This window comes from Lissotriton vulgaris, chromosome 8, assembly GCF_964263255.1.
Source record: "Lissotriton vulgaris chromosome 8, aLisVul1.2, whole genome shotgun sequence".
NCBI lineage: Eukaryota > Metazoa > Chordata > Amphibia > Caudata > Salamandridae > Lissotriton > Lissotriton vulgaris.
Window position 1 is genome coordinate 1,144,402,457 of NC_141696.1, and position 1,153,433 is coordinate 1,145,555,889.

The 1,153,433-nt window shown below is 46.7% G+C and overlaps 2 protein-coding genes across 5 annotated transcripts; both read left to right on the plus strand.

Moving 5' to 3' along the window:
- The first annotated feature begins 110,794 nt into the window (after positions 1–110,794).
- Positions 110,795–257,398, plus strand: CPB2 (carboxypeptidase B2). 2 transcript variants are annotated; one of them, XM_086935006.1, is made up of 11 exons: positions 110,795–110,921; positions 185,946–186,021; positions 194,964–195,088; positions 195,177–195,285; positions 197,978–198,079; positions 199,611–199,715; positions 210,106–210,216; positions 215,114–215,204; positions 223,663–223,865; positions 227,440–227,524; positions 255,592–257,398. In XM_086935006.1, the coding sequence occupies exons 1-11, from the start codon at positions 110,854–110,856 to the stop codon at positions 255,774–255,776; spliced, it is 1,260 nt and encodes a 419-aa protein (XP_086791132.1). In that variant the 5' UTR covers positions 110,795–110,853; the 3' UTR covers positions 255,777–257,398. The 2 variants fall into 2 exon arrangements, with proteins under 2 accessions (XP_086791132.1, XP_086791133.1); XM_086935007.1 differs by lacking the exon at positions 210,106–210,216.
- A 122,909-nt stretch (positions 257,399–380,307) lies between these two features.
- Positions 380,308–900,255, plus strand: ZC3H13 (zinc finger CCCH-type containing 13). 3 transcript variants are annotated; one of them, XM_086935008.1, is made up of 20 exons: positions 380,308–380,772; positions 405,192–405,325; positions 424,771–424,880; positions 477,821–477,932; positions 492,792–492,900; positions 502,219–502,358; positions 556,478–556,632; positions 564,584–564,781; positions 566,116–566,289; positions 566,719–567,035; positions 606,562–607,209; positions 632,999–633,154; positions 634,588–635,203; positions 664,264–664,367; positions 664,787–665,854; positions 681,065–681,550; positions 722,751–722,900; positions 778,880–779,080; positions 827,044–827,207; positions 899,803–900,255. In XM_086935008.1, the coding sequence occupies exons 1-20, from the start codon at positions 380,370–380,372 to the stop codon at positions 899,971–899,973; spliced, it is 5,616 nt and encodes a 1,871-aa protein (XP_086791134.1). In that variant the 5' UTR covers positions 380,308–380,369; the 3' UTR covers positions 899,974–900,255. The 3 variants fall into 3 exon arrangements, with proteins under 3 accessions (XP_086791134.1, XP_086791135.1, XP_086791136.1); XM_086935009.1 differs by having other exon boundaries at positions 722,754–722,900; XM_086935010.1 differs by having other exon boundaries at positions 566,722–567,035.
- Positions 900,256–1,153,433: the final 253,178 nt, after the last annotated feature.

A 1,153,433-nucleotide genomic window follows, 5' to 3' on the forward strand; every position in this document is an offset into this window, starting at 1 on the left:
GATCGACTGAAATCATTCCACTCACTTTAGACTTTTTCTATCAGTGTAGTGGGAGGGTCTCTAATAAAACAATGCTAAAAACTAAGTGGAACGTTGTCCCAACAAAAGGGCGGAGGGAAGTGAAGCAACCAGAGAGGAGTCTAAATCTAGAGAATAGATTTTCAGCACTTTCCAATCTTGATGCCTGTGATTGACTCTCTATAAATCTAAGTCAAGTACCACTAGCAAATGGGGATCAAAATTCGGATAGCTTATCTACCCAGAATGTTAATTGCCTTACCAATGATTTGTCGAATAACTTGGTTGTCCAACCAGAGGGTGAGGCCTGTGTACTAAATTCTTTTCCTGGCTTACGCCAGGGTCGTTTGTCTGGAGTTGCTAACCTACTCTGCTGGAATATAGCTGGTCTGACATCCAAGCTCGATTGTGGGGACTGGCTTGGCTTTGTTACCCAATTTGATATTTGTATATTCCAGGAAACTTGGGCCTGCGACCCTGTCTTTGTATTAAGCTATCTGAATTTTTATGTGTCAGCTGTCAAGGGTCCGAAAGGTAGACCTATGGGGGGGCATACTATCTGGATTCGACAAGCAATACATTTCTCAGTTAAAAATATAGCTACTGGACACAATGATATCCAGCTTATTAGGATTTCAAATGACAGTACAGGGTCACTTGATATTTACAATATTTATATTAGGAGTTCCAAAGGTCGGTCTGAAACATTACTAACCTTGGCCGACCTCATCGAGGAGCACTCCGTTAAAAATAACATTGTTATAGCAGGAGACCTTCATAGGACGTTTGAGCCATTGGTTGTGGGTGATGCTTTCACTGGTGCTGATGAGGATTCCTTCTGGGGCATCCCTGAATTACAACTGAAACCAGTCTCCCGTTGGACAGAGGACATTATAGCTATTAATGCACTGTGTCTTGAAAAAGGCTTGAGAGCTATGAACGGGAGAACAGCTGGGGATAGAATTGGCTCACCAACATTCGACAATGGGAGGCACAAAAGTCGAATTGACTATGTGATCTGCAGTTTGCATTTGTGGCCTGCCCTTTGTGATATGGAAGTCATCATAAGATCTGAGAGTGACCATAACCCCCTAAGTGTGACTCACAAATGGTGGCCTGCTGAATCAAACTCTAGCTGTATGAATGAATTCGTCCCTCCGCCCATTGTCCCCGAGAACAATATGCGTAGGCTACGTTGGGACACTGTAGCGAGAAATCAGCAGGATATTGATATTATTAATAGTGAAACTGATCAAGCCATTCTAGCTATGGAACTGGCTAATGCCTCTCCTAAGGATCTGGGTGAAGTGGTCAAAATACACGATACCCTCTTTGGTAAGATCAAGGCGCATTTTCTAAGACCTGATAAACATAAGGGGGTTACTACCAGAAAAGATGCTAGATGGTATAACTCTGATTGTAGGAAGGCAAGACTAGACCTTGGCCGGGCAATCAAGAAGCGAGACTGTGCGTCTGTTTCTCTAGCCAGGAAAGAATATAAAGTATGCATTGCTAAAGCTAAGAAGGATTGGGACGAGCAACACTGGTGCAAACTGAAAATGGCCAGTGACAGGAAGGATTCCAGAGTATTCTGGAATATTGTAAAATGGGGTTCTGAGAGAGCTGAAGAGTCACCAAGTAATAACGTCTCACAGGAGGCATGGGTTGAATTCTTTAGTTTGCAATACACTCTTAATACCCGGGTCTCAGTTGATGACAGTATAGCTATGAAGTTTTTTGAAGATGACAATTTTACTTTTAAAGAGATTATGTCTGCAATCTCTACAGTAAAGCGCGGGCGAGCTCCAGGACAAGACGGAGTACCCGCTGATATATTCTTAAATGATAGTGAACGCTGGAGCAAATATATACATTTGCTTATAAACTCAATTGCCCAAGGAGCAGATGTCCCTGATTCATGGAGGGGTGCAGTTATTATCCCCGTGTATAAGAAGGGGGACCGAGCTCAGCCCTGTAACTATAGGCCTATTAGCCTTATTGACACTGTGCAAAAAATTGTGGGTCGCGTGGTGGTCAATAGGCTTCTCGACTGGGCTGAGGATTTTAATATTCTATCTCCATTCCAAGCAGGTTTTAGAAGGGCAACAAGCACGATCGATCAAGTGTTCCGTTTCCAATTATTGCAGTGGAAAACCGTGGTTCTGGGAGGGTGTAGCCTGTTTGCGGCATTTGTCGACTTGCGGGCTGCATTCGACCTGGTCCCACGTGCAAAACTGTGGCAGGTCTTGCATAGCTTGGGGGTTTCGGATGAGTTGCTAACCCTGATACTGCGCCTCCACGAGTCTAACTATGCAAAAATTCAGTGGGGCGGTCACGGGATGGTCACTCCTGATTTCCGTGTTGAAAAAGGGGTCAGACAAGAGTGCTCAATGGCTCCTACTCTATTTACATTGTTTATAAACTGGGTAGTTTCTCGATTGGTAACTGCGAATGTTGATGCTCCTCTTGCTGGACTAAAAATCCCCATACTAATGTTTGCGGATGACACGCTAATTTTATCAAAAACCCCTAGTGGACTACAGCGTGCTCTGACAATTTTTGAGAACTTTTGTGGGGAACATGGACTGGAGGTGAATACTATGAAAACTAAACTAATGAGCTTCAAGCCGCAGCGTAGCTTTAAGTCCAAAATTATGATGAGTGGAGGGCCTTTAGAGTTAGTTAAATCATTCACATACCTAGGTATCCAAATAACTGATGACCATAGGTGGAGCCAGCATATAAATATTGCTATTTTGCGACACAAACAAATAGCTGGCACAATTAATTCTGAACACAGGAAATCGCTAACCAAACCTGTTAAACCAGCCTTATTGGTATATGAAGCAAAGGCTATTGGGTCTGCACTTTACGGCGCTGAAATGTGGGGCTTTGAAAATCTTACTTCTCTGCAAGCCTCTGAAAATAAATTCTTAAGAACTCTTACCGGTACACCTAAAAGTACTCCGTTGTTGCCTCTCCGATACGATCTAGGAAGAAAACAAATCAAGGACTTGGCCAGATTACGCCCGATCTTGTATTGGCGCAGACTCTGGACCACTCCTGAGCTCTCACATTATGCCGCGGGTTTTGTGGATGTGATCAAAGCTGATGGCTTTCACAAAATAAGCTGGCTTAAATCATTGAAATCTATATTGTTTGAGCTGGGGTTGAGTTCTTTATGGCAGGACCCTGCTGGGACATCTTTCCCTTCTAAGCGTGTCTTAAAAGATATTTTTTGGGAATGGATTGTTACTAAAACTTTAAATGCTTCAAGCTCTGGGTCCATGTCTTCGCATTTTCTTGAAGCTAAAATGTATCCAGTCTTGGAACCATATTGGGATACCATCTCCAAACCAGGTGACTGGAAGCTCCTATTCCAACTGAGAGCTGGTGCACTTCCTATAAAAATATTGACAGCTAAATGGGGTTCAGGTGGAAGTAGCACCTGCCCAGCTTGTGGGTTGGGGGATGAGTCTCTGGGTCACTTTCTGTTTTCATGCGGATCATATGCTATTCCAAGACGAGTATGGTTAGCTCCTATGTGCAGGAACCTTGGGACATCAAGTAGTTCAGTAGCTATGCGAATTATTTGTACGACTCAAGTTTCTTGGATCCTGATAGCTACAGCAAAATACCTGGGTTGGGCATGGATGCTCAGGCAGAGACTGCTAGTTAAATAACTATTCTCTGTGTGACAAATTAGCCCTCATGAATTTGACATTACTGCTTTTTATCTATCATGGACCATGTATCAAGATAGAGACTGCTAGTTAATCAACTATTCTCTGTCTTGATAATTGTTTTTTTGCATTTGTATAATTGCTTTTAGACTCCAGCGTTTCTCATCTTGGAAAGTATTTTTATCAAATGTTTTAATTCTTCTTTTAACTGAATGAATTTTTATATGTAATCTATAGTGTTGCGTCATTGTGCTGGATTGTAAATTTAATTTGTTTTTAAATTCTTGTGTATAATATGCTTTTATGAGTAACAACTCGAATAAAGCACTTTTTGACTTGATAACAATCTGGGCAGCGATACGTACAGTTGGTACATCATACAGTGCTGTTATTGTGGGCACAGCTGAACTTGGTTCAGGTTTAAGATGCAATTAAAAAAAAAAGCGCATCGACACATCAACACTTCATCATTCCATTACAGCCAGAGTCTTCTAGTCTGAGTCAACCTCCTCCCCCTCAACGCGTGGTGGCTCGCAGATATAACCCCAAAACTTGTTCCAGGCCCCCCTGATATTCCCCATTTCCCTGGGCACCCACCCACGATGGATGAAGACGGCTTTCTCCGCCACCATCGCCTCATCCATGTCTCTACACCATTTTTTGTGTTGGCAGTACTGCTGAACCCCATAACATGGCGATATTGCGCTTCGCCATCATCATGCCCAACATTACCCAGTCCTGTTGCCGGTGGTTTAGATCATTGGGTTCCCACACATTTAGTAAACCGCGACGAGGCTCTGGCAACAAGGAGATATCTATAGTTTGGAAAATCGTGCGCATTACCGCCGTCCAGTATGTTGCCATGTGTCTACAGTCCCAAATAGTGTGGAAGAATGTTCCCTCCTCCCCGCAGTTTGTAGGCAGAATTTATGTGTAGCTTTCCCTATCTTGTGTAATGTTGTTCTAGTATAATATGTACAATGTAGTATTTTAAGTTGGACCAGTTAAACCTAGAGGGAATTGCTGTTTCCCAGGGGGAGGAGAGGGCCTCCTGCCATTCGGAGTCCTCGAAGGTGCCCACTTCCCTGGCTCAGTTCTGTTGTAATGTGGACGTCGTATCTGGGAGGTTGTTAATGAATTTCCTGTAAGTCAAAGAAGTGGCCCTTTCCGGCATATGTTCTGTCAGAAGTCTATCTTTGAGAGGAGATTATTCCGGTAGGACAGTACCTGTCGGTATAGCCGACTGGAGTGCATGCTTAATTTGTAAGTATCTGAACTTCTCAGTCTGTGACATCTCGTATTGCGTTTGCAGATGGAAAAAATCTACCACCTTACCCTCCTTCCAGAGATCACCCACCACTGAGATGCCAATGGTGTCCCAAGCCTGGAATCCCTTACTGTTACGCAGAAAGCCTAACTTGCATGAGTCCCACAGCGGTGTCATTTGCGTGATAGTCCCCGAACAGTGAAGATGCCTGTTAGCCTTGTACCAAAGCTGTACAGAGTGTTGCGTCGGGCCAATCAAATCTGGAGGCAGGCGACGGCAGTAAAGATTACCTAACAGCTCCTTACCTTCCAAAGACTGTCTGTCAGCAAGGTATGCCGGCTCGGTCTGTGGGGCGTGTAGCCAGAAGTTTATCTGTTTAAGGTGTGCTGCCCAGTAATATAACTCGACATTTGGAAGTGCTATCCCCCATCGTACCAGCTTCTAGTCAGCTTATCTTGTGCGATTCGGTCTGGCCTCCCACCCCACAATAGGTGAGAGACTGTCGCAGTTATAGCTTTGAAGTATGTTACAGGGACCCGAGACGGGGTGTTTTCAAGCACGTATAGAAAGCGCGGGAGCGCCATCATTTTATATAATGCTGCCTTGCCTAAAAGCGTGAGAGGGAGAGCCTGCCATACTTTGATGTCGCGTTTAAACAGCTCCAGAAGGGGGCAGAGATTTAAAGCGTAAAATTTGTTCGGGTCCGGCGTAATGTATATACCTAAGTATTTGAACGCCATCGCCGTGGTTCTAAGGGGGCAGCTCACGGGTAAGACAGGTGGGGGGCCCGCGAGTACATAAAGGATGGACTTGGTCCGTTTAATCCTATAACCTGACACCCTACCGAACTTCTCACAGACGTTCAGTAGTTCAAGAATAGATTTCTTGGGGGAGGTGAGATATAAACGGATATCATCCGCGTAAAGCAGGGGTCTTCAATCTGTGGGGCGCGACCCCCAGGGGGGTCGTGGAGTCCTGGGAAGGGGGTCGCAGATTGTCAGTTTGCCTTAGTGACGTCGGGCTGATTGAGGGTGCTCACAGCGGAGGCCTAATTCACACCGAGGGGTGAAAAACCACAAAGCCTCATTAACAAGTAAAAGGTCTAATTAAGACCTGTGAAGTACTGGGGTGCGGCTTTGTGTGTGTCCCTGAAGGTGTTTAAGCCCGGCTCACATAGACAAGGAGGGGAAGGGATGGGGGGCAGGGGAGGGTGGCTGGGGGAGGAGGCTTTAGCCCTTTGAGTTCAATGGACATTGCGCGCCTGGAGCTGTGGGTCCTGACTGTAAAGCACAAAGCACGAACCCTCATACCTGGCGCCTGTGCAGCAGAAATGTGCCTGAGAGTCTGTTCTTCAGGTGAGATGTTGTTACAGCCTGTCCGCCCCCGCCCCCAGCAGGGAGGCACAGAGATGCCCTCCCATGAGAGAGGAAGAAGAAGGAAGAAGACGCAGAGAGATACTGACCCCCCACTCCGCTCCCCCCATGAGAGAGGCACAGAAAAGGTGGGTGGATGAATGGATGAAAGGGTGGATGGATGAAGGATGGATGGGTGGATGATGGATGGATGGAAGGAAGGATGGATGAAACGGTAGATGGGTGAAGGATGGATGTATAGATGGTAGGATGAAAGGGTGGATGGATGAAGGATGGATGTATGGATGGAAGGATGAAAGGGTGGATGGATGAAGGATGGATGGATGGATGTGTGAAAGTGTGGGTGGATGAATGATGGATGGATGGATTTGATGAGGTCTATCAGAGTCATGTATGGTTGTCGATAGTGGTTGATGATGAGGAGTACCAGTTTCTAGAAACTTTTGTTGGGAGGGGGTCCTTAAGCCTAAAAAGGTTTTTCAAGGGGTCTCGGCATCAAAAAGTTTGAAGACCTCTGGCGTAAAGGGATATGCGATCCTCCCATACATCGGTCGTCCTTTGATAGAGGGTTCCCATCTGATCCAGATCGCAAGTGGTTCTAAGATCAGCGCAAAAAGCAACGGAGACAGTGGGCATCCCTGCCTCGTGCCTCGGCCAAGAGGGAAGTCTCGTGAGATGTGCCCATTGGTGGCAACATGCGCCAGGGGCTTAGTGTATAGCAGACGAATCCAGGCGCAGAATTTGGGACCAAATCCCATATGTTGGAGCACTGCGAACAAGTAGGGCCATTCCACTGTATCAAAAGCCATAGTAGCGTCAAGTGGGAGAATGACTGCAGGCTCCTTGATATATGCTGTGCGCGCCAGGACCTCAGGGAGCCGACGGAGGTTGAGGGCTGTGCTCCGATGTGGCATGAATCCCGACTGGTCCGGACTTACTAAAGACGAAAGGTGTGTAGTCAGCCGCAGCGCCAGCAGTTTGGCAAGATTCTTAGGCTCCGCATTTATGAGAGAGATCGGACGGTAGGAAGCGCAGTCCGTCTCCGGTCTGCCAGGCTTGTGGATTGCGATAATTGTGGCCAGCCGTTGATCTGTCGGCAGCTCCCCTGCCTCAAAGCTGTCAGATAACATGTTTAGGAAGAAGGGGGCTGTTGTTTGCACTGTCCTTTTATGCAATTCAACTGGGAGCCCATTTGGCCCTAGCACCTTGCCAGACGCCAGTGAGTAGGTAGCTGCCTGTATTTCATCAATGGTAATGTCCGCCTCCAACAGAAGCGCTGCTTCAGGGGAGAGCTTTGGGATCGTTAGATCCTTAATATATTCATATGCTTCCGCAATCGTATAAGATGCCCGGGGAGCATATATTTGTTCATAATGGTCGGCCAAGATGTCGACTATACCATTAGGATCAGAGACCATGGAACCCGTGGGTGATGTCAGTTGTGCAATGACTTTATTTGCTCTCTTTTCTGTCTATCCAGGCTAGCATTTTCCCTGCTTTATCCCCCATCTCGTATATCCTATGATGAGTGGCTTTGATTTTACTTTGCGCCACTTCCCTTTGGTAAGCCACAACTTCAGTTTGTTTAAGACAAACCGCACGGGCGGTTCCCGGAGAAGGGTGGGCCTCCTGTTCTGTTATTGCTGCGGCTGGTTCTGCTTCAAGGCTGTCTAACTCCGCCCGCTGTCCCCGCTTGTGAACTGTGATTGAAGCCATTGCTTGCCCTCGAAGGACTACTTTATAGGCCTCCCAGAGCGTGCTGGGTGAGTCCACCGAGCCAAGGTTTTCTTGGAAAAATTGTTTGGTAGTGTTTGTGAGGGTTTATTGAGATGTGCCACCTGGAGGAAGCCGGCATGTACCGGGAACATGCGTCTCCTGTAAGTCTGGTGATGGGTATATGTTAACATTATTGGAGAGTGGTCCGATATGCCTCTGGGGCGACTAACTACTTCTTCTATGCCCTGCAAGCCATCCGCGGATATCAGGAAATAATCAATGCGTGTGAGGCAGTTATGGACCCCGGAATAGAAAGTGTAGTGTTTCTCGGTAGGGTGCTGGTACCTCCAGCTATATGTGAGTCCTAGGGCATCTATCAGACCAAGAAGACGTCGCCCACCCTGCATCTCTGACCTGACGGGGAATCTGTCCAGTGTGCCATCAAGTATATCATTAAATTCTTCCCCCTATCGGAAGTGTCGCTGTCGGTAGTGTCAGTAAGAACGCCGTGAGAGCTGAATGGGCTTGTGTGTGGAGGGCAGGTGGAATGTAAACCGAAACAAAATTAAACAACCGCCCTTCCTATTGACACGTTAGTGCCGCAAAGCGGCCCTGATCGTCAACTCGCGTCTGCTGTATCACCAGCGGGAAATTTTTCCGAATAAGAATCCCGTGCCTCTGGAGCCTGAGGAGAATTCCGCATGCGCTAGCATTTTATACCCCCATCTATCCATAGCCTTAACCGTTGATCCCACTAGGTGCGTTTCTTGCAAGAAGACCACTGCAGGGCCACAGCGTTTCAAGTATTGCAATACCAGACCTCTCTTCACTTGGTCCCCTAACCCACGGACATTCCAGGTAAGTACAGTTAGGGCTGTCTGGGGGGATTGTAGCTTTTGTGAAGCGTTCTCAGCCATCCGCGAAAATGAGGTGTATCAAACATCTAGAGTTGTACCTGCCCTGCAAAGCTCCAACAACAAAACACATTGCTGCCCCACTAAACTTGCATTCAACCAAGCCCAAAAAAGAAAGCATACATATAACGGAATCAGCAGAATTGAGGAAATCAGTTACTTTCCTATCCCGGATCCCACCCACCCTCCCTGCCTCCCTGCTTAGAGAACCTACAACTGCCCGCCACCCCAACTTAGCAGAGTGCTTCTTCCCTCCCTTAGCTACAATACTTGCTTGTCGGGGAAAGAGTCCTACGAGGCACCAGCCCTTTGGAGTCTCTCAGGCCCGCCCCAGTCCAAAACTTCAAGACAGCTCGAACACAGATGTCCATGTTGCCGCATCAGGTACCAATGAATATCCTCGTCGTGGCCGGACTTATTCCTCTTCCAGGGGTAGATCGCGGTGGGGCTCTTGGCTGCCGGAGCCCAGGTCGTCTGGAATGTCTTCTCTTTCTCGGCGGCGGTGGGGTCTCGGTTTTCGGTCCGTTCGGTTCACAGGGCGCCATCCCTCCAGCCATTCGTGTGCCGCCTCTGTCGATTCAAAGAACCAGGTCCGTCCTTCAGCTTCCACCCTAAGTTTTGCAGGGAAGAGCATGGAGTATGGCAGTTCCTGCGCTCGGAGTAATTTCTTTGACATCAAAGAAGCTGCGACATCTTCTGGATACGGCTGCAGTGTAATCAGGGAAACAGGATATAGATGAATTCAGTATCCGGATAGGGGGAGAGATCATCGCCGCTTGTAGAATTGCGTCTCTATCCCTGAAGTTAAATAAGAGGGCAAGTACTGGTCTCGGGGGTGCTCCCGGCTTTGGCCTACCGCCGGGCACTCTATGAGCGCACTCGACCGAGAAGAAATGCGTAAGTCCCTTAGGCTGTAACCTGGTTTTAATCAACTCTTCCACATATAGATCCATTGCTTGGGCTCCCTCTGTCTCCGGAATACCTATAATTCTCACGTTGTTCCGCCTTGCGCGCCCTTCTTGGTCGTCAAGCTTCTCCGCTAGCAACTTATTTTCCTTTTCCAGGCGGGTCACCGATATCTGCAGTTCTGAAGTGTCCTGAACCAGGGATTTTGCAACTATCTCTACTTCCTTCACTCTATCCGCCATTTTGTGGAGGTCCGCCCGCAACAGGGTTATGTCCATAGAGATTGCTCCGACTGTCATCTGGACATTCGCTAGAGCTTTCATGATGTCGTCCAGTGTGACCTTTTTTCCTCCATCTCTCTCCTGCGCTTTACCGTGAGGTGGCGTTGGGGTTAGTCCTTATTCATAAGCAAACTTGTCCAGCTTAGCCTGGACAGCCTGGTTTTGTGGCCCTCTGCCCGCCATAGGCACGTGGGTCGCACAAATGGTGACTCGGCCACCAGCCCAATTACTAGCTGTCTCCCAGACTGTTCCACCGTCTGCGTCTCTTCGTGGCAGCACCTCGGGGTGTATGGCCGGTGTGGTAAAGTACTTGGCGGTGTTGGGTAACTGAAGGGGTGGGGAGGGTGGAGTGCCGGAGCGTGTATCTTCTTGGAGACTGACCGGTCGTCACGTCTCAGACACAGAAAGTCTACAAGTTCTTCTCACCCTGGGCCGGCATTCATCCCCCCAGTTTCTCGGAGGGAAAGTAGTTCCAGCAATACTGATAATTCAAGGTAAGTGCACCCCCCGTCCCCAGCGCTCTTGTCAGTCCAACAAAGGTCTCACTTCACCCCAGATGGCTGTATCTTAAGGGCCACACCTCAATGCTCAATTTGACGATAGAGGGAAACCACCGGAACCAGCATGTATCATCACAGGGGCACTGGCGCAGTCCTGAGCAGCAGCAACGTATCGAGAGCAGCCCCACCCGCAATTGCAAATCGTGTATTGATGGTATAAGGAGGTTGCGGTGGCTCTGCAGGTATTGCCGTCACTCGTGCTGGCCCAACTCCTTCGCAGCCGGTGGGCTCGTGCCAGGCGTGCAAGGCGAGGCAGGTCTCCGCATTAGCACCGGGGGGTCTGTCGCACACGTGGGGGGCCCATGCTGGTAGGATTGATGCGAGTATCTCAGGGTGCAGTAAATGAGGTGAAATCGCCGTCAGTGTATCCTCGGTTTCCGGTAGTGTAAATACCGCGCCTCCTCACGCCTACCTCCGGCCACATTAGGTGGCGTTGGGGTTAGTCCTTATTCATAAGCAAACTTGTCCAGCTTAGCCTGGACAGCCTGGTTTCGTGGCCCTCTGCCCGCCATAGGCACGTGGGTCGCACAAATGGTGACTCGGCCACCAGCCCAATTACTAGCGGTCTCCCAGACTGTTCCACCGTCGGCGTCTCTTCGTGGCAGCACCTCGGGTGTATGGCCGGTGTGGTAAAGTTCTTGGCGGTGTTGGGTAACTGAAGGGGGGGGGAGGGTGGAGTGCCGGAGCGTGTATCTTCTTGGAGACTGACCGGTCGTCACGTCTCAGACACAGAGAGTCTACAAGTTCTTCTCACCCTGGGCCGGCATTCATCCCCCCAGTTTCTCGGAGGGAAAGTAGTTCCAGCAATACTGATAATTCAAGGTAAGTGCACCCCCCGTCCCCAGCGCTCTTGTCAGTCCAACAAAGGTCTCACTTCACCCCAGATGGCTGTATCTTAAGGGCCACACCTCAATGCTCAATTTGACGATAGAGGGAAACCACCGGAACCAGCGTGTATCATCACAGGGGCACTGGCGCAGTCCTGAGCAGCAGCAACGTATCGAGAGCAGCCCCACCCGCAATTGCAAATCGTGTATTGATGGTATAAGGAGGTTGCGGTGGCTCTGCAGGTATTGCCGTCACTCGTGCTGGGCCAACTCCTTCGCAGCCGGTGGGCTCGTGCCAGACGTGCAGGGCGAGGCAGGTCTCCGCATTAGCACCGGGGGGTCTGTCGCACACGTTGGGGGCCCATGCTGGTAGGATTGATGCGAGTATCTCAGGGTGCAGTAAATGAGGTGAAATCGCCGTCAGTGTATCCTCGGTTTCCGGTAGTGTAAATACCGCGCCTCCTCACGCCTGCCTTCGGCCACATTAGCAACTGTAGTCTCTCGGTCTGCTGGGCTCTCATAGGCCGCACACACTCGGGCAACGGTATCTTGTGATGGCGGCCTCGGATTTACATCGAAGTTTGTTCGATGTGCACCGCTTGAGTTCCGACGTCAGGCGGAGCCCTAAATGGACTCTGGTTGCACGGATTTATTAGCCGATTTATTCAAAGGGCTGGAACGTCCCCGGAGCTCCGGGACTACGCGGCCATTTTGCTCGGCTGGTAGCCACGCCCCCATAAGGCCTTGCTGAAGGGCCAAATAACTAGTAGGGTCACCTATAGGAGGAGGATATATAGAGAGGAGGTATCGTCTAGTGAGGCTGCAATTGTTAAGCTACAAGGGGAAATTGATTTGCACTCAGCCGTCTTGCTCAACTCCTTACAGGAATTACAAAACAAGTTAGTGCAGGTAAAAGGGCACTTGGATTCAGTGTTGAATTCACATGTTCAACAAAGGTGGGAAGCCAGTAAAATTGCCCACTTTCAATATGGTGAGGGTGCAGGTAGACTCTTATCCTGGAAATCCAAGACTGACCAGGTTCGGAATAACATTGGTTCAATTACCCACGATAACGTGGTTTATTCTTCAGATGAAGACATTAGAAGAATTTTTCGGTTATTTTTCCAAGATATCTATAATGAGGATAAGTGTATCAATGTGGACTCTATTGAAGAATGTCTGAATGAGATACCATTGCCATCGCTGACCTCGGTACAATCTGCCTCCTTAGATCGAGAGATCACACAGGACGAGATCAAAAAGGCTATTCTGAGTAGTAAGTTGGGGAAGGCAGCGGGCCTGGATGGCCTTCCCGCTGAGATTTATTGGGCCTTGGAGCAGGCAATTTTTCCCTTCTTAACTACCCTACTCAACCAGATTCTCAAGGAAGGGATGTCACCCCCAGTTTCCTGAGATAATGCGTCCATAACTTTGATTTTAAAACTGGGTAAACCAGCATCAGCTTGCGGGTCTTATAGACCAATCTCCATTTTAAATGTTGACTATAAAATCTTTGCCTCTATTATGGCCAATAGATGTGGGTCGGTTGTAGGTGGCATCTTGCACCAAGACCAGAAACGTTTTGTTAAGGGCCGACAGCTCTTTGAACTGACCTATGATCTTATAGGGGCTATCGATATTGCATCCACTGACTCTTTACCTTTGGCTGTCCTCACGCTCAATGCTACTAAGGCCTTCGACAGGGTGAATTGGTCATACCTGTCGGGGGTCTTAGGTAAATTCAACATCGGAGATAGATTTTGTCGAGCGGTGAGATTGCTATACCAGAATCCCTCATCCTGTCTTTTGGTGAATGGAACACTGTCTGACCCATTTAACATCACTAGGGGAACACGTCAGGGCTGCCCTCTCTCCCCTCTCCTGTTTGACCTATATATTGAACCCTTCGCCCAACGGCTGAGGGATGACCTTAACATCAATCCGTTTAGGTATGGTGGATGGGAGAAGAGGGTGGCCTTGTACGCGGATGACATCTTGATTTTCTCTTCAGAACTATCTTCAGCCCTTCGATCGGCCATCAAATTGGCTCAGGATTTCGGAGAAATCTCTGGCTAAGAGGTTAATGCCTCAAAAACGGAGATCATGATCTGGAATTATAAGGATTTAGTTGTAGGGGTGCAGCCCAGTTTAAAAAAGCGGTATCTGGGAATAAACGTTGTCCAAGATGTCAACAAACTTGGTGAGACTAATTTTGCTGTTGTAGCGAAAGATTGTCGTAAACTCATGAGATCATGGTCGTCGCTACCTCTGTCCATCTTGGGAAGGGCTAATCTCATAAAAATGTCCATTTTACCAAAAATCACTTTTTTGTTTAATATCATTCCTCTTTACTTTGAACCTTCACTTTTAGCTAAGTTACAGAGTGACATTAAGTCCTTCATTTGGGCTCAGTGTATACCTAGGATTGCCTGGAAAAAATGTAGGCGCCGAAGAGAAAAGGAAGGGCTAGCAGCCCCGGATCTTCAATTGTATGCATGGGCGTTCCAACTTACCCATTCTCGCATGCTATTGAAGATACCTACCAACATCGGGATCGGCGGTATGTTTAGGGAATGCTTAGTGGGGCAAGTTTAGCACAGGTGGGCTTTTTGTTTAAATTTGGGGACCCCAAATAAAAAATAAAATGAAAAACTAAAGGTCCTGCAGGGCATGGCTAGAACATGGGCTAAGGTCAGTAGCTCTGTAAGATTAGGGTACTTCTCAAGTAAGGCACCTCTGTGGGATTTACCTAGGGGTCCGAGCTAGCTTAAGGATAGCCTTGCCCTTAAGAGAGGCAGGGTTGGAAGTTTTTTATTCCATCCTTTTGGCCAGGAGAGAAATTTTCAAAAAATGGAAGGATTCAATAACACCCTCTTTCTCTGATTTACGGGCATCAATATTGCAGGTGTCAACGCTTGACTTAATGAGATCAGGCAACCAAAATAAAAAAGCTTTTTGGTACCTTTTGAAGTGGGATTAATCGTGAACTACAGTTGGGTTTTTTTTCTCCCCTCCTTGGTCCAATGATTATGCTACCTTTCGTTTTTTCTTTTCTCTGCTGGCATATCCAGACTTATCAGACTTTGTCCAGGCTGTTGGTATACCTGTGCAGCAAAATGGTTCCCCTATGGTCTTTGTACGAGGGTCTTGGAGGTTGTGACATCACTGATTGGCGAGGCTGGTTGAATAATTAAGCCTTGCTATCCAGATTTCTGAGGCAGTATGTCGCTCTCTTTGGACTTTAACGGCACGGCCAGGGTAGAAAATGAGGACCAAAAAAAAAATGTAATTTCCTGATATCTGGTGGGAGTTTTATAATCTTTGGGCACTTCCAGAGAAAGATTGCTTTCATGGTCTGTATTTTTTCAAAGCTGGAATCTTGAACAGAAAGTGATCTGTGATTCTCAGTTGTTGTCATTCACCCGAGATTCATTTTGCTAGAGAGATAGTTTGGTGTGCTCTCATGTATTGCCATATAGGTGTAGCAGGCTTATTTCAAATAAATGATTGCTTTGGTGGGGAGCCAGGTAATTGAGATAAGGACTGGAGGCATATGTTCCTTTGCTGGAGAGCAGTCTGGCAGCAGTATGGCTGATTGCTTTAAGCGGTGCTTAGGTGTAGGTTAAGAGTTCTTCAAGTAGAGTGCGTAGTTTAGTCTTGACAAGACAAGTGGCTGAAACACCTGTCTGAGGTCTGGTTCTAATAAAACTGGTGCCTCTTTAATAGTCCTAATTGGGATTGAGCTCCTTTCGTGATATTGATGTGTTCTTGGATGGTTAAGTGCTTATCAAGAGTGAATCCTAGTGAGTTCAGACTCAACAATAGTGGGGTTATTAAGATCTGGATTTTGTTTAGGACAGTTATGATGGGTATATTACAGTTTGAATAGTGATGAGGAATTCTGTCTTAGAGTTGAGTTTTAGATGATGTAATGACATTCAAGTTTAACTTTCACTGAGGATTTTGGCCACCTTATATGTGTCTTCTGGAAAGGTGATTTTTAAGTAAAGTTGTATGTCGTCCAGCCAGAATAGATGTTCTTGTTTTTTTTTTTTCAGGATAGGGTCTTCCATGTAGATGTTAAAGAGAGAATTGGTGAGACTGTTTACCATTGAGGGATCCTTTAATGACATATTACTGTGCTTGAGTTAAAATTACTGAGTTTGTTTTATTGCCTTTTGTCATCTAGGAAAGATGAGAACAACTAGGTCATTGATTCCAAACCTGCCCCTTAGTGTTCTCAAGAGTGTGTTATGCTTAGCAGTGTCAAGCGGTGCTGGTAGGTTAAGTCATATGAGGTGGCAGGAGTTTTTCATCTAAGAAATGTAGGGCACCCTCAGCTATTTTTAGGGTTGCAACTTTTTTTGAAGCCAGATTGAAGGTCATCCAGGGCTATTCCCAGAAAAGTAAGTTGGTTTTCCACTCCACTTTCTAAGATTTGTTGAGGAACAATAGATTATAAACTGGAAGATAGTTATTGAGATAGTTTGTGTTGTAAATGGTCTTTTATGCAGGGTCACTCCCAAACTTTTTGCCTTCCTCCTCCTCATTTTTGCCGAATTTTGTTTTTGTTGCCTTTAAGACTCCGGGCAATTTACCACTGCTAACCAGTGCTACAGTGCAAATGTTCCCAACTCTAAACATAACAAGATTGACATAACGTAACATAACAAGATTGACTTATCCACAATTGGCATCATTAATTTACATAAGCCCCTAGCAGTGCATTAAAAGTCCCCAGGACCTGTAAATTGAATGCTACTAGTGGGCCTGCAGCACGGATTGTGCCATCCACTTCGGTAGCCCTTTAAACATGTCTCAGGCCTTTCATTGCAGAGCTTGTGTGTGCAGGTTTGAACTGCCATGTTGACCTTGCAAGCTAGCCTTCTTGCCAGTTTCAAACCGTCCTTTTTAAAACATGGAAGTCACCCCTAACATAGGCCCTGGAAAGCCCAAAGGGCAGGGTGCACTCAATTTTAAAAAAGTTGGACATGTACTATTAAGTTTCACGTGTCCTAGTAGTTAAAAACTCTTAAATTAGTTTTTCAATACTGCAATGCCTATCTCTCTAATAGGTTAACATTTGAATTACCTTATTACATTTTTTAAGTGTAATTTTCAATTGGAAAAATATGGATATTTCAAGTTTGGTGTCTCTGGACTCACAATCTCAACTTATGGTAAAGTTGTATTTTAAGCTGCAAGTCTGAAAATGCTGCTTTTAGAAAGCAGACATTTTCTTACTTTAACCATTCTGTGTCTCTGCCTGTCTCTGAGTACACGTCTGGGTGGGTGACAGCTGGGCTTTGTACATTCCCTCTAGACAGCCACACACAAGGAGCGCTTAAATGTGCCTGATGGGCCATCCACATCCTGATGGGCCATTAACATTCTGATGGGCCAAACTGGGCAGGAAGGGAGGGAAGAGCTGAAACTTGCACCTGAATGGGTTGTGCCTCTCCCCGAACAAAGAATTACATACACCCCTGTAGTGAGTTTGGAGCCAGGGTTGGAAGGGCAGGGACTTTGTGCACTTCAAAAGACCTTTCTTTGAAGCCTCCCCCACTTCAAAGGCATAACTGGGTATAAATACTGGACCTCAGACACCACCATTTCAGTACACTTCTGGACCTGTGGATACTCTGTCAGGAAGAAGGACTGCTGTGCTGCTGAAAGGTCTGTCACTCTGCTGGACTGCCATTCTGAAGGAGCTGCTGCCTTGCTGTGCTGACCTGCTGCTCTCTTTCCAGGGGAAGAATTTGACCTGGAACCCACCTTGAACACAAGACCCCCAGAGTGACTCAAAGCTCCAGTCTGCTGGACTCCTAATCTGAGCCTCAGGGACATAACAGGCTCCTCACAGCTCTTGGCACCGTTTTCTAAGAGTTCTGACCCCCAAGAGGCACCTCTCGGGTCCATGGGTGGATCTGCAGCTCTTTAAATCAAGCTTTTGGGCTCTTTGCCAACGGGATCGTTCGGTCTGCAACTGAGTCGCTCGCACCAAGGGACGACAGGCAAGCTGATGCAAAATCGTCTCTTCGCATAGCAGCATCGCCACTTGCAACTGTAATGCTCCAGGCCGTCTGTCCATGACGCCCAGCAGCTGTTCACACCCTGCTGTCCCGCTCCATCAACACTCACCTTGCTCCAGGCGAACTTCTCTCCTGTGAACAGCACTCTTGGCACACATTTTGAAAAGGTAAAACTTCAGTGGAACTTACTTTAAACTGTATCCGACCCACACTCCATTGCGGTCATTCTGAACTTTTTTTATTTCACCCTGTCTAGCACAACCAGATATCATCAGTTGGTGCTTTATGCTTTTAGGCTCTATATTTAAGGTTAATTTGTATAACTCCGATTCTATTTATTTTATTTCTGTAAGTTTGGTCATTTTGTTCATTAAATGAAGCTCTGTTTTTCTAACCAGGTGTGGTGTGGTATCTTTTTGTGTGATATTTTCACTGTTTTAATTATTTTAATGCTGCACAAATAGTTTACACATTGCCTCTTAAGTTACGCCTGCACGCTCTGTGCCAAGCTACCAGAAGATGTGCACAGGTTAAATTATGGTGTGTATCTGACTTATCCTGACTAGAACTGTGGTACTTGCTTGGACAGGATGCATACCTCAGTCAATCAGAAACCCAATTTCTATCAGGTTGGGTCTGCTTAATTTTAAAAGAGCTATTTGACTTGCTCTACATTAAAACGTTCAGGAACTCCCCTTGGGTCCAAGTATTGTAGGCGAAGTTTAACCAAGATGAGATGAATGCCTGGCTGATGTCTTTTAGGATGATAGAAGGGATGAAATCTGTGTCATGGGAAGTAGTATGGTCTTGGTGAGTGTTTTAGTTGTTACCTCACATGAAACTTCTCTGAAGGTAGACCAGCTTAATCGAGTATCCTGGTGTTAGACGGACCGGGAGGGTCGGCTGAGAATAAGGGGAGAGGTCTCCGGGGAGAGCCGTCTCCAGCGATCGTACAGACGAGTAACTTCCCCCCACAGATGTACACCACACAAGGATAAGGTTTAACGTTCTTTATAAGCAATTCTTTAAGTACGGTGAAATGGTACAAGGAGGTCTGGACTCAGGGGTCCCCTCGGTTCTAGTCTCTTGGTTGGGAAAGGGGGTAGCGGGACAGTCTTGTTACCAATCTGGTGGATATGGTGATAGATGGATAGCTCACAATTCTCGAGCTCGGCGTTCTAGATGATCGGGCCGCGGCGGAGCCAGCAGGTCCCGGGATGGTTGAAGGTAGCGACGGTCCGCGGCGGAGCCAGCAGGTCCCGATAAAGGTGGTGGTCACAAACGGTCCGTGGCCACGCCAGCAGGTACCGACGACGATGAAGGTTTCAGAAGGTTGCGGCAGCGCCAGCAGGCAGGTCGATAGTTCGCAAGGCAGGGCTACGGCAGCGCCAGTAGTCCGTCAAGGATGAGTTCTTCACTGCGTCTCTCGACTCCAGGATACAACTGCCTTCCTGCTCTGGAGCTGCCCCAGTTATAGGTCTGGCGCCCTTTGATGTCCGGACCCTCGCACTTGGAGGTCGGGAGGTCCGGGATGAGGGAGTCCAGACACCCAGCAGGGGGGTGGAGCCAGCGCCTGGGGGAGCTGAGGGCGATCGGCACCTGGCGGGGGAGAACCATCGACACCTCTTTCTCCCATTGACCTGCCAAGTAGTCCGCTCACCTCCTGGGTGGATGGTGGTGCCGGGATGTCGGGGCCTGGCCAGGCCCAGGGTTAGGGTCGATCGGAGGCCACGCGGCCTCGTGGTGCTGTGTCCAAGATGTCGCCCAGGCCGGGCGAGGGGGCCGGTAGGGAATCGGGCCCATGATGTGGAGATGTTCAGGGGCAGGGGTCCCATATGAGACGGGAAACGGGTGGTTGTTGCGTGTAACACCTGGAGAGCCGGGCTCGGGCCTGGTCGTGCGGGAGGGAGCAAGCCTTTCAGGTGGCCTGTCCAACATGCGTCCCCCCCCAGCTGAAGGCAGGGAGAGTCACCCATCCTCTTGGGGACTCTCTTCGTCGAGGCGGAAAAAGCGTGACAGGCCATCTGCGTTGGCGTGGTCTTGCCCGGGTCGATGTTCCACAGTGAAGTCCATCCCCTGCAGGGAGATGGACCAACGCAATAGTTTCGGGTTTTCCCCCCGCATCTGCATTAGCCACTGCAGGGGCCGATGATCGGTCTGTACCCGGAAGTGGGTACCGAAGAGATAAGGCCGGAGCTTTTTGAGGGCCCACACCACGGCGAAGGCCTCCCTCTCGATGGTGCTCCAGCGTTGTTCTCGGGCCAGGAGCCGTCTGCTGATGAAAGCCACTGGCTGGTCAAGTCCTTCGGGGTTCAGCTGGGAAAGGACTGCCCCAATGCCATGGTCGGAGGCATCCGTTTGGACGATAAATTCCCGACTGTAGTCGGGGGCCTGGAGCACAGGGGCGAAGCACATGGCGGCCTTCAGCTTCTCGAAGGCCGCTTGACAGTCTGGGGTCCAGTTGACCTTCTTTGGTTGGTTTTTGGATGTGAGTTCCGTGAGGGGCCCCACAATGCTGCCATAGTCCCTCACGAACCGCCGGTAGTAGCCTGTGAGTCCCAAGAAGGCGCGGACCTCGGTCTGGGTGATGGGGGGCTGCCAAGATTGGATGGCAGCGATCTTGAGTTGCAGCGGAGCCACTAGACCGCTTCCCACCTGGTGCCCGAGATAGGTCACGGACCCCTGGCCAATTTGGCATTTGCTGGCCTTGATCGTGAGGCCGGCTCGCTGGAGGGCCTGTAGCACCTCTCGGAGGTGGTGGAGGTGGTCGGACCAGTGGCGGCTGTACACAGCGATATCGTCCAGGTAGGCGGTGCTGAATTCTTCGAGTCCCGCCAGGACCTGGTTTACTAGCCGCTGAAATGTTGCTGGGGCATTCTTCATGCCGAATGGCATGACCTTGAAGTGGTAGTGGCCATCAGGGGTGGAGAAGGCAGATCGTTCTTGGGCCCGGGGTGTGAGACCGATCTGCCAGTAGCCCGCTGTCAGGTCGAAGATGCTGAGGTAGCGGGCAGCTCCCATGCTGTCGATTAGTTCATCTGCTCGGGGAATGGGGTGTGCGTCGGTTCTGGTGACCGCATTCAAGCCCCGGTAGTGGACGCAGAACCGGAGCTCAGGAGTGGTGCCGGGGGCGGCCGCTTTGGGGACCAGTACCACTGGGCTGGCCCAGGGGCTGTCTGAGGGCTCGATGACCCCGAGCGTGAGCATCTTGGTCACCTCCTCTTGGATGCAGGCCCGTACCCGATCTGGTACGCGGTAGGCCCGATGTCGGATAGGGGGACTGTCTCCAGTGTCCACGTCGTGTAAGCACCAGGGGGTGACCCCTGGGGTGAGGGAGAACAGGGTGGCGAACTGCAGTAGGAGGTCTCGGCAGCCTTGGCGCTGTTCCAGGGTGAGGGCCTCCGAGAGTCGGACCCCGTCCACGGAACGGTCCTTCTCCCGAGCCCGTAGGAGGTCAGGGAGTGGTTCGGAGTCCTCCTCGGCTCCGTTGTCTGTTGCCATCAGGAGGCTGAGCTCTGAGTGCACAAAGTGGGGTTTTAGTCTATTGGCGTGGAGGACCCGGAGGGGGTTCCGTGAGGATTCCATATCGATGAGATAGGTGACAGGGCTCTTGCGCTCGACCACTTTGAAGGGCCCTGTCCACTTGTCTTGCAAGGCGCATGGTTCGGTGGGAGACATCACCCACACTTGTTGGCCGGGTTCAAATTCGATGGAGGAGGCATTTTGATCGTACCACCTTTTCATGTCTTCCTGACTGGCCTCCAAGTTTGCTTTTGCCATTTCTCTGAACCGTCTGGTCTGGTTGCGGAGGGTCAGGCGGTACTTGAAAACATCTGGAGGGTTCTTCAGAGGGGACATTTCCCAACCTTCTTTGACTAGGCTGAGCGGCCCTCGCACAGGGTGTCCATATAAGAGCTCGAACGGGCTGAAGCCGAGGGACTTCTGGGGGACTTCTCGATAGGCAAAGAGGAGGCACGGCAGTAGCACATCCCACTGGCGACGGAGGGGCTCTTCCAACCCCCCAATCATCCCTTAGAGCGTGCGGTTGAACCGCTCAACTAGTCCGTTTCCTTGAGGGTGATAGGGGGTCGTGAAGCGGTAGGTGACCCCACACTGTTGCCAGAGGGACTTCATGTATTTTGAAATAAAGTTTGTGCACCGGTCGCTGACGACTTCTCGGGGGAAGCCCACCCGGGAGAAGATCCCCATCAAGGCCCGGCCGACTACCGGGGCTGTCACAGTTCGCAGGGGAACAGCCTCGGGGTAGCGGGTGGCGTGGTCCACCAGTACCAGGATGAACCGATGTCCTTGTGCTGTACGGGGGTCCAGGGGCCCCACAATGTCTATCCCCACCCTCTCGAACGGGGTGGTGACCACTGGGAAAGGTTGCAGAGGTGCTTTAAGCTTGCGGCCGCTCTTCCCGCTGGCCTGGCATGTGGGGCAAGACCGGCAGTGCTGGAGTACGTCGTTCCTCATCTTGGGCCGGAAAAAGTGGGTCACTAGGCGACTGTAGGTTTTGTCCTGACCCAGGTGACCAGCCAGGGGGACATCTTGGGCCAGGTTTAGCAAGAAGTCTCTAAAGCGGAGGGGCACCACTAGCACTCGACTGGCCCCTAACTCCGCGATCCTCTGTTCGCTGTACAACAGGTCGTTGTCCCAATAGACCCAATGGGTTCCGGAGGTATCCCCTGCGCTCTGGGTGAGGGCTTGTTGGCGGAGTCCCTCGAGGGAGGGACAGGTCTTCTGCTCGTGGCGAAACTGTTCCTGGGTGGGTCCCCCCTCCTGACGCCACTGAGCCAGGCCGGGAAGGTCCTGAGGCTGAGCGAGCCCCTCGGGAGTCTGCTCTGGGGGGACGGCACGGTCGGTGTCTTCTACTGGAGCGACCGGGGGAGGAGGGGCCGGCCATTCTGGTTCTTCGGGTCGGGGGATGGCACGGGCAGCCATGGACCGGGTGGTTACGCACGCCCAGTCCGGGATGCCCAACATCCCCAGGTGCTCTCTTCTCTCTACGGCGGCCCACGGGGAACCCTCAAGATCATTTCCCAGGAGACAGTCCACGGGGGCATCATCTCGGACCGTCACTTTCAACATGCCGGAGACTCCTCCCCACTCGAAGGGGACGCAGGCCATCCGACATAGACTCTCCGAATTGTCGGCTGAACGGACAGAGCAGAGAACGTTCGGCAGGATCTGTTCTGGGGTCACCAGGTGACAGCGGACGGCTGTTACACTGGCCCCGGTGTCACGTAGGGCTTCGGCCCTGCGTCCATTAATGTTCACCCACTGACTGTACTTCCGGGTGTTGGCGGGTAGGGGGACCCGCGGGACCCTGTCTTTTCCCCCTAGGCACGCTAGAACCATGGCGGCTGGTTCCCATTCTTGGTGTTCTTGCTCACATTCCTCGTGTTCTTCGGAGATTTGTTCTTCCCCCAGGGCGGCGGCAGCCATCTGGCGGGGTCTTGGAGTCTGGCTCTGTGGACAATTCGGGTCGTTTGCGTAGTGGCCGACTCGCTGGCATCGGTGACACGTGACATTGGCTCTGTACCCCGGGCGCGCCGGGGTGTTGCCCCGGTTGGCCGGGGGTGGGGTGCTGGTAGTGGGAGTGGCCGGGGCGTTGTCTCTTCCTCGTCCCTGGCCCCCTCCTCCTCCTCGGGGACGGTGCTGACCATGGTTGTTCCGGTTCTGTTCATGTGCCCCATTTCGGCCCACTCGGGTAATTTCCCACCGGTCAGCCTCGGCGGCGAGCTGCCGTGGATCAGTCAATTTGCTGTCGAGGAGGTGCTGCCTGAGCTCGACGAAGCAGTTGTTTGATAGATGCTCCCATACCATGAGATTGAAGAGTTGTTCGTAGGTCGTTACATTGCTTCCTTTGATCCAACCCTCGAAGGCTCGGCTGAAATAGTTCACGTACTCCACCCAAGTTGTACCCGGGATCCGGGTGCAGTCTCGGAACCTCTGGCGGTACATTTCGGGTGTGAGCCCATAGCGGGTGAGGAGGGTAGCTTTCATGTGGTCATAGGAGGTCATCAGATGGTCTGGGAGCTGTAACAGGGCATCGCGGCCCTCATTGACGAACCTCCCCCATAGACCGGCTCCCCAGTCGCTTCGATCGATCCGGTGGGAGGTCATAGCGATCTCGTAGGCCTTGAACCATTGCTGCATGTCGTCATCTCGGAAATATTCTCGAACGACATCCTTGGGGATGTGTACCTTCTTTTCTGTTGTTCCCGGGGTGCGCGGTTGCTCGGGCACCCCTAATTCTTTGTTCTGCTTGCGTAAGTCTATCTCAGCTAGTTTGCGCTCGTGTTCATACGCCAGTCTCTTCTCTTCGAGCTCTCTTTGTCTCTGTTTCTCTTCCCGTTCTTCTCGGAGCCGCAGATGTTCCAGGTTCAGTTTATGTTCGGCTAATTTGAGTTCGCCATCCATTTTGAGCCGGGCCATTTCTAGTTCATGTAGTCGGCTTCTTTCTCGTTCTTGGATCTCCTCTTGCGAGAGACCCGTTCTTCGCTCCTCGGGAGCCGTGGTGTTTTTCTCTGCTGCTGCGACATTTTGGTCCGGGGGTCTGACGGCCCCGGTTTCTGCCCATGACTCAATGGCGTGCTTGAAATCGTCTTTAGTACTCAGACCGGTGGTAGCGATACCTAGTTCAATGCAGAATTGTTTCAACTCACGATGGCTGTATTCTTCCAATTTCTCCATCTGGAATTTCTCGGTGGATCCGCTCTCTTTGGTTGACATTGTGGTTTTGTCGTGGGGTGAGCTACTCTCTGTACGATTACGCGTTGATTCGGATCGCGCCGTTGGCCACCAATGTTAGACGGACCGGGAGGGTCGGCCGAGAATAAGGGGAGAGGTCTCCGGGGAGAGCCGTCTCCAGCGATCGTACAGACGAGTAACTTCCCCCCCACAGATGTACACCACACAAGGATAAGGTTTAACGTTCTTTATAAGCAATTCTTTAAGTACGGTGAAATGGTACAAGGAGGTCTGGACTCAGGGGTCCCCTCGGTTCTAGTCTCTTGGTTGGGAAAGGGGGTAGCGGGACAGTCTTGTTACCAATCTGGTGGATATGGTGATAGATGGATAGCTCACAATCCTCGAGCTCGGCGTTCTAGATGATCGGGCCGCGGCGGAGCCAGCAGGTCCTGGGATGGTTGAAGGTAGCGACGGTCCGCGGCGGAGCCAGCAGGTCCTGATGAAGGTGGTGGTCACAAACGGTCCGCGGCCACGCCAGCAGGTCCCGACGACGATGAAGGTTTCAGAAGGTTGCGGCAGCGCCAGCAGGCAGGTCGATAGTTTGCAAGGCAGGGCTACGGCAGCGCCAGTAGTCCGTCAAGGATGAGTTCTTCACTGCCTCTCTCGACTCCAGGATACAACTGCCTTCCTGCTCTGGAGCTGCCCCAGTTATAGGTCTGGCGCCCTTTGATGTCCGGACCCTCGCACTTGGAGGTCGGGAGGTCCGGGATGAGGGAGTCCAGACACCCAGCAGGGGGGTGGAGCCAGCGCCTGGGGGAGCTGGGGGCGATCGGCACCTGGCGGGGGAGAACCATCGACACCTCTTTCTCCCATTGACCTGCCAAGTAGTCCGCTCACCTCCTGGGTGGATGGTGGTGCCGGGATGTCGGGGCCTGGCCAGGCCCAGGGTTAGGGTCGATCGGAGGCCACGCGGCCTCGTGGTGCTGTGTCCAAGATGGCGCCCAGGCCGGGCGAGGGGGCCGGTAGGGAATCGGGCCCATGATGTGGAGATGTTCAGGGGCAGGGGTCCCATACGAGACGGGAAACGGGTGGTTGTTGCGTGTAACACCTGGAGAGCCGGGCTCGGGCCTGGTCGTGCGGGGAGGGAGCAAGCCTTTCACGTGGCCTGTCCAACACCTGGCTTACAGTTTAATGTGTTTGATCACTTGTCTTAACTGTTTTGGACCGTTCAATGTTTATGTAGCTCCCCATGGTAGTAGGTCAGCACTGGAATCGAGCTCCGGGAACAACAGCAATTAAGGATTAACCCCTTCTTCCTTCCCTCCTTCCCCTGAAACGAAGAGCGAGTACTCACCGGAGCAACCCCCGACCTGGATAAGCCTGAATCGAGGTGGAGTAGACGAGGCTCGCCATCGCAACACCTTCCGGGTGATATTCTGTTGCCTCAACTGGTAACAACAGATTCCAGTCCTCACTCGACCCCAGGACACCCCTCTTCGGAACCACAGGAGTACCGACTACACCCGCAGAAGCACCAACATGAATACAGTTCCTCGCTCCTAGCCATCTGATGGATCGGCTGTGAAGTGGTAGCCCAAGCTGGTCTGTCGCTCCACACCGCCTGACCTTAAAATGGAGGCGCTGCAAGAATCGCTCACAAGATAACCCGCGTCCACATCCTCTCCGGGAACATCCTGAAGCAGGCTCAGGTGAGTCTCGCCCCGCTGTGAGCTCCGGAATTCCTCTCCTAGCCCCAGACCGCTCAACGAATCCAACAGGCCAAATCGGAGCGCCATATCCCTCGTTGCTGCAATATCCTGTCCCCAAAATGGCTGCCTAATCAGACCCAAAGTATTCTGTGGCAATCGCATTACTTGTCTGCCCCACAGCAGCCACTCTATTGCTCCCCCCTGTTGTCCGTGGACCGCCGCCCTCTCCCGCTCCCCCACCGGGACATCTGGTATCCAGGCTGGAAATAGGAGCTTGAGCTTCCATCTCGCTCCGTAATCGCCTGACCCCCAAAATGGAGGTCTAGCCAGAACACTTCACAGTAATTCCATCGATAACCTTGCGGAGACACCAGAAGTGGGCACAAGTAACTCCCGACCCCCCCCCCCCACCCCCCCCCCCCCAGACTCCTGCACTCGCTCATCGCAAAATTCCTCCTACCTCAACAGAGCACAAACTGTCCTTCTCTACTCTACTCACCTGCCTCCCTAATATGGCCGCTCTCCCAGATCGAGCCAGAGGATGAAATGAAATATTTATTTATTTATTTATTTATTTTTAAAACCTTTATTATGTAAAGAAAAAGACAGTTACAGACCCACAACCACGGAGGCTGGTCAGTCAAACACAATAAATTCAATATCAAAATACCCAGCTCATCAGCCGACAACCCGGGGGTACGGCAGCGATGTTTCATGATTATGTACAAGCAGGTGGTATAGCTAGGATCCGTGAAAGGTTTCACATTTTATCTTTTATTTAAATAAAACCACAAACAAAAATACGAAAAAGAGAAAGATCGAGGCATTACTATGCATAAACTGGCTGTCCCTTATGGCAGTGGGAGATGGGTGAAAAAAGTATTTCGATAGAAATGAGGAGAAATATCGGGGAGGGTAGGGGGGGGAAACCTGGTAGCAAACCAATACAGTGTAGTCAACAAAAACGGAGTATAGGGAACGCACGATCAAGGAAGAAGAAGCGGATCCGGAAGGTCGGTGAATTGGGGGGTACTAATCTCACCACGGTATGCGTTCCATTGACCCCAGATCCGACCCCATTTCTTGGGTCTGCCGCGGGAAACATACACAACTTTCTCTCTGAACATGGACCAGTCCATATTTTCTTTCCACTGCAGGAGCGTCGGCGGCCTTGGGGAACCCCATAACTGGGCAATGTCCCGCTTAGCAACCATATTACCCAATGTGACCCATTGAGTTTGAGCAACAGTACAGTCATTCGGTTCCCAGACATTCAACAGACAACGCCTGGCCTCAGGCAACAACACAACACCCGTCACTTCACCCATAACCGCATGCACTCGGCGCCAAAACGCAGCCGCCTCCGGACATTCCCAGAGGATATGCAAAAAAGTAGCCAGCATACCACATCCGCGCCTACACAATCCATCCACAGAAAAACCCATATGTATCAGTCGTGGGCCCGTGACATATACCCGATGCAGTATTTTAAGTTGCACCAGCCTAAGACGCGCCGGAATCGCAACCTCCTTAGGGGAGGATATCGCCGCCTGCCAGTCTTCATCGTCCAGTTCTAATCCGTCACTGGTCCAAACAGTCCGCAGTTGCAGAAGGAGATCCGAGCGATCGTTGATAAGTTTCTTGTAAATGAGATAAATAGTGCTATCAGGGACGTATCCATCAAGCACTCTATCCTCAACAGGGGAGGCCTCCGGGATAGAAGTGCCACCCGGGAAAACCGAGTTAATCGCATGGCGGACTTGGAGGTACCGGAAATATTCCCTGTCACTCAATTTATATTCTCGCTGAAGTGCCTCGAAGGTCTTGACTGTACCCTTGGCCCAGAGGTCGCCCACCCTACTCATACCAATGAGATCCCATCTGTCAAAACCCTTCGACGTCCACAGGCCACCTAGCGCTTCTGCAGCATACAATGGGGTAGATTTCGTCAATCTATCCGTCCAGTCCGTGGCGGCGGTCGCGCTTCCCCAAACTCGCACTGCCACTGCGGTAGGGCCCGTGAGGCGCTTCCGGTCGGCTCTGGAATAGAGCGCTCGATTGTAATCTCCCCCAGGGAGTTGCCATCTGTCCATCTCAAACGCAGGGTTTGGGACAGGGCCGTACATAGCGTGGTTCACAGCACTCAACTGGGAAGCCCAATAGTAGCGCTTGATGTCTGGCAACGCGATACCTCCATCGTACCAAGGCAGAGTCAATTTCGCTAGTGCGATACGTGGTCGCCCACCCCATACCAACCGCCTCTGCAAGCCCTCGATCTCTCAGAAGTAGCCGGCAGGTACCAAATCAAGCGTGTTTTGAATGGCATATAAAAAGCGGGGGAGAGACCTCATTTTGAACAGGGCCGCCCTTCCCAAAGGGGATAGTGGCAGGCCGCACCACGCCACAACATCCGAACGAAGCCGGGAAAGCGGAGGCAACAAATTCCGCTCGTAGCGGGCTTTGGGGTCCAGTGAAATGTAGATCCCCAAGTATTTGAAACCATCTCTAGAAACCGGTATCGGACAATGGCGGGGAAGAATGAGCTCATCGTCCGTGAGTGGATAAATACAGGATTTGGCCCAATTAATGACCAGACCGGAATTCCTCCCAAAGGAGCGTAGCACATCAAACAGGACGCCCAACGACTTACGAGGAGAGGTAAGGTACAACAATATATCATCGGCATAGAGTGATATACGGTCCTCGAAATCAGGCGACCAACGGATGCCCTTAAGCGATGGTTCCCACCGCAACCATGCAGCCAGGGGCTCAAGGGCAAGCGCGAAGAGGAGCGGCGACAAGGGGCACCCCTGTCTCGTTCCCCGCCCAAGGGTAAAGGGCTCCGAAGCCCTACCGTTAACCACCACCTGTGCCAGCGGCTGCTCATACAAGAGTCTGATCCACCCAATGAATTTGGGGCCGAACCCAAACTTAGCGAGAACAGCCCACAAATACGGCCACTCAACTGCGTCGAAGGCCATCGAGGCATCAAGGAATACCAAAATGGCCGGTTCTCGAAGAGACCCCGCCCTCACTAAGACGCCGTGGAGGCGACTCAGGTTGAGCGCGGTGTTTCGGTGGGGTATAAATCCAGATTGGTCCGGATGGATCAAGTCCGCTATCACCGTAACCAGCCGATTCGCCAGAAGTTTAGCAAGAATTTTGGGCTCAACATTCAAAAGCGAAATCGGCCGATATGATGAGCACTGATCACGCGGCTTGCCATCTTTATGAATGACGACAATGGACGCCAGTCTCTGATCCCGAGGAAGAGAGCCGAGATCTTGCGATGACCGAAACATCTTACGGAGATATGGTGCCATTTTGTCTGGGCAGAGTTTATACAATTCCACCGGTATACCGTTGGGGCCCGAGGCCTTCCCGGACCGTAGTGAATGGATGGCGAGCGCTACTTCATCGGTGGAGAAATCCGCCTCCATACGCTCCTTGTCAGAATCCGACAGGCCAGGCAGGGCGATATCTCGAAGCAAAAGATGCGAATCCTCTTCCGGCCTATCAGAGACCGGCGCATAAACCGCCTGAAAGTGACGGGCAAATGTTTGGACTATGTCAATCGGGTCCACGACTCGAACACCATCAACATGCTCAACAACAGGCACCACTCAGTTCAATCTATCCCTTTTGTCCAGCCATGCAATCAACTTTCCTGCCTTATCACCAACATCATACAAACGCCCCTGTTGCTCATGGTGCATCGCCTTGGCGGCATCAGTGACCAGCGTCTTATAATCAAATTGTTTCAGGGCCAGAGAATGCAGAACCTCCGGAGTGACCCCAGATCCCACCTGTCCCTCCAAGTCAGTGATCTCATTTTCCAGTTCCACCACCGCGGCATTCTTATGCCTCCTTTCGCTGGCAATGAGGGACAAGGCTTGACCACGAATCACCGGTTTATAGGCCTCCCACAATGTAACCGGGGAGGGAACCGATCCCTCATTCTCAGCGAAATAATAGTCCATACATTTCACTATCTCCGACCTGATCTTAGGATTACGAAGGTGCCAGGGGTTGATCGGGGCGACCCGGCCCTCGGCACCCAATTGCACATCAATTGTAAGCCAGAGCGGAGAGTGATCAGAAATCCCCCTGGCCAAATGTCTGACCTCCCGCACCGAGACCATCTGTGCTGCTGGCATAAGAATATAATATAATCTCGATAGACTCCTGTGTGCACCTGAGTAGAAAGTATATTGGAGCTGACCAGGGTGTAGCTGCCTCCAACAGTCAGCCAATCCCAGCGTGTCCAGTAGCTTCCTGAGCCAGAGCTGTGCTGCAGGCAGAGTCCTGGGGGGACTACGATCTTCATCCCCACTAACTACAGAGTTAAAATCGCCGCCCACCACCAACATGCCTCCAGGAAGCCCCAGGATCACCTCACCCAGATCAGCAAACGTGGTAGACTGCAGGTCAGGGGGAACATACACAGACAAGGAGACCGTTTTCCCTTACCACCACCCCGTAATAGCCGCATAACGGCCCCTGTCGTCCAACACTACATCATCTATCTCCAAGGGGAGGGAAGTACGTACCATGACCCCCACCCCTCTCGAGCCAGAAGTGAACCCCGATTGCGCCACCATACGATAGCCACGTCTGTTCAGTGCACGGCATGCATTGCCCACCAAGTGCGTCTCTTGAAGCAAAATCACATCTGGGGTACAACGTTTCAAATATTGCAATACAATACCCCGCTTTATTCTATCTCCAAGACCGTTAACGTTCCAACTCAGTATCCTGAACTCCCCCCCCCCCCCCCCCCCCCCCATCCCGGCAATGAGCACCCAGCCCCCCTTCGCCTGGGAAGAAGCACACAGAATCGACAACAGGATATGAAGCAGCCTCAAACAAAACAAAAAGGAAAAGACCCCACCGCCACCCCCAAGGAACCCTGAAAAACACACCCCCCACCCTGCACCCCTGCATTAGACTGGAAAGCCACCCCAACTTGCAGTGTGCCTGTCGCCCCATGAAACTAACCTACAAGAAGAGAGAGAAAGCCCCCGGAGGAGGAAGAGGAGGCCCAATTCCCCCCACCCCCGGGTACCCACAGTAGTAGCAAGTCTATTAAAAAAGCCACTGCTAGAAGTCCAAAGTAACCAGTTCGCCACTGCGGACTCACTACTCCTGTTCAGCCGGGCCACCCTCGGCACCTTCCGAGCTCTCGCCGCCCATACGATGCGATGGCAAAGTGTCCAACCAGTCACTGGCCACGTCGGGGCGATTGAAGAAAAACGCCCGCTCCTCATACTCGATCCTCAGTCGGGCAGGAAAAAGCATGGCATATTTCAGACCAATATCCCTGAGTCGTCTCTTCACCCCGGTGAAGCCCATGCGCTGTTTCTGCACCGCCTGGGTGAAGTATGGGTAGAAACTGACCGAGGCATTGTCAAATTTAGTGGGACCTGTGGTTCATGAAGCTTGCAGGATAGCGTCCCGGTCCCGGAAATTAAAAATCCTGGCGATGATGGGTCTCGGTGCGGCCCCCAGCTTCGGCTTCCCGCCAGGAACTCTATGTGCTCGTTCCACAGTAAAAAAGTTACTGAGGCCCTTAGGCGCAGGATGTTTAAGAACCAGATCCTCCACCAGAAGGTCTGTGGAGACGTCCGATGAGTTCTCCGGAACACCCACGATGGGAACGTTGTTGCGCCTGGCCCGGCTCTCGAAATCCTCCAGCCGGCAGGCATACTGGTCGTTGGAGGTACGGAGAGTGCGAACCTCAGCCTGAAGGTCCGAGACATCAGTGGTCAAGTTCGCAGTTTTAATATCCAGAGACTTGACCCGTTCATTCGTCTTCCCCAGGTCAGCCCTGATAAGATTAACCTCGATCGCCACCGTATCGATCTTGGCAGCAAGAGTCTCGTATTGTTGGCCCATGTCCGTCCGAACACTAGTAATGGCGCCCATGATGTCCTTTAGTGTCGGCTCCTCCGATGATGGAGTATCATCTACGGTCCCTTCAAGAGCCTTGCTCGCTCCACCTGGGGACCCTTTCGGGCGAGTGTAGCGCTCTATAGTCTGGGTTTGGATGAAACCCCCACGATGCGTGCCCTTGGTGTTCCGCTTCTCGGCATCCGCCTTGCCCGCCATAGTGGGCTTGGAACTCCCACGGAGTCGTTGTGATCTGGTCAAAATGGTCACGCTCTCGATGGACCTCAAGGGCAGGAGGGCTAAGAACTAGAGCAGATGCAGGATCCGTAGCTGGGACGAGAAGACGGACGGGGCAGCCGTAGAGCGTCGTCAACAATGGCCCAAATCGAAACCGAAAGTACCACAGGGGCTGTGGGCGTGCCCAACTGGCCGTTGTTGTTGATTTGCCACCTGGGTACCTCGGGGACTCAAGGCCGGGGACGGTCTCGATGTAGGCCACAAACTTCAGGATGTAGCAAGTCCGGTTCGCGGCGTCCGATTTAAGTTCCGAAAAATTCCTCAGAATCAGCAGGGCATAGTCAACATGTACCCGTCGATCAAATCAGGATTTGTGGCAAGATAGATGCGGGAGGCGAAGAGGGTCTCAGGAGCCCTGTGCTCACGCGTCCATCTTGGATCCGCGCGAAGCTCCTCCCCCATGAAATGAAATTTGAACTCTGGACCTCAGGCAAATTGCTGCCGCCGTGTAACGATCACACAAGAGCACCCCCCGCCCCCATCCTCGGACCACCTCCCTTGCCCGGCACTCGGCAAGCTGCTCACAGGCTCCTCTCTGCCTGTCCTGAAAATGGCTGCCTACTCAGGACAGCCTCGTTAGGAGAATCTCACACTGCTAGGGCTGCAGCCAATTTGATGCCATCCCTCTCTGACCTCACGTTTCCCACATTCCACCTCGACCTGCCTCTGCCGAATTTGAACCAACAAACATTTTGACTGAATTGAGAGCAATGCTCTGCAGTGCCTGACCTAAAAATGGCCGCCAAATTCCCATCGGGGACCCATTGGATCTTGGCTTAAGAGAGCCCAGACCCCTAAACCACCAAAGACTCACAAGTTCAACCAAAGATAGCCTGCAAAATTCACCTTTACCCTCCTGGATTTGTGCATCCTCCACTCCTTCCTTATAGATCTCGTAGCCCCACTACTCCCTCCTACCCTACTGACGACCCACCATCCAGAGGCCACGTTCATTAATTTCCTATGGTATGGCATTACTGCTGCGACGCTAGTCCGCCACTTCCCCAGCCTGCAACCCATTCTATCCACTAAGTCCAACCACCTGCAAACTCACCCCTCTGACTCTGGCCTGCTCCCAATCTCCCCCGGCCCCCTGACTGTGTTTCAGCGCCTACTCCTCCCTTCACATATAGAGCAATCGGACATTGCTACTGACCTGTCTGTAGCCACTATCCTCCACGTCCGTTGTTACTAGAACAAACCTAGCCCACAAGGAACTAGCCCAACCGTCACCTTATTTAGAATGCCGGCCACCTCGACAACCTCCCCCAATCCCCTCTCCTCACCCTACATAAAGCGGCACGTCCCGAACTCCTTTGCAATCACCCTCCCCACTAATCTCTCTCCCAAAGCAAAAAAAACCCCTCAAACTCATTGACCAGGCAATTCCCTGAATCCCTTTTCGCTGACATGTATCACTGTTCCGCCAAAGGGCAAGTAAAAATGGACCTCCTCTTCCACACAGAAAGGCCCGGCAATTGGAACTCCACCCTGAGAACACAACTACACATCACCAAAACCACTAAGACTACAAGCTATTATTCTCTACCCACAACTGCCTGCCCCACCTTGGGAACACCTCTGTGACCATCTACTCCAACGGAACAGTCCTGATCCAAGCCAACAATGCCAACCTTGAGACATTTGATTGCCTTTTCCTCACTGACTAACAGCAGCCATGCACAGCCCTCCCTCCAATGCTCCCCCACCCAGGAATCCAGTCCCCCCAACTGAACATCCTCCCCATCCCACCTCCCGCCATAACAAGCACCTACGCTTCAACTATAACCCTCTCCAATCCCTCCACCTCCAAGTATACAGCACCTACTCCTGCACTAGTCCATCCTCTGAAAGAATTCCTGTGCAGTTCCACCCCCAAACACCACCGGGCGACCTCAATACCCAACCCATATCTCCCAATCACCAGCCTACACCCACCGTCCCCCCTCATCCCACGCCTTTTCCCATAACCCTAACCGATAACACTACTACCAGCAAAAGAGAACACAACACTTCCAATTCCTTTCCGTGCCTTGGAGACTCTACCCAGAACCAACCCACCTCCCCTCAAGAAGAGATGGGCTGCCGTCTCTCCCGTATTGAAAGTCAAGTCGCTATCATAATTCAGGGCCTGAATCTTATACTAACCAACCTCGCGACACTCCTTAGCCCCCCCCTAAACTCTCACTTTACTCCTATCTCCCCCCTTCCCACACACCCCAGCCTTCCCAAAACCCGCTCCCCAACCAGTCCTCCTGCCCTCTCCCAATCCCTGCCCCGAGACCAAATCGAGCCGGCCTCATCATATGCCGCCCCCTCCACTCACTACCTGCAATCCACGATTCAGGTGATCACCTGATTCAGAAGTGAGCTCTCATTCCCGAAACCTCCCAGGCCCTCAGCTTCCCTCATCAACATCCTGACTGCTTCCCTAACAACGGAACCTAAAAAAGAGACCCCTGCAATAACTGCATGCTCATAAACTGCAGATCTGCCTCGAAACATGCCACTGAGCTAGCAGAATCCATTCTGAACCACAACATGGATATAGCCTTCATTGTCGAGACCTGACTCAACGACTCCTCTCCTCCTATCATGGACATGCTCTTACCCCCGGTTTCTCTATCATCAGCAAAGATAGAAAAGACCAAAAAGGCGGAGGCCTGGCAATCATTCTCAATAACACCCTGTCAGTGTCCGAAGTTGACACCTTCAACGACAACTCCTTCGAAAGCCTAACCGCCAACATCAAAACATCTAACAACAATCTGTTACACTGCCACCTCCTGTACCACCCTCCAGGCAATACCACCTCGTTCACAGAACACTTATCAGACCTGATCGCCCACTCCTCTCTCCGAGACAGCAACAACCTAATTTTGGGAGATTTCAACCTCCACTGGAATGATCAAAACAGCCTTCAGCACAAACCCTGAACGAGCTATTACACTCTGACAACCTTATCCAGCACTGCTCAAAAGAAACTCATAACAAAGGGGCAATCCTAGATGCCATCATCTCCCAACTTGACGCAATTACCATAGAACACATCCTTCCGGTCGACTGGTCAAATCTAATCCTATTCCATATCCCACAACAGATCATGTGTCAACCTCCCATCAAAGATTCCCCCGACATGGTCTAGAAACCTAACGCACATCAACACAGCTGACTTAGAAGAAAAAATGAACACCCTCCTGCCCATCTCCCTGGATGGCCTCTCAACTACAGAACTCACATCCCACTATAACATAACCATGTCCTCCTCCTTAGACCATGTAGCTCCAATGAAACTGAAAAAACCCAGGAACAACCTCTCCAGATCCTGGTTCAACAAGGACATCAACAATGAAAGTAGACAACTCAGAGCCACAGAACGTCTCTGGAGAAAAAAACCCTCCTCCACTCTCTGCGAAGAACTCAAAACGGCAATAAGACAGTACAAGAAACATATCAATAATGAAAAAACTAGCTTTTTCTCCAATGCGCTGGATAGGGCAAAAAACAGGCCAAGAGAGCTCTTTAACATCATCAAAAAGCAAACATCCAAGCATTCCACTACTCATGTCCAGGCCGGCCTCCAAAGGCTCATGTGACAGCTTTGCCAACTTCTTTAACGAAAAAATCACCAAGATCGAACTCTCTCTTGACATCAACCTCCATCCTTCCGGCAAAAACTGATCCCCAGCAATCGAAACCATCTTGAGCGAATGACCCAAAAGTACCTGGAGTTACTTCGACCCTATACCGAAAGTCGAGATTCTTAATTTAATCTCCTCCTCCAAGCCCTCATCCCACACCCTCGATCCTTTACCCTTGCATATGGCCAAAAAACGGAAACTCTCCCTAACACCACTCTGGTGCGAAATCATAAACAGCTCCCTAAAAACAGGCATCATACCAGACTGCGTCAAAGTTAGCCAAGTCACACCTCTCCTGAAGAAACCAGGCCTAGACACTAATGACTTGAACAACTTCAGACCTATCTCCAATCTTCCCTTCCTAGCCAAAATCCTCGAAAAATGCGTTCTCCAACAACTGAACCAACATATCGACAATATTAATCTGCTAGACCAACACCAATCAGGCTTTAGGAAGGCTGTAGCACTGAAACTGCAATCCTTAAATCCCTTGACTCAGATCATTGCTGCCTCCTCATCCTCCTGGATCGATCAGCGGCCTTTGACATGGTGGATCACAGTCTTCTCATCAAGGATCTCAAGGACCGTGTAGGTGCAGATGAGGTGGTCCTTCAATGGTTCTCCTCCTTCTTTCAAAATCGCTCCCAAAGGGTAAAAATCGAATCCTTTTCATCTGACCTTCTACCCGTCAACAGAGGTGTCCCCCAAAGATTCGTTCTCTCCCCTCAATTGTTCAACATTTATATGGAACCCCTCACCACCATTCTAAAAAAAGCCAACATCCCCTTCCCTCTATATCCAGATGACACTCAGATCTACTTGGAAACCTCCTCCTTCAATGACATTCTAAGACTCAACAATACTCTCAGGGAGGTTCAAGAATGGTTATCTGCCAACCACCTTAAACTCAATCAGGGGAAAACCAAATTCCTCCTCATCTCCAACAAGGAAGAAAATCCGCAAATTCTTGAATGGCTGAAAGCAATCAATGCTCTCAACGGTAACCTCACCTTGGCAAGCTCTGTAAAATCACTTGGAATCACCCTTGATCACAAGCTAACCATGACCAACCACATCAAGAACTCCGCAAAAAGTGCCTTCCTCAACCTAAAGCTTCTCAACAAAATAAAACCTCACATTCCACCCTTGGACCTCCAACACGCAACCCAATCACTTGTATTGTCCAGACTCGACTATGGGAACGCAGTCCTCTCCGAGACAGCTCTCTCCCACCTAACGCCCTCAAAACAACCCTCAATGCAGCTGCCAGAATGGTCACCGGAGTAAAAAAATACGACCACATTTCTCCCGCTCTCAGAGAACTAAAATGTCTCCCAGCGGAATTGCGTGCCAGCTTCAGAACTGCATGCCTCACGCACAAAGCCCTGCACACAGGGAAAACAGAATACCTAGCCTCTAAACTTAAGAAAGCCGGACAGTCTAGAAGTCTCAGGAGTTCCAACTCCCTCCTACTCATCCCTCTGAATACGCGCATACAAAAAAACGCAGCCCGCTCTTTTGCTCCATCCCTGTGCCCATAAGAACTCATCCCTCCTTTGCAAAATTCAAAAGCCTCCTAAAAGTCCTCTACCTCAACCGTGCCTTCCCGAACTGAAATCCGTGACTCTCAAGCCTCCAGTCATCAGTCATCTGTTAATGCGCATCCACTGACTACCTCACCCCCTCTCCCCAAACTATTCGCCTTGCTCCATCGCAGCTCAGAGAAATCGCTCAGTCTTATTCTTTGTCCATGTATCGAGATTACCTTGAACCATCTCTACCTCAACGGCACACCTTGGACCCCCAGACCTCTCGACTTCAATGGCGCGCCTCGGACGCTCATCACAATTGTAAATGTTTGAACACTAATGAACACGTTTTATCCTCCTCTCAAAACTGTCCATTCATCGAGATTACCTCTAACCCTGTCTACCTCAATGGCGCACCTTGGACCCCTAGACCTCTCTACCTCAATGGCGCACCTCGGACGCTCATCACAATGGTAATCTTTGGAATACTTATGAACAAGTTTTTCCTTCTCTCAAACTGAATATGGTTATGATTTATTTCCCTCCTCTTGTAAAGCGCTCCGATACCCCCTGGTCTGGTCAGCGCTATAGAAAACTTCTTAAATAAAAAAATTAAATCTTTGGTTTAAAAAAAAAAAAGTTGGAGACTTCCTCACATTTTTTATTTATTGTTTCTGTGTATTCTCTGTGTGTGGTTTGTTTGGATTTTTTAACTATTTAGTTACTTGCTCAGTTCATTTCCTTTTTGATAAAAGAGAATTGTGCTTTTGAACAGTTTTTTTTTTCCACTGTTGACAACCGTCAGGTTCTTGAATCAGAAATTTCTGTATCTGTTTTTCTCAAGGTATGCAAGAGTTTTCACTGTTTATGTAGATCATTTAAGTACCATAAGGTTGAGTTTATTGTGTTTTGTATCGCTAAGAATGTTAGTGCTAATTTGTCATGAGCTACTCATACTGTTTCGGCTTAGTAGTTTGTGAGATCAATCACCTCAGTAGGAATTGATAGGGCTTGAGGAGAAAGTGCACATTTTCAGATGGTGTTGTTTTGTCCGTGTCTCTTAGGTTTCTCATTCATTTTGGGGGTATAATGATTTGTCCAGTGGTGGAAGGAGTGATTTTACCAGTCAGCTTCCCCCATCTTATCGATCACTAGCTTTTCCTCTTTGGCAGTTAGGTCTAGAGAGCCCCCTTTGCAATGTGTGTAGGTGAGGTGCAATGTTGTGTACGATTGTTGGTGGTTCGGTGTATGGCTATGGGAAACGCCATGGCACCATATTTGTTTTGTAAGTTGAAGTCACCCCAAAAAATCTTGTTCATACATTTTTTAACACTTTCTTTGATTTCAATTATCTGATAGGTGAAGAGCATGTTTCCTGGTAGGAGGTAAATAAGGTGAAAGATTAGGGGATTTTGTTCCATTGTCTTTAGTTCAGTATTCTATGCAAGGGCAGTAAATTGCGGTGTGAATCATTGCAACTCCACCTCCAGTTGTGCCTTTTCTATTTAGGTGGGTAATCTCAAAACCTTGATAGACTAGCAGATCTAGTGATGGTTGCAATGCTTCTGTCAGCTAAGTTTCTCTCAGGAAGATCATGTCGAGATCCTGAGTTATGTCTTTTTGCAAGTTTAATCTTGCTGGAGATCTGTAGCAAAACACACAAGATGATAGACAGAATGTTGCACAATGGCAAAACATGCACCCCCCAGTCACAGATCTGGGTTTAATCCATTGTTATTTTGCTCACCAACCCACCCCAGTTCAGACATGGCCATATGCAAATCAGTCTTGACCCTGTGCCTCATGGGAACAGTCGAGACCGATCTGCCAAGCCATGTCTTCCCTGGACCGGAATCAAGCATCCTAGGACTGGTTTCTGGCTATCAGCCTTCATCAGCCAGGATAGCTTGACTCCAGTGGCGTAGTGAGCACGGGACCCACGTCTGGGCATACCCTTCCCACATAGGGTGAACAGCAAAACACACAAGATGATGGACGGAATGTTGCACAATGGCAAAACATTCACCCCCAGTCACAGATCTGGGTTTAATCCATCGTTACTTTTCTCACCAAGCCACCCCAGTTCAGTATCCTGGCTGATGAGGGCTGAAAGCCCGAAACCGGTCCTAGGATGCTTGTTTCCAGTCCAGGAAGGACCTTGGTTGGCAGTTCGGGCTGGACTGTTCCCATGGGGCACAGGGTCAAGACTGATTTGCATATGGCTAGGTTCAAACTGGAATGGCATGGTGAGCAAAAAAACGATGGCTTTAGGCTCAGATCTCTGTACTGGGGTGAATGTATGACATTGTTCTGCATTCTGTCCATCAACTGTTGCTTTTGCGTAGATCTGTAGCATGCACGGTTCTCCAGCAGGATACAAGGCTTATGTAAGGCATCTTAAGGAGTGAAATTGCGTGCGTCTTGCTTGTAACAGCCAATTGGTTATATTTCTCCTGGGTTGTTTAGGTTACACCTTTTTATGTGCAAGCTTCATAGTGATATTTCTCTGGATTTTATGCTCTTGATGGGGGAGCTTTCGTGGTCGATGGTGGGGGCCTTACAGGGTTATCTTTCAGTAGGCCCCACCAGCTCCTTTCCTGATATTGGGGAGGATGCTCTCCTAATGCATCGATCTGTAAATTCAAGGTATATTCTGCTAGTCAACAAGGTTGAAGGGTTAATGTGTTAGTGCATTATTAGGAAATGTATCTTTTCAAGTGTAGTTGAGGGTTTGAAAAAGGATTTTGAAATGTCTGAGGTCAGTGAGGATTTCAATTTAGTGAGGGTATCTACTTTAGATTCAATAAAGTTGCTGGACGAGGAGGACACTATACAATTTGCGATGGAGGCCATCTAAGGGTGGTGAGGCAGTGAAATTGGAGGTGTTGAAATGCCTGTTTGTCAAGGCATAGGGCTGTGATTGAGTTTCATTAGGTTCTATGTCTGAGTTCTGGGCAGGCATCAGTGGGGGACATTGTGTATGGCTCAAAGTCTGAGTATAGGCCATATGTTTGCTCTAATGCATTGATGGTTATGGTGGGTATGAAGTCTTGGGAGGATTGAAAATCTAGTGACGGAGGAAGGTTTCAGTCCTGAGGCATATTTTTAATGTTTAAGAGCATCTTGAAGTGAGAGTTAGAGTTGAAAGTTGGTCTCAGAAGACCAAATCATAAATTTGCTGATATTGAAGTTTTAGATTCATGCCAGTTGTGTTTGTGTGTGTGTTGGTCGGATGCGTTTTGAGTTTTTTGCTATAAGAGAATTTGATATTTTTTTAATTTTTAGGGATTTGATGAATTCTTTAAGCTGTAGAGAGGTATCTGGTGCATGAGATATGAGGTCAGTTATAGTTGGCTCTGTCTTTGGGTTGCTAGAGTAGTCCTAGAAGAGTCATTCCGGCGGCTCTCTGATTGTGTGATGTTTAAGTTTTTTCTACCACTCTTGGAGAGGTTAACAGGATACATGATTTTGAAAGAGGAGTTTAGGCCTTCTCTAACTAGGGTCTTTTAAAGGAGCATGTTATATCGGTAGGGGTGGACTTAGGGTGCTTCTCTATGGTCCTGTAGACTAGCTAGTTAATCATCATGCGAAATATGGGTTATAGAATGAGGGTTTGAATTTTGTCAAGCTATCCGTTACATGCAGTATGTATATATGTCTACATATATGTGTGTATATATATATTACCTACTGGTGGTCGCTGGCAGGTAGGTATAGGAAGGACCTAGTTTCCATACGAAAAGCATTTAAAAAAAAAATGTATTAGCATTTTCTCAATTGCAATACGAAAGCATTCTTCAGTAGCAAAACTTATTGACATATTCAATTCAACATCTGTATCATATTCAAATAGCATGGGGACATTCAAATGATTGCATTATACACCAGTACATCTCCGGGAGGCCCCTCCACTCCCTCCATCTGTATACCCACCCTAGGAGATTATTGTGAATCAGAGAGTGAGAGTCCATAATGTTCCAGCCATGGTTTCCATATTTTCCAAAACTTTTTGGGGCAGCCCGTGCTTTATAGGTCGTCTTTTCCCCCAACATATACATGTCCATACTCCTTTTCCATTCAACCAGGGATGGAATCGTCACCGCCCCCCATGCCTTAGCCAAGTGACGTTTCACCACCTCTAATCCCAATTGGCTTAAGATTAACTTGGCTTGGGGAGGTCAATTTAAGTGGATATTCCAAGCAGAACAAACTGAGGATTAAGCGGAATCGTCCCTCCCAGAATATTTCCTAGTTCCTCCAACAGGTTAGCCCAGTATAGCTGGATCTTTGAACAGTCCCATACTGTATGGAAAAAAGTACCCTCTGACGCTCTACAGCCCAAACTATCAGGTGTCTCCACCCTCCCTGTACAATGCAGTTGTGCTCTGTCACAGTATACATTATGTAGGAATTTGAATTGAATCAGTCTAAGCCGTGATTTAAGGGCCGCCTCTCGAGGATGCATCAACGCCATTTCCCAATATAGGTCCTCCATCTCTCCCAATTCAGACTCCCATTTCGCCAGCAGCTTCTGCAACTTGTCTGGCTTATTATTAATTATCGGTCTGTATGTCCATGAGACCGCCTTTTCCTCTAACTTCCCCCCCCCCCTCCCCCCTCATGAGTCGTCCCTCTAAGGGTTCATATTCAGGGATGTCGGTGGAGTCTGTGTGCTGCGCCCGCCATGCATGGGCCAGTTTCAGGTACTTGTAGTGTTGGGTTGTGTTCATTTCATATTCAACCTGAAGGTGTGGGAAAGTGACCAGCTCTTTACGGTGCAGTATGTCCTTAAGTTGTGAAATGCCTAGCAGGTCCCATTGTCGGAAACTTCACCATTTCGTGATTTCCTGAAGCCGATTCCCCACCCAAAGTGGGGTTTCTCTGGTGCCCCGGCCATCCCATTTCATTTGTCGTTCGGCCTGTTTCCATGCTATTACAACAATCCTTGTCGCAGTCAAGAGCTGTGCGTTGCCCTTCCCTCCGTATATGTAGTGTGTATATGGGCGTTGAATGAATTGTGTGTGTTCAAGTCCGTATGTGGGATGATCTCTATCCATGTACTGCCCTTCATTTATCACTACTAAATGGGCCGCCCAATAATATGCCCGAAGATCTGGCAGAGAGATTCCTTCATTATATTGGTTGCGTTGTAACGTCACCAGCGCAACCCTTGGTGGTCTCCCATTCCAGAGAAATGTCCGTAATGTGTCATCAATTTTCTTAAACACCTTAGCTGATATTTGCTGATAGGTATTTTGCAATACATAAGGGAATTCAGGGAGCACTATTATTTTAAATAGTGCTGCCTTGCCTAGCAGTGTCGGCGGTAAGGTCCTCCATCGCTCCACGTCTGCGCGAAACTCCCTAAGCACCCTATAGAGGTTATGATCCAGCGCCATTGCCACATTTGTTGTAACGTAAATCCCTAGGTATTTTATGCCCTCCCACGACAATTGGAGTTGGCTTGGGCTGACTGTGTAACCGCTGCTCCTATCTCCTGAATATAAGTATGACTTTCCCCAATTGATTTTATACCCAGCATGTGTGCCATAGGTTTCACAACTAACTATGATTGCGTGGAGTGAGATTTCTGAGTTTGTGACATACATTAATATGTCATCCGCATAAAGTGAAATGCGTTCGTCAGTCCCATCATTCTCTCCTCTTCGAAACCCCGTTCTGGCTGGGAGCATTCTGATCACACAGGCAACTGGTTCCAGCACCAACGCGAAAAGTAATGGGGATTGTGGACATCCCTGCCGAGTGCCCCTACCTATTTGGAAGTGCTGTGACACCACCCCATTGACTGTAACCCTAGCTATGGGTTTTTCGTAGAGTACAGCAATCCATCGCCTAAACACCGGACCAAATCCAATCTCCTCTAGTGCAGACATAAGAAAGGGCCAGTGTACAGTGTTGAATGCTTTTTCGGCATCTAGTGACAAGATGATCTTTGGATCTTCACTTTTGTTAACCGCCTCCAACCAGTTATGCAACTTCCTCAAGTTGACAAACACTGTAAAGTAACTCCATTGTGACCTATCTATTATATCATAGGATTCAGACTATGAATTCAAACATGGGCTCTAAGGAAAACCAGAATTCAAAAACGTATACATTTTACTTTTTGACTTTATTTTATTTTACTATTTTTCATTGATACTCTTTTTTTTTATCATCATTGTTTTCAACATATAACTTTATCAAAAATACGTATTTATAATGTCCTCAACAATCTACAATACAAAATTAGTTTTCCACATTACAATCTATTTTCTCCCAGGTAGAGAACTAACACAACCATACCACTCATTCGTGCATACATATCTTTTATACTACATACATATCCCATTCACAGCTCAATATATCTGTACAAGTTAACATGTTTAATTGGTTTTAGTCTCTGTGACCCTGTTCAGGGCTTCTGCTTTTAGTAGGATTTTAAAAGGACTCGGTCAACGCGTTTCGGTGGCATACAGCAACAATAGGAGCCACCTTCATTAGGACCCCCCAGATATAAAACAACTGGTTCTCTACAACCTGGGATTTCTAACAGAGAATCACCAATACTTAGGTAAAATCTTCACCACCTAAATCTGGGGAAAACACCCAAAGCAATATCCTTTACAGGAGAGGACCTGCTTCCAAAGGGCACTGTCTTCTATCCTGCTGATTTGAGCGGAGGCGAGTTGCTAAAAACCTACTTTCAGTTGAATGCACCTATACTGTATACTTTCACAGTTCTCCGTATATCGTATTTCCTTGTTTGGTGCAGGTGGCCATCACCATTTCAAAACGTCAGATCAACACATGGTCATTTAGTGTATGCACAACATAACGTATCCACTCGGCGTGTACGTCCCTCAATTTTACACCAACACCAATCCGGTCTCCTCAGCTGAGGGTCGCTCCTCAAGTTGAGCCTCATCAACCTTTTAGGCATGAAGGCAGATTGGTCTATGTAAATGAGCCCAGTAATTACTGCTGCATGCCTGTTTGCTGGAATTCTGGCTAATATCTTGGTCTCCATGTTTATGAGTGAGATAGGGTGATAGGAGCTGCACACCTGTGGTGGTCTGTCCTTTTAAGGGATTACCGCGATCGTGGCTGTCCGCAAGTCTCTGGGGAGGCTTCCTATCTCGTGGGCCTCCAAGTATAGTTGGAGGAGGTGCGGCCCAAAGAGCGTTGCGTGTTACTGGGGTTAGTCCATTAGGCCCTGGGACCTTCCCAGTCTTCAATTGACCAATGGCTGCTGTTATTTCTTCGTTTGCAATCTTATTGTCTAGTGTCTTTGATTCGCTATCTGTTCATTTGGGGAGCCATAATGTTAGGAGATATACCTGTATCTGGGACGGCTCTGCTAACTCGTGTTCAGTGTAGAAGGCCTTGTAGTAGTCTGCAAAAGCGTTGGCTATTGCGACCTGGGTCAGATGAGTTAGTCTGTCCTCTGTCTGAATCTGCGACACCCACCTGCTATCAAGCTCTTTTTTGCTAAGCCACGCTAGCAATCTAACCGTCTTGTCTCCCAGACGCTTGTGCATGGCTTGAATCGCTTGTTGCGCATCTTTTCTGGCCAGTGCAAAATATTCCTGCCTAAGGTGTTGTAGGCTGTGGAGCAATGAGGGATCATCGCCCGTACTTGCCTGTGATTCAAGCTGCAATAGTCGAGATGCCAAGCCGGAGATTTCCACCTCCTCTTTCCGCTTTTTATGGGCTATAATGTTTTGTGCATGATCACGTAATACGGGTTTGTATGCCTCCCACAATTTAATGGCCGAGTCCACCGACCCCACGTTATCTCTAAAATACAGCTCAGTGTCAACCCTGAGTTCCCTAGCAACCTGAGTATCTTTGAGTTCCCAAGGGTTCAGTTTCCTTTCCCCGTTCGGTCATTTTACACTGGCACCCACCATGAGCCATAAAGGGGAGTGGTCTGAGAGACCCCTTGCCAAATATTCTACCTTATTTATCTCTCCTAGCTCTCCCACTGGGGAAAATATGTAGTCATTCCTTGAAAAGGCTTTATGGGCTCCTGAGTAAAAGGAGTAGGCTCTACTCCGGGGATGTTGCCTTCGCCATATGTCCATGAGTGTTAGTATATCTACAAACCGTTTAAGTGGCGTCTCCTTGGGATCTCCCGTTGGGACACTCGTGCGGGCACTTGTGGGGTCCATAACGTCATTAAAGTCGCCCCCAATAATATGTGTGTCTGAGCCCGCCTCTAATAAAATTGCTGCAAGTTTCTCCACCGTTTGCCTCTTTAGCTTGGTTGGTGCGCATACACTCATAAAGGTTATGTCTTCTGTTCCACACTCCTTTGACTGCTACATATGTGCCGTAGGGGTCAGCCCAGGTGCATTCTAGTCTGGAAAAGCTTTTTTTGACTTGTCTATATCTTTGGCGCTGTTTGACAAATCTTAATGAAAATTCTCCAAAAACATGTGCCGGTGAGTCTTATTGTGCATGGAAAGTTTACAGGCACTTTGTCAAGCGGGTGCCGAGAAAAGGGAGGGAGGAGGGGGCCTCAGAAAAAGTGTTTGCCATGTTTATTCCCATTGGGATTTGAGACATGATAGGAGCCTGTACCGCTAGATGGAATTACACCAAATTTGGCAGATAGGTAGCTCTTGGTCTAGAATGCACCTTTTTTGTTATTTGGTCTAAATCCATTTAGAAGTTTTTGAGATATTAAAGAAAAAACAAATTTAAATATCTAGGGTCGCAACACCTCCGCAAATATTGACAATCTTGTGTGAAGATCTGATTGGCTACCAACACTCTAACCAGCTCCAACCAGGAAGTGTTGGGAGCAATTTTGGGATTGATTTCAGCGGAGTCACAAAAAAAAAGAAAGAAAAGTGTGTAGGTAAGAAATAAATACCGTGACTCCCTGGTGCTGGCGACCCCCAGGCCCCAAAAAAACATGTATTTAAAAAAAAATGTTGCTGCAAAATGATGTATCCTTGCGAATTTGCGGCAAACAAAGCATGGTCTCTCGACCTTGTTCAAAGATTAGCTCCTGGGTGATCAGGGATGCTGCACGACAGACTGAGATACACGCCAGTGAATGGAGCTCAGGGCAGTGGGCATGGCTTGGAACAATTTGTTATAAAGAACAAGGGAACCCAAAGTAGCAATAGGTATGGGACCTTTGGGAAGGTATACTGTTTCTAAAGACAATGGTCCCAAACATTAACAGGAATGAAGGCAGCAAAAGAATGAATATAGACCAAGATTGAAATCTATATTTACTGTCCAGCCGGACAGTTTTTAATAACAAATATAATTATATGTAACCAAGTTGTAAGACAATTTCCAAGCGGAACACAGCCTGTGTCCAACTATCGAATATGTGAAACATATGACATACATATAAGTAAGAGGCAAGAAAGGGCAGTCTGCAAATTATTCAAAGTTCCAACAGACAGTTAATATAAAAAATACACTTTGTGTGATTTTTCAAGTAAGCCATTTAAATCATCCAGTGTATACTGTCGACGGCGTTTCGATCTCTGATTAATACGAGATCATCATCAGGACATATTAATACATGCCTCGATGTTGAACCAAGAGACAGTGTCGTCTATTGGTACAGGGCACAATTGCCTTTACATAAGGTGACCGCTGGAAGGTTCCGACGGTAGAGAAAAAGCATGGGGTGGTAATACTCCTGCATTCCGGTCTGGAGCCGGTCGGGGGACTGATAGTTCTGATAATAAAGCGCTGAGCCTCCGCTATGGGAGTCTGCGATGGCGGGCGAGTCAGTGCTCGTTCCGTAAATGGCAGAGAAAGTCTTGCTCAATAAAAACAATGTAAGCGGTGCACATTGTTTTTATTGAGCAAGCCTTTGGTGGAGGGCTCTTTGGTGGAGATCTTTTATTCCAAATTGCCGCAAGGTGCAATGGGGCTGAGGGGCCTAGTTAGTGTAGATGAAGTGAGTGTAAGTAAGTGACTCAAAGGAAAATTAAAACAGGAAATGGAAGTGTCACCGATAATTTTTTTTAATCAATAGGCCTTCCATACTGCGGGAACTGCATACTTTTTGTATTTCTATAGTTTGAGTTTGGGCTTGTATGCTGGCCCTATGAAAAGCCCCCAGTCCCTCTTTGGTACATATATCAATGTACACACTGCCTCACCAGCTAAGGTGGGGATGCTAATGAGTTCAGGTGGTTGTGGTGCCTTTGGAAAGCACCTCTGCATGCCCTGGTGATGCTGGAGTTAGCAGACCCTCTCCTGTCTGCACAACGGCCTCACAATAGAGCACCAGCTCCATAAACACAGGTGCAGCTAGCTGTTATCCTAAGACTGGAGACCAACAGTGCTTTCCCTCCCTGCCCCCTACAGCTCCTCATCACAGTATGCCCTGTGATAACGCAGGTCATTAACGCGTCACTGGCCTCCGGTGTAGTGCCCCCCAAATGGAAGAAGGCCAAGGTCAGAGCTTTGCTTAAGAAACCTAGCTTAGACCCTGAAGACCTGGCCAACTATAGGCCTATTTCACTATTACCAACTATCAGCAAAATAGCTGAAAAATATGTGAATCGGGTCCTTTCTTCCTTCATTGAATCCACGGAAGGATTGCACCCTACCCAGACCGGGTTTAGAGCAAAACAGGGAACGGAGACAGCCCTGGTGGCAGTAGTGGAGGCAGTTAGAGGTATAGTGGATGCAGGAGGCTGTGCTGCGGTGGTCCTGTTGGACCTCAGCGCAGCCTTCGATACAGTAAACCACTCTCTTCTGCTGCATCGGCTGCATCTTACAGGAGTCTCTGGATTGGCCATTAAATGGCTCCATTCTTTCTTATCCGACAGAAGCTTCTCTGTCTTTGAGGGAGAGGTGTCATCCAGCCAGCTGCAACTGAATCACGGCGTCCCCCAGGGTTCCTCCCTCAGCCCAACTCTGTTTAATATCTATATGAGACCTTTGGCTGAGGTGGTTCTTCCCTGGGGAATCCAACTTGTTACCTACGCCGATGACACGCAGCTGGTGGTTTCCTTGGTGAGGAACGATGTTTCAAATCCGGGGATCAACAATCTGACCCCATGTCTCACCAAGGTTCTGGAATGGATGACTTCCTCCTTTTTAAAGTTAAATGGGGCCAAAACAGACATCATGCTCCTAGGTTACAAGGCCCCAATTAATCTTGATCCTTGGTGGCCTCATTGCCTAGGACCTCCCCCAGCACCCAAGACTCATATAAAGAGCTTAGGGATCTGGCTAGACTCCTCTTTAGGATTTCAATACCAAGCAAAAAAGGTAGCCGGAACCTGCTATGGGCTGCTGAGAGTCTTAAAAAAAGTGCTAGACCTTCTGCCCTTCGAAGCCAGAAGATTGCTAGTCCAGTCATTGATTATGTCACGGCTGGATTATGCAAATGCCGTCTACATGGGGGCCCCGGTCGGCACCATAAAAATTCTGCAATCGGTACAGAATTGTGCTGCTCGACTACTCATGAAAGTCCCTAAAAGATGTTCAGCAAAAGCCGCACTTCAATCCCTGCACTGGCTATCCATCAAGGGAAGGATAACTTTTAAGACCATGTGCATGGCGCATAAATCCATCCATGGGGCTGGTCAGCCTATCCTGGATCCCCTTTTTCGTCGCCACCAATCAGTGAGATCTCTGAGATCCAACCAGCGGAATTTGCTGGTAGTTCCCAGGATGAAGCTGGCCCGGATGGGTGGCCGTCGACTCTCGGTGCATGCAGCTAAAGAATGGAACGCACTCCCAGATGCCATTAGGCATGAGTCAAACCACCTTGCTTTCAGGAAGCGCTTAAAGACGCACCTTTTCCAATAGTGTCTTTACTTTCCTTTGTCTTACAGCGCTGGGATGCTCAAGAGTAGCCATGCGCTATAAAAGAAAGTATTCATTCAGTATTCATTCTGTTTCACTGCCCACCTGAGGTCTTGGAGTCGCTGCTGTCGGATGTTCCTCTTTAGTGTCTCCACATTGCCACTGCCCATCGTGGGTTCCCCTTCCCTGCCCATCGCTGGTTCCCCCTCCCTGCCCATCGTGGGTTCCCCCTCCCTGCCCATCACAGGCCTCTCATTGCCTGCCTCAGGTCCCCTCCAGAGAGCCACATGAGACCCACTCATTGCCCATCTCTGGTCTCCCCTCAATGACCACCATAGGTTACAGTGACGGTACACACTTCTAAGCACAGCCTCCCTCTTGTAGAGCAGGCCCTCACTGTCTACCACTGGACTCTTCATTACCCACTCATGTGCTACATCTTACTGGCCTTCAGAGAATCACCCCCACTGCACCCTCATTACTTCAATCACGAATTTCACAAAAGGTATTTTATCCCTCTGCAATATTCCAGTCTATTGAGTCGCTGATAACACGCTGCCTCCTCTCCACCCACCAGAAACTAACTTCAAAGCACACTTCACATCTATCTGCCTGCCCAGTGGTTTTTATTTCGCTGCCCATCATAGAGCTCTTCCTCACTGCTCACCTCTGTCCTTTCCCACCACTGGCGAGCAGTAGAGTAACACGCCTGAGTATTTAAGAGCGTGGCTCACAATTCAGGAAAATAACCCACTTACATTGAGGAGTCATTTGTGCATCTTGTGTTCTACAGACCCTTCCGTGTAGTTGTAGCGAACGCGTCCGGCAGAGGGACTGAGGGACTCGTGAGCGTGCACAACGGACCTGGATGTGTGGACGCTCACTGCACTGCACTGCATGACCTGCAGCGAGCTGTGAACAGAAGGGCATATCATCTTGTGAATATTGCTGTGTAGTTATAAATATTGTGAAAATGTAGATATTGTACAGTTAAGGATGGATTTAGATCAGAGCAGGAGATTTTATGTTTGTGCCCTTCGTTGCTATTTTCTCAAACATAAGGCAATGTTTTTCTTTTTTTTCCATGCAAATAAACTGTACCATCTTTTATCCCTTTGCATGTTAAGTGCTATCCAAAGATTATGATGTATGCGTTTGTCCGTAGGCGTGGCAGTGTAAACATGTCAGTGCAAAACAAAACATTTATGTAAATAGCTATGCACGGGTGAAACATAGCACCCTGTATTATTTCAATGTCATAAATTCAGGTCACAAACTGTATGGTGTAGTAATTTCACATGTTGGTCCATTTCATGCCTTCCTCCCCACCCCCCACATGAATATCCTGTTTCTCCACATGGTGCCCCCCACCTCTGTCTCTCAAAACCTGTGACATGAATAGCAAATTGTAATTATTTTTTTGTGGCCTATATTTCACTGCAATGTTTCTTACACTGCATGCTGTGATATCTTGTGGCATTGTTTATTTCAGCTCTACAGTGCGCACCTTGCTTGGTAATAATGTCATGACTTGCACCCATACTCTCACCTCTCCTCCTCAGCAGGTGCTGAAATCAGGCTTCCAACTGGTTGGGGTTAACATACAGATGCTTCTTGGTGAACACGTGCTTAGCAACAAGTTCAGACTCTATCATTGGAGTTTGTCCAAGAATGGTCTTAAGGTTGGGTGACCAGATTCTGAGAAGTAAAAACTGGGACAGGCCAGACATAGGACTAAAGGTTGAACGAGAACAAGGTATGTAACTGACCTGTCCCGGTTTTTGCGTAGCCTTGTAAAAAAAAGAAATAAATAAAAATATATAAATTCACCGAAAAGCTTATAGGGACTTTATAGTTAGGAAAAAGCAACCCTTAGAAATGCACTGAAAAAAAACAACGTTTACATGGACGTTATAGTTTGGAATTTCACTCGTACAAAACCTGTGAAATTCAGCTGTTCTAGTTACCAGAGCTAAGTATGACTTAACATCCCTGTAATGCCCTGCTTATGGCCTCACATATTACTTCACTCATGGCATGGTCGGTGACATCACTCGTGACATCACACATGACGTTATCCACAGAACCACTCACACACCCACACAACCTCATACACCCAACCACTCACATACCCATTCTAGTACTCAAACACCCACACTCACTTATATAGCCAGTCACACAACCACTCGCCCATACAGTCACTCACACATATATTCACTCATTCATACAACCACTTACATACCCATTCAAACATCAAAAGAAGCGCTCACATGCCCACTCACTCATTTATACAGCGACTAATACAGACACTGACTCCAATACAGCTACTCACTCGCCCACTAAAACAGCCACTTACTCACCCGTACACCCACTTACACACCCAGTCACTCACCCATTGAACCACTCACTCACTGGTACAGCCACTCACACCCACCCGTACAGCCACTCACACCCACCCATACAGCCAATCACACACTCACTTATTCAGACATACTGCCACTAATTTAGCCACTCACCCATTCACTCACCAATACAACCACTCAGTCGACCATAGAGCTACTCTCACCCACTTATTCACCCACATGACCACTCACAGCCATTCTGACACCAACTCACACACTGATAGTCATACAGCCACTCAGATTATGTTTGTAAGAAATAGTATCACACAGTATTACAGATAGAATAATAATTTAGCTTAACCAGAAGGTGCTAGATATCAAAAATCAAATTTCAAAGCTTTATTCGACAGCAAGTCATAAAAGCAATTTTTACATCCTACACTACACAATAAATACTACAACAATATTAAAATCATTATTTTTAAAAACTCATTAAACAAAGTGCTGTCATATTACAGTTTTAAAAACAATTTGTACGTAATGATTAAAATGGTTCAATAAAACCTGTATTATTAAAACTAATCTATAGTAAGCGCTGTCAATTAAATCATCGAGCAATATCTAGCTGTTGTAAAGTGCGGGTGCCTATAGTCCATGACCAACCTTTGCAATGGGGACATTTATCCTCCTGAATTACTGACCAGTTGCAGGTAAACGCCTTTGTAGGAAGCGTCCCGATTCTGATTTGGAAATACAATTTTCTATCAAATGGTCTTTCAATAATGTCCCAGTATGGCTCACAAAATGGTACGGGTTTAATATCCAGAAAACGTCCTGTTAGATTTATGTTAGAACCAGTGCTATAAGCGGACGACCATACCATTTCCCAATACATATTTTTTAGTGTTGCCTTTGGTGGAAAGCTTTCTGCATTGGGAGAGTTCCATAGGTGGTCTACTTCCAGCTTAGTGAGCAACCCTCTTATTTCCTTTAACCACGGGATCGAATGAAAGCGATCTGCCCTAATGATGTCCTTTAGGGCAGTGGCATAATGCTCAAGTTCAAGAGTAGTCATGATGCATCTCCAGTATAATAAGGGTCGCAGCCGTGCCAAGTCCTCAATGTCTTTCCTGCCAAGGTCATATGCCAGTGCTATGGTTGGAGTACTTTGGGGAACCCCAATTAGACGGCGAAAAAACCTGTTTTCCGCCAATGTTAGTTGTTTCAAGTTGGAGAAACCCCAAAGTTCTGAACCGTATAGAGAGGCACTGATCACCTTCATATTATAGATTTCTAGGGCAGGGGTGATATGCTTAGTCAATGAGGCTTTATGTTTATGGGCCACTACACCCGCCAACTGGTGGAATTTTAAGACAGCCATGTCAATGTGGTTTTTCCAGCTCATATTACACTGAAGGGATATTCCTAGATACGTGAAAGCCTCAACCTGTTCTAGGGGAATACCGTTAAAATTAATTGAGCCCTTAAAAGTATTCCGCTGGTTCAGGCACATAAACTTGTTTTTGGATGTATTTATCTCAAGTCCACGTGCCTGACCGAACTCACCGAAAGCATTAACTGCCTTTTGGAGCCCACTTGGTGTGCGAGAAACTATGAGCGTGTCATCCGCAAACATGAGAACAGGCACGCGAGCCCCAGCTACAACAGGTGCATCGGTGGGAGAACGGCTTAGATGGTCTACAATGCCATTGATGTAAATAGAAAACAGTGCTGGTGCCAGAACACACCCCTGCCGAACCCCGCGTTCAATGGGGAATGTGACTGTCACCTCACCCTGGGCCCCCCACCTGATTCTAGCATAATTGTTCTCATGTAAGCGGACGAGTAGCGTCAGTAGTTCCGGGGCCATCCCAGCTTCGGCAAGCCCCCTCCAGAGCTTAGAACGAGGAACTAAATCAAAAGCTGATTTTAAATCTACAAAAACAGCGTAGAGAGTCCCATTGGTTAGCATTATGTTCCTCCAGTAGAGAGCTATGAAAAAAAAGACCTGGTCAACTGAACTTGTGCAAGGACATAACCCAGCTTGATAAGGGGAGAGAATATCTTTTTCTTCAATCCAAGTTTGCAGTTTGTTTTGCACTAATCGACCTATTAACTTTTGAGCAGAGTCTATAAGACTGATAGGTCTGTAATTACTGGGTAATGATTTATTTCCCTTTTTAAAAACTGGAATTATTTCTGCACCCTTCCATGAGGTCGGTATTGGTGCACCCCTGGCCACAGAATTAGCTAGCCACTCAAAGTACTGACACCAAGATGGACGATCGCTTAAGAACACATCAGCAGGTATAGCATCCATTCCTGGGGCTCGGCCCCCTATCACACAATCTAGTGCTATACTGACATCTTTTATGGTGAATAACTGACATTGATAAAAAACTGTGGGAGGTAAAGTACACTCTCCTTCAGCTGGATCACAAGCGTATTGTGGTTTAAAGAAGGCAACCCATTGATATTTAGCTACGTTATTTTGCGGGGGTTGTGCCACCCCTCCTCTATCCCACTTGACCAAGGCCCAGAATTGGCTTTGACGCTTTGCATCACAGGCAGATTTAAGATTACGCCAGTGAGCCTCGTCGCACTTTTTCCTGCCCTCATTTTGTACCTTCCTGTATATGTCCCTCGCTTTTCTCACACCTGAAATGTTCTTATTTCTAAGTTCAGTGCTGAGATTCTGGCGGGCTACTCTACAGGACTTATCATACCATCCCATTTTGGGTAATTTTTTTGGGACGTTTTCTAGTTTCGTCGGCTTCTTAAAAAACTCCTGGAGCTTGGTAAAAAAATTCATATGAGCATCAAGCATAATTTCAGGGAAATTTTGATTTGTAACTTATGAAATGATCTTACCCACTTCATCAACCACCACTTTTTTAAGCTCCTCCAACCTCTTTGTGTTCTCAATTAATCTACCCCATTTTATATGGCGCTGGTTGTTCGAGGCTACAATATCTAAGGTGATTTTGCCACCCCGTGATTTAATTCTCTTAACCCCATGTTCGCTTTAAAAACCATACAAAGAGGGTTATGGTCACTCTCCATCCGGTTTTTAACAGCCATATCAATCAGCCTATGCCATTCTCTGAAATCCACAAAGAAGTAGTCTATTCGACTGGAGAACCTACCATTATCAAATGTTTTGTTCCCCTGCCGATCTGAAGGGGTCCGTCCATTAGCTGCTCTGAGACCTCTTGCTAGACATAAGGCCTTCAGTTGGATGGCCACCGCAGACCACCTTCTAACTATGGGTAGTTCTAGCTGGGGGACACCCCACTTACTGTCCTCCTCTTCTGTTAGGGTTTGATCTTCTTGGCCAAGCGGTTCGAATGTGGTATTGACATCACCCCCAACAATAAAAGACAGCTGTGTTGGGAGAGCTTCAAGCTCAAAGTCAAGAGCGGTTATTACTTCTGATGTTTGACCACCCGCTACTCCCCTGGCATAGATGTTAAATATGGCCACCCCCTGTCCATTAGCCCAAGTGAGGTTAACTGACAAGATGTCAACTAGTGGAGAACTCCTTTGCTGTATTCTACAGCATAATGTTTGGCGGACCCAAATTATCAGGCCTCCTGATGGACTACCCTTAGGATTTTTTGTAGCTGGGATTTGGAAATTAAGGTACCCTAGATGATGTATTGGGGTCACTGACCATGTTTCCTGGAACAGTAGAATATCAAATTGGTCTATAAATTTACACCAGTCTGGTGATAACAGCTTATTAGTAATTCCAGCGATATTCCAGGAAAGAAAAGACAACCCTGTCTCAACTGCTTCATCTACTACTGAACCTAGCGAAGCCTGGGATATAAATATACCTTGGGTTTCATCCTCCAACCCTGTTTCTTAATTAGTATGATGATAACCTAAAAGTTCGGGTGAAGATGCAACTGGGCCAGGAGCAAGACGTGGTATTAACATAGAAGAAACCGACTTTGGCTCGGAGTGTTTATTCTCAATTCTATTACTTAGAATAGTTACATCATCTACCCTTTTCTATGGGATCAAGAAAATATCATTTGTGGGACCAATCCCCTTCTCTGTAGGAATGTCTATACTTTTTAGCTCAACTGGTTCATTAAACACTACGATGTCTGCCGTCTCAAGTCAATCACATTCGTTTAAGTCTGACAGAGCCCCAAATCTTTTTTCAAGACTGATTCCCCATTCACTAGGTTGGGGACCCCAGCCCCACTTATGTGACACCGGGTTCCACTTTGTTTTTAGTATACTCGGATTCCCAGTTTTACATCTATGATAGAAAAAATCCAAAGTTAACGGGATGATGTCTGTACTCCTGCGTTGTGGGGGAAATAGATTTCTCAAAACATCAGGGAGTACTTCTGGACTTAGAAAATGCAAAACTACACAATCACCTTTAAATTTTTTCTCACCATTCCCTATCCAGTCCATCCTTCTTGCCATAGTAATTTCCTCAGCTAGCTTCTGTTTGCCCCATGGGGATATCATCATGTTATTGGATAACCAGTGAAATGCTTTACTGATCAGGGAAGATGTAGATTCCACTTGGCCCGGCTTTAAGGGAGGCACATTGGCCAGGACCAAGACTAGGGGGGAGGGCTCTACAATGAGTTGAACCGGGCCTTTCTCAATGCCCATCCCAATGGATTTTAGTGGGGGGGACTTCATTGACTATTATCTGATTGTCGTTACGTACTGGGTGCTGGGTCGGTGGAGGATTTGGTGCCACTTTATCCCTACCCTCAATCCCAGCCCCTGGGACATTCACTGAAGGTTCAGCTCTATTTGAAACTGGGATTGGTGTATTGCCCACCTCCACCACGGGCTTATTTATGAGTCCCCCTAGCCTATTTACCTCTGCTGTTAGCTGGTCAATTTTGGCTACCAACGGTTTAATAATGCATTTGATCTTTGAATCAATCATGCTCACTAGTTTTTTAATTTGATCGTCCTCCAATACCACCTTCCCACCATACTCCCCTATTGCCTCTTTTGTGGCCATAATTTTAGGTGGAGAGGCAGTCCTTTTCCTACTAGAGCTTAGCCCACCACGTTTACTCTGGCCCTTTCTACATGCTATGACTGCTCTAGTTACTGGCATGGACACAGGGGAGGGGGAATTATCTACAATCATGTTTGCCTGATCTAAGAAGTCATTATCTAAATTATCGACAGTAGGAATGGTTTGGTCGGGGTTGTCATCAGGGGGAAACACAATATCTGAAGTATCACTACAATTAACCTGTATCGGGACTTCTACCAGGTTAGGTTCTGGCGGAGAGCTCTGTGTGGGGATAATGGGTGTAGAACTCAAGCCCAATGATATCCTTCTCATGCTGGTTATTTTACTCACTACCTGCACTAGGTAATTGTCCATAGTGTTAGAAACAGAAGATGACTTTTGTTTGGACATGTTGCACACAGTGAGATAGTAGCACACTTACACTGGGAACTCAAGGGCAATCAAAGATTAGCAGTTGACGATAGAAAGCAGCACAAACAATCCGCAAATGTATTGGCAACAGTAAATCCTACGATGAGGGTGCCACAGATGGACCACGACGACCACAGATAAGAATCCTGGCCCAGTCCAGTCACGGTCAGTCTCGGACTGTCTCAGACTGTCCACCCTTTGTCTGGGCTTCGTCCGGCTCGTCCCGCGCGCGTCCCGCGCTGCGGGATTACAAGGCAGATTAAGTACACCTGTGGGGACGTGTCGGGAGGCTGAATCTGTGTCCCGATGTCTGATGGACACTGTAGTTCACCCTCCGATGGTACGAGCAGAAACCCCCAGCTGCGAGCGTTTCCCACGAAGAGGGAAATGCGAGAGGTGGCGAAAGTATTCCTGGGCAGAATCCAGATGAAATGACAGGCGTGCTTCTCTGCCAAACGTGGCCCCCAGTCAAAACTCCAAGCAAGCAAAGTCCGCAGCTTAGTGAAACAGTCAGCCGCACTGCCGAAGTACAAGGCAGATTAAGTACACCTGTGGGGGCGTGTCGGGAGGCTGAATCTGTGTCCCGATGTCTGATGGACACTGTAGTTCACCCTCCGATGGTACGAGCAGAAACCCCCAGCTGCGAGCGTTTCCCGCGAAGAGGGAAACGCGAGAGGTGGCGAAAGTATTCCTGGGCAGAATCCAGATGAAAGGACAGGCGTGCTTCTCTGCCAAACGTGGCCCCCAGTCAAAACTCCAAGCAAGCAAAGTCCGCAGCTTAGTGTAACAGTCAGCCTACTAGATATCTTTAACTCTCAAACATTTTTGAAACACATTCAGTGTGTGATGTAATCAGTGATATAATTAGTGATCTCACTGACCATGTCATGAGTGGGGTAATAGTTATTGAGGTCCTAAGCAGTGCATTGCGGGGGTGTAAGTTAAAGTTAGCTCAGGTAACTATAACTGCTGAATGTCACTGGTTTTGTACTAGTGAAATCAATCAATCAATCAATCAATCAATCAATCAATCATGGCATTTATATCGCACACAACTCACCCGGAAGGGTCTCAAGGCGCGTGGGGAGGGGGGTCTGCTACTGCTCGAACAGCCAGGTCTTGAGCTGTTTCCTGAAGGCGAGGTGGTCCTGGGTCAGTCGCAGTTCCATGTCTTAGCCGCTAGGTAGGAGAAGGATCTTCCTCCAGCGGTGGCTCTCTGGATGCGGGCACGACGGGGAGGGCGGGGTTCGCCGATCGCAGCTGGCGGGTGGGCGTGTAGAAGGTCAGGCGGTCGTTGAGGTACCTAGGGCCCAGGTCGTGGAGGGATTTGTGTGCGTGAGTGAGGAGTCTGAACGTGATCCTCTTGTTGACAGGGAGCCAGTGTAGGTCTCTCAGGTGGCTCGAGATGTGGCTGCGTCTGGGGACGTCCAGGATGAGTCGGGCGGAGGCATTCTGGATGCGCTGGAGTCTCTTCTGAAGCTTGGCTGTTGTTCCGGCGTAGAGGGTGCTTCCATAGTCCAGTCTGCTGGTGATGAGGGCCTGGGTGACCGTCTTCCTTGTCTCGGTGGGAATCCATTGGAAGATCTTGTGGAGCATGCGGAGTGTGTGGAAGCAAGATGAGGAGACGGCGTTGACTTGCCTGGTCATCGATAGGGAGGAGTCCAGGATGATGCCCAAGTTGCCTGCGTGGTCTGTTGGCTTGGGTGCGGTGCCTAGGGCTGGGGGCCACCAGGAGTCGTCCCATGCGGAGGGGGATGTTCCCAGGATGAGGACTTCTGTCTTGTCCGTGTTCAACTTTAGGCGGCTGCTGTTCATCCATTCGGCGACGTCTTTCATCCCTTCGTGAAGGTTCGCTTTGGCGGTGTCGGGGTCTTTGGTGAGGGAGAGGATCAGCTGGGTGTCATCGGCGTAGGAAATGATGTTCAGGTTGTGGTTGCAAGCGATGGCAGCTAGTGGTTTCATGTTGAAGAGAGTGGGGCTGAGCGAAGATCCTTGCGGGACGCCGCAGATGACTTCGGTGGCCTCCGAGCGGAACGGCGGGAGGCGTACTCTCTGTGTTCTTCCGGAGAGGAATGAGGTGATCCAGTCCAGGGCCTTCCCCTGGATGCCGGTGTCGTTGAGTCGTTGGACTAGGGTGCGGTGGCAAACAGTATCGAATGCAGCGGAGAGGTCAAGGAGGATGAGTGCCGCTGTTTCACCGTTGTCGAGCAGGGCTCGGATGTCGTCAGTGGCTGCGATGAGGGCGGTCTCGGTGCTGTGATTGGCACTGAATCCGGACTGCGATGGGTCGAGAGATCTGTTCGTCTCGAGGAAGGCGGCCAGTTGCTTGTTGACGACCTTTTGGATGACTTTGGCCGGGAAGGGAGGAGCGAGATGGGGCGGAATTTCTTGAGGTCGGTCGGGTCCGCTGTTGGTTTCTTCAGTAGTGCGCTGAGCTCGGCGTGCTTCCAGCTCTCAGGGAAGGTGGCTGTGTTGAAGGAGGTGTTGATGATGTCTCGGAGATGGGGTGCGATGGTGGGGGCCGCTTTGTTGAAGATGTGGTGGGGGCACGGGTCAGTCGGCGATCCGGAGTGGATGGTGTTCATCATGCTTGTCGTGTCTTCGGGGGTCACCTCGGTCCATGTCTGGAGGATGGCGGCTGGGTGCGTAGGTTCGACCGGTGGGTGCGGGGGTTGAGCGCTGAAACTGTTGTGGATGTCGGAGATCTTGGGGTGAAATCTGAACCTAACTATAATGTCTCTGTAACCTTTGAGGTTTTCAGTTCGATGTGGCAAGGTATATAGGAGAAATCAGTGATTGCGTCCACTGTGTGTTAGAAAGGCAGGAGAAACGAGAAAACGCGTTGTGCTGTAACTTAATAAACGGAGAGGAACTAATATCCCAGTCGTGTCCGGACCCTTTTTATTTTCGGACTGGTGTTGGAGATGATATGGTGCATATATTTGCTGGATTCGGTAGAGCTGACACGTCCTCGTTCTGCTGCATCGCGAATTCCAGCTGTGATCTGGAGTGGATGCAGCAGGTACTGCAAAGCCCCACCAAGACGATAGAAATTAGCTTTTTAGTGCAGAGGAGCATGGTGAATCGCTACTGGAGTGTCCGAGGATGGCTGGAGAGCTGGTAAGCGACTCTGAGAGCATTGTTGAAATATTTTGGTTCATGGGAGAGGTTGCTGTGTATTTTGACAGCGAAACAGGGTTATCGCAGTCAAGAGCGGGAACAAACAAGTTGTCACGCCATTATGGCATCTAACTGGTTGAATGAGAAAGTAGGGAGGCTGCCACAGAACGCATGCACGGCCAAAAGGCAGGAATGGGCTACAAACAGTGCAGAGTCATCTAAGAACCTAATGATGATTCCTATGAAATATGCCAATAAGGATAGAGATCAAATAATGGAGGAAATAGGAGCATTGCAGCAAGAGCTAAGTGAATATTCTAATCAAGAAGTCATCGAAAAATTTGAGAAGGAATTGGAGAGCAAATTGAAAAAATATGAACAAACAATCAAGGACGGTAAAACAACAAAATTCACAAGACACAGAAATGATTTTTAAAAGGGGCAGATCTACACTGTTCCATGCAGATTCGTTAATGTACGCAGACAGAAACTTTCGGATCAAATCATAGGGGGCAGGCACCAACGGAGACAAGCTCTGAGTTTAGTTCGTAGGTTAAACAGACCCAGAGGAAGGAACAGGCATGTCTGCTGGTAGGGAAAACAAAGGAGAATGGCTTACAGTCATAGAAGAGCTTTTTTTACAGTTAGACCACACATGGAATGCAAGACCGTGCCCCCAACGAAGAGGAAAACCTACCAGAAGAGGCGCCAGAGGAGGCTCCAGAGAAGAAGGAGGAGGTATAGAGCTCAGATCAGGAACAAAAGGGTGGCAAATAGCTTAACTGTCGTCAACGTATCTGACTTGGAGCTTTCCAGTGAAGAAGAGGGCAGACTCTCATTAGGATTGTCGTTCTGTACTCGAACTCATTTCAACTATAAACAGATTCGCATTGATTTTTTCCTTTTCATGCGCAAACTAAAACGTAAGAAATTCTTTCAGAATGAAGCAAAACGAATCTGGCAGTTCCAGATTTGGAGCTGCTATTTGATCTGTAACAGCTTGAAAGGGACAATGAAGGAAGGCATTTATTGTCGTCTGCCTGGAAGATGGCTGACAATCTTGGAATTGACATTTATGGCTGTGTTTAGACTTCATTTAAACCTAAGTCAGTTTTTCTTCCAATCCTACCTAGGGACTCTTGGGACATATAGTCAGAACTGGTTATTGGTGAACTGAAAACAGTATCAGTAATGATGAGTGAGCAATTTTTGTCTGGGAGTGAAACACAGAGTGCGAGATACCAACATGCCACAAACAAAATCAAAAATAGACCGAACATAGTAATCTGTCAATCAGGTAAGGGAGGAAACATTGTGCTATGGCCTCTAGATAAGTACACGACAGATGCAAAGCATCTATTAAGAAAGGCTGCATGTTACCAAAAGGTGAGACAATCGAACCTGGTTGAAATAAAAGACAAATATTTTGTTGAATTCTCGAAGTAGAGAGGGGTAGGTTTGATTAAACAAGAAGAATATCTTTATTTGAAAGTAGATGCACCGATAACTCTCATTCTATATGATCCCAAAAATACATAAGAACTACCAGAACCCTCTGGGCAGACCAATTATCTAAGTGCTTGGAAGTCGGTTTAATACTACATCTCGATATATTGATTACTCTACAAGAACACCTATACAATCTACCGTCCTATATTCAAGATACTGGAGACTTTCTCGGAAGAATTTCACATTGCTTGGGAGGAGTCATATGTTCTCATCAAATTAGATGTCACCTCTCTGTGTACTAGAATCTCATACAGATGGACTGAGGGCCAGGGAACACTTTTTAGGCTCTAGGCCAATACATCTTTATCGACATTCACACATGTTATTGAAAATAACTGAACTGTATCTTGAGAACAATGTTTTTCTTATGTAGAAGAAATACTTACAGACAGTGCAGAGGTACTGCCATGGGCACCTGCTTCACCCCGTGCTATGCCAAACTTCATATGGGGTGGCACGAGGAGCAGGTGCTCATGGCTAAATGTGCAAAGGAATGGTGAGGGAACGTTGTCCTATGGACAAGGTTAATTGACAATTTATTTATTCTCTGGAATGGTACCCCTGAGTTCGCACAGGTTTTCATATTGGAATTGAATGCAAATTATTTGAATATAAATTTTACTTCAAACAACCGTACCACTGAGGTACATTTCCTTGATTTGGTGTTTCACGGCAGGGAACTCCATTCCACAGTCAGAGTTTCCATCCATGTAAACTCAAACAAAGTATCCTGTATACAGAACATCTTCGGATGAAGAGAAACTACAGCAAGGCAACTACCCTAAAAGAAGCACAAACAGAACTACAGAATAGATTTGTAGAAAGAGGATATAGTCATCAAGTATTAGACCAAGCTAAAAATAAAGCAAAGAGGATATCTAGAGACACACTACTGTTCTCACAAAAGAAATCAGAGAAGGAGGCAAGAGCAGAAAAAGAACTGAGAATGATTACTACGTTCTATATTTACCATCAGAGAGTAAGAGGGGATCCTAAAGAAACATTGGAACGTCATAAAAAGTGAGCCAGTAATAAGCCAAGAGTTACCCAGAAAACCCTTACTCAACTTGAGACTCACTAAGTCCATGCGTCAGAAACTACTGGTCAGTAGTCCAGAGGTACTACACCCTGAAATTTGGTTAAGAGGCAACCCAGGGTTCCTCAAATGCCACAAATGTAAGAATACAAATCACCTCCATTGAAAACTCCATTAAAGATAGGCAATTCATACAAATGCAGGAGTGACCATTTGTGTATGTACTTTCACTTAATGAAGACATTTTAACAAAAAGCACAATTATAATTATACAATAATAACAAAAAATACTTGTGATTAAATCCAACAATATGTATTGTAGAGTATGATAGAATAATGTGACATCGATTGAACCAATGACATTTTATGATGCTCATAGAAAAAATGAAGTATGACAATGAGATGGATAAGTTAACGGTATTTAACCAAACACTATGTCTTGCATTTATTATGTGGTGTGTTTTGAGGAGAAAAAATTGCACTTTACAAAATTGAATGGTTTTAAACAACAATGTATTTAAAAAAAGGTTTTTTTTATAATTGGTAAACAATGTTAGCTATAGGCGTTAATGACTGTAAAATGTAATGCCCGTTTTTTTGCCCTTTATTTTGCACATGAATATGCACTATATTAACCAGAATCCTAATAGTGCATCAAACAGGAAATTATGTCAGCACTGTTGCACTTTAAACAAACATCTTGGATGGTTACAGATTAACCTGTGATCAAGGTCTAAGTTAGACCGAAATGCGTAGGGACTCTGGTCACTGTAAAGAGAAAATAAAAATGTCCTTTATTTACCCACTCATGAGTGTGTTCCTACATCCTTCCTTGTGAAGAAATCATGAGATATATATATATGATGTGGCACTCTCCTTGTCAGGTTTTGTTACAGAAGCGAGCAGCTTGTTGAAAGGGTGCCCGCCGGCTGCAAAAGGCACTGAAACTAAGTCTGTGATGGAAGGGCTACCACGCTAGGCGGCCCGCCCCAAACGAGGTGAATGGAGTTTAGCAGCAGCCAGGGTATGCAGAGGGATTTCCCGAAGCACGGCATACTGAAGGCTATGCCTCGAAGGAATTGAAGCTGCAACTGTGGTCGTGAAACTATTACCTGCGCATCATGTCTGTGATATGGAACTACTCCTGTAAAACTTCAATGGCACGCAGTACACGATGTAAAAGTAAAGTTTTACTGCCATCTACATTGGAAACCAGTTGGAAATGAAACGGGACAGTTGTGGAGCACTATGGGACATGAAGTCCAAAAAGTGAAAGAAGCAAACAAAACGGAGAACTGAGCAAAGCAAACCTACATTGTTTCACCATTTGGGGGTTACTAAAGAACTCAAAGTAAGAAATGGTACTCTCCTTTGCTTTCAAATTGCATAAAACAGCGCAATATTCACAAAAGACTAAACAAATAACTGTCCCTTTAAATCTGGATGTAATGGACTTGGTCCTTTTTCAATGTCTAAAAGTCCCGTTATTTAAACCTAACGAACCCACAGTTGTACAGCATATGGCATTTGAGAAAGGGTTTTTACTCGAAACGCGTCATGCCTACCTTTTTAATAAAGATGAACTTTGAAGTACTGCCGGTGTGGTCTGGATTGCGTGACGGATTGTGCACGTATCTTTGCAGCATTTAATGGGGGTGTCTGACACACCTCGAGACCAGACCCCGACCCGCTGGATGTGGCACTCTCCTTGTCAGGTTTTGTTACAGAAGCGAGCAGCTTGTTGAAAGGGTGCCCGCCGGCTGCGAAAGGCACTGAAACTTAGTCTGTGATGGAAGGGCTACCACGCTAGGCGGCCCGCCCCAAACGAGGTGAATGGAGTTTAGCAGCAGCCAGGGTATGCAGGGGGATTTCCCGAAGCACGGCATACTGAAGGCTATGCCTCGAAGAAATTGAAGCTGCAACTGTGGTCGTGAAACTATTACCTGCGCATCATGTCTGTGATATGGAACTACTCCTGTAAAACTTCAATGGCACGCAGTACACGATGTAAAAGTAAAGTTTTACTGCCATCTACATTGGAAACCAGTTGGAAATGAAACGGGACAGTTGTGGAGCACCAAGGGACATGAAGTCCAAAAAGTGAAAGAAGCAAACAAAACGGAGAACTGAGCAAAGCAAACCTACATTGTTTCACCATTTGGGGGTTACTAAAGAACTCAAAGTAAGAAATGGTACTCTCCTTTGCTTTCAAATTGCATAAAACAGCGCAATATTCACAAAAGACTAAACAAATAACTGTGCCTTTAAATCTGGATGTAATGGACTTGGTCCTTTTTCAATGTCTTAAAGTCCCGTTATTTAAACCTAACGAACCCACAGTTGTACAGCATATGGCATTTGAGAAAGGGTTTTTACTCGAAACGCGTCATGCCTACCTTTTTAATAAAGATGAACTTTGAAGTACTGCCGGTGTGGTCTGGATTGCGTGACGGATTGTGCACGTATCTTTGCAGCATATATATATATATATATATATCTATCCAAAGACGTAAAACACGCACTCTCGGAGCCAGGCAAGTTAGATGCACAAATCCATTTCATTTTTACATTATGAGTTCCGGCAGCCGCAGGAACATGTCTGCGCAGGCCCCCCGTATCAGTAAAATAAATAAAAATGAAGGCTGTGGCCATACCCCGGGGGATGGGGTCCCTGGGGCTTTATCAGCCTTAGGAGGAGGGCCGTGCGGCCCCCTTCAAAATTAAAATAAATTAATAAATAGAGGGCAGGCACCGGAGGATGGGGTTCCAGGGCCAAAACTGGCCCAGCGAAGGGGAGACACGTGGCCCCCCTTCCTTAATACTAACCCCGTCCCAGGGGCTGAAATCAGCCTGGGGAGGAGGCCGCATGGCCCCCTCCCCTTTAAAAAAAAGAAATAGAAAGGGCCAACCTCTGGGTTTGGGGTCCCCAGGGCAGAATCTGCCTTGGGAGGAGAACTGTGCGGCCTCCCTACCGTTTTATCACTAAAATTAGCTTTTAAAATGGATCAGGCCCCAGGGATGGGGTCCCCAGGGCCCAAAAGCATCAAGGGAAGGGGGGAGGGTCTTGAGACGTAGTCTTTGAAGAAATGAAATTAACACCATGTTTTTATGACTTACATATTTATATGTATATATTCATGAATTTATATGTATATATTTATTTATTTGCTAGATATTGCACAAATGTATATACTTCATTTTATTCACCCACTTGGGCTGTATTTAAGACCAGGAAAGACTATGTATTATTTGTATAGTCCCCTGTTTGTTTCTTTGTACCCTTGAAAACATTATTTGTTTGAGTTGGTGGTTAACTTTAGTCCACCTTTTGTGTCACTGATGCTGTAAATAAATTCCCTGGTGGCTTTGCGATCACATCATGTGATCAAGACAGTGGATACTGTCGAAACGCGTAATGGCGGGCATGCTGAGCAAAATTGAGCTTAAATAAATACGCACTTTGTTTGGCACCACTCTTGGGTTCCTCTCTTCGTCTTTTCGAGACTGCGTGCTATCTGGCAGTGTTGGAGCTTTAGGGACGAGCTTTGCTTCTATGTGTTGCACCTGGAGGCTTCCGTTGGTGCGAGAGGAACCCCTCCCCCTTGGTTGTGGTTTGGCGGCAGGAAGCAGAGAGTTTCGTTTTTCGGAGCTGCCATTACAAAACTTCGGCAGGAAGTTAGCCGCCTAGAACCCCCGGACACTGAAGAATCTTGCCTCGGCTTTTGGAATTGCAGCCGTCGGTTTCGAGAGAGCTGACTGCACAGCGGTAATCCTACGAGGTAGGCGTAACGAGACTGTCCGGTGGGGAGTGTGCCGGGGACTGTGTTCACAATCCAGCAAGATCGTAATTTGCCTTTTGTGACCGCGGTTTCCAATTAGACAAAGTGCAGCTCTAATTTGACAAGTTACAGCATAAGCATGTCCGCGGATGTATTGCGGAGCAGAGAGGAGGCTGCTGGCCTCGTATTTGTACAACCCCCGGCTGGGGGATCTGACTCAACACGGCCAACAACCACTGGAAATGCAAACCCAACAAACAAATTAGAAATCAAAGAACAATCCAAATGGTGGGAAAATAAATCGCTGACTATGTATCTACAGGAGGGACGGGTGCCCAGAGGGTTACGAATTAGCCTCGCCCCTAGCTATGAAACACCCGATCCGGACATGCTCACCGAGTGGGCAGAAGCTAATTTGGAGTCATCAGCCAAACTGATGAAAATATTGGTTAAATATGCGGAATCTGATCGCTGCAAATTACAAACACAGATTGAAGAACTGGAAGAGGAAATAGGAAGTATGGGCACGAGTGAGGCAACGGACAAAATGCGAGCAGAAATGACCACTAGGCTACATAAGGAGGAAGAAATAATAAAAAAACGCAAGGCCTTCAAATTCGAGCGGGATCGCTTGGACTATCTACATGGCCAAATCTTCACTTATGCGAAGCGCTATGAAAACATAAAAGCGAGAGCCAGGAAGACTCGTGTTATTGCATCAAACAGTGTTCCCAATATCCCTTCCTCTTCAGATGCAAGTTCAATAGGCAGTGAATCAGAGAATGAGGGGGCGAGAAGTATGCCGTTGGGGTTTACCGCACTCTCCAAGGCCCAGGAAATGAGCTGTATGTGTCAGGACCGTCGAGACACATTGAGATCCAGAGGACAGACTGGCGGTCAAAACGCCAAAGGGCCAACAGGAAACGAGGCGAAAGGAGAAAGTGCAACAAAAACAAAACCAAACAACAGCCAAAAGAAAACCTGTTGGAACAAAAAAGCAGCAAAAACACAGGCGGCAGCCCCGGCTCAATAATGAATTTGACTTCAACAATACTAACTGAGAAAGAATCCAATATTCTAAGTTTGGGCCTTTCCTACTGCCCTCCATGTAACTTTAACTATGCAGACACAAGAATGGATGCTTTCCGTTTTGTGAGGAAACTCAAGCTCAAAAAATATTTCAAAATGCAACCCTTGAGGAAGAAAACATTGGGAGCAATTGAAACTGATTCGCTCTCCTTGGAAGCTGGAGACCGAGCTGACTTTGACGAGATATGGGGGTTACATGAAGAAACGAACCCTTCGACAACGGTACCTTTGGTGAAGTCAAGAGTTGATCAGGCATCTGGTGTCACTCCTTTTAAGCCAAAATCTGTGTTTCTCCCTATAATGCCTCACGATAACATTGACGTTTATCAAGATCTGATTACCAAGGATTTAAAGCAGCTCTATATCACCAATAACAAAAAACATAGGGTGATCAATAATTTAAACCAGAGTTATAACACCCTTGTAAAAAAACGTGAATCAGACAACAACATTTTGATCCGCCAAGCGGATAAGGGTGGGAATATAGTACTATGGCCTCGTCAAATGTATATACAAGAAGCGGAAAAACAACTACTAGACCATTCCTGTTATAGAAAGAGCAATTTGGGAGCAGTAAGGTTGGCATGGGAAGATCAAAATGCCAAGCTGGTTGCATGGAAGTGCGGGAATTTAATCACAAAGGAGGAATTGGGATTTCTGAAAAAAGAATTCCCGGTCATACCTTCATTTTATTTGCTTCCGAAGGTCCATAAGAACACACAAACCCCTCCTGGGAGACCCATAATTTCAGCGATTAACAGTTCCACTGAAAATATGTCAACATACATTGACTATTTTTTGCAGGACATTGTAAAAAACTTGGATTCCTATGTGAAGGACTCATCTGACTTTGTCAGAAAATTGGGTGACTTTAATTGGAATGCAGACTGTATACTTATGAGTTTGGATGTTACGTCTTTATACACGTCTACGCGACATATGGACGGTATTAGAGCAGTTAACTATTTTTTTTTTTTTTTTAATTTTATTTTTGTTGTTGCTATCACATGGTATAAAATGACAGTTATCCGTTCTGCAGAGCAGCGTCAACATTCAGCTGCCTACAATCAATAGAGCAACTTTTTATGTTTTACCCCCCCAACTTAAAACTTGCTACTTCAAGGGTCAAAGTTCACGATCCTAAACAGTAGTCTATTGCAACATTGGTGTTTATATAGGCATTCAGCAGCCCTGAAAACAGTCTATGGTAATAACACTCTTGTCTTCATTTACAATTCCCAGGTCCTTGTGGCTTGCGCTGCAACTGGGTCTCACTCCTCCCTCCCTCCCACTACTCCAGATCCTCATCATCCCCTGAGCTGTCTCCATCCTCCTCCTCAGGCAGAGGCTCACAAATGTCCCCCCTATAGGTATTCCAGGGTGTCCAAATTCTGTTCCATTTTCGTGGATTATGTCTCTGTTGATACACTGCCCTCTCTGTCACCATGAGCACGTCCATATTCCTGCACCATTGCGCCAGTGTCGGAGTCTCCAGTGCCCCCCAATTTTTCGCGATATCACGCTTTGCCATCATTACTCCAATGACCACCCACCCTTTCGCATGCAGTGACACATCTGTTGGGCCCCACACATTTAAGAGACAGACTCTGGGGTCAGGCGTGAACGGGTTCTGGAGGGTCTGGCTGATCGTGCGTGTGACGCGCCTCCAGTAATCCTGTATATTTGGACAGGCCCATATAGTGTGGAACAGTGTACCCTCCTCCCCACAATTTCTCAGGCAATACGGGTGTTCTGCTCTGTGTATTTTATATAGTGTCGTGCGGGTGTAGTAGACCCTATGTAGTACTTTGAATTGGACCAACCTGAATCGGGTGGAAATACCTGCCTCCCTGGGCGATGCCAGGGCGGCGTTCCAGTCTGCCTCATCCAGGTCTCCTATCTCGTCCTCCCAATATTCCTTCAGCTTTCCAAGGGGATCCGGTAGGTTGTTCATTAGTTTGCGGTAAGTGAGGGAGGTTGCACTGGACTCCATGTAGTCCGTAAGCAATCGGTCCTCTAACGGAGCCGATTCCGGAAGCGGCACACCTGGTTCCAACACTGACAAGAGTGCGTGCCTAATTTGTATGTATCTGTATGTTTCGGTCACCTCAAGGTTGTATTGCTCCCTCAGGGTCGCAAAGGAGAGCACGCCTTCCCTTGTCCATAGGTCGCCCACCGTGGAGATCCCAATGGTATCCCACTGATCAAACCCTTTTGAACTGCGCAGGTTACCGAGGGCTTTGGTATCCCATAGTGGCGTGAGTTTGGTGATCACTCCTTCCCATGCCAGCCGTCTTTGCGCTTTGTGCCAGATGGCCACTGTGTGTTTGGTAGGTCCCTCCAAGTTTCTTACCATTCCTTTGTTGTAGAGTGGGGCCAGAAGGGTGGACGTGCCCAGTTGGTGCCTATCCGCCTCATATGCCGGGTCGTCATGTGCCGCGTGGACCCACTGGTTGATCACCTTGAGGTGTGCGGCCCAGTAGTACAGTTCGAGGTTGGGGAGGGCTATCCCCCCACTATACCAGTCCCTAGTTAACTTCAACTGTGCAACCCTGGCCGGTTTGTTTCCCCACAGAAGGCCGGACAATTGTGCCGACACGTGGCGGAAGAATGATACGGGGACTATCGCTGGCGTGTTTTCCAGGACATATAGGAAGCGAGGCAGCGCCATCATCTTAAAGAGCGCTGCTCTACCTAGAAGTGTTAAGGGGAGATTTTTCCAGAGGCGCACGTCCGCCTTCAGCCTGTCCAGCTGGGGCTTAAGATTCAGATCAAAGAAGGTTGAGTGGTCCCTCGTGATCCGTATCCCTAGGTACTTAAAGGAGATGTGTTCTACGAGCAAGTGGCAATCCTCAGGCAAAGCTGGAAGGTCACCCTGCACCATATAGATTATGGATTTAGACCAGTTAAGTTTATAGCCTGAAGCTGTACCGTGGCTTTCGCACAGTGCCAGTAGGACCGGGATGCTGTTCGTGAGATCCATGAGGTAGACGAGCATGTCGTCGGCGTACAGGGATACCCTATCTTCCCATCCACCTCCCCACTGTATGCCTTTCAGCAGCCGGGTGGTTCTGATAATCGTGGCCAGGGGTTCTAGCACTAGGGCGAACAGTAGTGGCGAGAGCGGGCATCCCTGTCTCGTGCCCCTTGCCAGCTGAAACTCCCTTGATATGTGTCCGTTTGCGGTTACCCGCGCCACGGGTTCGGTGTACAGTAGTCTGACCCATGATATAAACGTCGTGCCAATACCCATGTGTTCCAGGACCGCAAAGAGATAGCGCCACTCCACCATGTCAAACGCCATTTTGGCATCTAGTGACAGTACCACCGCTGGTTCCTCCAACTGCGGGGCTCGGGCCAGCACCCCGTGCAGCCGTCTCAAGTTCAGCGCCGTACTCCGGTGTGGCATGAAGCCCGACTGGTCCGGGTGTATCAGATGCGTCAGGTGGGGCAGTAGCCTGGTGGCCAACAGTTTCGCCAGAATTTTACTCTCGGCGTTAAGGAGGGAGATCGGGCGGTACGATCCGCACTCCTCAGGGGGTTTGCCGGGCTTAGGTATCGCGACAATTGCGGCCGTGCGCTGGTCAGGGGGCAGTCGCCCCTGTCCCCGACACTCCTGGAACATATCAAGCAATGGTGTGGATAGCGTTTCGGACATGAGTTTGTACCACTCTATCGGCACACCATTGGGGCCTAGCGCTTTCCCCGGGTGTAGTGCTGTTATGGCTATCTGTATTTCTTCCGCCGTCAGATCGGAGTCAAGCTCATCCCGTTGGTCTGGGGTGAGAGTGCGGGTCGGCACTCCGATGAGAGAGCTCTCTGCCATCTCCCGTGTGACCTCATACTCAGGGGAGTATACGGAGTGAAAGTGGTCTGCCAGGAGTTCCACTATTCGTGCCGGACTGGTTTGTATCTCATCACTAGGGTCCTTCAGTTGGAGTATGGCCCTCTGACCTCCCCGTGCCTTCTCCAACCACGCCAGGAGCTTCCCTGCTTTGTCGCCTATGTCATATACCCTACTCGTAGTTGCTGACATATGTTCCCTCACTCTGCGGCGCAGAAAGTCGGTATGACGTTGCTGGGCCATCCGGAGTGCGTGCTGGGTGTCCCCAGTTGGGTTCCCCTCGTGGTCCTGTGTTGCCTTGTCAAGCTGTTCCTCTAGACCTATTAGTTCCTGACGCTGTGTGTGCTTGTGCTGTGCGATCACTGAAATCGCCTGTCCGCGGAGTACCGTTTTATAGGCCTCCCACAGGATCGTAGGCGACGCCACTGACAGTTAACTATTTTTTGAATAGGAGGGCAATCAATTTCTCTGCTCATAACTCCATGCTTACTGCCATGATCAAGATCTGTTTAGAACAAAACTATTTTTTGTTCAACAACCAAGTTTATCAGCAGATCAGAGGGGTAGCCATGGGGGCCTGCTTCTCTCCCAGCCTAGCGTGCTTGCACATGGGCTGGTGGGAGGAGCAGGTCCTCATGGTGCAACATCAGGCCATTATGAGGAGTCACGTCCCTGTCTATTTTAGATATATAGACGACCTCTTTCTTATTTGGCAGGGTACTATGCAGGAGGCTCATGAATTTGTAGAGAAACTTAATTGTAATGACCTCAACTTGGAATTTACATCCACCATAAGCAAATCACAGTTATGCTTCCTAGACATAGAGGTATACATCGAAGCAGGAAATCTGGCCACTAGGTTGTATAGAAAGCCGACTGCGGGCAACACTATCCTGCAAGCGGCTAGCCAACATCCCCATCACTTGATACAGAGCATCCCCTTTGGGGAGATGCTTCGTATCAAAAGAATCTGTAGTGATAAAAGAGAGTGTGCTAAAGCTATGGAAGAAAGTAAATTGCGCTTCCTGGCACGCAGATATTCTGCGAAAACCATCTCCAGGGCCATTCAGCGCACGAATAACATGTCGAGAGCACAGATTTTGGCACCTAAACCGAAATCTGAAGCCATTAACTCTGAAACTTCCATAGAATGCTCTAGGGTAGTGGTGACATACAACCAACAGCACAAGGAGATCCGGCGGATCTTCAGCCGCAATTGGAACCTGGTGACAGGGGACCCTGTCATCGGCGTTCAGTGAGTAAAAGGCCGGAATTTTCCTTTAGAAAATTAACCTCCATGTCAGACAGGCTGGTTAAAAACCATTTGGAACCCCCTATATCTAAAACTTTTATGAATTTGAGAAAAGGTTTTTTGAAGTGTTCCATTTGCAAGGCCTGTAAGAATGGGTGTAATAAAACACGATACAACACGCCATTAAAGGATGATCCTGTACTTATAACAAAACAGCTGTCCTGCAAGACAGAATTTGCTGTTTATGTGCTGCAGTGTCCCTGTGACCTCCGGTATGTAGGGAGCACCCGGCTTCCGGTTCACAGGAAAATACTGCAGCACATAAGAGCAATCTCCAACAATGAACAATCCTATCCGGTGGCGCGCCACTTTCAGGCTGTTCATGAGAGTGATCCTAAACATCTCACTTATTATGTCATTGATTGTGTTCTACCCCTCAAAAGAGGGGGGAATAGGGATGGATTATTAAGGGTCCTTGAGACTCGATATATTCTGGAACTAAACAGCCGTACTCCTGGAGGTCTTAACGCCATTGAGGATCTGTACACCTGTTTATGATTCTTGTTTTCTTATCTTTTTTTGATTCGTCCTATTATGAATGCATGACATATTCCATAGTAGGGGTGAGCCACTGTATGTTAAACAAAGGGATTCTCATAAAATTCTTGGCATTTCAGGTTAGAGCTGTGTATTAACATCAGTCAGTAAATTAAATTTCAAAGGGAGGGGCTCCTCCCTTTTCAAAATTTTGTTACAATTTACTTGCACCTAGCACTTTTATTATCCTTATTTGCACTTTGCGAAGATGGCTGCTCTTTGCCACATAAAGGGAATTAACAGCAAAATTTTTGTATGTTTACAATAGATCTTGTTTACATTAAGCACTTGACACTTTAGTAGAAATTCCCACTTGGGATAAATTTTCACAATGTTTATTGAGGGTCTTGAGACGTAGTCTTTGAAGAAATGAAATTAACACCATGTTTTTATGACTTACATATTTATATGTATATATTCATGAATTTATATGTATATATTTATTTATTTGCTAGATTTTGCACAAATGTATATACTTCATTTTATTCACCCACTTAGGCTGTATTTAAGACCAGGAAAGACTATGTATTATTTGTATAGTCCCCTGTTTGTTTCTTTGTACCCTTGAAAACATTATGTGTTTGAGTTGGTGGTTAACTTTAGTCCACCTTTTGTGTCACTGATGCTGTAAATAAATTCCCTGGTGGCTTCGCGATCACATCATGTGATCAAGATAGTGGATACTGTCGAAACGCGCAATGGCGGGCATGCTGAGCAAAATTGAGCTTAAATAAATACGCACTTTGTTTGGCACCACTCTTGGGTTCCTCTCTTCGTCTTTTCGAGACTTCGTGCTATCTGGCAATGTTGGAGCTTTAGGGACGAGCTTTGTTTATATATATACATATATATATATATCCAAAGACGTAAAACACGCACTCTCGGAGCCAGGCAAGTTAGATGCACAAATCCATTTCATTTTTACATTATGAGTTCCGGCAGCCGCAGGAACATGTCTGCGCAGGCCCCCCGTATCAGTAAAATAAATAAAAATGTAGGCTGTGGCCATACCCTGGGGGATGGGGTCCCTGGGGCTATATCAGCCTTAGGAGGAGGGCCGTGCGGCCCCCTTCAAAATTAAAATAAATTAATAAATAGAGGGCAGGCACCGGAGGATGGGGTTTCAGGGCCAATACTGGCCCAGCGAAGGGGAGACACGTGGCCCCCCTTCCTTAAAACTAACCCCGTCCCAGGGGCTGAAATCAGCCTGGGGAGGAGGCCACATGGCCCCCTCCCCTTTAAAAAAAAGAAATAGAAAGGGCCAACCTCTGGGTTTGGGGTCCCCAGGGCAGAATCTGCCTTGGGAGGAGAACTGTGCGGCCTCCCTACCGTTTTATCACTAAAATTAGCTTTTAAAATGGATCAGGCCCCAGGGATGGGGTCCCCAGGGCCCAAAAGCATCAAGGGAAGGGGGGGGGGGGGCTCACTGCCACCTTTTCCTAGAATTACATTTTTTTTTTCCGAAGTTGGCAACTAAGGCCTTGCCCCCTTTCTTTACTGACCTGCAAACACGCCTCATGGCACATTCTTGGTTTGAGGATAAAGTGCCCATCATTGCTGAGGGTCCCTAGGGGCCAACTAGCTCACTTGTTACCTCCAGTAAGCCCCACACAGCTGGATTGGGGAAAGATGGAGCTCACACCCCCTTTTCCATCACTCTGTAAACGCGCCTCTCTGCACACTGCTGGTGAGGTGATGAGGTCCATTGCATCTTGAGGGTCTCAGGAGTAAAGAAGACTTCATCCCCCAAGCAGCAGTGTGCCAGGGTGTGTGTTTTCAGAGTGGTGGAGAAAGGGGGCATGGCCTCTGACCACCTCTCAGCAATCCAGCGGTGTGGGGCTTACTGGAGGTAAACTCTGCAAAAGCGACTGTTAGTTTAAAAAAACATAGAAATTCATTGAAAAAAACAAGTTTCAAGAACGTTATAGTTAGAAATTAGTATATAAAAAAACCTTAGAAATTTATTGAAAAAAACACAGATTTCAGGGACGTTATAGTTAGAAATTAGCATTTAAAAAACCTTAGAATATCACAGAAAAACCAAAGGTTAGCTCAACGGCTGAAGTTCTCTGGTTTTGTACGAGTGAAATGTCAGACTAACTATACTGTCCCTCTAAGCTAACCACAACTCCCCCAAAGCACTGCTTAAGGCCTCACATATTACATCACTGACATGGTCAGTGACATCACTGATGACATCTTAATTGACATCAGTGATTACATTATCTCTGACGCACCCATTCACACCCCTACAGTATCTTTTATACACCCACTGCCGCACCCACAATACCCTTCATAAACTCATTCACAGAGCCATACCAGTACTTACATACGCACTCACTGATTCATTGATCTATACACACATCCACTCGCTCACCCATTCTGCCACTCATAGACCCACTCACTCACTAATACAGCCATTGACATACCTGCTTATACAGCCATACAGGCGTTCACACACTGAGTGAGTCACCCAAAGAACTACTCACACACCTAGGCACTCTCCCATACAGTCAGTCATACAGCCACTTACTCGCCCACATTTACTTACTCATACAAATAGTAACACATACTCACTCAGCTATAAAGTCACCGACAGTAGCATGCACTCATCTATATAGCCACTCTCACATTCACTCACTCTCGCATGCAGTCAATCATATAACCAGTCACTCATGCATACTGCCTTTCACATACTCAGTTACTCACCCATACTGGCATGTGCACTTAATCGCTGACACAGCCATACAGACACTCATTCACACATGCAACAGTACCCCATACAGCCAATGACTCACCCACTCACTGCTCGATACAGGCAGTCACACACCTCCTCACCCACCAACACAGACACCTAGATAACCAAAGACATAGTCAGACAACCAAGCAATCACCCATATAGCCATTCACTTAGCCACTAACATACTCATACACCCACTTAGACATCAACTTACAAATACACACATTCACATAACCAGTCACTCACCCAACATTCACTGAGACACCTAATCACTCACTTATACGCTCACTCATGCACCCACTGAGTCATCCATACAGCCACTCGTACACCCACTGAATCACCAATACACTTTGGTATATATATTTATGACTCATAAACTTTTTTAAAACACCCAGTCACTGGATGATGTCATCCCTGATGGTAATTTGAGATGTCATCAGTGATGTCACTGACCATGTCATGAGTGATGTAATATGTGAGGTCATAAGCAGTGAAGTGCTGGGGCGTGAGTTACAGTTAGCCCTGGTTCCATAGGAGTGAAATATCAGACTAACTATAACATCCATCTAACCTTTGTTTGTTTTCCATAAAGTTCTATGGTTTTTTAAATGCTAATTCCTAACAATATTGTCCCTGAAACCTGTGTTTTTCAGTATATATATATATATATATATATATATATATATATATATATATATATATATATATATATATATATATATATATATATACATATATACATATATATATATATATTTATATTTATACAAATACATATACATATATATTGCTGCTCCTGCTTGACCGTTGAATTCGGAAGCACTCAAACACCACCAAGGCTCCAAACAAAAGCCCTTTATTGCAGGTATGGAAACGGTTCACTGCTGAATCCTTTAACAGTCATTGCGCCACTGCCGACGCATTTCGATTTTTCTTCTTCAAAGGCGTGTGGATTCAGCAGTGAACCGTTTCCATAACCTGCAATAAAGGGCTTTTGCTTGGAGCCTTGGTGGTGTTTGAGTGCTTCCCAATTCAACGGTCAAGCAGGAGCAGCAATACTTAGGCGGTGTCCGTGCCACCGGAACTGCTCCACCCCGGGAACCTGGGGGCCACAGGGGTTGTCATCTGTCAGCTGCACGGTGGGGCACCACCCTATAGGATTTAGGGCACGTGAACTGCGGAGACCCATCCAGGGTCTTTTTTGTCCGGCAGAACATTTTTGCATGTAATGTATGCATCGGCACTACCACTCCCAGAATCCTCAGCACATCTCATACCGAGTAGCCCATCAAGGGGCGTGCCATTAAAGGGAAGAATTGGGAAAGGCTGTGACCGGGCTGTGCATTTCATTCGACCACACGCCTTTGAAGAAGAAAAATCGAAACGCGTCAGCACTGGCACAATGACTGCTAAAGGATTTAGCAGTGAACCGTTTCCATACCTGCAATGAAGGGCTTTTGCTTGGAGCCTTGGTGGTGTTTGAGTGCTTCCCAATTCAACGGTCAAGCAGGAGCATCAATACTTAGGCGGTGTCCGTGCCGCCGGGACTGCACCACCCCGGGAACCTGGGGGCCACAGGGGTTGTCATCTGTCAGCTGCACGGTGGGGCACCGCCCTATAGGATTTAGGACACGTGAACTGCGGAGACCCATCCAGGGTCTTTTTTTGTCCGGCAGAACATTTTTACACGTAATGTATGCATCGGCACTACCACTCCCAGAATCCTCAGCACATCTCATACCGAGTAGCCCATCAAGGGGCGTGCCATTAAAGGGAAGAATTGGGAAAGGCTGTGACCGGGCTGTGCATTTCATTCGACCACATGCCTTTGAAGAAGAAAAGTCGAAACGCGTCAGCAGTGGCGCAATGACTGGTAAAGGATTCAGCAGTGAACCGTTTCCATACCTGCAATAAAAGCCTTTGTCTTGGAGCCTTGGTGGTGTTTAAACGCTTCCCAATTCAACGGTAAAGCAGGAGCAGAAATACTTAGGCGGTGTCCGTGCCGCCGGGACTGCATCACCCCGGGAACCTGGGGGCCACAGGGGTTGTCATCTGTCAGCTGCACGGTGGGGCGCCACCCTATAGGATTTAGGACACGTGAACTGCGGAGACCCATCCAGGGTCTTTTTTGTCTGGCAGAACATTTTTGCACGTAATGTATGCATCGGCACTACCACTCCCAGAATCCTCAGCACATCTCATACCGAGTAGCCCATCAAGGGGCGTGCCATTAAAGGGAAGAATTGGGAAAGGCTGTGACCGGGCTGTGCATTTCATTCGACCACACGCCTTTGAAGAAGAAAAATCGAAACCCGTCGGCAGTGGCGCAATGACTGTTAAAGGATTCAGCAGTGAACCGTTTCCATACCTGCAATAAAGGGCTTTTGCTTGGAGCCTTGGTGGTGTTTGAGTGTTTCCCAATTCAACGGTCAAGCAGGAGCAGCAATACTTAGGCGGTGTCTGTACCGCCGGGACTGCACCACCCCGGGAACCTGGGAGCCACAGGGGTTGTCATCTGTCAGCTGCACGGTGGGGCATCACCCTATAGGATTTAGGACACGTGAACTGCGGAGACCCATCCAGGGTCTTTTTTGTCCTGCAGAACATTTTTGCACGTAATGTATGCATCGGCACTACCACTCCCAGAATCCTCAGCACATCTCATACTGAGTAGCCCATTAAGGGGCGTGCCATTAAAGGGAAGAATTGGGAAAGGCTGTGACCGGGCTGTGCATTTCATTCGACCACACGCCTTTGAAGAAGAAAAATCGAAACCCGTCGGCAGTGGCGCAATGACTGTTAAAGGATTCAGCAGTGAACCGTTTCCATACCTGCAATAAAGGGCTTTTGCTTGGAGCCTTGGTGGTGTTTGAGTGTTTCCCAATTCAACGGTCAAGCAGGAGCAGCAATACTTAGGCGGTGTCTGTACCGCCGGGACTGCACCACCCCGGGAACCTGGGAGCCACAGGGGTTGTCATCTGTCAGCTGCACGGTGGGGCATCACCCTATAGGATTTAGGACACGTGAACTGCGGAGACCCATCCAGGGTCTTTTTTGTCCTGCAGAACATTTTTGCACGTAATGTATGCATCGGCACTACCACTCCCAGAATCCTCAGCACATCTCATACTGAGTAGCCCATCAAGGGGCGTGCCATTAAAGGGAAGAATTGGGAAAGGCTGTGACCGGGCTGTGCATTTCATTCGACCACACGCCTATGAAGAAGAAAAATCAAAACCCGTTGGCAGTGGCGCAATGACTGTTAAAGGATTCAGCAGTGAACCGTTTCCATACCTGCATTAAAGGGCTTTTGCTTGGAGCCTTGGTAGTGTTTGAGTGCTTCCCAATTCAACGGTCAAGCAGGAGCAGCAATACTTAGGTGGTATCCGGACCGCCGGGACTGCACCACCCCGGGAACCTGGGAGCCACAGGGGTTGTCATCTGTCAGCTGCACGGTGGGGCACCACCCTATAGGATTTAGGACACGTGAACTGCGGAGACCCATCCAGGGTCTTTTTTGTCCGGCAGAACATTTTTGCACGTAATGTATGCATCAGCACTACCACTCCCAGAATCCTCAGCACATCTCATACCGAGTAGCCCATCAAGGGGCGTGCCATTAAAGGGAAGAATTGGGAAAGGCTGTGACCGGGCTGTGCATTTCATTCGACCACACGCCTTTGAAGAAGAAAAATCGAAACGCGTCGGCAGTGGCGCAATGACTGTTAAAGGATTCAGCAGTGAACCGTTTCCATACCTGCAATAAAGGGCTTTTGCTTGGAGCCTTGGTGGTGTTTGAGTGCTTCCCAATTCAACGGTCGAGCAGGAGCAGCAATATATATATGGTCCAGTGGAAGGCTTGTAGTAGCCGAAACGCGTAGGCCATCCTAATCGTTGCACGTTCTTTTGCACATGGTGTGTACATAAATACTTTAGTTTGAAAACGTATCTGTTGCTGTGCCGGGACTTCTATCGCAAGTAGCGAGGTGAGAAGATTCCAAGGAATATATATATATATATATATATATATATATATATATATATTCACTGAAAAAACCACAGGTTTCACACCAGTTATAGTTAGGAATTAGCATTTAAAAAAAACCTATAAAATTCACTGAAAAAACCATAGGTTTCACACCAGTTATAGTTACCTGGAAATTTTACTGACATAAAACCATTGAAATTCCCACGTTATAGTTAGTTGGACTCACTATAACTTGCGCGTGTAATGCACTGTTGATGACATCACATATTACATCACTCATGACATGGTCAGTGACATCACTCATGACATCACTGATGACACCATCCAGTGAATGTTTGCCTTTCTCAAAAATAAATATGTTTTATATATGTATATGTAAAGGTCGATGGAAGAATGAATGTTTAAATAAGTGTCTTAATGGATGTTTAAAAAAAAATGATTGGTTAACTGGCTTATTAAGTGTATCATAGTGAATACATATATTAGCGAGTATTGTTTCAATATTTAAATGTTTGTATCAGTGTTTCACTTTGTATATAAGTGGGTGCATGGGTTGGTGAGTAGCTACATGTGTGTTTTTATGGCTTATTAGATGTTTTTTTTAGTATCAGTATAAATGTCTGTATGATTTGGTGGGGGTGTTACTTAGCACACTGATGCATCAATGACTGACTCACTGTTAGTATGTGTTTTGAAGACAGCATATGTGCCAGACTGTATGGGTGAGTGAGTGTGTATATGTATGTGTTAGTAAGTGAATGACTGTCTCACTACTGTCTTTATCAGTAACTATATATGTTTTAATCTAGTATATGTGAGTATTGGTATATATAAGTGAGTATATGTGAGAGTGAGAGATTGAAAGAGTTCTTGTTTTAATAAGTATGTGTTTCTATAAGTGATTGTTTAAGAGAGTAAGTATGTGTAAGTTTCTTTAGAAGTAAGGTGGTAGTGTATGTATAGCTGTATATGCAAATAAATGGATGTTCAATAGTTTATTTGCATGTGTGAGTATGTGTGTGAGCAACTTTTGGAAGACTGTCGGTGTGTTAACGGATGTATAGGTGTCTCACTACATATGATGAGTGAGTATATGTATGAGGGACTATATAGAAGTGTTGGTGAATGAGTGGATGTGTATATAAAAGGTGGAATTACTGAATTGGTTGTTGTAACTGGTATAGGTATGTCCACTTTTTTAAAAATGTTAGTTTTTATTTTTCAATATGTGTTTCAAGGGTTACTTTATAGTGAAAAGAGGTCAGTCTCTCTGTCACAAAGATGGTGTCATCAGTGATGTCATGAGTGATGTCACTGACCATGTTATGAGTGATGTAATATGTGATGTCATCAGCAGTGCATTACACGCGCAAGTTATAGTGAGTCCAACTAACTATAACGTGGGAATTTCAATGGTTTTATGTCAGTAAAATTTCCAGGTAACTATAACTGGTGTGAAACCTATGGTTTTTTCAGTGAATTTTATAGGTTTTTTAAATGCTAATTCCTAACTATAACTGGTGTGAAACCTATGGTTTTTTCAGTGAATTTCATAGGTTTTTTAAATGCTAATTCCTAACTATAACTGGTGTGAAACCTATGGTTTTTTCAGTGAATTTCAAAGGTTTTTTAAATACTAATTCCTAACTATATATTGGGCCTCAACCCTATCTTTTTTTCAGTGAATTTCAAATTTCAAATCTCTATAGGTATGAAATGTAATATTTTTTATTTTTTATTTTTATTTGTTTGCCCCGGTGCGCTCCCGGGGTGCGTACTGATGCACTCACCGGTAAGCGCAGTGCTATGGCGTGACCCGGGGCGCATACCGGTGAGCGTCCTGTTAGCACTATTGCCGCGAACGAAAACAACATTGTGACGTATCGCGTAGCCGCGTGATGCGTCATATGACGCACAGCGTAAGCGCACCCGGAAGCACGCATGCGCATACGATCGCAAAACGTTCTGATGCGCTTACGCTACGCTCCCCGGGGCACGCCCCGGGACGCGTAGCGTAAGCGCGTCGGGTCATGTGACCTGAAAATAACACTTTTCATTGGTTCACAACACTTTTGGTTTCAAAATGATGAAAGCCCTGCTCATGTGACTTGAAAATAACACTTTACATTGGTTCACAACACTTTTGGTTTCAAAATGATGAAAGCCCTGTTCATGTGACTTGAAAATAACACTTTTCATTGGTTCGCAACACTTTTGGTTTCCAAATGATGAAAGCCCTGGCCATGTGACTTGAAAATAACACTTCTTGTAGGAAGGGGGAGGCTCTAGTTGGCGCAGTGCAACACTAGCGACAAGCAGGGACTCTCTCTTCCTCGTCAGGGCTGAGGGTTACCTTCCAGACAACCTCTGCTTACCCTCTAGGTAGTGTGGCTTAAGCAGTCGTAGGCTAATCTTTGGGGCACATAGGGTTAAACACTTGCAATAGTACACCTTTACAACCAACCCACCACACAACGAGACCAGACTGTATTCTGTAAAAATATATATCTTTATATAGATTTTAAGCAGGCTTGTGAATACAGTCAACCTACTTTATGATAACGGTTGCAAGTTTACTTAGTTCAGGTTACCACAGTTCTTATGCAGTTCTCTTGAGGCCCGTAGGCCGGTGTTAACCAAAGTTCTTGTGGAGCCAGCGGCTTCCAGGGGATCTGTCCCACGTCGCGTTGCCTTCCCGGGGTCGCTGATCGTTGCGGCTCTTCAGCCGAGCAGGTCACTGGTCATCCGGGGCAGCGGTGTTCTGTGGCGGCAGGGTCCTCTCCTTGTCGTTCGCTCCGACCCTGGAGGCGGCGGCTGTGCGGTGGCGGCAAGTGGCAGTACGGTCCCCAAGTGCAGGACGTACCCAGCCAAGTGCCGGGGCAGCTGTGGGCTCACAGCTGGGCTGTCGGGCAGGCTACCGACCTTGCGGATTCTCCCAGGGCAACTGTCCGTCTTTGCAGGTGAGTGGCTGCTCGTTATGCAGTCACCTCGAGAGCTCGGACCGGACGGGTCCTCCTTCGCTGTGCTCTCGGGCTCCCGGTGCAGCTGCGGTCACGGTGTTCGGGCCAGCGGCAGCTGGTCCTTACTTTGCTCTCGCTGTTGCTTTGGGCCCCGGTCACGGTGGTCAGGTGGATGTCGTTGCCTTGGAGGAGATTCCTCCGTCGGTGCTGCGGCGATGGTCAGCACCCGCAGTCACTTTCTTCCAAGGGGGTAGCGTCCACTGGTCCTGGGACGCTGGTCAGGGGGCAAGTTCAGTTGCAAGCCCTTGGAGATCTCTTTAGCAGAGTTTGGCACAAAGTAAAGCAAAAGTCTTTTCGTAGTCTTTTTCTTCTTCCTCTCCTTCAGCAGCAAGGCACCAGACACAGGCAAGAGTCAGCACCCTTCCTTGTCTCTCACGGTCCTCCTCGTAGGGCAGAGTCCTTCTGTGGCCCAAACCGGATCTAATTTTCAAGGAGCAGGGCTCCTTCTTTTATAGGCCAATTCTTTTGTTCTCGCAGGCCAGGGGGGCCTTTGCATAGCCACTCTCAGTCTTTGAGTACCCCAGTGGGTGTACTCCGGCTTCTGCTTTCAGTGTGAGGGGCAGGCGCATCAGACGCCCCACAGGAGGTGGAGCCAGCATTGTCCGGACAGGGGTGGCCAGAGTACCTTGTTGATGGGGGCTGCGCCCTTCCTGGGCCAGGCGTCGGCAGAGTCATCCGCCGCTCCCCAGGAGGGTGGAGCCAGCATTGTGGTGGTCGAGCACAGCTACAGTTCGAGTCAAGAGGCACTCCTACCTCCCACTAAGGTGTAATCTGCGCATTCACCACCTGTCATCCCTCCAGCCCTGTCACTCACACATCCCAGACAGTCAGATACACAGACCAGCAGAGGCGGGCTGAAATGGCTAAGCAAGCAAATGCTAACTTTCTAAAAGTAGCATTTGCAAACCCAGGATACTAAAATAAACTTGACTACAAGAAATATTTTATCATCCTGAGTTCAGGCATACTAAACATGACTCGCTACCATGCTCCTTGAGCCTGCGGGGATTATAGGGTGTAATAATTCCAGCAGCTCAGTCTGGCCTAATGGAGCAGGTAGCCTTCAATAGTGAAATACGGTCTTGGTTGTAAGTCACTACTAGGACATGCCACGCACATCAGGGCTTGTCCTACCTTACACCTACAACGCACCCTGCCCGCAGGCCTACCATAGGGGTGACTAACATGTAGTCAAGGGAAGGGTCGGTGCTGGCAAGTGGGGACACTTGCCCAGCTAGCGTGACAGTACGAGACCGCACGCGGGTTCTGCGGTCGCAGTTCCCAGACACATCGTTACGGCTGCTTCGGTGGGTGGCGCAACCAGCGCTGCAGGCCCACCAGCAGTATTGGCATCTACAAGCCCCGGCACTCTCTCGTGCACTTTACTAGGGACTAACAGTAAATCCAAAGAACCAATCATGGAGACCAATCGCATGTACAATTTACAGTAGGGAGCACTTGCACTGCGGCACGGATCAGCCGTGGCGCAGTGCCCTGAGTATCGGAAAACCAGCAAAACATCGGAGGCACATCAGCAAAAAGTGGGAGGGAGACTCACGCCAAGGTGCCAGGTCTAACATGTGTCCCCTCCAGCTGAAATGTGGGGGGAACTACCCTTCCCCAGGGAGTTCCACATCACTAAGGCGGAAAAATCTGGACAGACCGTCAGCGTTGGCGTGATCGGTGCCAGGGCGGTGTTCCACCGTAAAGTCCATACTCTGTAGAGAAATGGACCACCTCAACAGTTTCGGGTTCTCACCCCTCATTTGCATCAACCATCTGAGGGGCCTGTGGTCCGTCTGAACTCGGAAGTGAGACCCAAACAAGTAGGGTCTTAGCTTCTTCAGTGCCCAGACCACAGCAAATGCTTCACGCTCTATTGCACTCCACCTACTTTCCCGTGGAAGTAGCCTCCTACTTATGAAGGCTACGGGTTGGTCAAAGCCCTCCTCAGTCATCTGTGAAAGAACAGCCCCTACACCATGCTCTGAAGCGTCTGTTTGCACTATGAATTCCTTGGAGAAATCAGGAGCCAGGAGCACGGGCGCCGTGCACATGGCAGTCTTCAGGGTGTCAAAAGCCTTCTGACAGGTGTCAGTCCAAATCACATTCCTGGGCTGCTTCTTCGAAGTCAGCTCTGTCAAGGGGGTCACGATCGTGCCATAGCCCTTGACAAACCTCCTGTAATACCCAGTGAGCCCCAGGAAGGCTCTCACTGCAGTCTGGGTCTTGGGGGGTTCCCAAGCCAGGATGGTTTCGATCTTGGGCTGCAAGGGTGCTACCTTGCCACTCCCAACTTGGTGTCCCAAGTACACCACTGAACCCTGCCCAATCTGGCACTTGCTTGCCTTGATTGTGAGGCATGCTCTGCGCAGGGCCATCAACACTTCCCAGAGGTGTCGCAGGTGTTCGGGCCAGGTGCCGCTGAACACCGCGATGTCATCCAGGTAGGCGGCACTGAACTCGTCCAGTCCAGCCAACACCTGGTTGACCAATCTCTGAAAGGTGGCAGGGGCATTCTTCATTCCAAATGGCATAACCCGGAACTGGAAATGCCCATCTGGTGTAGAGAATGCCGACCTCTCCTTTGCCCCATCGGTCAAGGCAATCTGCCAGTACCCAGACGTTAAATCAAACGTGCTGAGGAACCGGGCAGCCCCTAGCCGATCAATGAGCTCGTCAGCTCTGGGGATGGGGTGCGCGTCAGTCTTCGTGACTGAATTGAGTCCTCTGTAGTCCACACAGAACCGGAGTTCGGGTGTGGCTCCCGGCGCAGCAGCCTTCGGAACCAAGACCACGGGGCTGGACCAAGGACTGCTGGAAGACTCAACCACCCCGAGGGCAAGCATCTTGGAGACCTCCTCCTTGATGCAGGCCCGGACCCTGTCAGTCACCCTGTAAGCCTTGTGCTTCACAGGTAAGCTGTCTCCAGTGTCCACATCATGGACGCACCAATCTGTGACACTCGGAACCAGGGAAAACAGGTCTGGAAACTGCCCCAGCAACTGGCGGCAGTCCTCCTGTTGTTCGGCGGTCAGGGTGGGTGAGAGGTTAACTCCATCCACTGACCCATCCTTCTCACAGGCCACCAAGAGGTCAGGGAGAGGCTCCGACTCCTCCTCCATTCCGTCATCGGTTGCCAACAACATGCCCACTTCGGACCTTCGCAAGTGGGGCTTGAGGCGGTTGACATGTAGGACCCGCAAAGGGTTCCTGGGCGTCTTCATGTCCACCAAGTATGTCACGGGGCTCTTGCGCTCCACAACCTTAAATGGGCCTGTCCACTTATCTTGAAGGGCACAGGGCTCCACTGGGGCCAGGACATACACCTCTTGTCCAGGCTGAAGCTCGACCAGAGTGGCATTCTGATCGTACCACTGCTTCATTTCCTCCTGGCTCGCTTCCAGATTTGCCTCGGCAAGTTGTCTGAAGCGTCTGGTCTGGTTTCTGAAGGCCAGCATGTAGCTATATACATTCTGGGGAGGTTTCCTGGGAGATTGCTCCCAGCCTTCCTTTACCAAACTCAGTGGTCCTCTCACGGGGTGACCGTACAGCAGTTCAAAGGGGCTGAACCCTAGGGACTTCTGTGGCACCTCGCGATAGGCAAAGAGTAGGCATGGTAAGAGGACGTCCCACTTACGCCTCATCGGACCTTCCAGGCCCATGATCATGCCTTTTAGGGTTCGGTTGAATCTTTCAACCAACCCGTTACCTTGGGGATGGTAGGGTGTGGTGAACTTATACGTTACGCCACACTCCTGCCAAAGGGACTTCATATACTTCGATATGAAATTGGTCCCCCTGTCGCTCACCACCTCTAGAGGGAATCCTACTCGAGAGAAAATTCCCATCAGTGCACGCCCCACCACGGGAGCCGTCACGGTCCTCAGAGGGATGGCTTCAGGGTACCGGGTGGCATGGTCCACCAAGACCAGGATGAACCTGTTGCCCATGGCTGTCTTGGGGTCCAGAGGCAAAACGATGTCAATACCCACTCGCTGGAATGGCGTACCGACCACAGGGAAGGGTTGGAGGGGAGCCTTGTTCTTCCCTCCCGTCTTCCCGCTTGCCTGGCAAGTCGGACAGGTTCTGCAATACGCATCTGAACTCTTATGCATTTGGGGCCAGTAAAAGTGGGTGACAAGCCTGTCATAGGTCTTGTCCATCCCCAAATGTCCTGCTAAAGGCACATCATGAGCCAGACCCAGTAGGAAGGCTCTGAACTTCTGGGGTACCACCAGCACACGGGCTGACCCAGGTTCAGCAGCCTTAGGCTCCGAATACAGGAGGTCGTTCTCCCAGTACACGTAATGTGTTTTGGCCTGAACACCATTGGCCTGGTCTGCAGCCTGCTGCCGCATCCCCACGAGAGAAGGGCATTCTTTCTGCTCCTTGCAGAATTCCTCCCTGGAGGGTCCTCCTTCTTGCTGCCAATGGGTCAGCTCAGGCAGGTCCCCCAGTTCGGCGATCTGTTCCCCTGTAGGTTCCAGGGCATCCCCCTCAAGGTCTGCTTCCTCCTGGACCGTGGGAACTTCAGGAGCCGGTTTCCCGCGCCCCCTGCGCCTTCTCCCTAAGGCCGGTTCCTGGGCCTCTCCTTCAGGCCCCAGGACCTCTCGATCACCCCTACTGGCTGCCATTGACCGGGTGGTCACGCACGCCCAGTCAGGCAGACCCACCATCCGCAGGTGAGTCGTCTTCTCCACCTTTTCCCAAGGGGAGTGCTCCAAGTCATTCCCTAGCAAACAGTCAACAGGCATGGTTTTTCTTACACAGACCTGCAGAGTACCAGAGACCCCCCCCCCCCCACTCGAAGGGAACTTGAGCCATCGGACACTGACTCTCTGAATTATCAGCGTTGATAACCCTACAGTAGGCATGGGGTACAACCTGCTCTTGAGACACCAGGTGCTGCCTCACTGCAGTCACACTGGCTCCTGTGTCTCTAAGAGCCTCAGCTTCCTTACCATTGATGATCACCACCTGCCCATATTTCTTAGTGTTAGAGGGCAGGTAGTTCGTAGGGATCATCTCACTGTCTCCTAGCGAGACTAGGGTCATGTGAACGGGATCTCCACCCCCGGGACCATCATTTCTTCTCCCAGGTGAACGCTAGTCACTTGTCGGGGCGGAGCACCAGTGGGTGCGGGTTTTCCAAACAGGCGACACTTGGGGTCACTGGATATGTGCCCAGGCTCGCCACATTTGAAACAATTGAAGGGCCCCTTTGGAACAGGTTTACCTGTCGGGGCCCCATTCTGCTTCGGAGGTGGGGGAGGCTGAGAACCCTGCTGCGGGCTCCCTTGGGAACTACTTTGGGGGCCTTTTTGGAACCCTTTCTGTTTTCCCCCTTTGTCCCCCCCACTCTTCTGCTGGGGACCCTGCCCACTCTTGGCGGAGTCTCCCACGGGACCCTTGTGGACCCTGGTGCTGAGCCAGCGGTCCGCCTCCTCAGCAAGCTTCCTCGGGTTGGACAGCTTGCTATCGATCAGGTGTTGGCGTAACTCAGGAAAACAGTGATCAGACAAGTGCTCCCATGCAATTAAATCAAAGAGACCTTGAAAATCATTAACTTTGTTACCTTTCACCCAACCATCCAGTGCTCTGCAAAAGTAAGTCACATACTCCACATACGTATTCCCAGGCCGCTTAGTACATCCCCTAAACTTCTGTCTATACATTTCAGGGGTAAGCCCGTACCTGTTCATTAAAGCTTCTTTCATGTGGGCATAGGATCTCTGATTTTCAACGGACAAATCTAGCAAGGTATCTCTCCCTTCGCTAAGGAACCTTCCCCACAACCCCGCTCCCCAATCCTTGTCAGGGACCCGGTGGGAGGACATGGCTACCTCGTATGCCCTAAACCACTGTCCTATGTCATCCCCCTTAAAGAACTCCTTAACTACGTCCTTCGGGATGTGCACTCTTGACTCTACCTGCACTGGCGATGCGCTGCCACCAGAGGGAGGACGATCCAAGTCTCTCTCCTTGAGACTTATCTCCCTCATTTTTACTTCATAATCCATCTGGTGCTTTCGCTCTTCCAGCGCCATTCTTTTCGTTTCAAGCTCCAGCTGGATTTTCAATTCTGCCAGCTTTCTTTCGTGATTCCTCGTTTCCTTCCTGTCCGCCAGCTCCTCTGGTGACAGGCCTTTACCAAAGCTGTGCACGCTGTCTTGCCTCTCGAGGTCGATCAGATCCCCAAGTGCATTCTGCTCCTCCGTCGCATTCTGCTCGGCGAGGGCGTCTTGATCCTCCGGGGTCTTTCTGGACTCTACCCAGGCTTTCAGGGCCTTGTAGAATTCTGGCTTATTCTTGCAACCAGCGTGCGGAACCTTGAGTTTCTTACAAAAAAACTTCAGCTCGTTCTTTGAGTATTTATCCAGCTTCGCGGCGTCCCATTCGATCTCAAACACTTCCGAGGTCGTGGACCCCGCTCCATCCAGGCTCTTCGTGCCCGGCATGGTTTTCGCACTCGGAATCTTCTTTCGGCAAAATTCAAAAAACAAAGTCTGTGGCTAAGTAACTGGACCGTAATCCTTGTGTAGTGGTCAGAAGCTCAGGTATAGATATCGCAAGTGTAAATTCGAAATCGTCACCGCTGCGTCCAATGTAGGAAGGGGGAGGCTCTAGTTGACGCAGTGCAACACTAGCGACAAGGAGGGACTCTCTCTTCCTCGTCAGGGCTGAGGGTTACCTTCCAGACAACCTCTGCTTACCCTCTAGGTAGTGTGGCTTAAGCAGTCGTAGGCTAATCTTTGGGGCACATAGGGTTAAACACTTGCAATAGTACACCTTTACAACCAACCCACCACACAACGAGACCAGACTGTATTCTGTAAAAATATATATCTTTATATAGATTTTAAGCAGGCTTGTGAATACAGTCAACATACTTTATGATAACGGTTGCAAGTTTACTTAGTTCAGGTTACCACAGTTCTTATGCAGTTCTCTTGAGGCCCGTAGGCCGGTGTTCACCAAAGTTCTTGTGGAGCCAGCGGCTTCCAGGGGATCTGTCCCACGTCGCGTTGCCTTCCCGGGGTCGCTGATCGTTGCGGCTCTTCAGCCGAGCAGGTCACTGGTCATCCGGGGCAGCGGTGTTCTGTGGCGGCAGGGTCCTCTCCTTGTCGTTCGCTCCGACCCTGGAGGCGGCGGCTGTGCGGTGGCGGCAAGTGGCAGTACGGTCCCCAAGTGCAGGACGTACCCAGCCAAGTGCCGGGGCAGCTGTGGGCTCACAGCTGGGCTGTCGGGCAGGCTACCGACCTTGCGGATTCTCCCAGGGCAACTGTCCGTCTTTGCAGGTGAGTGGCTGCTCATCTGAAAGAGACACGTTAGTGATAGATTCCTTACCTTAGAATATCCCCAGGCGTCAGACTGGATCCGGAAATTTTTGCGTAGCAATACCCCTGCGCGCTGTTAGGCGTCGTCTGCGGCTCCGCGTCCGTCGTCGGCGTCGTGAGCGCCGGGATGACGTCATCGGAGTATATAGACGGCGCCCATGCGCGCTGACGTCAGTTCTTCTTTTTTCCGCGCCAGCTAGCGCAGATCCGGAAGAAGCTCTACCCCCAGTCACTTTTTGACTGAAAACTTTTTGATCTTTTTGATCCTCTACTTAGTCGATTCTCGACTATCGGTGCCAGGGATGCCCGGGTTCAAGCCTTGCTCGAAGTGCGGCCGACTCATGTCGGTCACGGACCCCCATCGCCGGTGCCTGAAGTGCTTAGGCCTCGACCACGACGATCGAACCTGTGACGACTGCCGGGCCCTGACGTCGAAGGCTAGGCGGGAGCGGTCCCGCAAGCGTCTCGAGCTGAGGCAGTCGGCCCCGCGCCGCTCCAGGTCCCGGTCCCGGTCCCACGGGAGGTCGAGGGACAGGTCGCGAGGTCGGAGTCATCGACGCTCCGGGAGTGGTCACCGATCGTCTGGATCCAAGTCCTCAGGTAAGAGGCATGAGAGGTCGGAGCGCCACCATCGGTCCTCCGACCCGCCCCGACGCTCGCTCGATGCGGCCGGGGGTTCGGGCGACACCGCCCACGCGGCTCCGCGGGAGTCGCAAGCGTCGCCGCCTGCCCCACACCTTCGGGTCCCTGGGCACGGCGCGTCGCAGGAGGAGGTCGAGAGGTACCTCATGGCCATGAGGGCCCTCCCTCCTCAGTCGGTTCCCGTGGCGCCTTCGGGCCGATCGGCTCCGTCTGGAGGTCCTTCCGGGTCGGGCGCTTCGGCCCCGACGACGTCGGGTGCTTCGGGCCCGGCGCCGCTGGCGACTTCGGTCCCGGCGCCGCGCGACCTCGCTGGATCCGGCTCCGGATCCGGGACCTCGCCGGTCGACCTTACGACCTCACCGGCGCCGTCCCTTCAGGTGTCGTCCCCGGCAGCCGTAGTGGTTGCCGACCCCAATGCTTCCTACGGTCCGCCTCAGGCGTCGGAGGGGCGCCGCTGGGCGCCGATTCCGTCGGCCGTCGGAGAATTCTATCTCCACGAGGAGGCCCTGGCTGTTCATCCTGGTCTCCAGGAGCTGGGTGACGAGGAGCAATGGGAGGGGTCCGAGGACCCTCTGGCACGTGATTGCCAGTCACATCAGGACTGGACATATGAGCTTGGGGAGGCCAGTGGTATTGACACCTCGCCAGACACTGGATTTACATCGCCCCCGACTGTGGCTTCGGAGGCGGGTTCTGCTTACAGCGTAGTGTTGACGAAGGCAGCTAAGGCCCTAAACCTTGAGCTCCCCGTCGCGGCCGTGAGGACTAATCTCCTCACTGAGGTGCTCAAACAGCAGTCCGGCTCCGCGGAGCCCCTTCTGCCGTTCAATGAGGCCTTGTGTGACGTTCTGCTGGGCACTTGGTCCAAGCCCGCCACAGGTCCCCCTGTGGATAGGAACGTGGCCAGACGCTACCGCCCGGCACCGGGCGACCCTTGCTTTTTGTCCACCCACCCCACCCCCGAGAGCCTGGTCATCCAGGCCTCCACTTCCCAGACCGCATTCCCGACGGCCCCGCCCGATCGGGAATCCAAGAGATATGAGCAGTTCGGGAAGAAGGTCTTCTCGTCTGTGAGCCTAGGGCTCCGGTCAGTCAACACCAACTGTCTCTTGGGCCGCTACACCCACACTCTGTGGGACACGGTTGCGGAGGTGCTGCCACAATGCTCTGAGGAGGTCAGGGCTAAACTCAGCCAAACCCTTGCGGACGGCCGAGATGCGGCACGATTTTCCATCCGGTGTGGGCTGGATACCACGGACTCACTGGGCAGGGCGATGGCAACGACGGTGGCGGTTCGACGCCACGCCTGGTTGAGGTCCGCCAATTTCTCGGCCGATGTCCAGGCCACTCTCCTGGACATGCCGTTTGATGGCCGTCGCCTCTTCGGCGACAAGGCAGACCATGCGCTGGAACGTTTTAAGGACTCCAGGGCCACGGCCAAGTCCTTGGGCCTTGCGGCCCCACGCCAGCAATCGGGTGCTTTTCGCTCCTTTCGTGGCCACGGAAGGGGCGCCCCACCACGGACCGTCAGCCACGCGCCGCAGAATGTTCAGCAACGCGGTGGCGGCCGTGGGAACCGCCGTGGCGGTGGTCGGGGCCAGCGGCGAGGCCAGTCCACACCTCCCTCAGCAGCCCCCGCCTCAAAACCTTCCTAGTCCGAGTTTTCAGGCCCATGTGACGCCTGTGGGAGGCAGGGTTCGCCATCACCTCTCCCACTGGCATACAGTCACTTCGGACAGGTGGGTGCTGCAAATTGTCCGAAGGGGTTTCTCCCTCCCCTTCGAGTCTTCCCCTCCATCCATGCCACCTCAATGCCACCGTGTGTCGGGGGATCACTTGCGACTTCTGCAAGGGGAAGTTTCGGCCCTCTTGGCCAAGAGGGCCATCGAGCGCGTTCCTGGGCCAGAAGTAGGACGTGGCTGTTACTCCCACTACTTTCTGGTACCCAAGAAGGGCAAAGGGGGCCTACGCCCTATCTTGGATCTGCGGAACGTGAACGGCTTCCTCCGTACGGAGAAGTTCAAGATGCTCACTTTGGCTCAGGTCCTGGCTGCCCTGGACCCAGGAGACTGGATGGTAGCGTTGGACTTGCAGGACGCCTATTTCCACATCCCCGTCCTGCCGGCCCACCGGCGTTACCTGCGGTTCACGGTAGGCCACGAGCACTTTCAGTTTACCGTGCTCCCCTTCGGCCTTACCAGCGCCCCACGGGTGTTCACGAAGGTGATGGCGGTGGTCGCAGCCCATCTGCGCAGGCAAGGGGTGTCAGTCTTCCCCTACCTCGACGACTGGTTGTTGAAGGCGGGCTCGCCCCAGACAGTCGTCAGCCACCTCCAGACTACGGCCGACCTCCTGCACTTGCTCCATCAATGTGCCGAAGTCACACCTGTGTCCCTCTCAGAAGCTCCTTTTCATCGGAGCGGTTCTCGACTCGGCGCAGTTTCGGGTTTACCCACCCGAGCAGCGGGTTCGGGATATTCAGGCTCTGATTCCTGTCTTCGGGCCGTTATCCCGGGTCTCGGTCAGGTTGACGCTGCGGCTTCTGGGACTGATGGCCTCCTGCATCCTTCTGGTGCGTCACGCCAGGTGGCGGATGCGGGCTCTGCAGTGGGACCTGAAGTTTCAGTGGGCCCAGCATCAGGGCAACCTGTCCGATCATGTCCTGATCTCGGAGGGCACTGCGAGACAACTGCAGTGGTGGCTCACGGACCGCGACTGGGTCAGTGGCAGACCCCTCTCTCTACCCCAGCCGGAGCACGTAGTTGTGACGGACGCGTCCCTCCAGGGCTGGGGAGGCCACATGGGAGAGGCGGAGATCAGAGGCCTCTGGTCTCCGGCGGAGTCCCGGCTCCACATCAACCTTCTGGAGCTGCGGGCGATTCGTCTTGCACTGAAGGCATTCCTCCCCTCTGTCAGGGGGAGCGTGGTGCAAGTGTTCACCGACAACACCACCGCCATGTGGTACTGCAACAAACAGGGCGGTGTGGGGTCGTGGACCCTTTGCCAGGAGGCTCTGCGCCTCTGGCAGTGGCTGGAACATCAGGGCGTGACTCTGGTGGTTCAACACCTGGCAGGTTCTCTGAATGCCAGGGCGGACGAACTCAGCCGCCGGTGCATGATGGATCACGAATGGCGTCTGAACTCGGACGTGGCGCAAGGTCTCTTTCGACAGTGGGGAGAGCCTTGGTTAGATCTATTCGCCACAGAAGAGAACGCGCAATGTCAGCAGTTCTGCGCGTTGGAGTTTCCAAGGCGGCACTCGCTCGGAGACGCTTTTCGTCGCGAGTGGAGCTGCGGCCTGTTGTACGCCTTTCCGCCTATACCACTTCTGCCCAGAGTGCTGAAGAAGATCAAGCGCGACCGGGCCCAGGTTATCCTTGTGGCTCCGGACTGGGCTCGAAGATACTGGTATCCCGAGCTACTCAGCATGTCAGTCGATCCCCCGATTCGTCTGCCTCTTCGGGAGGACCTTCTGTCGCAGCAGCAGGGGACGGTCCTGCACCCGAACCTGTCCAGTCTCCACCTACAAGCTTGGAGATTGAGCGGCGGCAGTTGAGGCCATTTGACTTGCCTCCCGAAGTCTGTGACATCATTCTGGCAGCCAGGCGTCCCTCCACTAAGTCGGTATACGCCTGCCGGTGGAATAGATTTGTGGCATGGTGCGCAGCAAAGGCTGTGGATCCCCTCTCTGCACCCCTTTCGGAAGTGCTGCTCTTTCTTCTTTCCCTTGCCCAGCAGGGCTCTGCTCTGGGCACTCTTAAAGGGTATCTCTCTGCTCTTTCAGCCTTCTTGAGGCTACCTGATCAGCCTTCTTTGTTCAAGTCCCCTATAGTGAGTAGATTTCTGAAGGGCATCACACACATGTTCCCTCCTGTTCCCTTCGTGATGCCCCAGTGGGACTTGAACCTTGTTCTCACCTATCTGATGTGTGCTCCCTTTGAGCCACTTCATAACTGTCCTCTTCGCCTCCTTACGCTGAAGACGGCCTTCCTGGTTGCCATCACCTCTGCCAGGAGAGTGAGTGAGCTCCAGGCTCTTTCTTCTTCTCCGCCTTTCCTGTCTGTTCACCCTGATAAGGTGGTGTTGCGTACACGACCTTCCTTTCTGCCCAAGGTTGTCACGGCCTTCCACATCGGGCAGTCCATCACCTTGCCCACCTTCTTTCCGCCTCCGCATCCCTCGAAAGAGGAGGAGAGGCTCCACCGTCTGGATCCAAAACGTGCGCTCTCCTACTACTTGGACCGCACTCGCCAATTCCGGGTGGATGACCAACTCTTCGTTGGTTACGTGGGCGCGAAGAAGGGAAAGGCTGTACACAAGAGGACCATCTCCAGGTGGATCATCTTGTGCATCCAAGCATGCTACTCCATGGCGAGGAAGGAGCCCCCGGCTGGATTGCGGGCTCACTCCACTCGGGCCACGGCAACGACAACTGCCCTGGGCCGCGGTGTCCCCCTGCAGGACATCTGTCAGGCAGCCACGTGGGCCTCGCTGCACACGTTCGCAAGACACTACTGCCTGGACAGTCAAGTCCGGAGGGATGGCTTCTTTGGCCGTTCCGTCCTCCAGGACTTTCTGGTGTGATATTGGTTCGCAGACCCACCACCGCGGGGTTGGTATTGCTGGGGTATCTATTCTAAGGTAAGGAATCTATCACTAACGTGTCTCTTTCAGATGCACAAGTTACTACTTGTGTAACGATATATCTGTAAGAGACATTAGTTAGTGATAGATTCCTTACCGCCCTCCCATCCTCCCCGTTCTGCGAACCGATATTTAGGGTTAAGGTCATCCCCTTTCAGGGCCCTAGTTTCATGGCACCAGTGTTAGTTCTATCATGGCTCTGCGTATCTGGCGCGGAAAAGCTGTGTTATCAGAACTGACGTCAGCGCGCATGGGCGCCGTCTATATACTCCGATGACGTCATCCCGGCGCTCACGACGCCGACGACGGACGCGGAGCCGCAGACGACGCCTAACAGCGCGCAGGGGTATTGCTACGCAAAAATTTCCGGATCCAGTCTGACGCCTGGGGATATTCTAAGGTAAGGAATCTATCACTAACTAATGTCTCTTACAGATATATCGTTACACAAGTAGTAACTTGTGCGTTATGCAGTCACCTCGAGAGCTCGGACCGGACGGGTCCTCCTTCGCTGTGCTCTCGGGCTCCCGGTGCAGCTGCGGTCACGGTGTTCGGGCCAGCGGCAGCTGGTCCTTACTTTGCTCTCGCTGTTGCTTTGGGCCCCGGTCACGGTGGTCAGGTGGATGTTGTTGCCTTGGAGGAGATTCCTCCGTCGGTGCTGCGGCGATGGTCAGCACCCGCAGTCGCTTTCTTCCAAGGGGGTAGCGTCCACTGGTCCTGGGACGCTGGTCAGGGGGCAAGTTCAGTTGCAAGCCCTTGGAGATCTCTTTAGCAGAGTTTGGCACAAAGTAAAGCAAAAGTCTTTTCGTAGTCTTTTTCTTCTTCCTCTCCTTCAGCAGCAAGGCACCAGACACAGGCAAGAGTCAGCACCCTTCCTTGTCTCTCACGGTCCTCCTCGTAGGGCAGAGTCCTTCTGTGGCCCAAACCGGATCTAATTTTCAAGGAGCAGGGCTCCTTCTTTTATAGGCCAATTCTTTTGTTCTCGCAGGCCAGGGGGGCCTTTGCATAGCCACTCTCAGTCTTTGAGTACCCCAGTGGGTGTACTCCGGCTTCTGATTTCAGTGTGAGGGGCAGGCGCATCAGATGCCCCACAGGAGGTGGAGCCAGCATTGTCCGGACAGGGGTGGCCAGAGTACCTTGTTGATGGGGGCTGCGCCCTTCCTGGGCCAGGCGTCGGCAGAGTCATCCGCCGCTCCCCAGGAGGGTGGAGCCAGCATTGTGGTGGTCGAGCACAGCTACAGTTCGAGTCAAGAGGCACTCCTACCTCCCACTAAGGTGTAATCTGCGCATTCACCACCTGTCATCCCTCCAGCCCTGTCACTCACACATCCCAGACAGTCAGATACACATACCAGCAGAGGCGGGCTGAAATGGCTAAGCAAGTAAATGCTAACTTTCTAAAAGTAGCATTTGCAAACCCAGGATACTAAAATAAACTTGACTACAAGAAATATTTTATCATCCTGAGTTCAGGCATACTAAACATGACTCGCTACCATGCTCCTTGAGCCTGCGGGGATTATAGGGTGTAATAATTCCAGCAGCTCAGTCTGGCCTAATGGAGCAGGTAGCCTTCAATAGTGAAATACGGTCTTGGTTGTAAGTCACTACTAGGACATGCCACGCACATCAGGGCTTGTCCTACCTTACACCTACAACGCACCCTGCCCGCAGGCCTACCATAGGGGTGACTAACATGTAGTCAAGGGAAGGGTCGGTGCTGGCAAGTGGGGACACTTGCCCAGCTAGCGTGACAGTACGAGACCGCACGCGGGTTCTGCGGTCGCAGTTCCCAGACACATCGTTACGGCTGCTTCGGTGGGTGGCGCAACCAGCGCTGCAGGCCCACCAGCAGTATTGGCATCTACAAGCCCCGGCACTCTCTCGTGCACTTTACTAGGGACTAACAGTAAATCCAAAGAACCAATCATGGAGACCAATCGCATGTACAATTTACAGTAGGGAGCACTTGCACTGCGGCACGGATCAGCCGTAGCGCAGTGCCCTGAGTATCGGAAAACCAGCAAAACATCGGAGGCACATCAGCAAAAAGTGGGAGGGAGACTCACGCCAAGGTGCCAGGTCTAACACTTCTCATTGGTCCAGAACAGTTTTTTTTTCCAAATGATGAAAGCCCCCTCCTTTTTTCTTTATTCTGACTTTGTCCTTTGACTGAGGAAGACCTGTTTGGAGATCTGTCTCTAATATATTCTAATTAAAAATGGCTACAGTACCAGCAGCAGCTGGAGCATCTGCCCCACCACCACCACCACCACCACCACCACCATCAAAAAGACCACCAGAAGATCACATTGGTGGTCAAGAAGAAGAGGAGGAGGAGGAGGAAGAGGAGGGAAGCTCAAGGCAGTTCCTGCAAGAAGTTCATCAACCCTACAAACCAAAAGAGAACTTCGTATGGCAGTTCTACAAAATCCCAAGGGGTTTCAAAAAATTCAACGCAGCGAAGGTGACTTGTTTGATTTGTGATGCTGAGCTGTCCAGGGGTAACCCTAACAAAAAATATTCCTTCGGGAATCATACCATGATTCGGCACATGACCTGTTGGCACCCAATCAACTAATCTGCTGCAGAGGTAAGGGACCTCTGCAGTAAGCTACCCCCATCATCATCTAGACCCTCAACATCAAAAGAACCAACTCCATCGGGTTCAGAGGCAACAGAGACAATGCCTATCATACAAACCAAATTTAATGATTTTAAAATCATGTGCAAATATTGTGGTAAGTTAATTTGCTATGGTGAGCAAAGTGTTAAACTTATCATCTGTGCTGGGGATAACCATAAGTGCCCGAAAAAACCCTAATTTTTTGCAGAATTTTTTTTGCTCCAGTTGAGCCATTTGCAATTCCCTGTTTTTTGTTTCTCCCCCAAGAAAATACAAAAAAATATAAAACTGTTCAGAAAAGCCATTAAAAGTAAAAAATGTTCAAAAAAACAACAAAAAAAATATAAAACAACAAAAAGAAAAAAAACAGTTCTTTTCAGAACTACCTCCCATTTATATAAAATGACTTACATTTTTAAACTCTGCCATTCTCTTTTCTCCCGGGTGCGCTCCCCGGTGCACTCCCCGGTGCGCGTACCGGGCGCTCCCCCCGCGCAAATCGAAAAAAAAAATATTTTTTTTTTGCCCCGCGGGGCCCTTTTATAGCCTCCACATGAAACCTAGGGGGCCAGGGGGGCCTACTCTGCCCCCTAATGGTCTTTTCCCCCTTTGTTTTGGCCACCTCTTGTGTCTCGATCCTACCGAGACACAAGATGGCGGCCGCTCCACCGTTTGGAATGTTTACCGACACCCGAGAGCCAATCAGCTTTCTGTGCGCAAGTTGCGTGGTGCGCCCGGAGCGCTCCCCTAGATATATATATTTTTTTGAACCTAAATTACTCAAAATCCACCGAAACACATATCTTGAGACATAGCAAAGGCACATCGGGCTACCAGTCCCTACAATTTTGCCAAGTTTGGTGGAAATCCATTCAGCCGTTCGAGCTAAAAGTGAGGTCGACCGCCCTATTGAAATTAACATGGGGAAAACGCGTTTTGGGACCCCCCTTTTATCTCGGCCCCACGCTTGACGCATCCCCCCCAAACTTTTTAGGGAAGGACAGGAGCTCGACGAGGCCATTTTGAGGACATTTTCAGGCAGATTCGTTAACCGGCGCCAAAGTTATTCCAAATAGAATTTTGAGATTTAACATTGAAAAAAATCCTAACTATAACTACCTACTGGCGACAGCCAGTAGGATATATATATATATATATATATATATATATATATATATATATATATATATATATATACACTCACTGAAAAGTCCAAAGGTTACAGGGGCGTTATAGTTAGGCTCAGATTTTACACGTTCAATAGAAATTCAGCAGTTATATTTACTTGAGCTATTATTACTTATGCCCCGCAATGCTCTACTTATGACCCTGCATATTATATCACTCATGACATGGTCAGTGACATCACTGATGACATCATCCACATAATCTCTCACACACCGACTCTACCCCATATAACCTCTCATACACTCACTGACAACCATTGAAATGCCCATTCACAGACCCATACAATACACCCACTCACTCAGCCATAGAGAAGCTCACACAACCAGTCACTCCTACAGCAACTCGAACAGCCACTTACATACCCATACACCCACTTACACAACCATACACCCACTTACACACCCAGTCACTCACCCATAGAGCCATTCACACAGCCACTCAATCACCAATACAGACACTCACATACCCACACATAGAGCCACTCACTTAGCCACTCAGCCACTGATACAACCACTCACACACTCACCCACCCATCCATACAGCCACTCACCCATCCATAAAGCCACTCACACACCCATACAGCCACTCACAAACCCATACAGCCACTCACACACCCATACAGCCACTCACACACCCATACAGCCACTCACACACACATACAGCCACTTAGACACCCACTCATACACTGATAGAGGGAGACACAGCCACTCATGTGATATATTAGAAATAGTATTACTAATTTCTAGCACAGAAACAATAATAATTTAACTTATGCAATAGCTTAGCATATATCTTTAAGTCACAAAAACGATTATGATAATTTAACATTCACTGGATGATGTAATCAGTGTTGCCCCTGTTTCTGTGAAAAAACAGTGCCATGACTGTTGGAAATATGTTGGCTATGTACCCACATGGGGTGTGCCTCTGGCGTTTGACGACTCCAGGTCGTAAGGAGAATGTGGGCTCATGCACACAAAGGCAATCAGGGACCGGAAACAAAGTTGTAAGTTGCTGAAGACCAGAAGAATCCATGGCCCTTGCGTACAACCTGCTCCAAGTTGAGGGTAAAATTTCATTCTTGCTCATGTAACTGCTCCTGCAAGTGGTCCTCTTCATGGTTGAAGTCATCCAGTGAGCTGAAGCCTAAATTTAAGAAGTATAAGAAGTCAAAGCGGAACTCATCCCCATCCCACCCATCTATTAAAGGGAAGCTGGGATGGTATCAAGGTGGCAATCGATCTTGCTCTTGATCCTCCAATCGCAGAGTCGACTCCTTAGCTGCACCCAGAATTTCCCAGGGCATCCGTAATGCTTCAGCATGTCAAGGCCTTTAGGTAGGAATGCTGTTTATTTATGGCACTCTTCATTTCCCTCTGGTAAATCGTTGAGCCTCAAGGACCACTGGTGGACCCATCATCAGCGCAGTCTGTGCCCCCAGCGTTCACCGCAGGTACCGCACCAACTCTATTGCTGACCTCCACTCTGGCTCTATGATCTGTGCCAGTCCCTTATCCACAGACACTTGTCTCAGTGTTGCCTAAGCCAGAGGGCAAGTCTGTGCTGACTCTGGTGTCCAATCTCAAGCAGAATCTGCTTCAACACAGACTAAGTCATGCCTTGATTTTACTCCAGAGCATCTAGTCGTATGCTCTGAATCAGACAAATCCTTTCCTCTTCCATAAGGCCTTCCTCAGAGGCGTCATCACCTGTTAGACTTGGATTTTGGTCAACCTGACTATGATAGAGGGGAAAACTTAGCCTCACACTGTGATGATGATATTTACATGGACTTGCAGGAGCCCAGTGGTGTTGATACCTCCCCTGACTGGGATGGTTTAGCCTCTTGGACCCTCAACACAGGCGAGTACATCATTTGCGTTGTGATTAGATGTGCAGCTGAGATCCTGGTCCTGCAGCTGACATCAGTTGAAGTCAAGTAAAAGTTCTTACTGAAGTTTGACTCCCTGAGCTAGCCTCATCTGACCCCTTCTGTTTAAAGCATTGACTGGTACCCTTTTGGGCACTTAGGTTAAGCTTTGCTCTTTCCCACCAGTGAACCGACAGGTGGTCATGTGTCATAGCCTGGCACCGGGCAAGCTGGGCTTTCTTTTGCAGCAAATGTGTGTATACACATACCCTGTGGGACATGACCAGCTAGACCTTGATGGATGTTGCAGAGGAATTTCGAGACTCTTTAGTTTAAACCATTCAGTGCATTAAGGATGCTGCAAAATATGTCTTTCAATCTTTCAACCCCTGCCCAACAGTTTCCTCAGCAGCCCTGAAACATTCAAGGTTACTTCACAGGCTGAAATATAAGCACCCCAGGCCTCGCCACCACTGCAGCAATCATCCCTCACCATTTGTGGCCAAGACAGAAATCAAGAAGACATTGTGCTTGCCACTTTTTCACACAGTCTCCTTTGTCTTGCAGCATTAGCTTGCAAGCTGCTTCAATTTGCTTTTAGTGGCGCACAGCCACACTGGTAGGCAGGATCAGACGTTGTCTTATAGGATGACAGGCCATCCCATCCGATAGATGGGTTCCCCAGATTGTCCAGCAGGGTTGTGCCATTTCTTTTCTTTCTGACCCACCTCAGCTTCTTCCCTCATTAGATCGGCTTTCTTAAGAACAACTATCCACCTTTCCACTAAGAGGTGCATAGTATACTGCCATAGGGCCCATCGAGAGGTTGCTGGGCTCGGAAGCAGAGACAAGTTATTATTTCCTTGTCCAGTAGGACAGAGACTTGCGACCTATTTTGGGTGGGTTGACGCTACTCTGCTCCAACGGAGGAGCTGCAACTGTTCACTAGGTGGCATATGCAAACTTTTCAGTGGGAACTAAAGTCTCAGTGGAGTGAGCCCAGCACCAAGAAAACCCCATAATGTCATCCAGGTTTCAGAGGAGATGTGCAGTAGTTGCCAGCTTGTGTACTGCAACCTGACCAGCAGCAGATCCCTCTCCCTTCCCCACCAAAAGCTTATAGTGATGATGGATGTATCCCTTCTGGGCTGGGGAGGAATTCTTGGAGAGATGGTGATTAGTGGACTCTAGTCTCCGACAGAAACTTGTCTTCATATCTCTTGGAGCTGTGGAACATACGCCTTGACAGTGAAGGCTTTCCTGCTGTTCATCAAAGGAAGGTCGGGGCAGGTTCTCATGCTCCACTGCGGTGTGGTACTAAAAGAAGCAATTTGGTGTTTAGTCCTTTGTCAAAAATAGCTGCGCCTCTGGAGTTTACTGAAGCAGTACACTATGTCCTGGATCATGTACCACCTGATACAGGTTGTCCCCCCCCCCTCCCCGTCCTGAGGAAGACCCGCCTGCAGAGGATGCACACCACCCTCTATGCGCCAGGGTCAAAACGTCAACATTTCCCCCTAGTGGGCCTGTACCCTACTTCACCCCATCCCTACCTCTTTACAGAAGATTATACTCTGTACAACATCAAGAACCAGAAAAGTACTTTCGAATCCATGAGAGACAGGCCCCATTGTAAAACTGGTGCTACTGTAAACCACGACCAGTTTACTAAGGATATTACTATGTCTAATTAATTGTTTTAACTACTCTCTGATTTCCCTTCCTATACATCTGTTCTATTCTCACGAGCACAATCCTTTTTCCACACTCCCCCTGGAGCAACCTTCTTTTCTGTTTTGAAACGTTCCCTACAGTGTTCTGTTATAATAACTGTGAGATTAAACAGTCAATATTGAAGCTATTTACAGTGCTTTTGTGTCTCGTTGAGGACATACTTAATTGAATTGAGAAACTACTGGTGTACACTTATGATGTAACTTGAGTTCTATGTGTATCATGTTCATAGATTTTGACTTAACGTATACCTTCCTAAGGCAATTAGTCTAGGACCATTGTTTTCTATACCGAGCCATACCCAGGTTCTTGGACTAGTATGGGTCACCCCCTCATTTTGTAATGGCTCACCAGCATGAGAGCAGCCCCAGGACTGGAGGGAGTGGCCTCACTCAGCGCTCTCAAGAACACTAGAGTCCTGCGCTTTCTCTACCCCAGCTGTATAAGACAGCTAGGCTAGAGGAGTTAAAAATGCGCATGTCTGGCCAGTGGCTTAGCAAGGGAGGCAGTGCGCCCCAGGCAGCATGAGTTTTGGGGGCAACGGCCTTCCACCACTCTCACCTGTAGTCTTGGGGCGTGTACATTCCCCCTCACTTCAGTCAGCCGCTGCAGTGCGGCAAACGAACCGGAAATCTCGCAAGCACTCCAACCCCCCCTCCACCCCCCCCCGCCCCCACCTGCATGGGCAGCCATAGGGCTAGCTATGCCACTGTGTCAGGCTGACTGTTGCAAGACGGCTTGCTAAACAGACATGCATTTCATACTTTGGTGCACAGTTCCCCACTGCCACTTGGCAGCACTGACCCCACCCTGTCCTGTCACTCAATTTAGGACATGTTGGTTGCTGAAAAATAAAATGGTAATAAATAAACTTTATTACCATTTTATTTTTCCGCTCTGGCCTGGGGCTTTTCTTTGTGGGGCGAAAACACTCCTCCATTCAAATGGAGGACACGCCCCTGCTGAATATCTCCTTTCCTCTTTCTTTAACTGCCAAAGGACAATATTTTGTGTTTAATTCGTTCATGCCCTAAATTTTTGCACAGTGTTCAGTAAAAAAACATCTCCATGTTATCACAGTCTTGCATGAAACATTGTAAAAAAAAAAATCTTTCTTGGCAAAAGCACAAAGGAAAGTGTAATGTAAGGCGAAGCAAGAGACTACTTTTAGGATACTGTCACTGCCTTACCCAGACTTAACAACCAGTAAAGAGGGACTTCCATTAAATTTGTTGCAAAAGAAGGAGGACTCTGTGTGGGGTTGATGGGGGCACTCTTTAATGGAGAAGTTCTAATGGATTATGGCAATTTCGTACGAGAGACGAGGGCACCAAACACTCTATACATGAGACACGCTGCATTACTACAATATGTTAAGAAACACTCGTCTCCTCACCTGTAAGAACCCAAGACGCATGAATTGGTTAAATCATTATACTATATGGGGCAAGGAAGTCACCTCATCAAATGCCTATATAGGAGCATCCGGGCTCACGTCAAGCTGCCCCTTGACACCCTTTGGGCTCCATAGGTGGTAGATGTGGGGCGGGACCTCTCAGATAAGGAGTGGGCAGATATTCTGAAGTATCCGAAGAAGGTGTCCTGTAATGCTCAGTTTAAGTTCATCCAGTACATGGCCCTACACAGAGCTTCTCTTACGCCACATAGGATGTACCTCAAAAGGACACATCAATGTCCTAGATGCAAATTGGTGGAGGCAGACTTAATACATATGCTGTGGGCAGGCCTGTGTCCTGCAGAGTTCTGGGGTGGGGTTAAACGAATACTAGAGGTGACTACGCATCTCACCATAGATGGCTCGATGGCAGAGTACTTGTTGGGCCTTCGTAAGTGTAGGACTCCTGTTGTAATAAGTTAGTCCAATCCAGGTAGTATCTTTAGGTGTTTATTCCAAGTAAGATCTTAAGTAGGAGAGAGCCCCACCAGGAGCAGCCTCCCTGCTGCTCAGCCCTTACTCCAATTGACACTCTGTCTCATCCAACATTCCATAACCAGCTCTCTCACCAACATTCTACTCCACATACACACATGCTGAGCAGCAGGTATAACACATCTCCCTTTCTTAATACCAATAAAAACAACAGCAAAAGAATTACAATAAAATAGATGCATGTACAAGATGGCAATAATAAATACATGCAAGAGCGAGGCAACATCAATACATGTAGATGGAGAAATACATGTAAACCAAAATAGCAAAAAGATAAAAGTTACGCAATCCAGCAGCTCTATCACTCACCAGTCCAATAAGGTGGAACACGTAGGTTCTTCCTTCTTAAATCGTCGCCAAATTATGTTGTAATAAGTTAGTCCAATCAAGGTGGTGTCTTTAAGTATTTATTCCAAGTAAGATCTTCATTAAGAGAGAGCTTCACCAGGCGCAGCCTCCCTGTTGTTCAGCCCTTACTCCAACTGACACTCTCTCTCATCCAACATTCCGTAACCAGCTCTCACACCAACATTCCACTCCACAGACACACAGTCTGAGCAGCAGGTATAACCGCTCCGCTGAAGGTCCAGCTTTGCTTCCTGGATCTGGCGCTGATTGTGGCCAAGAGATCTATCACCATGCGCTGGAAGTCAGCTAAACCCCCTGCAATACGCACATGGCACAGCGAACTAACAAGATGGGATGGAGCCAAAAGCACTGCCCTGCGTAGAGAGGGAGTCTGCGGGTTAAGGAAAAACCCAATATCAATGGAATGGGACACAATGCTAGAAGCCATTAGAAGCACTAACCCAGACGACATTTCTGATACTCCAAACACACAGTAGGTGCTGGCGCAGAGGAGACATAAATAGTCCTCATATAGTAGACCAGGAGAGGGACGGCGCATAATCTTGTGCACCGGTATGAGAGCGAAATGGTTGGGCACAATAGGAATTCATATCGGGACAGAGAATGCCGGAGTCTGGGTAGGTAGGGGGTGGATAGCGAGAGGGTGTTACTGGTTAAAAGTTTCTGATTTTGTAAATACATTCTTGTGTCGCAGCACTAATTTATATTAGAGATGGCTACCTGTGAAATGGCTGCACGATAGAACATGTAAGAGATTTTGATTATGGTTCAGAAAAAGATAACTGAATAATAGAACTGTACAACGGTATAAGCAGGTAGAAATGTAACAGGAACAGGTGGAACATCAATAAAGTATGTTTTTTTTTTAAAAAGGAGGACTCTGACACCCTGAAGGGTTTGTTCACAGTTAAGTCTTCAATGAGATACATGGACTTTGCAGACCACCAACAGATACACACACAGTTGTGAAAAAGCTCCCCTCCCTTTTTAGGTCTCGCCTGTCGATGCGCATGCGCATCGAGCAAGGCGAGAGTATTGGGACTTATCTACTCTTTATCCACACTGCAAGGAATCGTGGCGATTCCTTGCAGTGCCCGTGACTTTTAAGCTCAATGCGCATGCGCATTCAGCTTAAAAGCGCGTGCACGTCCGTCTTTGTTTACCCGCTCCGCCCCCTCCCCTTCCCGCCGTGTCGCATTTCTCCTCCCCCCTCCCCTCTCTTCCCTCCGTCTTGTTATACACAGCACTCGCGCAACGCCATTTCCGGATCTAAACACGCCCCCTTGCATCACACGCTGATTCGACTCCCAACAGCAGACACGGAGTCGCAGGCCAGCAGCCACGAGTGCAGAACCACTAGTTTGCGAATAGGTAAGCGCATAAAATTACCCCTCCTTAAGTCGCAGCACATCACCGTAGTTGCATTTAACATTTGTGATTTCTTAGCTCAGAGGTTTCTACCAGAGGTGACAGCGGAACCATTATTTATTAGGTTAACAGGAAAGCCCCTGCAGAGCTGCTCTGTCGCAAGAAACGCCTTGGAAACTTAGCGCCACTCATCAGGATTCATCGAGTGCGTGTGATTGGTGTCTCTCTGCCTCGTGTGCCTTCTCTCTCACGTACATCTCTCTCCCCTCCCCCCAGATCTCATCCTCCTTAAGGGCCCGCCCCCTCAACGGTGACTCACCTAGCAGGCATCCAGCTAATGAAACTGCTGGACTTTAAAGGGCTCCTACCTGCTCCAGCAGACCCCGGTCATGTGACATGGGGGTGGGGGCGCAACGCCCCCCCACCCCCCATGTGGGGGAACACCCAATGTACTGTAACCCGACCGACCCACTCCATTCTTATCTGCACGAGCCCCCTCGTGCGCAGCCTGGTTCCCCGCCTTAACCTTGTAATTAGACGCTTTGCTGCCCTTCCTTAAGCCACCAAAACGAGGCCCCCCATACCCCTCCACTCTCGTCGCTCCAACTCCTGTGCTTTGTCTCCCTCTAACCTGCCTCCGAAATTGAAGCGTTTTTATGCCCCCCACCCTCCCCCCCGTTGCGTCTCTCCAGGCCAAATTCCTCTTCGTCAGTACTCTGGGAGACTACTTATCGGCCCAGGATCACAGGATGTTGAGCCACACCGAGTTTAAAATGTCATTCCCTCGCTTCAAAGTCAACAGCTCTGAGCCTAGAGCCCCCTCGCTTACCCCCTCATACCCCGCCATGTACTGCTATTGTCTTACCCAAAACCTTTCGCTCTTGCGTACAATCACTAAATATACAACTCCTAAGCTGAGGCTCCTGCAGCAGCCCCCCGCCACTCGCGCTCGCCCCTCGTGCGCCTTTGTCTACCCTTTAACCCGACTCCCCATTGAAACCTTCTTCCTGATACTCCGTGCGTCACCCCATGCCAAATACCTGGTTTGTTTTACTCCGAGAAGAGTAAATCATCTGCGCAGGATCACAGGATGTTGAGCCACTCCCAAGTCGGCAGCTCTGTGCATAGGCCACATCACTTCCCCTATGGTCCCCACTATAGCCTACGGTTGCCTAGCGGGCCCCATTGACTAACTTGCGCCTTCTGTGATCCTGTCCGCCCTCCGAGCTTAGCCTGCCACTCACGAATTGCAATTTTCTAACAACCATTGAGCCAGCCCCAGACAAAACACTTCAACCCTCCTATCCTCACACATCATTAACCTACCCTCCCGCATATTGCTCCACTCCTGCTGCCATATGAACCATCGCGCTGGGGGCAATGCAGTCCTCCATGCGCACTGCTGCTAGGCCCGCAAGGTGGTACCTGGGCTAAACATTGGGTGTGGCCACACCCTATTGTAATTGTATACCACTCTTTACCCCAAAACTCTGCCCCACATCCCTGCGTGCCCGTTAATACTGACAGCCCGGCCGCAAACCACCTGCGGGCTCAGGCTGCAGCACGCATCTCATCTACACTTTTCCTGTTTAACAGTACTTACATGCTGTTCCACCGTCCCAACCCACACCGCCCCTCACCTCACACCATCCGCTCAGAGGAACTGCCTCCACCCCGCCTCGTTCCATGCCCTGCTACTTTGGAAGGTGACCCGCGTAAACAACGCTTGGCCCTCCTCACACTTCTCACCGCAATAACACCCCTTCATCCCTCCCCAGACAGTGCTTCACCCCCGCCCAGGTCTCCCGAGCGCCCGTAGGCACCGTGGTTGACAAGGAACTGCAACCAATCTCACTGGCCCCAGAAGGATGAAAGGCAGAGGGCATGAAGACTGGACCTCGAACCCCCTACACAAGGACACCAGCCGCTCCCTGAATCTTCTCCCTATGGGTTTCGGTTGGAGCCAAACCAGCAATCACCTCGAGGGCAGCGGACTGACAACCCTCCCTCATGCCTGTGCAAGGCGACAAGACCCCCCGCCCATCCGATGGCACTGTGATCCGCGCTGCTCCCTCCTCCCTGTGTGCTGTGCCCCCAGTACCACCAGCCCCATCAGCCTAGCTGCCCCACACATCTCACCCACCCTCTCCCCCTGGGCAACAGCACCTCCTCCCTCCCAAGGTCTACTGCTCCCCGAAGCTATATCTGCAGGAATACTGATCTCACTGTAAGCTGTAACTGCAATCATAGTAACAATACATGGATGGGTATATGTATTATCCACTCAGAGCCCTTATTCCAAAATGCGTGGGTGTTAAAATTTTTCATGCATTAGATTAATGTGATAAAAAATAAATAAAGCCAGTACCATTTAGTGTGGCAGCGTGTCTTCGGCTCATTTTAAAACGCAGCTTATTAACGCGAATCAGTATTTCAATAACACCTCTATTTGATCCAACATAATGTGGTTTCATTTCAGCCCACTGTTAGGCCAAATCAGTGCAGCCTTGGAATAGACACCGTGGCACGTTAATTCTAATTCAGAGACTTCCAAAGGAAAATGTTTCATTCATTATTGCAGTGCTTTTGTGTCGAATGATATGAAATGAGTATTAGATACACACAAACAACGTTCTGACGATGCTTTGGTTAATTAAGTTCTTGACTCACCCTCAACCCCTCACCCTCACCCTCACCCACCCTCAACCCCTCACCCTAACTCACTCACCCTCACTCACCCTCACTCACCCTCACCCACCCTCACTCTCACTCACCCTCAACCCCTCACTCACCCTCAACCCCTCACTCACCCTCACTCTCACTCACCCTCACTCACCCTCACTCACCCTCACTCACCCTCAACCCCTCACTCACCCTCACTCATCCTCACTCACCCTCAACCCCTCACCCTCACCCTTACCCACCCTCAACCCCTCACCCTAACTCACTCACCCTCACCCTCACTCACCCTCACTCACCCTCACTCACCCTCACTCTCACTCACCCTCACTCACCCTCAACCCCTCACTCACCCTCAACCCCTCACTCACCCTCAACCCCTCACTCACCCTCACTCACCCTCACTCACCCTCACCCACCCTCACCCTCACTCACCCTCGACCCCTCACCCTCACACAGTGCAATAGGTCTCGGAGCATTTGAGTTAGAGCTTTTAGAATTGTTTATGGCTTTTTTTATTTGTAATTCTTTAGCATTGGCTACAGGAAACAAAAATGCTAAAGATTTACAAATAAAACCCATAAACAATTCTAAATGCACTAACTCTAATGCTGCGAGACCTATTGCATTTCCAATGCTTGTTTTATGTTACTCTCTCATCTGGCCTGTGCTTAGCAGTTTTCCTCTTTTAAGCCTGCATTAGGGAGTGAAGAGGGTGATGCCTGGGATGCTTGAATTAGCTCACAGATGTGTGCAAACTAGTGCTTAAATTGAGCAGGTGGTTGCTGGTAAGAGGCACACGGACACTCATTTTTGGGGACTGTCACTTCTGTCACTTATTTTTCCTCATCAGACTTTTGACCCAGAGTGAAAGGAAAAAAAACACGAAAGAGCCAAAGAAAGAGAAAGAGAAAGGGAGAAAAAAATTTGACAAAGGCAGAAATCGGGGATGAAAAAGATCCCGCAAGAGATGGATAAACAGGCACGGTGTGTCTGGTGGTGGACTAAAGAAACAAGAGTTGGAATCAAGACAATGCAAAATTGGTATTGATAACACAAGCCACAGGCTCCTGGGCAAAACTTTAGGCCCCAGCACGTATTCTTTCACAAATTAAGCACTCGTGCAAACAAGCACATCTGCTGCATATGTGCATATTTTAAAGAGTCATTTCCACTAGCTAAGCAAGTCAGACATTATGTAATTCTGAATTAACCAGCCCCGTTGAATAAATAAGCTGTATATCAAGCAGTTTATGAGCCCACAGTAGACAAAATCATGAGCAGGATCCTGAAAACAAATCACCAGAATAGCCCAACTAAACAGCATGTCACTAAAATTTTCAAAATTCGTGTGACTGAAAACTTCAACGATTTATTTACCAGTTTCAACACAGGGGTGTCCTCTCCAAGGCAGAGGGCAGGGGATATTAAATGTTAACCACTGTGTAAACAATCCTAAAAAAATCAATTCAGTGCAGAGATTGCGAGTCTCCTTTTCTGTTTTTCGCACAGTGGATTCTTCTTGTACCCGTGGAGGACTAGCATCTAAGAAATGAGGCTTTATCTTTCGTTCCTCTTGGCAGTTTATCTCCCGCAGAACCATGTCGATGCTTTTCAAAGGTAATGCTTTTGTCTTTCGTGTTACACTTCTGTCTAGAACAAAAAAGTAGTCGATTTCTTTATTTTATTTGTCCAGTTATCAATAGCGCCAACTTGGCCCTGGGCCATTAGAGCGCTTTACAATTGAATGGAAGATACTGGCGAGTAACAGTGGTACAATAAAACCAGTGAACACCAAAACAACACAATCAGATTGAGGCAATGGAGAGTAGATGATGGAGTTAGGAATACTAATAACCTGAAGTGTCTTTGGAATAGAAGAGTTCTGCCCTCCTTTTTAAAGGTAGCGACTCAAGGGGTCGCACACAGATCTAGGTGAGCGAGTTTCGGGTTCTTATTGCAGTGCCAGAGAATGACTGCTTCATGCACCACTATTACGTGAAGGTGGGGGGCTCTGTGAGCAGGATTTGTGCCTTCCTCGACTCCACATGGACGCCAGAGATTTTCAGTTTTTCCGCGAGGCAGCCTGGCGTGGAGTTTTGCAGGGTTTGTCCCCAATGCAGTCAGTCTTATTTTGTGCTGTTGCTTTAGTGGAGAGCCACTGAAGAGTTAAAAGAACTTGAGAGACTGTGTCCCATATCTTGTACCCAGAAAAAAAAGTGGTGGGCAAAGTGGAGCACATCTGAAAGGGGGTCTAGGTGAACCTTTGGAAGTCCAAAAAGTAGTGAGTTTCTATAATTCATGCCGGAGAGATCTAGTGCCTGGACTAAAGACTTTTTCAGGGATGCACTGCCTTATCCCTCAGCAGACCCTTACTTGGCAGCGCGCGTTCTTGGCCATAGTAGAGTTATAGTTTTAAGGTTACGCTTGTTGTCGAGGATGAATCGCAGGAACCTAATGTTGTTTACAATAGTAGGCTTGGAATCCAGGGGACAGCATGAATCAATCCATGCTTGATTTTGTTTTGGGCAGATTAGTAGGAATTCTGTTTTTGTTGAGTTTCATTTTAGATGTGATTTGACACCTCATTGCAGCATGCCATTCATACAAACTTTACTGAAATTACTTAATGAAATTACTGAAATTACTTAATGGTGTATTCATTGGTTGATTTTTATGGTCTTCATATGGCATTAGCGGTAGGCGGACCTTGTAGTCACACTCTGATAAACCTACTTGGCTTGTCTATGGCTGGTTCTGAGAACAGTTCTCACTCAGTACAGTATGTTTGAATGGAATGCTGCAACCAGTATGACTGAATGCGTTCAATGATGCAGGCTCGGAGTATGCAGCAATCTCAGTTATAGCAACCTAGAGTGGGGTTCAGTTTAGGGATCTTTAAATTTTGTCCTGATGAAAGCCGTTTGACCACTGAGGCAAGATTATATAACTCAAACATTTAGACCCCGTGATGTTCGAGTACATTGCATCCTCTATAACATCACCCCATGTTTTTTAACCTTGCTAGATGTTCTTCGGGATAAACTTTTGAGTCTTAAGGATACCTTTAGGCAATTTTATATGTAGATCCGTGAACCATAATGTACAGAGCGCTCCCTTTATTATCAAAGTTGTGCCCACCCATATACAGACTCTGTATGGATGAGGACTTGGTGATGAAGCATGTTGCTGGTAGCCCTAGTGGGTGAGAGTCTTTTTTACAAAACCAAGAAGGACCTCTTGTGATAGACAGTAAGAGAAGCCAACACAAATGCTGAAATGTGGGCACTCTCTTTGATGATGTGGATAGATATGGCATTTGCCTTTGGATGGTTAAAAGAAAATGGACAGATGTGCGGGAACTGTTTTTCATCCATGTTATGTTTGATAAATTGTAAGTGAGAAATGGCTATAAATGGTTACTACTACAAGTACTCCATGTAGACTGTGTCAATGGTGCTGTTTCTGAAAATGAATTTAAAAAAATGTTTACTTAGCAAAATAACTGTTCAAGAGTGCCTGGGCAGGATAGCTTGGCATTTATGTTCCTTTTTAGGTTAGACTTAATCATACTTGTGTTGTCCATGGCAAACTATGTCATACAGTATACAGCCAGAGGGGTTGGTATGTAGACTTGCGATGGGACTCTTTAGGGGTCAGAGCTTTGCAGGCTACATGGCCCATCAATTGAGTTTTCATCTTTTATATGACAATTCGTTATCTGTAGTTTCCACTAGTGCCCCACTGGCCTTGGTAGAAATAAAGGGGCCTAGTCACAAAAATAAATTCGTTTGTTAACATATGTTTATGCCTGAATTTACCTTATTTTATGTCGTTCAGGGAATCCCAAAGGTCTTTCTGGCAGGCGCACAGGAGGCAAGGGAGCGGGCGGTGGGGAACTAAAGTCCACTCAAAGAGTGTTAAGTGGAAAATCCAGAATGAGGCTTTGCCTTTGAAAGTTTTGAAATGCCCACACACTCATATATTTGTGGGAATTCCCAACGATCCCTTCCCTTGCCAAACAGTTGTTTTTACTCCAGCACAGGACTGGTGCAAATCCACTTCCCGCAAAGAAAGGGGAATGGATCTTGCTCGGATTTGCTGGGGCACTAGTTGGAGGCCTTGCACCACAATGAATAATATGTTCTCCACAGAGAAAAAACGTGCATTTGCACAGAGGATCCTATTCCAGCTGTGCAGGTCTCTGCACTATGGAAAACTCCTTCCAAAGGGAATAGGAGCTTACATGCAAAGTCACATGACTTTCCTAAAGTGCCCCTGGAGATTTGCACCATTTCTTTTGATTGCTGCAGCATCCGCATCAGAGTGTGGTGGCTGGTGGCAACATATTCTCCTTTTCAAAGAAGGGCTTTCCTAGTGTCATTGCGTTCTTTAATTGCATGGGAGTTATTGTCAGCAAACAAATAAAAAAATGCAGGTAGCTGCGGAAGATAAAAACATCTGTGGCAGCGGTTGATATGTTAAAAACATTTAAGAAGCGATAGCAAACAATGAAAATGGGAAATAAACACCACATGAATATTTAGCAGAATAAAATGCCTCGAATTACAGGGCAGTATTTTCTTGTGTTGTTTCACCTTATGAAGTGAATACATGGTTTTGCAATTGCATTCATTAAACACTTCATTCCAAGACTCATTTGTAATCAGAAAAACAAAATAAGCAAATGTATGCTGTCCTTCACATTCCTGGCCTTTCATTTATCACTTAATTGCACTTTGAATGTCGTTGTCTTCATTTGCTTTAATTGCCAGTGCATTCCATATTGATGATCCTTAACGAGTAATTATGTGGCTGGATGCTCAGTGTTTGATGTAGATCGAGCCATCGGTTATATCTCCATTGATCATATGTTTGTTATAAAGAAATGAAAGTATGCTGCATATGTACAAATATCACAGAGGCAAAGAATGGATGGGCAGGCAAAGAGCAATGTCTTGTTACTTGTAGGTGATTATTCCACAGAGGACAGTGATGCAATGTGTCGTCTGATCTTATCTGTGTAGTGTGGCATGTGTGCTCACCTTTATGTAGAGATTGTGAAGGAAGATGTCTCTGTGCAAAGCTTGCTAGTAAACAAACATTCCTTCTGCTGCCACACACAAGCTGATTAATCATTCGCATGATTGCCCAACTTGATACACAATTGCCTAATTCAGTACCTGCACAGCTCTCATCATCCAGCGAAAACAAGAGCGAGAAGTGACAAACTGATTGACATAACGAGAGAAACAGAGTAATGTTAAGTAATAAGAGAGAAAGAGAAAGGGAGAGGCAGGATAATTTGAATTTGGGAAACCTTGGGCCAGATATATCAATACTTTGCGCTGGTGTAGTTTCACAAAAAGTAGGGTAAACGGTGAAAAATCTTGAAATAGGATTTACTTTCCAGCACAAATCTTAGTTTGAGCAGGGAAGTAACTCTTTAAGCTACTTTGTATTACTTTGCATCAAGGGGTGTCCCTTTGGTGATACATGGACACCCCCCTGCAACCACTCATGTTTTTGATGCAAAGTCTTATCTATTGGAAAAGATAAACAGGGCTGAGTGCCAAACATGCATACCTCCTTGAGGCTACTTTAATGTTGGAGAAAAGTGTTCTCAAAACTTTTCTAACTTTGCATGTGCACTTTGTCCTCACGCACACACACACACACATTCAAGGCACGACAAACTCAGACCCCACCTACCTGAACAGTCGCATCTCATTCCACCAACCACCGAGACACCTCTGCTTCGCAGGAACTCCTACTTGAACACATCCCATGCATACACACAACTAGATCAGGAGGGGGGGGGGCGTTCTCTTATATCATTCCTAAAGTGTGGAACGACTTACCACTCCACATCAGAGCTGTCTCGTCTCCACAAGAAGCTGGGCACCTGTCTTATCAATTAACCAACCAACCATAGGCAGGGCTGGGCGCATACCTGCTCAGTGCCAGGATACCTTTGCAGGTGATAGTACACTTTACATAACATCATTTACAGCAGACAAGCAAAGTTCTAAAAGTTTTAAACTATGTCTAAGCATAGTATTTTGTTTAGGAAGGGTACTTTTTGAGTACAAAACTTAAGTTAGACTTCACACACTTGTTTTACAAGGCTGTGTGCATGACGCAAGGCAGCTTAAAGTGCAACAGTGCAGCAGGTGATAGCAGCAGTGCCATATTTTAGTAGATATTCCAATGTCCTGCTCTCTGCTTTCGTACAACACAGTGCAGCAACTTGGGTTGCTGTCCTACATGATTTTAAACCCCGGCTTCTATGCAACTGGAACTTAGTTTTCCAAGAACGTTATACCTTGGTGGTAGTCAGACGGGAAGCATGAAGTTCTGACTTCGCTTTATAGCTGATGTGACTTGCTAGGAAGCCATGTGGTCACACAGTGCCATGGGTCGATTGAGCGATTGACAGTTTGTGGGTTGGCAGCCCTGATACTAGAAAGTGTGCTTCAAAGTATGCCTGACCTATGAAGGTACTTGAGGTCCTAGTAGGCAGAGGAGCCCTGCTGCAGAGTAGAAGCACTCTTATTGAACAGTTCAAGATGTGAGTGAGAAAGTACCTTGCTTTTTGGATATTGGGATTCAATCTCTTTTGAGAGCTGGGAAGTGTGGGTGTTTTGCCTGGGTTCTTTTCCAGTTGATTATTTGGGTAGTTTGATGACTACTTTAATATATATGAGTTGCTCAGAATAGGGTTCTGGTCGAGCAAGCATTAATTTTCCAGTCAATGCCCTGTCATTGTAACTTGACTTCCACTCTTGTTGCAATACTGGGTTGTATAAAGTGCTGTTGCTCAGCCATCTGCTGAACATGCAGCGAGGATAGGCCGCAGCTCAAGGTGGGGGTACTCTCTCCCGAGTGAACAGCGAGCTCCATTTCATAAGCGGTGATGACGTGAAAGATGCCTGAGTGGACTGATTGTTGGCAGCGTAGCCCAAGACCATACTGTGATATTCACCTAGAGGTCCTGGTCATCTGGATAGGTGCCAGCACCAAACGGTAATGCTTTGTTTGTTAGTCACCCACGGATGTCCCAGGATGGAAGTAAGTCAAACAGAAATGACGGCGCACTGAACCTTGGACCTTTCCATGTTTGAGAAAAGGAGGTCACACTGAGTAAATACATTGGCTTTAAATACAGCTGCAGGGTTTGCAGGACTTGTTGTGCGTCCTCCTTGGTTCCCTCCTGCGATCATGGATATTAGCAGGGCAGGTCATAGGCACAGTATATATGCTTTCTTACACACATCGTGTGGCAGAAGACCAGAGGAGTAGTAAATCATTGCAACCATGCACACGTCACTAACAAGGGAACAACCTAAAAACTCAAGATATCCCTCCTTCATTACCTCCACCAACCATGTTAGGAAAAAGTAAGGAGACCATTACAGGCAGTCTGTATAGTACGAGCCTCTGTCTGCTGCCCTTCTATCCTCTTGCCGCCTTCTCTTCTCTTCTCCTTTTTTCTTCTCCTCCTCCTCCACATTCTCGCCACCTTCTCCCCTCTTCCACCTTCTCTCCTCTTCCCCCACATTCTTGCCACCTTCTCCCCTCCTCCACCTTCTCTCCTCTTCCTGCACATTCCCGACACGCTCTCCCCTCCTCCACCGTCTCTACTCTTCATTTATTTATTTTATTTTAAAGGTTTTATGGAGCGCAAACAAGATCCTTGCGGATATCAGAGCATTTTACAATGATAAAAGCTGATTATACATAATGAATAGCATGACACATTATACATGCAGTAATATGGGGAAAAGAACAAGCATGGGATAAATATACGAATAAACGTGAAAAAGTTGTAAAGTACAGAAGCATGGGATCGCAGGACAAAAACACAGAAAAGTTGTCAAAGAACATAACAGGCGAGTCTCGGTTTAAAAAGGTTCAGGGCAGGGTAGAGTGGTCAAGTACATTTTGCCATGAGAATCGCTTTTACTTCCTTTTTGAAAGATACAGTAGAAGAATTCAGTCTGGTTTCAGGGGGAAGAGTATTCTAAATCCTAGGCGCCATCTCAGAGAATAATTGTTTATATGTTTTCTTTTAAATGAATCTTTGAGGTTTCAGTCGTAGGTTATCTGCACCCCTAGAGGACCTTGAGCCCCCAGAGATAGTCAATTTCTGTGCAAGGTAAATGAGTGCCCTGTGGTGTAAGGCCTCACCTTGGGTGTGCCCAGGAGTGGACATTCCACAGGGAAAAACCAGGAAGGGCTCCTAAGCGGTATACGGACAGCGCTGGGACACCTCCGTTGGAGGTAGCTGTGCGCTTACAAATGGCATTTACATGTGTCATGCAAGCTATTTTTAGATGAATTCTTGCTTCAAACGGGAGCCAGTTTCACATTCTAGCCACCTTCTCTCCTCTTCCTCCACATTCTCGCCACCTTCTCCCCTCCTCCACCTTCTCTCCTCTTCCACATTCTCGCCACCTTCTCCCCTCCTCCACCTTCTCTACTCTTCCTCCACATTCTCGCCACCTTCTCCCCTCCTCCACCTTCTCTCCTCTTCCTCAATATTCTTGCCACCTTCTCCTCCTCCTCCACCTTCTCTCCTCTTCCTGCACATTCTCGCCACCTTCTGCCCTCCTCCACCTTCTCTCCTCTTCCTCCACATTCTCGCCAACTTCTCCCCTCCTCCACCTTCTCTCCTCTTCCTCCACATTCTCGCCACCTTCTTCCCTCCTCCACCTTCTCTCCTCCTCCTCCACATTCTCGCCACCTTCCCCCCTTCTCCACCTTCTCTCCTATTCCTCCACGTTCTCGCCACCTTCTCACCTCCTCCACCTTCTCTCCTATTCCCCGACATTCTCGCCACCTTCTCCCCTCCTCCACCTTCTCTCCCTCCACATTCTCGCCAACTTCTCCCCTCCTCCACCTTCTCTCCTCTTCCTCCACATTCTCGCCACCTTCTTCCCTCCTCCACCTTCTCTCCTCCTCCTCCACATTCTCGCCACCTTCCCCTCTTCTCCACCTTCTCTCCTATTCCTCCACATTCTCGCCACCTTCTCACCTCCTCCACCTTCTCTCCTATTCCCCGACATTCTCGCCACCTTCTCCCCTCCTCCACCTTCTCTCCTATTCCTCCACATTCTCGCCACCTTCTCCCATCCTCCACCTTCTCTTCTCTTCCTCCACATTCTTGCCAACTTCTCCCCTCCTACACCTTCTCTCCTCCTTCTCCTCCTCCACATTCTCGTTCTCTCAGTGACCTAACACTCCAATGAATTCCTTGGGTGTTCGGGTCCTATCCCCTGCACTCGGTTGTAGTACTTGAATGACAAAGGTAACGTCTCCACGCGCTATGCAGGGTGCACAAGCACAAAGATGCACAACACTGGCTGCACAGGGCCCACTCTGACACTCAAGGAAATATTTCAGCTGGACACATGAAGAATTTATTTTTTCTTCTGCCCCAATCTAATCAATGACCTCTTCACACCATGATTATGCTGCTACGTTGTCAGCCTAAAAATATGAAAATGCCGATGTTGAAACCCTTTGATGCCTAAACAAAATGTTACTGTTATATAAGCTTCATACTGGCTTGGTCTTTGACAATACTCAATGGGAGATATTCTCAAGAACGTGTGATTGCCATCGCAAAATTAACTTAACGCAACTTTCAACATCGCAATCTATCCCGGGAAAATAACGCAGTGTTAACTAAGTATTCACAACACTGAGGCACCATGCGATAGGCCCCCGAAAACGCGTCAAATGCCTGCGATAAAGTCAAAGCGATGCTGCAATAATGCGAAACACAAACGGAGAAAAAGTAGCAATGAGGCCAAACGCGATACAAAAAGTAGCGAAAACCAACGGCAGGCCTGCAAATCCCAAGCGTCTGGCGGGAAACTGCAGTATAAAAACACCAAATATATATAAAGTCACCGAAAGACTCTTAAACGCCCAGTTGACCGCCTTCATAGAAGAGAACTCCATCCTGGATGCCTCCCAGTCTGGATTCCGCAGCAACCACAGCACCAAGACTGCCCTCCTCGCCGCCACTGACGTCATCCGCATGCTACTCGACCATGGACACACCACGGCCCTCATCCTTCTAGACCTCTCTACAGCCTTCAACACCGTCTCTCATCACACGCTTGCAGCCAGACTTCATACCACGGGAATACAAGGAAAAACCAAAGGAAATGATGGACGAAGCGTTGGCAATACAAGCACTCACCCCCAGTCAACTGATCTGGGGTTAATCCATCACCGTTCTTTAGCCCACTCTGCCACTCCAGTTCAGTACTCGGAAGCTTGTTTCCGGTCCAGGGAAGACATGGCTTGGCAGTTCGGGCTGGACTGTTGCCATGAGGCACAGGGTCAGACTGATTTCCATATAGCCATGTCTGAACTGGGGTGGCAGAGTGGGCTAAAGAACGGTGATGGATTAAACCCAGATCTTTTGACTGGGTGTGAGTGTTTGATTGATTCAGATGCTCCGTCCATCACCACCCCCTTTTGTACCACAGGAATACAAGGAGCCACCATTGAATGGATCCAATCGTTCCTCTCCGGCAGAAACCAGAGGATCGGAATCCCTCCCTTCCTCTCCAAACACTCAGAAATCACCTGCTGAGTACCCCAGGAATCTTCACTCAGCCTCACGCTCTTCAACATCTACATGGCCCCCCTCGCCGCCATCATGAGGCAGCATGGGCTCAGCATCATATCCTACGCCGAGGACATCCATCTCATTCTCTCAATTACGAAGAATTCCGAAGACACCAGACTCTGTTTTCAGGAGGGTATGAAGAACGTGGCAGACTGGATGAAGGACAGCTGCCTGAAGCTAAACTCTGAGAAGACCAAGGTCCTTATCCTCGGTCCCTGCATCTCCGTCTGGAACAACACCTGGTAGCCCTCCGCCCTCGGGAGCTCACCCACTCCTACGGATCATGCTCGGAACCTCGGCATCATCCTCGACTCCTCCCTCTCCATGAGCGGCCAGATCAACGGTGTCGCTTCCACTAGTTTCAACTGCCTTCGCATCCTCCGTAAGACCCGCAAGTGGATCCCCCCAGACTGCAGAAGGCACTCATCACCAGCATACTGGACTACAACAACACCCTCTACGCCGGAATCAACAAGACTCTTCTGCATAGGCTCCAGATCATCCAGAACACCTCAGCTACACTCGTCCTCGGGACACTGAGCTAGGAGCACATGACCCCACACCTACGAGGCCTCCACTGGCTCCACGTCGAGTAGAGGGTCACCTTCAAATTCCTCAGCCACGCCTACAAATCCCTCCACAACACCAGACCCAAATACTTCAACGAGAGAGTATCCTTCTACGTACCCAAGAGGAACCTCCGCTTCGCCGACCTTGCCCTGGCAGAGGTCCCCCCATCCGCAGAAACAGAACCGGCAGAAGAGCTTTCTCCCACATCACAGCCAAAACCTGGAACGAGCTCCCTGTGAACATCCGACGCTCCCCAAACCTGCACACGGTCAGGAAGGACCTCAAGGCCTGGCTCTTCGACTGATCCGGAGCCGCTTCTCCCCCCCCCCCCCGCCCCCCAGCGCCTTGAGACCTTCATGGGTGAGTAGCACGCTATACAAACCCTGCATTGATTGATTGATTGAACGCGAACCCCACAAGCCCAACAGACCACCAGCAAGGCACAACAGTGTCGGGGAAGGCCAAGGAGAAGAGGGAGAGGAAGACGGCGTGCAGTCCACAGGAAAACCAGATCAACGTCATGGAGGTGACAGAACACTACCATCAACTGACTCACAATTGGACTACCATGAATGCAATTGGCGTGTCGAGGAGGTCAATGGAGGAGGGCAAGAGGTTCTGGCATGATGTAAAAACCAAACCAAGGACAAACCCGCAACCAACAGAAAGGCAGCAACGGTGGCAGGAGGTGGGACTCCTGAACCACAAGAGGAACTGGAGGAAACTGGGGCCACAGTCATCAGTGTGAAGATGGTGCAAGGAGCTGGGAGTCCGGGCACAGACCCAGAGGCCCTGACACAACATCAACAGGGCAAGTAACGACCAGGGACTGGGTGACGGGGGAGACGGGCACAATGGCGCACAAGCACAACGATGTGTAGCACACTGCACACCCGCAATGACCCTGGATCATGTCCCTGATCCCCGTGGCACACTGCAGCATACACACAAGCAATAACAGCACATCCACATTGACGACAATGTGGTACAATGTGCAACCCAACACTTCAGAACAGAGGACACAACTGGCTCTGTACATGCACAGAAACTGGCCAACTACATCTGAAAGAGCTGGAATCTGTGAGATGGAAATGTACGCGTCCAACTCCACATCAGTCATGTAGTTCAAATGTCCACTGTCCCGCATCAAAATCCAACACCTCTCAAACAGTCACAATGTACATTGTCATACAGTCTGCATGAAAACAAGAACAATGCTCCAACATACATGTCAACTAGGGGTGGGCGGCCAGCTACGCTCCGTGCACGGAGTGTGCGTAGTGCCGCCTACTCCGCATTTTGCGGAGCGGGCGGAGCCAGGCGGCACTACGCACGCTCCGCAGACGGAGAGTAGCTGGCCGCCACCCGCCTCCCTCCCGCCCTCCCTAAATACTTTCAATTAAAGGGGTCAAATAATGAAAACGCACTTACCTTGCCCGCCGCTGCCCGCCGCGTCCCCGGGGCTCGCTATCTTCCGTCTTCCGTCTTCTTTACTAATGCGCATGCGCGGACGGCCGCGCATGCGCATTTTCTCGTGCGAAATGCGCATGCGCGGCTGCCCGCGCATGCGCATTAGTAAAGTAGACGGAAGACGGAAGATAGCGAGCCCCGGGGATGCGGCGGGCAGCGGCGGGCAAGGTAAGTGCGTTTTCATTATTTGACCCCTTTAATTGAAAGTATTTAGGGAGGGCGGGAGGGAGGCGGGTGGCGGGGCTGGCGGCCAGTGGTGTTTGCGGAGTGGGGCTACGCGGAGTGCGGAGGTGGGCGTAGTTTCTCGCCCACTTCGCGTAGCTCCGCGAAGCCCCACTCCGCCCACTCCGCCCAGGGTTAATGTCAACACAATGTCAACATGCATCTCCCTTTCACATTGCAGAGGGACACACAACACCTCCAGCAGAGCAGAGCAGACAACTCATCAAAGATGCTGGAGAGGACCACCTTCATCACTGATGCCCTACAACAGCTCATGAACATCCTAGGCAACCCACTCCCAGGAGCAGGGCAGCCAAGCTACATAGAGGAGAACCCACCCCCTGCACACACCACACAGCAGAAAGCACCTGTCAGCACTGCTGGCTCCCAACACTTCAACGACCCACTCATGGCAATCCAATGCCAGGTGTCAGTATGCCAAAAGGAGGTGGCTGAACAGGTGCGGGTGGGGTCCGAACATATGGAAGACAAACTAGATCACATACATGTGTGTCTCATTCCCTTCAGGGACCACCAACACACCACAAAGGAGACCCACACTGCGACAGAGACACATGCATTTGCATATTTCCTGTACTAAACCACGCCCAGAGCTCCGCTATTATCAGTCACACACCCACGCTGGACCTGCGTACGATGGCCCAGCCCACTACTCCTACATTTTGCGTGGTTGACGACAAAGCTACATGTCCAAGCTCTACCCCGCTGCCTGCCCTGACATGGTTGCATCCACTGTACACAGCAAAATGTAATGTTGTAGGGCCCGTGCCCTTATGCATACATTATGAACACACGGACACACGCAGATAGTATAAGGAACTGGCTACGGGCACGTGCGCCTGGCCCCTTTATTTCCAGGGTCACATGTACAGTGACGCCTGTGCTGGATGGGTGTGGGGTGAGTGTAAGCCAGCCCACACGGAGTGGTTGGTGCTGGCAACAACTTGAACAGTGGTCACCATTAAAACGGAAACAGAAAACACCAGCATAACATAAACAACTTCGAAGCATCATGGTGGTAGCAAGTACAAAGGTCACCCAAAATGCAAAAATAGGTGTCCGTGAGTTGCAGTGCACTCAGGTTGAGGCACTAGAGCTGAGCATGCACATGTGAATGAATTGTCTAGGATTCTGTCCCTTCTGGATATACTTGATGCAGCTGCAGTGGGGTGTGTTACGCCTGCAGCCTCTTCCTCATCATCGTCCTAGGTCTCCCACTCTGCCTGTGGTGACATTGCTGCGTAACCACTCCACAGCACAACACGCAATCAGTAACGGTCCATGGCTTGCGGTACACTGAGTTAGTGGTACCTGGAGTGCTGAGCAGGGTATCAGGCAGATGATGGTATCCACTACAGGTGTGAGCAACTACGCTAGTCTGTCAGGACCACTGTTTTGACTCAGCAGTTGGAGGTGTTCCTGGCGGTGGTGGCGTGTGCCTCCTGCGGTGATGCGAAGTCCGGGCCGGTCAGGACTCGATTTGATGTGTGAGCCCTGGTGGACCACAGTGGCGGCCAGAGACAGCAGACAGCGCAGGGCCACGTACACATGGCGTCGATGACCCTGAGGCCGTTGTCTCAGAGGCCATCCACTATCTCAGAAGACAGGGTCCCTGACTTGAGCTGCACAGAGTTAGTGGCCCCGGATGCACTTCGGCCAGCACAGGTGTTGTGGCCATGTTGGGGCTCTGAGCTGCATGATCGTTCGTTCCATGGCATCTGTTGTTCTTCTGGTGTGGCTCTAGGCTGGGCTCCCTTTTGTGGTGCAGGCTGCCGTCCGACTTTGCACCAGGTCAGAGCAGGTGTTAATTTCCTTCTGCTAACGCGCCTTATTGCATTTATTGGAATCTTATCGCCTATCTGACTGGTCGTTGAGAATGTTGCGGAGTAGTGTTTTTGTTGGTTTTTGCACGGGAACGCCTACTCTGCATCTCATTAGCGTTAGCTGCCGGTGTCATCTGTGACTATGTTTTTTGCGGCTGCTATCGCATGTAAACTGGTGATAGGGCTGTTAGCACCAGCTTGTGAATGGGGCGATAAATTTATCGCCACTTTGGCTGCGATAAAGTCCTGTTAACTCTGCGATAACTCCTTGAGAATATGCCCCCATGTGTTAAATAATATATTTGCAAAGTTAATACTTAGCATGCTATCAGACAACTGTTCATTGCAGACATGACCAGTAACAGACATGCATGTATGCAGATTTATAAGTGTGGCCCAAGTTACAAACCAACGGAATGCTGTGGAGGCAAATATATTACAGTGGGTGATGTTGGTTGACTAATCTGCAGTCTGTGGTTCCATTGTGAACTGGGCGCGAGGATTCAGGAGGATAAACAGGTGGGACAAATGGCATTATGTTCAAGAAGTCACTATTTGATGAGATGCTGCTTGAAGAGCAGCGCCTTGGGATCATTTCTGAATGGAAGAAGCCGGGCAGACGTCAACCAGAATGGTAGTCCATAGTCTTGGGCCATAGCAGGATAAAGCTTAGTGCCTAATTTTTCCCTCTTGGACTAGTGTATTCTTCGGTGATGCTAACTACTTGAATGTGAAATAGTGTTGTCAGTAATTGGGTTTTTAGTGTGAAGGTAGTGAGTCCTTCACAAGTAATAAATCCACATACTTGGTTCCCAGTACTCCACTGTAGCACATGACTGTCTCAGGGTAGCCTACTCATTGGAGGTGGTGTGGGCTAGGAGCCACAGTTTGCTGGTATGCAATAACAACACTCAATAATTAATTATCCAATCTGTGCTTTTTTCTTATATGAATCCTGTAACCACAATATCCCTACCTATAAACAATACAGTGGGGGTGGCATTATCAAAAAGGCAGGCTTACTGGCTTTGTCAGGGTGTCAGCACATTGAAAATAGAAATATTGTATATTAAACCAATACAACACCACTGAAATCAATAGGAATGGAACCATCTTACAATCACATTCACTAAAGCTTGTTATGACTCACTGATAATCTTGGGGTTGTCAATAAAGCAATTCAAGTTAGGCCAATAACCATATTAAAACAGGTAATGCTTGATTATTAACTTATTGCCATGTTATTAGATTGATTAAAGTATATACCATTGCATTGACTATATTAGTCAATAAAGGATATTTAACACAATTTAATGTGTGCAAGACCATATCTTCTACTTTAAACCTGGCACAAAATCATCCGTAGGAACAACAAACAGTGTCCCCTACTCCAGAGCCCATGTGCAAAAGTGCAGACTCCAGGAGTATTTTAAAAAACAAAGCACCCTTGTCAAGGGAGACCTGAGGCAACTTTACTGCACTTTTGGTAGCCTCCAAACCCCCTGCACAACAGTTGCTGGGGACCCTGCCCCTGTGCTGGGTCTTATGGGGTGGCGCCTTGTCTTACGTCGTGCATACTAAATGAGCACCTTTGCTGCGCCACTCCAAATTACATTTCTTGGTGTTTTAATTTTTCCAATTTTTTTATAAAGAGTATGGCTTTGTGCCACAATTTCCAGTTTTTCAGAGGTCATGTACTCCTGCCCCTATAATGAAGTACCCAACAATTGGCAAAGCAGGGGCAAAATGGGAGGCCCACTCCGGGGCTGCCCCATCGCCAATATTCTGGTGCTAATGCGGAATGCCGGCAGAATCCTCTTCTCTCAACCACGTGGAGCACAGACAGGGGTCTGTCAGCTGCTGGCCATCCGCTCCCGCCAGACATGGGCATGGATGGGTGCCAAGAAGCCGCCTCACATTGCTCCTGAAGCTCTGGCCTCCCAATTAGCAGTGTTGTTGGAGCACGTTAGTGCTCAATACTTTGTCTTTCTGTCCAGATGAGATGGGGTCGCTCAGGACAGTATTCTTGTGCCAGGCCCCTGGAGATGGGAAAGGTGGTTCTGGGAGAGGAGCACCACACATGCCCCCTTACATCTAAACCACTTAAATGAAGGGTGGGCTGCCCCCTAAGGGCATCAGTGGGGTAATATTAGATTGTAATGTGGATATAGGGCTTAGTGTTCTGAAATGAAATGTTCCTCCAGTTAAGGCACTATGTTAGAAATTAAGGTTAACAAATTTTCTTTTTTTTTTTTTTTTAAATTTTAATTTTATTTTGCAGAAAGAACAGAAAAAAAAGAAAAGAAGACAAGCGACAGTCCCGCATTGTTCTCCACGCAGGGGGCATTTGAAGAGGCAAAAGAAAAACAAAGCATAAAGGAGGCAGTATAGAGAGCTACCACAGTTCAGTTTGAGGAATCAGTTCTTGAGGGCAGTAAAATGGGTATTCAAAGTCAAACCCCCCTCCAGGATCCCAGAGCGGTAGAAGTCCTGCGAAGAAGGGTGGTGGAACCAAGGCGAGGGACTCAGTGCAAAAAAAAAAGAAAATCTTGTGGCCTCCATATACCCTGAGGGCGTCGCAACAATTAACTTAACCAAATTACCCCCCCTGGTTAACGAATTTTTGAGCCTAAGCTCTTAGGCTTTAATTAAGTTGGTGATATAAACTTTCCGAAGAGGCTCTACTTTGCAATCTCATTTATATGACGAATTTAAAATATGAATTCATTAAAAATATGTATATATTTTAGTCCTTATTATTGTTGAAAATTAACACATATAAACAAGATACATCCAATCTGTATGTATGTATGTATGTATGTATTTATTTCTTATATAACGCAAACCTTTCACCCTACGGGTATCTTAGCACTCAGATTGTCGCACAAAGCACAAAGCTCCCATTACAGTAACATGGTCAGAAAGAAAGAAAGGAACTGGACTTAGCTGCCTCGAGGAAACAGCCAGGTTTTTAAGCTTTTCCTAAACGAGGTCAGTGTGTTAGACTGTCTAATCTGGAGTGGTAGCTCGTTAGAGAGTCGAACTGCTGACACACTAAAAGCCCGGCCTCCCATCCTTGATCGCTTAAATCTGGACGTCGCCGCTAGGTTTAGCGAAGAGGAGCGAAGCGTCCTCTTAGGCTGGTACCAGTTAAACCTGTTAGAAAGCGGCCTTGCGCCTGAATTGTGTAGTCATTAAACACTATACACATAGATTTAAAGCAAATTCTTTCACAAATTGGCAGCCAGTGTAGCTCTTTCAGAGCCAACGAAGTAGAAGAGCGACGCTCCCAGTTCAGGGCTAATTTAGCCGCTGTAGACTGGACTCTTTGTAAACTCTGAATGATATACTGCGGGGCTCCCAAATACAGAGCATTACAATAGTCCAGTCTACTAAGTATCAAACTTCTGACCACCAGGGGGCAAGTCTCTCTCAGGAGAAAAGGTAGCACCTGTCGCAGCATTCGTAGGAGGACCATACAGACACTGATTGTCTTGTTGGCTTGGGCTTCCATCTGAAGGTTATCCTCCATCATAACCCCTAGGTTCCGTGCGATTTGTTCACCTCTGTTAACTGATCTCCTCTTCTCAGCGGCGATTTGTTGTGTTGTGGTACTTGATCAGGCGCCAGGACGCCCCTTCGCTGGGGCAGCTGTGCGCTGAATAAAAGTTATTAACATAACATAACATAACATTAACCGGAGTCAGGGGTTCTTCTTCCGATGTGATTCTGAACTCCAGTGGTAGGTGGCAAGGTAGAGTGTTACCCGGGCAGAACATTACCTCCGTTTTACCACCATTAAATTGAAGGTAGTTTTTCCTAAGCCAAACGGAGTTATGATGCATACAGTCCTGAAGGGTACTCAGCGGCACCGCTTGCTCCCCCTCCAGGGAAAACACCAATTGGGTGTCGTCGGCATAGTTAACCAACTCAATCCAAAAAGATCTAATTGAGGGGGAGTAGAGGACGCAGATACATATTGAAAAGGATAGGGCTAATGGGCGAGCCCTGAGGCACTCCGTGGCGGACTGGTGACTTATTTGATGTAAATGGTGTTAAGGATACTGTCTGTTGTCTGCCCGACAGATAAGACTGTAACCATTGAAAAGCCATCCCGTTCACCCCAATCTCTGTTAGCCTCTCCAACAAGATACTGTGGTTCACCGTATCAAAAGCGGCTGACATATGCAATAATATCAATACAGTGGGCTCTCCATTGTCCGCACGCCTTCGAAGACTGTCCATGACCGTTAATAATGCTGACTCCATGCCATGTTTGGCACGGAAGCCAAACTGGTCCTCATCCAACAGGTAATTTTTCTCCAAGAAGTCTGAAAGATCCCTGCTTACTAATTTTTCCAAGACCTTTACTGGGAAGGGTAAAAGAGATATAGGTCTAAAGTTAGCAGGGACACTAGGGTCCAGCGAAGGCTTTTTGAGCAGGGGGGTGACCATTGCATGTTTCCAAGCATCCGGCACCACCCCTGCCTCCAATGATTGGTTGCATAACTGATGGAGCCAGGGTGATGTATGCGATCCAAGGGGTGCAAACAACATAGACATGAACATATTGTAAAAGGAGTAGTTAAAACCAACAGCTACCCATCTATCATATATTGCAATCACCTTCCTTCCCCTGTAAGTACAACACGAGGCATCCAATGGCATAAACATCCAGGCCATACATAGATCCCATGATACTAGCATGTTGCAGGTCCATACCATGTTCAGAAAAATGCTAGTAACTGCTGCCTTTAGTGGTGTCAGGCTGGTTGTGTTGGGTCCTGCAGGGTCACCACTACTACTACTGGTCATCCTCGCAAGTCTCTGTATCCCACCGAGCCAGGTAGGCAGGGAGGTGGGGGGCACAAATCTCCTCAGGCCGAAAGGTTGCTCGAATTATCAATGCGTAGGTTTCTGCGTAGTCGTAGGGCCTGCCCTGGCAATTAAGTTGGACTGCTGTTGGGCGGAGGGGGAGTGTCGGGGGGGAGTGATGCGCACTCGTGGAAAACACTGCAGCTGCTTTTGTTACAGGGAGCCTATATTGCAAAACCGGCATCGCGTAACAAAAACTGCCCCCCAGAGGTGCAAATCTGGCTCCCGCCCTGACGGACCACCGGGAAACACTCTGTGCCCGGTACGGCCAGTCCAGCCCACTCATTGCATACTGTTAGGTTATGGAGCCTGGCATAAGTCCTGGGTGTGTTTTGCTTTCCCCAACACAGGTCCACCCTGCGTTTGTCAAGGACCAGACCTGCAAAGTGTCTAACGTTCTTTGGTGAGTCACTTATTCTAGACCCGTAGGTTATAAGTGGATAAGCTTCAATGTGCCAATAGGTGAGAACAGAGGAGCATTCCCAGGCTGGATGTCAGAAGCCTGCATGTTCAGCTCCATGGTGTATGCATCTATGGGAGCGAGTAGGATGAATGTGATGTTGGCAGGCTGGTGTACTGTATGCTCTTTGTAGGTATTTATAATGGAGGAATCTGTATTGTTAGCTTAGAGATATACATCCAGTTTGTGTGCAACAGTACTTCCATTGTGTATCATTCAGGGGTGTATTGAGGTCTGCCTCCCATGCACTCTGCACAGGATCTGATGTGCCTCCTCAGTTATGTGACGGACATGCATACAACTGGGACACCCATTTCGTTTTGTCAAAGGATGTGATCATCTGGGTCAGTGGCGAGAATTCATTGGGTTCTGGGTGCCTGGGGAGTCTGCCATGTGTTGTGGTACGGAGCTTAGCATATATAAAAATATCCAAGATTATGAGGTTGCCTCGTGCCTGGAATTGCTGAAAGAAGGTTTAGGCCTGTATTCAGGTGGGCGAACTCAGACATGGCTATTTTGGTCTACTAGATCTGAACTGTCCATTCTAAAGTGAGCGGCAGCAAGGGGTTTTTGAGCCGGTGGAGTGCTGGTGTAAGGAGTCACCTGTCCAGTGGCACAATGTGTGCCATACTCAACCCGTTGTGGCTACTGTTTTTAGCTCTCTCTGTGGCCAGGGCAGTTCCTAGGGAAGTATCAACGATATCAGGATATTTCCTATCTGATCCCGCCTTGGTATGAGGTAATGGCGAGGTATACCTGCGGGGTGCCAATGTAATGTAATGTAATGTAATTTGACTTATATAGCACACAAATCACCCAAAGGTCTCAGGGCGCTTGCTTAAGGAACCCGTCCTGGTATTCCCTTGTGAGATACCCCCGGCAGGGTATCCACAAGGTGAAAGCCAGGCATCCCGCCGCGAGGGGCCGTAGTGGAGATTAAGCAAGCTATTGCCCAGAGTCGCAGAGTGTGACCCCGTGAGTTGAGTAGGCACCGGCGCGAGAATTAACGAGTCAGTGGAATTTTTGAGCCCGAGACCCTGCCGCGTCGGGAATCGAACCCTGGTCCACGGCCGCTCTCAGCCTCCGGGTCTGCCGCCTCTAACCACTGAGCCACACTTCTCCACTGCAAACTGTCATAGTTGTGCCAAGTAATAGTAAAGTTCAAAGTCGCGAACTTCAAAGACCCCTCAATCATAAGGAAGTGTCATTGTGTCCCAGCTTTATCCTACTGGTGCTGTTTGCCCAAATACGTTTGATTAGTAGGAAATTAAGGGTGTGAAAAAATCTCTTGTTGAGCAAATCAGGATGTTTAAGATTAGTTATAAAAAAGATTGTCAGACCATCATTTTAAGCAGTGCAACCCTGCCAGCTAGAGATAATGGTAGCTTAAGCCAAATGTCTATTTGCCATTGTAGCTGGTCGATAGCAGGACAGCAGTTAAGACATATGACTTCCACATATCTATGCAGATTTACCACCAGGTACTGGACAGAGTCCGAAAGCCATCTAACTGGGTACTACAGGGAACATGGTTCTGTGTTGTCAGTGAGGCAGAATACATCCGTTTTAGTCTAGTTTATGGAGATACCTCTGTATTTACCAAATTTGATGAGTTCCCTTATTAATGGGGATATATTATTATCAGGGTGTTTCCACAAATAGCAAAATATCATCACCATTCATGGATATCAATAGTTTGCCAAAGCGACAGCAAAGATCTCTGTTTATGTGGAATTCCTGCAGGTGTTGTGTCAAAGGGTCCATGGCTAGGATAAAAAGTAAGGGAGACCAGGGGCATTTTTGTTGCATGCCTCTATTCATTTCAAATGTATCTGAAAGTAGATAGTTAACAGTGACCCTCGCAACAGGCTTAGAATAGAGCACATGTATTAGGGCCGTAAACTCCTTTGGGATGCCGTTCCATTGAGAGTCTCCAGGTGAAAGGGACATTCCAAGCAGTTGATCACCTTTTCGGCATCGAGTAGGACCACCGCCGCTTTGAGCTCAGGGTTTAATTGGATCAAGACAACAAACACTGTACGCAATATTCAGCTATGGCGGACAAAACCAGCCTACACTGGTGAGGCTATTCTCTCCAGCACAAGAGATATCCTGTTGGCTACTACTTTAGCTAGGATTTTATCACAATTTAGTAGTGATATTAGCCTAATTGAGGCACATCTGATTGCATCTCACTCAGGGGACTGAGATGAATGATTCGTGTAGCTTTGTGGGAAGTACACCTTAGTGAGTGCCTCATGGTATAAATCCAGGAGGTGTGGGGCAGTCTTAGAGGCTTTGTAGAAGCCCATGGTCAGGACCGTTAGAGCATGGGGCCTTCCCACCAGTCAGGGAATCAGTAGCTGCCACTATCTCCTCTATGGAGATAGGATGGCTCAAAAATTGCTTGTTACAGCCCTCCACCCACAACAGACCCACTTCCTCCTGATGTTTTGAAATGGAGTCAGCTGACTCCGTCATTTGGGATTCGTATAGACGTGCATATTATGAGTGGAATTCAGACAATATATCCTCAATGTCTATTAGTCATACGCCTGGCTGGGTCATGATTGTGTATATGGTGCTCTGTCGTCAGTCTCCAAGTAGGACCAGGACAGTGTCTTACCCGGTCTGTCCCCTTCACCCTATTGCTGGGCATGCACATTATTACAAAGGTTATGTAGCTCTCTGTATGCCAGGTCTCTGTAATCTTACAATAACTGATTATATTCTCTGAGGAGTTGGAGATGTGGGGAGGGCATCATTTAGCTCTACAGAGTTTTGAGTGAGTGTTCTAGACGCGTGAGTTGGCCATGTATATTCCAGAGAATCCCTGCATGCTTAGCCATTGTCACCCTTCTGATATAAACCTTAAAGGCCTCCCATAGTGTGGCATATTTCTCTACCATGCCTTTGTTCAATTAAAAATATTCTAGAATCACCATGCACATGGATATTAACTAATTATCTGAAGTAAGTTATCTCATATTCTGTTATGAAGGAATGTTTTAAAACTCAATGATCTGTTTTTAAATGAGATTACATTTACACAGAACTTTATATCTCGTCACAAAAGTGCAATCATGGTTTAATAAAAGTATGCTGATTGGATACTCTTTAATACAAAATGTAACTTTAAGAAATATTGTGTGTTTCATAATTGTGAGCATATGATTAAATATTTGGTTTATTTTCTGGAACAATATATTAGAACTTTTTTTTACTCAGTTTAAATTTGGCCAAATTAAAATAGAACACTATCAGCCTGATTCATCAAGCTGAAATCGGCTCGCAAAGGGTCAGATTCTGAGAATCTGGCCCTTTGCGAGCGCTATTTTTGCATTTGGGATTCATCATCCCAAATGCAAAAATCGGTAATTGCTAATTCGCTAAATTGCGAGGAATTACATTTAAGGAATCTCTATTTGAGATTCCTTAAATGCAATTCATCAACCATTTTTAAATTGCTAATTCGCAATTTCGGGCCGCTATTTACCGAGAGGTCAGACCTCTCGGTAAATAGCTAAAACTTAGAAAAATGCTTTTAAAAGCATTTTTCTAAGTTGCATGTTGCGCACACACATGCCCTTTGGACATGTGTGTGTGCAACACCTGTGTGAAATTTCATTTGAGGGGTGCTACAGGGTGTCCTGTGGACACCCCTGGCACCCTTCAAATCGCAATCTTATTTGCGATTAGCTAATTGCTAATCGCAAATAAGGAATACTCCCCATTCATTCCTATGGGCCTTTTGGCCCATAGGAATGAATGGCGAGTTATTCCTTATTTGCGATTAGCAATTAGCTAATCGCAAATAAGGAATTGTAAGGAATCGCATTTTTATTGCATATTCCTACTTGAATCCCGTTTTGCGAGTCCTTAATAGCGATTCGCTATGAATCGCTATTAGGGCCTCGCAAAACGGGAGCATGATGAATCAGGCGGTATGAGATCAGATAATATGGAAGAAGTCTTTTCAGATGAGGGATGAAATGTCAAGAAATGAAATGAAATGTACAGAGTGCACAAATACCAAGGTGTCAAGAAACTGAAAGACACATAACCTAACCTGCTGAGGCATTTAAAGAACATAGATATCGGGAAAACCTAGAGACAGTCTTATTGGGGAGAAAAAATATGTTTTTAGATTCTTCCTGAAAGAAAGATAGTTATCTATTTCTGAAATATGACAAGGAAGAAAGTTCCAAAGTTTGGCAGGGCATAGACAAAGGGCCTGCCACCCCATCTAGCCCTGTAAAATCTGGGTATTATTAGCCGTCTACTTTCAGCCGAACACAACGGCCTAGTAGGGTGGGATCACTGAGACCTAAATAATTGAGGTCTCCGATTGTATAAAGCAAAGGGGTTTCAAACCTCAGAAGTTACATCAGCAACTTCTGCTTCACCTACTCTTGCCCAACTAATATTACCCAGATCGTAGATATTCAATGCATGAGGCATAAGCCCCTTCAAAGAGACTAGCTATACTACACTTCTGGCTAAACTGCAAACTCCCATAGAGCCCTGCTGGAAGAAACTCTATTCAATCTTTAAAAATGCCCAGAGCTGTGCGGTTACAATTTGCAGTGGACAAAAATTGGCAATCATCGATTCCACAGGGAATGACTGGAACTGGCTGCCCACTCTTTTATCTCACAGACGTTCTGATTGAACTGACCCCTGGGCATCTTCGTGCCTCAAGCCACCTCCTTTATCTCTGGGCTCTTGGAACATCAATAGCTTTCTTCAGAAACTTCAGTCTCTCGATCAAATTTCATTTTTAAATAGCCATCACATTTTAGCTCTGCAGGAAACACAGGCTGAGTTGAGTTGCCCGATAACCCGCTTTATTGAGCACTGGAAGCCAACCCTTACAGAGCATAAGCATGATAGATCAAAATGCGATTTATCCATATACACCTCAATTAGGCTAAAAGGGAATATTGACACAATAATGCAACAGGAGAGCTGGTTGTTAGGAATCAAAATTAGCAATTGGAGATCACAGCATCCCCACCTGCTGATTAATGTCTACATCATTCCCAGTGCAAGGAAGAAGAGGTCACAACTCAACCGTTTAATAATGATCCTGTGTGACTTAACCAGGGACTACCCTCAGGGAGATTATCTGATAACAGGGGACTTTAATACAAACCTCTTCTGAGATCTCCATGAGGACTATTCTGGGTCTCTTTCAGGGAGTTTTCAGAACATCACTGAACAATCCAGGCCAAGGGTTCGTCCACAAAGCTTGTTAGGCCAATTCTTGGTTTTGCAACTTAACAGTTTAGGATATAAAGTATTGAATGGTCAGTTTCCACTAAATATACCACAAACTTGGTCAAGAAACAATGGGAAAACCTGCTCCTACCTTGATTATACCATCTGTAACAGGGAAATGTTTCCTTTTGTACAAAACGATTAAATTGTCCCATGCAAAGAGAGCAATCATCGTCCTCAGATCATCATCATAAATTCCAATTTACCTCATCATTCCTCGGTTAGTGTCAAGTGCAGAGGAATATACAGTGAGAATCCTAAGCGTCTTAAATAAAGTGACATCATCAGTGACATCACCATGGCCTAGTTGAAGCTGGGGCTGTTAATGCATCCCCGATTATGGAATGGACAAGCTTTATCACTCGACCGCTTGCAAAATTCCATCAACGAGTCCATCGGCATGGTTCCTCTATGTCAACTGATGTCTCAACAGCGGTTCGGGATTCAAGAATGCCCATAACCAGGTCCTGAGGAGTGTTCGAAGCAAAGGAGTTGCTTCATGTATTCCAGGAGAGAGGATGTAGCCTTACGGCTAGAGCGGTTGACCTCGAAGTTGGGGAACCGGGTACAAGTTTCAGCAAAGACACTCAACATCCAGTGATTCTGGGCAAATCACTTAATCTCTCCTTGCCTAACAAAAAACATAAAAAGAATGTGTTCATCTGTAACGAAACTGGTGCTCATGTAAAGCGCTCTGATACCTGATATCATCGGGTCTAGTTTGCGCTATATTAAACTTTCTCTAAAAAAAAAGCAGGCACAGAAAATCTACAGGCAGACAATCTCTGCAGAAAAGCGAAAACGTTTAGAACACTTCTGGACAATCCTGTTCTGTGCAAGCAAGAATCCAAATTCCAGGAATTTCTGGCCTCTGGTGAAAAGGCAAATGAACAGATCCAGCGAGCTGGGTTGTGTGAATATCACAGAATCAGAAAGGGCATCCTCCCTTGCAAGTTATTTTTCGACAAGCAAGGATAAAGCCTGTCGGATAGGGGCATTCAAAGCCTAAATGTAACTTACAAATTTTGCCTCATCCCAAGATTTAGATCACTTGCATTCCCCAGCTATAGATATGCCCATTTTGACAAGCCGCCTTGAGCTTGTAATATCGAAGGCAAGAACGGGTGGGGCTCCTGGGTCCAATGGCCCTGCCCCAGGCACTTTTCAAACCGGATATTGCATTCTGGGCAGGACAGCGCACAACGCTCCTTGATTAGTGCCTGAGGAATGCAATTACACCTGAATCATGGCTTGGTGCTATAATTCACCCCATTCACAATATCAGCTGTAGATCAGACCTGAGTAACTATAGGTTAATTGCTCTCCTTGATAATGAAGCAAAATACTATGGCAGTTGATTGTGGAGGCTCTACGGCTGTGGGTGAAACTGAAGGGCTCAACCTATGGAATCAAACATGTTTTATGGCAAAATCTGGCACACTAACCAACCTACAAGCAATATCAATCTTGATGGATAAGGCAACAGCTTCACATTCCTTGTTGCACTGCTGCTTTGTTGACTCTAAGTTGGCGTTTGACCTAATAGCAAGGGGGGTCCTGTGGTTCAAACTAAAGAATTGGGGAATACCCTCAAAACTCCTGGAGGCAATAATCCAGCTACATTTTGACACTTGGAATCGCAGTTAATTAGGCGATGGTGCCTACCTATCCAGGAAAATCCCCATCTCATGGGGCGTGAAGTAGGGGGGCATGTTAGCCCCCCTGTTTTTCAACCTGGTCATTTCCCATTTATCATAATATTTATTTATTTAGTGTTTTATAAAGCGCAAACCAGAACCGTGAGGGTATCAGAGCGCTTTACAGTAGTATCGGGTGGGATAACAGGACAAAGGGGGAGGAGAGCAGAAGGGATAGGGAATAAATAGAAAGATACAGTACATGGCAAGACAAACAAACATAATATCCGACTGACAGTTGGAATAGGAACAAAATGCTACAGTAAGCTGGAAAAGCAGTCTCAGCACTCTGGAGGATTGTTCGGAAGAGCCGGGTGGGTAACATAAGGAGAGGGGTCCAAGGGATAATGCTGTAACGAATATGTAAAGTCAGGTTACGGAGGTCCCTTGATTTCATCAACAATCACCCCCTAGGATTGGTGGCATGTGAATCAGTAATTTGGTGTATGCTGATGACCTTTAGTTCTACAAGAGTAGGGTTACAATAGCTGCTTAACCAACTACACATCGACACAGGGTTAATAACCTGTAGGTGAATTTGAAGAAAACTAAGGTTGGAAGGAACACGTATCAAGCAGGTGGATGACTTTACAATGCTAACAATATTGTGTCGAAACAATCATACAAGTACCTAGGGACCTTTTTTACGAGGCAACAGAAAGAAAATCCTTACTGGGGCCAAGCCTCTCCCCCCCTGCTGGAAGTTATGAGGGCCAAAGTTTCCCATTCGTTGATCTACTGTAGGGAAATCTTACTGGGCAAGGACAGCAGTTTGCAGAACAAGCTCATATTAGAGTACAAAAATGTCCTTCGGCTGCCAAAGTCCTCATCTGCCCTCCAGATTAGGTTGGAACTGGGTCTTCCTGATCAGCGGGCAGTTGGTGCTGGCACTTACCTCAACCTGTTTCATAAGTTGCGGGGGTCTAGGGCTGGTTGTCTAGAAGCATGGCTGGCTATGGACCGAAATTAGGTCTAGTGAGCCAAGCCAAGCCCACTATTGGTTTCTTGAGGACTGTCAGCAACTACTGGATGTGAAAAAACTTTAGGCTATTAATTTGAGTCATGTAGGTTTAGTGTACAAGGGAACCCAAAATGATGGCCAAGGACCATGGGTTAAGCTACTAATTTTGTTTTACAAAGGTCCTAGGTTTGTAATGATATTTAGAGGATTAATTTGCACAGGCTAAAAATAAAGACTGTGTTTTTGCTTCAGTGTCCAGCCGGACCTAGAAGTATTTATTTTCAAAGTAGTGAAGATAATCAGCATAAAGCGAAAACATTTCGCACATTAATAACTGGGCACAAGCCTGTACCAAGTCAGGGGGAGACAATACAGAAGGAAAAGGACAAAGAATTCACAGGCAAACAAGGAGAACAGGGTGGCTTATAATACAATGCAAGAGGTTCTTGAATAAGCACAAACCCACAGTAACTGCCGGAAAAATTAAAGATCATATAACGAGCAGTACTGCAAAACAGTCGACGAATGTTTCGATCCCTATCTCCAATAATATAGTGGGATCATCTTCAGGACTAGAATTGATTTTGCCTGAGTTGTCAAGTGAGCCACGAGCCGGGCTGGGTGGGCCAGTCGTGGATGGACAAGCTTCCGATCAGTTCCGATTACTGGTAATGCCGGATTGACGATTCAATGGAATCGAAATGAAGACTAAGTCCGGCCAACAACGGTCGAATTATTCATAACCGATGGAGCCTAGCGTGTTGCCTGGGCTCGATAACGGACTTCAGTTTATAAGGGGGTGTAGTCGTAACCGGGGCCGGCCATCGCGCTGTTGTGACGGGACCCCATTGCGGCCCCTCTACGAGCAAGTTAAGGCTCGCACGGAAGAGGCCATTTTTATTGAGTGCCCTGCGTGGAACCGACCCCCGGTTACGACTACACCCCCTTATAAACTGAAGTCCGTTATCGAGCCCAGGCAACACGCTAGGCTCCATCGGTTATGAATAATTCGACCGTTGTTGGCCGGACTTAGTCTTCATTTCGATTCCATTGAATCGTCAATCCGGCATTACCAGTAATCGGAACTGATCGGAAGCTTGTCCATCCACGACTGGCCCACCCAGCCCGGCTCGTGGCTCACTTGACAACTCAGGCAAAATCAATTCTAGTCCTGAAGATGATCCCACTATATTATTGGAGATAGGGATCGAAACGTTCGTCGACTGTATTGCAGTACTGCTCGTTATATGATCTTTAATTTTTCCGGCAGTTACTGTGGGTTTGTGCTTATTCAAGAACCTCTTGCATTGTATTATAAGCCACCCTGTTCTCCTTGTTTGCCTGTGAATTCTTTGTCCTTTTCCTTCTGTATTGTCTCCCCCTGACTTGGTACAGGCTTGTGCCCAGTTATTAATGTGCGAAATGTTTTCGCTTTATGCTGATTATCTTCACTACTTTGAAAATAAATACTTCTAGGTCCGGCTGGACACTGAAGCAAAAACACAGTCTTTATTTTTAGCCTGTGCAAATTAATCCTCTAAATATCATTACAAACCTAGGACCTTTGTAAAACAAAATTAATTTGAGTCAATCAGCATTTCAATTGGACATTAAAAAACGGTGTCCGCCTCTGGTCATGCCATTCTGATAGAGCCATTTTTGCCAAAAGTAGGCACTCCTGGGTAGTCATAAGCATGTACCAGCCAGCTCCTTCGTGGCCATATCTCGTCTGTATGTATTCTAATCATCTGAAAGCAAGATTTATGCTGCTCAGGTAGGAGGAGTGGCCGCTCTTGAAGCACCTTGCCAGCTGGCTTCAGCATTAAACAGCTTAGCCATCCAGGGGCTTTACCAGGGTTCTGTATCCATCCCTCGTACGCCCCCAGTAGGCTCAGCCTAGCTTTTTTTGTCTCTAGGACACCCATTCAATTACTAATTTGCTGCTTTTCTTTGCACCAGCACATGAGAGGTTTTTTTACTTTACTTCTTGAAGTAATGCTAGTATTTATACAGTGTTTGTGTGCACCTGACACTTGTCAGTGACTTTAGAATTATGAATCTTTGATAATGACTTTTTTTTTCAAACAACCTGATGCTATATCTTTTGCGACAGCACTTGTGGAACTCATCTCGCGCACTAGCAGATCAGTGAGGGGTGCTCCTTTCACAGTGATTTAAATGGCCTTTATGGCTCTTTTCAAAGCAAAGCAAAGCAAAGCAAATGGCATATGCGCAAGGCTGATCTGACTGATTTCACTCCTTATATACTGTACTGATGCCCCTATTGCCTTCATTAGGTCCCTTTTTCCACTAGCACTTTGATCTTTTATGCTAAAGTGATGATAATGGATTTTAGTGTAGTGGAATTTTGATGGCGATTGTTTGAAGGAATAATTTGCAGCAATATTTTCTGCACTATCACTTGTGAGCCATCTTTATCCATCAGTAGATCAGTGTGTGTGTGTCCCTTACATATTTTTAAATACCCTCTGTGCTAAGTACATTTAATGGATCACTATTTTTTATTTAATGTACAGATGTCACCATTATTTTCTACCAGATTCATGCCTTTTATTAGTATTAGATTCTTAAAGTGAAGTGACATGACATCAGAATGATCATTTTAGCTGACTGAACTGTTTTATCATTATTATTATTTATAGGCTTTATGTAGTACTAGCTAGACAGAAGGTATCAGAGCGCTTTACATATGATGCAAGATCATTTGAATGAAGTACATGGATAAATACAGACAAAGAACATTGTTGGGCCGTAAAGGTAGTTACTGTATGCAGACATAAGAACAGCATTAGATATAGAGTTCAAGACATAGTAGACAGCTGAAACAATAAATCACCCGTCAAGTCAGATTGGGTGTGAGCTTTGGGAACATAGCTCAGTTTGAGTGCATTTTGAGCAGTAGGTTTTAATAAAGGTAAATGAGGGGTTGCAGCGCAGGTCTCTAGGGAGTGAGTTCAGATCCTGGGAACATTTCCAGAAAATTGAGTGTATCTGGGAGGATTTCTTTTTCAGTTTGCGAGGTATGAATAAATGAATTTGTACTTGTATAGCGCACTTATAGCCTGAGGTGTCTTGGCACTGTACACATACCGCTATTGAACCCTTCCTGGCTGTCCCTGTGAAATGCCTACTCCTGGACACCCTCAAGGTGAAGCCAGGCATCCCAGCTCTGTTGGGGCCGTTGTGGAGATTAAGCAAGCTATTGCCCAGCGTTGCAGAGTGGGACCCATGATTAGAATAGGCACTGAGGCTAGAATGATCAGGCTCGAGGAAATTGAGCCCAAGACCCACCGAAGCAGGAATTGAACCCTGGTCCCGGGCCAGACTTCTGCATCAGGGTCTGCCGCTCTAACCATTGAGCCACACTTCTCTGAGAAGATTTGAGTTGGAGCTTCTCAAAGACCTGGCTCTTCCAGCGTTGGAAAGTTTTGTATCTAGATAGTTGGGGTTATTTGTGTGAAGGGCTTTGCGGGTGATGCAAGCAGTCTTGTAGATACATTTTCCTTCAATGGGGAGCCAAATGAGGATCTTGAGGGCCGGTGTGATGTGCTCAAACCATTTAAAATCTGTTTAGAGCCGGGTCGCCATATTGACTGATCTTAAGGGGGCATGTTTTTAATCTGTGTGTTTAGCTTTCTTGTTTCTAAATAATTGTAATGGTTTTAATTAACCGCATACAATAAAATAAATTACAAAGCATGGTGTGCAACGCATAGAGACTTAAAAGAAATTCTATGCTTTACTTTGAGTCAATGTAATTTTTTAAACTTCTCCGATACCTATCGATATGAGGGGATTTCAAGAATAATATGAATAGCAGCATTCTGTACTGTTTGCAATGTACTTAAGGAGCACTAATTGGTGTCGACAGTTTTCTAGGTGAAGGAAAACATTTCTTCAGGGAATGATGCTGAAACAGAAAAAAAATCTGAAAAACCTAGATATCAAAGGCAAAATTTTCATCAAACATCATCCCCATGTTTTTAGCAGACTTAGACGGAAAAGGAGAACCTGAGGCAGAGGCCCACCATTTGTTGGACCAAGTATAGTGTTTGGAATCCAAAGAGAAGGACCTCAGTTTTGTCAGCATTGAACTTTAGAAAATTGTCCTTCATCTTGTTTTTAATGCCCATCATACAGTTCTTAAAGTTATGGCCACTGAGAGAATATAATCTGTCACCGTTACAATGATCTGGGTATCATCCACAAAGGATAATACGCTGAACCCAAAGGACATAATGAGCTTGGTCAAAGATGAGACATACAAGTTAAATAAGGTAGGGCTAGGGGTTAGGAGATGAGCCTGTGGCACCCCACAGCAGAAAAAAGGGTTTAGTAATAAACTGTCCTTTCTGATAGATAAAAACTAAGCAGACTGGTGGCTTTGTCCTTGATCCGAGAGTGAGATGAGATATCAGGAATAGAGAGACCAACATATCAAAGGCTGTGGACGGATCTAACATAATAAGAACCGCAGCTTCGGTCACATCTACAATTGTTCTGATTTTATCCACCACTGCCACTAGCGCAGATCAGTACTATGTCCACTTGTAAAGCTTGTTTGAGAAGAATGCAACAAATCAAGGCTATCAATCAGTTCCATCACTTTCTGTTTCATTGGTTGACTGTAGTCTAGATAGAATATTGCAGCAATGATTGGAGCATGCATCATTGCATCGTCGAGCATTAGATAAAATTAGGATAATTACCATTGAACCATTTTTAGAGGTCTGCAGGGTACTAGTTGAACAGATGTTTCAGAGCATTTGTGAGCTTTATGGAGGTGTTATTGAACTGGTAGTGAAGCTCCTAATTTTGTTTTATAAAAGACAACCAATTCTCTGTAGTTAAATTCATTAGCCTCTTGGATAGCTTGATCTTTTACTGCACATATTTCCCAAACAATACACATGCAGAGAAGTTGCCTCTTTTTTGTTTTATTAATCCTTAAAATGTCAAAGAGTATTGTTTGAGGTGAACGGTTCATAAGGTTCTAACATTAGATCCCATTGTACTGTTGTGGTGTTTCAGAGTCTTTAAATAAACGAATCCCATGATCATTATATTCCAGACTTAATGTTCTTGCAAAGTTTGTACCAATTATAGTGCGTGGGTCCCCTCATTTAGAAATGCACCAGTCTACAAATAGAAAAATATCCCAGAAGGTACTCAACCGGAGTCAAAAGTTCATTTTCAAAACTTATTTTTCATGGAATCAAATGCTTCAGAGTCCAAAATTATGGTAAGAGTCAAGGTTTCATGTCTCGATCCAGTTTTTTTATTAACAATATTCCATCCTTCTGTTCTGACTCCAACACAGAAATTTTCAGCGCTCAGAAATGGAAAACCTCTAGTTCCACGGCTCCACACCCACATGCTGTGTTTCAGGGAACAGCTTTCCTCTTGCTCCAGGATTCACTGGAGTGTTTATGTAGTGTTTCAAAATCCAAAGTCATAATTTTTAACATGGTTTCCTCATTACCACGGCTTTCGCTGGCACTGTCTTTACTTGGTTGACAAGGATTAAGGCAGCTAGACGTATGGGGTGTGCTGGGTATTGAACAAACAATTCTTTGTACCTATTATAACGTAAGCATATTATGTTAGTTTAATCTATTAGATTGTTTTATCTATTACTTATACATTATAACTAAACTATTTCCTTAAATAAATATAAAGTAAAAAAGGAATAGTGATAAGATTATGGATCAGAAGCCACACTTGGTCATGATTAACATGTAAGAACATCTGGCCAACTGCTTCCTTATGCAGCGGAAGCAATGTTTTTTTTTATCATCTTATGCCCCACACCAACCACTATAACACTAACGGAAACGTAACTCTAATGACGGGCCCATAGTTCATTATTCTTTTGTTAGCAGTATCAAAGGTCCTCTGATGGATCTTTGATAAAGCTAAGAGGGACTAAGTAATGAAAGTTGGCGAGCTATTCTCTCATGAGGACCTATAATGAAGGAAAAGCTATACATCATTAACAAAAATAACTCAAACTCAAGAATAAAGACATACACTATTTTTTTCTATATATTTTCTCTTTGTTATTCAAAATCTGGAGGCTCAATTACAAGTACAAAACAATATATCTTTGCTTACTTCTCAATTGTTACAGGGGAATTTCAACAACAAGTATAACAGATTGAAGGCTCAAAAATGAAAACATCAGGTACAGAGGAGCGAGAGAGAAGGGAAAACATCAGCATTACACAGTTCTATTACAGACCTCTCGAAATAGGAAAATTCTAATGCACAGTGTGCAATTAGTCAGGAAAAGCTACCCCCACGGCCGTTAGGGTAAAGCAAGCAGCATCACCAGCCGATGATATGCAAAGTCTTTAGGAAAGTCTCTTAGGATTTTGCAGGATACACCAGCCAGAGTGATCAGGAATCAGCACTTCATACAGCATACCACGAAAACAGGACAGGTCACCAATCTTGTGAACGAGCCGGGGAACACTTTTCCCACAGTCGATTCTTATAGTACAGTTCTTTTTTTATCTCTGATAAAATGTTTCTATTACAACTCACAGCAAGCCTCTCCATTGGTTAATGACTATAGGAAGACGATCTCCAGACAGTGACTTTACAAATATTCTCTAAGCATGCTTTGTCTAAGAATTGTATAACTTCCTAGAGAGGAAGAAAAATGAACTACAGCTACATTTGTACATAAATGTTGAAACAGCTGTATTTGAGTGTACCACATCCTTCGCCTAGGCAGGAATGAACCCTTTAATGTTTTATTAAGGAATAAACTAATATCTATATTGTTAAGAAAGCGTTTGAAATATTACAAGGATAGGAGCACAGAAGCACATACCGAAGCATTTCTAAGGCCTACAATATTTTAGCTAAAGAGAAAACTGATTTCTAAAGCCTCAATGAACTTTCATGAAGAATAAAACATTTCTTTGTGATTAAAGCTGGTTTCTGCAGTTCAGGAAACATAAAAACAGTTGATTAGACAGACAGGATAACTCTCATTTAATCACCCATCTCAGGTTATTATTTAGTTAATACTTTTTAATTTAACACAATTATGTCATTATTTTTCCCAGCTAAATGAGTCATTTACCAAGTCTAACTGCACATTTCGCGCTGTACACTCCAATAGTGCACGTACTAAGTAAAATCATGAAACTTAACTGCACATTTTGCAAACATTGTACACTTTGATAACGCATGTTTAGTATATTGTTTTCAAACATTAGTATTTCTTAAAACATACACACGGCAGATTTCATTGAGCAGATTTTATGTACAAAAATCATGCTCCATCATTCCAAAAGACTGGATCATTGGCGACCTGTCATGAAGATTTCTTTCGATTCCTCATTAAGTTAACATTTTTCGGCCACCAATTTCAAGCACTGAGGTGGCCTGAGGCGGTCTGAAATTGATGTTTTTGAGCCTACTCTTTACCGCACCTGTGAGAAGAGCCCTTCAGAAAGATCAGCACTCAGCAGGACGTTTCATTTGAAGTTATCTGTGTTTAAGAACATGGCTCTGTGTGTGCAGTAGTCTAACTGAACCCACTTCAGCTTCCAGCAATACTTTTAGGCCCATGAAAACCCGAGTGTTCAAATCAGATGTGTGCATTTTTGGTTTTGGTCCCCTGGCGATTTCACACCAGATATCTGTGTCTAGCTGAGTTTTCCAACTAGAAATCTGAGACCACACGAAAGCCATTTCTAATGTACAGTCGCCATTTCGGTCTTCAAAGACAGTTTCTACCTACATATTTTTAGGGTTAATTGTAAGGATATAATTCTTCACTGGGACAAACCCACCGTTCACCTTTAAACTCTATCCATTTGTGTTCATTTTTGCTTTATTTTTCGTACTAATTATATTAATTTACATAAACTTGAAGTGGACATTGATGTTCTTAATTTCTTACTGTATCCTTGTATTGGTTCTTTTGTTAAGCAGTACACCACCGTGCTTGATGGCTGAATTGTCGCTAAGACAATAAAATGTTAATAGTTTAAATTAACTGTACGCATTCAGGAGTTAGGCAAGCAATAATAAAGCTAATTTTTGGGGGGATTTTGTAGTGTGATGGAAAAACAGATTTTGATAGGATCAAAAAAAAAATCAAGACATTCGATCTTCCCACATTATCATTTGTGTGCTTTATAGTATTATCAGTAAAACTGTAAATCTGCGCAAATGTAGTGGTCACTTCAATGGAAAATGTGTGGTCTGTAAAGGACAGTGTGCTACCAGAAGATGGTTATATACATTTAAAAAATCACCTTCCTGATGTCCATTTAAGCTAGTAGGGTGTCTAACTTTTGTCATTCTCAAAACTGGTCCATGGTTCTAAAACGTTTGGGAAGCACTGGTTGGAGTATATAGCTGGAAAAATATTTGGCCTATGTTGGGGTTAGATTCACTCCTCTGCTCAAAGAATATTATCTCTTCTAAACATTGTTTGCATTGTGATGTATTGGATGGAATGTAAATTGTTTCCTGTTTTGGAAACCCAAGGATATTTGAACGTTTTTGATTATTCCATTAAACCAATGGGATTCTGTTGTGGAATGGAAGTGAACACAGTAATAGAGTGTTTCAAATTTTATTCAAGAAAGCTGGAGAGACAGTTGAAGAATATGTTGCTGTAACAAGATAATTGCAAGCAACGTGCGATTTCAAGAACATTTCCTATAAACAAGCCTTACAAAATCAAATAATAATGAAAAGCAATAACAAAAAAGCACAGGAATGATTGTGGGTGAGGTAAACTCTCACACTGAACGCCACAATTGACATTGGTAAAAGAAGATAGCAATCTGAATGTTTTGTACACGAAATTAGCGGGTAATATACTTCTAAAGGGAGTGTACTAAATAAGAAAGTTAATGATAGTAAACCAAAGAGAGGTTTAGAGGGTGACATCTATGAGGATAGTATATAGGTAAACAACAACCTAGGCAGACAAAATGCTTGTCAAATAGATATTACATGGGCAAGGGACCAATTTCAAAGTGAGGTTAAAAACAACATTTATCGGCAAATACATCAAAAATTCATAAAATGTTTCAAATTAGTTTCAGTGAGTCAAACATTTAATAAAAATAGTTCAAAGAACTATAAGTAAATAAACAACATGAAAGACAATCACTATATAAAAAGCACAATTAAAAAACAAAAATACAGAAGAAATGTTCATGGCACAAAAGAAATAAATCTCGACGCGCGTTTCGGCGACCAGCGCCTTCTTCAGGACAAGCCACACAGTAACCTAAGTAATAGGTATATATTAAAATCAAATAAATACATCACATAATGAATTTAGTAAGAAACAAAAAACATGTACTAACTTCCAAGTAACAAATACTATTATATTTTAGCCAACATTTGTTAAAACACCTCAAAGAAATGACATGGTAAATTTGATCCAAATCCTATCTATAGAAAAGTTCGTTATATTAATAGATACAACAAAACATAATGGATTTCTGTGCTAATTTCTCTCAAACCCATAGTGACCATCAATGTAGACACTGTGTTGAAATTTTCCAAAAAACTATACAAGAAAAATATAGTTACTGATGAAACCCATGTTGTCAAGAGTAGAATGCATGGAGGATATTCAGCAGATCGAGAAAGGGGTGATCATGATTGGAATTTAATCATTAATCAAAGAGCTATACATCGGTTCGTCTGTGTCTAAATAGCTTACTTACTTAAGTCTGTATACGTTAAAAGTTGCCAAATCTTATTATTTTTGAGTAGAAAGAAGAGGATATAGAAGAATTCTATTAATGGTGAGGATAATCCTGAATTCTTTGTTGCGCTGTGGTAAGAAAATTAATACATTTTAAATGTTTAGATTATTAAATAGGCATCACAAGCTCATGCGTAGCTCTTCAATATTTTAGGTTATTATATAGGTATGGAGATATCTGACCTAGTTATTCTACCTATTCAATAAACTTTCTTGAAATCGATATTCCACATAAATAGTAAGGTATCTAAAAGGACTATAGCACCATAACTTAGGATGGTCTTAGTAATAAAAGAGGGAGAAATAGTCGATATCAATCTTTAAAGGTGGAAATGTATTTACCAGTATTTTAGGTATGGATGGAGCCACCTACAACAGGATGTTGGTAATGTTCTTGTCCAAAAACACAATCTATAAATAATAATGCCCCAGGGTTATAAATAGAAATCCTACAGTAAAGACAGAGTTTTTAATCAACTAAGGCTGATGACATCATATTACATACCTAAAGGAAATTGATGTTCCTTTTAATACGGATACAGGCTGGGAATCATTATGATGACTGTATCAGATTAGTTTGCAGCAAATGATACTCTGATTTAGACGTGAGTATATTGGCGATCTGAAAAAAGAAGAATTAGCAAGAACTAATTGCCCATTTCATAAAATAGCAAAAGTCAAGTAGTTCATTAATTCTCAAGGACGTTCTAATCTGAGGTTTAGTACGCTAGTAATTTGTATCTTTTCGTAGAGTAACAATTACCTGATTGGAAGGATAGGTAGATAGTTCCACCGCACTGTTTCTTAAAGCGAAGCCTCACTGTGCTGTAGTGGAGATAGAAAACGGGCACACAGTTATCTACATTCCTCCGAAATGAAAGAGGAAGTAGAAACTAAACGGCTTCTCGATGATAGAGGCTATCTAATTAGCCAATATCAAGTTAGTAATAGCGATGTCTTAACGCGGTTGGGTGGCAATAATGTAGTATAATATTTTGATTCCACGTTATTCTCAAGTAGACAAAAAAATTATTTTATTAAAAAAGCGGCTTCGTGAAATCAGCCTGTCTACTGGCTCAACGATAAAGTGTTTACGGATATACTTATGCGCAAACCAAGAATAATAGCAAATCAATGATTGTAGGTTAAACATACCTAGAACAGGATAAACGGCTTCAATAGAGAAACCCATACTACTGACTCAGCGGAAAATTAATTATTTATTCGAAGCCCTTTGTGCAGTCAAAAGATAGCATGTCAGCGTTTTCAAGGTTCAACATACTTGAAATAACGATATGCATCATGTCAGCGCGGCGACCTCACGTCTGGTAGAGCGAAATAGTGGATTCGTTATCAATTTACGTAAGGTTGCGTTGAAGTTTAAATATATATCAGTGACGAATCACGTCTTCCGATTATAGCCACGTGTAGCTCTGTGTTTTTGGTAACGTACTGCAAAGCGTTGAAATAGAAATAGGGCTTGCCAAGGAAGGGACTCTATAGTCACATGGGGGCGAACAGGGCATAGAAATAGTGATAGGACTTGTTCAGTCACTTCGCATGATCTTATATATGAGCAGTTAATATGATCCTGAAGACTAAGGAAATATATATTCCAATGATTAGCGAATATTTATATTCTACCAAAAATGGTAGCATAAACATACATACACCAAAGGGGAAAACATCGCTTATGGTATATAAGTGGACCATTATCAAACTTAAATACAGAATAGAAGGGGGCACGAGTAGTATGCGGCATCGAATGAAGTCATCATATGATAGCATTCTCCCAAGGAATTTTGCTGTTTAAACCATTTCTAAACGTGTCCAGACTAAAAATCCAAAAGACTTCACGTGCCGGATTTGCTCCCTAGGGTTGGCGGTGTCTACTCTTATTGTCCTGAGACAACTGTTGTGGTCTGCAAGAGCTTGACTGTGGCGTATACCCACTCTACTGGTCCTCTACACAAGAGACACATGGTGGCCCACTGCACCATTGTTGTGACTGATGTGGCTGAGGTGGTGGCCCTCCATTTAAGTGTGAACTGACTGCAACCTTCGTACTGGCGGTGGCCTGGTGAGAAACTGTCCGAAGGGGACGACAAAAGTTCCAGCTTAGGCAATGGCGCCATGGTGACGGCCAAGGGATCTCAGCAGACGCACCAGACGAAGCTGGATAAGTTTGCGTTATCCAAGACAGAGAGCCTAGATGAACAGACAGTGGATTCAGGCGTAAGGAAGCAAGCTGGCGGGGGTGCCCTACCCTTCAGGATATCATGGAAGCCATACAGGGGGTCCTTACCGCTTTGGAGCTCAAAATAGACTCTGTTACCTCAGTGGTGACCCTAATGTATGCTGATTTGCCGACATTGGGAGAGAAGATGAAGGCAGCTGAAAGCTCTGTGTTGGATCTACAGGCCTCTACCCGAGCATTAGAAAAGGCGGTCAAGAAACTTCAGGTCGCGATGGAGGCCCTGTTGGAGGATTAAGAGGGGAGGGCACGCAGGAACAATATCTGCATCTTGGGTGTGCCGGAGTGGGTGGAGGGTCCGGCTGTGGACCTCTTTGTTGAAGACCTAATACAGAATCATCTGCAGCCCCGCTCACTCTACCGTTATTTCTTGGTGGAAAGGGCCTACAGGGGGCCTGGTACTCCCACCAAACCTGGCGCCCCTCCACGCCCTATCCTAGCCAGAATTATCAACTACAGGGATAGAGACATGATTTTGCAAGCTGCGCTCTCCTCTCCCCCTACACAATTTGAAAACTTTACGATAACCTTTTTCCCAGACTTGACAGTTAAGATCTAGAAAATGGGGAGGTCCTTCTTGGAAGTAAAGAGGGCACTTTGGGAAAAGAATGTTAAGTACACCATGCTTTTTCCGGCAAAACTTTGAGTAACAATGATGGGAAAGTCTGTTTTTTCTCATCCCCGGAGGACACATGGGACATGTTCGAACAATGGCAGGTGCAGGGCTCCTCGCAACATGACTCATGTTGGCGGGAGCAAAGACGCAATGATCGACATGAGCCCCACGACTCCAGGGAAGGTCACCGTTAGGCCTATTGTCAAGCACAGTTGTCTGTCTGCGCGAGGGAGTATACCTCGATTGCTGCTTCCTGTGGCTGTGAGCAGGAGCTGTTCAGACCTGACTGGCACTCTGTGATGCAGTGGCTCTTCACCAAGTAACTCTGAGCTGAGGAGGGGGTTACGCGGTTGATTGTTGGGCCCGCAATTATCGTTGTTGTTCTTATGCCCTAGTGTATCTTCCTCACCTCGTTATGTAGCCTGCTTCTCACCGGGTGGGTTGCAAGCCTTCCTATATGGGCTTTCTGATTTATGCTGGGTTCTCCTAAGATCTTGGGATGGGTTTGGAGGGGCCATGTTCCCTCTACAAAATGTTTTATGGGGTTGGGTGAACAGGCGCTCAGCACATTTGGGGGTTGGGCAGTTTGCAGTCCACGCTGCAGGGAAGGGGGAGGGGTTGAATTGTTTCCCAGGGGTTTGTTGTTTTGTTGTGAAATGTTTATTCTCCTTGGCAATATTGTTCTCTGCCAGTGCTAGAGAAGTACCCACTTGTGGGACACCCCCGCGCCGCACGGCCACCAGCTGCTGCGTGTGCCCCCAGTGCCTGCCTCTGACTCAGCGCCGGCCTCGCTGCCGCCTTGAGCGCTCCCCTTGGTTTTTGCCCGTTTTTGACTGTAATTTGTGCTTGTTTTCTTTCTGTGCCTTAGATCGTTTTCTCACTGCTTTTCCCCCGTTTTTGACCTAAATTGTTGCCTGTTTTGTTGCTGTGCCGTGTTCTCCTCGTGTTTTGACCTCCATTGTGCCTGTCTCCTTCCTGCTTGCCCGCCTACCTCGCCGATCTCCCTCCCCGCTTCCCGCCACCGCCATAAGCCCCGCCCCTTTCTCTTCTGTTCCCTCCCCGCTCCCGCCTCCCAGCTGCTCCGCCCACCCGCGCACTTCGCCTTAAATGGCGACCGTGCGAACGCGCAGCGGTCACGCGCAGCGGGCGCGCCGATTGTGCGCCGAAGGCGCGCCAAAGGTAAGCCCGTCTACGCCCGTCCGCGCCTGGACCGCGCCCAGTGCCAGGACCCCTGGCCCACGAGGAGCCCGACCGACCCGCCTGACGTACTCCGCCGCCACCCTCACCGCACTCAACACCGACCGACTCCCAGAATGCCATCAAGCCACCCCGCGACGTACCCACGGACCTTTCAGCTGCCACGCCTGCAAGTTCTCCTGCACCCGGACCAGCCTCGCACCAGCACCCGCCAAGCCGAACACCAGCAGCACCCACCTCAAGTGCATCCTGCTCAACACCCGCTCCGTCCACAGACACGCCATCGAACTCTGGAACCTCCTAGACGCCACAGCCCCTGACGTTGCCTTCCTCACGGAGACCTGGATGAACGCCTCTTCAGCTCCCGACATCGCCATCGCTATCCCAGAGGGCTACAAGATCGTCCGGAGGGACCGAAACGCCAACCAGATGGGAGGAGGCATCGCCATCATCCACAGGAACACCATCCGTCTCACGACCAGCACCGACAACACCCTGACCAGCGCCGAACACCTGCATTTCCAGATCCACACCAACCCGAACACCACCCTCAGAGGCACCCTGATCTACCGACCCCCTGGACCACGCACACAATTCAGCGAGGACATCGCCGACTTCGTCAGCCCGCATGCCCTCCCCTCCGCTGACTACATCCTCCTGGGAGACCTCAACTTCCATCTGGAGAACAACAACGACCGCAACACCAGCACCCTGCTCGACAACCTCGCCAACCTGGGACTCAAGCAACTGGTGTCCACCCCCACCCACCTCGCCGGACACACACTCGACGCAGTCTTCTCTTCCAGCACAGACATCGACTTCAGCCACGCCACAGAGCTTCAATGGACGGACCACAGCTGCGTCCACTTCACCTTCAAGAGAACGACGACCCACCACCACCAACAACAGGCCGCCCGCAGAAGCTGGAACAAGATCACAGCAGACCAGCTCACCACCTCCCTGAGCCAGCACCCTCCTGCTAGCTCAGCGGACCCCAGCCAGGCCGCCAACAACCTCACGAAGTGGATCAGCAACTGCGCGGACGAACTCGCCCCACTGAGGACCCCGCCTAGCAGACCCGGCAGCAAGAAGGCCCCTTGGTTCACCGACGTACTCAAGAGCTCCAAGAAGAACTGCCGAGCCCTCGAGAAAGTCTGGAGAAGGGATCGGACACCGGACAACAGGACCTCCTTCAAGCTTGCTACCCGGAAACACCACCAGCTGATCCGCGCCGCCAAGAAAACAGCATTCAAGGACAGGTTGGACAACAACGCACACAACTGCAAGGAACTCTTCAACATCGTGAAAGAGCTTTCCAACCCCAGCGCAGGAAACAACGACATCACCCCATCGCAAGACCTCTGCAACTCCCTCGCTTCATACTTCCACAACAAGATCGCGGACATACACAACAGCTTCAACAACCAACCAACGCACACCATGACCGAACAACCACCCCCCACCACCACCCTCCACGCCTGGACCCCGATCAGCACCGAAGACACCATCCGCACAATGAACTCCATCCACTCCGGATCACCGACCGACCCATGCCCTCACCACGTCTTCAACAAGGCCGACGCTGTCATCGCACCCCACCTGCGAGACATCATCAACACATCCTTCGACACCACCAGCTTCCCTGACAGCTGGAAACACGCCGAACTCAGCGCCCTACTCAAGAAACCAACAGCGGACCCCACCGACCTCAAGAACTACCGCCCCATCTCGCTCCTCCCGTTTCCAGCCAAAGTCATCGAGAAGACCGTCAACAAGCAGATGGCCGCCTTCCTCGAGACGAACGGATCCCTCGACCCCTCACAGTCCGGCTTCCGAGCCAATCACAGCACCGAGACCGCCCTCATCGCCGCCACCGACGACATCCGAGCCCTGATGGACAATGGAGAAACAGCGGCCCTCATCCTCCTAGACCTCTCCGCGGCTTTCGACATGGTCTGCCACCGCACCCTAGTACGGCGCCTCAGCAACATCGGAATCCAGGACAAGGCGCTGGAATGGATCATCTCCTTCCTCGACGGAAGAACACAGAGAGTCCGCCTACCACCGTACAAGTCAGAGGCCTCCGAAGTCATCTGCGGCGTCCCTCAAGGATCATCTCTGAGCCCCACCCTCTTCAACGTCTACATGAGCCCCCTCGCGGCCATCGTACGCAAACACAACCTCAGCATAATCTCCTACGCCGACGACACCCAGCTGATCCTCTCCCTGACCAACGACCCCACCGCCGCCAGAGCCAACCTGCACGAAGGGATGAAAGAGGTAGCCGAGTGGATGACGACCAGCCGCCTAAAACTGAACTCAGACAAGACGGAGGTCCTCATCCTGGGCCCCTCACCCTCCGCCTGGGACGACTCCTGGTGGCCTCCCGCCCTGGGCACCGCACCCAAACCGACAGACCATGCACGCAACCTGGGCTTCATCCTGGACTCCTCCCTTTCCATGACCAGGCAAGTCAACAACGTCTCCTCGACGTGCTTCAACATCCTACGCACGCTACGGAAGATCTTCTGGTGGATCCCCACCGAGACCAGGAAGACCGTCACCCAGGCCCTCGTCACCAGCCGACTGGACTACGGCAACGCCCTCTACGCCGGTACCACCGCCAAGCTCCAGAAGAGACTCCAGCGGATCCAGAACGCCTCAGCCAGACTCATCCTCGACATCCCACGAACCAGTCACATCTCCGGACACCTGAGAGACCTTCACTGGCTCCCCGTCAGCAAAAGAATCACCTTCCGCCTCCTCACCCACGCGCACAAAGCCCTACACGACCAAGGCCCGAGCTACCTCAACAGCAGAGTCAACTTCTACGCTCCCAAACGCCACCTCCGATCAGCCAACCACGCCCTCGCCGCCGTCCCCCGCATCCAAAGAGCGACTACAGGAGGAAGGTCCTTCTCCTACCTGGCTGCCAAGACCTGGAACTCCCTCCCGACCGACCTGCGCCTGACCCAAGACCACCTCTCCTTCAGGAAGAAGCTGAAGACCTGGCTGTTCGAGCAGTAGCGGCACCCCCCCCCCCCCCCCAGCGCCTTGAGACCCTACGGGTATGTAGCGCGCTTTACAAGTGTCATTGATTGATTGATTGACTTTGACCATAGAATGTCCGACACCAGATCACATTAATTACCTTAACATGTTGCTGTTCCTTTTGCTCGTAAGAAGGGCCATGACTTTTGGGTATAAGTTTTGGGTTTGGGGCCACAGCCCCCGCTACATCACATAGATGGCTGATGAACAGGGGCAGTCCTTGCACTTAGACTGGCTTAAATTGCTTTCATGGAATGAAAATGGGCTTGGGGATAGAATAAAGAGGGGGATTGTCCTACAATATTTAAAGACACAGGCCCCAGACGTGATCCTGTTGCAGGAAAATCATGTACAAGGTTCCACATACTGTGCTTTGAATATGTGGGGGTACAAGCTGGTAGCACATGCAGGCTATACTAAGGGCTCTATAGGGGTAGGGATACTTCTCTGTAAATCTTCCCCCTTTTAGGTCCGTGCCTTTTTGCGCGACCATTTGAGTCGATTTGTAACGTTGACCGGCACCTGGGAAGGTAGGCTGCTTAACATTACTTCATTGTATATTCCACCTCGACTTCACCTCCCGACTAACAGACTTGGGTGCACATCTGCTCAATTTGCCGGTGGGTGAGTTGTTGCTTTGGGGGATTGTAATGCGGCATTAAATGGCGAATGCGTTTAGCACCCAACGAGGCCGGAGGAGCCGGCTGGAAGAGCGCTTTGGGAATTCTTGACGGCAATGGGTCTGTTGGACCTTTGGAGAACGCAGAATCCATCCTTTCAACAATATACCTTTCACTTGGGTGTGCACGGTAGTTTGTCCCGTATAGATTATATTTTTTGTAGAACAGACCAGCTCTCCTTGTTTATTGAGGCGGGACATCTCCCTAGGAGAATGTGATGAAGACATGAGATGTATAATTAGACACTAATGTCAATGATATCAGCGTGTGCATAGGACAAGTGTTACAGTTCAATAGAGGATTGTACAGAGGGTTCAGGGTGTGTATTTCCCTCACCTATTGCACCGTATAGAGTGAATAGTTAATTACTCATACTCAGGAGGCGCCAGTTCCACACATAATGCAAAACCACCCCACCTTTTATTTTACTTATCTTCATAGGGGCATCTCAACCTGGTGGTAGCTACATATAGTGATAGTCCCTCTTGAGTCGCAGTGAAATGCGACTTAAACCCTAGTTCCTGAGGATCCCTAAGATTCGGGAGGGCCTCATTGATACGACAGAACACTATTTCAAAGAAAATGTGGGTTCGGTAGATTCGGCCTCCACGCTGTGGAAGGTGTATAAATCAGTTGTCAGGGGACAGGGTGTGTCCATGTTTGCTGGACACAAGAAAGAGAGGCAAAAACGGTTACTTGTCCTAGAAGACAAAATAGCCCAACTAGAGAAGGACCTGGTTCCGGTAATGTCCTCGAGCTTAAGTATAAGTTGCTCCTTTAGCAGAACGAGTATAGAGATATCGCTGAAGAGGCGTCTAAGACTTACTATTGAGCCACGCAATGTCAGGTCTATGAAATAGGAGATAAAGCAAACAAACTTCTGGCGTGGCTGGACTGGTGAGAACAGGCATCCAGATGGGTTTCGGTGATTGTCACAGAGGGTGAGGGACGCCTCAAGGACAGGGAGAGTATGGCAGGGGCCTTTGGGGAATATTTCCTAACGGTATATACCTCGGCGAGTATATACTCAGGGGAAGAGGCCGGAGAGTTATTGACCACCCTAAGACTCCTTGTGTTGGATACCTCAGAAGTGGAGGAGCTCAAGTCGGACTTGTCCAGAGAAGAGGTTGCCAAGGCAATTGGTGCCTTACAATCGGGAAAGGTGATGGGCCCGTGTGGTCTCCCAATCGAGTTGTTTAAACTTAATGCATCTACTATTGTCCCTTATCTAATAGATATGTATGAAGAGAGTGTGGCCGCCGGGTGCCTTCCTGAATCACAAACCATTAATTATAATGGGGTAACCCAGTGACCCTCAGAACCTGGGTCATAAAGCTAAACAAAAACAGTGGTTCTGTTGGGAATAAAGCAATTTCTTTGTTTTTGAAGTACATTCTGTGTGCACATTGGATGTACAGTACACAATGACACACAACTCCAATCTTGGGTTCAATTATATCTTTTATTGTAGATACCATGCAATGTATTAATCAATAAATTTGTCCATGACAAAAAATTACATAAAAATACACATAAATCGTGCAAGGTTTAGTGACTGGTAGTGAGTGGTGATGACCGTGCTGTACAATATTAATAAGAAAGGTGACATATATTCACTACAAATACAAAAAACATAAACTCTTATGTGTCCACTTCAGAGTTAAATAGTCTGTTGAGACTCCATATGGACGCATTGACATTAACAACGTCTAAATGTCATTTTTTGTCATGGATAGCCATTGGATTTATTGATTAATAAATTGCATGGTATCTGCAATAAGAGATATAATTGAACCCAAGATTGGAGTTGTGTCATTGTGTACTGTACATCCAATGTGCACACAGAATTTACTTCAAAAACAAAGAAATTGCTTCATTCCCAACAGAACCACTGTTTTTGTTTAGCTTCCTGAATCACAAAGGCTGGCGAATGTGGTGGTGATCCATAAACAGGGCAAACCTCCTGACCGGTGTGGGTCATATCGGCCAATACCACTATTGTTATGTTATGTTATGTTAAGACAAATTTGTAGAGCGCACATACACCAAGGAGGTCTCTTGGCACTACCATGTCTTCAGGACCCAAGTTCCAGAGCAAAATTAAAAAGCTTGGCGGAAAAGCCAGGTTTTATGACAGCTTCTAAATTTAGAAAGAGTATGACAGAAGCGTATGTCAGAGTAGAGAGAGTTCCATAGCATGGGCGCCAGGACAGCAAACCTGGCACCGCCAGTACGTTTCAGTCTGTAGGAAGGTGACGATAGCAAAAGTTTGTGGGCTGAGAAGTGGAAAAATAAGCGAAGATTCTGGCCACACATTTGTCACCTTTGCTCCATAAATTGATACATCCTGACCAGGCGGGATGCCGTGCAGGAATACGGCGCTCAATCTGCGAAGACTTCATATCTCTTTGCGGCGTTAGAACGGTACAGATTTGGCCCGAAATTTCTGTCTTGGGTTCGGCTGCAGAACTCAGAACCCTTGGCAAGAGTGACAGTGAATGGGGGTCGATCGGCGCCCTTTGCTTTGCATAGGGGAATGCGTCAGGGATGCCTGCTCTCACCTTTGACATTTGCCTTGGTCTTTGAGCCCTTGGCGGTCTGGATCAGGGGGGATCCTCTCATTAGAGGATTGAACTGGAAGCCGGACTGGAAAGATAGAATCTCCCTCTATGGAGATGATATCTTACTGTATTTGGCCCAGTCCTATCACGCCATCCATAGAATACCCAGAGTATTCTGGGTACACAATGAATTGGGATTAGTCCTCAATCTACATTCTTTCTGGGAGAAATGTTAGACTACCATTGAATTGTGGTGCTAAACAATCATGGAGGGCTTTCGCTATCTAGGTATTTAAGCGACGATGGACTCGGCGGTCTTCTATGAAAATAGTTTGGCCCGCCTTTACGCTGTCTATAAGCCGATGTACAACACTGGCAATCACTGACCCTCACAATGTTGGGCAGGGCGGCTCTCTACAAGATGATTTTTTCAAAAAGAATTACCTGGCCACCAGTTTTGGAACTGCTAGTTACTCATACAGATTTGGAAATACAACGCATCGAGTCATTGCATTTTACTTTCACAGTTGTATTAATTCAACTTAATTTTAAACATCCTTTCATTTTTTTGAAGCATGAAAAGAATACACATTTCATTCATTTATACATTCCTCATGAATAAATGTTAATAAACCCATAAAAAACTGGACAATTCAAAAACTTAAACATAACGACAATAAATTCAAATATAGAGATTAATTCAAACAATTACACCAGTCGGTGATTCAAACCATGCCTGTTGGCGCTATGACATTGAGTATTGTTCAGTTCGTTAAAAGATGATGGCACTGCCCCGTTTTGTCAACGCATTACAAAATACGCTCTTCCCCGTTCCGCCTAAATACTTTCAGGCCATAGAGGCAGAGTTTAGGACCCTCCTGTGGGACACTGGAATCCCCTGTATCTCCCTGATTAAACTCACGAAGAGCTGGTACAGTGGTGGGATTGCTCTTCCAGCGCTTCAGAGCTATTATTGGGCTTCACAACTAGCGGTCACCAACCCTTGGGTACATTGGTCGGCCGATGAACCCGCTTATAGGTTGGACAGGCATAATATGACTAATGGCTCTTACCAGCGGGCACTCTATGAGGGGGCGAAAGAATGCCCCAGTATACACCCCGACTGCAGCTACGGTGGCATTGTGGCACGCTGCGACCACCTCTCTGGGCTGGAAAAACTAAATTACCCTTGCCACCCCCTCTTCTATTCGGATCGTCTGGGGCTCCTAGCTCATAGACCTGGGTTTTGTAAGTGAGATCTCATCGGACTCCCCATAGTAGGTGATTTATGGGCAAAAGTCAGGGTGGTCCCTTTTAGCGAGCTCCACATCATCATGATCTTAATCCGCGGGAAACCTTTCGATATTTGCAGGTGCGCAGCACATTGTATAAGACCGTTCCCATGGAAACTGCCCTCACGGCAGCCTCGCTGTTAGAAGATAGGCTACTAGATGATTATTTACAAGAGAAAGTAATTTCATTGAGCTATAAAAAGATTTTGAATAACTCCCCAGATGCTTTAAGGAAGATCTGTTCAAAATGGATGGAGGATGTGGGAGACCTAGATGATGAAGAGTGGCAGGAAACACCTGCATCTCCTCGAGAGGTTGCAGTACCCTCCAGATTTAAATTGATCCAACTTAAGTTCCTCCACAGAGTTTACTATACAGGCATATCGTTGTCTAAAATGGGTGTGTTGGGATCCCTGCAGTGTCCCCGGGGATGTGGGCAAATAGGTACATACTTACACCAGTGGTGGGAATGTCCAGGTATACAGAGGTATTGGATGAAAGTGACCTCAAATATGTGGGAAGTTTGTGGCAAGAGGATGGAGGCCACCCCCCTTCTTTGCCTCTTGAATGTATGGGACGCAACTGACCTGACGGCTAAAGAACGAATCTGGGTCTCCCTTGGAAATGTAGTTGCGAAACGCAATATTGCCAGAACTTGGAAGACGTGACACCCACCCTCCGCGACTGGGAAATGGATATGGGCCGGTGTATGCAGACGGAGAGGGTGGTCTACAAAGGGAGAGGTTGCCCCCAGAAATGGACCAAGATTTGGGGTGACTGGAACAAAGCGAGGGGAATGTTATGTGAACCGTTTCCCAACCCCTCTGTACAAGACAATATGACTCCATAATAGTAATGGTAAAGAGATTGAAATTGCTGTTCTGTAATGTGCTGGAAATGTCCCACTCTAACAATAAATTAATGCTGGTTTGGTTCTTATGCACTAGGTCACCTTTATCAATGTTGTCAGATGTTTGTCTTTTCTGTTAGTAAAAATATTTTTTTTATTAAAAGAAGGTGCCAGCAATTCAATGTTACCTGCCCTGGGGTGTCCAGGTGCAGAGGCGCTGTACGTGGTGGAGGCCTCAAATGCTACATGCTGAACCAATGGGGAAAGTACCTGTAAGAAAAAGGCTGCAAGTGGGGACTGGCCGACCAGTCTGGCAGAATCCCAATGTGGGTTCGGCTCTTGTGGGTCTCAGAACCATGGAGACCCTATCGGTTTACTTCAGCCTGGGCTGCGGAGCTCAGGTGCAGAGGTGTTTTGTCCAGCAGGTCAGTGTGTTTGAGGCTCTCAAGGTTTATGGCGTACCTGCAGAAGAGGGAAAAGAAACATAGCAGGGCCACTCTTGGTGTGGAGCTGGCCTCTTTCGGAGTACCTGGACGTACAGGTAAGTTTTGAGGGTGGTAGTCTTCCGACTGAACACTAAAAAGCCTTGGTGCTTGCAACTGGTTTCAATACTCTGGGTATTGGTGCATGGGGGCTCTTGGAGGGTTTAGCTGGAGGGTCACTGGGTAGCTGGGGCTGACCACTGGGAGACTTGAAGTCCTTCTTCTGGGATGCTCCTCTCTCTGTGGGCCCCGGGTTGACAGAATACAGTACCAGGCAGATGCAGTAAGTGCCTGCTGGTGCAGGGAAGTGGCTCTTCCACTGTAAGGAAGATGATGCTGGGTTGATGAAGTGCTGGGCAGACCTCCAAGGTTTTGGGGAGGCTGTTTCACTTCTGGAAGGATCAGTCTTGGTGTACATCAGGAAGCCCACCTTACGGGTGTGACTAGCCTGGAGGTGCAATACGCTTACTTGCACGGCTAATTTCTGCATGTCCTATTGCTAGATGGGCCTCAGGGCAGGGGGTGGCATTATCCAGGTCTGGAGGGAGCCAGGGTCGTATATCAAAGGCAGAAGAGGCTTTGAAGCCTCTGGCCTTGGTATGCAGATTCACTAGCCATCCTGCTGGAGGAGGTGATAACACCTTCTCCGGAGCAAGCATTGTTTGCTGACCTCAGAGAGTGCTGGCTCTTACCCACAGGGGTGAACAAACTCATCTGTGGTGGCAGGCTGGGTGAGACGAGTCAGCAAGCAAACTAGAAGACTGGTAGGGTTCAAGTGCCCTCTGGGTGCCCGGCATAATAAATCCAATACTGGAATCAGTACAGATTTATTAAGACAATGTGTTTAATGCCAAACACCATAGGTTTCAGTGAAGCCATTATCTAGCTGGGTAACTCGTAATGACCAGTGCCCAGTACATACCTTAAGATGGCTTCCCTGTCCACTTGCAATGTCTTGTAATAGAAATAGACATCTCAGGGGCATCATGCTCATGAATATATGACTTCACATAAAATATAATGCACCCTGCCTTAGGGCACTAAGGCCTGCTGTGGGGATGACTTAACATGCATTATATGTAGTGACTTTCACATGACACACATTGAGTGCCATGTTGTGTTTTTCACACATGGTCTGCAACATGTTACGCAGCCTGCAATGGTAGTCTGCATGCAATTTGTATAGTGTCCCCTAGGGTGGCATAATACATGCTGCAGCCCTTAAGGCCCCTCTTAAGTACACATGCTCTAGGTACCAGGGGCACCATTTACTAGGGACTTCCAGGGGTGCTGTACTAAAGTGTGTGCCAATTGTAATACAGTTAGACCATTTTACCTTGTTTTTGGGGAAGGAGCACTGGCACTGGGGCCTGATTAGCAGGGACCCAGTGCACATCAGTCGAAAAACATCAGTACCAGCGTGGGAGTGACCATGACAAAAAGGTGCCATTTCCTACAGAGATCATTGTGGTAGAGTGTGTAAGCTGGCTACAAGATAAACTTAGTTGTTGCCGAAACAGAATCAGACACATCTGGTCTAAATCCTAATGTGGTCCATATTGTGGAAGCAGAGATATGGAAATGGATAGTTTTATCTAAATTCTGATTGATAGAGTGGAGATTTTACTAATAGCTCATATATTACTTTAGGAAAAAACATTTTAGTTCAACTGTGTGGAGAGAAAGAGCTACTTTGTACTGATAGAAGACCAGGGATCATCCAGTCATAAAATAAGGCATAACATTGATCTGGTGGAATGGTTAATGGCTGAAATGAACTTTGAAGGTATAACTACAGGGAAGGTTTACAGTATCGAAAAGCAAAATTCCATTTTGCGTTGGTCCCACAGGAAAAGATGAGAATTAGGTTAGATCTTTGGGCAAATCCACCAATGTATGTGATTGAGCGATGTTGAGACCATTCCACAGGAAATAGTGCAGAGCACAGAAGGGGATGATAAGGAAGTAGTCAGGGTGGAATATGTTTCTGATTTAAAGAAGAAGTTGCTGCTGTTTCAGTGATATGATGGTTAGCTTTGGAAGATTTTCACATCATATTATTCTGAAAGATGAAACAGTACCTCATTAGATAAGGTAAGAGAGGTAACCTTATCCATACAGAAAGAAGGTGAACAGAATTCTGAATTTTGAAGGACTTGTGTGATGAAGAAATTATTGAACCAAATGAGTTGTTGCCCTGATCTTTCCAATAATTAAAGCTCTTAAGAGCTTTGATGTAAGGCTTTGTATTGACCTACAAAGTTTCAACAGTGTAATCTAGGTTTCAGTAAATGATCTTCATGGTGACTGGGGCCATGGCGTTTTCTGTATAAGATTTAGCTTGTGCCTAACATCAGGCTGTTGTAGAAAAGAAGTCCAAACATCTAACGCTTTTATGACACTTGAGGAAATATAAGAATATATCAGAATGTTGTTCGGCTTGGACTATGCCACTTCAGTATTTTAGAGGAGAGATGAGGAGTTTGAAGAGGGTATTAAGTGTGCAACTGTATTCCAGGACAATATCCTGGTTTATGGGAAAGGCTCAAAATGAGTATGATGTAAATGTAGAAAGTGTGTTGAATGTCTTGGCAAGGTTTGATGTATGAAATATCACATAGGGAAAATCAAGTTACAACAATATTATGGCCAAAATATTGAGGACTAAAATATGGACAGGTAGTTAAGTATAGCATTACTATGCTTAGCTCCACAAATGTGTACCCCGACAATATTTATATCTTCAACATAACTATATGTAACGTTAAGAATTGTAAATTATACTTACCTCTATTCACATTCCTTCCCAACTAGACGACCACCCAGACAACCTGGCAAACTGCCTCACTGAAATCCACGGTTGGATGTGTGAATCATCATTAAAACTAAACGGTTCAAAAACAGAAGTGATGCTCATGGGTAAACAATGGGCGACGTGTTCGGGGAAATCCCCACCCCGAAACACGAAATTAAGACCCTCGGAGTCTGGCTAGAACCCGACCTCTCAATGAAGACGCAAGCGGCCAAAACTGGAGGTACTTGTTTTGGGCTTATGCGCACTACCCGCAGGATTCTTCCCCTACTTCCACCCGCGTCCAGGAAATTACTAGTCTAAGGGCTCATACTGTCACGGTTGGACTATAGTAATATGGTCTATTTGGGAGCGCCTGAGGCTACCCTGGCGAGACTGCAACGAACACAGAATGCAGCTGCCCGTCTACTCATGAACCTTCCATCCAGAGTGTCAGCCAAACCTGCCATCAAGGCCCTGCACTGGCTCCCTGTGCGCCAAAGGGGGGAATTCAAAGCCATGTGCACGGCATACAAACTGATCAACGGATCGGGCCTGCGATTCTCAGCGGCCTTGTTACTCCATACAAAGCACCCAGAGCTCTACGGTCCGAGAACGAGCACCTAGCCAATATCCCCAAATTCAAAAGGACACGTACCGGAGGCAGACGCTTCTCTGTAAAAGCGTCCACTGGATGGAACTCCCTCCCACGTTCCCTCAGACTGGAACCCAGTTATCTGATTTTCAGAAAAAAACTTAAAACCCTTCTATTTCCTAAATAAAGCCCTCTCTCCTTCTCCCTCCCATCTGGATAACAATTTTTCATAGCGCGGGGATGCCCTCGGGTCACCAGGCGCTTTACAAGTCGCTAAATAAATAAATAAATAAATAAATAAATATTTTGAACCTTGATATTTTTGCTACAACATTATGCTAACTCAATGTTCCATATTCGATATTCAGGATACAAAACTTGACAAGAAGAGCTATCATCTTGAAGCGGAGTGAGTGCAGATTCAAATGCTCCGAAACAGAATATTTCGGTCATAGAATTTCTAAGATGGCATTAAGCCATACCAAGATCATATAAAGGCTATTTTCTAGGTACCTAAATTAATTTCCTAGGACATTTTGTGTTTTTTCTTGGTCTTACAGAATTCTATTCAAAATTTGTTATGCAGTTAAATTGAAACCATTGCGCCAACTACTGAAGATAACACAAATGTTTGATGGGCTATTGCAAAGGGAGCGGCCTTTGAGGTTAATAAGCATGACATACTGTATAGTATAACCATGCACTTTAGAAACTCATTTATTATTATTATTTATTATTATTATTATGAACTTGTACAATGAACGCAGTCATTTAAAGCTGAGATGAGTGTGTGGTAGAAATTGACATAGTGGTGTGGGTGTTATAGTAGTAGGGAATGGGTAGCTGAGAGGACATTTAGAGGAACTGAAAGGTATTATTCAGTGATAGATAACTTGTGGTCTACACTTGGGTAGTGGAACATTATAGATGGTGTGTGTGAGTTACTAGATTTACCTTACATGCTGACTACAAGCTGTTACTCAATAGGATGTCACTAGAGTAGGGAGAACACATACTTGCTGCACAATTAGCAGCTAAACTGAATTCTTTGTAGTATAAAATGGAGCATGTGCTTGGAAGAAGTAAAGTTCACGCTGAACACCAATCTCAGTTACCTTTCATAGGAATTGTGCAGCAGTCGGAAAAGGTGGAGCATGATTTAGCTTGCACCATGCAGAATGTGAGTAAGAAAATGAATGCTTCCAAGAGTAGTGCAACGACAGAGGAAAAGTGACAGTGGAAAAAGAGGCTTATACTGTTCTAGGATTTGTGATGAAATAGAGGCTTATACTGTTCTAGGCTTGGTGAAGATATAGAGGCTTCATTTCACCATAACCATTACCACAAGGTAATGGTTATTGAGAAGAAAAACACAATATAAATATGTCCAACTCAATCTAAAGTGGAGGGGGTAAACCTAGACCAGGAAGACCAGGAAGGGACGTGCGAACTGTACCAATGAAAGGTAATTGTATGTGAACACAGCAGACGATGGCACATCACACTCTCTGTACTTCAACAATTCTTGTACCGATTTTCTCTCTTCAGGATTAACATATGCCCAAAAACTGTGGCGCATCTGGGGGCATTATACATACCCTCTAAATTAAAAATGTCATGGGCAGCATGTGCATACCTCAGTAATTGCCACCACTGCTTGCCACTTTAAGCTTTTTCTTGTAAATGCATCTTACCTCTTTCCCCTTTCTTGTATTTGGCTAGATGAATGCTTGTTAAATGTGTAGTTGGAAGTGCATTGACACGTTTATAAGGAGTTGGCTATGGAGAAAGGCTTGGTTGTGAGAGGATTCAAACTAGTCCTGCCATTTCTATTGAGCATGAACATACTTCACCAAAGGCATTAAATTAATATCTGGAACTAAAAGGAGAGAAATGGAGTATCATTGATTGCCTTGACTGACATTTCAGCAGGCAGGTGGGTTGTTACTGTTCCATGTGCACCAACCGTGACAAGTTGACTAAGCTGTTTGTATTGAGTTTACTGCATTTGCAGAAGCAATCGGTGTGTGGATAGAGTGACGGGGTGGGAGGGAAACGGTCAGATAAAACATGTAAAAATACAAATATACCACTTACCAGTATTGCCACATCATACCCCTCTCTTTTGCAGGCACAGGCTCCAAGAGTGCACTGTGGCTAATCCTGACGCTGCTTTCATGTTGCTAAAAGCAGCAAAAGGATTGGCCTCAGTGCCGAAGATTTGTGCTCCCAGTTAGACTGGGAACCTGTGCCTGCTCTCTCAAACCCAACAATGCAACTGGGGTTGGGGAGAGTCTCAGTGCGCATGACGGTTTGGCCGGCCTGATACTGCCGGCCAGACAGACAGTTATTCACACTGAATAGTAGTGCAAAACACTCCACCAGACCGTCATCCCCCGGGCCCCACCTCCAAGCCTCGGCTCCAGAGCAAAAATAAAATGATAATACACTGATGTTTATTATTGTTTTATTTTTATTTATTTTTGGCAGCTGGCAGGTTTGGGTGGCGCTCCTCCACCATAGTCGAGGAGCCGCTGCTGTGCATTTGTAAGTTCTAAAAAGACCCTGGAGGGAGTTAGGGATATGGATTATATTGCAGACGCAAATTTGGAGGACACTGAGGATAGATTATGGTGCAAACAAACATTTGCAGTGGTATTAACTGGCTTTTATTTGAAGTGACCAGATGTCAGGATGGATGAGATGGTGACATCTAATGAAATTACGATGTTTGTCAAGAATGTTGGTTGTCATGAGGCGTTACCTGAATGTTTGTTCCTGGACAATCATCTACAGTTTGTTAGTGCAAAGATGAAGGAGTATCTAGATAGGAATCGATTTAATGGGATGCTCAGTCCTCTAGGTATATGTTGTGCACAGTGGTATCTAATGACTGTACTAGCGTGTCATCATTGAATTATTTCTTTTTGGGGGAGATATACGAGTTGTGTAATGTTGCTTTGAATGGTACCTGTATTGGAAGGAGTTGTTTACACTTCATTGATTAGTGCATATATCCTATGAGCTTCGTTTTCCAAGAACTCAAATGTGCTTGCTCTGTGGTCTGTCAAATTTAAATGTCATCGTAAGACATACTTGTGCTTGGGTGCCGTATTCCTTTGATCAGAAGGGAAAATATTATCCTAGGGTGGTTCACACACTCCAGTTTATTCAATTGTTATATTGTGTAATGGGTTTATTTAGTTTGTATTTAATTTGAAGCATTCTGCAGGGTATCGCTTTCTGATTAGCAAGCGTATCCGATTAATAAACAGTATAGTGCTCCCCTCATGGAGAAACATCCCCTGGATGCACTGCAAAGTTTTCTCAAGGGAAGTTAATCCATTTAATCTCAATTAAAAAAAATCAATCAGACTTCTGTTGACTGTAGTTATCAGTTTATTGATTCTTTAATTTCTTCCTTTGTTTGACTGATCCATAATGAAATTATAGCATTCAATATTCAAATTTATCAGTGACTCCGTTCACTAAACATTTCTCATGTTTAGGATAATCCCAATGCATTTTGGTCTGGAGTTGCTCTTCATCAGGGAATATTGATTCTAAATGAAAGGGTGGCGAAGTGAAAACGAGTTTCCTATGATGGTAGTTCCCAAACTTTTTCGACTAACAGCTCCTCTACCCCATTGGCCATTGCCTGTAGCACCCCACTGTTACTTTTTTGGGAGGGTAGGTGTTGGACCCGGCCCTTTAGGCAGGTTCACCCCTAGACTTTTTGCTTTTTCCTAGCCTGTTTATGGAACCTGGTGGTGGTGATTTTAGGCCTCTGCGCACTTTTTCACTGTGGTACAGTGTACAGTGCTCTGTGTATGTGTGGTGAGTGACCTGCCCTCCCATAGGAATGAATGGGGAATATGTATGCCCATGGTAGTTCCTGATGTGTGGGGAGTGCAGGGTCGAGTTTGATATGTACGAACTCGTGAGAGTGAATGCTGCGTAATGGTATATGCGGCATGATTGTGTCTAGTCTAGAAGCGCCACTTTTAGAAGTTGGCATATTTGTGTAAGATGGTTCTGGCGTGTGATTGGCTGGTGAGCCTGGCCCAGGGTGCCTGGGCCTGCTGTGGATTAACTGTCTGGTTTGAGGGTGACAGGGGCTGCAGAGCCCCGGAGGTTGTCTGAGTCAGCCCGTGGATGAAAGGCAGCATCTGCTGCCAGGGAAGTGGGAGGAAATCAATCAATCAGTCGCATCTGATAGTGCAGGGCTGTGCCTGCCTGACCACCCTGCTGGCTCCCCTTCCTGCTGGCCAAATGTCACCTCTGACCCTGATACTGACAGGCTGAAGGAAACTAGAAACACCCCAGTGCTCCAGCAACCCCAGAACTGGTTTAGACCGGGCTCAGGGCCCCCTTGCACAAAGACTTCAAAGGACTTCAAAGACTTTTCTGTGTATAAGAAGGGGCTGTGTCCCCTTCCAAAATGTTCTTGTTTTTGGACTTGAAACACATCAGGGGCGTGCTGCTGCTTGGGTCCAGGGGAATCCCTGGGCCCTGCCCAGCCCCTGGACCTTTGATGGACTGCTGGGGGACTCTTCCTGGCTGTCCCCCTGCCCTGGACCCCTGGAGGACTTTGCTGGACTGCTGGTTTGCTCTAGCGCTTGGGAGCGCTTTGCCTTGTGCCCCTCTAGCGCTTGAGAGCGCTTCTTCGTGTCCCTAACACTGGGAGCGCTTTGTTCGTGCCTTTGGCGCTGAGAGCGCTTGATTCCTTCCCCAGCGCTGCGTAGTGCTGTGCTTTTCACCTAGCGCTTGTGATCGCTTTTGCGTGCTTGGCGAGTGCCCACCTCGCTTATTTGTGCCTTCATTGACCTTCGGCTGCCCACGCCGATATTTTTAATGCCTGGCCGCCTGCCTGCCTGAATCGGGCAGCCGCGCTGCCTGCGGCGACCCGGAAGTGCCCAGCCGGCCGGCCAATCCAATTGCGGCCGGCCGCGGGTCCCGCCCTGAGGGAGGAGGAGAAGAGGAAGGACGCGTGGTGGCCAGGAGAAGGCTGTTCCCGCTTCCCCCTGCCTGGGGGATGCTCTGGGTTGTCGTTGCCGGTCTCCCATGTGCAGAGGGAGACCGGAGATTCCCCCGCCGCCAGTGGAGGCCGCCACATCGAAGCCGGCGGGAGGAGCCGCCGTCTGGAGGAGCAGGCGGGGCTCCGGTGGCAGGAGCAGAGAGCCCCCACCGAGGAGACCGGTGAGTGGGGTTTGGGTGATTGACCGGTCCTGGGATGCTGGTGCATGAAGGGCGGCCCCAGATGGCAGTGGGCCGCCCCAACGTCGCGCACAGCCTGTGGAGGCTCCCACAACCCGGGGGCAGTATTTGTGTCAGAGTCCCCCGTGAGGGACTCCAACGGAGCGAGGATGCTTTGGGCGGCCCCGCTTGGCAGAGGGCCGCCCCGACGATCGCGGGGCAAATTACTTGAAGCCCTGTGAGAGGCTCATGCCCGCATGTTGTTTAGTGAGCCTGTTGAGGCTCAGAAGGGCGTTTTCTTGACTCGAGTCCCCTGTGAGGGACTCCAACGGCCCTAAGTTGTGTTCAGAGCCTGTGGAGGCTCTAGGGGGACCCATCGTTATTTAGAGCCATGAGAGGCTCCTGGGGGCCATGTTAGTTAAGCGGGGGCGTCGGGGCACATTGCCGGTGTCCGCCCCCTCCTGCCTGTGAGAAGCTTGTGTCCAGAGCCCCGATAGGCTCCCTGAGGGCATGTTTTGTGCCAGAGCCTGAGAGCTCCAACGTTGGGCATGTTTGGCGGCAGCAGTGGGCGCAGTTTGCTCCTGAGGGCTAGGGAGAGCCCTGCCGCAGTTATGATTCTCCAGATGCCCAGCAATTAGTGGGCAGCTGCACCGTTTAGGCGCAATTTCAGGAGAGAGTCCCTGTGTGGGACCGAGAGGCCACAGTGGTTCCAGGCCTTCACAGCTGCTCAGCACTTAGTGCCAGCTGCTACGTTTAGGCTTTCTTTTCTTGAGACTGGCGCTGCATGGCAGTGCACCCTGACTTTGAGACTCAGGGCGCCTGAGCCCCAACAAGGCCAGTTGGCCTAGGGACTGCCACAGGTAGTGGCTTATGTGACTTTTTGAGCAATTGTATGGTTTTTGCACCTCTGAATGTGTTCTCTTGCATCATGTGTTATTCCTGCACCTCTGAATGTTTTTAGACATCATGTGATTTTTGCGCTATTGTATTGCTCTGGCACCTCTGAATGTTTTTATGCATTATGTGTCTTTCTTTTCCTGCGCTGCACCTCTGAATGTTTTAGGCATCATGTGTCTTCTTGCGCTGCACCCCTGAATGTATTTTATTGCATCATGTGCTCTGTTCTTAAACACCGCTGAATGTGTAAGTTTATGCATCATGTGTTTCCCGTTATTACTCCTCTGAATGTGTTTCATGCATCATGGGTAATGTGTTCTTGTGTAGACCCCTAAATACTGTGTGATACTTAGGTGGTTGGTCTTTTTAGTCCAGGTGGTCCTAGTGATTCCTGGTTCCCTGCGTGACATGCTCCTAAGGTGTTTAGGGTTGCGTAGTGTGTACTTACCTGTTCCCAGTAATTACTGGATGTGATTCATAACTGTTACTTTGTGCTACAGTGATTTTATATTCTTTTATTCTAATTTCTGACAGTATTTCATTTCTACTAAGTGCTGATTATGACAGTGGCCCATGTGGCCATGTCTTGTGAATAATCCCTTGTAAATATTCCCCGTGCCAGTTGGCACAATGTACCTGTGTGATTCTATCTGATGTGTTTTTACAATACAAAAGTTATTCTTATAATAACCTTGTGTGGAGTCTCTTTTGTGGTGTGCCTAGTATGTTGTTGCTGTTGTGCGCTGACGCAAATGCTTTACACATTGCCTCCGAGTTTAGCCTTACTGCTTGTGCCAAGCTACCAAGGGGGTGAGCAGGGGTTATCTTGGCATGTGACTTCCTTGCCCTGACTAGAATGGTTGTTTCTGCTTGGCTTTGGCGTCAGCCTTAGCCTACCAGAAATAGCCAGTTCTAACAGAAGGGGAATGTAAGCCTGGCCTCCTGAGTACTTGCTGGAAATAGTCTCCCTGAAAATAATTGGGATGTAGCTGATGAAGGTATTATAATCATATACGTAGGGCGTTTCGTATTACTAAGGCGGCGCCTCTAATAGAATATTCCTAGTTACACTTTTTTGCCCATGCCTTTTTTAGAGTACCCTCTCAAACTTTTTTATCCCACTGACACAGTGCTAGATATCACCCCATATGCATGTAGGACTAATTGCCAAAGTGTTTCTGTGCTTCAAGAATATTTGCATGCACTTCCATTTCCACCCATGTCATACGTGACAACACACCTGTCTCAGCAGGGTGACTCGTGATTTTTTAAACCAAATACAGCTCTATTTTTGCTGTCTCCTCCCTAAAGTAACATAAATTCCCCAGATTTCATTTTTATAAACATCCATCTTACTTCTACATTTTGGCATCATGCCTTATATGGTGTTTTACTTCCCTGTGCTCAAGGAGTGAGCAGGCCTGTCTGGAAATGTGTGTGTTCTGAAAGCAATGTGTACTGGAAGTACCTATGATTCAAGTACAAATGTCAATATGTAATAATACTTTGTGCGCTTAATAGACAGGACAACTCTACTTTCCTGATAACTTGTACTGGTGTAAAATGCATTTGGAAAAAATGAAACTATTAATGAGTCTAACAAAACAAATCGGGCATCTTCCTCTTCTGGAGTGTTGGAACGTGGAGATCCAGTGAAATATGGAGGTTATCTCCTTCAACATGCCATCAATTAGGCAATTAGTTTACAGCTTTAGGCATGTCACTAACAAATAATTGATATCATGTGTTTAAGTCTAACTAGTTTAAGGGAAGTCAACAGACTATTCAACATTATATGTATTAAAGTGCTTGGTGTGCGGCTCCCCCTGGCTAGGATTGACGGCTCCCCAGGGTGCCACTGTGCACAGTTTGGGAACCACTGTCTTATGCAATCAGCAACTTAGTATCCACCACCTTGTGATTTTGACTATGTGACAATTTTCAATGCAGTAAAATGACATGAAAAGTGTGGTGAAAAAAGTATAAATGTTAAGAATCTCCGTTTAGTAGAGCATGCTTAACCATGTGTGAATGGACAATAATGACAACCCAATAAACAGTTTTCGCAAAAAACGTTTGTAACTAAAAGCCCCATACATCCTCATGCATGAGAGTATGAACGTATGGCAAGCATTATTGGATGAGTTTGTTAGTACGATAAAAATTACAAGGGTGTTACCTAAATTGTCGGATAGTGTAAACAATTCCGCTTGTTATTCTAAAGACAGAAGCATAAGATGCAAATCTACAAATGTGTGTTTGTCAAATGATGACTGTTAGACGGACCGGGAGGGTCGGCCGAGGATAAGGGGAGAGGTCTCCGGGGAGAGCCGTCTCCAGCGATCGTACAGACAAGTAACTTCCCCCCCACAGACGGACACCACACAAGGGTAAAGTTCAACGAGACTTTATAGGCAATTCTTTAAGGTTACGATGGAATGGTACAAGGAGGTCTGGACTCAGGGGTCCCCTCGGTTCTGGTCTCTGGCTTGGGAAAAGGGTAGCGGGACAGTCTTGTTACCAAAAGATGAAACTAGCTCTCAATCCTCGAGCTCGGCGTTCTAGATGATCGGGCCGCGGCGGAGCCAGCAGGTCCCGAGATGGACGAAGGAAACGACGGTCCGCGGCGGAGCCAGCAGGTCCCAATGAAGATGGTGAATGCAAACGGTCCGCGGCCACGCCAGCAGGTCCCGACGACGATGAAGGATATGAAGGTTACGAAGGTTGCGGCAGCGCCAGCAGGCAAGACGATGGTGCACGAGACAGAGCTATGGCAGCGCCAGTAGTCCGTCAAGGATGAGTTCTTCTCTGCGTCTCTCGACTCCAAGATACAACTGCCTTCCTGCTCTGGAGCTGCCCCAGTTATAGGGCTGGTGCCCTTTGATGTCCGGACCCTCGCACTTGGAGGTCGGGAGGTCCGGGATGAGGGAGTCCAGACACCCAGCAGGGGGGTGGAGCCAGCGCCCGGGGAGGCGATGGGCGAGCGGCACCTGGCGGGGGAGAGCCATCGACACCTCTTTCCCTCAGTGACTTGCCAAGTAGCCCGCTCACCTCCTGGGTGGATGGTGGTGCCGGGATGTCTGAGACCTGGCCAGGCCCAGGGTTGAGGTCGATCTGGGGCCAGGCGGCCTCGTGGTGGAGTGTCCAAGATGGCGCCCAGGAGGGGCGCGCAGGCCGGCAGTGGATCAGGCCCACGAGGTCGACATGTTCGAGGGTAGGGGTCCCGGAGGGGACGGAGGACGTGTAATGGTGGTGTGTGGTACCTGCGTGACCGGGCTCGGGCCTGGTCGGGCCGGGGGAGAGTGGCCCTTCATGTGGCCTGTCCAACATGCGTCCCCCCCAGCTGAAGGCGGGGAGAGTTACCCATCCTCTTGGGGACTCTCCTCGTCGAGGCGGAAGAACCGGGACAGGCCATCCGCGTTGGCGTGATCTGGCCCAGGCCGATGTTCAACTGTGAAGTCCATCCCTTGGAGGGAGATGGACCAACGTAGTAACTTCGGGTTTTCTCCCCGCATCTGCATCAGCCACTGCAGGGGTCGGTGGTCGGTCTGCACCCGAAAGTGTGTGCCAAAGAGATAGGGCCGGAGTTTCTTGAGGGCCCATACCACGGCGAAGGCCTCCCTCTCAATGGTGCTCCAGCGTTGTTCTCGTGGTAGGAGTCGCCTGCTGATGAAGGCCACTGGCTGATCAAGGCCTTCGGTGTTCACTTGAGACAGGACTGCCCCGATGCCATGGTCGGAGGCATCCGTCTGGACGACGAACTCCCGGCTGTAGTCGGGGGCCTGGAGCACAGGGGCGGAACACATGGCGGCTTTCAATTGTTCGAATGCTGTTTGACACTCTGGGGTCCAGTTGACTGCCTTGGGTTGATTTTTTGACGTGAGTTCCGTGAGGGGACCCACTATAGTACCATAGTCTTTCACGAACCTTCGGTAGTAGCCCGTGAGGCCCAGGAAGGCTCGTACCTCGGTCTGGGTGATGGGTGGCTGCCAGGACTGGATGGCGGCAATTTTGAGCTGCAGAGGGGCCACCAGGCCGCTTCCCACCTGGTGTCCGAGGTAGGTTACAGACCCTTGACCAATTTGACATTTGCTGGCCTTGATCGTGAGGCCAGCTCGCTGAAGGGCTTGTAGCACGGCTCGGAGGTGGCGGAGGTGCTCGGTCCAATGGTGGCTGTATACAGCGATGTCATCTAGGTAGGCGGCGCTGAACCCTTCGAGCCCCGCCAGGACTTGATTGACGAGTCGCTGAAAGGTTGCTGGGGCATTCTTCATGCCAAAGGGCATGACCTTGAAATGGTAATGGCCATCGGGGGTGGAAAAGGCAGAACGTTCTTGGGCCCGGGGTGTGAGGCCGATTTGCCAGTAGCCCGCCGTCAGGTCGAAAATACTGAGGTAGCGGGCAGCTCCCATGCGGTCGATTAGTTCATCTGCCCGGGGGATGGGATGTGCGTCTGTTCTGGTGACCGCATTTAAGCCCCGGTAGTCGACGCAGAACCGGAGTTCCGGCGTGGTGCCAGGGGCGGCTGCTTTGGGGACCAGTACTACAGGACTGGCCCAGGGGCTATCTGAGGGCTCGATGACCCCGAGCGTGAGCATTCTTGCTACCTCTTCCTGGATGCAGGCCCGTACCCGATCTGGCACGCGGTAGGCCCGGTGGCGGATAGGGGGGCTGTCCCCTGTGTCCACATCGTGCACACACCAGGAAGTGACACCTGGGGCGAGGGAGAACAGGCTGGCGAACTGTGACAGGAGGACTCGACACTCCTGGTGTTGCTCTCGGGTGAGGGCCTCCGAGAGTCGGACCCCATCCACGGAGCCGTCTTTCTCCTGAGTCCGTAGGAGGTCAGGGAGGGGCTCGGAGTCCTCTTCAGCCCCATTGTCTGTGGCCATCAGGAGGCTGAGTTCTGAACGCACAAAGTGGGGTTTCAGTCTGTTAGCGTGGAGGACCCGGAGGGGGTTCCGGGGAGATTCCATGTCGATGAGATAGGTGGCAGGACCCTTGCGCTCGACTACTTTGAAGGGCCCTGTCCACTTGTCTTGCAGGGCGCAGGGTTCGGTGGGGGACATCACCCATACCTGTTGCCCAGGTTCAAATTCGATGGAGGAGGCATTCCGGTCATACCACTTTTTCATGTCCTCTTGACTGGCCTCTAGGTTGGCTTTTGCCAGCTCTCGGAACTGCCGGGTCTGGTTGCGGAGGGTTTTTAGTTTGCGGCCGCTCTTTCCACTGGCTTGGCACGTGGGGCAAGATCGGCAATGCTGGTGTACATCGTTCCTCATTTTGGGCCAGAAGAAGTGGGTCACCAGACGACTATAGGTTTTATCTTGACCCAGGTGTCCCGCCAGGGGGACATCGTGGGCCAGGTTTAGCAGAAAGTCTCTAAAACGGAGGGGCACCACCAGTACTCGGCTAGCCCCCAGCTCCGCGATTCTTTGCTCACTGTACAGCAGTTCATTGTCCCAGTAGACCCAGTGCGTTCCGGAGGTATCCCCTGCACTTTGGGCGAGCGCTTGTTGGCGGAGTCCCTCGAGGGAGGGACAGGTCTTCTGTTCTTGGCGAAATTGTTCTTGCGTGGGCCCCCCCTCTTGAGGCCACTGGTCGATGTTAGCGAGGTCTGGAGGTTGAGCTGGTTCTGGGGGGACGTCATGGTCGGTGGTTTCGGCTGGGGCGACCGGAGGCGGTGGCGCCGGCCATTCGGGTTCCTCTGGGCGGGGGGTGGCACGGGCGGCCATGGACCGGGTGGTGACGCACGCCCAGTCCGGGACGCCTAACATCCCCAGGTGTTCTCTTCGTTCTACGGCTGCCCACGGAGAGCTTTCAAGGTCATTCCCCAGGAGGCAGTCTACGGGGGCATCGTCTCGGACCGTTACCTTTAACATGCCGGAGACCCCTCCCCATTCGAAGGGGACGCAGGCCATCCGACACAGACTTTCCGAGTTATCGGCTGAACGTACAGGGCAGAGAATGTTCGGTAGATATTGTTCTGGGGTCACCAGGTGACAGCGGACGGCTGTTACACTGGCCCCAGTGTCACGAAGGGCTTCGGCCCGGCGTCCATTGATGCTCACCCATTGGCTGTACTTCTGGGTGTTAGCGGGTAGGGGGACCCGCGGAACCATGTCTCTCCCCCCTAAGCAGGCTAGAGCCATGGCGGCTGGCTCCCATTCTTGGTGTTCCTGTTCATATTCCTCCTGTTCCTCTGAGATCTGTTCCTCCCCCAGAGCAGCAGCGGCTACTTGGCGGGGTCTTGGGCTCTGGTACTGGGGGCAGTTTGGGTCGTTTGCATAGTGTCCGATTCGTTGGCATCGATGGCACGTAACATTGGCTCGATATCCCGGTCGCGCCGGGGTGCTGCCCCGGTTGGCCGGGGGGGTGGTGCTGGTAGCGGGGGCGACCGGAACGTTGTCTCTTCCGCGCCCTTGGCCTCCTCCTCCTCCTCGGGGACGGTGTTGACCACTGTTGTTCCGGTTTTGTTCGTAGGACCCATTTCGACCCACTCTGGTGATTTCCCACCGGTCAGCTTCGGCTGCGAGCTGCCGGGGATCCGTTAACTTGCTGTCGAGGAGGTGCTGGCGGAGTTCAATGAAGCAATTGTTCGACAGATGCTCCCAGACCATAAGATTGAACAGTTGTTCGTAGGTTGTGACCTTGCTTCCTTTGATCCAGCCTTCGAAGGCTCGGCTAAAGTAGTTTACATAGTCCACCCAAGTTGTACCCGGGATGCGGGTGCAGTCTCGGAACCTCTGACGGTACATCTCGGGTGTGAGGCCATAGCGGGTGAGGAGTGCAGCTTTCATATGGTCATAGGAGGTCATCTGGTGGTCCAGGAGTTGCAGCAGGGCGTCGCGGCCCTCATTGAGGAATCTCCCCCATAGACCGGCTCCCCAATCGCTTCTATCGATCCGGTGTGCAGTCATAGCGATTTCATAGGCCTTAAACCATTGCTGGATGTCGTCCTCTCGGAAGTACTCTCGGACGACATCCTTGGGGATGTGTACCTTTTTCTCTGTTGCCCCTGGGGTGTGGGGTTGCTCGGACACCCCTACTTCTTTATTCTGCTTGCGTAGGTCGATCTCCGCTAATTTCCGCTCATGCTCATATGCCAGTTTCTTTTCCTCGAGCTCCCTTTGTCTCTGTTTCTCCTCTCTTTCTTCTCGGAGACGCAGGTGCTCTAAGTTGATTTTTTGTTCGGCCAATTTAAGTTCAATGTCCATTTTGAGCCGGGCCATTTCTAGCTCGTGTAGTCGGGTTTTCTCTCGTTCCTGGATCTCGTCTTGCGAGAGACCCTTTCTTTGCTCCTCGGGGGCCGTGGTGGTTTTTGCTGCGATGCTTTGATCCGAGGTTCCGGCAGCCCCGGTTTCTGCCCAAGATTCTAGGGCCTGCTTAAAATCGTCTTTGGTACTTAGTCCGGTGGTAGCGATACCTAGTTCGATGCAGAACTGTTTTAGTTCACGATGGCTGTACTCGTCCAATTTCTCCATCTGGAATTTCTCCGTTGATCCGCTTTCTTTAGTTGACATCGTGATTCGCCGTGGGGTGAGCTACTCTCTGTACGGTTATGCGGTGATTCGGATCGCGCCGCTGGCCACCAATGTTAGACGGACCGGGAGGGTCGGCCGAGGATAAGGGGAGAGGTCTCCGGGGAGAGCCGTCTCCAGCGATCGTACAGACAAGTAACTTCCCCCCCACAGACGGACACCACACAAGGGTAAAGTTCAACGAGACTTTATAGGCAATTCTTTAAGGTTACGATGGAATGGTACAAGGAGGTCTGGACTCAGGGGTCCCCTCGGTTCTGGTCTCTGGCTTGGGAAAAGGGTAGCGGGACAGTCTTGTTACCAAAAGATGAAACTAGCTCTCAATCCTCGAGCTCGGCGTTCTAGATGATCGGGCCGCGGCGGAGCCAGCAGGTCCCGAGATGGACGAAGGAAACGACGGTCCGCGGCGGAGCCAGCAGGTCCCGATGAAGATGGTGAATGCAAACGGTCCGCGGCCACGCCAGCAGGTCCCGACGACGATGAAGGATATGAAGGTTACGAAGGTTGCGGCAGCGCCAGCAGGCAAGACGATGGTGCACGAGACAGAGCTATGGCAGCGCCAGTAGTCCGTCAAGGATGAGTTCTTCTCTGCGTCTCTCGACTCCAAGATACAACTGCCTTCCTGCTCTGGAGCTGCCCCAGTTATAGGGCTGGTGCCCTTTGATGTCCGGACCCTCGCACTTGGAGGTCGGGAGGTCCGGGATGAGGGAGTCCAGACACACAGCAGGGGGGTGGAGCCAGCGCCCGGGGAGGCGATGGGCGAGCGGCACCTGGCGGGGGAGAGCCATCGACACCTCTTTCCCTCAGTGACTTGCCAAGTAGCCCGCTCACCTCCTGGGTGGATGGTGGTGCCGGGATGTCTGAGACCTGGCCAGGCCCAGGGTTGAGGTCGATCTGGGGCCAGGCGGCCTCGTGGTGGAGTGTCCAAGATGGCGCCCAGGAGGGGCGCGCAGGCCGGCAGTGGATCAGGCCCACGAGGTCGACATGTTCGAGGGTAGGGGTCCCGGAGGGGACGGAGGACGTGTAATGGTGGTGTGTGGTACCTGCGTGACCGGGCTCGGGCCTGGTCGGGCCGGGGGAGAGTGGCCCTTCATGTGGCCTGTCCAACAATGACTGGTTCTGTAAATTCCAAAATAAATGATATACTACCTCCACAAGGTAATGGTTATTGAGAAGAAAAACACAATGTAAATATGTCCAGCTCAATCTAAAGTGGAGGGGGTAAGACTAGACCAGGGAGGGAGGTGCGAACTGTACTAATGACAGGTCATTGTATGTAAAAACAGCAGACGATGGCACATCACAATCTCTGTACTCTGACACTTCTTGCACCGATTTTCTCTCTTAAAGATTTACATATGCCCAAATATTGTGGAGCATTTGGGGGCATTATACATGCACTCTGACTAAAAACTTCAAAGGTAGCACGTGGATACCTCAGTAATTGCCCCCACTACTTGCCACTTTAAACTTTTTCTTGTAAATGAATCTTACCTGTTTACATAGAAGTATCCAACATGTAAGCCTTTGTAGCCTATGTGCTCTTGTACATGCCTCTTAGCACTTGGAGATGTTGAGGCTTCTTGTTAATGCCACTTCCACGTAACAGAACTCTAAGCCCTGTGTCTTCATTTTACATACTGCTGATCACTGTCCAGCATTTTAAGTTGCTGTCGACTTTTTGTAAATATATACTACCACCGCCAACATCTGCTGTCTCTTGTACGTGCATCCTTAACACTTCCCAGCCTTTGTGGGATGTTGTGTTCCTGCCAAGGCCTAGCATGATGGATCAGTCTTCTTATGTGCAAATACGCTCCAGTTGTACTGTTCACAAGCCCATATTGCTGGTAATCAATGAGACATCCATCCTCTCCCATAGTAGACATAGATTTTATTTATGTCTTCGTTCTTCCATCCATCAACTGCCATTCCCGAGTTCATTCGTCACGGCATTCACTGGCCATCCAGCCAAATAGCTATATTCAATCACCTAATATTTTACCACCCTTCTTCAGTGCTTTAAATGGGCCGGTACTCAGCGGTACGGTGGTGTACCGGCACTTCTCCATGTTCTCCCATTGAGTACCGGGACTTTTCCTTGTGTTAAGAGAGTACCAGTACTCCTAGTGGCATGCTGCAGTCAGTCTCTGGGTTATGGGCGTGCGACAGTTAATGGGGAGTGTTCCGACGCGAAGTTGCGGCTGCAGCCCTACACTCAGAGCTGGCATTTGTTAAGATAGCGCCTTGGGCGAAGAGAAATGTGGCGCCCTTGCTGATGCTAGAGGATGAAATGAAGCAGCAGGGGGTCCTTTTGAGTTGACTGGTCAGTCCCTGGATGAACAGTGACTGCCCCCTGAACCCAGACCCCTCGGGACCTCCCCAGCTCACCTAAATCACCGATAGCTTAGCTGCCTCATGGTGATGGGTCTGTTGGTGTTTGTGTCAGCAGGGGTGAGACGGTGAAAGGAGCGCAACGAATGGGGCAAAGTGGTGTTAAAACATTGGCCAAAAGTCTGATCATGAAGGATTAAAACAACGCTAATCTTGCAAGATGACAGGGGTTCTACTGCTGGTATTGCCTTTATGCCCACAGCTCCGTGCACCCCTCGGATTACTGGCGCCCTGAGTCTGGGCCCAGCTCGCCCACGCTACAGGCCAGCCCTGCTCACACACTGACAGCGCGACAGGACAGGAAGACACCTTTGGGTCGACTTTGGAACTGTAGCGCTGTCAGTTATAGGGACAGGTTGCAGCGCTGGAATACACTCACCATTGTCTGTCAGAGCGCATAATGCCCTTCGGTCAAGTTTGGCTCGTGTGTGCAGGGCACATTGGTCAATTTTTGCAGTTAGATATAGCGCAAACTTGACAGGAGGGCCTTAAAGTGCTTTACATGAGAAGCACTAGTTCTACATGAACGCATACTTTTTGTTTTTATGGCACAGGTGAAATACCAGCGTGGGCTCAACATCCTGCGATCCAGGGCAAATCACTTAAATCTCCTTGTGCCATAAAAAAAAGAATCTACTTTCGTGTAAAAATACTGCTTCTCACAGTAATGCCCTCGTGCTAAGTTCATGCTGTATATAATTACAACAAACACCAATTAGACCCTGCAGCTATGAGCAGAACTTGGCCAAGGGCACTGGGGGCACTTTACATTGAATTAAAAGATGCTGATAGTGTACAAGGCTGCCTCAAAGTCACACCCCCCAGACATGTGCCTACCAGGCCCACCCCAATCAATTTGGTGAGTCCTGACACTTCTCTTTTCCCATTTAAAGCACTGCCTGTTGGTACCATCCATCCCTACACTTTTGCACTCTCATTCATTCATCTATTCTTCTGTACAAGAATCTGTTCTTTGGCACAGACTTTAAATATGGCTGTTTAGTTCACCTTAGATTATTGGGGTGAATCTCTGCTGTCAATAGTATTCTGCTGCAGCTTCTGTAACACGAGGAACACTGTATGGTGTAACCAGGCACTTTAGAAAACGTTTATTATTATTATTATTATTATTATTATTATTATTATTATTATTATTATTAGTACAACCATTTTTCATTCTATGTCCATTATTTCATAATCCTTTCATTCACATCCATCCATTAATATAGCCACCCTCATCGTTTTATTGTTATCCATCCTCACCATTTCATTCTTCCATAAATACAAGTATCCGTTCGCACACCATCATGCTTCTACAGATCTATTCATCCGGCCTCCCCCTCTGACACACACAGATACCCCGCCCACTCCCTCTCTGTTGCTTTTGTCAGTGCCCGCTTTGACATTGTAATGGATCTCTTCCTTGTTTATCCTTTCATGCGATTCGTTTCGTTTGAGCTTTCAAAGCTGCCATTAATGGAATGCTCTCTGTATAAAATTGTTCATAAATAAATCAAGACAGTGATGTTCTCTTTGTTGCAAGAGTTGCTTTGCAAGCTTGTTGAATTTAGTGCCAAGTCGTGTATCAGCCGTTAGCATGTGAGATGCACACAGTGGGGATCTATTCATCGCGTAGGTGAAAATGTTCCTTGGTTATGTGTTTTCCTGTGGACCCAGAAAAAGGAAAAAAAGCAAAGGTTCTTGCCAAGCGATTACCATCACGACTATTTGAAAACATGAGGGGCTGACCCTAATCTGGTCCTCTGTAGAAATAATCGCTATTATGTTCGAGAATATTTAAGAATCTCTAAAATCCTTTATGGGCATGTCTGCGTCCAGTCAAATAGACTCCTCAAATTCATGTTTCATAGCACAACATTTCATATCATCCCTTCAGTGTCATAATGATATATGTGAATTAATACCCAAGTGAAGTAAAATCCCACCTACTTTATAAATGACCTGGCAGTTATATGAACAATACCTTGATATGCAACATATATATCAGTACACAAGTTGTACAACTGGCAAAAATTGCCATCAGTATTAACTCATCTTCAATTGTTCTATAGGCCACAGTCCTTTTTCTCTTTAAATAATTGAAAGAATGTTAGGACGTCTTAAGGTGTCACGAGCAAGATGAAAAAGGTAAAAGGTGTCTTCTGCCAGCTCTTGCACCACCAGAGTCTTGCAGCACGACATTGCTCGTAAAGTTCAGCCAATAAATCTTACTGTGGCACAATGTACCTCATCCTCCTGACTTCTGTGTAAGAGTATAGACTGTTGTGAGGCAATTCTCAACTCACATGTAAGTTGCTCACCATAGCAAGGCTGGTTGCCTTTTAAAGTGGTGCTCCCCTAGTGACAGAGAAGGGGTATGGCTACAGTGGTACTGCAAGGTTAACTTGGAGTCTGCGGTTATTGAGAAGCAACACACCTACACTGAAACAGTAGCATGCTATTAGCTTGAATCAGAACATTTCTTTAGGAAGTGACTGGATATATAGTACTGCAGAGATGTCACTGTTCCTGACAGTGGAATGAAAACAGAGGTAACATAGCCCTTTTTAGGTCTCGCCTAGCGATGCAGCGCATGTGCTGCTTGCCTTGGCGACGCCTATTGTTGTCGGTTTGGTGGGCGAAGGGGGACAGGACATGTGCACTTGCCTGGATAGCCAATGTGCCCGTGCACGGCATCTCCTCTCTGGCATGTTACTTTTCATGCGCTCCCACAGCGCTCTCACTTTCACGTGCTTGATTTAGTTTTCACTTTCACTGCGGCACTGCGACTTCACACAAGGCAGACACATACATTTCAGAGCTCAAGCATATCAAGATATTTTTTTTCCAAGGGTATTCTTTTCACATTTCAGATTTTGCATCCTCTACACACATACAATCGACACCATATTACCTCCACATGAAAACATGTACCCTAGTTGGTAGTCTGTATCTCTAGACATGCTTTCTTTGCTTGTGTTCTTGACTCTCCATGCCTGTCCCTTTGCCCGTAATGTGTCCTGCCACCTATACTAATGTTCTTGCCTTGCCTTTCACTCTACCCTGCACTCTGTCCTGCCACTTATCTTGTTATTCCAGCTAATATGCTGCTCAAAACCCCCTCTGAGTGCCTCCTAATGAACCTATCTATAAAAGGTAGCATCCGCTGGTAGACTTTATAACTTAAGTTGATCTGTACATGATTATGTTTTTTTCTTGAGGGATAAAAACAAAAATGTTACATTTGGTTCATGTTGGCCACGCAAGACTGATTAGATCATTATCCCTTCGCTCTAAACGACTGATCTCTGCAGAACGGAATGAAGGTCGAGCCCTTCACTTTACGAGTGCGCCTTTTATACTGATACTCACTCCCTTTACTGTTCACAGATCCTCGTGTTACTATAACTTCGCCCCCTTGCCCTACTTGACAAGCAGCAGAAAGGGGATACCTGACTAGCTGATGCCATGTGAAAGTATTTTATGATCAGCGTGTTTTTGGAAAACCTGAAACTCTAAGTTACTATTTGGGATGTATTGTGCAGTCTATCAGGTCAGACTATGAGTTCTGATATTTTTTTGAGCTGCCACAGTGTTAAAAATTGAAAACTGATTTATTTGAAACCTATCAATAATCAAATGGAGAAACTGTTGCACCGAGCGCCGTTACAAGACTTACTAATATACTGTGTCAAGTACAGGTGCGTTGCTTTATAAAAAGTTTCATATAGCGGAACTCGACTCAAAGGCATCAGAGCGTTTTACATGAGCACCAGTTGCGTTACAGACACATTCATTGACTAGAGATGTGATGAAGATGAAGTGATTTGCGCAGAATCACAGGGTGTTGAGCGCCCCTTCCGAGACTCAAAGCCGGTTGCCCAGCTTCGAGGTCGATCACTCTTGCTGTTAGGCCACAGAGATATTGCTGCTACTGGGACAGCAAATGAGCACTTAAGTTTTCAGAGAGCTTTTGTAGGAACAAACTTGCCAAAACAGCCTATTTGTTAAAGCTTGTTGGACAGGCATTATGTAAGAAAATATCACTGTAATTACTGTGAACTTGAGTCGATGTTACTAATGTAAAAAAATGTTTATTCCGCTGAGCAGGTCTGCTTCTGTAATTAAATTGCAAACCACATTTATGAATTTACCATCAATAATTTGTTTTGTTCTGGGCTATATGTGCAAGAGCAAAGGGACATCCTCGGAACTTTACCTTAAGTGCATGTATAAGTTAGGTTTTATCTTTTATGCCTGCTGATAGCAGCTTTTGTAAAATACTGTAATGCCTTTTGTTGTGTGCTGCTTAATACTGTAGTAAAGCTGATGCTGTCTTTGCTGTGTAATCCAAGCATGTTGATTGGGACAAGATACGCTGCTTCACAGCTGTGAGACTAAGCCCTTCTGAGCCACAATTCTCTTTTCCCCGTGAGTCCAATATGGATATAAAGAAAAAAACATGTGAAGCTGATACTCTTAGAAGGCTACTTCATGTTCATGTTAGTGATAGGCCAATCATAAAATGCTAATTTTTAGACCTGGGTCTGTGTCTGGCAGAGAATAATGCTGATTGTCTAGTTTGCTTTCTGTTTGATTTTGTAGGTGCTTTTCTAGGACTTTATCTGTACCTGGTCCTCTGACCAGAGAAAGGCCTTTCCAACCATGTTCCAGTGCATGTGAGGCTCCAGTTGCTTCTCCCTTGTCCTGCGCTCTCTCTCTCGCCTTCTTCTCTTCAGGTTGTTTGGTATTGCTATTGTTTCCCTGCTTTTCCTCTCTGTTTGCCTTATTTTGCCACGTTTTTGCTCCGGTTATCTGTATGGTTTCTTTTAGCCATCTCTCTGCTTCTCTGCCCTGTTTACAAATTTTAGCTCACTCGTTTCTTCTCTTTTGCCTGGTGCTTTGCGCACCTTGTCACTCATTCTCTCTTCCCCTTTGATTCTTCCTCGATCTTGACTCTCTCTCCTTAACCCTTGTTTCTCGCATTATCTCTCAGATCTTTCTTAACCCTCAAGTCTTAGTTTGTTCCTTGCTCGTTAGCTCTCTCTTTTTTGCACTTATTGCTCGATTTCCATTTTTGTCATTTTGCTCTTGCACAGAAGGGATTGTTTATAGAATAAACACAGCAAAAAGCATTTACAATGCAATATGGCATTGTGAATGACAATGCCTTTTATGTATGTGTTAAGAAAACCTGAAAGTACAAAGTGTGTTTTTACACACCGCTTGCAGGTTTTCAAAACATATAAATAAAAGGCATTGTCATTTACAATGGCAATAGCTCAAACTCTCGCAAATGCGTGACCTATTGCATTGCAAATGCTTGTTACTATTCACCTTATGTCCACTTCTGGGATCCTACTGTGGACTGTACACGGTTGCAGATAAAAAGGGTACATACTGAGCCCAAATATTCAGGGGTCAGGGGAGATGTTTTTCCCCTCACTTCCTGAAAGCAAAATGAAGTAGTGTGTTGCTATAATGTTGGTTTCTTGACGTTTACCAGCATGCCCCGGTTACTTACCGGTAATCTTCATTACTCCGAGTATAGTCTTCCTCGCCACATGAGTTCCATCCCCCCCTCCCGGTCTGGCTATCGGCTTCATTGTTTGCTTGGTAGTTCAGGCTGTTGGTTGGGCCGGCCCGCCTCTTATAGAGGTCAGGTGTGACTGGTCGGCCATGTTGGGAGGGGGTGGGAGGCTTTTTTTACTTTGGAGGGTTCTGTCGTGGAGCTGAAGCTCACTTTGTAAGTCATGTGGCAAGGAAGACTAACGAGGAGGTAATAGGGCCTTACTTAGAGTGGGACAGACGGGATACTGCGTCACAAACTCCCGTCCTCCGTATTACAAGTGCATTATAGGCTATGACACTTTTAATACGCCTGACAGGATATTTTGACGTATTATCCCGTCTGTCTGCTAAACTCTAAGGCCCAGTCTTCCACAATACAGACGAGCATTGAGAAACAATGTTTTTTTTTTAATTCGAGGTATTTCGTAACTGTGTATATAAACAAAGTACATCCCTGTCCACAATAGGCGAGGGGTACTGAAAACAACATTGTGATGTGTGTGACTTTCATTAAAACTTGTGTAATGTATCTCATTCCTACGTACGATATATTTGAGTAAAACAAAAGTCACTTCAAACATTTCCAAATAATAAATACAAACATGAATATATATTCCTATAGTCATACAGCTAAAGGAAGGTACACACACAGTGCCCGCGAGTGCCATTAAAGTCATAGTTTTGCAGTTTAAACTGAATTAAATTATTATTGTATTGTTAGAGCCACACACATGATAGGCATATCGTGAGGAGTTTCGTTTCTCGCGTGTCTAGTGAAATGTACACACTCACACCAAGTTCTGCATTCTCATGGATTCTAAGAAAAGATTTCTTCACTCATTCACCTTTCCGAATATGTCATGTGTTTTCTTCCCAGTGGGCAGGTTCTGTCCGTCACCCCACGGAATGAAAGGCAAGCTGAGGTGATGAAGAATTTGACCGCCATGTTTGAGGTATAGTATATTACAAAGTATGAGTGAAATCATCCAGCTGCCTGTGAGCAAGTTAATCAAAGCACGTGCGACACGACTCCATTGCCGTGAATTACCCAAATTGTGATTGACATGCATGTTTTTTTCGGTTTACCCTTTCCAAATAACAGCAGCGAATTAATAGAACATTTGTATTCCAGAATCAATTTTTTGCATTTTAACTCCACACATTGTTCATTGCTCTCTCCGGTAAGTTTGTGGATGGTTTCATTTCGTGTCTCCTTTCATAACCGACATGCAAAATGTATTTCCTTTTAGAATGCCAAATGTGTCGAGCACCAGGCAATGTTGTGATTGGCTGCACTTGTCGAGTCCTTGCTTTGGTTTTAGGACCCACGAGCTGTATCCTCGGAGATGGCACAATATCTGGACGTGGTGACCTCTAGGTGACCTCTAGGTGTTAGCCTCCAACAGCCATTGCTGCAAATTTCTTTTTTTACTTTTCAACCACTTGCTCTTAACTCTGCTTGTCTCATGATGTTGATTTGGTTTTTGGAAATGTACCAAACATTTGTATATTGGACATGTTTCACAATTCTTTTAATTCACTGTGCTAAAATGCTAAAACTCTGCCAGCAACAGAAGCGCCTGGCATATCTGAAGATCCATCGTAGCAAGTAAGCAATTTATGCGTTGATTTGGAAGATTTAGAGAACAGAGAACTTGGCAGTGAGACAACTTGAGAATCTTAAGATCCAAATTCGCACTTCATCTGCCCTCAACACCACACTTCCTCGTCTGCCTGTCTCTAGATCACTGTCAAACAAATGTGTATAGTCCACTGTGCTTCCCAGGGTTCAGGCCTCTCTTCCATCAGCAAAAATTATATTATCTGTAACCATCAAAGCAGAGTTGCTCGATCTAGGCTGTTCTCTTTTGATACAAACAAGGCCTTGACTGCCTTGAATGGGTCTTTCTGAAAATGATTACTTGTTGGCCCATGCCCGCAATCTTATAAGTGGTTTACCCCCATGGTCAAGGTGTTGGTAAATGGAAATCTTTCAACTAAAATGCAATTGGAAAGGGGATTAAAGCAGGGGTGGCCACTGGTCCCGCTATTTTTCCAAACAGAGGCTGAGCCTCTTGTGGCAACTATCAGAGCAAATAGGGCCATAGAGCATCATGGTGAGGGCAGAGAGGCAAAAACAGGCTGTGCCAGTTTACCAACTAAATAATGCTCACCCTGCATACCTACAAATGTCCGTTCTAGCATTCCAAGTGGAGTCGGACTGAAATAAAAACAAGCACATCTGAGATGCTGGCTTTTAACATTGCACCTGTAGAAAGAGAGTTGAATAGTTGATAGGCACTCTAGTGGGTTTGCCATGGGCTTTGTGTGTATATAATAGGGGCTAGGAGAGTATCACTATTAAACATAGCCCTTCCCTGCCTACTGTGCAACTTTCAGACTATAACCATGGGGTTTCTGGGACCTCACCAGCTGTTCCGCGCCACCGGTAGGGGCGCCTCGCGTTGGGGGTAGGTTTTACACCCTCGGCTGTCCGTGATTGAAGGTACCTTACCTTTCCGAACAGCCCCACGGGAACAGACTGCGGGGCCCTTCAGCGTTACTTTTAGGGTCTCCTCTCTAGAGCAGGACCAGCTGGCCTGCTCCCTGATTGACCTAGTGAGGTTGTATCTCTATTTTAATATTTACCTTAATTTTTTTCACTGTGTAGTACCCAACACTCGAGGTCCTGAAGAATTGCCAGACAGGCAAGAAACATGCCGACCTTTTTAGAGGGTAGAGTTAGTTTACTGTAGATTTAGCAGTTCCTTTCTCCCCTCCCACCCTTTTAAATAAGGGAGTCAGCCACGTGAATAAAGTCCCCTGTGGATTGACTCACCTTCTTTTAATATTCACTACTCCCTCACGACTACACCTTCCCCAGACCCCTCACACGCACTCAAACTATTGGCTGGAACAAAAGATCTCCATCAAAGAGCGCCTACGGCGCCCGTCAGACATTGCAGCGCCAGTCTGACGAGGAGCAGGAGACCAATGATGAAGCATGACACCTAGGTTTCTGGGTGTGTGAGGTCTCTTAGTTCCACTAAGGGAACATCTTGTTCCCTGCTCTCTCTTTTTGTCTCCATATTCCTACACTTCTTCATATTCCATCCCCGGGGAACTTAGTATTCTTTTGCTTAATACTTGACTGGACACATACTCTCGACCCCGCTAAACATTGTCCACCACTGGTTCCTAATTTGTATTGAGTTTCTGGGACCTTATCTTAGATACCTACAGCCTATCTCTACTGTTAGCTAGGATGTAAAGACAGTAAGGGTAAATTGGAAAATTCTCATGGCGCTTAGCGAATAGGGGGAGTTAGCCTGCCCAGACATTAAGGGGTACTATAGAACAACCCAGATTTCATTACCTTCTCAACAGAAAATTGATGGGACTTCATTCAACGCTTTATCTGCCTGCAACCTTGGGGACTGTTATGGTGCCAGAAACAGCATAGGCCAAGATCCATAGACAATCATCTGAGTACCATGGGATTTTGACAAACATGGGGCTGGTTGTTCAGTAAGGGAGGTCTATCCCAGCTCTTGACAACTTTACAAAGTGTAAGCATGAGGGTTGTAGAATGTTAAAGGATATGTTTGGGAGGGTAAATTAAATCATTTCACAGCTGTGACTAAGATTTTCAACTGTAAGTAAGACGGTGCAATGCTTTATTACTTCTAAGTCAGATGTGGGGTCGGACTGGCATGAAGCACAACAGGGAGTACTGGATAGGCTGGTCTGAGAGGTCAGTTTTGTGGACCAGTTTTTTAGCTGTTTGTGGGTCTGCTTTATGGTCTAGTGGGCTGTTTTTTACTGTTGATTTTCATGATATTGAAACAAACATTGCCTGTAGCAAACCCAAATCCATGCAATCTTCAATATATTGCAAAACACATATACATAGTGTCTTTACAAGTTCAAAACTGCCCCAATTTGCAAATATTGGCCACATTTGTTAGGTATCTAATTCACTAACAGTTACAGGGGCTGACGTTATTTTGATGTTTGGGCCTATTTCCTGTCTCAGTCCAATCATGCTTAGATTTTAATCCATACAACTAAATAAAACTGCAGAAAAACTAATTTGGGAGATATTAGACTATTTACTGCTTTTGTGAAATGTATTTTACAGGTTATTAGGTCGAGAGAGCTTATGGAGTGGGGAGTCTCTGGAAAAGAGTGGCAGATATTACACAGCTGGATTTTTATTTTGAATGGTTTAACCCCTCCCATGCTCATGACGAGCTCAGCTCATCATGAGGCACAGTGGAGCTGAGCTCGTCATAACTGTCACAGCCCACCCACGCGCGGCTAATTGCCCGCCTGTGCGGCCGTTCTATTGGAGTGGGTGGAGTCATGATGAGTCCAGCTCGTCATTAGCACAGCTCCACTGTGCAGCATGACAAGCTGGACTTGTCATGAGTATTGTGGAGCCACGTGCGCCCCCCCCCCCCCGCACCGCGGGGGAATTAGCCCCGCGTGGAAGGGGTTAAATCTAAAACATACTCTGTTAAAGGTACTACACCCATGCCAGAATAAAGAATTTAGCAGTAAGCAATATGGATAGATTCTGGAAAGAACATGGGGGCAGACATGATCTCCTGCACAAGCGATGAGCCTGTTATTGGATGAGGTGAGGCCAATAGTGGGTGAGTAGTGGGGGCTATGGAAGGGAATGACAATCCAATTTATCCTTTTGCCCTTTGTATTTGGGACACATAACGATTGGGAAGATACAATAAACCTAGATCATAGCTAGTGGTGCAACCAAGTCCTAACAGCAATGAGATTAATTATAGCCTGTCTTTGGGGGAAAGCATTATTGAATTTTAGAATAAGTGACATTTAGAACAGATAATGAATTTGTCAGAAAATAAGTAAACGTGACTGAGTAAAAAGTCCTAAATCCTGCTAGGTCCAACACACAAGTTTAGTAAATAAACCTGGGCTCACACCCTGGTAACTATGACACAAAGCAGCTAGACTTAACTTAAGGAAATGTGTTTAAAGTATTTAACAGTACCAAAACAATTAAAAAGTGAAAACACAATCTAATAAAATCCCACAATTTCTAAAAATAAAGAAAAATTCAAAAAGAAAAACCCCCCACCAAAATGACTAAGGGGGACAAGAGAAATGACTTTTTAAAGTTTTAGGACACAAAGTGTCAATAATAAGTAAAGCACTAATCGGAAATCACTGTTGGCAGTTGACCGGGATTTCAGGCAGACCGTGATCAAGCCGAAATCAGATAACCTAAGCAGGTCACTCCGGTCAATGAGTTTACCTTGTGACTTAGTCCAAAAACAGAAGTCAAAATCCTCCAACAGAGAAATGCTGCAGGCTGTATCCAGCAAAGTCCTGTCAAACAAAAAACCCCAATGATCGCAAAATTTACCAAACCCTGCATACCGAATACATGAGGAAAATCAAAGCGGCAAAAAAAAACCCATATAGCTGAACGCATAAGTAAAGCTAAAAACTCGTCCAAAGAGCTCCATCACATACTAAAAGAACTTACGTCCGTTAAAAGTTCACAAGAGGCCCCCAAAACCCAAGAGTGGACGGAAGACCTCTCAATGTTCTTAGACGACAAAATCACAAAAATATGTCAACCATTCAATATAGAAAACACCTCTCTCCAACATCTTGAAAAAGAGCTACACATGAACCAAGTTGTTTCTTCCACAAATTGGTCCACTTTTGAATTGTTAAATGATGAAAAAATCTTACGTCTAGGACATAAAATCAAATCCGGATCTCCTTGCGACCATCTAACATCCAAACTATTTACAACCCTTGCTCCAGTGTTGGCCCATCCCCTCTCTTGCCTTCTAAACACATCCCTGATAGAAGCGGAATTCCCTCAAATCTGGAAAGCGGCTAGAGTTAAACCACTACTAAAAAAGCCCGGTGCGGATGCAAACACCTTTTCAAACTATCGCCCCATTTCCTTGCTACCCTTTCCAGGGAAAGTGCTGGAGGCATTCGTAAATGAGCAGCTGATAAGCTATCTCGAGAGGAACAATCTACTCGACACCTCACAGTCAGGTTTCCGTGCCGCACATAGCACGGAGACAGCCCTGATTGAGGTGACCGACAACATCAGAGGTGCCCTCGACAAACACCAGTCATGCATTCTGGTACTTTTAGACCTATCGACTGCCTTTGACACCATCTCCCATCACATCTTAGTCAGACGACTGTGGGAGTATGGTGTCAAGGGGCAGGTTTTAAGGTGGTTCATCAGTTATTTGTCCAATCGAACTACCACACTACAAACTGATGAAACTTTGGCCAGTACACGGCCAGTTACCAGGGGTGTGCCACAAGGCTCAATCCTCAGTCCTTCGCTTTTTAATGTTTATATGGCCCCTCTGGCCAAACTTATTAGGGCACATGGATTCGACGTGTTATCATATGCGGATGACACGCAAATACTTGTTACCCTCGGCCATGATATCAATGATACAAAAAAACGTTTCAAAAAGTGTCTGATCGAGGTTAAAGACTGGATGAGTCTGAACCACTTACAACTAAATGGTGCAAAATCCGAAATAATGACCTTTGGTCAAGCGAGTGCACATTGGACTCAGGACTGGTGGCCCTCGGAATTGGGGGAATGTCCGATCCCAAAAGAATCCGTCCGCAATCTCGGAATCCACATGGATAATAAATTATCCATGAAGGACCATGTGAACCACACTGTCGGGACCTGTTTTGGAATCATGCGAAGCCTCCGCAGAGCTTTCAAATGGATACCAAAAGAAGCTCGCAAAGTTCTAGTGCAGGGCCTCATAATAAATAGGTTAGACTACTGCAATTCCATCCTGCTTGCCATAAATGAGTGCCATACAAAGAGGCTACAAGTTGTTCAAAACACTGCTGCTCGTCTGATTTTTGGACTCCCAAAACGATCTCCTTCCTCTCCAAGCCTAAAGAATCTACACTGGCTCCCAATAAAAAAAAAGAGTCATTTTTAAAATCATGTGTCTAGTTCATAAACATATGCATGGCACTGGACCCAAATACTGGAACCAAAATTTGACCTGGTACCAGCCCGGACGAGAACTGAGATCCAGCTCCAAGTTCCTACTTACGCCATCTAGAGTACAAACAGTCAGAAATGGGGGACGTGCATTTTCCCATATGGCACCCCTCCTATGGAACAAACTTCCTCTGAACATCCGTGCAACGATCGAGCACATGAGGTTCCGAAAATTGCTGAAAACATGGCTTTTCAGCTAGGTCTTGCCTTTTATAGGATCGCTCCTCTTTTTCTCTGGGACTGTCCGCATGCGCCATGAGACTCCCTCACGGGATGTGATATGTTCTGCGCAATACAAATTTCCAGACTAGACTAGACTAGACAATGTTGGATAGCCATTTGAAGGGGTCCAGCTGAAGCCATTGGTTTTGGAGTTGAAGAAGCTTTTGTGCATTAATTAAATTTGTGCATTATGAATAATGTGCAGAATATTATCTACATTCAGATTCATATGTATACACTGACGTGATGGTATTGTTTTAAAACAATTTTACCATGGCCTATTAAAGTGCATTTTCTTGGCTTATGCTAATTAGACCTCTATTAGGCCTCAATGGCATCTTGTTTGACAATGGTTGTCTCATGTTTGTACTCTGTTTATTATTTCTGCTGTACGTAGTCATGTTTCTTTATTTCCTATTGACCCTGTTCTTGAAGAAGACTCTCTAGCATGGGCTCTGTACTGTGTCTTTTCTCCAAGGTTCTTCCTCCTGCAAGGGCTGTTGCATTCATTCACAATGGTTCAATATTGTTTATGTAACTAGTTTGTTCTTACAACTCCAGATGACATTAGGTCAGAGAGGGCTGGTTTAATATTTATACAGTGGGTTAGTGCTTATGTGCTAAGGCTGTATGATGATTCTAAAGTCTTATTTCTTAGTTGTTGAAAGTGTGTTTCTCGCCTTGATATTTCTGCCCTGTCCATGCTTGTCTATGGGGAAATTTCCTATATAAACCCTCAAATTTGGGGATGGGCAAGATGATTTGCTACTAGGGATACTGTTCGATTGCTTACTGATTTTGCTGCACATTTGGGACTTCAAAGATTTCTCTGGTTTAGTCATTTTTCTTTGCTCATGGCCTTCATGGCAGTGTATTTCTATGTCAATCACCAGTTTCTGCATTTACGTATCCTATGTAGTATCTTTTACATTTTTGTAATAATACATGTTTATAAGTTCTTAATTCCAACTTATAACTCATTTATAGAGTCATTCTTTTCTTAATTGACTGAATGTTTACATGCTGATTTGTACCTTATCTTTGGACACTGTAGCTACAGAGGTCAGCTAGCTGACCCTTTATGTTCACTTCTCAGTCGTGGGTATAAGTGAGAGCACATTCTGCCGCTCAAGTCTCCGCACAGGAGACAGCAGGTCCAGTCTTTGACTATTCTTCTACAGGTGCAGATGTGTTCTGAAGATCTTTGGCAGAGGTGGACCTTTTGTAGCATTCTCTAGCCAGTGGGTGAGTTGTGACCCCTGGACGATCCATAGCCAATGAAAAGAAGCTCCATGGGGCAACCCTTCCCACTTTTGCAGCACATCCTGTTCGTCCTAATTCAAACTATCCCACAGTGCAATGCTGTGAGTAAAATCCACCATGACAGCACCCTTTTGACCTTTGCTATTTCTGGTGTCCCAGCCTGTCCCCCCACCCCCACTGGGCCGGTGCCAAGCAAGCTACAGCTGTCCCAAGGAACAAAGGCTTCAATTCCCCATGAATCCTATTACTTATCAATGATTTGGCCTAACAATGATCCCAAGTCAATGAAGTTCCTGAAACCTCATTGACTGCTCTTCCTGAGCTGAGAAGAGTCACATAACTTGCACCCAGGTCTTCCCGCCAAAATACCCAAGCCATTGTTTCTGCTCTGGAAGCAGTTTTCACGCCTCATTATACAGAAGTACCGCTAGGGGCAAGCTGCTGCCAGGCTAATGGTAATCAGCCCACTAGAGGCTCAGAGACAGTCTAACTTTTTAAAAGTTAGTTTTCCTTAATTTTTAACAAAACTGCTATTAAATAAACATTCAACATAGTGGCTAAATCGCTCCGGTAGTTTATCCCAAACCAGAGTATAGTATTCTATCCTGCACTTTAGGTTTTCTCATTGGAGCAGTTATAGCAAAAATAGTTTTTAGTCATGGTAAGTATATGCCTTTTACCACTTTGAAATATTAGGCACCCTACCTTGTGGACTACAAGGCCTACTTAGGGGTGACATATTTAAGATTTAAACGTGTTTTTTTTCCCTTTGTAGTTTTTTTTACTGTTTTGCGTATGTGTTTGACAGGCTTGCCTGTGTGTTTAAAATCTGCAGCAGGCAGGCTAAACAGGTAGGCTTGACACCCTGTTTACTTTGTTATTCTAGTGAATGACACAGCATGTGCTACAGTCCAAAGGTGACATTTAACTTTCCATGTCATTGACATATTCTTCTGCACCAGCTACCATGTCCTTATTGAAAAGATAAATATGTCAATTAGGAGTTGGCTAATTATGTCATGTTGTAATGGTCAAATAACATACATGGGGCCTGGATAGCAGTGCCCCAGTGTGCAGAGTTAAACATACAGCATGGCCACCCCCCAGAAAATGGGGGTGACCATGCAAAAAGTACTTTGTTACAGTATTAACTAATTGGAAAATCAAAATATTATGGTAATTCAGTTTCTTCTTCTATTTGCTTGGTTGCTTAAAGATCAATTCTTTGTGTCTGTTTAGAAATGTGTGATTTCATTGCAATGTCCAATATAGTACAGAACTTGTACTTTTATTGCATATCGAAGTTAACAGAAATATGTTTTCAATTTCTTGAAAATCCTTACAAATTTTTAGGTTGTTCTATGGCAACCAGACGCCCCTGAAAATATTATGAAGGACAATGAGGTGCATTTCTACACAAATGAGTCTGACATAAACAATGTTAAGGAGATGCTGAATCAGTCCTTCATCAGATATCGGTATGAGTAAACGTATTGCCTAATTTAAATCTTTACAGTAAATAAGAAGCTACTTTACATGTATTGACATGGATTTCCTATTGTTTAGTGTTTTAGTAGATGATGTTAAGAATCTCATCGAAAAACAAACTTTCAATGATACTGCAAATACCCGAAGTAGCCCGACTTACTATGAACAATATCATCCTCTGGAAGAAGTAAGTACTATTGTGACATTTTGCAAAACCGGGTTAACTTCTACACAACAGTATATAATTTCTAGATATTCCTATTGTAGATAAACTGATCTTCCACTCTTAGATACGATGTACCTGAAAAATTCTATTGTTTATCGATTCCATGTAATGTTGGGATTTTGATTTCAGTTTATTTCTGTAGCACGTTTTTTCATTAGGCTATTCTATCTACTTTTAAGAGAATTTGTTAGCAAACATATGAAAGTGCAGTCTTAACAATGGAAGGACAATTGAGATTTTTAATGGATTTAGATAATGAAATTAGAAACTAAAAATACAATTATGAAGAATTGAGTTGTAGATTAGAATTGTGACTCATTGGTCACACACACGTGATTAAAAATGGCTTGCCACTCATTTTTGTCCTCTTGTGACATCAAATCAAAAGATTCATCCACTGCGGTAAGTCAGATGGTGCTCTATGTGAGACCATCTAAATGAACAATAGATTGTTAAATGACTCAATTTGTTATAATATATCACCTGGGAAGCCAACAGCAGGTCAGATTTATTCAAAAGATTGTTGCCTGCATGTAGTACGATTTTATGCATTGTGCTATCTTTTGGTATTTGTGAGCATTCCAGGTTACTGCAGGACCTCCAAGCAAGTAGCTCCATTGCTAGTGCAAATAATATGGGTGGCAGGAAACATACTCAGAGGGTCCTCTTCTGGACTGGCCAACTTTATGAGATTACTTACCCAGTTTTTGCTCTTGTGAGAAATCAAGTTCATGTGCGTTGCAGCACGCGCTATGTAAATTGTTTTATTTATTTATTTATTTACTTAAATCCATCCCGCCGTATGCCGGAGTTTACTACTCTCCCCCCTCCCCCCCGCCCCACTGCCCCGCAGCACTACCTCAGCGAGCCGCCACTGCCGACAACATAAGCCACTCAGCCCACTTGATTGAAAAAACTCATAAACGCTACATCCCAGCTCTAATCCTTTCCCTCGATGTGGAGAAAGCATTCAACCAGGTGAGCTGGACCTTGCTATCACAGGTACTTTACACGCTATAGATGGGACAGGGCACCAAGAAGAAAATCCTGGCAGCTTAAACTAACCCTAGTGCTCTGGTCAGAGTAAACAGGCAAAGCACTTAACCCATTACCCTGGCACGGGGAAGGAAACAGGGTTGACACGTGTCACCCCTTCTTTTCGCACTAGTGGTTGACCCTCTTGCCATAAGAATGTGACAGGAATTTGCGATAACGGGTATCCCTTTGAATGCCACTCACACAAGATTAACTTGTTTGAGGACAATGTTCTCTTCACATTCACCAACTCCACAGACTTTCATGCTTCCCTAATACCCATTCTTGAAGAGTTTGAAAGAGTATCCGGCTTCAGGGTCAAATCTCATATATTGAATATCACATTGCCACCTGCTAACATTCCTACCCTTATGGTGACAACTCCCTTCCAGTGGGTCAAACATTTGATTAGATATCAGGGACTTACTATTATGCAACACTTAGAGGGATGGTCGAGGACTAACTGGACACTTTTCCGCAAGACCAATAATATTATTCAGGACCCCAAACCTCTACTCTCCCCATGTTTACCAAACGAGATGGGCAATTGATTTGATAAAGGACATATCCCCAAAGGACTTAGACCTACTGTGGGCGGACAGAGATAAATCCCACCAAAGTATCCCTCAGAGGGAATTGGCACATAAAGCGATGTTCCTATGATAGCTCACCCCAGCTAGGTTGCATGGACCCCATGGCTTCCAATCTGTGCTGGGGGTGTAATCAAAAGCTGGGCATTCTCAACTGTGTGTGGTAGGACTGTGCGCAACCTGAGGCCACTCTGAGCTACCCTGTCCCAGCAGACCCTACTGCTGTGCTCTTTAGGATACGACTGACCAAGATGACGGGGAAGATAGTCAGGCTGGACTCTTGCAGGCCACATGACGGGGCTGGGCAAGCAACTGATTGTCCTCTACTGGAAGAGAACAGACCCACAACCTTATGGTTCCCTCAAGATGTGGCAGGTCCTGGCCATGGAGCGAATCACACACAGTTTAGCCAACACTGATCAGAAATTCACTTGTCTTTGACAACCCTTCATAGACTATAAGTCAAAGCTTTAATTTAGTAGTCTCACATCACAACGGCTCATGGCCCGGCAACTCTTTGGTCACATCCAGGACAAGGGCTTATATACAACACTGGTAAGGTGAATGCTACACTTCCCCCCATTCTTACTTCTTTTTTCCCTTCTATCTCCACCACCCCTAAAGCCTCCCGCCCTCGTTTGGTTTGCACTGCTCTCAATTATATACACACGATTACCGTCGCAGAGTGACTTTTAGGTTTGCTAATTGCACAAATGCTAAAATGGGGGGTCCGGTTACTTGTTGTACCCCGATTAAACAATCCCCAAATACAATTTGTATATGATATGTTTTATAATGGAAAACAAATAAAAAAGATTTGTTAAAAAAGTATATTTTTATCGGTTAACTGGTGAACTTGCAGTGTAATTTATCTACATTTATTATAACTGCAGGTTAGAGATGCACATTGTACATTGAAGTGTTACGCTATACAAGTCATTAAAAAAAGACTAATTTGAACAATGCTGACAGTATTTCATACTTTCAATAAAATGTATGTGAATCCCAGTTTTGGCATTTCTTTATAGATTTACTCTTGGATGGAGCAGATGGTGCAGAGGCATCCAGATCTCCTTGAGCAACTTTACATTGGGTCTTCATTCGAGAAACGTCCCCTCTATGTTCTCAAGGTATGCATTTTCAAGGAAGCACTACATGACAGTCAGACCTGAGAAGCTGGATTGGACCAGGTTAGGTGCAATACAATGCTCAGTGAAACTATATGACTGCATTTGGACAGAAAAGTCCAGAAAATAATGGTGTATGTATGCACTTAACATGGTCCATAGTGCTGCAGACCCACGTGACCATCCGTTTTTGGGCTTCCCCTTAACACATAATCAGTGTCAGGTACTTAGCCCATTTCATTCATCTGTCGAGAACCAAGAGTAGAACCACAAAGATGTGTTGTCCTCTTAAAATATATTCCAGAACTTGAACCTTAAGGGAATCTGCATTTATTTTACCCATTATAAGCAAGTGTCAATCACCCAGATGTCTGTAAAAACAGATGCATATTGTTTAATGGGAAGAAGTTTCGTTTTAGTGTTTTACACTGAACTGCTGGTAGGGAGCATGCTTAACTCTCCCTGGGATTTAAGTCTATAAATATCTAGTGCCCAAGTTTGACTCTGATTTGGCCAAGGGCTAAAGCTAATTAAAAAAAAACTACATTTCTTCCCTTTTAAGCCTGTGTGTTTTGTATCAGTGGTTGGGAAATGCTGTTCCGAGGCAGATGATACTGGTTAAGAAAACTCATAAGACAGAGGAGAAGCTGCCCATGAGGCAGCTGGTAAATGTGTGAGATAAATTAGTGAATGATGTAGAAAATGCATTTCAGGTGCCTACAGTAGGTAGGGGAAGACATGAGTTTCTGTGAACTTTAACATATTTCCAAAAATGTAAACCTTGCCACAGATTAAAGCCTATTGCAAGTTAATGGGGAATTACATTCACGTGTTTCTACACCGCTTCCTGCACTTTTTTGCATGCGGTCAATTCTGATACTCTGAAGTTCTTTCTGTACATGTCGCATTTGTGACGAAACATGTGCCGGCCATGCATTCGTACACTCAGTGGACTGGTCAAACATATAAAGCACTGCTTCCCCGGTATGCATGTTCACAAGCATGGATCCTAATCCTCAATGTTCTGCAAAGAAATCTGATGGGGAGATCTGGTGTTACCTGAGAAGGGTCTTAAGGGGGCACCCATTTACTGTGGAAGATATCCCCAAATATAATTAAATGACAGTACCCTGCTGAGCTGGCATTTTGGACTAACATTATAGATATAGGCCCAATGTGCTTGCACGACTCGATGGATAGACCTGTGGTGTGCACTGACCTAGAGCAACCAACATTGCAAAATGTGTAAATGCTGCTGTGCAGCACGTAGTATCTTGCTTGTCCCCTTTGCCAGTCATGGTGCGTCCAACATTTGTGTGGCACAGGCCTCTCAGTGCCTGTGGAAAATTTTGGCTTGAATGTGTGATTGTTGTGCTTTTGTTCAGTTTGCCTTTACACGCATGCACGCACGGCACATATACTCACTCGTACTTTATCACACATTTTGAATCCGAGGGGTACTGTTTATTTTTCATTGACCTTGCCATACAGTTTTCCTTCGTGCTAATATTGTATATAATTGGTTATTTTGTAGCTATCTGGTAAAGAGAAAAGTGCAAAAGGCGCCATTTGGATTGACTGTGGAATCCACGCCAGAGAGTGGGTGTCGCCTGCCTTTTGTATGTGGCTCATAGGACACGTGAGTATATCGTGACATGTCCTCCTCTAGTTGCGCATTTACAAATAATATAGTGAATTGTGATACATTTTGAACGATGCCATGTTAATGAGAGTAAAGAATGTACATGAAGCACCTTGGTGTCTAAACCACTTTCACAGAATTTGAAAATCAATATTTAACAACAAAAAAACAACTCCTATTGAACACTGAATGGGCCACGACAAATGCTGCATTTTTGGGTAATCCAGGGGACATCACTTCATTCGGAATGTGCTATAGTCTTCACTTCTAGAGGTAAAAGTACATATTATGCAGCACAAACCTATTCAAATATATTAAGGACTTTGCATACATTCTAGCATTATGACAATTAAAGCACATGAAAATAACGATTCTCAAAAACAGACGAACCAACACACAACGATATATGTAACACCGCTGCCAACATACACCAGTGCATACATCAAAGCAATAGACAGAATCTGCAAGTGCAAAGTACAAAACAATAAAAATGAATACAGTATCTCTTTGTTACCTCATATCCCACCTGTTGCATAGATTGTACTGTTCTTTGCAACTCACAGCAAGACCAGATTGTCAATTGTTAGGCAAGTGTGTACTCACTCAGTGGTCTATTCGCCTTCTCTTGTATAAAGCCGATTGGAATCTTAGATGTTAAAAGTGATTATTAAAAATCATTTTACACCTTATCTGTACTTGTCAGAATTGCCTGCTATTGCTGGATTCCATCGCAGGTATTTATAAAAAGCGTTTAGAATTCATATGAAGGGAGTATTTACTTCAAAAATATGAAAATTGCACTAAAATGGGAGTTAGGATTCGAATGGTAGAACTAGTTTCATCCTAGCAAAGGAGTCATTCCTGTACCTGCAATTTATAAAATAATACACTGTGCTAATGTCTTTGTAATATTGCAGTCCGCCCTACCACCTTGCTTCTTAATGGTACTTTCATTCAGGAACCTGGAGTATCTGCTAAAAGGATCATTGACTTATTAATTCCTGATCCACGAACCTCTCCACTTTCATCATTCACCATCCTGTGAACCAAAGTTAGGGCCAATTGAATGTGGCAGCGCAGACACGCTTGTCTCGTTGGTCATTAGAAGGGCTCTCCCACTGGATGGGCGTAGAGTAAGCAGGTACCTGTGATGCTGAGAGAGTGGGTATGTGTAATAGAGTGGCACATGGAGAATCAAGGTATCAGAATGGAGGAAAGTGCACCCTGGACCTCTGATTCTGGGAAGGAGGGTAGGTGAGAGGCTTCTCAAAGTAGGGTTAACAGGGTCTCCTAATATTATTAGACTGTGGACGAGTCCAGTTGAAGAGAATGAAAGACAGAGAGGAATCGCTGGGCAGAGTGGAGCTTTGATAGTCGAGGAGACATTGTTATAGTTGTCGCCTGCATAGTATCAGATGAAGCCTCATCATTGTCAATGTTAGAAATGGGGGGTCTCTAGTTGGCAAATGCTTGCACCTTTGTCCAAGTAGAGACCCTTATTCCTAGTCAGGTTAAGGGGGATACACTTCTAAAATAACCACTGCTCACCCACTCGGTAGCATGGGCCGAGCAGACAGGCTTATCTCAGAGGAAGTGTGTAAGCATTTGTGCACACATACAGTAATACAGTGAATACACTACAAATGGACACCACACCAGTTTAGAAAAATTAGTAATCTTTATCTAACCCAAACAAGACCAAAATGACAAAAATCCAATATACAATAATAAAAATATGATTTTTAGAAGGTAACAATAGTTCTGTCCATAGCAAACTACAGATGCGACACTTTCAACACATATGGCTCCATTAGGATATCGGGCGGATTGCCACCGCCAGGGTGGCGGTGGCCACCACCACCCAGGCGGAGGCAATCCGCCCGACAACCACTCTCGTTTTCCCCTCCGCCTGATTAGGATGGCGGAGGGGACAATGGCGGACGGAAAGACCATCCGCCGCTTTACCGCCACAGTCGCCTTGCGACCGCGGCGGTAATAGATTAATATGGTGGCGGTGTCCAATGGACACCGATAGCCATATTACGATGGCTTAATTTGGGGGCCTTTCCGCGGCGGTAATGCCGCCATGGAAAGGCAGGCGGTGATTGCTGCGGGGGCCCCCTGTAGGCCCCCAGAGTGACGGCTATAGGGGGGTGGCACACGGGGGGGTACCTGTGGTACCCCCTGCATTTGCATAATCGCAGCGGCAGGCACCGTGCGGTGCCTGCTGCTTCGATTATGCAAATGCGTGCATTTGTATGTCACATTGTGGTGGGCGGTGCAGTGAGCACTGCCCGCCACAATGTAAACTTGAGGAATGCGCCCGCCACTGTGGCGGGCGCATCCTAATGCCAATGTCGGGACCCCCGCCCTTTCGGCGTGCGGTCCCGATCTCCGTTAGGTTGGCGGGCGGACTGAGTCCGCCCGCCATCCTGATGGGGCCCATAGTATCTTGGGTGTGTCACAATGATAAACAAAAACAGCTGCAGGGAAGGTGATGCGTCGGTTCCTTACGCCCAGGGAATGTGATGCATCCGTTCTATACTTCAAGGGAGATGATGCGTCGGTTCCTAACTGCCACGCAGGGGAGGTGATGCATTGGTTCCTTACTGTTCAGGGAGGTGATGTGTCGGTTTCTTAATGCGGCCCGGCGTTCTTGTAGACTTGGCGCCCTGTTACATTAATTGGGGATCAGGGATGCGTTGGTTCTCGATGCAGCAGTCGCAACAGTGCTGTGTTGGTCTCTACAGCTGTGGGCCCACGATGCCTTGATTCTTGCAGCCACACAGCAGGCCTTGCATCAGAATCGGTGCGGTGATCTCGGATTTCAGAGATCGGTGCACAGGATTTTGTTTGCTGCGATTTCTCTAGCCGAGTGCAGGCGCTACGTTGGTTTCTTCAGCGGCAATGCGTTGGAAACAGGTGTGGATGCGTCATGCTTCTCTTAGTTGCATCTCTTGTCCAGCTCCCAACAGCAGGAAAACCTCCAGAGGCCCAACATAGCAACAGGAACTTCTTGGCAGGTCAGAACCCAGCAAGGAATTTCACGAGAGCTGGTGTTGAAGTCTTTGCATCCCTGTGACTTCAGAACAAGAAGCAAGCTCTACTTCAAGCCCTTGGAGATCATCTTCAAGCAGGATACACAGTGCACAGCAGTCTTTATCCTCTCCTTGGCAGAAACAGCCACTGCAGGCCAACCCCAGACAACACACAGCAAAGGGGCAATACTTCTCCTTCATATTTCCCAGCTCTTCTCCTTGGCAGAGTTACCTCTTGAGACCAGAAGTATTCTACAGTTTTGGGGTCTAGGCCCTAATATTTATACAGCGTTTCCCTTTGTTTACTGGAGGCAGAGATACTCTGCATTCAGCCCAAAACAGCTCTGTTCTCTCTGGTCCAGCTTCCCGACAGGAGGTGGAGACAGCTTGTGTAAGGCAGACCAGGCCCATTCAGGTGCAAGGAAATCTCCTCCGACTACTCAAAATGCATCCCAGCCCTGACTCATCCAGGAGAGGCAGGAAACACCCCAACACCCCCAGTGGCTGTCTACAGTGAATGCACACTCCCAGCCTCTGTCACTCCAAAGCCAGACAGTCAATCCACAAACCAGCAGAGGCACACAGGATGGCTAAGCAAGAAAATACCCACTTTCTAAAAGTGGTATTTTCAAACACAAAATATATAAAAATAATCTTTACTAAAAGATGCTTTTTTACATTCTGAGTTCATGCATACTAAACTACATCTTTCAATCTTGTGTTATATCCTATGGTACAGATAGCCTTTCAATAGTGAAAAACGAAATACACTGTATTTCATTATCAGGACATGTCACATACATCAGTACATGTCATACCTTTCAAAAACACTGCATCCTGCCTACAGGGACCTACCTTAGGGGTGACTCACATGTAATAAAAGGGAAGGTTAGGGCCTTGCAAGCGGGTGCACTTACCAGGTCGACATGACAGTAGAGACAGCACACAGACACTGCAGTAGCAGGTTTGAAACCCTTTTTGAGAGTCTGCTTGTGTGGGTGGCAGAATCAGTGCTGTAGGCTCACTAGCAGCATTTGACCTACAGGCTTTGAGCACACACAGTGCACTGTACTAGGGACTTAGTAGTAAGTCAAACAAGCCAATCATGGAAACACCAATCCATATTCACTATTTATAGAGGGAGCACTTGCACTTTGGCACTGATCAGCAGTGGCAAAGTGCCCAAAGCATCCAGACCAGCCAAAACGAGATTCAGCACACAGCAAAAATACAAGAGGCAGAGGAAAAAAGATAGGGTAAAACCACGCCAAAGATGCCAGGTCTAACAGTCAAGTAGCGCATTGACTTAGATAGGAATGACATTTCTACACTGTGGGGACAGCTCTGAAATTCTGCCACTCGTAGTCGGCACCAGCATCTTTTAGACCACTGTATGTGCATGCATGTGAGCACCATTAGCAGATCACTACACTGTTGTCCTAGAGGTGCACCCTAAGTTCACCCTAACTCACTGTAGAGGCTGGCTCCTGCCCCCTTTCCTGACTTGATATGCAAAGGCTGAGGCATTTTTACCGGTACACTTTTGGAGAGTGTGTGCTGCATGGTTTTTGGTTCGGTGAGATGTGTAGGGTGTCCATGTGCTGCATGCATGGCGTCCTTCAAGAAAGTATGCTTAAAATGGCTCAAAATTTCGCTTTATGTCCATTTGGCTTTCTTGTCTTTCGAGTATCCTTTGGGGACTGCCTCCTGGAGTCCACTTAGTAATTTCACTTATGTCTGGAGTCCAAGTTTAATAATACCCACTCAACTAATACATCTGTTCAGCAACACTAACAGGAACAAAACATATTGTGTGCATTGCAGGGAAAATGTCAATCTGCCCAGCAACAGCCTCCTTCCATATGTGGTATCTGACCAGTGACCTGCCAATCCACATCCTGGTGACCATGGGGCATATTACCAAGCAATAGCGATAATTATCGCTATTACTTGGTTAGAGACAAAAATTTACCGCAGCGCTGCGGCGATTTTTACCGCAAATAAACCTTGGTATTACCAAGGTTTAACGCAAATGCTGTAAAAATCGCCGCAAAGCATGAATATCGCTGAAAAGTCAGCGATATTCATGCATTAGCGAGCTAATGCTCTTAGCCATGTTATCCACCTCCCATTGGATAACATGGCTAAGAACTGCTCAGGGCAGGTGTTAGCTTTTGGAGATATTCCCGCTTAGCGCGAATTTCTCCAAAAGTTGGTAATAGGAGATAGCGATGTTAGCGACTGTTTTCAGTCTCTAACATCTTGGCACGCCCACTTTGCATCTCATTAGTGATAAATATCACTGACATGCAAAGTGGGGCCCAAGATGGTCGCTATCTCCTACTAGCTGTCGCTAACTGGTGTTAGCGGCAGCTAGGTAATAGGGAGATAATTTTATCTCCGCTTTCTTGGCTTTTAAAGCCAAAAAAGCGGAGATAAACCCCCTTGATAATTTGCCCCCATATTCTTCTCCTTCTCTCTCCATTGCAAAAGGCCTGGGTATGCTCCCTAAAAGAAACTCAGTGATCTGGTTGGCTGGAGAGTTGATATTTGAAGGTTGCACACCTGAGTGAGCACTTACTTTCTGACATAGCTCCTAGTTTCTCCTAAGTACTAGACCTCTGGAACCAGTGCCTTATATTAATTTGAACATCTGGTAGTAGCCATGCAGCGTCAGGTTAAAGATATTGTGTGCCAGGAATATGATACCCCTGTGGCGGTTCTTCTTGAAGCTAGAGCTAAGCATAAAAACAGATGTTAAGATGAAGCTGCTGCTCCTTGCTAAGACGGTAAATAGCTGGACTGTCTGATTTGGAAACTGGCTACCCTGATCGAGAAGGACAGAGCCAAAGCCAAGCTGACTGAGACTTGCAAGGAGGACCAACTCAAGGAAATAGAGTGCTCGACTGATCGGTGGAAGGACTTTAATATTTTGCTGAAAACGTGTTCTCGAATTTGATGTCCACTAACTGTTACTTGTTTGTGTGTATCACATTATCAATTAAGAGTGGGTGAAAAAAAGGAGCCTGTGCAGAAGCTAAGATTTGCAGCATGACCTAGACTGAGCCTAAAGAAATAGTATCAACCCATCACAAGCAAGTAGACTATGTTCAAGAGCAACTGAAGTACTGCGCCTGCCGGTGGGATTGCACTCCATTCTCAGTGTACCCTGTACAACTGCCTGACAGCTGAGTAGTGAGCACCTGGGCTAGGGCCCATTGTTTGACTAGGATTGTAGCCTTCCTGATATCTCATATTTTGAGCCTAAGAGGAACAACAGGGATGTTCTGCTGACTCAATTCCCTTACAGCCACTTTGTACATTGAACTGCTGGAACCTTCCTGCCTTGACTTATGGTTTCCATATCATCGTGGTTACAGGATTTGTGTCAACTAATCTTAAAATAGGGTGCTCTTGCTCCCAGTTACTTCCACCCTGACCTGTGGCTATCCCAGCTCTGTGGGTGCGATCCTACACCGAAAGCTGTGACCATGATGGCTATTTCTAAGATATAGGTGACTAAAGGTAGAGAAGGCTCTTGAGTGTCAGCCATTGATGTTATCCCATTTTTTAGCAACTCTTGGCACCCTGAAAACTAACCTCTGATATGTGTTGTCACTACTAGTCCCTTTATCTGTGTTTAGTTCCCTTATCGCTGGCGATCAGAACCAAGAGGTTCCAGTACACCAGACACTTGCAGTACCCAGACTTTTTGCTAGCTTTCTAAGGGAAAGTTCATTTGCTCGGTTCTACATTGCTCTCTTCCTGTCTAGCACCAAGAGACTTTAACCATGAGTTTTTGCATTTTATGAAAGGTCAGAAACATACCAAAACATAACAATGTTCCCTAGTATTCTCTACGTCTACCAGTAGCCCCTTCCGTGGTTTGCTTTGGCACCTCACTTAAAATAATTTTGGATGGTAGAATTTTGGGAGCAAACTCACCTGTTTCACTTAAATGCCCTCAGCTAATGGGGCATCCAGGTATTACATTCACACACATCTCAGACCCCTGGAGGCTATGGGGATTTTAATTCCCTGAAATAACATTCATACCCCAATACTGTGAACTAGAGAACCTTGTGAGTCATCCGAGGACAGAGCGCTGAACTGAAAACCACTGCAAAGCATGATCCGTGCAGTAGGTTAACATTTGCCAAAGTCCCAAGTGTTAAATCAATTACTGTACCTTTTAGAGACTGTCCAGTTGTAACATTAGTGGTCATATGTCAGCTATATAGGGAGCTAGGTTACCCTAGTTATCTCCATTGATCAATATTTAAAGGACTCTGGTCTTCCTACTCTAAATTGAAACCAATTCATTTTGCAAAGTATAGCTCAGATTTGACACTGATTCTTATTTTAATGATTTACTCTGTCATACAGTATCTGAGCTCCAAACTCACAACCACCTTCTGGAGTAAGAGTTGATTTATCACCTAAAGTACTGCTAAAAAGTCATGAGCACAAAGGTAGGATGTTTTCACTCTGGTTGGAATACATTAGAACTCAAGTTCCTCAGGCACCAGGGCTTGGATAAACTTCACAACATACAACAATCTCAATGAGGTAATAACATGCAAATCAATCTCAAATACAAATACATCATAATGGATGTAATTGTAAATATATAGTGCTTACTATTCTGATGATGCATGCATGAGAGGAATAAGGCATTAGAGAAAGTTCTTTCAAAGATGGATCTACGAAAACACATTGGGTATGAAATTATTCAGGACTTAGGATTTTCTTCCTGGCTATACTGACCTACCTGCCTTTGTTTTTAACTGGTTGCAATCCATCTGGTGCTCTCACCTGCTCAACCAGAAGATGCAATATATTGGGATGATTTTCAACTCTATTTTGTCCTTTTCATCACTTGCAAATACCCCTAGGAAGCATTCCCTGGCTGGCACTTCATCATTGGATTTGATTAATTTAACACCTTCGCCGCGGGGCTAATTACCCCGTGGCACTGGAGGGAGAGGGGGCCGCACAGCGCCACAGTGCTCACGACGAGCTTGGCTCATCACGCTGCACGGTGGTGCTGTGCTCATGACGAGCTGAGCTCGTCATGACCATGCCCGTTTCTTAGAACGCTTAGCACAGAGGGGGAATTAGTCCCGCGTGTGAGCGCCGCACGTGTCATGACGAGCTCGGCTCGTCATGAGCACACGGCCTCCGTGCCTCATGACGAGCTCAGCTCGTCATGAACACAGAAGGGGTTAAGCTGTAGGTACTTCACGGGTGGACCATTGCAACTCCATGTTACCAATGAAAACAACATGCAAGGTTAATGGGACCAGAGCCATGTAGCACAGACAATTCAAAGACTGTGATAGTTGGATCACATCAAGCTGGGATTAAAGGCCTAGAGTTGTTTGCTGATGTCAGAAAAATCCAAAGTCTTGGTCCTTTAAGCTGCACATGATTGGACCATATCTGCCTAATACATGAAGATGATTTGCTGAGATCTGAAAAAATCTTTTCAAAGTGGCTTACAGTTGGGGGTAACATGAAAGCGTCTTCCTTGCCCATCATTCATAAGCCTTACATCTGCATCACGGTTCAATTTATCAAGGCTCCTGACTGACCATACACACTTGTACCCCTTTACTCAATATCCATCAAATATTTTGAAAGTGATTATACAGTGGCATAGCCTCTCTGCAGACACCCAAATAAATGCATGATAAAAAATCATAGGTCTTTTGATTTCACTACCCAAAATGCCTCCATGTGCTTTCCTGTACTAAGGATGTTACAAGTTAATTCTCCATGCTTTAGAAAATGTGCATAAAGAACATAGAATGAACTAAATTTATTGTCCTTAAAATGTCAAATAAATAGTATTGTCCATTAAAGAAACCTGCAACGCATAATTTCCCATTAATAGTATGTTAGCGTGCTGCATTTTTGATGGACCTGTATAGATTAAACACTGGCGATTTCATTATAAAATTAATGGTAAAATGCTGAAAAACATTCTAACTCACTTTGAGCCAAAATGCACTTGAAACCTTTCTAATTTTTTAATATTCTGGTTCACGCTAACAAAGTGTAGCCCCTTTTTTGACCATTCTTCTCCGAAGCTCAACAGGAAGTGACGATCATGTCCCAAGAGTCCTTCTAGTCCTCATTCTTGACACTGTTTAATTGGGCACAAGGACTCTAGATGATAGAACTGCAGCAGGGTTGGTCAGTTCGTTCAGCTAGACTGATCACAAGGCACATCTGAGTCTAGATGACACCCAGATATACCTTATACTCGAGCAGGGCTTATGGTCATCAGGAAAATGTCATATTCCTAACACAAATGTAAAGCTGGAGCACCACAAATGGTGCAGATAAAGCGCGCTTAGCTCATCGTGCACATCCACTGTACTTTGTTTGCTTAGTATCGAATATATATTAAAAGCTGATAAAAAGCAAATCTTTCTCCTCGACACACAAGACCTTCCACTGTCACCTGCCAAGGTAGCAGGGCTATTCTCGCCAAATGACTGACCAAAATCAAACATTCTTCTTCCCAAATGCCTCCATCTATAAATTTAAATTATGAGTCTCCGGGGAAGCGTTTGTTACCCCAAATGGGCCCCTTTGTTTTCCTGGTCTCAGAGGTCATGAGGGGAGAAGTAGGAATAGAAAGTAAGCAGGTCCCAAGGTTCCTGTTTACTCTCCATAGTTTCCATTCATTCCCATTGCCCTGGCTCCTCGGCAGAAATGAGGAGGCTTTTAAGGATTTAGGATTAGGTCAAGGGTCAAACCTGGAACCTCATTGCTTAAAAGGAGCGGATGTCACTCCCTGTCATCTTGGTGAATCGACATCCGTTTTGTCCTTCCGACCTTATACTGTGTTACTCGAGAGAAGAAAAACGACACAAGGCTTCACCTTCTGGGACTTCCTCCTCCCATGTCTGCGAATGGAGATTTTATACTTTCAGCAGGGACTTAAGTTACCTGCAGCTAGTTACCGCACCATAGACTATGCATGCCCTACTTAAGGGTGAGTGAAAAGTACCCCTTGTGCCTGCCGTGTCCTGGAATAGACTGCATTGAACCTTCAATTGGCTCACAGTGCCAACACACAGTAGGTCCCCATGACTCGTTTCTCACCACAAAGGTGCCTGGAAGTCGCCCCACAGCAATCAATCAATCATTTGTGTTTTAAACGTTCGCCAATGCTTTGTAAAATAGCTGTGAGCTCCCCACGGCTCACACACCTAACTGACCTCCATATTTACCTCCACAATTTAATGCACGTTGTCTAATCTCTGTTAACGTGTCATTATTTGTGTTGCAGCAAACCAGTCACGTGTATGTCTGTATTGCATCTTCTTTTTATACAGGCAACAGAATTTTATAACATAGACACCCGCATGAATAACCTTCTGAAATACCTTGACTTCTACGTCATGCCTGTGATGAACGTGGATGGATACGAGTACACCTGGACCACGGTAAGGGCGTGGCCTACAGGCCGAGCAGTTCTCATAAAAAGTACAGCTGCGAGAAAGCAGGGGGAAAGCTATACTTTCTCTCTCTCTAAAGAGGTAGTTGTTCTTAAATGATTATAATGATCTTTTTGTCCTGCATGCTCTCTGATTTGCATTTGAACCAAAGTTGTCTAAAGGTACATCTGATACCAGTTGTTGTGTATAGCATTCTAGTGTTTGGCTCTTAAATTGGTCAAAACGTGGCCCGGTGATGTTGTTTCGTATGGTATATCCTTCTGTGTGTAGAGTTACTTTGTGTGTTTTCCTATGTTTGGAACACACCTTGTCTGACGAATGCGCATGCTTTCCTGGGGTGCCCCATACCATCCAATGTCTATGCCTCTGTCTGCTTTGAATGTTTTTCCCATGTTCAGGTCCAGGGAATGTAAGAGAGAGCAGATGCAGGGAAGGGTGTGCGAAGACTAACACTGATAAACTTAAAATGCCCCAAGTGTACTTTTAAAGGCTTCCAGTCATTTGCCAAATCTTTTCTTATCGCACAACCACAATGGCCACGTTTTGACCAATTTAAGAGCCAAACTTGAAAAAAAAGCAAGCATGTTCCCCAGCCAAAAAAAGAACAGAAGGGGCGCGGCCGCTAAAGTGAAATTAGAAATAACGTAGATAAAAAGGTGCAGGTTTGCCGCTGTTGGCAATATAAATGTAAACGCAGGCGCCATGCTGCTGAGCACCCTTGCTGGAAAGCACGTTTTGCCTGCAATAGGGGAAAATCATTAAAGAAAATAGTGCTCACAGACTGTAGATAACACAGACTGTGCAACACCATAACTAAAAAATCCAGTCCTCATGCAAGGTTACAAATGCAGACAAGGCGGTACTAAGGAGGGATATTAAGCCTATTCATAAATCAAAAGCAACCATTTTGAAAGGACAGTAACAGCAGCCAATTGAAAAAATGGGCGGAAAATGGGCAGATCTTCAAGTCCATACTGAATACAGCATGCCTCGCAGAGCAGCACATGTGCAGCCCAGGCTTGACCTAAAAATTATAAGGCTTTTATTCACTTTTGTTTGAACAGTATAGTATTAAAACAAAAAAAGAGATGACTTTATAAGTGGGGGCATTAGTGTGCCAATTTTAGTTTGCTCGATGCATGTCTAGAAAGCCGGGGCGCATTTAACGAAGATCTTACCGGAGAGGTACCTAGCACAAATGTTTGCGCATTTTTGCTGAGAGACCATTAGTAGGAGTTCCCAAAGGCCTACTGCTAGAAACTGAAACTAGTTGCCGGAAATCATTGCTTCCTATTGCAGAAAAGCTTGCGAGTGGCTGACTAGGCTGCCATGAATCTAAAACAAACAGTGATGTACTTGAGGCCTTCTTCTTTTAGTTGGGTTTGTCCATGATATTTAAAACTTTTTCGTCAAAGAGATCTGACACTTGTTTTCATTTCACAACTGAAGTTGGAAGTTTTTGACATGGGGGGAGGGGGGTCTCTCAATACTTTAATGGTTATAAAAAATTTGCTGAGGCTCTATTAGGGGCATGGAAAGCTTAATGAGTGTAAAACACATTATTTGCTATTTTGTAATTATGATTAAACATTTTTACATTTGGGACTGGCTAAGGAGGGGGGGCACAATCCAGTATACGGTACATCAATGGAAACGGAACCAACAAACGTATCTGCAATTCACATCAAAACCGTTTCACAGAACTTCACTGGCACGCATTGCTCCATGGTCCCTTACACTTGATGACTCTGTACCACATTCTGTTCCAGTCATGTTTTCCTATCTACTGACTCTCTCTCTCTCGCAAAGCCTACAGATCCGATTCCATCCATACATTGCTTGGCCCTCAACATATCAGCATCATCATAAAAGAATTACACTGACTCACCTTTATGTCTTCCGGCCCTCACCCTCGCCTACTTTTCATTTCCCCTACAGGCTACTCTTCCTTTATTCCATTCATGACAGTTTTCAACAGTACGTACCCCTTTGTACTCTTGCCACTTCCACAGGCTGGATGTAATGACCCTATCACTCTTTCTACCCAAATGAGCCTTCAAATTATCACCTACCAAAATCCCACCATCCTTTAACAACTTCCTGCTGCTTTTCCGGATTTCCTTTGTCCACATCCGCTTCTTTAATCCACTGCGGCAACAAGTACGTTTTGGGGTCCCTCCACCTCATGCTTACAAAGGGAGTTTTTCCCATTGTGCCATTCTGTCTGGCATTGTACTGCCAAGCGAATTCCTCCATAGCTTCTCTCACACTTTCTTCTACTACTCACTACCATTTAAACAGAAATCCTCGATAATATAGTTTGCCTGCTCAACAATAGAATTACCCTGTGGATTGTATGATGGCGTTCTGTCAAGTCTATTGCTGTGACTCTTCAAAAATTCCAGTATCAACACAGGCTTGAGCTGAGTCCCAATGTCCGTGCCAATAATCCCCTGACATCTCTCTCTCCTGAGTGCCTGCCAAAACACTATAATGGCAGTTCCCATTGTAATACTTACTTCAAACTCCACTTCCAGCCATATTGAAAACACATCAACAATGACAACAGTAAAATGTTCTGGCTCGCCCAAGTAATCCATGGAACCAATGAAGCCCACACCTGCTCCAAAGTGAAAATCAAAATGAACCCAGCCATATAGGCCACTCATTATGCGGTTACCTGGATGAGCCAAAGAGATTACAAATATCTTCATATAAGGCAGTGCATTGTTTTACCAAAGAGCGCCTGTGTCGGTGTAATCACATTGGTGGCAAACATATAAAGGAGATATGAAGTCAAATAAAGTTACACTGAAAAAGCAGTAGATTATGAAAGAGAGCACCAGCATGTACTTACTACTTCTAGGGCCAGTCTGGGCTCAATGCAGAGGACTGGGCAGTCAGCAAATGCGCATCAATGGCTCTAAAACGTATGCACCGGCCTCCGAGCGAATCACCTTTAACAGAGAACCATCAAAACAGGCTCAGCTGCACACTTTGAGTGGGATGTATGACGTTACAACGCTTACTTTTACCACGCATACCTTTACAACGCATTTTTTACAATGCAACATCCATTACAACGCATTCCATTACAATGCATGCCATTACAACGAATTTTTAAAAACTACCTTTACAACGCAATCCATTACATCCCATACTACCTTTACAACGCATACCATTACAACGCATAACATTACATTGCATGTAAGGTAAGTATTGGCTAGTGTAGGGGTAAAAATTACTATTCTAACTCCAGGGGGGGTGCAACAGTAGGGTAAGTGTTGGATAGTGTAGGGCAGCGACGGCTCGTGGAGGGAGTTACGGTGGGGCAGGAGGGCGGGGAGGGGGAGGGGCAGGGCGGAGGTTGCTACAAACCGGCATCTGGATAATTGCAGGTAAGTAAACAATTTAATTAATAAAACGAATTTCGTAGTGCGCCTTGCATCGCAAAATGCAATGCAGTGCGAGCTACGAAATTCGTTTTATTAATTAAATTGTTTACTTACCTGCAATTATCCATATGCCGGTTTTTAGCAACCTCCGCCCTGCCCCTCCCCCTCCCCGCCCTCCTGCCCCACCGTAACTCCCTCCACGAGCCGTCGCTGGTGTAGGGGTACTATGTGTTGTAATGCTATGCGTTGTAATGGTATGCGTTGCAATGACTGCGTTGTAATGACATGAGTTGTAGTGGTATGCGTTGTAGTGTCATGCATTGTAATGGTTGCGTTGTAATGGCATGCGTTGTAATAGATGTTGCATTGTAAAAGTTTCGTTGTAATGGTAGTGAGTTGTAAAAGTTGCGTTGTAAAGGTTGTTTCCCCTTTGAGTGAGGCTTATTCCAAAACAATAGTTAGAGGAAAGAGACTAACGACAAACAAATATACGACCCTCAGGCCAACTGAACCAGCAGGTTCTCCCCTCCTCATTCTTCTTACTGTTCTCTGTACACGCCATATCTATGCAGAGTGTATGATAGAGGCATGATTCTTTGGGACAGGTTTTGCTAAATCTCAGGACATACTCTCAGTCTGGTTAAACAATAAAATAGAGAGGGATGGGAAGGGACAAAAGAAAACCAGAGGTCAAGAAATATCCAGAAAGAGATTTATACATGAGCAATGAGAATTGAGGGCAGTGAACAGAAGAAACTCAGAGCAAGTGAACTGGGAGTCTTGGGGACAGTTGAAACCAGCAAGGTGGTATCACTTTCCTTTTCAGGATCAGCCACCTTTCTCTCGATCTCTATTACACCAGTACTTCCCTCGATAGTGAACTTCCGTAAACAATTCCAGACCCGTAAATTCCCAGCAAAAACTGGCTCTCCTCAATAACCTTTAAGGAACTAGCTCTCCTCAATAACCTAACTTTTTAATCTACCTTCCCCTTTCTTGCTGTGTTATATGTCTTCTCTATACACTAAAGGTCTCTATTTTATCAGCATTTCTTGAATACTTATTCCTGATTTTGCATACTCTTTGTAGAAAAAAACACGGTTTTATTTCTGTGTGTAAAGATCTCTGATGCCTGCTTAGGGCCTATGAAGCTCAAATAAAGAAATAAAGAAATAAAGCCAAGATGAGAATTGTTCGATTGTTTAAACTGGATTTTAGAGCTTGTGGTCCATCATTCAATGTACCTTCCCTCTCTCGTATTAATATACAAGTTAACTGCCAGATAGAAGTAGTTCAAATAAGCAGATATGGATAATTCTGATGAAACCCCCTGCATGCATGGGGAAACTGTTAATTGCTCATTGCCTGTCAGCACATTACAACATGCAAGGAAAGGTGTACCCTGTGACCTATAAAAAGTAGTGAGTGAGAATAATCAGGTTTTTGTTTTTCTTGTGTTGCTAACCAAATAATTGTCTTCATCCAAATAGAATCGAATGTGGAGAAAGAACCGGTCCAAGTACAGCAACAGTGCGTGTACAGGAACAGACCTGAACAGGAACTTTGATGCAGGATGGTGTGGTATGTTAACTTATGTTCTCCAAACAGTATGAATGTATTGCTATTCACTACTATTACTAGCATTGGCTTTGTGCTATGAGTCAGGTGCCAAGGCTTTTGGATACACTTCCTTGATATTTGTAATTCTCTTATTAAACGAAGTAATTGCAAAACTGTTCTGCTATGGTTTATAAGTCTTGTTAAAGACAATTTTTGCGCCTGCTGCCATCATAAAGCATGCACAACAAAGAAGGCAGTATACAAAAAGATATGTAAATGGCTAAGAATAGAGTTGTTCTGGGGGTCTAATTCGTATTCATTTATTTAGATTGCCAGGGTAATTCATGTACAACAAAAATCTTACAGGCACCATCCCAACTCAGCCTTAGAATCTGGTACATTGAAACATTTGTCTAATTTGTTGTAATCTTGTTTTACTTCTCTGAGGGCAAAAAAAGATCTTCAATTGATAAAACTATGGTCATACCTGACTTTGCTTCACTATAGCGTACTTCTTGGAACCCAGTGTTTTGTTAGTAGCGCTATGTAACTGAAATAGCAGTACTGCACCCTATGATTACTAAACCCCCACAATGCACTGCATCGAAAGATCACTAATCCACTGCCATGCACTGCATTCTAAGACAGATAATTTAGAACACATCATTACAACCTACCACACTACATTTCGAGTTACGGGCACAATCCTGCCAGACTAAACTTCACCTTAGGGACGGCAGCCTACAATATTGCCTTGCATCATAGGGACCTTAATACACCACATTTTAATGCATTCTGCACTCTGTACCCCCCTCCTCCTCCACACTGCATATTGGGAACACAAATTCACATCATTGCATGATAAGAAAACTAATACAACATACAAGCCTTCAAGGTACACTAACTAGCCAAACAGCACTGCAACCTAACAACACACACCGGTGACACTGCAATGCATTCTAGGTTCACTAATCCACCACATTACACTGCAGAGCGGGGCACCAACCCTCCTCACAGAACTGCACTGCATGCACACCAACCCATTAGGCTATTCTGCATTCTTGGAGCTGCAACCTAGAATACAGAACTGAACCCTGGGTACACCCACCTAGAACACTGCCCTGCATGCTAGATAGTCTATCCCACCACACTGAACATAACTTTTAAGCAACTGCAATCTAGGGACACAGCCTACCACAGAGTACCGTTTCCCTGAGTCCCAACATTCTAGAAGCATGAGCCAGACTACTGATTTTCCCCCTAATATACAGCACTTCACCCTGGATGATTACACTGCACCACAGCTAAAGTTCACTATCCTATGGTACACTTCACTGCACTCTGGGGGCATATCTTTACCAAACTGCACCACTTCCAAGGGAGCAGCACTGCACTTCAGCAAGAATACTAATTCACTAGAGTGCACTGCATCCAATGGATACTAATTATCCAGACCAGGGTCACTTAATTACCAAATTGTACTGTATTGTAAGGGTAGGATGACAATTTTACTGCAACATGGGGTCCCTAGCCCAACACACAACTCTGGGTCTCCAAAAGCTACTAGAAACCAATGCTGGAATGCATAAGAGCGAACCCATTTCACCACTCTGCATGGCCTACTTATCTATCACCCTACACTGCATCAAAAACACTTGCAAACTGCACCCATTTGTGGACATGGAAGACACTCAAACATCATTCTGCACTGCATGCTAATGATAATGATAATAACCAATTGCTGCAATGTATTGCATCTTTGGGGGCTGTAACCCACCACATTGCACTGGCTTCTAGGACCAGTAAGTTACCACACAGAACTTTACATTGCAAGTCCCAATTTGCCACAATCCACTGCATCCTGGGGACACTAACCAACCAGACTGTGCTGCATTCTAGAGGCCCTAACCAATTAAAGTAAATTGCTGTACTACATGCCAGTGCCACTTCTAGAGATACATTTCTAGAAAACTTCAAGGATCTGTGGATAAACTCCATTAGTAACAAGCATTGGAAATGCAATAGGTCTCGCAGCATTAGAGTTAGTGCTTTTAGAATTGTTTATGGGTTTTTTTTGTAAATCTTTAGCATTTTTGTTTCCTGTAGCCAATGCTAAAGAATTACAAAAAAAAAGCCATACACATTTCTAAAAGCTCTAACTCAAATGCTCCGAGACCTATTGCACTGTGTGAGGGTGAGGGGTTGAGGGTGAGTGAGGGTGAGGGTGGGTGAGGGTGAGTGAGGGTGAGTGAGGGGTTGAGGGTGAGTGAGGGTGAGGGGTTGAGGGTGAGTGAGAGTGAGGGTGAGTGAGGGTGAGGGTGAGTGAGGGTGAGGGTGAGTGAGGGTGAGGGTGAGTGAGGGTGAGGGGTTGATGTTGAGGGTGAGGGGTTGAGGGTGAGTGAGGGTGAGTGAGGGGTTGAGGGTGAGTGAGGGTGAGGGTGAGTTAGGGTGAGGGGTTGAGGGTGAGTTAGGGTGAGGGGTTGAGGGTGAGTGAGGGTGAGGGTGAGGGGTTGAGGGTGAGTGAGGATGAGTGAGAGTGAGGGTGAGTGAGGGGTTGAGGGTGAGTGAGGGTGAGTGAGGGTGAGTGATGGTGAGGGTGAGGGGTTGAGGGTGAGTGAGGGTGGGTGAGGGTGAGTGAGGGTGAGGGGTTGAGGGTGCGTGAGGGTGAGGGGTTGAGGGTGAGTGAGGGTGAGGGTGAGTGAGGGTGAGGGGTTGAGGGTGAGGGGTTGAGGGTGAGTGAGGGTGAGGGGTTGAGGGTGGGTGAGGGGTTGAGGGTGAGTGAGGGTGAGGGGTTGAGGGTGAGTGAGGGTGAGGGGGTGAGGGTGAGGGTGAGTGAGGAGTGAGAGTGAGGGTGAGTGAGGGGTTGAGGGTGAGGGGTTGAGGGTGAGTGAGGGTGAGGGTGAGGGGTTGAGGGTGAGTGAGGAGTTGAGGGTGAGTGAGGGTGAGTGAGGGTGAGGGTGAGTGAGGGTGAGGGGTTGAGGGTGAGTGAGGGTGAGTGAGGGTGAGTGAGGGTTCAAATCGGTTTTTGGGGTAGCTTTGAAATCAGTAGTCTTCGATCTGAACCGGGAGGGTTGGAATGTAAGGTGTCTGGCAGTGGATTAATGAGTCATGACCTGTATTTAAGACCATCCGCCTCGATATCAGGCGAGACGAGATTTACTCGTACAACCGTGGGCTTCTGAGCAGAGCTTCGGGCATAGACACTTTGTTTTTAAAATAAATTAAACACTGCTCTTAGTCCCAAGTCAGACACTCTATCACTGACGCTTTGGGAGCTTACGGGATTATTGCCCCAGCTACCATGTCAGCGAGGGAACGAGAGAAGCACCGGGAAGCCAGCAGCTCCCAGTGCACTACAGGAGGCCTCGCTGCGGTGAGTTAATCGACCTCTATACAAGAACGCCCAATGCCCTCCCGCATGCCAGAGTCCACAGGGCCATTCGTCAGGAAGTGGTGCGTGGCAGCGCAGACCTCAGCGTGCGCCGGCCCTGTGCGGCTGGGTCGTTCTTTCCTAATAATCAAGGGTCAGTTCCGGAACAGCTAGAGAGAGACCTCTTCCGCTGCAGAAAGGTTGGCTGGCCCACCTTTTTTGGGGCGGGTTATGTGTTTTCTAACCAATGGCAGGGTAAACTGGAAAATACAGCCACAAAGACTCTCCAAGCTCCGCCTATCATCCTGTCAATCTGTTTAACACCAGTTTTCCGATAATCTTCTCTTGTTTTGGAAATTGAAGTTTAATAGAAATGGACTTAAAGTAGAGACGCCCGGATGTTTGTGATCTTCATTTGGAAGTTTTCAGGTAAGGCTTACATGCAGGAACATTCCGCCTGGATCCTGAAAGTTAATGCGTAGGATGTTATCGCTAACCGATTGAGTAAACGGAGGGTAAGTGAGGTACAGGAGAGCTAGGGATTTAGAAATACCGAAGACATACGTCGGATAGAAAAATTTGCCAATTTGGAACAGGAGGCAGAGTTGCAGCAGAGGTTGGGGAGGCGTTGTAGAGAAGTCACGGCAGAGAGAGCAATACAGGGCACATGTATACTTAATGTGGCAGGGAGGAATGAGGCACTGATTCAGGTCTGTGATTCGGAAAGAGTGACTGACTGCAACAAGATCGTAAATGTTGATGTTAGGCAGGTGGCAAACATGGTAGCTTAGGGCAGGGGAGGGGGCAGAGCGGGGAGAGGGAACAGATGGAGCGAAGGCTGATAAGGGGAGGGGGGAGGAGAAATGCGACACGGCGGGCAGGGGAGGGGGCGGAGTGGGGAGAGGGAACAGACGGGGGGAAGGCAGATAAGGGGAGGGGGGAGGGGGGAGGAGAAATGCGACACGGCGGGCAGGGGAGGGGGCGGAGCGGGGGCCTAGTGCGGCTGAGGGAACTGATGTGCACGCGCTTTTAAGCTCAATGCGCATGCGCATTGAGCTTAAAAGTCACGGGCACTGCAAGGAATCGCCACGATTCCTTGCAAGTTGGATAAAGAGTGGATAAGCCCCCATAGTCTCGCTTGCTCGAGGCGCATGCGCATCGACAGGCGAGACCTAAAAAAAGAAGGAGTGAATTCCCATTTGTATAAACTTTATTGAAAAACAAAGGGGCATTTGTATTTGTGTGATGATTTATTACAGACAATTGATGTTTGTTGTTTGTTTTTGTATATTGTTGTTTGTCACAGATGCAAAGCAAAATTGTGTTATGTCTTTTGTAGAGCACAATTAATTTTTTTTCATATTTGTAATTTTTTTTTAATAGTTTTCAATATGGATACAATTTGACCATGTTTTCATTCTTCGTGTGAGAATACAAAATCAATTAAAAAAATTCAAAAAGAAAAAGGTAAAAAAAAATACTAGGATAAGCATAAAGGTGTTTGTCTTCAGAGCAGAAATTACTAATGCTTGATGAAAAATCGAGGTATAGGTGCATTCTCATTTGCTTGCAGTGTCACTATTCAAGCACACTGCACTGCACCCACAGGCAGAATGGGAACAGAAACCAGCCTTGATAAAGAGATAGAGGAATTTGATCCTTGGTATGATCGATGATCTGAAATACTGAGTCGGACATCACAACCATCATATTGCTGTTGCACTTATCACACATTCACTGATTTTATCTACTAGGCTTGCCAAGAAGCAACCTTCTGTTTGTAATTGCCACACTTTTTCATTGTGATCTTAGAGGAGAAGTAATCAAACAGTTGCACTAGTGTCTGGATCGATCCTTGTTTTGACACCAAATTGAATAAAATGAAGCACTGAGGGATTTCACCTCAGAAAAGGATCCTGTTTTTGAGCTGGAGGTTCCTGCCAAACTGGTTCATAAAAGAACCTAAAAACCACACAATATGTGGTTTTCAGAATGCCTAAACAACAGAGCAACTACTGGCCCACTGAGCAGTAGTGGCATAAGGTACCCTTCAAAAGATGCTCTACTTTACAAGATGTGACTGTAAACCTATAAAAACTCTCTAGGCAAACAGCTCGGCACAAGGCCTGTTCAAAGCATTCAAATCCTTCCATAAGTTGACTTTTGATAGTAGTAGAATACAGTCGTGACAAGATTTTGAGATAGCCTGGAATCCAGTTTTTCTAGCTGAAAGTCAGAATATTTATGCAAAAATAAAGTACACCCAGATCCCTTGACCAACTGGCAGGTGTGCCTTCGCAACACCAGGTGCTTGCTTGTTTCCACTTCTGTAGGTGAGATATCCATGCTTCTAATTATTATTCAATCGGTTTCTTCTGGTAATATCTGTCTGTCTTGGTTTTGCATATGGTGCTCCTGATATTACTCAGAGACTAATTCCAGACTCATCTTCAAAGAGTGGAAAGCAGGAGCCATAAGCCCTCTGTTGGAATAAGATCATCTAGACAACACTTTGACTGTCAGCTGTTGCTCTCTCACATTGTTGCCTGCCCTGAGCAAAGTAATTGAACAAATAACTTCAAAAAAGCAGTTAGTCTATGTGGAGGAAGTGACATCATGGGACCTTGCCAGTCCAGGCAGGGGTACTAAGACTGTTCTAGCTAAAGCAGTGGATGAATTAGAAAACATTGGCGATGGTGGGGACATGAAGGGCATTATCCTTCTTCATTTGTTCACTGTAGTTTATACCGTTCAAAACTTCGTGCTGTGGCTGAGGCTTAGAGAGATAGGGATCTATGAAATAATCACATCTTGGTTCACTTCCTTTCCAAAGGATCACTCATAAGCACCATCCTCCTTTCTAAGCTAGCAGCTTTTGTAGTCAGTGTGGAGCCCCTCATGGATCTTCCCTTGTTTTTTTTATTTTTAGCTAAGTTCCCTGGTCAAGCATAATAGGGCATATGGCTCCTGCACAGTAAAATATGCAGATAACACTCAATTAAGTTTGCTATTGGGCCATCTTGATCCTACATCGACTTGTAATTCATGCCCCTGTCTGATTGGGGTTTACCAATGGATAAGCATAAACATTTCGAAGTTAAATGGAAATAAAGCAGATCTTCTGTTGTTTGGTATCCAAAATCAGTGTTGGCACAAATCTCTCAGGCATCACTTGAAGGGGAACTCTACCTCACCTGATGCCAAGGTGAAAGACCCCAGGCAATCTCCTAGATGAAGATATTTCCTTCATTGCCTAGATCAACTCTGTTACCTCAGCCTATTTCATGCTCCTTATCTTCTCTGAAGAGGAAGTAGCCTACAAAAATGTAGGTAATTATTATTGTAACATCCTGAACTTAGGTCTCCCATAGTCTTCTGCTGAAATTTCTGAATTTTGCAATGTGGAAAGTTACATGGTTAATCAGATAGAATTATTTCTCTGAAGCCAGAAGAATACTGCACCGGGTGGAGGTGCACAGACGTTCTTTTACACAGTGCTCTCTTTGATGTTTGGGGCCTAATTATGAGTCAAGGTGTTATTTATCGCACATGATAAATAACGATAACACAGGGTACATTATTTATTGGGTGCGATAAATAACACCTATCATGAGTTTGTGGGGAATAACATGCCGATTTTGGTGTTTAACACACCAATCTCCACACAATATGGCAAATACAGTATGATTTTCCCCGTAAAATTTCGGTAGGTTTGACCAGTCGAAATTTAGCAACAGTTGAGGTATTTAACACGTTCAATAATTATTAAATGCGTTAAATAGAGTCACTTGTAATTCCGACCTGTGCGTAAGCAGGTGTTTATGCATGGGCCGGAATACAATGACCAGATCGTAATCAGGCCCATAGAGTCTATTAAAGATGTGAACCCTGTCTGCCTGAAAGAATACTTCACTCTCTACAAGCCCCTAAGTTCTTGACGTTCCAGCTTGTGTAGGGGATTGGGCTCACCGATTCTTGGAGAACCAGTTATGAACTGACCTTCAAAGCAGTCGCAGCCGGCACAGGTATGAGCGGTGGGGTGGGGTGGGGGTCAGAGAAGTCTTCATACGAGGGGATGAGTTAAATGCAATAAAACACAAACAAATCGCTTACCTTGCGCTCGCCGCATTGCCGACTGCTGACTTTGGGACCCGGGGGCCAAGGTTTGTATCTGGTCTTTGTGTGCTTGGCTCAATCTTGTGTGACTCTGAGCAAATCACGTAACCTCGCTATGTGCAAGATTGTCTCCCAACCCTCCCCCGTGTAATGTACAGCACTCCTTTGCCTCCTAGCTAGGCTTGTGCTATATAAAAACCAAATACAATGATATGCCCTGTATTCATGTGATAGATAGATAGATTTATTTAAGGAGTTGATGTTGCCTAGTGGCTAGAGCTGCCTACATTGCTCCTGGGAACCTGGCTTGCATTTCAGCCTCGGCTTAACATCTTGTTATTCTGGGAAAATCACTTAATCTCCAGGTGCCTAAACAACGTGTAACAAGTCGCTATATATGACTACAAAAAATAAATAAATAAATTGTGCGCTTTTTATATAGAACAAACTTGACTGAATGGCAGCAGAATGCTTCTATGCGAAGCTGTTAGAGTGTATATAAAATCAGAAGGCCAACTGCTGAGGAGATTGTTGTGCTCCTGTCTAATGGGTAATGGAATGCTGCATAGTGGAACCGAGGGATCACACCAGAATAAGCTACTTCATTCTATTTACAACTTACCTTTAATGACCACTGCTTCTTTCTAGATCCCTAAAAGACAATAACAGTCAAGCATATAAAAATATACATAAAATACAAATGATGGAGTGGGAGTTACTAGGCAGCCATTTTGTTTGAACCAGGTTCCTGTGCATTATGTTGCTAGTAATCCTGTTTTGCAAACAGGGTTTGTAGTGTTGCACATACGATTACAAATATTTCTCTCACATTGCCTCTTATATGGTTCATGATCACATAATTCCTAGTCAGTATATTCTCCATACACATCATTTAGTAGTAGTAAGGGCTCTGTTGATAGTTACACAATACTTGATATAGATGTGTATGTTACTACACATGCATTAATGATAATGTGTAATGTTTTGATTCAGGCACAGGGGCATCCAGCAATCCCTGCCATGATACTTACTGTGGACCGTATCCTGCATCTGAACCAGAAGTGGAAGCAGTCATTAAATTCCTCACTATGAAAAAAGAGGAAATTAAAGGATACATAACCATGCACTCTTATTCTCAGATGGTGTTGTTTCCATATTCGTACACCAAAGAAAAAAGCAAAGACCATGATGAGCTGGTATGTGTTCTTGGTTATAAATATTTTGTTTCCAATTCCTATTGAATGCTCATTTACTTAACTTGACAAATGCCTTACTACTCATGAAATACCAAAACTTGAAAGCTCTGCCAGGCCTTCTCAATGATATTGGTAGGCCAGTTTCAATGATCAGTGGCAATAGGCCAAGACGGAATCCTGTATGTGAGATCAGTCCTCCATTTACAGCTCCTTAAAAAGATATGATTTGGATCTAAGTTGCTGACCTTGGAGTCTGGCAACTGGTTTCTAGGCCTGCTCTAGCACTCACCTATGATTGCAGTGATTCTGGACAAATCACTTAGGGCCAGATGTAGGTAATCCCTGATTACCGATTCTTAAATACCGAATCATACCGATCCGGTATTTAAGAACTGGAAATCGGGATGTACGTATCTTTACTGAATCAATTACCGAATCGGTAAGATTCGGTAATTACCGAATCGGTATTTACCGATTCGGTAATTGCCATTGATTCCTATGGGCCTTGAGGCTCATGGGAATCAATGTCAATTACCGAATCGGTAAATACCGATTCGGTAAAATTGGTAAATTTACAGATTCGGTAAAAATCGGGCCCCCTACATCTCAGAAACCAATTACCGGTCGGTAACGGCAGAAATCGACCATTACCGACCGGTAATTGGCAACCTACATCTGTCCCTTAGGGCTTTATTTAGAGTTTGGCGGATGGAATCTCAAAATGCGATTTTGTTTTTGAACATAAACAAAGCACTGACCCCCTTGCCATGGGAATTATCCCATGGCATGGGGGGTCATTTGGCAGTTTTGGAGGAGTACCCCGTCTGTCAAACTCTAAATCGCACCCTTAGTTTCCCAGTGTTTTAACGTGTAAATGTATTGCACAGACGCGCCAGATCAATATTGAATTACCCTTTCTTAGTTAAACCGATTGAAAGAGTGGCCTTTTCACCTAGGTCTGCAGTTTTGCATGCAAGTTGTTTTTATCCAAGAGTCTGATTGTAAGAATACTGTATGGTGAAGCTTTGAAATTTCAATGAAGAGATAGAATATGAAAAGTACAATTGGAAATGGCTTCGTGTTTCCTGGAAAGGGAGAACACAGAAAAAAGAATGCAAAAAGCAATTGAAGAACCTAACAAAATGTAGAGGGGAGTGGTATTGGCTGGAAAGGGAAAATCCAAGAAGAAGGAAAAAGAAGTGTAGTTTAGATTATCACAAACTATAGCACATAAGAAGGAGCCATTAGAAAAATAATAAAGAAATGTTGAGATTTGGCAAGAAATTATCATGTATTAAGACTTTTGTTACCACGTAAACTAGGGATTACATTTATAATAGTGAGATCTATGTGTGATGAATTTGTAAGAAGTAATCCACTTAACACTTCAAAAGAAAATACGTTAAAGAGGAGCCAAGGTTTCTGAAAGTGCAGTAAATGAAAGGCATGTCAGTAAGGAGTTAATAAACCTCATTACAACATGTCATTTACCAAAGTCCCTCAAAAAATAGGAGGAGCATACACTTGCAGAACAGAGTATGCAGTCTATGTGCTAGTGTGTCCAAGCGGGCTACAGTATTCAGCAAGCATACTACATCCGATACATTAACAATTGATGCAGCTCGTTAGAGCAATTAAGACTAAGGATAAAACATATCCAATCATAAGACATTTTGCTAGAATGTACAACTATAAAGATAAAGAGCTGAAGTATTGTGTGATTGACTCCATACCTAGAAATACCTGGGGGACAACAGCGAGAAAGAGTTGAGAAGGTTATAAGCGACATACATTATCAGATTAGACAGTAAGACTGCAGCTGAATTAAACATGGAAGAGGAGTTATAAATGCATCTATAATATATTTCAGGTCCCATCAGGCTTAAGAATAGTAGTTGTACAAATGAGTTTCGTTCTATCTCTTTCGGCGTTAGGGAGTTCCAGCCAGGAAATAGCATCATGCACACAATGTTTTGTGGTGAGGGAAGTAATAACAAGGGTTAGAGACAATACATGTGCAAATAGCCCACTAGGGCAGGATTGACAATAATACATATGTTAAAGTGCTAGAGATACTAAAGACGAATTGGCCCACTTGGGCAAGAATGTTATTAGCAATACCACATCGACTACAAGTCTAGGAGTATTGGTAAAGAAAAGAACAAGCGCTATCGAAAAACGATACTAGTATATGTACACAAGGGAAACCCAAAGAACGTAAGGGACCAAGGGTACTTGAGTAATTCTAGAGACAATGGACCCTTAACAGAAAAGGAAATACAGTCGTTCTGGATACAAAAATCAGTTCCATAAACAGATTCAATTATCAGAGTTTTCAATTTTATTACTACAGTTCAAACTAAAAGTTGAGTTACCCCAGCTGGAATAATTTCAAAAACCAAAGATCAAGAGATCAAACAAGCAAAGAACTGAAACAAACAATGAGCAAAAAACAATAATGCACAGAAATCAGGTGTTAAAAGCTGACAACAAAAAAACATATAGACATATACAGGCAGGCAAACAGTGCTTGCCTGTAATTAAGGAAACAACATGCTTTTTCAACACAGCTAGTGCCTGTTCATGAGTATCATATGAAGATGAAGCACTAGCGCAGTAGCGCTGCTTCTGTTGACACGCGTTTTCAGTGCGATGCAAGAATAAACCACAAGTGGGAATCAATGCCTTAATAGAGAAGTGGTCCAGAATGAAAACGTATTCATGTCATGCTGACCCAACAGCAATGTGCAAAGCCTTGTATTGAAAACATGTATCAATAGAAGCAGCACTAGTAGTGCATCATCTTCGTATGATACTCATGAACAGGCACTAATTGTGTTGAACAAACCTGTTGTTTGCATCTCTCAGTACCTAGAACAGGGGTCTCCAAACCGGTCCTGGAGGGCCGGATCCATGCCAGATTTTTTGGATATCCCCATTGAGATACATGTAGTAATTTTAAACATCTGGCAAGGATCCGGCCATCCAGGACCGGTTTGGAGACCCCTGACCTAGAACATTGGCCAAACACATGCCCTTCCATAGGGGACTACATTCCCTACTCTGTTTTGGCTGCAGCATCATCTAACTTCCCAGTTTGAGTTATGCTTTCACGCTTTAAGATTACTGCAGGCACATAGACAACTGGGTTGGGATCCTAATATTAATGGGCGAATGTGGAATTCCAATCAATGCGGTAATAGGCTCCTGGTAATTCCACATGCATCACTGCCTAGAATGTTTCTAGAGACACATTCACTGAAGTAAAACGTGGTGAATTGTGAAATTACCGAGGGAAATAGATGCAGTAACATTGACATGCCTTGTAATTCTCCATTCCATTTGTGGAATACTTGTAATCCCGGGTCAATTCAGCATCAGACAAAAACCGATCAAATCTATATCACTAATGACAGGTGTAAATTTGCCGCAACAGAATAACTGATGCACATGTAATGAGGGACTGAGTAGAAAAGGGAGAATGGAGATCCATATAGCACTGAGAAAGGCAATGAAATGTCGACAAGAGCTTTATGACTGAAATTTATTTGCTTATCTCTCCATGTTTTTCTAGTTGCAAATCGCAAATAAAGTAGCAGATACCATCAAGGCATCCTATCGAAACAAATATGTATATGGTCCTGGCGCACAGACAATTTGTAAGTAGGACTTTAATTGCTCATTTCTGAAAAATAATTTAGACAAAAGAATGTGAGTATATGCCTGCAAACACAGAAACCTGAAAATAGACCGAGGAATATAAACCCAAACTGAGCATACTACAGCGATGGTTCTGGGCACCAGAACACCCTAGAATGTATTGGTACAAAAGCAGAGTTACTTGTTGGACAGCATTTCTTTTTGTTTTTTTAACTATTTTTCCAACCCAGAAGAAACAAAGCGATAGGAAATATTTACCTTTCCTTTATTGTTATATTACTGTGACCTTGTGTTATGCTGGTTGTAGTTAATTTCCTTACAAGTGGCTCCTCTCTCTCTCTTCCTATCTCCTTTCTGGATGCACGGCCATGAGTTGCACATGAATTAAATGATGGGGGACTACAGAATAAACACCACATTTATCATGACAGTGATTCTATCTATGGACCAGAAAGTTAGCTCAACTGAACTTATTGCCCAATGGCTCTATTCCGAACATAGTTTATTTTATATGTTTGTGCTTTGTGTTTGAGTCGAGAAGTGATGTTACTTCTGAGTAACAATCAATCATCAGACTCATAAAAATCTCCCAAGAGGAGAACTATATCAACGCTAGTATTTGTTGCTACTGGACAGGGGTGATTGAGAGACTTACCTGTGCCGGCTGCTGCCTCTCCTCCGTCCTCTTCCTTCTTCCAGTCTCCAGTCCCAGCCGCTAGCAGGAAGCACCTGGGCTCCCAGGCTCCCCGAGCCAATCCCAACACTGCAACGGAGAGTTGAGATTGGTTTAAGCACTGTGGTTCAGCGCTCAGATGGGGACTGGGAGGCTTTGCATGTTTCTTATCAGGCTGTGTAATGAAGCCTGATGGGGAAGATGCATATTCCGCATGACTGTTTGGCCAGCCCAAGAGGGCTGGCCGAAAAGTCATGTGCACTTAGGGAGAGAAAAATACTCCTCCCCTGCTCTTGCCAACCCACCTGGCTGCAATAGTAATAGCCACTGACTGCAATAGGAAAAAAAATGATAATAATGATACGTTATTATCATCATATTTTTCCTTTTAAGTAGTGGGGCGACTCTTCTCTGCCTTAGCGGATGAGCTGCTACTGACTAACACATTGCTTACAAAGCTTACCCGCCCGCTCAAGGGCAACTACTTTCGAGATATATTGCATACCTGGTCACGTGTCCAACTTGAAAGTCACGGTGCCCGCCAGAAGACAGGTACATGCATGGTTCACTGGCTTGCCACCTTGCGGACCTTTTTTTCGATTCGGAATTTAAGAAAACTCTTCCCTGTCCCGTTTTTCTTTTCACCTTTTTTTTGTTATCCTGATTTGATTTTCAGATTGCAAAAGACACCTGCTTCTTTGCGACTTTAAAGCTCAGCTAGTAAGAGGGCTCCTATAATGCACTGCATCAAATGATGCAAGCCTGTTAAGGTTTTAGGACTGTCTTTTGGAAATGCCACAAAGTAGCGTTAATTTATGCCAAAATTAAATCTTCAAATGAAGGCTATTGTATGGGAGGTGGAGTGACTGTCTTTGTATTTGCTTGAGCTTTCTGCATACTTTAGGAAGAAGTATAGTCTCTTTGCGATAATCGTTCCTCAACATCAGTTGTTTCCATTGGTTCAGCGCATGCAGAAAGTACATTTTGTTTTCACAGAAATGATGAGTCAGCAGTGATCAAGATTTAGCAAATCTGAAAAAAATGTGTTTAGTGCCTGAAGTATCAAATAGTTTTTCCCATTCTATCTCTATAGAAAATCATTTTATATACATATGGGCTTTAGTTCCCGAAGGCTCTGCCTGTCATATAGCAAGCACCAACCACACTGACCTCAGATCAGTAGCTGCAGCTACAAGAAGAAAGCAGGCAGGCAGCCACCGTGCAGGAAGGCAGGGTTGGACTCTTTCCAGCAGAATATGTTGAGTGATAAAAGGCAACATATGGAAGGGGAAACATCCATTACAGTGCAGTCATTACAACGTACTACATTTACAACGCAACTGCCTTTACATCGCATGACATTACAACGCATGCCATTACAACACATGTCACTACAACGCATGTCATTACAATGCATGCCATTACAACGCATGCCATTACAACGCATTATAAGGTAAGTCATGGAGATTTTTTAGTTTTAGGGTGGGTATGGGTTTTCGGGTACATGGGAATAGTCATTTTTACTCCTATACTATCCAAAACTTTCCCTACTGTTGCACTCACTGGAGTGGGAATAGTAATTTTTACCCCTACACTACTCACCACTTACCCTACTGTCGCACTCATTGAGTGGGAATAGTAATTTTTACCCCTAAACTATCCAACACTTACCCTACTGTTACCCTCAAAGTATTATGCATTGTAATGGTTTCGTTGTAATGGTATGCGTTGTAATGGCAGTTTTAAAAATGCGTTGTAATGGCATGTATTGTAAAAATCATGCGATGCAATGGTAGTTGCAATGTAACAACTGCGTTGTAAAAGCATGCATTGTAATTGTTTGCTTTGGAACATCATATTTTCCATATGGAAAAGAGTGGGTCGACAAATTTGAATACCCAATGGCTGGATAAACTAGACGCAGAGATAACATTAAGGAGCTGACTACAAAGACGCTAGTGCCTTGATCCAGGACATCAAAATCCCGAGCTAAAGCAGTATCATTCTCCAGCTGCCCCAAGTAGGAGCTCAACAGAGCTGGACCACAGGTAAGAGCAACAATGAGTGCTGAGAATCTGACTGAAAGCCAGTCAATGTAAATGTGTGTGTCTTGTAAAGCGCACTGCTACCCGGAGGCGTCCTGGCGCTATAGACCGCTGGGGAACCCGTCCTGGCTTTCCCTGTGAGATGTTCCCTCCTGGGTATCTCCAAGGTGAAACCAGGCATCCCCGGCGTTTGTGGGGGCCGTTGTGGAAATGAGGCAAGCTAATGCCCAGAGTTGTCGAGTGTGATCCCTGGTTAGAGTAGGCACCGAGGCGAGAATTATTGAGTCCGCTGACCCTGGTTCACGACCCTGCCGCGGATTGAACCCTGGACTCGGGCCGTCCTCTGCTTCCGGGTCTGCCGCCTCTAACCATTCAATCACCTGGCTTGATGGCCAGAACAAACCCCTAGACAGAACCTGAACCAAGATCGCCAACCCAGGACTGAATCCAGGTTCTGTGTATGGCCGTGAACCTAGGAAAAGCGTATAGTGGCCCAACTGCACAGTGCACCAGTTGGAGCAGAAGGCCACGGCAACCATGCAAGGGAAAGACCGGAGAACAAGGGACTGCAGTGTAAAGTCACAGACTGGCGGCACCAAGCCCTCTGGAAAAGCAGAGAGCGTAAAAAGAACCCGCACAGAAGGGGCCAACAAGGGAGGCAAGGTAGGGAGCTTAGGTCCTGATATTTGTTTTGGTGGATGGAGTAAATTACTCCGTCGCCTTGAGGAAGTAACCGCCTGCCAAAATTAGAAACGACTGCCAAGCCGGCAGTCATTTCTGAAGCATTGGCAGGAACTGCTGTCATGGCGGTTCCTGTCAATGCTTTTCCAAGTTTGATGCACGGATCCCTCAACATGAAAGGGCTTTCTGTGAAACTTATTTATTTTTTGTTTTCCAGAAACAGGATTTTCTTTTTGAAAACAAAACAAATTCCACCCTTGCCATGTGAGTTATTACGCATGATGAGGGGGGCATTAGATAACTTTCACTGACAGTAATGGGCAGTGAGAACTGACCTGTATGTTTGCCCATCTAAATTGGTTGGGTGAATACAGAGGTCAACCTCTGATGGCCCTTACTCCGTTGGGCCATCAGTGGGGTGTAACCACTGCGGAGACAGAGTAGCCTCTGCCATGGGTACACCTAAACTACAATGGTTCCGTAGGGTGCAAAAATTATTTCTTCATCTGAGCATAAAAAATGTAGATAGTATCAATCAATTTCGATACCAAAGGAACACAAACCAAAACAACAATTCAAAAGACAATTAATTCATCCATGTCAAAATTAATCAGAATATTTATTTTAGTATTCTTAAGCTTTCTAAGTAAACAGCAACATATAATACAGTGAAATAGATGCTCAGTGACTGGTGATGTGAATGCATTATATACAGGTTTGTGTGAAATATTTACAAACAAACAGATTTAATTCACAGTTAGAGAAAGGTAGTTGAAAGAAAAGAGGTCAGAACAAATTGAATCAATGTCTCCGGTAGAAGGCCAAATTGATATTCATTCTCAACCATGAGACTTGATGTGGCTGAGCCAATGTGTAACACCGATGTTTCGACCCTATCGACAGCCTTATTCATAGATGTCATAGTGGGTCTTCTTCAAGGCTATGGGGTGGTGGACAGCTCAACTTGAGGTGTGGAATCCCTCAGGGGAACCTCTTCCAATCGAGGACAGTGGGTGCTTGTTGAGAATCAGGGACCCAACATGTTCTTCAAGTCGTGGTTAGAACAAATGGATCCCACCGCTACCACCAATGTTAGAAATGGGGGTCTCTAGTTGGCACTGGCTGGCGCCACTGTGCAAATAGGGACTCTTCATCCTAAGTCAGGGCAAGTGGGTCACCCCTTTCGATAACCCCTGCTCAACCCTGTGGTAACGTAGCACGAGCAGTTAGGCCTATCTCAGAGGCAGTGTGTGAAGCGTTTATGACCAGGTACAATAAGGCAGTAATGACACCACAAAAGGACACAACTCAGGTAGGTATAGAAAAATAATATCTTTATCTAGCAGTTTAACTCAACTCTCAAAGCACGTCAACAATAACAATGCAGGTCAACCCGTAGGGACTCAAAGAAATGACAACGTATCAACCAAATCGTAACACTGACTGAGTTTAGGGAAGGGGCCTACACGACCCGTTGCGCACCAGGTACCTGTTGTTTCAAGGGGGGACGGTGCGCAGCTTCTCAAAGAACTGACTTGGGCACTCGGGGACAGGCAGGCTCTCCGCAGTAGCGACTCGCGGCTGTGGCGGCCCGGGTTGGGGGAGGCAAGGACTCTAGTAATGTTGCTCCGTGATGGGTGAACAGGGGCAACAGCTCTCCCTTGGTTGTGTAGTGTAGTTCCTATTTTCCCAATAGGCCCTGCGCATTGGAATAACATAAACAGTAGTATCGACGTAGAAGTGCGGATCTTCCAGGCCTCCACTGACTATGCTAAACTTAATTGGGTTTGTTACCAACTAGCTCAGAGGTCACTGGAAACTTTCTTGACTGAATAGGAAGTGATCAGCTTCCCTGGTACAGACAAGAAGGGATTCAGTTTTCCAACAACCGTGCAACATGACAACTTTGCTCCTCAGATCAAGAGTCAATCTCTAGGGTCGTGTGAAACAATAGACAGTTATTTTACTCAGTCAGTTGTTGTGCAGATTACTTTCACAATATGTAGAGAATAGAGAGACGGGCGTTTTCAATAAAAGGTATTATTTATTGAACAGTCTTTCTTCTCGTACAAGAGAAATGAACTGCCACAATTGCAATACTTGTTATTAGATAAAGTGCGTACAGTGAAAAGAGTATTGCGAAATAATACTGTAAAAGCATTGATATGGTTTCTTAGCCATACCATGGTTTAAAATGAATAAAACATATATACAGTCATATATACATTAAGCTAACATACTCAACTGGTGCTTCTAACTACGCCTACCCCAGTGTACCTGGCCTAAGCCTAATACTTGGGAGGGGAGTAAGTAAGTAGCTTTAAGTTAAGTTGGTTTTGCCAAGGTTTGTTTCAAGAATTCTCTCTAAGGGTTTAGTCAACACCATACCTCTGGAATAGAATGTTGGAGGTCTGGTATCTCCTCTCGGGAACTCGATATCCCAGTCACCCGCAAGGGTGGGCTGGAAACGCCGGAGCTGGATTTTCTCGGCAGGAGAAAAAGACAGCGTCTTTCTCAGCGCGTCTGTGAGGAAGAGGAGGAGGGGCAGCGTCCGCAGGCAGCTTGCATCTGCTGGGCTCTTGCAGGGGACGGCTGTTCAGCTCCTGTGTTCACCACACCATCGTTCGCTCGTTAGCAGCGATAGTAGCAGCGATAATGGTATCATCAGCTTCAGCGATGTAACCGCATCGATGGCATTGAGGCAGCATCAGCATTTGCTTAAGGCAACGTTGGTAATATTTATACCTGAAAGGTGCCTGGTTTGACGTAAGTTTTTGGACATAAGACGTCAATAAAGATGTCACTAGGAAGTGATCGTCTATCAGTGCTCATTAGAGTTCTATTACTAATCAAAACATAGCAAGCGGGGATTTCCCAGGTTGCTGAGTTTTTATCTTGTTGAAGAACTCGGAGTGTTAATCTAGGAATCTTAGATAGTAACTTCTGCTATGTCATTGCACTAATGAGCTGCAAAGGAAGTTGCAGAGAAAGCGATTCTGAAATGTGGCTCTGTTCGTGTGAGGCCAGAGACGAGTTTCTGAATATTGCATTTGATCGGTTATGCCAATATAGGGAATAAATGGATTTATAGCCGTATAGGGGCATAAGGTCACAGTATCGATCAGGGTCCTAGATTAGAACGCAACACCCACTCCACGAATTTATGTCCATCAAATTACTAAAACTAGAGCAATAAGATGCATGTGTAACATTGCCCACCCCAAAATACATATTTGCATTTGAAATAGGCGTATTTGAAATACGTGAAAATATAGGTACTGTACGTCTTTTAAGCATAGGAATCATTCAAAATTATAGCATATGCAATCAATGAACGATTTTGCAAAAAGAATTACACATGAAATATCTCTGAATACAGAAAAGAAGGGCGAGATAATTTCACCACATAATAATGCATTGCAGAAAAATGTGCTAGAGGCTGGTGTAAGTTATTATGTCTCTAGATTTATCAAAAATAGAAGTAGAAGCTTCTGTTCTCTATGAATAGGTCTACTTTAAGCAAAGAATTTTTTTGTGCCAGAAAAAGGGGAAAATAATATGAAAAATAGTTCAATCCAAAAATATTTTCTTGTGAACGGGGGAATAGAGTTCCAACGCTTTTTGGCAGTTTTTGTTGATCAAAACTGAAGGCCGAATTCAGAGTTCATAGGAACGCTGTGTGTCGGAATGCTTCTCTAAAGTTATTGTTTCTGTTCGGGTGAGAACATCATATCAGACAGGCTCTCAAAGAATTGGTCTACAAAATCAGGTGACAGTTCGACCAAATTCGATAGTGCTGTAACTTGGCAGGTGTGAGAATGATTGCGGTCGTCAAAGTCGGGATCAGCAATGCTCACAGAAGGTCGTACCTGGGTGATGTTGCTTTTGTCACTCGCTCCACTGTTACCACCTAGTCGTAGCACAGGAGTCTCAACGAATGCCGTCATCAGGATTGGTAGCCGCTGGGGACAACATAATGCGTGAGCCGTTATCGGACTGAGCAAAGTATCGATATCCATTGGTACTGCTGATGGAAGTGCAAGACAGGTGTCCAACACGCATTCATCTCCGCATAGCATACATCGAAGTACCAGTAAGATACAGTTCTGCCATATAGGTCTGAATGAAAGGAACCAGGTCATGTTTAGATCTCTCAGCCTGGCCAATCCAAGGACTCTAGTTATTCTGTCCCAGTAGCGGATCGCTAGGATTGTTTCTTCAATTCCTGTCGGAGTCATGTCTGAGCTGTGGCTTGCCATAACGAAGCAGGAAGGTCAAAAATAAAATACCTTCTACAAGTCCCAAAATAAGGGGTATGCCGCCAAAAACAGAGTGGACAAAATTTGGAATTAAGCCCAAGACTGCTTCGAAGGGTGTTAGCAGTCCCGTGAAAACGGTCTTAAATATGCCTGGGATGCCTATGGCACTAGACATGTTAAGGATTTGGCTCAGCATTTCTACGAAATGCACGGGGCAATTTGTTGATAAAAGTTCATGTATCTCCGAAGCCGTCCTTCCAACTTTGAGATCATACGTCTCTTTTGATGACGTGATGGGCACTGTTGTCTGCAAAAGCACAGACTTCATTCTGCTTAAAGTATCAATTCGTATAGAAGAGAAATTCAAACGAGGCCATAAGGGAGTCTCAGTGTCTCCAGGGCCGCTCGGGAACAATGCTTGCATACAGCATTTGACCATGGAAGTTACGTGGACGAGATAGGCTTTTCCTGGCAAAAGTACACAACATCTGTGATCCGTTATTAGAATGTAACTCCCATTTGCGAGTTGCATAAAGAAAGGCTCTATCTGCGTTGCAGGTGTGACAAGCTAGTGGCATGAAAGGTTGTTAGAATTACCTTCACAGGCTCCGTGTAAATTAATACCCTGGCACAAAAGTATACCGCTTAGTGAATGTTTACAATTTTCACCACTAAGAAATACATTTTTGTTGCTGTCACTATAGCATGTATGTGTGTATGGTAATTTCCATGTTGACTTAATGTACCCTTTACCCAATCGTTCATACTGGCCAGTAGGTATGTATTCAAGGCAATTTTTAAATCGGAAAGTTGTTATCGGAGTTGTGATAATCCCGTGTATTATCCATTCAATGACAGGACTTTCTGACATTGTCAATGGTAATCTCTCAAGTTTTTCGATGCTCAGGATTGTATAGTCTGCTCCTTTCTGTGCCAAGCTGATTTGTTTATCAGTAAGGTTAAAGATGGAAAACAATGACGTTGTGTTGATTAAACGCCAAGGCACATAGCCTGAACAAAGATTTTGCAGCGTCCCGCCTAATTGTACAATAGAACATAATTGCGACTGGCCATGCTGTAACATTAGCAAGTCTCTGTCTATTATATCAAAGGCAGAGGATACAATATTGTCCAACAAATATATTCTGGAGGACAGAGTCATTAACCTATTGTCCACTACAGAAAGTGATTTTTCCAAATTAATACGATCAATTTCTCGTATTTTTTCTGCTGTTTCAATTTGCGTGACTTTCCAAGCCTCGTTGTATACCGCATAGATACTGGTCGCTATGAAACGCTTTTGACGCTGTTTGCGTGGTCCCAGAATGAAATCTCGCAAATCAGCACCATCTTTTAGTAAAGACAAGTGTTGCTTAATTTCAGCCAGTGTGGATGATCCTAGCCATTTGAGGCAGTTTCCCTACACTGTATGTTGTTACTATCCCTGGATGTTGTCTCTGGGAGTATCTAGGGTCTCATCTGGTCATTTTTAACCCCTGTGTTTTATTCAGGAATCTATCTTGACAGTTGTTTGTGTCAGTAGGCCAGATTAACCACTTTTTCCAATCAGGATGTGTTCTGTTTAAATGTAACATTTTTGATACGTCTATCTCAATATCTGTTGTTGCATTCTCAGGTATTGGCTTTGGAATAGACGGTTTGTTAAGGTCTTTGATCTTAGCTAGGCCAAGACAGGATGTTTGATGAATTGTGTCATTTAAAAACATAATTTGTTCTGGGATCATGCAGGCTCGAAACAGTGCTTCTAGGCCTTGTACCTGCCACTCTTTTGTACCCCAGATGGTTTTTGTTTCAATGTTATTTTTCCAATAATCAAAACCAAATGTCATCATTTTTTCATAAAATGCTTCTGAATATATCAATTTAGTATTTGCCAGCATTGATTTCAACCCTGTTTTATCTAACAGTTTCTAATAAAACGTTTCTGCATCACTGGTGTTAAACCCTGAGAAGTACTTGAGTTTCTCATAGAATGTTTTAGAACTGCTTTTCGGTGGTGTTGCACAATGTTCCCATTGGTTATATTTTAAAACATTTCTAGGCTGTGCAGATTTATGCAAGTAATGATCACCATAATGTGTGAAGCAGAACATCTGCTCATAACTAGACGAACCTTGTAAATAATCATGATCTGTGAATCTAGCTGACATTACTAAATCAGACATCATATTGTTAATACTTTCAAAGTCCCAATCATCAGAGAATGTACTAGGTTTTACAAAGTCACTTAAGGAAACCTTGAATTGATGAGGATACTTCAGGATCTCGACCGGACCATAGATTTCATAGTCAGTTTTCTCCCATACTACCCCACCAGGTATTGGAATGGCTGTGACATTTACTGTTGACAGTTCTCTTTTCTTCACGTGGGATGATCTGTGTGGTTTGAGGACTAAGTTGATGTTCTGACTTGCTGTGTCCATTGTACTATATTTTCCCTCAATGAATTTTCCCAAACACAGTACCATGATGAGTCAAAGCAGGAGGAAAAATATACCTAGACCGAACCAAAACTCTAACCATGGAGAAATAAGATAAATTTCCTTTAGTTGATGAAAGAGTTCCGTTGCTTTTTCTTTAAAAGTCTTTTTTATTTCTGGCATCACTTCGGGGTTGCTTTGATCCTCGGAAAAGTTATCGAAGTTGATGAAATAACCAGAGGCAGTTCTGTCAATTGTTGGAATTGTTCTTTCAATTTGTCTTTCGGTAGCACATTCAGATGCCACATCATTGTAGACTGGTGTTTCTTGACGAACTGTTTCAATCTGTGTTTCAAGAGGCACGAGTTCCATGGCATTATTGCATAGTCCCTCTCTGTGCACTGCAGGCTGATCGAATGTGATAAGTCTTTCAGTTTGAACCTCTTGGATTGTTGCAAATTTGGGTATTCTGTTGTTTCTTGGGAGTCCACTGGGCCTACTGTTGATTATAGGCCACATGCTTGTGGTTTTACCAGGTCGATTGATACAACTCTGTTCTCCTTTTTACTAGCAAGGGGCGGTAGTACTACTGATCTTGTTCCGTTGATTGCTAAGACAGGTACTGCTTTTCTGTAAGAAGGCCCAAATTCCTTCTTCACCGCTATTTTTTCTCTGACTAGATCCCCAATCTTTGGAATCCAGACAGGCCTTGCTGGGACTGTTGCTGGTGGTGCCTCGTCAATGGTAGATGGCTGTTGCTTTAACTTTATGCTGCTTAGGGATTTTCTTGTTTCATTCAAGTCCTTTAAAACAGCCAAACGATCTTTGATATCAAAGTCTGTTTTCTTTTCTTGTACCACTGATACCTGACTATCGAGGTCCTGAATTCGCATTCTAGTTCCAAACAATAGTTCGTATGGGCTGAAACCTTTTAGAGAATTTCTTGGCAAATTATTAAGACTGATCTGGACACTTATTAAATGTTTGACCCACCCAGCACCTGAACCTAATACCTTCGCTGTTATAGATTGCTTTATGTCCCGGTTTTTTCTTTCTACCACACTGTTCCCTTCGGGGTGTGACGGACAAGAATACCGCAACCCAACTCCCATGCTGGCCATGGCCTCCTTATAAGCTCGAGAGCTGAAAGCAGGACCCTGGTCAGAATGGAACATGGCAATTGCGTATGTACCGATAAAGACTCGCAGATCTTTTATAACCGTTCTGGCATCAGCCGAGCGCTGGAAGCCACATTTTTTTTAAGTGGATTTAGCCTTCATGATGTACAATGGGACGCGCTTCTCTTCTTTGATTGCGCAGATAGACCGACTTATGCTGTCTATCAGGGTTCCTGACACTACACTGGCCAGTTCTCCACTGCGATCTCTGTTGCAGTCTTCACAATTTTTAGCAAAACATTGAATATCTATGCTCATTCCCGGCCACCAGTACTCTGATTGTAATTCTTTCAGAGAGTCCCTGATTGTTTGGTGTTTCAGACCCAACCCCATATGTGCTTCCTGTAATAGGAGACCTCTCCTGTTCGTGTTTGGAATCACTCTATCCCCCACTCCAGGGATTCGAGCAAAAGGAACGGAGTTTGCATCGATTACGTATGCATAATTGAGTGGATAGTTCATGGGTAGTGCTGCACAGTCGCCTTTTACGGACGTTTTGACTGCCAGCATGGTTTCCCCGTCTATGTATTTTTCTGCACGCTTTTTTGTGGCTACGGAAGCCGGTTTAGTTGCTTCCGCTGTGGCTGTATTAGCCAAGGAATTCCCTGCAACGTGAACGCCATCACGTTGAAGACTCTGTGCGTGTATCACGTGAGTCTTTTGTAGTTCTTTCTGTAAAAGAGCTACCTGGTTCCAGAGCAATTTATGCTTTATTGTGGCACCTGTGTCATCTTTGTAATCGTTTTCAATCAAACTCTGCAGCTTATTATTGTACGAGTTGACGCAAAAATGCGAATCACACACGATTAGTGTGGGAATTCACGTTCTGCATTTTCGAGCGCCATCTTTAAAGATCTGATTTCAGCTCTCTGAGCCGAACAGTACTTCACTGATTCAGTTTTTGTTATTTTCGGTCTGAATTTACCGCACAGCCAGCGACCTTTAACAATCGCGTAGGCTGCATCGTAGGATTTGCTCTCTACATTGAAATGCTGTACAAATCTATCTGTATAGATTATACAGGCGTACTGTGGGAGAGGCAGAAGTTCGATTGGCAGAGGATATTCTTCTTCATATTCTAAATCATTCAGTTTTTTGAATTGCGGGGCGAAATAGTATTTCACATCTTCCGCTCCAAGAGAATCTACACACTGTATCCATTTCGGATCCAGTGACACTGTAGGCAGGTTTATTGGGCTGAATAGCGCCTCGAATGCGGATTCCGCTGTGAGGATATTAATCCTTTTGCCGTGTGCTAGTTCTCGTTCATTCACTAATGCAATTTCTACTGCTTTCACAGTATTTTCTGTGAGACTGAATGTTTTTTCTGCTTGTGTGTACAAGTGAGATTTAATTGAAATTGGTACCTTTTCTCCCTCATTAGAGGTCAGGTACGTGAATCCGCATCTTCCTGGGATGACTCGGATTACAAGATTGCGTGTGTTGTCATGTGTATCTAATTTTGTTTTTGCTAACATGTCTGTTTGCAGTGATCTCAACATTTCTGTGTGTTTTTGAGTCCAGGTGATTTGTTTAAAATCAGGTTTTATTAGTTCGTAGAGAGGTTTAACCCTCTCTGCGTAATTTAGAATGTAAGTTCTACCGAAATTCAGAAAGCCTAGAATCGATTGTAAGTTCTTCAGCGTTTTTGGAGCTTGGAGTACAGCGCACTTCTCTAAGAAGTTGTCCGCTAGGCTTTTTCCTTCACTTGATAATTCGTATCCTAAAAATAATACTGTCAGATGGGCAATTCGAGACTTTTAAAGTTGAATTTGTAACCCTCTGCTGCGAACCCAAGTATAATGCTGTTCACTCTTTTCAAGTGAGTCTCCAAGTCGTCGTCTGTGAGATAGATATCATCTACGTAAGACAATGCCTCATCATCATATATTTGTAGTAACTCTGTTACTCTAGCTGAGAATAGTCCTGGGCTGTTCTTGAACCCCTGTAGGAGCCTACAGAAATTTTTCTGAGACCCCATTACTGAGAAAGCGGTCAAATATCTGCTTTGTGGTGCAATGTTTTGACAAAAGAAACCATTAGATATGTCTAATGTCGTTTTATATTTTTTCCTAACTATGTTATTCATTAGTGCAGCACTATGCGAATTTTGTACTGCAAAAGTTTTGCAACATGCATTAAGGTGTCTGTAGTCCAAAACTAGACGATATGAATTGTCTGGTTTGGAGACAGGAAACAAAGGATTGTTCATTTGAGAGGTGCATGTTTCAATCACCCCTTGGTATTCAAGTTGATCTAAGATCTCCCTGACTTGTTTTTTAGCTTCTTGCTTAATGGGATACTGCCTTTGTGCAGTTGGTTCACTTTTTAATTGGATTTTGTGAGGAGGAGAGTCCTCATCCCATCCTACATGATTTTTATATAATGCTGGTGCCTGGGCTACTGCCCATTTCCTTGCATAAGTATATTTTTTGTGAATCGGGATGTGATTCGAGAAGGCAGGCATAATCATTTCTTCGCCACGAGGGCACTCCCTGACAAACTCTGGGGGCCAATCTTTTTCAGCTAACAGAATATCATAGCCTTTTGAGAGCTTATCCCAAAATAGACCCCTTATTTTCCTAGTCTTATCACCCTCTATACGCAATGTAATTTCGTATATTTTATGGGGCTCGCTAAGTCTGGTGTCGGCAGTTTCAACCTGAATGTATTCATTCGTGTCCACTGTCTCCAGATGACTCATCAAGATCTTGCGGGCTATACTGATTTCTGCTGCACTGTCTAACATTGTCTGTGCCCACTCCCCGTTTTTCAACTGTGTCCTCAGTATTCTCGGTATGTTCGATTACTCTAATACTGGCTACCTTCTTTTTTGGAAATTGAGATTTTTTACTCTGAGCAGGTTCCTTGTCTTTGGACTTGGTGTGCTCTCCTGGGTCTGACCGTCCTCTTCTTTCCGATTTCTGCGAAAAATATCGAGAGGGACGTGTATCAATACTTAGATATCTATCAGGTTTTTTCAAATTATCCCTATTTCTAAGGTTATATCTTTTCTCAGAGGGCTCCCTCTGGGGAGACTGGTGTTCTCGAGTCGGAGTTCTTTCCCTCCGTCGAGGAGACCTTCCTCTGGACTGGAAAACTTTTTCTTTGGGAGTGGATTGTTTATTTCCATCCCAGCTCTTTTTAGGAGTGTTAGAATTATTTTTAATAAATAATTTTTTTTAGGATTTTTGAGCAGTTGGGGCTTTACTGGTTTTCCACCCAAGCTGTCTCTACCTACTTCTTCATAGCATTTCTCTATGATTCTGGCAAGTTCAATTGGTTGATCTGTTATATCTGTTTCCTTCAACTTCTGGCGGATCGCCACAGATGCCGCTTCTCCTTTAATGTTGGCTAGTAATATAGCCGAGACCTGCTTGAAATCTTTCAGTAATTTCATACCAAGAGTTAAAGCGGGTTCTGGACCGTATTCATTCTGAATCTGTTTTAGCACTTCTGGTATTACCGCCATAGACGGAACACCATGTGTTTTTGTGTAAATGGAAGCAAAGACTGTACCCCAAGTGTCACAGTCCTCCACGTGTGGTGCGACCCCCATAGGAAGGCAGATGGTCAGAATCCTGTGTTTCTCGAAAGGGGTAGTATTCGGAAATACTGCCTCTATTTGAGTAATTTTCTGTGCTAACCAGAAAGGAATTTGTTCCCGTTTTACGGGTGTTTTACCAAGACATGATTGTATGTTCTGTGGTGTAATTTTATTTGTGTTCCCCTGATGAGGGGTCAGCTGTGGTACATTAACAGCTGGTTGGACTGTTGCAGTCCGCATTACATATTGGACTAATTGCCTATGTATTTTAATTAATGTTTTTAGCTGTGCTAACAGCTCTTCTTTAGACATTTTTGCAATGTCCGGATGTGGTGTGTAGCTGGCTAGAACCGGCCACGTTGCTCCTGGTCTACCTAGTGGACCGAGCCTGGTAATATGATCATTATGTTTTAGGGCGCCTTTAAACCAAAGTAAATGTTCTTGGTATTTTAATGGGATTTCAATCTCCTCGAAAGGAGCGTACTCATCCGGTGGTTTCTCTATTTTGTAATAGTGAAACTCTTTTGTTCTAGCGTTTGCCGCTGGAAAGTTTATCCATGAATAGAATACCTCTGTCTGCCGATATTCGTGTGCCTCTATCACGAAAATCACTGTACCACCTTGTGGTGTCAGTCCGTTTTCTATAAGTTTTAACGTTATAGATTTTCTTAAATTGACCGGGATGATTATTGCATCCGGTTCAGTCTGTAGGAGACTCGTGTCTTCCTCTATTAGTAGGGTTGCCAATCTAGCTGCTTCCCTTTCTTCTTCACTGTCTGACATTTTATTGTCAGGAAGGTTTTTGCAGAGTAGGTCTCCAAGGAGACAAAGATTAGGTGCACAATATTTTGGAACACTGTATCCTTCAACGTTGAATAAACCAGAGCTTTACATAGGAATCTCTTCCTACTAAGGTCGGGCGGATTTTAACCTTTCACCCACTCCAGACGTCTATTGGAGTATTTACGGGAGAAAGGGGTCTGTGTGAAAAATGCACGACTGAGTTACTCTAACGTCTTGCGTTAGTTTATCGCCTTACCAAACGTTGGGCGCCATGTAGTGTAGTTCCTATTTTCCCAATAGGCCCTGCGCATTGGAATAACATAAACAGTAGTATCGACGTAGAAGTGCGGATCTTCCAGGCCTCCACTGACTATGCTAAACTTAATTGGGTTTGTTACCAACTAGCTCAGAGGTCACTGGAAACTTTCTTGACTGAATAGGAAGTGATCAGCTTCCCTGGTACAGACAAGAAGGGATTCAGTTTTCCAACAACCGTGCAACATGACAACTTTGCTCCTCAGATCAAGAGTCAATCTCTATGGTCGTGTGAAACAATAGACAGTTATTTTACTCAGTCAGTTGTTGTGCAGATTACTTTCACAATATGTAGAGAATAGAGAGACGGGCGTTTTCAATAAAAGGTATTATTTATTGAACAGTCTTTCTTCTCGTACAAGAGAAATGAATTGCCACAATTGCAATACTTGTTATTAGATGAAGTGCGTACAGTGAAAAGAGTATTGCGAAATAATACTGTAAAAGCATTGATATGGTTTCTGAGCCATACAATGGTTTAAAATGAATAAAACATATATACAGTCATATATACATTAGGCTAACATACTCAACTGGTGCTTCTAACTACGCCTACCCCAGTGTACCTGACCTAAGCCTAATACTTGGGAGGGGAGTAAGTAAGTAGCTTTAAGTTAAGTTGGTTTTGCCAAGGTTTGTTTCAAGAATTCTCTCTAAGGGTTTAGTCAACACCATACCTCTGGAATAGAATGTTGGAGGTCTGGTATCTCCTCTCGGGAACTCGATATCCCAGTCACCCGCAAGGGTGGGCTGGAAACGCCGGAGCTGGATTTTCTCGGCAGGAGAAAAAGACAGCGTCTTTCTCAGCCCGTCTGTGAGGAAGAGGAGGAGGGGCAGCGTCCGCGGGCAGCTTGCATCTGCTGGGCTCTTGCAGGGGACGGCTGTTCAGCTCCTGTGTTCACCACACCATTGTTCGCTCGTTAGCAGCGATAGTAGCAGCGATAATGGTATCATCAGCTTCAGCGATGTAACCGCATCGATGGCATTGAGGCAGCATCAGCATTTGCTTAAGGCAACATTGGTAATATTTATACCTGAAAGGTGCCTGGTTTGACGTAAGTTTTTGGACATGAGACGTCAATAAAGATGTCACTAGGAAGTGATCGTCTATCAGTACTCATTAGAGTTCTATTACTAATCAAAACATAGCAAGCGGGGATTTCCCAGGTTGCTGAGTTTTTATCTTGTTGAAGAACTCGGAGTGTTAATCTAGGAATCTTAGATAGTAACTTCTGCTATGTCATCGCACTAATGAGCTGCAAAGGAAGTTGCAGAGAAAGCGATTCTGAAATGTGGCTCTGTTCGTGTGAGGCCAGAGACGAGTTTCTGAATATTGCAGTTCATCGGTTATGCCAATATATGGAATAAATGGATTTCTAGCCGTATAGGGGCATAAGGTCACAGTATCGATCAGGGTCCTAGATTAGAACGCGACAGTTGCGGCGACCCACAGGACAATACCGGAGGGGATGCAAAGTTGTCAAGGGTGAGGGCGTTCAGCTGGTACAGCTCTCTCTCAGCTGTGGTGGCCCATGGTACAATTTCTAAGGGGGATGCAAAGTATTCAAAGGTGTCAAGGGTGCGGGCTTTCAGCGGCTGCCGCTCTCTCTCAGCTGCAGCAGCAGCCCGTGGGACAATTCCAAAGGGGGATGCAAGGTAGTCCAAGGTGTCAAGGGTGCAGGCGCTCAGCGGCTACAGCTCTCTCTCAGCTGCGGCGCCCCACTCAACAAAGCACGATGATGCACAGTAATACAGGGTGGTGGGGGCTCAGCGGCTATAGATCAACACTGGCTGCGGCAGCCCATGGGACAGCTCACGGGGGTGCACAGCTGACAGGGGTGTGGGCACTCAGTGGCTACAGCTCTCCTCTGGCTGCAGCGACCCACGGGACCAATCACGATGATGCACAGTAGCAGAAGGTGTGGCCACTCAGCGGCTACAGCTCTCTCTCACCTGAGGCGGCCTACGGGACAAATCACGATGGTGCACAGTTGCAAAAGGTGTGGGCACTCAGCGGCTACAGCTCTCTCTCAGCTGCGGCGGCCCACAGGACAAATCCCAATGGTGCACTGTAGCAAAAGGAGTGGGCACTCAGTGGCTACAGCTCTCTTTCTTGGCTGTCGCGGCCCACGGGACAAGTCACAATGATGCAGAATAGCAAAGGGTGTGGGCACTCAGCGGCGACAGCTCTCTCTCGACTGCGGCGGCCCACAGGACAAATCACAAGAGCACAGGTTCTGGCGGCTCTCAGTGCCGACAGCTCTCCCTCAGCTGTAGCGGCCGACACAGATCCTGCGGGAGGTTGGAGGGTGCAGATTTCGGAGGGCTCTCAGCGGCGCTGGCTCACTTGTTAGCTGGCGCGTCCCGCAGCAGTTTAGCAAAGAAAGGTTCAAAGGTTCAGAGTTAGGCGCGCGCTCAGTGACGGCAGTTCCCTCTGAGCTGCAGCTGCCTGCACAGGTTCAGCAAAAGTTTCAGAAGATGTCCAGTCTGCGGCCCTTACAGTAGAACTAGAGGCTCCGGATTACTCGATGGGGGCCTCACCTGCAAGAGGAACTCCCTGCACAGGAAGGCACAGGGTGAAGTCTAATGTCCCTGACACTTCGGCAGGAGGCTCCCTCGAACTGGTCCCTCGGGTAGTTTCTTCAGCAAAATGGGTTAAAGTTGCAAAGTACTTTTCTCTGTTCACTCGGACAGAGTCTCGTCTTGACATCCAGAAAGTTCCAGTGCAGCATTTTATACCTAACAAGTCTTTGTTCTCTAAGGTTGCAAATCACTGACTCCAGTCAGAACCAGATCGGTGGGGTCAAGAGGCACTTGGTTTACGAGGCAACATCCTGCCCTTTCAGAATGAGGGGTTCTGCTATCAGACACCCAGTGTCAGTCAGTCAGTCAAAATACTTTATTTTCGATAAATTAATATCATAAAAAGACATAGGCAAAAATACAATTTCATACAAACAACACATAATTATACATGATCAGATCTTAATTAATTTACATTCAATAATTATTTACAAAGAGAAAAAAATAAAAGACACATTATCATATAACAGACTCAGATTTTTAAAAAAGTATTAAAAAGAGGTCAGTAAGTAAAAACCATATGTACATATTGCATTTCAGGATATTAATTCATATAGTAAACATTTTCCTATAACCAGTATTTGATTTCATCTCTTATGGGGTCATATTTGTTATATTGTCGGGCAACATCCTTTTCTTTATCCTAACAGCCCCCACTAAAAAACTTGCAACATGGAACATAGTCCTAGGGGTCTGTAATAACTGTAGGAACAGGAGCGCTGGCTTGACCTGGATGAAACCTGCCTCCTTTAGGATGGGGATCAAATATTTCCTTCTTGGTGCCGTGTAATGGTCACAGAACATTAAAAAATGTAAAGTGTTCTGGATTGAAAAATTGTCACATGAACACGGCATAGCATTTTCGGGAGTACTCCATGTTGGAAAATTTCCAAGAGTTAAATGTTTCAAGTTAAGCCGAAAGCGCGTTAAGAGAAAGCGATGAAAGGGTTGATTTACGATAATCAGATATGGTTCTGGTCCAACATGAGTACTCAGAATAATACTAGTCCGCACTGTTGGTTTTTCGAGCTCTACTTGTTCCCTTTCCAGCCTTAACACTTCTCCCATCAAGCCTTTAATAAGCTCAATGTCTTTAATAGTTATAGAGGCTGGGGAAGAAAAGAGATCTGGTCTCCCCACTTTAACAAGACAGTTCTTAATGTAGGCCAGCCACTGGATTTTATTTACTCTGTCCAGCTGCAAGCAGTCTTTTAGAATAACATGATTAAGGGGAATTTCTTGGTTCAGCCATGTCTTTAACCAAGCCAGAACAGGAGCCACTTTAATCAGGTCTGAAATGTAACCTAGACCAAGTTCCGTGTGAACAATATAAGTTGAGGAGGACTGTGGTACAGAGAGAACAGCTCTTAAAAATGTGTTCTCAGTAATCTGTAGACTTTCCATGGGACAATATCCCATATAGCACTTCCATATGTAGCAACGGCAAGACATTTAGCTTTATAGATTTTTAAAAGAGTTGCTACTGGCCTTGCTCCCAATTTTTTTGAAAAGCCCTGCAATGCAGAAGAAGATCTGGCAAGGGAGATGTTCCTATTTTTTAGCTGGGGGCCCCAAGTGCCTCTCTCATCAAAAGTGATGCCTAGATAAGGGAAGGTGGCAACCCTGCAAAGTTCTTGTTTGCCACAAGTAAATGTTTTTGTAAGCTTATTTTTTGTACCCTTACCCAGTATCATTATTTGAGACTTTTTTACATTAATTTTTAGGTCCAATGACCCCATTGAGAGGTGGAGCCATCATTCACCTTGCCAGGCACGACCCTGCTTGGATCAAAGAGTCGGCCCTCCCCACGCTTGAAATACCAATCCCTCTCTCCAGCCAGGTCTGACCCAGCTGGCCCTGCTGCTCCAAAACCAGACGGCCAATACGCATACTCGCAGTAAAGCTTTAAACAAGAAACTACCGCATTTTTAGGAAAGGCATTTCACAACATATAATACCTAAATGGTCCTCACTAAAAGGTGACTCGTGCCGGCCTGATTATAAACATATTAAACTCATAGTTCCTATCGGGTTCCTAGGCCCAGATAGGGTGATCCAAAGTAACCCCTAACAAAACAGGCTATACTAATGTAAGCGTCAGAGTTATCCTAATTCACACATTCATTTATATACATGGAGCATTCGCGCTTTGGCACTGAGTAGCAGTGACACGGTGCCCAGAACATCTATATCTAGCCAACATACAGGACAGGAAGAGTAGCAGGGGAAGGGAGACATACGCCAATGATTGCAGGTCTAACAGTATATTATACATATAATTTTAGTAAAGTCAAAAGGTCTTGGCTAACGCTATACCTAAAAACAGACTTTCACTTTTTTGGGTGGGACAGTATCAGCAGGCCTACGCACAAACAGAAATTTGTGCAGGTTTCGAGATTCAAAGTTCAGCCCTTATTGTACCTGCTCAGTGATTTGTCTTCACTCTTATGATTCCGTGTGGCACCTGGAGGGATACCTATGGTGGAAATATAAAGGAAAGTAGGATACTGTGTGGTATCACCAGTTGGCTAAGCCTCTTGATCCCCATGCTTCCTGGTGGTATGACCATGATTGTGTGGTAATGACATTTCCCAAAGCCAATTTTTCTACCCCATTCACTTGAGGATTTCAGGGTGAGGGTGTGTCTATTCACACACCACGAAGTAATCACAGCATACCACTGCAGGGGATACCCAGCATTCTCAGTCAGAAGCCATGGATAAGGATGAGGGACCATCCAGCTATCTGCGCCTACTGCCACCCCTCCAAGTTACCATGTCAATGTTGCCATCACCATTGCCAAAGCCACCATCACCACCACTGCTGCTGGCACCACTATTGGAGTGCCAATTACATTTGCAACTTTGACATGACACACCTGCAGCCAACAAATGTCCTCCCTACCCCTCTGAGATGAGACTACAGGGAAGAACTCAATAGGTTCAGATGGTGTTAAGGGTCTGGTCACCACAGTGCCCCTACGTTACAACTGTTGTAAATGAAAATATGCCTCTGCCAGCAGCTTTACAGAATCCCCTCTAGGAACTTTCCCTGAGAATTACCACCCCTGAGAAAGGCCAGGTGTCGTTGTTGAGCAACATACTTCAGAGTGCTACCTCATTGCATTTCTGTTGCAGACATGGAGACCTAGATCATGGATATTCTCATGGAGGAATTCAGGTCTGTCGAGTGCCTTAGGGCACAACAAAGTCATCAATGAAGGGCCCTATGCTATGCCATGAATATACTCACAGCTTCTAGCAATTAACTGTCTGATTGTACAAGGGCTCTGTGGAGAGCCAGGCAAAGATTCTGGAAAGGCAAGAACTGACTCTGTTGCAAACATCAGGATCTGATCCACCTCACTCTCCTCTTAACTTTTTTTTCTCAGGTGCCCCCACTCTGGCCATATCACCCATACTCTCCTACTCCTGTGCACACCAGGTGAACCCCTGCAAATGACTAGCAATGAGTGTCCCGATAATCAGATGAGTCAATTGTTGTTATGGTGCGGGTAGGATGGAGCTGCCAATGCAAGGCTGTGCTGGGATTAGGGTAAGGGGACGATAGTACAGTCAAGCCTAGTGAGTTGGGCATAGAGAAGTAGAAGGGAGCTACCAGGGCATGCAGAGCACCTCATTTACTTTAGTCATTACAGTTTTAACTCACCATAAATCTGTGCTTTTTGTAAATTTTAAGTGAGAATTGTGTTATGCAGCTAAGTTCAGAAATGATTTATGACATGTCTGAGGACAATGACTTTGGTTTCCTGTGTAACTTCTGCTTCTTTTTCATCGGACATCACTGACACGATGTGCTGTAAGATCTATATGTCAACATAATAGGTTTGATGACCTGAGACTCAGCCAATTTCAATTGATTAAGTCTTGCTCTGTCTTCCTACAGCAGTATACCATACTGTTCCAGTCCTGGAATCTTTTTTCATGTAAGGAGGTGCCATGAGATAGCTATATCCTTGTTGATGCTGGTGTGTGTTTATGTGGACTAAGTATATGTACTTGTGGGGTCCATTCATCACACTTGTATGTGGGTTAGTGTCTGGATACCCTCACGAGTGATAAGCCGCACTTACAGATTGATTGATTAGGCCCATTATGGTGTTCAAGTTTGATAGTTGTAGAACCACCATAATGGAATAAGTTGATTGAGGCTTGCCAGTTACAAGCCACAGCTCAGGAATTGGATTAGGAAATGGAAATGGAAGTGGAGAATGACAACCCCCTGGTCGTGGCCGCAGAGGAGAGAGGAGGGCCCATGGATGGCTAAGCTACAAATGGAGGCAGCCAAGGACGAGGCAGAGAGAAAGGCTGTGTCAGAGAGAGCCTTGGCACGGAAAAAGGCTGAGGCTGATAGGGCCTTGGAAGAAAAAAAGATTTTGTTATTTATGAAGTGAGTTTTAAAGAGCTGGACATAAAAGCAATACAAGCCTCAGAGTCCAGTAATAATGGTGGCAGTGATACCTCAGTTGGGATAGGAGTGTCCAAATCCCTATTTACCTGGTGCCTTTGTTGTGGGAGATGGTATTTTCAAGTGGTGTGAGGCCTATTAGATTGCCCTGGAGATGCATAGGGGACCTGAGTGGTATTGGTAGACCAGTTTCTGAAGGCACATGAACAGTGAAGGGAGTCGTACACTGTTAGCCCTAGAGAAGAGAAACAGGATGAGGTATCCACTCATGGCTCACCGGTTAGAGGAGGCAGACCCTGATGCAGAGGTCAGACCCGGGACCAGGGTTCAATTCCCGACGCGGCAGGGTCTTGAGCTCATAATGTCCACGGACTCGATAATTCTCGACTCTCTGTGCCTACTCTAATCGTGGGTTCACACTCTGCAACTCTGGGCAATAGCTTGCTTAATCTGCACTACGGCCCCACCGCGATGGGATGCCTGGTCTTCACCTTGGGGATGCCCAGTAGGGGTAATTTCGCAGGGAAAGACCAGAACGGGTTCCCAAAGCAAGCGCCTTGAGACCTTATGGTGATAAGGTGCTATATAAGAGCGTATGATTTATGATTTACGATTTTACTCATGAACTACACCCTTGTCAGAAAGTATGGTCTCACCCCAGAGAGACATAGGCAGACAATTAGGGACAGCCATAAGCTTCTCCATTAGATCTGGGCGTTTTTTGTAGATCACTTTTGCAAGGTACTGGATGGTTGATTGAAGGCAGTGATGTAATTGATTACAAGTGGCTGTACAATTTGATTGGCAGAGAAAGCACATGTTCAGTGGTTGTTTTACAGAGCTTCTCTAACACCTAATGTATAGCAAACTTACTGACCCGGGGGAGCTTGCCAAGTAGGTGACTGCAGACTTTAGCACCAAGGTCCATAAGAAGGTACCCTGGGAGTGGCCCCAAGAAGGATGGTTCACTCTTCCGCTACTGATTTTATGAGAATTCCTATCTTTTTTTTATATCATGCTATTTTATTATGAGTGAATATCCATCCCTTTCCTTTAGCAAATCTAAAAGTACTCTTTCTATTGCTATGTCATGATTGAACATTTGGCATCAGTTTTTAAAGGAACATTATGTTACAAAATGAGAGGGAGATATACTATGGGCGTAGCCTAGTAGCATCAGCTCTCTCCTTTAAACAAGGTAAAATCAGCTTACCCCTGATTGGCAGAATCAATTTACTTGTAAGCCCCTAGTAATGTGGCACTATATGTCCCTAGGTCTTTCAAATTAAATGCTACATCACTTATTGCTCCACTAAATTACGTAGCCCTTTACAACATGTCTCAGACTGCATTTGCAGCCTGTGTGCAGTTTTATACTGACATTTCATCTTGGCAAAATAAACCTTTTGCCAGGTCTAAACCTTTTTTTTCAAACATATAGGTGACCCCTAATGTAGGCCCCAAACAGTAAATAGGACATGGTGTATTGTATTTAAAAGGTAGGGCACATGTTTTAAAGTTTTACACCTCCTGGTAGCGAAACACTCCCATATTTGTTTTTCACTACTGTGAGGCCTACATCTCTTATAGGATAACATGGGTTGCCCTTTAGAGTACTAGCAGGTAGAAATATATTTTGTTTCAAATTAACTGTAATTTGAAATCCTCTTTAACAATAAAGTTGGATTCACGTCACAATCCTGAAAATGCCACTTTTGGAAAGTTGGCATTTTATTGTACCAACCTTTTGGTACCAGCAGCATTTGTAATGGATCACAGAACTGTGAATAGATGGCAGTTGACTTTTGTGTATTCATCACAGGCAGTGAGACAGAGGGGGACTAGGTGTTGGTAGGATGGGGACATCCTGCCAGGGTGAGAGGTGCAGAGCTGTTACCTACCCCACTTTCATTTCAACGGGCTGCCTCCAGCACACTCACAAAAGAACGTGACACCAGTCTATTTTGACCCTAGACCACTTGGAGCCTGGGCAGGGGAAGGAAGGGAATTTCCAGAACCAGATATGGGTGTTGTCTAGAATTTTTCTCCACTTCAAAGGATGGCACTAGATAGAAATATTGAACCCTCTGAGCACAAAGCACGGAAGCCCGGTGTGGGGCTTCAGCCCAGTCTTTTCTTTGAGGGCAATCGCAATGGACCAAGCTACCAAGATAAAATCTTTTTTCAAGTTTTGAATACTCTCAGGTGACACCTTGACCTAAATTGAGCCAGTGCTCAAAAGGTCCATCCGGGGAATGTATATTATAAACTAGCCAGTGCACATGGCTTTACAGTGAGCACTGGACAGAGGGGAAATCTAAAAAAGAAGCATGTTAGCATGTTTCATGCAGAAAACAGGAAGACAGTTATCCGATTAATAGTAATCTTATGAAGCACCCTAAACCTGTAGGGGATTCATGCATACATGAATTATCCCAACCTATGCATCCAATCTCATATGTTTAAAACAACTCAAATGCACACTCATCATATACCCAGTTATGTACTACTAAAAAGACTGACCAGTGGGAGCCAATAAGCAAATCAACCCAGCAAAATTCAGGTAAAAATGGCTTCTTGGCCATCAGTAGAGTCAACTTCCACCAGTATTTGCATATAGGCACAAGAGGCACCAAAGCTTGAAAGAGTTCGATGCTGGAGTGGACCCCTAATCCTTATTTGTACAACACTTCTCTTCCACCACAAACGAGATGGTATTCTGCACAAAAATCATAAATACTATTCACTTCTCTCTGGAAAGCAGTCTCACAGCAAAAAATCTTTTATGAATACAATTACCACTTCACAAGATACATTCAGAGAAAAACAAAATGGCCACTATATGTGTATGGTTTGTGTTCAACATTCCGGGAAATTCATATTCTCTTCCCTGTACTGTTTAGAGTCATTTCAAAGGTTAGGTTTTTGATACTTGTAGCAATGTTCTTTGAACATATCATACTCTTTTAGCTGGGTATATTTGAAACCGTTGTCATTACATAATAATGGGACTCATTCAGATTTACCGTCATATTCTTACTATGCTTCCCTTTATTGAAATGGACATTCAAGATAAATGATAACTGTATAGCACTAACCTCCTTTCGTCTGAAGGGATGCCTTGAGCTAAGCCTGCTGTCAATATTCTGAGCTTTTGTGACTTTTTACTAAACCGTTTTCTCTTTTCCCTTCGGTTAATTGGAATCTGGTTTTGGGTAAAGACCTGGGCAAATGCCTAGACATGGCTTTCAATGTATTTTTGGTAGTTGAAGGGAAGGAACACTTATCACACTAGTGATTACATGGTGATGGTTGTCATCTTCTTTAACAAGCTACATTGGAAATGTTTAATATTCTTCAAGAATGTATTACAACTGTGAGGAGTGGCAGTGTAATTGATGCCAAGCAGTGTTGAGGTCTCCTTCCGACATACCCAATTTGAGAAGGAAACTCAAAGCGTGATTGTTCAATCTATACCTCTGACCTTCTATTGTGCATTCACTGACAAGCCTCAGTCTACTGTATCTGGTGCTCTGAAGCAATCTCAGCGAATGCTGCACATTAAAATTTTAATAAAATAAATGCCTAAAATAAATAAAGCCCCCCACCATTTTGAAGTCATTCGATACATGACTCTGCGCATGTGCTGGCTGCTGTATTGATTGACAATCTCTATGCCTGGCTATGTTGAAACCAACACTTACAATTTACATGATTGGGCCTTTTGCCTTCTTTTGATCCCTCTGCCTTGGTCCTTGCTGAGTAAGTGGTCCCATGAGGCTTCTGTGCTGTCGGCAATGCTACAGGGCTGACTTCAAGATCTTTGTGCTCTTCTGTGCTGCAGAGCATCTGGCCTGTTTCAAGGTCTCTGTGCTGCGCTGGTAACAATCAAGGTCAAAGCTGATAGTTTTCACTTCATGGGTGGCCATCTTGAAATGCCTTGTTTTTATATGTTGACCGTTCCAAAATGATAGTTGCTTTGCATGGAACATGATGTTCGTCTTGGAATGGTACAATTATAAAAAAATAATACCATGGATAGTTGGCTTCCTAGTGCTATTCCCTTTGCAACGGCTTTTGCAGTACAGGTGCTCGACATTTTGTGGAAAAACACAAAATCAAGTGGGGGTGACAAAAGTGGGTTCCTCAGAACAATGGGCATGAAGGAGATGCGAAGACAGCAAAGAGTGCTCCCACAAAGTGAGCAGGGCCTGCAGAGGGGTGGGAAAACAGAAAGAGCGGTATAAAGCATGAGATGGTGAGCAGAGGGCCAGAAGAGACCTCGAAAGCTGGTAAGAGGGAGTGTCAGAGGGAGAAGCTTTAGAAGAACACATAAAGCATGAGGTGAGAGGGCCACTCGCCTTTGCAGTATTCTCAAATGTAGTTGACCCATTTTGAAGTCAATATCTGAAACCGTAGGAACACAATACACTAGTAGTCGAAGAGGGTAGACCTAAAACCCACTCCAAGGGCCCGATTTACAGAACTAACTTAAGACAAAATCCTAAACTTACTACTTTTGGTATTCACAGAAGTTAGGATTTGGTCATAAGACAGACTTAAGACAGACTTAAGTTAGGATTCTGTCTTAAGTCTGTCTTAAGTCTGTCTTAAGACAGAATCCTAACTTCTGTGAATACCAAAAGTAGTAAGTTTAGGATTTTGTCCTAAGTTAGTTCTGTGAATCAGCCCCTAAGTACACAAATACAGAGGCCCGTTGGTGACAGGCAGCTACAGCTGGTGGGTAGGCAAGGCCTGAAAACATAATGTTACCAGACTTCACAAACCCTTTAGGTTAACACTAATGTTTGCTCTAAAGCACCGTTTAATTGTCTTCTTTCTATTTTCTCACTTTGAAAGCATATGACTTTCAATGATCATAACACTCTTCACTTAGATTAGTTAATGGTGCGTTTTGTTCAAATCAAATTCCCTCTTGTATTGAGTTGTCATCCCTCTTTTGATTTATGTGTATAGTAATGCAGAGAATAAAATGGTACTCTTTTGAATATGCCCTTGCATGGAGTCTTGTGTACTTTTAATGCATCTTTGTATGCTCTATTTATTGAAAATATTGATAAAGCGTGCCAAGTGACAAATTAGGTCATGACTGTCTATTGTTTTATCACACAGATTTGGCCCCCGGAGGTTCAGATGACTGGGCTTACGACTTTGGAATCAAATACTCTTTCACTATTGAACTTCGAGACAAGGGCACCTATGGTTTCCTCCTACCTCCAGCACTTATCAAGCCAACCTGTAGCGAAGGACTTACCGCTGTCAAAACAATCGCGACTCACATCGCCAGACAACTGTAGTGCACTGAAATGAGCATAAGATGTGTGAGAACAAATGTGGTAATTGTTCAACAATAATGTTGCGAGATAAATATTCCAAGGACGTGCCTGCTTATGTTTCAATTACGTTTTGATGAAAACTAGTCAAAGGGAGGTGGGTGTACCACCAACAAGAGATTTATTCGAGCAAATTGCTTAGTCTGCCTTCAATACACTAGTTAGTCACTCAAATTTTCATATTAGCACAGTTCAACAGAACAACTGCTGCAGAAAACTCAGGCGTGTAAGATGCTCTAAATTTCAAAGACCTTACGAGGAGAACTATTTCTGGAGAAGACACAAGGAAGAGGTACTGTAAGTAATTTTGGTTGCCCTGGTAATGCTACCCATGGTTATCCTCTAACATGTCAGAAGGACTACCAGGATACTGAAATTAAAAGTGAGAATGAATGTATTGACTGTATGGTTAATTAAAATCATTACAGTAAAAAAAGATAGAAAACATGATTAAAATTGATTCCCCTCTAACCCCTGCTCCCTCCCCTTCAATATCTTTGTCCTTGTCATCAGCCTTTGGCCCTTAGCTCATTTGTGCAGGTTCGCAAAGTTACTTGTAATTGCATTTTAAAGAAAACGAATAAATACTGGGACTTTAAAGTCTGGTTTTGAATAAAAAGATGGACCACCTTAGTGCCTGGCGGGGCCAATCCTACTGACTTCAACATTTTATGGAATATGGCATGCCAATAACGAGAAGTGGTCAATTAGTCTGTCACAGAAGTGGCATCGCCTTGCAGCGCCTCACTACCAGGATACTCATCGATAGCATGTGTCCGCGGCGCTTACACAAGCTCAGACACGACACACATGATGTTTTCCTATGCTGTTGGTGATGACGTGGAGGCAAGCGCGGTTTGACTGACAGGCAAACTGTTGTGGCATACATCGGTACAATACTCCATGTCCTGTTCTTTGTGCATCCTCAGGCGAGGGACAAAGGCACCTTGGTGCACTAAAGCGTGGTGATGTAGAGCATAGAAGCACAGGGCAACCCAAATCCACCCGCTTTAATTATTGAAGAGACACACAAATATACCATATATTATCCTCTACTGGGAAAACAAAAGGCAAAGTGACAAGTAACCATCGCGTTTTTCCGATTCCAATTTGCATTCTCTATGCATTTTTGGCGCTCTACTGCATAATGTATGTGTGCGACCTATGACCAATATATAATACACTCATGTTCTTTCTTCTCATACAGTACCTACAGTATTCAACTTTTATGTCACACGACTACAATGACTGCACATTTGCTTGAAGTCTCTACAACTGGGAAAAACATTCATGTTGAATTTATGATTATGTTAAAAAAACAATGTATGATAAAAGTGCTCCCGTATCTTTCTGTAAAAGACATACGTTCTGTATATCTTTAGTAACATCCCACAGTGCTAGTGCATGTTTAGTGCTTGCCCCAGAAGCACATTAGTAGTATGTAAAATCATGGCAGAGTCCTATGTTGAGAGTGAAATTCAATTGTCAGCCTTGACGCTGGTTATTGTAAACAGCAGCTAAAGCTGGTTTTAGCCAGACCTAAAATGTCCGTATTATAGTTCAATAAATGACTACGCCAACGTGAAGTATTTGTTGTTATTTTAATTTTGCTGCAGTTTTGTCGTGCAACATGGCTATGAATTTATATTGGGGACAAAGTCATATCTTCTATCACAACTGACATGAATTAAATGTAGTAACATGGATTTGAACAAACTATGCCCAGTTTATAATACTGGACGATAACTGTGTTCAGTTTTCTTAATACAAACGAGACAAAGGAAATAACATGTATGTACACCTTTTGCTGGCCAATAGGATGGCCATTGTTTACAAGGGATACAGTTAGAATGATGGCGTTCACCTGATGCTGAGTCGTTCTTCCAAAGTGGTGCTAATAGCAAAATCCAGTTTTACAGAAATTGATCAGCGAATGAATTAAAACTGAAAACCATCTTTGGGATCCATAGATCTAGCCTCTCAATTTTTGTCACTGTCCTTAATCTTCTGGGATCTTTTGGAGTCTGGTTTTATGATTCATTTGAACCTTTAACTCAAGGCACAGGCCACCTTCCAACAAGGTCAGAACAGGCTTCTGTATCTTCTGGATGTTGTGAAAAATCTCCCTGTCTGAAGGAAGTAGCCTTAGTTGTGAGATTACTGGAGAGTAGCAATATTTCATCAAGACGCCTCATCCCTTTTAGTGTTGTCATGTTCCTTCCTATATGTCAGAAAATTAATGGCTCAGTTATTGCATGGACAGAAATGGAGTGGAGGACAGCTGAAGACCGCCAACACAATGTTGGCCTCATTTAAAGGGATCTCTGGCAACCGACCTACCTATTGTCTGTATGTTGTACAAATAAACCATAGAATCTATACTCATAGACATCCACCTGATGCCGGCCTGAAACTTGAAACACAATCTTGACCCCCAAAACACTGGTTATAGCCACTGGAATTATGCAGCAAGGAAGGGCCAGAGTATGCAGTAGGGTGGACTAAATTAGTCCCAAAAAGGCAAATTATGCAGCGTAATACAGCACACTGTGTGACGGTTTTACGTAATTATTTTCTCTTTTTTTGTTTCCCTTGTTAACATTGTCTGAGCATAGGTTGCACCTTACTAGTACCAGTTTAACCCCCAAATATAGCAACAAACAATAGAAAGGTGACCAATCAACCTTTGCAAAGGTCCTTCAACTGCACAGCAACATGTGTTGCTGAATTTCAAGTAACTTTTGAACTTTGTGAGTTTGCAACGCATTTTTAATTGTTAAAATCTGCAGATTCTACAGCAGATGATGTGAGGTAATAGAAATTTTACATGGCCAATGTGTCCCCTGCGTGTACCCCACGTTTAGTGTATGTTCATGTCACCTATGCATCTTCCCTCCGATGCCTGTAATAATAATGCCTCTGTATTTCCGTCTCATATTAGAATGTCAGTTACCAAGCCTTCCATGAAAGAAACGTTAATTCTGTACTGAGGCCTATGTTGCCAATGTATTTGCATTGTGCACGTTTAAACGTCGAGATGAACCCGTTTGTGGCTCAGCTTGAGCCCGGACCCGAATTCAGGCTTCATGCCTCCAGACACTCTGAAAGCTGCAGCTCAGCTACGTATCCCTGACCTCTCGCATACTTCTGGCTCAGCCGAGAGGGGCCCGGCCCGGGGTGCCAAGACAGTATTTTGCTCACAGTTATCTATTTGCTCCACAGAAACACATTCCTGCTTAGTGAAGAAGGTAAACATGAACCCGTCTGCAGAGATACAGCCCAGCCTTCCTGTCTCCGTTTAAGTGATTTACAGTGCTCGCATCCATAGAAAGCCCATGGCCCCCACGCAATGAACGAAGAAATATATGAAATATATGCCCACACTGGCTCTTAGTGATGAGCAACCTTTGCTCGAGCGACCTTTATTTCAGATAATACATCCTCCGAACTTAAGATATCAGATAATACAGACGTGCAGGTCGTCCTGACACTGAAGGCTTCTCTACTAGACCGAAAGTCAGCTCCCTCTAGCTTCCCCCAGTTACACGTCAATTATACGTCATGACCAAGTTGCGCACACAAGTAGGGTAAAGGTTCCAGCTGGCCATGCAGACCCCCTCCATGTATCCACCTACCTGTGACTCACCTATGACTCCTCAAGTGAACGCCCACATATACGCCCCTTGCACGCCCATATGTTCTTATCTCTCTTTCTCTTGCTCCGCCTGGAGCGCTCCTCCTTCTTTATGCAATGTAATGTATGTTTTATGTATAAATAATGTACTCTGTGAATAAAGTTCAGAAGACCCTTCCTGAACCTTAGTGGTGATGGAACCCGATTCTCCCTTAACTCGAGTTACTGAAATAAAGCCCTTTTGAATCGGACACCACGGACTCTGCCTCTCATTATATGCATGACCCTTTGTTTAAGTATAGAAATTATGACAGGGTAATATTTTATTTACCACATTAATCTGGCGCCCGAACAGGGACTAGTCCCCTTCCCCACGCGCCGGTGATGTAGGTCCAGCCCTTGCCCCTTCTACAGCCTTGACGGACTTCAAAGTGTACACGCCAGCGGGACTTCCTGCTTACTCCCTCAGGCCCACGAGGAGGACGGACTGCGACCAGGCATCCACACGAGGCAGTGAGGATTGCGGATCATCCCAACCAGAGCCCAAGCCGTGAGAGAGCAAGGTCCGAGGTTTCCAGAGGTCCACCTGTCCCGTGGCGCATGCGCAGGCAGTATCAAGTTTCCGAGGCCTTCAAGTTCTGCTTCCCGGTGAGTACCACTAGTGGGAACGCATAAAGTTAAAGACGGGTTCATTTATTTGAGCTCGGTAAAGACGTGCCTCTGCATGGTAAAGACGGGTCCATTTCGGTGGGCACGGTAAAGACGTGTCTCTTTATGAGACCGGTATGGCTGTACTGTATTCCAGTGCATAGAGTAAACTGTTTTCAAGTTCATGTTTTTCCCCATGTATTAGTTAGAATGTATCTGTTTTAGTGTTTTAGTGTTGTAGCAGGAGCATGTTATCTAGGTGTTCCTTCATGTCTGGTAATGTGATCAAATAGTCAACGGCATGTCTTAATCTAAGTGAAAACACGAGCATTGTACCCTCTCCTGGTACTGGATCGTATATACAACGTGGGATCGTTACACCTACAGAATACTTATATGGCGTTGATGTCGTTTGTGGCGTTCGCGGTGGCCCTAGCCCGAGCGGTGTTCGTGTCGGTGTTCGTGGCGTTGGCGGTGAATTAAAGGACATTCTCCGTATAGGGGATTACACGTACGCTGACATTATAAAATTATTGAAAGTACTGTTGCCTGCTGGTATCTACGAAAAGCTTAAGGAAAAAGACTGGGAGGTGGGAGAGAAAAAGTTAAGTTGGGCAGTATTGGAAACAGAGGATAAAGGCCGGCACCCTGGTGTGGGTCTTGGGGAAAAAGCTAAAGAGCTACCTGAACTCCTGATACAGGTTTTGCCGAGACTATTGATTACTAAAAAGGAAGATTGGGATGCTATTTCAGCCTGTAAACAGAAACAAGACGAGGACACAAGTGATTTTTATTCTAGATTCGAGAAATGCTTTTCTATTAATAGTGGCCTTAAGCCCAGTAGCGAGTCCTATCCACATCTTTTCGTGAGTAAATTAGTGGAGAATTCCTTACCCCAGATCAAGAATAGAGTACTGAAGATTGAGAGTACTTGGCAAGCAAATAGCCCTTCCCAAATGTTACAAATGTTACAATATCACCAGAACAGAATTAGAGAGGAGCAGGATCATGAAAAGAGACGCCTGAAAGAGACAAAAAATGAAGGTACTGGTTGCCCAATCAGTACCAGCCAACACGAACAAAAATGGCAAAAATACCACGACACCTGTCAAAGGGAACTGTAATTATTGCAAACAACCAGGTCACTATGTAAATGAATGTGCTGTCCTGAAACACAATATAGCTACAGGCAAGACAAAAGAACAACCACACGTTCCAAGGCAGAATAGCACCCCACAGAACACAAACCAGACAGTAGCGAATTTTCAACCACCACCCCCAGCCACACAACAAATGTATCAGTACACACAGTCAGACTATCCAGAATACCAACAGTTCTCATGAAACTGCCTTGAGAGGGAAGTTGGCTTGCCCCTTATTGAGGTTCCTGTAGATCAAGAGGGTCCCTATGTACATAGTCGTGTATTGGGAAAGGACAGGATATTTCTGATTGACACAGGGGCGAGCAGAACTACCATCAGCCATGCCGAGGTTCCAGGGGCACCCCTTTCAGGCTCACAGAATGTTTCCCTGGGATTTTCAGGAAAGCCTATTGTTAATGAGGTATCGAAACCAGTCTCCCTAGGAGTTGGTCCATTGTCACGTACCACAGACTTGCTACTTACTAAGTCATGTCCAGAAAACTTGCTTGGTATAAAGACATTAAAAGAACTAGGAGCAGTTATCTGTTGTTCTCCGGAAGGAGTGCGACTGTTCTTACGTGATTTTAAGGGACATTATGTGTTGAAGGATTTTGACACCAGACTCCAGAATGTACCACAGCACCTATGGGCACAAGGTCCGACTGACGTAGGTTACATGCATATTACACCACACCGTGTCACTCTCAAAACAGGAGTAGTACTACCACGTATCCGGCAATACAAGTTACCACCTGATGCCGTAGTAGCCTTACTGAAAATTGTTGATGAACTCATTGCACATGGGGTGGTAGTAGAGACTGACTCGAACATATGTAATTCACCTGTGATCCCTATTCTTAAACGAACAGACCCTAATGCACCACCTGTTTACAGATTAGTTGTTGACCTTCGAGAATTGAACAAATGTATAGTCCCTCAATACCCAGTGGTCCCCGACATTTCTTCATTACTGACTGCTATTGATTCTGAGGCAACGTTCTTTACTGTAATTGACTTGAAGAATGCCTTCTTTAGTGTTCCCATTCATCCCGATAGTCAGTATCTTTTCGGATTCAGTTTAAATGGACGCAGCTTTAAATTTACGAGAGCTCCTCAAGGTTTTACAGAGAGCCCTAGCATTTACAGCCAAGCATTAAAAAGACAGCTGGACAGTATCCACATGCCTACCAACGCTGCGCTGCTCCAGTACGTAGACGACATCCTAATTACAGCACGATCAGAACCAGACTGCGAAAATGCATCACTGACAGTTTTACACTTTCTGGCAGACAAGGGGCACAAAGTTGACGTAAATAATTAATTTACTCTCTTAATTTCTATGCAGGTAAGTACTTAATCAATAATAACTCAGATCGGAAAGAAAAAACCAGAGTCCGTGGTGTTAGAGTTCTTAGGGGTTTTATTCCTCAGAAAGGAATGGTCATGACCAGGATATCGGATTCTGACCACCACAGGGGTGTCAGAAGGGATAGAGCGCTACATTTTATTGACAATACATAGCTTATATACTTAATTCATATCATAAGCAACAGTGCAGGAGGCGTAACAGTTGAGAGAAGACAAGATAACAGTATACACGTGGTACTAGTACGTAATCAAGAGGCGTGAACTAGAGGTGGGTGCTAGAAACGTCACTGATAGGTGACGCGAGTGGGTGGCACCAAGCAGAAATGTGGCAATGTCAGCAGAAATCGGAAGCTTGGATGCGCGCGCAGCTGCATGACGTGTAATTGACGGGGTGCAGGGGACTTGACATTTACACTGACGGAAAGAGACAGAAGTCTGGCATGTCAGATCAACTTGTACTTCTATCATATCTGATATCTGATGTTTAGGAACCATATTATCTGGACGGAAAGGTCTCTAGGGCAGAAACTATTCTATGCTAACTGGGGATGCGTGTATAAGCGCCTAAGTGTCTGCATGAGAAGCGTGGGGGCACGGGGCCTTCCATGGGAGCATGGTAACAGAGGCTATGAATTACTTGCACGGAGACAGGTCGGCCCTTGGGCTCTGCAGCTGAAGAGGATGTTTACTGAAACTAGTAAAAAGGAATGTATTTTCGAGGAGCAGAACAGATAACTCGAAGGTTATAGTCAGTCTTGGCAGAAAGCAGGCTGAGCTGAGCGCGAGGGGCCGCGCTGGAAGTAAGTCAGAGTTCACGGGTACAGAGGCAGCCTGGGCAGAGGCTGTCATAGTCAGAAGCCAAAAAAGAGGCTCAATGGCAGAAATTCAGGGCCTACTCTGCCAGAACAGGAAAACATGTAAAGTACACTACAAAAAGACGGTGGCATAGCATACTTAGGAACGGACTATTTAACCCATTCAGGGTGGGTCTGAAAGAGGACAAGTTAACGTTGGACGCAAATGTATTTGCGTCTTCATAGCTGGTACAGGAGGGAAGTTACATGCACTTTAAGCTGGTACATGGAGTCGGTGGGGTACGCGCTAGGGAACACAACTTGACCATAACATTTATATTTCCTCATTCCCTCCTTGTTCCCTACGGACCCTTCATGATATATCGATCCTCATGAATCGATCAGTTTGTTCTTGTAACATCATTTGTTCTTCTTTCTTTCTTTTACGTTTTGAAAAAAAGCTGGAATGTTCAATACAAGAGGTGGCACATAGTCCACAAATCGCTGGCCCACACTGCAGGCACAGGCAGCAACTGAATACTAGGACTAGGCCAATGCCTAGGAAGGATAGGATCTTCCATCCCCAAGCGGTTAACGTTGTCCAGAACCAACCGGACCAAGTCCAGGTGCCTGGATCCTGATGTATCTGATTTGCAATTTTATGTAGACGCGTAATAGCTTGATATACAGATGGTGCGTTTTGTGGTATGAAAACACAGCAACTTGACCCGATGACCTTACAAGCTCCGCCTCTATCTGCCAAGATGACGTCAATAACAAGACGGTTCTGAAGGACAACAACCCGCATGGCGGACTGTTCTTCTGTTAGGTTACCTAAGGCGGAGGCAGTTTCATTCACTACTGCTTCAAGCGTTCTAGTTAATCTGCGTATTAATTTACTATTCTGAACAGGTCCTAAAAAGAAAAAGAATCCTTTATTAAAATCGGTGTACTGTTCCCATGCCGTTTCTGTGTAGTCGACAAGTGGGATATCTCTTCTGGGTCTATTCTTCACTAGATTGGTATTTCTATGGTAATCAGGGGGAGCTAGGAAAACAGGTGGCAGAAGGAATGCAATGTAACAGGTACCGTCCCAATCTGGAGGTAGACGTATGTATGCGGTATGACCACAAACAAAGTAAGAATGACTAATAGCTTTAAAGGACGATTTTCCATGATCGCTGTATTCGACCACAGTAGTGCATTTACTACGACCTAAGTGTACTGAACCTTTCTTCCTGATACATAATTCGCCAGTAACTGGCAATACTGACATAGCGGGTATAACAGGTGCGTCTTCGGATTCAACAGTAAGAATCATAAGGCTAATTGTATAGTTACCTAGTCCATATACTTCATTTTCTAGATCAGTTCCTATTCTAGTGGGGAGTCCCTCCTTATCAGGGTAACAAACGTCGAGCAGGACTAAGTTCAGGTTTCCCCAAACCCAGCCCCCATCGAAAACAGCAATATCAGGATCTAAGGAATTAATTATTTTAAACCATGCACCGCAGGAACCATTGTGAGTGAACGGGTACGGAAAGAGGGGCAGAGCTCCCTTGTAATTCTGGTAGGGAGGGAGTCGGCCACATATCCAGCAGTCTGTAGCATTGTTAGTTTGATGGGAATGATGTAGCATACTGATGAACGTATTGTTGCGCAGCGCAAGTCTGTAGGATAGTTCATGTGGAGGCAACTTGCTAAAAGTGTGTTCAGCAGAGACATTGTAAACAGATTGTTCACGCTTGAAAATAGGGTAGTAGATAGGTAAAAGGATGCTAGCAACAATAATTAAAATACTTAGAATAAACATGATTAATAGTGTCACTATACAGTGACTACGCAGTGATTTACAGTATGTGCGTTTCTTAATTCGCCTCTCTCTCTCTCTATCTCGATCTAGGGGATACATGTCAGAAACTATTTAACCGATTCACCTAGGGGAGGACTTAAACAATTAAACTGTCTGACTTGCTAGATCGGAGTTTCATGCAATACTCCTCTTGGGGAGTTTTTTCTCGTTCAGATTCTGTAAAGTCTTTTGGCTCAACACAGTCTTTGGTGGGGGTGGACGAGTCTCGATCAGGTTTCAGTTCAAAGAATTTTTTCACATGACTCGTGTGAACCCACCCCTTTCTCCCTTCGATCTTCACGGCGGTCCTCGTGGTGAGAAGGACGGTCTTCGGCGATTTCCAGCGGGGCTCCAACGGACTCTTTCTATCAAAATTGCGCACTAAGACGAGGTCCCCGGGACGGACATCATGTGGCTTTACATCAGTGTTGTCAGGGAAGGCTGCGGCAACCTGTGAACGACATGATTGGAGTGCAGACATCAAGGAGGCAAGGTAATCTGTCAACATGTTACAATCAACATCAGTAATCTTTTTCGGAATGGGCGTCCCCCACATATTCGGTGGTCTGCCAAAGACCACCTCGTACGGAGATAGCCCTGATCTCGAATGGGCAACCATTCTCATGTAGAATAGTGCCACTGGCAGGGCGACTATCCAGTCGACCCCTTTTTCCTGACATATTTTGGCAAGGCGGATCTTTAGTGTCTGGTTATGCCTTTCTACAAGGCCTGCGGCTTCGGGATGTCGGACACAATGGAATTTCCACTGGTATCCCAGTAATAAAGAAACTTCCTTCATTAATGCAGATGAGAATGGCTGACCGTTATCTGAATACACGACACGAGGCAAGCCGTATCGTGGGAAGAATTCACGAACCAGCTGCTTGGCAGTGGTCGGAGCAGTGTAATCTGGGACTGGGTATGCTTCGGTCCAGCGGGACAGAGCACAGACAACTACGAGAACATATTTAAATCCTCGACAACGGTCCATCTGGATATAATCCATCTGGAGGACTTCAAAAGGGTGATCGGGAGGATGAAATCCACCTTGCTCTACAGGGACACTTTTACCTGGATTGAACTGACAACAGATCATGCAAGTACGCACTTTCTGTTTTGCTGCTGCTCGTAAGTGTTTATTGTTCCAAAGATTTTGTAAACTGTCTAGCATCGCTTTCTCTCCTAGGTGTGCTGGGCTATGTGCTGTATTTATCATGACTTGAACCATAGAGTCAGGGAGAAACCATGTAGATTTACCCTTCGTCATCCAACCTTGATCTGTCTGGATCCCTCCTAGTTCAATCCATTTCTTTATTTCTTCTGGAGTAGCGTGTGTCTGAATATCAATAACATCTAGTGCGGGATCCCTGACTGTCATGCAATTTGTCGGTCCTATTGTCTTTGTCATATCAGTTGTCTGAGTGTGAGTCGATGCTGTATGTTTTGCTGTCTGGTCTGCCAGGTCGTTACCCTGGGAAACAGAATCTGTGACTTTAGTATGTGCTTTACACTTCATGACGGATATGCCTGAAGGCAGATGTATTGCTTCTAACAGTGCTTGAATGAGGGGACCGTGTTGGATCTTGGCACCGTGAGAGGTCAGAAAACCTCGTTCTTGCCATAACATGCCGAAGTCGTGTACAACTCCGAACGCATAACGGGAATCAGTGTATATGTTGACATTTCTGTTCTTGGCTAGAATACAGGCTCGGGTCAGAGCGATGAGCTCTGCCGCTTGAGCAGACAGTGTATCAATACGATGTGTTTCTTTAACTTCAGTTTCAGTGGTCACTGCATACGCGGCCACTAACTCTCCTGTACTTGTTCTCATACATGAACCATCCACATAAAGTGTCAGGTCTGGATTTGTCAATGGAACATCTGTTAAGTCTCGTCGGGGCTTTGTTACTGCATTAATGATCTCTATGCAATCATGCGGAGCTGGATCTGTCATAATGGTAGGTAACAGTGTTGCTGGGTTCAGGATGCTGCAGCGTCTGATTTCTATGTGTGGCTGGAATAGTGTCAATTCGTAACCTGTCAGTCGTGCTATAATCAAGTGTTGAGTCTGAGTTCTGTTTAAAAGAACCTCTACAGAGTGTGGAACCTGTACTGTTAACTGATGGCCTAAAACAATTGAATCGCTCTGTCTTATTGCTAACGCTGTTGCTGCTACTGACTTTAAGCACGCAGGGAGTGCCTGGGCTACGGAATCCAATGTACTTGAAAAATAAGCGCAAGGCTTATGTGAATTTGCTTGATCTTGAGTGAGGACAGACAATGCTGTACCATCACGTTCTGTAACAAAAAGTGTAAACGGTTTGCTGTAACATGGTGTCGCTAAAACTGGTGCTTGGCATAATGCTTTCTTTAATTCCTCAAAGGCTTGTGTATGTTCCTGAGTCCAAGGGAGGGCAGTCGAAGTTGCTGCCTCCTGCGTCGTTAACTGGATGAGTGGTTTAGCTAGAAATGCATATTGAGGAATCCATTGTCTGCAGTACGAGGTGAGGCCTATGAAGGCCCGCACTTCCTTTTGTGTCTGGGGTCGTGGCATGTTTACAATTAACTGAATGCGATCGGGAGTGAGCTGTCTCCCCACTTTGGACAGCAAGTGACCCAAGTATACAACTTGCTGAACACAGAATTGTAGCTTCGAGGGAGACACCTTGTGTCCCTTATCGGCCAGGAAATGTAAAACTGTCAGTGATGCTTGTTCACATTCGGGCTCACTTCGTGCGGTGATCAGTAGATCATCGACGTATTGCAGTAAAGCGGTGTTAACTGGCATTTGAATACAATCTAGTTGTCTTTTCAGTGCTTGACTATAGATGCTGGGGCTTTCTGTGAATCCTTGAGGTGCGCGGGAAAATTTGAAACTTCGTCCATTTAAACTGAATCCGAAGAGATATTGGCTCTCCGGATCAATAGGTACACTGAAGAAAGCGTTCTTGAGATCAATTACAGTAAAGAACGTTGCTTCTGAATCAATAGCAGTCAATAGGGAAGAGATATCGGGGACCACAGGGTACTGTGGTACAATGCATTTGTTCAATTCTCGAAGATCAATCACCAGCCGATATACTGGCGGTGCATTGGGATCAGTACGTTTAAGAATTGGGATGATAGGTGAATTACAGATATTGGAGTCGGTCTCTACGACCACTCCCTGGGCAATAAGCTCTTCAACAATTTTCAGTAAAGCCACTACAGCATCGGGCGGTAACTTGTATTGTCTGATTCTGGGTAGAACAACTCCTGTCTTGAGTGAAACACGGTATGGAGTGATATGCATACAACCTACGTCAGCTGGGCCTTTTGCCCATAAGTGATCTGGTACATTTTTCAATCTGACATCAAATTCTCGTAAAACATAATGACCCTTGAAATCCCGTAGAAAGAGTCTAACTCCCTCCGGGGAACAGCATATTATAGCTCCTAGAGCCTTCAGTGTTTTAATTCCTAACAGATTTTCTGGGCATGAGTTTGTAAGTAGCAAATCTGTAACTCGTGATAATGGACCCACAGCCAATGGTACTGGTTCCGATACTTCATTTACAATAGGCTGTCCTGAAAATCCAAGGGAAACATTCTGTGAGCCTGAGAGGGGTGCCCCTGGGACTTCATTATGACTGATTGTGGTGCGGCTTGCCCCTGTGTCAATTTAAAAACTTTCTGTCTTTTCCCAATACGTGACTGTGTACATAAGGACCTTCTTGATCTACAGGAATTTCAATAAGAGGCAAACCACCTTCCCTCTCTAGGCTGTTTCATGTATATCGGGGGAAATCTGGATATGCAGTTTGGGCATACTGGTACATCTGTTGCGAAACTTGCTGAGTCGCGGCAATGGGCTGTGGTCCTGCTACTGTCTGTGCTGTATGAGATGGAGCATGCATAGGCTGTGTATTCTGCATTGGCTGTACATTTTGTGAGGTCTGTTGCTGGACCTGATCTTGTCTAGACGGATGCGGTCTTTCTTTAGTTTTACCTGTGGCTATGTTATGTTTCAGGACTGGGCATTCATGTACGTAATGACCTGGCTGTTTACAGTAATTACATGTCCCTTTAACGGGAGCTGTAGTGTGACTTGTCTGGGTCCCACCTTTTCTCTGACCGTCGGCTGGGACCGTCTGAGCTACTAACATTTTCATCTTGGTGTCTTTCATACGTTTCTGTTCCTGATCTTGTTCTTCTCTAATTCTGTTCTGATGATATTGTAACATTTGTAACATCTGGGATGGCGTATTTGCCTGCCAAGTACTTTCAACTTTATACACTCTATTTTTAACTAATGGTAGGGAGTTCTCGACTAGTTTTGATACAAAAAGGTGTGGATATGATTCGCTGCTTGGTTGTAGGCCACTATTTATAATGAAACATTTCTCGAATCTTGAATAGAAGTCACTAGTATCTTCATCATGTTTCTGTTTACAGGACGAGATGGCGTCCCAATCTTCCTTTCTAGTTGTCAATAATCTTGGCAAAACCTGTACTATTAATCCGGGTAATGCTTTAGTCTTGTCCCCAAGGCCTACCCCTGGGACCCGTTTGCTTTCTTCGTCTTCTATTTCTGCCCATACAATCTTTTTCTCTCCCACCTCCCATTCCTTTTCCTTTAGTTTCTCGTAGATGCCCGTGGGCAACAGTACCTTTAACATTTTCATAATATCATCATACGTGTAATCCCCCATTAGTAACATGTCTTTAAGCTCTCTGTGAAAACCTGCAGGGTCTTTATCATGACACAGAACTAGTTTCTTCATTTCTAACAGTTCTAACTTAGTCAGTGGCGTGTGCACATATACACGTTTCAAGGCATGATCCGCACCCATAACTGGGTGTACTTCTCGTAAGGGGTTCTGGCTTTCAATGCTATTTCCGCATTGCATGTGGTACATTTTCCTTTCTGGAGGCGGGGCGGGAACATATTCGGAGCTTATGAAGGTATTATATCTATGTCGTTGTTCTAGAATTATTTGTATTAACTTGGTACTGAAACCTCTCCATCTATCCATGAGTAGTGCTTCTAATGTTTCGTGTAAGGGACCTGGATCGGAATGTTTATTTCTGTATTTCGTGAGGAGGTGCTGAATCATGTATACACCTGCTAATTTCTGTTCGTCTGGGGAAAGGTTTAGAAACGTCTGTGCTAAGGTATCATCATTATATATGTCCAGATTTTCGGCCCATAAGATGGCTGACCGGGCTAGTTCTTGTTCATCCATCGAATTGAGTACATGGTACCCCATTCTTTCTCGTAGTCTTTTATCAGTCTCCTGGAACTGGTGTTCAGAAGAATTCGGGTTTGTTAAAGCAGAGAGAAAAACTCTCTTGTTTTCCGGACGGATGCCCTTCCTAAGGTAAGCTCCCTTACCTACATACGCTATAGTATCTGTAGTTCGTTCTGGTTCTTCAAGTTCTTCTTCCTCCTCGGAGGAAGCTTTTTCTTTCTGGTGTGCTGTTATCACTGCTCTTCTTCTACCTTCATGATGCACTCGGCATCCCATGTTCCGGTAACAGGCCATCTGTGTCTTTCGTCTAGGTGTTTAGTGTAGTCGGCCCATAAATCTAGATATAATATGGCATCTATGCCATGTTTATGATACATAAAGTTACCTGGAGTGTCCCTAGGGGGGATAGGAATTTCTTCCTCCAGTATCCCTTTCCTAGTTCCTATCTGCTTTAACTTGTTGAAAAACGGCATCTTGTTTACTTATTACTGAATACTCAATCCTTACTACTTAATACTGGTTACAGATAGTTGATACAAGAAACACAATAATGCACATTAAACGGTCACATTCATACCACGACATTAATCACATGAAAAGACATTTGAGACATAGATGACTACCCTCTATACTGGATGTACTGCTAAACAGTACAGATACACTGGTGTAACAGTGCAGAAATTCAGAATACTAGATATACTGCTAAACAGTACAGATACACTGCCTAAAAACAGTGCAGACCGGACTTGTGTACCCAAACCCGTCTAGATACGTCCCAGCAATGGTACTCACCGGGAAGCACGGAAACAGAAGGCCTCGGAAAACTCGACTGGACTCGACTCGACTCGGCTCGACTTCGGGAAACTTCGGAAAACCTCGGAAACCTGGTGGGCCTCTTGACACCTCGGACCTTGCTTCTTTCGGCTAGGCTCTGGTCGGGATCCTCCGCACTCCTCACCGCCTCGTCTGGGCACTGATCGCAGTCTTCGTCACCTCCGTGGGTCAGAGGGAGATGCAGGAAATCCTGCCGGTACGCGTTTGTTCCATCTAACTGATGGCAGGGGACAGAGCTTGCAATGCGCCAACCGGCGCGTGAGGTGGGGGAGGGGTCCCTATTCGGGCGCCAAAATGACGTAAATAATTAATTTACTCTCTTAATTTCTATGCAGGTAAGTACTTAATCAATAATAACTCAGATCGGAAAGAAAAAACCAGAGTCCGTGGTGTTAGAGTTCTTAGGGGTTTTATTCCTCAGAAAGGAATGGTCATGACCAGGATATCGGATTCTGACCACCACAGGGGTGTCAGAAGGGATAGAGCGCTACATTTTATTGACAATACATAGCTTATATACTTAATTCATATCATAAGCAACAGTGCAGGAGGCGTAACAGTTGAGAGAAGACAAGATAACAGTATACACGTGGTACTAGTACGTAATCAAGAGGCGTGAACTAGAGGTGGGTGCTAGAAACGTCACTGATAGGTGACGCGAGTGGGTGGCACCAAGCAGAAATGTGGCAATGTCAGCAGAAATCGGAAGCTTGGATGCGCGCGCAGCTGCATGACGTGTGATTGACGGGGTGCAGGGGACTTGACATTTACACTGACGGAAAGAGACAGAAGTCTGGCATGTCAGATCAACTTGTACTTCTATCATATCTGATATCTGATGTTTAGGAACCATATTATCTGGACGGAAAGGTCTCTAGGGCAGAAACTATTCTATGCTAACTGGGGATGCGTGTATAAGCGCCTAAGTGTCTGCATGAGAAGCGTGGGGGCACGGGGCCTTCCATGGGAGCATGGTAACAGAGGCTATGAATTACTTGCACGGAGACAGGTCGGCCCTTGGGCTCTGCAGCTGAAGAGGATGTTTACTGAAACTAGTAAAAAGGAATGTATTTTCGAGGAGCAGAACAGATAACTCGAAGGTTATAGTCAGTCTTGGCAGAAAGCAGGCTGAGCTGAGCGCGAGGGGCCGCGCTGGAAGTAAGTCAGAGTTCACGGGTACAGAGGCAGCCTGGGCAGAGGCTGTCATAGTCAGAAGCCAAAAAAGAGGCTCAATGGCAGAAATTCAGGGCCTACTCTGCCAGAACAGGAAAACATGTAAAGTACACTACAAAAAGACGGTGGCATAGCATACTTAGGAACGGACTATTTAACCCATTCAGGGTGGGTCTGAAAGAGGACAAGTTAACGTTGGACGCAAATGTATTTGCGTCTTCATAGCTGGTACAGGAGGGAAGTTACATGCACTTTAAGCTGGTACATGGAGTCGGTGGGGTACGCGCTAGGGAACACAACTTGACCATAAAATTTATATTTCCTCAAAGTGTCCCCTTCGAAGTTACAATTCTGTGCACAGCAAGTGGTATACCTTGGACACTTGCTGTCCAAGAGGGGTAGACAGCTGACACAAGAACGTATTCAGTTAATTGCTAACCTTTCACAACCCAAGACACAAAAGGAAGTACGGGCCTTCATTGGCCTCACTTCATACTGCAGACAATGGATTCCCCAATATGCCTATCTAGCCAAACCACTCATACAGTTGACAACACAGGAGGCAGCGTCTTCGACTGTCCTCCCTTGGACACAAGAACATACTTTGGCATTTGAAGAATTAAAAAGAGCCTTATGTCAAGCACCAGTTTTAGCGACTCCTTGTTACAGCAAACCTTTTATGCTTTTTGTTACTGAACGAGATGGAACAGCATTATCTGTCCTCACACAAGATCAAGCAGGAAAACACAAGCCTTGCGCTTATTTTTCTAGTACACTGGATCCATGGGCCCAGGCTCTGCCTGCGTGCCTGAAATCAGTTGCAGCAACAGCTCTAGCCATAAGACAAAGTGATTCCATAGTGCTGGGACACCACCTGATAGTCCAGGTACCACATGCAGTGGAAGTTCTCTTGAACAGAACACAGACACAGCACTTGACTGTAGCGAGACTGACAGGATATGAACTGACGTTATTTCAGCCACACATAGAGATCAGACGATGTAACATTCTGAACCCTGCTACACTTTTGCCCTCAAACACAGTAGACACTGCACCACATGACTGTGTGGAAATATTGAATACAGTGACGAAACCAAGACAAGACCTGACAGATATTGTACTTCCAGACCCTGACCTGACACTTTATGTTGATGGTTCATGCATGAATGAAAAATGAAAGGATGAAAATGCATTTATATACAGCGCGATTGCTGCCCTGGGGCGTCCAAGCGCTATGAGAACAAGCACAGGAGAGCTAGTGGCCGCATATGCCGTGACCACTGCTACTGATGTCATAGAGACACACAGAATAGATACACTGTCAGCACAAGCAGCAGAGCTTATCGCTCTGACACAAGCCTGCATAAGAGCCAAAAATGTGAAAGTGAACATTTATACAGATTCACAATACGCATTCGGTGTTGTTCATGATTTCGGAGTGTTATGGAGGGAGAGAGGTTTCTTGACCTCTCATGGGACTAAAATCCAGCACGGCCCGCTCATTCAGGCTCTGTTAGAAGCAATACATTTGCCTACAGCCATAGCTATCCTGAAATGCAAAGCACACACCAAAGTTACAGACACCATTTCCCAGGGTAATGACCTGGCAGATCGAACTGCTAAACTTACAGCTCAGACACCAACAGACACGACAAAGACAGAGGTACCATTACTGACAAAACATATGACAGTCAGGGATCCTTCACAAGATGTACTCGACATACAGACACATGCCACTCCAGACGAAATAAAGAAATGGACTGAACAAGGAGGGGTCCAGACTGACCAAGGTTGGATGACTAAAGGCAAAGCTACATGGTTTCTCCCAGACTCTATGGTACAAGTGATCATAAACACAGCACATAGTCCAGCCCACTTAGGAGAAAAGGCAATGCTAGACAGCTTACAGAATATCTGGTTTAACAAGCACCTGCGTGCAGCAGCGAAACAGAAAGTACGTACCTGTATGATCTGTTGCCAGTTCAATCCAGGCAAAGGTATTCCGGTGGAACAAGGCGGATTTCATCCTCCTGACCATCCTTTTGAAGTCCTCCAGATGGATTATATCCAAATGGACAGATGTAGAGACTACAAGTATGTCCTGGTAGTTGTGTGTGCACTATCTAGATGGACAGAAGCGTACCCAGTCCCAGATTATACTGCTGTGACCACCGCCAGGCAATTGGTGCGTGAGTTCTTTCCCAGATTCGGATTGCCCCGTGTCGTGTACTCAGATAATGGCCAACCCTTTTCTTCTGAATTAATGAAACAAGTATCCCTTCTGTTAGGATATCAATGGAAATTTCATTGTGTACGACACCCTGAAGCAGCTGGACTTGTCGAGCGCCATAATCATACACTTAAGACAAAATTAGCAAAAGTTTGTGCAGAAAAAGGCGTGGATTGGTTGGTAGCCTTGCCGGTTGCCCTCTTTTACATGCGTATGGTAGCTCATTCCAGAACAGGCCTATCTCCTTATGAAGTGGTTTTTGGTAGACCACCGAATATGTGGGGTACGCCTATGCCTAAGAAAATAACTGATGTTGACAGTAACATGCTGACAGATTACCTGGCTTCCTTGATGTCTGCACTACTCTCTTGTCGTTCACAGGTTGCCGCCGCTTTCCCTGACAACACTCAAGTCAAAGAGCACACCATCGTTCCTGGTGACCTCATGTACGTTCGGAATTTTGATCGTTCAAGCCCCCTTGAGCCACGCTGGAAAACGCCGAAATTAGTTTTGCTCACCACGAGGACTGCCATCAAGGTCGAGGGACGCAAGGGATGGCTGCACGCTCAACACTGCAAGAAATTCTTTGGAAATGCTGGAACTTTGATCAAGACAAAGGACTGTACGGAAAGCACTGATAGTACAGACTCTAAGCCCCCTTTGCTAGAAAAGACTCTGCAACAGGAATATAGGTCCAAATTACGATCTAGTAAGTCAGACAGCGTTTAATTGTTTAAGTCCACTAGGTGGTGAATCGGTTAGACAGGTTCCTGACATGTATAAGATTGTAGACCAGAAAAGTAGAAAGAGAGAAATAAAAGAAAAGTACTGCAAGATATTACGCAGTAGATGTATAGTAACTCTGATTTTTATGTCTCTTCTGTGCATCACTATAATATGTATCAGCTTGGCATTACATGTTTTCTTTCCTCCTATTTCTTCACGTATACACGTCTCCATTAATAACACTGCAGAGCATACATTTAGTGATCTGCCACCCCATGAATTGTCATATCGACTAGCACTGCGCAACAACACTTTTATTCGAATGTTGCACCATTCTCATCAGACCAGCAATGTAACAAATTGCTGGGTATGTGGCCGACTCCCACCTTATCAGAAGACAAAGGGAGTTCTGCCCCTTTTTCCTTTTCCGTTCTCGCACAATGGTTCGTGCGGAGCATGGTTTGCCTTAATGACATCACTAGACAGAAAGTCCACAGTTTCCCAGAGTGTCTGGATATGGGGAAACTTGAATACCGTTATGAACGAGGCATGTTTTCCCGACAAAGACGGTCTTCCCCAGAGGAAAGGGACCGATCTAGAAAATGAAGTGTACGAACAAGGAAATGCGTCCCTTAATTTTATGATTCTGAATGTTCAGTCCGACAAAAATACAGGTCCACCGTTTATATCAGTCCTACCAGTAAAAGGTGAATTGTGCGTTAGAAAGAAAGGATCAGTACATATGGGACACAGTGATTGTAATACTGTAGTCGAATTTAATGATAAAGGAAAGTCTACTTTCAAAGCTTCCCGCCATTCCTATTTCATTTGCGGTCAGACTGCCTATATACGTCTGCCCCTAGACTGGGGTGGGACTTGTTATATAGCGTTCCTGCTGCCACCCGTCTTTCTGGCCCCATCCAATTATCATCGAGATTCACGACTAGTACATATTAGACATAAGAGGGAGATCAATTCCCCAGTGGTTGATCAGACTGAGACAGTTTGGGAACAATATACAGATTTTATTAAAGGATACTTCTGGTTCATAGGTCCCGTTCAGAACAGTAAACTCATACGCAGGTTAACAAGAACTCTAGAAGCAGTAGTGAATGAGACTACATCTGCCCTGGCGAACTTGACCGAGGAGCAGTCTGCCATGCGACTTGTTGTTCTTCAGAATCTCCTTGTTCTTGACGTCATCCTCGCAGATAGGGGCGGGGCTTGTAGAGTGATTGGCTCCAGTGGTTGCGTGTTTATTCCAAATAACGCGCCCTCTGTGTACGCAGCAATAACAAGACTCCACAAGATAGTCCACGAGATGCATCAAGACCCATGGACTTGGTCCAGTTGGCTTTGGGATGTAATATCGGGATGGGGATGGACAGTGTTGTCGTTCCTAGGAATGTTACTGCTTATGATATTCGGTTTCTGTCTCTGTCTGCAATGTGGCCCGGCGATTTGCGGCCTGTGTGCCACTGCCTGTATTCCCCATCCACGTATACAAAAGAAAAAAGATGAACAGATGATGCTGTATGATCAGATATACGGTCTCATGAATATAGATGTGTCCTGAAGGGCACAGTAGGGGACAAGGAGGGAATGAGGTAATAGAAATTTTACATGGCCAATGTGTCCCCTGCGTGTACCCCACGTTTAGTGTATGTTCATGTCACCTATGCATCTTCCCTCCCATGCCTGTAATAATAATGCCTCTGTATTTCCGTCTCATATTAGAATGTCAGTTACCAAGCCTTCCATAAAAGAAACGTTAATTCTGTACTGAGGCCTATGTTGCCAATGTATTTGCATTGTGCACGTTTAAACGTCGAGATGAACCCGTTTGTGGCTCAGCTTGAGCCCGGACCCGAATTCAGGCTCCATGCCTCCAGACACTCTGAAAGCTGCAGCTCAGCTACGTATCCCTGACCTCTCGCATACTTCTGGCTCAGCCGAGAGGGGCCCGGCCCGGGGTGCCAAGACAGTATTTTGCTCACAGTTATCTATTTGCTCCACAGAAACACATTCCTGCTTAGTGAAGAAGGTAAACATGAACCCGTCTGCAGAGATACAGCCCAGCCTTCCTGTCTCCGTTTAAGTGATTTACAGTGCTCGCATCCATAGAAAGCCCATGGCCCCCACGCAATGAACGAAGAAATATATGAAATATATGCCCACACTGGCTCTTAGTGATGAGCAACCTTTGCTCGAGCGACCTTTATTTCAGATAATACATCCTCCGAACTTAAGATATCAGATAATACCAGACGTGCAGGTCGTCCTGACACTGAAGGCTTCTCTACTAGACCGAAAGTCAGCTCCCTCTAGCTTCCCCCAGTTACACGTCAATTATACGTCATGACCAAGTTGCGCACACAAGTAGGGTAAAGGTTCCAGCTGGCCATGCAGACCCCCTCCATGTATCCACCCACCTGTGACTCACCTATGACTCCTCAAGTGAACGCCCACATATACGCCCTTTGCACGCCCATATGTTCTTATCTCTCTTTCTCTTGCTCCGCCTGGAGCGCTCCTCCTTCTTTATGCAATGTAATGTATGTTTTATGTATAAATAATGTACTCTGTGAATAAAGTTCAGAAGACCCTTCCTGAACCTTAGTGGTGATGGAACCCGATTCTCCCTTAACTCGAGTTACTGAAATAAAGCCCTTTTGAATCGGACACCACGGACTCTGCCTCTCATTATATGCATGACCCTTTGTTTAAGTATAGAAATTATGACAGGGTAATATTTTATTTACCACAGATGGATTATGTGAAAAATGCGGTAAATACATAATTATGTGAAAAACACAGCAGCTGCAGAATCACATAATTCCAGTGGCCCTGGTTACAACCAGGGAGCCTTGAGGAGAAGAGAGAACAGGTGAGGATCTTATAGTCCAGTTGATGTGCTAAATCACACTTAGAAACTGTATGGTGACATGCAACAGACCTGTCAGAAACCCATCAGGGCGTTTGTAGAGGCCCTTCACACCATTTTACCCTAGTCAGTAAGTACACCCAGTCTTATATTTACTGTACTTTATTATACAATATTCTATACATAATATTTGGAGAAGTCTTATTGCAACAATCACTGGCACAGACAAATATTAAAAAGATGAATAATATGAAAATATCTAACATTTTATAGATAATCTATCAAAATCCTCCTTTATCGCCCATATTGAGAAATGTTCACATACCTTTACTCATCCCTACGAAGTTCAAACAATTGCAGTCACCAACGAATCAACGATCAGCAGTCTTTTATTAGGCAAATATGCTTCTAAGTAGCTCCATGAATAACAATGTTCCTCTGATCCTCTTTAGATAGCACACACATTTTGATAGCGGGTCACACAGAATTTAAAAGACAGAAAGTCGTGAAGCTTGGTTCCCATGAAGAACAGGATGTTAGAAATTGGGTCTCTAGTGGGCAGAGGTTTGTACCCTTTCCAAGTTGGGACCACAATCCTAGTCAGGGTAAGTCAGATATACAACCTAAATTAACCTGTGCTCACCCTCTGGTAGCTTGGGCCAGAGCAGTCAGGCTTAATTTAAGAGGCAATGTGTAAAGTATTTGTGCACACTTTAATTACAGTAACACAGTGCAAACACCACAAAAAGGCTAAACACTAGTTTAGACAAATAAAGAACATCTATCTGTATTAAACAAGACCAAAATGACAACAATCCAATTGGTAGAACTCAAGATATTAATTTTTAAAGAATAAACTGCAATATAGTGCTCAAAAGTCAATAGCACTTAAGGGTTACTTGAGGTTGCACTGAACCGGGATAGATCCAAAGTTTCAAGACAATTGTGATGGAGGGCATGCTGGCTACAGGACCCACGCAGGGCCCGCTGACAAATTACTTTGGATGGAGCAAACATCGGCGCCGAACACTCAATGAGTCGGTTCCGATTCACGCCATCGGGTAGATACGTCGAAGCCGAACTTAGCAATCTGGACTAAAAACGGATAGACACTGCATCGTCATCTAACTTTGCAGTTGGGGCCTGCATCATTGTCTAACCACACAGGGACGTCTTCAGATCGGCACTGTCAGTTCCGATCAGTGCAAAGTAGTCACTGTGTCAATATTTGCAGGAAAATAGCTGCAGAACTCACACTCAAGGCCCAGGACTGGATTGGCACCTCTTGGCAGGGCTGGACTCTCAGTTGCCAGAGCCTAGCAGATGAAGCAGAGTTGAAGGAAGTCTTTGATGGTCCTAATACTTCAATAATTCTATTTCCTAACTATTTAGTCCCTGTAACATTTTGTTTTTTCAGAGAATTTCTAGAATTATTTTTAATGTGTAAAGTATTATTTTATTACCATACGAAAAGCCAAACCCTGCTGCGCATTACCAGAGGGGGTGGCCACCGGGCCTGCAGCCAACCTCATACAGGTAAGCAACCGTGTGCAGCATGTGGCTGGCTGTTTGGCCTAAGCTGCGGCCAGGCCCTGCATCCTACATCCTATGTGCAGCCAAGCCCCACCGTGCACGTCCTCCGCCAGTGTGTGGCGTAGAGTTTGGCTGCAGGGCCTGGCCTGTGCACCCCTCTCCTTTTTTCTGGAACTCAGCCCTGGGGAATGGGGTCCCTGCAGTCCATGAAGGCTCCAGGAGAGGGACCAGATGACCCTCCTCCCCTTTATTCTTGAATCTGGCCCTGGGGGAGGTGGGCTCTCTGGGACCTATGAGGGCTGTAACCCGAACCCTAAAGTAACTATAAGTCGCACCCCCGCCATGCACAGTGCTGTTATCAATGAAGCCAGTGAAGTTATCAATGATGTCAGAGGACATGATGTGAGTGATGTAATATGTCAGGTAATAAACAGCACATGGTGAGGGCCTGAGCTGTCGTTACTTTAGGTTATGAGTTACAGTTACTTGAGATAACTATATGGTGAATTTCATTGGTTTAGTTGTTTGTTTAAACGGATACCCCTGACTATAACAACCCTTAAACTATGGCTTTTTCAGTAAAGAAAAAAATACAAAAATATATATATATAAACTAGACGTGAAAGTGATGTTACAGTTATGTTAGGCTCTAAACTAGTTGTAGTTTTGTGAACTAACTAGAACTTGCACCCCAGAAAAGCACTGCTTTTGACCTCACATATTATACCAGTGATAACACATTAAATGACATCACTGATGATATCACTCATGACATCTCATTCATAGCCTCTGGCCACATTCTGCATCTAATGTGCATCAGTCTTTGGACTCAGTGCCTAGGCTCTGGCAAGGCACTACATCCAACCCTCTGCAGGTATCAAAGCTGCATTGCACACAATCTCCAGCCATAGGTAAGACAAGTTTCTCACAGGGCTTAGCCTGTGACCAGTGTTTTCACCCACCCCTCCAGAAGTGACCAATCCCCACTTTGCACAGACTTAGCGGACCTTTTGCCAAGTGCAGCGGGGATTGGCCACAGGGCCTCGCCTGTAGCCAGGCCCTGCACCCATCCCTTCATGACCACTTGACACCCTACTTACTCAGCTTCAGCTTTTCGGCCGAGTATTGACGCCGAGGGCTGGGATCTGATTTTGGCCGCCATCTTGGGGGTAGGACTCTCCGCCCTCGCGCTCTAGTAGCGCTATAAAAGGGAATCGTGTCACTTCATCTGGGATTACCATCTGCTACCAACCTTTTCCCTCCTGAGGCGGAAGCCGGGAGGTCTCCTTTCTTTTCTTGGCACATTTTTATTGGTGTGTGTTTGACTTTCGTGTTTAGTCATTTTAAAAATGTGTGCAGTTTAGGATTGCGCTTGATTAATAAGCGTGTTGCTGCCCTGCTAGAGACTTCCTAGCGCTTGTAAGCGCTTCGCCTGCTCCCTTCCCCTTGCCTGGGTTTTCAGACCGCCCTCGGCCGAGTATTGACGCCGAGGGCTGGGATCTGATTTTGGCCGCCATCTTGGGGGTAGGACTCTCCGCCCTCGCGCTCTAGTAGCGCTATAAAAAACTCCTCCCTCCGCGCAGCGGACGCGTACTGCGGACGCGCCGGATCTGCGCCGGAGTCGTGCCAGAGTCCTGCCCGTCTACGCCCGTCAGCGTCCCGGAGGCGTACGGCGTGGCAGGTTCTCTTGGTCTTTACATCCTCCCTGCACTATAATGTTGTCGTACTCATCCCAGGAGCTCCATTCCCTGCGCATGGCTGAGGCGTCCTGTCACTCAGTCTTTCCTGGTCGCTATAGGGGTAAATATAAATGCCCAGGCTGTAATTGGCATCTTACTAGCGTACCTCCTCCCATGTGCCACGCGAAGGGGTGTAGCATTAAACATCTTTGCTTACTCCTCAACACCAGGTCGCTGCACAGACATACACAGGAGATATTTGATCTCCTCTCTACGAATAATCCTACCTGTCTTATGCTCACTGAGACTTGGCTCAATGAGTCCTCTCATCCGGACATCGCTGCAGCCATTCCCCCTGAGTATAACATCTATAGACAAGATAGAGTTAAGGGAAGAGGGGGAGGAGTTGCCCTCGTGGTGAAAAAATCTCTCACGTGTTCAGTCATTCACACGGAGACCATCACGGGCGCCGAATCCCTTGCCTTTACCCTATCCCTATCACCTCAACAAGCTGTGAAGGGTCTTGTAGTATATAGGCCTCCGAGACCTGTGGGGTCCTTCTTTGAGGAACTCCAGCAGGTCCTGTCTGTATTAGTTCTGAGATCTGAGCGGTGTTTATTGGCGGGAGATTTCAACTTCCATATGGAAGATCATCAGGATCAGGATGCTATTAAGTTGCTGGATATTACGTCTGCCTTGGGCTTGCTCCCTTATCTTTCCGGCCCGACCCATGACAAAGGCCACACTTTAGACCAGGTCTTCTCCACTTCACCAATTGTGGTTACTGCACTCTTGCCCACCGAGACCAGGAAGACCGTCACCCAGGCCCTCGTCACCAGTCGACTGGACTACGGCAACGCCCTCTACGCCGGTACCACCGCCAAGCTCCAGAAGAGACTCCAGCGGATCCAGAACGCCTCAGCCAGACTCATCCTCGACATCCCACGAACCAGCAACATCTCCGGACATCTGAGAGACCTGCATTGGCTCCCCGTCAACAAAAGAATCACCTTCCGCCTCCTCACCCACGCACACAAAGCCCTACACGACCAAGGCCCGAGCTACCTCAACAACCGAATCAACTTCTACGCTCCCAAACGCCACCTCCGATCAGCCAACCACGCCCTCGCCGCCGTCCCCCGCATCCGAAGAGCCACTACAGGAGGAAGGTCCTTCTCCTACCTGGCCGCCAAGACCTGGAACTCCCTCCCGACCGACCTGCGCCTGACCCAAGACCACCTCTCCTTCAGGAAGAAGCTGAAGACCTGGCTGTTCGAGCAGTAGCGGCACCCCCCTCCCCCCAACGCCTTGAGACCCTACGGGTAAGTAGTGCGCTCTATAAATGTCTTTGATTGATTGATTGATTGCCGGTATTATGGTCCGATCATCAACTTGCCTATTTCCAAATATCTGGCACTGAGAAACCAGCAACTAGCGCTATGAGACAGCAGGGAAGTAACTACAGGGCGTTTCATCGGGTGACTCCAGATCTGTTAGCCCAGGCCCCGGTGAACCATCCTCTGTCCTACACTGGTGATCTGGATAATGACCTTGAAATCCTGCAGACCTGGCTTTTAGCTAGATTGAATGAGCTTGCTCCTTTACAGCCCCCCCCGATCCGATACTAAACGGGTCTCGGCCCCCTGGTTTACGGCGGAGCTGGCCCACTCCCGTAGACAATGTAAAGTCGCCGAACGGACATGGAGAGCCCAATATGATGCCGAGGAAAAACGGATTTACAAATCCATGATGAAATCCTATCATGGATTAATCCTACAGGGAAAGAAGTGCTATTTTGCTATAAGAATTGAGGAAGCAGCTAACTCCTGTAAGGAGATTTTTTCGATCGTTAGGGAATTCACTACCCTGCGATCGAATTCAGCACAGGAAGTTCCGGCTGAGACCTGGGCCGATACCATTGCAAATTTTTTCACTATCAAAATCAGGCAGATACAGGACTCCTTCCCTCTGAGACCGATAGCCGTTCTTTCGACTCTGTCGAATGAGATAGCTCACCTGCCCACCCTTGGCCCTGTCCTGTTGGACTTCCCGCCCCTCACGATAGCCTCATCTTTAGCATTGATGAGGAATCTTAAATCTGGCTCACCACGTGATCCTTGCCCGGCGAAATTCTTAGCTAGAATGGCAGATGTTGTTAACCCTATAGCTAACCCTATTCCTAATCTTTCCCTGAGTCAGGGAGCCTTGCCACATTCCTGGAAACAGGCCATGGTTATTCCTCTCCTTAAAAATCCCAACCTTGCCCCGGAAGTCCCGGCCAATTATAGACCGATCTCGCTCCTCCCAGCACTCACTAAAATCCTGGAGAAACATGTTCACAGCGTGCTCTCCAACTTCCTGTTGTCTAATGAGCTTCTCCACGCGTCTCAATCGGGTTTTCGACCCAACTTAAGTACTGAGACTGCGCTCCTGGAAGTTTCAGAGATTGTGAAGGAGGTGCTGGATGCCGGAGGCAGGGTGATGTTAGTTATGTTAGACTTGTCGGCGGCTTTTGACACCGTCCCCCATGAGGATCTCCTCACAAGACTACATGACATCGGTCTAGGGGGGACGGTGCTCAACTGGTTTTGTTCTTTCTTAGCCAACCGCCGACAAACGGTCTGGGCCTCTCCTGGATCTGCCGAAATGCCGCCATTGGGAGTTGGAGTTCCTCAGGGCTCAGTATTGAGCCCTACTCTATTTAACATCTTTATGACCCCTCTGGCGACATTGGTGGAGTCCTACGGGGCCCAGATCGTCTCATATGCTGACGACACCCAGCTTCTCTTCACCTGCCGTAAGAGCGAAGAATTCGATGGGGAAAGTATCCGTGAGTGCCTTGGGGCTGTTTTTAACTGGTTCCAACTGAACAGCCTCAAGTGTAACTCGGATAAATCCGAGATACTTTTCTTTGGTTGCCCATCGGATCCGGATTGGCATGGTTGGTGGCCTGCCGACTTGTTCCCTCCAGCTCAGTCTTCTGAATGGGCTAAGAACCTGGGAATTAAAATTGACAACGGGCTTACGCTCAAATCCCAGGTGTCAACTCTCACAGGAACATGTTTCGGCATCCTCCGGATGCTTCGAAAGTTTTTTCCATTGCTTTCTGAGGAACATCGGAGAATAACTGTACAGGCCCTCATTGGATCCAGACTGGATTACACTAACATTCTGTATCTGGGTCTTCCGGAATATCTCTTACAGCGTTTGCAGGTGACCCAGAATGCTGCGGCACAAGCTATTTTTGGCCTGCATCGTCGAGCTAGTGCCTCAAACTTGCTGCAATCTCTCCATTGGCTCCCCATACGGAAGAGGGTAATGTTCAAGGCCTTGACACTAGCCCACAAAGCCCTGCACGCTACAGGTGCAAAATATCTACAGAAGAGGCTGGATTTTTACCGGCCGACACGATCCTTAAGATCGGAGTCACTGGCACTTGCTGTAGTTCCTCGCATAAAGAAGGCTCGTGTGGGTGGTCGGTCCTTTAGATTCCTGGCCCCTCAGTTGTGGAATTCTTTACCGCTGTCCTTACGGTCCACATCTAATCTGCTTTCCTTTTGGAAGGGTTTGAAGACTTGGTTATTTTCTGGTTAGAGTCTCTCTATCCTTGGGTTCTGTTTTCCTTTTATTGTTGTTATGTTTTTCAGTCTCCTTTCTGGGTCAGGAGCACAAAGCGCCGGGACACTCCTTTGGAGTAGCCGTTGCGCTATAGAAAACCCATAAATAACATAACATAACATAACATAACACAGCAGAGGTTGACTGTTAGACCTGGCATCTTTCATGTGGTTTCCCCTGTCTTTTTGGCCTCTGCCTCCTGTATTTTTGATGCTGTGCTGGATTTCGTTTTTGCTGGTTTAGATATTTTGGACACTCTGCCACTGCTGATCAGTGTCAGAGTGTAAGTGCTCCCTGTGTAAGTTGTTATTATGATTGGATATTCATGATTGGCATATTTGTATCACCAAGAATTCCCTAGTAAAGCGCACTGGGTATGCCAGGGCTGGTGATTACAAATGCTACTAGTGGGCCTGCAGCACTGATTGTGCCACCCACAGGAGGAGCCCCTAAATGGTGTCTCAGGCCTGCCACCGCAGTGCCTGTGTGCAGTCTGTGAACTGCCATGTCCTCCTGGTCAGTGTCCCCACTGACCAGGCCTAACCCTTCCCTTTTTGTGCACATTGGTCACCCCTATGGAAGGCCCAATGTACCCCTTGGGCAGGGTGCAGTGTATGTGAAAGGTAGAGCATGTACTTGTGCAGGTGACAAACTCTGGTAGTGAATTACAGCCATTTTCGTTTTTCACTGCTGCAAGGCTATCTTGCTCCATAGGCTATCATAGGGGATGCTGGCTACAGTGGCTACCAGCATATCTTCCCAGAGGAACAAGATAGGACATAAAAGTCTAGTATCCCTGAACTCAGAATTTAATAACACACCTTTTAGGAAAGGTTGTTTTTAAATCCTGTGTTTGAGAACAGCACTTTTAGAAAGTTGCTGTTCTCTTGTCTGCCCTTTCTGTGTGCCTTGTCCTGTTTGTGTATTGACTGTCTGGTTTGAGAGTGACAGGGGCTGGGGATTCCCCAGGAGGCTGGCTGAGTCAGCCCTAGGTTGAATGACTGCATTTGCAACTTGAGTGGTGGGAGGAGATAGCACCTGGGCCTGAATAGGGCTGTGCCTGCCTTCCACAATGCTGGCTCCACCTCCTGCTGGGCGGCTGACGACCCGGCCCCTCACTCTGAAAGGAAAGGAGAAACGAGGAAAATAAAGTGCTCAAGGAACACCCAGAATTGGATCAGACTGGGCTCAGAGCCCTCCTGCACAAAGGGAACAAAGACTTTTAGGGGTATAATTATAGGACTCCTGACTACAGAAAATTAGATCATCCTGGAATCAAGGAGGAACCTCTGCCAAGGAGAAAGCTGAAACTGAAGAAGGAAGATTGTCCTGCTGTTGCTATGCTGGATTTCCCTGCTCTTGCTTTGCTGCCAAGGAGAGGGGAAGGACTTTGCTTTGTGCTGTGTCCCCTTGCTTGAAGGAATCTCCAAGGGCCTGAGAAGAGCTTGCTCCCTGTTTTGAAGTCTCAATAACAAAAGGGCTTTACCCCCAGCTTCCCCTGAGCTCTACTGAGAAAATGCTGTCCTTCCTGGAGTGCGTGGCCCATGTGTGGTGCCTCTGGAAGTTGTACCTGTGCTGGGAAGCTGGAAACCAAGATTTAAAGACTTTGCTACAGAAAAGTTATTGCATCGCTCGCTGCGGAGCGCATCCCCGACAGTGCGAGGAAATTCCCGCCGATACGAAGGCCGAGATCGTCGTAGCGCCTGTTGCCACTGCCAGAGCCGTCGCATCCTTTGTTTGCGGGACGCACCAGACCGGTGCGGGAAGACTATCATTGTTGCGAGTGTCGTCGCAGAGCCTGTCGTCACTGGGTGAGATCGCCGCACTGCTTGCTTGCGGACCGCATCACGTTGCTGCATCGTTGCAGAGCCATCGCATTGAGGAGCTGCGAAAGAGAGATCGCCGCTGGATCACTCATCGCCCCCTGAGATCCCGCACCAGCTTCTGCTTTTGGAACTTTCTCGCATCTAAAGGTACTGTTGGCTAAACGTGACGCAACTGTGAACTTTTTTGGATCCCTAAAGTACACAAGTATGCAGTGAAATCTCCAGGGACACCTAATATTGTAGCCCAGGAAGTGCTATTTAAGAACACTTTTAAATATATAGACCTTTATTAAGGACCTATAGTTCAGAGTATACCCTCATATGTAAAAGATACCACAGATTTTTTTAAAGAATTTTTTACATTGACTGGGACAAGAATTAACTGCAATGGCTTTGGATGTTGCAACGCTGTATACAAGCATTCATCATGACCATGGATTGAAAGCTGTTAAACATGTTTTTATAGCCAGGCCTATTAAGTGTTATGAACATGCTTGCCTGCTTTTGAGAATAATGAAATGGTGTTTGGCCAAAAATATGTTCTTTTTTTATTGATGAAATATTTGAGCAACAACAAGGGTCAGCGATGGGTACCTGCTAGGCCCCCAGCTATGCTACTTTGCATATAGGCTGGTGGGAGAAGCACGTACTCCATGTACAGTCTTTGGAACAATGGGCTGATAATATTTTACTGTGGGTCAGGTTTACTGAAGATATCTTTGTAATATGGAGGGGAAGCTGTACTTCCACTAAGGAAGTTTTATCTGAGATCAATGTGAACAATTGAACTTGAGGTTTGCCAACAATACTAGTAAACCAGAAGTAGAATTCTTGGATAAGAAGGTGTCAGTCCAGAAATATAAACTTGTAATTACAGTATAAAAGAAACCTAATGCAGGGAACAGCACACTCCACACCCAGAGCTTTCATCTGCAGGTGTTAAAAGATAGTATCCTCAGTGAGGAATGTCTGAGGGCCAAAAGAATATGTAGTACAAGTGAGGAATATGAAAAAACTGAAACAGAAAAGCTTAGGAGATTTGAAGCAAGAGGATATAGTAAAGGGGTCTTGGAAATAACAAAAAACAAAGTGATGAAATGTAACAGAGAGGATATGTTATTTAAACCCAAAAAAGAAAACCTCCCAAACAAATAAAACTAGATTTATTTCTATGTTTCAAGCTGTACATTCCAAAGATAGAAGTATTTTGTGAGAACACTGGCATTTACTCTGAAGTGACCCTGTTATTGGGGAAAAAAATACTGAGGAAAGCCTTAATTACTTTTAGGAGGGCGAGATCAATGAGGGATCAATTGCTGAAGAGTGAAGCGAGAACACGTAAATGTTCATGGCTGAAACCTAAATAGGGTTTTGTGAAATGCAGCAAATGTAAAGCCTGTAAGAATGGAAAAGGGTAAATGAGATCAATATTCCAGGCAGAGGAAAGAATAAGATTAAAGGTAATTTGAATTGCAAGAGTGACTACATAGTATACATACTAAAATGCCCTTGCACAAAAATGTAAGTGGGGAGTACCATCTTACCTATTCATAAGAAAATGTGACAACATCTGATATCTATTAAGAATTTGACACCAGCTATCCAGTAGCAAGACATTTTCATACAGTAAACAAGGGTTATGGAATTAAACTTATTTACAGTGTTATGGATACTGTGTCTAAAAAACGGAAAATTAAGGAGGAGGAGACAGGGAGAAAGAACTTCAAAGACAGGAATCGAGATGTATACTTTACTTGGATAGCAAAGAACCTAATGGATTAATCTGTGATGAAGAATTACATATACACTTTCACACTTATACTAGGATTAATTATTCCCAAAGCCCCACTGTGCTAAGATAGGTATAAAGACAAATGTAATTGAATGATTCTCAAAGATGATTTTTTTCTCACTTTACTATTGTGATGTTTTTATTGTGTTTTTAACTTTATAATTATTATGTTTTTATTGGATTTACACATATTGATACTTCATAGAACATGCTGGAGCGGACTGAGAGTCTTCAGGCATGAGAAGAATGAAAGAGCTGATATACCTTGAGTAGTACCCACTTGGGGATTATTAATATATATTAGGAGAGTGTTATTATACCTTAAATGTGCTAGCTGGGTGATACATATATCATAAAACTGAAATTTCTATGAATTGCAGAGTGTGATGGATATAGAGATGTCAAAGAGAACGTTTTGTTGACAAATAATCTTGATTTTTTAGCCTAATATAGAGTGGCAAGACCTGAATGAGTTAGGAATGTTCATGAAACCATGTGCCCTTGCAATTAAATACTGCCAACTTGGGCTTGATTGTAATCATTTTAACAATTGTACAAAACCACGCTATGCTATTCTGAAGGAATGGGGATGAATGAAAGCCATATTAAGGAAAACAATTTACTGTACGATCATGCTCAAAATTAACTATGTATAATATTAATTGCAAAGTTCTGCATTTAATTTATTTTTTCATTATGTTGATGTGTGGAGAGTATATTCTTTCTATGTCTATGTTAGCACCCTTGTTCATGTGGTATTTAGGTACACACAAGATGGCGACATGCATCATGATCAAAGCTGTTTTCAGCTGAAACAGGTAGATGTTCATCTTATCACCAGATTGTCGAAATAAAATAAATCAATTTCACATCACAACTCGAGTGCTGATCCTTCTTGTAAGGAGATAATGACATTGTGTATGTATACCGTGTATGTGCCAATAGGTAGTTATAGTTAGATAGTTAGGGTTGTTTTCATACGAACAGCATTTTTTAGTTTGCCAATAACTTTGGTGTCATTTGATGAATCATCGTAAAAGTTTCAAAACTAATTTTCCACTCACTTCAGCTGATGAGTTGAAAAAGTCAGAGTGATTCGTCAAACGGGGGCCGAGAAAAAGGAGGGGGTCCCAAAACTCGTTTTCCCCATGTTAATTTCTAAAAAAAACTTGGACACAGCTACAGCCCAAACCGCTGGACAGAATTACATGAAATTTGGCAGAAAGATAGCTGTTGGTCCAGAAAGAGCCCTTTTTGTTAAATAGTGTAAATCAGTTCAAGAGTTATTTAAAAAAATTCTAGTTGTATATCTGGGGAAGCGGTGAATCTGCAACCCTTCCTGACCTCATGCTGGGATCTGATTGGCTGCCAACACTGTAAGCCAGGAAGTGTTAGCAGTCATATTTTGACTAGTTTAACCGAGTCACAGGAATTATTTTTTTTTAAAGAAAAGGGGGCAGGGTAGAAACACCCTACCCCCCTAGGCATCTTGGCCTCCCACAGGGACCCTCCCCAAGGCCAAAAAAGCTTTTTTTTAAAAGATTTTGGTGGGAGTTGACCTGGATCCGGAAATCCTGCCCACCTTTATTTAAAAATATAACCTGCTGTCTCCTGCTCGTGGTTAATTATAGGCCCCCTGATGGGCAAGGTCCCAGGGGCATTATACAGCTATAGGAGGGGGGCTCACTACTGCCCGGGAACCACCACTACCTCTCTGTGGCTTCATTACAATTAAATGTGTGGGAGGCCCGTGCAGCCTCCCCTGCTGCCCGAGGACCACCACCTACCGGGTCTCATGATTTTATGAATGGGAGGCCTCTTGGACCCCCCAGTCCCAGGGACCGCCACCTCCCCGGAGCTTTAATCACAAATAATACGGGGGCTGTGCGTCCTCCCCTGCAGAGCCAGGGACTGCCACCTTCCCGGGGCAGATATAAAGAAAGGAGGGGGCCACGCGGCCCCCACTCATGGAACCCTAAGTGGCCCTTTTCAAGTGAGTCTAAGTGTTTTAAGAACTTATGGGTGTTAAGCATATACAGTAACCTACTAAAAAAGTTAAATTAGAATATTAGGTGCACTACTACTGAATGATACTACTTCTAACATATATTATATGAGTGGCTGTGTGACTGTATCCTTGTTTGTATGGGTGTGTAAGTGGCTGTATGGGTGTATAAGTGGATGTGTGAGTAGCTGTGTGGGTGAGTGAGATGTTGTGTCATTAGCTGTATTGGGGATACAGTGGGTGTCCGAATGGTTGTATGAGTAACTGACTTGATGTGTAAGTCGCTGTGTGTGAGTGAGTGGGTGATGGGTTAAACAAGTTGGTATGTGAGTGGCTGTATTGGAGAGTAAGTGTCTGTGGGAATGGCTGTATGGGTGAGTGAGGGGATGTGTAAGTGCTTGCATCGATGTGTGAATAGGTATGTAAGAGGTTATGTAGTTGTGCGAGTGAGGGTGTGATTGAGTGCTTGTATGGGGGAGTGAGTGTCTGTGTTGAAAGACTGTATAGGTGATTGAGTGGCTGTGTGTAAACTGTATAGGTAATTGAGTGGGTGTGTGAGTGACTATGTATGTAAATAAGTCAGTGTGTGAGTAGCTGTATGGGTGAGTGTGTGGCTATGTGAGTGATTGTACTGTGAGTGACTGGTTGTATGAGTGGCTATATGGGTGATTGAATTGTTATGTGAGTGGTTATACGAGTGAATAAGTGAATGTGTGAGTGTGAGTGCCTCTATGGAAGAGTGAGTAGGTATGTGAGTACTGGTATGGGCCTGAGAATGGTAATTTGAGTGGTTGTATGGGTATGTGAGTGGACGTACGGGAGGTTGTATGGGGGTGTGAGTGGTTCTGCGGATGATGTCATCAGTGATGTCATTCGAGGTGTCATCAGTGATGTGATCAATGATGTCACTGACCATGTCAAAGTGATGTAATACGTGAGGTCATAAGCAGTACATTGCAGCGCATAAGTTATAGTTAGCTCAGGTAACTATAACTTCTGAATTTCACTGATTTTGTATGAGGGAAATCTGTGCCTAATTATACACCTCTGTAAACTTTGGTTTTTTCAGAGAATTTCTAAGTTTTTTTATTTTTATTTTACTTCTTAGCTATAACAACCCTGTAACCTTAGGTTTGTTTAACTAGTAGTCGAGTTTGCAGAGTGATGGAGAAAGGTGGCGGACTCCGACCAGTTCTCCGGAATAATGCTGTGTCAGACTTATTGGAGGTGACAGGAGGGCTTCTGGGCTCCCAAGAACTCTCAGCATCCAAGAAGACTTCATCCCCTAACCAGCCGTGCACCAGGAGGTGCATTTGCAGACTGGTGAATACAGGGGGCATGGCCTTCGAAGATATCTCAGCAATTCCACTGTGTGGGACTTACTGGAGTTAGCAGGATGGCTTGTTGGCCCACAAGGACCCTCAGCATCCAAGGGGGCGTCATACCTCTAACAGCAGTTTGCCCGGAGGTGTGTTTGCACAGTAGTGGAGAAAGGGGGTTTGGCTTTCAAAGACCTCTCAGCAATAAAGCTGTGTGAGACTTACTGGAGATAACAGGAGGGCTTGTTGGCCCCCAAGGACCCGCTGGAGTCAGAGCGACTTAATCCCCCACCAGCAGTGCACCAGGAGCCGCGTTTGCAGAGTGTTGGAAAAAGGGTGTGTGGCCTCCAAAGATCTCTCAGCAATCCAGCTGTCTGGGATTTACTGGAGGTAACAGAATGGGTTCCTGGCTGCCAAGAACCCACAGCATCCAAGGGGACGCCCCCCTCAACAAGCAGTGCACCAGGAGGCACGTTTGCTGGGTAGTGGAGAAAGGGGTGGGACCTGCGGTGACTTGCCGGTTCTGAATTTTTAAAAAACTTTTTACAGGAGGGGGGCCATGTGACTCCAGTTTCTTGCCAGATTTGGGCGCTAGGGACCCCATGCCCTAGGACCAGGACTTTTTCTAATAGGGGAGGGGGCCAAATTGACTCTATACCCGGCCCAACTTCAGCCCTAAAGGACTACGTGGTCGCCCTTCCGGGGCGATTTCAGCGGTGTCTAAAGTGGGTGCCTTAGTCCCACCCAGGGGTCTGCCTCCTGCGGAACCCGGCCTTGCTTTTACACATAGGGAGCTGCTAATATGCAGCTCCCTGTGTGTAAAAGTAATTGTGCTCTGCTTTGAGCAAGCGAGAGCAGAATGCTATTGCTTGCTCAAAGCGGAGCACAGTTTGCTATGGTCTGACGGGAGCGATAAAGATCCCGACAAGCCATAGCAAACAGCCGGGACATAGCAGGACCCAGCCCTGGAGGGTGGGGATCCCCAGGGCCATGTATAGCTGCATGAGGGGGGCTGAGCGCCCCTTCCTTTTTTTAGAATTTGCCCCAGGGAGTTGGTGGTCCCCGGGCCTGCGGGGGGGGCCTGTGTGTCCCCCCCCCACATTTAATTTGACAAAAGCTCCAGGGAGGTGGTGGTCCTAAGGCTTGCAGGAGTTTGCGTGGCCCACCGCTTAATTAAAGTGAAGCCCGGGGTGGTGGCGGTCCCCGGGGGGGGGGGTCAAAGAGGCACGTGCATGTTTAAATAAATAAGCCCTGAGGAGGTGGCAGTCCCTAGTGCAGCGGGGTAGTCCGTACAGGGCTCCCCCTCATTTATTTAAAAAGAAGTGTACAGGGCTCCCCTCATTTATTTAAAAAGAAGTGTCATGGTTGAGTGTTGCAGGAGGGGTCTTCAGCCAAGGGGTACACATAGGACATCACTCACCCCATTTACATATCACCATATGTCCGGGATGCGAGTGCAGATTCAGAACGCAACAGCAAAACAAGCATTTGCAATGCAATAGGTCTCGCAAGTTTAAGCTATTGCCATTGTAAATGACAATTCCTTTTATTTATGTTTTTAAAACGAAAACAAATATAAAAGGCATTGTTATTTGCAAAGTCAATAGCTCAAACTCGCGTACCTGCAAGACCTATTACATTGCAAATGCTTGTTTCTTTTGCTTTCAACATTCTGAGGGAGTGGATGTTTTTTCTTGCCCCCCCATATCATATCACCCCATGCTCTCTCGGTGTTGCTTTCCATTTTCTTCTTTTTTGCTGATGCTGTTCAGCATTGCCACAATGCATTGGTAAAGCCAAAAGGTTGGCTAGCGCCATTCAAAGTAGAGACTTATTGGCTTTGCCAATGGTTGCTTGTTTTTCAAAGGCGTTCATTAAACAATTCAGAAAAAAGTACAATATTCACAGCAAAACATCTAATATGTGGGTATCCCCAAGAGCTTTTAAAGAAACAATGAGAACAGGTGCTCGGAGGTGATGCCTTTGGACAGCACCATGTTTAATGAGACCAGGGGGTCGGTGGTCTGCTTCTCAGCAGGACAGCGCCCCCTCTCTTCGGCTTCTAATGAGTTAGTCTGTATATTTTAAATTCCACATGTGCCTCTGTCAGAGCAGCACTTACAGCCTCTTTTAAAGTAAAAAGCGCCATAGGATAGGATAGGATAAGAGTTTATAAAGCGCTCGATTGCCGTGGCGTCTTGGAGCTGGTGTGTGTAAGGAGTCCAGAGATTTTCAGCAGCAGCAGTTTAGTGACAAAAAGAAGCGTCTTCAGGTTCTTCCTGATCAGCTTGAAATCTCATATCCAGAGGTAGTCTATTCCATAAATGAGCTGCCCCATTGGATAATGTCCTGCCTCCCCATCTGGCCCGCTTGACCCTAGACGTCTTGAGCAGACCTAGATTAGTGGATCTTAGAGAGCGCGCAGGGGTGTAGGGCGTAAATAATTTAGAGATCTCCTCGGTGCCACCTCCATACAGCGCATTATGAACCAGACACAAGGCCTTAAACTCCACACGCTGCTGTACTGGAAGCCAATGCAGTGATTTAATGCCCGCCGATGTCGAGCAGCCCCTAGGTATGTCCAGAAGCAGCCTTGCTGCTGCATTCTGGAGAAATTGGAGCTTTCCCATCTGTGTTTTATCTATGCCCAAAAACAGGGCATTACAATAATCTAATTTGGATAGAAAAAGACTCACCATTACTGTCTTCTGAAGCTCGCGTGAGATAAATGGAAAAATCTTTCGTAGTTTTTTTAAAAGAAAGAAGCAAGAGGAGGTCAGGCTATAGACCTGGGCAGAGAGGTTTAGCTTGTCATCAAAGGTGACCCCCAGGTTCCTAACCTTAGAAACAGGAACTGGACACTTCCCGGCCTCGGTTGGCCACCATGAGTCATTCCATACAGGGGATCCCCTCCCAAATTCCATCACCTCCGTTTTATCTGTATTTATCTTCAGAAAATTGTGGTTCATCCAGGTAATGATCTCGGATAGGCAAGCATGAAACTTTGTGGCTGTGACCTCAGGCTGCTTGCAGATGGAAATAACAAGCTGTGAGTTGTCCGCGTAGGATACCAACGCGAAGCCATACCTTCTGATGAGCTTTGCTAACGGGGTGACATATATATTAAAGAGTGTGGGGGATAGAGCAGATCCCTGCGGAACCCCACATGGAAGATGAAAACTCTTAGATACCAGTCCATCCCAGACCAGTTTTTGTTACCTGTCCTCCAGAAAGGAGGAGAGCAGGGCAAGGGCGGTATCCTCAAACCCAGATCCTTCAGCCGCTGCACCAACACCGAGTGATTCACAGTGTCGAATGCTGCCGATAGGTCTAGGAGAATCAGGACCGCCCTGCCCCCCTCATCAACAACCCTCCGTATTTCCTCAGATGCAACGATCAAGGCCGATTCGGTAGAGTGACGCAGAGAATGGGAAATAATAACTGAAGGCACATGTGGAGACGCAAGAGTGAAACCGTAGGGATAGACGGCTCCGAGGACAGAGAGGAGGCCAGGGGCGGCACAGAAGATGAACCACGTTGAACTTGTCCTGTCAGTGAGTTTTCAGCTAATGCAGATAAAAACTGCCTTTATCAGTTTTGACTTTTCCTGCACTCAAACTCTGTGCCCAGCCGGGGCAGATAGAATCTAGGCTGAAGTTCAGTTTATCCCGAGCCCACGAGTGCCATGTCAGTTAAAAACACTCACAACTGATTCAAATTGGCCAGCCTCCTTTCACACTTCACCGTAAAACTAACGAACAAGAATGGGCAGTATATTGGGATGAAGTAGTTTTCACTAATAAAAGGTGCCTGTTTATTGATTGCTGGAGTGGTTGCCATTGGTGGGTGGTTATGACACGAATGGGAGAAGATGTGGCCAAAGTTGGCGAGTTTTTAACTGTGGAACCAAGTTCGAGTCAAGCCATCAGTGCAACATCCAGTGGGCACATTTATAACCCACTATGCCTAAAAATGAATGTGCTGCTCCCAGCGCCTAAAGAACATGCATGTGACCTTGCGCAATGCACCTGATGCTCATGTAAAGCGCTCCAGTACCTTCAGCTCAAGTTAGCTTTATATAAAAGTGCACACACAAAAAAACAAGAAAAAAAACAGAACCATTAGTTCAGAATTTTGTGTACTGAAAATGTTTTTTCTCTTTACATACAGCAGTAACAAGCTCACAAATCCCAAAATATGAACATACATTACAGGAGCAGCATCATTGTATTGCAATAGATGAAAATGTAAATAATATTACATTCTTAAAAGACCGGATGGTATGTGCGGACTAGAAACGTGAACTATGCTGTGGAGTTTACATTGCACAGCAGTGCCGTTGTTACCAGGAAGTTTCCTGGCCAACTGTGGGATGAGCCAATTATGTTAACCCCAGTCTGTTGATGTACAGCTCGTGATCGGAAACAGATATTCGGGCACTTTTGGAGAGGCTTCAAATGTCAGACAAGGGCTAATAAATCAAGCGCACGGTGGGAGCATGTAAAGGCTCCTATCACTACGAAGAAGATGCCAGAGAGGAGACGCCATGCGCGTGCACATCGCCTGTCCAGGCGCGCACATGGTTTGTCTCCCTTCGTGAATGAAAAGCCATAACAATAAAGTCTCGTCAAGCAAAGCAGCTGCACTGCATTCGCTAGGCGAGACCTAAACAGGAGAAGAAACCACAACTCCCAGAATCCATTGGAGTTGTAAGAAAGGCATTTCCTGAGTGCAGACATTTGATTGGCGACAGGATATAAACCCCTCCCATAGGACAGACCAATGCTTGACAATCCGTTCCGGTAACCAAGCTCCGTGCTCGGATTTTGATCTGTTACCCTGTTACGTCGAATCTGCCTTCCCTGTGAACGTACCCGTTTGTTATGTGCTGAGCTCCAGGAGGGCGTGTGATGCGTGTTCCTCATCTGCAGCATTTCCTGGTGAGCGGCAGTTTCTATGCCGCGTTCTGGCATCCTGTGCTTCAGCGAAAGCAGCCGGCCGCATTCTGCGAGCTGGAATCCTCCTCTTCATTTTCCCGCATTCCATCAGCTCGGACTCGTGCATCAGCTTCAAAGGGGACGCAGAGGCATGCGTATCCTGTGAACTCGAGCCTACCGAGTATGCCTTATCTGCCCGTGACCAGGAGATAGGCGAGTAGCATATGAACCGGGACAGTTTGCAAAAAGATACGCCCCCCCCCGCATTTCCAGCGCTCTTTGATTTGATAAATTTTTTTGTTTGAACTACTTACAGTACTTCTCTCGCAGAAGGCTTGTGTTCTGCTTTCTGGTACAAATTATATGCATTTCTTTTCTTTTCTACATCGCTATTATTGTTGTCATTTGGATTCCTTTCATCAGGACTTTGTACAATGCATTCGATATTGACTGTAATACAGCTCTATGGAGGTGAGTATCTGGGTATAGAGTGGAGTGGTATTTATGTGGTGTTCTTCATGAATTTATGTCATCACATTCCTGTTTCCTTTCTTGTATGCAGGGCTCTACACATAAGGTTGGTGTTTCCCATACACCGTAGAGGTCTTCACGATCCATGAGGGATTCAGTTCAATTCAATTCAAAAGACCTTTATTCGAATTTCATAAACTTCATAAAAGTACAATAAAAACCAATCTCATCTCTAAGCAAATCTATTTACAATAATCATGATACTTAAAATTTGTTACAGTTCTCATAGATCTAATTATTAGGGGTTTTCCATCGTTTTACGTACACGAGTTATCAGTCTCAAGAAAGTGCTAGTGCGGAAGGTGAATTCATCTGTTTCCAAGCAAAGCAACATTAAATAAGACTCCCCTAAAGAAAGGAGTTTTTGTTTTCTAAAATATGGAGTTAAAAACCAGTTCATATACTTTAAATAAAATTTCCCAAAAAATAGGAAATGCAGATCATTCTGTGTGCTTATTCCGTCACACGGACATGGGTTATCATGGGTTATAATATGCTGTATGGTGATAGCCCAAAGGAAAGCCCAACAGAAATTTTACAGAGCCTGCCCTTAGGCGAAATAACAGCGATCTTTCCCAATTAGTCATAGGGAGAGTGAGATAGGGTGGGAGAGGTTGCCTACATAATTCCTTTCCCATGTATGTCAAAAAAGTAGATTTGAGTGATTCTCTTTCCATTCTTTCTGAATTATAAAGTGCAAATTTAATCTTATTCTTATCGCTGGACTCAATCTTAGATGGATCCGGAAAGAGATCTCCCCTGCCCACAGCACATAGTGTCTTAGAAATTCCCGCAAGCCAAGGGATAGCTAAGCCCTTTTCGCATTTAAGGCAGTCATTTATAATATCCTGTGTTAGCCAGGCTAGGTTATTCCTCCAGATCCTGAGCCAGAATAAGGCTGGCCTTGTCCTAATAAAATCACATATATAGGGGAGATTTAGTTCATTATGACAGATAAACTCAGAGGATGAGATTGGGGCACCCAGTATTTTTCTGCAAAACCGATTTTCTTCTCGTTGGATACTGGGACTTGTCCCTGAGCCCCAAACCTCTGCCCCGTATGTGGCTACTGGTATGCATTGTAACTTAAAACATTTTTAAATGGCCCTTGTGGCACCTATTTTCTTTGGGCGTGGCAGGCTCAGGACGGAATTGGTGGCTTTCGAGAACTTGCTCGTGGCGTGGGCCAAGTGCCCACTCCACGAGCCGTTCGCAGCGAAAACCAACCCTAGGTATGGGAATGTATTCACAGACTCTAATGTGTCTGCCCCAACATGTGTAGTATTAAGCTTCCGTTTCCCTGGGCCACATGGAATGATAAAAGATTTTTTAAAATTCACGAGCAGATCTAAGGCCTCCATATGTTTGACAAAAGTTTTAACAAGTAGACTGAGAGCATTAGGTGTGCGACCCATAAGGACCGCATCATCTGCGTATAATAAAACCGGTAATGGTTGCCCCTGGATTATAGGTACATCTGAAGCCACTTGTTTTAGGGATTTAGCTAAACCATTGATATGAATAATAAAAAGCAGGGGTGCTAAAACGCACCCCTGTCTGACCCCCTGCCTATTTTAATAGGTCCAGACACTTCCCCACCCGTCCCAATCCTAACTTGTGCCTTAAGGTCGGTGTGGAGATAGGACAGAAAATTTACAAGAGCCTCATCCAGTCCATAATCCAACAGGATGGACCAAAGTTTGGATCTATTGACTAGATCGAACACAGATGAAAGATCCAAAAATGCAAGGTAAATAGGGGACGATCTAGCGATATTATACTTGTCAATTATCAACTTCAATTTCATACATTGCTCTACCGTGCCCACCTTGCTTCTAAATCCCAACTGGCAGGGGTCTAGTAAATCCCTATCTTCTGTCCACTCTAACACCTTATTGTAAAGGACTCGCCCCAAGATTTTTAGGGTGTAATCCAAAAGTGAGATTGGTCGATAATTGACCGGATCTGACCTATCGCCCTTTTTAAAAATTGGAACAATCATGCTAGTAGACCAGGTATTGGGCATGGGCACTGAGGGCAAGCTATTAAAAACGCTAAGGAGAATCGGTGCCCATAAGTCTGTGCTAGACTTGATGACATCTATAGGTAGTCCATCAGGGCCAGGAGCCTTGTTGCCAAGGCTCTGGCTAATGGCTACTTCAGCCTCATGCAGACCAATCTGCAGACAACACAGTTGACCAGAAACAAAGCTTGTTGTTTCCTCAATTGGTGTAGCATATATATTCGAGAAATGGGCCTCCCAGGCACTACTGGTTATATTACAACTAATCAGAGTTAGAGATTTGCCCATATCACGCATTTTCCTGACGGCCGTCCAGAAGGGGCCACTGCTCTTATAATTTGCATTTCCGACCAGTGACTCCCACTGTTCCGTCAGTAATGCCGCTTTCCGTTCGGCTATTTTAGATTTGTAATATTTCCTGGCTGCTTGCACCTCTATTTTGCATCTGGGTTTGGTGATTAATGCCCTACGCAATGCTTTATTTGCCGAAGAACAGGCGGAATCAAACCATCTTGGGTCTTTCTCTTTGTTTGGTAAAGGGACTGATAAACACGTTTTTATTACAAGACATAATTTACCAAAGTCCGCAATTATTCTGGTACAATTCCCATCAGAGGATAGACAGGAGTTGATCAGGTGGGAATGTTCCTTTTTTACATTTTCTAATAAGGCCCCACTATCAACTCCCCTCCATTTTAATTGGAGACCGTCTCCTGAGGGTGTAATATCTCTTGCACCATTTAGATTAGCATATACAGGGATTGACCCTAGTTGCAAGGTAAGAGGATTATGGTCTCCAAATGGTGTTTCCAACACTGTGGACTTAATTATGTTAGGTGGGGGGATATAAAAATAAAATCAATGGTTGAGGAACAGTCTCTGCCTCTAAATGTAGGGGCATAACATGTGCTAGAGGTGTGACCTATTTCCAGGGCATTACTAAGGACATGTTCAATTAGGATATTTTCTAATTCAATACCCCTTCATTCCGCTTGATCTAGTTGAATTTTTTCCTCAGACCGATAATTCTTTGCAATTTTTGCATTGAAATCCCCCCCAATGAGGATTCCTGTCTCCTCCTCTATAACTAAATTTAATTCCAGATTACGTAAAATCTTAGAGAGCGCTATAAAATTCTTATTAGGCACAGGATTAAAATCATTATTATAAAAATGTATTAAATAAATCCAAATCTGTCTCTTGAATTCCAGAGCCTGTATGTTCTGATTCTCAACTGGTAAGACTCTGATGGTACCACCTGCCAATATCCTAATCCCAATAAAAAGTCCACCCACTGCACGGCCAGAATTAGATTTGCGTGCTGTCACACTAAAACAATGGTAACCATCTATATGTACATTTTCTGTTGCCCATGTTTCCTGAAACATGATATTGTCTTTGCCATCCAATAACTGTACCCATTGCGGATCTGCCAATCTTGATTCTAATCCAGCAACATTCCAGCTAAGGATTGTCAAGTCAGAATACCTAGAGGGATTGGCTATCTTACTCCTAACGCCTTTATCTATACACGACTTAGCTTTAGTCAGTGTAGGGGTTACGTCCTTTTGTGTGACTGTGGGTTGGGGGATAAGATCATATACTACTGTTCCATTGGCTGTCTTAAATTTTGTAGATACCAAATATTCTCTTTTGTTGTTGGTATTATTTGCCTTCTCAGATTTGGTAATACTCTCCCGATACCCCTGTCAATCTTGGTCTTCAAAATTTGAGAAGGCTTGTTCAAACCTATTATACGTTGGGATATTATATGTATACCCCAACTCATTCCGGTACATGTTTTGATTTTGGTTGAACCTTAAATTAGGCCATTCTCTTGGTTTGTAGTGAGGGGCGATAGGAAAGCATGGGTGAGGCAATGAATACATTGGGAATGTAGCCTGGTGACACAGTGAGGGATTATTCCTAGAGTTAAAATTTTGGTCCTGGTAACACATCAAAGAATTATACCTAACATTTGAGTTTAAGTCTTGCTGACGCACTAAGGGGTCATTCCTAAAATTAAAATTTGGGTCCATTAGATGCCTATAGAAATAACCCAGGGGGAGCAGAGTTGTATTGAACTCCCAGGTTGAAGGCAATGGGGCATTAGCGCGTGTATTCTGGGCCCATTGTGGGGACCTAAAATTTATAATTATACACTCCCCCTCAAACTTTTTTCTCAACGGGCCAACCCATCTCACCCTTTGGGTTTGGATAATCTCATTTGAGAATTCCATTGGGAAATTACAGTTTCCGGATAGCCAATGGAGGATTCTATTTTGAAGGCTTCTGGGATTTTCCTCTTGGTCCTTCCTCAATTTGGGGACGTTAACTAGGACCGCAACATAGGCCCCACATTCTAGGGGTAAACTGATGCGAGCTGGAATCTGCCTCACATTAGTTGCTGTTGTTTGGTCAGACTTGGGTATTGGGGGGTTTTGAGCATCCTTACTAGTATGACCAGCAGTTACCTTTTTGCTTGTGTCAGTGGTTCGGACCATTCCGTTTGGGCTAATTGCCTTTGTTGCATTATGGTTAGGAGCCTGTTTTACTGGGGGTTGACTAACTATTGGGATTTTGTTTGTGCTTGGTGTTGAAAGAGGAGCTTTATTATGGGCAACTGTTTTTGTATTAGCTACATTGCTTTTGGCATTAGTACCGCTAATTGTCCCCGGGTTAGATTTATTTGTTTGGTTGTGTCCTGTACCCAACTTCGCTACATGACCGTCTATCACTCTCAGCCTTTTTTCAATGGCTGAGATTTGTAGAGTGATAGGCCCTAGTAAAGTGGAAAACAGGGTCTCCATCCTCCCCCAAAATTCTTCATTCTCAGACACTGCGCTAGCATGTATGGTTTGAGTGTCTGTATCATTAGATTGCTCCTTCCCCTTATCCCCTCTCTGCCCTTCAGAGCTGACGGCATGCCTCCGTTGTTTGCGCCCACCCTTGCTTCTTTGCTTCTTTATCGATGGCTCAATGGCTATATGTTTAAGTTTGCTCTTTGCCTTTTGTTCTCTTGTTTGTACCGGTATACTAAGACTTTTATCCTTATCCGTGAATGACATGTCAAGGTTCGGACACACTTCTAAGTCCTCTATGTGTGTCGAGTCATTCACTATTAGCGGAGAAGGATCTTGACTTATGTTCGTATTTGGTGTCCGCATAGTGGGAGTTGATGACAGCCTACTACCACCTATTGTAGCAGGGATTCCATTCTCTTACAGAACTTTGCATAGAGATCCGGAACCTCAGTGAATTAGGGTGACCCACAACTCACCTCAGTATCCAAAATCCCCCTACCGAGCTAGCTACAGTGTCTCATTGGTCATAACAAACTCCCAATGACTTAGACCGGCGGTACTCAAAGTACGGCCCGCGGGTCATTTGCGGCCCGCCAGACCTCTCCTTGCGGCCCCCCATGGAAATCAACAACAGTCATGGACTTGGCCCATTACTGCTGTTGCGATTCCTCGGGGCGCATTTGCCGAGAAAAGGGCATGAGCAGACAATCAGTGTCTTGCATGCTGACCTGCGGCCCCCCGCCATCACCTGCCACTGTGCGTCGCAGCAGGTGATGGTTTGAAAAGAAAGCACGCCTCGCCCACCTATTGTGGCAACAATTACCTGCCGCATCTCCTCGCCTCGGAAAGAAGTAAGTGTATGTCATTTCCATCAGTGTTATTGCTGCCCCCCATTTTTTTGGTTCTCTGTTTTAGACCTTGATAATGAATCATCCAAAATGTAAAGATATCCTGGGGTTTGAAACAAAATGTGCAGTTATCTTTCGGGATTTTCGAGGGGGCTATAATCTTTTATGCATGTTTATTGCAAAGTTTTGCATATTTATTTATGTGCATGCGACAGTAGATGGCGCTGTACTGCATTCTATGGACAATTCTGTGTTAGTCATCTGCTTAAATTCTTAATGCTCACAGCACCAAAAACCAGGGACTGTTGTGCCACTGCGTTACAACCCGCGATTCTCTAATAAGGAATACAAGGCAATATTTATATGTTGAAAAGTGACTTATTTTTCAAAGAGTTGCATATTATTTGCCAAGCTTAACATTTCAAACGAGCCTCTTTTAAATGTACTTCATTAAAAGGATGTAAATTGCACGCACGCTCTGGCGGTGTATGGAGACGGTGAAAGGAGAAACAATATTTGACACAAAAGAATGAGGGAGAGGAGGGAAAATGAAGACGGACAAATAAAAAACAGGGAAAGAGACAACAAGTAGTGGACGAAGTGCTAAGAGAGGTAGAAAGGGAGAGAGAAATTGGGGTATGAGAGTGAAAGAGCAGGTAACCCATGACGGGTGTATGGGCTGCCTGGCAACCCAAAATATTTTTAGAAAGTTTTATCGCTGCCCCTTCAAACCTCAAGCTATTAACCACATAAAACTGTGTTGTTAATGCATAATTTACCCATGTCGGTGTCCAAAATTCAGCCCCTACGTCACCACCACCCGTTCACCATCAAGAAAACCAGGAAAAGAAGCCTGAGTCATTCAGTTCTATTCAAGGCAGATTTTTGAGAAGCACAACGTTGAAAGTTCACCACTTGCCACTGGCTAATGGTTTAAATTCTGGTGGACACCAAACATCTATTATTCAGTACCAAGGTGCCCCAAAAACTTTTAGTCATTTGTATCAGTAACTTGGACTTGCACATGCAAATGGGCTTGCAAATTGACCCATACGGTTTTAAGACTTACAGATTCCTCAAAAAACACCTAAAAAATAATTAATCTAATAATTAACAATCAGAAGCCTTTTCTGCAAAATGTCATACTTTTTTGCGTCTGTGGTCATTTTCTGCTCAAAGGAAAGGTCTCCAAAGTTGTGTTTCACATTAGCCAACAGTGGGGCAACCAGCTTTTTATATTTTTATCAGGGGGAGACTGGCTTGTGCCGTGTTGCTTGATATCAGTGGTCTACTTGGTTGGCAATACCACATTCTTGATTGACTGCGTCTTGAAAGCACAGCGGTAGATAAAGGCTGACATAAAATGTATTCATCTTTCTACTTGTTTCAGATGTGGAATGGTGTGTTCTAGTGTCTGTGATTGGAAATTGACTTCAGTTGAATTTATGAGGCCTCTAATGAGAGTCTGCAAATAGCCAGCATATCCCACAGGCTATAAAAGGGAGGGAGGGAGAGCGAGGGAGGGAAAGGAAGGGAGGGAGGGAAAGGGAAACAGAGAGAGGAAGACAGAGGGAGGGAGACAGACGAGGGAGGGAGACAGACAGAGGGAGGGAGACAGACAGAGGGAGAGAGACAGACAGAGGGAGACAGACAGAGGGAGGGAACGGGTGACAGAGGGAGACAGACAGATGGAGACAGAGAGAGGGCGACAGACTGAGGGAGGATGGAGGCAGAGATAGGAGGGAGACAGAGGGAGGAGGGAGAGAGAGAGGGAGGAGGGAGACAGAGGGAGGAGGGAGACAGAGGGAGGAGGGAGACAGAGGAAGGAGTGAGACAGAGGAAGGGAGACAAAGAGAGGGAGACGAGACAAAGAGAGGGAGACAGACAGAGGGAGACAAAGAGAGGGAGATGGAGGGAGTCAGACAGAGGGAGACAAAGAGAGGGAGTGGGAGGGAGACAGAGAAAGGGAGAGGGAGACAGAGAAAGAGAGAGGGAGGGAGGGAGACAGAGAAAGGGAGGGAGGGAGGGAGGGAGACAGAGAAAGGGAGGGAGGGAGGGAGACAGAAAGGGAGGGAGGGAGACAGAGAAAGGGAGAAGGAGGGAGACAAAGGGTGACAGACAGAGGGAGGTAGGAGGGTGACAGACAGAGGGAGGGAGGAGGGTGACAGACAGAGGGAGGGAGGAGGGTGAGGGAGGGAGGAGGGTGACAGACAGAGGGAGGGAGGAGGGTGACAGACAGAGGGATGGAGGAGGGGGTGACAGAGGAAGGAGGGCGACACTGTGAGGAGGGCAACAGAGTGAGGGAGACAGAGAGGGAGAGGGAAGGAGAGAGAGAGAGGGGGGGAGACAGAGAGGGAGAAGGATGGAGAGAGATGGAGAGAGAGGGAGAGGGAGAGAGAGAGGGAGACGGAGGGAGAGGGAAGGAGAGAGAAAGAGAGAGGGAGATAGAGGGAGAGGGAAGGAGAGAGAGAGAGAGAGGGGGAGACAGAGGGAGAGGGAAGGAGAGAGAGAGAGGGAGACAGAGGGAGAGGAAAGGATAGGGAGACAGAGGGAAGGAGAGAGAGAGAGACAGAGAGAGGGAGTGAGACAGTCTGAGTGAGACAGAGTGAGAAATAGGGAGAGATGGAGGGAGAGGGAGAGAGAGAGATGTATGTATGCCGGGTCTGGTGGCTCAGTGGACGAAGGCGTCCGCTGCAGGAACCTGTGTTCAACCTCATGGTCACAGTTTTTTTGGTGCTCTAGCCCCGCCCCCTCCCCCACTACCACTGACCCCGCCCCCACCGATGCGGCCCTCGGACACAAACCACACTGTAAATTTGGCCCCCGAGAGAAAGTTTGTGCGTACCCATGACTTAGACAAACCAGAACATGAACTTAGGTTACCTCAGGTATCGTGGAACACATGAACACTCTTTCGCTCTATAATCATTTCAAACCAGAACGTGGAGTAAAAGAGGACACGTGCACGTTTGAAATATTTATTATTCAATGCAAGGTTCTCAAACACAGTATCTTATATAATACAAGAAGACATATTATAAGAATCAGAGTTATCAGCATAGTTACTAGTCCATAATAAGATAACGGTGATAGCATATTATAGTGCAAAAATCAATAGAAATTTATAACACCTATTTCTCGCACTCCCCATTTAGCATACTATATTATATCTAAGAAGGTCTCATTTGGGTTTTAGCAGGGTGGGCCCATACCTCTAAATGTCAGGAGGAGAGGATCACATCATCTGCCACCAGCTCTCTGCATGCGAAGCATCATCAAGTGTGTTTTTGCATTCTCAGTAACTCTATCTTAAACCCGCTTAGAGCCCAATGTTGGCAGCAACTGTATTTGTGTTATGTCTAGTGGTGCGAGGATCAGACCTCCCAGCAACCTTGTGTTAAGTTATTCTTAGAGGGTTCAGCACTCACTGTTCAGACAGTGTACCAAGCACGACTGATATCATAGTAATAACATATTATTCTCAAATAAATCACATCTTTCGTCTAGCTTGAAAGCTACAATAACCATTATGTGTCGTGTGCAAACTAAAGCCGAAGGAAAATATGTCGTTTAAACACTTAATAAACTCATGCTAACTTAACACAGTATATAGAAAAGCAGCATCTATATGACACTATGTGGCAATGTTCTGATGTCGTTGTGTCCTGGATTGTACAGTTATCCTTGGAATCAGCTCCAGGGAGCCCTACGTATGATGTAGCAAGCAAAGAGTCAGATGAATTATCTTGAAGCATAAATGGGGCCAAACTTGGTGGAAGTGAGTGGCGTCTTTCAGTGTTCTCAATGGCTGTTGCCACGACCACAATAGTCTTCTGGAGCATTTTATCAATGGCCGTTAGACTTGGCAATGGGGTAGTGGTAGTTGTTGCGGCCATGTTCTGCCTGGTCCTTGCCCCAGGCGCTGCCGGTATTTTTTCCCCATAATGTGTGTCAGTCCGTACAGACTCAATAAAAATACAGTTGGTGGCTCACAATAAACTATAACTCCCAAGCACTTTGGGGATATAAAGTAAGAAATTAACCAGTTGTTATCACTGACCTGGTGTGCTGGCAGATATAGAGTAAGTCCTTAGATTCTGACCTGCCAAGGGGAGTGGCCCAGCCCAGCCACGGTCTGCCCCGGACGGCCACAGACGGCGCGCCCTTTGCCCGGGCTTCGCCCGGCTTCCCGCGAAGCGGACCTCAGCGCGGATTTAAAGTGCCTCCAGGCGCTGGCGCATGGTCAGAAGAGTGTGCGATGAAAATGCAGGAAGTGACTCTTGGCCGGTGGCGGCGTTCGTGTCCCCTAGTATGGCGTCAGGTAGGTGCTTCCAAAATTATTCATGAGGGATTCTTGACTGAGGCTTTCAGAGATACTCAGCAGCTTTTTTTATTTTATTCATTCCCCTTTTCCCTGTGCCTTCTCACGCAAAGCTGTGATTGAAAAGCACTCTTTGGGTGGTAACGCGAGGGGAAATAGCAGGACATACTTCACACCATCACCCCCGCTGGATGACTGCAGAAGGTCAGTGGTATCTCAATCTGACAAACCTGACAGAAGCCCTGGGGAGGTGGTTATTCCCGGGGCAGTAGTAAACCCCATTAGGGGGGGCATGTGCCCACCCTCCTATAATATGCACTGCAATGCCCCCAGGACCTGGCCCACCTGGGGGCCGACTAGTAATGAGGTGCAGAAGCACCCGCTTCATTTTTTTTCAATTTTGCCACAGATTCACGGGTCCTCTTGCGAAGTTGTGGAAAAATTTAATTAAAGAAAATGGTTTTAATGTACACCTTATCTGGGGATCAGGGTATTCTTAGCCCGCCCCCTTTTCTTTATTTAATACATTTTTGGGGGGGACTCGGCTTCAAGCCAAGTCCCAAGATGGCTGTTGATGGAGCAAGGCTTTGTACGTAAGAAACTTGCTTGGATGCAATCCTCTCGAATAACCTGTAATAATGTAACCAACATGTTTCATGGATACTAATAATTGCATTAAACTTAATTTTTTACATCATCTAAGGGAAGCTTTTCAATGTGTTTTACTAACAAGTAATCCCAGTGGCATAAAATGGCTGCCAAAAACGCAGGAATCTTCTGTGCATACGTCTACTACATCCACATAGTATGACATATTTCGCTTTGGTGAGAAATCTTTGCAGCTGCACAGTAGAATTTAAGATGGCCACTTGAACAACATATGCTAATGCACCTGCTACGCTTAAACTAAATATTGCACCTCTTATTAAACTGCTAATGCAATAGTTAAAATAAATTAAAGGGATTAGAGTAGGAATAAATGGTATACAGTGCATTCATTTATTTTCGTATTCTAACATGTTTTTCTTTGACTTTGTTATTAGTTCGTATTTGGGCATGGAGGGTGACTGAAATCTCCATCTTGTCTGATTATGCGCAAGCACAATGGACTCTGTCAATCTCCATCCTGTGACATTGAAACCCAGCCAAGGACGTGTTACCCATAGAAGCGCCTGGGAACACCACCTCTTGACCCGGAGAGGGGAAGGAGAAGAAGTCAAAATTTGTATACATTGTAGATGAAATAACATAAAATGTGGTTGGGTGAATAAAGCATGGGAAAGGGAAATTAAGGGGAGGGAACATAGAACAATAACTCAAAAGAAATGCTCCTACATTAGTATGGTGTGATGACCTCTCCCCATTCCATTGTCCAATCAGAAATAGGGATTCACGAATATTGAAACATTGGGGGGGTGGTACATACACTCAGGTAGGCTCAGTCAGATAGTTTGTCAGACTTGTCACCGACCTGTCACAAACCCATCACTGAAGCAGAAGAAGGCGAATGCCGCGGGGGTCAGAGACACTGATTGAGCACTCTGAAAGATGAATCGAAAGAAGAGAGCAGGAGAGAAACAAGAGTCGGAGAAATCGCTAAAGGTGAAGAATTGTCCATCCAGAAGGGGGAAGATTCGAGGAGAGTAGTACCAGAGAGGGGTGCGACGTTGGCGTTGCACTTAGAAGAGGTCACCTGTCCTGTTCTGTATTGTTGGTTCTAACTACACTCGGGAGTCCCTTTTCCAGCTCCTTGGCCTGGGGTTGGTCCTCGCAGCAGTCTAGGTAAATATAATTCTGTATTGTATGTCCTTGTACTGTTTACTTTTTCCACCCTTCCCAGGTACCAATGTCATGAGATTTTACTAAGTCTTTATATTTTACTTTGATCATTTTTCTTAAAGAAGTTGGTGTATGACTAGTATAGGTATTTGACCCAAAAAATTAATGCATAGATAAAGGTTTTAAAACTCTCCCGAGTCTGTGGTCATTCAATGAAATAAAGGTAAATGTAATTTCTACCTATTATGCTAACAACCTGATCCATTGACCAGTGGAAATTGAGGACCAAGGTGATGTGGGTTGGTAAGAAATGGTGTAAAAGTAAATTCTATCACAAGGTAAATATAAAGTCCTGATAGCCAGCGGTGATTATCAGCTTATGTATGTGTGTTTATGGGCCCAGGTGAGTATGGTATTGTTAGAGTAACCCAAGCTGGTAATCTCGCTGCATCAACTTGGTAGCAGAGCTATGGCTAGGGTTTAGTTAAGATAGGTAGTAAATTGTGTATTGGAATATTGATTTATGTAATAACCAAAACCTGTATGTATTTTTTTTATATTGTCCAGAAATTCCCGGAAATGTTGAATAGCGGGTGGTAACTGGAAGCCACACTGCAGTGAGGTTACTTGCCTTGATGAAAATAGTGTGGAAAGTTAGGTAGAACTTGAAGTATTGGTTAGGGATTATTTTCTTGTATAAAAGTGAGAGTGATTGGTAGCAAAGTAATTTGCTGGTGAAACTTTGGTCTTATATCACCTAGAAAGGGTAAAACTGAAGGAGTAGCAGGTTCTTTGATGTTTGAATGAAGAGTAAGCGGAAGATGTTTTACTTGTAGTGTGTGATGGGTAAACAGAAAAGTTTTACTCGCAGAGTAAGAAATTGACTTTTCTTTGAATTTAGTAAATCAGGCATAGTAGCAAACGTTTTTACGTTGTTAATTAATGAAATGTGTAAGTAAAATTGAAAGAAATTGAGTTTCCCATTACCTTGCAAAGGAGGGGCAGTCGCGGGTGCTGCACTGACATCACTAAGAGCCGCACTAGGATTGGCTGAGACAGCGGGCATGTAGCTCAGGTAAAATTGTAAAGGAGGGGCAAGTACAGAGGAGCGAAACTGAAGTCACAGAAAAGACGTGCAAGCATTGGTTAAAGTAAATAATTAAACTAAATGTTGATTGGTCATCAGAATAAAAGACGTGCTGATATTGGAGAAGCATTAGGAAAGAAGTAAACAAATTGATTAGTCGCCAAAATACAAGTTTCAGTATTAATAGACAGTGGGGATTGTATGTGGAGACGCAATCCTACTATAAAAGGGACCCGTCCAGACAGGAGATTTATAGGTTTTGTCCACGAGCAATACCTTAGAGGGAATCCACACACAATGTATGGAGGGAAAAGGAAAATGTAATTTATGCAGAAAATTTAAAATTATTTTAAAAAGGATGAACCCAAAATTAGAGAAGGAATTATTATCCCTCCCCCGTAAACACCTGCATTATACATGATGATAGAAAGAGGCTACCACACTTGTGTATGGTTAGAAAATTGGAAATTGGATTGAATACACAAAAGACAATGGAGTATTAGCATTTCCTGAGTACGGAACATTTAATGGAAGAGTTTTACACAATTTACGAATTCGCATGAATAAGTTAGAACCAAGACGTGGTTTAACCCAGTACGAAGCTTTAGAAGAATGGGAGACTGAGGCCTTTGAACGAGACAGATCACGATGCAGTGGCCACTGGTAACATAAGTACATTCTATCCTAGGTTTCCTCGAGAAACTCGAGATAATCAGATGAAACAATGGAGACAGGCCATGGTAGTGGAAGGATTATATCCTGTACTGATCACAGAAGAAACAACAGGAAGTAAATGTACAGAGAAAAAAAACATTTCGTGACTGGTAGTGGGGATTCAGAAGATGATTATTTTGAAGATATTTTAATGAAACATCCTCCACCATCCCAAGAAGAATTAAATTAACTTACTCCTAGTGCCCCGCTTCTGAAAACACCTTTGATTCCGCAGATTGTGCATGAGACCACAATGGAAAGGGCACTTCAAGAAAAAGAAAGAGAAGCAATAAATACAAATAGAAGTGAGGTAATTCAGAAAATAACTCAGTTGAGTACAGATCCTGAGATATACAAACACGATAATGCCTTGGGATAAATAACCAAACCTACGTAGGTTGAATAGATACTTAAATTAACTCTCCCTACCGATACTAATCTTTAGACCAAATCTGATGATTTAGAAAGAATCACTAGCCAAAGGTATACTCAAAACAAGTTTCAAATATTTTAGATGACAAAGAGTATATATCAGAGGTCTTCAAACTTTTGTAGGTTGAGCCCCCCAAGCTCAATTGTTTTAAATGATGGGCCCCCCCACCACCCGACAGAAATTTCTCGAATCTGGTACACTACATAATCGACCGCCGCACGCATATCCCGGGCCATACCGAGCAAATAATGTTCAACACAATAAGAGTGTTTAGTAAAGTGCGGGTTTGTGAGTGGGTGTGCTGAAATGACAGAGACTTATTACACAGTTCAAACCACCATTTTCCTAGATACAATGTGTGCATATCGTTTTTACTAGGCTGCTTTGTTTACACATGACATTGATTGATAATAACACCACCAACATAAATGTGACGGGTGTCCTGTTTTTCGCCACAGACGGTCAATCTGTGGATGGATTTTGCTACTGCCATTCTCAGGTTGTGCTCCACATCCAGGGGCAGCTCTACAAGGAAGTGCCGCAGTGTGGCACCGCAAGCCCTTTGGTTGCACCACGCTGCAGCACTTCCGAAGCACAGGGATGAACATATTTACAAGAATATGACGCATCTCTGTGCTCTCCCCTGTGCTGGCGAACAAACTGCAGCCATGCGCTGGTGAAGGCATCCTTGCACCATTGTGCAAGGATGCCTGCGTCGTGGGGAAATTGTTTATGTGCAGGAAGGTGCCCCTTCCTGCACATAAACAATCACTACAGGCATTTCCCTCTTTCAATGCATGCTGTAGAATGCAGCACGCATTGAAAGAGCGAAGAACGAGGAGAAGTGAAAACATTCTCCTCGTTGAATGTAAATGTGTCCTTTTGTAATTTAGGACGACATGCCCATACTCGTGTACAGAGGCGCAACTGGACCTGAACTTTTCGGGAGGGGGCTAACACTCCCAGACAGGGCTGGCCCTAGCACTTATTGCACACAGTGCAACAGTCTTTTTTGGCGCCCCGACATTTCCTCCTTCTCCATGAATTCCCTCACTACCACTCACCAACGATGCACCTCATCTTTCATCATTTTTTCATAGCGCTACTCATTGTTTACTCACACTCAGTTCTGTACCTTCAATTTGAGGTGTAGGCAAGGGTGAAACTACGATCATAAGCAAGCAGTGAAAGGCACGTTTTGCTGATTACACGAGTGCTAGTACTGCGCTGAAAATATCAGTTGAAGTGGCTCATAAGGTGTAGTGTGCTCGCTGGGGGGCTTACAGACACCGCAACGCATCAGCTAGTTGTGTGGCCCAGTAGTGGTCATTTGTGTCTTTTATTCTGCGGCGAGGGCAGGTTAGTTCCTGCAGCAGTGCATCTTGGTACCGGTATCCCGTCGACTACCTACGTGCACGTACCGAGGCATTCAGTGGCGATGCCGGATTACATCCTGCAGCAGTGCAATATTGGTACCTGTGTCGCATCAGCTACCACCTGCATACATGCTCACAGGTCTTTGCGGGGTTCTGGGCATAATGTTGTGGGATAAGCGCACCCCTTGTAGGAATACGACATGTTTATATCAGACAAACAGTAGCAGCAGCACAATGACGATTGGGAACTTTCTCTGTGCGGAGAGTGAACTCTAGATTTGAACCCGGAGTTCCATATTATAAAAACATTAAATTAGGCACTTGTACGTCTACGAATGACAAAGAAACGCACCCTTTACCATCCAGGCGAAAAAAACAAATGAAAAAAAACCGGAATGAAATCGCACAGGCCTGTTAAAGTTGTTTGCTGTTATGACTAGGATGCCTTGATGAGGCCACAGTGGTACAGAAACGCATGCAGGGATGCGCTCTAGATGTGCTTTGAGGCGCTGTGCAATGTGTTCAGCTATCATCGAGGTCAGTGGTTTTCGCTGTTCTACTTAGAGCAGCGCACTTGTGAGCGGGGACTTTGGACATACTCTGTGTTTGCATTCTCTCCCATTTAGAGGAAACTGCAATGGAGTTTTAAGCGTTTGAATGCAATCTGTTTCCGATAAAACACAGACGTGTTAGCAGTTTAAACTTCTTTGGCAAAACACGTCAAGTCCTTGTTATACAATAGCTGTCACTTGTTTTTATTTTATTTTTATTTATAAAGTTTTATATACCGCAAACATGACCCAAGAGGGTATCAGAGCTCTTTACATGGATGTTGTGCAAATGAGGAGAGCTTGGGTGTTATACAAAATTGGAGTAAAAAGTGATGTGCGGTTCCAGGGCACACGGTGATGTACAGTTGGGGCATACCAATATGTGAAGAAGGGATGTATATTCTATGCACAATATTATAAAGGAAATCTGTATTCTAGGTTAAGCATTCATCTAGAAGACTGTGCTTCTAGTTTGATAAAACTTCGTCCTTTACTATCTTTGTGTTTATGTTATGTTATGTTATGTTATCTTGGTTTTGTATAGCGCACGGCTACTCAATGAGTGTCCCGGCGCTTTGAATGCACACCTATATCACAACATAACAGGAAAAAAACAGTGAAAAAGGAAAGATCCAGATAACACCATATTGCCTGCATCTTTAAAAACATCGACCTAAACTACGTTATGTATATGTCTTTCAATGTATTTTTTCTCTGTCTTTGTAATATTTATGTATGTTGATAAAGTAAAAAATCTTTTATGAAATAAGAAAAGAAAAAGAAAAAAATCAATGGACTAAATAATAATTTTTCTACTCTATAACAATTAACAAAAATAAATAATATATCAATTTCCCTTGTTATTCATTATGTGGTTTATTTTGAAAGTCAATTGCTTCAAGTGTAAATGATATGTAGATTATATTAGGGCAGTAAGTATTTAATTGTTTGCTAATTAAGTTCTTTTCATACCTGCACACCTATATCACAACATAACAGGAAAAAAACAGTAAAAAAGGAAAGATCCAGATAAACCACAGAGGTGACAACTAAGCAGTAAAAAGCCAGGTTTTAAGACCCTTCCTAAACGCCAGTAGATTTGAGGTGCCACGCAATGTCACTGGCAGCGTGTTCCATAGCTGCGGGGCCAGCAGTCTAAAAGATCGGCCTCCAATGCGTGCCCTTTTTATGCGAGGGACCGTGGCAAGAAACAAGGACCCGGACCTCAGGGACCTGGCAGGGTGGTAAAAGGCAAGCCTTTTTTGTAAGTATTTGGCTCCTGAGGCATAAAGAGCTTTATGAGCCAAAGTCAGGGCTTTAAAAATTATCTGCTTCCGGACGGGAAGCCAGTGCAGTTACTGCAGGAGGCCCGAGGCTCTAGCACGGCCAGATACTCCAAAGATGGCCCATGCTGCCGAGTTCTGGACCACCTGCAGCCGTTGTAACAGATACTCAGGCAAGCCGAGATAAAGAATGTTAGAGTAATCAATTCTCGAGCCAATTATAGCCTGCACTGTTATCTTTCTGTGCTCCTCCGATAGTAAGGGGAGAAACTTACGCAGCATCCGGAGCAAACCAAAACAGGCGCCAGTGAGACCGATTATCTAGGAGCGTAGTGTTAGGCCGTTGTCAATCTTAATCCCTAGGTTCTTGGCCACCTGGGAGGAACCTGCGGGAGGGAACATGTTCTCTGGCCACCACTCCTGCCAATCTGGATCCGAACTGCACCCGAAGAAGAGTACCTCCGATTTGTCCGAGTTGCACTTGAGGCTGTTATGTTGGAACCAGTTAAAAACAGCCCCAAGGCAACCCCGGATACTCTCTCCGTCGAAATCTGCACCTTTCTCGCACGTAAAGAGGAGTTGGGTGTCATCAGCGTAGGAAACGATCTGGGCCCCGAAAGATTCCGCCAGAGCCGCCAAAGGGGTCATAAAGATGTTAAAAAGAGTCGGGGGACTCCGACACCCAATGACGACATCTTGGCAGAACTAGCAGAGGCCCAGACCGTTTGTCGACGGCCCGCCAAGAAAGAACGAAACCAGCTGAGCGCCGTCCCCCTCAGACCGATCTCACAAAGTCTAGCGAGGAGACCCTCGTGGGGGACGGTGTCAAAGGCCGCCGACAGATCCAGCATCACCAACATCGCTTTGCCACCCGAATCCAGCCCCTCTTTGATCGCTTCCGAAACTTCCAGAAGTGCTGTTTCGGTGCTTAGATTGGTGCGGAAGCCGGATTGAGTGGGGTGCAGTAGATCATGTGACTCCAGATAATCGGTGAGCACCTTGTGCACATGCTTTTCAAGGATTTTGGCAGAGGCGGGAAGGAGCGAAATAGGCCTGTAGTTAGCCAAAACCTCAGCATCCAATCCGGGCTTTTTAAGCAGAGGAATAATCATCGCCTGCTTCCATATCTGAGGAACTACACCCTGACTCAGAGAGCAGTTCAACAGGAGGTTCACTAAGGGATTGATGACTTCGGCCATTTTCGCTAAAAATTTGGCGGGGCATGCATCCAGAGGTGAGCCCGATTTAAGACAAGCCATCAGATCAAAAGGTAAAGCAGCTGGAAGAGGGGGAAAATCTGTCAAAACCGGGTCCACACCAGCTATTGAAACTGGAGCATCCTCCACACAACAGGAAGCCTCCGGCCCCTGCAAGGGGAAGGAGTCCTGAATCAGCTTGATCTTAGAAGTAAAAAAATTGGCAAGGGCACTAACCCAAGACTCCGAAGGCGGAGCCTGATTCAGTGAGGCACGTGGGGCCGTAAATTCCCGAGCAATGGCAAATAGCTCCTTACAAGAATTGGAGGCAGTCTCAATTTTTCTTGCGAAATAGCCTCTCTTCTCAGAGAGGATATCGCGATGGTAGACTTTTACTGAGGATCTGTAGGCGAGTTTCGCCCCCGGGTCGTATTTCGCACGCCACGCTCTTTCAGCCACCTTGCATTGAGGTTGCATTATGAGGTTAACAGCTTCACTCATCTTAATTATTTTAAGTTATTCTGTTAAGCTCTGATTTTTTTCTGTTTTATATCCAGCGCCATTGAAAATATGCAATATTACAGCTGCAGCGTTTTCTGCATAATAATGTTTTTACTCCGTTTGCCACATAATCCATCATCAGCTGTTTATGCTGCAGACTTCAACAACAAATATTGTTTCCATCTCAAATGGATCGAAGGATACTATAAACACAGCAATCTGTTTCCAAACAGTGGAAGTCCCTTCGCAAAGGTTGACTCATCACCTTTGTGGTGCTTAGTTCTGTATTTGGATACTGCAAATTGGTACTAACGAGGAGCAGCCTCTGCCTACATGTGCAGGTTAAGGGAGTCAGCTGTGATTGCACACTGGTTAGTTGTATTTTAACCCTTCCACTTTTAAGCACGGGCTTACGCGTCCATCCAGCAAAATGTTGTGTAAAGAAGGACTGTCTCGGTGTCTCTTGTGACATTGCTCCATTGTTTAGATATGTCTTGCGTGGCAGGCTATAGTGCATGTTTTGCTTTCACCTCCTCACTGCAGCTGAAACATTTCAGCTCTCTTAATTAACCCCCTTCTGGGACGGTTAACACAACAAAAGCCTGGGCACTTCATGCCCCATCGATTTCCCCTCCCTCCTCCCTCCAACCGTACTGAGTTCTGCAAAACTTTTGACACAGGGAACAAAGGTTAAATTACAGTGGAGTGCGCGCCCCCCCCTAGGATGGTGTTGCGCCCCCCCAGGGGGGCGCGCCCCACAGATTGAATAACTCTGGTATATATATTATCACTTTCTTTCTTTCTTTTATATATTTTTTTAGTAAAGACGCACATACAAATAATATTCTGACTTACATATATTGATGTACAAACATTTACCTCACTTAGACATATATATACAAAATATTTATACAAACAACATAAACAAAAACACAAAATATATACAACTCAATTATTGTTTCTCGTAGCCCTACTATTTGAACAGGATGCTCTATAAACAAAATTCCCTACCGAGCATTCCTTGTACAAAAGATCACCCTATCAATCGAGCATTCAAGGCTGTAAACTTATGCCCTTATTTTTTCAACAGTGCTCATGAGCATATTTCTTATGTTTTTTTTCAAATTTTTTGGGTGTCTTCCATTATATTGTCGACCCGTTTCAACCCATCAACTTTCGGGCCTAATCAGGACTTGGGCTTCAGAGTGACCACTATTTCAAAAATCACCTACAATATCAAAAACACCTTATTTGTCTTCTATTATCTACAAATATACATCTCACAAATGACATATGCTAATTTAAACAAATAAAAGTATGCATAGGAACATACATACAAATATTTTGTTGAATACTGAAGTGGCGGCCGGACAGCCTGAACCATAATGTGTCTAGAGTTATACCCTTTGCGTAACACATTGGAGCATATGCAAAAAATGCGACATATCAAAAGTGACATGAACAACTGCACTGTGTAAAAGAAACGAAAAGTGAACCAAGTGAACAAAAGAATCGTGTAAAGAAAGATTTGTGTCAAGACACCTTCCCCTCAACACCTAAATCAGAATCAACATAAATAAATACCTATGGAGATCCATCTGGATTACAACCAATAACACACTTCAATCGAGTAGCCAATTTTCCAATGTCATATGTTCCAGTTTTCTTAATAACCAGGAAACTAGAGACAAAAAAAAATGTGTACTGACTTAATCTGACTGGCCATGTATTACTGAAAACTATCCATGTGGCACACACCCCACTGGCACTCTACTTACTGTTATAAGGGGAAAACAACGTGACTTGTTCTAGCAAGTGTCCTCCGCTCTCTGTCAGACCGATGTCAAATAAACATGCTGCTAAATACAGACAAAGTTCTCTGTTTTATCTAACGTCAAGACTGAGCGGGAGACCCCCTTATTTTTGCCAAGCCGCGTCCTACCTTAAAGCGCTAGTTTACGCTCGCGGGAATCAATCCTCTGCCATTGCCGCATCCATCACGCACATAAGGTCATGTGATGAGGAAGCGGCGATATATCTGTATATAGAAGAGACTGAAGAAATACTTCGGCGTGACCCATTGGACTCGTACTTCAGTCCTGAGGAAAGAATACTGTCAAGCTCCTCCCTAACAAAATAACTTACTCCATTGGAAAATAAAAAATAATTAAAATGAAATAGAATGGAATTGAGCCTGAAACAACCTGTGCTAGGATGCAAATTGAAACGCATCCATATATTCATTGTTTGCCACACCTCCTAATTTGCCAAAGATGCCATGATCAGCATTGCACTTTACTCGCCTGTCAGACGGGAAGAAAAGCCAGATTGCTTTATAATAAGTAAATGAAGGACCGAAAAAGAAAACTTCTGTTATATGATTAAAAACGGTCTCCTGTGGCTCACAACATACCATAAGCACCCAAGCGCCAAAACTAATTCCAATTATAAACTTCTAATTGTATTAAAATTCTAACTATAAAAATTAGTGTATCACAAATCTTATCACCCAGTGATAGACGCCACTCCTTACAATCTAGTTTTTTCAAAGTAACCCATATTCTATAGTGGGCAACAGCAATATATACATAGCAGCAGGTATTCAAACCTAGAAAAAAACTCACATTCGCAACTTCTCCACCCCTACGTTAGACTTCTACCAGCTTCAGTTCACGTTTGCAGTAAAGCCCAAATCTCATCTTTATCATAAAGGCCCTCTGTGGCCGTATGGTATTTCTCTATAAATCTGGCCTCTAGTCTATTTAGTTTGTTTTGAAGTTCATCTCCAAATGAATTCGCAATCACACTTAGTACTGACCATTTAATATCATTTTCTGAATGATTTAAAGCAACAAAATGTTGTACAAAGAAGCTCCTTGTACTTTACATTTTATCCTTGATTTATGTTGTAATACTCGCTTCTTTACAGGTTGAGTAGTTTGACCTATATAATATTTCTCACAAGGGCATTTTATGCAATATAATGCATTCTTGGAATTGCAATTGGAAAATATCTTTTGATGATGTATCTGTCCATTTATATCCAATTGTTTGGAATCATCTGTGAGTCTACAGGCCATACAATTTTGACAACGATAATGACCGACCACAGGAGGTAAACAAAGCAAATCTCTCAGATCTTTTTTGGGGGGACTCGGTCTGTCTACCTGCTCTCACCAACTGTTGCCGAATATTCTTTCCTTTTTTGAAGGCAAAGAGCGGCTTTTGGATTCCTAAAGGTTCTATCAGTTTCCAGTTTTTTTTAATGATTTTTTTGACGCGGTTCGCTATTGGATCAAACGTAAGAACACACGTCCAAGGGGTATTCTTGTCTGATTGTTTAGGAATAGAAATAGAAAGATGGACACGAGAAATGGAAAAGCCATAAACACAGCCAAAGGTATTGGATATATTTTTTAAGAGTAGAATTGGAAGAAACGATAGCTGGAAATGTAGGGGTAGAAAGATTAAATACTTTCAGTGAGGAAGAGTTGTTATTCATATCCAGAAGCATCACCCAAAAAACAAAAATATTTCATGAGAAATTAATTAATTTGGCTTCAGAAATGGTAATTGACATCAGTAAATCCAAAGTATTGCAGAAACCATATAGAGCTGAATTTTCTGACAAAGATTTAGAGAACATGAATGTGTCAGGAAGGAAATTACAGATAAAGGAATTGTTAACATTGTTGCAAAAATGGGGAGATTTGGATAGATGGAAAACTAGGTGGACAAAGAAAAAGGAAGAAGAACAGCCAAATTGAACGGCATCTGAATATTTAATGAAAGAAACAGAAAGGGTTGAAAGGTTATGCCCAATGAGAGAAGTTCTGGGAGGAGGTTATGTATAAGTCCCATGGACCCAATAGGATATTTTATCCTTTACTAATGATTTCCCAAAGCTAAGAGAAAAAACAGTAGAATGGTACAAGCAAGTTGAAAGGTTTGTGAAGGTTTCCAAAGTGTTGCTGAAATATTTAGATGGTTTATTTGACATAGTTGTTCCTGCTGATTTATGGGCAGAATGTAAAATTATGATAGATTGGCCTAATGATGAGTTCCCAAGAGATGAAAAGACAGGAGCCACGTTAGCTGAGGTGGCGAAAACGTATAATCAGGTAATTACATTCCTGAAAGGAAATATTTCCCCAAAGGAAACTGATTCGATAAAAATAGGCAGAACAACCCAAGAAAAAGATGAGTCAGTACATGCATATTATGAACGTCCAGGTGTTCAAGCAGTACAGCGGGTTTGAAAATATTGAAAACAAGGACATGACCCATTTTGTGTACCGTTTTGTGTCTGGGTTAAGGTTGGAAATATCACAAATGATTAAACAGCACATGAAACTGAATTCCGACAAAACAGAAGTCCTTATCTTAGGCACCTCCCCCTCTGCCTGGGACGACTCTTGGTGGCCAGAGTCCCTTGCAAAAGCACCCATCCCGACGGACCACGCACGGAACCTGGGCGTCATCCTGGACTCCTCACTCTCGATGACCAGACAAGTCAACGCCGTTTCATCATCTTGCTTCAACATTCTTCGTATGCTCAAAAAAACATTTCGCTGGATCCCCACCGAAACTAGAAAAACGGTCACTCACGCACTGGTCACTAGCCGCCTGGACTACGGAAACACCCTATACGCCGGTACCACCGCAAAACTTCAGAAAAAACTCCAACGCATCCAGAACGCATCAGCCAGACTCATTCTAGACATCCCGCGTAACGACCACATCTCTGGTCACCTGAAATCCCTCCACTGGCTCCCCGTCAATAAGAGGATAACATTCCGTCTCCTAACCCACGCACACAAAGCACTTTACGAACTTGGACCCGAATGCCTCAACACACGACTGTCCTTCTACACCGCCCCCCGCCAGCTCCGCTCCTCCAACAAAGCCCTTGCTGCTGTACCTCGCATCAACAAAACCAGCATGGGAGGAAGATCCTTCTCCTACCTGGCGGCTAAAACCTGGAACTCACTGCCCATTCACCTTCGCCTCACTCAGAACCACCTAGCATTCAGAAAGCAACTTAAAACCTGGATATTTGACAAGTAATCCCCCACCCTTTTCCAAGCGCCTTGAGACCCTCTGGGTATGTAGCGCGCTATATAAACTTTTGAATTGAATTGAATAGATGAAATCCTCAAGTACGCAAAGTACTGTGGGGTCGAAATCGACAACAGACGAAAGAATTTAGAAGAAAAGGTAATGTGGGCCCAAGTTAAATTAGCAGAGCAGCAAGAACTTCAGCTAAGTAATCAGGCAGAAAACCAAGGAAAAGGGCAAGACCAAGGTGAAAATAGTGGGGGTAAACCTAGAGGGTGAATGAGCAGAGAAGAGGCAAAGAAAAAGTTTCCCTGTCACAGGTCCGGAAAATTAGGGCATTGGAAAAATGAGGGTAAGTTTATACAGAATAATAATGTCCAAAATCAAAATTTAAATCCACAGACGCAGAATGAGGTGTTAATGAGGCAACCACAGCAGGTTGTACAGAGTCAATTGCTACCTGCACCTATGCCAAATTTTGTGAGTCAAGCCAAGTACAGCGTGGACACTGGATTCCAGGAGGGAAGTGGTAAGAAAAATTCAGTAACACCCCAGTTTCTTTTGCAGGATTTCATTTTTTGAGAATGAACTACAATGACGGTGCCTGAGAGGGGAGGAAGAGGAATGCGTACTTGGCGCATCCTTGCCGGTAGATCAGTCAGGTTCATATACAGATGGTAAGGTTGAAGGAAATGACATCACCTTCCTATTGGATACTGGTGTTACCCGTTCTACTGTGAGAACAGCAGACATCCCAAACCTACCCCTCTTGAGAGAAGCGACCCAAGTAGTGGGCGCTTGTTATAAACAAATTAGGACCCCAATTACCGAACCAATGGAGGTATGTATAGGCAACTTTAAAGAAATGCACAAATGTGTTGTGTGTGACTTAAGTCCCATGAATTTTTTAGGAAGGGATTTATTGTGCATAATAAACTGCACAATATTTTGCACATCGGATGGTGTTGCAATTCAGACTTCTAATGAAGACGGAGTATACAAGATCATGTTAGCAAAGCAGGGAACTAAAGTGAATGAACTATTTTCCATGATGACACCAAACGAGTTACCAGACGAAGTCCAAACTACTGTAAATCCTGATGTTTGGGATTTTACCGGAAAGGAAGTAGGAATTATGGCAAATGTAGACCCAGTAAAAGTAACCATAAAAGAAGGTGCAGTTTATCAAAAATACCCGTCAATACAAAATGAGCCCTGAAATTAAAGCTGGTGTTGCAGGAGAAATTGATCGATTCGTTGAGCAAGGCATTCTAAAAGAAATAATGAGTAGCCCTTGTAATTCGCCTATAATTGGTATAAAGAAACCTAAAGGAAAATATAGGGTGGTCCAAGATTTGAGGAAAGTTAACAAAATTGTCATACCATGTTGTCCGGTAGTACCAAATCCAGCAGTAATTTTATACCAGATACCGTGGACAGAAGGATGGTTGGTGCCAATTTTTATTTTCGTTTAAAGTTGATGAGCATATTTACTTTGGAATCGTGTCCCACAAGGGTATACTGAAAGTCCTTCCATTTTTAACCACATTTTGAAAAAATGTCTTGAATCTCTGGTATTGCCCAGACAATCAGTTTTGGTGCAATACATTGATGACCTATTAGTTGCATCAAAAACTCGAAGTGATTGTGTTACTGATTCAATTGCATTACTAAATCACCTGGCTGAAGGTGGACATAAAGTGTCACCAGAAAAATTACAATTGTGCAAAAATTCAGTAAAATATTTGGGACACCAAATAGAAAGAGGAGTCAGAAAAGTGACCTCAGAAAGAGTAAAAATAATAAGACATATGCAGTTACCACAGACCCAAAAACAAATAAGGATGTTTCTTGGAGATGTAGGTTATTGCAGGTAGTGGATTGTGGGATTTGCAGTACTGGCCAAACCTTTGATACAAATGGCCAAGAAACGGGCAAAAGATCCAATAGAATGGGATGATGAAAGCATGACAGCTTTTGTAAAATTACAAAACTGTCTGTGTGAAGCACCCGCTCTTGGTATGCCAGATTATTCAAAGGAATTTGCATTATTCTGTGATGAGAGAGATAATTGTGCACTTTCAGTCCTAACACAGAGACTTGGTCCTGTGGCATATTTTTCTGCTACATTGGACCCAGTGGTATCTGCATTGCCAGGGTGTCTAAAAGCTGTAGCTGCAACATGCATGAGTCTGGAACAAAGTGAATCCATTGTAATGGGACACCCTGTAAAGGTGTATGTTCCACATTCAGTTGTAATTCTGTTGACAAGAACACAAACTCAGTACCTTACTCCTAGTCGACTGACTAAATATGAGCGAGTCATATTAGGGGCTGAGAATTTAATGATAGTCCGATGTACTGTCCTAAACCCAGCAACTTTATTGCCAGATCCATATCATGAAGAGATAAAAGATGAAGTCGATCATGAATGTCTCGATGTCACTGAATTAAGTACTAAACCCGTCCAGACATACAGGAAGAACCCTTGAAGAACGCAGAACATGAGCTCTTTGTAGATGGCTCGTGCGCCATGAGGAAGGAGGATTGAGTGCTGCTTACGCTGTGTGCACATTGGCTGGAATAGTCAAAGCATCCTATTTTCCAGGAGTCAACTCTGCACAAGTAGCCGAATTGATAGCTTTAATTAAAGCTTGCAAAATTGGGAAAAATTGGAGAGTAACCATTTACACTGACAGTCAGTATGGTTACAGGGTTGTGCATGACTTTGGCCAGCTCTGGATGCAGAGGGATTTCATGACTTCTTCAGGAACCCCTATTAAAAATGGAAATTTTGTAAAAGAATTAATTGAAACAATTCAGTTGCCAAAAGAAGTGGCCGTGGTCAAGTGTGTTGCTCACGCGTCAGGAAATGATAAGGTGACAGCTGGTAATCGTTATGCTGACCAAGTGACCCAACATTGTGCTAAGTACAAAATAGCAGTAAACAAGAAAATTGAAGCATGTGGAATCAGCTGCCAACTTCCTGCTACTTGCGGGCGTAGGAACATGGGAAGAAGTGAAAGATTTACATGATGAAGCAGACATAAAAGAAAAGGAGGAATGGGAGAAAATAGGTTGGCAGAGAAGGGCTGATGATGGTGTCTGGATTTACCTAGATGGAAGACCAGTACTGCCAGACTGTATGCTTGCACCCATGGCTAGAATGTATCATGGAGACACTCACATAGGCAGAGATGCTATCATTAGCCTTTTCAGACATGATTGGTTCAATGCAAGGTTCAGGAATGTCGCAGAGAGTCTTTGCCAGAGGTGCTTAACTTGTCAACAAATTAACCCAGGCAAAAAAACTGTAGTTAGCACAGGAAGAATTGGGAAAGCAAAGGGGCCATTTGTAAGACTTCAAATTGATTTTATTCAGCTACCTGTTTGTCGAGGTCTGAAATATGTACTTGTCATAGTTTGTTTATTTTCAAAGTGGGTGGAAGCATACCCGACCAGAAGGAATGACAGCTTGACAGTGGCCAAACTCCTATTGAGGGAACTCATACCTCGATTTGGTTTTCCAGTAACTATTGAATCAGACAGAGGGTCTCATTTTAATAATGAAATAACTCGATTAATTTGTGAAGCATTTAAAATTGAACAAAAACTGCACTGTGCATACCGCCCAGAGGCTTCTGGAGTGGTCGAGCAAATGAATGGCACAATCAAGTCAAGACTGGGAAAAATGTGTGCATCCACCCCACGGGAATGCCCTGATGCTTTACCTCTTGTCCTGATGGGACTCAGAAGTATCCCAGATAAAAATACTGGCTTGAGTCCCCAAGAAATACTCATGGGAAGGGCAATGAGGCAAATATGTTTTGCAGGACACAAGCTGTTGAATAAATCTGATGATTTGGTACTGGAATATTGCAAAGAGTTGGCTGACCAAGTGTGTTCTATCTCTCACCAGGTTGGGGAAGATGCTGTTGCCAGGCAGCGGAACCAAGCGCATGATCTGAATCCCAGTGACTGGGTAGTGATGAAAAATCACACTCGAGAATCGTGCCTAGCACCAAGTTGGGAAAAGCCACATCAGGTTATATTGGTTACAACAACAGCTGGTAAATGTGCAGGCTTGCCTAATTAGATTCATGCAAGCCATAAAAAGAGAGTGCCAGTGTCTGACAAAGTAGATCCACAACAAACTCAAGCAGTTGAGGCGGCTGATGGTTGTACAGCTGAAGGATCACGAGCAACAGATCCTGATCCTGAAGTAGCTGAACAAGAACAACCTAGCACTAGTCAGGATGACTGAATCCCAGTAGTGGACATACCGGAAATTATTGTGAGAACAGAAATTCAAACTCGATTAGAAAGACAGGACGAGACAGGAATAGAAGAACGCACTCAAATTACAGAAAATAAAGCTAAAACCGAACCTGAGCAGGACCAGATAAGGGAAGAGCAATATACTCAGACAGAAGAAAATAAAAGTAACATCCACGAGTCTGAGGAGGGACAGATAGGCATTAGAGAAAACGCCCATGCAGAAGAAAATCAAGAAATTATAAGACCTGAGCAGGACCAGTTAGGAAAAGAAAAACAAGTTCAGGAAGAAGAAGAACAAAGCCAAATCAAACAAAATCCTGAACAGGGTCAGAATAGAGCAGAAGAACACTTCCAGGCAGAAAAGGCTAAGGTAATAAGCCCTGGACAAGGCCAGATAGAGAGGAATTCAGAAGACGGAGATAATCAAGTTGTGCCACAAATTAACGAAAAGAGCACTTGAAGAAACTGAAAGCACAGTGCAAGCTAAGAGACTCAGGAAAGGTGATACTTGGCATAGTATTATTGAGAGACTGAAATAACGCCTTAAGAAAATAAGTGAAGAACGTGACCAAGTAAATGAAGTAACCAGCCAATCACAGAAAAGCCAAGAAGGAGAAGTCCACAATTGCAAAGACTGAATAATAAATTTGAGGGTCCTGAATGAACATATGTAATTCTTGAAGATTTTGAGAATCTGGAAATAAGTGGAGATAGTGACGAAGAATTAAATGTTGATCAAATTGACGAAGAAGTGAGACCAACTTGAAAGAACTCCTCAGGTTTTATTTTGTACAAAAGTTAAAAAGAGGGGAAAATCTCCTTAGGCCAAAATGGCTGACAATGGAGCTGCTGGAAAACCGAAAAGAAACTGTGTAAAAAGAAACTGTAAAATGTGTATTTGTAAAAAACAGAACCGTTCCCTATGTTTCCAAAAGTGGAAGATATTATATGTATACCTCCATAACTCAAGAACCCCCTAGAGTTGCAACCACATTTCAAATGTAAAAATTAAACATATGATCGAGTCAATATTTTAAAAAATTGTCCAATTTATTCCATACAATACATTGTTTATTATACAAATACAGTGCCACACTATAAAGTTTAAAAATGTGTCAATTCACATAAAGAACATTAAAATACAGGTTGTCGACGAAGCGTTTCGGTTTTTGTAATAACACCTTCATCAGGCCAAAGTTCTATTTAATAAAAGAAACATCCAGTTAGATACATTAGTCACATAATTCTTTTTAACACTTTGTTTGTGTTCCTAACTTACATTTTTAAACTATACATTATCTAAACATTTTAAAAACAGTACTTCGAGGCACATTCACTGATATTAACTATGTGGTTTTTGGTTCTGAGTTATGTAGGACCATATTTACTAGCAACAAACTATATAGGATGGAGGGAGTTTGTTGCTCAACTCATAGACTTATGTACTTCTACTGTACATACCTTTTTTTAAAAACCTTGGAGTTATTTTCACCTCTATTACCAATTTTGAGGGTCTTCTCTTAATACTCCAAGTCACCTCCTTATATCTAAGTGCTTCTGTTGGTTTAATATGATTTGGGATTCATCTTCATACACAGATACCTTTTTGGGAGTAGATAATTACATTTCTCAGTATCTTTCATTTAACCATTGCTCTTACTATCCTTACTGTAGGGTTTCTCTATCTATTACATGAAGTCTAATTACCTTCAATTTTGCTGTAATCTGTGTTCTATTTGAGGTCAAGGGAGCCACCACATTATGTTGATTTGTAGCTATATCAAGAAATAAGTGACTATAACCTTAGTATTTTAATTGTAGTTATTTTCTTTTTTTTATAATAAATATTGGAACACACTTACCCTTGAAGTCAGGGTTTCGGCCTATAGGACTGCGCGTGACTGGATTTTTTTGATAATCGCGATGTCCTCCTGGTTTCTCTTGTTCAAGCGGTCTCTTTTAATTAGCCAGCTTTAGGATACAAGGCACACCTTATTCAGTATATGTATTGCCGCAAGTAGCATTTTTGTATCTTGATTGTTATTTAGCTCGAGGGCGTATTTTTCTGAGAGAAAACTTTTCTCTGTTTCTCTCAGTGGTCGCACCTTGCACCTTGTTCTCTCTGTGTTACTTACTCACAGTGCAATAATGTAAAGAAGCGGGCTCTTCCTTTTCTTATAAGATCTCCTTTTTTACAAGGATATCTGGTTTCGGCATATTATATTTGCAAGAAAACTCTTGCTGCTTTCTTTAGATTTTTAAGGGCATGAGAGCTTTACCGCATCGTATGCCTTATTATGTTCGTTAAATAAGCCCACCTAATATAGATTTTTAATAGTGGCAACACCAGACTTCACAAAAGTCTATTCATATTTATTTAAAGGGAGGCTTAAGCCTTGATGCTATTTCTATTCCTCAAATAGTCAATAGGCTGCCTGATCTTCTACCTTTACATTTAGACATAGATCCCATTGTAAAAATGCGTCCCTTTGATGCAATCACGCTAACTTTATATAAAAAACCTCTGGCTCAATCGGTAGTTAAGCTTTCAAGGCGGAAACATCCATAGTTTCGGCTTACCTTTCTGTCTGTAATCGGCCTCCCTGCTCCACTGATAATTGAGGCACCTACTGTTCATCTCATGGTTTTTACGATGGTGTCTGGAATGTCCCTGTCCTTTACTTTATTAAACATGGGTTTTTTTCTTTTTACCAACTTTATTGAGTTCTATTGCTACACTTCGTTCCCAATACTGTTTAAGTGTCTATGTTCAAGATGTAAGCCAAGTCTCAACACAGTAACAAAATGCAGATATGAATAACAGTATCAATACAGGACTGATGCCCACTATTTTCTGCTTTACAAGAAAAAACGAATGTTGATAGATCATTCTATTACTAGATATTAGTGTTATCCAAACTTTAGGAAAACTCATATTATTATTCAATTACTGAATGGATTAAATATATATTAATTCTATGAGGAATATAAGTGTCATCTAATTTGTTGTGGCCTATGGGGAAGCTGGTATTTTAGCATACAACAGAAGTTTTTACAAAATGCGTTCCCAGTCTTCTTTGTTATTAAGACCTTTTCTTACTGTATTGAATCGGGACATAAAGAATTGCTCCCGTTTCTTTCTTTTGATACCTCTAATTTTTGTGACCAACTATAGTGCAATTAGTAACAAAATCAAGAACATAGTTAATAGGAAATGGCACCTTGTTACCAACAAGAATAAGGAGAAACTCCCCAAACCTATTTTCGCTTTCAGGCGTAACCAAACAATAAGGAACAGTTTAGTACTTACATACAGAGAGGAATCTGGAATATCACAACTAAGCATAAATAATGCACCTCTCCCCACAGGGACCTTTCCTTCTGGTAACTGTTCCAATTGCGACAACCACCCTGAAAGGGAACTGTGTTGAGCATAACAATGCAAAACACAGAGTAAAATCCTTCATAAACTGTAGGTCAAAAAATATAATATATTTTATAAAATGCCCATGTAACTTAGCGTACATAGGCGAGATATCTCGCGAAATCCGCCTGAGGATTAACGAACATAAGTCAGCCATCCGTACTAAAAAAAAGAGGGGCACCACTAACAGACCATTGGCAGGAAGCATGCCACACAATTAATGATCTCTCATGGTACGGGCTAGAAATTATTCAGATGAACAAGAGAGGTGGGGATGTGGATCTCAGAAGAAAGAAACGGGAGCAATTATTTATGTCCCGATTCAATACAGTAAGAAAAAGGTCTTAATAACAAAGAAGACTTGGAATGCATTTTGTAAAAACTTCTGTTGTATGCTAAAATACCAGCTTCCCCATAGGCCACAACAAGTTAGATGACACTTATATTCCTCATAGAATTAATATATATTTAATCCATTCAGTAATTGAATAATAATATGAGTTTTCCTAAAGTTTGGATAACACTAATATCTAGTAATAGAATGATCTATCAACATTCGTTTTTTCTTGTAAAGCAGAAAATAGTGGGCATCAGCCCTGTATTGATACTGTTATTCATATCTGCATTTTGTTACTGTGTTGAGACTTGGCTAACATTTCGAACACAGACACATAAACAGTATTGGGAACGAAGTGTAGCAATAGAACTCAATAAAGTTGGTAAAAAGAAAAAAACCCATGTTTAATAAAGTAAAGGACGGGGACATTCCAGACACCATCGTAAAAACCATGAGATGAACAGTAGGTGCCTCGATTATCCTTGACATAATTAATCCGATATCATGTATCAATTACATTTTCCAAAATAACAAGGTTACGCCTATACTATTGACATAGACAGGCACGATCAAAGAACTACTAGTCTAGTTCGAGTTTCGCGCAAGATATCGCGAGATTTCGGACGATAACCATAGATAGAGTTAGTACCCCTGGGGTCAAGTAACCCATAGCTAGTTGATATAATGTCTAAATATTTATTCCATGTGGAAACTAAATAGTCCATAGAATGAAACTAAAACATGGACCACTTTACAAGTACATTTTGAACTGGCAAAATAGCGGACTTAAGAAACGACCCCAGTAGTTCTGCTAATACGTTGCACTCTACAGACGTCACAAGAAGAGAATTACATACTTGGTTAATCTCGCGAGAAGTGAGAACGGAGCCCGCGCAACTCGTATAGATAAAAACACATAGGATAGAGAGTGCATTCACTTATCACGATTATACGAGGCACCAGTGGAGCAGGGAGGCCGATTACAGACAGAAAGGTAAGCCGAAACTATGGATGTTTCCGCCTTGAAAGCTTAACTACCGATTGAGCCAGAGGTTTTTTATATAAAGTTAGCGTGATTGCAGCAATGGGATCTATGTCTAAATGTAAAGGTAGAAGATCAGGCGGCCTATTGACTATTTGAGGAATAGAAATAGCATCAAGGCTTAAGCCTCCCTTTAAATAAATATGAATAGACTTTCGTGAAGTCCGGTGTTGCCACTATTAAAAATCTATATTAGGTGGGCTTATTTAACGAACATAATGAGGCATACGATGCGGTAAAGCTCTCATGCCCTTAAAAATCTAAAGAAAGCAGCAAGAGTTTTCTTGCAAGTATATTATGCCGAAACCAGATATCCCTGTTCAAAAGGAGATCTTATAAGAAAAGGAAGAGCCCGCTTCTTTTCATTATTGCACTGTGAGTAAGTAACACAGAGAGAACAAGGTGCAAGGTGCGACCACTGAGAGAAACAGAGAAAAGTTTTCTCTCAGAAAAATACGCCCTCGAGCTAAATAACAATCAAGATACAAAAATGCTACCTGCCGCAATACATATACTGAATAAGGTGTGCCTTGTATCCTAGAGCTGGCTAATTAAAAGAGACCGCTTGAACAAGAGAAACCAGGAGGACATCGCGATTATCAAAAAAATCCAGTCACGCGCAGTCCTATAGGCCGAAACCCTGACTTTAAGGGTAAGTATGTTCCAATATTTATTATTAAAAAAAAGAAAATAACTACAATTAAAATACTAAGGTCATATTCACTTATTTTTTGATATAGCTACAAATCAACATAATACGGTGGCTCCCTTGACCGCAAATGGAACACAGATTACAGCAAAATTGAAGGTAATTAGACTTCATGTAATAGATAGAGAAACCCTACAGTAAGGATAGTAAGAGCAGTGGTTAAATGAAAGATACTGAGAAATTTAATTATCTACTCCCAAAAAGGTATCTGTGTATGAAGATTAAGCCCAACCCTTTTTAACATCTACGTGGCACCCCTGGCAAGAGTGATGCGTAGGTATGGTTTCATCCCCGTATCATACGCGGATGATACGCAGCTCCTCTTCCCTTTTAAGACTCTCTCCGCTGATGTTAGGAGCTCTTTTTCATCAGGCATGAAAGCAGTGGCAAACTGGATGTCCTCCAACTGCCTTCAGTGTAATGTCAACAAAACTGAGGTAATGTTGTTTGGAGAGGCTAAAATGCTATGGACTCCAGAGTGGTGGCCACAAGACCTAGGAACAGTTCCTGAGCCCAAACAGGTCGTAACGAATCTGGGGATTCGATTCGACCAAGATTTGTCACTTAAACAACACACCAACTATATTTCAGGAATTTGTTTCCACACCATCAGCTTGTTACGCACAGTCTTCCCACAGTTACCTGACTCTGTTAGGAAAACTCTTGTTCAGACATTGATTCTAAGTCGGATCGATTATTGCAATGGCCTACTGCTTTCTGCCAACGAAGGCGTGCTGGCCAAGCTTCAGGTCATTCAGAACACGGCAGCTCGCCTTGTTCTCAATCTTCCCCCGAGAACTGCTTCTAAACCTCTCCTTGAGCAGCTACATTGGCTCTCGATCCGACAAAGAGCCAAATTTAAAATATGCTGTCTCATCCATAAATGTCTAAATGGACAAGGGCCCGCCTACCTAGAAAGGAAATTTGTTCGATACATTCCGACTCGTTCTCTCAGGTCCAGCAATATTCTTCTTTTAGTAGTCCCCCGCGCCAAAAAAAACAGACACAGGTGTAAAGCTCTATCCATTACTGGACCTACTCTATGGAACAAACTCCCTCTGTCTTTGAGACAATGTAAAGAACATCTCATTTTTCGGAAACTCCTGAAAACCGCTTTGTTCAGAAATGATATCTAGACTTCACTCACTCATAACTTCCGTTACTTACTGGCTCCATAAGCGCAGAGATACTCCAGCTGGAGTCGATTCAAGCGCTATACAAACCAACAAATAAATAAATAAATAAATAAGATGAATCCTGAATCATAATAAACCAACAGAAGCACCTAGGTATAAGGAGGTGACTTGGAGTATTAAGAGAAGACCCTCAAAATTGATAATAGAGGTGAAAATAACTCCAAGGTTTTTAAAAAAAAGGTATGTACAGTAGAAGTACATAAGTCTATGAGTTGTAGCAACAAACTCCCTCCCTCCTATATAGTTTGTTGCAAGTAAATATGGTCCTACATAACTCAGAACCAAAAACCACATAGTTAATATCAGTGAATGTGCCGTGAAGTACTGTTTTTAAAATGTTTAGATAATGTATAGTTTAAAAATATAAGTTAGGAAAACAAACAAAGTGTTAAAAAGAATTATGTGACTAATGTATCTAACTGGATGTTTCTTTTATTAACCCCTTCCCTGCTCATGACGAGCTCAGCTCGTCATGAGGCACACTGGAGCTGTGCTTATGACGAGCTGAGCTTGTCATGAATAGAGAAGAATAGCAATTTCCAGCACAGGATGGGAATTGCCTTAGCAGCCAAGGTGTTAAATAGAACTTTGTCCTGATGAAGGTGTTATTACAAAAACCGAAACGCTGCGTCGATAACCTGTATTTTAATGTTCTTTATGTGAATTGACACATTTTTAAACTTTATAGTGTGGCACTGTATTTGTATATTAAACAATGTATTGTATGGAATAAATTGTACAATTTTTTTAAATATTGACTCGATCATATGTTTAATTTTTACATTTGTTTCATTTGAAATGTGGTTACAACTTGAGTTATGGAGGTATACATATAATATCTTCCACTTTTGGAAACATAGGGAACGGTTCTATTTTTTGCTTATGACTTCTTGTCCCTGATTGGACCTCCTTTCTTTTTTGATAATTGGAATGTGTATATGTGGCATATTTCTAGTACTTATAATATGGTTAGTACTGACAATAGCTATTCCCTAGCTAATGACTACAAACAAACAGAATGACACTAATGCACATGGAAAGGTAGCTAACATTAAGCAAGATAGAGTGAATGTAGATTTTTCACAGCCTACTGAAAAGAAAATCTGGTTTTATTAAAGACACGGAGGTTAAGATTATGCAATCTCCTTTTATTGCCAGCTCACACAGCAGCAACAATTATAAAGAATTTAGAAAATTAAAGAACATTGTGAACATTCTGCACATCTCTATGTAATCCAGCACCAGGCAGCCATCTTCCTTCTTTATTGGCGCTGCGAACGAAATAAACTTTAATCCACGAGAAATTCTGTTAGAAACATCCAGGATAGGAAAGAATCAATCCAAAGATAAACATTACTCTGAAAGAAAAAGTAGAAAGACATTAGTTTACCCGGGAGGTATAAGTGGTGGGATAATCTCCAGATTTTCTTTTCAGTAGGCTGTGGAAAATCTACATTTTATGGCATGACACGGAGGCCAATATTAAGCAGGTTTAAAGTGCATTCAATACATTATCAATCACATTAGACATAGGTTTAAAATAGCAACTCTTGAACAATGTCTCATTAGACCAGTCAGCTGCCCTTAAAATGTCTTGTAAGCTTCCACCCAAAGTGAAGGCTTTGGAGGCCAAGGCACCTCTAAGTGAATGAGCTCCAAAGACAGAGGTATCTACACCTCCCTCAGCCATAACATCTTTCACCCATCTAGCTAAAGTAGGAGAAGAAACAGCCTTGTAAGGACTCCTGTGAGAAATAATAAGTTGAACTACATTGTTCCTCAAATTAAGGGTCCTTTTTTCATATTCTTTCAGACATTTGACTACGCACAGTCTAGGATTACCATGAAAATAGGGGTAGAAAATGGTGGAAGAGAGTTTTAGTCCTTCTTTTAATATAGAATTAGACTCCTTCAGGTTGGTAAACTCTATTGTTTATGTCTAAAGCTCTAATGTCAGAGGAACGTCTAAAGGAAACAAGGCATAGAAGGGTTGTGAGTTTGTAAGAGAGTCTTTTGAGTGACAAAAGGGAATTATCGCCCCAGTTATCTAAAACTTGAAGAATAAGTTTGACATCCCAAAGGGAGGAGTACTTGGGAATCGGGAGTTTAAGGACCCTAATGCTTCTCATAATTTTCCTCGTAAGGGTGTTTTGACCTACTGGGAGACCGTCTACTAAGGAATGGCTAGAAGAGATAGCTGGCCTATAGATGTTAACTGTCCTATAGGATAAACCAGAATCAAATAATTCTGTTAGGTAATTAACTACATTGACTACATCAGTTGAAACGGGATTGATGTCCCGTTGAAGACACCAGCAAATCCATTTACCCCATGCCAGTCTATAAGCTTTTCTTGTGCCGTAAGCCCATGACTCAGATATGAGTCTGAAAGCGTTTTGTGAAAGGCCTGGGATTTCCCACTGTCTCTCAAGGCCAACTTTTTGGTGATAATTTCATAAAAGAAATGGCAAAATTTGTTGGAATCTTTAGTTCCATGCAAAAGTCTCAAAAAGATATCGGAAAAGTTTTTAACAATAGAGTTTTTGGAAGGGCCGGGCGAACAAGGGGTCGGTTCCCCGGCCGTGGTATACCTTCCTCCAGACCCTACCTCCCTCGAGGGAATTGATCCTTCCATTCCTATGGCTACTCCAATTTCTATCCACAAAGACAGAGAGGAGGTCGCTTCAGGAACAACCGAGGCGATAGAAGACAGAGAGGATTCTCAGCAGGTACGTAATCCCAAAGACCCTTTACCTTTCCCAATAAAGGTGGGTGGCAGACTGCCCAATTCTCTGGAAACTGGGACATGGTGACACAAGACCCCTGGGTCCTCTCTCTTCAACCAAAAGGTAATATATTTTGCGACGTGTTGGGAGGGGGTCCACTCGGGTGAGAGGGGGTGCTTTATCATCAGCGGATCGAACATATCAACCCCGAAAGGGTCGATAATTTTAGATCCAGAGGCTCAAAACGCCTCTTCAGATGTCCCTTTTTGTTCCATTGGATCACCTTCGTATTCAGAATCTAATTCTGAAGAGCAAGATATATCAATTTCGGGAATGTAGGAGTGATCCTCATCGGAATCACTGTCTATAGGGACAGTTGGGCCGTCATGCCCATCCGCAGCGTCAGGTACGCTGAGTCTATCACCGGCGTCGTCAGGTATCTTTTCATTGACCCCTTTTTAGATTTTTTTGAGGGTTGATCCGAAGGAGGTCTTTTTTTAGAGGTATTATCTTGCCAAGAGGAACAACCAGGTTTGTCAGAGGGTTGCTTGGAAAGTTTTTCTATCTTTTTATTGATGGCGTCATCCAACGACCCCATCAGCTTACCTAGAGCCCTATTTACGAGATCCTCTAATTTATGTTGTTCTAAGGAATCTAATTCTTGTTCTTGCTCTTACATCTTGGCTTTCTTTTTTTTTATAATCTGTATATATTAATTAAATTAACGGTAATGGCTAATTTGTCAGAATGGGTTTTGAGACCTATTAGGATTAACAATAAATAATGGGTCTATTTAGGAGAGAAAGTAAAAAATACTCGAGGTTTAATAAGAATGAAAGGCAATGGGGCGGTTAAAACGAGCAAGAGCGACATTGAGGCTCGTTGAAATGAAAAAAACATTAAAGGAAAGCTTAAAAGCGTTTCCAAAGCGTTTCCAAAGCACTCGTAAGGGTCTTTCCTCTAACGGACCCAAAACGAGGCTTGGAGGTTCATGGGTCGGGGAGGAGACATGAAAAATCCCCGGTGCGGTCGCGTTAGGGAGAGTGGCCGCACCGGGAGTGTGTCGGGTACATGGGAGTCCGGTGTGTGGAAGCGGAGGGTCTAATGTCCGCAGAGTGCCCGTTAATAATTGGCTAAGGGTGCATTGTTCGAGCACCGGATCCGCGAGGGGGGTCTTGAGGTCTTGGGCAAAAGGCGCGTTATTCAAACGCCGGGTCGCGAGGGAAGCCTCGGGAGCGTTGAGAAAGAGAGTGCGCATTATTTTAATATTGGGGCACGGAAGTGTTCAACATAGGTTGGATAGGAGAATGCCCGAAATAGAGAAAGATAGGAATCTTGTTGTAGGTATGAGGGGAATCTAGGTGCGGGGGTTACCAATAATGTGCCAGTAGGCAGGTACAGAGGTACAAGTTACTCACAAGAAATATGCTCCTCACGTATAAGGGGAGGAAAGGAACAAGTTAGATAACCAGTCTAAATGCATATCATAAGCCCCAATAAGTCTTACCAACAAAACATTCAAGAGAGAGAAAAGCAGTACTTATCTGGTGAGCAGCAGCAATAAAAGAAGGAAGATGGCTGCCTGGTGCTGGATTACATAGAGATGTTCAGAATGTTCTCAATGTTCTAAATTCTTTATAATTGTTGCTGCTGTGTGAGCTAGCAATAAAAGGAGATTGCATAATATTGGCCTCCGTGTCATTATCTCTCTCTTAAATATTTTCATAATTTGGATTTATAATTGCATTTCAACTTATATTGGCATTTATACTTATGACTTAGCTGTTTTTCATCTTCTCATATTGTAAGAATATTATTTATAACTTCAAAATTCGGTTTTTATTATCCTGTGCCTCTCTTTCTACCTTTTGGGTCATATCTCCCATCATTTAACTTATCAGGGCACCAAGGCTTCCCTCGCCTTCCCTGATATTTGATAAATGCCCCCTCTTCCGCTTATTACCTTTATTGCAGACTCAAGGGCTTAAAAAATGCACTCATAACGCTCGCGCTCTTAAGCGCTTAAACAATGCATAGGCTCGAGACCCTCGACCTTCCAAATACCGCTTCAAACTCTAAAACCAACTTCCGGGACCCCGAGACTGCTCTTGCGGCCCCGCACAACACATAACTTAAATTCAGCGTTATTTCGTTTTCAAAAGCAATTACGCCTTTGTGCACCCATCGCAATTGATTCCCCCTACCTTCCGGTCTATATTACTGCCTCCTTACACCCGGTGCGGCCGCTCTTCATAACGCGACCGCACCGGGGACTCTCCAAGCTTCTCCTTCGGACCGTCCCTTCACCGGCTCCCAAAACCAAGTCCCGTTTTCACACATTAGAGGAAAGCCCCCTCTGGAGCACTTGGAAACGTCTTTTTTCAAAGGACTTGCTTTCCTAACGACGCTCCGAGCTGAAATACATCTCCGCTTCATATATCAACTACTCCTAAACCGATTTCAGGGTTTATTTTCACTACCATTAACCCTTTCAATATAAAAATTGCTACAAAGCTAATTTCAGGCTTATTTTCCACCTTCAAATATAAAACCCTCTAGTATCTTAGATTCCTATATTTTATATATTTTAAAATAGGATTAAAGATTTTTTCTTTATTTACAATTAATATTATTCTATTTTAATTAATAATATATATATATTTTTTAAAAAGATGTCAGAACATGAACATCAATCAGAACATGAACAAGAATTAGATTCACTAGTACAAGATAAATTAGAGGATCTTGTAAATAGGGCTCTAGGTAAATTGATGGGGTCGTTGGATGACGCCATCAATAAGAAAATAGAAAGCCTCTCAAACCAATCCACTGATGAACCTAGCTGCTCCTCTTGGCAAGATAAATCCTGCAAGAAAAGACCATCATCTGATCAACCTCTTAAAAAATCTAAGAAATCAAAAGGGGTCATTGAAAAGATACCGGATGACGCCGGCAATAGACTCAGCATTCTTGACGCTGCAGATGGGCACGACGGCCCGAATGTCCCTATAACCAGTGACTCAGATGAGGATCACTCCTACATCCCCGAACTTGATATATCTTGCTCTTCAGATTTTGATTCAGACTATGAAGTTGATCAAAATATAAAAGGGACATCTGATGAGGCATCCTCGGCCTCTGGATCTAAGATTGTTGATCCATTTGGGGATGAGATGTTCGACCCACTGATGATAAAGCACCCTCTCTCACAGGAGTGGACCCCCTCCCAACACGTTGCAGAATATATCACCTTTTGGTTGAGGAGAGAGATTCCTAAAGAAGTCAGATCGCGCCTACGGTCTGAATGCCCCCGCCCTTCTCTCCCTGATATGATTACTAAAACACCGGAACTCGATCCAAAAGTGGTGTCTTTCATCAACAAGAGTGGTAAAGACCATAGAAGAGGTCTAGACAGAGGCCTGAAGTGATGGCAGGACAGACTTCTTGACATCATTGGCCCACTTACTAAAATATTCGAAATGGCTGAATATGCCTACCTAAGAGATGATAAGGTTGATCCAAAAGAGTTAAGAGAATGGACTCAGAGAGCCGTTTGCCTCCTCGGCAACGCGAATACAGCCCTGTCAAATGAAAGGAGAAAAAGTATCCTCTTAAAACTTGACCCCAATCTCAGAGAAGTGGAGAAGTGTGGCTCAATGGTTAGAGCGGTAGACCTTGATGCAGAGGTCTGGCCCGGACCAGGGTTCAATTCCCCAGCCTCGGCGGGTCCTGGGCTCAAAAATTCCACGGACCTGATAATTCTCGCCTCGGTGCATATTCCAATCATGGAGTCCCACTCTGCAACTCTGGGCAATAGCTTGCTTAATCTCCACAACGCTAAGGATGCCTGGTCTCCACCTTGGGGGTGCCCAGGAGTGGACGCCTCACAGGGAAAGCCAGGATGGGTTCCACAGCGGTATTCGTACAAGCGCCTTGAGACCCTTCCGGGTGAGTAGTGCGCTATACAAGTATCAATTTTACAATTTACATAGAACTCGCCAATAATGAAGGAGGAGCTTCATCACAAGGCCAACTCTTTGGTGAAAATTTCATAAAAGAAATGGCAAAATTAGTCGGAATATTTAGCTCCATTAAAAAATCCCCAAAAGACATCAGAAAGGTTTTTAACAATAGAATTTTTGGAAGGGCTGGGCGGACAAGGGGTCGGTTCCCCGGCCGTGGCATACCTTCCCCCAGACCCTACCTCCCTCGTGGGAAAAGATCCTTCAACTCATATGGCTACTCCAACTTCTATCCCCAAAGATACAGAGGAGGTCGCTTCAGAAACAACCGAGGTGATAGAAGACAAAAAGGTCCCTCAACAGGTATGTCATTCCAAAGACCCTTTACCTTTCCCTATAAAAGTGGGAGGCAGGTTAGCCCAATTCTCTGGAAACTGGGAGCTAGTAACTCAAGACCCGTGGGTCCGACAAACTGTCAAAGGGTACCAAATAGAATTCATAAACACTCCCTATCAGAACAAAATACCAAGGGAAATCACTTTCTCCCAAGAACACTCCAAACTCGTATCAAAAGAAGTACAAGACTTACTGGCCCAAGGTGCCATCAAAGAAGCAACTCACCTCCAAGGTGGATTTCTCAGCAACATCTTTTTAGTAGAGAAAAAGAACAAAGAGATGAGACCGGTCATAAATCTAAAAGATCTGAATGAATGGGTAGTTTACCGCCACTTCAAAATGGAGGGCATTTATCTTCTAAGAGACATCCTGAGAAAAGGGGATTGGCTAACAAGACTAGATCTCAAAGATGCCTATCTTACTATCCCCATTTGGCCCCCTCATCAAAAATACCTCTGTTTTACATGGCAAGGCAAGATGTGGGAATTTTCAAGTCTCCCCTTCGGTCTCTCTTCGGCACCCTGGTGCTTCACAAAAGTACTCAGACTGATAGCAGCTTGGCTAAGGGCAAGAGGGGTGAGATTAATTATCTATCTAGACGATATCCTCCTCATGGGTCAATCAAAAGAAATGGTATATTTTCATACTCAATGGGCAATAGAAATTTTGGAAAAACTGGGTTTTGTGATAAATCTGAAAAAGTCTTGCCTGATCCCAGCACAAGACACTCAATTCTTGGGTTTCGTGGTAGGCACTCTCCACACGGAACTTCGTCTTCCCAAAGACAAGTTAAAAAAATTAAGAAAACAAATAAAGAAAATCCTTCTAGTAGAGACTATCTCTCTGAAAGAATTAGCAAAAATCCTGGGTCTCCTATCTACCACCATCCAAGCTATATTTACCGGACCACTCTACTATTGTGCCCTTCAGAGACTAAAAAGAGAATGCCTTCGCTCCAATCATTCATACTCCCAAATATTGTCTTTAGATCAAGATTCAAGGGAAGAACTAGAATGGTGGCTCAAGAATGCACAAGCTTGCAACGGGAGAGCAATTTTCAGGGAAGAACCCGATCTATTGATAGATTCAGACGCAAGCTTGGAGGGTTGGGGAGCGAAATGCGGACAGGCTTCGACAGGGGGACGCTGGTCAGAGGAAGAGAGGAACCTACACATCAACTGCTTAGAACTCCTAGCGGGCTCATTCGCGGTTCGGAGCTTCACTCAAGAGAAGTTGAAGTGTTGTGTAATGCTCCGCATGGACAACATCTCAGCAGTCCAATATGTGTCCAAGATGGGGGGTCCTCACTCAAAAGACTTAGCAGACCTTGCGAAAGAATTCTGGGGTTATTGTCTAAACAGAGGAATTACAGTTGTAGCGCAACATATTCCTGGTTTGAGCAAGGGAGTAGCCGACTGGTTCTCCAGGAATTTCAGGGATTCAAGCAATTGGAAATTAAACAGGGAAATATTCCTCTTCATCAATCGCCTCTGGGGTCCATTCGACGCAGACCTTTTTGCAGACAGACTGAATACCCAACTGTCTCATTTCTTCAGCTGGAAGCCGGACCATCAAGCTGTTGGCGTGGACGCCTTCCTGCAAAATTGGAGAGGGCTATGCTTTCCCGCCATTTGTCATGCTTCCCAGATTCCTCTTACACACTCAGAGATTCAGGGAAACTGTAGTAGTGGTCACCCCACTTTGGAGATCCCAGGCATGGTTCCCTGTAATTTTAGAAATGTCAATAGACTTCCCGCTATTATTACCCCAATTCAAGACCCTGGTCTTGGGTAGAATTAGAAACACCAGATGAGACAGATTTACATCACAGCGTGTATAAGAATGATACAGATTTAAATGTTTTATCAGTAGCAGAAGGAGTAACATATCATCATTTACCATTGACATATGGTATTTCATGTAGTATTTTAGCTAGTTTATTTTATAGAACTGGAAAATTACAATATTATTATTCTATTGTAGATGTGATTTTTTCTGAAGTTCCTCTGCGGAATCACTGGAAGCAATTGTTGGACTTGGCCCTTTTAGCAGGGTCATCCCTGAACTTTTTGCCTTCCCCCTGTATTTTGTCTGACCTTTTTTTGTTGGTTTTATGACTCTGGGCACTTTACCACTGCTGATCAGTGCTAAAGTGCATATGCTCTCCCTATTATAAATTGATGTATGGATTAGTGATTCCATGATTGGCTGATTTGGTTTACTGGTCAGACCCTCATAGTGCACTGAGTGAGCCCAGGGCTTGTAAACCAAATGCTGCTAGTGGGCTTGCAGCACTGGTTGTGCCACCCACAGAAACAGCCTGTAAAAGTATGTCTCAGGTCTGCCATTGCAGAGCCTGTGTGCAGTCTGGTACTGCCATGTTGACTGGGCACGTGCACCCATTTGCCAGTTCCTAAACCTTCCCTTTCTTAATATCAGACACCCCTATGGTAGGCCCAAGGGCAGGGTGCATTGTAAGTATAAGGTATGACAAGCCCTGATGTGTGTGGCATTTCCTAATAGTGAATTACAGCCATTTCCGTTTTTCACTATTGCAAGGCTACCTGTTCCCCATAGGCCAGAATGGGCAGTGTGATTATTATATCTTATAATCCTAATTGACTCAGGGAACTAGGTAGAAAATCGTGTTTAGTATGCCTGAACCCAGAATGATAAAATACATATTTTAATGAAGTTGGTTTTAACATTCTGTGTTTGAAAATACCACTTTTAGAAAGTAGGTATTTTCTTGTCTAACCATCCAAGCCTGCCTCTGCTAGGTTGTGTATTCCTTGACTAAAGTTTGAGTGAGAGGGGCTGGGGGGATTCCAGGAGACAGGGTGAGTCAGCACAGTGCTGAATAGAGAGATCTGCATCTATATGGGTGGGAGGAGTTGCACCTGGGACCTGAATAGGGCTATGCCTTCCCTCCACAATGCTGGCTCCACCTCCTGTGGTGCGTCTGATGTCTCTGCCCTGCACTGTGAAAGGAAAGAAGGAGTCATGTAAATAGAGTGCTCCAGGACTGACCAGAACTGATTTGGACTAGGCAAAGGACTCTCTGCCTTCAGAGAACAAAGAGAGACTGTGTATAAAAGAGGGGGCCCAGACCCCAGAATTTTAGATCACTTTGGACAACAAGAAGAAACCTTTGCTGAGGAGTGGAACCAGAGAGACTGAGGAGAGACTATCCCCAAGCTGAAGTGGGGGATTGGCCTGCAGTGGTTGCCTGACTGCCAAAGAAAGGAGAGAGAAACTTTGTGTACTTTTCATCAACTTGTAAGGATCTCCAAGGGCTTGAGAAAAGAGCTTGCCTCCTGCGGAAGTCTCAGGGACTTGTGAAAACAACAGGAGTAAACCCTTCAACCACGTTGGGATTGGGGTAGAGAGTATACAAATAACATATGGTATCCCAACTGGTATAATTTGGAGGCAAATAGTTAAGATATGTATAAAACATTATCAAAAGGAGATAAGGAGCCTCTTTTGGTATTTCACTTATGTGCGTGTGGCATCATATTTATTGTAGGAGTAAAAAAGGGAAAGAAACACGAATCAAAAGAAATAATTTTGCAGTTATTACAGCACTGAAAAGGGCAATGTAACACAGTTGTGGATAACCCAAATTGTACTTGGTGCTCAGTGCGAGTGAGTGAGCGGCACGGTAGCAACACAAGTGACAATAATCAGCGACGGCGGCGCAGGTGACTGGTGATCAATATACACAGTGAGTGAAAGACACACAGTATGGTTCCACATTTGTTTGAAATTTACTTTGATATGATAATGCAGGTATTGTTTCAGGAACCATTTAGTCTGGAGCGCCTATGTTCGTGCTGGACGGTCAACGGCGTTTCGATCCTTTTAAAATCAGGATCATCCACAGGACTTGGGTAAGGTGCAGTGCAAGGGCAGGGTGAGTATAATGCCCGGTCCGTTGGTTCATCAGAATCCGATGTTAGGAAGCCAGAGCTGGTGGGGAATCCAGTCGGCAAAGACGGCCACCGGTCAAGTGATCCGGAGGTGGAACTGTGCAACCGATCCAGGAGGTGATCGGCAGGCGGGGAGTAAATCTCCGAGCGGCGAGGTCTCTGCGTGGAAATGAATCTGAGCTTGCGTTGCCTCAAAGTAGGTATTTTCTTGTCTAACCATCCAAGCCTGCCTCTGCTAGGTTGTGTATTCCTTGGCTAGAGTTTGAGTGAGAGGGGCTGGGGGATTCCAGGAGACAGGGTGAGTCAGCACAGTGCTGAATAGAGAGATCTGCATCTATATGGGTGGGAGGGGTTCCACCTGGGACCTGAATAGGGCTGTGCCTTCCCTCCACAATGCTGCCTCCACCTTCTGTAGTGCATCTGATGTCTCTGCCCTGCACTGTGAAAGGAAAGAAGGAGTCTTGTAAATAGATTGCTCCAGGACTGACCAGAACTGGTTTGGACTAGGCAAAGGCCTCTCTGCCTTCAGAGAACAAAGAGAAACTGTGTATAAAAGAGGGGCCCAGACCCCAGAATTTTAGATCACTTTGGACAACAAGAAGAAACCTTTGCTGAGGAGTGGAACCAGAGAGACTGAGGAGAGACTATCCCTAAGCTGAAGTGGGGGATTGGCCTGCAGTGGTTGCCTGACTGCCAAAGAAAGGAGAGAGGGACTTTGTGTACTTTTCATCAACTTGTAAGGATCTCCAAGGGCTTGAGAAAAGAGCTTGCCTCCTGCTGAAGTCTCAGAGACTTGTGAAAACAACAGGAGTAAACCCTTCAACCACGTTGGGATTGGGGTAGAGAGTATACAAATAACATATGGTATCCCAACTGGTATAATTTGGAGGTAATTAGGTAAGATATGCATAAAACATTATCAAAAGGAGATAAGGAGCCTCTTTTGGTATTTCACTTATGTGTGCGTGGCATCATATTTATTGTAGGAGTAAAAAAGGGAAAGAAACACGAATCAAAAGAAATAATTTTGCAGTTATCACAGCACTGCAAAGGGCAATGTAACACAGTTGTGGATAACCCAAATTGTACTTGGTGCTCAGTGCGAGTGAGTGAGCGGCACGGTAGCAACACAAGTGACAATAATCAGCGACGGCGGTGCAGGTGACTGGTGATCAATATATACAGTGAGTGAAAGACAAACAGTATGGTTCCACATTTGTTTGAAATTGACTTCGATATGATAATGCAGGTATTGTTTCAGGAACCATTTAGTCTGGAGCGCATATGTTCGCGCTGGACGGTTGACGGCGTTTCGATCCTTTTCAAATCAGGATCATCATCAGACTTGGGTAAGGTGCAGTGCAAGGGCAGGGTGAGTATAATGCCCGGTCCATTGGTTCATCAGAATCCAACGTTAGGAAGCCAGAGCTGGTGGGGAATCCAGTCGGCAAAGAAGGCCACCAGTCAAGTGATCCGGAGATGGAACTGTGCAACCGATCCAGGAGGTGATCGGCAGGCGGGGAAAGAATCTCCGAACGGCGAGGTCTCTGCGTGGAAATGAATCCAAGCTTGCGTTGCCTCAAAGTAGGTATTTTCTTGTCTAACCATCCAAGACTGCCTCTGCTAGGTTATGTATTCCTTGGCTAGAGTTTGAGTGAGAGGGGCTGGGGGATTCCAGGAGACAGGGTGAGTCAGCACAGTGCTGAATAGAGAGATCTGCATCTATATGGGTGGGAGGAGTTGCACCTGGGACCTGAATAGGGCTGTGCCTTCCCTCCACAATGCTGGCTCCACCTCCTGTGGTGCGTCTGATGTCTCTGCCCTGCACTGTGAAAGGAAAGAAGGAGTCTTGTAAATAGATTGCTCCAGGATTGACCAGAACTGGTTTGGACTAGGCAAAGGCCTCTCTGCCTTCAGAGGACAAAGAGAAACTGTGTATAAATGAGGGGGCCCAGACCCCAGAATTTTAGATCACTTTGGACAACAAAGAAGAAACCTTTGTAGAGGAGTGGAACCAGAGAGACTGAGGAGAGACTATCCCTAAGCTGAAGTGGGGGATTGGCCTGCAGTGGTTGCCTGACTGCCAAAGAAAGGAGAGAGGAACTTTGTGTACTTTTCATCAACTTGTAAGGATCTCCAAGGGCTTGAGAAAGGAGCTTGCCTCCTGCTGAAGTCTCAGGGACAACAGACTTCACCCACCAGCTCCCGAAGAGTTCTTTCGAAGTGCCTGCAGTTGTTTTGGACTTTTTGAGGAGCTGCGCATCGCAAGGAGCTGGAAGCGCGACTCACGAGCAAGAAGCGTGACGCCGAACTGCCGCTGCCGCTTTACAACACAAGAGCGCCTCGCATCGCCGTAGAAGAAGATCGATGTCGCAGCAGACGCCGCTGCATCACCGGGAAGCGTGTCGCAGGGACTGTCTCGGCCAGTGGTCGAAATGGGGAAAAAAAAGTAGGGGAACTGTGGGTGGAGAATCAGGGGGCGGGAACAACCGAAGATTGAATCAGTGGGCGGAGTCAGGGGTGTGGCTAGAAATAGCAAAACATACCAATTTTTAGTACGTTTAGCATTTCACTGACCAGTTACAGCTTATAACGTTATTTAATTAAAAGAATGGATATGTTTATTTGAGGTTTAATTCAGGAAAAAGCAAACACTCATAGGGAATACAGGTTTATGTAAAGCATATGATATATAAGCAGGAACAACATGTTACCTTAATGCTTTTACTCTCATTGTTCAGAAATCCATGATTATTTTTTGTCTCAAACATTGAGGTCATGAATGCAGGGCTCCTCCTATACACATGTGTTAAGCAGGGCTCAGAAGAGAAAGGGACTCTTCAGGAGAATCTAGACTCACAGAAACCCACAAAGGCTCCTTCATATTCATGTCAGCCAGCTGGCTGCTCAATCATAATATAGTAAAAAGAACAACTTATGGACAGAATGCAGAGCAATATCATACATTCACCCCAGTGCAGAGAGATGGGCCTAAATCCATTGTTTATTTGCTCACATGCGATTTCAGTTTGGACCCAGCCATATGCAAATCAGTCTTGATCCTGTGCCCAATGAGAACAGTGTAGCCCGAACTGCCAGGCCAGGTCCTCCCTGGACTGGAAACAAGCATCCTAGGACCGGTTTCGGGCTTTCAGCCCTCATCAGCCAGGATAGCTTGATTCCATTGGCATGGAGAGCACAGGACTCATGTCTGAGCATACCTGTCCCACTCGGGGTGACAAATGCAAAAAGAACAATTGATGGACAGAATGCAGAACAAGGTCATACATTCACCCCAGTTCAGAGATCGGGGCTTAAATCCATCGTTTTTTGCTCACCATGCCATTCCAGTTTGGACCCAGCCATATGCAAATCAGTCTTGATCCTGCGCCCAATGTGAACAGTCCAGCCCGAACTGCCAGGCCATATGTATTCAAGTGTCCTTTCATTCGGGAAGTGAACACAAAGCAGTACCCACTGAACTATACACATAACATATTGCTCTTTGATATGCATGGTACATGTTCTTTGCAGCAGGCATATTACCCCTCTGCACTACCTTAGATGAGTAAAATAGCCACTAGACAAAACATGCTCCCATCTCCCTCCAGCAGCTACATTGATCACCAAAGTTATCTTGGCACTTGTATTGTTGACCGAAACCTGCTGAATATACAAATAATTTTGCAGTGTTTTTAAAACTCCTGCACTTGTACGAAACCGGTCCCCCCAAACTAAACTGGCCCCCTACCCTTCCAGTCGCCCCAGAAACGCCTACTCCTGCCCTTTCACTGCTCCTGTCCAGTCAGTACTCCTGCTCATGCTCGATCAACACTCCTGCTTCGTCAATTCCCCCGACCTCTCCCTTCTCCTGGCCCGTCACTTCTACTGGCCCGTCACTTCTCCTGCCCGTCACTGCTCCTGCCCTGTTCACCGCTCCTGCCCTGTTCACCGCTCCTGCCCTGTTAACCACTCCTGCCCCGCTCACCGCTCCTGCCCTGTTCACCGCTGCTGCCCCGCTCACCGCTCCTGCCCCGTTCACTGCTCCTGCCCCGTTCACTGCTCCTGTCCTGTTCACTGCTCCTGTCCTGTTCACTGCCCCTGTCCTGTTCACTGCTCCTGCCCCGTCACCTCTCCTGCCCATCACCTCACCTGCCCGTCACATCCCCTGCCTGTCATGTCACCTGCCTGTCACTTCTTGTGCCCGGTCACCTCTCCTGCCCTGTAGCCTCTCCTTCCACGTCTCCTCTCCTGCCCTGTCGCCTCTCCTGCCCCATCACTGCTCCTGCCCCTGCCCCATCACTGCTCCTGCCCTGTTCACTGCTCCTGCCCCGTTCACTGCTCCTGCCCCGTTCACTGCTCCTGCCCCGTTCACTGCTCCTGCCCAGTTCACCGCTCCTGTCCTTTCACCGCTCCTGTCCTTTCACCGCTCACATCCGGTTACTGCTCTAGCTCATACCCCGTCACCTCTCCTGCCTCGTCACCTCTCCTGCCCCGTCACCTCTCCTGCCCCGTCACCTCTCCTGCCCCGTCACCTCTCCTGCCCTGTCACCTCTCCTGCCCCGTCACCTCACCTGCCCATCACCTCTCCTGCCCATCATGTCACCTGCCTGTCATGTCACCTGCCTATCATGTCACCTGCCTGTCATGTCACCTGCCTGTCATGTCACCTGCCCAGTCACCTCTCCTGCCCTGTTGCCTCTCCTTCCACGTCTCCTCTCCTGCCCTGTTGCTTCTCCTGCCCTGTCGCTGCTCATGCCCTATCACTGCTCCTGCCCCGTTCACTGCTCCTGCCCCGTTTACTGCTCCTGTCCCGTTCACTGCTCCTGCCCCGTTCATTTCTGCTGCCCCGTTCATTTCTGCTGCCCCGTTCACTGCTCCTGCCCCGTTCACTTCTCCTGTCCTTTCACCGCTGCTGTCCTTTCACCGCTCACACCCGGTTACTGCTCTAGCTCAAGCCCCTTCACCTCTCCTGCCCCGTCACCTCTCCTGCCCATCACCTCACCTGCCCGTCACATCACCTGCCTGTCATGTCACCTGCCCGTCACTTCTTGTGCCCGGTCACCTCTCCTGCCCTATTGCCTCTCCTTCCACGTCTCCTCTCCTGCCCTGTCGCCTCTCCTGCCCCATCACTGCTCCTGCCCCATCACTGCTCCTGCTCCATCACTGCTCCTGCCCCATCACTGCTCCTGCCCTTCATCATCCCCATAAGGTCACCAATCATAGACTTCAGAACATTGGAATATTTTCTTAAATCACTAACAGACTCCTAAATCCTGGGGTCAAACGCCCGGGCTGTCATTGCTTGAGTTGGAAAAGATTTGTCTGCACAGATGGCGTCATTATCAATGGGGCTTTGCAGGGGGGCGAATCTGTTAGTACATGCAATTATTAAATCTGCCAAATCATGTGCACATGGGTCAGGAGGTGGTGTAAATACTGCTTCCAAATATGAGCTTACTCGTTTGGTTATGGGTGCAAAACCACTCTTGCCCTTGGGTTTCTCAAACATCTTTGGAATGGTGTGTGTTACACCGGGGCCTGTATGGGGAGGACAACTGTCAACAGAACTAGAAGTGGCGTGAAAACGGCCCCGGTGCACCTCCGGGCCGAGATTGCCGGGAAACAGTCTGGTAGGCATAGATGAACGTTGCTTCAGCAGGTAAACACTGTGAATATCACTGCCACAAAACCCAACTAATAGCAGCTTTAAATTGGCATGTAAATTTGCTGGCAGCGTCCTCACAAATGAGGTGTGATCACTGGCTCACAGCAGCCGCAGGGCCATCAGAGTAGCCGTTTTCGCACTATGCTACACTGATGGCCCTTTCAGTCTCACTTTGCAGGCCCATTAGACCCAGCGGGGAAGGGGAGGAGGTCGGGCGCAGTGCAGAGGCCTTCTGAATATTCACGTTGCACCACTCATGCGTGAAAAAGAAAAATAGGTGTACTTTAAAGTATGGCAATTTTACAGTCCCCGGTACGCTCTTTCAAAACTAAGAAGTAGGGGAACGGACTAACATAATTTTAAGAAGTAAGGGCACGCCGTGCCCTTCCGTCCCCGCCCACTTCTAACGCTGGTCTCTGCCCCCAAGAACCGCTGTGTCATCGCAGGAACCTCAAAACACCTCGCATCGCCGGAGAAGAGGATCGGCGTCGCAGCAGACACCGCAGCATCACTGAGAAGTGTGTTGCAGAGGCAGTTGCGGCTCGCATAGTTGTCGAAGCACCGCGCATCACCGGAGAAGAGGATCGATGTTGCTGCAGATGCCGCTGCATCACCGGGAAGCGTGTCGCAGAGCCTGTCACGGCTTGCATCATTGTCAAAGCACCGCGCATCACCGGAGAAGACGATCAATGTCGCAGCAGATGCCGCCGTATCACCGGGAAGCGGGTCGCAGGGCCTGTCGCGGTCTGCATCAAGAAGAAGACAACATCTTTATTTCTTTGCACCAAAACTACATCGCATCACAGCGTTGCCTGCCGCATCGCCACGAAGCGCAGTAAGAAACCGACGCAGCACCGTCCCCCACGCAGCAGTAGGGAACTGACGCATCACCTTCCCTGCAACACTTTCGTTGTATTGCGTTACGCATTTTAAGGTACATTGACTCAAAGTGTCGCATTTTAAGATCTAAAGAGAATTAAGCTATTTCTACCATTTTAAGTACAGTATTGTGGATTTTTGTCGTTTGTGGTCTTGTGTTTAATCTATATAAAAGATACTTATTTTTAATATACAACTTGTGTGGTGTCCATCTGTAGTGTTGTCACTGGGTTACTGAATGTGTTCACAAATGCTTTACACACTGCCTCTGAGATAAGCCTGACTGCTCGTGCCAAGCTACCAAGGGGGTGCGCAGGGGTTATTGTAGGAGGGATGTATGACATTATAACGCATACCATTACAACTACCTACCATTACAACGCGACCATTACAACGCATACCATTACAACGCATAGCGCTTAGAGGTGCTGGATAGTGGTAAGTATAATTTACTATTCCAACTCCAGTCCCCGTGGACACTAGGGAAGGTGTTGGATAGTAAATTAAACTTATTCCCTATCCTAGAGCGCCCCCCAGCGCAATGCGTTGTAATGGTATGCGTTGTAAAAGTTGCGTTGTAATGGTAGGTAGTTGTAAAAGTTGCGTTGTAACAGGTGTATACCTTGTAGGAGTGTACCCCCTCACCCTGACTAGATGCAAGGGTCCCTATTTGTCACAGGTACCTACCTATGCCAACTGGAGACCCCCTAATCTAACAGTAATGAGAAAAATAACAGACTAACACGCAAGAAAAGGGCTAGTTTTTCAGAAATTGTAGGAGATATATTAAGTGCATTGATACCTTCATTGGGAGTAATTCTGAATACACAAAGAATTTGTAAGTTATCTACAGTGGTTGATCGCTTATCGACTGACACTGCAGGAGGATTTTTATTGATCAATACATAACTGGTTGCGATTATATCTATGGTTTTACAAAATCGACTTGCCCTTGATATATTATTGTCAAAAGAGGGCGGAGTCTGTAAAATGTTGAAGGTGCAACATTGTTGCACCTATATACCTGACAAAAGTGTTAAAATTGGGAGATATGTAAAAAATATCACGAATTTGGAAGAAGACTTAAAACCACTGGAAGTTGACTGTGTATGGAATAAACTAACAAATAGTATTTCTTCTATTAGTAGTTGGTTTTCTAATATAGGGAGAAGTATTATAGGTCAAATACTGATGCCAATAACTCTATTAGTTTTACCAATAATGGCTTGGTGCAAATGCAGCAGGAAAAGAAATTGGTATGGAGTGAATGAAAAAGGGAAGAAAAGAAAATATGAAGAAATTCAGCTTGAAGAGATAAAGGGATATATTTACAAAAGAATGAAGGGTTTTCAAAAGAGAAAAGAGAAGGGAAACTCCAAAAGAATTGAAGAAATTGAGATGGGAAATTACTAAAGTGGGCATCTGGTTTAGTAATTAGTGATGGCATAGAATGCCATCAAAGAGGGGATTAATGGAGCAAGGTTTCGAACGTAAGAAACTTGCTTGAATGCAATCCTCTAGAATAACCTGTAATAATGTAACCAACATGTTTCATGGATACTAATAATTGCATTACACTTCATTTTACATCATTGTCGGGGAAGCTTTTCAATGTGTTTAACCAACAAGTAATCCGAGTGGCATATAATGGCTGCCAAAAACACAGGAATCTTCTGCGCATGTCACTACTGCATCTACGTAGTATGACGTCTTTCGCTTTGGTGGGAAATCTTTGCAGCTGCGCAGTGGAATTTAAGATGGCCACTTGTACCTCACATGCTAATGTACCTGCTACTCTTAAACTAAACCTTGCACGTCTTATTAAACTACTAATGCAATAGTTAAAATACATTAAAGGGATTAGAGTAGGAATAAATGGTATACCGTGCATTCATTTATTTTCGTATTCTAACATGTTTTTCTGTGACTTTGTTATTAGTTTGTATTTGGGTCTGGAGGGTGACTTAAATCTCCATCTTGTCTGATTATGCGCAAATTCCGTGCTGTGACATTGAAACCCAGCCAAGAACGTGCTAACCAGAGAAGCGCCTGGGAACACCACCTCTTGACCCGGAGAGGGGAAGGAGAAGAAGTCAAACTATGTATACATTGTAGATGAAATAATATGAAATGTGGTTGGGTGAAAAAGCATGTGAAAGTGAAATTAAGGGGAGGGAACATAGAACAATAACTCAAAAGAAATGCTCTTACATTAGTATGGTGTGATGACCTCTCCCCATCCTATTGTCCAATCAGAAGTAGGGGATTCACGAATATTGAAACATTGGGGGTGGTACGTGCAGTCAGAATAGTATAACTAAGGTAGGCTCAGTCAGATAGTTTGTCAGACTTGTCACCGGCTTGTCACAGACCCACCCATGAAGCAGAAGAAGGCGGATGCTAAGGGGTCAAAGACGCTGTCCGAGCACTCTGAAAGATGAACCGAAAGAAGAGAGAAGGAGAGAAAGAAGAGTCAGAGAAATCATTGAAGGAGAAGAATTGTCCATCGAGAAGGGGGAAGATTCGAGGAGAGTAGTACCAGAGAGGGGTGCGATGTCCTGAACCTGTCCTGTACTGTTGGCTCCTGACTACTCGGGAATCCCTTTTCCAGCTTCTTGGCCGGGGGTTGGTCCTCACACCATTCTAGATGAATATAATTCTGTGTGGTATGTCCTTGTAATAAAACATGTGTAGTTGTAAAGCGCACATTCACCACTACGGGTATGTTGGCGATGAATAACAGATGTTTGTTGTTACCCAACTCAATGGTACTCATTTTATCGACCGCAGGTGGATGAAAGGCTGAGAGGACCCGCCGGGATTTGAACCTATGACCATGAAGTCGAACACAGGAACCTGCACTAGACGCATTAGTCCACTGAACCACCAGACCCGGCTTGTACCATTTTCTGTTTCCACCCTTACCAGGTACCAACGCCATGAGATTTTACTAAGTCTTTATATTTTACTTTGATCATTTTTCTTAAAGAAGTTAATGTATAACGTGTATTGGTATTTTACTCACAAAATGAATGCATGGATAAAGGTTTTAAAACTCTCCAGAGTCTGTGGTCATTCAAAGAAATAAAGGTAAATGTCATTTCTACCTATTATGCTAACAACCTGATCTATTGACCATAGGAAATTGAGAACTAAGGCGATAATGGTTGGTAAGAAATGGTGTAAAAATAAATTCTATCACAAGGTAAATATAAAGTCCTGATTGCCAGCGGTGATTATCAGCTTATGAATGTGTGTTTATGGGCCCAGGTGAGTATGGTATTGTTAGAGTAGCCCAAGCTGTAAATCTTGCTGCTTCACTGCCAACACTTCCTGGTTGAAGTGTTGGCAGCCAGTTAAATTTCAGTAGGATCCGCAAGTCCACTGCAAGAACTCACTTCCCCAGATATCTATATTTTTTACACTTAAATGTCCCTGAAATTACTGTACAGATTTACACCCAAACCACAAAAAACACGCCTTTTGGACCAACATCTAGCTTTCTGCCTAATTTGGTGTAATTCCATTCAGCGGTTCGGGTTGTAGTTGTGTTAAAAAAATAAAAATTCCCCATATCCATAACATGGGGACAGGGTGTTTTGGGACCCTCGATACTTTCAATGGATCACCTCGAAACTTTCAACAGAGCAACTGAACTAAAAAGGGGAACTTTTTGACAATTTCATGAAGATTTGTCATGCGCGCCAAAGTTATTGGTAAAACAATAAACGCTTTTCCTATGAAAACTTTAGTCATAACTTTAACTGCCTATTGGCTTTCGTCAATAGGTTATATATACATACTTCCTCCTCGCTCAACTTACGGATTCTACACCCATGATCCAGTAATCACGAGTAAAACACTAATCATGGATACAGATTTCTAATATATTTGTATTATGATTTCATACCATGGTATACCTTTGAAATGCTAATCAGAAGCATCTGTGATGTTAACAGTGATTATTTGCTTTGCATGTAAACTCACCAAACTATATTCTCTATGTTGTTTCACTGCACGCTACGCCGTGCACATCACTGTATTTTAAAATGTACGTGGAACTGGCAAAAGGTCATGTGACCAAGAACCCGCTAGAGATCAAAACGCGTCTGCTGTTGCCAAGAATAAACTTGTAATACTTTCACCTTTACACCGGAGTGGCTCGCTTTTTCCTGCTAGGATTGTAGGGATCCTCGTTTGCATATCCCTAGAGGACTAAGGATTTTTATTATACCCACGCTGAGTAGCCCAAAATTACAGTTACTAAAAGACTGGACTGACAATACTAATACCAGCAATTTCAAGCACTCATGGATGATCTAGAAAAGAACACAGACCAAAATGAAGTCAAGAGTGTTCTCAGCGCTGTCGATGAAAGAATTAAGGGCCAGATGTAGGTATCCAAATACCGGTCGGTAACGGCCGAAAATACCGATTTTCGGCCGTTACCGACCGGTATTTGGATACTGAGATGTAGGGAATGAAAAAATACAGAATCGGTAATTTAACCGAATCGGTAATTTTACCGATTTGGTAAAATTACTGATTCTGTATTTTGTAATGTAGGTAGCACTGTAAACAGTGCTACAGGGCTTTAAGGATTCGTTATTTACCACCAACTATTAGTTGGTTGGTAAATAACTTGTTCCTATGTAGATGCAAATATGTGCATTTACACCTGTGCCATGTGGCACACATACATGCCTAAGAGCATGTATGTGTGCCACATGGCACACAAGCACTAATCAGGGGTTCAACAGGGTGTCAAAATGACACCCTGCCACCCTTGACTTTTTCGGTATTTACAGAATCGGTAATTACCGATTCGGTAATTGACATTCATTCCTATGGACCTCCAGGCCCATAGGAATCAATGGCAAGTACTGAATCGGTAAATACCGATTTGGTAAATACCGAATCTTACCGATTCGGTATTTTTTACCAAATATTTATCTACATTGCAATTACCGATTCTAAAATATCGGTTATTTGCAATTACCTACATCTAGCCCTAAGTATTTTGAAAAAGGAGTGATTGAGACAAAGGAGAGGAAATTCCAGCATGACGAGAGGGATTGTCAAACCAGGCGGACACTGACTTTTACCAAAAAATTCGACAAGACAAGAGCTGATATGGCAAAAGATAGAGCACTGGGTTCAGCAGATAAAGGTACAGACGGCTCCATCACGGATCTGAGCTCAGATCAAGAATCTGTTGACAGCAGCGCATCAAATCAAGGCGAATTGTCTTCTTTTTCCGAGGAACTACGCCTCATACAAAGGAATCGGGAACAATCGTTCAGGGGAAAACCCGGAGGAAGAGACGACAACGTGAGAGCCAAAAAAGACACTGCAAGCAAAGAAAAGAACAGCAACACTGGTGTGGGAACAAGGAGCCAGAGCACAAAGAGGAAGTAATAGAGGACAACACACAGCAACTGACGGTAATAAACCTTTCATGCAGAGTCATAACTGAAATTGAAGAACAAACCCTCAAATTAGGCCTATCCTTTTGCCCTGATGCACCCATAGACTAGGCTCAAACATGCATCAACCTGTACCAATTTGTAGGTAAGGTAACATTGTTTAAAATGCCTACAATACGGGGGAATGTAAATACCAGGAGTATGATTTCACCTAGCCAAAGCAGCAATGTATTACCAACATTAGCTATCGCAGATATCCCCACATTAAATATCATGCAGAATTTACAAGAACAAACGTCAGTGCCCACCAGTTCTCAGAATCCCCTTGACCAGACACACAATGATACTGTCCTACACATATTGGGCATTGACACAGGGGCACCCAGCCTGACCAAATTCAGAGCACCATTGACGTATGTGCCACAAACACCCAAAGACAACATTGATTTGTTTCACGAGACAGTAGGCAAATATTTACTTAAACTCACAGGAACTAGCCCTAGAATGAAAAACATCAGCAAAGAGCAATGGGAGGCAGTCTCCAGTCTCCAAAAAGATGATAAAATTATCATCAAATCATCATATAAGGGAGGGAACATCCTGGTGATGGATAGGGACAAGTACATACAGGAAGCCCTAAGACAACTGAGCAACACAACATGATATGAATGGGTAGATAAAACATACCTGAACACCTTACAAATCAGATATCATGAGCTCCTTAAAGAGTGGTTTGACAACAAACTCCTAAGCTGGGACGAGAGACAGTTCCTATTGGATGAAACACCTACCACACCCACCTTTTACCTTATACCAAAGGTGCATTAAGATCCTGACAACCCTCCCGGCGTCCTATTGTGTCCTCCAAAAGTAGTCTATTGGAGAAAACATCTGTATTTGTAGACCATTTCCTTTTCCTATATGTATAAGACCTGAACTCCTACCTTAGGGACACTAATGATTTTCTACAGAAAATCCAATATCGGCACTAGGAGAGGGAATACTGCCAATGACGTCGCGCAGCAGATACGCTCAGCGGGATCGCCGGACTCACGCCGGAGTCCAGCCAGAGTCCTGCCCGTCTGCGCTCGTCCGCGCAAGGACAGGCGCAGGGGCCAGGACCCCTACATCTAGTTCCAGTATTAGCCCCTTCCCACCTGTACCTATTTCATATACTGGTGAGTTCCTTGTATCCTTACGTCCTAATTTACAGCTGAACTGTATTTCCTGCTTTCTACCGATCCACAATTTTCGCTGCACTGGCTGTAACTTTCACCTTGGCAACATGTCTAATTGTAAGGCAATATGTCAGACCCGTACACGAGGAAGTCGGAGGAGAACTAATAAAAATCCTCCAATCCGCCCTGTACTTCAGTTTTGGAGTATTAATTGTAGATCCCTCCCAAAGCACAAACTAAATATTTATGATTTTCTTGTTGACGAACAACCCAACGCATTGTTTCTCACTGAGACCTGGCTCCACGAAAGCTCTGGTCCCGATATTGCCATCGCTATCCCCTCCAATTATGTCATAGTGAGGCTGGACAGAGTCTCTGGAAAAGGGGGGGAACGAGATAATTTTCAAGTCATCCTACACTTGTAGGCTTGACTCTTTTTCCTTGCCCGGATGTGAATCTGCTTTATTTAAACTAGCAATTAATCTACAGTTTACCCTGTCCGGTCTCCTGGTTTACCGCCCCCCTGGTAATTCCTCCACTTGGATAACATCACTTGCCGAGATCATAGCTCCCCTTCTTCTTAGGGCAGCAAATTTCACTATTCTCGATGATCTCAACTTGCATTTAGAAGATCCCTCGTGTACTACCAGCAAGCGTCTTCTATCGGATCTGGAAACCCTCAATCTTTTGCTGTGTAATTCTGGACCCACTCACTCTGCTGGACATCAACTGGATCCTATCCTTTCCAATCTTCCGTTTGACTGTTCACTGAGTGCCCACCAGTTGGAATGGTCTGACCATTTTGCTGTTCACTTCTCCTTATGTTACACTAAGAACTCGGTTACGAGTGGCTTTGGTAAGGGCGGACTAATCCATCGGTGGGGCAAGCTTGATATTACTAAGTTTAACCAACACCTTGTGAATACCTGTCCTGAAGACAGTGATGCTTCAGTCACAGAATTGAATACAACCGTATCTCACTGGCTCACTAATGCCGTAACCACTCTCCTTCCTCCAACCCCGACACATTCCAGGACACATTGCCCCCCGGCACCTTGGTTTTCCCCTGACTTGAAAGTCCTACGAACTGAATGTAAGGCTCTAGAAAGGAAATGGAGGCACTCATATTCAGTCTTACAGAAGACTGTCTACAAAGAGGCCCTAAAGAGATATCATTCACAATGTAAAAATGCGAGAGCTGCCTACACTGTGAGCACTGTGTCGCAAGCTCAGAACTGCCCCCGCACTCTCTTCTCCGTTGTCAAAAAATTGACAGGAGCTGATACCATTCCGATACCCCCAACCCTGGATGAAGCTCAGTGCAATTCCATTGCGGAATTTTTCATCGCCAAGGTTGAGCGCATATACGACTCTATGAGCGCTCCCTTGGCTGCAAATGAGTCGGAAGAGGCTGAAGGGATGGGACAACCTCCCCCAACGGCGAAGGTCATCAACTGGCAATTATTTGATGACAACTCGTTCCTCTCCTGCTTGAGCAGTGTAAGATCGGGCTCACCCCGGGATCCTGTACCTGCTAAAATCTTAAAGTTACTGGATCTTGAACTCCGACGGGTTCTTATGACACTCCTTAATGCATCTCTAATAGAGTCTCATGTGTTACAGGATTGGAAGCATGCGATGGTTGTTCCTCTCCTAAAAAAGGCCGAAGCCGATACGTCTAACCTCGCAAACTTTAGGCCCATATCCTTGTTGCCTGTTCTCTCTAAAGTGCTGGAAAGGCACGTCAACATCCAGCTAAACCATCTTGTGGAAAGCTCGGGATTCTTACACTCTTCCCAGTCTGGTTTTTGTGCGCGTTTTTCCACTGAGACGGCCCTGCTGGGGGTGACGGAGAGGTTGCGGCACGGTATCGACAGCGGGGAGACATCTGCACTCATCCTTTTGGATTTGAGTGCGGCGTTCGATACCGTGTCCCATTCCACTCTTTTGAACTCTCTCCGGTCCCTGGGAGTGGACGGTCCGGCGCGAGCCTGGATTGCCTCCTTTTTAAGTGAGCGCACTTTCGAGGTTTTTTCTTCAAAAGCCACATCTGACATACGTTCATCGGCGTATGGTGTTCCGCAGGGGTCTATACTCAGCCCCCTGCTGTTTAACATCTATGTTAGAACCCTGGCTACCATCGCGGAGGATGCGGGGCTGACTATTTTTTCATACGCCGATGACACCCAAGTGGTTTTCTCCCTGTCCAGCAGTGAGAGTAACAGCGCATCGGTCCTGAAGTTCGGTCTGTCTCGTATGGCTGAGTGGATGCAGAGGCATTTCCTTAAGTTAAACGGTGACAAAACCGAGGTTGTCATCCTGGGAAAACATAAAGATCTTTGGGGCCCGCAACACTGGCCCACTGACATGGGACCCCTTCCCCATCCAACATCTGTGGTCCGCAACCTCGAATTTCTCATAGATGATAAACTCTCTATGAGGCAGCAGGCCACTAAGGTAGCCGCCATCTGCTTTGCCACCTTGCGATGGCTCCAGAAAATCCTATGGATGCTGCCCCATGCCACCAGGAGAACCGTAGTCCAGGCATTAGTAACCTCTCGCCTGGATTATGGTAATGTCCTCTACATCGGTGCCGACGCAGCAACCATTAACAAACTTCAGGTTGTACAAAATTCGTCGGCCCGACTCCTTCTTAACATCCCGAGGAGATCATCGGCCTCACAAGCTCTCCGAGATTGGCTCAGGGTCTCTAGCCGTATTAAATTTAAAGCCCTGTGTTACCTCTTCAAAATCAAGCAGGGCACGGCCCCAATATACTTGCAAAATCTTGTTCAACTTTACAAGCCTAGTCGCACCCTAAGATCGTCAGCCAACTGCGACTTCGTTGTCCCTAGATTTAAACTTGCAAGAATGGGGGGAAGAGCCTTCTCTCATCTAGGTCCCAAATATTGGAACACGCTTCCAATTGCCCTGAAATCCGAGACCAACTTACTCTGTTTCCGGAGAAAATTGAAAACTGTGCTCTTTTGAAAGATCTATTAGCTGCTGCTCCTCGTTCTATGGTACTTCTTTTTGTCCTTTCTTCTCCAGTCTATCCCTTGCGCCGGGAAACCCACTGTGGGTAGCTGTTGCGCATTACAAATTCAAATAAAATTAAAAAAATAAATAAATAAAATGATCTGCCTAGATGTCAAAAGTGTCTATACGAGCATAAGACATGCAGACGACCTTAGAGCATGCTAACACTTCCTAAAAGCAAGGAACATTGAATTTCTGGAATATACACACATGATCTTACAGATGATCGAAATATGCCTGACAGAAAATGTATTCATGTTTGATGGGAAATGGTACAAACAACTACAGGGCACTTCAATGGGAACCTGTTTCACCCCCAGCTATGCCAACCTTGTGGTAGGCTTGTGGGAGAAGCAGGTCCTATGGGGTGAAGAGATGGAACCCTGGTCCAATAGCATTGGACTGTGGCTAAGGTTTATTGACGATGTGCTCTTTGTGTGGGGAGGGGCAATGAATGTGATCTCCTTGAGTTTGTTGAACGTTTGAATTGTAATACCATGAATCTAAATTCACAATAAAGCACAGTCAGCAAAGTATTGATTTCCTTGACTTCACATTAATCATTAGTGAAGGCAAAATTACAACAGATCTATACAGGAAAAAGACCGCAGGGAACTCCAGCCTCCACTCAGCCAGCTGCCATCCCCCCAATTTCAGATGGAGTGCCCCTTACATTGAGTTTCTTAGAGTTAAGCGCAATTGCAGTACTGAAGCCTCCGATGAGAAAACCAAACAGGACATGGTTAAGAAGTTCAAGAACAGAGGGTACCCAACCAAAATGAAACGGAAGGGTATCACCAAAGAATGTGAGGCAGGTAACATTACAGAGACCTAAAAGAAAATGGAAAATAACTAGGCCCATCCCATGTGAGACAGATTTTGTGGTCTATGCCCTCACTTGTCCGTGTGGAAAATGGTATGTCGGTTCGACGACATTCCCCGTCAAGAAATGAATCTTGGAGCTTTGGAGAGCGGTGACAAACCGCAACTTCAGTTACAGTACATCCAGACATTTCATGAGGGCGATTGGACTAAAGGAAAATACTTTAGCCAAGCCACGATCCCTAAACATCCTGGAGTAGAGAAACAAGTAATATGCAGAATTGCGTCCAGACTGATCCTTCTGTCAGGTAGCATGTTCCCCACAGGTATGAACAATGATGAGGAATTATACGTACATCTGCAATAGAGTGACGCTTTCCGTCAACCAACCCGATCAGTTCCCATTCAGTAAGACTGTATAGTCTCCATTTTAAATTTCACTTATTATTTTTTATTAGTACCATTGAGTTCATACTTATCACTGTTGTCTGCTCTGTTGATAGCCACTGTTGCGGTGAAGTACCTTATGCAATATGACATGTATTACAAGACTGTCAATGCAAGTGTCAGATCCTGAGGTTATGGTGTCAAATGAAATGTAAAGTACTATACTATGATGCGAGTATTGGGTAGCTGATATAATGATAATAACAGCCTCTGTCTTTTAAATTTTTTAACAGATTGATCAAACAACATAGAAGGGGGATAGCCACCAAGACATTGCTAAGAGCACAAGAGATCCAAGCATGTTCCTAGGAACTGTCATCTCTACATTACTTTTGGTCACGTTAGAGATACCGGCGTACACAGCACCTCACATATATTGTGGCATAACTCTACATGTTTTATTATTTAGACAGGGCTGAAGGATTAATTTACTATGTAGTTGGGGGATGACTCAAAGCACTGGGTGCACCACATGTCAGTCACCACTATCCAAGAGAGCCGCCCTCAGGACTAGCTACTACACGCACCCTTCCCACTTCTCTCACTGTATAAACTACAGGGATTACGCTAGACTTGCAAGGAGGCCTTGTTACAAACTCACTGTTGGGAACACCTTTATGAGTGATAGGGTACTTCACCCTAGATAAGCGACTTCCTCCCTGCTCAACTTAGGGGTACTACACCCATGATCCAGTAATCACGAGTAAAACACTACTCATGGAGACAGATTTCTAATATATATGTATTATAATTTCATATCATGGTATACCTTTGAAATGCTAATCTGAAGCATCTGTGATGTTAACAGTGATTATTTGCTTGGCATGTGAACTCACCAAAGTATTTTTTCTATGTTGTTTCACTGCTTGCTGCGCCGTGCACATCACTGTATCTTTAAATATACGTGGAACTGGTAAAAGGTCATGTGACCAAGATTTCGCTAGAGATCGAAACGTGCCTGCTGTTGCCAAGAATAAACCTATAATACTTTCACCTTTAAAGCTGAGTGGCTCGTTTTTTCCTGCTAGGTTTGCAGGGATCCTCATTTGTATATATATATATATATATATATATATATATATATATAATATATATATATATATATATATATATATATATATATATATATATATATATATATATATATATATATATATATATATATATATATATATATATATATATATATATATGAGCAAGGCTCCAAGGAGCCGAAACGTCATGCGGCATACTCTGCTTGAATAAATAATTTGCACCGCACTGGTCCCGGTCCTGAGAATTTTTGGCATCCTACCTGACGTTGATGTGGGAATTCGGAATATATATATTTATAACTCCAGTTTTTGCTCCTTCCGGATCGTCGGCGACCCATGGAAAGTGGCGCACACGCCAGAAGAGCGTACCTGCAGTTAAATCCCTCAAATGTAAAATTAAGTGTGCTCTCAGGGCAATCAAACTCTGTTCAACAATGATTTTCTGCAGAGATGTTTATTACACTTTTTTTCTGCAGAGATGTTTACTACACAACTCGTTTTAAATGCGCCCGGAGCCTTGCTCAGGTGTAAAGTGCACAAAGGAAAGGTAACTGATAAAGCATTGTGGGTAGTACAAATACAAAAGAGGGACAACCGCCGCCCTATTAGAATTGGCTGACATCTTGTAGTGATTTAAACATGTGTGAGTGGTATATATTGCAAAGTCATGTACACGAGAGATGCAACAGGAATCTATATAGTGTGAGAGTAATAGGTTCAATGCACTGTGGGCGTAGTGTCAATGCATCGCAACGGTAGGCATGCAACGTTTGCGGTAAGGACTAATCCACACGGGAAGGGAGGGAGGTAAGGGCGGTATGTATGGTTGAGTATATGGGAAAGTATGCTCAAATTTACACAGCTGCCCGGGGGAGGGGGAAGGGATAACGTTTGTTCAGTTTTTGAGAGTTTTTTGGTTACATGTTGGGGAGTTTCTGGGGTCACACGGTGATCACATCGCGCAATACAGACAATGGGGATAAAAGGAGGTAGACCTTGGGTATGGGAGAGGGCATGTCTGATAGTGTCCTTACACAGCCATGACAGCACAGATACTGAAGTTTCTTAATTGGAACATCCGGGGGATGGTTGGTCAGGACAAACGATGTCGGATACATGCATTCCTGAAGAGATATGGCATAGCGATAGCAGGGCTATAGGAGACACACATTTGGGGGAATACTATAAAATGCCTTCGTAAAAGATGGAGGGGGCAAATCTATGCTACATCCTACTCTGGCTTTGCGAGGGGTACGTTGATATGGGTGGCCCCTAGGGTCCCGTTTTAGCACCTACATCATGTTCTCGAACCCGAAGGAAGATATGTTATTCTGTTGGATGGTGGGAAGAGAGGGAACTGTGCATTATTAACGTCTATGTGCCCAATCTAGACGGCTCTGATTTTTATCTTGCAGTTTTGAGGGCAGCAACACCTTATTTGGGTGCTGAAATTCTCTTATTTGGAGATTTTAATTGTATTTTTGATGGGGCTTTGGATCGGGAACCCCCTAGAGATAACACTAACCCGTATGAGGAGATCCCTTAAGGGCATTCTGCAGGGTATGCAGTTAAGGGATGAGTGGAGAGTGCGAAATCTGACTAAGAGGGAGTTCTCCTGTTTCACTCCGGCAGACAGCACTTTTTCACGGATTGATCATTGTTGCATTACTGCAGGTCTCTCTACTATGAATAGGGCTGTTGCTTATTTGCCGCGATACCTATCAGACCATGCGCCTTTGTTGTTGATGAGTGTCCTCTGGCCCAGGACGGCCATCCATCCTGCCGTGGAGGCTTCGGGCCAAGGCTCTCAAGGACCCTCCATATGTACACACCATTACGGAGGCTCTCAACTATTATTTTGGAGAGAACTGGGAGTCCACCACCACTAGGTCCACAGGATGGGAGGCCATGAAGGTGGTTATTTGAGCGGTTTGTATGACGATCACCTATGGGGTCCGGCATTAGCTTAGTGCTGATATCGATTCCCTGGAAAAACGTTTGCAGACCGCACTATAAAGGAACCCTACTGAGAGGGCTGCATGGACACAGGTGCAGGGTGAGTTGCTCGAGGCCTGGTCACGATTGGAGAAGCACAACTACACCACTTACAGACAGAGGCTTCATATGGAAGGTGACAGGTCAGGGGCGTTGTTGACTCAACTTATTAGGATGGAGGCTGAGCACACACCAGTGCTACAGCTTCGGGATGGTCAGGGGAACGTGATACACACCCAGGATGCGATTATTCGGGAATTTGAGCCGCAGTTGCACCAGACTTGCTTGGCTACTGCTCTGGCTGGTCCTAGTACAGTTCAAGAATTATTTGAGGGGATAACACTTCCCACCCTGGGGGAGGAGGAGGTGGGAGTCCTCTATGTGCTGCTCACTAGGGAGGAAATATTAACCTCCATTAAACAGCTGAAGTCTGGGTATGCCCCGGGACCGATGACCTTCAGCTGAATTTTATAAGACATTTGACCCCCAGTTATACCTTCTTGAGGTATACACGGAGGCTTTAACCAAAGGGAAGCTTCCTAATACTATGATGGAGGCATTAGTCTCCATGATTCCCAAGCCGGATAGAGATCCCCTTTCCCCAAGTTCCTATAGGCCTATATCTCTCCTGAATATTGACGAGAAAATACTCAGTAGTATCTTGGCGGCGCGTTTATTGCCATACATGGCTCAACTGGTCCATGTAGACCAGTCTGGGTTTATTCCAGGGCGAAATTCTACGCACAATCTTCGCAGACTAGCGCATGTGTGGCATGCACCAGATCTTGAAGAATCAGAGTGAGCTCTTTGTCTTTAGACATAAGTTGAGTGGGAATATATGTGGAAGGTACTTGCTCAGATGGGGTTGGGTGACAATTATATAAAATGTTTGAAATTGCTCTATTGTAAACCAAGGGCTCTCATCCGCCTCCAAAATCAAGTATCAGAAAGTCTAGAGCTCCAACGGGGAAGCCTACAGGGATGCCTTATGTTGCCATTACTTTTTGCCCTTATGATGGAGCCTCTGTCGATCACTCTCTGAACCCGGATGGAGGTTTGGGGTATCCAGATAGGGACAATGATACATGTGATGTCTATGTACGCCAACGACACAATGGTCTTTCTTCAGAGCCCCAGGTTGGCAGTCCCAGAGCTCCTTCGGGAGCTAAATAGTTGTGGTGTAGTATCTGGCCTCTGCCTCAACCCTGGGAAATCAAAGCTGTTCCCGACGGGCAGCCTGATTGGTGTGCCAGAGAGTGAGCTACCTGGAGTGGGGATGAGCTGGGTCACGGATATGGTTTGATATCTGGGAGTCCGGCTGGTACACACACAGGAGGCCTATCTAGAACACAATATCGGGAGATGTGTGGACGATGTTGCTAAGTAAATTGAGTTTTGGCTGGAGCTCCCTCTATCTTTGAAGGGACGGGTAGCCCTCATAAAAATGGTAATCCTTCCAAGATGCTTATATGCTCAACAGAATTCCCTCTATCGCGTTCCACCGGTATACTTCCGCAAATTGGACAGTCTGTTAGTCGACCTCCTATGGAGATCAAAAAGGAAAAGGGTGAAATTGGACACAGCCCAGCCTGTTGCCCCAGGTGCTGTCATTTAGATGCTCAGTTCCTGCATATGATATGGGAATGTTCAGAACTGAGATTGTTCTGGGGGTCGATCCTGATGCAGGTCTCGGGGTAGTCGTTGTCTCACTCCATCGGGGAAATACTTCTGCGACTTCATCCCAATCCCAAGGGTAAGAAGCTCACCCGTAGATTCATCCAGCTGGGGTTAGTCCTGGCCAAACAACGGATTGCGATCAGCTGGTTGAGCTCCCGACCACCTAGGTAACTGGGCAAAGGTTTTGAGAGAGTGGGCAACAGCAGAGCTAATTCGAATGCGGCGTGTTCGAAGAGATGAAAGATTGGAGGAAGAAGCAAGGTTGTGGTATCTCATGATCTCAGAAATTCCTGGTGATGGAACTCCCAGCTCAGAAGTGACTGTGAAAACCCAAGATGGCAGTGGTGGAACAGCTGAGGGGGAATAGGCAGGCTACCCTTGTTAGTTGCAGTACGTGTTAAAGCCTACGGTGCATCCAGTGCTATAGATACAGAATAAGCGGTGTTGTATAGAGCGTGTGACTCAAAGAAGGGAGGGGGTGGGGAGGGACAAGTTGAAGTTGTTGGGTTAAATGATAGAAGAGCAATTGGTACATCTGACTCATCTATGAGGTGAACTCATGTTGAATTGTCAATATCTATCCTTTGTAGATGTAGATGTACTGTATCTTCTCTCTGTACGCTATTTGTAACTCTAAGTTTGCACCTTAAGATGTCATAACTGTATTATTATCCTGGTCAGATGACATTCAATAAAATATATGTATTTTTTTAAAGGACTCATCCGCACACATATATACATATATATTATATATGTACACACACACACAGATATATATACATATATATATATATATATATATATATATATATATATATATATATATATACATATATATATATATATATATATCACAGCAGAAAACGGCGTACCAACGAGCACTTAGAGGAACAAAACACGGGAGTCAGGTCAAGGTTCCAGAGCAAAGGGTTTATTAATCCATAAACCTCGTGACGCGTTTCGCGCTTAGAAAGCGCTTGTTCACGCCGGATACGAGCCACTTCTTTAAGCGTTCGGTTTGCCAGCAGGAGCTTCTTGAAAGGATATATATATATATATATATATATATCTATATATATATATATATATATATATATGAAAGTAATGTTCCTGTTTCACCAATACTCGGCGAAAGCACGACCAGGTGCAGACCTTTCAAGTGACTTCAATTTCGTAGCTTGTGGTTCACGAAGAAAGTATACATCCACAAATGGATAGCAGAGTTTCAAGATTTTATTGAATTAAATCATAGGACCAGTGTCCACCCACGACGCGTTTCACTCCTCTAGGGAGCTTGATCACCTGACATATATATGTATATATATATAGCCAAAGAAAGCGCTGAAGCCCAATTTCTGTCATGCACCAAGAATTTATTCCACAATAATCAGTGCAGCATGTCATCTTTCTGTTTTCCTGGCGCGTTTCAGCTCAAGGAACCTTGATCACAGTTGAATTCAATTCAAACACATGCTGACCATGCACTAATATCCCCGGGCTGTCACATGACTTTCTACAGCTTCCAATTCCCATAATGCACTATGCACTATAATTGTTGTGCTTTCCTCCGAACCGCAGTGCTTATTCAATAATGCTTAACAGCATCTCAAACATTGCAGTACAGTTTTTAATAAAAGCGAAAAAGTGCATAGGGACTTTAGTTGAAAGACAGTCCGGTTAAATGTTCCATACTGCCTCCAATTTTAAAAGAAATTAATCATCTCTGCCACACAAAACAGAGACGCACTCTCCCTCAAAGCGCCTGTTATTACAATTCAATAGCAATCCAGGTGCAAATTCCAAATGTAGGCCCAATGCATTTCAAACTCATCACAGTCCTTAATCACGGGCCATTTTTAAGCACTAGTAACATGCAGCATTTTATAGTCCCTCATTTGCATAATTACAATTGTGCTCTTGTGAGCGTCATCGCGACTTCTTATATAATGCATTCTGGGACCATGATCGGCGGTGTGCTAATCATTTCATCATCCTTAAATAGGTAAGTATAGTGTTCAAACAATACGCATAATATCCAGATTGACTCCACTAATACAAATCGCACAAGGTTACGTCCAGAGGCTCCATTCCATGCCTCCATGGGCAAGTTGTGTCACCCGCTGCTGCAGGGATGCCGGGATGATGATCCGGGGTCCTCTGAGGAGAACGCCTCCTTGGGTGAGGCTGAGCTCATTCGTGACTTTCCACATGTGCAGTAGGCCGTCCTCTGGGCCCGACCACATGTTGGCTGACTGTAGGAATTGGCGCCACAGCCCTCTTTGGATAGTGTCCCAAACTTTGACCATGACTGGGTCCTACTCAGCTGCGGCACCTTAGCGCTGTGATCATGTCTAGGTGTGCCTCGGTGTCATCACAGCCAGCTCATTTTCTTCTCTGTTTGTGTCCGGATGCTGCCTGGATGGAAAGCCGGACGGATTCTTGGAGCTGGGCCGATGGACCATGTCCCTGTCTTAATGTTGGAGCCCGATGGCCCACCTTTCAATCCTTGGCGGTGGGTGAGGTGCTGTTCCTCTGAATAGTCGCACCAGAGGTTGGTGATCCGTGACAACGGTGAACGGGTGTCCCCAGATATATAAGTGGAAGTGCCTGCAGTCCCACCAGATGGCTAGGGCTTCTCTTTCAATTTGAGAGTATTGTTTCTCTATCAGAGAGAGAGCTTTGCTGGCATACGCAGGGGCAGCCCATCGACCGGGCTCCTGTTCTTGGGTGAGGACTGCCCCAAGGCCCATGGGGCTGGTGGCTACAAGGATCTTGTTCCTCTTTGTGGGGGTCAAAGGAGGTCGAGGAGGGCTCTCTTGGCGGCTTGAAACGCTGTCTCTTCGGCTAGGCCCCATTGCCACACGGCATCAGCCTGTGTGAGATTTCGGAGAGGTTCTGCGATTGTGGCTAGGTTTGGAATGAAGCAGCCACAGTATGGCCATTCCCAGGAAGCTGCGTACTTCCGCCACAGAAAGGGGGGCTTCCGGGGATCAACCTGTATGCCCTCTTGGGTGAACGTGTAGCCAAAGAACTCTATCTTTTGATTGGACAGCAGGCACTTTTCTTTGTGTAAGGTGACTCCATGGTCCAGGAGCCTCTTCAGGGTGTCTCTCCATGCCGGTAATGCTCTTCTGCCGTCTTCGAGTGGATGAGGATATCGTCACTCACGTTCAGGATGCCGGGTAGCCCAACCAGGATCTCTTTGACAGCCTTTTGGAAGATTTTGGCGGCCGAAGTTTAACCGCTTGTACCTCCAGAGGCCTAGGTGCGTGCAGAACGTAGGTATGTATTGACTGTCTTTGGCGAGGGCTAGTTGGTGATAGCCCGCATTCAGGTCCAGCTTTGAGAACCATCTGTATCCGTTCATGTCAGCCACAATGTCGTCCATAGTAGGCGTTATGTGGTGTTCCCACGGGATGGCCTTGTTTGAGAGGTGCATGTCAATGCAGAGTCTGAACTTCCCCGGCTGGGGAGGCTTCTCTGCAATTACCATGTATGACACCCATGGTGCAGGTCTAGACACTTTCTCTATGACCCCTTGGTCTTCAAGCTTTTGTAATTCTTCCTCTACTAGTAGTCGGAGATGAAAAGGGATCCGTCAGTGTCTTAGGGCTCTTGGTGGGACGGCTGGGTCGAAATATAGCCGGATGTGGGCTCTCTTTATCTTCCCTAGGCCCTTGAACAGATCTTTGAACTGGCTTAGCAATTCCTCTGTCTGGTCTGCCTGTACTCTCCTGGCAAACATCACCAGCCCTAGGTCTTCCGAAGCATGGCTGCTGAACAGCGTGTCCACTTCCTGGTTGATGACATGGATGTCGATGGTGATCATGACGCCCTCTGACCATACTGGCACAGTCATTTTGCCTCGGAGGGGCAGTGGTGAGTTGCTACCATATGCGAAGATCTGGGCTTTCGATGGTCTGAGTTCCGGTTTGGGTCTTAGCTTGTTGTATTGCTGGACCCCATCACTGTCACCGAGGCCCCTGTGTTGATTACCGCATTGACATCTGACCCTGCAATTTGTACTGTGCAGCAAGGTTGGGGTCGGCACCTGCTCTTCAGGGCTCGGGTGAAGGAGATTAAGTATGTTTCACCTTCGTCTTCCGAGGTGGAGTCGTCTCCTTGGGAGACTGTCTGTTCGCTCTTCTTCCCTCGTGGTTGAGAGGAGAGCGAGGCATGTGATAGTTGGCGGACCCTTCTCCTCATATGTCTGGGTCAGCCTCCTTCCTTACGTTGTGTCTTCTTTCTGCACACTGACGCAAAGTGGTTCGCGATGCCGCAGTTGGTACATGTCTTCCCTTGCGCTGGGCATGACTGTGCGGGGTGCTCCTCATACCTGCAGTATCCACAGTAATTCTTCGGGGCTTGTGACCGGTGATTGCGTGGCATGTATGACTTGTCTCTTTTTCTTACAGCGTCAGTCCTTTCTGTTTTGAAAACAACGCTCTTTTCTGCCCCACGCACTAGTGCCATGTCCATCGCTTCCACCCTTGCTGCCGAAAGGTCGTGTGACCGTGCCAGGACAAGGATGTCGTTCATTGGTATGTACATCTGCCTGAGTATGAGGCCTCGCAGGATCTTGCTGTGTATCCTAAGAATCAGCTGGGCTCTGATCTCTTCCGTTGCACGCTCCCCCATGAGGCGAGTATCGGCCAGCTCCCTGAGTCGCGCGTGGAAGGCGTCTACCGACTCACTCTCTCTTTGCTTTGCTTGCCTTAGCTTGAAGTGTTCGAAGTCTGGGTTCATTTGTGGGTTAAAGCGAGCATTTAAGGCGGTGACTGCCGCGGCTTAGTCTTTGGGAGGGCCTGTGTTCGGTAGGTGCTTAAATAGGAGATAGATCTCCTCCCCTGCATAGTGGAGCATCAGCGAGCATTTCACCACCCCATCTTTCTCCCTTGTGGCAATGAAATAGTTCTCCAGGCAGCCAAGCCAGGTCTGCCATCTCGGCGCCGCTGTGGTGGGGTCTGCAGACTCACTAAATGGGGGTAGGACACCTGAGGAGGGTGATGCGGATGCGCCGGGGCTGGGGCCTGGGCTGCGTTGTCCTGATCCCCCATGGCGGTGTGAGGCTGCAGAGTGTGGCATGGGCCCACGTGCATCTTTCTGTGTAGCACAAGGTTGAACTGACTGTGTTCAAAGCGATAGTGTGTCTTCACTGTGTTTTGCAGGACTCACCCAGCCTGCACCGTGATGGATTCCTTGCTCAATGGATGCTGGAGTACGAGGAAGAAGCTTTATGCTGTTGCCCTTTCGTCAACTGCTGGAACTGGAGTTGTGGGGTGGCAGGGTTTTCTGCAGTGGAGTCTGGCAGGTGCTTCAGTCAGTGGATACTGCCCCATGTAGGCGCAAGTTGCCGCTACTCCTTGTCGCCAATGTTGCATTTCAAGGAGGGGCCCACTCCCCCGCTGCTGGCTGTGCGTTGAGGCCTTAGCGCGTGCTGCAATAAACACAACCACTTGCGGTAATGGTGTTAGGCTTGGACTGCCATCGCAGCTCCGCCCATCTTTATTTATTGGCGTGCTCACACCGGCCAGCGAGAGCACAGGGGTGGGGAACTGCTGGCGCGCATCAGCGGGAAACTCTGGTGCCCTAACTATTACCATTTACATTTTAAACTACAAGAAAAACACTGAAATTCACCAGTTATAGTTGAAGTAACTTTAACCCGCACCCCTGCCATGTACAGTGTTGAGCTCGGTGATGTAATTGCAGATGTTGTGCTAATGTTATCAATAATGTGGTAGAATATACTATGATAAATTGATATGTGACATCATAAGCAGTGCATGATCTCTATATGTTGTTGGCAACAAGCATAAAAATCTCCTTAAGAGCTACAAAGCGGCGGTGTTAACCGAAAAGCAAACTTACTTGTCCATGCTAACTTCATCCCTCACCTCCCCTGGTGATCTCTTCAAGGTGGTAGATACCTTATCTCTTGTTCAGCACCCTGATCCCATAGTTCCTCTCAAGAACTCTGTGATCAGATCTCCACCTTCTTCCATACTAAAATCCTGGATATTTACACAGCTCTTCAGACTCATAACCTCACTCATGTTCCCCCTCCCAGCCCAGACTACACCTCAGCTCCCAATGACATCTACTCCAATTTTCATCTCCTCACGACTGAGACCCTGGATAAACTCCTAGATTCGACCAAGTCAGGATCTCCGCTTGATCCCTGTCCTCTCAAAATTCTAAAAAACTGCAGGGACACTTTACTTCCCCCTTTGTTGGAAGTTATGAATAGAGCCATCTCCAGTGGTGAGTTTCCAGCCTTCTGGAAGACTGCCATCATTAAGCCCCTCTTAAAAAAGGCCTCCTTGGATCCTGGGATTCTTAAGAACTTTTGTCCCATTTCCCTTCTTCCCACTCCAGCTAAGATGCTGGAGGCTCATCTGAATTTCCATCTTAGCGCCTTTCTGGATAAGACCTGCCTGCTTGATCCATCTCAGCATGGCTTCCGAAAGTCGCATAGCAATGAGTCAGCCCTTACAGTGGTGGTCAACAACATCCGCGCTAAGGTCGATAGTGGTCAGACAACTCTTCTGATCCTACTCGAACTTACAGCAGCATTTGACACCCTGTCCCCTACCATTCTGGCCTCCCGCCTCAGTGAGACGGGAGTGAAGGGTTTGGCTCTGAGCCTCCTCACCTCCTTCCTTAACCATCGGGAGCAAAGGGTCAAACTGGGTGACTTCCTTTCCAATGCCATGCCTCTGCAGTGTGGGGTCCCGCAGGGCTCTGCTTTGAGTCCTACACTCTTCAACGTTTATGTGGTCCCTCTTGCTAGGCTTGTTAGAACTTTTGGACTGGAAGTGCTCTCGTACGCCGATGACACCCAGATCATGGTCTCCCTGTCCCAATCCGTCGAGACCACGGCCCTAAACTTCCGAAATTGTATGGAAGCAGTGGCAGGCTGGATGGCCTCGAACTTCCTTAAATTAAACAGGGAAAAGACGGAGATCCTGGTCTTTGGTGGAAATAAGGAGATCTGGTCAGATGATTGGTGGCCCCAAACACTGGGAACTTGTCCCCAGCCTTCTTCCGTCGCCCGTAACCTGGGAGTCATATTTGACACCTCACTTGCTTTTGACAGGCAAGTAAACAGAACGGTCTCAACCTGCTGCGGGGTTTTAAGGGTATTAAGAAAATGTACCCACTACCTCTCTCCTGATGCCCGGAAACTGGTTGCAGTTGCCCTCCTATCCTCGCGACTGGACTACTGCAATGCCTTATATCTTGGCATGAGTAATAAACTACTCCATCGTTTTCAGGTCGTCCAGAACGCGGCAGCGAGATTTGTTGATAATGCCCCCAGACGCTCTTCAGGTACCAGGATTAGGAGAAATCTCCACTGGCTCCCGGTACATGCCAGGATAAAATTCAAAATTTTGACCATCACTCACAAGGCTCTTCATGGTGCGGGAGCTGAAGGCATCAGGACCTTAGTGTCGACCTATGTCCCCGGCAGAGCCTTGCGCTCTGCCAGCCAGAACTTGTTGACCGTCCCCCGAGTCGCTAAGGCGAGATGGGGAGGTAAGGCCTTCTCCTCTCTAGCCCCTAGACTCTGGAACGAGCTCCCTTCGAAGCTCAGGGGCCAGGAATCTCTTCTGCTCTTCCGAAAGGGCCTTAAAACTCTACTCTTTACTGAAGCCTACTCCTAGGCCTCTATACCCTGTGTCTTTATATCTGTACCTGGCTTTATTCCATCATTTGCGCCTTGACGCCTTCGGGCAAAGTAGCGCTTTACAAATCTCTATTCAATCAATCAATCAACATTCTATGTGCACATTATTGTGCTGTGTTCAATCAGTAAGTAGTGCAATTTACAGATGTTTTAAAGAAACAACACTGCCATCTACTGTTTTTTTAAATTATAAATACAATGGAATGGTATAGTTTTTTTATCCTGATCCAAAGCCAAAGAATATTCTTTTTAACAAAAATGTTATTTTAGAATTACATTTTAATTAATGTATTATACATTGCATTACCTGTTATTAAAGCGCTAGAAAAACAAATAATTATCAATGTAATTGTCATTCTAAATTAGAATGATTATCTATTAAATATTCAATTCATTTAGTAACTTTACCTAAGTTTTGAAATTAAATTTCTACCCACACTTTGCCCCATGTCACTTTAAGAATCCCATTATAAATGGAATCAAACTCATATAAATTAGAAATTGTTAATTAAATACATTATTCACCACCCTTTTCCCCATGTCATTTTTAGGTCGAGCTGGTGTTCGCAGTGCGAAGCACTGCGACCAGCAAAGCGTCTATTGTTACTCACTTCCTGGGAATGTGAGACAGGGGATGGGCACGTGCAGGGGATTCTCCCATGTGAGCGCGCACGTTCACCCACACGCCGTGCACATCTCTTGTCCCACATTGCCAGGAAGCGAATAACACATACACATACGTGCGCGCGCAAACACACACAAACAGGCACACACGCACACAGACACACACACGCGCGCGCACACCACACACACACACCACACACGTGCGCGCACACACACACACACACACGCACGCACACACACACACGCGCGCGCACACACACGCACACCCCCATCACGCTCGGTCCTTGCCCGTCTCACGTAGCAGTGTACAATCAACATGCAGCCCTACGGGGCATAATGAACGCTGGTGCTCACTATTTGGCAACCTAATTCTGCTACCCTCCTTCCGGAGTTGAAGTTTCCATCAACCACTAGCAATGATGGAAACGATCAAAGCCTCACAGGACAGCCTTGTGTGGCCTTCGTGAGTGAAATTGAAAGTAAGCGCGGTTGGGCTAAAAGGTGCATTGCAGCTCCGTGTGCTGTAGCTGGCCGTGGCTTGCCGACATCGTGCAGTGAAGAGGAGCGCGATAGGCAGCGAAGCCCCTGCTTGACGAGCTGACAGAGCTCCCCCCTCCGACAGGGACACTGAAAGTGAAGTTGGAGGCTGGAGATAGTAGAGAGCGCAGTGCAGACATCAGCGAGGCGGCCAGGGGTGAGTGCGAGCAGGCTGCGGGAGGCAGAGCGGACTAGCGAGAAGGCGCCAATCCAGTTTTGATCTGAGAAGGCTACTAATTTAGAGATGGCATTGCCCCCACCCTGAATGCTACTGGTGCCCCATCCACATCCTCATAGGGCATGAAGTGACAGAAGAGCTTTGGACGTCGCGCCTGTGTGCCTCTGCTCTGCTAGACCCAAGCAAAGCTTCTTTGTATTATGGGACCCACCCTGGTGGAGTCCCAAGGTTGCTTCTAGGCCACTTTCATCAATCACTGTGTGTCCCAAATTATGTCCAAGTGCGGAGCTAACACTCAACTCTATAAGTAAGCATCAGCCAGATGATCTCTGCAATAACCAGGAAACCTCCTGCTTGAAAGTTCAATACAGAAATGGGCAGCAGAGTTGGCCCCAACCGTCACCACTGTTCTGGAACGCAGCACAATGCTTCCTAGTCCATTGGAAAGGGCACTATGAGCTACACAAGAGGGCTAACCCTAGGGGAGAGCTATAGAGGCCCCAGGGCGAGTGGTGTCAGAGTGTGGGCTAGATCCTACTTAGAGCACGCCCTGCCAAGACTACAAAATTCAGCTAACGAGAACATAGCAATGTCGCTCTGAGCTTGTTGTATCTGCAATGAATGACCTTTGCCCTGTAGGTTCATCATCAGTGTCTCGGAGTGATGGGTAATCTGGGGGCCCAGGGGTTCATTTGTCTGGATCGTGTCAGAGAGCCTTTCACGAGCAGCTGCAACACCATCCCTAAATTGAAATGAATAACTGTCCGAAAGCCTCATGTGATTCAACTACAAGGTTTATGGCTTTTCAAAACCCCTTTATTGCTTTTATCTCGCCTAGTAAATATTTCAGACCGGCTCGCCATATGTTTTGTTACGTTTTCCTCCGAAAATGTGTTTTATTTCCGTCTTTCTTGTCGTTATCTCTCGCGGTCCCCCCACTGGACATCAAATCTGTTTTTAGAATGCCGCGGTAAATGCTCATATTTCGTACCCTTTCCCCGGTCAGATGTATAACTGCAGCCAGTCAGGTTAATTAAAGGTAGCGAGACAAGTGAGGTAGCACGCGCGTTATGCCACCGACTATGGGGCTCTGTTGATGCTGACGTGTAGGAGAAGGGTCGAATTCCTGATGGGACTGAACTGTTGCCCACTAAGAAAAGCAATTTCAACATATACGCTATTTCTTTTCAAAGATTGTTTTATAGAGCTGACAAGCGACCAAGGGCGTAGCTTGGTCAGTAAGATTTGAGGGCTGGCAGCGATTTTAGCTTCTGGTTTTCCAGTAGTCCCGCTCACTGGCATACAATGTTAATATGTATTATACGACCAGTATATACGACCAGTAGGGCACATGTGAGGGGTTTTAGGAAGGCCTATAAGTGGGATGAAAAAACTGGGGGGGGGTCTCTCCAATGGGCGTGGCCAGTGTAATTAGGGGTGTGGCTTTAACACACGGTAAAAATCTGTGTTTATCATAGTGTACCGCCCGACTTGTTCTGAAGTGTGACTAGCTTCTGTGAATGTACATGTTTCATACAAATTATTAATATTTTTTATGACTGGTTAGGATCTCTATTCTACCTCACCTATAAAATGTACAGTTTTATAGTTTCAGATAGCTTCTCAGTGTCTAATGGTATTAAATAAAACCTTGCATTTTCAAAGCCTTTCAGGGACAAAACATTTGGATTTTTGACAAGCTTTGTTTCGTTGCTACTCCTCAATTCTAGGCCCACTCATGTGGCAGCACACTCATTCCTGTGTAGAGCAACGGAAGACTTCGGGCAATACATGATCGCAGGTCTGAAACTGTCTCTTTCATAAAGTATCTATGTTGCAACGTTTGGGTTAGGTGCTCAGTTCCTGCTTTTAATTTACTTGTCATTTTGGCATATTGCTCTGGCAAGCTAAAGTAACTTTTTGTACTTCTTCCTAGAACCCTACAAGTTGGCAGTGCACAAGAAGGCCTGAAAGCGATTTGGGGTTGTGGGTGGCACATTTGACTAGATGGATCCATTAAGAAAAGCCTTTGCCTCTTTACTCGGCTACGCAGTCCTTTCAGCTGTACTTGGCTTCACTTCCTCATGGCCACGGAAAGCTACATTCTGCACAAGGGACCTGTGTTTGCAAGGCAGTTCATGGGGGGTGGTGCAGGTACCTATTCTACTCTTTATTGAGACTGAACCTGACCGAATAAAGAGGAATAAGGAGTCAGTATGACATTGTATGTTTGGCATACAGGTGTTGAGAGAAGCAACACTCTTAAAGGAGTGCCTTCTTTCAGCTGCACACCAGCTTTATTAAAACTCAAATAGTTAAACAAGGAAATCCACGGAAGACGCCATGTGTGGTCAGATTCCTACTGCTAGACATATCTTCACTCATATATGGAGTTGTTGCTGGTTAGATGCCTACGTCTGCTTGGGTAAAGCGGAGGGTGTCAACATTGGCTCGGTCTAGACCAGGTTAGTAAGAACACTGCCTCTCCACCCAGATTCCCGCTACATAACAACGTTTTCCACCTACATAGGCCTCCGACGCTACCGACGTCTCAACTTCGGCATTTCCAGTGCCGCCGAGGTTTTTCAGAACACAATCAGGGAGGTGCTCAGCGGGCTTCCGGGAGTCCTAAATGTAAGCGACAACCTGTTGATCTATGCCAAATCCGTTGAGGAACACCATCAAAGACTGAGGGGCGTACTGCAGAGGATCAAAGACGCAGGGCTAACATTGCACCGGGAGAAGTGCCAATTTCTACAGAACAAAATCAGCTTTTTCGGGTACACTTTCTCTGACCAAGGGATATCCCCTGACCCAGACAAGGTCCAGGATGTGAAAGACGCTCCACCCCCATCCAACATATCTGAAGTAAGAAGCTTCCTTGGCATGGTGAACTTTTGTGGGCGATTTATACCAGACTTATCCAATCTCACCAGGCCTCTCCGAGAGCTAACAAAATCCACCACCCCCTGGCAATGGGGCGAAGAACAGGAGAAGGCGTCCCGAGACACCAAAGAGGCCTTGTCGGCAGACCAGACACTGTCGTACTTTGACCCGGCCAAGCCCACGAATATAGCAGTCGACGCCAGCCCTTACGGCCTAGAAGCCGTGCTGACCCAGCAGCAAAACAATGAAGAATGGGCTCCCATAGCCTACGCTAGCCGCTCCCTGACTGACACGGAACAAAGAAATTTCCAGATTGAGCGAGAGGCGATCTCAATCCACTGGGCTTGCAGACACTTCCATGTCTATGTGTACGGACACCCCTTCACTGTGTCGACCGACCACAAGCCGTTGATACCTTTGTTCTGGGTGTCAGTGTTGAAGCCGCCCCTGAGGATCGAAAAATTGATTCTCCAATTGCAGGTGTACGACTATCAGGTAGAATACAGACCCAGGGCGACTAATCCAGCGGACTACCTGTTCAGGCACCCCCGCGCTGCCACCAAGTTGGAGAAGGATGATGCTGAGGAGACGGAAGAGTACGTGAGAGTCGTACTGGAGCGGTCAAGACCCCTCCCCATGAGCTTTGAGATGATCATCAAAGCCACTCAGAATGATGAAGTGCTGCAACTGGCGGCAGGTGCCCTGCTTGCCAATGACTGGCTTACGATCCAAACTTCCCTGAGCAGACGGACTAGCAAGCCAAAGCCTCCCTAGAAGCACTCCTGAGGGTGAAGGAAGAACTATCTCTCGACAACCGAGGTTGTCTACTGCCAGGCCCGCGGATAGTAATGCCGGCGAGCCTGACTCACCAGGCTGTGGAATTGGCACACAGAGGACACCAGGGCATGGTCAAGACCAAGAGCTGGTTCCCCGAAATGGACACACTGGTGGAACAGGTGGTCAGGACATGCACATGGTGCCAAGCAGCAGGACAACCCGAGCGCCCACCCCCGGTCATCACAGAAGACAACCCGCAGAAACCGTGGGAGTGTGTGAGCGCAGACTTCGGGCACCTACCAGACGGACGTTACGTCCTCGTTATCATTGACGACTTCACCAAGCACCCAGAAGTAGAGGTCGTCGAAACCCAAACTGCCAAAGAAGTCATTGCAAAGTTCGAGAAAACTATAGCCACTCATGGCATCTTTGAAGTGGTCAAAACGGACAATGGTCCCCCCTTTCAAGGACAAGAGTTTGCAGAATACCTCCAAAGCTGGGGAATTCATCATAGGAAGATAAACCCCCCACTGGCCTCAAGCCAACGGGGAGGTAGAGAGATTCATGCGTACCCTAAACAAGATCATTAGGATTGCCCATGCCGAAGAATTCCCGCCTGGAAAGGGCCATATATATTTTTCTGCGCGAGTACCGGCTAACCCCGCACCGGACTACGGAGGCTGAGCCCGATCCAACAACTACGCCAACTCGCGACGGAAGGCCAAGGAATCAGAGATCCGAGAAAGGGATCAAGTATATGTAAGAGACCGGTATCCAGGAAGCAAATTCCGGCTCCCCTTCGAACCTCAACCTTGGACAGTCATGCGTAGAAAGGGTACCATGGTGACGACAGCTCAAAGAGGCCCCGAAACAGTTACCCGCAACGTGCCCTTCTTTAAGAAGGCCCATCCGGACACCATCGACCCACAGGAACCGGAAAGGAGTCAGGAGGCCCCCAGTCAACTTGACGACCTCGAGGAGTCAGGGACAGCAAATCGAGACATCCACTGGGAAGACCATGCCGGGGGTCCAATGACACCTGAGACCCCGAAAGCGAACACCACACACTCTCCTACTAGGCGACCAGACGTGAACACCACACCCAGGGAAACCCAGCGGAGAGCCCCGGCAAGAGGAGAGCGGACCGGGTATGGTCTGAGGAAGAACTCGGCTCCCTCATCCCAACTGGCAGACTTCATGGTGGATTGATCCCCTGACTGGAAGCCACGGACTGGTAACCTGCATAACGACATTCATTTATTGTGGTACCTTAATTCTTGCTGTCCGCAATTTTGTTCAAATAAAGGTTAAAAGGAATGTAATGTCTAGGATCGCGAGGCAGCGGTCTAGTTGCCCGCGTCCTAGAGGGTGCGTGTGCGCGGCTGGTTACGTCAGGCGCAAGGGTATAAAATAAAGGAGGCGTGGTCGGCTAAGGCAGTCCGGACCACGCGGAAAGCAAATCTGGTGTCAAGTGTGTTCTGTATGCTGCTGTGCCGCGTAACACCCGCGCCTGCGGCCTGAGACCTCACATTGCCAATGTATTGTTTATCTGCAGCCCGGCTCATCAGCAGTTGTCCAGCTAGGTTGTGGGCTGTGCCATGCTACTACTAAGTGTCGGTGATAGTATACTGTTTGCGAAAACGTGTCACTCACAGTCGTTGAGTGCCACTCATTATTACAATGAAATTATGAAAATGTCACCTATTAGCAATATGAAACCTTGGCGGCTACGGAGTACGGACTGATGCCACTGTATTGTGTTAAATGGCAATGGGCTGGGGTGGAAACGCTAAGGTCGGTGAATGCTGCCTTTCATGCTGGCGATGGTAACCGCCTCCGATTAAGTCCGATTATTACGTTTTTAGATCTAGCTCGTCATAAAGGGAGATGGTAAGAAGTGGGAGGGACAGAGGGCGGTCCCTTGACTACCTCAGACCTGCTCGTTGCCGAAGCGCCTTCAGTTTAGGTATGGCGCTCGCGCCCCCTATTGGACCGCGGAGAGATGGCTTGTCCCCACCCCTTCGACTACGGCGCGCGAGTTTGAGGTCACTGTCGCAGAAGCCATGGCGGACCGAGCGCATGCGCAGTACAGAGCGTAGAGGAAGCTGCAACAGAAGCGGTGCGATAGGAGGACCCCCCGGGAGTCCTCCTTGGTGCAGTAGCAGCAGCGAGAGCCGCGGTTATCGCGGCAAGAGGAGGAGGAGGAGGAGGAGTAGGAGTAGGGTCCTATCAGGATTCCTCGTTGGTCCGCGGGCACTGGGAGGAGGCTCCGGGCTCCCAGTACCAGGCGGCGCTCAGGCATCTGTCACGGCCCGGGATTCTTCGCGCAGAGGCGGCGGCCGCCGCTGGCAGCCTTCGCGCAAACTGAAGGGTGAGCACGCGCTTCCTGTCTAACTCTGAGTGTCTGCCCTCGGTTATGGGTATTGTGCCTGTCTAGGGGACAGAAGCCCATTTCTTCCTAGAATATTTATTGGGTATGGTCCCTCAAATAGACAGTCCATTCTCTCTCAGGTAAACAGTCCTCACTCTGTGAAACACTGACAACAAAGGTGCAATGAGAGCAGAACAGATGGCAGTGCCTCTGTCTAGAGTACTGTCCAAGTTTAGCAGATCACCCCTTCTAATTTGCGCCGTTCAGAATTCGACTATTACGTTTTCTGTTGGTATTATCTGTCGTGTTTCTCTTTAACCTGCTACATCCTTGTTTGCAGGGCACAAGTCCTATATAAAGAAGTGGGGGGACTGACCAAGTAAGGCAATGTGCAAATAAGAGAAATAAAATAGCGCTATTTAAATTATTTGTGTACATACTGGAACAGACCAACCCATCTGACAGTCTTATATTGTCTGCATTAATATATAGGGACAGAACAAAGTAAAAGCATGCCTCTCAAGTATCTGTGAAGAGAAGGCAATTTGTGTGCCTTTGTTTCCCTTCTGTTTCATTTACATTTAAGTATGAGGTTCCAAGCGGCCCCATTCGGCATATACTAGCAAAGGGGGGCTGGATAGCCCCTTAACTTTGGCCCAGCAGGAGTTGGAAAAAAAAGGCTCCATCGCAGCCTGCACGTTGCTGCTGGAATGGAAAGCAGACAGCGTACAGGCGCTGTTGAACACACCGGAACAAGTTTAGCATATTTCTGTGGGGCCAAACATCTTGGCAGAGGGGACGGTGTCCACCCTGTGAAAATAGTGGGTGGACGCTGTGTACTTGCGTGTACCCCCTGTAGTATCCAGCTGGATACATTCTAGTGTTCCACTCACACTGAACACCCAACCATCACAGGCGTCACCAGTCAGGTGACCCTTTTAATAAAAGGGGCTGGTCGCATGTGCCCAGAGCCCAGTTCTATTGCTCTACTACCGTGTCTTTGTGGTTGCTTGTTCAGCATGTGGGCCTAGTGGCCCAAGATACCACACCCGACTCGTGCCCTGCTTGTCAGTCATGAGTGCTGCCCCTACACTTGGAGGCGTGCTCCTCCAAACCTGAGACTCTCAGTCTCAGAGACATCTTTTGGTTTTGAAGTGCTTTTTCAAAGTTTCCTGATCCGCCTGTTGGAAAGGAGATCCTTATGACTGACACGCTAACTTTGTAAAGCACTACTAGTCCAACTGGTTAATTGGATGTGGTGTCAGTAAAGTCGTCAGTGGCAGGTAAATGAAGCGTTTCGTTTTTAGGTCTCGCCTAGGCAGCGCTTGCGCTGTCTCTTCGAGACCTGTTGTATTCATAATAGGAGCCTTAAGCTCCGCCCAGCGCTTCTTGTTAGTTGGTCACCTGACCTGCCTTTTGGGAAATTACTTTACTGTGGTTGATCAGTGGGTGCTTGGTTCCCTCCCACAGGGACATCACTGAGTGTTTCTTTTGGTTGGCCATCTGTTCCCACAGACGCATCCCCTCCCTGCCATTATTGCTGCCGTCCTTCCTGGATTTTGCTGCACAATAATTTTTTCTTTCTTCCTATATATTGACTTTTGTAGCAATGATGGCATGCCACGCTTTAGCTTTCAACCGCAGCGTGCTGCCATTGCTACAAAAGTCAATAAATAAAGGCGGGCAGACACAGCATTTCTTTTGCATTTATTTACTTTAATAGCAGTAGCTTCATGCCATGCTTTAGCATAATGTTCAAAAGTAATGCGCAACGTGCCGCGATTGCTATAAAAGCAATGAAGGCACGCCACACTTTAGCTGTAGATGTTGAAAGCATAAGTGTGGCATGCCGCCATTGCTACAAAAGTCAATAATTAGAAAAGCAAAGGAGGGCGGACGCCGCATTTCTATTCCATTGTCTTTACATTCATAGCAATCGCCACACACTGCGCTTAACTTTTGCACATATTAAGCTAAAGTACAGCGTGCCGTGATTGCTACAACCGTAAATAAATGGGGAAAAAAAGACGCCGACAGCACACCTTTCTTTCTATTTATAGACCTTTTATATTTATTGACTTTTGGTGCAATGACGGCACACCGCACTTTAGCTTTATACATCTAAAGTGTGGCATGCCACAATTGCTACAAAAGTCAGTAAATAACAAAACCAATCCAGACAGACGCCAAATTTCTTTCCAATTTGCAAAGCCAAGAACTCTCCATCTAACTAATACGACCGAAACCTATTGTTTAGCAAATGCTTGTTTGTTTTTTGGTCGAAGCCAACAACATGTAGGTCTACCCCGCATGAAAACACTGAGCAACTGACCCGAAGAAATCAGAGCTCTAGAATTCAACTCGTAAGAAAACTTCATATTAACCATCACAGTGAACAACAGTATGAGTTACAGGAAAAAGTAAACAACAGTATAAGTAACCTAACCTTTTTGATGCGTCTGACGTCACGATGGGCGTGTGCGTCGGACGGCTGGGAATGTCTGCCGCGGCGAAGCGGTTAAGACCACTATACTGACATAAGTTTAATCGGAGTCTGATTGGGCCCAGAAATAGGCCTGAGCGCCTCAAAAAATCAGTGGCCCTCATTTGCTAATTGCAATTTTTTGGGAAGCATCGACTTTTTTAGTATAGGGGGGATAATTTTAGGAGAACATTATGATAAGGAAAGCTTTGTATTGCTAATGTGGCCAGTAACGTTGGTCATGACTGAAAATTCCATTATTCCACTGACACTCACTCTTCTCCTGACTTTAATCTCGAGTTGCATGAATCTCTTCATCTCATGCTCTTCTTCATATGTAAGTGTCCCCTCCTGTCTGTTAGGCCATAGTCCATATATATCCTGACAAAGGCAACAAGTGATGAGCCAAAACGTTGTGTACAAAGTTGATAATTGTTGAAAAAGTGTCTGGAACAGAGCGGGAACTACTGGATGAAATTCATGTTGCTTGGTAGTTTTGTCTCCCCTTATCAGGACTTATTCAATAGTACATTACTTTTAAAATTATTTTCATAGATATGCTGTGTACTGCTTAGTATTTGATAATAAAAGATGCTGACAATGTAAATAGTTGGTGACTGTTTTAAACTTGTATGGGTTGTATTTGCATATCAAGCTGTAAAGATGAGATGATATTGTCGATTCTCTTCCTTTAAATAATGGAGGGGATGTTAGATATGTATATAGCTGAAATTGTGGGAGTAAAATCATCAGTTAAGAAGTAATCATGAGAGCGGTATCCATATTGAAAATTAGATTTGAAGAAAGCTGACTAGATACTGTTGATGCATAGACTTGTCCAATTTTAATTTAAAAAAAAGAGGCAAGGAGACTTTCCATGGACAAAAGAGACAGAAAAACCTCGGAATATATATATATATATATATATATATATATATATATATATATATATATATATATATATATATATATATTCCGAATATCCAGTTCAACGCCAGGTAGGACGCCAAAAAATCACCAGAACACGGACCAATTAGGTGCATATCGTTTAATTACTGCAGAGTATGCCGCATGACGTTTCGGCTCCTTGGAGCCTTGCTCACGTATATATATGTATATATGTATATATATATATATACATACAAAAAATTATCTTCTTATGGTAAAGGAGACGCAGGGACACGGAGGGACTTTTCTGGAGCCGTTTATTCAAACACTTGGCATGACGCGTTTCGGCGAAGCCTTTATCAAATGCCACGGGTGCTCTCAATTCCCTGGTTTCTCTTCCGTTAGTTTTCAGCTTTCATTTCAGTTAGTTTCCTGCTCCTAAAGTAGGGTGGATCACACCTGTGCCGAATTTGTTACGAGTCCATTCAGTTCCTTAGTTGGGTTAAGACTGCAATTCCCAGCATGCAGCTTGTTCTTAGTCACACTGAATGTCCCGGTCAGCCTAGTCATTAATTGCTTGAAGTAAGCAGCTGAATGAATTGGGCTCAGGCTGAGAATCATAGCGCTGTGCAGGGTAACAAACAGCTCCTGTGCCCTCGCTCCCAACCACACAGTCTCTCGCAGGTTGCATGCTCCGAGATGCCGGTTAAACTAACTGCATCCATCCATCCATCAATAATGGACTGCCATTCGACAGCAAAGCCTCTGCTACGTCGAGAAGTGTGACGGTTCCGGGTAAATACCAATGAGCCCGTGAACCATTCTGGAAGGGTCCCCACTGCGTGTCATTGGCAACACTCCAATATGCAAAAAATTAACTTATGGTATGTGTGTGTGTGTGTGTGTATATATATATATATATATATATATATATATATATATATATATGAGAGAGAGAGTATCGACATCTTTGACGAAGTAATCACAGAAAAAATTAAGACATTGTATTATCAGGTCAAGCATAAAAAACGAACAAGAACTGATCATGAGAAACAATATAACAGCTTGATAAAGAAGTTGAGCAAGAATCAAGAAATTGTGATCTCTAAATCTGACAAAGGTGGTAATATTGTCATCTGGCCAAGACAGGACTACATCATTGAAGCTTTCAGGCACCTCCGTGATTTAACATGCTATGAGAAGGTGGATTATCGTCGCTACACCCAAGCTAAGACCTTTTGAATAATTTATTGTCCAAGTGGAAAAGAGAGGGGATGATATCCAATGAAGAATTCACATTTTTACAAGTTGAATTTCCAATAGTACCCAGGATATATTTTATCCCAAGGTCCATAAAAACTGTACCCCAATACCGGGCATGCCTATAATATCGGCCATTGGAAGTATGGGCGAACACATCACCGAATATGTGGACTACTTTTTACAGGGATTTGTAAAACCTTTACCCACATGTGTATAGAACACTGGTGATTTTCTAACCGAAGTAAATAATATTGTTTGGGGGAAAAGACCTTATGTTTATCACCTTGGACATAGAATCGCTGTATACCAGCATAGAACATCAAGCTGGCATCAATGCAGTTGAATTCTTTTTAAACACTAGACAGGCTGAATGCTATGGTCACAATAAGATGCTGATTCAAGCCATTACATGGTGCTTAAACAACAACTTTTTTTGTCTTTAAGGAGGAGATGTATCTCCAAAAAAGAGGTGTAGCAATGGGGGCCTGCTTCTCCCCCAGCTATGCGTGTTTACACGTAGGCTGGTGGGAGGAGCAGGTCCTGAAACGGGTGCATGCGCTGATGTACAATAGCCATGTACTTTACTGGCTAAGGTACTTAGATAAAAATAGTAAATGAGACTTGCACCGCTGGGTATTTTTCTGGTTATCCATAACCACTTGGCTGCTAAGGCATTATTTTACTCCTTATTTGTTTTCCATTGAAATCAATGGAAAGTCCATGACGAGTTACCCTTGTCATTAGCGGCGAAGAGGTTAAAGGGTTTGTTCATTTGCGTGCTCCAGTGGAATCTCTGTCTGAACCTCACAGCGTGGATGATCACAGACTAATACAAAGCTACCCCTGTCAGAAGGGAAGGCTCCTCCGTGCACCGCTTTAAAGACTGAAGAGTCTAATTCTCTTGTTCAGAATTTGATAAAGTTTTCACAACAAAAATACCTTCAAAGATTTTATTGTTCTTTTATGTTCTGTTTTCTTTTCTTATTTTCAATTATTGATGGGTATCCATTTTCTTTACTTGTAAAGTAATCCCCTGACTAAGGGCTGCCAGAAAGCCCTAAATGCATTGGGAATAATGAACATGTTTTGGCATCATTGATATCATGAGGATATATACGCTTTGGTTACAACCATGGAAAGAATGAGTTGAAATAAGAAAAGAAAACAGAACATAAAAGAACAATAAAATCTTTGAACTCTTGACAGGGGTAGCTTTGTATTAGTCTAAGGTACATAGATGACATTTTATAGTGTGGAGGAGTGAGGCAAAGAGTGCAGTAGAGTTCATCTCTGCAATTAACAACAACTCAGTCAATTTGAAATTTACTTCTCGTATGGACAAAAGCTGTGTTGAATTTTTGGACGTGAAGGTGTTTATACAGGGAGGAAAAATTGCTACAACCCTTTATAGAAAAGCCACTGCAGGTAATTCTATCCTGCACGCCAGCAGTGCACATCCTAAGCACCTTATAAGCAATATCCCCTTTTGTGAATTACTCGGGTTCTAAAGAATCTGTAGTGATCAAAGTGAGTTTGAGATCTGTGCGTATGAAGCACTTGACAGATTTCGGGAAAGAGGATACGATGAGAAATGTCTTCAAACAGCTTTAATCAAGGTTAACATCGGATCCATGGAAACTCTCTTGCCTAGTGTAGAGACAATCAAAGATGTAGCTACAACGGCAGAAGATACGCCTAGATTAATAACTACATACAGTAGGCAAGAAAGGAAAATTAGGTCAATTATTAAGCAAAATTGGCCGATAGTCTTGACTGATGGGGTACTGCCCCAAGACTCCCCCAAAAGCCTATGATCACATTCAGAAAGGTCCCATCTACGAGATCACAAGTGGTAAAAAATAGTCCCGAAAACACTACCAGTAACATGTGGTTGACTAGCAGAAAGGGGTTTTATAAATGCAGCTCTTGCAGAGCATGCAAGTTCGGTATTAATACCACCCATTACAAGACTCCCTTTAGTCCAACTGAGGTAGCCATAAATGGGAATTTCAATTACAGGACAGACTTTGCGGTCTATGTTCTGACGTGCACCTGCGGCCTAAGATATGTGGGTAGCACAAAGCTGCAGGTGCACGTCAGAATTCTCCAACATTTACGTGCAATTGTTAATAATGACCCTCAATATCCTGTCGCGAGGCACTTCAAAAGTGAACACAACAATGAGTTGAGGTGTCTCCGGTATTTTGTTATAAAGGCAGTTCCCAAGCAGAAAAAGGGAGGCGACAGAGAAAAGAAACTCCGCCAGTTTGAATCTAGAACCATATGTGAACTAGACAGTAAAAGTCTGAATGGATTAAATAACACAGAAGACTTACATTACTGCTTGTAAATAGATTAAGTGACCAGTTTTTACCTTAGGAAAGGATGCCGTGAATCGGCCTAGGAGATTTTTTGGATCAACTGTGATTACTTCTGTAAATATTGAGTAGGTTGGTTATGAAACTTTAGTATGTATTTTCCCCAACCACACACTTTTTTGACTTTCATGTTTCAGTTTTTTTTATGTCACTAAGGGGTAGAGTTTGCATGCTTTACGGTGACTTTTTCTTGGTTTTTAGTGTAACACATAATTAATTTTTAATACTATTGGTGTTTCTTTTAACAAAAAGTAGGAGAAAACATGAAAAAATAAGTAATAAACAGTGTTTGGTATGTGCACTTTTTTTGAGAATTGGATTTCCGGCAGGAAATGAGTTCCTTTCTCGCATTTTTTCTACATGCACTGCCTCTTTCCAGATGCAATGTTTGAACGTCTCTGTCGAGTAACCAAGTCGTTGATATACAATATTATGATGACGTTTTTTTGCACTACTGTTAATACCCCAAAAATGTTTTAGGTCGTGCCTAAATGTCAAAAATTGCACAGGAGGTTTAGCCTAGTAAGGACTATGTTTTGCATTTTTTGCACATTCCAACAGTTTACAAATATGCTTTAATTTGTACATACAAATAGACTAGTTGAAGGATGTGCGATTACGACTGTTAAAAGGCTTATAAATATGCGTTATTTTGCACATGTAAAAATGGATTGGACTTTGGATTTGAAACAGGTTTTATCCTGATAACATTGTTTGAAAATGTCCAATTAAGTTTTCATGAATATGATCAATTACGTTTTTAAGAACAACAATGAAAGAGTGTTACTTGATTAGAGAATACACAAGTATTAGAGCACAAAGGAGAAACAACACCTATTTGGTTTGTTTAGAAAGCCCTCACTCACCGACCTGGTCGGTGACATGCTTCATCATCGGGCCCCACTGGGAGTGTGCTTCAACGCCAGATTTACTGCGGAGCGGGTAATGTGAAGATGTGAGCGCTAAGTGACAGGTTACGTGAAAAAAGTGACGTGGTGGGTTTAAAAATGCCTTGATTGTATCAAAAATTGATTTAATGGCTGATCAACAAGGACATATTAAACAAGCATTTACAATGCAATGGTTTCGCCTTTGCAAAAGTTAGAGCTTTTGGCATTGTAAATGACAAAATTTTTATTTCTGTGTTGGTTTTGAAAACAGATAAATAAATGGCATTGTAATTTACATTGCCAACAGCTTAATCTCTCGCAAATGTAAGACCTATTGTACCCTAGTGGGCGAGCTCAGAAGACAGCAATTACTACCACACACACACACCCAGAGCCAGCCACACACACACACACCAGAGCCACACACACACACACACACCAGAGCCACACACACACACCCAGAGCCACACACACACACCCAGAGCCACACACACACACCCAGAGCCACACACACACACCCAGAGCCACACACACACCCAGAGCCACCCAGAGCCACACACACACACACACACACACACACCCAGAGCCACACACACACACACAAACACACCCAGAGCCACACACACACAAACACACCCAGAGCCACACACACACACACAAACACATCCAGAGCCACACACACACACACACACACACACACACACACACACACACACACACACACCCAGAGCCACACACAGAGCCACACACACACCCAGAGCCACACACACACACACACACACCCAGAGCCACACACACACACCCCAGAGCCACACACACACACACCTCCAGAGCCACACACACACACACCTCCAGAGCCACACACACACACACACACACACACCTAGGAGAGCAAGCACAGCGAGGGGGCAGGGAAGCAAGCACAGCGAGGGTGCAGGGAAGCAAGCACAGCAAGGGACGAATAGAAGTAAGAGGTTTCTAGAACTTTTTGGATGCTGGGCTAATTAACCTCTTCCATTACCTACAAATGGATGCCCCACGGAACATGGATAGTACACCAGGCCGCAGGGATTTGGTTTTTCTCCATGCCATCTTCAAAATACAACTGGCCCATGCGATTGCTTAGTTATTGTAAACTGTCTCTGCCATGTTTTGTGGCTCTGTTAATCAGAAGTTCCCGGCTCCGAGTAGAGATATGAAGCCCCCTTGGCACTCGAATTAAGCATTTTAAGCTTTTAGTTGTTGGGCCTAAACAATGTACCAATGTTGATATTTACTGATCGCCATCTGCATCCACCCCCATCTCTTCTTCATTTGCATCTCTGTGACACAGAGGTGCAAGCGTGTTTGAGTCTAGAAATATCAACACTGGGGTATAAACGTGCGCTTGCCTTGCCTCGGGGAGCTCGACTCCACTTCTGATTGAGGGGGCTCCACATGCCGTTTTGCTCTGAGACTCTCAACTTTCACCCTGAGACCAAAGGGGGAGACTGCCGCCCGCCAATATATTGTTTGTACTATGTGTGTCGAGGTGAACCTTCTCTGCACGCAGTTCATCGAGAACTACATTTATTTGGTATTGGTTACGTCGGCATTGACAAACGATTAATATGTCAGTACCTAGTTTTTTGTTTGTTGTTTCTTGCAGGGACCTTTAGTTTGTCACCCTGCACAGAATCATGTTAAATATCTTGTTGACGCGTTTGATCATGTGAATATTTAGGGGCCGTTCTACCAACCGAGCGTATTGTTTACATACACCTCAGACCCTCTTCCTTAAAGAGTCATTACCTCATGTCCACTCTTCTATAACAAAAAGCCTCGGACTGTGAGGCTGTGCTGCGAAATGCTTGATGTATGCAGTCGTGCCAATTGCATCCGGTCCGTGTATATTAAATGGAACAACCCTAAAAGACGGTTCTACTTCAAACCTACATGCACCGAGGAAAATGCTTAAAGATTACGGTCTACTTTATCTGAGGAAAGCCCAATCATTCAATCGAGCGATATTCACTAAAAGAAAGTCACACAATCGTATCATTAATCGCACCCGCATTCTTACAGGGTCCTGGAGGTAGTGCTTACCTATCCGTCGGTACCTCTGCGCGATGGCTCTCACTAGGCGGAGGTAACTTGGCGGGGTAGCCGGCTTGTTTAAAAGCCCTCAACTCCAGGTGTCGCTCATTAAGCTGAGAGTCTGCGCATCTCAATGGCGTCACCGAGTTTGAACTACCATTTACACTCAAGAATCATGGGAAATGTAGTGTGTCTTACGATGATGATCATTATCGTGTACATTCTGAATACTGTGCCCGTGTATACTCCATATGATGATTTTGTGGCAATTATAATATTGCCCAATATCCCTTTGCTGTTAGACTTTTGGGCTATAGAATTTGGAAAGCCACTGAGTTTAAACTACCCTTTCCCTCTAGCATCATGGGAAATGTAGTATGTCTCTTATGATGATAATCATTATCGAATGTATTCTGAATAGTGTGCCCGTGTATACTCCATATGGTGATTATATGGCAATCATAATATTACCCAATATCCCTTTGCTGTTGGACATTTGAGCTATAGAATTTGGAAAGCTGCCAAAGTCCCTTGGGGCATGCGGGGAAATGTAATTACTTGCTGATCTGATAAATGGCTGATTCTTAATCCAGATGTAACTCTTTAAGCTGAGAGTCGGCGCGTCCCACTGACGACACTGAGTTAGAACTACCATTTTAACTCGTGACTCATGGGAAATGTAGTGTGTCTCTTACGATGATAATCATCAAATACATTCTGAACAGTGTGCCTGTGTATATTGGCCATCTTAATATTACCCAGTTTCCCTTTGCTGTTAGACCTTTGTGCTAGAGAATTTGGAAAACTGCCAAAGTCCCTTAGGGCATGCTGGGATATGTGGTTACATGCCGATCTGGTAAACGGCTGAATCTTAAGATGTATGTTTTTTTACCTAACTCGGTGATGTTCACTGCTAATATTAAGGAGAGTTTTGTCTGTAGAGGCTGAAAAATTGGCCCTTTCATTCCTATTTAATATATCTTACTGTTTAAGGAGAGTATGTAAATCACATACAATCTTAACAAGCACCTACGAGGACACGGGGGGGGGGGGGCGGGAGAGGACACGGACGGCGGGAGGGGGCGGGAGAGGACACGGACGGCGGGAGGGGGGCGGGAGAGGACACGGACGGCGGGAGGGGGGCGGGCGAGGACACAGACGGCGGGAGGGGGGCGGGAATGTGCACAGGACAGTGAGGGGGGGCGGGAACTGCGCACGGATAGCGGGAGGGGAGGAAGGATCACGGTGCACGCATATTTCGAAACAAAATGCTCCTTACCTGATCGTCGGAACTCGAATCTTGCAGCCAACTCCAACAACAAACAGTTTAAAAAAGACGAAAACAGGCGGACTAAAAAAAAAACAAGTCAGGTCCCGGGCCGTGCTGTGATTGGCTGACGTCACGGGGTGTCCCGGGCTGGCAGCCAATCACAGCGCGGCCCGGGAAATGACGTCACGGGGGTGTCCCGGGCCGTCAGCCAATCACAGCGCGGCCCGGGACAAAGGGGCGGGGCTTAAAAAAAGAACGAGAAACGCCCCCGAATCGCGTTTTCGAAAGAAAGCGTGATTGACAGCCTCTGTCTCCCAATGGCTAGTCTCCATTTATGGAGCTAGCCAATTGGAAACAGAGGCGGTCCGAACATCCCTACTGAAGACAAAAGTTTTCGAACTGGGAGGGGCACTGCGTGCCCCTCGCCAGGTCGAAACCTAAAAATGTGTTGGTAAACAAGACCAACTAAATTGAATGGTCTGTTTCCAATATCATTAAGTGATGGTCAACATGTTTCTGCCAATGTCTGTATAATTAACCTGGCATTCGTCAGGACCTATGGTGAATTAAACCCCGGCGGTATGGACACGCTAAGGCCCATCCTACCAAGGGACGTGAAAGTTAAAAATCGTCTGAAAAAGTGCAATTAGGGAGGGGGCCACACGAATAAAAAAAACGGTGGCAAGACCCCTACTTGTCTCTGGATTAGAGACTCCAAAAATGAAAATGCACCTATGGAGGCAGACGACACGGACAAACATAAAGAGACAAACAAACAATAAATTATTGCTCTCGAGTTTGGGAGTCTCAAAACTGTGACTAGTGCTCGTGTGGACCGGCAAATACACAACACTAAACTAACTCTAAAGTTAAGTGACACCGCCTGCAGGTGTTTGTTGAGCTGCGTCCAAGACAGCAGGTCGGTGTTCTGCCGATCAATAGAAAAGTTCCTGTGCCAGTGGGCAATGGATAATTTCCACCGGAGCGCGTGTGTGGTACCATGCGCCAAGTGGGGCCAAAGAAATATGTGATACTACGGGAAAAAGGGGAGCTTTAGTAGTAAGCCCTTAGGCAACGCCGGGCGCGTTGGATGTGTGTCACAGGCGGATCAATGGGCCAAGGGCCAGTGACCCCTATCCCCCGCAATGACAAAATAACAATGCGAAGGTTCTCACTTGAAAGGTGAGAAAATATCACCACATAGACCGCGGGAGGGGGTGATGGCGTATTTGGCACATCCTGCAAAGAAATAAACAGACGGACAAACTGTCAAAAGAAGCCAAGAGAGGTACTCAGCTGGTACTGGTTATGCGGTGTGGGAAACACTCACGCCCATGATGCCAGGCACCTGTTAATGAACCTGCACAATCCCTCTAGACCGGGTCTCGACGATAGGGACCAGGTGAGCAGGGGCGGCATAAATAGCGTTAGCTGAGCGAGCAATGCTCGCATTTCCGGGTATGGGCGTGGCTTAGTCGCGCATGCGCGGAATGCTCCAATGGGCAAGACCGCTGATGTGAACAGTGCAGAGTCACTGATTGAGGACTAGAGCGCTGAAGCGCTCATTTAGATACACAGCCGGCAAAACTTTTACTCATCTGGTTACGATGGAACGAACACCACACGGGTGACGTGGCCGGCGGGTGATACAAAGTGGACACATGCTCGGTAGCCTTGTTGATATCCCGACCACGGCCAAGTATGAGGAAAATACCAGTTAGCTATCACCGTGGTGACGTGAAGTAATGTATCACATTGGTGATAGAAAGTAAGGCACTGCTAGTCAGGTGATTCCCCCCCCAGGTGTCAGCCTTGAGGCTGGAAGATTCACTGTGCATCATGGAAGTCGTAGTTCCTGATAATCTTGGTTCAGTAGTGGATGTTGCTTTTCACTCATACCCCCCACTGTGTCACTTCCTTCGGGAGCAATGCTGAGGTAGAACGCGGCCCTTGCTTCATTTACGCCACAAGAACAGGTACGTTGCTCCATTCATCGCGCCACATTGTCCAAGGCGCATGGATCCGTAGGCAGCAGAGGGGTAGACTCCGTGACCTGAGCACGGCCACATTATATCAAACATAAACTGCTCGCAGTTAGAGACACCCACGCATATATAATGTGTGTGTATGAGTTTAAAAAAAAAATCTTTTTGTCCATGGTAAGTCTCCTTGCCTCTTTTTTAATTAAAATTGGAACAGTCTATGCATCTAGATAGTATCTATTTTTAGATTTTTCGAGCCCTGAGTTAGATAGTGGGAGTGTGTGATAAGTTACCTGCAGCTCAATAATAAATATTTTCAACCTGTAGATGTCGGTGAACGTTGTTAATAATGAGGGTTATTGCCTAGATGTAGTAATAATTATTTCTCGCACTGGTGAGTGGTTTGAAGGCAGCAAGGAGGAATTTCTGGCCCTAGGCCCTTTCTAGGTCTCAACAACCCCAAACAAACAGCACCCTTAACCTGCCACCTTTTTACCTGGATGTCCTAACGTTCTGTTTTAAATTGTAGTTCTAGTGATCAGTAACCTGGACCACTAGGAGCCATAGGCATTGGGAATCATGGAAACTGTAAGCCCTGGAACCAATGAAATTCGTAAGCCTGGGACTAAAACGAGCCCGAATGCATGCCGTCAATGAGGCCCTATCTTTAATAGTCAGGTGACTTATGGACAGTGGAAAGCCTAAGCCTGATGGTCAGAAGGCTTTAACTAAAGCCCTGCTTCAGTGGGAGGGGAGGAGAAGGTCTGGTTGTGTGACTGTGTGCCCCAGGCACTTGGCCTGTAGATGGTGTGAAAGAGGGTAAACTGCTGTGGCCAGCCCGTTCCTTTGGGAAAAGACCCCAATAAACATTTAAGTCCTATGCTGCTCAGGTGGGTCAATTTGCAAACTTTTAATGTAATTCGCCCCCAAGTCCCTCCTATATGAGGTTAATCTGTTTCAGCATTAGTTGATTCGTTTTTGTTGTCTTTTTTTTCAGTGGGGTTAACAGTTTAACAGTACAAGGAATATAACCATTTTAATACAGAGAAACCTTGTCTATATTCTGGTGACAGGCATAATTTATTTTACAAAATTCTGGAAGTCTCCCTTGAAAGTCATGATCTAAGTGGCCTTACTGATGCACATTGTAAGAGTATCCCAGTTCTTTAGCACATTTCCGAAGAAGGCACTCTTGTGGGTGTTGGTCTTTCTTAATATGGGGTTGTCCAACTTGAGCAGGAGTTGGCTTCTTCACGCTTTGCATATGCTTGAGAACTATACTTTCCGCGATGGATATTCAGAAGTGTTCAGGTAGATTGACTTGTATGTTGTGCTTGCAGTTTTATGGGTAGAGGGATATACCTTCGAAAACCAACCTGTTGATATAAGAACAGGTGTGATGCATTCAAATCTTTTTTTGTGTTCGATATTAGATGGGCTGCCACTTAAAGGACCGATTTGAGTTTCAATATTCTGCACAAGGCCGCTTTGGCTTGGACAGCCGTCTCGACGTTTTGTTTTGCAATCAAGCGCTTGTGTACAGATTGTTGTGCTGTTTGGTTTTTAGTATCAAACAAGAGACAAACAAAGAAAGCACAGTTCTATTTAACTCGGCAAGTCTGTTTATTTATGTAGAACAAATATGATGTTTCAGTCGGAAACCTGTTATAGATGTTAGTGTGGTCATCATTATTCTTTAAAGGTCTTCAGAGAATAGTTTGACTATGCAAGTTGCTTGAATATCATAGGCTGTCAACGTTATTTGTAAAGGTCAATTACTGTTGAGCCTGCAGATGTGCACTACATATATTTAGGCTTACATTTGTTTTATTTAGGTTTTTCAAGAGTATCAACAATTCAAAGCAACTTTGACCTGCATCCACTGGCTAGTGAGGTATGGCGACCAAGGGACAATACACAACTAAGGGAGGTGGAGGAAAGAGGACCGAGAGAAGGACTTGTAGGGTGAAATCATTGGAGAATATAGGGGAAGTGCAGGCAACAGTTTTCATCTATAAGCGTGACAATGCAGTCCTGTCAGCAACAGTAATGTGACAATTTGGAATTCGCTAGAGCCCCTCCAGTTAAAACCTTCTCTCCTTGCATGAGTCAGAGCACTCTTAGGTAGGTTGGACAGGACAGCTCTCTAAATTCCTTGGAGACGAAGCATATGCAGGGTCCCCATGTCTTATTAAATTGGGACAGTCTGTGGTCAACCACAGCCATCAGCTGCTCCATACCTGGAAGGCCCCAAAGTTTGTGAAGCCAGTCCGCTTTGTTGGGACAGTGTCTGTTCTCCATCTAGCTAAGATCGTTTATTTTGCTGCACAAAGCGCCAGAGTGATAGCCTTGCCCCTCAGTGCCCTCGGGATAGGCAAGTGCATTAGGGAGTCCCTACAAGGTGTAGCCAGGGAAGCGTGAAAAGTCAGTGTTGTTCATTTCATAAATATCCACAAGGGCCCCTGACTAAAAGTGTTCCAGTTTTGGGCATTGTCTAAAGGATGTGTGTTGGTTAGTGTACCATGGTGACCACACTGCCGCCAACAACTGTTGTATCATCCCAGTTCCATTTAACTATCTATTCTTTCAGGTGCATATTACCAATAAAGCATTATTTTAATGGGTTTTTCTTCGCCATTGACACTGCAAGCGGAAGTGCGCGTGTGAAGCAGATTATCTATCCATTCCTTGGGGGGGTATAGTAGCATCCAGACTCCGCTCCTATCACCTTTGTAACGAGGATGGGACTGTGGGTGATGGAGTATCAAGAAATGAATAAGTGTCCTACAGACATTTCTAATCCATGGTGCGTGCAGTGAGAAGCCACTGGTTGAAGGATGTGAGTGGGCAGCTTGCATATGGTTTGATATGAGGTTGTGTGACCCAGTGTCTGATGGCTAAATATTGCCAGTATGCACTAGTCGATATGTTAAGTTCCAATTGGATTTTGGCAAAGTTGAAGAGGCCTTCTTAGACAAAGAGGTAACCTACCTGTTTAGAACTGGCAATCTGCCATTGCAAGAAAGATGTTCCTTGAAAGGTGGGGAGAAAGTCAGGGTTCCCAAGTATCGGTACTTGGGGTGAGCCGCAGGGGACAGTTTCTTAGATACCTGCACCTTATCCCAAGTGCCCACGACCACAGAGATGTGTACCCCCATTGGTCTGTGTGGTTTAGGGATCCCAACTGTCGCTTGATCTTCAAAGCACCAGTGTTTCTCAGACGCGTGCCGTGACCATTCAACCATATATCTATGTTGTGCTGCCTGATAGTAGTATGTCAAATGGGGAATTCTGAGGCACCACTCCTCCATGGCATGTTTCTTGGTCATGCTGACCTTTTTGCCATCACTGATTTAATGTTCAGTTAACTGATGCAACTTCCCTAGAATGTGTGGTGGGGGCTGGAGTGGCAGTGTCTTCTTCACATGTAGTATTTTGGGCAAAAGAGAACTTTTTACTGCTGCCTATGTTCTCATCCAGGAGGGGGAACCTCCCGTCCTAGACTGCAGTCCACCATGCCTTTGGTGAGTAGCAATCCATAGTTACAATCTGCCAATTTCTCCAAGGTGAAGTGGATTTGCAAACCCAGGCAAGGGACCCCTTGTGTAATCCAGTTAAAGGGAAAGAGGCAGCCAAGGTGTAGGCAGTCCACCTCCAGTACTGGGAGACCTAATATTTACGTTTTCTGAAGATGAACTTTAAAGCCCGAATCCTTGCCAACTCCCTCTAGTTCTGAGACCAAATGCTGAAGAGACCTAAAAGGGTGAGCGAGCGATATCATGAGGTCATCTGCATGCATTGCCAACGTATGTTCTCTACCATCCTGGTGATGCACATCATTTGTGGACTACTCCATATCCTATTCACCAGCGGCTCCATATACAGGGTGAAAAGAAGGGGAGACAGGACAGCCCTGTCCAGTGCTGCATGCAATACTAAGAGGTTGTGACAACACTCTGACCCCTTCCCTCAGAACGGCATAAATACTGCACACCCATTTCTGAAACCGTTGGCCAAGGCCAAACTTGGCCAATACCTCCCACAGGTACGGCGAGTGTACTAGGTCAAATGCTTTTTCAGCGTCCACCAATAGCATTATTGCTGGTATACGTGATCGATGAGACTTGTGTATGAGGTGACAGAGGCCCTTGGTGTTATTGCTTCAGTCCCTCTCGGGGATAAATCCTGCCTGATCAGGGTCGACCAAACCCCGCATGTATGGGGTCTGGCGGGTGGCTAATATGCTAGTAAATATTTTGGCATCCACATTCATCAAAGATATGGAGCGGTAAGAGACACAGTCTACTGTATTTTGGAATCACAGTGATAATGGCGTCTATCATGGTCTCTGTGAGGGTCCCTGAGATGCTGAAAGAGTTGTATAAGTGGGCCAAGACGTGTGCCAGTGTCGGTACCAATGTCTTATAGAAGTCTGTAGGGTAGCCATCCTGACCGTGTCTTACCCTGCTGTAGCCCGGCTATGGCAGCCAGAACCTCTGCCAGTAGGATATCCCTATCCATATGTGTGGAATCTTTATCAGGAGAATGCTCCACAGGGAGTAAAGCAACGTACCTGTTTGCTTCATTCAAATCAAGCGTCTCCACTGTGTACAATGTGGCATAAAGGCGCTCAGATTCTTGCACAATCTGCAAGTCCTGACAGACTGTGTCTCCCTGCTGTGTCTCAGATTCAGATATCCTTTGCCTAAACTTAGGCATACAACCTATGGGCTAGAAAACGTCCCTCCTGGTTACAGCCAGAGTAAAACTTTTGTTTAATGCGAATGAAGGCATATTTAGCTATATCTATATCCAAAGCGTTAAGCTCCTTGCGAGTTGATTTGAGTTGGCGCCTGAGTTGATGGGTGCCCGAGCGTTAATGCCCCTCCGAGATCCCTCACGTGACCTTCTAACATAAGTCTCTTCACTTTCCTGTCTTTGTTGTGTTGCACAGATACAGCGATTAACGTGCCCCTTATTACCCCTTTCAAGGTAATCAATAGCAAGGCAAAGGGAATTTCTGGGGTATCATTTAGGTCAAGGAATTTGCGCATCTCAGTGGTAGTTTCGGTGGTGACGCAGTCATAATGCAGAAGCTTGAAATTTAGACGCCAGTTGCCTGACTATGATAAGTTAGATGGAATGCGTATGTTTCCGATAACAGGAGAGCGTTCAGACAGGGCCCCTATTCCCAATTCCTCTCCCATGATGGCCAAAGTCATCAGAGGCAACGTTAGGAAAAGGTCTATGTGGCTGTGGCGTAAAATGTATATGCCCTGTCGGAGATGTGTGTAGCCACACATCTTCAAGTCCCATATCCCTCAACTGCTGAAGGCCTGCCATTATAAAGGTCCCAGTTTGACCTATTCTTTGAGCTGCTCTGTCCCTGAGGGTATGTGCTACCAAACTGAAGACTCCGCCTATCGGGATGCAATTGTCGCAGGATGTCCTTAACCTACCCATGGAAGCCAAGAGTAAGGATTTTAGATGGTCATTGGGGGCATACACTGTGGCTATTGTAAATGTATATGGGTATTTGGAGTGCAGTTATCTCAGCATGATTTGTATAATGCAATCGGGGAAGTGTGTGGCTGGAAGGACTGTCTACCCGGCACGTTTCTGAGAGCCAGAGGAGGAAAAACTGACGTTCAAAGCAGCGGGAACGCCAACAGTACCAATACTTCTGGAGGAGATGGGTCTCCTGGGTAAGACCTATATTTTCCATTTGACTTCTTTAAGTATAGCGATACAGGCCAGTCGCTTCACTGGGGCAGTGAGGCCTTGAACATTAAGGCTAAGGACTTTAATCATGGTAGGGAGTAAACCATCATGCCCAGACTACAAGTAGGAGTAATCTGGTTCAAATGTGTGTAATATCAGGGGTGCAGCAGTACCACCAGGGCTTACCGAAGATCAGTGGTCCGCTCCACCTCTGAATGTGAGTGTCAGTAAGTAGCAACTGAGTCACTGGTCAAAGGGTCAGTCATTTTCAGGCTCCGATGCACTCCTGTTGTTGCAGCTGCTGCAGAAAGCTGGTCGCGTCTCATGACTTTCATATGCAAAGGACTTTGCCGCCGATGACTTTGCAGCGCACAACTTACCTATGGATCGTGAGGAGGACCGGGCCTTAGGGTTTCAAATCTCGTACTTTGAGACGAGTTCAGGACCTAGGTCAGTGTGCGCCTCCTGGAGGGTGCAAATTGCATGCGTCCCCTTATGCCATACAAAAATAAGTCGGAAAGGGTTCGCCCATCGGTACTAATCCCTTTTTCTCGAAAGAAAGCTATGGCTCTTCGTGGTGTTCTGCATCACTGAAGGCTGAGTTGACAGAGATATGGGAAGATACAGATTTTCACGCTTTCACAATTGATGATAGACATATCCCGGACTGCTGCTATGATGATTTTTTTCTGCTTATAGGAGTGGAGGCATGTGAGGATGTCTTGAGGCGTGCCCAAGGTCTTTGCTGGTCTGCCTGCTCTGTCTATGTGCTCAAGTTGAATGTCCTTGTCCACCAGTTCCGTTGCCACTTGCCTGAAGAATCGCATCACTTACTCTTCCAGTCCCCCCCCAAACCGGCCTGCAATCCAGGCGGTAGTATAGGTTGCCGTTTGTCTCGCAGTTCCCATTGGCGCTCATTACTTTCTTTATCCTTTGAAGTCTGCTGCAATGTCCTGTCCGAGGGCCGCAGTATCTCTCAAGGCCCCAAAGAGCTGTTGCGGGTCAATGGTTCCTTAGACGACTGTTCTTAAGTTTCAGGTGTTGCGTCCTGAGAAGAGAGAGCGGGTGGGGTGACAGGGGATTGCTCTGATTTCTTTTTTTTGTTAAGCGGTGGTTTGTTCAACATTTCTTTGATATTGGTGTCCTTATTTTATTTTTTTGGAGGGGTTTGCAGGCATGAAATGGAGTAAGGCGTGCCGGCAGTGAAGTATGTAAGTCCATGCTGGTCGTACGGTGCCGAGAGGCCGAGCCGCCTGATTAGGTTATGATTTACGGGTGAAGGATCTGTGTGGAGTCCCTATCGGTGTTGCGTTGCCCTCTCTTACCTTGGTGGGCATGGACTGCCCTGTAATTGTGGTAGGGGGGTTTTGTGTTCCACAGCACGGGCAGCATCAACCCCAGAGCGCAAGGTATGGGTCTCAGGCCTCACCCCTCCAATTAGTACCAGGCGAGGTGGTGGCCTTTCTCAGGGATCTGTCATGGCCGCCTGATGAACGGTCGGCCATCAAAGCTCCCAGGCTCAAACTGCACTGTAAAAGGCCATCCAGGCCAGTCTGCCAGACAGGGCATCTCCCCTCACACTCCGCAGAAAGTTGCCGGCAGAAGAGGCTGACTGTGTCACCCCCTGGGCCTAGGTACACTGATCTTCTGCACCTGTGTGGGGGAGGCATGCAAAAGTGGTGGCAAGAGGGCTTCTTATTGCACAGTTTCCTCAATAAATCAATCGGAGTACTTGTAAAGCGCGCTACTTACCCGTGAGGGTCTCAAGGCGCTGAGAGGGGGGGGGGGGGGCGCTACTGCTCGAAGAGCCAGGTCTTGAGGAGTCTTCTGAAGGCGAGTAGGTCTTGGGTCTGCCGTAGGTGGGTAGGGAGGGTGTTCCAGGTCGTTAGGGGGCGAGGTAGGAGAAGGATCTGCCGCTGGAGGTTGTTTGTTGGATGCGCGGGACATCGGCGAGGCTGGCGGAGCGGAGCTGGCGGGTCGGGGTGTGGCAGTTGAGTCTGCTGTTCAGGTAGGCTGGTCCGGCGTTGTGGAGTGCTTTGTGTGCGTTGGTGAGGAGCTTGAAGGTGATCCTCTTGTCGACTGGGAGCCAGTGTAGGTCTCTCAGGTGGGGGGGGTGATGTGGCTGCTGCGGGGGACGTTGACGATCAGTCGGGCGGAGGTGTTTTGGATGCGTTTTAGTCATCGTAGGTGTTTGGCTGGGATTCCTGCGTAGAGTGTGTTGCCGTAGTCCAGTCTGCTGCTGACTAGGGCCTGTGTCACCGTTCTTCTTGATTTGGTCGGGATCCACTTGTAGATCCTGCGGAGCATGCAGAGAGGGTATTGTAGCAGGAGGAGACGGCGTTGACCTGTTTAGGCATGGAGATGGATGAGTCGAGGATGAATCCTAGGTTGCGGGCATGGTCGTGGGTGTTGGTGCTGCTCCCAGTGTGGTCGGCCACCAGGAGTCATCCCTGGCTGAGGGGGTGGGTCCGAGGATGAGTACCTGCGTCTTGTCGAGTTTAGCTCCAGACGGCTGTTCTGCATCCAGTCTGCAACGGCCTTCATTCCCTCGTGGAGGTTGCTTTTGGTGGTGTGCGGGTCCTTTGTGAGGGAGAGGATGAGCTAGGTGTCGTCGGCGTAGGAGATGATGTTGAGGTCATGTTGGCGGGCCACATATGCGAAGGGGGCCATGTAGATGTTGAACAGCGACGGGTCCACTATCCCGTCCAGGCACCAGTGCACGCATATCTGTGCTCACCTTTTCAACCCCACCGTGCTTTGTCACTGAACATCCCTGTTCTCACTGGCCTTCACCTGCTGGACCCCAGTGACTCTCGAGAGCTTGGGCGGGTCCTCCAGCTCTGCCAGGGTTGCTCCTGGTTAAATCATGGAGTCGCCACCATTTTTGGTCTTTAGCAGACTCACCTTCTGCGTTGTCTTAAGCTTTGTGACGATTCTGCAGTCATTAATCAGTGCTGCTGGTGCCTGCCATGATACATATATTTAGAGTGGTGTGATGGTAGTGCTCATTTTTCTCTTCCGGTTTGGAAATAATGACACAGAACTTTCTATTTGGAAACTTCGAAATGTCTAGTGGTAGAGTTCTAGTGAAGAGTGGATAGAAAGTAAAACGATAAGAACTTGGAAGCAGCACAAGACTGCTTAGATGCCTTTGGCAGATTAAGACTATCAAACTTTAGGCTGCAGGTTACAGTGTAGCAAGATATGTCCCATTCTGCCACTCACTGCTTTAAATACAAGCAACACTACCGTATAAACTAGTTTGTTCTTGGCAGAGAAACAGTCACCTTAGTGGCGATATGTATAGGTTGGAGTATACATTAGGGGATTGTACAGAGTTTTTGTGCAAGGTATAGGCTTTGTCTAGTGTGGCGAATGAGTACTGGGGTCCACCTACAAGTAGAGTATTGCATTAGTCTAGCCTAATGTGCTGCGTTAAAAAAAGAAAATCCATCCTCATAGATAGGCTCAACAGAACCCTAATGTTAGCAGAGGTCAAATTCAGTGTGCCAGGTAAACTTGGCAGATTCGTAGAGCTTTGTGCTGCCAATGATTGAAAGTACTCCATTTCAATTTTAAAATGTTATCATGAGTTAGCATATATCCATCTAGCCGCATATGGCTGTGAGACAGTTTGCATATTGTGCTTGAAGGACGAGAGCGTAGAAAAGAAGCATTACATATTTGAGTATCTTCAAATTAGAGAGGTGACTGAAATTCAAAACTGGTGTATAAACTGGTGTGTATCAAGGTTTCAGAATTCCAGGCAACCAAGAAGGAGCCACCTGAGACATTTGGGGGCCAGGCATGTGATTCAGTTATGTATACTCTAGTACGGTGATGTACCATGTCAAATGCAGTGAACGGGTCTAAAAGAATGTTAAGGAGAAGAGGTGACGATTTATGTTGGGCTTTGGTGATCATGTTGAACATTTGCAGAAGTCTGGTTTTCATGCAGTGAAGGAAACACTTGATTGAAAAGAGCTGAGAAGGTTATTTGAGAAGCAGTACAGTGTGATATGAATGCAGACAAACAGTTTTTATTTTAGAGAAAATAAAACATTGCAATTCTTTGGTTTATAATTTGGCAGAGTGGAAGGATCAACAGAAGTAGATTTTTTTATAATGAGGTATGCTGCACATACCACAGCTTACTTCACGCATTGGGGTATGTGCCAACAATAAGGGATTGGTTAAAGAGGTACTTGTGAAGAAGGGCAAAAGTCCTGATGGTAAGAGATCTTAATTGTTTGGAAGGTGCACGCAGTGGGTTGCAGCTTTGATAATTGCAATTCGTTCAGAAGGAGGTGTTATGATATCTATATTCTAGATCTTTAACAGAAAACACACCTCTGATTTGTTTGTTGATTCCATGAAACTCTTGAGTGTGAGGATATCCGGAGTGTACATACTCTTAATTGTATAGAGGTCCTCATAAGTGCTAAACTGGATGCAATGTATGTGGGTAGTTTTAGAAAGAAATGAAACTGATGTTCTGGTTTGTCGCTTGCCCCAGATTTTGTTTAATTTATTTATTTTTATTTTTCGTTCATGTGTTTATTCATGCAACCACATGAAACCATAGAGCGCTGATGGAGCAGAAGTGGGGGGAAGGGCTAGACTGCAGTATAGGTCAGTATTTAATTCGCAAACACTTGGCAGATGAGTTGGGTCTTCAGAAAATTGTGGAAGCTACTTAAGTTAGTTTCTTGATGGAGGTCTGGTTGAAGAGAGTTCCAGAGATAGGTACCTTGTTAGTGAAGTCTGCCTTTAAACAGTTTCCGCTTTGATGGAAGTAGCAGTCGATCATTTAGGGAGGCACGCCATCGTAGGCATTTGGTTGGGCTTGAAAGATATAACTGGTGTAACAGGGGTAAGCCAAGCAGGTTCTCGTGCATTAGACACATGGCTTCGAATTTGATCATTTGTTTGACAGGAAGCCATTGTAGATACTTAATGGCACGGGTGTTGCTCCATATCAAAATCGTTTATCTGCATGTGCAAGCAGATTCCCTTCACCCAGACGAGCTGACTGGGAGATTGCTCTGAAAGGGGATCAATGTTGATTCTTTTATCGCAATTTCTCCAAAAGATCACATTTCCCTTCAGGTGCATCTCTGTGGTAAAGGTCAACATATATGTTTTTTCCACCCTCCTATTTTGAGTGCGGAAGTACAAAACCAGGTATACATACGTTTTCACTGGGTTTTGGGTGGTAAAAAGGGCATGGTGCACATGAGCAATTTGAGATAGAAATAGTTAAAATCCCAGTTTTACGCTTCTGTCCTTCCATCAGCTTCAACCAGTGCTTTGCAATGAATCCTATCAAAACTCTTCCCACTGTGCATAGACTTTTGCTCTTTTCTAACTTGCCTGTCCCTCCTTTTTCCCTACCCCAGCAAATCTGAGAGCTGCTCCTTTTCGACGTGAACTACATAATCAATTTTATTGACCTTTTTTTATTTTCAGGGCGAAAGAAACCAAAAATGTCTAAAATAAGACGGAAAGTCACAGTGGAGAATACCAAGACCATTTCGGATAGCACTTCTCGCAGGCCCAGTGTGTTTGAAAGGCTTGGACCCAGTACTGGGATGAGTACAGAGGTGAGTTAAGAACACCTTAATGCTCCCTTTTCTCCTCCAATCCCAATGGATGTGTGTACAGGACAAGCAGTTTGAGAGGACATGCGTATAGATGCAATGGACACATTTTATAAATAGATGTGGAGCCTAACTCGTCTTCCAGGTACTGTGTATAGGTTAACACATTGTACACCCCTCACCTCACTATACCTCTTCCCTCTTTCTTGTATCTAAAGGTGTTGGAGTAAATATCTCTGAAATTAATTTGTATACACATATCTGTCTGAAGGAGCATTAGTTATAAGTAGTTTCTGAATTGTCCAGGGTCCATAGAAAATCCACTACTGAGATGCTAGAGCTTTAGAATTCATTCATTTGTATTAAAGCTTTGGGACACAGATTGAGTGCCATTATTGAACCCAACCCTGAAGTACAAACATTAGAAATCTATGGAAGTAAGTTTGTTTTTCCCCTTTAAAAAGATTTTATTATGTGTGGTCCTAATTCATAATCAGACCAATTTACCAAATTATTACTTCGCTAACTTTTAACTTAAAGTTCATTAGTTAATGGTATGTAGGCGATAGTGCATGATACTAATTAGAACATAAACCATTAAAGTTTTCTTCGAAATAATGAGGTAGAAAGTTCTGTTTAACCCCAAGTGAATCAGGTTGCAAGTTTGTCTGCACTATGAAAATTCCAAGCCCTCTTAAATGCTTGTCAGTACAGGAGTTGTAGCCAGGGGCTGTGTGTTTGCATGACAGCATGGTACTACCTTTCATAAGTAGACAATATCTCCTGTATGTTATTTAGAAAGCCAGAGAGAGAATCCTTAAGTAGATATTCCCCAGCATTGGTAAATAGTGTATGGATGATCCAGATTTGAAACCTGGCCCTGGATCCTCAAGGCTGGAAAAGCAGAGGAAATGTTTCTCTCCATGGACAAACCATAAATTCACTGCCACAAACACCACCAAGTCTCTATTGTTTGGGGTGAGCAATGGGAAACGATTTATTCATTTTTATAACTTAAAAAAACAGTTGATCTCTTCACATACTTGTTAAGTGAGGTTCATTCTAATGTTTCAATAAAGGGTATAAAAGAGGACAGTGACTCTGCCAACATTTTCAGGATAACAGTTGACAATATAATTGATTTTTATTTACAATCAGTGGCCTTATCATTGAGCACCTTGTTTTAAGTACATTGGTATGTTGCAGAAGTGTAGGAGGTGACGTCTTTTACTTCTAATGCACATTTGCTTTTAGGATCCAAAAAACCCTGAACGTTTGCGTGCTACAATTGACCTGCAATAAGTTGACTGCTGTCTAAGCTTGAACATCGCATCCTCCATTTTGGGGGTGAATATCCTTCTGGTTTAAGCACCAGAAGAATTTGTTTTGGTTTGAAAAACAAAAAAAACCTCCAGGTTGCTGTGAAAGAATTCCCCTCTCACCTTGTCCTTGCTTATTTATTACACTTTTCGAGTATTAATATGCTGACCTCACAGCGTGAAAGTGAAAGCAGTCAACTCCATTAGCGCTATGTACATTCACTTTGATTGGTACTCTGGGGTATATGCATTGATCAACGAGGAAGATTTACCGCCAGAAAGGACACAGACAGGGTCCTCTTCTGATTGAAGTGCTACCTTCCATGGGTGGGTGGACCTAAAGCGTGTTAGTGGAACATACCAAAGTTGTAATCATGTGAAGACATAATTGATTTCACGTGGGAGAAATGAGGGAAAACAAAATACTACATTTTTTATCAATTGAATTCCCACTATTTTCGGCCTCAAAATATAAAGAAGTGTGCAAGAAAGAACACATTCTGCGAATGTCTTCTAAATTGCATGATAGTTTTGATAACTGAAAATTAAGAGTTGTTCAAGTAACTAATATTCCTAAACTCAGAATCATAGGCACGTTTAAAAAAATGCATAGGTTTCTTTCCTATCTAATTTTCATTCATTCACATTTTGTCTTAATTGATGTATGGTCAGTACAGAATAAATTATTTTAAAAAGCAACTTTTAACTATTGCATGTTTTTGGACAACTAACAAACAGTATCTGTCCCTGCTACCAAAAGGGTCTGATGGACATAATAGTAGTGTTCGACACCGCACCATAACCTCAATGTGGACTAAAACAGTTGTCTTAAAACTAAAATCGAAGGGATTTCCAGACGCACCGCTTCTTGTTTGATAAATACCCCACTCGCTATCAGCAAATTAACTCCTCTTCATTAAACCCCTCAGCCTCACCCCTCTTGTTCGACCACAAGATCTGTATTGTAACTATGTCTATAACGCGCTTAAGTTTGTAAGTTGCAGATTTTGTCTCTGCCAAAAATGCTCATAATTGTACTTGTTGTGAAGCGCTCTGATACCCTGAGGTCCAGCTAGCGCTATACAAAACTTCTAAATAAATAAATAAAATGGTATATGATTTTTGAAAAATGGTCATCTGGGAATAAAATTATAGCTGAAAAACGTTGTCACCTATTCCTTTTTTCCTACCTACATTATATTTTCGTTTGTGTGTTGTTCCATTGGCATTGCAGCAAACAAAAATCCATGGCTGTAGTCTACAGCAGGGGCCTTTCCAACAGCACTCTCTTAGGGCATCAGTGACCCTAGAGGCAGAGAGAGGCCAGGTGAGCACAGCAGACCAGATTCTCGTGCTGGCGTCCTCCATTCATCCTGCCCTCCTCCTCTGACCACCTTCGCAGCAGTGCCATGCAAAGCCTGAAGCTGCAGTGCTCAGTGACCTTTGAGTAAGCTGCGCATGGCAAAGATACCACCAACCACAATGTCTCTCTTAAATCATTTATGAGCTTGAGCACAGGACCATGTTGACTGTGCATTTTTTATTCAGTTGTGGATCCTCATGTTTCCCTTTTCTACACCCTTTCTGCTGATTCCAGGTTCCCTTGTTTGCTTTCCCTGGCACTTACCCTAGGTCTGATTCTCTGAAACCTTCTTCTGTTATGTCTGGTGGTGGTAACATATGACAATCAAAATAGGCATGTCAAGCTGCACACATGCTTGTAAAACATAGTATGGGTATAAAAATACCCTGTATGTCCATTGGTGATGAGCAGCCCTACCTTGGTTGGTCCACTTTGCCTGGGGTTGTGGGGCGTTGGTGCAGTGATGTCTTTAGGGGTCCCAATTCCGGTGCAGGAGTTTCCTGAAGTTGTATGAAAGAGGCTGCAGGCGCGACTGGAAGTCAAGTCTGGGCAAACTCAAGCGTAGGTACCGTCACCTCCCTTGGGCTTTTCTTGAGCACAGGTGCATAGGTGATTTGAGGCGGTGGGTTGCATCGGTCACAGACTCACATCTTTGTTTCTGCATGAGGGTCAAACATGACAGCTGGGCCACTCATGAAGTGAGTCTCACTGGGGGAGCTTTTCAGTAGCTTTTGCCACCACCGCCCGGAGTCACCGGACGCCACTACCCACGCCGCCGCCCCGGAACTGCAATTCCCGGCAGCCTCAGCGGCGGCGCACTCTACCCACGCCTCAGCAGCGCCAGGAGGCGCATTTAACAAGCGCAGCGGGCGGCGAAGCTGGGGAGCTTTTCAGTAGGGATTGAGAGCCCTACCTTTTGCCACCACCGCCAGGAGTCACCGGACGCCAATACCCGCGCCGCCGCCCCGATACTGCAATTCCTGGTAGCCTCAGCGGCGGCGCGCTCTACCCATGCCGCAGCAGCGCCAGGAGGCGCATTTAACAAGCGCAGCGGCCGGCAAAGCTGTGTAGCTTTTCAGTAGGGAGTGAGAGCCCTACCTTTTGCCACCACCACCAGGAGTCACCGGACGCCACTACCCGCGCCGCCACCCCGATACTGCAATTCCTGGTAGCCTCAGCGGCAGCGCGCTCTACCCACGCCGCAGCAGCGACAGGAGGCGCATTTAACAAGCGCAGCGGCCGGCGAAGCTGGGGAGCTTTTCAGTAGGGAGTGAGAGCCCTACCTTTTGCCGCCACCGCCAGGAGTCACCGGACGCCACTACCCGCGCCGCCGCACCCGGGACTGCAATTCCCGGCAGCCTCAGCGGCGGCGCGCTCTACCCACGCCGCAGCAGCGCCAGGAGGCACATTTAAGAAGCGCAGCACCCCGCTTCGCGGGATGCACTCGGGACGAGCCGGGCGAAGCCCGGGCCCGGTGAAGGACGGGACGGGCTACCCCTCTAAAATCATTAATTATGGTCAGTGAGAGGCTGTGTTTCCTGGTATTGCTTGGTACTGTTTTGGATTTTTTTACCAACTGAGCTGTTTTCCGCCGTACCGTGTCTGCCTCACCTACCATGGGTGATGATAATAGGAAATCTACTGGAGGGTCACTAATGGGTACTCTGGACAATTTTCTGGTAAGAGTATCTACAGCTTTAGCCCGGGACATTGAGTTAACAGAAAAGAGATTATCTCTGGACATTGCTTTCGATAAGAGATCTTCAATGGGCAGTCTGGCTAAAGCCCAGTTCCCAGACCCCCAACAGCCTAACACCTATGACTTAACATCATCCCCGGGGGAGGGAGAGAGATGTCAAACACTATTACATCCTGAGGGGCCTTTAATATGCCAGACAGACTGTCCCACTATCTCAATGGACACGAGACCTGTGACTAACTCCCGTATTACTGCAGGGTCTTTGTATTCGCCCAATATTAAGACCCGGTCAGCTAGCAGTAACCTTAAAGCGGGCGGACCTCAACAGTCATTGGGACCGACAACTAAAAGGAAGCGCACTGGGGCTCAAGCACAAATTTCTGGGAGAAGAGCAAAAATAAGGAAATAAACTTTGCCTAATGAGGCTTTACCTAAAGAGACTCTGATATCAGCCTCTTCCCATAAATCTCCTACCACCGCCACAACACAACTAGCGACCGATGGGGATATTTTTCCATCATGCGATAGGGATGAAATACAAAGCCAGATGGGCCCATCATTCTGGACAAAATTAGAGTGTATCGTTAAGAGGGCCTGCCTCTCATTGTGTGACAGACTGGACTCCATTGAATCTAGACTTGTGTGTCTTGAACTTTCAATTGCATCAGTACAGGCGAGGGGGGTGAATCTTGTCATTGGGGTGAACAGTAAGCTGTCTGGTGTCCCAGGACTAAGTGCAGCAGTTATTTACCCTAAAGCACCCTGTAAAATGAGTGATAATGCTGGTTTGTCTGAATCTTTGGAGCCCTGTCCTGAATCCATTCCACTTAATCCGATAGTGGCAGAACAACCAGTACAAAAGGATAGAATACAGCTAACAGTTCCTAGTGGACCTGTGGCCCAGAAACAAGTTCCTGCCCATATTGTAGCTGGTCTACCAACTATAGAGCTCCCCCCAGAATCATCTCCTTATGTGGTCATTTTGGCAGGGGTCCCTCCACTGAATCAGGGGAAAAGGGAAACATATATGGACCTAAAGAATAAGTGTATTTTCTGGCTTAACAATAATCGTTCACTACCATCCCATATGAGTGCAGAAATCCTCTTCGCTAGAAGAGTTGGGTGGGTGGGGAAACAGCCAAAGTCCACTGTAGGGGATCGCATAATTATTAATTTTAGGGATAGAAATACTGTCAAATACATTTGTAACTGGCCACCAGGGGATACAGCATCCTCAATTTTATCGCTACCACTGTCTCATTTTTATGCACCAGCCTATTCCATGAACAGGGGAAAATTCCCAGGGAACATAATGTTATCTAATGTGTTTGATGTCCTATCAGGGCTGGTAGATTGTGATTGACAGCAAATTTATGATTGTGGGAGTATGGATCCACTGGTTGAGAATGACAGTCGGGCGTGTGATAGATTGAGTTTTAGGTCAATTAGAACTGGCCCAAATGAAAGGAGTGTAGCTCTCACAGAGAAGGCTGAAGATGACCTATGCCCCAGGTACGGTACCGAGAAGGGAAAACCCCTAACCAAATTCTGAATTGGATGTAATGCCATGTCAAGTTCCCTACACTAAGGGGACTGAGTATTCTAATAGCCCTCCCAGTGAAATATGTTTGACATCATTGATGTCATGGAATCTGGCTGGTATGGGGTCGAAGGTGGCCTCGCCAGACTGGGCAGATTTCATAGATTTTTTTTGTTTGAATATCTTTTATTAAGTTTTCAACATATGTTCACAATACATGTCAAAACAACGGGCAAATGGAACAAGTCATCCTTTCAATTTTCATTAATAGCTATTAGTATCAGTAATGTAATACAGGGCATTGTTCTCATATCACAACTGACTGGGTAAAAGGATAAAGGTAAGCAGAAGTAAAACAACAATTCCAAATAGTACTTTGTAACTGATAGTTGTTCCCATCTCCATAGAGCAGGTGATCCTCGCCGGGCAAGAAGAATACAGTTAAGAGCTGAGATAACGATGCTCTTCCCGGAACAAGGCCCTGTCTGGTATGGTGGTTGTATGCCTAGTGATTCCCCAGAGAGTGATCTGTCGTCTGGATCTACCATAAATGTGGCTTGTGTTACATGGGTATGTCCCTCAATGTCGCAGCCTCGTATGTGTGTGATATTCCTGCCCTTGTCTGATCATATGTAGGAGACGTGTCGTCCTAGGTGATCCACGAATTAGGAAATGGGTATTGCGAACCAATCAAAGGACAAGAGGAGTACGTCCAACAGGGTGTATTCCAAACAATTTAACCAATGTGCCCGTTAATAAAATTGTTGGGACACCACAAACTTGAACAACCGGGGGAAGGGGAAATATGCATAAATATGCAAAGTAAAAAGGAGGTCAATAAAAAGAAAAGGAGAAGGAAAAACAACCAATGAATGAGGAAAGAAAAAAAGCGGGGGGGGGGGGGAATAAACCAAGTAATCAAAACAACGGGGGTGAGCAAGCGAGCAATCTGTTCATGTGTATCTGTGGGTGTATTTTGCTGATCTCAATTGAGAGATTATTGGTGTGAGAGCAGGGATAGATGTGAAGTTTGGATTGGAACACAGTTCTTGAAGTCCGGGCCCTTTGCGCTGGGGAGGGTTTGGGGCTATCCGCTTGCAATGTGATAGCGGCGTCATGTGATACGGATATGGCACACTATTTGCAGTCAAGAGCTGAATCCTTTCTTATACTTGCACCACCCTCCCACCCGTTGTGGACAGATTTAATTGATAACTTTGATATCTGTCTCTTTCAAGAGACTTGGACTGTTGAGCCAGTACACAGGGTGGGATTCCTTAATTTCTATGTCCCGGCTGCGAAGAAGCAAAAGGGCCGTCCTGTAGGAGGACTGGTGATTTGGGTCAAACAAAACCTAAACTGTAAGATTCAGTCTTTTCCTGTCCAAAATTGTGACATTCTTGTGGTACGCCTTACCTTCTCTGCTACCCAAAACATTGCTATATTTAATGTTTATGCAAGGGGAAAGAAATCGGAAGTAGTAACAGCCTTAGAAGCCGTAATTGAGGCCTTAAGTGATGTATTGGCCCTGATAGCGGGTTATTTTAATACGACTTTTGAGCCACTAGGGCACGAGGTCTTGAGTCTAACGGAGGAGGAAGACTCCCGGTCGGGGTCCCTGAACTTGAGTTGGAGCCCATAAGTAGATGGTCAGAGGCCGCAATGCAACTAAAAGGGCTATGTCTTGGTAACCATCTAAGGGCAGCTAACGGCCGAACAACTTTGGACAGGAATGGAGCTAGAACTTATGATAACGATCTAAGGTCTAGCCGAATAGATTATTTGCTTGTCCATTTACAAATGTGGCACTCTCTTGTGGATATGGAGGTGAAAAACCGCATTGAGAGTGACCACAATCCCTTGACTTCACAATTTAGGTTGGGCCTAGAGGGAGGAGGAGTAGTAACCCGGGGCGCACAGGGTGCTGAAATCGCCCTGACGAATGATGAACGCCACCTTAAGTGGTAAAATGTCACCAAGAATGCAGATGCCCTGACTGCTATTAGGAGCGAAGTTGACGGGGCACTGGAAATACTGGAGACAGGTGCACTCAATGGGGTAATGAATTCCTCCCTTCTGGATACCCATAATAATCTATTTGCTAAGCTCCGGAAATATTTTTGTAAATCAGGCTCAGATAGGAACAAGCAAAGAAAGAAGCCTGAGAGCTGGTATAATGCTACCTGTAGGCAATTACATGTCGAGTTGAGCCTTGCATTAAAAGCAAGGGATTCTATTAAAGTAAGAGCAGCACGTGGTAACTACAGGAAAACTCAGGCCACTGCAAAAAAGGCATGGAAAGAGGGTAAATGGAGGGAACTTAAGGAAGCGTGTGCAGCTAAAGACTCTAAATCTTTCTGGGACATTTTTAAATGGGATCGGGGTGGGTGTCCGGATTGCCCGCAGAACAAGGTTGCCCAAGATTCATGGGTTAATTATTTTGGGCCGCAATACGCATGTAGTAGCGGTGACGATAGTGAAAGCATTCCCCCATTCATTTCCGATAAAGATGATGCTTTTAGTCTAGGGGACGTAGATAGGGCATTAGACTCAGTAACTGAGGGACAAGCCCCGGGGATGGATTGTATTCCTGCCGACGTGTTTTTAAACGATAGGCAACGTTGGCGGAAATACATTTTCTATTTAGTAAATGCTATAGCCCAAGGGATGGCTGTCCCCACTCCTGGAAGGGAGCAGAAATTAGGCCTGTGTATAAGAAAGGGGACAAGGCTCAGGCAGGCAACTATAGGCCTATCAGCCTTATAGACTCTATTCAGAAGATTATGGGCCGTCTTGTCTTGGGGAAAATTCAGGCCTGGATGGAGGACAATAACATCTTGAGCCCACTCCAGTCCGGTTTTTGCACCAAGACTAGTTCGTTTGACCAGGTATTTCGGTTTGTTATCCTCTATTGGAGGACGGTGGTATTGGGGAAAGGGACATTGTATGCAGTGTTCGTGGACTTGAGGGCGGCCTTCGACATGGTGCCGCGCCAAAATCTGTGGCGAGTCCTGGAGGGATTGGGGATGGCCCCGGAATTGCTGAATCTGGTTGTGTGTTTGCACGAGGACCATTTCGCCCGGGTCTGTTGGGGGCTAAGAGGAGAGGTGACGGAAACCTTTCCGGTTGAGCGGGGAGTGCAGCAGGGATGTGTCATAGCACCCACCCTGTTCTCACTCTTCGTGAACGGGGTGGCCGACTACCTCTCCTTGGAACCAACTGATGCCCCTGTGATGGCGGGCAATCGTGTCCCAATCCTCATGTTTGCGGACAACACCTTGATAGTCTCCAAGACACCGAGTGGCCTTCAGGAAGGGACTCTGTCGGTTTGGAGAATTTTGTCGTTCGCACGGACTGGAAATAAACACTGCAAAAACAAAGTTTATGGCCCTTAATGATCGTAAACCCTCCAAGACCTTTAAACCATACAGAGGAAGCATGGATATGGATAATTGCCCACTAGAGCAGGTTGATGCCTTTACTTATTTGGGGGTGACCCTGCAGAGGGACATGCGCTGGAATAGCCAACTTGATTTGGCTGTACTAAAGCACCAGTAGCAGTCAGGTCTCCTCCTGAAAATGTTTAAGAACTCTATACCGAAACCTATTAGTCCATTTCTAGAGATATATGGTACGAAGGTATTACGCTCGGTCCTCTATGGTTCTGAATTATGGGTATTCGAGAAGCTTAAAAGCCTGACATTGGCAGAAAATGAGTTCTTGAGAAAAGCCATAGGTGTCCTGCAAAGTACTCCATTAGTACCACTGATGTGGGATCTTGGGAGGAAAGTAGGTAAAGACCTAGCTACTCTGCGTCCATTATTGTATTGGCACAGAATATGGACCACTGAGGAATTTTTGCATCACCCTCGGGGTCTAAAAGATATTATTGAAATAAACTCCTTCCAAAAAATAACTTGGCTAAAGGAAATTAAATCCCTGTTACGAAGATTGGGAATGAGAGAACTTTGGGATGACCCCGCAAATGCAGTATTTCCCTCTAAGAATCTTTTGAAAGCCAGCTACTGGGAGATGACTATTACGACAACATTTGCAAAAGGTCTCTCCTCTCACCTTACAGGTAGATTTCTTGAATTCAAAGCTCGACCAATAATTGAAACCATACTGGAATGCTATAGAGAACCCGATTGATCGTAATCTTTATTTTCAATTTAGGATAGGCACTCTCCCGATAAAGGTGTTTACAGAACAATGGGCAGGAACAACTGACGACGATAAATGCCCGTGGTGCAGGGACCAGCAAGAATCTGAAAGTCATATCTTGTTTTTTTGTCCCAGCTATGCTGCACCTCGAAAAAAGTGGGTGAAACCTATATGCCGATTAATTAGAACACGCAGATATAGGGAGGCATTGAGAATCTTAGCCACAGACCCAAGTCCCCCTATTGCTATAGCCGTAGCCATGTTCTTGAAATGGGCTTTGGTAATTCGCTCCAAGCAGTAGTTCTGCATAGGTAATGATGCTTTTTGTTTACCGCCCTAGATTAGCGTAAACTGAATGGATTATCGAATAACAAAGGAGAAATTGTTCGATTTAAAAAAATTATAGACTTGTGTTTATGTAATGATGATACTCGGCAGTTGTCTTGTGGAAGTTTAATCATATTTTTAATCTATACTCTATACTACTATTATAAAGAGAGAACTTGCACCTTTTGGCCAGGTAAACTCGGGAACCACAGTGCTAATCTACACACCCGATACATCTATGAAAATATCAGGGTGTGTAGATGGACATAGGCTATATAAATTAAAAAAAAGTAAATTAAAAAAATTAAGTAGTCCCCTGAAAGTAGCGCCGTCCGGAACCTAGCGCTGGCCGCGACGCGACGTGCGTGATGACGACGAAGGAGGAGGGCGGTGCAGTGACGAGCGGCTGTGCAGTGAGGAGCGGCGGCACAGGTAAGGAAAGGGAAAGTGAGACTGTGTGATGCAGGGGGAGGCAAGAAGGAGGCAGCAGTAAATGAAAATGTCGGAGCGCGAGTGAGTCGGGGCGGGAGTGAGTCGGGGCAGGAGGGGGGCACGAGTGAGTCGGGCGGGAAGGGGGCACAAGTGAGTCAGGGCGGGAGGGAGTCGGGGCGGGAGGGGGTCGGGGCGGGAGCAGGTGTACTGCCCCCAGCCCCTTTCTGCCCCAGGCAACGCTGGGGCGGGCTGCTAGTATATTTATATAAATGTACTTTGGTATTTATCTTGCAGCTTTTATTTGTAAATATTGGATGTTTTATGAAATGCTTTTATGACTTAATTGTCGAATAAAGTTATGATTGATTGAGTCTCACTGTCCCTTTATTCCCTCGGCGCTGGTGTCCTGTCTGGGCACAGCAAGCCTTGGCTGCTGCAAGAGGTCCAGTACTCCAGGGATTGGCCCTTTACTGCTCTGGTCGGTCCTGGCGTCCACACACTGGGAGGGAGGACGGATCTGACCTGTGGCAGCACTGCTACCTCTTCAGGTGCTGCACCGGTAGACCCCGTGGGTGACGGGTTGGTGTACTAGGTCTTGCATCTATGGTCCCTGCGCCTGCAGTGGAGTAGCTCCTATACTCCAAGGTAGATTCTTTGGCAATTTGCAAAGGACTGGAAAACCTCTGGGTTTCTTGAGGTCTGCACAGCCGCAGGACTAATCAGTTGCTCCACAAGGGTCGGGTGCAGCAGACAGGCCGACAGGGGTGGAGTCAAATCAGTCCTACTCATCGGTTCTCGGGTCCGCAGTAGTCGTCGTCTTCCACTCCTTCTTTTGTGTCCAACGGAAATCTGAAGATCTGTTATCAGGGTTCCCTAAATACTTAATTTTGGGGTGTTAAGGGAAGTGAGTGGTAGTAGCCGAAGAGCTACCTGCCCCTGGGGTCACTACCTATGTTTCCTCTAGGTTGCGCACGTGAGCAGCGTTGCTTCTTACTGTGTCCAGACACACTGTGGTAGCACGCTCTCACCTCGAGGAACAAAATACATAACAAAAGGGACGCGTGAAAACTTCCTTTTCAAGGCAAACTGTGCACCAAGACGCCCCCAATAAATCAATGAAATGACAAAGGGGCTGCTTCTCTAGTATTTTGTGAGGCCCATAGCAGGAAGTGTGAAACAAAACACATGTGACTGTGTTTCACACTGCATTGAGAGGGTGTGGATGTGACATTACGGCCAGTGCTGCTGACATTCGTACTAGGGAAACAGGTTTTAGTCTTGGTTCTCAAGTAAAGAGCTGCAATACTTTCCTGTCGAAGTTGCTCCAAACATTGTAAAAAAAAATCAAACTTTCCCCTTAAAGATTAGGCAAATACTTTTAAACCAAGTCTCCTCTTTGTTCATCATCACAAATACATGAATTTAGGCTTTGCACTGTGCAAAACAACTCCTGTGTTTGATTTAATAGCTAATAAAGTTGTGCAATCTATCATTTTAACTTAGGCCACATATAGGTACACATGACCCCTACCTGACTTGTCTTTTAGTTCACTAATTGCATTGTCTTTTGGGCAGAAAACACCTTACTATAGTCTAACATAATATGTGCTGCATGATTGACATGCCACGTATTTTAAAGGCATGGGCTGTGTATGGGTTCTTAAGAGCCAGAGCAGACCCTTGGCTCAGCTGCCCCTGTTAATATGTTGGCTTGCCCACCTTTGTCTTGTACCATAGTCTGATCCACTGAAATTAAGTGTCAGGAGAGGACCAAATTATGCGGCAGGGTTGAATTATGCTGCGAGAAAAGGCAAGTTATGCAGCTTTATGCTGCACATTTTGTCATAGTATTATTTTGACATTTCACACTTGCTAACACTAACTGGGCAAAGGTTTCACCTCATTACTACCAATTTAACACCCACATTCAACAGTAACAGGCAGGCGACCAGTCAACCTTTGCGAAGGCTCTTCCACTTCGCAGCAATATGGGTAGACCCAGTTAAAGTAACTTTTATTCAATCAAGCTAGAAACTATTTTTGGGGATTAAAATCTCAAATTATACAGGAGATGGTGGGTTATGTGGCACATGTGGCTAATCCATACTTGTGCCGAAAATGCCAGAACCGCAAAATCTTATAATTTAAGTGCCTGACCTTACTACAAGGATGTGAGCATTCTGTCGAGCATAGGTTTTGTACTGGAATGGGATCCTTCCAGTACAAAACAATCCTTTAAGACTTTTCTTATTGTATGTGTGCTGTAAAGTGCATCATGCTTGCAAAGTTTGAAAAATATGGAGACTTTCAAAAGTTACCCCTGTTATGCCTGTTTGAAAACAAACTTTTTTGGCTCAAATGGTATTAGATGGGAATTTGCCTCACATCCTTTGGGTGGTATGCCCCCCCTTGATGCAAAGTAGCACAATTTGGTGCATAATGCTACTTTGCGTTACTGTGGACAACTTTCCTACACAAATCATGATTTGCGTTGAAAAGTAAATCCAACCACAACAATTTGTGCTGGATTTGTGTCACCTTTGTGATGCAAACTCAGCCAAAGAATTAATAAATCTGGTTCAGAATCTCTAGATGATTTGTGTTCTTACTGCAAAATAATACAAGGTTACCAAATGACCAATGCAGAGCAAATGTTGCTTTACTGTGCAAAATCAGAAGGCAATTAAGATGCCAAAGAGAAAAATTGTTTGCACCTGGCAATGAAATTTCTTTAGACCGATTCCGGATTTGGAAGAAGGTCTAAACTTGCTCCAACAGCTATCATTTAATTATGAGATTGCTAAGTCATAAAATTGACAAACACCTATGTTGCGGTTCAGATGGAGGGACACTGACAACAGTATGAGGTAAACATGGCTTTATTTTAATAAAGGTCTTTTTCTTGCATTGGGACCTCCTTTCCCTGGCTAGTGTGGCCGGATCCAAAGTTGCCGCTAGGTCACGGGCTCTGTGGAAACTTGACCTCTCGTCTTCCTCTTCTGAGTCTCTGTCCCGGGTCGGCCTCCAGCGCCACATGCAGGAAGAGAAAAGAGATAATAATAATAATAATAATAATACAGAAGCTTGTAAAGCGCGAACAGCTACCTCTGGGTGAGGTGTCCCGGCGCTAGCGAGTCCTTCAGCAACGAGCGAGTAGCCAGGAGGAAATTCAGTATTATTGCATAAAAAGGAGCTTCCTAAAGCTAGCTTCTGTCGTGGCAGATTGGATGGCAGGGGGCAAGGTATTCCAAAGTTTTGCCGTGCCTCCCGAGAAGGACCTGCCTCCAAGTCTAGCTTTCCTCACACGCGGGATAGTTAGCTTGAGCATAGAGTTCGATCGCAGCTCTCGCTTTTGGTGGTAACGGGGAAGTCGAAGTTTTAGATAGTTGAGGCAAGTGCCTTTTAGCGCTCTGAACGCCAAGGTTAGCACCTTGAACTTAATTCTGCTTACCACTGGGAGCCAATGTAACTCGTGCAGATGCGGAGAGATATGATGCCTAAAGGGAACGCGTTTTATCAATCTCGCAGCCGCATTCTGCACGATCTGTAAACGTTGCACCAAATATTTGGGCAGACCAAGGTAGAGGCCATTTGAGTAGTCTAGTCGAGATGTAATAGTTGCGTGAACAACCGTTTTTCGACACTCGACTGGTAGAAGAGGCAGGAATTTTCGAAGATTTCTGAGTTTATGCAGGCAACCAGTGGTAAGCTGTTGTATGTGCGGCAGGAAGGAAAGATTCTCATCCCATCTTACTCCCAGATTTTTTGCATGGGTTCCGGGAGATGGGGCTGGGCCCATTTCAGGCGGCCACCACAGGTCCGGGGGGGGATGTTTGTGTTTTCCAAAGAATAACACCTCCGTTTTGCTAGCATTCATTTTAAGTTTATTTGTGTTCATCCATTTAGCCACGTCTCAAGACAGCCCCTGATTTTACTAAAAGCTGCCTCTGACGTGTCTTTATAGGGGAAGACCAATTGTGTGTCATCAGCATATGATATTGCCTTGACCCCCCCCATTTAGCAATCAGAGTGAAAAGTGGGGCCAGATAAACATTAAACCGCAAGGGGCTCAGTGCCGACCCCTGCGGGACGCCACACCAGAGGCTTTTGGGTTTAGAAGAGAAGGTGCCCAGCGCCACTTTCTGGGACCGATCTGGGAGGTAGGAGTGTAGCCAACTAAGTGCCTTTTCTCCTAGGCCTATGTCCTTCAGCCGCATCAGCAGTCTGCTATGATCTACCGTATCAAAAGCAGCTGATAGATCCAGGAGCACCAGCATAGCTGATGCTCCTGAATCTAAGGACCACCTGATCGACTCGGCCTAAAACCGGCCCTAAAGCCAGACTGAGTTTCATGTAAGGCGCCCAGACTGAGTTTCATGTAAGGCGCCTATTTCTTCAATGAAGCTATTTAGCTGAATTTGGATCAGCTTTTCGAGCATTTTTCCAGGGGCTGCTAGAAGGGAAATGGGTCGGAGATTGCTCAGATCATCCGGCGCGCCATGAGGTTTTTTTTTTCAACGGGAGGAGCGTGGCCTGTTTCCAGCAATCCGGAAACGTGCCCGTTTCAATGGACGTGTTCCATATATGTAAAAGGGGAACTACGATTGCATCCGACATCAGTTTCCATAGTTTAGGTGGGAATGGATCATCAGGTGCCCCGGATTTACATTTTAGTATTTCTTTCAGTGCCTCGGAGAGGGTGATAGGATGAAATTGATTTAAGGAGGTAGCGGGTGGCTCAGTATCTCCTAACTCATCCATAAATGTAGGCTCGGAGTCCGTAAAAGTATCATACACTTTTATTATTTTAGTGTCAAAGAAATTTGAGATGGTTTCACAGAGTCTTGCGGATGGGATGATTTCAGTCTCAATGGCTCTAGGTTTAAAGAAAGATTGAACAATCTTAAAAACTTCTTTACTTGATTGTTCCGCCTGCTGGATGGAGGTCGCAAAGAAGATTTTTTTGGCTTTTTTTATGGATAAGTGGAGGGCATGAAGGGCTTTTTTATAGCTGGTTTTGGCTGAATCGCAGTAATTTGCTCGCCAAAGGCGCTCCAACTTTTTGCATTTACTTTTTTCGGCCATCAGCTCAGGGGAGAACCACGGTGCAGAGGGCAAATCTCTGCGCGACGTTGCGACTCTGGCCGGAGCGAGGGAATCCACTAAGTTGCCAATCCACGAGTTCATTGATACGGCATCGGAATTTACATCAGAGGTTAGAGGTAGGGGATTTTCTATAAGCGCCGGGCATAGGGTGTCCGCGGATAAATTTTCCCATTTTCTCCGCACATAGGAGCGTTTCCCTGTAATCTGAGATTGAGAGGAGAGTGAGATTGACATAGTAATTAAAAAATGATCCGTCCAAAGCAGTGGTATCGGAGATTTAGCTTTTGTATTCAGTATGTTGGAAAAGAAAAGGTCCAGCATGTGCCCCGCCCGATGCGTGGGGCCTGAGATAACTTGAGTTAGATTGGCCGCTTGCAGGGTTGTGATGAGGTGAGTAGCCTGTGGATAATCTGGATTGTCGGCGTGAATATTAAAATCACCGGCTACGATATAATGCGGGTGGGCTAGAGAGTTTAGGATTATAAAGTCCATAAGCTCACACAAGGATGATGCCGGGCAGTCCGGGGGTCTATAGATAATTAGGCCAGTTAGAGACAGTTTGGGGGTAATTTGGAGGCAGAAGTGTAACCCCTCTATACCTGGAAATGTAGTAGGAGTGGAGGATAACAGTGTGTATTTATCATTGTAGATGATAGCCACTGCGCCAGGATTCCGTTCTCTCAGGATTCCGTTCTCAGTGTAGGCTTTCCCGTGGGGTAACCTGGGGTAGTGAGGGCTTCGGTGATTGTGCAGAGACTATATACAGTGCAGGACTAGTGTGGGGACTGAGTGAAGGAACACAGGTTGAGGGAGGTAGGTCAAAAGTGGGTGGAAGGTTTCACTGGTATGGAAACTGTACACTAAATTACACGGCGGCTCCCCGCCTACCCCACCAGCCAGCCACCCGGTCACGCACCTGTGAGAGCCACACTCCTCCTCCTCCTGGAGTGTGCCTGGGCGCAGCGCGGTATCGCGAGCCTCCTGGCACCGCTCCTCCGGGATTCTTCGCCTCTTCTCCCTTCGTCAATGCTCCTCGTCCATCCACTTCGTTCCGTCCTCGCTCTCCTCTCTTCTCCGTTCCCGCGTGTCGGGGCACACCGGCTCTTCCTCTTCCACGTATTTGTTTCCTCCTCCTGTCCATGCGTCACGAGAAGGCGTGTCTGCCCGTTCCCTGCCGTATTCGTTGAGAGTGACGAGTACGTCACAGGGGGGTGTGTCTTCCCGTACTTCTTCGTCGCAGTTAAAGGCACAGTCCTCCTGTTTGTTCCACCATTCATCCGTCTCCGCTCCCCATGAGTTCTGTGGTAAAGAAGGGGCGTTATTACTGTCAGGGGTCCACCAGCCTGAATCGGTAGCGTTACCCTCCATCCCGTTACACTCCTCCCCCCTTGGATTCTCCCGATCAGGGAGTGGTTGTAGTCTAGACACGAAGTCAGCATTGCCATTGCCATGGCATTTCAATAAACCTATGTGCATATAAAATAGACATCAACTGATTTATAGACCAATGAATTCATGTGTGGTTTATTTTCAAAAATAAGTTTTGATTGTCTGCATTTATATGTGGTTTATTGAATTCGGTATTGAGTGTCACTTTGTCAAGTATAGATAAGGATCTGTGTATATGAAGTGAAAAAATTGTATATTGTGTGTATATATATATATATATATATATGTGTGAATAATGTTTTGTATTTATGTGTAAATGGTATAAATGTGTTCTTTTTCATACATAAAAAATCTTATTGAAAAATGAAAAAATAGAAATTAAAAAGGGTACGAAGAAGATATACCCAACAAACCTAAGAGTAATACTGGTTTGTTTTCTTCCTTAAATACAAGGATTGAAAAAAGTGTGTGGTTGGTATCTAAAACTTTTTCCTTGATTTAATGCTTGCCATCTGGGGCACATACTGTCAGCTAGCACTTTCTAAGCAAAGAGGCTTGCGAAATCCTGCAGCTCCCTGGTGTATATAAGCCTATTCAAGTATACAAGTACTCCGCCTGGCTGAACCAGAATTATTTGAAAGGTGTTCATACCAGGGAGACCAGTTCTCTTTGCACAGAGCTGATCAATTGGCTCTAGAGCACCAATCAAATCCTGCACGCACAGCGAGCTGATCAACAGGAGCCCTTCTTCAGCTAGCTCCAACTGGCTTGGTATGTGTGTGTATCGGACTCAGCCAGACAGGGCAAATTCTGTCAGGTAGATGCAGCAGAACAAAAATGGGAAGATAAACACTTTGGTAGGGAAACGGACTACAAACTCAAAGGGAAGGATCAGATACTGTCATCCCTTCCCAGCCGCCCACCACCACCAGAACACTAATACTTTCTAGTAAGAAAATAGGTGAAGGGAAGGAATGCAGAAATCCAGTCTTCAAAGTTTGCACTAATCTCCCTTCCTGCCCAATCCTGTGCTTCTTTGCACCCACACAGCGAAGCCCCAGTCACATTTATATTTTACTCCTAACCTACACGTATAGAAGTTAACATGAATATTCTATGCATCTGACCCTGAAGGAGGTGGGTAAAAAAAGTGTTTACATTTGTTATTGTTCATGCCAACACCACTACCAATCCAACTATGACAGGTAGAGGTGGCAGTAGTGCCATTTTCACTTTAGGTGCCCCCTCGACCACAGAGCAACACTCTTGTGTTTTTAATCCTTGTAACTGGGAGGCCTCACAGTGAACAAGAGAGATTGTTGCTCACTGTAAAAAAAAATAATCTACTGTGTCTATTGTGTCTACCTCCAGTGGATGAGTTTGTGAATTGAGGGCCTCCTTAGTTGACAAGCCTTTCATTATCTTTGTAGATAAACAGCAGAGATGATGACACAACCTTATTTTCTCCCTAAGGCACTGTCTGATGTCACTTTGGTGCAAAGTATGAATATGACTAAGTAGCTGTGAAGGGCAGCACATAGCTTATGATTGTTGTGAAGCTGTTTAGTGCAATCTTACCTAGGCAGGCAAAAGACCTTCAAATGATCAAGGCCCTTTCTAGTTTATATTCTTAAAAATAAAGAAACACTTTCAAATTGAACTGTTTTAAGATTTAGTGTATCCTGAATGTGTTTGTCTTATAGCATATCATGCCTGAGTGAACTAGGCAATGCAGCCACCATAACAGGTAACTTTGCAGAAATCTTAATGTCTGCTACACTGATATAAATAAGCTCACTCTTTTTAAATGTATTGCTTGCTAGAGACAGAAGTTAGAACACATGCTTTTCCATACATCATTTATCCTGTTTGGTGTGCAGCTGAGTGTTCTGTTCTGTGACTCAGAATAATCAGTTGTTGGACACGAAAAAGCTGCAACAGTCCCCTAGTGAGGGTATCTTCTCAAATGATTAATCCACCTTCCTTGTCTTCCTTAGGCGTGTGTAATTATTCTGTGCTGATAATTCAAGTTCTCTTTCAATTCCTGCTTCAATGTATTTGGGTTCTTGTTTGAAAAATGTGCCCAAAATAGTCTTGTTTGTTTTGCAGACACACTGTCGTAACTGGCAGAACACTGGTATCTGCAGTTTTGGAAAGACCTGTAGATACATACATGGACCTTCACCAAGGGGCAAAGGCTTTTCTGGCAGTTACCGAAGGTAAATTTAAAGTCTTCTCTTTATACGTTTGATGGATTGTGAAATTAATAATGGTATTTACAGTTTTTAATACGGACCAAAGACTATGTGAAATGTTAAGAGAAACTGCGACCCTCAAGATTGTCTTTTAACAGTCATGCTATAGACTGCTCCAGCTATCTGTCCAGAGAAAGTAATACTCCACCAATTTAGTCATTACTCAAGATTGGTTGGATTCGTGTCAGACTCAGTTTCCTTGCCCCTGTTGTTGCGTTCCTCCTTTTCCATGTTTGACTTGCCCACTGGAGCTTTTTAGCCCTCTTATTGTTTAGCATACATTGGCATCATTGTCTTTCTTCTTTGTTGCCTCCTAATTGGTTATTGCGTGCCAGGTGTTAATTTTTCTTTGTGTGGAGCATGGACCAAGAACCAATTGATTTCTTAGTCGGTGAACATCCACTGCTTGTGCTATTGTGTTTCACTGCAACAGTTTGTATATACATCTTTTTATATTTTCATATTACTTATCATAGTATGCCTTACAGGACACTACCCTGATTCCAGTTTTCATGCTGTTTTCTCCATTCTGTTTTCAAACGCATTTTTGGACATTGTTTATCTACACCTGCATCTTTCGGCTTACTCGTACAACTAAAATTTAGATTTTAAGCGGATTAGATAAAGCCATTATAATGTATAAAAGGCACACTATCGATACATTTACACTTTCATGATGCTTGCTGCCGCATGGCTATTTTTTTTGCCTTTTAGCCATTTATGCCTTTTACGCCTCATACTGTTGCATTGATTTTCGGTTCCATGTTTAAGTTACTTACAACAACAACTGTACCACTGTTCGCCACACCACTGTACGCCACACCAATGTACATCACGCCTCTCTGTGCCACTTTATGCTACTCCATTATACCTGGAAATATGTTTTCATTGTGATTCTGCAACCTATCCACTGTTGCGGGCTTATGAAGTCCCCAGGATGAAAACAGAATACTTAATTAACTAGGATTACAAGTAGGTAAACTTTTGAGGTAGACTTCTAGCCGCAGATTCCTCCTCTTTTTAATGTTTGCCTGACTGGATCCCGAAACCTTTTTTTGCAGTACCTATGCCCGCTGGAAGGTGGTGCCTAGTGGCCTCATACTGACATTGTTCCGCTCTGGAAATGATTTGTGGGGCCTATGTATGCGACACTCCTGCATCCTGACGTCACTTAATTTCTTTTTGCTCCTCAGGATGCGTATCTTAAGCTTCCTTTCGTCTGAGACACCTTAAGTAGATGTTCCAACATTCGAATACAGCGGGCCAGGAATGACACCCCCTAAAACAAAAGGTGTCAAAACGTGAAGTGACTGTTGCAAACCGATGTCTCTAATGGGTCTGGGGTCAAGCCATGACTCCAAGACCTGCAGAGAGTGTGTGTCAGTGAACCTGAAAGGCAGCAGGGAACGCAAGGCAAAACTTTACGTCACCAGGCATACGAAAACTTGGTGCTGGGACCACTACAAGTCCATTCTGCGTCAAAGGTTCCGTAATCAAAGGATCTGCCCCAAAGGCCGTTTTCATAATGTTCCAAGTCTTCCAGTAAGCACAAGAAGTCTAGTTCCACTCCTTCACACTACTGTTACTCCTCTGAGCAAGTGCGTGGGCTGCGTCAGCAGTCGCAATCAGGCTCTCGTAGTCAGCCGACTTTTGAGACGATTCATCAGCTGGTTCTGGCAGAAACCAAATTTCTTGAGCCTTCCTCCACGCTGTGTCAGATCGAAGAGTTTCGTACAGCTACGTCCCAGCTAGTCAGTTCTTAGTGATTCCTTCTGACATGCCTTCAGGCCTCAAGGAGCCAAGAAGCTTTCCACCAGGAATATTGCTGACGGTTCACCCTCTGCGCCAGCTGGTCCCACTGAGCTGCTCTTGCCTCCGAATCCTGTCCTGATGTCTAAAACCATGCTGGGCCCTGGCACGTTGGCGCCCATGCTGACCACGCCGCCCTAGGAGGCTGCGCAGATTGTCTACTCAGAGTTTACGCTGATCCAACTTCGACAGACATTGCACCTGAATGCAACTGAGGTACCCGTTTCAGCTATCGACAAGGCAGGCAATTTATTTTGCATTTCCTTTTTGGCACCGACTAATAAAGATTTTGACCAGTGTGATGAGTTTGCTCAGCTCCATCAGGATAACTGGTATGAAGGCTTGGGCGAAGCATCTCCCAGAGATGGCTCTTTTCACTCTTCGTGGGCCAGCAATGGAAGAATCTGCTTCCTACGCCATGATCATGCTCAGGGTGGCCAAAATCCTAGATCTCCAACTCTCCTCCCTATAGGTAAAAACTAATGTTCTGACTGAGGTCCTTCAGCTGTCCCAGACTTCATCTGAGCTCTTCCTGCCCTTCAAGATACTCCGACTGATGCTCGTGTCCTGCTGTTGTCCTCCAGTTAATCGACAAATAGCCAGGCGCCATTGTCCTCCAGGTGACCCTGTTTTCTGGTCTCCGCACCCTTCTCTGGAAAGCCTTGTGGTACAGGCTTCCACCAGCAGTTCCAATACAAACCATTTCCCTACCACTCCCCAAGCGCCAATTTTCCTCCACTAGTTTAGCCCTGCAAAATGGTAACGCTTCCTGTTTGTCGGAGGTTCGAAGACGATCAGATACCGTTGTAGTTCCGACCATAAATGATGCCGACTAGCGATCCGGCTGTGTTTTTCTCAAGACACGCCGAGCAGGTTCCGGGAAACCACAGTCTTTGGGTTCTGTGGGGAGTATGGTTGCAAAGCTGAAACTAGTTACGCCCTTTGGGATTTGGTGGAACTAGTGCTCCCTGTTGTGCCGGAAGATCATATCCCTGTGCTGTCACAGGCGGTTTAAGATGGTTGTGATGGTGTCAAATGGATGATTCATTGTGGCTTTGACACCACCGATTCCATTGGTTGTGTGATTGACATCAGCATTGCCATCTGCAGCAATGCATGACTGTGTTCTGTTGGGATCTCTGGCGATGTCCAGTGCTCATTGATGGACACGCCCTTTGATGGGACTTGCCTGTTGGGGACAACACTGACTCAATCTTTGAAACGTTTGAAAGAGAGTAGGGTCACCGCTTGCTGTCTGGACCTTTCTGTCTCGTCCCCCAACTGCACCAGTTGCATCGCTCTTTTCGTGGCTTTGGCAGAGGTGTCCCTTGCCCTAAGACTGTCAATCACCTTTAAAGGCTCCAGCAGTTTTGCGAGAGAGGCAGAGGTGCCCACTGCCCCCACAACCAAGGTCTGCATGCCGCTCAGCCCACTGCAGCCCCAATTGCCAAACTACTTTACTGTACCCTTAAAGGGACGCAGCCACCGGGTGCAATGCAGACTCCGATTCTATCTGGGTTGGCATGCGATCACATTGGACAGATGGTTCCTGCAAATTGTTTGCAAAGGCTATGCTTCCATTCATCCATGTCGCATCTTCCGTCATCCAACCAATGACTGACTGAGGACCTTCTCTCCACTTTAATTCAGGAATTGTAATCCGGTTTGACTAAAGGGCTGTCCAATAGATGCCAGTGTCAGAAATATGGCGTGGTTGTTATTCCTGCTACTTTCTGGTGCCTCAGAAGGACGGAGGCCTTCAGTGTATTCTTGATATTTTCCCTTTCACTGACTTCCTCCGGAAGACAATATTCAAGAAGCTCACCCTGGCCCAGGTCTTGTCTGTCCTCAACTCTGGAGACTGGATAGGTGCGTGCCTGTTTTCACATATCCGTCCTGCCGGCCCTTCGGAGCTACCTGCAGTTCGTTGTTGGAGGGGAGCATTTCCAGTTAGATGTGCTTCCTTTGGTCTCTCCAGCGCCCCTCGGGTGTTCATGAAAGTCATGGTTGTGGTGGCAGCACACCTTCAGAGCTTGGGGTGCCAGTCTTCCCCTTACCTTGATGACTGGCTGTTGAAGGCAGGTTCACCCCATGCAGAAGTTGGCCTCCCACAGACTACAGCAAACCTCTTGTCATCTTTGGGGTTCACTTGCAATGTTCTGAAGTCAATCAATCAGGTGTTCATCGTGACTACTCAGCCGTAAGGGTCTCAAGGCGCTGGTGGGGGGGGGGGTGTAGGGGGGGAGGGAGTGGTTGCAGGTTCTAGTCTATCAAGGAAGGCGTCTGTTGAAGAGCCAGGTTTTGAGGTTTCTTGCGAAGATGGGGAGCAATGTTATCTGTCTGAGGTGGAGCGGAAGGTCGTTCCAGGCTCTGGCTGCGCGGAAGCAGGGGAGGCCTCCCGATACGTTCTTTCTGGTGCAGGGTATCATGGCATAGGAGAGCTGGGCTGATCGTAGGGTACTTTGGGGTGCGTGGAATTTGAGTAGACTGTTCAGGTATGCTGGTCCAGTGTTGTGGAGGGCTTTGCGTGCGTGGGTGAGAATCTTGAAGGTGATTCTAGCCTCGAGGAGGAGCCAGTGGAGTGTGCGCAGGTGCTGGGAGATGTGGCAGGTTGAGGACCTGTCTTGCAGCGGCGTTTTGGATGTTATGTAGCTTGCGGGTGAGGTTTTAGTTTATTCCGGCATAGTGTGTTGCCGTGGACAAGCCTGCTGGTGACAAGGGCGTGAGTGATGGTCTTTCTGTGTTCTAGGGGGATCCATTTGAAGGTCTTGCGTAGGAGGCGGAGGTTGTGGAAGCAGGAGGACGAGACGGAGTTGATGTGGCAGTCCATTTTGGGCTCTGAGTCCAGGATGATTCACAGGTTGCGTGCGTGGTCCGTGGGGGTGGGCGGGATTCAGAGGGCGGCGGGGCCACCAGGTGTCGTTCCAGGCGTCTGGATTTGGGCTCATGATGAGTACTTCCGTTTTGTTGGTGTTTAGTTGTAGGCAGCGGTTTTTCATCCATTTGGCGACGGCTTCCATGCCTTCTCAAAAATTGTGTCTGGCGGTATTGGGTTCGTTTGATAGGGAGAGGATGAGTTGGGTTTCGTCTGCTTATGACACAATGTTGAGTCCGTAGGTTCTGACGATGGGGGCGAGCGGAGCCATATAGACGTTGAAGAGCATAGGGCTGAGGGAGGACCCCTGAGGTACTCGGTAGGTGTAGGGTCCGAGAGGAAAGGGGGTGTCTGATCCGCTGCGTTCTGCCGGAGAGGAAGGAGTGGATCCAGTTGCGGGCCTTGTCTTGGATCCCTGCGTCGTGGAGTCTGCGTCTTGGGGCGCGTTGAGAGACTGTGTTGAACGCCGCTGAGAGGTCGAGGAGGATGAGGGCTTCTGTTTCTCCTTTGTCCAGTAAGGTACGGTTGTCGTCTGTTGCGGCGAGGAGGGCGCTTTCCGTTGTGTGTTTTTTTGGGGGGGGAAGCAGGATTGGGAGGAGTCGAGGATGTTGTGTTCGATGAATGTGGCGAGTTGGCTGTTGATGGCTTTCGCTGGAAACGGGAGTAGGGAGATGGGTCTGTAGTTTTTGAGGTTGGTGGGGTCCGCCGAGGGTTTCTTCTGGAGGGGGTTGATCTCAGCGTGTTTCCAGTTGTCAGGGAACGAGGTGGTTGCCAGGGAGCGGTTGATGGTGTGGCAGAGCATGGGTCCGATGGTGTCGGTGGCTCTGTTGAAAATGTGGTGGGGGCAGGGGTCCATGTGTGCCCCTGAGTGGATTGACTTCATCGTCTTCAGTGTGTCTTCGGTGGTGAGGGCTGTCCAGTTGTCGATTGCTGACTTCAGGGTGTCGGGTGGTTGGTGAGGGTTCAGTGTGTTGGTTGTTTTCATCGAAGTTGTCGTAGATTCTCTTGATTTTGTGGTGGAAAAAGGTGCTGAGTTTGTCACAGAGGTCTTGTGAGGGAGGGATGTTGGTGAACTTGCTGGTGGGTTGGGCGAACTCCTTGATGATATTGAATAGTTATTTGCTGTTGGATGTGTGAGTGGAGAATCTGTCTTCAATCACCTTTTTTCCTCGTTTGTCTGATGAGTTGGTGGTGGGCGTTGGTGGCGGCTCTGAAGTTGTTGTGGGCTACTGTTGATTTGGTGTTTCTCCAGGTCTTTTCGAGGCGGCGGCAAGTGCGTCTGGACTCTCGAAGTTCGGTGGTGAGCCATCTAGCTTTCATGGCGTGGGTGAAGTTGTTTTTCTTGAGGGGGGCTATGGTGTAGGAGCTGTCGGAGATCCATCTTTGCAGGGTTCGGGCTGCGGTGTTGAGGTCTTTTTTTCCCAGATGGTTGGGGTGGAGTTGCTGAGTGATGAGGTTAGCTGGTAGTCTGTGATTCTGGTCTAGTTTCTTTTTGGGAGCAGGTGCTGGTGTTTTTGGATGGTGGGTCTTCTAAAGGTGAAGTGGACGCATCGATGGTCAGTCCATGGGAATTCGGTAGTGTGGCTGAAGGTGATGGAGTTTCCTGTTTTGAAGAAGAGGTCTAGGGTGTGTCCTGCTGAGTGCGTGGGTTCAATCACGATTTGGCAGAGTCCAATGTTGTGGAGGTTGTCCGGGGTGGTGCTGGGGTCCAGTTGGTTGTCGAGGTGGAAGTTGATGTCTCCCAGTAGGGTGTAGTTGGTGGACACAATGGCATGCAGGGAGATTATGTCTGTGATGGAGTTGGCGAAAAGTCAGGGGGGTCCAGGTGGTCGGTAGATGAGGGTTCCTCGGATGGTGGAGATAGGGCTGGCTAGTATCTTGAAGTGAAGGTGTTCCATCAGGTCTGTGGGCTTGTTGGTGTACTCAGGCGGAAGGTGGATTTGTGGACAATGGCAATTCCTCCTCCTGGGCGGGTGGGGCGGTCCTTCCTCTAGATCTGGGATCCTTGGGGAATGGCAATATCCGTTCCCAAGGTGGTGTTGGTCCAGGTTTCAGTAAAGAATGCTAAAAGAAAAGTGTAAATAAGGCAGCAAAAGTGCAAGAAAGAGTAGAGGAAAGATACAGACGACACAGAAGGAGAGGGAAAGGGGAAGATTAAGATGAGGTAAAACTAGTGAAAAACGGAGGAAAGACACAGAATGTGAGTGAAGGGGGAAGCTTGAAATGAGGGGAAAAAACGAGTAAAAAAGGAGAGAAAAAGAGGAGCGAGAGAATGGAGACAGGGATGAGGCACAGGTGAAACCTGCGGGTGGAGGATGGCCTCGAACACCAAAACTAGATAGTGCAGCGGCTCGGGGGAAGGCCTCACTTAATGGTGGAGTTGCGAGGGAGGGAGAGCAATTTTACTGACAATGAGTCAGTGGTCTCGCTCGCCTGTCCCTGCAGCCGCCGCCATTAAGTAGGGGTCGGGGAGGGCTGGACAGCTGGGAGGCGTGAGCGGGGGGAGCTGGATTGAGCCAGTCGCACTGGTCGTGCTTGGGGGGGTGGGTGGGGGGGGGGGGGGGGGGGAGGCAGCAGTGCAGGGAAAAACAGGCTGAAAAAGGCAATAGGAAAAAGGCAAAAAGAGAGAATTGCAAATAAGGCAGCAAAAGTTCAAGAAAGAATGGAGGAAAGACACAGAGGACACATAAGGAGAGTGCAAGGGGAGATTGAGATGAGGGTAAAAAACGAGTGAAAACGGACGAAAGACACAGAAGGAGAGTGAAGGGGGAGTTTGAAATGAGAGGAAAACGACAGAAAATGGAGGAAAGACCCAGAAGGAGAGTGAAGGGCGAGATAGAAGTGAGGGTAAAAAACGAGTGAAAAAGGAGAGAAAAAGCAGTTTCACACTGACTTCTCCTTAGATGCTTCCCTGAAGTCTATGGAGAAAACGTAACAGAAAAATGCTGCAAGTTTGGACAGGTCTGTCAGAACCCACAGTTGGGTTCGGTTTTTCAAGGTCTTTGGGGTCAGCTAGCACGTCTGTAGACTTGGGCCGTGGGGCTCGTTTGCAGAGTTGTTTTGTCCGGCAGACCGCTTGCTTTGGAGGCCCTCACTTGTTAGGTCAGCCCGGAGATGAGGATGATACAGGACTGCATGGCCACTCTCAATGATGACTTCTCTGGGGCTGACGTCTCTTATCGGAAGGCTGATCTTGGCGTCCGGTTTGGACACTGATCAAGTCTTTGCTGCTGCAAGGGGTCTGGTACCCCAGGTATTGTTGCAGGGCGGCTCCTGGAGGTCCTGGTGTTTTCAGATTTGGTAAGGCGATGGATATGACTTCCTGCAGCACAATTTCCTTCTCCAGGGTAGCTGCTGCGTCAGAGGTCCCGGTGGTCAGCAGATCGCTGAACGGAATATTGCGGTCAGTGGCTGCAGGGAAGTGGCTTCTTCACTTCAAAGGAGATGCTGGCTGATTTGTGAAGTGCTGGCAGACCCAAAGGCTTCTGGAGGATCCACAGCTGTGAGACGAGTTGGGTCTTTGCAATTGAGACAGGAGCAGGCAGGGGTTGGCGCCAAGGTCCAAGCTAGTCTTCTTTTCTTGCATTCTTGGTCTCTTCTTTGTCCTTCTTTTTCTTTAGGTGAATCTAAGTTTCTGGTGTTATGAAGCCACCTAAGTACTGAATTTAGGGGCTGTGAGAAAGTACCATCTTTCTTGCCTTGGTATTCCCCTACTTTTTTCTAAACTGCTTTGACTGAGTGTGCCCTGGGTTACTGCCAACCAAGTACCCAGGGCCTGTGTTCCTTCCCTAAAACTGTGCTGAAACTAAAAACCCAATTGGCATCTCTGGCCACCTGTCAGCCCCTAGTAAATGGTACCCTAGGTACCCAGGGCATGGTGACCAGAGAAGACCCCTGAGGGCTGCGGCACTTGATGTGCCACCATCAGGGGGCCCGTACCCTGGCACCTACACACTGCCTTTGCAGGCTGAGTGCCTAAGTACAGAACTAAACCAAGAGTCGACATGGCACACATCCCTGTGTGCCATGCCCACAGAACCCACTGCCCTAGCATACTTGTCACCCCTCTAGCTGGGTGCCCTATGCCAGAGGAGTGGGCACAGGTGCATGAGCCCTGTTCCCCCACAGTACCCAGGGCCATTCCTGGGCACTGTAAGTACAGTGATGCCATTAAAAGTATATGGTGCTGGGAGGTTGTCATTACGAACTTCACAGCACCATAATGGCTACACTGAAGACTGACAAGTTTGGTACCAAACTTCTCAGCACATTAAACCCACACTGATGCCATTGTGGGATTTAATGTAAAATGCACTAGAGGGCATCTTAGAGATGCCCTCTGAAATCCTAACCTACAATCCACGTCTGGGCTGAATGGCTGCAGAGGCTGCCACACAGCAGACATGTTGCTGGACCCCTGGGTGGAGAGCTCCCGCTCTCCTGGGCCTGCAACAATGCACGTCCTGGGCGAGGTGCAGGGGGAAGCCTCAAAGGCATGCCGCCTCTGTGAACTTCTCCAGACCATTTGCTGTACCCAGCAACTGTCCCCCACCAGTTCTAACCCCCACTCTGGCGGGAAGACTGGTGGAAAAAACTACGTCTGGAATGGGGGGTGTGCCAGCCTGTGCCAACCCCACGCCTCAGGTGGGGGAGACGAGGTGAGGCACGACCCCGGGCTCCGGCCTTCTTGTAGATGGGGAGCCCTGCTCAATTCCAGCTAGGCTCCTACCCCCTTCCCACAGGAGAGGAGCAGACTAGGGGGTGTACTTTCCCCAGGACAGGGACCCATTAGTCCCTGTCCTTACCCTACCTGTAACACCCTAAATTCAGTATTTAGGGGTTCCCTGAACCTTCCTTCCTCAGATCCTAATACGAAAAGAAGAAAGAAGATCAAGAAGAAGACCCGCTGTGCAGCTGCTAACAGGACGACAACTGACTTGGCCCCGGCCCTACCTGCCTGTCTTGTCGATCCTGGAACCTGCTCCTGCTTAATCGCGGCGACTCCTGCGGACAGCAACCTTGGGACACCCGGAGGGACCTGCCTGCCTTGACCCTCTTGAAGACTGGGACTCCCATCAGCAGAGGCTCTGCTGCAGCAACCCACCTGGTGCCAACCAGGAAGATCCGGACCAGCCCACTCTGCACCCGCCGAGCCCGGGCCGGGCCCAACCGAACCAAGACCACGAGGACGTCCCCCCGGCGACTGGGACCCGAAGTCCAGTGCCCAAAGACCCTCCTCGACGAACCAGCCGATGCCTGCAGACGCAGAACCAGGGACCACCCCAGCCGCGACCAGCCGAGGGTAAGCTTTTCCGACACCTAAAGACACCCCTGCCCCCTTCGCCCTACAGCCCCTGAGCCTCCCTTTGGGGAACCTACCTGTGCGCTAAGATCCCAACTTACCTCTCAAAATGCTGGTCGCCCCTGGAGAGTCTCCGTCCCCGAGCCTGCAGCCTTTGTTTCTTTTTGACCTTTCCCATTGGATAACATTGAGCACCCGACGGCTCAAGAGCACCCTGCACCCAGCCGCCCGAGTGCCGCTGGCTGTGCCACCTTTGTCCTATCCTACTGCCCCCCCCCCCCCCCCTCTGCCCTGAGCAAGTGACCAGAGCCTAGCTCCCACAGCCGCGTGGCCTGCTAGCCAGCCGCCACCAAACGAAGGCCCCCTTCCCCTCATTGGATATCATTGGGCCTACCTACCTCTGCACCCGGCTGCCCCTGTGCTACTGGGATTGAACTAACTGTACTTACCTGACCCTGGGGGACCCCTGAGTCTATGCCCAGAACCTTAACTTCACCAACCAAGTACTCACCTGGAAACCGGTAACTCACTTACCTGCCATTGGATAACATTGACCAATTTTGACTCGAAAATGTTCTAAGTGTGAAGTTTTGAAAACTGAAAATATTCATATAAAATCAGCTAAAGTCCGAATTCCGAAGTACTCACCTGTAATCAGGGGAGAAGCCAGTACTGTACCTTTCAGTCCAGTACTGAACCGCAAAAGTAATCCCAACCGGGTTTACTAGTAATCTGTATTTTCTCCATAGGAACCCATTGTCTGATTTTCTATGAAATTTCTCTGTCTACTTTTGAAAACTTGAGATATTCTTTAAAAATCCCAAGAAATACTGAAACACAATTACCAACCTGTTCTAAGTTAAGACCCCAATGCTGGCCCTAGGAGACCAGTGCTGGATTACAATCTAACGCGATCATACTTTACCTGCATTCTGAATTTTCTCCCATTGTATAATGTCAGATTTCCATTGAAAAGTTTCTGTGTGGACTTTTAAAACCTCTTTATATTCATGAAAATTCACTACAGTAACTAAAACGTTTTTGCTAATCTGGTTTCAGCTTAGACCCCAGGACTGAATCTATGATCTAGCCCTGGACCTACCAAAGTAATCTGCATAGTAATCAACTGTATTTAAATGTAGACAAAACATTGAGCTCAATGCTATAGTGTGTCCTAGGATTGTGCTTCTTACTACCAATACTGTATTCACTGTGTGCACAAACTTTAATGCTCCTTTGCAAAATAATTACATAAGAGTATTCATAACGAGAAAAGTATATTTTTATAACTGTTGGTTCTAAAAGTTAAACAACTATATCTGTGGATATAAAAACAATTGGCCTAGAGTTCAGTCCTTGAGTGTGTGAAACCTTTTGCTGATTGAGTGGGTACAACAAATGCTTTACACTGTCCTCTGGTACTGCCTTACTGTTCGACCAAGCTACCACTTTGGAGAGTAAGGTCAGTTCTGACTTTAGCCTTTGTTATACCTCTGGGGGTGGTGGACTCTATACACACTGTACTTCATTCTAGTCCAATGTATATAGAGCCACTTTCTCACAGGGGCATAAAGGCGAGTGAAGGGTGATAGCCAATGTGCTGTTTACCATTGGGGTCACTACACCCGGTACATGGCTACTTCCTTTCTCAGAGTTCCCAATCCCACAAAAAAACAAGATGGTGGAACCCTTCTTTAGTGAAGCACATCAGGTATCCCACCTTAGAGATGTGACTAGCCAGGTGGTAAGACACGCCTCCTTGCATAGCTAATTTCTCACCTGTTGCAGCTAAAATGGGCCTCTGGGCAGGGGGTGACATTTTCCAGGTCTGGAGGAAGCTGAAGTCTCCTATCCACGGCGGTAGTGGCTTTGAAGGCTCTGGCCTTGATATGCTAATCTCACTAGCCATCCTGCTGGAGGTGGTGTGAACACCTTCCTCTGGAGCAGGCATTGTTTCTGACCATAGAGTGTGGGCTCTACATGTATGTGGTGGCAGGCTGGAAGAGTCCAGTCACCAGTGCACTATGACACTGGTAAAGTTTCAGGGGGCATCTCTAAGGTGCCCTCTGGGTGCATGTCATAATAAATCTATTACTGGCATCCTTACAGATATAATAAGACCAGTTGTTTGATACCAAACACCAGCATTTTTAGTGAAGCCATCGTGTAGCTGGTTAACTTGTGATGGCAAGTGCCCAGTACAGGTCTTAAGGTGGCTTGTCTGAGCACTTGCAATATCTAGTAATATAACTAGAAATCACAGGGGCAAATCTGCGCATGCATATATGTCCTCACTATGCTATAATGCACCCTGCCGTAGGGCTCGAAGGCATGCTGTATGGGTGACTTACATATAGTACTTGCAGTGTAGTTTGGCATGGCACAGGTTGTGTGCGCCACACCATGTTTTCAGAATGGTTTGCACCATTTTACACAGCCTACAATGGCAGTCTGCTTGTAATTTGTCAGTGGGTCCCTTAGGGTAGCATACGACATGCTGCAGCCCTTAAGGATCCTCTTTAGTACCCAGAGCACCTTGTACTAGGGAATTATAGCGGTACTAAAGTTATTGCCAATTGGATACCAATTAGACTTGTTTTAGGGGAAAGAGTACTGGCACTGAGGTCTGGTTAGAAGACTTCAGTGCACTTGCCGAGTTGAAAACCAGCATCTAGTAGTACAATAATTAGGCATAAAGTGGGGTGACAACTGCAACAAAATTCGACTTTTCTACAGTTCAAAAAGAGACGCCAGGACATTCAGGCTATGATCCCGAATGTCAGCCTCAGTACTGGATTTCATTAAGGTAGACTGAGGCTGCTGGCTGAGCATGCCAAGTGGCATATTCGGGCTCTGCAGTGGGTTCTCAAGGTAAAATGGGCACAACATCAAGAGGACCGCTCTAAATCACATTTAGATTTCAGAGGAGACTGCGAAAGACCTCCAGTAGTGGTTACTGGTCCGCGATTGGGTCAGTTGCAGGACCCTTTCCCTTCCCGACCCAGAGCGGACAGTGGTAACCGATGCTGTGCCTGTCCTTTATTCGTATGCAGCGTGAGTTCGGGTGCACCCAACCCTGGCAGAGGCCTGCTCTCCCAACCCCATGCTGCTCACATTCTTTGGCCGTGTGCAATGTGGGGTTGGCTGCAGAGTCTGGCCCCGCCCAACCACCCAGGTGCAGCAAGGGGTTCTTTGCTAGCCTACCCCCATAGTCTTGCTCCCTTTTTTTCCGCTACCACGGTACGAACACAAAATTACACAGGGGCTACGATGAACCCTTTGGCAGTACCGCAGCACAGAGAAAAAAATATTATTTGATAGCGACTTCTAGCCGCACATTCCTTACCTTAGGATTTCCTAAGCGTCAGGCTGGATTTGGAAGACTTTTTAATGAGGTGTACCCCTGTGGGCGGTAGGTGGCGGCGTTCAGCTCCACGTGCGTTGCCTGCCCCGAAAGTGACATCCGCGACACCTATATAGGTGCTATCCAGGTGTGCTGATGTCAGTTCTTTTCTTTCTCTGCCAGCCAGCGCTGACTAGGGGAAGAGCTACCCTTCAACCACTTTTTGATTGGATTTTTCTGATGTTTTGTCGATTTTCATGTTTTTCCTCCTGGTGTGGCAGGGATGTCTTCTAAGAAGGCTGGCTTCAAGCCCTGTGGTGCCTGTCATCAACTGATGTCAGTAACGGACCCGCATCTTGTGTGCCTGCTGTGCCTCGACCACGGCCCAAAGTAGTGCGCTGACTGTTGTGCCATAAATCCAAAGCCTTGCAGGAGTGAACCCTCAAGCTCATGGTGGCTCAACATGCCATGCCGTGACGTGCGGGATCCCGGGTGCAGTCTTGAAGCCCGAGACCCTCGGGTAATTCCTGTCACAAGAAGAAGTAGTGGTCACGGAGGTCTTAGACTTAATTTCGTTCGTCGGCTGACAAAATTAGGGCGCATCGTCATTCAAGCCCTGGCCCTGCGGTAGAGCCTAAGCCGACACCGTGCCTCTCCAATTTAATGGGAGCCGGAGCGACTTGCGCCCAACTGATGAAGTTTCATGAGCCATACACCTCACATTTGGGGGGCCCGACCTCTCCGGTGTGCCTTCGTGCCCGAGGGGTTGGCAGGGGCCCCATCTGGTTCTACGCCGGCCACTCCGTTCCAGCTCCAGTCCGGCCTCATAATCTGTTTCTGGATCCTGACCGGAGTCCTTCATATCAACTTAACCACCCACCTATGCCGATCCCGATGGTGGTGCTCCCAGCGCCTCCATCCTCATTCTGATCCCCAACTTCGATACAGAGCAGGAAGGGTGCTTTTACCCGACGGAGTATCCTGCGCCGACTGGAGCCTTGCCTCCTAGATCGGAGGGGTCGCTGGACCCTGAAGAATACCAGCCATACGAAAAGAACCATAGCATGGACTGGTGTGAGGAACTGGGTGAAGCCAGTGGGCTGTTTAATGCTCCATATATAGCTTTTCTTTCTCCCCCCTTTTCATGATATGGAATAAAGGGCCTGATAATCAATGGTAGTGTGGAGGGTGTCTGAGGTCTTGAACCTTCAGTTGCCCTCCGTGGCAGTCAAGACTAACATCCTGACAGATGTGCTGCAGCCAGGAGTCTCCTCTCAGAACTGCTACTCCCATTCAACAAAGCCCACACAAAGCCCACACTGACTAACTTTGGGGAATTCGGTTCAAATGCAACACAGGTGCCTTTCTGAAAAGGACGATTGCCCGCCGCCATCACCCTGCTCCAGCGGACCCACATTTCCTCACACAACACCCTACTCCAGATACCCAGACCCGGTGCGTGCTCCCCAGCCTCTGCATGGATGCAGTACCCACAGACCTTGTAGGTCACCCAGCTAGTGGTCTGGTCAGTCCCCCCGACTCGTCCCCCCCACCTCCCTCCCCAGCCCTGGCAGCTGCAACCTCCAAGCCTTTCTAATATGCCTTCCTACCAACACGGGCACCCAGCTGACAGCAGGATTCACCAACACCTGTCCCACTGGCAGTCCATACCATCGGACAAGTGGGTTTTGCAAATTGTGTGAAGGGGCTATTCCCTTTGTGACAGCCCCTTCCTCCATTTCACCTTCTCAAGAATGGCTGACGGTGGATCATCTGACACTTCTCCACCAGTAAGTCATGACTCTCTTGGCCAAGGGTGCCATAGAGAGGGTGCAGACTCCTGAGGTGGGATGTGGTGGTTATTTTTCGCTACTTCCTGTTGCCCAAAAAAAAGGACAGAGGCCTTCGTCCTATCTTAGACCCACCACCCCTCAAATACCTACTCAAGAAGAAGTTGAAAATACTCATGTTGGCTCCAGTCCCGTCTGTTCTGCACACAGGAGACTGGATAATAGTGTTAGACCTGCAGGACCCATATTACCACATTCCCATCCTCTCTTGCCACAGGCGCTGTCTGCGGTTCATGGTAGTCCACAAACATTTTTAGTTTATTGTGCTACCTTTTGGCCTTACCAGCACCCCTTCGGTGTTCACCAAGGTGATGGCGGTGGTTGCAGCTCCTCTGTGGAGAACAGGGATGCCAGTCTTCCCCTATCTTGACGACTGGCTGTTAAAGGCAGGCTCGCCCCAGGCTGTCATCTCCCACCTCCAGACCTCCTCCACTTGCTGGCGTTCACTATTAACATGCCAAAGTCACACCTGCCTCCATCTCAGATGCTCACCTTCATCTGGGCTATTCTGGAGACAGTGCCATTTCGGGCTTATAGTCCTGCACATCGAGTCCAGAATATTCAGGCTATAATACCGATGTTTCAGCCTTTATACTGGATTTCGGTAAGACCGACCTTGAGGCTGTTGGGACTCATGGCCTCCTTCATCCTGTTAGTACATCATACCTGATGGCATATGCAGGTGCTACAGTAGGATCTGAAGTTCCAATGGGCACATCATCAGGGGAGTCTCTCTGACACGGTCCAGATCTTGGAGGGAACTAAGAAAAATCTGCAGTGGTGGCTCATGAACCGCAATTGGATCAGAGACAGACCCCTCTCTCTTTCCCAGCCAGATCTCACAACAGTGATGGATGCGTCACTCCTGGGATGCGGCAGCCTTCTGGAAGAGGTGGAGATCAGAGCACTCTGGTCTTTGGTGGAATCCAGACTCCATATCAACTTGCTGAAGCTCCATGCGATTTGACTAGCATTGTAAGCTTTTCTACCCTCCATCAAGGGAAGGCTAGTGCAGGTGTTCGCAGACAATACCAGCACCATGTGGGACTGCAGCAAACAGGACGGGTGTGGTTGTGGACCCTTTGTCTAGAGACCCTGGTGTTACCACACCTGGCAGGGTCTCTGAACCCCAGGGCAGACTAACTCAGCTGTCGATGCCCAGTGGATCACGAATGGCATCTCCACTCGGAGGTAGCGCAAGGTGTCTTTCAACAGTGGGGAGAGCCTTTGTTAGATCTGTTCACCTCCACTGAGAACGCGCAATGTCAGCAGTTTTTCCCATTGGCGTTTCCAAGGTAACTCTCGCTCCGAGATGCTTTTCACCTCTAGTGGAGCACCGGCCTCGTATATGCATTTCTGCCCATACCACTCCTGCCCAGAGTTCTCAAGAAGATCAAGAACAACAGGGCCCTGGAGAATGACCATCAATCCTCCAGTTAGGAGGCTGATTCAGTTGAGTGGGAGCGTCCTCCACCCGAATCTGTCCCGTCTCGGTTTTCTTATGTGGAGATTGAGCGGCAGTAGTAGACTACCTTTGACCTTCCTCCCTAATTCTGTAATGTCATCTTAGTTGCCAGGCTTCCCTCCACCAAGCTGGAAAACTCCTGCTTTTGGAAAATGTGTGTCATGGTGTGCAGAAAGACTTTGATCCCCTTTTTGCACCCTTTTCTGAAGTTCTACTTTTCATTTCTTCTCTTGCCCAGTAGGGCTGTGCTCTGGGCACCCTAAAGAGCTATCTTTCCGCGGTTACCTAACCAACCCTTCTTTTTCAAATCCCCTATTGTACATCTATTTCTGAAAGGTCTTGTTCATCTTTTCCGTCCTTCTCCATTTATAATGCCTCACTGGGACATTAATCTGGTCTTAACATTTTTGATGTGTGCTCCTTTCAGGACTCTCCATAATTGTCCCCTTAAAACAGCTTCCTTTGTAGCTATTACATCTGCCCAAAGAGTAAGTGAGCTGCAGGCCTTGTCATCCTTGCTGCCTTACTTCTTAGTCTATCCTGACAAACTGGTGCTCCTCACAAGAGCGTCCATTCTCCCGAAAGTGGTCACTCCCTTTCGTGTAGGCCAATACATCATACTGCCTACTTTTTAGGCTCCTCCACACCCCTCTAAAGTGGAGGAGCTACTCCATCATCTGGACTCAAAAAGAGCATTGTCATTTCACCTTGACCGCACACGAGAGTTCCGGGTGGATTACCAACTCTAAGTGGGATATGTTGGTGCAAAGAAAGGTTGGGCTCTGCAGTAGCGGACCATCTTCAGATGGGTCGTGCTCTGCATTCAATTCTGCTACGCACTGGCCAAGAAGCAACCTCCTGAAGGCTTGTAAGTTCATTCTACCAGAGCTAATGTTGTTACTGCTGCATTAGCCCATGGAGTTCCGGGCCTGGATATCTGCACGACAGCAACTTGGGCTTCCCTGCATACATTCATCAAACATTATTGCCTGGACACTTAGGTCATTAGGGATGGGCATTTTGCCCGTGAGGTCCTGCAGGACTTCCTTATTTGAAATTGGTCCGCAGACACCGCCGGGGATGGTCTTGCTTGGGAATCTTTTCTGAGGTAAGGAATCTGCAGCTGTAAGTCTCTATCTGATGAATAAGTTACTAATCTGGTAGAGACTATAGCTAGCTGCAGGTTTCTTCCCGCCTACCAATCCCCCCACTCTGCGAACGGGTTTCTAGGGACAGGGCATTCCCTTTTCAGGGCCCTAGTTTTCCGCACCAGTGGTCAGTTTTCTTTATGGCTCCGCTCTTCTGAAAATAAACAGACGTCAGTGCATCTGTGTGGTGCTTATTTAGGTGCCGCAGACATCGCTTCTGTCGTGGATGATGCCAATGACGCAAGCAGAGCCAAACGACGCCACCTACATCGGTACTACTCAAGGAAATCTTGTGGATCCAGTCTGTCTGGGAAATACTAAGGTAAGGGATCTGCGGCTAGATAGACTCTATCAGCTAAGGCATGTAGGAAGCTGGCTCTGTATATACTATACTACACCAAAATGAGGTATAGTGTGCACAGAGTCCAGTGGAAACCCAGAGGTAGGCAGACGTAAAAGTAGATAGCACCTTACTCTCTATTTGTGGTATGGTGGGGGCGAGAGCAGTAAGGCTTTATCAGAGGTTAGTGTTAAGTATTTGTTGTACACATTCAGGCAGCAAATGATGTCACACACTCAAGACTGAACTCAGACCAATTTGTTTGTATGAACAATATTATTTAGTTATATTTGTTTTCTAGAACCAAGCAAGCCTGGTGCAGGTACGTGTTGAGGGTACTTTACTAAGGCAGGTTGAACAATACAAGGAAAATGAATGAACATTTCTTTTTTACAGGTTTGTAAATCTTTTTAATACAGTGAAAGTTAGTTATATTACTTTTGATTACTTTACAGATTACTTTATGGATTACTTTTTCTACTCGGTGTGATACGCCTAGATATCACACTGGGACATTTCTTAGAGATAAGGTAAGTAAAGCAGTTTTTACAAAACCAACTCCACACTTGGAACAATTTTAAAGGAGAAACTGTCAATGTATTTTCTGGGGTTAGACCAGGGTTCCCTCAGGGTCCAGGATACACTCTCAAAGCTTCCTCAGCGGCAGTAGGGCGGCCGGGTGTAGAGTGTTGAGGCCCAATGTTATGTAATGGGGGATCGAGGGCCACCGGTTGGTGGCTGCTCACAAGCAGGTCACAGGTTGTGGGAGCAAAGCTCTTGGTGTTCCTCTCAGGGCAAAGGGGGATCCGAGTTAGCACCCAAAGGGGTGGCTGGGTGCAGGTCACTGTTTTGGCATCAGGTGCTCTATTGTTTTCAATGGGGATTCTCCGGTTGCAACAAAGACTGCAGGCTCGGAGACTAAGATCTTCTGGAGGTGAGCACCAGTTGGAGAGGTAAGTTGGGATGCATGGGGATGCGGGGACACCGTTGTTTGGGCCATCCAGTTCCGTGTGACTTGAGGTGCAGGGTAGTATTTAGGCGTCAGGTTTTCTTATCAGCTCTGGTCGCAGTTGTGGGGGACCTCCATAAAGAGACTGCAGGTGTCTTTTGTCGGATGGAGGCAGGTCGAAGATCACCAGATCTCAGGTTAGAATCACCGGAGAGACCTCCTCGTGGTGTTGGGCCACTCGAACTCGGGCTGTGGGTGTCTGGTACAGAGTGGTGCAGACTCACTGTTTTGGCTGGGACCAGAGTCTGTTGGTGAGGAAATCCGGTGCTCACGGGAAGCAAAGTCTTTGACTTGGAAGGCAGGGCAGGTCCTCGGGGTTCTTGAGGTTGCTGGCTGCAGATACACCGGGATTTCGCTGGAGCGGGTTCGAGATGGGGACAGGCCGGTAGGGCTGGGGCCAGGTCAGTGGGCATCCTCCTCTTCTTAGTTCAGCACTGGTTCTTTGGTCTTTCTTCTTCTCTTCTTGTCTGAGGAGACAAGGTTCAAGGTTGCCCCATAAATATTACATTTAGGGGTGTTACAGGTAGGTAAAGATTGGGACCAATGGGTTCCTTCCTTGGTGTGGGTATACCCCCTATTATGCCACCCTCCAGTGGGAAGGGGGCATATGCCTCACTCTGGTTGGCTGGGTCCCCCCAATTGCAAGATGGTGGGGACTGACTTGTGCTTCACCTCATCTCCCCCACCTGAAGGGTGGGGTTGGAAAAGGTTGGCACACCTCCCTTCCTTCCTTGGTTTTCCTGCTGATTATTCCTCCCAAAGTCTGGGTCAGAACCGGTGGGAGCCAGTTGCTGAAGCAGCAAAGGCCTGGGGTATCTCAAAGGCGGCAAGCATTTGAAGCTTCCCCTTCGTGGAACCTGCCCATGCTTGGGGAGGAGGCTTGGCACCTCATCCCAGGATGTGCATTGTTTCAGACCCCCAAGAGCAGCATGCTCTTGACCCAGGGGTCCAGAAACATGTCTGGTGGTGGCAGCTGGCGAGAAGCATGGACACTAGTGTTAGGTCGTTTTTCAGGGGGCATCTCTAAGATACCCTCCGAGTGCTTTTTGCATTAAATCCCACTCAGGCAGCAGTGTGGGTTTAATGTGCTGAGAGGTTTGATACCAAACGCCCCAGTTTTCAGTAAAGCCATTATGATGCTATTGAGTTTGTAATGACAAACTCCCAGAACCATATACTCTTAATGGCATTTCTGCATTTACAATGTCTAAGAATTGGCATAGACACTGTAGGGGTACAGGGCTCATGCACCTGTACCCTCACCACTGGTTTAGTGCACACAGCTAGAGGGGTGGCTGAACTATGCCAGGGCAGTGGGTTGTAGGCATGCACACAGGGATGTGTGCCATGTCGATTCTTCACTTTGGTCTGTACCAAAACATGCTGCTTGCAAAGGCAGTGTGTGTGTAAAGGTACAGGGCCTCTGAGGGTGGCACAAGGGCTGCAGCCCTTAGAGGCCTTCCCTGGCCACAGTGCCCTTGGTACCTGTGGAACCATTTACAAGGGACCGACCTGTGGCCAAAAAGTGGCAACTGGGTTTTGTTTTAAATGCAGTTTAAGGAAAGAACTTAGTCCTTGGGTACCTATTTGGCAGGAACTGAGGGCACACTCAAAGTGCATCAGCAGTTTAGGAAAAAGTGGGGGTAACCATGCAAAAAGAGGGCAGTTTCTTACAAGGAATGACAAAAGGTAAGTAACATGTTCTTTAATTTGACCACTGGTGTGTCCTTCTGGGACCACCCTCAAGGATCCAGGTGGTCTGAGTACCCCTACCTTTTCCCCTTATTTTTATTCATTTTCTATGACACTTGACCGAGTCCATGAGTCAATAGTCCATAGCCGCTGCAACTTTCTCTTCATTTTTCGTTCACCCAGTCAGATCGCATATTTTGAGCTTGCGATACCACAGTCCACAAAAGTAGTTCCTCTGTGATACCTGGCCACTATATATACACATACATTTTTAACCTAATTTCTTAATTACACCAAATCCAAAAAATCATGCTATTTAAGGCATATGTGTTATAGATACACATGCTTTGCATACTCCGGTCATCTAATGTTGTGTCTGGAAGTTTGAAAGATGTGTTTCTTATAAGAAGTCTTTCCTAGTCACAAGGTAAGGTGACTCCTCCTTTCGGTGATAGTGCATATGGGCATCGACTAAGTTTTTTTTTTTATAATTGTTTTATTGGTATTTCAAAAAGGAAAAAAGTAGTACAGTAATACATCAGATCTGTCAACATACAGAAATCGAAATGGACCATTCCACTACTGCATTCATCATCCAATCGAAAGTACATCATTTAGATACAGTTGGTGCCTATGTATACATGTCACTACAGTAAGCTTAAGAGTTGTATGGTATAACAGTGTCAAGGTGCCTTAGTCAGAGGCGTGTTAGTTCAGATAGCTTGTCAAAAACGTCCAACAGTTCTTAGACCTGCATCTAGTCGGCAGTTCTTCTTCGTATGTCCTTAACGTGTCTTGGCAATGAGACATATCACTTAGCCATAGTTTGATCGAAGGTACATTTTTACTTTCTGAACACATAGAGATTCTGCGTTTAGCCAGAAGCAAGGCCACCACACAAAATTTACGTTTCGCAGCTTTTACTCCCCCCACCAGTCCCAGTAGGCATCCATGTATAGTACATTCTATATCAGTGCCAACCATTTCAGACAGTGCTGTCATTATATCCACCCAGTAGGCTTGTATTTTCGTACAATACCACGCTAAATGAATAAAGTCGGCCTGGTTGAAGCCACATCTTGTGCACCGTGCCTCCGCATGCAGACCATATTTATATAACTGTACAGGAGTGTAGTATGCTTGGTGTAGATACTTAAAATGTATAATTCGCAAATTGCCATTAGGTGTAAGCATTTAGTCAGTGTGCAAGCAGTCTCCCAGTCTTTGTCGGTGATGGGAGACTCCAGCACCATGTTCCATCTGTCCTGTGCTTTGGTTGCTTTACAGCCAATTTCTGTCTGCGCCAACGTGTAGAGTCATGAGACCAAATGTGTGGTGTTTTGGTATGTCAGAATGAGTTGTAGTGTGCCTAAAGCTGGTGGCTCGTTAGGGAAATCAGGATAAAGTTGTTTGATAGCCTCTCTGTGCATAGTAAATTTGAATAGCAGAGTCCGGTTTTGTATGTATGCTAAGTCGTGCTCCGTTAGGAATACTCCATCTTTATATAGGTCTCCCATCGTCCCCAAGCCCACCTGATTCAGGACTCCCATGCCCACTTCACCCGTTACAGACAGATTGGGATGATGGTGTAGTGGTAAAGCTGGTGCGTAGAGTGGCAGTTTGTGTGCTAGTTGACTCAGTTGTCTCCATGCCGCATTAGTGGTGTCAATGGTATTGATGTCTTTGTTGTGGAGTGGTGGCCTGTTATGTGTGCTAATAGCGTCCAGAGGTACCGGCAAAGCATCTCCCTCCTCGATAGCCGCATGGGTCAAGTACGGAACTTTATGGTACCAGAAGGTCGCATACTGGGCTTGAGCACATAAATAGTATAGGAAGAAGTCTGGTACCACCCATCCTCCCTTGGAGTAAGGCAATGTCAGTGTCGCTAGGTTGATTTGAGCCTGTTTACCTGCCCATATCAGTTTCAAAACCATCGTTGTTATGCGCTTGGAGACTTCCCTTGGTGGTTGATCGGGAATGTTATTGAATAGGTATAGGAGTTTGGGAAGTATTACCATTTTTACAATCGCTATCCGATCAGCTAGGGATAGGGGGAGCTGTATCCATCTTTCAATTTTGTCCTCCAGTGCGTCTATGGCCCTGCCGTAATTCGTTCTTATGACTATTTCCCGGTCTCTGTGAAACCATATCCCTAAGTAGCGTATGGTGTCTGTCTGGCACTCCAAGGGGTATTCTATCGCGTGTGGCATAGTAGTGTCTGTTAAAGGGAAGATGGATGATTTTTCCCAATTTATCTGGAGCCCCGAGTGTCCTCAGAATTTAATGTATGTTCGCAATAGCGGATCTAGGTTACGTTCAGAATCACGAACATAGAGCAACATGTTGTCCGCATAAAGCGAAATGTGTAGGAGTCTACTCTGGAATTGAAGCGCCAGGTGATTATGATTCTGTCTTACCATGCACGCCAGGGGCTCCAGGGCCAGGGCAAATAATAGAGGGGATAGCGGACAACCCTGCCTAGTCCCGCGTTCTATGTTAAAGGCCTCAGATACATATCTGTTTATTTTCACTCTCGCTGTGGGTTATGTGTACAGTAGTTGTACCCATTGAATAAATATTAAGAGGAAGCCCATCCTATGAAGTATTGTGGTTAGGTATGGCCATTCTATTGAGTCAAATGCCTTGGCGGCATCCGACATGACCGCCACTGCCTTTGTGTTCGGGAGCAGGTAGTGGGAGACCGCAAATAGTGTCCTGGTGGTATGTGTTTTAGCTCTGGATGGTATAAAACCTGACTGATCCGGGAGGACCAGATTGGTCATGAGGGGTTGTAGCCGTGTAGCGAGTAGTTTAGCGAGGATCTCAGAGTCCACATTTAACAAGGACAGTGGCCGGTATGAATTGCAACTCTAAGGGTCTTTTTCAGGTTTAAGAAGTGCTACAATCATTGCTTCACGCAGCTTGGGCTGGAGTATTTGCTCATCATATGCTGCACCAAACAGTGCTACGATATGAGGCGCCAGTATGTCTTTATACGCCTTGTAGAACTCACAATGAACCCATCTGGGCCCGGAGGCTTGCCATTGGGCAACGATTGGATCACCTCCGTGACTTCTTCCACAGTGATTGGGAGTGATTTATATAAGTCACTATAGTTTTGAACAAAGCTCTGCAAGATACCCATTGGGTCCGTGTGTGTGGTTCCATCATCATCTCGAATCTGTGTTACAGTTTGGGTTCTAAGGCCTTCACATATTCTGGCCGCTAGTGTCCGTTCAGGGCGGCCCCCCTCTCCGTATGTTCTGGCTATATGACGTTTATTAAGGTATTTGATCTCGTCTAATGCGAAGGATTGATGTTCCGTTCGTGTTTTCCGGATTTCGCTAAGTACAGATGGGTGTTGTGTGCGCTCATATTGGTGTTCCAGTGTGCTAAGCTTAGATTAGCAACGTTTCAGCTGCATTCTAATGTCCCGCAGGATCCCTACTGTCGTGCTTATGCAGACTCCACGTATCGTGGCTTTGAACGCCTCCCATAATGGCTCGCGTTCTCTGTGGATTGCTCATTCAGCTGAAAGGATTCTATTATCGCCTTTTCTATGGTGTCCGCGTAGAGTGAGTCTGTAAGGGCAGTTGCATTGAAACTCCAGCTGTAGGGCGGTGGTGTGTAATTCGGGATTTGAAGGGATAATTGTATAGGGTTATGGTCCGAGAGAGTTTTGGGCATGTGTGTGATCTTTCGGGTCCACAATAGTAGATCATCCGATCCTAGCCAATAGTCAATGTGCGATCAACTTCCATGCGCCACTGATGCGTGTGTCGCTTCTCTAATGCCCGGGTTGCGCGCCCTCCATATATCTTGAAGTCTTAATTCCAGCATAATATCACGCAGTTTCGCTCGTGCTTGTTTATGCTGCTCAGTTGTGTTGCCCGATCTATCCAGGCTGTCGTCTAGTGGAACATTCAGGTCACCACCCCAAATCAAAATCTGATCAGCGTCTGTGCTTAAATGTTGCCAGATCTCATGGCAGAAATCCGGTGTATCTGTATTTGGGCCGTATGTGTTAACCATTGTCAGTCGCTGTCCCCTTAGTGTCCCTTTAAGTATAACATATCGGCCATTGGTGTCTAGCATCGTTGTGTCGATTCGAAAATTTGTCCCTTTTTTCACCAATATTGAGACCCCTCTGGAGTAGGAAGAGTATTTAGAACTATGGATAGATTCCGCCCATCGCCTTCCTACTTGTGTACGTGTGTGTGGGGCGTCGTGCATTTCCTGCAGTAGTACTATATCTGTGTGCCATCTGTCTAGGCATGCAAATATTTGCCATATTTTCTTCGGGTTAGTATACCCCCTAATGTTCCATGTGAGGAGATTCAATGTCTGTCTACTCAGTGGGGACGTCGCCATGTGGATCGATAGGCCTGACAGGTAGCGTCTATTGTTCACACTATCTGACAACTCCCTGCAATGTGTGAGTTACATTACATACAGGCAGTAAACATAATACAGTTATTATACTCGCTTTGGATTTCAGCAATGCATCTTAAGCAGTTTGGTCCAGTAACTAAAACAGTGTCCCTTTTTACCCACCCTCCTCCCACAACAGCAGCCCAATCCTGCTGATGCCACACCCCAGTTAACAACTTAACTTAATGGAACTTTCGTCGTGATTACCCAGGAGGGGTCCGCCCGGGCTGCACATCTCCATCCAATCTAATGGATGTGGACGGACTAAAGCATCACATCAACAACTCATGTAGTATGTTAAAGCATACATGTTCAATGAGACGTAGTGCATAACGTGTGCATCAACAGGCAACCTGAAGCTCATGGTGTTACAAGTCACAAAGCATTTTAAAGGGTCCTTGCAGTAGAGCAGGTATGCAGTAGTTTAACCATGTCGGCCGGAGAATTGGCCTCTCTCTAGGAACCGCTCTGATTACGCCCATAGCCTATGCATAACCGTGCAGGTTCAAAACAGTACCCATCCTTGTAGGGGCGGTGTTGTATGCTCTGATCGTACCCCACATCTGGGAGGGGGTGGGATGGGCCCTGCTAGTGGGTCAATCACCGTGTATCAATAAACATCAGAGGAGGTTCACATTTGCTCCCGCAGTGTCGTGCGCCAATCTCCCTAAATGATTTCCACACACCCGTTAGAGTTCAGCAGAAATAGAAACAGGACATCATTTCTTACCATTGTCTCGATTGGTACATGTGTGGGCTGTACCCTGTAAATTTCTAATGTGTAACCATAGCCTTCTGCCACAGCAGTGTAGAGGTGTCCAGGGTGGCCCGCCCAATAGGTCACAGTGCACCAGCTGCTCATCTAGACAGTGTAGGTGTATCAGTGTCAGTGAGGCCGCGTATGCGGGTGACTGGCAATAGTATACAAGGAAGACTTACCACCCTCAAGGTGACCATCTCCGGAGAGCACATCAAGTCGAGTTCACCCATACAAACCCCACCTGCTTTTGGGCTTCTTCACGCTGTTATCCGTTGTGATGCTTTCCTCAGATGTTAGTCAGTCTGTATCTTGGTCTTGATCTTGGCGCCTGCGTTCTTTCCGGTGATTGGCGATTTTTTTGATGAAGTAATTTGCAGCTTTTGGCGTAGAGAGCATCGTCGATTGTCCTTCCCAGGTAACTTTTAGGCGTGCCGGATACAGCATAACGTATTTCACCTGTAGGTCGCTAGCTTCGCTTTTGCATTGGTGAATTTTTTGCAGGCTTGTTGCACAGCCAGTGTGTAGTCTGGGTAGAATTCTAAACGGTTGTTTTGGTAGCTGAGAGTTCAATTCTCGTGCCATCCGCAATATGTCATCTCGATCACGATAGTTTAAGATGCAGCCCACTATTGGTCTGGGTGGAGTGCCAGGTGGAGGACGAGGCGCCAATGAACGATGAGCCCTTTCTACTATGAAGATTGGAGACAGTTTCTCTTTACCAAACAGCGTGAGACACATTTCCTCAACATGCGCTTCCATTTTGCCGGTATTTGTGGATTCTGGCACGCCTGCGATGCGTATGTTGTTACGGCGTGATCTAGCCTCCAAATCCTCCGCCTTGGACTTGATCACCTCTAAGATCTCTCAAATCCAGTGCACTTGGATGTGCTAGTATGCGCCTCCTCCTCCACTGCCGAGATTCGCGTTTCAGCCTCATCTAGTCGTTCCCCATGTCGGTCCACCTTTGCCGCCATTGTATCCATGCAGCTGGTGAGATGGTCTAGCTTGCCATTGATGTCTTGGAGGCTTGTCTGGATGGCCTTCAGTATGGAGTCCATTCCCTGTGCCGTAGTGCCGTCTGCATCAGTCTCCGTATCTGAGTGTGAAGCTTGGCCACGTGTCGGTCTACGTTGTTCGAACGTGATTTTTGTTTGTTGCTTTTCCGGTTTCCCCATTTCGAAGCGGTAGGGCTACGCCAGTAGTGTAAGATAATAATGCAGGTCAGTCATGCAGCACTCCACCGCACGTGTGCGCTTGTTGTTATGACCGCCCTGCCCTCAGGTAGGACTCCTAGATTCCGACTACAACTGAAGTGTACTGTTTCTAGAAAGGTCTATAATGGGAGCGCCATTGACACCGACCGGTGATCGCGGGAGGATGTGAATAGCAGATCTCCCTGATGGTAGCTTGCGTAGTGCCTCAGGACGCGTGGACAAAATGGCCGCTCGGCCTGAAATACATCTGTGCTGTAGCCAAAATGGGGTCACTGTGGCTGGCCCTGCCGTTGTCTCTGCCCATTATAATGTTCGTGGCGTTCCCAGCGTCAAAGGGTAACATGCTCCTCCTGTAGCAATGATATCACAAGTAGTGCTGACGGGTAACGGGCAAGATGGTTTGTGCACTACGGTGGTTGTAATTGCCGTGTACGGTATAAGCGCTGTATCCCGACCTTACTCAATCGTTCTTTGTTTCGCAGCGCTCAACACGTTCACCAGGCGGCACAGGAGACGTTATTTCTGCTTCGCTCATTAAAGGTCTACAGTTGACAATCCTGCATATGGCACCATTACATCCCCGGCACATTCTGCTATGGCGCCCGCACAGTGCATAGAAGCCGCTCACGCTGGATTAGTGACCTCGTGCCTGAAGTGCGGCATGGCATACTCAAAATACCGATGCAGCCGAGGGTAGTCGCTCTGCAATTGCGCTCCGCATGGAGGGTGCGTTTGGAAAGCAATGGTGCAATTCCCTCAGCTATCTTGAAGCACCCTGGGCGCCGCCATTTTGTTGGTGTACGGATATTGAATTATGCCGATTTTGTTGACAGGCGCTGATCTAGCGGGCTTGTGCCATATAGCTGCCATGCAGCAGTAGCTGAATTAGGTCTCGAAGCCTGGGATGCTTTATCAGTGAGTTTCATGCAGGCTATGGTCGTTTTCAAGCGGCATTCGGGCTGCAGGCGCCATCTTACCCGGACGGAGCTGGCTCCTTCATAAGAGTTCCGATGTACTGTACTCCTCGGGTGTTAGTGGGATCGCCATCAGGAAGGCATCGTTAGATTCTCTGTGCCCGCAGTATTACCATAAAGTAAACATGGTAACAGATTATGTCCATTGCTTTGAGCCTATATATGTGCCTGACTATAATGCGGACAGTGAACAATGAAATCAAACTGCACGCAGAAGTACCATAAAGCAAACATGGAAATAGATTATGTCCATTGCTTTTAACCTACAGATGTGAAGTTTGTCTAAACAAGGAATCTACTTGTAAGAAGGCTCCCGAACACCCCAAGTCGACCTAGATACAAAATAGGCGACGGAAGTAACGTTTAAATTCATGACACCGGCACACCATTTCCAAGTAAGCATTGGCGCATGTAAAATAATAAGACGTGTGCCACACACGAGAGCAGCATATAACATTAAGTATTGTTGTTACTTTAGACCCTCCAGATTGTCAGACAGAGGTGAATATACAGTTTAAAGGAACTTTACGCTCCAGGATCAAGACTGGCATAGCGAATTGAAAACGCTTTAAGTGTAAGACATTTTGACTACCAATAGCTAAGACCCTGTATGTAGTGATACAAATATTTTTCTATTTTTCTATGTGAAAAAGAAATCCTCCAATACCTTGTATTAATTTATGTCACATATGTTTCTTTTAGATCTATGAAGTTTTTAATCATTAGTCCTGAAGAAGGTGTCTTATCCGACTAAGCACCGAAACGCGTCGACAACAGTGTTTTTATCTTGTCTCCTTATGTTTTTATATTGTAATATTTGGAAGAAATGTATGTTTGTATGATACTGTATGAACTCTTTAGTATGAATACTTGTGTCTTCCTTTTTTAATAAATGTGACTTTTTGATACAACTTTTGGTTCTGTATATACATATGTCTTAGAGGATATTGTAAAATTGTTTAAAGCTAAAACTGTTTCACAACAGGCGTCTGATACTATTGGTTTGATCTACTATACAATAACCATAAAATAACCACAGAAAGGAAACCCCCCTCTTTTAGTTGTGCCATATAGCTGCCATGCAGCAGTAGCTGAATTAGATCTCGAAGCCTGGGATGCTTTATCAGTGAGTTTCATGCAGGCTATGGTCGTTTTCAAGCGGCATTCGGGCTGCAGGCGCCATCTTACCCGGACGGAGCTGGCTCCTTCATAAGAGTTCCGATGTACTGTACTCCTCGGGTGTTAGTGGGATCGCCATCAGGAAGGCATCGTTAGATTCTCTGTGCCTTCCATTTTCGATTCATGGCTGTTAGCAAAAGATTCGGTTGCTCAAAATGGAGTAAAGGACCTGAATTGATGTCCGTCCGGCGGAGCTGTCTTTTCAGCCAGCCATCCCGCAGTGCGCCCTCTGGCGCCCCCCGGCATCGACTCAATTGTTAATTGTTTTTTTCCGCCATCGGGTTGTGACGTGTATTGAGTCTCTCCAGTTTGAAACTGCCCTTCGGATTCCCCTTGGTACGCAATCCACTGTACCCTCGATGGCATTATTGTACGCGCTTTCCTCTCTTCGCGTATCCATTAGATCGTGAAAGTCTCATCTTCGATCAAAAACATCATGGACGTCCTGCAGGCCTGGCCGCATTGGTCCATTCTTCTGCCGATGATATGGACCCCATTTCAATTCTGTCCTCTGTGCCGCGCCAAATACCCTTGCACTGATCTACACCAAGTCTGCAACTTGTGCCTCTCTCCAGACCACAAGGAAGAAGATTGCTAGGCCTGTCTGTCATTCCGATCGAAAAAGACTCTTCGAGATCATCAGGCCCGACGACGACGAAATGCAGCGCCAAAGCACTCAACATACTCCAGATAGCTTCGGAGAAGGATCCAAACATGAAGCCACAGCCACGGAAGAAGAGGAGGCCTCCAGTCGCAGAATCTGATTCTGACCTAGTGATCGAATTGGAGTCCGAAGTCATTCCAGCGGTACAAGTGGTCGTGAGTACTAAAGTCGGTCGTAAGTACTAAAACCCCATAAGCTTTCTTCCACTAAACATAAGGCTTCTTCACCACCTCTGCCTTCGGGCCTTGCTCCGTCCAGTACCACCCCCTTTTGTACCGCTTTTGGCCGCCATAAGTGTGGCAGGGTATGCTCAGACGTGAGTCCCTTGCTCACTTTGCCACTGGATTCAAGCAAGCCGGGCTGAAGACGGCTGGAATGCCAGAAATCGGTCCTCGGAATCTTGTTTCCGGTCCAGGGAAGGCATGGCTTGGCAGTTCGGGCTGGACTGTTCCCATGAGGCACAGGGTCAGACTGATTTGCATATAGCCATGTCTGAACTGGGGTGGCAGAGTGGGCTAAAGAACGGTGATGGATTAAACCCAGATCTTTTGACTGGGTGTGAGTGTTTGATTGGTTCAGATGCTCCGTCCATTACCACCCCCTTTTGTACCGCTTCGGGCCTTGGCCGGCACTGAGACGACGTTTCTGATGCCCCACCCTCGGGCCCGGCACCGAAACAAGTAGTCAAGCCTTCCTGCTCGGGATCGAGTTGAGACAGATAGTCTTCGGACCCGAAACATTCCACTCTGAAAGACCAATCTAGTTTGGAGCCTAAATCCTCTGTTGCGAAACAAAAGTCCGCTTCGGAGCCGAAACCGTTCCCTTCCAAGGAAAAGGACAAGTCCTTTTCCGCACCGAAACTTTCGCCGCCTACATCCAAAGAAGATATTTCAGATCCCCTGTAACCAATTTGAGATATTATGAAAGACAAATTGGATCCAAAGCAGAAAAATCTTTACATCAATCCAGACACGCAACATATATTAGCCAAAACTCCTTCCAAAAGGAAAGTCAGTTCAGAGGACACTGGATACAAGATCCCCTTAAGAAAAAGAAAGACATTGCTGCAAGTCCTATCCATCCTACATTCTCATCCCCTCCACCACTTCCACCATCTTCAGCCTGCCAGGCTCAAATCCACTACACATAACACCACAAGGATCTCCTCACACATAGCCTGATTTAGGAGATGGGGATGATAATGATGACAATATTCCTTTACCTACAGATCCGTGGGATGATTATAAAATGTATCTACCTTTGGATAATGATCCAGACCTATACCCAGCAAAACCTTCACCTCCAGATGGTAATGTTCCTTATTTAGAGCTAATTTCCAAAGCAGCTACATATCATGGGGTTACTTCATAAAGCGGACTTGTGATGATTTTTTTTTTAGACTCTAGGGTCTTAACACAGAGTTAGCCAGAGTCTTCTTATGTTAAAAAGCATGATACATACAGATGACATTTTTAAGGACCCTGTTTGTGCCCTAATTTTAACAACTAGGGTTGATAAAAAAAATATATATAAACCGTCACCCTCTGATCAGGTTTACAGCTCCCTCTAGATTCACTTGTAGTTTCCAACGCTTGTAATAGAGTGAACTCACAGACATCTGGAGATGCACCTCCCCCAGATAAAGAATCTAAGCTTATTGACTCATCTGGTAAAAGGGTTGATGCTCAAGTTGCTAATCACTGGCGCACTGCCAACACGCAGGGCCTACTGGCTAGGTATGACAGGGCACACCGGGACGAGATGGAAGGCCTACTTCAATACCTCCCAGAAGAGCACAAGAAAAAGGCACAAGAGCTAGTCCAAGAAGGAAAATCTATATCTAATACTTTATTAGATGTTCGCTAGATGCTGCTGACACTGCAGCGAGAGAAGTTAACTCCAGCATTCTTTTCGTCTGCATGCCTGGCTTAGAATTTCAGGTTTTAAACCATTCTTACAACATTCTATTTTAAACACTCCTTTTAACAAGCAACATCTTTTCGTACCTCAGGTTGATGAGCCTTTAGACGTGGCGAATTCCATGGGAGCACTGCAATCTCCTTCAAGCAGAGGCTCCTTTCGACACTCATTCTATAGAGCAGGGTCTAAAACTACATCCTCCGACCCGAACACTTCCTCGTACAAATCCAACACGCTCCTCGTACAAATCCAACACGCAACCCTCTTCCGGTAGAGGTTTCTTTAGAGGAGGGTACAGAGGAAACCATTTTATAGGGAAGAGGTAAGGGCATATTAACACGTAGCTCCCCTTCTCCCAATAAGTAGTAACTTGCCTACGCTTCCCCGATCATCTAACACCTGTTGGGGGAAGACTTCACAATTTCTCCCCATTTGGCATTCCATAACATCAGACAAATGGGTGCTAGTTATTATCCGCCATAGTTATTGCCTGGAACTCACCAGCAATCCTCCCAACATTCCACCTTGCACTCACAAACTCTCATCAGAACTCCTGCAGATTTTCAAACAAGAGGTACAAGCTCTCTTAACAAAAAAAGCTGTAGAACCAGTTCCATTATAGTACCAAGTTTCAGGAGTTTACTCTCTGTACTTTCTAATTCCCAAGAAGGATGGCTCCTTAAGACCAATTTTGAATCTAAGAACATTTAATCTGTACATAGTTTCAGAACATTTCCACATGGTCACGCTTCAACAGATCCTTCCACTGCTATAGCAAGGCGATTTTATGCCCCCACTAGACTTAAAAGACGGAGACTTTCATATTCCGGTTCACACAGCTCATCGCAAATTTGTGATTGCAGGAAAAGACTATCAATTCACGGTATTCCCGTTAAGAGTAACTACTGCTCCCAGAGTATTCACAAAATGTCTGTCGATAGTGGCGGCACATCTCAGAAGACAACAAATTCATGTCTTCCCATACCTGGACGACTGGCTCATCAAGGCCTGCATACACCAAAAGTGCCTACACCACACTCAGACTACATTAGACCTACTCTACCACTTGGGTTTCACAGTCAATGCTCGAAAGTCTCACCTTCAGCCTTCACAAATGCAGTCTTATCTGGGAGCAATTATAAACACTTTCACAGTTCTAGCTTCTTCCAATGCAGCCAGAATTCAGAATTTTCAAGCTCTGCTAATGCAGTTTCATGCCAATTAATACTTAGCAGCCAGAACGATCATGCAACTGCTAGGGATGATGGCATCATGCATTGTGATATTCCCTCATGCAGGATTGCACATGCGTCTTTTACAGGAGTGCTTAGCATGTCAGTGGAATCAGTGTCCGGGCCAGTTAATCGATCTAGTGTTGGTAGACAGCCGTACCCATTGCTCTCTGCAGTGGGGGAACACAACAAACTTGTCAAAAGGTCGGCCTTTTATCAATACAGTTCTACAGATCATGCTAACAGAAGACGCATCCCTCACAGGTTGGGGTGCTCATGTTCACAACTTGACAATTCAAGGTCTATGGGACAACGGGTACAAAGCTCTGCACATCAATTATTTAGAGCTTCTAGCTGTATATCTATCACTGAAAGCTTTTCAGTCTCCCTGCATTGGGAAAGTTGTCCTAGTCCGCACTGACAACTTGACAGCAATGTTCTATGTATAAAAACAGGGGATGGACACATTCTATGCATCTGTCACGCCTCTCTCAGAAGACTTGGTGTTGGGAAATTCATTACAAAGTCCATCTTCTGGTAAAGCATCTCCCAGTAGTGGACAATCAGATTGCCGACCTCCTAAGCAGAAGGCGGCAACAAATTCACGAGTGGGAATTTCATCCTCCGGTTCTCCTTCCATACTTTTAACAATGAGGATTCCCACAAATAGATCTGTTCGCCTCAGTGGACAACTCGAAATGCCCAAACTTCGCCTCCAGGTTCCCACACCCTCTATCCAAAGGCAATGCCCTATGGATGAATTGGTCTAGGATATTTGCCTACGCTTTTCCGCCTCTCCTTCCATTTCTGGTTTGGAAGCTCAGGCAAACATCTCTCATACTGATTCTAGTAGCTCCCACTTGGGCTCGTGAGCCGTGGTTTCATTTCAAGAACCTTGCAGCTTTCCTTGCAATGCGCAACCCCTCCACCCCGCCAAGGGACAGACCTCACCGCCACAAGAGTGCGGGCTTCTTTTCCAGCATTCGCATTCATGACAATAAGATACTAACCAGGCGCTTCCCCCTGGCAAAGGGACATACCCCACCGCCACAAGAGTGCATGCTTCGTTTTCCAGCACTTGCATTTCATCTATGTCAGCACTCTCTTCCTGCACCATTATCTTTGTATTAGTTGTAGGAGAGGAGGATCTGCTTACTATGGTTTGCCCCACTTTTTGCTGGTGTTTCACTGTTTCTCGACTTTAGTCTGGCTAGGGCCCTGCTAACCAGGACCCCAGCCTCTCTGCTTCCTCTCAAAAATGATTGCATGTACTTTAGGTGCGCTCCAGATAGGTTACTGGGTTACCCTTGTGAGTCCCTAGTATATGGTACCTTAGGTACTAAGGGTATAGGTGCCCCAGAGGCCTACCAGGGGCTGAAGCATGTATTCTGCCACCCCAGGGAAGCCTTCCAAAATGGCACCACCGGTCTACTACTGCAGCCTTGGTAAGTTGGTGCATGCACCCCTTGCTAAGATATAGGTTGCCTATATCTACCTTTATTTACTGACACATATAAACCTATAAGTCACTCCTATGGCAGGCCTTATCAATCCTGAAGGCAGAGTACTTTGTTTTGTGTGAGAATGGGCCCATGCATGAGCAGGGACCCCTCTGCAGCTTTCGGAGCCTATTCTCTGAGGCTGTTCTGTGATGCAGCCAGACCATTACTCTTAAGTGCGCTATAACCTTGCGGTAAATTCTAACTTTGGAATGGCTGCATAGAAACATGTCTTTGGTGTCAAACGCTTTGGAATCCTACCCCCGCCAGTCCTGGTGGCGGGGGTAGAATTCCACCCTTCTAGTGGGAGAGACATGTACACACTGACCTAACCAGTAATAGTTTAAAAGAGCCCCAGCATCACAAAATAAATGCTGCAGCCACAGACATGGGTCTGACCTCCTGCTGCTGGACGAAACTCCGGCAGGGGAGGCCTGTAAATAGGTTTCCTGTCACAGGGAGGTGTTACCACCTCCCTTACAGGCTTTAGTGTATTGGAGCTGGGTGGGTGCATTCAGAGAATGCTTTTCAGACAGTGCTGGGGGCACACTTGGTGTCCCTGTACATATGCCAGTTCAAACCGGTTGTAGGGGCACTCAGCCCCTGCTCTGGCGCAAAACTGGACAAAGGGAATGGGTGTAACCACCCCTCTTCCTAGACCCTCCCATAGGTGGGTCCCCAGAGTATGTCCAACCCCCTTTCTTAGTATAAGTATGGGACCTCAGTCCTTAGGACTTCAGATTACACCTGGACGAAACTCTGCAACATACATCCTGGAACTTCGACATTCAACACGACTAGAAGACAGAAGAATGTCCCTTGGGGTCAAGGAGTGACTCCCCTGTTCAAACAGGCACCAAAGAAGCATCTTGCCGGTCTGCATTTTCAAGGCTCCCGCGGACCCCGAAGTATTTGCGATTCAGGACACAAACTTCCAGACTTCTCAGAGGCCGACATGAGATCCCAGCAAAGCTGAGACCCGCAGCCCTAACGAGTGACGTGGGACCGGAACTCCTGGACACCGTTCACATTTGCTAGTGCATCCACTTCCCGAGCTTTCCCGAAGTTGTTCATTGGGCTACTTGTAGTTCAAGCCCCAAGCACCATCTGCACCGAAGATTGTGGGCCTACACTCTACGAGTGTTCTGTGAGCCCGCTTCTAGGATTTCTGCTCAAGGCCCCTTCGCGATCCCTGGTCCGTTGACTGGTGGGCCCCCACAGAGGCAACTCTTCTTTTCCTTGGGCTTCCCTGGTTGCTCCAGACATGCCCTGACTCCCCTCCAAAGGGTGAGTTCCTCAGTCCTTGCTGGTCTGCACCGAAGCCAATCTCTGCTTTCTGCGTGGGTTGCTGTTGCCGAGACTTGTTGGGTCCAATCCGGAAACCGACGCCGCAGCACTCAACATCATTTGTGGGACAGCTCGAATCCAGCACCTGGTCGTCGTGGCTGAAGAGTCAAGCTTCAACTTCTTCGCCTGAAATCACCCGACATCGGTGGGCATCCGCTCATCGCCTTCCGGGTCACTGGCAAGTGACCCAGACTCTATCCCCTCTGCTTTCAGGGTCTTCACATCTCCGATCCACCCGGGCACTTTCCACTTGGTTGCCAGCAGCACTTTGCAGCAGCTCGCCTTTGAAATAGATGATGAAACCCGACACGAAAAGACACCAATGCACCCGGCTTCCCTGGGTGAGGTAACCTGAGTACTCCGGTGCTCCCGTGGGTGTTGACTCTAGAACCTCCTGTGAGAAGGTGGCCTGATATGCAGTGCTCACTATTCTAGTGAACACTATGTATCAGTCCAGCAACCCTTATTGATGATTGGTTGTAAGTCAACCTTATAGACCAGCTATCCTAGTAGCGTGGATACGAGCAGTCTAAGGCTAAAGACTCGAGAGGGCGCGTTAAGCCAGCTGTTTACCACACATATACCCCTTGAATACCAAGTGAAAGGACACCACACAAGTGTTATGAAAATAAACAGTTATTTATTTAAAGATCACAACAGCCCTGTACTCTTTATGAGGACAGGGTACTAAGCACAAACCAAAACTCTTACAAAAATACTTAAGTTAGCACAGTATATACAAATGCCCGAGGGGCACGGAAAACCATATACTCTGAAAGTGGAATGCGAAATTCCTAGCAGGTAAGTACAGTACTAATAGCTTTTGGAATCGCTAGGACTTGACTAGGGAATCGTTAGATTATGTCTAGGAGGCCTAGGGGACTCGGGTGCAGTGTGTGCACTCTCACGCGAGATGCGGGACAAAAGTCTATGGTAGCTAGGAATTAGAAAGTTAGTGTTCTCGGGCGAACCCGACCTGGTAGGGAGAAAACGAAAGTAGATTCTGACCCTTGGATAGTGAGGCTATGCTGGGGCACCGAAATGCCGAAGTTACCTAGCCCAGGGGCTGCAGCTGCATAGGTCTGAAAAGACGTCGGGAATCCTCGTAGACGGACCAGGAGCCGGAAGAAAAGATGCTGGCCGGTGACCAGTGAAGAAAGTTCAGTCGGATCCAAGCCTGGATCTTGAAGATAGATGACACCTGAAAGCAGAGGGGACCAAGTTCGAGACTACTAGCCAGTAGTCAGTGGGCACCAGGAGGGCACCGGATGGTAGCCACCTCGACTAGGTGAGTGGGTGACGCTTGACTCGAAGATCTCACGGACCAGGAGGCGTTGTCGGCGACCAGGATGGAGGATCGAGCTGTCCCACGAAGATAGAAGCTGTCGGCGTCGCTGGACCCAGGATTGGGCAACAAAGCCTTGGCAAATTCAAGCCCACGCGGTGGACCTAAAATGGCGTCTGGAGTGGACCAGGAGGGTCCGGGGTGCCTCTCTTGAAGAAGGAAGCAAAGGCCAGCCTGGAGCAACCAGACCAGCAGTCGTGAAGTCGTTGGGCGTCGTTCAGAGGGCCACAAGCCAGCCGGCTAGTAGCCAAACAACGCGGTGCACAGCAAACAGCAGAAGGGCCCCACGCAGATCGTGGAGATGCAGGGGGGCTGATCTTGGGTGCTGGAGCTGCGCAGGGTCGGGGCTTCTCGGACCCCAAAGCACTCACCAGTGGAGGACACGGTGGGCTTGCAGTAAAGATGTCGTGCAGTCTTGGCGATCGTCGGTCCCTTGAGGTCTCGTCGCACTCACGGTTCTCAGCTGGGCTGTAGAGGTGAGTAGAGGTCAGAGGGGCCAGGGAAGCCGGGTCTCGTCGAGCTGGGTCGTCGGATTCGTGATGAAGGACTTGCAGCAGACCGCAGTGTTCTTTAGGATGGTGCCTGCGGATGCAGGGTGACTACTCCTTAGCCACAAGGGAGAATCTTGAAGAAGAAATCGTGAAGTCCTTTCGAAGAAAGTGGTATCTTGATTCCAAAGATGATCTAATTTTAACAGGGGGCCCGCTCCCATCTTTATACTAAAAAAGGGGGCTGACCCGGTGACTAGGTCCTGCCTATGGGTGGGACTAGGTGGGGGGTGGTTACACCCCTCAGCCATGCCGGACTTCCCCAGGCCAGGGGCTGGTGTGCCCCTGGAACTGGTTCAGACCGGCCTATGCGTAGTGAGCACCGGGGTGCCACTCAGCAGTCACCTTCCTGTAAAGCCCTGCCTACCCAGGATACACAAAACCATGTCTGGGACGGTGCTAGCACCGCCCCTGACAGGAAACCCTTTGTCCAGGCTCCCCTCGCTGGAAGGACTCCCAGCTGCAGGGGGTCAGACTCGTGTCTGTGGTGGCAGCATCCATTTTGTGGAGCTGAGGCTTCAGTTAACTTTAACCGGGGTTCACAGTTACATACATGTCGTGTCCCTCTAGAAGGGTGGAATGCTAACCCCGTCGCCAGAATTGGCGAGGGGTTAGTATTCCAATTCGTATGACACCTTACTCGACATGTTTTGATAAAGCAATACCAAAGATAGCATTTAACCGCGAGGATTATAATGCACTTAAGAGTATATGGTATGCGATATCATGGAACAGCTATTAGGACTTGATTCCGCAAGCTGCAGACAGGCTCAGCTCATGCCAGAGCACCATCTCACACGATTCCAAGCACTCTGCCTTCAGGATTGTCAAGGCCTGCCATAGGAGTGACTGATAGGAATCTGTGTGTCCATTTTAGGGTTAGGTATAGGTATACTACACCTACAGCAAAGGGTGATTACACGACTTTGCCCCAGCTGTCATGCAGCCAGTTGTGTCAAATTTAGGAGGCCAGCCAGGGGTGGCACAATACGTGCTGCAGCCCCTGGCAGCCCTGGGTACACCTATGCCCTGAGTTACAGGGTCTGATAAGGTGGCCCAGTACCAATTGGTAGATGCACCTAGGGTACATGAGGTAATTTAGAAAGAGAACAGCCAGGCTGTGGGTCTGATTGGCAGGCCCACAGCCAGAGAAAGTCGTAAACCAGTGAAACAAAAGCAAAAAAATCTGGGTGATCATAGGATTGCAGACCCTACTCTCCTACATGACCCCCCCCCAAACTTTGGGACAATAAGCTAACCTTGACCAGGTGAGTCTTCTTGTTCTAAGTGGAAATATCTGGAGAGCCCATCGGCATTGCCATGATCAGTACCAGGTCTATGTTCCACTGTAAAGTCCATCCCCTGTAGGGAAATGGACCACCTAAGCAGTTTGGGGTTTTCACCCTTCATCTGATTTAGCCACAAGAGGGGCTTATGGTCGGTCTGAATCTTGAAGTGAGTGCCAAACAAGTATGGCCTCAGCTTCTTCAGGGCCCAAACCACAGCAAAGGCCTCCCTCTCAATAGCTGACCAATTCTTCTCTCTGGGGGTCAGCCTTCTGCTTATAAAAGCAATGGGCTGATCCTGACCATCAAAATTCAGTTGAGAAAGAACAGCTCCCACACCCAACTCAGAAGCATCTGTTTGGACAATGAATGGTTTGGAGTAGTCTGGACTCTTAAGGATAGGTGCTGTGCACATGGCCTGCTTTAGGTCATCGAATGCTTTTTGACAGCCTGCTGTCCACTGAACCTTTTTTGGCATTTTTTTACTTGTCAGTTCATTTAATGGTGTCACAATGGAACCATAGTTCCTGACAAATTTTCTGTAGTATCCAGTCAGGCCCAAGAAAGCTCGAACCTGAGTCTGGGTGGTTGGAGGAGCCCAGTCCCTGATTGACTGTATTTTGCTCTCCAGTGGCTGAACCTGGCCTCCACCTACAAGGTGGCCCAGGTATACAACCTGTGTCTGCCCTATCTGGCACTTGGTGGCCTTGATAGTGAGGCCTGCTGCTTGCAGAGCCTCTAACACTTTCCTCAGGTGGACCAGGTGATCCTCCCAGGTGGAGCTAAAGACAGCAATATCATCTAGATATGCTGCACAGAAGTCATCCAGCCCAGTAAGGACTTGATTCACCAACCTTTGGAAGGTGGCAGGTGCATTTTTCAGACCAAAGGGCATTACCACAAATTGATAATGCCCACCAGGGGTTGAAAATGCTGTTTTGGGCTTGGCATCCTCAGCTAACCTGATTTGCCAATACCCAGCTGTTAAGTCAAATGTACTTAAGTAGTTGGCAGAAGCCAATCTATCTATAAGTTCATCTGCCCTTGGTATTGGATGGGCATCAGTCTTAGTGACTGCATTGAGACCCCTGTAGTCTACGCAAAACCTCATCTCTCTCTTACCATCTTGGGTGTGAGGCTTTGGCACTAGAACTACTGGACTAGCCCAAGGGCTATCTGAGGGTTCAATGACTCCCAATTCCAACATTTTCTGCACTTCAGTTTTTATGCAGTCTCTAACATGATCAGGCTGCCTGTAGATTTTACTCTTGACTGGCAGGCTGTCACCAGTGTCAACCTCATGGGTGCACCAATTGGTCTGACTGGGTGTCAGAGAGAACATACGTCTGAAAGACTGAAGAACCTGTTTACAGTCTTTCTGCTGATGTTCAGAGAGGCTGCCACAAAAGACAACACCATCTACTGACCCATCATCAGGATTCTGAGTGAGCAGGTCTGGGAGAGGGTCACTCTCTTCCTCCTGTCCCTCATCTATGGCCATGAGCAAGCTCATGTCCTTCCTGTCGACATATGCTTTGAGCCTGTTGACATGGAGTACCCTATGGGGACTCCTGGGAGTTCCAAGGTCCACCAGGTAGGTGACCTCTCCCTTTTGCTCAAGGATTGTGTGGGGCCCAGACCATTTGTCTTTGAGTGCTGCTGGGGCCACTGGCTCCAGCACCCACACCTTCTGTCCAGGCTGATAAACAGTCAGGACAGCCTTTTGGTCATGCCAAGCTTTTTGAAGTTCTTGACTGGCCTTAAGGTTTTCTGATGCCTTCTCCATATACTCAGCCATCCTGGAGCGGAGACCAAGTACATAGTCCATTATGTTGGTTGCAGGCTTTTTGAGAGGTCTCTCCCATCCTTCCTTCACCAAACACAAGGGGCCTCTCACAGGATGCCCATACAAAAGTTCAAAAGGGCTGTAGCCAACCCCCTTTTGTGGGACCTCTCTGTAAGCAAACAGAAGGCAGGGCATCAGGACATCCCATCTACGCCTGAGTGTTTCAGGTAGTCCATGAATCATCCCTTTTAGGGTCCTGTTGAACCTTTCAACAAGCCCATTGCATTGTGGGTGATAGGGTGTAGTGAATTTGTAATTGACACCACACTCCTTCCACATAGCAGTTAAATAGCTTGACATGAAGTTTGCACCTCTGTCAGAGACAACCTCCTTAGGGAAGCCCACTCTGGAGAACACTCCAACTAGGGCCCTTGCCACCACAGGGGCTGTGGTGGTCCTAAGTGGAATAGCTTCAGGATACCTGGTGGCATGATCCACTACCACCAGTATAAACTTGTGCCCTGATGCTGTCTGGGGTTCCATTGGACCAACAATGTCAATCCCCACTCTTTCAAAGGGCACCCCCACCACAGGCATTGGTATAAGGGGGGCCTTTGTTGTGCCACCTGACTTACCACTGGCTTGGCAAGTGACACAGGAGCGACAAAACTCCTTGGTATCCTCATTCATGTGAGGCCAGTGAAAGTGTGAGACAAGCCTGTCCCAAGTCTTTGTCTGGCCTAAGTGTCCTGCTAAGGGAATCTCATGGGCCAAGGTAAGTAGGAAACCTCTCTGAGACAAGGGTACAACCAGCCTCCTGGTCATGCCAGGCTTGGGGTCTCTTGACTCAGTGTACAGGAGTCCATCTTCCCAGTATACCTTGTGGGTACCTGTGGCGTTCCCAGCAGCCTCAGCAGCAGCCTGCTGTCTGAGGGGTTCAAGAGAAGGGCAGCCTAACTGGTCCTTCCCCAGGTCTTCCCTTGAGGGTCCCCCTGAACCCAAGAATTCAACTTGATCAAGTTCAAACTCTCTAGGCTCAGTTTCCCTCAATTCCTGCAGGTCAGCCTCCTCTGAGACTTGATCCACAACCTGGGGCAAGGGGGAAGGCACAGCCTTAACCCTACTGCTCTTTTTCTTGGAAGGTGTCTGGTCCATTGTTCCAGGATCCAGCACCTGTTCAGTGGGGCATCTTCTGGCCTGTGACCTAGTCACAGCAAACACATGTGCTGGCAAACCTAACATTTCCAGATGAGTCCTCTGCTCCACTTCTGACCATTGTGATGACTCCAAATCATTGCCCAACAAACAATCCACTGGGAGGTCTGAACTAACTACAACCTTCTTTTGGCCAGTTACCCCTCCCCAGGAGAAAGCTACAATTGCCATACTATGATTGGTAGTGACATTGCTTGCATTGGTCACCAGGAATTCTGTACCTGGCATGATCTGTCCAGGGTCCACAAAGCTAGGTGTCACCATTGTGACACTGGCACAAGTGTCCCTATAGGCCTGAGCCATTTTTCCATTAATAAAAGGTGTCTGTCTGTATTTGCCCAAAGTATTGGGACTTATGTCAGGGGACATATCCATATCCCCTGTACTGACAAGGACAGCCTGAGTGAGGGTGCCAACTAAGTTGTCACTCCCCTCAGAACCCAGGGTTAACCCTACTAAACCCTTGGGAGGTGCACTACCACTGCTGGCTGTACTAGGGGGCACAGGTGCCTTAGGGGCTGCAGTGGCAGGAGTCTGCCCTCCTCCTTTCTTGGTGCACTCACTAAACCAGTGAGTTTTACTTTTGCAGTATTGGCACCACCTTTTAGATTGGCCTTCTTTCTTCTTTTGGGGAGCCTGACCCCCACCCTCTTTGGGTTGTTGGGGACCTGTCGAAGACTTCTGGTCATTTTGTTCCCCTTTCGAATCCTTACCCTTCTGGTCTGCTTTCTTCTGACCACCTTGATTCTGGCCCTGGTTCTGTTTAACTCTTGTTCTAACCCATCTGTCTGCCTTCTTTCCCAATTCTTGGGGAGAGGTCAGATCTGAGTCAACAAGATGCTGATGCAACAACTGGTTCTGACAATTGTTTAAAATTTGCTCTCTCATCATCAAATTGTACAATCCTTTATAATCAGTAACCTTACTGCCCAGCAACCAGCCCTCAAAAGCCTTAGTGGCACAATCTACAAAGTCAGCCCAATCTTGAGACTGAGTTTTCTGGGTATCCCTGAACAGCACCCTGTACTGCTCAGTGGTTAGGCCAAACCCATCAACCAGTGCATTTTTCAAGACTTGGTAATCATTAGCATCCTCCACCCTTGTGGTGAGGAGCTTGTCTCTTCCTTTACCCTCAAAGGAGAGCCACAAGATAGCTGCCCACTGACTTGGGGGAACACCTTGCACAGTGCAGGCCCTCTCCAAAGCAGTAATCCATTTGTGGATGTCATCCCCTTGTTTAAAGGGGGGCACTATCTTACCAAGGTGTTTTGTATCAAAACTCCTTTCCCTATTGCTAGGTACAATGCTGCCACCAGTGGGGACTGTCCCACTCAATTGTTGCTCTCTAGCAAAGGCAAGCCTCTCTTTGGCCAGGGCAAGTTCTTCCCTTTCAATCCTCAGATTGGCTGCCTTTTCCTTAGCTTCATACATTCTCCTCTGGGGAGATGTCATTCCCCTTTGAGAGGAACGTTGAGAGCCATTGGTATGAAGGGATCTGATAGAGCCTCTTGATAGAGATCTATCTCGTCCATTCCCAATGTTAAGCTGACCTGAGAGTGGCCCCAAGGGTCCCCTAGTGCCCATCTCATGTCTGCTTAAGTTGGACCTGGTTAGTCTGCTGACTTCTACCTGTTCCTTTTCTGCCTCATCCCCTGATACCAAATCATCATCCTCATCATCAGCATCATCTGCTTCCTGAAGAGGATGGTCCTGGGCATCAAAGGGACCCTGTAAGGAGGGCATGTTGCCATCTGAATTAGAAGGGTCTGGGTTACCAGCCCTCCTTGCATCATGAGTCTCTAAGAGACCAATCAGAAAGGCAGTTGTGGGGTTAGACCCCTGCTTAATCTTCCTAGAGGTACACACTTGTCGTAACTCATGGAAGCTAAGCGCAGTATATCTTGAAGGGATGACCTGTGGAGGGTCAACTGACACAAGGGGAACCTCAGTGTTTCCTCCTTTGTCCGACATACTGTTTCTAGTGTGGTGTAAGTGATGCACCTACCTACACTATGTGTTTACCTACTGATCCCTTGCTAAGAGTTGCAGCCAAGGTGTGCTAAGCCTTGAGGAGCTACAACAGCTGGTTCAGTAGAACTCAGAGTATTCTAAGCTTTAGTTATGTGTACCTAACAGTACTTATGTGATCTTTCAACAAGATATTCTTAGGATACGTGTGGTAAAACAACAGCAAGCTCAAATCCCAACCGCTGCTCACCAATGTGAGAAGGTGGCCTGATATGCAGTGCTCACTATTCTAGTGAACACTATGTATCAGTCCAGCAACCCTTATTGATGATTGGTTGTAAGTCAACCTTATAGACCAGCTATCCTAGTAGCGTGGATACGAGCAGTCTAAGGCTAAAGACTCGAGAGGGCGCGTTAAGCCAGCTGTTTACCACACATATACCCCTTGAATACCAAGTGAAAGGACACCACACAAGTGTTATGAAAATAAACAGTTATTTATTTAAAGATCACAACAGCCCTGTACTCTTTATGAGGACAGGGTACTAAGCACAAACCAAAACTCTTACAAAAATACTTAAGTTAGCACAGTATATACAAATGCCCGAGGGGCACGGAAAACCATATACTCTGAAAGTGGAATGCGAAATTCCTAGCAGGTAAGTACAGTACTAATAGCTTTTGGAATCGCTAGGACTTGACTAGGGAATCGTTAGATTATGTCTAGGAGGCCTAGGGGACTCGGGTGCAGTGTGTGCACTCTCACGCGAGATGCGGGACAAAAGTCTATGGTAGCTAGGAATTAGAAAGTTAGTGTTCTCGGGCGAACCCGACCTGGTAGGGAGAAAACGAAAGTAGATTCTGACCCTTGGATAGTGAGGCTATGCTGGGGCACCGAAATGCCGAAGTTACCTAGCCCAGGGGCTGCAGCTGCATAGGTCTGAAAAGACGTCGGGAATCCTCGTAGACGGACCAGGAGCCGGAAGAAAAGATGCTGGCCGGTGACCAGTGAAGAAAGTTCAGTCGGATCCAAGCCTGGATCTTGAAGATAGATGACACCTGAAAGCAGAGGGGACCAAGTTCGAGACTACTAGCCAGTAGTCAGTGGGCACCAGGAGGGCACCGGATGGTAGCCACCTCGACTAGGTGAGTGGGTGACGCTTGACTCGAAGATCTCACGGACCAGGAGGCGTTGTCGGCGACCAGGATGGAGGATCGAGCTGTCCCACGAAGATAGAAGCTGTCGGCGTCGCTGGACCCAGGATTGGGCAACAAAGCCTTGGCAAATTCAAGCCCACGCGGTGGACCTAAAATGGCGTCTGGAGTGGACCAGGAGGGTCCGGGGTGCCTCTCTTGAAGAAGGAAGCAAAGGCCAGCCTGGAGCAACCAGACCAGCAGTCGTGAAGTCGTTGGGCGTCGTTCAGAGGGCCACAAGCCAGCCGGCTAGTAGCCAAACAACGCGGTGCACAGCAAACAGCAGAAGGGCCCCACGCAGATCGTGGAGATGCAGGGGGGCTGATCTTGGGTGCTGGAGCTGCGCAGGGTCGGGGCTTCTCGGACCCCAAAGCACTCACCAGTGGAGGACACGGTGGGCTTGCAGTAAAGATGTCGTGCAGTCTTGGCGATCGTCGGTCCCTTGAGGTCTCGTCGCACTCACGGTTCTCAGCTGGGCTGTAGAGGTGAGTAGAGGTCAGAGGGGCCAGGGAAGCCGGGTCTCGTCGAGCTGGGTCGTCGGATTCGTGATGAAGGACTTGCAGCAGACCGCAGTGTTCTTTAGGATGGTGCCTGCGGATGCAGGGTGACTACTCCTTAGCCACAAGGGAGAATCTTGAAGAAGAAATCGTGAAGTCCTTTCGAAGAAAGTGGTATCTTGATTCCAAAGATGATCTAATTTTAACAGGGGGCCCGCTCCCATCTTTATACTAAAAAAGGGGGCTGACCCGGTGACTAGGTCCTGCCTATGGGTGGGACTAGGTGGGGGGTGGTTACACCCCTCAGCCATGCCGGACTTCCCCAGGCCAGGGGCTGGTGTGCCCCTGGAACTGGTTCAGACCGGCCTATGCGTAGTGAGCACCGGGGTGCCACTCAGCAGTCACCTTCCTGTAAAGCCCTGCCTACCCAGGATACACAAAACCATGTCTGGGACGGTGCTAGCACCGCCCCTGACAGGAAACCCTTTGTCCAGGCTCCCCTCGCTGGAAGGACTCCCAGCTGCAGGGGGTCAGACTCGTGTCTGTGGTGGCAGCATCCATTTTGTGGAGCTGAGGCTTCAGTTAACTTTAACCGGGGTTCACAGTTACATACATGTCGTGTCCCTCTAGAAGGGTGGAATGCTAACCCCGTCGCCAGAATTGGCGAGGGGTTAGTATTCCAATTCGTATGACACCTTACTCGACATGTTTTGATAAAGCAATACCAAAGATAGCATTTAACCGCGAGGATTATAATGCACTTAAGAGTATATGGTATGCGATATCATGGAACAGCTATTAGGACTTGATTCCGCAAGCTGCAGACAGGCTCAGCTCATGCCAGAGCACCATCTCACACGATTCCAAGCACTCTGCCTTCAGGATTGTCAAGGCCTGCCATAGGAGTGACTGATAGGAATCTGTGTGTCCATTTTAGGGTTAGGTATAGGTATACTACACCTACAGCAAAGGGTGATTACACGACTTTGCCCCAGCTGTCATGCAGCCAGTTGTGTCAAATTTAGGAGGCCAGCCAGGGGTGGCACAATACGTGCTGCAGCCCCTGGCAGCCCTGGGTACACCTATGCCCTGAGTTACAGGGTCTGATAAGGTGGCCCAGTACCAATTGGTAGATGCACCTAGGGTACATGAGGTAATTTAGAAAGAGAACAGCCAGGCTGTGGGTCTGATTGGCAGGCCCACAGCCAGAGAAAGTCGTAAACCAGTGAAACAAAAGCAAAAAAATCTGGGTGATCATAGGATTGCAGACCCTACTCTCCTACACCTCCTAGTTCTGAAAGGGATTTGCTCCAAGTCCTCTTCTAAGTGTCCTTAATCTTTAAATTTCCAACCTCCACTTTCCCCATAGAAGTTAATGGTGATTCGCGGCTGTGTTTAGACACTGCACGCGTCCCCCGTGGGTACCCTGTGTTACTACCTTGGGTGGTTCCTGGTGGCCTTAGCCGTTCTAAAGGTTCTAGGCCTTGCATCTATATCAGTCGTGGTTCTTATACCACTTTCTTAATATATGGTTTGGTACGCCCCTAGGTCTCAACATATATTGTGCTAATTTACTGTGTGCTAATTAAGTTTACCGAATGCACTTTTGCCTCTAGCCTCATAAAGAGACTAGTGGGATGTGTTTAGAATAAATATATATATATATATATATATATATATATATATATATATATATATATATATATATATATATATATATATATATATATATCCAATCTTGCCAAACTCATCCGATACGAAGAAGGCGCTGACACCATGAATCTCAATCCAAACTCGATTTATTCACTCACTGTCTGCTTAGACGCGTTTCGGCGTTGCCGCCTTGTTATATATATATATGCAAGCACACACACAGACCCTCCCCCCCCCCTCTGGCGTGGTTCTCCTTTTATTTGGTCATTCATGAGATTATAGACTGGTATAACAAGCTGCTTTACATTCTTTCAAGACTTAGCCTGAAGGCTGCTCTCCACAGCTACCACTAGGATAGCTTTCTATATAGGTTGTCTTTAAACCTACCATCAATAAGGGTCGTTTGGACTGGTGCAAGGTGCCCACTAGTATAGTGGACAGCATATGCCAGGCCAACTTCTCACATTAATATGTTCTTGTGAAGACATTTGAGGTACTCTGTAGTTGCCTCTTTTTTGGTACCATCTTCTAAATTTAACGCACCTTTTAACATGAGCATTTTTTTCATCACTGTGGTGCATTCTTCCTTTTACACCTCTGCGCAGCTGTGGTGCATGCTACCTTTGACATCTCTGCATAGTGCGCAGCTGTGGTTCATTTCCTTTCCCCATATTGCTTTTGGTGCTCGCTTGGTCCAGTGGCTTTAGTTGAGCCGGTGTCTGCACATGGGCACTTACTTATTACCACTTGCTTTTTGTCCGTGCTTGCACCGGCTGCTAAATAATGCCTTTGCTTAGATGTGGTGCGTGCTACCTTTCACATTTCTGCACAGTGTACAGCTGTGGTGCAGTCTTCCTTTCCCCCAGTACACAGCTTAAAAATTGACCGCACCTTTTAACACACACATTTTTTTCAGCACTGTGTTGCACGCATCCTTTCACACCTCTGTGCAGCTGTGGTGCGTGCTTCCTTTCCCCCCATTGCTCAGTACACAGCTTAAAAATGGACAGCACCTTTTAACATGCACGTGCTTCCATCACTGTGGTGCGTGCTTCCTTTCACATTTCAGCGCAGCTGTGGTGCGTGCTTCCTTTCCCCCTCATTGCCCAGTATACAGCTGTGGCAAGTGCTTCCTTTCACCCCACTGCACAGTAGTGATTTCACAACACTGCACAGTGCAGATATGTGATCTGTCTCCTTTCACCCCAGTGCACAGTCGTGGTGCATGCTTCCTTTCACCTTATTGCACATTGCACAGCTGTGGTGCGTCATTCCTTTCACCCCACTGCACAGTGCATAGCTTAAAAGGTAACATTTGTATATTTAAGCCTTCAGGCTACTTTAGCATGTAAACTAATTGTAAAGCTTTTCCACTTTTTTTGTTGTTTTTTTGTTTTTTTTAAGCAAGAAGGCTCCAACAAAACGTTTTGAGTGACGGACAATTCATACTTCGTAGTTGTGTTTAGAAACATAGCTATACTATATGAAAGCGGAAGTTGGCATATCTGTAAACATTGCCCTCCCCAACATTACTTGCATATGTGTGTTTTATTGGTATGTAAACATTAAGTGAACAGCTCTAAATTAATGGTTGTGAAGCTTCCCACTGGGACTAAAATCTACTTCCTAAGCTGCTAAGTTATTAGTTGGGGATATCAACTAGATAGAGAAAGAATTACTGGGTTATTGTTGCCAAGACGTAAAGGATCAAAACAAAACGTTGTATTTCAGAGCAAAAAACATAAAAAGTTTATTGTGAACACATCCAAAACAATATTTAAAATGGTATAGAAAGTTGTGGAAACGTTTACTGCGCCCCATGATGTGCTAGAACACTACTAAATAACATAATGATCAAAATGCCTATACTTTATGCATAAACCAAATGAAATCTGCATATATAAAATTACAGTTTTAGACGTACGTAATCACATCTCCCTTCTCTAACAAATATACTGCATCTGCCATTTGCTGGGTTTCACACTTTCCGTTTTCATAGTGCAAAGTAAGAGAGCAGCCTATCTGTGATGCCAAATAACGATAGAAGGGAGCAAATGCGTTTTTAAGTATGTGGGAAGTGCTCCTAAGGAAAAAAATATTTCAGACGTTCAAACTCTTTACATGGTGCATCCCAATTATGTGAAGTTTTTTTTTTAATTAAATTCACTTTTCTGTTAAGCTTATGAAAGTATACCATAAAAGAAAAGCACGTCTTTGCATAGGCACACAGTTTTTTATAATAAGAGTTACCTTAAAGCCAGTCATCTATGCAAAACCACTGCACGCCACTGCACTCCCACAACACCAACCTCAGCATCACTCAGTCCAAGTGCAGCACCACCTCAGACCTCCGCACCTGCGCAGACCACCACAGCACCAAAACACTATCTCAACACCACCTCTGCCCTACTGCAGCACCATCGCACTACCTCTGCATCAGTGCAGCACCACCACCTTAGCATCGGGACAGCACCAGCACAGCATCACTCAGTGCTACCACCGCATCACTCAGTGCTACCACCGCATCACTCGGCACCACCTAACCACGGCATTACCTATGCTTTAATTAACACCACCCTTCAACACAGCACTACCTCCGCATCAGTGCAGCACCAAATCAGCACCAGCACAGCCCCACCACAGCATCAACACAACACCACCTCATCAGCAACTCAGCACAAACGCATCACCAGTGCAGCACCACCCCAGCATCCCTCAGCACCACCCCAGCATCCCTCAGCACCACCTCAGCACCACCCCAGCATCACTCAGCACCACCCCAGCATCACTCGGCACCACCTCACCATCAATCGGCACCACCTCAATATCACTCAGCACCACATCAGTATTACTCCGCACCAACAAGCACCACCTTCCACAAGCACACCACCACCTCAGTATCAAACAGTACCAATTCAGCACCAGCCCAGCATCAGCATAGCAGCAATGCAGCACCAACTCACCCCACCACGGAATTAGCACAGCACCAACTCAGAACCAGCACAGCACCACCTCAGCAGAAAATAATCCCTAATGCAGCACCACTTCAGCATTAACACAGCACCACATCAACACCAGTGCAGCATCACCTCAGGACCACCGCAGCACCAGACTTACATTACTAAGCACCACTTAAACACAAAAACAGCACCAGCAAAGTATCACTCAGTACCACCTCAAGATCAGTCAGCATCACCTAAGTATCATTCACAACCACCTCAGCATCACTAAGCAGCACCTCTGCATTACTAAGCAGCACCTCAGCATCACTCAGCACCACCATAGCACCACCTAAGCACCTTATCACCACATAACAATATTAGCATCAACACAGCAACACCTCCTCATCAGTGCACCACCACCACCAGTGCAGCAACAAGTCACCATCAGCACAGCACTACCTCAGATGCACTACAGCAACACCTCATTATCAACTCTGCACTATCTCAGCATTAGCACAGCACCACCTCCACATCAGTGCACCACCACCAGTGCAACACCAGCTCAGCATCTGCACAGCCCCACACCAGCAGCAATTCAGGACCAACACAGCACCACTTCAGCATCAATACAGCAACACCTCAACACAGAACAAAAACAACATCACTTGGCACCACATAAGCACCAGTTCAACTACACAGCATCGGCATAACTCATCGCCACAGCATCACTCAGCATCACCTTACCATCACTTAGTACCACCTATGTATCATTCAGCCTCTCCATAAGCATCACCTCTGAACCAGCGCACCACCACTTCAGCATCACCTCAATATCATTCCGGATCACCTGAGCATCACCTCCGCCACTACTCACAACCACCTCAGCATCACTCCACATCACTTCAGTTAGGCATAAAAATTTGACATCTATTAATTCCCCACAAATAACTCTCCACTACTCCTATCTAATTAAAATACTATTTCACAACATCCACCCTCCCGTTGTTTATATCCCACCCCTAACAATAAAAACTATAACAAAAATTGATTACCACAAGCAAGGAAAAATTGACAGCATTGCATAAACACATAAACTAGAACACATTTTTTGTATTCATTGGGGTTTTTAGTACAATACTAGTTGTATATAATGTTTTTTAGGTTAGATATAAGGTGACAGAAATAGTTATAACATTTTCAACATGCTGCACAACATTCACAATGCTCTACAACACATATTAAAAAGGTTAACAAAGCCAATAGCTCTGTCGAAACACTTATAATGCCCCAAAGGTGAGACTTATTGGCTATGCCAATGCTTGTTTTCATATGTACTGGTGCACTTTTGCGGTTCCGAAGCACTTTCAGCTTTTCAAAGCCCTTCCCAAGCTTGGCCTGACATGGATATAATAAATCGCTCCTGCCCTAGTTAATTTCGTTCGCTGCTGCAGGTCCTGATCATATCTCACATTAAACAAAACCTGCCCTCCCATAATGATGCTCACACAGGGAAGAGTCTAATGCAGAGTCCTCCGCCTCAATCCCCCCCAAGGCCCCCCTCCCTCCTCTCCAGAACCACAACATGTACGTCTATTTTAGTGCACTTGTTATTTGTTTTGGGTATTTTCAATTACCGTGTGTGTCGTGCCATGTTTCCTCAGTGTTGGGCTGTAATGGGTGGGTAGCAGGCATCTTTCTATCGCAAACGTAATAGAAGCCTGCGCAGATTCAGGTTGTTGGCATATGTAAAGGCCGCAATCTACAACGTAGCCATCAGCTGATACCACCTGCCTTGCGTACAGTGCGCCTAACCTATTCTTGGGAGCGATGGGCTCAGTGGACCGAGAAAACAAGGTGTGCATGTTCAGTCCGCTGTGCATAGCCCGCCACCCAGGGACTCCATTATTTTGTGTTGTACTTCAACTCTAGGGGGAACTGGATGGTGGCATCCTGGTTTCACGTATATCATAAAGCCAGGGTTTGTGTGCCTTTGCCCTAGGGCTGATCTGCACTAAAAGATGTACTCCGTGGTTCGCCTTTGGACATCTCTGTAACGGGCTTGGTAGTTCCGTCTGTTTCTTTGGTTAGTTGTTTGTTCAGAGTGAGGTGAAGCTTGCTCGCCTTATACATCAGCTGTTGTGCTTTGCTGCTCTGGGAGCTCTGTCATCTTCGAAACCTCTGCGGGACCGAGCCGTGTACATCTGCATGTAAAATCAACAAAGGTGTGTGTGGAGGATGCAGAGGGTGGGGCGAGCACGGCATCCTCGGCTCCCTTACCTTCCTGCACCTCTGGGTTTAGCATACACCTGCGCGCACTGTTTTCTGCCAGACATTGCTGGGATAGAGCAGCGAAGAGCGCACCACATTTATTTACATAAAATGAGCTACATGAAGAGAGGTTCCTTTGTTTTGTACAGGTCACCAGAAAGACCTACTGGAGACCTGCGGGAAAGAATGAAGAACAAACGCCAGGAAATAGAAGCAGAGCCACCAAAGCGAAGTACGGAAGAGCCGACGTCTCCAGTCAGGGTAAGAGCGCGCTGCTGTGACGTTTTGTTGCACCATGTTTGCCGACCTTCGGGTAACATGTTTATTTTGTACTGTTTTCTACGGGTGTGTAGCAGGCTGATATGAAAATGTATGAGAACAGAGGAAGGAAACTGTGTGTAAAGGACAGATGCTATTGTAAGTAGGGCGGCAGCACCCCTGGCACCTCTGGTCCAAATCTTAAAGGATGCAAGCTTCGAAAAACCATCCTGAAAAATACAGTTTACCGATTATGCAGAAACTTTTTCTGTGGAATCGCTGCAGAATGTATAGTTTAGCTAATGCGAACGAGGCTGACAAAATGTGCATCTTTAATTTGTGTTTTGAATTTCTTGAGCAATTTAAAAGAATCGATCCACACCTCCGCATTTCCTGAAACGTCTCTGGTTACAGATGATGGCATGGCAACTATGGTTTGAAATTCGCCAAATCAGTTCACATCGTAGCTGTAGCTCATTCAACCATTTACATCTAAGTGCAGAGACTACAATTGTGATGGAACGCTTCGTGTCAGTTGTATGTTCCAGGTATTGGTGCAGTTCGAGCCTTGCACCAGAAGCATTGCATCATTTTCCCTCAGACCAGGTGTACAAAGCGCAGGCCTTGCCTTTCCCTGTCCTGTGTTGTAATTCGATTGTTGTCTTCAGTGAGAGACTATTTTAATAAGGACAAACATAAATTCAAAGTATGGCATGAATTCTGGCAGGCACAGAGGGCTCTGGGTCCAGTGGCAGTGAAAGCAAGGCATCTACTTTGAATGCTATTTTATCAAATGAGGCCTGTTTTCTTCCTTACGTTCCATAACCAATTATGCTCTTAGTCGCATTGTAATTAATATGTTTAGTCTAATAAGCTAGTCATTTGAATTATGTTAAGTGCTACAATTTGGAGAATCAGTCAAGTGGAAGAAATGCAACTCATTCAACTCTCAGGAACCCTGGTATTCGCACGTGGTCTTATGTTTCACATTGGTGCTCTATAACATGACAGTGCTAGTCTTCAAAAAGAGGTATACTACCTTTGAGTTTTACTTTTAACCTTTGTATTACTTCTCATTTTTTGGGACTTAAAAACTGAGTGTCTCAATCCCCGTCCTAGGCATCCGACTGAATTGAGATTTTGTTGCTGCAGTAACCAGTCCTACGCAGCACTGGGTTCCTTTCGATTTAGATTATGGAACCATATATTCACCTGAAAGCATGTCGGGGGAAGGGATACGGGACCTCTTGAGCCAGTAACGCTAGTTGCTGTTTTTTTACCACCCCTCGAGGTAGTGTATCGGGAGTCTGCAAGATCTTGTTTCTCACACTGTCTCATCCACCCTTGGACTAGCCAAAGATGTTCACTCTGGCTTTGCCCTGGACCCCTACCCGGTTCATAATGTTTTCCGAGGTCCTGGGCACCCTTTGTCCTGTGCTCAGAGACCTTAGCAACTCCCCCTTCTGGAATCTTCCTGGATAAATGGAAAAAACACATGGTCATCCCTCTTTTGAAAATATCTGAATGCTGAGTCCGCTTTACATAGCACGTCTGACGATTTCCTTACTTACTTTTAGAAAATGTTGTTCTGTGGTCAACCAATAGCGATCTCATTTTGTGGCGAGTAAGATTTTCGATCAAGCACAAATGGATTCTGCTCTGACAAGGCACTAGTCTGTTCTCCTTGTCATCGCGTCTCACCTAGATAGGGAATGGAAGGCCGTTCTAATTTTCCTTTACTTCAAATCAGCTTTCGATATGGTCTCCCTTGTATCCTTCTCAACTTGCCATTCAAGGCATAGCGCATGCCTTGCTCAAATCCTTCCTCATGTACAGCTCTCAGGCCATTCAGCGGCTTCCATTCTCTTCGTTTTCAGCCTGTTGATGCGTCATATGGCAACCCTGAAATGATTATTAGATTTCTCTTTTGTGGCCACCAAAATCTTCACTGACCACATTTTGAGTAATGCTTGAAAGATCTTCACTCAGATCGTGAAGAAAACCATGTTGTCAAATGCCAACAATAGGCATATAAGATGCATGTTCCAGAATGCATGTTTTTTTAACAGATTGCGATACCTTACAAATTCACAGACCCTCCTTTCTGAGCAATGATATCAGCGATGCCGATGGGTTATTCTCCTCTCCTTAAATTCATGTTATTCTCCTCTCCATAAATTCATGTTATCTTTTTGGAAGACATGATGCGTACCAGATGGCTGGATCCCACCCTAAGGTAGAGATTCCAACATATGACAGTCCAGTAGTCCAGTCTCCATGGCCCCAGCTTAATTTTCCAAGATTATCTTTCATACTCTGAAACGCTATGAATCCCAATACATGCAGGGTAGCTGCAATCACCTTCTTTTAAATATTTTCAGATGAGCATATTTCAGAGCCAATTTTACCTTCCTTTTTATTTTTTTAAATCTTTTTATTCGTTGTTTTAACATTTAAAAAGATCAGCACATAAACATACAGAAATCGTGAGGCGAGAGCCAAAGTCTTTAACAATCTTAATAATCAAAGCAATAATAAGGAAATAAGCCAAAAAAACCCTGATATCAATCGAAAGCGTAGCAAAAATTTAATTTAGACAATACTGAACAGGGGATATACAGAGAGATTTACATTAAGCTTTTAAACATTTTAAGCCATATGTTTCCTTCCACCTAGCTAAGGGGGCCCAAATGCGCCGCCCCATCACTCTTGGCCTTTTCCCCTTTCTCTCATAGACAGCTCTTTCCATGATAAACAATGACAATAACCCTGAAAACCACTGTTGAAGTGTAGGTTGTAATGGATCCAACCAGGCCGAAGCAATACTGATACGCACTACCGCCATTGCCATGAAAAGGAATTGATAAGCCGGGTTTTGCTGCACACTAACTCCAAGAAGTATCAGAGCAGGGCTAAATGTAACTTTCAGAACTAACAATGAATCTAAAAATGTTGTGATTGACTCTAGTAGTTTTACCAAGTGTGGGCAGGATGCAAACATATGTACCAGGTCAGCAACTGAGAAGACACACTGAGGACTCCCCCCCCCCCCCCAAAAACCCTCGGCCTTTCCCCCCCTCGGCCTTTCCCCCCCACCCCCTCGGCCTTTCCCCCCCACCGGGTGAGATTCTTGCCGGGATATGGTAGAGTGCACATATGGTCTTGTAGTGCTGCGCTTGTAGCCCAGCTGAGCAAAGAGCCACCTGACCTAATTTGAGAGATTCTATAAACCACTCTGGTTCAGCCCCCACCCGTTCCAACCATTTCCCCGAATGCTTATCCAGATCATCTAGTTTTAGTTCTGTTATTTCAGCATACAGTAATCCAATAACCCACTTCGTATTACTCCTAATATTATCTATAACTTACGTTTTTTTTGTCCTCATCTCCACCATGGTTGTAATCTGTCGAACCAATGGACAGGGAAAAATGGCATATGGGGAGTTGACAAGCTGTCTCAGTTGAAGACTGGTAGGGGTATAAATGATGTACGGATCCGCCAAGGCCCTACAGCTATGTCATTCTCCCAGCCAATCCTTACACCTTGTAACTTGTAAGACAGATATTTACCATTAGCCAGTTACCACCATTACTTGTATCATCAATTCGCAGAGAGAGAGGGCGAAGATATTTTAGCAGGGAGAGTATATCATGGCTTCGTAATCATCAGACCTGGGGGGGAAAAAACCAAGAAAAAAAAAACCCTAGCACAAACTAATGGGACCAATCGAGTATCTGCCAAAAAGCTCTTTTGTCTGGTTTCCCAGCCCTGGCAAGATCCATTTTTGATATTTGTAGCATGGAAGAACACCAGTCATGTAACGACGGAGGAGAAGCCTCTTTCCACCGCTTGCAGATTTCTCTTCGGGCCACCAATATAGAGTAGAACAAAAGGTTAATAGCAGAACTTCGCTTCTGGTCTACTACACCAAAGATTACTAGCCGGAGATCTATAACCACTGTGGAACCTATCGAAGATGTTAGTTTGTTGCCTATTGAATCCCAATAAGACTTCAAGTGTGGAAGTGTGGACAGTCCCAGAACATGTGTGCGTCCGAGGCCGCCACTAGGCCACACCGGGCACACGCCACCGGTTCCCCTGTTGAAAATTTAGACAGTCTCTGGGGGGAGTAGTAGGCCCTGTGAAGGGTATACAGGTGGTTCCCACGGAGCCAAGCTGGTTTGACTATGTCCCAGAGAACATTGCAGGAGGTTAGCCATAAATCATTCAAATTCAAAGAAGGCAACAAGGAGCCCCATAATAGGTCTGGAAGATGGAATTCCCCATCAATCTCTTCCAAGATTAGGTTATACCAAAAGGAAACCTCCTTGGGTGCCGGTGTTTTATCAAGTAAAGAGGATTCCAGTTGGCTACCCCCTCCTAGGGGCATGTTGAGACGACGGGGAGCTCCAGCTGACTGCACTTGTGCCCAGCTTGAAATTTGCAAAAACTTCAATCTAGAGAGGTTGGGGCCCACCTTGCTCGCTAGATGTTCCCAGGAAAGCATGACCCCTTCCACGAACAAGTCACCCCATGTTGAAATTCCGGTGTCTATTAGTGGAATTACCAGGATATTGTTTACCCAACCAGGGGGAGCAGGGAGATCTCATATAGGAGATCTGTTCGAACGGTAAAAATGTTGTGATGGACTCTAGTAGTTTTACCAAGTGTGGACAGGATGCACACATATGTACCAGGTTAGCAACTAAGAAGCCACACCGAGGACATTAAATCCCAGCTGTACGCCCCCCCCCCCCCCCGGTGAGATTCTTGCCGGGATATGGTAGAGTGCACATATGGTCTGGTAGTGCTGCGCTTGTAGCCCAGCTGAGCAAAGAGCCACCTGACCTAATTTTAGAGATTCCATAAACCACTCTGGTTCAGCCCCCACCCGTTCCAACCATTTCCCCGAATGCTTATCCAGATCTAGTTTTAGTTCTGTTATTTCAGCATACAGTAATCCAATAACCCACTTCGTATTACTCCTAATATTATCTATAACTTTAATTTTAGGGAACCCCTTGAGCCCCCCAACTTCTTTCTGAGAAAACTACCTATCTGTAAAAATTTTAAAAAATTGTTTCTATCTAATCCAAACTCCGCCTGAATATCCCTAAACAGACGGAAGCCATTATTCTGTATAAGATCCCTTTCTCTGACCATTCTGCCATGGTTGGATCTGAAAAAATTGCAGGAAGCATAGGGTTTTGGAATAATTGGGTATAATAATAAAATCTCCCTAATCTACTCTTTTTTTTTTTTTTCAGCGCTTCTCAGATTTTAAAAGCAGCCACCAAAGTCTTGAATTTAGTCCTTTTGTAGTAACTAGGCTCATTGTACTTCATGAAACAGTTCTCTGCATGGTCCCCCCTAACAGCAGCTTATATACATCAGGGAGCCCTGTTTCCCCTTCAATGTCCCCCGTAGGTGCCAAATAATATACTCCTATATTGGAGAGCAGCTGACCAATAATAAAATCTAAAATATGGGACTGCAAACCCCACCTCTCTCCTGTGGTAGTGACATGAATCTGAGGGCCCTCCTTGTTTTCCCATGCGCCCAGATGAATCGATTTACAATACTTTCTAATGTGATAAACCAATGTTTCTCAAACTCCATCGGAATTGCCCTAAATAGGTAAAGAACCTTTGGTAAAAACATCATCTTCACCACATTGCAGCGGCCAACTAAAGATAAATGCTGATTGTTAATTCTGTCAAAGTCGGCTCTCGCCTTCTTTATAACTGGGTAGATATTTCTCTCTATTCGTTTCTCCAGATCTGACGTTATAGTAATACCCAGATATACTGCTGATTCCGTAACTCTGGAATCATCTATAGTAGCGTGCTTATTCTTTATAACTTGAGTTTTGGATCTATTCAAAGCATACCCAGAGTATTTGCCAAACTCATGTGAAACTAGTTCAACCGCCCTCAATGCAGTAGAAGGGTTTGCTGCAACTATAGCCACATCATACGCCTAAGCGTGGACTTAAGATTCGAAGCCCTGGCAGACGATAGGGGAAATTTCATTATTAACTTCAAAGAGACGGATCAACGGGTCAATGTATATAGCAAAGAGCAGAGGTGAACAGGGGCACCCCTGCCGAGTCCCCTGTTCAATAATAAATGGAGCCGTATAGCCACCATTTACCCTTGAGCGGGCTGTGGGTGCCTTATGTAATACCTGTATGGCTTTGATCAAGCCGCACCCCAGGCCAAACCATTTCATTGTTTCCCTCAAATCCCAGGAGACCCTATCAAAGGCTTTCTCTGCATCCAATAGCAGAGCAGCCATAGGGTCACCTCAGAACTCTGTGGCGTCGAAAAGGGTAATAACTCTGCGAACATGCTGCGTTTTTCCGCGGCCAACTATAAACCCATGTTGGCAGGGGTGGATTGTTTTACTCAAAATGTTATTTAGCCTCGTGGCCAGAGCTTTAGAAAAAATCTTGACATCACTATTTAGGAGAGTTATGGGCCGATAGGAGCCTGGCTCCTTGGATGTCTTGCCCTTTTTTTAAAATACCACTATGTCCGCCCCGGCCCAAGACTCTGGAATTGAGCCCCCCCTTTGAGCTTGCCGGATAACCTCAATCATATCCGTACCTATTATATCTATGAAGATTTTATAAAACTCTAATGGAATCTGTTCGGGGCCGGCTGCCTTATTAGATGGTAAGTTTTGCGCCAATTTTACCTTCCAATGAAGGTATACTTCCATATATTCTATACTGTATCTTTGGACTTCTGTGTTTTTGTTTGCCAGACATGTCTGGATGATTAGCACAGGGCTCGGTCTCAGTTTGAGCAAGCTGTTCTTTAGAGCTTCTTGGTTTCAATTTGACTGGATCCTCAGCCACACTCCTTCTGCTTAGTTTTGATATTTTTTCACAAAAAGTAATCTGAAGTAACAAAGCTCTATTAATGCATGGTTCACCTCTGGTAATTTTCTTTCTGATAGATGACTACTCCTTCAGATCTCTTATCGCCATCCCACCTCTCATCATGGGGAATGCTGTGGAATTATTTTGTTACTTTGGCTATGTCCTCTGCATCCTTGGCCTGCCAATAGCCATGGAGCTAATATGGTCTTTTTTCCGGTTCCCGACATCCCTCCCTTTTATCATTCTTCTTTGAGAGTGATTGCAACACCTGGCTCCAGTTGCCTGTTACTGCAGCAGAATAATTGCAGATTCATTTCAATGCCTGAGTGGGGGGTCATATAAGCAGGAGTGATCATATCCATCAGAAAGAATGTTAAATGAGGTAAGCAACTTTTTCAAGATGATCTTTCCTAGAAAACTTCGGGACATCATTATATGTGAAGTAGAGAAGAGTAGTGTATGCAAAAAAAATACACCTATATAGCCTTTTTAATCTCTTTTTATTATTATTAATGATTTACATCATGCAGCACATATAATTTCATGTAACAGTGTAATTATATATTTGCATACTTAATTCGTGGTGGCATGAAAATTGCTTTCCCAATTCAACAAATGATATAAATAATCAAACTTCACGTTGAGCCAGTCAAAACTATTTTGTCCTTTTGTCCCATTAGTCCTCTGTGTGGTATAGGGTGGACACACAAGAAGTTAAATTTATTCTTGTACCATATGGCTCCCTACATAACATGCATACAATATGTATTACGAAGGCAAAGTTTAGTAGAAAAGGAGCGAGTCCGAATCAGTCCATTTTTCTTCCAATATTCCAAGAACAGTAATTGTTTTGCCATAACTTATTCCATCCAAATAATTACTTGTGAGTCTTACGTTTCCTTTTAATCCAAATGTTTATTCAATCAATTTTGTTCATCACAAGTTGTCCGTTCAGCAAGCGCGTTTCGTCCAAGCGGACAGCCTCATTCTCAAGTCGTTTAGGCTGGTTCGAAAATCATCCTCTTTTCTGCAATTTCTACATGTTCTTATTGCCCCACACGGGATGCCCTTGATAACTGCAGCCAGATGGTCACTTTCTGCTCTTAGAATATTATTCATGGCTGTTTCCTTATGAAACAATCTGCTCTGACTATGTATAACTGAGCATCTAAGAAGTTATCCTGTTTATGTCATTGGAACATCGTGCAGCTTACATTATGTCTGTTACGATTAGGATAGTTCACATATTCCAACAAATCATTCTTGGTTTCTCCCCAGATGACCAGGATGTCCTCTATAAAACGTCCCCAGAAGAGGATATAGTCCATCCATTTCCCTGCATTCCTGGACCAGGAATGCTCCCTCTCAAACATCCCCATAAAGAGGTTTGCGTAAGAGGGTGCAAACCTGGATCCCATGGCCATCCTTCTAATCTGATACCATTCCCCCTCAAAGAAGAAAAAGTTATTATTCAATATCAAATCACTCATCTACAGGATTGCTCTTGTAAAACTAGCACTCCTGCTTCTTAAAAAGTGCTTCAAAGCTTGCTGTCCTTGATAATTTTTTATACACGTATATATTCCTACCACATCTAATGTGACAAAACTCCTGTTGTGATCCCATGTCACATCTTGCAGTTTATTCAACACATCCAATGGTGTCTCGTATGTATGAAGGTAAATTCACCACCAATTAGGAATAAATCAACAAATTCTGAAAGATGTTCAGTTAAACTTCCTTTGCTGGAAACAATCGGCTTGCCTGGGAGGTTCTCTAATGATTTGTGAATGTTAGGCAATGTATAAATGAACGGGAATATTGGGCATGTGTTGTGCTTCTATTTACATTCCTTATCATCCAACAATCCCAATTCCTTCTCCGTGAAAAGTTTATCAGTAATCAATTTCCCCACTTCCCTCATGGTGTTAGTCTTAGGCTTCCTGTAACAACTATGGTCACTCAATTGCCTTTTGATCTCATGACTATAGTCTGTTCTGTGCATTACAACAATGTTGTCCCCTTTGTCCACTTCCCTTATCACTATAGTTTGATCACTCCCCAAATCCGAGGTTCCTTTCTTTCATCCCCTGAAATGTTTCCTCTCTTGCAAGTTTGTCAACAACCTCTGATTCTCTCATCTATGTAGCTCCTCTGTAGTTTTGTTTACAAAAAGGTCTATAGCTGCAAATTTGATTATCCTGAGGCACAAACTTGGAGGGACCGGCAGGACCACTTGTACAACCATAGTCAATTGAACATCCAACATATCAGACAATTCCTCCACCCCACATTATCGTCCTCTGACAATGACTGAAGCAACTGAACATCTTGCATGTGAGCAATCGTGAGCTCCAATCTTTTTATTACACTTTTTTGAGGTGCATCACATTTGTCAATAGTGTAAAAAAAAATTCAATTTCAATCATCTCGCAGACTTAAAAAAATCGATTTGGAGATCAGTGAAGTCACCTAATGTTTCTGGACAGAAAGAGAGCCCCCATTTCAGAACTTTCAATTTAACCTGACTGAGCACCCTATCTGATAAATGTATGACCTGTAAGTCGGTGTGGTTGTCATAATCTGGTTCTACCTCCCACTTTCCCTGCTTTATACTTTGTTCCTGTTCTGACTTTGGTTACCCATTCGGGTATTTTCGATGTTTGCGCTTCCCTCGCCTAGTCCTCCCAATCCTTTTTTCCTTCCTAACTTCATCTGTTGGATTTCCTCGGAAAAAGAAGAGCTAGTAGTGAGTTTAGGACCTGTCACATTGCTTGGTCCTGGATCGTCATTTATTTATTTATTTATCTATTTATTTATATCATTTATAAAGCGCGCTGTTACCGAGCGGTGTCCTGGCGCTGAAATGATAGCTCCCCAAAGTATCCGGCTCCTTTTTATATCTTTTCGGAAGGCCAAAAGGTTTGAACTTTGTTTCAGGGCCAGGGGCAGGGAATTCCACACGGTGGCCGCCCCTTTGACGAAGCTTCTGCCCCCCCCCCCCCCATCGTGCCTTCCTGATCCTGCTTATCTTGATCAGCCCTTTGTTTGCAGATCTCAGTTGTCTGCCTGGCATATACAGTTGGAAGTGCTGCTGGAGCAAAGATGGACCCAGTCCATGTACTGCTTTATAAACGATACATAGTGATTTAAACATTATGCGTTTGCGTACCGGGAGCCAGTGTAATTTCCTAAGTTCTTGTGTGACTGGTGCAAATTTAGGAAGGCCCTCAATTAGGCGCACGTCGGCATTTTGTAACACTTGAAGTTTATCAAGCAGCCCTTGTTGGGCCTCAAGAAGAAGACTGTTACAGTAGTAGAAACTAATGTCCGAGCTAAAGAGTAGAACCTCAGTTTTGGAGGAGTTCAGTCTGAGACAGTTAGCTGCCATCCAGCTACTGACTGCCGTCATGCAGACCTGGAATCTTGCAGCTACTCCTTCTTCTTTCCCCGGGAGCAGTGATACAACGATCTGAGTATCATCTGCATAAGATGTTAATTCAAATCCGAAAGATCAGATCACCGGGGCAAGAGATGAAACATATATGTTAAATAAGGTGGGGCTAAGGGAGGACCCCTGCGGGACCCCCCCCCCTGGGAGTTTGAAAGGTCTAGATTCAAAGTCTCCTAAGGCCACCACCTGAACCCTATCCTCAAGGAAGGCTTTCAAGATGTTAAGGGCCCTCCCCTGAACCCAGCAGTCCTCTAAGCGATCCACCAGAATCGTATGGTGGACCGTATCGAAGGCCGCAGAAAGGTCGAGGAGGACCAGAGCTGCTCGTCCCCCTACATCCAATGCTTTCCTGATCTCCTCAGTAGATTTAATCAGGGCGGTCTCGGTGCTGTGACCTTCCCTGAATCCATGTTGGGCTTTGTCGAGACCTTGAGAAGATCTGAGGAATGTGCAAAGCTGTAGGGTCATCACTTTTTCGATAAGCTTTGCTGGCAATGGTAACCGGGCTATAGGTCGGTAGCTATTTGGATCTGAGATGTCTAGCGTGGGTTTCTTGAGCAGCGGGATCATTGATGCTCGTTTCCAACATGATGGTAAGTCCCCAAGGTTAAACATCTGATTGAAAAGATCGGCCAGGATGTCCTCTATAGGAGTGGCTGCCAACTTTGCCACCGACGCCGGACAGGGATCTTGGGGCGACCCTGATTTAGTTGCATGTAGCAATTATTTTATTTCTTCAGGGCTCACAGAGGCAAACCCTGCGAATTTAGTTTTTTGAGGGTTGGTTAAGGGGTTTCTATGTGATCCCTCCAGAAGAGACTCTCTCACCTGAGGCTCTAATGCAGTGAAGATCAGTTCCACCTTGTTTGCGAAGAACTTGGCGAGAGTCTCGCATAATTCCTGGCTAGGTGGAATGATCACTGACTTGGGGGTGGTAAGACTAACAATAGTATCAAAGTTCCCTGGATGAATTTCTTGCTCCCTCGATCCTATTGATATAATATGTACCTTTTGACCTTCTTTATCATATCTTTATAAATCCTTTGGCTGGACTTGAGCTTAATTTTGTCCTCCTGATGATATTTTGTGCGCCATATTCGCTCCAATTTTTTACAGACTAGCTTATATTCTCGCAGCTCATTCGTAAACCAGGGAGCAGAAAGAGCAGTGCCAGTAGGGCAACATATTTTAGGCGGAGCTAGTGTCATGCACGCTCGATCGACCCAGTTGGTATACATGTCTGCTGCTTTATTAACCTCTGCCGGCATAGGAACCATAGAGGACGTCAGCAGGTGCTAAAGTGCCATACCATCAATTTCTTTCAAGGTTCTGCAGGACCTGGCTGTTTTTCTAGCTTGCAAGGCCCTGTTCAACGGGGGGGTCGAAACAATAAATAGCACGGCCAAATGGTCTGACCAGGCCACGGATTTGGTATTAATAAACTGCAGCTCCGGGTTGTTTGTAAAAGTACCATCTAACGTGTGCCCTGCTATGTGCGTGGCCCCCTTTACCACCCGATTGAGACTTCTGCTAGGGCTAACGTGTCGTAGTCAGAGTCATCTCCTAGGTAAAAATTAACATCACCGAGTACTGTGAAGGATTTAATACACAGCGCTTCCACCAGAATGTTACCTATGGTTTCCAGAAATTGGGACCTGGTCACGGGTGGTCTATATAAAAGGCAGCCCTGAAAAGAGTGATGATTGGATAGAGAGAGATTGAACTCCAGCGCTTCACACGTCTGTGAGGCCACCGACTGAAAGGAACCCACAATGGAGGCATGATAGATGATAGCAAGCCCCCCTCCTCTTTTTCCTCCTCTGTCCAGAACAAAGCACAGATATCCTGGGGGGCTAGCTTTCACTAAGTCCTGCCCGGATGCGGCACCCGTCCAGGTCTCGTGATGAAAGCGATTTTTACGTCTCTATCCTGGATAAAATCAGCACATTCCGTACTGTGCTTCACGAGGGATCTAGCATTAATTAGTAAACAGATTATGCTATTCCTTGGCCCTTCCCCTTTAACACCAAGGGATCTACTGCACGCTCCAATTGGTCTGCAGATGACAGCAGGAAGGCCAGATAGACAGGCTAGGCACTTAACAGGTCCTGTCTGCATGTTTTTATCAGGTATTATGCAGATACAGTTCTCCTTCCTCCCCCTGTCGTTGAGGTTCAGCAGTGAATCGCGATTGTAAGTCCTCCTGAGCTGCGTAAGAAGTTGCCCAGGGGACCTGGCGCTAGGCGCTGGTCTGGCGCGGACGGGCGCAGACTGGCTTTCCTTTGGCGTGCCGGCGGCGCGCCCACTGCGCCGGCGAAAGGCGCAGCGGGCCAATCGTTTGATGAGAGATCGGAACAAGTATAGTTCACTGAACTTAACTCAGCGATTTGCTCATAGTTTGGAGCAGTTTTGGGTTTGTTTACTTCATCATAACTTCTTGCAAAAGTGAAAACCCTCCCCAGGCTGATCTTTCTTATTTTTTTGTCTTTAATCTGAAGCTGATGTCTATTAATCACTTTGTTAAGAATAAAGTAATGTTTCTCTATCAAATCCCGTAGCTTGATTTCCTTTATCTCTTTTTCTAACTGAACTATTTTTAGTTTCTCAACTTTTCTGTCCACATTTTTGATTAAAATATGCATCACGCAAAAGATCGTCATCAAGGTTGTCAAATGTGGGAAAGATCAGGTTCTCCAACCCTCTCGAAATATGCTTATTATACAAGTATTTTTAAGTGTTATTCCATAACCCCACTTGGATAGCTCAGTTAAAAAAAAATCTTCTCTAAACATAGAAACTTATTTCTTAGACTATTACTAGGTAGATTCCTGTTCCCTTCAGTGGGTTTTGTTTTTCTTTGTTGAAATAGATCCGCTGCAAGTTTCTCTCTGTCATCCTCCATGGTTGCCAAATATACACAGTAATCCTTTTTAAATTCCTTCCTTCTCCATCCGTGAAAACAATCTAAAAATAAATACAATAGCAGTGAGGGCTCAAAACAAGGGCGCACTGGTGTTGAGCCCTCACTGCCATAGTATGTATTTTTGGATTGTGTTCACGGATATGAGAAATTTAACAAAAGACTTAAATATTGGGCTCTGACCAGTACAATTTGGCCTAATTGCTGTTCCTTTTTTGAAAATCTTAGTAAACTGTGCAACCACAAGTTATTGCTAAGGACGCGGACAACCTTCTTGCCCAGAGTTGTGACACTTATTCACATTTGCCAATCAATCACTCTACCAGTCCTTTTCACTACCCCCTATCCTTCGATGAGGTTAGGATCCATCGGCTTGACCCTAGAAGGGCATTGACCTTTAACATTGACTGTGCAAGGGTCCATTGTGTGGATGACCAGTTCTTTGTAGAGCATGAAAAAGGTAGTCTGTGCATGACTGCATTTTGTTTAGCTGAATAGTCCTCCGCATTAAAATCTGCTATGCTCTGACCAAGAAAGAACCATTTGTTGGCCTGCAGGCTTATTTCACCTGAGCAGAGACTACTATGACTGCATTTGCTAGGGGAGTTCCGGTCTTCGACATCTGTTAGGCTGCTACGTGGTTTGGCACACATTCATGAAACCTTAGTACCTTGACAACCAAATCTGATAGGAGTGCCATTTTGCTTCCTCTGTCCTGCAAAAACTACTGGTCAGAGTCCACTCTACTAACCCTCCAGCTTTGGAGGTACTGCTGTAGGATTAATCCTTAAGGTGAAGTATCTCTGGTTAGAAGCATCCGTCATCAGATCAAGTTACTTTCCTTTGATAATGGTCTTCTGGTATATTTTCTTATTAACAGATTTCTCGCTGTACTTCCACTTTCATGTTCTATGTGGTGCACTCTTGAACATCATAATGAGGTTCCATGTTAGATCGGGGTAGAGTCACCTGCAGTTTTTTTAAGCCCTTTCTGTCTGGTGGCATGGAAGGAGAAGATTAAGAATCTGACGTCCGTGCAGAATGGCGGAGCTTGCAAGCAGCTCTGTCAGTTATTAGATGAAGCGAGTTACTGTGGAGCTTTAAGACGTGACCTATCCGCACACAAGATCATTGCTGCAAAAATTCTCCTGACCCTGTATGGTCCTGGGGTTGTTGTTAAGGTGAGAAAGCTGTGGTTAGGTAGAGTTTAAACCAGAATGAGTATTACTGTAGGTATGTAACTTGTTCTGTTTACTTATTAGTGAATTCTTATGCTGTTATCACTAAGTAAAGTTTCCAGGAGCTTCATGTAGAGCTTGTAGATGACTGGTTGCAATATGGATCTCTTGGGGACTACAGGATGTCCCAGAATAACCCTGAATAGTGGTTCAAAGATTAGGAAAAACACTGTTCAGAACATTGTGGAGTATTTCACGTTTTTATTTTCAGTTAAGCATTGCTACTTGTGTCTGCTTATAAGTGATTGGTGATACAGGGATGGTGGGATTAGGTTGTTACGGAAACTCACTGACCTAATAACCTGGCCTTAAGATAGTGAACAGGAGCTCTAATAAGTACTTTTTAAAAATTATTATCTAAAGAAAGAGTCTTCGAGGGGCAGACACCGTGAAAAAGATGACATCAAAATTACTAAAGAGAGAACACCAGAAAGTGAAGAAGAAAATGCTGACTGGGAAACTCTTCGAGATGGTGAGTGTAAAGTATTTTGCTCTTATTTGTTTGGTGAATATTCTTCTATGGGCTTGGCCTGCCAATGGTTTGCTCTCTTTGTGCTATGTTTTTAAGGGTTTCTTCGCAGACCAGGTTATGGTGGATTTTGTAAGCTGTAGGTGGCATGAGGATATCTGATGTATTGCTGTCAATATTAAATGCCTTGAAAGTTTGACTGAATCATAACTGGTTGGTTGAAATCATCTACACATGTAGAGCACAAGCCTTTGGTACAGTGTTGCTAAACTCAACAATCCTCATGAAGGACAAAGTAAAAATACTATTTTAAAAGTTTCTATGTGCGAGCCTGTACCAAACAATCAGGGATTTATAGAGCGCGGCGACTCACCCGTGAGGGTCTGAAGGCGCTGAGGGAGTAAGCTGCTGAACCATCTGGGCACTGGGGTTCAGCTGAAGAGCCAGGTCTTGAGATCCTTCCGGAATTGGGGCAGCAACAGGGATTGCCTGAGATGGAGAGGCAGGGTGTTCAATGTAGAGGCGGCTCTGGTCTTGTGGATCAGTTGGACTGCATCCAGGGCCAATTGGGTGGAGCGAAGGTATCTGGCGGGTACGTGGAATCCGAGGCGGTGGTTCAGATATACTGGTCCTGCGTCGTGGAGGGCTTTGTAGGCATGTGTGAGGAGCTTGAAGGTGATTCGTTTGTTGATTGAGAGCCAGTGGAGTTTTCAAAGGTGTTCGGTGATGTGGCTGCGGCAGGGGATGGTGAGGATCAGTCTAGCTGTGGCATTTTGAACATTCTGTAGTTTTCTGAGGAGTTTCTGGGTGACCCCGACGTAGAGTGATTTGCTGTAGTAGAGTCTGCTAGTGATGAATGCATTGGTGACCATCTTTCTGGATTTGGTGGGGATCTATCTGAATGTCTTTCGAAACAAGCGGAGTGTTTGGTCCGTGGGTTTGTTGGTGAGGGAGAAGATCAGCTGGTTGTTGTCGCAGTAGCAGATGATGTGGAGTCGGTGGTTCCTGACGATGGCAGCGAGGGAGTCTGTGCAGACATTGAAGTGGGTGGGGCTCAGGGAGGAGACTGGGGAACTCCACAGCTGATCTCTGTGGGTTCTAAGAGGAACTGAGGTAGTCTGACTCGCTGTGCTCGGCCGGTGAGGAAGGGGTGGATCCAGTCCAGTGCCTTGTCGCGAATACCAGCGCCGCAAAGTCTTATGATGTGATGTGATGTGATGTGAAGGACATTTATAGAGCGCACTACCACTCCAGGGAGCATCTTGGCGCTTAGACTTAAATGCTAAAAAAGATGGGCGGAAATAGATATCTCAATCAGAATGGTTACATCAGTGATTTGCAGGCTGAGTCTGCCAAGCTATAAATCCATGTCTTGAGGGATTTCTTGAATTTTTTTTCAGATATGATGTTGCGCAAGTTTAGAGGTAGTGTATTCCATGCCTTGGCACTCACTACTGCTATGAACTTGCCTCCCTTTGTCTTGAGTTTAAATTTTGGAACACTCATTAAATTAGCTGTGGCAGATCTAAGATCCCGAGTAGGGTAGTATCTGTTGAAATATTTGGAGAGATATAGGGGGCCATGTTTATGATAAGCCCTGAAAGCAACCAACACCTTGAACAGGATGCGTTTCTGTATGGGAAGCCAGTGAAGCTCCTTCAGTGCCGCAGAGGTCGAAAATTTCCTTGGCCATCTAAGCACCAGTCTTGCTGTGGCATGCTGAACCATCTGTAATTTGTGTAGGGCTGATTTATTGATCCCTGCATACAGGCTGTTGCAGTAGTCCAGTCTAGATGTGATTAATGCCACTGCAACAGTTCGCCTGGCAGGTAGGGGTAGAAGATAGAAGAACTTCCTAAAGGCCTTTAATGATATTAAAGCATTATCCCACCACTACCTTGACCTACTGTTTAAACGAGAGTGACTCGTCAAATTTCATGCCCAGGTTTCGTGCTGCTAAGATGGTATTTGGGCGGGGCTTCTTCCTCTTTTGGCCAACAACTCTGGGGGAGAACAGATTATTGGAACCAAACGGCACAATTTCTGTTTTAGCCGAGTTGCATTTCAGATGGTTGTTTTTCATCCAGGCAAAAGTAGCCGTAAGACACTCTTATAGGGACTTTTCGGCCACTGCCGGGTCTTCATCGAGAGTGAGGACCAATTGCGTATCGTCGGCATACGCTACAGTACTAATTCCAAAAGTGGAGATGAGCTCGATCAGGGGGGCCATATATAGATTTAATAAGATAGGGCTCAAACTAGAGCCTTGTGGTACCCCTGATCGAACCACCATCTACTCGGAACAGAACTGGCCTAACATTGTAATCTGCCTTCTGTCCTCCAGGAAATTTGCAAACCATTTTGACACGGTGCCTCCTATGCCTACATTCCTAAGACGGTGTAATAAAATGGCAAGAGACACTGTGTCAAACGCTGCAGAGAGATCCATCCGGATCAGGATGGCCCTCTTTCCCTGGTCCAATGCAGCTTTGATGGTCTCTGTGGTGTACAATACTGCGGATTCAGTAGAGTGATGGGCTCTGAACCCGGCCTGGTTGGGGTGAAGGATATGATTCTCCTCAAGATAGGAAACCAACTGCTTATCAACACAGGTTTCTGCCATTTTACAGATAGCCGGGAGAAGCAAAATAGGCCATAGGTTGGACAGGACTGTCGGATCCCGTAATGCTTTCTTCTGTAGGGGTTTTACAGCGGCGACTTTCCAGCAATCTGGAATCTCCCCTGTTTGGAGTGAGGAATTGAGGATTGAGTTAATAAAGGGATTAACCTCCTCTGTTATCACTTTTAACAATGTTGGCGGACACAGATCAAATGGTGATCCTGATTTAATTTTGGATATAACTTTGGAGGATTCATCCAGGGTAAGCGGGGTAAAAGTATCCCACACTGCCAAGTGTGGTTTATCATCTTTCTCATTTAAGGCTTCTAAATTGACCTGGGAAAATCTTTGGTGAGGCTCATGACCTTCTGTTCAAAGAAGGTTGCTATCTCATTACAAAGGGCCTGGAATGGGGGGGGATTTCATGTAAGAGTATTTTGGGATTCCTAAAGTTATTGACAATTTGGAAAATTTCCTTCTGGTTATTTTTGGAAGCTTCAATCGCGTTCGTGTAGTAACTTGCTTTGGCTTCTTTAATATCTGCATGATAGGCTCTTCTAGCTGTTTTGTAGGCCTCTCGATCATTACGATTATAATGTCGGTGCCATATTCGCTCTAGGACTCTCACTTTTCCTGAAGTGTCTTTTAGTGTACAGGTAAACCAGGGAGCAGATATTTTCCTTTGTCTTGGTTTAGCACTGGTCCCTCGAGATTTAATCCTTTCCCCAATGTTCCTCATCTAGCCCTCATAGCTCTTATTGTCCATGGTTGCACTCCCCACTAAAAGCGGTCTACTTTCCTTTGCCCAGGTGTTAAGATCTGGGTGTTCACTAATTTTCCCCCAACACGAGATAGGCAAATTATTCTCAGGTATGACCAATCTCATTGCCTTCTTGCCATCGGTTTTAAGGCTGAAAGCAATACATTTAGGGTCCGTCCAAGTTTAAATCAAAGGGCATTCTACCTTCATTGTGTCTAAATTTGAGCTAATGCAATCTAGAATATGTCCCGCGTTATGTGTCGGTTCCACTGTTAACATCAGCAACCCCAGGACTTGAAGAATATCTCTAAAGGACTTCACATTTGGATCACTAATACTATCCAGGTGAAGATTTAAATCTCCCAATATGGTAAAATTTGCCTATTTAAGAGAAAGACTAGACAGGACTTCCCCTATGCTTCCTAAAAACTGGGTCGCTAGTCCCGGGGGGCGGTATATCAGAACTCCGGTGAAAGTAAGAGTCATGGACTTGAAGTCTAAACTCGAGACATTCTGCCCCTTTGAGCTCTGATAGTTCTGTAGTAGTACATTTCATAGAGTCTCGCTGAATAATCGCCAATCCCCCTCCCCGCTGAAGAGGTCTGTCCAACCTCTGGATTAAGAAGCCCAAAGGCAGAGCCTGAATTGTATCCGGATTGGACCAGTCTCTAAGCCATGTTACCCCAGTATTGGAACTTTCATAGATTCCCATGCTTTGTATCATTCCCCGTCGTCGGAATGGGAGTCGCGGTAACAAAAATACCATAGCTGTAGGTACAAAAGACAATGGAAAAAGGCCTAGGCCTCATTACCTTTTGTAGCATATCACCCTCTTTGTGCAAAAGAGACCAAACTTTGGCCTCAGCCAATCAGAAGTGCCTCACCACTTAGAACCTTCCTGAAGGAATCTCAGAGCCTCAGATTTTCTACCGCACGTTGTGCTAGGGAGTCTCCTTTGAGCTCTGCTCAACTTCTACTCTTCTAAAGGATAGTCTCTGCTGGGAGTAATATCTTCGTGTATTCCACTGATCCCCCATTGCAGACTGAGGATGCGTCCCTTGCAGGAACAACTGGACAATCAATGGCGGCAAGTCCACGGTTCCTTCGACGACAAAGTGGCTATCACTCCGGAGATGAAGAATGCGGCCCTATGGTGGACAGACCTAGACAACTTGTCCCAAGGCCTATCCTTCGCAAGCGACCCGTCTCCACAAGTGATAACGACGGACGCGTCGTTGGAAGGTTGGGGAGCAGTACTGCAGGACCTTCATGTCAGTGGTCATTGGTCACCCCAGGAAAAATGCCTCCACATCAACCTGTTAGAACTCAGGGCGATACGTCTGGCTCTGCAATCGTTTCTTCCTCGCCTGGAAGGTTCACAAGTGCTTATCGGGACGGACAACACCACGGCCATGCACTATGTGAACAAGGAAGGAGGGACCAGATCGCGCCCATTGTCACAAGAGGCCCAGCAGGTTTGGGAATGGGCGATCCGACACAACATGTCCCTGATGGCAGAACACTTGCCGGGCGTCCTCAACGAAAACGCCGACAAACTGAGCAGGTCATCCTCGGTCAGCCACGAATGGGAGTTGAATCAGGACGTCTTGGAACAAGTCTTCAGCCGGTGGGGAAGACCGGACATCGACCTGTTTGCCACCCCGACCAACAAAAAATGCCGGTCTTACGCAAGCAGGCTTCCCCATCCAAATTCTCTGGGAAATGCCATTTCGATACCCTGGTCGAAGACATTTGTCTACGCTTTTCCTCCCATTCCTCTGATACCACGACTAATCAGGAAATTCAAGATGGAACCGTGCAGGATGATCCTGATAGCCCCGGCTTGGCCGAGGCAGTTCTGGTTCACGGAGCTCCATCTGTTGTCGATTGCTCCTCCTTTACCTCTCCAAATTCTGCCGGACCTTCTCACGATGTCCGAAGGACAGATTTTACATCCAGACCCTCAGTCGTTACACCTGACTGCATGGCTCCTGAGCAGCGAGAATTTATGAACCTGCCATTATCTAAGGAAGTTAGGGAGGTTTTGTCCCAAGCAAGGGCCCCTTCAACTAACAAAACTTACCGCCTTAAGTGGAAAAGATTCTGTTGTTGGTGTCGACAGCAACACATTGATCCATTCACTTCCAAACCTCATCAGGTCCTCCCATACCTACTGTCCTTGGCCAAGTCTGGTCTGGCCCACTCATCACTTAAAGTCCATTTGGCTGCTTTGTCACGATTCAGAAGGACGGAATCTGGACCTTCATTATGGTCTTCAAGGATAATCAAACAATTTCTTAAAGGCCTGTTCAGGGTCTATCCACCGGTGAGACCGCCTCCTCCAACATGGCATTTGAATCTGGTCCTTTCTCAAGTCATGAAGGGCCCATTTGAACCAGTCCATCGTTCTGACATCAAATGCCTTTCGTGGAAATTGGCTCTTCTCCTCGCTCTCACGTCGGCTCGGCGTGTAGGGGAGTTGCAGGCCTTGACCGTTCAAGAACCTTTCCTTCAATTCAAGAGGAACACTGTCATCATGAGGACTAACCCTAGGTTCATGCCAAAGGTTCCCTCGGATTTCCATTTGAATGAACCGGTCATTCTGAAAACATTTTTTCCTCAGCCTTCCACACCAGCGGAGAAAGCATTGCATTCGTTGGATGTGCAGCGATGCTTGAAGTTTTACTTACAACGTACTAAGGATTTTCGAAAATCTACCCAACTGTTTGTGGCCTTCGGGGGACCGAGTAAAGGCCTTCCACTGTCCAAGCAGGGTGTTTCAAGGTGGATCACAAGCGCTATATTACATTGTCACAGGGCTGCTGGTAAACCTCTGACTGGAAAGATACGAGCGCATTCCACAAGATCTGTGGCTTCCACCACAGCACTCTTCGCAGGGGTGCAAATTAAGGACATCTTCAGGGCTGCAACCTGGAGCAGCGTCCACACTTTTACCAAGCACTACTGCTTGGAATCTCTGCAACAGGAGGATGCAGCAGTTGGACAGGCTGTCCTGAGGAACCTCTTCCACTAATGGTGAGCTTTCCTTTCTTCCCACCTTCCATTTTTTCACATTTTGTATCTAATGTCATGTTCTCTACTGCTATTATTTACAATGCAAAATGTGATTATCTTGCTAACTGCTTACTACTCTGATACAAAGCATGGGAATCTATGAAAGTTCCAATACTAGGGTAAGAAAACAAGTTACTTACCTGTAACTTTAGTTCCCCAGTATTGGTAACTTTCATAGATTCCCATGCGCCCACCCACCTCCCCGGGGAAAGCTCAGCCTACAGCACAGATGGTGTCTCAGTACACAACGGCTACGAAAATCTGAGGCTCTGAGGTTCCTTCAGGAAGGTTCTAAGTGGTGAGGCACCTCTGATTGGCTGAGGCCAAAGTTTGGTCTCTTTTGCACAAAGAGGGTGATATGCTACAAAAGGTAATGAGGCCTAGGCCTTTTTCCATTGTCTTTTGTACCTACAGCTATGGTATTTTTGTTACCGAGACTCCCATTCCGACGACGGGGAATGATACAAAGCATGGGAATCTATGAAAGTTACCAATACTGGGGAACTAAAGTTACAGGTAAGTAACTTGTTTTCTTTCTGTAATAAATAGGCAATCCAAGTCATTTTCTAGAATGAGGTCACAAATATGAAGTGCATTTTTGCACATAGATCGGGCATTTATAAGACCGCCCTTTATGACTCTGCATATCTTGTTATCAATCTCTGACTGTCTTTGATGCAGTTCTATTATTTGTTTACAATCAATGCAATTTAAGGGTCCTGCCAGTTTGTCCACATTAAGAGCCTGATGGCAGTGCATATGTTTTATATTTAGAGCAAATAGTCTATCTCTAGATATCTTACCGATGGTGCGGTGGGAGATGGTATCTAAGGTGGCCGAGAGGTCCAGCAGGACGAGGGCTGCGTTTTCGCCCTGGTCCTGGAGGCAGAAAAATTCGTGGTTGGCGGCTAGGAGTGTGGTGTCGATGCTTTGGAAGCCAGACTGGGAGATGTCCAGGACGTGGTTCACTTTGATGAGCTCTGAGAGTATTGCGTTGATGGCCTGATCGATTATCTTGGCTGGGAAGGGGAGCAGGGAGATCGGTCTAAAGATCTTGAGGTCTGTTGGGTCGGCGGATGGCTTCTTGAGCAGAGGGTTGATCTGGGCATATTTCCAGTCATCGGGTAAGGTGGCGGTCTCGATGGAGCAGTTGATGGTTCGGTGAAGCTCTGGGGTAATGGAGTGGGCTGGTCTATGGAAGATGTGGTGCAGGCAAGGGCCCAAGGGGGCTCCGGAGCGGATGCGCTTCATGGTCTTGAGTGTCGTCTGTGGTGAGCGGGGTCCAGTTAAGCAGGATCTGTTGAGTGCTGTGGTGTCGGGCATGGTGGGAGGGCCCTGTATGATGAAACTGTCCTAGATTTGCTTGAGCTTGTGGTGGAAGAAGTTGCTGAGTTTGTTGCAGAGGTATTGGGAGGGTGGGATCATTGGTGTAAACTTTTTGTTTTTAACAGTCTTTGTATGGTTTGGTTAAGTTCCGTTAGCCTTTGAAATATGTTGAGCTATGTTCTTGAGTGACCAAGTATACTATTCACATGTGGCACTTAATGAACCTGTGTTCTCTTTTGGGGTCTCAAGAGTCCTGAATGTTTGCTGCTGTCTGTGTGGACAGGAAGAGAGGAATTGAGTGGGAGTGCAACAGGTGCCCCATGTCACTAATGCAAAGTCCAGGACCTGCATTTTCTAGGTCAGTGTACAGGCCTAGGGCTCATACTCTCTCATGCACTCTCATACCAGCAAACCAGGGAATATGCTAGTGAAGTCATTTGAAGTGAATCTGAACCAACGTTTGAGAATTCTAAATGATTGTAAAAAGAGGGATCCAAATGACAAACCTTGATATGAATGACATGGGAATTGGAGTTTCATGCTGACTTCGTCTCATCCCGTGACAGGGAAATTCCAAGTACTTCATGACCTTGTAAATAAATGTATATCTTGTTAAATACACAAATTATTATTTATCCATATGTTTAACCTATCAATAAGGGTGTCATCGGTTTTGTTATTTAAAACGTTTCACTAATCTAAAAAATGTAAAACATTAGTTTATTTATGGTATATTGATGTGAATATAATTTCTTCATAATTACATAAACAATTGAAGTAGTAGTGCTATCAGTTTTACATTTTGTAGTGCTTTCTTTGTTGTGGGCTTCAACGTTATGCATTCAGTGTAAAAGGAGAGCACTGTATCTGCATCTGGTAAGGTCGGTCTCCTTTGCCCTTGCCCCCTCTCCTGTATTAAGGATTTCCGATCTATGTGGAGAAAGGATTTTGGGCTGGGTTTTTAAGATTGGAATATATAGCTCCCCGTTGTAGCTTTAGTTGTCTTGGGTCTTTTGCAACGTTTTATGATAACAGTCCTCTCCACTACCAATAGCTGCTTGGTTGAGGATGTTTATACACACTGATTAAGACACTATCAAGTTCAGCATGTGTGGGTGGTAATCTCTTCGGTGTGATTGTGCTTACCTTCATCTTTTTTGGAAGCTACTCTCTGCTCGAACCTCAGATGGAATGGGTATTGTGTGTTAAGGCAGGGGTCAATCTTAAGTTTGATAAATGTAATACACTAAGTAACTTGTTCAGTTTAGAGGCCACCTGTTTGACATTTTGTATTTTATGGATTTTCTTTGCAACTTTAAAAATAATATTGATTGTGGTTGGGCACCTTTTTTCTTTTAATGTCTGCATGGTAGGGTTTAGTTTGTTTGTGGTAGTTGAGGTTTCAGAAACCTAAATCACATCATGACAAGTTTTATAGCCCGTCTTCATAAAAAACTGAAATTCAGCTACGCCCCTTTTAGTTAATTTAATTCTCTTTCTTTAAAAATAAATTGGTGATATTTTATACTTTGAATTTAAGACTCTGACAATGGGGATATCAACTACGATTATGACCATGAATTGTCGTTGGAGCTGAAGCGTCAGAAGATCCAGAGAGAACTAATGAAGCTTGAGCAGGAGAATATGGAGAAGAGGGAGGAGATTATCATCAATAAAGAGGTTAGTGAATCAGATTAGTTGTCTGTGTTTGCTCTTCATTTGAAGAAAACATTGACCTTGCTTTAATGCCCATTGTTGATAACTGTACAAAATCTATGCACCTGCTGCCCATGTGAGGTTAATGAAGAGAGATTACCTTCCGAGTATCATCGACTCCCTGCTCTTGGAGGCAAGACTTCAAAAAAGTAGATCTCCTTTCTTTCCTGTTAGTGCTGGGATTGTTCACTATGGTTCCTATCCTTGTCAAGGAACCATCCACTTGACTACATTTTAGACCTAGTTTGGGTTCTCTCTTCCTATTTGTTAGATATTATTTTTGTAACAGTGTATTGATATTATTTTCGTAACAGTGTGTTAATCTTATTTTCCCCATAATTAAAAAGCATCTTTCTGTCAAATTAGGTCTGTTTGATTACAATTAGTCACACTTTTTTCAGTTGGTGAATGGATCAGTACATCAGTCATAGTAATTAAAGTGAAGGACATGTGCAGATGTGGCTACTCCTAGCCAAATGTTGCGCTTTTTCCAACATATTGGGTGCTTGACCTTCCCGTCTACTTCCCTTTCCTCAAGAGATCCAAAGCACTGACTTAGTTGTCCCTACATATGAGCATATATTTTATTTTGGTTTTGGCAGGTTCTTGGTTTCTTTTTGCTGGCTGCTTGTCTCAAATCTTTCACACCTTTTTCCAGCAATATTTTGGATCTCTCTCCTCCCCTTCCTGGTTAAAGTCAGCCAGATGATTGTCAACATCCAGCTCACGATCTTCCTGGAAGCCAACTCCACCCTTGACGCTTCCCAATCCGGATGCTGCAGCAACCACAGCACCGAGACCGCCCTCCTCGCCACCACAGATGACATCCACACTCTCCTCGACCAGGGCCGCACGGCAGCCCTCATCCTACTAGACCTCTCTGCAGCCTTCGACACTGTCTCCCACCGCACTCACTGCGAGACTCCACAATGCCGGCATACAGGGAACCACCCTCAACTGGATCTGCTCTTTTCTCACCTCCCAAACCCAAAGAATCAGACTCCACGCCATTCCTCCCCAAACCCACAGAGATCAACCGTGGAGTACCCCAAAGATCATCGCTCAGCCCCATGCTCTTCAACATCTACATGGCCCCCATCGTCGGACAGCATGGACTGAGCATAGTATCCTACGCCAACGACACCCTGCTCATCCTCTCCCTCACGAAAGAATCCGACACCACCAGACTCCGCTTCTAAGAAGGGATGAAAGACGTTGCATCCTGGATGAGTAGCAGCTGTCTGAAGCTCAACTCTGAGAAGACAGAAGTCCTCATCCTCCGACTCACCCCTCAGCGTGGGACAATACCTGGTGGCCCACTGCCCTCTGTAACCCCCCCACTCCCTCGGGCTATACCCGGAAGCTTCCCATTATACTCTACTCCTCATTCACCATGACCGGACAGATCAACGCCGTCTTCTCAATGTGCTTCAACACCCTATGCATCCTTTGCAAGACCTTCAAATGGAATCCCCGCCGAATCCAGAAAGACCGTCATCGACGTACTCCTAACAAGCAGACTGGACTATGGAAATGCCCTCTACGTCGAAATCAACAAATCCTTGCACCAAAAACTCAAGACCATCCAGAACAACACCGCTGCCAGACTCGTCCACAGCATACCATGACATGACCACATCACCCAGCACCTACGTGACCTCCACTGGCTCCCTGTCGAGAAGAGAGTAACCTTCAAGCTACTCACTCACGCCAACAATTCCCTTCAGAACACCGGGCCCCAGTACCTCAACAAGAGTCTCCTTCCACATACCCAAGAGAAACCTCCGCTACGCAGACCTCGCCGAAACACTGCGTATCCACAGAGGCAAAGTGGGTGGAGGAGCCTACTCCTGCATTGCAGCAAAGACCTGGAACAAGCTCCTGCTCAACATCAGACGTTCCCCCATTCTGCACACCTCAATACCTGGCTCTTCGGCTGAATCTGAGCTGCACCCCTCTCCCCCCAGCGCCTTGAGACCCTTGTGGGTGAGTAGCATGCTTCACAAATCCCTGATTGATTGATTGATTTAAATGATGCAGGTACTTCAATCCTGGCTGCCGCATTTTTACCCAAGTATGTTTTGTCATGCACTCCTCAGAGTGAGCCCGCACATTTCATTATATAATTTATTTTTGGAACCAAACTTGAGCACTCATGTCCAGCATACCTTTAATCCGGGAGTCTCCTGAGGCGGAAGCCGGGAGTGAATCTGCTCATTTTAAAAATTGTGTTGTGTGATACCTTGTACTTTTTATACCACCTCCCTGTGCACTAAAACAGCGCTCCTAGCGCTGCAACGAACGCTACCTTTCGCCATTACTGAGGGCGAGGCGCCACGGCGGACACGCCCACCTCAGCTGGCCACGCCCCCTCTTGACACTATAAAGTGCGCGCAGCTGGAAAGCGCGTCACTTTAATCCGGGAGTCTCCTGAGGCGGAAGCCGGGAGTGAATCTGCTCATTTTAAAAATTGTGTTGTGTGATACCTTGTACTTTTTATACCACCTCCCTGTGCACTAAAACAGCGCTCCTAGCGCTGCAACGAACGCTACCTTTCGCCATTACTGAGGGCGAGGCGCCACGGCGGACACGCCCACCTCAGCTGGCCACGCCCCCTCTTGACACTATAAAGTGCGCGCAGCTGGAAAGCGCGTCACTTTAATCCGGGAGTCTCCTGAGGCGGAAGCCGGGAGTGAATCTGCTCATTTTAAAAATTGTGTTGTGTGATACCTTGTACTTTTTATACCACCTCCCTGTGCACTAAAACAGCGCTCCTAGCGCTGCAACGAACGCTACCTTTCGCCATTACTGAGGGGGAGGCGCCACGGCGGACACGCCCACCTCAGCTGGCCACGCCCCCTCTTGACACTATAAAGTGCGCGCAGCTGGAAAGCGCGTCACTTTAATCCGGGAGTCTCCTGAGGCGGAAGCCGGGAGTGAATCTGCTCATTTTAAAAATTGTGTTGTGTGATACCTTGTACTTTTTATACCACCTCCCTGTGCACTAAAACAGCGCTCCTAGCGCTGCAACGAACGCTACCTTTCGCCATTACTGAGGGCGAGGCGCCACGGCGGACACGCCCACCCCAGCTGGCCACGCCCCCTCTTGACACTATAAAGTGCGCGCAGCTGGAAAGCGCGTCACTTTAATCCGGGAGTCTCCTGAGGCGGAAGCCGGGAGTGAATCTGCTCATTTTAAAAATTGTGTTGTGTGATACCTTGTACTTTTTATACCACCTCCCTGTGCACTAAAACAGCGCTCCTAGCGCTGCAACGAACGCTACCTTTCGCCATTACTGAGGGCGAGGCGCCACGGCGGACACGCCCACCTCAGCTGGCCACGCCCCCTCTTGACACTATAAAGTGCGCGCAGCTGGAAAGCGCGTCACTTTAATCCGGGAGTCTCCTGAGGCGGAAGCCGGGAGTGAATCTGCTCATTTTAAAAATTGTGTTGTGTGATACCTTGTACTTTTTATACCACCTCCCTGTGCACTAAAACAGCGCTCCTAGCGCTGCAACGAACGCTACCTTTCGCCATTACTGAGGGCGAGGCGCCACGGCGGACACGCCCACCTCAGCTGGCCACGCCCCCTCTTGACACTATAAAGTGCGCGCAGCTGGAAAGCGCGTCACTTTAATCCGGGAGTCTCCTGAGGCGGAAGCCGGGAGTGAATCTGCTCATTTTAAAAATTGTGTTGTGTGATACCTTGTACTTTTTATACCACCTCCCTGTGCACTAAAACAGCGCTCCTAGCGCTGCAACGAACGCTACCTTTCGCCATTACTGAGGGCGAGGCGCCACGGCGGACACGCCCACCTCAGCTGGCCACACCCCCATGACTCCTCTCACACGGACATAAAAAGATGTGTCTTGCTAGGAAGCGCAGCAAACGGGCGCAGCGGGCGCGCCGTCAGCGCGCCGAAGGCGCGCCAAAGGCAAGCCCGTCTGGGCCCGTCCGGGCCTGGACCGGGCCCAGGGCCAGTCCCCCTGCCTCCTCCACTAGCCCTGTCCGCACCTGCTGGACCCATGCCCAACTTCACCTACTTAATACGCGCCTTTGCTTGACCAGCTCTCGCTGCATCCCAAACCACCTGGAGACCGCTCATTACCATTGCTCGCAATGCAACTTCACTCTTCCGCCCTGCCAACCTTGTCTCTCCCCATGTCCCCCACTACAGCTATCCTCCTCTAATCAGCGCACCCTGAAAGCAGGTTTGATTAATTGCCGTTCTCTTCCCCGGCATGCCAATGACATCTGGATGTCCATCACGTCTGATGAATGGGATATTCTCTTTCTCACCGAGTCTTGGATCACAGACTCCTCCTCTCCGGATATCTATCTGGCTATCCCCCCAGGTTATGATATAAAATGCTTGAACCGGGCTGGTGGTAAGTCTGGAGGCGGTCTAGCCGTCATTTTTAAATCCCTTTTCCAGCTGACTTTTACCAAACTCGCTAACATTGGTACAATTGAAGCCATGTACTTCTCCATTTCCGACTCCGCGGCAGTTATCCTGGCTGGCACACTAGTCTATAATCCCCCCCCCGCCACCTCCCCCTCCCTCACTGCCCTCGTCCACCAACTGGCTGACTTATCTCTTAAACACCAATACTTCATTGTCCTGGGCGATTTTAACCTCCACATAGACAACCCGCTCTGTGTGAAGGCAACCAACCTGTTGGAAACTATGGATAGCCTCAATCTCAAGCAATTAGTTGTAGGTCCCACGCATGTGGCTGGCCACACTCTGGACCTCATATTCGCCAATTTTCCACTTATCACTGTCCTCCCGCCCCTCCCTCTTACCTGGACTGATCATTACCTCATTCCATTCTCTCTCACCCTGGGACGAAAATCTGCCCCTATGGCCCCAAGGAAGGAGCTGGGAAGAAAGTGGCACAAGGTTACATGCGCCACCTTGGACCCGTTATTCCATTTTCAGTCGGAGTACCTCTCCTCGGACATTGATGAAAATGTCTCTAGGTTGAATACTACCCTCGTTGAAGCGATTGATTCGATCGCCCCCCAGAAAATCATCACCTCCACTAGGTCGCGACCCTCTGCTCCCTGGTTTTCCACCTCCCTCCGGGAGGAGAAAAGCAGATGCAAGGCTCTCGAACGCAAGTGGAGACTTAACTACGACCCCGAAGCCAAACTTCTATATAGATCGGCCCTAAAAAAATTCCTTAAACAAAAAAAAAGCGCGATGAAAGACCACTTTGCCTCTCAAATTAATAAAGCTAAAAATTCATCTAAAACGCTCTTTAGCATTGTTTAAGACTTTATTAACCCTCCGGCCAGGGCTCCCCAGAACACAGCGAGTCAGGCTCTTTGCGAGGGACTCTCAGACTACTTTCTCGAAAAGATCAACAAACTCTGTGTCTCCTTCCCTACAGGGCCTGTCACCTTGCCTTTTCCCACTAGTCCCCCAGAGTCACCGTCCTTTCTTTCATTTAACAAACTTAACCAGGACGAGGCTATCAGACTACTTATCCACTGCAAATCCGGTGCCCCCTCTGATCCTGTCCCCGCAAAAATCATGGGAGAACTGGCGCCTTCACTCGCCTGCCCCTTCCTCTCCATCTGGAATGCCTCCCTTCACCATGGCTTCTTCCCTACCACCTGGAAGGAGGCCTTGGTGATCCCTATTCTAAAAAAAGCAGACGCAGATCCCACTGTTTTTGCTAATTATCGTCCCATTTCCCTTCTTCCTAAACCCGCCAAAGTTCTGGAAAAAGCCGTGCAGCTACAACTCACGGAATACTTAGAAAACCATTCTCTGCTGCATGGATCACAATCCGGATTCAGAGCCGGATTCAGCACTGAGACGGCCCTGCTGGAAGTATCCGAAACAATTCGAGAATGCGTGGACAGGGGCGAGGAGGCCATGCTGGTTCTCCTCGACCTGTCCGCAGCATTCGATACGGTCTCTCACCCCATCCTCCTTGACCGACTCAAGCAGATAGGCATTGGTGGCACTGCCTTCAGCTGGATCGAGTCCTTCCTCTCATCCAGAAGTCAAAGGGTACTGTTGCGTCCCTTCAAGTCTGAGAAAAAACCTCTGTCATGTGGGGTGCCGCAAGGCTCCGCCCTCAGCCCCCTGTTCTTCAACGTCTATCTTGCCCCCTTGGCCGACGTTGTGGAGTCCTACGGAGTCAGGGTGGTCTCTTACGCTGACGACACACAGTTGGTGTTCTCCTTCAGGGACCACTCGGACTCCGCATTCATCAATTTTCGCCAATGCCTTAACAACATCAGTGTCTGGATGACCGCGAACCACCTCCGATTGAATGCAGATAAAACGGAGGTTCTGTTTTTTAATCAGAAAACCTCCATCCCCTCCTCTTGGTGGTGGCCCACGGCGCTTGATCCCGCCCCGTCCCCCGTTCACTCGGCGCGGAATCTAGGTTTCCAATTTGACGACTCCCTGTCATGCAAAACCCAGGTTAATAAAGTCACCTCCGCCTGCTTTATGAAACTGCGCATGATCAGAAAAATCCTTCCCTATCTCCCCCTGGATTCCCGCCGTACAGTCACCCAAGCCCTCATCACGTCCCACTTGGACTATGCCAATAGCCTCTATGCTGGTGCCCCCCAGTACCTGATAGGCCGGCTGCAGATTGTCCAGAATGCTGCAGCCAGACTGATCGGTAATATCCCGTACCGTCAATCTGTTTCTGCTTATCGGAGGGAACTCCACTGGCTTCCAGTAGCTAGCCGCATTCAGTTTAAGGTCCTCACCCTCACCTATCGAGCCGTCAACGACTGCGGACCTACTTATCTGAAAAAACGGGTTTCGATATCCCGCTCCACCAGATCCCTGAGATCTAATGACCTCCGCCTCCTGATCTCGCCCCGTTTTAGATTATCTAGAACTGGTGGCAGAGGGTTCAGTGTCATTGCTGCCAAATTGTGGAACTCCCTTCCAATTGAGCTGAGATTCTGTCCCTCTGAATCCATCTTCCGAGCCAAACTTAAAACCTGGCTCTTTTCCGGACTTTAGTCTCTCCACTGCTCCTCCTGCTTCACTCCCCCTTTCCCTTGGTAAACTCTGGATTTTAGCGCCGGGACACCCCTTCGGGGGTAGCTGCGCGCTCTACAAACTACATAAAATAAAAATAAATAAAATAAATACCTTGATAACGTGCCAAGCAATGCGTTTTTATTACATGTGCATGCTAAAAAAAAGCTTGATTCTTAGCAGGCTAATAAGAATTGTGTTGCAGTGGGTGAACTTTTGGTTCTATTGTCAAAGATTTACTGAAATCCGTTAATGTTGGAAACCAAGGCTCACAACTCTGCTTGAGTACATTCTAAAGGAAAAAAGGCCAGCCTTTGGTCAAGGCATCTTTCTCCTTGAATAGCTACAAAGCATGTTTTAAAAAAATGTGAGTATACATTCATGGAAGACTCTAGCATCTCAGTCAAAGTGATCTATGTTAGAATGTAGAATGAAACCTTCCATGATTTGAGAACAGGATCCTGTTTCTACAGGGCTTGTCAGAAGGTTAGGACCACTTCCAGTGTAGTTTGGCAGGAATCTCACCCTCTCCACTCAATCCACATTAGCCTAACCTCGGACCTCATTCACAAAAATAATTGAAAATCTGCTCGCCATTGTTTCTGACGAGTAATTGCACATATTTTTTAGGATTAAGGTTTTCCAGGATATCGCTGGAAACCTGCAACAGCCTCGGTTTCAAGGCTTATTTTTGACAACATTTGTGCATGTATTTTACACATGGAAAGGTATACGTGGTACTCTGGGAAAATATTTTTGCGACCTTGAGGAACATCTTCCTCCAAATCTCCAACCAGTTGTTGGTGTTTAACTCCAACCCTAGAAATAAGTAGACCTCTCTCTCTTTTATAAGACTCACCAAGGTCAGAGAACAATTTGTGTATATCCAAATGTATACATTTGCATGTTTTCACAGACCCTTAGGGCATTCCAATTCCCTGCTTGTAGATTTACACATGCAAAAATCAATTACAAGTGGAGAAAACACTTTTATGATTTAGAAAATGGGTTCTGGTCTTGAAGGCTCCCTAACTACCGAAAAGAGCGTTCAAACTCTGCCACAGGTCCCAGCAATGCTTTTGTCTGTCAGTACTTGATTGAAGACTGGGTATGTGTACCTTATTCATCCAGATTTTAGAAATATAAATCACTGTGAGTGGGGTCTGGAGTGTTTTTTGTCTACCTACTACTTACAGCCTTTTTCTTAGAATGTCCTGTAGTTACCATTGTATTTTGGCACTCTTCACTGTTGATTTATATTGATCTTTTTAGTACTGCGTTCTGTGATTTACATCCCGACCCTAATTTGTTGAATGCATTTTTACTACAATATGTGTCTTCATCGTGGTGAATCTTGGTTTATTTATTTATTTTTATTGGGCAAGATTTGAAAAGTGCAAACCTAGTCTATAAGGTAAGTGAAGAACTGCTTGTTGCTTCAGGATACACAGCAACATTAGAGAATACAGACATATGCTGGGAACAATGTTTGCAGAATACAGAAAGTTTTTTTTAGACCCTGGCAGTTGGCCTGCTGGGTCAGTAGAGGCCTTTGCCTCTGGTACCGGGCAAAGGATTGACTGAAATATTTTAGTTATACCTGTCTGCCAGATAATATTATGGGTACAGTGCTTCCACTAGTCAGGTAGATGCAGGGTAGGGTATAACTCAATACCAAACTGTTGCCATTTGTACAGCTCTCTTGGCATTTTGTGTTTACTTTTTCAAGCAAACTGCTAAAACAGGAGCGTGAGTGTTTAAACCTAAAAATAAATGTGTTCCTGACATGCAGAATGTTTTCTTTGCATGGTTTGCCTGCCATGGTCATGTCGTATGCAGGCATGGAAATATCAACTGTGGTAGCCATGCTCTAAAGGGCACAAAATAAACATAACTTGGCTTCTCTGTTGTGTTAAAGTACCATGAGAAGCCAGTTTAATCTCTGACATCAGAACTCATCTGACCAGTTAATGAGGGGTGGGGGGACCGTGTGTTTAGCTGATTAATGGGGTAATCCTTCACCAAACTCTTTATTAGGCCCTAACGCTAAATTCTGAGCAAATTTTAATAAATTACTTGTGTGTTTTTTAAATTGCACCACCTCTCCTGGGCACCCTCCCCCCCCTCCTCACCGATCTCAGTAGTCCTGTGCAGCCGATCTGAACGCTGCCTCGGGGTGGAGATGTTACTACCGCCTTTGCGACGAGAGACCGCAGGCCACGCCTACAAACGTGAGGCCACGCCCCCTACTTCACATAAAAATGTGCTTTCCCAGGACGCGCAGCAGACACGCGCAGCGGGCGTGCCGCCAGCGCGCCGAAGGCGTGCCAAAGGTAAGCCCGTCTGCGCCCGTCCGCGGCCGACAGGGGCCAGTGGCCACCCCCCCTGGTTCCACCACTAGGATTCAATATAGCATTGATGCACTTTTTAAACTAAAACCCCCAAGGAAGCCTGCTGTCATTTTCGCCACCATCCCCTGGCCCTCCCCATTTCCTGCCCTCATTGTAAAACTACTCTTAAACAGCACCAGCATATCCCGGGACAGCAAAGCTTCACCATACTGCTCCTAAACTGCAGATCTCTGCCGAAACATAGCGCAGAAATCTTTCTGCTAATTGACGAACATAACCCTGACGCTGTCCTACTAACCGAGACATGGTTAACACCTGACTGCGATCCAGATGTAGTCCAAGCACTTCCCCCTGGCTATCAGATCATTCGCAAAGATCGCACCCAACGACAAGGAGGAGGCATTGCAGTTATATACAAATCTGGATATCAGTGTCACTGCTCGCCAGATTCGATTCCAGACTGTGAAAGTTTGTCCTTCTGTCTTAAATTCACCCCTAATGACAGCCTAACAGGGATACTCCTATATCGCCCTCCAGGACCTCTGAACAACTTTCACAGGTCATTACCCTCGCAAGCGGCGGCTCGTGCCATGTCCGCCTCCAATTTTACCATACTTGGCGACTTAAACATGCACTTTGACGACCGCTCTGATAACACTGCCAATGAACTAGTCTCCAGCCTAGCTGCCATCCAACTGGAGCATCTAATTAAAACTCCTACCCACAACAAAGGCCACTTACTTGACCCTGTCTTTAGTAACTGTCCCAACCTTTCGGTTGGCTCCATTACGCACCTCCCGTGGTCAGACCATTTTCTCATCCCCCTCACTTGGTTCACTCACAAAGTCACTCCTAACACTCCTTCCCCACGAATAAGGAGGAACTGGTCAAAACTCCCTCTAGAACAGTGGGATATACAACTAACTGCTACGAAACCCTCGCTCACCCAGGACCCTCTACTTGATAGTGGAATCTTTAATAAATGGATCGAGGATTCCCTCGACACCGTTCTTCCCACTAGGAAAACAGTATTAAAAAGAGAGCAAGTAACGGCCCCTTGGTACTCGGAAGAACTCAGGGAATTAAAACGTCAGTGTAGAAGGTTGGAAAGGAAATGGCGCCTTGAATACACTACCACTGACAAATCCAAATACAAGGAAGCCATAAAGGCATATAAACTTGGGATCACTATGGCCCAATCTACTTATTATAGAGGAAAAATCCTCTCTGCCAGATCTAAACCCAGAGAAATTTATCAAATCGTCAAAACCCTCTCCAAAATTTTCCCCACTGCAGTTTCAGCGAATAACCCTATCAGCCGCTGCAATGATTTAGCTGATTTTTTTCATCAAAAAATCAACAATATATATTCTTACTTCACCACTTCCGTCCACGAGTCAAATTTCAACGAACCTCAGCTCGCAACAGATACAATACTCTCATGTCAAGTAACCATGAACAAATTCCCACCATTAGACCTGGAATCACTTCAAACCTTTGCACAACAGATAACATCTGGCTCTCCCTCTGACCCAGCACCACCCCTTACGATGACCATGGCCAGCCAAATCATTTTTCCCACCCTCCTAGAGCTACTGAACTGTTCCTTAGAAAAGGGAGTCGTACCTCCCATATGGAAACAGGCGATGGTGAGAGCGCTTTTAAAACCCCCCAATCTTAACGTGAATGACTCCAACAACTATCGTCCAATTTCTTTGTTACCATGGGCAAGTAAGATACTGGAGAAACATGTTAATCTCCACCTAACAAAACATCTTGACGAAAACCTCGTACTGGATGTCACCCAAACAGGTTTTCGCCCAAAACATGGCACGGAAACAGCTCATCTAGCCGTGGTGGAAGAATATAGAAAGATCTTAGATCGAGGGGGGTCAGTGGCAGTGGTCCTCCTCGATCTCAGCGCCGCGTTTGACACGGTGTGCCACAAAACCCTGTTGCAACAAATGCTTGATCTTGGAGTCTCTGGAGATGCTGTGGCCTGGCTAAGATCCTTCTTGAGTGGAAGGCCCTTTCAGGTATTCGATGGTGACATCCGCTCTACCAGCAAACCTTTGAACTGCGGGGTGCCCCAGGGCTCTTCCCCAAGCCCCACGCTGTTCAATGTGTACATGAGACCGCTGGCTGGGATCGTTCGTCAATATGGTATTAAGATCATATCATATGCGGACGATACCCAGCTCGTGGTCTCTCTGGCACAAAAGAACAGCGGGCTCCCGCAGGTCAACATGGCCTCCTGCATGCAAGAGATAAAAAGCTGGATGACGGCATCTTCTCTGAAGCTGAACGGGGATAAAACCGAGATCCTGCTTGTCGGTCCCCCTTCCCCCACCACCATCCCCCAGCTATGGCCCTCCAGCCTGGGCTTGCCACCATCCCCGAAGGAGAACATCAAGAGTTTAGGAGTCTGGCTCGATAAATCCCTGACTCTTAATACTCAGGCAACTAAGACATCAGCAATCTGCTTCGGGTTAATCCGGATGCTAAAAAAAATTCTTCCTATCCTCCCCTTCGAAGCCAAACAAATTGTCATTCAAGGCCTTATTCAATCTCTGCTTGATTTTAACAATGCCCTCTATTTGGGAGCACCAGAATACGTACTAGAACAGCTTCAACGCACTCAGAACTGTGCAGCCCGGACCCTACTCCAGATACCCCGTAGAGAATCAGTTAAGGCAGGGATTCGATCTCTCCACTGGCTCCCGGTCAGGGAGAAAATAAAATTCAAAGCCCTCTGTGTCTCCTACCAAGCTTTCTACAGAGTTGGCCCACAGATCAACCACTCCCTTCTCACCCCATACTGCCCCGGTAAACAACTTCCTTCATCAAATGCCTGCCTGGCCGCAGTTCCCCGAATCAAGAGATCCAGGGCTGGAGGCAGGTCCTTTGAACTCAACGCCGCCAAACTTTGGAACTCCCTCCCCCTTTCCCTAAGATCTAACCAGATCCTTTCTTCCTTCTGCAAAGAATTAAAAACGTTCCTTTTTAAAAACTAGCCACCTCTCTCCCCCTCAGAGTACTACACCCTCTACTCAGCGCTTGGACGCCCTCGGGCAGCAGTTGCGCTATATAAATCCCCTTTTCATTTCATTAAGTGGTTAAACATGGAGGTGATTAGAAGTAAAGCAACATAGTAGTGTGAGGTGGGGGCAGGGAAGACTTACAGTCTGGGATGGAAAGATTATTGTGAAGAATTAGGTAGTGAGATGTTTTCTGAATTGCACCATTGAATCAGAAATTGCACTATTGGAGGAGCTTTTGAACATGCAATTAATATTGTCCTCACTCTTAGAAAGCAAATACTTGAAGTTTCTAGATCCTGCAGTTTTGGTCTTTGACAATAGGAAGCAATAGTTGTAGACAAGAGTCAGTCTGCCTCCTGAGAATAATCTGAATGTCCCAAAGATGTATCAACCGCAGCACCAATCCACAATTTCATAATACTCTGGAGGTTTCTGTCAGGGGTCACTAAACTTACACTTTGACACTCTGTCTCACTCCCAGACAGGGATGCTGACCCAGGAGATTTAAGAAGAAAAGAGGGAAGACTGGTAGACCCTTCCTCTTTCTTATGGACAAAACTGTAAGAGGAAACTTAAGATTACTACTTCTTACTAGAAACTTTACCTACCTTTTCCCCATTGTTAACACAAAACAGTAGCTATGTATGCTGTTAAGCATCATTCAAAATGCAGAGCGTAAATATCTCCCTGCTTCCCCCATTCTCCATATATACTTTCACAGGTTTCCTCATTGCAACTGCTCATAAGAGAGTAGTAATCTCGCCTCTAAGCAGGCCTGCTAACAGATAGTAAGAGAAAGTTATTGGGGGGTGGCGCGCAGGCAGGGCAGAGGGATGTAAAGTCGAAAATCGATTGAGACCACAGCACCAACTCTTTAGCATATTGGCAACTCCCCAAAACTACTCAATAAGATGCAGGCATTAACAATAAGGGGTCGACAAAGGTCTCATGTGTTTGCCAGGGAACACAACAAACTGACTACCGTCAAAAGGGAATAATTAACTTTTAACAAATGTTTAAATGTCCACGTTGATGTAATTGATACATGTTGTGAGTTGCTCACTACAGGGAACTCATGATTTCATTTACTAGCCTTGGGCCTCATGAGCAATATGTTTTTTCAGTGGAGAGCACCTTTTTGTCTGAACAGTGGCGAATGCTAAAAAAAAAACTCCTACGGCATGGGTGGCACTTAAGTAGTGTTAAAGTTTATACACAGGGTATCACCTCTAGACAGGCAAGAAGGCTGGCACTCACTCTTACACCATTTATCAGGCTACATACATAGATTTTGACAACATCTATCTACTGTATGGCAGACGCAAGTGGGTGAGGGCATGCCTTCTGTGACTAAGAGTTGCCACCCTGAAAGTGACTCTTCCTCTGTCATTTTTTACACACACATTCAGTACTATGTAGCTATACTAGGGTGATAGGAAAGCATAGTGGACTCTACAATTATGAAAAGCTGTCTGCAACTGCTCGTTCTTCGCCTGCACCACACCATAGCCTTCATTGTGAGTTCAGGGTTAAATTCCGATCCCTGTTCAAACATGTATTTGCATATGGATCGGAATTAAAAGTTGTGTGATCCGTCTCACACCCTCTATTTTTCTTGATCAGTTCTGGCAGGTCACACCTGCTGAAACCGGGAAGGCCCAGAAAAATTGCAAACCATGGGGAATCTGGTGTGTTAAAAACTGAATGTGCAGTTTATACCTCGTTTTCCTGCTCAAAACTCAGAATAGGAGGTTTTTACCACACATGTTAAATACCTCACACTGAGGTAGGGGTATTTACCTTGTGTGGTAAATACGCCACCCTAGTCCAACAAATGTATGAGGTACAAGCGCATTAACTTTAAAGTAGGACCCCACTTGTGTATATATATCTTGGTGAATTCTGGAAAGTTTTTTTTTTTTTTTTTTTTTAACTAAATGTTATTACATTTTGAAATCATCTAAATAGTCTGCAATTACGTCTGCACAGCACCTTCACAATAAAATTGCCCACTTGATAAATCACATCTCCAAACCATAATCCGTTTGCACACAGCCGCGTGCAGTATAGATGGACTTTTTCAATTGGGTGCAACAGTCCACTCTTCCCCTCCATTCCACTAGTGAAGGGATGTTTGTGGCGTTCGATCTTCAAGGGATGTCCCGCTTAGTGACTAATGTGAGAATACCCGCAAGTGTTAGATCAGCCCAGATGCCGCAAATATCGTTGCCTATGTGTGAGAAAGTGTCCTCTTTTTTGCATGGTATGCCCACACTTTTTGCTGAATTGCTGGTGTTCTTTGACTGAGTGTACCCGTGGATTCCTGCTAATCGGGTTCCCAGGGCCTATGTTCCTTCCCTAAAACAGCATTGAAGCCTAAAACCCAATTGGCATCTTTGGCCACATGTCAGCCCCTGGTAAATGGTACCACAGGCACCCAGGGCACTGTGACCATAGAATGCCTCTAAGGGCTGCAGTACTTATTGTGCCACCCTTAGAGGGCCTGTACCCTGACACTCACCCTTCCTTTGCAGGCTTGCGTGTCTTGGTGCAGAACAAAGTGAAGTCGACATGACACACATCGCTGTGTGCCATGCCCACAAACCACTGCCCTGGCATAAATCATGGTGAGAGAAATGGGCAACCCAAACTACCCTTGAGGGCTCGGGCAAAGTAAGAGGGATGGGTAAATGTGCCTTCAAGGGATTTATTCAATTGAATTATTAGTTTATTTTAAGCTAACATTTGGCAGCAAGATGGAAGATATGCTTGTTAATTGATTTCTTTCAACTCGTCAATTCTTTTAGGCAATTTCTTGTAAACTGGTACAACTCTGTTCAAGAGCGAATAATCATATGGAGTAAATCTCCATGAGGTGTATATATGAAAGTATTACATTTAATATTAGAATTTTTCAGGGTACTTGTATACAATACATACAATGAAACAAGAAGGTAATTATTATGCACTTGAAAACCTTCACTGTAACAATTGCAACACTTTTTCTTAAAATAAACCAGAAATCAATGTAAAAGAAAAAAGTGTATAAGTCGACGTTTGGGTCTCTAGTTATGCATTAGTGAGACCATCTTCAGAACTGTATAGTATTGAGGTTGTAGACCCCTAGAGACAATCAGACCAACTTGAAGAATTTGAGTCAATCTGACCCAAATTTTTGCAACGGTCTGGGGCTAGTGGGTGTTGATAAGGCGCCTCATGTACCTCTCTACTCCAGTGCGCTCAAGAACAGCCACGAGAAAAGACCAGTCCACTGAGTCAAATGTCTTTTCGAAATCTATTAGGAGTAGATCAGCTTGGGAATGAGAGGCATCCAGCCTGGAGAGTGCCATTTGGACTCTCATAATACAATGCCTCGTACTGAGGAATGCTGGAAAAATTTGAAGTTACATACCTGTAACAGTAGTTTATCACTTTGGCCTAGTCAAGCTTAACATGGCACCCTCCTGTGTGAAGAATAGCTTTATCTTACTGAAGGAAGCGGGCTCTCTTTAGTTTTTGCAGAATGATGTACGCTGTGCAGAGTCCAGGTATCCCTTATTAGTGTACAGGGGCTTTCTTTAAAAATCCCACATGCTGTATTTGTGGTAGGGTGGTGGAGCAGTGTAGGCTTATCAAAGGGTAGTGTTAGCCACCTGTTACAAGCACAATCAATAAATTTGACACACACTCAATTAGGAAGTCCTACACCAATGTAGAAAAATCACATTAGATTTTCATATTCATTTAGACACAAAGATCTACAAGATTAGTTAAGAACTTTTTGAGTTAGCGATTTTCAAAAAGTACAGCTGTCAGATTTGTTGCATGGGCCTCAAACACAGTACTGTTTTCCTATGGGAGAAACATACAATGCATAGGGGTACTTGTGATGGATATGTAGGGTTGTTCTGAACTGAAGTTAAGTAGGGGCCATGGTCCTTATAATCACCAGCAGTTTTAGTTTGCCTACCCTGGTGTTTCTGGGTGCAGAGGGGCTGGTCTCAAGGGTAGCCTCAAACACTACGGAGAAAACCTGTAAAAGAAGAATGCTGAAAGTGGGGACTTGGGGACAAGTCTGTCGGAACGCAAAGTGGGGCTCTGTTCTTGAAAGTCTCTGGGGCATGGATGCACCATTGGTACGCTCGGACTTGGGCTGTGGGGCTCTGGTTCAGAGATTTTTTTTGTCCCGACGGGACGCTTGCACTTTAAACGTCGACTTGGAGAGGGGGACAAAACAGGACAGCAGGGCCCTTCTCGAGGATGGCCTCTCTGGTGCTGACGTCCGACGACTTTAGATCAGTCTTGGCGGTGTTGGTGTACGAGCTGGACACTGAACAAGGCTTGGCTGCTGCAAGGGGTCTGGTACCCCCAGGTATTGGTGCAGGGTGGGCTCCTGGGGGCTCTGGCGTCTCCAGACTTGGTGGGCAGATGGATTTATCCTTCTGAAGCACAGTGATCTCCTCCTGGGTCACCTGCTTAATGAACTGAACGTTACAGTCGGTGGCTGCAGGGAAGTGGCTCCTCCACTTCAAGGGAGATGCTGGCAGGCTATTGAACTGTTAGCAACCCACCAAGGCTTTTAGAGGATGCACAACTGCAGGATAAGTCTGGTCTATGCAATTGTCAAAAGAGGAGCAGGCAGCGGTTGCTTGCCACATCGACAGCTGGTCCACAGTTCTTGCATTCTTCGGCTCTTCTTTGTCCTTCAGTCAGGTGAATTTGAGTTCCCTGTTAGGGGGCCACCTAAATACTGAATCTATGTGCATAAACGTGAGTCCAGGTTAGTAGCAAATAGGCTGCTTACCCTTGAGATCACTATACCCCCTATATGGCGACTTCTTTTGGAGAGTGGACATGACCCTGTCCCAGAGTTCCCAATTCCACCAGCAACAAAAAATGGTCGAACCATTCTCTTAGTGAAGCACATCAAACAGTCCACCTTAGGGATGTGACTGGCCTGGTGGTGATACACACCTACTTGCATAGCTAATTTACAACCGGTCCTGGTTCCAAATAGGCCTCAGGGCAGGGGGTGGCATCTCCCATGTCTGTGCAAAGCCGGGGCCGCATATCAAACGCAGTGGGTGCTTTGAAGCCCCTGGCCTTGGTATGCAGATTTACCTAAAAATTGCCTTCGACATCAGAGGGGCATATTTCCTCATGCAGATATGCTCACATTTCCTCAGGCAGATATGCCAACCCATGTTGTATAGTGCACCCTGTCTTAGGGCTGTAAGGCCTGCTGTAGGGGTGGCTTACCTATACTGCTTGCAGTGTCTGCATGCACGGCACACAATGATGTGTGGCATGTCTTGTTTTCCCTAGCCGTCCTGAGGAAGGAGGTGTGAACACCTTCCTCCAGAGTGGGCATTGTTTCTGACCACCGTGAGTGAGCTCGTACCTCTATGGTGTCGGAAACTAGTCTGTTGTATCAGGCTGGTCGATGCCAGTCAGCCAGCACACTAGAGGACTAGTAGATTTTCAGGGAGCACCTCTAAGGTGCCTTCTGGGTGCATGCCATAATAAATCTTGTATTGGCAACAGTACAGATTTAGTTAGACGAGGTGTTTGATATCATATGTGTGTGGGTCCAAACTGGGGTGGCATAGTGAGCAAAAGAACGATGGATTAAACCCAGAGCACTTGACTGGGGGTGAGTGATTGCCACATCTTGTTGTGTTTGCTCTGTTCTCCCTGAGTGGTCAAGGATATGCCCAGTTGTAAGTCCCTAGTTCGCTATGCCACTGAAATTAAGCTAGCCTAACCGGTCCCAAGATGCTTGTCTTCAGTCTAGGGAGGATCTGGCCTGGCAGATCGGGCTGGACTGTTCCAATGAGGAACAGGGTCAAGACTGATTTGCATATGGCTGGGTTCAAACTGGGGTGGCATAGTGAGCAAAAGCCCAATGGATTAAACCCATATCTCTTGACTGGGGGTGAGTGGTTGAAAAGTTTTATCACTCCGTCCATAATCTAGTTGTGTTTGCTATATTTGATACCAAACACCATAGGTTTCAGTAGAGCCATCATCCAGCAGGGAAACCGGTAATGACCAGTTTCCATATAGATACTTAAGATGGCTTCCATTTTCACTTGTACCATCTAGAAAGTGAACTAGTCAGCACAGATTATTTGCTCATGAAGATATGCTCTCAAATGTATTATACTGTTTTAGGGCTAACAAGGCCTGCTTTATGGGGAGATTTACATATATTGCGTGCAGTGAATTTGGCATGGTATACAGTGAGTGTGCCAGGTCGTATTTTCACTCATGGTTTGCACCATGACATGCAGTTTGCAATGTCAGGCTGCAGGCAGTTTGTTTGGGAACTCTTATGGTGGCATAATAAATGCTTCAGCCCTTAGCGACCCTCTTTGGTACCCATGCCCTAGATACCAGGGGAACCAGGTACTAGGGACTTACAGCGATGCCAAAGTGTGTGCCAATTGTGTTACAATGGGACCATTTTAACTTGTTTTAGGGAAGGAGCACTCGCACTGGGCCCTGGTTAGCAGGAACCCAGTGCACATCAGTCATAAAACATCAGTACGAGTGGCAAAAAAGTGGAGGTGACCATGACAAAATGGGGCACTTTCCTGCACTCACATTATTGGTACCTGTAATACAATGTGTGAGCTGGAAAAAAAAACCTGAAGATGTGTATGTCGTGAGTTTTATGTGGACGTCTACATACTGAATCCATCTTTTCTTGAATCCCAAGAATTCAAGTGAACAAGATGGTTCTCTGTAGGAAAGTGCCCCTTTTTGCCTGGTATCTGATGCAATACTGACAGGAGTTCATTGGGTTACTGCCATCCAGGACACCAGTACCAGGTTTCTTTCCATAAATTAACAATTATTACCTCTGTTGGCACTACATTTGACACTTTCTGTAAGGCCCTAGTAAATGATCCCCATGGTAAATGGGGCAATGAAGCTCAAAGAGGGTCTCTAAGGGCCTCAGCATGTATTTTGCCACCATAAGAGACCCCTCCGCACCTACATGCAAACTGCTGTTGCAGGCTGCGTGCCTTGATGCAGAGAAAAGTGAAAAAGCGAAATGGCACACATCCCTGTGTGCTATGCCTCCAGACACTGCATGTAGTATAGGTAAGCCACCCTTGCAGGCCTAAGGCAGGGTGCACTATACTACATGTGTGGGTATATCTGCATGAGCAAATATGCCCCTCTGATGTCGAAGTCAATTTTTAGGTTTCGCCTGGGGCACGGAGCTTTAGCTCCGCCCCCAGGAGAAATCTTTAGTTTTGCAGTATGGGGGACTTGAATCTGCCCCTTCTTCCATTGGCTAGCTCCATAAATGGAGGCTAGCCATTGGAAGATGGATCTGTCCGTCAAGGCCGGACCAGATTCTTGGGCGTTCCTGCATTTTTTTCCCTCTCCACCCACTTCTGTTCGTCATCACGGTGGTGGGTGTGTGTTATTTTTTTTTTCGAGTCGGCCTGTTTTGTTCCTTTTAAAAGTGTCTGTTGTTGGAGTTGGCTGCAAGATTCGAGTTCCCACGAGGCAATCAGGTAAGGAGCATTTTGTTTATAAATGTGTTTTCACTTTGTAAGTTTATGCATTTTGTCCGATGCCCGTTCCCGGCCCTCCCCCCTCCCGCTGTCCATGCGCCGTTCCCGCCCCCCCCCCCCCCTCCAGCTGTCCGTGCGCCGTTCCCGGCCCCCCTCCTGCTGTCCATGCGCCGTTACCACTCCCCCGGTCCTGTTCCGGTTCCCGCCCACCTCCCGCTGTCCGTGTGTCATATTTTACCCTGGATCTTGTTTTGCAAGGAATGCGTGCGTACTTGCACCAGTGAACTAAGAAACTGGTGCCTTAATTGGTAGCTTGCCCTCATGCGTTTCAAGCCTCGTTTTAGTTTGCAGTCGGCTTTTCAGCACAAGAAACAATATGTGTAAACTGGCGCAGTTAACCCCGATATGTTAGGTGGACTGCTAACTAACTTTGCATTAGCAGCACCCAAGTAAGTTAATCTGTGAAGAACCGCATGCCAAAACGGTCTTGCAATGAATATCGAGGCTTGGAACGCAAACCGAAGCCGGCAGAATAGTAATCGCAATGTACTGCAGACGAAGCCTGTAACAGGAGGTGAAGTGGTGGAAGCATGGTTTACGAATGCCAGAGTGACAGCTATGCGAAGGAGGTAATTAGGGCTCAAAGGGGTTTAGTAGGATGAGTGGTTGAGTTTGAGCAGGATATGGGTAATTAAGGGGAAGGAGAGAGGCTATCAGTGAAGACATTCTGATGGAGGGACGTTGGAGACACAGGGAGAGGTGACACATTGGGGGTGGGTGGAGGATTTTACAGGTTAGGAGCATGAACGAGGGGTCCAGGAAAAAGAGGACCCAGGTTTCCGCAGGCCCGTGGCTTGGGGGAGGGGGGGGGGGGAAGAGAGAGAGAGGAGGGAGAGACAGCCGCAAACAACAACAAAAAAAAGCCCTGAGATTTTTTTTATCTTCCCAATCTGCACTACACAAAAAAGGAGAAAAAAAGCCCAAAGAGGAGTAATGTACTTGGTGAGACTGCAAGGACAACCTGTGCTGCTTTTTGGTTTGATTTCGTTTTTACGTTCTGGGATTTTTTGAGGGTGCTGTTTTCTGCCGTTGCCTCAGTTTTTTCTCCCTCGTTCTCTGTTGTGTGTTTAATGGGAGCTAGAGGGGGAGGGAGCGAGCCAGGGAGGGGAGCCACTGGGCCAGGCATACCGGACTAGGAAAGGCTAGGGATTCTAAAGGCCTGAACACTGGGTTATTGTGGTTGGGAGAGGTTACAGGGAGGAGAGGAGGGTGGATTGGTTCAAGATTCAATTTTTGTGCTAGTTTTTTAAAAACGGGATGCACACGAGTCAGTTGGGACACTGCGGCTTCCCTTTTCTCCCTCTGCATGGGGGGTAGAGCGAAATAAAAAGGAAATGGTTTTGCCATTCTGGAGTTTGTAGATAGCAGCTGAAGGGCACCTAACGTTTCTAGATAGCCAAATGTATTCTTGCTTGCCTAAAAATATAAATAGAATTTTGGTTATATTGTCATCAGTAATTTGGAAGCTTGGTTATGAGCGGGTACTTTTGGAAGTAAAATAACGTTGTTTTTCAGGGATTTTAGCACGTATGTTTTTTTTATTGGACCCAGGCATTTTCGTGAGTTAAAGTTTTCAGAAGTACTTTAAGAATTCTGTCCCATTTTAGTGATTTAAGCGTAAATATTTTAGCTGCAGGGCTTGGATATGTACATATGTATGTTTTATTAATTTATTTACTTGTAAAACAGCTGTAGGCAACGAGTTTGGTATAAACCTGCATACATCTATATAAATGCATGTCTATTTCTTGTTCAGGGTAAAACTGAGCATTAAGGCGATGCCTAAAACCGATATTTATGTTTTACCTTTTCTTTTTACTAACCAGCAATAAAGACCACTCCTAAACAGTGCCGTAAAGGTTACGTTGGGTTTGTGGATTGTTGTTAAGAGTGTAATATTCAAGAGCACCACTATTTCATGCAGTTATTTTTTTAGTATGGGAGAGTAACTTTGAAATACACAGCACCCTCCCCTTTTTCGTACGGAGAAGGCAACTTATTTCTTTTTTATTTCTGAATCCGTCTCATTTTATGCGGGAAAGTAAGAAACGGACCATGTTAATCCTAAAAATGAGAATGACCCTGCAGCTGCCAGGTTCATGAAACCTCATCTGCCCCGGAGAGCAAATGATGTTTGCCACACTGTCTTATCCTTATACAGTACAATTGTGACAGTCAAACTGGATTTGGCATCAGAAGACGATCTTCAGGAATCATGTGTGAGACTGCCCCAGACTGTGTTAGACAGGTAATTACGAACTTACTTCACTATTAAACCAGCTGTATGATGATTCAGTTTTTTATATGGTGCATCGTGGTTATTTATTTTAAGTCAGCCAAAGATTAAAAATATATTTTGAGATGATTCGTCAAGCTCAAGGTACCATTTTCCAAAGACTAATAATATTGTATTAAATGCCAATATTGTGTTCTTTGCAGATCTTCATAACCTGTATTTTTATGCTTCAAGATAGCATGAATGCAAAATAGGAGGTGGTGTGCTATAAAAATGAAAATAATCGATTTTGTCACTCAGTCGCCATGCTCCGATTTTTGCGGGCGCTGCTCCTATTCATAGAACTTAACATTCTTTGAGTTCAGTCATTGTCAAATTGTAATCATTCTTTATCAAAATTGCCCATTGCTGACCAGGTGACTATCTTCTAAAGAGTAGTTCTCTGGTTCAAGGCCTTCCATTCAAACAGAATTGGAAAGAGAATTTTGGGCACGTTTGAGGACTCATAATTGGGTACATTTTTGTAGAATCATTCCATGGGTCATCAGAGCTGTGAGAGCTGTGAGGGCTGTGAGAGCTGTGAGGGCTGGGAGAGCTATGAGGGCTATGAGGGCTATGAGGGCTATGAGGGCTGTGAGAGCTGTGAGAGCTGTGAGAGCTGTGAGAGCTGTGAGAGCTGTGAGAGCTGTGAGAGCTGTGTGGGCTGTGTGGGCTGTGAGGGCTGTGAGGGCTGTGTGGGCTGAGAGAGCTGTGTGGGCTGAGAGAGCTGTTGGCAATGTAAATAACAATGCCATTTATTTATAAGTAAAAAAATAAAAGAAATATCATGAGCAATGCCAATAGCTCTAACTTTTCCAAAGGAGAAACCATTGCATTGTAAATGCTTGTTAGGTATGCCATGCATAGTTTCCTCTAACATGTGTGGGTGCGTGCGCACCAGGCTTTCCTCCAACGCGCGCGCACCCACTTGGAAAGCTTGCACAACACCAAAAGTCCGTTCCTCAACAACATATGTAAACCTACACGGGCAAAATACGAGGAGCAGAGGCAGCGCATTTGTGAGGTCAGATGAAAGAGAAGCTATTCTTCCACAGACACGCTGCAGATTAGAGAGCTCACATAATCTGCAATTGCTGCTTGCTCTGGTAAAAGTAGGAACCAATTGAGGCGTGTGAAAAGCTTCTGAAATGGCATCATAATATACACGGATTTCCATCCAGGATGTCTGTCTTTATCCTAATGACCCTGGGTGAGCGGCTGCGATCACGCTCCAATTTATGGGCATTCAGAAAAGTAGGCCAAGAGGCGGCTCTATCGAAAGACATGAATTATATAATTTAGCTAACCCAAACTGAGCTTTGAACTGTACAACTTTCCTTGCTCTCTCATTGAGATTGAGGGGAAAGAGACACAGTATTAACTCCCAAGGAAAAATGTTTCCACTGTAAGGCAAGAAATATGTGCTTACAGTGGACAGTTCTCTAATGTATGACATTAAAACTGGCCATGTCATTATTCCCCTGAGTGAACACTGATGCCAAAGACATGGATTGACTTGCAAAACATTTGTTAAAAATGTTAAGGGAATGCATTTCAGCTATTTAGTTCCTCTTATTTCACTTGCTTTACTTAATCTTACATTCCCCAATTTATAATTTTGTTTTTTATCTGGGTTTTTTTCTGTGCATACGTTGAGGCTTGAGCCATGCCAGGTGTTTGAGGGGCTTTGATTTAGCATGCAGGCGCTAAGGCCGAAGAAAAGCAAAGTGTCTGTCAATGGGTTGGCCTCTCTGCAGAGCATACAGAACAATGTTTATGAATTCCATTTGCAACTGAACTTCTGGTGCTGTCTGAGAAGGGGGTATATATACTATGTAAACATTATTTGCAAGGCAAAATTATGAGAAATTAAAGTGCTTGAATTTAAGGGAGTGCAGTGCATTATACGGGGGCAGTAAAGTGACAGATGCAAGGAAGTGCATTCGGGATAGTGAAAAGAGGATGATGAAGAGGAAAGAGGTGGTTTAAGATGTGCAGATCGACAAAGATGCAAAAAGAAAAGGATACATATCTAACATAAAGCACACATAGCTGAAGGCCAAAACTCATTCAACAGGCCTCAAAACTATTTAATTCAGACTTACTATATCAGAATTTAAACATTTCCAATGTTAATTTATTAATTATAAGAAATCATTGTTACTCATTTATCTTAAACATCTAACACCCAGTGACAAAGCCAGTCTTATTGACAGGCTTTAGGTGTATGTCAGTTGTTGTGTCAGTCATCTTGATAAAATTACATTGTGGAGAGAAACCAAAAATCTGAAAAACACGCTAGTGATAGATTCCTTACCTTAGAATTACCCCCAGGCATCCGACTGGATCAGGAAAGTTTTTGTCAGCAGTACCCCTGCGCGTCGGTAGGCATTGTCGTTTGGCTCTGCGTACGTCGTTGGCATCGTAGACGCCGAGATTACGTCGCTGGAGCTACTTAGACACGCCCACGCGTGCTGACAGCAGTTCTTTATTTTACCGCCCCAGCAACCGCAGATCCGGAGAGAGTGGTACCCCCAGTCACTTTTTGACTGAGTTATTTTTGGGACTTTTGTTATGTTATGTTATGTTATGTTATGTTAAAGGAATTTAGTACAGCGCACATACACCAATTGGTTTCTTGGCGCTCGGAGACTAGTGGGCGCAGGACACAGGGGAGTGGGGGCAGCTAGTCATGAGCAAGACGGAACAGATGAGTTTTCAGGGATTTGCGGAAAGTGGGATAGTCAGGAGTAAGCCGGATTGAGAGAGGAAAGGAGTTCCAAGTGGACGGAGCAAGAAAAGAAAAACCGGCACCACCGTGCTTCTTGCGTTTGAACCTAGGAGTGATCAAGAGATTGTGAGCGGAGGATCTGAGATGTCGAGGGGGGATGTGGGGGTGCAGGCGGAGAGAAATAAAGGCAGGGGCAGAGGCAGAAAGAGATTTGAAGATGGTGCATCCCATTTTAAAGATGCAGCGTTGCGCAACTGGGAGCCAGTGCAAGGTTTTCAGCATCGGCGTAACGGGTTGATGTTTGGGCTGCTGAAAAATTAATCTGGCTGCCTGGTTTTGCACCAATTGAAGTCTGTGGAGATGGTATGCGGGAATCCCCACGTATAGACAGTTGGCATAGTCTATACATGAGGTAACCAGGGCCATGATGACAAAAGTAAGAGCCTCTGATGATAGGAATCTACGAATCTTCCCGATTCTGCGGAGATGGTAAAAAGAAGCAGAGGTGACAGCATTGATGTGCGGCCACATCGAGAGGTCACTAGAGATGGTAACTTCTAGGCTCTTTACAGAGTTGACTGGACAGGGAGGGGGGCCAAGGGCAGGGGGCCATAAATTGGGAGTCCAGGGATGCGGAAGCCCTCCGATCAGAACCAGCTCTGTCTTGCTAGGGTTGAGCTTCAGCTGGCTGAAGTTCATCCACTCAAGGATGGTAAGCATAGTGGTTTGAAAATTGGAGCAAGAGAGAGGGGAGGGGTCGATGGGAAAGATGAGTTGCAGATCATCTACATAGTTAAAGGTGGTAACAGAGGAGTGACGGAGAGAAACTAAAAGGGGCTGCATATAAAGATTAAACAAAAGAGGGGACAGAGCAGAACCCTGGGGAACACCACAAGAGAGTGAGATTTGGGGGGCAGAGAAAGTGGACAGTTGTACAGATTGGGAGCGGTGTTGGAGGAAGGACACAATCCAAGACAGGGCCGGGCCCGAGATGCCCGCATTTCTGACACGGTCGACCAGAATGTCATGGTCGACCGTGTCAAAAGCGGCCGAGAGATCTAGTAACACTAGGGCCTGGGCCAAGTTCTTAACAGCCCCCTGTCTCAGTGTGTCCATAACCGCCTCCACCACTGCCTCCGTGGAATGGGCCGGTCTAAAGCCTGCCTGTTGATCGTCGAGGAAATGAGTTTCCTCGATGAAAGTGCTCAGGCAGTGGGTGACGTAAGTCTCCAAGACCTTCCCCAGGTAGGGGAGGAGGGAGATAGGTCGGTAGTTACCTAGGACCGCAGGGTCAGAACCAGGTTTTTTTAAAATAGGTACTACCACAGCGCTTTTGAAAGCATTGGGGACGGAGCCGGTGGAGAGTGAGCGATTTAGAAGGTCAAGAGGAGGGCCGGGACAGGCCATGAAGGCATCTCTAAGAATTTGGGGGGGCAGCAGTCGTTGGGGGGAGCCAGAACCGACAGCCTGGAGTAACGAAAGAAAAGTATCCAGGGAGATAGGGGGGAATTCATGCAGGGAATGAGGATTCGGGGAAGGGAGGGCACTGACCTGAGACGTGGTAGTAGGGGGGATATTGTCTTTAATTGTGGAGATTTTATCAATAAAAAAAGAGTTAAGGGAGTCACACACAACCTGCGAGGGTTGAGGCTGAGGTGTAACCCGATCAGGTAGGGAGAGTTCAGCCACAATGGAAAAAATTTCTTTTGTTTTAGATGCAGAGTTGAGAACTTTCTGGGAGTAATGGGAGGATTTGGCCAAAATAATAGATTTTTTGTAAGCTTTTAATAAATCCGTGTAGGTGGACTTTAATGAAGGATCATAGTTACGCCTCCAGCGGCGCTCAGCCTGTCTAAGAAGGAGTTTGTCGGCCTTCAATTGGGCAGTATACCAACGCTGAGCGTCGTGTGGGCGTTTAGATTTAATGATTTTAATAGGAGCGACCACGTCGCTGGCTTGGGACAACCATTGGTCCAGTGTGGCTGCTTGAGAATTCAGGTCAGAGAGGTCAGGGGAAAGGGTGGAAGCAAGAGTAGAATGAAAGAGGGAAGTGTCGGCGTGCTTCCAATTGCATGCCGAAAAGTTAGAAACAAGAGGGGGGCAGGAGGGGACTGAAAGTTTTAGGGAAAAGGAAATAAAGAAATGATCTGACCAGGTGCAGGGATAAACCAAAGGGGGGGAAATATCCAGGTTGGTGGTCCATACCTGGTCCAAGGTATGGCCCTTGTTGTGAGTAGCAACAGAGATATGTTGCGAAAAATTAAGGCCAAGTAACAGGCCGGAAAATTCAAGTGAAGGTGGGGATTCATGGGGGTCTAGTGGCCAATAGTTAAAATCGCCAATGATCAAGACTCTGGCGGAGTTGATGGCCATCTGCGAAATGAGATCGCCAAACAAGGATGGGAAGGAGGGCATGTTAGCGGGGGGACGGTACACTAAAACAAAGTGAAAGAGTGTTTGGGAGAAGTAAGTTTCAACGTAAGGATATCGGAGTTTGGTATAGGGGTGGTTGTAAGGGAAGTGAATTGTAAGTTAGATCGGTTGATGGCAGCAACTCCACCGCCAGGTCTACCAGAAGTCCTGTTGGAATGAAGGATATAGTAGCCCGTGGGTATAGCGACCAGGATGTCAGGATAGGAGTCCGCATGGAGCCAGGTTTCTGCGAGGAGCAAGATGTCAATGTTGCCACCCTCCAGAAGTTGAAATACATCAAGTTGATGTTTCGGGAGGGAGCGGGTGTTGAGATAAACAATTGAGATAGGACGAGAGCCAGAGGAGCTGGGCTTGGTAAATATGGGGGCGGCAGAGTTAAGGGAGGGGGTGACAGGGAAAGGAGCCTGGGGAATAGTGGAAGGGGGAGAGGATGAAATGCCGTATTTCTGAGCGGTAGCAACTATGTGAGGGGCGAGGGGGGCGCAGGGATGTAAGGAACGGGGTTCATGTGAGGAATAAGTGATGCGACGGCTAGCATGCATGGCCCTAGGCCTCGGTCGGCCGCGGACGGGCGCAGACGGGCTTGACTTATGCGCGACTTCGGCGCGAAGTCGGCGCTCCCGCTGCGCTTCCTCCAGGTCGCCATTTGTATACTGAGTGACGTGAACCACTAGACCGCTCACCTGCACGGTGGAGAGGCAGGGCGGAAGTGGTGCAGAACCGGAAGTGGCGCTCGTGCAGGGACCCTCTGCGCAAACGGCACACTGCCGGGGTGGACCGGGGTCGAGAGCGAAGAGGATGAGGTAAGTAAGTTAGTTACCTAGTCAATGTCTCTGTTTTTTGAGTCTTTGACACCTGGTGTATAGGGATACCTGGTTTTAAGTCTTGCACGGTTTCTCCCCGCACCATGTCGGTGACGGACCTGCACCGTGAGTGTCTCTACTGCCTGGGGCGTTACCACGACTCTGAGTCGTGCCCCGAATGCCCGACCATGGCTCGGAAAACTTTGCGGGAGCGGTCCCGAAAGTTGCTGTAGGTCCGGGAGTCTGCTCCGCACGGTTCATGTTTCCGTTCCCATTGGAGGTTGAGGGATTGATCGCGGAGCTGCCACCACCACCATCGTTAGTCAAAGTCTTCGCACTCGGAGTTAGGTGATACGAAGCACAAGAAGTCGAAGAAGCGTTGTCGCTCTTCGCCTTCCCCTAGCCTGTCGTGTGACATGGCTGAGGGTGCAGGTGGTGCCACCCCAGCCGCTGCGGCGGAGCCTGCGAAGTGGCCAACGGCCTACCCGCCTTTCCCGGGTCCGTCGGCGACTCCGGCCCAGCTACAGGACAGCCATGGCCCTTTGGCCCACTGGGCCCCACCGTAACGCATTCGGGCCCCGCGGGCCCGACTGGGGGTCCTCGCTCTTCTTTGTCACCGGCTCCGGCCCCGATGTCGTCGACTACTCCAGTCTTGATGCTTTGTACGACCTCCACCAACATCGTCGTCTACAGCACCGCCACGGGCATAGGCCGACTCCATGGCTGACGCCGTCCCGGGCTTCCACCCCGAATTGGAGACGCCGCCGGACCGGTGTCGATCGACGCCTATACGGACGCTGATGGGGGAATTTCTATCCCTTTCTCCATCTGCCTCCCTCTTTTCCACCTGCCCGGCAGGTTGTGGAGGACGGGGAGGGGTCTGAGGACCCTCTCGCAGCTCAGTGCGAGCTAGACCAGGACTGGGAAGAGGATTTGGAGGATGCAGGTGACATGAATTTTATTCCAGAACCTGGCACACTCCTTCTACCGTGGCTACGGAGGAGGGAGGCACATATTCTGTGGTGTTGCGTAGAGCAGCCAAGGCGCTCTACCTCGAGCTCTCTACGGTGGCCGTCAGTACTAACCTTGCCTTACCTCAGCAAAATGACCGAGAGACACGTGAACACTCATCTGTCCAAGTACATAGAGGCAGCGGAGGGCCTAGATTTGTCTCAATCTGGATTTAGGTCCAATCACAGCACAGAATCTGCCCTCCTCTCGGTGACCGATAACATCAGGATGTCACTGGATGGAGGAGGCTCCATGATTCTGGTGCTGTTAGATTTATCCCCTTCCTTCGACACATTGTCTCATGAGATACTCCTTGGTCGTTTGAGGGAGATGGGCATAGAAGGTGTGGCTCTGTCCTGGTTGGAAAGCTTTCTTTCGGATCGACAACAAGGGGTCAGACTGGGCTCCCATCATTCCATCTCAAGGGAGCTCACCAAAGGAGTACCACCGGGCTCATGCCTAAGCCCCACACTTTTCAACGTGTATGTGGCCCCCTTGGCAGACATTGTAAGAACTTATGGGTTCACCCCTGTCGTACGCTGACGACACTCAGCTTTTGTTCCCCTTTAAAAACCTAACGCCCGCAATACAAAAATCATTTGCGGACGGAATGAGGGCAATATCAGACTGGATGGCTACAAACTGCCTCCAGTGTAATGTAGGCAAGACAGAGGTCATGCTGTTCGGAGAGGCCACACTTTTGTGGTCCCCTGAATGGTGGCCCCCGGAATTGGGACCAACACCAAGTCCCAAACAGACTGTAAAAAACCTCGGTGTGCGGCTAGATAAAACACTTCTGCTCAAAGAGCACACGAATCAAGTAGCAGGATCTTGTTTCCGCGTCATTGGACTGCTACGGCGCATTTTCCATTTTCTATCATACTCCTACAGGAAAACTCTCGTCCAGGCCTTGGTAGTTAGTAGACTGGACTACTGTAATAGCTTGTTAATCTCGGCCAATGAGGAACAACTACAGAGATTACATGTGGTCCAGAACACCGCAGCGAGACTAGTTGTCAAAGCTCAGCCAAGGTCTGCTTCACTCCCCCTCTTGGTCAAACTTCACTGGTTGCCAATTAGACAGCGTGTAAAATTCAAAATTTGCTGTACAACTCACAAATGTCTTTTTGGTAATGGACCCAAATACTTAAAAGAAAAATTCACTCTCTATAAACCTACTCGCACTCTGCGCTCCAGCAGTCCGCAACTACTCCAGGTCCCAAGGATAAAAAAGGCCAGGCAGGGAGGGCGAGCCCTGTCCTACAAAGGCCCCATTCTTTGGAATTCATTGCCCCCAACTCTTAAAAATACCACCAACTTTCAATCTTTCAAGAAAATCTTAAAAACCTTTCTATTTATCGCCTGCTAAGAAATTCACTCAAGCCCTTTTACAGCTCAGAAGCAGGTCTTAGCTCCTTTGTTAAAGCGGAAGCGCAGAGATACCCCTCCAGGGGTCGAATTCTAGCGCTATATAAGAATATAAATAAATAAATAACCTCCTGACAGAAGTGCTCAGGCCAGCGTCTCCCTCTACAGAGCCACTGCTGCCCTTTAATGACGCACTTTCGGACGTTCTTTTGGCCACCTGGTCCAAGCTCAACACAGGGGCTCCTGTGGATCAGAATGTGGCCTAAAGCCATTGCCTGGCCTCGGGCGACCCCATTTTCCTCTCTCAACACCCAACCCATTAGAGCTTGCTTGTCCAAGCCCCTGCGTCCCCAAGCGCATTCCCTTCCGCACCTCCAGACAGAAAATCCAAGAAGCTAGAACAGTTTGGGAAGAAACTGTTTACTTCTGCCAGTTCAGGGCTGCGGTCTGTGAACACTGCATGCCTCTTGGGCCGTTATTCCCATTCTGTGTGGGACACGGTTGCTCAGATGCTGCCTCAGTTTGCGGAGGAGGCCCGGACGGTGATCTCCCAAGCTATTACTGAGGGGAGAGAGGCAGCCAAGTTCACAATTTGTTGTTGCCTTGACACATCCAACTCGCTGGACAGGGAGATTTCCACAACAGTGGCGCTACGCCTCCACGTCTAGCTGGGGACAATTGGCTTTTCCAGGGATGTCCAGAGCCCTCTGATGGACATGCCCTTTGATGGCACTCCCCTTTTTAGTGACTAGCCAGATAGTGCGTTGGAGCGTTTTAAGGACTCACGGGCTGCAGCCAAGTCCTTTGGCTTGTCGGCCATGTGCACTCCTTCTGCTTTTAGCTCCTTTTGTGTCCAAGGAAGGGGCGCCCAGACTCATTTGTTTCAGAGCCACATGCCTGCACAGCAACAGTCTCAGCGCAGCTGCAGACGTGGGACCCGCAGAGGTGGGTCACTGGGCCAGCGGGCGGGTCAGTCCACCACCTTCTCTGCCGCCACTGTCTCCCAAACCTTCCAAGTCCAGTGTTTCAGACCCACCGAACACCATTAGGTGACAGGATTCCATCACCTCCCCCACTGGTGCACCATTACTTCGTACAGGTGGATTCTGCAGATAGTCCGACTGGGCTACTCCCTCCCCTTCGAGACTACTCCTCCAGCCATGCCACCTCAGTCCCACCGCATGTCGGGCGATCACTTGGCACTTCTCCAGTAGGAAGTTATGGCAAGCTTGGCCAATGGGGCCATCGAGCGCGTTGCAACGCCCAGAAGTAGGTTGTGTTTGTTACTCCCTCTACTTCCTGGTTCCAAAGAAGGACAAGGGCGTGCGTCCTATCTTAGACTTATGGAACGTCAATCGCTTCCTCCGGAAGGAGAAGTCAAGATTCTCACACTTGCTCAGGTCTTGTCTGCCCTGGACCCGCAAGACTGGTTGGTAGCCTTGGACTTGCAGGACGCCTATTTTCATATCCCCGTCCTGCCGGCCCACCGGCATTACCTGTGATTCACGGTTGGCCATTAGCACTTTCAGTTCACCATGCTCCCTTTTGGCCTTACCAAAGCCCCATGGGTGTTCACGAAAGTGATGGAGGTGGTTGCAGCTCATCTGCGCAGATCAGGAGTTTCAGTCTTCACCTATCTCGGCGACTGCCTGTTAAAGGCGGGGTCGCCCCAGGCAGTCGTCTCCCACCACCATACTACGGCCGACCTCCTGCATTTGCTGGGTTCTCCATCAACGTACCAAAGTCGTGCGATCAGCTGTGGGTTTGGGGTACAGGACTGGGGCGCTCAAACAGTGCGTTTATAGTATGTGGTGATGGACAAGATTAAAAAGTGGTTAAACTGTGCTGCCAGTGTAGAGGAGAACCCTAAAACCTCTAAATGGTGTTTGGGCGTGGGATGCCTTGACACCATACAAATGTTCAACAGGTACTGGGCACACGTATATTTAACAATTCTGATAGTACAGTAGTTGGAGACAATTGCGATTGACACCAGTAGTCTGGTAAAGCCAGTATGTGATGCTTTATGTAGTTCTATTTGTCAGATTTTACAAACGCCAGCCGAGACGCGTTTCCTCAACAGGGCAATGCCTGTGACTCATCAGGGCTGTAAAACATATCCTAGTGTTACCATGACAAAAGCAACAAAAATAGTAAAATTGTACAATTTAAGGACTCCAACAGCAGTCCAAAGGAAGAATTTTTTTTATATATTATTCATGATTGTATATTAAACTAAAATAATCACTAGTTAGGCACATTGGTGAACATGTGCAGAACAGTACCGAAAGAACTGTGAGTGGAAAACGCATGACTCAGGAATTGTTAGTATCTGTGTAAAAAGAAAGTAAACAATGGTGCGGCGAAACAACACTGGGTGTGGTGGAACAGTACTGGTGCGTGCAACAATGGCATGTATAGTAGTGCACGGTAACATAGATGTGTACTACGTTTAGGCAGTGAACTAGTATGAATGTCATGGTGGTAACCGTGACAGTCCAGACGCGTCGGTACATTTGCGAAATGGGCATAGTGGTATTATTGTGAAAACAAGGTCGGAAGTGCAAAATTGTATACAGGAAATACGTGATGTTGCCCGTGGTGGCGGTAGTGATGGCAGCGGGAGGCTGAATTGTGTCAGTCATGCCCGGGCAGTAAGAGAATCCATATATAGTGGGTCGATAGCTTGTGCACGTGTATATTTGTGAAATCGAGAACACGAGTGACTTGAATTTAATTATGCGAAAATCACACATATACACAATATTGGAAACCGCAAGAACACGTATTTGCATTGGTAATAAAAGACAGTGGCGTACTTTGTCAATGGGAAGAAAATACTATAGGTAGAAGGCTGATACTGGGGATTATGAGTATACGATAGCCAATGGCTTTCCTAAAAGTCACGATAACAAGATTGCAAGAAAATTCGAGGTTGCTGCGATAAATCAATCATAACTATTCAAAAAATTATATACAGGGTAACAGTACGTAGACATGCATTGCCTATGACTAAAACATGATCCCACAGAAGAATATACATGGCACCTGTGTGTGATTGCCGGTGCACGGTGACGGATGACTCACAATGTGAGTGAACAAAACCGAAGTACGGGTTCAAAAGTGAGCCTGGGTGGATATTAAAAGGGAAGGGATTACCTGTGAGCCGCGCGATGCATAATCTGTAGGGAAATGGCAGGTCAGTATACCGGGGAGGAAAAAGAAACTACTCCACATAGTGCATTGGCCATGGGTGGGCTGTAACTCACCGGGAACCGGTGATGGTGCGAATCAATGGAGGGATAAAATATAAGTCAATGGTATGGAGACGATGTAATCAAGCACGCGAAGCAGTCGGGTACGACTGACAGGAGGTAACCTGCAGAAAAGAAAAAAAGAGAACGTGCAGGTTGTCACAGAGTAGTGACTATGAGGGTGTCCTCAAGACCATGGTCTGGGCGGGTGTCCCTGGGCTCATGGGTGGAACTCCTACCTAGGATGATGGGTTACTGCGGAGCTGTGAAGCGGGATGGGTCCAAGAGAGAAGTGCTTATGTAACTGTCGTTAGATGTACTTCCTGGTTAATAGCGCGCATGCGCGTCGTGCTAGACCAGGAAGTTGGGAAGCACGAAGAAGAGAACTAGAAAGCTGACCTTGGATGTGTGTGTGTGGTAAATGCGTAGAAAAGGGATCATGTTTTTACAAAGCTGTGTTCTAAGATATGAATTATTCGATACAAAAACTTATTAATATAACATGTTATAAGCACACATTATATAAAATTAACCATGGAAAACACAAATAGAAAAACATTGTGTGTAATACGGAGAATATGTGTTGGGTGCAAACACATCAATTGAAAATCATGGGTGTATGATGTGGGGGGACAAATTGTGTAAATGTCCAGGGTCACAAACTCATTACAAAAAGCGCTAGAAGAGAAAGATAGCAAGACACTAAGCGCAGTGGTGAGGGGTAGGTATCATTACTACTACACAGGTGACAAGTTTTAGGGGTCCAAGAAGTTTTGAAGTTCAGAATCCATGTTTTGGCCGTACTTGACCATGTGCAGACGCATGATCTAGGTTGCTCCCAGTCTACGTTGACGAAGTTCCCGGTTTCCTCCGCGTATGTTGGGTTTGGCAACGTCTATACCATAGAATTCAAATTTCTTGTGTGTAGACTGGCTTGCACACTTAGCTATGTGTAAAGCTATGGAATACCGAGGATCTTGCTAATGCATCGCTCTGGCATATTAACCAATGCGATCCTTGAGGGACCTGATTGTGCTGCCAACGTACTGACTGTGGCACGTGCATTCCACAATGTACACGACGAATCTGGTGTTGCAATTTATGTTGGTGTTGATTTCATATTTTTGTTTATGATCCCCCGGAAGTGTTTGATGTTATTTCTCGCCCATTTACATACGCCATAGCAGCCACATTTGTGGAATACTTTCATGTGTGGATTTAGCCAGATGATTGGATTGTACGTAGGAAGTACAGTAGGGCTTAGTCTGGTTCGTAGCGTTTTGCCACGCCTGTATGTGATCTGTGGTTTGGAGCTGATGCAAGGAGACAGAGTTTTGTGTCAGCCAAAAGTACATTCCAGCGTCTGTTGATGCTTTTCCTAACACCAGGGCTGATGTTATAGTCCATGATCATCCTCGTTTGGGAGGTGTTGAGAATAGGTTTGTTTTTTGGTAGTAGAGTGCTCTTGCGGTAAAGTAGTTTAGCTCTCTTAACTGCTTTGTTGACAACCTTTTGGTTGTAGCCACGTTTGTGAAAACAATTCCGCATGTCTTTTATGCAGTTTTTGAATTCGGCATCATCGCTGCAATTCCTCCGTGCTCAGACGAGTTCACCTTAGGGTATAGTGTCAATCTGATGTTTGAGGTGCGAGCTGTCAGTTCTGAGAATGGAATTACATGAGGTCTCCTTGCGGAAAAGTTTTGTATGAAGTGTGTTGAGTATTTAAATTTCCAAGTACAGAAAAGTGACTTTATTGGTACTGTAGTTGCATGTAAATTTCATATCCATGTCGTTTGTGTTGAGGTGGTCGAAGAAAGCTTCCAGCTTAGAGTGTGTGCCGGACCAGATCAGTAGACAGTCAACGATGTACCGCCCCCCAGTACACTATCGAGTCTACCCATGCGGCGCCCTTAGTGCTCCAAATCCAAGCGGTCTCCAATGTGCCCTTGTATAGATTCACAAACGAAGGGGAAAACCTAGAGCCCATGGCTACCCCCTTCGTTTGTTTGTACCATTTCTGGTTAAACATGAAGAAGTTGTTTCTGAGAATGATGCTCATCATAGTAGTGATCACATTATTATGTTGCCATAAGTTTGCTGGTCTTGTCTCCAGATATTAAGAGACGGCTACCAGTCCTTTGTCAGGATCTATGGAGGTGTACAGTGACACAATATCCAACGTTGCCAGTGTCATTCGGTTTGCCACTGTATGTCGTTGAGAATACTAAGGATATGTTTCGTATCCTGGATATACGATGGGAGGTTCCTAACCAGGGGGTTGAGAAAGATGTCCATGTACTCTGCCATTCTTTCGGTGGGTCCACCTATTCCAGATACTATCGGTCTCCCTGGGGGGGAAAGGGGCAGGTTTGTGGATCTTGGGCAGTGTGTAGAGCCAACGGGCCATGGGTTTGGTGATTTTTAGGTATAGTGTTTCTTCGTCATTTAACAGTCCTGCGCCGTGCCATTCTTTCGATTGGTCATTTATATGGGTGGTCACAGCCTCTGGGATTGTTCTTGATGGGCGTGTAGCTTGTTAAGTCATTGAGTTGAGAATTTATTTCTTGTTCGTAGTCCATCTTGTCCATGACAATGACGTTGCCGTCCTTGTCTGCTTCTTTTTTCACTATTTCCCTATCCAGGGAGAGTGCCTTTAAGGCTATCCGTTCGCTTCTGGTGAGATTGTCTCTGATGTTCTGTTTGCGTTGTTTATGGGGTTTGATTTCATCTTTCAACGTCCTCTCGGACCAGCGTGTGAAAGGTGTCTATAGGGTTACCTGCTGGTAGGTTGGACGTCCACTTCGATTTGCATTTTAAATTGCTGGCTAGCATATTTTCATCCTCTATACCCAAGTCATGTAGGTGTTCAGGTGTGAAGGGCTGGTCCGCTATCTCATTGAGGGTCAGGAGAAGATGTGTGTCTTTGATCTCTTGTATAGTTTGCATGCCTTCTATTGCGGTAGTACATGTCACACCCCTGATTGGCATCTCCTTGGGATTGTGGGCAAAGTGTTTCCTGAGTTTGAGCCGCTGGATGGATTTGAATAGGTCGATTTTAGTTTTACAGGGGTCACCTGTATCTTGAGGGTTGAAATTCAGTCCTTTGTTAAGCACGTTCGTCATTTCTTGAGAGAGAGTCTTGCTAGAGAAGTTCACCACTTGGACTTCTTGCGAATCTGTACTAATGTGCGTGAGTCTCCTGACCTCCATTTCCTTCTGTATTCTTCCTTTCCCTGATAGTTTGCCTCTTCGGGTCTTTTTGTGGTAGAATTGTGATGCTGTTGGGTCATTTTCTCGCGTCTGATGGTTAAGATTTCGCAAACAAAATTAGAGGCGCTTGTGTTCCTTACTGTTTCTGTTTCGTTCTCACTAGGGATGGTGTTAAGTGAGGATGAGCTTGATGCGTTTGAGGCTGCTCCCGCTCCCACTGATGGTTCCGATGTCTTGGGCTTTTTGACTAGTTGGTAGTATTCTCTTGCGAACGTGAAGACCCTGCCTTCCCTGTAGTATGCTTCGTCGCGTTTTAGTCGTCTGCTTTTCTGTTCTTTGATTTTTCTGGTGTGTGTTGACAACTTTGAGTATTGCGTAGTTCTTATCGGTTATTTCCTTGACATTGAAATCTTTAATTTATTCCTCTAATGTCAGGATTTCTGCTTGTAACTTGCACACTTTTCTTTCCGCGCTTTCAATGAGAATGTTGATTAATGTGTTTGAATTAATGGTTAGTGCTTCTTCCCATTTGCCAAGTAAGTAGTCGTCTAGGTCCTCGAATGGTCGAAAGATTTGTGATCGGAGTCCCCTGGGGACCCTGTTCAATCTGAGATATTGCTTGAGGGTGGCGCTGTCCCACCACCTCGAGTTTTAGCCTTTCAAGTTTTATGAATTTGTCTTTCAGTGTTTCTTTTCGTGATGGATTGCTGCTGGTTGAAGGACCTGTAGATTGTCTGCCTTTTTCTAAGTTGTCGAAAAGATCCGATGCCTCTTTGTCCCTATCCTTCACCTGAGACAAGAGTATACGTGAATGCTGCTGAGCTGCCAAACCTGTAAGCGATACTACTGTGCGATCAGCTGTGGGTTTATGGTACAGGACAGGGGCGCTCAAACAGTGCGTTTATAGTATGTGGTGATGGACAAGATTAAAAAGTGGTTAAACGGTGCTGCCAGTGTAGAGGAGAACCCTAAAACCTCTAAATGGTGTTTGGGCGTGGGATGCCTTGACACCATACAAATGTTCAACAGGTACTGGGCACACGTATAATTAACAATTCTGATAGTACAGTAGTTGGAGACAATTGCGATTGACACCGGTAGTCTGGTAAAGCCAGTATGTGACGCTTTATGTAGTTCTTTTTTCAGATTTTACAAACGCCAGCCGAGACGTGTTTCATCAACAGGGCAATGCCTGTGACTCATCAGGGCTGGTAACAGTACGTAGGCATGCATTGCCTATGACTAAAACATGATCCCACAGAAGAATATACATGGCACCTGTGTGTGATCGCCGGTGCATGGTGACGGATGACTCACAATGTGTGAGTGAACAAAACTGAAGTACGGGTTCAAAAGTGAGCCTGGTGGATAATGAAAGGGAAGGGATTACCTGTGAGCGGCGCGATGCGTAATCTGTAGGGAAAACGGGGGAAATGGCAGGTCAGAATACCGGGGAGGAAAAAAAGTACACCACATAGTGCATTGGCCATGGGTGGGCTGTAACTCACCGGGAACCGGTGATAGTACGAATCAATGGAGGGATAAAATATAAGTCAATGGTATGGAGACGATGTAATAAAGCACGCGAAGCAGTCGGGTATGACTGACAGGAGGTAACCTGCAGAAAAGAAAAAAAGAGAACGTGCAGGTTGTCACAGATCATGTTTTAGTCATAGGCAATGCATGCCTACGTACTGTTACCCTGTATATAATTTTTTGAATAGTAATGATGATTGATTTATCGCAGCAACCTCGAATTTTCTTGCAATATTGTTATCATGACTTTTAGGAAAGCCATTGCCTATCGTATAATCATAATCACCAGTATCAGCCTTCTATCTATAGTGTTTTCTTCCCGTTGACAAAGCACGCCACTGTCTTTTATTAGCAATGCAAATACGCGTTCTTGCGGTTTCCAATATTGTGTATATAATGTGATTTTCGCATAATTAAATTCAAGTCACTCGTGTTCTCGATTTCACAATTATACACGTGCACGAGCTATCGATCCACCATATATGGATTCTCTTACTGCCCAAACATGACTGACACAATTCAGCCTCCCGCTGCCATCACTACCTCCACCACGCCGTGACGGGCAAATCACGTATTTATCGTATATAATTTTGCACTTCCGACCTTGTTTTCACAATAATACCACTATATCCATTTCGCAAATGTACCGACGCGTCTGGACTGTCATGGTTACCACCATGACATTCATACCAGTGCACTGCCTAAACGTAGTACACATCTATCTAAGTTACTGTGCACTACTATACATGCCATTGTTGCATGCACCAGTAGTGTTCCACCACACCCAGTGTTTCGTTGCACCATTGTTTACTTTCTTTTTACACAGATACTCACAATTCCCGAGTCATGCGTTTTCCACTCACTTTTCACTCAGTTCTTTCGGCACCGTTCTGCACATGTTCACCGATGTGCCTAACTAGTTATTATTTTCGTTTAATATACAATCATGTATAATATATAAATTATTTCTTCCTATGGACTGCTGTTGGAGTCCTTAAGTTGTACAATTTTACTATTTTATTTGCTTTTGTCATGGTAACACAATGATAAGTTTTACCGCCCTGATGAGTTACAGGCATTGCCCTGTTGATGAAACACGTGTCGGCTGGCGTTTGTAAAATCTGAAAACAGAACTACATAAAGCATCACATACTTGCTTTGCCAGACTACCGGTGTCAATCGCAATTGTCTCCAACTACTGTACTATCAGAATTGTTAATTATACCTGTGCCCAGTACCCGTTGAACGTACCAAAGTCGCACCTGATTACCTCTCAGAAGCTCCTTTTCATTGGAGCGGTTCTGGACACTGCGCAGTTTCGGGTTTCTCCTCCTGAACAGCGAGCCCAGAACATTCGGGCTATGATTCTGATCTTTTGGCCCTTGTCTTGGGTTTCGGTCAGGATGACCTTGAGGCTGCTGGGCCTCATGGGCTCCTGCATCCTGATGACCAAGTATGCCAGATGGCATATGCGGGCTCTGCAGTGGGACCTGAAGTTCCAGTGGACGCAGCATCAAGGGAACCTGTCTGAGTACGTCCAGATCTCGAAGGGCACTGCGCAACAAATGCAGTGGTGGCTCATGAACCAGAGGCTCGGAGGTGGCGCAAGGTCTCTTTCAACAGTGGGAGAGCCTTGGTTAGATCTATTCGCCACCGAAGAGAACGCGCAATGTCATCACTTCTGAGTGTTGAAATTTCTAAGGCGGCACTCGTCAACTACGCTTTTCGTCACGAGTGGAGCTTCGGTGTATTGTCCTCCTTCCCGCCTATAGTGGAGTGCTGAAGTTCAGGCGCGACCTGGCCCAAGTCATTCTCGTGGCCCCGGACTGGGCTCGAAGAGTTTGTTATCCTGAGCTACTCAGTATGAGCATCGATCCCCCGATCCGACTGCCTCTTCGGGAGGATCTTCTGTCACAGCAGCAGGGGACGTTCCTCCATGCAAATCTGTCCAACCTCCACCTTCATGTGTGGAGATTGAGCGGCAGCAGTTGATTTCTTTTGACTTCTTCCTGAAGTCTGTATTATCATTCTAGCAGCCAGGCATCCCTCCACTAAATCGGTATACGCCTGCAGGTGGAACAAATTTGTAGCATGGTGCCCAGCAAAGGCTGTGGATCCCCTTTCTGCCCCTCTTTCAGAAGTCCTTTTGTTCCTTCTTTCTCTGGCCCAGCGGGGCTCTGCTCTGGGCACTATTAAGGGCTATCTTTCTGAAATTTCAGTCTTTCTCAGGTTCCCTGCTCAGCCCTCTCTTTTCAAGTCCCCTGTTGTAAATAGATTTGTCAAAGGCATTACTCACCTGTTCCCTCCTCTTCAGTTTGTGATGCGGCAGTGGGACTTGAATCTGTTACCTATTTGATGTGCGCTCCCATTGAGCCGCTTCACAACGGTCCTCTTTGTTTATAGACTTTGTAGACTGCTTTCCTGGTTGCCTTAACCTCCTCTAGGCGCGTGAATGAGCTCCAGGCTCTTTCCTGTAAGCCTCCTTTTATGCCGGGCCATCCACAAGGTTGTGCTTCGCACTCGTCCTTCCTTCTTGCCAAAGATTGTCACTGCCTTCCACATTGGGCAAACTATCACCTTGCCCACTTTCTTTCCGCCTCCGCACCCTTCCAGAGAGGGAGAGGCTCCACCGTCTGGACCCAAAACGTGCACTCTCATTTTACCTGAATAGCACACAACAGTTCAGTTTGGATGACCAGCTCTTGCAAATAGTCTGAATGAGCTACTCCATCCCTTTCGAGACTACCGCTCCCTCCATGTCACCCTCTTTCTATCGCATGTTGGAGGATCATTTGGCACTTTTCCGCCAGAAAGTCTCAGCTCTGTTGGCAAGGAAGCTATCTAGAGGGTTACTACACCAGAAGTAGGTTGTGGTTACTATTCCTGCTACTTTCTGGAGCCCAAGAAGTACTAAGGCCTGAGTCTTATTCTAGATCTCAGGGCTCTCAACCGCTTCCTCCGTAAGGATAAGTTCAAAATGCTAACCTTGGCTAAGGTCCTGTCTTCACTCAGCCTTGGAGACTGGATGGTGGTGCTGGACTTGCAGGACGCCTATTTTCACATCCCTGTCCTGGTAGCCCACAGACGCTACCTGCGGTTCACGGTAGGCCACTAACATTTTCAGTTTACCATGCTCCCTTTAGGCCTAAACAGTGCCCCTCGGGTTTTCACGAAAGTGATGGCCGTGGTCACAGCTCTCCTGCACAGATCAGGGGTTCCAGTCTTCCCAGTCTTCCCCTATATTGACGACTGGCTGCTGAAGGCGGACCCACCCCAGGCTGTCGTCTCCCATCTCCAGACTACGGCGGATGTGCTGCATTCACTGGGGTTCACTATCAACGTGCCAAAGTCACACCTGGCTCCCTCTCAGATGCTCCCTTTCATCGGGGTGGTTCTGGACACAGTGCAGTTTCGGGCCTATCCTCCGAGCAGCCAGTCCTGGATATTTGGGCTGTGTTACTGATGTTTCAGCCTCTATCCCGGATTTCAGTGAATATGATGAAATCGCATACCCACACGCATACCCACACGCACTTGAGGGACTTGCTTCCGTGTTGTTAGATCTGTGCCTGCCCGCCCTGTCCGACCCTTCAGCCAATCACGGGCGCGGAAGGCGGGGCAGAGCCAGGAACATCCGGGGAGGCGAGCGCTTCGCGCTCTAGCTCTCCCAGGCTCAAGACTATAAAGCAACTCGTCGGCATCAACACGCAGTGTTGACGCGCAGTGTGGCGCCTCTTCCTGCGCCGAAGACGAGCCTAAGACCAGCCCGTCTGCGCCCGTCCGCGACAGGACGGGGCTAGGGGCAAGGGGCCATGGCATCATGTACCCTCTTAACGGAGAAGAGTCATGTCGCAACTCAGGTTTATTCACGCCAGACTCTTATGGAAATAGGCAGGTATGTTACCACACTGTGCCCCTACTGGACTCGTTCCAGCGTGGGGGGACCTTTCTCTTGTTTGGGTTGTCACTTGCAATTTACCAGCACTGCGGTAATAACTGCTCATCACCTAAAGCCTGCCTGTTCAGTGCGGAGCCCTAATCCTGTTACTCAGCCTACTAGCGTACCTAAAGATCCGCCCCTAGCGTGTAAAAACCTTCTGTGCAATGTCCGCTCCCTTGTCTCTCATGCAACGCAGGTGTGGGACCTCATTACAACGGAGAGACCTCATCTGTGTTTCTTAACGGAGACCTGGTTGAAGCCTCATACAATCCCAGCCATAACGCTGGGGGGCCCGACTGGGTACAGAATAGTAAGGCTGGATCGCCCGATCAAAACGGGAGGAGGGTTGGCTATTGTGTTCAAACAAGAGTTGGAGGTTGCTGTCATTGAAACTGTGTGTACCCCGGAAATGGAACTTATGATTTTTACGATCAATCCCACTTCTAGGGAATCCAGGAAGGGTGCACTTGTGTATCGACCTCCTGGTCCATGTGGGACCTTTTCCATTAAATTAATGGAAATATTGGCAGCTCACATGCAAGCTAACTCTGAGTTCATTTTGGTGGGGGATTTCAATATCCACAGTGAGATCACCACATGCACTGACGCACAGACTGTGCTAACTGATTTGGCCACACTTGGACTTAATAAAATGAATCAGGGGCCAACTCACTCTGCGGGCCATACTCTTGATCTTGTGCTATGTAATTCAACAGCCATTAACTGTCTCAATCCCTACCAAGTTGATTGGACAGACCACTCGGTTATTACGTTTTACACTCGTACTAACTATAAAGTCAAAGCCTTTCACAGGCCGATGGCCAATGTCAGAAGGCCCTGGAACAAACTAGTCCCTGCAGACTTTAGGGAAAACTACTCTGAGCCCAATTGGGAAGATTGCGGAGAAAACGCTACCTTAGCCTTAAGCGCATTTAGTGAAGCTGCGTTAAGAACCATAAATCGTGTGGTCCCGCTGAAAACTTATAAACCCCGCCCGGCCCCAAAACAAGAAGTTTGGTATACTGGGGATCTCAGACAACCAAAACAGACCATGAGAAAGTTGGAGAGAAAATGGAGAGCTACACACAAGGCAGATGATAAGGAGGACTTTGAGGTCGTTTAAAAACTACCATAAAGCAATCCGCGCTGCTAGGAAACAACATATAGCAGTTCAATTATCAGCTGCGGGTTCTAACGCAAAAACCCTGTATAACATTCTACAGACGTTCACCAAACCCACTGCCTGTGACACTGAGGGGATCGAATCCCAAGAACTCTGTGACAACATTTCACAGTTTTTTGTCAGGAAAATCGACGCCATATATAATAAAATACTTGCGTCAAATTCCATCTCTAACAATCCAGTTGCAACTGACTGTGGAGTCCGGCTGCATACTATGACCCCAGATAATGAGGCTAAAAAGCTTGCCGCTTTCCCACCCATCTCCACTGAAGAGCTGATTGCTCTTGTCATGCAAACAAAGAGTGGGTGCCCGACAGATATCATCCCAGCACGTATTATGCCACTTCTGCTAGATGATCTGGGGGCTGGAATGCGACATATAGTCAATTTATCTTTGTGTACGGGGGAAGTCCCTTCAGCCTGGAAACAGGCTCAGGTGAGACCTCTTCGTAAAAACAATTCAATCCCCTGGTCGGATTTGTCAAATCTGAGACCGATCTCTCTTCTCCCTTTTATAGGGAAGCTTGCTGAGAGATATGTGAATCAGTATTTGTCAAAATTTATTGAACAAACGGGTGGACTCGACCCCTCTCAGTCGGGTTTCAGGCCCAGGCACAGTACGGAGACCGCCTTGCTGTCCGTCGCTGACAATCTTCAGAAGCTACAGGACAAGGGTTACTCCGTCGTCCTGGTGCTTCTGGATTTGTCAGCGGCGTTTGACACTGTGTCACATGAAATCATGACCTCCAGACTAGTTGACATCGGTCTGGAAGGCAAGGCTCTGGCCTGGCTAAGGAGTTTCTTCAGTGAACGCACCCAGAGAGTCATTTTGGGACCATACCAATCAGAGGTGGTGGCGATCTCAAAGGGGGTGCCACAGGGCTCGTGTTTGAGCCCTACGCTATTTAATATCTACGTGGCACCCCTAGCTAACATCATGAGATCCCACGGGTTCATTCCAGTATCATACGCAGATGATACCCAACTCCTCTTCCCTTTTAAAATCATGACTCCCGAGGTGCGTGACTCCTTTGCCCGGGGGATGAAGGAGGTGGCACGCTGGATGGCAGCCAACTTCCTGCAGTGCAACGTCTCCAAGACCGAGGTGATGCTCTTCGGAGAGGCCAAACGTTTATGGACTCCGGACTGGTGGCCCCAAGATCTTGGCCCCGTCCCTGAGCCCAAAACGGTGGTAAAAGATCTGGGAGTGAAACTGGATCATGAGCTCACCCTAACACAACAAACTAATCAAGTGGTGGGTTCATGTTTTCATGTTATTGGTCTTCTCAGGAGAGTATTCCCTCTGCTACCGGATTTCACCAGGAGAACGTTGGTCCAGTCACTAGTGTTAAGTAGGCTGGACTACTGCAATGGTCTGTTGCTGGGTGCCAATGAGGGTATCTTGGCTAGATTGCAAGTTGTGCAAAACACTGCTGCACGACTAGTTTTAAACATCCCGCCTCGTACTCCCTCAAAACCATTGTTGGCCAAACTGCACTGGCTCCCGGTAAGGCAGAGGGTGATGTTTAAGATCTGCTGTGTCATCCATAAATGCCTTATGGGTAAGGGTCCTGGCTACCTCACTGAAAAATTCATCCCTTATGTCCCATCTAGATCCTTGAGATCAGGAGATCAGGAACTGTTGTGTTCCTAGGGCCACGAAAGCTAGAAAGGGGGGTAGGGCCCTTTCTGTAGCCGGCCCTAAGTTGTGGAACCAACTCCCGAAGGAAATCAGAGTATGCAGGGAACATTTCCCTTTTAGGAAGAAACTCAAAACGTTCCTTTTTAATTATTAGCTGGTTTAGGGCTTTGAATTAAATCATGACGAGTTGCTGTTCTTTAGTTGCTGCCAAAGGCGCGGAGATACTCCTCCGGGAGTCGATTCGCAGCGCCATATAAACATGCAAATAAAAATAAATAAATAAATGATCCCGAGGCTGCTAGTCCTCATGGCCTCCTGCATCCTGCTGGTGGATCGTACCAGATAGCATATGCGGGCTCTGCAGTGGGACCTGAGGTTCCAGAGTGCACTGCATCAGGCGAATCTTTCCGACTACGTCCAGATCTCTGAAGGAACTGCACAACAACTGCCGTGGTGGTTAACTAACCAAGATTGGGTCAGAGGCTGATTCCTCTCCCTTCCCTAACCAGATCTTACAGTAGTGAGACACACTTCACTTCTGGAATGAAGCGGCCATCTTGGAGAGGCAGAGATCAGAGGCGTCTGATCTCCGACAGCATCCAGGCTTCATATCAACCTGCTGGAGCTCAGGGCAATCCGCCTGGCACTGAAGGCATTCCTTCCCCCTCTCAAGGGGAAAGTGGTGCAGGTGTTCACAGATAACACCACCGCCATGCGGTACTGCAGCAAACAGGGCGGGTGGTTTAGTGGACCCTATGTCAAGAGGCTCTTCTTCTCTGGACATGGCTGGAACATCAGGGCATGACTCTGGTGGTTCAACACCTGGCAGGTTCTCTGAACGCCAGGGCAGACTAACTCCGCAGCCCGTGCCTGGTCGATCACGAATGGCGTCTTCACTCGGAGGTGGTGCAAGGTCTCTTTCAGTGGTTGGGAGAGTCTTGGTTAGATATGTTCACCACCGAAGAGAATGTGCAATATCAGCAATTCTACGCATTGGAATTTCCAAGTCGTCACTTGCTCGACAACACTTTTCGTTGCGAGTGAAACTGCGGCCTCCTGTACGCGTTTCTACCTGTACCACTTCTGCCCAGAGTGCTGAGGAAGATCAGCATGACCGGGCCCAAGTTATTCTTGTGGCTCCGGACTGGGCTCGAAGAGCCTGGTACCCAGAGCTCCTGAGCATGGCCATCGATGCTCCACTCAGAATGTCTCTTTGGGAAGATATTCACAGCAGCAGGGGAGGGTTCTTCATCCAAACCTGTCCAGTCTCCACCTCCTTGCATGGAGATGGAGCAGCGACAGTTGACAGCTTATGACCTTCTGCCCTGAAGTCTGTAATGTCATCTTGGCAGCCAAGCTAAAACACTATACGCCTGCCGATTGAATAAGTTTGTGGCATGGTACACCTCAAAGGCTGTGGATCCCCTTTCTGTCCCTCTTTCAGGGGTCCTTTTGTACATACATTCTTTGGACCAGCAGGGATCTGCCCTGGACTCTGCACCCTTCCAAGGAGTAGGTGAGATTCCTCCGTCTAGACCCAAAATTTGCGCTGTCCTTCTACCTTGACCGCATTAAAGGTTTCTGGGTGGGTGATCAACTCTTCGTTGGCTATGTATGTGCCAAGAAAGGTCGGGCTGTTCAAAAAGTACCATCTCTAGTTGGGTTGTCCTTTGAATTAAAGTTTTTTACGCTTTGGCAAATAAAGAACCTCCAGTGGGGCTCCAAGCTCATTCCACTAGAGCTACGGCAGCCACCACTGCCCTTGGAGATCCACTCTTTGACATCTGTCAGGCAGCCAAGTGGGCATCCTTGCACATGTTCACCAGGCATTACTGCCAGGACAGCTAAGTCCGGAGGGACAGCTATTTTGCCCATTCTGTCCTCCAGGACTTTCTAGTGTGAACTTATTTTGCAGACCCTCCTCCGGGGTTGGTATAGCTGGGGTATCTATTCTAAGGTAAGGAATCTATAGCTAACTGTCTCTTTCAGATGAACAAGTTATTTACCTTCGGTAACAATGGATCTGTAAAAGACATAGGTTATTTATAGATTCCTTACCGCCCGCTCATCCTCCCCGTTCTGCGAACCTACTTCTAGGGACAGGGACTCCCTTGCAGGGCCCTAGTTTTAGCGCACTAGTGGTCAGTGTCTTGCATAGCTCTGCCCTTCTAGTTTGAAAAGTCGTGTCAGAACTGATGTCCGCGAGCAGGGGCGGCGTTTAAGTAGGCACCATGACTTCATGCCCGCGAACAGAATGCCGATGACTGACGCAGAGTCGACCATCGCCTCCTACCGACGTTCAGGGGTAATGCTAAGAAAAAATCCTCTGATCCAGTCTAATGCCTGGGTGTAATTCTAAGGTAAGGAATCTATAACTAACCTATGTCTTTTACAGATACATAGTTACCGAAGGCAAGTAACTTGTCCTTTTTGTAGTGGAACTGGCCTGCATTTCAGAAGTGTAGCTTATATGCTAGACTGTTTCTCAGTTCATGTTCAAAAACTCTCCCTTTTAATAAATACTTTACCAATATTTTGGATGTATTAAAGGGAAACACTTCCACATATTAAAGAAATAGACTTCTTGAATATTGAATGCAACCTTGCAAAATATTCAACAAACATTTTAGAGTATGATATTTCAAATCTTTTCAAGGGTCAGCTCGTACAAATAAGAATGCAGACCTTTACATATGCGATTAGAATTTAGGGAGTTAGGTGAATGAATGTCTCTGTTAGGCTTATTTCCAGTGGGTGCTGATCTTAGAATTAAAACCACATGCACTTTTTTACCAATTCACCAAGAACCCACTACAGAGACCTTATTGATGTGCAAACTCGTAAACGAATGGTCAAGGCATCACAATCGAAAGGGGGTGCAGTCACGAGGAACAGTCATGCAAACCAAAGTTTGTCTGTCCATTTTGCATATTAACTATTTTTTTATTCTGCAGCAAAGAAATGGCAACGAGGACAAATGTGACAGTCAATCGTTTCTGGTTTAAATTATTCAAAAGGCTGCATTAGAAAATATCTTATGGGGTTAAGACACCCTCTGCTGAGATGTGTGCCCACGAAATTTTAGGGGATAATAGTGAGGGTCAGATAACTCTGGGGTTAATGCAGTTGCTGGAGAAATCTGTCTTTTGTCTAGTTCCAGTTTTGACTCGTAATGCTGCATAGAGGGTTAATGCTTCTTTTGTAAAGCACATCATGTAACAAGCACATCACATTTTCTTTTTTGTAGAAAGGTAAGTGGGTTGCTACTTTTGACACTTATCCGGTAGTGCATGCAGTGTCCTGACCCCAGGACACCCCCCACGCCGCACGGCTTGCCAGCTGACCCGGTGACCCTCACTGCTGCTCATTCCCTCTCTCCCCGCTGTTGATTTTGTGCCTCGTTAGTATTGTATTGCTACCCTCTCTTAGTGCCTTCGTAACTGTATCCTCTTACTTTTCTGTTAATTGTTCTGTGCCGTTAGTACTGTTCCCCTGGTGTGCCCCCCCGCTTCCCGCCGCTGCTCCCTCGCGGCCCATCCCCCTTTCTTTTCGGTTAGCCCATTGGCCGCTCCGCTCCCGCCTTCCAGCTGCTCCTCCCTCCCACTTCGCCTCAGATGGAGCCCGTGCGTACGCGCAGCGTTCACGCCGATTGTGCGCCAAAGGCGCGCCAAAGGCAAGCACGTCTACGCCCGTCCGCGCCTGTAGCGCGCCCTGCGCCAGGACCCCTGGCCCCTGAAGATGCCAGCCCACGCGACGGACCTACGACGCCGCCACCCTCAAAGCACTCAAACCTGGCCGGAACCCCGCCTGCTGCCGAGCCACCCCGAAACGCACCCACGGACCCTTCACCTGCCAAGCCTGCAAGTTCACCTGCATCCAGACCTGCACCGCACCGACAGGCCGAGCACCAGCAGCAACCACCTCAAGTGCATCCTGCTCAACACCCGCTCTTCAGACACGCCGTCGAACTCTGGAACCTGCTCGACACAACATCACCAGACGTCGCCTTCCTTACAGAAACCTGAATAAACACCTCCTCAGCGCCTGACATCGCCATAGCCATCCCGGACGGATACAAGATCACCCGGAAGGACTGCATCAACCAGACTGGAGGGGGCATCGCCATCGTACACAAGAACACCATCCACATCACGACCAATCCCGACGACACCTTCACCGCCGCCGAATACCTCCACTTCCAGATACACACCGATCCCAAGACCACCCTCAGAGGCACCCTCATCTACAGACCCCCGGGACCACGCACACAATTCAGCGAAGACATCGCAGACTTCATCAGCCCGTATGCTCTCCCCTCCGCCGACTACATCCTCCTAGGGGACCTCAACTTCCACCTGGAGAACAACAAGGACAGCAACATCACCACCCTACTGGACAACCTCGCCAACCTCGGACTCAAGCAACTGGTGAACACCCCCACCCACTATGCCGGCCACACGCTTGACCCCGTCTTACCTCCAGCAAGCACATCTCCTTCAGCCACTCCACCAGACTAAACTGGACTGACCACAGCTGCATCCATTTCAGCTTCAGAAGAACAACGATCCACCACCACCCGCAACAGATTCCTCGCAGAAACTGGAGCAAGATCACCACCGAGCAGCTCACCATCTCCCTCCGCCAGAACCCTCCCGCCAGCACAACGGACCCAAACGAAGCAGCCAGCAACCTCACACAGTGGCTCACCAACTGCGCCAATGACCTCGCACCACTGAAGAACCCTCCCAGCAGACCCGGCAGCAAGAAAGCCTCCTGGTTCACCGACGAACTCAAGAACGCCAGAAGAACTGCCGCACCCTCGAGAAAGCCTGGCGCCACGACCAGACCACAGACAACATGACTGCCCTCAAGCATGCCACCCGCAAACACCACCAGCTGATCCGCACCACCAAGAAGACAGAATTCACAGAACGACTGGACAACAACGCCCACAACAGCAAGGAACTCTTCAGCATCGTCAAAGAGTTCTCCAACCCCAGCGCCGGAAACATCATCACCCCCTCGCAAGACCTCTGCAACTCACTGGCCTCGTTCTACCACCGCAAGTTCACCGATATACAAAACCGTTTCGGTGCATCTACCACTCACCCAACCACCCAACCAACGCCCTCCACCAACACCCTCTGCGCCTGGACCCCGATCCGCACCGAAGACACCACCCGCACGATGAACACCATCCACTCCGGATCACCAACCGACCCCTGCCCCCACCACTTCTTCAACAAGGCCGACTCCATCATCGCACCACAACTCCGGGACGTCATCAACACCTCCTTCAACACGCCACCTTCCCGGAGACCTGGAAGCACGCCGAGCTCAGCGCCCTCCTGAAGAAACGAACTGCAGACCTCACCGACCTCAAGAACTACCGCCCCATCTCGCTCCTCCCTTTTCCTGCCAAAGTCATCGAGAAGACAGTCAACAGACAGCTTGCAGCCTTCCTCGAGACGAACAGATCCCTCGACCCCTCGCAGTCCGGTTTTCGAGCCAACCACAGCACCGAGACCGCCCTCATCGCAGCCACTGACAACATCAGATCCCTGCTCGACAACGGGGAAACAGCGGCCCTCATCCTCCTAGACCTCTCTGCAGCATTCAACACTGTCTGCCACCGCACCCTAGTGCAGCGCCTCAGCAACATCGCAGTCCAAGAGAAAGCTCTAGAGTGGATCATCTCGTTCCTTGCCGGAAGAACCCAGAGAGTCCGCCTCCCCCCGTTCAGATCTAAGGCCACCGAAGTCATCTGCGGCGTACCACAAGGATCATCACTCAGCCCAACCCGCTTCAACGTCTACATGAGCCCTCTCGCAGCCATCGCACGCAAACACAACCTCAACATCATCTCCTATGCCGACGACACCCAGCTGATCGTATCCCTCACCAACGACCCCGCCACCACAGAACCAGCCTACACGAAGGGATGAAAGACGTCGCCGAGTGGATGAAGAACAGCTGCCTGAAACTGAAGTCAGACAAGACGGAAGTCCTCATCCTGGGATCACCGCCCTCCGGCTGGGACGACTCCTGGTGGCCCCCTGCCCTGGGCACCACTCCCAAGCCAACGGACCAGGCACGCAACCTGGGCTTCTTCTTGGACTCCTCCCTCTCGATGACCAGACAAGTCAACGCCGTTTCATCATCATGCTTCAACACCCTGCGCATGCTCCGTAAGATCTTCCGATGGATCCCCACCGAAACCAGGAAGACGGTTACCCAAGCACTCGTCACCAGCCGACTGGACTAAGGAAACACCCTCTACGCCGGAACCACAGCCAAACTTCAGAAAAGACTCCAGTGCATCCAGAATGCCTCCGCATGACTCGTCCTGGACGTCCCCCGACACAGCCACATCTCCGGCCACCTGAAAGACCTGCACTGGCTTCCCGTCAGCAAGAGGATCACGTTCAGGCTCCTAACTCACGCACACAAGGCCCTCCACGACCTGGGCCCCAAGTACCTCAACAACCGCCTGACCTTCTACGCACCCACCCGCCAGCTACGATCGACCAGCCTCGCCCTCGCCGCGTACCACGCATCCGCAAAGCCACCGCCGGGGTAACATCCTTCTCCTGCCTGGCGGCCAAGACATGGAACTCCCTCCTCATCCACCTTCGACTGACCCAGGATCACCTTTCATTCAGGAAGCTCCTCAAGACCTGGCTCTTCAAACAGTAGTGGACCCCTCCCCCCAGCGCCTTGAGACCCTTCCGGGTGAGTAGCGCACTATACAAATGTCCATGATTGATATTTTGCAGTCGTAAGGTAGCACAGTGAGCTATGGACCAGCATCAAGAAGCCTCTTGCAAATTGCAAGGCATGGGTTTATAACCTTATTGTTATCTTTCTCAATTTGTTGAATAGTGCTGCTGAAAAGGATTCCTTCACGTAGTAATACATTTATATGAATACAAACAGCCCCTGCACTGCTACATTCTAATTCCATACATTTTGTTATGCACTCCTAACATATGCCTACCTTCTTCGAGTACATGAATATAGCTTATATAGGAAGAGTAAACAAAGTAAAAAAAAACTGCCTCAATTGTTTCTTTAACCCCTTAAGTGCTGCGTCGGTGCGTTGGCCGACGGCAGCAGTACCTCCCCCCTTGCTGCGCACGACCATTGGACGTCCATTCAGCACTAGTTCCAATGGACAGCGCAGCACTGGGGAGGGATGTTTACTAGCATCTATGAGGTTAAAGTACTTGACCTGTGAAGTGATACTTGTGTGCCTTTGTTTACCCTCTATTGTGTTGGAATCTAGATATTAGGCTCCAGGTGGCTCCCAGTCAGGATCATTCTTGAATGAAAGTAGGGCTGTTGGCCCTTTATATGAGGCCTTTGTTATGTGCCTACTTAAATTATAAATAAGAAAGCATCTTCACTGCCTGCAGATTTTTACTCAGAACTGAAAGCAGGCATCCTATAGGCCCTGCTCAATATGTTCCGGTGTTGGCGAATTACACTGGGATTTATTTTGTGCACATTTAATTTGATCAAGCCCAGATCCTGGTTGGAATTCAATACTAACTCATTATTCTGACTGCTTGCATCAACCCTACTGTTCAGTTAATACATAGTAGCACCTTCTGTGTTCTGTCCTTTTCTAAATCTGAGGTGTAGATGCTTCCGGAGTTAACAATTCAAGTCACGAGGGTGTGTATCTACATTGGCTGGCTAATGACGTTATTCAATAGAACTATGTGTGTGTGTGTAATGCACCTGTTTCACACTCATTTTAAACAAAGGTTTTGAGTGGTGATTGTCACAGATTTATATTGCTGAGTGAAGAACTGAAATCCATGATCACTTGCTTGGTGCACACAGCCTTGTTTGCAGTGCACAGAGATCTTGATATGCGGCACAATTGAAAAAAATAGAGGACACATTTATCACATGTGAACATGGAAGCCATTTTAAGTACATGTGCTCGACACTGGTAATAATGGGTTCCCCAGCTACACGTGATAGCTTCACTGAAATCTATGGTGTTTGATATCAAGCACCTTGTATTAATAAACCCACACTTATTCCAGTGAACTTAACATCTGCAGGGTCCAGAATGACCTCAATTGGTAGTTGCAATGCAGCCACCTCAATATAGTTCACAGGTACAAGGCTCTTCTTTAGTCTGATTTAATATTCTGAAAGCAATTGTGTTATGGGCTCCTCCCGAAAAAGTTGGAAATATCCATCACAATTGTGGTAATAAAGTAGCTACTCATGCTGGAAAACTGTTTATGCTAACTAATCAAGGCTACTTTCAAAGGGCACCTGCTGGTTTAATGATTGGCAACACTTGCTTCATCTGGTGTTTGGAGTGCAATTAACAGATAAACTATCTGGTAGAATTCTGCCTAACATCTATATGGTTAATTGTTCAACAACATGCATGCATTTTTAAAGTATTATGTAGACTCTTTGTAACTTTGTTTGAACTTCTTTTTTGAAAAAGCAATTCTAGACCATCCTTTATGTGATTTTAATAATACGTTTTTAACCCCATTGTGCCTTTAAGACTTGGGCGACTTCAAGTAGCTCTACTAAGCTGTTTACTGGTCTAAATGGATAGCAACATAAGCTTGTAGGTTCAGTATGGATAATTTCTTAGACAAAAAGGCAGCCTTTTCTTAACATCTAAAAGTGTTTTCTTGAACTCTTTTATTTAGATATCCCCTGAGGTTTTAAGGTCGAAGAGAACACCGTCCCCTTCACCAAGAAAATCTAGCAAGTCTCCTAAAAGGAAACTGAGCCCTAAAGCATCCTCCAGCAAAAAAGAGAAGAAGGCGTCTTTAGTGTCTTCACCACTCTCTGATCACCAGAGGTCAGTCTGCACTACTGAAAATGTCAATGTGATATGCTCTCTTTGTTCATTGTTTTGTTTCTCAACAGTGATTCAATTTCACATTTTTATTTGAAATGATCTTTCTTCAGTTTCTTTTTGTAGTTTTCGAAATAGCATCCTCAATGGGTCCCCTGTAACTACTCCGCTCTCTCTGAGAAGGGGCGAAAGTGAATGATGGGCCTCAGCCTCCTGCAAAGAATAAACTAAGGGCTGTCAAATCACTGCCTTTTTTTTTTCTGAGACCACCCCAGCGCCTTGTTGTGTGCCTCTGAGGAGCGGTGAAGTACATTTCAGAGTTATCGGTAGTTATCAGTAGTGTATTCGGAATGGAAGCACTCCAACACCAAGGACACCATCTTCACTGATATGGGTTTCAAGGGCACCCTCAACATTCTTTAAGTGCTTGCTGTCAAGTTCCTTTCAGGCACCACAACAATTATTCTTGAGCCATTCGGTCCGACAGTCCTTGAGTTCAACCATCAGGATAAATCAAAATGCTTACCTTTTGAGAACCCAAGATCTGACATCTTGCCAACTTTTTCCACCAAAGTCTGACAACATCCTTGAACGAAATCCCTTATCAGAGGTGTGCGGGTAAAGCCAATTGGTCCAGACTACCCTGTGTCAGAGCAACTGATATTGAATCTGATAAAGGGCGCCTTCTAAGGCGGCGCTTCAGAAGCTACACTGGCTCCCTGTAAGGAGAAGAGTGGAGTTTAAAGCCCTCTGTACCTGTCATCGAATTTTGAATGGCAGGGCACCCGGCCCTCTGAATAAACTGATCGAAGTGTATCAACCAACACGTGCGCTTCGATCCGCAGGGGGCGGTCTCCTTAAGATCCCTAGAGTCAAGAAAGCCCGTATGGGAGGCAGGTCCTTCAGATGCTTGGCGGCCAATAACTGGAACAAACTTCCAGTGGACCTGCGCTTGGAGCCGGAGGAAGCCAGGTTCCGAGCGAGACTGAAAACATTCCTCTACACAAAATAATTGTCGGCTCTGTCTTTGTGATCCCTGCTTGCTGCCTCTTCCTCTTTCAGCGCGTGGACACGCCGGTGTGCGTAACGCAGCGCTCTACAAATGTCCCAATAATAATAATAATAATAAGCATGACCTAGTGTCTTGTCCCCTGCAAATGAAGAGCTATGACTATCCAAACGGCTTCTCTGTCAAATGTACCTTCATATGTCGATGTAACCAGAAAAGCTGCAAAAACATTATTCTGCTAAAACAGCATTTGATCCTTCATATATTCACATGCTTGAATCATTCCCCGTTGTCAAGTTGGGAGTGTCAGTGACTTCAAATAGCAGTAAACAGTGTTAAAATTGCCTTTAGCCTCAACAGCAGTGTTTGTTTAGTAGCACATCCACTTCATTTGAAGCAACCTGAATTTGCCAATGAAGTGGAGGAGCCAAGCTCTCGTGCTCCACCCTATAGGCCACCATAGCTTGGATTTCTAGTGCACGTTGTGTGTGAGGGAGACCCTGAGAAGATCTCTGTTCTGATGTGCCCTGGCGTTTAGCCTACCCCATCTTCAGTTTTTAGTGTGCTGTACGCTGTTTTTGGAGTAATCTTCCGCCACTTTCCCTTTTCTGGACCAAGGAGAACTTTTCTCTTTCACCAACTGTCCTCATGAATGACAGCGAAAACAATTCTTTAAATCCTTCTCTGCTTGTGACCACAAGAATATATTCATTGATAACCCATATGAGCAATGTATTTCCTAATTTTATGTAGCCCCCAATGCTTTACGCTTTAATATTTATAAAACTTTCCTTCAAAGACCCTGAAGGATAGAGAGCTGGGTTTGGCTCTCTTACGTAATGGAAAGGAAAAAGATGCCTCCTTCTAGTTTTTTTTACACCAGTTACTTATTCACCAATTTAAGTAACAGCAAGTCTTCCACCCAAATACTGGGTTCTGAATTGGAAGGGGATCTGGAGGACCAGGATTTCTCTGAGGCTACTTACATTACTATGCAGTTAAAATGTCCATTACGTACTGGAATTTGAGGGAGATGCCTTTGATAATGAGGAGGCTTACCAAGAGTATGACTATCGACCACAGACTTTCATAGCTGACCACCCACCACAGCCCTATACACCTCGTTGTGGCTTTACAGGCTGAGGTTTTGCTGGTGCCTGTTTCATTTTTGTCAACCTTATAACAGATAATGGACACCTTTCAAAGTCTGCTCTCTCAGCACTGCTGGATGGTTTGTCTGCTCCACCTCCACTACCAGCTCCACTACCATCACCGCCTATGCCACCTCCAAACCTTTCACCTCCAGCAGACATGCCTGTAAAAAAACAGTTGTGCCGAGACTGGTCCCTCCAACTCCTGAGGATATAGGAGCATAGGATTCACCTGTTTCAGTACATTTTGATTTTGAAGAAGTCGACAAATTATCAGGTGACTGAGAAATGAGGAGTGGGATTATCACATAGGAATGTGATAAATCCAACAAGATTCACATCATGACGACCTATGCCACGTGTTGTATAAGGCCCATACCTATACTATTTTTAGTCTGGTCATAAGGCCTAAAATTTAATCAAACACCAGCCACAGGATCAACAGTAGTCCCCCATTTAGAGAAGCAGTACATGGCCCCTGACTCTTCCCTGGCCTGCCTTACCTCCCATCCCAAATCAGACTCTGTTTTGTCTGCAGCCCAGTGCAGATCAAAGAAGCTGATCATGCCGCCTTCTGCTACCCCTGATAAGGATAGCAGAAGCATAGATAAGTTGGTCCGTAGAGTTGGTTCTATGGAAGCAACATCAGTCAAAGCTGCAAATGCCATGACCATTTTAGGGCGTTATGATCGGAAGATGTGGCATGACATCTTGCCTCTAATTGACCTGATACTGGAGGAGAAGAGGGAGGTTGATAAAGCTATTGTCAAAGAAGTTTCAACAACTTCAGTGGCTGTCATTGATGCTGCAATGTTGTTTCAAATGCAGGTGTTCGCCAGCTAGTAGGAACAGCAGCATTAAGAAGATAGAGATGGCTTTGATCTACATCTTTCTGTACAGAAGTCCATTAAAAATGCTGGATCTGCTGTTTGATGGAGTCACCCTGTAAGGGCCTTTCAATTTTTCTTGTAGGCTGCTTTTACTGACCTGTTTCTTCACCAGAATCCAATCACCCAGTTGCAAGGCAGGTCATTGAGTTCCTTTGATGGTGCTGTTGCAAGATTCGTCTGATGAGAAACTGATTTTACCACATGTAGGAAGCTGGCTCTGGATATGATACTACCACTAGGTGGTAATACTATGCACAGAGTCCAGAGGTTCCAAAAAAGTGTACAGAGCTCAATGTAAAACCCAAAGTGCTCTATTAGTGGTAATGTTGGTGAGCAGCCTTAGGCCTAACACAGTTGTGTAAGAGATTTATTGCACAACAGTGATCCCTAATGGATACACGACTCATGATGGAGATCCAGACCGACTTTAGAAAAATATTCTATGTTTGTATTTTATTTTAAGAGCAAGGTCTCTCTAATAAGGTAACTACGTTTTTAATTAAAAATACTTTTCACTTTGAAATGTCAACACTTTCTTTTCAACAGTCCAATGTTATCCTATGGGGAAAACAATATTGCTGTTAAACAAAGTACTGCACTTATAATGCCAGTCTTCAGAGCCAAAAGTCAGCAATGGGCAAGGGTCAGGTAAGTGCCAACACTGCACCACTAGCGGCACAGTGGCGTCAGATTGCAGATGTCAAAATCAAATTTCGGCCCAATCCATTTCAATGGAGACTGGGGGTCCGTGGAGCCACAATGCTTGCAAGTAAGAGGAAGAGTTGCATGGACCACGCTTTGGGTGTGACGGCCAGCACAGGGGGGACAAACATACACCACCAGCGGCACAGGGGCGGTGAGTGCAGGGTGCCAACCATGTCAGGGGCCTAGTTCAATCCTATGGAGTTTCTTCTTCTTGGAAACAGGCTGCAGAGGGTCCAGGCACCAGCGACAGCACAGCTAAGTTGAGGTGTTGAGGGTCACAGGGGCACAGCTGGTCGAGCTCACCAAAGCCTGGGGGGCTGTGGTTCAGTTGTTTATCCAGTATTGGGGTGTCATTCATGGATTCACATGCCTGAATCCTTCCCCGTCGCCGAGGCGGGAATCCCACGGTAAATTCAAAAGTAGTGCCAAAGGTAAATAATAATAGTAGGCCCAAAGAAAAGGCCTGAGGCCAAAATCGTAGCAGCCTATCAACCTCATTATGGTAAAAGAACCAAAAGTTAGCTACAACCAATCCGCTATCAGCACCCTCTAGAACACTCTCTGCAGAGCCAGTTCTCAGATTTTCACCGCACGCCGTGTGGAAGGGAGTGTCGCTGAGTGCCACTCGGTTTTCTTCATTTCAATCCATGATGTCTGGCAAGAAAGCTTTATTCACGCCCTGCATAACCTGCTGGAAGAAGAGTCCATGTTGATGATCAACATAAGGACTGCATCTACTGCCTCTACCCTAATCATGAGGCAAAAGATTGCACAATTTACAGTACCTTCCCTACTAAGACTCTTAGGGATAGGGAGGCAAGAGTGCTGTTGTGGCTCAAATCCTCTTCGGCTGAGGAGGATGAAGAGCCTCAACTTCTAGCAAGAGAGCTAGATCCCAGGACAGCTCTTCGAGTGAGGGGAGAAAACACCATAAATCTTCTCACTCTACTTCTGACCCTTCACAGAGTTCCCCTTTCATCTCCTCTGGGTCAGCGCTGTCTCCTCCATCCTCTGTTCTCAAGGAGTCTAAGAAGGCATCTACAAAAACTGTGAGTAAAAGCCTTTCAAAACCTCTGGTTTTGGCTCCTTTGTAGGCGATTTCTGTTACTTCTTCTGCTCCATCTTCGACGGAGACTGTCTCAAGGACGTCTATAACCTCTCCTATACTGTCGACGAGGATTACTATCCTTTCTAAGAAAACCGTTGTCAAAGAATCGTCTACTAAGACCTCATCGACGAAGTCCGCGTCGAAGTCCACGTCGACGACAGTACCGTCGACAAAGCCTCCACCGTCGACGAGGGTATTATCTTTGACGAAGCCTCAGTTGTCAACTGCCCCGCCGACGACTGTTCCGTCGACGACCGTCCAGTCGGCGAAGAGCCCATCTGCGACGACCCCGTCGATGACATTGACGAAAAGCCCGTGGACTATGAATTTACCTGTTCAGTCTACGGCACCAGCGTCGATTGTCGCTCCTACACGGTCAACGCCTGCCACATCTAGGTGTTTTCAGCTCAAAACGTTTAGAAAACAAGAGTATAGCAATATTTCACCGCTTACTCCTTTACATCTTCTTGAAACATATGGGCAGAAAGATGATGATGATGATTAGGAGGACGAAGAGAATGAAGGACCGTTTGGGATAGCTCACCATCCTTCTGAGCTCCACATCAAATGTCAAGATGATGATGATGATGAGGAAGATTACCATGAGCAATATTATCAGGAGGACATTGTCGTTCCACACCATAGAGTTTATCATAGACAGTCTCGCCAGAGTGAGATGAGCCATCAGCCTCCTACTCTTATACAGGATCTGCAAGCCATGCTAGCAGATTACCAACAGCGGTTTCCCCCACAGCAGGTTATTCTACGAATTTTACCTCTACCTGTGGCGGTTCTGGATCCTTTTCCTCAACCTGACGCTACTGCTTCAACGCCTCGGCTTCCAGACCCTCCTCAAGAACAACAGCTACAAGACCCTCATCAAGGACAAGACACTAAATCCTCTGAGGAGTAAGTTGAAGAGGGTGAGCTACCAGATGCCCATACTGCAGATCCTTGGGATTCATACATTATTCCAATGCCTTCACCACCGCTTCCTCTACCATCTGATTCACCCCCAGAGGATATAGGGGGATTTCTCAATCTAATACAGCCAGCGGCTGCTAGATTTCAATTGCCTGTCACGGTTGAACAGACATAATGCTTCTTACATGACTTTAAGGAGGAATCCAGAAAGATTACAAAAGCTGTCCGGATAATTGATTACATCTGGAACGAAGGGATCAAAATAATGAAGACTCCTGCATCTGTTCCAGCAGTGCTTCTATGTATAGAAAATAAATACCGTGCTCCTGCTAATAGTCCATCCTGTCTCATTGGCCACCCCAGGCCAGATTCGGTCATTTCTCAGGCTGCCCAACAAAGATCAAAAAACCCTGCAACACCCATTACTACACCGCCTGACAAAGAAGGGTGCCATCTTGATCTTATAGGCAAATAGTTCTCGACAATGGCAGCAGCCTCCATTAGAGCGGCTAACTCCCTAGCTATAATCGGGCGTTATGACCGCCAAATGTGATCGGATCTGGCTGGCCTTATTGAGCTTATTCCTGAAGACCATAGACAAGAAGCAAGAAAAATCCTGTTAGACGGAGAACGGGCTGCATCCGAAACCATAGATTGCGCACTTGACGTTGTTAATACTAATTTTCACCAGCTTGCAGGTGCGGCAGTACTCGGACGCCAGGGTTGGCTTAAGGCCAGCACTTTCAGAGCCGTCTGTCACTCGGCTCAACAGAGGAGACTTGACGTTCGCGGCCTCGTTCCGCGGGGCGTGTGCCGGGGTCACCCCAGTTTCACACGTACCGGGGTGTGTTTTCATGGGAGGTTACAAAATAAGACAAGGTAATACTAAGGAGGGACTACTATGCCTAATGACCAATTAAAAAACACAGTTTACAGTCGACAGTGGCCAAAGCCATTGAAAAATATGGGCGGAGTTTCAGTCCATACCTAAATACAGCATGCCTCGCAGAGCTGCGCAGGCGCTGCCCAGGCTCTACCTAAAAACACATTAGTACCCATAAATAGTCAAAAGCACAAAGTTCAAATAAAGGTTGCCTACAGGCAGGAGGCTCTTAGTTTAGGCAGCTGGAGCAGTGAAGAGAAAGGAGGCAGCAAGGGACTATAAAGAGTTTGTAGCCATGGATTAGTTGTTTTGCTCTACTTTTAATCAATGGATCATGGAAAATGAGGTCCTGTTTATATGTTTAATATGGCTGCTGTAAAATAAAGGTGACGAAAGTACAGCATAATTCTCGCCTCCGATCTGGTTATAGAATTTAGCTATATTGTTGCTTTGCCACGCCATGTGCAAAAATCCAGCGTCCTAGGTGCCACAACACAGGAATAGAGTATCCTTAGAGTGGCCCATTTTGTATAGACTGATAGGTTTACTGTAGAGATTATGGAGGAATTTCAGCAGTCAAAGTCTGTAGTTTGGGTATAGCGTACCTGTCTGGGAACAGCAGTCTCTCCGGAGTGACATTTACCCAAATGGGAAATGTACCTGCTTGTGATGTGCAGAACTGCAACATGGAATTCTGCAGCACATTATGATTGCATTATTGTGGTGACATCTACATAAAAAGAAAATTAGCAGTGCTTTGAAAGTTATTCAATATTACTTCAACCTCTAACCCAACTACACACTGCAACACTACTTGCTATATTACTTTCCTGTAATAAGTTTGACCGCCTGAGATGGTATAGATAAGATAGATCCTAACTAGCCTCACCAGAGCATGAAAGAATGAAAGATTAACATACACAACCAACAATGGCACATAAAAATGCTACAGAAAAATCTTAAGATGACACCGAGCATGAGGTTGCAAGGCTCGTCAATAAAAACAATCTTTATTTGTTATTTTTTAGATTCACCGGTCAACATACTATTTGACCATTAAACCACCTAAAGAATGGGGAACCCAGGTTCTAGATGGTTTGTGTATTGTGATTGCATACAACATGTGAATGTATATCATCCCATTGTTAAAGGCAGACAACCTCTCTTTTCACCGGCTATGTGTACTTTTCTTAGGTTGCTGCTCTTTAGTATTAAGAGATACCGTTTGTAATATATGAGCTCTCTATTCTGTCTTCATGTAAACCTCCTTCTTTACCATTTTAGAAGTTCAAAAGGATCCCATAGTAAAAAGAAAGGGCCTCGTACTCCAAGCCCACCTCCCCCAACTCTGGAAGAAATACTTGTGGTAAAGCGACACAAAGAAAAACATAAATCAAAAGATCGCGCTGAAGAGAAAATTAAGGAGGGAAAAGAAAAAATGCGTGATGTTGAAAAACACAAGGATAAAAAAGAAAAGCTAAGGTGGGTTATTTATTTGTGGTGATATTTATTACATTTGAAAAAATCTGTTTGTTTATTGCACTGAAAAATTGTTTGTTCATTAACTTGAATCAAATTGTGCTTGCACTCTTATTGTAACACTAAGCAGTCACCTGAGCACCATTTCCTCACAAGGGGATGCCCGTTGTTGGGCCAGTTTCCTGCCAACTGGGGGGCTAAGTGGCAACTGCGCTATCTTGGTCACAAGTTTTGCCAGACCCTGGAACCCATAGGAACCAGATGCTGAATTGTACATCCTCGTTAGGATTTGACTTTCAGACGCAGAAAGATTAAACAGTTTATTTTTACTCTTGAAGTCTGGTGTGGTGTAGCATGTTTGGTACAGTTTACACTTAATGTATTGTCCAGTCAGTGTTTTAGCTCTAAAGAAAAGAAAGTGGACTTTTATTTAAATTAAATCCAATTGCTTAGGAGAAAATATTTCTCCAGTTCTTTTTCTCTAAGGTAAGAGGTAGTAAATGCTCTGAAGACTTGCCTCTGCAAGGAATTGTTAATGTGCCCAAAAGGGATTAAGCTATGCGAAAGTTTGCTAAACATTTGCTGAGATGCTGTCTGATTTGTGCAGATAGGCCTTAAGGTCAGTCCTATAACTTTGTTGTTGTTGTACCCACCAACTTGTTGGTGACTTAGCTCACCAACATATACTCTTAACAAATACCCACACACCTCCCAGTAGGCCGTCAGGCAACCATTGGCAGGTATCACGTAGCCTGGGTTGAGAAGAAAGTAGCGACTCAAAAGAGGTTTAACTTCGGTGTTCCTGCTGACAGAGGATTAGAGTGTGGATGTTGATAGAAACAAAATAAATTGTAGCACCTCCATTGTGCTCACTTGATTTTCTGGACAGCTGGATGAAAAGCTCACAGTAATCCCGAAAACGTGAAGAGGCAGCACAGCTTTTTCAGTCATTGCTTTGGACTTTGACCCAAGCAATTGTAACACCTGAAAGGCTCTTTGAGGGGGTGTCTGTCCAGAGATTGGTACCTTCAAAGATTGGTTGACACAAGGGTATAGCCTAAGAGTAAACTTTTCATACTACATTTTTGAACACTGTTATAAAAATTGCAATAAAAACCTCTTTGGTTGTATAACAAAATACTTTATGCAGTTCAGCATATTTGGTCTTCTTAAGCGCTTACAGTCTTGCTGTTTATTATCCTTTCTAACAGTTGGTCATCTCTACTTTATAACAAAAGTTCTTAAACTGTTGTTCATCATAGGTATATCACTGTAAAGTTATTTTCTTGATCTGTCCCTGCAACATCATGCCTCTCTATGGTTGGTTTTATGAACAGAGACCATTCTGAAGGCTCCCGCCGGCAGAAGCGATCCCCCAGTCCTGCAGATCATTCTGGGAGCAATTCTTCTCATTCCAGGGAATACTCTCCCCCTTCTGCAAGGAGAAGACCAGTATCTCCAGCTCCAGCCAAGTCAACAGTTCAAAAACATTCTTTCTCTCAGTCACGCAGGTGTGATATTAATATGTTCTCTAATAGTCAACAGAAGAAATTCCGTGGAATTCTGTCATTGTCCCTATACTGTCCATAGTGAAATTTCTCCTGTTGATGTGTTGTTTCTAAAAGAAAGTGTGAATAGTTGGTTGTATTCTGCAAAAAAACAAACTGTCCAGTTAGTCTCTTTACTGATGAGCTTCCTTTCTCCGAATTAAATTGAGGTACCCATTTCTCCTAATCTGTTAATATATTTCAAACATCTATTCACTTCAGTGAATAATAATGTTCATAACATTTGCCAATTTTAAAAATTAAGGCATTAATACCTAAAGTAAGTTAAGTAATTTTACAAAAGCATGGTTACCAGACAATTCAGAAAGTAAAGGTTTACTAAAGTTTATGGAAATATTTTTAATCTTCCCCCACTTTTATGACCCTTTTCAGTAGGTCTGTATCTCCTTCAGGACCACATCATTCACCTGTATCCTCCAGACACCAGTCTCCCTCTTCACAGTCTGGGTCTTCTGAGCAACATCATTCTGTATCTCCTCGCCGTAAAAGAACTCCTTCACCATCATACCAGAGAGCTGCCTCCCCACTGGCCAGGCGCTCGGCATCTCCTTATTCTGTTCGCACTTCTGCATCTCCTCATAAAAAGCAGCAAAGCCCATCAAAAAATCGTTCACCTGTGAGGGAAAAAGCAAGAGCTGACCGAGAGAGGACCACTGTTTCCCGTGAGCGTCGCCATGAAAGGAGGGATGGTATGAACACATCCATATTACATTGCAGTACATGTCGGTTTCTTTCATAAGGTGGCTTGTCATATAAATTCATTGTTGTATATTTGTAACAATTTTTTAATCCAGCTCTCTTGAAATGCTTAATGTAGTAAGCTCGCTCCCTATATAGTGCACCAAAATGAGGTACACTGTGCTGAGAGTCCCGGCGACTTATACTGGTTAACAGGGGTAATATTAATCATCCCAAATGCTCGTTCGAGGCATGTGGACTGCTGAATTCATATCTGTGCATAGATCGCCGCCTAGTGTTCGGTCCGGATGATTGCACATTGTTGTCCTGGAAGAGTCTTATTTTTTTATTTTATTTATTTATTTCATTTATATAGCGCAAACAGCTACCCAACAAAGGGTTTCCCGGCGCTAGTGATCCAGTGCTTTGATTGGTTCAGGTTCTAGATGTTCGAAGTTTCACGAGATAGGTGGCTCCTCCCCTGGACTACAGTGCGCATGGGCATCGACTCCATCCCCAGATTGTTTTTTTCCGCCATTGGGTTCGGATGTCTTTGGTTCCCTCTTGTCGGTATCGATAAGAATTAACTTAACTTAACTTGCCTTGAGACCAAAAGGTCTTTAGACTTGCGTCGGTATTGTCTTGCGTTCGGCTTCGCAACTTTTCCTCGGCTCCGAGCCGAGCTCTGTACTTCCGCGTGCTTTCGGCACGGAGGGCCTAGTCGACGCTCCAGACTCTTCGACCATCATGGACCGAAGTCCATTCAAGCGATGTCCGGTGTGTTACTCCAAGTACCCACACATCGATGTCCATCCGGTGTGCAACAAGTGCCTGTCGCCGGACCACGACGAGGCTAAGTGTATGGCAATCTGCACCGGCGCCTACGGACATTTTCGATGCTGGGGAGGTCGAGGATGAAGATATCCAGGACATCTCGGAATCTAACCCCGCGTCGGAGGTCGAGGAAGACTACGACGCTGAGGCCGAAGATTTCGGTGAAGTCGTCGAGGAGGTAGGAGACGACGACGGGGCCCTTGGGGCCATGGGGGATAGCTCGGACGAGGAGCTTCCTCAAACTGCCTCTAGGGCCGTTCCGATCAATAAGGCCCAGGTCGAGGGATCGCCTTCGGGCCTTATCCAAGACCTTGATGTGAGTTCCTCGGCCCCGCCTGCTGGCCCGGCCACGGACATTGGTACCGATTCACTCCCGGTGAACCAGAAACCGAAAGTGCAATCTACGGTCTCGAAGCCACAGATATCGAAACCGAAAGTGCGCATCGCATTGGTCGGATCGAAGACTTCGGAGGCCTCGGCGCCGAAGAAACCTAAGATGGCCGTCGAGCCGAAGGGACACGTCAAAATGGCCGACCTGAAGGCTGCTACGTCGAAGCCGAAAGTAAAGGGGTCGGACACGGCCGCATCGGCACTTGAAGGCAGTCGACGCCGGCAAGGGTCGACTCGATCACAAGAAGACGGTCGACGACCCCAAGAGGTCTCTTACCGACCCGAAGAAGCGGCCCGACGACCCGAAAGCCCTCTCTGCCCCGCTTCCACACGACAGGGCCAAGGGGGCTGCGCCAAGTGTGTTGGCTCCGAAGGGGACATCGAAGGAAACCACTCCGAAACCGACCTCTAAGGAGTCAGTCGAACCGGCACGTCCATCTGCCGCGTTCACGAAAAAGGTCACAGAGTCCCTGCAGCGCATAAGGGACGGCGCCGCAGCAGTCGAGCCGAAGGACCCTCCGCCGGCCAAGCCTCTGGAGAAACCGGCGAAGGCGCCCACGCCGATCCTTTTTACCTTGCCGCCTAAGACGGCGCCGAAGGCTTTCGCTGCTAAGCCGGGGGCCGGCGTGCCCGAAAAAGTCTCTTCGACGCCGAAGGCATCGATGGTGGTCCATGGCCCGCGGCCTCGACGGCTTTCAGAAGAGGAGCGTCAAGAACATTTCATTGACGCCGACACCGGTAGGCTTTCCCTCCTGAAGAGGAAAACCACCCCGGAGCCCCCATTGGAGTCGTACAAGATCCCACTAAAGCGGAAGATGAACTCTGCTGGTACTCCAGCGTTGGTGGAGCCCATTTCACCACAAGCTCACAAAGTCTCGCCCACCCACTCCGATGCAGACGCTGGTGAGTGCGATGACGAAGATGAATATAGCTATCCAGTCTACACAGACTCAGAGGATGTGGCAGAGCCCTGGTCTGGTGCTGGTGAGCCTGGGGACCCACATTCTGGGTAGGACCCTCAGCTCTTCTCCGCTAAAACTTCGCCCACTGAAGACTCTGCGGCTTTCAATGCCCTCATTGAGCGGGCAGCAGCCAATCACACGTCCAGCTGCATGCTGACCCTGTGGACGTGGACTTCCTCTTTGACACCTTTTCTGTCTCTGAAAAGACTGTGAAAACTCTGCCGATGCTGAAGGGTGTTTTAAAGCACGCTGCTGAAGTCTTCAAAGAGCCCACCAGGGCGAGAGTCATCAACCCAAGAATCGACAAGAAGTATAAGGCAGCGCCTACAGATCCAACTTATATTAGGGGACAGTTGCCTCTGGACTCCCTGGTTGTCTCGAATGCCCGGAAGAGGGCCAACTCGCAGACTACGGGTGATGCTCCTCCCCCAGACAAAGAATCGAAAGTCTTTGAAGCTTCAGGGAAGAGAGTAGCAGCGCAGGCAGCCAACATATGGCGCATTTCAAACACACAGGCGCTCCTGGCGCGCTATGACAGGGCACACTACGATACCCTAGAGACCCTTTCGCAACACCTCCCCGATCAATATAAGGAAGGGGCTGAAATGCTAATACAGGAGGGGAAGCTGATCTCCAACGCTTCCATAAAGTGCGCTCTAGACGCGGCTGACACCGCCGCACGCGCCATTAACACTAGCGTTATGCTTCGCAGACATGCCTGGCTAAGAATATCTGGGTTCAAACCGGACATTCAAACCACCATCTTGAACCAAACGGTCAACCCAGATCACCTATTTGGCCCTGAGGTTGATACCACCCTTGAGAAAATGAAGGACACCGACACTGCAAAATCCATGGGTGCCTTACAGTCCCAGCAGTTTCGGAGTGGGTCCTTTCGTCGCTCCAACACCAGAGGCACCTCAAGGGGTCAACTTTTGCAGTCTGCGCAGTTCTACAAAGGCAACACCCAGACTACTTATGCCAACAAGAGTCGAGGTGGATACCGCGGCAACAGCGCCAAGGGCAGAGGACGTGGCAACAATAGCTCCAGGTCTTCTACCGCCAACAAACAGTGACGCACTGTCACTGCCCCACGACCACACAACACCGGTCGGGGGGAGACTCCAGCTGTTCCTGCCCGTGTGGAAGTCCATCACCACGGACAGGTGGGTCAGAAAGCTTATCCAATTTGGTTATTGTCTGGAGCTCACATCCACTCCACCCAACATACCCCCAAAAAACCGTCCTATGTCAGGCGAGCACTTGCACTTATTGCAGCAGGAGGTCACAGTCATGCTGCAAAAAGGGGCATTAGAGCTCGTGCCCATGCAGGAAAGAGGCACGGGAGTTTACTCCCTGTACTTCCTGATTCCAAAAAAGGACGGATCCCTCAGGCCCATCCTAGATCTCAGGCCCCTCAACTTTTACATCCTGTCCGAGCATTTCCACATGCTAACATTGCAGCAGGTTCTCCCACTGCTACAACAGGGGGACTTTCTTGCAACTTTAGACCTGAAGGATGCGTACTTACACATTCCGCTACATCCTTCACACAGAAAATACCTCAGGTCGGGCATACAACTCTCTGCATTGGTGGAATCCACAAAACCTTTGCAAGGGCCGACCGTTCCAGGAGCCTGTGCCACAGATTATCCTCACAACGGACGCTTCTCTCCAGGGATGGGGAGCGCATGTACTCCAATACACTGTGCAGGGACTATGGACGCAGCAACAGGGGAAGATGCACATCAATGTTCTAGAACTGATGGCGATCTTCATGGCATTGAAAACATTCAAAGTACATCTATGCAACAAGGTCGTGTTGATTCGGACGGACATGAGGCGATGTACTACATTCAAAAGCAGGGAGGCACACACTCTCCGCAGCTGTCTCATCTGGCTCAGAGCATGTGGAAGTGGGCCATTCAGAGGAACATCTTCCTCATGGCAGAGCATCTCCCGGGCAAAGACAATCAGATGGCGGACCTGCTCAGCAGGCACAGCCACCAGATGCACGAGTAGGAGATACATCCATCAGTACTCCAGCCGTACTTCCAAAGGTGGGGTCATCCAGAGATAGACCTGTTCGCCACAAAGGAGAACGCAAAATGCCAAAGCTTCGCCGCCAGGTTCCCACACCCACAGTCGCAGGGCAATGCGATATGGATGAACTGGTCAGGCAAATTTGCGTACGCTTTTCCCCCAGCACCTCTGATTCCGCTGGTGGCACGCAAACTCAGGCAGCACTCGATGACTCTCATCCTGGTTGCTCCAACGTGGGCTCTCCAACCATGGTACACCACGTTTCTAGAACTGTCCGTGGTACCGCATCAGAGGCTACATCTCACACCCAGCCTTCTGACGCAGAGCCATGGCGACATTCAGCACCCAGATCCGCAACAGCTCAACCTGGCGATCTGGCTCCTGAAGTCCTAGAGTTTGGCTACCTAAACTTACCTCCCGACTGCATGGACATCATTCGGGAGGCGAGGAAGCCCACTACTAGAGCCTGCTATGCGGCAAAATGGAAGCGGTTTTATTGTGCGGACCACAACATTAACCCGCTGGATGCTTCTATTCAGAACATCATCTGTTACCTTTTCCATCTGTACAAGTGTAATCTGGCCTATGCTTCCATTCGCATTCATCTGTCTGCAATGGCCGCTTATCTCCAAAATAGGCAGCACCTCTCACTCTTCAGGGTGCCTGCCATCAAGGCTTTTTTGGAAGGCCTCAAATGAGTCATTCCGCCACGGACTCCACCAGCTCCTGAGTGGAACCTCAATGTGGTCCTTACCAGGCTGATTGGTCCTCCCTTTGAACCACTGCATGCCTGCGAGATTCAGTTCTTGACATGGAAAGTGGCTTTCCTCATAGCAATTACATTGCTACGGAGGGTTAGTGAATTGCAGGCCCTCACAATACAAGAGCCATTTATCCAAATTCATTCAAACAGGGTGGTGCTCAGCACTAACCCTAAGTTTCTGCCCAAGGTTGTGTCTCAGTTCCACATCAACCAAACAATCGAATTACCTGTTTTCTTTCAAAATCCTGAGTCACTGGCGGAGCGCATGCTCCACACCCTTGACTTTAAACGGGCCCTAATGTATTATATTGATAGGACCAAGGATTTTAGAAAAACTAAGCAACTCTTTGTCGCCTTTGCGCCTCAACACAAAGGTAACCCTATTTCCAAGGCTGGTATTGCTAGGTGGATCGTTAAATATATCCAGATCTGCTATGTTAAAGCAAAGCGCACTCTTACCATTCCGCCAAGAGCCCACTCCACCAGAAAGTTGGGGGCCTCTATGGCATTCCTTGGAAACATTCCTTTGGAAGACATATGTAGAGCAGCCACATGGTCTGTCACACACACATTTACTAAGCATTACTGTGTTCATGTGCACTCCAAACAGCAGGCAGCTGTAGGGCAGGCTGTTCTCAAAACACTTTTTCAAACTGCTGCAGCTGGCACAGGCGGCCGCCGCTAATGGGACTGCTATGTATTCTATGCACAGATATGAATTCAGCAGCCCACATGCCTCGAACCGAATATGCTACTTACCAGTATGCATCTGTTCTTGGCATGTAGGGCTGCTGACATTCATATCGCCCGCCCTCCTCCCCGGCGCCTGTAGCAGCTGCAGTATTCACATATACTCATAGCATGGTCATCATTCACTAAGTTTCACTCCATCTTGGCCACAATGGCTAAAAACAATCTGGGGATGGAGTCGATGCCCATGCGCACTGTAGTCCAGGGGAGGAGCCACCTATCTCGTGATACTTCGAAGACTCTTCCAGGACAACAATGTGCAATCATCCGGACCCAACACTAGGCGGCGATCTATGCACAGATATGAATGTCAGCAGCCCTACATGCCAAGAACAGATGCAAACTGGAAGTAGCATATTCGTTTTGTTGTATTGTAGGCTTATCAGAGGATAGTTTTAAGCACTTATTGCAACATGCTGTGAGAAAGTGGCTCTATGTATACTGAACCAGAATAAGGTACAGTGTGTATAGAGTCCACAAACCCCAGAGGTATAACAGAGGTTAAAGCCAGGTGTGACCTTACTTTCTAAAGTGGTAGCTTGGTCGAGCAGTAAGGCAGTACCAGAGGACAGTGTAAAGCATTTGTTGTACACACTCAGCCAGCAAAAAGTTTCACACACTCAAAGACTGAACTCCAGGCCAATTGTTTTTATATCAAAGATATAGTAGTTCTATTTTTAGAACCAACAGGTATCAAAATATACTGTTCTCAATATGAGAGGTCTCAGATGAGTACTTTGCAGAAAGGTAATAAACTTTGTAACACAATAGGTACAGGGGCTGCAGTAGGCAACACAATTCTACACCCAATTTAGCATTGAGCTCAATGGGTTTTCCTATATTATCCAGTATTAGGGGTGTCTTTCATAGATTCACATGCCTGAATCATTCCCCGTCGTCGAGACGGGAGTCTCCGGTACATAAAAAAGTAATGTCCTATAGACATACATAGAGAAAATAGGCCTAAGGGCCTCACCTTAGTAGCCTTTCCTTGTCCTTATGTAAAAAGGACCAAACTCTCAGTCAGCCATTCAGCTATGACCTCCCTCTAGAACCATCCTGGGAGGAGCCTCAGTCCCTCAGATTTTCTACCGCACGTTGTGCTAGGGAGTCTCCAGCCTGAGCTCTCCTCAGGATTCCTTCAAAACCATCTATTTTAACTTTTGGAAGTGATTTCTTCACTCTACATCTCATCAAGGATTACTTCTGTCCACTTCTTCCTGCAGTAAGTGTTTTCTATCCACTGCTTTCTACAATGTCTGAATCCCAGAAGAAAGCCCTTTTCAGGGCCTGCTCTTCATGTGGGAAGAAAAGGCTACATGTGGAAGATAAGCATGCCTTGTGCTTATATTGCCTTTATCCAGACCACGTCCCTGCAGACTGCAGAATATGTAGGTCTTTCCCTAAAAAGACCGTAAGGGACAGGGAAGGTCGTCTTCTAATCTGGCTTGACAGACTTAAAGACAGAGACCACCTGAAATCTTCGGAGGGTAGTGTTTCTAAGACCTCAGAAGTCTCTCAGAAGCGGCCAAGGGTAGCTTCCCCTGGCCCCTCAGACACTCCTTTTAGGAAGGCACAAAAGAAGTCTTCAGAGGCTAAATCTACAACATCTTCAGTGTCTGCCAAAGATTCCCAGACCTTTAAGAAGCCTGCTCAATCATCTAGCAGACATACCCAGAGGACTACCTCAGTAACCACCACTGTGTCGACGACGACAGCGTCGTCACCTTCACCGTCGACGACGTCAACTCCATCATCATCGTCGTCAGCAGGTAAACCTATCTCATCTGTTCTACTGCTGAAATCGGCGTCGACGTCCAAAACCTTGTCGACGACGAAGATAACACTGCCGCCGACGACGTCGTCGTTGAAGAGCCCACTGTCGACGACGTCGATGAAGAGCCCACCGTCGACTATCCCGACGACGAAAACGTCAACGAGGGCATCGACGGCGAAGATGTCGACCACGAAGACGTCGACGACAAAGACGTCGACGACGGGCTCGCCGTCGACGAATGCACCGACGACAACACCGACGTCGAAGACATCGTCGACGACCAAAATGCCGTCTACGGAAATACCGTCGACGAAGACCTTACCGTCGACGAAAACACCGTCGACGGAGGACTCGTCGTCGACGATGGCCCTTGCTGAGCCGTGGAAGAAATCCAAGCTCGTAGAAGTGTCGTCTCTCACGCTACCACCGTCGACGACTCCAGTAACGACAACGGGAGCTTCCACATCAAGCTCTGCGTCTGGCAAAATTAACAAGCAGCAAATTACGCCGGAAACCACGTCTCCGAGTAAAGTGCAAACGCAGTTGCCTTCAGAAATCTTCCAGAGTGAAGACTCTGAGGTAGAGGACCTCCTGGATCCTACTACTTCCATTTCGGATCTTCATGTTAAATGCCAGAGCACAGACGAGGAACAAGAGGAGATGACTTACCAAGAACACTCCGTCCACACTAGTGTTCGCACGGAGGTCACACCAATGATGTGCCTGCCGGCCTCTCTTGTCAATGACCTAAAATACCTTGTACAAGATTACAGGCAACGCTTCCCAGAAACTCCAGCATCGGAAGGTGGTAATTAGACGCCTGCAGTAAATAACCCAGCATCCGCGTCAGTCCCAAAACAGTCTCAACCTCTCCCTCAAGCCCACCGTGAGAGAATCCAACCTCAGGTGGTAGTATCGTCAGACGAAGATGATGATGATGAGGAATTGGAAGAAGGAGAGGTCCAGGAAATTCACTCTGACCATGATGAAGAGGATGAATATGTAGCATCTTCCCCAGCTTCACCCCAGCCACGCCAGACAGACTCACCACCTGTGGATATTGGCGGCTTCCATAAAATTGTGGAAAGGGCGGCAAAGCGATTCCATATGGTTATGGAATCGACTGAAACTGAATGCTTCCTACACGATTTCAAGGAGCAGACGCAGAAGTCAACGAAATCTATTCCGATAATAGAATATAAAGCCCCACTTACAGCGGCAGCTTGTCTCAATGGACACCCGAAACCAGATTCTGTGGTTACACAGGCGGCCCAGAAGAACTCCCGCAACCCTTCCTCCCCTCTATCAACTCCTCCGGACAAAGAAGGCCGGAAGTTGGACACGATCGGAAAACGTTTCACGACAACCTCGGCCATGACCATCAAGGTGGCCAACTCCATAGCTCTGTTGGGGCGTTACAATCGCCAACTCTGGGAGGACATAGCCCCCTATTTGGCGGAACTGCCTGACGCAGTCCAAGGTGAAGTCAAGGCACTGCTTACGGAGGGTCAAGCCTCAGCAGCGGAAATAATTGACTGTGCCATTGATGCAGCCATGACCGGCTTTCGTCAACTTGCTGGAGCTGCAGTCCTACGCCGTCAAGGATGACTTAAAGCGACGTCGTTCCGACAGGAGGTGCAATCCAAAGTGCTAGACATGCCCTTTGACGGGCAGCACCTTTTTGGGGACAAGATCGATGAGGCACTACAAACCATAAAGAAGGACACCGATACTGCCAGAGCACTAGGTACCTTGAAGACGCGGAACCAGTCCTTTCGAGGCAACAGATCCAGAGGTCAATCCTCTTATCGAGGTTCCTATCAGAATAAGTCCTCGTATTCCTACAATACCAAAAATCAATACCAACACAAACAACAACAGAATCGTCAGTCTTCTTACGGAAGATCAAACTACAGGGGCAAAAATCAGAAAAGGGGCACTGGCGGCCGCCAGTGACCTATTACTCCAGCCAGTCCAGCCACCCTATCCCTCTTTACAAATTGGAGGAAAGTTGACCCATTTCCTCACCAATTGGCAACGCTTCACCACGGACCGGTGGGTTCTCCAAATTATAAGATTCGGTCATTCCCTGGAATTCACCTCCATCCCTCCTACCACACCTCCCCGCAGACGGGCACACAAACACCTACGCCTGCTTCTCCAAGAAATTTCTGTGATGCTGATGAAGGGAGCAATCGAGCGAGTTCCAACACCTCAGAAAGGAAAAGGCTTCTATTCCCACTTCTTTCTTGTACGCCAGAAAGAGAAAAAATGGAGGCCCATTCTGGACCACCGAACGCTCAACGCTTTCCTACGGAGCCAATCGTTCAGGATGGTGACGATTCAAGAAATACTAGGCATTCTGGAAAAAGAAGACTACATGACATCTTTGGATCTCCAAGATGCCTACTACCACATCCCCATCCTCAAGTGTCACCGAAAATTTCTGAGGTTCGAAGTTGCAGGACGGCATTTTCAATTCAAAGTCCTGCCGTTCGGCCTCAAGTCTGCGCCGCGGATTTTCACAAAGTGCCTTGCACCGGTGGCAGCTTTCCTGCGTCAAATGGGCCACCAGGTCTTCCCCTACCTAGACGACTGGCTGGTGAAGGCACCCTCAGCAACAGACACAACCGAATCCTCCAACGCCTGCACCAATCTTTTTCAGCGGCTAGGATTAACTCTCAATCTCAAGAAATCCTGCATTATCCCTACGACAAAAATGACCTTCCTCGGGGCGACCTTGGACACGGAGTGCGCGAAAGCCTTCCCCTCAAAGGAAAGGACAGACAAAATACTTTCTCTGGCCACGGCTGTGGCGTTGAAGGAGAACCTAAAAGTCCGGACCTACAAGTCTCTCCTGGGCATGATGTCTTCCTGTATACTCCTCATCCCTCACTGCAGACTCAGGATGCGCCCATTGCAGGAGGCTCTCACGAGCCAATGGACTCAGAGTCCTGGTTCCTTTGAGGACATCGTACGGATAACGCCAAAAATGACCAAAAGTCTGGACTGGTGGAGGCGCCGCAAAAATCTAACCTTAGGGCTGCCATTTCTCCTTCCGGCGACACCTCTGGTGATCACCACGGACGCCTCCCTGGAAGGATGGGGCGCTGTCCTCCAGGAGCTTCGGATCAGCGGCAAGTGGGACACTCAAGAAAAACAGCTCCATATAAACCTCTTGGAGCTGAGAGCTGTGTATCTGGCACTGCAGGCCTTCCTACCACGCGTCAAGAACTCCCAGGTGCTCGTCAAAACGGACAACACCACGACGATGCACTATCTCAACAAACAGGGAGGAACGCGTTCGCTCACTTTATCACGCGAATCGCAAAAGATCTGGAACTGGCTGGTACTACATGGAATCACGCTCAAAGCGGACTATGTACCAGGCAAGGACAATACCATCGCGGACGCCCTGAGCAGGCAAAGATCCCTCTCCCACGAGTGGGAACTAAGCGACAACGCACTGACTCACATATTCGCTCAATGGGGAGTCCCAAGAATCGACCTGTTTGCCACCAAGGGGAACGCCAAATGCCCAAACTACGCAAGCTGGCATCCCCAACGAGGGTCACTGGGAAATGCTTTTTCCATCGGTTGGTTCAGCGTGTTTGCGTACGCTTTTCCTCCATTCCCAATGATCCCAAGACTCCTCAGGAAGATGTAGGCGGAGCCTTGTACCCTGATCCTGATTGCCCCGTTCTGGCCGAGACAACACTGGTTCTCGGATCTGCTTCGACTCCATCAGGACACCGATTTGTCTGCGGCAGCACCCGAACATCCTAACGATGTCCAACGGGCAGGTACAGCACCCGAATCTGCAATCGCTCAAGTTATCGGCCTGGCTCCTGAGCACAGAGAGTTCTGCAGCCTAAATATTCCGCAGGAATGCAGAGATGTGTTGGCAAACGCGAGAGCAGACAGTACCAACAAAACCTACTCTCTCAAATGGAAAAGATTCTGCATTTGGTGTTCAGAACAAGACCTGCGACCACTGCACTTCACACCGAGCAGGTACTGCCATATCTCCTACATCTGGCACAGTCAGGTCTGGCGCACGCTTCCATAAAAGTTCACCTGGCGGCCATCTCACGGTTCACCAGAACCTTCACAGGGCCTTCTCTCTGGTCCAGCAGACTGGTAAAACAGTTCCTAAAGGGACTTTATAGATCCTTCCCAAGACCTCGGAAGGTCCCTCCTACGTGGCAGCTCAATCTAGTCCTCAACCAACTCATGAGGCATCCCTTTGAGCCCATTCATCGAGCATCCATCAAGTACATCTCATGGGAAACGGCGCTCTTACTCGCTTTGACATCTGCCAGGAGAGTAAGCGAACTACAGGCCCTGTCCATTCAGGAACCATTTATACAATTCAAACAGGACAGGGTGGTACTGAGACCGAACCCTAAATTCATACCGAAAGTGCCTTCGGACTTTCATCTCAATGAGCCGATAGTCCTTCGGTCTTTCTTTGCGAATCCTTTCACCGCAGCAGAAAGAACGCTATATTCTTTAGATCTCAAGAGGTGTCTCAAGTTCTATCTAGACAAAACCAAGGCTTTCAGAAAATCTTCGCAACTATTTGTGGCCTACAGCAGACCGAGAATGGGTCTGCCTCTCACGAAACAAAGCATCTCGAGGTGGATCTCCTCAGCCATTGCATTCTGCCATGACAAGGCCGGACGGCCTTTGAGTGATCATGTTACTGCACATTCCACCAGGGCGATGTCCACGTCAGCAGCACTGTTTGCTGGAGTGCCAATCTTGGACATCTGCAGAGCGGCGACCTGGAAGTCCCCGCACACTTTCTCCAGACACTACTTCCTAGATATCGAGCTTCAGAAGGATGCAGCAGTGGGCCAGGCGGTGCTTCGCCATCTCTTTCAGTGAGGTGAGCCTTCCTACATCCCGCCATCCGGGTATGCACATTCTTTGTTTTTATAATATTCTGCTTATGCTGTCATTACCATGTTATATGATAATATGTGTATTGTCTAACATACCTACAGAGCAACATTGCATTAGAAATGTGCATATCTTATTGCTAACTATTCTGATTCAGGCATGTGAATCTATGAAAGACACCCCTAATACTGGATAAGAAATGCGTTACTTACCTGTAATAGCAGTTATCCAGTATTGGTGTCTTTCATAGATTCACATGCAACCCTCCCGCCTCCCCTGGAAGGACTCACTTCCCTCTCTAACGGTATTACGCCTACCTACCTGGGTGTGTACGAAAATCTGAGGGACTGAGGCTCCTCCCAGGAAGGTTCTAGGGGGAGGTAATAGCTGATTGGCTGACTGTGAGAGTTTGGTCCTTTTTACATAAGGACAAGGAAAGGCTACTAAGGTGAGGCCCTTAGGCCTATTTTCTCTATGTATGTCTATAGGACATTACTTTTTTATGTACCGGAGGCTCCCGTCTCGACGACGGGGAATGATTCAGGCATGTGAATCTATGAAAGACACCAATACTGGATAACTGCTGTTACAGGTAAGTAACACATTTCTTAAAACAGTTGATTACTTTGTAGATTACTTTGGTAGTTCCAGGACTGGATCCTAGATTCAGTCCTGGGATCTAAGCTAAAGTTTTAGTTATTGAAGTGATTTTTCAGGAATATAAAACTATTTTAAAAGTTCACACTTTGAAACTTTTCAACAGAAATCTGGCAATGTTATCCAATGGGAGAAAATTCAGGTTGCAGGTAAAGTACGATCTCTTTACTTTTGTAATCCAGTACTGGGCTCTTAGGTCCAGCACTGGGGTCTCAACTTAAAACAGGTAAGTAAGTCGTTTCAGTATTTTGTATGATTTTTAAATATTATTTTGAGTTTTCAAAAGTAGACACTTAGAAGAAATTTCATAGAAAAGCAGACAATGGATTCATATGGAGAAAATACAGGTTACTAGTAAACCCGGTAAGGATTACTTTTGCGGTTCAGTACTGGGCTACAAGGTACAGTACTGGCTTCACTCCTGATCACTGGTGAGTACTTAGGGATTTGGTTGATTTTAAATGAATATTTTAAGTTTCCAAAACTTCACACTTTTTTACCTCAACCCAGTCAATGTTATCCAATGGCAGGTAAGTGAGTTACCGTTTTCCAGTTGAGTACTCAACAGGTGAAGTTAAGGTTCTGGGCATAGACTCAGAGGTCCCTCAGGGTCAGGTAGCAACAGTTGGTTCACCCTCAGCGGCACAGGGGCGGCTGTGTGCAGAGTTAGTTAGGCCTGATGTTATCCAATGAGGGGCAGGGGGCCTCCGGTTGGTGGCTGCTGGCTAGCAGGCCACGCAAATGTGGGAGCGGGGCTCCTGGTCACTTGCTCAGGGCACATGGGGAAGTAGGATAGGATAAAGGTGGCACTGCCAGCAGCACTTGGGCGACTGGGTGCAGGGTGCTTTTGAGCCGTCGGGCGCTCAATGTTATTCAATGGGAAAGGTCACAAACGAACAATGGCTCGGGGACGGAGACTCTTCAGGGGTGACCACCACTTCGAGAGGTAAGTTGGGATCTTGGAGCACAGGCAGGTAGCCCAAAGGAAGGCACAGGGGGCTGTAGGGCGCCGGGTGCAGGGGTGTCTTTAGGTGTCGGGAAAGCTTACCCTCAGCTGGTCGTGGTTGGAGGGGCCCCTAGTTCTGAGTCTGCAGGCGTCGTCTAGTTTGTCGAGGAGGTTCTTTGGGCACTGGACTTCGGGTCCCAGTTGCCGGGGAGACGTCCTCCTGATCTTGGATCACTTGGGCACGGGCCGGGCTCGGCGGGTGCAGAGTGGGCTGGTCCGGAGGTTTCTGGCTGGCACCAGGGGTTTTGTTGCAGCAGAGCCTCTGCTGATGGGAGTCCCAGTCTTTAAGACGGTCAAGGCAGGCCAGTCCACTGGGTGTCCCAAGGTTGCTGTCCGCTGGAGTTGCCTGAGTTTAGACAGGAGCAGGTTCCAGGATCAACAGGACGGTAGGGCTGGGGCCAAGTCAGTTGTCCTGTTAGCATCTACACGGCGGGTCTTCCTCCTCTTGATCTTCTTTCTTCTTTTCGTATTGGGATCTGAGGAAGGAAGATTCAGGGAGCCCCTAGATACTGAATTTAGGGGCTTTACAGGTAGGGCAAAGGCAGGGGCCAATAGGTCCCTGTCCTGGGGTGGGTACACCCGTAGCCTGCACCTCTCCTGTGGGAGGGGGGCAGGAGCCTAGCTCTGATTGGGCAGGTCACCCCGTCTTCAAGATGGACGGAGCCCGGGGTCTTGCTTCACCTCGTCCACCCCACTTGAGGGGTGGGGTTGGCACACCACCCCTTCCTGACGTAGTTTTTCCCGCCAATCTTCCTGCCAGAGTGGGGGTCAGGACTGGTGAGGGCCAGTTGCTGGGCACAGCAAATGGTCTGCAGAAGCTCACAGAGGCGGCATGCCTTTGAATCTTCCCCGTGCCCATCCTGGGGGAGGAGACCTAGCACCTCGCCCAGGATGTGCATTGTTGCAGGCCCAGGAGAGCGGGGGCTCTCCACCCAGGGGTCCAGCAACACGTCTGCTGTGTGGCAGCCTCTGCAGCCACTCAGCCCAGACGAGGATTTTAGGTTAGGTTTTCAGGGGCATCTCTAAGATGCCCACTGGTGCCTTTTACATTAAATCCAGTGCAGGTTTAATGTGCTGAGACGTTTGGTACCATACTTGTCAGTCTTCAGTGTAGCCATTATGGTGCTGTGGAGTTCGTAAGGACAACCTCCCAGCACATATACTCTTGATGGCATCACTGCACTTACAGTGCTCAGGAATGGCCCTAGGTACTGTAGGGGCACAGGGCTCATGCCCCTCTGGCATAGGGCACCAAGCTAGAGGGGTGACTAAAGTATGCCAGGGCAGTGGGTTCTGTGGACATAGCACACAGGGATGTGTGCCATGTCGACTCTTTGTTTAGTTCTGTACTTAGGCACTCAGCCTGCAAAGGCAGTGTGTGGGTGTCAGGGTACAGGCCCCCTGAGGGTGGCACAATAGGTGCTGCAGTCCTCAGGGGTCTTCTCTGGTCACCATGCCCTGGGTACCTAGGGTACCATTTACTAGGGGCTGACAGGTGGCCAGAGATGCCAATTGGGTTTTAGTTTCAACACAGTTTTAGGGAAAGAACACAGGCCCTGGGTACCTGGTTGGCTGGAACCCAGGGCACACTCAGTCAAAGCACATCAGCAGTTCAGAAAAAGTGGGGGCATACCAAGGCAAGAAAGATGGCACTTTATCACACAAAAGGGGGGTGGTGATGGACGGAGCATCTGAATCAATCAAACACTCACACCCAGTCAAAAGATCTGGGTTTAATCCATCACCGTTCTTTAGCCCACTCTGCCACCCCAGTTCAGACATGGCTATATGCAAATCAGTCTGACCCTGTGCCTCATGGGAACAGTCCAGTCCGAACTGCCAAGCAATGTCTTCCCTGGACCGGAAACAAGCTTCCGAGGACCGGTTTCTGGCATTCCAGCCCTCTTCAGCCCGGCTTGCTTGAATCCACTGGCAAAGTGAGCAAGGGACTCACATCTGAGCATACCCTGCCACACTTATGGCGGCCAAAAGCGGTACAAAAGGGGGCGGTGATGGACGGAGCATCTGAATCAATCAAACACTCACACCCAGTCAAAAGATCTGGGTTTGATCCATCACCGTTCTTTAGCCCACTCTGCCACCCCAGTTCAGACATGGCTATATGCAAATCAGTCTGACCCTGTGCCTCATGGGAACAGTCCAGCCCGAACTGCCAAGCCATGTCTTCCCTGGACCGGAAACAAGCTTCCGAGGACCGGTTTCTGGCATTCCAGCCGTCTTCAGCCCGGCTTGCTTGAATCCAGTGGCAATGTGAGCAAGGGACTCACGTCTGAGCATACCCTGCCACACTTATGGCGGCCAAAAGCGGTACAAAAGGGGGTGGTCCGTCCATCACCACCCCCTTTTGTACCACTTTATCACATAGGCAGTAAGTAAGTGAGAGAAACCAATTTATAACAAGCGTTTGCAATGAAATAAGTCTCACCTTTGTGAGCGTTAGAGCTTTTGGAATTGTAAATGACAATGACTTTTATCCATGTGTTCTGTTTTGGAGTGATGTGCATGTATGTGGTGTGGAGTAGAATTATATGGGTTGAATTGGTATTGTTAGTTGTTGAATTTTGTGGTGTGGAATTGTGTGGTGTTGAGTGGATTTTTGTAGTGAGTGGAATTATGTGGCGTTGTGTGCAGTGGAATTAAGTGGAGTGGGACTGTGCGTCATGGAGTGGAATTATGTGGAATGATATTTTGTGTTGAGTGGTATGTAGTGGAGTTTAATTATGTGGTGTGCTGTTGAATTTTGTGGAATGATGTGGCATTATCTGGAATGAATTGAATTTATGTGGTGTGTTACGTAATTGTGTTGAGTGGAATGATGCAGTTTGGTGTTGAATTATGTGGCGTGGAATCGAAATGTGTGGAGTTGAATTGTGTGGCGTGAAACTGGCGTTCGGTGGAATTATGCGGATTGAAATTATGTTGCATGGTCTGGAGTATCCGGATTATTTGTATGTGACAGTGGTATTATTCGTGGTGTATTTATGTGGTATGGTGTTGTGTAATTATGTGTAGTTGAATCATGTGTGTAATGGTATGGTGTTATTTTTACATGCTATAACCTCTTGTTAGGCCCGGTGACGTCACGCTGCGCTATTGAAGCCAGTTTTTGTTTTGGTTCAGAAAAACAAAATCATCGTACTTAACTCGCCACTTTATTGAAATTCGTCACCTACCACCAGATAATACCTTCAGCCTCCGAGTTTGCCAGGAATTTAAAGGATGTACTTGGTGGGAGGGGCTAAAATGGACTATTATCAAATAGCTAGGATGCCAACATACATTGCCATTAGCAGTGACCTTCAAATTTACTATATTTTCATATATGTGATTAGATATGAAACCATAACCAGTACAATGTTTAGCAACATCTGTCATATCTGAAAGTAGTCTATCCTTTAAAACAAATGCCTTCAACCAAACCTGTTACCTCAAATCCCTGTATAGATTCCATATATGCAACACACTGCTGTACTGTGCATTAGTAATAGCCTCTTCTAATAATAATAGATTCCTAAAAATAAAGATAAACATGCAGTACAGAATCGACATTTCCGACACCACAGTTAATGCCGGGACCGCTTCAGCGTGAAAGAATGTTTTGCAACATACACTTCCTCGCTGCCGCCCATTAACAAAGGTTCCCTTAATGTTCGTCTTCCGCAGATGGATCCAAGTAGATGCAACAGTTCCAGACTTTTCCAGGGAGTACATCTAATAACGTTCGAAAGTATGACAAAATGGGAATCCATACAGACCGCATGCCTCGCTTTGCAGATCACCAAAGTGTAGTGGCAGTCCACCTTTACTGTGCATAACGAACGCCTATTTTGATGGGCACAAAAAAAACTGGCTCCCCGATGCCTGCATCATCGTTTACCCAAAATGTTTAATCCAGGGTGAATGCTTGTTTATTTCACTGCAATCATAACCCCAAATAAATATACTAAAAGGGCACGTCTGAGAAACGCCGCTCTGCTTGGATATATGTGCCCTCCACTTTCCCCCAAGCACAATTACCAAAAATACTGGTAGCAAGCTGCAGACAGGGTCAGAGCTGATTTGCATATCGCCATTGTCTAACCCAGGGTGGTGTGGAGTGCAAAAAAACGATGGATTTGGGCCCAGATCTTTTGACTGGGGGAATGTGTGACATTGATCCACATTCGGTCCATCACTTGTTTTTGCAATTGCCGCCCTAAGTGCGCTGGGGATGCCCAGACGTGGGTCCCAGGCACTCCACACCACTTGGAGTCAAGCTAGCCGGGCTTTTGAGAGGTGTTACCTCGAAACCGGTCCAGTCCTCGGATGCTTGATTCCGTTCTGGGAAGGACATGGCTTTTGTAGTTCGGACTGGACTGTTCCCTTGGGGCAACAGGGTCAGAGCTGATTTGCATATCGCCATTGTCTAACCCAGGGTGGTGTGGAGTGCAAAAAAACGATGGATTTGGGCCCAGATCTTTTGACTGGGGGAATGTGTGACATTGATCCACATTCGGTCCATCACTTGTTGTTTTTGCAATTGCCGCCCTAAGTGCGCTGGGGATGCCCAGACGTGGGTCCCAGGCACTCCACACCACTTGGAGTCAAGCTAGCCGGGCTGATGAGAGGTGTTACCTCGAAACCGGTCCGGTCCTCGGATGCTTGATTCCGTTCTGGGAAGGACATGGCTTTTGTAGTTCGGACTGGACTGTTCCCATGGGGCAACAGGGTCAGAGCTGATTTGCATATCGCCATTGTCTAACCCAGGGTGGTGTGGAGTGCAAAAAAACGATGGATTTGGGCCCAGATCTTTTGACTGGGGGAATGTGTGACATTGATCCACATTCGGTCCATCACTTGTTGTTTTTGCAATTGCCGCCCTAAGTGCGCTGGGGATGCCCAGACGTGGGTCCCAGGCACTCCACACCACTTGGAGTCAAGCTAGCCGGGCTAATGAGAGGTGTTACCTCGAAACCGGTCCGGTCCTCGGATGCTTGATTCCGTTCTGGGAAGGACATGGCTTTTGTAGTTCGGACTGGACTGTTCCCATGGGGCAACAGTCAGAGCTGATTTGCATATCGCCATTGTCTAACCCAGGGTGGTGTGGAGTGCAAAAAAACTATGGATTTGGGCCCAGATCTTTTGACTGGGGGAATGTGTGACATTGATCCACATTCGGTCCATCACTTGTTGTTTTTGCAATTGCCACCCTAAGTGTGCTGGGGATGCCCAGACGTGGGTCCCAGGCACTCCACACCACTTGGAGTCAAGCTAGCCGGGCTGATGAGAGGTGTTACCTCGAAACCGGTCCGGTCCTCGGATGCTTGATTCCGTTCTGGGAAGGACATGGCTTTTGTAGTTCGGACTGGACTGTTCCCATGGGGCAACAGGGTCAGAGCTGATTTGCATATCGCCATTGTCTAACCCAGGGTGGTGTGGAGTGCAAAAAAACGATGGATTTGGGCCCAGATCTTTTGACTGGGGGAATGTGTGACATTGATCCACATTCGGTCCATCACTTGTTGTTTTTGCAATTGCTCCACTTTCCCCCAAGCACAATTACCAAAAATACTGGTAGCAAGCTGCAGACCTGGTCTGCAGAGTCCCCCGAACACAGGGGGTGGGCCGATCAATAAACACAAGGCACTGCTGGCCTGCACACCTCGTCTAGCGAGCCAGCCAGACCGCTGCTAAGCAAAAAAAAAGCACACGCCTCCATCAGCCACAGTGAAAAATGCAACTGTCTATTTGCACCTTCCACTCCCCAATTGAGTGAGAAAACCTAAATCAAGAGGTAAACTGGACAACATTTGTACTAATGTAGTAGCCACCTCCTCAAATAAACACGGCCGTGGAGGCAGTGACAATAAAGAGGCTTGCGCGTAATGAGCTGACAATTGACAATGTGGCAAGATTTACAGCCCTGTTTACAACTGAGCTCTGTAAACCACGAGCACTGGTCTCGAGAGCTCAAGCTTAAAGAAATAAATAGTGCTCACAAACTCGGAGTTTCAAGGCAGTCCTTGAAAGTGGGTGGAGCTTTTAAGGCCCATATGCTGAATACAGCATTTCTCCCAGCTACAGTGAAAGCGCTGTCTAGGCGAGACCCAAAAATAACACAGATTTTATATGATTTTAAGACCTCAAGATCATCTTAATCGGGTAAGTAGTTTTCGCTAGAGTGATTTTAAAAAAAATCAAATACAATATTTGTATCTTTACACTGGTAATGTTATCCTATGGAGAAAAACATATACTGCATACGTTCACTTGTCAACGACTCACAGGCTGTTCTTCTGGACTTAAGGTGAGTATGGGGCAAGGTCCAAGGCAGCACCAAAAGGTCACTTTGGTTGGCTCTGGGGGGGTCCGAGTGCAGTACTGCTCTTCTGCGTCGGGTTGCCCTTTAAAATCAATGGGACATAGTCCTGTTGAAAAGAGACTGTAAGCGGATACTGGGGTGCCAGTCCCGTTGAACCTATGGCGGGCTTAGGTCTTGAGAGTTTTGAGCCTGCTGGGACACTATCGACCCCCTCGAACACTGGCTGGCAAGCTCGTGTGCAGTGGTGCTTTGCCCCACTGGATCACACTGCTGGAGACTCTTGCTGTTCTCGGTCCCTGCAGAAAGAGGCTGCAGGTGGCGACTAGCTGACGAGTCTGGCAAAACCAAAGGATGGGGTCATCGGCTGAGGGTCTCAGGACCACATTTGCACAGTCGCCTCTCTGACTTGGGTTGTGGAGCAGGGGGTGCTTTGAGACCTCAGTTTGCAGTCTATCTGAGGCTCACTCTGGGTCTTCTTGACCCGGTGAAGGAGAAGCGGGGCAACATGCCACTCACATAGTAGGTTATGCTTTGTGCTGTTGGAGTCTGGGTAGGACCACCAACAAGCTTTGGTTATTGCAGCTGTTCTGGTACCCAGGGTGTTGGTGCCGGGTTGCTCCTGGGGGTCCTGGCGTCTCCAAACCTGGCAAGGAGACAGATCTATCCTCTTGGAGCACGAAGACCTTTCTCCTGTCGCACTGCTACTTCAGTGAGCCCAATGGCTATCAATACGTTGGACCAGCAGAAGCTTTGTGGTGCCTGCAGATGCAGGGCATCAGCTCCTGTACTCCAAGGGAGATCTTTCCCGTTGTTGAAGTGTTTGGCAGTCCTCCAAGGATTTGAGGAGAATGTCGAGCTCTTTGCGAAGTTGGTCCCATCGATAGTCAAAGTGCAAGTTTTGCACCAATCTTTGGTGCAGGGCTTCAGTTCTCGCTCTCTTCGGTCCTTATTTCATCCTCAGATCCAATAGTCTAATCTGATTTCCTGGTGCCACCTAAATACTCTATCTAGGGTCTTTAAGGGGAGTGAAGGGTGGTAGCCAAAGGGCAACTTACCCCTGGGTCACTACACCCCCTAGATGACCACTTCCTGTTGGGAATGGGCATCACACTGTCCCAGAGTTACTAATTCCGCCACACTCAAGATGACGGAATCCTTTCTCTTGTGTTAACTTTAGGCTGCCCATCCTAGAGGTGTGTCTAGCTTGGTAGTGTAACAGGCCTCGCTGCATAGCCAATTTCCCGTCTGTCCTGGTGCCAAAGTGGTCCCAGGGCAGGGGGTGGCATCCTCCGGGTCTGGGGGAAGCCAGGCTTGCGTATCAAATGTGGTGTGCTCTTTGAAGCTCCCTGCCTTCACATGCTAATTTACTAGCCATTCTGCTGAACACCTCCTGCCAGAGCATGCATTGTTTCTGACCTCAGTGTGGAGCTCTTGCCTCCTAGTGGGCCAAACTCATCTGTGGTGGCAGGCTGGACAGGACCAGTCAGACTAGTGGAGTCCAGGGGTACCTCTAAGGTACCCTCTGGGTGCATATAATAAATCCCTCAGTGTGGGTTTATTAATCTGAAGTGTTTGATACCAAACCTCGTGTTTCACGGAAGCCATTATGTAGCTGGGTGCCTCGTTGTGACCAGTGCCCAGTACATCCCTTAAAATTACTTCCCTTTTCACTTGCAATATCTAGTAATAAAACTAGACTTCACAGGAGCACATCTGCATATGCAAATATGTTCTCACATAAAATATAATGCACCCTGCCCTGGGGCTCAAAGGCCTGCTGAAGCGGGTGATGTACATACATTGAATGCAGTGACTTTGGCATTGCACACAGGAGTGTGCCATATCATGTTTTCCCACATGGTTTACAACCTGCAATGATTGTATGGAATTTGTGTGTGGGTCCCTTATGGTAGCATTAGTTATGTTGCAGCCCTTATTGACCCTCTTTAGGACCCATGCCCTAGGTACCATGGGGTACCATTCTCTAGGGACTTGCTTAAGTCCTTGGCCAATTGTTAACAATCTGACATGCATTGTTTTACGGAAAGAGCAATGCTCGAAGGTCTGGTTAGTAGGCCTCAGTGCACAGTTAGAGTTGAAAACCAGCATCCAGCTGCTAAAAAGGGGGCTAAAAGTGGGGGAACTACTGCAAGAAAAAGCCAGTTTCCTACACTTAAAAATCATATTTTAAAGGCAGCTTATGGTTACAGTGGGCCTATTTGTTAATATATCCAATTTTGTCTCATCCATTTGGCACCTTGAGGCTTTAGTGAGCTACACTTAAATCTGATTACGGACAGCAAAAACATTAAGAACAAAATTATATAAATGAGCTTCGTGCTAACAAAGTGAGCAGATGGACAATACAGTATCACTGTAAAACTGCACAGCCTCCTAGTGTTGGATTCACTTTTTAGGGTTCGTCTAGCATCGCAGCGCATGCGCTGCTTGCTCTGCGAGATCTCGGAAGGGAACTTGAAGCCCTGCCCATCATTCCCATTGGCTGTCGTCATAATTTATGCTAAAGGATGGCCTCTGATTAAAAACAAGGATTTTTGATACCGCCCTGTCTCCTTCTCGGCCAGCCCATCCGGGCTGGATTGTTTGTTTGCGGCGTTACATGGTGTGCTTTATCTGGTGGGTGAGCACTATTTTTAAAATACACACTCGTAGGGACAATGGCGGATGCAGCGCTATGGTACACTTGCTCTGTATTATTAATCTTTTTTTTAACTTTAACACTGAGCGCGGCGCTCGCTTCAGGGACACCGTGCTGGGTTTATTATTATTTTTTAACTGTAACACTGAGCGTGGCGCCCGCTTTTGGGGTGCAGCGCTCCGTTTTTTGTTAATGTTTTTTTTAATTTTTAGACTAAGCACAGCGTAAGTAGACTCCAGCCGCCAGGCAGGTGGACAACAAACTGACATCTGCAAGAGCGGCCCCGTCGCTATTGCAGCTCGGCGAAGTGTGGGACTTGCCTCCCTCATCATAAACTGAGATTAGCAACCATTGTGGGATTTCCTCATTATAGCCCGGGGTGCCGGCGGCGTTCAGTTGCAGCCTTGATACACATGCGGCAGCGCCGGGCTTCTTCAGTCCCACCACCCCTCCCAGTCTCTTTCCGAGTGAGACTGGCCTCACCCCAGCCCTACCCCGCCCATTTCCACTAGATTTGGTTGTTGGCATATGGGTGTTTGGATTTATGCTGATAAGCAGAGATAGAAGCTTCTGTGACTGGCCCGTTGGCCCGTTATTGCACGTGTGACATACTGCACCGGTTGTAGATAGAAGAGACATTAGGTGGAACTAAGACTCCACCATCTTGGTAGTCACCACCAGCCCCCCTCCCCCTCCCCCTCCCCCTCCTCTGATATTCGTAGCATTGACAGGCTACGGGTTTCTAAACAAAACTTTGGGCTCCAGCAACTATTGTTTAACAAATTAAGTACTGCTCTACTGCGCAACATCAAGCCCGTCCATACAAATAATGGGAAATGTGAAACTGGAAGACCCTGAATGTAAATCGATATTCGCTAAAAGGTCAAGGTAGGTGTTTTTCGAAGTAAAACATCCAAAAGGCCTACTGACGGCTGTGACGTGCTGCCTGTTCTACCTGGATCGTATCATGTCATTTTGAGGGGGCGAGAGATGTCTAGCGCCGCCTATTCTTGTCACACATTCTATTTTTTTAGCAACCATTAGCTACCGACCCACGTATTGTTTTCTGTCTGACACATATAGTGTATTGTCTATAGCCCATATGCTTCTCTACATCTGGATGAAATACATCATTGCAGCTAATCATATTGATTTCCCACAAAAGAACCCTCTACGGGTGCCCCCAGGCTTCGTATCCCAGAATCGGAATCCTGGCTGCCTCTGACTGTTCTGTTCCATGTTACCTCTCGGTACATTCTATAGCTATGGTGGGCGGGACAAATGGAGCTGGGTACGAGCCCTTCCAAATGCTTTCACTGGTTAGGACGGTTCAATACAAAACAAAAGCACCATAATGTGAAGGAACAATCATAACTGAACTGTCTCCTCCCACGGAGCCCATAACATCTCGAGTTCTCTAAATCTTCGTACAGGGTTGTTTTCAGTTCACCCACCACCCTCCTGTGTCCTCCTCAGAACGCTAACACTAATGTCTTGCGCTCCTCCCTCGACACTTCACCCACGTGTCTCTGGCTGAGGGTTCCAGCTGGCGTGACTCCTCCCCCGCCCCTTGCTCCACCACTTCAGCATACAGCGCTCTGTAGCCAGGATAGCGTCAAGTAAATCTCATCCATCTTCAGTGGGGTGCTCCTTCCCTACCTACACCCCATTCAAAGGCCTGGGTGTAAAGTCACTGCAGGGGGAGGTGGGGGTAGGCAGGCAGGCTAACCACAGCTCAAGTCTCAGACACCAGGATGAAGGGGGCGGGGGCAGCAGGAGCCACTCTGGAGGGGGTGGTCCAGCGGGGGAAGAGCTCACGTGGAGCACTCACAATAAGAGATTAAACTGGTTGGGGTCTCTTATAGGGCCTTGGCCACTGTAATTAAGGGCGTGGCTTAAAACAAAGCTAGAAATCTGTGCTTAGCATAGTATGCCACCCCACTGATATTTTGCTCTATCGGTCCATTGATCAATCAATCAATCAAATTTATAAAGCGCGCTACTCACCCGCTAGGGTCTCAAGGCGCTGGGAGGGGTGGGGTCCGCTACTGCTCGAATAGCCAGGTCTTGAGTTGTTTCCTGAAGGAGAGATGGTCCTGGGTCAGCAGTAGGTGGATGGGGAGGGAGTTCCATGTCTTGGCTGCCAGGTAGGAGAAGGATCTTCCTCCGGCGGAAGCTCTGCGAATGCGTGGGACGATGGCGAGGGCGAGGCTGGTCGAGCGGAGCTGGCGGGTAGGCGTATAGAATGTGAGGCGGTTGTTGAGGTACTTGGGGCCCAAGTCGTGGAGAGCCTTGTGTGCGTGGGTGAGGACTCTGAACGTGATCATCGTGCTGACTGGGAGCCAGAGCAGGTCTCTCAGGTGGGCAGAGATGTGGTTGTGGCGGGGGATGTCCAGGATGAGCCGTGCGGAGGCGTTCTGTATGCGCTGGAGTCTTTTCTGTAGTTTGGCTGTGGTTCCAGCGTAGAGGGTGTTCCCGTAGTCCAGTCGGCTGGTGACGAGGGCCTGGGTGACCGCCTTCCTGGTTTCGGTGGCAATCCACCTGAAGATCTTTTGGAGCATGCGCAGGGTGTTGAAACAGGATGACGAGACGGCGTTGACTTGTTTGGTCATCGTGAGGGAGGAGTCCAGGATCAAGCCTAGGTTGCGTGCGTGGTCCGTTGGCTTGGAGGCAGTGCCCAGGACAGGGGGCCACTAGAGTCGTCCCAGGCGGAGGGGGATGATCCCAGGATGAGGACTTCCATTTTGTCTGAGTTCAGTTTCAGGCGACTGGTCTTCATCCAATCTGCAACGTCTTTCATTCCTTCCAGGAGGCTGGCTCTGGCGGTAGCGGGTCGTTGGTGAGCCAAATCGCACAAGTAACATCACCCACAAGAAGCCGGGACTATTGGCTTTGTCAATGGTCGTAAGTTGATTAAGATAAATAAACAGCAACTATGACGTTGCTGTATATAATATTAAAAATGCAACTGGCTCTTCTGGGCGAGGTTGTGGTAAGATTAGAGGAGCCAACCCTCGAGCTGAGAAAACCGGTTCGAGCCTCACGGCTCAACATCCTGTGATTCAAAAATGAATATACCCCGCCTTGTGTAATGTAACTGGTGCTCATGTAAAGCACTCGAAGTTTGCACTATATAAAACTGAAAAATGAGTCTCTTTGAAGTTCTATCAAAGGCAGTGACGGGTTGTATTTTTGCAGAGTTGATTTTTTTTTTTTGTTTTCACCCCAAGTGTAACAAGCATTGGCAATACAATAGGTCTTGCATTTGCGAAATTTTAAGCTATTGGCATTATAAATGACAATTCCTTTTATTTATCTCTTTTTAAAACCCACTTAGATACAAGGTTTGTCATTTACAATGCTAGTAGCTCAACAGTCTCGCAAATGCGAGACCTACTGCAATGCAAATGCCTGTTCTTTTAAGTCAAACCTTCTGACATATCTCAGGAGAAACTGCTTCGGCAGTTTAGGGAAAGTTTATTTTTACACCCCAAAATTAGTTACCCTGAACATTTTGCTTTGCTAATTTTTCACAATTTATCATTAATTTTCACATTATTGTTGGTCTCCTTACTTCGAACACCATTTAGAATCCGTTGCTGTGAGCCACCTCACAAAACATTTTATGAGTGGAATATGTTTTTTAGAAGTCTTGTTCCTCTTTTCATTCATTGTTAGGTGATCATTGACTTTGACAATGCTTGTTGGTGATGAGCATCAGCAAAAAAATTAATGAGGCGATGCTTAACATTATTTTTAAAAAGAGACTGAACATAGCTGGCACAGTTTGATGATTTAGACACATGCATGAGTCCACATTAATGCGCTCAAATGGAGGATACAGCAGCAGTCAATTTAACCCTTTCGCTGCGGCGGCTATTCCGCCGCAGCGCTAACTGGGTGGGGCGGCCGCATGCTGGTGACAGAACCGCTCCGTCACCAGCCGCGGTTGAGCTGTGCTGGTGACGGAGCGGTACCGTCATGACCCGCCCCGCTCATTAGAACGGCCGCGCTGGCGCGAAATCAGCGCCGCGCAGGCATGGCGGCTGGGCCATGACGGAACCGCTCCGTCATCAGCACAGCCCAACCGTAGCTGATGACGGAGCGGTTCCGACATCAGCAGGGGAGGGGTTAAAAAAATGCTTTTAATTTACTGTTTTAAGATTGAAAACAAACCTTTTGGAGCAGTCAGAATAACAAAATGAAAAATGCAACTGAGGTGTCTGAAGGAACGGACCGGGACCATTTATTTGAAGAGGAAAGCAGCACGCGGTCAGATCAAATAAATACATGCATTCCCTTGGAGGGCTTTAACACCTTAGCTGCGTGTAAACATTTCTCCCCAGTGCTGCGCTGTCCATTAGAACTAGTGCTGAATGGACGTTCAATGGTCGTGCGCAGCACTGGGGAGGTAGCGCTGCTGACGACCATTGGCCGTCAGCAGCACTTAAGGGGTTAAGAAAAAGAGAAAACTTAGTTCTCTTAATGTAAACAGTAGAGCTATTTAGGTTATCCAATCGGAGGGAATGGAAAGAAGCTGTAAGTATTAGTATTTTACGCAATGTGTCTTTCCACAACCGTGTAATGACGCTTTTTCAAATTATTCACCTATACACTTAAAATGGATTTTGTTTGAAAATAAAAAAGAGATTGTCAAAATCAGTCCGCCTTTGTTTTAACATTTTGTGGTCATTCCAATTGAAAATCTCCTGATTGCTAATGAAAGTTTACCACTTCATACTTTAGTTAAGTATTCATTAAAAGCGATAGTTTTTAAACATGATTTGAGAAATGTTCCTGCCCCGGCCCTGACAACTTTGCCCTTAATTACTAAGAGGCAAGTCAGGGTTCATGTGTATCCTATATGTGGCTAGATCTTTATTTATGTAGCAAAAGTTTAGTCAGACAAGGTACGTTTTTGTACAGCAAACAGGCTGTACTAGTAAATTTGAAGGCGCTCTCATTATTGATAATGAAGAAAATGGTGGCTCATTGAATTTAAAATATTTTCCCAGGATCACATAATTTGATACCAGTTATTGGGTCAAGAGCATTGCTATTAGATAGAGTAGAATATTTAAGTCACTAGACCTGTCAGAAGCTCTACTGGGCGGATAATTCGCCCAGAGTGGCTTATGGGAAGTGCTGAGCCCCAGTATATGGAGGCGGACTTGGAGGCCATGAGTTTCAATTATACTACTGGGCAGACCAAATGGTTACCCTTAGGGAACAGCTTCTGCTAAACCTGCACTTCAGTATAAACATCTCTTCAGGCCACAGTTGGAATGATGCTGGAGAAGCTAAGAAAAAAGATACTGACATGGCCAAGGCAGTGGGTGCTATCCAGACACCCTCTCTCCAGGCACCTTTCACTGGATGCCTTCCGGTATGGGGGCGCAGGGCCAGTAAAACCACCTCCCCAGACCCCCTTGCCACTTACCAACACAAGCAGCAGACGAGTTATAGGAGTAACACTAGGGGCATGATCTATTGCACATGTCGCGAGAAGATCATATGGCTTTCTCCCACAGTGGGAAGGGATCCTCTGACCAATGGTTGTATTTTCCATCTTACAACAAGGTTACTGTCTGGGACTCACTACATCCCCACCAAACATCTAACCTCGCAGACACACCCTCTCCGCAGAACATCAGCACCTACTCCAAGAAGAGGTACAGATGCTCGTTCTCAATGGAGCACTAGAACCTGTGCTGATGCACCAGCTCATCTGAAAGAAACACGTTAGTGTTAGATTCCTTACCTTAGAATATCCCCAGGCGTCAGTCTGGATCCGGAAACTTTTGCGTAGCAGTACCCTTGCGCGTCGGTAGGCGTTGTCTGCAGGCGCCCCCTGCGGCTCCGCGTCCGTCGTCGGCGTCGTGCGCCGTGATGACGTCGCTGGAGTACATAGACGCCGCCTCCGCGCGCTGACGTCAGTTCTTCTTTTTTCCGCGCCAGTGGACGCAGATCTGAAGAGCGGTACCCGGTCTTTTGACCAAGTTATTACAACTTATATCTATCTTTTGTGCCTGGTAGGATGCCCGGTTTCAAACACTGTGACGGTTGTGACCGCACGATGTCGGTCACGGACCATCACCGACTCTGTCTCCGGTGCCTGGGCCCCGACCACGACGTCGACTCCTGTGTCGATTGCCGGGCTCTGACTAACAAAGCTAGGCGGGAGCGGTCCCGCAAGCTGCTCGAGCTCCGGGTGTCGGCCCCACGTCGAGAACGGTCTTGGTCCGGCCGGAGGTCCAGGGAGCGTTCGAGGGAGCGGTCGCGGAGCCGAGCCGGGCGCTCCGGAAGTCGACATCACTCGTCGAGTTTGTCAGGTAAGAAACACAAGAAGTCGGGGCGTCGTCATCGTACCCCCGACTCCCCCCGACGCTCGCGCGATGCGGCCGGGGGTTCGGGTGACCCCAACCCTACGACTCCGCGGGAGTTGCCGGCGCGGCCTGCTCCATACCCTCAGGTCCCTGGGCAAGGTGCGACGCCTGAGGAGATAGAGGCGTTCCTCATGGCCATGAGGGCCCTGTCTCCTCCGGCGGGTTCCACGGCGCCTACGGGCCCAGTGAACCCGTCCGGGGGCCCTAGCGGTTCAGCTGACCCTGCCTCGACGCCGTCGGATGCTCCGGCGCCGATCCCGGCGCCGCTAGGGCCTTCGGGGTCGACGCTGGATGGGCGTCCAACCACTCCGGCGCCGATTCCATCGGGGTTGCCCCCGACGCCGGTTCCTCTGTGCCGGCTTCGGGCGGCGCCGTCCCCATACCCTCACCGAATCCGGACGCGGAGTCGGACCGGCGTCGCTCGACGCCGATGGGGCCTGTCGACCCCGTGGAGCCGGTCTACATGGTTGACACTGACTATGGTGATGATGTGGAGTACGGTGAGGGCTGGGAGGGGTCTGAGGACCCTCTGTCACGTGAGTGCCAGTATGACATGGACTGGACAGGTGATTTGGGGGACGCCAGTGGTTTGGATGACTCTCCTAACCCTGGTTTTGTCTCTCCTCCTTCCGTGGCATCGGAGGAGGGAGCTGCTTATTCAGTGGTGTTGATGAGGGCTGCCAAGGCCTTAAACCTTGAGCTCCCCATCGCGGCCGTGAGGCCTAACATCCTCACTGAGGTCTTCAAACCGCGGTCATGCCCACAGGAGCCTCTGCTGCCGTTTAACGAAGTCTTATCAGACGTTCTGTTGGGCACGTGGTCCAGGCCCTCTTCAGGTGCGCCTGTTGATCGGAACGTGGCCAGACGCCACCGTCCTTGTCCGGACGACCCCAAGTTCCTGTCCACTCACCCCACCCCTGAGAGTCTGGTGATCCAGGCCTCTACCTCCCAGTCCGCATTCCCGTCGGCCCCGCCCGACCGGGAATCCAAGAGGTATGACCAGTATGGCAAGAAGGTCTTCTCGTCCCTGAGTTTAGGACTGCGGTCTTGCAACACCGCTTGCCTCTTGGGCCGCTACACCCACTCTGTGTGGGACACGGTCGCGGAACTGCTGCCAGAATGCCCCATGGAGGTGCGGGCAAAACTCGGCAAAGCTGTAGCTGAGGCCTGAGATGCAGCTAGATATTCTATTCGATGTGGTCTTGATACGACCGACTCGCTAGGCAGAGCGATGTCCACGACTGTGGCGATTCGTCGCCACGCCTGGTTGAGATCCGCCAACTTTTCGGCAGATGTCCAGAATACTTTGATGGACATGCCGTTCGATGGCTGTCACCTGTTTGGTGACAAGGCGGACCACGCGCTGGAACGCTTCAAGGACTCCAGGGTCACAGCAAAGTCCTTGGGTCTCTCGACCCAGCGCCAGCAAACGGGTTCATTTCGCTCCTTTCGTGGCCACGGAAGGGGCGTCCCCACACGTGCTGCCAGCCACGCACCGCAGCAATCATTTCAACGCGGTGGCGGCCGTGGAAACCGCCGTGGAGGCGGTCGGGGTCAACGGCGGGGTCAGGCCACACCCCCCTCCCCCGCAGCATCTGCCTCAAAATCCTCCTAGTCTGTGCTTTCAGGCCCACGTGACGCCAGTGGGTGGCAGGGTTCGCCATCACCACGCCCGCTGGCGCACGATCACATCGGACAGGTGGGTGCTGCAAATCGTCCGAAGGGGCTACTCCCTCCCATTCGAGACCACTCCTCCAGCCATGCCACCGCAGAACCACCGTGTGTCGGGGGACCACTTGCAACTTCTGCAGGAGGAAGTTACGGCCCTCTTGGCCAAGGGGGCCATCGAGCGCGTTCCTGGGCCAGAAGTAGGACGTGGTTGCTATTCCCACTACTTTCTGGTACCCAAGAAGGACAAAGGGGGCCTACGTCCTATCTTGGATCTCAGGAACGTCAACGGCTTCCTCCGGAAGGAGAAGTTCAAGATGTTGACTTTGGCTCAGGTCTTGGCTGCTCTAGATCCGCAAGACTGGATGGTAGCGTTGGACTTGCAGGATGCGTATTTTCACATCCCTGTCCTGCCGGCCCACCGGCGTTACCTGTGGTTCACGGTAGGCCAGGAGCACTTTCAGTTTATCGTGCTCCCCTTCGGCCTTACCAGCGCCCCACGGGTGTTCAAAAAGGTGTTGGCGGTGGTCGCAGCCCATCTGCGCAGGTTAGGGGTTTCAGTCTTCCCCTACCTAGACGACTGGTTGTTGAAGGCGGGCTCGCCCCAGACAGTCGTCCACCACCTCCAGATGACGGCAGACCTCTTGCACGGCCTGGGGTTCTCCATCAATGTGCCGAAATCACACCTGTGTCCCTTTCAAAAGCTCCTTTTCATCGGAGCGGTTCTGGACTCGGCCCAGTTTCGGGTTTATCCTCCGGAACGGCGGGTCCGGGATATTCAGGCTTTGATTCCCATCTTTCAGCCGCTATCCCGGGTTTCGGTCAGGTTGACGCTGCGGCTGCTGGGGCTGATGGCTTCCTGCATCCTTCTGGTGCATCACGCCCGGTGGCGGATGCGGGCTCTGCAGTGGGACCTGAAGTTTCAGTGGGCCCAGCATCAGGGCAACTTGTCCGACCACGTCTTGATCTCGGAGGGCACTGCGAGACAACTGCAGTGGTGGCTTACGGACCGCGATTGGGTCAGAGGCAGATCCCTCTCCCTTCCCCAACCGGAGCACGTTGTCGTGACGGACGCGCACCCTCCAGGGCTGGGGAGGCCGCTTGGGAGAGGCGGAGATCAGAGGCATCTGGTCTCCGGCGGAGTCCCGGCTCCATATCAACCTGTTGGAGCTGCGGGCGATTCGTCTAGCACTGAAGGCATTCCTCCCCTTTGTCAACGGGAGTGTAGTGCAGGTGTTCACAGACAACACCACCGCCATGTGGTACTGCAACAAACAAGGCGGGGTGGGGTCGTGGACCCTTTGCCAGGAGGCTCTGCGCCTCTGGCAGTGGATGGAACGTCAGGGCGTGACTCTGACGGTTCAACACCTGGCAGGTTCTCTGAACGCCAGGGCGGACGAACTCAGCCGTCGGTGCTCGATGGATCACGAATGGCGTCTGAACTCGGACGTGGCGCAAGGCCTCTTTCAGAAATGGGGAGAGCCTTGGTTAGATCTATTCGCCACAGAAGAGAACGCGCAATGTCATCAGTTCTGCGCGTTGGAGTTTCCAAGACGGCACTCGCACGGCGACGCCTTTCGGCGCGAGTGGAGTTGCGGTCTGTTATGCGCCTTTCCGCCTATACCACTTCTGCCCAGAGTGCTGAAGAAGATCAGGCGCGACCGGGCCCAAGTTATCCTTGTGGCTCCGGACTGGGCTCGAAGGTACTGGTATCCCGAGCTACTCAGCATGTCAGTCGGTCCCCCGATCCGCCTGCCCCTTCAGGAGGACCTTCTGTCGCAGCAGCAGGGGACGGTCCTCCACCCGAACCTGTCCAGTCTCCACCTCCATGCTTGGAGATTGAGCGGCGGCAGTTGAGGCCATTTGACTTGCCTCCTGAAGTCTGTGATGTAATTCTGGCAGCCAGGCGTCCCTCCACAAAGTCGGTATACGCCTGTCGGTGGAACAGATTTGTGGCATGGTGCACAGCAAAGGCTGTGGATCCTCTCTCTGCCCCTCTTTCCGAGGTTCTTCTGTTTCTTCTCTCTCTTGCCCAGCAGGGCTCTGCTCTGGGCACTATCAAGGGCTACCTTTCGGCCCTTTCAGCCTTTCTCAGGCTTCCTGATCAGCCTTCTTTGTTCAAGTCCCCTATTGTAACGAGATTCTTGAAGGGCATCACACACATGTATCCTCCTGTTCCGTTTGTGATGCCTCAGTGGGACTTGAACCTGGTTCTAACCTTTTTGATGTGTGCTCCCTTTGAGCCCCTTCATTCTTGCCCTCTCCGTCTTCTGACTTTAAAGACGGCTTTCCTGGTTGCCATCACCTCTGCCAGGAGAGTGAGTGAGCGAGCTCCAGGCTCTTTCTGTCCAACCTCCTTTCTTGTCCATCCATCCTGACAAGGTGGTTCTGAGGACTAGACCTTCTTTCCTGCCCAAAGTAGTTTCTGCTTTCCACATCGGGCAGTCCATCACCCTCCCTTCCTTCTTCCCGCCTCCGCATCCTTCAAAGGATGAAGAGCGGCTCCATTGTCTGGACCCAAAACGTGCGCTTTCATTTTACATGGATCGCACACGCCAGTTCCGGGTGGATGACCAACTGTTTGTTGGCTACGTGGGTGCGAAGAAGGGACGGTCGGTCTGTAAACGGACCATCTCTCGATGGGTCGTTCTCTGCATCAAAGCGTGCTACTCTTTGGCTCGGAAGGAGCCTCCTGTTGGGCTGAGGGCCCATTCCACTCGGGCCACGGCGGCTACTACTGCCCTGGGCCGGGGAGTCCCCTTGCAGGACATTTGCCAAGCGGCTACGTGGGCCTCACTGCACACCTTTGCGAGGCACTACTGCCTGGACAGTCAAGTCCGGAGGGATGGCTTCATTGGCCGTTCTGTCCTCCAGGACTTTCTGGTGTAGTATTGTATTGGTTCGCAGACCCACCACCGGGGTTGGTATTGCTGGGGTATCTATTCTAAGGTAAGGAATCTAACACTAACGTGTTTCTTTCAGATGAACAAGTTACTTACCTTCGGTAACGATATATCTGTAAGAAACATTAGTTAGGGTTAGATTCCTTACCGAACCCACCCATCCTCCCCGTTCTGCGAACTGATACCTAGGGTTAAGGACATCCCTTTCAGGGCCCTAGTTTCAAATGGCACCAGTGTTGGTTCTCTCATGGCTCTGCGTCTTCTGGCGCGGAAAAGCTGTGTACAAAGAACTGACGTCAGTGCGCGGAGGCGGCGTCTATGTACTCCAGCGACGTCATCACGGCGCACGACGCCGACGACGGACGCGGAGCCGCAGGGGACGCCTGCAGACGACGCCTACCGACGCGCAAGGGTACTGCTACGCAAAAGTTTCCGGATCCAGACTGACGCCTGGGGATATTCTAATGTAAGGAATCTAACACTAACTAATGTTTCTTACAGATATATCGTTACCGAAGGTAAGTAACTTGTTCATTAAGGGAGTGTACGCCCTACACTTACCAATACCCAAAAAAGACTGGAACCTAAGACCTATACTCGACCTCACTCATCAACGAGTACATCCTGTTAGAATATTTCCATATGCCACACTACAAGGCGTCCCCCCGCTGCTGCAAAAATGCGATTTCACGACAGCTCTCGATCTGAAGGATATATGCTTCCACATACCCATTTATCTTGCTCCCCTCCGCTACCTAAAGTTCATGGTAAGTGGTCAAATTTACCAGTTCAAAGTACTGCAGTTCAGGATCACTACGGCCCCCAAGGTATTACAAAGTGTCTTGCTGTAGTAGCCACACATCTCAAAAGGTGGGGGGATCCAGATGTTCTCTAACCTGGATGGTTGACTGATCAAGGGTGCAACCAAGCAGCAGTGTTTTCACAACTGAACTCTTGGCTACACGAACAAATCAGTCAAGTCTCACCTTCAACCCCTCTGTATCTACCCCTTTCTGGGTGCAGTCCTCAATACATTCATCTGCGAAGCCTTTCTTCACTCAAGCTTAGGTTCAAGATTTCCAATGGTTGCTTCCTCTTTTTCAACCAAATAGTCATCTAACTGTCAAATTAGTAATGTGCCTCCTAGTCATGACTGCTTCTTGCTTAGCCATACTTCTCCATGCAAGATTGCAAATGCGTCCTCTACAAGCGTGCCTAGTGGCGCAATGGTCAGAGGGTGAATGGGAGGATCTAGTGCTGATATGGTTCAGAACCCATTGCTGTGCCCCCTTTAAGATCTAGGTCTGAAAGTGAGCATCACTACGGATGCTTCCCTCTCAGGGTCGGGTGCTGGGGCCACATTTACAACAAACAACCCGCACAGCAACGAGGCTTTCACATCAACAACCTATTATTACTGGCTAGCCAGCTAGCACTCAAAGCCTTCTCCCACCACGTTCAACACAAAGTGGTCCTCATAAAACAGACAATATGACAGCCATATTAATCTTTAAAAGAAGGTAGACACACAGTCCCCTCAGTTCTCCACACTGGCACAGATTATACAACGCATGGCACTTCACCGCAGGTACACCTTGTAGCGGAGTACCTGCGGGGGTGGACCTCAAGGTTGCGGACCTGCTCAGCAGGATGCGGCAACAAGTCCTATTCCCATACTTCCACTGGTGGCCTTGGTTCACAACCCTGCTAGAACGGTCAGTGGTTCCCCATGAGAAACTCCCCAACAAGCAGGACCTACTGACGCAGAACTATGGCGCAATCATCCACCCGAACTCCAGGCAACTTGACCTAGCGATCTGACTTCTGAGATGCTAGAGTTTGGGTTTCTTAATCTGCTTCAAGTAAGTAGGTCTATCCTTAAGGAGCTACGTAGACCTGCCACAGGGGCCTGTTACTCTGCCAAGTGGAAACAGGTTGTTTACTGTTGCCTTCCAAAGCACATAGACACACTTAAACAAGTGGTTCAGGACATAGTTTGCTACCTGTTATATCTTCAGAAATCAGGTTCAGCCTTTACTTCTACACGCCTTCATCCAGATACATTTGCAGCTTATTTACAAAACCGAGACCACACTTCACTATTTAAGTCTCCATCATCAAGGCTTTCATGGAATAATGAGAGATATCCCGGCATGCGTACCTCCTGTCCCTGTCTGGAACATCAATATTGTACTTACTCACTCATGGACCCCTTCGGTTCCTGTCTTAGAAGGTTGCCTTCCTAGTGGCAATTGAGTCTTTAATGCGACGAAGTGAACTACAAGCTCTTACCCTAGAACTTCTCCCATATTCATAAGGACAGGATTGTCCTTGGGACAAATGGTCCTCCCCTAGGTGGTGTCCCTTTTCCATCTGAATCAAACCATTGAGCTCCCGGTTTTCTTTCTTCAGCCGAACTTGGGGGCTCTCCATACCCTGAAAGTCAAACATACCCTTATGTATTACTTTAATAAGATCAAGCCCTTCCGCATGACTCCACCAAACCACATTATTATTCTTATTTTTGGCACTTATATCGCTCACAGCTACTCTAAGGAGTGTCTAGCAGGTAGACTGAACAGCACTGGAGAACTTATCTAAGAAGAAATGGCTTCAGCTTTTTCTTAAATATGCTCAGAGCACGGATAGTGCGAATCTCCACTGGAAGTTGATTCCAGGCCACAGCTCTCAGACGTCACAGGGAGCTGCTGCCAGCTCTCTGTTGGAGTACTCGGGTAACATTAGCCAGTAGCTCGTTGGCAAAATGAAGCTGCCTGCACTACCAGTGCTTCAAACTTCACCCTCTCCACCATGGGCAGCCAGTGCAGATCACTGAGATGCAGCCTAACATTCGCCCTTTTAAGGACTTTTAGTAATAACCTGGCCTCTGCATTCTAGGTCACTTGTAATTAATTAAGCAGGTAGGCGGGCAGACCAACATATAGAGCGTTGGCATAGTGTATGCGGGAAGTAATCAATGCTTGGATGACCGTTTTCTGAGCATTAATAGGGAGCAGTGGAAGACATTTTTATGAGATTTCAGGATACTGAAATGTAAGGCCGATAGTCTTTTGATCTGAGAACCAAAACAGAGTTTTTCATCAAACCATATCCCCAGGTTTTTTAGCGAAGCACCATGGGGAGAAGGCAGGAGGACCTCATCTGGCAAAAAGGAACGCCAGAACTTAGAGGAACAGTTCGCAAAGAGAAGAATCTGTCTTGTCCTAATTGCATTTTAGTTGTGCCTCCACCAGCCAGTGAAAAATTGCAGCTAGGCAGTCCTTAGCATGAGTACTGTTAGCCTCGCTGTCTTTATACCAGGAGAAAAGCAGCTGTATGTCATCCGTATATAAGATTACTTTGTCCCCAAGATCTTCCGCTAACTGAATAAGGGGAGGCACGTAGATGTTAAACCGAAGAGGGCGCAGTACCGAGCCCTGGGAGACCCCGGTGTTTAGTTTCTGGGGGGTAGTTGCAAAAGGTCAGATCCAAATTTGTTGGGATCCGTCCTCCAGGTATTGTTTAAACCAATTCCAGGCTGAACTGTCCACTCCAAGGGCCCGAAGAAGAGTCAGTAACAGGGTGTGGGGGACTGTATTGAATGCTGCCGATGGGTCCAACAGCACCAGGGCTGCCCTGCCACCCATTTGTCTCCCGGATAGCTTTTGATATTTCGGCCAGCACAGTTTCTGTGCTATGCATAGCTCAGAAGCCTGATTGAGCCGGATGGAGAAGTTCAAATCTCTCAACAAAAACAGATAATTGAATGTTAACCTGCTTTTTGAGGATTTTGAGTACTGCAGGGAGAAACGAGATAGGTCGGTAATTGGAGGGCAGTGACGGATCCAGTGCCGTTTCTTTTAGCAAAGGAATGATCATGGCCTGCTTCCAAGCCAAGGGAACCCTGGCTGAGGATAAGGATAGATTAAGTAGCGTATTAACTGCCTGGTTGATGATCTCAGCTGCATCTGCAAGCAGCTTTGTCGGGCAAGGATCCTTAGGAGAGCCAGATTTGAGTGTTTTTAGTGCTGCAAGAGAATTTTGTAAGGAAATGCCTTTGAAGGTCACTAGTTTGTTGTCGAACAGGGTCCCTTGTGCAAGAGAGGATGGCCTCCGACTTCTGGTAGTTAGCGGCACCAAGGTTAACCTGAATATATCTGACCTTGCCAGTAAAATAACAGTCCGTTCCTCGCACCATTCCTGCGAGGCCGTTTTGGCGTGACTTTCAGCTTTGGGAGAGATACAACCTTAGACAATAGAACAGATTTCCTTGGCCTTGTAACTCGAACGGGCAATACATTCCTCATAATACAGGATTTTTGCTTTGAAAATAGCGGCATAATACTCCTAAAGGGTACGTCCTGTCTAAAGCAGGCACAGCCTGATGGTTTGTCAAGTTTATACAAACTTGATTAATTAATGCTAAAACACAGTTGCCCTTGCAAGCATGGTGTCCCTGTGGCTTTCCTTGGCAATATTTTCATAGCTGACACAGGTAAGGGCAGCTTTGTGGTCCACCCCTCACACGTTCATCAAACACTACTGAATAGAGGTCTTGACACACCAAAAGGCAAACATCAGCCAAGTTGGTCTGCCAACTTTTTTTCAGTCCTTCGCAGCATCCTGCGGGTAGCCACTGCTTAGGGAGGGGTACTGCTTTTCAGTCTTTGCAGAGGATGTGCATCTACAGCCACACAGGTCACAAACAGAATGCTACTTACCCAGCATTTGTTTGTGGTGTGTGGTACAGTAGATTCTCATGTGCCCAACCACCTCCCCGGAAGCCGTTGGTTGTTGCAGATGTTCTTTTCTCTTTATTACTATTTCTTTCCAATGCTCCATCTTCATCCTCACCCACTGTGTTGAAAACAGTCCAACAATGGAGCTGATGCACGTACGCATTACCAGTAATAGAAGGAGGCACTATACCTCGTGATTCGAAGAAAAATAAGTTGCAAACATCAACGCCCATCTCTAGATGGCAGGAGTATGTAGGACATGTTTATTTACAGCTCTACATAACACAAACTGATTGCTACAGGGTAAGTAACCTAAGTATTCCTTTCATCTCATCCAGGATTCTCTGGAGCACTGAACTTTTCACAATTCTATTTAACTGGCAATGTTTAATATGTATAGACTTATTTAAACTTTGTATTTAAGTTCTGTTACCGTAAACAATATTTAGAGTCGCTTTCCTTTTGACACCTTCTCCCAGGCAGAATTTAAATGACAAAAGGTGTTAGTAAAGGCCCATTACAGAGCTCTTATTGCTGCTCATTTTTGTTTTACTGAAAACTAAAGACTGTTATCAGCTTTTTTGGCCAAAGTCTGCTTCCCCTCCCCCCCCGGAATACTTGAGGCCCACCCCCCAGTTTGAAGACCCCTGCTCCAGAGGTTTAATGTTTAGACTATTTTCCTGGCTAATTTAATTTCTTGAAAGAATCTATTATTTTAAGATTACAAATTTTACAATAAAAATGTGAATAATGTATTGATTATATTTTATCAGACACCCGAGGAGAAAAGAAAAAAGAGAGAGATATTCGAGATGAAAGAGATGATGACTTGTCCCAAAGTACTTCTAAGGATCAAAGAGATGACAGAGAGTCAAGGGAAAGTCGAGATCTCCGAGATAATCGAGATGGTCGTGATCGCAGGGATATGAAGGATTCCAAAGAGACTCGAGACTCCAGAGATGCACGTGATTACAGAGATGTCCGAGATAGCCGTGATCGAGATTCTCGTTCCACACGAGATACTAGTGAGTACAGAGACCGGGAGAGTAGAGAGTCCCACAGAAAGGAAGAACCATATGATGAGGGCCGAAGCTATGGTAGGGGCCATGGCAGAGAAGAGCCTTCTCGTAGTGAACCGAGGACTGACGCAAGGACTGACGTAAGGACTGACGCAAGAAATGACTCCAGGACTGACGCAAGAAATGACTCCAGGACTGACACAAGAAATGACTCCAGGACTGACGCAAGAAATGACTCCAGGACTGACTCCAGAACGGACTCAAGAAATGACTCCAGGACGGACTCAAGAAATGACTCCAGGACGGACTCAAGAAATGAATCCAGGACTGACTCAAGAAATGACCAAAGGAATGAGCGTTCTGGCAGAAGCAGAGGCAGAGTTTCAGATATACAAGAGAAAGGTATTATTTTGTGCTTCTGAAAGAAAATATATTGTCATTGGTAATTGTTGATCTTGTTAATGAAAATTGAATTTTTAGAAAGCCACATATCCTAGTGTTTTAGAAACATATTAGTCTGAAAGAAAACTGTCTGCTGAGTCCACTTGAAGTCTTAAGGCATGTTTATTATGAAAAAGAACCAAAAAAAATATATTTCGCTACCCAGCTACTTAGAGCTTTGCTTCACCAAGCAACTGAGCTCCTAATGCTAAACTCTCTCATAAATTCTCGGATTCGTATACATTTTCTTTATATAGGTGGTAGTGTGGGCGAGCATCCTTAGGCCTAACACAGGGGAGTGCAAGACATTTATTGCACCAAATGACCAATAACTGACACACGTTTCAAAAAAGGAATCCACACCAATTTTATAAAAATGTTTAGTATTTTATTTTAAGATCAAGGTCTTCGCAATAAGGGAAGTACGTTTATAAGTGGAAATACTTTTCACTTTCAAAAGTCGACACTTTTTTGAAGCAATTCACTGTTATCCTATGGGGAAAACAATAATGCGATTTAACAGTTAGGCACCACACTTAAAAGTCCAGTCTTAGGCCCAAAGGTCACCAGGTAGAAAAGGTCAGGTGAGTACCAAAACTGCACCACAAGTGGCGCAAGGGCGGCAAGGTGCAGAGGTAAAAGTCGGAGTTCGGCCCAATGCTTTTCAATTGAGACGGGGGTGCCTGCAGCCACACTACTTGCAGGTAGTGGATCGATTGCAGGGGGGCAAGCTTTGGGGGTTAGGTCAAGCACAGGGGGGCAACAAACAGCACCAAACATACTCCACCAGCGGCACAGGGGCAGCCAGGTGCAGGGTACAAAATCAGCAGCGGGTGCCCAATGCTTTTCAGTGGAGTTTCTTCTTTTGGCTAACTGGTTGCAGGCATCGCACTGTAGGTTGCAAGGGGGAGACCAACGACAGCAGGGGTAAGTAGGGATGTAGGGGGTTGTAGGGGCACAGTTGGTTCAGCTCACCAAGGCTCAGGGGCTTTGGATGCAGGGGTGCCTTTCGACGGCAGAGTCTTCTACCGGAGCCGGTCGCACTCAGGAGGAGCCTCTGGAATCCGGTGTTGTGGAGGCCAGGTGCTGTCGCCCAATGCTGGACTTGAGGTGAGGGTCGCTGGGGAGACTTCACTGGGCAGGGGGGCCACGCAGCCTTGGGCCGTGGGTGTCTGGTGCAGAGTGGGCAGGGATCATGGTTCCAGCTGGATCTGTAGCCCTTGAGGTCGTTTTATTCTGGACAGGTCCACTGTTCACTGGAGATTGGAGTCTTTGTTAAAAGTAGCAGTCCTCCCAGGGGTTTCAGAGGTCGCTGGCTGCAAGACTGGTCGCAGGATCATCGAAGCTGGTGACCGGTCCGTAGAACTTGCGCCAAGGCAGTTGTCTTCAGCCTTCTCTGTAGGGGTGTCTTCTTTCTTTTTAGGTCTTCGCAGATCTGAGTTCCAGGTCCTGAGAAGCCACCTAAATACTAGATTTGGGCTTGTTTTAGGGGAGTAGCGGGTAGGGCCAATGGGCACCTTACCTGGGGTGACTACACCTTCTATTATGCCACCCTCCTGTGGAACGGGGCAGGCCTAGCACTGATTAGGAGTGTCCCCCGTCTTCAAGATGGCGGGAATGAAACATGTGCTTCGCCTCGCCTCATCCACCTTAGGGGTTGAGTTGGCAGAGGAAGGCACACCTTCTATTCTATGTTTTCCTGTTGGTTTTACCGCCTAACTTGGGGGTGTAAACCGGGGGCTGCCGTCTGCTGCTAGCAGCAGAGGCTAGTGGTCGCAATGCAAGGATGGCAAGCCTTTGTAGCTTCTCACTTCAAGTTCTGGCCCATCCTAGGGGAGGGGGTGTGACACCATTACCCAGGATGTGCATTGTTTGGTCCCAGATAGCTGGAGCTCTCCACCCAGGGGTCCAGAAACCTGTCTGGTGTTGGCTAGTTGTCTACAGCCGGTCAGAAACCATACCAAGCTTGGTAGGTTTTCAGGGGGCTCCTTTGAGGGCCCTCTGAGTACATGGTACAATAAATCTCACACTGGCATCAGTGTGGATTTATTGAGAGTAGTTATTTTGTACCAAACACTCTTGTGTTCAGTGAAGCCATCAAGGTGATGTGGAACTAGAGTTGTGTAGTTCACAGCCCATGCACTCTGTGGCTTCTCTGGCACTTAAAACATTAAGGAATAGGCCCTAATATCATAGGGGGCATACCTGCTCATTCAGATATGCTCTCACCTGTGGTATAGTGCACCCTGCCATAGGTCTGTAAGGCCTGCTTGAGGGGCGACTTACCTCTACTTCCAGCCAGTGCTGGCTGGCATGGCACCCAGGCAGGGTGTCATGTCGACTTTGTCATTTTTCACCTCACAGGCGCATGCAAGCTGAAAGGGCAGTGGCATGGTCCCAGTGAGGGGATATCCCAGGGGACCCTGTTTAGCTACCAGGCCCTAGGTACCCAGGGTAGCTCTTACTAGTGACTTACAGGGGGCAAAAGTACCAAATGTGGATATGTTTTTAGGGAAGAAGCACTGGCACAAGGGACCTGGATGACAAGGATCCTGGGCGCTACAATTGAAACCACATCAAAACCAGGCAAAAAGTGGTAGCTAACCATGCAGAAAGAGGCACTTTCTCACACCTAGTAATCTGGGTAACAATTTTGTGTGACCTGTCTAAACTCAATAGGGTCAGGTTAGAGAGCAACGCCTGGAGTAAGAATAGCAAAGTGGAAGAGACTAGCAAGCACCCTCCAGTGGGTCTTGTTTAAATTGTGGGCAATTAGTTCACTGAAAGTGTTTTCTTTGAGTGTTGTAATTGCCCACAATTTAAACATGACCCACCAGCGGGTGCTTACTAGTCTTGCCCCCTTTCATAATTCATACCCGCCCACTCTCCGACCTGGCCACCGTGCTCCATTCTAGAGATTGGGGTTGCCACCTACTCCCTTTTATAGTTTATTGAAAGAGTTTGGTCTGGCACTTCAAACTGCAGATTCATTACCTTGTTAATATTTCCAAGTTGTCAAACTTGATCTGTAAACTTTAAAGCAGTAAAAGGTAGGAAGAGCTGCGCTGCTCTGCACCAGTGTCTTTTTCTCTGGAAAGGACATGCGGAGCTGCATATAAGCACCATCCATGCAGGTTGACATCTGTTTTTTTTTGCGAATGTTGATGTCAATCTAAGCCCTCACCGATATCCACTTGGTCAAAAATATGTTCTACGACCACCATAGCAGATGGTTTGCTGTCATTGGCAAGCGCCAGGACACCCAGCCTTTCTTATGCAACATCCAACACCAGAGAGCTTAATGATGCAGGTGTCCTCTGTTAAGATACATCTCAATACCATCCCTACCACCCCACTTGATTTTGAGGCAAAACAAATAGACACATTTGGCAGGCAAATGTTCTCATCTGTTAGCCTTGATCTGAGGTCAGTGACCACCTGCTGTCTTTAGGATACTACTCCTGTTACCTTTGGAACACTATGGCACAAGTTTTACCAGTATCTCCGGATGACCTTCTTGTGTCCCTTACTGGAGCTTTCTAAGATGCTTGTGATGCACTGAGTTGGACATGACTGACTGCTTAGTTCGTGGATTGAACCTCAGTGTGGCACTTCAACACCACGCTTGGATGAGGTGTACAGGCTTCGCTGGGGATTTCCAGGTATCTGATGGGCATGAAATTTGATGGCTCTCGCATCTTTGAAAAAGTATATTTGGCGCAGGAACGATTTAAAGAAAGCTGGGGCACAGCATGTTCCTTTGGTCTTTCTGTCAGCCCCAGACAGCAATTTTGACCTCCCTGTGGCTAAGGTTTGGTTTTTCAGTTTTGCCAATTGCATACCCTTCCATCAGCCCAGCAAACCTTTCAGTCCTTTCGTGGCAGAGGTCACGGTCCACATAGAAAAGGCCCAGGGCAGCAAATACAACATGCAGCTCATTCCCCTGCCCCTCCTGCATCCGCATAAGTAAAACCGATGAAGTGTGATCTCCATTCTCGCTGTGAAGGAGCCTGCTGCGAAGTGATGGAAGGGGTCCTTCACCATCTCCCTGATCAGTATTGCAAAAGTTGGGACAGAGCTATTTGACAGAGGCAGCCTGTTTTCATTGAAACCATCAAGTGCGCACTGGATGTGGCAGACACAGCACCGACAAGGAGTGGATAATGGAGGGGGAGTTGGGAGGGGGTTATGAGTGTTATACACTGCAGTCTTCCTTCGATGCCCCCTTTTGGTGCTTCAAGCCATAGATGAAAGAGCACTTCTTCAACCTGTCATCATGTTTGGACCACAGAATGACACCATGCTTGAAAATATCAAGCAAGACGCAGAAAGGGCACGCAGTGCTGGGTGCCCTTTAGGTCCCTTTCTCAAACAGAAGTCAAGAGGCCCTCGAAAGCAAAATCCCCAGATCAAACACAGCGACAGGATTGTCACCCACAGAGTGACAGGGGTTTCACACAAGCTTCCTTTAGAAGGAAAGGTTCAGAGGCAGAGGCACCCCTAGGAAGGTAGGGGCTTAATCATAAATGGTAAACACTATCAGCTCAAGGTACTACCCTCTGACATCAGCATGGTCCCAAGGTTCTGTAGTAGGGGATCTCTGTGTATAGTCATAATCTAGTGAATAGTCCCGCCCATGTGCGTGGACCCCGGAGCAATCAAAAATAATCTCTTAAGTCGTCAAACATTGCAGACCTGCACAGACACTTAAGAGAGAATTTAAAGACAGATAATGCAGCCTATCCACAGGCTACACTGCCCAGTACTTCAACTAGAAATTCCACCAAAAACCCACAAACAGCACAGCCTGTCCAGTGTTTTCCACAGAGAAAATCCTTCCCCTACCAGCAGAAGCCTCTGAAATGATAAAGTGGTGGACAGACAAGCCCCATAGGCTGCCATTATGTGGCTCAGAACAGGATACTGTGCCTTTAAGAGAACCTTCCAGAACTCTCTCAGTATCCCAGAATGCACAGCAGGCTCCTTTTACTTTCAGTTCTTTTTTCCGGCTCCTGCAAGCAGGACCCTTGAGCATTGAGCTCTCCCTTTCTAGGGTTTATTTACAGATTTTTTCACTTTTCAAGTGTTTGAGTGCTTTCATTTGAAGTACTTTGGTGCTTTCTTCCCTGTGTGTCTTTTAGCACTTTTATTTGTCACAATGCCTGCTTTGTTTGACAAATGCCCAGAGTGTTCGAGGAAGAAGGCCAAGTCGGACCCATACTAGGTGTGCATCATCTGCCTTCCCTCTTCTCGTGTTCCAGAGGAGTGTGACATTTGCCAGTCCTCCTCCAGCAGGACCCTGAGAGACAGGACGAAGATCAGACTCCAGGGCCTGGAAGATAGAAGGCTGAAGGCACAAGGTGGGTCTGGGCATGCTTCATCTGCCCATGCTGAGGCCTCTGGAGGGCTCTCCAGGGGCAGGAAGACCAGCAAATGTCCATGTTCTCTGCCAGCGTCGATTGCACTGACGACGGCATCGAGAGGGATGACAGCAGTCTGTTCCACGTCTCCCTCTGGGTCGAGACGACGTCTACGCTTGGCGTCGAGGGACCTGACTTTAACGCCCATCAAGATTGCCGTTGACGATATCTTCATTGTCGATGTCGAGTCATCGACGTCGAGAGGTTCACCGTCGAGACTGAGTCGTTCGCCGTCGAGGCAAGGGCGTACGATGTCGAGGGAACGTCAGTCGCTGTCGAGGCGGCGTTCTTCGGCGCCAAAGAAGCGCAGAAGGATTTCTTGGGCCAGGAGTTCCTCTAGGTCCGCTGGGATGCACCAACGTGCGCCGATAGGCTCTGCCTCTCCATCGCCTCCGCCTAAGAAGAAAAGGGAGTCACAGGGCTCTGTGTACTCCAAGGTATATACACCTCCTAAGTCGAGGACACCTACCCCTCCTCCTCCGTTGCCCAAGGACCCTCCGCAGCGGAATCCCACTCCTCCTCCGCTGCCCCCACCCCCTCCTCATTTTCATCCTCTGCTGCCCCCTTCTGGACCGCCGGTGGTTCCGCTGAGGACGGCTTCACTACCATGGTATCCAACGCCGCCTAAGGGGACTCCTCAGCCGAGGCGCCGGTCAGGCGGCAGTCGCCTGCTCCTGTGAGGCCTGTGGAGCGTCCGCAGTCGCCTGCTCCTGTGAGGCCTGTGGAGCATCCGAAGCCAAGGAGATCGCGTTCTCGCTCCGACTGTAGGGGGAGATCGCGTAGTAATCACCGGTCGTCGACAAGATCAAGAGGACGCCACAGGAGGTGCCGATCCAGAACCCCCACGATTTTCGAGACGCTACATAAAAGGCACCTGTCTCGACCGTTGCTGCCTCTGGTACCAGGATTGCTGGACCCCGCCGAGGAGTTGTTTCTCACTCTGGCGGTGACGAAGGCGGCCCCCTCCAGGCTTCTCAAGAAGTACCGAGCTCCGGATTCTGACCCGGCCTTTCTTAGGATGGATCCGACACCGGACTCGGTCATAGTAACAGCAGCTAGGACACAGCATGCCACCCCCCTGTTGTCTACAGTGCCTCCTGATAAGGAAAGCCGCTGGATAGACTCGGCTGGCAGGAAGGTCTGTGGGACAGCATCTACCACAATGAAGGCAGCCAGTGCCGCGGCCTTGCTAGGGCGATACGATCGAGCCCTATGGGAGTCCCTCCAGTCATTCGCTGAGCTCCTTCCTTGTGAGAAGAAAGAATGAGGGGATGTTGGTGTCTAACCAACTCATCAGCGCGGTGGCTGATGTGTCCCTGCTGGCGGCGCATGGGTACTGCCATGGTGTCAACCAACGGCGCCACGCTTGGCTTCGACTTACATCTCTCAAACCAGAGGCTCAACAGGTGGCCAACCTGCCTTTCTCGGGGGGACACCCTGGTTTGTAAGCATCCAGACGGCTCGATGGGCCGCATGAAGGCGGAGGCCGAGACCCTGACGGCTGTCGGGTTGGAGAAGCCCAAGTAGAAGACCTACAGCCCGTTCCAGAGGCGGTACGGGGCGCAAGGCAGAGGGCAAGGACAGGCTTCGGGACAGCAGCAACAACCGCAGCAGCAGTTCCGGAGGCCCTTCCAGAAGTGCCAGAAGGGCAGAGAATGGGGTGGTGATGAACAGAGTGTCTGAATTAAGCAGACCACTCTTACCCAGTCCAAAGATCAGGGCTTGATCCATCACCGTTATTTATCTCACTGCCCCATCCCAGCTCCGAACCTGGCTATATGCAAATCAGTCTGTCCCTGGCCCAGTGCATCATGGGAACAGGGCAGACTAAACTACCAAGCCTGTTGGCTGTAATGCCAGAAACCGGTCCCCAGGAGCTTGTTTCCTTCCCAGTGTAAGAATTGGCTTTTGTAGTTTGGTTTGCCCTGTTCCCATCATGCACTGGGACAGGAACAGACTAATTTGCATACAGCCAGGTTCTGAAACTGGGATGGTGCAGTGAGCTAAAAAACGGTGTTGGATCTAGCCCTGATCTCTTGACTGGGTGAGAGCTTTCTGCTTAATTCAGAGACTCTGTCCCTCACCACCCCTTGTTGTAAATATTTTTGTCCACCCTAAGCGTGGAAGGGTATTCTCAGATGTGAGACCCTTGCTCATTGCACCATCAGGATTCAAGCAAACCGGGCCGAAGACGGCTGTAATGCCAGAAACCGGTCCCCGGGAGCTTGTTTCCTTCCCAGTGTAAGAATTGGCTTTTGTAGTTTGGTTTGCCCTGTTCCCATCATGCACTGGGACAGGAACAGACTAATTTGCATACAGCCAGGTTCTGAAACTGGGATGGTGCAGTGAGCTAAAAAACGGTGTTGGATCTAGCCCTGATCTCTTGACTGGGTGAGAGCTTTCTGCTTAATTCAGAGACTCTGTCCCTCACCACCCCTTGTTGTAAATATTTTTGTCCATCCTAAGCGTGGAAGGGTATTCTCAGATGTGAGACCCTTGCTCATTGCACCATCAGGATTCAAGCAAACCGGGCCGAAGGCGGCTGTAATGCCAGAAACCGGTCCCCGGGAGCTTGTTTCCTTCCCAGTGTAAGAATTGGCTTTTGTAGTTTGGTTTGCCCTGTTCCCATCATGCACTGGGACAGGAACAGACTAATTTGCATACAGCCAGGTTCTGAAACTGGGATGGTGCAGTGAGCTAAAAAACGGTGTTGGATCTAGCCCTGATCTCTTGACTGGGTGAGAGCTTTCTGCTTAATTCAGAGACTCTGTCCCTCACCACCCCTTGTTGTAAATATTTTTGTCCACCCTAAGCGTGGAAGGGTATTCTCAGATGTGAGACCCTTGCTCATTGCACCATCAGGATTCAAGCAAACCGGGCCGAAGACGGCTGTAATGCCAGAAACCGGTCCCCGGGAGCTTGTTTCCTTCCCAGTGTAAGAATTGGCTTTTGTAGTTTGGTTTGCCCTGTTCCCATCATGCACTGGGACAGGAACAGACTAATTTGCATACAGCCAGGTTCTGAAACTGGGATGGTGCAGTGAGCTAAAAAACGGTGTTGGATCTATCCCTGATCTCTTGACTGGGTGAGAGCTTTCTGCTTAATTCAGAGACTCTGTCCCTCACCACCCCTTGTTGTAAATATTTTTGTCCACCCTAAGCGTGGAAGGGTATTCTCAGATGTGAGACCCTTGCTCATTGCACCATCAGGATTCAAGCAAACCGGGCCGAAGACGGCTGTAATGCCAGAAACCGGTCCCCGGGAGCTTGTTTCCTTCCCAGTGTAAGAATTGGCTTTTGTAGTTTGGTTTGCCCTGTTCCCATCATGCACTGGGACAGGAACAGACTAATTTGCATACAGCCAGGTTCTGAAACTGGGATGGTGCAGTGAGCTAAAAAACGGTGTTGGATCTAGCCCTGATCTCTTGACTGGGTGAGAGCTTTCTGCTTAATTCAGAGACTCTGTCCCTCACCACCCCTTGTTGTAAATAGAAGGGCAGAGGCGGCCAGCAGTCCGCAGCAGCGAACAAAGGCCCGGTCGGGTCTAGGCCCTGAGCGGTTACTTCCCCTGCATCCGTTACCCACTCAGGTGGGGGCAAGCGTTCAATTTTTTCTGGCAGAGTGGAGAAACATTACTCCGGACAAGTGGGTGCTGAATATTGTTTGCAATGGATACAGTCTTCGGTCTACCAGCCCGCCTCCTGCAATTCCACCGGTCAGCTCGCAGTTTGAACTGCGCGAGCTCCAGGCGTAGGCAGATACCCTGTTAAGGGAAAGGGCGATAGAAGACGTACCTCCGTCTCAAAGGCGAAGAGGTCTGTACTCAAGGTTCTTTCTGGTTCACAAGAAGGATAAGAACGAGTTCAGGCCCATTCTGGATTTGCGACAGCAAACAAGTGGATTCACAGAGAGAAATATTGCATGCTGTCGTTGCATCAGATTTATCCTCAGCTGCAACAGGGAGACTGGCAATGTGCTATAGACCTACAGGATGCTTTCTTCCATGTGCCCATTGCACACAAACACAGGAAGTTCCAGCGCCAATCATTATCAGTACACAGTACTGCCATTAGGGCTGAAGTCTGCGCCCAGGACATTCTCGAAGTGCATGGCGGTGGTAGCTGCACACCTGAGGAAGAACAAAGTGTTCGTCTACCCGTACCTGGACGATTGGTTGATCAAGGCCTCCTTATTCGCGGAAGCTCAAGCACACTTCCGGAAGGCGTGCGTTCTCTTAACCAAGCTGGGGTTGCACATCAACATGTCCAAGTCTGTCTCGACTCCGGTCCAGTGCATATAGTACTTGGGAACCTCCATCAATATGCTGTCAGCAAGCATGTCTCCTTTGGAGGAGAGACGATTATCACTCCTTCGGAAGGCTCAGGCTCTTATGACCGCTCCATCTACAACAGTGAGGACGGTGTCTTCTCCACTGGGGTCGATGGCCTCTCGTATCTTCCTCACGCTACACGCACGGCTGCACATGAGACCATTGCAGGAGTGCTTGGTGTATCCGTGGGATCAGAGGAAAGGGTCTTGGGATGACAAGATACGACTGCCTCTCTGCATGCTCTTCAGTCTCTGAAGTGGTGGTGTTCAGCGGAGAATATCATCAGAGGTGTTCCCTGCCACAAGGACATTCCCACGCAGACTATCGTGACGGATGCGTCTCTCCACGGCTGGGGGGTGCACTCCGGAGACTTACAGATACAAGGAACGTGGTCCCCGACGGAGTCCACGTATCGCATCAATTTCCTGGAACTCAGAGCTGTTCACTTGGCAATGAAGGCCTTTCATCCGTCCTTCCAGACCAACTCTCTGCTTGTACAGACAGACAATACGACTATGATGTATTACCTCAACAAGCAGGGGGGCTCGAGATCACGCACTCTCTCAGGAGGCGCAGGTGATCTAGCGTTGGCTTCTGGCCAGAGGACTGACGATAACGGCTACCCTTCTACCAGGTGTGCAGAATGTTCAGGCGATCGCACTGAGCAGACTGATTCAGGAAAACCACGAGTGGGTCATAAACGACAAAGTACTAGGAGAAGTCTTCGCAAGGTGGGGGACTCCAGACGTAGATCTGTTCGCCACTGCCGAAAACAGCAAATGCCGAGACTTCGCCTCCAGGTAATAACAGCAGGGGATGCTGGGGAATGCGCTATGGATCAACTGGGTGAACAGCTTTCTGTTCGCTTTTCCACCCATTCTCCTGATTCCGGCGGTGCTCATCAAGCTGGATCACTCCAGGGCGCGGATGATCCTGATCGCCCCGGAATGGCCCAGGCAGTGGTGGTTCACGGACCTGCTTCACCGGTCTCTCCTTCCTCACATACGGCTGCCGTGCCGGCCGGACCTTCTTACGAAGTTCGGGGGCAGATGGTGCACCCCAACCTCTCGTCTTTGAGTTTGGCGGCATGGCTCCTGAGATAGTGCAATATGGTCATTTCAATCTACCAGAAGATTGTATGGACATATTGAAGGAGGCTAAGCGACCTTCCACTAGGACTTCCTATGCTTACAAGTGGAAGAGATTCTGCATCTGGTGCAAGTCCAAGAACTATGATCCAACGACATGTAAGGAATATGTCATCCTTCCGTATCTTCTACATTTGGCGCAGTCTGGCCTTAATTTCCATTCCATTAAGGTTCATCTCGCTGCGCTGACTGCCTACAGGAAAGGCCCTTCACAGACTTCCTTCTTCCAGATCCCTGTGATCAAGGATTTTTTGGAAGGCTTGAAGAAAGTGTTCCCTCCTATCCGGTTTCCTTCGCCTTCATGGGAATTGAATGTGGTGCTGTCCAGATTGATGAAGGAGCCTTTTGAACCTATTCATAAGACTTCGTTGCAGCACCTGACCTGGAAGGCGGCATTCCTCGTGGCCATCACATCGGCCCGTAGGGCGAGTGAAATTCAGGCGTTGTGTTGCCAAGAACCTTATACTGTATTTCAAGCTGCTAAGGTGGTTATGCGTACTCACCCTAAATTTCTTCCAAAGGTTATCTCTGATTTCCATGTTAACCAGACCATAACTTTACCTATATTTTTAGGTCTCGCGACCTATCAATGCGCGCAAGCGCATTGAGCGGAGCGAGAATTCATGTCCTCAAAATCCTCGTCAAACCAAGGGCTTTTTGCTGCGGTTTTCATTAAGTTCACGTGAATCACGTGACCAAACAAGCACGCGCATTCACGGCCGCACAGCACATCAAAGGGCTTCGCCCAGCGTGCCCTCTGCGGCTTCTCCTCCCCTAACACGCTTCTCCTCCCCTAATTAATCATGGCTGGCCGGCCGGTACTTTCAGCGGCCGCTCTGCATTATCTACTCTACTTAATTATCCCAGTCTCATCCGCTGTCCTTCCCCCGCACTTCATCTTGTACTCACCTTCCGCCACCCCTCCCACCCTTTTCCGTCGCCACCATTTCTTCCACTTCATTCATTTCCAGCTTTTTCCCCCGTATAATTTCGGTCAGCCGCTCTGCATTATCCCAGGCAATGTGCATTAAGGTAATGTCTTCATTCTCCCCCCCCCCCGTGCTACTCTAAGAAGTTACGTCAGCGATGTAAATGAGCACGAGATATTGCTATTGTTTCGAGTCATGCGAGATGCAAAACCGATTACTGTTTGCCATGCCGTGCACGGGCTCAGCCCCTCCCATGCACAAGGCAACCAGCAGCAGCCGGAGTCTCTCCCTACTTTGATTTTCTTTCCCTTCCGCTGTCTTTCTTTCCCTTCTCCTTCCTTCCTTCCTTCCTTCCGTTCTTTCTTTCTTTCTTTCTTTCTTTCTTTCTTTCTTTCTTTCTTTCTTTCTTTCTTTCTTTCTTTCTTTCTTTCTTTCTTTCTTTCTTTCTTTCTTTCTTTCTTTCTTTCTTTCTTTCTCTGACTCTCCCTCTCTCTATTTTTATACTGTCATGCCCCGTCTCATCTTCTTTCCACAATTAGAGGAATTAAGTTGCTATGGCAGCACTTACGTTTCCTCCCACGCTTTGCCACTTTCTGACCTACTGTTCATTCCTTCAGAGCAGTGGCCAATGGCTGTCTGCCCTGGAGAGCTGGGTACAGGCAGCGCAGACGATAATACACATCTGCGCAGCATTTCATGCATACGTGATCTTTAATCTGTGGGCGGAGCGAACAGTCATACAGAAGTTTGTTAGCTCAAAGCAGGCATAAACAGCCCCTGCAACAAGCACTGGCGTTGCCAATAGGTCTCGCAGTAGGAAAGTTGGAGCTATTGGTTTTGTAAATGACAAAGCCCTTTATGTTTTTAAAATGAAAACAAAAATAAAAGGCATTGTTATTTGCAATTGTAATAGCTCCAACTTTCCTACTGCGAGACCTATTGGCAACGCCAGTGCTTGTTTTCAGAATCCTTCATCTCCAGTGGAAAGGTCTCTGCATTCCCTGGATGTTAGGAGGGTGTTGAAATTTTATCTGGATAAAACCAAAGATATTTGTAGGTCAGACCAATTGTTTATCAATTATGGATCAGTCCGGACCGGTCTTGCTACCTCAAAACAGTCCATCTCTAGGTGGATTGTGTCCTGTATACAATTGTTACCAAAAGGCTAATAAGACCTTAGGGGGTAAACCTAAGGCTCATTCCACCAGGGGCAAAGCTGCCACGACTGCTTTGCTGTGTAATGTTCCAATTGCAGAAATCTGCAAGGTGGCCACTTGGAAGTCTGTCCATACCTTTGCTAAGCATTACTGTCTGGACACTGATGCCAGGACAGACGCTCAGGTTGGGCAGCCTTCGCTGCGAAATCTGTTCGCACAGTAGTGGTGTTATTTCTTTTCTCTCCACCGCCGCTTTGGTGTGGGGATGGGCTTGCCATTCTATTCACTAGATTATGACTATACACAGAGATCCCCTACTACAGAAGTAGTAGTTTCTGTCCTGTAACTCCAGTTCTGTAGTAGGGGTATCTGTTATAGTCATAAGCGCCCGCCCTCCTCCCCGGTGGAGAAAGATATTCATGTAAGGAATGCTACAGGTCTGGCGTGTTACGCCTTCAAAAAGAACTGAAAGTAAAAGGGACCTGCTGTGCATTCTGGGATACTGAGAGTTCTGGAAGGTTCTCTTAAAGGCACAGTATCCTGTTCTGAGCCACATAATGGCAGCCTATGGGGCTTGTCTGTCCACCACTTTATCATTTCAGAGGCTTCTGCTGGTAGGGGAAGGATTTTCTCTGTGGAAAACACTGGACAGGCTGTGCTGTTTGTGGGTTTTTGGTGGAATTTCTAGTTGAAGTACTGGACAGTGTAGCCTGTGGATAAGCTGCATTATCTGTCTTTAAATTCTCTCTTAAGTGTCTGTGCAGGTCTGCAATGTTTGACGATTTAAGAGATTATTTTTGATTGCTCCGGGGTCCACGCACATGGGCGGGACTATTCACTATGACTATAACAGAGATACCCCTACTACAGAACTGGAGTTACAGGACAGAAACTACTCCTTCTTTACCAAGTGTTTAGCAATGGTAGCCACTCACATAATGAAATGGCAGGCTGATTAAGAGCGCAAGCAGACGTGAATTCCTAACCCACATCAGTTGTGGGCAAAGCTTTCCACAGTCCGTAAAGTGTACAGGCATTCCAGTAGCTTCTCCCTCTTTTTCAGCCACACTGTCCACTACTAGTTTGCACAATGATGTGCGTTCTGTGAATGATGACCTCATGCATTGCTATTGGGTCTCACACCAGACTACTGGAGCCAATGGTCGTAAGTGGAGTATCGTTTGGAAGGTCTAATGTTGGTAAGGACCAGCACTTATCACTCTCTGCAGTGGTGGAACAGCAGCAATCTGTTTGCACGCCCTGCTCCTCAAGTGACCATTGCCACCATCTCTAGTCTGCTGGGAAGTACACCTCAAAGACATGACAGCCCCGGGTCTGTTGCTACCTCATGGATGTGGTCTCCACATCATCCACTTGGAACTGTCAGCTATTCATCCAGCTCTCGAGGCCTTTTTTCAACAGATGCAAGGCAAGGTAGTCCCTTTGCACACGAACAGCATGACCGCATGGTCTATCCACAAAAATGAGGCACTCACTCCCTTCAGCTCTTGGCCCTAACGCCGCAAATCTGCCGTTGATCATTCACCACCAAGTTCATCTTCTGGGAGAGTATCTTCTGGAAGTGGACAATGATTTTGCAGACCTGTTCCTTTGCTTCCAAAGGTAGGAGACCCCTAACATAGACCGTATTATCACACAAGAAAATGCTACATTTCTAGACTTTGCTGTCAGGTGTACAAACCCACTGTTTACGAGCAATGCTTATAGATAAATTGGTCATGGATATTTGCGTATGCTTTTCATCCTGTCCCAATGATTCCTTGCGCCGTCAGGAAGTACAGCCAAAGATCCCTCGCTCTCATCCTATTGGCTACAACTTGAGCCAGACAGCCATGGCTCAGGATCTTTATGAAATTGTCCATTGCACCATAACAAGCTAGACCTTCTCTTACAAAACCACTGCAAAGTCAGATACTCAGACCCCATTAGACCTACTTAGCCCGCCTTCCCTTGAACCAGTGCATTCATGCCCTTTGCAGTTTCTGTTCTGGAAGGTTGCCTCCTGCTAGCTAGAACATCTGTCGGGCATATAAGTAAACTATAGGCACTCAAATTACAGGAACCTTTTTTCCAGGTCCATCATGACAGAGCAGTAGTTGGAACTAATCCAAAATTCTTAACCTAGTCGTCTCTGAATTCCATCTTACTTGTTCCTTAGAGATCTTGTTTTTTTCCAGTTAGTTACTTGGTAGCAGAAAGGGCACTATACAGACTGTTGGACTTGGCCCTTTCTGCAGGGTCATCCCTGAATCTTTTACCTTCACCCTCCTCTTTTCTGAAACATTTTTTTTATTGTCTTTTAGGACTCTTTACACAATGCCATTGCTAAAGTGCTTGTGTTCTCTCCTTTAAACATGGTAGAATTGGCTTAAACCAGGTTGGCACATTTAATTTACTTGTAAGTCCTTAGTAAAGTAGTACTACACGTACTCAGGACCTGTAAATTAAATGCTATGAATGGACCTACAGCACTGATACCTATATACCTTCAAAATGATTACCTGCCACCCACACCATTCCAAGTCACCAGTGCTCCCAGAGTATTTACCAAATGTCTAGCAGTAGTAGCCTCTCATCTCTGAAGGCAATGTATACATGTCTTACCCTAACTAGACGACTGGCTCATCAAAACCAACACTGGTTGGAGGAGAAGTGTGGCTCACTGGTTAGAAGCGGCAGACCCTGAAGCAGAATTCTTCCCGGGACCAGGGTTCAATTCCCGACGCGGCAGGGTCTTAGGTCAATGTCCGCGGAATCGATAATTCTCGCCTAGGTGCCTAAGCCAACCATGGGTCCCACTCTGCAACTCTGGGCAATAGCTTGCTTAATCTCCACAACGGCCCCAGCAGCGCCGGGGATGCCTGGCTTCACCTTGGGGGTGCCCTCTCACAGGGAAAGCCAGGACGGGTTCCCCAGTGGTATACAGGGCCAGGACACCACGTAACGAGGTAACAGTGCGCTTTACAAGTATACATACATTACACACACATTACATTACATTACATTCTGCAGCACACTCAGACAACAATACTTCATCAGTTGGGCTTCACCATCAATGCACAGAAGTCTTACCTGTGAGCCGTACAGATGCAGCCTATCTAGGAGCTACTATCAACACTCCAAAAGCTCTAACCTCTCCTAATGCAGCCAGAATTCACATGATTCAGTCTTTGATACTACAGTTTCAGCCTAATAAAACATTACCAGCCAGGAATTGTTGGGAAAGATGGCAACTTGACTCCACATCAACTACCTAGAACTTCTGGCAGTGTTTCTAGCACTCAAAGCTTTTCAGACTCCCCTTATAAGCAAAGCTGTCCTAGACCGCACAGACAACATGACAGCAATGTACCATGTACAAAAACAAGGAGAGACACACACTCTAAAACTGTCACGCCTCTCACTGAACATTTGCCACTGGGCATATCATCACATCTATCTCCTAGCATAACATCTTGCAGGAGTAAATAATCAAAGTTCCGACCTGAGCAGACAGAGGCAGCAAGTTCTTCCTTTCTTCCAACACTGGCTGGCGATTTCTACAAATAGATCTGTTTGTCACAATAGACAACGCAAAATATCCAAACTTCGCATCCAGTTTTCCATACCCTCTATCCAAGGGCAATGCCCTATTGATGACGAGATCGCCGACGGCAGCGTCGACGAGGACAGTGTCGACGGTAACTATCGTCTACGACGATAATATGGTAGACCGCGACGGGGATGTCGTCGACGAGGGAAAAAAAACCCAGAAAAGAGGTTGTCATCCTGGAAAAGGACAATAACGCTAGAGGTTACATCTCCAAGCAAGGTGTCTCCATTAGTCCCTTCTCACCTTCTGGAAGAGGAGGAATCAGAGGATGAGGATAAAGGTGGTCCCTTTGGATATACGAGTAGTCCTTCGCAGTTAAAGGTAAAATACCAGGAGGAAGATTCAGAGGAAGAATATGGGGAATTTCGGGATCCTCCCCAATGACAGCAACAATGTCGCATCTTATTCACTGAAAGACCTCCAGAGCATGTTGGAGGATTATAAAAGAAGGTATCTGACGCCTCAAACCTCTCAGGAAATCCCGGAGGTTACACTTCGGCCTCGATCAGTACCGGGTACACCAGTGCGAAGAAGGGAGATCTTGCTGGAACCCATTCCTAGGTCTCCACCACCAAGATCTCAACATGACCCAGATACCTCGGCTGATGACTATGAGGATGGAGAGATTGCAGAACCTAGTAGAGAATGGGATTACTATCTCATTCCTTCACCTTCAACTCCTACACCAAAACCAGTAGATTCTCCACCAGAGGACATTGGTGGTTTTCATAACCTGATGGAAAGAGCCACTAAAAGATTTTAGGAGGATGGATAAGACGGAATGTTTTCTATATGACTTTTACGGAACCCTATTGAAGATCTGTTTGGTCCTTACCTATTGTAAGTCATATTTGGGTAGAAGGCCTGAAGGTTATGGAGACACCAGCTACAGTGACTCCAGTTCTCGCCAGACTGGACAAGAAGTATAAAGCGCCTGCAGATGCTCCAGCGTGTCTTTTGGGCCATCCCAAACCGGATTCAGTGATTACGCAGGCAGCGCAACAGAAATCAAGGAATCCGTCCGCTCCAATTACAACACCACCAGACAGATAGGGTAGGAGGCTGGACAACGCAGGAAAGATGTTTTCCTTAATGTCTGCTCTGCTGGTAAAAGCTGCTAATGCCCTCGTTATTCTAGGAAGATACGACAGGGAAATGTGGTGCGACCTGGCGCCGTATATTAACCAGGTGCCAGATCCAGAGACACAAGAAGCCAGAAAAATTCTTCTGGAGGGTGAAAGGACTTCGGCGGAAGTCATAGACTGCGATATGGATATAGCGACCACGGCGTTTAGGTCTCTAGGAGGAGCAGCAGTTCTGCGCAGACAAGCATGGCTAAGAGCGACGGCTTTTAGGCCTGAAGTTCAGAATAAGATCTTAGACCTCCCCTTCAATGGAGATGATTTATTCGGGAAAAATATTGATGACACTCTACAAAGTATCAAGAAAGATACGGATACTGCGAAAGCATTGGGAACTCTGCAGTACAGAAAGGTTCCTTTTCGATGCTCTAGAGGTAGAGGGCAATCATCTTATAGAGGAGGATATCAGCAAGGGAGATATTCCTCTTACTCCGCCTCATCTCAGCCATACCGCCAGCAGTACACTCAGCCACAGTCGGGAGGTTATACGAAATCAACTCCAAGATGCAGAGGTCGTCGGGGGAAGGACAACCGCCGATGACGATGACAACCTTCATCTTCCCGCTGCATCAACATTCCTAGGATCAAGTGCTCCCCTGGGTGGAAAGATTGCTCATTATTTTCAGAATTGGCGAAAAATAACAACGGACCAATGTGTCTTCAACATTACTCGTTTCGGCCACACCCTAGAATTTCTACAGATGCTTCCTTGTACACCACCCATGCATCAAAAAGTCAATCATCTGCATCAACTTCAGGAGATTCGGACAATCCACCGAAAGGGAGCAAAAGAACCGGTACCGAATTCCCAAAGGAACAAGGGGTTTTACTCCCGATTTTTTTCTGATCAAGAAAAACATACTCCAATGGCGTTCTATTCTGGATCTCAGATCCCTAAACACCTATCGCAAAAAAGCAATCTTTCAGGATGGTGCTCTTCAGAATATCCTTTTGCTATTGAACCCAGGAGATCATATGACCACTTTGGACTTACAGGATGCGTATTTTCATTTACCTATTCATCCCGCGCACAGACAGTACCTTCGGTTCTTGGTAGCCGGAAGACGACATCAATTCAAGGTACTGCCATTCAACCTAAAGACAGCACCACGAGTGTTCATAATATGCCTGGCTCCAGTGGCGGCTGTGTTAAGGAAGCAAAAACATCAAATATTTCCTTACCTCGACGACTGGTTAGTCAAAGCTCCATCGGAAGCACAAGCCAGGGTGTCAACAAAGGCCTGCATAGATTTGTTTGCCAAACTGGGTTTGACTCTACACAAAGGAAAATCAAACTTTCATCCAACAAAACTGATCACATTTCTGGGAGCAATACTAGATACGGACAGCAACAAGGCGTTTCCCTCCGAAGAAAGGCAACTGAGGATCGTATCTCTCTTTCAAGACTTTCTAAAAAGAAAGTATCTTTCAGTGCGCAAGTACAAGTCATTGCTGGGCATGATGTAATCTTGCATTCCCCTTGTGCCTCACTGCAGATTAAGGATGCACCCGTTGCAAGAACAGATCGATCTTCAATGGCATCAAGCGGAGGGATCCTTCGAAGACACAGTCCAAGTCACGCCAGTCATGGTTCAAGCAGCGACCTGGTGGACACAAAAAGAAAATGTCTCTCAGTGTCTGTCATTTCTTTCAAGACCAGCTCCATTGGTGGTAACTACCGATGCGTCCCTGGAAGGATGGGGAGCTTTCCTTCAGGACCTTCAAGTCATCGGTCGGTGGAAGGTGCACGAGCAGAGCAGCAATTACACATAAATCTGCTAGAACTCAGGGCGAGCCGCCTCTCATTGCAAGCTTTCCTGCCGAGAATAAATGGCTCGCCGGTGTTGATAAGAACGGGAAACACTGCGGCGATGCACTACTTAAACAAACAGGGAGGAACAAGATCACTCTCCCTGTCTCAAGAGGCCCACACAATATGGGAACTATGGCAGGGTATATCCTTGACAGCAGAGCATCTCCCGGGAGATCAGAACGTCAAGGCGGATACTCTCAGCAGGCTCAAATCGTCCTGCCACGAATGGGAGCTGGACCAGGGGATCCTGGACAACATTTTTCAAAGGTGGGGAACGCCAACAGTAGACCTTTTCGCCACAGGAAATGCCGGTTCTTCGCAAGCTGGCTTCCCCAGAGGGGATCTTGGGGGAATGCGTTATCGATGGCATGGTCCGGCGTCTTGCTTACGTTTTTCCTCCAATTTCTCTCCTGCCCCGTGTGCTTGTGAAGATCAGGAAAGAACCGTGCAGGGTAATCCTGATAGTCCCGTGGTGACCCAGACAACACTGGTTCACGGAATTCCTGCTGGTGTCGGAGGACCGTCCAGTTTGTCTCCAACCAATTCCATCACTTCTGACTATGTCCCAGGGGTAAGTGCTCCATCCGGACTCGAAATCCTTGCGATTAGCGGCCTTTCTCCTGAACACTGTGAATTTAAACATCTGAAAATCTTGGACGAATGTAAAAGAATCCTGTCCAAGGCTAGAGCGGATAGTACCAACAAAACCTACGAGATGAAGTGGAAGAGGTTTTGTCTATGGTGTCAGAGACATAACATTCACCCTCTAACTGCTGCAGCTCATCAGATTATCCCATACATCTTACTTTTAGCCAAGTCAGGATTTGCTCACGCTTCGATTAAGGTGCATGTGGCTGCATTATCCCGCTACAGGAAGTCTTCCTCAGGCCCGTCCTTATGGTCATCAAGGATCATCAAACAATTTATGAAGGGACTATTCAGAGTCTTTCCTCCAATAAAGCCTCCACCACCGCTCTGGAATCGCAACGTAGTGCTGTCACAATTGATGAATCGGCCTTTTGAGCCTATACACAGGGCGGACCTTAAGTTCCTGTCTTGGAAGGTGGCTCTGCTCATCGCACTAACTTCAGCGAGAAGAGTAGGAGAACTGCAAGCTCTCACAATTCAAGAGCCTTTCCTACAATTTCAGGAAGACAGAATGATTCTTACTACTAATCCAAAATTCATTCCTAAGGTACCATCTGACTCATCTGAATGAGCCATTGGTGTTAAAGCGTTTCTTTCCTCAACCAACAACAGCGGCGGAAAGAGTGTTACACTCAATAGACGTTCAAAGATGTCTCAAGTTCTATTTAAAAGAAACTAAGAACTTTCGGAAATCTTCACAGCTCTTCGTCGCTTTCAGCGCGCCCAGGAAAGGTTTCCCTTTATCAAAAAGGGGGATTGCCAGATGGATTTCCAGATGGATTTCCAGTGTCATCAAGCTGCTGGAAAGCCTCTAAATGCACAAGTTTATGCCCATTCCACGAGAGCAGTGGCCACTTCCACTTCATTGTTTGTAGGAGTGCCAATCCAGGATATCTGCAGGGCAGCGACCTGGGCATCTACACACACCTTCACCAGGCACTACTGCTTGGAAGCAGCCGCAGAATCGGATGCGGCGGTGGGAGAGGCGGCACTGCGAAACATCATCCAGTAACGGTGAGCCTTCTTTCCATCCCTCCATCCTTTTTTCTCTTGTTTTACAAAGTCACATGTCTTGTATTTTCCTATACTTGATTTTCATGCTGTATTTGAGGATGAAATGTATGAGATTAAGGTGCTTTGTAATATCACTGCTCCCTATTCTGATTCAGGCATGTGAATCTATGAAAGTTCCAATACTGGAGTAAGGAAACAAGTTACTGTAGTTCTCCAGTATTGGAAGCTTTCATAGATTCACATGCACCCACTCTCCTCCCCTGAGAGGCTCACCTTGGATTTAGCACAAAAGTGTTTTGTATGCACAAGTGCGCGAAAAACTGAGGGGCAGAAGGTTCTCTAAGGAGTGTTCTAGAGGGCGAGGAGTTCGGATTGGTTCAGGGAAACGTTTGGGTCTATTTTACATAACAAAGGCTATGGGTTGCAAAAGGGAAATGGGCCTAGACCTCTTTTCAGTTTGCTATACTGCTAAGCATTGCTTTTTTCATATACCGGAGACTCCCGTCTCGACGACGGGGAATGATTCAGGCATGTGAATCTATGAAAGCTTCCAATACTGGAGAACTTCAGTTACAGGTAAGTAACTTGTTTTCTTATTGTGAGCCAGCCAATGTACCAGAAGTGGTGGTTAGTGCAGAACCATCTAATGTGAATCATTCTACCCTCTGCCAGCTGTATCCATGGCGATTACCAATGCTGCTTTGCTAGGGAGTTAAAATGAGCGACAAAGGGATTGAGATATCTGGTTCCTGTGGAGCAGGGGGTATCATGTCAGTTGACTCGATTTATGGGCAATTCAAATGGCTCTCAAAGATTTCCTACCACAACCAACCATACAACCAGCATTTGTATTCCACCAAATAAGGGAGCCTCCACTTTCATTATCTAATGATGCTCAGGTTGTGAAATTGCTCACGATGTCTAGATGTCCATGAGTCATATGATGGGTACACACAAAATGAGGGCAGACAAGCAGAAAAGGTGTAATGTTGCAGTTAACAAGTGGTGTCTATCCAGAGGTAGCTCGGTTCATGTTCACCCCCTGAGGTAATTCTCCGTTAGAACTGTTTGCCACTTGAGGAAATGCATAGTGCTCGCTTTTCTTTGCTCTCCAGCAGTGGGAGGCCCTCAAAAATGTGTTCAGTCTAAGGTAGGATTTCGATCTGTATCATGCATTCCTTGTCATTTCCATGATTCCTTGTGCCCGTTAGAAGACTGGACTGGGTAAGGACGGTTTGGTGTTTGAAACTGCTCCACCTCACTGGGTGCCACCCATCCCTTTTCTTCTGTGGGGCAACTTCCTTTTATAGTGGGGAAGTGAGGTGTGCCACCCAACTCCTCTGTGCGTTCACCATCATGCTTAAAAGTTGAGTGGGGAAATATTAGTCCCTTCGGTTAACTCTGGAGGTTGTGGATATCATCTTACTAAATTAGTTTATTCTGAATGCTGGCCCTGCCTTCTGACATGGTGTGCTGAAGATAAAGTAGATTATCTTATGGCACGTTTTTTTTTTGATGTTTTGCGTTTTGTACTTTCTTTAGCCCAGCAAGGCTTGACTCTGGGCACAGTGAAAGGTTTCTGTTACACTTCTGTTATTTTCTTTGTTCTCCAGCTCAGCCACCTGTTGTGATGCGGTGTTTCAAGGGACTGAAACATGTTCACTTCTTATCCCTGGTGGGATCTGAATTAGTTTCCCCCATTTTTGATGGGGAATTCCTGTTGAGCCATGTACACCTGCTTTCTTCAGCTTCTTCCTTTCATGATGGTCTTCTATATTTCCATCACTTTGATTTGGCGAGTGGCTGGCCTGCAGCACCTTACAGTACATAATCCCTTGGCCTCGTTCTTCCTGGACAAAATGGTGCTTTAGATTTAATCATCCCTTCTGCCTAATATAGTTTCCCAATATCATGTCAGTATTTTGATCACTTAGCTGACATTTTTTCCACCTCTGTATGGTACAAAGGAGGAGGCAGTACATCACTTAGACCCATATCCAGTTCTGAACTTTTTTCATTGACAGAACTGGGAAATATGGGTTCATTACCAACTTGTTTTTGGTTTTCCAGGACAATAGAAGGGCAAAATAGTACACAAGAAACAGATCTTTCAAGATTGCCCTCTGCATTAAGTTTGGTATATGCCCCAGCCAAGCATGAGCTACCTGATAGCATCAGGGTGCATTCCACCAGGTTAAAGGCTGCTTCTTTGGTTTTGCCGTGGAGCGTTCCCACTTTAAACAACATATCTGCTGTCCGTACTTTCTCTGGTCATCTCTGCCTAATTTTCCCAGTCTGTAATATTTTTGGTATGATTTTGGTGTTGGTGTATTGATTTATAGGATGAGGCTCTGCGGGTAGAAGTATCCATCAGTAGAACAAGTTATCTTAAATTCAATGACTATCTCTTTGATGGATACTTTGCCCACCTATCTCCTACTTGGGCAGAAGGTCAAAGTCCCCATGGGCAGAAGGTCATCAGAATTTGGTGCAACCCAAATTATTAGATTTTTTTCTGGTGCATGAAATAGATTGTATTGCAATGACCATTTCCCCTGCAAGACCACATGTGCAAGGTCTCGAAAAACTTCTTACACAGACCAATCTTGAGGTCAGTGATACTACAGAAAGAAGGCAAAATGTTCTGCGCCACACAGTCTGCCCCAGCACACCTCTAAGCAGTTGCCAAGTTGATTCAGGTGGTACTGGCGCTAGTAGTCTTCCAGGGATCCTTGAATTTAAGTCCTTGACCTCACTGTGCTTCCGTAGAAGGAAAGCAGCAAACTAAAGGGCATTGGCAGGAGTGCAACTCACCAGATACTACAGGAACTATTGTGAAAGATTGATGAGCTACTCCCATTTCTTCCCATTGACAATCAAGGGAAAGTGAAGCAGGTCGTGGTGGAGGGTAGGTTGTTCAACCAACAGTTGCTAGGCATAGCAGACACTGGATTTCAACATATGTCAATAAAATAACATGTCCTCCATTGCCAGGGATAGTTGAGAAAGCTGAATTATATGTAAGCAATGGTTCCACATATGTCTTTAAATGACAAATACCTTTTCAGCAAGAAAATAGACAAAGCTCTCAATCAATTAGTGGATTTATATAGCACGACTAAGCACGCAAAAGGGTATCTAGGCACACTCTAGACAGCCACGGTAAAGAGACACAAGTCCAAGGAAATAAATCGGTCAGTTTCATTTTGAGGTCCATCCACAGAGGTTTTTGCCTCTGTATTTTCAAATACATTATTTGTTTTCAGTGCCTTAGGTTTGCCAACTCCCCAGACTGATCAGCAAAGCTTCAGGCCACTGTTTTACCTGACTACAGCAGGGTCCAAGAACCACGTTTATTTCCCCTAACTGGCATGGTCCTGGCTGCTGTAACCGAGCAAGGTGTTTTTATCACAAAGGTTCAAGGCAATAGTGGCTGCTGAGCAACTACTATATTTGTCCCTTTATAAAAAAAAGTAAAGCCAATTGGGACCTTAACTGGCGTTAACTATAACTGTGATTTCACCTCAAGCAAGATCTAATTAACCAAATCCCTTGCTACCATTGTCTTGGACCACAATAATCTGAAGGAGCACCGAACTGCACTATTAAATATCTTAGGTGGGTCCCTTATTGTAAGGAGTAGTGTGTTTTGGTTTCATGTACCTTAACCATTTTACCTGCCTGGTAACTCCATAAATGGAGCTTCCATCCCCTGATTTATCCAATTTTGCACTCAACCAATGAAACTGCCGCTTATAATAGCAAAGTGACTAGAATGTATTATTTCTGTCTAGTAATTTTGCCCCTTTGATTTGGACTTTAAAGACTGTTTGTAAATCCATAATACAAAAACCAAAAATACCTAATGTTCCGCCAAGTGCAGTCCTATTGTAAACAATCTGTTTTAGGACCAGTGTTGTTAACAATGCTACTTACTGTACCTGACAGTATCTGAGTTTCTCACTCCTGCCACCTCCTAAAGCGATCATTGATTGCCCTAATTTGCTAGCCCTAGTAGTATTGGTGGACCTGGTGCATAACTGGTATTTGACAACCCCCAAAGAACTTTTGGTCCAGTACGCCATTGGCTATGCCATTAGAAGACTGACATTTAGTGGTTTCCCCAACATGTGCTTTACCAGGGAGCTTTAATATTACATCTTACATTGACGCATTAGTTTGCTGATTGTCCGGTCCCACTGTCTGAATATCTTGCTACCCATAGTTTTAAAATTGAGAGTGAATACATTGTCTAACACTTCTATATTAAATGATTTGTTACATCTGCGTCCGATCATAAATTATCTAATTTTAAGGTGCTCTTTATAGTAAAGTTTAAATAGCATTTAGAAATGGAGTTCTGCTTGTAAATTACCTTAAAGTGTGTTGACTTTTTAATCATTGAAAAAAGTCAACCGGTTTTAATTTCTTTGCTAATCCTTACATATTGGTAAATGTTGAGAAATGTTACTGGCTGCATTTTTTATTTTTTTGCTAAGCCGAGATGATGATCTATTTAATGTTTTACTTGCATTAGGCAACAGAGGAAGAAGTCAAGCAGACTATCATGATAACTGGGAAACACGTAGTGGATATTCTGAAAGAGACCGCTATGACAGTCGAGAGCAAACCAGGGATGCATCATTTGATCGAAGACATGGCGAGAGGGATCGGCGAGACAACAGAGAACGAGGTATAATTACATGTATTGTAATTACATTACAATACATTTTTGTTAGGGCTGTCTAATGTTTGATTGTAAAATATTTTTCTAATGCTCTTGATCTACCTTGCCTAAAGTACAAACTCTAGACTCAATTGTTTGATCTTATGAGTTCTGAAGACGATCTGCCGAACAACTCATTTCTGCTTTACGGATAACACCATTAAGATGTCACTACATCATATGATGCGTTGGCATTTGCTCTAATACTTTGACTGCTCAGAAGCCTAACGGTTTGGAAGCCTTCCCACACCATTTATACTCTCCTTCTAGTCATTCTTCCTTCTCTCCCTTTATATTAAAGCTCTGATTTTACTGCTGAATTTTTTGTTGTTGTTGTAGATAGCTCGACTGACTGCTCTGAAGTATTAGGAGCCTCTTAGAAAGAGAAAGGGTGGGGGTTTGGTTTAGCTCTGGTTTAAGGCTGAAGTATTGAACAAAAAGAAAGCACTTTGAGGTCTAAAACTTGTGCTTGTGTATTCATGTTCACTTACAATCTGACACAGGACTCTGGTGCTAATTGCCAGTTAGCACCAGAACAAGGAAGTGATAGTAGCAGACTCCTGCTTGCCTTTCTCTCTGGGCATTGATGATGCTGATGACCAGCAATTAAAGAAAAAAACACAAGAGGTCAAGATCACTGTCTTCAAAACTTTTCTACTTATCTTTAAGCTCATCATATTATTATCTCCTGATGTTTCCAGTGTGTGATTTGCTCACTTATTCTGGTTCTGCTATCCAGTTCTTCATTTGAGTAGTGTCCTGTTGCATTATCTTTAAAGTATGCGGCGTTACCAGTACTGTCTATATTCCATGATTCCTTAAACCATTATGTTATTTCCACTATCTGGTGATTTTTCTGTTTTTTTTTATATTTCTGTGGAGCTTCATTCAGGTTTGTGTTGCATATTTTAGTGTTGATATGCCTGACCTGAATGAGAAGCATGTGCCCCAAAACGTGTATTTTATTTAATTGATCACTAGCAATAACTTATCTATCCATTCTTTCAATGAGGCCTCTCAGATTGAAGGTACCAACATTTATCCACCCTATTTTGCACTAACAAAATTTAATTCCTTGTATTTTTATGAAGGATTCCGAAATTTTTATGAGGAATGATGTACTTGTATTTGTTATTGCTTGTGTCTCCTAGAAAGTCTAAGGCGTGCCCAGAATAGAACTCATTTAAGATGCAACTCTCCTGAGTGACATACTGAATCATTTTGTTGATTCTATACCAAGTGCTTCCTTTGTAACTGCCCTAGAATTAAAGTATTGACAATGAATGGTATAAGAACCCATTTTCAATTGCATTTAAAATAGGGTAAATATACTGCTTCATCTTAGTTTGCACTGGAATTGAGCTGTAGTAATAATGATACTCTCTGACTACTTTCAACAGATCAAAGAACAACTTCGCCAGTTCGGCATCAAGGAAGAAATGATGACCTTGAGCGTGATGAACGGCGTGAGGAGCGTAGAGTAGACAGACCTGATGACAGGCGAGATGAGAGAACAAGAGAACGAGAACGAGAGAAAGAACGTGAGCGAGAAAGGGAAAAGGAGCGTGAATCTGAGCGGGAGAGGGCCCGTGAACGCGACCGAGAAAGGGATAAAGAACGAGACCGTGAAAGAGACCGTGAAAGAGAGCGAGAGCGGGAAAGGGAACGAGAAAGGGAGGAGCGTGAGCGAGAGAAGGAGCGGGAAAAGGAGCGTGAGCGAGAGAAGGAGCGGGAGAAAGAACGTGAAAGAGAAAAAGAGCGAGAGCGTGAGAAAGAGCGGGAAAAAGAGAGGGAGCGGGAGCGGGAAAAGGAGCGGGAAAGAGAGCGTGAGCGTGAAAGAGAGAAAGAGCGAGAGAGAGAGAAGGAGCGGGAAAAAGTAAGAGAGAGGGAAAAGGAAAGAGAACGTCAAAGAGAATGGGATGAGAGAGAAAAGACTAAAGAAGATCGCAGAGAGAAGAGGGAGGATATACGTGAAGAAAGAAATCCTAAGGATGTCCACGATGAGCGTAAATCTAAGTAAGAGCAATATTTATTCTTGCTGAATGTATATTATGAATGTGTTAATCAGATGCCACCTACTTAGAGGCTTTTCATTATGTTAATGAGAGTTTGTCAAAATGCATATTTTATCAGTCTAGAGTAGGATGAAGGTCTCTTTTCTTTTCCCCCTTTTTTTGGAGAAATTGTTTGGTGTTCATTAATTTTCTAAAATGTTCCTTTAGGTAGCTTATGTCCACTTTGGGGAGATCCTTGATGTTTGGCATGTGGTAACATTTGAGCAACTTAGTTGAGCAGCAGTTATAATAGTAACCATCAGTAAGGACTACTATTACAGTAATTACACCACGGCTTCTGCCAAGAGGACTGGTACAAGCCAAATAATGCAGAATCATTTAGCTTGTCTGGCCACCTGTTTGAATGCTTTCTACATCGCCTGTTTGAGGTAAAACCTCAGATGTCCAGTTTCCATTAAAAAAATAATCTCTAACCCAGTGACAAAGGTCTCACCCAAGAATAGTTTATCTTGTTTTTCAGTGTGCCAAAATGTCTCATTAGTTCAGGCGACTGGCCTATCTGGGAAAGAGCAGGTTTCCATTAACTGGAATTATTTACTACACAGTTTAGGGATTTAAGACCCAGCTCTCAGTTTTTGAATTTAGGAATATGAACAATTAAGTTAGTACACATTATAACATCCTCTATGAGATAACAAACATCAGAGGACTGAATCTCTAAAACTGTTTTTGCTGGAAATGTTTTTTGGTGGTGTGGGTCACACTGCAAGAACAGCACTTGCAGGAGTTAGAGGCCCAATATTCTGAGACCCATCCCCACCGTTAAAACCCGTTTCAGAGGAGTCGTCATGTGAAGACCAACATGGGTGCTGATGTGCTATATGAACAAAGGACAACCTGCAGAAACATTGCCTTCTGGTATATCCCTCTCATGGTGTCTCAAATTGGCACTTTCCAGGCATTCCATCTGAAAGAAACATGTTAGTGACTGGTTCCTTACCATGGAATTACCTCCAGACGTCAGACTGGATCCGGAAAGTTTGCGTCAGCAGTACCCCTGCGCGTCGTCGTGCGGCTCCGCGTACATCGCTGGCTTCGTAGTTGCCGAGATGACGTTGCTGAAGCTGCTTAGACACGCTGATGTCTTCTCTTTCTTTTTCCGCACCTGCAAGAGCAGATCCGGAGAGAGCGGTACCCCCAGTCAATTTTTGACTTGAGTTTTTTTGGGACTTTTGTCTCTGTTTTTTCTCAGTTTTTGAGTCTTTGACTCCTGGTGTATAGGGATGCCCGGTTTTAAGTGCCCGCATGATGTCGGTGACGGACCCGCACCGTGAGTGCCTCTACTGCCTTGGGCGCGACCACGACTCCCGAGTCGTGCTCCGAATACCGGGCCATGGCTCCGTAAACTTTGCGAGAACAGTCCCGAAAGTTGCTAGAGGCCCGGGAGTCGGCTCTGCGCCGTTAAAGGTCCCGGTCCTGTGGGAGGTCGATGGTCCGGTCACGGAGCCTCTACCACCATCGTTCGACAAAGCCTTCGCACTCAGTCAGGTCAGGCGAAGCACAAGAGGTTGAAGAAGTGTTGTCGCTCTTCGGCATCCCCTAGCCTGTCGCGTGACATGGCTGAGGGTGCGAGTGGTGCCACCCCGTGGCTCCGGCAGAGCCTGCGCTGTTGCCGATGGCCTACCCGCCCTTCCCGGGGCCGTCGACGACTCTGGCCCAGCTACAGGACTTTGTCAGACATGGCCTGCCTTTTTGGCCCATCGGCCCCCACCGGCACGCCTTCGGTCCCCAAGGGTCTGACTGGGGGTCCTCCCTACTCTTCGTTGCTGGCTCCGGCCCGATGTCATCGACTCCGGTCTCGACGTCGCGGGACCCCCATGGATCTTTGCATGGCTCATAGGCGATATCCGTTGGCCTCATATGACCTCCACCGACATCGACTTCTACGGCAACGCCACCGGCATCGGCCGGCCCCCTGGACAACGCCTTCCCCGCCTTCCACCCCAACGTGGAGACGGTGCCAGTCCGGTGTTAATCAACTCCGATTCCGACGCAGATGGTGAATTTCTATCCCTTTCTCCATCCACCTTCCTCTTTTCCGCCTGCCCGGCAGGTTGGGGAGGACAGGGAGGACTGGGAGGGTTCTCGCAGCCCAATGCGAGTTAGACCCGGACTGGGAAGAGGATTTGGAGGACGCAGGTGAGCTGGATTTTACTCCAGATCTGGCGCACTGGCTCCTTCTACCGTGGCCACGGAGGAGGGTGGTACATATTCTGTGGTGTTGCGTAAGGCAGCCGAGGCTCTCCACCTCGAGCTCCCTACAGTGGCCTTCAAAACTAACCTCCTGACAGAAGTGCTTCGGCCGGCGTCTTCCTCTACGGAGCCACTGTTGCCATTCAACAATGCACTTTAGGACTTCCTTTTGGGCACCTGGTCCAGAACCAACACAAGGGCTTCTGTGGATAGGAACGTAGCCCGACGGCATCGCCCGGCCCCAGGCGACCCCATTTTCCTCTCCCAAAACCCTACCCCTGGGAGCTTGGTTGTCCAAGCTTCTGCGTCCCAAGTGCATTCCCTTCGCACCACCGGACAGGGAATCCAATAAACTGGTGTAGTTTGGGAAGTACATTTTCACTTCTGCCAGTTCAGGGCTGCAGTCTGTGAGCACTGCATGCCTCTTGGGTAGTTATTCCCACTCTGTGTGGGATACGGTTGTGCAGATGCTGCCTCAATGTCCGGAGGAGGCCTGGACGGTGCTCTCACAAACTATTGCTGTGGGGAGAGAAGTAGCCAAGTTCACAATTCGTTGTGGCCTTGATACCATCGACTCGCTGGGCAGAGCGATTTCCACGACAGTGGCGCTACCTTGCCACGCCTGGCTGAGGACAACTGAATTTTCCAGGGATGTCAAGAACACTCTGATCCCCTCTGATGGCAGCCGCCTTTTTGGCAACAAGGCAGATACTGCGTTGGAGCGTTTTAAGGTCTTGCTGGCTATGGCTAAGTCCAGAGGCCTTTCGGCACGCACTGCTTCCGCTTTTCGCTCCTTTCGTGGCTAAGGAAGGGGCGCCTAAACATGTTCGTTTCAGAGCCACAGGCCTGTGCAGCAACAGTCTCAGCGCAGCCGCGGACGTTGGACCCGCAGAGATGGGTTACGGGGCCTGCGGGCGGGTCAGTCCACCGCCTCCCCTGCCGCCACTGCCTCCAAACCTTCCTAGTCCGGTGTTTCAGGCCCACCAAATGCCAGTGGGTGGCAGGATTCGCCATCCGCTTCCCCACTTGTGCAACATCACTTTGGACAGGTGGGTTTTACAGTTAGTCCGAAGGGGCTACTCCCTCCCCTTCGAGACTACCCCTCTAGCCATGCAACCTCAATACCACTGCATGTCGAGGATCACTTGGCACTTCTCCAGCAGGAAGTTGCAGCACTCTTGGCCAAAGGGGCCATCAAGCGCATTCCGACGCCAGAAGTAGGTTGTGGTTGTTACTCCCACTACTTCCTGGTTCCAAAGACGGACTAGGGCCTGCCTCCTATCTGAGACCTTCGGAACGTCAATCGCTTCCTCCGGAAGGAGAAGTTCAAGATGCTCACACTTGCTCAGATCTGGTCTCCCCTAGACCCGCAAGACTGGATGGTAGGGTTAGACTTGGAGGACGCTTACATTCATATTCCCGTCCTGCCGGCCCACAGGTGTTTCCTGCGGTTCACGGTAGACAGTGAGCACTTTCAGTTCACCATGCTCCCTTTTGGCCTTACCCGCGCCCGTCGGGTGTTTACGAAAGTGATGGCGGCGGTCGCAGCTCATTCGCGCATATTGGGGGTTTCAGTCTTCCCCTATCTCGACGACTCGCTGTTGAAGGCTGGCTTGCCCCAGGCAGTCACCTCCCACCTCCAGACTATGGCCTACCTCCTGCATTTGCTGGAGTTCTCCATCAACGTGCCAAAGTCACAACTGATCCCCTCTCAGAAGCTCCTCTTCATCGAAGCGGTTCTAGACGTGGCGCAGTTTCGCGTCTATCCTCATGAGCAGCGATTCCAGGACATTCGGGCTATGATTCCGATCTTTCAACACTTGTCCTGGGTTTCGGTCAGGATGACCTTGACGCTGCTGGGCCTCATGGCCTCCGGCATCCTGCTGACCAATCATGCCAGATGGTCTATGCGGACTCTGTAGTCGGACTTGAAGTTCCAGTGGGCACAGCATCAGGGGAACCTGTCCGACTACGTCCAGATCTCGGAGGGCACTGCACAACAATTGCAGTGGTGGCTCACAAACCAGCATTGGGTCAGCGGCAGATCCTTCTCCCTTCCCCAACCAGAGCACACAGGGGGAACGGATGCATCCCTCCTGGGATGGGGCGGCCACATGGGAGAGGCGGAGATCAGAGGTCTCTGGTCTCCGACGGAGTCCAGGCTCCATATCATCTTTCTGGAGCTCCGGGCGATCAGACTTGCACTGAAGGCTTTCCTTCCCTCTGTCAAGGGGAGTATTGTGCTGGTGTTCACAGACAACACCACCGCCATGTGGTATTGCAACAAGCAGGACGGGGTGGGGTCGTGGACCCTATGTCAGGAGGCTCTGCGTCTTTGGACATGGTGGCACAAGGTCTCTTTTAACAGTGGGGAGAGCCTTGGTTAGATCTATTCGCCCCTGAAGAGAATGCGCAATGTAATCAGTTCTGCGCGTTGGAATTTCCAAGGCGGCACTCGCTTGGCGATGCTTTTCGTCACCAGTGGAGTTGCAGTCTGTTATACGCCTTTCCGCCTATACCACTTCTACCCAGTGCTAAAGAACAGGTGCGACCAGGTCCAAGTCGTTCTTGTGGTCCCGGACTGGGCTCGAAGAGTTTTGTATCCCGAGCTACTCAGTATGAGTGTGAATCCCACGATCCCGTCTGCCTCTTCGGGAGGATCTTCTGTCGCAGCAGCAGGGGACGATCCTCCACTCGAACCTGTCCAGCCTCCACCTACATGCGTGGAGATTGAGCGGCGATAGCAGATTCCATTTGACTTGCCTCCTGAAGTCTGGATCTCATTCCGGCAGCTAGGCGTCCCTCCACTAAATCAATATACGCCTGCAGGTGGCACACATTTGTGGCATGGTGCACAGCAAAGTCTGTAGATCCCCTTTCTGCCCCTCTTTCAGAAGTTCTTTTGTTCCTTCTTTCTCTGGCCCAGCAGGGCTCTGCTCTGGGCACTAATAAGGGCTACCGTTCTGCGATTTCAGCCTTTCTCAGGCTTCCTGGTCAGCCCTCTCTTTTCATGTCCCCTGTTAATAGATTTCTTAATGGCATTACTTCCCTTTTTCCTCCTATTCTGTTTGTAATGCCGCAGTGGGACTTGAATCAGGTTCTTAGGTATCTGATGTGTGCTCCTTGTTAGCCGCTTCACAACTTTCCTCTTCTTTTATTGACTTCGAAGACTGCTTTCCTTGTTGCTGTCACCTCCGCTAGGCGTGTGTGTGAGCTCCAGGCTCTTTCCTTTAAGCCTCCTTTTCTGTCTGTTCATCCGGACAAGATTGTTCTTCGCACTCGTCTTCCTTCTTGCTAAAGGTTGTTACGGCCTTCCACATCGGGCAAACTATCACCTTGTACAATTTCTTTCCGCCTCCTTCCAGAGAGGAAGAGAGGCTCCAACGTCTGGACCCAAAAAGTGCGCTCTCATTTTACCTGAATCGCACACAACAGTTCCGGGTGAATGACCAGCTCTTTGTTGGCTACATAGGTGCCAAGAAAGGTCGGGCTGTACACCAGAGGACCGTCTCCTGCTGGGTCGTCTTGTGTATCAAAGCCTGTTGTTCTCTTGACAAATGGAACCTCCGGTGGGGTTGTGCGCCCATTCTACCAGGGCGACAGTAGCTACTACTGCATTGGGAAGTGGTGTCCCCCTGCAAGACATCTGTCAGGCAGCCACGTGGGCCTCTCTGCACACTTTTATCAAGCATTATTGCCTTGACAGTCAAATCCGAGAGACCGCTTCCTTGGCTGTTCTGTTCTCCATGACTTTCTGTGATCTTAGTTCGCAGAAATGAAATGGAAAAAAACATTTATATAGTGCAATGGCTACCCTGAGGCATTTCAGCGCTGCATACACATATTTAGAGGGCGTTGTTGAATAGCAGGATTTTTAGCAGTTTGCGGAAGAGTAGGAGATTGAGCTCTGCCCGCTTATGGAGGGGGAGGGCGTTCCATAGTTTGTCTGAGTTGTAGGAAAAGGAGCGAGCGCCACATCTAGCCCTTTTTATTTTGGGGACTAAGGCGAGGGAGGAAGATGCTGATCGGAGCGGTCTGTTGGGTTGGTAGGGGGTAATCAGCGATTGGCTGACAGCCGGGCCTTTCTTCCAGAGTGCACTGTGGGCAATGCACAGGGCCTTGAATTGGATTCTCTCTCTGACCGGTAGCCAGTGCAGACTCCTTAGTGCTGAGTGTCGACGGTGGGTCTGGAGGAGTGTGAGGGCTGCACAGTTTTGAATAATCTGAAGTTTCCGAGTGGTGGATTGGGGGACCCCTAGATATAGGGTATTCCCGTAGCACAGGCGTGACAGAATAAGGCCCTGGACCCATGATTTGTCTTGCCTGAAACGGGAGAAGGGGGAGGATTTTGCATAGCAGCCTGAGTAATCCATAGCAAGAGGCCAAGAGTTTTGCCGCTTGATTGTTAAAATTAAGGGAGTGGTCCAGCCAGATGCCAAGGTTTTTGATCTGGTTTTTGGGTACTGGGGCGGGCCAAGGCAATTTGGCCAAAGTAGTTCTGAGTTGAAGGAGGGAGTGTTTCCTAAGACCATGAGCTCGGTTTTGTACCCATTGAGTATTAAACAGGAGAGTGCCATCCAGTTGGCAACCTCCTCTAGGCAACTTCTTAGGTTGCTTGGTGTCTTGTCTGGCTGATTTAGGGCCACCACGAGCTGAGTGTCGTCGGCATAGGTGATGATATTTATGCCGAGAGGGCGAACAATCTCAGCTAGGTGGCTCAAGTAAATGTTGAACAGTGTGGGCCTCGGGAAGGAGCCCTGAGGTACACCACAACTGTACGGCATGCTGGTGGAAACATCGCCTTCAAAAACGTTGAAGGAGAAAAACCTTAAAGGAGCGGTCGGCTAGAAACGATTTTAAACAGGTGATGGAGTTTCCGGATACTCCCAAGTTCATACGTCTGTGGATCAGTATGGTATGATTTACAGTGTCTAATGCGGCACTTAGGTCGAGGAGGATAATTGCCGCCAAGCCTCCTTGATCGAGGATTTTCCTGGCCTCCTCAGTTACTGCGAGGAGGACTGTTACGGTTCCATGTTAAGGGAGGAAACCAGATTGTGAAAGATCAAGTAGGTTGTTAATTTCTAGGAACTCTACCAGCATTGAATTGACATGTTTTTCCAAGATCTTAGTTAGCCACGGAAGAAGGGAGATCGGCCGGTAGTTGCTAAGGTTGTCTTGGTCAAGGTTGGGCTTCTTTAAGAGTGACTTGACCATGGCACGTTTCCAGGCAGGGGGAACAATGCCAGAAGAGATGGAGGCTTTAAGCAGGTCGAGGGTGGTAGGACGGATGTTTCCTATGGCCGGCATCGGGGCTCGTGGAGGTGCTGGGTCTAGGGGGGAGCCAGATTTCTCCCGATGCAAAATAGGATCTAAAATGGTAAGGCCAAGAGGCGGAGGGTATCCAGGGTGTAAGAAAGTGCCATCTTTCTTGCATTGGTATGCCCTCACTTTTTTCTGAACTGCTGATGTGCTTTGACTGAGTGTGCCCTGGGCTCCTGCCAACCAGGTACCCAGGGCCTGTGTTTCTTCCCTAAAACTGTGTTGAAACTAAAACCTAATTTGCCTCTCTGGCCACCTGTGAGCCCCTAGTAAATGGTACCCTAGGTACCCAGGGCATGGTGACCAGAGAAGACCCCTAAGGGCTGCAGCACTTATTGGGCCACCTCAGGGGTGCCATGCCCACAAACCCACTGCCCTGGCATACATCAGGCACCCCTCTAGCTGGGTGCTCTATGCCAGTGGTGTGGGCACAGGTGCATGAGCCCTGTGCCCTACAGTACCCAGGGCCATTCCTGGGCACTGTGAGTGCAGTGATGCCATTAAGAGTATATGGCGCTGGGAGGTCGACATTACGAATTCCACAGCACCAGAATAGCTACACTGAAGACTGACAAGTTTGGTATCAAACTTCTCAGCACATTAAATCCACACTAATGCCAGTGTGGGATTTAATGAAAAATGCACCACAAAGGGCATCTTAGAGATGCTCCCTGAAACCTAACCACAATCCACGTCTGGACTGAGAGGCTGCCTAGGCCGCCACACAGCAGACATGTTGCTGGACCCCTGGGTGGAGAGTCCCCCGCTCTCATGGGCCTGCAACAATGCACATCCTGGGTGAGGTGCTAGGTTTCCTCCCCCAGGATGGGCAGGGGGAAGCTTCAAAGGTCTGCCGCCTCTGAGAGCTTCTCCAGACCATTTGCTGTACCCAGCAACTTGCCCCCACCAGTCCTGACCCCCACTCTGGCGGGAAAAACTATGTCAGGAAGGGGGGGGGTGCCAGCCTGTGCAAACCCCACCCCTCAGGTGGGGGAGACGAGGTGAAGCACAACCCCGGGCTCTGGCCATCTTGAAGATGGGGAGCCCTGCCCAATCACAGCTAGGCTCCTGCCCCCCTCCCACAGGAGAGAAGCAGGCTAGGGGGTGTACCCACCCCAGGACAGGGTCCTATTGGTCCCTCCCTTGCCCTACCTGTAACACCCCTAAATTCAGTATTTAGGGGCTCCCTGAACCTTCCTGAACCTTCCTTCCTCAGATCCCAGTACGAAAGAAGATCAAGAAGAAGACGACCCGCCGTGCAGCTGCGAACAACAGGACTTTGCCCCAGCCCTACCAGCCTGTCGATCCTGGAACCTGCTCCTGCCTAATCCCGGCGACTCCTGCAGACAGCAACCTTGGGACACTCAGAGGACCTTCCCTTCCTTGACCCGCTTAAAGACTGGGACTGCCATCAGCAGAGGCTCTGCTGCAACCTCACCACTGGTGCCAGCCAGGAAGCTCCGGACCAGCCCACTCTGCACCCGATGAGCCCGGCCCGTGCCCGAGTGATCCAAGACCACGAGGACGTCCCCCCTGCGACTGAGACCCGAAGTCCAGTGCCCAAAGACCCTCCTCGACGAACAAGACAACGCCTGCAGACTCAGAACCAGGGGCCCCTCCAACCGCGACCAGCTGAGGGTAAACTTTCCCGACACCAAAAGACACCCCTGCACCCGGCGCCCTACAGCCCCCTGTGCCTTCCTTTGGGATACCTACCTGTGCTCCAAGGTCCCAACTTACCTCTCGAAGTGGTGGTCGCCCCTGAAGAGTCTCCGTCCCCGAGCCTGCAGCTTTTGTTCATTTGTTACCTTTCCCATTGAATAACATTGAGCGCCCGACGGCTCAAAAGCACCCTGCACCCAGCTGCCAGAGTGCCTCTGGCTGTGCAGCCTTTGCCCTATCCTACTTCCCCCAATTGCCCTGAGCAAGTGAGCAGGAGCCCAGCTCCCACAGCCACGTGGCCTGCTAGCCAGCAGCCACCAACCGGAGGCCCCCTGCCCCTCATTGGATAACATTGGGCCTAACTACCTCTGCACCCAGCCACCCTGTGACGCTGAGGATGAACCAACTGTACCTACCTAACCCTGGGGACCCCTGAGTCTATGCCCAGAACCTTAACTTCACCAGTTGAGTACTCACCTGGAAACCGGTAACTCACTTACCTGCCTTTGGATACCATTGACTGGTTTGACTCGAAAAATCTTCTACGTGTGAAGTTTTGGAAACTTTAAATCTATACTACTATTATAAAGAGAGAACAGAAACCTTCAGGCAAGGTAAACTCTGGAACCACAGCGCCAATCCACACACCCAATACATTGTTGTAATCCTCAGGGTGTGTAGATGGACATAGGCTGCATAAAATAAAAAATACACGCAAATTAGAAAATTAAAGGTGTCCCCTAAAACAAGCGCCGGCCTCGACGTAGCGCTGACAGCGACCTACACCTGTGTGATGACGACAGGCGGGGAGGATCGGCGACGTGCGGCGAGGAGTGACGTGCGGCGAGGCGTGGCGCAGCGGCTCAGGTAAGGCGACGCGGGCGGGAGGCAGGCGGGCGGGCAGCGTTGTAGGCAATGTCGGGGCGGGAGGCCCGGCCGGGACTAAACAAATGCTCAAAATGCAGCCCCCAGCCCCCTTCTGCTCCTGGGCAACGCCGGGGCGGGCTGCTAGTATTCATATAAAATCAACCGAATTGAAGCCAGTACTGTAGATTGTAGCCCAGTACTAAACTGCAAAAGTAATCCTTACCGGGTTTACTAGTAACCTGTATTTTCTCCATAGGAATCCATTGTCTGCTTTTCTATGAAATTTCTTCTAAGTGTCTACTTTTGAAAACTTGAAATATTCTTTAAAAATCATACCATATACCGAACCGTAATTACCTACCTGTTTTAAGTTGAGACCCGAGTGCTGGACCTAGGAGCCCAGTACTGGATTACAAAAGTAATAAGATCGTAATTAACCTGCAACCTGATTTTTCTCCCATTGGATAACATCGCCAGATTTTCATTGAAAAGTTTCTAAGTGTGAACTTTTAAAATAGCTTTATATTCCTGAAAAATCACTGCAATAACCAAAACGTTTTTACTAAATTTTTTTCAGCTTAGACCCCAGGACTGAATCAAGGATTCAGTTCTGGGACTACCAAAGTAATCTACAAAGTAATCAACTGTACTCATATGAGGAAAACCCATTGAGCTCAATGCTACAGTGTTTAAAATTGTGTTGCCTGCTGCAACCCCTGTACTTACACTGTCCTCTGGTACTGCCTTACTGCTCGACCAAGCTACCACTTTAGAGAGTAAGGTCACACCTGGCTTTAACCTCTGATATACCTCTGGGGTTTGTGGACTCTATACACACTGTACCTTATTCTGGTCCAATATATATAGAGCCACTTTCTCACACAGGGTGGCTAGAGATCCAGATCTTGAGCTAGTGATGGCAACCGAGGGTTCGGGCTGGGTAGGGGAAAAGGTGGAGTATATTTTTTGTATTTTCTGGTGGAAGAATTCCACCATATTGTTGCAGTGGGATTGGGCATTGGTTGGGTTAGTTTGTTTCTGGGGCAGTTTGAGGAGAGTTTTGGCAATCAAATAGATTTCCTTAGGGGAGATAGTGGCTGCCTTAACGCTTGAGAGGCTTTGATTTTGTCTTTATAGTTTTTTATTGCCTCCCTGTAAACTGATGTTCGAGGCATGTGGGCTGCTGAATTCATATCTGTGCATAGATCGCCGCCTAGTGTTGGGTCCGGATGATTGCACATTGTTGTCCTGGAAGAGTCTTCGAAGTATCACGAGATAGGTGGCTCCTCCCCTGGACTACAGTGCGCATGGGCATCGACTCCATCCCCAGATTGTTTTTTTCCGCCATTGGGTTCGGATGTGTTTCGGTTCCCTCTGTCGGAATCAATAGTTGTTTAACTTACTTTGCTTGAGACCAAAAGGTCTTTAGGACTCGCGTCGGTATTGTCTATCGTTCGGGTTTTTTGTTTCATCGACTCCGAACCAGCTCTGCCCTTCCGCGTGCTTTTTGCGCGGACGGGCCTACACGACGCTCCAACTTACTTTCATCATGGAACGAAGTCCATTTAAGAGGTGCCCGGTGTGTGCCTCGAAGTACCCACATATCGACGTGCACCCGATGTGCAATAAGTGCTTATCGCCGGACCACGACGAGGCCAAGTGTATGGCCTGCTCCAAGTTCCGGTCAAAAAAGACCCTCAAGCTCCGCCGAGCTGCGAGACTGCAGGCCCAGCAATCGGCTCCCCCTCCGACGGACATCTTCGACACGGAGGATGTCGGCGACGACACTATCCAGGATATCTCAGAATCTAACCCGGCGTCGGAGGTCGAGGAAGACTACGACGCGGAAGACGAGGAGTTCGAGGAAGTCGTCGAGGAGGTAGGGGACGACGACGGGGCCATTGCCACCGTAGAGGATAGCTCGGAAGAGGAGCTTCCTCACACTGACTCCGGGGCCAGCCACCATTCTAAGGCCCAGGCCGAGGGATCGCCTTCGGGCCTTACCCAAAGCCTTGATTCCCGTCCCACGGCTCCGCCTTCCGGCCCGGCCACGGACATTGATACGGCACCACTCACGGTACAGAAACCGAAAGTGAAACCATCGGTCTCCACGCCAGACTTATCGAAACCGAAAGCGCAAGTCGTACTGGTCGGGTCGAAGACTTCGGAGGCCTCGGCGCCGAAGAAATCCAAGATGGCCGTCGAGCTCAAGGGCCACGCCAAAATGGCCAACCCGAAGACTACGGTTTCGAAGCCGAAGGTAAAAACGCCCGACGCGGCTGCATCGGTGCCGAAGTTGGTCGACGCACTTAAGAGTCGCATCGATACCAAGAAGGTCGACGACCATAAGAAGGCCACGAAAAAGCGGCAGGACGACCCCAAGTCTCTCACTGCCCCGCTTCCACTCGACAAGGCCAAGGGGGCAGCTGCGTCGGCTCCGAAGACTGCGTCATTGGTCGCCGGCCCAAAACCTGCTTCAGAAGACTCTCTCGAGCCGGTGCGTCCCTCCGCCTCGCTTACTAAAAAGGTCACAGAGTCCCTTCAGCGTATTAGGGAGGGGACCGCAGCAGTCGAGCCGAAGGACACTGTGCCTCCCAAGCCTCTCCAAAAACCGGCGAAGACGCCAACGCCGATTCTGTTCACGTTGCCGCCGAAGACGGCGCCGAAGGCTTTTACAGCGAAACCTGGGGCCGGAGTGCCCCTGAAGTTTCTTCAACGCCGAACGCATCGTTGGTGGTTCCAAGCCCGCGCCACCAACCACTGGCAGAAGAAGAGCGTCGAGAAGTGATCATCGACGCCAACACAGGCAAGCTCTCTCTCCTTAAGAGGAAGATCACCCCTGAACCAGCTTTGGAGCATTTCCAAATTCCACTTAAGAAAAAGATGGACTCTGCTGGTGCCTCTGCCCCTATGGAGCCTGTATCACCACAAGGCCATGACCTTTCACCCACTCATTCTAATGTAGAGGAGGGTGATGGGAACGACGAGGATGAGTATTCCTATCCAGTCTACTCAGACCCAGAAGATGTGACTGAGCCTTGGTCTGCTGGTGGCGAGCCTGGGGACCCGCATTCGGGGCAGGAGCCTCAGCTTTTTTCGGCAAAAACTTCCCCAACAGAGGACTCTGCAGCTTTCAATGCTCTAATTGAAAGGGCGGCAGCCAATCATGACGTCGATCTCCATGCTGACCCAGTAGACGTCGATTTTCTTTTTGACACCTTTTCAGTCGCTGAAAAAACTGTAAAAACTTTGCCAATGCTAAAAGGGGTGTTAAAACATGCGCCAGAAGTCTTCAAGGAGCCCACCCGAGCAAGGGTCATCAACCCACGTATTGACAAGAAGTACAAGGCAGCGCCCACTGATCCAACGTACATCAAAGGACAGTTGCCTCTGGATTCCCTGGTTGTCTCCAATGCACACAAAAAGAGCCAACTCACAAACTACGGGTGACGCTCCTCCCCCAGACAAGGAATCAAAAGTGTTTGAGGCTTCGGGGAAACGTGTTGCTGCGCAGGCAGCCAACATATGGCGCATATCCAACACACAGGCGCTACTTGCGCGTTATGACAGGGCACACTACGACACTCTAGAGACCCTTCTACAGCACTTACCAGATCAATATAAGGAAGCAGCAGAAATGTTGATACAGGAGGGGAAGCTTATCACCAATGCTTCAATTAAGTGCGCTCTGGATGTGGCTGACACCGCCTCAAGAGCAATAAACACTAGCGTTCTACTTCGTAGACATGCATGGCTCAGAATATCCGGTTTCAAACCAGACATTCAAACTACCATCTTGAACCAAACTGTCAACCCAGACCACCTGTTTGGCCCAGAAGTTGATACAACCCTCGAGAAAATGAAGGACACCGACACTGCGAAGTCTATCAGTGCCTTGCAGTCCCAGCAGTTTCGGGGTAGTTCCTTTCGTCGCTCCAATAATAGAGGCACCTCAAGGGGTCAACTGTCACAGTCGACGCAATTCTATAAGAGTAACACCCAACCGTCCTATACCAACAAAGGTCGGGGTGGATACCGTGGCAACAACGTCAAAGGCAGAGGACGTGGTAATAACAGCTCCAGGTCCTCCACCGCCAACAAACAGTGACGCCTTGTCACTGCCCCCCGACCACGCAACACCGGTCGGGGGGAGACTCCAGCAGTTCATGCCTGTGTGGAAGTCCATCACCACGGACAGGTGGGTCAGATCTCTTATCCAATATGGTTATTGTCTGGAGCTCACGTCCACTCCACCCAACATACCCCCAAAGATCCGTCCTATGTCCGGCGAGCACTTGCACTTGTTGCAGCAGGAAGTCAACGTCATGCTGCAAAAAGGAGCAATAGAGCTCGTGCCCCCGCAGGAAAGAGGTACAGGAGTTTACTCCCTGTACTTTCTTATTCCAAAAAAAGGCGGATCCCTCAGGCCCATCCTAGACCTCAGACTTCTCAACTTTTACATTCTGTCAGAACATTTCCATATGCTCACGCTGCAGCAGGTTCTTCCACTGCTTCGGCAAGGGGACTTCCTGGCGACTCTGGACCTCAAGGATGCGTACTTTCACATTCCACTGCATCCTTCACACAGAAAGTACCTCAGGTTCACCATTCAAAACCAGCACTACCAGTTCAAGGTTTTGCCTTTTTGGGGTCACCACAGCGCCAAGGGTCTTCACAAAGTGCCTAGCGACGGTGGCGGCGCATCTGAGACGTCAAAACATCCACGTCTACCCCTATCTGGACGACTGGCTCATTCAAGCAAAGTCGGCCCAGCAGTGCGGCGACCACGTGTCCCACACCATTCACCTTTTGCACAATCTGGGTTTCTCACTGAACTATCCAAAATCACATCTCCAGCCCGCCCACATACGGCAGTATCTGGGTGCGACCATAAACACTCTGGCGGCCACTGCGCAGTCAAATTCAGTGAGTCAACAGCATTCAGTCGCTGATCCAAAGATTCAGACCTCAACACTCGCTTCCAGCGAGAGTGTTCATGCAGTTGATAGGCATGATGGCCTCCTGCATCTCCATAGTCCCACACGCGAGACTACATATGCGTCCGCTTCAGGAGTGCTTAGCACGTCAGTGGACTCAGGCTCACGGGCAGTTAAAAGACCTAGTGTTGGTGAGCGGTCGGGCATACAACTCTCTGCATTGGTGGAATCCACGAAACCTTTGCAAGGGCCGACCGTTTCAAGAGCCTGTGCCGCAGATCATCCTGACAACGGACGCTTCTCTCCAGGGTTGGGGAGCGCATGTACTCCAATACACGGTGCAGGGACTATGGACACTACAGCAAAGGAAGATGCACATCAATGTACTAGAACTGATGGCGATCTTCATGGCCTTAAAGGCATTCAAAGTACATCTGTGCAACAAGGTCGTGTTGATCCGGACGGACAACATGACAACCATGTACTACATTCAGAAAGAGGGGGGCACACACTCTCCGCAGCTGTCTCATCTGGCTCAGAGCATGTGGAAGTGGGCCATTCAGAGGAACATTTTCCTCATGGCAGAACATCTCCCAGGCAAGGACAATCGGATGGTGGACCTGCTCAGCAGGCACAGCCACCAAATGCACGAGTGGGAGATACATCCATCAGTACTCCAACCGTACTTCCAAAGGTGGGGTCATCCAGAGATCGACCTGTTCGCCACAAGGGAGAACGCAAAATGCCAAAGCTTCGCCGCCAGGTTCCCACACCCGCAATCGCAGGGCAATGCGATGTGGATGAACTGGTCAGGCAGATTTGCGTACGCTTTTCCCCCAGCACCTCTGATACCGCTGGTGGCGCGCAAGCTCAGGCAGCACTCGATGGCTCTCATCCTAGTTGCTCCAACGTGGGCTCGCCAACCATGGTACACCACGTTTCTGGAACTTTCCGTGGTACCGCATCAAAGGCTTCATCTCACACCCAGCCTTCTGACGCAGAGCCATGGCGACATTCAGCACCCAGATCCGCAACAGCTCAACCTGGCGATCTGGCTCCTGAAGTCCTAGAGTTTGGCTACCTCAACCTTCCTCCCAATTGCATGGACATCATTCGGGAGGCTAGGAAGCCCACTACTAGAGCATGTTATGCGGCAAAATGGAAACGGTTTGTCATCTATTGCGCAAACCACAACATTGATCCACTGGATGCTTCTATTCAGAACATCATCTGTTACCTGTTCCATCTATACAAGTGTAATCTGGCATATACTTCCATTCGCATTCACCTGTCTGCGATGGCCGCATACCTCCAAAATAGACAGCACCTTTCACTTTTCAAAGTGCCTGCCATCAAAGCATTTCTGGAAGGCCTCAAAAGAGTCCGCCACGGACTCCACCAATTCCTGAATGGAACCTCAATGTTGTTCTTACAAGACTGATGGGTCCTCCCTTTGAGCCACTACATTCCTGCGAGATTCAGTTCTTGACATGGAAAGTGGCTTTCCTTGTAGCAATTACATCGCTACGGAGGGTTAGCGAACTGCAAGCCCTCACAATCCAAGAGCCTTTCTTCCAAGTTCATTCAAACAGGGTAGTGCTCCGCACTAACCCTAAATTTCTACCCAAGGTTGTGTCTCAGTTCCACATCATGGAAATGTGGCTGGTCAACACACTGTTAACACAGGCTTAGCTGCGCAGCTAAGCCTGTGTTAACAGTGTGTTGACCAGCCACATTTCCATGTTAGTTTTTAGAGTATTTGGGTAGGTTTAAAGTTTAAATAAGACTGGGAAACTTAGGAGTGCTCAGAACACAACAGTTCAGATCAGTTCCACATCAGCCAAACCATTGAGTTGCCGGTGTTCTTTCAAAATCCAGAGTCACTGGCGGAGCGGATGCTCCACACCCTTGACGTTAAACGGGCCCTGATGTATTACATTGATAGGACCAAGGATTTTAGAAAGACTAAGCAACTTTTTGTTGCCTTTGCGCCACATCACAAAGGTAACCCTATTTCCAAGGCTGGTATTGCTAGGTGGATCGTGAAATGTATTCAAATCTGCTATGCAAAGGCAAAACGCACTCTTACCATTCCACCAAGAGCCCACTCCACCAGAAAGTTGGGGGCCTCTATGGCTTTCCTTGGAAACATTCCCTTAGAGGACATATGTAGAGCAGCCACATGGTCTACCACACACACATTTACTAAGCATTACTGTGTAGACGTGCACTCCAAACAGCAGGCAGCTGTAGGGCAGGCTGTTCTCAAAACACTTTTCCAAACTGCTGCAGCTGGCGCGGGCGGCCGCCGCTAATGGAGGGACTGCTATGTATTCTATGCACAGATATGAATTCAGCAGCCCACATGCCTCGAACTGCAAATGCTACTTACCAGTATGCATCTGTTCTTGGCATGTAGGGCTGCTGACATTCATATCGCCCGCCCTCCTTCCCGGCGCCTGTAGCAGCTGCAGTGTTCACATATCATTTCATGGCATGGTCATCATTCACTGAGTTTCACTCCATCTTGGCCACAATGGGTAATAACAGTCTGGGGATGGAGTCGATGCCCATGTGCACTGTAGTCCAGGGGAGGAGCCACCTATCTCGTGATACTTCGAAGACTCTTCCAGGACAACAATGTGCAATCATCCGGACCCAACACTAGGCGGCGATCTATGCACAGATATCAATGTCAGCAGCCCTACATGCCAGGAACAGATGCATACTGGTAAGTAGCATTTGCATTACTGGTGGTGGAGTAATCCAGTCCCCATTTCCTCTCTAGCCTTTTACAATGTCGTTTCAGTTCCCGTAATTTAGAGGAATACCAGGGGGAGGTTATGGGACTACGTCTTGTTTGAGAGCACTTTATGAGGAGCACAGCATCGAGGGAACTCTGGATCCAGTGATTAAATTCCTCATTGGCTGAGGTAGGGTTAGGGTTGCTAGTCTGTCTTGTGGCTTCAAGGACAGACATCCAATGTTACAAGGGATGTTTGGACCAGTTACTTTCCCTACGTGAAACCGTGGTAATGGGGAGGGGTGAATCGGTGGTGACCCAGGACAGAGGGATCAGGGAAGTGTTCGGACCAGGGGACCTGGGATGGCACTCCTGTTGTAAGTACTTTGCAGTTGCTAAAAACAGGGTCAAGTAGATCGCCTTTAGTGTGAGTGGGTTCAAACAGTTTCTGTTTAAGTTGAAGTGCAGAAAGGCTCATAATCAATTCTTTGGTGGTGTGGTCAGAGGTATCATCTTGGTGGATATTGAGATCCCCTAATACTGTGAAATTGGATGGCAAGCAGGCCAGATTCACTATGGTTGGGGAAAGGGTATTGAGGAATTGGCCAAAGGCCCCGGTGGGCGGAAGATAAGTAGCCCAGAGAAGGTACTCGTGGAGGAGAAATCAATAGCTAAAAAGAGACTCTCGCAGTCTGGTACCTGGTCTGGGAGGATGCACCAGTTATAGTGGTCCTTAAAAATTATCGCTAGGCCTCCTCCTCTGTTCTTTTTGCGATCTACTCGTTGTATGAGGTATCCGTGGGGGAGGGCTTGAATGAGGTCAGGCTCTGACTCTGTACTAAGCCACGTTTCTGTCAGGAAGCGAGCATCAGGTTTGAGTTGTAGTTACTGGGCAATTTTGGTGTTGTGCTTAGGGAGTGATCTGCAATTCAGCAGGAACATGGTTAGGCGGACATGCTTGGCAGAGGGGCCACGTGTTTTGATGGTGGGTTGGAAATGAAACACAGTGTGGGCATGTGGGTGTGCTCAGCTGCAACATTCCATGAATGTCGGCAACTATCAAATGTTGTTCCTTTAAGGTCTAGGAGGGAGTGAGTGCTATAGGACCTGAGATGTGGCTGAAAACTGGCAGGGGTTGTGGCCCCTGGCCCCGTCCGGGCGCAGACGGGCTTGTCTTTGGCACTCGGCCGGTGCGCGCATCCGCTGCGTGAAGAGAATGGCATGTGGGCTCCGCCCCCTCCGGTCTCTAGCCTGGAAGTGAGGGAAGTAAGGTTTGCACCGAGTACTTCCTCCACTCAAGTGGGAAAACCTGTGGTGGACCGGGGAGCAGGGCGACTTGTAGCGAGACCAGGGAACAGAGGGTGAGTACAAATTTGAAAAGTCTGTTTTTCTGTGTTGTAAAATCAGGTAAAAAACGCGTAAAACCTTTGGAGTATATTCTATTCCCACTATGCTTGGTTTGTGTGAGCGCGCAGACCCGCCACCGGGATTGGTATTCCTGGGGTATCTATTCTAAGGTAAGGAATCTATCACTAACCTGTTTCTTTCAGATGAACAAGTAACTTGGCTTCTGTAACAATATATCTGTAAGAAACATTAGTTAGTAATAGATTCCTTACCGCCCCACCCATCCTCCCAGTTCTGCAAACTGATTTCTAGGGTTAGGGTCATCCCTTGTTTCAATATACCAGTGGTCAATATCTTGCATAGAGGTCTGTGTTCCTGGCGCGGAAAATGGTGTGCAGAACTGGCATCCTCACGCGAGGGCGTGTCTAAGTAGCTCCAGTGACGTAATCTCGGCGACTATGCACCAGCGACAAACGTGGAGCCGCACGATGACGCCTATCGACGTGCTGGGGTACTGCTGCCCAAAATTTTCCGGATCCAGTCTGACGCCTGGGGGTAATTCGAAGGTAAGGAATCTATCACCAACTAATGTTTCTTACAGATATATTGTTACCGAAAGTAAGTAACTTGTGCGTTACAGTGAATGCATAACAAAGACATGCCAGCTATGGATGTCCCACACATTGTAGGCAATAGATACCAGGTATCTGGTAATAAATACAGTATTCACAGTCCATATTTTCACTGGGTTGCTGATAAAAAAAATCTGTGTTCCAGGACTATAAATGAACTTTCTGATGGATATTTCTCAATGTAGATTCTTCACCTTTAGAATATCCCAGGTGCCAGACTGGACCCGGATGATTTTTCAGCATAGCTCCTGTGCACTGGTTAGTAGTGTTGTGGGGCTCCACATCTACCCTGCTCAGCCCCGAAAGTGACTACTGGAGCCGCATATAATCCCCGATGTCAGTTCTTTTCTTTCCATCCCTTGAACGTGGATATGGAACTAGCTCCTACTTTGTCGGTGAACAAGCTGACCGATATCCAAATTTCTTATTTCTTATAAAATTCAGGTTTTAAGCCTTGTAGAGGCTGTCACAAACAAATGTCTGTAGCAGATTCCCACAACATGTGTCTCTGGTGTTTGGGCTCCAGCCACTACTCCAGGTCAAGTGGGCATGACACCCTGATGAACCTGAAGGCAATCTGTGACCCGAAAGTCAAGCTGTATGTCGCCAAACACCACAGTACATCACATAAGGCCTGTTCCCAGGTCATCATCACGATTCAAGTCTTCTGGTAAGGCTAAGTCTAAGAAAAAGCACAAGAAGTCCAAGATTTGATCATCCCAGATTGGCACTCTGAGAAGTTGTGAAGTCTTCAAGGTGCCCCCAGTCTTGTTTCAGGCCCCTTCATGGGAAGCAGTGTCAGCAGCTGGTCCTCCTGCACCCCGAAGATCCGGGTTATTGGCAATGCCACCACAGATTGAGGTGTTCAATGATAATGTTGGCACATTACTTGCTCCCTGTTGAGTGTCTTCTTGATACTTGTATACAAAGAGGTCTCTATCCAGTTACTGCAAGGGGTTCCACCTTCTGCGCCTTCTGTCTCTTGAACCTTCTTTGAGTTCAAGTCTGGTTTCGGAGCAGACTCTTAAGTCCAGCAACACAATCTTGCCATTTCCTGCCACATTGACTTGAAAGGATATCAGTCCAATTGTCCTGTCTGACTTCAAACTAATTCTGTCTCCGCCTTGGCCAAAGCTATATTTTGGCCCAGTTCTAAAATGCCTGTCCCAGTACAGTCTGACTCCGAAGCTTACCCTTGTCAAGCAGAGTTTCTACTGTGCTCCACCAGCTTCTCAGATCGAATTTTGACCATAGCCAATAACCTTTTGAAGAAGATCATGATATTGGGGGGAGGTGGGGGTTGTTTGTCACAGCCTTTTCACAGAGGAATCTGCCTCATACACCATGGTAATATCACAGACCGTTTTGGATATCCAGTTAACGTCCATTGAGGTAAAAACCAACGTCCTCATGAGATGCTACAGCCTGGACTATCCTCCACTAAATCATTAGTGCCCTTCAACAAGACCCTGACTACCACCCTCATGGGCACTTAGAATAATCCCTGCCCTTGCCCACCAGTTAATAAACAAGTGACATATCGCCACAGACCTGCTCCGGGTGCTCATGCTTTTCTGACACGGTCTGGTAGTACAGGCCTCCAACGAGTTAACCCCAACTCTTTCCTGAAATGATCCCCTAAAAAGAGTCAGACATTTGGAAAACGGATGTTTTATTTTGTTGGCCTCATACTTTGTTCTGTCAATGCCAGTGGTATGCTAGGCAGATATTCCAATACCTTAAGGGATTCACTTGCTGAAATCCTACACGCTGTCCCGGAAGAATTATATGCAAATTTGGTGTAGACCATTCAGATGTCCAGAATGCAGCCAACTAGGTCATCCAGTCATACCTGGACACAACTGACTACTTAGGCAAAGTGATTGGTACAAACATGGTGCTCCAGTGCCATGCCTGGTGGAGTTCCACAGACTTTTTAGGCGTTATTCAGGCATCACTAAAGGATAAGCTTTTTGACTGGTCTCACCTCTTTGTCAAGAAGGTCGAATCTGTCCTCGAGTGCTTTAAAAAAATTAAGCTACTGTGTGCTTCCTCTGTTTTTCCACACATGTAAGAAAGTGCCCTCTTGTTGCATGGTTGCCCCACTTATTGCCAAACTGCTCATGTACTTTGACTGAGTGTGCCCTGGGTTCCTGCCAAACAGGTATCCAGGCCTATGTTCGTTCCCTAAAAACTGCATTAAGACAAAACCCAATAGGCACTCTTTGACCACATCTCAGTCCCTTGTAAATGGTACCATAGGTACTAAGGGCACTGTGGCCAGGGTAGGCCTCTAAGGGCTGTTGCACTTGTTGTGCCATTCTTCGAGGCCCTGTATCTTCACGCACATACTGTCATTGCAGGCTCCTTGTTTTGGTGCAGAACAAATTGAAGAGTCGACATGGCACATATCCCTGTGTGACATGCCTACAACCCACCGCCCTGGCAAAGGTCAGCCACCCCTCTAGCTGGGTGCACTATACCGGCGCTGAGGGTACAGGTGCCAGAGCCCTGTGCCCCTACAGTGTCTAAAACCAATTCTTAGACATTGTAAGTGCAGTACTTCCATTAAGAGTATATGGTGCTAGGAGTTTGTCATTACGAACTTCACAACACCATCATGGCTGTACTGAAAACTATGAAGTTTGGTATCAAACTTCTCAGCACATTAAACTCACACTGATGCTAGTGTGAGATTTAATGAAAAATTCACTCGGAGGGCATCTTAAAGATGCCCACTGTAAAACGACCTAAGTCTAGTGTACTGGCTGAATGACTGCTCGCCAGCTGCCACCACCAGACCTGTTTCTGGACCCCAGGGACCAGAGCCTGCTGTTCTCAGAGGCCTGAAACAATGCACATCCTGGGACGATGTGCCAAGCCTCCTCCACCAGGATGGGCAGGGTCCACGGAGGGGAAGCTTCAAAGGTTGCCGCCTATGTGAACTTCCACAGGCCACTTGCTGCTTTCAGCAACTGGTTCTGACCCCCACTTTGTGCCCACCTCTGCCAACTCCACCCCTCAGGTGGGGGAGGCAAGGTGAAGCACAACTCTCAGTCCCCGCCATCTTGCAGATGGGGTACTCAGCCAACCAGGGAAAGGCTTATGCCACCCTCCCACTGGAAGGTGGCATAATAGGGGGTGTACCCACCCCAGGGAGGGAACCCATTGGTCCCAATCTTCTACCTACCTGTAACACCCCTAAATCAAAAATTCTCAGACAAGAACCTACAAGAAGAAAAGAAGGACAAAACAGCTGTACCGAAGCTAACAAGAGGATGACGCCCACTGACTTGGCCCCAGTCCTTATCCGCCTGTCCCCACCTCGAACCTGCTCTAGTAGAATTCTGCGCGTCTTGCAGCCATCAACATTTAGAAACCCAGCAGACCTGCTTGCCTTCAATCCCACAGACTCGGTCTCCTGTGAACACCGGATTTGTTCAAACAGACTCCAGCTCCGCAAGTTGCACCACTCTACACCAGATGCCCACGGCCCAAGTTCGAGTGGCCCAACGCCAAGATGAGGACTCCCTGTTGATCCTAACCCGAGATCCAGCGACCCCTGACCTGCCTCAAGCCTCCAGCTGACGCCTGCAACTTCAAACGGGAAGGTCGCCCCCACCGCGAGCTGGTAAGAAGATCCAACTCTAAAAGGGCACCCATGCTCCCGACGCCCAACAGCCTTGGGTGGCCCAACCGACGGTGCCTAACCAACCCCCAAGATCCCAACTTACCTCTTGAAGTGGTGGTCGCACCCAGAAGACCTTCGTCCCGAGCCTGCAGTGCTTTTGCAAACCAGAGACTCCACATTTAAAGCTACAGGGCCCCAATGCCAAAACAGCGCTCTGAACCCAACCGCACCAGTGCTGCTTTGGGTGCACCTTTTGTGCTGGCTTGAGCTTAAGTTCAGGAACTTTGTTCCCACAACCCAATGGCCTGCTCGTCAGCAGCCACCAACTGAAGGCCCCTATTCCCCTTTAGATAACATTGGGCCTCAGCACTCTGCACCCTGCCGCCCTAGTACTGCTGAGGGTGTAACAAGAGTGCATCGTTGACCCTGGGGGACCCCTGAGTCTACCCCCAGAATACCAACTCCCACAACCGAATACTTAACTTTAAACCGATAGTCCTATTTTCCTCTATAGGATAAAATTGACTGTTTTTCTGTGAAATGTTTCTAAGTGTAGAGTTGGAAAATCTAAGAAACCCTTTAAAGCTGTAACTAAACAACAAAAAACGCCTTTACCTACCTGTTTACAGCACATGTCCCAGTGCAGGATCGAGGTATACTGCACTGTGTAAGAAAATAAATCTGTAAAGTAATCTACTTGACATTCTACAAAAAAGCCAATACAAAGTATATGTACAGTATATCAAAAGCAATGCATTACTAGTATCTACTGTAATCAAATCAAAGTGCATATGCAATTGCAATTCAAACTGTTTACAAACTGCATTACTGTATAGAAAAGCTTGCTTTGTTTTAGAAAATAAAATAACTAAAAATATTTTCATGCAAAACCAATTGGTCTGAAGTTTAGTCTGAGTGTGTGATATCATTTGCTGATTGATTGTGTGTTCAACAAATGCTTTACACTACCCTCTGATACAGCCTTACTGCTCGACCACCCTACTACAACTAGGGAGTAAGGTGCTATCTACTTTAACCTCTGCCTACCTTTGGGGTCAACCATGCAAAAAGGGGAACTTTCCTACAGCTGCAAATTGATGAACAGGCTTTGAGTGGTAAGAGGTGGGAGCAATGAGCACCTTAAATTGCTTACAGCACGGCTTCTTGTCTAACTTTATGTGGCAAAGGGGTGGCTCGGGGTACGACGTGTCTAATCCCACTTGGTCTTCTTGAGCTTGTGGCCACTTCAAATTTCATCTTACCGTATGACTTCAAGTGGAACAGAGATTTAGCAAGGAAGCAGCCTCTTGACCTGGAGTGAGATTGGCCGCACAACTTGGACAGGAGCAAGACCTTAAGTTCAAGCTAATCCTTGGCCGCACAACATGGACATGAGCAAGACCTTAAGTTCAAGCTAATCCTCTTATGTTCGGCGCTGGATAAGTTTGGCACTTGCTATCTGATAGCCTTCATGTGCATCGGAGTGCATGTCATGCACAGCTACGGGTAGTGACTGGAGCCCTGACACCAGAGAGACACTTTGTATGGGTCCATGACTGACATTTCCTTCCTGCAATCATGGTATGGAATGAACCTAGTCGTTTTTTAGGGAGACTTTTCTTCCCCAGTGCAGTCTGTAAAATACTCCGAGTTTTCAGAACACTGGCAAGTTAGAAGCAGCGCGCCAGATCTGCACCAGAATATGAAGCTGACCAGCGTGCAAGGGTGGTGCCTATGAACAGCTCTTCTTCTTTTCTTCAGGCGGTGGAAGGTCGCCACGTAGTCACAGGGTGCCATTTAGCGATTCACGGGAGCAACTGCTTGAAAATCTCTTGATTCAGTCTCACCTAGTGATGTTTTAAAGGTGAAGAATTTGTAGTTAGCGTATCCTTCGAAAAGACGGTTACCGAAGTAAAGTAACTTGTAAATGTCTTTAGCACCTTCTACTATTAGTATGGCATAGCAATGGCGTTCAAGTTTTAGTTGATGTTCATTTTTTATTCTTCATTCTTACAACATTCAATCTAACCCAAAGAGGGGGATGGGGAGCTGCTCAAAATTGAAAATAAACAAATGTATGTATTGTAAATTAAAATAGTCCCAAAATATAGAGGAGAATTGGAGTCCACAAAATACCTATATTATGAGGAAGTCAAATCCATAAAGAAGTCAAGTTGGAAAAGCTTGTTGAAAGAAACCAGTCTCACAATTTTTAAAAGAAAAAGTAGTTGGGAGCATGAAGACTTGACATGGAGCATTCAAGAATCTAAACCATTGTGAAACCAGTATTGGCAGAGCCAGTAGGTCTTGCTTATGAGTGCTATTGGCTTTGACAATGTGTTTAGCCATGCTTTATAGCAGCACAGGTGCTTTGCAGTATAACTAAAACTAGTTTTAAAAAGGGCTGTGACGCACTTTTTTAATGGATGTATCATAATCCTTTTGTTGTTGTTTTTCCTTTCAGCTATGCTGCTATGTAGCATGGTTACAAATTATTGCCTAAATCAGCAGTGTAGCATGAACAAAAGGCAATGACATAGCAGTTGTCTCAAAGGTAAGACCTATTGCCTTTGCCAGTGCCTTTCAGGTTTCTACACAATACCCCTGTCATTATTTCAGCTATGCTGCTATGTAGCATGGCTACAAATTATTGCCTAAATCGGCAGTGTAGCATGAACAAAAGGCAATGACATAGCAGTTGTCTCAAAAGTAAGACCTATTGCCTTTGCCTTTCAGGTTTCTACCCAATACCCCCGTCATTATGCACAAATCTGTTAATCTCCTCTTGAAAAAGAAAAAAACGGACATTTGTCAAAACAATCCATCTCATAAAGAAAGCCATTGCATCCATGGCTTCAGTGAAAATACATTTGGAAGCAGATAGTATCTGTTGTCGCTATCAAAGCACATAACATTTGTTGTGACAATAAACATCCTAAGGAGAAAATGGCTTCTTTGTAGTGTGTGTGGCTTAGTAAGCCGTAGCTGCAATAGGTTCAACAAGGATGAAAGAGAAGAAGAAAACCTGTAAGTAGTACCTCAATCACAGTGCGATCATCGGAAAGAGAGTAACCAAGGTAAAGCAATCAGTACTTGGTCATTACTCCAGCTGAAAGAGGCTGTAGCCAATTAAAAGGCAGCAAATAAGAGCGACAATAAGCCCATGAACACTAAGCAATGGGTGGGCTGCAAGACCCTTGCAGTCTACAATATCTCTTTCAAGTGAGAGCACATGCAATGCATGCGCTTTCACAGGCAAGACCTAAAAAGACACACCGAGTACCCTGCAGCAGTCAGGCTTGGCAACTGTGATTTGCCTTAGTGCAGATAAGTCCGATTGTCCACAGGTTATGTCCTCGAAAGTTCTACTGATGAGCCTAAAAAACTATGAATAAACTCTACAGAAGGTAGAGCAGAAGGGAGTCCCCTTCTGCTCGCCCAGTGGCTTCTTTCCAGGTTCATATCCAGATTGTGTTTTAATGGTGGGTAATTCTCACTCCTGCTGGTTAGTTGATGTATTTGAAGTTCTGCCCTCTTTGTGTATGTTTGATTTGTTTGCCTCCCTGGACTGTCTGCTTTCTCCATAAACGGTCTTTGCTCCTGGTTGGTCGGCTGCTTATTCCCACTTTGCACACCTGTGCCAAACTCCACTGCAGATAATTGCGTTTTTGTTACTTACTAAGGTAATGTGTTCCTGAGTACCTTCCCTAAAGTTAATAGTCTGGTATTGGAATTCCTTTATATAGTGTTGGGTTTCAGAGCGATCTAGTTAAACTGTAGAAACAATTTCCATTACTTTACTCTTTTACAGTTCCCTCACACCTTTGCCCTGAATACAGCTCTGTACCTTTCAAAAAAAGTGTAAATCAAGAATTGAATTGAATTAATGAAGCCATGTTCGCCTGCTAGGTTCAAGTTTGAATATTGCTCAAGTCCTGATAAACTAGCAGAGTGTAGCATTCTTGGCAGTATTCTGGTTATTTTAATTTTTATAACCGTTTAAGTAGAGCCTATAACGATGCTATAAAACCGGGAGAAATAAAACCTGCAGCTACCTCCACTCTCACCATAACACTGGGCATCCAAGAATAGAGTTCAAAGTTCCATTTACCAAGCACATTACTTGTTTGGGGAGATAAAGATAAATATAGAGGCGGACCACCCGCTATATGTTCCCCTTTAATCAATAGCTACAAACCTTTTCACTCAATGACTCTTGATTGAATGAACATAGTGGTTGTTCCCTGTGGCCCAGACTGTGGAGCTCTATAAAACCAGGCCATAGTGTCCTGCAGAAAATAAAACGTTGTACAAATCTCTTCAATGCAAAGGAATGCCTGTTGAATGCCGTAGGGAAATACTATTCTAATTTTCAAAAACGCTGGAATAAACTTTAGAATTGTGTTAAGTTAAATGGATGGTATGCAAATGATTATTTTTTTTCAAGAACTGAAATATACATTCAAATTAACCCCTTGCGTGCGGGGCGTATTTTCCGCCTGTGCTGACTCCGCCTTGCGCGGGCGGAGTCATGACGGAACGGTTCCGTCATCAGCACAGCTCAACCGATGCTGATGAAGGAACCGTTCTGTCATCAGCACGCAAGGGGTTAATACCGGTGTGAGACTTGTTTTCTATGGATTGTATCACTGATTTGCTTCAGAATAAAACTGTTTTGGAAACTTGGAAAATAAAGTACATATACAAGTAATTTAAAAGTAAAAATGTAAGGTGATTGGTTCAAGATTTGAGCAGACTTGTTGGGTTTGGAGAAACATATTCCTCCAGTCTACAGTTTCCACCCTTGTGCCAAGTCTTCTGCTTCAATCCTTACACAGTGTAGTATGAATTTGGAATTCACGCTTACAGCAGGAAAAGTATTATTGGCCGTTTAAAAAATACATTTTAACTGGTCCACAAATTGAAATCATCTGCTTGATAGTATGCCAGAGTTCTACTTTATTGCATATTAGATTGAGAGTATTTCTTCATTTATACTACAGAGTTCCCTGACCTTTATGATTTTGAGTCCTGCTGAAATTCATTCCTAGGAGTGTGGATAGCAGTGCATTCCATCTCTCCTCTAACTTGAGGGTCATCAACGCGTATAGGACTTGCGCAATGATGGCAACCATAGTTTTCATCCTCTGCACCTCCATCATCTGTTCAGGATGAAGCCAGGCGGACTTTTGAAAACCATGACTGGTGGCAGTTCTTGCAGTCTTATTGGGAGAGTGATAGCGGAGTGCTCTTCATTTCTGCATGCTAATCACTGCCTGCTGGCACCCTTTTACCCTCTTTTCAAGTGAACAGCTGTCTACGTTCAACACTTGCCACTGTTGTGGGCTTTATGTAGTCATTGAGCGGGGTAAGAAAAGATGTGGCAACAACCTGTAAGGGTGAGAGCAAGCGCTGCTGTCAAGAGTTAATCATACATTAATGTAATTTTGTGCACAAGAAATCGTCTCCTTTGTGTGGTATACAAGAATTCCAACAGGATTAATTGTTCTATATTCTTCACTTGATGGGATTATTTAGTTGGATGTCCTTATTGTTAATAAATGTATCATGAAAACCTTTCGTTATGTTATCCTCATTAAATAGATTGTCACAATGTATGCATTACATAGGTTTGTATATGAAAATAATGTTGTTTGTCCAATACAGGAAACGTCACAGGATTGAAAATAGCCTCAGTCCACGCCCGTCACCCAAACGGCGCCGTGAGCAATCACCTGATAGTGATGCATACAACAGTGGAGATGAGAAAAGTATGTATTTTCTGTAGCGAGTGGCGCATTGCTATTTTATAAAAAAAATAATTCTACTACAAAATTCTACTGCATCTTATCAAGAATTAAATATAGAAGTTGAGAGAAAATGGAAACTTTCCTTGGTTAACACTCATTTAAGCGGGTCCGAAAAAAGGTAGGCATCTTTTTATTGTGCTATCATCAGTATAAGAATAGAAATCTATCCAGGTGTGGCTGCATAAGGAGTGAAGGAGATTATCATAGTTGGAAATTACTATCTCCAAATTTTCTGCTGTAAATTTAGAACAAAATGAAAGAGAATACACGATCTCACAAGACCATGATCAATCCAGAACGGTAACTTTGCTTCATCATTCTCACAATGTTTGATTTTTGGAGTGCTTTGTGAAATTAAATGAATACTTTTTTCTCTATAGATGAAAAGCACAGACTGTTAAGTCAAGTTGTCCGGCCTCCAGAATGCCGGTCTCTCAGCCCCCCTCATCTTACTGAAGACAGACCAACACGGTGGAAAGAGGAAGAGAGAAAACCTGAGAAAAAGGATATTTTAAAGCGCCTTGAAGAACAAGAGATCAAAGATAGAGTTTGCAGTCAAGTAGAAAGACAGAAAGAACATGTTGTGGAAGCAGCTGAGATTTCTAAGATCAAGGAATCGGAGCCTGTAGTTCGTATCAAGTCTGAGGAGCTGGATTCTTCTGAGCGATTGCATGAAGAAAGCAAAAAAAGATCTAAAGGACAGAAAAAAGCAATGAAAAAGAAAAAGGAGGAAGAAGTGCCCTTAGAAAAGCGAAGTCCTGAGTTGGTTACAGAAGAAGTGGAAGTGTTTTCACCGAAAAGGGGTCAGAAAAAGAAAAGTGCAGATAGGAAGCGTAAAAGGTCTAGAGGGGATTCCGATGTTTCGGATGAAGAAGTGGCCCAGCACAGTAAGAAGAAGAAGGGCCCCCGGACACCACCTGTGACTGCAGCAGTTGTTGCAGCCCCAATACCTGCATTAGTAGTTGAACCAGCTGTAAGCATAATAAAAGAGGAGCCAGTTGAAGTTGTTCTTGAGAAAGCTGCAGTGGAAATTTCCCAAGAAAAGGAAACAAACTTCAGTGATTGGTCAGATGATGAGGTTCTCGAACGTGGAGAGATTATTGTTCCAGAACGAATACCTGAAGAATCTATTATGAAACCCACCCAAAATAAACTGGAAGTAGCAGAGCCGCCACCTACTGTTGTTGAGGAGTTGCCACCTCGGAAGCCTGCTGATCAGAAACGCAGCAGCAGCATTTGTAGCAATCAGAGTAGGACCTCAAGTCGCATGCGATCACCTTCAAATGAGTCTGCTCATCGCAGTGGCGATGATCAGACTGTCAGGAAAAAGACCATACATAGTAGCTCCAGGGACAGAGAACGAAATAGAAGCATGGAGAAAACAGGTGAACGCAAGTCCAGAATAGACCAGCTAAGAAGAGGGGAGCCAAGTCGTAGCACATCTTCAGGTAATTTCGATGAAATGATTTATCTTCATTTTGGCAAACAAATCGTAATACCTTTTCTTGTTGTTTAATGAAAAGACAAGCAGCCTATTGGAGTTGAAGATACATATTCTTTGAAAGTGTCTTATTGCAACACCAGCTGTCTACTTACTTGTGTTTTTGAACATTATTTGCAGAGATATTTATTGGCTGGGGACATCTGCATACTACTGCCTTGATCTTCTTGACCTCTGCAACATTTGATACGGTGTACTCTTCCATCCTTCTGAGCAGTTAACAATTTATTTCTGATACGTCACAATTTATTCATCTCTCACATTACCATTCCACCCCTTTGAAGCGAACATGTGTGGTTCCTGAGGTCTTCACAAAGACCCATGCTGTTCAGTGTGTGCATGGCCCCTTTAACTGAGAACGTTCAGTCATGGCTTCAGTATCCACTCCATCCAAATCATAGTATCTATCTCCAACAACCTGATGGAAACTGGTGTCAAGTTCCTCTCCTGTTTGTCGGACATTGCCAACTGGATGTTTAATATTAATTGGAAACCAAACAAAGGTGCACATATTTGGTAATACCAATCCTAATGGTAGCTGGCTCACTTCGGCAGTACTTCTGTACCTGCTGAAACACATACTTGAGTTGTTTCTTGAAAAGAGACCTTAATATGATTGCTCAAGTGAACAACACACCGCATCTTGATTTGCTTTTCTTTAAATCCTATGCAAAGTATTATCCTGTCTCTCTTTATCTGGCAGGGGAACAATGGTTCAAGCCCTGATCACCTTACGGATTGAATGCAGGAGCTCTTCTTAGCTGGCCATTCCCCAGTACTTGAGTCGTAGTCTGCAAGTGTTCCAGAAAATGACTGATCTTCTTGTCCTGAAACCTCTTCGTGCCTTCTCCTATGTCTAAACATCTTGCAGTACTGCACTTATTCCTGATTCATAAACCAGCTTTATTCATGACCATCTGCTTTGCTTATAAAGTGCTATACAATGTGGGACCAGTCTGTCTTCACAAGGAACGCCCTTTGTACCTTTCTGCTCAAGATTTATGCTCACCCAGCCTTTATCTGGTTGATGCCCTATGTATTGTTCACACCAAAACTGACGTGCGTGCTTACTCCTTGCTGCAAAATAGAGTAACTGGTCTACCTGCTTGCTGTAAACGCTTTAAAAACTATTTATTTAAATATTTTTTTAGACTTTGCTTCTGTGTCTGGGACCTTGGATTTTTTAAATTTACATGACACCCCTAGTGGCTAGTAGCTGTTGTCTTTCACATATCTCCATAACTATACTTTTTAGAAATATATGTTCGAGGTATATGGACTGCAGACCACACACTATTGCATAGATCACCATCTGGTAGTGTGCCCAAATGATTACACTTTGTTTTCGTCTTGGAAGAGTCTTTGTCTGTTGGATGACTCCTGCTGTAGATCTTAGTGCGCATGGACATCAACTCCATCTTCAGATTGTTTTTTTCCGCCATCGTGCTCGGATGTGTTTATTGTTCGGTCCCGTTAACGATCTCCTTTCGACTTCCAGAACTTCATCATCCCATCGGTATCGTCTTCGACAGTAATTCCGGTTACCCACGTCGAAGAAAGGCTTGTGCTTTTCCATTCCAGCGTTTGTCGGGGCTGTTGGACCCAACTGCGCCATTGGGCCTTTGGCTCATGGAAAGAACACCTTTCAAGAAGTGCCCGAGAAAGACCAAGTCTTCAGAACAGAAAACGAAATCTGCTCCAAAAACAATAGACACTGTAAAACCTTAACATTTTTGTCCCAAACAAGATAAATCTGAACCAAAAAAGGATTTTTCAGCAGAAGAGCTTTTCCAACCAGACCTAAAGCAAAATACTCTTCATATTAATCCAAAGACTGGACATGTTATTACAGTGCCTGAAAAGAGGAAAATGGACTATCCTAAACCACCTCCAGTTCCTCTCAAAAAGCATGCTCAAACTTCCCCCAAAAGAATTCCTTCACCATTAATAGAAATACCAGCAGATATTTCTCCAGTACACTAACCATCCAGCACACATAGCATTATACCACAGGATGATAATGATGAAGACAATTATTCATAGGGGGTAGAAAGTGAGCATCATCTAGACGACACAGATGACCCAGACAATATTCCTGGGCCATCAGATGATCCCTGGGAGGATTATAATGTGCCAGATGTACCAGATCTGCCACAAGACGACACATACCCTTCTAGACCTTCTCCCCCAGATGGCACTATTGGGTTTACACAGCTCATTCATAGAGCAGCCACATTTCATGGGGTAGACTTGCACACCGATCCAGTGAAAGAGGATTTCCTCATGGATACACTACTGTTGTCTCATAAAACCATGACCACATTGCCAATACTTAGTGGAGTGATGAGACATGCACCAGAGGTATTCAAAGACCCTGTTAGAGCCAGGGTAATCAACCCCAGACTGGAAAAGAAGTATAAAGCGGCTCCAATTGACCCAGCATACATTAAAGGGCAGCTGCCATTAGACTCATTGGTAGTATCGAATGCAAAAAAAAAGAGCTAACTCACAGACAACAGGAGATGCTCCACCCCCTGATAAATAGTCTAAGCTTTTAGATGCTTAAGAGAAACGCACAAGCAGCCAATGTCTGGAACTTTGTTAGCGAGATATGATCGAGCTCATTATGATGAGTTAGAATCACTCATGCAACATTTACCAAAGCAATATAAAACCAGGGCTTCTGATCTAAGGCAAGGTTATTACAAATACCTCAATCCGCTGTGCATTAGACACTGCAGACAGCCTCTAGAGCAATAAATACGGGAGTACTGTTGCGTAGACATGCATGGCTACGCATCTCTGGGTTTAAACCAGAAGTACAGGTCAGTATTTTAAATCAACCCTTTAACCAGCAACAGCTCTTTGGTCCAACAGTTGATGGCACACTAGAGAAGATGAAAAAATATACAGCAACATCTATGGGAGCTTTACAAACGCAGACCCATAGGGCGTCTTTTAGTCACTCCTCATATAGAGGCGCATCTAAGGGATTTCAAACTGACACCACCTCCTCTTCTTATAAAGCGCCCACCCAAACCTCACCCAGCAGAGGGTATTACAGAGGAGGATATAGAGGTAACAACAATAAGAGCAGAGGCAGAGGCAACAACAACCGCAATGCCTCCACTCCCAAACAGTGACTTCCCTTCCATCCCCCCAGACAATTCCACTCCTGTTGGGGGAGATTACAACAGTTACTACCTTTCTGGAACTCCATCACCACAGACAGGTGGGCGAGACAAATAATTCAGTCAAGTTATTGCCTGGAGCTCACTTCCACTCCTCCAACAATACCACCCAGACAACGTCCCATGTCACAAGAACATCTCATACTGCTAAGACAAGAGGTTGCATCTCTAGCACAAAAGAATGCAATAGAACCTGTCCCAAGACACCATCAAAACACAGGAGTTAATTCCCTATACTTTCTCATACCCAAAAAAGACGGGTCCCTCAGACCTATACTAGATCTAACGCCCCTAAACCTGTACATACAATCCGACCATTTCCATATGGTCACACTACAACAAGTTCTTCCGTTGTTAAAAGAAGGCGACTTCCTAGCAACATTAGATCTCAAGGACGATTTCTTTCACGTTCCTATCCATCAATCTCACAGAAAGTACCTTCGATTTGCACTAGAAGGTCAACACTACCAATTCAAAGTACTCCCTTTCGGAGTAACTACAGCACCTCAAGTGTTTACAATTTGTCTAGCAGTAGTAGCAGAACACTTGAGAAGGGACAACATTCATGTCTTCCCATACCTAGACGACTGGTTAATAAAATCCAAGTCATACCACCATTGTGTACAGCACACGCATCAGACCATCTGTCTGTTGCACAAGCTGGGATTCACAGTAAATCAGAAGAAGTCACACCTTCAACCCTCCCTATTTCAACAGTATCTAGGTGCCACAATAGATACCTCCAAAGCAATTGCATACCCCAATCTTTCAAGGATACAAAGTATGCAAACTCTTATACAAAAATTCCAGCCACAACACTCACTACCAGCTCGAGTGTTCATGCAATTAATAGGAATGATGGCATCTTGCATGTTCATAGTAACATACGCAAGACTACAAATGTACCCCATACAAGAGTGTTTGGCAAGTCCGTGGAATCAGGCTCAACAACAAATAACAGATCTGGTGGTGGTAGACAACCGGACATATCGCTCTCTGCAGTGGTGGAACACCAAAAACCTTTCCAAGGGCCAGCCGTTCATAGAGCCTGTTCCACAGGTGGTGCTTACCACAGACACATCTCTCACAGGATGGGGAGCGCATTTAGAGAAACACACAGTACAAGTTACATGGACACAGCAACAAAAGTTACTCCACATAAATCATCCGGAGTAGTTAGCTATCTTCCTAGCTCTAAAATAGTTTCAAAATTACCTATCAGGAAAGGCTGTACTGGTCGGTACAGACAATATAACGCCCATGTATTACATCCAAAAACAAGGAGGAACACACTCCGTACAGTTCTCCCGGCTGGCGCAGAGCATATGGAGGTGGGCCATTCCTCAGAAAATCTTTGTTAGCAGAACATCTACCAGGAGTTCACAATCAGGTTTCAGATCTGTTAAGTCATCAAAGACAACAGATGCACAAGTGGGAAATTTATCCTCAAGTTCTTCAACCATTTTTCACAAGTGGGGACAGCCAGAGATAGATCTGTTCGCCACACACCTCAACTCCAAATGCCCAAGCTTCGCCGCCAGATACCCACACCCATTGTCCAAAGGGAATGCGGTATGGATGAGTTGGTCGAACAAATTTGCGTATGCTTTTCCACCTCTCCCACTAATTCTGTTAGTGGTACGCAAGCTACAGCAACATTCCCTCGCATTGATTCTCATAGCACTAACGTGGGCAAGGCAACCGTAGTACACCACACTACTAGAGCTATCAGTAGTACCACATCAAAAATTGAAACTCTCTCCACATCTACTAACACAGAACTATGGAGAGATCATGCATCCAAACCCAATGCTGCTCAATCTAGCGATTTGGCTCCTGAGGTCTTAGAATTTAGATACCTCAATCTTCCGCCTGTTTGTATGAATGTCATAAAAGAAGCAAGGCGCCCCACCACTAGAGCATGCTATGCAGCCAAGTGGAAAAGGTTTCTTGTGTATCGCACAAATAACATTAACCCATTAGATGTTTCTATACAAAACATCATCTACTCCATCTACAAAGATGTAATTTAGCGTACTCCTCAATCAGGTTACATCTTGCTGCTATAGCAGCTTATCTTCAAAACAGACAACATTTGTCATTGTTTAGAATACCTGCCATCAAAGCGTTTATGGAAGGATTAAAAAGAATTCCTCCCAGAATACCACCCTCTCCTGTATAGAATTTAAAAATTGTTCTATCTAGACTTATTTTCCATTTGAACCATTAGATATGTGTGATTTACAGTTCCTTACATGGAAAGTTGCATTTCTAGTTGCTCTTACCTCACTCAGAAGAGTAAGTGAGATTCAGGCATTAGCAATTCAAGAACCATTTATACAACTACATCAAAACAAAGTGGTTCTTACGACAAACCCGAAATTTCTATCAAACGTCATTTCACCATTCCACCTCAACCAATCTATTGAGTTGCCAGTATTCTTTTCCCAACCACAAACCGTTGCAGAAAGCTCTACACACAATAGATATGAAAAGAGCACTCCTCTACCACATTGATAGGACACAACTGTTTCGTAAAACAAAACAACTGTTTGTGTCCTTTTCTCCTCCACACAAAGCCAATCCTATTTCAAAATCAGGCATTGCAAGGTGGATTGTTAAGTGCATTCAAATCTGTTACCAGAAAGCAAAACGCACTCTATCCATTCCCCCTAGGGCTCATTCTACCCATAAATTAGGGGCCTCTATGGCATTCCTGGGAAATATACTATTAGGTGATATATGTAAAGCAGCTACATGGTCTACACCGCACACATTTACAAAACGCTATGTGTAGATGTGCAGGCAAAACAACAAGCTACTGTGGGCCAGGCTGTACTTAAAACATTATTTCAAACTACTGCAACAGATACGGGTGGTCGCCGCTAAGGGAGAAAACTGCTGTGCAATCGATGCAATAGTGTGTGTTCTGCAGCCCATATGTCTCGAATGGAAAATGCTACTAACCAGTATGTATCTGTTCTTGGCATGTAGGGCTGCAGAATCAAACACGCCCATCCGCCTCCCCGGCTACCTATATCTGTTCCAGTAATATCTTAATTAGATTCACAATACATGGACATCCTTATCTATACTCGTACAACTCCATCATTTGCCCAATGGCGAATACAATCTGAAGATGGAGTCGATGCCCATGCGCATTACGATCTACAGGAGGAGTCATCCAACAGACCAAGTCTCTTCCAAAACAGTGTTATCATCCGGGCCCATCACCAGATGGTGATCTATGCAGCAGTGAGTGGTCCTGCAGCCCTACATGCCAAGAACAGATGCATACTGGTAAGTAGCATTTTCCTTTCTGATATACTATTGACTACAGATTCTTCACCTTGTGAATTTTCTCAGGCACCAGACTAGATTCAGAAACTTTTTAGCAATTCCCTTGCACTTCGACATGTGACTTTGTACATCCTGACCTGAACATGCAGTCAAATCCACTATGTAAGCACCCCCTATGTGTGCTGTCAGTTCCTTTCTTTCCAGATCTCATGAATCCTCCTACACCTGATAGATTTTTTCACTGCAATATCTTCTGTGTGCAGACGATGTCACCCCCTAAAACAACCGGGCTTAAGCTATGTCGTAACACTCACCAGCAGATGTCGGTGATGGACACCCACAATGTCTGTCTATCGGTGCCTCGGCTTTAAGCACAATTCTACGTTCTGTAGTGCTGTCCAGAAAGAACAGAAAGGCCATCTGCAACAAAGAAGCAAAACTAGCAGTCGCAAATTTCTGAGGTTGAAAAAGGGCTCACGGTCAAGGCAGCTCCCGTAACAGGTCATCTTCTAGGTCATGGGCCTCAGGTAAGGAAGGGCTTTGAGAAAGTAATACAAAGAACACCAGAAATCCGAGCATTGATATCTTTCACCCCATCGCTCAGAGACAAAATTATTCCCCTAGCACCTCTAGGCCGCAGCCGTTCTCCTCCCGAGGAGCCATTCCTGATGGTAGTCCCGCTTCAGCCCTATACCGAACAGACGGTGCCTCCAAAGCAGCTCCAGCAGCTAAAGGCGGTCATGGACCACATTTTTGGTGCTACACCAGATTCCTTTGGAGAGCCTTTGGGCCCCACATCCGAGGGAGCCTACAGGTAGGCTACCATTTGCCGATCCATTCATGACTTCGATAGCGCCCTCAACCTCGGCTTGAGGCTTACTTTGTTCCTGGGTTTGGCTCCACTGAACCCAGTCCCGATGCCATCTATGGCGACAAACACAACACCGCGGCTGGCAACATGACCAACACCACTGGCGTACCGATAGATGCCCATCTCAACATCTCTGGTGATGCCTGAAGGGGAACAGATTGTGCTGTTTTATTTAATTTTAAAAAAAAGTACTACCACTCAGGTAATATCCATTCTGAGCCAGATTATGCCCCACAATACCATTTAGGCAATCTTGATGATGACAATGAACATTATGGCAAAGGTGATATATTTGATGACCTCCACGGTGCCAGTTGCCTAGACACCCTCCCAGACATTGGCATATTGTCACCTAATCCTTCCATGGCTGCTGAAGAGTCTGCATCCTTCGCCAAAGTGAATTGAAGGGTGGCTGAGATACTTTGCTTCACACTGCCATCCCAGAGGTCAAGATTACAATCCTAACATAAGTCCTTAACCCTGCATAGTTTTCTCAGGAGCCTCTGCTCCCCTTTAACGAGGCCTCAACTGACGTGCTGGTGGGCTCCTGGTCTAAACCATGACCTTGCTATCCAATTATTAGGTAGGGGGCGAAGCAGCATAGACTGGCTTCCAGGGATCCAGACTTCCCCTTACAGCATCCCACCCTGGGTAGCCTTGTTGTCTAAACAAGCTGCTTGGACCCCAATTCATTCTCGAGCAACCTGCCTGACCGACAATCCAAAAGAATGTAGACATTCCCCAAACTGATGATCTCAGTACACAGCCTTGCTCAAGTTGGTAAACACTGCATGCCTCCTGAGCAGATATTTGTATGCTTTATGGTGCAGATTAACGGGTTTCTTGCCAATGGTCACATATGATGGCCATCAAACTTTTCAAAAACTGATGTTAGAAGGACAGGATGCAGCAAAATACTCTTATCAAGTTTATTCTGGACATTACGGACTGTTTAGGAAGAGCAGTTCAGCAATCTGCTTAGGTGCCACGCCTGGATCTGTTCCATGGGCCTTTCTACAGATGTTCAATAAAGTCTTATGGACATGCCATTTATTTATTTTTACTTTGAGAGTTTTATATAGCGCTGGCTAGACCTGGAGGTATCGGAGGGCTTTACAGAAGGTTCCACAGAAATTACAAAATGATATCCGTTACATGTTACATCAGTTACTAGAAAAACATTTCAAGAGAGTAGAAGACAAAATATATGGAGCTAAGAAGCCTAAGGAGGGTATCTATAAATATATGCGACACATTAAAGAGCGAGAAGGGGAGACAAATAGAGCGGATAGGGGGAGAGGGGGAGTGAGAAGGGAGAGGAGGAGAAGGTAGACGGTATGAGAGACGAAGGGAAAGTCTACCCAATGACCGACTGGGTAGGTGATGGCCGAGGAGGGAATCCACAGCCAGTCTCCCCTTTAGCTCTCAAGGTAGCTCCATCGGTCAGATAGCTAGGTCTCAACAGACGAGGGAGAATTCACAGAAGAATGTCCAGATGTGAAACAGGATGGGAACTCAGAACCAAGTGGGTGAGGGCAAAGGTCAGGAACTGGAAAGGAGATGAGTAGAGTGGATTGAGGTAGGGGGATAGTATGAAGGGGGAAGGAAGGAGATAAGGTCAGGAGAGACAAAGGAGAGTCTGCCCAAAGTCAGGCTGGGTAGGAGACTGCCGAGGAGGGAATCCACAGCCCATCTCTCCAATAGTTATCGGGGTAGCTCCACCGGGCATCTGTCAAAATATCTAGGTCTCAACAGTTGAGGGAGGGTTCCCAGAGTAAATGTCCTGATGTAAGGGCAGGAACAGGCTTGGGTGATAGCTGAGATAGAGCACCAAGGAGGGTCCCACTGAGGTGGCCATCATGAGGTCAGGCAAAGGGGGGGGTGAGTTCTTGAAGTTCAAATTCCAACAGTCCCCAAAAATCTCTATAACCCAGAGGGCAGGGGGTGTAAGCTAAGCAGTAGCTCAGCATGAGTATAGAGCCAAGGACCGCCAGTCTTTAATGGGGGCGTGTGATGTAAGAAATGACCACCAAGGAGGTTTTAGGAGTAAGGCCACTGCCCACTTTCTGAGCTTAGCTCCACCACCTCAGTAATTTCCCCAGCAGCAGTGACCCTCTCGAGGCTTCTGTAGTGCTACCTTCAGAGGCAGAGCCGATACCTGCCACAGCAGCAACATGCCTCATATGCCTTTTGAAGTAGGGTATCAAGCTATGCAAACCCAGCCCCTTCCTCTGCAGCCGCCACAAATCGGCTTTAACTTCTCAGCAGTGCATGATTGGCCAGGGGGCCACATCACTTTCTACCTCCTCTACTGGAGCAGCATCAAGTCTGATTAAAGGGTGCTCCAGATCGTGCAGATTAGATACTCCCTACCACTCCTGTCCTTTTCCAGACATGCCACCCGCACCGTAACTCCTCCCGGAGGATAACTTGTCCATATTCTGTGGAACAAGTTCAAGCTGTCTTGGCCAAGTGAGCCATGCAGAATGTGCCAGTATCAGAAATCTGGACTCCTGCTACTTTCTGTTGCTGAAAAAGGATGGTGGCCTCCACCCTATCACAGACCATCGCTCTCTGAACTTCTTGTTCTGAAGGAACAAGTACAAAATGCTCACACTAGCCCAGGTCCTGCCTGCCCTACATCCACGAGTCTTGATGGTGATATTGGGCTTGGAAGATACAACTTTTCCCATCCTCTACCTTCGCTCCCACAGACGCTACCTGCATTTTCAAGTAGGCCAAGAGAACTTTAAGTTTACCATGCTCCTTTTTGTCCATACCCAGTGCACCTCAGGTGTTCACAAAGTTGAATGTTGGTTGCATCTTGTCTCCGGAGGTTGGGAATGCCAGTGTTCTCATATCTTGATGACTGGCTGCTGAAAGTGGGATTGTCTCAAACAGTTGTAAACCACCTCCAGATGATGGCCAACCTTTTGTTATTGTTGGGGTTTTCCATCAATGTGCTGAAGACACACTACCTTCACAACATCTCCCATTCGGTCCTGGTACAGTGATTTTCTGAGCAACCCCTCTGTCTTCGTGAGTACAGGACACTCAGGCTATGAACCAGATGTTTCAGCCTGCAGCTTGGGTTTTAGTGATATTGGCTTTGAAGCTGCTTGACATCTTGGCCGCTCGATCCTACATATGGACCACAGCAGCTGACAAATGCAGACTTTGCAATGGGAAACTCAAGGCAATCTATGTGTCTATCCCAGTGTTGACGGAGACTGCGAAGGACTTGGACCATTGGAAGATCCCTACCCCACTCAGAACTAACAGTTGTGAAGGTTCCGCCATTATTGGATTGGAGAGGTCATCTGGTAGAGGTGGAGAGGAGAGGACTCTGATCTCTGACATAAGCTTGCCTCTACATCAATTTGTTGGAGTTGCAAGCTATTTGCTTGGCACTGAAGATGTTCTTTCCGACCATTTTGATGGAATTAGTACAGGTGCTCACAGACAACACCACCACCATGTGGTACTGTTACAAACAAGGCAGTGTGGTGTTGTGGGCCCTGTTCCAGGAGGCTCTACTTCTGTGGATGTGGCTGAACACTCAAGGCATATCCCTGACCGCACATACCTGGCAGGATCTTTGAACGGCAGGGCAGACAAACTGGGTGTCTCCCACTAGTGTGGAGAACCTTGGCTTGATCTAGAGACACCGTGCCCAAATCATCATAGTGGCTCTGGACTGGAAGAGGAGAGAGTGGTACCCGGAACTTCTGGCCATAATTATCTGTCCTCCAGTCTGGCTGCTCCTTCGAGAGAACCTGCTGTTGCAGTAGCAGGGCCCTCCATGTATGGAAATTGTGCTGCAAATGTTTATGGCTTTCTTTCTTCTGCCCAAAGTGGTTGCCATTGTCTTGGCAGAGGCGCCTGTCAATCAGACAGATTTATGCATGACACTGGCAGTAGTTTGTTGTCCGGTACCCTTGCCAAGACATTCAACCCCTGAAAAAACAAACCGTTATCAGATGTTCTCCTGTTCTTTTTGTCATTGGTCTAGAAAAGCGTTGCTGTGGCACATGTTAAAGGTTACCTCTCTGCACTTTCGGCCTTCTTACGTTTACCTGACTAGCTGTCCCTTTTGAAGTCATCTGTTGCAATGCATTTTTTGAAGGGGCTGGTCAATATCTTCCTTCAAACTCCATTTGTCATGTCGCACTGGGACCTTAATTTGGTATTCTCCTACTTGATGTGCACTCAATTCAAAACCATGTACAGTTGCTCTCTTCGTGTTCCTACCTTCTGCCTTCCTCATTGCCATAACATTGGCCATGTGAGTAAAGGAACTTAAGTCTTTGTCCCTGGTTTTCCCCATAATACTTATTTCTTTCTGGACAAATTAGTTCTCTGGACAAAAGCTCCATTCTTGCCCAAGGTAGTCCTGCCCTTCCATATAGGGCAATCCATCGCCTTTCTTGCCTTCCTTAATCTGCCTCACCCCTCCAAGGAGTAAACGTACCTCTTCACTGCCTGGATAGTAAACGCGCACTTAGCTTATAAGTGAACATACCCAGAGATTACCAGCAAGATGACCAATTTTTCATTGGTTTTTCTGTAGCTAGGAAAGGCAAAGCTGTGCAAAAGAGAACGATCTCAATTTGGATTGTACTACGCTCTATGGGCTAGCCAAGAAGCAGCCCCCAGAAGGCTTGCACACCCATTTCATCAGAGCAAAGGATTCTACCACTGAGCTGGTGCTCGGTGTACAGTCATGAACATTTGCCTGGGGGCTAAATGGGCATTCCTCCACACGTCACTGAAGCATTACCGCCTGGATAGCCAGGGGCGCGGGATATGGGCACTTTGCCCGATGTGACCTGCATGGTTTCTTGATCTGAGCCATTCCGCAGATCTACCACCTGGGAGGTATTGCTTTAGTGTCTATTCACAAAGTGAGGAATCTGCAGTTACAAATCTCTATCAAAAGAACTTACCTTGGTAACCGCTTTTCTGCTGGAGAAACCCTGTCTAGAAACCCTTTGTAACCCCAGATTCACCAAACCACCCTTCTCCCCCATTCTGTGCAATGGACTCGTACTTTCCATTAATAAGATTCTTACCTAAAGTCTGCACACTGCCATACACTAAAGTTAGCAGCTCTGTGTCCGTATGGGCAGACCAACATCCGAAAGAAACTGATGTCAACGTGAAGGGTTGGTGCATACGTAGTGGCCCCGAAACAGAATGCCACATGTCAATTCACGTTGGAATTGTACAAATGTTTCTGGATTTGGTCTGACGCCTGGGGAAATACACAAGTTAAGGAATGTGTGGTTAGATAGTCCCTACCAGAAAAGGTGTTATCAAAGGTAAGTTACTTGTTCTTTCGTCACGGTTTTCAGTGGTCTTTAAAATTATAAGTGACCAAAATGAAAATGTTATTCCCTTATCGGCTACATACACTACCTGAAGCCTTACTACGGGTTATTGGTTGATTCAGACTCATATTAACCATTTCACAACAATTTCACAACAAGTAAATGTAATAGGATCTGGCTTTTTCACAGACTTCTTTCTCAAAACTGTATATACATTGTTTTGTAATACTTGATTTTTGCTACACACCCGCTTCCATTAAATGGATGGATTTAAAACATGATTTTTATTAGTATATGGTTTTAAAAAGCAAGTTAATGGACCAGTTTTTTCCTTAAATGTATTATGTAGTTTGTAACAAACCCTGGTAGGGCAACTTGTAGATCCCTCCCACCTACAGAGTTATCTCACTTATTTATAATCTGCTGGAGAAACATAAAATCTTTTGCATACACTAGACCTTCGAAACAAGTTAAAATGTCATTTTTAACTTGAGTTTGCTGGTCAGTTTAAAGTTTATGTGCCAAAGGTATTACCATATTATATATATATATTAACCTTGTTAGTGAATCTGTCCTAGCCTTGTGCAAGTAGTATTTTCACTCCCAGGCCTATTTACTGTGTAATTGGTATTGGTTTTACGGTACTACTAATGTTGCTACCAATGTAGATACTTATTTCTCAGGGCTCGTATCTTTCTGTATTTTCTTTGTAAATGGATCCATATTCTGTACATGGACATAGTCATTAATGTTCATCCTATCCGACACCAGTATAGTCTCCCTTTTTGGCATCTGGTGAAGGTGCATATTCACACAGGGTAGGTACCATATTATGTAAAACGTATGCCTGCATGTTTGGTTAAGATAAGCAGAACTCTGTTTTAACAGCTTTTATAGCACTTTCCGGTTCTGCTGCTACATGGCATGGTACCCACACATTAATAATTAGAAAGTCTTTATGGAGTAGGAGTAATATTCGCCATTAGGTTAACTTTTTCCATATCCATTATAAGTATATTCAATTCATAAACAGCCCGCAAATTTCCTGGATAATTTAGGAAAAAAAATAATTGAATCTCGATTAAGGTCTCTCCTCTAACACTGCACTACATTATGGGGCTGTGGAGCAGTCTGTTCCGTTAAACTGACAGTTGAATTCCTCTTCATTGATTCTTTTTGTGTACCTCCCATGTTTTGCAGCGTGAATCTTTTCTGGTTTTACATGCTCTGCATTATTCCACCATCTAGTGGTTGGGTCTGAAATTCTCCAATATCGGTATTACAAGATGTATTTATCTTCAAGAGGAACACATTTTTAAAATGTATTTCAAAAGCGATTTCTTTTTAAACAAAGTGTTCCTGGATCCCACACACAGCGAGAGGTATTCGGATTTTTTTGACTTAATGAAAGTCCCCATGCTGGAAAAAGAGTGTTCCATTTGAGTAACTTTTCATTCTGGCTAGATCAGTGTCCTGCTTTTTAAACTTCCAGTGAGTCTGGAGAAATTGAAGACTGCAGTACAGGTAAACACAATGGAGATTAACTTTCATTTATAAAACGTAAGATTTTTTTGCAATGATAAAAGTGGAAAATTCCTGGTGGCTTGTGTCGTCCAATGTCCATCTCTGGTTGTAATATGGCATAATAGCGGCACATGGTCCGACTGCGATGGACCATTGATTGAGCTATAAAATTCTTTCTTTACTGCAGGGTTTCCTCCTTGTTATGTGTGACAATGCATGCCTTTTGTAATATTAACATATATGGGAATCCCCTGGTCTCTCCAAATCTTAATTGCACAAAATCCGCTTGAATCAAGGTGTGCAATGATTTGAACATGCAAGATCAGGGTAGCTTGTCTTGACAAAGTTTAGTATGGTTAAAACCATCTTACAACTAGATTAGTACTACCTTTCTTCAAGGCAGCATTTTAAGTCAAAAACAATAATCGTTTTTCTTCAGTATTTTAAATCTGTGGCTGTTGCTGGCCGAACAATTTCCTAATCCTGGTGATCAACTGCCACCCTTAGATGGGAATACTCTAAAGTATGTCTGAAATGTTGTAGAGATTACATGTCCTAAAATCAAATACTCGAGTCACAATGCACACAGGTAAACTTTCTGCTATCAGCCATTCTTGCGATGAAAAATAGTGTCTGCCAGAAGATTCACTCCTATGCAATACTTTGTTTTAAGTTATAGTGAAGAACTAATCATAAAGATGCTGGCAACTTTTTATTGCTATCAAACTCAACCAAAATATCTATCTTAACTGTAGGACTTTCTCTCTTTTTAGTGTCTTTAAACATGTTTTAGATTAATTCTTAAGTGGGACCAGTACATTATTTTCGACAGCAAAATAAACTTTTCTATGCCATCATCCAAAAGTAATGATGTTTGTAAAATGCTACAAACTCTAAATGAATGATCCAATAAGTGTATGTATTTTTTCATAAAATCTTAGATCGTCAAGATTCAAGAAGCCACAGCTCAAGAAGAAGTTCTCCAGAGTCTGACCGCCAGGGCCATTCCAGATCTGGTTCCTTCGACAGCCGAGAGAGGGTTCCAGAAAGAGATAGATATGACCATGACCGGGAAAGAGAACGTGACAGGAGAGATGGACGGCAGAGAGATTGGGACCGTGATACAGATAAAGACTGGCAGAGAAACAGGGATAGAGATCGAATGAGAGACAGAGAACGGGACCGAAGGAGAGATTTGGACAGGGATCGAGATAGAGATAGGGAACGACCTGCTCTTGAACTTGGCGATCGAGACCGAGAGAGAATTGCAGATGTCCCCGCTCTTATGGATCTGAAACCTAAAGTTGATAGAGACCCAGAGAAAGTGGTGGTGTCTCGGGATCCTGAAAATGTGGATAAAGACCGGACGAGTGTTGCAGTAGAGAATATCCAGGATTTGAATAGCTCCAAGAAAGAGACCTTGGAAGGTATGCTTATTTTAAACTTGTTTGTAGCATAGTTAGTTAGGAGTAAATGATATCAAAATATTGTAACCGAATTCTGATTTACTGTGTATCTTTTCCCAATATCGATGGTGACTCACATTACCACTGTAAAGAAAATATATATTATTCCTTGTGGAGATGAGATGACCGCAAACAGTCAGAGGACTGCATTGCAGAATTGCTGGTCATTGCGGTCTGGTGAGAACATTTCTGCCTCACCCTCTCTGCTGTAATGTATACTATTGCACCTTTTAACTATCTATTTCCTAAAGTGGCTGTGAAACATTTAACTGAAGCTTTGTACTACACAGTGTTTGTCGGTTTGTGCAGATTTTGTGTTCCCTGTTTCTGAGCACTTGGACACCTGGTAATACTAGTTCTAATGGCCATTTCCTCCAGAGGATTATTATTTTTTCAATAATGCCGCAGCAACAATGTATTCCATCCCTTTGCTTTGTGGAAAGGGCACAGTTCATTGTCCTCTTGTTGGCATAGTTGGCTTAAAGAGAGTCCGCAAAATATTTCGCTGCAATGATAGTGTATCTAGATGGCACAGCAAAACATCATCATCCCGTATCTGGGCCATTGTCTGGTAAAGGAAAAAATTGTTTTTTTAATGTCAGAATAATATAAACAGTGTTTTATTTGCCTTTTCATTTGGATTCACTGTTAATTTGAAGAATTCTCTCCCAACACCAGTCCATCAACAGTCTTTTATAGACAGTGTGAAAGCAACCTTAGTCCCCACTCCTTAGAGATGACTAGAATTCTAGCTCCGCATTCACTTTTTTTAAGCGTCTCGTTGTCCATCAGAATTGATGTTCTTGAATTGATAGCATTGCCTATTTCTCACATCCTTTGTTTTCCTACATAATATGCCGATTGAGACATGTTTATTGCTAACTACAAACGGGATACCAGCAAAACAACAGGGAGCTTACCCGTGGCTTTGGACGTTCTTTTTGGAAAATCGGCACAACTCCTGGCCGCACCCGCTCCGCGGGTGCCGCGCCGTCTATTGGGGTAACAGCGGCTGTTGGGAGCCTTTCCTAGCTCACAGCCTCGGCGTGAAAAAATCGGCGGGGGCACTTCCATTTCCCAGTCGGCGGCAGAGACCAGTGCTGTAGCAGGGACTCGCTCTCCCAGGAGTCCCTGCCTGCACAGCACACCTGGTCCGCGCTGACTCGGTGCCCCGCCCCCAGGACGCTCTGCAGGGAGTGAAAAGCTCTTCCCTGTCTAACTGCAAACGGGATACCAGCAAAGCAACAGGGAGCTTACCCGTGGCTTTGGACGTTCTTTTTGGAAAATCGGCACAACTCCTGGCCGCACCCGCTCCGCGGGTGCCGCGTCGTCTATTGGGGTAACAGCGGCTGTTGGGAGCCTTTCCTAGCTCACAGCCTCAGCGTGAAAAAATCGGCGGGGGCACTTCCATTTCCCAGTCGGCGGCAGAGACCGGTGCTGTAGCAGGGACTCGCTCTCCCAGGAGTCCCTGCCTGCACAGCACACCTGGTCCGCGCTGACTCGGTGCCCCGCCCCCAGGACGTTGTAGACCCTTTTTACCTACGCCCATCTTCCGCTGCGCGGGAGCGCCGGGAGAAGCCCGGGACAAGGGCGGGCCCTCTACGGCCCCTCTACGGCCCCTCTACGGCCCTCCAAGGCTAAACAAGGCTTGGCTTGGCATACTCTCTAACATGTACTTTCCTGTACCTGGTTGTCTTGACCCATTACGTACACCACCAACCTGCTTTTGAAATGTCTACACATGTTGCGGGCGACTCCTCGACCAGGGTAGGCGTTTCTATTTTGGGGCCTCTAGATAAATTCTTTTCTAGAGCGCTTACAGACGTTGATAGAGACATGGCTCTAGCAGAGCGGCGTGCTGCTCGGCGCCTTTCTATTGAGCTACTAAAAAACACTGTTATTGTCTCTTCTCCAAAGGTTTCCAGTGGTTCTCATTTGGACAATGCTTCCATGGAAAACACAGGCGCTGAACTGTTTAACACTGAGAGCATTCCCTTAATTTTTCAACCCAGCTAGTCTCCAAAAAATGCCTCATCTGCTGCTATGCAATTAGACTTTTCCCTACCTAGTAGCAACCCAATTATCGACCTCATTGATCTTGACACCCCTAAAACTCCAAAGGCTCCTGTACATCCTAGCCTAAGCTTCACTGGGGCTCAAATATGCTTGGGGGAAAACCAGCAAGCGCAAATATGCACTCTTTCTCCTGTGGTCCCAAAAACAGTGTCAGTAAAAAATCCATCTAAAAAGAAACAGGAAATTATTCGTTCACCTCCCAAAAAACGTAGAAAAAGAGGCTTGGGGAATACGGTTAATCCAGTCCACAATCTTTTGCCTTCTAAGGACTCACTTAGAAAAGAATTACTACAAATCGTAGAAGGGGTATCAAACGGCACCGTAAAAGCATATCCCTCTCATGTTCCACCTTCTATGAAATACTTTGTTGACGCCATGGAACACCTATTGAAAGCCCTACTATTACCAATAGTGGAGAGAGTCAAGAGAATAGGCGCTCAATTGGACACCCTTTTGGAAGTTCCTACGCAAAAAACCCCAATAAGTAAGGACACAGTTAAACCACCTATCACAAAGGAGGCAGTCAAATCATCAACTAAGGATAACCGCATACCTGTTGCAAACACCCCCATCGCACAATCTTCCTCTGCTAAACCAAAGCCACCCAGTAACAAGGTTCCCACTGTCTCAAAGAAGATGCCTATAAACTCACAGTCACAGCCTTCCCAAATAAATGTTATGTTATGTTATGTTATAATGCGTTTATGTAGCGCACGGCTACTCAAAAGAGTGTCCCGGCGCTTTCCACATGCAGCTCAGAGTAGAAAAACACAACAGAGCATAAACAAACACCAGAAAAGAAGAGGAAAACAGAAAAGGCCTAAAGGTTAAAAAGCCAGGTCTTCAGGCTCTTCCTGAACTGAAGCAGATTGGCGGTGCTGCGTAGCGTCAGCGGAAGCGAATTCCACAGCTGGGGAGCCTTACAGCTGAAAGAGCGCCCCCCAGCGCGGGCCTTCCTCACACGCGGAACCACAGCAGTAAAGAGGGATTCAGACCGCAGGGAGCGGGCTGGACGGTAGGCCAATCTCCGCTGCAGATATCCGGCACCTGAGCCAAACAATGCTTTGTGCATCAGCGTCAGGGATTTGAACATGATCCGCTTCCGGATAGGCAGCCAATGGAGCGTCTGTAGCAACCCGGAAGCTCGAGCTCGCCTGTGCAGGCCGAAAATTGTCCGGGCGGCAGAGTTCTGCGCCACCTGCAGGCGCTGGACCAGATAATCAGGAAGGCCAAGGAAGAGGGCATTGGCGTAATCCAGCCTGGATCCAATGAGAGCTTGCACAGTAATCCGCCTATGCTCCACAGACAGCAGTGGTAGGAACTTGCGCAGCATTTTCAAAATTCCATAGCAGGTGCCAGCCAGACCGAGAACATGCGTTCTCAATGAAAGCTGATTGTCCAGCTTGACTCCCAGGTTTTTGGCAACCAATGATGACTGTACAGGAGGACACATATCAGACGGCCACCATTCCCGCCACTCAGGATCGGTGGCACAGCCGAAGAATAAGACCTCCGACTTGCTCGAATGGGCCTTCAAACTGTTCCGCTGGAACCAGTCGAAGACCATTCCCAGGCAGCCCCGAATACTCTCTCCATCAAACACCTGGTCTTTACCGCATGTGAATCAGCCAGAATGGGGAACAAAAAGTCCATATCGGATACGAATAGGGACGGTTTGAAACCCCTAAGAGCTCCACGTGAAAGAAACGTAGATTTACCTCCAGCTGCCTCAAATAACGTGATCATACTAACGGGGGTTTCACCTCTACCATCAGGAACCCATGAAAACCACACTAGTCTTAAGAATAAAGTCATTTATTGGCTAAAAAACAACAGGCCACTGCCACCCCGCATAAATGGTGAAATCATCACTGTGCGACGAACTAATTGGGTTGGAGTGCGCCCTAAAGACATAGAGGCGACGTAGTAATTATCACCTTTAAAGATGCTAGAGTTATCCCCCACATTAGGAACTGGTTCACAGATTACCACAGGGGCTCGATTACACCTAAAGTTTTGTCTTACTTCTATCCTGAAGCCTTAATGCCCCGGAAGACGTTCCGTCCCAAACAGTACTATGATAACTACTCTTCCCACCGGCCCCAAAGATTACCATATAATCCCTACCCCTTTAGGCATAGAACCATGGAAAATATATTTCCTTTTCCCCCTCCACACGATTTTGCTGGATATGGCCAATACTTGCCACCTATAACCCCTCATTGGAACATTCCTTGCCATAACCACTATGCACCTTTATCTGGCTTAGACGACATTGTGACTCTCCCCTCCAGGGGCAGAAAGTCATGAGATGGGGAACGTTTCCGGCACAAATTCCAATCTATTAATTTCAAGCAGTGTTATATCGTGCACTAAGGTAGAAGATAAAGGGCTAGCAAGCCAGGTAGCCTCCCAGGATTTAATACCTACATCACCCTGTGTACACCTGATAAACAACACAGAAACATACTATAACCACTCTGAAAACCGTGCCACACCTCCGCAATTACAGATTCTTAGTTGAAATGTGGCTGGCATTTCCACAAAAATAGCATTACCATCATGGCTGGATGTGGTCAATTCATTCTCGGTCTTATGTTTCCAGGAGACCTGGGTGCAAACCCCGATACATCTTCTAGGCTTTCAGACCTTCCACTCACCAGCAATAGAGAGTAAGCAAGGTAGAAATAGGGGGGGCTTGAGTATATATGTTAATGTTGCCGAGCGTCTGAGGGCTTGGAAACATCTTCTTAGGGAGTCTTATCAAATTATTGTGGTCCAAATAAGCACATCACTGAGTCTACTAATAATCAATTTTTATAATAACTTGCCTCTACAGGGACTGGAGAAAGCGTTAAATGAATTGTCCCACACCGTTGCCTCTATTAAAGAGCTGTGTGGGGGCGAGTGGGCCATTGCCTTTATGGGCGATTTTAATTGTTAAACTTGTCAAAATGCTTTAAGGGGACTATGTGAGTTCTCTTCTACCCCAGAAAATGATATCGATGATACCCTAAATCATTTCTTGCACTCAAAAACAGGGGAGTTATTAAATAACTTTTTAGCTCTTTTTAATTTAGCTTTTGCAAACGATTTATGTTCTCCACCGAGACCTCTTAAACCTTCCTTCCACGGAAGAGCTTCAAATTCTACTATTGATTTTGTACTCTTCTCTAAGACGCGTGCCTCCCTGATATCCTCCTGGGACACCCTTGACTGCATATATGGGGATCATTACCCTCTGGCCCTTTCTATTCTGTTACCGCTTCCTAATATTTGTCACAACATTCCCCCTGTAAGATACGAGCAACCTATTAAAATAGGGGCGACAAACGGTTATACCCTAAAATGGGAAAAAATTGATCCCACTAGCCTCCTTAAAACCTCTTACAGCTGAGGTGGGATGAGGTACACACTTGTCTGTCCCCGACTGAACGTCCTCAAATAATTCTCAATGCCTTTTTAAAAATACAGGAAAGCCTTAAAAACGTACTTACCCGCCAGTTCAAACCAGGCCCTATTATATCCAAAGGGTGGTTTGACAAAGACTGCACTAAAGCCCTAAAATCTTTGAAGAAAGCTCTACACTCCACTCCAAAGGTACCCCTGGATATGCGTCAGGCAAGAACTCGATACCGCCTTGCTATAAAGAATAGGAAAAAATCACTGAAGGTGGAAGCTTGGCGAACTCTGCTGTTAACTTGTGAAAGCCGCGATTCCTCAGCTTTCTGGAAATTTGTAAATGCTCCACTTCCGTGGGTAACAATGCCTGAGAGGAGGTTAGATCTGGCTATCGACGGAGATACATGGGCTGCTCACTTCCAACAGCTGTATAGCAAACCAATTCCTTCCAACACATCTGTATCGGACCCTACTGCCACTTCAAACAGTATCAAAATGGGTTTGAGAAAGGTTTCCTCCAACATCGTATTTTCATGTGAGGAGGTTACGCTTGCCATAAGAGAGAGCCCTTCTGGGAAGGCCCCCGGCCCTGATTCCATCCCTGTGGATGTCTTCAAGGCCGAAATTGACTTCTGGGCCCCGTTATTAACCTCTGCCTTGAACTCGGCAAATGCTTATGGTCAAATCTCAACTTGGGCAGAGGCCATCGTGGTACCCATATACAAAAAAGGAGATAGGCACGTACCCTCTTCTTATCGGCCTATCTCCTTGCTTGATGCATTAATGAAGGTTGCGGGACGCATCATCCTAAAACGTATTCACAACTGGACAGAGGAGGCAGATGTACTTTCCAGACTTCAATATGGTTTTCGATCTGGTAGGGGTACAGTTGAACAGAGCCTGAACTTATACCTTTTAATGTCAAAATACGTGGAGGTAAAAAAGGGTAATCTTTTTGTAACCTTTATAGACTTGAGCTCGGCGTTCGACTGCGTGGACCATGACCAGCTATGGAGTATCCTTGAGCACTTAAGGATGAATTCATCCATACTCAACTTCATTATTAAATTGTATAGAGATGCGGGGGCCAGGGTGCGGTACGGACAGAAGGGGGAGTGCTTTCCAAGATTCACTATCGCCAGAGGGGTGAGGCAGGGGTGCATATTAGCCCCCCTGCTTTTCTCTCTCTACATAAACGCTGTAGGTGACCATCTGAACAGCATTGAATGTGACTATCCGAAGGTGGGGGTCACGCCGTCCCAATCTTGTTGTATGCCGACGATGCGGCTATACTGTCTCAAACAAGATTGGGGCTGCAAACGGCAGTCGCCAAATTTACGCACTTTATGCATGAAAGGGGCCTGAAAGTGAACATTGGAAAGACGTTCTCCTTGGCTTGTAGTAAGGGAACAAAGAAAATCCCATGTCCAATATTTATTGAAGGACAAAAAATAGACACAGTCGAACACTTTCCATACTTGGGCATCCATTTTCACAGGAAGGTGACCTGGCAGTCTGCTGTTAAAGCAAGGTCACTCGCCTTTACTAGAGCGATCGGGGCGCTCCGAGACTTTGCAAGTAAAATAGGGGGGAGAGCAGTCAAGCAGCTCATTACCATCTATAAAGCAAAATGTGTTTCAACGGCAATCTACGGGCTGGTCTTTGGGGGATTGATATCATATCTCCTATTCAAAAAGTTGGAAATCAGTTCCTACGGTATTTATTAGGAATGCCGAAGTCTACATCTACCTATATGATCCACATAGAGCTGGGGCTACCGTTTATCTCAGATGTTATTAAAACTGAGCCCCTACTCTTGTGGCATAAGTTCTGGACCACCACAGAGACAGCTTTTAATCGAGATATAATTATGGACAATCAAAAGTTGGAAGGGGCAAAACACACAAAATGGTTGTCATATGTTAAAAGTATTTGCTGTGAAATTGGCCGCTTGGAGTTTTTTACCGATCCTCCTACCCTGGAACACATTACAAGGAAAGCTTTGAGAAAGCTCCTAATGGATCATCTAGAAGCAAAGAGGTGGCTTACTCAAAATCTTAAGAAAACTACTCTGGACTTTCAAAGGATTACTATGATCCAGGGACTGCAACTATATCTTTCCATTGATATTACCTGTTTCTCAAGAATGCTCCTTACCAGACTTAGAATGGGCTCCTTTTTTCAGCTAATAACTTTTCCTTCCTGCAATGACTGGTCCCGAAATTTGCCCCCCTGTCCATGCGATGACATTTCCCCTCAATCCAATATCCATTTCATTCTGTTTTGTAAATACTATGTAACCCCTAGAAAATCCTTATTGAGACCATTACTGAAGAAATGGGGCCTGAGGTCTTGTAAAGATGCTTTTGACTGATTACAACAGCTGGAGGATAGGGAGGTGATATCCATTACGGAAAAGTTCCTGAAGTTGTTGCTAAAATTTAGAAACTCGATAGCATAGGACATACAAATTCGTGTTTTTAAGTACGTTTTTCTTAACCTTTTTATCTCGTTTTTATGAAATACGTTTTATCTCCTGTCTATTGAGTTTGTTTCTTTCTCTGGGTTTAGACTTGTCTTCTTGTTACAAATTAATTGATGTAATGTATGCTTTCATGATATCCATGTGATAATCGAATAAAGCTTATTTTGATTTGATTTGATTTGACATGTTTATTGAATTAATAGACTAGATGAGAGGATATAGTGGTTGTCACTTGGATGGTTGTAAAGTTAAGATAATGAACAGCCCAGGATATGTTCCTAGGCAGACCTTCCAGCTGTCATTATTAGAATGGATGCCTTGCACAAGGGAAATGCCATAACCTTTAGAGCCTAGGCCTCCTTCTCCACCTACAGTAGTCTGACTGGAATACTAAATGTTTGGCCGCCTATGAACCATGATTAACTCTAGTAAATACAGATGAACCACTGGGTGGCTGCGCTCCTTAGCTCTCCGAGCTACTATCCTGCATGAAATTGTTACATATGAGCCACGATTCTTAGGAAAACAGTTTAATGCCTTCAGACACCGGGTCCAAACTTGCTATCTGCAAGAAACAGGTTAGTATTAGATTCCTTACCTTATTAATATCCCCAGGCGTCAGACTAGATCTGGAAAATTTTGCGTAGCAGTACCCCTGCGCGTCGGTAGGCGTCGTCTGCGGCGCTGCATCAGTCATCGGCGTCGTTGGCGCCGGGATGACGTCGTCGGAGTACTTAGAAGCCGCCCTCGCGCGCTGACGTCAGTTCTTCTTTTTTCCGCGCCAGCAAGCGCTGGTCCGGAGAAAGTGGTACCCTTCAGTCAATTTTTGACTAAACTTTTTGGATCTTTTTGATCTGCTTTTCGAGTCGACCGACTGACGGTGCCGGTAGGGATACCCTGGTTCAAACCCACGTCGACTGCAGCCGACTGATGTCGGTTACCGACCCCCCATCGTCTGTGCCTTCATTACCTGGCAACGACAAGTTGTGCCCCGACTGCCGGTCCTTGACGTCGAAGGCTAGGCGGGAGCGGTCCTGCAACCGCCTCGAGCTCCGGCAGTCGACCCGCACCGTTCGAGGTCCCAGTCCGGAAGGAGGTCGAGGGACTGGTCGCTGGGCCAGAGTCGTCATAGCTCCGGGAGTCAACCTCATTCCTCGGGCTCCAAGTCCTCAGGTAAGAGGCCCAAGAAGTTGAAGAGGCGACATTGCTCTTCTGACTCCCCCCCCCCCCCCCTTGCCCCCCCCCTTCCCACCCCCGCCAACGCTCGCGCGACGCGGCTGGGGGTTCGGGCGATGCCGCCCAAGCGGATCCGCAGGCGTCGCGGCCTGCTCCATACCTGCTGGTCCCTGGGCAGAACGCGACGCCGGAGGAGATCGAGGCCTTCCTCATTCCCATGAGGTCGCACGCTCCTCCGTCGGGTTCCGTGGCGCCTTCGGGCCCAGCGGCCCCGACTGGGTCCCCAAGCGGGCCGGGTGCTTCCGCGCCGTCGGTTGCTTCGGCCCCGGCGCCGCAGTGCCCCGCCGTATCTGGCTCCGGATCCGGGTCGTTGCCGGTCGACCTTACGACCACGCCGGCGCCGACCCCCAGGGTGTCACCCCTGGTCCTACCCTCAATTCGGGTTCGGCGCCGCTTGGCGATGGGTGGCGGGGAGGATTGGGAGGGGACGGAGGACCCTCTGGCACGTGAGTGTCAGCCTTACCGGGACTGGGCAGGTGAGCTTGGGGATGCCAGTGGTCTGGACACTTCGCCAGACACTGGTCTGGTCTTCAACCATCCCCCCCCCCACACCCCTTACCGTAGCTTTGGAGGAGGGGTCTGCCTATAGTGTGGTGTTGACTCAGGCGGCAAAGGTCTTATCATTGAACTCCCAGTTGCGGCCGTGAGGACTAACCTCCTCACTGAGGTCCTTAAACCGCAGGCAAGCTCCTCGGAGCATCTGCTGCCGTTTAATGAGCCCTTATCTGACGTTCTTCTGGGCACCTGGTACAGGCCCGCTACAGGTCCGCCTGTAGCTACCCTGGACCCTGGACCCCTGCGACCCTTGCTTCCTGTCCACCCACCCCACCCCCGAGAGCCTGGTCATCCAGGCCTCTAACTCCCAGACCGCATTCCCGACCGCTCCCCCGATCGGAAATCCAAGAGGTACGAACAGTATGGAAAGAAAATGTTCTCCTCCCTAAGTCTGGGGTTGCGGTCAGTTAACTCCGCGTGCCTCGTGGGCCGTTATACCCACTCTCTGTGGGACACGGTCGCGGCCGTGATGCCACAATGTCCGGAGGAGGCCCGGACTAAACTCGCCCAAGCCCTTGCAGAGGGTCGAGATGCGGCACGGTATTCTATCCGATGTGGACTGGATACAACTAACTCGCTAGGTAGAGCGATGGCAACGACGGTGGCGATTCGACGCCACGCCTGGCTGAGGTCCGCCAATTTTTCAGCTGATGTCCAAAACACATGCCGTTTGATGGCCGTCGCCTCTTTGGCGACAAGGCAGACAGGGCGCTTGAGCGCTTTAAGGACTCCAGGGCTAAGGCCAAGTCCTTGGGCCTGTCATCTCGGCGGCAGCAACCTGCTGCCTTTCACTCCTTTCTTGGCCAAGGAAGGGGCGCCCCCACACGTCCTGCCAGCCACGGGCCGCAGACTAACATCCAGCGCGGTGGCGGATGTGGTAACGGCCGTGGCGGTGCCCGGGGACAACGGCGAGACCAGTCCACATCCACCCCGCAGCATCCGCCTCAAAGCCTTCCTTGTCCGAGCTTTCAGGCCCACACGACACCAGTGGGGGGCAGGGTTCGTCATCACCTCCTTCACTGGCGCAACATCACTTCGGACAGGTGGGTGCTGAAAATCGTCCGAAGGGGCTACTCCCTCCCCTTCGAGGCGCACCCTCCAGCCCTGCCACCGCAGTACCACAGCGTGTCGGTGGATCACTTGAATCAAGGGGGCCATGGAGCGCGTTCCTGGGCCAGAAGTAGGGTGTGGTTGTTAATCCCACGACTTTCTGGTTCCCAAGAAGGGCAAAGGGGGCCTACGCCCTACCTTGGACCTGCGGAATGTCAACGGCTTCCTCCGGAAGGAGAAGTTCAAGATGCTGACTTTGGCTCAGGTCTTAGCTGCCCTGGACCTGGGAGACTGGATGGTAGCGTTGGACTTGCAGGATGCTTATTTTCACATCCCCGTCCTGCCAGCACACCGGCGTTACCTGCGGTTCACGGTAGGCCACGAGCACTTTCAGTTTACCGTGCTCCCCTTCGGCCTTACCAGCTCCCCACGGGTGTTCACGAAAGTGATGGCGGTGGTCGCAGCTCATCTGCGCAGGTTAGGGGTTTCAGTCTTCCCCCTACCTCGACGACTGGTTGTTGAAGGCGGGTTCGCCCCAGACAGTCGTCAGCCACCTCCAGACTACAGCCGACCTCCTGCACCTGCTGGAGTTCTTCATCAATGTGCCAAAGTCACACCTGTGCCCCTCTCAGAAGCTCCTCTTCATCGAAGCGGTTCTAGACTTGGCGCTGTTTCGGGTTTCTTCTCCCGAACAGCGGGTTCAGGATATTCAGGTTCTGATTCCGATCTTTCAGCCGTTCTCCCGAGTCTCGGTCAGGTAGACGCTGCGGCTTCTGGTGCTGATGGCCTCTTGCATCCTTCTGGTGCATCATGCCAGGTGGCGGGTGCAGGCTTTGCAGTGGGACCTGAAGTTTCAGTGGGCCCAGCATCAGGGCAACTTGTCCGATCATGTCTTGATCTCCAAGGGCACTGCAAGACAATTGCAGTGGTGGCTCACGGACTGCGATTGGGACATTGGCAGATCCCTCTCCCAACCCCAACCGGAGCACGTAGTTGTGATGGACGCGTCCCTCCAGGGGTGGGGGGGGGGCACATGGGAGATGCGGAGATCAGAGGCCTCTGGTCTCCGGCGGAGTACCGGCTCCACATCAACCTTCTGGAGCTGCGGGCGATCCAGCTTGCACTGAAGGCATTCCTCCCCTCTGTCCGGGGGAGTGTAGTGCAGGTGTTCACGGACAACACCACCGCCATGTGGTACTGCAACAAACAGGGCGGGTGGAGTCGTGGACCCTATGCCTGGAGGCTCCGCGCCTGTGGCAGTGGCTGGAACATCAGGGCGTGACCCTGGTGGTTCAACACCTGGCAGGTTCCCTGAACGCCAGGGTGAACGAACTCAGCCGTCGGTGCATGTTGGATCACGAATGGCGTCTGAACTCAGACGTTGCACAAGGCCTCTTTCAGCAGTGGGGAGAGCCTTGGTTAGATCTATTCGCTACAGAAGAGAACATGCAATGCCATCAGTTTTGCGCATTGGAATTTCCAAGGCGGCACTCGCTCAGAGACTCTTTTCGTCGCGAGTGGAGCGGCGGTCTGTTATATGCCTTTCCGCCTATACCACTTCTGCCCAGAGTGCTGAAGAAGATCAGACTCGACTGGATCCAAGTTATCCTTGTTGCTCCGGACTGGGCGCGAAGATATTGGTATCTCGAGCTATTCAGCATGTCTGATCCCCTGATTCGCCTGCCTCTTCAGGAGGACCTTCTGTCGCAGCAGCAGGGGACGGTCCTTCACCCAAACCTGTCCAGTCTCCACTTACATGCGTGGAGATTGAGCGGCGGCAGTTGAGGCCATTTGACTTGCCTCCTGAAGTCTGCAATATGATTCTGGCAGCCAGGCTTCCCTCCATGAAATAGGTATACGCCTGCAGGTGGAACAAATTTGTGGCATGGTGCACAGCAAAGGCTGTGGATCCCCTTACTGCCCCTCATTCAGAGGTTCTCCTCTTTCTTCTCTCTCATGCCCAGCAGGGCTCTGCTCTGGGCACCATCAAGGGCTACCTCTCTGCCATTTCCGCCTTCTTAAGGCTCCCTGATCAGCCCTCTTTGTTCAAGTTCCCAGTTGTAAATAGGTTTTTGAAGGGTTCGAGGCATGTGGGCTGCTGAATTCATATCTGTGCATAGATCGGCGCCTAGTTTTGGGTCCGGATGATTGCACATTGTTGTCCTGGAAGAGTCTTCGAAGTATCACGAGATAGGTGACTCCTCCCCTGGACTACAGTGCGCATGGGCATCCCCTCCATCCTTTTTTTCCGCCATTGGGTTTGGATGTTACTATCTTAGCTCAAGTTAGGAAAACTTTCTACAAAGACAAAAGGCTTTCGACAGCGTCGGTATCGTTTTGTTCGGTGCCGATAACTTTGCTTCGAGAGGACATTGAGGAATCGGACTGTTTTTTTTCCACACTCGACCCGATCTTCGATCTACGATGGAAAGAAGCCCATTCAAGAGGTGTCCACTTTGCAATGCAAAATACCCGCACATCGATGTCCACCCGGTGTGCAACAAGTGCCTGTCCCCGGATCACAACAAAGCCAACTGTATGGCCTGTGCCCGGTTCAGGTCGAAGAAAACTCTTCGGATTCGACACGCAGCTCGATTAGTGTCGCAGAGATCAGCGCCTAATCCAGAAAACATCTTCGGGACCGAAGACGAAGAGGTCATTGATCTGGAGGATCGGGAAGAACACTCGGATCCTGTTTCGGAGCATGACTCTGAGTATGGCGCCGAAGATGAAGAGATATTGGAAGAAGAAGAAAACGTTGTTGATGAGGTAGGAGATGACGCAGAGGCCCTTGGGGCCGTAGAAGATAGCTCAGGCGAGGAGCTAGGCCCAACCGTCGATACGGGGGCCGACAATGAAGCACTCGATAAGGCTCAGGTCGAGGGATCGCCACAAGACCTTACCCAAGATCTATCGAATCGTTCTACAGCCCCGCATTAAGGCCCGGCAACGAACATATATAAAGAGCCATCGGTATCTAAAATGCCATTGGTCGATCCAAAGAAATCGAAACCGAAAGCATCACTACAAAAAACGAAACCAAAAGTGCAGCTGACTCTGGTCGGTTCCAAGGCCTCAAACCCCTCGGAGCCGAAGAAACAGAAGAAGGCCATCGATACCGAGAAGTTCAAAAAGGTCATCGAGCCGAAGGTTGGGGCACCAAAGACCAAGGTCAAGGCTGTCGAACCGACGAAGTTGGCACCAAACCGAATTGACACAGACAAGAGGCTCGAACCGACAGAGGGGGTCGATCCTCAGACAAGGCCTGAGACCAAGACAAAGACTGGCTCCAAGGACCCTGTCCAGTCGACACAGCCGATCCCATTCGTATCCAAACAGGTGTCGGCGTCACTCAAACGCATCAAAGAAAAGGCTAAGACGGTCGGACCGAAGAAGGCCCCAACCCCTGAAGTTGGTCAGAAAAATTCAGACCGCATCGACACCAATCAAATTCGGGTTGCCACTGATGGTGCGACCGAAGATGTTCGAACCGAAAAAGGGTATCGGAGTCATTAAAGGAGTGTCGATGGGACTAGGGGCTACAGAGGAGCCTGAAGAACAGGAGTCAAGGCAGTGCATCGACTCGGACACTGGTAGACTATCCATGTATAAGTGGAAAATAATACCAGAAACACCCATGGAGTCATATAAGATTCCATTAAAGAAGAGGGATTCAACTACATCACCAGTTCTTGTGGAACCTCTACAATCCTATGGACAAGATCCCTCAGTCTTTTTCACCCACATACTCAGATGTGGATGCAGGGGATGAAGATAATGAGCATGCCACTTATGTGGACACTGATCCCGACGATCAGAACCAACCATGGGCAGACCCAGCTGACACAGGGGATCCACTGAATGCCCCCGACACACATACATACAATGTAAAAACATCTCCTACTGAGGACACTACTGCCTTTAACGCCCTTATTGAAAGAGCGGCGAGTAACCATGATGTGCAACTACATGCTGACCCTGTTGAGGAATATTTTCTGGTCGACACCTTTTCCACTTCGGAAAGAACCGTCAAGACTCTGCCCATGCTAAGAGGGGTCCTTAAGCATGCTGATGACATTTTTAAGGAGACCACCAGAGCAAGGGTATTAAACCCTAGAATTGAAAAGAAATATAGACCGGCACCTGTGGACCCCACTTATATAAGAGGACGGTTGCCATTGGACTCATTAGTTGTTTCTAATCCACGTAAGAGAGCAAACTCCCGAACTACAGGTGATGCTTCTCCTCCTGACAAGGAGTCGAAAGTACTGAAAACTTCGGGAAAAAGGGTGGCAGCGCAGTCAGCTAACATCTGGCGCATTGCCAACACTCAGGCACTCTTAGCCAGATATGACAGGGCCCATTATGATACCCTAGAGACACTGTTGCAACACCTACCAGATCAGTATAAGGAGGGAGCGGAGCTGCTAATCCAAGAAGGAAAGCTTATAACCAATGCTTCCGTCAAGTGTGCGCTAGACGCAGCTGACACTGCAGCCAGAGCCATTAACACTAGCGTCATGTTAAGAAGACATGCCTGGTTAAGAATCTCGGGATTCAAACCAGAAATACAAACTACTATCCTCAATCAGCCAGTTAACCCGGACTACTTATTTGGACCTGAGGTTGACACCACCCTTGAAAAGATTAAAAAAGACACCGAGACTGCAAAGTCTATGGGGGCTTTGCAGTCACAGCAGTTTCGGGGTGGTTCCTTTCGTCGCTCCAATAATAGAGGACCTTCGAGGGGCCAAAACACACAGCAGACTCAGTATAATAAAGGAGGTACACAAACCACCTACAATAAACACAACAGGGGTGGATATCGTGGAAACAACATTAAGGGCAGAGGAAGAGGAAACAACAATCCCAGATCCTCTGCCAATAACACAGTGACGCCCTGTCACTGCCCCCCCGACCATATAACACCTGTCGGGGGGAGACTGCAACAGTTCCTGCCAGTCTGGAAATCCATCACCACAGACAGGTGGGTGAGAGACATTGTCCAGTACGGGTACTGTCTAGAGCTGACATCCACTCCACCCAACATACCACCAAGACACCGTCCTATGTCCGCAGAGTACTTACACTTATTGCAGCAGGAGGTCGTCAGCATGCTGCAAAAAAAAGCCATAGAGTTCGTGCCTGTAGAAGACCAAGGCTCAGGGGTGTACTCTCTGTATTTCTTAATCCCCAAAAAGGACGAGTCTCTCAGACCCATACTGGACCTAAGGCCTCTAAACGGATACATTCTGTCAGAGCATTTTCGTATGCTCACCTTACAGCAGGTTCTACCGTTACTCAGTCAGGGAGACTTCCTCGCAACACTAGATCTGAAAGCACCCATCACTCAGAAAGTATCTCAGGTTCACTATTCAAGATCAACATTATCAGTTCAAAGTTCTTCCTTTCGGAGTAACAACGGCACCCAGAGTGTTCACAAAGTGCCTGGCGACAGTAGCAGCACACCTAAGGAGACAGCACATACAGGTCTACCCTTATCTGGACGACTGGCTTATTCAAGCAAAGACGGCCCAGCAGTGTGCCAGCCACATGTCCCACACCATTCATCTTCTTCACAGTCTGGGATTTTCGCTGAATTATCCAAAGTCACATCTTCAGCCCGCCCACGTGCGACAGTACCTGGGCGCGACAATAGACACTCTGGCAGCCAAAGCTCAGCCAAATTCAGTGAGGATAAACAGCATGCAATTGCCGATACAAAAATTCAGACCCCAACACCCGCTTCCAGCAAGAGTGTTCATGCAGTTGATGGGCATGATGGGCTCCTGCATCTTCATAGTCCCGCACGCGAGACTACATATGCGCCCGCTTCAGGAGTGCTTAGCACGTCAGTGGAATCAGGCTCAAAGACAATGGAAAGACCTAGTGTTGGTGAGCGGTCGGGCATACAACTCTCTGCATTGGTGGAACCCACAAAACCTTTGCAAGGGCCGACCGTTCCAAGAGCCTGTACCACAGATAATACTGACGACGGACTCATCTCTCCAAGGATGGGGAGCTCATGTACTCCATTACACAGTGCAGGGACTATGGACGACACAGCAGAAGAAGATGCGCATCAACCTTCTGGAATTGATGGCAATCTTCATGGCAATGAAAGCTTTCAAAGTACACCTGTGCAACAAGGTCGTGTTGATCCGGACGGACAACATGACTGCCATGTACTACATACAGAAGCAGGGAGGAACACACTCTCCACAGTTTTCTCATCTGGCTCAGAGCATGTGGAAGTGGGCCATTCAGAGGAAGTGTGGCTCACTGGTTAGAGGAGGCAGACCTGGAATCAGAGGTCAACCCGGGACCAGGGTTCAATTTCCGGCTCGGCGGGGTCTTGAGTCCTAAAATGTACCTTGGACTCGACAATTCTCGCTCCGGTGCTACTCGATTCACGAGTTCACACTCTGCGACTCTGGGCAATAGCTTGCTTAATCTCCACAACGGCCCCTCGCGGTGGGATGCCTGGCTTTCACCTTGTGGATACCCTGCTGGGGTTATCTCACAGGGGAATACCAGGACGGGTTCCCTAAGCAAGCGCTTAGAGACCGGTTGGTGATTTGCCGCTATATAAATTCCTGTACATTTACATTTACATTTATAACATCTTCCTCATGGCGGAACACCTCCCGGGAAAGGACAACCAGATGGCGGATCTGCTCAGCAGACACAGCCACCAGATGCACGAGTGGGAGATACATCCATCAGTACTCCAACCGTACTTCCAGCAGTGGGGTCATCCAGAGATAGACCTATTCGCCACAAGGGAAAACGCAAAATGTCAAAGCTTCGCCGCCAGGTTCCCACATCCGCAGTCACAGGGCAATGCGATATGGATGAACTGGTCAGGCAGGTTTGCGTGTGCTTTTCCCCCAGCACCTCTAATACCGCTGGTGGCACGCAAGCTGAAGCAACACTCGATGACACTCATCCTGGTTGCTCCAACGTTGGGCACGCCAGCCATGGTACACCACGCTAGTAGAACTTTCTGTGGTACCGCATCAAAGACTGCGGCTAACACCCAGACTTTTAACGCAGAGGCATTGCGAAATTCACCACCCAGATCCGCAACAGCTCAACCTGGCGATCTGGCTCCTGAAGTCTTAGAATTTGGCTACCTCAACTTGCCGCCAGAATGCATGAATATCATCAAGGAGGCAAGAAGACCCACAACCAGAGCATGTTATGCGGCTAAATGGAAAAGGTTTGTCATATATTGTAACAATAATGACATTAACCCACTGGATGCATCAATTCAAAACATTATCTGTTATTTGTTGCACTTATACAGATGTAATCTAGCGTACAGTTCCATTCGTATACATTTATCCGCAATAGCAGCTTATCTTCAGAACAGGCAGCACCTCTCACTATTCAGAGTGCCTGCCATTAAAGCTTTTCTAGAGGGACTCAAGAGTGATCCCTCCCAGACACCCACCTTCACCAGTCTGGAACCTGAATGTGGTCCTCACCAGACTGATGGGACCACCTTTTGAACCTCTACACTCTTGTGAGATTCAATTTCTGACCTGGAAAGTTGCTTTCCTAGTAGCCATTACCTCACTGAGAAGAGTTGGTGAACTCCAGGCACTAACCATTCAAGAGCCATTCATACAGGTCCACGCAAATAGAGTTGTACTACGCACCAACCCTACATTCATGCCTAAGGTGATTTCGCAGTTCCACATGAACCAAACCATAGAGCTGCCGGTTTTCTATCCTAATCCAGAAAATGTTGCAGAGAGAACTCTACACACATTAGATGTCAAGAGGGCTCTTATGTACTATATAGACAGAACAAAGGATTTCGGGAAGACAAAAGAACTGTTTGTTGCCTTTTCTCCACAGCACAAAGGCAACCCCATTTCCAAAGCAGGAATAGCCAGATGGATCGTTAAGTGCTATGCAAAGGCTAAACGCACACTAACCATTCCTCCAAGAGCACACTCCACACGTAAGTTAGGAGCATCCATGGCTTTCCTGGGGAATATTCCTTTAGAAGAGATATGTAGAGCAGCCACATGGTCCACTATACATACATTTACGAAACACTACTGCGTAGATGTACATTCAAGACAGCAGGCAGCTGTAGGACAGGCTATTCTCAAAACTCTTTTTCAGACTGCTGCAGCTGGCACTGGCAGCCGCCGCTAACAAGAGGGACTGCTATGTAATCTATGCGCAGATATGAATACAGCAGCCCACATGCCTCAAACCGAATATGCTACTTACCAGTATTCATCTGTTCTTGGCATGTAGGGCTGCTGACATTCATATCGCCCACCCTCCTCCCCGGCGCCTGTAGCATTCAGAATTACTATGTAGTGTGGACATCACTCACTGTATTACACTCCATCTCTGCCACAATGGCGAAAAACAATCTGAGGATGGAGGGGATGCCCTTGTGCACTGTAGTCCAGGGGAGGAGTCGCCTATCTCGTGATACTTCGAAGACTCTTCCAGGACAACAATGTGCAATCATCCGGACCCAACACTAGGCGGCGATCTATGCACAGATATGAATGTCAGCAGCCGTACATGCCAAGAACAGATGCATACTGGTAAGTAGCATATTCAGCATCACTCATATGTTTCCTCCTGTTCCTTTTGTGATGCCTCAGTGGGACTTGAACCTTGTTCTGACTTACCTGATGTGCGCTCCTTTCAAGCCACTTCATAACTGTCCTCTTCGTCTCCTTACTCTCAAGACTGCATTCCTGGTTGCCATCACCTCTGCCAGGAGAGTGAGTGAGCTCCAGGCTCTTCCCTCTAAACCTCCTTTCCTTTCTGTCTATCCGGACAAAGTTTTGTTGCGGACGCGACCCTCTTTCCTGCCCAAGGTAGTTACAGCCTTCCACATCGAGCAGTCCTTCACCTTGCCCACCTTCTTTCTGCCTCCGCATCCCTTGAAAGAGGAAGAGAGGCTCCACCGTCTGGACCCAAAACGTGTGCTCTCATTCTATTTGGATCGCACACGCCAATTCCGGGTGGATGACCAACTCTTTGTTGGTTACGTGGGCGCTAAGAAGGGTCTTGCGGAGCACAAGCGGACCATCTCTCAGTGGGGCTTGTTGTGCATCAAGGTATGCTACTCTTTGGCTAAAAAGGAGCCTCCTGTTGGGCTAAGGGCCCATTCCACTCGGGCCACAGCGGCTACTACTGCCCTGGGTCAGGGAGTCCCCTTGTACAACATCTGTCGGGCAGCTACGGGGGCCTCGATGCACACATTTGCGAGGCACTACTGCCTGGACAGCCAAGTCCGGAGAGATGGCTTCTTTGGCCGCTTCATTCTCCAGGACTTTCTGGTGTGATCATTGGTTCGCAGACCCACCACCGTGGTTGGTATTGCTGGGGTATCTATTCTAAGGTAAGGAATCTAATACTAACCTGTTTCTTTCAGATGCACAAGTTACTTACCTTCGGTAACGATATATCTGTAAGAAACAGTACTTAGTATTAGATCCCTTACCGCCCCACCCATCCTCCCCGTTCTGCGAACCGATATCTAGGGCTAAGGTCATCCCCTTTCAGGGCCCTAGTTTCATGGCACCAGTGTTGGTTTTTATCATGGCTCTGCGTTTCTGGCGCGGAAAAGCTGTGTATAAGAACTGACGTCAGCGCGCAAGGGGGGGTGTTTAAGTACTCAGACGACGTCATCCCGGCAGCAGGGGACGGTCCTCCACCCGAATCTGTCCAGTCGCCACTTACATGCGTGGAGATTGAGCGGTGGCAGTTGAGGCCATTTGACTTGCCTCCTGAAGTCTGTAATGGATTCTGGCATCCAGGCGTCCCTCCACAAAATCTGTATACGCCTGCAGGTGGAACAAATTTGTGGCATGGTGCACAGCAAAGGCTGTGGATCCCCTTTCTGCCCCTCTTTTTGAGGTTCTCCTCTTTCTCTTGCCCAGCAGGGCTCTGCTCTGGGCACTCTAAAGGGCTACCTCTCCGCCATTTCCGCCTTCTTAAGGCTCTCTGATCAGCCCTCTTTGTTCAAGTACCCAGTTGTAAATAGGTTTTTGAAGGGCATCACTCATATGTTTCCTCCTGTTCCTTTCGTGATGCCTTAGTGGGACTTGAACCTTGTTCTGACTTATCTGATGTGTGCTCCTTTCGAGCCACTTCATAACTGTCCTCTTCGTCTCCTTACTCTCAAGACTGCATTCCTGGTTGCCATCAACTCTGCCAGGAGAGCTCTTTCTTCAAAACCTCCTTTCCTTTCTGTCCATCCGGACAAAGTTGTGTTGCGGATGCAACTCTCTTTCCTGCCCAAGGTAGTCACAGCCTTCCACATCGGGCAGTCCATCACCTTGCCCACCTTCTTTCCGCCTCTGCATCCCTCGAAAGAGGAAAAGAGGCTCCACCGTCTGGACCTACAATGTGCGCTCATACTATCGGATTGCACGCGCCAGTTCCGGGTGGATGACCAACTTTTTGTTGGGTATGTGGGCGCTAATAAAAGTCGGGCGGTACACAACGAACCATCTCTCGTTGGGTCGTCTTGTGCATCAAGGGGTGCTATTCTTTGGCTAAAAAGGAGCCTCCTGTTGGGCTGAGGGCCCATTCCACTCGGGCCACGGCGGCTACTACTGCCCTGGGTCGGGGAGTCTCCTTGCTGGACATCTGTCAGGCAGCTACATGGTCCTCGCTGCACACTGGGCAAGACACTGCTGCATGGACAGCCAAGTCCGGAGAGATGGCTTCTTTGGCTGTTCCGTTCTCCAGGACTTTCTGATGTGATCATTGGTTCGCAGACCCACCACCGGAGTTGGTATTGCTGGAGTATCTATTCTAAGGTAAGGAATCTAATACTAACCTGTGTCTTTCAGATGCACAAGTTACTTACCTTCGGTAACAATATATCTGTAAGAAACATTAGTTAGTATTAGATTCCATACCGCCCCACACATCCTCCCTGCTCTGCGAACTGATATCTAGGGTTAAGGTCATCCCCTTTCAGGGCCCTAGTTTCATGGCACCAGTGTTGGTTTTTATCATGGCTCTGCGTTTCTGACGCGGAAAAGCTATGTATAAGAACTGACAGCGCACGAGGCCGGCGTCTAAGTACTCCGGCAACGTCATTCCAGCTCCAACGACGACGTACGCAGAGCCGCAGATGGCGCCTACCGACGCGCAAGGGTAGTGCTATGCAAAAAATTCCGGATTCTGTCTGACGCCTGGGGATATTCTAAGGTAAGGAATCTAATACTAACTACTGTTTCTTACAGATGTATCATTACCGAAGGTAAGTAACTTGTGCTTATGGGTTGCAAAAGGAAAATGAGCCTAGGCCTCTTTTCAGTTTGCTATACTACTAAGCATTGCTTTTTTATATACCGGAGACTCCCATCTCGACAACGTGGAATGATTCAGGCATGTGAATCTATTAATGCTTCCAATACTGGAGAACTACAGTTACAGGTAAGTAACTTGTTTTCTTCCTACCCACCCAACGCATTGCAAATACCTCAGATTCTTGATAGCAGGAAATCACTATCAATTCAAAGTACTCCAATTCGGAGTGACTACTGCACCCAGATTATTCACAAAATATCTAGCAGTAGCAGCAGCTCATTTAAGTTGAGAACAGATTCATGTCTTCCCATATCTGGACGATTGGTTCATCAAAGACAACACACAACAAAAGTGCTTACAACACACTCAAAATACCGTAAACCTTCTCCCTCAACTGGGATTTCCGGTCAATGCACAAAAGTCCCATCTTCAACCCTCACAACTGCAAACATATCTGGGGGCAACGCTAAACACTCGCACAGCTCTAGCCTCTCCCAATGCAGTCCGAATTCATGAATTTCGAACTTTATTACTACACTTTCAAAACGGCCAATACCTAACAGTCAAAGCTTTCATGCAACTTTTGGGAATTGTGACATCATCCATTGCAATACTTCCTCAATCAAGATTACACATGCGTCCTCTACATGAATGCTTAGCACATCAGTGGAATCAATCACAGGGTCAGTTAACAGATCTAGCGTTGGTGGACAGCTGCGCTTATCAATCTTTGCAATGGTGGCACACACAAAAGGGCAGCTCTTCATCGACCCCATTCCACAAGTCTTACTAACAGCAGATGCATCTCACAGGGTGGGGTGCCGATCTCCCCCATCTCACAATGCAAGGTTTATAAGGCACCGAGCAAAAGAGTCTCTGCATCAGTTACTTGGAGCATCTAGCTGTACATCTAGCACTAAAAGCCTTTCAGCCTCACCTCATAGGGAAAGTTGTCCTAGTTTGCACTGACAATATGACAGCCACGTAAATGTAAAAAAACAGGGGGGACACATTCTCTACAACTGTCATGCCTCTCTCTGACCATTTGGTGTTGGGTAATACATCACGAAATTCATCTCCTGGCAGAGCACCTTTCAGGTATGTAAAACAGTTTGCCGACCTCCTCAGTAGGATGCGGCAACAAATCCACGAATGAGAACTTCATCCCTAAGTTCTCCTTCCATACTTCCAAAAATTGAGATTTCCCCACGAAGACCTCTTTGCCACAGCAGAGAGCTCAAAATGCCCAGATTTCGCCACCAGATTCCCACACCATCTATCCAAAGGCAATGCTCTATGGATAAATTGGTCAAGGATATTTGCTTATGCTTTTCCGCCTCTCCTTCCATTTCTGGTTCGGAAACTGAGGCAGACATCGCTCACACTAATCCTAGTAGTTTCACAGTTTGCGCCATTTTAGTAGTCCATCACAATTTCTGTCCTGTAAGGTTGCCATTCTAATTGCTATCACTTCATTGAAACGTGTTGGTGAGTTACAGGCATTAACCTTAGAAGAACTTTTCTTTCAACTTCTTAAAGACAGACTGGTTCTTTGTACAAACCCTATATTCCTTCTAAAAGTAGTGTTCGAGGCATATGAGCTGCAGATACTACACTGTGCATTAGATCGCCACCTGGTGTTGGGCTTGGATGATTGCATGTTGTCGTCTTGGAAGAAGTCTTTTGTAGTCACGAGATAGGTGACTCCTTCCTTGGACGATTGTGCGCATGGGCATCAGCTTCATCCTTAGATAGTTTTTTTCCGCCACTGGGCTCGGATTAACTTTTTCCGCTCCGGCTCGACATCTACTTTTCAGGTACTTCGAAGCGCAAAAACCTATTACAACTTCACCTTACTACATTCGATATCGACTAACATCGTTTCGACTCCATCAGCTCGATTCCGGTCATCGACACGGGCCGTTGGGCCTTTCCACGCCGTGAGGCCTACACTTCATGGAAAGGACGCCATTCAAAAAATGCCCCATGTGTGGAGTAAAGTTTCCACGCAGTGACCACCACTGACAACAGCTATTTCTCCCCTCCTGAGGCGGAAGCCGGGAGGTCTCCTACCTTTCCTTTTTATTTAGCTGCTTTTAACTTGTGTCAAAATCGTAACCTGCATACTTGATGGGATTTGTGCACACTTGATTTTAAGAGGTGTGTAAAGACTCCCCTGCGCTTCTTGGCGCTTTATGCTCCTTCTGCCCCCTCCCTTCACCTCCGGACCGGCTCTCGGCTGAGTGTAGACTCCGAGGACAGGGTTCCGGTTTCGGCGGCCATCTTGGGTTGGGTTGGGCTGGTGACGCGCTCTGGCAGCGCTACAAAAAGGGCTCAGATCAGTTGATCTAGTGATACTGACAACAGCTATTTCTCCCCTCCTGAGGCGGAAGCCGGGAGGTCTCCTACCTTTCCTTTTTATTTAGCTGCTTTTAACTTGTCATTTATTAGCACAAAAGAGATAGAAGTTACACTGCGTCACGCCAACAACCCGGAGGCAGGCCGCTATCAAAATCAAACATCTCACAGAGATTATTAAACTGTCAGGAGTGATACAAACAGTCAGGTGGCATGATAAGAAGAAAAGCACATTGCAATTGAATAAATCACATAGCAGCAGTGTGACATTAGCACGGTAATTGGCCTTACATTTTGGTCAGCGCCATAGACAACCAGGCGGATCTGTAGGTGACATTGCTGCCTCGTAACCCTGTAGATAGCAACAGGCCACAGCCTGCTGCACCAGCAGTATGGAAAAACACGTCCACAGCCACTTTTTCCGCCCGTCCCACCCCAACCAGAAACAAAACAGAAAGAACAACGAACATTGGTGCATGTCTAACGTCAAGTACACATCATTGCACGCATACAGAGGGTCGTGTGCGCCCGTGCCAAGCAACCATATGGCAGCATCAATCAGTGGTAGAGCCAGGAGTCGACCGCCCGGATAGGGAGGGGGGGGGAGAGGGGGGAATGGAGGAACAAGGTGAAACACCAACACCCGCTGTCGTAAAGGGGACGGAAAGGGTCATACAGGGCAGTATCATAACGCTTAGGAGGCGGGAGTCAGGAGGTGCAAAAACGCCCCAAATCAAGCATACACAGCCCGACCCCAGCAGACCAACATCAACATTCACACATTCATAAGGTCCTACCCCATGTCATCCGAGACTACCACAGCAGGTGACATTCCAGAAGCATCCGAGCCAGCGCGCTCTCTAGTCCATTGTAGGAAGGGCTCCCAGATGTCATTGGGTCTAGAGGCAGTAGGCATCGTTTCCCAATAATGCGAGAGCTGTGCATGACCATACGTCACATCCTTAATCCACGCTGTAAATGTTGGCAGGGCCATCCGACCCCAGTGCAAGGACACCTGTCGCTTAGCATAAAGGAGCAGCACAGCGTGTAATTTTCTGTCACAGGGTGCCGTGTCTTTGACGTAGCCTTGCAAGCCCAGCAGCGGAGAAGGTGCATCAGTCCTGTGCAATATTTGGTTGATGGCAGTGAATATGTCTGACCAGTACGCTCCTAATCTGGGGCAGCTCCATGCTACATGAAGGAAGGATGCATCCTCCCCTCCGCATTTCCAACAGGAGGCATCAGCGCGAATGCCCATACGGTGCAGCAGTATTGGCGTACGATAATAGCGATGGAGAAACTTAAAATGAATTAGCCGGAGACGGTAATTGCTTACAGCAGTTTTCCCACACCTCATCTGTCAGAGGGTCCATCAGCTCGGCAGCCCAAGCCTGCCTGGCCGTCGGGACCGTTGCCGGGGCCTGCTCCTGCATACAAATATAGAGCCTCGACACCAGTTTTTTGGGTGACGGTCTCGAGAGTAGATTCTGGAGGGCATCAAGTGCCGGTGGAGCCTCCGGGAAGTGTGGCCACATTTTCTTGCAGGATTCTCTAACAGAGTGGTACAGGAGCGTATCAGTAAATGAGCTAGGCTGGCCATCCTCACAAGCGCCCAGCTCACCAAATGTACCGTCAGGGTATATATCCGCAAAGGTGTGCAAACGCTTCCCACGTAGTGTGAGGGAGTCACCCCTGGCACACAGGCAGGGCAACATCGGGTTGCCCCGTAGGGGGATAGCTGGCGCGTAGAGTAAGGGGAGTCCCGCTCTGTCACGCAGTTCACGCCAGGACCAACGGATCATTTCCACGGTGTCCACGTCTCTCGAGGGGCGCGAGACTTTTCCATAAAGCGCCACACGTAGCGGCGAAGGGGCTACAGCTGCCAGCTCCACCGCCACATGCGGTTGGTAGGGGGTTGGAAAGACCCAAAAGTGCAAGAATTGTGCCTGAGCACAGAGGGAGTACAACTTCAAATCTGGCGCGCCAAGGCCACCCTGCCGCAGTGGAAGCGTGAGCAGGTTCCAGGAAGTTCTCGCCTGACCTCCTGCCCATACCAAATTCAGGAGCAGAGATCTGACACGCGCGTGAAAGTGTGCTGTCATTGGCAGCGGGATGTTGACAAACAAGTACAAAAATTTCGGGAGAACCACCATTTTGGCCAGAGCTATCCGCGCCACCAGGGAGAGGGGGAGCTTGTTCCAAACTTCTACCTTCCGCTCCAGCCAGTCCACCGCTCTGCCAAAGTTAAGAGACCATAATTCCTGCACATCTCTACTGACCCAGATACCCAGATACTTAACAGCATCGGTTTCCCAACGCAGGGGATAGTCGGGTGGTGGCCGACCGGTCCCGTCAGTCAGAGGGAACGCCACAGATTTCGACCAGTTTATTGAAACTCCCGCTAGGCCTTCAAAGCGTACGAATTCACGAAGGAGTGGGTTCATATTATCCGCGGGTTAGTGACATAAAGGGTGACATCATCTGCGTATAGGGAGATCAACAGGCTACGGGAACTAAATCCAATTCCCCTCGCCGTGTGATGTTGTCGAATCCTGGCCGCCAGCGGCTCCATTGCTATGGCAAAAAGAAGAGGAGACAGTGGACACCCCTGTCTGGTTCCTCTAGTAATGGCAAAGGGTGACGACACAAGGCCATTTACACTCACCCTGGCTCTGGGTGAGTCATACAGTAGTCTTATGAGGGTGATGAAGTTAGACTGAACCCCATCCTACTTAGGATTCTGAACAAGTAGGGCCATTCCAGAGAGTCGAACGCCTTAGTGGCGTCTAAAAACACCACAGCTGCTCGAACCGAGGGGTGTAGATAATGTAGGATAGAGAAAATGGTCCTGAGGTTGTGTGAAGTGGCTCGGCCAGGGATAAACCCAGACTGGCCGGGGAGCGCTATAATAGGTAACATGGGCTGCAGTTTGTCTGCGATAACCTTTGCATAGATTTTTGCATCCACATTAATTAGGGAGAGGGAACGATGGGAGTCCAGGAACAACTCATCCTTATCAGGCTTCAGCAGCGTAATTATTAAGGCCTCGCGCATGGAATCTGGGAGGGAGTTCAGCTCAAGGGCTTCCACAAACACCGAGTGCAGCTTCGGCGCTAATTCCTCCGCGTATGTTTTGTAAAAGGTCGTGGTCAAGCCATCAGGGCCCGGGGCTTTGTTGGCCGGCATGCTTTTGATGACTTGAACTATGTCCTGCACAGTTACCGGGAGGTCCATGTACTGCCTATGGTGATCATTAAACCAGACTAGGGCAATAGAGTCCAGGAAGCTTTCTAGGGATGCAGGGACTGCGGGCTGTCTGGAGGTGTATAGGGATGTGTAGAATTCGGTGAAGGCGTGCAAAACGGCTTCTTGCCCCATGACCAGGGAACCCTCGCTATTGTGTATGGTGTGAATGTAGTGCGACTGCGTGCGAGGAGCTATCAATCTAGCCAGGGTCCTACTGGGCCTATCCCCCTCCCCATATCTGCGCGCTTCAGCTTGTCTTCCCAGGAACTTAACCTCGCGCTGCGCCTCCTCATTGAATGTCAGTATCTTGGATTTTAAGCTGCCCGCCAGTTCCAAGGTCGGCTCCCTGCAAAAGGCCAGATCTAAATCCACCAACTCCCGCTCTAACTGGGCCAGTGTCCGACGGATAGTGCGCAACACCCCCGCCTGCCTCGCTATGCATTGGCCCCTGATTACCGCCTTGAAGCCGTCCCACACAATGGTCTCCGAAGAAGCAGAGCCTTAGTTTTCGGCAAAGTATTTTACAATATCAGTGCGGATCTCCTCAACGAACACCAGATCAGTTAGTGCATGAGGGGGCAGGCGCCATGTGAATGCTCTGGGTACAGTGTCAGGAATGCGCAACTCCAACATGCAGGGGGCGTGGTCCGAAAGTGACCTACCCTGGATTTCCACAGTCACCACCCACGTCGCCACTTCAGGCGACACCAGCCAGAAATCCAAACGGGACCAGGAAGATTGATGGCATGCATAGCAAGTCCCCACCTTGTCCCCGGGATGTCTAACCCTCCACACATCTGATAGCAAACCCTCTTCCATGACATCCAGAACTGCCTGACGCGCTTTAGCATGCGTGGGCCTGCTCGCCCCACTCCGGTCCATGTCATCATTCAACACAACATTAAAATCACCTCCCAGAACAATTGAGCGACAGTCCAACAGTTATATTTGTGCCCAGACGCTCCGGAAGAAGTCCGGGTCATCCACGTTCGGACCATAGATAGCAGACAGAACCACCGGCCTCCCCTGCAGAGAACCATGTACAATGACATAACGTCCCTCCTTGTCTAGCACACAAGTGTGTTCCCGCCAATCCAACCCCCTACGCACAATTATGGCCACCCCTCTTGCATAGTTCGAATATATAGCAGAATAGACATTTGACCATCTCAAATGTTTCAACCTGGGCGAAGGGGTTGTGTTAATATGAGTTTCCTGCAAAAAAACAGATGTCTACATTGTCTAGCCAGTGTGCTATGCAGCAATTGGGCTTTTTTGTAATCCCCAAGGCCTCGAATGTTCCAGGTCCACACTTTAACCCCCCCCCCCCCATGACAATTGTGTCGTGAAAGCGGCATGGTCAACCCTATGCTGCGCTCACCCTTCCCCATGAGTCCCGCACACAGTATACACAGCGACCCAGCGCACCAAACGGAAAGTATTGATCAGTTCACAGCGCACCATGTTGCAACTAGAAACAACAACATCCCAACACCCCCCACCACCCCCCACCCTCACAAACCCCCCAATCAGGTTGTGACATATCCCAAATGAAGATCTGTGGAATAAGGTGAAAAACTAACGACAAAAAAGGTGGGAGACACCCCATGAGGGCGTGGCGCTCCTGGCTTACACCCCTGTGTGAACAGGGTGGCTGCATGTAGGTGTGCAGCTCCCGCACCCGGAGGGCACCCACCTCCCAGGGTCTATCAGCAGTTCCCCAGCAATGTCAATGCATGCTGCAGGAGCAGCAAGGGCGTGGGGAGAGATCCCTCCAAGTCCACTCTCCCGCCATAGACAGCTTGCGTCATACAGTAGTGGGTGCTGGGGATATTCAAGCCCCGAAGTAGGGCGTGAGCAAAATGCATTCATCATACAGTACTTACAGTCATGGCACAATTAATCATTGTCACTGAGTTGAGTAGAGTCTTCTTCCAGCCTCGGCGATTTCCTTCTCGCCCCCGGACCATTTATATGTTTAGCAAATTTGAGGGCGGATTTCGCATCCGTAAAGAAGTACGTAGTGTTGTCATGAAGCACTTTCAATTTCGCCGGGAATAACAGGGAGTATTGCACCCCAGCTTGCACCAATAGTCTCTTTGCTGGGATGAATTCTTTACGGGCCGCCTGAACCAGGGGGGTAAAGTCCGGAAAAAAGGAGATGGTGTTCCCTTTGTGCGTAATTTTGCCCTTTTCTCTAGCCAGACGCAGGATGAGATCCCTATCTTGGAAATTTAGCAGTTTTGCAAGGATCGGACGAGGCGGTGCACCCAACGGAGGTTTCTTGCCAAGCGACCTATGTGCTCTCTCGACCGTGAAGACCGACGAGAGGGCCGGGTCGAAAAGTTCGTGCAGCAGGTCCGTCACAAATACCTCCATCTTGCCAATGTTCGTCGTCTCCGGAATTCCAGTGATCCGGATGTTGGATCTACGGTAACGCGCTTCCAAATCATCCGTTTTAGCTCGTAGGCTGTCCAGCTCCTTCTCTAGATTTGTTATATGTTGCTTGGCCTGCTGTTGAAATTCACAGCATTCGGTCTGCCTATTCTCCAAGCAATCCAGCCTGGTTTCATGGGCGTCCACCTTAGTTTTCACCTCCTCTAGTTGGGAGGACATTGCATCCAGTTTGGAGTCAATGCTTTTTAGGCTAGATCGCACCTCCATTATGGGCGCCCCAAAGTCGATGTCCGCTGGGGCAGACTGCGATGACGGTTCCCCTCCATCCGTTTCAGTCGCCAACTGTTTGGGCGGGCGCCTGTTCTCGAAGCTTATCTTGGGTTGTTTAGCTTCGTTCTTCCCCATTTCGGCAGCTGATGTAGGGCACACCGATAGTGTCTAAATCGCACCTCACAGAGTACCCTGTGCGTAGTGTCGAGTGGGGAGAAGCGCACTGAGCCTCCAAGTACCGACGGACACACCACCTGAGAGCTCGCCGTACACAAGATGGCGGGGTCACCAATTCCGCACTCCGTAGTAACAGCAGTGAGTATGCCCCACCTAACCAGATCTGTCTGAGCATCAGTTCATCTCAGGCGAGAGGAGAATAAATGTCTATATGGGTCGGGTGTTGAAGCCAGAGCAGCCGCGTGGCTATAGAGCGATGGATGATCGGCCCGGCAACAGAGCGTCAATGTCTCCAAGGTGGCCGACCTCGTTCGGAGTTTCAGCAAAATCACCGCCTAAAAGGGGTTTTCCAGGTCCCCTCTGCCCCTCTGCCCGCCGGCCTCACAGGTCGAGTCTTCAAGGCGGCGGGGGCCCACCGATGTGTTCCACAGCGTCAGCCCTCTCGAAAGCATGCGGCCGCGCCTCAGCTCGTCTAGCTGACAGCAGCCTTGCAAGCCGCGGTCTGTAGTAGGTCGCTGCGCCCCGCTCCCGGCTCCGCAGCCGCGGGGCCCAAAAGGCGCGCGCTCCGGGCTATCGTCTCACAGCGACTACTCCGCCACTCAGCAAGCTGTGCGTCTCAAACTTCGGTGGCAGGATCTCGAGAGTGTGTATCATCGACTCCCGGGTAGATCAGGGGCCCACAGGGTCTCGGGCAGGATTAATGCAGGATTAGATGATGCAGCCGGCGGAGCTCACTCACAGAGCGGCCATTTCGCTGCCCGGCTAGCCACGCCCCCCCGTAACCTGCATACTTGATGGGATTTGTGCACACTTGATTTTAAGAGGTGTGTAGAGACTCCCCTGCGCTTCTTGGCGCTTTATGCTCCTTCTCCCCCCTCCCTTCACCTCTGGACCGGCTCTCGGCTGAGTGTAGACGCCGAGGGCAGTGTTCCGGTTCCGGCGGCCATCTTGGGTTGGGTTGGGCTGGTGACGCGCTCTGGCAGCGCTACAAAAAGGGCTCAGATCAGTTGATCTAGTGATACTGACAACAGCTATTTCTCCCCTCCTGAGGCGGAAGCCGGGAGGTCTCCTACCTTTCCTTTTTATTTAGCTGCTTTTAACTTGTGTCAAAATCGTAACCTGCATACTTGATGGGATTTGTGCACACTTGATTTTAAGAGGTGTGTAGAGACTCCCCTGCGCTTCTTGGCGCTTTATGCTCCTTCTCCTCCCTCCCTTCACCTCCGGACCGGCTCTCGGCTGAGTGTAGACGCCGAGGGCAGGGTTCCGGTTTCGGCGGCCATCTTGGGTTGGGTTGGGCTGGTGACGCGCTCTGGCAGCGCTACATAAACAGATGGTGATGACTCCGCGCAGCGGACGCGCCGGACCTGCGCCGGAATCGTGCCAGAGTCCTGCCTGTCTGCGCTCGTCCGTGTCTCGGAAGCGGACGGCGCGGCGGGAGGTGCTGGCCTTAGGCTCACATACACCGCAGCTGATCTGCTGTCTCACAGGACAAGTATAGCCATATGTTGGCAGGTCTTTCCTGGGCGGTATAAAGGCAAATGCCGTTGTCCCGGCTGTGGGTTGCATCCGAATATACTTTCGGTGCCTGAAGCATCTTTCCCCATCCCCGCTGTCAACTATAAATGCCTGTTACTTAACACCCGTTCCTTGTGTAGACACGCTCTGGACATCTTCGAGCTGTTAACGACGGAAAAACCCTTATGTTTAATGCTCACGGAAACTTGGTTAGGTGAGTCCTCTAATCCGGATATTGCTACAGCTATCCCGCCGGACTATGTACTTTATAGACAGGATAGATCTATAGGTAGGGGTGGAGGGGTCGCAATAATGGTTCAAAGATCTGCCACTTGTGTGGTCGTGCCGTCGACGCCCATTTCAGGTTGTGAGTCCCTTGTTTTCTCTATTGTTTTGTCCCCCCACCCAACTTTCTCAGGGTTCTTGATATATAGACCTCCTGGCCTGCGGGGTCCCTTTTTTGATGAGTTACAGACAGTAATTACAACACTTTGTCTGAAGACAGAACACTGCATAGTGTTAGGGGATTTTAATATACATATGGACGCTGAGACGGACGGTGATGCAATTAAAATCAATGACATCACCGCCCCGCTGGGTCTTACTCCCTATCTGTCGGGTTCGACCCATGATAAGGGCCACACTCTTGATCAAGTGTTTTCCACCATCCCTCTCGTCATGGCCTGTCCCGTCCCTGTTCTTTGGTCGGACCATTTTTTTATATGTTTTCAAATTCAGGGAACGAGCAAATCACCCTGTGTAAAATCTAACCATCTTAGGCACCCCAGCCGGCCTTATCACCGGGTCACTCCTGAAAGTTTGGCTCAGGCCTGCCTGGAACATCCCTGTAATTTATCAGGTGACTTAGACAGTGACCTAGGCTCGCTACAGAAGTGGCTGGTTGAGCGGCTAGATGAACTTGCTCCACTTTCCACGCCCCGCTCATCTACTAAGCGGAGCTCGGCGCCATGGTTTTCGGAGTCTTTGGCTCTATCCCGACGCAACTGTAAGGTAGCCGAGAGGCTTTGGCGTAAGCAATATGATGCGGAAGACAAGGCTGCCTACAAGGCCTCTATTAAGATATATCATGCTGACATTCTGGCTGCAAAAAAAAGCTATTTTTCCACTAGAGTTGAGTCGGCGCCCAACTCTTGTAGGGAAATTTTTACCATTGTCAAGGAGTTTGTCTCCCCTAAAGCTAGTGCAGTTTCTCATGAGTTTTCTGAGCCATGGGTTATCTCGCTGGCAAACTTCTTTACAACAAAAATTAAACAGATTCAAGACTCCTTTCCCTCCTCTGGCTTGAGCGCAGTTTCCAACTCTAGTAACCCATCTACTCTATCAACCGAGTCAAGTCCTGTTCTCTTCGAGTTTCCAGCTATGTCTGTTTCCACCTCTCTTGACCTACTCCTCAAGATCAAGTCAGGCTCCCCTTTGGACCCTTGTCCTGCTACCTTCTTGGCCAGTTCCGCGAAGATTCTGAACCCTTTGATCAATCCAGTTCTCAATCTATCGCTGGCGAGTGGCATTGTCCCTCTGGCTTGGAAACAGGCAATGGTTGTCCCACTTCTTAAAAACCTGGCCTTGATCCTGAGAATCATGCTAACTATAGGCCAATTTCGCTTTTACCGGGTTTAGCAAAGATCGTGGAAAAGCACGTCCACTCTGTGCTCTCCACTTTTCTTGAAACTCATGGCCTACTTCATTCTACCCAGTCAGGCTTTCGCTCCAATCTGAGTACCGAGACTGCTCTCCTGGAGGTAAATGAAGCCATTAAGGAAGTACTTGACTCAGGTGGAAGAGCTATGCTGGTGATGTTAGATCTGTCGGCGGCCTTTGACACTGTCCCTCATGAGGGTCTCCTCAGCAGACTTTGAGATCGGTCTGAGAGGGACGGTGTTGAGCTGGCTTAGATCTTATCTAGCGGGTCGTCGACAGGTGGTCTGGGTCCCCCCGTACTCTGCCGAAGTGCCGCCTTTGGAGGTCGGAGTTCCTCAAGGGTCGGTGCTTAGCCCGACCCTTTTTAACATCTTTATGACTCCCTTGGCGGTACTGGCGGAGTCTTTTGGGGCCCAGATAATATCATACGCTGATGACACCCAGCTTCTCTTCACCTGTAGAAAGGGTGCCGAGTTCGACGGAGAGGGCATCCGCGGGTGCCTTGGGGCTGTTTTCGACTGGTTTCAGCGAAACAGCCTCAAGTGCAACCCTGACAAATCGGAGGTGCTTTTCTTCGGGTGTCAGGCTGACCCGCCATGGCAGGATTGGTGGCCTGTGAATGTTTCCTCCCTCATCTTCCTCCTCGGTTGCTAAAAACCTCGGGGTTAAAATTGATAATAGTCTATCATTGAAGTCTCAGATCATAGGCCTAACTGGTACCTGTTTTGGTCTTCTTAAAATGCTACGCAAGTTTCTCCCTTTGCTCCCTCTGGTCTCTAGGAAGGACGACGGTTCAGGCCTTAATCTGCTCCAGGCTTGATTACTCAAATGTTTTATATTTGGGTCTTCCGGACTACCTATTGCAAAAACTACAAGTGGTCCAAAACTCGGCGGCAAGGGCCATTTTTGGCCTCCCCCGCCATGCTAGAGCCTCGGATTTGTTACTCTCCCTTCACTGGCTTCCTGTCAGAAAGCGGATTGTTTTTAAGGCACTTACATTGGCACACAAGGCATTCCATGGTGTAGGTGCTAAGTACATCCAGAAACGTCTTACCTTTTACAAACCGACAAGATCCCTCAGATCAGAATCTCTTGGTCTGGCAACGGTCCCTACTATCAGGAGAGCTAGGGTAGGGGGGTGCTCCTTTAAACATCTTGCTCCCAAGTTGTGGAACACCCTCCCCCTGGCACTCCGTTGTACTTCGAACCTGCTGGCCTTTAGAAAAGGTTTGAAAACTTGGCTCTATAGTCAATGATAGGTCTGTTTCCTTTTTATTTTTCCCTTCTGTTTCAGCTATGGGTCAGAAAGCGCCGGGACACTCCTCGGAGTAGCCGAGCGCTATATTAGACACCCATAACATAACATAACATAACACCACGAGGTCTGTAACCTGTGCTTCTCTCCAGAACACGACGAATCCAGCTGTACAGCCTACGCGTCCTTTCGATCTAAGAAAAACATCAGAGATCGGAGGGCCCGTCGACACGACATGCAGAGATCAGCTCCGGAACCTGTGGATATCTTAGAGGAGGTTCCGCACGTTCCGGAGGAAAATTCAGATGATCGCCAAATCGTCGTATCGGAGGCAGACGACTCCGACGACTCCATACCATTGGGTCAGCGTGTGAGTAATACTGCCCCTGCACCACACACAGCACCCAAACCGAAGGCAAAGGTCAACACTCCGCCTCCTGGGCCCAGTCGCGACCGAAAAATCACTTCGAAAGCCCCGCCATCGAGCCCGGCACCGAAGAAAATAAGTGCGCTTTCCGGCATCTCCTTACCGAGCAAGCCGCACGTGCAGATTCCATCGGCACCGAAACCGGAAGAAGTCTCTGCTCCGAAACCGTCGACTTATAAAGACAAAGGTGCGAAGCCAGCGTCCGACGCCTCAAAGCCGACAAGACCAGCTTCCACTCCGAAACCATCGTCTTGGGTATCTAAACCGACAAGGCCTGATTTCGATGCGCCCAAGCCCTCGAAACAGCCTACCACACTGAAAACAACACCTTCGGTGCCGAAAACTACGCCAAAGGACACTGTAACACCTCCTAAGGCTAAAGACAAGCAGCAACCTCGTTCGGATCCGAAAAAATCGGCGTCGACAAAGGTTCCACAAGGAGAAGAACTTTTCAAACCTGATCCTCTGCAAAAGAAGATCTACATTGACCCAAAAACAGGTGCGGTATCCACTATACCACACAAGAAGAGGAAGGCAGATATAACACCCACTTGTAGTACCTGCCAAGAAGGACTCTGCCACATCTCCTATTCTCCTATACTTCCTTTTCCAGCCTACATTAAAGGACAACTACAATTAGATTCACTAGTTGTATCAAATGCTAAGAAAAGGGCAAATTAACAAACGTCAGGTGAGGCACCCCCACCTCACAAAGACTCCAAGGTAATAGACGCTTCAGGCAAAAGAATAGCTGTGCAATCTACCAACATATGGCGTATAGCCAACACATAAGCCCTCCTTTCAAGATATGATAGTGCTCACTATGAAAAGTTAGAGAAACTACTAGAACATCTACCAGACCAATATAAGGCGCAGGCAAACGGCCTCATACAAGAAGGCAAGCTAATTTCCAATGCCTCAATCAAGTGTGCACTTGATGTGGCAGATACTGCATCCAGAGCTGGCAACACTAGTGTCCTACTTAGAAGACGTGTGTGGCTATGCATTTCAGGATTTAAACAGGAAGTGCAAACTACCATTTTAAATCAACCATTTAATCAAAGACAATTGTTTGACCAGAGGTAGACACAGCACTTGAAAAGATGAAGATGGACATGGATACTCAAAATCTATGGGAGCTTTACAGTTCACAAAAGCTAAAAGTTCCTTTTGTTGCTCCTTCTACAGAGGAGGCTCCAAACAGACTGGAGCAGACAATACAACATCCTTCAAATCTAACACACAGACATCCTCTAACAAAGGATATTTTAGAGGAGGATATAGAGGAAACAACAACAAAGGAAGAGGTAGGGGTAACAACAATAATTGAACCTCTTCCACAACAAAACAGTGACTTTCCTCTGCTCCCCCAACAGCATTCCACTCCTATGAGGGGCAGATTAACACAGTTCCTACCTGTCTGGAATTCCATCACAACAGACAAGTGGGTAAGACAAATTATCCAGTATGGCTACTGCCTGGAACTTACAGCAACACCTCCAAACATACCACCCAGGCAGCGTCCAATGACTGCAGAACACCTTACTCTGCTCAAACAAGAAGTCCTGTCACTTCTTCAAAAGGACACAATAGAAATAGTTACTTTACAACACCAAGGAACAGGTGTTTACTCGCTGTACTTTCTAATACCCAAGAAGGATGGGACACTAAGACCAATTCTCAACCTCAGGCCCCTCAATCATTGCATACAATCAGATCATTTTCATATGATCACTTTACAACAAATGCTCCCACTGCTGCAACAAGGCGATTTCCTTACAACACTAGATCTAGATGCCTACTTTCACATTCCTATGCATCCTGCTCACAGGAAGTATCTAAGGTTTGTACTGGAAGGACAACATTATTAATTCAAAGTCCTTCCATTCGGAGTTACAACAGCACCAAGAGTATTTACAAAGTGCCTAGCAGAAGTAGCAGCACATCTCAGGAAAAAACAAATACATGTCTTCCCTTATCTAGACGATTGGCTCATAAAAGCCATGTCATTCAATCAGTGTGTTCAACATACACATCAAACAATTCAAACATTGCATGACTTAAGGTTCACAATCAACTACACCAAGTAAACCCCCTCATATACATCAGTATCTAGGAGCTACAAAAAAACACGTCTACAGCTCTAGCGTATCCCAGTCCAGCAAGGACACAGAGCATTCAGTCCTTAGTCATAGTCTTCCAACATCAACAATCTCTGCAAGCCAGAGTGTTCATGAGGCTGATAGGCGCATGATGGCATCTTGCATTTTCATAGTACTAAATGCAAGACTGCTGATGCGTCCGTTACAGGAATGTCTAGCATAACAATGGAGCCAGGCTCAAGGGCAACTAACAGATCTGGTGTTGGTGGACAGCCGCACACTTCGCACTCTGCAGTGGTGGAACACCAAAAACTTGACAAGGGAGCGGTCGTTCCTCGAACCGGTTCCACAAATAGTACTCACAGCAGACGCATCTCACAGGATGGGTAGCCCATCTCCTACATCATACAACTCAAGGGCAATGGAACATTCAACAAAGACTGCTCCATATCAACCATCTAGAGCTGCTAGCAATATTCTTAGCACTCAAAACATTCCAACTACAAGTACAAAACAAAGCTGTCTTAATCCGGACAGAAAACATGACAGCTATGTATTATATACAAAAACAGGGGGGACACACTCTCTACAACTGTCCCAGCTTGCACAGAACATTTGGAGATGGGCCATTTCACAAAACATATATCTGTTAGCAGAGCACCTTCCAGGAGTTCACAATCAGATAGCAGATCTGTTGAGTCGGCAGACACAACAAATTCACGAATGGGAACTACATCCGCAAGTTCTTCAACCATTTTTTCACAAGTATGTATGCATGTATAAACCATTTTATAGCGCGCTCTATTACTTGAGAGTATCCTGGCGCGATGGTGAAAGGCAGAAGAATACAAGGCAGAGACCAGCTTAAGTCACACTAGAAAATAGATGGGTTTTCAGATTCTTCTTAATCTGGGCTACGCACTGTATGGAGCGCAGATGGAGGGGGAGGGCATTCCAGGCCCGAGCAGCATCCACGGCTATGGACTGGCCCCTAGTCTAGTTTGCTTAAAGCGAGGAAGAGTCATCTTGAACAGGGAGGACGATCTAAGAGCTCGTGTGGGAGCGTAGAAGCTGAACCGTTTCTTCAAATAGGCAGGCCCTTGATAGTGGGTTGCTCTAAACGAGAGCACTAGGGATTTGAACAAGATGCGTTGTGACACTGGCAGCCAATGAAGGCTGCACATGTGAGAACAGACGCTCTTCCATCGCGGAACATTAAATAGGAGACGGACAGCGGCATTTTGGATAACCTGCATGCGTTTAACCAGGTAGGCAGGAATGCCGCTAAACAGAGCGTTCGCGTAGTCCAACCGTGCCAGGATGAGGGCACGCGCAACAGTCTCTTTTGCTTCTCTAGGAAGCAATTGAAAAAATCTTCGTAGCATCCTCAGAGTAGCAAAACATGTCCCCGATAGTTTCTTTATATGGTCCTCAAATCTGAGGTTTTCCCCAAACCATATACCAAGATTTTTTGCAGGGCCTCCCATCACCTTGGGGCTGGGAATATTCGAGGGCCACAGCGAGTTTTTAAAGTTAGAGGGGAAAGCACCGTAGAAGAGGACCTCAGATTTGTCCTCATTACATTTTAGCTGAGCCATAGTCAGCCAGCGAAAAACTGAGGATAAACAAAGCTGGACTGTTGAAGTATCCAGATGGTCATCTGGCCAGGTAAACAACAACTGTGTGTCGTCAGCGTATCCGATGATCTTAGCCACGTACAAGTGGGGGCATCCAGACATAGATCTGTTCGCCACACACAAAAACGCAAAATGCCCAAACTTCGCCGTCAGGTTTCCACACCCGCTGTCCAAGGGCAATGCGATATGGGTGAACTGGTCAGGCAGATTTGCGTACGCTTTTCCACCAATACCACTAGTACCACTAGTGGTTCGCTAGCTCAGGCAACAGTCTCTCAAATTAATCCTGGTAGCTCCCACATGGGCACGCCAACCATGGTTCACCACACTGCTAGAACTCTCTCTAGTTCCACACCAAAGGTTACACCTAACACCATCTCTGCTAACGCAGAACCATGGAGACCCAAATCAACTGAATCTGGTGATATGGCTCCTGAAGTCTTAGAGTTTGGTTATCTTAACCTACCTCCAGACTGTATGAAAATTATTATAGAGGCCAGGAGATCTACTACAAGAGCTTGTTATGCTGCTAAATGGAAGAGATTTGCCATTTATTACAACAATAACCAAATAGATCCCCTGGATGCTTATATCCAAAATACCATTTGCTACCTTTTACATTTATAAAGATGTAACTTGGCATATTCATCCATACGCCTGCACCTTGCAGCATATTTACAAAACAGACATCTGTCTCTTTTTAGAGTACCTGCTATTAAAGCATTTATGGAAGAATTAAAAAGAGTCATTCCCCCCAGGTTACCTCCTTCTCCAGTATGGAACCTAAATGTTGTTCTTACAAGACTCATGGGACCACCTTTTGTACCTTTACACAAATGTGAACTGCAATTCCTCACATGGAAAACAGCTTTCCTTATTGCTATTACCTTTCTTAGAAGGGTTAGTGAGATAAAAGCTTTTAAAATACAAGAACCATTTTTACAGCTACATCGTAACAAGGTGGTTCTAAGAACTAATCCTGAATTCTTCCAAAAGTCATTACTCCTTTTCATTTACACCAATCTGTAGAGTTACCGGTCTTTTTCCAAAACCCTGACTCTGTAGCAGAAAGAGCTCTTCATACACTAGATATTAAAAGAGCTCTTCTCTACTATATAGATAGGACTAAATCTTTTCGAAAAACAAAACAATTGTTTGCATCTTTCTCTCCACCCCATAAAGACAACCCCATCTCTAAGGGTGGGATTGCAAGGTGGATTGTCAAATGTATACAAATATGCTACCAAAAAGCCAAACGTACATTAACAGTTCCTCCTAGAGCGCACTCCACACGCAAAATAGGAGCTTCTATGGCTTTTTCAGGGAACATTCACCTACAAGACATCTGCAAGGCAGCAACATGGTCTACAACACACACATTCACTAAACATTACTGTGTTGATGTGCAAGCCAAGCAGCAAGCTGCAGTAGGCAAGCTGTCCTTCAAACTCTCTTTCAAACTACAGCAACAGATACAGGTGGCCATTGCTAGGGGAGACACTGCTGCACAATCGATGCAGTGTAGTATCTGCAGCTCATATGCCTCGAACAGAAAATGCTACTTACCAGTATGCATCTGTTCTTGGCATGTAGAGCTGCAGATTACTACACGCCCTCCCGCCTCCACGGAACATGTATCTGTTCCAGTTTTCATATTACTTAGATGCACACGCATGGACATCTTTCTCTTTACTTCTATTAACTCCATCATTTCCCATCATGGGGAAAAACAATCTAAGGATGGAGCCGATGCCCATGCGCACTATCGTCCAAGGGAGAAGTCTCCTATCTCGTGACTACAAAAGACTTCTTCCAAGACGACAACAGCATGCAATCATCCGAGCTCAACACCAGGTGGTGATCTAATGCACAGTGTAGTAATCTGCAGCTCTACATGCCAAGAACAGATGCATACTGGTAAGTAGCATTTTCCTTTTAATACTTTGATTATCTAGCTGTAGATTGTATTTTCCAATGATTATACATTGTTTTCTGTTACAGCAGAAGATGATTCTAAGCTGGATGATGTACAGTCCTTGGGTTCTGGTGGTGGAGGAGAGTATGAGCCAATTAGTGATGATGAATTGGATGAGATACTAGCTGATGATGCTGAAAAAAGAGATGACCAACAGGATGACGAGAAAACTTCTGGTAAGAAAGTTAATTGGACTTTTTGTTTGCTTTCACGGTTTAGATTTCTGTTTTTACGCTTGCCCTGGATACTCCACACACAGGTTCATGGTTGATCAAGCGAATGTGAAAATCTCATGCCACTTTAAAAACCTCATTATCAGCCGACCAGACTTGGCTGCTAGTATACCAGATGGTTGGAATTTGCAATTCTGGCTTGTAACACACACTTAAATTTAGCTACTCCAGGTTATCCAGCCCAGGATGGGAATTGACATGTTTACTCAGCTATACCAGGTTAAAAAACGCATGCAGATCCCTGTACTGGGCCCTGTTCCGATCCTATTTACCACCTGCGCTGTGCAGGTTGTAAATAAGTTTGGGAGATCCATTGCAGGGCACTTGGGAGCTTGAAATAGTGGTTTGAGAGGGCGTTCAGAGAAGATTGTGACTTGGCTGGGGTGGGGGACGTTGCTGGTTTCAGGTGGGTGCTGCATTGTGCAGATGCCCAGAGCCCCTGCCTATGGTGTACATTTGTTCCCAGTTTTCCTCAGGTAGGATTAGCAGCTGTGGTGAAATCACACCTTGTAGTGATGCATGAGGGAACCCCGGGCTCCTTTGTGAAAATACAAGGTTTTTCAGTATGTTTCTCGGATGTTAACTTAATGCTCTTTGTAGGGATAAAGTTTAAAGAGGACACCTCCTGGTGCCTAGTGTAGATTGAACTACTGCAGGTTAGGGGTCTCGAATTTCACTGCCTCGAATTTAGAAACATGCACTGATTCAGCATTGGTATGTTGTGCCTGAATGAGAATAAGTGCAAGTCTTTTGCATATATCTGCATTCGAATACACAGTGCACCGGTTTTAAAAAAAAAAGTATTTTTATTAGATCTTTTGTTAGCAATGTCACAGACAAGAGGATACACCAAAGATAGCCTAGATACAAGAGAGCAGTGACACTTGGGATCACAAAATACATCGACTCAATTTGGGGCCACAAACTTAACATTGATAGGCAGCATGTCCATAGTCCATTAGTGCATTAGTCATCACTCAACATGAGGCTGTATGTGTCTGAGCATTTCAACACCACTCCCTAAGTTGATTCCATGTAAATGTAGTGTATTTTGTAAAGCGCACAGCTGCCTCAACGGGGCGTCCCGGCGCTGTATAACGCTGTGGAACCCTTCCTGGCTCTCCCTGTGAGATGCCCCTCCTGGGCACCCCCAAGGTGAAGCCAGGCATCCCAGTGTTGTAGGGGCCGTAGTGGAGATTAAGCAAGCTATTGCCCAGAGTTGCAGCGTGGGACCCATGATTGAGTCCGCGGACATTGAGCCCAAGACCCTGCAGCGTCGGGACTTGAACCCTGCTCTAACCAGTGTGCCACACTTCTCCACTAGTGACATTGTTGGGCCCCATGTCTTGGTGAATTTCGTCGGGCACCCTCTGGCCTCATATGTGACTTTTTCAGTGGCCATGTGTAGATCCATCCCAACTTTCAATTATTGGAACTTGGGGGCACTCGATGCACCCCAGTGTCTAGCAATGGCTTGCCTAGCCTCCACTAGTCCTGAATTCATAAACCAGTTTTACGCCAGGAAGGTCTACTTCTGTGTGGATGCCCAGCAAAATGTATTTAGGATCCATCAGTATTGTTTCACTCATTTATCCCATTGATTTGTGTAGTCCTTTATTTATTTGTTTGCATAAGTTAATTAAAACCATTGCATTACAATAAAACGGTAAAAAAGGAGTATCCTTAGAGAACTTTGCTTGAGAGAAAAACTAACCACCTGCCAGGAAGCCTCTGCAGTATGCTTCATACAGAAAGAGCCTTCTATCCTGGCCCGCTGCGGATGATTTGTACAAACTTATAAGGTATGCTATGTACCATCGCAAGGCCTCCCGACCTAGCCCTCGATCTGTCCAAACGCTAATACTGGATTATTTTAAACAAAGGCCTGCGAAAGAACATTCTCCTACACAGTCTCAAACACAAGCACTTTATAAGAAAAAGAGTACCAGTGAAAAGAATGGAAACCAAAGTAGTCTAGGTGATTTGAAGGAGCTAGTAGGGTGGCATTCTCTTATGAGACCAGCCAAAGGGCAACACCCAATATCAAACATAAGAAGTCCCTAGTCAAACGCTGGCATTTAACTATTGCACTTTCCCAGATTTTTCTTTTACCTCTATGAATTGTGATGATCTTTTTTACTGTTTTACTGTTTTATTGTAATGCAATGGTTTTAATTAACTTATGAAAACAAATAAATAAATTACTACTACATTGAGTTCATCCACAATATCGGTCCAGTTCTGTTGGATGCTAGGGAATTCCCATTTTGTGTGCATGTATGACCCATGCTCCGCCCTACAGCGAAGGCAACTAGTTGAATCCGTTCTACCAAAGCCATGAAGACTGGCCCTATCAAAATAGATTGTATGAAGGAATTTAAATTCGATCAGTCGAAGTCTCGCTTTAATTGTGACTTCCCTAGGGTGCATCAGGGCAGTATCCCAGTCCAGGTCCTCAAATTCTCTCACTTCGCTTTCCCAGCATTGTCTTAGTTTCGTCAGAGATTTAGGACTATTATTAATAATCATTCTATTGATACATGACACTGCTTTTTCTGGGATCTCCCCCATAAGCAGTCTCTCTTCTAGAGGTGCGTACTCTATTTTTCATTGTCTAATTTCTCTGTCACCGAAGCATAGTATAGCTGTAGGTATTTGTAGTGCTGTCTTGCTAAGTTGATAAACTCCCTGAAGGGAGTTAAAAGGAATTGGGGCCCCACCTTCTATTATGCTATTATGTCTCCCAGTTTAGAGATCCACAGCGTATCCCAGGCTCTGAAACCCTGTTGACTTTTCTTCAGGCATTTTCCTTCCCAGAAGGGGGGGGGGAATCTGTTGTGTGATTTGTGTTACAATTCATCCATCTTTCTGCCCCCAGCCAAGCTTCTATCACTACCTGTGTTGCTGGTAAGATTCTTTACCCCATCCTGCTTTAGAGATAGTGTATGCAAGTGTGGGCTTGGAATTTAGTCCGTTCAAGGGCGTTTGTTGGGTGATCTCCCAGCATGTGTCCCCATTCATTTATCACTATTAAGTGTGTCACCCAGTGTGAGAAAGTGCCATCTTTCTTGCATTTGTGTGCCCCCACTTTTTGCTGAATTGCTGATGTGCTTTGACTGAGTGTGCCCTGGGCTCCTGCCAACCAGGTGCCCAGGGCCTGTGTTCCTTCCCTAAAACTGTGTTGAAACTAAAACCCAATTTGCATCTCTGGCCACCTGTCAGCCCCTAGTAAATGGTACCCTAGGTACCCAGGGCATGGTGACCAGAGAAGACCCCTAAGGGCTGCAGCACTTATTGTGCTACACGTAGCGGCCCTGTACCCTGACACCACACGCTGCCTTTGCAGGCTGAGTGTCTAAGTACAGAACTAACCAAAGAGTCGACATGGCACACATCCCTGTGTGCAATTCTCCCAAAACCCACTGCCCTGGCATACATCTGCCACCCCTGTAGCTGGGTGCCCTATGCCAGTGATGTGGGCACAAGTGCATGAGCCCTGTGCCCCTACAGTACCCAGCAAAACACATAAGGTGATGGACGGAATGTTGCACATTAGCAAAATATTCACCTCCAGTCACAGATCAGGGTTTAATCCATCGTTATTTTGTTCACCACGCCACCCCAGTTCAGACATGGCCATATGCAAATCAGTCTTGACCCTGTGCCTCATGGGAACAGTCCAGCCCGAACTGCCAAGCCATGTCTTCCCTTGACCGGAATCAAGCATCCTAGGAAAGGTTTCCGGCTATCAGTCGTCATCAGCCAGGATAGCTTGACTCCAGTTGCGTAGTGATCACGGGACCCACGTCTGGGCATACTCTTCCCAAATAGGGCGAATAGCAAAACACACAAGGTGATGGACGGAATGTTGCACATTGGCAAAACATTCACCCCCAGTCACAGATCTGGGTTTAACCCATTGTTATTTTGTTCACCACGCCACTCCTGGGCACTGTAAGTGCAGTGATGCCATTAAGAGTTTATGGTGCTGGGAGGTTGTCATTACAAACTCCACAGCACCATAATGGCTACACTGAAGACTGACAAGTTTGATATCAAACTTCTCAGCACTTTGAACCCTGCACTGATGCCAGTGTAGGATTCAATGTACAATGCACCAGAGGGCATCTTAAAGATGCCCTCTGAAACCTAACCTACAATCCACGTTTTGTCTGAGGCTGCCTAGGCTGCCACACAGCAGACATGTTGCTGGACCCCTGGGTGGAGAGCCCCTCGCTCTCCTGGGCCTGGAACAATGCACATCCTGGGGGAGGTGCTTGGTCTCCACCCCCAGGATGGGCTGGGGGAAGCTTCAAAGGCCTGCCGCCTTTTGTGAGCTTCTCCAGACCACTTGCTGTACTCAGCAACTGGCCCCCACCAGTTCTGACCCCCAGTCTGGCGGGAAGACTGGCGGGAAACCCTACGTCAGGATGTGGGGTGTGCCAGCCTGTGACAACCCCACCCCTCAGGTGGGAGAGGCGAGGTGAAGCATGACCCTGGGCTCCGGCCATCTTGAAGATGGGGAGCCCTACCCAATCACAGCTAGGCTCCTGCCCCCCTCCCAGAGGAGAGGAGCAGATTAGGGGGTGCACCCACCCCAGGACAGGGACCTATTGTTCCCTGTCCTTGCCCTACCTGTAACGCCCCATAACTTAGTATTTAGGGGCACCCTGAACCTTCCTTCCTCAGATCCCGTTTTGAAAAACAAGAAGAACAAGGACGACCTGCCGTGGAGCTGCTAACCAAAGGACGACGACTACTGACTTGGCCCCAGCCCTAACGGCCTATTGATCCATGAACCTGCTCCTGCTTAATCCTGGCGTCTCCTGCGGATAGCAACCTCCAGAACCCCAGAGGACCTGCCTGCCTTGACTCTCTTAGAGACTGGAACTCCCATGAGCAGAGGCTCTGCTCCAACAACAATACCCCTGTTGCCAGCCAGGAACCACGAACCCAGCTCACTCTGCACCTGCCGAGCCCGTCCTGTGCCTGAGGGAACCAAGACCACAAGGACATCCCCCCGGCGACTGGGACCCAATTTCAATGCCCCAAGACATTCCCAGACGACACCTGCAGCCTCAGAACCAGGGACCCCTCCAACCGCGGCCAGCTGAGGGTAAGATTTCCCAACGCCAAAAGACAACCCTGCACCTGGTGCCCCACGGTCCCCTGTGCCTTTCTTTGGGGTACCTACCTCTTCTCCAAGATCCCAACTTACCTCTCGAAGTGGTGGTCGTACCTGAAGAATCTCCGTCCACGAGCCTGCAGCCTTTGTTCACTTTTGAACTTTCCCATTGGATAATATTGAGCTCCCGACTGATCAAAAGCACCCTGCACCCAGCCGCCCGAGTGCCGCTGGAAGTGCAACTACTACTCTACTCTACTTCCCTACTTGCCCTGAGTAAGTGACAAGAAGCTCATCTCCCACAGCCGCGTGGCCTGCCTGCTTGCAGCCACCAACCAAAGGCCCCCTACCCTCCATTGGATTGCATTGGGCCTACTCTCCCGGCTGCCTGTGCCGCTGATGGTGTAACAACTGTAGCCAAACAACAAGAACTAGCTCTGTTAGTGTGCTATGTGTCTGTGTGGGAAACCATTTGGCTTTTTATGAAGGCCCTCACCCACCAACCTAGTTGGTGGCATGCTTCATCATCGGGCCCCACCCGAGGCACTGAGTGTGCCTCAGGTGTGCTACGACGCCAGATTACTGCGGAGCGAGTTTTATTGAGTTTGTGAGTGTGCTATACGTGTGTGTTGCGTGAGATTTTAAAATACTGTCCTTGGGGTCCCAAAGGTTGCTTTATTGGTGGGCCTCAGGCAGTAATTAAAAACAAAGGCTTGGGACGTGCATGGTAGACTTATGGTCTCCAACCTCCAGTGCGGTCGACTAGTTTCAGCCAGGCCTTTTCTTCTACTGGCTTTCTTCAGGACCTATTATGTGTAAGGTTGTTACAGGGATCTATATGTTTGTCAGTACCCTGTGTGTGAAGCACGCGTTAAGGTGCTTGTATATGTCCTCTCAGTTTGTACATGTTAGGGATTTAAAAGATAGACAGATAAAAAAACACATAATGTAAAGGCACATAATATTCTGCCATATACATGAAGTGAGTCAGCGCCAGGTGCCTAAACGTGTCAACAAATAAGGCGGTAGTGTTGGTGCTAGTGGCGGAACGTGGCATGTAGCCGATCTCATTGGAGGCCACATGGGAGAGGCGGAGTCCCGGCTCCATAGCAACCTTTTGGAGCTGCGGGCGATTCGTCTAGCACTGAAGGCATTCCTCCCCTCTGTCCGGGGGAATGTAGTGCAGGTGTTCACGGACAACACCACCGCCATGTGGTACTGCAACAAACAAGGCGGGGTGGTGTTGTGGACCCTTTGCCAGGAGGCTCTGTGCCTCTGGCAGTGGCTGGAACATCAGGGCGTGGCCCTGGTGGTTCAACACCTGGCAGGCTCTCTGAATGCCAGGGCCGACGAACTCAGCCGTCGGTGCATGATGGATCACGAATGGCGTCTGAACTCGGATGTGGCGCAAGGCCTCGTTCAGCAATGGGGAGAGCCTTGGTTAGATCTATTCGCCACAGAAGAGAACGCGCTATGTCATCAGTTCTACGCGTTGGAATTTCCAAGGCGGCACTCGCTCGGAGACGCTTTTCGTCGCGAGTGGAGTTGCGGTCTATTGTACGCCTTTACGCCTATACCACTTCTGCCCAGAGTGCTTACGAAGGTCCGGCGCGACCGGGCCCAGGTTATCCTTGTGGCTCCGGACTGGGCACGAAGATACTGGTATCCCGAGCTACTCAGCATGTCAGTCGATCCCCCGATTCGTCTGCCTCTTCGGGAGGACCTTCTGTCGCAGCAGCAGGGGACGGTTCTGCACCCGAACCAGTCCAGTCTCCACCTACAAGCTTGGAGATTGAGCGGCAGCAGTTGAGGCCATTTGACTTGCCTCCCGAAGTCTGTGATATCATTCTGGCAGCCAGGCGTCCCTCCAAAAAGTCAGTATACACCTGCAGGTGGAACAGATTTGTGTCATGGTGCACAGCAAAGGCTGTGGACCCTCTCTCTGCACCCCTTTCTGAAGTTTTACTCTTCCCTCTTTCTCTTGCCCAGCAGGGCTCTGCTCTGGGCACTTTTAAGGGGTACCTTTCTGCTCTTTCCGCCTTCTTACGACTACCTGATCAGCCTTCCTTATTCAAGTCCCCCATTGTAAATAGATTTCTGAAGGGCATCACACACATGTTCCCTCCTGTTCCCTTCGTGATGCCCCAGTGGGACTTAAATCTTGTACTCACGTATCTGATGTGTGCTCCCTTTGAGCTTCTCCATAACTGTCCTCTCCGTCTTCTTACCCTGAAGACTGCTTTCCTGGTTGCCATCACCTCTGCCAGGAGAGTGAGTGAGCTCCAGGCTCTTTCTTCTACTCCACCTTTCCTCACTGTTCATCCGGACATGGTGGTGTTGCGTACACGACCTTCCTTTCTGCCCAAGGTTGTCACGGCCTTCCACATCGAGCAGTCCATCACCATGCCCACATTCTTTCCGCCTCTGCATCTCTCGAAAGAGGAAGAGAGGCTCCACCGTCTGGACCCAAAACGTGCGCTCTCCTATTACCTAGATCGCACATGCCAGTTCCGGGTGGATGACCAACTCTTTGTTGGTTCCGTGGGTGCGAAGAAGGGAAAGGCTGTGCACAAGAGGACCATCTCTAGGTGGATCATCTTGTGTATTCAAGCATGTTACTCCATGGCGAGGAAGGAGCCCCCGGCTGGATTGCGGGCTCACTCCACTCGGGCCACGGCAACGACAACTGCCCTGGGCCGCGGTGTCCCCCTGCAGGACATCTGTCAGGCAGCCACGTGGGCCTCGCTGCACACGTTCGCGAGACACTACTGCCTGGACAGTCAAGTCCGGAGGGATGGCTTCTTTGGCCGTTCCGTCCTCCAGGACTTTCTGGTGTGATATTGGTTCGCAGACCCACCACCGGGGTTGGTATTGCTGGGGTATCTATTCTAAGGTAAGGAATCTATCACTAACGTGTCTCTTTCAGATGCACAAGTTACTACTTGTGTAACGATATATCTGTAAGAGACATTAGTTAGTGATAGATTCCTTACCGACCCACCCATCCTCCCCGTTCTGCGAACCGATATCTAGGGTTAAGGTCATCCCCTTTCAGGGCCCTAGTGTCATGGCACCAGTGTTGGTTCTATCGTGGCTCTGCGTATCTGGCGCAGAAAAGCTGTGTTTCAGAACGGCGTCCGCGCGCATGGGCGGCATCTAAGTACTCCGACGACGTCATTCCGGCGCTAACGACGCCGACGGACGCGGAGCCGCAGACGACGCCTACTGACGTGCAGGGGTATTGCTACGCAAAAATTTCCGGATCCAGTCTGACGCCTGGGGATATTCTAATATAAGGAATCTATTTCTAACTAATGTCTCTTACAGATATATCGTTACACAAGTAGTAACTTGCGCTATAGGTGCTAGTGCCTAAATGCGGTCAAACAATGCGGTGAAGGATTTATAAAGCACTGCTTACACCCATACTGAGGGGAGAAAGCTCCATGGACCTCTGCCGGGAGCCGGGACCTTTCTGCACTCTGGAAATGGTGGAGAGAAAAACGAAAATTCATTGTGTGGGGTAGGCTTCGGCCCTGTGCTACAAGCGGTAAATGAATGCACGCCCAGTCATGGCCGGAGGCAGTATGACTGGCGGCTGTACCGCGAGCGGGGCACGCCTCTGTTACTTACTTCGCATGGTCTCCAGAACCAAAAGGAACCTGTTGTCCGGTCGTGAGCTCCGATGGGAATGAGCTCCTGGAGTTGCAGCATTTAAATACCTTTGTTGTGTCACAGGTGTACCTCATTGCTGGCAATCAGACTGAGTGAGTAGTGTTCTCCCCGATCTCGCGCTGCTCGCAGGAGGCGTGTCAGGCAGGGTCTGTGTGAGTAGCGTTCTCCTGGTGCTCATGCTACTCGCAGGGACGCATTTTCCTGTAGGGATAGACAGAAAAAAGAGATGCACATGCTCATGCCCTGATCAATGATCCCGATATATACTATGGTAAATTGAATAGTATATAAAGGACTGCGGGATCCAATGTGGTAAGTGTTACTAATGTCTCTAGAACGATGTGGAGCGTGTTGGGTGTAACAACTGTACCTTTCCGACCCTGGGAGACCCCAGAGTCTATGCCCAGAACCTTAACCTCACCAGTCGAGTACTCCCCTGAAAGCTGATAACTCACTTTTCTTCCATAGGCTAATTGCTTTTCACAGAAATTTCTTCTAAGTGTGGCGTTTTGAAACTTTGAAATATTCCTCTAAAATCAGCCGAATAACGATTTCCGAAATACTCACCTGGGATCAGGAGAGAAGCCAGTGCTGTACTTTCTAGATCAGTACTGAACCGCAAAAGTAATCCTAACTGTACTTACCAGTTACCTGCATTTTCCTCCATAGGAAACCATTGACTGTTTTTCTCAGAAATTTCTTCTAAGTGTCGATTTTTGCAAATTACAAATATTCTTTAAAAAATCGTACCAACTACTGAAACGTAAATACTTACCTGTCTTAGGTAGAGGTCCCAGTGCTGAACCTAGGAGTCAAGTACTGGATTACAAAAGTAACAAGAACCTACTGTTCGAGGCATATGAGCTGCAGATTGCCACCTAGTGTTGGGCCCGGATGTTTGCAGTTTGTTTTGTAAAAAAGTCTTTGGAAGTCACAGGATAGGTGACTCCTCCTTTGGATGATATTGCCCATGGTCATCGGCTCCATCCCCAGATATGTTTTTTTCCGCCACCAGGCTCGGATGTGTTTCAAGCGCTCCGTATTGAAACCGAATTCCTTCGGCGTGCAATCCTCACCAACTTTCAGAAAATAAGTTTCGAACGCTTCTCCACTCAACGCTATTCTTCAACGTCGAATACTTCGATTCCGGTCGACGGCCTTCAGGCCTAACTAGGCCTCAACTCCAGCTCATGGAAAGGACGCCATTCAAAAAGTGTCCTCAATTTGGGTCGAAGTTTCCCCATACCGACCTTCACGAGGTGTGTAACCTCTGCCATTCTCCGGAGCACGAGGCAAGGGACAGTTCAGCTTGTGCCTGTTTCCGCTCCAAAAAGACTATCCGGGACCAAAGAGCGAAAAGAACAATGGCCCGATCTTCATCCTCCATTCCGGACGACATCTTTGAGGAAGGCGTCAACGTCCCAGAGCAACAGGACGTCGACAGCGGTTCCGAACATGAAAAAGATTTGGATGTCGAGGACGTCACTCCAGCGCAACGGGTCGTAAGTAAGACCGTCTACCCCGACCCTTCCTCGACCCATCCAAAGAAGGCCCAGGTTACACCCTCGGACACTCCGCTTCTACTGCCCCATCTTCGGGCCCGGCAAAGAAGCCAATTAAGCCTTCGGCCGACACGGGCTCAAGTCAGCCTTCCCATGGTGCCGGCACCAACTTACCGGCACCGAAAAAGACATCAACACCAGCTACGCCGACGCCCAAACCATCGACGCCCAAACCCACAACTCCTTCGGTACCGAAACCCAGGTGGAAACCAAGCAAAGCTCCGGATTCCAAAAAACCGCCGGAACCGAAAAAAGCATCGGATCCAAAGATACAACCGGATCCGATAACAACACGCGACCCGAAAAAACCTTCGGAACCGAAAGACTCCTGCTTCCCCGACAAAGGACATTGTCAAAAAACCAAAGCAAGCCGCTTCAGTGCCGAAACCTTCCACAGCACCAAAAGATCGGCCTCCGGCAGAGGACTTATATTTTCCGGACCCTGCCCAAAAGACTCTGGCTAAGGACCAAATAACTGGACAGTTGATTTTGGCCTCAAAGAAGCGACCACTGGACAAACCAGCTCCGCTTGCAAAGAAGGACATGGCTACCTCGCCTTTAAGACCGCCTTCCCCTTCTCCTCCACCTATGCCATTACCATACGACAGCATTCCCCTACACCCTCTCATACAGATGATAGTTCTGATGATATGGGGGGGTAACATGCCTGATCTAGACACACCTACAGGATCACCTGACCCATGGGTTGATTACACCACTCCAGATGTCCCAAATGTCCCTCAGGATGACTTATATCCCTCACGGCCTTCCCCACCTGAAGACACTATAGGGTTTAACGAACTAATACACGCTGCACAATATCACGGGGTAGACATGCATATAGACCCTGTAGACGAAGACTTCCTGATGGATACCTTTGATAACGCACAAAGGTCAGCATCCTTCATACCAATGCTCAAAGGAGTAATTAAACACGCTGCTGAAGTCTTTAAAGACCCAGTCAGAACTAGAATAATTAATCCTTGTATAGAGAAGAAATATAAAGCCTCCCCTTCAGACCCAGAATACATTAAGGGGCCAGTACCACTAGACTCACTTGTAGTTTTCAACGCACGCAAGAGAGCTAACTCGCAAACATCAGGTGATGCTGCCCCACCTGATAAGGAGTCTAAGTTATAGACGCATCAGGGAAGAGAACTGCGTCTCAAGCAGCAAACATCTGGTGTATCGCCAACACACAAGCATTGCTAGCCAGATATGATAGAGCACATTATGACGAATTAGAGTCAATAATGAGACACCTCCCTGAATAGTACAGGGATAGGGCACATGAACTCAGCCAAGAGGGTAAAAACATTACAAATACCTCCATCAGATGTGCCCTTGACGCAGCTGATACTGCGTCTAAAGCAATTAACACCAGCGTCTTGTTACGCAGACATGCCTGGCTACGTATATCAGGATTCAAACCTGAGGTACAAAATGCCATTCTAAATCAACCTATCGATAAGCAACACCTATTTGGACCCAACGTGGATGTATCTCTTCAAAAAATGAAAAAAAGATACAGACACTGCCAAATCTATGGGAGCCCTGCAGTCGCAGGCTCCCAGACGTTCATTTCGTCGCTCATCCTATAGAGGTGCTACCAGAGGATATTCCTCAGACACATCCTCTGCCTCATACAAAGCATCCACACAATCCACTTACGGCAAGGGCTACCAAAGAGGTGGGTACAGGGGTAACAATAACAAGGGCAGAGGTAAAAATAACAATTCCCGCTCTGCCTCCACCCCTGCCCAATGACTCCCTTCCCCCGCCCTACTCCACTCCGGTCGGGGGAAGACTCCAACAGTACCTGCCAGCCTGGGAAAACATTGCATCAGGCAGGTGGGTGTTACAAAATGTACAATCAGGTTACTGTCTGGAACTACAATTTACCCCCCAAACATACCACCCAGGCAGCGTCAAATGTCACAGGAACATTTAACATTGCTCAGACAAGAGGTAATATCCCACCTGCAGAAAAATGCAATAGAGATAGTTCCAAAGCACCAGGAAAACAAAGGAGTATACTCACTTTATTTCCTAATATCAAAAATGGACGGATCTCCAATACCCATCCTAGACCTCAGACATCTAAACATTTACATTGTCGGACCATTTCCATATGGTCACACTTCAACAGGTCCTTCCACTACTGGGACTAAACGACTTCCTTGCCACTCTAGATCTCAAGGACGCCTACTTCCATATTCCCATCAACGCAGTGCACAGAAAATATCTCAGATTTGTGGTAGACGGGCAGCACTACCAGTTCAAAGTGCTCCCATTCGGAGTCACAACAGCGCCAAGGGTGTTTACCAAATGCCTAGCAGTGGTAGCAGCACACTTAAGAAGACAACACATTCATGTCTTCCCATATCTGGATGACTGGCTCATGAAAGCAAGCTCATACAGCCAGTGTGTACAACACACTCACGCTACCATTCAACTGCTTCACGACTTAGGATTCACAGTAAATCACACCATGTCGCATCTACAACCCTCACATATACAACAGTATCTCGGCGCTACAATAAACACCCAGTTAACACTAGCATATCCCTCTCCCGCAACAAAAGCTACTCCACATCAACCACCTAGAGTTACTAGCTGTGTTTCTAGCCCTAAAAGCTTTTCAAACTCAAGTGTCAGGCAAAGCTATCCTAGTCCGCAAAGACAATATGACAGCTATGTACTACATAAACAAACAGGGAGTGACAAACTCTCTGCAGCTATCTCAGTTAGCACTTGTACGCTATAGAATGGACCCAGTAACTAAGGACAAACTAAGATTAAAATTGAAGAAACCTATAAGTGAACAGATGAATCTACAATGAGGGAATGTTATTTAATCACATTGCCACATCAAAGAACATTTGTCATATTCATGAAACCTTCAATCATCATAATTTAAACAAGAGGTGCCCAAAGGACAGAGAAAAGGAGGGGAAGGGGTGAATTTGGTGTGAGGATCTTGGTCATATAAGAAAAAATGGAAAAGGAAGTGAAATCAATAAATCATTTCGCTGGAGTTCAGTTAATATTTACAAGCCAAAGCTACATGGATTCGTATATACATTTCTACAACACTGTGCCCTATTCATGGAACACAGTATGAAATCTCTGTTGATACAAGGGCTAGTTGTCAGAAAAGGAATGTCGACGTTTCGACCCCGTAGAAACAACGTAGGTTTGTAGACATCTTACAATGGGGTCTTCATCAGAACAGAGGTATGTGTAGGTGGGCACCAAAAGTCCTTCTACTAGGACATCGTATGGAAGCAGGGCCGGGTAGCTCCTAGGGCGTAGAGAGCGACATCCACACTAAAGTATGTAGGGCCCTGTGATCCCTTCTTAGAAGGCGGCTTTGCTGGCGAGTAGCGATTGGCTACAAACCTACGTTGTTTCTACGGGGTCGAAACGTCACCCAGGTCCCAGTACAATTGGGTCTACCCCTCTTTATGTAAAACTCTCAGTTAGCACAGCAGATATGGAGATGGGCTATACCACTAAAGATCTTCCTATGAGCCCAACACGTCCCAGGAGTACAAAACACCATGGCAGATCTGCTAAGTCGACAAACTCAGCAAATTTACGAATCGGAACTTCATCCACAAGTTCATCCACAAGTTCTTCATCCGTTCTTTCAAATGTGGGGACAACCTCAAATAGACCTCTTTGCCACCCACAAACGCAAAATGCTCAAACTTCTAAACTAAACCTATCTCCACGCCTATTAACGCAGAACCGTGGAGAGATCAGGCACCCGGACTAAGCTCAGCTCAACCTAGCGATTTGGCTCCTGAGGTCATAGAGTTTAGTTACCTCAACCTTCCCCCAGACTGTATGAACGTTCTCAAAGAAGCTAGATGCCACCACTAGAGCATGTTACGATGCTAAGTGGAAAAGGTTTGTCATATACTGCAATAACAACCAAATTGATCCTTTAGATGTGTCTATTCAACACATCATTGGATATTTACTGCACCTTCCAAAGTGTAACTTAGCCTACACGTCTATCAGGTTACACCTTGCAGCTATTGCAGCATACTTGCAAAATAGACAACATGTATCTCTTTTTAGAGTGCCAGCTATTAAAGCTTTCATGGAAGGACTCAAAAGAATAATTCCTCCCAGAACACCACCCGCACCAGTGTGGACTCTAAATGTAGTCAGGGGTGTGGAATTTAATGAAAAATGTACTTGTCCATGGGACAAGTAGCTTCATAAATCTACTTGTCCTGTAACTAAATCCACTTGTCCCTTTGGTGCCATGTAGTGCGCTGTCAAATAATGGCTGCTATCTCTTTATAGAAGAGCTCTGATAATAGCCTCTCTGGTTATGTCAGGCTAATACTATAGAAGGATTTGAATTTTGGAGGTTTTCACCAGCTCTTCTCTAATCTTTTCCCATACTGAGAAAGGACGGAAATTTACCTCTGACAACGGCAGAAATAAAGTTTCTTCGAGGACTGGGAAAAATGTGGTTGGAGAAAAAGTGAACTTGTAAACACTCAACAGGTTTCCACTGGGGCATATTCATATTAGCTCATGCTAAAATGCAATTCACAAATATTTTCTAGGACTACGGTTTCCTGGCCTACTTAAGGAAATGCATGTGAATTCATGAAAAACGGAAATCTGCATTAATACAAAGACATATTTCATGGGTGCACTTTCGTGACTTTAACATTTGAGCCCCTAATTAAATTGGAGTTAAACAGGACCTTTTGTTTTTATTAAAATGCTATCTCTTCCTATCTGTAAACTGGCTTCATTGTGTGTGACCGCATTCTGCTCTTTTACAATGTAGTTTTTTTCAGTGCCAAGAATTTCTATGGCAATGTGGCCTTTGAGACCAAATACTAGCTGTCTAGTAAGAACGCGCTGGCAAACAGCACCACGCCTACCTGATAATCCCAAGGTACAGAAAGGAGCATAGAGTAGGCCAAGTGAGTAACCAGAACATTTAAATACCCCCCATGTTGATTCAAAGTTCTTATGACACCAAGCAAGCGAAAAAAAAGTCATTGGAATCCTCTCCAGATTATCTCACTTGTCTCTTCCATCTAAGCATCTATCCATTCATCCTTTCACCCACTGATATCTAACATTTCACCTTTACATTGGCAATCATTCATTCTTTTATTCATTAGCCTTTCACCAATCTGTTCGTCCATCTGTTCATCCATCAGTCCATCCACTCATCCATATCTAAACCTACCCATCCATCTTTAAACATATCCATTTCAACCATCCATCCTTTCGCTCATCCATACACCCTCCCTTTCACTCCATCTATACACCCTTCCATTCACTCCATCTACCCACCCCCCCTTTCACTAATCCTTCCACCCACCCTTTGACCCATCCATCAATCCATCCTTCCATTCATTCATCCATTTATCCTTTACACTCATCCATCCTTTCGCTCTCTAATCCTTACACCCTGTAACCCATCTACTCATTCACCCTTTCCTTCATTATAACATCCTTTGTCCATCCACCATCCCCGTCACTCAACCATCCCGGTCACTCATTTATCCATCCGTACATCTAGCCAGCCACACTTCTACTCACTCATCCTTTTACCCACACATCCATTCATCCTTTCAAATTAATTACAAGACTTTGTTTGCCGAGCTGCAGACAGAAGAGGCCCATCAAGAGCTTCACCTCTACTGTAGCTGCTGAAGCCTATCCTGCCATTTCCAAACCTATTGATCCAACTGATCCATCCTGCCTTCCTTTCACTCATCCATCCTTTTGCTCATCCATCCATCCACCCCACACATCCTCCTTTTCACTCCTATTCATCCACCCTTTCACTCATCCATCCATCCATTCTCCTTTTCACTCATCTATCCACCTACCCTTTCACTTCATCCATTTATGCTTTCGCTCATCCATGAACCCTTTCACCCATCCCTCTTCCATTTTGCTCATATATCCATCCACCCTTTCACTAATCCTTTCACTCAACTGTCCACCCACCCATCCATCCACCCATCCATCCACCCACCACCCAGTCAGCCATCTATTCATCTACTCTCTAACCCATTAATCCACCCTTTCAATAAGCTGTCCATCCTTTCAGTCATCAATCCACTTTCAACCTATACATCCACTCACCCATCTCTGCACTCACCCTTGCACTTATCCTCACATTCTTTCACACAGCCATCCTTACATCCATCCACTCATTCATCCATGCATCTAGCCATTCACCCTTTCACTCCACTCATTCATCCATCTATCCATCCAGCGTTTCACTCATTTATCCATGCATCCATCCATTCCCCCTTTCACTCATTAATGTATGCATCTAACATCCACTCTTGCACGTATTCATCCATGCATCTATTCATCCACCGTTTCACTTATTCATACATGCACCTAGCCATCCACTCATTCATCCATGCACCTATCCATCCACCCTTTCACTCATTTATTCATTTATGAATCTAAACATTCACCCTTACACTCCACTCATCCATCCATCCATCCTTTCACTCATTCATCCATGCATCTATCCATTCACCCTTTCACTCATTAATGTATGCGTCTATCATCCACTCTTGCACGTATTCATCCATGCATTTATACATCCACCCTTTCACTTATTCATACATGCATCTATCCAATCACCCTTTCACTCGTTAGTTTATGCATCTATCAGACACTGTTGCACGTATTCATCCATGCATCTATCCATCCACCCTTTCACTCATTCATCTATGCCTCTATTCATCCACCCACCCTTTCAAGTCCATTATTGGCATTTGTCTGCGGACCTGCAGACTGAAGAGGCCCATCAAAAACTCCACTGCTGCTGTAGTTTCTACAGCGATGTGTTCACAATGTCCCTGGTGCAGGCACAAAGTGAGATTAGAGGCCTAGTGCAAGGACAGAATTGGGGGTGGCCTCAGGTCTGCATGAAAGCCCATGGGGAAACTAATGAGCTTTAATCTAAGCCCTTGATGACCTAATATATGAGAGGCCAAGGGGAGCAGGTCAGGGATGTCAGAGAGGGCAGCGGAGGGTGGCAGGGTGGGGTTAGCAGGTTCAGGCACCGGGTGTAACATAAGGTGTACAGGAAAGGCTAGGTGCAAAGGACTGGGTGCATGAGAAGGGAAAGCAAAGTGAGTTGAAGAGGAGGCCCAGGAGTGGAGCAGAGAATACAAGGCAGGGTCATACAGTTAAAGTCAAAGCAAGAGGCAGATAAGGCAGCCTTTTACATGCCATTGCTTCGAGTGTACTAGAGCTGCAGAAACTCGATGTTTGTCTCATGCTTGAAGAAAATAAAAGGACGAGGGGAGGGCCTGTAAGCCACATGAGCTGATCGAGCTGGCTCCAACTTTGAGCTCTGTTTATCATTTTGTTGTTCTGTTCTGGGGAAATTAAAGTGCAGGCCCCAGCTTTTGCATTCACCCTTTCACTGCCAATAAACTGCTCGGAGCAAGTAATTAACTGGCTGTGACCTACAGGGTTGAACAGCTGTGTATCGAATTACCATAAAACTGTCTACTTGTCCTTTGGACAAAATACAAATTAAAACCTCTTGCCCTCCTAAGAAATCTAGATGTCTCGGGCGTCGGGAGATAGGAATTCCCCACCCCTGGTAGTTCTCACAAGGTTAATGGGACCTCCCTTCGAACCCTTACATAAATGCGAGTTGCAATTTCTAACCAGGAAAGTAGCTTTCCTAGTAGCCATTACGTCTCTCAGAAGGGTTAGTGAACTACAAGCATTTACCATTCAGGAACCCTTTCTGCAAATGCATCATAACAAAGTGGTTCTTCGTACTAATCCAAAATTACTTCCAAAAGTCATTTGTCCTTTTCATCTAAATCAATCTGTTGAGCTGCCCATGTTTTTCTCGCAGCCTCAAACAGTCGCAGAAAGAGCTCAACACACTTTAGATGTCAAGAGAGCATTACTGTACTACATTGAAAGAACACAAACCTTTCGTAAGACAAAACAACTTTTTGTGTCTTTCTCACCGCCACATAAAGGCAATCCCATTTCAAAGTCAGGGATCGCTAGGTGGATTGTTAAATGCATACAAATGTTATCCAAAAGCTAAACGCAAATTAACAATTCCACCAAAAGCCCATTCTACCAGGAAAATAGGGGATTCAATGGTATTCTTAGGGAACATTCCCCTAGATGACATATGTAAAGCAGCCACATGGGCTACACCGCACACATTCACAAAGCATTACTGTGTAGATGTGCAAACTAAACAACAAGCCACTGTGGGCCAGGCTGTACTAAAAACTCTGTTTCAAACCACTGCAACAGATACGGGTGGTCGCCGCTAAGTGTGGGAACTGCTATATAATCTATGCATAGTGTGCAATCTGCAGCTCATATGCCTCGAACGGAAAATGCTACTTACCAGTATGCATCTGTTCTTAGCATGTAGAGCTGCAGAGTTTCACACGCCCACCCGCCTCCCCGGGTACATTTATCTGTTCCAGTATTATCTTATTTAGATACATATCACATGGACATCACTATCGCTTATACAGCTCCATCACTTGCCTAATGGCGAAAAACAATCTGGGGATGGAGCCGATGACCATGCGCAGTATCATCCAAAGGAGGAGTCATCTATCCTGTGACTTCCAAAGACTTTTCTACAAAACAAACTGCAAACATCCTGGCCCAACACTAGGTGGAAATCTATGCATAGTGTGCAACTCTGCAGCTCTACATGCCAAGAACAGATGCATACTGGTAAGTAGCATTTTCCTTACCTGTGACTTGAATTTCCTTCCATAGGATAACATTGCTAGTTTTTCACTGAAAAGTTTCTGTCAGCTTTAAAAAATACAACTGTAACTAAAACGCTTTTACTTAACTGTGTACAGCTTAGGTCCCGGGACTGAATCCAGGATCCAGTCCTGTGGTTAGAAAAGTAATCCTGAAAGTAATCAACTGCATTTATGTAGAAAAACACATTGAGCTCAATGTTAAATTGTTTAGAATTGTGTTGCCTATTGCAACCCCAGTAACTGTTGTACTTACCAAGTCTATTGCCTTTCTGCAAAGTAATTACCAAAAGTTACTCTTATTGAGAAGTATATTTTGATACCTGTTGGTTCTAAAATAAAACAACTATATATTTTGATATAAAAACAATTGGCCTAGAGTTCAGTTCTTGAGTGTGAAACCTTTTTCTGACTGTGTACAACAAATTCTTTAAACTGTCCTCTGATACTGCCTTACTGCTCGACCAAACTACCAATTTAGAGAGTAAGGTCAGATCTGACTTTAACCTCTGTCATACCTCTGGGGATTGGGGACTCTATACACACTGTACCTTACTTTGGTCCAGTATATATACAGCCACTTTCTTACACCCAGTAATATGCCTTTGTCAGGTAATGCTATACCCCCATTATACTGGTTCTCTTCCAGGGGATACTCAATAGGCACTGAATAGTCCCACCCTCACGCTGGGACCCCGGAGCATATACAAAAAAAATATTTATATATTAATGTATGTTTAACCAGATCTAAAACCTAGACCTGTGAAGCATGCATCAATATATATACATATGTGTATATATACATATATATATATATACATATATATATATATTACCTACTGGCTATCGCCAGTAGGTATATATAGTTAGAATTTTCAAAAATCCCATAGGGAAAAAATCCTATGTCTAATAACTTTGGCGTTTGTGGACGGAATCGGCTGAAATTTTCAGGAAAATGGCACATTTTGTTTCTGAGCAGCCCCTGAAAATTTGGTGGGGTTTCGTCAAGGGGGGGCCGAGAAAAAAGGGGGGTCCCAAAACGCGTTTTTCCCATTCATTTTTCCATAGGGCGGTTGGACTCACTTTTAGCTCGAACGGCTGAATGGATTTGCACGAAACTTGGCAAAATTGTAGGGACTGTTAGCCCGATGTGCCTTTGCTAGGTCTCAATATATGTGCTCCAGTAGTTTTTGAGAAATTAACGTTCAAAACAAGATATATATCTGTAACAGCGCTCCGGGCAGCGATCCGGTCCGCTTACTTTTCGCGAAACGGAACTTTGCGCGCAGAAAGCTGATTGGCTCTCCGGTGTCTGTCAACATTCTAAACAGTCCGGAGCGGCCGCCATCTTATCTCTCGGTAGGATCGAGAGAGAAGAAGAGGTGAAAAACGAAGGGGGAATTTAATGAAAGGGGGCAAGGTATACCCCTCTTGACCCCCTAGGATTGTTGTTGGGGTTATTAAAGGGTCCCGTGGGGAAAATAAAAAAAAAATGATTTTTCACGGTAGAAGCGCTTCACGGGCCGCGAACTGGGCCGCAAACTGGTAGCGAAACGGGAATTCGCCATTTTGTGCTTCGTTTTAATTGTTTAGAGACAAAAATTATCGCCACACATCGGCCACAATGCATGAATATCGCTGAAAAGTCAGCGATATTCATGCATTATCCAGCAAATGCTCTTAGCCATGTTATCCACCTTCCATTGGATAACAGAAAGCTGATTGGCTCTCCGGTGTCTGTCAACATTCTAAACAGTCCGGAGCGGCCGCCATCTTATCTCTCGGTAGGATCGAGAGAGAAGAAGAGGTGAAAAACGAAGGGGGAATTTATTGAAAGGGGGCAAGGTATACCCCTCTTGACCCCCTAGGATTGTTGTTGGGGTTATTAAAGGGTCCCGTGGGGAAAATAAAAAAAAAATGATTTTTCACGGTAGAAGCGCTTCACGGGCCGCAAACTGGGCCGCAAACTGGTAGCGAAACGGGAATTCGCCATTTTGTGCTTCGTTTTAATTGTTTAGAGACAAAAATTATCGCCGCACATCGGCCACAATGCATGAATATCGCTGAAAAGTCAGCGATATTCATGCATTATCCAGCAAATGCTCTTAGCCATGTTATCCACCTTCCATTGGATAACATGGCTAAAAACTGCTCTGTGCGTGAGCTTTTTTTTTTTTTTTTTGCTGCGTGACGTTTGTTAACGTTCGATTCGATGGAAATCAGGAAGTGTTGACCACCATTTTGTCACTGCGAGTAAATATTTTGTTATAAATGAATCCTTATTGATAAACATTGTCTGCGCCATCTTGCGTTTTTGTCCAATGCCACAATTTTGTCGTGCACGGCAGCCATTTTAGATGCCTTGACCAGGGCCACTCTCTGCACGCCGCCGATCCTCAGCATGGCTCCCCACCCTCGCAAGCATCTCCCCCACGCACTGGTCACCCCCGCTGTTTCTCTCATGCATGGACCATATACTTCCCCCCATCTGCGCTGCTCTTCTCTGAGAATCACACCCTGTGCCCGCCCGACACCTCCCTTTCACCCTATTCACTACCGCACCCTCTGACACTCCTCTTCCTCTGTGTCCGATTGTCCAGGCCGGACCTAGGCTATCACCTAGCCCTGCTGATGTAGTTTATGGCCCCAGCTGTAGAGTATCCAGACATGCCAACCCTCCCGATTCAGGCGTGAGACTACTGATTTCAGTGCTAGTCTCCCGCCTCCCGATTCCTGCAAGCAAAAACCCGGGGGTATATTACCAACAACTAGCGATAATTTTTGTCTCTAACTTGTTTAGAGACAAAAATTATCGCCGCACATCGGCGAATTTTATTGCACATAAACCTTGCTATTAGCAAGGTTTATCGCAAATGCGATAAAAAACGGCCGCAATGCATGAATATCGTTGAAAAGTCAGCGATATTCATGCATTATCCAGCAAATGCTCTTAGCCATGTTATCCACTTCCCATTGGATAACATGGCTAAAACTGCTCAGGGCAGGTGTTAGGTTTTGGAGATATTCGCGCTTAGCGCGAATATCTCCAAAAGTTGGTAATAGGAGATAGCGATGGTTAGGGACTGTTTCCAGTCGCTAAAATCTTGGCACGCCCACTTTGCATGTCATTAGTGATAAATATCACTGATATGCAAAGCGGGGCCCAAGATGGTCGCTATCACCTTTTAGCTGTCACTAACTGGTGTTAGCGACAGCTTGGTAATAGGGAGATAATTTTATCTCTTTTTTTTTTTGGCTTTTAAAGCCCAAAAAGCGGAAATAAACCCCCTTGATAATATGCCCCATGATTTCTCGGGGGTTTCAGCTGACAGGGCTTGGTATTGTGTTACGTGCTAATTCTTCCAGGAAACGTCAGAGGGTCGATGCAGGGGTTCTAGAAGGGGTGATAAACCATTTAAGCCTCATGAACAAGCGCATGGTCTTTTAAAGATTTGTGAAGTACTCGGGGCGGCGGTGTGTGTGTGCCCTCTTTCAGGAGCGGGCGGGGGGGGCACTGCCAGCAACTTGCCAGGCCAGGCAGTGTTCAACACGTGCATCACCCTTTCTCTGCCTGCTATTGCGCTCCATGCTTCGGAAAGGTAAGAAAAAGAACGTGCATTTGAGTTTGAAATGTCCGATCTTGTAGCAGTACACTTGCAAAGCCCACACATGACAATAACCCGATTCAAGGCCCCATTCACCCGATTTTTTTAAACATATATAGCACCCCAACAAAGTTAGATTTTAAAACTTTATTAACATTTAACTATAATGAACGGAACAAAAACTGTAAAAACATTTAAACATTTTTCACCCAAAAAAGCAACAATGGTCAGAAGCTGTCTTTTGTGCGAATAGTCCCAAGGCAGCACAACGTGCAGAGTTCTGGACGGCACCCAGGTGATGTCGCCTGGGTGCCGCACTGGTTTTGGGATCCTACAATGCTGCTCCGAAAATTGGCGTGGGGCGTCCCGGGTGGGGCGGGGGGGGAGGCCTCGTCAGTAGCGGTCTGTTGTGCGAATAGTCCCAAGGCAGCAGAACGCGCTGAGATGTTGATGGCACCCAGGTGATGTCCAGTAAACTGCCGCACTGGTTTTGGTATCCTACAATGCTGCTCCGAAAATTTGCGTGCGGCGGCCCGGGGGGGGGGGGGGGGGGGGGGCGTGGGGGAGGCGGCGTGAACGGGCCTCCCCAGGTGGCGGCCATCCAGCTGAGTTGCGCCCGCTCTTGCGGCTACAGCGTCTCGCTCACCATGTTGTTGAGTTGCTCCCACTCTTGCTGTGCAGCGATAGGCGCCTGCCACATGACTCTTAAAATGGCGGACGGCTCTTCGGTTTTGGGCCTGGTGCACTGAAATGGCCCTGGGACACCTTGGAACTCGGACGCTTGCCTGCTAGGGCTTGGGCTCCATTCTCGAAAAGCGTCCGCTCAGCCGTGAAGATTCTACAAAAGTCTTGGGGGCCCCCGACTCCCGCAGGCTTCCGGTGGGGAGCGGCTGCCATGATTGTTCGCGGAATGACCACGACGGAGCCACGAGATGGTGGTGCTCTCATGCTGACGCCAGCTTCAGTCTGAATGATCCAGAAACAAGGTGGGGCTTTCATCGTTTGGGAAAAAAAAATGTTCTAAACCAATGAAAAGTGTTATTTTTAGGTCATATGACCAAGCCTTCCATATTTAGGAAACCAAAAGTAAAATGATCCAATGAAAAGTTTTATAAACAAGTCACATGACCTGTTATGCGGCATAGGGCTACAAAAAGCGTAGAAAATCCGTTGGCACGTGAGGCGGCGTCAGTAGCGGACCGATGTGCGAATAGGCCGAAGGCAGCACAACGCGTCGAGATCCGGATGGCACAGAGGTGGTGTCCAGCAAATTGCCGCACTGGTGTGGCCATCCTACAATGCTGCGCCGAAAGACGGCGTGTCCAGCTGAGTTGCGGTCACTCTTGCGGTATAGTGACTCGAACGCGCCGAGATCCGGATGGCACCGAGGTGGTGTCCAGCAAATTGCCGCACTGGTGTGGCCATCCTACAATGCTGCGCCGAAAGACGGCGTGTCCAGCTGAGTTCCGGTCACTCTTGCGGTACAGTGAGTCAAACGCGCCGAGATCCGGATGGCACCGAGGTTGTGTCCAGCAAGTTGCCGCACTGGTGTGGCCATCCTACAATGCTGTGCCGAAAGTCGGCGTGGGGTGCCCCGTTGGCTTATGAGGTGATGTCAGTAGTGGACCGATGTGTGAATAGGTCGGAACCAGCACAAGGCGCCAAGATCCGATTGGCAAGTCCTGGATGTTGAGTGCCATAGTTGAGAGTTCTGAGCAGTGCTTGTAAGACTATCTGAAGCTTATCTGCACCTGCTGCAGCTTCACTGTTGCCCAAGGTGGTGTCCAGCAAATTGCTGCACTGGTGTGGCCATCCTACAATGCTGCGCCGAAAGACGGCGTGTCCAGCTGAGTTCCGGTCACTCTTGCGGTACAGTGACTTGAACGCTCCGAGATCCGGATGGCACCGAGGTGGTGTCCAGCAAGTTGCCGCACTGGTGTGGCCATCCTACAATGCTGCGCCGAAAGTCAGTGTGGGGTGCCCCGTTGGCTTATGAGGTGATGTCAGTAGTGGACCGATGTGTGAATAGGTCGGAACCAGCACAAGGCGCCCTGCACTGTTGAGCTTTTTTCAATGCCTGTTTTTTGTTGTTTCCCCTCCATCAAAAACAAAAAAAAAATATAAAACTGTGCAAAAATACAAAAAAATGTTTAGATAAGCAGTGCTTGTAAGACTGTCTGAAGCTGTTTTGCACCTGCTGCAGCTTCACTATTGCCCTGGTGTGGAGAAAGATCGCCCATGACTTAGGCTGATTGAGAGTTTGTAGAAAAATGGCTTCAGATTTTCCACATATTACTCTTCAACATTCTTCCTAAATGTAACAATGTGAGACTCACTAGGAGAACGGCTGTTTATCTTTCCTTTCAAAATGCTGCCAACAATATTTTCTGAATGGAAGACACCATCTTGTAGCATAAAGGGCCGAAAGGGGTTCTGGTCTGGCCGATTGTTGGTGGAGACATTTTGACTATATCTTGGACCTGCCCGGCCTCGCCCAAAATGGCGCCGGTATAAATGGGACTCGTAACTCCTTGCCCGCAAATGTATATCTAGAAAATTTTATTGTTAGTGGCCCTGTCTTATTTTAATTACAAAATGTACGTCCACCGATTCCGCAACTGTTAGACACCTTAGTTCTTGCAACCTAATGGCCCGCTCGTTACGTTCCTCTACAGTGTAAATGTCTCCTCATCATATACGATTTCAGTTTGCTCCGTGGCCGGCCCAGGTGGTTATAGGCCCGTATTTGTATACTGACATTTTCACAATAAAGGTTTTTAAAACAAAACACGGTAGTAGTATTTACATTGGTAAAGTTTTTACTTTTAGTCACTGTTTTCGAATCAGTAAAAGGCAAGTGAAATAAAGCAGTCCAATTACATGACGGATAAAAGGTATAATATGTAGGAACGTAGTAAAGATAAATGGTCAAGGGCAGTTGTGTTTTCCACTCCTGCAACATAAAGTGATCGATAAGAATCTGATAATCAGGCGTATCGGCGGCTAAGACAGCAGGCCGAGTCTCTTTTACTCAACGGCTCCGTCATGGAACGAAGAAACGCCCTTTTTCTCGAAAAAGGAATATATTTTACTTGCAGGACAGTTGTAAATTTTCCGGGAAAGTACTAGCCTGGAATATTATAACATATATGTTTTAAAAAAAATAATGTTCGAAAACAATAAAAAGCGTAATTTTTAGGTCATATGACCAAGCTTTTCATCATTAAAATAACAAAAGTAAAATGAACCAATGAAAAGTTTTATTAACAAGTCACATGACCTGTTATGCTTACGTTACGCGCTGCGCGCCGCGCCCCGGATCACTTCCGGGTGCGCTAACGCGGCGTGTCATATAACGCATTACGCGACAACGTAGGTCAAGAATATAGTCAAAATGTCTCCACCAACCAGCGTTCGGAACACAACCCCTTTCAGCAGTCCAAAAAGTTCTGTTAAATGACAACAGAGGGGACAGGCAACAAGAACCATCAGTCAAAGAGGGGAGGGCAAGTTCTTCTCTTCCGGGTCATGTTGGGGCGCTACCGGAACTGATCGAATTGGTAGTCTACAGTGTTTCTGGATGTTTCAGACTAAAGCTGGCGTCAGCATGAGAGCACTACCATCTCGTAGCTCCGTCGTGGCCATTCCACGAGCAGACATGGCAGCCGCTCCCCACCAGAAGCCTGCGGGAGTCGGGGGCCCCCAAGAGTTTTGTAGAATCTTCACGGCTGAGGGGACGCTTTCGAGAATGGGACCCAAGCCCTATCAGGGAAGCGTCCGAGTTCCAAGGTGTCCCAGGGCCATTTTAGTGGACCAGGCCCAAAACCGAAGAGCCGGCCGCCATTTTGAGAGTCCTGTGGCAGCCGCCTATCGGTGCACCGCAAGAGCGGGAACAACTTAACTACATGGTGAGCGAGACGCTGTAGTCGCAAGAGCGGGCGGTAAACAGCTGAATGGCGGAAGAGGCACAGTGTAGCAAAAGCGGGCGGAATGGCAACTAAAACGGTAAAGGGGCGCCCCACTACAGCGTGTCTTCAGGTCAAACGGATTGTGGGACAAAGTCCAGAATAGAAGAGTCATCAAAATAGAAGAGTCATCAAAAGGCAAAAAGTTCCGCCGGACCCCGGGAGCCGGCCGCCTATGTCGGGGGCGATCTCAGGCTACACCAGTGCTATAAGACTTGGGGAGGGGGTCGGAGCCAAGCGTCTTCTCCGAGTCCGTGCCATCACACCGCCCCTCGGGGGCCTCCGTCAAGCGGTTTAGGGAGGTACCATATAACATTGTTTTCAAATGCAGTCAGGTCCACAAACGACCCTCACTTACTTTGAGAATAGTGAAGCTGCAGTAGGTGGAAATAAGCTTCAGACAGTCTTACAAGCACTGCTTTTGTAAACATTTTTTGATTTTTTTGTATTTTTGCACAGTTTTATATTTTTTTTTTGTTTTTGATGGAGGGGAAACAACAAAGCACAGGCATTGAAAAAGGCTCAAACTCAGAACTCTGAACTATGGCACCCAACATCCAGGACTTTCCATCCGGATCTTGGCGCCTCGTGCTGCTTCCGACCTATTCACACATCGGTCCACTACTGACATCATCTTATAAACCAACGTTATGTAAATAGTTATTTAATAAAATGTTTTACCCTATTTCTTTGCTGGTGTGTTGTCTATATTTTTAATATTTGCATAGGGTTTGTCGTTATTTTGGGCGGGGTGGGTGACGGAGCCGAGCTGTCTTGCAGCCCTCATGGTGTGGAGCTCAGTTCATCTCACTATTTTCGTATTTCTCATGAAGGGTTGTTTATAATATTTCTATTTTAGCGAGGTCAAAAAGAGATCCAATTAGTGGCCTACTGATTTTGCTCGATTACTTTTATTTTTTTACACGATTTTTCACGATCTGCAAAGACTAAACAGAGTATTGCGACTTTGTGCTTGTTTGTAAATAGAGAATGAACCAAAGAGAATCAATTGTAAAACAGTAAATGCTTGGATAATAATCAATCAAATGGAGAGACAAGCAGGCAGGACGGATTACAACGGGGGTAAAGGCCTGCGTTAACTACTCTTCACTATCTGCAAAGAGAGAGTACTACTAAGAGAAAAGAGGGGAGGGGGCAGCGTTCATAGCACATCAGCGTGCATAAATACGAAAATGTTTTTATCTATCACGTACTTGACATTTTAAAGCTTTTCATATTTGCTATTAAAAAACCAATGAAATTCACAGAAAAAACCATAGGTTATAGTGGATATATAGTTAGGAATTTGCATTTACAAAACCTTGAAAATTCAATGAAAAAACCATTGGTTTTAGGCCATATATAGTTAGGGATTTGCATTTACAAAACCTTATTTTACTCGCATAAAACCATTGAATTTCCATATATAGTTATAAGCGCTAACTATATATCGCGCACCCGCAATCCACTGCTGATGATGTCACATATTACATCATTCATGACATGGTTAGTGACATCACTGATGACATCACTGATGACATCTCAAATGACATCACTGATGACATCACTGAAAACATCTCATTTGACATGACTGATAACATCACTGATGATATCATTCATGTGATAATACCATGAACCTCTTCAGACTCTAATATAACCTTAGATACAATCAGTGTAAACAGACAGTCACAGACTGTCACTCATCCATGGAGTTACTCACACACCTAGTCAGTTATGCCAAAAATCAATCACACCTCCATTTTCTCAACTATACAGTTATACACACCTTACTTATTCAAACATATACTAACACATATTTACTTTACTCTCTTATACAATCTCTGATACATGTTCACAATGATCCATACAGCCACTCACACATTCACTGGCTCTTATGCACAGTTATTTATAGATGTCAACTCTCACATGTACTGTGTTTTACATATGTACTTAATTTGACATGTAGCACTGAGATATCCATTCACTCACTAATACACTCATGCACAGTCAACCGCCCATACAGCTGTTTGCACATGCACTTTTGAATCTATACATATAGTGAATCAACTACTCACACATCTATGTACAGAGTCACACACCTTCCAGCCACCCATACACACACACTCAGTTTCCCATACAAATACTTGGACAACCAATCAACCCATACAGTTACTCATATAGCTACTGATCAACATATGCAGCAGTTTGTAGAACAACAGATATAATGATGCACAAATTAAAACAGTTTAGTCACTAACCCATGCACTCAGTGAGACACATTTAATCACTCACTCAATCAGTCAGTCATGCACCTAGTAAATCCTTCATCCAGACACTTATATATCCACTCATTCTTCAATATGTAAGACATATTTTAACTTTACAGAAACATACAGTCACTGGATGTTGTAATCAGTGATGTCATCAGTGATGTCATTTGAGATGTCATCAGTGATGTCATCAGTGATGTCACTAACCATGTCATGAATGATGTAATATGTGACATCATCAGCAGTGGATTGCGGGTGCGCGATATATAGTTAGCGCTTATAACTATATATGGAATTTCAATGGTTTTATGCGAGTAAAATAAGGTTTTGTAAATGCAAATCCCTAACTATATATGGCCTAAAACCAATGGTTTTTTCATTGAATTTTCAAGGTTTTGTAAATGCAAATTCCTAACTATATATCCACTATAACCTATGGTTTTTTCTGTGAATATATATATATATATATATATATATATATATATATATATATATATATATATATGTATATATATATATATATATATATATATATATGTATATATATACATACATGCAAAGCCTAAACCACCACTTAGGCTAAAACTGCCAAAATTGCATTGTATTTTTCATGTATAGTAATACATATCCATTAAACATTTCTGTGACATAGAAACGTGTGCTCTTCACTTGTTCCAGCCTAGCCTTTATTTTCAAGGGGAAAAGGCTAGGTAATAGAAGGCAGTTAGCCCAGAGGCGCATATAGAGAAACAGATCAAAACTGGTGCTGTGCTTTTAAGACCTCCAGGCTCCTATCATGCCTCACAGGTAACAGACAGGTCAGTTATTTTTTCCGGCTCCTCCTGGAGCTCGTCAGTTATTGACTTTGTCATTAATTGGTATTTTGAAGTTATATTTTTTAGGCTTCACTCGACGTCTTTCAGCATCAGCTCTATTACTTTCACCTTTTTTCTTATTTCCTGACATTTCTTTATTCAGAAATGCCAGCCCTGTTTAACAAGTGTCCTTTGTGTGGGAAGGAAATGTTTAAATCCGACATACGCTCTGTCTGCATTGTGTCTGCCATCCTCACACAAACCAGACAAGTGTTTTTACCGCCAGCAGTTTTCCAGAAGGATTCTTCGGGACATGGAAAGGATAAAACTGCATGCCATGCAGGAGAGAGGAATAGGATCTACAAGTGTCCTGGAAGGTAACAAACAGCCTTTAAAGAGCCCTCCTCCCAAGTGCGGTCTGCGCATAGAAAAAGGGGTGAAAAAAAGAAGACACCCATCTGCTTCACTGCCGACGGAGAGAAGATCAGTGTTGAACATTCCTCTATGCGCACAGTCTGCTTTCAAATCGTCGTCAGGAAGAGTTTTGTCACGGTCGAAAGAACAGTCGCCGACGACACGGTCGACCCCAGGCCCTTCAACCAAGGCACCAAGTAAGTCTAAGTCTAGACTTTAAGCAGGGCCGACAACTCAATGGCCGACGTCAACTGTTCCGTGTCGATGGCCCAGGTCAGATTCCCTTCTGACGTTGTAGCACAGGTGCTCAACGTCAGTCATCCTCGTTGCACAGACAGACCGATGGGCGTTCGCCATCGATGTCTCCTCCACAGCCGGCGAAAAAGCCTCCACGGATGGCGAGTCATAGACATTCGACACCGAGAATCTCACCTCCATTAATACGCAGACGCTTGACGTCCCCATCTCCGACATTGCTGCGAAGACGATCGACATAGAGGAGATAGACGTTGAGGCCATTGTCCTCGAACATGCCTCCACCAGAGACAGACATTAGCTGATTTGGCTGTACTGATGTCGAGAGCTCCTTCGACATCGAGGGATATTCAAGTGGTGGAATCTCAGGGTCCGATGCCGAGACAGTGGACGTCAAAGAGCACGTCATCTTCTCCAGGACTTAGAATTGTGCAGATCACGCCGGAGAGATCTCCGGCTCAAGAACAGCAAACACCGCCGATTAATCTTTCACCGAGGTGGCTGAGAAGTGTGAAAGAGTGGAGAGTGCCAAGGCGCAGATCAGGTTCGGACTATTCCCAAATATATTCCCCCTCTCGAACATCCGCTAGAGGGGTGTATCCACTTATACCTGCTACAAGGTCCCCTCTGGGATCTCCACGACGACAATCTTTCTCCAAGGAGACATGGGTCTCGAAAACCTCATAGGTGGTCTCCTACCAGATCTCGCCACTCCCAGTCCTCAAGGCCTCGGTAGCGTAGACACAAATCTCCATCCTGATCAACCGACATCCAGAACCTCGGTGGAGGACTATTCCCCTTTGTCTTTCACTTCTCATGCCAGTGTGTCACCAGTGGACGATATCTATCATCACATTCAATGAGGTTTATGTTGGGGTGCTGTAAAGCTAAACATCAAGATGCCATCTACAAACACCTCTGCTTCAGTCATCATCACAGGTCGTCCACTAGACCTTTACTTCCCTTGGAACCGGGACTACTGGAACTGGCTTTTCATATAGTTCTTACTCCTGCTTCAATAGGATCAGTGCCAGGTCGCTTTATCAAGAGGTACGGAGCCCTAGACCAGGATCCCTTTTCCTGATGTCTGACCCTCCACCAGACTCATAGTGGTGGCAGCAAGAAAAGTGCACACAGAGGCGTCGTCCTCCACAGTCCCACCCAACAAAGACAGCAAGTAAATGGACTCCCTTAGGAAGAGGATGTGTAGCACCTTGCCCTTCTATATGAAGGTCGCTAGGGCCTCATCACTCCTGGGAAGATATGACCAATCACTATGGGACTCCCTCTAAAGATTCATGGACAAACTTCCAAAAGAAGATCGGCAGGATTTCCAGGAGATCCTACAGGAAGGAGGACTCTTAGCGAACCAGGTCACAAGTGCAGAAGCTGATGCATCAGATCTGGCGGCTCATAGCTATTCTCATGGGATTTGCGCTAGGCGCTCCTTACAGATCTAAAACCCGAGGCCCAACACAGGATTCTGAATCTGCCCTTCAACGCAACTTCGCTCTTCTTCACTCTTGCCGACGATGAGATGAAGTCCCCTTCACTGACCATCCTGCCTCAGAGATCATCAGTCCATCAGCAAAGGCTACTTTAGGTGGAGCTATCCATCCTGTTACAAAAATAGGCTATTAGAAAAAGTTCCCTTTTTCCAACATTGGCAGGGGATTTACTCCTGTTACTTCCTGGTTCTAAAGAAAGGCCCAACCAGGGAGTACAGGTCTATACTCTATCTCAGACTCATAAACAAGTGTATCCTCAAAGAAAGATTCAGGATGGTGGCACTATAACACATTTTTCCTCAAATCCATCAAGGAGACTGGATGTGCTCCACAGACCTTTAAGACGCTTACTTTCATGTCCTGATTTCCTGAAAACACTGGACATTTCTATGGTTCCAGGTAGCATCAGAGCATTTTCAGTACAAAATCCTTCCTTTCAGACTCAAGTCAGCCCCCTGGCACGTTATCAAAATTAATTTCAAAGGTAGCGGCTTATCTACTGAAGCAAAACATTTTCGTTAATCCATCTCCAGACTGCTCAAGAGTGCATCTTCCGGTCTTCTGCAAGAACACCTACAATCCTGCATTCGATGTTAAATCAGTTGGGTCTGTGCGTCAACTACAGGAAGTCCATTCTCAATCCAACTCAGAGAATTCACTACCTAGGCCGATTCTAAACTCCACAAGCACAAGAGTGTGTCCTTCGAAGGAAAGGATATCCTCAATAATTTGCAAATGTCTCATGCACTCTCCTCCACACACCTCGTCCCACGGCCAGACAAGTATCCTCTCTGCTGGGCTCTATTGCTTCCTGTATCTTCATTGTTCCCAATGCCAGACTGCAAATGAGACCATTGCAGGAGGCATTAGAGAATTTGCAGTCTCAGATCTCCAATTGCTTGAACGACACTATAATTCTTCCTCACAGTCATAGACTCCCTGAGATGGTGGATGCTGAGTCATCATTTGTTGAAAGGAGTGTCCTTCCACCAGGAACTTCCTAAACAAAGACTTTTCACAGACGTGTCTCCCCAAGGAAGGGGAACCCACATAAGTCTCTACAGGTTATGGAGATGTGGTCAGAAACAGAGAGAAGTTACCACATAAATATGTTGGAACTAAGAGCTGCACACCTGGCGCTTAAATTGTTCTTTCCCTCCATGAAAGCACGCTCCCTGTTGGTTCAGAAAGGACAATACCACAACTATGTACTACCTGACAAACAGTCAGGAACCTGACCAAGACCTCTGCCATATCAGCGATTCACCTCCTAGCTGCTCTCAACATGCGAGCGAATGCACTAAGTCGCAACTCCTTCAAAGCGCACGACTGGGTGCTAAACGACGAGGTAGCAGAAGACATTTATCAAAGATGGGCTTCTCCAGACATCGATCCCTTTGCGGATGCAACAAACTCAAAATGGCGCGCCTTCGCATCCAGGTACCCCCAACCAGGCTCCAGGGGAAATTCACTTTTGATAGACTGGTCAGAGACATTACTCTACCTCCTTTCCACAAATTCCACTCATACCACTGGTGATCAATATTCTCGACAGATCCAGGACCAAGATGATCCAGATACCATAAGAGTGGTCTCGCCACTGGTGGTATCCGGAGCTTCTTCACCTTTCCAAGACACCACACTGCCGTCCGGATCTGCTAACCAAGTTCGTAAGGAAGGTGTTACACCCCAACCTTCCATCTCTGAGATTAAAGAGCATGGCTTCTGCATTCCTCCAATACGGACATCTAGGTCTATCGCCAGATTGTATGGATTTTCTGAAAGAGGCGAAGAGACCATCTACGAGGAAGTCATATTCTTTCAAATAGAAGCTCTTCTATCTGTGGTGTACAGCCAATGGCCCTAGTCCCATTCTTGGACAGGAACAGGTTACTCTCACATACTTTTTGTACTTTGCTAAATCAGGACTGCAGTTTACTTCTATGAAAGTACACTTGATGGCAATTACAGCTTTTAGAAAGTCACCCACGCACGTTTCTGTCTTTCAGATGCCAGTAGTTAGGGACTTCCCTGAAGGGCTGTTAGAAGGTCTACACTCAGATTTAGGTTTCCTTCTCCTTCCTGGGAACTTAATGTAGACTTTTCTAAATTAATGGGTCCTCCCTTCGAGCCCATTCACTGAGTATCATTGAAGCATCTGACCTGGAAGGCCACTTTCTTAGTGGCAATTTCCTCTGCTCGCAGAGTGAGTGAGATCCAGGCGCTATGTGCCAAAGAGCCTTATCTCATTTTCAATGTTAACAGAGTGGTCCTGAGAACCCACCCTAGTTTTCTGCCTAAGGTTGTCTCGGATTGTTCATATTAAGCGGTCAAATACTCTCCCCACCTTTTTTTCAGAACCCTACCACCCCTCCTGAGAGGGTGTTGCATTCTCTTGACCTAAAAAGGGTTCTAAAGTACTATCTGAATAAAACGAAGAGCATAAGAAAGACAGCCTCTTTGTGAATTATGGCTTGATGTGCACTGGTCTCCCTTCTTCTAGTCTTCTCCAGATGGATAGTGTCCTTTATGACCTTATTTTATCAGTTGGCTAACAAGCAACTCCCTGGCAAACCAAAGGCTCATTCCACTAGAGGAAGGCCTCCACTATGGCCCTTCTCAGAAATGTGCCCATTGCAGAGATATGTAAGGCTGCTACATACCGATCTGTACATACTTTTGCTCGCCCCTAGTGCTGGATTCTGATACTCAGGCTGATGATCAGTTTGGACAAGCTTCCTTGAAGAATTTGTTTGGTTAACCTGTTGTTCAGTCTGCTAGCTATACTGGTGATCGTCTGCAGGATTCTGGGGCTGGGCTTGGTACTCTATTCAGTGCTTATGACTATTGATGAGTAAACCTTGGAAGAGAAGGATAAGTTACTTACCTGTAATCTTAGTTCTCTTCTAGGGGTGTACTCATCAAAGTCCTAAGCAACCCTCCCGCCTCCCCAGTCTAATACTATCTATAACAGCACTCTGTCTCCTTATTATCCCTACACAGTGTAACACACCGTAAAAAAGATTTGATTTAACAGTCTCCTGTGAGACATAATGGGAGCCATGGAGGGCTTGAAGGTCATAAAGGCGCCAGTTTTAATCTGTTTTGTTTCTATATGCAGCCTCTGGGCTATCTGGCTGCTATTACCTTGCCTTTTTCCTTAAAAAATAAAGACTATGTTGAAACGAGTGGAGAGTGCACGTTTCTATGTCACAAATGCTGAATAGATGTGTATTTTAAATGAAAAATGCAGTGCAATTTTGGTGGTTTAGGCTTGCATATATGTGTCTGTATATATACATATATGTATATATGTGGATGTGTGTTTCACAGGACTAGGTTTTAGGTCTGTTTAAATATATATATATATATATTTAAATATATATTCGTTCAACACTCCTACCGACCGGCTCTGGACGCCGATCCCACAACGCAGGTACAGACCACAACAACGCTTCAAAATCCTTTCTCAGGTAGTTTTATTGCTCCGTTGTCTTTGAATATATATATTCACTGAAAAAACAATGGCTTTTAGGGGTGTTATAGTTAGTTGGACATTTTACTCGTACAAAACCATTGAAATTCCCCCGTTATAGTTTGTCTTACTGACTATAACTCGCTCGCCCGCAATCCACTGCTGATGTCACATATTACATCATTCATGACATGGTCAGTAACATCATATATAGATATATATATTCAGTACGTTGTCGTCTATGCAGCAATTAGTACCTTAAAGAAGACGAGGCAAACCCAGTAGATGGTGCGTATTTTTTATTCTTTAACCCAACACCACTCCGCCTGACGAGGCTTTGATCACATATATATATATATATAGCAATCTGCATTGAAGACTGACTGGATGTAGAAGTGTCTGAAGGGAGGATTTAGTACTAAGTGACTATTTTAAAGTGTCTCACTAAATATATGGGATAGTGATTAAACTGTGTGAATACCTGTATCACTCTATCTCTTGTTGTGTAAACTACTACATAAGTTGGTTACTAGCTATGTGAAAGTCTATATTAGTTATTAATTAGTTAAGTGAGTATTTGTATGGGATAGTGAATGAATGTGTGTGTGGTTGTATGGGAGGTTTGTGACTGTCCAAAGATGTGTAAATAGTTGATTTAGTAGGTATATGAGGTTACGACTTTATGTGGAAACAGTTGTTTGGGTGAGTGAACCTCTTTATGGGTGTGGTGATGAGTAAATATATATCTGAAAGAGACACGTTAGTGATAGATTCCTTACCTTAGAATATCCCCAGGCGTCAGACTGGATCCGGAAACTTTTGCGTAGCAATACCCCTGCGCGCTGGCAGGCGTCGTCTGCGGCTCCGCGTCCGTCGTCGGCGTCGTGAGCGCCGGGATGACGTCGTCGGAGTACTTAGACGGCGCCCATGCGCGCTGACGTCAGTTCTTCTTTTTTCCGCGCCAGCTAGCGCAGATCCGGAAGAAGCTCTACCCCCAGTCACTTTTTGACTGAAAAGTTTTTGATCCTTTTTGATCTCTTTTAGTCGACTGTCTCGACTATCGGTGCCAGGGATGCCCGGGTTCAAGCCTTGTACGAAGTGCGGCCGACTCATGTCGGTCACGGACCCCCATCGCCGGTGCCTGAAGTGCTTAGGCCTCGACCACGACGATCGAACCTGCGTCGACTGCCGGGCCCTGACGTCGAAGGCTAGGCGGGAGAGGTCCCGCAAGCGTCTCGAGCTGAGGCACTCGGCCCCGCGCCGCTCCAGGTCCCGGTCCCGGTCCCACGGGAGGTCGAGGGACAGGTCGCGAGGTCGGAGTCATCGACGTTCCGGAAGTGGACACCGATCGTCTGGTTCCAAGTCCTCAGGTAAGAGGCATGAGAGGTCGGAGCGACACCATCGGTCCTCCGACCCGCCCCGACGCTCGCTCGATGCGGCCGGGGACTCGGGCGACACCGCCCACGCGGCTCCGTGGGAGTCGCAAGCGTCGCCGCCTGCCCCACACCTTAGGGTCCCTGGGCACGGCGCGTCGCAGGAGGAGGTCGAGAGGTACCTCATGGCCATGAGGGCCCTCCCTCCTCAGTCGGTTCCCGTGGCGCCTTCGGGCCGATCGGCTCCGTCTGGAGGTCCTTCCGGGTCGGGCGCTTCGGCCCCGACGACGTCGGGTGCTTCGGGCCCGGCGCCGCTGGCGACTTCGGTCCCGGCGCCGCGCGACCTCGCTGGATCCGGCTCTGGATCCGGGACCCCGCCGGTCGACCTTACGACCTCGCCGGCGCCGTCCCTTCAGGTGTCGTCCCCGGCAGCCGATGTGGTTGCCGACCCCAATGTTTCCTACGGTCCTACTCAGGAGTCGGAGGGGCGCCGCTGGGCGCCGATTCCGTCGGCCTTTGGAGACTTCTATCTCCACGAGGAGGCCCTGGCTGTTAATCCTGGTCTCCAGGAGCCAGGTGACGAGGAGCAATGGGAGGGGTCCGAGGACCCTCTGGCACGTGATTGCCAGTCACATCAGGACTGGACATATGAGCTTGGGGAGGCCAGTGGTATTGACACCTCGCCAGACACTGGATTTACGTCGCCCCCGACTGTGGCTTCGGAGGCGGGTTCTGCTTACAGCGTAGTGTTGACGAAGGCAGCTAAGGCCTTAAACCTTCAGCTCCCCGTCGCGGCCGTGAGGACTAATCTCCTCACTGAGGTCCTCAAACAGCAGTCCGGCTCCGCGGAGCCCCTCCTGCCGTTCAATGAGGCCTTGTGTGACGTTCTGCTGGGCACTTGGTCCAAGCCCGCCACAGGCCCCCCTGTGGACAGGAACGTGGCCAGACGCTACCGCCCGGCACCGGGCGACCCTTGCTTTTTGTCCACCCATCCCACCCCCGAGAGCCTGGTCATCCAGGCCTCTAACTCCCAAACCGCATTCCCGTCGGCCCCGCCCGACAGGGAATCCAAGAGATATGAGCAGTTCGGGAAGAAGGTCTTCTCGTCTGTGAGCCTAGGGCTACGGTCTGTGAACACCAACTGTCTCTTGGGCCGCTACACCCACACTCTGTGGGACACGGTTGCGGAGGTGCTGCCACAATGCCCTGAGGAGGTCAGGGCTAAACTCAGCCAAACCCTTGCGGACGGCCGAGATGCGGCACGCTTCTCTATCCGGTGTGGGCTGGATACCACGGACTCACTGGGCAGGGCGATGGCAACGACGGTGGCGGTTCGACGCCACGCCTGGTTGAGGTCCGCCAACTTCTCGGCCGATGTCCAGGCCACCCTTCTGGACATGCCGTTTGATGGCCGTCGCCTCTTCGGCGACAAGGCAGACCATGCGCTGGAACGTTTCAAGGACTCCAGGGCCACGGCCAAGTCCTTGGGCCTTACGGCCCCACGCCAGCAATCGGGTGCCTTTCGCTCCTTTCGTGGCCACGGAAGGGGCGCCCCACCACGGACCGTCAGCCACGCGCCGCAGAATGTTCAGCAACGCGGTGGCGGCCGTGGGAACCGCCGTGGCGGTGGTCGGGGCCAGCGGCGAGGCCAGTCCACACCTCCCTCAGCAGCCCCCGCCTCAAAACCTTCCTAGTCCGAGTTTTCAGGCCCATGTGACGCCTGTGGGAGGCAGGGTTCGCCATCACCTCTCCCACTGGCATTCAGTCACTTCGGACAGGTGGGTGCTGCAAATTGTCCGAAGGGGTTTCTCCCTCCCCTTCGAGTCTTCCCCTCCATCCATGCCACCTCAATACCACCGTGTGTCGGGGGATCACTTGCAACTTCTGCAAGAGGAGGTTTCGGCCCTCTTGGCCAAGAGGGCCATCGAGCGCGTTCCTGGGCCAGAAGTAGGACGTGGTTGTTACTCCCACTACTTTCTGGTACCCAAGAAGGGCAAAGGGGGCCTACGCCCTATCTTGGATCTGCGGAACGTCAACGGCTTCCTCCGGACGGAGAAGTTCAAGATGCTCACTTTGGCTCAGGTCCTGGCTGCCCTGGACCCGGGAGACTGGATGGTAGCGTTGGACTTGCAGGACGCCTATTTCCACATCCCCGTCCTGCCGGCCCACCGGCGTTACCTACGGTTCATGGTAGGCCAAGAGCACTTTCAGTTTACCGTGCTCCCCTTCGGCCTTGCCAGCGCCCCACGGGTGTTCACGAAGGTGATGGCGGTGGTCGCAGCCCATCTGCGCAGGCAGGGGATATCAGTCTTCCCCTACCTCGACGACTGGTTGTTGAAGGCGGGCTCGCCCCAGTCAGTCGTCAGCCACCTCCAGACTACGGCCGACCTCCTGCACTTGCTGGGGTTCTCCATCAATGTGCCGAAGTCACACCTGTGTCCCTCTCAAAAGCTCCTCTTCATCGGAGCGGTTCTCGACTCGGCGCAGTTTCGGGTTTACCCACCCGAACAGCGGGTTCGGGATATTCAGGCTCTGATTCCTGTCTTCAGGCCGTTATCCCGGGTCTCGGTCAGGTTGACGCTGCGGCTTCTGGGGCTGATGGCCTCCTGCATCCTTCTGGTGCGTCACGCCAGGTGGCGGATGCGGGCTCTGCAGTGGGACCTGAAGTTTCAGTGGGCCCAGCATCAGGGCAACCTGTCCGATCATGTCCTGATCTCAGAGGGCACTGCGGAGCAACTGCAGTGGTGGCTCACGGACCGCGACTGGGTCAGTGGCAGACCCCTCTCCCTACCCCAGCCGGAGCACTGTAGTTGTGACGGACGCGTCCCTCCAGGGCTGGGGAGGCCACATGGGAGAGGCGGAGATCAGAGGCCTCTGGTCTCCGGCGGAGTCCCGGCTCCACATCAACCTTCTGGAGCTGCGGGCGATTCGTCTTGCACTGAAGGCATTCCTCCCCTCTGTCAAGGGGAGCGTAGTGCAAGTGTTCACCGACAACACCACCGCCATGTGGTACTGCAACAAACAGGGCGGTGTGGGGTCGTGGACCCTCTGCCAGGAGGCTCTGCGTCTCTGGCAGTGGCTGGAACATCAGGGCGTGACCCTGGTGGTTCAACACCTGGCAGGCTCTCTGAATGCCAGGGCGGACGAACTCAGCCGCCGGTGCATGATGGATCACGAATGGCGTCTGAACTCGGACGTGGCGCAAGGTCTCTTTCGACAGTGGGGAGAGCCTTGGTTAGATCTATTCGCCACAGAAGAGAACGCGCAATGTCAGCAGTTCTGCGCATTGGAGTTTCCAAGGCGGCACTCGCTCGGAGACGCTTTTCGTCGCGAGTGGAGCTGCGGTCTGTTGTACGCCTTTCCGCCTATACCACTTCTGCCCAGAGTGCTGAAGAAGATCAGGCGCGACCGGGCCCAGGTCGTCCTTGTGGCTCCGGACTGGGCACGAAGATACTGGTATCCCGAGCTACTCAGCATGTCAGTCGATCCCCCGATTCGTCTGCCTCTTCGGGAGGACCTTCTGTCGCAGCAGCAGGGGACGGTCCTGCACCCGAACCTGTCCAGTCTCCACCTACAAGCTTGGAGATTGAGCGGCGGCAGTTGAGGCCATTTGACTTGCCTCCCGAAGTCTGTGATATCATTCTGGCAGCCAGGCGTCCCTCCACAAAGTCGGTATACGCCTGCCGGTGGAACAGATTTGTGGCATGGTGCACAGCAAAGGCTGTGGATCCTCTCTCTGCACCCCTTTCGGAAGTGCTGCTCTTTCTTCTTTCCCTTGCCCAGCAGGGCTCTGCTCTGGGCACTCTTAAAGGGTACCTTTCTGCTCTATCAGCCTTCTTGAGGCTACCAGATCAGCCTTCTTTATTCAAGTCCCCTATTGTGAGTAGATTTCTGAAGGGCATCACGCACATGTTCCCTCCCGTTCCCTTCGTGATGCCCCAGTGGGACTTGAATCTGGTTCTCACCTATCTGATGTGTGCTCCCTTTGAGCCGCTTCATAACTGCCCTCTTCGTCTCCTTACTCTAAAGACGGCCTTCCTGGTTGCCATCACCTCTGCCAGGAGGGTGAGTGAGCTCCAGGCTCTTTCTTCTTCTCCGCCTTTCCTGTCTGTTCATCCTGACAAGGTGGTGTTACGTACACGACCTTCTTTTCTGCCCAAGGTTGTCACGGCCTTCCACATCGGGCAGTCCATCACTTTGCCCACCTTCTTTCCGCCTCCGCACCCCTCGAAAGAGGAGGAGAGGCTCCACCGTCTGGATCCAAAACGTGCGCTCTCCTACTACCTAGATCGCACACGCCAATTCCGGGTGGATGACCAACTCTTCGTTGGTTACGTGGGCGCGAAGAAGGGAAAGGCTGTGCACAAGAGGACCATCTCTAGGTGGATCATCTTGTGTATTCAAGCATGTTACTCCATGGCGAGGAAGGAGCCCCCGGCTGGATTGCGGGCTCACTCCACTCGGGCCACGGCAACGACAACTGCCCTGGGCCGCGGTGTCCCCCTGCAGGACATCTGTCAGGCAGCCACGTGGGCCTCGCTGCACACGTTCGCGAGACACTACTGCCTGGACAGTCAAGTCCGGAGGGATGGCTTCTTTGGCCGTTCCGTCCTCCAGGACTTTCTGGTGTGATATTGGTTCGCAGACCCACCACCGGGGTTGGTATTGCTGGGGTATCTATTCTAAGGTAAGGAATCTATCACTAACGTGTCTCTTTCAGATGCACAAGTTACTACTTGTGTAACGATATATCTGTAAGAGACATTAGTTAGTGATAGATTCCTTACCGACCCACCCATCCTCCCCGTTCTGCGAACCGATATCTAGGGTTAAGGTCATCCCCTTTCAGGGCCCTAGTTTCATGGCACCAGTGTTAGTTCTATCATGGCTCTGCGTATCTGGCGCGGAAAAGCTGTGTTATCAGAACTGACGTCAGCGCGCATGGGCGCCGTCTAAGTACTCCGACGACGTCATCCCGGCGCTCACGACGCCGACGACGGACGCGGAGCCGCAGACGACGCCTGCCAGCGCGCAGGGGTATTGCTACGCAAAAGTTTCCGGATCCAGTCTGACGCCTGGGGATATTCTAAGGTAAGGAATCTATCACTAACTAATGTCTCTTACAGATATATCGTTACACAAGTAGTAACTTGTGCTTCTCAATGATACATGTCCATCAAACTAGAAATACAAAAGGCAGTGTATGTGACAGTTATTGTATGTAAATAAGTATACATAAGACTCAGTGATTGTATGAGTGCCGTATGGATAACTGTATACTTGTAATAGTGATTTTATAACACACTAAGTATGCGTTACTATCTACATGAATAAATAAAGTGGTGTTTGCATAAGTGAATAGGATGACGGCAGAAGTGAATAGGATGTGTGCTGGTCTGTAATGTTGATGTAGGTGTATAAGTATATTTAATACTGTTTTATTGATCTTTGTTAGCATGTATGAGTGAATCTATAGGTAAGTGTTTAGATTTGTGTGTAGATGTAGGAATCACTGAATGGGTTTTTAGAAACTTGTATTGGTGTGTCAATGGTTTCTAATATGGTACTTCATATTTTATCATGTGTTGAAAAGTTATACTAGTCTATGATAAGATGTATCAGATTGTCACGTGGATGATGTCATCAGTGATGTCATTTGAGATGTCATCAGTGATGTCACTGAGCAGGTCATTAATGATGTAATATGTGACATCATCAGCAGTGGATTGTGGGCGCGCAAGTTATAGTTAGTACGACTAACTATAACGGGGGGATTTCAATAGTTTTGTATGAGTGAAATGTCCAACTAACTATAAAACCCCTAAAACCTATGTTTTTTTCAGTGAATTTCTACGGTTTTTTAAATGCTAATTCAGAACTATAACATGTCGGAAACCTATGTTTTTTTTCAGTGAATTTCAAAGGTTTTGTAAATGACCATTTTAAAGATATTAATTCTTATTTTTTTGTTAATACTGATTTACAAAAATTGTTTAAACTATTTATTTTTAGATATTTTATTTTTTAAATTATATTATACATTACATTCCAAAATATACTTTCTCAAAATGAATTACTTTAGTTTAAATACTTTGCAAATAGGCAATAGACTTTTAATTACAGTAGTTGCAGTTGCTGCAATGGGCAAGACAATTTCAAACCAAATGCAACATTGAGCTGAATGGAAATTTTTAGTTAAATGCAATTAGTTACTTTATGGATTACTTTTCTAACCACAGGACTGGATCCTAGATTCAGTCCTGGGACATCTCATGTAAACAGTTAAGTAAAAGCGTTTTGGTTACAGTAATGATTTTTAAGGAATATTATTGCATTTTAAAAGTTTACACTTTTTCACATAGAATCACCAATGTTATCCTATGGGTGGAAATTCACTTAGCAAGTAAGTAGTGTTATCATTACTTTTTCTTACTCAGTGGTGGATCCTGGATCCAGCACTGGTGCATCCCCTGTAAACAGTTGAAAGAATGCGTTTGTCATACAGGCGATTTTTTAGGAATATTTGTAGTTTGTCAAAATAGACACTTAAAAACATTTCTGGTGAAAACCAGTCAATGTTAGCCTATGGAAGGAAATTTAAGTTACTGGTAAGTATGGTTAGAATTACTTTCTTTTCAGATCAGTACTGGACTCAAAGATGCTGCACTGAGGTCTCTCCTGATAACAGGTAAGTAAATCGGAATTCGTAGTACATCCAGTAAGCGCCACAGACCTGCGTAGCAGAAAGATGTAAAAAGGGGCACTGCCTGCACCACCTCTCTGCAACTCAGCGCAGTGGCGCTTCCTGGAAGCACCTGGTAGGTACTTGGCCCCCATGGTCCCTCAAGATTGAAATGGAATTTTTTCCCCAACTTAAAACGCGCCACAGGGCGTGTTTGCACACATCACGTCAGGCCCCTCCCCTCCCTTCACCACTGTGTAAATGCGCCCTGTCACTGTTCTAAGTTAAGAGATTAAGTCCCCTTCAATCCTATGGGTCCCTAGGGTCAAACTAGCCCACTAGTTACCTCCAGTAAGCACCAGAGAGCTGCGTTGCAATGAGGTGTAAAAAGGGGCGTGGCCTCTGAACACCTGTCTGCAATGCAGCTCCCTGACGCATACTGGACATACCTGTTGGGCTATTTGGCCCTCAGGGGCCCTCAGTATTGAAAGATCATTAATTCCCCAACTTAAAACGCCCAACAGGGTGCATTTGCACAGTGGTGAAGGAAGGAGGCGTGGCCTAAGGTGATATGTCTGCAAGCACACCCTGCGGCACGTTTTAACTTAGATAATTAATTCCACCTCAATCCTGTGGGTCCCTGTGGGCCAACTAGCCCATCAGGTCCCTCCAGTATGTGCTAGGAGGCTGCGTTGCAGAGAGGTTGTCAGAGGCCATGCCCTTTTTACAACACTCTGCAATGCAGCTCTGTGGCGCTTACTAGAGGTACCTGGTGGGCTAGTTGGCTACAAGGGACCCTCTGTATTGATAAGGAATTAATTCCCCAACTTAAACCGCGCCACAGGGCGTGTTTGCACACATGTGAACTCAGACCCTGCCCCCTCCCTTCACCACTGTGCAAACGTGCCCCGTGGCGCGTTTTAAGTTGGGGAATTAAGTCCCTTTGAATCCTGGGGTCCCTGGGGTCCAACTAGCCCACCAACTACCTCCAGTAAGTGGCACAGAGCTGCGTTGCAGAGAGGTGTAAAAAGTGGCGTGGCTTCAGAACACCTCTCAGCAACAGAGCTCACTGGGGCCTACTGAAGGTACCTGGTGGGCTAGTTGGCCCCCAGGCACCCCCAATATTCAAGGTGAATTTGTTCTCCCTCTGCAAACACCGCAGGGGGCGCATTCGCAGAGTCTTGAAATGAGGGGGCGTGGCCTCCGGCCGCGATCCCGTTTTTTAAAATTCATTTATTTTTTAAGTAGCGGGGCTGTGTAGCTCCCCTTCTTTTTCTAACTTTTTCCGACCTGGGGACCCCATCCCCCAGGGCCTGCCCCCAATTTTTAATTTACATTTTAAAAAAATCGGGAAGGGGGCCTCGTGGCCACCTCTCCCAAGGCCATAATTTGCCCCGGGCACCCCCTCCCCCGGGCAGGGCCCGTTTTTTTAAAAATTACTATTTTGGAGGGGGCCTACCTGGCCCCCCTCCTGTGGCAAGTAATCCCTAACCAGTGTTGTCTCTTATTCTCCATATGCCCTTGACCGCTACGAATGTGCCATTAGGATTTACCCAGGTCTTTTCCTCCCTAAATGTTGGGGTTTTCTTAATCAGTATCGCTACACTTCGGGAGCCTGACGTGAAGCCTGCATGTGCCAGTGTCTTGTAGGCTCCTCTGCCAAGGAACCCACAATTTGTGCCCCACAAATGTGTGTACTGCAGAAGGAGTATGTTGGGCTTCAACTGTTTGATATATGTGGCTGCCTCCACCAATACCCTTTTAATCCTATTTCCCTGCACATTAACGCTCCATGACAGTATTAAAGTATTCATCCAATTCCAGTGTGTCAGCTCTGTTCATTTGGATTGTATACAAGTGTTCGCCACCAGTGATCAGACTTCCCCATTACTGTGCTGATGTGCCTTTTTGCATTACTCTCCTTGTGCTATTGGTCTATCCCCTCTACCCAACTATTAAAATCAACCCCACTCTCACTTCTCCCTCACACACTGTTTTCCGTCAACATGACAACTGTGTCGCAGGTAGGTTGGAGAGGCCAGTCGCCTACCCCTTCCCTAGGTCTATAGGAACCCCTCCCTCCTATCTTTAAACTCCAACAATCTCCCACCTCGGTTAACTTGTGGGAAAAGAAAAACAAATAGTGAAGTTAAGGTAACTGTAACATGTCTTCATATCGGGAGAGTGGCATATCAGGGGCTAAAAGAGATGGTGACTTATCTGTCTTCTCTGGATTTCCAGGGACCAGTAATCCTGTTCCTTTTCCAAGTGGAATTCAAAGTATAAGCCTATTACTGACTCTTTTTCATGTGGGGGAGACTAGATTGCATGCCGTAGTTTTACAAACACTGATTGGTGCCTGTTGTCTGTATTTGTTTGGGCCCACAAGTGAGGCCGAAGGAGGAGTTAAACGTGTTTCCTGAAGTAGCAATGGATTCCAATTCTTGCAGAGCTTCTCATGATTAATTTAATTTAATTGCGGGTTTATATAGCGCTAGAATCGACTCCCGGGGGAGTATCTCCGCGCTTCGACCGCTGGGGAACCAGTCCTGGCTCACCCTGAGAGATGGTCCCTAATGGGTATCTCTAAGGTGCGACAAAGCATCCCCGGCAGTCTGGGGGGGCCGTTGTGAAGATGAGGCAAGCTAATGCCCAGAGTTGCAGAGTGTGGTCCCTGACTGGAGTAGGCACCGAGGCGAGAATTATCGAGCCCGCTGACCCTGGTCCACGACCCTGCCGCGTCGGCAATCGAACCCTGGTCCCGGGCCGTCCTCTGCTTACGGGTCTGCCGCCTCTAACCAGTGAGCCACACCACTCCACAGTCTTCAGTCTGAGTCTTCAGTGGTGAGCAATAAGTTGAAAAGATACTCTTTCCGATTGCTGAGCTGTCAGTCGCAGTTGTTCACAGATCCATCTGATTCATTGACCTTCTCATACATAGAATTTGTAGGAGTTTCAAATGGTCAGGCAGCGAATCCTTACTGCATATAAATCCTCTGAAGCTTTTGCCGTTCTGGCATTAGTGCCTGGTGTTGTGAGTTTCAGTAAACTTAACAAAAACTTAACGAAAGTGTGGCTTAATGCAATTGCTCTGGGATTTTTCATGATTTTGAGCCACATGACTTGTTACTCATTTGCGGCTCTAGATTGAGGCAACCTCTGTGCACATCTTCAGTAAGCTAAATGTGCTTGTTGTACAATCAGGGATGGCTTGACTCTTCACTGGGCTATATTCCTCCACCACAGTGGGTTGCTGAGCACTCCTCTACACTGGGTTGTTCAGCTCTCCTCCAATTGGGTTGTTCAGCTCTCCTCCACACTGGGTTAATCTTGACAATGGGTTGTTGAGGTCTCGTGATTATTCAGGACAAGTATTCCCCAGCGACAGTTTTTTTCCAGCCTAAAATGGGACAGCCACGAGCAGAAGTTCAGCATTTTATGAATACTTTGTATATGTTACTGTACAACTTCCTTGTTCTAGATCCCTTCCAGGTATGCCTCTGGTGCTTAAGGTCAGAGTACGACTCCAGGGGTCTGCAGTGACGGCTCCCAGATGAGCCCGAATGTCATATGGTATCATTAAGTTGTGCGCCATGAAACACCACTAAGCTCTGCACCATGACCAATCAATATCGAATGTAAGGTCCCGTTCCTGAAGTCGTTTCTGTAGTGGATTTTAATCCTGGTCAATGCCCTTGGGTAAGTCAAAGAAGAAACGCAAGAAATCCAGATGGCCAGCGGCTCCTCTCTTTCAATCTAAATCTCCAGAGAACGCTCAGGAACATCACTGTGCCACTTGTTCTTGATCCTACACTCCTGAGAAGCCAATTCCAAGTCTGGTGGTCCTGATGCAGCCTGACTCTCTGTTTCTATCTATAATGTTGCAGCAATTCGAGACCTTTAGAGCAGCAATGCTGCTCATTTTCAGCACACTTCTGGCTCCCTTTGGTGTCCCTGTGCGCCCCAAGATTTTGCAGGGGCCTCCAGTTAGACTTCTGTCAGCTGGTTTTCCCTTGGCGTCGCCTGTGGTTCGAGGCATGTGGGCTGCTGAATTCATATCTGTGCATAGATTGCCGCCTAGTGTTGGGTCCGGATGATTGCACATTGTTGTCTTGGAAGAGTCTTCGAAATATCACGAGATAGGTGGCTCCTCCCCTGGACTACAGTGCGCATGGGCATCGACTCCATCCTCAGATTGTTTTTTTCCGCCATTGGGTTTGGATGTCTTTAGTTCCCTCTTGTCGGAATCGATAGAAAAACTTTCTTGAGACCAAAAGGTCTTTAGTCTATACGTCGGTATTGTCTTGCGTTCGGCTTACTTCTTCTAGATCGGCTCCGAGCCGTTTTCTGTACTTCCGCGTGCTCTCGGCGCGGAAGGCCTTGTCAACGCTCCAGACTTATCGACCATCCATCATGGACCGAAGTCCATTCAAGAGATGTCCGGTCTGTAACTCGAAGTACCCACACATCGACGTCCACCCGGTGTGCAACAAGTGTCTGTCGCCGGACCACGATGAGGCCAAGTGTATGGCCTGTTCACGATTCAGGTCCAAGAAGACACTCAAGCTCCGACGAGCTGCGCGCCTGAAGGCCCAGCAATCTGCTCCGGCGCCTACGGACATTTTCGATGCTGGGGATGTCGAGGAATAATATATCCAGGACGTTTCGGAATCCAACACCGCGTCGGACGTCGAAGAAGACTACGACGCTGATGCCGAGGTGTTCGAAAGCGAAGAAGTCGTCGAGGAGGTAGGAGACGACGACGGGGCCCTCTGGGCCATGGAGAATAGCTCGGACGAGGAGCTCCCTCAAACTGACTTTGGGGCCGTGCCTATCTATAAGGCCCAGGTCGAGGGATCGCCTTCGGGCCTTACCTAAGACCTCGATATGGGTTCCACGGCCCCGCCTTCGGGCCCGGCCACGGACATTGCTACCGAGCCACTCCCGGTCAAAACGAAACCGAAAGTGAAACCTACGGTCTCAACTCCAGATACTGCGCAGGTGCGAGTATTGAAACCGAAAGTGCGCATCGCATTAGTCGGATCGAAGACTTCTGAGGCCTCGGCGCCGAAGATGGCTGTCGAGCCGAAAGGCCAAGTCAAGGGCGCCCAGCCAAAGGCTGCCGCGCCGAAGACTAAGGTGAAGGTGTTTGACGTCTGCGCCAAAGGCGGTCGACGCCGGCAAGGGCTCGGTCGACCCGAAGAAGGCTGTCGACGACCCGAAGAAAACTCTCGGCGACCCGAAGAAGTGACCCGATGACCCGAAGGTCCTCTCTGCCCCGCGTCCACACGACAAGGCCAAGGGTGCTGCGCCACGGGAGTCGACTCCGAAGATGGCCTCGAAGGACTCTGCTCCAAAGGTGGCCTCAAAGGACTCCGCTGAACCGGCGGTCCATCCGCGGGATTCACCAAAAAGGCCATGGACTCCCTGCAACGCATCAGGGACGGCACCGCAGCGGTCGAGCCGAAGGACCCTCCGCCTGCCAAGCCTGTGGAGAAACCGGTTAAGGCGTCCACGCCGATCCTCTTTACCTTGCCGCCTAAGACGGCGCCGAAGGCTTTCGCTCCTAGGCCGGGGGCAGGCGTGCCCGAGAAGGTCTCCTCGGCGCCGAAGGCGTCGTTGGTGGTCCACGGCCCGCGACCTTGACAACCTTCGGAGGAGGAGCGTCAAGAACACTTCATCGATGCCGAAACGGGCAGGCTTTCCCTTCTGAAGCGGAAAATCACCCCAGAACCCCAACTGGAGTTTTACAAAATCCCTCTCAAAAAGGACTCTGCTTGCTCTCCTGCCTTGGTGGAACCCCTTTCACCACAAGCTCATGAGGTCTCGCCCACTTACTCCGATGTGGACGCTGGTGAGGGTGATGAGGAGGATGAATACAGTTATCCGGTCTACACAGACCCTGAGGATACAAATGAGCCCTGGGCAGCTGGTGGTGACCCTGGGGATCCTCATTCAGGACAAGACCCTCAACTCTTTTCTGCTAAGACTTCACCTACTGAAGACTCTGCTGCTTTCAATGTCCTCATTGAACGGGCCGCTAACAATCACAATGTCCAGCTGCATGCTGACCCTGTGGATGTGGATTTCTTCTTTGACACTTTTTCTGTATCGGAAAAGACTGTGAAAACTCTGCCTATGCTGAAAGGTGTTTTAAAGCATGCTGCTGAGGTCTTCAAGGAACCTACCAGGGCGAGGGTGATAAACCCTAGGATTGACAAAAAATACAAAGCGGCACCTACTGATCCTACATACATTAAAGGACAGTTGCCTCTGGACTCCCTTGTCTCGAATGCCCGGAAGAGGGCCAATTCTCAGACTACGGGTGATGCTCCTCCCCCAGACAAAGAATCCAAGGTCTTTGAGGCTTCGGGGAAGAGGGTAGCAGCACAGGCAGCCAACATATGGCGCATCTCAAACACACAGGTGCTTTTAGCGCGCTATGACAGGGCGCACTACGATACACTAGAGACCCTTTTGCAACACCTGCCTGATCAATACAAAGAAGGGGCTGAGATGCTAATCCAAGAGGGAAAGCTAATCTCCAACGCTTCCATTAAGTGCGCTCTGGACGCAGCCGATACCGCTGCGTGAGCTATTAACACCAGTGTTATGCTTCGGAGACATGCCTGGCTGAGAATCTCTGGTTTTAAGCCAGACATCCAAACCACCATCCTGAACCAAACGGTAAACCCAGATCACCTGTTTGGCCCAGAGGTTGACACCACCCTAGAAAAGATGAAGAAGGACACTGACACTGCAAATCCATGGGTGCCTTGCAGTCCCAGCAGTTTTGGGGTGGGTCATTTCGTCGCTCCAATGCTAGAGGCTTCTCAAGGGGTCAGCTTTCCCTGTCCACGCAATTCTACAAGGGCAGCACCCAGACTACTTATGCCAACAAGAGTCGAGGTGGATATCGCGGCAACAGCGCCAAAGGCAGAGGACGTGGCAACAACAGCTCCAGGTCCTCTACCGCCAGCAAACAGTGACGCCTTGTCACTGCCCCCCCCGACCACACAACACCGGTCGGGGGGAGAGTCCAGCAGTTCCTGCCCGTCTGGAAGTCCATCACCACGGACAGGTGGGTCAGAAAGCTTATCCAATTCGGTTATTGTCTGGAGTTAACATCCACTCCAACCAACATGCCCCCAAGGCACCGTCCTATGTCGGACGAGCACTTGCACTTATTGCAGCAGGAGGTCACCGTCATGCTGAAAAAAGGGGCAATAGAGCTCGTGCCATGCAGGAAAGAGGCACAGGGGTCTACTCCCTGTACTTCCTGATTCCAAAGAAGGATGGGTCCCTCAGGCCCATCCTAGACCTCAGGCCCCTCAACTACTACATCCTATCGGAACACTTCCATATGCTGACCCAGCAGCAAGTGCTCCCGCTGCTCCGGCAGGGGGACTTTCTCGCAACTTTAGACCTAAAGGATGCGTACTTTCACATTCCACTACACCCTTCACACAGGAAATACCTCAGGTTCACCATCCAAAAACAGCACTACCAATTCAAGGCTTTGCCTTTCGGTGTCACCACGGCACCCAGGGTGTTCACAAAGTGCCTGGCGACGGTGGCGGCACATCTAAGGAGACAAAACATCCACGTCTACCCCTATCTGGACGACTGGCTCATCCAGGCGAAGTCAGCCCAGCAGTGTGCCGCCCACGTGTCCCACACCATTCACCTCCTGCTTGATCTGGGATTCTCACTGAATTACCCAAAATCCCACCTACAGCCCGCCCACATACGGCAGTATCTGGGTGCGACCATAGAAACTCTGGCGGCCACAGCACAGCCGAATTCAGTGAGTGTCGGCAGCATTCAATCGCTGATCCAAAAATTCAGCCCTCAACACTCGCTTCCAGCAAGAGTGTTCATGCAGTTGATAGGCATGATGGCCTCCTGCATCTCCATAGTCCCGCACGCGAGACTACATATGCGTCTGCTTCAGGAATGCTTAGCACGTCAGTGGACTCAGGCTCACGGGCAGTTGAAAGACCTAGTGTTGGTGAGCGGTCGGGCATACAACTCTCTGCATTGGTGGAATCCACGAAACCTTTGCAAGGGCCGACCGTTCCGTGCCACAGATCATCCTGACGACGGACGCTTCTCTCCAGGGATGGGGAGCGCATATACTCCAATACACTGTGCAGGGACTATGGACGCAACAGCAAAGGAAGATGCACATCAATGTTCTGGAACTGATGGCGATCTTCATGGCACTAAAAGCCTTCAAAGTACATCTGTGCAACAAGGTCGTGCTGATCTGGACGGACAACATGACGGCAATGTACTACATTCAAAAGCAGGGAGGAACACACTCTCCGCAGCTGTCTCATCTGGCTCAGAGCATGTGGAAGTGGGCCATTCAGAGGAACATCTTCCTCATAGCAGAGCACCTCCCGGGCAAGGACAATCAGATGGCGGACCTGCTCAGCAGGCACAGCCACCAAATGCACGAGTGGGAGATACATCCATCAGTTCTCCAACCGTACTTCCGAAAGTGAGGTCATCCAGAGATCGACCTCTTCGCCACAAGGGAGAACGCAAAATGCCAAAGCTTTGCCGCCAGGTTCCCACACCCACAGTCGCAGGGCAATGCGATATGGATGAACTGGTCAGGCAGATTTGCGTACGCTTTTCCCCCAGCACCTCTGAAACCGCTGGTGGCACGCAAGCTCAGGCAGCACTCGATGACTCTCATCCTGGTTGCTCCGACGTGGGCTCGCCAATCATGGTACATCACGTTTCTAGAACTGTCCGTGGTACCGCATCAGAGGCTACATCTCACACCCAGGCTTCTGACGCAGAGCCATGGCGACATTCAGCACCCAGATCCGCAACAGCTCAACCTGGCGATCTGGCTCCTGAAGTCCTAGAGTTTGGCTACGTGCACTTACCTGACTGTATGGACATCATTCGGGAGGCAAGGAAGCCCACCACCAGAGCATGCTATGCGGCAAAATGGAAACGGTTTGTCATTTATTGCGCGGACCACAACATTAACCCTCTGGATGCTTCTATTCAGAATATCATCTGTTACCTTTTTCATCTGTACAAATGTAATCTGGCCTATGCTTCCATTCGCATTCATCTGTCTGCAATGGCCGCTTATCTCCAGAATAGGCAGCACCTCTCCCTCTTCAGGGTGCCTGCCATTAAGGCTTTTCTGGAAGGACTCAAACAAGTCATTCCTCCACGGACTCCACCAGCTCCGAGTGGAACCTCAATGTGGCCCTTACCAGGCTGATGGGTCCTCCCTTTGAACCACTGCATTCCTGTGAGATTCAGTTCTTGATGTGGAAAGTGGCTTTCCTCATAGCAATTACATCGCTACGGAGGGTTAGTGAATTACAAGCCCTAACTATTCAAGAGCCATTTATCCAAATTCATTCCAACAGGGTAGTGCTTCGCACTAACCCTAAATTTCTTCCCAAGGTTGTGTCTCACTTCCATATCAACCAAACTATTGAATTACCTGTTTTCTTTCAAAATCCCGAGTCATTGGCGGAGCGGATGCTCCATACCCTTGACGTCAAGAGGGCCCTAATGTATTACATTGATAGGACCAAGGATTTTAGGAAAACTAAGCAACTCTTTGTCGCCTTTGCACCACACCACAAAGGTAACCCTATTTCCAAGGCTGGTATTGCTAGGTGGATCGTTAAATGTATCCAGATCTGCTATCTGAAAGCAAAACGCACTCTTACCATTCCACCAAGAGCCCACTCCACCAGAAAGTTGGGGGCCTCTATGGCATTCCTTGGAAACATTCCTTTGGAAGACATATGTAGAGCAGCCACATGGTCTACCACACACACATTTACTAAGCATTACTTTGTTGATGTGCACTCCAAACAGCAGGCAGCTGTAGGGCAGGCTGTTCTCAAAACACTTTTCCAAACTGCTGCAGCTGGCACGGGCGGCCGCCGATAATGGAGGGACTGCTATGTATTCTATGCACAGATATGAATTCAGCAGCCCACATGCCTCGAACCGAATATGCTACTTACCAGTATGCATCTGTTCTTGGCATGTATGGCTGCTGACATTCATATCGCCCGCCCTCCTCCCCGGCGCCTGTAGCAGCTGCAGTGTTCACATATACTCATAGCATGGTCATCATTCACTGAGTTTCACTCCATCTTGGGCACAATGGCTAAAAACAATCTGAGGATGGAGTCGATGCCCATGCGCACTGTAGTCCAGGGGAGGAGCCACATATCTCGTGATACTTCGAAGACTCTTCCAGGACAACAATGTGCAATCATCCGGACCCAACACTAGGCGGCGATCTATGCACAGATATGAATGTCAGCTTCCCTACATGCCAAGAACAGATGCATACTGGTAAGTAGCATATTCGCTTCTTGACGTATGTTGGGTTCAATACCAGCATCGGTGTGGACTTCGATCTCAGTGATACACTTTGCATTTGTTCCTTCGACATAGACGCTGGAGAAGGATCATCTCACAACAAATCCACATCTACATCCAACCCTAACACGTCTTGGACAGTGCTGCACTTAAAACCTCCCTGAACACATCCTATTAGTAATATAGACAAAGAGAACTGGTTTGCATTGATGGACAGGAAGATGTGGCGCTCATGCGTGTATGATTAGTGAGTAACCTGCAAATTCAATTGTATCACGGTGCAAACAGGTCAGGGGAAAACAAACCCTAAGTTAACAACCCCTGCACTGGTATAGGAGACCTATACCAAAATATGAGAATGGAGTCCCGTGCACACGTTATGTGGAAAATAGGTTCTGGTGTCAGAACCCCACTGTAAGGACAATGTTCATGTAAATGAATGAGGGTCAAACTCCAGGTTTTGCGTGTGATAAAGATTTATCATTCAATCTTGATCAGTACAATTGCAAGTCGCCAGCCGACGCGTGTTTCGTCACACCGTGTACTTGATATGACTCATCAGGGCTGTAAAACTCTTGTAATGGCAGGAAATCGCAACGGCGGAGTGGGGATCCAATGGTGATGGCCGTTCCCTGCTCGTGGTGGAAGGGTAGATCAGGACGGATACGTTCCGGATCAGAGGCAGGGACCTGTAGACACTATCTATTTCCTCAGAAGGCCCTCACTGAAGATGTTTTTCATCACTGGAAACACTTCGACATTTGCAGGCTGTTCCCAATGGTTAAATTCTACCTATTTCTGTTTCTACAGAAATTTTTATTCTCTTATCTACCTTCTTTTAGGAAAGCCACTCTTCCTCCAACTCTACTATAGAATGAGGAAGAGTGTCTGACAACGTAGGCAGCGTGTATAAGGTTAGACTGCGACCTGGAAATTAAGCTGTGTCTGGCTTGAATGGCCTGTGTCTGTTTGCCCACTCTTTTTTGTGTTTTATCTGTAGGAGTTACCGCCTCAAACCACAAATGACCCATTTTATTAAGACTTTTTGCCACATAAACTATACAGATGCTCTCAGAGTGAATATGCCGTCAGTAGTGGTGCTTTCACTTTACAAGAAGTACTCTTTCCCAAACTGAACACTTTGAAGTAATCTCAGCCTCTGGTCGTCAAAGAGGTTATCAAACTAGTGCCTTCCGCAGGAATGCAGCTTGGATTCTACACCATCTATTTTGTGGTCCCAGAAATGAGTTGTGCACTAGCTAGTACTTGAGTATTGTCATATAGTCCCTGAAAAATGTCAGGTTAGCTATGGTGGCCCATGTTTTACAGTTTTATGACTGGCTGGTATGTCTGGGCTTCTAGGTCACTTACTTCCTTGTACACAGACAATTCGATCATTAGTACTTTCTGTGTCTAAAGTTGGCAAGATGCACTATCAGTCTGCCTATCTAACGTTTAACATCTCTGTGCCATGGATCACTTAATAATAGGGCTGTTTCTACAACTGTTTGCTTGCTACATGACTTATCTTCCTTATTTAGATCCAAGTTCAGAAGTGTGATTAATGTGGGACAATGTTTACAAATGTTTCTGAATACAGACAGTCATCTCTTTGGTGGAGCTCACCTTATTTGCTCAGCCCGCTCCTGTGAGTCTCAAGTGATAAAATTCATTTTCCCCACGTCAGACTTGTGTCTGCGGATGTATGCACATATTTTCCTGACTTTCTACAATTGCAAGTGCAATATATTCAGAGATATTCATTTTGTGAATCAGAGTGGGGAATTGTGAGCGGATATTGCACTTTTGCCTAATTTCACGCGCACAAAATGGTACTTAAACGCTTGCCATTGATTCCATATAGCTACACATTTTCAAAGGATTAGTGGGCTGTTTCAGAAACCCTCATATATAGCTAGTCAGAGTAGCATTCTTATTCTGATTTTTTAACCACTTACTTTTATGAATGTTGTTTTAAGACTCCGTGCTATATTTAGCCCACGCTTTCCTTTATAACTTTTTTCTTTATTTGCAGATCCTCTGGATGTAATTGATGTTGACTGGTCTAGTCTCATGCCAAAACAACAAAAAGAACCCAGAGAACCAGGAGCTGCACTCTTAAAATTTACGCCAGGTGCAGTTTTGCTGAGAGTTGGTATTTCAAAACGACTTGCAGGTCCTGATCTTTTCAAAAAAGTTAAAGAAACCTGTCAGAAATCATTGGAAAAGCCTAAAGGTAAACACATTTTATTAAGCTGTCCATCGGGCACTCACTGTGATTTAGTCTAGTGTACTCACAGCTACAAACTGTTAGAGTGAGCAGTTTGTTTTCCAGTATGGGAGATTCTTGTGTCCTCAGTATCTGAGGATTCAGTGTTAGACGCATGCCGGACATGTTTGACGGGTGAGTGGGTATCAAGAGGCTGCAAGTGAGCTGCTTGCAGTCAGAAATTAGAAGAGAAGTGTGCACTTTTTTGCTTGAGTCCAGTTGACCAGACTGACTGCTTTTCTTCCCCAAGGCAAGTATGTTCTAGAGTTTGGCTGACAACACCAGGCTTGTCATTTGGCAAAGAATGTCCAAACAGTTGGTGTAGGCCTTTTCTTTGAGCAGGAAGTGGTGGTAGTTGTAGGGAGCTAGCTCTTTATGTGGTGGATCCAAATGTGGTACTTTATGTAAAGAGTTTAGCCAAACCCCTAGTGATTTACAGAGGCACAAATCGAAACCCAAATGCTTTCTTTTGTGGTAGTGTGGGCGAGCAGTTAGGCTTATGAGAGGGCAGTGCTTAGCATTTATTGTACTCAGAGGCACTAAATGAGTTACATGCTCAGGAATAAATCTGAGACCAATTTAGGAAAATAACTCATATTTTTATGTTAATTGTGATACCAAGAACTTTGTTATCAATGTATGAGTCAACAACGATGAGGGCACTACTTGGTATGCACTGGTAACTGTTGGCGGTAATTCAATAGAACTTTATCTTTAGTTGTGGCGCTCAACTTCTTATGGCCCACGGTTAAGACCAATAATGAAACAACAAGACAAATTGCAAAAGGAGCGTCTAAATTCCGAAATTATTAAGACAAAAGTTGAAGTTCATATAAATTCCTTTTATTCTTCTTATTCTTCTTTCTTTCTCTTCAATCTTTAATAGATCCAACACAAAGGAGTTTCGGGAGTTCCAAATTCAAATTTCAAAAAAGAGTGTTCCAAATCAATGTAGCAAATATTGCAATCAAATCAATAGTCCAAAGAAATGTACAGCTCTGAGTTATGCACATCCTCGCGTTTCGTCCTTCCCGGGACCTCATCAGGGCTGCAAAGTAGAAAAACAATAAGCAAAATCACTATCCATACTTGCATAAGAAATGAATAGTCTTCAGACTGTAAGTAACATTCTAGATTATGTTCAAAACAAGCCCTATTGGTCCTGCCTATTTGACAATCTACGCTTCCACAATTGCCACCCACCGCCAAAAAAACATTTGACATTTTTAGTACAATTTCCTCATTCTGACCTTGAATCAAAGATTGACGTGCCTCAAATAATTGAAATTTCTAAAGTGTTAGTGTTGTCTCCTGTTACGTTAATCCTATGTGTTTAAACGTCACCCTAGGACAATCAGAGCGGAACCAATATTTGAAAAAGGAAAGGATAATCCCTCTTATTAATTCATAAGAACATCAACATGCCCATTTGATTCCTACTACCATATCTATATAAACTAGGTCCATGTACAAACCCTTCAATTGTCCACACTATTCCCACTGAGTAAAGTTAAAATACTACCTGTAGCTATTATCTTTAGCCGAGTCTGTCTATAATGAATGCACTTCCCACTGTCTATATAAACCGTTATTATTATGAAAGCGTGTAGTGAAACTTACAATTGATTTCCGTCCTTGGACAGGAAATTCTTCTAACCCCAAAGTCTTTCTCCTTCCAAAGTCTGAACCTTTGATATCCTGTGTATAATCATCTCAAGTGGACATCTGTCAAAAGTAAAATGTATGTTGATTCCGCTCAAAGTGACTAATTTATATAACCTGAGATGAATTGCACCACCCCCAAATTTTTTTTAACTTTAAAGTATTTTATTCAGCACAACATAGTGGGACAAACACATATCTCAAAAAGCGATATAACAGGGCAGAAAAGCCCAGCTCTCAGTGACACCATTAGCAAATGTCGTTCTCATGGGCCACGCCCGTACAGTAACATATGTCTCGCGTTGTCCCAGCATGAAATGACATTTCCCTTGCAACCCCCCCCCCCCCCAAAACCCCAACATCCCAACTCCCCTTGCCCACCCCCCTCTACCCCCACCCCACGTCCAGTGCACAGTCCCTAACCAAGATATACATCAGAGCTATGTTCCACAAGGAGAATGAGTCCAGCAATAGATCACTGGGCAGACGCTACTGGGTTCGGAAGCCGCAGGAGGCGGAGATACTTGGGGCAGGTGAGTTCCCTAAATTCCGTAAGCAATAAGGAATGAAACGGTTGCCAGAGCTCCCGGAACTGCCCTATATCACCCGCCACCGAGAGAGACAATTTCTCCATACCCAACACATGCCACAACCTATGGAGCCAGCCGGTGATAGATGGTATCGTAGCGGTGTGCCAGTGTATTAAAATGTTCTGGACTGCGGAGCCTAGAGCTATCGCTATCTGCCTGCCCCTGCGGGATCTGAGGGGGTACATCCGACCATTCGGAAGCCCCAACAAGGTATAAGCAGGAAAGCGCGGCAGTTCAATGCCGAAATGAGTCAATTTCATCCAACACTTCCTTCCAGTAAGGCTCCAGGAGCGGGCAATCCCATAGAATATGCGTGAGTGTACCCCGGTGCCCGCACCCCCGCCAACATGTGTCTTCCTTACTATGATCAAACTCGTGAACTCGTTCAGGTGTATAATACCAATAGGTGGAGACCTTGGTCAATGTATCAGTGAGCCCCATGTGGTATGCCGAGTACCTCGCTCTATAAGATATGTGCTCCCATTCCTTAGGGCTCAGTGTCCTCCCCAACTCCCGTTCCCAGCGCTCCCTCCCGGGGTGATAAAGGTGTGTCGCAGGCGGCTGCAGCAGCTTGTATAGATCTGTAATCAGTTTGGAGTCCGATGTCCGCGACAAGAGCCACTTTTCGTAAGGAAGAAAAAGCCGATCGGCCGTGTCTCTCACTTGCGGCTGAAGGGCCCAATGGCGAGCTTGCATATAACGGTGTCGCTCTATCTCCGGGAGTGAGAACTCTTGACGGAGCTGTAGGAAGGGGATAACCCACTCAGGGCCATATAAGTGACATAAGGCTCTACACCCCGCCTGTCTCCATTGTGCGAACGCTCCCCTCTCCATCCCCGGAGTAAAGTCCGAATTGTCCACCAACGGGGTAAGCGGCGACGGGAACGTAGTAAGTCCATATAGAATGTTGGTAGCATCCCACACCCGTAGGGGCACCCTTGTAATAAAGGAGGCGTAGAGGTTCTTGGGCCGGTGAGGGCGACGCAGGAAAGGGATCTCCTGCAAGGGTCTCCCTGCCACCGCCTGGTCTTGGAAGAGCCAGTGCTTATCGGGCTCCCACCTACTCCATTCAACAAGATAACGCAACTGTGCTGCCTGAAAGTATTTGCGAAAATCGGGTATTCCTAAACCACCGGCTTCAGGGGCCAGCAGCGAGAGGGCTCTGCGCATTCTAGGCTTCTTTCCCTGCCAGACAAAACGAGAAACGTCTGCCTGCAGTTGCGAGATCCACCGGCGGTTGGAGCGGCAGGGCCCGAAAAAGATACAATACCTGGGGCAAGACCGTCATTTTGATAGCAGCTATCCTGCCCAACCAGGAAAAGGTGCCACGGTTCCACCGGCCCTGTTCCTCTCTAATTTTTGCACCCAGGGCTTGATATTTGGCCGACACCATAGCTGGCAAAGTAGGAGCAATCTGGATCCCCAGATAGGGCACCGCTCCCGATGACCAGAGCATGGGAAACCTCTGTTGCAGATAGGTTCTAGTAGCCGGCTCGAGGGAGATATCTAACGCCACCGACTTCCCCATATTCATCCTGAACCCGATACCGCGCCAAAGGAGTCCAGCTCCTCTATACATGCCGGTAGAGCCGTCCGGGGTCCATCAATGGACAGGATGACATCGTCAGCGTAAAGGCTGGTAGCGTGCGTAAAACCTCCCATCCGGATTCCGGTCACCGCCGGATTGACACGCACCCGCTGGGCAAACAGCTCCATGTAAAGAGCAAAAAGCAGGGGCGAGAGCGGGCAACCCTGCCTGGTGCCTCGTTCGATGCCAAAGGTCTCAGAGGCGACCCCGTCAATGCGGACCACTGCCGATGGCTGTTTGTAACAGTTAAGAATCATGGAGCGGAACTTTTCCCCTATACCCGCTCTCATGAGCACCCGCTCCAGATAAGGCCAATGCACCCGGTCAAATGCCTTCTCTGCGTCCACCGCCAGCATCATTCGTTCTCCCGGAATCCGGGAGGCCTTCTCCAGTAGGTGGACAATCCGTTTCGTGTTGTCGACTGTCTGTCTCCCTGGGACAAAACCCGCTTGGTCAGGATCGATGAGACCGGGCAAGTGGGGAGCCAATCTGGCGGCCAGAATCCCAGTATACAATTTCAAGTCAATATTCAAAAGAGAGATCGGCCTATAAGACCCACAGTGTTTCGGGTCCTTACCAGGCTTAGGGATAACCGTGATAGAGGCCTGGAAAAGATCAGGCGGAATGGCTCCGGGTTCAGCAAAGGAGTTGAAGAGGTGCGTAAGAATGGGGGCTAATGTCGTGCAGAACGTTTCATAATAGAGCGCGGTGTATCCATCCGGACCCGGCGCTTTGCCATGTTTAGGCCTGGCAATAGCAGAAACCACCTCCTCTATCCGAATGTCTCTATCTAAATGGTCCGCCTGCAAAGGCTCCAGAAAAGACAGTGCGACCGAGTCCAAGTAAGCGGCCATTGCCATCTCATCCGGGGGCTCTTCTGCATAAAGATACTTGTAGAAGCCGCGGAAGACGGCTGCTATATGAGCGTCCTCCGTCTCCACCATCCCCGCCTGGTTGGATATCTCCTTAACCAGTTGGTTCTGTCGCGTCACCCGGAGCCTGTTGGCCAACAATTTGCCACAACGGTCCCCTCCAGTGTAGAAGGTGTGACGCAGCCGCAGTGCAGCATACTCCGCCCGATCGAGGTCCAGGGCCGCCAGGAGATTCCTTGCTTCCTTGAGCTGCCGCCAAATTCTAGGAGCCCCTGTCCTGCTATGTATCTGCTCAAGTTCTTGAACCCGATCCACAAGTTAATCTCTCTTGACCTGCCGCTCCTTATTGTCAGCCGAGGAGATCGCTAAAAATTCCCCTCAAAGAACAGCCTTCAGTGCTGCCCACTGCGTGGCCCAGCTAGTGTCAGAATTATCATTATGGGACTGAAATTCCTGAATCGCCTTCTCGATGCGGTCCACCACCTCTGCCCTATGCAGCAGCGTATCACGGAGGCGCCACGTCCGAGGACGAGGAACCGCCGGAGGCACACACAACGTGGCCTCAACTGGGGCATGGTCCGAAAGGGAGATCACGCCTATCTCCGACCCTGAGGCCAGTGCCCTTACCGGTGAAGTAACTAAAAGCTGGTCCAACCTCGCATACGTTTTGTGTGCGTGGGAATAGTACGAGTAGTCCCTATCTGCGGGGTGCACGTGCCGCCACAGATCAAGGAGGTCCACCTCCTCCAACTGAGCCCTACGGTCAGCGGAGAATTCCCCGACCTGCGGGGAGCATTGCGCTGACCTATCCAGTGCGGAGTCAAAGACCATGTTGAAGTCGCCCCCAAGTATGATATGTCTGTCCTGGGAAGAGGTAACGTCCTCGATCGCCGCCTGCAAGAAACAGTCTTGCCGTTCATTGGGGCTATATAGGGACCCAATCGTAAATAGAAGACCCCCTATCTTGAACCGATATGCTAACAGCCTACCTTTCTGTTCGGTGAATTTGTGGAGGATTTCCCCCCTAAAGTGCCGGGCCATCAGTATCACCACCCCAGCTGTTTTAGTGGTACAAGAGGAGAAGAACTGTGACGGGAACTTATGAGATCGGAGCCTATCCGTGTCCTGCGGCAGTAAGTGCGTCTCCTGGAGGAGACAGATATCCGCCTGGGTGTTCTCTAGGAGTGAAAGCACAGCCCGTCTCTTAACTGGATTATTCAAACCCCGGACATTCAGAGTCACAACCTTACAAGTGGCGGGGGGCATATGAGAAAGTGTAGTAGAAAGCATCAAGGCCCCACACCAACAAGGCGGAGAGGGCAGGGGCGCTGCATTGTATGAGAAGCAACAGAGCAATGAATAAAGCGCAGTGGTATGTGTAGCAAACAAGTCTGAGCAAACCAAGGAGCATGCATTGTGTCTGGAAACCTACGAACCGCAATGTGTATTGGACAACCCCCCCCGATCCCCTCCCCAACTCTCAAGCAATTCAAAGAGATAGGCAGAGCTGTGTGTGCAGCAGTCATGTGTAAGCAAACCAAAAAGCACATATATTGCCTGAGTGACTAGGAACCCCCTTGTGCACTGGACGACCTTCCCCCCCCCCCCACCTCCAACTCCCGGTTCCCCCCCTCCTGCCCAACCCCCCCCCTCCTGGTCCCCCCCAACCGTCCTCCTTCCTCCCCAACATCCCAACTGACTCCAGTCCCCACCCACAACTGGGACTGGCTCAACGACCCTGACCCCACCCCCTTGGACCCCCAAAGAACTCCAAAAACCCATTGTCCCAGTCCGGTCCTCGACGGACAAGCCTGTGGAAAGTCACAAAAGTGGACGTCCAGCCACTACGCACTTCCCCGTTCCCCCCTCTCCCCCAGACCCTCAAAGCTGCATTTCAGTTATGGCGATTTCGATCTCCCCCGGAGTTCACTCAGGCTGTCGGCGCCACTTCACTCGCTGTTGTGACACCGGCTCCATCTCGCGCTGCAGTGTCCGACTCCGCATTGACAATAGGAGAGTCTGGCCGCATTGAGGAAGCAGATGACCGTCGGCCAGGGATTGTCTGCCACCCATCTCTTGTGACGCGGCGCTGGCGAGGCGTGTGTGTTCCGTCGTCTGTAGCAGTGATCCCCAGCACCCCACACGTATCCTGAAGGGAACGCAGCTGATGTAGAGTCCCATTCCACCGGAAAATAAGCCGGAAAGGGTGTCCCCAGGAGTATGGAGTGCCGTGCTCCCTAAGAAAGTCAGTCGCAATTTTAAAAGCCTTGCGTTTCTGCAGGGTGGTTGCTGCCAGATCCTGGTAAAGAGCCACTCGGTGACCCCGGAATTCCAAGGATGACCTCCTCCGTGCCTCACGAAGTATTCACTCTTTCAGGGGATAGTCCGGCAGGAAGGCCAGAATGTCGGGAGGAGGCGCGGAGGACCGGCGTTGCAAGCCCACCCTGTGCGCTCTATCGATCCGGATGGGAAAATCGGCCGATTCCCCAGTACCTCTCTGAACTGCCCTAGGTACGCCGCTACGTCTTCCCCCTTCTTCCCAGGAAGGAACTCCCCGGACTCGGATGTTGTTCCTCCGGGAGCGGTTTTCAAGGTCCCCGGTGTGCGACTGAAGATCAAGATGCTGGTCCCGCAGCCGGATAACCTCCTGCTGTAGTTGCGTGATCTCTTCGTCCCTGGCATGGCCAGCGTCCTCCACCGTGGTCACTCTATCTCCCAGGCCGTCAACCTCCCTCCGTATCTCTCGGACCTCACCCGTCACTTCCTGCTTGAGCGTTTGAAAGTCTTCCCGCAATGTACTGAAGAGGGATTCAAGGAAGGATCTCGTGACCGGCGGCTCCCCTCCACTCGCCCCCCTGGGAACCACCCGAGTGGCGTGGGGACGGCTGCCCCCTATGTTGTCTCGTATTGCTCCTACTCAGCATATCCGGCAATGTGCGTTCCCCCTTCTTGGACCCTATGTTCTGCGCCATTTTGTCCGCTGAGGTGCCTTGACAAACGATCTGTGGGGCGTCAGTCCAACCACTGGCGTGGCCCCAAACCGATCGGTCGGTCCCCCACACCGCTCCACCAATGACCTAGGGGGTCAGTCCGCACCACCGGTAGACCTTCGTCGAGGAACTATAAAGCTATCTGTGGTCTGCTCCCTCCGGGTACTGTTTGTGCACCAGGGTCTTCAGGTCCGGCCAGCCCGGCTCTGCTCCCACCTCCCTCACCGCCGTCACCGCAGACACGAGCTCCCGGTCTCTCACTCCATGGGGGGGCCCCGAACCGGTCCAATATAGGCTTCCTCGTAGGTTGAGCAGGGGGATCAGTGCCTATCGTCCAGCTTGCCACTGCACCTCCATCCAGTCTGTGTGGGAATAACCACACCGGGCTCCTCGGGTCCGGGCCGCTCCAAGGCGTCGTCAGCCCAGGGGTTGTACCGGAGGAAGGGCCAGCTCGAGGATCACACAGGTGGCCAGGCCCCCCGGCAGCCGGTAACTAGATATCCCAGCCTCCGCTCTTCCGTGGCTCCAGGGGATGTAGGCCGCAGCCTCGGCCTCGCGTGGGGGACCCTCCCTAGCGACGCCACCAGGCACCTCGATTCTCCGCAGGGCCCCTGCAGACCCGGGGGAGCAGCACCGCACCCAGTGAGCACAGCTGGCAGGTTGATGGGCTGCCGCCACTCCCAGTGTCCATCAGTGTGACCGAGGTCCGGAGTACAGGCCAAAGCCACGGCCTTGCGTAATGTCCGGCTCCGGGGTCCGTTCCCTTGTCGCTCTGCCTCCGGTGCAGGCGACTCAGGCCCCCGAGAAGTGCTGCAGGGCTGGGCGGGGACGTCGGGGACCGGGGGGCAGGATCGGCAGCTCCGCTGTACCCACCAGGGCAGACGTCTATTACAGGGCAGGGTCTGTCTCCTCCTCCGGGCCGCGCTCCAGGCCTCTCCCGCTCCCAGCAATGGTGCGGGGCCGAGACCGGTCAGGCGTAGTTAAAGGCGGTCGCGCCCCTGCCGCAGCTACACCGTCGCTTCGTCGAATACAGTGTCCCGGGGGGGGAGATCAGCGTAATTGCAGCAGGTTAAGGGCCCAGGGCCGGCGGAGCTCACAACGAGTGCGACCACTCAGCCCGCCATCTTGGCCACGCCTCCCCCCAATTTTTTTTTTAATGAACCAAAGAAATAACTTAAAATTATCTATGGGGCTAGCTTCCAAAATGAGACGTTGCTCTACTTCCATATGTTACAATCCTGTGTAGAAAAATTCGCTATCTGTCCAAGTGAAAAACTTATCGGAAAAAATATCGAGAAAAATGGCATAAGAATCTATATACCAATGTCTTATTCCCTATTCTAATACAAGTAAAAAAAAATAGCGTTGCTCTATCATCACCTCACCTTGTAGTCTGAGTCAGTCGGCTCACTCGGGCTCCAACCGTCTGTCAGTGGGTCGTGACAAATCAGCTGTGATTATCCGGCCACGCTGACTTCTCTTAACTTATTTGTGAACCAATCATCTATCTACCCTTCAAGCCTCAATTAGTCGACTGCGATTTCCTTTGCAGTCCGTAATAGTACGAGACAATCGTGGCTATATTCCAGAACCACTATGTTGTGGTTTTTAAAACCAGCCAATCAGGAGGCAGAGCTCCTTTTAGGCCTGTTCCCTCTCTGGTCCGCTCTCATTATAACTACACGGTGCACTGTACACCCCAGCGGAAACGGCAGCATGGGCCAATTACCATTAGTTGTTACTTTGCTTAATATATCCATTTGGTGCGCTACGTACAGAGACACCCGTGCGAGTGCTTACAACGTGACTTATTACCGATATTGCCTTTATAATTTCCATTTACTAAATCCCATTAAAAAGAAACCCGTTTCCTATACTGACTGTTGCTTTTCAATCATTTCCATTAGGTGCACTGCGTACGACACCCGTGCAAGTACTAACACTGTAACTTATTGTCAATATGCCTTTGTTGTTTGCCTTTACTGAGTCCCTTTAAAAAGAAACCCTTTCCCTATGCTGGCATCACAGCTGATAATACTATTACCCAACAATTTAAGATCGCAAAATATATTTATTAATATGTCTATTACATTTACTGATACTTATCCATGCTGTCCAAATTCTGCCAATCTGTATGTACCACTGCTTCTGCTTATATGAGCTGCACCGTTATCACTCGGTAATACCTTGGAGTTCAACGCTGCTAAGTGAACACATGCTGTCAACATGACTAATCATATCATTCTTGTATCCTGACTTCATCAGACAGTATCTACGCGATCCACACTATACCAATCTTTATAGGGTAATATTTCCGCTTATGTGAGCCACATCTAGATCTGTCAGAAAAAATCCTCTGATAATTCAAGAGAGATAGACATTAAATATTCAAAACCCAGTACTAATCCCTCTCTTACTTAATATATACCCAAAATATCTCATACTAGATTCTCCATAACACACTCCAAGTTCCAGGTAATGTCAGCTGAGTTTGTGCTATTCATCCAAAGTGATGTCAATTTCAAAAGTGAAAAAGTTCCTTAAGTCTGATTAAGTATTAAAGTATTAATTAAATCCAACTCATTCGTAACAACCATATAGACCAGTCCCCCCATGTGTACTCTTAATGTCCTAACCTTACTATAGGAAATAATGGAGTTCAGAATCGCTATTCAGACCCCTGGTCACAGTTCGACATCTGCTTATCCACCTAGCTTTTTGTTGTCTGATTCTCAGATCCCAATTTCTCCCTCTTTTTCTTGGCAAGATTCTTTCTTTGCCATGAAATCTAATGTTAGTCTGTGTGCTATGGGTTTCTTTTACATGTTGGTATAAAGGTGATCTTATATCATGATTAATGATAGGCCGCTTGTGTTCTTGAATTCTAAGCTTCAGCATTCGTTTAGTGCTACCAATGTATACTTTGTCACATTCACATATAATCGCATAAATCACCTCTGTGCTATTACAGTTGATGAAATCTTTGATAACAAACTTTCGATTAGTGTTATATGAAAAGTCCTTAATCTTGTTCAGTCCTGAACTACAAACACTACAAGCTCTACAGACATAAAATCCATTAGGGGGCTTAGGCAACCAGTTGGAGTCTCCCACCTTTATCGGCTCAATATAATTCCTAGTGACATCTTTAATGGCTGAGCTCTTCTTGAATGTTACTCCTGGTTTATCACTAATCACATCCGTTAAGCCTGGTACACCTCTGTTTATCCCAATTTTTGCCTAAGGCCTTAAAAATATCGTCTTCTCAGTACAGTAAGTGGTGACAAATGACACACGTTCTTTTGAGTCACCCTTATGTTTCTGTTGTAACGTAGACTCTCTAGTTACATGCATTGCTCGCTTTCTAGCTTTCAATAAGTCCTCCTTGCTGTGACTTCTCTGGTGCAGTCTATTTTGTAACATTTCCAGCTCTTTTATGAAATTCTCCTCCTTGCTGCAATTCCTACGTGCTCGAATCATCTCCCCAAAGGGGATTCCTCTATTCGTTTATTTAGGATGGGCACTTTCTGCTCTTAATATAGAATTGGTAGCAGTACTCTTTCTAAAAAGTTTACTATTGATCTTTTCTCAATCTATGAACAATTCGACATCCCAAAAAATCTATTTTCTGATGTTATGTTGATAGGAATTTGTCAAGCGCACGGTCACCAAAGGTTTCATGGCGCTAATAGTATGAATGCTAATGCGGGAGGCCAGGTCAACAGGACTGCCGAAGAGCCATGTTTTCAAGGCCCTTCTAAAGCCCAGTAAGTTGTCACAGTTCCTGATTGAAAGAGGAAATGAGTTCCAGAGCCTAGGTGCCAAGTCGGAGAACCTGCGACCACCCTGTCTTTTCAGTTTGATGATAGGGGTAGTCTGAAGATGGAGGTGGGCTGAACGGAGGTTGCGCCTAGGGACATGCTTGATGATCAGATTGTTAAGAAATTTAGGGCTATTACAATGCAGCGCCTTAAAGACTATGCATCCTGTCCTAACCCCTTGGCTGCTTAAGATATTCCCCTGCTGTGCTGGACCATAATAGAAATGTGTGTGGTCATTACGAGCTCAGCTCGTCATAAGCACACGAGCATTGTGCCTCATGACGAGCTGAGCTCGTCATGAGCACCGAAGGGGTTAAAGGCGGTGTTTTGCGCTATGGGCAACCAATGAAGTTTTGACAGTAGGTGCGTGGCCGATTGCCATCTTGGCTGTTTGTGAATCCGTCTCGCCGCCTTATTCTGAATCATTTGGAGGCGGTTAAGCAAGCCCTGGGTAAGGCCAGAGTAAATGGAGATAGAAAAATCCAGTCGTGACAGCACCAGCGCTATGACCACCTGGACCAAAGCTTCGTGGGACAGCAGATGCGCAATTTTCCTAATTTTACGCAGCTGGAAAAGACTGGTGGAGACCACAGCTCCCACGTGTCCTTTGAATGAGAGATCGGAGTCAATAGCCACCCCAAGACTTTTTACTGATGGAGAAGGGACAGGGGGTGGACCTAATTCACCTGGCCAGAAATGAGATCCCAAGCAAGTGGAGCTCTTCCCAGGCAGCACCAGTTCCGTCTTGCCTGGGTTGAGCTTCAGTTGATTAAGATCCATCCTGTGCTGAATATGGAGCATTGTGGATTGAAATACAGTGGCAGTATTGGGCGAGTCCAGAGAAAAAACAAGCTGGAGATCGTCAGCATAGTTGAAAAAAGTAGTTCTCATAGCTTTAAGTGAATGAATCAAAGGCCTAATGTAGAGATTGAACAACAGCGGGGAAAGGGTTGAACCCTGTGGGACTCCACAGGAAGTGGACAGATAGGGGGCAGTGTGAGTCCCAAGGCGAACTGCTTGGGGTTCTGCCAGTAAGGAAAGACTTTATCCACTTAAAGGCGGCGCCCTGGATACCTGCTTGTTCGACACGGTACAACAAGATGTTATGGTTGACCGTGTCGAACGCGGCAGATAGATCCAGAAGCACGAGTGCCTGTGGATTCCCCATGTCGGCATTAGCCCTGATGACTCCAATTCATAGTGAGCTTCACATTAAATTCATTAATCTTCAGAAAGTCATAATATTCCATCAGATCTAAGTGTGTGCCCTTCCAAATTAAAAAGAGGTCTTCAATAAAACGTTCCCAAAACAGTATATGGTCTGCCCATCTTGATGCTCCCCTGCTCCAGGCATGCTGCCTCTCAAACCAACCCATGTACAGGTTGGCGTAAGAGGGAGCAAACCTGGAGCCCATTGCAGTACCCCTGATCTAGTGGAACCATTCATCCTCATACAGAAAAAAAAATGTCTCCAAAATCAGTAAACTCATCTCCTCAATCATTTTGGAGTGGTCCTTTAGACTCTCACTTCGGCTACCCAAAAAATAATTCACGACCTCTATCCCTTTCTTTGAGTCAATGCATGTATATAGTCCTACTACATCCAGTGTTACCAAAATTAATCCTTGCTCCCATCTCACATCTTGCAATTTGTTTAATAAGTCCATTGTATCCCTTAAGTAAGACAGTAAGTTGACTACTAATGGTTTTAAAAATGAGTGCTCCGTTACACTGCCTATCCCGCCGGAATTCAAATATTTGAATGTGACCAATCCCACTTAACCTTTTATTTATATTCTGCCTAAGGTCCATAAATCAAGAACCAATCCTCCAGGGATACCCATTGTCTCGGGGATAGGTTCTACAATTATTTGCGATCGGTTTCTTGGGGTCTCCTTTGGGACAAAGTGTCGTAGCGGGCCAGGTCCACAGTACCAGCAGCAGTTACTTGTTACCCGCCCTGGGGCATCAGGTTGATAGCTGTGTGAGCTGCACCTGTGAACAGAAGGGGTCCACCTAGAAACAGACTGCAGAGTGGGACTTCGGGACAAGTTCAGCAGCTCCCAATGGGGGGCTTGAGTCACAAGAGTCTTGGGAACAATGGGGCACAGCCGTTTCGTCAGTACCCGGTATGGGGCGCTCGGAAGCAGAGTAGAACGGTCGGCTGGGCACTCCGTGTCCTAGGGCCATGCGGTTGTCTGTCTCACTGGTTGAGGATGCAAAGTCAGGACAGCTGTGCCACTCTGGAGGTGGGTCTCTGCGGTGTTGATGTCCCTCAATGACTGCTCGGTCTTGTTGCAGTGGGAGTCCGGACTGGACTCTTGCAGGCTCTGTTTGTTGGGATGGGGTCCAGTACCCCCGATATTTTTAATGTGTGGTTCTGGTCGGTCCTGGTCTCCTCTCTCTTGGTGGGGGGACAAACATGACCACCAGCAACATAGTATTCTCCTCCTGGAGGAGGAGGGCTGCTTGGTCGCGCTGGGAGCAGCAACTCAGTAGACAAGACTTTGCGTTTCGGTGCCTACGGACTGCAGGGGTGTAGCTCCTCTACCTCAAGGAAGATTGCTGCCAATTTGCAAAGGGCTGGAAGTCTACCAGGGTTCTTGGAAGCTAGTCCGCAGCAGTACGACACACTGGTCACGATTGTTGACACTTGGTGCCAGCAAGCAGGGTTTTGTGCCACATGTCCCGAACAGTCTTCAGTTCTCACCTTTCTCGCAGCACATCTATGTCCTCTCTTCGTGATCCGTCGAATCGTATTCCTGGTGACCGGCTTTGGCACCTAAATACTCAATTTAGGGGCATTACGAGCGTGACAGGTAGTAACCAAAAGGCTACTTATGTTTAGGGTGTCTGCACAGTCTATATAACCAATTCCTGTGGGAAGTGGGCATAACCCTGACCCAGAGAGCCTAATTCCGCCAAAACTAGGATGGTGGAATACTAACAGTGGTGATCACTTCAGGTAGCCTACCTTAGGGGTAGTACCACCCTGAGAAGGGGTCACTCCTCCTTGCTAGCTAATTTTCCTCCCTGCCCTGGTGCCAAATGGGCCCTGGGTGGCATTGTCCTTGTCTGGGGAAGCTTTGGTCACATATCCAAGGTGGCAGATGCCTTTAAAGCCTTCTGCCAGGAAATGCTGATTGCTTAGCCATCTTGCTTGGAGGAGGTGACAACACCTCTGGGCCAGAACAGGCATTGTTTCTGCCCTCAGAGGAAGCCGGCTCTCACCTGAAGTGGGTCAGAGGAAGCCGGCTCTCACCTGAAGTGGGTCAGAAACCTGTTTGTGGTAACAGGCCGGTCTGCACCAGTCAGTCAGTACACAGGGTAGTCTTACCCGCCTATTGCACACTCCGACTTTCCAGAAATATTTTAAGATTTTGACATCTTGGAAAAAAGGACCTGAGCCTCAAATGCCATAAACACATAAAATTGACCAGTAACAAGGACCTTCAGCTTAGATTGCTGAACTTATGAGGCTTGCGCCACCAACGGTTTTAATTCCTGAACCAGTCCTTGAAAAGTTTAATAAATGTCATGCTGCAGTTATGGATAGGTCTGAAAACACACTCATCTGCATATTGTCCGCCATAAGAAACATTTTTTTAAATTGCTGCAGTCAAAATTTGCTCTTCTATCCTGAGAAGTTGACGAAGATTGTACGCTGATATTTCATGTCCGTTCGCAGGACCCCGTGTGTCCTCATGATCATTAAATCAGCTGGAGAATCTGGTAGAATATACTTTGTAATCCGAATCAATCAGTTGGGATACATTATTCACAGCCTCTTGAGACTCACTCGCCTCTGAAATACCAGTGAACTGGAGATTTGAGCTCTTTGATTCTACATGTCTTCAAGCATATTTTCTTGGTAGCGAATCACCTTTTGCTCGGTCGAGACATCCTTGTTAATAGAAAGCAGTCTGTCCTCCAAGTCAGCGATTCTTTGTTCAGCTTCTTACAACCTCTGTAGCATTTGTGTAAGGCTCTGCTCAAACTTCAACAGTCTCTGGTTTAACATTTCACTCTCCTTGGCCTGCTGTTGCTTTAGCTCACGAATTTTTATCACAGTTGTTTCAAACAGAGCTTTAATGTTTCGGACTGTAACGAAGAAGCCAAATCATTACTTTCTTTGCTGCATTTGGCAGACCCTAGTAGAAGAGTCCCCTTCTTGGTCCTCACTACCCAAGGAGTTCTCCCCCAGACTTGTATTTTTAGCCTGAGCTGCCACTTCCATTGAGCAGGCTGGCATTTGGCTGGTAGTCTTCCACTTGTGGGTCTTCCTCTATTATCACACTTCTATCTTGCTGGCCAGCATTAATTGTGTTGATTTGTTCCCCTTTCCTATGTTGCTGGTTGAGTTTCTTCTCTCTGTTGAGCCGACTAGTTACCAAATTGTGGACCACAGGGTAGTCTTTGGTCTTCGCTGCTATGCTTGGACTAGAAACTAGATGGGGCCTAAATCGCCATCACTGTTCTAACATTTTCCTCAAAACTCTTTGTTGTGTCCTTCCGTCGGGACTGAATTGAACTGAGTTTCTAGCACTGGACTAGCAGCAGGGCATATTAGAGATAAATTAACCTTTGCCTGACCAAACTGGTCTTGGATTCCCTCGTGGCTAGTGGGTGGGCGTTCCTCTGTCAGTAAATCTACAGTGCCCTGCTTTTCTTCTCGCTGTTGTGGCCAAACGACCCTGTGCAGCCCGTCGCTTCAATTTCTGGGATGTTGGTGTATTATGGGCTGTGGCTGCGGATTTAGAATGAAGTTTCCTCATATTAGAGGCTGTTTGCGTGCCGGAGCCCAATCCCACTAAATCCCTTGGAAGCAACCCTCTGCCATGACTTCTCAAGCTAAGAGCAGCAGCTATCCTTGCACGCCAGCAGGTCCATTTTCCCTGTCACTCGAGTTGTTTTTAGGCTGTTTCTGTGGGTCAGGCTCAATCTCAGGTCCGCCGGCACTCAAAGATGCAGAAAACCCCCCAGATGTTGGCCTCCACACCACCATTGCACTGTCGCCTGCCTGATCTCAAGGAGGCAAGGGTGCACACGGATTGCATGAGGGGGAGAGGTTGCAAACAAACACTAGCAGCAGGCCATGTGGGCTATGCCTGCCACCCCCCCCCCCCACACTGGTGAATGTCCTAGATCTAATTCACACCCCACCACATGCCCAACAGAAAACTGTTTTCAGTACATTGGGTCAACCTTTGGGCTCCAGTGACTGACTATGCAGTGTTGTAAACCCTCATCTAAGAGCAAGCCTAAATACTTGCAATTCATAAAATTTTTGAAAACTGAACTGTTCTTTACTCCATACAATTGAACATATACCATACTAAAAGTTACAATTAAAGAATACTAGATTGGGGCGACCACTTCACTAATTTGATTTCCGCTCTTTAGCATGGTGTACAGTGCACTGTAAAAGCCCCCAATAATGTGAATGCAATCAGGATGACAAGATTGTTCACCGGCTCTGATCTTTTCATGTTCTGAGAGTGAAGGTGTCCTCTATTTGTAAGATGGTGATTGAATTTCATTTAAACAGGTCTATGGACAAGTGTGTTAGTTACCACCCTTCTTCCTGCAGCATCAGTCATCTAGTGGTGAAGAGGCTGCACTTACTCGATCCACCGAGGACAGTCTGTTACTACCTTTACATAACTGATGACTATAACATAAACAACCTTTGGTTGCCATGAAAGTACATCCAAAGGTTAGGCTGTAACCAGTGCTACAGAAGAGACCGAACATTTAGTGTTCGAGTCATGTGAGCTCTAGATCACATGCTTTGCATACTCCTGCCATCTCGTGTTGGGTCCGGATGGTTGCGAGTTGTTTTTGTTCGAAGAACTCTTTCCAGTCATGAGGTAAGGTGAGTCTTCCTTTCGGTGATGGTGCACATGGGCATCGACTCCATGTTTTCCCGCCATCTGGTTCGGACGTGTATTGCTGCGCTTCGTTTCAGAGTCGGTCCTCGTTACCCTCAGTGCGCAATCCACTCTATCCTCAACGGTATTGTTTTCAAATGTATTACTTTTTCTCAGCTGTTCGACTCCACATCAAGAAATCTCAAATTTCGATTGTGGTTTTCGCGGGCGGCCTTCCAGCCTATCCGTGTCAGTCCGGCACCTGGTTGGTGGAACGGACTCTGTTCAATTTCTGCCCCCTGTGCCACGCGATGTATCCGTGTACTGACCTACATCAGGTGTGTAACTTGTGCCTGTCCCCCCAGCACAATGAACAAGACTGTGATGCGTCTCGATCCTTCAGATCAAAGAAAACTATCCGTGACCGTCGGGCTTGACGCCAGGAGATGCAGCAGTTGGACGACACACAGGATCTCTTCAGCGAGGACTCCGAACAAGTGAAAGTCTGAGCCACCGAAGAAGAACACGCTTCAGCGGCATCATACTCAGAGTTAGAGTTGCAGATTGCCCTCAAAGACCACGATGTGCCGCAGGGACAAGGGGATGTCAGTACAGAAGACCTTCAATTCAACCCCCACCCCCTTCCACCATCCCTAGAAATTCTAAGGCTTTGGCACCACCTCTGCCTTCGGGCCATGGTTGGCATTGACAAGAGGTTTCTAGCGCACCGCCCTCCGGCTCGGCACTGAAACAGACTGACCAGCCTTCCAGCTCCAGACCGAGTCTACCAAAACCTACTTCCGACCCGAAACCTTCGGGTTCTAAACATAAAATGGGCTTGAAGCCGAAACCTTTGATACCGAAACCAAGAAAACATTCCTCAGAGCCGAAATCTTCAGCATCGAAAGGACAGTCCCGCTCGGTACTGAAAGCTTTGGTGCCGAAAATTACACAGCTGCCAGTACCACAATCGGAGCCAAGCATGGACATTGTACCACCCAAATCGGATGAGAAAATGAAAAAACTCTATATTAATCCAGATACTGGACATAGTCATGCTAAACCGCCATCCGAACACAAGCTTCTGGATGGCAAAAGCTCTACATTTCCATTGAAGAAGAAAAATATGGAGACTAGTCATTTCCATGCGATATCTTCTCCTCCCTCTCCGCCACAATTTCATCCATTACACATTACACCTAGGCTATCTCCTCTACCTCGCCCTGATCCAGATGGCACTGATTATGCTGACACACAAACACCAATAGATCCTTGGACGGATTATACCATTGATCCTCCACAGGATACAGACCCAGATCTTTACCCTACCAGACCATCTCCACCCGATGACAATCTGTCATATCAGGAGCTTGTTGCTAGAGCTGCACACTACCATGGAGTAGTGTTCCATAGAGAGTCCTTAGAGGAGGATTTCCACTTTATAACGCTAGCAACACATAAATCCAATCAGACCCTACCTATGCTTAGAGGTATGTTAAGGCATACAGACAACCTCTTTAAAGATCCCATATGTGCTAGGATCCTCAATCCTAGAGTGGATAAAAAATACAAACCTTCCCCAACAGTCCTCATTTTAATTAAGGGTTAGTTGCCACTGGACTCTGTGGTGGTATCCAATGCTCGAAAGCGAGCTAATGCTCAAGCATCTCCCCCAGAAAAGGAGTCGAAACTAATTGATGCCTCTGGCAAACGTGTAGCTGCACAAGCAGCTAATCGTTGGTGTATTGCTAACACCCAAGGTCTCCTTGCAAGATACAATAGAGCCCACTGCGACAAAATAGAACAACTTCTACAGTGTCTCGCAGATGAACATAAGGGCAAAGCACAAGACTTAGTTCAGGAAGGTAAACTAATTTCCAACACCTCCATTAGAAGCGCTCTAGATGCGGCTGATACTGCAGCTAGAGGAATAAATACAAGCATCCTGGCTACGTGTCTCAGGGTTTAAACCTGAAGTACAGTAATATATTCTAAACATACCCTTCAACAAAAAACATATTTTTGGCCCTGCAGTTGATCAAGCGCTCAAAGATGAAAAAAGATACAGATGTGGCAAAATCCATTGGAGCTCTTTTAACAGGGGAGGGTCCAAATCCACAGGGACAGACCAAAACCCTTCATCTTACAAAAACACTTGTCAATCATCGTTTACAAATGGTTTTTTCAGAGGAGGTTACAGTGAAAACAGTCCAAGGGGCAGAGGTAAAAACACCACACCCCGCAATTCCCCTTCCCCAAATAAGCAGTGACTTCCCCACACTTCTCTTTGACTGGCCCACACCGGTCAGAGGGAGACTTAAACACTTTCTCCTCATTTGGGAATCCGTACCAACCGACAAATGGGTGATTGGAATTAGCCAACATGGTTATTGCCTGGAGCTTACCAACACCCATCCAAACTATCCACCTCGCTATCACAAATTTTCAACAGAGCACCAGCACTTGCTTCCACAAGACTTGCAATCTCTATTACACAAAATGGCTATAGAACCAGTCCCACTTCAGTACCAAGGGTCAGGGATTTATTCCCTTTACTTTCTAACTCCACAAAAGGACGGCTCATTAAGATCTATTCTAGATCTCAGAGCGGGAAACAAATACATACTGTCAAGCACTTTTACATGGTGACTCTGCAACAGGTACTTCCTCTGTTACAGCAAGGCGACTTTGTCTACTTTGGATTTGAAAGACGCCTACTTTCACATTCCAATTCATCCAGCTCATCGCAAATACCTCAGATTTGTGATAGCAGGCAAACATTACCAGTTTAAAGTACTTCCATTTGGTGTCACCACAGCCCCCAGAGTGTTAACCAAATATCTTGCAGTAGTAGCTGCGCATCTCAGAAGGCAGTGTATCCATGTCTTTCCTTACCTAGACGACTGGCTTATCAAAGCGAGCACTTAGTAGAACTGTGTACTACACACTCAGGCAACAGTACACCTACTTCATCAGTTGGGTTTCACAATCAATGCACAAAAATCTCATCTGTGGCCTGCGCAAGTGCAATCTTATCTAGCTTCCCTCAACACTCAAAGCTCTAGCATCTCCCAATGTAGCCAGTATTCACAATATTCAGGCCACAATACTACAATTTTAACCCAATCAAACATTACAGCCGGAGTTTCTATTCAGCTGCTGGGAATGCGTCCTCTGCAGGAATGTCTAGCACGTCAGTGGAATCAGTCACAGGGTCAATTAACCAATCTAGTGTTGGTAGAAATTTGCACCCATTGCTCTCTGCAGTGGTGGAACTCTCAAAAAGTATCAGAAGGGCAGCCCTTCATAGACTCTATTCCACAGACTGTACTGAGAGCAGACGCATCTTTGACCGGCTGGGGTGCTCATCTCCAACATCACACAGTACAAGGGCTGTGGTCAGACAATCTCAAACGTCTCCACATCAACTACCTGGAACTTCTAGCGGTGTTTCTAGCACTCAAAGCTTTCCACACTCACCTTAAACACAAAACTGTCTTAGTCCGCACTGACAACATGAAAGCGATGTATTTTCTGCAGAAACAGGGAGGGACACACTCTCTCTAGCTGTCCCGCCTTGCACAAAGCATTTGGAATTGGGCAATTCATCACAGAATTTATCTCATAGAAGAACACCTTCCAGGAGTGGGCAATCAAATTGCCGACCTGCTCAGCAGACATAGACAGCAAGTTCACAAGTCTGAACTTCATCCCCAAGTTCTTCTTTCCTACTTTCAACAATAAGGATTTCCACACATAGATCTGTTTGCTACAGTTCACAATGCGAAATGCCCTAACTTCGCATCCAGGTTCCCACACCGTCTATCCAAGGGCAATGCTCTATGGATGAATTGGTCTGGAATATTTGCCTACACTTTTCCGCCTCTACCAATAATTCCATTACTGGTTTGGAAGCTCAAACAAACATCCCTCACATTGATATTAGTAGCACCCACATGGGTTTGTGAACCTTGGTACACCACCCTGTTAGATCGGTCAGTGGTGCAACATCAAAAGCTACATCTCAAAACCAGTCTCCTCATTAAAAGCCATGGAGAAATCAGACATCCAAATCCCAGGGAACTCAACCTAGCGATTTGGCTCCTAAAGTCATAATTTAGTTATTTACAGTTGTCACCAGACTGTATGAATATTCTCAAAGAGACTAGAAACCTACTACTAGAGCATGTTATGCAGCAAAATGGAAAAGGTTTGTTATCTATTGTAATAACAAAATACATCCACTTGATGCCTCTGTTTCAAACTTCATTTGTTACATGTTGCATTTACAGCAATCTAAATTGGCTTACACAGCCATCCGTTTACACCTAGCAGCGGTAGCTGCATACTTACAAAATAGAAAATACTTCTCTCTATTCAGAGTGCCAGTGATCAAAGCCTTCGTGGAAGGATTAAAAAGGTTGATAGCACCAAGACTTCCCCCTGCACCAGAGTGGAACCTAAACATAGTCCTTACAAGGCTAATGGGTCCAGATTTTGAAACCATGCACAAATGTCATTTACAATTCCTCTCATGAAACGTGGCTTTCCTCATAGCAATAACCTCACTAAGGAGAGTTTGTGATTTTCAGGCATAAACTATACAAGAGCCTTTCTTTCAACTTCACAGAGATAGTGTGGTTCTTCGAACCAATCATAAATGTATCCCTAACGTAGTTTCTGCCTTTCATATCAATCAATCAGTTGAGTTGCCTGTGTTCTTTCCTCAATTTGATTCTGTAGCAGAGCGAGCTCGACATACACTTGATGTTAGACGAGCTATACTATATTATGAAGAAAGAACGATAGAATTTCGAAAAACTAAGCAACTCTTAATAGCTTTTTCTCCACCACACAAAGGCAATCCAATATCTAAGTTGGGTATCCCAAGATGAATTGTAAAATGTATCCAAACATGTTATACCAAAGCAAAAAGGACTTTAAACATACCCCCTAGAACACATGCTACTCGTGAAATAGGGGCTACTATGGCCTTCTTAGGGAAAATTCCCCTAGCCGACATCTGTAAGGCAGCAGTTTGGTCTACACCACAAACTTTCACCAAACACTATTGTGTGGATGTGTTTGCCAGACAACAAGCAAATGTAACCCAAGCAGTCCTTAAACGTTTTAAACAACTACAACTACCACAGGTTAGCCACCGCTTTGGGAGTATACTGCTATATAGACTATGCGAAGCGTGTGATCCACAGCTCACAAGCCTCGAACGGAAAATGTTACTTACCCAGTAAGCATCTGTTCTTGGAATGTAGAGCTGTAGATTCACATGCGCCCACCTGCCTCCCCGTTCTCCTGTAATGGTTTTAGTTCTCAATTTACATTCATACACATGGACATCTCTATTCTACGCTCACTTACTCCATTCTCACCCTCTGTGGGAAAACAATCTAACAATGGAGTCGATGCCCATGCGCACTATCACCGAAGGGAGGAGTCACCTTACCTCGTAACTGGAAAAAAAAATTCGAAGAAAAACAACTGGCAAACATCTGGACCCAACACTAGATGGCAGGAGTATGCAAAGCATGTGAATCTATAGCTCTACATGCCATGAACAGAGGCTTACTGGGTAAGTAACATTTTCCTTTTCTAGTGTTCGGTTTGGTATGTTATGGTATGTTAGCGCATATTTATACAGCGCACTGCTACTCCCTGGAGTGTCCCGGCGCTAAAACCAAACATCAGCTACGTAACATAGAGCGCATCAGGCCACCTGCTAAAGAACTCATAACTGAAAGATCCACATTTTACGACTTTTGCTAAAGGTAAGTAGATCAGGACTCTGCCTAATAGAAAAATTAAGGCTATTTCATAACCGTGAGGCCGCAGCGTGGAAGGATCTACCCCCAATTCAGGACAGTTGCACCTTGGGAGTAATAATCAGAAGTTGGGATGAAGACCTCAGGGTATGCTGAGGAAGATAAGGTTGGAATCTGTCCCTGAGATAAGGAGCTCCAATCTTATAGAAGTCTTTAAAAACCAGGACCAAGGCTTTAAACTGGATTCTCTTCCGCACCGGAAGCCAGTGGAACGAAGACAGGAGCTTTATTAAATCCAAATTAATCCTTTAGGGTGAGGCCATTCCCCCATCCATTCGATTTACCTATTGACAGAATCCATCTAGTTCTGAACAAGAGTTGCCAAACCATCTACAAGTACAATAGACCTGTATTGCTATTTAATGCTGCCAAGGAGCCCCAGGTTCAATATATGAAATCAAGTCCTACAAGAATCATGTACAGTGGGACACCAAAGTCAGTGGGCCACTGACGCCAAAAGCTATAATTTCTTTTATGAATCCATTACATAAATATACATATCAGGAGAAGCAAAACTACGAATCCAAGAGCAAACATTTTGGTTATGGGACATGTATATATCCGTGGAGTTTTCCTATTTCTTCAGCTAATTCAGTTAATATTGTAGTCATTTTATAGCCGAAAGCCTTAAAGTATAATAATACAAGTACAAAAATGGGCAAAGTTGCTACAAATTGCTGATTGGCGATGTTTAAGAAAGCTTGCTGTTCAGCAAAAAGCAATAACTGGAGAACTACAGTTACATTTTAGTGCTGTATACATTTCAGGAATAATATATTTAAACACAATCTGAATCCAGTTCAAATTACTGGGTGGACGGGGGTATTGGAGGTAAAAGTGATTCTTCTCCAATAAGAGCACAACGTATATCTTTAATGTTACTGATACAAAGTTGGTATTCCATCAGTCAGTTTATAGCTATATTCCAAGAACTAGCCTAAATTCTAACTGTTACATTGAGCAGACACACAGTTTTAACAATTAAGAAAAATTCATTTGTACAAACGCACAAACATCAATGTGATATTTTGTACTTCATATTAAACACAAATGGGTCTGCTATTTTAATAAATATTCCAGATATTCCTTAGATATGAACTCGTAGATAATAATTACATGCCCATTATTTCATTGAGTGCAAATAGAGTACCACAGTCTTATTACAACAAACCCTTGGTTGCCTCATTATTGGTTAGTTATATTTACACTCATTTAATTCATTATATCCTGAATGTTTGAAGCAATCAACTTGTCTTAATAATGGGAATGAGTTATCAGTTCTCCTTAAGAAATAACAGACTGGGTCGCTATCACTGCACTGTATTTCTTTCTGCAGCATCTCCGTAAAATGTGTCCACAAAAATCTTCTTAATTAGATTAAAGTACTACCCAACTTCATTGATTCAAAATTGCATCACTCCAAAGCAAAAATAATGTTGACTTTCCTCTGTACTTCAGGCACCTTGCTTTGTATTAATAAGTAGAGAGCATGGAGTTGGATTTTCTTAATCCATCTCTACTCATTTTCATTGTTCAGTGAGTTGGACTTAAACAACAGAAGCAGTAACCTAGAAGGATGGTACTGGTAATGGAACGATGAATATGATTAAAGGAAAATGCAGTTATGAACTGAAGAATTAACGTTGAAAAATAAAATCCAACAGACCTAGCTTTGCAGAACATAAGTCATTTATTTTTTTCATGAACTTGTATTGTGGCAGGATCTCTGTTACAGTTCATGTTGAAAGTCAATCATGGCACATTAATTGATCATTCTCAAAGTCAAAGTATGGCCTTAGGAAATCACTTGTTTTACAAAAGAGATGTTTTAAAAAAGATTGTAAACTTACCTAGGAGAATTTAACCAAAAATATGATTTCCTAATCTGAATTCCTTTTTGTAGAACTGGATTTACAGTTAACTAACTTTTTCTTGATATTTTTAATAGCCAGTACATTAGAACTGTGAAAAATAAGGACGTGATTTAAACATCAGCAGACAAGGTACTCTGTCACAAATATGAGGAGTACCCTGCCTACTCGCCCTACTTAGAGCCCAAACATCAACTTTCCATCCGTGTTGGCCCCATTGGCTCTGTGGACGGAAAGCATATTTTAAAGGCCTAATGGAGTGCTGACTTTGATGTGAGGGCATCCCACCCTTCTCCTATTTACCTGCCAGTGCCAAACAGAAAACGAAATATGATGGCCTCCACACCCAAGGAAATAATCTCCTGAGCTGTGGGGTTCTTTTATATTTATTTTTCAAAAGCATACTCCCCTTTTTGGGGGGTGAAACAAAACGTTTGGTACACAGCTGTCAAAAAAGATTGCTGCTGTCAACTGAACTTTTGCTATCTTCAGAAAAACTGCCATGACGGCGGTTCCTCTGAAGTTGCAGAGATCACTTCTGGGCCAGCAGTGATCTCGATATATGACTGTCCTTAGTCTGAATGGCTAAATGTAGGAAAGTGCCCCTTATTAGGTTTTGCCTGCATAGCGCTCATGCTGTGCTTCTGAAATCTATTGTTTTTAATATAATTCTTAAAAGGGGCTAAGATCCTGCCCCCTCGCTTTCCTGGCTTTTCATTGACTCCTGTGCTTACCAGTTAGTTTTCCTTTATTTCTATTGGCTGTAGCAAATGTTCCTGCAATTACTAATGCTTGTTCCTCCTCCTCTTCTCTTATCAGTCTCCCGTAGCCAAAATAGTGTTAACATCCGCTTTGTTGCAACTATTTTTAGGTTTCGCCTGGCGTCCGCTGCGCAGCAGCGTTCGCACAGGCAAAATCTTTTGAGAAGCAGTCTGGGGCTTTGTCCCGCCTCTCTGTTTCATTGGCTAGCTCCATAAATGGAGGCTAGCAATTGGAACAGAGATGCGTCACTCATTGCCCGAGCAGATTCGTGGGCGTTCCGGCGATTTTTTTTCGCTCTCCACCCCTTTGTGATCGTCATTGCGGCGGTGGGCGGATTTTTTTTTTTTCTCTGCATGCTATTGTCATTTCCGACGTGTCTGTTGCCGGGGTGGGCTGCGCGATTTTAGTGGTCCTGCAAGGTCTCGCTGGGAGGGCCGGATACTCAACATGCACGGACGGCCTGGAAGCGAGTCGGAACTCGGATGAGACCTCACGCTGACCGGAGTTGAAGCAGGTACGGGGGTTGTTTGACTGGTGACTTTGGCCTGCTAGTGAGAGTTTGTGTGGTGTCGTGTATTGTTTACACCAACCACAGACCTCCAGATTATAGCGCAGTCACAGCTGACACCAGAAACACAAATCTGACTAGTTAAACATTTTCTTCCATTCTTGGCTCAAGTGTAGATTCCGTTTCCCACGCTTTCTGAAAAGTATGCATTGTCTCCTGTGCTTACCAGTTCACCTGTTACTCCCACGCAACCATAGCATTTAAGAATCCACGAAACCTTTGCAAGGGCCGACCGTTCCAAGAGCCTGTGCCAGAGATTTTCCTGACCACGGACGCCTCTCTCCAGGGATGGGGAGCGCATGTACTCCAATACACTGTGCAGGGACTGTGGGCGCAGCAACAGGGGAAGATGCAAATCAATGTTCTAGAACTGATGGCGATCTTCATGGCACTGAAAGCATTCAAAGTACATCTATGCAACAAGGTGGTTTTGATCGGACGGACAACATGACGGCAATGTACTACATTCAGAAGCAGGGAGGCACACACTCTCCGCAGCCGTCTCATCTGGCTCAGAGCATGTAGAAGTGGGCCATTCAGAGGAACATCTTCCTCATGGCAGAGCATCTCCCGGGCAAAAACAATCAGATGGCGGACCTGCTCAGCAGGCACAGCCACCAGATGCACGAGTGGGAGATACATTCATCAGTACTCCGGCCGTACTTCCTAAGGTGGGTCATCCAGAGATAGGCCTGTTCGCCACAAAGGTGAACGCAAAATGCCTAAGCTTCGCCGCCAGATTCCCACACCCACAGTCGCAGGGCAATGCGATATGGATGAACTGGTCAGGCAAATTTGCGTACGCTTTTCCCCCAGCACCTCTGATTCCGCTGGTGGCACGCAAACTCAGGCAGCACTCGATGACTCTCATCCTGGTTGCTCCAACGTGGGCTCGCCAACCATGGTACACCACGTTTCTAGGACAGTCCGCGGTACCGCATCAGAGGCTACACCTCACACCCAGCCTTCTGACGCAGAGCCATGGCGACATTCAGCACCCAGATCCGCAACAGCTCAACCTGGCGATCTGGCTCCTGAAGTCCTAGAGTTTGGCTACCTAAACTTACCTCCCGACTGTATGGACATCATTCGGGAGGCGAGGAAGCCCACTACTAGAGCCTGCTATGCGGCAAAATGGAAGCGGTTTGTCATTTATTGTGCGGACCACAACATTAACCCGCTGGATGCTTCTATTCAGAACATCATCTGTTACCTTTTCCATCTGTACAAGTGTAATCTGGCCTATGCTTCCATTCGCATTCATCTGTCTGCAATGGCCGCTTATCTCCAAAATAGACAGCACCCTTCACTCTTCAGGGTGCCTGCCATCAAGGCTTTTTTGGAAGGCCTCAAACGAGTCATTCCGCCACGGACTCCACCAGCTTCTGAGTGGAACCTCAATGTGGTCCTTACCAGGCTGATGGGTCCTCCCTTTGAACCACTGCATTCCTGCGAGATTCAGTTCTTGGCATGGAAAGTGGCTTTCCTCATAGCAATTACATCGCTACGGAGGGTTAGTGAATTGCAAGCCCTCACAATCCAAGAGCCATTTATCCAAATTCATTCCAACAGGGTGGTGCTCCGCACTAACCCTAAGTTTCTGCCCAAGGTTGTGTCTCAGTTCCACATCAACCAAACCATCGAATTGCCTGTTTTCTTTCAAAATCCTGAGTCACTGGCGGAGCGCATGCTCCACACCCTTGACGTTAAACGGGCCCTAATGTATTACATTGATAGTACCAAGGATTTTAGGAAACTAAGCAACTCTTTGTCGCCTTTGCGCCACACCACAAAGGTAACCCCATTTCCAAGGCTCGTATTGCTAGGTGGATCGTTAAATGTATTCAGATCTGCTATGTAAAGCAAAACGCACTCTTACCATTCCACCAAGAGCCCACTCCACCAGAAAGTTGGGGGCCTCTATGGCATTCCTTGGAAACATTCCGTTAGAGGACATATGTAGAGCAGCCACATGGTCTACCACACACACATTTACTAAGCATTACTGTGTTGATGTGCACTCCAAACAGCAGGCAGCTGTAGGGCAGGCTGTTCTCAAGACACTTTTCCAAACTGCTGCAGCTGGCACGGGCGGCCGCCGCTAATGGAGGGACTGCTATGTATTCTATGCACAGATATGAATTCAGCAGCCCACATGCCTTGAACCGAATATGCTACTTACCAGTATGCATCTGTTATTGGCATGTAGGGCTGCTGACATTCATATCGCCCGCCCTCCTCCCCGGCGCCTGTAGCAGCTGCAGTATTCACATATATACTCATAGCATGGTCATCATTCACTGAGTTTCACTCCATCTTGGCCACAATGGCTAAAAACAATCTGGGGATGGAGTCGATGCCCATGCGCACTGTAGTCCAGGGGAGGAGCCACCTATCTCGTGATACTTCGAAGACTCTTCCAGGACAACAATGTGCAATCATCCGGACCCAACACTAGGCGGCGATCTATGCACAGATATGAATGCCAGCAGCCCTACATGCCAAGAACAGATGCATACTGGTAAGTAGCATATTCGTTATTATGACATGCACTCAAATAGCACCTTAGAGGTGCCCACTGAGAAAACTCCCACTATTTAGTGTGCTGGCTGGTCTCATCTAGCCTGCCATCACAGACATGTTTCTGACCTCCTGCAGGTTAGAGCCCATGCTGTCTGATGCCAGAACAATGCATGTTCCAGAAGGTGTTCACACCTCCTCCAGCAGGATGACTAATGAGTTAGCATATCAAGGCATGGGGCTTCAAAGACCCTGGTGCCTTTGATACATGACCCTGGCTTCTCCGGGACTTTGGAGATGCCACCCCCTGCCCTGAGGCCCATTTGGCACCAGGACAGATGGGAAATTAGCTGTGCAAGTAGGCGTCTTTCACTAAAATCTAGTTACACACCTAAGGTGGACTGCCTGATGTACTCCACGATAGAAGGATTCCACCATCTTGTTTTGGGGGAATTAAGAACTCTGGGAGAGGGTTATGCCCATTCCCCATTGTAAGTGGTCATATAGGTGTTGTAGTGGCCCCAATGGTAAGTTACATATTGGCTACTACCCTACACTCCCATTAAAGCCCCTAAATTCAGTATTTAGGTGGCCCCCTGACACAAGGAACACAGATTCATCTGAATAAAGACGAGCCAAAGAACTCAAGATCTTTTGACATGGCGCCAAACAATGCCTGCCTTCTCCTTTCTCGATAATTGCAAACACCCGACTCGTCCTGCAGCTGATCATCCTCCAAAAGCCTTTGGAGGCTGCCAGCACTTTGTCAACTAGCCAACATCTCCCTTGAAGTGTAGGAGCCACTTACCTGCAGGCACCGACTGCAGTGTCCGGTTCACCGATCTGCTGACCATCAAGTCCACCAACGCAGCAGCGTCCAGGAGGAGGTGTCTGTGCTCCGGAAGGTAAGATCAGTCTCCGAACCAAGTTTGGAGATGGCTGGGCCCCCAGAAGCTGCCCTACACAAATTCCCAGGTACCAAACCCCTTGCAGCTACCAAGGTTTGTTCAGTGTCTAGCCAGGACACCAACACTAAAGAGACCAACCTACTGACATGGGGCATCAGCACCGAGGCCATCATCAAGAGTAGCCCTGCTCTCCTGTTACTCGCCATCTCCAAGTTGATGCCATAAGAGTCTCCAACGCAAGCGACCCTCTGCATTAAATACCTCTGCACCGAGCTCCACAGCTTGAGTCTGCGCTACCAACGGTGCACCCTTACCCCAGAGACCCTCAAGAACCGACCCCCCCCCCCCCCCCCCCCCCCCCTTGGGATAAGACGGACTTGTGTCCAATTGCAGCATTTTTCTGTTATAGATTTTCTCCAAAAACTACAGTGGTAGAGTTCAAGCTTACCCTTGCGACCAGCACCTCTGTAACCCAAAACTGCTGGTGGGTATAAGTACCTTGGCCCCTATGTGCCCTAAGTCCAGAAGAACAACCCTGTAACTCGATTGCAAGTACCACTATGCAGTGTATGTTTCTCCCATTAGATAACATTACAGCTTATGAGGCTCATGCCACAAATCTGACACAGTATTTACCGTGTTTCTGAAAATCACTAACTCAAAGTATTTTCCTAGTCTCGTAGATCTTGATGTCATGGGTCCCGAATTACAAAAGTAATCTGAAACAAAATCCTAACTTTACGGCTTTCAGTATTCACAAAAGGCATTTAGGAGTAGCAAAGTTAGGATTCCTAACTTTACCTCCTAAACTGAGAGAAATCATAACTTTACCACTTGCGGTATTCACAAAGGCATTTAGGAGTGAATCTTGCCCTAAATTAATATAAAAATCTGTTATTTTTCTAAATTGGTGTTGGATTTACTTATTGTGTGGCTCCTTTATTGACTGTGTGTAAAACAAGTGCCTAACACTCCCCTCTGATAAATCTAAGGCTGCTTGACCACACTGGATCCAGTGGATCCCTCCGAGGTATAACAGAGACTAAAGTAGTGTTGAGCATTTGTTGTGTACACTCAGGCAAGAAATGTCACACACTGAAAGACATATTCCAGACCAATTGTTTGTATAAAAAGTTGTTACTTTATTTGTATTACTAGAACCAAGATTTACTCAGCAGGTAAGTGATACTTTTTATACAATGTTACTTTTCAAAATAGTGTTCACTGGTTTTGTAGGAACATACAAATTACTTTTGCAGTCGAGAAAATGGGTTGTAAGCTATTCAGAACACTTACAATTACTTCAGATTACTTTTTATTTACTTTTATACGTTTGCACAAAACAAACTAATGACAGTGTAAGCATCACAGGACTCTAGTAAGCAGATTACTCATGTGAATGCACTAACTGTCACGGTTCTGGAAACCTCAGGATCAGGGTGATGCTGAAAGGGGTCCACCTCCTGATTTCCCCACACTCTGACTGTACAAATAACACAGAGCGTAGAGGTAATCAAGCGAGGGATAAATCAGGGAAGGTAAGGAAGGGGTCTGGAAGGGATGGGATAGCTGAAATGACAAGAAAAAAGGATTATCACATCAATTCTGACTACTCTCATTCAAGTCTCGCTAATGGAACGATACATACCAATTAAATCAGGAGGGGACCTCTTTCCTCTAAACCATGGATACTTCTCTATACCAGAGTGCTACCTGTAAGAAAACCATGTATTACTAATTGTTCAACAACCTTCAGCAAAGCATTCAAAAGGCCAATCCTTCACCACACATACCCTTATAATGCTTCCCTTGAGTATATAACAGTTCTCTCCAGTAACCCAGTGTTTATAGTTTGTGATATTGCCAAAACCTCAGTTCCAAACACTGAAGATCAGGAATTCGTGATAGTATTTTTGTATGCACTTCCAGTTCATCCAAGAACAAAAATAATAGTGTTCGAACTAGTATTCCTAGCGGGGCCCAACTAATAATGGAACACTAACAAAAATAGACATGAAAGAATACTTCCTCATCCGAGGCTTACCAGCTTCCCTTGCATAAGTTTTATGTAGTTCAAAAAATTGTGGTTGCGCGAGCTTTCTCATGTACCAGCAACCCAGATTTGCCACAGTATCAGCTGCTTCCTCCTCGCGGCAGCCGCTCGCGATAAAGACCAAGACACAGTCTTACTTCTTGTAGCTGACAAGCTTTCTGGCAACAACAAAGTTCGAAACAATGCGCCCCTCGCATTGGACACCAGAAACCGGGGATCTTCCCTCGCGGCAGCCGCTCGCGAACGGGAAATCTCCTAAGAACACAGGAACGCCTTCTCTTGGCAGTCGTTACACAAACACGGCTTCTTCCTCAATGACGCACATTTCTTTCCTCGCGGCAGCCGCTTGCGTTAGGAAATAACAAGTAGGGAAAGCCTTCCCCTAATCTGTTTGGCAAACGTGATGTTCTCGCCGCTCAGAAACTCCAGCAACCATTCAGGCTTCCAATCTTTGATCCTGGATAAGGCTCCCGAAACAGGGAACAGGACCACACTCTCCTCTCAGGTTCCAAAGAGTAATCAATTACAACGCCATCTAGTGGACAACATAAATATATAGACTCTGTTCCACACCTAGCTTTATGGGAGTTGTAGTCCAGTAGGCGCACTTACGCAAATCCTGACAGTATGCCCTCCTTAACGGCGCCTTCTAGCACCAGGTTTCCCTGGATTCTGAGCATGAAATCTTCGAACCGCAAGAGGGGCATGCACTTCAGTACAAGGTTCGCAGGAGTCATCCTCCGAATCGTATCCTTTCCATGATATTAAATACCACAACTTCCCCCGTTGGTATTTGGAGTCCAGGATACGACGCACCTCATACTCCAGCTGGCCGTCTCTCAGCACTGGAGGGACCGCTTGACGCCTCCCAGTTTTGGCGGGTTTCAATAGACTACAATGGAATACCGGATGTATACGTAAGGATGCTGGCAACTTCAGTTTATATGCCACCGGATTCACTACACGCAGCACTTCATATGGTCCGATGAAACGAGGATGGAAGATACTGCGGTAGCGAAAACGAATGTTTTTGGTCGACAGCCACACCTTATCCCCCACCTTGTAGTTTGGACCCTCCTGACGTCGATCTTCCCACTTCTTATACGAAGTTTTTGCCCTTTCCAAGTGCTGTTGTACTCGGCGATGGATCTTCAACAAAGCCTTCATCCTGGCAGCAACAGTAGGATGGTTATGCACATCGCTAGGGATAGAAACAGGCAAGATGTCAGCATGATAACCCGTGTTGGCCCGAAAAGGGGGTTCTCCCGTAGAACTATGCCATGCGTTGTTGTAGGACAATTCGGCTAGCCACAACAAAGAGACCCAGGAATCCTTGGCCTCTTCGGCGTAGCATCTCAGATATTTTTTAAGTGTTTGGTTAAGCCTCTCTGTTTGGCCATCAGACTGGGGATGGAAACTCGTAGACAAGGCATCCGTCACTTGTAGAGCCTTGCACCAAGTATGCCAGAACCTGGCGACAAACTGCGGTCCACGATCCGAAATGATGACCTTGGGGATTCCATGCAACCGTACCACTTCAGTCAACAACAACTGCGCTGTTTGAGCAGCTGTAGGGAGATTACAACATGGAATAAAATGTCCCATTTTGGTCAGGCTATCCACCACTACCAGAATGGCATCACAACCCTTATCCAGCGGTAGTCCCAGCACGAAATCCATGCTTATCACTTGCCAAGGTCTATAGGGGGTAGGAAGAGGCATCAACAACCCCTTACTCCTGGTTTGTTCACTCTTAGCTCTTGCACAGATCTCACACTGCCCAATCCAAGACTTTACATCGTTCATCATTCCTTCCCACCAGAATTGTCTTTGTAGCGCCTGTAGGGTTTTTGTATGTCCCGGATGACCGGCCACCATGGCGTTATGACACCAATTAAAGGCCATCAGACGCAATTCATGCGTGGGAAGAAACAAGGCATTATTCTGCATTGGTAGTCCATGTTTCAGAGTACGTTGTTTTTCTTTACCCGCCCAAATCTGCCATTGTGATGCGGAACGTTGTTTACGGACAGCTTCAAGAAACATCTCAACTGTAGTGGCGCACACCACTCTCTCCGGAGGCAGAATCGACAACTGTTCTCCCTTTGATGATGCTCCGGGATCCAATTGGCGGGACAAAGAGTCTGCCTTTCGATTGTCGGCCCCAGGACGAAAGGTAATAGTAAAATCATACTCTGCGAAGAATAACATCCAACGCATTTGACGTTGTGACAGGTGCCTAGCAGTCTTCATAAATTGCAGATTTCTGTGATCAGAGAACACAGTAACAGGATGTTGACCCCCCCATAAATAAGGCCTCCACTCCTGAAAGGCCCTCTTTACTGCCAACAGTTCTTTTTCTGCCACTGTATAGTTCACCTCTGCAGGATTCAGTTTTTTGGACAAAAAGGCAACAGGGTGCAACTGACCGGTGGATTTATCTCTTTGCGACAAGACTGCTCCAATGGCGATGTCCGAAGCATCAGCTTCTACTACGAATGGAACATCAGATTGTGGATGTCTCAAGATAGGGGCAGAACAGAAGGCCTTTTTCAGCTGCTCGAAGGCCTCTCCGGCTTCCGAGGTCCAGCAGAAGGTAACACCCTTTCTTAACAACCGGGTTACTGGAGAGACTAGCTGTGAAAAATGGGCAATAAATCTCCGATAATAATTGGAGAAACCTAGGAAGCATTGTACATCCTTCACACTCCTAGGAACAGGCCATTCTTGTACTGCCTTCACTTTTCTATCCGCCATCCTAAACCCCTGAGGATTCAAGATCACACCCAAGAACTCCACTTCAGTCACTCCAAACTCACACTTACTGAGTTTACAGTATAAGCAATGTTCCTGTAGTTTCTGGAGGATCAATATAACCTGACTGACATGCTGAGATGGATCATCTGAATAAATCAGGATGTCATCAATATAGATGACAACAAAACGGTCAATGTATTCTTTCATGATGTCATTAAGAAAGAACTGAAACGCCGCAGGGGCGTTGCAAAGCCCGAACGGCATCACCAAATATTCAAATAACCCAAAGCGCGTTTTGAACGCCGTCTTCCACTTATCTCCGGCCTGAATCCGCACCAGGTGGTACGCCCCTCGCAGGTCCAACCGGGTGTATATGTAGGCCTCCTTCACCTGGTCTAACAGGACGGGGATGAGTGGAAGAGGATAACGGTTTTTAATCGTGATCTTATTCAGCTGCCGAAAATCGATGCAAGCGCGCAGCTCACCGTTAGCTTTAGAGATAAAGAAAAGAGGCGATGCCGCTGGGGAACGTGATGGTCTTATGAACCCCAACGAGCACAGATGTTCTAAATACTCCTTTAAATATCTCGTCTCAGAATCAGACAACGCATAGACCCTACAAGTAGGAATCTTGGAACCTTCCACCAAATCTATTCGACAATCATAGTCGCGATGAGGTGGAAGCTTTTCTGCCTCCACCTTGCTGAACACTCCTCGATACTGATGGTATTCTACTGGCAAAACCACCTCTTTCTCGGCTGCAGTGGCCACCTGATAACCCTGGGCCAAGGATAGAGCTTGTGACCCCCCATTCTCCTGCAAACATTCGGATACACAAAACTCCGAAATGAACTGGATAGTTTTTAACTTCCAATCCATTAAAGGATTGTGTTTCCACAACCACGGCATCCCTAGAATGATTTCATATTGCGGTGCCTCAATCATATTCAGCACAATGTATTCTACATGATCCCAGGGCTGTCCACAAAGTGTCAGTTCTAACACTTCTGTATGTTCTACAATGGGGCCTGATTTAAGTGGGGTGCCATCCACCGCCAACACCAGCTCAGGTAGGTGAGTGGGAACTTTCTTTAAGCCTAGCTTCTGCACCAAACCATAATCTATAAAGTTCCCCGTAGCCCCAGAATCCACCATAGTGTTCACTGATACTTTTTGCTGTCCTACCCCCAGATACATGGGCAAAATTACATGAGACACTGCTTCCATTCTATCCACTACTCCCAAGGACGGTATTTTCCATTCCTTAGGGGGTGTAGGCATACTCTCAGCCCCCTCGTCTGCCTCCTGTAAAGCATAAGTGTTTTCCGCTACTACTGCCACCAGTTTTTTGGCAGGAAAAAACAACCCCCTTTTTTGGGGTTTTGCTGGACATTCTCGCACATAGTGCCCTTTTTTGCCGCAATACATGCACAAACCTAGGGCACGTCTGTTCTTTCTTTCGGCCTTGGTCAATGGTGGACGAACAGCCCCTATCTCCATAGCCTCAGGACCTTAATCTTTCTTATGGTTACCACTCTCCACCTCAAACCCACTCCATGATCGACCACCTCTTTTCCGCTCACCTCCCCTCTCAGAAAGACTGTGATCCAAACGCAATGTCAGATTGATCAATCCTAAACAACTCGTGGGCTGGGGATCAATCTGTGCCAGAACGTCTTTCATGTCTTCATTCAACCCCTGATAGTATAGTGCCATTCTTTTCTCTTCGGGCCATGCTGTTTCCCCCACCAATCTATTGAAGGTTGTCATATAAGTTATTAAATCCTTTCTCCCTTGACGCAACCCCAATAAATCGCGATCTGCACTAAGGGTGGTGGCCCGTCTATCAAATACCCTCTCAAACTCCCTTCGGAAAGCATTCCAATCCGTCAACAAAGGATCGTCTTTGCGCACTAAAGGAACAGCCCAGTCCGCGGCCTCTCCCGTCCTATAAGATATCGCAAAAGCCATCCTGGAATGATTGGTAGGGAAGGAAGCTGGCCTACATGAAAAATGCAAGGTGATCTGCGTCAAAAATGTCTGAATCTTAAGAGGATCCCCTGCATATCTCTCCGGACTAGCCAATGGTATCGGTGGGGGCACAGTAACCTGTATTTGGGGTACACCTGCAGAAGCATCAAAAGGGTTTCTAGCCTGTCTATCAAGCCTTTCTTTAAGAGCAGTAGTTTCTGCACGAGAATTCACCAACTCCTGCTGAACAAGAACTAATGCCTGCATCACTTCAAGTGTGGTCATCTTTCAGCACACCCTGACCGGGAGGTTCAATATATTCTTGGGTAATTGATTCTGTCACGGTTCTGGAAACCTCAGGATCAGGGTGATGCTGAAAGGGGTCCACCTCCTGATTTCCCCACACTCTGACTGTACAAATAACATAGAGCGTAGAGGTAATCAAGCGAGGGATAAATCAGGGAAGGTAAGGAAGGGGTCTGGAACGGATGGGATAGCTGAAATGACAAGAAAAAAGGATTATCACATCAATTCTGACTACTCTCATTCAAGTCTCGCTAATGGAACGATACATACCAATTAAATCAAGAGGGGACCTCTTTCCTCTAAACCATAGATACTTCTCTATACCAGAGTGCTACCTGTAAGAAAACCATGTATTACTAATTGTTCAACAACCTTCAGCAAAGCATTCAAAAGGCCAATCCTTCACCACACATACCCTTATAATGCTTCCCTTGAGTATATAACAGTTCTCTCCAGTAACCCAGTGTTTATAGTTTGTGATATTGCCAAAACCTCAGTTCCAAACACTGAAGATCAGGAATTTGTGATAGTATTTTTGTATGCACTTCCAGTTCATCCAAGAACAAAAATAATAGTGTTCGAACTAGTATTCCTAACTGGGCCCAACTAATAATGGAACACTAACAAAAATAGACATGAAAGAATACTTCCTCATCCGAGGCTTACCAGCTTCCCTTGCATAAGTTTTATGTAGTTCAAAAAATTGTGGTTGCGCGAGCTTTCTCGTGTACCAGCAACCCAGATTTGCCACAGTATCAGCTGCTTCCTCCTCGCGGCAGCCGCTCGCGATAAAGACCAAGACACAGTCTTACTTCTTGTAGCTGACAAGCTTTCTGGCAACAACAAAGTTCGAAACAATGCGCCCCTCGCATTGGACACCAGAAACCGGGGATCTTCCCTCGCGGCAGCCGCTCGCGAACGGGAAATCTCCTAAGAACACAGGAACGCCTTCTCTTGGCAGTCGTTACACAAACACGGCTTCTTCCTCAATGACGCGCATTTCTTTCCTCGCGGCAGCCGCTTGCGTTAGGAAATAACAAGTAGGGAAAGCCTTCCCCTAATCTGTTTGGCAAACGTGATGTTCGAGGCATGTGGGCTGCTGAATTCATATCTGTGCATAGTCCGCCACCTAGTGTTGGGTCCGGATGATTGCACATTGTTGTCCTGGAAGAGTCTTCGAAGTATCACGAGATAGGTGGCTCCTCCCCTGGACTACAGTGCGCATGGGCATCGCCTCCATCCCCAGATTGTTTTTTTCCGCCATTGGGTTCGGATGTGTTTCGGTTCCCTCTGTCGGAACCGATAGTTGTTCTACTTTTTACTTGAGACCAAAAGGTCTTTAGGCTGGGCGTCGGTATATTTGCGTTCGGGTTTCTTACTGACTCTCAGCTCCTATCTCTTGCTGCCCTTCCACGTGCTTTCGACGCGGACGGGCCTACACTACACCCTTTGCTATGGAGCGGACTCCATTCAAGAAGTGTCCGCTGTGTCATTCTAAATATTCGCACCTCGACGTGCACCCCGTGTGCAATACATGCTTGTCACCGGATCACCGTGAAGACACCTGCATGGCGTGTTCGAAATTTAGAAGTAAGAAGACTTTAAAGATTCGCCGGGCTAATCGGCTCCAGGCTCAATTGTCGGCTTCGGCACCCCCACCCGATGACATCTTCCAGGAATCGGTCGAGGGAGAAGACGACGTACAAGAGTCGGACCCTGGCCCCGCGTCCGAGGAAGAGACCTACGACGCGGATGAGGAGGCCTGCGACGAAGCCTCCGACGAGGTAGGGGACGACGATCTGGCTTGTGCCACGATGGGTGATAGCTCGGAGGAAGAGCATCCACAACCAGACTCTAGGGTTACTCCCCATCATACGGCCCAGGTCGAGGGATCGCCTTCGGGCCTTACCCAAGATCTAACTATGAGTCCTACGTCCCCGCCTCCGGGCCCGGTCACGGACATTTCTAAGAAGAAACCGAAAGTGAAGCCAACTGGTCTCGCACCCTCGGATGCGAAACCGAAACCGAAAGTGGCGTTGGTGAAGAAGGTTCTGGAGGCGTCAACTTCCACAAAACCCAAAATGGCCGACTCAAAGAGCCACGCCAAAATGGCCGACCACAAGAGCCGCGCCAAAATGGCCGACCCGAAGCCCTCTGGGTCGGCGCCGAAGGTGAAGGCATCCGACGCGGCTGCGTCGGCACCGAAAGGGGTCGCGGACCCGAAGACGGCTTCGAAAAAGCGTCACGCCGACGGTGCGCCAGGCCATGGGGCGTCGGCACCGAAGAAGAGGCCTACCGGCGACCGGGCTCTCGGAGACGAAGAGGCGCTCGAGACAGTTCAGCCCTCGGCATCCCTTACAAAGAAGGTGGCAGAATCCTTGAGACGGATCCAACAGTCCACTGTGGTTCCCAGCCAGGACACTGTAGTGCCTAGGCCCACGCCGAAGCCTGCCAAGGAACAGACGCCCATTCGTTTTACCCTTCCTCCCAAGTCGGCGCCGAAGGCCTTCGCGCCTAAGCAGAGCGGACACTCTCAGGAAGTATTGACGCCGAAGGCTGCCTTGGTGGTGTCGAAGCTTCGGCTCCAGCCGCTTGCGGTGGAGGAACGTCGTGAGGTGATCATCGACGCCAACACCGGGAAATTGTCGCTCCTCAAACGAAAGATTACGTCGGAGCCGGCCTTGGAACCTTTTAGGATTCCACTAAAGAATAAAAGGTACTCTGCGGACTCTTCGGCTCTGATGGAACCTCTGTCTCCACAAGCCCTGGAACACTCGCCGGCCCACTCCCCCGTGCCTGATGTGGACGAGGAAGAGGCCGAGTACAACTATCCTGCGTACTCGGATCCGGAAGAGGAGCAGGTGCCCTGGACAGCGGGAGGCGACACAGACGACCCGCAGTCGGGGCAGGACACTCAACTTTTCGCCGCAAAGACGTCCCCGACAGAGGACTCGGCGGCATTCAATGCATTAATAGAGAGAGCTGCAGCGAACCATGACGTCGAACTGCACTCAGACCCCGTGGATGCGGACTTCTTAGTCGACACCTTCTCGGTAGCCGAAAAGCAAGTCAAGACACTACCGATGCTTAAAGGAGTGCTGAAGCATGCACAGGAGGTATTCAAGGAGCCCACCCGGGCGCGGGTGGTCAATCCTCGCATCGACAGGAAATATAAAGCGGCGCCCACGGATCCCACGTATATTAAGGGACACTTGCCATTGGACTCCCTGGTGGTTTCCAACGCTCGAAAAAGGGCGAATTCGCAGACTACTGGTGATGCTCCTCCCCCGGACAAAGAGTCCAAGATCTTTGAGGCATCAGGCAAACGCATTGCTGCACAGGCAGCGAACATCTGGAGGATCTCTAACACTCAAGCCCTGCTCGCACGTTATGATAGGGCCCATTATGACACATTAGAGGCCATCCTACAACACTTGCCTGACCAATATAAGGAGGCGGGGGAGATGCTCATTCAGGAGGGTAAACTCATTACAAATGCATCCATCAAATGTGCCCTAGATGTAGCAGACACTGCCTCCAGGGCTATCAATACAAGTGTGTTACTTAGACGTCATGCCTGGCTTCGAATTTCGGGGTTCAAACCCGACATACAAACCACAATATTGGGTCAAACAGTGAATCCTGACCATCTGTTCGGCCTTGAGGTGGATGCCTCCCTAGAGAAGATGAAAAAAGATACTGAAACTGCCAAATCTATGGGGGCTTTACAAAGTCAGCAGTTTCGGGGTGGTTCCTTTCGCCGCTCCAATTCAAGAGGCACCTCGAGGGGACAGGCATCCCAATCCACGCAATACTACAAGGGTAACACCCAGTCCTCGTATAACAACAACAAGGGCAGGGGTGGCTACAGAGGCAACAATATCAAAGGCAGGGGACGTGGAAACAATGCATCCAGGTCCACCACCACCAACAAGCAGTGACGTCTTGTCACTTCCCCCCGATCACACGACACCTGTCGGGGGGAGACTCCAGCAGTTCCTGCCGGTGTGGAGGTCCATCACCACGGACAGGTGGGTGAGGTCTCTTATCCAGTACGGGTACTGTCTAGAACTTACGTCCATTCCACCGGACATACCGCCAAGAAGCCGTGCTATGTCCGACGAGCACTTGACCTTGTTGCAGCAAGAAGTTCTGGTCATGCTGCAAAAAGGGGCAATAGAGCTCGTTCCATTGCAAGAACGGGGAACGGGGGTTTACTCCCTGTATTTTCTGATCCCCAAAAAGGACGGATCGCTCAGACCGATCCTGGACCTCAGGCCCCTGAACTGGTACATCAACTCGGAGCACTTCCATATGCTCACATTGCAGCAGGTGCTTCCCCTGCTTCAACAGGGGGACTTCCTAGCAACGCTGGATCTGAAGGATGCCTATTTTCATATTCCCCTGCATCCTTCCCACAGAAAGTATCTCAGATTCAAGATCTTAGACCAGCATTACCAGTTCAGAGTCCTGCCGTTCGGGGTCACCACGGCACCGAGAGTATTTACAAAGTGCCTAGCGACTGTGGCGGCGCATCTCCGTCGCCAGCACGTCCATGTCTTTCCATACCTAGACGACTGGCTTATTCAGGCAAAGACGGAACAGCAGTGCGTAGACCACGTGTCACGCACCATTCACCTCCTGCACGATCTGGGATTCTCTCTGAACTACCCAAAGTCCCATCTCCAGCCCGCCCACGTGCGACAGTATCTGGGCGCAACAATCGACACTCTGGCAGCCACTGCGCAGCCGAATTCAGTGAGAATCGCCAGTATCCAGGCGCTGATCCTACGATTCAGACCCCAACACTCGCTTCCAGCGAGGGTGTTCATGCAGTTGATAGGCATGATGGCCTCCTGCATCTCCATTGTCCCGCACGCGAGACTACATATGCGTCCGCTTCAGGAGTGCCTTGCACGTCAGTGGACTCAGGCTCATGGGCAACTGACAGACCTAGTGTTGGTGAGCGGTCGGGCGTACAACTCTCTGCATTGGTGGAATCCACAAAACCTTTGCAAGGGCCGACCATTCCAAGAGCCTGTCCCACAGATCATCCTGACGACGGACGCCTCTCTCCAGGGATGGGGGGCGCATGTACTCCACTACACTGTGCAGGGACTATGGACACTTCAGCAAAGGAAGATGCACATCAATGTGTTGGAACTGATGGCAATCTTCATGGCCTTAAAGGCGTTCAAAGTACATCTGTGCAACAAGGTCGTGTTGATCCGGACGGACAACATGACGGCAATGTACTACATCCAGAAGCAGGGAGGTACACACTCTCCACAGCTGTCTCATCTGGCTCAGAGCATGTGGAAGTGGGCCATTCAGAGGAACATCTTCCTCATGGCAGAGCATCTCCCGGGCAAGGACAATCAAATGGCGGATCTGCTCAGCAGACACAGCCATCAGATGCACGAGTGGGAGATACATCCATCAGTACTCCAACCGTACTTCCAAAAGTGGGGTCATCCAGAGATAGACCTGTTCGCCACAAAGGAGAACGCAAAATGCCAAAGCTTCGCCGCCAGGTTCCCACACCCCCAATCACAGGGCAATGCGATGTGGATAAACTGGTCAGGCAGATTTGCGTACGCTTTTCCCCCAGCACCTCTGATACCGCTGGTGGCACGCAAGCTCAGGCAACACTCGATGACGCTCATCCTGGTTGCTCCAACGTGGGCTCGCCAACCATGGTACACCACGTTTCTGGAACTCTCCGTGGTACCGCATCAAAGGCTTCATCTCACTCCCAGCCTTCTGACGCAGAGCCATGGCGACATTCAGCACCCAGATCCGCAACAGCTCAACCTGGCGATCTGGCTCCTGAAGTCCTAGAATTTGGCTACCTCAATCTTCCTCCCGATTGCATGGACATCATTCGGGAGGCAAGGAAGCCCACTACTAGAGCTTGTTATGCGGCTAAATGGAAGAGGTTTGTCATCTACTGTGTGGACCACAGCATTGACCCGCTAGATGCTTCCATTCAGAACATCATATGTTACCTCTTTCACCTCTATCGATGTAATCTAGCGTACTCTTCCATCCGCATTCACCTGTCTGCTATGGCAGCATACCTCCAGAATAGGCAGCACCTGTCTCTCTTTAAGGTCCCTGCTATCAAGGCTTTTCTGGAAGGACTCAAAAGGGTCATTCCACCAAGGACTCCACCAGCTCCAGAATGGAACCTCAATGTGGTTCTTACAAGGCTGATGGGTCCTCCCTTTGAGCCACTGCACTCTTGTGAACTCCAGTTTTTGACTTGGAAGGTTGCGTTCTTTGTAGCAATTACATCGCTACGGAGGGTAAGCGAGCTGCAGGCGCTCACCATCCAAGAACCTTTCTTCCAAGTACATGCTAACAGGGTGGTGCTCCGCACTAACCCTAAATTCTTACCCAAAGTGGTCTCACAGTTCCACATGAACCAAACAATTGAATTGCCGGTGTTTTTCCAAAACCCAGAGACGCTGGCGGAGCGTATGCTCCACACTCTTGATGTGAAAAGGGCCTTGATGTACTATGTGGACAGGACAAAAGATTTCCGCAAAACCAAACAACTCTTTGTTGCTTTTGCCACACAACACAAGGGAAATGCAATCTCCAAAGCGGGGATTGCTAGATGGATAGTAAAGTGCATTCAGATCTGTTATGCTAAAGCTAAGCGCACTCTCACTATCCCACCAAGGGCCCACTCCACTAGGAAGTTGGGGGCCTCTATGGCCTTCCTAGGTAATATTCCCTTAGAAGACATCTGTAGAGCAGCCACATGGTCTACCACACATACTTTCACTAAGCACTACTGTGTAGACGTGCATTCCAAACAGCAGGCAGCTGTTGGTCAGGCTGTTCTAAAAACGCTTTTTCAAACTGCTGCAGCTGGCACGGGCGGCCGCCGCTAATGGAGGGACTGCTATGTATTCTATGCACAGATATGAATTCAGCAGCCCACATGCCTCGAACTGCAAATGCTACTTACCAGTATGCATCTGTTCTTGGCATGTAGGGCTGCTGACATTCATATCGCCCACCCTCCTCCCCGGCGCCTGTAGCAGCTGCAGTATTTATTCATTTACACATATGCTCATAGCATGGTCATCACTCACTTTCTTCACTCCATCTCTGCCAATGGCTAAAAACAATCTGGGGATGGAGGCGATGCCCATGCGCACTGTAGTCCAGGGGAGGAGCCACCTATCTCGTGATACTTCGAAGACTCTTTCAGGACAACAATGTGCAATCATCCGGACCCAACACTAGGTGGCGGACTATGCACAGATATGAATGTCAGCAGCCCTACATGCCAAGAACAGATGCATACTGGTAAGTAGCATTTGCAGTTCTCGCCGCTCAGAAACTCCAGCAACCATTCAGGCTTCCAATCTTTGATCCTGGATAAGGCTCCCGAAACAGGGAACACGACCACACTCTCCTCTCAGGTTCCAAAGAGTAATCAATTACAACGCCATCTAGTGGACAACATAAATATATAGACTCTGTTCCACACCTAGCTTTATGGGAGTTGTAGTCCAGTAGGCGCACTTACGCAAATCCTGACACTAAGTTACTTTTGTTGCAGTACAAGACAAGTTCAACACTTGAACGTTTTTTCAGTGAAAACCCACTATGCAGTCCTGTGGAGAAAAACAAGGTGTTAGTTTTGCAGGTAAGTAAACGGTTTTTAGGAATTGAGTTTTGATGGATAGAACCAAGGGTCCCCAAGGTTCAGTTTGGCACTCCATGGTGCTCCACCAGCTGCACCAGGATGGCCGAGTGCAGGGTGCCAGTGTTAGCCGATGGGGCTTGGAGGCAAGTCCACACCACCAGTGGCGGGTGCAGGGTGCTTAGGAGGTGTTGGGAGCCAGATGCTTTCCTATGGAGGATGCTGGTGGAGCAAAAGATCTACAGGCTGGAGCCAGAAGACTTGACGAAGGGAACCAACGATTGGAGGATGAAGTTGAAGAGTTGCTGGATACCGAGACACAGTTGGTCGAGCACCTCATGACTCGGGGGCTGCGGGTATAGGGGTGTCTATTTGTGTCAGTTTTATCCCACCTGTTCCGATCATGGTCGGGAAACCCTTCAGGATGAGGCTGCAGGCATCGCGGGAAAGGATGGAGGAGGTTAACCAACGCTGGATCACAGGTCAGGATCGCCGGGGGGACCTTGCTGGGGTGTTGGGCCACTAGGACTTAGGCCGTTGGTGTTGGGTGCAGAGTGGTGAGGACTCACAGATCTGGCTGGATCTGAAGTCCTGGCGTGGGTTGCTGTTGGACAAATCCGGTATCCACAGGAGAGCAGAGTCCTTTGGGAAGGCAGGGCAGGTCAACGGCTTCTTTGGAGGCTGCAGGACACTCGTTTTCAGCTTGCAGGGGTTCCGGAGTAGAAGACAGGCCTGTTGGGCTGGGGCCATAGTCTTCTTCTTCGGTCCTTCTTGTCGAGTCTAATCTTGTTTCTGGGATCGGACTGCCCCCTAAATACTGTATTTAGGGGTCTCGAGGTAGGAGCCAACTGCACCTCGCCTCCCCGACTGCCTCTGCACCTCTGCTTCCCCCTCTGCACCTCTGCCTTCCTCACCTGAACAGTGGGGTTGGGTGAGGTGGACTCACCTTCTGAGCTGACCTACTTTTTCTCACCTGTCTTCCCGCCGAAAAGGGGGTTAGACAGGAAACTGTTTCCAGACCATATACTCAGAATTATTATTATTATTATTATTTGCAACTTGTAAAGCGTGCAAATACCCGTGGGTGTCTCAGCGCTATGGACTGGGAGGAGTGGAAAGGCCTTGGAGCTGGTGGCTTATTGGTTGAAGAAATACGTTTTCACTTGTTTCCTGAAGGTTAGCACGGTTGGACTAGACTTAATATGAAGGGGGAGCGAGTTCCTTAGTCTGGCCATGGAGATTTTGAATCTGCTAACGCCCCATGAAGCTTTCTTGGTACGAGGGAAAGTGAGCAGGTTGGCTCCTGATGAGCGCAGGGGTCTGCTGGGTGTATATGTGCTGAGAGCTTTCTTCAGAAACTCAGGTCCTGTGTTGTGGATTGCCTTGTATGCAATGCATATCGCCTTAAATTTGGTTCTGCTTCTAATGGGCAGCCAGTGGAGCTGTCGCACCACCTTGGATATCGGCTTAAACTTGGGGGTGCCTGACAGAATCCTGGCGGCTGCATTCTGCACCAGTTGCAGCTTACTTAGGACTTTTTCCTGGGCGCTGACTAAGAGACTGTTACAATAGTCAACTTTAGACTAAACCAGTTTACTGATTAGAGTTCTACCTACCGGCATTGATGGGAAGGAACGGTGGGAGTTTTTTTTATCATCCTGAGGACGTAGAAGGATGAGACAACTGCATTAGCGTGGTGTATGAAAGACAGCTTGTTGTCAAACATAACGCCCAGGTTTCTGACTTTAGTGACGGGGGACGTAGGTGAGCCCAGCTTGGCTGACCACCATATCTGGGACCAGACAGGGGAGAGATTACCAAAGATCATCACCTCCTTTTTATCTGAATTTAATTTGAGGCAATTGTTAGCCATCCAAGCACTGATGGCTAAGATTCCTTCTTGGAAGCTTGCCGCAACTGTCCCTCCATCATTGTGTATAGCTAGCACCAATTGCGTATCATCGGCGTATGATGTTAGGCCCATCCCATGGGATTTGATCACTCTTGCTAGGTCCGACACACATGTTAAATAAGGTCGGACTCAGTGATGATCCTTGTGGCACACCACAGGGGAGCGTGATTGGTGGGGAGTTGAAACTACAGAGACTTACTAGCTGAGTCTGATTAGATAGGAAGGAGGACATTGGCCTTGTGTCTGATGCTGATGGCTGAGACACGGTCGATCAAGGTGGCATGATCGACCGTGTCAAAGGCTGCAGATAAATCCATGGTCTAGTACCATCCTGATTTCATCAGAGGCTTTGATGAGGGCTGTCTCCGTGCCATGGCACTTTCTGAAGCCAAATTGTGTGTCATCCAGTACATTGTTTGCATCAAGGAACTCTGCCAGCTGTGTGTCAATGGTTTTTTCGAAGATTTTTGCTGGAAGAGGCAGGCAGGCAATGGGCCTATACTTTTTAGCTTCTGGATGGTGTAGAATATTTTTCTTTAGCAGAGGCTTGATGATGGCCTTTTTCCAAATGGAAGGATAAATGCCTGTGCGGAACATCGAGTTACAGATATTTGCTAAATTGGGGCCTATAAGGCCGGTGATCGATTTCAGAACTGCTGGGGTACAGGGGTCATTGGGGGATCCGGGTTTGACAGTGGAAATAGCTTTCCTGAACACTTCTAATATCTAAGAATGGACTTAGATATTATAGGGGCCCGTCTGCTCATTCAAATAGACCCTCGCTTGAGATATAGTGCACCCTACCTTATTGGTGACCTACCTAGGCCTCATGCAGTGCTGGGTAGGCATGGCACACAGGGATGTGTGCCATGTCGACTCTTCACTTTTATATGCACCAAAACACGCAGCCTGCAATGACAGTGGTGCATGTTTGTCGTGAGAGGTCTCTGAGGGTGGCATAATACATGCTGCAGCCCTCAGAGGCCTTTCTGTGGCTACTTTGCACTTGGTACCCTACGTATCCCTTACAAGGGACTTCAAGGTAGGCAAGAGTTGTGCCAGTTGTCAAAACAATGGAACAGTTTAGGGAAAGAACACAGGCCTAGGAACTTGATCGACAGGGACCCAGGACACACTCAGTCAAATTGCATCAGGTATCTGGCAAAAAAGTTTGGGGCAACCATACAGAAAGGGCACTTACCTACAGTACTTTATATAGAGAGTCAGCTTGCTACACTAACGCAATGTTCTTTTCCATCTTGATGTTCAGAGTACTTAGTGTCCAAGCATAATTCAGGCCTTAAGCCCTTGAAAATGTACAGTGAAGCACAGTGCTGGGTGTTTGGATAATGTATTATTTGTGTGATTTTCATTTTCAACCTTCTAAATATTTGTTTATTCATTAGATGCAGAGAGCTTATTTGAACATGAGTTGGGGGCCCTGAACATGGCTGCACTACAGCGGAAAGAACAAAGAGCTGGCCTTCTCAGCAATCTAGGGCCATGTTGTAAAGCACTATGCTCAAGAAGGGACTTTGCAATTCGTAAACAGTTAGTAAAAAATGAGAAGGTAAGTGCCTATATTATTAAAACAGTATAAGGATAGTGGAAGAGTTGCACTTATATAAACATTTGTTTGCCTTTCTGCTTGTTTACTTGGAAAAATAATATGGATACTGAAATACCTACCAGTAAATATGCAGTACATTACATAGTGCATTAAAATGATGATTTGATTAAACTAATTTACATCTTTTTTTAGAACTTATTTAAATGTATAAATAGATCTTTCTCACATTTCACTTTCAAATGACTACAGTATTGTCTGACAGACAATAGGACTTAATTTTTTGTTTGGTACAACCAGCCCCAGAGAAGAAAATAATTTCATTTTAAAGCGTTATGCATATGTTGTGTTTAAAAGTCTCTTACCTCCATGATCGGAGGAGATCATTGTGAAATATGATGAGCTAATGATTGTGTTGGGTTGTGATCAAATTGTATGCTAATTCTGGTACTAAAATATATTTTAACGGGCGCTGTTATATCTGGTAATTAAGCTATGTAATTTACTGTATGGCTAAACTACACTTACTACTGGGTGAAAGATGATTTCCTAAGGGAAACTTAAAACCACTGATTCCTCACTCAAAAAAAATCTCCAGGAGCCAGATTAAATCTTTGGCATTTTATCCAGCAATGGTCCCATGTACCAGTAGGTAGCTCTCGTGCACCAATAGGTTGCACCATGTGACTCTGTAACCCCGGAAATGACTGAGCCAAGCTGTATGGAAGTGCCACCCCTTCGTCCTGCCATCAGTTCCTTTCTTTCCACCCCATTTGATGTGAATCCGGAGCTATGCTCCCAAATGTCAGTTTTTCAATGTATTCCAAATTATTTCAGACAGTGTGCCAGAGACAATGTCGCACCTGAAAACGGGATGCAATACCGCACTGGGTATGCAGGGCCCAGATGTTTGCCATGGATCTGCACAATGTTCATCTTTGTGCATATCATCACAGGACTCAGTTGTGCGATGATATATTGCTTTCTGCATCTGAAGGTGATTCGGGCGTGGGAGACAAAATCCTACGTTGCAGAACATACGATTTCGCTCCCACTCGAGGCACATGCGATTCACTGTTTCGGAATCGGTCCAACGAGAAGTCCTATTTCTTCTTGAAGTCCTCTGGGAAGTAAATGTAAATGTATTTGACCTTATATAGCGCACAGCTACCCGCAGTGGGTGTCCCGGCGCTTGCTTAGGGAACCCGTCCTGGTATTCCCCTGTGAGATAACCCCGGCAGGGTATCCACAAGGTGAAAGCCAGGCATCCCGCCGCGAAGGGCCGTTGTGGAGATTAAGCAAGCTATTGCCCAGAGAAGCAGAGTGTGAACTCGTGAGTCGAGAAGGCACCGGAGCGAGAATTATCGAGTCCGTGGAATTTTTAGCCCAAGACCCGCCGAGGCGGGGAATTGAACCCTGGTCCAGGGCCGATCTCAGCTTCCGGGTCTGCCAAGTCAAATTCTAAATTGAGCGAGGAGGCATTAGTATGCCCACCAAAGGGTCACTTGCCTCAAGTGTCTTTGAACTCCAATCAGGTCCTGAAGCGGGTCCTGGCATGCCCCAATTTCCCCTGGTCGTTGTCGGCATTCAAGGAGACCATACTGCAACCTTTTCAGGCATTTTTAGCTCCTTCTGACACACTTTCAAACCACATAGAACAGTGCAGTTTTCTTGTTGGACTCCTGCTGAAGGGCCCTCCCTCTGCACCAGTTGACCCTCTTGCACCCTTTCCTGGGTTTGTACAAACCCCAGCTTATGTTTTCACTCTGCCTCACTCATGCCATATCCTTCTGTGCCAACTGTCCGTGCCGGACCGCGACCAAATTCTGATGCCAGTAACTGATCCCAACCCGATGCCTGCCCACACCAGGCCTGTATCTCACTACAAGATTACAAAAGCGCAACCAGCCAGGTTGCCACTAGATATTCATCTGTGATGTTTGTCTCGAATCTGTACTATTGAAACACTAGAGACCTTATTTGGACTTGATGCGTTATTAGAATATGCAAAATGTCCCCCTGACACTGACGATGAATAGGAGGTAGACAACCTGATTCCTCCTCACTATACTGAACATGAACTCTACCCGGATTTATAAAATGCAAGCTGGATAAGTGTCCATAAAATAAGATAGGCTGTGCTCCTGGAACACCAATAGAAGAAAGTGCCCTTATTGCCATAGTAAGGCGAATAGCAAAGGAGGTGCTAGACTTAGTCGCATAGTGTTGAAACACTATTTACTAAGATTCATCACTCAGGTGCATTTTCTTTTGAGCCTATTGCCTTTACCGATTTAGCTTTTTATTAGACAAGGCATTCTATTCCTGAAAGTGTAGTGGTACAGTCACTCCTAATGCCTTAACAACCAACTCTCCGGATAGAGAGTTGAAACTTATAGATGCCTTTGGAAAGAGAATGTTCTCTACCACTAGTTTAGCCGTACAATTCTCTTCCGGGGATCCTCATCAGTCATAAGAACTAGAATATTCCCGCCCATGCGCGGGACCCCGGAAACACAATCATATATGTGCCCTACATATCTATCTATCTATATATATATATATATATATATATATAACTGCAGCCTTATACACACCAGAGCTTAATAATGCTGTAAGGACTCCCCATTATAAAATATACATTAGAAACAGGGAAAATCATAGCAACATAGAGATAAACTGGCACCGTGGCTTTAAGTCAGTCATGACCTCCAGCTTCCCATCATGCCTCAGGTGTGACAGGTCAGTTGTTGTTTCCGGCTCCTTCAGGAAGGATCTGGTTACACAGCGCCACTTCTTTCTGATTTTAGGCAGAAATAATCTTCACTTTAAAAAAAATTTTGGACTTACTTCGACGTCTTCCATCTTCTGAAGTAGGGTTCTGTCTTTTTTGACAGTTTTGGGCATTTTTTTCCACTCAAAATGCCATCCCTTTTTGACCCCTGCCCTTCTTGTGGTAAAAAGAAGGCCAGGTCAGCCTCTCATGAGGTCTGTATTCTTTGTTTGCCTAAGGACCATGACCCTAAGACTTGTCCTCATTGCCAGACCCTGTCCAAAAGGACTTTAAAAGACAGAGAAAGAATCCGTCTTTATGAGCTGGCAGAAAAGTCTTCCAGAGGCAGGTCACAGGTGAAGAAGGGCTCCAAGAGGGTTAGATCTCCATCCAGAAGCAAGGTCCCTCACCCTTCTACTTCAGCGTCGGGCTCAGCGCTGAAAAATCTTCCACCGGTAGGTCATTTGTCCAACAAAAGACCTTCAACGGAGGGTTTGCCATCGAGAAGACATCGCCATTCAGGTACGTCGTCGACGTCAAAGAATCGTGATCCTCCGCCGTTGTCAACCCGCCGACGATCAGGTCGAGGAACAGAAGCCCTCCGCCGTTGTCAATCTGGCAACGATCTGCGTCGAGGAGTTGAAGTCCCCCGCCGTTGTCAGCATGACGTTCAGATTCGAGGGCAGGTTCCCCTCCGTCGTGGTCAGTCCATCGACGTCGAGGGGTAGGAGTCCTCCGCCGTCGTCAACCCGCCGAAGATGGGCGTAGAGGATGGGAACTCCTCTGCCGTCGTCTCAAGGACGGTCGGCGTCTGGTATCGGCACCCCTCCGCCATCGTCTCGAGGACGATTGGCATCGAGGAAGAAGAGCCCTCTGCCGTTGTCAAAACGGCGACGTTCGGCGTCGAGGAGCAGAGCCCCTTCATCTGTACCTGCACGATCAGCACAGCAGCGAACAGCGCTACGCTATAGGCGCATTCATATGCCCATGGGATTTACGCCAGGAGATTCTGCTGGTTGAGGCTGACCGCAGTCAAGCCGGATGCGCAGCAGAGAGTCCTAAATCTCCGGTTGTCCGGCTCCTCTCTGTTTAGCACCCATACAGATGAGGAAATGGGCAGGATGAAGGCGGAACTCAATACCCTCAAAGCCGTTGGCTTGGAGAAGAAGAGAGTTCAAGCGTCGATACAGGCCCAACCAACGCAAGGGATACCAGCAGAGGGTTCAAACCCCTCAATGGTCCCAAGGAAAAAACCAAGGCAAGTCGCAGACCGTAAATCAAACAGAGGTAGAGGTGGTCACCAGCAGCAGTCCTCTGCCACGGCCAGATCGACAAGGAAGCCACGAGCAGGAGCTTCGTCTGGCGCCGTTGCCCACTCCAGTGGAAGAAGTGCTTCACATCATCTGGCAGAGGGGTGCAGCATCACAAAAGATCGTTGGGTGCTCAATATACTGCGCAATGAATACGCACTACGTTTTCTTGTGCTTCCAAAGGACATTCATCCAAAAAGATCTCGTCCTCACCAACTAAAGTTGCTCCGGCAGGAAGGGACAACCCTTCTGCGAAAAAAGGCCTTAGAAGAGGTTCCTTCCGCGCAGCGAAGAAAGGGAGTCTACTCCAGGTACTTTTTTGTGCCCAAAAGAGACCAGGAGCACATGTTCAGACCTATCCTGGACCTTCGCCTGCTGAACAGAGTCATCGTGAAGGAGAAGTTTCGCATGTTGGCCCTTCATCAAATATGTCCACATCTGCAAGCAGGAGATTGTATGTGTTCGGTGGACCTCCAAGATGCGTACTTCCATATACCCATTGCTCCATGTCATCGCAAGTATCTGTGGTTTATGGTCGGAGACCAGCACTATCAGTACAAGGTCTTACCCTTCAGGCTGAAGTTAGCCCCACGAGTCTTTACCAAGTGCATGGCAGTGGTGGCGGCCGCCCTACACAGAAAAGGTCTGTTCCTCTACCCTTACTTAGACGATTGGCTCCTCAAAGGGCCATTTCCTCAACAAGTAAGGAGCGATTTCAAAGTCTGTGTACAGCAACTACACAAACTGGGTCTTCATGTCAACATGGAGAAGTCTGTACAATAGCCCACCCAGACGATCCACTATCTGAGCTCGACTCTGGATACAAACAAAGGAAGAGCGTTTCCTTCGGAGGAGAGACTTTCTTCAATCCAGCTAGTGGCATCTCTGCTGGGGTCGATGGCCTCCTGCATATTTCTTGTCCCCAACGCCAGGCTGAGAATGCGACCGTTGCAACAAGATCTAGAAGACAACTGGGACCAAGCAATGGGTCGCTGGGAGGATCGGATCGTGCTCTCCTAAGCAGCGAAATCCTCCATCAAGTGGTGGACGTGGCCGCAGAATCTGTTGGTGGGGGTCCCTTTCCATCAACCAGTACCAGTGCAATCGTTGATAATTGATGCATCTCTGCAAGGATGGGGGGCACACTTGGGGTGCCTTCAAATGCAGGGCAGGTGGTCCACTAAAGAACAGTCCTACCACATAAACATGTTGGAGCTACGAGAAGTCCATCTTGCTCTGAAAGCTTTTCTGCCTTCGATCACGTCCAACTCGGTCCTGATCCAAACAGACAACACGACCACCATGTTTATCTAAACAAACAGGGTGGTACGCGCTCTCGACCTCTCTCCCTGGAGGCTCAAGCGTGCTGGCACTGGCTCGAAACCTCTCCATAGTGGCAGTGCATCTTCCGGGAGAGCAGAATGTCAAAGCAGACGCACTCAGTCGGCACTTCGGAGATCAGCCAGACTGGGTGCTGCACGCCGAGTAGGTGGCAGATATTTTTCAACAGTGGGGTGGTCCATCAATAGATTTGTTTGCAGACGACAAAAACAAAAAATGTCACGCCTTCGCATCCAGATTCCACCGTCCAAGGACAAGGAGGAATGCGCTTTTGATGGATTGGTCAGAGACATTTGCCTACGCCTTTCCTCCTCTGCCTCTGATCTCGAAGTTGGTGTCTAAGCTCATCAGATCCAACATGAAGATGATTCTGATAGCTCCAGACTGGCCACGGCAGTGGTGGTACCCAGACCTCCTTCAGTTATCGGCCCTCCACAAGAGCGTTATACGCGTTTAAGTGGAAGAGGTTCTACCTATGGTGTGTTGATAATCATTTTGACCCTCGAAGGGGCAGGAAGACGTCATTCTTCCTTACCTTCTATATTTAGTTAAAGCGGGTTTGAAATATGCCTCAATCGGGGTTCATTTGTCAGCCCTTACAGCATACAGAAAGTCACCCAGCCAACCTTCCTTTTTCCAAATGCAGGTGGTTAAAGATTTCTTACAGGGATTGAAGAAAGTGTATCCCCGGTTCGAAACCCTTTTCCTCCTTGGGAGTTGAATCTAGTACTGTCTAGATTAATGGGTCCTCCTTTTGAGCCCATTCATAAGGCTTCTGTGCAGCACCTGATGTGGAAGACCGCTTTTCTGGTAGCGATAACATCAGCGCGCAGAGTAAGTGAGATCCAAGCGCTGTGTGCAAAAGAACCTTATACTGTGTTTCACCACAACAGGGTAGTGTTAATGGCTCACCCTGCCTTTTTGCCAAAAGGTATATCTGATTTCCATATTAATCAGTAAATCTCCCTACCGTCCTTTTTTCCAAACCCTGCGACTCCTGCGGAGAGGTCACTACATTCCTTGAACCTCAAAAGAGTGCTTAAATTCTATCTGGAGGGTACCAAGGGCATAAGGAAATCTGGTGTGTATAAGGCTTACCTACTGGCACTCGCCAGTAGGTAGTTATAGTTGGGACCTAGTTTCCATAGGAAATACGCAACATTCTATTGGGAATAACTTTGGCGCCGGTGGACGAATCTTCGCGAATTTCTCAAAGATGGCCCGCTCCTCTCCTTCCATTAAAGTTTTGGGGGGATTCGTCAAGTGGGGGCTGAGAAAAAAGGGGGTCCCAAAACGTGTTTTCCCCATGTTATTTTCCATAGGACGATTAGACACGGCTACAGCCCGAACGGCTGAACGGAATTAAAAGAAATTTGGCAAAATGGTAGAGTCTGATCCGCAGATCACACTTCTGCTTAAATGGTGTCAATCCCTCCAGTAGTTCCTGAGAAAATCAAAAGAAAAAAAATATACATCTATAAGCGCGCACCGTACGCGCACGGGTCCGCGTACCGTGCGCGAGCTGCATGCTGATTGGCTGCCACTGTCTGTCAACACTCCAAAACAGAAATTGCGGGGTGCGCGTACGGGTCCGCGTACGGTGAGCGTACCTTTCCGAGAAAGCTGCATGCTCATTGGCTGTCAACACTCCAAACCAGGAAGTGTTGGCAGCCATCTTGTTCTCAGTAGATCGAGGCACAAGAAAGCAGAAAAACAATCGTGTAGAACACAAAAAAAGGGCAGGATAGAAACACCCTGACCCCCTAGGCCTGCCCAGGTGGTCCCACAAGGACCCCCAAGGCCCCCCCAATTTTTTTTTTAAACCCGGTATGTTTTATTTTTTTTAAATTACTCCCTGGGGGACCAAATCGAGGGGGCATAGTGATAAAGTGTGGGGGGGGGCCCAATCCCCCCCACATTGTCCCGGGACTGCCGCCCCCCCGGGGCAAAGCAATGCAGCCCACCTCTCTGCAATGCAGCCCCCTGGCGCATACTGGAGGTTCCAGGTGGACTAGTCGGCCCCCAGGGACCCCTAGTATGCAAGGGGAATTAGTTCCCCCTCTGCAAACTCGCCCGGGAGCTGCGTTGCAGAGAGGTGTAAAAAAGGGGCATAGCCTCATTACACCTCTCTGCAATGCAGCCCCCTGGGGCATACTGGAGGTTCCAGGTGGACTAGTCGGCCCCCAGGGACCCCTAGTATGCAAGAGGAATTAGTTCCCCCTCTGCAAACGCTCCCGGGGGCTGCGTTGCAGAGAGGTGTAAAAGAGGGTGTGGCCTCATTACACCTCTCTGCAATGCAGCCCTCTGGCGCATACTGGAGGTTCCAGGTGGGCTAGTTGGCCCCCAGGTACCCCCAGTATGCAAGGGGAGTTAGTTCCCCCTCTGCAAACACACCAGGGGGCTGCGTTGCAGAGAGGTGTAAAAACATTTTTTTTTATTTATATTAAAAATATGTAATGTAATTTAAAAAATAATATATCTAAAAATAAATAATTTATAATGTAGTAAATCTATATAAAAAATACAACAATTATTACATTTAAAAATTATCATTTACAAAACCATTGAAATTCACTGAAAAAAACATAGGTTTCAGCCACGTTATAGTTAGGAATTTCCATTTAAAAAAACCTTGCAAATTCACTGGAAAAACAATAGGTTTCACACACATTATAGTTAGGAATTAGCATTTTAAAAACCTTTGAAATTCACTGAATAAACCATAGGTTTCACACCAGTTATAGTTAGCTGGTCTTTTTGCTCATACAAAACCTTTGAAATTCCCCCGTTATAGTTAGTTCAGCTAACTATAACTCGCGCGCCCACAATGCACTGCTGATGACGTCACATATTACATCACTCATGACATGGTCAGTGACATCACTCAGTGACATCACTCATGACATCACTGATGACATCTCAAATGACCCTCGGACAAAGGGGGGAATGCGGTTCTTCTTAGTAGGGAATACTATAAGAATGAAGCAATGAGACAGCTATCGGATGAGAAGTACTATACTATGTGTAACAACAAAGTATATCAACAAAGCATCAAGGATTATGATGTCCTGGTCCGTAAATGGTACGACGAATCGATGCTGGGCAGAGATGAAAATCTTTTTCTGCGTAGTAACCATCCGATGACTCCCACTTTTTACCATCTTCCCAAACTCCATAAGAACAGCACATGTCCTCCGGGCCGTCCAATTGTTTCCTCAATAAACAGTCTCACAGAAAACATGTCCAGATTTGTGGATAACTTTGTTTCCTTTCGTGGTTTCCTTACGGTCCTATGTACAAGACACCAAGGACTTCCTGAATAAGATCCAGGAGTTGGTATGGGACTCTGATTACCTGTTGATGGTGCTGGACATCACCAGCCTGTATACATGTATAGAACATGGACACGGCCTGGAGGCGGTCCAACATTTTCTGGACCAACGACAAATGCGTTTTGCAAAACACAATACAATGATTCTGGAATTTACAGAATTCTGCCTCAAGAATAACATCTTTCTGTTCGAAGAGCAATTGTACAGACTGAGGTCTGGAACGGCGATGGGCACCTGCTTTGCCCCCAGCTATGAAGGGTTGTTCGTTTGCTGGTGGGAGGAGCGGGTGCCCAGGAGCTGTACAGTGGGGCAGGATAGGGGTGAAGTTGTGTGTTGCATAGGTATATAGACAACCTATTCATTGTGTGGCAAGGGGCAGTGAATACGGCGGAAAAGTATATCGAGGTATTGAACAACGAGTACAATCTGCACTTCTCAGGTTCAATTAGTCCAGTGGCAGCGGAATATTTGGATCTGAGGGTGTTCATAGATGAGGGCCATATACACACGGCTCTATATTGAAAAGAGACTGCTGGCAATTCAATACTCTTTTCCAGCAGCAGTCACTCACCCCAGCTGTTTAAGAGCATACCCTACGGGGAACTATTAAGACTCCGGAGGAATAGCTCGAGGGACCAGGATTTTCGAGGCGGCTGCCACGGAATGCCTGTCGGGCTTCGCATTGAGAGGGTATGGTGAGAGGCTATTGCAAGGCGCTTTGAAAAAGGTGAGAAGAATCCAGAGAAAGCAACTTTTGTGTAAAAAACCTTCTAAAGAATCCTGTGAGAGCAAGGATGGAATGAACGAAGGGAAATTTAGAATGATAACTCCATTTTCCTCTGGGGCAAATGATCTGAGAGCCATGTTGAGAAGAAATTGGCACATTCTCCGGACGGATAGTGTGCTTAAGGATGATTTACCAGCGTACCCCTTGGTGACCTTTAGCAGAGCTAGGTCGCTAAGGGATATGCTTGTGACAAGCCATCTGGAAAGACCGATCCCAAGAACTAATACCTTACGGGAAATGAAGGGCTTCTATCCCTGTGGCCGCTGCAAGGCCTGTGCAGGCAGCAAGAGAGTCCTTACATATGATATACCTGACACAGGGAGAACAATGCAGATAAAGAAATTCATCACCTGCAGTACCCCGTATGCAGTCTATTGTTTGATCTGTCCGTGTGGCTTACGCTACATTGGTAGCACGATCAATCATTTAAAAATGAGAGTATTAGAACATCTTAGAGCCATTGAGAAGGCAGATCCAGCCTATCCGGTGGCTCGCCATTTCGCAGAACTGTATGACAGGGACAGAAGCAAGCTGCAATATTTTGGGCTGGATTCTGTTCCATTGAGCGTCAGAGGTGGGGACCCGGCAGAGACGGCTCCGTAGATTAGAGTCAAGATACATTATAGACCTGTCTACTAAACATCCTAGGGGCTTGAATAGCGGGGAGGAGATGGCGGTTCATTTGAGGAAATGATACAGAAATAAGAGAACAATTGGATATGCTGATTTGTTTGCTGCGATTATGTTGTGATATGTATGGAATAGATATTGAGTATCTGATCTAAATGTGAAGAAGCAATAAGAGATCGTGATGTGACGAACTGATAGATCAGGGAATTAATTCTCAGAGTGATTATCATTTGAATGCCGTTTTATGAAGTTTACAGAAGGCAACGGTAACAGAACGGTGTGTGATTTTACCTTGGGTATCTTTTCTGAACCTTTTTTGATCTTTTGGATCTTTTGAATCTTTTTTGGCTCTGTTCTGATTGAAAAGGTTATTAACACTTGGGAAGAGTAACGAAGGACATTAGCCGATCCACGGCTCTATAAGTGACAATTTCAAAATCATAACATTGTATACCCTCTCATTACAAAATGTAACCTATTTGTAGGGTGAAAGATGACAACATGTAGGCAATGCAATGAAATAATATATATTCCAAGATGGCGCCTATGTTGTTTTGGAGGGTTGAGTCCTCTGTTTATGTCCATGAATGTTAAGAAACTTTATTAACATGTCAATAGTATAGTGTCAATGACACTGATGAAGGTAGAACGCCGAAATGCGTTTGTGTGTTCCCTGAATGAAATAAACCTGTGGATCTGATTTATCCCTCTGGAGTGCTGTGTTTTTTGCGAAAGCGGAATTGATGAGCCGGATATATAAATAAATATATATATATATTGCTGCACGCTCACTCGTGTTCAGAAAAGAGCAGACGGCACTCGAAGCAGTAGTTACGGTGATTTATTGACAGACCCCCGTCAAAAAAAAAAAAAAATATATATATATATATATATATATATATATATATATATATATATTTTAGCCTCCGTGTCTTTAATAAAATCCAGATGTTCGAGGCATGTGAGCTGTAGATCACATGCTTTATATAGCCTGCCACCTAGTGTTGGGTCCGGATGTTTGCACTTTGTTTTTCCTCAAAGAAGTCTTTTCCAGTCGCAAGGTAGGTGGTCACTCCTTTCAGTTATAGTGCGCATGGGCATCGACTCCATTGTCCTTTTCTCCACCATTGGGTTCAGATGTGAATTGCAGCGCTCCGGTTTAGGACAGTTTCTCGGGTTTCCCTCGACGCACAATCCACTGTTCGAGGCATGTGGGCTGCTGAATTCATATCTGTGCATAAATCGCCGCCTAGTGTTGGGTCCGGATGATTGCACATTGTTGTCCTGGAAAAGTCTTCGAAGTATCACGAGATAGGTGGCTCCTCCCCTGGACTACAGTGCGCATGGGCATCGGCTCCATCCCCAGATTGTTTTTTCCGCCATTGGGTTTGGATGTTACTATCTTAGCTCAAGTTAGGAAAACTTTATACAAAGCCAAAAGGCTTTCGAACCGTCGGTATTGTTTCGTTCAGTACCGATAGCTTTGCATCGAAGGGACATCGACGTCTTAACAGGGTTTTCTTTTCCACACTCAGCCCGATCTTCGATCCACGATGGAAAGAAGCCCATTCAAAAGGTGTCCACTTAGTAACGCAAAATACCCGCAGATCGATGTCCACCCGGTGTGCAACAAGTGCCTGTCGCCGGACCACTACGAAGCCAACTGTATGGCTTGTGCCCGGTACAGGTCGAAGAAAACTCTTCGGATTCGACGTGCAGCTCGATTGGAATCGAAAAGATCAGCGCCGGTCCCGGTAAACATCTTCGGGACCGAAGACGAAGAGGTCGTCGATCTGGAGGATCAAGAAGACCACTCTGATCCGGCTTCGGACCATGACTCCGAGTATGACGCCGAAGACGAAGAGGTATTAGAAGAAGAAGAAGACGTCGTCGAAGAGGTAGGAGACGATGCAGAGGCCTTTGGGGCCGTAGAAAATAGCTCAGGCGAAGAGCTAGGCCCAACCGACTATACGGGGGTCGACGATGTACCGCCCAATGAGGCTCGGGTCGAGGGATTGCCACAAGGCCTTACCCAAGATCTACAAAATCGTTCAGCAGACCTGCATACAGGCCCGGCTTCGAACGTGCTCACAAAGCCATCGATATCGAAACCGCCATCGGTCGATCCAAAGAAATCGAAACCGAAAGCGTCGCTGCCAAAACCGAAACCAAAAGAGCAGATGGCGCAGGTCGGCTCCAAGGCCTCGAACCCCTCGGAGCCGAAGAAACAGAAGAAGGCCGTCGATACCGAAAAACTCAAAATGGTAATCGAAGCGAAGATCGGGGCACCAAAGACCAAAGTCAAGGCTGTCGAGCCGACAAGGCCGGCTCCGAAGGGCGTCGACACTCACAAAAGGCCCAAACAATCGGAAGGGTTCAATCCTCCATCCAAGCCTGCGGACAAGACAAAGACTGGCTCCAAGGACCCTGTCGAGTCGACGCAGCCGAGCCCATTCATAGCCAAAGAAGTGTCGGAGTCAGTACAACGCATTAGAAATAAGGACACAGCGCTCGGGCCGAAAAAGGCCCTAACACCGAAAATGGTCGAAAACGTTCCACCTGCATCGACGCCGATAAAATTCGGCTTGCCACCGGCAGAGCGTCCAAAGATGTTCAAGCCAAAGAAGGGTGTCGAATCAAAAAAGAAAGTGTTGATGGAAGTGGAGGCTACAGAAGAGCCTGAAGACCTGGAGGAGTCGAGGCAATTCATCGACTCGGTGACTGGTAGACTGTCCATATATAAAAGGAAGATCATACCAGAAAAACCCATGGGGTCATACAGGATTCCCTTAAAAAAGAAGATGGATGCAACAACATCGCCAGCTCTGGTGGAACCTCTCCAAGCCTATGGACAAAACCCACAAGATTTCTCACCCACATACTCCGATGTGGATGCAGGGGATGGCGACAATGAGGATGACCCTTATGTGGACACTGATCCTGATGATCAGGGCCAACCATGGGTTGGCCCAACTGACCCAAAAGACCCACAGTCTGTCCCTGACACACATGTGTACAGTGTGAAAACTTCTCCCACTGAGGACGCTCTGGCTTTTAACGCCTTCATTGAAAGGGCTGCAAGTAATCATGACGTACAACTCCATGCAGACCCTGTGGAGGAAGACTTTCTGGTCGGCACCTTTTCCACTTCAGAACGCACGGTCAAGACTCTACCCATGCTAAAAGGCGTCATTAAGCATGCTGGTGACATTTTTAAAGAACGCACCAGAGCCAGGGTATTAAACCCACGAATTGAAAAGAAATATAGACCAGCACCTGTCGACCCTACTTATATAAAAGGACAGTTGCCATTAGACTCATTGGTTGTTTCTAATGCACGGAAAAGGGCAAACTCCCAGACTACAGGTGATGCTCCTCCTCCTGACAAAGAGTCAAAAGTACTTGAAACTTCAGGAAAAAGGGTGGCAGCGCAGGCAGCTAACATCTGGCGCATTGCCAACACTCAGGCACTCTAAGCAAGATACGACCGGTCCCATTACGATATCCTTGAGACACTGTTGCAACACCTACCAGATCAGTACAAGGAGGGTGCAGAACTACTCATCCAGGAAGGAAAGCTTATCACTAATGCCTCCATCAAGTGCGCGCTAGACGCAGCGGACACTGCAGCCAGGGCCATTAACACTAGCGTAATGTTAAGGAGACATGCCTGGTTAAGAATCTCTGGATTCAAACCAGAAATACAAACATCTATCCTCAATCAGCCAGTTAACCCGGACTACTTATTTGGACCTGAGGTTGACACCACCCTGGAAAAAATTAAAAAAGACACCGAGACTGCAAAGTCTATGGGGGCTCTGCAGTCCCAGCAGTTTCGGGGTGGCTCCTTTCGTCGCTCCAATACTAGAGGACCTTCAAGAGGCCAGTCCACACAGCAGACACAATACAACAAGGGAAGTTCACAATCCACCTACAATAAAAACAGGGGTGGATATCGTGGAAACAACATCAAAGGCAGAGGAAGAGGAAACAGTTCCAGATCCTCTGCCAATAACAAACAGTGACGCCCTGTCACTGCCCCGACCATATAACACCTGTCGGGGGGAGACTGCAACGGTTCCTGCCAGTCTGGAAATCCATCACCACAGACAGGTGGGTAAGACACATTGTCCAGTACAGGTATTGTCTGGAATTAACATCCACTCCACCAAGACACCGTCCTATGTCCGCAGAGCACTTACACTTATTGCAGCAGGAGGTCATCCGCATGCTGCAAAAAGGGGACATAGAGCTCGTGCGTGTAGAAGACCAAGGCTCAGGGGTGTGCTCTCTGTATTTCCTAATACCCAAAAAGGATGGGTCTCTCAGACCTATACTGGACCTCAAGCCTCTGAACAGATACATTCTGTCAAAACATTTTCATATGCTCACCCTACAGCATGTTCTGCCGTTACTCAGGGAGACTTTCTCGCAACACTGGATCTAAAGGATGCGTATTTCCATATACCCATACACCCATCACACAGACAGTATCTCAGGTTCACTATTTAAAATCAACATTATCAGTTCAAAGTCCTCCCTTTCGGAGTAACAACAGCACCCAGTGTGTTCACAAAGTGTCTGGCGACAGTGGGAGCACACCTAAGGAGACAGCACATACACGTCTACCCTTATCTGGACGACTGGCTTATTCAAGCAAAGTCAGTCCAGCAATGTGCCAGCCACATGTCCCACGCTATTCATCTCCTTCACAGTCTGGGACTCTCGCTGAACTATCCAAAGTCACATCTTCAACCCGCCCACGTGCGGCAGTACCTGGGCGCAACAATAAACACTCTGGCAGCCAAAGCACAGCCAAATTCAGCGAGAATAAACAGCATGCAATTGCTGATACAAAAATTCAAGCCTCAACACTCGCTTCCAGCAAAAGTGCCCATGCAGTTGATAGGCATGATGGCCTCCTGCATCTTCATAGTCCCGCACGCGAGACTACATATGCGTCCGCTTCAGGAGTGCTTAGCACGTCAGTGGAATCAGGCTCAGGGACAGTTGAAGACCTAGTGTTGGTGAGCGGTCGGGCATACAACTCTCTGCATTGGTGGACCCCACAAAACCTTTGCAAGGGCCGACCGTTCCAGGAGCCTGTGCCACAAATTATACTGACAACGGACGCATCTCTCTAGGGATGGGGAGCTCATGTACCCCACTACACAGTGCAGGGACTATGGACAGCACAACAAAAGAAGATGCACATCAACCTTCTAGAATTGATGGCAATCTTCATGGCGATGAAAGCTTTCAAGGTACATCTGTGCAACAAGATCGTGTTGATCCGGACGGACAACATGACAGCCATGTACTACATACAAAAGCAGGGAGGAACACACTCTCCACAGTTGTCTCATCTGGATCAGAGCATGTGGAAGTGGGCCATTCAGAGGAACATCTTCCTCATGGCGGAACACCTCCCGGGCAAAGACAATCAGATGGCGGATCTGCTCAGCAGACACAGCCACCAGATGCACGAGTGGGAGATACATCCATCAGTACTCCGCTCGTACTTCCAGCAGTGGGGTCATCCACAGATAGACCTATTCGCCACAAAGGAAAAACGCAAAATGCCAAAGCTTTGCTACCAGATTCCTACATCCGCAGTCACAGGGCAATGCGATATGGATGAACTGGTCAGGCAAATTTGCGTACGCTTTTCCCCCAGCACCTCTAATACCGCTGGTGGCACGCAGGCTCAGGCAACACTCGATGAAACTCATCCTGGTTGATCCAACGTGGGCACGCCAACCATGGTACACCACGCTGGTAGAACTATCCGTGGTACCGCATCAACGACAGCGGCTAATGCCCAGACTTTTGACACAGAGCCATGGCGAAATTCAGCACCCAGATCCGCAACAACTCAACCTGGCGATCTGGCTCCTGAAGTCTTAGAGTTTGGCTACCTCAACTTGCCGCCAGAATGCATGAACATCATCAAGGAGGCAAGAAGACCCACAACCAGAGCTTGTTATGCGGCTAAATGGAAGAGGTTTGTCATATATTGTAACAATAATGACATTAACCCGCTAGATGCATCTATTCAAAACATTATCTGTTATTTGTTGCACTTATATAGATGTAATCTAGCGTACAGCTCCATTCGTATACATTTATCCGCAGTTCCAGCTTATCTTTAAAACAGGCAGCACCTCTCACTGTTCAGAGTACCTGCCATTAAAGCCTTTCTGGAAGGACTCAAAAGAGTAATCCCTCCCAGACACCCACCTTCACCAGTATGGAATCTCAATATGGTCCTCACCAGACTTATGGGACCACCTTTTGAACCTCTACACTCTCTTGTGAGATTCAACTTCTGACCTGGAAAGTTGCTTTCTTAGTAGCCATTACCTCACTAAGAAGAGTTAGTGAACTCCAGGCACTAACCATTCAAGAGCCATTCATACAGGTCCATGCAAATAGAGTTGTACTACGCACCAACCCTACATTCATGCCTAAGGTGATCTCACAGTTCCACATGAACCAAACCATAGAACTGTCTGTTTTCTTTCCTAATCCCAAAAATGTGGCAGAACGATCTCTGCATACATTAGATTTCAAAATAGCTCTTATGTACTATATAGATAGAACTCGTGATTTTAGGAAAACAAAACAACTGTTTGTTGCCTTTTCTCCACAACACAAAGGCAACCCCATTTCCAAAGCAGGAATAGCCAGATGGATAGTTAAGTGAATACAGATTTGCTACGCAAAGGCTAAACGCACACTAACCATTCCTCCAAGAGCACACTCCACACGTAAGTTAGGAGCCTCCATGGCTTTCCTGGGGAACATTCCTTTAGAGGAAATATGTAAAGCAGCCACATGGTCCACTACACATACATTTACAAAACACTACTGCGTAGATGTACATTCAAAACAGCAGACAGCTGTAGGACAGGCTGTTCTCAAATCTCTATTTCAGACTGCTGCAGCTGGCACGGGCGGCCGCCGCTAACGAGGGACTGCTATGTAATCTATGCACAGATATTAATTCAGCACCCCACATGCCTCGAACCGAATATGCTACTTACCTGTATGCATCTGTTCTTGGCATGTAGGGCTGCTGACATTCATATCGCCCGCCTGTGAGAAGTTGGCCTGATATGTAGTGTTTCCAATTCTGGAACCACTGGGTATCAGTCCAAACAAACCCCAAAGATGTCTGGTTGTAAGTCAACCTTGTTAGACAAGCTATCCTAGTGGTAGCATGGACTAAGCAGCCTTAAAGGCTTAACTTAAGAGGTCGTGTTAAGCGAGCTGTTTTACCACATACAATCCTGTAATCAAATGAAAGGACACCACACAAGTATATATTATAAAAATATATGTATTTATTTCTAAATTACTCCCCAGTACTCTTTATGAGGAAAGGGGCACAAGCGTTAAATCAAAAAGCACTGTTACACATATAAAGTTGCACAATTATGGATGAGGGCGGGTGGCCACTCAAACCATATACTAAAAAAGTGGTATAAGTAACACTTATCGAGCAATGGTTAGGCCTAGGGCCTAGAGATTCGCTGGGAGCAGTCAGGACTAACAATGATGAAGTCGGGAGTAGCCCACAGGAGACGGGTGCAGCACGGAAAGTGCGGCGCGCACCAATGCACTGTCAATGGTGCGTAAAAGTCAGTTAAAGTGAATTAAAAGATACTTCCGCTGAACCTAGGAACACAAAACTTTAGACACAGACCCTAGAGGTGTGTACCAGTGTATGGACACCGGCGTTGCAATGTTACCTCACCCACAGGCCGTGGGTGCACAGGGTCGAAGTGGCGTCGGGTTCTGACACGCAGGTTCTTGGTGCTTGAAGCTGTTGCAGCTGCAGGCGCTGTGAAGCAGAAGTGTCCGGTGCGATCCAAGGGTGGATCGAAGTAGAAAAGTACCTGAAAGCAGAGGGGACAGAGTCTGGGTCACTCAGCAGTGACCAGGGTGGAACCAGGACGGAACCAGGCAATGTCGGGCGCAATCAGGCGGTTGTCGATAGGCTTCTCTCCGCTGTCACGTGGGCTCTGGGGCATCTGCGACGTCCAGGAGCAGGTCACGATCTGTCCCACGTAGGCTCTTGCCGTCAGCACCGTCGGCTTCAAGATTGCAGCAAACAGCACTTGGCAAAAGCAATCCACGCGGAACCGGGAGATTGCTTATCACTCGAACCAGGAGGGTCAGAGTGGGGGCTCCTTTTCACAGGAGCTGGTGCAGATCTGGAGCAACCAGAAAAGCGAGTCGTATTTCAAGTTTCGTCGGCACAGGGGCCACAAGCCAGCTGGCAAGTGACCGGGCCAACGCGTCGAGCGCACACAAGCAGAAGGGCCCCACGCAGCACTCGTCGAGTGTGGAGGGGTGAGCTTTGGTGCAAGTGGAGCTCGGGGCTGGGGCTTCTCAAACCCCGGTGTACAGCTTCGAGGGTCACTCGTGGGCTGCACGGTCAGCGTCTCGTGGCCTTTTCAAGATGGCGTGCCCCACGCTTCCGGTCGCCTCCACGGGTCTCAGCTCTGCAGGGACTGTGGATCGGGCAGGTAGAAGGCAGGCAAGCTTGATCTCGTCGATCTCTGTCGCTCGAGTTCCGGCGGGAACTGCAACAAAGCAAGGGTCGAGGGCTGGATGGTACCTGTTTGCACAGGGTGGTCACTCCTTGACCACAAGGGAGATTCTTCAGTCTTCTCACGTCGTGTAGAAAGTCGAAGGGTCCAGAATTCGTTTCTTATGTTTCTTCAGGATGATCTGAGTTGCATTGGCACTGCTCCCCCTCTTATTCCAATCTGAGGGGTGGATCTCCTGCTAGGTCCCTCCCCTATGGGTGGGACCAGGAAGGGGGGTGGTTACACCCCCTTTCCTTTGTCCAGGTCTCACTGGAGCTGGGGCTGGGCTGCCCCAGAACCGGTTTGACCGGATTATGCAAGGGGAAGCCTTGTGCTCCCCAGGCACTGTCTGGTTTCATTCAAACCTCCCTGCTACAATCCACCATCTCCTGTCTGGGGTGGTGTCACACCTCCCTGTGACAGGAAATCCTTTGTCCAGGCCTCCTCTGCTGAGTTTCGGTCAGCAGCAGGAGGTCAGACATGTGTCTGTGGCAGAAGCATCCATTTTGTGGATCTGAGGCTCTTTTAAAAATCAACCGCGTTTTAGCAAAAGTAACATGTCGTCCCCTCTAGAGGGGTGGAATGCTACCCCCGTCGCCAGGACTGGCGAGGGGGTAGTATTCCAAATCGTATGACACCTTACACGACATATTTTGATAAAGCCAAACCAAAGTTAACATATAACCGCGAGGATTATAATGCACTTAATAGTATATGGTTTGGCATTATCCCGGAACAGCTAAGGGAATTGGTCCCGACCGCTGCAGACAGGCTCAGCTCATGCTAGAGCACCATCTCACATTAAACCACGCACTCTGCCTCCAGGATTGATGAGGCCTTCCATAGGAGTGGCTTACAGGCTATATATGTGTCCAGATATAGGTTTAGATATAGGTATACTATATCTAAGCAAGGGGTGATTACACCCACTTGCCCCAGCTGAGTGATCAGCCAGTTGTGTCAATTTAGATAGCCAGCCAGGGGTGGCAAAAGATATGCTGCAGCCCCTGGTAGGCCTTGGATGCACCTATGCCCTGGGCACCTATAGTGCTCTGTACAGGGGCTGATAAGGTGATCCAAGCCAATCTAGTTATGCACCTAGGGTACATGGAATCCATTTTACAGAGAGAGCAGATAGCCTGGGGCCCTGATTAGCAGGGAACCAGGCCAACTAAGTCGAAAACCAGCTAAACACAGGGCAAAAAATCTGGGGTAACCATAGTCAGGTAGCCACCTTCCTACACCGCCCTCCTCCCCGGCGCCTGTAGCAGCTGTAGCACTCAGAATCAGTTTCAGGCATGGTCATCACTTACTGTATTACACTCCATCTCTGCCACAATGGCGAAAAACAATCTGGGGATGGAGCCGATGCCCATGCGCACTGTAGTCCAGGGTAGTAGCCACCTATCTCGTGATACTTCGAAGACTCTTCCAGGACAACGATGTGCAATCATCCGGATCCAACACTAGGTGGCGATCTATGCACAGATATGAATGTCAGCAGCCCTACATGCCAAGAACAGATGCATACTGGTAAGTAGCATATTCTATACAAAAACAGGGGGGGGGGGGGAGACACTCTGCAACTGTCCCAGCTCGCACAGAGCATTTGGAGATGGGCCATTCCTCAAAACATATATCTGTTAGCGGAACACCTTCCAGGAGTTCACAATCAGATAGCGGATCTGTTAATTCAGCAGTCACAACAGATTCACGAATGGGAACTACATCCACAAGTTCTTCTGCCATTCTTCCAACGGTGGGGGCATCCACACATAGACCTGTTTGCCACCCACGAAAATGCAAAATGCCTTACCTTCGCCACCAGGTTCCCACACCCACGGTCCGAGGGCAATGCACTATGGATGAACTGGTCAGGCAGATTTGCGTACGCTTTTCCGCCTCTCCCCCCTCATTCCACTAGTAGTGCGCAAGCTCAAACAACAGTCTCTCAAGCTCATACTAGTAGCTCCCACATGGGCACGCCAACCGTGGTTCACCACACTACTAGATCTCTCTCGTTCCACATCAAAAGTTACAGCTCACACCCTCGCTGTTAACACAGAACCATGGAGAAATCAGACACCCAGACCCAAACCAACTGAATTTGGCGATCTGGCTCCTGAAGTCTTAGAGTTTGGATATCTTAACTTGCCACCAGACGGTATGAATATCATTAAAGAGGCAAGGAAACCCTCTACTAGAGTGTGTTATGCCGCCAAATGGAAAAGATTTGCAATATATTGCAAAAATATTCACATTGATCCACTGTATGCTTCCATCCAAAATATCATTTGTTACCTTTTACATCTACAAAGGTCTAATTTGGCATACTCTTCCATACGCCTACATCTTGCAGCAATTGCAGCCTATTTACAAAGCAGGCAACACCTGTCTCTTTTTAGTGTACCTGCAATCAAAGCATTTATGGAAGGATTAAAAAGAATAATCCCTCCCAGGTTGCCACCTTCTCCAGTATGGAACCTGAATCTTGTCCTTACGAGACTCATGGGACCCCCTTTTGAGCCTCTACATAAATGTGAACTGCAATTTCTAACATGGAAAACTGCTTTCCTTGTTGCCATCACCTCTCTCAGAAGAGTAAGTGAAATACAAGTGTTCACTATACAAGAACCATTTTTTCAAATACATCCTAATAAAGTGGTTCTTCGGTCTAATCCACAATTTCTTCCAAAGGTTATCACGCCATTTCACCTAAACCAATCTATAGAGTTACCTGTGTTTTTCCAAAACCCAGACTCTGTAGCAGAAAGGGCCTTACACACATTGAATGTTAAAAGAGCTCTGCTATACTTCGTAGATAGAACTAAATCCTTTAGGAAGACAAAACAATTGTGTATCTTTCTCTCCTCCACACAAAGGCAACCCTATCTCTAAAGGTGGGATTGCCAGGTGGATTGTAAAGTGTATACAAATATGCTATCAAAAAGCTAAACGTACACTAACAGTTCCTCCTAGAGCACACTCCACTCGCAAACTAGGAGCCTCTATGGTTTTCTTAGGAAATATACCATTAGAGGACATATGCAAGGCAGCAACATGGTCTACACCACACACCTACACTAAATACTATTGTGTTGATGTGCAAGCCAAGCAGCGTGCTGCTGTAGGCCAGGCTGTCCTTAGAACACTATTTCAGACTACTGCAATGGATATAAGCGACCACCGCTAGGGGAGACACTGCTGCACAAACGATGCATAGTGTACGATCTGCAGCTCATATGCCTCGAACGGAAAATGCTACTTACCAGTATGCATCTGTTCTTGGCATGTAGCGCTGCAGATTCGTACATGCCCTCCTGCCTCGCCGGACTTGTATCCATTCAAGTTCTCATCTTACTTAGATGTACACGCATGGACATCCTTTTTTTCTCTTCACTTATACTAACGCCATCATTTCTCTTCATGGCGAAAAACAATCTAAGGATGGAGCTGATGCCCATGCGCAGTATTGTCCAAGGGAGGAGTCACCTATATTGTGACTACAAAGACTTCTCCAAGAAGACAACAACCTGCAATCATCCGAGCCCAACACCAGGTGGCGATCTAATGCATAGTGTACGAATCTGCAGCTCTACATGCCAAGAACAGATGCATACTGGTAAGTAGCATTTTCCTTATCATCAATCAAAACTCCTAGGTTCTTCACTTTCTTGATCGGCATAGGTGGGGGACCCATGTCTTCCGGCCAGCACATAGGATTCCAGAAAGTAGGGTTGTTGTCAAACAATACCACCTCCGTTTTGCCGGAGTTCAGTTTCAGACAGTTTTGGGCCATCCACCCCCCTACTACGGTCATGCAGTCCTGCAGCCTTGAAGCGGTTTCATGAGTGGCCCCTGGGAATAGTGTTACCACTATTTGGGTATAGTCCGCGTAGGATGTTATAGTGCACCCAAAGTTCTGAATTAGGGGTGCTAATGACGATACATAGACATTGAATAAGGTTCGGCTCAGCGAGGAGCCCTGCGGCATCCCACAGGGTAGAGAGGAGGATGCCACTTCAAATTCATCCAAAGTTACTGTTTGAATTCTGTCAGTGAGGAATGATTTAATGAGCTTCCACGCCTTGCCCCTAACTCCTTTCTCGAATCATTACACAGAGTCTCTAAAAGAGGATTTCTATTTGAGACCTTAAGTTTCTCTCAGAGATCAACACAAACACTACCTATGCTTAAGGGACTGCTTAAACACGCTGACGAGATTGTTAAAGACCCTGTGCGGGCAAGAATTATCACGCCCAGAAATGAGAAAGTACAAGCCAGCACCTACTGACCCCACTTACATCAGGGGTCAGCTTCCATTAGACTCCATTGTAGTCTCCAACGCTCGCAAAAGAGCAAACTCACAAACTTCATGAGATGCCCCTCCTCCTGATAAGGACTCAACATTAATTGAAGCCTCGGGCAAAAGAATTGCATCGCAAGCAGCCAATCACTGGTGAATTGCAAATGCACAAGCTCTCTTAGCTCGCTACGATATAGCTCATTATGATGAGCTAGAAAAATTAATGCAGTTTTTACCCAATGAGCACAAAACCAAAGCCAATGACCTAATTCAGAAGGGGAAATTAATTACCAATACTTCTATTTAGTGCGCCTTTAACACAGCAGACAAAGTAACCCACGCACTCAACACTAGTGTGTTGTTACGAAGACATGCTTGGCTCAGAACTTCAGGCTTCAAACCTGAGGTCCAAGCCTCTATTCTGAACCAACCCTTTGATAAAGAGCATCTATTCGGCCCTACTTTGGACAATTTTTATAGAAGATGAAAAAAGATAGAGGTCTCAAAATTCATGGGGGCTTTGCAACTCCATTCCAATCGGGTATCCTTTTGTCGCTCCTTTTACAGGGGTGGTTCCAAAAACACTTCATCAGAGAATCCCTCCTCCTCTTACAAGGGCAATAATCAATCGCCCTCGTCAAGAGGTTACTTTAGAGGCAGATTTAGAGGGAACAACAGCAAGGGAAGAGGCAGAGGCAACTCAATAAACACTTCCCCTGCAAACACCAAACAGTGACTTCCTTCCTCTACCCCCAATCATTCCACTCCCATCAGGGACGTCTCTCCCAATTTCTACCTGTCTGGAATACAATCACCTCAGACAGATGAGTTTTACAAATTATCCAATATGGTTATTGCCTGGAACTTACAAACACTCCCCCAAACATTCCTCCAAGATCACACGCAATGTCACAGAAACATCTCAACCTTCTCAAACAAGTTCTCTCTCTGTTACAAAAGGGAACTATAGAGCCAGTCCCATCACAATATCAAGGGGCCGGTATATACTCCTAATACTACCAAAAAAGACGTCTCTCTCAGACTTATACTGGACCTCCGAGACCTGAATCTATACATCCAATCGGATCACTTTCATATGGTGACAAGTATTCCCACTCCTTCAAGAAGGCGACTTTCTGTCAACTTAAGTTTGAAAGGACATATACTTCCACATCCCAATACACCCCGCTCCCGGCAAATACCTCAGGTTTGTGGGAGGGGGGGCAACATTACCAATTCAAAGTGCGCCCTTTCGGAGTCACTACTGCTCCTAGGGATTTCATTAAAATGCCTGGCAGTGGTTGCAGCTCATCTACGAAGACAACACATTCACATATTCTCATACTTAGACGACTGGTTCATAAAAGCAAGCTCACAAGCAAACTGTCTACGGCATACTCACAAGACCGTGCAGCTGCGGCACGATCTTGGATTCTCAGTGAATCTATCCAAGTCCCATCTCCAGGCCTCCAACATGCAAGCGTACTTTGGAGCCACTATAGATACACAAAAAGCTCTGGCCTACCCAATCCAGCCAGAATCCACAACATTCAAACTCTATGTTCCCAATTCCAGCCTCCACACACATTGCCAGCTTGGGCGTTCATGCAGTTACTAGGAATTATGGCATCTTGCATCCTAATGGTCCCTTATGCAAGACTTCAAATGCGTCCCCTGCAGGAATGCTTAGCACGTCAGTGGAATCAGTCTCAAGGTCAGTTATCAAATCTAGTGTTGGTGGACGGCCGCACTCATCGCTCTCTGCAGTGGTAGAAGTTACAGAACCTTTCCAAAGGGCGGACCTTCATCAACCCAGTTCCACAGACAGTTCTAACAGCAGACGCATCCCTCACTGGTTGGGGAGCTCATCTCCAAACTCACACAATTCAGGGCATGTGTAGCCTGCATCAAAAGCAATTTCACATAAATCATCTAAAGCTTCTAGCAATATTTCTCGCACTCAAAGCCTTTCAAATTCACCTGGTACGCAGAGCTGTCCTGATATGCACAGACAACATGACAGCAATGTTTTACAGACAGAAACGGGGAGGGACACACACTCTAAAACGGTCAAAATTAGCACAGACCATCTGGAAGTGGGCCATACATCACAAAATGTGTCTCCTCGCAGAACACCTCCCAGAAGTAGGCCATCAAATTGCGGATCTGCTTAACAGACAGAGAAAACAGATCCATAAGTAGGAACTCTGCCCTCGAGTTATCCTCCCGTTCTTTCAGTTGTGGGGCTTCCCAGACCTAGATCTGTTCGCCACACACCAAAACGTAATATGCCCAAGCTTCGCATCCAGGTATCCATACCCATTGTCCAGAGGCAACACACTATGGATGATTTGGTCAGGGATATTTGCCTACCCTTTCCCGCCTCTCCCACTCATTCCACTAGTGGTTCGGAAGCTCAAAAAGGCATCCCTGACACTAATCCTAGGTGCTCCCACATGGGCCTGTCAACCATGGTTTACCACCCTGTTGGAGTTATCAATAGTCCATCACCAAAAACTGCATCTTACACCCAATCTTCTCATGCAGAGCTGTGGAGAGGTAAGACATCTACATCTCGGTCATCTCAACCTTGCGGTCTGGCACCTGAAGTCATAGTTTGGCTGCCTCAATCTTCCGCCAGACTGCATGAACATTATCAAAGAGGCTAGACGTCCTACTACAAGGGTTACAAGTGGAAGCGGTTTGTGATTTATTGCAATAACAATCAAATCAACCCGCATGATGCTTCCGTTTCAAAACATTTGCTATTTGCTGCATCTACAGCTTTCAAATTTAGCGTACACAGCCATACACTTACATGTTGCTGCAATAGTCGCCTACCTTCAAAATAGACAACATCTGTCTCTTTTCAGAGTGCCTGTTGTTAAGGCAAAAATGGAAGGACTCAGAAGAGTCATTCCCCCAAGACTTCCACCTGCCCAAGTATGGAATCTCAATGTTGTCCTCACCAGACTAGTGGGTCTACCATTTGAGCCATTGCACGTTTGTGAGCTGCAATTTCTCTAATCTGACTAATCCTACATTTTTACCCAAGACGATTTCTATCAACAAATCTATTGAGTGTCCTGTGTTCTTCCTTCAACCAGATTCTGTGGCAGAACGTGCTCTACATACCTTGGACGTTAAAAGAGCATTCTACCACATAAAAAGGACAAAACCTTTCCGTAAAACGAAACAACTCTATGTGGCTTTTGCTCCACCTCATAAAGGCAATTCCATCTCAAAATCAGGCATATGCTATGCTAAAGCGAAACAAGCATTAACAATTACACCTAGAGCGCACTCCACTCGCAAGCGAGAGGCTTCTATAATTTTATTAGGATACATCCCCATAGATGACATCTGCAAAGCTGCAACATGGTCAATACCTCACACATTCTCAAAACACTACTGTGTAGATGTGTTAGCAAAACAGCAAGCTAGTGTGAGCCAGGCAGTTCTACGTACACTCTTTGAAACCACTGAAACAGTTGCAGGTTAGCCACTGCTTTGGGAGATTACTGCTATATAGTCTATGCAAAGCATGTGGTCTACAGCTCACATTCCTCGAACAGAAAATGCTACTTACCCAGTATCCATCTGTTCTTGGCATGTAGAGCTGTAGATTCACATGCTTTGCATAGCCTGCCATCTGGAAGTCTGCTTAAATGACACCAGACAGACTAAAACTGTCAGTTTGTAAGAAAGATGTTTAAACAAAAGAGTTCTCACCCCAATTCGCTAAAGCTTGTAAAACATCCTCAACATCCCACAAGGAAGTATACTTTGCTGTTGGTGGGTTTAGAACTTGCATGCAACGCATGATGTTCTGCGTCAATAAGTCATGGCCAACATATATGCTATCCACCACACAGTGCCCAGCTGCTATAGCTGATCTATAGACGTTTACTGTTCTGTCGGACAAACTTGATCTAAACAACTCTGTTAAGTAGTTAATTACATGCACTAAATCAGTTGAAACTGGATTGAAACCCTGTCGAACAGACCTGTTTGTTCCAAGCCGGTCGATATGCTTTCCTTGTTCTAGAAGCCCATGGCTGATATGAGTTGGTAAGCGTCTGCCGAATGCCCTGTATTTCCCACTGTCTCCTCTAATCTTGCAAGCCATCAGCACAAATATACCTTCTTCATGAGAGGTTGAAATTCTCCCTCTGGCACTAGGATTACAGCCTTGAAAGTCAGTATCAGGATAGGAAAATCAATTGTGATTTCCAACATTTATTTATTTATTTATTTATTTATTAAGTTTTCTATAGCGCGGACATGACCCATGGGTATCAGAGCGCTTAACATCATATGGTATGAGTTGAAAACATAATGTACATAGAGCAGTAAAATCTTACAGACTTAAATATAGTCGTTTTCGACCTAGCAACTAAAAGGCTAGTATAGGGTAACAATAAAGGGTCGCTATTGATTAATACATGAGTTAACAACGTTCCGAGGTAGTATTTCTTCAAGGCTATATCATTTCTATTCCTCTATTGGGTATCTGGTCATCATATCAGTGATAAGTCCTCGGTGACGTTTGTCTTGTCTATGGGAGGAACTTATTCATAAGAAATATCTTAATTTCTTTCTTGAATGTTGCAGTGTTTGTAATTTTTCTGATGTTTGCGGGAAGGGAGTTCCAAATCCTAGGAGCTACGCCTGAGAAAGTCCTCTCATATGTTTTTTTCTTCTTGAAGAAGGGTGGTTTCAGGAGCAGATAATTGGCACTCCTGACAGGTCTGTTTTTTCCTGAAATTTCTATTTTGTGGGCGAGATATTTAGGTGTGTTGTGATGAATCGCTTTTTAAGGCTTTTTAAGGCTTTCAAGTGAGGCGAGATATGGTCAAATTTCCTCGACCCTGTAATAAGCCTTGCCGCTGCATTAAGGCAGGCTTTTAGGGGTGCTGTGGAGATTCTTGGTAGAGCAGCAAGTGTAGTACAACCATATTCAATCCTAGAGACAACCAGTGATTGCACAGCTAGTTTCAAGTCTGTCTCTGTAAAAAAGATTTCATCTTTCTCAGATAGTTCAAGTGGAAAAGGGTGTTTTTTGCCATAATTTTAATGTGGGTTTTCATATCAAGGTCCCATCCAGTGTGATTCCAAGGGATTTCGCAGAGTCAACTAGGGTAGGGCTGCAGTTTAATGCTGTGATCATTGTGGACCATTCTTTCACTATGGGTTGATTTTTTTGTGGTGTGATGAGTAAGAATTCTGTTTTGTTAGCGTTAAGCTTGAGATGGTTGTTAGTTACCCATTTTAGCGATATTTTGAGGGCATCATTCATTGTGGTTACGTCTTCCAGGCTAGCAATCTTGATGTAAAGTTGTGTGTCATCTGCATACATGTGGGAAGTGGGGTTATCACTACAGTTTACCTGCATCTGAAAGAAACACGTTAGTGTTAGATTCCTTACCTTAGAATATCCCCAGGCGTCAGTCTGGATCCGGAAACTTTTGCGTAGCAGTACCCCTGCGCGTCGGTAGGCGTCGTCTGCAGGCGTCCCCTGCGGCTCCGCGTCCGTCGTCGGCGTCGTGCGCCGTGATGACGTCGCTGGAGTACATAGACGCCGCCTCCGCGCGCTGACGTCAGTTCTTCTTTTTTCCGCGCCAGTGGACGCAGATCTGGAAGAGCAGTACTCCGGTCTTTGACCAAGTTTTTTTTCGACTTTTTTCTCTATTGTGCCTGATAGGATGCCTGGATTTAAGAATTGCGATGACTGTGAGCGCACGATGTCGGTCACAGACCATCACCGCCTCTGCCTCCGGTGTCTGGGCCCCGACCACGACGTGGAATCGTGCCTCGACTGCCGGGCCCTTACCAACAAGGCTAGGCGGGAGCGGTCCCGCAAGCTGCTGGAGCTCCGGGTGTCGGCCCCACGTCGGGACCGGGAGCGGTCCCGGTCCGGCCGGAGGTCGGGGGAGCGTTCGAGGGAGCGGTCGCGGAGCCGCGCTGGGCGCTCCGGAAGTCGACACCACTCGTCAGGCTCGTCAGGTAGGAAGCACAAGAAGTCGGGGCGTCGTCATCGTACCCCCGACTCCCCCCGACGCTCGCGCGATGCGGCCGGGGGCTCGGGTGACCCCAACCCCGCGGCTCCGCGAGAGTCGCCGGCGCGGCCTGCCTCATACCCTCCGGTCCCTGGGCATGGCGCGACGCCTGAGGAGATCGAGGCGTTCCTCATGGCCATGAGGGCGCTCGCTTCTCCGACGGGGCCTACGGCGCCTTCGGGCCCAGTGCTACCGTCTGGGGGCCCTGGCGGTTCGGGTGTCCCTGCCTCGGCGCCGTCGGGTGCTCCGGGCCCGGCGTCGCCGACGGCTCCGACCCCGGCGCCGCAGGGGCCTTCGGGATCGGCGCCGGCTGGTCTTCCGGCCTCCCCGGCGCCGTTGCCATCGGGGTTACCCCCGGCGCCGTCCCCGCGCGGCGCCGGTTCTCCACTGCCGGTTCCGGCCGGCGGTGGGGTTCCGGCGCCGGCTCCGGGCGGCGCCGTCCCCTTACCTTCTCCGACGCCGGACGCGGCGCCGGATGGGCGTCGCACGACGCCGGTCCCGGCGCCGATGGGGCCCATGAACCCCGAGGAGCCGGTCTTCATCATTGACTCCGAATACGGAGAGGATGAGGAGTACGGTGAAGGTTGGGAGGGGTCCGAGGACCCTCTGGCTCGCGAGTGCCAGTATGACCCGGACTGGACGGGTGACTTGGGGGATGCCAGTGGTTTGGACGACTCCCCTAACCCTGGTTTGATCTCTCCTCCAACCGTGGCATCGGTGGAGGGAGCTGCCTATTCTGTGGTGCTGATGAGGGCTGCCAAGGCCTTAAACCTTGAGCTCCCCGTCGCGGCCGTGAGGCCTAACATCCTCACCGAGGTCTTCAAGCCGCAGTCATGCCCTTTGGAGCCTCTGCTGCCGTTTAATGAAGCCTTGTCTGACGTTCTGTTGGGCACGTGGTCCAGGCCCGCTTCAGGTGCGCCTGTTGATCGGAACGTGGCCAGGCGCCACCGTCCTTGTCCGGACGACCCCAAGTACCTGTCTACCCACCCCACTCCTGAGAGTCTGGTGATCCAGGCCTCGACCTCCCAGTCCGCATTCCCGTCGGCCCCGCCCGACCGGGAATCCAAGAGGTATGACCAGTTTGGAAAAAAGGTCTTCTCGTCCATTAGTTTGGGCCTGCGGTCTTGCAACACCGCCTGCCTCTTGGGCCGCTACACCCACTCTGTGTGGGATACGGTCGCGGAGCTGCTGCCAGAATGCCCCATGGAGGTGCGGGCAAAGCTCGGTCAAGCTGTAGCTGAGGGCCGGGATGCAGCGAAATATTCCATTCGGTGTGGTCTTGATACGACCGACTCGCTGGGCAGGGCTATGTCTACGACGGTGGCGATTCGCCGTCACGCCTGGCTGAGATCCGCCAATTTTTCGGCTGATGTCCAAAATACCCTGATGGACATGCCGTTTGATGGCTGTCACCTGTTCGGTGACAAAGCGGACCACGCGCTGGAACGCTTCAAGGACTCCAGGGTCACGGCCAAGTCCTTGGGTCTCTCGACCCAGCGTCAGCAACCGGGTTCGTTTCGTCCCTTTCGTGGCCAAGGAAGGGGCGCCCCCACACGTGCTGCCAGCCACGCGCCGCAACAATCCTTCCAACGCGGTGGCGGCCGTGGAAACCGCCGTGGTGGCGGTCGGGGACAACGGCGGGGTCAGACCACACCTTCCCCCGCAGCATCTACCCCAAAATCCTCCTAGTCCGTGCTTTCGGCCCCATGTGACGCCAGTGGGTGGCAGGGTTCGCCATCACCACGCTCACTGGCGCACGATCACTTCGGACAGGTGGGTGCTGCAAATTGTCCGAAGGGGCTACTCCCTCCCCTTCGAGACCTCTCCTCCAGCCATGCCACCGCAGAACCACCGTGTGTCGGGGGACCACTTGACACTTCTGCAGGAGGAAGTTACGGCCCTCTTGGCCAAGGGGGCCATCGAGCGCGTTCCTGGGCCAGAAGTAGGGCGTGGTTGTTATTCCCACTACTTTCTGGTGCCCAAGAAGGACAAGGGGGGCCTACGTCCTATCTTGGATCTAAGGAACGTCAACGGCTTCCTCCGGAAGGAGAAGTTCAAGATGTTGACGTTAGCTCAGGTCTTGGCTGCTCTAGACCCGCAAGACTGGATGGTAGCGTTGGACTTGCAGGACGCCTATTTTCACATCCCCGTCCTGCCGGCCCACCGGCGTTATCTGCGGTTCACGGTAGGCCAGGAGCACTTTCAGTTTATCGTGCTCCCCTTCGGCCTTACCAGCGCCCCACGGGTGTTCACAAAGGTGATGGCGGTGGTCGCAGCCCATCTGCGCAGGTTAGGGGTTTCAGTCTTCCCCTACCTAGACGACTGGCTGTTGAAGGCGGGCTCGCCCCAGACAGTCGTCCACCACCTTCAGATGACGGCAGACCTCTTGCACGGCCTGGGGTTCTCCATCAACGTGCCGAAATCACACCTGTGTCCCTCTCAAAAGCTCCTTTTCATCGGAGCGGTTCTGGACTCGGCGCAGTTTCGGGTTTATCCTCCGGAACGGCGGGTTCGGGATATTCAGGCTTTGATTCCCATCTTTCAGCCGCTATCCCGAGTCTCGGTCAGGTTGACGCTGCGGCTGCTGGGACTGATGGCTTCCTGCATCCTTCTGGTGCATCACGCCAGGTGGCGGATGCGGGCTCTGCAGTGGGACCTGAAGTTTCAGTGGGCCCAGCATCAGGGCAACTTGTCCGACCACGTCTTGATCTCGGAGGGCACTGCGAGACAACTGCAGTGGTGGCTTACGGACCGCGATTGGGTCAGGGGCAAGTCCCTCTCCCTTCCCCAACCGGAGCACGTTGTCGTGACGGACGCGTCCCTCCAGGGCTGGGGTGGCCACTTGGGAGAGGCAGAGATCAGAGGCATCTGGTCTCCGGCGGAGTCCCGGCTCCATATCAATCTGTTGGAGCTGCGGGCGATTCGTCTGGCACTGAAGGCATTCCTCCCCTTTGTCAACGGGAGTGTAGTGCAGGTGTTCACCGACAACACCACCGCCATGTGGTACTGCAACAAACAGGGCGGTGTGGGGTCGTGGACCCTTTGCCAGGAGGCTCTGCGCCTATGGCAATGGCTGGAACGTCAGGGCGTGACTCTGACGGTTCAACACCTGGCAGGTTCTCTGAACGCCAGGGCGGACGAACTCAGCCGTCGGTGCTCGATGGATCACGAATGGCGTCTGAACTCGGACGTGGCGCAAGGCATCTTTCTGCAGTGGGGAGAGCCTTGGTTAGATCTATTCGCCACAGAAGAGAACGCGCAATGTCATCAGTTCTGCGCGTTGGAGTTTCCAAGACGGCACTCGCACGGCGACGCCTTTCGGCGCGAGTGGAGTTGCGGTCTGTTATACGCCTTTCCGCCTATACCACTTCTGCCCAGAGTGCTGAAGAAGATCAGGCGCGACCGGGCCCAAGTTATCCTTGTGGCTCCGGACTGGGCTCGAAGGTACTGGTATCCCGAGCTACTCAGCATGTCAGTCGGTCCCCCGATCCGCCTGCCCCTTCAGGAGGACCTTCTGTCGCAGCAGCAGGGGACGGTCCTCCACCCGAACCTGTCCAGTCTCCACCTCCATGCTTGGAGATTGAGCGGCGGCAGTTGAGGCCATTTGACTTGCCTCCTGAAGTCTGTGATGTTATTCTGGCAGCCAGGCGTCCCTCCACTAAGTCGGTATACGCCTGTCGGTGGAACAGATTTGTGGCATGGTGCACAGCAAAGGCTGTGGATCCTCTTTCTGCCCCTCTTTCGGAGGTTCTTCTGTTTCTTCTTTCTCTTGCCCAGCAGGGCTCTGCTCTGGGCACTATCAAGGGCTACCTTTCTGCCCTTTCAGCCTTCTTGAGGCTTCCTGATCAGCCTTCTTTGTTCAAATCCCCGATTGTAACTCGATTCTTGAAAGGCATCACTCACATGTTCCCACCTGTTCCGTTTGTGATGCCTCAGTGGGATTTGAACCTGGTTCTAACTTTCCTGATGTGTGCTCCCTTTGAGCCCCTTCATTCTTGCCCTCTCCGTCTCCTGACTTTAAAGACGGCTTTCCTGGTTGCCATCACCTCTGCCAGGAGGGTGAGTGAGCTCCAGGCTCTTTCTGTCCAACCTCCTTTCCTGTCCATTCATCCTGACAAGGTGGTTCTGAGGACTAGACCTTCTTTCCTGCCCAAGGTTGTTTCGGCCTTTCACATCGGGCAGTCCATCACCCTCCCTTCCTTCTTCCCGCCTCCGCATCCTTCAAAGGATGAAGAGCGGCTCCATCGTCTGGACCCAAAACGTGCGCTTTCATTTTACATGGATCGCACACGCCAGTTCCGGGTGGATGACCAACTGTTTGTTGGCTACGTGGGTGCGAAGAAGGGACGGGCGGTTTGTAAACGAACCATCTCCCGATGGGTCGTCCTCTGCATCAAAGCGTGCTACTCTTTGGCTCGGAAGGAGCCTCCTGTTGGGCTGAGGGCCCATTCCACTCGGGCCACGGCGGCTACTACTGCCCTGGGCCGGGGAGTCCCCTTGCAGGACATTTGCCAGGCGGCTACGTGGGCCTCGCTGCACACCTTTGCGAGGCACTACTGCCTGGACAGTCAAGTCCGGAGGGATGGCTTCTTTGGCCGTTCTGTCCTCCAGGACTTTCTGGTGTAGTTTTGTATTGGTTCGCAGACCCACCACCGGGGTTGGTATTGCTGGGGTATGTATTCTAAGGTAAGGAATCTAACACTAACGTGTTTCTTTCAGATGAACAAGTTACTTACCTTCGGTAACGATATATCTGTAAGAAACATTAGTTAGTGTTAGATTCCTTACCGAACCCACCCATCCTCCCCGTTCTGCGAACTGATACCTAGGGTTAAGGTCATCCCTTTCAGGGCCCTAGTTTGTACATGGCACCAGTGTTGGTTCTCTCATGGCTCTGCGTCTCCTGGCGCGGAAAAGCTGTGTGCAAAGAACTGACGTCAGCGCGCGGAGGCGGCGTCTATGTACTCCAGCGACGTCATCACGGCGCACGACGCCGACGACGGACGCGGAGCCGCAGGGGACGCCTGCAGACGACGCCTACCGACGCGCAGGGGTACTGCTACGCAAAAGTTTCCGGATCCAGACTGACGCCTGGGGATATTCTAAGGTAAGGAATCTAACACTAACTAATGTTTCTTACAGATATATCGTTACCGAAGGTAAGTAACTTGTTCATCTGGCTGTTTGCAGAAGGACTCTTGGCAGCATGGCAACTGTCAGGAAGGCATAGGGTTTTCCACTCCTGCTGAAAAGCATCTCCTCCACAGGCCTGCAGGTCTGGTATCTAGCTGTAGAATTTAATAGACTGCGTGTTCAACCAGTCCACAAAGAGGTCCACACCGAAGGGACCACACCTCTCCTGAATGCTGAGAAAGACCTCTCTGTTCAATCTCCAGTTGCTGGAGTCCCTGAGTTCCATGAAAACTAGTCTGCTACACCATTGCTTAACCCAGGAATATGTTATGCTACAACGGATATTCCTCTGCTCGAATAGTAGCCTAAAAAATCCCTCGCTAAGTGTGCAAGACCCTTAAAATGAGGTCTGCCCATCTTGCTGACATAGCTCACTGCTGAAACATCTATACGGAGCATCATCCAGCATCTCATCATTCACCAAATAAAACAGTGTGCCCCAAATGAACCTGATAACAGTTCTAAGCAGTTGATGTGTAACTTTCTCTCTTGAGCTGTCCAGTGACCCACGATGGAAGAGCTGCCACATCTCGCTCCCCATCCTTCTAAACTTGCAATAGATTTGATCACCAATTCAGGTTCCTCCCAGAAAAAGTCCCTCCTCTTCTATGCGTCTGCATTCCTGAGCCACCACAACGGCTGCTTACTTGACTCCTGGGCTAAAAGACCCCATTTGTGAATACGACTGATTGGTTCATTAGCACCTTGTTTTGAGTCTTTGGAGGGCACGGTGGTCTAGGGGTCCTGGGAATATTACCTGAATCGTGGAAGATAACGAGCCAGGAGTCCTTGCTAAGACCCTTAATGATATCGCCTCTTTCCTTAATACCTTTCTCCACTCTGCTCAACTTTTTAAACTTTACTTTCGGTAGTCTGATTTCTGTTCTAACCATGCCTACAAAAATGGCCAGAAAAGGTATGTCCTGACCCGTAACTTAACAATATGTTTTTTAGTTTATTATAAAACCTAGCTTCTCTAGTTACTGAATTGTTAATTTGGTGTATTTCAACACTAGTTTTTGGACTGCCCCATTATTAGAATATCAAGTTTCAAGTTTTTATTATGATAAAGGAACTCTTTATGAGGTCCACATAAAAGACAAAATATACATACAAAAGCAAATAACACGTAAAATGTCAATTATGCACTAGGAACAAATAAAAAATTACCATCTTAATACAGGTCCAAAAAACATTTAAAGAAACTGTACAGTTTAAAACAAAACATTTCATTTGGTGGGTTAATCAGGGCCGCCTGAAATGCAGAAGCTGATAAAATGTTGAGTTGTAGGCAAATTGGTCTTAACCATCTTCGCCTAAAAGGCATCAGGGCAGGACAAACAAAAATGACATGATCCAAGTCCTGGTCATACATCTGACAAAGATCACAGAGTGCTGAGTGGCCATACCATCTGGCATAAAGAGATTTCAACGGGAGCAGGTCTTGTCTTATTAAGTACACTAAGCGTCTAACGCAATGAGAGATGTTCCAGTACATATAAGGTTGAGCTTTCCGCAAAATACAGGACTCAATAACAGGTGTACAGCCTTTTTTCAACAGCCGGAAATCTCTATCCTGTCTAAACCCCAGTTCCCATGTGGAGGACTTCAAGATGGTTTTTAATTGATAGGAGGATAAAGAAAATAAAGTCTCTTTATCCAGTTTCAATAGGGCCACGGCAAATCTGAAATTTTTTACAATCAAGGAATGGTCATTGAAGTTTCCCAGCAATTCATTTTTTATGAGATGTCTTAAGGTATTAGACTCACTTTTTGCTATACCTACTACCCAACGTATGATACTGGCCAAACCTTGAACCCAGCTACTGCGTAAGCCAAGTTCCTGTCTCAGGGAAGCAGTAGAATTTGCTGTGCTAACAGATAATAAACTACGCAAAATTTTTCCTTCCGCGGAGTTTAAAAAACTCCACTTTTTTTGGTCAATTAACTCTATTCCGTATAACAGGGAGGCAGGAACTTTCGCTCTGAATACATCTAGTAAAATAGAGAAATGCCTTCTACCTGTGGCTTTATACAAGGATACTAGACTCTTTCCCTGTGAAATAGCCTTCCGGGAGTTATTGTCTATATGCGCTTTGTCACTTAGATTACTTGTGACAATTTTACCAAGGAACGTATAGGACTTCACAATTTCCAATTTTTGACCCCCCACTACCCAAGGAAAGTTAGGAAATTTAGGTTTCTTCCTACCAGAAAAACACATCACTTTACTTTTTGCAATGTTTATCAACAGGTAATGGTTTTCAGCGTATTCAGAAAGCGCTTGCAAGCGATTATTCAAGCCCTTCGGGGTAAGATCCAGAATCAAAATGTCATCTGCATACATAAGGCATGCAATCGGAACTCCACCCAAGGACGGGGCAATACCAGCGCAAGCTGAGAGTGCAAGAGGTAAATCAACTGTATAAAGGGAAAAAAGCAAAGGGGCCAAAAGGCAACCTTGCTTTAACCCATTAGATGTAGGAATTATTTTTGATAAACCACGTTCACCTCCCAGCAGGACTCTGCACCAGGTATCTGAGTAGATGGCGCGGATTAACTTAATGAGAAAAGGGGGCATCCCTAAATCAAATAACTTTCTCCACAGCAATATTCTATCCACTTTATCAAATGCGGTGGAGAAGTCAATAAAAGCGCCATATACCTGCCCGCCACGGACTTTCACATATTTTTCCGTGATAACTTGCAGTGCCGTCAAGTTATCTAGAGTTCCGTGATTTTGCCTGAAACCCGTTTGTTCAAGAGGCAGGATTTTAAACTCAGTTACCCATTGGTTCATTAAGGTAAGAATACATTTTGCGAAAACCTTACCAATAGCATCAAGCAAAGCAATTTGACGGTAATTTTGGGGAAGATCTCTTGCCCCTTTTTTATATAAAGGAACAATGATACTTCCTTTCCAGGAGGGGGGGACTATTCCGCTAGAAAAGCAAAATTTAAACACTGGAAAAAGGATTTTGCTCCAAAGTTCACTCTGTTGTTTTAATACAGAGATGGGAACTTCGTCTGGTCCCATCGCACCAGAGGAACGCATGTTCTTAATAGCAAATTCAATTTCCTTTTCAGATGGACAATCAAATACACGTGAGACAAGATTAGATTCCACATTATATAATTGTGAATTATTGTTACTGTACAAATTCTCAATATATTGGACCCAAATCTGTTCCTCAATGGCAATAGGTGTAGGACTGGCTCTAGTACCACAACCCTTGCCAATTAAAGACCAGAAAGTCTTGGCTTGGCCGTTATAAGAAGCTTCCCTCAGTTGTATCCAAAGTGAGTCTTCCTTATTGCGTTTTAAAGGAGCCTTAAGCCTAGATCTCCTTCTTTTTAAAATTGTCAACTTATGGTTGGCTTCTTGGGTGAATGATAGATATTGCCCCCTTATTACTTTATTTATTTCTATATTTATAGCCCGCAGGGGATGGGGGACTGCTAAAGGTTTTTTCACGCAGGGTTTCTTTTTAGCTATGGAAGTTACCAATTCAAAAAAGTCAGCAAATCCCAACAGTTCTCTCCCCTCCCAGAGAGGTAAACTCTCGACAGTTGAATTCAAGAGGGACACCAAACTTTCAAAGGAACGAAAATTCCAGAAACATTTCCCAGAGTTGGAGTCAAAATTCACCAGATCCGTATCCATACTCCAAGAATCCACTTTCGGAGGACTGACGGAAACTGTAAGCATCAACACATTATGGTCACTAAGGTTAGACTCAATGACTTTCATATCTTTCAACAGGGAAAAGAAAGCATAATCTACAATAATATAGTCAATAATAGATTTTCCCTTATTTGATTTATGCGTATAAGCTGCCGGGGTGTCAGAGGGGAGCCTCCCATTTACTATTAAACAGTCAACTTTATGTAGGCCTTCTAGGACCAGTTTACCTCTTTTGTTAGTTTTAACTTTAGGAGGGAACTGGGCCGATGGTATATTCAGAGTCTCTTCCCTAAGATTGTTTCTAAACAAATCCAGCCCACAATTGGATATATTGCAATTCAAATCCCCAAACATTAATACATGAGGAGACGGGGTAGTATCCATAGTTTTAGTTAGAAAGGAGAAAAGTGTTTTTAAACCATCATTAAAACAACAGTTAGGGGGAATATAGATGTTTATCACAACAAGCGATCTATTAGGGCAATCCTTGAATACATCTTTTAAGGTTATTGCCTGGAACAATTTCCCTGGATCAAGATAATGTGAATAGTTCCATTTTATTCTATTTGTTAACAAGCATGCTATTCCTCCCTTTGCGTGGCCTCTTCTGGAGGAGGTTGCGCTATTTTCCAAAACAAAGTAATCTTTTTCTAGAGATAATGTACCTTCCACCCACGTTTCTTGTAAACAGATTATATCCGCCTCTAGGGAACGCAAGAAACATAGTTTCTCCTTGTGATCTTTAAAACCTGCAGTATTCCAAGAAATGAGCTTCAGCTCTCTGTTAAAAATTTGAGTGCGGTTTGGGGCAGGAAGCAGATTTACTCGATAAAACTCCTGGTAACCAACTCCATTTAGACTGATCATCCTTCAAGGTTTGTTTAAGAGGAGGAGCATTTTTATACGAAACTTGCCTTTCATTCCTAGACACACATATTTTTAAGTCCTCCGATCTAGAACTAGACCAATCAGACAACATCAAACCAGTATTAGAGGGAGATGACAAATTGGAAAGAGCGCTTTGATTTCGTTTTTCCCCGAAGTATGGAGTAACATCTATCCCTCTGATTTGTAATTCCTCAGCCCACTGTAGAATAAGATTTAGCACCACTTTAGATTGAAATTTCACCCTTGTAGACCTCCCTACCAAAGAGTTAAGAAGAAATACTACGTCCAAATCAGACGTTTGAATTAATTTTAAGCTTTCAATCTCTTTAAAACAGATAAGTAAGGCAGATCTATTTAGAATTAAATCAGTTTCAAATAAGGGAGAAAAATCAAGAAACAAAGTATCTACATTTATTTTTTCTTTAGGAGGAATAACTGCAATTGAGGGTGCATCTTGGAAAGGCCTTGCCGAAGGATTGAGAGAGGAAAGGAAAGGATTAACAGGGGGTAAAGTAACCTTAGGGAGAAAGGGGTTAGTGGAACTTATAGGACCTAATCCTGTAGATGTTAGTTCCACCTTAGGGGAAGCAATCATATCTTCCTGAGAGGTAGAGGACTGCTCAGCCTGGGGGGATCTTCTAGAATTGGTTCCAAACTTTTATCAAATAGAAGTTTTCTGTCTTTTTTTAGAAAATCTTCGAATGGGTTTTCTCTTCTTTATTCTGATCTTTTTGTGTCTTAGGGGAATCGATTTTTCTACAATTCCAGAATTTGCTGTAGTGATCTCCTCCTCTTTTTTTGACTGTAATGAAAATATAGGGAAGAGAGAGGGGGTTTCAAAATTTTGGTTGGCCGGGGACGTAGGTACTACATCTATCTCATCATTAAGAGAAACTATACAATTAGCACCAGCCGAAGCGCCTTGAAAATCTTAAGGTCAGCTGGTAGAGCTACTGGATTCTTTGCTTTTAGGCCTTCCGTGTGGAGAGGCGTTTGAGCTGAGTCCAATACTACTTGAACACTCGGAGAACTCTTATTAGGGATCTCCAACGGAGTAGCAGACGTTGGGAGGCAATCAGACACTGGTCCACTCTTATTTTGCAAAAGTACTCTTAAAATTTGAGTTACCGTGTCAAAAATACACTCAGAGCCTCCAACAAATTTTTCAAGTAGGCTCAGAATAGAAGATAGTATAGATTCCAAAGAGGATAATGAATTGGAAATTAACCTCCCATTAATACTTGGAGAACCCTCAGCTAGATTGTTCAAATTAGGGCCAGAACAAGAGGTAAAATTTAGTTGAGCAAGGGAAAAATCTAATTTATTAGAAGGTGTACTACTCAGAGGACCCGCACTTGAAATGGTTATAACTTCATTTGTATTTGGGATACCCCTAGATTTCCCCTGTAAGGATCTCATCAGATCTTTGTGAGCTGTTAAATCAATATCTGGTAATGTAAAATCACTCTCTGGGATGGCCGGATTAGCCGGCAAAACTGACAAAGGGCTAGTATTCACTATAACTTTGGGAGCTTCCATGAGAGACGCTTGAGGGGGGACAGTAATGTCGGGTTTCTGAACCTTACATCCAGAGGACTCAAGAAGTGGATTCAATTTCAGTTGCGAGTCGTTTGATATCAAAGGCGAACCCCTTACTATTTCGGGGCTAGCAGGTATAAACAGAGATTGACTGGGAACCAAGCACAGACTAGAGGAAACGTTAATAACCATATTAGCTGGCTCAGAAACATTATATTCTAGAACTTCGCTTGGGGGCTGCATCTCAACCGACTTATCTTTCCCTTTATCCCATAAATTGAAAAGCTGACACTGGCCTTTCAATTGCATTGAGGACGTAATTTTATTGCGTAAAGGGTTAGATTTCGTTTTAGACCCAGATCTCCCTACTAGAACGCGTCCAGAACGCAGTTTTTTAGCCGTCATGAGAAAATTTACACGAGATGGAATAAATAGAAATTTCCAAAGCCCTAAGACACAATACAACCCTGCAGTGAAATGTCAAACTAAGTAATACCAGAGATCAAAGGGAGGGGGCCCAGCCCAGCCTACTTCGGCCCCTGACGGCCTCAGACGGTCCCGCCCTTGTCCCGGGCTTCTCCCGGCGCGCGCTCCCGCGTCGCGGAGCCTAGAGGGAGATTTATAGTAGCGCTGAGGCGGGGGAGGAGCCAGCAGGGAGAGCGTGTCAGCTGGTGATAATGCAGAGGGTCAGGCGCTCCTGGGACTTGAAGTCCTGTGCCTGCCCTCGCTCGCAGCCCTGCACACACCACCGCCCCAAGGATGACACCTTAGCTGTTCTTGCCTCACTTCAAACCTTGTCCAGAGCGCTGTTCAAAGAGCGCAGTCCGATGAATCCGCAGGCGATGCGGGACCCGCGAAGCGGGTTCCGCGAGGAGTTGAGCGAAGAGGCTGAAGGAAGAGCGCTTCCACAGTTCAGTGCTCGCAGTCCAACAAACCTTGATAACAGGCAGGTGAGCAATTATTAGAATATCATCCAGGTAAATTATCAGTCTTACTCCGCTCGCTCGGAGCCAAGATGTTACCGGGCGTAGGACTTTGGTAAAGCACCAAGTCAAGTCAAGTCAAAAGATTTGTATAGCGCGCTACACACCTAGAGGGTCTCAAGGCGCTTGAAGAAGGGTGGGGAGTTACTTGTCGAATATCCACGTTTTGAGTTGCTTTCTGAATGCTAGGTGGTTCTGAGTGAGGCGAAGGTGAGTGGGAAGTGAGTTCCAAGTTTTAGCTGCTAGGTAGGAGAAGACTCTACCTCCCATTGTGGTTTTGTTGAGGCGAGGTACAGTGGCAAGGGCTTGGCTGGAGGATCGTAGCTGGCGGGAGGGGGTGTAGAAGGATAGTCGTGTGTTGAGGCATTCGGGTCCGATTTCGTAGAGTGCTTTGTGTGCGTGGGTTAGGAGCCGGAAAGTGATCCTCTTATTGACGGGGAGCCAGTGGAGGTTTTTCAGGTGATCAGAGATGTGTTCTTTACGCGGGATGTCTAATATGAGCCTGGCTGAGGCGTTCTGGATGCGTTGTAGTTTTTTCTGGAGTTTTGCGGTGGTGCCGGCGGGGTGCTGAGGAAAGGCAAAATCGGAATAGTTAAATATGCGTCCCTGAGATCTAGTCATGTTAGCCAGTCCCCATTTCTTAGTATATCCCTTAACAAGTAAATCCCGTTCATTTTTGAAGTGCCGATAGACCACCCGTTTGTTTAGATCCTTCGAATTTGACATGTATAATTCATTTTTCAGTCCTTTCGACCAGGAAAATATTGCTGACAAAACCTACCCCAGAGCTGGAGGCCTCCCGGATAGCTCCTTTTGCCAGATCTACTACTTCCTATGTCACCAGTTTTTAATCTTCTTGAGAGAATGTTATGTTCGAGGCATATGGGCTGCAGATTACACACTGTGCATAGATGGCCCCCTAGTGTTGGGCCCGGATGTTTGCAGTTTGTTTTTGTCCTGAAAACTCTTTGGAAGTCACAGGATAGGTGACTCCTCCTTTGGATCATACTGCGCATGGGCATCGGCTCCATCCCCAGATTCATTTTTTTCCGCCACTGGGCTCAGATGTGTTTCCTGCGCTCCATGTTGGGACCAATTTTCCTTTGGCGCGAAATCCTCACCAGCTTCGACTGGATAGTTTCAAACGCGTTTTCAATCGACGCTACTCTTCAACCTCGAAGTCTTCGATTCCGGTCGTCGACGAAGGCCTTCGGGCCTACCCAGGCCTCATCTTCCTGCTCATGGAAAGGACGCCATTTAAAAAGTGTCCTCAGTGCGGGTCGAAGTTTCCCCACTCCGATCTCCATGAGGTGTGCAACCTTTGCCTCTCACCGGAGCATGAGGCCAGAGACTGTTCCGCTTGTGCCTCTTTCCGCTCCAATAAGACGATCTGAGACCAACTAGCTCTATGAACAATGGCTCGCTCGTCAGCTTCGATCCCAGACGACATCTTCGAAGAGGGCGTTGACGTCCCAGAGCAACAACAAGAACATGGCGTCAACAGCAACTCCGAGGCCGAAGATTCAGACGTCGAGGACATCACTCCGGCACAGAGGGTCGTAAGTAAGAACGTCGACCACGACCCTTCCTTGACAACTTCCAAAAAGGCTTGTCACACCCTCGGGTGCACACACAGACACTGCTTCCCATGCCCCGCCTTCGAGCTTGGCAAAGAAACCTAAAAAAGCCTTTAGACGACTCGGGCTCGAGTCAGCCTACCACTAGTGCAGGCGCACACCTACCGGCACGGAAAAAGAAAGCATTGTCTTCCTCCACGCCGGCATCTAAGCACTCAGCGCCGAAGACTACCTATAGCTCCTCCACACCAAAACCACACTCTGAGCCAAGCAAGAAATTGCCACCCGACTCCCACGCTTCGGATCCGAAAAAGCCATCGGAACCGAAAAAGACAAATGTTCCACCGCCTAAAGGCACTGCCAAAGAACATGTTTCAAAGCCAAAAGATGCTCACAGCTCGGTTCGGAAAAAGTTCTCGGCACCAAAGGATCTATCTCCCACAGAGGATTTATTCCATCCAGACCCTACACAAAAGACTCTGGTTAAAGATCGAAAAACTGGTCGACTAACTCTAAGTTCTAAAAAACGACCATTGGACATTCCTTCACCTGCTCCTCATCCAAAGAAAAAGAACTTTGCAACCTCTCCTCTAAGGAAACCTTCCCCTCCTCCTCCTCCTCATATTCCTTTACCACCTCCTCCCCAACCACATCACTCCCCTACACCTTCTCCTACTCCGTTAGCAGAAGATAACAGGGAAGACTACTCTGATGATACAGGTGGTGGTGCAGATAGTGAGCCACCAGATCCTTCTAGTCCTCATGGCTCACCTGACCCTTGGGATGCTTATAGCACCCCAGACATCCCAAACGTCCCACAAGACGACATATATCCCTCTGCAGCTCTACATGCCAAGAACAGGTGCATACTGGTAAGTAGCATTTTCATTCCCTGGGAATTTTCATCTGAACTGGAGTTTATGTATCTATAAACTCCAGCCTGAGAGTATCTAGGTCCCAAGGATCCTACAATACCATTATCCTATTCCCACAAAATTGGGCCAACTTGCAGGGGTATCTAAAAGATTCTCTTTGCCTCTGGTCTCCTCTGGAGGCCCTGTTGCGGAATCTCTGCTCTGGGGGTAAAAACTCAGGTAGGATCCAAAGCTCGATTGGTTGAACCTGTTGCCATATTACATAAATGGTCTGTTTGAAGGCTGACCTCAGCCGAGGAACCGATCCCTCGTTCTCCCGGCCCTGCCAAAAACCTTTTCCTGAAATACTATTTTAATATCCTTTTGGGATTTTTGTATCGCGCTAAAAACCCCTACGTACTTAGCCATGTCTTTAATGAAGTCATCACCAAAGAGATGGCACAGGAAATAACTCGATCAGTTTGGGGTCTATTTTAAGGAGGATGCTTAAAATAGGGTTGTGTTTGCATTTCCCAGGAGGCAGAAAACTCTGAGCGCACTGCCGCAATTCTTTGAGGTCAACCAGTGCGTCATTAGGGTTGGCGACCTCTGCCGTTTTGAACATCTTGGTCAGAGGTCCAACAATATCTAGTATGCAATTTTGGCACAATTTCAAGTCCCTATCAAGTCCTTTGCTGGGGTCCTTGCCCCTTTATTACTAAAGGCTACCACCTTGGAGTCCAATTCGTGGGTCAGTGTGATTTTTGTCAAGGATGGAGGGGCAAGGGCACTCTAATCTATGGTGAGATTTCACCTCTTTGGGGATCTCTGTTCTCAACCAATAAGTAATGTATTCAGCACCATGCTGTGAAGGTGACAACTCAGGTGACAAGGTTTGTTTAATCAGAAGGGATCGAACATATCCTCACCCAGTGTGTCAACAATGCCCATCTTAAAGCCTGAGGCTTTGGATGCCTCCTCTGATGTCCCTATAATCCTGACCGTGGTGTCTTTGTAGTCGGAATCAAATTCAGATGAGCAAGAAAGGTCAATCTCTGGTTCGTAAACCTCATATTCACTATCAATAGGTATTGGGACAATTGGGCCTTTTCCTTGCCCATCCGCAGTGTCAGTAACCCTGAATCCATCTCCGCTCTCTGGTATCAAATCCTCCTTTGTTACCTTTAACTTCCTCTGTTTAGGTGAATTGTCACCTGCAGCTCTTTTCCTCTGGGTTTTATCCACCCATCCAGAGCATTGGGGCTGATCAAAAATTTCGAAACCCTTCTCTTTCCTAGTAAAGATCTTTAGCTTCCTATGGATGGTTTCACCCAGAGACCCCATCAATTTTCCTATTGCCCTATTTACCATCTCCGCTAACTTTCTTTCAGTTCCATTTACTAACTGTTCCTCAGACATTTTGAAACACTGAGGTATCAAATATAACAGAGATACTAGGGTTAACCTGCAGCTGATCAAACACGAAGTGTAAGATTGCCTAAATAAGGATGTCACTGCCTAAATAAGGACACCACAACAGGTCAATGAGGGACAGCCTTGCATGATAAGCATTTTTTGTAAATGAGTCCTACAACTGCCAATGGTCTTTGCGCCCGCTATTACGTTTGTCCAAAGTATAAAAGGACCACTCTTATTAAGGTAAATAACACTTTTCCCAAACAGCGAAAATCGTGGTCGGCTCGGACTCGGACATGCAGTGCGTAGTCAGCCGCCAATGGCCATTCCTTTATTTCTTCCTAAACAGGAAGCAAAGTTACTGAGTTCAGTGTGACGCAAAAGAAGGAGCGACGTACCGAAGTGAGTAAGCGCCCCAGAACAAAGAAGAATGGTGCAGGCGCCTACTGACGAGCACGGCGCACGCGGGGAGTGAAGGAGATCTTGCTTGTCGCATAAAATTTGCAGCCCGCACGGAGGAACTTGGAGAATTCCTCCCGGGTCACACATGGATGCGCCCGCTATGGAGGGGGAAAGCTGGTGCATGTCCTGGAGCCTGCCTATTCAGGAGTGGGAGACGCATGAAGACACACGCGCAGCTCACTCAGTATGCATTATTCAAAATACCCAAGCAATTGCCTCTCCTAGAAAGGACTAGGGTAAGGCGGCGTAACTAATACCAAAAGATGTATATAAAGCGTTATAAGAGAAAACAAGGCATTATGCTATGAAACTGATCTTAAAATAAGCAGAGAATCATTAAAGTCAATTAAAATGGAACACATGGTAGCACCCCAAGCCATAATAAGTCTCTAAATATGCCCTCACAAGGAAGGCTTCCCTAAACCACATCTAAACCGCGAAATCTAGCACATTCATAAGGTGATAAAACTGAGTGTACTTAACTTGTGAGCAGCAGCATCAAAAGAAGGAAAATGGCTGCCTGTTACTGTACTATATACTTGACTGGAATGTTTTTAAAAGTTTAAATTCCTAATATTGTTGCTGCTGTGAGTGGGAAATAAAAGGAGATTTGCATAATGTTAGCCTCTGTGTCTTGACATAAAATTGTACTCTTTTAGGGATAGAAGTCTGGCAATAGGGACCTGGATAACAGGAACCCAGTGCACATCTGTCAACATTGCATCAATTACCAGGCAAAAAGTGGGGGTGAGCATGTCAAATAGAGGCTTTCCTAGTGTACCAGGACTTGCAGGGCCTGCAATACTAAATGCGTTATCTGTGGGTCATGGTTGGATCAGCATACTTTCAATTTCCCCCTTTCCCCTTCAGGCTCACCTTGGCCCTTGGGTTAGCAAAGGTGATGACACTGGTCACTGCCCTCCTTTGAAGGTCAGTGATCCTTGTGTTCCCTAACCTCAATGATTGACTGCTGTATGCCGGCTCACTTTGTGTTGTAGACCATCTCCGGACGACAGGGGAACTCCTATTATCTTTTGGGGTTTTTGAATCCTCAAAAGTCTTGTGTGTGCCCCCACACAAAAGATTCCTTTTTATTAGGGTTGTTATATGCACAGTGGCTTTTAAGGCTTTGCCACTGCTGCAGCGAGTTTGGAACATTCTGGATATTATCCTGATGGTTTTGACTCAGTCCTGGATCTCCGCAAGGGTAGCTCTGAGGCTTCTTTGACTCCTAGCCTTTTGCATACTACTCATTTTAAATACCAGATGGCAAATGCAGGCCTTGTGGTGGAGCCTCAGATTTTAGTGGGCCCAGCATCAGGACTAACTCTCCAAATCCAGATCTCACAGGAAACAGCTATGGATGTTGTGGGGTGGCAGTCAGATGCCAAACTGACTTCCGCAGGCCAGTTTTCGTTTCCTGATTAGACTTCACAGTTGTGACAGATGTGTCATAGTTGGGCGGAGTGGTCTCCTGGGGAGATGCTGATCAGAGGCCTCTGATTTTTGATTGAGAGCCTGGTCCACATCAGCCTTTTGAAGCTTAAGTGATCTGTCTGGCCCAGAAAGGCCTTCCTGCCGTTCATCAATGGGAAACTGGTGCAGATCCTTATGTACAACATGACCGCATGTGGTAGTGCAGCCAGCAGGGGGAATGGGATCACCACCCCAAGGTGACAAGGGGCATCTATACGGGATGTGGCATGCTGTGGTCAGATGGGTTTGCGACCTACTCGAATGCACAGTATTAAAAGCACTCCACAGTGAAGTTTCCTTCAGGGACTTTGCTTGGAGAAGCATTCCGGCTGTGATGGAGTACAGGTCTATGCTTTCCCCCACTGTCTCTCTTGCTCTTGTCTCGAGTTCTGATGGAAAGCTCAGGAAAGGGCCAAGCTAAAGTTATCTCAGTAGGCCCAGGCTGCACCAGGCGAGGATGCTTCCCAGAGCTTCTGATCATCAGCATTTGTCCTTTAATCTGGATGGACCTCTTCTCTTCGCAACAAAAGAGGCCCCGCTCAATGGAGATTGAGAAGCAACATTTGAAAGCATGTGGTCAGCTGGCTGTTGCTTATTTATTTATTTATTTTGAAAGTTTTATATAGCGCGAACAAGATCTTTGCATATATCAGAGCGCTTTACATAGAGAAAGTACATGAACTTAATCAAAACGCGAAGTCAGTAAAGATAACAGCACAAATCGATATGGATCAAAAATACAGATAATACAGATAAACAATGAGGTCGAACAGGGAGTGAGGTCTGTGATTATTCTTTAAGAGTCCAAGTAGTGGTTCAAGTGTAATTAGTGCACTTGAACTACTTGGTGGGTTGGGTTGAGTTGGGTGAGAGTTGTATGGGGTTTGTGGAGAGAAGTTCTTTGATGATGTGCACTTCTTCTTTGACCTGGATGAGGGTGGCCATGATCTTGTCCAGCGCGTGGCATGCGACGGAGGTGGGAGCGGGGATCAGAGGTGCATGACTGACCTGTGAATTAGCGAGCAGGAGGGAGGGTAGGCTGGTGTACGTGCACGTTACAGTTTATCATCCTTGCAGCCGATGCTCTTTGACCAGTATATCTGCACTGGGTACCTGCAGAAGTATGTTGACTGGTGTGTGGTGCTCATCATATGGACCCACTGCAGTCCAAACTTTCGGATGTGTTGCTTGTCTTATCATTGGACAGGCAAGGCCTTGAAATGGGCACTGTGAAGAGTTATCTTTCAACCATTTAGAACTTTAGGTCTACCTGATCACACATCTTTGTTTAACTCACCTATTGTAACGCTTTTAATCAAAGGTCTGACTTTGGTGTTTCGTTCATCCTTTGAAAGAGCAGAAGAGACTCCATTGGCTTGACCCTAAAAGGTCAATTGAGCTTTTATGTTGTCTTATTGAACACACAAAATACATATTGTGGATGATCAGCTCTTTGAAGGATTCTTGGAGTGAAGAAAGGGAAGGCAGTGTAGAAAAGAACCCTGCCAAGATGAATAGTCCTCTGCATTCAAATCTACTGTGCGTCGGACAACAAACTGCCCCCTAAAGATCTACAGGCTCCTTCCACAATGTCCAATGCTGCTAAGATGGTACAGGCAAGGTGGCGCCTTTGTGGACATTTGCCATGCTGCTATGTGGGCGTTGGTACGCACATTTTCGAAACTCTACTGACTTGATAGTGTCCTCTCGAGTCTGAAGTACTTAGTGATGATAGCCCCCTCCACAGAAACTCTACCTTTGCAATGGTAATGCTGTGGTATATGTTCTTAAAGTGAAAATTCTGCATATCCGTTATTTACCTTCACTATTGCTCTTTCTGGTGGACATTTTAACTGCAGATTCCTCATTACCCTCCACCTCTCTCTTCTATGTAATGGAATCGTGAACATCATAATAGCGTTCAAAGTTAGGCTTTGGTAGCAGGTCACCTACAATTCGATCAAAATGCTCTGCGTCTGAGGGTGCAGAAGAAGAAAAAGAAACTCTCTGCCAGTATTAAAAAAAAAGGGTTGATCATGAACTGCATATTTCAAGGCAGCACTTAAAAATTGGGACACTCTCCAACCAGTGTACATGTGCTGTCTCCCTAAAAGAGTTTAAGACAAACCTAAAAACGACTTACTAGCTACCTGCTAGTTTGCAAGTCCTTATAACATATGCCCTGACTAGAAGGACGCAAAAACAACAGTTGATGGACAGAATGCAGAACAATCTCATACATTCACCCTAGTACTGGGCCTAAATCCATCGTTTTTTTGCACTCCACACCATCCCACTTCAGACATGGCCATATGCAAATCAGCCTTGACCCTGTGCCTCATGGGGAACAGTCCAGCCCGAACTGCGAAACCATGTCTTTCCTGGACCGAAATCAAGCATCCTATGACCGGTTTCTGGCTATCAGCCGTCTTCAGCCAGGATAGCTTAACTCCAGTGGTGTTGAGAGCATGAGACTCACGTCTGAGCATACCCATACTACTCGGGGTGACCAATGCAGAAACAACAGTTGATAGACAGAATGCAGAACAATGTCATACATTCACCCCAGTATAGAGATCTGGGCCTAAATCCATCGTTTTTTTTGCACTCCACACCACCCCAGTTCAGACATGGCCATATGCAAATCAGCCTTGACCCTGTGCCTCATGGGAACAGTTCAGCCCGAACTGCCAAGCCATGTCTTTCCTGGACCGGAATCAAGCATCCTAGTACCGGATTCTGGCTATCAGCAGTCTTCAGCCAGGATAGCTTGACTCCAGTGGTGTGGAGAGCATGGGACATCACTGACAAAATGGACCAGCATTACTTTGCATTTATAGATGTTCTGATCCATACTATGCTTTACAAATTTTTTGCCCATTCTCAATTGACAGAGTGTTTTTCATATTTGAATTCTCTTTTTGATTCAGTCAGGGTCACATCTGCGCTAAAAAGCAAATGTAATATTTGAAACAGAAGTTTAGCAGTTAATTTCTTGTTGGAAATGATCAATGTTCTGTTGATAAAAATTGGATGTTAAATATTGGGATACCCGCTGGGGTGAGAGATAAAAAATGGCACTTATATGTAAAGACAGTTTAAATTAATATCATTAGCTTCCCTTCAAAATGGTTTACCTTGGAGAGCGCATTATTTTGAAACGAGAACAAAAGTAGCTGTGGTACTTTATGGAATAAAGTGGTACATAAGTACAAACACAACATTTAAATGTACTAGTAGAGGGTGATTCCCATATCTGGTTAGTTTTGTAGTTGGCTCACTGGCATTTTTTCTTAAGTGAATGTCATTGTAGAAGTGGATTGGTGCTTTCTAGAGGTATGAGATCCTCTTTTCCTACCATAAATGCTAAGCTGCACCATAGAAGGAAAGATTTTACCAGTGCATGCATAATTATGACTGTGGTAATAAAATGCATCCTTTTTTCAGTAGTACTGCGTAAGAGGAAGTGTTATTCAGTTATGGTGTAAGAAAATGTGAGTTACCAAGATTGAATGAAAAGGCCTAGGATTCTGACAATGGTTGTATATTTCTGTAAAGCTCAGGAAGATTTTCTATGATTCTTTATGCAATTTACCCATACGGCTTTGTTTTTAGGAACTAGCATATCTTTCAGTAACCTTTTGTCTTCAGCTTCTGCTCTTTATCTTTCATCTCTATGGACGTAAACTATAAGTGGAGCCAGCATGACTGACTTTGCTGTTGACCTTCACTACACAGTGCCTCAAAATTATCCTCCATTTTAGATTGTGTTTTCCCATTGATGGGTTTGGAGGTATTCTTCCAGAGAGAAAGAGGATACAGTTTAGCGAGAAGAGTCTAGGATCAACGGAGACAAGGTTGAAGGGTGTTGAACATCTGTGACCAGGACAGCTGAGAAGAAAAGTCTTTAAACTGGTCCGAAAAAGAATACGGGGAAAGTGCTCAATTTTGAGTCTCCTCAATGCCATTTTGAAGATCATGTCCACATATTCTAAATTCTGCCTAAATCGCAACTGGGAGTTTGCATTATACTATAAACATCCAATATGCTTGTTTTGTCTTGCAAAAAAACATAAGTTGAAGGACTGCCACCCATGTTAAGTTTCTGTCCAAGGATGAAACAATATCCTTACTGGGCAGAACTAGTGAATAAGATAATTTGAAAGAAGAAAAAGTGCCACCTATGGAGGAAATGGGCATTTGAGAGTAATTCGGATGTATCAGCATCAGGAGTGAAGGCTCATGGGTAACATTAATCAGAATGAGAGGTAGAGGAGAGTTTGAGACGGCCGTTGAGTAAAAATATATCACGCAACCCTCAGGAAGTTCAGGAAGATAGTTTAATGTTCATGATGAAAGGGGAATTGCAAATATAGATGATGAAGCAGTAGTTCAAAAGATTGCTGAGGGTACATGTGCAAAATACTCATTGAAGAGGAACTCATGTGTTAGAAGATAAGTATGGATTATCTTTAGGAACACATTGAATTGAACCCTTCTAAAGCTTCATCTCTAGCTTGGCATTTTACAGCATAGTCATTCAAAGGGTAGAAGATACTTAAAGGTTACTGATGGAGGAAGAGCTGGAATAGTCATGTTTCATAATAACACTGCTGTATACCTTGCAGAAGCAGAGTCAAAATATTCCTGTGCTACTTACACTAAACCAGCAAGGCAAAGATGTTTTTAAAATGCTGGCGATATACTGTGCAGTGGCAACAAGAATGATACATTTTCATCCCAGGATCCACATTATGTAAAATCTCATGTGTAATCAGAGTCTTACATTGTGTCGACAGCTGGAATTATATACCCAGCATGTAACCCAAGGCCCACTCCCAAATAAAGATAGGAAGAGTCTGGAGGGAGTTAAAAGAAAGATTGAGAGATCAGCAGCTACACAATGGGACATAGCTAATCCCAAAGATCTCTTGAAGCGATATGGTAACAGCAGGAGAAAATACAGTTTTTAATTCAACATGTCCCTGAGGAATAACACATGAATATATTTTGGGCTTTTGAAAGTAAGGTTTCTGATGGATACATCTGCCTATGGATCCCTTACCTTTTGAATTACCCCAATGTGCAGCATTTCACTGAAACCTTTCTCCTCCGCTCTCCCACAAGAATGTCATAGTGGAGTAGCTCCACATGCGACTCTGCATGATGTCATTGAAGCCATAAGAAGACTTCGTTGGTGTGCTGACGTCCATTCCGTTTCATCCGCGCAGTCGATGCGTAATGGTTTTTCCCAGGGTCTCCGTATCTGGGAGTTTTTGTTGCTGTTTAGTCTCTGCAGCCGTCGAAGACTACTCCGAGGAAGATGGGTCATGCAGTGTGTGTAGGGGCCAGATGTCGATCACTGACTCCCATCCGAATGCGCTAAAGCAGAGGGAGGCCAAGTTCTGTAGTAGGGGATCTCTATGTATAGTCATAATCTAGTGAATAGTCCAGCCCATGTGCGTGGACCCCGGAGCAATCAAAAATAATCTCTTAAGGTGTCGAAAAATGCAGAACTGCACAGACACTTAAGAGAGAATTAAAGACACATAATGCAGCCTATAAAACCAGGTTACACTGTCCAGTACTTCAGCTAGAAATTCCACCAAAAATCCACAAACAGCAAAGTCTGTCCAGATTTCCCTTGCTTCAGCAGCAAAAACCCTCTGGAATGATAGAGAGGAAGACATGGACAGACAAGCCCCATAGGCTGCCATTATGTGGCTCAAAACAGGATACTGTGCCTTTAAGAGAACTTTCCAGAACTTCACAGTATCCCAGAATGCACTGCAGGTCCCTTTTACTTTCGGTTCTTTTTTTCCGGCTCCTGCAAGCAGGACCCTGGAGCATTGAGCTCTCTCCTTTCAAGGGTTTATTGGTGATTTTTTCAATTTTGTTTCAAGTGAGTGCTTTCTAAAGTACTTTAGTGCTTTTCTTCTTGGTTTTTGCACCCTTTTGATGTCAAATATGCCTGCATTATTTGACAAATGTCCGGAGTGCTCCAGGAAGAAGTCCAAATCAGATCCCCATGAGGTGTGTATCCTCTGCCTTCCCTCTTCCCATGTTCCAGAGGAGTGTGTGATTTGTCAGGGCTTCTCTGGCAGGACCCTGAAGGACAGAAAGAAGATCAAGCTTCAGGGCCTTGAGGAGAGAAGGCTGAAGGCGCAAGGTGGGTCTGGAGGGGCTTCCTCTGCCCGTGCTGAGGCCTCTGGGGGGCTCCACAGGGGCAGGAAGACCAGCAAGCGTCCCCATTCTCCGTCTGGGTCGATTGCACTGACTACGGTGTCGAGAAGGATGACTACAGTCTGTTCCCCATCGTCGGGGCGAAGCAACGTCGTTGCTCGACGTCAAAGGAACTGAACAGACCGCCGTCAAAATCTCCTGTGACGATTTTGTCGTCGTCCTCGTCGAAGTCATCGTAGAGTGATCAACGTCGAAAGGCCCGCGTCGGCGCCCGCCATCGAGGCGACACCGCCGTTCGCCGTCTGCGAAAAGGAGAAGATAGTAGTCGAGGAGATCCTCGTCGTCGAGGAGTAGATCGCTATCGAGGCGCAGGAGGTCGCTGTCGAGGCGCAGGAGGTTGCCGTCAAGGCGCAGGAGGTTGCCGTCAAGGCGCAGGAGGTTGCCGTCAAGGCGCAGGAGGTTGCCGTCAAGGCGCAGGAGGTTGCCGTCAAGGCGCAGGAGGTTGCCGTCAAGGCGCAGGAGGTTGCCGTCAAGGCGCAGGAGGTCGCCGTCAAGGCGCAGGAGGTCGCCGTCGAGGCGCAGGAGGTCGCCGTCGAGGCGCAGGAGGTCGCCGTCGAGGCGCAGGAGGTCGCCGTCGAGGCGCAAGAGGTCGTCGTCGAGGCGGACGAGGTCGCCGTCGAGGCGAAGGCACTCGCCGTCGAAGGAGAGACGGTTGACTCCCAGGAAAAGACGCTCGACATCGAGGGACCGACGCTCGCCGTCCGGTCGCAGTTCTTCGACGCCGAAGAGGCGTGGAAGGAGGTCTGACGCCATGGGAGGTTCGCCAACTAACGTCCCAGGCTGGAAAAGAAGGCGGATCACCGGGCTCGGTGTACTCCGAGGTGTATACCCCGTCACAGAGGCCGGTTACACCCCCGCCTCCATTGCTGAGGGGTCTCCCTCCCAAGGCCCCTACTCCTCCTCCTTTACTGCCACTTCTGCAACCTGTACCTCGACCTCAGTTGCCAGAAAAGCCACCTCCGGTCCCTCCGAGGTCGGTCTCACTACCCAGACTTCCGACCCCTCCCAACGGGACCCCTAAGCTGAAGGCCCCGGCCAACCAAAGGCGCCCGCTCCGGTGGATCGACTGAGGCCAAGGAAGTCGCGATCACGCTCCGGACGGAGAGGGAGATCGAGGAGTCGACGTAGATCCTCCACCAGGTCAAGACGTCGCCATAGGAGGCGGAGATCTAGGTCCCGCACGGACTCCTCCAGGACCAGGACCTATTCACCGACCTTGTCGGAATCCCCAGGGACAAGGGTGTCTCCGGTGGACGACATCATTACGTTCCAGGATGTTCTCCTGAGGGGGGCTGCAAAATTGGGAATCACGGTGACGGCTCCAACACCCACGACGTCCCTGATATTTGAAACACTTCACAAGAAGCATTTGTCTCGCCCTCTACTGCCACTAGTGCCTGGTTTGGTAGAGCCTGCGGAAGAGCTGTTCCTCACGCCAGCGGTGGTGAAGGCCGCTCCCTCACGACTTCTGAAGAAGTACAGGGCCCCGGATTCGGACCCGGCTTTTCTGCAGATAGATCCGGTGCCTGACTCTGTTATAGTGACGGCGGCCAGAAAGTTACATTCGACCTCCCCGTCCTCAACAGTGCCGCCTGACAAGGAGAGTCGATGGATCGACTCGGCTGGAAGGAAGGCTTTGGGGACTGCATCCACGGCCATGAAGGCGTCCAGCGATGCGACATTGCAACAGTTCACGGAACGTATGCCACGAGACAAGAGGGAGGACTTCCAAGAGATCCTCACAGAGGGGATGCTGGTGTCAAACCAGGTCATCAGCGCGCCTGCGGATCTCTCTTTAGGCTTCCCATGGATACTATCATAGGATCAACCAGCGGCGCCATGCTTGGCTCAGGCTCAGATCACTCAAGCCGGAGGCCCAGCAGCGGGTGGCCAATCTGCCCTTTTCTGGGGAAACCCTGTTCGGAAAGCATGCCGATGATGAGATGGCCCTCATGAAGGCGGAGGCAGAGACCCTGACGGCTGTGGGCTTGGAGAAGCCCAAAGAGAAGAAGGCCTACCGCCCGTTCCAGAGACGGTTCGGTGCACAGGGAAGAGAACGAGGTCAGTCTTCGGGACAGCAGCAGCAACAACAGCAGCAGTTCCGGAGACGCTTCCAGAAACGCCAGAAGGGTAGAGGGGGACAGCAGTCCTCTCCAACGAACAAGGGCCCGACCGGGTCTCGACCCTGAGCGGTTACTTCCCCTACATCCGTTACCCGCTCCGGGCGTTCAATTTTTTCTGGCAGAGTGGAGAAAAATTACTGAGGACAAGTGGGTGCTGAATATTGTTTGCAATGGATACAGTCTTCGGTTCACCAGCCCGCCTCCATCAATTCCTCCGGTCAGCTCGCGGTTTCAACTGCTCGAGCTCCAGGCGGAGGCCGATATCCTGTTAAGGAAAAGGGCGATAGAAGACGTACCTCTGTCTCAAAGAGGAAGAGGTCTGTACTCCCGGTTCTTCCTGATTTGCAAGAAGGACAAGAACGAATTCAGGCCCATTCTGGACTTGCGACAGGCAAACAAGTGGATTCGCAGAGAAAAGTTTTGCATGCTGTTGTTGCATCAGATTTATCCTCTGTTGCAACAGGGAGACTGGCTATGTGCAATAGACCTACAGGATGCGTACTTCCATGTGCCCATTGCACACAAACACAGGAAGTTCCTGCGATTTCAAGTCGCCACCAATCATTATCAATACACAGTACTGCCATTCGGGCTGAAGTCTGCGCCCAGAACATTCTCGAAGTGCATGGCAGTGGTAGCAGCACACCTAAGGAAGAACAAGGTGTTTGTCTACCTGGACGATTGGTTGATCAAGGCCTCCTCCTTCTCGGAAGTTCAGGCACACTTCCAGAAGACGTGCGTTCTCTTGAACAAGCTGGGGTTGCACATCAACATGCCCAAGTCTGTCCCGACTCCGGTCCAGTGCAATCAGTACTTGGGAGCCACCATCAATACGCGGTCAGCAAGCGTGTCTCCTTCGGAGGAGCAACGGTTATCACTCCTTCGGAAGGCTCAGGCTCTTATGACCACTCCATCTACAACAGTGAGGACGGTGTCTTCTCCTCTGGGATCGATGGCCTCTTGTATCTTCCGAACGCCACACGCACGGCTGCACATGAGACCGTTGCAGGAGTGCTTGGAGGATCAGTGGGATCAGAAGAGAGGGTCTTGGGACGACAAGATACGACTGTCTCTGCATGCTCTTCAGTCTCTGAAGTGGTGGTGTTCAGCGAGGAATCTCCTCAGAGGGGTCCCCTTCCACAAGGACATTCCCACTCAGACTATCGTGACGGATGCTTCTCTCCACGGTTGGGGGGCACACTCCGGAGACTTACAAATTCACGGAACGTGGTCCCCGATGGAGTCCACTTATCACATCAATTTCATGGAACTCAGAGCAGTTCACTTGGCACTGAAGGCCTTTCATCCGTCCTTGCAGACCAACTCTCTGCTTGTACAGACGGACAATACAACCACGATGTATTACCTCAAAAAGCAGGGGGGCTCGAGATCACGCACTCTGTCGCAGGAGGCGCAGGCGATCTGGCACTGGCTTCTGGCCAGAGGATTGACGATAACGGCTACTCATCTGCCAGGTGTGCAGAATGTTCAGGCGGACGCACTGAGCAGACTGATTCAGGAAAACTATGAATGGGTCATAAACGACGAAGTACTAGGAGAAGTCTTCGCAAGGTGGGGAACTCCAGACATAGATCTGTTCGCCACCGCCGAAAACAGCAAATGCTGAGACTTCGCCTCCAGGTACTACAACAAGGGACGCTGGGGGATGCGCTATGGATCAACTGGTCAAACAGCTTTCTGTACGCTTTTCCACCCATTCCCCTGATTCCATCGGTGCTCATCAAGCTGTCCCGGTCCAGGGCGCGGATGATACTGATCGCCCCGGAATTGCCCAGACAGTGGTGGTTCACGGACCTGCTTCACCGGTCTCTCCTTCCTCACATACGGCTGCCGTGCAGGCCAGACCTTCTCACGAAGTTCGGGGGCAGATGTTGCACCCCAACCTCTCGTCTTTGAGTTTGGCGACATGGCTCCTGAGATAGTGCAATATGGCCATTTGAATCTTCCCGGAGATTGCATGGACATACTGAAGGAGGCTAAGCGACCTTCCACTCGGACTTCCTATGCTTACAAGTGGAAGAGGTTTTGTATCTTGTGCAAGTCCAAGAACTATGAACCTATGATGTGCAAGGAGGACGTCATCCTTCCTTACCTTCTACATTTGGCGCGGTCTGGCCTTAATGTTCATTTCATTAAGGCTCATCTCGCTGCATTGACTGCCTACAGGAAATGCCCTTCACAGACTTCCTTCTTCCAGATCCCTGTGATCAAAGATTTTTTGGAAGGCTTGAAGAAAGTATTCCCTCCTGTCAGGCTTCCTTCGCCTTCATGGGAATTGAATGTGGTGCTGTCCAAATTGATGAAGGAGCCTTTTGAACCTATTCATAAGGCTTCGTTGCAGCACCTGTCCTGGAAGGCGGCGTTCCTCGTGGCCATTACATCGGCCCGCAGGGTGAGTGAAATTCAGGCGTTGTGTTGCCAAGAACCTTATACTGTATTTCATGCTGCTAAGGTTGTTATGCGTACTCACCCTAAATTTCTTCCCAAGGTTATTTCTGATTTTCATGTCAACCAGACTATAACTTTGCCTACGTTTTTTCAGAATCCTTCATCTCCAGCGGAAAGGTCTTTACATTCCCTGGATGTTAGGAGGGTGTTGAAATTTTATCTGGATAAGACCAAAAATATTCGTAGGTCAAACCAATTGTTCATCAATTATGGATCAGTCAGGACGGGTCTTGCTACCTCTAAGCAGTCCATCTCTAGGTGGATTGTGTCCTGCATACAACTGTGTTACCAAAAGGCTAATAAGACCTTAGGGGGTAAACCTAAGGCTCATTCCACCAGAGGCAAAGCTGCCACGACTGCTTTGGTCCGTAATGTTCCAATTGCAGAAATCTGCAAGGCCGCCACTTGGAAGTCGGTCCATACCTTTGCCAAGCATTACTGCCTAGACACTGATGCCAGGCCAGACGCTCAGGTTGGGCAAGCTTCGCTGCGAAATCTGTTCGCACAATAGTGGTGTTATTTCTCGTTTCTCCACCGCCGCTTTGGTGTGGGGATGGGCTTGCCATTCTATTCACTAGATTATGACTTTACACAGAGATCCCCTACTACAGAAGGAGTAGTTTCTGTCCTGTAACTCCAGTTCTGTAGTAGGGGTATCTCTGTTATAGTCAGAAGTGCCCGCCCTCCTCCCCGGTGGAGAGAGATATTCATGTAAGGAATGCTACAGGTCTGGCGTGTTACTCCTTCAAAAAGAACTGAAAGTAAAAGGGACCAGCAGTGCATTCTGGGATACTGTGAAGTTCTGGAAAGTTCTCTTAAATGCACAGTATCCTGTTTTGATCCACATAATGGCAGCCTATGGGGCTTGTCTGTCCATGTCTTCCTCTCTATCATTCCAGAGGGTTTTTGCTGCTGAAGCAAGGGAAATCTGGACAGACTTTCCTGTTTGTGGATTTTTGGTGGAATTTCTAGCTGAAGTACTGGACAGTGTAGCCTGGTTTTATAGGCTGCATTATCTGTCTTTAATTCTCTCTTACGTGTCTGTGCAGTTCTGCATTTCTCGACAATTTAAGAGATTATTTTTGATTGCTCCGGGGTCCACGCACATGGGCGGGACTATTTACTTGATTATGACTATAACAGAGATACCCCTACTACAGAACTGGAGTTACAGGACAGAAACTACTCCTTATTCATGTCCGAGGTCAAAAGGCATAAGATGGGTCGCAGGAGGTCTCGAACCCCGTCGAAGTCAACAACTCCACATACTTCAAGTTCTTCTACTAAGCGGCGCCATGATTCTCGGCATCACTCTTCGATATCATCGCAGGTATGAGATCTCTCATACTCCTTTACTGGGGTTGAATCCGGCCTGAGCACAGTGACTCCACCGGCTCAGAGAGATGCAACGCCTCCTCCGTTGCTTAAGTCAACACGTCGACCTCTGGCTCCAGGGTCTCTGGCGCTGCACTGGAGCTGAACTTGATACCTCCTCGAACAGCTCCAGAGCCTGTGGTACCGGATCCCACTTAACTCACTTTCGGATTTTTAAATGTGTTGTTTACTTGATCGCCAGATCTGTGAACCCTACTGGGGCTCCTGTTGGCCCCATTGGTCCATTGGCATATTCCCGGGAAGGTTTTCTACCTCACTTTCCTCAGGCAACGCTCTTGCCTTTTATGCCGATGGCTCCAGAGAGTTGGCCTCTTCCGACGCCGAGGTTATTGATGCTGTTGCTGTCTTTGGAGTATCTTGCACCTTTAGATGGTTCATCCCCAGCGCTGTCTGGTCCCGAATCGGTGCCTACTCTACCTCGGCCAGCTTCGGCTCCTGGTCCCTTGGACCTCTCTTCCCGAATCTTGAAGTCACTGGCGCCTTGTCTGGCACTGCCAACGCCGATTTTTGAGGATGAGATCTCTGATAGAGGCTCAAAGGCTGTTGGAGGAAGAAAAGTTCAAGGAAGAACTTGGAGGGGCTGAGGAAGGAGAGATTGTTGATCCTGACCCGGATTTTGAGTATTTTTTCAGAAGGCTAGTGGCCTGGGCGCCTCTACTGAGTGAGCGCTTGCATTACCAAAGGGCCTACCGCCGACGGAGGTGACTACATACCACACTGTGATTACAAAGGCGGCGGACCTCTTGGAATTGCCTCTTCCAAAAGTGGAGTTAAAATCAAATAGTCTTATGGAAGTTCTTCATTCCTCTGCCTCTGTGTCAGAACCTTTGCTCAATGAGGCATTGACAGACCCATGCTGGCAGTATCGCAGAAGCCAATTTTCACTCCAGACGTTTCTAGGTAAGTGGCAATGAGATACAAGGTGACTCCTGAGGAACCTGCATTTCTGCCCACCCATCCTTCGCCGGAAAGCTTGATGGTCCAGGCTTCATGCTCTTCAAGGCTGTTGGCAGGTTCCTTCCCATCTGCGCCTGCTGATAGGGAGTAAAAGCACATGGAGCATTCGGCGAAGAAGGTTTTCTGTCGGAGTATGGCCCTTCAGTCCACAAATGCCACATCTTTTGGGTCATTACATCCGTTTAATCTGATCTGGACACGGTTGACTGTGTAGCCAGAGCAATGGGATCGTCTGTGGCAACGAGGCATGCTTAGTTGCGTGGTTCAGGATTCTCGCCTGATGCCCAAGCTACATTGTTGGATTTGCCCTTTGATGTGTCCTTCCTGTTAGGGGCTAAAGCAGATTTGGTGCTGCAGCGCTTTTAGGACAGCAAAGTAAGGCAAGGTGTTTGGGGTTCAGACTCAACCCAGGAGCTTTAGAAATTTCCACATGTTTCGTGGCTTTGCAAGAAACTTGCCCTTTTGTGTCAGGCAACAACTGCAGCAGCAGCAGGCAAATCCCTAGTACATGTCCTGTAAGGTAAAGGGCAGAGGTCATCTGCGGGGTGTTACACGACAACAAGGCGTCTCCTCTTCTGCCTCTCCAGCCGTTGTTGCAGGGAGGCAGCTCTAGCTCTGCCATCCTAGAGCATGCTTGACACGTAGGAGGTTGGTGTCCCATTTTCTACAGCATTGGATGTCTGTTAATACAGATCCCTGGGTTTTGAATATTGTATGGAATGGGTAGACCCTATTCTTCCATGATATTACTCCCTGCTTTCCCTCCGCGTCAGGGCTTTTGCTCGGAAGAGCATCTACTGCTTCTCCAACTGGAGGTTCTGTCATTGCTGCAAAAGGGTGAAATTCCGTAGCAGGAAAATGGGTCAGGAGTGCTACTCTTGGTACTTCCTGATACCCAAAAAGGATGATAGTTTACGGCCGATCATCGACCTCAGGGTTTTGAATTTGTACCTCAGACAGAAGAAATTTAAAATGTTGACTATGGCTCAAGTTAGTCTTGCATTGGAGAAGGAAGACTGGATGGTGTTGATCGATTTACAGGATGCGTATTTTCACATTCACATCCTGAATTGGCATCAGAGGTATCTCCGTTTTACGGTGGGGTCTCCAGATTATCAGTTTGCGGTCCTTCCGTTCGGCCTTTCTTCCGCACCTTGGGTCTTCACAAAGGTTATGGCGGTTGTGGCAGCTTATCTCAGAAGGTCAGGAATTCTGGTCTTTCCAGGTCTGGACGACTCCCTGCGCAAGGCAAAGTCATCAGAGATGGTGCTGCATCATTGCAGGTAATAGCACAACTGTTGTTCAAGTAGGTGTTTTACATAAATGAACCCAAATCTCACCTGGTGCCCTCTCAGTGGATCCTGTTCATTGGGTCAATACTGGACACTACTGCAAGTCGTGCCTTTCCGCCTCCACAGAGTATTCAAGAAATCCAGGGTATTTTTTCGCTCTTTCAGAATGGAGCGACTTCGTCTTATGTTCCAGGTCTTGTGCCTGCTCAGTCTGTTTGCTTCCTGCATACTGTTGGTCAAACCTCCACACTGGCATACGAGGGCCCTCCAGTGGTGCTTCCGCAAGTAGTGGTTTCAACGCGACAGATCTTGAGGAGGTGGCCAGAATCTCCAGAGACACTGCAGAGGACCTGCTATGGTGGCGTGGTCCAGGCAGCCTGTCTCAAGGTAAGCCGTTTCACCCTCCTTTTCTCGTGGCCTAGTATTAACGGATGCCTCAACTCTAGGTGTGCAGCTCATCTGGGAGATCTGAAGATCAAAGGTCTTTGGTCTCCAGAGGAAACACTGTTTCACATCAATCTTCTAGATTTGCGGGTGATACGTGCCTTCCTTCCTTCCCTTTGTGGTATGTCGGTTCAAGTCCTAAAGGACAAAATTACCGCAATGTGGTAGATCACCTAACTGGGAGGGGTAGGGTTGTATCTTCTCTGCAGAGAGGATCTATATGCGTAATGGCAAATCATCTGGCTGATGAACTGAATGTGCGCGTGGACAGTCTGTCGGCAGTAATCAGCTGATCACGAGTGGCGTCTCCATCCGGAGGTGGTCCTTCACATTTTCAGTGTGTGGGAGGTTCCCTAGTTGGACCTATTTGACACTAACGAGGATGTGCACTTCCTGTCATCCTGCAGTCTCCAGTATCCGAATCGGGAAGCGTTGGGGGACGCATTTCAGTTAGATTGGGGCTCACAGCTTTACGCGTTTCCTCCCATACCCTTATTTCCTAGAGTTCTGAGGAAGATTTTATCAGACTGGGCCCAAGTCATATTGATTGGCCGCGAAGGGTGTCGTACACAAACCTCCTTTACCTCTCATTGCACCCTCCGATCCGTCTCCCTCTCAGGGCTGACCTCCTCTCGTAATCAGTGGCAGCTTCTACACCCCCATCTCCGGAGCCTGCACCTTCATGCCTGGAGATTGAACGGCCAACCGGAGTTCTTGCTCTCTCCCACCGGTTGTGGTGGACGTTATATTATCGGCCAGGAAACACTCCACCAAATCTGTCTATTCTGGTAGGTGGGCCAAATGTGTTAAATGGTGTGAAGATAAATCAATTGATCCCTTAAAGGCCCATTTATCTGATGTTCTGAGTTTCTCTCTTTCCCTGGGGAAACATGGTTGCACAGTAGCTACTGTTGGAGGCTAACTATCTGCCTTGTAAGCTTTTCTCTGTATAACCAGATCAACCCTCGTTGCTTAAATCGCCCATAGATGAGATTTATTAAGGGTCTCCTAAATAAGTTTCTTCCCACTCCTTTTATCATGCCTCAGTAGGATTTGAATTTGGTTCTCCCATTTTTGATGGATTCACCTTTTGTCCCTTTGCATAGCAGTCCCTTAAGGTTTCTAGCTTTTAAAACTATACTTTTAGTGGCAATCACTTCTGCTAGGCAGGTGAGTGAATTGGTCTTTTTTTCTAAGCCTCCTTTTGCATCATTCCATGTGGATAAGATGGTTCTTAGGGCCAGAGCTGCTTTCCTGCCTAAGGTGATCACTCCTTTCCACTTGGGGCAGTCCATCACCTTACCCACGTCTATCTTCCCTCCTCCCCTTCCAAGGAGGGGCTATCCTGGACCCCAAGAGGACAGTCCGCTTCTACTTGGACAGAACCAACGACTTCAGGTTGGGTGATCAACTATTCATTGGTTATGTGTGCAAAATAAAGGGCAAGGCTGTCCACAAGAGAAAGCTGTCCAGGTGGATTATCCTGTGCATCAAGATCTGCTACACCTTGGCCAAGAAGGAGCCTCGTGAAGGTATTTGTGCTCCTTCTACCAGAGAGAAGTTGTCTTCGGCTTTCGCTAGAGGTGTCCCTGTTGTTGACATCTTCAAGGCGGCAACTTGGGCCTCCCTCCACACGTTTGTAAAGAACGATTGTCTGGATTCGGAAGTGAGGAGGGACGGTAATTTTGCTCGACCTGTGATGCAGGATTTTTTGGTATAGGCAGGCAGGACCCTCCTCAGGGAGCAGGACTGCTTGGGGATTCAATTCAAAAGTTGAGGAATCCACTGGCAGGTGTATCCATCAGAAGAACAAGTTACTTACTTTTGGTAACGCTTTGTCTGGTGGATACAGTATCTAGCTGTGGATTCCTCACTGACCAACCCGCCTTCCCATTGCCTGACTGCGTATACCGAAAAGTTATCAATGTGTATTGTAGGTGATTTATTGTTGGAATCATGAGGTAGTTGGCATTGGGAAATGTCTACGATGAGAAATGTTCAGGTTTGGTGGTCTTTGTCTACTGTGTATTCTTGTGGAAGTGTAGTTGGGTCACCCGTTCGCCTCGAAGGCACTGAAAAGATGAGAAGAACTAACGTCAGCACGCTGACTAGGTCTTCAATGGTGCCAATGTCACTTGTGGATCCATTCCATTGTGACACCCTCGTCGATGGAGAGCTGAGTAGAAAAGTTTCCATCGAAATGCTGCTCATTGGGGTAATTCAGAAGGTGAGGAATCCACAAGCAGATACTGTATCCACCAGAAAAAGCGTTGCTGAAGATAAGTAACGTGTTCATTGTCCTATACTATTTTTGGAATGTCCTTTACTGGGGATTAGCTGTTTGGACCTACACTTGACCAAACACTAGAACAAATGAAGGAATCGAACAACATGGTGGCGTTGCAAACAAGACGTGCCTTAAATTGAGGCACACATCCTAACAAACCAGGGCAGGGTTGTTATTCCTACAGCACACGGGTCCAGAGATCAGGCTCTGGGGTTTAGTAGCCTTTCTCGGGTCAAGTTAGTCACCCGTCAAGCCTAAGACAAACCATTTGAGGTAGAGAAAATTCAAGAGAGCACTCTTAGTTTCTCCCTGCCAGGTACAAAATTGCATATTAATTCTATCTCCTTAGCATCCAACACCTCCAACACATATAAGAGGCAGAATAAAGGTGGTATCTAAATCAGTGAAAGTCTATAAAAGAGAAGTGGGTGATTAAGTAAAACATGGTTACTATATATAATTCTTTTGGTATCCTCAATCTGAAACCTAACAGGCAATGCTACAGGCAAGATCACTTGAAGAACAAACTATAAATTATAAAGTAAGCAATAAAAAGTACCACGTCTAGAAAAGAGCCGAGGAGTGTATTTGGTTTGTTTCATGATAACAAATTTTGGTTTGTGGTTTGTAAACACATGTTCAAAGATTCCAATTGATAATATACCACAAGGTCATAACATTCTTCTGGGATGATTTTCTGGCAATCCCAGGCCTGATTTCCACTTGTGCTCTGTGCACACCCCAAACTAGGTGTGATACATCAGTTGTGATGGTGGCAATTGGACCTGGATCTTCAAATGTCTTCCTTTCAGCATATGTGTGCTTGGCCACCATTGCAACTATTTCCGTCCTTTGTTTGTTACAACAATTAAATGCTCTGAAACCCCTTCACCCGCAGCCATTGCCTGTTTTACTACTCCTAAATTAGTCTCATATGAAAAACCGAATATGGTGTTGAATGACAAAGCCATCATTCTAACAGTTTCATTACTGTTCTCACTTCCAGAGACTGAGATGTGTAGTGCAGGAGAATTTGGACCTACATTGCTCTGACTCTCGAAGATTGGTGTGGACCAGTGCCTTCTCTTTAATCAAACCTGCTCCTAGTAATGTTTTATTTCTAGTGTAACGGCAGTTGTTTCAGGTTGACTGTGGAGCCTAGTTTGGTTGATTACAGTACAACAGTTACAATATCATTTTGGCATTACAGAAACAAATTCCCCTTCACCAACAAATCGCCTAAGTACAAGTGCACATGGCTGGCTGAATGTGTTAAATGTGCGTCTACAACCGTGTGGCATTTTGTGAACACCCTTGGTGCAGACTTTATGCCAAAAATAGATCTATATTTCACAAAAAACACAAAATGACAACTCATGTAAATGTGTGTGTCTTGTAAAGCGCACTGCTACCTGGAGGCGTCCTGGCGCTATAGACCGCTGGGGAACCCGTCCTGGCTTTCCCTGTGAAATGATCCCTCCTGGGTATCTCCAAGGTGAAACCAGGCATCCCCGGCGTTTGTGGGGATGAGGCAAGCTAATGCCCACGGTTGACGAGTGTGTTCCCTGGTTAGAGTAGGCACTGAGGCGAGAATTATCGAGTCTGCTGACCCTGGTTCACGACTCTGCCGCCCTCTAACCAGTGAGCCACACCACACCACTCTTGCATCCAGACATCACCATCCCATGCCTGTAGAGAATCCACTGTTGATGAATGGTAAGCCGAATTTGCTTACTCACCCAGCCTCCAATGAATCTCATTATAATAAGCAAATTCACAGTGTCAAAAGAAAATTACATTAAATCTAATTGCACCACGGTGACCACTTCAGACTTGGTGCTTGTATCTATTGCATCTGTTCCAGAACACCTTCAAAAACATATCTATTAGCAATTCAGGAATGAAGGGTTTGACACCCAAACCCTCAGTTTGCTACTGACACTATGACTCCTGAATTATTAGAATTTCATTATTTAGATTTGCCACGAGAATGTTTAAACAGTGTTAACGTGGCAAGAAGATCACCCACTTTGTTTTGCTATGCTGCAAAATTATTAATATATAGAAATGAGTTAAGGGAAAAAAACACTTTTTAAATAAAATGTGGTCTTAGCTAATGCTTCCAAAAGAGTTTACTTATCAGCCATTGCAGTGGATACAAAGGGGTGTACATTATACAAAGATATTTTATATAAAAAATGTCAATAATCTTTTGGATGATACTAAAATATAATCCTACCTCCTGCTCCTCGCCCGCAAATTAGCACCACCTCCTAAATGGAAGTTCAATTTAGTGTTAGCTAGACTAATGAAAGCTCCTTATGAATCTTTGCCTAAAATAAACCTCAAACAATTAACCTTGAAATGGCTTTCACAATGGCTTGAAACTCTTTGTGATGGGTAAGAGTTGCAGCCATTATTGGTCAAGCATTTTTACTTGGTAATACCTAAAGACAAAGTCCATATGAGCACACATCCAACAGTTCTACAAAATGTTTTCTCTCTATTTCATATCAGTCAAACCATAAAGTTACCAGCCAAGTATTCGCATTAAGAGCTTTACATTTATCAGTTATGTAGAAAATACAAGGATTATTGGAATACTTTTTGTAGCACATGCACCACTTAATTTAGGAAGTGATTTTATTATGGGAACTAATGCTGGATAGATTTTACAAACATTATAAATATACTAGAAAATAAGAACCTTGAGTTAAAACCCAGAGTATCTTCAAGAAAGAAAGTAGCAAGATTAACCTTTATCCGTAATGTATAGATAATGGATATATATCTACAGCAGCTACATAGTACTTGCAACAGACGTTTGCTAAACACGATTTGGTAAATATTCTTTCTTAAAAGGAATGTATTGTAGGTCAAACAGTTGGGAAAATAAAAATGTTTAGCACTCCTCTTCCTTCAAACCGTCCTCCACATGAGATAATACCTCTACTTTTATTTATTTTTGAGTTTTTTAGAGTGCGAACCAGACCCGTGAGGATATCGGAGCACTTTACAGGATTGACAGGTGGTAAAAACAATCTTAGGAATGGTGTATATAATTGGGATAGGAACAGGTAGATACATTATACAAGGAAAGATATAATAGGCAGTAACATATCCCGGATACAGTTGGGATAAAAACAGGTAGATACATTATATAAGAAAACCGCTGTCTCAATTCCCAGGTGGGATGCCCAGAAGTGCCGGATAGGTATCATCCGGAAGAACCATGAGTAATGCTGAAGTAGAAGGAGAAACAAAATCACTGAGGTGATTGAAATGCAAGCGTTAGGAGAGGAATTTGTCCATAAGGAATGTTTTGGCTTCTTTTTAAAAATGTGCCAAAGATGCAATGCTGGGCAGGAGTGAGTTCCATATTCTTGGGGTGGCCCCATAGAAGGCCCGATTGTAAGTCGTTTTTTTCTGCAAGCGTGCAGGTCTCCGGCGGATCGTGAGTTTCTGGCTCGTCCTGATATCACGAGTTTCTGGGCGAGAAAAGCTAGGCAATTGGAGTATAGAGCCTTGTGAGTGATGCAAGCCATCTTAAGTTGGATTCTGGACTCGAGAGGAAGCCAGTTTAGAGCTTTAAGGTAGGGAGAGATATGGTTGAATTTCTTTGAACGTGTTAGGAGTCTGGCGGCGGCATTGAGGCAGGCTTTCAATGGGGCCAAAGAGTTCTTGGGTAGACCTGCGAGGGTAGAGCATCCATATTCTATTCTGGAGGTGACTAGTCCCTGGGTTGCCATTTTTAGGTCTGTGGTGTCGAGGAAGGGTTTCAGGTGTCTGAGGTAGCTCGGGTGAAATCTAGGAGTTTTGGCCATCGAGTTGATATGGCCATGCATATTCAAGTTGCAGTCTAGAATTATTCCCAGGGATTTAGCAGAGTCCACGATGGTAGGAGGGCAGTTTAACGCTGTGATAGCCTTGATCCATTCCTGAATGTCTGAATTGGATTCGGGTGGGGGAGATACAGAGAAATTCAGGGGGGTTTTTGCGTTAAGTTTGAGCTGGGTATAGGTGAACCAATGCACCGTCCGCTTAAGGAGTGAATGTCCTCGGGAGAAGATATTTTAATGTAGATCTATGTGTTGTCGGCATACATGTGGCAGGCGATGTTGGCGGTGCGTAGCACCTCTGTGAGGGGTTCAAGGTAAAGATTAAAGAGGGTAGGGGACAAGGTTGATCCTTGGGGGACTCCAACCGTGATCGGAGAGGGGAGCAGATAAGGTACAGTTGATTAGGATTCTCTGTGAGCGATTCTGGAGGAAGGACCTAAACCATTCAAGAACAGTGCCATCCAATCCCATCCGGAGTTTGAGGCACTCCAGGAGAGTTTCGTGGTTGACCGTATCGAACCCCGAGGATAGGTCTAGGATGATTAGTTTTGCCTTGATCAAGGGCTTGGAGGGCATCATCCACGATGTGGAGGAAGGTGTTTTCCGTGCTGTGTCCAGGTCTGAACCTGGATTGAAAGTCAAGTAGGTGGTAGTTGGTAATGTGTTGGCTCAACTGCTGTTGCACACATTTCTCCAGAACTTTCGGTCGGAGTGGTATGTTCGATATTGGTCTATAGTTGTCAGGGGAAGCAGGATCCAGCGTAGGTTTTTTTAAGATAGGGATGACTTGTCGGCTTTAAGAGAGTCCGGTATCGATCCCTGTAGTAGGGATGCGTTGATTATTGCAGTCCAAGAAGGGATGATCGCCTGAGAGGCGGCGGCTAGTCAGCTAGAAGGGAGAGGATCATTGTAATGATTGTTCGGGTTTAAGGAGGATAGAATTTTCGAGACAGAGTGTTCGTCATAGACTTTAAAGTTGGACCAGTGCGCTAGGTTTTTGGGTGAAGTGTGGGAGGGCAGTGCGGAGAGAAGAGGGAAAGCAGGCGTAGTTTGGGAGTCCATTGTGGAATTAGGTTTGTTTCTTAGGGCAGTGATTTTGTCAAAGAAGGAGGAAAATTTCTAGCATGATATTAGAGATTTAGGGGTTTCTTTGGCGGTTTTAGCCAGTTTGTTCGACTGTTGTTTGACCAGATCGAATAGCTTGCGAGGTCTGTTCTTGGCGTTCTCCAGTTCTGTTCTGAAGAATTCTTTTTTTGCGTTGAGAATTTTCCTATTGTAGGCTTTTTCTGGACTGACTGAGAGGTTTTAGATGGGCTGTTGACGGGTGCCGTTTCCAGTTAAGTTCTGACTGCCGGAGGGAACTCCTCTCTATGTTGAGGGAACCATTGAACCAGGGGTTCCTTTCTTTGATCTGGGTTCTTTTTAGTTTTAGCGGAGCAAGGTCATCGAGAATGTTGGATATAGCTGTGGAATAATGATCAGTGAGGTTGTTGACCGTAGTGAGATTGGGGGAGGGGGGGGGCAGACTCACAGCGGGCAGCAAGTTTCACATGGTCAAGGTTCTTGGTGTCTCTAACCCAATGTTTTTGAATCACTGGTTGTGGTGTCCAAGTCTTGTGGGTGCTATGCAGAGGAAGGTGATAGCGTGGTGGTCAGACCGTTCACATGGGTCTATAGAGATATGTTTGACTGCTGAATCCTTGGCAATGATCCAGTCTAGAGTGGCGCCTTTCGAGTGAGTTGAGAGTGAGCAGGCTTGGGTAAGGGCTTGGTCGCCCAAGAAGTCTCTGATGGCATTGACCTGAGGGTACTTGGTATCATTCCAGTGCAAGTTGAAGTCGCCAAGGAAAATGGCATTTGAGTTAGGGGAGGCCTTGGCTGCGATGATTTCCATGAGGTCAATGAAGGAGTCATTCGTGCCTGGGGGGTGGTAAAAGATGTGCAGTCTGCACAGTTGGGTGGTGGTGTTGCATATGGAAAGTGCAAGGTATTCGCAGGAGTCTGTAGGATGAGCCACAAGTTCAGTAACATGGAGGTTAGAGCGGTAGATGCAGGCAATGCCTCCCCCTTTTTTATGGGATTGCCTGTCCAGCCTTACGATGTTGTAATTGGGTGGGGCTAAGAGGTCTAGGCAGGGTGATGAGGATTCATTGAGCCAAGATTCAGTCAAGACCGCGAAGTCAGATTTATGGCTAAGGATGAGATTGGCGACATCAGAGGCATGCTTTACTGCTGAGCAGCCGTTAATTAGGAGGCCTGATAGTGGGGGTCGGAGTGTATCTTGAGTAGGGGCAGAGATGGGTACTAGCGCTAGGTTGCTGTTGATCACTCCTCTGTCGCGGAGGGTAGATCTGTTGGGGTTGGTTGCAACCGTGCGGATAGGGTGTTTGTCACTCAGATCTGGGGGGTATGGGCTAATCAGGGCAGAATCATAGCTAATGAGGTCTAAAACTTCTTCTTTCCTCATGAGGTCTAGAAGGCTAGGCGTTAAGGGGGCGGTTTGTAGGTATGGAGGAGGGCCAGAGTTTCCTCCTCTGAGAGGTGGCAAGGCTGCTTTCAAGGGAGCAGGTGTCTCCGGAATAGTGGTAAAGGGTGAAAGGGGGGCTCGGAGGAGGGGGGGGGGGAGTTGAGTTCTGCAAGAGCTTGAAGTTTGGAGGTTCTTTAGATCCAGAATGGAGTTGTGGATGCTAAGGGTTAGTTCGGTAACTCTGCGCTGGAGAGTATCCATATCCCTAAAGGAGAGATGATCTTGCGGGCAGGGCGCCGGAGGAGTGGGAGCGATTCTGATGGGATGTGCTGGTAGCCCAGTACTGAGGCTGAGTCGGCCAGTGTCATGAATCCTTGCCTGACTTTCGATATCCCTATGAGAGGGAAGATTTTGCGGGCAGGAGGTTAGAGCTTTGGGAACCCATCTGTTGACGAGAGCTGGTAGCATGGTAGAGGAGCTGGGTCGGCTTGAGTAGAGAGTCCTAGGTGGAGTTTCAGAAACCATGAGAGAGGGAAGAGCTTGCAGGCAGGCAGGTCAGAGGTTTAGGCACGCATCGGTTGGTATGTGGTGGGGCTAGGTCGACCAGTGTTGTGAGCCCTAGGAAGGATGGTTTGTGACAGGCTAGGCACCATTGGCGGATTGGGCGAGGGATGGTGCGGGAGGAGTGTGGACGGAGGTGGTTTGTGCACATATTCTGTAAGGAGGGTGAAGAGGTCCGCAAATTTATTGAGGTCTTTGGGTGGAGCTTAGATGAGGATGATGCCATTTTTGTGTAGGGTGATGGTGAGATCGGCACGCAGGTTTGCAGAGGGTACGGTTCTGAGTTTATAGCCGAATGGAATGTGCCTGGCTTTGTGGACCTTAAGGAGGTTCGAAAAGGCTTTGCGCCATAAGGATGTTTTCCTGGAGTAGAAGATGAGGTCATTATTGACTGTGCACTTGTCCGAGCTGAATCGCAGGTCAGAGACCAGGGTCTCGGATGACTTTTCAGAATGGAATGTTTTAAGGATTTAGCGGCGGTTTTGGAGAGATTAGGAGGATAACCATGGTTTAGGTGTGGTCACCCATGGAGGTCAAGCAGGGTCCTCCCTTGCTGGGGTGAAGTGGGGAGGCTCCTGCCTTAAAAGGAATGTATTGTAGGTCAAACAGTTAGGGAAAAAATGTTTAGCTCTCCTCTTCCTTCAAACCGTCCTCCACATGAGATGATACCTCTACTTAAGCAGTGCACAGCATATGTGTGTAGAAGAAGTTTGTGCTGCAAAAGAAACTCTTTTTTACCTCTACCTGTAATTCTAGTGTTGCAGCTTCAAGCTCTTATTCACGTGACCCGCACACTTTCCCAGTCTGTGCTATTCATAAGATTAAAAAAAAAAAAACACACAACTAAATATGAAGGGCATGTTTGGGGGCATTGTGGGCTTGACATCACAGTGAGTGGTACTGGCTACACTTCTGGTCATCACCCAGAGTGGAACAAAATGAATGTCTACTTCAGGACTCGGGCACTAGAGTGCAGAACAAATCACAGCATATGCACCTAGAAGAAGAGTTCAAAGCAGCAAAACTAGAATTCTAGGTTAATAACTATACTTCTGCCTGTTGATATTCTAAATATTCCTATTTATGTATTCCGCAACTTGTTTTAGCAAATATTCACATCATAATGTCACACTCAGGGCTGTGTTTTGGCACAAAAGCTAAAATATGACGTAATATTCCATTATTACTTAAGGGCGATTCAGTCTTACAAAATATTGGTAGAATGATTAGAAATGAACCCCCTCTGTATTCTCATAAGCCTTAACGATATATACAGAAATTCATTTTAAAACGTTTTTTTTCTATCTCAACAGGGTACTATAAAACAGACATACTCCAATCCTCCAGTGGTTGACAGTGACCTGTTAAGGCTCAGTCTCCGGTTATTCAAACGAAAGACTACATGTTCTGGACCTGGGCCGGAAAAATCAGAGGAGGCCAAGCATCCGCCTTCAAACATAAAGACGGAGCTCTGCGTTTCTTAGCACTGCATTCCCTTCCTATGGAAGTCCACTAAACAGCCAAATCTATTGATTTGGTCATTATTTTACAATGTTTTGGCAGGAGAGAGAGCGCTCAAAGAATGTCTGCATATGGGCCAAGAAGCTACTTGTAAAATCTGTTTTGAGTGCATCTTAATGAATCCCAAAGCAAAGGTCCGGTTCAAATCGTTTAACTCCTAAAACAGCTGTAAATAACACAACCAGTCTTTAATGTCTTGCATGTGAAATTCAGGAAAATAAAATATACATATTTGTTTCAGTCCAAAACAGAATTTTTGTAGTCTGTAATTGATGTTCTTGCAAATGAAGACTTTGTAACCACTTGAACATTTTTATGTAATGCATCACTGAGCTATAGCTACTATAAATTACAGCATCGTTTTCATGCCATTGGCAGATAACCTTAGCCGTTGCATGACATAGGCAGATAACATTGGCTATATATATATATATATATATATATATATATATATATATATATATATATATATATATATATATATATATATATATATATATATATATATTCATTAATTCATGAACCTGGTAGCAGCGCCCTTGGCCTTGTGGTGGGAGGAGATGTGTTTCCGGACACCATTCCTGTGACTTCTAATTTGAGGCGTGATTACTGACATGTCTCAATTGTGTTGGCTCTGACCCTGGCCAAGTGGCCACCTAAGAACTGGATGCCAGAATCTGTCTCCACTTCCTTCTTAATTTTAAGTAAGATCAATTGGGTTAGGGGGTGTGCTAGGTGGGTAGAACGCAAGGCAATATCGCTGCATTGTAAGTGGAAAAATACCTAAATTCCTGGCTCAGGGAGTATTTAATGGTTGCCCCGGAACTGGAGAGGGTTATTGATGGTATTCGAGTGCTTCAACCAGCTACGAGGTGACGACTAACTCCGCCCAACACTGTAAGACTAGAGACAAGCCTACCTGTTGGCGTAAACTTTGCCTAAGCATTCTTCCTTAATTTTGTACCATAGCTTTGGTCTACACCAGTGAAAAATGAAGCAGAACGAAAATGCATATTGTATTTTGTATTACAAAAAAGTGTTCATACGGCAGGCACTAAGCTGTTAAATAAAAGCCACGTAATGTTGGCATCTGTTTGCAGTGCTGTGTTCCACACGAAAGGCTTCCTGTCTTTTCTGTGTGGGATTTCCTATTAAAGTATTACCTCCAGATGCCCTCAGATGAGTTACATCTTTGTTTCAGCATTCTCATTGGAAAATCTACAAGTTTGATCTTTTACTGTTTTCTGCTCTTTTCAGTATTGACTGTCTTTTCAGGGACTTCGCAATGGAAAATAACTGGATCATTTTTAACTTAGCCTGAAATTTAAATATGAATTTAAAATGCCCCCAAGTCAAGTCCCAAATGGCATTTTGGTTTTTAGTCTCACAATTCAGCACATTTAAGTTAAAATTGCCTATTATATTGCAGAAGAGGACTACACGATTGAATGCAAAACAGCCACGGACAAAATAATGTTGCCATTGGTTGGATCTGTTCTCATGAACAATCCACCATCAACCACATTGCCTTCCTTCGGCCTGAATGTCACCAAATTTTCTCTCCATTCTGCTAAAGTTAAAACCTGGTCTTGCAGTATTTATTTTGCAGTTTTATTGTGACTCTACATCTTCAATTGCTAGTTGTTAAATTTTTCAAGCAGTCTTCTGTACATGTTGTGGTTATTACAATGACAAGCTTGTATATCTTGATAACTAAAATTAGATGTTTGAGCAGTATCATCCATTTGCCCCTGTCTTCATTGCAATTATTTGTTTTTATTAAAACAATTTAGTAATGAGTTGTCATTTTTTTATTGGTATGGGCTTTAAGAGGTTCCATGTTCTAATAATCTTCATGGACTGGTCCAACTTTTTCAATACTGTCATGCGGTATTCAGCATTTCATAGTTTCCTGGTGGAATCAGTTGCCATTAGAATCAAACGTATATCCACTTACAAAACAGATATTACATGCTATTTCCAATTTTTATTTGGCACTGAAATTGGCACTGTTACTTTGAACCATTGCATGACAGTGACATTTTATTTTTGGATATGTGATTAGTGTTGGAGTATAATGTGTATGCATTTATCCTTAACTTATTCTATTTGCAGCAGATGTTTTTGAAGATATATATAGACAATTGGATTTCTTACATGTCAATAAAATGTTCTGCCAGTGCCAGCTGTATCCTATTTTTCTCGGATTTGCTTCACTGCCCTAGTTGAATTGGAGTTGGTTTCATAAAATTACTGCACTGCCTGATGAAGTTGCAGAGTGTGATACACCGGATGGATCCATTAAGATTTACCACCAGTTATTGTCATGAAGCTATTAAAACCATCCAAGCCACTGCCACTTATGTAAAATGCTATTTACTTTCCCTAACCATCCTTGAAAGGAGGATGACAAGCGGTTTTCCGTAGCTTTGTGAAAAATGTGTATAACTTTGCAGTAATTGAAGTAGATATTTAGTCAGGCACACCACCTCTGGTGTGCTTTTCATCCTGTATATTTTATTCACAAACGTAAGCGCCCATAATTGTTGAGTGCTTCTCTTCCTGGCTAGTCTTGGTAATTTGTGCTAGTAGTAGACTTACTACTTGACTCCTCCTTCGATCAACTCCAAAAAAATGAAGAACGTTATATGAAGAAAACTTTTGGAACCCACCACTAGATATTGAATTTATGCACAGCATGGGAGTCTAGAAAAGTTTCAACTCCGAATTGTTCCTACTAATTCTTGCAGCATTATTTTTTTTAGTTGATTCACATGCTTTGCATATTCAGTAATCTGCTGTTTGGATGCCGAATGTCCACGCGTCAGGATGCAAAGAGCATTGAACCAGTATTGCAGAGTGTAGGGAACCCGGCTTTTGTTGCAGTTATCCCCCCACTTTGTTCCTGCTTTTTAGCTACTAGCTGCTGATTTTCGACTCTTACAGCGCACTGAGGCCTGTTAACCAGAACTGTGTCAGTGCTCCTTCCCTAAAACAAGGTCAAGTCTAATTGTGCTACAATTGGCTAAGGACTAATGGTACTCCATGTACCTAGGGCATGGGTACTAAAGAGGATCTCTAAAGGCTGCAGCATATCTTATGTCATCTTAAGGGACCTGCATACAAATTTCTCACAGACTCCCCATGCAGGCTGCGTGACATGGTGCAAACCATGAGGGAAAACCAGACATGACACACTCTTGTGTGTCATGCCAAAGTCACTGCATCTAATATGTGTACGTCACCCCTACAGCACGCCTTTGAGCCCTAAGGCAGGGTGCATTTTATTTGTTGTGAGGCCAGATCTGTGTGAGCAGATGCCCCTATGATGTCTAGTTCTGGTACTAGTTATTGTAAGTGACCAGGGAAGCCATGTTAAAAACATGTGATGGACACTGGTGAAGACGAGTTCCGCAGCTACATGATGGCTTCACTAAAAATAAGGATATTTGGGATCAAACATCTTGTATTATTAAACACACACTGATGCCAGTGTCAGATTTACTAATACATGCACACCGAGGTCACCTTTGAGATGCCCCCTGAAAACCTACCAGCCCCTGGTGTGTTGGTTGACTGGGTTCTGCCAGCCTGCCACCAGATAAGAGTGTCTGAATACCAATGGTGAGACTTCGAAGAAAAAAAAGAAGGTTAAGGAAAATGAGAAACAGGAGGACCCGTCCTCCACAAGTAAACCTATAACCTGTTTTGGCCAAACAAATTATTTTTCCTTTCCCAACTAGATGGTAAATATGTTTTTAGCTTTATAACGAAAACACTGTTTTCCTTTAACAACCCTCATCCACCAGGGTTGCCCCTTGGTGGCATGCTTAATCATCTGGTTTTTCCCGTCCTGCTGCGGTACGGGGCGTGCTGTGACCTACGGGGACGTGGGAGTACGTTCAGTTGGCACTATGTGTGGATAAAGTGGGGGGGGGGTCTGATTGGGATTAAAAAAAAAGTTAAAAATACCTAGACAGTATGAAAAAAACTTTATTTTTGCCCCTGTCTGATATAGTTAAAATATGGGGAATTGAGAACTTGAAGCTAACAATGTGCCTATATTCCACTGATCAACGTGTTTCTAGCCCTATCCCAAGGCTATTCTTCCGGATCAAAGATTGATTGAAGATTCATTGGTACCACTCTAGTGTTAGTAATCAATGTAAACCTTTTTATAAATGTATACCGCTCCCATTTGTGTTGAAATAGCCATAGATTGATTAGTAATTGTAAGGGAAACAAAAAGCATGATTTTTAAAAATAAAAAACGACATTATAAGCTCCTGATCCTGTGCCCCAATTATGTATGTACCTGTGTAGAGAAACCGTGATTTCCCCCCCCCCCCCCATAAAAAGTGATCAATTCTAGTGCGGTCATGTGATAATATCGTAACATATAGGACATTCACAAGATCTACAAACCTATAACATGAATCATGAACATTCGTGAAATGGTAAAAAAAAACATACATTATCGTTCCCTCTTAATTGCAACATGAGACCAATACGGGAGGAAGGGACGCCTGTAGTCACTCTGATTAAGAAAGATACATCAGACATAATGCCCCGTCAATAAAGCAGTACTGAAGGGCTAGGAAGTGTTTATGCAGAGGTATGGCGGTTGCATACTGTAATTTTTGCTCAGATCGACTATGCCGTACTCGCGGCCTCAAGGCTACTCACTCGCATCAAGGTGAGTGCCTGCCCGTGTCTCTGACGATGACAGAAGCCCACAGTAGCAGGCTCCTTTTAGTTCGAGACAGGTCAGCCGTGGCGCCCTCATGCGCGAGAACGCTAGACCGATGACTTACCGAAATGTCCGCCATCACTGACAATACTTCCTGCTATGCTGTCGGCGTTAGTAAACCTTTTTGGGGAAGGTACATTCGTTACTGTAAAACGTTATTTGAAAAATAGAAACATGTTAGAAAACAAACGGTTTTATATAAAAACAGAACCCATACGGAACAAAAGGAATTGGGGCAAAAATAGTTGATGTTCTTAATTCTGAATCCACAATGATCTATATGTAAACTTTTTTTGCCATCTTGTGTTGAAAAAAAGGTATGGCAATTTGGGATAACAAAAACCAAGATATATCTATGTAAAACGTTTCATGAAAATGTTTTCTCTAAAATAAATGAGCCGCCTTTCTAAAACAAAAATGGTATGGGGTGAAGAACTTGTATGTGTGTGAAAACATTTGTTGACATGTTCTTATTGGGGATCGCATATGTGGGTTATGAAAATGGGTGGATGGTGTGTATGTGTATATATATATATATATATATATATATATATATATATATATAACAGAACCATCCTTTCGAGAAAAGATCAGAGGCCACGCAGGGAGTTCAGAGCAGGGCACGAGTCCCAGCGACGGCGAATGCATTTCGGCATAGGAGCCTTCCTCAGCGCCCATTGCTGTAAAGAATACCTACCTCTTACACTCCTCCTGTGTCAAATACCTGCCCACACCACAGTCTCCTCCCCCAACTGCTGTCCGCACACCAATGGCAGTTTGTGTGAGGTGTATTGAACTTCAAGTCCCAGCAGGCACTATATCTGCGTTGGTTGGGTTGGGGGAGTGGGAAAAATCATCGGATCGGTGCTGGCTTCAGGTGAGTTGGGCAGCTCAAGTATCTGGTGAAATTGCGGCGTCCGCCCTTGGTCCCCATGTATACTGCAGCTCCCAGTCGCTATGGGTGTATATGTGTATATACATATGTGTGTGTGTAAAAGAGAATATATATCACCCTCATCTTATTATTTTTCACTGATAGGTTCTACCAGTTTGGCCTATACGTAATATAACCCTTTTATAGATTGTAGAGGAAGTGCATGATTATCTATATTTAAGGTGACCAATTACTTAGTGAAATGACCCCAGGGGATATTTTCGTTGAGACCAAACGTGCGTTCTTTTTCAGAAAGGTGAGATTCTTGCTGTAGCTGCACAAAGATAACCCAATTGAAGCCATTAGTCGTGTGATTATGTTCAATGTCATGGGATGAAATTTTTCTGATGGCCCGTCTTGCTGGAATGTTCACAAATTCTCACTTTTATTTTTCTAGTGGTCATGCCAATGTAACGTTAATTACATGGGCAGGTTACCATGTAGACCGCGCAATCTGTGTTGCAATTTGTGAAATGTCTCCGATCCCAAGTGGTATTTTCATCAACTTTGATAGTGCATGTTGTTTTTGTAAGGGGGCATACTCTGCCGTTCCCACAGGGATGGTGCCCCTGCACTGGAAAAAGGTGTGTTTGAGTATCCTTCCTACCGTTGGTTATAGACCGTGTGTGTACAAGGAGGTCTCTGAGACTCTGCTCTCTTTTGTATGAGAACATGGATTTCCGGAAATGGCGGGTGCCACTGTTGGTGCGCCAATGTTTATTGATGATTTTACTTATCTGATTTGAGGCTGTGTTAATAGGTTATAATTCAGATCGGGAGTTCCTCCTGTTTTTTTTAGGGGGGGGCCTCAAGGAGGGGTTCTCTGTGGTTATTCTTAGCTCTTTTTTCATTGCTTTTGTAAGAATTCTTCTCTGGTAATTCCTTGCTTCCCATTTTGATGATAAAACTTCAGCTTGTTGCTTGTAGTCCTGCATGTTGGAGCAGTTATGTCTGATTCTTAAGAATTGTCCGAATAGGAGATTTTCCTTCAAGTGTCTTGGATGCAAGATTTCAAACATGGAGGCATTTTTTGCCTAGGTTTTATGTGGGTGATAGTCTTCAAACTACCCTCAGTGGATATTTAGGTCAAGGAAAAGCAGATCTGCATTTGAAATGGTGTGGGTACATTTCAAATATGTATTCTGCACAGTCAACCACTGCCTCGGCTTTCTTCTCATCTGCTTGCCAAATCGCCAGAACGTCATCAATATAACGTTTCCACAGCTTGATGTGGTCAAGGTATGGATTTTGATGGTGAATGATTTTTTCTCCAGGTGGTGTACATCTAGACCTGCTATGCCTGGAGCAAAGGTACTACCCATGCTTGTCCTGTGCTTCTGCAGGTATAGGGTGCCTTCAAATCTTGGTGTTTGAGAATCCTATTCTACTTCGAAAAGTACATTCTCTATGATGGAGAGTTTCTTCATGAGGGTGGCTGGTATATAGGCTTTTGATCTTAAGCCCTATAAGCAATTGTGTCTCAGGGGCAAAACTGATATTGTAAAGGAGTCTTTGGACATCTTTTGTATCCTTGAGGGAAGTATCTGTGTTTTGTATGATTGGTCGTAGAATACCATCTGCAAATTTACATAAGGGTTCCAAAATGGAGACTATCCCTGACTCAATAGTCCGCCCTAGTGGAGGAGATTGATTTTTGTGTATTTCTGGAATAGTTTAAAAGTATGGGATGATGGGAGATTTATTATCTAGGAAGTCACCCTCCTGGTGTGAAATCCAGATGCGAGATAAGGCTTCTTCCGTCATCATGAGGCTGTGGATCCTTATTGATTCTGTTGGGTTTTCTTGGAGAAGCTTGTAGTTCCTAGAGTCGCTCAGGAGGCGTAGGCATTCAATGTGGTAGGCGTCTGTTGTCTGTAACACAACTGTTCCCCCTTTGTCTGCTGCTTTATTACCATTGTTTTGTCTTCAGTAAGTTCTCTGATTGCTTGCTTCTGTTCCTTGGTGGTATTTTGAAAAACTTTGAGTTTCTGGATTGATTTCTCCGATTTCTTTCATGACTGCTTTTTCAAAAGCCAAAATCTTGATGGGAATTGCCAATGTTGGGCTGAAGGTAGATTTCATTCTCAGTTCAGTGCCTCCTTGCCTTTCTGTATCTCTTGGTTTGTCCTTGAAATATGCTCTTAGTTTGAGTTTTCTAATAAATTCGCTCATTTCACAGCTCAGTTTGAATTTGTCCAATTTGGCCGTAGGTACAAAACTGAGGCCTTTCTCTAAAATCTGGGATTGAGGTAAGGTGAGTGACTTGTTGGTTAGATTGACTGCTAGGCTGGACGGTTGCTTGGGCCGGCTTGGTTGTGGTTTGTCATACTCCATGTGGACACTATGGCTGGTTCTTGTTCTGTGGTCCATTGGACCTGTGTCTTCTGCGACCTGCCTCTGTCATCCAGGGTGTGCCCCTAAAAAAGGAACATACTTGTTCTCTTGATAGTTTGTGTAAGGCGGTCGGGCACCCTAGGTGTGAAAAGGTTGTACTTGGTGTGGGTGGGGCAATAGTAGAAAGGTCCAGGGTATGTGTGACCTTGATGGGGGGGGCGCAAGTTCTCCTTTGTGTATGCCTGTAGTTCTCTCTCCTTCTGTGGGAGCCTTTATTATCCATGCTTGAGCCCGAACTATTGGGTCCTGAATCTGAAGACTCTCTGTGAATGTTAAACTCTGAATTCCTCCCTGATGGAATGTAATTGTTACTAATGTAGGTGTAGACCTTTTTGTGACTGAACTTGCCAGTATCTTTTTTGAATTTGTGGAATTTGCTTTGTTTTAGTGACATCTCAAGATCATTCATGGATTTTACTTCCTCCTATCTCTTCTTTAGGACTCGTATGTTTTTAGGCTTACCTCTATCTGTTGGATTTCACACTTCATCTCCTATGATAGGCGTGTTGCTGTCTTGATAATGAGGATTAACCAGTCATGTGTACAGTGCCATGATATAAAAGACCAGTTGTTTTCAAAAGCTTGTTGGAAAATGAATGATTGGACAAGTTAATTACCTTCGGTAATGATGCATCTGCTAGAGACACAGTCTAGCCGCAGAGTCCTTAACTTAAAATATCCCCAGACGTCAGAATGGATCCTGAAAACTTCGTGCTGGGGGCGGCCGCGGAGCCCCTCCTGGCGCGCTGACGTCTGTTTTCATCGGAGAGACTTTTCTGTGCCACATCGTCTTTTTAACTTGTGACCCGCACCTGTATTTTTAGTCCTCCTCAGCTGATCTAGAGCTGCGCTGCCACTTTTATTTCTCCCCGCAATTGCCCTCTTGCCTCTGTCGTCGCTGTGCCGCTGTACTCCCCGTTCCACCATGAGCTGATTACAAGCTCGATTGATGTCGAGGGAGTCTATTGGCCGCGACACTTGCTAGGGGCTATTCACTCACTTCCAGTTGCAGGAGGTGAGCGGTCTAGCGCTCAGACGTCCTCCCCCTCCTTATAGCCCGATGCAAAAACCGACGTGCGCAGCGGGTGCGACGAAGGCACGCTTAAGGCAAGCCCGTCTGACCCCGTCCGCGCCCTGCCGGGACCAGGGGACAGTTCCCCTGTTTGTCGGGTCTCTACTTGGAGGTATTCAGCGGAAGAACTGCGCACATTGCGTGGCACAGGGCCCCTTACAATGCCTAGGCCGGCTATTTACAACCTTGAATGCCCTAGACAAACGCTACTTCCCACAGGCATCCCTGCTACTACTTAACTGCCCCTTGAGGACCTGGGTTCGAGCCTCTCACGTACCATCCTGACCCCAGACAGGTCGGATGGCGGATGCGATAGGCTGCCGATACCAGGTTGATGGTTAAACACCAGGTCGAGATATTCTATCTTCTCGACACAGTCAGACCTGACATCCTCCTCCTGTCTGAGACCTGGCTTACCATAGAATCCTCTCCTGACATCTTGGCAGCCGTCCCTAACGTCTACTATGTCCTTCAAGCCAACCGCCCCCAAGGTAAAATTGGAGGGGGGGTGGCAGCAATCATCTCCCACTCCTACAAGTCTAAAGTGCTGATTATGCCTCCTATAGCCTTCGCTGATTTCCTTCTTTTCAAACTCGAGTTGGAAGCCCTCCCCCTTACCTTTGCCCTATTCTACCGTCCCCCTGGCCTGGCTTCTAGTTTTCTGCACAGCTTTGGTAGCATGATAGCTGAACTGACAATCATGCCAGCACCCTGGTGGTTGGTGATTTTAATTTCTGGCCCAATGACCCACATGAAAGTACTCTCTCCAAAGAATTCACTTACATGTTAGCTGGACTCAACTTTTCTCAGTTCATCCAAGCACCCACCCACGTAAAAGGCCACATCTTAGACCAAGTTTGGTCGCTCAATCAGGACATTTCTGATGTACAGATTTCCCCATGTGCCTGATCGGACCACTCTTTCATTTCCTTTTTGGTCTCCAAGTTTAAGTCCTCAGACACAACATCCTGTCCTTGCAGTCTTTTACTTAGCCGTAATTGGGGCAGAGTTGACCTTCGATCGCTCTCTTTCCCTTGCAACCACAATCCCCCCACTTACTGGAGAGGCTGGCGTTTCCCTGCCGGTGCATGCACAGGCTGAGAACATTCACAACTGGTTGGCTGCTGCCCGAGACACGTTTGCCCCCCTAAAAAAACTCCGGGCCAAACGCCCTCATGACGCTCAGCGGTGGTTTACTTCTGACCTTGCTAATTTGAAACTTGCCCTTCGACAAACTGAGCGCAAATGGAGGACCCTATACTGCCCCGACAAAAAGATGGCCTTTATTACAACTTTGAAAGAGTATAAAGCCGCCATTCTTGCGGCAAAAACAGTACTTTTCTCAGAAAATTCTCAATTCCTCAAATAAATCTAGGGAAATCTTTCAAATAGTCAACGAGCTTGCTAAGCCTGACCGGGTCACAATGTCCCCCCCTCTGTCTCAAACTCTTTGTGATTCGCTAAACAACTACTTTGTTGAGAAGATAGAGCTCATCAAAGCTAGCATCCCCAGTTCAGGTCCGGGACCCGACTTCAGCGATCCCCCAACCAACCCCGCTCTTTTGCTGAATCTTCCTCCAATTACCAGTGAGGCTTTCTCCCTGCTCCTCCGTAAAGTTCGCTCCGGCTCTCCTTCTGACTGCTGCCCAGCTCATGTCGCACGGAAGGTATTTCTCGACCTCCCTGAGACTCCCCCTTTCATTACTCAATAACTCCCTCAACCTGGGTTTGGTCCCCAGCTCCTTCAAATCAGCCATTGTCACACCTATCCTTAAAAAACCTGGGACAGACCCTGCATCTCTCTGCAATTTTCGGCCCATTTCCCTGCTCCCATTTCTGGGTAAACTACTGGAGGCCCATGTCTCCAGTTGTCTCGGCTCGTTCATCGAGAACTCTAAGTTCCTAAATCAGCACCAGGCAGGATTCAGACCCCAGCACTCTACTGAATCTGTCATGGTGGCTGTTCATGATTAACTTAGACAGGGAGCAGACCGGAATGTCTCACAGGCCCTGGTGCTCCTTGATTTGTCGGCGGCTTTCGACACCGTTGATCACTCCATCCTTATTCAATGAGTCGAGAACGCCGGCATCGGGCACCGCACTTAGGTGGCTTGCATCCTATCTAAAAGATCGCAAGCAGGCGGTTCGCCTGGGTCCCTTCAAGTCCGAAACCAAGGACCTCACTTGCGGGGTCCCCCAGGGTTCCGCTCCGTCGCCCCTATTGTTTAATCTTTACATCCTCCCGCTGATTGCCCAATTGAGGGATAAACCTGTGGTCATATTTAACTTTGCGGATGACATGCAGCTCATCTTCAATATTGACTCCTCCCCTTCTTCAATAGAGAACTTCCAAAGTACCATGATCTTCATCAGCAGCTGGATGCGTGCGAACCAGCTCAAGCTCAATCCAGACAAGACTGAGCTGGTGATCACTGGACCGCTGAACAACCCTTGGAACCCCAGCTTCTGGCCATCCTCGCTGGGCGAACCTCCCTGCCCAGCGAGCTCGGTCAAAAGTCTTGGAGTTACCATTAGTAAGGATCTGTCCCTGAAGCCCCAAATTAAAACGGTGGAGTCAGCCTGCTTTTTCCATCTGCGCCGCATCAGGAAAATCAGCAGGTTCCTTACTCGTGAGGCCTTAGTTCACATCGTGCTGGGCTTGGTGATGTCTTGCATTGATTATGCGAACTCCCTCTACATCGGGATTCCTCTCTATCAGGCCCACCAACTCCAGCTTGTTCAAAACCAGGCGGCAAGTTTGATTTTCCGACAACCTAAACACTGCTCTGTGAAACCTCTCTTAAAGAGCCTGCACTGGCTTCCTATAATCCAGCGCAGCCTCTTTAAAGTCGCCTGTCTTACTCATCTAGCCCTAGCCAACCAAGGTCCCTCCTTCATTGGCATCCTTCTTCGCCAGTGTACCCCCTCGCGATCGCTTTGGTCAGCGGGCCTCAACCTCCTTGCCACCTGTTCGTTTAAGCGAAAAAGGATCGGGGGTTTGAGATTTGCCTCACAAGCCCCCCTCCTCTGGAACTCTCTCCCGCTTGAACTCCGTCATATTCCTTCTTACCCAGAATTCAGAAAGGCCCTAAAGACATGGTTGTTCATACAAGCATTTGATTAAACTCTTCCCTGCACTGCCCTCTGCTAATCCGTCCCTAAGCGCCAAGAAGCCATTGGTGATCGTGCGCTCTACAAATTTCTTTTTTCATTCATTCATTCATTTCATCGCGGAGACACCACCCAAAAATGTGAGAATATGGGAACAGTGAGCAAAAATTAAAGAAAATTTGAATCTGAAAGGATAGTGCCAGGCACTGTATCCTGCAAACCAGTAGAAGGAAGAGCAGAGCCCTTCTCTGAGAAGCACCCCCAGAAATGCGAAGGGCAAACCACCTGTGGAGGTAGAGGAAGATGTGAAAAACAGCATGGCAAATGACAGAAGCCTACAACTATAAATTATAATTGTGAAGGACCACAAGTCCAGAACATAGCATCAAGGACAATTTCACCAGAAGCGCCGTCGCAACCCTAATAAAAGACCAATAGAATGTGGCAACATAGGATCAAGGACAATTTCACCATAAGATGTCACCAGAAGAGATGCTGTAACCCCAATAAAAGACGGATAGAATGTGGAAGAGCCAATAGACTTGAACCAATGGGTCGCAGGGGTGGTAAGAGACCCCAAATCGACGGAGAAGGGGAGATCGGAAACATTGAACACTTATAAGAGGAGATCCTGGCGAAATATTTCAAAGGATGTTTGGAGAGTCCTAAATTCCAACACTTTTATGCCGAACATTGAAAGCATTAGCTTCTCATCAAACTCAGCCGGACAGGATAAGTAAATGCCAAATGGAATGTAAAAACGCAATTGTTTTGTCAATAAAAACAAAAACAACCATACAGACGTGCAATAAGACACATTAACAATTTTAAAATTTGAAACGGAAAGGGCGGAGCGAGTGAGTGGCTGGGACGTGTGGTCGTGGAGAGAGGCTCATGCGCGCGCTTAGGATAGGAGTCTTCACTTTTCAAACACTGCACTCATGCTTGTGGCGCGCCACTGCGTGCTCCCGCAAGGTGGATGCTGCCACGAGTGCAGTTCTTGGAAATGTGAAGCGCGATGGCTAAGGCCCTCCTATGCAGCACATACGTGCTGCGTAGGCAAGACCTAAAAAGGGGACTAGGCAAGCCGGACACCTATAAGAACTTGTAGCACAAGCATACCGGGTCAAAGACCAAGGACACCACATGAAGGAACGTTGCCAGCAAGATTCTACTGTGTAACATCACAGCAGACATCAAATAAGAAAAAAGACGCTAATACAACAATAGGCTACGGCATGCGAAAAGTACTAACAGACATGCGGAAGCAGAACTGGACAGGACAATGTCTAGGTCCATAAGCAACATTCGTCCCTCACCCGGGAGGAACAACGGTCCCCTGCAAGACAGAGGAGGAGATGGAGCTAGGCTTGATAGTGGAAACAATCTGATAGACATCTAGCTGCAGATTCCTCTTCTTGGAATATCCCAAGGCGTCAGACTAGATCCGGAATCTTTTTTGCAGCAGCAGCACATCTGCGCGCCAGTGGACGTCACCACACGACCTCGCCCTGTGGTCTTCCACGTACATGACGTCAGCGAGTTCATATAAGTCCCTCCCGGCGCGCTGACTTATGTTTCCTTCTTTTCCGCGTGCAATGCGGATCCGGAGTAAGCGGTTCCTCTGGCATGTTTTCAGGCCCCTTTTGCGTTTCGCATGTGGAACAGTGTGCGATGCCTTTGGACTTTAAAACATGTACCTCCTGTTCGCACCCCTGGGAGTCGCCCCTCCCCTATCCACCTTTTGCAGGGGCAACTCTGACCCAAATGGAGGCTAATGCCGCGGCCCTGCAGGCCTTCCTTGGGTCCTCTCCTGTCCCTACGATGTCCTCGGGCCTCTGCTACTTACTGGGTCCCCGGTGGGTTCGTCCCTGGTGCCACATACGCCCTTGCCCTCCAGGGATGAAGGGGATATGGTGTTGTCAGGGTGCAACCGGCTGGGTCCTCCTCTACGACCCATAGCACCCATTGCCACGCCGCATAGTCCCGTGGTGCTCCCTGTGGCATCGCAGGTGGCTGCTGGTGCTCAAAGCCTTGCTTCGAGCACACCTCGGCATTCCGGGCAGGCGGCTGCCAGTCCGGAGCTGGGGTCGGCGCCATTCCGATGCCGTAAACTCACCTCCGACTCCACTTTGTATTTCGAAGCCTGTTGTAGTTGAGGCTGCGGTGGCGCCGGAGGCTTGCCTCCCCGGCTCCGGCGCCATCCCCTTCTTTGGAAGCGTAGCTTGTCATGGTGAACGTGGAATCGGCACAGGACAGGGCCAACTCAGCACCGGATGTAGCTGAGTAGGTGCCGGACGAGGTAGGGTCGGCACAGACTGAAGTCGTTTTGGTGTCACATCGACGCCGGGTTGTTGACTATTTTCCAGAAGCTTCTGGAGAGAGTTTGGCATCGCCTTCAAGTCCAGTGACGCCGGATCTCTCCTTGCCTGTGCCCCCCTTAAAATTTGTGGACCCAGCAGGATCCCCACCTCTTCAGGAGTCCCATCAGGACCCCCATTCGTCAATGGGGCTCCCTTCCTTTGGGCATTGGTCTCACCCTCAGTGTCTTGGAAGACTTTGTTTTCAGCCCTCACCTACAAATGAGTTGCTGTCCCCTCCTCGGGAGGCTACCGAAGCCGGTGCGGTGTTTCTTAGAGTAGTCTTCTTGGCCACTCGTGTTCTAAACATGCAGCCCCCTTCGGTCCGCTTGCCTGTGAACTCTCTGCTAGATGTCCTCCACCACGGGGCGAGGCATGTGGAGCCGCTCCTGCCCTTTGAAGCTTCTCTTTATTACGCCCTTTTGGGCACCTGGGCTCAGCCAGCTTTCAGTGATCCGGTGGCTCGTTCTGTCTTGCACCACCACCATCCTGCTCCACATGAGCTAGTTTGCTTATTTGTTCACCCAGACGTGCAGGTGTTTGTTCTGCAAACTGCCGTCCCTTCCTTGTCTCAGCGAATGCTTCCTCCCTCCCGGGAGTCCAGATGGCTAGAGTCGTGGGGTCGTAACATCTTCGCCTCCACTAGCGCTGCCCTTCGTTCACTGAATACAGTGTGTGTCTTGGCTCGGGCTACCTCTGCCTTGTGGGACTCTGCAGAGTCTCTTCTTTTGGCCACCTCCGAAGGCACTCGTGTTGACCTCCTTCATCTTTTTCGGGATGGCCGTGACCTTGCTGAATTTACGATCCGCTCGGCCATGGATACTGCTGATTCCTTAAGCCGAGCTATGGCTGGTTCGGTTGCCTTGCGGCGCCATGCTTGGATGCGGGATAGCATCTTCCCGGAGAATATCCGGGAGCGACTTGTTGATCTACCCTTTGATGGGGTTCTGTTTGATGCCCACACAGAATAGGCAGTTCAGAGCCTCCTTGCGGGCTTTCGCCCACCCCCTTAAGCCTGTATTTCTCAGGTCTTCTTTTCGTATGTTCTGTGGTGGTTACCCTTTCAATCTGAAAGAGACACGTTAGCGAGAGATTCCTTACCTTAGAATAATCTCCAGGCGTCAGACTGGATCCGGAAAGTTGTTTGCTTAGCAGTAGGTGGCGTCGTGCGGCTCCGCGTCCGTCACTGGTGTTGTGATCGCCGAGATTATGTCACAGAGACTACTTAGGCACCACCCATGCGCACTGACGTCAGTTCTTTCTTTTTCCGCGCCAAAAGCGCGGATCCGGATTGAGCACGTTCCTCAGTAATTTTTTGACTACTTTTTGAGACTTTTGTCTCCTTCTCTTGTCTCCTGGTGCACGTAGGGATGCCCGGCTGTAAGTCTTGTGGGTTGTGCCGCCGTAACATGTCGGTAGCGGACCCCCACGATGTGTACCTCTACTGCCTGGAGACAGACCATGACTCCCGGGACTGTCAAGACTGTTGAGCCATACTGTGGTGCGATTGCCGATCCTGGTGGTGCCTAGGGTGTTTTTACTTATGATTAAAGGACCCACGGACTGGTCCAGATATAACGAGATTTGGTTGGCCATGGCAGCCGGGGTGGCGAAACGTAATATTGCCAGTTGCTGGGGGGGCGCAGGCGCCCCCGCAATGGGATCAATGGATCCGGGACCTGGACTGGTGTTCAATGGCAGAGGAAACGATATACAAGTCCAGGGGCTGCTTAAAGAAGTGGAAGAAGATATGGGGGCCTTGGCAGAGGTATTGAGACACGCAGGGTGGGGAAGGGTTTTAAGTGTTATTGGACCATTGTGCTGTAAAGATTGACTGTGATTGTGTCATGCACTGTTGTTATCCTTTATGCTTCATGAACACAGCTGTATATTGAATGAGAACATGAGCAAAGTTAATAAAAAAACATTTTTTTTTTTAAAAAGACTGTCGAGCCATGGCCCGAAGGCCTTGCGGGAGCGGCGCCGGAAGTTGCTGGAGGTCCGGCACTCCTCTCACCACCTCTCCAGGTCTAGGAGGCGTTCACGGGACCCGAGCCATCGCTCCTTGGGCTCTAAGTCTTCGCCTTCAGATTCTGGTAAGCAACTCCATAAAAAGAAGTCGTAGAAGCGGGTTCGTTCTCCAACATCCCCCATCGCTCCCCGGAGGCGGACGAGGTAGACGGGGGCTCCGCCCTTGCGGTTCCTCTGGAGCCGGGGAGTCCCACGGCCTACCCGCTATACCCGGGTCTGTCGGCGACTCCTGAACAGATGCAAAAGTTTCTTGCTGCCATGGACTGCCTGTTTTGGCCTTGGGCTCCTGTGGGCCGCGCGGTCCTGTGTCCAGATCCTGTTGGCCTGGCGGCACCACCACTGGCGCCAACCCCAGTGCCACAGGATCCAGCGAAGCCGGCCCCAGGGCCACAAGGCTCTCACCGAAGTCCTCTTGGGCACTTGGTTGCGGCTGGCCTCGGGGGCACCGGTGGATAAAAACGTCGCCTAGACGTCATCGCCCGGCGATCCTGCCTTCTTGACCACTCACTGGTGAGGTAACAAGGACCCCCTGAAAGGGATAAATTTCCTGGGTCAGGGTTAAGCAAACATATGCAAGGATAAAAGCCCAGGCCAAAAATACAAAGTCTGACAAAAACAGGAAAAAAGACACACCATAAGGAGAAAGGGACTCAAAAAAAAATATTATATGATAAAGTAGAACGTTTAATTACATTAATAAAAATTGATATGAACATATTCTTTGATACACATGATTAAAACAGAAAGGATAAAAAATGGATTTTTATAAAATAAGCTATTGCTACAAAGAAATATACATAGGTCACAAAATTATTGTCAACATAATGATAATGCCCAGAAAATGTTGAGGATGCTGATTTCGGTCGACGCGTTTTCGACACACCCTTTTGTGTCTTCCTCAGGACAATATCAGCAAAAATCTATGGTTTAAACAAACAAAGAGTCACAACATCTCCTTATGTCAGTCACAATTAATGCCTTATTGGTATATACAGTGGTATTGCCATCTGTCGTCAGACATAACAAGAAAATATACACACATATATATATATATATAACATGATACATCGCTAGAGAGACCGTTTAGACAAATATTTTCCTATATACATATATTTCTATATACATATATTTACATAAAAAATAGCTAAAACATTCGTGTAAACAAATCGATAATTTATTTTCACTATGTTTTTGGGCTACAAAGGGAAAAGGAAAGAAAAAGAAAAGCAGACAAGAAGGGAAGGGAAGTGGGGGGGGAGAGGAGGGAGGGGGGCGGGGGGGGGGCTTGGGGGGGATAGGGAAAAAAGACGATTTTAGGGGGGAGGGGGAGGGGGGGGGGGGGGAGGAAAGATGGTTACGATCTATGCCATACTTTTTTTGCCTGTCTATTTTATTAGTGAGGAGGAGGTATCCTTCCATCTATCTCTCATAGTATGACCTTTCCAAAGGGCCTAGAAATACTTTACAAAGAAGGGAGGAAATTATATGTTATGAAAGGATATCAAAGAAAGGCCTATTTCAGAATGTTTAGATAGAGTTGGTTCTTGATTCCTAATTATTCACTCGATCTATTTCTTAATTCTAGAGAAGCTACTCTATTACTTATGTAGCCTACATGTCTTACTTTGAGTAGAGCTGGAAAAGTCTTAAAAACAGGAAGCCAAGAAGCTGTAGGCTTCGTTTTAAGCACTGAGAAAAAAGGTAACATAAAGGGAAATACACTAACATTAGATAAGTTTCAAGAATGGGATATTTCCTAAATTATCGTATTCGTTCACAAAAATGAGGGGATATTAAATGTTTAGGAATGTACCTATCAAATGCGGAGTTTGAAAAGACCCAGAGATTCCTTAATATCGTGAGTTCTGCGTATTCCTTAATTATTTTGAAAACGATTTTCATTCAGTAGATGCTGAAAAAAATAATAATGCACCTTATTAAGCGTGCTTCTTCAAAGGCATGATCTTATTAAAGCACAATGCGTAAGACATATATATTTTTTCAGGATTTAACAAATCATTACCTGCACTCGTTTGCACACCCGTTAGATTTGCAACGATCGATAAAAAACTGGCTACAGGCCCCGAAAAATACAGGTAGAAACAGACACAGTCCTTTTCTTTTACCCTGTTTAAAGAAATACATACGGCTATTGTTAGCTTAAGTCCGGACGTATATCGATAAACCGAAATATCAAAACAGGCACAGCGTGAGGAATACCTGTTCAATGACACCAGAACGGCGATAGAGACAAACTTTCCTTTCCAGCCGTTAGATTCCGATAGAGTTTTGAAGTTTTGAAGCACGGGTGTTGTTCAGAAATCCGTTCTGTGTAGCCTAGCAGAAATATATATAATATAAAGCGGCACAGATTAAACTAAAACGGCTTCTGCGAGTTTAAAATCTAGCACCTAAGAGGAGTCATTACGTGTCCGAAACATACCTTTTTGTAACTGGGTTGTGCCGCGACGTAACGGGAGCCTGGTTCAAACGCGGAGTATTCGGGCGTTTGGAACAAGGGCGCTTTCATACGTATGGCGCTCCCTAGAGTGTTCACAGGTGTGTGACCTCTTTCTCTTAAAGGGCTCAATACATTTTTCTCTTCGTGGCGATGTGTAAAACAGAAGAGAAAAGGGAAGAAATACTTACTGTTTCCCGGGGGACACACTGCTTCCCTCTCCCCTCAAGGGCAACAACACGCACTCACCCCATGCCTGAGAGCCTAGTCATTCCGGCCTCTGCCTCGCAGGGTGCCTTTCCCATGGCTCAGCCAGACAAGGACTATTAGAGGCTGGACCAATTTGACAAGAGGTCGTTCTCCTCTGCCGGCTTGGAGTTGCGATCGGTTACACCTCCTGCTTTTTTGGCCGTTACTCCCACACAGTGTGGGATTCGGTAGTCAAGGTCTTGCCTCAGTGTTCTGAGGAGGTCCAGGCTGTCCTTTCCCAAGCTATTGCAGAAGGCAAGGATGCAGCAAAGTTTGCCATCAGGTGTGGTTTGGACATCGCTCATTCATTGGGCAGGGCAATTTCCATGACTGGCGTTGCAGCCCCATGCCTGGCTGCAGACAACCGGGTTCTCGCCCGATGTCCAGGACTCGCTCATGGACATGCTGTTTGATGGCTCCTGTCTCTTTGGCGACAAGGCTGACAATGTTTTGAGCGCTTTAAAAACTCTAATGCCACGGCTAAGTCTTTGGGTCTTTCCACAAAGAACCCTACCACGCCTGGATTTTGTTCCTTTCGTGGCCAGGGCAAAGACACCCAAGCACGCTCCTCCAACAAGCCTGTGCAGAGCCAGCCTCAGCTCGGCCGCAGCCGTGGATTCCGTAGGGGCGGGTCTGGTAACCAGCACGCGGGTCAGTCCACCTCCACCCCTGCTGCTTCCGCCTCTAAGCCTTCCTAATCCGAGCTTCAGGGAGCACCCCTCGCCAGTGGGTGGCAGTCCGTCACCACCTCCACCACTGGCGTGAAATTACATCAGACAAGTGGGTGCTGCAGATAATCTGACAGGGTTACTCGCTCCCCTTTCTGTCCTCCCCTCCAGCCTTGCCACCTCGGTACCACCGCATGTCGGGGGATCATTAGGCTCTTCTCCGTCAGAAAGTCACGTCCTTCCTGGCCAAGGGGACCATCGCGTGTGTTCCTGGTCAGGAAGTAGGGCGTGGTTGTTATTCCCACTACTTTCTGTTCCCCAAGAAGGACAAGGGGGGCCTGCGACCCATCTTGGGTATCCGGGATGTCAATCGCTTCCTTCGGAAGGAGAAGTTCAAGATGCTGACTCTGGCTCAGGTTCTGGCTGCCCTGAACCCTGTAGACTGGATGGTAGCGTTGGACTTGCAGGACGCTTATTTTCACATCCCCGTCCTGCCGGCCCACTGGCGTCACCTGCGGTTCATTGTGGGCCTGGAGCATTTTCAGTTTACTGTGCTCCCCTTTGGCCATACCAGTGCCCCTCGGGTGTTCACACGAAGGTGATGGCGGTGGTCGCAGCTCATCTGCACAGGTCAGGGGTGTCAGTGTTCCCCTACCTCGATGACTGGCTGTTGAAGGCGGGCGCGCCTCAGACAGTAGTCACCCACCTCCAGACTACGGCCGACCTCCTGCATTTGCTGGGGTTCTCCATCAATGTGCCGAAGTCGCACCTGAGTCCCTCTCAGAAGCTCCCCTTCATCGGGCGGTTCTGGATTCAACGCTGTCTTTCTTCCCGAGCAACGAGTCTGGGATATTCAGACTCTGATTCCGCTCTTTCAGCCTCTATCCTGGGTTTGTCAGGATGACCCTCCGGCTTCTGGGCCTGATGGCCTCCTGCATCCTGCTGGTGACGCATGCCAGATGGTATATGCAGGCTCTGTAGTGGGACCTGAAGTTCCAGTGGGCACAGCATCAGGGCAACCTGGAGGATCACATCCAGATCTCAGGGGGCGCTGCACGACAGTTGCAGGGGTGGTTCACGAATTCCGATTGGGTCAGTGACAGATCCCTCTCCCTTCCCCAACTGGAGCACACGGTAGTGACGAATGCGTCACTCCTGGGATGGGGAGGCCACATGGGAGAGGCGGAGATCAGAGGCTTCTAGTCTCTGGCGGAGTTCCGGCTCCTTACCAACTTTCTGGAGCTGAGGGCGATCCGGCTTGCACTGAAGGCATTCCTTCCCTCTGTCTGGGGAAGTGTAGTGCAGGTGTTCACGGCCAACACCACCGCAATGTGGTATGGCAACAAACAGGGCGGGGTTGGGTCGTGGACCCTATGTCAGAAGGCTCTGCCCCTCTGGACATGGCTGGAACAACAAGGCATTACCTTGGTCGTTCAACACCTGGCAGGCTCTCTGAACGCCAGGGCGGATGAACTCAGCCGCCGGTGCATGGTGGATCACGAATTCATCTGAACTTGGAAGAGGCTCTTTCTGCAGTGGTGAGAGCCTTGGTTAGATCTATTTGGTTTCCGGGCCGTGGATGTGACCAGATTAGGTTCCTTGGAGGGCAGTCGCCGGGAAAGAAATGTTCCGGGCATGAAGATTTTCCCCTGCCACGAGCCCATGGGGAACTGCTCCTGATACTTTTGAATTCATCATCCCTCACGCACTGGAGGGGTTGCACAAGGAAGTTCCTGTGCACCGGTTACACACAACTTTGCAATCTTTGTCCTTCCCGCCCCAGGTGGATTTGGCGGCTTACCCACAAGGCGAGGATTTTTTTTTTTTTTTTATTTCACAAAATTTTTATTGAGAGAGTTTGGTAGTGATATGAACAGAACAAATAATAGCAGATAAAGTCCATGGTACAAGTACATAATAAATCGAGAAGCGGTGAAGTAACATAATATGGAGTAAACATAACATGCGGGGGGGAAAAAAGTAAACAGGTAAATAAAGAAAATGACAATTAAGCATCAAGTCCGTACAACACGAAGGGATATGTCAGCAGGCAGATAGATCGGTCATATAGCACAGCAGGGTGAATCACAACCATCAAATGACATATTGAGAAATTGCTTGCCACAACAAAGTTTTAGGTGTCTCACGGAGGTTTGAAGAGATCAAAGTGAGCGTCAAGTGAGACCCATATTTTCCTGTGTTGTGGGCGCCAGGGGTGAGAGGCAAGTGCAATGGTATCGGCACCCCTGAGGTTAGAAACCCAGTTGAGCCAATGGGGGAAGGAGGCTTTGGCTGTATTTTTCCAGTTGGACCTTATGACTTTAACCGCCGCCGTCAGTAAAAGATCAAGTAGGGCTTTGTCATTTTCATTTAAAGTGACAGCTTTGGAAGAACCCATAACTAGAGTAGCAAATTCTCTCGGGAGAGAAACGTGCAGGGCTTTGTTAACAAAGTCAAATATTCTGTCCCAGTATGTGGCAACCCGGGGGCATTTAAATATTAGATGTTCAAGGTCTCCTCCCGCTTCCAAACAGTTCCAGCAGGAGTCATTGTCTTTGATGTTGTGCAGAAAAAGTCTCCTGGGGGTCCAAAAGGCTTTCTGTAGGAGCCAGAATTTAGTTTGGGATAGAGTTGGGCTAATTTTGTGTCTTGTGGTCGATTCCCAAATTCTGGCCCACTCGTTATCAGATGTGGGAGTGGAGGAATATGATTCCCAATAGGATTGTAATGCAGAGACCAGGTTAGATGTCTGTGGTTTGATCATTTTGTACATTCTGGATACCTGGTGGCCAAGTCTATTAAGGGTGGATAAAAGGCCAGGGAGTGAGGGGGATGTGTTGCCCAAGTTTGCTTTGGTTAGGGCCACCTTAACTTGTAGAAAATAGTAGAAGTCAATGTTCTCGAGTTGAAATCTATCCTGTAATTCCTTCAATGTGAGTGGTGTTTGGCCCTCGTAGAGGTGGTGAGGGAAGTGTATTCCCTTCCTGATCCAAGAAGGATTATACAGCGGTTTACCTTTGTATGTTATAGTGTTATTCCGCCATAGAGATTCCCACTTTGAATTGCGAAATTGATGGGGTAGAGATTTACTTATATGGAGGAGGGAGTTCTTAGTGTTTTTAAATATGATATTAGAGTCGATATCGGGACGCACTTTGATGGTAAGGAGGGAGGAGGGGTCAAGGCCTTCCACTAGGGATTTTTCGATGTGTAACCACACAGGTGTGTAATCAGGCTGTGGTGTGAGCCAGATCGCACCTTGCCTGGCCAGGAAGGCGGTCTGGTAGAGTCTAAAGTCGGCCAGATTGACGCCACCCAAGGATTTATCTAGTCGTAGCTTTTTCATGCTGATCCTGGCTTTTTTCCCCTGCCAGAGGAAGGAGGTAATTACCTTATCCAGTTTTGAGTGGAAATCGTTGGAGAGCGTTAGGGGAAGCATCGAGCTCAGGTAATTGACCAATGGGGAGATCATCATTTTTATCGTCTCTATCCGACCCCACCATGTAATGAATTGCGGCGACCAACCATCCAAGATTCTTTTAATTTTCGCTAGTGTGGTCGATTCATTGTGCTTGAGTGTACTTAGTATGTTGTCGGTGAATTCTATTCCTAGGTACTTAATGACATCCGGTTGCCAGGCTAGACCTGAATTTCCAAGGACCTCTTTGGTAGTATGTACATTAAGGGGTTTAACTTCGGATTTGTCCTTGTTTAACTTATAGCCGGACAATGCCGAGTACTTACTGATGGAGGACATAAGCCCCTTAATTGATAGGGTTGGGTGTTCTGTGGCTATTAAGATGTCGTCGGCATATGCCGCTAGTTTTATCTGAGTGTTTCCGAATGTGACACCTGCGATGTCCTCATTTTTCTTGATGTCGGTGAGTAGTGGCTCAAGAGCCAGCAGAAATAGAGCCGGTGAAAGTGGGCAACCCTGTCTAGTTCCTCGGAATAGGCGGAACGGGTCAGAGAGTGTTCCATTAATAGATATACGGGCAGAGGGGGCGGAGTATAAGGCCATCACCATTTTAATGAAAGAGTTACCCAGATTGAATGCGCCCATACAATGCTGAAGAAATGGCCATGAGACTTTGTCGAATTCTTTCTCAGCATCTAGGGTTATTGCAACCATCTGCATTTTGCAGTTTTTCGCTTTTTCAAGTATGTGGCATAGGAGTCTGGTGTTGTCATTCGACATCCTGTGTTTCAAAAATCCTACTTGTGACGGACTTATCAATTTGGGCAGCACGGCGTTTAGTCTAGTTGCTAAGATCTTGGCATAGATCTTGCAGTCAATATTTATGAGTGAAATGGGGCGGTAATTTTTTGTCTGGAGGGGATCTTTCCCTTTCTTGGGTATAACAATTATTGTGGCTTCACTCATCGAGGGAGAGATACTCCCACTGGTGGCGGTGGAGTTGAACACGGTTTGGAGTGTCGGGGAGAGTTGGCTGTCAAAGGCTTTGTAGAAAGAGGCAGAGAAGCCATTAGGGCCCGGGGCTTTGTTGCTTTTGAGTGTTTTTATGGCCGTCGAGATTTCTGTGATGCTGATGGGGGACCCTAGATTTAATTCGTCTATCTCTGAGAGTCTGGGGAGGTCTAGGGCCTTTAGGTAATCTATACATGTCTGTGGGTCCAGGGGCTTATCATTCCTGTATAATTCTTCGTAAAATTGCTTAAAGGTATCAAGAATCTTGGACTGGTTGGTGTGCGTATTATTAGCGGGATCTTTTATAGAGGATATGGTTGTTAGTTTCTGCTTGTGTTTAAGGTAGGAGGCCAACAGCTTCCCGGCTCTGTTTCCCTCACACAGCTTCAAGGCTTTGAAGCGGTTGATCCACACGCCTGCTCTCTTGCTCACAATGGAATTATACTCGTATTTCTTTTTTATGAGTTGGTCAAGGGGTTTGGAGTCTTGAGGATTGGTTTTGTGTAAGGATTCTAGTGATCTGATCTCCTGCTCCAATTGCTCCAGTTCTTTGTTTATCGCTTTGTTGGCTCTGGTTCTTATATTAATAATAACTCCACGGATCGTGGCTTTGAGCGCGTCCCAGAGGATGTTTGGATCTGTGTCAGGGACATTATTTAAGAGTAAGTACTCTTCAATGGCTTTAGTAATCTGTAGTTTGTCGTCAGGGTTGGTTAGCGTTTCATCGTTGAAACGCCATCTTCTGGGCGGTCTGATTGAGCGGGAGCCTGCAAGTTTGGTGTGGATACATGCATGATCGGAGATCAGTTTAGGGGCGATGTCGGTTTCCTCGATTAGGTGTGCAAATGTAGAGGATATTAGGATAAAGTCAATACGCGAGTAGGAGTTGTGGGGAGTGGAGTAAAAGGTGAAGTCTCTCCCATCAGGGTTTTGGAGACGCCATGAGTCTTTAAGGCAGTACCTTTCGCATAGCCGCAGGAGTGCCTCATGTGAGCGTGATGGGTGAAAAGCGCATTTGGACTGCCTGTCTAGTAAGGGGTCTAGAGGAAGATTAAAATCGCCTCCCACAATGAGAAGGTCGTCCTGAGGGATATGCTCCATCGAGCGGGAAACGGAGTCCCAAAACCCGGGGTCGTCTGAGTTAGGGCCGTAAATGTTCACTACGTGTATTGGGTCATCTTCCCTGCGTAGATGGGCCACCAGAACCCTTCCCTCCGTATCATGAGTGTGTGAAACTAGTGTTATGTTTGACTTCTTTGATATCAGGGTAATTAGACCTCCTTTCTTGTGCGGTGCAGGGGATGACAGTATATGGGAAGACCAATGGACGTTTAAGAAACGTGTGTCCTCTTCCGATAGTTTAGTTTCCTGTAGGAGGATAATATCCCCCTTAGTTTTGGCGATGTAGTCGAACACCTCCTTTTTAAAGGGGGGTTAAGACCCTTAACATTTAACGAAACTATGTTGAGGTCATCCGCTATTGACTTAGTGTTAGACATTAGTGGGCAAGGTTATCGCTAAGTGCTGATCTGGTGGGGGGCAGAACAATGAGACAAACATCCCCGTGGGAGCCTGTGTGCTAATACAATAACAAGTGGACAGAGCTAGCGAAATGGCTAGGGATATAACTAGCGTCCTTGTGTTGTAGCTGAATGAAACAGACAGAAAAAGGGACAAAAAATAACACAAAAAGATATACAATGCTATAAAGTACCAACAATTATTATCTGCTGAAAACTCTCTCTTTTTCCCAATCCCCATGCAAGCCCTCCCAATCCCCCCCCTCCCCCCTCCAATACGTACGTAGGGAGTACGACGACAGTACCTAGCTAGGCAAAACAGGAGTTATTAAACATTAGCAATCGATATTCATTAGTTCCAATGTTAAAACGTAAGAGGATTTAGATGTCCAGACTGTGTGGCAGCGGGTAATATTTACTGCAGCAATAATACGTGCGTAATGATAGTGTTTGTGCGCAATAATATGCTGTATTAAACCAGGAGTGACTGTCTGCAACGTGCAGACGAAAGCAGTAAGAAGGTTAGAACCAGCTAAATGTTGCGTCAAGAAAACTTGAATCGTTAAATTGGATTGAACTCCCTGTATAAGGGCAATATATGTGCACAGAAACATATGATAGCAATAATGACAAACTAGTAGCGACTATTTGCGTCGTGCAATAGAGTCTAAGTGTGAGAGTAGAACCTGCTCGACATTATGCAAGCAATCACCAACCCTGTTGCAAACCAAAGGAGATCATAAAACGTCACTTATCGAGTGGGCGGACTAGCAAACAACTAGAGAAGGCAACTATTACAAAACTATTACAAAACTACAAGTACACAATAGTGCGACCTGGAAAGGATAGAGATCCGATAGACCTGTACTTTGTCATGATAGTCACGTGGTCTTCCTTTTGTTGGAAGGGCCATTCGATTGGTCCATTTCCTGAGGTGGCCCATTTTGCAGGTAGTTTTCCAGATCTTTCGGGTCCGTGAAGAATTTTGTGCGGCCGTTTATTGTGATTTTGAACTTGGCTGGACCTGCAAAGGAGTAGGGTATGCTCTTGGATCTAAGCTTGGCGCGGATTTCCAGGAACCCCTTGCGAACCTCCACTGTGTCCTTGGAGTAGTCCTGTGTAAAGATGATCCTCTGACCTTCCCAAACGATGGAGTGCTGCTTCCTTGCGTATTGTAGGATCAGATCGACATGCTGATATCTGAGTGGTTTGCATGTCATTGGTCTGGGGCCCTTCTCGCGGTTAGTAGTGAATGTGGGGATTCTATGCGCACGATCTAGCTCCAGACCATGCGGGAAAGCAATGCCGGTGATCATGGGGATCCATGCTTCCAGGAAAGTCACGCAAGAGTCTGCATCTTTTTCTGCGTTTTCGGGTATGCCAAAAATTCTAATGTTCCCTCGCCTGTTGCGGTCTTCCAACTCAGCATGTTGGCGTCTGAGGGTGTTAGTGGTGTCTTCAAGGCGCTGTATTCTAGCAGCTGATTGACGTGCGAGGTCCTCCACGTCGCTGATGCGCTGTTCCGCTGTGTTCAGCCCGGATTTTAGGTCATTCATATCAGCTCTGATGGCCGTTAGCTCAAGCTGCATAGCATCAGTATTCGCCTTAGTGGATTTGGAGATAACAGTGAGGTCTCCTAATTTTTTCAAAATCATTTCCATCGTGGCCGCCATGTCTGGTTTGCTCTTAATAGGGGAGTCAGAAATATGCGGCTCAGGTTTCACCTTCTTAGAATTTGTCTTTTCATCTCTGCCCGCCATTTTGGACGTGAGGTTTGAGAAGAGATGTGATTACCAGTTAGCTTGTCAGGAACACCTGTCTGGGGTCAACGATGGTGGGATCAGACAGGGAGTTGACAAACAGGCTAGGGCTGTTAAGACGCTCAAGGCTGGCTCCACGCGGTGATTCTCTCAGCGCCAGGCGAGCCTAGTGCTGGCTAGCTGATTGACGCTGTTAGTGTGGGTGTGCTAATTCCTGTGCTGACTCTTGAACCAAGGCTACCCTGTGTAGCTGATAGGAGAAGCAAAGTTAGGTGCTGGTAGTGAGGTGCTGGGTAGGGGCACGATGCCAAGGTAACTTAGAAATGTGACCCCCCAAGGATCGAGGAAAGCCTCACAGAAAGTAGACAGGTGGTCTTCTGCATGAGGGCAGAGGAGAACCGCTTCTCTTTACAGGCGCTTTCATGCTGAATTGCAGTTATTTGGAGCAAGTAGGAATCGGAGCGTTTTTCCGATGGCAGCCGCCATCTTGAGGTCAGGCGAGAAGGGCAGAGAGTGGCAGCACAGCGCTGTGAAAGCGTGTTAGCTCTCGCTTCTTACCGGCATGAGGGGAAAACTGGGGAGCAGCTGACATCCCCGGCTGCGGTAAACTCGTCCAGGTGTTGCTGGGTACAAGAGACCGGAGAGGTCGTCAGGCATCTCCGACGTGACGGCGCGGCGCCATTTTGTGCAGAATCGGCGCTGGCGCGCGATCGCCCCAAAGAATGCAAAACTCCTCGTCAGAAGCCTCGAGAGGAGAGATCAAGGCACCGGAGGGCTCAGCAAGGTGTGAGGCATCAGGATCACCGCTTTTGCTGCTGGATAGGACAGCGGGTCAGCAGGAAACTGATGGAGTCGTTCTCCTGAGTTGCGGAGCTCGAGGTTAGGCGGCCATTCGCACTGCCGTCCAAGCCACGCCCCCCAAGGCGAGGATTTGTATGGTCCTGACGAATGCTGAGCTGACTAGTGGCTCACCATAGCAGAAACAGGTCGACCTTTGTATTTTTATGTATAGGACTTTTTGGTTCAAATTAACACAACCATCTTAATGTCCGCCTCTCACTTATGTTTTTAATGGAGTTAGAACTACCCCTTTATTAAACGAATCATTCTAGTTTGGGGAGTAGCCCACACTCCTTTTAACTCACTTTTCACCACTGTTGGGTACTACTTCAAGTATTCAAAATAAGAACCCAATGAAGACGACTGGCAACCGACTTTCAGTTGGTGCCTGAGGGTTCTTTTTCTGCACTGCGTCTGCAAAACCTACCTTATTGCTCTTTCTTTTTCTTGAACTCATGTTTCGGTGGCAGTAATTGAATGTCTTTACCTCCACCTTCTTATGTGTGTTTTTTCGTTTTTAGTCACTCTTCTGTTCATTTGGATTTAGATCTATTTGCCACCAAAGAGAACGCAAAATGTCATCAGTTCTGCGCGTTGGAATTTCCAAGGCGGCACTCGCTCGGAGACGCTTTTCGTCGCAAATGGAGTTGCGGTCTATTGTAGGCCTTTCCGCCTATACCACTTCTGCCCAGAGTGCTGAAGAAGATCAGGAGCAACCTGGCCCAAGTAATTCTTGGGGCTCCGGACTGGGCTTGAAGGGTATGGTATCCCGAAGCTTCTCAGTATGTGCGTCGATCCCCCGATCCATCTGCATCTTCGGGAGGATCTTCTGTCTCTGCAGCAGGGGACGGTCCTCCACCCGAACCTGTCCAGCCTCCACCTCCATGTTTGGAGTTTGAGCGGCGACAGTTGACACCTTTCAACCGAAGTCTGTGATGTCATTCTGGCAGCCAGGCATCCCTCCACCAAAACGGTATACGCCTGCAGGTGGAACAGATTTGTGGCATGGTGCACAGCAAAGGCTGTGGATCCCCTTTATGCCCCTCTTTCTGAGGTTCTTCTGTTCCTTCTCTCTGTGGCCCAGCAGGGCTCTGCCCTGGGCACTATCAAAGGTTATCTTTCGGCCATCTCCGCCTTTCTACGGCTTCCAGATCAGCCTTCTCTTTTTAAGTCCCCGGTTGTTAACTGTTTTTTTTAGGCATTCCGCACACGTTTCCACCCGTACCCTTCATAATGCCTCAGTGGGACTTAAATCTTGTCTTGACTTTTCTGATGTGCTCTCCCTTTGAGCCCCCTTCATAACTGTCCCTTACGTCTTCTCACTTTAAAGACGGCTTTCCTCCTCTGCCAGAAGAGTGAGTGAGCTCAGGCTCTTTCTTCCAAACCTCCTTTCCTTTCTGTTCATCCGGAAAAGGTGGTTTTAAGGACCCATCCTTCTTTCTTGCCAAAGGTTCACACCCTTCCACATCGGGCAGACCATTACTGTGCCCACCTTCTTTCCGCCTCCGCATCCTTCAGGGGAAGAGGAGAGGCTCCACCGTCTGGACCCAAAACGTGCACTCGCATTCTGTCTGCAGCGTACACAGCAGTTCCGGTGGATGATCAGCTCTTTGTTGGCTATGTGGGTGCCAAAAAAGGCAGGGCCGTGCACAAACGGACCATCTCCCGGTGGGTAGTTCTGTGCATCAAAGCATGTTACTCCTTAGCCAAGAAGGAGGCTCCTGTGGGACTGCGTGCCCATTTGACCATGGCTACTGCAGCCACTACTACCTTGGGACGTGGCGTTCCCCTGCAGGACATTTGTCAGGCAGCTACATGGGCTTCGCTGCACACGTTTACCAAGCACTACTGCCTTGACAGTCCGGTCCGGAGAGACTGCTTCTTTGGCCATTCTGTGCTCTGTGACTATCTGGTGTAATCTCATTCGCAAACCCACCACCGGGGTAGGTATTGCTGGGGTATCTATTCTAAGGTAAAGAATCTATCACTAACGTGTCTCTTTCAGATTACTACTTGTGTAACGATATATCTGAAAGAGACATTAGTTAGTGATAGATTCCTCACCGCCCCACCCATCCTCCCCATTCTGCGAATTGATTACTAGGGTTAAGGTCATCCCCTTTTAGAACTCTAATTTTATGCAACAATGGTCGGTATCTTGCATGGCTCTGCATTTCGGCACGGAAAGTTGTGTACAGAACTGATGTCAGCCCGCATGGGTGGCACCCAAGTAGTCTCTGTGACGTCATTTCGGTGATCTCGACTCCACTGCCGGCGCGCAGGAGTACTGCTAAGCAAAAAACTTTCCGGATCCAGTCTGACACCTGGGGATTATTCTAAGGTAAGGAATCTATCACTAACTAATGTCTCTTAGAGATATATTGTTACAAAAGTGGTAACTTGTGCTTTAGCATCCTTTAGATGCATTATGCATTTTGAGCTGGCAGTAAGCCTACTGTGGCAGTGTTCCACAGGTTGTTGTGTCTCGTCCTTTTACTGTGGTTTGCCCTAAAAGGTGTTCCCCTTTGTTTGGGGTGTGCCATACTGCAAGTTGGGTACTTGTATGCTATTATATAGCTCTGCTTTTTGTCAAGCAGGCCTAGAGATCCTTTTGGACTCGATGCGTCCCCTGGTGCTCTTATCTTGCTGTTGTACGGTGTTCAATGTTGTAACTTGGCGCTATCTTCAATACCTCATGGGTCGTCTTGCTTATATGCCTCATTCTCCTCCTAGGGAGGTTTTCAGGCTTAAAATGCAGCTACCACCTGCCATTAATGCACTAGGTGTGCTCCTATAACACCCATGTGGCATGGTTGTGGCTCGTTTACCCTTCTTTGCTATATATATATATATATATATATATATATATATATATATATATATATATATATATATCGACAGGAACTCCGCAATACCACGTCCAATCCCACCGGACCGGCGAAGCAGGAGACAGACCACAGCTTTTTCCAGGTAAGTTTTATTCTTCCAGTTTTTTCATAAACCAACCATGACGCGTTTCGGGCTTTGCAGCCCTTGTTCACATGCAGGGTATAGCTGAATTTTTGTGCTTTTTAAAGTGCTTAAGTGCCCCGCCTGCCGCCCTCCTCCCCGAATGGTCATGTGACCAAACTGATAAGGAAAACAGACTATCTCAGTGGATGTACATTAATAAGATTTGAACATACAATGTAATGCGTAAATGCATATTGCATGCACTAATATAAATGTTAATCATAAATAAAACCAAATCTCGGAATAAATTCCATACACTGATAGATCTTTTTGACAATATCATACATATAAACTGATGATAGCATGAGTCTGTTTCCTATCTTTATAGACATCAAACAAGGGGGGGGGAGTTAAATCGTATCGACAAAAAGAGGGCCAAACAGTATTATAATACTAACAACCAAAAAAGCGAAGAAAACCCTGCCTAGTGTGCAAAGAGGCTAGAAATAAAGTGCATGCTGTATATTCTAAAAGATAATAAAATACATTGTTGTTGAATATGAGAGAATGCACTATGAAAAAACAATAAGTTACCCGTCATAAAATCAGGAACTATTTTTCATTCTAAAAATGCATTTCTAAAAACAATTATTTCATTTTAATGTTATTTTCCTAAAAGAATATATCAGTCAGTGTATAAATAATTTAAATAGTGATAACATGTTGATTAAAGAGAGGAAAAATTAAGCAAACCATAGATCTAAAAATGGTTAGAGGGACGCAAATAGAAAAATTGCACACAATTATGTAACAAATTCATATTATTTTACATATATAAAGTGCAAACAGTCATATATATCCGACCCTGATAGATAACAGGGAACCTGACTATCTATCAATTGTTATAACGCTTGATAATAGGTACATTTCCATATTTACGATGCGAGAATGAGCAACAGGGAACCTGACTACTCATTAAATCAGAGAGGTGTGCGTGACAGAGACTGACTGCGAAATGTTGCATAAGGATACTGCTGGAAGAGGGGCAAATGAATCTTTTAAGACATATACAGGGAATTCGTAGTACTATTACAAAAAATTGAACAAATCTTCGGTGTTATTCAGGCCATTCGGGCATTTGCTATCGAACTCTAGAATAAAACGTGTTTCGAGTTGTCGCAATAACAACTCTCTGTTGCCTCCTCTCCGTAAGGGCAATACTGATCCTACCACAAAGTACCTGAGACAATTGAGATCTTTATTGTGCCTAGCTGCAAAATGGCGAGCTACAGGGTAGGAAGGATCAGTATGCATTATTGCCCTAAGATGTTGCAAGATTCTGACGTGCACCTGGGCTTTCGTACTTCCAATGTAATGTAGTCCGCAGGTGCACGTCAGAACATAGACTGCAAAATCAGTTTTACAATCGTAGCAACCCTTTATTGGAATCTTTGTAGGGCAGAATGGTGTACGGTAGTGTGTCTTGTTTTCACCAAATTTACATGCCCTGCAGTGAGTGCATTTACGAAACCCAGATTTGGCCTTTAACCAGGTGTCCTTTTGTTTTAATTCTGGATTGCTAACATCTAATGATGCACCCATATTTCTAGCCCTACGAAACGTTATAGTTGGTTTTACCGGTAAGGTAGGACTCAGGATGTTATCAGTTAGAATGATAGGCCAAATTTTTGGGATAATTCTTTTGATGGCATATTTATCACTGCTATAGGCCGTGATAAACCTGGGACAGGTGTTCATGAGTGTGTTAGGATGTATGGGCGACTCAGCATTGTCTGGGTCAGGCATCTGTAACAAACTCTCTCTGCTTCTCAACCTTGCTTTAGCCAAAGCTTGGTTGAAAATCTGATTGGAGTAACCACGTTCCTGAAAACGGGTTCTAATGTCATTGCCACATTTATCAAAATCAGATGTTGAGATACAAATACGCTTGATTCTTAAGATTTCACCAAGAGGGATACGATATATGGTGTGTTTATGATGGAGACTAGAGGCGTGTAATAGGGTATTGCCAGAAGTGGGTTTACGATATAAAGTAGATGTTAGGCGGTTTGCTTCCACATATATCAGTACATCTAAAAATTCTATCTGGCAAGCACTGATATGTGAGGTGAAATGGAGATTGAGGGAATTTGCATTAATTTCATTTATAAACAAATTGGCCTCTTCCTCACTGCCCTGCCACAGAATAAAAATATCATCAATGTACCTTAGGTATTTGACAATTTTTTCTCTGACCCATATTGCATGCGTAGAGCCAAGGACCGTCTCCTCCCACCAGCCCACGTGCAAGCACGCGTAGCTGGGGGAGAAGCAGGAACCCATGGCCACGCCACGTAATTGTCTCCATACTTCTTTACCAAAGGCAAAGTAATTATTATTCAAACACCAATTCATTAATTCCAAAATGACTTTGTTCTGTTCATATAAGTCAGCAGATCGGGTATCCAAAAAATGTTTGGTGGCCCTTAGTCCCTCTGTGTGTCCAATGCTTGTATATAAGGTCTCTACGTCCAATGTAATGAGCAGCATATCTTTTTGCCATTCTAAATCTTTAATTTTTGACAGGAAGTCGCCAGTGTCACGCACATAACTAGGTAATTTGGTGACCAGTTCTTGTAAAAAATTGTCAATATAACGACCCACATTTTCTCCGGCACTGTTGATCGCCGAAATGATCGGTCTTCAGGGAGTATGCAAGGTGTTCTTATGTATTTTGGGAATTAGGTAGAAAACAGGGAGGACAGGAAATTCTTTATACATGAATTTATATTCCTCTCCTGAAATCAATCCTTCTCGCCGATATTTGCTCAAAAGTTTTTCCAGCGAAATTTTAGCATTAAAGTATTCTTTCTTATTAGCTTTGCTATAGCAAGATGTATTGTTGAGTTGACGCAAAGCTTCTGCAACATAATCACTTTTCTCCCAAATTACAAGGTTTCCACCTTTGTCTGCTGTCTTCACGACTATGTTTGGGTTGGCGCTGAGGTTTTTCATTAGCGCTATATAATTTGCTTGTTGATGGTCATATTTAGTTTTATTTCTTTTACGTGATTTGATATGTAATTGTTTAATTTCGTTGGTTATACAATCGTGGAACATGTCATTGGCATCTTTTACCATTAAAGGAACAAATTTAGACTTGTTCTTAAATGGCGTTCTGCCTGCCCGCTTTTGAATAATGTTAATCTTAGACAGTCTGGTTTGAGTGTTGCTCTCAGTATCTGGACCCATAGGCTAAGAATCCGTGGCTTGGCAAAGGTCATTAAGAGTTAAATAAGTAGAGACATCAGCAGCTCTTACCTCTGGCACCCCGTCCGGGGTGTTGTGATCATCAGGTGCGAAAGTTCCAATAGCTGTTTTCAAACTTTGAGTGGCAAAATGTTTTCGCAGCTTAATTTTTCTAATAAAGCGATAAACATCAATGCGGGTTGCCGCATAATCGAAGGATTGGGCCGGACAGAAGTTAAGCCCCAAGGAGAGCAATTGTTCTTCAGCTTTATCCAGGACCACACTGGAAAGGTTGATTACTGCATTTTCATTGTTTATTTCCTTCGTTGCCATGGCGCTTTGGTTTTCTTTGTTTGCGCTTTGTTTTCTTGCTTGTTTCCTTCGTTCTCGTCTTTTTTGGTTTTTAGTTTTATGATTTGCCCTTGACTGTCGAGCCGAGGGCGCAATGTTCTCAGTCTTTCTGCAACTAAAAAATCGAGTTCCTCAGCCAGATTCAAGATAGGTGCTGCTTATAGATCTCTGCCAGAATCATCACTAGAAATACTAGATGTAGATGGCGTGTTTCCACTTGCCTCTTCATTAATCAACTCATCGTCATATTCAGGGTCATTACGCACGGCGGTGGGTGTCGTTTGCTTTTTAGTATTCCCACTATATTGCTGTCTTTTTGCTGCACTGTATTTCCGGGCAAAGGTGAAAATTTGCCCGTGTGCATAGTCAACCTGGTCGCTAGAAAATTTTCTGACCTTTCTTGCCTTTATTTTATCTTCATGTTTCTTTAGGCGGTCATTCATTGCTTCTTCAAGATTTTTTGTTGTAGCTTCTGACTCCTTGAATTTGCTGATGTCTTCATTGAGCTTATCGATATTTAGAAGTATTTCAGCTCCATTGATGGCAGCATATTTTATGAGTATATGAACCAAGTTCATCGAAGCTGCCAAATTACTTTGCCCCCATTCTTTTAGCATCATGGGGTTGGGGCGGTCAAAGCTAGGCGCCAGCATAATACGGAGTCCTCTCGGAACACGACCAGTGTCTGCATACTTGGTTAGTGAGTAATGCTCCCACCATTTGGTGATTTCCAAACGCCTTTGCCTTTCCAAATTCCTGTATACGGTCTTAATATCCCCATCGTTGTTCTGATCTGTCCCAGCGGGGACCTTTTGTGTAGAATCGCTCATCAGGGAAATGTTGTCAAACAATTGCGCCGCGTCCGCTTCCCTCGCACGGAAAGCCTCTGCAGACATGTTGGTTGGTTCTGAAATCCCAAATTTCACTGGAACGCACTTTGCAAGCCGCTTGTGAAGCGTTACTGCGGCTGCATATACGGAGTGCTCGGAAGAGCTTGGATGACCTCTTCACCTATCCAATGCCGTGTGATAGAGCATATATATATAAGTATGAAGCACGTGGAATTTCCTAAAGCAAAGCTGGGCTGGTGTTTCTGAGGCCCACTGGAGGGTCACGAACATTGTTTTAAACAAATGAATGTTAACTTTTTGGCCAAATACCACGGACCCCACTGGAGGGGATAAAACAGACTGCAAATCCCAACATGCTACTCACCTTGGAGTGCATGTTAGAAAAACGGAAATAAAAGCACATCACTTCCGTGAAGGTCAAAATTCCCCATGAAGAAGGAGCAGGCGCTCGGAAACGCGTTGGGACTGGAAAATGTTTGGAGACATTGGTGGCAGTTTGGAAATAAAAATTCTGTGAATTAATTCCATGTGGAGTGGCGTCTTTGAAGATCGGGGCAAACCTGGAATAATATATATATATATATAAATATATATATATATATATGTCCAAAGGTCGTAGTCAAAATCCTGCTTTCCGCAGAACAACGAAAGAAGCGAAGACCACAAAGTAAGTGCAGTTTCTCAGCGTGGTTTATTCAGTGCAAAAAATCCAAGCCTGCAATATCGCCATGACGCGTTTCACCTCGTAAAGAGGCTTGCTCACACAAAGTGTCATGAACACAAACGAGGGTTTTTAAAGTGCAAATACATGATTAATCACACCTGTGCAAATTGCATTTTTTTCTCCCAATCCTGACAATTCATGGAAAGTGAAGACAAACTTTATCTTTCTAAGTTTGAATAAAGGGCATAGTGCCCAAGGGGTTCAAATGTGCAAAAACGCAATGTTTTAAAATGGTCATAATTATTATACAAGTATAAATAAATTGCATTATATATACATATATACAAGGCTACAAAAATATAGATCTTCATTGGGCTATAAATATAATGCTATGGCCCCAAATATTTCATATATGTACACAATGATTAAGAAAAAAAGGTCTCTTAAAAACCAAAGTTGGCAAATTCAAACGACCATATTTTCATATATATACATCCACATAATTATTTCAATATATATAGCACATTTAATTTGAAGAACCCTTATTCATCATCACTGGGCATGTCCGCCCTCATTTCTATAAAGAAATACATGAAAGAAAGAAATTGTGCCCAAGTGGGCATATTCAAAGCAATCTCACAAGGTGTTTATATATATTCACTGAAAAAAAACATAGGTTTCACACCAGTTATAGATAGGAATTAGCATTTAAAAAACCTATTAAATTCACTGAAAAAACCATAGGTTTCACACCAGTTATAGTTAGGTGGAAATTTTACTTGCATAAAACCATTGAAATTCCCACGTTATAGTTAGTTGGACTCACTATAACTTGCGCGTGCAATGCACTGCTGATGACGTCACATATTACATCACTCATGACATGGTCAGTGACATAACTCATGACATCACTGATGACATCTCAAATGACATCACTGATGACATCATCCAGTGAATGTGGATCTTTCTGAAAAATAAATATTTTTTATATATATATATCTAAAGGTTGATGGAAGAATAAATGGGTAAATAAATGGCTAAATGGATTTTTTTTGTGTAAAATTGATTGGTTAACTGACTTATTAAATGTATCTTAGTGAATACATATATTAGCGAGTAATGTTTAAATATTTAAATATCTGTATCTGTGTCTCACTTTGTGTATAAGTGGCTGCATGGGTTGGTGAGTAGCTACATGAGTGTGTATATGGGTTATTAGTTGTTTTTTTGAGTATCAGTATCAGTGTCTGTATGGTTCGGTGGGGGATATTACTTAGAGCACAGATGCATGAATGAGTGACTCACTATTTGTATGTATTTTGAAGACAGCATGTGTGCAAGACTGTATGGATGGATGATTGTGTGTGTGTGTAGGTTAGTGAGTATGTGTTTTTATAATTGATTGTTTAAGAGAGTAAATATGTTTCCGTTTCTGTAGAAGTATGTGTAGTGGTGTGCATATAGCAGTATAATCGAGTAAATGGTTTTTTGATCGTTTATGTGCATGTGTGAATTTGTGTGTGAGTAACTATATGGATGAGTATTAGTGTGTAACAGGATGTATAGGTGTATGAATACATATGATGAGTAAGTACATGCATGAGTGACTATATAGAACTGTTGGTGAATGAGTGGATGTTGAAATTACCTAATAAGTTGTTGTAATTGGTATTGGTTTCTCCTTTTTTAAGAAAATGTTACTTTCTATTTTTGAATGTGTGTGTCAAAGGTTATTTTATGCTGATAGGAGGTCTGCCACTTTGTCACAAGGATGTTGTCATCAGTGATGTCATTTGAGATGTCATCAGTGATGTCATGAGTGATGTCACTGACCATGTCATGAGTGATGTAATATGTGACGTCATCAGCAGTGCATTGCACGCGCAAGTTATAGTGAGTCCAACTAACTATAACGTGGGAATTTCAATGGTTTTATGCGAGTAAAATTTCCACCTAACTATAACTGGTGTGAAACCTATGGTTTTTTCAGTGAATATATATGTATGTATACAGGTTGCCATGGGCACTCTTCTTCCTACATCTCCACCTCTCTTCGCTGCTGCGAGGTTTGGTTCTATGTCTCCATGTGTCAGGGAGCTTTTCAGAGCTGCACTCGGGATTGCCCTTGTTCTATAAGTGTACTTCGTTGCTTTTGCTGCATCTTCAGCAACAGGGTCCCTTTTGCGTCCCACTCCCTGTGGGTTTTCCCCAGCTTTACACTGCTCCCTTCTTGGTGTTCAGAGACCGAACGATATCTGTCTTTCTGGACGAGGGTTAATTTTTACTGCCAGTCTCGGGATGTGGTCTAGAAGTCTGAGATTCTTGCCTACATTTATACGCCTGTTGGTAGTCTGGTGCCACTTCCTTCGGATGTGCCCCTTTCATTAAGTATCACCCTATACTATATCTGCTGTGCCTGCTGTACAGCTCTTCTGATGTCAGTCGTCCTAGGGTCTGCACCCTGCATATCTGTATTTCGTGAGTTAGTTCTCACCTTAGTCTTCAAGCTGCCTGGTTGGGCAGTCCTATGCTTATTTTAGCTACACCACCTTGTTGTCTCTGTGGTTGTTTGCTCTGTGCATGTTTCAGTGGTGGCCCGCATCAGCTTGCTTCTGATGGTTACTGTTCACCCCTGTCCCCCCTTTGGTGACTGGCTGTGCACTTGGCGTGTTTCTTGTTCCCGCCTGTACTTCTAAGACATTGCTCAGTTTCTACCTCTTGCCCTTTGGTTCCTGGCTGTAGGCTGTCTGGCCTTCGTACAGTGGGCTAGCCTGGTAGACTCTGGTTGCATCTCTTCATGTTTTCCTCAACCTTTGGTTGATGTCCACATAGTGTGCCATTAAGCCTAGAGTGGGCCTTCTTCCTCCTTCGCTCAGGACTCTCTCTTTTGTTCTGGTATATAGCTGGTGCTGTTTCTATATCTCATACTTATACGCGAATGGTGTAGCACTGTTCTGGCATTTTTGGGACGCCTTGCCTCCCTTTATCTTTTGCTATTCCGAGCTAATTGGGTTGCTGTGGCTGTCCCGCCACAGCCTTCCCCATTGTCCATCACTCTGTTGCCGGCTCAGTGCTTGGGCATTCTCTGTTGTTCTGTCGCAGACCCACCTCCCCCCTCTGGTATGGCTGTGGTATCTATTCTAAGTTAAGGAATCTGCGGCTAGATGTCTCCATCAGATGTACGAGAACGAGTTACTTACCTTCGGGAATGATGTATCTGGTAGAGATGTTGTGTATCTGCAGATTCCTCAATGCCTACCCATCCTCCCAGTTCTGCGAGGACCTTGCCAAGTGGGTTTCTCCACTTGCCTTTTTCAGTTACCACAGTTTTTCTCTCACGGGTGCTCACATTGTTGCTCCTTCTTGAGAATTGCCATATGCGGCTAACTCCCTCGAAGAGGCTTCTCTCCTGTAAAATGGTGCCTTTTGATTCACCTTCATCAGGAGATTCATCTTTTTCTTCTTTTCTTCTCCTGCTGCCTTCCCTCCCTCCCGTCTTCTCTATGGACTCCGGACACTTGTCTCCTCTATAGTCGTCTTCTTTGGGGATCTGTTGAGCTCTGTTTCAGATCTCCATTACTATGGGGAAGTGCCAGTCTTTTCATACCTTCCTGCTGTAGACGGTACTTTCTGTGCTCCGCTCTTGCTGGAAGGCACAGTTGTACATGGTCTACAGTCTATTTCTGTCTGTTGAGATATTCTTCCCTTGTTTCACTTGGGGAAGGGTCTTCGCTTTGCGGGGTTCTTTCTCACAGCTTTTTCACTTACATGTAGACAGTGTCTGATTCTGTCTTTTACGATGGTGCAAAGCACCATCCTCCTTTTTTATTTCATGGATTTTTCATCCTTTGCACACTGTTCCCATACTTTCACAGTGTTAGTGGCTCTGCCTTGTCTGCAAAAAGTTTCTCCAAAGAAAACTGACGCACAGAGGTGTTGCTGCAAAAAAAATTCTGGATCCAGTCTGACGCCTGGGTTTATTCTAAGTTAAGGAATCTGCAGCTAGACAACGTCTCTACCAGATACATTGTTACCGAAGGTAAGTAACTCGTACGTCGGAACCAACTTATAGGTCCTGGGACCCAAGTAGCAATTATCCTGAAGAGAACACTCCCCTTGGGAGTGTCAGAGAATGAACCCAAAGCAGAAGCGTGGAAAACATATGCGCGGCAACAGCAGGGAACTTTGAAAAACTGTGTTTGAGAAAGTGGCCAGAAGACGAGGCCATAAGACAATGTACAGCAGAGACGGAAATGTAAATCTGCTACTTTGAAAGACAAGCCCAGTAAGGGCTGACCATAGAAATAACAACACAAACAGACCAGGATGTATTCAAGTTTGTTCCAATATTAATAAACGTACTGCATAGCGACGTTTATCCCCTGCAAAGCAAGTACAGGGTGTCAGCCATGACAGAACAGCGCCTGAGGTGAAGGAAACATGGGTCCAGAGAGACTGAGACAGGCAAAAGAAAAGCAGCGTTAAGACCAGAAGAGCGCTGCAATGCTAAGACAACATAAGGACCTCGTCAAGGCAGGCGAGGGAAATGCCGCACAGCAAGGAACCCATGCCTAGACCGAGAATTACTACAGGCAACAGGAGCCAATTGCAACTGAAGTGCAAGATAGGGGTGCTAATGGCAGAAAAAGAGAACAGCCTGACCCCTAGAAGGATGTCCGTACAGAAGACTTCATAGCAGCGGCTAAGGCAGGTATCCCATAGCCCACAAATACCCCACATAGGGTAAGTCTCAACCGCTGCGAGGGGAGTCCTCTTGGGCAAGGCACACATTCAGAGGACTGAAAGGAAAGAATACGGAGATGGCAGAACCACCGCCTACACTATCCAAGTGCTAAGCAGAGAACCGGGACATGTTTGAAATCAAACCAACAAGGCAACGTCGCCTACGCAGAATAAAAGAACACTCAGAAGGCAAAAATATGTGCTGTAAGAGTCACTGTAGTCCAGATATGAGACAGGAGACTACTGAATCTGCGTGGTTATCAAAAAGGTCCACGCCATTGAAGGCAGATTCCTAAGAGCAGACTCTGCCTGGGCGCCGTCCGACGTCGACCCCACTGCAACATGTGGGGAACAGGGCGTTGAGCTTGGCCCAGCCTCCAACATCCACGCAGGAAGCCGCTCAGGGCTATGCGAAGACTGAAGGAGCGTGCTAGATGGGCAACTGGGTGGGCCCTCTGGGCTGTGTCCCGTCTGCGTCCTATCTGCTATGGAACCAGAGTTGATGCACACAGCCAACGCCGAGGACGAATCTGCCGGCAAGGACCCGACATGAGTGTTTTCCACCTCTTTGGGACCCGAAGGCGCACCTGGGTGATGGGGTGGCCCAAAGTAAGAGTGAAGTGCTCTGGAGTAAGCCTCCATTTGGGCCCATTTCGCTCCGGCACCCGGAAAGGGAGGGTACGGAGGATGCGACTGCTGTATGCCCGTCCCAGGCAAGGAGCCAGAAGAGTGGGCACAAGGGTCACGCATATGGGAGGAAGACCTCCTGGACTTATGCTTGTGCTTACCCACCTCTAAACGACGTCCAGGGGAACAACCTCAGGAATGGGCTCGATTCCGAGAAGTGACGTAGAGGTGCAGGACCGGATAGCCGTTCCGCCAGCAATTTCATACAATGCTCCTGTAAGGACTTAGGTCTCATTTGCTGACAGGCATCGCCCTCTTTGGAGTCGTGAGGCCCTCCCAGGCACCACATACAGATGGCATGCAGGTCCGTTACAGACATCTGACGTGCACAAGTCTCACATGCCTTAAAGCCCAAAGGCATTGCACACTGTTCTGGGATGCCAAAGGCATCTAGAAGACCTGAAAAACAGGCAAAGAACCACTGGAGGATCTGCGTTGGGACGCGGGAAAGAAGAAAACTGACGTCAGCGCGCCAGTAGGGGCATATCTGGCTCCGCTGACGTCACGTCCGTGAACGACGTCAGGGCGGAGCTGTGCGGTGCAGCCCCCGGCGCGTAGAGGTGCTGCTCCAGAAAGTTTTCCGGATCCAGTCTGACACCTGGGGATATTCTAAGTTAAGGAATCTGCGGCTAGATGTCTCTATCAGATCATGCCTTATGATTAAACCTTGAGGGCCTACATTAGCTCTTAGATAATCTGTCATCATAATGCTGTGTATCATTGTTTCAATCCATTCTCTTTTTAATACACTTAGTTCGTTCCAATCCTTATTCTCCATCTTAGGTTCCGAATTCTCCAAACCCTCAAAAGGGGAAATGGTGGATAGAATGCGCTCCACCTCCTCAACTGAGAAAGTGAGATCCGTAATTTCTGCCATATTATCGTTGTGTGGTGTATGTGGTATCAAAGGTAGGTTCCGTTTATCTTGTAGGTATCTCTTAAAGAAATCTATAATACTCTTTATAAACTCCCACAGCTGTCCGCAGTCGTTAACACTTTGAAAAAAGGTGAGGTAGAGGAAAATGAGAAATGGGAGGACCCGTTTTCCACAAGTAAACCTATAACAGAGAGTCCTTCTGTTTTGCCCAAAAAGTATTTCTCCTCCCTCAACTAGATGGTAGTTATGTTTTTAGGTCTAGCCTATAGCAACGCGTATGCGCTACAATAGGAAAGTTAACTCTTGGAGCTCACTAGCACTTTGCGCACGAGAGAGCAAGCTCCTGCTCGAAGTCCTGACATTCTATTGGCCTTTGCGTGCGTCTTCCTTAACAGACAGCACACAAGTGGGTAAAAGCGGGCGCATGTCCCACCTTTCCCAGTCAATGTAACCGCCCAAGACCTAAGGCTTGCGGTTGCGTGCACGGGCCACATCTTGTTTCCATTATTGTGCCCAGACGCGGGCTCGATAATATAGAGCAAATGGGCTGCTTGTTTTATTTACTAGAGCGCAGTAATGCCTCCCTGCACAGAACACCCCTCCCACATCACAGACATTAACCAGAGCGATGCCGTGGCTGGTTTCACTTTTCACTGTGGCTCCCCTCTCATGTCGCAATCGCGCCCGTGTTTTTTTTGCGCGATGTTTGTGCAATACGGTAATTGCAGTGGCAACCTCGGAGCACAAAGTTTGGTTTAAATTATCATTAGCTTGCTTGCAAATAAAGTTGTCTTGTAGTTTTAGTCTGATTGTTGTAATGATGCACTTTCTTCACCCAATAACTCTCGGAGTCGTATGATACAAGGAGCGCCAAGTATGTCCTCTCTCCAGCCAGCTCGCGCGCTAATGCCTCGCTGCGCACGCCGCCTCCCTATGTCACCGCACGTCACGTGGCTACGTGACGTGCAACGTTAAGGCGCTCACTACATATCTCCCCTTTTTCCCAACGAACTATATGTACAAGTCCTGACTCATGTCATAGTCTCTGAACCTCGCAGGCTGAACCACCGCCCTGCCCCTTCTCGTCAGTCTTACCGGGGACGTGGCAGTTGTCGCTTCATTTTCATTACCACTTCCTAGCGCAGCCGCACTAGGCTCACTCCGGCTTCTATCCTCTTCAATCAGCTGCTCCCCACTCGCTTCTTGGTCCTCTTGCCTTGTCTCACCGATGTCCAGATCCTCTCCCCCATACTCACAGGGGTTATCGCTGCTGTTCTCACCATCTCCATCATTTCTGTTGCCTCTCCAGCAGAGTATTTTGTTGCACCTGGCCATGCGGTCCTGCGACCACACGTTACCGTCGCTCAGCAAGGCCGCCCTGCCTTTGACTTCCACTACCTGCAGGGGCTTGCTGTACTTGCTTTCTCCCTTTTTCTGCAATGTGGCCAGTCTTACTCTCACCCATTCTCCTTTTTCTAAAGCAGTGTCCTTTACATTCCTCCGCGCATCATAGTGTTTGGTGTACACCGCTTGGGCTCTCTCCAGATTGGCCTGCACCACCGCCGGTGACCACTCACTCTTGATGACTCTTTCTTTCCATATTCTGTTGTCCTGAGTGAAAGGCTCACGGCCTCTGAGAATCTGGAAGGGACTATAGCCGGTGCTCGTGGGTGTTATCCTATATGCCCATACCATGTGCCAAATCTCTGCTTCCCAGTCTTTGTTGTCTGAGATCGCTGCCTGTATCGAACCCATCACTACTCTATTGAAACGTTCCACCAGGCCATTACCCGCAGGATGGTATATGGATGTGTGTTTTGCCATGATGCCATTTCTCTGCATGAACTGGGACCATTTTTCAGAACGGAATTGGGGCCCATTGTCACTGAGAACACACTTTGGGATGCCCTCTCTCACAAAAGTTTCAGCCATGAAGCTCACTATCATCTCCGTGTCCATGAATTCTTCAATCCTCAATTCCGGCCATTTGGAATATCGATCCACCATTACACAGATGTACTTCTGTATTCCTTGGGCATTTAATACTGGACCCAAAATGTCTATGGACAGTTCCTCCCACGGATTCTTCGGAGGATCAAATTTCCCTAGGGCTGGGCGCAACGGTTTGAGTGTTTTGTCCGCGCCCTGGCACCTCGGGCATTCCCTAACGTGTCTTTCCGCTCTTATGTCCATTCCCGGCCACCAATAGTTCTGCTTGGCCCTTAGTTTCAACTTCCCCTCTCCCAGGTGGCCCTCGTGCAACATGTCCATCAACAGGGGAATCATCTTTGCCGGAGGTATGACTCTCTCTCCTCTGTATACGAAGATGCCTTGGTCATCAATTGATAGTTCCTCTCTAACTTCAAAATATGGAATGAGGCCTCGCCCTGTCTTGTTTTTGTCTGGCCAACCCCTTACTATATGGGCTTTCACTTCTTCCAGGACGGGGTCTTCCTCCTACGCTAGTTTCCATTCCTGCCTGCTTATGGTCGTTTCTTGGTCTTCAGTGAGTGCGACCCACTCTTCCGCCGCCTCACTGCGTTCTGTGCTGGGCTCCATTGCTGCCGCCCTGCTCAGGTAATCAGCCACTTTGTTCTTATTCCCTGGGATATGTTCCACATCGTATCGAAACTCCATTAGTTTGAGTGACATTTTTGAGATCCTCTGCGTTGCGTCCGCATGTCCACTGGATGTGAGTACCTTGAGCAGTGGCTTGTGGTCCGTCCTCAACCGGAACCTGGTGCCCCACAGAAATTGCCGGAACCGAGACATGGCCCACACTACTGCCAACATTTCTTTTTCGACCACACTGTACTTTTTCTCGGTGTCGTTCAGGGTGCGGGACGCAAAGCATATGGTTTCCACTCTTCCTTGGCCACGGTCTTGCATGAGGACTGCTCCCAGTCCTTTGTCGCTGGCATCCGTTGTGAGTATTGTACTTCCTTGAGGGTCGAATCCTTGTAGTGGAACAGCCCCTGCCACCTCTCTTTTTACCTTCTCAAATTCTTGCTGGGCTTCTTCCGACCACCGGAATTCGCTGTTTTCTCTTGTTAGCAGTCTCATATGATGGGTCTTCGAGGCAAAGTGTTCTATGAACTTCCCGTAGTACTCTGCCATCCCCAGGAAGGATCGGACCTCCTCCTTGCTGGCCGGTGGGGGTGCGTCGCAGATCGCTTTCACATTTTCCCTTTTGGGGGTTACTCCTCGTGCACTTATCTCATGGCCCAAGTACGTCACCTTTTCCATTCCTATGCGGCACTTAGCCCATTCTGCCGTGAGGCCCTTCCTTTCCAGGATTCCCAATACCACATCCAGTTTCTTGTCATGGTCGGCTCTGTCACGACCCATCACCAAGATATCGTCCTGGAAGTATTGGACCCCTTGAATGTCCTTGAACAACTGGTGCATGAGTTTCTGGAACACCGCAGCCACCGAGGCTAGCCTGAACGGCATGCGGCGGAATTGATAGCACCCGAAGGGGGTTATGAACGAGGTCAATCCGCGGCTCTCCGGGTGTAATGCAATCTGGTGATAAGCCGATGTTAAGTCTATGGTGGAGTACCACTGAACGCCCCTCGTGCTGGCCAACATCTCCTCTATCCGGGGAAGGGGGAACTTCTCTACCAATATGTTTTTGTTCAACTCACGCAGGTCCACGCATAGACGGACTTTGCCATTGGGTTTCTTCACCACCACCAATGGCGCCAACCATTCAGCGCAGGTAATCGGCTCAATGATCCCTCTTTTCTCTAGCTGCCGTAGCTCCTCCTTTACGTCGTCCCTCACAGCCAACGGGATGTTTCTCACCTTGTGGGCCACCGGTACTGCTCCTTCTCTGAGTATCATCTTGTGCGCGAATCTGTCGAGCTTTCCTACTGTGCCCCCAAAGACCGTTGGGAACTCCTTCTTCCATCTGGCCGTGTCCAGTCCTTCTTCTTGCTCCGTCAGCAGTATTTGCTCCTTGCCACCTGGATCCAACTTGATCCCCAAGTCTCCTTGGTCGAGCCACCCCAGGACAGATGGGCCTTTCTCAGAGACGTACAGCTTGCACCTGGCAGACCTGCCCCTGAACTCGAAGTTCAGCTTCCTGCATCCGGCCATGGGGATTCGGTCTCCATTGTATGTAATGGGACGTATGTCCAGCCTATCCAATTCGGGGCCCAGTTGTGGAGCAAATTTCTCCTCCCATACGTTTCTCGGAATTATGGTGTACGGTGATCCTGTGTCTGCCACTACTTGGATTTCCACACCTCCTATCATCATATCCATGATTGGCTGCATCGTTCTCCTTCCGTCGGCTCCACGGACGTGGTCATCCACACTCAAGATCTCGTCGTAGATGCAGAGGACCGTGACCACCTCTTCTTCAGCCACCTCGTCTGGTTCCTCCGCTTCTTGGCCCACGTACTTCACTGCGTTCTTGGAAGCCTTCTTCCTGCACACTTTTTTGTAATGGCCGACAATTCCGCAAAACATGCATTTGGCGTGAAGCGCGGGGCACTTCCGGTCGTGCGCCTCGTGCGCCCAACTTCCGCACCTGTAGCAAGACCGTTTATTACTTCCGGCCGGTTTGCCGGAGGGGCCTGGGTTGCTTTGCCATTTGCTCGGGCCCTTTTCTGGCGGTTTCCGCGCTTGGTGTTCTTTGTGGTGCTCTTCATTGTCCACTTTGTTCACTACACCGCTGGGCACACTCTCTTTCTTCGTGGCCGCTGCACACCTTCGCGCCAGTTCGGCTCTCTTGACTATCACAAGTACGTCCTTGAGCGAGGTGTCTCCTGCAGCCCATAGCTTGTCCTGTACGTTCGTGCACGTGGTGTGCATCACCACTTGGTCTTTTATAAATTCACTTTCCCAGTTGGCGTACTTGCATGAGGACGCCAGTTTCCTCAACGCCGCCACATACTCTTCCACGGTTTCCCCTGGTCGTTGTTTCCTTTGTTGGAAGTTAAACCTGTCCACTGAGACACATACCGATGGTTTGAAGTGTTCCTCCAGGTCTTCCATTGCGTGTGCGTACACATCGTCGTCATCCGCCTCTCTCTTCTTAGGAACCAAGCTTTTGTAGATCCTCAGGCCTTCCGGGCCCAGGTTTAGCAGCAGGATGCGTTTCTTTCTCGGTGGCTTGAATTTCTCCTCACTTTCGTCTTCCAGTACTTCTATGAAGTTATCTATGTACTCCTTCCAGTCCTCCCATTTCATAAGCGGTTCCCCTGGTCTGGGAAGGAACTGGACTGGTGCTATCGCGAACCCCGCTTGCGCGCTCATCTTCTCGCCCTTGGATGTGGGCGGCGCACTTTCCAGGCTTCTCGGGCTCCCCGGCGCGCTGTTTCGTTCCTCCTCACTGAGTAAGAGTGGAGGGCTGCTCCTTTCAGCCCCTTCCCGCTCAGGTGGGGTAGCCAGTGCGGTTACCTGTGGGCCTAGATCGTGACTGGCTTCCTGCTTTAGTTGTGTCGTAGTTCCCAACAGGTTGTTCGCTGCGCGCCTGCGGTGCTCTGTTCCACGTGCTGTTGGCTGCGTGGCGCTCCTTGTGGTGCCCGGTCAGGGTGTGGTCGCTGTGCGTTCCCTCGGGCCCTCCTTGCTCTCCGCTCCGCGACTCCGCTCCGTTCCGCCGTTCTTCGCGTAGTCCGCGTCGTGGGGGTCGTGGGTCGCTTATCCCACCCTCGTCGCCACTGTAATGATGCACTTTCTTCCCCCAATAACTCTCGGAGTCGTATGATACAAGGAGCGCCAAGCATGTCCTCTCTCCATCCAGCTCACGCGCTAATGCCTCGCTGCGCACGCCGCCTCCCTACGTCACCGCACGTCACGTGGCTACGTGACGTGCAACGTTAAGGCGCTCACTACAATTGTTTTTGTTCGTTTTGTTGCACTTTTATATAGCGCAAATTCGACCCGAAGGTATCGGAGCGCTTTACATGTGCACCAGTTAGACACAAGCTATAAATAAGTTTGCAGAAAATTTCCACCCACCTCCCCCCCGTTAGGAGTTGCTGAAACTTTAATGCCATCGAGTAGTTCCGTTGGTGCCCAAGATCAGAGTATGTATGATTCAGAGTCCTTTCCTCTATATTCCATCGCAACATTTAAATCTCATGTGTGGAGGAAAAGCTGCAGAGCTCTAACAACTTTTGGGGTTTTATCTCAGCCCTAGACGGTGCAAGCAGTTTCTGGTTTATTTTACGCTAGCCTGCACCGGCTAATAAAGTATATTTTTTTCAAAGACTTAAGTCGTGATCTAATTAAAGGACACCCGCATTTGTGCATGTGACACCAGTAAACAGTGTCAGACATAGCCCAGGAGAATGGCCAGCAAACAGTGACTGCCCCTCAAATAAACGGGTGCAAAACGGTGTACTTTTCCATGCAGAATTATGTAAATTGAATTTCAAGACATTATGCAAAATTACGAGAAATACCCTCAGGGGCCTCTGGAGGGAGCTTTGAACGCAAACGCTTACCTCACATTCAAAGTCTCTTAAGACACTTACTGCCAAGGGGAGAAGTTCGCGAGAAAAAGTCTCCGCGACCCATTGTATGCTGAGGCCTGTCTCCCATTTCCAAAATAGATTTGTCTGCTTCAACCAGTCTGGATAGCAAAAAGGCGAGTCATAAATGCTGCCAATTTGCCTAATTTACAAATTACGTGAGTGGTGAAAATATTCTCCCCGACCTATCCACGGCCCTGCAGAGAAAACTCCACATAGGGATTGGGGATCCGATTTGTAGAACGTTTCCGTTCCCGGGGGAGCAGTCAGGATGACTTTTGACACGCCAGTGCCCTCTGCAGGCTGGATAAGGCTTGACAGTAGCAGCTGGTTCTCCAGCAGACAGAGACGCATCAGGCAGACGAGTAACTGACCCTGTCACAGCCATACCGGCATAGTTCCATTATCGCGCAGGATGATCCCCACCCGCACCAAAGTAGAAAAGGCATGCATAAATAAATACACAACACAACTTTTTTGTTTGGAGAAAATATGGCTGCAGGTTTATTACATACAACAGAATGCAAATTATGGTGGGTTGTCTTGTGGGTGATCCACGGGCAGGTAGCCGTACTAACCTATGCTACCATGCCCGCCTGATGAGCCAAGCACTCCCAATTAGCGCTACCCTTATAGGGGTGATCCCCTTACTGGATCACGTGACACATTGGGCCCTTATTACTCACGCCCCTTTCAGGGCGGAGCGTAGCAAGGCAAGCCCCCGGTTGTTCAGGCACACAACCGCCCAAAGGACTAACGGGGCGCCGACGTCATTGTTCCAGGACCATCCCCTGAGGCTACTGGGATTTGGCTCTGGCACCCTTATTGTGCTCTTGCAGAGGTATCCTTCTGTACCCATACTGCTTCCATAGCGCCCTGTAACTCCGCCTGCAACAACAAAGAAGAACATTACAACATCCTCAAACCCCCCCCTTGCCTGCCCCAAGCCGGGTACGCGGTAGGGTGGGAGACGTCGTGTCGGGCAGCAGAGAGCTACGCTCACCGACAGGATGACGCTAACGAGGGCAAACTGCCCTTCAGGCCCGGGGAGCAGCGACGACGAAACAATGAGCAGCGATGGCGTCTTCGGCAGCAAAGAGGCCCAACAATGGCGGGGGAGGCCTGAATACCCCTCCCCAACCCCTGGTGCGCCGGACATGACGTGTCCAGCGTGCCCTGTAAGGGGACTCCTCCTGGAGTCCAGAGAAGTGAATGGGGAGGTGCTAAATTGCACTAAGGATAGCCGCCCTCCGAGGTGGCCCCTGCGGGGCCCCAGGCAGCGGCATAGTTCCATTATCGGCGCAGGATGATCCCCACCCACACCAAAGTACAAAAGGCATGCATAAATAAATACACAACACAACTTTTTTGATTGGAGAAAATATGGCTGCAGGTTTATTACATACAACAGTATGCAAATTATGGTGGGTTGTCTTACAGGCGATCCAAGGGCAGGTAGCCGTACTAACCTATGCTACCCTGCCCGCCTGATGAGCCAAGCACTGTGGAAACCCAATCAGCGCTACCCTTATAGGGGTTATCCCCTTACTGGATCACGTGACACATTGGTCACTTATTACTCACGCCCCTTTCAGGGCGGAGCGTAGCAAGGCAAGCCCCCAGTTGTTCAGGCCCACTACCACCCGAAGTACTAACGGGGCCCCAACGTCATTGTTCCAGGACCCTCCCCTGAGGCTCCTGGGATTTGGCTCTGGCACCCTTAATGTGCTCTTGCAGATGTATCTTTATGTGCCCAGACTGCTTCCAGATCACCCTATAATTCTGCCACAGCTCTGGAGGCGGCCCCCGTCGCCTATTGAGCCCCACACCAACCAAACAGCACTTTCTTCACTTGCAACCAGCTCCTTCCAGTTTCTGTTGCATGTCCAAGAGGATCAGGTCCCTTCCGACCTGTGACAAGTGAACCTCATCAGCCACAAAATCGACTCACTTTCATTAGGATCAGCTCATGTCTGATAATCCCGAGACCTCTTAGGTCTGAACTTGCGCATAGCACTATTCACCCTTTGCGGGAAAGCTCACTGCTTCATTAGACTTGGCCCCGTGCTAAGACAGGCGTAGCCCATGCTTGCTGAAGCCAAAGCCCCTTGCTCAGCAAACTTGCTCAGAAGCGTGTTATCCTTCTCTGGGAATGTACCAGTGCCTCACTTGTCCTGTAAGACTGTGGTGGCTTCTCAGGAGGGAGCTCTCTCTTAAACATAGCTATGTCACCCTGCAAGCTGCTGTGGCTCCCACCTGCTGTAACCTGTAGTTGCAGCCCTTCTGGCATTTTGAGCTCCCTAACGCTTGTTTCTCTTATGGAACTGCAGCACGCTTGCTAAGAAGACCGCTTCCACAACCAGCCTATATACTCTGGCTATGCAGACGAGGCATGTCATGCATCACTTAGGCAGCCCGTAACCTACTTTGTTAGGGTTGACCAGCCAACTTTCGCCAACTACAAGGCCTGCTTATCTAAAGCTCAATCACAGATACCCACATCCTGCTAACCAGCTGTGACCCTTGATGCTCTATAGTTCTTGCCCCCACTCTATTTAAACAGATTCCTGCAATGAGCCTTCTGCCCCTGTGTGGGCAGGAAAATACCTGTAACACTGCAAATCACACTGCACTCATATACTCAGGCAGTCCAGTGATGGAGGAGGGGGAATCCTTAGCATTGGGTCTGCTACATTGCCTGGCCTCCTATCCTGCAAGCACCCTCGTCTGACAGCAGCCTATCTACTGTGTTGCCCGTGCGATGACCGCACCCTGGTGCAAGACGTCCCGCTCTACCCTCTGCTAACAGATTTCTTTCAGAGAGGCTGGAGTGAACGGTAATATGTTGTGCATCTGGGCCTAAGAACTTTGGTTTGCTTTGGCAGGGCTAAAATTGTTGCATCTGTCACACGTGTACGTGCCATTGTCCCTCCTGTTGTACGGTAATTTTTGCCATTATAGCTTAATCTGTGGTATTCACCTCCAGACTTCCCAGGCTGAGTACTGCTGGCCATGTGCGCATCTGCTGGCATAATAAGGGAATCACCCGTTGCAACATGCAATACAACCACGCCCGCATGAATGTGCTACGTTGTAGGCAATAAAGTGTCTAACATATCTCTTCCCTTTGAAAAGATACCACAAACCGCACTGGTCATTATAACCAAGCTGTTACCTGGTCAGTTTAATCTGTGGTGGCTGTACCCAGACCTCCCAGGCAACTTTGTTGCGACCAATGTGACCAGTTGATGAAAGTCAGGGAATCTCATGCTTACCACTTGCAACTAACGCGATTAAAATTAACATGATACGGTGTATCTGAAAGAAATATGCACAGATAACTGTCACTCTCCCACGTGCAGTTGCTTTGAAACCTTTTTGGACTAGTCCATCAAAATCAGCCTGCCACAACCCCTGGGTGGAGTTTGCATTCCCAAACTTCTACTAGTGTAAACCATGGTCACACCTCTTGTTCAGTTGAATTTAGTGATTAATAATGCTGGCCAACCCAGGGGCCTAATACTGGGCTGTGTATATGAAGCACAAGATGACCTTAAATAATCGGCTAGCAGTGGCTGGGTGTTCACCTTGCCTGGCTGAAGTGCAATGCCTTTGACTCCTGGCAAGATGTGCCACTGCAGGGAGGAGAGAAAATTATCAAGCCCGCCTTACTTCCTTTCCCAGCTATCTATGTATAGCCCATGAACGTTTCTAAATGTTCCACAACACTCAAGCGGCAGGATAAACCTTCTTGCTCGCCGCAATTTGACACAACAGCAGCTCACTAATATTACAGCCAATGGTCTGATAAGTGTTTATATCTAACATTCCTCAGAGATATTGATGTGCTTTAAACATTGCCGCAAAGCAGCAGCTCATTAGTGTTACTGCAAAAATCTGACACTCCCCCATTTGTCATCAGTGAGGTCCTGTTTTGATCTACAAGCAACTTGTTTTATGACTGTTGTATGTGGCACACACCCAACCTTTGGCTGTCACAGACTCTTTACACACCACTGACACCCCCCGTCATTTTGGCAAAGGTCAGTGGTAGTACTACAGCATGTGCTGTTGAATGTAAGACAATGAACTCCTGACCTCAAACTTACTGGAGGGAAAGCTGTCACCTTACCAGGCCCTTGCTGAACGTATGTATCTGATAGACAACTCAAAGTCCCGTAGGCTATATAGTGTCCCCAGATCGGGGGTGTGTGTGAAATTTGGAGCTTCAGTAAGCACAAGCCCGCAGTCGCTTACTCTATCTGCCATGCAGCATTCACTTGCAGGTAACGAACGATGCACTACTTAACCTGCCAAGAAAACACGGGCTCAACTTGGTATGATTCTTGCGCGCATGTTGAGCAGAGAGAAAGAAGACATTGAACCTGCTTGACCTTGTCACAAATCATATGGCAGCTGGTGGATACAGCCTCGCCAACCTGTGCGTTGGGGGATCTCACAACCCACAGAAAAAATCCAAGAGAAGGCAATGACGTCTCGTCGCACAGGTGAGTCCACCAGACTGAGGGGAGGGGGGCTGGGGGCTCAAGCACTTGCCCCAGGGACTAGGAGCAACTAGGACGGGATGTGCTACATCACCACATGTGACCAAAGCTTACCTGAACCCACAAGCAGAGGAAACAGTGCATGATCCATGTGCATTACCTAGTCGCGACACCACCCATCCAGGCTTTCCCCCAACTTATTAAAGCCACTGATGCGAACAGACGCCGAAAATAGCATCGCCATCTGGATCAGAGGCCATATGTGCCCCTAAATCCTGATCCCAGTTATCGGCATCACTAATTGCCACATCCACCACGAAGAAGCCTAGCCTGTATAAAACTTCATGGTTGGACTACAAAGGATTAGCTCATTGTGCTAAGAACTCATGGATGCCAACTGGCGATCTGAACCTCGATCACCTTGCTGCCAATACCCATATATATATATATATATATAAATTTCTTTATTCGGTATTTCATAATAGAAATCCATAAAAGCAATGTTATCCATATTATTACAAAAGATAAAAAAGAATCAATTATACAGTAAGACTGAAGAAGAATGGTTAAAAGGGAATCACTTCACATTACATTGAGTTCATTGTTCTGTGTTATAAGCATCTTCCTCACATTTTTTTTCTGTGCTTAAAAATACATTTCAGAAAATTAACAACATGATAACTGGTAGATTCCAAGTCTAAAAGCTGGAGACGTAACACGACAGGGCGGCACTGTCTAAGACCCCACAGTTTCAGCAGTGGTAGCAGCCAAATTTTGCAATGAGCATAAAAATACTTGCAGAACTGTACTGTATGTATAGTAGTCTGGACTGATGTGTCATCGCAGGGACAGAAACCTAAGGTTGGCTCCCAAGTGTTTCTCATGGGAAAGGCTACTAACCGGTGGAACAGGTTTAATCTAAATCTGGTTAGTAAGAATCGGTCAAAAATACCAATTTCAAGCGTTAGATAAGGCTGGATTGTAGCGGTGGACTGAACCATAATTGCATGGTGGACAGAGGCTTTGCCTATTTCGCTGACGAGCCTTAGTCCATCTAAATGGATCAGAGCCATTGCTTTCAGGTCCTTCTTAGGTATCTCACTGATGTTTGCTGGTGTAGTGTAGTATATTTCTAAGCCTAAGTCAGGGAGAAAGTTTCTAATATAGACAAGCCATCTTATTTTTGCCGAATGACCTAGTGCCATTGAATCTGCCACAATCCGTTTAGTTAGCATGTTTTTATCGGAGGTCCAAATACGCCGCCACAGTAGCAATGGTTGGATTTTTGCCAGGTCCTCTATATGTGGTATGCCTAATTCAATGTGGGATGCGTATGTAGAAATTTGTCTTGGTGCCGCAAGGAGGAATCTTAAAAATGAGTTTTTTGCCACCTGTAGAACACTGACATCCACATGCCCCCAGACGCCAGCCCCATAAAGAGCTGTTGTCTGGCATTTAGCATTGTAAATTTTCAGTAGTTCCACAGGCGACTGCTTGCCCAGTTTTTGTGAAAAGGACATCAGGGCGGCTATTGCCCTCTTAAAACAATGCTTTCTTGCCTCGACTGCCGCTTTCCAGTTCAGTTTTTCGTCTATTGTAATGCCTAAATAGGGATACTGGGCTGTCACTTCAAGTGTTTGGTTATTAAGGGATATGTCCCTGGGCCGTTTTCTCCCTTTACCTGCCACCATTACAAAGGTCTTCTTGGTGTTAATGTGGAGGTCATGACTGCCCATGAAATCTGCGTACCTGGACAGCGCCTTCTGTAATTCACGCGGAGTACGGGCCAGAATGACGGCGTCGTCTGCGTAGAGCAGAGCGGTAATCAGGCGTTTCTTTACTTTCGGGAGGTCCTGGGCCCCCCTTAAAAGCTCCGTCTCCAAGCTGTTTGTATACAAGGAGAATAAAAAGGGGGCCAGGACACATCCCTGCCTAACCCCATGCTCTACTCCAAAAGGTGCAAACAACTCGCCCCTCAGACCGAAACGGAAGCCTTGGAATATAATTCCCTCAGAAAGTCTAAGAGAGGGGGGTCCACTCCCATTTGTGACAATACTGACCAGAGTTTTGAGTGGGACACGCAGTCGAAAGCTGCGGATAGGTCCACATACACCATATAGAGCTTGTCTTGTTTTGCGTGAATGTATTTTCCCAAGATCATTGATAAATTTAGGGCCTGCTCTACTGTACCAAAACCTTCCCGGAAGCCAAATTGTAAATCGGACAATGCACCATTTCCTCTACCCACTGCTGGAGTCGCTCAAGGATAACCCTGCCAGCAACCTTGCCCTGCGAGTCCAACAGTGAGATGGGGCGATAACAAGTAGGCTCCTGGCAGTCTCCCTTTTTAAAAATTGGGATCATGATGGACTTTGTCCAGGATTCCAGGAGCCCCTCTTTTGCGGCTGCCGCACATACCTTGGTAAGTATGGGGGCCCAGAGGTCCATGTTGTATTTAAAGATGTCCACCGGGACTCCATCCGGCCCCGGAGCTTTTCCATTTTTACTTAATTTTAGGGCCAAAAGGACCTCAGAGATATCAAATTCTATTGGAATGGGGTATATGACAGCTGGGTGGATTACATCTTCGCTTCCTAAGTGTGTTTTTTTCTGGAAGATTTTTGAGAAATGGGAAACCCAGGCTCCTTCTTCTATGGCCACTTCGATTTTTGGAAGGTTGTCATCCACTAAAAATGGGGACTTTACTACTCTCCAAAAAGCCTCGCTGTTTTTATCTAGGGCACTTTTATGCAATTCGTCCCACAGAGCCTGTTTTAGTTCAGCCTTTCTCTGGTTTCGCAGACAGGTATTCTTTTCTAAGTCTGGCAATTAGCTGTGGATCTCTAGCGTCGTTGTTCAGGGCCACTTTTAGCTTAGAGTGTGCCAAAGTACAGCTATGGTTAAACCAACCTTTCTTATTTGATGTTTCTGCTTTTGGCTTTGCTGTCAGGAGGCCCTTAATGGTAGTCAGAATTATGGAAAAGTGGTTTAGAACTTCCTCCTCTGTCACAGTTGAATCGAGGCATTTTTGGATGTGAGGGTAGGCTGTTTTAATCAGCTCTTCAGTAATTTGCCCAGGATTTATCTTCCCCCATTTTAAAGTATATCAATTTAGCTTAGCCAGATGTAATTTATTCTGGCTCAAAGCTTTTGCTATCGTTAAGGTAAGGGATTGTTGGTAGATTAAATTAAGTTCTATCCTAAGGGCCGAATGGTCACTTAGTGTGTTTGGTAAAACCTCGAAGTGCTTGGTCCTATTTGACAGGCCATCCGATAGGAGGATATAGTCAACAGTTGACTGGTATCCCCTCCCTACATATGTTGGCTCTGGCTGCTTAGTATTAGAATTCGAATTGTTAACTATTAAGAGATCCAAGTCTGATAATAGATCGTTCATAACTGTGCCCAATTTGGTGTGGCAGAAATGGGTAAGAGGGATGTCCTGCTCATTCACCATCCCACCACAATTTTTTCCAAGATGTGGGCAGGGATGTAGATTAAAGTCCCCACCCCCATAAAAAGAAGACAGCACCTTTCCCTCCTTTCACCTGTATAAGATTAGAGAGTTTTTCATTGAGATTTGATACCCCCTCAATAATTCTCCTTCCTCCAAATTGTTATAAAGGTTAATAAGCAGGACGGTCTCATTTTTAGGTAAGGAAAGGGAGAGAAGCTGGAAATTTACGTCCAGTTCAACAGTGGTTACTTTTAGTTGCTGGATAGTCTTTGCTATATAGATGTTTAATCCCCCCTTGGCCCTACCCATGCTCCCTACCAATGCTGGGGAGAAATACGTCCTAAATCCCAGGCGATGAAGTTCCGTCGGTGACCATGTCTCCTGAAGGCAGATTATTTGTTGTCCACCTAGGAAGCTCATGGCACTCCCATGTTCAATCTTGGGACAAAGGCCAGCGATGTTCCAAGAAACAACGCTTAAGGTTTGGGGGTCCTTGTTAAGAACTTCAATTTTTTGTGGTCTAGGGTTGAGCTCTGGCTCCGTTGACTTGGGCCTAGTATGGTCTTCAGTCAGTGGTGGTCAATCAACTGACTCGAGACCACTATATCTATTCATCATTGGGATACCACTCCAGCCCTCCCAGGACAATGGCTCATCTATAGGGATTCCTCTGATGTTGTCCTCCCCACTCATCCCTTTCTCTACCCCGATGTCGAGAGCCCACTGTGTGCCAAGGTCCATCGTAATGGTAACCATTACGTTGTCTCGGGGGATAGAAGAAGGAAAGGCGCTTTGTTCCTATACCGCCAGTTAGACTCGGGTGTTCCCATGAACAGATGTGGTCAACCAATCTAGGATCTTCAAAAGTAATAAGGACACAGTCTCCCTGTATTGTTTTCTTGCCATGCCCTACCCAAGGGGCTCTTCTTACCATCAGAATCTTGGTTGAGCAATAGGACGGAGGTGGCCGATTCATACTGAGCCAATGTTGGACCTTGTTCTTTAGTGACCAAATTGGCTCAGAAGTTTGATCCGCCAGTTCTGGTACACCGGTCATTACGACTATGAAAGGACTAGCTTCTGGTGGGAGATTAACAGAAAATCTTCCATCAGAGGGTCCTCTGTCCCACCCTCTGTTCAATTGTGTTGCTGGTGTTTTTGCACCAATGTTGTTCTGTTCCGAATTAGTATTTGTGATGGTGTTTGGGGTATTACTTAAAGGGTTTTCTGTTATCTTACTTTTGGTCGCTATGGTTTGAGTTGGTTTAGCTAATACACCTGGGGGAATAGATTGTTTGTTTTGGACAGTGGAAGTAGAGGAGGGCAGCTTGCCTCCCCCAGTCTTTTGTGCCCCCTGATTTGGCTTGGCTTTTACAGATGTCAGTTCGGCTAATGCTTTTTCTATTTGGGACAGTCTAGCTTCTATTGGTGTGAATAATTGCTTAAATAAATCTCCAATTTTTATTAGCAGTTGAGTATTAAAATTATCATCTGCCTTCTTTCTTAATGGTGGGTCAGTTACGATTTCTACACTAATAGGAGCCGTGGTATCATGAGGTGTTTGATGAATGGTCACCGTGTGGACTTCCTTATCTCCTTTCGAAGGGGTACGAGGTCGGATCTCTCCTGTCTTATTAGAAGCCTTATTTGTTTTTTTTTGTTTTTTGATTGATTGGCCCTGTAGGTTTTTTTTTCTCCTTATTCCTCCCTCTCTCCTCCCTCTTGACTGCCTTGTCTCTTCTGGGGTAGTTTGGATCGCTAGATCTGGGGTCTTTTCTAAGTCCAGAGTTAATTGTAATTCGGAGAGCTGTGAGACCGATAGATCGACCGTGTTTGGTAAGCTATGCCTTTGGCCACAGCCTGCACTCCGTCCAAGGTCCCTAAGCTGATCCGGCGTTCTTGCATCCGCCAGATGACCCATGGAAGATCTTTTTGCATTTGCTAAATCTTGGGACACTCTACGTTCTATGAGCGAATTGCTCTGATCTATGAATGAGTTGGCCCTGGTGATGAAGTTATCTAGGGGACCTATAAATTGCCCTTCCTTGGCGGCAGTTTTGCTTCTGCTTCCTCGTGTAGACATAGTAAGGATTTAGGAAATGCCTGAGTTAGGATGGAAACAGTGAAAAGTAATTATAAGTACCCCCAAAATTGATTTAGGACAAAAGGAAAGTACATACAGTTTAGGAGCTAGTCCTTGATGATGGTGGTTTTTAGGGGGGGGCCCGGCCCGGTCTTTAACGGTCTCTAACGGGCTACAATGGGCCCGCCCTTGGCCCGGGCTTGGCCCCGGGCTCCGTCCCGCGCGCGTCCCGCGTACGCAGTGAGGGGAGGAGTTAAAATAGGAGGGGGCGGGGGCGGGAAGAGGCACCAGCTGCGGCGAGTGACAGGCCGCTCGGAATGCTGGGCCTCACAGTCCCGGCCCCGTCCTCACTCTCCGGCAGGTCCAGGTAATCAATCCAAAATCCAATGCCCCCGTTCTGCACGGTGCAGTGTCCTCCCTTCTGTGGGGATCTCAGAGCCAGGGAAGGAGACAATAAGCAGCAAAGTCAGCAGAGCGTCCTCGGCTTGCGAGTGGCCCCCGCAGAGCGGGGGCCGCGAGCCGTTTTCAGGTGCTGCAGGGGGGCGGGGCGGGAAGAGGCTCCAGCTGCGGTGAGTGACAGGCCGCTCGGAATGCTGGGCCTCGCAGTCCCGGCCCCGTCCTCACTCTCCGGCAGGTCCAGGTAATCAATCCAAAATCCAATGTCCCCGTTCTGCACGATGCAGTGTCCTCTCTTCTGTGGGGATGTCAGAGACAGGGAGGGAGACAATAAGCAGCAAAGTCAGCAGAGCGTCCTCGTGATCCGACTCTGTTCGCCTAGCCTGAGCCACGCCACGCCACGCCATGCCCTCGCCAGACCGAAGCAGTCGAGCAGAAGCCAAGCAGGAGCAGGAGAGCCACGGAGAGTGACGGAGCCACGGAGAGAGTACGGAGGCAGTGCCCGCACTCACAGCAGTACAACCGCCGCAGGACGACCGCTCTCATTTCACCAGCGGTAAGCGGCAAGCGGCTTGCGGGAAAGCGGGAAAAAGAGCGTACCGCTAGAAACTCCGTCCCCCGCCCGGGTACACTGCGGAGCCCGCGGGGGGGAGGAGACGCGAGCCGGTGAGCCGCCAAGAGTCAAGCCAAGAGTCACGAAAGAGGGACTCTAGTGAAGCGGCAGCGGACCATTGTCCATGACATTAATTAGCCAGCTTCAACTTAGCGCAATCTACCCTTCAGCGCTAACTTCTACACAGCGCCAGCACTCCTTAGTACCCCTCAGTCCCAAAGCAGTCTCGGACATTTAGCTGGAGCAGTAACCAGCAGAGCCAGCAGAGCCAGCAGAGCCTGCAGGGAAACAGGGAAACAGGGAAATAGGAGTCCACAATACTGTAAGGGAGGAGTCCAAAAGGCAGCAAGGCAGCAAGGAAGAACAAAGTAACTAAAAGCATAGGTTCAAAGAAGCCTGGAGCTACTGTGAGCAGGAGGTCCACTAAAATACGACAGAAAGGGCAATTGTGGCAAGAACAGCGGAAGGAAAGCTGGCGGAAGGCATCTAGGCAGAACAGAGGTAAGTGATCAACGTGAAATAGAGAAATGTAATAATTAAGTGTAACACCTTCATTTACACAACAGCTCTTGTACCTAGTAATGGTCCCCAAAAGAGGGACAAACTTACGTACAGGGGACGAACAAGGGAGGAGTAAATTAATGGAGGGCTCAAAATCTCTGGAAGAGAGCCAAGAAAGTCAAGCATCATCCCCGGACAATAGTAAGGGTAAAAGAAAGAAAAGAAAAGTTAAAAAAGCAGCGAAGAATGCACAGAAGGCAAAAAGAGGTGGCAATCAAACGAATAACAAACAGAAAGAGAACACGGGAGTGACAAAGTCCATAAAGGAGTTCGTGGGGAAACACTATAAATCATTGAACCCAGCGATTACATCAGAAATAGATGAAGAAATAGTGGAAATTGTCGGGGAAATTGATGGAAACCCTGGCAAACCGGACGAAAGTCGAAGACAGCTAGAAAAGGGAGGAAACCACGAAGAGGCGAGCCCGGACAGCAAAGAGGAGGGGGAGAACCACATTACTATAAATCTAACTCTTCAAAGCTTAAATGACCAAATCTCGGCGCCTCGATTATCATCATCTCCCAAACTGTTTTCTCAGCTGTCACTAAGAAACGAAGATCCTAGGGGAAATGAAGAGCAGAACCAGAGTGCTATCTGGGGAGGCGCGCCAGATCAATTCCAGCAGCTCTATCAATTGCAAAAATCATCAATGCATCATGAGAGCAAAAGGTCTGGCAACCCAGTAAATCCTGCCAGAAACACAATACAGGATTCAGCGATATCGGAAACGCCTACATCTTCACTGATAGAGGTAATCTTGTTACTCCAGAAGGCATTACAAGGAATCCTGGAAGTGAGCCTCTCAAATAATGGTCTGATGAAAGCTCAAAAACAACACCTAAAGAAAATAGAAGAAGAACTAGGAGAAATAAAGAGCAAAATGCCATTCAAGGAAATGTCTATGAATCTAAACCCGTCAAGGGAGAAAAGTGACATGGTAATAATAGAAGAAGAAAGCAGTGTATCCCTGGGAAGAGACCCCCAACCCGCAAAACAAACAGGAAAGGAGGCAGATGAGTCTGCAGACAACGTATATATATCAAGAAGACCTATGTTGATAAAAAGGCGCGGGGGTATGTCACACGTGGGACCACGACCAGGTCTCGAAAAAACAGGAAATTGAACCAAGTAGGGAAGAAAAAAGGGAAGGAAACAGTGACGGGGGTGATACAGTCAGGCCTGAATGCATCAGCACCAACTTTTACAACAATTAGACCCACGCAAGTAGAGACAAAAGACCCAAAGACCCCAAAGATACAAAGGAAAATGCAGAGATGCAAGGAGGCAATCGAGAACATCCCTTCCATCCGTACGACGAAACAGAAAGTAAGGCATAGGGATGAACAAGTTATAGTTCAAAGGACAGTAAGACCTTAGGTACATGAAGAACCCAATGCGAGAAGGAACGGACTGCAAACGGGGAGACCAACCGACTCTCAACAGGCGCTGGTAACAAACACGTATCTATCTGAGAGGGATAAGAACAATTGGTTATTTCTGGACCCAATACCTCCCGGGAGGAAAGAGAAGCCGACAGGAAATCCAGGTCCCCTAAATAGGGCACGGATTCTGTCCGCATTTCAAAAATGCGACAGCTTGAGAGGGATTGGTACTAAAGATCTACAGCATGTTGGTTTTGTAGAAAACAGGTATGGAAAGGAGATAACAAAAATTACCCTCCACTCAGGCCTGGTAAAAAGGGCAATCCAGAAAGCCTCAATTGAGATAACTCAACAGGGAATAAGGATTATCCCAGAGAGGGAAATAAAAACCTCCAAAGATAAAAACTTCCTAAATCACCATGCCGGGCTCCAGAAGAGGCAAGTAATCCTCTGTAGAGAAACGGAGAAGGATCTAAGCCGCCTGAATGTCGTAATAAATAACACAAGGAACGACTCCTCATGGGGCAACTGGTCGACCCATAGCAATCCTATGGAAGAAGGCAACCCAAGTAATTTGTTTGATATGGAGGAAGAAGGCGATTTGAGTGACGTCGAATAGGATGGAGGGGGGTCGCAAGATTTAGGTCTCTTAACCTGGAATATAAATGGGATAGGCAATGAGCGAAAACGTGAGTATATAAAGGAAGTCATAAATAAAGTGGACATTGCCTGCCTGCAAGAGACCTGGTTATGCGACAATACCCCTACATTTGACGGATACGCTCAGATACAGCAGTCAGCCATAAAGAAAAACCATGGACGGCCCTCGGGGGGGCTGCTGACTTTGATATCAACAAAAGCGATGAGGGATTTTAAATTGTTGAATACAAAATGCAAATGGGCACAAGCTTGCAGAATTGAACTCTTGAAGGTGGATCAGAAATATAAAATGTTGATTTTAATGAATGTATACATGCAGTGGGATAACGGGGAGAAATATGAAAGGGAAATGAAGTACTTTAAAGAGGATGTAGACAGTATTTTAGAAAAATATCCCGCAGAGTCAATAATGATAATGGGGGATTTTAACCATAAACTAAATCCAAAAAAAGCAGACCAATGGAATAGGGAACAGTTAGAGGTGTATGGAATAAACCCGGCTAAGTTCCCAGTTGGGGAAATTTCGAAACAAGATCTTGATCTTGTTCACACCCTAGGAGGGAGAGGCTTTCATTGCGTAAATGGGAGAATGGAGACAGACTCCCCAGCAGGAAAGACATTCATCCAAGGGCAACAGAAATGCCCAATAGATTATATATTCCTGCAGGCTTGGAATTTCACCCAGATCAGGGAGTTTAGGTTAGAACAAAAAGATGTGAGTGATCATAAACTCCTGTATATATCAATGGTAGGGGGAAGTGAACTACAGAGAGAAAGGGTGATCACCCAGGAGGTTGAGTATCCCAAACGGGTGACGACACGCCTAACTGAAGAATATATGGAAAAATTGAAGGCCCTGCAAATTAAATTAGTACCGGAAAACTGTGAGAATAAGAAATTGGAATGGTTCATAGGGAAATTAGAAGAGGTGGTCCAATGCCTAAAGATAAAGTTAAAAGGGAACCATCGCACAATGGCTAAACAAATAAATCAATGTAAAGGGTTTTCTGTGGAGTGCCAAAATAAGAAAAAGGAGATACGCGCAACACAAAGAAGACAAAAAAAGAACTTTACATCTGAGAGACAGGTCCAGCTAGCCAAGCTGAAAAAAGAATTTAAGATAATGGTAACTAACGCAAAAAGGGTTTATAAAGAAAAGTGCTGGCTAGAACTATTAGAAGCCATAGAGAATAAAAACCTAAGGCAATTTTGGAGATTAGTAAAGTCGGTAGCGGGAACACCAGATGGAGACTTGAACTGTGTGGTGAGTGAGGCTGCATGGGAAGGGTACATAGGGGAACTGTATGGGGCAAGGTCTTCTAGAGAGGAGGTGGAGCATAAAGTATGGCAAGAAATCTCAGATGACCTATTACTACAATTTAATGAAGACTACGTTGAGCGCACAATAAGGGAACTCAAGTTAACTCGGGCAGCAGGTCCGGACAATCTTCCTGCTATAATTTTGAAATCCGAGGTAAAATGGTGGGCAAGATTTCTAGCCAAGATGTTCCAGGTAGTCCTAAAAGAAGGGGTAATGCCATCAACCTGGAAGGGGGCAATAATTAGGCCAATTCATAAGAAAGGGAGCAAGGAAGAGCCACAAAACTATCGGCTAATCAATCTGCTAGATATAGGCGAGAAAGTGTTCTCTAAAATTTTGTTGAAACAATTGAATGTATGGGTAGATGAGTTTCAAATAATACCCACAGAACAGGGGGGATTTAGAGCAGGCCATTCTACAATAGACCAAGGATTTGCACTATGGGCGATGGCGAAGAAGTCGACAGAACAGAATGGCAAATTATGCTGCTGTTTTGTCGACTTCAGAGCTGCCTTTGATTCAGTGGATCGGGCCTGCCTATGGGAGTTATTAGAGAGGCTGAAGATTCCCAATGATCTACTCACTATAATAAAAGAACTCCACAGGGAAAACTGGGGGCAAGTAATTAAGGATAAGGTCGGATCCTTAACACCAAAAATACCCATAGAGAATGGATTAAGACAAGGCTGTGTGTTGGCCCCACAGCTCTTTTCAATCTTCCTGTCAGATCTCCCGGCACATTTAGAGGTGGAGGGCAGCGCCAGCCCCAAAATGGATGGCAATAAAATACCTTGCCTATTGTACGCAGACGATCTGGTGACAGTAGACCAGACCGAGAGGGGCCTACAAAGGAAGCTTAACGCCTTCAAAACATATTGTGACAGAAAATTCCTAACAATCAATTTGGACAAAACTAAAACCCTATGCTTCGGGAAAAAGATAAGTAAATTTTCCTGGTATATAGGCGACCTCAAACTGGAGACGGTTAATGAATATCGATATCTGGGTTTGTGGTTCGATAGAGTTTTGAATTGGAACTCCCATCTGGATACCCAAAAAGCTAAGGCACTCTCCTCCATATGTGGGTTAAAAAGGTTTAATGGGGTTTATGGAGAGATGTCACACCGACCTATGCTGAGAGCCTTCGAAGCAATGATACCTTCTCAAATTTTATATGGCGCAGAGATCCTTTATTTGAGCGGTAAGGGGTCCTGGGACGTGATAGAGGGAAATTGCTTAAAAAGACTCTTATCCCTTTCTCAATCTTCGATGACACAAGCCATCAGGCTAGAAATAGCCTCAAAATCCTGGAAAATACAAACCCAGATGGCTGTGATTAGATTCTGGAAGAGATTGGAAGACCCCGAGAGCCAAAAAGTCGCATATTGGTGTCGCAATGAAATACTGAGAAGTGAGCTAAAATGGGCAAAAGTCTGCAGGGACAAATTGAAAGGAATCTGCAACTCACTAGAAATTGATTGGGACCAGGAAACGCTGCAGGTCCTAAGTACCAAAGGGGAGCTGAAACAAAGGGGGAGTGAAGTTTCTAAAGCGATTGATTTAGGCTATTTAACAAACAAAAAATCAGTGGCGCATATGCTAAAGGCTTGGCCCAACGGAAACTGGTTCCCCTACCTTGATAGACTACCTAACCGCGGGTTTAGGCAAGAGATCCTGAGGTGTCGAATTGGGATTAACCCGTGGATAATAAATAAAGAGCTCAAAGTCACATTCCTAGATCAAGAAGGCCGCTGCAAGTGTAACCTGAGAACTAAGGGTGACTGGCTGCATATTCTGTTGGACTGCCTGTTTCTCCTTGAACAGAGAAAACTATGGCTGCGCCCAGTTTTCCTAAAATATGGAATTAAAACAAGGACGCAGGCAGCCAGCCTCCTAACAGAAGTACCCTTCATTGACATCGCAATTGCCCTAGGGAAATTTTTAAAGGTGACCCAGAGTGTACTGAGAACCTAGGGAAAAATGTAGTTCTGTATGAAGTTCTATTGACCGAAACTGTTAGGATGGTAAGAAAAGTGAATAGGATTTTAAAAAATTTATAACACGTTTTAAGGCATTTGTAACTTTTATAGGTGACTAGTATTTTATAACTGGACTTTGTATTTTTGGAAATGAAATGTAGAATTGTTTTAAAGAATAACTTTTTAAAAATAAGTATAGGTTTTACTGTATACACCCCCCTTAGTGTGTTATGCTCACTGCTTGTTTGTTTAAAGACTACGGTCATAATAAACATAATTTTGACTTTGACTTGAGCAGAGCGTCCTCGGCTTGCGAGCGGCACCCCTGTCCCTGATATGCTCCGGACAGAACAGAGGTCTGAAAAAGTACCTCCAATGCAAAAAAGGTCACCGCCACACAGCAGACGAGTTGCTGTATTTCGCCATGTGTCTGCTCTAACCAATGGGCCCATAGCCCCAAAACAACCAACACACCCACGCTAGGGAGGTGGTAAATACCAAGAAACATAATATGCTGCATGGTACATGCTCCAACCCGGGCTCTCTCATGTGCTTGCTCTGACCGGCGGTAGGAAACATGCATGAGCAGAGTAAGTTACATGCGTAGATCCTGAAGGTAAGCCAGGTGCACGGAAACAAGCCACCGCTCGTGTGCACTCGCCACAGTTGCCAACAATGCCATATCCGGAGGAGAGTTCAGTGTCCGCAACCCGGCCTCCGAGCGCAGTGCTATCTGGGGTATGTATTTTCCTCTATTCCTTAAATCAATGTTGCCACTGCTGCCTATGCAAGAGGCCTACGAAAAACCCCACTCGAACACCACTACGATGTAGGGCATGGCCCTGAAGGGGGCGAGTCCGCTCCAGGCCCCAACACATCTCCGTCGATGTCCTACAGCTTGCACCAAAAACGTGCAATTCAGGACCCAGCCCACAAGCGGCAGGCATAGCTCTTGCACTGCCACCTTTTGCCCGAGGCAGTCCATCACCCCATGGCACTTCACAACAAGTTGGAGCTCAGTAAACCGCAAGGCCGCGGGCCAAAAGAAAAGCTGCATGCTGCACAATATTAGTCACCAGTGCCCTTTGCAGCATTGGAGTATTTATACCTCGGTCCCTCCTCAACCCTAGTTGAGGCCAAGCTGACTATGCCATGGTGCTCCCACATGCGTTGCTCTTTTTCAGCCTGCCACCAGACAAAGGTGACCATATAAGTGGCAACCCCGACCGGCTACTCGGCCTGAAAATAAACACCGTCGCATCAAAGTCGGGACCCGCACCCATCATCCATCCATCCTACGGAATAGCCATACTGGAGGCCGTAATAGCAGAACCCCAGAGGGGCGGGGGTAGGGGAGTTATAAGCAGACAAATTACCACGGCTGGACATCGAGCAATCCCTTCGCGCAGCAACCCGGGAATGTATTACTCTTAGGCACTTCAGAGAAAAATATAAAGAAATTACAGGTCCTACAAAATTCTGCAGCACGCCTAGTATTAAGACTGCCCCGTAGAGCCCCTTCACGACCCTCTCTGGCAACCCTCCATTGGTTGCCTATCAAGAAGAGGATCATTTTCAAAGCTCTGCTATGGTGTCACAAGATCCTCCATAACAAGGCACCTGCCTATATGTCGGATCTGGCTTCGCTATATGAACCTAACAGAACCCTTAGATCCAAAGGTACAGGTCTGCTCAGAATTGCCCGTCCTAAAAAGGCCAGAATGGGAGGCAGATCCTTCCGCACAATGGCAGCGAAGCACTGGAACCTCCTGCCCATGGACACCAGAGTAGAGGTGAATGAGACCTCTTTTAGGAAGAAATTGAAAACTTGCCTCTTTAATCTGTGATAGGTTCTTTCTCCATAAAACTTACTCTCTCCACAGCGCGGGGACACGCCGGGAGGCGTCACCAGGCGCTTTATAAGCTCCTTTAAACTAAACTAAACTAAACCCGAGAGCACGTCATACTGAGCTGCAAAATGCACGCTGCAACAAATCCGGACAAAGGTAGGAGTGTGAGAAACATCCTCCACCTCAATCCATGTGCCTATCACATAGTGGCACTACCCGCGTGGCCCATTCTGCTGGCCATTTAAATCCCAGGGACATATATGGACTGGTCCGTTAAGACAATTGCCCTGAACCACCATATTGCACCCCTGCCAAGACTCAGCACAGTCGGTACCATGGCCACAAAACAACCCCCATCTGGGGATAGCGCGCCCCAGCTGTAATCCCTGCCTAGCCCACAGGAACCGGAGAAGGGGGGCGGGTGCGTGGCACTCGCTGCTCTCCCCCCCCCCACCAAGCAGACTCACTCATGCCAAGACTAGCATGGTCATATACAAGAACTGCAAGCTGGCGATAAGGAGAATCAACAAAAACCGCGGGACAGTGCCACCCAGTGGCGTAACCCTCATAGCACTCTGTAATATCCATCCACAAGCAATAGGGTGTTCGTACTGAAAATAAAAGAACATATCAAACCACCCTAGCCTAACCTGACGCAAAGGTTCGGGCAATGCCAAACTGAATATGATCGTCCAAATAGCGTCACAGGAAGCAATGAAATCAAAGTGCCATGTTGCGGGTCTTGCCAACAATGGACCAGAGGATGAGGCCGGCAGTCCCCTGGCACGCCTCCCAATCACCAATGCTGCGAAAACCATCAGAGTGCAGCCAAGGTGAGACCTGCCCCGCAGGCCCCCCACCTCCCCCTCCACGTCACTGACCACACGGCAGCCGCTGAGTGAAACGGTTCAACGGCTTATTTGGGAACTTAATTAGTAGAAAGACCAATTATGTTTTCTACGTAGCCTGGACGTCAGGTCATCAGAATGCTTTCAAAACCAACCAGCCGCCGATTCAAGGCGAGTCATCCAGGACCTGCTTCTGCCACACCTATCCCCAGACCCACGTTGCCCCACGGACAAGGGTTGATGGCCAGCTGTATATACGCCGGACAGGGGTTTGGGGCGGGCAACGGGAGCTGGGCCAAGGTGTGGGCAAAGTATGTGCCATAGAGAGCGAGTGGCTGCCTCACTGCACGAGACCACGTAGCTGGCCCCCTGCTCGCTGGACACAGGATGTAAGACCACAAGAAATCCAGATGCCTGCCAGTGCTTCACAAATTGCCAAATCTCCCTTGGAGTGCAGGAACTACTCCCCTGGAGCAGCCAAAGCCAAAGCCAGGCAGAAACCACCATTCTAGTCAGGGCAAGGGAGTCATACTCCAAGATAAGCCCTGCTCACCCCCTTGGTAGCTTGGCACGAGCAGACAGGCTTATCCCGGAGGCAATGTGTAAAGCATTGCGCACGCACACAACAGCAACAACATCCTAGGCACACCACAAAAGGAACTCCACACAAGGTTATATAAAAATATTTGTGTTGTCAAAACCCATCAGATAGTAATCACACAATATACACTGTGCCAACTGGCACGGGCAATATTCACAAGGGATTATTTACACCAGGACAGGGCCACGTGGGCCACTGTCAGAATCAGCACTTAGTAGAACTAGAAATACTGTTAGAAATAGCACTTTGAACATATAACAATCAGAAGTTTCACACCTGATGCATAGAACATTCAGAGGTGTAGGAAAGACACATGATGTATAAACATACATTCAACGGTGTAAGGAACAAGGCACATGATGCATCAAAACACATTCAGAGGTGCAACACAGGAAAACACATGATGCATAAAAACATTCAGAGGTGTAGGTAAGACACATCATGCATAAAACACATTCAGAGGTGTCAAAGGCATAATGGCATAGCACATTACGCATAACTCACATTTGGGCCTAAGAATAAATCATAATTAGGGGCGTAACTCACAGAGTGAAAACATCTCACGAACATAAACTTACAGGGGTAAAATAACCTCATAATCACATTGCGCAAACATCACCTTAGGCAATTGCTATCCTAAACATAGTAAAATCACATTGCGCAAAAATCACATTAGGTAATTACTATCATAAACATAGTAAAATCACATTACGCAATAATCACATACCAGCCCCATGCCAACTGGCCATCTCAAAAAAGGGACTCAAAAAGCCATGTGTCCAGAATGTCAGGGCGCTCTGCCAATGCAGCGCCAGTCAGGGGTGCGCCACCGGCGCAAACCTAAAAGTTGCAGCTGCCCACTAAGTGCTGGGCAGCTGGGAACAACAACAGGGCCTAAACGTTTCAGCTGGCACTAAGTGCTGCGTAGCTGTAGAAGGCCTGGCACCTCTGTGCCATCTCTGTCCCTCCCAGGGACTCTCTCTCTCAAATTGCGCCTAAACGGTTCTGCTGCCCACTAATTGCTGGGCAGCTGAGACAAACGGCGACAGGGGCTCTCTCTAGCCCCTAGAACAAATCTGCGCCATCTGTTGGAGCCCCACAGGCTCTGACACTCTGCACATGTTGGAGCCACACAGGCTCTGACACAACACATGCCCCCAAACGTTGGAGCTCTCAGGCTCTGGCCACAAGAATGCGGCTTGGGCTCTCACTGGCCCTCTATAAACAAATGTCCCTAACGTGGGAGCCACATGGGGGCTCTAGAAATAAACTTGCCCCCTCTGGGCACAAAAAAACGAATATGGCCCGACGTTCGAGCCACGGGACTCGGAAGATAACCAGCATAGCGTGGGGGTGGCCCACTACCATCCGAGGCCACCCTACATGCCCCCCGCTACTGTGCACATCGTTGGAGTGGCCATCTCAGCTCACGGGGCCGCTCAGACTCGGGTACTGCCTTCCTTCGGTGGAGCCCCCTTTCTGGGGACTCGGACAGCAAAAATGCCCCCCTTCGTTGGAGCAGCCCTTCCTCAGGCGGGGGGGGGGGCGCTCAAGACACAGGACGGGCTTGGACCGGCCATTGAGGCACACCCGGAGCTTCCCCCCGCAGCCCCTCACTCACGGGCTGTTCGCTGGCTGGAGCTCCTCCGGGCAGCAGCAAGAGGGGCTCTCTCACTCTCGAGAGCCTCGCCGACGTCGGCGACCGCATCACCGGACTCCTAGGGGCAGCGCGGGGCTCTCCTCAACTACCTGAGCCCCGCCTGCACCCTCGGCCGTCATCCTCCTTCTCACGCCGCACTTCCTCTTCTGTCCAAGGCCCCGCCCGCAACCAGGTGGGCCGCGGACGCGGCAGCCATTAAATACAGCTCAGGCCGCGGTGGCGATTCACAGAGGCAATATGAGGGGTGGGCACCCTCAAGAATAAAAATAAAAGTAGAAGCGAGGTGGGCACTCGCTAGATAATTAAATAAACAGGGTGGCACCCATCCATAAAAATATGCAAATAAGCATCAAAGGGACAGGAACGCTTCCCTCCAAGGGAAAACGACAGCACTCTGCCCAGTAAGGAAAATAAAGCGCTCTCAAGGCGCTGGGGGAATAGATAGTACCAACAGGCCCCCAGAGATGACCCCTATAGCAACAAGGGTCCTAGCAACAAAAGTCCATCAGGTATCCAGGGCTGGGCAGGGCCCAGGGAGGCAAGCATTCCCCTGGGCCCAAGCAGCAGCACACCCCTGGCAGGATTCAAGTCAGAAACAAGAACCTTTTGTAAGAGGACACAGCCCCTTTTTATACAGTAAATTCCTTTGTCTAGCAGGGTGCAGGCAATGTGAGAACCAGCTACAACTGGTTATAGGGAACTCCTTTCACTGACCAGGCTAGGGACATCAGACGCACCACAGGGGATGGAGCAAGCATTGTGGAGGGAAAACCCAGCCCTATTCAGGCCCAGGTGCACCCCTTCCCTCACATCAGCATGCTAATCACTCCATTCACCACCGGGGCAGAGCCACCCAGACTCTTGGAGCCAGGCTCACCAGCCAGCTCCAGCCAATCACACGCCAGACACAAATTACACAAATATGCCAAATTCCAGAAGTCGCACTTCCGCACTAGACACATTCATGCCGCATACATCATTGCGCAGCATTCAATCCCACAAGTTTGCACATACCAAACTCGACCCTGCACTCCCCATACATCAGGAACTACCATGCTCATACATATTCCCCATGCATTCCTATGGGAGGGCAGGTCACTCTCACCACACACACAGAGAGCTCACGCACTTCACACTGTACCACAGTGAGAAAATGTGCCGAGGCCTAAAATCACCAACACCAGGTCACAGAAACAGGCTAGGAAAAAGCAAAAAGTTTTGGGGTGAACCTGCCAAAAAGGGCCAGGTCCAACACCATCCATGAGGAGGTAGCAGTGCTCCTACAGGTCATATCCGTCCTCCCTGAGTCTGTGACCGCTGATGACTCAACGCACCTATGCACCCACGCTCCAAAGCCCGAGCCCTAGGGAGGTGATGGTACCAATGGGGTCCCCAGACCCACAAGAGCTAAGTCCACACTTTTGTTTCCCAGATTGGACTTTTAGTTGCCACCTGCAGCCTCTTTCTGCAGGACCCCTCCAACCGTGAGAAACTCCTGCACCGGAATCTGACCCTAAAGGACACCACTGAATCCAAGCCATGTAGCCCAAGGAGAAGGGGACCAAAGGTGTCCCTGCGTGCCCGAAGATCTCTAGGGTCGAGCCCCCCTCTGGGATCCCCCAGACTGGTACCCCAGTCCATGCTTGCAGCCTCTTTGTAACCATACCATTCTCCCATTGAAGTGAATGAAACACCGTACACCGTGATATCTTTGCACCCGGACGTCCCAGAGCTCCCAGAGGTAACCTGTTGGTGGGATCTTGTACCGTGCCCCATACTCACCTCAAAACCAGAAGATCAGTCCCATAAGTCGCTGACAAGTGGCCGAATGTAATACATGTTTTTTCTCCATATGATAACATTGCCGGTCCAGAAATTGCAGTTAATGTCTGAAAACTGTAAAAGTACTTACCCGATTCCGATGATCTTGGTATCTTAAGGTATATAAAGGTACATGTTATTTTTATAAATTGGTGTCCGAATTCTTATTAACTGGGTCTCATTTACAGACTTTGTGTGTGTAATAAATCATTAGCACTACCCTCTGATATGCCAAACTAATTGCCCACATTACCACAAAAGAGAATTTGGGGTGTAATTTGTCCCTCTGTAATTCTTTTTGCCTTGAGACTCTGCACAGTGTACCTAATTTTGTTGCACTATATAGAGCCAGCTTCCTACACACAGCAATAACAAACATCAATCCGATGGATACTCTTTCAAACAGATTTCTCAGCTTGTGAATATCTTGCAGATGCCAGACTAGATCTGGAAACCTTTTCACCAGGTAACTACTCTCCAGCTCTGCCCCGCTGGCATCACTTACCCCAGTCACAACTCCGTCCACTGAGGATATAATAACATCAGCTTAGATATTATGACTTCTGGCAAACCCGCAACAGTTTCTTTTTTTCCGTGCCTTACTGTCACAAGTCCGGAAGCCTTCATTGGTGTGAACCGTAAAAAATGTTAGAGATTTTGACTATGTTGAACGTAGCCTTTAATTGATGGTCCATCCTCCATTCACTGTATTTTTACCCTGCCAATATGGTCCTAATTTATCTGTCCTTCATTTCTGCTTAAAGTTGCATCAGCCTTCCATAAATAATAGTTTCTATAAACTTGCCATACCAAGGAGGATACGAGCTTGCCCTCTCAGCTCCCAGCATGCTGGCTGTGCAATATAGAAGTGGTGAACAAGCACACTATTTTTTTGGTCAACATCCATTAGAGATTGGCCAAGAAAGACTGTCCGATCTGGCATTCTTACACACTTTACATGGACCATGCCTGTTCCTGCCTCACTTATGGGGGGCATACTGGTGGATGATATTTTCTGTACGGCCATTTATTCTTACCTACATTTCTTTCCCAAAAAGTACCTCAACCACTGGAGCCCCGCCTGCACCCTCGGTCGCCAACCTCCTTCTCACGCCGCACTTCCTCTTCTGTCACGGCCCCGCCCACAACCAGGTGGGCCGCGGACGCGGCAGCCATTAAACACAGCTCAGGCCGCGGCGGCGATTCACAGTGGCAAAATGAGGGGTGTCTAGATCGTGCTATGTCTGCTCACTGATACCCCATGCCATGTACGCAGACAGACTTTACTTATTCCAAGGAAAAGCCCCCCAGAAACGCAGAATGTTCATCCACCTGTAATTATGTAGAATTAGGGCCACAATACAACCTAGTAGAGTAGAACCCCATAGAGTAGTAGTAAGCGTCACCGGGGATGAGACCAACCCACCACTCTGTACTTCTCACCGCACCTAACTATGTTCAAACAGAGCTAGACAGGATGTGCAGGTGAGGAACCATAGAGGAGGACACTATTTTGGCCCCAAAATTATCCAGAAAAGAGGTTATTGGAGGCAGAAAAAACACTGCACCAGTGCAAAAAAAAAAACACATTTACTCCCGCCTCCATCTATGGTCCCAGGCTGGCCCTTAGCGTGTCTGGGGCAGTTTTGTTTAATAATAAATGGACCCCAGGCATGGACTTCCCGGGCAAGGCCATCCACCTCGATGATACAAGGGGAAATTACTCTAGAAGGGAAGGGTTGAATTATGGCATATATACCCCATGTCAGCAAATCTAGGACACTGAGATAGATGGGTACACATGACTAGAAGGGAAGGGGCAATGTCCCTAATTGTACCGAAACTTACACTGTATTCCTTGTACCAGACATGCAATGGGCCACCTCTGCGCTGATGGATATCTACTGGCAATGTGGGATGTTTGCCTATGCTCAGCTTGTCCCCAGATGGCGTGGCCTCAGCACCCTCATAACCCTACATACCCTGACCTTGATCATCCCTGGAGAAGACCTGTCAGAGATGTTCAAACATCCGCTACAGAAAAAAACAACTCTATTGCATCAGGCTTGAGAAATAAGAACTGCTGAATATTTTGACTGGGCTCCTTACAAGTACATTGTGGAAGAATTTGGACTGTTTTCTGACACTCTTACACAAGAGGTTCCATACCCTACTTAAACCTCTAAACAATGGCAAACGTCTGCTGATTACAAAGAACCAGGTGGGAATTGCTGAATTGATCAACAACACTGAGCTCAGCCTAAAGGCTATCATGGAAGAACTAAGAGCCATCCACGTCATGGGGATGCAACATCGGTATGTGCTGGACTTGATGAGCACAATGGAGTGTAGGGTGTGTGCCAAGATCGGTGCGTCCTGCTGTATGTTTATCCCTGAAAATGATATGGACGCTGACTCGTGCCATCCAAGCCTTCCATCGTCTACAACCTGCCCCTGAGCAGGACTGGTTTATTAATTTGTTTTCCTGGCTACCCCAGTGGGTGACAAGATTGTGCACATCATTGTTCCTGATAATCATTTTTGTGCTGTTTGTGTGTGGTTTCCTACAAGTGGGAGTTTCCTGCTCTAAAAACCCAGTCTTCAAATAATGTGGAATGCATTACTAGGGATGTAGTAACACACACAACAGAAACACTCAGACCCTCAAATAATGCGACTGTCATGAACTGTGGGGCAATTGATGTAGTTGAAAATTCAACTAGAGGAGGGGAATGTTAATATTGATAAATACGATGTTGATGTACACCTTGATATATGTACGTATGTTATACAATGAACTCGCATCGCTGTTGTCGAATCTACCCGATATGACCTCCCCATCAACCCCAAGTCAGAAATACATGGTCAGGCAGGCCCTGCAACCTAGGCCTGAAGCAATTGATTGACAGATCACAGGTGGGATGACATGTAACACTTAGACAAACGTGCGAAGAGGAAAACCCAGATCGATCCCACAGATAGGCAGCAACACTGCAATGTTCTTATGAGATTTCCCTCATTGAAACACATTTGCCCAGATGGGTGCGTGTTCCCAAAACACCATAAAGTCAGGTATCACACTAAATTAAGAACACTCAGCCAATCAGAACACTGCATGCACACTACATGCAATGATCACATGCTCCCAATGATGGACATCTGGACAAGGAATGTATGATTAAATACCTACTTCTTAAACACCGAATGCCTAAACCACGAAGGCTAAACCACAAGTAAACACAAACCACTACATTATTAAAAACGACTTGCTAAACCACGAAAAATAATCAATTGCCACATTACCCGAATATACAAATATGTTCTTAAGTAAACGCATGTTTGAAACACAGAAAAAAAGTAATTAAATTAAACATGATTTTTAAATTAAAATGTTTTAAGTGAAGAATGTTTAAATTATCGCGTAAATGGTCTATGATATCTTGCAGAGCACAGTCATCTTACAAATTAGATACTTATAATGAAAGGGTATTATTTTCTCCATAAGAGTAATATCTGTTTCCAATAACTGGCCATATATGAAACCAAAAGTCATACATGTTTAAATTGTGTTTGTGATTTCTCACATGAGCAAAGTTTTATTTGTTTTGAGAAAGCAAATATAAGTGCTCGCAAACAGAGGCTCGAGTGTGAAACATCTATATTTGCATAATAAATGAAGTCGGCAAGAACAGTTGTGTGGCATTCTTATGTATTATTCACCTGTGATATGCAGCCAGTACATCTCCTTATACAACAAATACTTTGTGTGAACCACTGCTGCTTCCCTCCAAAACACAATGCAGCAGATCTAGGATGCAGAACTTGAGGGCATATAAACCTGGTAGGTACCTTACTCATGCCCTTCTGAAATAGTGGGTTGCAGTGCCATCTATTGGCCATTTTTTATAAAAATTCATGAATACGTTGTTTGTGTACGTCGTAGTACTATAGATTTCGTTGTTCGTGTACGTCGTGGTTTAGGAAGTCGTGGTTCATGGAAAGGTTGTTGTTTATGAATCGTTGTTTAGTACACTCGTTCTTAAAGATTCGTTATTAAGGCTGTTTCCCCTGGACAAGTACCCACAGGCCCCACACTGTGGCCACAAAATGTTGGACCCACATGTGCTTGCTTATCAAACGCCCATATTTCTGTCTCCTAAGGAATGTACTAATTGCTTTACGACGCTTCATGTAATGTATAATAAGACGGCTGAAACTCATGTGCTTTCAGAAAGTCTTTAGACACCAACTCTGTTGCCTGTTCTCCAAGTCTGCTGCGTTTAATTAAACCAATAGTTCCTGTTTTGCCAAACGCCGCTTGTGTTTTCTTTTTTCATGGTAAAGTCATATTCTAGCAACAATTGGGTCACCAAGTATACTCTCCAACTCTTTAAGGAACTGTCAAAGTAACAGGCAAATGCTTTGACAGTCACATTCATCACTCTATTCCACAAACTAGGACTAAAACATCGACAAGTCATCCACAGAACATCTTACAAAGCTACAGTTCTTCAGAGCGATACTGGACACGCAACTGGGAAAAGCTTACCCCTCAACAGAAAGACGAAAAAATCTTCACTTCATGACAAAGACCTTCTCTGTTAAACAGTCGATCATGGTCCATCATAACAAATCTCGGCTGGGCGTTATGTGCTTATGCTTAGGTCTGATGTCCTATTGCAAGCTCCAGATGAGGCTCCTCCATCAAAAAATGGACAACTAATGGAAATAGGTTCATGGTACATGAGAGGACACAGTCCAGGTCACAAAACCGTTCAAGCAAGCGCTAGTGTGGAGTGGATCCCTATGGATATAAATGCAGTACTTCAATTCCATCCTTCATTGGGATGATTAGTAGTCACAACATATGCCTCTGTGGAGGCTAGGTAGCTCAAATGCAAGAAAAGTAACTCCACATCAACATCCTGAATCTTTGGGCCATAAAACTATGTCTCCAATTGTACCTTCTAAGGCTGGCAGATCAAGCAATCCTCATAAGAACAGACAACACAACATTAAAGTTTTACATCACCAACAATGAAGAAGGAGGGTTCTGTCTCTGTCAGAAGAGGCTCAGTTACTGTGGGACTGGGCCATCTACCATCACATGGACATTGCCATGGAGCATCTCCCTGGACTGCAAAACTATCAGGTGGACACACTCAGTTGGACACTATCTGACTGCCAAAAGTGGGAACTCCACCTAGACCAAGTGGATTACACAAATTGGAGCGCACCACACTGGACGTGTTTGCCACTCATAGCAGCAAATGTCAGTATTACACCAGCAGGGTTTGGCAACCAGGGACCAAGGACAATGCCTTTTCAATCAAATGGTATAATATCTTTGTGTAGGCCTTACCACCAATACGCCTCATCTCCAGTCTCATGAGGAAAGTGAAGGCAGAACATTGCAGCTTAATTCTCATAGCCCCCATCTGGCCTCGCCAGTATTGGTGTACCGAGTACCTGAAAATCTCAGACGTCCATCAGTAACAGTGAAAATACATCTCAAGCACCTCTCCACATCCAAGACAGACATTCGGCTCCACCGCATCTGGTCATTTAGCCTGACAGCATTGTTCCTGAGAACCTAGAGTATGGACATCCGGCTCTCACAACATTTGTACAGACATTCTGTGCAAGCACGAGCACCACGCTACAAAAACCTATAATGCTAAATGGAAGAATTTCTGTCTCTGAGGCAAGACCAGTGGATTCCATCCATTGAATGGAACACCCGACCCTACCAAATACTTTCGCATTTATTGAGCTAGACCAAAAATGGTCTAAAATATTCATCTATAGAAGTACATGATTTCGAAGAAAGGTAGATAACTCAATCACTGTTTTCTCCCAGAGGATCATAAAGCAGTTTTTTTTAAAGTCCTTTTCAAAGTTTTTCGTCCCAACACAGCTCCCGCCAGTACCCTGGCAACGTAATACTTTCCTAAGCAAGCTTACGTTGCCTCCATTGAAGTGCATCAATAAAGCGCAATAAAATTCCGTTCTTGGAAAACAGCGCTTCTCTTGGCACTTACATTTATTTTATTTATTTATTTTATTTAAAGAGTTTAAGGGAATGGACCGCTTACTCCATTTCACTAAAGACAAAGTTATATTGTGGACTGATACGAAGTTTATACTCAAAGTCCCTACTAAGTTCCTCTGAATGTGTCCATCATTCCAAAGTCCATTATACTTAATTCCACGTCAGCTGAGATGTCTCTGCACGCACTTGATGTGCGCAGGTGCATCAAGTCTTACCTGAACAAGACAAATTGCATTTGCTTTTCTGACCAGCTGTTCATATCCTTCGGCCACTCAAGGATAGGACGCTCAATGCCCAAACGGGGAATAGCATGTTGGCTATCACCCTGCATCACCTTCTACACACAACAAGGCGAAGGGTCCACTCTAAGGCAGAGCAATGGCAGGTTACACCATGGGTATGGTTACCACTGCAGTACTTTGTGCTGGTGTGCCTTTACAAGACATCTGCCAATCACCTATATGGAGGAGCAGGCATACATTCACAAACCACTACTGCCTGGAGGTGAATTCAGAAGCCAACTCAACTAAGAAGTGGGACAGGTTGTCCTCCATAACTTCTTTCAGTAAAGATGAGCCTGCTTCCTGCTTTCTTATATTTGTTAAGTTTGTTATGAACTGCTTACTATTCTGATTCAAGCATGTCAATATGGGCAAGATCAAATGCTAGAGAAATTACTTGTATGTAACTCCAGTTCTCCAGCTTTGGTATCTTATATTTACTTGCGGAAATCTCAGCTCAACAGTCAGAGGCTCATTTACTGTGTCCTCATCTCACACTTGTGCTATGAAATCTGAGCTATGGTGGCCTCTGGGGGGAGTAGGAGAGCTGGATTTCCACCTCAGTGGATGAAGTTCAGGTTGTTTCAAATGAGTTGGATGTGCTACTAAACAAACATTGTTGCTGAGGCCTGCGGCCATTTTAACACTGCTTACTGTTATTGCAGATTATTTCATATGACTATATGAAATATGCCGACACTGAAGATCTGGGGTTACATACAAGTAACTAAGGGCCATATGTAGGTGGCCAAATACCGATCGGTAACACCGAAAAAGGCTCATTTTCGGTATTACCGACAAATATGTAGCCATGTGAGATGTAGGTAATACCGAATAGGATCGATAATAACGAATCGGTAAAAACCTTACGTCACCGAATCGGAATTACCGAAACAATGAGATCCGATTTGGTAGAAACGAATCGGTAAAACCCCCAAATATGCTATGTAGCAAACCCCGGTAATACCGAATTTGGCCAAAATCGGTGATAACGATTCGCTAATTACCACGTTTCTGGAGCATGTGGTAATCAGGAGGAGTCTATATAAACACACCCAAAATGCATCTGTATGACCACAATGGCAGGCCTCTATCTCATAGCAAGGCGCCTACGGCTGAGAGCAGCAGGAATGAGGATCTGGAGACGTGAGGAGCAGGTGTACAGAGTACGCATCACTCTGTTCCACTTGACAGACGCTGAAATACATGAGAGATACAGATTGCACCCAGACACCATCCTGGAGCTAATACGGGACCTAACACCCTATCTGGAGCATCAGACACCAAGGGCCCACGCAATCCCCCCCCATGTCCAAGTACTCTGCTGCCTGCACCTGCTAGCATCAGGAAGTTTCCAGGGTGTGATAGCAGCAGTGGGTGGAGTATCACAGAGCTGCCTCTCCCGGATCTTCGACACCTTCCTAGACGCCATGATGGACAGAATGGAACATTACATATCCTTCCCCAGTACGCAGGTGGAGCTGCAGAGAACCAAGCTGGAGTTCTATCAACTTGCCCACTTCCCCCACGTGATCGGCTGCATCGATGGGACCCACATTCCCATCTGCCCACCTGCAGCAAGTGAATACATTTACAGGAACCGCAAATCCACCCACTCAATCAATGTGCAGGTGATCTGCAATGCCAAACACATTATCACAGACATTGTGGCCAAATACCCCGGGAGTACCCACGATGCTTACATCTTCAGGAACAGTGGCATACATACACGTCTGCTTGCTGGTGAATTTGCCGACGGATACATACTAGGTAAGTAAATGTCACACACCCTGATGTACACCCTGCCACAAGCTGTTGGTCACACCAATCAATGCCACTTACTTCTCTTCATAGGTGACAGCGTAGATGCCCTCCGGCCGTATCTCCTCACACCATATCTGAACCCAACCACCCGAAGGGAGAGGAGATACAATGTGGCACATAGGAGCACACTCAACGTGGTGGAGCACACTTTTGGTATGCTCAAAAGCAGATTCCGTTGCCTCCACAAAACAGGAGGTGCGCGTCTGTACAGCCCCATCAAATGTTGCAAGAATATTGCTACGTGTGCAATTCTACACAATCTGGCCACGAAAAAAGGAACTGCAGTGGAACTGACTGAGTCAGAGGACGAAGACGAGGACAACCCTCAGCCAGAGCCCAGCGCGGCTGGTGCTGCAATTGAACATGATGGGAGACATAGACGGGCAGAGATAACATCACACTACTTCTGAGTGAGTAACGACACTGAGGCATTTCAAATTACATGTACAGGTGTTTATTTGGCACACCTACAGCATTCTGAGCAATGTCCAATTGGACATGGGTTACATCACCCATCACATGCATGTGGACAGCCAGAGTCCTTCACTTCTTGCGTCCCCGTGCTGCACGTGCATGTTCCCCATCCACACTGACTTGTGAGTTGGACCGTTCCTGTGCTGGGACAGTACGTCCACTACGCCTCCTGCACTCGGTGGGTGAGGGTGTGACGCTACCATGGCTGGAAGCCTCCTCACTGTCCCCCCCCCTTCCATATTTATGGCCTTAGCATTCTGCATGAGCTCTAGCACTGAGGTCATGGACACTATCCCCCTGGCCACATCCCTGCTGCAATGCGCCATCTCCTCCTGCATGGCGATGGACCGGCGACACATCAGTGCTGTGGTACTGGCCAGCCGGTTCACCGACGAAGTATAGTCTTGGAGTCTCAGTCTCTGTCGGCGCATGCCAACACGGTCCTGCTCCAGCTGGCTGCACAGGTTGTCCACCGAGGTTGCTACCCTCTCCATCCCTGCAGACATATTCTCCCCCATGGCACTGATACCCTCCTCCATCTTGTGCATATGTCTGTTAATGTTTGCCACCTCCCTGTGTAACAACTTCATCTCCCTCCATTGCAGGCGCTGGACCTTCAGCATGTTGCCTTCCAGTCCAGCAAACACACTGCCACCCTGCTCAAATTCCACTGGACTGACCGGCCTTGCCCTGCGGCGTCGTGATGAGATGTTCGCACCCTCGGATGCTGAACCAGCCCGCTCCCTGTTGGATCTCTCTACAATAGGACTTTGTTGGCGCTGGCTGCCCTCCTCCTCCGACTCCTCCATCTGCTGGAGGGTGATCACGGCATGCCTCCTGCCTGACTGTGGTTGTGGTGGTGGTGGTGATGGTGGTGGTGGTGTAGGTGAACGTCGCAGTGGTGACTGAGTGAGAGGGGATTGTGGCCCTCCCTGGCGCTGTGGTGATGTCTGTGGTGGACGATTGTCTGGCTGCGATGGCGCAGAGCTGGTGTTCCCTGCAGCCATGCTGTCTTCATCGTGTTCACTCCCCTCTGGCCTGGCTGACCTGCCTCTGCTGCCCTCAGCTGCACTGCGAGATGACTCGCCTGAAATGACACGAATGTAAATTTTCTCAATGCTCTGTCTGCTATGCCATTGCATTAAAGTACATGCCAACAGTGCACAGTGGTTATCCTGACCTGTCCAATTATGTTACCATGCTATTGTGTTAGCTGCCCTGACAGTCCTGATCATGATTTCACACTGACTACATCACCCAGTATGCATTGCAGGTAAGCAGTAAGGCATGGTGTGGAGTGGGAGCACTTTTACCACTATGGGGGTTGGGGTTTGGGAGGGGTTAGGGCAGCATGCTGGGCATGCTTCTTACCTTGTTTTCTAGCTGCTCTGGCGGAGCTGTCTGCGTCTCCTATGCCACTCACACTCTCCCGCTGGATGGTGGACTCCACCATCTGTTCCAGTGGTGTTGGTACTGGGGCTCGATTTTTTCCTCCTCCAGTTTTCCCTGCCAGCCTATGTCTCTCTGCCATCCTCTGTTTTGCAGTTTTTCTGAGGTCGTACCACCTCTTTCTGATGTCCTCTATGGTGCGCAGGGTCACACCTATGGCATTGATCTTGTCCCGAATGCCACTCCATATTTGCCTCTTCTGTGCGTCTGGCACTTGGTGGGACTGGGCTCCAAACAGCTTGTGGTACACTTGGGTGACTTCCTCAATCAGGATCTCAAGCTCCTTGTCGCTGAACTTGAGTTTTCTTTTTCTTTCACCTCCCTCCTTCTCCTTGTCCTGGCTTGCCATTGCAATGCTTGTTCTGTTTTTTTTCTCTATTCTTTTTCTGGTCTATGTTGCTGCTGCCTCCTCAGCTCTCCTGCCTGTCTGCCTCACAGTGAGCTCCAGGCCCTGTGCACCTGGCTGGGTGTGGCAACTTCCTGTTTGGGAAGTAAATGGGTGTATCAGGATTGGCTGATTCACCAAAACGCTGTTTTTCGAATTACCGATTCGGTATTTCCGATTTTGGGTGTGGATTCGGTAACATCGAATCGGTATTAGCCTTTCGGTATGCATTTTTATTACCGATCTGGTCACAATCGGTATTTAATACCGATTAGGAACGAATCGGTAATGTTTAACGAATATTTACCTACATCACGTTTACCTCATTCTTAATACCGATTCGGTATGATTCGGTATTACGGAGTCGGTATTTGGAATTTACCTACATATGGCCCACATTTCTTTATGAAAGCATGTAACAATAAATAAAACTGTACTGAAGGAGTACTACTTTTCATACATTAAAATGACTTTGAATACCCTGCAATATGTTAATGCAGACTGCTCACCGCAATTTTTCCTACCTTAATACGCTAGTATAGTTAATAGTAAGATCTGAATGTATGCAATGATTGTTTACTGATAATGTTGCTAAGCTCTTAGGTCGTCTCCACATGCCCAGGTTGGTTGCAGAAGAAAAGAAAGTCAATGACACTAGTGTGCCAGGCGGCGCCATATATAGTTCAATGTTATCATGGGTGGATGGAACCACAGTTGGTGGTGCATGGCTCCACCTGGCTTCGCCGAGAGCTTTTGCTGGAGGAAAAAATCCAGATCCAGTTTAGTGCGTTGAGCATATTTACAAGGTACAGATTGTGCAGGAAGATATAATTTTCTCCGGAAACATCGTTAGCAAAAAGAAACAATTTTTCTTTTCAGCAATTGAACTTCATTACATGAGGTTAACTCCACAAATACTTACTCAGTCAGTCAAAGTTCTTTATTGCGATAACTTAATATCATACAAAGACAATGGCATAAAAACACAGACAACAAGTAGCATGAATAAAAAAGTAGTTAAAAACAGTTAAAAACAGTTAGAACATTAAAAAAGAGCATTTCAGATAAAAATCAATGTACCATATTGCAAATCATTAAGACTTTGTAATTGCGTGGTATTAAAGTGCATTAATAATAAAGTGCATAATAATGGTGCAATATCCCAAGGGATGGTCCCCGCATAAATATTCTACTATGGTAACTACAAGACCTGACACACTGTGAACTAAAATTCGTTAACCTGAAGTTGCCATCAGCCCGACTAGTTAATAAACGGGTCTGCAGTCTTAAGTCTGGTATTCCTGCTTCTTATTGCTCTTACCAGGAAATTTGCCACGAAAAACATAATCCTGGGAGTTTGCAGCATTTGTAGGTAAATAAGAGCAGGTCGAACCAGAATAAATCCCGCTTCCTTAAGTATAGGAACGAGAAACTGCCTCCGGGCATCATTATAATAGCTACAGAACATTATAAAGTGCATTGTGCTCTGTTCTGAAAAAAGATCACAAGGACATGGCGGGGCCTTTTCAGGGGTACTCCACTCAGAGTAAAAACCCAAGTTAAAATGAATTAGGTTAAGTCTAAAACGGGTTAAAATGAACCTATGATAAGGATTAGTCACCACATTGAGGTAGTTGTCAGGACCACTAGGTATAGCCAGCAGGAGGCTGGCCCTAACACAGGGTTTCTTTAGCTCGACTTCCTCCCTCTCCAAGGAAAGAAGGTCCTTCATAGCAGCCTTGGTGAGGACAACGTCATTGGATGTTATGGAGTCAGTGGCTGTATATAATTCAGGCCTCCCCAACCTGCAAAAACTGTCCTTAATGTACTTTAGCCATCCAATCCTGTGTGCATTGTCCAGGGTCAAACAGTCCCTTATTATGGAATGGTTTAGGGGAATTTCAGGATTGAGCCACAACTTGAGCCATGCGATTAATGGGGCTATTCTAACCAAATCGCTAATAAAGCCTTCTCCTAGCTCCTGGTGGACAGTATAAGATGGGGTTGACTGCGGGACGCCCAAAACTGATCTAAAAAATCTGTTTTCCGCGGTCTGGATGGGATCAACTCTTTTATACCCCCAAAGGGAGCTCCCATATGAAGCTACAGAGATACATTTGGCTTTGTATATTTTGCTAATAGCTTCAAAAGGCCTGCCCCCTAGTCTTTTTGAAAAGCCATGAAGGGCCGCGGAAGTTCTAGCCAGTGTAGCTACTCTACTTTTTACATGAGGGCCCCAGCTACCTTTCTCATCAAAGGTGATCCCCAGGTAGGGAAAAGTAGTAACCCGAACAAGTTTTTCCCTTCCGCAGAAAAAGGTTTTGTGGAGGGATTTCCTTGAGGCCTGCCCCATAAACATGACCTGGGATTTTTTTGCATTAATTTTCAGGTCTAAGGAACCCATGAAGGATTCGAAAGCATCCAACAGCCGTTGTAGCCCCACTCCTGTTCGCGCCAGAAGCACCGCGTCATCCGCGTACAGGAGAACTGGAATACCCTGTTCCCCTGCACGTGGAATATCGCAAGTGACCCCTCTTAGAGCGGGCTCTAAGGCATTCACATACAACGTGAACAGTAAAGGTGCCAAGATGCATCCCTGTCGGACACCTCTTTCAGAAGCAAACACTTCAGTACATCTTCCATCAGTGGAGACTCTAACTTTAGCAGACAGGCCAGAATGAAGGTCGGACAGTAAGTTGACTATAGATCTGTCCAGACCCATCTCAACCAGTTTACCCCAGAGCTTGGATCTATTGACCATATCGAATGCAGAGGAGAGGTCCATGAACCCTAGGTACATGGACCCATCCTTAGCTCTGGTGTATTTCTCAATCAGTAGGTGGAGATTGAGGCACTGGTCCAGGGTGCTTCTCTTGGGTCTAAACCCGTATTGCACATTGCTCAAGATGTTATTCTCGGTGGCCCATATATTCAGTTTTGCTAATAGGACTCTCCCTAGGATCTTGACTGAGGAGTCTATCAATGAAATGGGCCTATAGCATGCAGGGTCCTGCCTATTGCCTTTTTTAAAAACCGGGATAATAGTTGAAGTTTTCCAGGACTCCGGAATGTTGTCGCGGTTTAAGGCGTTAAAAACCCTGCAAAGCAGTCTTGACCAGAAGTTGGGGAAGCATTTAAAGGCATCAGCCGGAACACCATCCGGTCCCGGTGCCTTTTTTGTCAAAGTGCGACTAATGGCATCTAAAATATCCTCAACTTCAAAGTGCAGGTGGTTACCCAGTATAGTGGTAGACTCTTCATGAACACTATTCTTGGCTAGAGACTGGCCTGAGTATATGTCTCTAAAGTGTTGGATCCAGTCCTGATCTGGGATATTTGCTTCCAGGGGGGAGTTATCCTTGCCTGTAAGAAGGGGTTGATTAACAATTCTCCAGAACTCCCCACTATTTTTTAATATGGCTGGGTCTGTAAGTTGCGCCCAAGCTTCGTTTTTAAGCTCTTTCTTTCTGGCTGCAATAGCTTTTTTGTATAAGGCCCTACTAATCCTAATAAGGTCGCGATCCTTTGGATCGGATTTAAGGGCGTTAAGCAGCGCAGAATGTGCTAGGGAACAACTGTGATCAAACCATCTTTTAAAAGGTTTAGTCTTGGTCTTACTGATCACAGAGAGCCTACCGTTTATCTTACAGCATATGTTAGTAAATGCGAGAATAACATCCCCATCATTAGCATCATTCGATAAGCAAACCCCAACCTCTTCCTCAGCCTCTAACAAAACTTCCTGAATAAACGGTTCTGGGGTTATACTATCCCATTTGAGTCTGCGTCTTTGGTCCTTAACTATGAGTGGTCCATCCATAAAAGTTGAACCATGGATGCGTCCTAATAGTTCACCCTCTCCTATGTCCAGAGAAACTGGGTTGTGGTCACTAAAAGCAGATATCACAGTTCTATACATAAAAACATTGGATAAAAAACATGCAGAGATAAAAATGTAATCAATGATAGAGCCATTGTCTGAGCCCTTAAAAGTAGGGGCCCTGACCTCCCCCTCCCCACAACTAGATTCATATAGGTTCCATCTAGCAAGGAAATTTTCTAGACAGTCCCCCTGCTTGTTGTGCGCCAGATGAACCATTGCACTGTTCGGGGGGGAGTCTACGTCATCACAAACACATGATAGTAAACAAGGATGTATATTAAAATCCCCTAAAAAAATAATTTCGAATACATTAACATCCTCACTGTAGACCGACAAGAAATCATCCAGTCTACCGAGACTATATAACGTACAATCGGCAGCATTGGAGTTATAAAAATTAATAAACAAAATATTAGGAGACTCAGCACGAGACAATTCAACGATAAGGCAATGTTCTGAACCTGAGGCTAGTAACTTGAGGCATCCCTTAATATCAAGTTTAAACAGGCTAATCAAGCCCCCCTTAGCCCTTCCTGCTGAGCTAGCCACGGCAGGAATACTAAAGTAGCTAAAGCCATCAAGAGAAAAGGTGTTGTTAGTGTCCCAGGTTTCCTGAAAGGCGATAATGTCATACTTGGATATAAAGTTTAACCAAGTTGCGTTATCTGCCTTTGTCTTAATGCCGGCAATATTCCAGGTAAGGATACTAAAAACAGGCACATTGGTCCTAGGCTTTACAGGTTGTTCTGACTGAAGTCAATCATTGTGGTCTAAAAATGAAAGGGGTGCAAAGCGGTTGGACAGTAAGAGGGGTTGAGCAAAAGGATTCTGAAACCCTTGGGGTACTGAGTGATTCACAGTGTTGCGAGTGTGTTCAAAACCCCATCTCTGGTGTGTATCAGGGTTAGAATCCCAGGCAAAAGCTGGTGTTTTAGGGTATGTGACATTCTGTTGTTCACCATAAAAGAATTTAAGTGTCAATGGTACAACAGAACCCTGCCTGCGTTGTGGTGGGAGTAAGTTGACTAGGATGTTAGGTAACACCCCTGTATGAGTAAAACTTACTGCTACACAATCCCCCTTAAATTTTTTAGGGCGATTGCCCAGCCATGAGACCCTTTTGGCTGTTTTAATTTCCTGGGCCAGCTGCCGCCCACCCCCTGGAGCTAATCTCATATTTGTTGTTAGCCACTGTAGGGCTTTATTAGACAGGGAGGATGAGGATTCCTCAGTACCAGCTTCTAATGGTGGGACGTTCGCCAGAACTAGGACGACAGGGGAGGCTTCAACTATAAATTGAAGTGGGTCAGTTGGTTGGTCTTGAGCAGGGGGTATCTCAACCGTTAAAGAGCCCTCCCCTCTGCTAGTATCCGAACTGCTAATGGGTTGATCAAGAAGCTGGGGTGGTGAATTACTAGGGGCTACAACTGGAATCACCCTCTCTTGGTCGTCATCCTGCCTTCTGCTATTACCCATATTTGCCACAGCTGTCATAACACAGTCAACTCCCTCAGTTAGTTTGTTCATCTGCCCTCCCAACTTTTTAATCTCGGATTGAAGTTTATCAATTTTAGAGAGCAAAGGCTTGACGATGGTTTTAATTTTCAAATCAATTAACTCAGTGAGTCTATCGAATAAATCCTCATCAAAAGTATTAGTAGACTTTGCACGCCCCCCTCGAGTCTCCTTAGGAGGAGCTTTTGGGGTATTTACCCTCTTCCTCCTAGTCCCAGATCTTAGACCACCCCGTCTAGGTGGATTTTTATTTTTCCCGGAATCCGAACGGGAAGGAAGTTCAGTGATAGAGGTGTCATCATCAGTAGGGGATGCAAGAATTTCCTGGTCCTCATCACTGACCACTTGATTCTCAAGGTCCACTAGGAGAACCTCGGACCCAGATCCGGATGGTACGTTACTGGTCACGGGGCCGGATTCCAGTGTTGTGGGACACATGAAGCTGGCATCAGGGAAAGTCTGTAAAGAGACTATGTCCTCCGGTGATGGGGTTAAGGAGGGGGATAAGCAACGTAGGTCAGGTGACTGACTAAGACCCAATGATTCTCTCCTTTGAGAGTTGATTTTTTCCACAGTCTGAACCAAATAATTCTTCATGTTATTAGCTTGTGGTACTTGGTTCTTTTTCGACATTATAGCTAAAATAGCGCAGAGCCTAGGCAGCTGAGAATAAACGTGGGGCTGTTAAAAATAATACAGTCTTACTTGGTCCGTTGATTGCCTCTTGTACTTCTGACAGGGGTTCTGGCCCTGCCCCTGCCTCCTCCTGCCGATGAGGGCCGTAGAGGGCCCGCCCTTTGCCCGGGCTTCGCCCCGGGCGTCCCGCTCGCGTCCCGCGACGCGGGGGTGCTCCGCCTTTATGCGTGGTCGTTGGCGCTCTCAGGGCGCTTCCGCGTCACTCCAACGCGCCGCCGCGGTGCCTGCCGGGATTTGCAGTCTCCCGGAGCGGCGGCGCGGTGTCTGGTGTATTCTGACTCTTGGCGGCGGTGGCGGCGATATGGGCAGCGTGCTCTAGCCCTCTGGTAGGTTTTCCTGACTCTCGGCGGTGGCGGCGTTTGTACAGGTCTCCCCCGCTCTGCCGGGGTGCTCCGCCTTTATGCGTGGTCGTTGGCGCTCTCAGGGCGCTTCCGCGTCACTCCGACGCGCCGCCGCGGTGCCTGCCGGGATTTGCAGTCTCCCGGAGCGGCGGCGCGGTGTCTGGTGTATTCTGACTCTTGGCGGCGGTGGCGGCGATATGGGCAGCGTGCTCTAGCCCTCTGGTAGGTTTTCCTGACTCTCGGCGGTGGCGGCGTTTGTACAGGTCTCCCCCGCTCTGCCGGGGTGCTCCGCCTTTATGCGTGGTCGTTGGCGCTCTCAGGGCGCTTCCGCGTCACTCCGACGCGCCGCCGCGGTGCCTGCCGGGATTTGCAGTCTCCCGGAGCGGCGGCGCGGTGTCTGGTGTATTCTGACTCTTGGCGGCGGTGGCGGCGATATGGGCAGCGTGCTCTAGCCCTCTGGTAGGTTTTCCTGACTCTCGGCGGTGGCGGCGTTTGTACAGGTCTCCCTTACTTACTCATTTCAGCTCTGTGATGCTAAATAGAATTATGGAAAATATACCTTTTAACATTTGGCCAAACCACGGCGCACAGTTTCCTCTGATCATCTTACTTCCAGGCTATATTCTTTATCTGCTGAGGCTTGTAAGTTTCCAAAATAAATGCATTATGAGATCAAAAGCATATGCATTAGACTGACAATGCCCTCGGGATGAGAGCTAGTAGTGTTTCTGCTGAGGCTCCCCAGGTAATCTGAGGCAGAATTTAGTCCGAAAGGGAAAAGTACAACAGGGCTCATAAATATGTAAATAGGAGGGAGGAAGAGGCAAACATTTTGAAAATCCCACCCTTCTGCCCCCTGTCAAAAAACAAACAAGAAAAGTGTGTTTTGCAGCAATTCTCGATCTGCTTTCAGGGAAATCTGTCGAATTGTGTTTTGTATCTGAATTTTGGGGGAGACCGCAAAAGATATGCAATGGTGGCTACTGGAAAGCAAATGGGTCAGTGTGAGATGCCTCTTCCTCCACCAAGACCTGACAGTGGTCATGGATGCATCACTACTGGGTTGGGGAAGCCATCTGAGAGAAGGTAGAGATACCTTCGCAAAGATTCAGCTCCACATTCATTTGTAGGAGTAGATGGTGATTCGCTTGGCATTGAAGGCCTTCCGATCGGCCATCAAAGGAAGACCAATGCAGGTGCTCAAGGACAACACCACTGCCATGTGGTGCTGCAACAAGCAGAACAGGGTGGGTTCTTGGATCCTGTGCCAAGAGGCATTATGCCCCAGAAAGTAGCTGGACTACCAAGGGATTTCTCTGGTGGTGAATTACCTGATATGATCTTGAAATGCCAATGTGTGCAAACGGAGCCGCAGGCACCTAGCGGAACATGAAGTGCAGCTGCGTCCAGAGGTGGCACAGGGCTTTGTTCAGCTATTGACAGAACCCTGACTCCATCTTTTCATCACTGCAGAGATCGTGCAAGTTTAGCACCTTTGCTTCCTTCCAAAGCATCTCGCTCTCAGAGACTCCTTCCATCTAGAGCGGAGCGTAGGAATCCTCTGAGATTCCACCACTGCCTCTCTTGCCTCAAGTTTTGAAGAAGATAAAAGTAAAAAACAGGTCAAGTCATTCTAATCGTTCTGAATAGGCGCAGGAGAGCATGTTACCTGGAACTCCAGGGTTTGAGCATTTGTACTCCGATGTAGCTGCTGCTTCGGGAGGATCTTTGGTCGCATTAGAAGGGTGGGGGGACTTCCCCTTGCCCCGCGCAGTTTTCATCTCCATTCTTGGAGATTGAGCTGTGGGAGTTCAACTCCTTCAACATTCCCCCTGAGGTAGCTGTCATTTTGGCTGCAAGGCATCCCTCCACGAAATCAGTGTATGACATTTGATGGGGACAAATTTGTGGATTGGTGCAGCACCGTATAAATATACCTACTACAGTCTGACTGAAGTTTTATTGTTTGTTCTGTTGTCCACCGAGCAAGGGCTTGCTGTGGGCACTGTTAAGGGTTATATATTCGCTCTTTTTGCTCTTGTTATTCAAATCACATTTTTTTAGGTGAGATTTGTTTTTAAGGTTTTCAACATTTAGTTTCACCAAATCCCTTTTCAGTGCCTTAGTGGGACTTAAACTCAGGCTTCACTTTCTTGAGGTGCCCTCTAATGAGCTGCTGCATAGTTGTCACTTCAGACTCCTGACCTTGAATACAATCTTTCTCAGCAACAGAATATCAACTAGACGTGTGTGAGCTTCAGGCTCTATCTGTCAACCCACCGTATGCACCTTTTTCCCAGATAATTTTTTTTTAAATAACCAAGTTTCATTTCTACCGAAAGTGTTTACTCCTTATCATGTCAGACAGGCTGTCACTTTTCTGACATTCTTTGCTCTGTGTTATCCCTCTAAGGAGGAAGAGAAACCCCATTGTTTGGACCTTAAAAGAGCATGTGAGGTTTTCTGGAGCAAAGATGGGCAATACAGCGCAAAACTGGACCATGTCTCAATGGATTGTTTGCTGCATAAAGATCTGCTATGCACTGGCGAAGAAGCAGCTGCCAGAAGCTCGTTCCTCCAAGGCCAAAGCTTCTACCACTTCATTGGAATGGAGAGTACCTGTTCTGGGCATTTGTCTGGCAGCTGCTTGGGTGACAGTGCACATATTCACGAAGCACTACTGTCTCGATAGTCTGGTCTATTGAGAGGGGCATTATGCCCAGGCTGTCCTACAGGGCTTGTTAGACAGAGTCACATCTCAGATCCGTCAACTTTGGAGGTGCATGAGGTGAGAAATCTGCAATTAAAAGTATACATCAGAAAAACAAGTTAATTGGCTTTGGTAACAATCTTCCTGGTGACTACTCTCTAAACCCAGATTCTATGTCAGTCCGGAGGCCAAGATTATGCTATCCTTTCTCGACTTTATTGAATAGCAGCCATTTTAAAGTCCAATTCAAAGAACTACAATTCCCATGAGTCCTTGAGAATATTAACAAAACAACATAGAGTCCAACAAGATGAGCGTCTGTCCATTTCCACCCAATTCGATGTCGCCAAGCCAGTTCATAGTCCCTCATCACTCCCCACTCCTCCTCTTTCTTCACTGCTTGCAGCCAGACATAAGTGGTCTTTTTACTTTCCTCACGTAATGCGATTTAGAGCATGTTTTTGGATACCTGTGGTTATGCTGTTGACACGCGGTTATGCTGTTGACACCAGCGGTTACGCGGACGTTAGGCTTTTGAATATTGCTTCGATACGTGACTGTAATTGTGTTGATTGCTATTAATCTGTTTCCCGTGGTCACGCGGGCCTTTTGGGATTGGTTTTCACCCTTTATTACTTACCGCTGATCGGGCAGTGCTTACTCCAGCCGCGGGTAGTTCTAACGCTGCTTCGCAGCCGCTGGTAATTGGTGCAGCTCTCCGGTGCAGTCCTCCCGCCACCAGAGAGCACCTAGTCGGCACCGGTTGACCACGTCCACGCATATATCAGCGAATTAGAGCTGCGCGCCTCGGTATAGGAGCCTTGATCCCGTCTGGAGAGCGACGCTCTTACTGAGATCCTTCTCCTGAGGTCTTCTGAATGGCCCCCGTCAGAGGAGGTCGCTCAGGATGTGCCAGGCCTGGAGAGGGATTCCCGGAATTGTCTTAGGACAGACTGTCCCCGCCCCTCACTAGAGGGTAAGGTGGCACTAACGCCCGACATAGACCCACGGATGGCCACCTTCCTGCAAAAATTCATCAAGGACCCTAAAAAAGGGATAGACGGGTCCTGGTAGGCTTGCCAGGACAAGCTGCTATACACTGGGCCCATTGACAAAAATCCTGGAAACGGCAGAGGTGGCAAAGACATCTGGTTCCTTGATTTCAACCTGGGTGCAGCACTCCGTCGTCTTATTGGGCAACGCTAGCTGCGCATTGTCTACCAGAAAGATAGGTCTTTGGTCATTGAAGTGGACCCCAAACTCAGGGACCTGACTGACTCTGAAGTTGGTTCGATTGTGTAGAGCAGCCGCTTTGGTGAACCCTTTATCAAAGAATTGGGGAGGTTTGTGAATACCTTCACCTCCTTGGACAAAGCACAATCCTCTATTAAAAAGGTCTTCCTTTCCCGGGTTTTCTGCAAGCTGGTCGAGGCAAGGGCGCTCGGTCGTCCGGCCCAATAACCAGTACAATCCCAGAGGGCAAGGCTCCCACCAAGGCCAGTACCAAGACCAGGCCAGATTTGTGAACTTCTACCTCACCAGAGGGAGGCAGAGGAGCAAGAGGCATTGGTGCCTCAAAAGTTCTGGTGAGTCTTCTCCCTTATTCTCTTGTAAAGTTAGGTGGCAGCCTGGTGAATTTTTTCCAGGCTTGGATTTCTATCACGGGGGATGCCTGGGTACTCCCGACAATTCAAGGATTTCAGATAGCTTTATTGGAACCCCGCTCAGGCCAAACTCCCGAAACCTATTTGTTTTTCAGCAGCGGGGTTGGTCCTGGTGGACCATGAGGTGAAGTCCCTCCTGACCAAGGGAGTGATCTCTCCAAGGTCCCTAACCCCAGGGTATTTATCAGCAATCTCTTTCTGGTGGACAAAGCAGATGGAGGCCAGTGCCTGGTAATCAACTTGCATGAATTCAACGAGTGACTTGTCTATTGCCACTTCAAAATGGAGGGATCTACCTGCTTCGAGACATCCTCAGACTGCGGGACTGGATAGTGCGTGTGGACCTCAAGGACGCCTACCTCTTGATTCTCGTTTCCCCCCTCCACCACCACAGGAGGTTGCTACAATTTTCTGGGGGGGCGAGACCTATGAGACCCCTCCCCCTTCGGCCTATCCTCGGCACCTTGGTGCTTCACTAAGGCCCTCAGGCCAGTGGTGGAACACCTGCGGGCATAGGGGGTCAGATTCATCATCTACCTCAACGATCTCCTGATAATGGCTTAGTGCCTCAACAGACTTATGCTGCAACTTTGGGTGTCGGTCGACCTCCTGCAGAGTTTGTGTTCTGTGATAAACGAGTCCAAATCCACCCTGGTTCCCTCTCAGAAGGTGATTTGTCTGGGTTACATGATTGATCCGAGACTTCTCTCACCTCCCTTTCAGGACGGTGACAAAAATTCGCCACAAGTTGCGGCAGCTGCTCACAAAAGCACAAATCTTTCTGAGGCAGGTGGCTCGCCTGATGGGTCTTCTTTACTCCTCCATCCAGGCTATCTTTCCATGGCCTCTGCACTACTGCGTCCTCCAAAAATTCGATCCAATCTTTCATTCTCATCAAAAAGGACAACATGTCAGCGGTCCCGTAAATAAACCACCTGGGGGGCACTTGCTCGAAGGCCCTCTCCGACCTGGCCTCCAACGTCTGCCAATATTGCCTGGATCGTCAGATCTCAGTGACGGCAGTATACCTTCCAGGTCAGGACAATCAGGCAGCAGATTTTCAGTCCCGTCAGTTCCGAGACGTGAGCCTGTGGAAACTTCATGCAGGGGTATTCTCGGACCTGCAACACAAATGGGGTACCTTCTCGGTGGATCTTCAGCTGGAGACCGGGCTCCCTGGTGGTGGCCACGGCTGTGTTCCTCCAGAATTGGAAGGAGGAACAGGACTATACCTTTCCTCCGTTCACCAGTGTCGCAGCCCAGGTTCACCAGCAGTTGGCGGAGGTGGTGATAATTACCCCAATTTGTCGGTCGCAAGTCTGGATTCCGGTTCTTCTGGAACTTTCTTGGGATTCTCCAATCCCTCTCCCCCTGTTCTCAGCACTGTTTCTCAATCCGACCCAACAGCCTCATCCGCTTATCTTGCAAGGGTCGCTAGCCCTCATTGAGTGGCAGATTCAGGGGACGATGGTCAGTCCCAGGACTTTTGGGCGCAGCTGAGAAGTTCATGTCCAAAGCCTGGGCAGACAAAGTCAAGCGCTATAGGTCCACTTGGAGAACATTGTCCTATTGGTGTATGCGATGGGATCTCGATCCCGTAGCAGCAGATGTGAATCATGTTCTGAATTTTCTCACCTCTCTGGATGAAGAGGGGTTGGCCTACAGGTCTATATATACCTTCCGATCTGTTCTCAGCAGGGCATGCAGCAGTGGATGGGGCCCCAGTGGGAGAACACCCCTTTGTTTTGTCACCTCTTGCGGGGAATCAGACTGTCTCTTCCCCTGGAATCAAGATACTCGGCGCTCTGGAATGAGAACCAGGTGCTCAACCTTTTTCTTTCTTGGCATCCGAATAAATTCCTGTCCAGGAAGGAAATTTTGGCAAAACTAGCTATACATGCCTGATCTCTTACAGACGGGTGTCGGACGTCAGGGCCCTGGACATCACCAATCAGATTTTTCCCCCTTTGGGTAGACGTTGAAGATCCATAAACAGACCAAATGCAGGACGAAGTCCATCACATATCCGACCTTCGTGGAACTCCCCAAAGTTGTGCGTAGTGTCTTGTCTTAAGGCCTCCGGGCGGACGGCAGTTCCTCATTGCCCTGCGAAAACCTCACAGAGCAGTTTCCTCCCCGACAATCACCCGGTGGGTCATGCAGGAAGCAGGCATTGATCTGTGGTTGTTCGGAGCTCACTCCACAGGAGGGGCGATGGCTTAGAAAGCATTTGCTTTGGAGGCTCAATTGGAAGATCTACTTAATGCCACAGATTTGGTCTTCGGACTCTAAGTTCAAACGGTTTTACTTCAAACCGGTACTGCAGATTGCCCACTTGTTGGTAAGTAAGCTTTAAACTAGCATAATCCTCAACTCAGTTCCTGACATAGAATGAAAAATGAAAAATTTCCTAGCTATTGTAACAGAAAGTTTTAATTCTATTAACCCTTTCGCTGCCAGGCCTTTCCCCCGCTCGTGCCACAACTTTTTTTGGCTATTTGGGGTAGTTCGCGCTTAGGCCCCCATAACATTTTGTCCACATAAGGTATCCACGTCAAATTTGTGTCCTTTTCTTCTACCATGCTGAGGATTCTAAAGGTACCCAGGGATTGTGGATTCTCCTGGAGGGCACTGAGAAGTGGTAGAAATGGGAGTGAATCCAATAATGGATCCTGGAAAGCTATACATTTCTGAAAAGTAGACACAATTCTGAATTCAGCAAGGGGTAATTTGTGTAGAATCTTCAAGGTTTTTTTTATAGAAACTACCAGTTGAAAATAAAAACTATTGAAATTGAGTTGAAAAAACTTGCCTTTGTGCCAACGTTTTCACCTGTAACTTCTTTTAAGTATGACAGATTTTATAAAGCAATATACCGTTACATCCGCTGGACCCTTCTGGTTATGGGAATATAGGACTTGTAGGATCACCAAGAACCCGAGGAACCCAGAGCCAATAACTGAGCTGGATCTTTCAATGGTTTTTCATTGTGTACAGGGTATATAGCAATTCATTTGGTAAAATATAAAGATTGGAAAATAGGCACCAAGAAAACCTATATATTTTTGAAATGGGAACAAAATATAGAGTTTAGAAGCAGTGGTAATTTGCACATTTCCAAAATTGTGGGTACCCATACAAGCATGTGAATTCAAGGACATTTTTCAAAATGACTTCTTTTTTTTACAAAATGTCTTACATTTGGAAGGCAGAAGTGCAAAGAAAGTAAATTGGTAATAACACTTGTTCTACTATTCTGTGTTCCCTTAAGCCTTCCCATAAAAATGGTACCTCACTTGTGTGGGCAGGCCTATTGCCTGCAACAGAAAACAGCCCAAACGTGGACACATCACATTTTTTCCAGTGAAACTGACCCTTTTTTTGCAGTGTGCCTAGCTGTGGATTTTGGACCCTAGCAAAACCTAACAAACCTATACACTTTTGATAACTAGACATCCAGGGAAATCCAGGATGGGGTGACTTTGGTTCTCACCAGGAACTGGTATCCAGAATCCTTTGCAACCCGCAAACTTTGTCAAAAAAACAAAAATTTCCACACATTTCTGTGATGGATAGTTCTGGAATCTGCGAGGAGCCACACACTTCAACCCACCCAGGGTTAGTGCTTTCATTGAAAACTGACCTTTTTTTTAAAATCGGCCTAGCTGTGGATTTTGAGCCCAAACTCAGCCGGCACCTAGGGAAACCTAGCAAACCTATACATTTTTTAAAACTAGACACCCAGGGGAATCCGATATGGGGTGACTTGTGTGGCTCTCACCAGGTTCTGATACCCAGAATCCCTTGCAAACCTCAAACTTTGTAAAAATAAAAACAGTTTCCTCACATTTCTGTGATGTAAAATTCTGGAATCTGCAGGGCGACACAAACTTCCACCTACTCGCCATTTCCCAAAGTCTCCCAATAAAAATGGTACCTCACTTGTGTGGGTAGGCCTAGTGCTTGCGACAGGAAACGGTCCAAAATACAACGCGGACACAACCCATTTTCCAGTGAAAATGGACACTTTTTTTTAATGTGCCTAACTGTGGATTTTGAGCCCTAGCTCAGCCGGCTCCTAGGGAAACCCATCAAACATATACATTTTTATAAATTATACACCCAGGGGAACCCAGGATGGGGTGACTTGTGTGGCTCTCACTAGGTCCTGGTACCCATAATCCTTTGCAAACCTCAAATTTGTCAAAAAAACTAAATTTTCCTCACATTTCTGTGATGGAAAGTTCTGGAATCTGTGAGGAGCCACAAACTTCCACCCACCCAGCCCTCTCCAAAGGCTCCCGATAGAAATGGTACCTCACTTGTGTGGGTAGGCCTAGTGCCCCGCAACAGGAAATGGCCCAAAACATATTGTGGAGGCATCAAAAATGATCAATCACAAATCAGCCTGGTTTTGCTAGGAGGTCACCTGCTGTTTTGGCCCTGGGCTCGGCAGCCATGTAGGGAAACCTACCAAACCCAGACATTTCTGAAAACTAGACACCCGGGGGATTCCAAGATATGTGTGGCTTGCATGGATTACCCAGTGTTGCCTTACCCAGAATCCCCAGCAAACCTCAAATTTGTCTAAAAGAAATCAGCCACAGCATGGAAGGGATTAGGGACTTAGAGGTGAGGATTATTCCACCCAAGGTTCACCTATGTCTGGAACACCCTCCTTTTTTGTTGAGTAAGTAAACAAGTTTTGAGTTTTATTCCTACGTTAATGATCCATGCTTAACTATGTTGCTTTACTCGTGGATCTATGATCTTTGCCTTCTTCCCTTTTCAGGCTTAAACATTAGCCATGGTCATGTGCTAAATATGTCCTTTGATTGCAGGAATGTAAGCCAGTAAACAAGACTTGTGAATTGACGGCAGGTTCTGATCTCGCTGAAGGAAAGAGGAGGAGTGGCCAGTGATGAGGGATTATGAACCGGCTTAGAGACACCGGATTGGGTGGAAATGGACAGATGCTTCTCCTGTTGGACACTATTGTTGTTTTGTTAACATTCCCAAGGACTCATGAATTTGTTTGAATTTGACTTTAAAATGGCTGCTATTCAATAAAGTGGAGAAAGGATAGCATAATCCTTGCCTCCGAGTCCTTAATAGAATTAAAACTTTCCATTACGATAATTAGATATTTTTCTTTCCTCACCAACTCTCTCACCTTGCCAATCTGTGAGCTAGATTCTTTTTTCCCCTTCCAAAAGGTATCAAGTTTAGGCATCTGCACACTGGTCATGTCAATGTGTTTATGGGCTCTGCATCTGAGGGTGTGGATGGCAAAGAAACCAATTGACATCAGAGTGCATGGGTGGTGCTTATGTGCAAGTCTACTTGTCACTTCTTGAGTGGAGCTGCACAACACTGGTAGGGGTACAGCTCTAAAGGTTTCTGGATCAAATCTGACACCTGGAGAAAAGTCACAAGGTGAAGAATTTGCAGTAAGATAGATTATAGAGTGATGTAATATGTGACGTCATCAGCAGTGCATTGCGGGGGCGCGAGTTATAGTTAGCTCTACTAACTATAACTTTTGAATTTCTCTGGCTTTGTATGAGTGAAATGTCCAACTAACTATAATGTCCCTGAAACCTATTGTTTTTTCAGTGAATTTTAAAGGTTTTTTAAAATGCTAATTTCTAATTATAATATTCATTAAACCTATAGTTTTTTCAGTGATTTTAAATTATCATTCTATTCTCAACATGGTGAAAACAGCGGATATAGCCAGTTTTACAGCAATAGCTTCTGCCCAAAAAAATCACCACAAATGAGAGCACCAACTAATGCTAATAATATACAGAGTAGGGTTCCTGTGCAAAAATAACACAAAAACACGACTTCCCGATATTTTCAACGAGCAGCGAAATCTGCAGTGCGATCGAAAAACAGGCGATAAGCTGCGTTAGCAGTAGGAATGTAACATCTGCCTTTTACTAGTGTAAAGTAGGATGACTACCTACAGTGTGAAAAGGAGCCCAGCCCAGAATCACATCTGAAGACCAACACATGTCATAGAGCTACTGATCATGCACCTCCGACCCCCAAGAAAGCCACAAGAAGAACCAAGTTTTGAGAGACTTTCTAAACTGAGTGTAAAAAGTGGACAGTCGCAGATCGGGGGGAAGAGAGTTCCAAAATTGTGGTGCCAGGGACGAAAATCTCAAACCTCCTTGTTGTTTGCGTTTATATGGACAAGGAATCAGCAGGTTCATTTTTGCTGACCGTAGATCGCGGGAAGGGACATAGCGCCGTACTTTGGACAAGATGAAGGCTGGGCCACAGGCAGAGAGGGCTTTATAAATTGTGCAGCCTTGTTAAAAAAGGCAGCGTTGGGTAACTGGAAGCTAATATAGCTTTTTCAACGGAGATTTCACATGGTGAGATTTAGGTTGGCCACAGACAAGCCTAGCCGCTTGATACTGCACTAATTGAGGCCACCGTAGTTGGTAGGCTGGAATGCCAGTGTACAAAGAGTTGGTGTAATCAATACGCAACATAACCAGAGCAAGTATGACTTGAATCCTGGCCTCGGTTGTTAAATATCTGCTTATTTTATGGATTCTCTGAAGGTGGAAAAAACAAGCAGAAATCACAGTGCTTATCTGTGCCTTCATTGTGAGGTCATTGCTAATCACAATTCCCAAACTTTTAACCGAGCTGACAGGAGATGGAGGGCACCCCAGTGACTGTGGCCACAAATTGGAGTTCCAGAGATTCACTGGGCCACCAGTGAGGATCATCTCGGTTTTATCGGGGTTTAGCATCATATGGTTTGTATTCATTCAATTGCTAATGTATAACATGGTAGACTGGAAGCTTTCCATGGATGAAGAGGAGGAGTCAATGTTAAACACTAGCTGGAGATCGTCAGCCTAATTGAATATAACCACCTCTCTTTTTTTGGAGGGCCAAAATTAAGAGAAAAATTATATATATATATATATATATATATATATATATATATATATATATATATATATATTATTTTTTTCACACAAGGAATGAGGCACACAAAGTTCTGGGTTATTCACGAGGGTTTATTACTCCAGCTCAGACCAACGCGTTTCAGCCTGGGAACAGGCTTTGTTCACGGTGGTTTGTATTCATCCAATTGCTAATGTATAACATGGTAGACTGGAAGCTTTCCATGGATGAAGGGGAGGAGTCAATGTTAAACACTAGCTGGAGATTGTCAGCCTAATTGAATATAACCACCTCTCTTTTTTTGGAGGGCCAAAATTAAGGGAACAATTTTATATATATATATATATATATATATATATATATATATATATATATATATATATATATATATATATATATATATATATATATATATATATATATATATAATCCTAAAATCCTAACCATATATCACCTACTGGCGACCGCCAGTAGGTGATATATATATATATATATATATATATATATATATATATATATATATATATATATATATATATATATATATATATATATATATATATATATCAATCCGATCTCCTGCACAACCCGTGCGATGCGAAGGAATCACAAGCCACTCCAGCCAGGTAGGGTTCAAGGTATTTTTAATGGGCAAAACACAGACGCGTTTCGAGCGCACAGGCTCTTGGTCACATGACCATAGCAGACATGTTGTTGCATTAAGTAACATAGGTTTTAAAAGAAATGAAAAAAAGACTCAATGTTTCCGTCACATTGAATTCACTAATGTGCTTTTTTAAAAGGATTACATTGCATCATGTAAAGACATGTAAATGTGTAATTTACAAAAAGCGCATTTTCATACATCTTTGTTTTTATGCAGAACATTGTGCAAGGTTAGTGCATCCGGTACAAAATATATATATATATATCACCTACTGGCGGTCGCCAGTAGGTATATATAGTTAGGATTTTTTCTCTATGGAACTTTTGAAAAGTAGGTGATATATATAAATATATATATATATATATATATATCACCTACTGGCGGTCGCCAGTAGGTGATATATGGTTAGGATTTTAGGATTATATATATATATTTTATATATATATATATATATATATATATATATATATATATATATATATATATATAATTGTTCCCTTAATTTTGGCCCTCCAAAAAAAGTATATATATATATATATATATATATATATATCACCTACTGGCGGTCGCCAGTAGGTATATATAGTTAGGATTTTTTCTCTATGGAACTTTTGAAAATTCTATGTCTAATAACTTTGGCGTTTGTGGACGGAATCGGCTGAAATTTTCAGGAAAATGGCACAGTTTGTTTCTGAGCAGCCCCTGAAAATTTGGGGGGGTTTCATCAAGGGGGGGCCGAGAAAAAAGGGGGGTCCCAAAACGCATTTTTCCCATTCATTTTTCATAGGGCGTTTGGCCTCACTTTTAGCTCGAACGGCTGAATCGATTTACACGAAACTTGGCAAAATTGTAGGGACTGTTAGCCCGATGTGCCTTTGCTGGGTCTCAATATATGTGCTCTAGTGGATTTTGAGAAATTAACGTTTAAAAAAATTTATATATCTGTGACAGCGTCCTGGATAGCGCACCAGTTCGCGTACTTTTCGCGTAATGGAGCTTTGCGAAGCGAAGCTGATTGGCTCTCCGGTGTCTGTCAACATTCTAAACAGTCCGTAGCGGCCGCCATTTTGTCTCTCGGTAGGATCGAGAGACAAGAGGAGGGCAAAACGAAGGGGGAAATGAAGGAAAGGGGGCAAGGTAGACCCCTTCTGACCCCCTAGGATTGATGAGGGGGATATTAAAGTGCCCCGCGGGGCCAAAAAAACAAAAAAAAAAAATTGTTTTTTTCGTGAGGTGCGCCCGGTTCGCGTACCGGAAAGCGGTTTGGGGAGCGTACTATAGGGAAACAAGAATGATTGACTTTTAACTTATTGTATGTTTATTGATTGTTCGTTTTGTTTTTTTTTAAATTTTTTTTATTTAGGTAGCTACATGTAGGTATCAATGTAGAGTCTATAATTTAATAAACGCCGTCTCCTTTGTAGATATCTTGCTTGTTGTTAAAGAAGTTATTGTGGTATATGGAATTCATACCATAGTCTGTCTGGAAAGCCGAAACAACATGGTGGCAGGAGATGATAAAGAGATGTTAAATACACATTGGGGATTATATAGTGGGAGAAAGGAAGTAACTATGAACAAAGTTAATATGTAACACAAAAAAGTTGCACAGTATATTTTAAGTCTCACTTTATATTATATCTATTTTGGTACTATTTCATAATTTACATATAAAAAAGAACAATGTCTCAAACTATTTTTAATTTTTAAATAAAAATTTATTGTTGTGATTTTTCAAAATCTAAAAGAATTTCCAACATTAATTCATCAGGTATGTCCTCCTTTTCATTACATGATTCTATTTCTTCTACACAATTAATTAAGTCTTGGTCCAGAGAGTGATCCATAAAGTCTATTTCCTCTTTGTCTTCCTTAGGATTGTTTTCCATATTAATTTCAAATGAAATATTAATTTCATTTTGTTGTCCTTCCATTTTCTTGCTGTAAATTGCATAAAAAAATAAATATATCAGTACAGATAGGGCACTGTTGGGTTTCAGTACAGACAGGCAGTTTGGTTATTTAAACAGTGTTTTTTTCTTTGGGCAGTGTATGGTATCAAATTGGAAGTAGAAATATGAAGAAAATTATCAAATAAACTCTTAGTCAATTCTGAATTATACTAGAGAAGTCTAACTCTATCCTTAACTCAGGGCCGGCGCTAGGCATGGAGATCTATCAGAAAGAAAGGTGTCGCCTGCAATTAAGGTCCATTGGCGGGGGCAACCATGGGTCCCACTCAGCAACTCTGGGCAATAGCTTACTTAATCTCAACTAACAGCCCCATCAGCGCTGGGGATGCCTGGCATCACCTTGGGGATGCCCAGGAGGGACCATCTCACAGGGAAAGCCAGGATGGGTTGCCCAGCGGTATACAGCGCCAGGACGCTTCTTTGCTGGGGCAGCTGTACGCATTACTAGTATACCACATTTAACATTTAACATTCATTTTGTCTCATGCTCACTCTTTTTTTACCACCTTGTATTAATTTAAATTTTTTTGTTCTTTCTTACACAGATTAAAAGTATAAAAATGATAATACAGTACGGTAATGACAATTATAAGGTAAGCGTTTAGTACTCTTTACGTTACATGTCTATCAGATTTAACTTTTATTAGTTTCTCTGCTTCTTTTTTATAACCCTTAGTTACTGTCTTTGCTAGTTCCTTCATTTCTTTTTCTATTACTTATTTGTACTACTCTTTTCACTTCTTTTATCAGTCCCTCTTTCAACAGTAACTGTGTGTTACTCCTTCTATTTGTGTGTCTTTTCACATTACTCTCTGTTTATTAACTCGTCTTTTTTTTTTAAATATATTTTTTTAGTTCGCTCCCGGTTCGCGTACCGGAACGCATACCGGGAAGCGTACCAAAAGAAATTGAGGATGCTAGAGTGCTAAACATTCTAGCACTTTTTTTAAAAAGGGAAGGTAGTTCTGAAAAGAACTTTTTTTAAATTATTTTTAATGTTTTATATTTTTTTTGTGCTTTTTTTGAGGAAGGGGAAACAAAAACTGATTTGCTTCAAAGGGCTCAACAGGAGCAACCAAAAAAAAAATTACTTTCTAGGACGTTTTGGACATTGATGATTTTCATATGATCTATTTATTAAAGTAATACTCATCTCTCCGCATGAAATTAATTTTCCACATGCTACACAAGTGAATCTCATCTGCCCAAAGTTCTTTTGCAGATTTGGGACCGTTTCCCTTGCCTCTGACTCACTTATTGCTAAGTGATTGGTGGATGTTTTTGCCGGTCGGGGGTTATTCACCATATCTCGAGGTTGCGCTTTGTCTTTTGGCCGTGCTGGGAGTGCTGTCCCGGTTGCCCGTTACTCTCTGCCTGCTTCATCAACGCCTCGCGGCCCCCGCTCCGCGGGAGCCGCTCGCAGGCTCAAGACTCTGCCAGGGATCTGGTTCTTGGTCCCCTGCTGTGCATTGGAGCACCAACGCGAGCATAGAAACTAACTCTCCTTTCAGAAATCCAGAGGCGGGACTGTGAGGACCAGCCTGCTGAGCGGCGCGGATCGGCCGCAGCTGGTCCTCTTCCCGCCCCCTCCACTTGCTCAAAACACCGCGGAGAAGTGTGCTGATTGGGTTTGTCTTTTGGCCGTGCTGGGAGTGCTGTCCCGGTTGCCCGTTACTCTCTGCCTGCTTTATCAACGCCTCGCGGCCCCCGCTCCACGGGTGCCGCTCGCAGGCTCAAGACTCTGCCAGGAATCTGGTTCTTGGTCCCCTGCTGTGCATTGGAGCACCAACGCGAGCATAGAAACTAACTCTCCTTTCAGAAATCCAGAGGCGGGACTGCGAGGACCAGCCTGCTGAGCGGCGCAGATCGGCCGCAGCTGGTCCTCTTCCCGCCCCCTCCACTTGCTCAAAACACCGCGGAGAAGTGTGCTGATTGGGTTTGTCTTTTGGCCGTGCTGGGAGTGCTGTCCCGGTTGCCCGTTACTCTCTGCCTGCTTCATCAACGCCTCGCGGCCCCCGCTCCGCGGGTGCCGCTCGCAGGCTCAAGACTCTGCCAGGGATCTGGTTCTTGGTCCCCTGCTGTGCATTGGAGCACCAACGCGAGCATAGAAACTAACTCTCCTTTCAGAAATCCAGAGGCAGGACTGCGAGGACCAGCCTGCTGAGCGGCACAGATTGGCCGCAGCTGGTCCTCTTCCCGCCCCCACCTGTCACTCCCTCTGATAGTCTGTCCCAGCCACGCGCACGCGGGACGCGCGCGGGGCAAAGGCCGGGGCTAAGACCGGGCAAAGAGCGGGCCGTTGTGTGGCCGTTAGGTGGCTGGTGAGGCTGGGCTGGGCCCTGTCCCTGAGACTTTGTGGCGCACACCCTGGACCTGAACACCTAATGTATGCTTCCTCATTGTGTTGCATTGCGCGCTTGATGTGATTGTCTAGTGGCTGTCAAGTCTCTCTAACCTTGCTGGCTGGGTAACTATTACGACGGTTGTTCCTGGTTACTTTCCATAGTTGTTTATTTTTCGTCACAATGGACATGGCCTCACCTGGGAAAGTGGGGGCAAATTCTAACAAGGGCACATTGGACAATTACTTCAAGAAAACCATTTCTGAGATAGAAAGAGAAGAAGCTTTGGAAGAGAAAAGGATGGAGCGTCGTCGCTCCATTGAGGGTCATAAGGCTAGATCCACCTTGGGTACATCCCTGCTCAATCGACTACCTAGTACAGAGCTGATCACTGAGGACCCCTTCACATCCCAGGGGGTCCCAGAACTCTTAAGAGATATCTCTCCTGTGCCACTTTCTCTTGTGGATCCCTTTAGTCCACCTCCTCCTGCCCCCCTACCATCTTGTAACTCCGATGTAGCCCCGAATCCCCCGCTACCTCACATCCCAATTGGAAAAACTAACCCCAAAAATCTGCAGAGGAAGGTTGTAGCCCAGATAAATCATGGTCCTCCGCCCAAAAAGAGAATGAGGAAGGGGGGCCCGATACAAAAAGGTAAAACTAGTCATACTGAATTTGGCAAGGGGAAGGGGGCGGGAACAGCCTCTGTTTCTAAATCAACCGAAGGCACTAGACCTGATATTCCCACAGTGACTATACAAGACACACCATCTCCCACAGTAGCTACTACCCCTCCAAATGCAAATTCTGAGGAGATTCTCCCGCTCGCCCCTACTTTGGAGTATCTTGGACAAATGCTCAGGACGCTCACTTCCCCAATCATGGACAGATTAAGGGCCATTGAAGAGAGGTTAGGGAATCTGGAGCAGACTATTCTCAATAAACTGGACAACCAGGTGGTTGTTCCCATATCTAGTACAGTGTCAGTTTCAGCCAGTTCATCAAATAGTTTTAAACCCTCTGTACCCAAGAAGGCTCACCCAACTTCTACCATCCTAGCCAAGGCGGCTCACATAACCTCTATCACTATCACAACGGCCCCTCTCCCCATGTCTAATCTCCCTACCAAAACAGTGGCAAACAATCCCTTGGGAACTTCAACCTCTAAAAATGATCTTAGACCTGACATGCACTCGAATGGCGCCATTCCCAAGAGCAGAAATAGTATGCTACCCAGACCAATTCAGTCGGTTGAAGAGAGGGAACCCCCTAGTATAGTACAAAAACGTAGGATCCCTCAGGTTGAACTGCCTCCGGAATCACTACCTTATGTAGTGGTGCTTACGGGTGTTCCCACTCTTGACCCTGATAAGCGAGAAGGCCCGCAACAACTCAAAAATAAGACCATGTATTGGCTGTCCAAGAACAGACCACTCCCTGGGAATGTAAATGGGGACATAGTGCATGTGCGCCGACTCTCCTGGTTGGGGGGGGCGGGCGAAAGACATAGAAGGCGATCTGATTGTGATCAACTTCAGGGACCCGGAAGCTGTCAGGCACATTTTGAGCTGGATGCCAGGGAACCTAGGCAAATCCATCATGCCGTGTGATCTTACCTATTTCTACCCCAGAGCTCTAGTGGCCCCCCTGTCATGTCCTTGGCCCTCTATGTCCCTGACAGGTATCCATGGTCCAAAACAAACCAACCACTATCCTCCTTTGCACCATGAGAATGCTCATAGGTGGGAATTTGTCCCTCAGAGGGGCTATGGTTCCAATTATAGGAGTTTGGACCATTCCTCCCAAATGGGGGGGATGGACCACTTGCTTCCTTTCACACCCTTGGAAGTTAGCAACAGATTCGAAGCATTCTCTGGTTTGGATTCTTGTGACTGACTCGAGGGGTGCTTCCCTGGTCATTTTACTGCAGAGGGGGCCCCAAGTGAACATAATGGTAATTCTGTTGCTCAAGCTTTTAATCCTCCCAGACAATTGCTTGGTGATGTCTATGGTACAACCCAAATCAATCCAGTAATCACAGTCTATCACCCACCCCACGAATCTCCATCTCCCATGTATGCAGTGGTGGTGATACTTCTGAGGGCCATACTAAGTCTAGAACCCTGAGGGTACTTTCATGGAATGTTGCAGGTATTTTTAATAAAATACAAACTGAAGAATGGGATTCCCTGATATCTAATAATGAGATTTGTCTTCTTCAAGAGACATGGGCGAGGGAACCGGTTCACAAGACTGGTTATGCTGTATTTGAAATTCCTGCTACTTGGAATGGAAGGGGGAGGCCCTCAGCAGGCGGTCTGGCGGTGTGGATAGCATCTCACACTGGGTGCATAGCGGAAAGTATAGCTACGCTCTCCCAAGATATCCAGTGTGTTTTACTAACCTGGACGGGCGCCCCGAAGTTAGCAATAATAAATGTTTACTCCCGCCCAGTAGGACCAACGGCGGAGTCTACTACACTAGTAGACCTTGCGTCTTTTTTGAGCCAGCTGCCGCCAGACTATAAGGTGATTATGGGAGGCGATTTTAACTGTCATTTTGAACCCTTAGAGGGCCTGAGGGAAGGGGCCCTCATGGCAGAAGACGATTACTGGGGTATACCAGCGTGCCAATCCCCCCATCCCAGATCCTGGTCTCCATTTGCGGTTCAAATCATGTCACTAACTCTCAACTATGCGTTGAGAGCTTGTAATGGTCGCACACCCTCAGACACCCCCTCAAAATGCACATTTAATAGACCAAACCATGAGTCAAGACTGGACTACATTTTTGTCGATACCAGTCTGTGGCCAAAGGTTGAGGATTTTAATATAATCCCCCGCACTGATAGTGATCATAATGCCCTTTCACTTTCCCTGGCCTATCTTCCTGAGCCCACCGGACTCTCCTCCCCGGGGGAAGGAGATGAACGGGGAAACCTTGTATTAACCTCTAACAGGCGTAGGGTGAGATGGCAGAAATTCTCCAAGTCGGATGAAAATATTGGGAAAATTTACAATCTCGTCCTCCCAAGATTTGAGGCTTTGGATGAAGTAATTAGTCGCTCCAGTGCCCAGGACCTACTTAAAATCTTACCTTCCATACATGAAGACATAGTGGGAGCTTTGGGAGAGGTCCTCTATCCAGAGGTACCTAAACCCAAGCATAAAACCAAAACCTCCACTTGGTACAACTCTGACTGCAGAAAGGCCATATCTGATCTTATTGCTGCAGTCAAAGAGGGTGCCCCCCGTACCAGGGTGTCCGCTTTGCGACAACTGTACAAGGACGCTATGGCTCGTGCGAGGTCAGACTGGGATTGGGATAGATGGCACGATCTTTCGGCAGCACTAATAGCTAAGGATACTAGAAGATTTTGGTCCATAGTCTCTACTGGCTCAGGGGAACCCAAAGCTGCAGTCGAACCCAACATAGCTGCACATATATGGGAAGACCATTTTGGGAAACTCTACGCAGATGAACTAGAAAACACGGATGCCACTATTGCAACACTCCTCTCCCTCCCTGGAGATACTCTGGAGTTCACGTTAGGGGAAGTGGCCAGTGCAATAGATGGCCTAGCAATGGGCAAGGCCCCCGGCCTTGATAAACTACCCGGTGACCTTTTTAGGTCCCATTCAGAGATCTGGGCGCCCTACCTTCTCATCCTTTTCAACTCAATAGCATGTGGAATGGCGATCCCCTGCACTTGGCTGGGGGCAGAGATAGTCCCTATCTTCAAGAAGGGCTGTCCTCTGCTCCCATCCAACTACAGGCCGATCAGCCTGATAGATGTCCCCCAGAAGATTTATTCACGACTCTTATTGGACCAACTCATGGACTGGATGGAGGAAAATTAAATTTTAAGTCCTCTCCAGGCTGGCTTCAGGAAACATACGTCCACCATGGATCAAATCTTCCGCCTCGTTCTCCTTTACTAGAAAACGGTGACCATCGAGGGCGGGAGATTATACATGGTGTTCGTAGACCTGAGGTCAGCGTTCGACCTTGTACCACGGAAAAAACTCTGGGAGGTCCTGAGGGAGATGGGAGTACCCACCAATTTACTCCAGGCAATTATAAGACTCCATCAGGGTAATTTCGCCCAGGTGTGTTGTGGGCGGGGTGGTGCTTTGACACAAAGGTTCCCTGTTTCCCGGGGGGTCAGGCAGGGGTGCGTCCTTGCCCCAACCCTTTTTTGTCTTTATGTGAATAGTGTCATCTCGCATTTAGCCAATGTTGGGGACAACAACGCCCCGGTCATGGCAGGCAGGAGGGTACCGGCAATTATGTTTGCTGATGATACCCTCCTGCTTTCCAAATCGCCCATGGGAATCCAGAGAATTCTGGATGGCTTTGATCTCTTTTGCAGGCAGTATGGCCTCGAGATCAACGCCGGGAAGACCAAGTATATGATCTTTAACCCCTCCTCCACAACTAGACCTAACCCATCCCTAAATTCCATGGTCCTAGAGAGGGTAAAAACATTTCAATACCTGGGCGTAACCCTCCAAGAGAATCTTTCATGGTGTCCACAGATTGCAAGTTCGCGAATAAGGCTCTCTCAACTGTCTGGGGCTATCTTGAAGATCACAAATACCTCAACATATAAACCCATAGCTCCCGCAGTTGAGATGTACAAAACCCAAGCAAAATCTGCTGCACTATATGGCAGCGAACTTTAGGGACACCAAGCTGCAAATGAGTTGGTACGTGTTGAGAATAATTTCATGAGGCGTCTTTTGGCCCTCCCAGCTGCAACTCCCTTGCTTCCCCTACGTCTTGACTTGGGCTTATCGTCTATCAGGGAGGATGCTGCACTTAATCCTATAAGATTCTGGCACAGACTCTGGTCATCCAAGGAGCTTAGCCACTACAGGCGAGATCTCATGAATGTTATGAACCTAAACCACAATGACAAGATCCCCTGGCTAACTTTTGTCAAAAAAGAACTGTCCGGCTAGGCTTCAATGAACTGTGGCTGGCCCCCGAAATTGGTTGCAATAAGATCCCTCGTAAAAGACTAGTGAAAGCCTACAAGCAACAAAATCTTGTATCCCAAATGACTGCACCAAGCATTGGCACCTTAACCTACTGTTTTACCCAATCCAAAAATACCTACAAATTTGAATCTTTTTTGGATTTTATTTACCCGGTCACAGCAAGGAAGCTTTTTATACAGTGGCGGTTCGGCACCCTACCCCTTAAATCCTTTACGAGTAAATGGACCAATGGAGGGGACAAATTATGCCCTGGCTGCAATTCCTGTGAGGAGGAGGAAATCCATGTCTTGTTTTTCTGTCCCACCTATAGGTCCCCAAGGAAGTATTGGTTGGTGCCTTTATGCAGAAACATGGCAATAAGAAACTGTTTAACATCGTTTAGAATATTGAAATCTGATTCCTCCCCTCACATTGTTTTTGCAGTCTCAAAATATTTGCTCGCCATGTGGCGTATTAGGTCCAAGTTGATTTAGGTCATACCAACATAGGATGATAGTTCCAGCCACTGTTTCAAAATAATCTTTAGCTCCTTACGGTAAAATTTTTACAAAATGTCTATCTTACCTTAACTGATATGAACTGTGATGTATCTTTCTTATCCATTTTTATCTCATCCAATTTTAACTCCCAAGATTTGTATCCATTTGCACTTGCATGCACTTTAATGTTGATTTTAAAATGTTGTATGTTTTCTCATGCATCTTTTATGGTCTTAATGGCCGAAATAAAGATTTTTTGGATTGGATTGGATTGGAATAATTAAGAGGGTGCCACCTCTCCATGTGCCGATGCATGGTATGATTACCATAGCTATATTTTTTTTCGGTCCCTCTCGAGAGTTTTTTTTTGCAGATGAGGCAGGTAACGAACCTGGCATTAACTTTCTTTTCATGGGAAGGAAAAGAAAAAAATTGCCAGATAAAATTCACTTTCACATGGGACGTTCTTGGCATTTCTTTCAGAAAGCCACTTGTCTCTAGCTCCTGTTCCTCGTCTTCCTCTTCTTCTTCTTCCTGGTCGAAGATGACCTGGCTAATCGGTCCTCTCTTATTTGGTGGTGGTGGAGGTGGTGGAGATCCACCACCCGCAGCTAATACAAATGCCATGTCTTAGCAAACAAAAACAGGTCTTTCTCTCATAAAAATGAAAGTCGGAGTGAGGAAAAAAGGTGGGACTTTCATCATTTGAGAAAAGAAAATGTTCTAAACCAATGAAAAGTGTTTGTTTTACGTCATATGATCAAGCGTTCCATCATTAGGAAACTAAAAGTAAAATCAACCAATGAAAAGTTTTATTAACTAGTCACATGACCTGTTATGCTTACGTTCCGCGCCGCGCCTCGGATCGATTCCGGGGATTTACGTTTCGCGCCTTGGTTCGCGTTCCAGAACGCTTCCGGGTGCGCTAACGCAGCACGTCATAAGGGGCATTACGTAGTAACGCGATATGTTGCGTTTACGGGACGCGTCACGATGTGCCTTTCTAACGCGGTATTTGCACTAACGGAACGTTACTATAATATAAATTGAATTAAAAAAATATAATACAAATATATATAAAATATATTTGTGAATTAGAATAAAAATATATGTTACAGCTATAGATATTAGCTTTTAAAAAACCAATGAAATTCACTGAAAAAACCATAGGTTATAGACCATATATAGTTAGGGATTAGCATTTACAAAACCTTAAAAATTCACTGAAAAAACCATAGGTTATAGACCATATATAGTTAGGGATTAGCATTCACAAAACCTTAAAAATTCACTGAAAAAACCATAGGTTATAGACCATATATAGTTAGGGATTAGCATTTACAAAACCTTATTTTACTCGCACAAAACCATTGAAATTCGCATATATAGTTAGTTGCACTAACTATATATCGCGCACCCGCAATCCACTGCTGATGATGTCACATATTACATCATTCATGACATGGTCAGTGACATCACCTAGTCACTCAAGCGCCCGGTACGCGCACCGGAAAGCGGTCCGAGGAGCGTACTATGGGGAAAAAAGAATGATAGACTTTTCAAATATTGTATGTTTATTGATTGTTCATTTTGTTGGTTTTTTTTTTATTTTCTATTTAAGTAGCAACATGTAGGTACCAATGCAGAGTCAAAAAATTAATATACACCGTCTCCTTTGTAGATATCTTGCATGTTGTTTCAGAAGTTATTGTGGTATATGGAATTCATACCATAGTGTGTCAGGAAAGCAGAAACAATATGGAGGCAGGAGATGATAAAGAGATGTTAAATACACATTGGAGATAATATAGTTGGAGAAAGGAAGTAACTATGAGCAAACTTACTATGTATAACAAAAAAGTTGCACAGTATATTTTAAGTCTCACTTTATATTATATCTTTTGGGGTACTTTTTCAGCATTTTCAAATAAAAAAGAATAATGTCTCAAACAATTTTAACTTATAAAATTTTAATTTATTGTTCTGATTTTTCAAAATCTAAAAGAATTTGCAACATTAATTCATCTGGTATGTCTTCCTTTTCATTCCATGATTCACATTCATCAACACATTTAATTAATTCTTCGTCTACAGTGTCATCCAAAAAGTCTATTTCTTCTTTTTCTTCGTTAGGATTGTTTTCAATCTTAATTTGAAATGAAATTTTATTTTCATTCTGTTGTGCTTCCATTTTCTTGCGGTAAATTGCATAAAAAATAAATATATCAGTAGAGATAGGGCACTGTTGGGTTTAAGTTCAGACAGGTACTTGTGAGTTTATAACAGAGAAGTTATCTTTGGGCACTGTATGGTTTCAGGCAGGAAGTAGAACTATTAAAAAGTGCCTGTGAAGAAGCCTAAGTAAATTCATAATCATACCACAGAAGCCTAAATCAATCCATAATTATAATAGTCAAGCCTATCTCAATGTCTAACTTTTACAGAGGGACAGTATATAACTATCTGAAAACGTTTTCCCAAATTAATTTAAAGTCCATAACATAGTTCTCCTTTCAAATTAACAACGTACCTTCTTCAAAGTAGTTGAAGTTTTCTGTCAAATTCTTTTGCAAATGTACCTTAGGTAGTGTTAGTCAAAATGGCTGTGTTTCCCTCTCATTTTTTATATATATTCATGTACTTAACCAATCAAATGTCAGCAGATAAAAGTACAAAATGTAAGTAACATTTTAATTGGTTAAAAATTCAAACAGTTTCATATGTGTTTTTGTCCTGTAATTTACCTCAGGATATTTAGACAGGGCTACACCCCAAATGGCTCAATGGAATACCACCAAATTTGGGTAAATGGTAGGGACTGCTATGTAGTAGGGCCTATTCTATATTTGATGAAAGTGTCTCCAGTGGTTTTTCTGTAAATTACTTTCCCACCTTTTTTTTATCGAACGCTTACCGGTGCGCGCCCCGGTACACAAACCGGTAGCGTTACGGGAGTCCTCCATTTTGTGCTTCGGTAGAATTGAGACACAAGATGGAGGACAAAAAACGTTGGGAATGGGTAGAAGGGGGCACAGTAGACACTTCCTAACCCTCTAGGTTTTCTGAGGGGGGCTTAGGACGCTCATATAGGTCAAAAATAAAAAAAAAATTAAAAATATTCGCGGGGGGAGCGCCCGGTACGCTCCGGGAAGCGCAAAAAAGAGAAAAAAAGAAAGACAGGGTGTAAAAATTTTAGCAATTTTGATATAAATGGAAGGTAGTTCTGAAAAGAACTGTTTTTTTATTCTTTTTCTTGTTTTTTTTTAATTTTCAGAACAATTTTTTGATTTTTTAGGATTTTTGAAAACTATTTTGTGTTTTTTTAGTGTTTTTTTAGGGGAAATAACAAAAAAGCAGGGTTAGAACATGTCTCAACAGGAGCAAAAAAAAATAAAAAGGAATCATTGTTTTGTCTTCTTGTTGCATTTATGATTTTCTCCAGCTCGGATAATCAAAGTAATACTCTTTTCTCCAAAACTGATAGTTCCTCCACAATATATACAAACTATTTTGTAGTTTTCAAAAGGAGTTTGAAAATTGTAGACCATTTCTCGGCCTTCTGGTCCGGCGAATGAGCTTTGTCCACTGGAGGTGCTGGGGATGACATTTGGGGGGTTGGCAGCAAGATCCCTTACTTGTGCTTGGGAATGGCTCTGCAATGGTGTTTCTGTCAGGAACTGCTTTACTTGCTCTTCCTCCTCCTCCTCTTCATCCTCATTATCTTCCTCTACACCAAAGTCCAGTGTTGGAGGTGGTCCTTTTGGTGGTGTTGGTGGTTGCTGAGAAGCACCAGCTGCAGCTAAAATAGAAGCCATTCTAAAAAACAGGTCTTTCTCTCTGGAAGTAGAAAGTAAGAATGAGGTAAAAAGGTGGGGGCTTTCATCATTTTGAAAGGTTCAGAACCAATAAAAAGTGTTATTTTCAGGTCACATGACCTGTTACGCTTACGTTACGGGCCCCGGGCCGCGCCCCGGAGCGCTTCCATGGCGCTGCGCGTCGCGCTCTGTAGCGCTCTGGAGCGCTTCTGGGTGCGCTAACGCAGCGCGTCATAAGACGCATTACGCGGCTACGCGATAGGTCACACTTACGCGACGCGTCACGATGTTGTTTTCTAACGCGGCAGTTGCGCTAACGGAACGTTTACCGGTTCGCGGACCGGGTCGCGGCACCAAATTGAGCTAACGGGAAGCTACCCGGTGCGCGGACCGGTAGCAAAACAAAAAAAAATAATAAAAAATATATATATATATATACATAAAAAAATCAAATTAAAAACATATAAAATATATTTTTCGATTAAAAGAAGAATACATTTTACAGCTTTTGATATTTGCTATTAAAAAACCATTGAAATTCACTGAAAAAACCATAGGTTATAGACCATATATAGTTAGGAATTAGCATTTACAAAACCTTGAAAATTCACTGAAAAAACCATAGGTTATAGAACATATATAGTTAGAAATTAGCATTTACAAAACCTTATTTTACTCACACAAAACCATTGAAATTCGCATATATAGTTAGTTGCAATAACTATATATCGCGCACCCGCAATCCACTGCTGATGATGTCACATATTACATCATTCATGACATGGTCAGTGACATCACTGATGACATATATATATATATATATATATATATATATATATATATATATATATATATATATATATATATATTCACTGAAAAAAGGTTATAGACCATATATAGTTAGGAATTAGCATTTACAGTTTTATACACTTCCATTCGACATAGGGACGGCCTGAAGGCTTGTGAATATTTTTTGAAAACAAGAAGTAGACATTTGGAAGCCCACTCCAAAATGCTACTTCAAATGATCAAATTGTGTCTCGAAGAAAATGTCTTCTTGTTCAATGGGTCTCTGTATAAACAAATCCAGGGCACTTCTATGGGCACCTGCTTTGCCCCCAGCTACGCCAACCTCTTGGTGGGCTGGTGGGAGGAGCAGGTGCTCAGGAGTGATGACCTGGAACATTGGACTAAATGCGTAAATGTCTGGCTCCGCTATATAGACGACGTCTTTTTTGTGTGGGAGGGGAGTGAAAATGAGCTACTTAGATTTGTGGATGCACTCAATCTGAATATCTTAAACCTAAGATTTACTATGCAACATAGCCAGCAAACAATCGACTTCCTTGACATAAAACTTACCATCAGGAATAACACGATTGAAACAGAGATTTTTAGGAAAGCAACAGCAGGGAACTTTGTGCTCCACTCCAAAAGCTGCCACCCCCCCAGCTTCAGATGGGCGATCCCTTTTGGCGAGTTTTTGCGCGCCAAGAGAAATTGCAGTACTGAAGAAACATACCTGAAACACAAGAAAATGATGCATGAAAGGTTTAAAGTGAGAGGTTACCACGCTAATATGCTGAAAAAAGGCGAGGATAGAGTAGCCCTCATTGACCGGAAAGAAGCATTATTTAGAGAATCTAGAGCCAGTCTACAAAATCCCAAAGCTCCTATAAGACTGATAACCACCTATAACACACAATCCTCAGCTTTCAGCCAGATAATAAGAAGGAGGTGGGATATCCTTTTACAGGACAAGGTGTTAAAAGAAAGATTAGACCCACACCCCTCCATCACATACAGAAAAGGGAAATCCATCAAAGACCTTATAGTGCAGAGTCACTTAGACAAGAAAAAAATATGGCTGGCAGCAAAAGGTGGATTTTTCAAATGTGGAAAATGTAAGGCCTGCAGCCACAGCACTAATGTAAGGGAGGTTGAACTAAAAAGAATAAAGAGAAAATGGAGAATCACCAAGAACATCCAATGTACCACTGATCACGTCATCTACGTAGTAACTTGCCCCTGTGGCAAATGGTACATCGGTTCAACCACCTTCCCAGTAAAAAAACAAATCTTGGAGCATTGGCGTGCTATCACGAACAAAGATTTCGCATACAGCACGGCCAAACACTTCCACCAATATCATGATGGAGATTGGACCAAAGCGAAATTTTTCGCACTGGACTCAATCCCTAAACACATCAGAGGAGGGGATCGTCTGACAGCCTTGCGCAGAGCTGAGTCCAAATTCATACTACAAGCAGGATGTATCTTTCCTTTTGGGATGAACATTGATGAGGAGATGTATGTACACCTGTAAACTAACGATCTGTAAGCTTCCCAAACCCCCTTCATTGATACTCCGACTCCATGACATATATCTCCAATATGTCTTTTAATCAATATGATTTAGATTAATAATGTTTGGTTGATAAATTCTTATAGTTAATTCTATTTATTTTTGCAAATAAGACAGGTTGAAGTGTTGAAAGAGGAGAACGATGCAGAACAAGCTATCATGTCCTAACAATCTATATGTACAATATTTTTAATTGGACTAATTTATTTTCTTTCCATTTTTTCTTTCTTTCCCTATAGTGCTAGACCTCGTCTTGATAAAGAAGCAACAAATCACTATTAGTGAATACCGCTATGAGCACCACTGCTACACAAGAAATTACCTAGTACAACTATGAGCACGGGATAGAACATTTTGGGAAATTATATTTTCATGATTAGTTCAATTCACTGCCTTTATTATAGACCAGACACAGACTATAGCTATTCACAGTCTTATATAGACGCATGAGATTGAGACTGACTTATATGAAGCCATGATACAATGGGCACTAGACCCAAGTGACTGAAATTTTCAATCAATGTGATGTGTAATTTTACCACTCTTTCTCAACTCTCAAATACAAAGTTTATATTTCTCTCATCTCCTCCCTTTCCTCAAACCTGTCTCCTCATCTGAAGCATATGAAGCATATGGGTACTATACCTCAATGCGCTTTGTGCGTTAATGTTTTTTTCTGATTTATAAATTGATTTATCATGTAACAATGATTTAAAACCAAACATTCAGGGAATGTGCATTATAGTAACCCTAAACAGTTACTCTTTGTTTTAGAAAATGCATTTTAAGTAAAGTTTCCGTGTGATGTTTGTAAACACGGAAAACTTTCTTCCCTTTCTATGATTTTTGCACTATTTAAATGAGATTGAAAAAAATGGTGGTCATGTGACCAAGAGCCCGTGAGCTCGAAACGCGTCCGGTACCTGGTGGTGTGGCTCATCATCCTTTTCCTGATCGAAAGGAGTCCGTGGATATATATATATATATATATATATATATATATATATATATATATATATATATATATATATATATATATATATATATATATATATATATACACACACCTGTGTGTGTGTTGTGTCATTTTACACACACACACCTATGCCGCTATCTAGTGAGCTCCTATTGCGGTGTTGGGTCTTTCAGTTAAAGTCGAATGAGGTGTGCTGGTGACTTTAAATATATACCCGGTGTTATTCTGTAAATGACAAACTGGTTTATGATCACAAATACAGCTATGATTATATGTAATTATCTACGTGGGTTTAGCGAACAGAGATCACATGACTGTCTGGAAAAGTTTTTAACTTTATAAATTCGGGCATGGAATATTTAAGACAAATGCGTACTTTAGGTTTCCGTGTATGGAAGCTTGTGCTCTACAGATGCGCGTGTTATTGTGTGTGGTTTTTTTTAACACCCACGACCTTCTTAGTGTACCGGAGTACTAGGCAAGTACTAAGATTATCCCAGCTCTGAGTTAAAAAAAGAAAAAGTAAACTAGACAAAACAGTCTTTTCAGAAAGATCTATTCCACATTTGCTTGTGTTCACTGTATGAAGGGGAGTGCAGACACAGTCCGTCCGGTGGCGCCATGGGCACACATAGGCGCACACGCATGTCGCATGTGCTCACTACATGAGGTGCATGCAGACACCGTCTAGTGGCGCCTTATGCACACATAGGCGCGCACACATGTCGTGTGATCACTGCATGAAGGTGCGTGCAGACACCGTCCAGTGGTGCGGCGCGCACACACAGGTGCACATGTGTCTCGTGTGCTCACGGCTTGAAGGTGCGTGCAAACACCATCTAATGGCGCCTTATGCTCACACTGGAGCACATGCATGTCGCGTGTGCTCACTGCATGAAGGTGCGTGAAGACACTGTCTAGTGGGCGCCATGTGCACCCACAGACACATAGGCATGCCTACACATATTAGTCACGAGTGGCCCACGCATAAACCCCTCTCTTGCACCAAGTACATGAAATTCGCCTACATCCATTTTCTAGGATGATAAAGTACTATTCAGGCATGCGAACGGAACAGGGACCTTTTACTCTTTTCCTTCCTTTCAAAACATTCTTTATTTTTCCCACCGGTTTCTAAAAGTGTAAAGTCATGGTTGTGTAACTGTCTAGAAGTTCTCCCGCAGAGTTGCACTGTTTGTCATCTGGTGAGCCCCAGCATCAGTAAGGCCTCCGGGGTGCTGTGTCTTTCCGCTCGGCGTCGTCTTGCTTTGTGCAAAGCGCAACGGGTGATTAGTACATATTCAGTCAGAGCACTGCCTGTCTGGATGGAATGAATGAATGATATACTTACGAACGCACTTGTTACTGGCTGCGGTGAGAGGTACATTTGCATTCCAGAAAAAATGTCCATTACTGTCTGTTGTGTTATAGGTCTTCGTATTTTGCAAACGGTTTGAGAAATCTAAGCAGGATTTCGAGAAGCATTTTTGAGTGTTTTGAAACTGAAGTTCACTGTGAAATTCCTAAAAGCAAGCTGGAGACACGCCTTTCAAGGAACTGATTACAAGAAAATCTCTTTATTTGGAAAAAAACATTCCTGAAGTGGGATACATTTTTTTTATTTTATTTGTCATTTGTATTCAAATGTCAAAATGATGAAAGATTGTTTTCTGAAACTCTTTACCCTTTCACAAATGTTTGCGACTTGCGCGACTCTAATGTATTTACATTTTTTTCAAGAAACACTGGTGTGCGCTATCTAACGCCCCCCCCGCATTAACGCTGTTTTATGCTGCTGTGATCACAATCTGCTAGAGATGTACATTAATGTAATGATTCACAAGAGCAATCGACGGCCTCATGGGGTTACATGAGGTGTTATGTTCCCAATAGTTACAGTTTCGATAAAAGAAGCCACATAGCAATCAGCACATATACAGTCCTTGTATTTAAAGCTGCACAAAGCGCTCCGAGAATGCCTCCACTTCTGTCTGTGTGTATATAACATGTGCCGAAACAGTCAGTTAGGTCAGTAGCTGGTTGGTTCCACGCAATAGCTTGTACGGCAGAATCCACTCAGACATTTCCACACTCGATTGCCAACAGCATATTTGGAAGGCTGGTGAAAATGTAGGTTTTGCTGCTGTGTGTGGGTTGTACTATTAGATAAAGGCAATGCCCTCCCCGTGTCTTCATATTAAAAGGCAGTGACCTGCTGAGTCAAATACGTTTTCAAAACTCACATATCCTCACAAATTCCTTTCAATAGTTTTGAGTGTTTCAACTAATTGTATGCGTTGCGTGTGACTGCAGTTACATTGCGCGTGTGGGCTGTTTGTGTCTGTTTCTATACATCTATGGATGTGTGTCAAATACAGGGACACAAATGTAGGGGGCCCCTGTCAGAAACAAACATACACACACAGCACTGCCAACGCGCGCCCGTCACTGGCACACACAACAAGGTTCGTCAAGGGCGCTGCTACAGCTCACACCCACCCAAAGGACCAGGAGACAGTTTACTTCACTGACGTCCTCCCGGCCCCGCCCACAACCAGGCGGTGGCCATCTTGAGGCGGCTCGGGCCGCGGCGGTGATCTCGGGGGTAAAACAAGGGGTGGGCACCCTCGAAATCAAAATAAAACAGATTAACATAAAAGAGAGAAGCCCCCCAAGCCCCCCCCCCAACATTTTTTTGCCGAAAAATCGCGAAAAATCGCGATATATAATTGTTTTCTCTTTTAATTTTCTCAGGAACCACTGGAGGGATTTACACTATTTTACCAAAAGGGTGATCTGCGTACCAGACACTACCATTTTGACAAGTTTGGTGTAATTCCCTTCAGCGGTTCAAGCTGTAGCCGTGTCCAAAGGTCCTATGAAAATTAACATGGGGAAAACACGTTTTGGGACCCCCCTTTTTTCTCAGCCCCCACTTGACTAATCCCCCCCAAACTTTCAGGGAAGGAGAGGAGCGGAGCGAGCCATCTTCTTTGAGAAATTTGCGAAGATTCATCAACCAGCGCCAAAGTTATTCCCAATAGAATGTTGGGGATTTCCTATGGAAACTAGGTCCTAACTATATATACCTACTGGCTACCGCCAGTAGGTAATATATATATATATATATCCGTCTCTTTGGTTCCTTTTGCCGGGGCATGCAGTGCTCTGATGTCGGTTCGTAATTCCCAGCAGCAGAACCACGCTGCAATTAAATAACCTTTCACAATCTCCCAGCAGGAAGAAAAATGGGACGAACTCGTGCTTCCCTTCGTTTTTGTGCTTTTTATTTTACAGTTTTCAGATCATGGCAGGCAGGCACAGATCTACGCGTTTCAGGATAGCATGTCCCTTTCTCACGATCGTGTACAGACTACAGCATTCGATCTACACTGCAGACAGCAGGGCTCAGAATTCAAATGGAGTGGCGATTGCAGATGACGCAGTCCAGTAGGCAAGACACATTGCTCCCAGTGCGGCCCACCGGGACCATGCATCCTCGCAGGGTAGGCACAAGCTGAGCACTTCAGGTGCCACTAACTCAGTGCACCACAAATCATCGCCACGTAGCCTTATTAAGGCAGAACTCAGTAGGCAAAAGACATTCCCACCAGTGCGGCCTGCCCGGACCACGCATCATCGCAAGGTACGCACACGCTGAGTGCTTCAGATGCCACTAACTCAGTGCACCAAAAGTCATCGCCACATACCCTTATTAAGGCAGAATTCATTAGACAAAAGACATTGCTAGCAATGCTGCCCGCCCGGACCACGAATGCTTCTGATGCCACTAACTGTGCAGCTCAACTCAGCGACACGTGGGTGTGGGCCCTTGCTGATCACTGCCTCCGGCCTACACTGCGGTCAGGTCAGCAGAGCTCACAATTAAAATTGAGTCTTGATTCATTAATTACAGAATCCAGTAGGCAACTTACTACAACATCCCTAAAATCTACATAATATCCTTTTAGTATCCTTGCTTCAAGAACTTTTTTTCTATCAATTATAGCTTTAGTACAATGACCAAATTCATTTTACAAGTCCAAAGGAACTCTGAATAGCAGTCTACACTGTGGACAACAGAGCTCACAATTTGAATTCAGTTTTGATTTATTTATTGCAGAATAAACTGTACTCTATGTCATTGGATTTTCTCAAGAGGAAGTCACAAAAAGCATTCCTCGATGTGTGTGCTGATTACTGCCTTCGATCTACACTGCGGACACAGTCCAGTAGGCAACAGACATTGCTACCAGTGCAGCTCTCCCGGACCACGCATCATTGCTAGCTATGCACATACGAATACTTCTGATGCCCCTATCTCAGTTCACCACAACTCATGGACCCTTTATGATAGAATCTTTTGCGCATGATTTCACATCTGGTGCCCCTAACTTGGTGCAGCACAAGTCAAGGACCCTTTATGACTGAATCTCTGTGTGTGATCCGATGATTACTGTTGTACTTGTTGCCAGCACCAGCCATTCCCTGAGGGCTGGCTTACACTCATCACACACGTATCCAGCAGAGACATCATGTCTTTTTATTACCATGTGACCCTGGTAATAAAAAGGGGCCGGGCGCACGTTCCCGTGCCCAGTTCCACTACCTGTCTAACTGTGTCCTTGTGTTCATTATGTTAATGTTATGTTATGTTATGTTAATGGGCATTTGTTGAGCGCACTGTCACCATGAGTTTCCTGGCGCTGATAGGACACTGAGACTGTACGAGAGGGATTTTATTGGGAGTGTGAGAAGAGCAGAGTTTTTAAAGATTTCCTGAATGATAAGAGGGAATATGAAGTCTTGAGTAAGAGTGGAAAAGAATTCCATAACTTGGGGGCCAGGTGAGAAAAGCTACGGCCACCTAGTTTGACAAGTTTGAACCGGGGAATGACTAGAAGCTGAAGGTGAGTGGACCTCAAAGTACGGGAGGGGCAGTAGGGGGTGACCAGGGACTTCAAGAAAACGGGAGAGGGACCAGTCAAGGCTTTGAAGACCAGGCAGCCAACCTTGAAGGCTATTCTTTCACTGACTGGTAGCCAATGTAGTTGATGTAATAGAGGTTTGACCGACTGCCATCTGGGGATTTTAAATGCCAGTCTGGCAGCCTGGTTTTGGATGATCTGAAGCCTAGACAGCAGGGATTTAGATAGGCCGAGGTACAAGGAACTGGAAAAATCCAGACGAGACATCACCAATGCTATTAGGACTTGTATCAGAGCTTCAGGGGTCAAGAGGTGGGCAGCTTTCCGAATCCTGTGTAGCTGGAACATACAGGAAGATGTTACGGCGCTCACCTGGGCCTTGAGAGTAAGCTCAGAGTCAATAATGACCCGAGACTCTTTACACAACCAGCAGGAGAAGGAGATGGACCAAGCTCAGGTGGCCAGTACTGGGGGCCCCAGTGGGAAGCGCTTCTCCCAGGGAGGAGGAGCTCAGTTTTCCAGGGTTGAGCTTTAATTGGTTTTAATTCATCCAATGCTGGATGTGTATCATGACCGCCTTAATGTTGGTAACGGCGTCAGGGGAGGAAAGGGGAAAAATAATTTGTAAGTCGTCAGCGTAATTGAATACGGTGATGTCCCAACTACCCAGGGAGTGAATAAGAGGCTGAAGATACAAATTAAAAAGGAGGGGGGACAGAGAACAACCCTGGGGACCCCCACAGGATGAAGGTGCACTGGTGGCGCATCATGTATGCATGATGCTGCCCTGGGCCCTACTACATTACATTTTGCTGTGCACAGCTCTCGCAACCATGTTATCTCTGGCAGTGGTGAAAACTTTGGTAATGTAACTTTGTCTCCGTCATTGTATAAGTTCATAGGTAGAGACTGGATCATCAGACTACTGCAAGGAGAGTGTATAGTGAATTTATAACTGCTACAGAATTGGCGGAGTGATTGAATAAGTACCTATGTTGGCAGAACCTAACCCCGGGCACGAGCTTGGCTCTAATTGGCTGCCCTCCATGTGCCAAAAACAGAAATTTGGGCTTTGCATGGCCCTGTATTGCTACAGCTGCAACTCTTCACTGAATGTGCAATAAGCATTCATATCCCCACAGATGTGTCATGTGCATGATCTTTCATGTGTGGAAGTATGGATGAATGTAGGGTCAGTGATTCCCCCTACTTTCCATGTTGGCCATGTTTTGGCTCTTGGGTCACAGGGTGACACATTGGCGCTTGCTGCCCGGGTGGCTGCAGCACTACAACAGGGACACACAAATCACTTGATTCCTCATACAGCCCAGGACGGAACCATGCCCAGAGCTCCGGAGTCATTGTTCACAGCCTCACGCAGGACTGACATACGCCAGGCCAGCCCACTCCGCTTATGCATACAGGGAGGGACAACAACACTACAGGACCCAGATTTTCATTATAGTGATCTGCTGCTCACAGGTCTAGTTGTCAGTACGCCACAGCTACTCCCTGACGGATGGTTTACACCCACTCCACACCCATCAAGCACAGGCATCACAGGACATGTGACCCGGCCAATAAAAAGTACCGGGTGCACGTGCTCCTTGCCATTTCCATTTTAGACTTGGTAGCACCGGATGCACTGCAGCCGGCACAGGCACACCGCTACGGGCGGTGACTTTCAGTGTGCTGAGTTAGGGACACTAAGTGCTGAGCGGGTGTGCAGCCTGCGATAATGACCCGTCCCAGCGGTCCGGACAGGTCAGGTTTCGTGTGCCCTGCTGGACCGCAGTGTAGGCTTGAGCCACGTGGCGTCGCCTCGCTGGTCACTGAGTTAGTGGCACCGCAAGGGCTGAGCAGGTGCGCAACCTGCGATGATAGCGGGTGCACTGGTATGTCCTCTGCGATGGTAAAATCAAGACGCAGCACCAAATGTGAGACCTGGTGGCCTGCGGAGCGGGCTGCATGATATTGAGGGTGGGCCCCCAGGCTTGGGGCTTGGACCGGCATGTGGTAGACCCTCCTTTCTACACGCAGGTTGCGAAAGGTGAGCAGAGAGCCTTGTTTGTGCAGCGGCGGGCAGTCACCTCCGGGCAGTGGGAATGGATGGGGTACAGCAGCCTAGGTGCGCTGCAGTGGGTAGTCACCTTTGGGCAGTGGGAGTGGATGGGGTGCAGCAGCCTGGGTGCGCAGCAGCGGACAGGCACCTCTGGGCAGTAGAAGTGGATAGGGTGCAGGAGCCTGGGTGTGCAGGGGTTGGCAGACACCTCTGGGTAGTAGAAGTGGATGGGGTGCAGCAGCCTGGATGCACAAAGGCGGGACAGTGATTTAGGCATGTGCAGTCGTACGTACTCTGCCATTACTGATTCTGTATTATGTTTCAGATGAGTGAGCTTGAGAGCTCCACTATGTCCCGGCATGTGGTTGGAGACACACCGGTGGCGGAAAGGTGAGCTTTGAGGGTTTTGTCCACAGTGTGGGCACACACTGTCCCTTTACATCTCTTTCTTTCTCTCCCTCACACTCTTGCTCTCTCTTTTCCTCTCTCTCACATTGTTTCGCTCTCTCTTTCTCTCTCTTTCACTCGTTCTCCTTCTCTCTCACTCTTCCTCTTTCTCACACTGTTTCTCTCTCTCTCTCTTCCTCTCTCCCTGTTTCTCTCTCTCTTCCTCTCTCACTCTTTCTCCCTGTCTTCCTCTCACTCTTTCTTTTTTTCTCTCTCTCTTCCTCTCTCTCAGTCTTTCTCTCTCTCTCTCTCTCTTTCTCTTTTGATGGACGCATGACGCACAATTTTATCTTGCTTTTTGTCTAGCAGGCTGTGATTCACAGATTCATGACCCCCCAGTCACGGACCTCCTGCCACGTGTCGTTGACTTCACTTCCACTGAGTTAGTGCCACCACAGCTGAGTGCGTCTGCAGCCTGCGATGGTGCGTGGCCATCCTAGGCATCAACACCCACTTTGAATTGTGAGCTCGGCTTGACCGCATGTACGCATGGCTGAGGAGATTGCTTCAGCACGTGCTGGACCCTCTTCGACACACGCCAGTGGTGGAAGGTGAGCATAGAGAGCCTTGTTTGCACAGCAGTGGGTAGTCACCTCCGGACAGTGGAAGTGGATGGGGTGAGTAGCCTGGGTGCGCAGCGGCGGGCAGTCACCTCCAGGCAGTGGGAGTGGATGGGGTGCAGCAGCCTGGGTGCACAGAAGCGGGCAGACACCTCTGGGCAGTGGAAGTGGATGGGATGCAGCAGCCTGGGTGCGCAGCGGCGGGCAGACACCTCTGGGCAGTGGAAGTGGATGGAGTGCAGCAGCCTGGATGCACAAAGGCAGGACAGCTATTTAGACGTGCGCAGCTGTATGTAATCTGCCATTACTGATTCCATACTATGTTTCAGATGACTAAGCTTGAGGCCTGCACTATATCCCGGCATGTGGTTGGAGACACACCGGTGGCAGAATGGTGAACTGTGACGATTTTCTCCACAGTGTCAACACTCACTCTCCATCTCTTCCTTTCTGTCACTCACATTCTTTCTCTCTCTCACACTCTCTATTCCTTTCTCTCTCTCACACTCTTTCTCTCTTTCTCTGTCTCTTCCTCTCTCTTGCTCATTATTTCTCTTTCTCTCTGTCTTCCTCTCTGTCTCACTCTTTCTCTCTCTCTCACACTGTTTCTCTCTTTCTCTCTTCCTTGTATCTCACTCTTTCTCTCTCTCTCACTCTTTCTCTCGTTCTATGTCCTCCTTGCTCTCTCACTCTTTCTTTCTTCCTTTCTCTCTGTCTTCATCTCAGCCTTGGTGCACAGGAGTGGGCAGACACCTCTGGCAGTGGGAGTGGATGTGGTGCAGCAGTCGGGTGTGCAGGAACGGGCAGTCACCTCCATGCAGTGGGAGTGGATGGGGTGCAGCAGCTTGGGTGCACAGCAGCTGGCAGACACCTCCGAGCAGTGGGAGTGGATGGGGTACGGCAGCCTGGGTGCGCAGAGGCAGGCAGACAACTCTGGGTGGCGGGAGTCGATGGGGTGCAGCAGCCTGGGTGTACGGGGCGAAAAGAGATTTAGGCATGTGCAGTTGTATGTACTCTGCCATTGCTGATTCTATACTATGTTTCAGATGACTAAACTTGAGGGCTGCACTGTCCCGGCACGTGGTTGGAGACACACTGGTGGCAGAAAGGTGAGCTGTGAGGATTCTCTCCACAGTGTCAACACTCCCTCTCCCTCTCCATTCTTCCTTTTCTTCACTCATACTCTTTCTCTCTCACTCTATCTCTTCCTTTCTCTCTCTCATATTCATTCTCTCTTTCTCTGTCTCTTCCTCTTTCTCTCATTCTTTCTCCCTCTCTCTCTCTTCCTTGTATCTCACTCTTTCTCTCTCTCTTCCTCTCGCTCACTCTTTCTCTGTCTTCCTCTCTCTCTCTCTCACTTTCTTTCTTTCTCTCTCCCACTCTTTTTTTCTCTCTCTCTCTTTTGATGGACGCATAACTCTCAATCTTATTTTGCTTTTTGTCTTGCAGGCTGTGATTCACAAATGGTCCAGCGATGACATGACATGGCTGTACATAGTTTTATTTGTTGTTGTTTTGTTTAAATAAAATGTTTTATATGTAAATTCATACATGACTGTGATTCTTATTTGTCCAACCTGACATGCATCTTCTTAATTATAATTGTGCGACGTCAGCCAATTTGTTACGTTTCAGATTTCCTAAGGTTGCTGTCACATTTGTTTGTGGGCGAGTGAGGGGGGATGGCGGACAAGGGGCTGGTGGCGGGGGGGTGTCGGAGCAGTGTTGGGTGTCCAAGCTGCATGATCGTTGGCTTCATTACATCTGTTATTGTTCAGGTGTGGCTCTGGACTGGGCTCCCTTTCATGTTGCAGGTTGTAGTCCGACTTTACACTAGCTCAGAGCAGGTGTAAACTTCCTGCTACTACCGCACCGTATCGCCTGTTTTGTACTCTCTTCGACGATCTTGCTGGTGGTTAAGAAACTTGCGAAGTGATGTGTTTGCTGCTTTTTGCACGGGAACGCCTACTATACATCTCAATAGCAATATTTGCCAAGGTCGTCCGTGATGATGCTTTTTGAGGCTGCTATAGCTGTTAAAACTGGTAATATGGGCTGCTTGCTCCAGCTTGTGACTGGAGCGTTACATTTATCACCTTTTTGGTTACGATAAAGTGCAGTAAAATCGGCGATGTGTCCTTGAGAATATATCCCTTGGTGTTTGAAAGACTTAAGAAGTACTCGAGTGCCGCACTTAGAGCCGTGCACCCATCGCTCTCACACGGGGGGCCGCGCTGAGAGCCACGCTAGAGTCTCGACTAAAAAAAAGTCCACTTTCACTAATTTACATTCGCCTCGGGGTCCCCATCCCCGAAGCATGCCGCCATGTTCATTATTTACATTTTATTTTTAAACGAGAAGAGGACCATGTCGGCCCCCCTCCCGTGGCCAATTCCGGCCCGAGGACTCCATCCCCTGGGGCCTGGCATCACTGTTTGGGAGCGTGGGGGGAGCCGCAATGCCCCCACTGTCCCGCCACCTCCCCACGTCCTGCGGGAGCCGGCATGGGGAGCTCCTGACATGCACCTCCCCATGAGGAAAAGCAATCAGTTTTGGATTTTGGAAGCAAAAGTAGGTTCCCCAGCTCTCGCTTCGAAAATCCAAAGCAAGTTTGCTATGACAGGGTGGAAGACGCGCTGCTTCCGCCCTGTCGTAGCAAACAAAAATGACCCGGAGGGTGGGCACCCCGGGACACTGCAGGAGCCGGCCCTGGTGGGTGAAGGTCCCCAGGGCCATCACTGGCTCCAGGAGGGTGGCCACGCTGCCCCCCTCCAAACATGAGTGAAGCCCCATGGACGTAGTGTTCCACTGGCTGGGGGGGGGGCCCTGCAGGCCCCCGATATTATTTTTGAAGAAATGCCCCCGGGACCTAGCCCACCCGGGGGCCTCATCAAAATAAAATGCGGGAACCAGTGCATCATTGTTTTTTAACAATTTCTGCGGGATTCGTGACCCCAGCACGAATTGAGCCGAATTTTTTTATTAAAAACATGCTTTTTTTGGCCCTGGGCGTCCTTCTGGGACCCCCTCAGCAGGCCTAGGGGGACAGGGGGTTTCCACCCTGCCCCCTTCTCTTGTTTTATATATTTGTTTATCTGTTTTCTGGTGACTCGCTTCTACCGAGTCTCAAGATGGCTGCCAACACTTCCTCGTTTGGAATGTTGACAGCCAATTAGAATGAAGCTTTTGGTCGTGCAGCCAATTAGAATGAAGCTCGTGATCAGGAGGGGTCGCGACTCCACCGCTTCCCTAGATAACAAAACTTTTATTTTTTTAATTTCTCAGCTACTACTGAACAGATTTACACCATTTAAAAATAAGTTCGCTTTCTTATCCAAGCACTACCTTTTTGCCAAATTTGGGGTAATTCCATTCAGTAGTTTTGGCTGTAGCCTTGCCCAAAGTTTCCTATGGGAAATTGATTTTTTGACTCTTATTTTTGAAATTTCTAAAAAACTACTGAACGGATTTACGCCATTTAAAAAAAAGGTCGCTTTGTGAACCAAGCTCTACCATTTTATCTCAGCCCCCGCTTGACGAATCAACCCCCAAACATTCAGGATAGGAGCTGACCTGGATAGACTTTTTTGGGAGAATTTTGCGGAGATTCATCAAACGACGACAAAGTTATTAGCAAATCAAAAAAGCTTTTCCCATGGAAACTAGATTCTAACTATAACTACCCACTGGCGACCACCAGTAGGTATATATATATATATATATATATATATATATATATGTTACCTACTGGCGGTCGCCAGTAGGTATATATAGTTAGGACCTAGTTACCATAGGAAATCCCCAACATTCTATTGGGAATAACTTTGGCGCCGATTGAGCAATCTACGTATAATTTTCCTTAAAATTGCTCATCTACGCTCCGCTCCTTCCCTGAAAGTTTTGGGTGGATTCGTCAAGTGGGGGCCGAGAAAAAAGGGGGTCCCAAAACGCATTTTCCCCATGTTAATTTCCCTAGGGACCTTTAGACACGGCTACAGCCCGAACGGCTGAATGGAATTACACCAAACTTGGAAAAATGGTAGGGCCTGGTATGCAGATTTGCCTTTGCTATGTTTGGTGAACATCCCTGCAGTAGTTCTTGAGAAAATTGAATTTGAAATTTTTCAAATGGCATTTTCTATGGGACCTTTAGAAACGGCTACAGCCGGAACGTCTGAACGGAATTACACCAAACTTGGCAAAATGGTAGGGACAGGTATGCAGTAGTGCCTTTTCTTTATTTGGTGAAAATCCCTTCAGTAGTTGTTGAGAAAATTGAATTTGAGCAAATTATATATCTATATGCGTTCAACATTCTATTTGGAATAACTTTGGCACCGATTGAGCAATCTGCGTGTAATTTTCCTTAAATTTGCTCATCTACGCTCCGCTCCTTCCCTGAAAGTTTTGGGGGATTCGTCAAGCGGGGGCCAAAAGGGGGTCCCAAAACGTGTTTTCCCAATGTTAATTTCCATAGGGACCTTTAGACACGGCTACAGCCCGAACAGCTGAATGGAATTACACCAAACTTGGCAAAATGGTAGGGCCTGGTATGCACATGTGCCTTTGCTATGTTTGGTGAAAATCCCTCCAGTAGTTCTTGAGAAAATTAAATTTAAAATTTTTCAAATGGCATTTTCTATGGGACCTTTAGACACGGCTACAGCCGAACGGCTGAACGGAATTACACCAAACTTGGCAAAATGGTAGGGACAGGTATGCAGTAGTGCCTTTTCTATATTTGGTGAAAATCCCTCCAGTAGATGTTGAGAAAATTGAATTTGAGCAAATTATAGATCTATATGCGGTCACTGTACGCGCACCGTACGAGTACCCTTACGTGCGCGAGCGAGTTTCTGATTGGCTGGCAGTCGACTGTCAACATCCCAAACTGTCCAAACCAGGAAGTGTTGGCCACCATCTTGTTTTTCAGGAGAACTGAGGCACCAGTGAGCCCAAAACAAGAGTGGAAAACACGAAAAGGGGGCAGGGTAGAGACCCCCCAACCCTCTAGACCTTCTCAGGGGGTCCCAAAAGGACCCCCAAGGGCAAAAAAAAAAAATAATAAAAAATTGAAAAAATCGAGGGGTACGCACACCGTGCGCGTACCCCGCGATTTAAAAAGAAAATACATTTTTTGCACTTGGTGGTCCTTCTGGGACCCCCTGAGAAGGGCTAGGGGGTCAGGGGGTCTCTACCCTGCCCCCTTTTTGCGTTTTCCACTCTTGTTTTGTGCTCTCTTGTGCCTCACTTCTCCTGAGAAACAAGATGGCTGCTCAGGTGGTCCCAGAAGGATAATAACATATATAAACGTTATCCGCTAATAGAATTAGCATTTACAAAACCTTTGAAATTTATTGAAAAATAAATATAGGTTTCATGCCTGATATAGTTAGGAATTAGCATTTAAAAAACCTTGCAAATTCACTGAAAAAACCATAGGTTTCAGCCCTTATATAGTTAGGAATTAGCATTTAAAAAACCTTGCAAATTCACTTAAAAAACCATAGGTTTCAGGCCTTATATAGTATTATAGTTAGGAATTAGCATTTAAAAAACCTTGCAAATTCACTTAAAAACCACAGGTTTCAGGCCTTATATAGTTAGGAATTCGCATTTTAAAAACCTTGCAAATTCACTTAAAAAACCATAGGTTTCAGGCCTTATATAGTTAGGAATTAGCATTTAAAAAACCATTGAAATTGCTCCTATATAGTTAGTTGTACTAACTATATTTCGAGCACCCGCAATCCACTGCTGATGATGTCACATATTACATCATTCATGACATGGTCAGTGACATCACTGATGACATCTCAAATGACATCACTGATGACATCACTGATGACATTTCATTTGACATCACTGATCTCACTCTAATATAACCTTTGATACACCCAGTGTTAAATACAGACTACCATTCTTGAAACCATTGCCACACCAATACCAGTTACTACCTACGCACTCACTGATTCCTAGGTCTACACACACATTCACTCATTCACACATAGAATCACTCATACATACAGTCACTCATCAATAAAACACTATCATATGCACTCATACACCTATACAGACACTCACACACTGCCACTCATCCATGGAGTTATTCACACACCTAGTCAGTCATGCAAAGAATCAATCACACTTGCATTTCCTCAACTATACAGTTATACACACAACACCTTACTTATTCAAACATATACTAACACATACTTACTCGCTTATACAATCACTGATACAAGTACACAATGATCCATACAGCCACTCGCACATTCACTGGCTCTCATGTATAGTCATTTATATATGCCAACTCTCACATGCACTGTGTTTTACATATGTACTTACTTGGACATGTAGCACTGAGATATCCATTCACTCACCAACACACCCATGCACACAGTCAACCGCCCATATAGCTGTTTCCACATGCACTCTTGAACTCATACATCTAGTGAATCAACTGCTCACACATCTATGCACAGAGTCACACACCTCCCAGCCACCCACACACACACTCAGTCTCCCATTCAAATACTTGGGCAACCAATCAATAACCCATATAGCCACTCATATAGCTACTGATCAACACATGCAGCAGCTTATACAACAACTGACATACTGATGCACACATTCAGACAGTTTAGTCACTAACCCATGCATTTAGTAAGACACATTTAATCACTCACTCATACAGTCAGTCACGCACCTACTAAATCCTTCATCCAGGCACTTATACATCCACTCATTCTTCAATATGTAAAACATATTTAAACTTTACAGAAACACACAGTCACTGGATGATGCCATCAGTGATGTGTGGTAAATATTTGATTTACCGTCCTAATTTCTATGCAGGTAAGTACTTAAACAGAAATAACTCAATCGGAAAGAAAGACGCAGAGTCCGTGGTGTTAGAGTTCTTAGGGGTTTTATTCCTTAAAAAGGAATGGTTCTAGAACCGGATATCGGGTTCCTGCCACCACTGGGGTGCAGGAAGGGATAGAGCATACATTATTGACAAGACATAACTTTTATACTTAAACCATATAGTGGATACCAATACAGTAGGCGTAACAGCTGAGAGAAACGAGATAACAACATACACGTGTTAGCAATACGTAATCAGAAGGCGTGAACTGGGCGAGAACATAGAGGTGTGTGCGAGAAACGTCACATGTAAGCGTCACAAGTAGGTGGGTACTTGGCAGAATCTTGCAATGTCAGCAGAAATCTGAGGCCTGGATGCGCGCGCAGCTGCATGACGTGTGATTGACGTGGAACTGGAGGGTGCAGGGGACTTGACATTTACACTAGCGGAAAGAGACAGAAGTCTGGCATGTCAGATCAACTCGTACCTATATCATATCTGATATCTGATGTTTGGGAACCGTATTATCTAGAGGGAAAGGTCTCTTGGGCAGAGGCTATTCTATACTAACTGTTAGTGCGTGTATAAGCGTCTACGTGTCTGCATGAGATGCGAGGGGGCATGGGCCTACCATGGTAACAGAAGCTATGAATTACTTGCACGGAGACAGTGAGGCCGGGCCCTTTGCTCTGCAGCTGGAAGGATGTTTACTTGAACTAGTAGGCAGGAATGTATGTTTGAGGAGCGGAGCAGATAATTTGAAGGTTGAATACAGTCTTGGCAGGCAGCAGGCGGAGTTAAGCGCCGTTAGCCGCACAGGGAGTAAGGCAGAGGTCACGGGTACAGAGGCAGCCCAGGCTGAGGCTTTCAGAGTCAGAAGGCAGGAAAAAGGCTCGATGGCGGAATTCAGGGCCTACCTCGCCAGAGCTGAAAAACGTGTAAAGTACACCACAAAAAGACGTTGGCATGGCATACTTAGGAACGGAATATTCAACCCGTTCAGGGTGGATCTGAAAGAGGACATGTTAACGTTGGACGCAAATGTATTTGCGTCTTCATAGCTGGCACAGGAGGAAAGTTACATGCACTTTAAGCTTGTACATGGAGACGGTGGGGTACACGTTAGGGAACATTTCTTGACCATAAAGTTTATATTTCCTCAGATGTCAAATGAGATGTCATCAGTGATGTCATCAGTGATGTCATTTGAGATGTCATCAGTGATGTCATCAGTGATGTCACTGACCATGTCATGAATGATGTAATATGTGACATCATCAGCAGTGGATTGCGGGTGCGCGAAATATAGTTAGTACAACTAACTATATAGGTGCAATTTCAATGGTTTTTTAAATGCTAATTCCTAACTATATAAGGCCTGAAACCTATGGTTTTTTAAGTGAATATATATATATATATATATATATATATATATATATATATATATATATGTATATATATATTATCTACTGGCGGTCACCAGTAGATAGTTATAGTTAGGACCTATTATCTATAGCAAATCCGCAACATTCTATTTGGAAGAACTTTGGTGCCGGTTGATGAATGTGTGTGAAATTTTCCGAACATTTGGCCAGTTCATTACCGCTCCCTTCCTGAAAGTGTGGGGGTGATTCGTCAAGCGGGGGCCGAGAAAAAATGGGGTCCCAAAACGTGTTTCCCCCATGCAATTTCTAATAGGACCTTTAGCTACAGCCCGAGTGGCTGAACCGAATTACACCAAATTTGGCAAAGATGTAGTCCTTGGTTCAGACTCGTGCCTTTTGCTTATTTGATGTAAATACGTTTAGTAGTTCCTGAGAAAATGACAGTTAAAGTCATTTATATATCTATGGGCGCGGTGGATTTGCGTACCTATCCGCATACCCTAAGCGCAGCCTACAAGCACCCTGCCGTGCACGAGCTGAATGCTAATTGTCTGACAACTGTCAAAATCAGGAAGTGTTGGCAGCCATCTTGTGCCTCTGTAGAACCGAGGCACAAGAAACCAAAAACAAACACAGCAAAATGCGAAAAGGGGGCAGGGTAGACACACCCTGACCCCCTAGGCCTGCTCAGGGCGTCCCACAAGGACCCCTAGGGCCCAAATAAGCATTACAAAAATAAATAAATGATCGAGATTCGTGCACCCAGTGTGCATTTCGGCCGGAAAAAAAAACGAAGCGCAGGTTCCCGGGTGGGCCAAATCCGGGGGCAATGTTTTAATTGTTATGGGGGGCCCAAAGGGGCCCCCAGCCCCGGGGACTGACACCCCCGGGGCTTATTCAATTTGGGTGGGGGGGCTCTCAGGACCCCAGGCCCGGGGACTGCCACCCAGAGGCTTATTCAATGTGGGTGGGGGGGCTCACAGGACGCCCCAGCCTCGGGGACTGCCACCCTACAGCCAGGGCCAGATAAATTGGGTGTGGGGGGCTCTGAGTCCCCCCCAGCCCCAGGGACCACTGCACCCGGGGCTTCAAACAAATGTGGGAGGGGGCCACGCTGCCCCCCTCCTGGAGCCTTGTACAGGCCCTGGGGACCGCCACCCCTCAGGGCCGGCTCATGCAGTGTCCCGTGGTGCCCACTTCAGGACACTGCTGTTTGCCATGGCAGGGTGGGAGCCTTGCGGCTCCCACTCTGCCATTGCAAACTGCTTTGCTTCATTGAAGCGAGAGCAGGGAAACCTGCTCTCACTTCAATGAAGCAAAGCAGATTGCTTTTCCATATGGGGAGCAGCATGTTAGCTGCTCCCCATATGGAAAAGCAATGCCGGCTTCCACAGGAGGCAGCAAGCCAGCGGGACCATGGGGGATTGGGGACCCCCCCACGGTCCCCAACTAAGAGGCTTAGCCCTGGGGGATGGGGTCCCCGGGGCTACAAGTGGCCCGGGATGATGTCACTGACCATGTCATGAATGATGTAATATGTGACATCATCAGCAGTGGATTGCGGGCGCGCGAGTTATAGTTAGTACAACTAACTATAACGGGGGAATTTCAATGGTTTTATACGAGTGAAATGTCTAGCTAACTATAACACCCCTAAAACCTATGGTTTTTTCAGTGAATATATATACATATATATGCTATAATATATATATATATATATATATATATATATATATATATATATATGCTATAATATATATATATATATATATATATATATATATATATATATATATATATATATATATATATATATATATATATATATATATATATATATATATATATATATATATATATATACCTACAAGCATAGACCAGCAATTACTGCCTGATGAAAGACTAGTGTATGCATGGGTTAAACAGACCTAAGCAGTCTGCGGTAGCTTGTGGATGTGAATAGCCGTGAAACGGTTTGCTGGTGAGTTGTTAGGAAAAGATTGGAAACAATACAAAATGGATCAATTACAATTAACACTGATTTGTGGGCTCTGATCTTTGGCTACTGGTTAACGTAGAATTTCTGAAGAATGTGACCGTTCGGGCTGATAAAAGAAGTACATTTTTCACTGCCAAAGTAGAAACATTTGTTATGTTTGCAAACAGTTCGTTTAGGAAGAAGAGCTGAGGCTTCTTACCTATGCACGCAAGCAATGATATAATCCAAAGTTGCCATCAACCAACGGAAGACACAATTGACTTTGTGCAAAGAAGCAACTTGTCATCCAGTTGTTGGTCCTGAGGAGAACCCACAATCGTGGGTTTTGAAACGCGCAGACTTTTTCAAACTGAGGAGTTGTCTGAGAGACTATGAGATAGACGGAACCCATGTGAAAATATTGGTCCCAGCTGTTGGCTCAGTAAAATGCAGTACCCCAACCCCTTGTATTGTTTTGTTTTACTTTAGGAGTATAGAAAATTGCGATAAATAAACTTCTCTCCTCAAATTATGAATGTTAATACTGGGACATTTTATGAATTTGAGTACTGGGACATTTCAATTGGTTACTAATTCACAGATGTTTTTCATTTCTTTGTAAGCTTTTTAATATGTTTGTATCATTTGCTGTTAAGGTTTTGTGACACAAGAATATCAAAAATTGTGGGTGCATTAAATGATTTTTGATTATCACTGTTGGTTGAGTCTTCTGAAGTATATGACTTGATATGTAAAAATGTGTTGTAAATTTGGTGAAAAAACACAAGGTACAGTAAAATGTGGTCAGGCTAATTGACTTTCGAGGCCACAATTTTGAACTGATAGTGTTGAAAACTGAGGTCAATTATGGTTTAATTTGTTGATTTTGCCTTTGAAGAAAGGCTTATGCCTCTCCACACACTGCAACTGGTAGGGCGTGCTCAAGAAAAACCCTTTGCTAACCTTTAGTGTACTAAAATGTGCAGCTATATGTGAAGGTAAGCACCATTTTACAGACTATTTCTGAGAAATTCAGCGTACTGTCAGTCCAGAAAATGAACAAGGCCATGGTACATGTCCCAACAACACAGAAGCATATAAATACCATGACTGATGTTATACCACCCAGTTTATTTCCCAAAAAGATAACACTTCATAGGAAGTTAGACACATCTCAAGGATTGTCTCAAAACTTCATTAAAAACTCTAAGCAAGGAGGGATTGGCCAACCAAGATGGCTGAGTGGACGTGATCCACAAGGACTCAGCTGTAAGTGTGTGAAATAGCCCTTAATAATGACTCCTGGACCCACACATTTACCATATCCGCCATGGAAGCCAAGATTTACCCACCGACTGCCTGGAAGAGGGCGGATGCAGGTGAGACGGAGCCTATGCTGCATAATTGAGTGGGCCGCATATGTCTCCGATGAGCGGTGGAGCCATGGTCAGCGATTGTGCTGAGGAATGCAGCAAATATCTAGTCACAGGCGCACTCACAGAGCGGTGGCGGACTGGGTGAGGCGAGAGACAAACTTGATCCCACCTGCAACTACAGAAGAGACAATAGCGTGTGCAGCAGTACAGAGCCATGTTACCTCAATAGATGCTGCCTGGCAGGAGGAGGCTGGAGAGGTTCCCAGGTAGGCGAGTCTGATACATGGTGAATAGACAACGATATATTGAGTGAAGGGGCTCCCATGCAGAGCACCGACTCCAGCCCCGGTTTGAGACAGGAATTATGCCATAACGGACCAGGCTGCCTGACCTTTAGATGGTGGCTTTTTGGGAGACAAAAAAATGTGAATGTCCTAAAAGAGCAGGATCCAAGGAGTGCACTTAGAGACACTCTGTTGTTGTGGGGATCTGCTCACCCTGATGCCTGACCCTAACAGGGCACCCACACAGCTCTTCCCCTGGCTGGTCTGAACAGGTGTCTGGTTCAACATTAAAATCACCTGAAGGCCTCATAGGTGGACAGTTGCTTGATGACAGTAGTACCCACCAACTTACAGATGCTACAAGGCACAACTGTATCCGCTGCCAGAGAAGGCACAGGTGAAATGTTATGAGACTTGACCCTTTGATCCATAGTGAGAGGAAGCATTGGGCTGATGCTGTCTCCCATGTCACACGGAGAGATGGGGTGCACTGACTGCTGACCATGGCCGGGTTATCAGACGCTGGCCTATCACTGCCCCCAGGGGTCACATCTCCCGATTTTATGCCTCCCAAAAAAAGCCAACAACTTTACGCCAGCAGAAGCGAGGGAGGGTATCCCCACTGAGGCACAGAGGATACCATGGTGCTCATGAGGGAGGGTTTCCTCGCTTCATAGCAGGACTTCAAGCGAGAACTACTGGAAGACCTAAAATCTGATATGAATACTTCTTGAAGGGGCTCCGCGCAGACATTCAAGGCAAACTCATGTGGCTCCAGCAAGACGTTGACTCAGGGGACACCCGCACATGGGACCTCAAGACTGAGACACAAGAACTTGAGCACCGCGTGGAACAAATGGAAGCTGCCATGACATTTCTTCAAACACAACTTTCAGGCATCCATACTAAAGTGTGAAGACCTTGAGAGCAAATCCCGGTGAGAAAACATTTGCCTCTGCAACCTAGAAAAAGGTGCGGAGGGACTGGACCTGGAGGTGTTTTTGATTGGCCTGTTTTTAGAGCTCTTAGGCCAGTCCGGAATGAAAGTCAAAATAGACAGAACAGAACGCCAACCCGGGCGGGAGCAGACAACCACAAGACGTCCTAGCTAAACCTCCTTTAAAATGAAAGGGGGGATCCTCCGAGCAGCATGGATAGTTTTAATTTTTTTTAAAGTGCATTACCATGCTATGCTTAATGTATCCTGCTTAATTAATAAGTTATTTTACAGTTAATGTTATATGTTTAGTTAAAAATGAAATGTTTCTTTGAAAGAAGGTTAGGAGATGAAGTCAGAATGTGTTTTAGGAATAATTTTCAACTGCCTGATAAATTACTTGCGGAGACAGCAGAGGGGTGGAGGTGTCCATTTGGAGAATTCTGAATTCCAGTTCGTGACAGAACGAAAATCATGTCATCTGCTTTGTAACAGTATTTGTTATATAATAGTGTTCCTAGTTTAGGAGTTTCAGAACTATTGCAGATAGAATTAGAGACGGGAGGCTGCAGAGGAGTTTCAAACATCGATGTAGAACTGAGATTGAGCAGAGCAGTTGTGATTTGCACATGCAGGGAAGGAGAGGACAGACCTTGACGGATAGGAGATCGGAGGCAAGCCGAAGGCAGGTTAGATGCTGGTTTTGTCCCATTCTGACTTTTATTAAAAGCCTCAAGTATTATCTTTGACTAACTGGCTTTGCCAAAGCTTATTTGCTATATGCTTTATTTCTCTGTATGGGAGATTCTGCAATTAATAATTATTGATTTAGCTTCACGCTAATCTCACACTTGCTTCTATTCTTGAACTTTTCATGAGTTCTGACTGACATAATTTGTACCTCATTTTCTAAGAAAAGGGATCCTTTCCTTTATGGAACACACTGTATGCATTTTTATAGTATGCTCTGTACTAACTTTATTTTTCTATTATCAACTCTGTAAACTAATTTATATATTTCTAATAAATGAAGAGTCAGAGAATCTGAAAATCAATTAGAAAATAAATCCCTTTAAAACTACTCACAACTCATTATTGGCTAAAATGTTTTTTTGCATTTTAATATTTGCCCATGTCTATGAAGGAGCTCTATTGGTCAAAATATGTTGGCCAATATCGCCTTGAGCAGAAACAAGGTTAATGATATTCAAAGGTAATGGTGCCATATTTTCCAAATTTCCAATGAGAGATTACCCTGAGCTTTTCCCGTTATCACTATGGTAAGCCATTATTAGCTTTAATTGGCGGACTATGACCCTGCAGCCCCACAGAGAAGGTTTAAATCTGGACATTGTTGTCCCATTATTTTATGTTTTGGGGTTTTTGTTTTATGGTTTGATGGTACATGGAATCTTTTATTTGCACGGGCTAAGCAGAAAAGTGAAGAGGGGGTTACAACGGAGAGGCTTGGGGGGACGGACCTTTTGGTCTGGATTTTCAGAGCTACCATGAGACAACTTTACTACACCTTACTTGATGATGGTGGTTACCTTACTGGCATGAACTATTAAAGGGCTTAAGTCACCTGCTAAGCAGCATAAATTATGGAAATACCTGTTAGATCACAATGTGGTAGCCTTACAAGAGACACAAATGAAACGAACTGGGGACCATAGACTACATCATAGGGCATATCCCATAATATAAAAATCCTCTGCATCTTCGAAACACAATTGGTGGCCCTTCTCTTTCACTTTCACTCGTCTTTAAAGTTTCAATCTGAAGATTGTAGGTCAGATAAAGAAGGAAAGGTGGTTATGGTTAAAGGCCGACTCCAAGGCCACACGTGTACCTTTGCCTCCGTTTGCGCTCCCGATACCAACCAGGGACAAATCCTGAGTTCTTTTATCAATGCTGGAAGGCTTTGCAGAGGGGGAGGTGATCCTGATGGGAGATTTCAACCTCACTTGAGAGTCGGGTGGATAGTACACACCCACATGAAGCCAATATCAGTAGCTTACCAAAAATGCTGAAACAGGACTTTAAATCTATGGGTTTGGTGGATGCGCGGTGCACCATACATCCCAGCACCTGAGACTATACCTTCTTTTCACATTCCCATCGTAGCTATTCTCGATTTGATTATATGTGTGTGAGCCAGACCCTATCACCAGCCCTACAAGTAGCCACCTTCCATCTTATTACAATCTTAGACCATGTCCCAGGGACACTGACTGTGCCCTGGGACATAGCCCCAGCAACACAAAGTTGCTGGTTTTTCGCTGGGTCCCTCATACACGACAAACTGCTACGAGAAGAACTGAGGAAGGCCTCTAAGGATTACTTTTCCCTGAATGCTCCACATGATACTGATACCAAAAACAGATACTCCACTACCATATTCTCACCTGGGCCTATAAACACACACAATTGAGTAAACCGCTGGAGTCAAAGTCTATAATTTTTCACAGTTTTCAAGATTAGTTAATTGTTATTCCTAACTAACCTTTCACTGATCAAAAAGTTCTTTCCTCTGGTCGCTGGACCATTAGTTGAACGAGTTGATGGTGAAAATGACATAAGCTAACTTATTCATTTATCTAATGTAAATAACTACAGACTCCGGAAAGTTTTAAGTCTTTATCTAAATTTCAAATGCATGTGAACCATCTCAAATACACAGTGCAGTCACCATCTTTCTTAGGAGAGAAAATTCAATTAATCTATCAAACAAAACTTTGGACTCATGCAATGATCAAAGCTCAGAAATGGAGAGGACAAAGAGAAAAAACATCTACAAATAGCGTGTAAATATATTTACCAAGAATGGTGTGAAGACCAACCCCCTGGCCATAGGACTGGTAAGGGTTCCTCGGGATAGATCAGTCGACAAAGACTTCAGGACAGTATTTCAGGACAGGGTAGATCACCTCTCTAGAATACCAATGATTTTGTAGCACCCCTCTCTGACACTCTCTTCCTCCTTGAGATTCTTCTGCGATCTTCTGTCTAACCCAATTAAATTAGGATAGAAGGTTCTGCATTTGGTTCTTCATCAGCATCTCACAGCATCTCTCCCAGCAGCAGCATCTCCCGCTCACAGCATCTGGACTTCCGAATCTCTGCAGCATTCAGCAAATCTCCATCTCACTAACTAACTAAAGCTATCTCAATTATACGCTTAGTTCTGCATGTTCCACCCATTAATGTTTCAATATTGTAGAAATACGAATTCTAATTAGTCAGGCAAAGGGGAAGATCATCACACCATGCTTATATGTCATTTAATTCAGTAATCCCATTGTTCGCCAACCCATCCCCTTAATTTTTGTTCCCAATTTTATTTCCCACCCGCATTCATGTCTTATTTGCAAAAAAATTGTATACATTTTCAATACAAGTCCACATTTGTTGAACTTTTCACCGTCCGTTCTCAGGCTAGGACACTCTGCCACCTTGTCCTTCGTCCAACCTCTGTGTCATCATTCCTGATTGACTTCCAGTTGTCATGCGAAATCATCACAAGACTCAGCCCACTCCAGCCATACATGAGTTACGCTCATGTATGGCTGCGTCCCCCGGGGCTCCCTCTCGTAATCGCGCCGCCGTCTTGGGTACTAATGTGCATGCGCGGCCGCCCGCGCATGCGCGACTACCGCGCATGCGCATTTCTCGCGAGAAATGCGCATGCGTGGGCGGCCACGCATGCGCATTAGTATCCGAGACGGCGGCGCAATTACAAGAGGGAGCCCCGGGGACGCAGAGGACAAGGTAAGTAGTTTTTATTCATTTTTAAAAGGTAATTTAAATATTTAGGGAGGGCGGGAGGGAGGGGGGTGGCGGGCAACTTCGCTACGCCCACTGAGTGGGTGTAGTGTTGCCTACTATGCCTACTTCGTAAAGGGCGAAGTAGGCAACACTACGCCCACTCCGTGGGCGTAGCGAAGTACTTAGCCCAGGGTTAGTGGTGATTCTTTTTGACATGTGCTTTTCCTTGCAAGCAGACAGTCCTACATGCGCACGTTGATCTGTGGCTGACATTACCATTACACATCCATTTTGCTCATATTCACTCGATGATGACATCAATGAACTATTGGGTGATGGATTTGATAATGATAGACTTTGTTTCGTTTCCACAAGCCTTAGTCGATGTTGCCATTTTGCCTTGCTGGAGTGGCAAGAGTGCTTCTGGAACTTTCTGGCGTCCATCCTAAATGCGTCTCTTGATGACACACTTAGTTTCTCATTTGTTTGCAAACCATTATGAAATGTTTGTACTTCCCGCAGTCTTTGCATATTTGTCTGATAGCAGGACATTTACCTCCAGGTGGAAAGTAGAATCCACGGCAGAAACACAATTTATTTTTCTTTAGACACATGACTCGGTGAGCAACTCCCTTGTGTTTCTTTTTAATTTTCATGCATAATGCTGATTTACTTTGGATGGTTCCAGTTTCCATATCAGCAGCTTATCGATCAGCACATTACTCTGCTCTTGCAGCCATGAGCACTTTCTCCAAACTGAGCGTTTCTCTCACCATGTGTCATTAGAATGAGTCAGAGAGGTAACCATCAATAACTCTAAGACGCATAGCTTCTTCATCATTGAAATCACTGAACTTGCAGTGGTTTATACGTGTATCAAGTTTCTCAACAAACTCATCCATCATTTCACAAAGTTGCTGTTATGCTTGGTGGAAAGTATACCTTTCATAGTCTACATTCGGCATTGGATTGAACTTGGCCTCACTGTCTTTTTGATTTGACTGTATATTTCACCAGCTTATGACATTTTCTTTATCACCTCTTTTATCCAGTGACCTGCAAGGGTCGTTAGTATTTGATAATCTTTTTGTCATCTGCTTCTTCTATAGCATCTGTGAAGTCATCAAACTTTTCAATCAAGGCACTCCATCTGGCACCAATATTTTGCTTTTTGGTGGCATTGAGTCGAGGTGGTGGTTTCAGAAACACAGCAGCATCGTATTTTGTGCTGTCTCCTACTGACATTGAGAGTATGTGCTCTTCGGGCAGCATTTGATCTTTGCTGTCACTTGGTCCAGTGGTATCTCTTCAAGCATCAGGCTGCTCACTGGTGCTTGGGTTGTAGCTCCCAAGCTGAGCTCGCTGGGCACCACCTTCCTTCTTCACTGTGAGTAAGGATTTCGCTTCTCGGGTGTGGGCTTCACCACTCTCAACTCTATGCATCATGCCTTGCTGTTGTTGCCTTTAGCGCTTCTTCGTACCTAGAACCTGCTGAGGACCACTAAAGTCTGAATGCGCATAAACACAGGACACAACAGCAGCCATACCATTACGAACTGTTTCTGAAGACTTAGACCGAAAGCTAGTAACAACCAACATTTCCTTCACAAAGCAAAAGCTTATGGGAATCGAAGCTTGCCCACCTACAAGTACGTCTTAGGAGACAGAGTGGTGGCGTACACCATGGGTACTTGCACAATGGCTTCATTGGCTGTGCCAAAGACCATAGCACCATGGCATTCTACTCGTTTTTAGAACACTCTAGTTCTTTGTGCATAGTACTCCTATGGGGGATCCAGGCCAGTTTCAAGACCTTCAGCTTCAACAAATAGTTTTACCCCTAATGTAAATTGTGTTGTCTGATCATGCAGCTGTTTCAGTCCTACTATTCAGTGTTTTTTGCTTGCGTTACTCTTCTGGTCTTCTTAGGTGACTAGATTCTCGCTGATGTTCACTAGCATACTGAGAGCTGATGGAGGCGGCAGGCTCCAGGTAGCTGTAGACAGTCTCCTCATCAAAACTACCATGGCCCCCTTTATAGAAGCTGCACTTACCCATTCATCTAGTCATCCACACACGCATTCACTCTCCTATCCAGGAACTCAATCCTTAAGCCATTCACTGCTCCTTTCCCAGTAACTGCCTTACAGTCACAAAGTCCCTCACTGACTCCCCTCTGAACCCTTACTCTTTACAATGCATTTGCTCCTTAATGCACTCACCTATTCATCTTGCCATCCATGAATGTACTTATTCTCACATTCATCCCCTTGGCCATTCTCACAACCACAAACAAAAAGAGTAAGAAGGACTTTGAATTATAAGCCCACGCCCAGTAGACTAGCCAATATTTGCCCCCATCCCACCCAGTACCATGGCACTGCCTTTTCTACTCCTGGCCTCCGAGGTGACAAAATCAGTGCTAAGAACACATAGCAGGACATATTTTAATATACAAATAATAAACACTAGTGCATTATTCACTATCAGAGTAATAAGAAGTGGAGCACCGGAAGCTCGAATGGAGACTTCACAGGCAAATGTATGTTGTTTGCGTGGTTGTCGGTGAAAGTGAGTTTTTGTGAAACAGTGCGTGTATGTATAATTTGTGTGTGTTGTATTTATGAGCATGGGTGTGTGAAAATCAATGACAGATAATGAGTGAGATTGAGTGATGGTGAATATTTATTTATTTATTTATGTATTTAATGCGATTTTTCTATAGCGCGAACATTACCCGAAGGTGTCAGAGCACTTTACAAAAGAACCAGTTGCGATACATAAGGACATAGGATTACATGAGACACATAAAAGATACAAACAGTAAAAAAAAATGCAGATGTACAAGTTGTAAAGTCACACAGGGAAGAGATACAAATAGAAAAAAATGCAAAATGTACAAGTTGTAAAGTCACTCAAGGAAGAGATACAAATGGATAAACTCTAAGAATCAAATAGGAATGGTAGTGAGTACAAGGGTCTACTACATATACTAGTGGTTAGAGTTATCTCTAGATACATATATATACAAATAGTAGATTTTCTCAGGATTCCATTTTACCAGCGATTAGGCTTGGACAAGTATATATCACATATTTACAGAGTGAAAAGAGAAAAATAATAAAAAAATAAATAAATAAAAAGGGGTAGAAAGCGGTATGTGGGGGAGAAGAGTTGGAGGCTGAGATTGGTGAGAGGAGAGAGGGGGACCTGAGGGGGAGAAAGAGATAAGGCAGTCCATCATAAGAGAAATGTCTGAAGATCAACAGGATGGAATCCAAGGGACCAAAGGAAAGGACAAGAATCAACAAAATGGCGGACCTGGGTCGTGGGCATCGATGGAAACCATCTCAACATGGCAAGATGCACCCAGGACAAGAGCAACAACAAGAGAGGGTGCCAAAATGGCAGGGCACACACGAGTTCCAGTCCAAAGTTACGAGGACCAAGTCCAAAGAAAACCAGGGAGCCGACCCAACAGAGGAAGAACATGAGGGGAAAAGAAGCCAGACAGTCAAAAGGAGGAGCATCTTCAGTATTTGCACCTCCTTTTACCACTGCTTCACACACATGATCCCTGGTCCAAATGCTCCCATGCTCCTGGATAATTTAGTGGGTCTTGGAGGGCCGCGTTACGATGTTTTGCGTGGGGTTTCCACGGAGCTGAAGCTCCGGGCAGCCATGTTGGAATTGGCTCCTCCCTCTTCCATGCTTATGCTGTTTAAACAGATGGGCTTAATTTGACATGCGTTTTTTGTGGGCTAAATATGATATCAACATGAGGCAGACAGATGCAGCACGTACTGCTTAAGTGGAGGGCGGACGGAAAAGTGAACAAGGAAAGCTCTGATATTTGGATGGGGGCCGGACGGAAAAGTGAACAAGTTAAAAGGAAAGTATAAGTGTTGCAAAATTGACAATAAAAAAAAATTGCCTATGCTGTTTAAAGAAAGCGCATGTTTTGCCTATGCTGTTTAATGGACTGGCATCATTTCACGCGCTTCTTCTGTGGTGCAAATATAATATGAACATGAGGCCAGTGCTTTAAATGGGCCGGTACTCACCGGTACTGAGTACCGGCACTTCTTAGTTTTGTCTCTCTGAGTACCGGCACTTCTCCATTGCCGAGGAGAGTACCGGTACTCATGAATCCCTGGTGCCGGCAGCCTGTCTCTGACAGGTAAGGCACTACTGTAGACCTCAGCCGAGCCCCCGTTGAACTATTCAGTTTGGGCTCATCTGCATACGTCTGTGTGTTCACCATCATGCTGTGTTGCAAACACAGAAGTTGAGGCAGCCCGGTGACAGCGCTATTCAGAAAGCCGTGGGAGGAAAACAGGTTAAAATGGCTTTAATCCCACCTGATTGTCAGGTTAGTAACCAAGTTTCCACGGGAGCGAAGAAGGATCCCTACACCTCCAGGACACAGGAGCAAGAATGCGAATAGATACACACTCATGTCTACTGTCTCCTAAAAGTATGAGGGAATTACCCTAGGAGTGTCCACCACTCTCCTCATACGAGGGGGTATGCAGGGTACAGCAGGAGTCGTAGATGGATGTCCAGGCTAGAAAACAAAATAAGCAATACACATAATATATCCTTACTTCACTAACCTGCATGCAGGAGACATTGACATGCGTGATTCTGCAGGTGTGCTTACCCCAACTGTAGATTAGGCAGGCTTTATCGAAGAGTTCAAAAAAGGTAGGCTGACTAATCAGTATCGGGGTAGGAGGAGTAGAACTCTCGAGGGACATTCAAACCAGACAAACAAAAACAAAATATGGGGGATGTGAGGAGCACCGGCCGGCTGTTGTGGGCGGAAATAGCGGAGCAGCACACACACACACGAGGAGAGACACCCGGCCCTCAAAGGAGACAAGGGCGGAGCGCTCACTCTCACAGGAGGTATAAGACAACAAAATAACTCGCCAGGTATTCTCAATCATACAACAGTAGCAAGGAAAAAGAACCGAGCGAACTAACGCTCGCTAAATGCGTGAGAAAAGTAAGGGCAGACGCGATAAATCTCTCGCGTAAGAAATCAAGAAACGCCGAAGCTCGGCAAAGATACGCTCACACAGTAAACGACCATCCAGCTGAGGCAGGGTCAGGGAATGAAGGCAACAAAGCGGGAAAGGGTCCACGGAGTCTCGGTGAAATCCAAAGAACGCCAAGGAGACCTCGATTCATGAACCAGGAAATGAAGAGGGGGCGTGGTACCGGAACAGTAAGCCAAGCAAAGGCTATGTTCTGCCGTGCCCCTTTTCTCAGTTAAGGGAGCGTCTAAAAATTAACTAGCTGTTTGGTTTTAGGGACCTGGGAAAAAGACCACAGCTCAGTAATCTCGCATGTCAAGGTGATTAATTCCTAACACTGATTCCTATGTTAAGTGTCTGCTATTGTTTGTCTCCTTGCCTGTGTGCTTGCCTGTGATTGTTCTTGTATGAGAGAAATATCAGAGACAGGGGGAGAGAATAGACACACGCTTTGAAGGTATATTAAAGGAAATGTGTGCAATGCTTGTGTATGCACCTCTGCTTGTTTCTTTCTGTGTCGCTCGAGAATATATGGTACTGTGCCAAGCAACAGCAATTAACAGGAGTGATGTTGCAAATATTACAAAACAAGAAATTGTGAAAATATCACCACGTTTGGCTTTTGTTGTGCAATGAGTAAACATACCTTCTTTGCTTATTGAAATACATTTCTAATGGGTTTTGATATGTGCTGCAAGTATATAAGTCAAGAAGCATGTCTTCGCCTAAGCCCCCGCCCCAAGCCTCGCCCACTCACCACATTTAAATGAGTACCTGCACTTTTTCCTCCCCATTTAAAGCACTGCATGAGGCAGACAGATGCCGCAGATACTTTTTAAGTAGGGGGGACGGAGAAGTGAATAAGTAAAGGTCTGGTATTTGGTTGGGTGTTGGACGGAAACATGAACAAGTTAAAGGGAATGGGGATTTGGGGGGGTGGCCGACCGGAGGGAGGCTCGCCCCCCCGGGGAAGTTTGGGGCACCAGGGGAGGGGGGGAGGAAGATTGGCAACAGGTTCTCGCCGTAGCCGGCGGATTTGGGCTGGTTGGGCGGTTTTGGGCTTCCTTTTGGGCTGGTGCTTACTTAACCGGCCATTTTGTGTCACCACGCACACTTTGGAGTGTGGTGACACAGCAGCCAGGGTGCAGACGTTTTTGTGTCAGTTGAGGCCGTCGTAGTAGTTTGGGCGTGCTTTGGAGGCGGTTGGTCGGCGCTACGCGATTTCACGGAGGCGAGTGCTGAGGCGGTATTGGGAAGCTCGGGGAGCATGTTGTGGCGTCGGTGGACAGGTGTATTGGCGTGATGGCGGAGGGGAATGACCCGCGTGTGGCGGAGGCTATCAGGCTGCTTGGTGAGGCGGGCCGCTTGGACATATTGCGGCCCGGCCTCAAGGTAAGGCCTCAGCGGCGCGTTGCCGATGGCGCCGCTGTGGCTGTGGTGGCATGTGATCCGCCGCGGTCGCGGCTGCGGCCGAATCAGCGGGGTGGGAGGGGGGGCGGAGGTGCGAGGGGCGGTGGGCAGCGGGCCGAGTCAGCGCCGCGTGGCAAGGCGAGAGGGGGGACCAAGCGAGTGGGGCGGAAGGGGAGGAAACAGCCCCTACAGTTTGTTGAGGAGGTGGGGGCGACGGGGGGAGGGGCGGGGGCGGATGGCGAGGCTGTGATGGAGCACGGGGGCAGGGGGAGGGGGGGACGTTGGTGGGGGCCAGGCAGAACTGCAGGGGGAGGGGGGAGGCAATGGAGAAGGAGGGCGGGGGGCAGAGGGGGGAGAAGGGCCCGTGGTGGTGGGGGGAGGTGGGGCGGGGGGGGACGGGGGGCCGAGGTGCGGGGTGCGCGAGGGGCAGTTGGAGGGGGGACAGGGGGGCTGGAGGGGGGGGCGGTTTCCCCTCTGCTGATTGAGGAAACTGATTTGAAGGAGGAGGTGGGGGGAGGGAGGGGTGGGGGGGCGGACACGGACCTGGACTGGAGCTCATCCTCAGCGGAGGAGGGGGGGCGCAGGGGGACAGGGAGGTTTGGCGTCGCCGGGGCAGGGGGGGCGGGGTGGGGGGAGGGGCCAGAAGGAGGTCCGCGGCGTGCCTGCGGCGTTGGGGGCGGGGTGCGGAGGTGGCGGTGTGACCGGCGGGAGGGTTTGGTCGGGGATGGTGGAGTGGGTCGGTGGGGGTGGGGGTGGGGTGGAGGGGGACATTGTGGGGGCGGGGGGCAGTGGCGGGCTGGGGGTGCTTTTCGGGGAACGGGAGGGCGACAGGGGTGCGGCTTGGGGGGGTGGATGGGTTGTGGGCGCGGGGGCGGTGCAGGGCCGAGTTGGGGTTTCGGGGGATGGGGTGGGCCGGGGGGGTGGAGCGGGGAGGGGGGTTGGGACCTTGGGGGCGTAGGGATCCCATCGCGGCGCGGAGGCCACTCGGCCGGTTGGGGGAGGGGAGGGGAGCGGCCATGGGGTGGGGGGGTGGGGCGGGGGGCAGCGCGTGGGGGGGTGACGGGAGCGGTTTTTACCCTGGCATGCTGGACTCCACCTTTTTTCCTTGGCAGGAGCTGTTTGCGAGGCGCTCGGGGGAGCAGCATGCGGCTCCCACCCACCGAGTGGATGGGCCGGCTCTGTTTGGTGCGGACGGCCGAGCTCCAGCGAGGGACCTACGTCATGACCATGTCGAATGGAGGTGGGATGCGTATCCGCCAGCCCCTCCCCGAAGGGTCTTTACGGCCGCCGGGGGCAGGGGTGCGAGGATGAATGCGAAAATTTCTACGCTGAATGCGAGTGCGGTGGATGTAAGGGCGAGTGTTGATCTGATGGACTTGATGCGGGTGTGTCGGGAAAGAGCGGGTTTGAGCCGGCTGGAACCCCATGTGGGGGGCCGGGGTGGTGTGAAGCCGGCAGCTAGAGAGTCGGAGGAGGAGAGAGAGCTTCGAGAGGACGGGGGGGCTTGTAATGTTGTTGACAGTGTATTGCAGGTGCCAGCAGGGCAAGATGCACCAAGGGTGACGGCCCCCTCAGCTCAACTGGTTAGGAGGTGGGATCCAGCAAGGACGCTGACCTTGACGCCAGGTAAGACAGATGGTGGCGCGGGAGGTGGCAAGCGGCGTTGTGTGGAAGTTTCAGTGGGGACGGGGGGCGACGGGGAGGATGGGTGGTGGCTAGTGCGGGGCCGGTACGTGCAGGACGCGGGCGTGGGCACGGACGGAGCGGTGCTGGACGGAGGGGGGACGAGCGCGGGCGGCGTGTCGCCGGCCGCAGGGGGGAAGGAGACGGCGGGAAAGGAGAGTTGTGTGGTGCCAGTGCGGAAATTGCCGTACATGGGGCTTACCAAGCCGCTGGGGGCTCACCTTTCGGCAGCAATGAAAGAAAAGATATGGAAAGGGGAATACGTTGACATCCTGAAGCTCCTGCACAGGGAACTGACGTCCAAGGAAGGGTCGAAGGAGGAGGAGCAGGAGTTAGCTAGGCGCCCAAAGGTTCCCCTGACGTTGGACAACTGGTCGGCGGCGTTCCTCATTTATGCGAGCGTGTATTGTGAGAAGTTCCCGGACCGGTGCGTGCGCTGTTCAAGTATATGGACGTAGTGCGGAGGGCACAGGTGACCTACGGCGGGTATGCGTGGTCCCACTGCGACGAGGAGTTCCGGGCGCGCATGGCGGCGGACCCGGAAGCGCAATGGGGGGAGCTGGATTCGGATTTGTACCAGCAAACGATGGGAGGGGCCAAGTTTGGCCGCACCATTTGCACGGTGAGTGGTTTACCGCTGGTGTCGCCCCCCTTTGCGGCCCGCCCCACCCGTGGGGGGGTGGGTCAGGGAGACTCTGGCAGTCAGGCCGCAGTCGGGGCCTGCTGGGATTTCAACAGAGGGGCCTGCGGGAGGGCGGCGTGCCGATTTCGGCATGAGTGCTCGTCATGCGGACGGAAGCATCCAGTGCTGCGTTGCTGGGGGCCCGGGGGCCCGCCTGGGCAGCAGCCCGCACAGGGAGGGGACCCAGCCAGAGGGGGACCGGGCGGGGGACGGGGAGGGGGCAGAGGGGGGGGAGCCGGGGCCCTGGGCAAAGGCTTGTACGCCGGTTAAGATCGAGCGGATGGAGCCCTGGTTGGCGGCGTATCCGCGGGCGGAGGATGCTGCAGAGTTGCGTCGGGGTTTCCGGGAGGGATTCAGGCTGGGGTACGAGAGCCACCGGATTGCTCGCTGGGCGGACAATCTGAAGTCGGTGAACGCGCACAAAGGCATCGTGCGCGAGAATCTTTTCAAAGAGGTCAGGGAAGGTAGAATGGCGGGCCCCTTTGCGGCACCGCCGTTGCCGGGCTTGATTATTTCCCCCATCGGGGTGGTGCCCAAGAAGGAGGAGGGGCAGTTCAGACTGATACAGCACTTGTCTTGGCCGGAGGGGGAGTCAGTCAATGCCTACATTGCGGCGGATTTGGCGTCGGTGACCTACTCGTCGGTGGACATGGCGCGGCGGCTTGTCGCGGCGGCGGGTCGGGCGCACTGATGGCGAAATGTGATATCAAGTCGGCTTTCCGGCTTCTTCCGGTGCACCCGGCGGATCACCAGTTACTGGGGATCCAGTTCCAAGGTCTCATCTTTGTGGATAAGGCGCTGCCTATGGGGTGCTCCATTTCCTGCGCGCTGTTTGAGCGTTTCAGCTCATTCCTACAGTGGGTTTTTTCCAGGCGCACAGGCTCGGAGTCAGTGACGCACTATCTGGATGACTTTTTCCTGGTGGGGCGGCCCGGTGCGGAGGACTGTCAGCAGCAGCTGGATGGTTTGGCCGGGTTGATGGGGGACTTTGGGGTTCCAATGGCGCCAGAGAAGACGTGCGGTCCCAGTACAGTGTTGTCCTTTCTCGGTATCGAGCTCGACTCAGTCGCCATGGAAGCACGCCTACCGGATGACAAGAAGTATGCAATGCTGGCTTTGGTGGATGGAATGTTGTTGAGGAGGAAAGTGACGGTCCGGGAGGTGCAGGTTTTGTTGGGCCATTTGAATTTTGCCTGCCGCGTGGTGCGGGCGGGCCGAACGTTCTGCCGGCGTCTGGGTTTGGCGTTGTCTGGGTTGCCGTTGCCTCATCACCATGTGCGCCTTTCCGCGGGAATGAAGGAAGATCTGCGTATGTGGCGGGCGTTCTTGGAGCGGTTACAATGGTGTTCCCATGGCGCCGGCGGAGGATTGGGAGTGGGACGTCACCATGTACTCAGATGCGGCGGGCGTCGGCGGCTTCGGTCTGTACTGGGACGGGAAGTGGTGCGCAGAACAGTGGCCGGAGCAGTGGCAGGCGGGAGGGAGGAGCATTGCGTTCTTGGAGTTGTTCCCGTTGGTGGTGGCAGTTTCGGTGTGGGCAGGGGCGTTGGCGCATAAACGCGTGTTGTTTCGCGTGGACAACCTGGCGGTCGTGCAGGTGGTGAACAGGCAGTCGGCCAGAGACCCGCAGGCGCTGAAATTTATCAGGGTGTTTGTGTTGCGCTGTTTGGAGAATGACATCTTGTTTCAGGCGCGCCACATCCCGGGTGTGGACAATGACATTGCCGATGCTTTGTCTCGTTCACAGTGGGAGAGGTTCCATGGGCTAGCCACGACAGCGGAGGAAGTCAGGACGCTGGTGCCGAAGGGGCTGTGGTCGGTGGGCGAGGCCGGGTCTTTCAGTTAGTGAAGGCGTCGGTGGCGGTGTCTACATGGAAGGCTTACGAGCTAGCTTTGGAGGAATTCCTGCAGTCAGGTGCGGTGCAGCAAGGGGACCGGTGGCGGCACGAGGAGCAGGTGGTAAGGTTCATGCTGGCGCTCATGGATAAAGGTTTGTCGCGGGTGTCGATTGTGGGCAAGTTGTCGGCGGTGGCTTTCATGGGCAAGATGTGGTGGGGGTACCCCCCGTCGGCGGGAGAACTGGGGACGCGGTTGCTGGAGGGATGGGCGAGAGAGAAGGGGGCGAAGGTGCGGCTGCGCCGTCCCATCACAGTTGAACTACTGGAAGGAGTAATCGGCGCGCTCCCGGGGCTGTGCAGGGATGAAGGCGAGGTGGTACGTTTTTCTACCTTGATGTCATGGCTTTTCTTCGGGGCGTTTCGAGTGTCGGAGTTGTTGGGCAGGAGGTGGAGGCGGGGGGTGTTGTGGGGGGATGTGGAAGTGCGAGCACAGGAGGTGGCGGTGCGTTTGCGACGCTCGAAGACGGACCAGCGGGGGGTTGGAACTTGGGTGGTACTGGGACCGGGCGGCCGGGAGGGGGTGTGCCCGGCGGCGTGGGGTAGGCGTTTGATGGAGGATGGTGGCGCGAAGCAAGGGGAGATTTTTGGTCGGAACGGGGGGGACGGAGTGACGGCGTCTCAGGCTTTGTGGGTCCTGCGGCCCGCCCTGCGGTACATGGGTGAGGATCCCCTGGCGTTCGGGACGCATTCTTTTCAGATCGGGGCGGCGACGGAGGCGGCACGGAAGGGTTGGGGTAAGGAAGAGATACAGAGGCTGGGTCGGTGGAAGTCTGATTGTTACAAGACGTATGTGCGGTTGAGGGAGGCGGAAGGGTTGTTGTCACAGTGATGCCTGATTTTGATATGTGTGTCTTTGCAGGTGCTGTGGCGGGGCCGGCAGTGGCTGTTCTGAATGTATATATTGTGGGACATTCATTCGTCAAAAGGGCAGAACAAGCGGAGTGGGACAGGCATCGGATGCTCAATTTGGGATTGGATGCGGGGTTGTACAGGTGTCATTGGAGGGGAAAAGGGGGTAGGCGGTGGCATGAGTTGTTGCCCTTGTTGAACTCCATGGTGAGAGGGGGGGTTTGCCCGGATGTGGCAGTGATTCATCTGGGTGAGAACGATTTAGTGCAGTGCAAGGGTTCGGCGCTACTCAAACAAATGAAGCGGGACCTGAGGGAAATCAAGAAGCAGTGGGCGGGCTGCCATATCATCTGGTCTGAGTTTATCCCCAGGAGGGTGTGGAGGGCGGCTGAGCGCCCAGGAGCCATTGACAGGGCACGGAGGAAGATCAATCGGGAGATGCGGGATTTCTGTGCCAGGGAGGGGGTGGGGAGAGTGGAGCACCCGGAGTTGCGCCATGGCGCAATCTATTTTTTCCGGGAGGATGGGGTTCACCTGTCCCGGTATGGCATGGAGCTGTATATAGTCCAGCTGAAAGAGGCGTTGGATGGGGCTTTGGGAGTGCTCAGGTATCCCAGGAGGCAGGAGTCCTAGGGGGGGGGGGGTCGAAAGGCGTAGGCGACTTTCGAGTGGCGCTGTCCTAAGGTGATAGGGTGGTTTTGCTGCAGGCCTGGGACTGTTGGTAGCGGGGGTGAGGTCATGGAGGTCATTGGGGCATTCTGTGGAGGGGTAGGTTGCTGAGCGGATGTGTTGTTTACAGTTGCAATGTTTGGGGTAACATTTTAGGGGTGGGGGTCGGGGGGAGCTGTGAGGCAGTTGTTATTTAGTGAGCAGTAGTTTTGTTCGGCACAGGCCAGGTGGGTCTTTTGTTGTAGGTGCACCTGATTCCAATAAAGCGGCCTTTTCCACACATTTTGGTTGTCTGTGTCAGTGCTTCCCCCCCCTCACCTACTGGTGTGCTCCAATGGGGATTTGGGGGGGTGGCCGACCGGAGGGAGGCTCGCCCCCCCGGGGAAGTTTGGGGCACCAGGGGAGGGGGGGGGAGGAAGATTGGCAACAGGTTCTCTCCGTAGCCGGCGGATTTGGGCTGTTTGGGCTGGTTGGGCGGTTTTGGGCTTCCTTTTGGGCTGGTGCTTACTTAACCGGCCATTTTGTGTCACCACGCACACTTTGCGGTGTGGTGACACAGCAGCCAGGGTGCAGACGTTTTTGTGTCCCACCCGCCCTCCCTATATGGCAGAATTTGGTCCTTTGGGGGGTTTCTTTCCGGGGTGCTGGGAGGGGGTCCTTGGGTTCTGGTTTTTGAGGGGTTTTGTTGGATGATGGTGCACTGGTTAGGGTTCAGTTGTGTTGTCGCTGGAACAGGTGCAGTTGTGGGGCGCTGTCCTAAGGTGATAGGGTGGTTTTGCTGCAGGCCTGGGACTGTTGGTAGCGGGGTGAGGTCATGGAGGTCATTGGGGCATTATGTGGAGGGGTAGGTTGCTGAGCGGATGTGTTGTTTACAGTTGCAATGTTTGGGGTAACATTTTAGGGGTGGGGGGGGGGCTGTCAGGCAGTTGTTATTTAGTGAGCAGTAGTTTTGCTCGGCACAGGCCAGGTGGGTCTTTTGTTGTAGGTGCACCTGATTCCAATAAAGCGGCCTTTTCCACACATTTTGGTTGTCTGTGTCAGTGCTCCCCCCCCCTCACCTACTGGTGTGCCCCAAAGCATGAGTGTTGAAAAATGTACAGTATAAAAAATGTGCCCACGCTGTTTAAACAGAGCGATGTGTATGCTTATACTGTTTTACCCGATGGCGGCTTAATTTCGCGTGCATCTTAAACTATTTAAACAGATTGGCTTAATTTAACGTGCGTCTTTTGCGGCCTAAATATGATATCGACATGAGGCAAACCGATTCAGCAGGTACTGCTTAAGTGGGTGGTGGTCGGAAAGGTGAACATGTGAAGGTCTATTATTTGGGTGGGCGTACGCTGTTTAAACAGAGCTTATGTCCATGCCTATGCTATTATATTGGCTTAATTTGACGTAATTTTCTGGGGGCTAAATATGATATTGACATGAGGTAAATGCAGCAGGTACTGTTTAAGTGGGGGCAGATGGAAAAGTGAACAATTTAAAGGGAAAGGATCAGTGTTGGAAAATTGACAGTAAAGCATTTTTGCCTACGCTGTTTACATAGAGCGCATGTTTATGCCTTCGATGTTTAAGCAGATGGGCTTAATTTCACGTGCGTCTTATGCTGTTCAAACAGTTCGGCTTAATTTGATGTGCGTCTTGAGTGGTGCAAATAGAATATCTTGGAAACAAAGAGAGAGAAAGGAGTTGCGTCCGTAGTAGCCGGACGGGGAATACTCCTGATTCCCTGGTCAAAGTATAGAAAAGAACAAATGGAGGAGTATTGCCCGATGAGGGTAATGAAGGCTTTATCCAAAATAAGGAAACATTGTTCCTTTGTTAGTAAACCCCTCACTCACCACCTAGTGGTGACTTGCTTCATCATAATAGAATATCCACATGAGTCACAGAAATAACTAAGAATGAGGTGTTAAGCTTGTGATTCGCATTGAATGCCATTTTTGGTTTATAGAGCTACCCATGACAAAATACTGATGCAGACAATTCTTAGCATGACAGGCATCTGCAACAAAATTTGGCACTGGCGTTTTAGAGTTAATATCTGACATAATTGATACTAATGGCGGCACACTAGCGGCAATTCTATGGAAAATGTTGATGCTGGCATATTTAAATACATTTTTGTCATGGGGAAACGTTATGATCATGTGACTAATTCCTGGAAGATTCAGGGTAAAAGATAATATGATGTCTCTTCCAACGATGTCATTAAGGTCAAAGGGCTTCTGTCACTTCCCTTACTCCAGGCATTTTGGTGAATTGATCTTCGTGACTAGGTAACCAAACTTACACAACATTTAGATTTGGTCATAAAGTTACAATTTGAAAAAAGTGAATAGGTGCCCGTGCCCCAGCCAAATGCCGATGGAACAATATTAAAAAAAAAAACCAAAGTGCTTGGAAAAATAAGATGGAAAACATAGGATTGTAATGTGAATAAAGGAAATAGCTATACAGCTAGTTTCCTGTTTGTTGTGCAGGGCCCTGATGCTACATTTATTTGAATATATTTCTAGTTTGATTTTCTTAGATAAACGCATATTATTACTATTTCACTGAATTCAAACATTTTGACAAGAACAAAATTGTCTTGCGCGCGGAAAGCGTATTTCGTGAGAAACCGGTAGATGGCAGTGCAGACTATTAAAATGTAACTGTAAACGTCTGTTTACATACCGATATTGAAGGAGGATTAAGTGTACTCACTGAGAGGTTCATAAATCTTTTCAAAGTACGATAGTTGTTTACCTCTATTAAAGCCAACTGCAATCAAAATCTGAGTCCAGTTGTGGCGGTAGAGCGAAGAAGTCTCCGTAGTTCATAACTAAATTCTCTTTAATGCTTTTGACATCTTAAGATGGCGCATTATTTGTGAATATCACATCTGCAAAAACAGCCTGCAACTGAAACCTTCCTAGTTGGGCAGCCTTACCTTGTTTCCAGTGGGGACTCAAAAGGCGTGTAGCTGTGGGAGCCAGGATCCCTTTGTACAACCTGTCAGAGTAGAATGCTAGAGAACAACTGTAAACACAGCCCTGGGACAAGGTTCATTTCCACCAAGCTGAAAGCTGCTTACACTATTTATTAATTATTTATTTATTTATTACGAAGCTTATAAAGCGCGCGGCTACCTCCAGCGGGGGTGTCCCGGCGCTAAGACTACAGGTTTATCACAGAGAGGGTTGCCTAGTTCATGTCCATCCGAAAGAAAACCGAGGGCAGCAAGGGAGTTTGTTAATTAGTGTTTGATGAACAGCCAGGTTTTCAGTTTGCGTCGGAAGACTTGCTCAGATTCGATAAACCTAAGGTCTAAAGGTAGGCTATTCCAGAGCTTGGCGGCTGTAACGGTGAAGGTTCTGCCGCCACTTCGAGTGAGCCTGAATCTGGGGACGATCAGCAAGCGTAGGCTGTTGGATCTCAGATGCCTTACTGAGGATGATATCTTGAGCCTTTTGCTCAGGTAGCCCGGGCCAGTGCCATTAATTGCTCGGAAGGCAAGGATCAGAACTTTGAAGTCAATGCGACGGGCTATGGGAAGCCAATGTAGCTCATCTCGGTACGCTCTGACCGAGTTGCGGGTGGGGATATTTCCAATAAGCCTTGCTGCCGCGTTCTGAATGATTTGAAGTCGGTCAATGAGATATTGGGGGGCGCCGGCATATAGGCTATTGGCATAATCAAGATGTGCCGTAATGAGTGCCTGGACCACCGTTTTGCGGGAGGTCTGGGGAAGGTAGGGAAAGATCTTCCTGATCATACGCAATTTATTGAAACAGGCCGCCGTAACTTTATTGACCTGGGTTTTCCCGGACAAGGTGTTGTCAAATATGAAGCCAAGGTTGCGGGCAGATTGCACTGGTATGGGTGGAGGATTGAGGACGGTGGGCCACCATAAAGTTGCAGGGGGAGTCAATTTCTGGCTAAAAAAGAGAACCTCAGTTTTATCATTAGACCACTCCTCTGAAATAAAACACCTCATCCCATCCAACCCACCAAACTAACGACCTGTTACAAATGGCCCATTGTTAAGAAACGTATTTGAAAGAGCGCTGTTTACTTAACTTTCAACATGTCCAGAAGATAATGGCTTGATGTCAGACCAACATTCCTGCTCCAGACCAAGTAAAGGCATTGAGTCACTCAGCATATCTCTTTAGGGTGAACTTAAACTTACAGTGGACAAGAACGGAGTGGTCGTCCTATTGCTTTTGGACCTATCAGCTGTTCTTGACATGGTCTACCACCAAACACTACTGCAAAGACTCCATCATCTCAGAATATGTGAAAATGCTCTAAAATGGATGGTTTCTACCATCAGAGAAATATGGGTATATTTACGAGCCCGTTGCCAGTTGCGGCCAGCACAACTCGCAGATGGGGGTGCACAGGGTTGTGCAGGAAGGGGGGAACGGGCATTGGAGGGGGGGCTTAGCTTAATTAAAAAAATATAGATAATTAAACTTACCTTTCCGACGGCCAGGTCCCGCGTCTTATCTGCTCTCCAGAAACAGGATGCAGAAACAGGCAGCCAGGCTTTCTCCCTCCCCTAAAGCAATCACAACGCTGCTCAAGCAGCACTGTGATTGGTTGGGATGCCGACCAGCCAGTGGCTAATGGGGAGGCCATTTTCTCCAAGTAGGCAGAGTGTGCATGACTGGACTGGGCGGCCCAAACAGTCTTTGCACACTCGGGGGTGGCAGGCGCACCACTCCTCCCCTCCTCTGCTCTCAGAGCAGCCCCGCCCACCTGCCCACCCACAACCAAACATAAAATGGCAATACCAGAAAGTTATTACCATTTTATGTTTCTGCTTCTTCCACTGCAAGAAGCAGTGGGGCGACGCTCCTCCCCCTTAGTGGAGGAGCCGCCCCTGCCCGTTGCATTGCTCTTGCACCACGCAACATGGTGCAAGAGCGACGCAACTCAAAAATGAGATTCATGAAGCCAAGCAAGGCCCCCCTGAGTGGCTTCATACATTGTTCAGTATAGAGACGCAGCATAAATTGCTCCGTTGCCTTACACTCCACCAGGGATGCATTCCATGGGTGTTGCGTGGTTGCTCCCATGCAACATCCATGGATTTTGACGCGTTCCCAGATTTACCAGAAGTGGTAGACCTGGGAATGATCCAAAAACCTACCCCTTCTCAGGTGAGGCGTAACAATGAGAAGTAGGTTTATTTCTCCTCATTTCTGCCTCTTTCTATGTGTACTGCATTCTGTGCCACACATAGAAAGAGGAAAATGCCTCCGGTGATTGTTTTTGTGCAGGAAGGTTCCCCTTTCTGCACAAAAAGAATCTACCTTACAAAGCAGGCACACTTGTACCTTGTTGCAAGGGGGAATGAGTTGGCGCTAGGCAGCCAAAACAGGGGCACCGCAGGGGACAAGGAAGGAATGCGCCATATTCTTTTGAATACCGCACATTCCTGCCCTTTCCCTGTAAGGCAGTGCAGCTCAGCAAGAAAAGGGCCACAAACCTGCTTTGATCATGGAAGAAAAAAGTAAATGTGAAATAGTTGAATGGGGCTTGAATGCAAATATCTCTAAACCAATGGTGCTAACCTTTGAATGGCAAAGAAGGATATTCTTAGGGGTTCATGAGGTTGTAATCCTGCATGTGGATGGGCATGCTAGGCGTAAAACTGGATTCATCACTTTTTGTAACAATATGAACTCAGAACTTGATGAAAGATTTAACAAAGAACCACCAGGGTGAGCATCTGGAAGATCAAATTGTACCTCAATTAATTTCTATCCTCTAGAAGGTTATTTTTTCTTTACTGCTTGGTATTCGTAACCTGTTTTGAAATTGAAAGTAATCAAGATTGTTGTTTGTACCAGCTTATAGCTTTATCAAAGGTGTATTTTATTGATAGAAAACAGAAAGAAAAACATTTGCGACAATCTCGCACAACTCCCCTCACAGGGGGCAATCATGGCAGGCGGGAGAGATTAAGATTAAAGGTGAAGACCCTCAACCAGAGGGCCGGGGCTCGTAAGATAAACAGTCACAGTTTGTGCACTCCAGGTCCAATGTGTGCTCACGGGTGTTAGTGACACAGACCCGGTAGCCTTCGATATCATGGATGACTGCAACCAGCAGCAGCCTCTTCGGAGCATCGTTGTACCTCTCCCGCCACAATCGAGGAATGGCGTCCCATAAAATTCAACTAAAGAACCCCAGAAACCCCCCCAACCCCACCCCCCCTCCCGGTGGTGGTAGCGTCCTTCGTTCACACTCAATCATACGACTAACACTCATACCTGGAAGAGATGTAGGGCCCACAATGTGGGTGGGTAGACCGCAGATGGAAGCCACTTAGAAAGAAAGCAGACCAGTGGACCCCAGCGGAAGGTAACGTTTTTAAAATCCCCCAGGAAGACCTCAGCCATGCGCTCCATGCTTAACAAACGCCACAGTCTAGCATACCATAAAGAAATCGCTGGGGCCTCCCTTTTCTTCCAGGCCGCTGCCAGGGTAGTCTTGGCCGCCCTAATGCACAACCATAAGATCTTCTTATCCGCCCGGGTCTGATGTTCCAGCAGAGGATCCCGGAGGCCCAGTAGCACGTGTGCCATTGAGTCTGCCACGGGGTATCCCAGGATCTCTTTAATATGAGAGAGGATTTCCTCTCAATAGGGGCAAATAGCGGGGCAGTCCCACCACACATGGCGGAAGTCACCTAACATAAGGCGGCTTCAGCAGCCCACAGCGGGCCGCGGGTGAGACACCAGTCAATGTCCCATTCAGTTCTTGGACCGGGGTGTCTTCTCCAAAAGTACATAATTACCCACGGTACCTGAGCGGAGGGGGGTGGTCCCTCCGTCGCCTGCAGGATCATGCCACTCCCGAGCTGCTCTGCGACAGTGACTCCGTTGCACTCACCACTGAGGCCACTGCTCCGACTCTCTCTTGCTGGCTGGCCGATGGATCCGGCCTACCGTGCACCGTCGGGTGCCCCACTCTCAGCCAGGAAGACGAACGGCGCCGCCGCCGCGCCGGTGATCGATCCGCCCCTGGGGAGGGGGCAGTGTCGTCCAGGCCCAGCAACTCCCTGGCCGCTTGCAGCGATCGAACTTGGACCAGCCTGTTCTGCCAGCGGAAGATAAGGCGAAAGGGATGACCCCAGGAGTACGCCACACCCTGTTCCTTCAGGTAGGTTGTCACAGGTTTAAAGGTGCGCCTCTTTTGTAGCGTTGAAGCAGCCAAATCCATGAAGAGTTGGGGACGATGCTCTCTGAACTGCAAGTCAGCAATCCCTATCGCCTTCCGAAGTATGCGTTCCTTGAGCAGAAAGTCGTGAATGCAGACCAAAATGTCCTGGGGTGGGGCCCCCGTGCCTCTCGGTAGCCCAACTCTATGCACTCTGTCCATTCTAATCTCATGCAGGTCTTCTTCACCCAGGATCTGCAAAAATAGTGCCTCCACATATCCACGCAAGTCCCCCGCCTCTCCTCCCCAGGGCACCGCATGTATGCGGATGTTATTTCGGCGAGAACGGTTCTCCAAGTCCTCAGCGTGGGCCTGTAGATCCAGGTTTTGCTCCGTCAGCCTGATCACATCTTGTTGGAGCCGATGTACGTCCTCTGCCGTGCCCAGATCGTGCTCTTCCAGCATCGCGACCCTCTCGCCAATGCCATCGACATCCCTCCTCACCTCCCGGAGGTCCGAGGCGAGCTGAGATCGAAGCTCCGAGATGTCCTCCTTGATGGCCGAAAAGAGTTCTAGCATGAAGGCTTTGGTGGCCGGAGCCTCATCATCCCGCAGCCGGGGAGACGAGCTGGAGCTAGTGCCTGGGGATGTCGTCGCCTGCGATCCCCTCAGAGGCCCCTCTTTGCCGGGTTTGTCCTTGCAATTTCTTTGAGCCATCGCGATCCGACCAGTCGCTGGCGCCTGCTGGTGAGCCCTTTCCAACGATGGCGATCCCCTGCCAGTCGTGCCAGAGGCTCCGCCGCAGCCCCGAGGTCTCGGTGCAGCTCTCAATCGCCCCCCAGTGGGCCCACGGTTCTCCCCTCCGTGTCGTTACCAGGGCCAGGCCACTCTGCCAGGCGACCCCTCTCTGCTCCCCTCCGGCAGCGAAGGTCACTCCAAGCGCAGATCCGCGTGTCCCGCGCCTCCTTTAGCAGGAGAGGGGCATCACCTCCACGGGTCGCACTCTCATGTCCCGGCCCACTTGTGTGCGAGGCAGCAGTTAGGTAGCCTGCGACCCACCGCTAGTAGGCCGCCCCGGGGGCCGTCACAGATATGGGCCGCCGGCAGTTCTAGGTTTAGGGAGCCCCCAGGAGAGCTCCTCGCTCCTCAGTGCAGGCCTGGGGACGGGCGCCGCTCCCGTCTCTCCTCTTGCCGCGATCGGCCGCACCTCAGGGGACCGGCTGCTGAAATCACGTCCTGGCGCTAGGCTGCAGATCCCCGGGCTCGCGTGATCCGGGAGGCCCGTCCCGGCCCTAGGCTCAGCTGGGTTTCGCTCCGGGGCCCCACCGGACAGCTCAGTCACTCACCTCAGCGAGATTGGATCTCCGATCGCCGAGGGTGCAGCCGGCTCCTGTCCCGGTGAGTGGCTCCGCAGCTGTGCGGCCGGGCAGCCCCTCCTCAGCTCCGCCGCACGCAAGTCCGCGGCTTCCACTGGTCCTCCACACCACAGGCCCCTGCGCCGATGCGATGCCAATCCACCACTCTCAGAGCCGTGGGTAGCGCTCAGAGCACCCCAGTGATTCTGGGAGCGTCGCGCTAGAACTAGAGCCGTCGGCAGGGTCCAGGGAAGGCGCTGGGCAAGGCTAACCAGGTCACAGCGGCGGAGAGACAGAAAGCACGTCCTACTCCGTCGCCATCTTGGACACACCCCATATTATAGCTTTAAGCGAATGGTCCGGCCTAAGAGCAATGTAGATGGGTTCAGGTTATTCTCCGAAATTCTTCAGCTGCAATGGGGACATGCTTATTTTTAAGTTTGATATTAGATTACACACATTGACATGTGAAGAATTGATTTCAGAAAAAATATCAATTCATTGAGAAAGAAAGTGGGTGAGGGATGGTCGTAGGTGGAAGTTGATGCCAGAATGCCACGTGGTATTGATGTAGCTCAGATTTAATCTAAATTCAGGAATTGTTTTATTTTTGTGTTTCAGAGAGACTGCATTTAAAATGGCATGCAGATTTTGGTGCAAGTGAAAATACATGAAACATGAAATGAGGCCTGGTCTAAATGCTTTCAGTCATTTAAAACCCATGCTCAATTAATTAATCCAGGGTGGTAAAAAAAAATGTGTTTAGTGTAGATTTAACCTCACTATAGAACATACATTTTTTAAGACATGTTTTTTAAACTTTTAAATTAGCACATAATTGTGCTGAAATAACAGGCATTATGCAGTGTAGAAAAAACGTGATTTCAGTTTCCTTTGGAAGGCTTACCATGGCCTCTTCAACCTCGAAGATAAGAATGGAATGTGTGTTCTCTCCTCCCAGCTCCTTTTTTTCCTTGTAGTATACACCCTCTGTTCCCAGTCTCAAGAGACCTTGGCTTTGTTGCATATTTAGGCAATGCATATTCAGTTCATAACACACTGGTTAGTGTAACCAGGCGCTTTACAAGCTCAGTTTACTACTTACTTAATCAACCATACACCAACACTACATGTGGGGCAAACGCAGTTTGCATTAAAAGCTATCTAAAACATTTAAGCATGTTGCTATGAGCATGCATTAACTGTTTGCACTTTGAAAATTTGCACTAGTGCAAGTTTATGCTATGTTGTACATTGCACATCTTGCATGTTATGCACAAATAATAGAAAAGCTGCTTTAAATTAATAACTTTTGCTAGATAATAATGCATTTTACTTGATAAATTAGTATTCTTTTGTGTTTGTTTTACTTTAGTATACATTTTGGGCCCACAATAAAATGGCTGCCTAAGAATCCAGCATGGCTGAGAATTGTTAGCAGTGTGCTAAATGAGAGACGCATGCGCAGAAGAATGTGACAGCTGCATGAACTGCTAAGTGCCTCAAGTGAAGACACATTGGTCAAGGCCACAATGATCTGCACACTCCTGTCGCCGTGCCAATGTACCAGTGTTTGTGGGAAAGTGTCATCCCTGTGTGCGATGTGAAAGAGAGACAGGAAATTGATTGATACACTTGTCGCTTAAGATGTTGCAAGAGATGTTCTTATTGATGCATGTTATGTATATTGTTCCTAGCATTAAGCCCTTATTGTCAGAACCGGTATGGGTTGGACCTGCGATGAGAACAGGATGCTAAGATCCCTATGTCACCCATGCCAACCAATCACAGTGCGAGTTTCTACTGAAACTGCAATATTGTTAGTATAGTCTGTCAATAATTAAGGTATAAATAATGACCCCTTTGGGGGTGTGTCAGGAGGAGCGATAAGGAGAGGGAGCAGATCTGGCCAGACATCATTCGGGTTAGGTACGTGAACATCGCGTGTGCAGACTGGATGGAGATTGCGTCCGAGGAGACACAGAGGGAGGAGGGGACTTTGTTCACATATTTCAGAGAGGTGTAGGCTGGCCTTGTTTTTTGGCAGTTCACATTTCTTCTGTGGTCTTGTGAAGGGAGGGCAGCCCCTCTGCGTGAGACACGGAGGAGCAGAGATAAACAAATGAGCGCAGAGAAAGAGCAGCTGAGAGATCAGGACAGATTTTGATGCTAAAACTTTAAGTTTTTGAAAAGATGTATTTGTTTTATGCAGTTATTTCTCTTTATGGGAGATTTTTGCCAATTATTAATTATTGATTAGCCTTGCAAAACTCACTCTTGAACTATATTTTTCCTGAAACTCTTTAAAGAGTTCTGAATTACATGTTATGCCTCATTCCCTTCCTGTATGGAGTGCCTTGTATGCAATTTGCAATATGTTATGTATTGATTCTATTTTTCCTATTTTTCAGTTCTGAAACCTGATAGAAAATTGATTGATGAATAAAGAAACAGAGAAACTTAACTTTTGACTAGAAAATAACACCCTTTAAAATTACTCACTACTCTCTTTATTGCCTTAAATATTATTGGTAATTGATTTTTTTCGTGTTTAAGTAAAGTCTCCTGAAATGCTATATGATGGCAAAGGTCCATCACCGTTAAGCGGTAAACTAGTGGTAAATGATGTTTTGCATTGAGAAATTACTGTGAAATTACTGCTGGATCAGTATAGTAAATAATGTTAACCAGCTAAGCGCCATTGGGAATAAACAAATGTCGATGTTGGGTTTCAGAGGTAAAAGGCAGCCCTTTTAAATTCGAGCAACACATAATTTCTCAAAGCTTAGAGGAGAGAATTGAAATTAGAAAAATGGAATACCCTTCTTGAAATCGTGAACAAAAGAGATTTCTGTGAAACAGTAGGCTTTGGGACTCGTCGGTAAATATGTCTTTTGGAGTTGTCAGTTGCCCCACTGTTATGGTTTGATCATTTTACAAAACATTTATTCAGAATTAATGCTGTTGATATGCGTATGCCTAATTTTGAATTCATGGAAAAACTTTGGACTAAAGTGTTGTTTTTAAAAATGTTTGAGTTTCCTGACAGCTTCTAAGGCAGACCCAATCAAACTTTAGGCTCTTTCCAAAATGATGTGTTGGGATATTTGCCAACCTGATACAAGTAATATACATGGCATACAGAGGACCGTGTTCCTGGAAGAGAGGGGCCATTATGTCCATTTAAAAATGGCACCGGGAAGAGGAGATGCTATATCTTATAGACCTATCACTCTTCTATATTTTTTTAAATAAGACTATCCATCCCTAAGTTGATTACAAAAATGTGTTGCAGATAAAATAATTTCCCTAAACCATGCTGTCTTTAGAAGTATTTTTGTATGCTCCAGTGTGTCACCCAAGGTCGGAAAGTGTATGGCCAGACCTGAGTACTGTGCCACTGGAACTAAGCTATACCCAGTTAATGAGGCCTAATAAGGGTGAAACCGGCACTGGTTTGTTTGTGTTCTGGTTCTGAAAGGACCTGGCCCAGCAGTTGGGATTGGACTGTTCCCATTGGAGCAGGGTTAAGACTAATTAGAATATGGCTGGGTCCATGCTGAGATGGCATAGTGTGCAAAATAATGATGGACTTGGATTAGGTATGGGTGGATTTTGCGGATCCACGATCCGCGGATTTTGCGGATTTGCGGATCGTAGATCCGCAAAATCGGCGGATTTGCGGATTTGCGGATCCGCGGATTTGCCCTGCTGAATGAGTCACTTCATTTGAGCTTCAACTAGTTTCAGCGGCCATATGTGTGTTACTATGCAATCGCCCCGAGGGGCGGTGTGGGGGGGGGCTTCCAAGCCCAAAGTCAGGATCCCCGAGGGGCGCAGGGGTCCCTTGAGTGAGCTGTCCATCATAGTGGGTGAATGGCGGGAAGACAGTGCAAACCGCGAGTGTGTGGGCGGGGCCAAACAGGCAGGGCTTCCATGCGAGTTCACATGCTTCTTGTGTGTATAAAAGGTCAGAGAAAGATCAGTTCAGCAGATGAAGAGAAAGAAGCTCCTGGTCACAGGAACAGCACGGGTATTGCGCTCGTGAAAGTCAAGGATGCAAAGGCCTCTATCCAGCATCACAGCTGATTTTCCACGGTAGATTTGGGAAGAAGGCACACCTGCCTCTACGACGCTCACGATTGTTTTTGGGCTGATGAATGAGTCACTGAAGTCACAGGAACGGCATGTTGTAAATATTTTACGATGGCGCCGGCAAGCTGCTTTATTTTATCTATTAGAGCTTCCTGTTGAAGCTAACTTAGTAACTATTTTAGGATGGCGCTGGCAGCTTGCCGGCGCCATCGTAAAATAGTTACAACAGGCCAGCCAGGCCTCAACTTTTGCCCCCGGAATCGCCGCTTGCGGATTTGCGAATTCGTGGTAAATTCGCGGGAGTTCGCGGATCGCGAATTTACCGAAAATTCGCAAAATCCGCGAACGGAACGGATTTTGCGCTCACCCCTAACTGGGATGCGTAATTACCAGTTGCTGAGATTAATTCAAGCTTGTTGACCCTCATGTCCAGAACTAGGAACTTGATTTGGAAAAGGATAGGTTCTCCTTTATGCAATTTTGGTGTGGGAGTTGATGATGTAATATGCTTCTTCTAGAGAGAGTTTAGAAGTTAATACCCAATACCAATTTTTTAAAGCTGCCAAATGATAACAGATGGGAGGCTATCTTAACCCTCTGGAATATCCAGGTTATGTTTGCTGTGAGTAGGTTCATGAAACATGAGAAGGCATTAAGGAAGCCATCATGAAATATGGCAGTTATATACATATTTGTTTGTGTATATCCTGTGTGTATTGTGTGATAATATTGTATCATATGACATACTTACTCATTTGTGATCAATTGCATTGTTTTCAATGGTGTAGTCGGATGATGAATAAACTTTTGTACAGTGTACATGACTGGAGCATAGTAGGAGAATTATTTGCATCTCATCTCCTACATTCTATGTTCCATGATCTTCATTTTACTGATGGTACATTTTCCACCTGACCGCTTGATCTTCGTTTCAAGGTGTGGCACAGTGTTGAAGTTGACTTCCTGGTAGATGATGCTGCAGGACTTGAATGTTCAGTAGTATGTAGTAGGTACTAGTGGAGTTCTCCCATCTCCTGTGTGAATCTGCCACTTATCTGAAGAACCATGATGAGATAGCCTACTGAATGTAGGCTGTTTTTTAGTGGCATCACGTGGATCTCTTGAACCTCATCTAACAGGACACTTTCTCTATGGACATAAGATAGTTGACAGCAATGGCTGTTCTAATCAATTCTTCCAGTAAGAAGGTCTTCACTCTGCAGAGTTGGGTCAGTTAGTCAACTCCAGTCTTCATCCTGTGTGCAGTGTGGGTTCTGAAGCTGAGGTTGCTGCCTATGAGGAATTGCAAAGATTGTTGCTGGCAATTGTACTTTTGAATATCGACATGAAGAAAATCAGCATACAAGAAAATCGAGGACAGAATATTGTGGGGCAAAATGTCAAAAAGCATGTGCATTAAGGGACATAAAGATTTACTATCACTTACTCCACATCTACTTACCTGAGGACATATATGAATGTGTTTTGGTGCGTATATATGGAGTTGGGCAAAAAAAATCTAGTCTTACTTACCTGTTGCTATTTTTTCAATATTTTGTCCTCAATATTTTGTGCTATCAAGATTCTGACTTCAATATTTTATATGCACCCCATTGCCGCTGAGTCGTGGCATAAAGCCATCCAGATTCATTTTTGAGAGCCATCCTTTTGCCTGTTGTTATTTCCATCCACTGATGGTGTGTATACATACATTCTGCCTTTGTGGAGTTCAGCTTTAGGTAGGCCCTGTTTTCCATACCTGCTGGCATGGTAACTAGGGAGTCCTTCAGTGGAGAAAGATTGATTCAGGGGAGGAGGCTGTAGTTAAACTTGTAGAGAACTAGAGCGTTATCACAGTATTGGCTTACTCAAAAGCGAGGTTGGTGGCTTTTTTCTGTCACGAACAGGCTGTAGCAAGCTGAAGACTTACTTGAGTTGAAAAAGGTGGAGAAAGTTACAGGAGAAATCAGACAGGAATTGAACATGTGGGAAGGGCTTGTGTGATGGACTGATTTTGGTAGAAGTAAACAAGGGGGAGTTATTGTCTTAACATTTTCTTGGTTGTGTATTAAGCTGTGTCTATCAATACAATAGCCAATAATAGGGAGAAAACTGTTTCTATGTATTGGGAGTAATTCTGTAAGGAAGGAGAAGAACATTTAAGTAAAGAAGTGCTAGGAGAAATCGAGTAATGGGAAGTGGTGCTAAGGAAAAGTAATTGATGAGGTGAGTTGTGGTGGGACAAAACCTTGAATATGCTCAACTATGGTCAAGTGAGAAGATGCAGTAGAATCCAATTACTGGGATTGAGCAGTTCTTATTAGTTTAAAAAGCAATAATATTAGCTACAACACAACAGTGTACTTGTAGAAGCTTGTCATCCTGATATTTTCATATAGTTGAATTGTGAGGACAGAACAATTCACGTAGATCACCTATGTAGGGTGTACTCCTTCCTTGTTCAAATCAGCAATTCTGCACTCTTTCTGGACAATCTTGGACATTCACTGTTGTGTGCCCCATGTCTCAAAGCTAATCAAACTACACAGCATCTGCATAAAACATTTGAATGTGGTTGGTTATTAGGCAGGTATGTGAGTTCAACATTGTATTACATTGAAGAGCAAAAGTCATTGCCCCTTCGCCCTGCACTCCTGTTGATTGAATTCCATATGATCATGTTATTTTCTCACATGAGTATATGGGACCGTTAGTCTGCTTGTAAGTCATTTCAGTCTGTGGTTTCGCAATACTTCCGATTTCACCATCATCTCGCCCCTTTTCTTCCTTTGGGCTTTTCCTATTGTTTATTGCTCTTGATAGTGCGAAAAATTCACTTTTTCATTTGTAGGGGTGCTTCATAATCATGAGTAGTCTGCACCACATATATTCCTTTGTTGTATTAACTTGAGACAGTAGACTGTGAACTGTGATAAAATGAATTGTGGTGTATTAGGGACATTCCAGTGTAAACGTGGAGAGATTAATGTTGAGACTAGATGTGACTAGCAGAAAACATTAATGTGTAGAATTTGTGTATGTTGCTGACAATATTCACATATTTGATGTGAACGTGTTAAGTTAGAAGTGCTCAGTAAGAATTGTTAATTTTATATGTAATGTCATAACGCCTGTTTGCCATTTTCATATTTTGGTCGATTTCTGAAATGCATTTTCCCTGGAAGCTCTCGCATTAGATTTAAACGTGATTTTCAAGTGCATGTTGGATTTGCTCTTTCTCACATTTCTGTTGCAGGTGGTAGAATCATCCTTGTTAGTTAGAATAATGTTTTTGTTTCAGGAGTTAGGCTTAGGGAGAAGAGGATACATTGAGCTTTGATACTGATAGTGGAGAACTGTTGTACTTTCGAAGTGAGCCTGGGAATCAAGGTCATCTCGCCAAGCTTGGGAGCATCGCTACCTACCGGAAAGTTACCTATTAGGAGGTAGCCTGACTGGATGGCGTGATCCGCAAAGGACCCTGGGATACCACCTGTGTATTGATGTATCGTAACTAGGGAAATTGTCTGGGGACTTCTGCCGTGTGTGAGAGAGAGAGCATCTTAGAACGAACTCTGCAGCTTTATGCTGCTTGACCCAAATAATGTTGGGAGACTTCTCAGAAAGGCTTCACACGCTGACACCTTAACTGATCTTTCCTAGGAAATCCTATGCAGGGATGTCATCTTAGTGGTAGTGTTGGGACAGATTAATGCTTTATATCCACAAACTTCAGATGAAGGGAAATCTGGACCTCTGCTCCATGATCTTTTGTATCCTGATTCTCAAACTGATCATTTTGTTCATGTTGCACCGCCTTAACGTCATCCATAAATTTGGCTTTGTATTAGTTCCAATGTATTTCTACACCCTCACTTTGAGGTGCCTGTATGTCCAGTTATTCTTGGCTTTGTATTAAACCAACTATTCTTAATTGGTAATCTGTTATTCATAACGGTCATAGTAAATTGAGACTGAAATGATTGATCTACCAAAGATTCCCACCCCCACGCTTTCATGCTGAGAAAAAATACCATTGGCTCGAGGTTCCAGAGCAGTTCTTGAACATGGAACCCGGCTCCTTCACCCTTTTAGAAAAGCTTTACTAGAAATCTGTGACCCTTTTCACGCATGTAGTATTGAGAATTAATCTGCATGAATTGGATCACAGAAGCGAAAAAAAAAGTACGCCCAGGTGTAATTATAGATTACACTGAAGTAATTGGAATAATTTCTGTAATTCCACATTACTCTTTGATGCAGGATTACAGATAAGAACTCGATTACTCCTACTTTCACAGTTAAGAATAATTTGGTGGTAAACAATCTATTGCACGCTTACTTGCTATTCATGTTCTGCTGCATTTAGCACTATTTCTTAGTTCAAAATGCATTCTTATGTCCATTTTAGACATAAGAGTGCATTTTTCACTAGAAAATAGCGCTATGTGCTGGGTCTAAGCTGGCTAGAAATTGTATCCCAAGAGTGCATTTACCATTATTTCTTAGCTAAACCAAAAAATGTATTTTTGTGCTCATTTTGGACTTGAGGGGGCATTTTTGCAAAATGAAATTGCGCTAAAACAGAATTACTCTTCTTGCGTAATTTTGCTGAATATTTATAGCTAATTTCATGTGATTATGCTACATTGAATGAATCAAGATACGCCCACTCCTCCCAGAGGTGTTCTTAATAATAAAGGCCCAATGAATGCATTGGGTCATGAGGAATAATGTTTTTGTGATACGATTATCAAAAGAGTAAAATATTGAGGATATGAAATGGAAAACAATGAATTTGAAATACAATAATTAACTAAAACACAAATGGTTAATCCTAATTGACCGTACCGAATTGTGAGGAAGAAAATACATCAAACACACACACTGGACCCAAGTGATGCCCCTGCTATTTCTATCTCCAGATCCTCAACTTCATCCATTATATCAAAAACATTACCTTAAACATTTTTCACTGTTCTATTGGAGTCACCTATGTATGACTGTGGCCTGAGTGTGATTAATTTGTGATAGACTTTCAGGTCTAGTTTTAGATTTGATTCAGTAATTTACCATTTGTCCTGACAGTTTTCTAATAGTTTTTCCTTTTATGTGGCATAGTATTTGTCCTGACACTGGTAGGCTATTGGTTCAGATGTTGTTTAGTCACTTCCATTCGCTAATCATTTTTAGTGAGGCTGTTCTACAAACCCAACCTTTTTAACCACTAGAGCAACGTTACGTATTGTGTTTGTTTTTACTATATTTTCTTGGGATGTAAAGTCATTATGGGGGCAGATGTATCAAGATACCGTTTTGCGAATCCTAAATAGCGTTTTTTTGCGAATCGCTATTTAGAATTAGCAAAACGGTATGTATGTACAAAATCGCAAATATTTTGCGATTCCTTATTATTCTTTATTTGCGATTTCGCATTTTGCGAATTCGCAAATAATGAATAATTTTCAATGCATTCCTATGGGCCAGGAGGCCCATAGGAATGATAGTGCAATAATTCTCAAATTGCGATTTCGCAATTTGCTAATCGCAATTTGAGAATTATTTCAAGGGTGCAGGGGTGTCTCAAAGACACCCTGCTGCACCCCTCAAATCTACATGTGTGTGCATGTGGCACACATACATGCCCTATGGGCATGTATGAGTGTCACATGCCACCCTTACAAATGCCAATTAGGGCATTTTTAAAAAAAATCGCAAATTACCACCAACTACAAGTTGATGGTAAAATGCGATTTTTCTACACAAATTCGCACACCAAAAATGTGTCATACATATCATTTAAGGAATCGCAAAATTTGCGATTCCTTAAATGCTATGCAAAAGAGGGAATCGCAAATAATTGCGATTATATAAATTGCGTTTTTTTGATACATGTCAAATATCGCAAAACGGCCGTTTGCGAGTCGCAAAGGCCGAAATTCTGCGATTTTCAGCCTTTGCGAGTCGCAAAAGCCTTGATACATCTGGCCCTATGCAACATGGTTCAGCCATGTCTTTTACAATTCCAGTCATGGATGTTTTTCAGGTTTCTTGCACCACTGCTTTAACAACATTCAAAATCTTTCCTGTCTTGTCCACTGAGTCCATCTTCCTCAAACAGCTAAGTAACTGGTCTTTAAATGTTATGTTAAGTTTTGCAATTAATATTTGCTGTGCTTCCCTGAAGTGCTCATGAAGAGCAAAATACATATGCCTGGAGCTCAGAAAATTAAATATTGGAAGAAATGGATAGTTATCAAGCTTTGCTTCACCAGAAAAACTGCAACTTTGGTAAGATGGACAACATTGACCAGAATACACTGAGAGGGCCCCTGAGCTGTGTTTCACTTGAAACCCATAGTTGAAGGTTATTGTAAGCTCCAGTTCTGTCAAGAGATTATCTGAACCTTATCTGATCTCACCCAGATTCATAAAGATATACACCAGAGAGGTAGGAAATGTAACCCTTCCTTCGTGGATATTGTGCAAGAAGTAGCTCTGTTACCATAACCCATCTTAGCAGCATACTCAATCATGTTAGCAAAGTGATGTATGTTTTATCTTCTGATTTCTGTATTTCCTCTTTTTAGATCTTTCAGACTTAGGGTATATTCCCCCTCTCCTCCTGTTTTCCTGAATTTTTTTTTGTTGGCCTTAGGACTCTGTGCACTTTCCCACTGCTAACCTGTGCTTACGTTCTTGTGCTCACTCCCTAAAACATGGTAAAATTAAATTACACATGATTTCCATATTTAATTTACTGATAATCCCCTAGTAAAGTGGGATTCCATATACCCAGGACTGGAAAATGAAATATTACTAATGGACCTTCAGCACTTATTGTGCCACCCACTTAAGTAGCCCCTTACAACATGTCTCAAGCCTTCCATTACGGCCTGTGTGTAGTTTTAAACTGCCAATTTGACAGGGCAAAATAAACCTCTGGTCTAAAACTACCTTTTTATGACATGCATGTCACCCCTAAGGGAGGCCCTAAACAGCCCATATGGCAGGGTGCATTGTATTTAAAAAGTTGGACATGTACTTTAAAGTTTTACAAGTTCTGATAGTGAAAAACTCACAAATTTGTTTTTTCACTATGTGAGGCCTACCTCTCCGATAGGATAACATTGGGATACCTTATTACATTTATGAGTGATAACTTTTGTTTGGGAACAGGTAGAAAGGTCATGTTTGTTTATCTAAGAAATTCTTAATTTAAATTCCTTTTCAATGGTAAAGTCAGATTCGAAGACACAAATTTGAAAATGGCACTTAAAGTTGGCATTTTTTTTGTCCTAAGCAATTAGGGCCTGCAGCCTATTTCCTGTTTCACATGGCTAGGTGAAGTTGGCAGCTGGCCTATGTGTATTCCTCCCAGACACGCACAAGATAGGGGGAGTGTGCGTTGGCAGGATAAGCCATCCTGGCAGGATGGGCAGCGGAGGTACAGAATGGGGGCACATCCCCATTTGCTTTTCAAAGCAGCTGCCCCAGAACACACAAAGAACTTCACACTAGCCTTTTTGTGACCCCAGCCCTAGTGGAGCCTGGGCAGGGAGCCAGGAATTTCTAACACTATCTGTGGTGGGAAAACTCTAGAAGCTTCTTCCACTTCAAAGCTGGTACCACGTATAAAAACAGTACCCTGAAACCCACTTTTCAGTTTACATCTGGGCATGCGGAGGACTTAGAGGACTGCCAGATGGTTGTGGCCTGCTGTGTACTTTAGAGGAGTTTCCGGCTCCAGCAAGATGACTGATCTGTGGCCTGAAGCCTGCCCTGTGTCCTCCAAGGACTATCCCGCTTCTTGAGACCTGCTTTTCTGCTTGAACCTAGAACTTCAAGGGTGACTCCAAGGGCTAGCTGGCTGGCCTCCTGATAAGAAACTCCGGGGCAGAAAAGGCTACAAACATCTTGAACAGGCACCTGGACCCAGCCTGATTGAGTCCTGAATCTTGAAGTGGTGCCCCTAAGGTCCTGGGCCCTTCCAAGTGATGCTAAAGTAAAGGTACCCAGATAGCCCAAATCCAAAATGTGATACAACACCCTCCGCCCTCTCTCTTCTGGTGGTTCCTCGTTTTAGAAGGAAGAGGTCCGGAGGATGCAAGTTTGCTGTCCTCGCCCCGTCCTTTTGGAACTCCCTACCCCTTTCTACCGCACTTCAGTATCCTACATGGAATTCCGAGGGAAACTGAAAACTTTTCTATTCTCACAAGCATTCTCAACCTGAGCTAGTCTGGAGTCTTTAATTTGAATTGAGCTAACCCACAGCGCCATGAAACCGTCCGGTATACGTGCGCTATACAAATACTTTTAAATTCAAATTAATTTTCAGCCCAACAGTGTCCTCAGAACCGAGAGGAGATCAAGACATACATGCTTGCCGATCTGCCCAAGGTGCATCTGTGGTCACCCTGAGTTTGAGGTTTCACCCACTATGATCTTTTCCGCATCAGCAAATCGTGTTAAGTAGCTCCTTGCGGAAGGTGAATCTGGGATCATGTTGGCTAGACGCTTCATCTTTATCCTGCTGCAAATTTTCGACCTCCGAAAACAGACTGAGTTTTGAACGTAGAAATCTTCACTATGACTTTGCCCAGTGGCCCACCGATAATGATGCCTCCTTCTCGAACACCGCCAGCTGCCTTCTGCTGCTGAACTTTACATTCTCAGGCTTTTTAAAAGGAAATCTTCTAAGTCCGAAGGTTAGCGAAGACTGGGCCCAATCCACTTTGTATTCCGAAATGTGCCCTATTGTGGTCCACCAGAAGGTTCGATTTTGCCCCTGTCTTGAAGTCCGCAGTTAGTGTGTTTACCTTTTTGCTGCTATTTTTCGCTTAAATTTTAAAAAGTCATAACTTTGGTTCTACTGATTAGAATTTTGTTGTTTTGGTGTCAACTAATTAATTACATTTTACTCCATTTTGCTATATTGTGTGTGATTTTTCTTGTATTGTGTTTTCACTTTGTTACTGTTTAAGTGATGCATAAATCTATACTAATATAATAAAGAGAGAGCCCAAACCTTTGAGGTGGGTAATCTCAGGAACCACAGCATCAATCACAACACCCAATACAGCGTTGGAAAGGGCAGTTGCAGCAGAAGGACATAGGCTATGCAGACGCCCACCATATACATTTAAAAGGTAAAAGAACCGTGCCAGCAAAGTAGTCCCTTGTGGGCGTGTCTACGTTGTGCTGTAGGCGTGTGCTGGGGGCATGACAAACGCTGGGGGCGTGCGGTACGTTCCGCCCTTCATGCCATGTCGCATATCGTGTGCTGTGGGCGTGTGCTGGGGCGTGGGAGTGTGCGGGCGCGGGATTACGGAAAAAAAAGCGAGCGTTGTGCCCAATATTTCATTGTTTTTTCTTCCCAGGTTCTGTACACTCCAGCTCCGGTTGTCCACCCTGCTCCCTTTAAATACCCCTGCACCCCATAATCATAGCCCACCCTTACTCCTTAAAATACCCCAACACCCTTAAACACTAACCCATCTTAACCCTATAAATATACCCTGTACCCCAAAACCCAAACCTATCCCTAAACCCTAAAAATACCCCTGTACCTCAAAACCCAAACCTACCCCTGATCCCTAAAAATACCCATGTACCCCAAAACCCAAACCTACCCCTGAACCCTAAAATACCCCTGTACCCCAAAACCTAAACCTAACCCTGAACCCTTAAAACACCCCTGTACCCCAAAACCCAAACCTACCCCTGAACCCTAAAAATACCCTGTATCCCAAAACCCAAACCTAGCCCTGAACCATAAAAATAACCCTGTATCCCAAAACACAAACCTACCCTTGAACCCTAAAATACCCCTGTACCCCAAAACCCAAACCTAGCCCTGAACCCTAAAAATACCCCTGTACCCCAAAACCCAAACCTAACCCTGAACCCTTAAAATACCCTTGTACCCCAAAACCCAAACCTACCCCTGAACCCTAAAAATACCCCTATACCCCAAAACCCAAACCTAGCCTGAACCCTAAAAATACCCCTGTACCCCAAAACCCATACCTATCCCTAAACCCTAAAACTACCCCTGTACCACATAACCCAAAACTATATCTGAACCCTTAAAATACCCAAACACCCCAAAACATATACCTCAGTACCCCAAAACATATACCCCTATACCGATACTTACCTTATCCAAACATTAAAAAAACATGCTTTTACCATTTATGCATTTACAACGAATTTCGTTGTAAATGTATGCGTGGTAAAAGCATATAAAATGTAATGCCATGCGTTATAATGGCATTGCGGAGTCATGGTACTTTCTTAATGAAAGTATGCGGAGTGATGGTATGCGGAAAGAAAGTTGCGGAATAATGGGTGTTTACCCTCCCCCGCTAAGTACATTGGTGGCACGGCGGCCCACATCTCCAGCAACATGCTCATATTTTTTCACCACCGATTTGAAAAATGCACAGGTCTCTTTCATTGATGGCCAGCACCGACATACACTTTTAGACACACCTCCCGCCACAAGTTCTAGAATTGGGAACTTTAGAGCAGGGGAGCTACGTTCAAATCTCGGCATCAGCTCAACATCCTGTGATTCCAGGCAAATCACTTTGTCTCCCCGTGACTACCACAAATGAATGTGTTCTTCTGTAATGTAAATTGTGCTCATGCCATGTTGTCGAGTTCGCGCTATATAATATTGCAAGGAAAAATAAAGTAGGGAAACTCGAGTTCACACACTACTGAACGCGCACTCTTAAGTGCATCAGCAGTGCACTGTGAATCGGAGCGTTTCATAGGCCTGTAACAGATAAGAAATGCTATCAAAACGAAATCCTACAAAACATTATACTACTGGCCAGCAGCAATTCATACCCGGACAACGTCGGGGCGGGCTGCTAGTACTTTATAATTGCCTCTAAATTAAGCCAGACTGCTTTTCTTTCAAGTTACAGGAGAATTAACCACAGTTTATTAGAGGGACTTTTTGTGCTTCACCCTTACAAGGATTGTGACTGTTGCTAGTGAAGGGCTCACATCCTCCTCAACCTACTACCCAATTTCTGAAACTCTTCAAATCGATAGAGCATAGAAATCTCCATAACATAAATCAAGTCTATATAAAAGATAAAAATGATAAATTTAAGTTGTAGGCCTGTTAGATTATGCTTACTACAGGAATGGCCCTTCGTACTCCTGTAGGTAGTAAGAGTTTTATGTTCAATGCCAAAAACCTTTTAAAGCAAAAGAAAGCCCCATGCCACTGCACCATAATTTGGCATCTGCTAATCTGTGACTTAGAACATCTAAACTGGTTGAAAAAGGTACACCCTCCATATCTAATATTAAATCTTGGGAGAACCTATGTTGAAAAGTCAACTTTAATAACTAGAACTGAAATGTTTCTGCCTCAGTTGTCTGAAACATGTATACTCTTACTGCTGATTCTGCCAGTGACAAAATACCATTTAGACAGTTTATTTTTGAAGTCACATGGCGTAACACTTTGTTTTAACCTAGTTAGTTAATGGTCAGTGTTTTTTTGTGTGTATCTATGTATTGCACAGTGGCAGTCATTCACCGGAGTAGTTATAGCTAGGTCAGACTTAACATAGAAAGAGAGTTTTTTTCTTTTGCTAATAATTCTGGCACTGTTCAACTAATCTTCATGAAACCTTCCAAACTGCATGTTAATTGACCTCAGCTCCTATCTTGAGAATTTCGGGGTGATCAATCAAGCGGGGGCCAAGAAGAAGGGAAGGGTCCCAAAATGCAATATCTCCTTGCAATTTCCTTGGAGGAAATTAAACACTGATACAGAAAAGCAGCTGAATAGAAAAGTTAGACCTGGCCCTCTCTGCAGGGTCACACCCAAATGATTTGCCTTTACCATCCACTTTTTCGTTTTTACTGGCCTAAGGAGTCGGTGCACTTTACCACTGCTAACCAGTGCTAGAGTGCTTGTGCTTTCTCCTTAAAACATGGAAAAACTCGCTTATACTCATTTGGCATATTTAATTTCCTTGAAAGTCTCTAGCAAAGTGCTAGTACATGTACCCGGGGCCTGTAAATCAAATACTACTAGTGAGCCTGCAGCACTGATTGTACCACCCACTTAAGTAACCGTTTAAACATGTCTCAGACCTGCCATTACATCCTGTGTGTGCATTTTTGAACTGCAATTTGACCTGTCAAAATAAACCTTTTGCCTGTCAGAAAACCTTCCTTTTGAATACATATAAGTCACCCCTAGTGTAGGCCCTGGGCAGCCCAGTGGGCAGGGTGCATTGTATTTAAAATGTTGAACATGTGTTTTTAACTTTTACATGTCCTGGTAGTGGAAAAACTCTTACTTTTTTCACTACTGCAAGGACTACCTCTCCCATAGGATAACATTGGAGTTATCCCATTATGTTTAATGCACTGCCATTTCTAAATGGGAGCAGGTGACCAGCCCAAGTTTGGTGACTTTGGAATTGTGATGAAAAATTGTAACTTATGGTTAAATTGAATTTTAAGTTATAATTTTGAAAATGCAGCTATTAGAAAGTTTCACGTATTTCGGGGGATTGGGCCTTTAGTATCAGCTAGAATAGGCCTCTAATGTATTGTCCCAAACATTTCTAGCTGTCTATTTACACCACTATCCAATTCTGAAAATAGGACCAATATTTAAATTTACTTGGCCCTTGTATATTTGCTATGATTCTTTCTTAAATTTACATAAGATTGCAGGTAATTTTTTTGTCATAAAAGGGGCCACTTTCATCATTTTGTATATGCACACAAACACTTTAAATACATCAAACAAAACCAAGATGTAAAAAACTTATTACAAAACAGAAATGAAAACTAGATAAACCAAATTCACAAATTAAAAGCAATTTATGTGTACAATTTTGCAAGTACTTTTTTCCAGTCTTATATTAATAAAATCAAACAGCTGATCCATAATTCCCTTAATCAAAATGTTATAATCTGCTGTTGGTAACTCTTGAGGACTGCTAACTCAATTTTAGTCTGTAGTATAGTGTTGGGAAATTGCCACTACTCCCACAGGATAGTCCTATTCCTGCAGTTATGTTTCCCAAGAGATTGTGCTGTTCCGACGCGTTACACACCCCTATCAATATTGGGGTTCTCCTCAGGACAACGGTTGGATGCGTTCTGTAAATAATAATGTGTGAATATAAATTAATTTCATTTTTCCATTGACCCTCTTGCCCAACTTGTGTACTTAATTCTAGTTGATAAATATTAGTACCTTAGTTGTGCTGGTACTCTTATACACATTGCTACAATTCTAATACACATTGGTTTTTTATATTTCTCAAGTAGTTGATCAGTGAACCTTCACCTTAGAAAGGGATTGTAGCCTTTGTTCAAAACGGATGCCTTTATGTTGAGTTATCTGTGAGAGCAAGTAAATTAGATTGTATTAGTTATAAAAAATATAAACTGTTGAGCAAAGTTGTTAGCTTATAGATTAGTGTTTTTTGATGTCATAGATGTGATGTGGATCTATTTACCGCTGTGTATACAAGCGGCTCAACAGTTTGCTACTTTGTTTACAAGGACTGCGGTGGACCTCATCTTCTCCTCGTTGCAACAAATATTCATAAGCCATGGAAATAGAGTACAGCGTGTCTATTTGTAACATTGTTTCTAGTTCCCCAACAGAACTTTAAACCATTAGTTGTTACTGAGAATGAAGAATACTGTTGGTGCATTTGCTTTCAGACTGGCTAATGTTTGCATAACCTATCCATATTTTTGATACGTGTCACTTACCTTCTTTCCAAAATGTTGTTCGAACCGCTGCTGCACTCGCCAGCTGTGTACTCAAACAGGAAGTCTATATGGCACGCCATCTGGTGTCAGCAAAATTTAAACCTGTTGGGTTGAGCGTCTTCATATATATTGGGATATGTCGTTTTCTTTTACATCATGACAGCACACCCTTCTTGGTTCTGCCCTGCTGGGCCTGCTCAATTCTTTTTTTGGATAAGTTCATTTTCCTCTTTTATAAATTGTCTATCTCAGACATTTTCATGCCACGTGTTGCACTGTTACATTTGAGGATTAAATAAACTTATTATTTTGTGAGGGCTGCTTCAAGATCGCCACCTCTTGGGTTAGGTAGTGTGAAGTAGTGTGGCTCACTGGTTAGAGGCGGCAGACCCGAGAGCAGAGGACGGCCCGGGACCAGGGTTCGATTCCCGGCGCGGCAGGTTTCTGGACCAGGGTCAGCGGACTCGATAATTCTCTCGCCTCGGTGCCCACTCTGATCAGCGATCACACTCGGCAACTCTGGGCATTAGCTTGCCTCATCTTCACTAACGGCCCCATCAGACCGCCGGGGATGCCTGGTCTCACCCTGGAGATACCCATTAAGGGACCATCTCTCAGGGAAGCCAGGAAGGGTTTCGCAGCGGTCGAAGCGCCTTGGGACCCTACGGGTAAGTAGTGCGCTATATAAATGCCTATACATACAGGTATGATCACACCCAATACGGTCCATTTTAAAATCCTTGTCAGTATGTTTCTTCTCAATGAAGTGGTTAACCATTGGCGAAGGTACAATCTCTGTTTTTATACCGGACTGATGTTGCACCACTCTGTGTTTAACCTCTTGGTTGGTTTTGACAATATACTTGAATATATTTTAAACCTAGAGAAGGCCATCACATTGTTTAGTTTGTAGCTCTACAATCAAGGGTTCTGTGTTCAAGGACAGCAGGGTCACATGGGTACACAACACATTTACCAAAAAAATGAGTTCATGCCATAATCTGCCCATGCCAAAAAAAGTATATTGGCAAAATCAATCAAGAGGTTAAACAAAGAGTGGTGAAACATCCTGGGGAGTTCAAAGGGAATTTTTATATGCTTATTCAACCTCCTTGGTCACCGCCTTACCCCGCACGCTGGACAGCGTGCGGGGTAAGACGGTGACCAAGGAGTCCTGTGCTTATAGCCATTGAAGCAACACCCCGGCGTCCTGACTATGCTCATGAAGCCTACAAGAAAGCTTCACAAGTCATTGTGCTTGTAGCAGACCGCTGTAGGCACACTTAGCCTAATATTAAATTTAATATTTCACTTTTCTGTAAATACACATTTTTTAACAAGACGTGAGTAGGGAGGGGAGGTTGTGCCCCCGTCCTGAGGAAGGAGCTTGTCTCCGAAACATGTCGACAACAACGCACACCAGAGGTCTTGTTCATTATACAACTTAGACCTCAATCTGCACTTCTTTTAACAGTACCAGCCAGAGTCCAGAATAAATTTTCCTTCACACTCTAGTGCCAGGTACTTTTTAATAATTTTTCTCACTACACACCCCCCACTCACTCTTTATATACCCCACACACTGGACACCACACATAGTCAACACTGCAAGTGCTCCCGCGTAGTCGTAGGTCGCAGCACGCCGCATCCCGATAGAGGGGTGCGAAGACCCCGATGATGAAGCATGACACCAAGGGGCCTTTTGGTGTGTGAGGGGTATTTTTCAAAACTCTGAGTGCTTCAATCACTTTTGATCACTCTTGTCCCTCTCCCCTGTTGGATTCACTTTGTTTATATAAATACTGGACCTCAGGCACCAACTCTTCAGTACACTTCTGGACCTGTGGATACTTGGCCAGGAAGAAAGAATTCTGTGCTGCTGATTGGACTGCTACTTTGCTGGACTACTGCCCTGCTGGACTACTGCCTTGCTGGATTGCTGCGTTGCTGCCCTCCTGCCTGAGTCAGAGAGATTGGACCTGCATCGAAACCCAGGATTCCCAGAGTGACTCCAAGGGCTAGTCTGCGGGCTTCTTGTTCAGGGCCACAGGGACATAACAGGCTCACAAACACATGACCTTGTCACCCAGACCTAGCTGGACTAAGTCCACGACCCCCAAATTATGACCCTCAGGTCCTGGACCCTTGGTGTTGCCCGAGAGAGGCTGAATTGACTTATTTGGGCTCTTCACAACTGTGAACGGACCAGTTCCCACCAAAACCTTGTCACTTGCACAGCCTGCCAAAGCAAAGTTCTTTCAGCCTGACCCTTCAGGCTATGGCATCAGCCGGTCATGGTGAGCATCATTGTGAAGCACTGGCTTCTCTGCTTGAGACAACATCAGGACCTTCATGCTACAGCAATGCCCATCTGCGACGCCACACCTGCCCTTTGTGCTATATCGGAGACTATCCGCATCACTTCCCTGCTCATTGTGACGCCCTATACTACCAACAGACTCTTTACACTGGACTGAGAAGGTAACTTTTCAGTGGCACTAACTTAGTCCCAATATCCCACCCACACTCCATCTCGGTTGGCCTGAAATTATGACTTTCTCCTGGTCTCGCACAACCAGATAGCCGCAAGTGGCACTGTGGGCTTTTGGTACTATTTTCACTAAAATCTGTAAAACTTCAGATCTCCGGTTCTACTGATTGGATTTCTGTCATTTAGAGAACTCTATATTCATAACTTGTATTTGGATCCTTTTCTTGTGTGTTGTAACTGTGTTACTGTTTGAAGTGTTGTGCACATACTTTACACATTGCCTCTAAATTAAGCCTAATTGCTCTATGCCAAGCTACCCAAGGGTTCAGCACAGGTTAATTCAGAATTCGCTTTTCACTTTACCCTGAATATTGTAGTTGCTGCTTGTGAAGGGCTCCCCCACTCAACCAGTAACCGAATTGCTTACAAGAATTACCCCAAATTTGGATGAAAACCTGATAGATCTTTACCCAGAAAGTGTCCTTTTTGTGCTTTGATGTGAATACGTTTAGTAGTTTTTTGTGTTTTGATGTGAATACGTTCAGTAGTTTTGGAGAAATTAAGGGGCACATTATCAAAGACAGGCGATACATTATCGCCGCTTTTATCGGCAGGAAACTGCTGATAAAGCGACGATAATGGCATTGATAATATGCTCTATGAATTCCAATCGAAGCCCATGTTAGATTAACATGGGCTTCGATTGGAATTCATAGAGCATATTATCAAGGCCATTATCGCCGCTTTATCGGCAGTTTCCTGCCGATAAAGGCGGCGATAATGTATCGCCTGTCTTTGATAATATGCCCCAATGGGTTAAGAAATAGAGATATATTAACAAAGGGTTTCTAGGTTGTCTGGTGGGAGTGGGAATTAAAAAAAAAGTGTGATTGGCTTGGTAGGCCCTTTTTCACGTTAGTCATTTTGCTCCCATGGGACTGAGCTTTTTGATTTGCGGGCTGCAACATCTGAAAAAAAATTGTGAATGCCAACACAGGACACGGGCACCCAGACCCTGTGTCCTGGAAATGTTTAAAAATTCTGTATAAGGTGGTACATTAGGAGTACCCTGAGACCCTGGCCCCCCTGGGCCCCAAATGTTTTCTTTTTTTTTAATTAGGGTTGCTATGATCCTGCGGGAAGCGGAAAATGAACTACAAAATAAAATGTGGAGTGGGTGTCCTTGGAGGGTTGTGCACCAGTGAGAGATTGGGCACAGGTCCTGGTCGCAGGCCAGGCCTTTTGCCCAACCCAACACTATTCTCACACAGCCTAAGGCTGCGTGTAGCAGGAGATCTGACCCTTCACGTGGGTGGGGGGGTTTATGTGGTAATAAGGGTTTAGGGTTTTGTCCCTCACCTGTGGCACCGCATTCAACTGTTTTCTCTTGTGTATTTTCACACTATTTGGTAAAGCGCAGTTTGAAAACCTGTGAAAATTAACACCCCCTTTTTGTTTGCACATCATCATATGGTTCCAAGTTTGATTTTGGCACACAGCCATCTGCAGTTTCTTTAAAGTACTGCGTGCCTGAAGGTGCTGTAAGAGAACGATTAAGAAACGGACGTCCAATCCAAACAGAGGTGAAGTCCCGAATAACCCTATACCTTGTGCTGTCCCTTTTCCACTATTATTTGTAGTCATGATTTATAACTATTGGCGAATGTTTCGTTTCCTCCATGCTCTCTGAGGCTGAGAAATGAGTTGTTTAGTGGTTGTATAAACTTTAAATCCTTGCTCACTCCAGAATCCTAAAAAGTGCCTAAGGAACCCTTAGTACATCTTTAGTATCGAAAGACTCAGTCACCATTAATTTGAAACATCAATTGAACTCTATTGGCAGATTAGAAGAACAGAGGCAGGGTCAGGTGGGGCTGGTAGACCACGAACGTTAGAGGGGTGGTGAAAGAAAAAGACAAAAAATGTGTCTTGTCCATGAAAAGAGAGGTTTCCTTTCCAGTCGTGACAAGCAAATCTTCTGCCGCAAAAGCTGGCTGTGTATATCACTTTACCTTTCCCACAGCTTGCAGTACTACCACTGTGCGCAAGGATTAGGTCTGCGTGTTAAGTGGAATTCAATAGATAAAACAAAACTATCCCAATAAAGCATGCTCTTTCACCAAACTGCAGCAAGAACACCCCTTTAGCAGTCAGGGTTGTCACCAGGGCCGGCGCTAGGCATGGGCAGCGTGGGCAGTTGCCCATGGCCTCGCACTCTGCCTGCCAGGATGGGGCCCCCCCACAATGGCAATTAACACCCCACCAGTCCTCGTGCATGTACCCCCGCCGCTTAGAGTAAAAGAAATGCGTCTCTTCACAATTGGGCTCATGGGAGGGGCCCCCCTCCCGGGGTCTCTATGGGATGGTGTGGGAAGGCCTGCTCAGGCTGCCTATTCAGAGACTCGGCAGGGCGCCCATTGTCAGCACTTTAGCCCACACAGGTTTAACTCAGCCCCCAAGCAATTCTCACACCTTCAGTCCGAAATAGGCTATAGAAAGAGGTGCTTGGGGTGGCTGAGAGGAGGAGCTGTGGCCCAGGTGGAGTCTGCACAAAGCAGCTTCCCCTAGATCAGAAGGTGTCACTTTGGTAAATTTCAGGGGCCTCACACTTTCCCTTTTGCCCAGGGCCCCGAAAATGCTCGGACCGGCCCTGGTTGTCACTACCCCAGAGAATAATATTGGTCAACTGATTATTTATGACTTCTAAACATGCACTCTCTGGACTGCATTAGGGCGGCTTCTGAGTAAAACAAGTGTGTGATATGTTCTCCTTTAGTCTCATCTGCAGATCTGTCGTCCTGTAACCGGCCTGTGTTGAGCGTATTTTGCATATCGCTCTATAATCCATGTTTTAAAAAAATGTGATTATCACTTGCACTATCCTTAAAAATATGGGTCAGCTGAATCTTTTCTTGCATCGCGTTGATCCATAGTCTCACAGCAGGTCTGGGTTCTGCGTATTTTGCATATCGTTATATTGGTCAGCTGGTTAGTGGTTTGTTCTAAACGCACACTGTTAGAATTGTACTAGGTTAGTTTCTGAGTCAGATGAGTTTGCAACATGTTTCTGTTTAGTATCGTGATAGATCTTTTGTTTCACAAATTGCCTGTTTTTTTGTGTGCTTTTTAAATGATTCAGCCAAATTCTTTCTGCCTGTATTCAGTGGCGTTTGTTTTTATTATATGGTTTTAATATCGCACGCTGTATAGTGTATATTTAATTTTTTTTTCAGAGGTTTGTAAAGGTTTAAATTAACCAAACAATAAATTGAATAGACAGAAAATGTGTTTTTTTTACATGCTGATGGTCGAACAGGCATTTTTATAGGTGAGATTGTGTCCGGTTGCAATGGGTGCAGTGTTCTAAAAGAACTGGTCCTCTTTGTAGTGGCTTTTCAAATGCAAATATATTTGATTCTTGAATTATTACTTTAGACTTATTGGGTTTACAGGCATTTTAAGGGGGGACAGCACAAAGACTCCTGACAAATATTAATCTCCAGCAGCTTTTACCACCCTTTTTCCACGGTCCCATTGACACTTGGTAGTGACTACCCCCTTTAGCCCTATTTTCCTTATTTCGCAGACAGGAGAGCCCAGTGACTTGATTTTAAATGTGCAATAAGAATTAATAAAGTATATATAAATAATATAGCAACATTTAAAATATAAAAACTTTTATATTTGATTGAAAATTACACAAAATATTTCAATGTTTGAGCATTTATTTGGTATATACTTGTTTTTGTATTTTTGTGTATTGGATTGTGGTCCAAATCAATGAAATCGCTTAGACTGGGGTCCCCAGCTTTCAATAATGACTTAACAGGAGTCCCGAGATACCAATAATGATTCAATGGGGGTCCACAGAAGTCAATAGGCGAAGAACTGCTGATCTAAAGCATTTCATATGTTTACAAAGAATACTCACTGGCCAAGGTCAGGGTGAAACCAGTGCTTAATTTGTGAGGGTGATTTCCGGTGTTGGTACCTAATTTTTAATACCTGAACACCACATGGACATGAGCACAGCATTTATCAATTCAACACTAGTGCATGCAGGACAACTTTGTGTGGCCTGGAATAGTCCAAATGGTCCCATTTGTAGGAATGTGATGGTATTTGGTAGCGCTGGCACTGCAGGGGGTTGTGCAACTGCAGTGGCTTCCTTTAAAATACCCTGGGCCCTGGCACTTATTTTTCTACAAATTAAGCACTGGGACTTATTAGAGGTGAATTCTTTTTAAATTGTCAATTTGTGCTAAACTGCCATTGTGCCTTTCAGCTTAGTTTAGAAACATGATGTTTAGACTGTTCCTGAATTTTCTGTGTGTACCATTGCTACATTTGCTTCCATCGAGAAGCATCCATCATCAGTTATTGTAACACTACTAGCATTTCTTATGGCGGAATCAATACAGACCCAGTTGCTTCAAATCCCTCTTGTGGAACATGTTTGTGATAAAAGAACCTATAAAATGCAAGTGCATATTCCCACTAAGCTAGTTTATTAGCATTGGAACCTGAGACGTGTGGTGCACACATATCAAAGCAGCAGAGACTTTACTTCCTGAGCTTTATATAATTAAGAATGAAGCTTTGAACTGCAGATAGCAAGCACATGAGGACTGGAAAACGGCGCCCTTGATGAGGTGGTCCTGTTATGCTTATTTAGGGGATTTTTTACTGAGATCGGCAGCATGAGCAGCTCCTTCATTTGGGCGGAGGAGAGTCGCCCCACTAACAAAAATGCCCCCCAGAAAAGCACCAGAGATAAAAAAAATAAAATGGTAATAAAGTTTAATTATTTCCATTTTATTTTTCATCAACCTGCCCGATGCAAGTGTCAGGAAGTGGCTGGCCATTGCCGCAGCAGGGCTGAGTGGTAGGCTGGCTGTACACTTAGGTTTAAAGTGCGCATGTCTCTTTGGCTGGCTGTCTTGCGATGGCCAGCTAGACATGTACATTTTAAACCTCTCTAACCCAGTGCCTTAAACAGCTGGGTTAGAGAAAGCACAAGCCACCAGTTCTCTTGAGAGGGGTGAGAGAGGCTGCTCCCTCCAATCCTGGCCCTTCTGTTATGCTGGTTACCACCATGACAGCAAAACCATGATTGGTTAGGGCATGGGTACTCATAGTACGGCCCGCGGGCCGGTGGCAGCCCGGCAAGCCTTCCTTTGCGGCCCGCGGACCTTGCAAACATCGTACCCATGTATTTTTTTTTATTTAAAAGAGTGTCTGCTGCAGCACGACTCTGAGAGTCTCTGCTGCTCTGCGGGGCCTGGGCGATTCTCGCATAGCCAGAGTGGAGCTGCAGGGGCCTAAGATGAGGTGAAATACAACAACGTCTCATTAGCATGCAAATGGCCTTTAATGACCTGTGAAGTGCTTGGGTGGCTGTGTGTGTGTGCGCCTGGAAGCTGTTTCAGCTCAGACTGACACACAGGCAGGGTGAGATGACAAAGGGTGACAGGGAGGTAGAGAGAGGGAGAGAGGGAGTGAGGGAGGGGGAAAGCGAGGGAGAGAGGGAGGGAGACGGGAGTGAGACAGGGAGTGAGAGGGAGGGAGACGGGGAGGGGGAAGTGAGGGGGGAGTGAGGGAGGGGAAGAGTGAGAGAGGGAGTGAGTGAGAGAGGGGGGAGTGAGTGAGAGAGGGAGTGAGAGAGAGACAGACAGAGGGAAGGAGACAGAGAGACAGACAGACAGAGGGAGGGAGACAGAGAGAGACAGACAGACAGACGGAGGGAGACAGAGGGAGGGATGGAGAGAGGGAGAGAGGGAGCGAGGTAGGGAGAGGGAGCGAGAGAGGGAGGGAGAGAGGGAGGGAGTGAAAGAGCGAGGGAGAGAGGGAGGGAGGAAGAGAGGGAGGGAGCGAGGAAGGGAGAGAGGGACGGAGCGAGGGAGGGAGAGAGTGAGTGAGAGGAGTGAGAGAGTGAGAGGGAGTGAGAGAGTGAGAGGGAGTGAGAGAGTGAGAGAGTGAGAGGAGTGAGAGAGAGAGGAGTGGGAGGAGTGAGAGAGAGAGGAGTGAGAGAGAGTGAGAGAGGGAGGGAGAGAGGGAGAGAGAGAGGAAGTGGGAGAGGGATGGAGGGAGGGGGGGAGAGAGGGAGTGAGGGAGTGAGGGAGAGAGAGAGAGAAAGAGAGGGAGTGAGGGAGGGAGAGAGTGAGAGTGAGAGAGAGTAAGAGAGTGAGAGGAGTGAGACAGAGAGAGGGAGGGAATGAAAGAGGGAGTGAGAGAGAGAGGGGGAGTGAGAGGGAGTGAGAGAGAGAGGGAGTGAGAGACAGACAGACAGAGGGAGGGAGAGGGAAGGAGCGAGGGAGAGAGGGAGGGAGAGAGGGATCAAGGGAGGGAGTGAGAGAGAGGGAGTGAGGAAGAGAGAGAGGGAGTGAGGGAGAGAGAGAGGGAGTGAGGGAGTGAGGGAGAGAGGGAGGGAGAGAGAGGGGAGTGAGAGAGAGGGAGTGAGAGACAGGGAGGGAGAGAGAGCGGGAATGAGAGAGATAGACAGAGGGAGGGAGCGAGGGAGGGTGGGAGCGAGGGAGAGAGAGAGGGAGCGAGGGAGGGAGAGCGGGAACAAGAGGGAGCAAAACGGAGCGAGAGAGGGAGGGAGAGAGGGAGGGAGAGAAGGAGAGAGGGAGGGAGAGAGGGAGAGGGCGAGAGAGGGAGGGAGTGAGTGATGGAGTGAGAGAGACAGACAGACAGACAGACAGAGGGAGCGAGGGAGGGTGGGAGTGAGGGAGGGAGAGAGAGAGAGAGAGAGAGAGAGAGAGAGAGAGAGGGAGGGAGAGAGAGCGCACAAGACAGGGAGCAAGGGAGGGAGAGAGGGAGTGAGATAGGGAGGGAGAGAGGGAGGGAGAGAGAGAGAGCGAGCGAGGGAGTGAGTGAGGGAGGGAGAGAGATGTGTGTATGCCGGGTCTGGTGGCTCAGTGGACGAAGGCATCCGCTGCAGGGACCTGTGATCAACCTCATGGTCATAGTTTTTTTTCTTGATCTAGCCCGCACCCTCCCCCACTGACCCCGCCCCCACCGGTACGGCCCTTCGGACACAAACCACACTGTAAATTTGGCCCCCAAGAGAAAGTTTGTGAGTACCCATGGGTTAGGGAAACTGGCTGGAGCCTACGAAGCCTGGAGTAGACATAAGCAGAAAACGGAATTAAGCAGAATACGGACTGGAGCGGAAAGGACATCGGACATCGTGCAGCAAGCAAGGTAAGTGGCTATTTCTTTTTACTTATAGTCACCACTCGCTTTGCATGCTTGTACCCACCCACCACACCACTCTTCTGAGTTGCCAGCCTCTGTTGATCTGCAGCAGCAATCAAGGCACAGAGCCATTGAAGTATTTTTATAGATTGACTCCTTCTCTCTTTCCTACATTAAGTGGTGGTTCCCCTGTGGGAGCGGAGGAGCGTCCCTCCCCAACATTGCTGGGCAGAAAGCGACAAAGATGAAATGGTAATGAAATGATTTGATTACCATTTTATTTTTTGATGCTTTCTGCCAGCAAACATAGTGTGAGGGCAGGGTGGGTCCAGTGCGTCACTGCTGTCAATGGTTGGCAGCAGTGAGGAGTGGCCACTTAAGTTTGCATTGCGCATGTTGGTTTGGCCAGCTACCTTGCTACGGCAAACCGACATGCAAAATTCAAACCTCTCCAACCCAGCTTTCTTGGACAGCTGTGTTGGAGAGCAGGCGCAGGCCTACAGTGACTTTTTGAAGCGTGGAGCCAGCCCGCTCCCGCCAATCAAGATGCTTTAGAACAGCTTCTTGATTGGATGAGAGAGTTGGCACAATAACGAGGATGTGCTGCAGAATGTGGAGCAGCGGTGTTATTTTGCTATGTGTATATTCATGGTAATGTGCATATCATTGTGTATTTGTTATGTGTATTATGTGCATGTGTTACGTATATATGTGTATATGTTATGTGTATTATTTGTATTTGTTATGTGTATATTTTTTGTGCCCCCCAATGTGATTTGTCACCAACCGCGACTGCCTACATTCTTCAAAATCGGGAAATGCAAAATCATTAATTAATATGTATTCATCCTTGGTGGCCCTCATGCAGAGACACCATGCCCAAGTCCATCCAGCAATAAGCTGGTCATCAGAAATGAATCGACATTTAGCATAAATATCCCTTAGTGCTCTCCTCCAGTTTGTTCTGAGCAATTCTTTGGAAAACAGTTAAAGAATACCTACTCTCTGTGTTTCCTCATTTTACCATTTCTACCCATAAATAGATCGCTTTCCATCTGTATTTATAAGACTGAATCTTTATAAGCAGAACACTGGAAACCTGAATTATAAGTAGCCTGAGAACTTAAATTGTGTTTTACTTTTATAACAAGAACACGTGGCAGACTCATTCCAATAATGTCATTGATTTGTGATACAGATCACTTAAATGTGCATTTCGGTAATAATATCTGACCACAAAAATCTAAGATTTAGTGCATTTGAAGTGTAACACTCATGTTCTCAGACTGCTTATAATTCAGTTCCTCCATTTCCCGCTTATAAAAATGTTTTTCTCATAAATGCAGATGGAAACAGTCTGTTTCCTTGTCTGAATTTATGGATGGAAAAGGTAAAATAAAGAAAAACAAGGAGGCTTTCTTAAATTGTTTTCCAAAGCAGTGTAAAGAAGACATTGAAGTAGAACATGAAGATGGATGTATGCTATAATTTCTGATTTAAGTTTACGATTTCTCCATGCTCTGTAGGTATGTATGTATGTATGTGTCTTGTAAAGCGCACTGCTGCCCTGAGGCGTCGTGGCACTATAGACCGCTGGGGAACCCATCCTGGCTATTCCTGTGAGATGGTCCCTACTGGGTATCTCCAAGGTGAAACCAGGCATCCCCGGCGAATGAGGGGGGCCGTTGTAGCGATGAGGCAAGCTAATGCCCAGAGTTGCCGAGTGTGATCGCTGGTTAGAGTAGGCACCGAGGCGAGAATTATCGAGATCGCTGACCCTGGTCCATTACCCTGCCGCGTCGGGAATTGAACCCTAGTCCCGGGCCGTTCTCTGCTTCCGGGTCTGCCGCCTCTAGCCAGTGAGCCAAACCACTCCATGGGATACACTCAATGAACTAGGGCCTTCCGTTCAAATATTTATTGCCTTTGTTTCTTTCCAAGTACCTATTGTCAGGCCTAGTTCTTTGGAACGTATATGCTCTCAGTATGCCCTCCTTCTGGCAGCACCGACTCTGAGTTTTATATTTCACCAGAGTATCGATGTGGCTAAACAGCAGGAAAGGAAGTTAGGCTAGGTACTGCAGGGAAGGAGACCTGGAAGGAAAAGGTAAGTCAACAATTCCTGGTTCTACTTTCATGTAGAATTGTTTTTACATTTTGCACAATAAAACGCTGACTCTTTCCACTAAGAGGGAAACGCCCAGAATTGAAGCCCCTTAGGTTAAATAACCCAAGTCCAGTTCTCGGTTCCAAAATTATACTTCAAACGTTCTCAGACCATGTCCATGCCTATGGATCAAAATAATAACGGCCCATAACGGGTTATTGCTCTCCAAAAATTCACTGGCTTTAATCTCGGACATGAACTCCTGTGTCTTGTTATTCCAAATACTTTTAAATTTTGCTGGGTTGATCTGGAAAGCTTGTGCCCCTTGTCTTGGAAGGGCTTGATTAGCTGTCTGAAGTGCCATCTACATTCCACTGTTGTATGACAAACATCAGGCCAGACAAAGAATGAACAATAATCTATGGTACGTTTTAAATCTGGATGTGCTGTCTCGAAATTCGCCTGTCGCAACAAAACATTACCAATGTAAACAAGTATTGCTCTAGATTTCCCGGGGTCCTGGATTGCCTGCTTTGCACCATAAGGGTTCGATGAGCCCTCTGAATCTCATGGAACCAGTTCCAGCCATGAAGCTCTGAGAAGGCCAACTGAAACAGCAAGGAGCCCACCTGCTTTAGGAGGCTTTAGTTCCCTTTCGCTCAGTTGCTGTATTTAAAGCCATTTCTGGCTGGGGTAGGCTCCGCATGAGTTATGACAGTTGATTCAGTGGGTAGTGGTGTCTCCAAATCACCTCACCTGTTGTCTTTACCCATTTCAGTTCCTTCTTAGCACCTTATGAGCTCTGTCATGGCCACAGCCTACATGGACTCAGCTGGGAGCCTCTGTGGATCTTTTACAGAGGCTAGGGGCCTCTGTAAAAGATCCACAATTGAAGGGAGCGAGATGTGAGGGGGGCAGGTGACTTGTTGTCTCCTTTACAGAGACAGTTACAGATCAGGAAGACAGGGCATTGGAAGGGAGAGGTGCAGGCAAACACTGACCAATTTTGTGTGTGAAAAGGCAGCTTTATTGAAACAGGTGCACATCACAACATATCCTGGCCAACAGCCTTACAACAGTAAGACCTCACAATATATCCAGTGAATTAGCCGCTATCCCACCCCCACCCCTATGATCCCCCAAACATACACACCCTGCAGCTAACTCATTAACTGTATTGCTTTTCAATATTTCCAGCTTTCAATTCCCCTACATCATATGCGTATTTATATGAACCTGTAAGTAACCAAATGTTTTAAACTGAACCTTTAACTACCTTCCTACCCTCCCCTTGCACATGGTTCACCAACTAGCAATACCAAACAACTTCTGCAAACTCTTGTCAAACTTTCCATGCCCACCATAGCTCGTGTTCCAAGCAACAGCATACATAACCCTCCTCCCTGTGCACCTGTCTCAACGGCCTTCTTCAGATCCCTAAACAATTTTTAAATCTCCCTGAAGCCCTAATAAATGGACAGGAGGGCGTGCCAAAATTACCACAAATACAGCCTACCAGTCACCAGGTCACCTGAACCGAAAATGGAGTCTAGTAACCCAAAACCTCACTATACATAATGTGCTGGGCTATTTTTGGGCTATAATTTAGGTCAACACAAAATGGCAGTCGCTGGACTGCACCACCCTCCCAATCTGCCCAGGGGGCAGACTTCCCTGCGGTCAGCTGCCCACCAAGCCCCTCAACACAAAGACCTCACTGCACATCCAGTGAAGTAGCCCCTATCCCACCCCCACCCCTACGATCCCCCAAACAAACCCACCCTGCAGCTAACTCATTTACTGTATTGCATTTAGCAATTTCCAACTTTCAATTCCCCCTACATCCTATGAGTATCTATATAAACCTGTAAGTAACCAAATGTCCTAAACTAAACCTTTAACTTCCTGCCTACCCTCCCTTTGTAAAGCCAAACAACTTCTGCAAACTCCTATCAAACTTTCCATGCCCACCATAGCACCTGTTCCAAGTGACAGCGTACATAACCCTCATCCCTACGCACCGGTCTCATCTGCTGCCTTCAAAACCTCCAAAATTACCACTAATACAGCTTACCAGCCAGCAGGTCGCCTGAACCGAAAATGGTGTCTGGTAGCCCAAAACCACACTATACATACACTTTCCATGCCCCCACCACGTAGAAAAGAAAGGGGTGTTTATAAACTACCCAGCCTTTTCGGACCCCCCACCCACCTAGGGATCGGCTTCCTTCTATGTTCCTGTTCAAAGCCTTACCTAGAACTTCTCTGGTTTCCAACCAATACAAATCCATGCCTATATGGGATAAATGTACCCCATCATCTCTGAAGATATCTGAAGCTTCAAATGTAATATCTGAGTGACAAATCCTGCCAAAGCCGATATCCCTGCAAAAATGCACCATTTCCCTGATGAATTTTCATCTCTACCTGTCTACTGCCGCCGTCTTTCCAGCACCTCTCCAAGATTGTCACGGCCAAAATTCCGTCCACGACAGAACACCCCGCCCCATTGCTCCTTAATTTCTAACAGGTCTCTCTTCATGGTCCACAACAGCACTACCTCTTTTTCCTTGATCAATTTGTTCTCCCCTAGGTGCAATAGCAACACATCCAGTCCCCGTAATCAGACCATCATACCATTTAATTTGTACAGAAGATCCTTCCATAATAATACTCCTTTACCTTTCCAGGAGACTGGAAAGAGACATTTGTTTAAACCCAAATTCGCACCTACACCCCTCTGTCCTGCTTGAATCGCCACCCATTTGATAAACGTGTGGCTAGCTATCCAAATGACCACTTCTTCAGAACCAGGGCCCCCTACTGCATCTAGAAAGTAACAAGCAAGCAATAACGGTTTCACCACAATGCTTCCGCCGTGCAGCCCCCTACCTCCCTTCCCTGCACATGACGTTTATAACCACCGACGACTAGCAGACCCACCGCATGATGTCCCCTTGAGGCCAGCCCCGATTAGCTGCTTCCCAGGATTCCCCTATGCGAAAAGGAATGGGTCCCATAGTCAGACGCCTGCAACCCCACCCTGGACAATGCTGCCCTAAGGAGAGCCAGCAACTGGTAAGCTGCCACCCTGCAAATGGGAGAAACAATCCCACTAGACATCCCACAACACTCCGCCTGGCGCCTGCCCCATGCAACTGGGCACGCTCTACAACTAGCCATTGCATTCAGGATAACCTCTGATCACTTTTTGATGACAAAATCACACATCTCAACTCTCCAAAGCCTGTATCATGTCTTCTCAAAAAGTCAGGGGCTCTTCTCGTCCCCCCGTAATCCTGATACCCAAAGGCCACAAAACATCCAGACCATTCCTGTATAATAGGCAGGTTTCCCCCACATCTCAACAAACATCAGATAACTGCTGCAATACCTGGGCCGCCCCATTTGCCCCTACTCCTGTGTCCAACCCTCCAAAATCCTACATCCCAGCTCCCCAGCAGATGGGGGGTATCCCCACAACAACTTACCCATGCAGGCTAACCCCTCCAGCTTCCCAAGAATAGTCACTTGTGACAGACCTTTCTCAATCAGCCCCAAAATGTACTGTATCACGTTTTTGTTCCTCGTCCGTCCTGCTGCCCTGAGCTGCCCCGAAGCTCAAAATTCCCCACAAACTGGAATATATGCCCAGCACGTAGACTCAGCCAAGGACACCACCACCATTTGTATCATCCTGTGTTGCCTACAGACCACAGAATCTCCGGCATGGGCGCAGGGTCATTTTCTGCGTCTTTGGCTAACCCATGGAATCTCCCCTACTATGAACAAGATAAAGCATTCGCAATGTCATTGGTCACGCCCGGATCGTGCACTGCTCTGAAAGTTACGTCATAGTGCAAACATCCCAGAACAAACCTGCAGCAACTTCTGCACTTGTGTATCACTGGCCGGCTGTCTATTCACCACCTCCCTTACTGACATGTTGTTGACCCAAAATAACACCCATCTGTGTGTCAACTTCCTGCCCCAGAGAGTCACTGCTACCACTAAAGGAAAGAGCTCCAGGAATGCATTGTTCCTGCCTCCATCGACCTATGCAGCCGGCCATTGTTCCGCGCACCATCTGCCCTGCAGATACAAGCCGAAATCCCGCCAACCGCATCCGAAACATTTTTGCACGTACCAGTCCACGACCGGCTGCCTCGCCAATGAAATACTGTTGAATGCCTGAAAGAAAATGCACCACATCCTAAAATCCTTCTTGAGCCTCTCTGAAACCCGAACATGTTGATAGAGGAGAGCGGACCTTGACAACTACTTTCCCAACCTTCTGCAGAATGACCTCCGCGCCCATGCTACCCTGCACATAAAATTGAAATGAACCCGCAAAACTTGCACATCTTCCACCATCACCTTTTCTTTTCCCAGCCTGCACATTATTAGAACCAACATTTTTTCCTTTTTTGTCATGTGACAGCCTGGCTTCCATCTGCATAGAATCAAACTCAATGTCCAAAACTGGCAGTGTTGTATTGGGGCCCCACTGTTTCCTCCAGTGCCAGTGGCACTCCTAGGTCACCCAAGAGCTCCTGCAATCTTGCCAACATTCTCTGCCTGTCCGCCGAACCGGGTGCCTCCACCATGAAAAATCATCCAAATAATGCGTCATTGGCGGTGCCTTATCAACATACCATTTGCCTTCAAAATGCAAATCCAGTAGATGGAAGTTCCCTGGGTGTACCGGAAGCAGCCAACAAGCTGACTTCCTGTCACATTTTGCCATCAACGCTCCTAGGCCCGCTGCCACCACAAGGGACATTTTCACGTCTACTTGACCCTTGACTGACTGGCTCTCCGGCCAGGATGGATGCTGTATCAAACAAAACTCATCTTCTTTTTGGGATCACCCCAATGGGTGGCACGAAAAGGTCTTCGATAAGCCAGTCTAAAAACAGACCTGCCATACTGCCCTCATTAACCTATTTATTTTATTTATTTATTTATTGAAAGTTTTATATAGCGCGAACAAGACCCGTGGGTATCAGAGAGCTTCATATAAAAGTAGGTTAAATATTAACAAGATGATAACTATTAAACAAACCGATAGATATGAGGTAGATAGTTATATGGCTATAGTGAGTGCTTCAGTAACTACATTCCACTCAAGTTCGTCGATTATAATTCGAATTAACTTTACAACATGAGGTTATGTCATTTGTCCTTTTCGTCATACCTATGAGGTAGCGGTTATATAGTTTCAGGATGTGAGATAGCTGTATGAATTAATTTTGACATGAGGTAGCAATTGGTATACAGTTTAGTTACAAAAGGAAAGTCGACAGTATCAGACCATCATTTATCTTTCATCTAATTCACGGCAGCCTTTCCCTTTCTGCTAGAATTCGATCTCATAGTGAGACAAAACCTTGTCCATATAAGGTATTTACTCATTAAGAAGCTCTTCACTTCTCGCTTAAATGTTGAGGTATTAGGAATCTTCCTAATGCTTGGGGGCAATGAATTCCAAATCCTGGGGGCAGCTCCTGAGAACGCTCTGTCATAAGTTTTTTTCTTTCTGAATATGGCTGGGCGCAGCACCAACTCTTTGGCACTCCTGGCCGGTCTGTTGCCTCCTGATTGCTCAATTTTCTTGGATAGGTATCTAGGAGTATTGTGGTGGAGTGCTCTATGGGTGATACATGCTATCTTTAGTTGAATTCTGGCCTCATAGGGTAGCCAATTTAACGCTTTCAGGTGAGGAGAGATGTGGTCAATCTTCCTAGATCCGGTGATGAGTCTCGCCGCAGCATTGAGGCAGGCTTTTAGTGGTGCTGTGGATGTTTTTGGTAGACCTGCTAAGGTGGTGTACCCATATTCAATCCTAGAGATGACTAAAGATTGGATTGCCAGTTTCAGATCTGCTTCAGAGATGAATGGTTTCAATTTTCTTAGGTAGTTCAGGTGGAAGCGGGCGTTTTTTGCCATTGAATTAATATGAGTTTTCATGTCAAGATTCTCGTCTAAAGTGATTCCTAGCGACTTAGCTGAGTTGACTAGAGTCGGGGTGCAGTTGAGCGCAGTCACCAACTTGGTCCATTCCTTTATTTCCGTAACGCACTTTGGTGGAGAGATTAGTAAGAATTCTGTTTTTTGAGCATTTAGCTTCAGATGATTGGTAGTTAACCATTGCAATGCCCTTTTTAATATTTCATTCATTCGCTCAATGTCTTCACGGGAGGTGATCTTTATATATATTTGCGTGTCATCCGCATACATATGATAAGATATCTGTGAGTTTCTGAGAATTGTTGTAAGAGGTTCAGCATACAAGTTAAACAGATCAGGGGATAGTGTCGATCCTTGTGGGACTCCGATTGAGTTAGGGCAAGATGGTGAAATTGAATGATTGACCAGGAAACGTTGTGTTCTGTTCCGTAGGAAAGATTCGAACCATTTCAACACATTTCCAGACACTCCCATCCTGTCCTGTAGCCTGGCCAGTAAAGCTTCGTGATTTACTGTGTCAAATGCCTTCTCCAATTTGTCCCTTACTACTTGTCTATGCTCCACGGCCGATCGCTAATTGTTAGCCCACTCATATGTCCTAGGCTCATTGTACTCCACTGAAAACCCCCAGCAAAACCAATTCCACAACAATTCAGCCTCTTAAGGTCGCCCGTAGTACTCAAGCCCATATTCTAACCTCTTGAGGAAAACCGGAGTACAAGCCTTTCGCAGCACTTTGTCCTCCCCATACTGTTGCCACTGACCGAGCCGTGGCCTTGGGATGCACCCTGTCCCATAGCAGTTGACAAGGTGGTGTCTCTATGCGCGTTTTGAACATTTGTGTCGGAAATTACAATACTCCTGCGTACATGTCCCTTTGTTAAAATCCCAGCATGACACTCCTGACCACAGCAGTGGTGTTGAAAGTCCTCCCACCGCTCCCCAGGTGTGACGCCCTTGGAAGGGAGTCTATAAACTATTGTCAGGCCACATGCCGTGAACATAGTCTTCCCCAACTTTGTGACCCCAATTGTGTGTCGCAATAGAGTTCCCCCATTTTGCTTCAGGGTCCCAAGTCAAACGTGCCCGTAATTCGCCGTCATACTGCGCCCACATGTATCCCCCTCATGATCTGAGCTTTACAAATCCCATCCATGTACTTAAGCATGACCATGCACAGTTCTGGGTATGTTTTGTAGTAGCTGATAGGATAAATTAGAAAGGGGGCCCCTATCCTATTTTGTATCATGAGGATAAACTCTCGGCAGCTTGGCCAACTCATCTTCCTCCTCATTTGAGCATCCCTTCAACAACACCTCCCTGCATAAGTTTTTTAACCTTTCAATGTACTTCCTTTTCTAAACGTGTTCCTTCGTGGCCAACATCAAATGAGCGCCTAATTGTTTTGTCACTCCCATGTGCAGCAACTTCAAGGGCCTCATTTATGACTTTTTGCCGTAGGGAAGTGCAGCAGGCCTTCCTGCTGCGCTTCCCTACGGCAAAAGAAAAGGGCAGAAATGCGCCATATCTATAAGATACGGCGCATTCCTGTCCTTTTCCCCTGCGCCGGCGCACAATGGGCTGCCTGCACCAGCGCAGGCACCCTTGCACAATGGTGCAAGGGTGCCTGCGTTGCGGGGAAGATTATTTTTGTACAGGAAGGGAAACCTTTCTGTACAAAAAATATTACAAGAGGCTTTTCCTCTTTCTATGTGTGCTGCAGAATGCAGCACACATAGAAAAAGGAAATACGAGGAGAAATAAAAACATTTCTCCCTGTTGCGCCTCCCTTACGCCTCCCCTGGGGAGGCGTAAGCTTTTGGCACTGCTTCAGAGTTACGATTTCTCGTAAATCTGGGGCAGTGTCAAAAGGCCATGGATGTTGCTGGGAACGGCCCCAGCAACACCCATTGCACGCCCCTTTAACGCAGAACACTGCGTTAAAGGGACTGATATTTATCAGGCAGCAGTACGCCACAAAAACTGGCGTACTGCTGCCTGATAAATACCACGCAGGCTTCTGCGCCACGGAACTTCATGAAAAGTGAAGTTCCGATGGCGCAAGGGGCCTCATAAATGAGGCCCCAATTCTTTACTGTACCGCCCCTCCTTCTTCCACTTGTCCACCTCCCGACCCCCCCAGCCTCTGTTCACCTGTGTAGACCATGTGCTAGTATCCACTCCCATGAAACCATCTGAAGAGGGAGATCCTTCTCCATTGTCCTTACCTGGGGCCAATGTCTGTGCCCGTGCTGCTGCAGTCCACTTCGCTGGTATCTTTTCCTCATTTCCATCTTTAGGGGCCCGTTCTGTGAGCACCTGCAACATACTGGACAACTCATTAGTGTGCCCTGACCCCTGCTGCTTTCTGGCTCCTCCTCATGGAGCTCTCTTCCCCCAAGGTTATCCTCATCACAGTCCTAAGCGACCACCTCCAAGGGGCCTTTGAAACGGTCCCAGTGATTACCCCATACCTTCCCCTGTGCCTTACTCACTTCAAACCTTATTGTGGTGTTGTGACGCCCAGCACCCGGGAGGGCTGAAGCGACCCTGCACTACCGGTTCACTGCTGCCCCTTGCTCACTCGTGCTCCTCTTTTACTAGAGGCCATTCAAGACCACCAGCTGCTGGGGCCAAATAGGTCACTCCAGACTTTTGTGTGTTGGCTGCGTCGGGGTCCCTCGCCGATGTTAGGCGAACCACATTGGGCCTAGCCCTCTCTTCTCCTCTGTGCTGTTGAACCACTTCAAGCTCTACCAAGTCCTGGAAGTGTGCCTCTCCTGCCCCTGTACAAAAGAAGCCAGAAATGGTGTACTGGCTCCCTGCTTCCTCGTCGCCATAACTCCAAGGATTTCCAACCCCCAAAGCCCTGCAGCCCCCCACTATACTGAGACGCCCGACTACACCCCCTTCTCCAGGACCCACCCTTGCTATGTGTCCCTTGACTATGCCAAAATCCTCATCCACCAGGCCCTCCCCCTCGAGGTTATCATCCCTTCACTCCAACCAGCATAGTCGCGACTATTGCAGACGCCGGCCCCTCCCTGGTCCTCCCATCCACCTGTGCGGAAAACCTCCTCTCCGTACTGGATGCTACCCATTGAAAAGGTTCTCCCCTGCCGGAATAGTCATCAAGGCAGGCCACAATTTCTCGCTCCCACCCTTCAGCTGCTTCTTCCTAATGCCCAAATATGTCCAGGCCAGACTGATCTGGCCTGTCCTACACTTCTCCTACCCCCTCGCGGTATAAAGCCTGCTCCTCCGCCACCTTCCCACCTCCCAGACAATGGCCAGTCCCCCACCCCCTCTTGCCACACTCCCCCAGCTCCCCGCTGCTGCCATGCCATGAAAACCCCCTCCCGCCTTGCCTCCTTCCCTCCTACTGGCTGCAAATATATGCCCATGGGGCCCCGCGAACACCACGCTTTTTCGGGCACCCCTTTCCCCAAGGCTCTCTTCATACACGAGCGGCTCTTCTGAGGCTGCCCGCTTCACTTACCTTCTGAGATCAGACCAGATCTGGTGCTTTCAGTGTAGAATGGCTACAACTACTGGTCTTCCCAGATGGACTCCAATCCAGGTACTAATCAGGCAAGCTCCCATTGTTCTTTCCAGTGGCCCCTCAAACACTCCTACAGTGTGACGGGCCACGTCCCCCTGGCCTGCTCCCTCAAGCCCAGCCGGGCTTTCAATCAAAATGGCAGTCGCTGGACTGCACCACCCTCCCAATCTGCCTTGGGACTGACTTCCCTGCAGTCAGCAGCCCTCAAACCCCCCTTCCCCCTATTCTCGGCACATGGTGTGTTTTGGATCGACTGGGACAGAAGGCCGACTGAGCTGACGGTTTTAAGTAACTTCTGTGGATATGGGAGCAGCTGACGATATTTATGAGTAACCACCTCCAGCCATCCAGGTGGTCTGTAGCAGAACGGATGGGGCCCAAAACTACTGGTGTGAGTGGTGACAGGAACAGCTCACTGACAGGCACCCAGCCTGCTTCAATGGCAGCTGGGGAAACGGAGGGAAAACTGAAGCAGCCGTAGGCTCATTGAGCAAAATGGCCGGTGGGGGCAATGCGGGACTAAGAGCAGAGGTGAGGGAGAAAATAAAAAGTATCTGAGACATCTTTAATGGGAATCATCAGCAGCTCATCCCTGACTCACTCGAGTGTTGGTGCAAATCTGGAGAAAATAGAAATCACTGTAAGGAGAATGCTTATGTGATTATTGTCATGGAGGAGCTAGAGGGAAAGAATCCGCGCTGGTGGACACTGGAAAAGTGCTCCTCTCTCCACTTGGTGAAGGTCAGCAAGCAGTCTTGATGCTTCTTGATAGCTCATCAGTCTGTGATGCAATTGCTCATGATGTTCTTCTTTCCGGATTGAGATGGTGGTTTGGGATATCAGGCTTATCAAATAGATTAGATATTTTCCTCGTGACTCAATAAGATTGGTTGTTTTCTGCATAATCCTGCTCCTATGAACTTTCATGTAGTGTTTATTAAGGCACTGCTCTTTCTCCATTTCTGTTCAAGCGCTATGTGCGTTTTTGTCTCACCTTCCAGATCAATACGAGATACATTTACCTGATCTACAAATTTACATCCCTAAGAGAACAACTTTAAGGGCCACAACAATATCACAACTTGACTTGACCACTTACAACATTGGATGATAAGAAGATTCCATTATTTACTAAGTTCCAAAATAAATAAATAGATCATTCTGATTTTAGGAGGGTAATAAACCACCTCACTATCATTTTTCTGATTCTCCAGCCTAGGTCTGGCCCTCCCACTACTCAGAATACTTAAAATCTGGAGTTCACATTTGACTCAAACATCTAATTCTTGACCGCCCCAAGTCAACATTTTGAGTAAGGGTATCAATCTGCAACTATCTGTGCTGAATAAATCATGCCTCTCATAGAAGCCAGATCCAACTGAACTTACTAAATGTCTTGTTTTGGGACAGATTGACTAATGCAATGTGTTCTGCACTGGCCTGCCAAAATATTTGAACACAAAATCAGGCTGGAAAGGGTTACCTTAAATTAGGTGTAAGAAAGTTGGCTTTTAGTTACATAGGATGGGGCCCTTCTCAAGTAATAATGCTGCACCTTTTGCCTTGTAAAAATTGATACTTGTATAGCGCACCCGCAAGGGTCTCAAGGCGCTTGTATGAATACCGCTGTGGAACCCATCCTGGCTTTCCCTGTGAGGCGTCCACTCCTGGGCACCCCCAAGGTTGAAGCCAGACATCCTTAGCGTTGTGGGGATTAAGCAAGCTATTGCCCAGAGTTGCAGAGTGGGACTCCATGATTGGAATAGGCACCGAGGTGAGAATTGTCAGGTCCGTGGAATTTTTTGAGCCCAAGACCCGCCGAGGTGGGGAATTGAACCCTGGTCCTGGGCTAGACCTCTGCATCAGGGTCTGCCGCTCTAATCATTGAGCCACACTTCTCCACAACCTTGTGGCAACCAAGTAGACGATGTAGCACTCAGAAGTGGCCAGTATGCTGGAGCAGTGTGGGCGAGCAGGAGGGGGGAGAGGGGCACTAGGGGTTTCAGGGAGGATAAAAAGAAAATAATAAAAAAAATATTACCTGCAACTGTCCCCGTCGTACTCTTCTGCACCTCTTCACCTCTTCACTTTGTCAGGAAGGCACAGGCTCCCAGAATGCCCTGCCGCCAAATCCTGAAGCTGCTCTTGCGCATGAGAGCAGCTTCAGAAGTGGCCAGAGCGCCCTCGATTTTTGCTCCAGGACAAACTGTGAGTGTGTGCCTACTTTGTCCAACCCTGCTGCTATTGGTTTGGGCAGAGATTTCACTGCGCATGATGGCTTGGTGGGCCTGAGATGGCGGGCCAAATCATCTTGAGCAGTGATGAGAGTGCACTCCCACTCCCATCAGTGCCTGTCACCACCAGGCCCGCCCCCAAGCAGGAAAGGAAAAATAAAATGAGTGTTGTTTTATTTTCCTTTCCTGACGTTTTTGGGGTGACCGACGCTCCTCCGTAGTACTTGACTCTCTCTCAGGTTAGTGAGGCAGAGCAGCCCAATGCCTACTCAGGGGATAAGGTGTGGACTAGTACCCCAGTCCGCCATCTGCAACAACTAATAAATGTCGGTCCAGTCAATGCTTTTTTCATAAACAGAAACTTACTTTAATATGCTCACACTACTCAAAACTATGCAGTAATTGACAAAATCTACATTATGACAGATGAAAATACCTATGATGACATCTTCGTATCTGTTTACACCGCTAATGATCCCTGAACCATCTAAACCCCATAACACCCCTGTATACTAAGCACATTGAAATGGGGTGTAGTTATAGAAAGGCAGGCCTACTGCTTTATGAAGGTGTTACCACATTAATAAAAGCAGACATAAGTCATAATACATCAATGCAACACCAATTAAATCACAAAGGATGGCACCACTGCTAATTTGAACCAGTGTGGACTCATTTTTGGGGGCAGACACTTATTTTTGTTCATCCAACATTTCCAAAGAGAGCAAGAGAGTGAAAAACAGACACAGGTGAAAAATGGAAAAAGACAAAGACAAAACCATCTCAAAGAGAAAAAGCAAGCACTTGCAAGAGAGAGATAAATGGGCAGGTGGTATCTGGTAGTAGATTAAAGGTGCATGTGGTGGTTTTAAGGCTATACAGCCTTGGTGTTCGACGTGACCATATGTAATAATGCAGGCCACCGTCTTCTGAGCAGAGCTTCCATCACTGGCACTCATTCTTTTACAATTTAAACTCTGGATGGTATAATTTTACAAAGTTCTCTATTAAGTCATATAATGACTCACTGTTAACCTTGTGATTGTCAATAAAGCATTTTAAAGCAGTTCAATGACATTTAGAAAAACAAATAATTAATCACTTTCAACTTTGTGATTGTTAATATAACATCTCCATGACTGTCATCATTTCATGTATTGATTTACCGTTAACTGTGTCCTTGTGAAAAAAGTGTTTCATTACTTTTGAGTAACTAGTATGCACTAGATTTTCTTTTGCCTTTATCCCATCAGTAGCCACTCAAGAGCTGTTTGATTAAACACCTAAGTTATAAAAGTGCTTGAAACCAGCTTCAAATTCTCCTGAGGTCAATAAGGTATCCCTCTGGGAGATTTAGGGGTTAATTTTCAGAGGGGGCACTAGCTGATGCCCCTGCACTGTAGGGGCACGACGTAAGCTGAAAAGGTAGATTTGTATAGCCACCCCAGAGGATTCAGTGGCATTCCTTATTTCTTTTTCCTGGCAGCTGATCGTTTGATTAGCCACATCACGCAACAACACACACTTTTTGATTTTTGAGGTGGCCTAGCACTGCAACCAGCAGCGGTTGGTGCAGGTAAGCTCGATCAGATGGTGGGCCAGGGAGGGGCGATAGGAGTAGATGTCTACAGATGATGGAATAGGGCAAAATAAATAAATAAATAACACCTATTCCATCGTCTGTTGACATCCTGCCGCAATGCCCCGCACCACTGCCTTCACCTGCACCGGCCTCTGCTGACTGTTTCTTTTATTTTTTAACCCCTTTGCTGCAAGATCTCCCCCCCACCCCGTACTAATCCTTTTTTTGGGCTATTTGGGGTAGTTTGCGCTAGGCCCCTGTAGCTTTTTGACCACATGAGGTATCGACGCCAAATTTGTGTCCTTTTCTTCCAACTTCATCGGAATTCTAAAGGTACCAAGGGTTTGTGATTTCCCCTGGAGTGGGACCCATAAATTAGTCAAAATGTAGCTAAATGTTCTTTGTTTGGGAGGAAAATGGGAAACAAGTGCTGCAAATGAAAGCGTCTGTTTTTTATCCCTGCAAATGGTATCAACAAAGGGTTTGTGAGGATGAAATCGCCATTTTCCTAGATTTCAGGGACTGACAGACTTTTGTCAGAAAACTAACATTTTTTACACAGTTTTGGCCTTTTACTGGGACATAGCCTATTTTCGCAATTTGTTTGTGCTTTCAACTTTCTTCCAGTTAATGGTCGAAATGGGTATGATCCTCGAAAGATATACATTTTAGAAAAGTAGATACAATTCTGAATTCAGCAAGGGGTCATTTGTGTAGAACCTTCAAGGTTTCTTTATAGAAACTAACAGTTGAAAATAAGGTGCAAGAAAACCCATAGATTTGTGACAATGTTTTCACCTGTAACTTCTTCTAATTATAATGTTTGAAAGCAATATACCATTACATTTGCTGGACCATTCTGGTTGTGGGGATACATAGGACTTGCAGGTTCACCAAGAACCCGACAAACTCAGAGCCAATAACTGAGCAGCGTCTTGCAATGGTTTTTTATAATGTACTGGGTATATAGCAATTCAGTTGGGAAAATATATACAGTGAAAAATCAGGGTGAAAGACACCTATGTATTTCTGAAATCGAAACAAAATATAGAGTTTAGAAACAGTAGCTTTTTGAACATTTCTGAAATTGAGAGTACCCATACTAGTATGAAAATTATAGGACATTTTTCAAAGTGACTTCTTTTTTACACGACGTCTTTCATTTGGAAGGCAGAAATACAGCGAAAGTCAATAGGTAATAACAGTTGCTCTACAATTTTGTGGTACCCTATGTCTCCCGATAAAAATGATGCCTCACTTGTGTGGGTAGGCCTAGTGTCTGCAACAGGAAACGGCCCAAAACTTAATGTGGAAACACCACATTTTCACAGTGAAAACTGACCCTTTTTATGCGAAGTGCCTATCTATAGATTTTGAACCCTATCTCTGCCGGCACCTATGGAAACCTAGCAAACCTATACATTTTTGAAAACTAGATACAATGGGGAATACAGGATGGGATGACCTGTCTGGCTCCCACCAGGTTCTGTTACCCAGAATCCCTTGAAAACCTCAGACCTTGTGAAAAAAACAACATTCCTCACATTTCTGTGGTGGAAAGTTCTGGAATCTGCATTTATCCACTAAATTCCACCAACCCCGCATTCCCCGAAGTCTTCCGAGAACAATGGTACCTCACTTGTGTGGGTAGGAGTTGTGTTCCAAATAAAAGTCTTATCCGATGTAAATAAACTATATGTTTATCTGATGCACAGAAGTCTCTGCCTTGGTGATCCCTCTCCAGCCAGCAGACAACTGGACAGTCAGCAATGCACCTATGTCATCAACCATTACAACACTAGAACCTTAGTGATATAATGTTCCCTTAAAGAGATAAGTTTTCCACTAAATACAACACATCTTCTCCCCTTTAATTAATTTGAACAACACATGTGAAACTTGCAACACATTATGTTATGTAGTCGGTAAACAAAGCACTACATACATAAAAATGAATAAATATAAAACCCTAACAGAACTATGAAACTTAACCTCATGTCTCCACACACATAATCCTGGAGATACCTGGGTCTTTGAGAAACCATTCTACTGCTGACTGCCCCAACACCCTCACCAATATCAATTGTGACATTACTTGACCTTCAACCCAGCACATCTTCATCACTCATTGACATAAAAGGATTACAAGCATCACTCACCTCTCCAAACTCTTCACTCCCACCACGAGTTACACCTTTCTTGTAAAGTGCCAATCTCCTCATATTCCACTTTTCACCATTATACAGAATCACATACCCATCATGCACACTCCTAACCTTTTATGGACAACAAACCTTCGTGAGACACTGCCTATGCGACCAGGTTTGACTTTCACCCAATCATTCTCTTTTATACCATTTCTCTGCACATATACCTCTTCCTGGTTGACTTTATTTCCTCCAAAGTTTGCCAAACCCAAGAATCTCTTCATCCAGGCCGGCACCAACTTGGTACTAGCCTTCCATCATCTCATCATACAAAAAGGAATTTTTTTAGTCACTCCATTCTCTGTAGAAGGATACGCTGAAACCAAATCAGCAACCACATATTTTACATTCTTCCTGTTTTCAACTGCCATCTGGATAACACCTTTTACCATGCGGTTGGCGCTCTCAACTATACCATTTCCCTTTGGATTCTACAACGAGGTTCTTGAGTGTAAAATTCCACAAGCATTTAAATACCTGAACATTTCTACTGTTGTATGTTGAGTGCCATTGTCTGTGATTAATTTAACAGGATAACCTTCTTCCTTAAAAATCTCATCTAACACATGAATGGTATTTCTTGTACTAACTTCACGCATGAACTTCACAATGAGCCATTTTGATGAAACATCAACCATGACCATCCCAAATCTCAACTCAGTACTTACACATCCTAAAGATCCAAGAAAGTCCATACACACAGTATGCCATGGAAAACCAGTGTCTTCCATCACACCCATTTCCGCTTGACCTCTAACTTTCAATCTATTCTCACTTTTTATGCAGTCAACACATCTCTCCACCCACTCAGAAATGTGTTGGTCAATGGCAGGCCACCAAAAATGCTCTTGTATTCTTAAGCAATTGTCCCAAATGACCTTCATAGGCCATTTTAAACAATACAAACCTGAACTCTTGTGGAAGGACAAATGTATCATCTTTCATGATTACATTCTCACCACAAATAGACAAATCATCCAGAACTTCAACAAAAGGTCTCACAGCAACTGGAAGAGTACTTTCGTGCATACCTCCCTTCACAATCAAAACCATAACATGTTATAAAACTGCATCCTTGGACTTGCATTCTTGCCATACTTGCTTACAGATTGCTCCATTACTCACTTTCACCAACCCTTCTACACAAGCCACAGCAAATTCTCTTTCAAAAGATTCAACTTCCACTTAATCTACCTCATACCAAGGTAATTGCAATCTGGATAAACCATCAGCGTGACAATTTTTCCACTCAGCAATGTACTCCAATCTTATACAGATACTCTTGTAAATGAGCTGCTAATCTTGCAAGTCTCACGGACCCTTTCCCTGCACCACCAGGAGACAGTATTTTAATTAGGTGTTTGTGATCTGTTCGTAAAACAAAAGGAAATCCTCAATTGTACATTGGAAAATACTCAGCTGCCCAAGCAGCAGCCAAAGCCTCTCTGTCTATGACCGAATAATTCCTTTCGGAATCAGTCAAAGATCTAGAGGCAAAGGCTACTGTCTTTTCATCTGATTTACGAATTTGTGCAAGAATAGCCCCCACTGCACTGACATCGACTGTAAGGGTGGACATGAACCTAGTATCAAACGGAGTTAAAACTTTCGCTTCACAAATTTCTATTTTGATGTTCTGAAAAACCTTTTCTTGTTCTTCAGTACATACATATTTACATCCTTTCCTAAGTAGTCTCTTTATTTGTGCTGTTGTGTCAGCAACATTTTTGACAAATTTATAGTAGTACTCTATAAGTCTGAGGAAAGATCTGAGGAAAGATCTTTATCTACAGGTGTAGGAGTTCTCCTTATAGCTTCCAAGAGATCCCTCTTGGGTTTGACACAGGCAGCAGATAGTGTATATCCCATATATTCGACCTCTTCTACACAAAACCTGCATTTTTCTTTTTTAAGAGTTAATCCAGCGTCTGTCATTTTGCGCATTGCTTCCTTCAAGACCATGTTCTCTTGTTCTTTAGAGTCCCTCAAAACAACCACATCATCTTGAAAATGGACTACATTCTCAAGCCCTTTCAAGACTGAACCCATCATTCTCTGGAATACTCCAGCTGCCGATGCTAATCCAAATGGAATTCTGGTAATTGAAATACTCCTTCTGTGGTAATGAATGCCGTCAAAGCTTTGGAGTCCTTGTGTAATTTAATTTGGTGCGAGGCAATGCGTAGGTATTGTTTAGAAAAAACCTTTCCACCTTCCAGAGACAATACAAGCTCATTTATATTCGGCAGGGGATAATTATCCACCACTATGTTTTGATTCAAAAAGCGCAAGTCCACACAGAACCTATAACTACCGTTGGGTTTGCCCGTGATCACAACTGGTGAAATTCAACATGAGGTTTCAATTTGCTCAATAATACTTGTTCAACCATCTCATTTAACATGCGTTTTATTTCTTGTCTAGCAATAATGGGAACCTTTCATACTTTATTTTGCATGGGAACTGCATCTGGTTTAAGCATAATCCTATGTACATATTCTCTTAACTCACCCACATTTTCAGAGAATAAATTATTCATACTTTCAACAATAACATCAACCGTAACCTCTTGCGTGGGGATTTATAACAACATGCTAATTATATTGGTGTGCCCAACCTAGAATTGGTGGTCCACTGCACGCCACATATACTTTACCTTTTACACATCTGTCCTGACAACCAATTTCTGTTGACATGTACCCAATAATGTCTATTTTCTCACCCTGATACCTACTCAGATTGATATCTTTGGGGAGCAAATTCACATTTGGCCACAATCGTGCAAAGATTCAATTAGGAATGATAGTATAAAACAAACCAGAGTCTATCATTAATTCTATCTCTTTACCGTGAATGGTGAACACTGCTTTAGGTATTGTTTTTCTTCCAGGTATATCAGGTGAATCGTACTCGTCAATGCACAAGATCTTATTCACATTCTCTACATCCTCCATATTCACAATATTTTTTACTTCATCTTGCACCACAGCCACTTTAAATTTGTTGTTGGCCTTACACATCTTAAAGAAATTACCTTTGCAGCCACATTTCCTATACTCTTTACCTATAGCATTTTAATTTGTATAGTTCGCCGTATGATAACTACTCCCACACCTGGTGCACATTCTCTCTATACTTTTGTTATTGTCAGATCCCTTAGAAACATTAGAACTGTACAGCATTTTAAATGTCCCTTTTTTCCCCCACTGTTATTTCCTCTATTAGAACTGACTGCAGTAACATCCCCATGTTAGACACACAAAACACTTGCAGTGTTTTCTTTCTTCTACATCTCTCTCATGCATGAATCTGATTGTTCTACGACTTTTGCTATATCTATAGCATTACTTAAGGTGGGATTCTTTGCAGCCCACAACCTTGCTTGCATTTTTTATTTCGACATTGAACAATCAACTGATATCTGATCATCCCGTCCCTTATTCCTCCACATTGACATTTTATAGACAATTCACGCACGCGTGCAACAAACTGATCAATTGTTTCATCAATTCTCTGTGGCTGGGTATAAAACCGATGTCTACACTTAACAATATTCACCTCTTTTGCAGTGTTTCCGCAATCTTGCTTTTGCCTATAAAAAAACATTTGCAATAGCTCTTTCCTCACCATCCATAGCTACAGGCAAATACTTAAATATATGCTGTCCGTCTTTTCCTAGAGCACTCAAAAGTAATGCCTTCTTCCTAGCTACACTGAACTCCCTTCCATCTAAAGCCTCTAAGTAATTTTCAAAAACTTCTATCCACTCATCCCATTCCATAGAGGGTTACCCAGGTTGTTGGAAAAACATGGGTGGTGGAATAATTGCTGCCTCCATTATGTAAATAATTGCTCCTGTGTTCTAAACACTGAAAATTATTTACCAGTACCTACACTAAATTGACTTATGTAGTGTGGTTATCACTGTTGTTGATAAATAGTTCAGATGTGCCTATCATCAGTGACTGCCCTTGATGGATAAGTAAAAATAGTCACTGTCCTAAAAAAAACACTTCATTGTGCCTATCACCGTCGAATATAGAGAAAAGAATAATAACTCTGACCCATTCACAACAATTGTTCAGGTGTGCCTATCACCAATGACTTCTCTTGATGGTTAAATAAATAGACACTGTAATGTAAATCACTCCAATGTGCCTATCACGTCAAATAAAAGTTACCTTGAAAAATGATGAACTTCGTTGTTTGGGGTGTATATCACTGCATAAGCCACTAGAGAGCAATATCAAATTTCAGTGAAATACACACACGTCAAATCCAACAAAAAACAAACGTCGGTGGTTGAATGACGTACCACCAAGAAACAAAGTGTGATCCTTCCCAATCACATAAGATGGCCACCAAAGTCATTGTTACGCTATGTGCGTCATTGCGGTTGAGGTGCAATTCATCCAAACCATAAAAATGGCTGCAAAATACGTTGTTACGCTATGCGTGTCTTTTACGTTGCATCATAGCCTCAATCCACTAGACTTGTGTAAACTCATTTCCTGGACTAAGGGCCACAAACTTGAGCGGACATCGGCAGCTTCACGCGCCACTGCTCGCTCCGTTATCCAACTGCCAATGACTCTGTACAGCCGTCATTGACCTCCACACATGAATACGTATTTGGGAAAGTTAAATAGAGATTCCTTCATTAGAAATTGATACGTACACGTCCATCGCTGCATGTACACTAAGTGGCACATTCATTTTTCACACGGAAACAAATATCTTACTGTAGATGGTGCCACGCACGGGTTCTCTTCAACCAATGCAGGTATAATGGTCAGTCTGTACGCTGCTGAATAATCGTCACCATTTGTTGTGTTCCAAATAAAAGTCTGAACCGGATGTAAATAGACAATATGTTTATTTGATGCACAGAAGACACTGCCTTGGTAATATCTCTCCAGCCAGCAGACAACTGACCGATCAGGAATGCACCTATGTCATCAACCATTACAACTATAGAACCTTAGTGTTGAATGTTTCCTGAAAGACATAAGCTCTCCACTAAATACAACAGTAGGCCTAGTGCCTGCGACAGGAAATGGCCCAAAAAGCAACAGGGACACACCACATTTGTACAGAGAAAACTGACCCTTTTTTTGCAAATTGCCTAGCTGTAGATTTTGAACCCTAGCTCTGCCAGCACCTAAGGAAACCTAGCAAACCTATACATTTTTGAAAACTAGACAGCCAGAGGAATCCAGGATAGGGTGACTTGACTGGCTCTCACCAGGTTATGTTAACCAGAATTCCTTGCAAACTTAAAAATGTGTAAAACAAACACATTTTCCTCACATTTCTGTGGTGGAAAGTTCTGGAATCTGTGTGGATCCACAAATTCCACCCACCCCACGTCCCCCAAAGTCTTCCAAGAAAAATGGTACCTCCCTTGTGTGGGTAGGCCTAGAGTCTGCGACAGGAAACGGCTCAAAAAGCAACAAGGACACACCACATTTTCACAGTGAAAACTGACCCTTTTTTTGCAAAGTGCCTAGCTGTAAATTTTGAAATTTAGCTATGAAACAGGGAGGCAGCACACTCCTGTCTCTCAGCCGGGTCTCCCCTTCGCATTCTGGTACATGCAGTTCGTATGATTCAGGACAAAGTTCATAAGTATTTCACCAAGGTTGGTGCAAGTAGGTACTTGGTATAAGGTATCTCTAGACACGAGACATGGCTCGTGTTTCTGGATAGTATCCTTCATCAGTATAGATCAGTTTGGGGTGGCTAAGAGGCTACCAAACAATCCAGGCTCCGTTGCCTCTTGGGCATGGAGGTGCTTCACCTATAGCTCGTCAGCTACGGAGACTCACGGGAGCCCTAAACAGGAAACAGGGAGGGAGCACACTCCTGACTTCTCAGCCGGGTCGCCCCTTCGCATTCTGGTACATGCAGCTCGTATGATTCAGGACAAAGTTCATAAGTATTTCACCAAGATTGGTGCAAGTAGGTACTTGGTATAAGGTATCTCTATATCGAGTACTTACTTGCACCAACCTTGGTGAAACACTCACAAACTTTTTCCCAGCTCTTCGAGTCACACGCACTGCATATACCAGAATGCAGAGTGGCGATGCGGCGGAGAGGCTAGCAGTGTGCTCCCATTGTTGATTCCTGTTATAGGGCTCCCGTGAGTCCCCAAGCTGACGAGCTTTTGGAGACGCACCTGCGCGCCTGAGAGGCAGCGAGGCCTGTGACAGTTGTTTGGCGGCCTTCTCTGCCACCCCTGAACTTTTCTCTACTGATGAGGGATACTATCCCGAAACACGAGCCATGTCTCGTGTCTAGAGATACTGGAAATATCGAGTACTTACTTGCACCAACCTTGGTGAAACACTCACAAATTTTTTCCCTGCTCTTCTAGTCACACGCACTGCATATACCAGAATTCAGAGGGGCGATCCGGCGGAGAGGCTAGCAGTGTGCTCCCATCGTTGATTCCTGTTATAGGGCTCCCGTGAGCCCCCAAGCTGAGGAGCTTTTGGAGACACACCTGCGCACCTGAGAGGCAGCGAGGCCTGTGACGGTTGTTTGGCAGCCTTCTCTGCCACCCCAGAACTTTTCTCTACTGATGAGGGATACTATCCCAACACACGAGCCATGTCTCATGTCTAGAGATACTGGAAATATTGAGTACTTACTTGCGCCAACCTTGGTGAAATACTTACGCACTGGTTCTTGACATAACCACACAGCCCTGAAGAGTCACGAGAAATCTCAAAATTTGTGAAAAAACATGTGTCGGCTGGTTGTTTCTTTGTTGTTGCTCTAATAAATACTTTGAAACGAACAATCTGGTGTCGACCACTGGAATTGGTACTAAATAAGACAATTCTAATAGTGCGATACCCTCATAACGTGTGCCCAGGACTTTGCTTCTCATTTCTGGTGTGGGTTTCACGACTCACACATTCACTGGGGTTACAGGCTATTTCCCCCGACCTGGTAGCACCGTCTTCACTCTCAGCATCATATACACAACGCATATTAGTCAGAGCGCCAAGCTTCCTGTCTTACAAAAACCCTACACGATGGGGCACATTACAGCTCCAGGACTTTGGCCTGATGGCATGGAAAAGCTTTCTGTATTTTTTCCATCATTGAGGGACTGTAAGACTGGTCAACTACCTAAGAATTCAACGGAACGGTTGGTATATGATTGTGATGTTGGTGATGGGATGAGACCAGATAGGAGTCAGTTGGGTGGGGTTGCTGACATTGAAGAGTTGGTTTTGGATTTTGATGAGTAAAATGAGGAATTGGAGGAGGGCGAAGTGCAAGAGTGTGATATGGCAAGGAGAAAGGCGGTAATGGGTCATGGGCAAGAGAGGTTGTCAGATCAGATGACAAGTGGGAAGAGAAGTTTTGGTGTCTTTCAGAATTCATGTGCGGATGGAAGGAGCGCTGACATAGGTGTTGGACAAAGACAAAGTAGGTGGTTGTATGGCAGTTATACTGTTCGCGAAATAATTTCCTAAAGGTAGAGAGCAACAGTGGTCAGTATGGGATGTGAGGATCGAACACAATGTTATTGTTGAAAGAAAATCAGTGGGAGTTGAAGAAGATATAATAGAAGAACTGGAAACATGAACATCAAAACACACAAGTTCAGGTATGAGGGAAAAAGATGTGGGGGCACAAACATTGGGAAAGAAAGAAAATGCTATGTAAACATAAGAAAGACATGCATGAGGAGAGCAGTAAAAAAAAGGGGAGGATGAGGAGGATAATCTGAACCTCAGGAAAAAATTGCTTTATATGGAGATAGCAATGCCTTTATGGTCACATTTATCCGATAAGATAAAACATTTAATTTGGAAACATGAATATTCAGAAGTTTTTAAATTACTTCATAGAGATCTTCTAGTGAAGGAAAAGTAATAGGAAGAGTCTCACGAGTACACAGAAATGTTGATATTTGGACATCAGCTTTTCTTATTTATGCCAGCATTTATTGTGAAAAGCATGGTGGCAAGACTGTTTCTTGGTTAAAATATATGGACATAATTCATATGGCACAGATACATTTCTGGGGTTATGCTTGGTTACGATATGACAAGGAGATTGTTATGTAATGTATGGACATCCAGCAAGGGGCAGAGGACAGCAGCTTCAGCCTATGCCAAAGGGCTCATACACCACTTAATATGTCAAGCTGAACTCGATGGCTGCAATTTTATTCCACTGGAGTGCAAGCTGCAAGATCAGAATTGGGTTTTCGGGAGGGTTTTTGTTTGGGTTACCAAGGACCTGTGGTGAGACGCTGGCTAGACAATATGAAATCACCCAGAGAATAGTCTTCTATTGTATAACAGAAACTTGAAAAGGAGCTAACTGGAAGCTGGATTGCCGGACCTTTCTGTGAATGGCCTCTACATGACTTGATGATATTACTCCTTTGTGTAGTGCCTAAGAAAGCAGAAGTGGAATATCGTTAAATTCACCATCTCTCTTGGCCTGAAGAGATGCCATTAAATGAATGCATTGCAGAAGAGGATACGTCATTATCTTATGCTTCGTTTGACTATTCTATGAGACTGGTGTGAGGTGGGGGAGTTGGTGCTGAGCTTATGAAAAGTGAGATAAAACCTGTGCTTTGCTTACTGCCAGTTCATCACACAGATTTTTCGCTGTAGAGTATGCAATTTGGCAGAGCTATATATGTTGACAAGGTTCTGCCCATCAGCTGTGCTATTTCTGGTTCACTGTTTGAGATGTTTAGTACATTCTTACTTATTTATTTATTTATAAAGTTTTATATAGCGCGTACTTGATCCCGAAGGATATCAGAGCGCTTTACAGTTTGAGGCAAAGGTAACAAATCAGAACATTGGTCGAACATGCTATATACATGTAATCATTTTGGTATGTATAGTCTTCTTAACAAAAGACAAATAAGTTGGTAGTTGATACAACAAGACAATATAATGAACACATAGTTTTTCAGGTGGTTTCCAGAATGACTCAGAGACTCCATACCATGACCAATCAATTACAAACAAGTGATTTACTGCTTATGCAGGTCGGCAAATATTTATTTGGCGTGTTCCACTTTGGCAAGCTATGTCTCCAGCAAATAATGGATAAATAAAACTTACCATTGGGACCCCAAATAATTTCTAATGAATATACCAACCATTCAATTAATCAAACTCAATAACATCCACACAGCAAATAGGCAATGCAGCACACCATATTGCTGGATTTTCAACCTTCTGCATTATCAAACTGATTTGTTTTTCTGTATCCTATTCAGATCACTTGATAAGAGTACACGAGAATCTGTAAGCAACTAAAGTTGGACTAGCAATAGCACGTCATTTCCCCAACAGTCAGCAAGCACTGAATGGGGTATAGTCCTAAACGCAAGCCATCATGTGCCTATCAGTTTTTTCCCAAAGATTCCTTATAATTTTGTAGTTTATCAGGGATTTGGGTACTTATCCAGAATGGAAGCACCTAGCCCGATAATTTTATCACAGACCTCTTAATCTTAAATAAAGTTACATACTGGGCTTTTACAGAAAGCATTGGCCTTAGCCTGGTTTGTCCCTATTTGGATGACATTTCTTATTTATTGGCAGACAAGGGACAGGTTAATGTGGCAGGGCACTGCAGTATTTTCATCTGTTGGCAGAAGAAATGGGAGTACCATTGGCAGTGGAAAAGACAGATGTCCTTAACTTTTCTAGACATTGAACTGGAAACAGTGAACATGTTGGCAAAACTGTCTGATAGTAAAGTGACTTAGATTCAAACCTTTTTGGAAATGTGACTGGGAAATGGAAAATTGATTCACGCACTGTGCAAAAACTATTGGGTTACATGAATAATGCCTGTAGAGTTGTATGGACAGGGAGGATTTTTTGTAGGAGGTCGGGCTTCTCTATGACAGCAGTTTCCTTACCTCATCTTAGACTGAGAATTGTTATCACAGCGAGAGCTGATTGGTGCATTTGGTGAACCTTCTTATGGTTTAAATTGTTTTGATTGATTTTATATGTATATACGCATTTACATTGACCACCACCTACATCCACTGGCAGGTGGGGAAGCATATCCAAGAAGAAATGATAGCTGTAATAGATGCTTGTGTTACCTTGGGCTGGTCTTAGGGTGGTGTGTTTGCATTAGAGAGCCAGAGGACCCGGAGGTATTGTGGGCAGGTAAGTTCCAGGAATTCTGTGGAGAGAAAGGTGACGGTGGAGCCCCAAATTTTCTGGAATCTGGGTAAAGTGCGGGAGAGACCTGCTGTAATTTTCTCCATGCCTACCAGTTCCCAAATCTTGTGTAACCAATCCATCTTGGTTGGGATTTTTGCTGTACCCCAGTGCGTTAGTAGTGTCTGCTTGGCTGTGCCTAATGCTAGAGTGATTGCTTTCCCACGGTCGTCCTTAAGAGGGTAGGTAAGAGCGTTAGGGAGGCCTAGGAGATTGATGCTAGGGAGCCTTGGAACTACGGTTTGATGTATGCTGTCAATATCATTTAGGATTGTATCCCAATATGCCTGTATTTCCGGGCACTACCAAAGGATGTGTGTGAGTGTACCCCATTGCCCACAATTGGGCCAGCACTGGTCGTTCCCCCGGGCTTCTAGCGTGCAATTCTAGCCGGGGTATAGTACAAGTAATGCGCAATTTTTAAAACATCTCCTTTCCTGCTGTGCTACAAGAGGAGGCCCTTGCTCTGTAGAAAATATCCTGCCATTCTTTGGGGGAAAACTCATGTCCAATCTCTGATTCTCATCTGCACTGTGCTGGGGATTTGTGACTCCCCTTGGGTTTATTCAGGAATGCATATATGTCTGAGAGTAAGTGTTTGTCAGTGGTCTTGGCTATGAACCACAATTCGAATTTAGTGAGGGGGCAACCTGCATGGGGTTGCATATGGGGTTGGGTAACCCAATGCCCTAATGCTGGGTAATGCCAATATTTCTCTTTAGGGATTCCGAAGCCTAAAACTAGTTGGGGGAAGTCCATAATCCCTTTTTCATCAAGGAGGTCCCCATATCTTTTGCAGTTGGCTTCTTGCCACTTAAGGTGACTATTCTCTTCTAAGGCAGGGGGGAAATCCGGGTTACTTATAAAGGGGGCCAAAGGCGACACCGGGGTAGAGAGGCCACAAGCCACCTGTACCATGTCCCAAGCCCCCATGGTTGCCTGCAGTACCGAGGTGATATAGACCCCAACTTGACGGCTTCTCTTAGAAAGCCAGGGCACTTTCCATATATGTATGCCTGCAATCACTCCGTCTATAAAACACCAGTGTTTCTCAGATTCTAGTTTGTACAATTCTGTCATGTTGTGCAGTTGTGCTGCCTGGAAGTATTTCTCCAAGTCTGGAACTCCGAGGCCACCGTCTGCTTGGCTTAAGTATGTCAGGCGTTTCGCCATACGAGCCTTCTTTCGCTCCCAAATGAAACGTTCCATTAGATGTTGCATCTGAGCTTGGAGACCCTTTTTAGATAACTTTCAATGGGTTTCCATAAATTGTTAGGTGGAAAACACATTCTGGCAATTTCAGAATTTTTCTGATGCTGTTGGGGCAAAGGTTTTTGGTTGTTTCTCGGATGGAAGGGGGATGTTGAGAAATAGCCAAAGTATTCGATGGCTCAAGGACGGATTCTTGCATTTTTGGAATTTTGTTTCCCCTGTTGGTTGCATTGGCTGTTTGGAGACAGAACTGAGCAACAGGACAGTGTTATTTAATGTGGACAATATGAAAGTGGTAGAACTAGTCAACAGACAGAAAGCAAAAGATGTTTTATCTTTTAAAATTGATGAGATGTTTCATACTGCTATGTTTGCAAATGCACATTATATTTAAAGCTAGACATGTGCCCGGAATGAGCAATAATATAGCAGATTCTTTGTCTTGTTTTATGTGACAACGATTTTGCGTGTTAGGCCCAGGAACAGAAAAACAGGAGACAGATTTGCCAACGAACATCTGGGCCTGGGGGAAATGAGAGTGGTTGATATGATTGAAAAATCAGTTATGGCTTCTACACAATGGTCTTAGACACAAGCATGGCAGGAATTCCTCCAATTTGGCTGTTCGTGGTGTGATACACCTGAATTTGAGAGGGACAGAAAAAGTGACAATATACATTTTGTGGTGAGCTTAATTGACAAAGGTTTGATGCATTCTACTATTGCAGGGAAACTGGCTGAGCTGTCATTTTACAGGAAGCTATGGTGGGGATATGATCCAGCTGGGGAGAACTGGTGAGAATAATTGTATGTGGAAGAAGTAGAGAGATAGGTTGTGGGACACAGTTGGGAGAACCAGTTACGGATAATTTTTTAGGTAGAATGCTTGTTGTTTTGTGTTGTTATGATACTTTGAGGTGCCGTGTTTTTTTGTTTGGCCATGAGTTGGATGTTTTACAGAGCTTTTAGCATTTCTTTGCTACTTGGTTCCAAAGTAAGGGCTGGTTTAGGTGACAATGAGGTTTTTTCAGCTGGTCAGTGTTTAAGGGTCTGATTAAGGGTATTAAAAACAGATTGGACAGGCCGAGGCAGATGTGCCCCAGATTGCAGTGAGCAGAGTCCAGGAAGTGGTAAGGAGACAAACTAGTGCTGTCTCTTCCCAAGACAAAAAGTTGTTTAAAAAACGATTTTCACTTTCTGTGTTTACTGTCTATGCCTCTGGTTGTTACAGTTACAAATTGTAGTTTTAGCCTGCCTGTAATTGCATATTTAGTCACCTGTATTGTGTTTTAAATGTGTGGTTTTCCCTGCCCATGATTGCCTTCATTTAGTGTGTTGAATTGTGGGATTTGCAGTCCAACCTCCGTAGTTTGTCCCTCTCATTCCTTGGTGACAAATCTGTTTTTCCTCCAAATTTCTCCTATGCTCTGTGCTTAGGCCTGTGTGCTCAACCAGTGCACCCCAGCCACCATTTTGTGTTCACAAGCCAGTGAGGCCAGCCCCCCCCCCCCGAAACAGGGATTTTCTATATCAGAGGGTGCTTCTATGAGCTGTTTAAACTGTATTTACTGGGGCCTGTTCACTTTGTTTTTTGGCCAGCAGTGGGAGTAAAGCTTTATTCAAGCAGAAGTGTTAGATTTCGAGTTAGTGAAGCCTTTACCTGCTGAAGTCCAAAGTTGTGGATTGAGCCTGTCTGACTCCTAAGAGATTCTGAACAGGAGCGAGCAGCTGCCCAGACCCCACCCACAGGCCAGCAGACCATTGGCTATTCAGCTACCAGGCAAGTCTGAGCACTCCTCTCCCACCTGCCCAGGCCCCTGAAGGCCTTGCTGGGTGCACCCCAAATCATTCTCCTCCATCTTGTGAGTTGCAGCCCACATGTGCCCCAGATTGCAGTGAGCAGAGTCCAGGAAGTGGTAAGGAGACAGACTAGTGCTGTCTCTTCCCAAGACAAAAAGTTGTTTAAAAATCGATTTTCACTTTCTGTGTTTACTGTCTATGCCTGTGGTTGTTACAGTTAAAACTTGTAGTTTTAGCCTGCCTGTAAATGCATATTTTATCACCTGTGTTGTGTTTTAAATGTGTGGTTTTCCCTGCCCATGATTGCCTTCATTTAGTGTGTTGAATTGTGGGATTTGCAGTCCCACCTCTGTAGTTTGTCCCTCTCATTCCTTGGTGACAAATCTGTTTTCCCTCCAAATTTCTCCTTTGCTCTGTGCTTAGGCCTTTGTGCTCAAACAGTGCAACCCCAGCCACCATTTTGTGTTCACAAGCCAGGGAGGCCAGCCCTCCCCCCCCCCCCCCAGCAACAGGGATTTTCTACATCAGAGGATGCTTCTGTGAGCTGGTTAAACTGTATTTACTGGGGCCTGTGCACTTCGTTTTTTGGCCAGCAGGGGGAGTAAAGCTTTATTCAAACAGTATTGTTAGATTTCGAGTTAGTGAAGCCTTTACCTGCTGAAGTCCAAAGTTGTGGATTGAGCCTGTCTGTCTCTTAGGAGATTCTGAACAGGAGCAAGCAGCTTCCAACTCCCTGGCCAGCAAACCTTGTCTGAGGTTGCTGGGACCTTATATGGTGTGCTGGTGGTTGGCACATGTGTACACTGATTGGTGGTTGTATCTGGTGTTTCTATTGGGTTAGGGTTAATGTCCTCATTGGTTGGGTATTTGAGGGTTCTGATTGGTTTCTCGGTCTGTGATTCAATCATTGCAGGGTTGGGACTAGGGCTAGGGTTCAGATTTCTATAGGAAGTAGGGACTAGGGCTTCCTATGTTATTGGTTGTTGGGAGTAGGGTGGGACTAGGGCTAGGGTTAGACCTTTAATTGGAAGTAACTATTTAGTGCTTCTGATGTAATTGGTTGTTGGACCAGTTGTGGGACTAAGAGTAGGGTTAGGCTTTCTATTGGAAGTAGGGACTAGGGCTACCTGTACCATTTGCTGCTTGGATTTGGGTTGGCACTAGTGGTAGGGCTAAGGCCTTTATTGGACGTAGAGATCAGGGTTTTTGAACTGATTGGGTGCTTGGACTAGGGTTAAGATTGGCTGCAAGGTAAATTGTAAATTGATACTTGTATAGCGCACTACTCACCCGCAAGGGTCTCAAGGCGCTTGTACGAATACCGCTGTGGAAACGATCCTGGCGTTCCCTGTGAGGCGTCCACTCCTGGGCACCCCCAAGGTGGAGGCCAGGCATCCTTGGCGTTGTGGAGATTAAGCAAGCTATTGCCCAGAGTTGCAGAGTGGGACTCCATGATTGGAATAGGCACCGAGGCGAGAATTATCAGGTCCGTGGAATTTTGAGCCCATGACCCGCCGAGGCAGGGAATTGAACCCTGGTCCCGGGCTAGACCTCTGCATCAGGGTCTGCCGCTCTACCCATTGAGCCACACTTCTCCACGGTCCTGGTCTCCTATTGGTTCTAGATGTTAGGGCTAGTGTTGTGATTGGATAGTGTTAGGGCTAGGGTTCCCATTGGCTGAAGGGGTCACCTGATTACTGGGACTACAAAAAAGGCCAGGCTTAGGGCGTCTCAGCCCGGGTGGAGAGGAGAAGGGTAGTTGCCTGTTTGGGCCTGTTATGGGTGGAGAGGACAAGGGTAGTTGCCTGTTTGGGCCTGTTAACCGCATCGCTGCTGCGGTGATTTTTCCCCTACGTGGCTTTTTTTCAAAAGCCGCGTTAGATGACGAGCTCAGCTCGTCATCCGCACACGCCCCCCGTGGCTGATGACGAGCTGAGCTCGTCATCAGCATCGAAGGGGTTAAGGGTGGAGAGGACAAGGGTAGTTGCCTGTTTGGGCCTGTTCGAGACTGGTCGGGACTAGGGCAAGAAATGCTTCCCTTTTTCTCATTTAAATTTTTTTTTTTTTTAAATCCTTCACTATTTTATCCCTCCACTATCCTTTTTCTATCAAAATTAACAGACTATCATGTTCACTTCTCAAATTCCATATTCCATATTCAACTATACTAATATACTGCCAAATAACTGAATAACATATCTACTACTCAAATTACTTCATATTTATACTATACTAATTTTCCACACTAATCCTTTATGGTTCTGGAGTGGCGTGCTATTCGCCAAAAAGCGCTTCAACACCCATCAGGGGTAACAAGTGCTATATGAATGCAAATCTTTCTTCCCCTTTTATCCATCCGCTATTCTTCTCACTCCAAGTAACAGACTAATATCCACCACTAAAATTACCTCATGTTTCACCATATTAATTCACCACTAATCCTTTATAGGCTCCCTGAATAGCATGCGTCAACAAGCGAGCGATAAATAAATACTAACCTTTGTCCTACTCTATCCTTCTGCTATCATTCCAAATCCAAATACCTGACTAACCTATCCACCACTTAATATGTACTTGCATGTTTCACTATACTAATTCAACACTAATCCTCTGTGGGTCCCGGAGTAGCGTGCTACCCGCCGAAAAAGCGCTTCAACACCTCGTCAGGGGTAGTAAGCGCTATATAAATGCAATTACAATACAATTACAATACAATACAATACGAAAGTGGGATTTTTTGGGCTGTTATGAGGATGATTCTGAATTAATTAGGTCTTGGCAAAGTATGGCACACATTCATTTTGAATAAGTGCAGTGACTGACGCAGCATGGTTGGGCTTAGCATGGTGTGACATACGCAGAATAATAAAATGGCGTTCTCAGTGTTGTGAAAGATATACAAGGAATGTACTTTTTCTATTGGATATTTGTATTTAGTTTATTAATAATGTGATTTTCTTTGTATTTTACCGCAGGATGTTTTAATGGACCTACCATGGCCAAGATGATCACTTGGATAATAAGATATTCTTTTATCCGGTTGGCTATACTGTCTGAGTTCAGCCAACTTACGGCAGATCGCTAGGACTTCCGACCAGCAGAAGGGATGTTTTCTGGTTGGGGAAGAGTAGAATGAGTGGCGGGGGGAGGATTGTTGCCATTATTAGTGGAACAGTTTTCCTCAGGGGTCATCCAGATATGTTAATTATTCATCTGGGGGAAATTACCCAGTTAAGTTATCTGATTTATCATTGATTAAGCATATGAAATAGGATTAACAGTCGATTCAGAACAGGTGGCCATGAACCAGCATTGTGTGAATGGAATTCGTTCTGTGAAGGAATTGGAGGGGTGCATTGAAATACGTGGCTATGGACAAAGCAAGGCATAAGTTAAATAGGGCAATGAGGGTTTTTTTTGCCAGTCACTGGGTGTTACAGCGTTGTCTTACAAAAACATTCCAGAAGAGGGGCATTTGTTTTGCTCTGATGGAGTTCATCTATAGAAGTTTGGGGACGCATCCTACGTTTTGGAATTGAGAGAGCTTGTAGCGGACACAAGGAAGGTGCAAATTGAATTATTAAAGGTAGTTGGGTGACGTGATGCATTGTGGTGGGGCAATGTCTGGCCAGGGTTTTCCTGGGTGGCATAGTTTTGGGAGATGGAGATCAGGTGTTGGCGTATACACTCCTTTAGAGAGAGACATGGAGGGAGGGGGAGAGTAGGTTGGTGAAGGGTATTTCTTTAGAAGGCCAGTGGTTGGGTATGAGAAAGGAAGAGATCGGGTAATACAAGGGAAAGAGTATGAATGCAAGGTGAAAAAATATTTTCGTGGGTTATGAGGCTTTTTTGATGGTAAGGTTACAAATGTAGGGAGTTTAAGAGAGGGAGGATGTCAGGAGTTAAGATTTGATTGTTGAGGCTTCTTATTGTTTTTGATGCATTTCATAGGAATGATTTTTTACTACAAGGCTGTCCTAATGAAGAGGGCTTTTATGCTATACAAGTTTGTGATTTGGGTCTTTATTGCACGATGGGGGAACCCGGGGAGTGGGGGATGTCTATAGCCAATATCCCCCGGGTAGCTTTGTGCAAGTGGCGACCACATTCCCAGGATCAGGGATAGGTTGGGGACATTGAAAGGGGCAAGGGCAGGGTAGGGGGTATATATAGGTTAGGGAGGGGATTTTCTTCAGCTAATTTGTGACACCATTTTGTCCGGGTGAGTGTTGGACTTGGCTCTTCTGGCAGGTTCACCACTAAACTTTTTGCTTTTAATTGTGAATTGGTATTAGTGATTTTTGGCTTCTGCGCACTTTACCACTGTGTCCCAGGGTAAAGTGTGGGCGTGTAGTGAGGTTGGCGTGCCCTCCCATAGTAATGCATGGGGAATGTATGTGTCCCTGGTAGTTCCCGATGCGTGGGGATTGCAGGTGTTAGTTTGGTATGTGCGGACTCGTGTGATTAAATGCTGCGCGATTATGTGTGCGGCATAAATGTGTCTAGTGCGGAAGTGCCACTTCTAGAAGTTGGTATGTCTGTGTAATTTATGTGAATTGGCTGTCTGGCTTGTGATTGGCTGGAGCTGGCTGGTGAGCCTGGCTCCAGGAGTCAGGATGGGTCTGCCCCGGTGGTGAGTGGAGAGATCTGCATGAGTGATGTGAGGGAGGAGTGCACCTGGGACCTGAATAGGGCTATGCTTTCTCCACACAATGCTGGCTCCGCCCCCTGTGGTGCGACTGATGACCCTAGCCTGGCCAGTGAACAGTGAGAGGGGCTAAACACATCAGAGTGCTCCAAAAACAGCTGCAACTGGTTTTCCCCCCCACCCTACAGACACAGACAAAGGGTTTCTGTGTATAAAAAGGGACTGTGACACCTTACAAAATGTTCTCTGCTGACCTTAACTTGAGGAGGGCCTGCTGCTGCTGGGCACTAGGAGGACCGCCACTGGGGACTGCCTCCCTGCCTTGGGGGCCCTGTGAGCTGGCCCCTGGGCCCAGCCTTTGCCCCCCCTTCCTTCCTAAGGATTTTTGTTCTTAACCTTTGCCTACAGCGCCTGGGAAGCGCTGGATTTCATTTTTTATCCTGAGGAGTGCTTCTCCTTCTCCTGGTAGCCCTGGGCCGTGCCCCGTTGCTGCATGGTGTTCGCCGGTTCGGTTTTTAATTATCCGCCGTGCACACGTGCCCACCCTGCGTCTTTATGTGCTGTTTATATTTTAATACGGGTGCCCACCCCGTTTTATTATTTATTTCTCGGGTGCCACCCCATTTCAGCGCTTTTACTTTAAAGTGGTAACCTACCCCTCATATCTGCCCCGCATCACCGCCGCAGCCTTGGATAGTAGAAACTCACCGCCATGGCCCCCGGAAGTCAGGCAGCCCTCGCTGAGACGAGGGCGGGGCCTGACCAAGGAGCAGGAAGTCCGGCCCGGCGAAGGAAACAGGAAGCAGGGCTCCCGCATCGGCGGTGTGAGCCCTGCGTGTGTTTCCCACCGGAGAGCCCAGCAGCCAAAGCCAAGGACCGGTGAAAGGAGCCCCGCGCGCAGCCCGAGTCCGCCTGGAAAGGCAAGGGGAGAGAAACCTCCCTGACAGCCGCAGCCCAACCGGGAGCAGAGACGCTGCCAGAGCCCAGGTCAAGGCAGGAGTCCCGGTGAGTGGGGCTCCGTTGTTGCAGTGTTGGGGTATTGTGTTAGTTTAGAGCCTGCGAGGCTCCCACAAGGCTCCTGGGGGCATTGAGGCCTTCCAAGCCCCGAGGCTCCAACCAAGGGGGCATTTTGGTTTCCGAGTCCCCAGAGGAGGGACTCCAACATCGGGGGCATTTCGTTTTGTTGCAGAGCGGCCCCGGGAGGCTGCGGGCCGCTCCCACAAGAGGCACCTACATTCCTGGGAGCATTTTGGAGGGTAGAGCGGCCCCGGTTGGCAGCGGGCCGCTCCCCCCAGTGTGGTGGCATTTGTTTCTAGAGCCACGAGGCTCCACCTGATTAGGGGCATTTTTGCATCTTGAGCCCACAAGGCTCTGACGTGTTTTTGGGCCCCATTGTTTGTTCAGGGCCCCACAGGAGAGCCAGGAGGCACACTGGTGCCAGGCTCAGTTCTCCAGCTGCCCAGAACTTAGTGGGCAGCTGCTTCGTTTAGGCCACTGCATCCTTCTTTGGCTGCCCGCGCAATCTGCCCTGACATTTTGGGCACAGGGCGATTCAGCCCCTGAGAGGGCCAGTAGCCTGGGGACAGTTCATGTGTTGTGCTCTTGCGTGGGGTACATGTTTATGCCTAATGTGATATTTGCGCAACTGTGATTACCTGCCTAATGTGATTTCTACATTTATGAAAAGCTTCTTGCCTATACCTCTGAATGTGTTTTCATGCTTAGGAGGTTGTTTTACCTAGTATAGGTTATACTAGTGGGTTCATGGTTCCCTGCGTGATATTTTCCTAAGGTGGTTAGGGTTGCGTAGGTGGTACTTACCTTTTACCAGTGACTACTGGTTGTGTGCTACATTTGCTATTTGGTGCTACAGTTATTATATGTTCTACGTGCTAAGCGTTATTCCTACAACGTGCTAATTCTACCAAGTGCTAGTTCTAAAAGTGCTTATTCCTGACAGTGGTCCATGTGGCCCTGTCCCATGTATATAATCCCCTGTAAAATCTGCCCGTGCTTCGGCACATTGTGAAGTGTGTGTTTATTATCTAATGTGTTTGGTATAATACAAAGGCTATTTTTATATATAACCTTGTGTGGAGTTTCCTTTGTGGTGGGCCTTGGGTGCTGTTGCTGGGTGTGCGCGCAAACGCCTAACTTACAAAGCCTCCGGGATTAGCCTTACTGCTCGCATCATGTTACCAAAGGGGGTGAGCAGGGGTTATCTTGGCGTGTAACTCCCTTTCCCTGACGTAGAGTGGTCGGCTCTGCCTGGTTTTGGCACAAGCCTTAGCCAACCAGAGATCCCATTTCTAACAGAGAGATAGGACTGAGACGTTTTTGCTGGTGAGGATCACACACCCAAAATAATTCTATACTGAGTTTGACTCCCTTAGTTTCTAAGGTTTTGTTACTGTTAAGTTTGCCACAGTACAGTAGGACAGGTTGCAGATTGTATTAGTGGCACAATTTTGAGGAGAGTGGAGAGTTGTGGGGAGGGGGAGGAGACAGATGAAGGAAGAGTAGGTTGATGTAGGGGATTTTGTTGGGATGTGGGTGGTTGGGAGTGCATTTTCATCAGGATTTATTGCATTTTCTGTTTTTTTGTCCTTTTTTTAAAAGTGCCAGGGAGAAGTTTATTAAGCCTATATGGAAGGACCAAGAGTTTATGCAAGTTAAACCGGCTTTATTGTTCCTGCAGCTTATGGAATTACCATTAGTAATGTACGGGGTAGCCAATTTCCTGACAATGTCTATTCGATCCAGGCAAAAAAGACTTCGACCACCACTAGCCTGATAGTATGGGAATTGGCATTTGGACCGAAATTTCTCTAGGCTATTATCATCTGACTTAGTTCTCTGAATTCCTCAAAGTCTGCATACCTCGCCAGGTTATGGTTGAAAATTGATAGTAAATTGATTGTAAATAGAACTGTAAATAGAATTGTAAATAGAGTTGTAGTAAATTTAATGTACAAAATATGTAAATCCTTTGAAAGATCAGAACAATCTACAGTGGTTCTAAAAATTATGTAGTTGTATATAATTTTTGTATAGTTACCTTGATCACCATTGAAGATTTGTACATAACGAATTCCTGTTTTTAAAGAATTTTTATAATTCCTCTTTTTTGTTGTTGTGATCAGAAATGAATGTATAGCATACTTTTATGATTTTAAAATAATCGAATAAAGTGTATTTGACTCTGACTCTGACTCTGAGTGAGAGAGGTAAAGATTGGGTAATGCAATGGAAAGGGTGTGTATGCAAGATGAAAGAATATTGTTGCGGGTATAGGGATTTTTTTGGGTGGTGTTAGAAATGTTGGTAGTTGAACGGAGGGCAGATGGTATACACTCAAAATATCGAGTTTTAAATATCAAGTTACATTAATATCAAATTAAAATTATAGAATGGACACAATATCGAATGGACAGAATATAGACTACAAAAATATCGAACAGAATAGCATTAATATCGAATCCAAAATATAGAATGGACAAAATATCGAATGGACAGAATATAGACAACAAAAATATAGAATGGACAGAATATAGACAACAAAAATATAGAATGGACAGAATATAGACAACAAAAATATAGAATTTGAGGTAAGTAAGTTAATATCAATTTTCAAAGTGTTTTTTATGTTACTATATGTGTGAAAAGTGTATATTTATTTTATAAAGTATTTTAATTAATTAATTTTATGGTATTTCATTTTTGCATAATATAATTCTGTAGCGGGTTGTGGGTTTATAGGGGAATAGGGTAGGAAGTAATTTAATTATAATTAATTAAATATGTTAATTTATTTATTGGTATTTATTTTGAATTAATAGTTAATTATTGATCGGTAATTATTTAAAATATAATTGGTAATTAATTTTAATTAATTTATTACTTGATAATTATGTTAATTATATTAATGTCTTATCTGTAGCGGGTTGTGGGTTTATAGGGGAATAAGGTGGGAAGTAATTTAATTATAATTAATTAAATATGTTAATTTATTTATTGGTATTTATTTTGAATTAATTGTTAATTAATTAATAATTGGTCAAAAATTAAAATATATTTGGTAATTGATTTTAATTAATTGATAGTTATGTTAATTTTCTTAATTTCTTTTCAGTAGTGGGTTGTGGGTTTATAGGGGAATAGGGTGGAAAGTAATTGAATTTGAAATAATTAAATTTTTAAATGTAATTATTGGTTATTGTTGTAATTTTTTATTATTATTTTAATTGTTAATTAATTTATTGTTAATTGGTAAATAATTTGTATTAGTAGGTACATTTTAATAAAAATTAATTTTCATTTATATTTGTAATTGATTATTTAATATATTACATACAATTGTTAATTATTTTAAAATATTTGTAATTGGTATTAATATTTAATTTATTTTTATTCATATATGAAGTATTTACTTTCCCTACTGTTGCACTCTCTGGAGTGGGAATAGTAATTTTTATCCCTACGCTATCCAACGCTTTCCCTACTGTTGCACTCATTGGAGTGGGAATAGCAATTTTTCCCCTACGCTATCCAGCGCTTTCCCTACTGTTGCACTCTCTGGAGTGGGAATAGTAATTTTAACCCCTACGCTATCCAACGCTTTCCTTACTGTTGCACTTACTGGAGTGGGAATAGGAATTTTTACCCCTGCGCTATCAACGCTTTCCCTACTGTTGCACTCACTGGAATGGGAATAGTAATTTTTACTCTACGCTATCCAATGCTTTCCCTACTGTTGCACTCTGTGGAGTGGGAATAGTAATTTTTACCTCTACGCTATCCAACGCTTTCACTACTGTTGCACTCATTGGAGTGGGAATAGTCATTTTTACCCCTACGCTATCCAGTGCTTTCCCTACTGTTGCACTCTCTGGAGTGGGAATAGTAATTTTTACACTCCCGCTATCCATGCTTTTCCTACTGTGCACTCATTGTAGTGGGAATAGTAATTTTTACCACTACGCTGTCCAATGCTTTCACTACTGTTGCACTCACTGGAGTGGGAATAGTAATTTGTACCTCTATGCTATCCACCACTTTCCCTACTTTTGCATTCTCTGGAGTGGGAATAGTAATTTTTACCCTCCCGCTATCCAACGCTTTCCCTACTGTTGCACTCACTGGAGTGGGAATAGTAAATGTTATGCCTACGCTATCCAATGCTTTCCCTACTGTTGCACTCTCTGGAGTGGGAATAGTATTTTTTACCCCTACGCTATCCAACGCTTTCCCTACTGTTTCACTCACTGGAGTGGGAATAGTAATTTTTACCCCTACGCTGTCCAACGCTCTCCCTACTGTTGCACTCTCTGGAGTGGGAATAGTAATTTTTACCCCTACGCTATCCAATGTTTTCTCTACTGTTGCACTCACTGAAGTGGTAATAGTAAATGTAACCCTCTCGCTATCCTATGGTAAAAATATTGTATATTCTTTGTCAATATTATGTTTATATATATATATATGTATTAAAATTATTATTATTTTTTTGTAGTTACATTAATTATTTATTAATTTTAAGGTTATTTGAGTATTTTAAGTATGTTTAAGTTACTTATGTGTATTATTAGATTAATTTTAAATTACTTTTAAGATATTAAAAAAAAATCGATATTTTGACTATCTATATTTTTTACAACGATATTTTTGATTCAATATTTTTGTACTTACCTGTTTGGAGATAGGGATTCGATATTTTTGTATTCTATATTTTTTACTCGATATTTTTGCAGTTCTATATTTTTGACATTGATATTATGTCAGTGATCCGAGGGGAGATGTAAGGAATTAACGCTGAATTAGCAAAAATGGTGATTATTTTTTATGTAATTTATAAGAATGAATTTTGACTACAAGCCTGTCCTAATAAAGATGGCGGGCCATCCTATACAGGTTTGTGGTTTGTATCTCTGTTAAGTGATTTCATGTCGAACTCTTGAAGGATGTGCAAATGTAGGGCATCGTGTGTGTATACCCTTCATTTGCTTATTTTTGCACTTTTGATGGGATTCACTGAGTCCACAGGGATGCTCATACAAATGCTGCGATTTTCATAATCTGCTTCGTATATGATCTCCAACACAAAACATGTGCAGGGCATACACTCCGTAGGTTTAGGTAAAACGTGCATTTGCACATTTTTCCTTTCACAAGAAAAATATTTTCCATGTTCGGGAATAACATTCATTCCACCTCTTGAAAAAATGTAACTACAAGTGGGTACTACTCCATACACATTGTATCACCTGCACCTTTTGTTGTTGGCGTACGTGCAATGTCTGTGGGAAAAGGTATTACAGGTGGTCACCATATTGGCTTCGTACCGCAATAAGAACACTCAGAGCCTTATTTATTGAGCTTTCATGCAGTGCAACACAGCAAGATACCTTTCTTCACTGCACGGCGTAAAAGAGGGAGGGCAGGAATGTGTCATATCTATCAAGATATGGTGCATTCCTACCCTCTGCCTGCGCTAGCACATAATATGCCGGCTAGAGCAAACGCAGGCACTCTTGCGTCATGGTGCAAGGATGCCTCCGTTGAAGGCCGGATTGCTTTTGTGCAGGAAGGGGCACCTTTCTGCACAAAAACAATCCCCTGAGTCTTTTTCCTCTTTCTATGTGTGCTGCAGCACACATAGAAAGTGGAAAGAACAAGGAGAAATACAGATATTTCTCCTTGTTACACCTCACCTGGGGAGGCGTAGCATTGTGATACATTCCCAGGACTTCCAGTAATGATAAATCTGGACATGCGTCAATATCTATGGGTGAATGTGGGTGAACAATTGGGCTCCACCCATGAAACGCCTCCCTGGGGCAGAGTATCGCAAGGTAACTTTTTGCGCTGCCTTGTGTTACTCGAGATTTATCAAGCCATGCAGGGCCACTCAAGGTGGCCTTGCGTGTCTTGATAAATCTAACTTAGTAGTTGCGTTGCCCTTGCGCCCCCCCCCCCCCCCCCATCAGTGGTGCAAGGGTGACAGACCTATTGGGAATCTGGCACTCATTTTCGTTTAACATCCACACTTGCAGTAAAAATTTGGGCCTGAATGTAGGATTTTTGGGGAGAAAGGCAAGATGGCGACTGCGTGAGCTGGTCATACTGCAGCTCCCTGCTCATGGACTACCTCTGAAATGCTAATGGAAGAAAACGGCAGTATAACGGACAGTGTGACAATGTCGAAAATATAATGCTGGACTCTGAATATAATGCAAAAATCGATTGTGTGCCTGCACTCCTAAGTAACAATTATTGATTGTACTTGTATCCTAGATTCTAAGTTTTTAATGAGATTGCGTGCTACTACCTACATATGAGAAAAGACCCAATTATTTCTCGGTAAGTAAAAATGCCAAAATAGACTATGGAGTACCCACAGTCAAGGGAGTGCACAGCTGTTTATACAAAAGATGTCTCATATGAAAATTACAAACATTTTCTTGCAAAAAAATTTAATCGGATGCTCAAAGGCAAAAGATTTTTATCAAATAAGAATCATCATTTGACAGTGAAACATGAACCCATAGCTACCAATATTATGTACATACTAGTAGTCACATGTCACTTTTACAAATATTTCACTGTATTATATATCAGTAGCATAGCATTATACATGAATGTACAAATGTCCGAAAAAATTCTTGACTTTAAAAATCCCAATGCATTTTGGGTTCGAAGCAGAACCCTTCTTCAGGGGAGACTCAGTTCTGTCAGAAGTGATGTTGTTCAAATGTCGATTTAGTCCGCAGTAATCTACAACACAACAAATGCAGTAAGCCTACTGCATCCAATAAAATAGAATTTGCACTCTAAAAGACTACTATGTAAGTCCTTTAAAAAAGATAGTTCCGTGAGGGTTGAGAATATAAAGATAATCGTGCTCGTAGTGCTCATAGAGCTAGAAAGTATTAACCACATCGCTGCGGCGTCTATTCCGCCGCAGCGCTAAGTGGGGGGGGGCGGCCGCTCGGCGGCCACATGCTGATGCCGGAACCACTCCGTCATCAGCCGAGGTTGGGCTGTGCTCATGACGGAGCGGTTCCGTCACAGCCCCGCCCGCTCAATAGAACGCGCCGCGCAGTCGCGGCTGCAGGGCCATGACGGAACCGCTCTGTCATCAGCAGAGCGCCACCGCAGCTGATGACGGAGCGGTTCCGTCATCAGCATAGAAAGGGTTCTCTGTGAGAAGCAACCCACCAGAGGGCTACCGTGAGTTATAAGTGGCCAAGGTAAGCACAAACCCGAAGTCTTGCCTTATAGTGTTCTCATGAACACAGTAGATTGTGTGCCGAATCAAAGGATTCGGAATCTTGTGTGTAACAACTGGCTTCAGTTTGTGCTTCTGACAGAACTGAGTCTCCCCTGAAGGAGGGTTCTGCTTTGAACCCGAAATGCATTGGGATTTTTAAAGTCAAGAATTTTTTCGTACATTCGTACATTCATGTATAATGCTATGCTACTGATATATAAAATAATGCAGTGAAATATTTGTAAAAGTGACATGTGACTACTAGTATGTACATAATATTGGTAGCTATGGGTTCATGTTTCACTGTCAAATGATGATTCTTATTTGATAAAAATCTTTTGCCTTTGAGCATCCGATTACATTTTTTTGCAAGAACATTTTTGTAATTTTCATATGAGACATCTTTTGTCTAAACAGCTGTGCACTCCCTTGACTGTGGGTACTCCATTGTCTATTTTGGCATTTTTACTTACCGAGAAATAATTGGGTCTTTTCTCATATGTATCTCATATGTGGACTCTGAATATAAACACATTTAATCAATAAAAGGAAAATGGGTGAAAATATAAGCGGAGTGAAAGGAGCTGAATGGAAGCTGCACTCTCCTACTTGCAGCTCTGTCCCGGTCCCAGCCAGTATAGGGCTGCGCTTTGCTGTGCGGAGCTCACAAAGGCATTACTCAGCCTTCTGGCTACATTGACATGCAGCGGTGAGGAGCGGAAAGACTGTTCGGCGTGCTCGGATCTCTGCCGGGCGTAAAGTAAGACCGGAGCTCCGCCTCAGCTGCCTGCGAGTGAATCATCCGTCTTGGATCTGCTGAGAGCCGCACCACGAGTAAAGCACTCACAACGCCAAGAAGGTGGAACAGGTGAGCAGAGCCAGGAGGGGAGTGATACAGATGGTGATGCGATGGGGGAGGTTGATGTCGCAACACTTGGTTCCATACATGAGATTCTACCTGTGACTGCATCTTTACCTGAAATCAGCAAGAGCAATCAGTTGCCTCCCGCTCCCCTCGCTTCCCCCTGTTTGCAACCTGAGATAAGGGATAACGAATGGAAGCTGCATTCTCCTACCTGTAGCTCTGCCCCGGTCCCAGCCAGTGTAGGGATGCTCTTTGCTGTGCGTAGCTCACAAAGGCATTACTCAGCCTTCTGGCCACATTGACGTGCAGCGGTGAGGAGCGGAAAGATTGTTCGGCGTGCTCGGATATCTGCCGGGCGTAAAGTAAGACCGGAGCTTCACCTCAGCTGCCTGCGAGTGAACCATCCGTCTTGGATCTGCTGAGAGCCGCACCAGGAGTAAAGCACTCACAACGGCAAGAAGGTGGAACAGGTGAGAGAGCCAGGGGGGGGAGTGATACAGATGGTGATGCGATGGGGGAGGTTGATGTCGCAACACTTGGTGCCATACATGAGATTCTACCTGTGACTGTATCTTTACCTGAAATCAGCAAGAGAAATCAGTTGCCTCCCGCTCCCCTCACTCCCCCCTGTTTGCAACCTGAGATAAGGGATAACGACATTGGATGCATGTCGGAGGGGCCCTGGGCTCAATCGATAGAAACAACTCTGGAGGTTACTACGCTGAATCCCCATCTGGGAAGTGCTATGACCATGAATCACACTACCTCCTCGAATCACAGCGAGCAGGACATCACTGCCCTCTAAAGGCGACAGCACACTCTCCTCAACACCTCCAACTTTAGACACTGTCCTTCAATGCATACTTTCACATCGCGAAGAGACGCTCCAAGATAGCAAACGTGTACCAATAGCTATGTGGTAGATTCAAGGGGCTGTTAGAAAAGTTGCAAAATCATGCAATATTATTAACGAATGCCTCACAACCCTTGAAAGGAGAACAGAAACTCTGGAGAACGACTTGGCGGACACGCAAACAAGTACTACCACACATGCTCAACTAACCGACATACAGTGGAAGTTAGAAGACCATGAAAACCCGGCAATGCTGAAACAACTTACGGGTACTAGGTGTACCGGAGGGAAAGGAAGGGTCAGATACCTGGGCGTATGTCGCTGATATTGCATCCAAAGCATTTCCTGACTTAGATGGCTGGAACTGGGCGCTAGAAGTACAGAGAGCACATCACGTTCCATTTAATCTCAAACAACCTGTGAGACCGGACATGAAGCCCCACGCAATTTTGGTTGGTTTTATTGCAGCAATCTATATATGATAAGGCTAAGCCAACAACGAAGCCCAGTGGAGGGGACTATTTTTTGGATGTTCAACCCGATTTCTGCCATTACACTGTAGAGAGACGATGGCGTTTACGCCAGATGATCAAGCCAGTGCAAGAGCGGGGTGTGGCAAGCATACCTGCTATATCCGGCTCGCCTAAAGGTGCTAAAGGGAGATCATACTTGGTTCTTCACTTCTGAGGTCAAGGTTAAAGAATACTTGGAGAACTGAGACTTGAAATCTTAGATTTATTAACTTAGCATCTGATCTTTACTAGCAGTTATTACACACTCTGTTTTCTTTCTGTTTTATATTTTGATTCCTTATTCTTTCTTTTTTCTAAAGAGTTTCTTATATGCCCTAGCTGCCAGGAAATAAGACATACTGATCAGGGAGCAGCAACCTTCACAACAGACTGAGCTAGTCTGGATGCCTTTCTACAGGGGATGGGGTGGTGAAGAAGTTCAAGGACACAGGGGGTAGGGTAGGGTGGGAAGGAAGGGGGAGAAGGGGGGTTAGGGGTGTGGAACACAGGGTGGAGTGGGAGCAAAAAGAGAACATTGGAGAGGGTACAAATCAAAATTATGAGAGAGCCAACAAAAGTCAGCAAAAGCAAATAAACCTAAGAAAATCATATAAGTTAAATGGGTAAAATCCCCACCTTCTTAGTCAATTCAATTCAATTCAAAAGACCTTTATTTGAATTTCATAAAATCCATAAAAGTACAACATAAAAACAAACAGTACCATTTCATAAAATAGATTCAATTTACAGTGATCATGATCGAGAACATTTTTGTTACAGCTCTCATAGATCAAATTTTCAGGGATTTTCCATCATTTTGCATACGCGAGATATCAGTCTTAAAAAAGTGCTTGTGCGAAAGGTTAGTTCATCTGTATCCAGTGAAAGGAACATTAAATAAGACTCCCCTAGGCAGAGGGGTCTTCTTTTTCTAAAATATGGGGTTAAAAACCAGTTAATATACTTTAAATAAAATTTACAGAAAAATATGAAGTGCAAATCATTCTGTGTACTTATACCATTGCACGGACATGGGTTATAGTGTGCTGTATGACAATAACCCAAAGGGAAACCCAAAAATTATGTTACAGAGCCCGCCCTAAGGCGGAATAACAGTGATCTTTCCCAATTGGTCATGGGGAGAGTGAGGTAGGATGGAAGTGGTTGTCTACACAATTCATTCCCCATGTATGTCGCAATGGTGGATTTAAGTATTTCCCTTCCCATTCTCTCTGATTTATAAAATGCATATAAAACTTGTTTGACATCGTTCTTATCTTTAGGCTCAATCCTAGATGGATCAGAGAAAAGATCTCCCCTACCTACGGCATGCAATGTCTTTGAGACTCCCGCAAGCCAGGGGATAGCTAGTAAGCATGGGCGGAAAATCCGTTACGCTCACGGATTTTGCGGATTTTCGGGAAATTCGCAATCCGCGAGATTTGCGAATTTCTCGCAAAATCCGCAAATTCGCACGCAGCGGATTTTTTTTGCGGCGCGCGGCGTTGGTGATACAATTTTTGCGGCGCGCGGCGTTTATCATCGTTTGCCGGGTTGTTTTTCTTGATAGTTTGCGAGTGCTGCGCCATTTTGGATCTTGCTGTGTGATCCCGCGGGAATTGGCGAGCGCGATTACGTCATCGCGGCTTGCGAGCGAGAGTTTGTCAACGCGAGTACGGCGAGATCACGTCTCGCGGTACTTCGCAATTGCGAGATTTGAGATGCGGCGAGCAGCAAGAATCTCGCACAAACGAAAATATAAAATTTGCAATTCTGCACAAGAAATCCACCAGCAAGCAGCATAAACCTTCTTGAAATTATGATTTTTATCTGAATAACTCCTTAGGTTGACATTTGCCTGCACTTTTTTAGCGAGGAGTCCATTTTGGGGAGGGGGGGAGGGGGGTGGGAGGAAGGAAGTGCCCCACAGTCTTCAACTTCCTGTTCCTGTCCAGCAGGCTCCTCCCAGTGCTTTGTCCATCTCCTGGTCACTTTTCATTTGGATCTGGAGCTGGAAGGATTACTTTTTGTGGATGCTGCTGGATATTTGGATTTGAGGCCTTTTTGACTTTCTTTGGATCATTGTTGGATTAGAAATTTTACAAGTAAGTTTGTTTGGGGCATTACAGTTGCTGCAACTAAAATTTTGGAATTTTCGATTTTTGGGCTGTTTTGGGGCCTTTTGCCCAGGGGTACTCAGTGGTGGGTGGACTGAGTCTTTCTGTGGGTTGTCTTGAACTTAAACATCATGGAGGGCATGGATGGATTGGGATTGTGCTGATTTTTCAGTGATTTTCGTTTTTTGTGCCTGGACTTGTGGCCTTTTCACCAGGGGTATTTGAGTCTAGCATGGGCCTAGTCTTTCTGTGGGCTGTCTTGAACTTAAACATCATGGAGGGCATGGATGGATTGGGATTGTGCTGATTTTTCAGGGATTTTCGTTTTTTGGGGCTGTACTTGTGGCCTTTTCACCAGGGGTATTTGAGTCTAGCATGGGCCTAGTCTTTCTGTGGGCTGTCTTGAACTTAAACATCATGGAGGGCATGGATGGAATGGGATTGTGCTGATTTTGCAGTGTTTTTCGATTTTTGGGGGTGTTCATGGGGAGGGACAGGCCATGTGGCTGGTGGCCATTTTGAGTGCAGCTACAGGCACTGGCCATGTGCTGGCAGGCAAGTGGCCATTTTGAATGCAGGCTTTGTTGTTAGGCCTGCAACCATTTTGCCTACTTTTCAACCTTTATTTATGCCCAGGGGTAGTGAGTCTTGCATGGGCCTAGTCTTTCTGTGGGTTGTCTTGAATTTAAACATCATGGAGGGCATGGATGGATTGGGATTGTGCTGATTTTGCAGTGTTTTTCGATTTTTGGGGCTGTTCATGGGGAGGGACAGGCCATGTGGCTGGTGGCCATTTTGAGTGCAGCTACAGGCACTGGCCATGTGCTGGCAGGCAAGAGGCCATTTTGAATGCAGGCTTTGTTGTTAGGCCTCCAACCATTTTGCCTACTTTTCAACCTTTATTTATGCCCAGGGGTAGTGAGTCTTGCATGGGCCTAGTCTTTCTGTGGGTTGTCTTGAATTTAAACATCATGGAGGCCATGGATGGATTGGGATTGGGCTGATTTTGCAGTGTTTTTCGATTTTTGGGGGTGTTCATGGGGAGGGACAGGCCATGTGGCTGGTGGCCATTTTGAGTGCAGCTACAGGCACTGGCCATGTGCTGGCAGGCAAGTGGCCATTTTGAATGCAGGCTTTGTTGTTAGGCCTGCAACCATTTTGCCTACTTTTCAACCTTTATTTATGCCCAGGGGTAGTGAGTCTTGCATGGGCCTAGTCTTTCTGTGGGTTGTCTTGAATTTAAACATCATGGAGGGCATGGATGGATTGGGATTGTGCTGATTTTTCAGTGATTTTCGTTTTTTGGGCCTGTACTTGTGGCCTTTTCACCAGGGGTATTTGAGTCTAGCATGGGCCTAGTCTTTCTGTAGGTTGTCTTGAATTTAAACATCATGGCGGGCATGGATGGATTGGGATTGTGCTGATTTTTCAGTGATTTTCGTTTTTTGGGCCTGTACTTGTGGCCTTTTCACCAGGGGTATTTGAGTCTAGCATGGGCCTAGTCTTTCTGTAGGTTGTCTTGAATTTAAACATCATGGAGGGCATGGATGGATTGGGATTGTGCTGATTTTTCAGTGATTTTCGTTTTTTGGGGCTGTACTTGTGGCCTTTTCACCAGGGGTATTTGAGTCTAGCATGGGCCTAGTCTTTCTGTGGGCTGTCTTGAACTTAAACATCATGGAGGGCATGGATGGAATGGGATTGTGCTGATTTTGCAGTGTTTTTCGATTTTTGGGGGTGTTCATGGGGAGGGACAGGCCATGTGGCTGGTGGCCATTTTGAGTGCAGCTACAGGCACTGGCCATGTGCTGGCAGGCAAGTGGCCATTTTGAATGCAGGCTTTGTTGTTAGGCCTGCAACCATTTTGCCTACTTTTCAACCTTTATTTATTCCCAGGGGTAGTGAGTCTTGCATGGGCCTAGTCTTTCTGTGGGTTGTCTTGAACTTAAACATCATGGAGGGCATGGATGGAATGGGATTGTGCTGATTTTGCAGTGTTTTTCGATTTTTGGGGGTGTTCATGGGGAGGGACAGGCCATGTGGCTGGTGGCCATTTTGAGTGCAGCTACAGGCACTGGCCATGTGCTGGCAGGCAAGTGGCCATTTTGATTGCAGGCTTTGTTGTTAGGCCTGCAACCATTTTGCCTACTTTTCAACCTTTATTTATGCCCAGGGGTAGTGAGTCTTGCATGGGCCTAGTCTTTCTGTGGGTTGTCTTGAATTTAAACATCATGGAGGGCATGGATGGATTGGGATTGTGCTGATTTTGCAGTGTTTTTCGATTTTTGGGGCTGTTCATGGGGAGGGACAGGCCATGTGGCTGGTGGCCATTTTGAGTGCAGCTACAGGCACTGGCCATGTGCTGGCAGGCAAGAGGCCATTTTGAATGCAGGCTTTGTTGTTAGGCCTCCAACCATTTTGCCTACTTTTCAACCTTTATTTATGCCCAGGGGTAGTGAGTCTTGCATGGGCCTAGTCTTTCTGTGGGTTGTCTTGAATTTAAACATCATGGAGGCCATGGATGGATTGGGATTGGGCTGATTTTGCAGTGTTTTTCGATTTTTGGGGGTGTTCATGGGGAGGGACAGGCCATGTGGCTGGTGGCCATTTTGAGTGCAGCTACAGGCACTGGCCATGTGCTGGCAGGCAAGTGGCCATTTTGAATGCAGGCTTTGTTGTTAGGCCTGCAACCATTTTGCCTACTTTTCAACCTTTATTTATGCCCAGGGGTAGTGAGTCTTGCATGGGCCTAGTCTTTCTGTGGGTTGTCTTGAATTTAAACATCATGGAGGGCATGGATGGATTGGGATTGTGCTGATTTTTCAGTGATTTTCGTTTTTTGGGCCTGTACTTGTGGCCTTTTCACCAGGGGTATTTGAGTCTAGCATGGGCCTAGTCTTTCTGTAGGTTGTCTTGAATTTAAACATCATGGCGGGCATGGATGGATTGGGATTGTGCTGATTTTTCAGTGATTTTCGTTTTTTGGGCCTGTACTTGTGGCCTTTTCACCAGGGGTATTTGAGTCTAGCATGGGCCTAGTCTTTCTGTAGGTTGTCTTGAATTTAAACATCATGGAGGGCATGGATGGATTGGGATTGTGCTGATTTTTCAGTGATTTTCGTTTTTTGGGGCTGTACTTGTGGCCTTTTCACCAGGGGTATTTGAGTCTAGCATGGGCCTAGTCTTTCTGTGGGCTGTCTTGAACTTAAACATCATGGAGGGCATGGATGGAATGGGATTGTGCTGATTTTGCAGTGTTTTTCGATTTTTGGGGGTGTTCATGGGGAGGGACAGGCCATGTGGCTGGTGGCCATTTTGAGTGCAGCTACAGGCACTGGCCATGTGCTGGCAGGCAAGTGGCCATTTTGAATGCAGGCTTTGTTGTTAGGCCTGCAACCATTTTGCCTACTTTTCAACCTTTATTTATTCCCAGGGGTAGTGAGTCTTGCATGGGCCTAGTCTTTCTGTGGGTTGTCTTGAACTTAAACATCATGGAGGGCTTGGATGGAATGGGATTGTGCTGATTTTGCAGTGTTTTTCGATTTTTGGGGGTGTTCATGGGGAGGGACAGGCCATGTGGCTGGTGGCCATTTTGAGTGCAGCTACAGGCACTGGCCATGTGCTGGCAGGCAAGTGGCCATTTTGATTGCAGGCTTTGTTGTTAGGCCTGCAACCATTTTGCCTACTTTTCAACCTTTATTTATGCCCAGGGGTAGTGAGTCTTGCATGGGCCTAGTCTTTCTGTGGGTTGTCTTGAATTTAAACATCATGGAGGGCATGGATGGATTGGGATTGTGCTGATTTTGCAGTGTTTTTCGATTTTTGGGGCTGTTCATGGGGAGGGACAGGCCATGTGGCTGGTGGCCATTTTGAGTGCAGCTACAGGCACTGGCCATGTGCTGGCAGGCAAGTGGCCATTTTGAATGCAGGCCTTGTTGTTAGGCCTCCAACCATTTTGCCTACTTTTCAACCTTTATTTATGCCCAGGGGTAGTGAGTCTTGCATGGGCCTAGTCTTTCTGTGGGTTGTCTTGAATTTAAACATCATGGAGGGCATGGATGGATTGGGATTGGGCTGATTTTGCAGTGTTTTTCGATTTTTGGGGGTGTTCATGGGGAGGGACAGGCCATGTGGCTGGTGGCCATTTTGAGTGCAGCTACAGGCACTGGCCATGTGCTGGCAGGCAAGTGGCCATTTTGAATGCAGGCTTTGTTGTTAGGCCTGCAACCATTTTGCCTACTTTTCAACCTTTATTTATGCCCAGGGGTAGTGAGTCTTGCATGGGCCTAGTCTTTCTGTGGGTTGTCTTGAATTTAAACATCATGGAGGGCATGGATGGATTGGGATTGTGCTGATTTTTCAGTGATTTTCGTTTTTTGGGCCTGTACTTGTGGCCTTTTCACCAGGGGTATTTGAGTCTAGCATGGGCCTAGTCTTTCTGTAGGTTGTCTTGAATTTAAACATCATGGCGGGCATGGATGGATTGGGATTGTGCTGATTTTTCAGTGATTTTCGTTTTTTGGGCCTGTACTTGTGGCCTTTTCACCAGGGGTATTTGAGTCTAGCATGGGCCTAGTCTTTCTGTAGGTTGTCTTGAATTTAAACATCATGGAGGGCATGGATGGATTGGGATTGTGCTGATTTTTCAGTGATTTTCGTTTTTTGGGCCTGTACTTGTGGCCTTTTCACCAGGGGTATTTGAGTCTAGCATGGGCCTAGTCTTTCTGTGGGCTGTCTTGAACTTAAACATCATGGAGGGCATGGATGAAATGGGATTGTGCTGATTTTGCTGTGTTTTTCGATTTTTGGGGGTGTTCATGGGGAGGGACAGGCCATGTGGCTGGTGGCCATTTTGAGTGCAGCTACAGGCACTGGCCATGTGCTGGCAGGCAAGTGGTCATTTTGAATGCAGGCTTTGTTGTTAGGCCTGCAACCATTTTGCCTACTTTTCAACCTTTATTTATGCCCAGGGGTAGTGAGTCTTGCATGGGCCTAGTCTTTCTGTGGGTTGTCTTGAATTTAAACATCATGGAGGGCATGGATGGATTGGGATTGTGCTGATTTTGCAGTGTTTTTCGATTTTTGGGGCTGTTCATGGGGAGGGACAGGCCATGTGGCTGGTGGCCATTTTGAGTGCAGCTACAGGCACTGGCCATGTGCTGGCAGGCAAGTGGCCATTTTGAATGCAGGCTTTGTTGTTAGGCCTGCAACCATTTTGCCTACTTTTCAACCTTTATTTATGCCCAGGGGTAGTGAGTCTTGCATGGGCCTAGTCTTTCTCTGGGTTGTCTTGAATTTAAACATCATGGAGGGCATGGATGGATTGGGATTGTGCTGATTTTTCAGTGATTTTTGTTTTTTGGCCTGTACTTGTGGCCTTTTCACCAGGGGTATTTGAGTCTAGCATGGGCCTAGTCTTTCTGTAGGTTGTCTTGAATTTAAACAGCATGGAGGGCATGGATGGATTGGGATTGTGCTGATTTTTCAGTGATTTTCGTTTTTTGGGGCTGTACTTGTGGCCTTTTCACCAGGGGTATTTGAGTCTAGCATGGGCCTAGTCTTTCTGTGGGTTGTCTTGAATTTAAACATCATGGAGGGCATGGATGGATTGGGATTGTGCTGATTTTTCAGTGATTTTCGTTTTTTGGGCCTGTACTTGTGGCCTTTTCACCAGGGGTATTTGAGTCTAGCATGGGCCTAGTCTTTCTGTAGGTTGTCTTGAATTTAAACATCATGGAGGGCATGGATGGATTGGGATTGTGCTGATTTTTCAGTGATTTTCGTTTTTTGGGGCTGTACTTGTGGCCTTTTCACCAGGGGTATTTGAGTCTAGCATGGGCCTAGTCTTTCTGTAGGTTGTCTTGAATTTAAACATCATGGAGGGCATGGATGGATTGGGATTGTGCTGATTTTTCAGTGATTTTCGTTTTTTGGGGCTGTACTTGTGGCCTTTTCACCAGGGGTATTTGAGTCTAGCATGGGCCTAGTCTTTCTGTGGGCTGTCTTGAACTTAAACATCATGGAGGGCATGGATGGAATGGGATTGTGCTGATTTTGCAGTGTTTTTCGATTTTTTTTGTGCTGTATAAGTGAACTGATGTTCCTCTGTCTTCCATTGTTTTTAGGTGCACAAGACTCAAGAGAACCACCAGTGCCAGGAAGAAGTCCTGCAGCGGTGTGTGTGTGCAGCATAACGTCACGCGACGTCACGTCTGGCCTCGGACAACTCTACAATTCGTGCAACTGCGGCCTGCTGTCTGACCTGCTCTGAAGAAGATGGCCCCAAAAAAAGGTCTCCGTAGCTCCTCTAGCAAGAGAGTTGCTAGTAAGGAGCAGAAGAAGAAAGTTACCAAGGAGGCTGGTGTGCCACCCGCCACTTTTTTTGGGAGCAAAAAAAAAAGTACGCCTGCAGCAGCAGGATCTGCTGGGGACCAAGCTGGGAGCAGCACCCCTGCTCCATTGGGTTCAGTGCCTCCACCACCACGCCAACTTAAGTCAAAGCCCTTGAGTGCTTCAGAGGCAGTCAGTGTACTTCTCCAATCACCATCGACCAGTGATGTTGGCTCATCGCAAGAAAGTAGCAGCAATGTCCCTGAATCAACACAGGTTGTTGTAACTCATCTGACAAGTGTTGAACAACCACAGCCGCAACAACAACACCATGTGCAAGTACACGCCCAAGTACATGTGGAAGGAAAGGCAGCAAAAGGAGATGCGCAAGCAAAGGTGCATGGAGGTTCACAAGTGCCCACAATAGTTGTTCCTCCCGAAGTAGGGGCACATCAGGAAATCGACAATGAAGCCGAGGTATCATTGGAAGCCACTCCTCCTGATGATCATTCATTGTCTTCCACATCCCTAGCAAGGAAAAGATCAAGGGGGGTGTCTACATCTTCTTCAAGCCTACCTCCTTCTGATGATACGGATCCAGCTTGGGAACCACCACTGTGGTCTGAGGATGAGGCACACCATGATCTGACAAAGGTACCTAAGCGTAAAAGGAAGGTCGTCGAAAAACTCATACCTATGGAGTGTGATGAGGCTCAACAAGAAGTGACAGATACTGCTGGTGATGAAGCCTCTCACGATGACGACGAGCCAGTCATCACAAAGGTCACTGCAGCCCCACCGGGCATGCAGCAAAGAGACATTTTGACCCTATCCCGAGAAGCTGCTGAGCGTGATGATGATCTCGACGAGGAGGCAATGGAAATGGAAACACATCAATCATTAGATTTGGAGTTAAGTAGTACACCAAAACCTACCGCTTCCATATTTCTTCCTCGCAAGAAGGTACCCACCTCGACCTCAATTCGTGGTGGTGAAAGTGCAAAACGTACTGAAGTTCGGCAATCCACATCCTCCACTTCATCTGGCATTAGCAGCAGGACCACCACCACCAGTATCGCCGCCTCCTCCGGCCCCCAAAGACATTTCAAGTCTCCAGTTTGGGACTTCTTTAGTGTTTGCCCAAAAATGGAAAACGTAGCCATTTGTAGCCTTTGTAAGGTTCGAGTTGGTCGTGGTAAGCTTGGTTCTAACTATGGTACCGGAGGCCAGAGAGGTCATCTTAAGAGAGCGCACCCTGTCCAATGGTTTCCGCACCTAGAGGCGTTTATGCAAGCCAGAATTGCACGTAATGAAAACGTTGATTTTTCATCTGATGATGACGAGGAGGAAGAAGACGATTCAAACACTTCACTTACACCCAGTACCCCTGTCAGCAGCACACCCCATGTGAGCCACACTAAGAGTGTGGGAGAGAGTGAGACATCAATGCGGAAAAGTTCATCAGCGAGCATAACTGGGTCGAAGATATCATCATCATCCCGTAAATCCTTGGTCCAGGGCAACATTAAAAAGATGTTGTTTACAGAAGCGCAATATGAACGCAACCACCCAATGACGCGTCTGTATAACACTAAGCTGGCTAAAATGCTAGCTCTGGACCTTCTCCCTTTTTCTTTTGTAGAAGGGGTTGGTTTTCTAGAATTAGTGGCAGCGCTCTGCCCTAAATGGAAGGTTCCTAGCCGGTTCTATTTTGCCCGAGTTGTGGTTCCAGCACTACATGAAGATGTTCTGAAGGTGATTGGGGCAGCTTTGCAGAAGAGTGCTGTTCACACTATACATCTGACAACAGACATGTGGACCAGTGGCGCAGGCGCTGATTACATGTGCATCACTGCACACTGGGTCTCTTTTTCAGGGGCTAAAGCAAAGCTAAACGCAGGTGTTGACACGGACATTGTTTTTAAAGCTGCTCGGAAACATGCAACACTAGCCATGTTTGGTTTGGAGAAACGTCACACAGCAGAAAACATTTTGGATGTCTTTAACACAAAGGTCCTTAACTGGCTGTCCCCACTAAAACGCCGGGTTGGTTATGTTTCCACGGACAATGGCGCCAATATAGTTAAGGCCATGAGGGACGGTTACTATTTCAGAGTGCCGTGTTTGGCGCACTGTATAAACCTGGTTGTCCAAAAATTCTTGGCTAATAAAGCCAGTGCAGCGTACAGTGTATTGGACACCTGCAGAAAAATTTGCAAGCATTTCAGCCATTCTTTTAAGGCCCGGAAGCAGCTGAGGAGCCTGCTATATCAACGTAAAATGCCAGTGAAAGCACTCATCCAGGAGGTGGTAACACGTTGGAACTCAACCTTCTACATGCTTGAGCGTCTGTATGAGCAGTATACGGAACTCGATCAATATTTCCTTACAGAGGGTACAGAGGAGCTGAGGATGTGTGGGCCGCAATGGAACATAGTTCAAAGCCTGACACGCATGCTTCGTCCTTTTGAGTTCTTCACGCGTGCAGTCAGCAAGGAGGACTCTAATTTGGGAAAAGCTATCCCATTGTTGTACATGCTGGAGGACCAACTGAAGGAGGTGTGTTCTGTGTTTGAAAAAGATGACAAAAACCAAGACTCTTTGCTTCTGGCTGAGCAATTATTAGAGCTCCTACAAGGTGATGAACGTCTTAAAAAGATCCACTCAGAAGAGCATTACATTTGTGCTACTATTCTGGATCCACGCTACAAAAAGGCGCTGGCAGGCCAAGCATTCTTTCCTTTTGATGATCAACATGTTCCAAAGTACAAACGTTGGCTAGCCTTGTCAGCCAAGAGGTTTGAAAGAGAACGGCTGGACATTGAAGGAAATGGCAGTACATCAGCAGGCCATCCCCAGTCAAAACAATCCACTTCTGCACCTGTGGCTGTGGCACAAGTGACCTCTCAGCCGTTAAAGACACCGGCAACCGGATCATCTGCACGAGACACAACAGAAACATTGGAGGCTGAAGAGGATTGGCTAGCTCTGCGTGGGTTTGGTTCTCAAAAGGTCAGAGGCACAGCAAGAGCTAAGCAAAGTGGAGGAACCTTGGAAGAGGACCTTGAGTCGATGGTGAAGGACTATCTGAATGACTCAACAGAGGTCTATGTTAATTCTGACCCATTGGCGTATTGGCATGGGAAAAAAGAATTGTGGCCACAGCTCACCAACCTGGCTTTAAACTACTTGTCTTGCCCACTCGCAAGCGTGTCTTCTGAACGGGTTTTCAGTGCTGCTGGTGGCATTGTAACTCCCAAACGGAGCTGCCTCTCGACCAAAAATGTGGAGAGGTTAACAATGATCAAGATGAATCAGCACCTCATACCGCCAGATTTCAGAGTACGAGAAAGCGTGCCGGATGAAGAGGAGGTGGCCAGCAACATAGATGAGGGAATTTCTACTCTGTCAGGTGACACTGAGCTCACCCTGCCTGAATTCGCAGAGTATGATGACGAAGCCTTATTCTTATTCCTGGACCGTGATACCGAGCCCTGAAAATGAGACAACGAATCAATAACTTTCTTTTTCGTCCCTATTCACTTTTATTCCTGTCTGTCTGTCTTTCTTTGTTGTGCACAGTTAATATTTTTCAAACTTTAATCAGATAATCACAAAATCAAGCCCATCAGCAGAACTGTCTTCACTGGTTTGCTAATTGATTTGAAGTTGCCGCAGTCTGCATTCCTCAGGTTCACAAGTTCAGAAGAACATGCTCCTCTATCCTCCTCCTCCAGACTCCTATTTCCATCAAACCAGAGGGCTGGTTTACGCCCAATGAAGAAAGACTCAGCACTTGTGGGGGTGTTGTTGTACCTCTTTGCAGGTGAGTTGACGGCTCTGGGACCATTGTTGGGAAGCTCTAATACCGGATAAAAGTGGTTTGGACCAAATCCCAGGAAGATTTTTTTTTGTGTTTTTGATGACTTGCTTGCCTTTTAGGTGCTCTTAGGGAAGGTTCCGTCTGTTTGTGGGTGAGTTTGGTGGTCTGGGAGCATTGCTGGGACACTCTAATCTTGATTGCATTTGCTTTTCAGGAAATCCGTCGTGGCAACCCCGACTTATGGCCTAGCTACGCAGCGCGTTTGGACCGAAGGCCGAGAAATATTGCAAGTATGAGATTTTGCTTTTGGCCTGTTTGGGGGTGTTATGCTTCTTGGCGGGTGGGTTGGCGGGTCTTGGGGCATTCCTGGGAAGGTCTAATACCGGGTAGAAGTGGTTGGGACAAAATCCAGGCCGATTTTTTTTTGGCTATTTCTGACATTTTGCTCAATGTAGCGTTTTCGGGGGCCTGTTTGGGGGGCTTCCTGGTGTTTGTGGGTGAGTTTCGTGGTCTGGGAGCACTGCTGGGACACTCTAATCTTGATTGCATTTGCTTTTCAGGAAATCCGTCGTGGCAACCCCGACTTATGGCCTAGCTACGCATCGCGTTTGGACCTAAGGCCGAGAAATATTGCAAGTATGAGATTTTGCTTTTGGCCTGTTTGGGGGTGTTATGCTTCTTGGCGGGTGGGTTGGCGGGTCTTGGGGCATTCCTGGGAAGGTCTAATACCGGGTAGAAGTGGTTGGGACAAAATCCAAGGCCGATTTTTTTTGGGCTATTTCTGACATTTTGCTCAATGTAGCGTTTTCGGGGGCCTGTTTGGGGGGCTTCCTGGTGTTTGTGGGTGGGTTTCGGGGTCTGGGCGCACTGCTGGCTATATATACTTTACTTTGCAAGAGGTTTGAAGCAAATCCATGGTGGCAGAGGGGAGTTAGGGCCTAGCTGCAGAGCGCGCGCGGAGTCCCCGTTTTTGTACTTTTGCTCTTTGGCTGTTTGGGGGTCTTCTACTCGTTTTCTCCTGGGTTGACGGCTCTGGGGCCATTGCTGGGAAGCTCTAATACCGGATAAAAGTGCTTTGGACCAAATCCCAGGCGGAATTTTTTTTGTGTTTTTGATGACTTGCTTGCCTTTGAGGTGTTCTTAGGGGGGCTTCCTGGTGTTTGTGGGTGAGTTTCGTGGTCTGGGAGCACTGCTGGGACACTCTAATCTTGATTGCATTTGCTTTTCAGGAAATCCGTCGTGGCAACCCCGACTTATGGCCTAGCTACGCAGCGCGTTTGGACCGAAGGCCGAGAAATATTGCAAGTATGAGATTTTGCTTTTGGCCTGTTTGGGGGTGTTATGCTTCTTGGCGGGTCTTGGGGCATTCCTGGGAAGGTCTAATACCGGGTAGAAGTGGTTGGGACAAAATCCTCGAGGAAAAGCCTTTGGGCACTTTTTGTAACTTAGGGTTCGTTAGGGTTAGCCCTAGCAGCAGGATTGCATGTGTTTCGGGGTGTTCTAGATTTTTGCAACTGAGTTCTGGGGTCTTAGAGCACTCGTGAGAATGTGTAATTTTGGTTGCAAGTCATTTGAAGAAAATCCATGGTGGGAAAGGGGGGATTTGGCATAGTTAAAGAAAGCCTTTGCCACTATTCTTAACTTAGGGTTCGTTAGGGTTAGCAGTATTTCTATTGCATGTGTTTGAGTGGGGGGGATTTCGAGTCTTGGAGCGATGCTGGCTATGGCTACTTTTGCTTGGTTGCTTGCAAGTGGTTTGAATGCAATCCACGGTGGGTAAGGGGTAATTAGGAAGGGGGTACTTCGGCCTACTTTTACTTTCAAAGTAAGTTTTGTCACCAGTTTTCTGCTAGGCCTCGTTTTTTGAGATTTGATTGGGGGTCTTCTACATTTTTGCGACTGGCTTTAGTAAGGGTCTGGGTGGGAGCACTGCTAGGAAGATCTAATTTTGTTCTAAAACACAGTTTACAGTACACCTAGCTTGAGGGGAAAGATCCGCTACATTAATTTGCCCATACTTATTTATCCTTAAAAAGGTGACTCAGAGTACGCACTTTCAAAAATATTGTACTGTCTACTAGGAAAATCAAATTGTGACTTTTTGCACTCCACAGCCTACATACCTTATATTTATTTATCAGTGGTGTTGTAATATTATATCACTTCCTGTTTTTCGTTGAATAATTACAGGCCGGGTTTCAGTCTCTGCAATGGGGAAAAAAGGATGGAGTCAGGCTTCACAGTAGCGAGCCACAATTCAGCATCAGGCAGGCAGTGGACAGGGTGTCTTCTGGTGACCAACATCGATGGACGAAGCGTCGGCTGCAATGGAGGAGTGCCGCTAATAAGAGGATTTTTTTTCTGCAGGCAACTTACTTACCACTTCCAACAGGACCACTACAACCACATAGATACAGTATCCCTTGCCTTTTTCTCTGACTGTGACTGCATTTCTTGGATCTCTCTCTGCTTCTAAATTGATCCCTTAACACATCACTTAGTCCACTCCACTATCACATCTGCACCACACATAGTCATTTGTAAGTGCTCCTACGTAATTCGCAAGTCGCAGCACGCCCCAGGCCGTAGAGGACTGGGATGGCCCCAATGATGAAGCATGTCACCAAGGGGCAACCCTGGTGAGTGAGGGGACACCTAGAAAAAAGCAATTTCTCCTTTTCTTTCTACTATACCTTCCAGACCAACCCCACTGAGTGTTGTTGTGAATGGATTTATAGTGACCAGCAAGGCTCTCGGGTATCTGGCTACAGAGACCTTATGTTGAATATCGTTATCAATAATTCCACACAGGCCCTGTACTGTCGCATTCTTTCTTCCACAGTTGTCGAAAGTACTACTTACTTTTCACTGACATGCATGCAGTAGTGCATGCACTTTCAAAGATTGATGGATAGGTTTGTACCCAAAGAATTGTTTATGTTCAATTGTTTGTCTATGCTGTGCTTTTTTTACAGGTTGTCTTCTGGTCACCAACATCGATGGACGAAGCGTCGGCTGCAATGGAGGAGTGCCGCTAATAAGAGGATTTTTTTTCTGCAGGCAACTTACTTACCACTTCCAACAGGACCACTACAACCACATAGATACAGTATCCCTTGCCTTTTTCTCTGACTGTGACTGCATTTCTTGGATCTCTCTCTGCTTCTAAATTGATCCCTTAACACA

What these genes read in the sequence shown, in the direction of transcription:
- ZC3H13 (XM_086935008.1), top strand. Translation starts at nt 380,370, where the DNA reads ATGGCGCTCGCGCCCCCTATTGGACCGCGGAGAGATGGCTTGTCCCCA. An exon ending in GCGAGACAACAGAGAACGAG is followed by an intron (nt 633,155 to 634,587) that starts GTATAATTACAT and finishes TACTTTCAACAG; the next exon opens with ATCAAAGAACAACTTCGCCA. An exon ending in CAACAGTGGAGATGAGAAAA is followed by an intron (nt 664,368 to 664,786) that starts GTATGTATTTTC and finishes TTTTCTCTATAG; the next exon opens with ATGAAAAGCACAGACTGTTA.
- CPB2 (XM_086935006.1), top strand. Translation starts at nt 110,854, where the DNA reads ATGAGGCTTTATCTTTCGTTCCTCTTGGCAGTTTATCTCCCGCAGAAC. An exon ending in CAGTCCTTCATCAGATATCG is followed by an intron (nt 195,089 to 195,176) that starts GTATGAGTAAAC and finishes CCTATTGTTTAG; the next exon opens with TGTTTTAGTAGATGATGTTA. An exon ending in GTATGTGGCTCATAGGACAC is followed by an intron (nt 199,716 to 210,105) that starts GTGAGTATATCG and finishes CTTTTTATACAG; the next exon opens with GCAACAGAATTTTATAACAT.